A 954,701-nucleotide genomic window follows, 5' to 3' on the forward strand; every position below is an offset into this window, starting at 1 on the left:
AATGTAATGTATGGAAAGAACCAAAGGCGGTTATTACACTTGCCGAAGTGCAACTATAATGCACCTTGCTTAAACATTCTTTATATTGACATTGCTAAGTAATATTCATAATTATCTAAGCAATGATTTCCTAGCTTAAAGATAAGTGACATTATACAGCATATTCGTTTAGAAGTTTTCCTTAGCTCGTCAAGATGGCTTCAGCGTTTGGGGACATAATGCGACGTAATATTCAAATCCAACGTGCAGGGTCCTTTGAAATGAACAGGCAGAGACTTAAATAGCTTTGAGATAACATTTCCAGATTATTAAACTTTTCATCTGACATTCAACAGTTTTTGCAAACGATCGCAGATCAACTAAAAACATAACATTTCCGAACTCATTGAGATTTCCAAAGTCATTTTCTCGACTGAAATGATCTGAAAACGATGTGTCACAAAATTTAACTGAACTGCAGTGCCTCTCAGAATAATTTGGCCCCACATCGTCTGTAATGTAGAATGTATAGATGTTCAAGAATCTTCGTGAACGTACCATAACCCAAAACATGATCCACATGACTTCCGTTTCTTAGACTAACAAATTCACATTACATAGTTTGTCCGAACGTTTATATTTGTGTAAAGATTTTTAGTAGTAATATCAAATTACGAAAGTCAGAAGATTTGTAAATATGAAATAATGAAATACAACTTCCTGTCATTAGAAAATATTGATTTATTTTTGACCTCTACAGCTCCCTCTAGTACCATGGAAGTCATTCCCTCATGTCTTAACAGGTGTCCTACCAACCCGTCACTTCTCCTTATCAGCGTTTCCCGCATGTTTATTTCCTCTTCGATTCTGTGCAGAACCTCCACATTCCTTAATTTATCAGTCCACCTAATTTTCAACATTCATCTGTAGCACCAGATCTCAAATGCTTCGATTCTCTTCTGTTCCGGCTTTCCCACAGTCCATGTTTCACTACCATACAATCCTGTACTCCAGACGTACATTCTCAGACGTGTCTCTTCTCATTAACTTCGTCTTTCTCCGATTTACTCTCAATCCATACCCTGTACTCATTAGACTGTTCACTCCGTTCAGCAGACCATGTAATTCGTCTTCACTTTCACTCAAGACAGCAATGTCATCAGCGAATCGTATCTTTGATATCCTTTCACCTTTAATTTTAATTCAACTCCTGAACCTTTCTTTTATTTCCATCATTGCTTCCTCGATGTACAGATTAAACAGTAGAGGCGAAAGGCTACATCCTTGTCTTACACCTTTTTTAATGCGAGCACTTAGTTCTTGATCGCCCACTCTTATTATTCCCTCTTGGCTCTTTTACATACTGAATATGACCCGTCTCTCCCTATAGCTTACCCCTACTTTTCTCAGAATTTCGAACATCTTGCACCATTTGACATTGTCGAACGCGTTTTCCAGGTCGACAAATCCTGTGAACGTGTCTTGATTTTTGTTTAGTCTTGCTTCCATTATTAACCGCAACTTCAGAATTGCTTCTCTCGTGCCTTTATCTTTCCTAAAACCAAACTGATCGTTATCTAGCGCATCCTCAATTTTGTTTTCCACTCTCCAGTATATTATTCTTGTAAGCAACTTGGATGCATTAGCTGTTCAGCTGATTGTGCAATAATTCTCGCACTTGTAAGCTCTTGCCGTCTTCCGAAAGTCAGATGGTATGTCGCCAGACTCATACATTCTACACACCAACGTGAATAGTCGTTTTGTTGCCATTTCCCCCCAATGATTTTAGAAATTCTGATGGAATGTTACCTATGCCTTCTTCCTTATTTAATCTTAAGTCCTCCATAGCTCATTTAGATTCTCATTCTATTACTGGATCCCCTATCTCTTCTAAATCGACTCCTGTTTCTTCTTCTATCACATCGGACAAATCTTCCCCCTCACAGAGGCTTTCAGTATATTCTTTCCACATATCCGCTCTCTCCTCTGCATTTAACAGTAGAATTCCCGTTGGAATCTTTAATATTATCACTCTTACTTTTAATGTCACCGAAGGTTGTTTTGATTTTCCTGTATGCTGAATCTGTCCTTCCGACAATCATTTCTTTTTCGATGTCTTCACATTTTTCCTGCAGCCATTTCGTCTTAGCTTCCTTGCACTTCCTATTTATTTCATTCCTTGGCGACTTGTACTTCTGTATTCCTGAGATTCCCGGAAGATTTTTGTACTTCTTCCTTTCATCGATCAACGGAAGTATTTCTTCTGTTACCCATGGTTTCTTCGCAGTTACCTTCTCTGTACCAATGATTTCCTTCCCAACTTCCGTGATGGCTCTTTTCAGAGATGTCGATTCCTCTTCAACTGTACTGCCTACTGAGCTATTCCTTATTGCTGTATCGATAGCCTTAGAGGACTTCAACCGCATCTCGTCATTTCTTACTACTTCCGTGTCCCACTTCTTCGCGTATTGATTCTTCCTGACTAATGTCTTAAACTTCAGCCTACTCTTCATCACTACTATATTGTGATCTGAGTCTATATTTGCACCTGGGTACACCTTAAAATCCAGCACCTGATTTCGGAATGTCTGTCTGACCATGATGTAATCTGACTGAAATCTTCCCGTATCACCCGGCCTTTTCTAAGTGTACCTCCTCCTCTTGTGATTCTTGTACAGTGTATTCGCTACTACTATCTGAAACTTATTACAGAACTCAATTAGTCTTTCCCTTCTCTCATTCCTTGTCCCAAGCCCATATTCTCCTGTAACCTTTTCTTCTACTCCTTCCCCTGCAACTGCATTCCAGTCCCCCATGACTATTAGATTTTCATCCACCTTTACATACTATATTACCCTTTCAATATCCTCGTACACTTTCTCTATCTCTTCGTCTGCAGCTTGCGACGTCGGCATATATACCTGAATTATCGTTGTCAGTGTTGGTTTGCTGTCAGTTCTGATGAGAACAGCCCTGTCACTGAACTGTTCACAGTAACGGACTCTCTGCCCTACCTTCCTATTCATAACGAATCCTACTCCCGTTATACCATTTTCTGATGCTGTTGATATTACCCTGTAATCATCTGACCGTAAATCCTGTCTTATTTCCATTTCACTTCACTGACCCCTAGTATATCTGGATTAAGCCTTTGCATTTCTCTTTTCCTTCATTCCATATCGATAATAAAATAAATAAAACTGTAAATAGAAACAGTGTATGTAAAACTTAATAGCAAAACTATTGTAAATAACGTAGATTTATTTTCGGAGCACAAGGTGATAATAATGTGTCCACTAATTTGTAAAGTGTGTAATCGATACACGACAACATATCAATACATAAATAACAAAAATGTATTGACTGAAAAGTTGTGCCTGACAATCAGAAAACTCTACGAAAAGCCGCAGATAAGAAATACATGATTTACGTTAAGAGAATCAAGTCTGGCTAAAATTTAGATAGGATCGTACAATCAAGCATAAGTTGCTGTGGAGCTATATACATTGCACAACGTACTCTTTGTAACACAGAAAATATGGATACGCTAATCGCTCGATAGTTCATAATTTCTGTTCCTGCCGAATAGTGACAAATTTTAAGCAACACCAAGGGAATAATGCATATAGCCCACGGTCAAGCCAGCCGCCAATAATCCGTAGATCAGCAATCCAAAATGTGGTCTAATTGAAACCCAGTTAGTTAGGTCACGAAAGTACGGTGTAAGCAAGTAATAGACTGTATCGCTAGACGATTTGAAGTGTATTGCAGCGGGCCGGCGGTCGGGTTTTACCTTGAACCTGACATTAGCGGACAGGCCTATGTAATGGCCCACTGGCACCCCTCACCAGCCGCCGGTAGAGTCGTTGATAGTGCACTTCGCAGTGTATCAACCTCCCTGTTGGGTGCCAGAGATATAGCACCCCTCTTCCCTTAACAAACGTTCAGAGCAGGAACTGTCTTTGTAGGTATTGTTATTGTATTTCTAGGGCGGAGCTATAGGTGAAGCCGACTGGAGTTCCACTGTCCAATTTCACCCTAGATAGGGTTGCTATCCTAGATAGGGAGTCGGCGTTAGCATACTGCGCTGTTAGCTGATAGTGAATTGAATAATTACTATAGTTCTTAGGATCAAACAATGGAATTAATTAAACTTTTTGGAAGATTAAAACAGTGTGCGGGAATGGGACTCGAACCCGGGATCTTCGTCTTATGTGAGCAAATGCTTTGCCATCTGACCTACCCCAGCACGACTAACCATCCATCGTCACCACTTTACTTCCGCCACTACCTCATCCCCAACCTTCCTAACTTCACAGTAGTTCTCCTGGCAGATTTGGATGACTAGTACTCCTGGAAGAGAGGATATTGCGGAGGCATGGCTTAACCAGAATCTAGGGATTATTTCCAGAGTGAAATTTTCATTCTGCAGCGAAGTGTGCATTGATATGAAGCTTCCTGTAAGATTAAAACTGTGGGCCAGATCGGGACTCGAGACCGGGACCTTTGCCTTCCGTGGGAAAGTGCTCTCCGATCTGAGCTAGTTAAGCCCGATGCTTGGCCCATCTTCACAGCTTTACTTCCGCCAGTACTTCATCTCCTGCCTTCCTGACTTCAAGACAAGATGGCGCTGATGACCTAGCTGTTTAGCGCCCTCCACCATAAATCATAAGACAAGATGCTAACTCAGGTGCGAGTCGTGGTGTGGCACACAGTTTTAATATATCAGAAAGTTTCATATCGGTGTAACTCTGCTGCAGGGTGAAAATTTCGTTTTGGAAGAAAATTACTGGTCTACGATCCGTTAAGAAATGTATGAAATTTTTCGATGCCAAAGATGATAGTGCTTCCTTGTCGATTTGTAAGCATTTACCTGGGCCGAGACGAGCATTTTAGATGTGTATGCTATGGGCTGTAGATCACTTGTGAGGAAGAATGGGCCCGATACCATGTTGTGACACATCAGTGGCCAACATAAAGTGTTTTGATGGGTCATAGGTCACCAGACGAGGAGCAGACTGTAGTTAATGTTTTAACTTGTGAAAAACCAACTGACACTGTTGTGACCATTAATATTTTGCGTCGTTCTTGGAGAGATTAGTAGAAGGATATGGCGATCTGGGTGGCATGTGGTGTAAGATTTGTGTAATAATGTATTTTTCTGATAAATTACTGAAGGTGATTTACATTCATAAGCACTTGGATTTTTTTCTATGGCTTCCGCGTGTTGGTAAGTCGTGTATAGTGGCATAATACTTGGCATTAGTACTCCTCTTGCTCTAGAAAGATTTCTCAATTCTGTGATTTTCGTTTTAGTTCATTTCCTTGTAATGTCTTTTGTAGCACCACTTACTAATACATCATCCAGTTTATTCATTGTATTCGGAACATATCGTATCAGTTGCTCCAAGAAATGATAAAAAATTGTTGGTGGAATGGCATTTTCGAAGAGCAACCTTTTGTAAATCGAGTGTTGATGACAGCGGATTGGCGGAACTGTTCATCTAACGGCAATTGTAAACAACATTCCGATAGATGAATTTTAGGAACGTACTCTCCAACTAATAGTTCTGACATGAGTTGTTCTGACCTTGAAATGAGGTTGAAGTCCATCTCCGACTGCGCATTTGTAGTTGATTTCAAGTCACCAGAAACACGTAGATAACCATTTGGTTTTTGTAACACTACCAGTAACGTTGTGCACTAACTGCATGTGGCAGGTGTGAGAATGTCTTATTGCAACAGACCATCTAAATCAGACTTGAGGTCGTCTCACTATGCTGGCATTGGTCTAACACTAAAATAGCGAGGTGCTGTTGACGACTTAAGCTGAATGTAAGCTACATAATATTTGCACATTTAAGCTTGGTCAGACGGGGTCTTAAAATTCTGTGCATAGTGAGTCAAATTCATAGCGTGCTACAACTGTTGACACATTGTTGATATTTTCTACGATTTTGAAACCAGAAGAAGAAAAAGCGTCCATGTCAAAAATATTTTGTGTCTGACGTGATGGCACAACTAAGGAAGTAATCGGACGGCTGACATTTTTGTACAACGCCATTACTGCGCAAAAGTTTGCGGTGTATGCCGTAGGACTGTGATATCTATGGTGGGATTGAGAACCACTCTCAGCGTAAATTTTGACATTTATAGTGGACACTGGTGAACAGACATCAACAGGATATTTCACGGATTGGTTGTCGATCAGTGATGGGAGGGAAAACTTTTGCACTTGCTCTGTGCAGGGGATCAGCTGTGGCTGTAAAGGGTTTACATGGCTGCAGCCTTGTCTGTACGACGCAGTGTGAGACTACCAGTAGATTACTGCGTATCAAGCCTCATTAACTAGAGGTGCCAGTTACAAACCCATTAACACGTTTCTCTTCACAGAAACGACCGGTTCTATCTTTAATAGCTAAGTTGTCTACAGCAGTATTCCAAAGCTCGGCATGCTTTACTACCAGCGTTTGGTGTAAAGATACTTATTGGCTTCCTACCGTACAGCCAATCAGGGTAACTCTTTACCAGTCAGGGTATCTTTGTACCACTTACTATTTTTGTTGCAAATATCTGGTGTACCACGTACTGACATAATCTAACACATGTAAAATACCAATAACTCTTAGAGCAAAATAATGCCAGTAAGTGCAACAACAGCCTTTTGAAAGAAAAATAGGAAGTCATACAAAGATACCTTAACTGGTAAGAAGTTGTCCTGATTGACTGTACTACATAAGCAGTCTCTGACTTTTGGTTGTATGTTATATATAACTAAATCATCGCGTGTGTTCTTGCCCTTTCAGATGATACACTATCGCAAGTTAAATGCTTTGTCTTGAAGTGAAATATTTAATTTCACACAATAAATCTTTCGGAATTTCAGGTAAAGCTCTTTATTTCGTTTCTACACAGAGCACTAGGAAAAAAGACCTAATAACGCTTCGGTCAGACATGCTACAGCTCAACACACGGCCCCTTACTAGAAACTGAAAATATCGCATAAGACAAACGTAAACATTTTTCTGTAATCTTTTCTTCTCAGTGTTTCTTTTTAAGTTGTTATGGTTTTACTTGTGTTTTCTTTTGGCTAGGTCCTACTTCGAAAAAATTACAACCAGTGTTAGTTTCTTTTATAGTAATATTACTACTTATTCCAATCATTTAACACAGCAGATTGTGGTAACATTAATCCAGCTTCATCATCAAACGGCTAAAAACGCTATTCTTCTATGTCCGATGGTTCTTTACATTCGTAGACAGGATCACAATTTCGCCTTCACGATCTCATATATCAGAATCTTCAGAATTCAACTCATCCCTTAGGGTTAGTTGCGTCTGTCAGTTATGTTTAATGCCTCTTCTCAATTATTTTAGGACCATAGGATCAGCTACACTGCCGCCAGTCTCTTAGAATAACCACAGACTATGACAAATAGAATAGGGGTGAAAGGTATAGATGGAAAACAGGAAAAATGCAGGTTGGTTAGTCTCAATATCACTTGGCGTGCTAGGAGGGTCAATGAAGCCATCTAATTGGCCGATACGACTGTCCAATGGCGGCTGCTTGTATAATGTCATTCTGTACTGCAGCCTGGGGTTTCGGTCGCATCAAAATCTCTCTCATCTCATATCTACGTGCTGCGAATTACATTTGTTTACATTCTCGTTATAGTAAAATTTTATGTCATACATTTCCTAATCTTTACCGTGGAACTGGAGAGAATTCCTTCTGAAGAAAATCTCCACAATTAAAAACAAGGAAAGGTATTTCACGTGAAGTATTTTAATTATGTATAAATGGAATGTAGCATCTTCTATCACGGATTAAGCTGTGTGGTTTCCGTTTGTTTATTTAAATAAGTTTGATGTGGCATTAACAGTTGCTCTACAGAATGTGGTCAGTAACTGTATGTATTACGGAATGTTCAACAGAATAAATTCATATTGAAATACTACTCTAAATTCCGAGTCCGTCATGTGGCTACTACATATGTTAAACAGAGAAGTTAACAATAAGCATTTCTACATCTTTCCAAGGCAACCCCAAGAGTTGTATCTGAAGTGGAAAAGTTGTCTGTGAGCTGTCACCTGATGTTAAATGCGGTAGTGCTTTTGTTTGTGAGGACCATCTTTGTGAAAAAGACTTTATGAGTGATACCAAGCAAAGGCTAAACAGGGATGTGTTTCCAAAACATCAGACAAGTGTTTCTTCTGTAGTTACAAATATTGAAAGCAGATCAGGTGAAACTGTTGTTAGGGAATAGCTGAGACTTACCTGTGTTGTTGCAAACGTTCATTATACACCTGCGAATACCAGAAGTTACACTGGTATCAGTGAATTACTAAGCACTAGTTCTGCTGAACGAGCGATGCTTTCAGTGATACATTTCGTAAATTTTTTGTAACCCGTAAAAAAGAATCTACAGATGGCGAATACACATTCTTATCTGAAACATCTTTTAATAAGGAAAACTTGGTACAGGATACTGGAATTTCAAAAGTAGACATGCTCCATAAAATCAAGAATGTATAAGATTCGTAGGAATATGTTAACAAGACAATAAAAACTTGGAGCGAAGCTGCAACATGGAAAAAATGAACTAAAACACTTCAAGATTTGTGACGGGAATAGCCTCTCTTTCGTGGCAAAAAATTTAAATTCTGTTGTGCCAGAATTTCAAGAATAGCCAGTTAAGAAATACTCTGTTCTTAAACAAGCGAAGTCTTCGGTTATTCGAACATTTATCAGTTCATTTTTCTCTTCCTACTGTGAGGCGTCTGAAATCCCTACAATAATAAATATTGTGCTTTATAGTTTCATGATATGTCTGTAGAGAGTTGTATTATACTGAAGCAAGCAAGAAATTCCGGGTTTCAGGAGTTAGGACTTTCAGGAAGATCAAATTTAAATGCAAAACATGGATTTGTATTCATGGTCAGAGGTATACATATGTTCGTCAGGATAGAAGTCAGAAGCGGAGGGCGTTGTAAAATGACAATTAATTGAGTGGAATGGACCCAGTTTATTCTTGTAATGATGGTACAGTGGTGCCTACGTAGGGCTGAGCAGCCCCAAGAGGGGTTGCCGTCTGCTCATCAGAGAGGCAGAGGCTGGAGGAGCGACTACTCGGGGCCGAGGTCAGAAGCTAAGAGAGCGCGGAGCTGTTTCCAAGCCGCCCTCGCCGCTCCCGGCCGCGTCCCCACGTGATCACTCGATTAGTCTCTGATTGGAGGATTGATTCCGCCAACGCGCCTTGCTAGTAGCGTACCCCCGTCAGCGCAACCAACCCGTGGGACTTGAGTCTGACCGAGGAGCACGTGGCAGGAATGTGCCGACCATGGTCTTCCGGCCAGCACCTCCCACCACAGTATGCCCAAGCCGGCTACGGCCGAACATTATGCATTGAAAATTTATTTAAATAAAATTTTGTCGGCAATGATCCCTCTTGGGGGTCTCCTCCCTGCACACATAACAATTGGAAACAGATTATTGCTTCCCACAAAAATCTGTTTCAAGTACTGCATCAAAGGTTCTCAGTATCTATGTTACAAGGGTTTGCAAGAAATAGGGACGGATGTGGTTTCTAGAGTTTGTGACCAGGGTGCAACCTACAAGACAGCACTGGAGGAATTCGGCAAAAAGAAATCGACAGAATCTAGTCCATTTCATGCTGTAGCCAGTAATGATGCTAACAACTACCACCCAATCTCACTTCTGACAGCTTTATCGAAAATTCTTGAAAAATTAATGTATTCAAGAGTAGCATCACGTATTTGTAAAAATGAAGTACTAACAAAATATCAATTTGGTTTTTGGTAAGTCTTTTCAACAGAAAATGCTGTATATGCATTCACTGATCAAATATTAATGCACTGAATAACATCGCCTATTGAGATATTTTGTGATCTCTGAAAGGCTTTTGACTGTGTGAATCATGAAATTCGTCTAGATAAGCTTAAGTTTTGTGGTATGAGTGGGACAGTGCACAAATGGTTTAATTCATACTTAACTGGAAGAATGAGGAAGGTTGAAATTAATAGTACAAATATTCTGCAAAAGCAGCAGAGTCCTCTAACTGGGGAGCTATCAGGAAAGATGTCCCACAGGGTTCAGTCTTGGGTCACTTATTGTTCATAATATATCTTAACGACTTGCCACTCTATTTTCATGAAAATCCAAAGTTAGTTCTTTTTGCTGATGATACAAGTATAGTAATCACACCCAAGAAGCAAGAATCAGCTGAGGAAATTTCAAATAATGTCTTTCAGAAAATTACTAAGTAGTTCTCTGCAAATGGACTCTCACTAAATTTTGAGAAAACACAGTATATACAATTCTCTACAGTAAATAGCATAACAGCATTGATAAGTATAGACTATGAACAGAAGTCTGCTGCTAAGGCAGAGTACTCAAAATTTATGGGAGTGTGCACTGACGAGAAATTGAATTGGAAGAAACACGTCAATGATCTGTTGGAATGGTTAGGTTCAGCTACTTATGCTATTAGGATTATTGCAAATTTTGATGATAAACATATCAGTAAACTAGCCTACTATGCCTATTTTCATTCACTGCTTTCATATGGCCTCATATTTTGGGGCAATTCGTCATTAAGAGAAAAGGTACACATTGCACAAAAGCGAGTAATCAGAATAATAGCTCGACCCCACTCAAGATCACCTTGCAGACATTTATTTAAGGAACTCGGGGAATTCACAGTACCTTCGCAATACATATATTCACTTATGAAATTTGTCATTAATAACCCACCCCAATTCAAAAATAACAGCGAAGTGCATAGCTACAACACTACAAGAAAGGATGATATTCACTATTCTGGATTAAATCTCACTTTGGCACAGAAAGGGGTGAATTATGCTGCCACAAAAATCTTTGATCATTTGCCAGATAGTATTAAAAGGCTGACAGCTAGCCAACCAACATTTAAAAGCAAATAAAAAGAATTTCTGAATTACAACTCCTCCTACTCAACAGATATTAACAAAATAAAATGAATGAATTAATTATTTTGTGTAGAGAAAACCTATGTTTTAGTGACACATTCCACATCATTACGAAATGTCACATTCATGATCTATGGAACAAGCATTAATGTATGTATGTGTATGTAATGAACCTATTGCAATGATTTATGAGGCCTCCACGTATTAGAGAATACTATAAATGCTCTACGAGGAAATAAAATACAATTTCGGTTTATAAGAGAGTCCAGTTTTGAGTTTGAGATGGCTTTGCTTCTGGATCATCAGAAGATGTTTAAGACTTTAACAAAACTGCAGAGGAGTCATTTTAAGGTTTTTTTTAATAAAATGTAAGTTAAGGGAGCTGCAGCCAAACTTAGCCATACAACTGCTACAGTAATAGAGACCTAAATAGCATTTAATGTTTTACATGCAGAGGAAATACAGGGGAAGATGGAGCAATGGCGGTAGGTTATGCAGTAATGATTATATTACTGTTTAAAGCACCTTATAATCAAATTTTACACTCAAAGTCGAGTTGTGTAAATACATTGCAATGTGTTAAATTGTAATTTAATTCTGAAATAAACTTAAAAATTGGACCAGTCACATATACCAGCATGCCCTGAACCATGCAGGTAGGCTTGGCTCCATGTATTTTAAATGGGGAAATCAAATTTTCATGTTTTATGGGAACAAGTAATTACTGAAAACCGTGAAGCAAGTTAAAGACTACTACTACTACTCCTCATGGATAAACGTTGCAAATCAAGTTTTATTTTTAAAATTAGCCAGAAGAATAACAGAATCTAAAATTTTTTCAAACTTGTATTGAACAATTTTTTTTCAAGTTTTATCAATCAGTCTTACTGGTTGAATGATAATTTAAGTTACTAATTTAAATAACATTTACTAAAGCATCGAAAGCTGAACCAAATGGATCACAAAACAATGAAAGTCATTTAGTACCTAATGTAGCTAACACCGAAAACCTTCAGGAGAATCAACAGCACTACGCAGAGAATGAATCCATGTTCCACAGCTGTCACATTGAAACCCTTCCTCCCCATCCTGACAAGATTCTCCACAGATGAAATGGAAGTCATTTCCTAAACTTGGCAAACTGTCCATCTCATCATTATCATCATCATCATCATGTCATCATCATCGTCATATAACTGATTTTAATCAGTTACATCTTCATTAGTATCTGAAGAAATTCTGTTTGTGCTTAGGTGCAAACACTATTTTTTTTATTTAACAATCACTTCCTTCACTTTCTTTAATCATGTCAGAACAGCTGCTTTAAGTTTGTTTTCAGTAATGCATTTTCTTTTTTAGGTCCCTCACAGATTTCTTTTCAACAGGCAGTTGAAGTTCAGCCTTTATAGGTGTGAAGGTCAAAATCTCTGTCTTTGGCTTCTGTTTTCTAGGCTCTGCCTTTGTGGCACTGGCAAAAGGTGGTATCAGGTCTTCAAAAGTCGCATTTATTGGGATCTTTGAGTTATTTTGATCCGCCAGCTTCTTGGTTTGTTTCTACATTGGACTTTGTGAATCTGAGAATGTAACCCATGATTCATTCTCAATTACTGGAATATACAGATTTAGCCTGTCTACAAATACGTCTGTAGCACGAAAGTAAAGACATTCGGATTGACTGGATACATTTCTGTAGTTCTGAACCCAGATACAGCAACTGTGATTGTTGCTATTCCTGAATACGCCTGGTTAAAAAGACCAGCTAACTAATAAGGAGTGATCCTTATAAGCTTGTACATTTTGATGTACCGGTCACATTCCTTTTAAAAAGCTCCTTTCAAAGTTGAGTAGAAAGTCACCTCCAGATGTTGCAGTCTGTGTGAACAGTGAAGTGGTAAGGAGACTATAGTAACTCCATTACTTGTATGTAACATATAGGACTACAGAGTTGTGCCTGTTGTGATTGTCCATTGTCAACAATACAGGACTTTAAGGCTTGCTTTGGAGTGACGGATAAAGTGCTTCAACCGAGTAAAGAACGACTCTTCGTTAGTCCAATCTACTGGTGACCATGTGTACAGAGCACAAGGTTGGCATTCTTCTTTTAGCAATGGGCTCATCATTTCTTGGAGAAAACAAATATCTTAGGAATAAAACTTCTTGTCGCACTCACAGCACATCTCACTTTTACTAACCTTCCCCTCTCGCACTTGGTCTCTTTGTCGACCCTTTTCCTACCTTTAGTGGCAACTATTGTTCTAGGGTCGTGTATTGTTATGATAACAGTTTTATCTGCAATGTATCTGCGTTCTGGCATCCAACCGGTAGCAGAAAACACTTTTTCGTAGTTTTCAAAATATTTCTTCACAATTCGGTTGGTTCCAATGATTTTGTTAGCGCTAATGGATTCAGGCTTTCTAATGTTTTTGGTTGGATTTCGTTTTGGAAACCAGTCCTATGTGCTATTTTTTTCTTGAGAGGACCAAGGCTACTCTTCATACTTCCTGTGCAGAGCGACCGTAAAAAGTGTCTGATGACAACTTGATTCTGTTGGTAATTGCTTCTTGTTCTTGAAAGTGGCATTATGTTCCAGAAGAGGTTTAGCCGCTTTATTCCTACGTTCTCTTACAGTGCTAAATGGGATACTGAACAATCTGCTTGCCACATTAGTGGAATTCCCATTGACAATAAAATTCAACACATTTTTAAGGGGTGCTTCAGACCAACTTCATTGATTCGAGCTTCTTTTCCATGTTCTTGGGACCTGTAATAGAATCAACACACACAATTAAAACAAGGCATTTTTTTATTTCTATTGAAAATAAACGTTTAACCACATTTGGGGGAGCGCCCGTAGCCTCCTGCCATTACCCCATTGCTACCTACCGTGGCTACCCATATTGCTAAGTTCAAAAACATCAAAGTCAGAAATTATTATCTAAAATAACAGAATTTGATGTACTGAAGAAATGCGGAAACTAGTGAAACTTGCAGTGGCTAAAAAACTGCCGAAAATTAGAGCTGAAGCACGATAAAACTATGTCACATTCCAGAGTGTGGCTTAACCAAAATCAAACACGTGAATGGACTGGGTCAGGATTTTAAGTGCTCATCCTTCCCCATTTGACAAACTTTATTGTCACTAAAAACACTGTATATACTAAGAGAAACAGTTTCTGAGATCAGCAACAATTACATTAAACAGCAATTAAAAAGGGAACAATAGTTTGGATGCAACAACAGTTATAGAATAAAATACGGCTTTTTATCAAATTATAACCCTTTATAGACAAGCCCATACGCACGAAATTTTTCATATCAAATTATAACAAAATGTTATCATTTAAACGCACACTATATATTTTAACAAAGGGAACAGCTTGGGAGAACAGTGATGGGTGCAAATAAGTTAAATACAGTTTTCCATTACCCTTGAGAAGAACGCTACAAACTTGCACCACTGGACTGTCTCACCATATAAACAACCACGAAACTAAGGCGCAACGGTCCTAATTTTAGAATTAAAAAAAAATTACAAATATGAAATGTCAGGACTAGGTGCTGCCTCTGCTATATCCAGCGAGGAAAATTGCGGCACTGTATATAACCTTATAATTCAGTGAGTGAACAAACACATTTAATATTTGGTTCTGCCGACTGCTTTTTTTTTAAAAAAAAGAAAAAAAGCTTTAAGTATGAAAGAACTCACCCCGCGCAACACCAGTCAGTTAGCAACATGGGGCCAGAAGGTTTGGCGGAGATAAATCCCTCAAGCACGACGTTTAAGCCATGCAATGCATTTTATTAACTTTTCCCCTTACAATATTTGACTGGTAATACCAAACAAAAAACTGAACCCAACGGAGCGATGACCTGATAAAATAAGGAGTAACTAAAAACAATCTGTTTCCATTTAGGCATCACGCCTATGAAATACAGTCATCTGTGCCCAAACCAAGCACGACTTCCCAAAGGCAGTGCCGTTATATTCCCCCACACTAAAAGAAAGCGGGGAGGTGGCAGCCACATTAAATAAATTACTAAAGCAAAAGAATTAGCAGTTTACAACAAGAGTAGCTTCCCTTAATAATTAAAAAAACTTGGTCAAATTCAAACATGGGTACCAGACTGATGTAGAATAGCTGTTTGCTTAGATCCTTAGAAAGAGGAAAACAGCAGTTATATAAAAGTGTTACTAGATTACATTATGTAAGTTAGCGAGTGGTGACCTCCATTGACAGCTTAGGCCTTTAGAATGAAGAAAAAACAGCTGTATGAAACAATTACCGGACTACAATTACATAACTTGCCGAGTGGCGACACCATCGGCGAAGGTGGCGTGGCGTGTAGAGGCACAGCTGCGAAGACAATATGGTCCAAGAGTCGCATAAGGCGACAAGCCACACTGCCCGTGAGGCTGGAACGGACTAAAGGTGTGTCCAAGTCTGGGTCACCACCGCACATTCAACACTGCCACAGCACTCAGCCGGAAGGCTAAAGTTGAGTCAACGTTACAGTACACAGGCACTGTTGGTATCACAAAAGATGGTAGAATGAAAAAATAATTCCATAAATACTGCCGAACGTAGACTATGAAACCTTAAACAGCCAAAAATCTTGACTCCTCTCCGATTTACAAAGGCACCAGGAAGTAGACAGGTGAGACTCTTACACGGCGGGAACAATCAAGCTCACTTGTAAAAGTTCGAACTACCCTTTCAGAGGAGAAGTGGTTTTCTCGGAGCCCGAATTAAGACAAGGCAAACAAGCAACAACTCCACGGCCATGAATCAGCTGCCACGCGCATCTAGATAACATGGAACGTTTATCAGGTCTGAAAGACCTGAGTGATCTCAGCGATAGGGAAGCCATTGTACACATGCAAGCTTCCCAATGCCCAAATTCAATATGCTTCGCCACGAATTCGAGCTACGTGACCCTATTGGCATAGAGTGGAGGACGTCCTGCCAAAGCGCCAGCTCCCCAGCTCACTACTCCCAACAGCAGTGCTATTAGTGAAGTGACTGACGTTGTGCGGTATATAAGGAATCAAAGACTCTACAATCTTGCAGAGATATGAACAATACTATTATCTCTGATTTATGTATAATTTTCGTTGTTATCTGGAACGTTAATTCTTCTTACTACTGCTATTGAGACTGTTGTTCTCGTTAAGATACTCCAGAAACTGCTACAGCTCCATAGATATATTTTATTGTATCAGAAAAATTGAGCTCATCTCAACTGATTAATAGGTGAGACATGAAATTAATTATTTTTCTATAATTAAATTCTCACAAATATCTAGAGTGTTCCAGGTATCTACGTTGAAGTTTGGAGAAAAGCTGGAGACGTGGTGAACAAACCTCCAACCACACGGCGTGTCTTTACAGATTCAAGATCTCACAATTGAATTGCGTTAACAGTGCATCACTTGAAAGCCTACTGTACAAACGAAAATCTCGTCCAGATAGTATTCCAACAACATAAAAAATAAAACACCACATACAATAAAATAATTATTTTCGCCCACAGGCAGGACACGACTTGAGTCTTCACAGAAACGTGAAAATTATGACATATTATATTTTACAATTAATGTATGTATAACTGTTAGAAGAAACTAATACTGTATTTCTTTTTCCTGTATCATTGCTCGAGTGCTATTGACGGAGAGGTGCACATAACAGAAAGCTGGAGAGCGAAGAATTTTAAAAGCTGTCAACTATGCAGCAGTCTACGAAAAGTAGATGTACATTTTCATCTCTATCTCCGCTGACTTTTCTATGGCTGTTGTATGGAAGAATTAGTGGTAGAAAGGCACTTTCCTTTTTGTAGATTAGACATAGTACCAAAGTTTATTTATGTCAACTATCTGTCCGACGTCAAAGCTACGAAAGCGATATTGGATTGTCTCTGCCGTGCTGTTGTGTAGCAGGCTACACGATTTTGCAGCATAGTTTTGGTGAAGAGCCAATTGCAGTTAATTTAAGCAATATAAACTGTGTCACACAATGTGCATGAGATAATTTTATGGTCAGAACAAGACAGCAAGCTAAAATGGCGAAACAGAATTAACAAAATGCTCCGTAGGCGAATGTGGGAGAGGCTGCTGATCCGATTACGTTCCTGTTAGCGCGTATTGAGCAACTGTCAACAGAGTTAAAAAAGGAACGAAAACCGAATTTCGAAATCGTCAAACAGCGCTAAGAACTGAATTGTAGAATAGTCATACAGCGTTAAAAACTGAATTTCAAACAATTTCAAAACTGCCAGACTGAATTAAATACCGAACTGCAGAGAATTAAAAATGCAATGCAGAATCAAGTAGTGAAGTCACAAAATTTACTCAACAGTACAAGTCAATACATTTCTAATGCGCAAACGAGTTTAGGCACTGAATTTGGTCGGTTCCGAGATCAGCATAAGCATTTGCCAGACGCCTTTAATACTTTGAAGTCGGAATACGAAAACGTGAAATTAGGCCAAAATGAGTTGTCTAATACTGTTGCTGAACTTTCAAAAGCAGTAGATAATGTGATTCGGATCAGCGTGATATCTTAAAAGTGCAACTCACGCAACAAACGGAACAATGTAGACTTTTTTCAGAAGTGGTTATGTGAGCAAGACACACAGCTGACTAATACTATTGAACAAAATGCTCAGCTTGTGGTGCTGGATATCTTTTCAGACTGATTTAGCCAATCAGGAATTTGATAGAAGTTTGCTAAAAGTTTACCAGCTGGTCGAAGATGTGAGCAAGCAAGTAAATGATTTACGTCACGCTTGTCAGGATAATTATTCAGTTGTTGCGGAGAATGAATTTGTGAACGAAAGATCTAGTCCACATGTAACGCAGCAAGCTTTTAGAACTAATGAACAGGTCTGTACAAAAACTTTACCAGATGTGAATCTAATGAAAAGTCATGTTAGTGATTACGCAGCGTTACACATGCAGGAGAAATTAAGTATAGACAGTCCATCTTATAATCTGGAAAAGACTATACATCCAATTGTGTTTATAAGATCATTTAAAGGAGTTTTACCGAGTATATGGAGGGAAAACCAGCAGATTAGTTACATGAGTAGGCATATTTTAGGAGATGAAGCCCTATGGGCAATTGAAGCAGCAGAAACTTGCAATACGCATGCTGAGTTTGAACATGAATTTATTGCAAAATACTGGTCTTCTGCGATACAAGAGAGGATTCGTAACCAGGTACAGAACACCTAACTTTACAGTTTACGTTTAGGCACACTACATATATACTTAGAGACAAAGAGTCTTTAAGACTAAGAATTTGACAGAACCAGTATGTGCCAAAGACCATTAGAATATTGAAATCAAAATTCTCACGAGACATACAAAATAAATTATTGCATGTTAGTGAAGCCAATTTTGATGAGTTTATGATTGCAGTAGATGTTGTAGATATGCTAATGAAAGACACCAGAGCCAGAGGAAATAATGGCAGTGGACATAAAGGGTCAAATAGAAATTATTATAGAAACGGCCATGTGAACAACTATCAGCAACATGCGAATGCTGATGCAAACCAACAAACCGGTTCATTCAACACAGGATTTAACGATGCCAATAATCAAAGAAATGGAAACTGCTTAACCATGGATACAAATACAAGAACAAGAAATGTGACAGGCCATTTAATTCTGGTTATAAAGTGAATCCAGCAATGTCACAATGGGATCAGAACAGTGATATCCCACCAAACCAAAATGAAACCAGTAATGATTGGTGAAATCAGTCACTAATTGTTACTGACATTACAGATGAAAAAGCATCACCAAACTGTAGACAGTGGTAAAACTAGATGCAACCAACTTTAGCTCCAAAAGGCTGGTCGGAGTTAGTGAATGGGGATGTGACAGTAATATTAAGATAAGGTGCAACCATGGTGCTGACATTAGGGACGAATTATTGCATGGTGACAAACCCTGTTACTTGAAACCAAAAAGCATGTAACAAGCAGCTGTTTATGTGGACATTTTTGGATTAAGTATTACAGCAGTCTTAGACACAGGACCAAATGTAAATGCTATTTCCATTTTTATTATGAAGAGAGTACAGGAATTGGCAACTTTGCTGACATTACCTGTGGCGAACTGCAAAATACTTGGTGCTGTAAGAGTATGTTCTCGTTCAATTAAACTACAAACAAGAATCGAAATGGACCTCAGTAATGGAGCTATATATTGTACATGCCTAATGGAACCTAATCCTGTTGTGGACTTAATTTTGGGGCATTAATTACTGAGAGAGATGAATGTAAAAATAGACTTTGCCTCCAGTAAGCTTATGTTAACTGTAGATGGAGTACCTCTGACAATTAATCTGTTACAGAAGCAGGAACTGCATGAGCGTTATTGTCAAAGGATTGTGATAAAATTCATTACTTGGGGTAGTAGGCAGGATGATCACCAATCCAATGACTAGTCATTCTAATCTAAGCATATTAGAGCAGATTACCACAAAAGTAATGAATCTAATGCTCTAATACCTCAGCTAAAGCATGAATTAAAACAATTACAGGATTATGCTATGGTTTTTGAAGAGAAACCAGGAATTATAAGAGGATATATCAGTCATTTCAATGTGAGACTTCATAAAACATACTGTCACAGGTATTACTTCACACATTGGGCACTAAGATCTGTCACTGACAGAGAGATAAAGCAAATGCTTAGCTGGGGCATTATTGAGCCATCCAGTAGTCACTGATGTAGTCCATTGCACGTGGTAACCAAGTCAGATAGGAGTGTTTGCTTTGTTCTGGATGCCAGAGAAATTATTCTTTCAGTAAGAACACAACCTCCTAATACAGAGGAATTACTCCAAACATCTACTTGTATCAAAATTTTTTTGACATTTGATTGAAGATCCTCATTTTGGCAAGTCTCATTAGACATGAAATCAAGTAAGTATGCCACCTTCCTTTACTTGGGGCACAATTATCGATTTGCTGTAGTACAATCCGGTCTTAATGTGAGCTCAGGTGCATAGGTGCATTTCTGCACAAGATACTGTCTTAGGGCCTGAACTATGTGATTTGGTCATACAATTTGTAGATGGTGTGTTAATTGCAACACTTATTTGGGAGCAACATGTTGAGATTTTAAGTCAAGTGCTGGAAAATTTCGACTATCAAAAGGGGGGGGGGGTGGAGGGCTGCCTACCTCAAGAATCAAAATTTACACTAACTGACATTAACTTCCTGAAAATTCTGATTTCATCATATGGTATTTTACCTACAAAAAATATTAGTGCAATACAGAATGCATCATGATCACATAATAGAACCCAATTAAAGGCATTCTTAGCATTAGCATCATTTTATCATCGTTTCATACCAAATTGAGTCAAATGCAAAAGAAATGTTGTCTTTATTAAAGAAGAACATGTCATAGCAATGGACTCTGGAGTGTGAGTTAATATGTAACAATGTTAAAACCACTCTTGTCAATGGACCTACTTTACATCATCCAGAGATGACATTAGATTTTTGGTTGGTGACAGATGCATCGTCATATGTATTAGGAGCTTACCTATTTCTGAACCAGTTATTTTATGGTGTACATATCCATGGTGCCACATCTTTTGTAAGCTGAATGCTCACTAACTGAACGAGCATATACAGCCACAGTAATGGAAGATTGGCAGCCACACGGGCATTTTAAAAATTTCGTTATTATCGAGTAGGAGCATATACTAGAGTTTATTGTGATCGCCAGGCACTAAGATTGGATAATTGCAAGCTTTTACATCCTCGATTAGCTAGATGGACACTTATTCTACAAGTATACCGTTTTGAAATTAGATATGTCCATGGTAGAGAGAACATTATTTCAGATGTGCTATCGACTACCAGAAGGACTAACCAAAGCAATGGAAATGGTAACCAAACAATGGAATTTAAAGTTTTGCTAGTGAAAGAAGTGGAAAATCGAAAAGCAAATCTTAGAATATTCAAGAACATGGTTTAATTACAATAAAAAGATTATCATTGAAATCCTGTCATTCTGAAGGTTCACAGCAAATTCACCATGGCTAAATGAGCTGTATCAGTTGCATGGTAATGTCTTATTTCAAGGAGATATCCTCAGTCAAACAATTGGTGTGTTTTCATTCTAAATTACTATGTTCAGAAATTAATATGGAAAATACACTTAGTTTGGGGACATTGTGGAGTATATAGATGCTCAGAAAAGATTGGAAAATACTGCCATATTCCCAATCTAAGAAGAGTTCTGCAAAACACGATCAAGAAATGTCAAATATGGCAGAAGGTAAAATATTCAAACCACGGTGTCGGAGGAATATTACATCTAATTATAATCACAGAATCGCTACATGTTGTGAGCCTGGATGTAATGGAGCCCTTGACTCAAGCCAGAGGAAATGTCAAATATATTGTTGTATTCAATGATCTATTCACTAAATATATAAAAACATACCCAATCAAGGCATGTACTGCGCAGTCGATCATCCACAGACACATGACGGATTATATTCCATATATTGGAAAGCCAAGCATTTTGTTGTCTGACGATGCAGCCAATTTTACGAGACACATGGAGAAGATGTTTACTGGGCAACAGTGTTAGACAAATTTCAATTTACAGATTCTACATTTAAGATAACCCTATTGAGAGAGTGTTTTGTGAAGTAAATAGATTTCTTAAAACGTATTGCCGCCATAGACATTGTGGGTGGATTATCTGCAGCAAAAATTTATAACAATTTAACGCATTCATCAACTGATTCTTTGCTATCAGGACTAATGACGAAGAAAAGAGAGAACAATGAGTGGGTTAATTGTTTACCAAAGGTACATGGCTTAGAAGAATCTCAGGAGGCCAACATTTGGCAAGCATTAGCCAAGTTCAAGAGAAAAGCTCCGAGGAAATATTGTTATGAGCTACATTTGAAGAAAACACACACATACCAAAGGACACAGAAGTACTACTAAAGACCCATCCAAAAGCAATACTGCTGAAAAGGAAGAACAAGAAATTTGTGTACTCAGAACCTTATAGGATCATTTCTATACATAATCTTGTAGCCTAGGTATTAGGTCATCCAAGTAATAAAGTGAAGGGGATGTACCCCCAACGTGATCTTAAACTTGATCATACAAAGGACTGATGTAATCAGTGAATAATAATTTTAGTAAAGGTTTAAACATAAGTTTTGTAATAGTGTTTAGCCACAATTACACTCACTTGCTGAAATGAATTTTTACATATGGAAATTATGTTGCTTGAACTCTGTGTTCATTCATTTTAACCTTTTTACCAGCATTGCAACAGTGATATCTTGTTATTTTGTTATTTCTTTTAGTATAAGTGATTAGCGATAACTTCTCACTGTCTATGAAAAGGACGCTAGTGATTTATTCCTACATAGCGTGCATACAGACACACACACACTTATTTAAGGATGATGGACTTTAATATTAGTGATGTGTCTCTATTGTTAATCTATACTCGCAAGGTGTGTATTCGACTTCTTCGGCATTACTTTTTTGCTCCTTTGTCTCTTTCGAGTTAGGAAACCCATCCCCATGAGGCGTGCATGAACAGAAATGACAGTGGGACTGTTTTCCAAGGACATTTGGACACGGCGTTTCAGAGAACTACTCTGAACCCTTTTTCTGTGCAATGACTTTCATAGACGTGTACGAATCTTTTGCAGTGATTAACGGAAAATTTCATTGAAACTCGTGTTTCTCCATGAATTTTCAACCTGCAATTTTGTGAAGAGCGTGCTGCCACGTAATGTAATGTGATCTGTCATGAACGCTCAATCACTGTCATGGATAGTGATCGAATCTATTTGCACGAACACCTATGAAAAATCGTGTTACAATAGAACATTATATTTCTGTGAGTGGTGTGCTATAACCATTAATTATAACTGTGATAAAAACATTCAGTGTTGTCAAAAGTACTCGAAACAACTGTGTGATTTGAAGTTTTAGCTGATTTATGCAGACCAGATAATACACAGTGATTGTATTGACAGTTATTGAATTTCGGATGTAAACTTTGAATCTGAATATATAAAGACCACAGACTCGTCGCGTGAGGATGGACTATCTACAAGAACTCATCCATTTCCTACAGGCGTAGAAATTGACTTCTCAAAAATTTTAATGCTCCATTACGATTGTTCCATGTCCCACCCTCGAGCTGATTCCCGTACCAACCCGAAGGATGTTAATACCCATATCCAACGCCCATTCTCAACCGATCATTGTGCGGTCCTGATTCCAGTCGACGTACCAATCAACTTCGTCTCCTGCAACCTACGCACCAGGACGATACAAGAAGACAATGATTGTTTATATTTAGAAGATTGTAAATTCTGTGCTATACGAGGCGTGTTTAACAAATGAGAGACATGGAAAAGTTTGGTGAAAACTAGTAATCAAAACGATTTGTGTATAGACACATCTAGACTCATTCATGTATTGTTGATATATAGTGACACATTAATTGCAGTTTTCAATACTGAAGGCCTCGATGCGACGTTTCCGGTCATCTATGCTCGAATGAGGAGGCAAGTTAGAATCAGGGTAGTCTTTTCCAGTGTAGAGAACTGTAATGAAACATAGTGAACATCACACAGCACTAAAGGTATATCATCACAAGTAAATATAGGTGTAGATAAAACTAATTATTGTCATATCAGACTTGAACAATGCTCAATTGGACAAAAACTTGATACTAGTGATGAGTGATCAAAAAAGTTGAAAGAACTTAACAGTATGTTATTAAAATTGTGGACTATAAAAGGTTTGTGCAGGAGTTTATCGTTTTGTGTCTGACTCTCCTGTACACCTGTGGAGGCCATTGTAATGTCACAATTTAATATGAGCAATTTTATTAGCAAAATGACTGACACTTGCGATGTATGCAGGAATCAAAGACGCTATAGTCTCGCAAAGAGGTGTGAACAAAAGTGTTATCTCTGATTTATATATAATTTTTGTTGTTATCAGGAATGTTAATTCTTCTGACTATTGTTCTTCAGACTATTGTTCTCGTTAAGGTTATCTTGAAACTACTATAGATACATTCATTGTATAATAATAAATTTGACTTCCATCTCAGCCGCTTAATAGGTGAGGATCGAAATTAATTATTCTTCTACAATTACTTTCTGATAAATATCTAGAGAGTTCCAGATACCTACGCTGAAGTGCATTTAGAGAGCTACTAGACACGTGGCGTACGAACCTGCAAACGCACGGCGATTCTTTAGATTTAAGAACTCGCAATTAAATAGCGTTAACAGCGCTTTACCAAGCTTTCGTCACTTAACGCTTAAAGAAAACGGCGAGTTTAGTTAGCAGTGCATCACTTGAAAGCCAACAGTACAAAGCAAATCTCGTCCAAGTAAGATTCCAACAAAACATAAAACAAACGTCACAACAAATAAAATAATGTAGCAGCTTCCCCTATCACGACACCACCACTACGCTTCCTAGATAAACAGGGCACTGTATAACACGGCTGTGAACTCATGCAAATGTGGAGGGCAGTTTGTAAAAGGAAATAATGTCGACACGGCTGAAACACTCCCACAAAAACCGGAAAAGGAGGGGAACTTGCTGCTCACTTTTTTCTTTAGCAGAACTAACTAATTCTTCTTGACTTGGCTCAACTGAACCTGCTACACTCTACCTGGGCGGAGATTCCACAAAATAAGATTAACAGGACTTTTTTCCCCATTATCTCACAGGGACCGAGGAATAGTGGAGACTCTTACTAGCTTAACCCACCTCCCATTTCAAGGCGATGCTGGGGTTCTGCACAAAAACTCGATCCCTTACTCTACTTTTAAACTCCTTACGATCATCACGACTGTAACGCCTCGCTATCTTCTGATGAATGTGCTGGATGTTGTACCTGGCCTTCTTCCAATTCCACTGAATAGTTTCTGGACTATCCTGCTCCAGAAGGAGCTAATTAATAGACCATAAGCTAGCTAAAGCGGAATTCACCCGAGAAGCAAATATAACTGTGGCTGCGCGGCGGGGAGGGGGGGGGGCTTAGATTCATGTTGAGACGTACTGAAAGCGAAAATAAGCCAAGATATCGAAAGGTCCCACTTCCTTTGGCAACTCGCATGAAAAATGATCAGAGCTGCCTTCAAATTACGACTGACTTGCCCTACAAAGGAGGATTGCAGATAGTATGGAGTGGTACTGATATGGATAATGACATTCTGAAAACAAAATCTTTTTTAACACTTCGGAAGTTAAAGTAGGAGTATTATCACTTCAAGATACCTAAGTGGTCTTAAGATGGAAAAAAATACTTAGAAGAGAGCGACTGGTCAAAGGAGCCTTAACATCACTGCATTAAATCAACAGAAATGAGACCAGACATCAACTACCAGCTGGACATATCTGTTACCAGCACGAGTACGAGGGAAGGGTCCTATGTAACCAACAGAAAGCTTATCCATAGGACAATCCTCCCTAGTTGAGCGCAAGCTCCTTACGCGAGTTAGAATTGGGCTTAGCACTCTTGCAGTTGTCACACTCCCCCACAAATCTCCAAATATCCTTATAAAGTGGAGACCAAGTTAGCAACAGTTTTATGAATATCCAACTAGCCACCACCATGGTATCGTGAAAGTAACGAAATACAGGATGGATAAGTTCCATGGACACACAAATCTTAGGTTCGCGCTTGCCACAGCGACTATAACAAAGTAGGCCTTTGTTTAGGGTATACCCAGAGACCTGTCCCCCTTGCAATAACCTCCGTTTAATATCGGCAATTCTAGGGCCAAGATGTACCTTCACCTTCAAAAGTTCAGGGACATCCGCCAACACTCCTGTTATCCGATTCTCGGAAGACCCCCCCTAACCCTCCTGCTCTTGGTGATCCCGGACCTCACCTTCAAACATGCAGCTTAAAGCATCCGCCACCTTATTGTTGGGGTTTCTAGTATGGCTGTCATTAAAACGAGAGGTGGAAATCCGAATCGCCCAACGCACTATTAGCCCAGTCTTCCGGGAACGTGACAGAATCGAACTCAGGGCTTGGTTATCCTTTTGTAGAAGAAACTCCCTGTGCTCAAGATAAAGCTTAAATTCCTTCAGGGCAAAGAGGACTGCCAAGCTTCCCATTCATAAACGGAATATTTAGTATGAGGCGTAACAACTTCATAGAAGAGTAATATATGGGACACTGCTCCCCGTTTTGTTCTTGCAGAAGGGAGGCCGTTATTCCACAAGCAGAAGCATCCATTTGGACAATAAACGGCTGTTGAGATTTAGGAATCTCCGCTCCCGGTAGCTGAGTGGTCAACGCGACAGACTGTTAAACCTAAGGGCCCGGGTTCGATTCACGGCTGGGTCGGAGATTTTTTCCGCTCAGGGACTGGGTGTTCCGTTGGCCTAATTATCATCATTTCATCCCCATCGATGTGCAAGTCGCCGAAGTGGCGTCAAATCGGAAGACTTGCACCTAGCGAACGGTATACCCGACAGGAGGCCCTAGTCACACGACTTTTACATTTTAGAATCTGGGAGGGCCTCTTTAATTAGGAATGCCTGATGACTCGCCCCAATGAAAAGCAACCGCTTTCTTACTAAGATCATTAAGGGGCCCAGGCAACTGAGCAAAATAACGAAAAAATTGGCCCTACCAAGCCGGCCGGAGTGGCCAAGCGGTTCTAGGCGCTACAGTCTGGAACCGCGTGGCCGCTACGGTCGCAGGTTCGAATCCTGCCTCGGGCATGGATGTGTGTGATGTCCTTAGGTTAGTTAGGTTTAAGTTCTTCTAAGTTCTAGGGGACTGATGACCTCGGAAGCTAAGTCCCATAGTGCCCAGAGCCATTTGAACCATTTGCCGTACCAATAAACCTAGCTATAGCCTTCTTATTACTGGGTGCAGGGAATCTACGCAAATCTTGATCGATCCTAATACGTTCAGCAGCAACTAAACGCCCCAAAAATGATACCTGCCGACGCACCAACGTAATTTTGGGCGGTTTGTTGGTCAACCCTGCCTCACTAAAACCCTCCAGAACCGCCTCTGGGTGTTTCAAAAGATCAGAGGATGTGACGCTATAAACCACCACTTCGTTAATACAGTTATATACACATTTAAACTTCAGACATCAAAGGAAATCTAAAAGGAGGGACAAAACAGCCGCAACAGTGGACAAGCCAAAAGAAACCCTGTTGAGCTCATTTAAGTTCCAATCCGGGCAGAAGGCAGTAAGATGATTAGAATCATCGGATAAAGGATCTGATAACATGCCTGATTAAGATCAAGAACCGTAAAGAACTTCCCCACAGAGAATCATGTAAAACGATTATGTAAATCAGGAAGAGATACAGATTATGAACGAACCTCTTTGTTAACTAACCTTTAGTCGACCATCGGACGGAACTCCCCACTCTTCGCTTTAGGTACTAGGAATATGGGCGATGCATACAGCGATGTAGACGGTCTGATCACCCCATCATGCCACCAATCAAGGAGGAGAAAGCCTACATGGAGCTTACCAAACTGGCACCTCATAAGTCTTATACTGAATCTCTTCGTCATGCCCAGCTTCTCAGCTAGGACCTGTTGTAAACGACTAAGAAGCTGCAACAATTGATTAGCTTCATCCGGACTCAAGTGGCTGGCCTCAAATTTTCCAGAAGGCACATCACAACATACTACAAACTTCCGAAGAACTATGAGAAGACTGCAAGGCAAACCTCTCAACAGGATGAAACTTGAAGTAAACAACCCTTCCCGATAATCCAGCATTAACTCAATATCCTGGATAAAATGACACCCCAAAACTGACAGAGAAGTTACTGAGCACGAGTAAATTGATGTCTCATGGAAAGTTACCAACGTTTAACTTGGCTCGCATTTCCCCGACCAGAGAGAACACCTGTCCATAAACAGCCTGACTCCGAGAGGAAGGGCGCAAGAAATGTAATCTAGAGACAGCCCTGCTTTCCAAATACCTCTGGTAGTAAAGCAGGGAAACCGAACTCCCAGAATCAATAAGTGGGCATAAAGGCTCTTGATTAAGCTAAGCCGCGCGGAGTGGCCATGCAGTTTGGGGCGCCATGTCATGGATTGCTCGGCCCCTCCCGCCGGAGGTTCGAGTCCTCCATAGGACATGTGTGTCTGTTGTTCTTAGCATAAGTTAGTTTAAGTAGTGTTTAAGTCTAGAGACCGATGACCTCATCAGTGGTCACTCAGAAATTCACACACATTTTTGATTAAGCTAAGCACAAATGTAACGTAAAGGCTCTCCTACCGCAGTTGTAAAGTGGCGATAGCATTTCGGGAGATAACAGCTTCCATTAACAGCCTGAAATCTCTGAGAGGAAGGGCGCAAGAACGTTAATTTACAGAGAGTCTCCCTCTGTTGAACAGGACACTCACCTACCAAATATCCCATTCCCTTGCACCAAATATATGCCCTACCCCTGACCCTTTTTAAGGAATGACACTGATATTTCTCAGAATCCACACCGACTTCCTATCAATAACACTCCATGCCAACACACTGATGGTCTGCGGAACGTAACCTCTCAAGCGCGGAAACCAAGGTGTCCAATTAAAAGTGGAAGGTCTTTTACCGAAGGTAACACGTGAACGGTCGACCGCCCTCATTCTCAAATACATTATCAACTATTGGGTTTTAGTAACCGGCAGTTCCGAAGTTGAGACTGTGGTCCAAATTTGCTCAATATACCTAGCCAAAGTTTTATTGGTGGCCTGAACCCGACAAAGTGCTTTCGTTAGAGTTTATTTTTAATAAGGAGCGAAAGCTTAAAATCAGTAATATGTTTATGCAGACCATTCAGACCCCCTCTCTTTTTGCAACATTTGGTAAAATATACGGCTTAACATCCCACATGTCAAAGAATACAATAATTGAAGTGCAATATCATGTGTCATACCTAAAACTTTAGCATGGAATTCAAACATAACAGTAAGCCACAAAAGAATTTTACCTTGCCCAGATTCTCCACCAAGAGTTTGTAACGGGACATCTCCTCTAGCATTACTTTTCCTCAACAGTAGTTGTCGATACCAGTATTATTTTTCGAATTTTGGACAGTTCAATATTATCTCTGCTGCTTTTCTGAAAACTTTCATGTAAATTTATGCACAATATGTTATATTTAAAGCTAAAATTTATGAAAAGGAATCACTTTATTTTCAGTGTTACAGACGATAAGTACTAGCGCTGAATATGTAGTTGAAATTATTTTTATAGAAACATTTGAAATTACGATTTATTTGGCACACTTAAAATTTCTATTATTAATTACGAAATCTAGTACTGTTTACTACGATTATTCTGGATTTATTTATGAAATAACAATCGAAATTAATAGAAATTCATTTGTCAAAAAAAGTTGTAAGCCCTTTGGTATATGGTTATTACCGCAGAGTGAAGTAGTAGTGAGCATGCCTCTGATTAGATCGGACATATTTTTGTATTTTGGGCGAACAATGAAATTTCGGCTTTGTTAATATGAAAATTCAAAAGACTGTACGATATACTAAAATGTGGCGAAACATATTAACGTAACAATAAAAATTCTGCAACGACAATATTCAAATTTATTTGGATCAATTCAACCATCAGGACCCAAATTGTGAGAATTTCAGCTTCAAGAATCAGACCCCTAAACAAGAAGAATTGGAGCCCACTCTAAATGAAGAGATCAGTAAACTAGAAAGTTTACTGTAATCTTCACCCCTCTCAAATTTTTCATAAAAGACTTTCCTTATTGTGGACAATAACTGGAATTAGGAAGGAGGGGGAAGATTACAAGTAGCTTAATACCCTGGAGCGAAAAGCCTACCGGGTGAGGTAATTTACCGAAGGTACCCTCAGCTGACTGCTAAATCCCACCTACCACCTGATCGCTGCTTTAGAGCAAAACGGATTACACTAGCTTGTAAATCCCACATCTGGTCATGCAAACCATGTGTGAATCTACTCTGTTCGGAACTAAGTTTAAGCTGGTGAACATTGCTCAAACGGTTGTCCCAGTGAATCAGTTGGGCTTGGATTCTATAAACTGGTTTATGGGTGGTTTGACTAGTTTCTAAGAAGGCTTCATTTTGTCCTAAGGCCGATATGGCAATCAGCTAGTGCGTCACCTACCTCGCGTATGGTGTCAACGGTCAGGATCAACGGGCCGACCAAGGCTGTACGCAAACGAACCACTAACTCAGTGACACTTCCATCAAAACGGAAATGTCGTATCGTCCCCTCAGAGGCCAAATGATCTCTCTTAAGAAGGGAAATACCAGGTTAACGGCGCGACGCCATGCTTGGCAGTACTCCTGCAAGTAGGACAGGATTACAACAATGAATTACAATAATCGCATACAATAAAAGAAACAGCAGGTACTTAAATTAATAACCCAGGGAATGGTGAATGGTGATAGAGGGAAAATTCTCTACCTTAACCCAGAACCACGTCCTGAACGACCATTGTAATGTCACCTTTCAGATTACGGCTTAACCAAAATGAGACACGTGAAAGGACATTCCAGGTTTTTAAGTACACATCAGTCACAATTTGGGCAAACTTTATTACCGTTTCCCCTAGCAAGATTTGACTGGTAACAGCAAACACAATAAATAGAACCCAACAGAGCGATGCTGTGACAAAATAAGGAATATCTAAGAACAATCTGTCTGCATCTAGGTACCGCGTCTACGAAATTCAGTCGACTGTGCCCAAAACAAGGACGAGATTCCCAAAACCAGTGACGTTACATTAAAGGAGAGGGGGGATGCCACGTTAAATAAACTACTGAACCAAAAGAATAAGCAGTTTCCAAGAAGAGTAGCTTCCTATAGTAATTAAAAAACTTTGGCAAATTTAAACAGAGGGCACCAAACTGGCATAGAAGAACTGACCGCTTAGGCCCTTAGAATGAGAAAAACAGTGGTTACGTAAAAGAGTTACTACATTACATTACTATACGCTAGGGAGTGGCGACCTCCACTGACCACTTAAACCTTGAGAACGAGGAAAACAGCAGTTACATGAACCCATTACCAGATTAGAATTACACGACTTGGCGAGCAGATGGTGCCGGCCGGCTGTGACGGTACGTCACATAAATAGACATTTGGAGGAAGGGAAACAAAGGTTTTTGCTTGTGTCACGTGTGAATTATAAATTATTCCAAGACTGTGTACGTGTACGCGATGTATAAGAAAGATTAAAAAAGTTAAATAACACCACCAAAAGTCACAAACAGCGATGTGATATAAAAAAGAACATTCTTTTTATCTGTGTAATGAAAATGAAAATGACCAGACACTATTGTTTTATTGAAAGTGCTCCTGTATTTTGTTTCGTCTGGAGGTAGGCCGTCATTATAACTCTGGATAGTGATTAATGTAAATTTTTTTGCAAAATATAATAGAAATTCTTATTAGAAAGTGTGTATTATTGACTTAGTTGACATCTCTCATGATCGCAACCATTAATTCTCATTAACCAAATTTTTACAGAACTTCGTAGTGCACGGAGCTCATCTCCCCTAGCAGGATTTAGTCGTCCATTACGCTGACTGTATTATTTAATTAAAATTTCATGTCATAATATTAAACGTAAATGCGAGAGATTTCTCAGTTTTGAACTTTCTTTAATTTCAAAGTTAAAAAGAGTAGTGATAGATTTCATTTACCAAAATTCACAGCACTGAATGAGTTCAGTATGTTTCATTTTGGCCGCCTAACGGCAGATGAGATTCTCTCCAGTTTTGCCTTGCAAATAATGAACAATAAATACTGAAAATATTTTCATTCAATAAGCTCCGCAATATCTCAGTTAATCTTTATGTAGTTTGGTACATAAACAACCAGTAGCCCCTGAGACCCCCATTAATAATTAGAGTTTGCGTAAGAATACGCATATTTTCTTTTCTAAATAGCAGCGCTCCCGCAAACTATTTATTAGAAGGCGGTGAGTCGCGCGTTCTGTTTAAAAAATATTATATCGTACGTTCTTAGGGGTAGCCGATGTCCGTACGAGTGTTGTCGCGGTATAAGTTAATTAAAAGTCTCATGCTAGCCCACAATATTTCAAGCCACCCCAACCAAAATCATAAAATATAATTATAAAAATAAAAATATATAACTATCCCGTGATAAAGTGCAACATACATGTATACTTATACCATGATAAGTGGCGCCCAACGTGGGGCTTGTAGGGTGGGAGAGTATTGGACGTAGAATAGGGGCTGGTCCCGCCAATGCATTTTTGAGGGTGTACTTAATGTCGTTTACTATTTTATGTACAGTCTCACAGCGTGGCGTGTAGAAGCACAGTTTCAAAGGCACTACGGTCCAAGAGCGCCATACAGCACTGTACGTGAAGCTGGAACAGACTAAAGGCGCGTCAAAATCCGGGCCACCGCTGCACACTCAACAATGCCGCAGTTACAGCGCTCAGCTCTGTGGGTATCACAAATGATGGTATACAGAAAATAATTCCATAAGTACTGCCGAGCACGGACTAAGAAACCTAAGTAGCCACAAATTTGTAACTCAACTCAGCTGCTGTCTGATTTAAAAAGGCACCGGGAACGAGGAAAGCGGGCTAGTGAGACTCTTACACGGCCAGAACAATCAAGCTCACTTGTATAAGTTTGATCTACTCTGTCAGATGAGAAGTGGGATTCTTGGAGCCAAAATTCACACTAGGCGATCAAGCAACAAGGGGGAGCTAAATTCTGCGACCATACGTCAGCTGCCATGCGCAACTAGACTACCATACGGTAAATTAATCAATTCCGGAAGACTTTAGGCTGAGCTCTGCACTAAGAAAGCAGTTGTACACACACACACACACACACAAACTCCCCAAAGCCAGTACGCCACGCCACGAATTGGAGCCACGTGACCCCCTTGACACGGAGAGAGGAGGATGTGGCCGCCCAGGTACCTCCGGTTGCAGCTCACCACTCCTCACGGCAGCGCCTCGCTTCCGCGATTGCGACATCGCCACCACTCTCCCCCAGATAAACAGCGCACTCTGTATCATGGCTGTGAACCCATGAGGACGAGGCGAGCAATTTGTGATAGGAAAGGAAGCTGACACGGCTCAAAAACATTTCGCAAGCACAACTGTCCTACAGATGACTTAGTAATGGTGCAGCTGGAAAATTTTCGTTCACCATACTGGAGCAAAGAGAGCAGAAGCAACCAGAGCTCTTTCAGATGGAAATAACAGCTGAAAATCAACCGACCGCGGCTATCTTCCCACTGGGTATATCTCGTTATCCGCTACATAAAAATACATATAAAAGGTAGAGTGCTTCTCCCTCGACCTCGAAAAGGCCTACGATCGTGTCTGGCATCCCGGTCTCCTGTTTAAACTCCAAGCCAATGCCCTTCCTATCAACTACATCCGTCTGATGGCCTCCTTCCTCTCCCGCCGCCCCTCCTATGTTACGATCCACCCTCTGCAGGTGTGCCCCAGGGCTCTGTCCTCTCCCCTCTCCTCTACCTCCTGTACACCGCAGATATGCCCCAACCCCCCCCCCTCCAGTACACCTCTTGCAATATGCCGATGACACCGCATTCCTTGCCCTCGCTGCTACCCTCCAACGGTCCAACGCCTTCTTCATATCACCTTGACCTTTTTTCCGCATGGTGTAACCAGTGGCTCCTGAAAATCAATCCTTCCAACACACAGGCAATCATCGTAGGTCGTACCACTCACTCCTTCCGGCTCCTGGATTTCTCCCTTACTGTCTGCGCCCATCCTGTCTGCCTCACTCCCACCCTCACCTACCTTGGCCTCACCATTGACCATCACCTCACCTGGATCCCTCATCTCCGCTCCATCCAATCCAAAGCCCACAACTGCCTCCGACTCCTCAAACTCCTCTCTGGCCGGACATGGGGTTTGCACCCCTCTACCATCCTCCACACCTACAAATCCTTAATCTGTCCCATCCTCTGTTATGCCAGTCCTGCCTGGATCTCCCCCCCCCCCAGATTCTATAAGTCCCTCCAGATCCTTGAGCGTCATGCACTCCGCCTCACCTTCCGTATACACCTATACACCTCCCGTCCCCCACGTGGATCCTCTATGACCTCATTCCTTTCCCCCATCTGCTCCTATTTCTCGAACATATCCGCATCCTCTACACCTCCCACCGCCTTGATCCCCTCACCCCCTGGTTGCTCCTCTCCTCTCCCATCCCCGCCCCCTGCCACGTCTTCACTGTTGTGTCCCCCCTACCCTCCATCTCCACACCCTTCATCTCCTTTCCCAAGGTGGCTTCCATCGACTCCCCCTCCCGGATGATGCCCTCTCTCCCTCCATTTATCCCTCCTATCAACTTTGATCCTCACTCCTCCTCCTTTCCTCTGTCCTTTCCCTGGGCTCCCTCTCCCCCCTTCCATCCTCTTTTTTCCCCACCTCCCCTCTCTCTGCCCCCTTCTCTCCCTCAAGTCCTTTTGCATTTCCCTCCTCTGTATTTTCTCATTCCCTCTGGCGTATGCCCTGCACCTCTCCCCCCATATGAGTCCTCTCCCTCCTTGGTCCCCCCCCCTTTTTCGTGTTTTTTTCCTCTCCTCCCTCCTTGTTTCTCCCCCTCCTCCAGGTTCCCCCCCCCCATCTGCCCTTGGCTCGGGAGTGTCATCTTTGTGCCGCCATTTTCGTGCAGTGTTTTACAGTGAGTGTTTTACAGTGACTGTTCTGTGTTGTGTGTCTTTTGGGAAGTGTTGCTGGGTGTGCTTTTTATCTCTTGTGAACAGAAACCAGACTGTCGCCATGTTTTTTTAATTGTGTGTCTACTATGTTACTTGTCTGATTCCTGTGTATTTTATTAACATTGCCAACCCCTTTGCTTTCTGTCTTAACTTTCCGCATTTTTCCGCCATTTTACACTTTAAGTCACTGTTTTATTGCCTGTTTTTCTTGTTTCTTTTCTTCTTCCGTTTTTAAACAAGTCTGTAGGCTGTAGAGCAGTGTACTAAGCTGCTGCCAGCCCGCCCCCTTCGGGGGGAATTGAAAACCAATAAAAGAAAAAAAAATAGAGTGCTTAACTCCCCCTCCTGGATGATGCCCTTTCTCCCTCCATTAATCCCTTCTACACTCCTGGAAATGGAAAAAAGAACACATTGACACCGGTGTGTCAGACCCACCATACTTGCTCCGGACACTGCGAGAGGGCTGTACAAGCAATGATCACACGCACGGCACAGCGGACACACCAGGAACCACGGTGTTGGCCGTCGAATGGCGCTAGCTGCGCAGCATTTGTGCACCGCGGCCGTCAGTGTCAGCCAGTTTGCCGTGGCATACGGAGCTCCATCGCAGTCTTTAACACTGGTAGCATGCCGCGACAGCGTGGACGTGAACCGTATGTGCAGTTGACGGACTTTGAGCGAGGGCGTATAGTGGGCATGCGGGAGGCCGGGTGGACGTACCGCCGAATTGCTCAACACGTGGGGCGTGAGGTCTCCACAGTACATCGATGTTGTCGCCAGTGGTCGGCGGAAGGTGCACATGCCCGTCGACCTGGGACCGGACCGCAGCGACGCACGGATGCACGCCAAGACCGTAGGATCCTACGCAGTGCCGTAGGGGACCGCACCGCCACTTCCCAGCAAATTAGGGACACTGTTGCTCCTGGGGTATCGGCGAGGACCATTCGCAACCGTCTCCATGAAGCTGGGCTACGGTCCCGCACACCGTTAGGCCGTCTTCCGCTCACGCCCCAACATCGTGCAGCCCGCCTCCAGTGGTGTCGCGACAGGCGTGAATGGAGGGACGAATGGAGACGTGTCGTCTTCAGCGATGAGAGTCGCTTCTACCTTGGTGCCAATGATGGTCGTATGCGTGTTTGGCGCCGTGCAGGTGAGCGCCACAATCAGGACTGCATACGACCGAGGCACACAGGGCCAACAACCGGCATCATGGTGTGGGGAGCGATCTCCTACACTGGCCGTACACCACTGGTGATCGTCGAGGGGACACTGAATAGTGCACGGTACATCCAAACCGTCATCGAACCCATCGTTCTACCATTCCTAGACCGGCAAGGGAACTTGCTGTTCCAACAGGACAATGCACGTCCGCATGTATCTCGTGCCACCCAACGTGCTCTAGAAGGTGTAAGTCAACTACCCTGGCCAGCAAGATCTCCGGATCTGTCCCCCATTGAGCATGTTTGGGACTGGATGAAGCGTCGTCTCATGCGGTCTGCACGTCCAGCACGAACGCTGGTCCAACTGAGGCGCCAGGTGGAAATGGCATGGCAAGCCGTTCCACAGGACTACATCCAGCATCTCTACGATCGTCTCCATGGGAGAATAGCAGCCTGCATTGCTGCGAAAGGTGGATATACGAGGGCGGTTCAGAAAGTAACCTCCGATTGGTCACAGTGCGGGTTGTGGGGTGAGTAGCGACGCCATCTGTGCGTTCACGCACTCAACAGGTCAGTCGGCATCAAGCCGTGGTCGAGTGAACGTCGTACCTGCGCTAGTTTAGTTTTTGTGGCAGTTTGAAATGTGTGCTGCAATAGAAAACCCCGCCAAATGTGAAGTGCGTGCTGTCATAAGGTTTTTTACAGCCAAAGGATATTCTGCAGCAGCTATTCATCGTGAGCTTTGTGCCGTGTACGGACCAAGAGTTATGAGTGAAGGAGTTGTCCGTGAATGGGTACGTTTATTTAAAAGTGGACGAGAAAACGTTCATGATGAAGAGAGGAGTGGTAGACCACCATTGGTGACTGACGAACTCGTTCAGACAGTTGATGCATTAGTGAAAATCGACGTTTCTCAATGTCGGAGTTGTCTACTGGTTTTCCACAGATTTCTAAGACTCTCTTGTACGAGATAGTGACAGCAAGATTGGGTTACCGTAAGTTCTGTGCACGATGGGTGCCCAAAATTCTTACCGACCACCACAAAACTCAAAAATGGCCTCTGCATTAGACTTTCTGTCATGTTATGAGGGCGAAGGAGAACCATTGTTAAACGGAATCGTGACCGGTGACGAAACCTGGATTAAGTACGTGAACCCTGAGACAAAAGAACAATCAAAGATGTGGGCACATTCAAATTCGCCTACCAAACCAAGAAAAGCCTCGCAAGATTTTTCTGCCAGAAAACTGATGGCAACGGTGTTTTGGGATGCCAAAGGGGTGTTGTTGGTTGAATTCATGGAACGTGGTACGACCATTAATCAAGACGTGTACTGTGAAACAATAAAAAAGTTACGACGGGCTATACAGAACAAACGCCGTGGTATGCTGACTTCCGGTATCGTTTTTTTGCACGATAACGCCTGTCCTCACTCTGCTCGCAGAACAACGGCCCTTCTTGAGTCCTTCAAGTGGGACGTTATCAACCATCCACCTTACAGCCCAGACCTGGCGCCAAGTGATTATCACCTCTTCATGCATTTGAAGAAATGGCTCGGGTCACAGCGGTTTGATGACGACGAAGAGCTCAAAGATGCGGTCACAGGCTGGCTCCAGGCACAAGCGGGTGATTTTTATGCAGAAGGAATTTCAAAGCTTGTGAAGAGATACGATAAGTGCCTCAATCGCTATGGAGACTATGTAGAAAAATATTGCAAAGATGTAGTTGTAAGATGTATATATTAAAATATTTTTATTTAACTTGGTGTATTTTTTTTAAATCAACCGGAGGTTACTTTCTGAATGGCCCTCGTACACTGTACTAGTGCCGACATTGTGCATGCTCTGTTGCCTGTGTCTATGTGCCTGTGGTTCTGTCAGTGTGATCATGTGATGTATCTGACCCCAGGAATGTGTCAATAAAGTTTCCCCTTCCTGGGACAATGAATTCACAGTGTTCTTATTTCAATTTCCAGGAGTGTATCAACTCTGATCCTCACCCCCCCCCCTCCTTTCCTCTGTCCTTTCCCTGGGCTCCCTCTTCCCCTCTTCCATCCTGTGTTTCTCCCCGCCTAACCTCTCCCTACCTCGCTTCTCCCCCCCCCCCCCCCCGAGTCCTTTGTCTTCCCATCCTCTGCCTTCCCCACTCCCTGTTGCGTCTGCCCAGCTCCCCCGACCCCTCTTGTGGGTCCTCATCCAACATTGGCTCCTCCCCCACCCCCCTTCGCTTTTCCTCACCTTCCCCCCTTTTTTATTTTCCCATCATCTGTCCAGTTTCCCCCCACCTGCTATCGGCTGTGGTATGTCATATTTTAGTGCTGTGTTCCAGTGACTGTTCAATGTTGTTTCGTCTTATCCTGTGTTGCGAACGGAAACCGTGCTGTCGCTGGGTGTGAATTTTATGTTTTTTGCGAACAGAAACCAGACTGTCGCCGTGTTTTTTATTGTCTGTCTATTATTTTACATGTCTGCTTCATATGTATTTTATTAGCACCATCATCCCCTTGTTCTCTGTTTTAAGTTTCACGATTTTTTTTCGCCATGTTACCCTTTGTCTCCGATTTTGTCGCCTGTTTTTATTATACATTATCTTCTCCTTTTTTAAAACAAACTCTGTAGGCTGAAGAGCGACATACTAAGCTGCTGCCAGCCCGCCCCCTTCGGGGGGGGGGGGGGGGGGGGAGATCGAAATTCAATAAAGAAAAAAAAAAAGTAGAGTGCTTGTTCAGTTCACTAAACGGCACCTCTTACTGTCCAAAAGATGGCAAATGTTATAAGCATGCAGAGTCACCACATACTGAAATGTTGTGCAGTGTATTAAAGCAAATGGAAAATAGGAAAGTGTGAAGCTAGGAATAGGAAGAGATAGGACATAAATGTTTAGTACGACGTTGCAGTAGCTGTCTTGTTCAGAAGCACGACTCAACGTTATTCAAGTTTTGCAATCCTGTCTTCCTCAGTTGCGTGTAATATTACGGTATATTGTTAATTTTTACTTGTTGACCGTCTGACTACAACTGAATGAAACACCATTTTCGTGTCATACACGTTTCGCCAGCTGGCGACACAAATCAAAACGTAGCATCAAAACAAGTGTTCAGTTCCTGGTGCTGTGAAATGTAGAAAACAAAAACCCAAATGGCAATTATAAGAAGAAGAACAGCGCTGAAAACGGAACTAAAACACATTTAGAAGAATCCCCGGAACCTGCCACTCAATATGCCTAGCAGAAAATAAAGGCGAGACGTGTAAGACACGAAAATTGTGTTTCATTCAGTTGTAGTTAGACGGTCAACAGGTAAACATTAACATTATATCGAGGCAAAGTTCCTTCCGATGTGCATGCCTAACGAGCAAGCGACTTTCAATTAAAATGTCTCCCTGTACGGAAATATACATATGGACGTACGAGTGTATCTACAGATACGTAGTTGACGACCTGTGGAAGTCGGGGTCTGGCCATCGAGCACACACTGGTAGCCTAATGGTAAGGTGACAACACGCAGAAAGCGGTTACTCCGGGTTTGAGACCAGGTCCAGCACAAATTTTCACTGTTGTCATTCCGTCATACAGCTGATTGTTGTCCACAGTCGCAACTGCGAATACATTTCATATATAAAAATGTTTATTTTCATAAGTGAGATGCAAACTACAATAATATCACTGTTATTTTTTAGAATAGAATAAAAAGTATTTAATTTTTATGCATGAAAGCTTTCAATCAAGACCCACTGGAGAATGTTTCTCAGTGCATAAGTCATCACGGTGTTACAAACAGCAACCCAGTCTGTTTTCATGCCAAAGCAGCACTGAAACTATTATAATCAGTAACACGCCCATATTTATAAACCGACTAGGTAATTGTCAGTATGATAGATCCATGCCATTCAGCAGTTTAAGGAAAATTCTGGGAGCTCATAATAACAGCTTTCTCAACTCCACAAAAGATCATTGTATAGTTGCTTAAAATGCTTTATAAATGTCCTTGCTAATAATGAGACTTCTGGTGGTGAAGAGATTGATGTAAGGAAGGACAGAGAAGCGTTGGCATATGTAGCTGGTTCCATTCTGCAAAACAAGGGGTCAATCGGTCTGTTTTCACCCACACAGCACCATATATTTACAAGTTGCAGGGAATTTGACGCCTTAAACACACAATTATTGTATATAGGAGACAGTCTAAAGTCATTTTTGACAAACATTCATGGACAGATTTTAGATAAATATGGACGCCAGGAAAAATTAGAAGATAAGTTCTGTTCATTGTTAAAGTTGCATTTCAGGCTGGTTGGTCGGTGTGGGATATAAAGGGACGAAACTACACGGCCATCAGTCCCTTTTTCCTGATGCTAACAAGTCGTAAGGTTAAACAGTTCTCAAAAGGAGCTGTAGAAAATCAAAGAACGTAAAACTAACAGGGAACCACACCGAAAGAGAAAACGAAGGAAGCGAACAAAAAGGGGAAAACGTACAGTAAAAGAAAAAACAGAGGGAGGTATTAAAATCATAGCAGATGGCCTGCGCTGGCTGATCACAAGAATAAAAAAGGATGACCTAGCCTCTCTGCAACACAATAAAATCTCCAGCTTAAAAGACATGGCGAGCTCAACACACGTAGGGAATAGACTAAGGCAAACAAAATCCAAAGAAAGAATGACAAAGAGGTAAAAGGGAGTGAGTGTGCAGGCCTGGGAGAGAAGACCAGACACGCACCCTCAGACTGTATGATGAAAACTCCCCTCACGAATAAAACATAAAACTAAATCATCCGTTGAGGCATTGTCGCCCAACACCGTAGGTAAAGTGCTGGAAAGGTTAAAAGTCCGCCGCAGAGCGGCTAAAATTGGGCAGTCCAACAAGAGGTGGACGACAGTCATACAGGAGCCACAGTGACACCGAGGTGGGTCCTTGCGATGGAGGAGGTGACCATGTCTCAGCCAAGTATGGCTGATGTGGAGCCAGCAAAGGACAATAGAGTACCTGCGGTTGGCTCGCACGGAAGACCGCCAAACATTCATTGTCTCCCTGATAACACGGAGTTTAGTTGGTGTACTGAGGGTGTGCCACTCAGTACCCAGATCGTGAAAACCTTGCAGCGCAAGACCGATTGGAGATCAGTCTCTGGAAGAGTCAGTTTACCGACAGACTGTTTCGTCAGGCTGTCAGCAAGTTCATTGCCTGGTATTCCAACATATCCGGGGTTCCAAATGACGGTCACTGAATGTCTACTGTTGCCAAGGTCATAAACAGACTCCTCGATAGTCATTACCAAAGGATGTCGCGGAGAGCACTGGTTCAGAGCTTGTAGGCTGCTTATGAAGTCACTACAGATGACGAAGGACTCATGATGCAGGAGTGGATACGCTCATGAGAGCAATAGATGGCTACCAACTCTGCAGCAAAAACACTGGAGCCATCCGGCAAGGAGCACTGTTCAGTATGTCCAACTTCAGCATAAGCAAACCCGACAAGACTGTCGACCTTAGATCCATCAGTGTAGACTACTTCTGAGCCCTCGAACTCGCCATGAAGAGAATTGCTGGTGGAGGGTCTCAGGTGTAACTGAGCCTTTTGGGCATTGCGATAGGTTCAGCAGAAGCTGTAGAAAAGGTATGGACCATGGAGGTGAACATAAGTTGACCTGCAAGAAAGGTGGTAGAGGGGAAGCATCGAGTCCAGTAAGAAATGTCTGGAATGCACAGTTCTGGGCTGCCGTTCCAGGAGATGTATCGCCATGTTAGGGAAGAGAAGATGGTAATTTGGATGGCGAAGTGAACTATGAATGTTGCCAGTAAGCTCCCATCGAGCCGAACTCCACAGTGGTGGATAGTATCCAGCAGATGCAGTGTGGAAGGCGATGCTGAACCACATACCCGGCTCCCATAGTCAATACGGGGCTGTAATAGTCGTCTATACAGTTGCAGCAGTGTAGAACGATCAGAACCCCAGTCAGTGTGGCTCAGGCGTCGAATAATATTAAGATGCTGCCGACACTTGTCCTTAAGCTGACGAAGATGGGGAAGACAAGTTAAGTGGGTGCTGAAGACCAGTCCCAAAAAGCGGTTAAGTCTCCACTACATCAGATAGTTGGTCACTGAGGTAAAGTTCTGGATGGGGTAGATAGTATGACGACGACAGAAGGGCATGATGGAAATCTTGGTGGCCGTAAACTGTAAGGCATGAGAGAGGGTTGATGACTGCACCTTACATATAGCTCGCTGCAGCTGGTTTTAAGCCACAACAATAGCAGAAGGTAATACATAATTTGTCAGCATATAGAAGGGAAGATACTGAGGATCCTACTGCTAATACGAGACCACTGACCGCAATTAAAAAGAGTGGGACACTCAGGACAGAGCCCTGTGGGACCCCATTCTCTTGTATATGGATTCTGTATAAAAATCGGGCCTCTGTCAGGTCGAAAAAGATGGCAATAAGGTGTTGCCGACGAGAAAAGCCCGATCGAATGGCAGACTCCAGGAGGGCCAAGTTGTCAATGGTAGAGCGCCCTTGGTGAAAACCGCCCTAGGACAGAGCCAGAATGCCCCAAGACTTAAGGAGCCAACACAACCATCGGCTGCCCCGGCTATGAACTCTAATGGCCAGAGCGATTTCTGGCGACCACCAACGCACTGACTTCCACTGGGGGCAACCTGAGGAACAAGGGATTGCCGATTCAGCTGTGGCAACAATGGCAGTAGTGATGAAGTGGATCACCTCATCGATGTTGTCATGCAATGGAGGCTAAACAGTGGTAGCAGAGGTGAAAGCATCCCAGTCAGCCTTTCAAAGAGTCCATCTGCACAAGTGTGGAGATGAGGGATGCTGGGGTAGGGACAGGAAGAGTGGAAAGTGGTCACTACCACACAAGTAGTCATGGGCTCTCCAGTGGATAGATGGGAGAAGGCCAGGACTGCAAACCGAGAGATCAATGGCCGAGTATGTGACATGTACTACACTGAACTGTGTGGAGGCGCCTGTATTATTTAGGAGGCAAAATTCATGTTGGGTTAGTAGGTCCTTGACATCTTTACCACAGCCAGTAACCCTGGTTCCACCCCACAAAGGGTTACAGGCGTTAAAATCACCCAGAAGTGGAAAAGCTGGGGAGAGTTGGGAAATTAGTGCAGCTAATACATGGGACAGTGCATCAGCATCTGGAGGGAGGTATATGTTACAGATGCTAATTTCCTGCGTTGGGCTCATGCTGACAGCCACAATTTCTAAAGATGTTTGAAGGGGCACAGGTTCGCTACAGACAGACTTAAGGACAAAGATACAAACTCCACCTGACGGTCTGTCACATACAGTACAGTTTTTGTAGTTCCCCCCTAACAGCCATGAAGGGTGGGCATGTGCATCAGAGGAAATCAGGTTTGCTGAAGCGCAATGAAGAAGGCAGATGTACCACCTAAGAGTTGTTATAACTCAGCCAGGTGGGAGAACAGTTCCACAGGAGAATGACCCTTTTCTGTCATCTGGGAAGGCATGAATGGATCAAGGAGACAAATTATGCCTCAGGGTCACTTGCTGCCTCCAGTTGAGTATTCGCATCCAGTACCATTCCATCCAAGGCGTAAATGAGATCTAGGTCCTCAAGGGATGCCAGAATCTCCACCTCGTCCTCAGATGCAGAACTGTGGCAGATTGGTGGTGTGGGGTCCACTGGAGGCTCCCATTTCTTAGTAGACTTCTTGGATTGGTTACCCTCTGCCATTCCTTAGGGGCTTGCTGGGAGGGCTTCTCGGAAGTAGCTTCAGGGACAGAGGAAGGCCGTGAAGCCCTTCGACCACCTCTTTAAGCCACTTACTTTTCCAGCTTTGCTTTTACGGCTGGGGGAGGGAACCGATGTCTCTAGCGTTTGGGGTGCTCCCAAAGTAGAAGCTTTGAGAGCAACAGAAGAATATGTGCCCCCAGCCAGCAGAAGGGGGTGATGGAGATGAATGGCCCTAAGGGCCCACTGGAGAAAGCTTAGGATCATAATGGTGTCATGGTGGGCGACGCCATCGTAGCGGCAGCATAAGACGAGAGCATTCGACAGGATTCAACATTTCATACTTTAGTTTAACCTCGCGGTAAGACAGCCTGTCCAGCGTCTTGTACACCATAATTTTCCGCTCCTTTTGTTGGAGTACCATGCAGTCCAGCGAACAGGGGGACTGTTGCTCGCCACAGTTAGCACAGGTGAGGGGGGGGGGGGGGGGGGGTGCACATGGAGTATTCAGATGCAGTGAACATCCGCAGTACCTACATGTGGCGCTGGAATTGCACTGGGATGACCTGTGCCCGAATTTCCAGCACTTAAAGCACCACATAGGAGAAGGGACGTAAGTTTCATGTCACATCGATATACTATCACCTTGACCTTTTCAGGTAATGAATCACTATCAAAGGCCAAGATGAAGGCACTGGTGACAACCCTATTGTCTTTAAGCCCCCTACAGACACGCCAGACGAAGTGGAAGCCCCGTCTTTCCAAATTAAAGCGTAGCTCGTCGTCGGACTGCAACAGGAAGTCGCAATGAAAAATAATGCCTTGGAACATGTCGAAGCTTTTCTGGGGAGTGACCGAATCAATATCACCCAGTTTGTCACAGGCGATGAACGCTTGGGATTGGGTTTGGCATCCTGTCTGAATCAGAACTGACCCATTGGGCATTTTGGAAAGTACTGTACTTCCCCAAACTTATCCTTTAGATGCTCAACAAAACACAGAGGCGTCGTATCGAGAAAGGAGTTCCCATCAGTTCTGCTGCATACTAACTAACAAGGCGAATATGGTTCTCTTTGGTCTGTAGTCCTACGTTCACCCATGGTGTTGATCGGGAAGGGAACGATTTATAATCATAGCTGTCAGCATTGTAGTCAACCTTCCCATCTTTAGAGACTGTTGGGGCCATTCGGTCCCCAACAAAAGATGATGTGGTCCGCTTCACTGCAGGTCATCTACCCTGATGCCACCCACCCTAATCAGGAGCTCTCCCCACAGGTGCCACCCAGCCACAGCAAAGGACACCTGGCACGATGGGCATTGCCAGGGGTCCTGATGCCCCAAGAAAATTGGCATCTATTCCTAGGCGTACATGGGGAGTTTGCATCTGAGGCATCAGCAGTGCGACCTGTATTGTCAGGCGGTTACCACCAAAAGGGTACATGACAGCTCCACCACAACGGACTGGCTACCATGCTGGATATTGGGTGCAGAGAAATCCATTAGTGTCATGGGGGGTGAGAGAGGAGAGTAGACAACGGAAGAAGTTGACGTACCCCAGAATTTTTCAACGCCTATATTGTTGAATTGCAGGTGGAGAAGCAAAGCCATGACAATATGAGGTGCAAGAGACCTAATCTAATGACACTATGGATAACTGGTGCACCACCTGCACCACGTAAGGCGTTCTTGCCCAAGTGGCTCGCACTTCTGTAGAATTTGGAAAGTGGAAGCTCAGACCATAAATGGGACCTGAACTTACTGGGCCGAAAAGTGGGAGACTCCTTTCAGTCGCCTCTTACGACAGGCAGGAATACCTTGGGCCTTTTCTAACCCCTGGGCCCACAGGTGGAGAGTCTAACAACCCTACCATAACAAAGGTAAAAAATTAATTATGATTTTAGTGTTGCTCACGCTGCTAAATATTGCATTTTTGGGCAACAACAAAGTTATATTATGTGGCAGGTGTCATTAGAGCACAGTTAATGAAGTCATTTCTTGAAAGAATGGATAAACTAGGCACTCATCTTTTCGTGTTTCCCACGCTGGTCTCGTTGTGAGCTCATGGCTCAATCGTCGAAAATCTAGGTAGTGATGATTCCAAGCTCGGATGCAAAGAGGCCTAGGTGTTATTCTGCGATATTCAAAAGTTTTATAGATGTGTTTCATAAACCAGTCTTGAAGATTAAACTTTTGCAAGTTAGGACAATGGTGGTGTAAAAAAGTAATCAGCACTCCGAATTTAAGTTACACTTCTTTTTTATTACTTTTGTTGCAATATCATGTAACTCGTTCCAAAACGTCATTTCACAATATAAAACATACTTGAAAATATCTTCCTCACTGTTTAAGTTCACATTTCATAAACTGACTACAATTTGCGTCTTTTTAACATGAGGACCAAAGCTTGACTCTCTAATAACCGCTTACGCGCCCAAAAATCAGAGTCACAAGTACGTCAAAGATCACAGTGACAAAAGAAAGTATACACATAAGAATAATATCATTGCAATATATACATATCGACGTATCGAAGTACCTCTACATTAATGAAATCAAATCTGAATGTTGTCACAGAAATATGTTAACTATTTTACAGAAACACAGTAGAATATTGCTGGTATCGAGAGGTTGAGGTGAGGTGCCGTAATGGTTACGTAATTCAAGTACCATTACAAGGGGGAGGGGGGGGGGGGGTTGCAATTCAGTTTGCAGCTTTTGCATTCCTTTATCTTCTTGTTGTACCTACTGTTGCTTTTGAAGAGTTTCATGAATTCCAGATTCATGATTACTGAATTTAGCCTGTTTGTGGTGTACCAATGTATATATAGATCTGAAGAGTGTCGACGATCATGCATGCTCGCGAGCAGGAGCTAGAGCAGGACTGTAGCACCACTCAGTAGCTGTCGAGGGGCTGCCTGCCTGCAGGTGCCTCGGAATCCGTAATAGGTTGGCTCTGTACAGGTTCATTTTTAAAGTGCTCAACAAAGATGTGCAGGTAGCATCGAGGGTCTTCCCGAACTGGGGGTCTTAAAGGGACATTTTGCCGCTTAATTCACGTAATCGTCAATGTCTCTTCCCAACCCCCGCCATCGTTCTGTGATCACAGGAGAGCAGAAAACAAAAGAACAGATCGGATCACGTTCATATTTCGTCGAAAGGGTTTGAACGGTCCGTAGTAGTTCCACCCTGTACAAATGGGGAAAAATTGTGGTCGCGCTACCTCCAAAGGGGTGCGAGCACATTCAATGGGGTTGCAGTCCCATGATGTTCTTCGAGGTTTGAATCGTTTGGGGGTACCATCAGGGTCCAAGGTTATCAATAACGTCGTTTTGTTGCTCACGCACTGTACACCGTCTGTTTTTGACGGTGAAATGTGTGGGAATCGATGCCCCACGGAAAGGCACGGTTTCATTGACACCCTTTATGTCAACCCTTCAGGCCTTTTCGAGCGGATTGAAAATGGTTGGGCCGACTGCCTATCTCACCTAAGGGAGCGTTAGTATTTGAATTCCAGGCCGACCCTCGAATATCTGAGCGCCCTTGGGTGTACTGCCCTATTTTTTTAAAATTTGTTCTTGTTGTTTGTACTTGTATGGCTTCTAGCAGATTTTTTAAAAGGTTCGAGTTGTTTTGCTCTTAAGGCCTTCAGCCTAGTTTAAAGTACGGTTTCACGTAAGCCCTTTTGCATTTTAAGAATTTTAATGTTGTTGAAATTTTAAGTCTTCGGCTTTCAGCCGATTTTGAGTTTGAGTTGTTTGCTCTTAAGGCCTTCAGCCTCAATTAAAGAACTGTTTCACGTAAAATTAATTTTATGGAGTTTAAGTGTTAGGCCTTCAGCCGATTTGAATTTAACTTGTTTACTTCAGCCTAACTAAAGAACTGTTTTAAGATAAGGAATGCCTTTAAATTTCTGATTACGCTTGCTTTTTAAGTTATTGGTCTTCAGCCGTTTTTAAATTAAGTGGCTTTCAGCCAGTAATTAAGTCCTAAAGATTAAAGTTGTGTGTCTGAAAAAAAATTTTTGGGCTCTTGTAATGTTTGATCAAATAATAAATTTGTATGTTCGAGTGTAACTGTCAGCCCCTTATTTTGGTCCCTTTACACAATTTAAGTTGCCTGTCTTGTCCTGCGGATAAGCAGGGTGTCTGAGGTTTCCTAAAGAAATTGCTTTCAGTAAGCTTGACTGACCTCTTTTGGAGCACTGCTGAGCGGTATGGGATCCGCATCAGTTACGATTGCTGAAGGACCTCCAAAGAAGGGCAGCACGTTTTGTGCTGTCGCGAAGGAGGGGGACAGAGTCCCATGGAAATGATACGTGAATTGGGGTGTTTTTCGTTGCGACAGGACCTTCTTATGAAGTTTCGATCGCCAGCTTTTTCCTCGGCGTGTGGGGGCTTTTTTTTTTGGCACCTACTTGCATAGTGAGAGGTGATCATCACGATGAGGGAACAGAAAACAGGGATCGTAGGGGAAAATTTTGTTCTTCGTTTTTCTCGCGGGCTGCTCTAAACGGTGGAGAAGTAGCTTGATGTGGTTCGATGTGGCCTCTGCCAGGCACTTGAGTGTGAATTGCAGAGTAATCATGCAGATGTAGATGTAGAATTATTGCACCCTGTCGACATGTCTAGTGTGGTTAATTCCTCTTACAGCCTTTTTACCTGGGAAAATTATTCGCCGTGCTCAGGAGAGGCGTGCGCTGCAGAATAAAGTTAAAAGGTGAGTGAACATTCTTGTATAGGCGACAAACTGCGCTGCCACCATAGTGCTCATTGTGTCGGGAATTATGATTTACTGCAGTGGGTGAGAACTGTAGAATAACTTCGAAAAGTGATGTGAAGCACAGTGTGCGAAAGACAGTATAACACAGTAGATACGACAGAAGAAAATAAGATCAGTGTGCTGAAAATTGATTTGTTTCAATGTGGTGAGGCTGCAGGCATTCATCACAGAGCCAACGTAACATCGGAACGACGCGAGTGGCAGATTGTACAACAGGGAGTGATGCCATCATATGCAGCGAGCGGAGGCCCGTATTCCCGTATCCTGGTGGATGGGTGGGCGGACCTGCAGTGGCAGCACGACGCGTCTGCAGCAGGCAACTAAAGGCAAGTTCATTTTCCTAGCTCTTTGCTGGTGTGGAAGGAGTTGCCGAAATGGAAGAGAGTAATAGTTCTGTAGTAGCGAAGGTAGGTGAAGTCGTTTACTTCAATGTGGGTGCCAATGAAACAAGCAATCCAGAACAAGAACGAGGAGGGCATTAAGAAAGTGATAGTAATTAAGCTGTTAATGTACAATAATTCTCTCTAATTGTTGGCATACAAATGGAACAGAATTTCTCTTATTTAACTGTGATGTTAGTAGTTTAATATTTTCAGTGACCGGCCGCTGTGGACGAGCGGTTCTAGGCGCTTCAGTCCGGAACCGCGCTGCTGCTACGGTCGCAGGTTCGAGTCCTGCCTCGGGCATGGATGTGTGTGATGTCCTTAGATTAGTTAGGTTTAAGTAGTTCTAAATCTAAGGGACTGATGACCTCAGATGTTAAGTCCCATAGTGCTTAGAGCCTTTTGAACCATTTTCAGTGATTTTAATCTGATTTTCATTAATCGAAACGAATGAAGAGGAAACAGCGGAAGCAGATACCAAATTTGATTTTCTTCGTCACACAGTAATAAACCTTTATTCCTTATCATCCCCCATATGTGAGGCAGGTAGCTCATTGGAAAACATGGATTTTCGACGACGGTACTGGTAGGCTATACGCACAATCGAATAGTATATCTAGGGCCAAGTGTTCTGGCCTCTTTGATCCAATTTTCTCAGGTGTAGAAGCCGTTGTTTTACAAAAAACTGTGTGTGCAACTTATTTTCCCATATTTGACTGAAGTTTTGATCATCTGTTTACAACATTGTCATTTATTGGTGTTTGTGTCACGGTCTTCTTATGATTTCTTCATTTTTTGTTTCTGTGTATACCTGGCACTCTAGGAGAATGTGTGACACAAAAGGCCTACATGATGTTGAGGATTTTGAATACTGTTCGATAAAAACTTTTCCAGCTATAAGACAAATGGTTCTCGAGGCTAGTGCTGTAATCATTGACATTAGTTGAGAGGAGACCTGAAATAACATCACAGCGGAATGACGTACACGGTATAACGAGTGTACGTCCAGATACTCCTGTTGGTGACTTGAGGACAATGTACTGAATGACATTACATCAGTATTTACGTCATTTGCAGAAAAATAATTGTAGCCATTACAAGTCGTACGTTTTTTAGGTTGGTCAAGAGCAAGCCATTAATGATTATTCTCCCCTGGGCAACCGAACAGGCTTTGAAGTGTGGACAGGTAGTCTATACTGCCAGACGTCGTTCACTTCACGGCCCATGTACGGCCATGCAAAAAATATAAGGTGGTAAAGTTTGTGACATGTTCCTGGGAAGACTGTTCGACGCAGACAACACACTGATGTCTGTACATATTGAGGTACCTCATATAAAAATTATTGCCGTTATACCCGATACACCCTGCATAATTAAGCACAGTGCACTTGACCCCAACAGCTACCAAGTTGATCGCTAGTAACAGCTACACTCTTTCTCACAAAATCAGTTTTCGCTCTCCAACGTCCAGTAATTTCGTACTGAAATCCAGTGATGCTTATGAATTTCCTTTTTAAACTCTCACTACATTTTCAACACCAACTGAAGAATAAACTATGCACGCTGCAGGCAATTAATTGCAAACACTATGAAGACGGCAAGTAACAAAAGTAAAACTGGCATGAAGTGAACTACATGCCCATATGCACAACGTGATCAAAAGTATCCTGAAACCCGGCTAAAGATGACTTACAAGATCGTGGCGCCATCCATCGGTAATGCTGGAATTCAGTATGGTGTTGGCACACTCTTAATCTTGATGACAGCGTCCACTCTCGCAGGCATACGTTCAATCAGGTGCTGGAAGGTTTCCTGCGGAATGACAGCCCATTCTTCACGGAGTGCTGCACTGAGGAGAGGTATCGTTGTTGGTCGGTGAGTCCTGGCACGAAGTCGGCGTTCCGAAGCATCTCTAAGTTGTTCTATAGGATTCAGGTCAGGACTCTGTGCAGGCCACTCCATTACAGGGACGTTACTGTCGTGTAACCACTCCGCCGCAGGCCTTGCATCATCAACAGTTGCTCGATCGTGTTGAAAGATGAAACCGTCATCCCCGAATTGCTCTTCAACAGAGGGGAAGCAAGAAGGTGCTTAAAAAGTCAATGTAGTGCCATGAGAAACAACAAGCCCCCTCCATGAAAATACACGACCACACCATAACACCACCGCCTCCGAATTTTACTGTTGGCACTACACACGCTGGCAGATGACGTTCACCGGGCATTGGCCATACCCACACCCTGCCAACGAATCACCACATTGTGTACCGTGGTTCGTCACTCCATATAACGTTTCTCCACTGTTCAATCGTCCAATGTTTACGCTCCTTACACCAAGCGAGGCGTCATTTGCCATTTACCGGCGTGATGTGTGGCTTATGGGCAGGCGCTCGACCGTGAAATCCAAGTTTTCTCATCTTGCGCCTAACTGTCACAGTACTTGCAATGGATCCTGATGCAGTTTGGGATTCCTGTGCGATGGTCTAGACAGATGTCTGCCTATTACACATTATGACCCTCTTCAACTGTCTGCGGTCTCTGTCAGTCAACAGACGAGGTCGGCCTGTACGCTTTTGTGCTGTACGTGTCCCTTCACGTCTCACATCGGAAACAGTGGACCTAGGAATGTGTGGAAATCTCGCGTACAGATGTACGACAAGTGACACTCAGTCACCTGACCACCTTCGAAGTCTGAATTTCGCGGAGCACCCCATTCTGCTCTTTCAAGGTGTCTAATGACTACTGAGGTCGCTGATATGGAGTACCTGGCAGTAGGTGGCAGCACAATGCACCTAATATGAAAGACGTATGTTTTTTGTGGGTGTCCGGATGCTTTTGATCACGTAGTGTATATGAGCAAACAACATTTCAGTGTAATTACAGAAAATAGGCTGGGATTACACTATCTACATTCTGTATGTAAGGAAACATTACGCAGCGGTTACCTCATTCAGAAATTGGTTTTGAATTTTATTGGTTGTGAGAAGCTCGTGACCGCGCGGAGTGGCTGCGCGGTTTGAGGCTCATGTCACGGATTGCCACCCATTCCCGCCGGAGGTTCAAGTCCACCCTCGGTCATGGGTGTGTGTGTTGTTCTTAGCATAAGTAGTGTGTAAGTCTAGGGACCGATGACCTAAGCAGTTTAGTCCCTTAGGAATTCACACACATTTGAACATTTGAGAAGATGTGACATGCTTCGTGGAAGAAGGAGAAATGTCTGTCAGTACGTGTCGAAGTTGGACACTGGAAAGATTATCAAGATTGTTGTTTATCGTTCCGCGATATTGCTGCTCTTAATAGTCGAGATCCTATATTTGTTATCCGAATGTCGAAACTGTGGGTTCAAAGGGGCTAAGCTCAACGCTATGCAGGATCTCAACACCACGCGGGATCTCAACGGTCGCACGCAATTAGAGCTCGAGAGGAAAGATATATAATTTGTTCGGCAGTGCGGAATCGTACCGTCACGCACCTTGCTTCCGGAAATGGACTTGTTTGTAATAAGACAAGTATCCACACGGACCTCTGGAGCACCAGGGCAGATCAGCATGGTACTATATTGTGGCTTCCCTGAATGCGACAGCAGAAAGACGCCCATCCACAGCTATGCGCCCCAGTGCCAGCGCTAGACACAAGAGTGCTAACATGTCATCTTTTCGGACGTGTCCCGGTTCTGCATGCAGTTTCACAATGGATAGACCTTTGTGTGAAGACTGCAAGGAGAACGAACGTTGCCAGATTGCATTCTTTATCGTCACTCAGCTCATTGCCTGGTGTGATGGCATGCGATGAGACTTGTGTACACCACACGATCATTTCTGGTTCGCATAGTACGTATTTTGAAATGCACCTGTTACACTTCTGACGTGCCAAGATAAGTGTATTTACCTCCCCTTCGAGGTCTCTGAGACATTACGTTTAACAATATAACGCAAGACCGCATCTACTTGTACTGAAACGCAGGAGGATCTGCAGCGAATTGACGCATGGTGCAGGGAATGGCAATTGAATCCCAATGTAGACAAGTGTAATGTGCTGCGAATACATAGAAAGATAGATCCCTTATCATTTAGCTACAAAATAGCAGGTCAGCAACTGGAAGCAGTTAATTCCATAAATTATCTGGGACTACGCATTAGGAGTGATTTAAAATGGAATGATCATATAAAGTTCATCGTCGGTAAAGCAGATGCCAGACTGAGATTCATTGGAAGAATCCTAAGGAAATGCAATCCGAAAACAAAGGAAGTAGGTTACAGTACGCTTGTTCGCCCACTGCTTGAATACTGCTCAGCAGTGCGGGATCCGTACCAGATAGGGTTGATAGAAGAGATAGAGAAGATCCAACGGAGAGCAGCGCGCTTCGTTACAGGATCATTTAGTAATCGCGAAAGCGTTACGGAGATGATAGATAAACTCCAGTGGAAGACTCTGCAGGAGAGATGCTCAGTAGCTCGGTACGGGCTTTTGTTGAAGTTTCGAGAGCATACCTTCACCGAAGAGTCAAGCAGTATATTGCTCCCTCCTACGTATAACTCGCGATGAGCCCATGAGGATAAAATCAGAGAGATTAGAGCCCACACAGAAGCATACCGACAGTCCTTCTTTCCACGAACAATACGAGACTGGTTCAAATGGTTCAAATGGCTCTGAGCACTATGGGACTCAACTTCTGAGGTCATTAGTCCCCTAGAACTTAGAACTAGTTAAACCTAACTAACCTAACAACATCACAAACATCCATGCCCGAGGCAGGATTCGAACCTGCGACCGTAGCGGTCTTGCGGTTCCAGACTGCAGCGCCTTTAACCGCACGGCCACTTCGGCCGGCAATACGAGACTGGAATAGAAGGGAGAACCGATAGAGGTACTCAAGGTACCCTCCCCCACACACCGTCAGGTGGCTTGCGGAGTATGGATGTAGATGTAGATGTAGATCGTGCCCGTGCTGTCCTGCCCTTCCACGATGTAGAAGGTGCTCGAATGTTGCTCTTAGCTGCTGCTCTCGAGCTGTCTGACTCATTGAAGACATTTAGTCAGGAGTTGGCGAGAGACTGGCCACGCCGCCAGTCACCAACCACTCTGATTGATGAAGTCTGGTACAGTTATTTATTTATTGCTTATTTAGCCTGACCAGATTAGCGTCTCAACCCTTTCAGCTCCATTCGCTACGATTTCGTACATTAACTTTTACTGTGCCTTAGCTGCAACTGAAATACTTTTCCCCAATGGAAACATGTGGTACACATTTGTGACAGCTCAACCCTTTCATCAAGCACAAGTGCTGCCAACTGTTGATAATCACTATGATAAGTCAGTGCAACTGAATATTTCTCTTTTCATTTTAATGGTAATACCTCATAATTGGTTATTTTAGTCTATGAAATGAAGTGTACGAAATATATTTTGATAACGGATACATACTTTTGTATAAATCTTGCATCTAAATTCGTAAAAAATCAAGTAAGATCATTACCACGTAAAGGAAAACTTCAGGTCTGAACGGTTAAGACCCTTCTTTACATCTGACTAGGAATAACAACACCAAAGACATAACTAAAACGATCACAGGAATAACAGTTATAATAGAAATAATAATTATAATAATAAACTAAAAATGATAGCAATAATTCATAGTAACAATAATAATGAAAGTAGTGGATGACGCAAAGTATAATAATCATAATAATAGTGAAGGGCATAAAAATGATGTAAATTAGTTTAGTATACTTGAATACGTGTTTAATATTATAGAATCAGCAGCGATTAAGAAAGAGGAGAAGACTGAAATGACAGTGGCAGTGGCTGTTAGTAAAGAACAGAATTTAAATGAAGAACTCTGCCAGCATGTTAGAGGGACAGCGCGGTCTAACGCGCTGCTTCCCGAACGGGAAGGCGTGCCGGTCCCCGGCACGAATCCGCCCGGCGGATTAGTGTCGAGGTCCGGTGTGACGGCCAGCCTGTTGATGGTTTTCAAAAATGGTTCTAAGCACTATGGAAATTAACATCTGAGGTCATCAGACCCCTAGACTTAGACCTAATGAAACCTAACTAACCTAAGGACATCACACACATCCATGTCCGAGGCAGGATTCGAACCTGCGACCGTAGCAGCAGTGCGGTTCCGGACTGAAGCTCCTAGAACCGCTCGGCCACAGCGGCCGGCGTGGATGGGTTTGAAAGCAGTTTTCCATCTACCTCGACGAATGCGGACTGGTTCCCCTTATACCGCCTCAGTTACACTGTGTCAGCGATTGCTGCGCAAACACTGTCTCCACGTACGCGTACACCATGATTACTCTACCACGCAAACCTTTGGGGTTACACATGTTCCCGGGGAGGTTTGGGAGGGGGGGGGGGGGGAGGTCCCACTGGTTGCCGAACCGCACAATAACCCTTGATTAGGTATGGGGGCGGCGGTGGAGTGGGTGGACTGCTGTGGCGTAGTGTGGGGTTGTGTACCACTGAGGGCTACGGCGGGACGAAGCCTCTCCGTCGTTTCTAGGTCCCCGGTTTAATACACACAATACACAATACCCAGTGGGAGAGGGAAAAGTTGTGGGTAAGGGAAGACTGACGAGAGTGGGCTACAAAAGACATAGCTATTGTGATTGAAAGTGGACCATTAGCTATCTTTTGAAGTTTGGAAGGAATGTAATTTCCTTGATTTCTTGAGATAGATTGTTCCAAAGTCAGGTTTCAGACACATAAAATGATTTAGACAACACGGCAGTGTTATGTGATGATGCAGAGAGGATTTTTCTTTGTTGACAACGAGTATTTACGCTGTTCCATTCAGATACTAATGTAAGAGGAATGTAAACAAAAGGAAGTGCAATGACTGATAAGACCATACACCAGACATAGGGTATGATAGTCTCTACGCTTATCGACAAACAGCCATGATAACTGTTCGTTGGCAGGAGGTGTCGAGTTGAAGCAGCCTGGAATACATACACTGGTGTCCAAAATTAAAGCAGAAACCGCTATTTCTCCATCCTGTGTGTAATACACGATATAATTATACAAACTGTCAACATATATCCGTAAGATCGTGTTCTGCACGGAAGATGGCATTCTGGTCAGCCACGCCAATTATGACGTCAGGGCACATATCAAACGGGACAGTGTTTGCCGGGCAGTCCCACATCCCGCAATTGCTGTGTACACAGTCGTAGACGGCACAGAGAAGACGCTTATAGACAGTCTGCAGTGGAGGGCCATGGGAAGAATGGAATCAGTCGCAAACTGTTATTTCTCGGATGTGGCGACAGTTTACAGAGACCGAAACTTTATCTCGAAGACCAGGGCAGGGTCGACCATGTGTGACGTCACAAAGAGAGTACCTTCATTTGGTTGTAAGGGCACGACGGTACCGCCTTAGTACTGCATGGCAACTGGCATCTGACCACGCAGCATCCACTGAACGTATTGTATCGAGGCAAACAGTATACAGGATTCACCGTCAGTGTGCTCTTTGATGCCATATACCTGCTGCATGTATACCTCTGACGCATCTCCACAGAAGAGAACGCCTACAGTGGAGTCGACAATATGCCTCCTGGAGGGTCTAACAGTAGGCCAATGTTATTTTCACACATGAGTCCTGGTTTGATCCGGTGAGTGATTCTCGTCGGATTCGTATCTGGAGGGGACGTGGAACGATTTCTGGACACGGGCAGTGTGAAAGAGTCCGATATCGAGGAGGATACCTAATGGTGTGGAGTGGGACTATGTTGACTGCTCGAACATCATGTTGACCGCTCGATCATCTCTTCATGAAATTGTGCAAGTGAATCGGCAATGTTTATCTGCTGTCGGGTATCGGGACGAGATCTTGGGAGCTCATGTGCGGTTGTTGCGAGGTGCTGTGGGCCAAGACTTCGCACTGACGGGGGATAATGTTCGAAGTAGCTTGGAAACGGAAGGTATTGCATGCATGGCGCGGCCTGCTAGCTCTCCCGATTGGAATCCCATACAGTATGTTTTGGATACACTAGGGAGACGGGTTGCATCACATCAGCAACCACCAACCACTCTTGCGAGCAGCTCTGCAAGAAGAGTGGGCGTTACTGCCTCAACATGAGACTGAAAACATCATTCACAGCATTTACCGTTGTTGTCAGGCCTTTATTGTTGCCAGAGGTGGTCACATCCCATACTGATCACATTAACCAGTTGTTGGAACGTGTGTACAAATCCGTTGAGTTGGATAAAACGAAGAACATTTTTGTTAACCGTTATGAACGTTGTATTTGTTTATGTTTTGTATTCTTTACATTGTTTCTACTTTATTATCGGCCTTGCTGTGCAAGCTGAAAGCAAGGGGAAACTTCAGCCATAATTTTTCCCGAGGGCATGCAGCTTTAAGGAATGGCAAACCTACGTTTCTAGTATTTATAGACTTAGAGAAAGCTTTTGACAATGTTGACTGTAATACTCTCTTTCAAATTCTGAAGGTGGCAGGGGTAAAATACAGGGAGCGAAAGTTTATTTACAATTTGTACAGAAACCAGATGGCAGTTACAAGAGTCGAGGGACATGAAAGGGAAGTAGTGGTTGGGAAGGGAATGAGACAGGGTTGTAGCCTATCCCCGATGTTATTCAATCTGTATATTGAGCAAGCAGTAAAGGAAACAAAAGAAAAGGTCGGAGTAGGAATTAAAATCCATGGAGAAGAAATAAAAACTTGGAGGTTCGCCGATGACATTTTAATTCTGTCAGAGACAGCAAAGGACCTGGAAGAGCAGCTGAGCGGAATGGACAGTGCCTTGAAGGGAGGATATAAGATGAACATCAACAAGAGCAAACCGAGGATAATGGAATGTAGTCGAATTAAATCGGGTGATGCTGCGGGAATTAGATTAGGAAGTGAGACACTTAAAGTAGTGAAGGAGTTTTGCTATTTGGGAAGGAAAATAACTGATGATTGTCGAAATAGAGAGGATATAAAATGTAGACTGGCAATGGCAAGGAAAGCGTTTCTCAAGAAGAGAAATTTTTGAACGTAGAGTATAGATTTAAGTGTCAGGAAGTCGTTTCTAAAAGTATTTGTATGGAGTGTAGCCATGTATGAAAGTGAAACGTGGACGATAAATAGTTTAGACAAGAAGAGAATAGAAGCTTTTGAAATGTGGTGCTACAGAAGAATGCTGAAGATTAGATGGGTAGATCACATAACTAATGAGGGGGTATTGAAACAATTGGAGAGAAGAGAAATTTGTGGCACAACTTGACTAGCAGAAGGGATCGGTTGGTAGGGCATATTCTGAGGCATCAAGGGATCACCAATTTAGTATTGGAGGGCACCGTGGAGGGTAAAAATCGTAGAGGGAGACCAAGAGATGAATACATTAAACAGATTCACAAGGATGGAGGATGCAGTAGGTACTGAGAGATGAAGAAGTTTGCACAGGATAGAGTAGCATGGAGAGCTGCAACAAACCAGTCTCTGGACTGAAGACCACAACATCACCTGTATATACTATTTTTGGGTAAAATAAACGCAGCCTTGTAAACTTGCAGAATTCCCGTTTGTTGCTCTAATTTTGGACACCAGTGTAGTAAAACAAGCCCCGTGTACGGTATTTGTAGGCCATTTCGCATAGAGCGTGCTATCATAAACGGAAATTGTGAAAGAAAACAAACTTTGGTAATCACCAGAAATAAAGTTTTTGTATCCTAGAGTAGGGGTGGCAGCCCTCGGAGAGCACGTGGCGACGAATCGCCTGCGTGCGTTGTGTGTGCCGTTAGGCTGGTCTTGCAACTGCTGGAGCTCTTCCTAGGGACAAGAAGCTTTTTGTCCAACTGGGGAGCGCAATGAGCAGCGAGGCGTGAGATGGAAACCAAGACAAACGTTCCGTTTTCACACTTGTTAGCCGTTAATTACGTGGCGCGAGTAATTGCGCCCTAAGTGGAGATAAACGCACGCCCCTATGTCACCGCGTCCCTGCTGACTTTTACGACCAGCTCTGACAGCTGACATCTCTACTCGTTCCCACCAATTCTCCGTACTACGCGCGTCTGGGGATTCTCCGTGCTTTTGCGCCAGTTGTCGTCGTTAGTCACTCGCGGGATGACGACACAGGAAACTTTTCAGCTCTTCATTTGTGCTGACATGGTAGTCACGGTTACGTGTAAGCACTTTGTTTACCGAAATTTTGCCAGGGTGTTGGAACGCTGTCATGTTCTGTGAGCCAAACTCTACCATATTTCCTCCCTTAGTTTCATGCTGCTTATTGCCTGCAAACGACTTACTGCGACACCAGAAGAGTTGCTTGTCATTAACAATCAACAAGTGAGGAATGATGCCATGAAATACAAAAAATATTTCCGACCTGTTGGTGAATTTATATTTTACGTAGCATCAGAAATATAAAGCGTGTCTGGAAAACACTTATCTGAAGTGTGTCCTACATGAATGAAGATACATTACTGGCCAATAAAATCGCTACACCACGAAGATAGCGTGCTGCAGACGCGAAATTTAACCGACATGAAGAAGGTGCTGTGATATGCAAATGATTAGCGTTTCAAAGCATTCACACAAAGTGGGCGCCGGTGGCGACACCTACAACGTGCTGACATGAGCAAAGTTTCCAACCGATTACTCATACACAAACAGCAGCTGGCTGGCGTTGCCTGGTGAAACCTTGTCGTGATGCCTCGTGTAAGGAGGGGAAATGCGTACCATCACGTTTCCTACTTTGATAAAGGTCGGATTGTAGCCTATAGCGATTGCGGTTTATCGTATTGCGACATTGCTGCTCGCGTTGGTCGAGATCCAGTGACTGTTAGCAGAATATGGAATCGCTGGGTTCAGGAGGGTAATACGGAACACCGTGCTGGATCCCAACGGCCTCGTATCACTAGCAGTCTAGATGACAGGCCTCTTATCCGCATGGCTGTAACGGATCGTGCAGGCACGTCTCGATCCCTGAGTCAACAGATGGGGACGTTTTCAAGACAACAACCATCTGCACGAACAGTTAGACGACGTTTGCAGCAGCATGGACTATCAGCTCGGAGACCATGGGTGCGGTTACCCTTGACGCTGCATCACAGACAGGAGCGCCTGCGATGATGTACTCAACGACGAACATGGGTGCACGAATGGAAAAACGTAATTTTTTCGGATGAATCCAGGTTCTGTTTACAGCATGATGATGGTCGCATCCGTGTTTGGCGACATAGCGGCGAACGCACATTGGAAGCGTGTATTCGTCATCGCCATACTAGCGTATCACCCAGCGTGAATGTATGGGGTGCCATTGGTTACACGTCTCGGTCACCTCTTGTTCGCATTGACGGCACTTTGAACAGTGGACGTTACATTTCAGGTGTGTTACGACCCGTGGCTGTACCCTTCATTCGTTCCCTGCGAAACCCTACATTTCAGCAGAATAATGCACGACCGCATGTTGCAGGTCCTGTACGGGCCTTTCTGGATACAGAAAATGTTTGACATCCGCCCTGGCCAGATCTCTCACCAATTGAAAACGTCTGGTCAATGGTGGCCGAGCAACTGGCTCGTCACAATACGCCAGTCACTACTCTTGATGAACTGTGGTATCGTGCTGAAGCTGCATGGGCAGCTGTACCTGTACACGACATCCAAGCTCTGTTTGACTCAAGGCCCAGGCGTATCAAGGCCGTTATTATGGCCAGAGGTGGTTGTTCTGGGTACTGATTTCTCAGGATCTATGCACACAAACTGCGTGAAAATGTAATCACATGTCAGTTCCAGTATAATATATTTGTCCAATGAATACCCGTTTCTCATCTGCATTTCTTCTTAGTTTAGCAATTTTAATGGCCTGTAGTGCAGAAAGTTGCGGTGAATTTTAACTTACACATCGAAACTTATAGTTTACAGTGGCGCCAATTATAATTGGCCAGTTCATGTGCTTGGCAGTAGTGACCTCCTCCTCCGCTCGGTTACAGGAATGGTCTACCACCATATGCTGGGGATCTGGCTTTTTTCACAGCTGCGAGAAATTCGTTTTCCAACAGGACGGAGCGCCACCGCACCGGCAAGTGAATGTAAGAGCATTCTTAACACTCTGAGTGCCAGTCACTTCTGTAAATCTACTTACCCTTGTGTGAGCCTATTATCTCCGTCTCCTTCATCCTTCATCGTAATATGACTCTCTGGTTGAAACTCAAAGAGCAACGATAAACTATTTTTCTATCTTCGGAATAAAGCTTCTAACTTCTTTTTAAAGAGATTTCCCCTGTTAAACGTCTCATCTCAAAATCAAGCATTTCGTTTACAATTAATGAGTAAAAAGTATGAGTTTAAATCTCTATATAAAATGAAAAGGAAGAATGTACTAGAAGAATGATTTAATATTTCAAATAGATCTTCCTTGTGTGGCAGAGGTGGAGACATGGTTGTACATAAAAATCTATGTAATGTACGAGGGTGAGTCAAATGAAAACCTTAAAATAGTAATAACAAATCTAAATTTCGTGCCCTTATCCTGTAAGTTGGTAAGCGTGCTACAAACAGCTTGCAGAATCGCCTGTAGGTGGCAGCATAGTGCAGATGCACACATGCCGTCGCATCATCAGTATAAAGATGGCTGCCCCACTTGCGACATGCACCAGGGAAGAACAGCGTTCTGTTATTCGGTTTTTGCGTAGTGAAGGTGTGAAACCTATTGAAATTCATCGACGAATGAAGCTTCAGTACGGTGATGCATGTTTCTCACAGCAGCAAGTCTACGAACGGAGTAGGAAGTTCGCAAATGGTGTGACTTCACTGGAAGATGCTGCTCGTCCAGGTCAGGCACAACGAGTTGTTTGTCCACAGAACATTGCAGCAGTTGAAGCCATAGTGACGGATAACCGCCGAGTGACACTGAATGACATTGCAGCATGTTTACAGATTGGTCATGGGTCAGCACACCACATTGTGCATGATGTGCTCCAGTTTCACAAAGTGTCTGCAAGATGGGTGCCACGGCAGCTGACTCCTGAAATGAGAGAACGACGTGTTGATGCTTGTGAAGAACTTCTTCGGCGCCTTGAAAGAGAAGGAGAGGCCTCCTTGCAAGAATCGTTACTGGGGACGAAACCTGCGTTCCCTTCCACCAACCGGAAACGAAGAGAGCGAGCAAGGAATGGCGCCATTCCTCATCACCAAAACCAAAGAAGTTTCGAACAGAACCATCAGCAGGGAAGGTTATACTGACTCTCTTTTGGGACGGAAAAGGCATTATTTTGGAGCATTGCATGCCTAGAGGGACCACTGTCACCAGTGCATCATACATAGATCTCCTAAAAAATCATCTACGGCCTACAATCGAATCAACGCGACGTGGATTGCTGTCAGAAGGTGTCCTTTTGCAACATGACAATGCAAGGCCCTAGACTGCCCGTAGAACAATTGCAACAATCACAGACCTGCATTTTGAGTGTCTTCCTCATCCACCATACTCACCAGACCTTGCCTCAAGTGATTTCCATATGTTTGGACCACTCAAAGACGCAATAGGAGGAAAGAAGTTCCGTTCTGATGAAGAGGTACGCCGCGCGGTGCATGACTTGTTGCGCGGCCTACCAAAAGAATTTTTTTCTAAAGGAATTTATGCACTTTGTAAGCGCTGGAGGACTTGCATTAAGCGTGGGGGAGATTATGTTGAAAAGTGATACAGCTTTGTACCACTTCTGTACAGTAAATAATATTTTAAAAAATATTTAAGGTTTTCATTTGACTCACCCTCGTAACAGCACATAAATATCGAAAAAACATCGTATTTTTTATATCATCAGATACATTAAGCTAACATAATATTTACACGACATAAGAAGATACAGAAACTTTATTACCTGGATCAGATAAGTCGTAAGTAGGATCTTCATCCTTAGCATCAGAAGTAAACTGATCGCCAACATCATCTTCAGATTTTCGAGAATGAAAGGGATATTTGCGTCACAAAGTGGACTGTTGCCAGATGTATTCGTTAGAGTACACAATAGCCGCGTCTCACTCTCACCTAACTAGTTTGATTGTTTCGATGATCAGACTGCATTGTCATGAACCAAACTGGCATAAATGTGTACTAGGCGTAGTTACATGCCTTCTTTTGTCTGCTGGACGTCTGATATTAATCACGAGAGTTGAATGGGAAGCGGTGCCCGTAATATTACGGGCGTGGCAGTCCTCATAAGACGTACTGCCCGTAATACTACCGGAACGGCATTCTTTCCAACATCGAAAGTGGCGTACTATTACGGGCGTGGTACTCTTTAAGAGTTAAACATCAGCTGCCTCGGGGGGCGCAGCATTCTGCAGTGTGAATCTGGCCTCCAACGTCGTCTGATTTCACGGTAGGGCAGTTGTCCTTTACTGGGGGTTATAATGTTACATTTCTCTCACAAACGAAGTGTTCGTAGATGTACAGAAAGTAAATATTCTATGCTGAACTAACTATTCTAGTGTTTTCAACGTTTATATAATTTCGTAGAGGCAGAAACATAATACTAGCAGGTAAATGTTACCTATCTTGCTAAGGCCGTCTCGTTGTCCTAATTATGCTTTCCAGTTAAATATTCCTGAATTCCAATCAAGAACAACTGTCAAGATGAGAAACGTAAAAATAGATATCCTCGGTGTCGCAAAGCAGCTTAAATCATTAAATAAAAGCAAGGCTTCCGGTCCAGATTGTATATCAGTCAGGTTCCTCTTAGAGTATGCTGGTACAATATACAACCGCTCGCTCACAGAAAGATCCCTACCTAAAGACTGGAAAACTACTCAAGTCACACCAATACCCAAAAAGGAAAGCAGGAGTAATCCGTTGAATAACAGGCCTGTATCACTAACGCCGATTTGCAGTAGGGTTTTGGAACATATACTATATTCGAACATTATGAAGTATCTCGAAGAAAACGATTTGCTGACACGTAGTCAGCAGAGATTCAGAAAATATCGTTCTTGCAAAACACAACTAGCTCTTTATACTCATGAAGTAATGAGTGCTATCGACAGGGATGTCAAATTGATTCCATATTTTTAGATTTCCAGAAGGTTTTCGACGCCGTTCCTCACAAGTGTCTTCTAATCAAAATGCGTGCCTATGGAATATCGCCTCAGTTTTGCGACTGGATTCGTGATTTCCTGTCAGAAAGGTCACAGTTCGTAGTAATAGACGGAAAGTCATAGAGTAAAACAGAAGTAATATCCGGCGTTCCACAAGGAAGTGTTATACGCCTTCTATTGTTCCTGATCTATATTAACGACATAGGAGACATTGTCAGAAGCCGTCTTAGATTGTTTGCTTATGATGCTGCCATTTACTGTCTTGTAAAGTCATCAGATGGCCAAAACGAATTGCAAAATGATTTAGATAAGATACCTGTATGGTGATAAAAGTGGCAATTGACCCTAAATACAGAAAAGTGTGAAGTTATTCACATGAGTACTAAAAGAAATCCCTTAAATTTCGATTACGCGATAAATAACACAAATCTGAAGGATGTAAATTCAACTAAATACTTTGGGATTACAATAACGAATACCCTATATTGGAACGATCACATAGATAATGTTGTGGGCAGAGCAAACCAAAGACTGCGATTCATTGACAGAACACTTAGAAGGCGCAACAGATCTGCTAAAGAGACTGTCCGCCCTATTGTGGAGTATTGCTGTGCGGTGTGGAATCCGCTTCAGATGGGACTGACGGATGACATCGAAAAAGTATAAAGAAGGGCAGCTCGATTTGTATTATCGCAAATAGGGGAGATAGTGTCACAGACATGATACGTGAATTGGAGTGGCAATCATTAAACCAAAAGCGTTTTTCTCATGAAATTTCGATCACCAGTTTTCTCCTCCGATTGCGAAAACATTCTGTTGGCACCCAACTACATAGGGAGAAATGATCATCACAATAGAATAAGAGAAATCAGGGCTCGGCCAGAAAAATTTAAGTGCTCTTTTCTCCCGCCCGACGTTCGAGAGTGGAACGGTAGAGGGACAGCTTGAAGGTGGTTCATTGAACCCTCTGCCAGGCACTTTATTGTGAATAGCAGAGTAATCACGTAGATGTAGATGTAGGTCCGAGGTTTTATGTTTCAGTAGAAATAGCTGGAATACTGTTGCTTTTAAAATCATCGGCACTTTAACAAAAATTCTTGACACTTTCTACAAGACCCCAACATAAGTAAATGCCGGGTTCGATTCCCGGCGGGGTCCGGGATTTTCACCTGCCTCGAGATGACTGGGTGTTTGTGTTGTCCTCATCATTTCATCATCATCCAAGAAAGTGGCGAAATTGGACTGAGCAAAGGTTGGGAAATTGTACGGGCGCTGATAACCACGCAGTTGAGCGCCCCACAAACCTGATCATCATCATCATAAGTAAATGCACTGTGCAACTCTTCAACACAACACAAATAAGTTAATAGTTACACTGATCAGTCTCGACAACAACTGAAATTATTATCCAAGCTTGGCGCCTAAAATTTCTATAAGTATTATGTATATTGTTTCCAGATCCTTCTAGAACAGGATGCAGCTCAAATGAATTTTATTATAACTCTTGCAATTAAAATTATTTTTCTTGTACAATTTACATAATGTTTTCTTGAAATAATTGTTTATGTAAACATTTATGCGCCTAACAATTAATGATGAATGTTGCAAATTTTGACATTATAAAAACTGTCAGCTTCCTGTCTTTGTATAATCATCGATTCAATTATCGATAATAATATTTAAAAAATTAAAACAGAAATTTTATCTACGTGAAAACTAAAGCATAGTAATATTAGTTTCACTGTAAAGTGGTTTTTGACTCATTAAGTTAACAATACTGATTACTAATTTTCAGGTTCAAGATCGATGTTGCTAAATGGATTGATATGAAAAATAAAATTATATTATCAGAAAAGTAGTGTTTTAGTGATCAAATTTGTCCAAAATTATATTTGGATGTGGAATGTATAATTTAAGTACTATAAAAATGAACTCAAGTCAGGCCGAAATTTATCGAACATTTCAGTTGAAGTACAATAGTTCTGAGGAGACAAGATTCACTACAGGGTCTATGAACTTTTCCGTGACTGTGTCTCCCCTTATTGCAATTCTGTGTGAAGTGCGACGTCATATGGCGACAGCAGTAAACGCATTGATTGCAGAAATGTTCGCAACGCAATGGGACGAATTTACCATCGTCTGGATCGTCGTCTTGCGTCAGGTATAGAGCATATTAAACATTCATAAAAGGTAAATGAAAACTTTGATCGTAAGCTTTATTCTAAAAAGTATCTCATAGTAGTATGGACACGTGTGTAAAAGATATATCCCATAAAATCAGATGCTCCTTTCAATAAAGGTTATTTTAAATTCTACTAACAACGATACTATTAATTCAGATCTTTAAACCCAAAGAAGTTGATGGTATCTCATTCCATTCAGAGGAATCTACCACTTTGTAGCCCTTTGCACAAGCTAAAATTTACCGCAAGTTTCTATCTTCATTTATGCAGGATATAACAGATAATCAGATGAATCTTTTTCAAACTGCCTGTATTATTTAATTTTTAACTATTTCTGAGGCTACGCGCAATATAGGGCTTTCAAGATGGGCGCAAGGTTTTTACCTTAGGGGGAACCAGAAGTTGAGGGTTACAGATTGCTTTTTTCTTTATTAAAAAAAAAATGTTCCCACAAAAACTTTCCACTTTCACTTTGGGTTTAACAAAAATCACCATTGCGACTGTCGCTTCTATACATACATTTCGCTGGTTCCCATAATAAAGATACAGTGGCGATAAAAGTTCGCTGTTGATAAAGAAAACCAGACAAAATGTAATGTAACCGCAAGGTATCACCGATAATTTTACCTCATTTTGTCAAGTATCTTTTCTCCTTTGACAAATTCAATTTTTTTCTGATAGTAATTTTTGTACAGTGAAGGCTTGGACGCTGGTGAATTTTCTGGGTTGTATCGTCTTGATTTATGAAGCTCTCTCGTTCCTGACATTTAGTCCACAACTGCGTTGAACATCTGCGAAGGTGAAACTTCCTGGCAGAGAAATTGTGTGCTGGATCGAGACTCGAACTCGGGGCTTTGACTTTTTCGGGCATGTGTTGAAACGTTCCCTTAGAAAAATTATACATGTTTAAACTGATACACAATATTTTGTAGCGCAACGCAATCTGACTTTCAATAATCCCTAGAAAAGAATGGCCCTGACTAACATTAACCTATACCTTTCACAAATCACTTACCTCACAAAAATCTTCGTTACTCGAACTACTGCAATACGGCGAGCGCCACTACTGCCAGCTAAATAAAAGATTCAAACTACTGAAGGCACTAACTACTGATAGGCATAGTTAGCAAATGAAAGATTTGGATATAGAACAAACAATGTATTTACCTTAATAGTGTTCAAAAGTCATAATATAAATAGCAGTTCATGACATCCATTCTTACAAATGTACTGTTTCTGATGGACACACGTCCAGATCATCCACTCTCAAAAATCCGCCGTCTCGCTTCCCCACATCCACCACTGCTGGCGGCTCACCTCCAACTGCGCAACGCTACGCGCTGTTAACATCCAGCTGCCCAACACTACAATGGCAGACAACAATGCAAACTAGCCACAGGCTGCACACAGCACAGCCAGTGATTTTCATACAGAGCGCTACGTGGCGTTACCAATAAGAAAACCTAAACAGCCTACTTACAGTGTGTTACTCACGGAGCTCCCCAATGACGACTCTCGACTTGTTCTCATAGCTTTACTTCCACAATACCTCATATCCTACCTTCCAAACTTCACAGAAGTTCTCCTGCGAAACTTGCAGAACCAGCACACCTGGTAGAAGGAATATTGCGGTGATATGACTTAACCACAGACTGGCAGGATATTCCAAAACGAATGTTTCTCTCTGCAACAGAGTGTGCACTGATAAGAAATTTCGTGACAGACTATAACAATAGTCTTTCTTCCAGGAGTGCAGTCCTGCAAGTTTCGTAGGAGAATTTCTGTGAAATTTGGAAGGTATGAGATGGGGTACGGTGGGGGGGGGGAGGGGGGGGGAAGTAGAGCTGTGAGGAGGGATCGTGAGTCGTGCTTGGGTAGCTCGATCGGTTGTGCATTTCCTCGTGAAAGGTGAAGGTACCTTGGTCGAGTTTAGGTTCTGCACACAGTTGTAATCTGTCAGGAAGTTTCATATCAGTGCACACTCTACTGCATAGTGAAAATTTCCATCTTCAGTGGTGGTCCTGCTTCCGGTGAGTCTTCCCGACTGACAAAGCGGACGTATGAAATTGACATACATACCGTGTAAAGGGGGCGTCATAGAAGGATCCATCTGATTGGCAGATAAAATCTTGTCCATACAACACAAAGTTTCAATGCTCCTTCTTTTCTATTCAAATTATCGCGTTTTTTATACATGTAGTGGGCATTTCTTTATAACTATGGATCATAGTTCGTCATTGTAGCTAAAATTCTGGTTTCAGGAAACGTCACGAGTTGGTTTCCTAATTGAAGAGCATGCTCTGCTACAGCAGATCTTTCTGCTTTCCCAAGTCGGCAAAGACTCCCGTGTCGGGCTGGCGAGCTAAGCATTTATTTATTGTTTGTTAACCTTGCCAGACTATTGCCTTAAGACCCTATACATACAGGAATGAGACATACGAAAAATGTTATGTATCAATAACAATAATAATAATTTGCATTATTAATACAAATAATAATTAGCAATAATAATAATGTTAATATACCTGGACCACCAAAAAATACGAAGGTATGGAAATTAAGAAGCAATGAAGAAGTTTGTCGCAATATAGAAAACATAAATGAAACACTACGAAAGAGGCGACTATTTTTTGGACAGTTATACAGAATGAACAGCAACAGGTTAACCGAACAGATTTTTGAATATCTTTGGGACAAGAAGTCAACAATAGCCTGGATTCAAGAAGTTAGGAAAGATTTGGAAAGAAACGACGTAAGTGAAAAAGATGCAACAGAAAGAGAAATTTTCGAGAGGAAAGTGTTAAAAAGGGAACGATTCCAAGGCAAGAGGGAGAAGAAGACAGGGTCAAAATGGTCTGAGGAGAGAAAAAAGATACATAGTGAAAAGATGAAAGAATACTGGAGGAAAAAGAAAGAACAACAAATAACGAAACACTGAAATAGGTGTGTGGTCCTTAGATGACCTAAACGAAGAAAGAAAAAGAAGAATGTTAATAGTAACACTAATAATGACGATAAAATAATGGAGGAATTAAGAATGATGTTGACTATTTATTACATAACAAACTCAATAATAGTAATTTGCACTATTATTAAAAGTAATAATTGGCAGAAGTATTAATAATAATAATGATACTACTACTTCTACAACTACTACTACTACTAATAATAATAATAATAATAACAATAATAATACCAACACCAATAACACTAACAAAATTACGGAAGCAATAAGAATGGTATGGAATAGTCTAGCACTTTTGTAGCCTTGTTTGGTATTAGAAGTGGTTCAAATGGTTCAAATGGCTCTGAGCACTATGGGACTCAACTGCTGAGGTCATTAGTCCCCTAGAACTTAGAACTAGTTAAACCTAACTAACCTAAGGACATCACACACATCCATGCCCGAGGCAGGATTCGAACCTGCGACCGTAGCAGTCTCGCGGTTCCAGACTGCAGCGCCAGAACCGCGCGGCCACTTCGGGCGGCTAGAAGATGTGGAAGGGATGGTGAAAGAAGAGAAGATTGAACTGAAAGTGACCGTGGTTACTAGGAAAGAAGAGAATTTTATAGAGAACTCTGAGGATAAGGAGAGGGAAAAGTGGGTTGGGAGGATGAGCCAGGGTTGACGAGAGTGAGTTGCGGAAGACACAGGTGTAGCAATAGTAAGTGGGACATTAGCTTTATTTTGAAGTTGGAAAAGATTTCAGTTTGTTTAATATTTTGAAGAAGATTGTTCCAGAATCGGATTCCTGATACAGAGAATGACGTAGAGAAAAAGGCAGTGTTGTTTAGTGGTACAGATAGGGTTTTACTTTGTTGAGAACGAGTATTCCTGCTGTGTTGTTCAGACAGTAGCGTGAGGGTTGAAGATAAATAGGAAGGAGTGCAACAATTGAGAAGACGATACAGCAAACACAGAATATAATAATTCTACGCATACCGGTACGTAATCATTGTTCATAGACAGGAGTGATATGGTCTAAATAGCGTACGTCACACAAGCATTCATCGACTGTTGCCGGCCGGTGTGGCCGTGCGGTTCTAAGCGCTTCAGTTTGGAAGCGCGTGACCGCTACGGTCGCCGGTTCGAATCCTGCCTCGGGCATGGATGTGTGTGATGTCCTTAGGTTAGTTAGGTTTAAGTAGTTCTGAGTTCTAGGGGACTGATGACCTCAGAAGTTAAGTCCCATAGTGCTCAGAGCCATTTGAACCATCGACAGTTCCCGAAGACGTGACCTCTCATTCGAGAATCCTTGGAGAATAGGATCACCGTAATCAGGGCGAGGACTATTGGTGATCTACGTGTTTCCTTCTAAGCTCGAGAGGAAACATGTTTTTACATTTCTGTATTGCGTTAAGTGATGCTCACACCTTACCGACAGCAGTTGTGTGTTCAGTCCACTCTAACTGATGGTCCAGAATTATCCCCAAATTCTTTACAGGAAAAGAACAGTTTAATTATGTGCTTTTAGGACTAAGGCTAGAAGAGATTCTCTCAGCTGAGGAACAGTAAATATTTAGTGTGCGGCTAAGACTGCTTGCGTTTTAAATGGATTAAGATTCAAACCTGTGTTCTCCATGCATGTGAGTTGGCGTTTACGTCCTGGATGGCTGTGCGCAGATTTTTTGCGCTCGCACTCAGGTATAACTGAAGGTCCACAGCGCATAAATGATGTTTGCAATGGGAGATAATAGTCGACACACCATTAACATAGAAGAGTAAGGGGCCCAATGCTGATCCTTGTGAGATCCCCGATACTACGTTCTTCCATTGCGACCTCCTTGGTTCCGATCATTACACACTGGTGGCGGTACGTGAGATATGAGTAGAACCGTTGTACAGATCTTGTAGGGAAGTTCTGACTTTTGAGTTTAGGAAGTAGAACATCGGAGTCGACAGTGTGGAAAATTTTGCTGAAATCCAAAAATCACAGTACAGGCCATACACAGCGGGCTGTTGTAGTGCAGCTGGCCACCCCCCCCCCCCCCCCACCCCCATCACGGCAGTCGGGTCGGCAGCGCGCTGCGCTGCCCGCTCCCGCTCTGCTTACAGACCACCGCTCCAGCCCCTCTCTCTACTGTATGACGGCGCGCATTGCGTCTCCCTGCAGAGTCCGGAAACCTTCACCTCGTGCACAGCTTCATTTCTACTATGAGTCAATGGGTACTTTCAGTGTCACTACGAGCCTTTTAACTCTACAAGATTGCAATGCTATGCTTGACTTTCATTATTTGGAAATTAAGAGTCCGTGCACAGTAAAGATTTTCTGGAATTTTTTTTTTTTTTTTGTACGTATAGGATGGGGCCCCTCCACGCCCACACCAACGTGGTGACCAAGTTCTACTGTCACCTCCGTATAACATGTTAGTTTTCGAATCAGGAGTCACAGGATGCGGGCTGTGATGTTGTCCATGCGTCTGGGTAGGACAACTCCTTGACATCGTCCATCAGGAGACAGAAAGTGGACGAAAACGATCGAAGGGTAGCGGTTTGTAAGGGCAGAGGGATAAAGTGCCAAGGCAAACGCCAAGGGAAAAAATCTCTGCGACAGTAAGACGGGTAGCAAGGGCTTGTTAGCTGTGACAGTGCATTCAAGGTGAGGATATGTTAGTGCCAGGATCGTGCATCGTTACCTTTGTCGCTGCGGGTGCTCGTTGTAGGGCCTGCTGCAGCGGCTGCGTTCCTGTAACAGTCCGAGGTCGCCAGACATTAGCGTGCGATCGGTCATAGATCAGCTCACAGTGTAGGGGGTGTTTGTGGCTGGTTTGCGTGTTGTGTACAGTACGGCTTCCCTGCGATTGCCTGTTTTTCGGCGGGTCGAGCATCTGTGGTTGCCAGTAGTAGCTGTGTTGCAGGGGCTCCCCAGTGCTGTCGTGTTAGCATGCTACGGACCACAGATGTTAAGTTCCTTGCTAATAGTGTCTTTCGTCTATTATGTTTCCATCTATGCTTGTGGTCGTAGTTCCTCAGAGAAAGAATAAACGGGTTAAGCGAGTCTCTCGTGTTTCTGTACAGTCGTGTGGAGAGTTTTTGGAATACCTCCGAGAGGGTATCTAGCTGGTATTCCCGATGAATATCCGCGGTATGTGTGTAACGCGGAGCATTGCTTATGATTCTGAGGACTTTGTTCTGTATGAGCTGCAGACGGCGCAGGCGAGTGGGCGCAGCGTATCCCCAGACGGGAGCAGCATACGTCATCAGAGGTCTAATAAGTGTGGTGTACATGGACCTGGGCACCCTCCTATTCAGTGTGCTACGCCTGTTAAGCATAGGGTAGAGTTGTTTGAGCCTCGCGTTTGCTTTGTTGGTCGTCTGTTGAATGTGGTCCCCCCAGAGTAGTTCCCGGTCCAGCCAGACACGAAGGTATTGGGCGTGCATGTAGTGTTATTGGGTTGCAGTGTTGATGTATGCGCAGTAGTTTCGGTCTTCTAGTGAACAGAACGGCTTCGCACTTGTCGACGTTTACTCTAACACGCCATTTCACCAGCCAAGGCTCTGCCGCTGTGAGTGCAGTCTGTAGTCGTGAGTTAACGTTAGACAGTTTCCAATCTTGCGCGAGGATGGCAGTGTCATCTGCGTAGATTGCCACCGTCGTGTTGCGTGTAGCTGGAAGGTCATTAATGTAGAGGTTAAACAGTATGGGTCCTAGGATGTTTCCTTGGGGTACTCCTGCCTGGATACCATGTGGTGTTGATTGTTTGCCCTGAACGTCGGTGTTCAAACTTCGTGAGATAAGAGTTTATGAGACGTACGAGCCCGCCGGCAGGTGTGGCCGAGCGGTTCTAGGCGCTTCGGTCTGGAACCGCGCGACCGCTACGGTTCGAACCCTGCCTCGGGCATGGATGTGTGTGATGTCCTTAGGTTAGTTAGGTTTAAGTAGTTCTAAATTCTAGGGGACCGATGACCTCAGATGTTAAGTCCCATAGTGCGCAGAGCCATTTTTGAACGTACGAGCCCGTCGGGGAACCCTGCGTCGCTGAGTTTGCGTATGGGGACGTTGTGCCACAGACGGTCGTCGAAGGCTTTTTCGATGTCCAGGAACACGGCCCCAGTTACTTTGTTTGTGTTCTATCCGTGTGGTATATTTTCTGTGACATTTGCCGTGTGTTAGGAAAATAACGAGAATTTTGTAATTTCGCTTGTCGTAATAGTCCGCTTCGCTCAATTTTACGTGTTCTGTTCATCTACATCTACATCTGTTCTCTATAAACCAATGTGAAGTGTATGGCAGAGAGTACTTCCCCTTGTACCAGTTATTTGAGCTATTGCTCGTTCCGTTCAGATACGGAGCGTGAATAGAACCACTGTTTGAATGGCTCTGTGCGCGCTGTAATGAATCTGATCTTGTTCTCACGATCTCCAAAAGATCGGTTAGTTGTAGTATATTCCTAGAGTCCTCATTTACAGTCGGTTCTTGAAATTTTGGAAGTAGGCTTCATAGGGATAGTTTACGTCTATCTTCAAGAGTCGGCCATTTCAGTTCTTTCAGAATCTCCATGACACTCTCCCATGAGTCAAACAAATCTGTGACCATTCGTGCTGCCCTTCCCTGTGTACGTCCAATGTCCTCTATTAGTCCTGTTTGTTATATGTCCCACAGACATGAACAGTATTCTAGTATGGATCACACGAGTAATTTGTAAGCAATCTTCTTTGTAGATTGACTGCATTTCCCTAATATTCTGCCAGTAACACTTGCCCACGACTTAGCCTAAGTGATCGTTCCGTCATATCCCTACAAAGTGTTACAAGCAGGAATTTGTCCAAAAAATGGTTCAAATGGCTCTAAGCGCTATGGGACTTAACTTCTGAGGTCATCAGTCCCCTAGACTTAGAACTACTTAAACCTAACTAACCTAAGGACACCACACACATCCATGCCCGATGCAGGATTCGAACCTGCGACCGTAGCAGCAGCGCGGTTGCGGACTGAAGCGCCTAGAGCCGCTCGGCCACAACGGCCGGCCAGGAATTTGTATCATTTGACAGATTCCAGCTATAGCTCATTGATGTTATAGTCATAATATAGAATTTCACATTTCTGAACGTTTAGCCGGCGCGGTGGCCGAGCGGCTCTAGGCGCTCCAGTCCGGAACCGCGCGACTGCTACGGTCGCAGGTTCGAATCCTGCCTCGGGCATGGGTGTGTGTGATGTCCTTAGGTTAGTTAGGTTTAAGTAGTTCTAAGTTCTAGTGGACTGATAACCTCCGATGTTAAGTCCCATAGCGCTCAGAGCCATCTGAACCATTTTAGAGCGTTTAAAGTAAGTTGCCAATCTCTTTACGACTTTGAAATCTTGTTAATATCTGACTGAGAATTTGTACGCCTTCTTTCAGACAGTATTTCAGTACAGATGACTGCATCATTTGCAAAAAGTATGACTTTACTATTAATATTGTCTGCAACCCCTTTAATAAGTATATGAACGGCAGGGGCCATAACATAATTCCCTGAGGCACTCCCGAAGTTACAGGATTGGAATAATAGAGATTTATTGTGAAGGTGGTTCGATGAACGCTCTGATTTTCAGAGTATACACGTAGATGCAGATGTAGATGTAGATCGCTTGATGACTCTCCATCCAAGATATCATTCGGTGTCCTCCCCTCCAACAAATCATCAAGCTAATCACAAATTTTGCTTGGTCGCCAATACGATTATATTTTTATAGTAACCGTAGATGTTATACCGAGTCAAATGCTTCCTGGGAATTGTGAAATACTGTATCTAACTGCCTGCCTTGCTCCATAGTTTTTAATATGTCATAGGAGAAAAGTGAGAATTGTGTTTCACATGATCGATGTTCTCGCAGTCCATGTTGGCTGGCATGGAGGACGTCATTCTGTTCGAGGTACTGTTACGCTTGAACTTGGAATATGTTCTCAGATTCTACAGCAAATGAATGTCAAGGATCATGGAGTGTAGTTTTGTGGATCACTTCTGCTCCCTTCTTCTAGAAGATGTGAACTTTGCTTTCTTCCAACTACTGATCATGTTTTTATTTTATTTTTTTTTCTCTATATCTCTCTCGCGGGGTCTAAGATAGCTTCCATTTAGAAGAGGGGCTAACTCGGCCGCAAATTTGATATATAAGGTGATACGGATTCCATTGAGCCCTGAGACTTTGTTCAGTTTTAAGAATTTCAGCACCTTTGACTGTAAGATCTACTTCAGTCATCTTTTCAGTGGTATGAGAATTAAAACTGTGCAGTACTCCTGGGTTTTCCTCTGGAAAGGAACATTTGAAAACAGAGTTAAGCATTTCTGCTTTGCTTTGGTGCCCCAGTTCCACTTCCAGTCACGTCCGTGAGCGATCGTACACTAACTTTTGTGCCACTAATAGCTTTTACATACCAACAGGATTCCTTTCGGGTTTTGCGAGAAGTCTTTCGTCAGTATTCTGCTATTTTAGTCACTGAAGGATTCACGTATTGCTCTTTTGACATCCCAACTCATTTCATTCAGCATCTCTCTATCTGAATCTCTGTGTTTTGTTTTACACCTCACCTATTATGCGATAACATCTGTTCCAGTCGTAGCGTACCGACCGTATTTGGTCAGAAACGCGAAAATTAGGAATAGGTTTGCAGCAGTGCCAGCCGCTGGCAAGCACAGGTGTTACGAATTACAAAATATAACACTGCCGTCGCGACGTTGTGACTAGAGCTGGGGTGGAAAATTGTGGAAACAGTCGCCACAACAGTACCTAAGTGGATGTGGGTTGAGCCGGCCGGTGTGGCCGAGCGGTTCTAGGCGCTTCAGTCTGGAAGCACGCGACCGCAACGGTCGCAGGTTCGATCCTGCCTCGGGTATGGATGTGTGTGATGCCTTAGTATAGTTAGGTGTAAGCAGTTCTACGTTCTAGAAGACTGATGACCTCAGATGTTAAGTCCCATAGTGCTCAGAGCCTTTTGAGCCATTTGGAAGTGGGTTGAAGCCTTTTCAAACCGGCGGCAGCTGCAATAAGAGAATTTAGAATTTCAGGCTGTTCGACTGGCACACAAAGCGTCCCCCCATCCCCCACCTCAGACCCACCAGCTAAGACAACTGCACAGTTTCTAAACCTAGGATACGGTGAGTCAAGAAATTTTAGTGGTCATTTCCAAAGTGTCTTGGTCATGGAAAAGACTGCCTTGCTTTTTGTAAGGTTAATTTTGCTAAAAGTAAGGAACCAGTGGATTTGTCGCACTTTAGTGGTTACGCGGGACATCATTAGCTAAAGCTTGTCAGATGCAGGCAGTTTTATTTGGAAGGTCATAAAGCACCACCAATAGAATCAGTATCGGTAGTATACTTCATTTGTAAATGTTACGGGCATATGGCTGCACAGTGCCCAAACTCAAAATGGCTAATGATTAGACGTACGTTAATGTACTTTATTTTGTGTGTCCTGTAACTGTTGGTGTTTCAGGGTGAGTGTCGACGAGGGCAAGGCTTTGGTAAAGTCAGAGATGCAAGAATGACCAGAACCGAGATAGTTCGTATTTTGTCTGAAAGGGTAGCACAATTAACAGCAGTTAATAGAGAGTCTTGTGGTCTAGTAGAAGCACAGTTGCTGCTGGGAAATGTAGATCTTTCAACAACTACTTAGTTGCTTCTTTCTGTGATGCAGTAGTTGAGGATGTGCCAGCGGTTGTGGAGGACCTTACTAGGAATTTGGCAAAGGTTGAAGGGTGGTCTGACACGGAACTTTTGAAGGTAGCAAAATTGAGATTAACTGTCGAACTAAAAGCATGTGTGGGTTATACAGAGGCTCTCAAGGGAATTGGAACATTTGAAGAATATAAAAAGGGTTTAGTTCAAAGGTACACGAAGCAGAACAGGGTACAGTCGGACATTGTAACAAAGACCCATACAGAATCTGTAGAAGAACTTTCGCATAGAACCAGGTATATAGATTGTTGTACATACGAGTTCAGGTAGAATGCTATAGTGAATGAAGTAGTTTTATTTGAATCTGAGACTTTTTTTTAAGAGGGTTGCCTTCGTAAATGTTGAGAATGGTATGCGCAGGGGTACCGATCACTCGATTTGCATACAGCTGTTAGACTGGTAGTAGAATGCCAGGAAACTGATGTGCCTGCCGAGTTTCAAGTTAGACCGACAGTGTTTTCAGCCAGTATAAGCCATAATACACTCCTGGAAATGGAAAAAAGAACACATTGACACCGGTGTGTCAGACCCACCATACTTGCTCCAGTCACTGCGAGAGGGCTGTACAAGCCGTGATCACACGCACGGCACAGCGGACACACCAGGAACCGCGGTGTTGGCCGTCGAATGGCGCTAGCTGCGCAGCATTTGTGCACCGCCGGCGTCAGTGTCAGCCAGTTTGCCGTGGCATACGGAGCTCCATCGCAGTCTTTAACACTGGTAGCATGCCGCGACAGCGTGGACGTGAACCGTATGTGCAGTTGACGGACTTTGAGCGAGGGCGTATAGTGGGCATGCGGGAGGCCGGGTGGACGTACCGCCGAATTGCTCAACACGTGGGGCGTGAGGTCTCCACAGTACATCGATGTTGTCGCCAGTGGTCGGCGGAAGGTGCACGTGCCCGTCGACCTGGGACCGGACCGCAGCGACGCACGGATGCACGCCAAGACCGTAGGATCCTACGCAGTGCCGTAGGGGACCGCACCGCCACTTCCCAGCAAATTAGGGACACTGTTGCTCCTGGGGTATCGGCGAGGACCATTCGCAACCGTCTCCATGAAGCTGGGCTACGGTCCCGCACACCGTTAGGCCGTCTTCCGCTCGCGCCCCAACATCGTGCAGCCCGCCTCCAGTGGTGTCGCGACAGGCGTGAATGGAGGGACGAATGGAGACGTGTCGTCTTCAGCGATGAGAGTCGCTTCTGCCTTGGTGCCAATGATGGTCGTATGAGTGTTTGGCGCCGTGCAGGTGAGCGCCACAATCAGGACTGCATACGACCGAGGCACACAGGGCCAACACCCGGCATCATGGTGTGGGGAGCGATCTCCTACACTGGCCGTACACCACTGGTGATCGTCGAGGGGACACTGAATAGTGCACGGTACATCCAAACCGTCATCGAACCCATCGTTCTACCATTCCTAGACCGGCAAGGGAACTTGCTGTTCCAACAGGACAATGCACGTCCGCATGTATCCCGTGCCACCCAACGTGCCCTAGAAGGTGTAAGTCAACTACCCTGGCCAGCAAGATCTCCGGATCTGTCCCCCATTGAGCATGTTTGGGACTGGATGAAGCGTCGTCTCACGTGGTCTGCACGTCCAGCACGAACGCTGGTCCAACTGAGGCGCCAGGTGGAAATGGCATGGCAAGCCGTTCCACAGAACTACATCCAGCATCTCTACGATCGTCTCCATGGGAGAATAGCAGCCTGCATTGCTGCGAAAGGTGGATATACACTGTACTAGTGCCGACATTGTGCATGCTCTGTTGCCTGTGTCTATGTGCCTGTGGTTCTGTCCGTGTGATCATGTGATGTATCTGACCCCAGGAATGTGTCAATAAAGTTTCCCCTTCCTGGGACAATGAATTCACGGTGTTCTTATTTCAATTTCCAGGAGTGTAGATGGGGACAGACGGTTAATGTGCAGAAAAAAATTTTCCCAGCCACGAGAAAGTCGGAGTAGAGTCTGTGGTCAGCATAATGGGAGCGGTATTTCCAGGATTAGAGGACCAAGGATGTGACAGGCGTCAAATGCCGAAGGGAACCACAGGTCAACATTTGGGCATTCCTAGCTAAATTAGGTGCTATGAAGGCGTATGCAGAGGTGGACTAAGCGGTCAAAGGAACAGTGGGGAAGAAGAACTGCAGGATATTGTTGGACACAGGGCCACATGTGTCAGTTGCCAGTGGAGATATTGTGGAACATGAACAAAGGAACCCACCATGATACAGACTGTGTGGAGTGGGTGTTAGCCACACCACTGGGATCAATGGACATAAATGTATGCCTGGGAACGGTTCAGTATAGACAATGTGTAGAGATAATGCCATATGTGACTGACGGCTATGACATGATTCTGGGCTTGCATTCCTTGCATCAGCCTTGTGTCAAAATTGACCTTTATCAACACATGGTAGACCTTTCCAGGAAAATGTTTCAGGTGGGCGAAACCACCGTCAGCATAGCGATGTCATGAGGTGAGTCTATCGAGTACGACAAACCGTTTAGATTGCTAACAATCACACTAAGACCCGATTCACACAATTGTGTACCTACGGGCACTGGAAAATCGCTTTGGGGTGATGTTAAGTCAAATTCATCGATTGGGGTGTGTCTGATGAAACTATTGGAAGCAACTAAAATATTGTATCAGCCAGGTTGCTTAATGAAATGAAGTGTTATATGCATACAAGAGGCAAATGGTACCCTGCGTTTGCGAATGATTTCAGCGCCGAAGATGAAGGTTAACAAAGGGGTTGTTTGCAGCTAACATAGATTTCCTGGAGGAGAAGAATGGGACACAAGAGGTGTTGGCCATGGCCAATCGCCACATGCCGTTGAAACTGCATTAGGAGTGATATTGAAGCTCCTAAAGGGAAGTGATAAGCCAGAGATAGAAGAGTAGAAGAGTTACTGTTGAAATTTAGGATTTTTTTTTTTTTGAAACGGCCATTGCCAGAAATGCATGTTATGCAGCATTGAATACTGGCGAAAAATGAATCACCGGTTTCACTACAAAGTGTGTAGACTACCAAGCTACTTGCATCTGATTCTGGAGGAGTTCATCGATCTGCAGCTGAAGTACGGGATTATTGACTAAAGTAACAGACCATGGGAGGGCGGGATTGTTGTCATACCTAAAAAAAAAAAAAAAAATCTGCCGGCCGCTGGTGGCCGAGCGATTCTGGCGCTACAGTCTGGAACCGCGCGACCGCTACGGTCGCAGGTTCGAATCCTGCCTCGGGCATGGATGTGTGTGTTGTCCTTAGGTTAGTTAGGTTTAAGTAGTTCTAAGTTCTAGGGGACTTATGACCTCAGCAGTTGAGTCCCATAGTGCTCAGAGCCATTTGAACCATTTGAATCTAAAAAATCTGGATGGATCACGATGACATAGGTTTTCTTGCAGTTGTCGACACTTGAATGTGGGTACCAACATCAAGGAAACCATAGCCTACTTAGACCAGTGCAAGTATTTTTCGACAATGGACTTAAGCAAGAAGTCACTCTGGAGAGTCGAGCAAAACCAGTAGTTTCTTCGCCGTGGGGACATTATCAATTCAGAAGGATGCGTTTCGCATTGGAAAACGCACCTGTGAAGTTTTAGAAGATGTTGGACATAGGGTTGAAATCATGTCAATTCACGGTGTAACTTGATGATACAATCGTATTTGCGAGTAATGTGGAGCAGTACAAGTAACGCCTAAGATTGAGAGCCATGAATTTAACATTGAGTAGAAAGAAGTGTAATTTTGTGTTAGAAGAGGAGGCATATCATGGACACAATTAATAAGGATGGAGCGAAGGTTAGTTGAAGTCATACGCACACTTTCTGTGATTGAGTCAGCAAAGGAAATGCAATCATTTCTTGGAGCTATGAGTTATTACAGAAATTTCATAAAAGGATATGCGGATAATGCCAAAAAATTGACACAGTTATTGAAGAAAGTTTCAAAATTTGTTTGGTCAGAGTACTGTCAGCGTGCTATTGAGATACTGAAATAAACTTTGACGTCGAGTCTGATTTTAGTGCTTCCAAATTTCAATAAGGAATTCATTGTCATGCAATGCATCCAACCACGAAGTTTGTTGTGTGTTGTCTCAAGAAGTCAAGGCTATGTAACATCCAGTGCCCTATGCATCATGGTGGAAAAGGAAATGTTGAGCCTTATCTACAGAATCAGCTACTTCAAGTGTTATCTCTACGGTGAAAGGTTTTCAGTGATAACGGGTCATAAACTAAACTAAACTCCATCCGAACAGGCCTTGGAAGGCCCAACGGTACCGACCGGCCGCCGTGTCATCCTCACCGTCAGGCGTCATTGGATGTGGATATGGAGGGTCATGTGGCCACCACACCACTCTCCTGGCCGTATGTCAGTTTACGAGACCAAAGCTGCTATTTCTCAATCAAGTAGCTCCTCAGTTTGCCTCACAAGGGCTGACTGCACCCCACATGCCAACAGCACTCGGCAGACCGGATGGTCACCCATCCGAGTGCTAGCCCAGCCTGACAGCGCTTAGCTGCGGTGATCTGACGGGAACCGATGATAACAGATCATGCAGCACTAAAATGATTGATGTGCTTGAAGGTTACATCTATTAGGTTGACGTTATGAGCAGTACGATTGAGTGAATTTGTTTTTGATGTCATACATAAATCTGGAAAGAAACATAGAAATTCAGATGGATTGAGTAGGGAAGTAGTGGTACTATAAACAGGAGGTAATCAGCTTAAGGAATGGGAGAAAGCACAGATGAGTGACGAATATAAGCAGTTTCATGAGCAATCGCAGTTTTACGATGAGAATGAAAAACTAGCTGAGATCATGAGCTGTGGTGCCAGAAAGCTGTGACCTAGAGCATGAGAAGAGACACACGATCACGTGTTTGTATGCCACGAGGGATGTAGGTCTACCTACAAGAGAGTAGCAGAGAGGTACTGACCGACGAATAGGAAGGACGAATAGGAAGGCGGATGTGGACTGGGTATGTACAAATTGCATACAGTGTGCACAGAGAGTGAATCTGTGGTGGACAAGTGTTCAATTGTAGAGGTTACCTGAAGTATTAGCACCGTTTCAGTTGCTTGTGTATAAGTACATGGTGAAAGACCCCCAGGATATAGTAAAATTAAGATTTATTAAAAAAAAAGAACAAAAAAATGAAACACCAATCGATCATAAGAGTTGGAAAAGACGTTAATTATGAAAGAGCGGTAAGGCGCAGACAAATGAAAGAAAAAAAGCATTCATTCAATTTCTTGTACGTGGTTTTGTTTTTACACTCTCTCTTGTCTGCAGAAGTTCTGTTACGTAGTGCCGTGCGGAGGATGACGGGCTACGAGTATTTTGTATCAGACATGTTTGAAATAACAAAGAAATTTGATGCCATTATTATTTCTTATTCAGGTGAAATGAAACCAAGTAAGGAGGATTTTCTCAATTGTGATAAGTGACGGTGTCCTTGGAGTCCGCTGCCTACACCTACAATTTTTTTTCTTCATTTTGTTCGTTGTTGATCGTTGTGTTTGTTCGTTGCGGACGTCACACGACATCCGTTAAGTTCGTCTGTTGATCCTGCCACTCAGTTTTTTATTACAGAGGCCAACCGGCTCTCTGACCGAACACGCTGAGCTACCGTGCCGGCTACAATTGAAGAAGCAAGAAACTGAGTCCGATAGCCGAAAAATTCATATAAGCACAGAACTTTTCTAATAACGCAGTCGTATTACACCAATTTAAAAAGTGATTTCATATGCATATTTAATAATATTCAGTAATATTTATTTATTTATTTTTATTTCTTTTATTACAACACACTTGGGATTGATGTCTTAGGTCTTTTCAACAAAACACATGCAGGGAATAAATGTGTACTCATGATTAAGACCATTTTTCGAGATACATGGAAACGGTCGCAATGCCCAACGAACAGGCAGGAGCAGTGGCGAAAGCACTAGTAAGCAATTGGATACTGAAGTTTGAGCCACCTGAGACGATAACGATTGATCAAGAAAAAACAATCCATTCGAGTGATAAGGGGAATACGGAACAGGGTGTGCAGGGCTAATACCAGGGCACTAGAAAAGTATGAAGAAGCAGTGAACCATACAGCAAGAACGCTGCGCTACAAAGTTGGCCAATGGGTACTGTTACCGACTTCTTATATTGTGAAGGGGAAGAAGAAGAAATTTTTTGCAAACTGTCAAGGGCGATATCAAGTTGTGGAAACTGTGTTACTAGTAAACGTCAAGATACAGTTGCTTGTGAGGACGACAGTTGTACATATGGATCGTTTGAAATCGTTTCGTGACAGTCTGGCAGTTATTCGAAGAATTCTGGGGTTGAAACAGAAGGAGAATATGAAAAAGAAGGGGCAGAGGGGCGAGATAGAAGTTTTTGCCGAACCAGTGAGAAGAAGTCCTTATGCACTTAGACCTAGGAGATAAGAGTAGATTTATGTTTTATATTTGTTAGATATCAGTATATCATAATGTATAGTGTAGGCCGGATGAACTGTTGCAGGGAAGCAGGGAACTTTTACGCGAACAAAAGGGGTAATAGGTATCCCTGTCCTCAGGCTGGGTACCCTGGGAGACAAGATGGGGAAGATGCGGACCATAGCTTTGCTATTGCTCATCGCAGGATTAAAAGCATTGTAGAACAGAACATGGAGCACCTGGAGGGGCTACATAAAGTGGAAAAAGAACTACCACCTGAATTAAAATTGGTCTTGGAACCCAACCATAAAACCTTGCATTTATATTTTAACCTAGCCACATTGCAGGCAAGGACCAACGGAGCAAAGGTATACATTTCAGTTTACTTTCCAGTAGCATTAAGGCAGTCACAGCACGAGTGTTACGTAGTCCGCGCATACCCTGTCAAGTGGGGGATGCTGAAGAGCTCGTGGCCGTGCGGTAGCGTTCTCTCTTCCCACGCCAGGGTTCCCGGGTTCGATTCCCGGCGGGGTCAGGGATTTTCTCTGCCTCGTGATGATTGGGTGTTGTGTGATGTCCTTAGGTTAGTTAGGTTTAAGTAGTTCTAAGTTCTAGGGGACTGATGACCATATTGCTCAGAGCCATTTGAACCATTTGATGCTGAAGACGTTTATTAGGGTAAGGGTGCAGCGGTTGTTGCAAATTGCAGGGGACAAGGGCAGTAGTGTAGTGAGAGACGATCGGATCTCCTGCACAGTTGGACTCTGCTTCAGGGCAGACCGCCCAGAAACTGCAGGAGCTGGAGCCGCCACCACATCGAGCCAGCACCGGACATGGGACGCAACTTAACCCGCCATCAACACGGGGCAGAGCGTCACTGCCGTTACGTCACCTGTCTGACAGAGCAGGGTGCGTGAGCCATGGCAACACGCGCAGCAGTACCCGACCGAGACTGTTTGGACCCAGAGTCGCCGCTGACATCGGCAGCCACTGACTGGCCAACGCTAGGCTCTGTCAGCATTCCCTGTCAAAATTTCTCTGTAATCCTTTTTTTTAATATACACTCCTGGAAATGGAAGAAAGAACACATTGACACCGGTGTGTCAGACCCACCATACTTGCTCCGGACACTGCCAGAGGGCTGTACAAGCAATGATCACACGCACGGCACAGCGGACACACCAGGAACCGCGGTGTTGGCCGTCGAATGGCGCTAGCTGCGCAGCATTTGTGCACCGCCGCCGTCAGTGTCAGCTAGTTTGCCGTGGCATACGGAGCTCCATCGCAGTCTTTAACACTGGTAGCATGCCGCGACAGCGTGGACGTGAACCGTATGTGCAGTTGACGGACTTTGAGCGAGGGCGTATAGTGGGCATGCGGGAGGCCGGGTGGACGTACCGCCGAATAGCTCAACACGTGGGGCGTGAGGTCTCCACAGTACATCGATGTTGTCGCCAGTGGTCGGCGGAAGGTGCACGTGCCCGTCGACCTGGGACCGGACCGCAGCGACGCATGGATGCACGCCAAGACCGTAGGATCCTACGCAGTGCCGTAGGGGACCGCACCGCCACTTCCCAGCAAATTAGGGACACTGTTGCTCCTGGGGTATCGGCGAGGACCATTCGCAACCGTCTCCATGAAGCTGGGCTACGGTCCCGCACACCGTTAGGCCGTCTTCCGCTCACGCCCCAACATCGTGCAGCCCGCCTCCAGTGGTGTCGCGACAGGCGTGAATGGAGGGACGAATGGAGACGTGTCGTCTTCAGCGATGAGAGTCGCTTCTGCCTTGGTGCCAATGATGGTCGTATGCATGTTTGGCGCCGTGCAGGTGAGCGCCACAATCAGGACTGCATACGACTGGTGATCGTCGAGGGGACACTGAATAGTGCACGGTACATCCAAACCGTCATCGAACCCATCGTTCTACCATTCCTAGACCGGCAAGGGAACTTGCTGTTCCAACAGGACAATGCACGTCCGCATGTATCCCGTGCCACCCAACGTGCCCTAGAAGGTGTAAGTCAACTACCCTGGCCAGCAAGATCTCCGGATCTGTCCCCCATTGAGCATGTTTGGGACTGGATGAAACGTCGTCTCACGTGGTCTGCACGTCCAGCACGAACGCTGGTCCAACTGAGGCGCCAGGTGGAAATGGCATGGCAAGCCGTTCCACAGGACTACATCCAGCATCTCTACGATCGTCTCCATGGGAGAATAGCAGCCTGCATTGCTGCGAAAGGTGGATATACACTGTACTAGTGCCGACATTGTGCATGCTCTGTTGCCTGTGTCTATGTGCCCGTGGTTCTGTCAGTGTGATCATGTGATGTATCTGACCCCAGGAATGTGTCAATAAAGTTTCCCCTTCCTGGGACAATGAATTCACGGTGTTCTTATTTCAATTTCCAGGAGTGTATTTACTCAAAGAGTGACATTTCAAGATAAAAGCTCATGGAGCGAGAGGCAGTTGTGACTGTTTGATGGCTTACAGTGGCTAGCCGGCTGGGTAAAAAATGCGAGAAATGCAGGAGGTTGAGTGCTGTATGCGGGTTCGTACCAAGACCAGAGTGTGCCTGCCTCGCCGGACGATGAAGACGATTCAATGGTGACTAAGATGGTTGAAATGAAAGTTGAATATTACATCAATAAAAGTATGTTGCAGACTACAAATATGATATATAAAAGCTAAATCCAAAATATAGGGTAATTCAGGAAAATATCCAAATATATTAATATGTTATTCTACAAGTAGCATCACACTGGACTCGCATTCCGGAGGACGACGGTTCAATCCCGCGTCCGGCCATCCTGATTTAGGTTTTCCGTGATTTCCCTAGATCACTTCTGGCAAATTCCGGGGTGGTTCCTTTGAAAGGGCACGGCCGACTTCCTTCCCCATCCTTTCCTAATCCGAGCTTGTGCTCCGTCTCTAATGACCTCGTTGTCGACGGGACGTTAAACACTAATTTCTTCCTCCTACAAGTAGCGCTAAATAAAAAATTCGTATAAACATAGGTCCGCAAATGTTTAGTTACGAAGTTACGGCTAATGAAAGATTTTGCCTGAAATTTAGCAACTTGGCTAATATAAAGCCATCGCAAAACTGTACGAGGTTAAAGTAAAACACGATTTCCTTTTATTTTGTTGTTATTGGTCTGGTGAATCTAATAAAACATGTCCCAGATGTGTATCTGCAGTAGTTTTCAGGAACATCCAGAGAAGTCAAGAAGTAATTCCACAAAATTTTTAATTTATTAACTACTTGGCCAATTTGTTTTTTAAATTCCAAACAACTGCACAAAGTTTTCAACAGAAGCTGTAGAGAATTTAATTTTGCAAAAATGATGTACCATAGCACACGTGAATTCAAGTTCAACAGTTACTATGTGGTTTCACTTAAGTACACTGTAGTTATTATGTTCTTTTACTCAACAATATAGAAAACTAATTCGTTTCAAGGTTAGAAAACGACTGAAACAACTCAGTAACGGTTGCCAACAATGACATAAACGTTTCTACATTCTTAATGGAAAGTAAACAAATTTGCTTGTATAATAATCTTTGTTTCTCTGGATGTTCTGGAAAACTACTGCAGATACACGTCTGGGAGATGTTTTATTTGATTCACTAGACCAACAACAACAAAATAAGTGGAAATCGTGCTTTACTTCAACCTCGTACGGTTTTGCGATGGCTTCATATTAGCGAAGTTGCTAAATTCCAGGCAAAATCTTTTATTACCCGTAACTCCGTAACTTAACATTTGCGGACCTATGTTAATTGATTTTTTCTTTAGTTTTACTTGTAGGGTAACATATTAAAATATTTGTATATCTCCGTGAACCACCCTATATTGTGGCCATGAGGTGAGCTCATTGCAACTTCAAGCATGAATCTGGGATTAATTTTAAGAAAGTTGAAATAGCTTTAATTGCGATAGATTATAAAATTAATAGCAACTAAACCAACAGAGCAGTCTGATCACGTGACATGCCACCTGTAAGCTGACGACATCAGTAAACACCATAGCAGACTGCCTGTGCAGATCATGCCTGTATATAAAACCTTACAAAAATTTATATGCAAATCTGCCAAAACTGTTAATCCTCTGCAAACTTGTTACATTTTTTTGTAATGATTATTCAGTATTGCAAGCTTTACTTTCAGTCGCGACTGATATGGAGGACTCCACTTTCGGACTTTGAAAGTTTGCTGTTAAAAACGTGAACTAATGCGTGTTTCAATCAACTTTTCTCACGCGTTGAACGTTTTCTGTTATAATCGTCATCTTCTAAATTGTCGTGTTAATCATAAGCAGCCTTTTTGCCGTGATATGAGGGTTGTCCAGAAAGAAAGTTACAATCGGTCGTGAAATGGAAACCACTGGGAAAACCCGGTAAAGCTTTGCACAGACGTGTCGGGCAGTGTCTCTAGTATACCGTCGATCGTGCCGCGTCGCTCTTTTCAGTGTTGAGTGAACAGTGAGCACGTAAAGATGCGTAGGGAAAAGCGTCTCCCGCCAAGTACGAGGCCTGGTTAGAGATTTCGCCTGTTTCATGCAGCCCACGTAACACAACTGTCGAGCAGTTCCTTCTTCTTGCCAATTCTCAGCCGCACACTGCAGGGCAATGAAGACGCTCCTGCAGCGTTTCCTATGAGAAGTGTTTGATCACCCACAGTACAGTCCGTAATTTACTCCCCTTGAGTCTTATCTCAGCTCACAAGAACCGCTGGCTATGAAGACAAAATTTTTCCACAGACAACGAGCTGCAGACCAGTGCAGATAACTGGCCGAAAGCATAGGCAGCTGCTTTCTATGACGAGGGTATTGGAAAGTTGACGCAACACTACAACAACACTCGAAGTTGGAGCGGCGACTATGTAGAGAAGTAGGTGGAAGGTGTACCTAACTGTTGCAAATAAAACGTTTCTGGTTTTCACTGTGGCTTCCATTTCGCGACCGATCGCAACTTACTTTCTGGACAACCTTCGTATCTGTGCCGACTACCTGACGTCTGCGCAAGCTTGGCTCAGCTACACTGGTTTCTCTTAAGTATGGTGTTTGGAGCGAGCCATGACTCAGCCAATGAGAACTAGAGGTGGCTGAGTAGACAGTGTGGTATGAAATTTTGATTATGAACAAGGATTCCTATTCTCTTATGGTTTCCACTCTGTTTAGTTCTTATGTGTGCTACAATGACAACTCTGAATTGTATTGAGAAGGAAGGAGACTGATACATAGCTCCAGCCTGGGTTTGTACGTGTGAGGTTACAATGAGAATTGCCAAGCGCGTTCCTCTGTCGATTAGAGCTGGAAAACAGGGTGAAATTTTCTGCGGATATGTACTTGGCGATTCATGTTGAGGCAATGGCTTCTTGTCTGTGCTGAGTGACTAACGACGAATGGCGTGCACTTCCGATTAATGTGAGACAGTTCACATTCTCTCCATAGGGTGTTTTTAATTTGTAACCAAGTTGAGTAAATACGTTTCTCAGCCAAGTAATTTTCTTTACGTTTTCATTGACTCCACGATACTTTGCGAACGACACATTTGCCTTGCCGTGGCATAGCTACCACATTGCTCTTGTAACGTTGATTATGGTTTTTAATATAAATCAATAGTCTCTTTTGGGTTTCAGTGACTATCAACTAATACGAAATCTGCGGCACTGATCTCTCATTAAACTGAAAATATATACGCCGATGGAAAAAAATCGCTACACGTAGAAGGCGTTGTACGACAGTAAATGAAAGCTGACAGGCGTGTTTCTACATCTTAAAGATGATGTCTGTTCAAACGTTTATATTAAATACGCGGTGTGATGGTTGTTAGTTCCCTTTGAGTCTGGAGAAGGTGAGTTGATGTTAGTCAAGAATGCGTTTAAGGCATGAAAGACGCCATTTTCAACACCTCACAGAGTCTCAAACAGACGCAGGACGTGCCTCCTGCGACAGTGCAGAAAGACATGACGGGAATGTAGCCATTGTACATGATTACTGTCAGAGGTAGTCACAAGAATGTACGGTCACAAGAGGACAGGTAACGGTAACGTGGCTCTATCCGGAGGGAAGACCAACGTGTTCGATGCATGGCTGTGCCGCATCGTACTGCATCAATTTGAGCAGCAGTTGTCACCACGGAGGCTCAGCGAACTGTTACAATTTCTTCAAGGACAGGTCTGAGGCAGACGCCCTGTAGCGCACATTCCACTAATTCCAAATCACCACCTGACTTCAGGGATGTCAAGTGAGAGCTTATTGGAGTGCGTGGTGGAGGTCCACTACTTTTTTTGATGGAAACTGGATCTGTCTCGGTGCCAGTGATGGTCGTGTGTTGGTTAGTAGAAGAATAGTTGAGGGCCTGCAGCCAACCTGTGCGCGTGCTAGACACACAGGACCTCCACCTGGAGTTATTGTCTGGGGAGCGATTTCGTATGACGGTAGGAACACTCTCGATGATATCCCACGCACCCTGTCTGCAAATTTGTACGTCAATCTGGTGATCCGACCTGTTCAAGGAGGCGTTTACAACAGGGTAACGCTCGCTCACGTACCGCTAATGTAAACCAACGTGCTCTACAGTGTGTCTACATGTTGCCTTGGACTACTCAATCACCAGCTCTGTCTCCATTCAAGCACATATCGGATGACAACTCCAGCGTCATCCACAACAAGCAAAAACTGTCCCTGTATTGATCGACCTAGTGCAACAGGCATGGAACTCCAACCCGCAAAGGTGACATCCGGCACCTGTACAACACAATGCATTCACGTTTTCATGCTTGATTCAATATTCTGGCTGCCACATCGGTTATTAATGTACCAGTATTTCACATTTGCAATTGCTTACTCCGCACTTGCATTAAGCCGTGATCTTTGCAATGTTAATCACTTAGATATGTTACATGTTGTTGTTGTTGTGGTCTTCAGTCCAGAGACTGGTTTGAAGCAGCTCTTCATGCTACTCTATCCTGTGCAAGCTTCTTCATCTCCCAGTACCTACTGCAGCCTACATCCTTCTGATTCTGCTTAGTGTATTCATCTCTTGGTCTCCCTCTACGATTTTTACTCTCCACGATCCCCTCCAGTACTAAATTGGTGATGCCTTGATGCCTCAGAACATGTCCGACCAACCAATCCCTTCTTCTAGTCAAGTTGTGCAACAAACTTCTCTTCTCCCCAATTCTGTTCAATACCTCCTCATTAGTTATGTGATATACCCATCTAATCTTCAGCATTCTTCTGTAGCACCACATCTCGAAAGCTTATATTCTCTTCTTGTCTAAACTATTTATCGTCCACGTTTCACTTCCATACATGGCTACACACACAAATAGTTTCAGAAACGCCTTCCTGACACTTAAATCAATACTCGATGTTAAGAAATTTCTCTTCTTCAGAAACGATTTCCTTGCCATTGCCAGTCTACATTTTATATCCTCTCTACTTCGACCATCATCAGTTATTTTGCTCCCCAAATAGCAAAACTCCTTTACTACTTTAAGTGTCTCATTTCCTAATCTAATTCCCTCTGCATCACCCAGCTCGTTTTGCTTTTGTTGATGTTCATCTTATACCCTCCTTTCAAGACACTGTCCATTCCGTTCAACAGCTCTTCCAAGTCCTTTGCTGTCTCTGACAGAATTATAATGTCATCAGCGAACCTCAAAGTTTATATTTCTTCTCCCTGGATTTTAATATCTACTCCGAACTTTTCTTTGTTTCCTTTACTGCCTGCTCAATATACAGATTGAATAGCATCGGAGAGACGCTACAACCCTGTCTGACTCCCATCCCAACCACTGCTTCCCTTTCATGCCCCTCGACTCTTATAACTGCCATCTGGTTTCTGTACAAATTGTAAATAGCCTTTCGCTCCCTGTATTTTACCCCTGCCACCTTTAGAATTTGAAAGAGAGTATTCCAGTCAACATTGTCAAAAGCTTTCTCTAAGTCTACAAATGCTAGAAACGTAGGTTTGCCTTTCCTTAATCTTTCTTCTAAGATAAGTCGTAGGGTCAGTATTGCCTCACGTGTTCCAACATTTCTACGGAATTCAAACTGATCTTCTCCGAGGTCGGCTTCTACCAGTTTTTCCATCTGTAAAGAATTTGCATTAGTATTTTGCAGCTGTGACTTATTAAACTGATAGTTCGGTAATTTTCACATCTGTCAACACCTGCTTTCTTTGGTATTGGAATTATTATATTCTTCTTGAAGTCTGAGAGAATTTCGCCTGTCGCATACATCTTGTTCACCAGATGGTAGAGTTTTGTCAGGACTGGCTCTCCCAAGGCTGTCAGTAGTTCTAATGGAATGTTGTCTACTCCCGGGGCCTTGTTTCGACTTAGGTCTTTCAGTGCTCTGTCAAACTCTTCACGCAGTATCATATCTCCCATTTGATCTTCATCTACATCCTCTTCCATTTCCATAATATTGTCCTCAAGTGCATCGCCCTTGTATAGACCCTCTAAATACTCCTTCCACCTTTCTGCTTTCCCTTCTTTGTTTTGAACTGGGTTTCCATCTGAGCTCTCGATATTCATACAAGTGGTTCTCTTTTCTCCAAAGGTCTCTTTAATTTTCCTGTAGGCAGTATCTATCTTACCCCTAGTGAGATAAGCCTCTACATCCTTACATTTGTCCTCTAGCCATCCCTGCTTAGCCATTTTGCACTTCCTGTCGATCTCATTTTTGAGACGTTTGTATTCCTTTTTGCCTGCTTCATTTACTGCATTTTTATATTTTCTCCTTTCATCAATTAAATTCAATATTTCTTCTGTTACCCAAGGATTTCTACTAGCCCTCGTCTTTTTACCTACTTGATCCTCTGCTGCCTTCACTACTTCATCCCTCAAAGCTACCCATTCTTCTTCCACTGTATTTCTTTCCCCCATTCCTGTCAATTGTTCCCTTATGCTCTCCCTGAAACTCTGTACAACCTCTGGTTCTTTCAGTTTATCCAGGTCCCATCTCCTTAAATTCCCACCTTTTTGCAGTTTCTTCAGTTTTAATCTACAGGTCATAACCAATAGATTGTGGTCAGAGTCCACATCTGCCCCTGGAAATGTCTTACAATTTAAAATCTGGTTCCTAAATCTCTGTCTTACCATTATATAATCTATCTGATACCTTTTAGTATCTCCAATGTTCTTCCATGTATACAACCATCTATCATGATTCTTAAACCAAGTGTTAGTTATGATTAAGTTGTGCTCTGTGCAAAATTCTATCAGGCGGCTTCCTCTTTCATTTCTTAGCCCCAATCCATATTCACCTACTATGTTTCCTTCTCTCCCTTTTCCTACACTCGAATTCCAGTCACCCATGACTATTAAATTTTCGTCTCCCTTCGCTATCTGAATAATTTCTTTCATTTCATCATAGATTTCTTCAATTTCTTCCTCATCTGCAGAGCTAGTTGGCATATAAACTTGTACTACTGTAGTAGGTGTGGGCTTCGTATCTATCTTGGCCACAATAATGCGTTCACTATGCTGTTTGTAGTAGCTTACCCGCATTCCTATTTTCCTATTCATTATTAAACCTACTCCTGCATTACCCCTATTTGATTTTGTGTTTATAACTCTGTAGTCACCTGACCAGAAGTCTTGTTCCTCCTGCCACCGAACTTTACTAATTCCCACTATATCTAACTTTAACCTATCCATTTCCCTTTTTAAATTTTCTAACCTACCTGCCCGATTAAGGGATCTGACATTCCACGCTCCGATCCGTAGAACGCCAGACCAAAAACCCGTGCAACACCAAGGACAAGTGAACAAAGTGTGAAACGACATCTCTGGAAATCGAATCCACGATCTGAGTCGCCTCTGGGCCGAAAAAGTCGAAATCTTCCTCCGAGTCTTCAATCTAGGACCGCTGTGCTAATTCCCAAATAAAAATAAAATAAAATAAAATAAAATAAAATAAACGGCTTTGTACGCCATTTTAACCTATGGCTAGTGAGGTAGCCTAGAGTTGAATTTCCCTGAACGTGGGGCGGGAAGCTGGGAGGCAGGGATGACCTTGAATCTCATCAAGGCATTTTGGATAATAACTCCCATAAACAAAACGTGCCACCGGCTACATTTTTATCTACTTTCACTTGTGCCACCTTGAGGTGATTTGGATTATAATCGGTGAACAACAACCACAGTTCCACCGCTGACAGGCACGAGCCTCGCAATAGAGTGCTACTAGAGAGCATCTGTAGGACATAAAGCACGAGAAAGAATGTTTGGTACGCTGATGGGGCTACCAGCGCGGCAAAGTCAGCCGTCGCATGTAAACAAACAGGTGACACGGGGACACAGAGAACGACTGTCGTGTAATTCTTGCTGTACCGTGTGTATTGGTATCTAGAGGAGTGCGCAGTGCTGCGAGTGGGCATTGAGCAATAGGAGGCGCGGACACCCGCATTTCAATGTGTTGAGTCCGCAGGCAGACTGGATGCCCGGCTGTAAGAGAACAATGGAATGCAAAGGCGGGATGCACTGTGTTCTGTGCGTGCTGCTAGCTAAGGAAATCAGTCATCTCTGTCGTAAATAAGCTCATTAAACAAAAACTGTTTGAATAGGCCGGCCGTTGTGGTCGAGCAGTTCTAGGCGCTTCAGTCTGGAACCGCTACGGTCGCAGGTTCCAATCCTTCTTCGGGCATGGATGTGTGTGATGTCCTTAGGTTAGTTAGGTTTAAGTAGTTCTATGTTCTAGGGGACTGATTACCTCAGATGTTAAGTCCTATAGTGCTCAGAGCCATTTTTTGAACTGTTTGAATTCATACACAATTAGAAAAAAGAACAATTTCCTCAAGGAAAAAGTCATTTTATTAACAATGGATATGGCATGTAATTCATCGTTGGAGGCAAAAATCATGAGACACCTATTAAAATCTTGCCGGACGCCCTTTTTCCGGGCGTAGAGCAGCTATTCAACATAGCATGGACTCATCGAGTCGCTGGTAGTCCCCTACAGAAATATTGTGCCTCGCTGCCTCTATAGCTGTCCATAAGAGAGAAAGGCTTGCCGGTGCAGGATTTTGTGCAAGAACTGACCTTTCTGTTATGTCCAACAAATGTTTGATGGGATTCGTGTCGAGCGATCTGGGCGGCCAAATCATTCGCTCGAATTGTCGAAAATGTTCTCCAAACCAATCGTGAACAATTGTGGCCCATTGACATGGAGCATTGTCGTCCATTAAAATGACTACAAAGGTTCAGTCAGTGAGCGGTACAGCTGGACCAGACGATCCAGTCCATTCCATGTGAACACAGCCCAGACCATTATGGATCCACCACCAGCTTGCACAGCGTGTTGTTGAAAAGCTGTGTCCATGGCTTCGCGTCGTCTACGCCACACTTGAACTCTACCACCAGTTTTTACCAACCGAAATCGGGACTCTTCTGAGGAAGCCATTGTTTCCCAGTCTAGGATGCAACCGATATGGTCACGAGCTCAGTAGAGGTGCTGCAGGCCATGTCTGCTCCCACAGCCCATTAACGCCACACTTTCCCGCGCTGTCCTAATGGATACGTTCGTCGTACGTCCCACATTGATTTCCGCAGTTATTTCAAGCACTATTGCTTGTCTATTAGCACCGACAACTCTTTCATTGACTGTTGAGTTATGGAATCATCTTTTGGGGAAACTCCTCTCACACAAACATTTTCAAAATACAGAAACGAGTTATTAGAATTACATCTGGTGTCAGTACTAGATCACCATGCAGAGGCCTCTTTAAGAAACTTGGTGTTCTAACTACTACTTCTCAGTACATATACTCAGTGATGTCCTTTGTCATTTCCAACATGTCTCTTTTTACACAAAATAGTGCGAAACATGATTACAGGGTGAAAAGCATTTTAACCGACAAACTCTGGGAGGTTGTAGGGGACATCAAAACAAATATTTTTCCCTAATGTCACTTTTTTCTATGAGGATTATTTAAACCGCTGGAGGCCGTATTTCGCTCGTCAGTTGTTAGAGGCCGTATTACGATCTTCAGTTGTTAGAGGGCGTATTACGCTCTTCAGTTGTAGGTAACTGCTGTCCACCGGTGTAGTAGTGCATTGTCTCTGATTACTAATGGAGCGATACACCTGGAGTGAGTACACTGATATGGTTGGTGCGTACTACGTAGCGCACCACAACGGACGAGCGGTACAGCGGGTTTGACCTGACGGCGGCGTTCGACACTGTCTGGAGACAGGGCCTGATTTATAAGCTCCTCCGCATCGTGCCATGTCTAAAAACGGCTAACCTTATCAACGAAATGCTCTGTAATAGACCATTCCAGGTTGTCATCGGTAACAACAGAAGTAAATTCATGAAACTTAATAATGGCCTGCCCCAAGGTTCAGTACTGGCTCCACTGCTTTTCAGCATGTATATAGCCGATATGCCTAGGACGAGATCCAAAATGTTCGGATATGCGGACGACTGGGCCTTGGCCACACAACACCGAGTGATGGAGGAAACTGAGACCACACTATCCAGCGATTTGACCACTCTAGGAAAATACTTCCGTGACTGGAGGCTCCAACCCAGCCCATCCAAAACAGAGGCCACTTGTTTCCACCTGAATAACAAATTAGCAAACAAAGAGCTCAAGATCCGCTTTGATGGCGGCATTCTTCCATATAATAGAACACCAAAGTATCTGGGCGTGACACTCGATAGAACATTGAGCTATAAACAACACCTTGTAAACACTGCTGAAAAAGTCAAAACTAGAAACAACATTGTCCAAAAGCTTTGTGGCACTAGTTGGGGGTCCACTGCCTCCGTTCTGCGTAGCTCTGCACTAGGACTTGTCTATTCTGCAGCAGAGTACTGTTCCCCAATATGGTTAAATAGTGCTCACATCAAGAAGGTGGATGCAGTCTTGAACCAAACGATGAGGATTATCTCTGTAACGATCAGGTCAACTCCTGTCCAATGGCTGCCTGTATTGAGCCATATCCCGCCGCCACATTTGCGCAGAGAACACGCACTTGTCAGGGAGTATCGAAAAATCCAAAATAGCCCAGATCTTCCTATCCACACCCTGAGTAATGGAATTGAGCAAAATAGATTGAAATCCAGACACCCCCCTCTCGCAAGTGCCAAAGATCTGGTAAAGAACGCTTTTATTCTTGAGGACCGCTGGAGAGAAGAATGGGAGGAAAAGACACCGCCTCAGGTTAACACCTTATTGGGAACATCTAACAGACCTCGGGGCTTTGATTTGCCCCGCAAAATCTGGTCTACCCTTAACAGGATCAGGACGAGCCACGGCCGTTGTGCGGACTCCTTGTACAAATGGAGCATAGTGCCATCACCACAGTGCGACTGCGGCGCTGACAGACAGACAATTCACCATATCGTGGTAGAATGCCCTCTGAGGGCCTACCCTGGGCCAACAAGGGACTTCATGGATGCGACTAACAGTGCAATCGATTATATTTCTAACCTAGATGTTTGTTTGTGATATTGTAACTGTTTTGTGTGTTATGTACTTTTAGATGTTTCATACGTGATTTGTACATTGCCATACGCTAAATAAATAAATCAACAACAATATCCTAATCGCCGCATCCCGCATCATACGACCTTTGCTGCTGTGTACCAACGTCTGCGTGAGACCGGGTCATTTAGCAGATTACCTGGACAGAGACGACGTTGCACGGTAAGAACGCTGCAATTTGAGGAAGCTGTCTTGCAGCATATGGATCCTTCAATCAGTGCGGTTCTTCGTTAATGTGTGGGTCAGTGTTGTTGGGGACTGTTTAATTGGGCCGTATCTGCTACCTAGGCCATTAAATGGCAGGCACTATTACAATTTTCTCGCCAGAGCATTGCCAGAATTGCTGGAAGACGTCCCGCTCCCTACAAGACAACGCATGTGGTTCCAACATGACGGGGCGCCGGCACATTTCGGTCGTCGTGTGCGTCGATTCCTGGACCGACGGTTCCCAGAAACGTGGGTTGGCAGAGGTGGTCCTGTACTATGGCCTGCTCTATCCCCAGGTATTTCCCCTCTAGACTTTTTCATGTGGGTTTAGATGCGCAACCCTGTTTACGCAACTCCTTTTGCATCAGAAGAGGATCTGGTTGCCCGGATAGTAGCAGCGGCAGGAACAATTCAGGATTCTCCTGGGGTTTTTGACCGTATCAGAACATGACCCAACGGTGTAACCTTTGTTTTCGTGTCAATGGAGGCATTTTTGAAAATCTAATGTAACTGAAATTGGCCTGTGTTAGTGTGTTGTCACTTGGTCATAAAAAATGGAAAAGTGTTTGTTGGTTTAAGTAATTTGCGACCAGAGAAATCTTCCTCTACCGGTTTAAATACTCCTCATAGGAAAAAATAACATTAGGGAAAAATATTTATTTTGATGTCCCCTACAACCTCCCAGAGTTTGTCGGTTTAAATACTATTCACCCTGTACAATACCAGAACTAAAAACAATCTGTATAAGGACTATAACATTAGAACAAAAAGGAGTCAAATACGTGGGGACTCATAGATTCAATAACTTACCAGGGCATATCATAGGTCTTGTAAGTAGCTCATTAGAATTGTACAATACCCATGTATCTGAGGAAAAAAACTTACCAGAGCATATCAAAGGTCTTGTGAGTGATAAAGATCACTTACCAGGGCATATCATAGGTCTTGTAAGTAGCTCATTAGAATTGTACAATACCCATGTATCTGAGGAAAAAAACTTACCAGAGCATATCAAAGGTCTTGTAAGTGATAAAGATCGGTTTCAGAGCGAATTAAAGAACTTCCTGTTGGCCAACACCTTCTACTCCATCGATGAATATCTTCACAAGGGTTATAGCTCATAGCTCTGTCTGTATTAGAATTGTACATTATCCATGTATCCGAATTTTGAAAAGAAAAAAAAAAACAAAAAAACCTTTGACTCTTTCCACATCTCAGAGACTGCTCTCCAAGGGATTCATGGAAAACGATAAATGTAATGTACGCAAACTCCGCTGCTCTCGATCGTTAAGTGAAGGCCGTAGGCCACTGGGACTTCTGTGGAGAGAGGCAATGCCTGAAATTTGGTTTTCTCGGCATGCTGACGACACTGTAGGTCTCGGAATATTGAATTACCTAATAATTTCCGAAATGGAATGTCCATGCGTCTAGCTCTAACTACCATTCCGCGTTCAAAGTCTATCGGTCCGTGTCGTGCTGCGGCAGTCGCTTGGGAAACCGTTTCACATGAATCAGCTGAGTACAAGTGACAGCACCGTCAATGCATTGTTATTTTATACCTTGTGAACACGATACTACCGCGATCTGTATATGTGCATATCGCTATCCCATGATGTTTAGCACCTCAGTCTGTATGGTAAATTCAGACCAAATGAAACACATATGTCACAGTGAATGGTGACCACATAGTCGCATTAATACAATGTAGCCCCCTCTGGTGGCATCACAGGCGCATATCCTCTGATGCAAGAAATCATGAATGTGCCGAATGACATCCTGCAGTAGACTGTCTCAGGTATCTTGCACCTTTTGCTGTCATTCGGCAGTATTTCTTGCACGCTCTAGAGAACGAGCGTGTTCTAGCTTCACCAATTGTTAATTTTGCTGGCCAGGACAGTTGTACACCACGGAAAGCACGTTGTGTTGCAGCAGCTGTATGTGGACGTGTTTTGTCCTGATGAAGTGCAACACCTGCTTGTCGAAGAAAAGGCCGTAGCATGGGGATAACAACCTGTGCAATGTAGCGGGCACCGGTTACTTTACCTCACAGATACACCAAACGAGGTGAAACTGATGCTCCCCCCATCCCCGCACACACACACACACACACACACACACACACACACACCATGGAACCTGGGCTGAGACCTATTTGTCGTGGGGGAAGGCACCCCGAAATAGGTCGCTGACCACATCAACGCCTTCAACTTTCACTTCCATCGCTTGCATACAGACAGAACCAAATCTCATCACCGAAGACAACAGAGCGCCATTCCAGTCTCCGGCTGACTCTTTCACAACACCAGAGTAACCGTTCTTGACTGTGCCGTGGTGTCACTGGTAGCCTGGCCAGAGGCATACGTGATCTTAGCACTGCTGCAAGCACTCAGCCCCCAACGATCCTTGGTGACACAACATGAGCCAGATTTCTTCCCCGGGTGATGTTCGGTCGGCAACCGCTGCTCACATAACGCGTCGACCTTGACGTGCATCTATGGGTCACTCCAAAAGAAATGCACACTATTTTTTTTAAATCCATCTTTTATTCTACATGTTTGAAAGTTTTACAATGTGTAGATACATCCATTAGGAACAATATTTTCATTGCTCCACATAATTTCCATCCCTCTTAACTGCCTTACGCCATCTTGGAACCAGCGCCTGTACAACCGCACGGTAAAATTCTGGATCAACCTGTTGGAGCCACTGTTTGGCAATGGGCACAAGGGAGTCATCATCTTCAAACCTTGTTCCATTAAGAGAGTCTTTCAGTTTCCCAAAGGAGATTATAGTCACATGGAGCCAGGTCAGGACAGTAAGGCGGGTGTTTCAGTGTTTTCCATCCGAGTTTTGTTATCGCTTCCATGGTTTTTTGAATGACATGTGGCCGTGCATTGTCGTGCAACAGCAAAACATCCTGCTTGTGCCGATGTGGTCGAACACGACTCAGTCGAGCTTGAAGTTTCTTCAGTGTCGTCACATATGCATCAGAATTTATGGTGGTTCCACTTGGCATGATGTCCACAAGCAAGAGTCCTTCGGAATCGAAAAACACCGTAGCCATAACTTTTCCAGCAGAAGGTGTGGTTTTGAATTTTTTTTCTTGGGTGAATTTGCATGATGCCATTCCATTGATTGCCTCTTCGTCTCTGGTGAGCCATGTTTCATCAACTGCCACAATTCGTCCAAGAAATTCATCTCCACCATTCTCGTACTGTTCCAAAAGTTCGCTGCATACAGTTTTTCTTGTTTCTTTGTGAGTCATTGTCAACATCCTGGAAACGCACTTGGCACAAACCTTTTTTAACGCCAACACTTTCAGTATTCTGCAAACACTTCCTTCCCCTATCCCAAAGTAGCGTGACAATTCGTTCACCGCGATGCGTCTGTCAGCAGTCACCAATTCGTTGCACATTGTCTGGAGTGTGTGCAGTACGAGGCCTGCCGCTGCGATGACAATCCTCAATAGTGCCGTGCCCGCTTTCATCACGTAACCTGCTTGCCCACCGACTAACTACACTGCGATCGACACCAGCATCTCCATACACCTTCTTCAACCTCTTCTGGCTGTTTCCCACTGTCTCGTTGTCACAGCACAGGAATGACAGCACGTTGCTTCTGACGAACGTCAAGTGTAGCAGCCACCTTGAAGACATGCTGTGACGGCGCCACTCACGGGAACAGGTCGAACTAAGTTTTAAAACAAGCGGGAAGGATGTATCTATACACTGTAAAACTTTCACACATGCAGAATGAAAACTGTATTTTTACAAAAATAGTGTGCATTTCTTTTGGAGTGACCCTCGTATATTAAGCAAACCTCCATTAGATGTTGGAATGTTCCACAGAGCATCGCTGAAAGCAACGGCACACCCGATACACTGTGTCAAACACTTGCAGTTATCCGTCGGTACGTCCATCTAGATTCCTGCAGGCCCATAATGTGACCCCACTCGAGAGGTTAAAGTACATGCTCGTCTGCGGGGCAATGTTTCAAACACGGTTCACCTCTAAAATCAGCACAGTTATAGCCTGCAGAGTGAAATCACAGGGTGCAAGAAGAGCCTCCTGAGCGCCATCTTGTCGCTAATGACCGTGACGGATAAATCTCTAACACTACAACCCCTCAGTACTGACATGCTATACTCGAGTACCACTGAACTCATTCCTTGTCGGTGTAGCATTATTTCCGGCAGTGTATTACTATCGTTTCTATGCCAAGGATACCGTCATAGCTCATTAAGCTTACATCTATGGCCTACATCATATGGCGTGTGTCACAGCGTGCACATTATACCAGTATTACTTACTTCCTTCATGTTCCATGCGTGACTGTTGCAGTTATCAGTTCCCTCTATATAGCTATGAATATGGCCGTTTTATGAAGAAAGGAAATAAGAAGATTAGAATGTAAGGTCATTCTGATGACTATATCTTTAGTGATTAAGCAGGAGGTTAAATAAGCATGGTGAACCCAATTGGCCATAGTCTTTTCCAACGACTCGAGTGGAATATTCACCACATGTGATTTACTGAAGCTGTGAAAAAACCCAAACGGGATGTCACAGAGAGCGCTAGAGCTCCACTCATGCTGAATTTCGCGTTAGCTTTAGACGGACGGTGTTAAGAGCAATAAAAATGGGTCATCGATAGTCGGAAAAGGTTAACAATATTGAATTTCGCGTTAGCTTTAGACGGACGGTGTTAAGAGCAATAAAAATGGGTCATCGATAGTCGGAAAAGGTTAACAATATTATGAAAAGATAGTTGCTACTCACCATATAGCGGAGATTCTGAGTTGCAAATACGCAGCCGGAGACTGTGGTCATGTGTGTGTGAGTTCTGTGTGTGTGTGTGTGTGTGTGTGTCTCGTCTACTTTTGACAAAGACTTTGTTGGCCGAAAGCTTATTTTGTGACAGTCTTTTTGTTGTGCCATCTGCAACACATCATCTCCGCTGTATGGTGAATAGCAACTATCCTTCCCATAATACTGTTACATTCCATCCTGGATTTTCCATTGCCGGGAAAGATTAGCGTTACCCGCTGGCACAACTGGTACTTTTTTCTAATAACGTCTGGCGCTGGGATTATATAAGGCGCAAGCCCGAGTTAATGCTTCCAACTATATACTTGCTGATGTCAAACACAGAGGGTGGCTTCTGTGTAGTTGTATACGGTGTAACTTCATCATATTCCTTCAGTGCTGTCATCTGTCTCGAAGTATGAATTACTATCAGGAATTACATTACCACATTAGAAGTACTGTTGCTGCACACAGTGTTTAAGAAATGTGCCCCACGTTCTTGCAAAAGATGGTATTGGTAAAAAGTATAGAAAAGGCACAAAGAAACATATACGCAATTCTGTCCTATGGCAGCCATTTGTATGCTGGTTCCATAGGAACTGCACAATGTGGTTATCACGCATTTTTACGCATAATTCAGGCATCCTCCTCCTGTGCGGTCGGTCCCGGCGGAGGTTCGAGTCCTCCCTCGGGCATGGGTGTGTGTGTTTGTCCTTAGGATAATTTAGGTTAAGTCGTGTGTAAGCTTAGGGACTGATGACCTTAGCAGTTAAGTCCCGTAAGATTTCACACACATTTGAACATTTTCAGGCATCCTCCTCAAAGAATCATGAACTTATTCGAACACACTTGGCTGCCCTCGGATTTGGTCAGTACACGAGACACAAGCTTCTGTAACATGTCCAAGTTGATGTGGAATACAAACAACAAAATCACAGTCAGAGGGCCAACTACAGAGACAACACAGCCAACAGGAAGTGATTAATAACTCAAGTGAAATGGCCAATACCTCAACAGATTTTTGTTTCTGGTCGTATATTTATGTGACTGTTCGACCAGTACTTCCCCCTTAAGATATGGGTCATTTTCTGTAACACCTTGACAAATGATTTTCTTGATAAGAACTATGCTTTCCACGTATATGTAACTTTATTCCTACCGCTCAACCTGTTCAGGAGTGACAGCAAGAGGCTATCCGAGCCACACAAAACGAGTTATAAGTATGGGGCCTCCAGCACACATTGTTTACACACCGACTATCTCGCGCAGTATGTTTACATCACGTCACCGAGGCTACTGACCTAGTGACATCATCAGTGACGTCATCATCTTAATCAGTAGAAAACCATGCTTCCTTTTCTCCTCTCCCATTCCCCCTCCTCTCCTCTCCCCTATCTCCACCCAGTTACAGTCCGCCCCTGGCAGCTGAGTCGTCAGCGCGACGGAATGTCATACCTAACGGCCCCGCTTCGATTCCCGGCTGGGTCGGAGATTTTCTCCGCTCAGAGACTGGGTGCTGTGTTGTCCTTATCATCATCATTTCACCCCCATTGTCACGCAAGTCACCAAAGTGGCGTTGACTCGAAAGACTTGCACCAGGCGAACGGTCTACCAGACGGGAGGCCCTAGCCACACAGCATTTCCATTTTACCCAGTTATAGTGCATTATTAAAAATGAAACCGCCAATCAGAAAAATCAATATTGAGGAAATAGCCCAGGTGTGCTGGTGGAAAATTAAAACCCTCCCCACCCTTCCCCTGTCTCCAGACAAACACAGCGAAGTATTAAAAATGAAATAGCCAACTGGAAATCCAAAATTGGAGGAACTAACTCAACTGTGCTTTATACACTTACGACACCTCCGCTCCCACTCCCCTTTTCAGCCAGTTAGAGTGCAGCATTAAAATGATGCGTAAAAATACGCCAAGCTGCATTATTTCCGTGGTATCTACGTAAAATTCCGCAAACCACACTGCAGAATGTGCCACCTCTCTCCCCTCACCCTGAAAAAATCGAAATAAGATCAACTGTTGATTTATGCCCAAGTTCCTTATTGTTACCAACAATTGTAGGCACTGGCAGACACATTCAAGAGTTCGATTTAATTATTTTCCATGTCTCTGATGCTTGTCAGATGTCTGCAAAATGCACCATGCAATGCAAAAACAGGTGCAATCTTTATGTCAAGTATCACGATATTATTTTCCACATCATCATCTTCGTTTCCCTTCTATCCAACATCTGGTCGGGTTAGGGTATCAATGGTACTTCGCCACTTTACTCTGTCTTTCCACCATTCTTCTTCCACAATTTGGTTCCATAGCAGGTTTCTCCTCCCTAAACTCACCTTTATTGTATCAGTCCATCTTGTTCTCGGTCTTCCTCTTAGCCTTTTGCCCTCAATCTTGAACTCCGTCATTCTTCTTGGTATTCTTCCCTCTCCCATCCTCTTCACACGCCCAAACCATTTTCATCTATTCTTTTCAATTTTCTCAGTCAACTTCACAACTCCACTATTTTCCACGTATGTCTATCAAATTGGTGTCTATAAAACATAATTGTGAATTCTAAAGTATGTGACAGGAGAGGGAGAGCGATGAAAACGTACCACGAGAAAAACATAATTGGTGATAATGATTGCAAATGACTGAGACCTAGTTGAAGTTAACTACAAAATGTTTTCCAATAATGTAAGGCTTAGATTAGTAACTTTAGCACATCCTATAATGTTAAACGTCACAATATTCTAAAATGACTGAAAAATGCTTCAGCAATACAACAAAGTGTTCACATTACAACAGCATCTAAATATGTAAATTAAAAGTGCTACAAATATTTGAACAAACTACTGCAGTCGGAACCATGACTCTCTAAAAACTGTAAACGCCTACGCCAATATCTAATAAAACATCACCAAGCACAAGACCTCTTTAGAAAGGACAGAGGTGTTTTTTATCACTTTGGTTTTAGGAAGAAAGTCGGCTTTTTATTACGATGCACCACTTAAACTGCAGAACGACATGTTTTGTTTATACATACTCAAGAGACGACCAAAGATGGTGACAAGTATTACATGTTCAGAGACAGACAGTGTCGATTTCGAAAAAACAAAAATCTGTGATAAAATTATGTTTCATTTATTGTGTTATATGTAAGATTTTCCACACTTCTTAAGCAGAAAGAAGCTTCAAAGTCAATATTTCAGCATCTAAAGTGTCTGTATTAGTTATTAAAATGCATGCATCTTTCGGATTAAGCAGTACTCGTTGACGAAGGTCGTTCGAGAGGCATACTACATTTGCAGGCTCTAGCGACCTTCAAATCAAATAATTCCGCATCAAAATTGTCTGTATAAATTATTAAGATACACACAGCTTGCATGTTTGTCGTAATAAGCAAGACCTATATTAAAACACACGCAGCTTGCTTATTGTCGCTAATTACATAAATAATTGTAGATTAGTAGATAGACGACAATAGTTCGATCTAAGTGCAACACATTAATTCCATTTCCATTACACGTACATCTACACGAATACTCTGCAATTCACTACTAAGTGCATGGCAAAGGGTTCATTGGTCTCCTTCAAGCTATTTCTCTACCACTCCACTCTCGTTCAGTCCGTGGGAAAAACGAGCACTTAAATCTTTCCGTTCGAGCTCTAATTTCTCTTATCTTATTACAATATCATTTCTCCCTAGATAGGTGGGCACCAACAAAATATTTTCGTATTTGGAAGAGGAAGCTTGTGATTAAAATCTCATCATCAATAGATTCTACCTGTTGTTGTTGTTGCGGTCTTCAGTCCTGAGTCTGGTTTGATGCAGCTCTCCATGCTACTCTATCCTGTGCAAGCTTCTTCATCTCTCAGTACCTACTGCAACCTACATCCTTCTGAATCTGCATAGTGTATTCATCTCTTGGTCTCCCTCTACGATTTTTACCCTCCACGCTGCCCTCCAATGCTAAATTTGTGATCCCTTGATGCCTCAAAACATGTCCTACAAACTGATCCCTTCTTCTAGTCAAGTTGTGCCACAAACTTCTCTTCTCCCCAATCCTATTCAATACCTCCTCATTAGTTACGTGATCTACCCACCTTATCTTCAGCATTCTTCTGTAGCACCACATTTCGAAAGCTTCTATTCTCTTCTTGTCCAAACTGGTTATCGTCCATGTTTCACTTCCATACATAGCTACACTCCATACAAATACTTTCAGAAACGACTTCCTGACACTTAAATCTATACTCGATGTTAACAAATTTCTCTTCTTCAGAAACGATTTCCTTGCCATTGCCAGTCTACATTTTATATCCTCTCTACTTCGACGATCATCAGTTATTTTACTCCCTAAATAGCAAAACTCCTTTACTACTTTACGTGTCTCATTTCCTAATCTAATCCCCTCAGCATCACCCGATTTAATTTGACTACATTCCATTATCCTCGTTTTGCTTTTGTTGATGTTCATCTTATAACCTCCTTTCAAGACACTGTCCATTCCGTTCAACTGCTCTTCCAAGTCCTTTGCTGTCTCTGACAGAATTACAATGTCATCGGCGAACCTCAAAGTTTTTACTTCTTCTCCATGAATTTTAATACCTACTCCGAATTTTTCTTTTGTTTCCTTTACTGCTTGCTCAATATACAGATTGAATAGCATCGGGGAGACGCTACAACCCTGTCTGACTCCCATCCCAACCACTGCTTCCCTTTCATGCCCCTCGACTCTTATAACTGCCATCTGGTTTCTGTACAAATTGTAAATAGCCTTTCGCTCCCTGTATTTTACCCCTGCCACCTTCAGAATTTGAAAGAGAGTATTCCAGTTAACGTTGTCAAAAGCTTTCTCTAAGTCTACAAATGCTAGAAACGTAGGTTTGCCTTTCCTTAATCTTTCTTCTAAGATAAGTCGTAAGGTTAGTATTGCCTCACGTGTTCCAACATTTCTACGGAATCCAAACTGATCTTCCCCGAGGTCGGCTTCTACCAGTTTTTCCATTCGTCTGTAAAGAATTCGCGTTAGTATTTTGCAGCTGTGACTTATTAAACTGATAGTTAGGTTATTTTCACATCTGTCAACATCTGCTTTCTTTGGGATTGGAATTATTATATTCTTCTTGAAGTCTGTGGGTATTTCGCCTGTCTCATACATCTTGCTCACCAGATGGTAGAGTTTTGTCATGACTGTCTCTCCCAAGGCCATCAGTAGTTCTAATGGAATGTTGTCTACTCCCGGGGCCTTGTTTCGACTCAGGTAGTTCAGTGCTCTGTCAAACTCTTCACGCAGTGTCTTATCTCCCATTTCATCTTCATCTACATCCTCTTCCATTTCCATAATATTGTCCTCAAGTACATCGCCCTTGTATAAACCCTCTATATACTCCTTCCACCTTTCTGCCTTCCCTTCTTTGCTCAGAACTGGGTTGCCATCTGAGCTCTTGATATTCATACAAGTGGTTCTCTTCTCGCCAAAGGTCTCTTTAATTTTCCTGTAGGCAGTTTCTATCTTACCCCTAGTGAGACAAGCCTCTACATCCTTACATTTGTCCTCTAGCCATCCCTGCTTAGCCATTTTGCACTTCCTGTCGATCTCATTTTTGAGACGTTTGTATTCCTTTTTGCCTGCTTCATTTACTGCATTTTTATATTTTCTCCTTTCATCAATTAAGTTCAATATTTCTTCTGTTACCCAAGGATTTCTATTAGCCCTCGTCTTTTTACCTACTTGATCCTCTGCTGCCTTCACTACTTCATCACTCAGAGCTACCCATTCTTCTTCTACTGCATTTCTTTCCCCCATTCCTGTCAATTGTCCCCTTACGCTCTCCCTGAAACTCTCTACAACCTCTGGTTCTTTCAGTTTATCCACCTTTTTGCAGTTTCTTCATTTTCAATCTGCAGGTCGTAACCAATAGATTGTGCTCAGAATCCACATCTGCCCCTGGAATTTTCTTACAATTTAAAACCTGGTTCCTAAATCTCTGTCTTACAATTATATAATCTATCTGATACCTTTTAGTATCTCCAGGATTCTTCCAGGTATACAACCTTCTTTTATGATTCTTGAACCAAGTGTTAGCTATGATTAAGTTATGCTCTGTGCAAAATTCTACAAGGCGGCTTCCTCTTTCATTTCTTCCCCCCAATCCATATTCACCTACTATGTTTCCTTCTCTCCCTTTTCCTACTGACGAATTCCAGTCGCCCATGACTATTAAATTTTCGTCTCCCATCACTACCTGAATAATTTCTTTTATCTCGTCATACATTTCATCAATTTCTTCATCATCTGCAGAGCTAGTTGGCATATAAACTTGTACTACTGTAGTAGGCATGGGCTTTGTGTCTATCTTGGCCACAATAATGCGTTCACTATGCTGTTTGTAGTAGCTAACCACCATTCCTATTTTTTATTCATTATTAAACCTACTCCTGCATTACCCCTATTTGATTTTGTATTTATAACCCTGTAATCACCTGACCAAAAGTCTTGTTCCTCCTGCCACCGAACTTCACTAATTCCCACTATATCTAACTTTAACCTATACATTTCCCTTTTTAAATTTTCTAACCTACCTGCCCGATTAAGGGATCTGACATTCCACGCTCCGATCCGTAGAACGACAGTTTTCTTTCTCCTGATTCTACCTCATCAAATAAAATGCCATTGTTTTAATGTTGCCACCCGAATTCTCGTATCATATCCGCGGCACTCTCGCCATTATGTCGCGATAATACAAAACGAGGTGCCCTTCTTCCAACTTATGCGATGTCCTCGGTCAATTCTATCTGATACGGACCTCAAACTACGCAGCGATACTCAGAAGAGGACGGACAAACGTAGTGCAGAAATAGACCTGTTGCATTTTCTAAGCGTTCTGCCATAGATCGCAGTGTTTGGTTTACTTTCCACACAACATTATCTACGTGAAAGTTCAAATTCATGTTATTCGTAGTTGTAATCCCTAAGCATGTAAATGAATTTACAGCCTTTAGATTTGTGTGATTTATCGTGTAACTGAAATTTGGCGGCTTCCTTGTAGTACTCATTTGGATGACTTCACACTTTTCATTGTTTAAGGTCAACTGCCACTTTTTTCGTCATACAGACATCTTATCTCAATCATTTTGCAGTTTGTTTTGATCATCTGATGACTTTACTAGACGTTGAACGACAGCATCATCTGCAAACAACGTAAGACGCTTGCTCAGATTGTTTCCTAAATTCTTTATGTAGATAAGGAACAACAGAGGGCATATAACACTACCTTAGGGAACGCCAGAAATCACTTCTGTTTTGCTTGATAACTTTCTGCCAGTTATTACGAACTGTGTCTTTCTGACAGGAAATTACGATTGGAGTCGCACAACTGAGACGATACTCTGTAGGCACGAAGTTTGATTAGAACTCGTTTCTGAGGAACAGTGTCAAAAGCCTTCCAAAAATCTAAAAATATGAAATCAGTTTAAGATCAACCGTCGATAGCACTCATTACTTTGTGTGAATTAAGAGGTCCTTGTGTTTAACAAGAACGATATTTTCTGAATCCGTGGTGCTTATTTGTCAGTATATCTTTTTCTTCGAGGTAATTCATGCTCGAACACAGTAAATGTTCCCAAATCCTACTGCATGTCGACGTCAGTGATATGGTTCTGTAATTCAGTGGACTATTTCTATTCAATTTCTCGAGTATTGTTGTGATCGATGCAACTTTCCAGCCGGTATGTTGCGTCATCTTGGCGTCAGCATAATTAGCTTATTTTGTGACAGTCTTTTGGTTGTACCAATCTGCAACACAGCATCTCCGCTATATGGTGAGTAGCAACTATCCTTCCCATAATACTGTTACATTCCATCCTGGATTTTCCATTGTCAGGAAAGATTAGCGTTACCTACTGGCACAACTGTCGCTTTTTCTAATAACGTCTGGTGGTGGGGTTATATAAGGCGCAAACCCGAGTTAATGCTTCCAACTATATACTTGCTGATGTCAAACATAGAGGGTGGCGTCTGTATAGTTGTGTACGGCGTAACTTCATCATATTCCTTCGGTGCTGCCGTCTGTCTCGAAGTATGCATTACTATCAGGAATTACATTAACACATTAGAAGTACTGTTGCTGTACACAGTGTTTAAGAAATGTGTCCTGCGTTCTTGCAAAAGATGGTATTGGTAAAAAGTAGAGAAAAGGCACTAAGAAACATTTTGGGACATATACGCAGTTCTGTCCTATGACAGCCATTTGTATGTTGGTACCATAGGAACTGCACAACGTGATTATCACGCATTCTTAAGCATAGTTCAGCTATCTTCCTCAAAGAATCACGAACTTATTCGAACACATTTGATTGCCCTCGGATTTGGTCAGTACACGAGACACAAGCTTTTGTAACATGTCCACATTGGTGTGCAATACACACAACAAAATCACAGTCAGAGGACTAACTACAGAGACAAACACATAAATCAAAGGGAGTATTCTTTCAAATACTTCACAAATAAGTAACAAATTTCAGGAAAAATCTACTTTAAAAAGTCTTTTTATACATTACTTGTAATCAAATTATTTACACTTCGATCGTAAACCTTTTAAAAAGGACTATAATATCAAACACGGAACACACACCATCATAGGTGGTCTCTGTCCAGTGTGTGGGGCGGCGGGTGGAATAATAAAATAAATATTTTGTATTTATGCTGTTTGCTGTTCTCAACACTGGCTCTCTAACTGCAATATTGGCAACCAGAAAGTGCTTAGCAAAACGTGAAGCCTGTAATTAGAATTCCTAGTGCCCACTTCATCTGCGAAATACATTTATAGCTACAGCTTATAGCTCTGAGGAATTAGGAGATTGTCTGGTATTCATAATCAAAAACCATTCTCTCTAAAATGTTCACTATATTCTATATTCCCTGAGGAATTAGGAGATTGTCTGGGATTCATAATCAAAAACCATTCTCTCTAAAATGTTCACTATATTCTGAAAGTCACAGACCAAAAAGAATCCACACAATCCAACTACCAGAGCAGTTCAGTGTCTAATGCGCTGATACAACTATAACTGTTCAAATTAAATGTTTAAGTGAATGTTCGCCATAATTTGATGATAATGTTCATCAAACGCCACACTAAATAATGGTAGAATTTCTGTCCTGCGGCGGCATGTGAAAATACGACATACGCAAACATGAAGATAGATCATTAAAGTCATCCCAGGATTAACACATCACACAAAAACGATTTCATGGTTACGCGTATCCGGAGTAACTTATTACCGCATCCGAGGCTGTTTATATCAACGATAAGGACGCGACGCGACTCCCGGCACAGGTGGTGCACTAATTAGCGTCTGGAGAGAACTGGGGCCTGCTTTTTTTCTCGCGCAGCGTTCTTGCATATAAAGCCGCGGTGCGGACGGCTAAGGGAACGCCTGATCAAATCTGCTCTCCCGACTAGCAGCTGGGCTAGTAATGCACCACTTTAAATTATCGAATAAATCGTTGCTTACTTTGCTGATGGCCGATGAAGCTTTCAATTTAATTGTGCAATCAGCACACAAGTAAGTAATCATAATAAAAGTCTGACGTGGCTAAGTCAAATATTTTGGACGCGAGAATTACTTTAATTACACTACACGCAGTAGACGAGCTCTGAACTTGCCCTTTGGAAATACGCTATCGCTATAGTTATTCAGTTGAAACTTCTCACATCTTTATGATTATAGTGGATCTCCCTTCTACTTAAATTTAAACATCCTAGCTTTATTTATTCGCCTACTTAATCTATCTTGCTTCCTTAATTTCTAAGACAAAAACCAGAAAATCATGAATTTCAACTAAAATTTTAATTTGTGAGATCCAGAATACTGTTTCTACTAAATTATTATACAAAAGGAATCTAAATATAAATTTTTAAGTTTCTAGCTCTTTTCTGTTGCGCCAATGATTTTTACAAAAAAAAACACCCAAATTTCGAAAATTGTTAAAGTTATTGAACTGATATCCAACACATATTGATTTTGTATTACTCTTGACATGCTAGAAACGTTTCAGGTTATTTACTTCATTTTAAAGTATTGCGCAATATTTATGACGTCAGAGCTACTTACAGTGGATTACGCTGACACACAATGAAAAGACTGATGTGAATTTTATAAGGCGTGAGTATGCTGCTTCCCTACAAGTGGACTGAGTCTCCATAAGGGGATCACTCAACAGCACCCGCAAGCACAGTTAGAGATGCCGTTACAATCAAATAACTACAACAGACTAAAAAGTAAGATTACATTTCAAATGTAAACAAATCAAAAATATTCTCTCCGTGGCACAGTAGAATAGTCACTTAATATGAATTTACTGAGCTTGGCCTGATACAGACGGCCATAAATAATACAAACCAAGAAATTTTTAAAACAAAATCTCTTTAAGAAAATTCCAATATAACTGCAGCAGGAATCTAATTTGTATGGTACTGGTAATATGTATGACAAACAATTAAAAAAGAGCTAACTTAAACATGAATACCTCTTTGAGCTTTTGTAACAGTAAAGAATTCAGAATGACAACAGCCATCTGCGCAGTAAAGTTATGCTGAATTGGTTGACCACAATTCAATAACAAAACCTGTGTAACAGACTTTCAGCAGCAAGCTGCCGCTTGTGGATTAACTACCGTACCTAACGCACAGGTATTAGAACACCGGTACAATAAAATTGTCGTACTTCCGACCTTTGTATCTGCGCAGCAAGTGTACTAATGTGTGCAACTTAGCTTACCACTTAGTGTGCAAATGGACAAAACATCTGAACTGTCTTCTCAAGCCCAGGGTGTCAAACAGACATTCTAAATAAATATGACCCTGGCCTTCTAGGGCAGCTAATATCAGGTACAGATCATAACAAATATCATTAGAAATGCTGCAGACATGTAACTAGAATGCATGAATTAATAAAAGCGACAGTTTAGGGTCTGTTCTAGAAAGGCAAAACAGCTATTCCCCTTTTTTTTTTGTTCTACATATAATTTATCAACTGTTGCTTTCAGGGGTCAAATGATAAACAACAAACATGTTCAATTACTTTTGACACTCAGTAACAAAATATTTAATTCTTGGACATATTGAAATGACGATTATCAAAGTCATTACCTCTATACATGAACAAATTTTTATCACAGGAATGATTATTAAAAATGCTCGTCAGCTCATTTAAATCTACGTTGTTGTAGCTGGTCATTGCACTGAGTTGGTGGAGAATAAATTTACTTTCGAACCAATGAAAAAACTCTCGTGTACTCAATGTGAGGGTAGGTTCGTACCCTAGCTTTTGATATTCAATGGTCAAAGCGTACGCAAGTTGGAGTGAGCAAAATCTAGACTCAACGTTTACTGTGGCCTAATGCGTGATGGTACCTTAACAAACGGCATCTGCAACGCTATTGTCTCCATGCTGGATCTGAAACGCTAATTCCCTACTCTGGCCTTGACTGAATTCACTCAGTCTCAACTTTCCTGCGTCCCGTAGAACATTAAACTGTCCCTAGTCGAAATAATGGCTACTGCACATTCGCTATGGGTTGAAGCAAGAAACACAATTTTTGCCCGCAAAGCGTATCGTCCTCACTTCGCAGAAGCAAAGCTCTCAATGTCCTTGCTTATTTCCAAACACTTGTGCACTCCGCCGAGAGACGAGATAGGCATAGATAAAGCCTTAAGGTCTCAAAATGCTTTTATGTAATGGAGATCTCCCCACCGTGTCGCGGCTGCGTCGCCAAGGGTGGCTTCAGCCAATCACTGTCTTGCTAGATATTAATAAACATTTTTATTTTTCTTGCTGGGTCGCAGCCTAGCCCTGGTAGTGACGAGCTGCCACTTACCCTCGGTGCTGGCCTTGTTAAAAGGAATACTGTATTGTTCTGGCCTTATCCCTTCCTGCATTGAAGCTCGCCATTCTCTTGCTAAATGGGATTTTTACGATATCATTAACCACTTGCTCGGCTCGACCCCAAAACGCGTTTCACGCTAACTTGTTTGTTCATGCCAGTCCATGTATTGGTTGATATTGTTTTGTTAGTTTTCGGTACATGAGATAAACTGCAATTGACCTTTGTTGATATAATATAATTATTATTTTCTGAGGATCTCATACTGTATCATCCTGTCATTACGGATCTAGCTCGTGTAAGGCCTGTAAAATCTGGACGCCTTACAACATAACTACTCAAAATATGATTCAGGCTCCACAGGACTGTACAGCTTAATAAGCACATAAAAGTTTGTAGACTAACAAGGTCGTCTAGTCAATTTGCCCAATATGGGGAAGTCATATAATTCTTAAAATTAACTATAACCGAAGGTTGAAATAGCTTTCCTTTCCAAAATATATTTTAACTGATTTTATTAAATAAAATGATACCTGAAAACATTCAGAAAGATCAGTCAACAGCTTGACCTCTATTCATATTCAAGCTTTGGCTACGAATTCCGAAACACGCAAAGGCTATCATGGATATGCTTTGCGTTGCATTCGCCCAAACTGATGATTTTCGCCTGAGTGCAAATACGAGCAGAATCAATCACCATTTAAATTTATAGCACTTCCTATAACACATTTAAACAACATACTTTTGCAGAACTTACTGTAAATTTAAGAACTGAGACACAAGTCTGCACAGCATGGATTGGCATGGTACGCAAGCAACATAAATGCTCACTGTATTAATTGTAGTCTTGACAAAATGACGAGGTGGGTTAATTCGTGCACATTGCCGGGACATGTAATTGACGGCAAATTGCATGAAAGTCAGAGCAAGGCGTTCCACCAGCCAGAACCACAAGGAACATCCCAGTTACCTTGTAGGGTACTCGCTATACGATCCACTCGCACAGCCACAGGTCAAAAACTGGGCCTGGCTCGCCACACTTGCACCCAGTACGGCGGCTCACTTCCTGGTGCCTGGCAGAGCCGTCACTCCACGACCATCCCTGCTGGCAGGTCCGAGACTGTCCAACCCGACCCCCAGAGTTCTCCATGCATGTCCACTAGTCCACCCAGTATGGCACGCAGTAAAAGGTGACGACTATTGTCAGCAAACAAAATCGATAGGAGCCTGCCAGATCGTGCTCCCCCCACTTCAAGCTAAAAAGACGCCCCCTTGGGGAAGGACATGCAAACAACCACAGTTGCATGCCTCCTTTCCACTGGGTGACGTGCAGTATTGATGTCTTGACTGTAACGAGATTGCGGACCAAGGAGCTGGCTGCGTTCAGTACTTCAATCACATCGCAACGATCCACAAAACGAGGTGGAAACATGCGCAGAATGGCAACATCATCCTGCCTCATACACCGAAGTTACAGATTAAGACTTGGTCACCTTAAATACACGCCGATCTTTGTTATAACGCTGCGCCTGTCTCCAGTGTGTTACATCAGTATGGAAATGGGAATGCTACCGAATTATTATTACCAACAATTTCTCGCTTTCAGCATCGCCCAAAAATTAATTTTATAGCTCTGTTATCTAACTACTAACATTTATATTGCTGGCATTATAATTTAACATTTTGTGCCTTCATCCCACCCGACGTGAGGTGCCTGTACTCAAATACGATCCACCAAGAAATAACGCGACTTGAAGAGCCCACGTTGCATCAGAGACATGTACCCAACTTTATTATATTCATTTATTTAGTCCAAACGTTAACTATGATCTCTCTCTCTCTCTCTCTCTCTCTCTCTCTCTCTCTCTCTCTCTCTCTCGGGTTTTTTTTTTTTTCTGAAATCAGTGTGCACGTGGGATAGGGTACGACTGTGCCCTAGCAACCTAAGATTTTAACTGCTTTCAACAACCCCACAAAACTAATCATTTGCACTCACTTACCAATCATACACATTTCTGGGCAGTAATATTACGGTCATGAAATTGACAACTGCTCAGCTGACGATGAAATGGACTGCTCCGGGCCCATGGGAAATGATGATGGCAAAACTACATGAAACAATTTACCCACGTCACTCTCTGGCATTTAAATTAAATTCTCGGGATCGGTAAACCACATCATTCAACGGACTATGAGGCCTTTAGCGGCCGCGTGGGTTAGCCGTGCTGTCTGGGGCGGGGGTTAATAATTCGAGAGTTCTTGAAACAATCGCCCCATGATATCTGATATAATTGAGAAATCGCGGTTACTCGGAGTACTGAACCGATTCTGGGTTCGTTGTGTTTCGACTTTTTATTAGAGGTGCTACTGGGGCGTTGTGCGGCACAGAAAGACAGTCTTATGATGAAACAGAATCGTCGAAAGTAGCCACAGTGTCTACAGCATCCACAGCAAGTACAGCCATAATGACGACAGCCAACGATAATCGAAGAGTGTTGGATGAAGTAGAGGAAGATTCTGCAAATAGCCTTGTAATAGTTCAGTCGTGCTTGTATTACTAACGAGTTGTAACTTGAGTTGTGAATTCAAGTCTGCTTGTAATCTGTCTTCCAGAAAAACTGAATCTTTGTCCAAAGTAATTTTCGGGAAGAAATTCTGGAAGAAGTGGGAAGTTGTGCCAGCTGAAAGTGTGCATCAAGACGGCGGAACCGCCGCACGTTGCTACCGTGATTCTTTGATAAAGAGAGCCGGCCGAAGTGGCCGTGCGGTTAAAGGCGCTGCAGTCTGGAACCGCAAGACCGCTACGGTCGCAGGTTCGAATCCTGCCTCGGGCATGGATGTTTGTGATGTCCTTAGGTTAGTTAGGTTTAACTAGTTCTAAGTTCTAGGGGACTAATGACCTCAGCAGTTGAGTCCCATAGTGCTCAGAGCCATTTTTTTGATAAAGAGGGAACGGCAATGCGGAAAGTAAGTCTCGAACCCGAAGTGGCTCGAGAATACTATACAGGAAGATTTATGTGGCAGACGACCTAGAGGTGACCACATTAGTAATTGAATTGATAACGACTACGAAGCTTAGCAAAAACAGACTAAATGATAAAAATTAAAAGAAAAAGATGTGACCTTTCAAACCAACATGACGCGGTTGCAGTGATACCAGTCACGGTGTCGTAATGTTAGCAGCTGTGTAACGCTACGAGTTAAGGTTACAACGATTGCATATTATGTAGTAAAGCGAATTATTTGCATGAACATTGCAACAAAAAGAATACAATTTGGCACCGAAGAGGTAAAGTTTCACATGTTGTTGTTGCCGTTGTTACTCTTGTGGTCTTCAGTCCGAAGACTGGTTTGATATAGCTCTCCATGGTACTTTATCCTTTGTGAGCATTTTCATCTCCGAATAACTATTAAAACCTTCTTTCTGAATCTGCTTACTTTATTCATCTCTTGGCCTCCCTCTACGATTTCTAACTCCGACCTCTCCCTCCAGTACTAAGTTGGTCCCAGAATGTGTCCTGTCAACCAATCCCTTCTTTTTGTCACGTTGTGAGACAAATTTCTTGTCTCCCCAATTCTGTTCAATACCTCATCATTAATTAAGTGACATACCGAACTAAGCCATACCCTTATTCTGTAGCACCACATTTTTTATCTAACTAATTTCACTTCCATACATGGCTACACACCAGATAAATATCTTCAGAAAAGACTTCCAAACACTTGAATCTACATTTGATATTTCTCTTCTTCAGAAACGCTTTTCTTGTCTTTGTGAGTCTACATTTTATATTCTATCTACTGCGGGCATCATCAGTTACTTTGCTGCCCAAATAGCAACACTCAACCACTACTTTAAGGTCTCGTTTTTTAATCTGAGTCCCTTAGAATCACATGATTTCATTCGGCTATATTCCCTTATCCTTGTTTCTCTTTTGTTACATCCTCCTTTCAATGTTAATTTGCGATGATCAAATGTTTAAGTTAATGGACGAGAGGTCCTCCATTGAACGTCATTGACAGTGACTCGAGCATGGTCAAAGTAAATACATAGCGATTCAACGAACATTCCGGTTTCAAGTTGCAAAGTATAAAATAACACCGTTTATTTGTTGCGCGACAGACAATAAGGAACAAAATCAAATTCGTTTACAGAAAACTAACTTCTGAATTACCACCTTAGAGTGGGCCATATAAAGACATGTGATAGTTTACAAATTTGACGTCGCACCTGACTAGGATGGCTCAAATGGCTCTATGCATATGGGACTTGACGTCTGAGGTCATCCGTCCCCTACACGTATAACTACTTAAACCTAAGGACGTCAGACACATCCATGCCCGGGGCAGGATTCGAACCTGCGACCGTAACAGTCGCGTGGTTCCGGACTGAAGTGCCTAGAGCCGCTCGGCGACCGCGACCGGCTCTGACTAGGAGATGCTGCGTGAACGCATCTCTAAGACTTTAATACTATGAAGTAGAACTCGTAAGTTACAATAGCCAGGTCACACATCTGAGGAGTTCCCCTCAGATATTCATGAGATACACATGAGTAGGAGTACCGAAATTTAGCCTCAATCCACTAATCGGAGTCCATAACATAGATAAATAGCGGGAGCTTCTCCGAACTTTCTTTTTCAAAAAAATTCACAAGCCTCCGCTGAAAGCATACATCCATATTTATAGCAAATATGGATTACACAACGAAGGAAAGACGCTAGGGTTCACATCTTTTGTACGATAATATCATTAGAGAGAGGCGGAGCTAAGTATTACAGGATTCTGCTCTGGGGAAACTTACTGCTCTGGGGCAACCGTGGACCAATGACAGCTTATAACTTGATATCTTTCCTGACTTTTTGTCTCTCACAGACGCCTAGTTCAGTATAACACATCAGGATTTTCAGAGAGTGCTTTCACTGGGATGTGAGTGGTTAAGACAAACCTCCTCATAAAAAACTGAGAGGCCATCAATGTGTTATACGCGATAACAATGCTTCTACAACATTTGACACTCTCCGTTCTACTTCTATGGGAGGGAGAGGGGGTAATTAGTTTCCGAATGGTGTAGTGCAGCAGGCCTCGCTTTCCTTTCCTGTGCCAAACTCTTCATCTCACCTCAGTACCTACACGTCGAATTGCTCAATTATTGATGTGCTATCAACTCGGTCTTTCTTCCAGTTATTACCCGGCGGCTATAATTAAAGTGGAGCTACTCACGGAGGTCCAGTATGGGCTGTGATTATCATAAGGCAGCGAAACTTGGTACACGTGCTAATGCCTTCTACATCTACAACTACATCTACATCCATACTCCGCAAGCCACCTGACGGTGTGTGGCGGAGAGTACCTTGAGTACCTCTATCTGTTCTCCCTTCTATTCCAGTCTCGTATTGTTCGTGGAAAGAAGGATTGTCGGTATGCCTCTGTGTGGGCTCTAATCTTGCATGGGGGCTTAATTAAAATAGAATGCAAATAATTTTAATTTTTTGTTTCAGTAACTGTCTGTTCGGTTACGAAGTCTCGTAACGGTTGGCCCTGACTAGTATTATTACGCTATCTGACTGCATAGAACAATAACAAAGAATGAAATGGAAATTTTCATTAACACAATTAATTAATTAAGTCCCCAGCAACTATAAAACCTACGAAACCAAAGCACAAGTGTAACTGTTCTGCGTGTGGAAGTATAACTCAACGTACGCATCTGGCACGGTTCTTCTTCAATAACACAAGAAATTTTAAATATCATTTATACTGAATTAATTAAAGAAAATAAAAATACCATAATTACTCAAGAAAACCAGAATTACACTCTAATACAAGAACACAAGCCAGATGCTTTGTTGACTGAACCTGTAATGACGCATTATTTAAAACATGGAAATAATGAAAAATAAATCAAGTTTCGTTACCTTCATATATTGACCAAAATCACTCTAATCATTACAATATATCTCCACACCGACTCGCTATTACCACATCTCAACAAGAACTTTTCAGTATCACATCTCAGCAAGCACTCCCTACTAGCACATCTGAACACGAACTGACTACTACGAGTCCTGGACAAGCACTGCCCACTACGACATCTCAATAATCACTGCCAGTGGAGGCGGCGGAACAATGCTCTCTAGCGATCTCTGGCGCTGTGGCTCAGTGTAGCCACCTTTCATATGCCCTTCCTCCACGGCTAGAATTTGATGGTATTTTTGCCAGCATTGGTGGTGAAAATACCGCCAAATTCGTCAAAAAAAATACAGACAAAAATAAAAGATAATATTAATACGTAAATATCATATAACTAGATAAAATTTTGGCTTTGCACTGACCTTTCAATAACCTAATATATAAAATACAGTAAGCAATACAAATTCTTTCATACATGTGACTTTACATAACAGTTTACACAAGTATTATGTGGTTAAACAGTTCAATCAATAGCGTCAGCAATGACGAATATGTGCAGGTAAGAGTCTCATAACTTTTCACAAACAGTAATACACAAAGAATCAGTTTATACAAATATTCACATAAACGCTTTCCATAGCCCAAGAAACAAGTAGTTGACAGTTCCAGCAGTAGCACCCAGCAATGGTCAACAGGTGCAAAAACCAACAAATGACATTTTTTCAGTAGAAACAGTCCATCAGTGGCACCCAGTAATGTTGAATAGGTGCAGACACCAACAAGTAACACCATTTCAGTATAAGCAGTTCCATTAGTGGCACCAGCAATGTTGAGCAGGTGCACACAGTAACTGGTGACATCTTTTCAGTAGAAGCAATCCATCAGTGGCACCCAGCAATGTTAAACAGGTGCAGACACCAACAAGTAACACCATTTCAGTATAAGCAGTTCCATTAGTGGCACCAGCAATGTTGAGCAGGTGCACACAGCAACAGGTGACATCTTTTCAGTAGAAGCAGTCCATCAGTGGCACCCAGTAATGTTGAATAGGTGCAGACACCAACAAGTAACACCATTTCAGTATAAGCAGTTCCATTAGTGGCACCCAGCAATGTTGAGCAGGTGCACACAGCAACAAGTGACATCATTTCGGTAGAAGCAGTCCATCAGTGGCACCCAGCAATGTTGAGCAGGTGCAGACAGCGACAGGTGACATCTTTTCAGTAGAAACAGTCCATCAGTGGTACCCAGCAATGTTGAGCAGGTACACACAGCAACAAGTCACATTTCTCAGCAGAAGCAGTTCCATAAAATTCACTATCACTGATCACACTGTTCATCAGAGTTTATAAGCAGAAATTAAACATGTCCTAGTGGCACCAATCATGTAGAAAAGGTACAAGTAACAGTCCATAATTTTTACAATCACTGATCACACAGTTCATCAGCAGAAATTAAACATGACTAAATGTCACGCATCATGTTGAAAAGTGCAGCACCATCACTAATCAGACAGTTCAGGCATGAACAATAGTTTGAATACACATACAATGCTTTTACACTAAACATACAAATCATAACAAACACACAAATGATATCAGATAATTGTCCTATTAACTATTACAATACACAAATACCAGTAAACCTATAACATTTATGGGTGTCAGTGCAAGCCACTACCAACAAATAAAATAATATTTAGGAGATAGGTGGGTAGGATTAGGAAAGGAAAACACACAAAACACACTCACTCATCTTTCATCCACATTAGTGCTACTGTGTAATTGAATAGTGTTAACTGTGTAAGTGCAATTCTGTCAAAGATTTGATGTTCATCATGTGTACCAAGTAGTAGTGGCAGCAATGTATAACAGTCAATAATAGTTAAGTCAACGTCATAGTCATCATGTCTAGACCAATGTTTGCCAAGCCAGATCAAAATGTACGGTTGCTGAACAACTGTCAGTGAGCCAAGATATGCACATGCTTCCTCTCTCAAAAAAAAAGTATATACTGCTTAGTGATTTGACAAAGTGTGTGTGTAGACAATCTTCCTTCTACTTGAGTGTTCTAGTCTGCCATCTTCATCCTCCTTGTTCCATATGGACCAACAAAAAAAAAATATGCTCCTCACTTACTTTACCTCTTATCCACCAAAACTCCAATAATCATCAGCATAATCTCAATACTTCACTAATACCTCTTCAATACGTCAATACATATAAACCTTATCATCAATATCATTTACCTTACCTCTTGTCCACGAAAACTCCAATAATCATCACTTAATCTTAATACTTCAATAATACCTCTTCACTATGTCGATATATATATAAACCTCAGCACCAATATCATTTCACTTCCATAACAACCCTTTCCTCTAGTCAGTCTCCTCGAACAAGTACAGACAAAATCCTAGTGCAACTTCAATTCATCATCCCATACAATCCGAAGACACAGTGTCCACACACAACCTCTGTGTAATCCATCTGACCCAAATCTTCTACTCATTATAAATTATAAGATACATTTTGGTTCCTTGTCCATCATTAAATAAAAGAAATGCATACATGACCTCTAACAGACTTTAGTTCGAATAACTCTCAGTAATTAAGTACGATTACGGAGTATGAATAATCATAATATTTCACAGTGTGTACACCACTTCAAGAATCATGGCAGAAGCAAACATGTGGAGTATTTCTTGTGTCAAGTGTCACTTCCTATTTCAATTGCTCACGAAAAATGCAGTGTAATAACTGTCAATGGTCTAAACCTAGTTTTGGTATGTCATGTCGTTAGCTTCCTTCCTATTAGCATAAATTTATACAGCTTCCATAAAACCTCAGCTCATGTGACTTCTATGACTTTCTTGTACTAATGTCGTTCGTCGAATTATAGCAGTTCATTTTCTTATCTTAAAAATATAAGGCACTGAGCATAAGCAAAACATGCAATAGCGAGTAAATATACCAGTAGAGAACAGAATGTCAACAAGTGGATGCAGCACAATTCTTACAACGAGGCTCTGCCAAGCGAACAATCTATAATTAATACCACAGTGTAACCTAAACTCTATGTTCGTACACTGTACATCATCATTGCTATATTCTAAATTGAAGAGTAGTTATGACAACAAAACAGAAATGTGTAAATATGCAATCCATACAAAAAGCAGCAAACATATATCTTACGTGATAAACAAGTCATTAGCATCATATCAGCATAAGCAAATAAATGTTTATATGTAATCTTAGCCGCGCGGGATTAGCCGAGCGGTCTAAGCGCTGCAGTCATGGACTGTGCGGCTGGTCCCGGCGGAGGTTCGAGTCCTCCCGCGGGCATGGGTGTGTGTCTTTGTCCTTAGGATAATTTAGGTTAAGTAGTGTGTAAGCTTAGGGACTAATGACCTTAGCAGTTAAGTCCCATAAGATTTCACACACATTTGAACATTTTTTTTTGTAATCTTAATAAGTAAACATGAAGGCGCAAGCAGATAAATCACAAAGTGTAACCTACATACATAACAGCACAACTGATCAGGTGGCAATTATAATTTAAATAAATAAGCACAGCAGGCACATAATTAAAAAATATGACATCAGTGAAAAAGCAGTGCAGCCAAGCAATGCATAATATATACAAATAACAACCCTGTTCATTAGTCAATCATTGTCAAAATCAGTTAATGTGCGCAAGCACGTCGCTTCACTAGTAAATTCATAGAACCGAAATTTAGCACAAAGTATGAATCACGTCATCGCGAGCAGCAAATTACGTCTAAAGTACGTACCTAAGTGGAAATATGTTACCTGAAAAATAAACTCAATTAATCGTTACCTTTTTGGTTTTTTACTTCCTTTTTTTTTTTTTTTTTTTTTAAAATTACATTCTTCCTGAAATTTTCTCCATAGCAAGTCCTCTTAACGTCGGACACACATAGAATTTACCTGAAGGTCTTAAATATTTTATACAACCGTATCCTGAAAAATACTGAACGTTAATAACATAATTTATCAAGTCACTATAGCTTTATACTGAATTTAGTCGGAGAAATTAGACTGTGTATTCGTTTACGTCTGTCAGTGCATTCGCACTGAGCGCTCGATCAGCTGTAGGCGCGTGACGTAGGAAGTGATTGTTTGCGGTCAACGACTGCCTCGTGCGCCGCGCAGACTTCACTGTTGCTTTGAGTATCTGCCGCCGCCGGAACACGGCGCGGTATCCTTGTACTCTCCGCATGTTTACATGTCGCTGTTAGTTTCTCTAAAGTATGTCATTCCACCAAAATTTTTACGTTCGATATATGATGTATTCCCTTAGAGCGCCGAGATTTAAGAGTTTCTACTTCAACAGTGTTATCATGAATAATTTTGCGAATTCTATATGGACCGTTATAAAGCAGAAAAAATTTGCGACACAAGCCTTTTCCTTTGTGAGACAAACGATGAGACTTAATTAACACCTTTTGGCCAACTGACAAGATTTTTAAACGACCAGGATGTTTAGCTGACTTCTCTCTTCTAGCAGCCGCAGATGCAATATTTTGTAGAGCCAGGTTGACAACTTCAGAATGCCGCAGTTTCCGTGAAGGCGGAAAAGGAACAATTTCAGAAATGCGATTAGTCGGTGTTTTGTTTTTTAATATCAATAGAGGCGGTAAAAAAGTTGAGTCATTAGGAAGTTCATTCAGAATGTTTTGAAAAATATGAAGATACTGATCCCAAGTTCTGTGATTCTGATGACAATAAAGACGGCACAATTTATTGATTTCCTTCATCCATCTTTCTGAAGCATTAGATTGAGGGTGAAAAAGTGAAATGAAGATTGGTTTAATTTTACGACGCCGTAGAGTACGAAGCCAAATTTTAGAGCGAAACTGTGATCCATTATCTGATATAACCTTATCAACATGACCCACTTCCTTAAGAAAATGTTTGATGAAAGCATTAGATACTGAACGAGCTGTTGCTTTGCGTAAAGGTGTAAAACACACATATTTTGATGTCAATTCCACTGCTACAAAAATGTGCGCAAAACCATTAGTAGATCGAACCACTGGACCGAACAAATCAACTGCAGCCATCTCCTTTAATTTCGCTGGAATGATAGGAAACAACGGTGCTCTGTGAGAAATTGTTGGCGGCTTAGCCTTTTGACATAATTTGCATTTGGCAAGAACAGATCGAATACGTTTTTCCATATTACTGAAGTAGCAATTTTCTCGTAATTTATGAAAGCATTTTCTGGGACCAAAGTGCGCATAACTGAAACGTGTAAACGAGGTGTGGCCAAATTGTCCAATTTAACGAAGCGTCTAAGAAAATTACAGACACCAAGGAAACTACGAACATCACGTTTTGTGGTAGGAACAGCATAATTACGAATAGCATCTAGTTTCTCTGGATCGGGAAGAATACCTTCTGTAGAAATAATGTGACCGAGAAATTTCACCTGAGAACGACCAAATTCAGATTTTTCTAAGTTCACTATTATGCCAACTCTTGCAAAAATACGTAATAAGTAATCCAAAATTTTGTTGTGCTCACTCCAGGAACGTTTAGCAATAAGAATGTCGTCAACATATGAAGTAATATTGTCACGAAGATAAACAGGTAAAATTTCGTTTAAACTACGAATGAACGCTGCTGAAAATATAGTAAGTCCAAACGGTAATTTCCGAAGTCACTTTTGGGTAAAATCGTCATATCCGGTTATTTTTTACCTACTGTCTAGATAGATGGATAGTAGAAGAGTTGTTTTTATAGATGCAAAGAATAGTGAAAGAGTAGGCAGCGGTGCTGAAAACTAAAAGGGAAATAGCACCACTACAGCTCGGGGCCCTGTGAGCGCTACGGCACATATTCACTTAGTGTAGTGAATCCCCTGAGGACTTTAATAGCTGCACATAATTTCCAGTTTGTGACTCAGTGGCAAATCTGGCGGAAGTGCGCACGTAAATCGATCCAACCATGAACATGGACGTATGTCATTTCTAGAATTGCAAAAGATCTTAAATTTCCGAACAGTCAAGAAGTGTTTACAGTCAAAGCTTCCGCCTCGCGGCGACAAAGACCTACCGCGTCTGTCCCAGTCCCAAAGTCGATTATTGTCAAGTTCGCGCGCCTGGCGCTCTCCTGTTGCGTCCCGTAAATGAAACAAATTATCTTCTTCAAACCCCTCTGGTATCTGTGATTCTAAATTTCTTTTGCCGTCTTTTCCTACGATTTCGCCTTCAATTTGTTTGACTTACTTTTTTAATGCCTCATATTCCCTTTTAACGCGTTCATTAAATTTTCCCTGATTGTCAACATGTTTATTTATGTTCTGGTACTCTTCGGTTTCTGCAAATGGTAATGGAGCTGTATCATCCGAATCTCTGTCCCCATGTAAACTTAGATTTGTCAATTTATCTGAAATCTCCTCAACTCTTTCCGATAAGTCACCTATTTTTTCTTTCTGTTTACTTACGTCTTCCGTAAGTGTCGCGACTCGGGTTTCAGTATTGACACATTTGGTAGTTAACTGTCCATATTGTTGTGTTAGGTTATTTAATCTGTCATTTGGTACGGATTCCTCGATTCTCTCAAATATTTCTTCCTTATCGTGTGCACGTTGTAAATTTAACTCTGAAAATTTTTGAACTATCACGCAATCTTTTTCTTCCCGTTCTCTGTCCTGTTCCTCTTGTCTGATTTCTGTTGAAATTAAGCTATTATTGTGAGCATTCAAAACCGGTTGTACTTCTTCTCTAATTTCTTTGTTTGATTCATCATTCGTATTTTTGAAACATGTCCCTATTCGTGAGTCTAACCGTGTTGTCATTGCTTTCATCGTGGTTCTAATTGTTCCTATATCTGTTTTAAATTCAGATCGAAACTGCTCCATTGTTCCCATACCAGTTGTAATTATTCCTATTTGTGATCCCTGTGAGTCTAACCGTGTTGCTAAAGTTCCTATCTCTGTTTTAATTGTTTCCATTCGTGCTCCCAAATTTAATATAGCACTCATCAACTGCTCCGTAATAGCCGGTTCGAAATTCTTTTCGCCCCCAACATTTCCCGCGAAACCAACTTCTTTCGTCATGGCTGTAAAGCTATCTGTGTTCGATACTATTTCAGAATCTTCTGTCGTTAATCTCGGATTCTGTGAATTTTCTGATTGAGAAAAATTTTGAAATGGTTCCGGACTATTTTCCCGACTTATTACATTGTTTTCCACTTCATTATCCATCATACTGTTTTCCTCTGTTGGCGAGTTCGCCATGTTAACAATTTCGTCATTCTCACTATCCATCATTTTCGCCTTTTTCATTGATCGCGTAATCATTTACAAAACATACAAAACTCTTCACTGAACGGAAATTATACACAATGACTCTTTATCTCCAACAATACCATTCAATCGAAATGTTTCCCTCAAACACGATTAACGAACAATTGAAATAATTGCACTAAATCGTCAAACGCGTATACAAGACAACAAATCAAATTCAGAGAAAAAATACCATTATAAGAATGACAATTACCAAATCTACACATGCAAAATAGACTATAATTACTAAACTACAAATTACTACAACAATGCTACTGTCTACTATTTTTACAATCAGAAGAATTCCAAGGGACGATCCGAAGCAGCGGTCGCCACGTGCATGGGGGCTTAATTATATTTAAATGCAAATAATTTTAATTTTTTGATTTAGTAGTTTGTCCGATTACGAAGTCTCGTAAACGGTTGGCCCTGACTAGTATTATTACGCTATCTGACTGCATAGAACAATAACAAAGAATGAAATGGAAATTTTCATTAACACAATTAATTAATTAAGTCCCCAGCAACTATAAAACCTACGAAACCAAAGCACAAGTGTAACTGTTCTGCGTGTGGAAGTATAACTCAACGTACGCATCTGGCACGGTTCTTCTTCAATAACACAAGAAATTTTAAATATCATTTATACTGAATTAATTAAAGAAAATAAAAATACCATAATTACTCAAGAAAACCAGAATTACACTCTAATACAAGAACACAAGCCAGATGCTTTGTTGACTGAACCTGTAATGACGCATTATTTAAAACATGGAAATAATGAAAAATAAATCAAGTTTCGTTACCTTCATATATTGACCAAAATCACTCTAATCATTACAATATATCTCCACACCGACTCGCTATTACCACATCTCAACAAGAACTTTTCAGTATCACATCTCAGCAAGCACTCCCTACTAGCACATCTGAACACGAACTGACTACTACGAGTCCTGGACAAGCACTGCCCACTACGACATCTCAATAATCACTGCCAGTGGAGGCGGCGGAACAATGCTCTCTAGCGATCTCTGGCGCTGTGGCTCAGTGTAGCCACCTTTCAATCTCTCAGATTTTATCCTCATGGTCTCTTCGCGAGATATACGTAGGAGGGAGCTATATACTGCTTGTCTCCTCGGTGAAGGTATCTTCTCGAAACTTCAACAAAAGCCCGTACCGAGCTACTGAGCATCTCTCCTGCAAAGTCTTCCACTGGAGTTTATCTATCATCTCCGTAACGCTTTCGCGATTATTAAATGATCCTGTAACGAAGCGCGCTGCTCTCCGCTGGATCTTCTCTATCTCTTCTATCAACCCTATCTGCTACGGATCCCACACTACTGAGCAGTATTCAAGCAGTGGGCGAACAAGCGTACCGTAACCTACTTCCTTAGGATTCTTCCAATGAATCTCAGTCTGGCATCTGCTTTACCAACGATCAACTTTATATGATCATTCCATTTTAAATCACAGCTAATGCGTACTCCCAGATAATTTATGGAATTAACTGCTTCCAGTTGCTGACCTGCTATATTGTAGCTAAATGATATGGGATCTTTCTTTCTATGTATTCGCAGCACATTTCACTTGTCTACATTGAGATTCAATTGCCATTCCCTGCACCATGCGTCAATTCGCTGCAGATCCTCCTGCATTTCAGTACAATTTTCCATTGTTAAAACCACTCGATATACCACAGCATCATCCGCAAAAAGCCTCAGTGAACTTCCGATGTCATCCACAAGGTCATTTATGTATATTGTGAATAGCAACGGTCCTACGACACTCCCCTTCGGCACACCTGAAATCACTTTTACTTCGGAAGACTTCTCTCCATTGAGAATGACATGCTGCGTTCTGTTGTCTAGGAACTCTTCAATCCAATCGCACAATTAGTCTGATAGTCCATATGCTCTTAAATTTGTTCATTAAATGACTGTGGGGAACTGTATCGAACGCCTTGCGGAAGTCAAGAAACACGGCATCTACCTGGGAACCCGCGTCTATGGCCCTCTGAGTCTCGTGGACGAATAGCGCGAGCTGGGTTTCACACGATCGTCTTTTCGAAACCCATGCTGATTCCTACAGAGTAGATTTCTAGTTTCCAGAAAACTCATTATACTCGAACATAATACGTGTTACAAAATTCTACTGCCGAACCGATTTACGCTGGAGAATGTTAGCTCCAATTGTCGTCTCCAAGTGCAAATCTGGCGCTATGGATCACCTCGTTTTACGGATGCAGCATGTCGTCGACGTCTCTGGTGCTCATACTGAACAAATTGTGTAGGCAGCGGTTAATAATAAACACAACATTATGCCTCTGTCACTTGTTTCCCCCCACGTCCCGTTCGTACTGCATTACGTATGGAAACGTTCCTATATGTCTTTCTTGCACTCACAGTGCCAGATTTGCATCTGGTGACCAACATTAAAATACTAGCCATTAAAATTGCTACACCACGTAGATGACGTGCTACAGACGCGACATTTAACCGACAGGAAGAAGATGCTGTGATAAGCAAATGATTAGCTTTTCAGAGCATTCACACAAGCTTGGCGCCGGTGGCGACACCTACAACGTGCTGACATGAGGAAAGTTGCCAACCGATTTCTCATACACAAACAGCAGTTGACCGGCGTTGCCTGGTGAAACGTTGTTGTGATGCCTCGTGTAAGGAGGAGAAATGCCTACCATCACGTTTCCAACTTTGATAAAGGTCGGATTGTAGCCTATCGCGATTGCGATTTATCGTATCGCGACATTGCTGCTCGCGTTGGTCGAGATCCAATGACTGTTAGTAGAATATGGAATCGGTGGGTTCAGGAGGGTAATACGGAACGCCGTGCTGGATCCCAACGGCCTCGTATCACTAGCAGTCCAGATGACAGGCATCTTATCGGCATGGCTGTAATGGATTGTGCAGCCACGTCTCGATCCCTGAGTCAACAGATGGGGACGTTTGCAAGACAACAACCATCTGCACGAACAGTCCGACGTTTGCAGCAGCATGAACTATCAACTCGGAGACCATAGCTGCGGTTACCCGTGACACTGCATCACAGACAAGAGCGCCTGCGATGGTGTACTCAACGACGAACCTGGGTGCACGAATGGCAAAACGTCATTTTTTCGGATGAATCCACGTTCTGTTTAAAGCATCATGATGTTTGCATCCGTGTTTGGCGACATCGCGGTGAACGCACATTGGAAGCGTGTATTCGTCATCGACATACTGGCGTATCACCCAGCGAGATAGTATGGGGTGCCATTGGTTACACTTCTCAATCACCTCTTGTTCGCGCTGACGGCACTTTGAACAGTGGACGTTACATTTCAGATGTCTTACGACCCGTGGCTCTACCCTTCATTCGATCTCTGTGAAACCCTACATTTCAGCAGGATAATGCACGACCGCATGTTGCAGGTCCTGTACGGGGCTTTCTGGATACAGAAAATGTTCGACTGCTGCCCTGGCCAGCACATTCTCCAGATCTCTCACCAACTGAAAAGTCTGGTCAATGGTGGCCGAGCAACTGGCTCGTCACAATACGCCAGTCACTACTCTTGATGAACTGTGGTATCGTGTTGAAGCTGCATGTGCAGCTGTACCTGTACACGCCATCCAAGCTCCGTTTGACCCAATGCCCAGGCGTATCAAGGCCGTTATTACGGCCAGAGGTGATTGTTCTGGGTACTGATTTCTCAGAATCTATGCACTCAAATTGCGTGAAAATGTAATCACATGTCAGTTCTAGTATTACATATTTGTCCAGTGAATACCCGTTTATCATCTGCATTTCTTCTTTGTGTAGCAATTTTAATGGCCAGTAATGTACTATTTTTTCCAGCGTAAACCCGATCCACATTAACGCATTACCATATCTACCAAGTTTCGCTGCCATACGATGATTACGTCCCTCTCTATAACTCTGTGAGTAGCTGCACTTTAATCATAAACCCCCGGTATCATCTGCGGAGCATCACCTCATTTTTTATCTTATCAGTCCACGCCATTTACAGCATCTTTCTGTAACAACACATCTCAGTTTCTTCTATTTTCCGCTTCTCTCACAGATTGTGATTCACTTCCATACAATGCCGTGCTCCATATGCAACTTTTCAGTTTCTTGTACCAAATACATTCCTATGTGTCAGCCTAGTAGATCCCTTTTGGCGAGCAATCCTTTCTGTGCCGCTGTCAGTCACGTTCTCTTGTCCTCCTTGCTCTCGTCCACCATTCATTATTTTCCTTCTAAAATTCACTGACGGAAAAAATCGCACCAAGAAGAAGTTGTGCGACTGAAATGAAAGTTGGTAGGCGCGTTTCTATTTGTTAAAGATAACGTCTATGCATATTTCGCGCCAGTCGCATAATAGTGGCGCTAGTAATGCCAGTACAAGGATGCGAATCGAATTTGCTTTAAATACACGCTGTAACGGTTCTGAGCGCTAGTCACCTCTGAGATGGGACGAGGTGAGTTCATATTAGTCAAGAATGCCTTAAGGTGACAAAGACTCTATTATCAAGACCTTACTGAGTTTGAACAAGGTTGTGTAATAGGACTGCGAGAAGCTGGAGGTTTATTCGGCGATACTGCAGGAAATCTTGGCAGAAATGTAGCCACTGTACATGACTGATGGCACGGATAGCCCTGACCTTGTGGCCGAGCGGTTCTAGGCGCTTCAGTCAAGAACCGCGCTGCTGCTACGGTCGCAGGTTCGATCCTCCTGGGGCATGGATGTGTGTGCTGTCCTTAGGTTAGTTAGGTTTAAGTAGTTTAGAGTCTAGGGGACTGATGACTTCAGATGTTAAGTCCCATAGTGCTCAGAGCCATTTGAATCATTTTTTGAGCACGGCTAGTCATGGGAATATGCGGTCGCAAAAGACCGGCCTCCGGACGACCACGTGGCACTACCGAGAGTGAACACCATCGTCTTTGGTTGTGACATTCTCGTGCATCGTACTGCTTTTGCATCAGCAATTTCACCAGCAGCAAAATGACACAACGAACATTAAAGTTGTTTACTTCAAAAGCTCCGAGTCAGAAGCCCTGTAGCGTGCATTCCACTGACTCAAACCACAGCCACTTGCGACTTTAGTGGTGTCGAGCGAGAGCACACTGGAGTTTAGGGTGGACCTCTGTTCAAATTGTTCAAATGGCTCTGACAAGGGAACCTCCCCATCGCACCCCCCTCAGATTTAGTTATAAGTTGGCACAGGGATAGGCCTTGAAAAACTGAACACAGATCAATCGAGAAAACAGGAAGAAGTTGTGTGGAACTATGAAAAAAATAAGCAACATATACAAACTGAGTAGTCCATGCGCAAGATAGGCAACATCAAGGAGAGTGTGAGCTGACGAGCGCCGTGGTCCCGTAGTTAGCGTGAGCAGCTGCGGAACGAGAGGTCAAAATGGTTCAAATGGCTCTGAGCACTATGGGACTCAACTGCTGTGGTCATCAGTCCCCTAGAACTTAGAACTACTTAAACCTAACTAACCTAAGGACATCACACACAGCCATGCCCGAGGCAGGATTCGAACCTGCGACCGTAGCAGTCGCACGGTTCCGGACTGCGCGCCTAGAACCGCGAGACCACCGCGGGCGGCGAGAGAGGTCCTTGGTTCAAATCTTCTCTCGGGTGAAAGTTTTAATTTTTTATTTTCAGATAATTATCAAAGTTCAGGCACTCACACATAATCAACTTCGCTCTCCAAAATTCCAGGAAATGATCAGATTTGCTTGGACATATACAGAATTTGACGGTCTACGCACGGAAACATTTGAAAACGTAAAAAACATTTGTTTTGACAGAGCACAGGGAAAACTGCGCGACTCTGAAACTGTTGCATTCATTTCATGCAGTTTATGTGATAAACTCTTATGTTTTCATCACTTTTTTTGGAGTGATTATCACATCCACAAGAAAACCTAAATCGGGCAAGGTAGAAGAATCTTTTTACCCATTCGCCAAGTGTGCAAGTTAGGTGGGTCGACAACATATTCCTGTCATGTGACGCACATGCCGTCACCAGTGTCGTAAAGAATATATCAGACGTGTTTTCCTGTGGAGGAATCGGTTGACCTATGACCTTGCGATCAAATGTTCTCGGTTCCTATTGGAGAGGTACGTCCTTTCGTCTACTAATCGCACGGTTTTGCGGTGCGGTCGCAAAACACAGACACTAAACTTATTACAGTGAACAGAGACGTCAATGAATGAACGGACAGATCGTAACTTTGCGAAAATAAAGAAAATAAAATTTTCACTCGAGGGAGGATTCGAACCAAGGACCTTTTTTTTTACCCGCGTGGCAGGCGATCATTCTACCACTTTTTTTTTAAGGTGAGGGAGGGCGGGGAAGGCAGAGCGATCAGGGGTCGTAACCCGAGGCCTGGTCACAGTGTCCCCCTCGTCCGTCAAGGGATCAAGGAATCAGGGATGGGAAGGGGAAATCTGTTGTGGGAATTATTATTTATTTATTTTTATTTACTATTTTTAATACATTCTTAATGTGGTTTTACTTTATACCACAACAAAAATAAATGTATCTAGCACCGCATCGTGCTCTGAGAAAAAGAAAACAATATCTCGGCACGTTCATATACCGAGGTAAGGTATATGGGGAAAACGAAAAAAAAAAGTGCTTCATACAGGATGCAGAAGGGTGTGTCGCTACTCTCCTTACGCTTCATCATCCAGGTACGTCTTCACGTATATCATGTTATTCCACCGAGAATCGAACTTAGTCTTGTCAGCTCACTCAATGGGTGTCTTCTCCTACCTGTTGATGATCCAGTTGCGTGGAGGGTCGCGTAGGGCACTCCCTAAGTAATTAGAAAAATACTGTCTGTATTTTGGGTTCCGTACGATCTTGCAATGACGTTCTTGTAGGTAGTTCCAAAAGTCGAATACATCTTTAGGTCCATCGTGAAATAAGTAGTGTACCGCATACGCACGGATCCACGTGACAGCGTTGGTCTTGGCGCGCGGGAAATACTGTTGATCAGGAAATAGTAGAAACCGAGGTGTAATGTGTTCCGGAGTCACTCGTAGAAAATACGACAAAATTTGTCGCACCAAGCGCCATACGTCTGCTGCTGCGCCACATGTGAGACGGTGTTCGTCCGTGTCTGGTATCCCGCAGTCTACGCAGAGAGGCGATTCCGCAATGTTTATCTTGTGGAGGCGTGATCGGGTGATCTGTTTACCATTGACTGTGATGTACCATGTGGAGCGGACGGCAGTGTCCAGTGGAACCGTGTGAATCGTCTTCCACACCACCTTTCAATTAACCTGAGGGCTTTTGGTCTCCACGATGTTTGGTGGGCGCCTCCGCTGTAGGACATGATATACATCCCGCGCCGACGCCTGTTTCGTCGGTGGTACTGCGATACGGACATAGCTGTGTTCAATGTAAAAGTTCCCAAAGTAGTAGAAGGGTGGGGGTATGTCTTGCGTCGTCAGTGGGGGCATAAGGGAGGGCGGAGATAAGGACTCCAACAGCAAACCTGTCAAACTTTCCGGGTGGTGGCGCCACAGCTTGATGTGTGAGCTGACATACAGGGCCACAGCTCTGTCGTGGACATGGACTAGACCAAGACCTCCCCTTTCTGGGGGAAGGGTCAGTGACTCATAACTGACTTTGAATAGCATGCCTGTACTGACGTAGGCTCCGAATGCCGCTAATAGACGTCGAGCCATCAGTAACGGTATTGGAAGAACACGCGCTATGTGTGGAAGGCGCGAGGCGAGGTAAACATTGACGAAGTGTGTCCTTTGTAGAATGTCGAGGGTCCGCAGACGAAGGTTGAAGATCTGGACCCGAATTTGTCGTAATAAGCGGCGGTAGTTAAGAGCCGCAGTGCGCCGTATGTCGTCGTGAAACTCTATTCCGAGACATTTGATAGTGCCACGAAGCTGTAGGGGTTCGACACACGCTGGGGTCAACCCGTCTCCTATGGCCATGGCGACCGATTTGGCGACGTTGAGACAGCTGCCGGAAGCCACACCGTACGTGGTAATCCATTCTAGTGCTCTGTTGACATCGTCGCGATTGCGGAACACGAGAACCAGGTCGTCTGCATATGCTGTACAGCGAAATGTGACGTCGCGTAGGGTAAGACCGGTGAGGCGTTGACGGAGGCCACAGAGGAGCGGTTCCAGTGCCAGAGCATATAGTAATGTCGACAAGGGGCAGCGTTGACGCACGGAGCGGAAGATCGGGAGGGACTGTGAGAGACGCCCGTTAACGAGCACTGTGGAAGTCGCCCCTCGGAGGAGGCGCATCACGACGTCTGTGAATTGCTGTGGGTACTGCAAGTGCTGGAGAACGGACGTGAGGTACGCGTGATCCACTCGATCAAAAGCTTGGCTAAAATCTAGGGATGCCAGCGCTCCCGGGATGCGGCGTGCCCTGGCTAGGGCTATTAAGTCACGGTATCGACACAGTGCTGTGTGGATGTTGTTGATACCCCCTAGGGAAGTCTGATCTGGCGAAATGACGTAAGGTAGGGTCGGTCGTAGACGGTTTGCTAATAATCTGGTGAATATCTTCATGTCGCAGTTGACGAGTGTTAGCGGGCGGTAATCTTGTATTCGAGCCCCACCTTTAGGTTTGTGAACCGGTATAATTATTCCTTCTACGAAGGTCGCTGGGAGCGGCACCGCGGGGGACATAAGCTCCCGACAGATGTCTGTTAACTTTGGAGCCAGTAAATACTGGAAAGTTCTATAAAACTCCACAGGGAGCCCGTCGGGGCCAGGAGACTTATTCGCCGCTCCTTTACCGATGGCGTCGATAACTTCGTCTTCCGTAATGTCGTTCAATAATTCAGTTTGTAAATCCTGTGGGACAATGCCGTAAACCAGTTGTGAGACTGCTATCACCGTCGTCGGGTCGGAACATTGAGCAGAATAAAGACGTGCGTAATGGTCGAAGAAGGCTGCAGCAATATCGCGTTGTGTGGTGTGATGACGGCCGTCCTCAGTGGTGATGGCATGTATCAGCGCCCGTCTTCGCAGTGTACGTTCTCGGATGACGTGGTACATGGTGGGTCGTTCCGTTGCGAGTCTGTCTTGTGTTCGCGCTCGGACGATCGTCCCTTCGAGGTGTCGGCGCATATGGGCTACGATCTGTGCTTTCGCACGCTGAACTGTCAACTGTCGTTCCGGTGTGGGTGGCAAGGAGGCGCATTCGCGAAGGACGGTGAAATAAAAATCAAGGGTCTGCCGCTTCCAAGCAGCAGTCTCACGACCATACGTAATAAAGGTTCGCCGTAGGGCCGGCTTGGCGCAGGTTAACCACCAACTAATCGACGTAGGATACGTTGGGAGGCGGCGGACGCACAAACTCCACGTGTGGCGCGTCGACAATCCGGAGAAGCGAGATGAGCAAGGTTTAATTTCCAGGGATGTCGGCTGCGCCACACCCGTTGGCGACGAAGGGTGACGGCGCATATATAGGCCTCGTGATCAGAAAAGGCTACTGGCCACACCTCCGCGTCACTCACCGTTGCCGCGAGAGAACGGGAGACGTAAATCCTATCGATGCGACTAGACGAGTGACTCGTGAAATGGGTGTATCCCGGTCTATTGCCTCGGACATGTTCCCATGTATCTACCAACTGGAGATCGCCGATGAGTGTCCCAAGTTCGGGGCACGGCGAATGGCGTGGCAGCCGATCTTTAGGTGCTTGGGTGCAATTGAAATCGCCCCCTAATATCAGGTCATCGTGCCTGCCCTGAAAAAGCGGTGCTATTCCTTCTGCGAAGAAGAGCGATCGGTCACGACGGCGATTCGTTCCGGAAGGGGCGTACACATTGATAAACCGGACGCCTTGCACCGTTACGGCCATTCCTCTAGCGTCGGGGAGATATCGAGGCCCTCTCTGAGGAGAATTGCGACTCCACTGTTAGTTGGCGAGGCGTGGGACACATGAGCCGTATAACCATACATACCCGGGAAATCGCCGACGAAGACTTCTTGGAGAAAGACAATGTCAACGTCTGCTGCATTGAGCATGTCTTGGAGCAGCGACAACTTCGTACGTGTCCGAATGGTGTTAATGTTGATGGTCGTTAAGCGATAGGTCTGTAGATCGTCTCCTGCGGTGGGGACCGCCGTCAGTGTCGCCGTAAAAGGTGGGGCCTGTGATCTGCTGGCCGCGTCCGCGCCATCATCTGTTGCTACTCGGGAGGGGCCGAGGTGTGGGAGGAGAGAACTCTCTCCTCGTCCACCACAGGGGGCGTAGAATCGTCTTCAATGTCATCCGCCCAAGGTCCGTAAGTTAACGGTGGCTGCGGTAGAACACTTGTGGGCTGAGTGACTAAGGGTGAATCCGCAGTTGTTTCCGGTTGTGTACCAACGGCGGGCGCTGTGCTGGCCATCCGTTTGTCCGAGAGAGTGGAATCGGGTTTGTCAAAATCAGACAAAGTGACAGGTGAGGGCGATCTCGTTTCATCCATTTTCCTCGTCGTTTCGTCGGCCGTCCGGTCGTCAACTGGAGAAGACGTTCGCTGGAGGCAATCGTCTGAGGGTGTGCGACGTCGCTTTTTATGTTTTCTCGGTGACCGTTGTTTGCGGACGTGGGTTTCTGTGTCCGAAAGAGTTTGTGGTTCCCGTATAGCATCCCCCTCAGGTATAAAGGCAGAGGTCGGTACAACCCTAGCGTCGAGTTCCATTCTCTCGTCCGAATCTTCATGTGGAGTCGATGGGCGGCGTTCTTCAACCCCTGCAGACACCATAATGGGGTTGGTCAATCCAGGACCGGCGACAGGAGCGTATTCTAACGCTTTCTGTCTTCCAGGGTCGTTGTCGTCTGTCATGACGGTCGATCGTGTCACCTCTGCGTAATTGAGGGGGAGGGCCGTGAGCGTAGGAGGTGGTGTCGTGTCATGCAAAGGAAGTTGTGTAACCCGACGTTGAATACATGCCGAGCGCACATGACCCTCCTGGCCGCAACCAGAACAAGTACGAGGTTGTCCGTCGTACATTACTATTGCTCGACAGCCACCTATGACTAAGTAGGACGGCACATGTTTTTTTTAATTCAATTTTCACTTGTCGGACGCCGTTGAGGACCTGGTACGTCTCGAAGGTGTTCCATTTTTCGGCCACGTGGCTAATTACCGTCCCATAAGGGCGGAAAGCTGAAGTAACGACGTCCGGTGGTACTTCGAAAGGGAGTTCGAAGACTCTTAGTGTGCGTAATCCTAGTCCAGCATGGTCAACAGTAACCTCTCCGATGTGACCATCGGAGTGTTTGAACTTGAGAGTGTTCGCGCATCTGTTCACAACTGCGTGACATAACTCGTCATCGACCATCTTGACGTAAACGACGCTACCTGTGATGGATAGGTGGATACCGATGATGTGCTGTGTTGGTATTTGAACTTCGTCACGGATGAATCGTTCGACTTCAAAGGCTCGTGGTCGTGCGTAGTCGGGCTGGAAGCTGATCTTGATGGTAGCTTTTCTGTACGAATGAGCCATGGCGACTCAGTGTTAACGGACGCGAGTATTAGCTGCGGCGAGGAAGTAAACAAACTACGCGCGCTCGCGACTCTGCGGACGGGACGTAAACAAGACGTCCTCGCCGCTCACCGGCCGAAAGCAGACTGTGGACCTTTCGCCCCGCTGTTGCTGACTCTAACCACGAGACCACGGCGCTCATCAGCTATTATTGTCCTTCATGTTGCCTATCTTGCACATGGACTACTCAGTTTGTATATTTTGCTTATTTTTTCATAGTTCCACACAACTTCTTCCTGTTTTCTCGACTGATCTGTGTTCAGTTTTTCAACTATCCACTGTGTCAATTTATAACCAAATCTGAGGGGGGTGCGATGGGGAGGTTCCCTTGTGAGCACTATGGGAGTTAACATCTGAGGTCATCAGTCCCCTAGAACTTAGAACTAACGAAACCTAACTAATCTAAGGACATCACGCACATCCATGCTCGAGGCGGGATTCGAACCTGCGACCGTAGCGGTGGCGCGGTTCCGGACTGAATCGCCTAGAGCCGCTAGGCCACCGCGGCCGGTAGACTGTTGTAGTTTCTGATGAAAGCTGGTTCTGCCTCGGTGCCAACGAAGCCCATGTGCCGATTAGGAAGAGGTCAGTTGAGAGTCTGCCTCCTAGTTGCATGCTTCACACACTGGACCTACACCTGGCATTGTGGTGTGGAGTGAGATTTCGTAGGACAGCTGGAGGACTGTCGTGTTTATCCTACGCACTGTGATTACAAATTTGGCTGTCAGTCTGCTGATTCGGCCAGTTGTGCTTCCATTCATGAACAGCATTCCAAGGGGTGTTTTCTAACAGGATAACGCTCGCTCACATACCGCCGTTGTAATATGCTTCACATAGTGTCGACAAGTTGCCTTGGCCTGATCGATCCCCGTATCTATCTCCAATAGAGCACATATGGGACATCATCGGCCGACGAGTCCAGCGTCATCCACAAACAGCATTTACCATCCCTGTGTTGACCAACCAAGTGGAAAAGGCATAGAACTCCATTCCACAAACTAACATACGGCACCTGTGTGACACAATGCATGCACGTCCGCATATTTGCATTCAACATTCTAGCGGTTACACCACTTATTAACGTACCAGCGTTTCACATTTGCAGTCGCTTATCACACACTTGCATTAAATTGTGATCGCGCGATGATAATCACTTTTATATTTTGCGTAGATAAATGATTCCAGAAATTTCATTACTCTACATTAGTTATTTTCTGGTGTTGCGATTTTTTTCCCGGTAGTGTAGCGTAATTCCTTAATTTGAGCTACTACGTGGTCCCCAATTTTTGGTGTTCAGTTTATACTATTTCAAAAACTTTCTACAAAATTTACTGTGTTAATAATTTAAGCCACTTAACACAGACTATAATTCTGCCCCGTGGAGGCGGCACCGTTGAGATCTTAGTGCTGACTGACTTAAACCTGTGTGCGAATTACAATATCCTCACTTACAGTAAATCTTCTTTGAAATATTCGTAGTTATTTATCTGTGCAACATATTTAGTGGTAAAATTCGTGACAAAATCATCCGGATGTAGATAAAGCACAGAGAGGCGTTCCGATAAGTTTCCTTTAGGGGACTTTTCCTTTTAGATATCAAAATTTATAACATCCAAAAGTACTCAAACTCAGTTTCATGTATGGTACTGTACTCTGATGAGGAAACAATTTTTCTCACCCCGGAGCTGAAAACAGATTTAAAACGGCCACCCTGGCTGCCGAAAACATCCATCGTCTAATGCACAATTGCTTAATAAACGTACTGAAAAATTTACGGAAAACAAATGTAGAAGAAAATAATCAGTGTAATGGGAAACTAACTGTATGTATCCTTTCGTGCATTATAGCAGATTCTTACCATTAGTGTCTTACACCAATTGTTAGCGTGAAGAGGTTTGGTAAAACAATGTACGTAACTTGCCGTGTGCTATAGCAAATTTAACTGCGCACGTTAGCGCTGTTTTGCGCCAACTGTTCCCCTGAAGAGGTTCGGTAAAACAGTCAGCTGCAATCATGACAGCTAGTGCCTGCGCAAGCGATAAAGTGAGGTATATAGTGTGCCATAAAGTGGACGAAACAAGCGACAGGTCGGAGGTCGGCTGAGTGGGGCTGTCAGCAAGTGCTCGCCTGCCGTGTCACCCAGCTGTCGGTCTCATTTTGCTGTGCGCCTTACGCGACTTTACTTCCGTCAGGCGGTCAGGCGTAGTGGCACCACAGCCTGACATTTCACTTACGGCTGTCTCGCGCTAAAAAAGCCACGCGCGACTTACGCGGGTGACTCACGTAAGCTGTTCATCTCTAACATCACTCAAACCAGTAGAACAGTGGTTGGCTACATGGGGGTAATAACCCCACGAGGGGTAAAAAGAAATATTGTGATGGGTAAAAGCAAAAGGGTTCGATTGTGTTCTGGCCACGAAACTACATTATTATTAAAATATCACTACTATTATCACTATTTCGTATGATAGTGATCCTGATAACGTAGGTTACGAAAAATTACTTTCGTTTTAAAAATTATAGCAATAAGGCGTGACTAATTATGGTGGAATTTACAGTTCATGACAGGAAGGTATCGGTAACACCCTCCTCGCACAGTTCACCTACTGCAAATGTATTTTGTTGCATGGTAAATATTTGATGACAATGCCTTCTCCGAGTTGTAGGTGTTTTCTGGAATGGGTCAGAAATACCTTCATTATTCATTTCGCGACAATAACAGAATTAACTGACACCACAATATAACAGTAACTATATGGAGCAGTTAAACGAAAACGAGGCAGATAAGAAAAGCAAGTAGACTGCTTGCTATTTAAAAAGCAATCACCATAACATGCTTTCATGGGAAAATCGCACGTAGAAGGATCGGGACTGCATCGAGGATGCGTAAGGGCTTCACAGCGAAATTTCTACAGCATGGTAGAGACAACATTGGCAGCATGCAGGCGGGTGGGCACTATCCTACAACAGAATGCTGCCATTTCGTCGTCATTCCTGGGCGTTTGGGCTTCATTGCAAGCTTCAATTGTCGCGAAGTGTGCACGTACCGCTGTGCGTTAATTGTGGCGCTGTGTTCCAGAAAGTCGATGAGCAGAGAGCCCTTGCAGGCAAAAAAAAAAAAAAAAAAAAAAAAAGTCATCATGACTTTTCGTGCCTCAGGAATTTCCTACATATCCTCTATGGAGTCTTGATCTCTCCTCAGGCCATGTTCATATTTTTGGAGCCCTGAATAAAGACATTCCTGGCCGTCGATTTACTTTTTATCTAGTGGTGCACGTTCGGTTACAATCGTGGTTCCGCAGGGAACCGCAAACATTTTCCCATGATGGCATTGACCGTCTTGTCTCACAGTGGGATAAATGTGTTAACAGTTATGGCGATTACATTTGAAATAATAAACAGTTTAATTACTTGTTTTCCAGCTGTCTCGTTTTGATTTGACTGCCCCTTACATGTAACGGCTACTACACTGTCGGAGAGGCTACACAGTATTATTGTTGTTATTATTGTTACTGGCGGCAGCGGTGAGGCAGAAGGCTCTAAAGTGTTCCAGTTCCTGCAGTTCAAAAGTAAGGAGTCCAACTATCAATTGATTTGCAAACAGTAAGTACAGCACACAATTTAGCTTGGTTAATTTTAACTGGGGCAGCAGCGTGTGGGTAAAGCAAGTGTTGTTAGGAGGAGGAATGGTGAAGGGAAAGTAATTTTTGTAGTAAGTGCCGACCCTCGATGGGATAGATAGGTTTTTTTTTCTGAGAAGAACTTGTAGGTAGCACTCGCGATGCACTGAGAATTGCTTCATCATTCCGTTAAAAAATTGATGGAAATTAGCAGTACTGATTGTGTCACTGACTCGTTAGGTCGTGATTTAACAAAAACAAAAAAAACGTACAAAAACTAAATATCGTTACCTTTTCTCATTTTAAAATTAACAGCGTTCAAAGAAAACTCTTTCTCATTTGTAAGTTTAGTTCGGCGCTAATTTTGATGATGGACGGAGATCTGATTTCACTCAGTGGCAATAGCTTTATAGAGCTTGGAAACCATTGCATTAGAAATTTTGAAACAATGTTTCAACATCTGATCATACATACAGGAGAAGTTATGTTTTATAGTCAATGCTCATAACCTTACCACTGTAATGAAACAATTGTATTTTCAAACGGAAGTATTTTTAGATGCTTTGATTGCCTTTGAGGAGAGGAATATGCATTGCTGACCACTTAAAGTGAAACGCCTTGCATGTGACGAAATTTTACTTACTGTGCGTTTACAGCATAGTAGAGTGAATAAATGATTAAGTATGTAGTTGACTTAAGGGGAGGAGGGAGTTCGATATTCAATACACAGAACTGCCACCCTCGCGGGAACGAAGGGGCTAACCCGACGGGCATGGAGTCGAACTGTACTTTTGCTATTTCAACTCTGTGGAAGAGTTCATTCATCATAGCGGCGTGCGAGCGGTGGTGTGCCACTCTGTCCCGTTTAGTAACAGATTTCTACACAGTGATAAACAGGCTTTACACCATATATACACGCTACGGTGGTCACGTCACAATATCTTTATATGGAACATACGGAACAGTAGTTTAGGCAATCTTGTGACCGAGAATATTTCACGTAACTCAGTTTGCAATACAAAAGTCCGCTACGTTCTTTCCAGGGGTCCCGCCAAACCGTATGTATATATCGGAAGATTAGTAATATTATTATTTACATAGGTTTATTCTGCCCTAGCGGTCGAATTGTGGACACTGAATAGTAAATGTACTTCAAAAATTTATCTGTCAAATGCAGCCACGCGGGTTGAATCAAACAGTCTCTCTGTCAGTTTATTTCGGTTACTATGCCAACCAAGAATCACTGTTAACACCAAGGTAAGAGAGCGCAACTAATTATCTCTGGCTGGCGTATTATAACCCTCAATCACTGGGAAATATTAGTTGCGTAAATTTGTTTAAGAATGCCCCTTTTCACCGATATGTCTATCAGGTCCCAAAGGTTTGAGAATATCTAAGAATGGCAGTTTATACCACTTTTCCGCAATATCACCAGGTCACAGATTAACTACCGGTTTGATATCGTAACAAAATTTAAATCACCATTCACAATAAAGCCAGTCTTACTCATGATCTTCAAACACATCTAACTGAAAATAAATTCGACTCAGTATTTTCCAAAATAACAAATACCATAAATACTTTTGCCTTCTTCTCCGAAGTACACAATCTGTTTTATTTAGTAACACTATATGCAGACTGTAGGCTTCGTATCTACCTTGGCCACAATAATGCGTTCACTATGCTGTTTGTAGTAGCTTACCCGCATTCCTATTTTCCTATTCATTATTAAACCTACTCCTGCATTACTCCTATTTGACTTTGTGTTGATAACCCTGTAGTCACCTGACCAGAACATCCTCCTTGACAAAACTCTACCATCTGGTGAGCAAGATGTATGAAACAGTTGAAATACCCTCAGACTTCAAGAAGAATATAATAATTCCAATCCCAAAGAAAGCAGGTGTTGACAGATGTGAAAATTACCGGACAATCAGTTTAATAAGCCACAGCTGCAAAATACTAACACGAATTCTTTACAGACGAATGGAAAAACTAGTAGAAGCCGGCCTCGGGGAAGATCAGTTTGGATTCCGTAGAAATACTGGAACACGTGAGGCAATACTGACCTTACGACTTACCTTAGAAGAAAGATTAAGGAAAGGCAAACCTACGTTTCTAGCATTTGTAGACTTAGAGAAAGCTTTTGACAATGTTGACTGGAATACTCTCTTTCAAATTCTAAAGGTGGCAGGGGTAAAATACAGGGAGCGAAAGGCTATTTACAATTTGTACAGAAACCAGATGGCAGTTATAAGAGTCGAGGGACATGAAAGGGAAGCAGCGGTTGGGAAGGGAGTAAGACAGGGTTGTAGCCTCTCCCCGATGTTTTTCAATCTGTATATTGAGCAAGCAGTAAAGGAAACAAAAGAAAAATTCGGAGTAGGTATTAAAATCCATGGAGAAGAAATAAAAACTTTGAGGTTCGCCGATGACATTGTAATTTTGTCAGACAGCAAAGGACTTGGAAGAGCAGTTGAACGGAATGGATGGTGTCTTGAAACGAGGATATAAGATGAACATCAACAAAAGCAAAACGAGGATAACGGAATGTAGTCGAATTAAGTCGGGTGATGTTGAGGGTATTAGATTAGGAAATGAGACACTTAAAGTAGTAAAGGAGTTTTGCTATTTGGGGAGCAAAATAACCGATGATGGTCGAAGTAGAGAGGATATAAAATGTAGACTGGCAATGGCAAGGAAAGCGTTTCTGAAGAAGAGAAATTTGTTAACATCGAGTATAGATTTGTCAGGAAGTCATTTCTGAAAGTATTTGTATGGAGTGTAGCCATGTATGGAAGTGAAACATGGACGGTAAATAGTTTGGACAAGAAGAGAATAGAAGCTTTCGAAATGTCGTGCTACAGAAGAATGCTGAAGATTAGATGGGTAGATCACATAACTAATGAGGAGGTACTGAATAGGATTGGGGAGAAGTGGAGTTTGTGGCACAACTTGACCAGAAGAAGGGATCGTTTGGTAGGACATGTTCTGAGGCATCAAGGGATCACCAATTTAGTATTGGAGGGCATCGTGGAGGGTAAAAATCGTAGGGGGAGACCAAGAGATGAATACACTAAGCAGATTCAGAAGGATGTAGGTTGCAGTAGGTACTGGGAGATGAAGAAGCTTGCACAGGATAGAGTAGCATGGAGAGCTGCATCAAACCAGTCTCAGGACTGAAGACCACAACAACAACAACATATGCAGACTGCCAGGTAAGCAGTTTTACGTACATGTGTCAGCAAGTGTGATTGTCGTAGGACTGCACTTACAGCATTTCGTCTTTCGTTTCGAAACACGTTTACATTGTTTAAATAATATAGGCCATAACATCTAAGGGAAGCTTCCGGCATCTTCTTACGAGCGGCCGTTGGCTCTCTGAAGTTTACGTCGGGCTATGTAACATTACGGGCAAGGTTGCCATTTAGCTGCTGCGCCCTTCGTGAGATATAAGAAACAAATAAATACACACACTTGTAGTTATCAAAAAAAGCATTTATGTAAATATTTTCTTTCTTACATAATACTTAAAATTAATAAAATCAGGTGGACTTTTCTGTATGTCGTTGCTGCGATATCTGATTCAGTGAAAAGCCCCGTATCATCACAACAGACAACTTACGGTCTTTTGCTGCCTTGCTGGAAGATAGTCACAGAGACTTCCGAAGATAGGGCACAGCCAGTGGTACCTGCTATCCGAATCACCGGCTGTCGAACCAGACATGACTGTGTTGGTAATCCAATGCCATCCCATACCATAACGCAGGTGTTCGGCAATGATGAATCAAACATTGTAATATTCATTCTCCTCGGGGTCTTCACGCACTGATCCATCCAAGCTGACCCTGTACGCAGAAACAGGACTCGTATGAAAAGACGACGTGGTATCATTCATGTGTGTAGTATTATCGTCGGACCCTCCATTGTCGGTTCACCTGTCTCTGTCGCCGCCTCGAGAGTTTCCGCAACAATGGTCGCTGTGTTGGCAGTCCTTGGAGCTCCAGACGTATCGCACTGTCCGTGTGGATCGTGATCAATGTACTCAGTGTAGACAGAGAATCGACGTAAGATCTGACAATTTATATGACAGAAGGGATAGATGACATTCCATCAGAATATCTAAAACCATTGGGGGAAGTGACAACAAAACTACCATTCACGTTGGTGTATAGAATGTGTGAGACTGGCGATATACCATCAGACTTTCGGAAAAACATCATCCACACAATTCCGAAGATTGCAAGAGCCGACAAGTGCGAGGATTATCACACAATCAGCTTGAGAGGCACCCACTTGCCTTACTCATACTGTGGCATCAAGCAGTCAGGCCTGCAAGATGAGTGGTCCGCCAAGCGAGTGGATTCTTTCTTAATTTATCGAGTAACATGAACTCTCGGATCTCACTATTTAGTTACAAATTATCCTCCTGTATGAATAATACGCAACGGAAACACGCATCTGACTATCAGTGATTTATAGAACTCTGACTGTACACTACGCACTGGCAATACCACATTTACTTTTTGTCTTTTATTTAACGGCTTTTATATAAATTCGGAACATTATGACAACATACAATTTAATGAAAAAGGCCACCAATCTCTTTCTTTTCACTATCTGATTTATTCCTAAACACACAAATTCTACAACCTACAACAATATCACATGAGAAATTCCGCCCAGTGGGCATGGCTTTACATTAGTGAATCTCTATATTATGGTCTCGTAATTTATTTTAAGGCTACAGTGCACTTTCTGGATAGGATGGTGGATCTTTTATTATACCTCACACTTCGACTCTCACAATCATCCTCACGAAACTTTCCTCCAGATCGAGCGATACAGAAGGAACAAGCATAACCCACAAATCTTTTGAAACTACCTAGCTACTGTCCCATGCTAAACACACATACCCAAATTACATGACATACACCACCCAACAATATGAAATACTACACAAAGAATGGTTACAACATTATCACTTTCAGCTTTCCCACTTCAGTTAATATTGATCCCAGTTTCACACGACACTGCCCCACTTTGTAATTCTACTTTCCTACTGTGAACTCTGGAGATAAACGCACGTCTTCCTGTGCAATGCAAGCCAAGTGGCGTTGCTGGATAGACGGCCGACTCACCTTGATTCTCTCTCAGAGTTTAAATCTAGCGTCACACGGAATGATATTTCTTAAATATTTCAACTTATGATACACACGCTATTTCTTAAATATTTCAGCTTATTGTACACACGCTAGTAATTCAGCTTAACTTAAGCACACGGAAGTATCTCAACTTATAACTACACGTGGTGCCATTGTGACCGTTGGTTTACTACAATCCCCTTAAAATTACCTGCCTGACATTTAATTCTCCCCACAAAAGTTCCTGAGAAAGAGAAATTATTAATTCTAACTACTCTTAAATATTCCACATGCATACCATGCCTCCACTCTTTCATTACGGAGCACAACAAAAAACAGGTCTTTACAGCAGAAGGTCCAGCGGCAGAGTGCTGAAACATGGCCGTATTCCGGTTCTCTCGCACCTCTGTCGAAGTGGGAGAAGCACCTTGCTACCTTATTGGTCAGCCACATTTCAGGCGCTCAAAGCTCTGGTAAAATTTTCATCTCTTTGGTCTCACCAAAGGTAGCCAAAGGATCGACTCAAAGATGATCATATATTCCCATTCACTATCTGTGGTTAGCAGACGACCATACATTCATTCATTTCACAGATCTCACCAAACTGGATGTAGGGATTTATTTTGAGGGAGTGCACATGTGATCAATTAAATTTAAGTTGTCATTCTTTCCCACACTGGTATCCGGCTTCGCTGTATTAATTGAAATTGAGTTACTTTACAAAAAAAAAATGTGTTGTTCTGACAAAAATATCGAAGTATTTCGTACCTATTTTCAATGTCGGGCGGTACTGTACCCTTTCAAGCTTAACAACTCATGCATCCAAGTTGCTGACAAGAATAATGTGCAGAAGAACAGAATAGAAAATTGAGGATCTGTTAGACGACGATCAATTTGGCTTTAGGAAAGGCAAAGCCACTAGAAAAGCTGTTCGGACGTAGCGGTTGATAGTGGAACCAAGACTGAAGAAGAATCAAGACACTTTCATAGCATTTGTCGCTCTGGAGAAAGCGTTCGACAACATGAAATGGGCCAAGATATTTGAAATTCTGAGAAAATCAGGAATAAACTGCAGGGAAAGTTGGGTAGTATACAACATGGGAATAATAAGAGAGGAAGACCGAGAACAAACTGTTCGGATTAGAAAGGTTGTAGCCGGCCGGGGTGGCCGAGCGGTCCTAGGCGCTACAGTCTGGAACCGCGTGACCACTACGGTCGCAGGTTCGAATCCTGCCTCGGGCATGGATGTGTGTGATATCCTTAGGTTAGTTAGGTTTAAATAGTTCTAAGTTCTAGGGGACTGATGAACTCAGTAGTTAAGTTCCATAGTGCTCAGAGCCATTTGAACCCAAAAAGGTTGTAGGATCAACCCATCCATCGAAGAAGCCATGACGGAAACAAAAGAAAACTTGAAGAATGGAATTGAATGGATATGAATGATAAAGATTCGCTGATGACATTGCTATCCTCAATGAAAGTGGAGAAGAATTAAAGGTTATGCTGAATGGAGTGAACGGTGTAATAAGTGCAGAATATGGATCTGAGTGGAAATCGAAGAAAGACGAAAGTAATGCAGACATCAGAACAGTGAGAAACTTAATATCATAATTGGTTATCTCGAACTAGAAGAAGTTAAGAAATTCTGCTACTTGGGCAGCAAAATAACCCATGACGGACGGAGCAAGGAGAACGTAAAAAAATCACACTAGCGCTACCAAAAAAGGCATTCATGGCTAAGAGAAGTCTACTAGTTTGAAGCATAGGCATTACTGTGTGGAAGAAATTTGTAAAAATGTACGTATGGAGCACCACACTGTATGGCAGAGGGACATGGACTGTGGTGTTGCAGAAGAATATTGAAATTTGGGTGAGCTAATAAGGTCAGAAATGACGAGGTTTTCCGCAGAATCGGAGAGGAAAGGAATATATAAAACACTGACAACAAAAAAGGAATAGGATGATTGGACATCTGTTAAGATATCACGGAATAACTTCCATGGTACCAGAGGGAGCTGTGGAAGATAAAACCTGTAGAGGAAGACAAAGATTAGAATACATCCAGCAAATAATTGAGATTTAGGTCGCAACTGCTACTCTGAGACAAAACTGCATGGTACTTCGACTATTTATGTATCCAAAGCTAAATGAGATGAATATCTAAATACAAGAGGTTTGAACAAGAGAGTAAAGCCAACAGCAGTCAGAGAAGTGCATTAGGAGATCAGGCCAGCAAGTTTGAACGACCGCTGCAGATGGAGGAACATCAGAAGGAGTTGTGACAAGATCAAAATGAAGACGTGCCTCTCCCAACAATGCGCCTAATCAAGAGTGTACGGAAGGTGGCTACAACTGAGGAGACGGGGCGGACGTCGGGTATCATGTTCTCCCAGGGCGTTCCAGGAGAGCATCTGCTCATGAGTTTGGTGGGGATGCGACGTTGGATGCTAGCACAGCACGACTCTGTGGGTGTAGAGCAATGATTCCCAACCTGAGCGTAATGACCCACTGAGGGATAAAATGAAATTTTCTGAACGGTAAAAACAAAAATGTTTGATTTTATTGCGGTAATGAAACTAAATTACTTTAAACATATCACTATTATTATAAATATTTCTGAAGACTGTAGTACTAATTGGCAGCCGCGGTGGTCTAGCGATTCTAGGCGCTCAGTCAGGAACCGCGCGACTGCTACGGTCGCAGGTTCGAATCCTGCCTCGGGCATGGATGTGTGTGATGTCCTTAGGTTAGTTAGGTTTAAGTAGTTCTAAGTTCTAGGGGACTTATGACCACAGATGTTGAGTCCCATAGTGCTCAGAGCCATTTGAACCATTCGTAGTACTAATTACGTAAGTTACTAACAATTACATTTTTTCCAAATACTAGCATTAATGCATGACCCAATGTGGTGAAGGTTACAGCTTGTCTAAAGAATGTAGGACCAACATGTCTCTTATATAGTCTACCCGATACTTTGTACTTCGTACCATGCGTCTGTGATAGTAAATTTGTGACATCGGATATGCTTAAATATGGCGTGAAAATACCTTCTTCAAGTCGAAAGTAGTTCTTGCACTAGACCATAAATTGCTTTATTACTCATTAAATGAATTAATTATCAGCACAATACAACAATAACCATGTAATGACTACTACAACGCTATAGAGCCTAAACATTATTTGGTGTGACGTCATAAGCGAGTGACTGCGTGTGAGATCGCTCTCTAAGTTTTCATATATTTTTAGGTTCCAGATACATATTTTAACGGTTTTTGTGATAATATTTACTATATAAGTGACGTATTAGTGGTTTCTTCATTCAGCTCTGCCTTTCTTCTGTTGTGACGTGATATTTGTGAGTGTTTCGTATCGAGCAACTTAACCTCTTGCCTGTGTTTACATTCCGCGCTGACCAGTTGCAGCTGTAGCGGCGCATCGAAAGCTAAGTACTAATTAATTGTTTGTGCATAGTGATTTATTTAGGAACTTTAGTAGTCTTCAACCGGTGTTCGTGGTGTTTTCTGGTGAAATAATTTCAGAAGAACCTTTTGGGAACTGTTTACAGCTCGTTACTGTGTGATTAGACGTTTGATTCTCTTTCTGTATTAGTCTTTTGTTATATTCACATTTGTTGTTTATTAATACTGTTAATAATAGTAGTTACTTCCCTTGTAGAGTAAGTTTGTGATTATTGTAGTCAGGTTTTTAGCATCTTCTTATTGTAGTAGCGGAACTTAGAAAAAGTAAAATTTTACCATGAGTGAGAAGTGTGGGCTTTGCCGTAGGTTCGTGAGTAGTGGATTGCGGTGTGACACTTGTTCGAAGTATTTTCACTGGGGGGAATGCAGTGGGGAAGCCAGTGGGCATTCTGGTGAGATCCTCTCCTGGAACTGCAGGTTATGTAGCAAGAGTAAACTGATAGAGGAGCAGGAGCGTAAGATCTGTGCCCTTCAGGTGCAGTTAAAAAACGCACAGGAGGAGCTAGATAGGATGAGGAGGGAGAAGGGGGTTGGGGAATGGGAGCTGGCTGTTGGCAAGAGATCTGCTAGGAGAAGAAGATTTTCAGATAGTTTTACTATTGGTGTTTACAATAGATATGACCAACTGTCAGAGTCTAGTGGAGAGGAATCTCTAGTAGCTGTAGATGTAGGAAGTATGCAGCAGACCTCAGTAGTTACTGTGCCTAGAACAGTTGCAAAGTCGAAGAGGAAGAAGAAGGTTCTGCTGTTAGGTAGTTCACATGGCAGAGGTGTAGGCCAGCAGTTGCAGGAAGTGCTGGGAAGTGAGTACCAGGTCACCAGCATTGTGAAGCCTAATGCAGGGTTGGCTCAGGTGACTGTTAACATAGGGGGGTTATGTAGGGATTTTACTAAAGAGGATCAGGTAGTGATTGTGGGTGGGGCTGGTAATAGTATTGGTAGGGATGGGGAGTATAACATAGATGGTGACCTGGAAAAGATAGCCACTCAGACTGGCAACACGAATGTGCATTTCGTGGAACTGTTTCAGCGTCACGATCGGCCTCATCTTAATACAGCCGTCAGGCGTAATAACATGAGACTTGGGGGTGCGCTGATGACAGAAAGCATGGGTCACATTTCAGTGGTGTCGGTGGAGTCTATCAGCAGGACGGGTTTCACTAGACACGGCCTGCACCTCAACAGGTATGGGAAGGGGAGGTTGGCAAAGCTTATAGGTGACAGCATAGGTGGGGTTGGTGGGATCACTCATGGGAAAATTCCTGCAGTAGTGTGTGTTAGAGCTGCACCTTTTTTAGATTGAAGTCAGCTGATAGGTATTCCTGCTTAAGGGAAGTCTCTCTAACAAGGGAATCACTTTTGACAAAGCTTAGGTATCCGAGTAATGAGGGAATTAGTATATTTCATCAAAATATACAAGGTATTAGGGATAAAGTTAGTGAACTGCTTATAGATGTTGACTCTGAAATTATTGGTATATCTGAACACTTCTTAAATAAGGAGATAATTCAGAGGCTTCCTTTACCAGGATACAGGTTGGCTGGCTGCTTTTCGAGGAGCTCTTTGCGGTGTGGGGGAGTAGCCATGTATGTGAAAAACGGCATCGCATTTGAGTCAATTGATGTTTCAAAGTACTGCACTGAAAAGGTGTTTGAATGTTGTGCAGGTGTGGTTAAATTTGACGAAGTTAAACTTGTAACTGTTGTTATTTATAGATCCCCAGACTCCGATTTCACAGCATTTTTGCTAAAGCTAGAGGAGGTTCTTGGTTCACTTTATAGGAAATACAAAAAGTTAGTTATATGTGGAGACTTCAATATTAATTGTATAAGTGATTGTGCAAGGAAGAGGATGCTGGTAGACCTCTTTAATTCATATAATCTTATGCAAACCGTATTCTTTCCAACGAGAGTGCAAGGGAAGAGTAGAACAACCATAGACAACATTTTTGTTCATTCCTCATTACTAGAAGGGCATTCTGTTAGAAAAAAGGTGAATGGCCTTTCAGATCATGATGCGCAAATTTTAACTTTAAAAGATTTTTATGCTGCAACTCGTGTTAAATATAGTCATCAGCTGTTCAGGAAAGCTGATCCGGTTGCTGTAGAGACCTTTGTAAACCTTATAAAGGAACAAGAGTGGCAAGATGTTTATAGCGCTGAGACAGTAAACGATAAATATAATGCTTTTCTAAAGACCTTTCTCATGCTCTTTGAAAGTTGCTTTCCGTTACAACGTTTAAAACAGGGTACTAGCACAAACAGGCAGCCTGGGTGGCTGACTAGAGGGATAAGAATATCTTGTAGAACAAAGTGGCAATTATATCAAAACGTTAGAAACAGTCAAAATCTAAATGCAGCAGCCCATTACAAACAGTATTGTAAGGTGCTTAAAAATGTTATTAGGAAGGCAAAAAGTATGTGGTATGCAGATAGAATAGCTAAGTCTCAGGATAAAATTAAAACCATATGGTCAGTCGTAAAGGAAGTTGCTGGTCTGCAGAGACAGGTCGAGGATATAGAATCAGTGCGTAGTGGGAATGTCCGTGTTACTGATAAGTCGCATATATGTACAGTATTTAATAATCACTTTCTGAATATAGCAGGTGAACTAAATAGAAACCTAATTCCAACAGGGAATCATATAGCGCTCTTAGAAAAAAGTGTTCCGAGACTGTTACCTGAAATGCTCCTCCATGATACTGACAAGAGGGAGATTGAGTTAATAATTAAATCACTAAAGACCAAGAACTCTCATGGATATGACGGGGTATCTAGCAGAATACTGAAGTATTGTTCTATGTATGTTAGCCCAGTACTTAGCCATATCTGTAACTTTTCCTTTAGGAGTGGTCGGTTTCCTGATCGATTAAAATACTCGGTAGTGAAGCCACTTTATAAAAAGGGAGACATTGATAATGTTGACAATTTTAGACCTATTTCTATGCCATCGGTGTTTGCTAAAGTTATCGAGAAGGTTGTATATACAAGGTTACTGGAGCATTTAAATTCACATAATTTGCTGTCAAATGTTCAGTTTGGTTTTAGAAATGGTTTAACAACTGAAAATGCTATATTCTCTTTTCTCTGTGAGGTTTTCGACGGATTAAATAAAAGGTTGCGAACGCTAGGTGTTTTCTTTGATTTAACGAAGGCTTTTGACTGTGTTGACCACAAAATATTACTGCAGAAGTTGGACCATTATGGAGTAAGGGGAGTAGCTTACAATTGGTTCGCCTCTTACTTTAAGAACAGAAAGCAGAGGGTAATTATCCGCAATATTGAGAGTGGTAGTGATGTTCAGTCCCAATGGGGCACTGTTAAGTGGGGCGTTCCCCAAGGGTCGGTGCTGGGGCCACTGCTGTTTCTTATTTATATAAATGATATGCCTTCTAGTATTACAGGTGATTCAAAAATATTTCTGTTTGCTGATGACACCAGCTTGATAGTGAAGGATCTTGTGTGTAATATTGAAACAGTAACAAATAATTTAGTTCATGAAATAAGTTCGTGGCTTGTGGAAAATAATTTGATGCTAAATCACAGTAAGACTCAGTTTTTACAGTTTTTAACTCACAATTCAACAGGAACTGCCATTTTAATCAGACAGAATGGGCATGTTATAAGCGAGACGGAACAGTTCAAGTTCCTAGGCGTACGGATAGATAGTAAGCTGTTGTGGAAAGCCCATGTTCAGGATCTTGTTCAGAAACTAAATGCTGCTTTATTTACCATTAGAACAGTATCTGAAATAAGTGACACTTCAACACGAAAAGTAGTCTACTTCGCATATTTTCATACGCTTATGTCGTATGGTATTATTTTTTGGGGTAATTCTTCTGATTCAAAAAGGGTATTTTTGGCTCAAAAACGGGCTGTTCGAGCTATATGTGGTGTAAGTTCGAGAACCTCTTGTCGACCCCTATTCAAAAATCTGGGAATTCTGACATTGCCCTCACAGTATATATTTTCTTTAATGTCGTTTGTTGTTAGCAATATTAGCCTATTCCCAAGAGTTAGCAGCTTTCACTCAGTTAATACTAGGCAGAAATCAAATCTGCATGTAGAATGCAGTTCCTTGACTCTTGTGCAGAAAGGAGTGCAGTATTCTGCTGCTTCCATTTTCAATAAGCTACCACAAGAACTCAAAAATCTTAGCAGTAGCCCAAACTCTTTTAAGTCTAAACTGAAGAGTTTCCTCATGGCTCACTCCTTCTATTCTGTCGAGGAGCTCCTGGAAGAGCTAAAAAATTAAGCAAATTCCAGTGTTACATTGTTGATTGTCTTCATTTAAACTTATGACTTGTCACCTGAATATGTTTTTTTTCTATATTTCATTTTATCTGTTTCTAATATCGTGTTATAATTTCATGTATTGACTCGTTCCATGACCATGGAGATTTCTCCTTAATTTGGTCCCACGGAACAATATAAAAAAAAAAATTAATATTGTTGTTGTCGCTGGCACTGGTCAGCAAGAAATGACAGCTTGCAGCCTTCCAGTTTCTTCTAGTTCACAAGCAGGAGTCCAGCAACTAAGTGGTTTACAAACGATCAATGTAGGGCATGCATTTTAATTTCTTGCATTTTTATTTGAATGGGCGTATAGGGTCATCGTGAAGCAAGTGTTCCTAGGAGAGGAGTGATTCAGAGAAAGTATGTTTTACGTGTAACAATGTCCTCAATGAGGATACTTGGCTCATTTTCCTGGGAGGAGTTGTAGGTAGCACTCACAGTGCATTGAAAATTGTTTCATGATTCTATAAAAAAACAGGTTATTAGGAATAATCAGAACGAACTCAGCCACCGGCTCTTTATTTAGTGGTTTAACAAAACATCTACAAACACTAAATGCCATTTATCTTTTGTGGTTTCAAAAATAAAACTGTTCCAAGAAAATTATTTTTCTTTCTGAAGTTTAGTTAGGCACCAGTGTTGTTAACGGTTGAGGTAGGGGGGGGGGGGACGAAAGGGAGGACTGAGAGGGCGAGAGGTAGCTACTGGCTAATATTTGGTTGCGCTCAGGGTTTTTTTAATTTAATCGTATGGCTAGGGCCCGCCGTTGGGCAGGCCGGAAGCCAGGTGCCGATCTTTCAATTTGACGCCTCTTCGACGACCTGCAGTCGATGAGGATGATAGGACGATGATGATGACAGCACAACATTCAGTCCCTGGGCGCAGAAAATTCCCCGATCCAGCCGGGAATCTAACCCGGGCCCAGAGGATTGACAATCCGTCACTCTGACCACTCAGCTACCGGGGGCGGACACACGCTCAGTGGTGACGGTCTCAGAAACGTTGGTGTAGGTCCACCGATGTGATACTCTGAAAAGTTTCCCGAAGTCGTGGTGGCTGTCTCACACTCAGAGAAAAACCTTTTTCCATTCAGAAGGACTTGCATACTCCGCAAGCCAATTAACGGTGTGTGACGGAGGATGCTTCTGGTACCACTAACCGATCTCCCTTTCTCCGTTGCGTTCCCGAATGGCACGTGGGAGTTGACTGTCGGTAAGCCTTTGTATTAGCTCTAATTTCTGGTCACTTCGTGAGAGGTATTTGGGAGGAAGTAATATGTCGGCCGACTCTTCTCGGAAACGGCTCTCTCAAATAGTGAACCTCTCCGTGATCCACAACGCCTCCCTCGCAGCGCCTGTCCCTGGACTGTGTAGAGCATCTCTGTAACGCTCTAGTGCGCACTAAACTATTCCGCGATAAAAAGCGCCACTCTTCGTTGGATCTTCTTTACCTCTCCTATCAGTCCTACGTGGCAAGCGCCCCCAGACTTATGAACAAAAGAATCAGTCGAAAAAGCGCCTTGTAAGCCATTTTTTGCTGGATGAGTTACGTTTCTTTAAGATTCTTCCTATGAATCTCAGTCTGACATCTGATTTTCCTACTATTTGTTTTATGCGGTCGTTCCATGGGGTCGCTCCGGATAGATACTCCTAGACATTTTAGGGCAGTTACTGTTTCCGGCAATTTTTCATCAATAGTACTGTTACACAGTAGTGAATTTCTTTTCCTATGTGTGCGCAGTATGTTACGTTTATCTACATTCAGAGTCAACTGCCATTCCCTGCACTATTCATCAATCCTCTGTAAATCGTTACAGTCTTCTGGGGTTCCTACCTTGTTATAGGCAACTGACTCATCTGGTAACAGTATTAAAGCTCTTCCGGCGCATTCTACTAGATCACATACATACGTCGTAAACAGTAAATGTCGCATCAGACTTCCCTGGGATACTCCCCAAATTACTTTTGCATCTGTCGGTTTTGTTCCGTTAAGAGCGAAGTGTTGAGTTCTAGTGCTGAATAAATTTGTTTAAGCTACAATAATTTATCCTACGAACCCACCGTCTAATCCTTACTTACAATGGACTCAATAACGTAACTCTGGCCAGAGTCAGTCATTACTACTTTGACTGTAGTCATACTGAGTAGTTGTACTTATTTTTCTTGCACCATTGAGTATAAATTCTGATGCCCAAGCAAAAGTTGCTCCATTAATGCCAGGACATAATTCCTATACAATAATCCTGATATTTAGTTTTAAACGATATTCTACAGTGAATAATGATTCTATGAATGCATGCTTTAACATGTGTACAGAATTCGTATTGTACAACTTTCACTAGGTAAAGAGACTGCAGATTTACTCTAATAAATAGATCCATAAATGTTACAAAAATGTATGTATGTATATGTGTTTGTGCTGTGGTGTGTATGTTCCACATCCCCTCTTTAGCTACAAGACCAATTTCAACAAAACTTGGTACACATAACACTCAGTGTTAGGCAACAATCACTTTCTTGGTACGAACCACCTAGCTATTACAGTTCAGGAGAAATATCATAAACAATGAGACGTGTGCTAAACTGCTGCATCATTCATGAAGTTTAAATTTATTATTGCTGCGCTACTGACTGTATTCGCTATAAATTTCGCAGACAGTATCCGTATACGCCGCTAAATGCACTTAGAAAATTATATCATGGTGCCACACGCAGGTCAGGAGATATGAACTCAGAACAATGAGATGCGTGAAAAACTGTTGCGCATGACGTTTAAATTTATTACTTCTTTGGTACTAACTCCACGCGTAACACGTTTTTCATACAGTATCGACATATGCCGGTGAATATATCATTGTATTACACATAGATCATGATATATCATGTCACAAACACTGAAATCCGTGAAAAACCACCGAATCATGCACGACCTTTAAGTATATTACTTCTTTGCTACTAATTCTATTTGCAACATGTTGCACAGTCAGTGTATAACCATTCCGCTGAATGTACCTGCACAACTGTATCATTGCACGACACATAATTCAAGAGATATGATGCCATAAACACTCAGATACATGAAAAAATGCAGTATCGTATATGAACTTTTAATACATTTATTATTTACTAGTAAGATACTCCCACAGTCATGTCAATTTAAGGGGATCTCTGACATCTGGCAACGCTTTCGGCAGCTTTGAACTGCGAAGCGCAAACGGATGTAGGGGAAAAGATTAGTCCTCCATAGGGCTACGAAGAGGTGTTGCCGAATAGACGTTTAGAACATCGCGTTGGACACGAGAAGCAGCTGCATCCCGCGTAAAGAAACACAGCCCGTCATCATCTGTCATCAACTCTACTGCAGATTTGCAAAGTATTTTCACACTGAAAATGAAGCTTCATGAAAATGAAAAAAAAAGACACTTCAAAGTGAAAATTTTTCGATATTATACAACAAACACAGTTCATTTTTTATTTTCGTTTCTCGCAGGAAAATGGACAGAATGAATGCCAGGGCAGCACCGGGATTGTCATCTACTAAGTAAATATATAAATATCCGCTGTGATAATTGTATCGATGAAAACAAGCTGACAGAAAGCACTTGACGTGTCTGTACAACCTTGAACAGCTGAGCAACCAACATACATGTCCTATCGAGAAGAAGCCTTCAAGATCCTGCAAGGCGTCGAGTTTGGACCTCCTGAACATAATTTTTATGTATTCGTCTGCCAATCGTGGGGCGGCGGCCAACGCAAGAAGCAATATGGCAGAACGATAAACCGTAGTCTCGGTAGATTGCGATCCTCCCGCTGCCACGCTGTGAAGCGTGCTGTAGGCGTTTCTACATCTCACATGAGGTGTAACACGATCTTCTCACAAACAAACTGTGTTCAGAAGCTATTTCTGAGCGAGATACTCGCTGGTGCTTTTTTAATACAGGATGTAGGTGGTGTTAGTCCCACCTACATTGTGCGGTTGCGCTGAAATGCTAATCATTTTATGAGAAATCCAGTAGCATAGGTAATTCCATCGTAAATAACTGCGCAGTTAAAAAGGAACAACATTTATTCACACTTGCATTAGGTAATCTTGCCGAGAGAAGAAAGCAAAATAGGTAACACATACATAACGAAGCCAGGGCAGTTCTTTATTGCTAACGATAACTTACTTGCTCACTCCTTGTGGCCGATACCATCAAAGCCGATCCGTGCTGCCGCCACAAATTTGCATATTCAAGCCTGTAGCATTCGTGCCAATTTGATATTTGTAGCCTGCCGTTTTCATCGGCGTGCATTTTAAAGGCCAAGAACGCACTTCTCAGGTATTGATCAGGATTTTAAAATAACGTAGTAGGTGGAGACATTCTTCCTGCAATCATACCGCGAACCGCGAATGGAATATCGAAAAAGGGTAGACCATGTCATAGGTACAATACGTCCCCTATGTCCCTCATCTCGTGCGGTGCAGTGCGCTGTGAAACAGCGGTGTAGTGGCAACGCCTGGAATGTGCAAACGAACCTTACAACATCGATCGTCTATCAGGTTAGATGACATAAAAAAATAACGGAAGTCATCTTAAAACACATTATTACCCCTTCCCTCTAATGTACTCGCAGTCATATTTGTCTGAAACTTCAACATTTAATTTTGCCGTGAGAGATACAAAAGTAACTGTCTGACAATAATTCCTTCATTTTATTTGGGGTGTAGTTACACATAGATGTAAATTTGTGTTCGTTCAAGTAGTTTTGTATGCCATTCGCTGAGCAATCTCTCTGCCTGAATTTCCTATCGCCAAGCGACCGAACGTTAGGCGATGTGTAACTCTCAACTTCCATTAATGCCTCCCAAATATTATAAATTTGAGGCAGTACTTACTTTCGAATATTCTTAACATACCACAAACATAGTCCGTCGTTTGTTTACAGCGTATTTCAAGGTAATACTATTAACATGGAACTCGATTAACATTACATGTTTTTTTTAGTTTCAACATTCTTGTGCTGTCGGTAACGAAAGCAAACCATGAACTGGCCGCTGGAAGGTAACACAATTATTCAAGACACGGGTCGCTACGTCAACAAGCACTGTTTGACAATTGTTTGTAGTCACAGGCTTCTCTTGCCCAGTTCTCCCTTTTCGCTCGACAAATAAACTAATTAAGAATGTTCTGCAAGACTTTCATTCCCTTTGTATCGCTGCTTCTTTTGATCAGTTTGAGTAAATACACACTTCTGTCCAGCCATTTAGAAGCGCTCGTCATGGCTAACTCTTTCGGAACAGTGTGCGTAGAATCATTTGTGTACCACCGCTAAAAATATAAGGAAAGTTCTAGTCCTTCGTGGACAAATATCGTACTGTTTCTCTTTAAGCGAATGTGTCAACTACTTTAGTGATCCACAGACTGGAGAGATCTTATCACTTAGTACCTGTAAATTGAAAGCGAAACATATGGCTGACAAAACTGAACCATTCGTGAGCATTTTCTGTGTGCAGTTTCGTCTACAGTTCCCATGTTGCATAAATATTCGTGCCGTAACAACTTATTTCAGGCAAACAGGTACGCTTTAGTCACGTCCAACCCCGAGATCACCTCTCAACATTACACCTTCTTGAGTCTCTGACTTCTTCTTCATAATTTAATTAGTAACTTCGGTTTTCATAATATCTCCTCTTTAAGCGGTCAGTCGGTAAATTATCGTACTAGCTTGATAGTTGTAGAACGATTCTCATTTCGGAGTTGTTTCACTCGTATGGTAAAAACGCTATGATTATCAATTAAAACTTGATCGCGGGAAGCGTGATGCTACAAGAAGAAGAAGGTACTGATGCTAGCAACACTTCCCGTATCAGCAGAGTTTACGACTCCAAATGTCATCTCAGACTCTCCATTATCTAGCCACTTCATCGTTCAAATATATAATCAAGAGCGATCTAGAGATCTGTTTCGTTTATAATAATCGCATTGCCTATAATATTCATTGATTTTTTTCACAAATAATTAAAGTTTTCGAGGCTATTCAAATTCAGAGAAGTTTGGGGTTGCTGAGGCATAAGTTTAATGAAACAGCTTTTCAGACAGAATCAAGAGTTTTTTTTCGGTGAACAGAATGTAGATGAGTGTACAGCATAATTACAGAACAGCCTCTCGGACCATCTCGCAGCCGTAATATCCCGGAAGACCAAGGACGACTTCACGAGGTATTCAGTCATACGTCAACTCGCTACTAGCCAAGCATACAACATTCCATAGAGATGGAGAAGGTCGGCGACCACTTAATGAAATTGTTTTCAAGACTTTCCATCGCGTTAGCGCAGGCTATGACGGAAATGTAGATACGAAGAAATTACGGTGAACCGCGGAATCGATTGTTACAGTGAAATCGCTGCTGACGTGCTGCCCTACGCCTCAGGAATACAGCAGACAAATGCTGTTGACTGGGGTATTTTGAAGGTGAGTCCAGTAGCAGAAACAACCTTCTACAGTATCTTTCTTTCCTTTTTTTGGTAGCGTGATGAATGAACGAAACCAGCAGCGTACCGATTTTATTCGTAGAATCTGTAGTAATAACAGTAGTATTTGTGGTTGGCTTAACAGAAGTTTTGTAGTGGTAGAAAGTATTTTTTTAAATTTTAGCCGGCTGTTGTGACCGAGCGGTTCTAGGCGCTTAAGTCCGTAACCGTGCTGCTACTAGGGTCGCAGGTTCGAATCCTGCCTCGGGCATGGATATGTGTGTGATGTGCTTAGGTTAGTTCGGCTTAAGTAGTTCTAAGTCTAGGGGACTGATGACCTCAGATGTTAAGTCCCATGGTGCTTAGAGCCATTTGAACTATTTTTTATTGTAATATTACGTTATTTTGCTTCCGTAATGTTTGTAAGTACGAGATACAAGCAATTTTTGTCTTTTTTTCTTCTGGGGTGGGCCAACTAAAGATCACGTGACGATTTAAATTCCTTATTCGTCGTTCTCTTCTTTTCTTCCAGTCTCCTTTCATTCGTTCGCAATATTTATCGTCCTGTTTTCTAGTCACTTACGCCTTTTGTTCAGTCTCCTGCCTTGGAAATCTTCCATATTCAATACTTTTTTTCCCTTAACACTTCTCTGTCAATTCCATATTCAATACTTTTTTTCGTAACAATTTTCTGCCAGCCAGTGTGGCCGAGCGGTTCTAGGTGCTTCAGTTTGGAACCGCGCGACCGCTACGATCGCAGGTTCGAATCCTGCCTCGGGCATGGATGTGTGTGATGTCCTTAGGTTAGTTAGGTTTAGGTAGTTCTAAGTTCTAGGGGACTGATTACCTCAGATGTTAAGTCCCATAGTGCTCAGAGCCATTTGAACCATTTTTGAATAGTTTTCTGTCTGTTGTTTCTTCAGCTATTCTATTATTCTTTTCTAGTTCTTTTTTTTTTTTTTGCTTCACAGATTAAACTTGTTGTTGATTACTTATCCCACAAATACTTGAAGATTTTTTTCATTAATCTATCTTCTGTCTAAAAAATACCATGCCTTTCATTCGTTAGTTCTGATATGCTTCCTATATTTCGATAAATTTCATCATCGGCACGAAATTTCCAACCTTCCATAGTTTTTTTTCGTGGGCCTAATATTTTCCTAGTATTTTCTAGTACGTCTAATTTATATAAATTTTAGTTTGATGCTAGACATTCGCTTGCATATAGACGTGCTGGCTACACTGCTGTACAGTAATGCTTTATTTTTGCATTTTTAGAGACGTAATCTTTATTATAAAAGTCTTATTTATACCTTATGCCTTTCCCATTTTACGTATCGTTTCCTGTGTAACATATACTTCCAAACCATTTTCTTGGATCATCTCCCCAAACATATTTAAATTTTTTAACCTTTTCTATTCGTCCAATATCTACACTCCTGGAAATGGAAAAAAGAACACATTGACACCGGTGTGTCAGACCCACCATACTTGCTCCGGACACTGCGAGAGGGCTGTACAAGCAATGATCACACGCACGGCACAGCGGACACACCAGGAACCGCGGTGTTGGCCGTCGAATGGCGCTAGCTGCGCAGCATTTGTGCACCGCCGCCGTCAGTGTCAGCCAGTTTGCCGTGGCATACGGAGCTCCATCGCAGTCTTTAACACTGGTAGCATGCCGCGACAGCGTGGACGTGAACCGTATGTGCAGTTGACGGACTTTGAGCGACGGCCTATAGTGGGCATGCGGGAGGCCGGGTGGACGTACCGCCGAATTGCTCAACACGTGGGGCTTGAGGTCTCCACAGTACATCGATGTTGTCGCCAGTGGTCGGCGGAAGGTGCACGTGCCCGTCGACCTGGGACCGGACCGCAGTGACGCACGGATGCACGCCAAGACCGTAGGATCCTACGCAGTGCCGTAGGGGACCGCACCGCCACTTCCCAGCAAATTAGGGACACTGTTGCTCCTGGGGTATCGGCGAGGACCATTCGCAACCGTCTCCACGAAGCTGGGCTACGGTCCCGCACACCGTTAGGCCGTCTTCCGCTCACGCCCCAACATCGTGCAGCCCGCCTCCAGTGGTGTCGCGACAGGCGTGAATGGAGGGACGAATGGAGACGTGTCGTCTTCAGCGATGAGAGTCGCTTCTGCCTTGGTGCCAATGATGGTCGTATGCGTGTTTGGCGCCGTGCAGGTGAGCGCCACAATCAGGACTGCATACGACCGAGGCACACAGGGCCAACACCCGGCATCACGGTGTGGGGAGCGATCTCCTACACTGGCCGTACACCACTGGTGGTCGTCGAGGGGACACTGAATAGTGCACGGTACATCCAAACCGTCATCGAACCCATCGTTCTACCATTCCTAGACCGGCAAGGGAACTTGCTGTTCCAACAGGACAATGCACGTCCGCATGTATCCCGTGCCACCCAACGTGCTCTAGAAGGTGTAAGTCAACTACCCTGGCCAGCAAGAGCTCCGGATCTGTCCCCCATTGAGCATGTTTGGGACTGGATGAAGCGTCGTCTCACGCGGTCTGCACGTCCAGCACGAACGCTGGTCCAACTGAGGCGCCAGGTGGAAATGGCATGGCAAGCCGTTCCACAGGACTAGATCCAGCATCTCTACGATCGTCTCCATGGGAGAATAGCAGCCTGCATTGCTGCGAAAGGTGGATATACACTGTACTAGTGCCGACATTGTGCATGCTCTGTTGCCTGTGTCTATGTGCCTGTGGTTCTGTCAGTGTGATCATGTGATGTATCTGACCCCAGGAATGTGTCAATAAAGTTTCCCCTTCCTGGGACAATGAATTCACGGTGTTCTTATTTCAATTTCCAGGAGTGTATATTCAGGCATGCAAATCAAGTTAATTCAGTAGATGGTTTCAGTGCTTCACCTTGTGATCAAAGGGAAGCAGTGACAACAGAGCACAGAGTCATGTTGCACGAGAATTCATGGTGGTACATCGCTTTCGCCTGCAGAGATCATTCGAAAACTGACGTACATCATCACTTTCTGGAAACACTGACCGCACAGCTAAGATTTTGCACGTGTAATTCTTGCAACGTTGACTACCAGCGGAAAAAATTCACTCTCGGTTTATACATGCCAAGTTATTCCATCCTCCAGTGTGATATTTTATCTTGCAAAGTTGGACTGTGAGGAGATGTCTGCTTGCATTGCACGTGAGTAGTATCCGTCTCGGGCAACAGCAGACCACAGCGGTGAAAAAACTGAATAAATCTAGAACACTGTAGACCCAGTACGTATCTCTGGCGTGATTAACTGTCATTACGAGTATTTGATGTTAAGTAGTCTGACAGCTGTCAAACAGTGTGCGCGACTGCGAGATATTGCTGCTGCCACTGCACTCGAATTGATCAGGCCATGTTATGCAATACGTCTGGCAAACAGGCACTTAAATATAAAATTTCAGTTAAAATGTCTGGAGGCCGAACAGCAATTTCTGACTCTTTGTGTCCTCGTATCAGTTATGTTCAGTCGTGACAACATGCCCTGAGACTGAATGACTGGTCAATTTGAGAAGGTTGTAATAGGTGGTCGTTTCGAGGCAGACGTGTTTAGTAGAGGATAGTAAGTTGCGAAAGGAAGTCGGCAATAAGTCGTGCTGTGGCTTAAAGGAAACATTCATTTTAATTCCCACAGCAACTTCTAGCAAAACTTCCCCTGCTAGAAGATACTCGTCACGTAAGGGTCACAACGATAAAATTAGGGTAATTAGGCTCGTGAGGCAGCGTACGGTAGTCTAAGCTCAGTACGTGCTAGGAATGAAAGAAAGCGAAAGGGAAGTAGTTCTCACACACATAGCATCGCCGCACACTCGACAGTGCTTTGCTGGATAAGGATACGGATGAAGATGTAGAATCATAATGTGTGGGTGGTCAGACTACCGGCACATAGGGATTTTGGCTGCGGGTATCTATATGGTGTGATCGCTCTTATCTTCTGGGTCGCTCATAGATTGTCAACACAACAGTTTCTTTGCCACGCTGCTCGTCATAATTTCCTTAGGTCACTTTCCTTTCCCTTGTCAACCTGTATCTTAATCCCCACTCTTATTAGTCTTGGGCTGGCCGCTGTGGCCGAGCGGTTCTAGGCACGCTGCTGCTGCGGTCGCAGGTTCGAATCCTGCCTCGGGCACGGATGTGTGTGGTGTCCCTAGGTTAGATAGGTTTAGCTAGTTTTAAGTCTAGGGGACTGATGACCTCAGATGTTAAGTCCCATAGTGCTTAGAGCCATTAGTCTTGTATTATGATCAGATCCCATAGATAACCGTATCTTGTAACGCCGGAAATGCATATCCTCCTATTTCCATCTATTGCACTGCAAATTTTTTTCCTTATTTTGTTACCTGAAGATATAACATTTCTGTGTCTTTGTATATTGTAATTGTTTTACTATTTGTGTATATATGCATTTATGTCGATGTATAATTGGTTTGTTTTGTGAATATTATTTGTATTTATACGCTGGGTCTGGCCTAGGGAAAACTATGCTATCGAACGAATACATCGATAGGTCGTGTGGAGAACCAAAGTGTTTAGGATCTTTGGGGGTGTTAACTCTGTCGCGTAGAGCGCGGGCAGAGGAGAGTCTGGCGGGAGTAGTGCAGTGGAGCAGGTGTGTTGTGTGACGCTCCCGCGAGTTGCCGCGCTTTCGGGGTTTGGCAGCATGTAATTGCGCTCGACTTGCTATGATAGTTTCTGACACGGTGTCGCGGACGGGAAGCGTTAGCTGGCGCACATCAAGAGCCCGTTTCGCCTGGTGACCATGTCGAAAAGAAGGCGCGCCAACATCCAGCTTCTGCAACAGCGACGGCCGACAATGAGTGACTGTCGCCACCTCCTCGATCGGCGGCTTCAAACCTTCAATCAGCCAACAAGGAAGACTGGAGCAAGTAAAGTTTTAGAACTGTATGGCAGACCGAGCCTTTAAAAATTGTTGCATCACAAAATTACAGCAACGTAGCATGAACCTTTGTTGCTGATTGTCCCAATTGCATTACCAAGCAGGGTCCCTTCCTTTTCCGGAATGAACCCGAGTGTCGTTGAAATTCAAACGCCAGCATTTAAGTAATATCATTCAATTTCACTGCTTTAATTTCAAAGTTCAGTTAAGGTATTCATAGCTGGCTACAATATTTAGATTACACAAGCACAACTTAAGAGTGCGAGTTTTGTTACAGTACTTTAGCTTATCTGTGACTGCAGTCAGCTTGGTATGTACTAAATTTTACTATTGTTAATTGCTCAGAATCATTTAATTCAAGTTCAAAGTTAAATCTCTTATTTCTAAATTGCGTAGATTCGAGTAGCTTTTGAAATGATTGTTGAGGTAGTCCAAGACTAACCGTATTTTACTGAATTTCGATGTGCTTCAGAAACAAAGCTCACTATTAATTTCAGTCACTAAATTAACTTTCAATTTTCCGGTTTTAATAATTCTTTTGCTAAATTAAGTCAGAGTGTAGCGAAATTTATTACTTCTGACAAACTTTCAGTTTTCACACTACACGCGTCAACCTTCAGTTGCCACGCTTCTAGTGCTAATTATATGTGTAATAACCTTTCTTTTTCAGTTACTATAGTAATTGTCCATAGGACTGGCGACCATAATTTCCCCCAAATCTCAAATATCTAATTACCGCTAGTTAATTGTTAACGTAACGGCCGCACATTTACTTTCTTTATTAACTTTACCACTTTTCAAAATTAATTTCCACCAGTTTCATTTGCATTTTTCCTTTCATTCAGATGTAACCCTTTCCTCCCTCTTTACCGACAGATTAACTTCGGTGACGATTGCTTTTCCCAAATTTCCATTAGGTACACGCGGTTTAATTTTTCACTGTCATTAAGGTCGATAAGTGAGGGGGAGGTTACAATCTCACTTTGAGGAAGATACTTGATATATCACATATTTTTATGGAAACAGTTGGTATGTGATGTTAACTACCTAAACACTTCTAGCTATCTCCACCTTCATCTACCTTGACTTTTAACTTTTCCTTCATCTGCGTACAAACTTCGGCCAGAGTTCATTTCGGGAGTTCCAGCTCCGTACTTTTTACATAAAACATTTATGCAACGTAACCATAATCCACCACAGTTTTTCCTGCTTAATAATTATTCTTATTATTATTATTAATAATAATATTATTAGTATCATCATTTATTGGCTAAGTCATTTACACGCTATTCCTATAATGATTATACATTAACGCTATTCTCAACTGTATGCTTGGTTTGAACATTAGCATGGTCCTATTAGCGGTGGTGATGTGCACTTGCCTGCCACCGACTGTTGAAATGACGTACGCAGTCCGTCATAGGGTGCAACTTGGCACTTTCATGCTAACGAGAACACTATGTGCACCCGTCGTTTTGGGCTGCGACGTAGGATCGGCAGACGTGCTGCACGACATGCAAGCAACCGAGGCTGTGCAGGACGACGAAACGCTCCTGGCAGACATTACCCGCGACGAACTGGATATGGACTTGAGGAGTGATGCGTTGAACAAATCACTTGGGTCCGATGGGCTCCCTATTGAGTTTTACCGCACCTTCTCCTATCTTATGGGTGGAACATGGATACGAATGTACAAAGAACGTATGACGCCAAGTTTCCGAGTTCCCACGAACTGACGGAAGGAATCACGCTTCCAGCACCAAAACCAGGTGATGGGCGGGGCCCGCAGGAATATTGACCCCTGACTATGTTAAACAGCGACTATAAGCTTTTTACATGCATCCTCCGTTCCCGTCGGCACTCCACCGTCAAGGATGCAATACATGCCGAAAAAACGTGCATTGATGGAAAGAGTAATTTTGACACGGCGTTGAGATCGTGTAGGGACGTCCGCCTGCAACTTCCGGGGCACGGGGCACCCTTACTGCGGTGGTTTCCGACCACGCATTCGAGCGTGTCGATCATAGTTTTCTGCGTGCGATTATGGAACGCATGGGTTTCCCTTGCGTGTCTGTTGATGTAGTGCTGCGATTGATCTACAGAGCACATTCGAGGGTAATGGTGAATGGTTATCGATCAGAATCCATTTCTCTAGAGCGTTCTGTGGGACAAGAATGCCCCTTGTTCGCCATTCTATTTGCAGTAGCTCTCGAGCCAGCCTTGCATCGTCCTCGCCGACACATGGAAGGGATTTGTTTACTAACCGTGTGGTTCAAAAGTTGTACATATGCCGACGATGTCATATTCCTGGCAAGGTCAGGGGATGACATACAGGCGGCGTTACGATGGCTCTAACAGAACGGTCCTGTGGCGGGAAGTATCATCAATATGCGGAGGACAAAGTATATGGATGTGGCAGTGAACAACAGTGCCCATCACTAAAGTAACCGCGCTCAAATGTTTAGGGGAACTCTTTCAAGGCCATGCTCAACGTACTGCAGCGGTCGCACGTCGTCGGCTGTTAGATCAAGTGTGAGCACTTGTGCGACTCCACACGCTGCACACGATGGACATGTTCCAGCGGGCACAGTACATTAACGTCCACTTAGCTCCAAAATTAAACCATTTCGCCCATGTGCTACCTACTGCTGAGCGGCTACAACCTGCATTTCGACATTTAATGTGTGCTGAACTTGTTTTTAATGTCGACATTGGCCTCACATGAAGTTGGCGTAGGTCTGACCAATATCAGAAACAGAGTACAGGCAGTGTTCCTTCGAACGATGCGCCGACTATGGCATTCTGAGCACGTCAACATGACAGCACCGTGATCGACGAATTGGCGCCACAATAACTGCACCCTCCAGTCGCTGTTGGTCATACACTGAAGCGCCAAAGAAACTGGTATGGGCATGCATATTCAAATACAGACATATGTAAACAGGCCGAATTCGGCACTCAGGTCGGCAGCGCCTGTGTAAGACAACAAGTGTCTGACGCAGTTGGTAGATCGGTTACTGCTGCTACAATGGCAGGTTATCAAGAGTTAAGTGACTTTCAACGTGGTGTTACCGCCGGCCCACGAGCGATTGGACACAGCATCTCCGAAATAGCGATGAAGTGGAGAATTTCCTTGCGGCCACTTTACGAGTGTACAGTGAATACCAGGAATCCAATAAAACATTAAATCTCCGACATAGCTGCAGCTGGAAAAACATCCTGCAAGAACTGGACCAACGACGACTGAAGAAAATCGTTCAGTGTGACTGAAATGCAACCCTTCCGGAAATTGCTGCATATTTCAATGCTGGGCCCTGAACAAGTGTCAGCGCTTGAACCTCTCAACGAAACATCATCGATATGGGCTTTCGCAGCCCAAGGCCCATACGTGTACCATTGACAGCTGCATGACACAAGGCTTTACTCCTCGCCTGGGCCCGTCAACACCGACAATGAACTGTTGCCTGGTCGGACGACTCTCGTTTCAAATTGTATCGGCGAATGGACGTGTAGGGGTATGGAGACAACTTCTTGAATCCACGGACCCTGCATGTCAGCAGAGAACTGTTCAAGCTCGTGGAGGCCCTGTAATGGTGTGGGGCTTTATTTACGGTTTCTCACAGTCCATGATCAACTTTCATACAAAGCTGTGTGTTGCAAAGGCACATTCCCGTGTGCAGTTGATATGTCTAGATACGACTCTGACAGGTGACTCATGCGTAAGCATCCTGTCTGATCACCTGCATCCTTTCATGTCCATTGTGCATTCCGACGGACTTGGGCAATTCAAGCAGGACAATGAGACAACCCACACGGCCAGAATTGCTACACCGTAGCTCCAGGAACACTCTTCTGAGTTTAAGCACTTCCGCTGGCCACCAAACTCCCCGGACATTATTGAGCATGTCTTGCAATTTGCTGTTCAGAAGAGTTCCCCACCCCATCGTAGTCTGGACAGCCCTTGAGGATTCATGGTGTCAGTTCCCTCCAGCACTACTTCAGACGTTAGTCGAGTCCATGCCACGTCGTATTGCGGCACTTCTGCGTGCTCGCTGCTCGCGGGAGACCTAGTCGATATTAGGCAGGTGTATCAGGAGAAAGACGAAGCTAATTAGAAGTAGTAGAAATGAGAACAGCGAGAAACTTAACATCAGGATTGATGGTAACGAAGTCAATGAAGTTAAGGAATTCTGCTACCTAGGCAGTAAAATAACCAATGACGGACGGAGCAAGGAGGACATCAAAAGCAGACTCGCTATGGCAAAAAAGGCATTTCTGGCCAAGAGAAGTCTACTAATATCAAATACCGGCCTTAATTTGAGGAAGACATTTCTGAGGATGTACGTCTGGAGTACAGCATTGTATGGTAGTGAAACATGGACTGTGGGAAAACCGGAACAGAAGAGAATCGAAGCATTTGAGATGTGGTGCTATAGACGAATGTTGAAAATTAGGTGGACTGATAAGGTAACGAATGAGGAGGTTCTATGCAGAATCGGAGAGGAAAGGAATATGTGGAAAACACTTATAAGGAGAAGGGACAGGATGATAGGACATCTGCTAAGACATGAGGGAATGACTTCCATGGTACTAGAGAGAGCTGTAGAGGGCAAAAACTGTAGAGGAAGACAGAGATTGGAATACGTCGTGGCGGGCCGCATCAAACCAGTCAGTAGACTGATGACCAGAAAGAAAATAAAATAAAAAAATAAAAAAAAAAAACAGTTTCTTTGGCTCCTCAGTGTATTTCGTCGCCTTTCGGTCAAGTTAGGACGCTTCACGTGGACTATAGTTATTTGCTGGACAACCTGATTTCTACATGATCGCCCACGACGAAGAACTGCTGTCACCAATCACCAAGTCACCTACGCGCCGTACGATGGAAGACAGCATGGCGTGCGTTACATCCGTTCTTTGTCCCCAGTGCGGGCTTCGTGCTATCTTATAGTGAATGACAAATTCGCTAATCGCCAGTGATTGCACTCCATTCAACTGGTCGAATGGACGTTGATTTGTTAGAGATATGACAAAGACGAACGTCGTTGCAGTGACAGCTATTAAAGCAACAGAATCAACATTTGGAGCAACAGAGGAAGTTATGAGATTGCCTCTTAGAAACACACCGGAAACCTATCGCAGTATCGATGCCGCCGACTGTGCTACCACCGGTTTCCCATCACTCGATGAAGGCAACGAGTTATGGTAGTCATATTACGTCAAGTGATTATGGCAATATTTTGCAGTTTTGAAGATAAATTGTACTCTCAGCCGAAAAGTCTAGTTTCCTTCCTCTGGACCAGATTTGCTTCATTTGCTTCGTAAGCTGGCCCTAGTACCAGACCAGACACCGTGTCGTTTTGGAAACGTTGGCTTGCTAGCAGCGTGCTGTCGTCAGCAGAACCAATTTTATACGGCCAGGGCTAAATATTTGCAGGCATCTAGAACGTACATTTGCATTTACGTACCAACAGCGTCAGATGCCATCATTGTGCACCGTACACCAGATATGGAAGTACATGCGAGCTTTAAAATTACAGAAGCCGAGGTTCAAATACAGCATCAACTTTAATTATCGTTGCTGCACAAAGCTCGTAGCGAGTAACAGTCATGCGGCTTTCATCGAGTGATTCCCTGGCGTGTGTCACGGCCACCATGGAATCGAGCAAGGACTCCACACCCGAGCAGCGAGCGCGGTAAACAGTCAACAAACAGCTCTAGCTATAGCGTTTTATTAAGCACGAACGTAAACACTGGTGTTTTCGTAACGCAGTCTTTTAGTATTGCAACATATCGGGGCATCTAGCGAGTGTCTGAAACAAAAAGGCGGTACGGCCATGCTTCAGTGAAGAAGCTACACCAACGGAAATAAACAAGTTAGAAAGCAGTCTTAACCCAAGCAAAGAATACCAGTCGCTTGTTTGTTCAGAACAGAAGGCAGTTACAAGCAAGTGGTGTGAAACTTTCCTATTTTTATGGTAGCAGAAAGGATAATGGCAAATACTTTTTAGCTAGACACATTCAGCATTTTTGGGTAAACTGGCAACAATAAATTACGAGGGACATGGCATCCCTTTCTTCAAATTTGAGAAACTCTAAAATAAATTATTTATAGAATTATGTGATCCTGACCTCATCTGTGCGAACAATTTCGAAACGTATATTATCCCGAAGCTAACAGCGACACTTAAATTTTTCAGAGTACAGCCACACCAACTTCAATTAAAATAGTAGCCAAAAAGGAATTAGGGTAACTGCAAAATCTCGGCGTTTTCAAACATGTAGAAGTGAGCAACTAGGCTCCACGTGTAGTGTTCATCAAAAAATCGAGCACAGCACTGTAACTTTGTCTAGAATTAAAGGCTACAACCAACTCGCAGCCTGTGATAGAGATTTATTCCGCTTCTTGGCCAGAGAAATTGCGATCAAGTACAGGGTGTGGTAGATAAGTAATGAGACTCAGTCTAGAAAAACAAATTTATTGATCCAATTTGTACAAAACGTTAATATTCTCCAAAGTACTCGCCTTGGGCATCGACACAACGTTGCCAGCGCGTTTTCCAAGCTTCATAGGCCCCACTGTAGTCCGTTTGAGTTATCCCAGTTAGTGCCTTCGTGACCGCACGTTGGATGTTCGGAATATCGTCGAAACGATGACCCTTCAGGCATCTTTTGACCTTCGGAAATAGGAAGAAATCAGGAGGACTCAAGTCAGGGCTGTATGGTGGCTGTGGCAAAACTTCAACTCCAATTCGGGTCAAGTAGGAGTTCACGAGGAACGCTGTGTGCGCCGGAGCGTTGTCGTGGTGGAGACGCCAGCGTTGAGCAAGGTCCTGTCGCTTCCGTTTGACGGCTCTGTGCAATCGCTGAAGGACTTCTTTGTAGAATTCGGCATTGACAGTCTTCCCCTGAGGGACAAACTCTTTGTGAATTAACCCCCGCTTGTCGAAAAACACAATCAGCATTGTCTTGATGCGGGACTTTGACATTCTTGCTTTCTTCGGCCGCAGGGATGCCGGTGTGTGCCACTCCGAGCTCTGGGCTTTCGTCTCCGGGTCGTACTGAAATGTCCACGATTCGTCGCCTGTTACTACGTTGTCTAAAAAGTGTGGATTATTTTCCAAATCATTCAACATCTCACGGCAAACGTTCACTCGTTGTTGGTTTTGTTCGGCGGTGAGCACTCGGGGAACCAATTTTGCGCAAACTTTCCTCATCATCAAATCTTGCGTAACAATTTGGTGAACCGTAAATTTATTCACGGAGACCTCATCGGTGATCATTTTGAGACTTAAACGACGGTCGGAGTCCAGGAGTTCTTTCACTTTGGCCACCGTTTCATCCACACGACTCGTTGAAGGGCGTCCAGATCGTTCCATGTCTTCAACGGATTCCCTCCCGTTTTTAAATTCATTAAACCACTGGAACACTTGAGCTCTTGATAGGGAGTCTTCTTTGTAGGCCTCCGTAATCATAGCAAAAGTTTCCGAAGCAGTTTTGCCCAAGCGAAAGCAAAATTTGATTGCATACCGCTGTTCTATCGAGCGATCCATCTTCAGCGTTTTCACAAGTGTCACGGGCACACAAACAACGTAATACGCGAAGCTCGACCCTCACTGCACCAGAGCTCGACTGCGAACCGGTTCTATTGTTAGCTCAGATCCCCCACCACGTGACGTACAGGTGGAGACCGCCCTGCGAGCGACTGGGGCGCCGCGCGGCGGCCAGTCTCATTACTTATCTACCACACCCTGTAGATGGCTATTTTCTGTTACCATCAGACAGCTAATCACAAAATCTCCCGATAATCAGCACATCTTTTGGTCTCTGTCACTATCTGCAGCTTCCATTTGGAGCACCTAATGCGCTGCATATGTTCCCAAAAATTTGACGTAGCTGCCAGCAGACATACCGTGCTTTGCGGTATATTTAAACGTCATAATCGTAGGAGCATCTAAAGCAGAGCACGTAAAGCACTTCCATGTGGTATTCATCCGAGTGAAAGAACTACAGACCTTCTTGGGCAAAATAGACTATCATGCGAAATTAATTTTGAAAGTATGTTGTCACGACAGACGCCGCAACTGTATAAAACCTTCAAAATATTAACGGGATTTTCATCGGCGCTTGGCAGAACGTGATAATAATATTCCACTGAAGAGCCAAAGAAACTGGCATACCTGCCTAATATCGCGTAGGGTCCCCGCGAACACTCAGAGGTGCCGCAACACAACGTGGCACGGACTCGACTAATGTCGGAATGCACAACGGACGTGAATGGTTGCAGGTGATCAGACAGGATGCTTACGTACGTGTCACTTGTCAGAGTTGTGTCTACACGCATCTGGGTTCCCATATCACACCAACTGCACATGCCCCACACCATTACAGAACATCCACAAGCTTGATTCTCTGCTGACACGCAGGGTCCATGGATTCAAGACGTTGTCTCCATACCCGAACACGTCCATTCGCCGATACAATTTGAAACGAGAGTCGTCCGGCCGGGCAACATGTTTCCAGCCATCGACAGTTCAGTGTCGGTGTTGACGGGCCCAGGCGAGGAGTAAAGCCGTGTGTCGTGCAGTCATCAGGGGTACACGGCTCCGAAGGCCCTAATCGATTATGTTTCACTGAATAGTTTGCACGCTGGCACTTGGTGATAGCCCGGCATTGAAATATGCAGCAATATGCGGAAGGGCTGCACTTCTGTCACGTGGAACGATTCTCTTCAGTCGTCGTTCGTCCCGTTCTTGCAGGATCTTTTTCCGGCTGCATCGATGTGGGAGATTTGATGTTTTACCGGATTCCTGATATTCACGGTACACACGTGAAATAGTCGTATGGGAAAATCCCCATTTCATCGTTACCTTGGAGATGCTGTGTCTCACTGCTCGTGCGCCGATTATACCACCACGTTCATTTACATCTTGATAACCTGCCACTGTGCCGACACTTGTTGCCTTATATAGGCGTTGGCGATCACAGCGTCATATTCTGCCTGTTTACAAATCTCTGTATTTGAATACACATGCCTATAGCAGTTTCTTTGGTGTTTCACTGTATAAGTGATAGACATTGCAGTAACCCAATACCATGCAATGAAAATTGGGTAGAGAATGTATAAGAAGCAGTAAATGGTGCAGTCGGAGGTGTTACAATACCCATACTGATTGATACTGGTGCTAGCATGAGTGTGATGGTCACACATTCCCTGAAAAGAATTTCAGAGAAAACAAGAGATACTGGTAGAAAATTGTATTTCGTGGCGATCTATTTGCGCCTGCACACAAAGAGTAGTGAAGCAGGTACAGGTTGTAACTGAATTTGAGAATGGAACCGACTGGTGCACGTTTTTCGTATTTAAGGGTCTAACCGTACCTTGCGTGGTTGAGATGGAGTTCCTAAGAAGGAGGAATGCATATGTCAGCCACCATCAGGGAATGTGCCTCCTGCTTATTGATGAGGTGGAGGTACGAGTAGAATTAAAGTTGAATCGTTCCAAGGACCGTCAGGGTAAATTCAGCCAGGACCTGTCAGTTAAAGCAGTTAGTATAAATGTGCTGGAGGCAGACAGTGATTTTCCCAAATGCGATTCAGAACCAGTGTCAGTCAATGTGAATGACGATCTACTCAGTGTAAGCAAAATTCACGACAAGGCTCAGAAGTTGAAATGCTTTTCAAACAGCAAAATGGTGCACTAATGCATTTACTGATGACGTATGCACTAGTTTTCTCTAATAATCCTGGAAATGTGCAAGGATATGTTTATCACATGAATGTTGCTCCCAATGGTACTTACTGTAATCAGACTTACTCCATCCCAATGTCCAGAAGAGAAGTGGTGAAACAGGAATTACGGAGGATGCTCATGTGGGGCATTACTGAGATGTAGTTTTCTCCTTATTGTAGCCCATGATTAACTATAGTAAAGCTACGAGGAGGCGTGCATTCAGTCCTGATCGCACAGAATATAAAAAAATAAAATTATCAGGCCTGTCCGAACTCATCCTGGAGCTCTCGAAGAGTCATTACAAAAGTTTTGTAGGATGAAAGTCTTGAATGACACAAGACCTATGCTCGCCGTACTGGCAAACCCTGTTGTCAAAGGATTCTAGAAAGTAAGTGCTTTTGTCTGACTGGACTGTCGTATCAATTTAAATCACTTCCATTCAGCCTGAATCTTAGTCCTGATGTGCTCAATACAGCCCTTGACACTGTTATCAGGCTGTGTTTGTTGGACAAAGTTACGGTCTATGTTGACGATTTGTTAATAGTCACACCTTTGTAGGAAGAGCACATACAGCTATTGGAGCAAGTTTTGCAATGATTTTCAGATTCAAGAGTGACCGCTAAATTGGTGAAATCGAAATTTGGTAAAGAACTGATCAAGTTTTTAAGACATTTCATATCTCCAGCAGGTATTTATCCTGATCCGGTACAAGCAGTAGCCAAATATCCCCACCAACAAAAAGGAAACAGTTGAAAACCTTTCTGGGAATGACATCAATCTTTAGATGGTTCATTTCAAATCAACTTTTAAACAACCCATGTCTGTTGTCTTTGTTAAAGAAAAATGCTCCCTGGTCCTGGTCTCCCCAGTGCCAGGAAGCTTTCCACAGAACTGAAAATGCGCTGGTCTACACTGAGGTCTTACACCATCCTGATATGGAGAAGGATTTTTGTATCGCCTCAGATGCGTCGTACACAGCACTCGGACCCTATTTGTTTCATACTGTGGAGATTGATGAGAGAACGGAAGTTCTCGCCATCAGTTTCACTAGAAGGGTTTTGACTGAGTGTGAGAGGCCATACTCGGCAACGTAGCTAGAAAGGAAGAAAAGAAGATTGGGTTTAACATCCCGTTGACATGAAGGTCATTGTGTTAAGGACAGGGAAGGAAATCGGTCGCACTATTTCAAAGGAACCATCCAGACATTTGCCTGGAGCGATTGAGGGAAATCACGGGAAACCTAAATCTGGATGATGAGACGTGTGTTCGAACCTTCGTCCTCCCGAATGCAAGTCCGGTTTGCTAACCACTGCGCCACCTCGCTCGGTGACCGAGCTGGAGCCCCTCGCTGTAGTATAGTCATTTAAGAAGTTTAATTATTTTGCCTGCGGTCGGCATGTCAAAATTTTCTGCGACCACAATGATGGTTTCTTTTAACTTTCCGACTACTCCACCAGAGATTAACACAGTGGGTGTCGTCTCAAAAAAAAAAAAAGGTTCAAATGGCTCTGAGCACTATGGGACTTAATGTTGTGTCGCTTTCATAAAGCCGAGACACAATGAGGTAGCTAGGTGCACGCTAAACTAACGCAGACGGGCGTGAATTCTGAAACATGAGACTTATTAATGAATAAGAAGAAAAGTACGTAGCTGGAATAATATACTTATCTTTATTCTCTTGTTGGAATACATCTCTTGAATAGTAGTAAGCTATAATCACTGATACAAATGGCGCCTTGCTAGGTAGTAGCTATGGACTAGCTGAAGGCTATTCAATCTGTCTCTCGGCAAATGAGAGGAAGACTTGGTAGGTCTAGTCGCAAGCTATGTCGTCCGTACAACTGGGCGAGGTCTAGTCCGTGTCTTGTGACCTGCCATGTGGTGGCGCTAGGATTGCGATTACACAGTGGCGACACGCGGGTCCGACATGTACTACAGGACCGCGGCCGATTTAAGTTACCACCTAGCAAGTGTGGTGTCTAGCGGTGACACCACACTTAACACCTGTGGTCATCAGTCCCCTAGGACTTAGAACTACTTAAACCTAACTAACCTAAGGACATCACACACATCCATGCCCGAGGCAGGATTCGAACCTGCGACCGTAGCAGTCTCGCGGTTCCGGACGGAGCGCCTAGAACCGCTAGACCACCGCGGCCGGCGGTGTCGTTTCGGCAAGGATATGATTTTCAAAGAGAAATGGTTCAAATGGCTCTGAGTACTATGGGACTTAACAGCTGTGGTTATCAGTCCCCTAGAACTTAGAACTACTTAAACCTAACTAACCTAAGGACATCACAAACATCCATGCCCGAGGCAGGATTCGAACCTGTGACCGTAGCGGTCTCGCGGTTCCAGACTGAAGCGCCTAGAACCGCACGGCCACACCGGCCGGCTATGATTTCAATTGGCTATATCAGGGTAAGTGAAAACGTTGTCGCTGATGCGCTGTCCAGGTTACCGTATGGTCTGCTTGAGTTTAGTGAACTTTTGGAATCGGTGACGGATTACAAAGGGTTGTTAATGAAGGATCCTATACGCCGACGTTATTATTCGGAAATGTTTAAGAACGTGCAAGCAGTACACTATATGGATCCTAAGTGGTCTAAGTTTAAGAGTATTTTGGTGTTTCAACAAAATCACAAGCTGAGCCAGTATTAAGCTTTAGGTGACGATGTACTATTCCATCGGAGCAATACTGACAATGAGTTATAGTGCGTGTGTATACCTCGTGCTTACCGGGATTATCTGATCTAATACACGCAGTTTCCCGGAGGACGTTGTTAAATTGAAAAATGTAAACGGAAAATTTCCACCTACTGCTACTGCTACAGGCGCGTGCATTGTTTGTTGCTAGCAGGTGTTGTCTCTCAGAAAACTAAACCCATGAAACTGCCTAGTAAAGTTCCTTTGGATCCGATTCTGAAGACTAAACCTGGAGAAGTCGCCTCACGTGCGGTAGCATTCTCGCTTCCCGCGCCCGGGTTCCCGGGTTCGATTCCCGGAGGGGTCAGGGATTTTCTCTGCCTCGTGATGACTGGGTGTTGTGTAATGTCCTTAGACTAGTTAGGTTTAAGTAGTTCTAAGTTCTAGGGGACTGATGACCATAGATGTTAAGTCCCATAGTGCTCAGAGCCAAGTCGCCTCTATTGACATAGCTGGAGCATTCCCTCAAGCAAAGGGAGGCGTCAAATGTCTGGTTGCGTACATAATTTATTCTTAAATCATGTCCGATTATGTCACAAAGTACACACACGGCGCACCAATGATAAAGAAGTTGAAGAATGACTACTTCCATCGCTTCTGAAAACCGCATGCAGTATTGTCCGATAATGCTTTGAATTTTACTGGGCGAATTTGGTGCTCATTTCTTCGTGATCATAACATCAAGCAGATTTTAATTTCGCATTTCCATACGCAAAGAAATTGTACAGAGAGAATTTACAAGGAATTCAACCGTTTTATTCGAACCCACACTTCGCATAAACAAACAAAGTGGATTCAATTTGTCACCCTCTTTGAGGAAATCGTATATGATCTTCCACATATTTCCACAGGGCACGCACCAAATGATATTATGTTAAACAAAGTAGAGCGAAATGAGTGGGTGGATCCACTTCCACTCGCTCCGAGACGTGAAATCTCGTGGGAAGCAAAAACACACCAAGCGTTTGTGTCTTTGAATGACAGCGCTGTGACACGAAAGAGAGCATCTGATAGAAAGCTAAACCATACGCGGTTGTTTGACCCAGACGAGGTGGTGCTACTTACGCCTCTTCTCGAGAATCGGAACAAGAAGAGGCACTTATTGTATACCAGGCCCGTACCGTATTGTGAAAATTCCCCACAATGGATGTTTTTTTCTTGGTATATATGAATTCACGTCCAGTTAAAGGACCTTAACATCTTATCACAGAGATGTAAGGAAATTTATAAAATAGAGATTTGATTCATTGTAGCATGTACACTACTGGCCATTAAAATTGCTACACCACGAAGATGACGTGCTACACACGCTAAATTCAACCGACAGGAGGAAGATGCTGTGATTAGCAAATGATTAGCTTTTCAGAGCATTCACACAAGGTTGGCGCCGGTGGCGACGCCTACAACGTGCTGACATGAGGAAAGTTTCCAACCGATATCTCATACACAAACAGCAGTTGACCGTCGTTGCCTGGTGAAACGTTGTTGTGATGCCTCGTGTAAGGAGGACAAATGCGTACCATCACATTTCAGACTTTGATAAAGGTCGGATTGTAGCCTATCGCGATTGCGCTTTATCGTATCGCAACATTGCTGCTCGCGTTCGTCGAGATCCAATGACTGTTAGCAGAATATGGAATCGGTGGGTTCAGGAGGGTAATACGGAACTCCGTGCGCTGGATCCCAACGGCCTCGTATCAGTAGCAGTCGAGATGACAGGCATCTTATCCGCGTGGCTGTAACGGATCGTGCAGCCACGTCTCGATCCCTGAGTCTACAGATGGGGACGTTTTCAAGACAACTACCATCTGCACGAACAGTTCGACGACGTTTGCAGCACCATGGACTATCACATCGGAGACCGTGGCTGCGTTTACCCTTGACGCTGCATCACAGACAGGAGCGCCTGCGATGGTGTACTCAAAGGCGAACCTGGGTGCACGAATGGCAAAACGTCATTTTTTCGGATGAATCCAGATTCTGTTTACAGCGCCATGATGGTCGCATGCGTGTTTGGCGACATCGCGGTGAACGCACATTGGAAGAGTGTATTTGTCATCGCCATACTGGCGTATCACCCGGCGTGATGGTACGGGGTGCCATTGGTTACACGTCTCGGTCACCTCCTGTTCGCATTGATGGCACTTTGAACAGTGGACGTTACATTTCAGATGTCTTACGACCCGTGGCCCTACCCTTCTTTCGATCCCTGCGAAACCCTACATTTCAGCAGGATAATGCACGACCGCATGTTGCAGGTTCTGTACGGGCCTTTCTGGATACAGAAAATGTTCGACTGCTGCCCTGGCCAGCACATTCTCCAGATCTCTCACCAATTGAAAACGTCTGGTCAATGGTGGCCGAGCAACTGGCTCGTCACAATACGCCAGTCTCTACTCTTGATGAACTGTGGTATCGTGTTGAAGCTACAGAGGCAGCTGTACCTGTATACGCCATCCAAGCTCTGTTTGACTCAATGACCAGGTGTATCAAGGCCGTTATTACGGCCAGAGGTGGTTGTTCTGGGTACTGATTTCTCAGGGTCTATGCACCCAAATTGCGTGAAAATGTAATCACATGTCAGTTCTAGTATAATATATTTGTCCAATGAATACCCGTTTATAATCTGCATTTCTTCTTGGTGTAGCAATTTTAATGGCCAGTAGTGTAGATGATATGTTGTTGGATACGAAATATAGCTAACATATTGAATTTTTTTTAGACTTCGGTAAGAGTTATATCTGTCACCATTCTGGAGAAGACTGATCTCATGTAGCATACTCTTTTGCGAACACGTCGCGCCACCGATAAAGCCGGAGTGAATATTCACAAAATTCCTCATATTTCATAAAAGAAGTGAGGTATTGAAATGAGATTATGGCATATAGTAATACACAAAGAGGAGAGTATTTTGCCATCTGATTATTATGCAAAACTTCATTATCTACCGAGTTATTCCACCAACTACAGACTTCTTCGAAGAAAGAATGTAATTTTTAAGGGCCATTGGTATCTGATGAAACGAGAAATGCAATGGTTTTTGGAACAACATAAGTGAAGATATTAAACGTTTAGTTCGTACCGAGGATATGCTTTTTCATAAGCTACTGACCTTACATTTCCTCAGTTCCACACTTAATAAACTTAAAAACTGCTGTTTTAGAATTCTCTCACAATTGCATCTGCTCAACACGTTAGTGAGATGACGCTTTGTAAATCCACTGTGTTTTAGCAAAAGAAGCAGATTTTAAAATGCGAATAACAGAAATGTGTAGTTTTTACTCAAAATTCACCTCTCATGATGCATCTATGAAAGTTACAAATAGTTAACGAGTTAGGCGAAAATAAATAGCTGCGTTTTCAGCTGAATTCTTTTTAGATATTAACCAAAGCAGAGATGACAGATCATTTTGAATGGGCACCATGCAAATGTGGGTATGGAGGGGCTCCACTTAATGTTTACAAAAGATGTGAGAGTAGACTTCAGTTTAGAAGGGCACTTTCCCTCCGGCGCTCGGCATTTCACCTAAGGCGCCATCCAGTAACCGCCATCGCTACTGCTCTCCCCACGTATGCCCTGCCACTGCGCATCCGCCAGCCATGTTATTCTACACGGACTCTAAAGTTAGCCCATGTATTACTGTTTTGGCATTCGTGTTAGCAAGCCTTGTTGTTTTCCTGGCTGTGGTTGTTTTGCTTTGTTTCTGTAATGTACAGATTTAGAAGACTTGAAGTCACGACCTTTTATTCATATTCTCTTATTTGTTACAGCATGAACCATTCCATTCGCAAGTATCTGACTGGTCTATTCCAAACTTGGAAAGTATAGCTGATTTTTACCTAACCTTTGTAATTGAAGATATTTAGTTGTTGTCATATTTCTAATTGTAATTGACTAGCATATGATCCCGTGTATGATAATCCTGGAAAGACTATTGTACTCGTAATTATCCTAGGAGTAGACTGCAAACATTACGCACGGTTCTGGTGCCCACTTAATTTGTAGACAGTCATGTGACTATCAATGGTGCAAAGGCACTTTGTAAAGTGAATAAATGGACTAACATTTCGGCGAAGCAAAACTTTCTCACCTCTGTGTGAGATTAATACACAGGAAACAGAAGAATGTTTACAGTAGCGGTAGTTACTCACCCATGCCCAGTCTCTATTGGGTGCTGATGCATTGTGAATCCTTAGACGTTGTAATCCTGTGTTTCTGCAGGTAGTGCACTTTTCACAGGCACTATCACAAATGAGAGACGCATGTGACGAGCTTAGAAGCTTTTAGAACTTACGTGTCGCCTGCTGGCCCACGGTAGCAGACGGTCTGAGACTCAGCTACCAACCTGATGGTTGACACGGCGTGTGCATTCTTGAACTTTAAAACTTTCTGCGAGGGCAATTTAAATGAACATTTATGTCATAGATGGACACTCCAGGAGTGCGTTTGGCGTCACTTTAACATGAATGTGAGTTTAAGAGACCTTTCTGCTTTATCAAACGGTGTTGGTAATTCCGGTTAAATGTCTTGAAAGCTAATAACTGTTGAGCCAGCAGGCAGACTGCGTAGTACCAACTTAAACACAGTGCGTATAAAAACAAAATCCCTAGTGCAGCGAATAGTGAACCAAGTTTTGTATAGAGCAAGAATGTGTTTACTGTGAGCGGCTCAAATCAAATGGCTCCAAGCACTATGGGACTTAACATCTAAGGTCATCAGCCCCCTAGACTTAGAACTACTTAAACTTAACTAACCTAAGGATATCACACACATCCATGCCCGAGGCAGGATTCGAACCTGCGACCGTAGCAGCAGCGCGGTTCCGGACTGAAGCGCCTAGAACTACTCGGTCACAGCGGCCGGCCTGTGAGCGGCACCAGTTCAGAATATAGCATTGGTATCAATGTGTGAATGAGTCTTTATTAAGCACTGATACTGTCTGTGACTTGACTTTGTTTCGTGAATTCTGTGGAGTACTGAGCAAACAAATGGCAACACACTAGAGTCTTCCAACGTGTGCGACGCACGTTGCCGCCGCATACTGTGTCGGTGGAGGGGCTGCTGCAGTCATCAACCACTCTCACTGTGAGCGTTTTCTTTTGTTTTTTTTTTTTTTGTGCCTGGAACATATAAACGAGTCTACATTGAGTTTATACCATCTAAGCAGATATTTATAACCCGCCGGCCGCGGTGCTCTCGCGGTTCTAGGCGCGCAGTCCGGAGCCGCGCGACTGCTACGGTCGCAGGTTCGAATCCTGCCTCGGGCATGGATGTGTGTGATGTCCTTAGGTTAGTTAGGTTTAACTAGTTCTAAGTTCTAGGGGACAGATGACCTAAGATGTTAAGTCCCATAGTGCTCAGAGCCATTTGAACCATTTATAAACCACTACACGAGTTGACCACGGATCTTCTTGGATATTATACATATTCATTTTCTATCAAGGTTTCAGCACTACTCAACATTATAAGACCTCGAGTCTACTTTTTTATATAAATATACCACATTTGGATATTTTTTTCTGTCAACCACCATCAGAAGGCTACGGGTCGACTTTGAGTTTATTTAAATCCATTTTCCTGTGAACGAAATTCCTTTTCTATGTACGAAGGACATAAGTCTATATTGTCTTTGTATAACTTCAACGTTTTCTTTTGACCTTCGCTGGCGTCGATCCATGAAGACGTCGAATCTATTTAGCACTGTACCGAGCCACATTTCTAAAAATTGTCATGGTCTGAATCACAGTAAATTCGATACAGACTTTCGATGTGAAATTATTGAAATCTGCTACACTGTGTGTAATTCACAATCGAGTAAGTTGTTTCCATCATTTGTTTGAAGCACTCTGTATTTGGGTGAAAATTTTCATCACTTGAAACTATGATCGATTCATTGTTCCTTATGTTATCTGTAAGGATGGAAATACTTTAAAAACTGAAAATGAATCGTAATTTTCTGTAGCAATCGCAATATATGTAAATAACTGATCATCTTTGTTGACTGATTGTACTATCGGTAACACCTTCTGACTTTCTCACAGTAAATGTATATTTAACCATTACCGGTTGCCGTTACATTCTAAAGTACCTTGTAAGATGAAAACGATGTAACGTATGGTACCATGTCTTTTACGCTAACTTTGGTCCAAAACTTGAAGGTATTTTATTTATTTATTTAATTACACGTCAAGTTCCGTAGGACCAAATTGAGGAGCAAATCTCCAAGGTCAGGTTTTACAACATAAAAGTAATAACAGATAAAAATAAATGTTTATGAATCCGAGAAAAGTGAGTCCATAAGTTTAAGTAAACGCAAGCAGCAATACAACAAGAATCAGCTTAATTTTTCAAGGAACCCCTCGACAGAATAGAAGGAGTGACCCATGAGGAAACTCTTCAGTTTCGATTTGAAAGCGCATGGATTACTGCCAAGATTTTTGAATTCGAATGGTAGCTTATTGAAAATGGACGCAGCAGTATACTGCACACCTTTCTGCACAAGAGTTAAGGAAGTCCGATCCAAATGCAGTGTTTCAAAATTCAGTATTTTGTATACTTTCAAGCCTTCGAGGGGCCATGTACTATCACATTGCGTCTACTTGAATTTGCACGTGTGAATCAAAAACACTGCACCTGTGCAATTACTCTGAATTTACTCACTTATTTTGCTGCATCGATAATTAAAACATCATGTCGACACGATAAAGGTAAACACTGGGATAATTTCGTTCCTCCACTATTTTTGTTGTTCTGACGTTTCGAATACACTTGTAAGAGTCGTCTTTCGTGTTATCTTGGTAAGATACCAAAACCATTCTGCTGCGCTCTTGTAAAGATTCCTAGTAGATTCTTATATAAGTTTTCTTAATATAGTATAATGTCAAAATTGTTCTATCTTTCAATTATGTTTTAAACCTCTTCATTTCTTTTTGTAAATCCACATAATGCGTTTTCAGAGAAACGCGGCTGAAACAGGAGTCGACGACACATTGTTTGTGGACATTATTGACCAAAAATTAATTGTGTTCCCTCATTGCATATCGCACAGTACGTCCCGGAAATATCTGCACCCGTCATTTATGGTATCGTATGGATTATTTCTTGCAAGCCATACATTGGATAATTTGGTCATCCGTCCTCTAACAATGATACAGTCGTACGGCCTACACCAGGCCGCGCGGGATTAGCCGAACGTTCTAGGGCGCTGCAATCATGGACTATGCGGCTGGTCCCGGCGGAGGTTCGAGTCCTCCCTCGGGTATGGGTGTGTGTGTTTGTCCTTAGGATAATTTAGGTTAAGTAGTGTGTAAGCTTAGGGACTGATGACCTTAGCAGTTAAGTCCCATAAGATTTCACACATTTGGCCTACACCAGTCGAGCACAGGTTCTCATGATGAAATGAATTTTTTTCTCGAGTCGTACGTTCTGCGGACGACAATACGCACGCACCAGTCATCTGCTGTCGCCTACCTCGATTACAAATTATTTTTCAATTTGTATCAAATCTCAGAAATTTCTACGTTAAAATCTATTTACCGGGTAGTAGGGCGTCAAACTTACGGTACAGTAATTCTTCGGTTCGTGAATTCCTCCTTCTTTATATAGAACGTTATCTTCGTTTTGTTTCAAGAGGCGAAGATGCCGCTATTCTGCCTCAACACAATAAAACGCATCTGTTATCACATGCTTAGCAAGTCAAACAACTGAACTGAGCACGCACACCCTCTCTCTCTCTCTCTCTCTCTCTCTCTCACACACACACACACACACACACACACACACACACAGAATGCTTAATACTGTTTTACTAAAGTTTTCACTGTTGGCAGCGTCATTACTTTTTGTATCTTCTTTGTTTCCAATACATATTTGCTCACTTCACTACACAGTATATGATGTAAATCAGACGAAAAGTAGTCTGTGATCACTGAAAGGTGTTTGCTTATATTACTGTTCACCTCTGTAACCAAAACACCCATGTAACTTTGAGCTTTATATTAAAACAGATTTTCGTTTATCTTCAGCTTCTAGGCAGTACCATACGTTACCTAAAAGTCGTACTTTAAATAGATCCAAGGCTTTTTATCTGACGTAAATCTATCTGATGATTAGGGTATAGTACTCAGGAACAAGTGGTGGAAGGTACAATGCCTGATAAAAAAAAAATGTATTCCGGATACTGGCACTGACGTTCGAGATGGTCCAACACAGATTGTATCGGGCAGAGATATGGGGATTTTGGTGGCCACGAGAGTACATCCAGATCACGAATACAGTGCACAGATACAAGCGCCATGGGTGCACGAGCATTGGCCTGTTGGAAAAATGGCGTGACAGTAACTTCGCATGGAAGATAACACATGAATACGCAGGATTTCTGAGAGTTACCGCTGTGTCATCAGATGTCCTTCAGTCGCTACCATACATAACCTGAAGTCATACCCGATGGCTCTCCACATCACGACACCACTCCAAACGCATCCATTAGTATTGTGGTGTTAACAACTGCCTACATATGGGACGATTATTCCCTAGTCTGTCTGCTGCTACTGTCCGACTAACGGTGCAAAATGACACAGGATGATGCATGGAGTCGACTACTTGTTCTTGGCTGGCAGGAGCTGATGTGAAGAGATTACCATGTGCCTGGCGCAGAATGCGGTGACCCTCCCTTGTTGTGATCAGACACGATCGACCGGATCTTGCCCTCATATTTCCATGCAGTCCAACAGCGGGTCACTGTTACATTCAGATGTCCCACAGATCTAGATATTGCACTATTGAGGCTTTCAATGAGGCCCTTTTCGAAGTCTATTACGTGCTGGTAAGGCGGTCTCATACAAGTGTGTGGCATACCCATGTCCTTGACAGTGATCACTCAGTATTTGTTCACGCTTCTTACATACCCTACGATGTGCTGTAACAACATTATATGGGGACACCCCTAATGCATTCTGGTGACAACTGTGCCTGTCACAGAGAATTTGCAACTCTTAATAATTTACTTTCCTACCGATTACGAAGTTACATCGACATCCGACCACATATTCTGGGTCCTTCACTTGTCCGCCAGTGCACTGTATGATAAATGTGACTGATTATAGTAATTTGTGTTTTCGCTGGACATTCATAACGATCACGGTCAAGTACAACTTAAAATATTTTTTTGAGTGACTCTTTTATTATTTTCACGAGCTGCGAAATAGTTGCGAATACAAACAGTCATCCAGGAAATGTCAAATGTTTTTTTTTTTTCTTCCTGTCTTTGATCACAATATAAAGTCCTTCGATGATGACCGGTTTCAGTCAGTGGGAGACATACACTATGTGATCAAAAGTATCCAGACACTCCCATAAACATACGTTTTTCATATTAGGTACATTGTGCTGCCATCTACTGCCAGGTACTCCATATCAGCGATCTCAGTAGTCATTAGACTTCGTGAGAGAGAAGAATGGGGCGCTACGCAGAACTCACGGACTTCGAACGTGATTGTGTGTCATAGGTTTGTATGCGAGATTTCCACTCTCCTAAACATCCCTAGGTCCACTGTTTCCGATGTGATATTAATCTGGAAACGTGAAGGGACACGTACAGCACAAAAGCGTACAGCCAGACCTCGTCTGTTGACTGACAGAGACCGCCGACCGTTGAAGAGGGTCGTAATGTGTAATAGGCAGACATCCGTTCAGACCATCACACAGGAATCCCAAACTGCATTAGGATCGACTGCAAGTACTATGACAGTTAGGCGGGAGGTGAGAAAACGTAGATTTCATAGTCGAACGGCTGCTCGTAAGCCACACAAAATGCCGGTAAATGCCAAATGACGCCTCGCTTGGTGTGAGGAGCGTAAACATTGGACGATTGAACAGTGAAAAAACGTTGTGTGGAGTGACGAATCACGTTACACAATGTGGCAATCCAATGAAAGGGTGTGGGATGGCGAATGCCCGGTGAATGTCATCTGTCAGCGTGTATAGTGCCAACAGTAAAATTTGGAGGCGGTTGTGTTATAGTGTGGTCGTGTTTTTCGTGCAGGGGGCTTGCACCTCTTGTTGTTTTGCGTGGCAGTATCACAACACAGGTCTGTATTGATGTTTTAAGCACCTTCTTGCTTGCCACTGTTGAGTAGCAATTCGAGGATGACGACTCCATCTTTCAACACGATCGTGCATAATGCACGGCCTGTGGAGGGGTGGTTACATGACAATAACATCCCTGTAGTGAACTGAGCTGCACAGAGTTCTGACCTGAAACCTGTAGAACACCTTTGGGATGTTTTGGAACGCCGACTTCGTGCCAGGCCTCACCGACCGACATCGATACATGTCCTCAGTGCAGCACTCCATGAAGAATGGGCAGCCATTCCCCAAGAAACCTTCCAGCACCTAACTGAACGTATGCCTGCGAGATTGGAAACTGTCATCAAGGCTAAGGGTGGACCAACACGATATTGAATTCCAGCATTACCGGTGGAGGGCGCCACGAACTTGTAAGTCATTTTCAGCCATATGTCCGGATACATTTGATCACATAGCGTATCACGATGTACAAAATCCCTCTAGTGGTTGAATTCTTACGATCGCGGCCCGCCTGCGTAACATCCTGCAAGCTGAGCCAAGAGAGGGCGCTGATCATTGATCTGTCTTTTCTTGCGTACAGTTATTTTGTCATATAGACATTTTATCCTTCATGGGTAATTTATAGGTTGCTATAGGCAGTGTATTACGAATATTTTATTTTTGACCACAAATTCACTATAAAAGTGCCACAATTATTATCTTTATGTATTTTCTTTAAATAATTTTATATGGTTAACTTTAATCGTCTTTTATTTAATACAATTGGTTTCTATAATAGTTATAAAAATTTAAAAGTCTGCTACATGTATTTTACCTAATGTATTTTCATCCTATTAGGGTTCTTACGTAAATGAAGAGCACATCTAAGTGCACAATAGCGGCATCTATGGAGCATATAGACAAGTATGTTTCTGGTCGCTGCTGCACTTCAGTATGTTTTGTACAGTAACGCCAGCTTCAAAATGACTATGTGGAAGATGTGGCCTATTTTACACAATGTTTTAGTTCTACGTGACGATGCTTTTCTGAGTGTATTTATATGTTCTGACGATGCCATTACCGCTGTATCACATTAGGACATGGTGTGGAACACATACCCTTTACCGTATTTTATCTGTACATTCCCCAGTTTGTAGGAGAGTATATGGTGATATGAAATACTGTATTATTTTGAAAAATAAGCTGCCCACTAGTTGTGTATTTTTTATATTCTAGGTCTGAAGGTGGTCATTACTGACTGAAACCTGTCATCGTCAAAGGACTTTATATTGTGGTCAAAGACTGGAATAAAAAAAACATTTATTATTATTAATTAAATATTTTAGGACACTCATATTAGTAATTCGTAGATTGTGCAGCGATTGATCCTTTGGGCACGTAGATTTGTTTTGGACCAGAAACTCCCCATTATCTGTCGAGCGCCTTCCGTATGGCAGTGCCTTCCTCAGTGGGGCCATCAGACGAGAACAAACACTGTGGTAAACGTACGTCCACGATATGCTTCCCATCAAATGCACGGGATTGGCCAACGACTTCAGAAAACAAGAATCTCAGGTACGAACAAATTCTTTTTCGAAGTCGGTGAATACGACGACTGCGGATTTATGGTTGCCGAGTGTTTATGAGGAGCAACTGAGGCCAGACGTAAAATACCTTAGCGCCTGGTGTTACGGCGGACTGCTCTCCCAACAGTTTATAGTGCTTCTCAGGGCGCAACTAACTGTCGGCGTGAGTTATTACGCCTCGCCGTGCAGTAACGCACTGCAAGAGCTGCGGCCTCTGGAAGAAGGCCAGGCGCATCGGAGTGCAGGTGGCCGTGCGAGGCGTGGACACCGGGGATTACTCAGAGCAGCGGGCGGGGCCGATCGCAGCGACTCGCTCCACGCTGGCGTCTGCACGCCGCGGCAGCGCCTCGCCACTACTCTCTACCCCACAGGCGTTCAGCAATAAAACTGCATTCCTGCTGCTTCCTCAAATAACTTATACCAACCATTTACGACCGAACTCTTCAAATGACGAAGAGAGTAAACTATCTTAGACTAACACTCGACCGTAATCTACACTACTGGCCATTAAAATTGCTATACCAAGAAGAAATGCAGATTATAAACGGGTATTCAGTGGACGAATATGTTATGCTAGAACTGATATGTGATTACATTTTCACGCAATTTGGGTGCATAGATCCTGAGAAATCAGTACCCAGAACAACCACCTCTGGCCGTAATAACGGCCTTGATTAGCGTGGGCATTAAGTCAAACAGAGCTTGGATGGCGTGTACAGGTACAGCTGCCCATGCAGCTTCAACACGATACCATAGTTCATCAAGACTATTGTGACGAGCCAGTTGCTCCGCCACCATTGACCAGACGTTTTCATTTGGTGAGAGATCTGGAGAATGTGCTGGCCAGGGCAGCAGTCGAACATTTGCGGTATCCAGAAAGGCCCGTACAGGACCTACAACATGCGGTCGTGCGTTATCCTGCTGAAATGTAGGGTTTCGCAGGGATCGAATGAAGGGTAGAGCCACGGGTCGTAAGACATCTGAAATGTAACGTCAATGCGAACAAGAGGTGACCGAGACGTGTAACCAATGGCACCCCATACAATCGCGCCGGGTGGTATCCCAGTATGGCGATTACGAATACACGCTTCCAATGTGCGTTCACCACGATGTCGCCAAACACGGATGCGACCATCATGATGCTATAAACAGAACCTGGATTCATCCGAAAAACTGACGTCTTGCCATTTGGGCACCCAAATAGTCCATGCTGCTGCAAACGTCGCCGAACTGTTCATGCAGAAGGTTGTTGTCTTGCAAACGTCCCCATCTGTTGACTCAGGGATCGAGACGTGGCTGCACGATCCGTTACAGCCATGCGGATAAGATGCCAGTCATCTCGACTGCTAGTGACACGAGGCCGTTGCGATCCAGCACGGCGTTCCGTATTACCCTCCTGAACCCACCGATTCCATATTCTGCTAATAGTCATTGGATCTCGACCAATGCGAACAGCAGTGTCGAAATACGATAAACTGCAATCGTGATAGGCTACAATCCGACCTTTATCAAAGTCGGAAATGTGATGGTACGCATTTCTCCTCCTTACACGAGACATCACAATAACGTTTCACGAGACAACGCCGGTCAACTGCTGTTTGTGTATGACAAATCGGTTGGAAACTTTCTTCATGTCAGCACGTTGTAGGCGTCGCCACCGGCTCCAACCTTGCGTGAATGCTCTGAAAAGCTAATCATTCGCATATCACAGCATCTTCTTCCTGTCGGCTAAATTTAGCGTCTGTCGCACGTCATCTTCGTGGTGTAGCAATTTTAATAGCCAGTAGTATAACATATAAACCCCAAATACTAACTTTCAGAACACAAGGACAACATTTCTCCACCATTCTCCACAGCTACAAAAGTCTTCACCATTCCCTTCCATTCCTATAGTCCGTACAGCGAAAGAGGAGCCTTGCCAGTTGAAGTGGGATGCTTGGCTGCTTCATGCGTCCACCACAACCAGTCAGCTAACACCACTCTCTATATGTCTACATGGCAACGCCTCAGTGCTGCGCAGCTCTCTTGGCGACTATTGTTTTCGGTTACGTTGCTTCGGTACAGCCAGCAGCCGTTTGGGCTTCACAGTTGGACGGCAACAGGTCTGCTAACTTTTAAGGGCTCTTCTTTCGTCGTACGAAGTAAAGACCAATCTCTTCTGGATGCTCGCTCCACCCAGTTCCCATCAGCCCGTCAAATCTCTGACAGCGACGCATTCTGTCTTGTACATAAGAGGCAGTCAAATGAAAACCGAATACTTTCCACAGCGGGACTACAGAACCGTTCCACTCAAAAGTAATCACCACAAGACATTTAACCCACTGGGAGACGAGACGATCAGTTCCTGTTTCATCGAACTAAGTCGGCCGCTGACGGATCCACAACGACTTGGACGTCCTCGTCCGACTAAAACCGACGTCCATACATGTCCGTCTTCATTTCGCCAAAGATGTGAAAACGACGCAGGGGAAGATATGTACGATACAGAGGATGTTGCAGTGTTTCCCAACACAATCACTGAAGCGTAGCGTAGCCTACGTCCGATTGGCAGCGTGAGATGGGCGTTCTCATGTGTGAGCATGATTCCTACTTTTTTATTTTGCCTCGTCAGTGTTCTTCATCTGAATCAACCATTTCATCTCAGAGTAGCAGTTGCAACCCACGTCCACAATTATTTGCCCTATGTATCCCAATCTCTGCCTTCCTCTACAACTTTTAACCATGGAAGTTATCCCTGATGTCTTAACAGATGTGCTATCATCCTATCCCTTCTTCTTGTCGGTGTTTTCCACATACTCCTTTCCTCGCCGACTCTACGGAGAACCTCCTCGTTCTTTGCCTTATCAGACCACCTGATTTTCAAAATTCCTCTGTTCTGTTCTCGTCTATTCCAGCTTTCCCTATCTCCATGTCTCATTGCCACACAATGCTGCCCTCCAAACGTACATTCTCGGAAACTTTTTTCTCAAATTATGGCCTATTTCGATACTATCAAACTTCTCTCTGCTAGTAATGCCATTTCCCAGTGCTAGTCTGCTTTTTATGTCTTCTTTGCTGCGTCTATGATGGGTTATTTTGCTGCCTAAGTAGCAGAATGTATTAACTTCATCTACTTCGTGATCCCCAATTCTCTTTTCGCTCATGTCATCTCTGGTACTTTTCATTACTTTAGTCTTTCTTTGATTTACTATCAATCCATATTCCGAGCTCATTAGAGTGTTCATTCCGTTACAAGTCCTGTAATTCTTCTTCACTTTCACTGACGATAGCAATGTGATCAGCAAATCTTAACATTGATATTTTTTAACCTTGATTTTTAATTCCAATCTTGAATTCTGTCATTGCTTCTCCGACTTCTGGACTGAACATCAGGGGTGAATGACTACATCCCCGTCCCACACCCTTTTTAATCTGTGCACTTAGTTATTGGTTCTCCACTCTTATTTCTCTTTCTTGTTTCTTGTATGCAAAGTGTTCGCAAACTTTCGTTACAAACTTCTAGTGCTTCTAGAGGAGAGTGAGTAGACAATATATTGAATTAGAACCTATGTTCGGAAACGTACCGTTTCCGTGCTGCAACCATCTGAAATCTTGTAGTAAGGCGACCACTTTTACAAGTAATTGAGTAGGCGTGAACCGGTACAGCACCTGTTTTACAGTGTACTCATTAATAACCAAAGGAATTGCTCGTGTATTCGTTGCCGGGTTCTCTCCAACATGATCCAGTACGGCCTCTTCCAATTAGGATGTGCGGCATCTCCTTGAAGCATCACAGTGATGCCTGCTAACGGTGAAGCTACCCGTTTCTCGAAGCCTCTGAGTAATTGTGGCAAAAAGGGTATGCGGTGGAGTGACACGTTGCGGATATTAAACTTGATAAAGGCGTCGAGCAGCTTTTACATTGCCGTGAGCTTCGTCATACAGAAGAATCATGTCGGTGTATTCTGCAAATTTGTAATCATCCATGTTACCCTAATACTCAAAGAAACGTGAATGAGTCTCGAACCAGGTCAGAGAGGTAGGATAGACGTCAAATGACATTAGCAAATCCGACGTAAGCAGCCCCCGCAATGATTACCCTGTTGCATACCTACCTGGCAAACATATTTTCAAACGGCTGTAGCACGAAAACGGTACGTTTGCGGACATGGGTTCCAATTGAAAATATTGTCTACGCTGTCCTATCTACAAGTCCTAGAAGTTTGTAACGGGAATCTCCTAATACCCTGCATATTCTGCATATTGTATACTACCCGTCTGTCGCTGCAACTTACCCCTAATTTTCTCAGGATTTCGAACATCTTGCACCATCTTACATAGTCGAATGCTTTCTCCAAGTAGACAAATTCTATTAACAAATTCTATTGCCACTTGATTTTTCTTCATTCTTGCTTCCGTTATCAAACGCAATGTCAGAACTGCCTTTTTGATGACTTTACCCAGATAGAACGACAGTTCAAACACGCGTCCGGCTATCCTGATTCAGGTTTTCCATGATTTCCTTTAATCGCTTCAGGCAAATGCCGGGATGGTTCCTTTGAAAGGGCACGTCCGACTTCCTTCCTCATCCTTCACTAATGCCAAACTGATTTTTGTCTAGCAGATCTCACTTTTCTTTTCCATTCTTCTGTATATTATTCTTGTCAGTAATTTGTATATATCAGCTGTTAAGCTGATTGTGGCACAATCTCGCATTTATTGCCTTTTGCAATCTTCGGAATTGTGTGGATGATGTTTTCCGAAAGTCTGACGGCATATCACCAGTGTCATACATTCTACACACCAACATGAATAATCGTTTTATTGCCACTCCCCCAAAGATTTTATAAATTCCAGTGGAATGTTATCTATACAGTCTTCCTTATTTGATGTAAGTCTTCCAAAGCTTTTCTAAATTCTGATTCTAATATTCACCAAATCATTAAATCCCCTCCCTCCTCATCCACAATGAACAGCTCCATATTTTCTAAAAATGTCACAAACATGTCAACCCTACTATTTCCCTCCTAGTTACCACTATTATATATTACCGAACCAATGCCAAAAAAAGCCCACCGACCCTATACATGTTCACCTCTACGCCTCTCCCAATGCAACTTGAAAAACACAGCCCCCTCTGCAAGACGCAAAATCCACCCAGACATTTCCTCTCCCTGCTAGATCTAAATCATTCCAACTCATCCTTTCTCTCTGTCAGTCTCAGTGCAACGGCTGACAGTCCATTAACAGGACTGAACTCTTCGTTAAGAATCATTTGGCCATATTACTTGCGCACTTAGTTCGTGATATGATGCATTACTGTTCCATCAATTCTCTCCTCAATGTACTCTATGAAGGGAAAATCTCCTTAAATGCTTCTGTGCAGACACTTATTCGTTGGTAACATTGTTCTTTCGAAGGACTCAATTTGTTTCTAATCACGGTGACAGTTTTCTTCCAGTTTCAATAACCTCAAAATGTTCAAATGTGTGTGAATTCCTAAGGGCCAAACTGCTGCGGTCATCGGTCCCTAGACTTACACAGTACTTAAACTAACTTGTGCGAAGAACAACACACACACCCATGCCCGAGGGAGGACTCGAACCTCCATCGGGAGGGGCTGCGCAACCGTGACATGGCGCGGCCACACCTCAAATTTGAAACCTGTTTCAGCACGTTCCTTCGATTTTACGCGCACTACTTTCTGCTGCACCATGCATTAATGGTTTCAAGGAACTCAGTTTAGAAGCCTCTTCTTTTTATTTAGTGTGTTTTACGACAGATTTTGGTTGGAGCTCTCCATCGTGTCCTGCTCTGGGTAACTTCCTCCATCTACTTGTTCGTTCGTCCTCTTGTAATTCCCAATTCTCTTCCTACTGCTTCCCCTCATTCCGTCCCCCTTTCTCTCTATAATTTTTTGTTGCAGACAATTCCTACTCAGTATGTGCCCCAGCCGAGACTGTTTCCTCTTTGTGATCACTTCCAACAATCGTCTACACTTGTCTTTTTTCCTCTGTTTTCTCAATTACTTGTTCATTCTTAAGTATGTCACTCCACTTACGTATTCTTCTTTATACCCTCAACCGTCCGTATAAATCTGTGCTAAACGTCGGTGTCAGCCTTGAAACGTGAGTTGGGCCCTTAGTATTAAAGGGCAGAATTGATTGACTGAGTTTGGGTTACCAGTACAATATTTATAGATTTATTGGTAACATGAATAAACAGCATCACATAGAAACATATCTGACTTGATCAGACTAACCGGCTACAGCCACTGGATTCACACATATAATGTTTCCAAAGCCAAATATTAATACAGCAATGAATTACGCTGTTCGACAAGGATTCTATTTCTCATATTAAAGTGCGTACTTCTAAACCACTTTACCTTGGAAAATTCAAAAATGTAAACAAAATATCGTTGTCAGGGATACTTTTTATGTAATACGTATACATACGACGGTCAGTCAAACAAAAACCTTAAATATTTTTAAATATTATTTATTGTGCAGAAGTGGTACAAAGCTGTATCACTTTTCAACACAATCTCCCCCACGCTCGATGCAAGTCCTCCAGCGCTTACAAAGTGCATAAATTCCTTTAGAACAAAATTCTTTTGGTAGTCCGTGCAACCACTCATGCACCGTGTGGCATACCTCTTCATCAGAACGGAACTTCTTTCCTCCCATTGCTTCTTTGAGTGGTCCAAATATATGGAAATCACTTGGTGATGAGTAATGGCGATATTCCTTGCTCGCTCTCTTCGTTTCCAGTTGGTGGAAGTGAACCCAGGTTTCGCCCCCAGTAACGATTCGTGCAAGGAAGCCATTACCTTCTCGTTCACAGTGCCGAAGAAGTTCTTCGCAAGCATCAACACGTCATTCTCTCATTTCAGGAGTCAGCTGCCGTGGCACCCATCTTGCAGACACTTTCTGAAACTGGAGCACATCATGCACAATGTGGTGTGCTGATCCATGACTAATCTGTAAATATGCTGCAATGTGATTCAGTGTCGCTCGGGGGTTTTCCTTCACTATGGCTTCAACTGCTGCAATGTTCTGTGGAGTCACAACTGCCCTGGACGAGGAGCATCTTCCACTGAAGTCACACCATTTGCGAACTTCCTACTCCATTCGTAGACTTGCTGCTGTGACAAACATGCATCGCCGTACTGAACCTTCATTCGTCGATGAATTTCAATAGGTTTCACACCTACACTACGCATAAACCGAATAACAGAACGCTGTTCTTCCATGGTGCAAGTCGCAAGTGGAGCGGCCATCTTTATACTGATACTGCGATGGTATGTGTGCATCTGCACTACGCTACCACCTACAGCCCATTCTGCACGCTGTTTGTAGCACGCTTACCAACTTACAGGATAACGGCGCGAAATTTCGAGTTGTTATTACAAATTAAAGGTTTTTATTTGACTAGCCCTCGAATATACAGGGTGAAGCGAAATTCGCGCACTTGGACTTTGCATTGTGACTTCTCACATGCCAGCGCCAAATAAAGTCTGTCACAAAACTTCGTCTGGTGAGTACATTCGGCAGAAAAAGGACGTTAAAGAGTGGCAGTCTGGCAACGCTGTAACCAAATGTATGGTAAGTATCTCGGTTTACAATACAGTTTTGGGTTAGCATGCAGGAGGTCGAGAGTTCGATTCGGGGTGGACAGTGCATTTTTTTTTTTTTCCTAATTTCATTCTGACATTTCATACTGTAATATACACCGTTTCTAGGTCACATGCATCCTAAATTTACAACATTCTGTAATGCTGAGTGTGGTGTCACCGCCAGACACCACACTTGCTAGGTGGTAGCCTTTAAATCGGCCGCGGTCCGCTAGTATACGTCGGACCCGCGTGTCGCCACTATCGGTGATTGCAGACCGAGCGCCGCCACACGGCAGGTCCAGAGAGACGTCCTAGCACTCGCCCCATTTGTACAGCCGACTTTGCTAGCGATGGTTCACTGACAAATTACGCTCTCATTTGCCGAGACGATAGCTAGCATAGCCTTCAGCTACGTCATTTGCTAGGACCTAGCAAGGCGCCATTACCATTTGCTATTTATCTTGTGATGCTTGTACCGTCAGACAGATGTTCGCCAATTATGGATTAAAGTTAAGTATTCAAGAAGCTACGTACTTTACGTGCTATATTCATTACCTTGTCCTGTTCCAGACCTCACGCCAGCCTGCGTGAGCTTAAACGCGTGCCTTTCGGCTTCACCTCCTAGTGGCTTGGCTGTCTTGCCAAGTCACAACAGTGAGCATAACCAATACGTGGTTAGACAAATAAGAAATAGACAGTTGTAACAAATGACCTGTCATAGGACAGAATAGCGAAAAAACAATATCAATTTCGAGATGCTTAAGATGATAGCACAGTACAGTAACGCAACATCTACTTGTCATTTATACTACATGTAATATGAGCGCTCCTCAGATGTCGCACATTAGCAACCAGTGACAATAATAATGTCCATGTTAACGACCGCATGGCCTTCACAACTCAATACGTTGTCCTCAGAACAATAGATGCTGAAAGCGACCTCCAAGGATGTCCAAACATTGCGCAACCCGCCTGATCATACAGTTCTGGAGCCTTCGCAGCAAAGCTGCGTCCACAGTGACAGGAAGAAATCCAGGCGACTAACGTCAGGTGAACGCGGTGGCCATACAACTGGACCTCCACGTCCGAGCCATTCCTCTGGAAATTTTCAATCCAAATACTGTCTCACATTAATTTCAGAATGTGGAGGTGCACCATCATGTTGGAACCACATCCTCTGACGAACATGTAGTGGAATATCTTTCTGCGCATCAGGCAGACAGTTTGAGAGGAATGCATGATACCTTCGTGAAGTCAACTGGTCAGGCAACATGTAGGGACCATACACCTGTCACGCAGTATTCGGGCCCAGACGTTGATACCAAAGCGAACTTGATATCCACGGTCGCGGGTGACATGCCGATTAACCTCTCACCATTGGTGGGCATTGTGCATATTGAAAAAACCCTCACGAAGGAATGCTGATTCATCCGACCATATTACGGTGTTCACGAATTCATCTTTGGCTTCCTCTTGTTGATGAAAGCATTCACAGAATTGCATCTGCTGATGACGATCTGCAGGATGCAGGTGTTGTGTGAAAGCGTAATGACAGGGGTGCAGCCCATGCTCGTTGAGTTGTGCTAACCACTGCGCCACCTCGCTCGGTCCCCATGTTCGGGCAGCACGTTATCGACCGTGCGTTGCGAGATACGCAGTTGCCTTGCTACTCTGTGTATACTTCGCTGAGGTTCTTAGTATATGACCTCCAAAACAGCTTCCTCAGTAGCTGGAGTACGGCGAATCCGTGCACGACCTCTGTCATGCGATGGTGGAAGGAGAGAACCTGACTCCCGAAGGTGCAGCTTCAGATGACGAAACACATTTTTATCTGGATGGTGTCGAGGATACCTAGCAGCATATTCACGAGCGGCAACACCAGCCCCGTTATCAGATGCACCAAGGACCGGAAGCATACCCACATATTCATCGTCTGTCACACTGGTTTAGAGGTTTACAATGATAAAATTCGATACGTGTATGCATGTACATTGGAGTCTGTATTGTATTGTATGTTAACCGGAGGCCTAGAAACGACGGAGAGGCTCCGTCCCCGCCGCAGCCGCAGTGGTCCACAACCCCACGACGACTACCGCAGCCCAGTTCACCCTTCCGCCGCTCCACACCGAACCCAGGATTACTGTGCGGTTCGGCCCCCGGTGGATCCCCCGCCCCCCCTCTCCCCCCCAGGGAACGACTCACACCAGACGAGTGTAACCACTACGTTAGAGTAATGGTGGTGTACGCATACGTGGAGAACTTGTTTGCGCAGCAATCGCCGACATAGTGCAGCTCAGGCGGAATAAGGGGAACCAGCCCACATTCGCCATGGCAGATGGAAAACCGCCTAAAAACCATCCACAGACTGGCCGGCTGACCGGACCTCGACACAAGTCCGCCGGGCGGATTCGTGCCGGGGACCAAGCGCTCCTTCCCGCCCGGAAAGCCGTGCGTTAGACCGCGCGGCCAACCGGGCGGGCTTTGGAGTCTGCCATGGACACTTTCTCTGCTCGCAACTGGTCACTGTCTGGTGGACAGCGCATGCAGTATAAACACGCTGTCACTCCTTCGCGCTGTTCCACCTAACGCGCATTACCCTCTGACAGATATTGTCCTGCATGATTCAACCCGACACCGCTAATTGTGAAATGTTCGGTTTCGAATTACACTGTTTTCCTAACGGTAATAGACGTGATGTTTCCACAGTCCCATCGATAGAATAATAATAATAATAATAATAATAATAATGCTTTAAGATACGTAATAAACAGCATGCGGTTACCAGACTCAATGTTGAAAGGCATAATTAATGGGACTATGGTGATAACACATATAAATAGTAATCGAGTTTGGACATTATTGACAAAGTACGTTGCTAGACCTACTGGTAACGTAAGGCTCTAACGAAATGTAATGAACCTGAACGAGGCAAGAATAATAGTTGTTACTAATCTATGGGACCTTTGGAGGAGTGTACAAAAAAATAGGTTTCGCATCTAGTAGATGAAGTGGTGCGAATAACTTCATGCCCACAAAGTGGAAAGGGGCTTCTTTCAAAGCAGACCAATCTTCCATTTCTATGATTGTAGTACTTAAGTGCAAATATTTTGCAGAGGACCTGCTGCAATCGCTGTTGACGATTAAGATGCTAGGTACCGTACCACCTGGACTACATTTACCAATTAAAAAAAATACCTCACCGAGGATCGAACCATCGACCTCTTGCGTGCTAACCCAAAACACTGTACCAATTGTACAGCAATATCAACATGTTCTTGCAGAGGTAGTAAGCATACCTGTGGTAACAGTGTTGCCAAATTGTCACCTCTAATGTCCTTTTTCTGTCGGATGTACTCGCTGGACGAAATTTCTTGAGAGACATTTTTTTTATCGCTGACATGTGAGGAGTCGCGCTGCTTAGCCCGAATGCGCGAATTTCCCTTCACCCTGTGTATGTATATCCACGATTCATGACAAACACAGGGACGTTATTCAGAAATACGAGTATGTGGCAGCATCCAGTAGTGATGGAACGTGACAATTTCTTGCTCAACGGCAGATGGGAAGAATCAGAAGTCATTGGGTTATCCCCCACCACACATATGTCATTAAGACCACCTGCAACAGCTCATTAACTCGAACGGCGAGTACTTGGATGGGTGACCGCCTGGGAAACCCGGGTGCTGTTGGCTCCGTTCCCTTTTTTGGCCGGCCGAAGTGGCCGTGCGATTAAAGGCGCTGCAGTCTGGAACCGCAAGACCGCTACGGTCGCAGGTTCGAATCCTGCCTCGGCCATGGATGTTTGTGATGTCCTTAGGTTAGTTAGGTTTAACTAGTTATAAGTTCTAGGGGACTAATGACCTCAGCAGTTGAGTCCCATAGTGCTCAGAGCCATTTGAACCATTTTTTTCGAACGGCGACAGCCGTCGCTGCCTCGACAGTAAACCATCACGCTTCCCAGGGACAGGTTCATCGAGTTTACAACAGTGGTGTTAGCCGTAATTTGTGTCAATCTTAACGAGTGGTTGTTTTGACTGACAAATAACTCTCTCTGTCATATTTTCGAGCACAGTTGAACTTATACGTTCCTGTGTTTAAACTGATTTAGCCTGGTTCTGAAGGTAAATTGATTACTTGTTTTTATACATCAGCATTTCTCTAGTTCTCTAGTATTAATGTAGTACAGGTGTATTATTGAAGAGGTATTTTTAAATTTTCAGAAATGCCACGTCGTCGTGGATGTCGGTATAAGCCAGACAACGTTTGCTATATCTGTGGGAAGTTCACGTTTGTCAGAAATAGGAAGAAAATTTCAACAGTCATAAAGAAAGCATATAAACGTTTCTTTGGAGTAGAGGTAGGAGACCAAGATGAAGAATGGGAACCACATATGTGTTGTGCTACATGCTACTGCAAACTAATTCAGTGGTGGAAACGTAAAGAGAATGTGGCGTTGTTCGCTGTGGCCATGGTGTGGAGAAAGCCCAAGGGCCACGTTACTGATTTTTATTTCTGTCTAACAAAGATTCAGGGTTTTACAAACAAAAAATTGAAGAGTCACAGTGTTTACCCAGATTTGCCTTCAGCGAGAATGCCAGTGCAGCATTCTGACAGCCTTCCAGTACCTTCAAGAGCTCCAGGTCAAATTCGGAGTGACAGTGAAGTAAGTAGCACTGAAGAAATCACAGATGATGATCCTGTAAATCACTGCACAAGTGAGTCATCGCCATATTTGTTAACACAAGAAAATTTAAATGATTTAGTACGTGATGTAGGACTCAGTAAACAAAAGGCGCAGCTGTTTAGTTCAAGATTACAAAAGTATAATCTACTCCACCAAACTACAAAATTAGTGTGTGCAGGCACAGAGAACACGCCTTTATTTCCTATTTTTCAATTGACGGACCACTGACATTTTGCAATGACGCTTCTGGTCTAATCAAAGTGCTGAACGTCACCTATATTTCACATTTTCATAGATGCGTCGAAACCAAGTCTCAAGGGTGTTCTGCTCCATAATGGAAATAAAATACCCTCTGTTCCAGTATCTTACGCCAGCTTGGCCAAAGAGAATTCGTACAAAGGATGCTAAATTCAATACAACACAATGAATACAAATGGAAAATATGTGCAGATTTCAAAGTAATTGCTATGGTACTGGGAATGCAACAAGGCTACACGAAGTATGCCTGTTTTCTTTGCGAATGGGATAGCCGAGTCAGAAATTCTCATACGTGAAAAAGAAATGGCCTATGCAGAGATGGAAAGTGGGCGCAAATAATGTAAAACGTGAAAGTCTGATAGCTCCTGAAGATATAGTACTTCCACCGCTTCACATCAAACTTCGCCTAATGAAACAATTCGTAAAGATCATAGCTCCAACAGGCAGTGGGTTTGCATGTCTAGCTACCAGATTCAGTCTTTCAGCTGCAAAAATAAAGAAAGGTGTATTTGTGGCCCTACAAATGAAGGAGCTTCAGAAAGATGCAAATTTTGAAGCACGTTTAACTGACAACAAAAAGACAGCATGGGACTGTTTCAAGATGGTGTCAGAAAACCTCCTCGGAAGAAGAAGAGCTACTAACTACAAAGCGATGGTGAGTGACATGATCAAAGCATATAAAGGTCTGGGTTGCAATATGTCTTTGAAGGTACATATGATGGACTCTCATCTGGACTATTTCACAGAGAGTATCGGATGAACATGGCGAAAGATTATATACAGACATTTCTACCATAGAAAGGCGTTATGAAGCGTAGTTGGTACCTTCTATGTTAGTACATTATTGCTGGAACATCATTCCAGAGAAGAAAGATTCACAATACTAGAGAAAAAAGTGATGTGCATTACAATACAGTGGCTCATTTTTTGTTAATTTTCTGTAATTTCTCATGTCAAATAAATGCTACAAAGCGTATACACAAAGATTACTGTGATATTTGTTAGATCTCACCTCCATTAATGTGATGAAATTATAATATCATAAAAACGTGAATTTGTTTATCGAATTTCCCCTCATGTTTGCTGCACTTTATCAGAAACAGAAAAGAGAAATAAAATGCGATTACTCATAAACTGTCGCTGACAGAAAAAAAAGTATGAACAGTTTTGAATTCAGCATTCGAAGTACAACTGGGAGCACAACGTATTTTTTAAGAAATAGAAAAAAAGGTTTTTTCGTAGAACAGTGTTATGAATAAAGACTCAGATTAAATAAAATTTAAATGAACGTAGCGTCGTAATTAAAACCACTGAAAAGAACCGCCTACAGCACCCACATTGATAAACGGAATGCTTCCAAAATAAAATATTAACACAACAGTAGTCGGCCCCGATAGCTGAGTGGTCAGCGTGACCGGATTGCCGTCCTACAGGCCCGGGTTCGATTCCCGGCTGGGTCGAGGATCTTTTCTATTCAGGGACTGGGTGTTGTGTTGTCTTCATCATCATTTCATCCCCATCCGGTGCGCAGGTGGCCCAATAAGGCGTCGAATGTAATAAGATCTGCATCAAGGCGGCCGGACCTGCCCCGTAAAGGGCCTCCCGGCCAATGACGCCAAACGTTCATTTCCATTTCAACACAACAGTAAAATATTAATAAAACAATCAAATTAAATAAAACTTAAACGAATTAAATAATAATTAAAACAAAAACAGCATACGGAAAAGAGCCGATTCAAGGCTACTTCAGAAACAAAAAAAATGGTTCAAATGGCTCTGAGCACTATGGGACTTAACTTCTGAGGTCATCAGTCCCCTAGAACTTAGAACTACTTAAACGTAACTAACCTAAGGACAGCACACACATCCATGCCCGAGGCAGGATTCGAACCTGCGACCGTTTGAAAATTGCCTCTTGGTGTACGAACCTCAATTCACATCCACAGATACAAGCCACAAGAAAATATTACAGAAACTAACCTGAAACAGTTCACTTTTTTAACTGAAAATAATCATATCTTACTCTGTCAATAACACAAGCTAGTCGCCTGCACACGACCAGTATAGCAGCACCATTAATCGAAACATATAGAAACAACTAACAAATCAGTTATCCAACTGATAAGATAAGATTGCTAGAAAACCTGTATCCTACACAGCAAACATTAGACACTGTGGGCAGCCACCTTTCATAGTTAGTTATTAACACAGTGTAGTGACCCACTCTCTGTGGGTAGTTTCCGATAATGCCGGTTTTATCAAACGAGAGATTACAGTACCTGGTAAATGTATAATACAGCGTGGCACGACTAGCTATATACACATCACGGACATAGTGAAGCTCCGCGCGGAACGCTGACACACTACAATCAATATCCAGAAGCCACAGTTTCCAGCGCCCCAACTCTGCTCAGCCCAACAGGCGCACAACAACTGCCGTGCATGCAGGCGACCTCGCACAAACACACCCACTCTCGACTTGTGACCAAACTTCTACCGGCGGCCAGCCAGCATTATTAACGCTCCCTCAGCAGTCCTCGACGCTGGCAGATAAACACTTCCTTCACCAGAGACTCAACACATGTAACTCGCACTAGGAAGCCAGATGAGGCGTATCAGCAGACCAGGAAAGCCCGCCATGAGATATCTGGTGACAGACGCCAATGTCAGGCGCTACTGTTGAGTCATCCCCCCTGACACCCCCGACATCTTTCAGCGTATTACCACAAACAGGAAAAGATCGACAGGAAAATTTAGAACTTCAAAAGACTTTACTTACGAGGATCTATGACTCTGTTAAAGAAGATGTGATGAATCAACAGGAAATTATGTTATTTGAATTGTCGTCACGATTGTCTGTTTCCTCTTAACATATTGTCGCAGTAGCCGGGTTATAAATAAGATGTTTTGAATGGGTGTTTGGTGTTATCGTTATACAGGGTGATTCAAAAAGAATACCACAACTTTAGGAATTTAAAACTCTGCAACGACAAAAGGCAGAGCTAAGCACTATCTGTCGGCGAATTAAGGGAGCTATAAAGTTTCATTTAGTTGTACATTTGTTCGCTTGAGGCGCTGTTGACTAGGCGTCAGTTGATGCTAAGATGGCGACCGCTCAACAGAAAGCTTTTTGTGTTATTGAGTACGGCAGAAGTGAATCGACGACAGTTGTTCAGCGTGCATTTCGAACGAAGTATGGTGTTAAACCTCCTGATAGGTGGTGTATTAAACGTTGGTATAAACAGTTTACAGAGAATGGGTGTTTGTGCAAAGGGAAAAGTTCTGGACGGCCGAGAACGAGTGATGAAAATGTAGCACGCATCCAGCAAGCATTTGTTCGCAGCCCAGGAAAATCGACTCGCAGAGCTAGCAGAGAGCTGCAAATTCCACAATCAACTGTATGGAGAGTCCTACGAAAAAGGTTAGTTATGAAACCTTATCGTCTGAAATTGGTTCAAGCACTGTCTGCAGCTGATAAGATTAAAAGAATCGATTTCTGTGATTTTATCCTTGCTCAAATGGAAACAGATGAATCTTTCGTTTCAAAGATTGTGTTTAGTGATGAAGCAACTTTCCACACTAACGGGAAAGTCAACCGTCACAATGTCTGTATATGGGACACTGAGAATCCGCGGGAAACAACTCAGTATGAACGTGACTCGCCTAAGGTGAACGTTTTCTGTGCCATTTCAACCAATAAGGTTTTTGGTCCCTTTTTCTTCGAAGGTGCTCCTGTAACTGGACTACAGTATCTGGAGATGTTAGAGAATTGGCTGTTCCCTCAGCTCGAACAAGAAGCACAACAATTCATATTTCAGCAGGATGGAGCGCCACCACATTGGCACTTATCTGTCCGTAACTACCTGAACGTCAACTACCCGAGGCGATGGATCGGCCGCCAGGCAGCCCGTGACAGAGCACTTCATCACTGGCCTCCAAGAAGCCCTGATCTTACCCCCTGCGATTTTTTCTTATGGGGGTATGTTAAGGATATAGTGTTTCGGCCACCTCTCCCAGCCACCATTGATGATTTGAAACGAGAAATAACAGCAGCTATCCAAACTGTTACGCCTGATATGCTACAGAGAGTGTGGAACGAGTTGGAGTATCGGGTTGATATTGCTCGAGTGTCTGGAGGGGGCCATATTGAACATATCTGAACTTGTTTTTGAGTGAAAAAAAACCTTTTTAAATACTCTTTGTAATGATGTATAACAGAAGGTTATATTATGTTTCTTTCATTAAATACACATTTTTAAAGTTGTGGTATTCTTTTTGAATCACCCTGTATTTTGTTTATATGTTTCCTGGTTATAGTCTACCAACGCTGATGCGTGGCTGAAATTCAAATGTGAACTGCAAAGATGCTGTTTACCAGCGCAGACAGCGTGAGTGCCTCGAGTGGCAAAGACTACTTTGACAGAAGCCGACCTCGAATAGAAGAGTCGAAGGCAGTCTAAAAATGGAATTAACTGTTAAAATTAGTGATGTAAGTAGGCTGTTTAGGTTTTTATGTTGGTAACGCCACTCAGCACTCTGCATGAAAATCGCTGACTGCGCTGTGTGCAGTCTGTGGCTGGTTGGGCTCATTGTTGGAATATTCACTTGTGTAGTGTTGGGCAGTTGGATGTGAACAGCGCTTAGCGTTGGGTAGTTGGATGTGAGCCGCTAGCAGTGGTGGATGTGGGGGGAGAGATGCCAGAGTTTTCAGAGGCTACTATGAGCGGACGATCTGGACGTGTGTCCGTCAGAAAAAGGAAATTTGTTTAATTGGATGTCACAAAATTATATACATATTATGACTTTTGAATTCTATTAAGGTAAATATATTGTTTGTTCTCTATCAAAATCTTTCATTTGCTAACTATGCCTATCAGTAGTTAGTGCCTTCAGTAGTTAGAAACTTTTAGTTAGCTGGCAGTATTGGCGCTCGCTGTATTGCAGTAGTTCGAGTCACGAATATTTTTGTGGGGTAAGTGATTCATGAAAGGTATAAGTTATTGTTAGTCTGGGCCATTCTTTTGTAGGGATTATTGAAAGTCAGACTGCGTTGCGCTAAAATATTGTATGTCAGTTTAGTGATGATCAGAATAAGTAAAGACAAAACTGTCTGAGTACGTTGTGTATTGCTCAGGTGTTTGAAAATCAAATAACGTAAGAGTTTTTCTAGCACTGTCATTCTTTACATACAAAGGGGAAGTTTCAGTGGTATCGCTCTATAATTGTTCAGTAAATTGTTCAAAAATGGTTTTACAGGTTATTAAATCAGTCATGGCTGAATTATTCTTGGGGAATAGTCAGAGTAGAAGAGCAAGACTACCTGGGTATTCTCAGGACACGTGATGTGTGAATTGCTATTGCCAGCTATATTGGTGCCGAACGCGGCGGAATAGTAACACGCAGTGTGGAGTGAATTAGCCTTTTTTTGGTACGACTGCTGATTTACTCGAAATAGTTGAAGGATAGAAACTCTAAATTCCCGTTAGTGAATTCTTAGTGAATTTTTAACTTGGTGGATATTAAAGGTGACGAGAGAGATCGGGTTATTTGATAATGGGGAATGGGTTAAATATTTATTGAAACCTAGAGTTATGTGATGCAAAATGTACGGAGACAAGTCTGTGGGTCATGAGTCGTGATTGTAAATGGTGATCGCATGCTGATCTGAATGGTTCTCTAAATTCGTATTAGTGTCCAAACTCATTTGTGATTGAGTGTTGCGATAATTGTTCGGTGTAGGAATTTGGTACACTCTGATAGAATGTTCGACGTGGAGAGTTGTAGAATTGCGCACTCACTGAAAGAATTGTGTGGTGCGTTATTGTTGTAAGAAAGGTGAATTGTGTTCCCCTTGAGTAATAGGAACTCAGATAGCGCCGATTAGTATTTCACTGACACTAACGAAATTTGGAAAGTCATTATTTATTGGTCTTACAGCGTTAACTGCAGCCTCTCATTGCCAAGTTCTTACCTTAAAAGTCGATTGATAATTAGTTGAAATCTTTTACTTATGCATGTCAAGGCTTTACCACTACTTACCGTTTTTTGTGTAAGTGACGAGTGTCCTTTATTTAGGAAAAGGTAGCAGATCGCGATCAGCCAACCCCTGAAGAGGTTTAATTTTGCTCCTATTGTTTAAATGGTATGGCATAAAGTGGTTGTGGTACTTAGCGTCTTTTTTTTCTTTTTAATGTCGATTCGCTGTAATGTCGCTCATTCCCTATCATCGACTTCTTATTAATGCAAAACTCAAATAAGGCTAGGCAATGTCAATCTGGAATAAAACAGTTCTACCTCTTAAATTCAAAGAAAACTGAAAATCAGAATGAGATTTTCACTCTGCAGCGGAGTCTGAGCTGATATGAAACTCCCTGGCTGCTTAAAACTATGTGCAGGACCGAGACTCGAAGTCGGGACCTTTGCCTTTCGCGGGCAAGTGCTCTACCATCTTTTTTATTTCTTTTATTTTTTTAAGGTATAGTAGATCAGGGGTAGAGTGGGCAGGGGTCGTGCTTGGAGGTCTGGCAACGGTGTCCCCGTCTCCTGGCGGGATAAGGGAGAGGCAGCAGGAAGGAAACATTGTACGTGTATGTAATGCTGTTTTTTATTATTTTTTATTTATTTATTTAATTTTAATGTCCTAGAAGAATAATCATCTTTGAAAAAGAAAGGAACGAAACATAGGGCCGAAGTGACATTCACTGGGAGTAATATCCTATCTCGCGAAACTACGTAAACTTGCGACTCCCCATCGCTTCGAGGAGTCATGAAACATGCTGCCTAGAAAGTTCACAAAGTGAGTTTTGTACTTAGAGTGGCGTCGGATGATTGCGTGTTGTTCTGGTAGATAATGCCAATAATCCATGCCCGATATCAATGTCCACGAGGGGACGTAGTGCGATGCGTGTCCTCCAATCCAGCGGATTGCCGACGTTTACTGTGAGGGGAAAAAGAGAGCGTCAGGAAAAAATAAATCGTCCGTTGTGATCGTGGATTCGTCGGTGCGTCGGAGGAGAGCCATGATGCGTTGCGTCAGCCGCCAAACATCTTCTGCCTCACCGCACTGCAGAGAATGTTCGTCGGTGTCCTGCATGCCACATATAAGGCAGAGTGGGGAATCTACCATGCGAATGTCGTACAGTCGTTGATTAATATATACCAAGACGATTTCGCTGCCGTGGTGAGGAGAGGCGTATGGACAGCTCGCCAAATCTGTCGCCAATCCCGCTTTGGGTATTTAAGTTTGACAACATTCCTGCCATGATGACGCCTCAAGTATCGATATATCTCACTCGTAGTGGGGATCCTTGTAGAAGATATCTTTAACTGAACACAACTAAAATCAACAAAGAATCACACGACGTGAGAAAAAGAAGGCGATATTGTTCCTACCGTCACTGGCGGTTCAAAGGACGGGGGGAAGAAGCACGTCCAGGATCGCCAACGTGATGGGGTGTTGCCGTTGGTTCCATGTTCGTAGCGTCGCTCGCAGGTATCGAGCTAGAGCCTTGTTCCACACATTCGTGAGATTAAGTCCTCCAGAATGGTGTGGGAGAATTAAAGTCTTGTATTTGACGTTAAACAACATACCTTGGCTGACATAGTATCCAAAGGCCGCCATTAACCTCTCAGCAATACCATGTGGCAATTGCAGTACCTGTGCCAGGTGCGGCAGTCGCGAGGCCAGATGAACATTAGTGTATTCCACCCTTTGGAGCAGGTCGTGGGTTCAGAGTGAATTGTTGCGTATGTGAAGTGGGACGTGCTGGAGCAGCCGCTGATTGCCGTAGCGATCGGGTGAACAATACTGTAATGTTGTTGCTTTAATTTGTTCTGAAAGCGGTCTGATATTCAAGACCATAAAAGTGGGTTAAAAGCTGTGAGCTATGTGAGGAAGTTAACCTTGCATTACTGCGCAACTGTTTCACCAGGTATCCAGTCTACCTTACCAAATTCCCAACCAGACTAACATTAATTATAATCTTTTAGTACTAATCTTACAATAACCGGTGATATCTATATAAAAAGACAATTTAAATAAAAGAAATAAATCAGTTTATATTTAAACATTTATTTTAACATTGATCATTGTTCCGTTAAAATTTCAGCATATCAAACTTGATTCATAACTAAACTGGTGCCTTATTTAGGATTGTGAAAATGTGAGTTTGTAATCTTACGGAACACATCAAATAGGGAGCCAAGATTGGGAGACTACATACAACACTGCATTCATAAAATAACACACAAAGAACATTGAAACATATCCAAGAGGAAAGCAACCACAACCAACCGATTCAATTTTCACCCAAAGAAGTTACGTTCGTAGCGCAATCCTGTCCGTCATGAAATTACCACACACTGGTATACTAAATTCATACTAACTCTCTGTGAAATCTTCCCGAAAAGAAGAGCTGAGGGCTACTTTAATGCTTACACCACATGCTTCACGTGGTCAACTTGATTGACACAAAGAGTGTAACTCCCCAATACTTTTTGATAATTAAAATAAATTACATCGAAACGCAATTTACAAAAGAAAAACCTCAAACTGGTTACTATCGTCTTACTATTAACCTGATGGGTCAAACAATTGTATAAGCACGTGGTACTGGTCTCACAAAGTACACCCCACGTGGGTTGAACATAAAGAAAAGTTGCTATATTGAAAAATATTGTCAAGACGAGACTTTTTAATCTCACACACATTCGCATTTAAGATTGATGATCTTAGTTAGAGTTACTGATCAACACGTGGTTCCACTTTACTCACAAAGTAGTGACAAAGCAACTACCGGAAGATATTCTGAACTTCACACTCAAATTACACTGCGTTGCAATTTAAGATAACATTAGATATTTTAGAGCTAAACCTGAAATAAAGGTGATTAAATTTTCAGTTAGGCTGAACTTAAGAAATCCATTGTCCTACGGACTTAGCAGACACGCGCTTAGCCGGAGATCTTACCACTTCAGACGCTCGCCGCGGACAGACTGCCCTGGGCCCATACCGAGCGTGTTTAACAGATACAGACGGAAGTGACCAGAGAGGCAGCTTCCTATACCAACATGACAAGGGACGGACAGGACCATACTAAGAATAGAAACCTCTTTGCTTTTAGAAAGCGTAGCTACCTGTTCCGACGTTGGTCCTACTGTTCTCTAGCAGACAGGCTTGTCTGCTACCATCAAGCATGCAACTAGAAATACATTTGCTCATTCATCCTCTCACACAGAAGGGAAGGGGGATGACAGTATCTTATCATATACAGTATATAAAAGAAAGCGGATGTAGGTTCCGTATGAGACTGCGTGACATGAGTTACATATAAACTGTGTTTTAAAGTGTATTAGTGTGACAGATCGTTCTTGTTTATGTGTAAAAGTAGCACGTTTCACTGCTCAGTCTCCTCCCAGATAGTCAGAAACACCACAGTAAATTTAGAAGAGGAATTTATGCCGTAAATGACAATAGATTTAAGAAATTAACATGAAAGGAATCCAACAGAGACCTTTCAATACTCCTAAGCATCACAAGATGTCCACCGTCGTAAACGGACTGTGCAGAGCGTCCAGCCCTCGTCCGATGTTTTATCCATGTTGACCCTGCTTCCCACAGATACTCCGTACGTAGTAAGAAAGGGAAGCACCTTACGTACTTCGTTCTCCGACCGGACGAGTATCATAAAGTCGTCGGCATATGAACGATACGTGAAGGAAGTCGCACGGAGTCGGACGCTTATAATAGTCTAAGAGTCTACATCAATAGTTCGAGCGCTATTGCAAACAGCATCATCGGCAGTGGACATCCTTGCCTAACTGCGCTGCAAACAGGAATCGGTCCTTCCTCCCTGACATTGACCCTCACTGCCGAAGGACCCCGCGAAGGAGGCGCATGAGGACGGCAGTCAAATCCTGAGGTATCGCCATGCGTCGCACGGTCAAGGAAATCATGGCTGATCCTGTCAAAGGCACGATCAAAATCCAATGATACGAACGCTGCTCGCATGCGACAAACTTCCGTCAGGGAAATTATGTCACGGTATTCACCTAGGATAGAATGGACGTTGTTCCGAACCCCTAGACAAGCCTGGTCTGGTGGTAATGTCTTTGATATTACAGTCTTGAGCCATGCCGCAATCATTCGCGCAAAGTTCTTATAGTCAGCATTGTGAGTGGTCTAAATTGGTGGGCTCTGACACTCGCTGCCGATTTCGGTATTGGTATAAGCAGTCCCACCTTGAACTGCGACGGAACGTCCCTGTCAGTGCTCAGTAACTCATTATACATCAATTCCAATTGGGACATCATTAAATCCGCAAATTCGTGATAAAATTCGAGTGTCAACCCATCTGGTCCGGGGGATTTATGCACCGCACCCTTCGTGAGTGCCCTCCGTATGTCATCTTCCGTTAAGGGTTCCAATAACGACTTTGCATCCGGACCATCAACCTCCGTTTGCATCTGTCGCAAAATTTCTTCTCCTATCCGATTGTCCGTCGGCGTCCCAGTGAAAAGGAGGCGGTAATGCTCCAGAAACCGAGCAGCAATACCGTGTTGTGACGTCAAGGGCCGACCATCATCATCATGGAGCACAGTGATCAAGGATAGGCGATTACGCGCATGTCCCTTAGACACATTTAGATGCAGGCTAATACGTTCTCCATCGACGTTGTCCAAGCACCGAGCATGGATCGAAAGTCCCTCCAGTCGAGTTCTCGTGATCGATAAAATGCACGCCTGAATGCGATGGACTTCCGTCTGACGCGCGGGCGATGGGGCCCTGGAGGACAGGTCACGCAGCACCATGTAGTAGTCATCAAGTGTATCTCGGAGCCATTTTGCTTTTTTCTTGCCATACGTTATGAGGGCTCTTCGTATCGCCGGTTTTGCACACTGCAGCCACCATGAAAGAACCGTACGGTGCATCGGCAGACGGCGAGTGTATGTCTGCCATGTTTCTTCGATCCGCTGGCGACATTCGAGATCCACCAATAAAGATGAATTAAGTTTCCATGAACTACGGTTCCGCCAGACCCGTTGCCGTGAGAGGGTTAACGTGCATAAATATGCAAGGTGATCCGTAAAAGCTGTGGGCCAACGTTCAGCAGCCAACACGTGATCTCTTAATACGCGACAAACATAAATTCGATCCAGCCTGCTCGCCGAGTGGCTACTAAAGTAAAAAACGTGTAGCCCTCTCGCTGCCCATGGATCTTTTCCCACGTGTCCATTAGTGCCATGTCTCGGCAGATCGTGTGCGATGCGTAGTACGAACTGAAATTATGAGTTTGATACTTCGGTATGAGAACACAGTTAAAATCCCCTCCTACCAAGATGTGGTCATATCTCCCATAGACTAGGGGGAGCAATCTCCTCCGAGTAGAATCGTGCTTCCGCCCGTCGATTGTCAGATCCGGAGAGTGAATATATGTTGACAATACGAATGCCGTTCACGGTCATATCCAAACCCCGAGCAGAAGGGAGGTAATCGACGTCACACATCGAAATCCCTTCCCGGACTAATATCGCTGTGGCACGTCCTCCGTCTGTGGTCGGCGCTACGTAATTGTTGTAACCACGCAAGTCGGGAAAGGCAGCATTACAGGTTCCCTGCACCAGCATAATATCCACGTCTATGGTGTAAATCATGTCCCGGAAAAGTTGCAGCTTTGCAAGCGAACATGCGGTGTTAATGTTCACTGTTCCCACCTTATATGCTTGGTCCATTGTCGTTGCCATGCTCGCGTCATGTCACTGTAAACTCCAAGGTCTTTAGTCCACTATTCGTGCTCAGAGGGGTGCCCGCCAACGGGCTGCCCTCCGTTGTTTTGGTTCTGTGGTGTGCATCCTGTAAATGAGTCGTCATCAATTGGGCGGGAGGTTACAATTCCTGTATCTCTTCGACTGGTGGTCATCAAACCCAGAAATTTTCTCTGATGTATTTCGATGTGGCCGCCGGGACATCGTCCGTGACTCCTCCGTCAGCAGTGCTGAGTCAGTCGGTATCGATGAAGAGGGACCGTCTGAAAGGCAGGACATCCGGACACCATCGGAAGGAATCCTGTCAGCGTCCTCTAAAGGCACGTGTTCCGTGTCAGACAGTTCTGCAGCTAGGATAACTTCCGTGTGCCCTAGGCAAGGGGAGGACGTATCACCCAAACTATGGCGAAGCTTTTTGCGACGCTTCGGCGATCGTTGTTTGCGCGCCCTGCCCTGTGCTGCCGCAGGCGACGCCTCACTGTGTTCGTCGACCGTTCGTTGGTACGTTGCTGCTGCCACTGTCTCGACCGCCACTTCCACGCCGCGAGCTACATGTGAGGGTGCGGAAGGTTCCTCCCTCATCTGATGCGCGAGGGTCTAGGGGCATTCTCCGTGTTATCTCCATGCTCCCCTGTCTGCTCTTGCATCAACACGTCCTGATCACGCTCCGAGCTCGGCAACACCTCCCGGCAGGCCACCGACACCTACGTCATCGGTAGTTGCGTGGGAACTTCTCGCCGTGACGCTTCTCCATGTGGCAGTTGCATGACGCGGCGTTGTATGCACTCCGAGCGGGTATGTACTTCTCCACCACAGCCAGAGCATGTGCGTGGCTGGCCATCGTAAATCACAGTAGCTCGACATCATAAAATGTTCAAATGCGTGTGAAATCTTATGGGACTTAACTGCTGAGGTCATCACTCCCTAAGCTTAGACACTACATAACCTAAATTATCCTAAGGACAAACACACACACCCATGCCCGAGGGAGGACTCGAACCTCCACCGGGACCAGCCGCACAACCCATGACGCAACGCCTTAGACCGCTCGGCTAATGCCGCGCGGCATTTCGACATCCTCCGATGTGTAAATAAGATGGGATGTGTTTGTTAAGGACGATCCGCACCTTTCGGACGCCGTTTAGCACGGAATAGGTGCTAAAACTTGCTCAGCGATCAGGCGTATGACTGAGTACCGTTAGATATGGTCGCAACGATTCAGTAACCATTGATTCTGGTACCTCTAACGGCAATTCAAAGATCCGAATGACCCTCACACCCAAGCCTGAACGAGTTACTGTTACGTCGCTGATGTGGCCATAAAAGTTCGAAATTTAAATTCTCTTTCAGCAGCGGCGAGATTTCTGTCACACGCGGCGTCAGCGGTCATCTTGACGTACATTGTACTGCTTACAATGGATAGGTGGATTCCAATTAGGTCTGTAGCAGGTGAACGAACTTCTTCCCTCAAAAAACGCCCTATTTCGAAAGCGTTGGGTCTGGTATATTGGTTGTCAAACGTAAATTGGAACGTAGTCTTTCTAAAATAGTGTGCCATGGTGGTTTAGTCAGACAACAACACGCGCGAGTACCGGCGGTGTAAACACTTCCTCGACCACGCGCGCCTGCGGCCGCGTCCGTGCAGTGCCACTGCCTAAAGCAGACTACCAATGAGCTACCCAAGCACGACTCACAACCCAGTTCTGCCAGTACCTACCTCCTACCTTCCAAACTACACAGAAGCTCTTCTGCGAACCTTGTATAACTGGAACTTCTGGAAGAAAGGATTCTGCGGAGACATGGCTTAGCCACAGCCTGCGGGATGTTTCCAGAATGAGATTTTCACTCTGCAGCGGAGTGTGCGCTGATGTGGATTTATTCCAAACAAACGATTTTACGCGTACAAACAAAGTGTGCAAGTACTGGTATATCTGATCACTCTCGATTCAGATACGTGCCCGTAAATGACCGTTGGTACGACCTTCATAACGTTATAAACAAAATCATTTTGAGTTGGAACGGAATAACCTCAGACGAGTAATCAGGGTTATCAGGGCTTTTGAACACAGAAATAGTTTCGTCTTGTGTAATAATTACTATCACATTGGGCCACACAGCAGGAGGTGACTTAAAATCTGTTACTTAAAGTGTATTTGTTGTAAGAAGCTTATACTGGCTTGTGTAATTAACTTCTTTTTAAAGTTGGCTTCTGTCCGAATTCCACTCCTTGAAAGTCAGTGCAAGAAGTGGCTATCGACAAAGATCTGCTTTTAGCCAATGTACTGTACGATTTGGGCCGCTGATAGTATGTCTTTACTTGCAGTAGACCTCAACGAGTGAAGTTGCCCGTCAAAATTGTGACTTCTGCATATTAACACATGAAGTAGCGACAGTTTACTTCACAAACTCATGAGTGTTGTTCCGTTACAGTGCAGAGAATATACGAGGTGTGGCTAGAAAAAAACCGGACTAGTACTGGTGAAACAATAAAACGAATGCAATAAGGCTGAAAGTCGCGTGGCCTGTCACGTGACTCTCGCTCCACCTACTGCTCGAGTTTCATCTGCCTCCTGCACTCAGTCTGCCCGTGGCGTCTGATTGTTAAACGGCGATCTTGTCGAACAAGTTTACCGATTTTTTTCAATGTTTGCATCAGTTTTTGCTGACAATGGTCTGCCAGTGCGAGTGTCATCACTGGTGTCTTCGCGGCCATCTTTAAATCGTTTAAACCACTCAAACACTTGTGTTCGCGATAAACAATCATCGCCGTACACTTGTTGTAACATTACAAACGTTTCACTTGCAGATTTTCCTAGTTTGAAACAAAATTTGATGTTAACACGCTGTTCTTTCTGTACACTCAACATTTTCCGACGCACAGACAAAACGTCAACTACTTAAAACAGACGCCACGGGCAGACTGAGTGCAGGAGGCAGATGAAACTCGAGCAGTAGGTGGAGCGAGAGTCACGTGACAGGCCACGTGACTTTCAGCCTTATTGCATTCGTTTTATTGTTTCACCAGTACTAGTTCGGTTTTTTTCTAGCCACACCTCGTAGGAGGCGATCTGACCAATAAATTGTGGCATTTATAAAAAATTAGTAAGCCAAATCGGAATGAGGCGACTGACCTGTTGCAGGAACATCTTGAGGACTGATACTACGAGACCAACGAAATGATTTCTCCTTACTGAAAAACTACCCCTTACACCTTAGCAACAGGTACGAGGTGTTGCACAGTGTCGATATCTGAAAAACTGGCAGTGCCTCCTCTGTTGAGGCAGAGGCCGATTTTCCTGGAAAGCCAGTAGAAGCACAGAGGAGGGCTTGTGGGCCGTTGGAAGCTCTCAGTGTGTTCAGGAATAGTGACTTAAGACCCACTCGAGTTACAACAGTAACCGAAATCAAACGCTAGGCATCACTTAGGAGTTTTGGTCAAGAAGGGGTCACCTACTGAGAACGTGAAAGGAGAAACCACATAATCAGAAAACACACAACTATTGGTCTCTGAAAAAAATATAATAGTCGGACAAAAATCCTCAGCGCCCTTGTGGTTGAGATGGGAGTATGAATCAGTGGCATGTGACAATAGTAAGAAAATAACGATATTAATGCCGAATCCATAGTTTTTGGTTTTGCTGAGCTGAGTGGGGATAGTCCAGACGCCATTTAGCCAGTTGGGTGAGGGGGCCACTGGGAAGGAGTGAAATGTAAAGCATAAGGTTGCCACAGCGGACAGCTTTCAGGTTGCTGGCCTAACCTGTGGTGCTGTTTGAGCACCAGTAACGAAACCTGTGACATCTGTGGTGCCACTACAGCTTCCTGGCAAACCCAATGTTACGGCGTCTTCTGATGTGCATCATCTGAAAAGCTTATCCTCACTCGAGGATGTGTGGCGCACTGTGGTGGATTCACTTATCTCTGGGCGGGAGGTGAAAGCAGGAACTGGCCACACGGCTGCCCCTAAAGGCATAGCAACAGGTAATAGGTGTTGGTAAGAGGGGTTGCCCAGTGATGAGGTCTGAGCTAGGTGGAGCTGCCTCATCCGTTGGGCCAGAGGCCGAATTTCCTGCTAAGTCCGTACAGTCACTGCGGGGATTTGTTGGCCCCTGGAAGCGGGTAATGGAACCTGTCACCGAAATAGTAGGTGGGCCAGGAAAGGCGCCATTGTGCACTCGGTTTATCTGTCGCGAGGCGTCGTAAGAGATGTGGAGGAGGCTCTGCCAGAGGCTACTGAACGCACTGGACGGAAACCTGCTTCGGATAGTGGCTTATGTCAGCACAAATGACCATTATCGTTTTAGTTCCGTGGCCATCATCCGTTTCTTTCGGTGGTTAGTTGATTTGGTGAAGCTAGCGAGGTGTAGACCCGTCTCTATAGTTGTAGTATCGTACCCAGAGTCGACCGCAGTCCTCTGTTTGGAAGCGAGGTGGACGAGCGGTTCTAGGCGCTGCAGTCTGGAACCGCGCGACCGCTAATGTCGCAGGTTCGAATCCTGCCTCGGGCATGGATGTGTGTGATGTCCTTAGGTTAGTTAGGTTTAAGTAGTGCTCAGAGCCATTTTGTTTGGAGGAGAGTGGAAAGTGTAAACCAGAGACTCAGATGGTTCTTCAATAATATCAGACGCAAATTTCACGACTTCGCTGTAGGGTGGGCATTGTTGCCACCCCTCCCCCCACCTCCCCTCAATAGGTCAGTTGTGCGCTACACGCATAAAGCGCAGTATATCTGGCATGCAAATGGGATCTTTTCGGTTAGAAGAACTTCTTTGGAATCAGCGATGAAATGTCAGCCAAAATGGCACATCAGCGACATAACCCTCAGAAAACGTTCGTCCTCGCAGATCCGAAACAGAAAAGATTAATATGACCTTAATAAACTGCGGGCCAGTCCTTCGTAAGGTGCCAAATTTAGGAACGGAAAGTTGGTTGAAACCAGAAGTCAACAGCAACGAAATCTCAAATTCAGATTGGAAGATATATTGCAATGATAGGTTAGGCGTCAGTGGTGGCAGCGTATTTATTGCAATGAAGAGTTCGATCATATCTATTGATATCATAACGTAAGGCCGAAAGTCAGTCTGGATAAAAGTAAGCATAAAAGGTCGGTTAAACATAGTAATCGGATGCTTTTAAATACCACCTGCGATAGTACTGTAGCGGAAGAGCGCTTCAGAAACAACGTGGAAAATATCACAAGTAAGCTCCCTGGTCGTGTTACTGTAATAGAGAGGGAGCTCACATTCCACGCTACGGAATGGAAGAGTCGTGCAACTAAACAGTAATTAAATAGGAGAGTCATGAGACCAAAACTGGTGGCAGAGAAAAGGATTAGTGTGAGATTGTTCTGAATGTCTTATTTGAAAATTACTTAGAGCAGATAGTTAAAGAACGTACACCCGAGGGCAACCTCCTAATTACACACAGAGCCGAACTTTTACAGTCAATTAATGTCGAGGGGAGAACCGGTGATCCTATCGCTGTGGTAGCAGTAATTAGTTGGTTAGGAAGAGCGACGGAAGTCAAACTGCAGAGTATCTAAGTAGTCATCATATAAACCGCTCCGAGAAGGAAGATCTGGAGAACAAATGGGTATATCTTAAGGAAGAAGTGGTGCGGAGGGTCTGAGTGATTGAGAAGACTTACAATGGCTCATAGCTATTATGAACCCCTCCGATAAGCTAACGATACAATGCCAGAACCATTCAGTGATTTTTAAAGAAGAATTTCGTCAAACAATCTGGTTAGGAATCCTAAGAAGTTTTGGTCTTACGTGAAGTCAGTAAATGCATCAAATCATCTATTCAGTCGCTTGCTGACAATAGTCCGAAATGGCAGGAATTGAGATAAGCTATCGCTCGATAGAATACTAACTAAAATTGCTCAGCACTGGAAAGGCTATTGGATTGGATGAGAAACCTGTGAGGTTCTACAGACATTATACGAAAGAACTTGCTCCCCTTCTACAATGGAATTCTGTATCAGCTAAAGCAAGCTGCAACGTAGGCACTGTGATGAAGCAGACCGATAAATTTACTCTCGAATGTACACATAATCACAAATATGTTGACATGCGACGATGTAGGATTCTCACAACGAGTTTTGTGTTTTAGATGGATTTCGTGGGACAAGGCAGCTTAAGTTTCGTCGTATTGGAGGACGTAGTGTTATAAGAGGGACGGAGTACGAGGGTCAATAACCGGAGATGAAACGATGGGTTGGTGTCAAATTTGCGAGAAATGTAGGAAAAAGATGTTGAATGGGGTAGAGGAGTAAGGGGAAATTAATAAGCTCATACAGGAACCTGTCGACTGACTTGACACAGTGGTAATCCATTTTCCATAAGATCGTCTAAGTTAAGTCCTGTCAGGCTTGGTTACCACTTGTATGGATGACCGCCCGGTCTGCAGAGCGCTATTAGCAGGCGGAGTGCACTCAACCCTTGTGAAGCCAGTTGAGGAGCTACTTGCTTGAGAAGCAGGTGCTCCAGTCACGAAAGCTTGCAACGGCTGGGAGACCGGTGTCAGCCCCCCCATAACCCCATCCAGTGTCACCCATAGGGTAAGGGGGATACGGCGGTCAGTCGGTCCGTTTGGGCCTTCCGAGGCCTGTTCTAGTTGGGAGACAGGAACCTGGTAAGGCAGGATATTCCAGACCGTGCTCTCGCCAGTGAGCTGAGGAGCGCTCACCTGCCCGTAGCGCAGCCCCTCACGGCCGTGGGCTGTGGTTTTTCGGGAACGCGGCTGCAGCATGTGTGAAGGGGCCGACCGGCGAGGCCCACGAGAACCACAGGCCGCGGCGCGTGCGTCAAGCACGTGACACCGCACGTATTACGAGCGCCAGCAGCCGTCTCCGGCGGAGAGGGATTAACTACACTCCTGGAAATTGAAATAAGAACACCGTGAATTCATTGTCCCAGGAAGGGGAAACTTTATTGACACATTCCTGGGGTCAGATACATCACATGATCACACTGACAGAACCACAGGCACATAGACACAGGCAACAGAGCATGCACAATGTCGGCACTAGTACAGTGTATATCCACCTTTCGCAGCAATGCAGGCTGCTATTCTCCCATGGAGACGATCGTAGAGATGCTGGATGTAGTCCTGTGGAACGGCTTGCCATGCCATTTCCACCTGGCGCCTCAGTTGGACCAGCGTTCGTGCTGGACGTGCAGACCGCGTGAGACGACGCTTCATCCAGTCCCAAACATGCTCAATGGGGGACAGATCCGGAGATCTTGCTGGCCAGGGTAGTTGACTTACACCTTCTAGAGCACGTTGGGTGGCACGGGATACATGCGGACGTGCATTGTCCTGTTGGAACAGCAAGTTCCCTTGCCGGTCTAGGAATGGTAGAACGATGGATTCGATGACGGTTTGGATGTACCGTGCACTATTCAGTGTCCCCTCGACGATCACCAGTGGTGTACGGCCAGTGTAGGAGATCGCTCCCCACACCATGATGCCGGGTGTTGGCCCTGTGTGCCTCGGTCGTATGCAGTCCTCATTGTGGCGCTCACCTGCACGGCGCCAAACACGCATACGACCATCATTGGCACCAAGGCAGAAGCGACTCTCATCGCTGAAGACGACACGTCTCCATTCGTCCCTCCATTCACGCCTGTCGCGACACCACTGGAGGCGGGCTGCACGATGTTGGGGCGTGAGCGGAAGACGGCCTAACGGTGTGCGGGACCGTAGCCCAGCTTCATGGAGACGGTTGCGAATGGTCCTCGCCGATACCCCAGGAGCAACAGTGTCCCTAATTTGCTGGCAAGTGGCGGTGCGGTCCCCTACGGCACTGCGTAGGATCCTACGGTCTTGGCGTGCATCCGTGCGTCGCTGCGGTCCGGTCCCAGGTCGACGGGCACGTGCACCTTCCGCCGACCACTGGCGACAACATCGATGTACTGTGGAGACCTCACGCCCCACGTGTTGAGCAATTCGGCGGTACGTCCACCCGGCCTCCCGCATGCCCACTATACGCCCTCGCTCAAAGTCCGTCAACTGCACATACGGTTCACGTCCACGCTGTCGCGGCATGCTACCAGTGTTAAAGTCTGCGATGGAGCTCCGTATGCCACGGCAAACTGGCTGACACTGACGGCGGCGGTGCACAAATGCTGCGCAGCTAGCGCCATTCGACGGCCAACACCGCGGTTCCTGGTGTGTCCGCTGTGCCGTGAGTGTGATCATTGCTTGTACAGCCCTCTCGCAGTGTCCGGAGCAAGTATGGTGGGTCTGACACAGCGGTGTCAATGTGTTCTTTTTTCCATTTCCAGGAGTGTATTTCAGACGGGTTCAATACTTCGCGTTTAAATACAAGCAAGCTCTCGACAGCACGTGAGAAAGTTAAGAACTTTCGTTGGTACCGTTCCACTGTACACTGTATTTATTTCCTGTCGGCCCTGCACGGAGCCCGCCGCTCACTAAGTATGGCGGACAAGGCGACTTGTGTGACGTCACAAATTCGTTGCGGTGCCCGTATTTCTCGTGGACGCTGCCGACTGGCGCGTGACGTCACGACGAACTGCAGCTTCACTCCCAACCCCGCCAAGGGAATCCGTCTTTGGCATCGCTCCAATTCTAATTTAATCCACATGAAAGTAGTTAAATTACGAACTGAAGGCCATAACAATATAACAGCTGGTAAGGGACGATCTGGCTGACTGGAAGTAGCGAGCAGAACAAATTAACTAGTAGCCTTTTGCACAACCGACAAAAGATTTATTGACTTTTTGTTTTCTACAGGTATTTGAAGGAGAAAAGTGCAATTATATCAGGTGACATCTTGTTTGCCGCAGTGATTCGCAGTACACTCTTCGTTATGAGTTGCTGAAGCAATGGCCTTTCTTTGTTATTTATCTTCTTCAGTGCAGAGAATAGCTGTATGTAAGAATATGTTGACTGGTTCAAATGTTCAAACGTGTGTGAAATCTTATGGGACTTGACTGCTAAGGTCATCAGTCCCTAAGCTTATACACTACTTAACCTAAATTACCCTAAGGACGAACACACACATTCATGCCCAAGGGAGGACTCGAACCTCTGTCGGGATCAGCCGCACAGTCCATGACTGCAGCGCCCTAGACCGCTCTGCTAATCCCGCGCGGCTGTTGACTGGTACCTGTACGTAATTCCAGCTGCATTCCTGTGTAGCCTGGGGAATGTTTCAGTCATTACATTTTGAATCCATTGAGGCAAATTGAAACAATTATTATACCCGTCCTTTAACAATGTTGAACTTTGTAAGTCAGTTAGTTCTAACTGCATTGTGGGCGGTAGATCATTAGGTACAACTAAAAAAGGATTACTAAACAACTGCGATTGCTTCTCTAAACGGTTCCGTTCTTGGAGCTGTGACTCCAACATGTTTATTAGCTGATCAATTATGCGTTAATAGTTTACGAAGCAGATAAAATGGTTCAAATGGCTCTGAGCACTATGGGACTCAACTGCTGAGGTCATTAGTCCCCTAGAACTTAGAACTAGTTAAACCTAACTAACCTAAGGACATCACACACATCCATGCCCGAGGCAGGATTCGAACCTGCGACCGTAGCGAAGCAGATACAAGTAGGTAAATTCAGAGCATAAAGGCGAGTGAAGAACGTCTTATTTCAGTTTCCCATTTGCCTCTAGAAAATAAATGAGGCTGAATGCCCCGAGTTTTTCAAGCACAAGTGCTATTAACAAATCTTTCTGTGTAGTGACACATTCAGTGTATTTAGGCACATCGTTATGTAAGTCAGAAAATAATGGTCTGATATCGATTTTGGTTCTCTGAGGCAAGGAATTTCTTCCCATTTCATGTCTAGTAACAAAGTAATTTCTTCATGAATTAAAAAAAAAAGAAAAGAAAAGAACAAAGAGGGTGATTCTGCGGAATAATATGTTCCACTTTCAACTACCTAGGCCGACGAAATATGTTCATGGAACTGAAAACATAGTTTTAGGTAGTTGTTAAGTGTGGAACATCCCACTGTGCCTGCCCTCGTTTGATATGTGTGCAAATGGACGTAAAAGAAGCCGGTATATCAACAAGACACGATGCTGAATGCGCGTCTCCACCTGCTGTGGACGCTTGCTTATGCTGTGACGTCTCGGCTTGTTGGTGCATTAGAAGCCACGGAACAAACAGCACTCGCGATAATGTAAACGTCAGGAAACAACTGAGGAACCGTTATGAGAACTGTCATTCGGTTATGTGTCGTCCTGTAATGTAAAAGGAGTACATGAATCTACACTTATGCTCATAAATTAAGGATAATGCTGATACATGGAGAAACAACGCTCTGGTAGGCAGTTTGCGGGCTTAAATCACCTCGGGGTATGACCATGCGGTGCATTTGACCTGCGGTCGTCGCTCGGTGGCGCTGGCAGCAGTCCACATACGCAGAGGTGTGTTGGTGCACGTCAGAGTACGGTGCAGCGAGTAAGTGTGCAGACGTTTTCAGACATGCTAATGGTGACTGTGTGTTGAAAATGGCTCAAAGAACACATATTGATGGCGTTATGAGGGGTAGAATACTAGGGCGACTTTAGACTGGTCAAACACGAAAGGTCGTAGCACGGGCCCTTCGTGTGCCACAAAGTGTGATCTCAAGATTATGGCAACGATTCCAGCAGACAGGAAACGTGTCCAGGCGCTACAGTACGGGACGTCCACAGTGTACTACACCACAAGAAGACCGATATTTCACCATCAGTGACAGCAGACGGCCACGGAGTACTGCAGGTAGGCTTGCTCGGGATCTTACCGCAGCCACTGGAACAGTTGTCTCCAGACACACAGTCTACAGACGACCGAACACACATGGTTTATTCGCCCGGAGACCTGCAAGGTGCTTTCCACTGACCACTGGCCACAGGAGAGCCCGTTAAGCCTGGTGTCAAGAACACAGTACATGGTCATTGGAACAGTGGTCCCAGGTTATGTTCATGGACGAGTCCAGGTATAAACTGAACAATGATTCTCGCCGGGTTTTCATCTGGCGTGAACCAGGAAAGGGACCATTGTGGAGGTCGTGGTTTGATGGTGTGGTATGGGATTATGATTGGTGCACGTACACCCCTGCATGTCTTTGACAGTGGAACTGTAACAGGTCAGGTGTATCGGAATGTCATTTTGCACCAGTATGTCCGCCTTTTCACGGGTGCAGTGGGTCCCACCTTCCTCCTGATGGATGATAACGCACGGCCCCACCGAGCTGTCATCGTGGAGGAGTACCTTGAAACAGAAGATATCAGGCGAATGGAATGGCCTGCCTATTTTCCAGACCTAAACCCCACCGAGCACGTCTGGGATGCTCTCGGTCGACGTATCGCTGCAAGTCTTCAAACCCCTACGACACCTCAGGAGCTCTGACAGGCACTGGTACAAGAATGGGAGGCTATATCCCAGCAGCTGCTCGACCACCTGATCCAGAGTATGCCAACCCGTTGTGCGGCCTGTGTACGTGTTCATGGTGATCATATCCCATATTGATGTCGGGGTACATGCGTAGGAAACAGTGATGTTTTGTAGCACATGTGTTTCGGGACGGTTTTCTCAAGTTGTCACCAATACCGTGGACTTACAGATCAGTGTCATCTGTGTTCCCTTTGTGCCTATGCTATTAGCGCCACTTTTGTGTAGTGCCACGTTGTGTGGCACCACATTCTGCAATTATCCTTAATTTATGAGCATGATAGTATGTTGCTATCTGTTACGAGGTACGAAGTAAGCGAGATCAGTTCATCCATCGTTGTAACTGGTGGTGCACACGAAAACCATCATGTGCAAAATGTATAAGAGTTACCGTAAACCTTGACTCGAACAGGTCGGAACTCTCTTGTAGCACCCGTCCCCACTGCAGAAGGTGAGGATGTCACACGTCACAATCTAGTGGCATTGTGTAGCAGGTCCATTGAAGTAATGAACTTCAGGAACGGTGACCGCAGATTATTTATAAGGTGAAGTTCGTATACATTTGCAACCGGGTGACAGATCGTGCGTGGAATGGAACGCATCATAACCATTACTGTACGTAATACTCCATGTTAGCGCCCTATTGCAGTATCCGAATCAGTAGTGCGAAAAGAAGAGTGCATTTGTAATTTTTCAAGAATTTTGACGGTAATAACAGAAGAAGATACGACGTTGTCCTGAGCAAGCCAAGTCAATAACCAGGAAGAAATAAATGGGCACACCCACTGGCGCTGCCTGAATTAATTCGAATATTTAAGAAGAAAGAAGTTTAATTTGGTTAAGGCCAAACAAGAGCTCATTGCTGTCAATAGTTGAGAAGAGAATACTAGTTGACCACAGCAGGTAGGTGAAAGTGGAAGATTTTCACGAAATCGAGTAACCTTTGGCACGAAAGTGAAGAAGAATCTCATCGACAACGCTGGAGAATATGGATGGTGATTTCTAGCCAGCTTGCACCAGTGATCACCGACGGCATCCCTGCAGCAACTGACCCGCGAGAAAACAGCGCTGCATCGCCGCAGCGCGGCGGCCGATTACCCGAAGACGCAGTGGCTACGCAGCGGCCCCTCTCTACGTCGCTTAACCCACGCGTAACTCACAAGCAGCGCTGCGTAGCTGTTAGTAAGCACGAGTAGCCTGCCCGGTTAGCCGTGCGGTCTAACGACCGGCTTTCCGGGCGGGAAGGAGCGCCTGGTCCCCGGCACGAAACCGCCCAGCGGATTTGTGTCGAGGTCCGGTGAACCGGCTAGTCTGTGGATGGTTTTTAGGCGATTTTCCATCTGCCTCGGCGAATGCGGGTTGGTTCCCCATATTCCGCCTCAGTTACGCTATGTCGGCGATTGCTGCGCAAACGAGTTTTCCACGTACGCGTACACCACCATTACTCTACCACGCAAACATAGGGGTTACACTCGTCTGGTGTGAGACGTTCCCTGGATGGGGGTCCACCGGGGACCGAACCGCACAATAACCCTGGGTTCGGTGTGGGGCGGCGGAGGGGTGAAGTGGACTGCGGTAGTCGTCGTGGGATTGAGGACCACTGCGGCTGCGGCGGGGACGGAGCCTCTCCGTCGTTTCTAGGTCCCCGGTTAACATACAATACAATACATGCAAGCCCGAGTAGGTGAGCTGTAAAAAGTACTAATCTTACATTTTTTGTAGTAGCCTTGTAACCTCTCAACAGGTAAACTCCGTAACCACGCAACATAAAAAGGTGACTAACCTCCCAATAAAAATGTGACTCATATATAACCTTTTAAGCCGGCCGTGGTGACCGAGCGGTTCTAGGCGCTCAGTCCGGAATCGCGCGACTGCTACGGCCGCAGGTTCAAATCCTGCCTCGGGCATGGATGTGTGTGATGTCCTTAGGTTAGTTAGGTTTAAGTAGTCCTAAGTTCTAGGGCAGTGATGACCTCAGTTGTTAAGTCCCACAGTGCTCAGAGTCATTTGAACCATTTTTTAACCTTTCAAAAGAAATCTCGTAATGTAACCTTTCTATAATTAACTGATTGTGAATCTAAACTGGTAAATCTGGACGTCAGCAGAGCTGCGTCATGGCCCCGAAAAATCATTCTGAATAAACTGAAAATTCTTACCTCAATGATAATGCGTATATATCTGCCCCTATAAGAAATTTTTTTGGCAAATCCCAATTCAATGCTGGCCACTAGATTTTGTTATGCAGGAAAAACAACTGATTTTCTTTACGATAGTCAGCATGACTATGGGTGAGAGAAATTAGTAAAAAGTTTAAATTCAGATGAATGACTGTCAAAAGTTATCTTTATACGAAATATTATTATTGAAAGATTTTTGAAAACATTTACATGAGAGTTTGATATAACAATAGTACAAAAATCAGTTGTAGCAATTAAAATATGCGCGCGGCAATAAAGAACAATAATATTTTGCTTTTACCTTATACTACATCGCTCAGGCACCGCCAGCGTTCTCCACAACCGGCCTTGGTAATTCCATAACTCGACTGTTCTTCTCGAGCTACAAAAAACCACTACTGGACTGCATTGTCCGAACTCCAGGATACAACTGCATACAACTTGACAACTGCTCTCTAAGAGCGAGCTGACCAAACCGCCCGACTGCGAGCAACTACTACTACTGCTGCCGACATTGCTCTCTGGTCTGCGATCCTATTGTAGCTTACATATCGCAGGCAGCGCGTGAGCAGTCCATCGAAGTTACATCTGCTCGAGTGCGCTAGCAATAAATTCCTTAGTCATGGACCTCTTACAGTCTATTTTGTGAAGAGTTGTTGTGTAGATCTATTTCACTGGCTTTGAGTAATATATTCTGAATCCTTTGGATTGACGATGAATGACGCCTATGACTTCGTAATAAATTCACAGACTTATGTTTATTTTTTTAAGCGAGAGATAAAAGCTTGCTGATGTCAAACCATTTGTGGCGCACCGTCTGTGGACACAGAATGAAGATTTTTTACCATGGCATGTTCGTGCCGTCCACAGACTCACATACGGCTTCAAAAATATCGAGCCTTTTTATTGTGTAATCCACTGGTACCGTATCAACAGACTCCTTTGCAACTTGCAGTTGCATGTCCACACCACGCCAAAAAATTGCAAACTGAGCACATCACATATATTTGTGCTCTCGTCGAGAGCGAAAGAAAAAGCTGTGAAATTCTGGGCTTTATTCTAGTTATCCCTCCAAATCAGTTCCCATGTCGAGGACTCGACGGGACACATTTGCTCTGACAGTCAAACGCCTTCCAAACTTGCTAATTCACTTGGATCTACGCGTATTGCTGTTACTACCAGACATGACTGAACGAAAGGTCCCAAAGACAACGGTTCGTTTGTCACCGCTATGATGTGAGCTACTTTGTAACTTGCACGAGTTACTGCTTCATTTTGGTTTCCTTGAGCAGTATTCAGCTGAAATGCATAAACATATTACAGTAGTACAAGAAGTGTGAACCGTTGCGCGGCCAATAGTAATTTTATTCATATTAACAGTTTTGTCTTAATAAGTCAATGTCCTGTTGATCTAATTCATAAAATTATTTTGCTTGCAAGTGTTAATAAAAATTTGCATACGAATGATGTTTAACCATTATTTGGCCCGATCTGTCACTCCCAGGCAACGTTACCCAGTAGGGCGTACCGAAATGTTCAAAGTTCTAAAAGTCCTTCACTGATAATATATTTTTTTACTTAGATTTTTCTGTATGTTGCCCTTCAAACTGTGGACCAGTTCTTGGTGAGCATCCCCTACTCTTCGATCGTAATCTGCTACGTGCAGGTGATTGTAATGACGCTTTAAATTGCATCTCTTTGCAGAAAAGAGCGTTCTGTGAGACACCAGACAGTGTGAACTTCCGTCTCTGTTACTGAACATACCTGTTGCTTCTTCTAATGAAGCAGGTAGTGGGCTTCTGCGACTAGACGTTTGGATGCTGTCCACGAGAACTAAAGAGCCGGAGGCGCATCTATTTACTTTTGCCCGCAGAGTACTAGCGCGACTAAAGTCAGCTCCATTCACCACCGCGGTCCCGAGCTAAGTTCGGGAGCGCTCATGTTTTCTTCTGTCCGCAGGGCACTTGTTGGAACATCCCTAAGTATTTGATAATAGAAGGAGCTGGGAGCATGGCGTTCGACGATTGGGACTAGTATTGTAGTGCATATTATGTACATGAGCTCTTCAGTCACATAATGTGACTGCCTGTCAAGAGCCCGAATAACCACATTTTGCAGCGTGCACCGCGGCCAGATGTGTAATAAGAGAGTCAGTGAGGTTCTAGAAGGTACAGATATGGATGTAGAGCCATGCCGAATCCAGTTCTGCGGCCAGTTGCGTTGGGTTTCTCAATTGAGAATCCACGGCGCCAATAGCCAGATCGAGGTGATCCCACGGATTCTCGATTGGGTTTTAATCCGAGGAGTTTGGTGGCCAGCAAAGTACGGTAAACTCAGCCTGGTGCTCTTCGACCCACGCACGTACATTTCGAGCTGTGTGATACGTTGCATTGACCTACTGCTAGATGGCATCGTACCGAGGGAAAAAAAAAAAAAAAACAGCAATAAGAATGGTTCAAATGGCTCTGAGCACTACGGGACTTAACATCTGAGGTCATCAGTCCCCTATAACTTAGAACTACTTAAACCTAACTAACCTAAGGACATCATACACATCCATGCCAGAGGCAGGATTCGAACCTGCGACCGTAGCGGTCGCGCGGTTCCAGACTGAAGTGCCTAGAATCGCTCGGCCAGAACGACCGGCAGCAATAAGAGCTGAACATGGTCCTCAAGGATAGATGCATACTTCCGTTGGTCCACCGTGAATTCCAGAATGACGAGATCACGCCTCGGCCTCCGGTCTGAAACGTTCCGACGATTGTTGCAAGGTGTTTGGTTATATACGTTTTACGCAGTACACGCCAACAGCAGCCTGTCCGATAATGGACGAAACTCGATTCATCTGACAAGGCCACCAATCATCACTCAGTCGAAGTCCAGTAGCGACATTGGCTTGCAAATTCTGTTCTTCGTCGCCGATGATCAGCAGTTAGCGTGAAAACATGGACGAGGCACCTGTTTCGGAGGCCCATACGCAGCAACTTCGCGGAACGGCCGGCAAGCAGACACTCTTGGTTGCCCCTTGGTTCATTTGGGCAATCAGTTGCTCAACAGCTACATGTCTATTTGCCCATATACATCTCTGCAGCCATTTTTCAGCCCCGTCATGAATGGCCCATGATACACAAGTTACCTTCGCGCCGGTTTTGCACAGCGCCATTTTACCATTCACTGTATACTTTAACCACGGCAGCATGCGAACAGTTTACAAACTTCGCCGTTTCGGAAGTGCTTCCATTCTTTGCCCGAAACCCAATGATCCGTACCAGCATAACGATAACGACTACATAGTTTTCCGCGTTCCCCAGACACGCTTTACGTACCCTTCACTGCTAGTATTGCCACCTGCCTTCTGTGAACTGTTACTACACGTCTGCATCGAATACAGGTGGTGGTCACATTAACGTGACTGGATCATGTTTACTTTACATCAGAAAGAAAAATTCGGGATAGTTATCCCTACACGTAACATTTCATCTCCGCAATATTTGTGTACCTCTGCCGACCGCTGTGGCCGAGCGGTTCTAGGCGCTTGAGCCTGGAACCGCGCTGCTGCTACGGTCGCAGTTTCGAATCCTGCCTCGAGCATGGATGTGTGTGATGTCCTTAGGTTAGTTAGGTTTAAGTAGTTTCTAAGTGTAAGGGGATGATGACACCCGATTTTAAGTCCCATAGTGCTTAGAGTCATTTGAACCATTTTGTGTACCTCTGGTAAACAACAAAATCCAAGCCATCTTCCACGCGAACTGAAGAAGGTATTATAAACAAAACATAGGATGACGGTTGCAACGGAAACGTCCAATTAAAAATATTGGAGGCGCCATGTGCGAAACACAATATGATGTCATTGTTGTTGTTGTTGTTGTTGTTGTTGTTGTCTTCAGTCTAGGGACTAGTTAGATGCAGCTCTCCGTGCTACTCTATCCTGTGTAACCTTCTTCATCTCCAAGTACCTACTGCAACCTACATCCTTCTAAATCTGCTTAGCGTATTCATCTCTCGGTCTCCCTCTACGATTTTTACCCACCGCGCTGCCCTCCAATACTACACTACTGGCCATTAAAATTGCTACACCACGAAGATAACGTGCTACAGACGCGAAATTTAACCGACAGGAAGAAGATGATTGGTTTTTCAGAGCATTTACACAAGGTTGGCGCCGGTGGCGACACCTACAACCGGCTGACATGAGGATGGTTTCCAACCGATATCTCATACACAAACAGCAGTTGACCGGTGTTGCCTGGTGAAACGTTGTTGTGATGCCTCGTGTAAGGAGGAGAAATGCGTACCATCACGTTTCCGACTTTGATAAATATCGGATAGTACCCTATCGCGATTGCGGTTTATCGTATCGCGACATTGCTGTTCGCGTTGGTCGAGATCCAATGGCTGTTAGCAGAATATGGAATCGGTGGGTTCAGGAGGGTAATACGGAACGCCGTGCTGGATCCCAACAGCCTCATATCACTAGCAGTCGAGATGACAGGCATCGTATCCACATGGCAGTAACGGATCGTGCAGCCACGTCTCGATCCCTGAGTGGCTTTTGGCGGTTTTCCACATCCCGCTAGGTGAATACCAGGCTGGTCCCCATGCTCCGCCTCAGTTCCACGGCACGCAGACATCTGAACACTTTCGCACCATTCCATGGATTACACTCGACGCAGAGAGTTGGGGTACACTGATTCCGTCCCAGGGGGTAGGGGTGGCGGCAGGAAGGGCATCCGGCCACCCCTTAAACACTAACATGGCAAATGCGATTATCGATGGCTGTCCCTGCGTAACTGCGGGACAAGGCTCAAGTGATAGAATGGACAATGTGTTTAATAGTGTGGTGTCACCGCCAGACACCACACTTGCTAGGTGGTAGCCTTTAAATCGGCCGCGGTCCGTTAGTATACGTCGGACCCGCGTGTTGCCACTGTCAGTGATTGCAGACCGAGCGCCGCCACACGGCAGGTCTAGAGAGACTTCCTAGCACTCGCCCCAGTTGTACAGCCGACTTTGTTAGCGATGGTTCACTGACAAATTACGCTCTCATTTGCCGAGACGATAGTTACCATAACCTTCAGCTACGTCATTTGCTACGACCTAGCAAGGCGCCATTATCATTTGCTATTTATCTTGTGATGCATGTACCGTCACACCGATGTTCACCAATTATAGATTAAAGTTAAGTATTCCAGAAGCTACGTACTTTTTTTACTAGACCCAACTCCTTTAACTATTCCAGACCTCACGCCAGCCTGCGTGAGCTTAAACGCGTGCCTTTCGGGCTATCTCATAGTAGCTTGGCTGTCTTACCAAGTCACAACAAATAGTGTATTTTAAATACGACGGTATGCCATCTTAGGCACTGCATAGCATTAAAACACTTTATAATGGCATTTTAAGCCGAAATCATGATCGTGTAAATGTAACACTGCAAATAAATGAGCCTAATGGCGGTACTGACTTTAAAGACTCGTCTACTACTTTAAGAGTCTCATTTCCTAGCCTAATTCCCTGCCCGCATCTCGTGGTCGTGCGGTAGCGTTCTCGCTTCCCACGCCCGGGTTCCCGGGTTCGATTCCCGGCGGGGTCAGGGATTTTCTCTGCCTCGTGATGGCTGGGTGTTGTGTGCTGTCCTTAGGTTAGTTAGGTTTAAGTAGTTCTAAGTTCTAGGGGACTTATGACCACAGCAGTTGAGTCCCATAGTGCTCAGAGCCATTTGAACCATTTGAACCTAATTCCCTCAGCATCACCCGACTTAATCGACTACTTTCCATTATCCTCGTTTTGCTTCTGTTAATGTTTATCTTATATTATCCTTTCAAGACACTGCCCATTTCGTTCAACTACTCTTCCAGGTCCTTTGCTGTCTCTGACAGAATTACAGTGTCATCGGCAAACCTCAAAGTTTTTATTTCTTCTCCGTCAGTTTTAATTCCTACTCAAATTTTTGTTTTGTACTCGAAGGGAACGATCTATTGATACGTAATCAGCATGGTTTCAGAAAACATCGTTCTTGTGCAACGCAGCTAGCTCTTTATTCGCACGAAGTAATGGCCGCTATCGACAGGGGATCTCAAGTTGATTCCTCACAAGCCACCATTCCTCACAAGCGACTTCTAATCAAGCTGCGGGCCTATGGAGTATCGTCTCAGTTGTGCGACTGGATTCGTGATTTCCTGTCAGGAAGGTCGCAGTTCGTAGTAATAGACGGCAAATCATCGACTAAAATTGAAGTGATATCGGGTGTTCCCCAGGGAAGCGTCCTGGAACCTCTGCTGTTCCTGATCTATATAAATGACCTGGGTGACAATCTGAGCAGTTCTCTTAGGTTGTTCACAGATGATGCTGTAATGTACCGTCTAGTAAGGTCATCCGAAGACCAGTATCAATTGCAAAGCGATTTAGAAAAGATTGCTGTATGGTGTGGCAGGTGGCAGTTGACGCTAAATAACGAAAAGTGTGAGGTGATCCACATGTTTCAAAAGAAATCCGTTGGAATTCGATTACTCGATAAATAGTACAATTCTCAAGGCTGTCAATTCAACTAAGTACCTAGGTGTTAAAATTACGAACAACTTCAGTTGGAAAGACTACATAGATAATATTGTGGGGAAGGCGAGCCAAAGGTTGCGTTTCATTGGCAGGACACTTAGAAGATGCAACAAGTCCACTAAAGAGACAGCTTACACTACACTCGTTCGTCCTCTGTTAGAATATTGCTGCGCGGTGTGGGATTCTTACCAGGTGGGATTTACGGAGGACATCGAAAGGGTGCAAAAAAGGGCAGCTCGTTTTGTATTATCACGTAACAGGGGAGAGAGTGTGGCAGATATGATACGCGAGTTGGGATGGAAGTCATTAAAGCAAAGACGTTTTCGTCGCGGCGAGGTCTATTTACGAAATTTCAGTCACCAACTTTCTCTTCCGAATGCGAAAATATTATGTTGAGCCCAACCTACATAGGTAGGAATGATCATCAAAATAAAATAAGAGAAATCAGAGCTGGAACAGAAAGGTTTAGGTATTCGTTTTTCCCGCGCGCTGTTCGGGAGTGGAATGGTAGAGAGATAGTACGATTGTGGTTCGATGAACCCTCTGCCAAGCACTTAAATGTGAATTGCAGAGTAATCATGTAGTTGTAGACGTACTCCAAAGAATAACCGATGGCTCGTATTGTTCGCTAGTCTGCAACAATAGTTGGCGGAATATTTCGATACGAACAGAGATGTAAGCTCCGGGCGTCGAACAGAGGACGACCGCGACGCGGCGCCGAAAGCGGAGGCGCTGACGCGGGTTCCCCTCCCCCACCACGCAGCGTGGCGCCAGTCCGCGGTGGAGGTGGTGGGGGAAGACAGGCGACGATCGCGGCGGCGTGGGCTCCGCCGTCAGTGCGCAGCGCGACGCGACACGGGACGCATCGGTCCGAGCAGACACAGCCAGAGGCGGACACACGCAGGCGCGACACACACACACACGACCCGGCGGGCTGCCGCCGCAACATGCACGCCGCTACGCTCGCGCTGACCCTGCTGCTACTGAGCGGCGTCGCCTCGGCCGCCGTGCGCAGGGCCGGCGCCGCCCAGCTGCCCATCTCCAGCGATGACCGACGCATCACCAGGGCCTCAGGTACGCACGTAAACAAACACTGCTGTTTGGCGCTGAGTGCTGTACTCTTGCGGTGCGCGCAATGACACGCTCCGATTCGTCGCTAGCATATGCTGCAGTTCGTCTGAAAAAAACGCACAGTAATGCAAAATGTATTTCATTCATAACTGGCTTGATCAGTAGGAGATACCAAAGATTTCTTTGACTGACAGGAGTTCTTACTACAAATACCACTAAATCTGGGCAGTCAGACATTTTGCTGTTACCATTCACAAGAACAACTTACAAATTTTTCGTGGCTGTCATCTTCCTAAACACCAAATTGCTGCACCAGTATTCGTTTCGGGAAAAGCGCATTATCGACAGTCAGAAATGAAAATGTAGAAATGACTGTCGGTAATGGGTCTGACTAGAAACGATCTTGAGGTGTTGGTAAACAAAATACCGCCTCAACTGTGTAGTGTTTGAGGATTATTTCATTCAACAAAAGTTTGTTGTAAGGTAACGTGCCGACAAAACATAGTAGTTGGAAAATTTTAACCACCGCATTTCGAAGTGGAATACACAGTTTGTTATTGTCTAACATACTGGAATCGAGAAGTGGAAATAAGACAGACAATGATTTTTGCAGAGATTAGATTACTTTTTCGTTCCATAGATCCGTGCTGAGGAGATCCTCGTGGATGTGGAACATGTCCTTTAAAAAAAAAAAAAAAAAAAAAAAGCCGAAATAGCAATACTAATAGTATAAATAAACACATCAATTTTTTCTGTTAAAAAATTCGTCAATGGAGTAAAAGCAGTTGGCCACTAGTAAGTCTTTCAGGCTCCTTTTAAACTGATCTTTATTTGTTACTAAATTTTTTATGTTTGCTGGCAAATTATTGAAGATGAGTGTTCCTTAGTAGTGGACCCCTTTTTGAGCTAAAGTAAGTGCTTTTAAGTCCTTGTGCAGATCATTTTTGTTCCTGGTATTGTATGTATGAACTGAGCTGTTTGTTGGAAAAAGAGATATTATTTAGGACAAATTTCATTAAGGAGTAAATATACTGAGAGGCAGTGGTTAGTATACCCAGTTCTTTGAAGGGGTTTCTACAGGACGTCCGTGAATTTGCTCCACCAATAATACGTATTACACGCTTTTGGACTCCGAAAACTTTTTTTTGACTTGAGTTGCTATGCAAGCAATTGTTCCTTACCGTGTAACTTGTAAAATGTAGGCAATAATTAGTTTCGCCGGTTGTAAATCGTGTTTCCGAACATTGCAGCGATGGTTTAGCTGTCCTGAAAGACATGCAAACATAACTTATAACGACGTCATGTTTGTTTACATCGTGAACCGCGTCAACAGCTCGCCGCTTAACCGATGCTATCGTTTCCGCGACTCCCAGTTTCTGGCAAAGTTAAGGCTTCTGCAAGGAAAAGAGATGTCGAATCTTTCACTGTGGCATCACTGGTGCTCTCTGAGACTTCTTGTTCTATTGTCGTTGGCTTGTAAACAGAATTAAGGTTCGATGATTTACATCGTATGTAGAGGCATTCTCTTACAAACGTGTCTAGAGAGCTGGCAAGAAATGAGAACTTTGATTAGTTCACAAGAGATCACCTTATAGTGTTTTGAGTTATACGATAGTGCAACTTCGAATATACTATTAGGTACAAACATTCCAAGATATATGCGAAATACGTATATACGCACAAGAAGGTGAAAAATTAACTTTGTTCCACAGTTATGCCGTGTGCCTTGTTAATAAACATTTGTACTCTCGCGGTTGCTGAATTTTTTCCTTGTACTCTAATCTTTTAACAACGCAGAAGACGCAATGATATTACGGCACTGGAGCGGTTGTCTATAGGAACACGCATGTACTTCACAGTTGACTGATGATTGCAATCAGTTGGGTTGTTTTCGTCTGCAGCGATTGTAAGATTAGATTAGATATCCTCTTCGTTCCGTAGACCCATAGTGAGAGATTTCTGAGAATGTGGAACATGTTACACAAACATGATACATACTATCAATAAAAGATTCTAAGTCAGACAGTCCTGCAGAAAGTAGTGAAGTCAATATCTTTATACAATCATATTTCATTCACACATTAACTGCATTTAATTTTGTGTAATCCCAGATTAAAATAGTTTGGAAGGCTTATTTACTCAGATTGCATTATTGCACTGAAGCTGCGCCATTTTCATATATTATGTAGCATTCACATCATAGCTGACGATAAGTACATCGATGGTCGTGCTAAGAAATTCCTCAGTGAAGTAGATGTTAGCTATCAATAAACCCTTTATGCTCCTCCTAAACTGTAGTTTATTATCAGCTACACATTTTGTGATTGTTGGTAAGCTACTTAAAATAAGCGTTTCTGAATATTGAACATCTTTCTGTATCAAAGTCAGTAAGTTTCTTTATGAAGAGTGTTCTTATTCCTAATATTGATTCCTCTCGAAATGGAATGAATGAGAAGAGATCGACCTTTTATGATGTGCAAGCCAGGGATGCAGAGTTGCCTTTTATGACCCGCATCTTTGATGTTGTATACTAACGACATCTGTCGAGAATGACTTTGATTTTTGTTTGTACGGACTCCCGGTTCGCCTGCCATGTGCGTGGCATATACTACATCATTTCTGCCATTTCATCCTTGCGGAAATACAAATGTCAGTGATTTGGGGAAAAATGTGTACTGTGTGTTTGTACACCGATGTAACAAGTTAGTTCTTTGTACCGCTGCGTTGACAGGGCGTAGTAAGATAGGCGACGTGTAGGTAGAACGAGAATTCTCTTGTAATCTCCCACGCAGAGCAGGTCATCCTGAAACGCCAGGGTGGGTCATTTATTCAGCTAACGGAATAACTTCTCATTTATGTTACGCTTCCTACGTGAGGCTGCTCATGGACATCTCTTTAACTTTGTCACATTGCGGTTAGCTATGAAGGGATCCTTGCGTCGGTGGTCTCGTAGTAATAACAGCTCGTCTCGTTGGATAGTGTTCTCGTCCCGTGCTTCGCTTTAATTCTCAATAAAAATCCGAGCTTTCGATAATACTCATCATTGTTTTTGTCGGAAAAGCAACTCGCTGTCGAAGAATTGACGAAATCTCACAGGTGTAAGTGATGTTGTGTTGCCTACTGCGACCAAAGATTACAATGACGCCAACGATGAAACACTATCCACAGCGTACTTGTTTCCATCACGATGTAAAATAAGAGGCAAACTACTTATGCACTCTGTCGGCATTGTCCACTTCCAAGCAATTCTGAGTGCGTAGATCATATTTCTATTAGTGTTCTTGCTGCATATTCTAATTTCCACAGCGTCTTTCATGATTGAACTGTAGTAGTTTGAAGCCTGCGTTAAAATCCGGTTCTGCTCAAACAACACCTTGTACTTATTCGCAAGCTTGTATCCAGAAACGGCAGATTCTTCTAGAATTGTGTACCTAATGGCCGGTTGACGCTCGGTGCAGCGCTGGGAAGTTGTTCTAATAGGGTAGGCTGCCCCACGTAGCTCAAAAAATGGCTCTGAGCACTATGGGACTTAACTGCTGAGGTTATCAGTCCCCTAGAACTTAGAACCACTTAAGCCTAAGTAACCTAAGGACATCACACATATCCATGCCCGAGGTAGGATTCGAACCTGTGACCGTAGCGGTCGCGCGGTTCCAGACTGTAGCGCCTAGAACCGCTCGGCCACACCGGCTGGCCCCACGTAGCTGCTGCCACGTTCACATGGAATATTGTGAACACCTGGGACTATACTTAACAGTGAGCAACATCTTTTAATTTCCTTAAGCGGCCGAAAGATGGTCTTAACCCCAGTCTGTTTAACATGAGCCGTAATTTACGCGATATTGAAAGACTGCGTGGGAGTATGTCCCGTATTTTATGTTGTGGTGATAACAAAGACGTTGCGCATGACTTTTCACCGTCGGCGCCAATGCGCTATTGCGTCATTTACGTATGTGTGATTCCGTGCTTCTTTGACCGTCAGACTCCTTCCAGAAGAAGACAATGCTGGATATTGTTGAAATCTCGGTTTCTTACAGAGAATTAACGCGAGTAGCGAGCGTTTAATACAACGAATCCTTCGAGAAAGACTTCGTTGTTATAATTCGTGTCGTTGCTAATTTCGACCCCTGCATGTACTCTCTGACACGCTCGCCAATTTTCTGCGTTTTGTGTATTTATTTTCCTCTAAAGTAGTCCATACGTAAGCAGCAGGTACTTCTATATGGGTTAACGACTCGTTGTGCGTAGTCTGTCTTTCGTTGTGGGCTGTCGGTCACACGCAGCTGGAGACTGAGGCAGTCTGTACAAGCAGCACCGGCGGCCTTCAAGAGTAATCGTCGCTATTTCACTGTGTTACCCGTGTATCTGTAGGGTCTGAAAGTGCATACATACAACGCAAGCTGCTGTACAGTACATTGCGAACGATCGTGTGTGCGCCAGCATCAACGGTTTTAGACTCTATTGTTCCATTCGCGTAGCATAAGTGATGAAACCAAAGGAGTAGCCGGTAACATGAACTAGTGACTTCACAGAACAAATTAACACTTAATTGCAACAAAACGTAATGTATACGGTTTCTGACGAGAAAATCTTTTGAAAGCACAGTGTTATTTCAGAATGAATTTTCACTCTGCATCTGTGTGCTCGCGGATTTGAAACTTCCTGGCAGATCAAAACGGTTCCCCTACCTTCCGAACTACAGAGGATCTCCTGCATATTTCGTGACTATCACTCCTGCAGTAAACGATTCTGCTGCAAGGTGGTTCGGCCACAGCTTATGGTGTGGCTTTCACATTTTTAAAATTTTCATTCTTGTTTTTATAAACTTTCTATGTACTAACTCGTTCCATGACCATGTGGCTGTGGCTCGCAAGGACCCATGAAACCTTCTAAATAAATAAATAAATATCTCTTTCCTGATACACACGAGACGAATATCTCGAAGGAGACAAAATTTTCGTACAGACTTTCTCAGTAACCGGTATTCTACATTTACAGGCAGTGTGCGAACTGTACCTACCTGTACCTACACTAGCATCGCGTCCCTGAATTTGTTCGATGGCGGCTTTTATCCTGGCATGGTAAGGATTCCCAACATTTGACCAGCAATCTGGAATTTGTGGCACTGGCGTCTTCTGCACGGTTTTATTTAGGCCGCGCGCTATGGGCGTGCTAATGTCTTGCGCCTTGTGCGCAAAGGCGAGTGGGGCTGAGGGGGAAATAGAGGATGCTGCCAGACGCCGCTATGACAGAGGAGTAGCCTTGTCAGAGGCCAAACAGTATGCGGACAATACTACTTGCGGTAACTTTGATTTTCGTCCTGCGTCAGGAATACCGAGAGAAGCGGAGATATAGTGGAAAAGCCACATCGTTCAGTGCCGAATAGAAATTGCTTTACTTTTCGTATCGTTTGAAGACCATGCGAAGGGCTTTATGCGCCCCCACACTATTATGATCTAGAAATATACTTTTTGGAATTTCGTTACAACACCTGCTACAAAGACCATATGCACTTGTCTTCTGATCAACTGCAGTGAAAGCTAATTGAACTGAAGGCGGCCATTAAGGAAAGAAACTTAGTTTCAAAAATGTTCAAATGTGTGTGAAATCTTATGGGACTTAAGTGCTAAGGTCATCAGTCCATAAGCTTACACATTACTTAACCTAAATTACCCTAAGGGCAGAAGCACACACACACACACACACACACACACACACACACACACACACACACACACACACACACACACACACACACGTTCGAGGGAGGACTCGAACCTCCGCCGGGACCAGCCGCACAGTCCATGACTGCAGCGCCTTAGACTGTTCGGCTAAAACTTAGTTTAGTGTGAGTAGAATGATGAAACTAATGGTATGGTCGACATGACTAATTATTTGAATTCATTAAATTTATTAATGCAGGGGGAGAATTTCCTGGTAAAAGATACGGAGGATGAAGTTGCACCTATAAATCAAAAATTAATCCTAAGGAATCATCATAGTGATGTTATAAACACCTGCGACTTTCAGAGCTCCCGTATCGTCTTCTCCATTACCTGTGATGATTGCCGGTGTAAATATATAGGCCAAACTGGAAGGTCCTTTGAAGTTAGGTTTAAGGAACATATTTCTGTTTCGGTTCCAGTTGTGCCTTGAATTTACATTTATACGAAACGGCTCACTCAGTCTCTGGTATTACTCCAAGTCTTACAATTTTGCATACGGAACGCAAGGGGTAACGTTCCTAACATCTTGGAAGAGCTGCAGATCTTTCATGCATTAAGGAAATCTTGAAACGAAACACTTAATTCTCAAACTGAAAAGGGACGGGGGGCTCTAAGCACTATGGGACTTAATATCTGAGGTCATCAGTCCCATAGACTTACAACTACTTAAACCTACGTAACCTAAGGACATCACACACATCCATGCCCGAGGCAGGATTCGAACCTGCGACCGTAACAGCAGTGCGGTTCCGGACTGAAGCGCCTACAACTGCTCGCCCGCAGCGGCCGGCTCTCAAACTGAGTTAAGGCATAAAGCCATTTGGGCCATGAATTGCCTCGGTGCATCCACCCTTTCCCCATTACATCCTCTTCCTTGATGCCTCCTCTAGGACTATTCTCCCTTTTTAATGATTTTTAATAATTTTTGTAAAAAAGTTACAAACTGTAACAATTTGTAAGGATTTTTTAATTTTAAAAGTTATGTTTATAAATGACTCACAATAGGTTCTAGTCTTTTATACCTATATCTATGAGTTATTCGCTTGATAATTGCTATTTTTATTAATGTTTAATTTTGTACACTCGACTCCCACCCTTTTCCTTTAAGTTTGTGGGAAGTTATTCACGCTTTCGCGCATGTGCCGCTTTTGATATCCAGTCAGTGCGTGCACGGCATTCGCAGCATTCCGTCCTAGCGCGGCTTCAACTGAGCTACTGTTTACTCTGTACTTCGTCCGCCCCTCCCCCCCCCCCCCCCCTTCAATGTGTTTTATAATATGTTTTCTTCCGTGCCATTTGTTCACGGTTTCTAGTTTTATGCCACGTTTGTAATCCACAACTATCGCTTTTTTTTTTTCAAAATTTTCCAAATTTGAAAGAAAGGGTTGGAATTTGACTGTAAAAGTGGATTGACCACTTAATGTAAATATTCAGTCTTCCGGACACTCTTTGTCACCGTCATGTGGTCTTTATTAATACTAATTGAAGTCTCTCTCTTCTTTTCTTAATCAGACTTGCACCTTTTGATCTAATTTAAAATTTCGAAACCGGTAGTGCCTTTAATAAAGAATTTACAACAGCTGCAGTGGTTTTATTCAACATATTAGTGAATATCGTGAGTTATTCACAACATTTAAGTATTTAAGGTAATACTAAAATGTGATATTAAATGGAAATGTCACGTAAAATCAATAATGGAAATAAGAATGGGAGACTTAGATTTGTTGGGAGAGTTCTGCGACATTGCCTCGCATGTGTGATGCAAGTAGCACACATGTTGCTTGTGTAACAAATGGTGGAATATTGCTCTAGTGTTTGGAAATGTCATCAAGCAGTCATGACAACAGACAGCAGATGACTTTAGGCAAAGGTCCCGAGTTCGAGTCTCGGTCCGGCACACAGTTTTAATCTGCCAGGAAGTTTCAAAGGTGACATAGTTGTTGCGAACCTCTACTGGCTAAATGCAGAGAATCCGTATTCGAAGATGACAGTGCAGCCGTTATGCTGTCACAAACTAATACCCTGCGTAGGAATGAGACAATAAAATAAGAGAGATTTACGCCCAGTGGAACATAATTTTCTCCTCGCTCACTGCGCGAAGGGAAAAGTAAAGACGATTGATAATGTTGGTACGATGTACCCTCCGCCATGCACTGTACACTGGACGAGGAGCATTTAGGTAGCTGCTTTCTGGAAACACACCCTAGTCCCCTCTTCGCCTTACCTGCTACACATTTGATGTGTTCGCTTGATTTTACACCGCCTCGATGATTTACCAATAGATGTTACTACAAAGTGATGGATTGCATAAATTTGCCACTCATCTTTTAATCGCAAGCTATTGAGTTCTTTCACTTTATCATCAGCGTTATCCTACATCTGCTGATTGTAACGAGAGGTGCCATTCACCATGCCGACGGAAAGCAGTCCCTCGGTCGTCCTGCGTTTCTTTACGGCAATCCAGTGCCGCCACTTGCGGTTAGATAAGTGTCGTCGGCGACCAAACAATGCTACTGGCCCTCTCTTTTGTGTAATGAGAATGTTAGCGGTCTGGCTGACTCTTTTCTCTCGAGCACGCAACTTCCTTTCCTACTGATCATTCACTGTCCAGTATAACGTACTAGATTCCTTTAGTAAAATATTTTTTGGACCGATTACATGTCTATAAAGATAGATGTGATCGTAGCTTCTTTATTAGGCGACATAGCGGTACAGTGCAAAAACCTTCAGAAAATCACAGAAGAAAATATGTACCTCTTCACTTGCATGTGCTATTTACGAGACGTATGTGAAAAAACGTTGCGTGTATTTCACACGAGTGGCTTTTCTTGAACCAGCGCTCATTGTTTTGAGATATTTATGATGATATGACCTGCAGTATACTCTAGGAACCTATAACAGAAGGCCCCGAAAATACCGTGCTCTCAATCTGCGTAGCTCATATTTTATTCATTTTGTAAACAGGGATCTGCGCTCTTTCTCATTCTCGACGAGAGACATTCTACAAATACACTGAAGCGCCACAGAAACTGGTATAGGCATTGGTATTCAAATACAGAGAGATGTAAACAGGCAGAATACGGCGCTGCGGTCGGCAACACCTATATGAGACAAGTGTCTGGCGCATTTGTTAGATCGGTTACTGCTGCTACAGTGGCAGGTTATCAAGATTTAAGTGAGTTTGAAGGCGCACTAGCGTCGTGACACAAAATCTCCGAGGTAGCGATGAAGTGGACATTTTCCCGTACGACCATTTCAAAAGTGTACCGTGAATATCAGGAATCCGGAAAAACATCGAATCTCAGACATCGCTGCGGTCGGGAAAAGATCCTGCAAGAACAGGACCAACGGCAAGTGAAGAGAATCGTTCAAAATGACAGAAGTACAACCCTTCCGCAAATTGCTGGAGAGTTCAGTGCTGGGCCATCAACAAGTGTCAGCGTGCGATCCATCCAACGAAACATCATCGATATGGGCTTTCGGAGCCGAAGGCCCGATCGTGTACCCTTGATGACTGCACGGCACAAAGCTTTACGCCTCTCCTTGTCCAGTCAACACCGACATTGGACTGTTCATGACTGGAAACATGTTGCCTGGTCGGAAGAGTCTCGTTTCAAATTGTATAGACCGGATGAACGTATACAGGTATGGAGACAATCTCGTAAATCCATGGACTCTACATGTCAGCAGGGGACTGTTCAACCTGGTGAAGGCTCTGTAATGGTATGGGGTGTATGCAGTTGGGGTGATATGGGAAGCTTGATACATCTAGATAAGACTGGAACAGGTGACACGTATGTAAGCATCCTGTCTCATCACTTGCATCCATTCATGTCTATTGTGCATTCCGACGGACTTGGGCGATTACAGCAGGACAATGCTATACCCCACGCGCCCAGAATTGCTACAGAGTGGCTCCAGGAACACTCTTTTGAGTTGAAACACTTCCCCTGACCACCAGACATGAACATTACTGAACGTATGTCGGATGCCTTGCTACGTACTGTTCAGAAGAGATCTCTACCTCTCGTGCTCTTAGGATTTATGGACAGCCCTGCAGGATTCATGGAGTCAGTTCCCTCCATCACTACTTCAGACATCAGTCGAGTCCATGCCACGTCGTGTTCCGGAACTTCTGCGTACTCGAGGGGGCCCTACACAATATTAGGCGGGTGTACCTTTCTTTGACTCTGCAGTGTATGAGCTAGAAAAATGGTAAGGGGCTACTTCCGCTGTGTATTCAATGGCTGCAGAGCTGGGTGCCTTTTTTCACTTTGAGCACTCTTACTTGTTTCTACAATTGAAAGAATGCTGATTTATGCCGGGTGGTCAAAAACTGTCTGAGAGGCTTGTAAGGGTGTTGCATGGTAGGTTGTGTCGAGAAATAATTGTTATTAAGAAATTAGATACGTTGCGCCGCTTCCGAGTTAATTAGATCTGAAGTTAGTTAATCAGGCCGTTGCGACCGGAAGTTCAAGCGGTCCACCAGTTACAATCAGGGACAGTTGTACTCACAGCCTAAGTGATGGGCACGAGAGTGCTCTGCCTTTGGCTTGGATTCCATCCTTACTACTGTGCAATGTCCAATTTTTTATATCACTGTCTTGTTCGGTTTTAGAAAAGCAAACAGAGAAAACGTTTGGTGACACCCCCTCTGGCGGGCCGCTAGAATCTGTGCTCGCAGCGGTTGGATTACCTAACTTCAACGCTAATTAACTCGGAAAGGGCGCGACGTATCGATTTTTTCTTAACAATTGTTTAGTAGCACAACATACCCTGCAATATCCTTACAGGCTCATCAGATTGTGACTACCCTGTATATGACTCATTTGTCACTGTGTGTGGCGGTAAACAATTGATGTGATCATAGAGTGTAAATATGTGACACGCCAATTGCATCTTCATCCCCGGAACTTAAGCTACAAGATGTGCGGGACGTAACGGCTAAGAATTCAACCTCGTTTGATGAACTCAGTCTTATGGTCACACTATGTCTGAAATGCACCAAAGCCGGCCAGGGTGGCCGAGCGGTTCTAGACGCTAGTCTGGAACCGCGCGACCGATACGGTCGCAGGTTCGAATCCTGCCTCGGGCATGGATGTTTGTGATGTCATTAGGTTACTTAAGTTTAAGTAGTTCTACGTCTAGGGGACTGATGACCTCAGAAGTTAAGTCCCATAGTGTTCAGAGCCATTTGAACCATTTGAAATGCACCAATTCCAGTAATAGACTGTCACAAGTGACTCAGCTGGAAGACTGAAAGAAAGAGGCAGACACAGACAGACAGTCGGAATTCCCGAGACCCTGGAAGCTGCGACTAACGAGCACAGTCCGCATCTCCTGTGAGAGACAGCGCAGCATTATGCCTGAGTACGTGGAGAGCATTAAGCGTCCTCCCCCGTTGTTCGGGACTCGTGCCCCCCCCCCCCCCCCCCGCCTTCCCCCTCCGACGCACGGATTTCTGTCCGCTTAACCTGCCCTTCGCTAAACCACTTCCTGCCATCCGTACGCCAGACGCCAACGGAAGGACCCACAGTGGAGCAGGTGAATAAAACAGTCAACCAGTTTTAAGTTAACCTTAACCATGGTTTCAACGAACATAAATCAGTCTTCTGGAGGAGGACAAGAGACAAACTTCACATTAACAAACAGTCCGTCAGTACAGCGATCCAACATCTCCGCATGAAGTGTGACGGAAACGATCTGTGCATCCATTAGGAAAAGTTAAGGCCTCTAAAATCAGGGGCTTGTCACATCAGTTGATTTTAGGGGCCTTAACTTCTGCAAATGCGTGTACAGATCATTGCCGACACACTTCATGCGGAGATGTTAGATCGCTTTACTAACTGACTGTTTGCTAATGTTAAGAAGACGAGTTTACGTCTGTAGAAACTATGGTTAAGATTAATTGAAAACCAGCATTTATTATAAGTCGTTGGCTGTCTCGTTCACTTGATATTCTGTAACCATTGCTGAAGTGCAGCCATGTTCAAAACATTTTTAAAAAATACCACAGGGGACTTCGATTTGGGACGAAACTGTAACCAGCCTCGATTAATGGTTCTGCAGAATTTATTCACCCGTGAGCTAACATTCAAGTTACTGCAGCCTCATTGTTTACAGAAGTACAGGATGATTCAAAATTCCTATTATACACTTCTGGGGGCTGTGGAGAGGGTGAAGTTTTGATAAGAAACCTGTGTCCGGAAATGTACCATTCGGATGTAAAATCAGTTTGAAGATCGGAACAGTTTTAAATCTACCACATCACGGTTCACTCATAGCAGAGACAATGATCTCTGACCTGTTTGCTGTAGGAGCCCATGCCATTGGTCGTGTTTCCTGTTCTTGTCTCTTCTGTGTGACGAAAGACGTCAGAGTTGAGGGTACAGCGCATCCGTGAAGCATCACAGCCAACACTCCTAGTTTCAAAGTTACCAATTTCTAGCGGGCTTTTCTGCAGTTAGATGAAGGTGTTATTACGAGAGGAACTGACGACGACGTCCTCTTCTCAGCTTGCGTGCGCGCCGTGAAGCGGAAGATTTGAAAATGATCCTCTTCAAATTGATTTTACATCCAAACGCTACATTTTCAGACAGGAGTTCCTTATCAGAACTTCATCTAGTAAGACCCATCTACAATCGCTAGAATCCTATGATAGGAATTTTGAATCACCCTGTATAATTTCGTCCATTACAGTTAGGACTGTGGCAGGGAGTCCTGGTTTTTGTAAGAAACTGGGTCAACGTGAAAGCACACACACAATACAGCGACCATTTTACACAAGTTTGGACGTCATGGATTGAAAACTCCGCTATTTACATAGCCACTAAAACGAGCATGTGAAACTTTACTACACTGTTATCGCTCATATCGTTCTGGCTATCTGTTAAAGTTAAAATAAAATTTCATTCGTAAATATATCATGTAGCTGTCTCTTCGGAGACTGTAGCACTAGTTTTCTTCAAGTTCTTCTTTTTATGATATTTTCTGTCGTTTTGCCTTTCCTTCTTAATGAATCAGTTCTCTTCACTTTTTCTTCTTTAAGCATAACTTTAGTTAAAACAGATTAAGATAGTGGAGCATAAATGTAGCAAAGTTCACTTGATTGACTGATGCAGTTGTTCGATGACTTAAATGCTATTAACCAATATAAATATACAATTGGAAATGGAGACGAATCACACCTGTATAGGTCCCTAGTGGTAGGTCATATTATGTAATAAGACACGAACAATAAATGATAACTATCTTCAAAAACCAAATAGCACATGAGATGAACTGAGACTGTTCAGTGCGCTGTATTTTAAATTGCAAAAAGTATTATTTGGAAGGGAGGAACGAAAACTTCGATCTAACGTTTTGAGGTCATTAGAGACGGATCGCAAGTTCGGACTGTTGAGGATAAGTCATGGCAAACTTAAAGCCTGGATGGTCGTAAAGGGATGTGAACCACCATCCTCTCGAATACAGGAGGCGACAACGCTAAGTTTCATCATTATCGTACGTTTGTCGACTGGTACTAATTGGAGAGCGAGAAAATACCTTCTGAAAGTTTGACGCCTCTCATGAGTCGTGGGTTTATGAAACTTCTCGTTTCCGGAGTTCGCTTTAAGCGATTTAAGGAAATCGGGGAAAAATTAAATCTGGAGGGTCGTGAGGAGTTTTTAACCGGTGTCTTCCTGTATGCGAGTGTGCTGAATGACTTCGGTCGGTATTCTTATATCGCGATTTGTCTAGTAGGAGAAATAATTGCTACCGATCTACGTAGAAGGTACGTGTTTTCTTTGGTCATAAGAAATTATTTCTTTATAACAATAGTAATGGAATATTAGAACTGGTTAACTTTTTAATCGTGGTGTATGTTATGAATATAATAGCCACAAACAAAAATAAATATAGTAGTCTTTTTAATTACCAATGTAATAGCCATATAGAAAAATAAATGTAGTGAGTGGAACACTCAACAAAAACTAAAAATCGAAAAAAATAACTTTTTTATAAAATGGTCTCCCGAGATTTCTGTAAGGAAGTGAGTCGTGTGTTTTTGATAAGAAACAAGGAAAATTTGTTGAGAGTTAATGAATGAAATTTTTAGGAACTGGTTACGTATATTAAAGGACAAAACGAATCAGAAATGACAACTTCAGATAAACAATGTAAAAGAAAAGTTAGAGGAAAACAAAAGAAGGTGGAATGAACCTTTGCATAGCTTGGATTCAGGGGAGCACGAATACAGTTAATTAAAAATTCAAGCCACAAAGGAAAATTAGATGTTGGCAAAACAAGGAGAATATAGAGACAAAAAGTTAGTAAAAGGCATAATACGGTAAGTAAAGAAAAAAGTAGATGAAGGCAAGTACAGGACAGTGCGCTGATTCTGCGTTCAGTAGAATAGCCTCTTCCTGTCGTGTGCAGCTCCCGTAGAAAAGAATGCCACTTTCGGAGGATTAGAAGAAATAATGTCATTAGTGAACAGACAAGGAAATGACACACTTAAGTCTGTCTCGTTGGTTCCGCAAAGAACTCATCCGACTTTTTATTGTTATTATTTTTGTCCTACGAGGAACATAACGGCGTTAGTGAACTAAAACTAGGCGAACACAGAAGGCATTCCGTTTGTACAGCACACTGTAGGGATCATTGCGCTAAGGAAAAGGTCTTTAATTTGGCGCTTTTCGATGGATCTCCTCTCTCTCTCTCTTCTGTTACTTCAATCTGATAAAAAGAATATCGTGTGACTAGGGCCTCCCGTCGGGTAGACCGTTCGCCTGGTGCAGGTCTTTCGATCTGACGCGACTCAGGAGACTTGCGCGTGATGAGGATGAAATGATGATGATTAGGACAACACAACACCCAGTCCCTGAGCGGAGAAAAATCCTCCGACCCAGCCGGAAATCGATCCCGGGCCACTAGGATTGACATTGTCGCGCTGACCACTTTTTTTTGCATTTTGTTCGTTTTTGATCGTTGTCTGGTCGTTGCGGACGTCGCAAGATATCCTGTTCAAGTTCGGTGGTTGATCCTTCCACTCAGTTTTTTATTACAGAGGCCAACCGGCTCTCTGACCGAACACGGTGAGCTACCGTGGCGGCATCACTCAGCTACCGGGGGCGGACACTTCAATCTGATAAGGATCCCTGAATGATGAGCAGTACACAAAAATCTTCAAAATCTTCTGTTCTTACTGTTTTACGTGCTCAGTCCACTTTACATCACTCCGCATCGTACGAGAGGCCTTTTGCAACACTTTTTTTTTCCTGAAATCAGTTGGTTTTATTCAGGATTCCCTTACCCCACAGTATTCCACACTCTTTTGGCTACAATACCCTATTTTTCAACAGAATCTCCGTCCATTACGATACCTGACTGGGAGCTGTATGCCCGCATGGCACCAATCTGTTGGTCGATGTCGAACCCAAAGTCTTGCTACAACAATAATTTCCCATCATCCATGTCCTGCTTCGCGCGGAGTACATCCTCATTCGGCAGAACAGATGGAAGATGAAAGGTGCGAGATCCGGGCTGTAGAATGGATGAGGAAGAACAGCCTAGTGAGGTTTTGTAAGCTCCTCTATGGAGCAAAAACTTGTGTTAGGCCTTGCTTTGTCATGGAGAAGAAGTTCGTCCGATCACCTCGAATGAGTGTGTCCACACGTTCCAAATCGACAGGAGACACAGCTGTGTGGGACCAGCTGGTACGCGGGAGATCGCACAGGTTTGCACGATCTTGTTTTGATGGTGACAGACGCCTCGCCCAAGAACTCGCCGTCGTTTTGTTCGCTGCCAGGTCTCTTTAGACATTCTCCAAGCACCTACGAATATCTATGATGCTCTATTTTTCCATCAAAAGAAACTGAATGACAGTTCTCTTCTTGGTGCGCACCTCCGCTAAAGACGCCATTTTGAACACTACGTATACAGCCGCCATCTTTCGGAACTTAAAGAAATTATAGAAGCTGAAGCGAGAATATTCCATGATGGCCCACAACAAGTTCAGCATTTTTTTCAGCCGAAATTGACAGAGGAGAAAAAGTGTTGCATTACTTATAGAACGCTCCTCGTATTTTACGGTAATTGTTTCCAGTGATTTATCAGCAATACTGTAATCGAATAGTAATGGATCTCTTACCCTGTTTACGACCAGTACATTACATTTATTTACGAAAAATGGTTCAAATGGTTCTGAACACTATGGGACTTAACTTCTGAGGTCATGAGTGCCCTAGAACTTAGAACTACTTAAACCTAACTAACCTAAGGACATCACACACATCCATGCCCGTGGCAGGATTCGAACCTGCGACCGTAGCGGTCGCGTGGTTGTAGACCGTAGCGCCTAGAACCGCTCGGCCACGCCGACCGGCATTTATTTACGTCCGCTGTCATTGACCAGTCCCGGCAGCAGTCATCGATCATCTTCAGGTCTTCCTCCATTGCGGTACAATCTTCTGACATCTTAATCTTCCTATAGAGAACATCGTCCCTGAATAGTCTCACGGAGCCTTCAACGTCATCTCTTACATAAATATTATAAATTGTAAACAGTAACAACCACCTAATATTCGATTTGGATATCATTTAAATTACTTTTACATCTGTCGATTTCACCTCTTTAGTAACGACATGTGGCACTGTATCTGGAAAGAGAGGATATGAATAACAGCAATGTCATTAATGAGACCCTCTGCCTCCAAGTGCCGGAGTGTCGCGTTCTTATTTATGGCGTCAGGTGAAGAAATTCTATTGTTACGCAAGAAACAGAAACGCGTTTTTGGTTCGCTTATTGTCGTAAAGTAATCAGTATGGTTCTTTCTAGGTGATTGTGGTCAGTGGATCACGTTCCAACATTGCAGGTGTCTCGACTGTTTGCGGCCGGCCGGCACGGGGGTGATCGGACAGGCTTGCACGATATTGTTTCGATGATGCCAGGTACCTCGCCCAACGACTCACTGTGCTTTTGTTCACTACCAGGTCTCATTTCGGTTTAGAAATACCCTGTATTACTATCGGCTCGTCCGGCGGGCCAATGGATGGATTTGCACGCAGACCTTTAGGAGAGCGGCTGTCTAAATTTTACCACATTTAAATCTTTTACTAACGGAACTATATTTACTCCCACCGTTAGGTCCAAGAGAACAGCGAATTCTTCAAGCTCTTTATGAGAGACACGATGGAGGAAGTCAGCTGGTAGACTCTGCACCTGTTCTTCGCCGTAGCAGAGGAAAGTCTAAAAAGCAGCAAATTTCTTAGACCACTAGACTCGAAAAATACATCGATTTTTGGAGTCTGTATTTTTCATAGCTAACATACATAGACTTCCTGTAGTTACTTGGCAAGCTAAAACAGTGCTGCCTTAAATTCTACCACACACCCTCTGACATAGTGTCGTTAGGAATCGATACACTTATCTTTTTCTCCTGAAAAACTGAGGTGGGCTCCTACAATCCGTCTACGGCAGCAAAGTTCGTTTTTTCGCTTATAGTTTTAGAGTGTAAATGTAGATATACAACAGAAGCCCATAGAGCGGTTCAGTTCACCAAAGTATCCTGCAAAACACTGAAAGGTTTTTCCAGAAGAAGAATACGGCCACTGCCATTTGAGTCGAGGAACCAGTACTGCTAGTTCATTCGATGGATCTAGGTACAACAAACAGTTTAACGAAGTGTAGCGAAGTTGAAAAGCCGGCCGGGGTGACCGTGCGTTTCTAGGCGCTACTGTCTGGAACCACGCGACCGCTACGGTCGCAGGTTCGAATCGTGCCTTGGGCATGGATGTGTGTGATGTCCTTAGGTTAGTTAGGTTTATGTAGTTCTAAGTTCTAGGGGACTGATGACCTCAGAAGTTAAGTCCCATAGTGCTCAGGGTCAATTGAACAATTTCTGAGTTGACATTCAAATCAAACGACGTGATATTGTTTAGTTCCGGCGTTGTTTCGCTTTACGAATGCGCACGCCAACATTCTGTCAATAAATTTCGAGAAATCTAGACAAGTTTCAAATGGGAGGTGTTTGATCATTCTCCTTATTTCCCTAAGTAGACCCTTAGTGATACAGATCTAGGGGAGGGTAATTTATTGCGAAATAAAATTCAAAGCAATTGAGGAACTATGTTTATTAGTCCCCAAACATAATAATGCTATCTGTTTATATTAAGTAGGCACAACCTAAAGTGTATTTAACTGACAGATAGCCGTTTTTATTTTTTCCGGAACGTGCCCAATCAGCCATCTCCGTAGTGAAATGTCAAGTATGATGATACGAACGTAACTAGAACTCAACAAGCTGTCCCCGAGCGGAGAAAATCTCCGATCCGGCCGGAAAATCTCCGATCCGGCCGGGAATCGAACCCTGGTCCCTTCGATCATCAATCCGCCGCCCTGACAGTGCAGTTACCAAGGCGGAGAAGCATATAATTCTGTTGTCAGGAAAGTATTGTTCACATCGTAAATCGTGGACAACGCATGATATGCTACGTGGAAAAAAATGAAGTAATGACATGTAATAAATATGAAAAGTAAAAGAACAGAAGAAAACCCACTGATGACGGCGAGCTATCGGCGAAACGAGTTGGGTAGAAGGAACAGTGTGTTTGCATAACGGCTGACCCATAAACCCACATTGTTTTTCAGCAGACACGGGTCGATGTGAGAAGAGCTAGGTGTTCAATGACTGTACGACAATATTTATCGAGCTGTAGTTCGTCCGGTACAAGACGCCTGGTCGTGTTGGTGTTCCACACGCGTGTCCAGAGAGCCTAGCTTCGCCGACCTTTGTGCAGCGAAAACGAGGAGCTGCCTCCCTGGGCTGCAGGCTGCAGCTGCCGCCTGCGACGCAGCCGGCGTCGGCTGGTGCGGCGACGCCGGCCGCCGGTTATTTCGGAGCGGCGGGCGTCGGGCGTCGGGCGTCGCGCCTCCAGCAGCAGACGCCACAACACTCGCCGCTGACGTCAGCGCCGCAGTCTGCCGGGGAGCCCTGTCATTACGTCATGCCGCCGCCTCCGAATAAACCAACCACTGTGCTCTGTGTGCGGGTGAAAAACTCGAGCGCTCTCCTCTCTCCGTCATAACGCCGTTCGGGGAGTTTGTTTTCACTCTGAGCGGCACTAATTCAGTGTTGTTAGCGGTCTTCTGCTTGCATTCTTGGTCCAAATTTCCATGCGGCAATTCCGTTTTGTGTAGTATTCTACATCTACAACATCTAATCAAAACTGCCCGGACGTCCCTGTGTACCACTAGGTGTTAAGAGAGGCGCAGCCGCCGGTATAAAAGGAGCGGGGAGAAGTGTGTTGTCAGTAAAGAAGCCGTACCAGCAGTATGGGTCGGCCAGGGCAGTTCAACGACTTTGAACGTGGGCTAGGCGTTGGATCTCACCTGAGTGCTCCAGCGGCGCCTGCACGATAGCTCAGCGTGTTCGGTCACAGGGCTGACTGCCCTCTGTAATAATAATAATAATAATAATAATAACAACACATGGCTAAGAAAAGGCAATACATACAGTGAGACGGAAGGATTCATGATTGCAATACAGGATCAAACAATAAACACCAGATATTACAGCAAGCATATTATTAAAGATCCCAATACCACAACAGATAAATGCAGACTTTGCAAACAACAAATAGAAACAGTAGATCACATCACAAGTGGATGTACAGTACTAGCAAATACAGAATACCCCAGAAGACATGACAATGTAGCAAAAATAATACATAAACAGCTTGCCTTACAACATAAACTTATAAAACAACACGTTCCCACATGCAAGTATGCACCACAAAGTGTACTGGAGAATGATGAATTCAAATTATACTGGAACAGAATCATTATAACAGATAAAACAACACCACATAACAAACCTGACATCATACTCACCAATAAAAAGAAGAAATTAACACAACTAATCGAAATATCCATACCCAATACAACAAATATAGAGAAGAAAACAGGAGAAAAAATTGAAAAATACATCCAACTGGCTGAGGAAGTCAAGGATATGTGTCATCAGGATAAAGTTGACATTATACCAATTATACTATCAACTACAGGAGTCATACCACACAATATCCACCAGTACATCAATGCAATACAGCTACATCCAAACTTATACATACAACTACAGAAATCAGTAATTATTGATACATGTTCAATCACCCGAAAGTTCCTAAATGCAATATAACATGTACCGTACAGCAAAAAGGAAGTGACGCTTGATAAAGGTCCGCGTCACTCCATTCTTAACTAGACTTCTAAAAAGTCTGAGAAAGTAATCAAATAATAATAATAATAAGCAATCAGAAGAAGAAGAAAATACAGTAATGGACTCAAACATCCCAGAGCAAACAAACAAAGAACAACACACACCAATTAAACAATCAGAGGAAAACGAAATCTTAAGACAGCCACCAGAACAAGCACAAATAGAACACGAAGTGACACAGATGCTAGATATAGAAGAAAAATTTCAGCTAACATATATAGAATACAAAGACACAAATACAGACATTAGACCATTCTTGCATAGACCACCAAATAACCCACAAGTCGAAACAACAATAAAAACTATCAACACAATCATACACAACAAAATAAATGAAAACACAACTATGGAAGAGTTACAACTACTGGTTTATATAGGAGCACTCACTACACTAAATATACACACTAGACAGAGATCAGAACCAACCAACACACAGAAGAAACCCACAAAACCAGCATGGCAACACAGGCTACAGATCAGAATAGAAAAACTGAGAAAAGACATCGGACAGCTAACACAATTTATAAGAAATGAAATCTCGGAAAAAAAACGAAAAAGATTAGGTAAAATCTCACAACAAGAAGCGACAGAGCAATTAGACGAAAAGAAGCAGAAATTACAAGCATTAGCCAAACGACTCAGAAGATACAAAAAAAAGTGAAAATAGAAGGAAACAAAACCAAACATTCAACACAAACCAAAAGAAATTTTACCAGACAATAGACAACACACACATTAAAATAAACAATCCACCAAATATAACAGACATGGAACACTTCTGGAGCAACATATGGTCAAACCCGGTACAACATAACAGGCATGCACGGTGGATACAAACAGAAACAGACACAGACAAGATGATACCACAAATGCCTGAAGTGATAATTTTGCAACATGAAGTCACCCAAGCAATTAATTCTACTCACAATTGGAAAGCCCCTGGAAATGATAAAATAGCAAATTTCTGGTTAAAGAAGTTCACCTCAACACATTCACATCTAACTAAATTATTTAACAGTTACATTGCAAAATGGTTCAAATGGCTCTGAGCACTATGGGACTCAACTGCTGAGGTCATTAGTCCCCTAGAACTTAGAACTAGTTAAACCTAACTAACCTAAGGACATCACAAACATCCATGCCCGAGGCAGGATTCGAACCTGCGACCGTAGCGGTCTTGCGGTTCCAGACTGCAGCGCCTTTAACCGCACGGCCACTTCGGCCGGCAGTTACATTGCAGACCCATACACATTCCCTGATACACTTACACATGGAATAACTTGTCTGAAACCTAAAGATCAAGCAGACACAGCAAACCCAGCTAAATATCGCCCCATAACGTGCCTACCAACAATATACAAAATATTAACTTCAATCATTAAACAGAAATTAATGACACATACAACACAGAACAAAATTATAAATGAAGAACAAAAAGGCTGTCGCAAAGGAGCACGAGGATGTAAAGAGCAACTGATAATAGATGCAGAGGTGACATATCAAGCTAAAACTAAACAAAGGACGCTACACTACGCATACATTGATTACCAAAAAGCTTCTGATAGTGTACCCCACTCATGGTTACTACAGATATTGGAAATATACAAAATAGATCCTAAATTGATACAGTTCCTAAACATAGTAATGAAAAATTGGAAAACCACACTTAATATCCAAACAAATTCAAACAATATCACATCACAGCCAATACAGATTAAGCGTGGAATATACCAAGGAGACTCATTAAGTCCTTTCTGGTTCTGCCTTGCTCTGAACCCACTATCCAACATGCTAAATAATACAAATTATGGATACAATATTACTGGAACATACCCACACAAAATCACACATTTGCTATACATGGATGATCTAAAACTACTCGCAGCAACAAATCAACAACTCAACCAATTACTAAAGATAACAGAAGTATTCAGCAATGATATAAGTATGGCTTTTGGAACAGACAAATGTAAGAAAAATAGCATAGTCAAGGGAAAACACACTAAACAAGAAGATTACATATTGGATAACCACAGCGACTGCATAGAAGCGATGGAAAAAACAGATGCCTATAAATATCTAGGATACAGACAAAAAATAGGAATAGATAATACAAATATTAAAGGAGAACTAAAAGAAAAATATAGACAAAGACTAACAAAAATACTGAAAACACCTATTGACAGCAAGAAACAAGACAAAAGCTATAAATACTTATGCCATACCAATATTGACCTACTCATTTGGAGTAGTGAAATGGAGTAACAGACCTAGAAGCACTCAATACACTTACACGATCACAATGCCACAAATATAGAATACATCACATACATTCAGCAACAGAAAGATTCACATTAAGCAGAAAGGAAGGAGGAAGGGGATTTATCGATATAAAAAACCTACATTATGGACAGGTAGACAATTTAAGAAAATTCTTTATAGAACGAGCAGAAACTAGCAAAATACACAAAGCAGTCACTCATGTAAATACATCGGCTACACCACTACAATTTCATAACCACCTCTACAACCCTTTAGACCACATAACATCAACAGATACGAAGAAAGTAAATTGGAAAAAGAAAACACTTCATGGCAAGCACCCGTATCATCTAACACAGCCACACATCGATCAAGACGCATCCAACACATGGCTAAGAAAAGGCAATATATACAGTGAGACAGAAGGATTCATGATTGCAATACAGGATCAAACAATAAACACCAGGTATTACAGCAAGCATATTATTAAAGATCCCAATACCACAACAGATAAATGCAGACTTTGTAAACAACAAATAGAAACAGTAGATCACATCACAAGCGGATGTACAATACTAGCAAATACAGAATACCCCAGAAGACATGACAATGTCGCAAAAATAATACATCAACAGCTTGCCTTACAACATAAACTTTTAAAACAACAAGTTCCTACATACAAGTATGCACCACAAAATGTACTGGAGAATGATGAATACAAATTATACTGGAACAGAACCATTATAACAGATAAAACAACGCCACATAACAAACCTGACATCATACTCACCAATAAAAAGAAGAAATTAACACAACTAATCGAAATATCTATACCCAATACAACAAATATACAAAAGAAAACAGGAGAAAAAATTGAAAAATACATCCAACTGGCTGAGGAAGTCAAAGACATGTGGCATCAGGATAAAGTTGACATCATACCAATTATAGTATCAACTACAGGAGTCATACCACACAATATCCACCAGTACATCAATGCAATACAGCTACATCCAAACATATATATACAACTACAGAAATCCGTAATTATTGATACATGTTCAATTACCCGAAAGTTCCTAAATGCAATATAACACATACCGTACAGTTAATAGGAAGTGACGCTTGATAAAGGTCCGCGTCACTTTCCATTCTCAACCAGACTTAACGTCTGAGAAAGTAAAGAAATAATAATAATAATAATAATAATAATAATAATATGTTCTGCCAGTCGTAAAAGGCGACGAGAAGAACAAACCACTAATAGGGCTATCCCCCCTTTTAGTGTGATTACTTGGTTCAGGACAGAACTAAAGAAGCCTCGGACAAGCGCCGTCATGGTCGGGGACGACGCTTGAACCCTATGCCCGCCCACAATGGTAACGACACTGCTAGCCAACTGGAAAATGATTTAGATCCAAATAGAGGTGTTTTGCAGGATATGCTACCTGCAACCACCCTAGAAGGAAAACAAAGACAGAGGATGAGATGGTCAGATCAAGTTAATCGACACCTCATGTTCTGTTATTACCAAGCAACAAACCTACGAACTAACACAACTGGATACAGATCACAAGTATACACAACATTTATTACCAGATACCCAGAATTAACATTTTTAACAGAACAACGACTAGCTGATCAGATCCGTGTAATAATAAAAAAATAACAGGATACCCCAGTCAGAATTAGGAAACATCAAACAACAAGTACAACAAATACTGGAACAAAATAATGTGCAATCAGAAGAAGAAGAAGAAGAAGAAGAAGAAGAAGAAGAAGAAGAAGAAGAAGAAGAAGAAAATAGAGTAATGGACTCAAACATCCCAGAGCAAACAAACAAAGACCAACACGCATCAGTTAAACAATCAGAGGAAAACGAAATCTTAAGACAGCCACCAGAACAAGCACAAATAGAACACGAAGAGACACACATGTTAGACATAGAAGAGAAATTTCAGCTGACATATATAGAATACAAAGACACAAATACAGACATTAGACCATTCTTGCATAGACCGCCAAATAACCAACAAGACGAAACAACAATAAAAACTATCAACACAATCATACACAACAAAATAAATGAAAAAACAACTATGGAAGAGTTACAACTACTGGTTTATATAGGAGCACTCACTACACTAAATATACACACTAGACAGAGATCAGAACCAACCAACACACAGAAGAAACCCACAAAACCAGCATGGCAACACAGGCTACAGATCAGAATAGAAAAACTGAGAAAAGACATCGGACAGCTAACACAATTTATAAGAAATGAAATGTCAGAAAAAAGCGAAAAAGGTTAGGTAAAATCTCACAACAAGAAGCGATAGAGCAATTAGATGAAAAGAAGCAGAAATTACAAGCATTGGCCAAACGACTTAGAAGATACAAAAAAAAGTGAAAATAGAAGGAAACAAAACCAAACATTCAACACAAACCAAAAGAAATTTTACCAGACAATAGACAACACACACATTAAAATAAACAATCCACCAAATATAACAGACATGGAACAGTTCTGGAGCAACATATGGTCAAACCCCGTACAACATAACAGGCATGCACGGTGGATACAAGCAGAAACAGACACAGACAAGATGATACCACAAATGCCTGAAGTGATAATTTTGCAACATGAAGTCACCCAAGCAATTAATTCTACTCACAATTGGAAAGCCCCTGGAAATTATAAAATAGCAAATTTCTGGTTAAAGAAGTTCACCTCAACACATTCACATCTAACTAAATTATTTAACAGTTACATTGCAGACCCATACACATTCCCTGGTACACTTACACATGGAATAACTTATCTGAAACCTAAAGATCAAGCAGACACAGCGAACCCAGCTAAATATCGCCCCATAACATGCCTACCAACAATATACAAAATATTAACTTCAGTCATTACACAGAAATTGACACATACAACACGGAAATAAATTAACAAAACGCCTGATGCAAAGGAGCACGAGGGTGTAAAGAGCAACTGGTAATAGATACAGAGGTGACATATCAAGCTAAAACTAAACAAAGGTCGCTACATTACGCATAGATTGATTACCAAAAGGCTTTTGATAGTGTACACCACTCATGGTTACTACAAATATTGGAAATACACAAAGTAGATCCTAAATTGATACAGTTCCTAAACATAGTAATGAAAAATTGGAAAACCACACTTAATATCCAAACAAATTCAAATAATATCACATCACAGCCAATACAGATTAAGCGTGGAATATACCATGGAGATTCAATAAGTCCTTTCTGGTTCTGCCTTGCTCTGAACCCACTATCCAACATGCTAAATAATACAAATTATGGATACAATATCACTGGAACATACCCACACAAAACCACACAATTGCTATACATGGATGATCTAAAACTACTCGCAGCAACAAATCAACAACTCAACCAATTACTAAAGATAACAGAAGTATTCAGCAATGATATAAATATGGCTTTTGGAACAGACAAATGTAAGAAAAATAGCATAGTCAAGGGAAAACACACTAAACAAGAAGATTACATATTGGATAACCACAGCGACTGCATAGAAGCGATGGAAAAAACAGATGCCTATAAATATCTAGGATACAGACAAAAAATAGGAATAGATAATACAAATATTAAAGGAGAACTAAAAGAAAAATATAGACAAAGACTAACAAAAATACTGAAAACGCCTATTGACAGCAAGAAACAAGACAAAAGCTATAAATACTTACGCTATACCAATACTGACCTACTCATTTGGAGTAATGAAACGGAGTAACACAGACCTAGAAGCACTCAATACACTTACACGATCACAATGCCACAAATATAGAATACATCACATACATTCAGCAACAGAAAGATTCACATTAAGCAGAAAGGAAGGAGGAAGGGGATTCATCGACATAAAAACCTACATTATGGACGGGTAGACAATTTAAGAAAATTCTTTATAGAACGAGCAGAAACTAGCAAAATACACAAAGCAGTCACTCATATAAATACATCGGCTACACCACTGCAATTTCATAACCACTTCTACAACCCTTTATATCACATAACATCAACAGATACGAAGAAAGTAAATTGGAAAAAGAAAACACTACATGGCAAGCACCCATAGCTTCTAACACAGCCACACATCGATCAAGACGCGTCCAACACATGGCTAAGAAAAGGCAATACATACAGTGAGACGGAAGGATTCATGATTGCAATACAGGATCAAACAATAAACACCAGATATTACAGCAAGCATATTATTAAGGATCCCAATACCACAACAGATAAATGCAGACTTTGCAAACAACAAATAGAAACAGTAGATCAAATCACAAGCGGATGTACAATACTAGCAAATACAGAATACCCCAGAAGACATGACAATGTAGCAAAAATAATACATAAACAGCTTGCCTTACAACATAAACTTATAAAACAACACGTTCCCACATATAAGTATGCACCACAAAATGTACTGGAGAATGATGAATACAAATTATACTGGAACAGAACCATTATAACAGATAAAACAACTCCACATAACAAACCTGACATCATACTCACCAATGAAAAGAAGAAATTAACACAACTAATCGAAATATCCATACCCAATACAACAAATATAGAGAAGAAAACAGGAGAAAAAATTGAAAAATACATCCAACTGGCTGAGGAAGTTAAGGAAATGTCATCAGGATAAAGTTGACATTATACCAATTATACTATCAACTACAGGAGTCATACCACACAATATCCACCAGTACATCAATGCAATACAGCTACATCCAAACTTACATATACAACTACAGAAATCCGTAATTATTGATAAATGTTCAATCACCCGAAAGTTCCTAAACGCAATATAACATATACCGTACAGTTAAAAGGAAGTCACGCTTGATCAAGGTCCGCGTGGCTTTCCATTTTTGACCAGACATAATGTCTGAGAAAAGAAAGAAATAATAATAAAAACTGAATGAAGTATCACACGATAAACTTGAAGATGTGTCCTGTGACGTCCGCCCAGACTAAACGTCGAGAACAATAACGAACAAAATGAAAGAAACTTGACCGAAAACTAACAGGGCGCGGTATCTAATCCCAGTCGGTTCTTGAATTAATTTTTCAGTCTCAGTTTGAAGGGGGGGGGGGGATGTCAAACGGGCCGACTTGGAACAGGAGAGGCAACACAGGACATTTTAATTTCCACTGTCTATACTTTTACAAATAAATTCATAAAACTTTGTCAGCATGACCAAGAAGGATTCAGGCTTCACACTCAAAGCAGTGGAAGTTCAAAAACATAGCAAAATAATTTTTTTTACATGTGAAATTTCATGAATTTTTCACTTACTATTGGCTTCAATTGCTGCTGTAGGTACACTTTTCTTCATAAGTATGAGAGATTCTTTGATGAATTTTGCACAGCTTACAAACCATATTTACAGGTGTGTGAAACTCTAGAGTTTATTTAATTTATGAAAAAAGAACGAGCTGTTAAATTTTGAACTTCATGTTTAGAGAAAAACTCAAATTTTGTAGTTAATTATCTAAATTTTACCACAATTTTTAGTAGAGTTCGAAAATCCTAGAGTTTCATATACCTGTAAGTGTGGTTTCTATACTGTGCAAAATTCATCGAAGAATCTCTGTTACTTATGAAGAAAAGTGTACCTATAGCACCAAATGCAGACAATAGTAAGTGAAATAATGATGAAATTTCGCATGTAAAAAAAAATTTGTTTTTGTGGTGTCACCGCCAGACACCACACTTGCTAGGTGGTAGCCTTTAAATCGGCCGCGGTCCGCTAGTATACGTCGGACCCGCGTATCGCCATTATCAGTGATTGCAGACCGAGCGCCGCCACACGGCAGGTCTAGAGATATTTCCTAGCACTCGTCCCAGTTGTACAGCCGACTTGGCTAGCGATGGTTCACTGACAAATTACGCTCTCAATTGCCGAGACGATAGTTAGCATATCCTTCAGCTACGTCATTTGCTACGACCTCGCAAGGCGCCATTATCATTTGCTATTTATCTTGTGATGCATGTACCGTCAGACCGATGTTCACCAATTATGGATTAAAGTTAAGTATTCCAGAAGCCACGTACCTTTTTTTACTAGTCTCACCTCTTTTAACTGTTCCAGACCTCACGCTAGCCTGCGTGAGCTTAGACGTGTGCCTTTCGGCTACCCGTCACAGTTGATTGGTTGTCTTGCCAGTCCACAACAGTTTTGTTATGTTTTTGAACTTCACACTGCTATGAGTGTGAATCCTCAATCCTTCCTGGTCATGCTGACAAAGTTTTATGAATGTATTTGTAAAAGTATAGACAGTGGAAATTAAAATGTCCTGTGTTTCCTCTCCTGCTCCATGTCGTCCCGTTTGATATCCTATCCCCTTAACTTCTCGCTTCGTTGAGAGATGAACGATGAGACGCCAAAACCGACACGTGCTTAGAGTTTCACGTTAAACATCAGGTCCCCTTTCCCCAGTTAGATAAATGAGGTAGCTTAGGGATACACAAGTCACCGACGTGACGTCCATTCGAAATATTTTTATCAGGTCAGTAAACCACGCGAAATTATCACTACTAGAATTATATTTGTTATTATTATTACCGGAGTAATAGGTCCATCAGTGACATTTCAATCTTTCTAAAGCTGCCGAAATCGACTGTTGGTGATGTGACTAAACGAGAAAGAACAACCAAAAGTGGTTCAAATGGGTCTGAGCGCCATTGGACTTAACATCTGAGGTCATCAGTCCCCTAGAACTTAGAACTACTTAAACCTAATTCACCTAAGGACATCACACACATCCAGACCCGAGGCAGGATTCGAACCTGCGACCGTAGCAGTCGTGCGTTTCCGGACTGAAGCGCCTAGAACCGCTCGGCCACCGCGGCCGGCAAAAGAAAAACCACAGCTAAACCGAGACTGGGGAGAACTCATGTGCTGACTAAGACTGTCGAACTTTGTGGAGCGATGGTGACTGTAGAAAAAGATCACATGCAACAATCAGCGGAGGCAACCACTCGTGCTACTAGTAGTCCAGCCAGCAGAAAGACTGTCCGTGGGGAGTTAAAAAGAATGGGTACAATGGTGAAGCAACTCCTCAAAAGCCACACTTACTGCAGCAAATGGTTAGAGACGCTTGAGGTTGGGTGAAGAGAGGCGCCACTGGACACTGAATGATTGGAAACAAGGGATTTGGAGTGATGAATCGCGCTATAGCCTGCGGCAGTCCGATGGAACGGTTCGGGTTGGCGTGTGCCTCTAAGACTTTACCTGCCATGATATGTAATGCCAACACTGAATTACGGAGGAGATGGTGTTATGGTGTGGGGGTTTTGTCAGTGGTTGCATTCTGGTCCCCCTATTTTGCTTTAGAAATTTCTAAATGCAGAAGGATGTTGATAAGTATTACAACATTGAGTAATGCATACAGCGGAGGAATAGTTCAGACACGGTGTTTGCTTGTATCAGCAAGAAAATGCACCTTGTCATACAACGTCATCTGTGAGGAAACTGTGGAAAGTAGCATTCCTGAAATGGACTGGCCGGTCCAGAGTCCCGACCTGAACCCAATGAAATATCTTTGACATGAGTTAGAACGCAGGCTTCGCTCAAGACCCCAGTGTCCAATATCACTACGTTCCCTGGTTTCGGCTGTTCAGGAAGAATGGGCTGCCATTTCTCCTCAGACATTAAGACACCTCATTGAAAATGTCTCCAGCAGAATTTAAGCAGTCATAAAAGCGGACACGTTCCATATTAATGTGTACTAATAGTGACCGGATACTTTTGAAAAGGACGTGTACTTCTGTAAAAGTCACCGTAAAGTGTGAGTGGGTGGTACTTCTGGTACAACTATCATTCTCGTCCCGCTTTCTCCTGTACCATGCGCAAAAGATACGTGGCAATAAATACAGTCACTAAGCCCCTGTATGAGCTCTAATTAATCTGATGTTATCACTGTGGTCCTTTCGCGTGGTATTTGTGGCAGGAAGTAACGTGCTGCCTATCTCTCCTTGCATCGTCCGCTCTGGGAATTTTAAGAGTAATTCTCCCCACGATGTACAAAACATATCTTGCATGTCTGCCACTGGAGTTTCCAGAACATCTCCGTGACCCACCACGGCGATGTTATTTGGACCTCCATTAATAATGTATAGTAAGAGCGACAGATATCGAGAAATACTTAAGAATCAATTGAACGAGTGAGGAAGGATAGGAACGCAGCGATCAGTCGCAATCCCACTGCTTTTTTTATTATTCTTGCATGCCCAGATTTCAGCTATAAATAGCCATCTTCAGTGCAGTTGAGTGAGTTACAATCCAACAAACTCGCAGCAGTACATAAGAGTTTCCTGTCCGCCCCTGGTAGCTGAGTGGTCAGCGCGACGGAATGTCATACCTAACGGCCCGGGTTCGATTCCCTTCATCGTTTCACCCCCATCGACACGCAAGCCGCCGAAGTGGCGTCAACTCGAAGGACTTGCACCAGGCGAACGGTCTACCCGACGGGAGGCCATAGCCACACGGCATTTCCATTAAGAGTTTCCTTATGTCTATAAGCCAGTAAAGACATGTACTCCTTAGCAGTTTCTGAAATTTTATCTTCCCTAAATACATAATCATTCATGGACGGCTCTATGGGCCTTCCGAGGTTATCCACCAACTCATTGTTAGCAGCGAACAGTAATTGCTGTAGAGTACTAAGTTGCCGTACTATCGAAATTAACTTTACAACATACGATTTAGTCCCATTAAGGTCGACAGGCGAGTTGTATCTGCTGGAAGTTTGGAGTTCAGTTACAATTCCGGTGCGATACTCGGCGAGGTCGTTATTTGTTCCCTGAGCGGCAGTGCGGGACCGTACTGAATGCCTCAGGAAGTCGTGGAACACCTGGGCGCCGTTTTCTGCTGCGCTCGGATCTCATGGGCGAACGGAGCTAGTCAAGTTGTCCAAGATCTTTCTTTACGGAGCTCATTGCTACAGAACAAATTTTTTTCTCCAAGGAAGTAACAATACCCAATCGTAAAACGCGTACCGTGATTCTTTAGCTGAAGACCTCATCGGCATTGTCCTTTAAATATGTGTATCCTTCGTCAACCTTTTTCCTTAAGGAAAATTGTGATTTATTCTGATCACTTGGAAAACCTTTGTCGTTCTACCTATCTACATGAACTGTTACCTAAAAGAGGAGCACGTTCTTTGGTATCTGTTTGGAATCGTACAGATATGTCATTAGATAACGCTTCTTTCCTACTTTAACTGACTTCACCTGATTTTCACTTCCACTATCATCTATCTCAATATCTGCCGTCACGGAGTTCGTACATTGATTGAAGAGAGAAACCGTAATACGATCTTCTTCAGTGAAACAAGGATTACCGAATTCAATATATCAACCTTCTGTTTGTCGTTTTCCGTTTCGGTGCCACTCAAGCGCTGGATCCATTAGTTTGACATTCTTATGGAATTTATGTACGACCAAAACTTGTCAATATCTGTCGTCCAATCAGTCTCAGAAATTTTACTTATGAATTCATTAAATGCTTCTCACATTGTTCTCCTTATGGTCTCATTTTTGTTCGTCCACCTTTGCCTACACGCCTTTCTTCACTGAAATAAAAAGAATACCTTGCGAACTTTAAATCGCTTAAATTGGGCCATACTTTACGTATAAAGCTATCATACCTATTTCGATTTTAGTTAATCATTTTGAAACTGTGAGGTGGTTCGTTCAACAGAATGACGATAGCTGCTTTGTCCCGCATTTTCTTCCTAGGATTTTCTGCATCCAGTGCTGAGGAATGCGAATATTGTCTTTTTCTTGTAATATGGCAGAGTTGCATTGCTGTTGTGGAGGTAGCCACATCCTTCCTTCTCAGAGAAAAATCTTCTGTTTGTGTGATCGCGTCAGACAGAAAAGTGCCGTCATTTCGGGTACTTCTGGAGACGGAGTTCACCAGGGTGACTACTTGTCGATTTGTGACTACTGCTTTATCTATAGACTGCTCTGCAAAACTTAATAACGAAGTAGATAAAGTAACAAAACATATTAGTTACGTGATGGAAATTAATGAAAGTAGGGAGCATGTTGTCATACGGGATTGAGATCAGCGTGAGTGTAGCGACAAATGGGAGTGCCCCTGCAACGAGGAAGTTGCAGGAACGAAAAAATAAAACATTGTGTGTCAATCAGCGAGTAGTTACGAGGCACTGTGGTGGTGTTCTTCGTTACAACAAGGCCGGGAAACAACATTTGTATGATTTCGCACGGGGAAGAATCATCAGGAAACTGGAAGGAGGACGAAGTGTCGTGAGTGTAGCCCACTATTCACAGCACTGTTTCACGTGCTTGCGAGCGTTCAGGACCACAGGCGCTGCGGCCCAGAGGACAGGAGCTGGCCGACACAATCAGCTACAGCAGCTACGTTGTGCAGCAGGAAGAATGGACCCACGCCAAATAGCGGGCACAGTTCCAACAACATTTAAGATTTAAGAGGACTGCAAGTCACACATTCTTACGCTACACAGTGGCATAGCGACTTCATGGCCGAAGCTGTCATTAACGTCCGTCCATCCAGACTTGCAAGTAAATATTACATGCCGAAAAGAGCACCAGACGATAATATCATGAGCCTCGATCTCTCATAGTCTAGTTGTCATTGGTGTGGGAATACAAAGTAAAGCTGCGAAGATTAAGTGATGAAAGTGGAGGCTATGCTATAGCGATATACACACTGTGACATGTGGAACTTTGTGTAGGTCCAGGAGATGTGCACGGAGAGCCGAATTGGTTAAGGTGCCCCCTTGTGATAAGTGGGAGAATCGGGTTCGAGTCCCCGTCCAAGACAAATTCTCAGATGTCACTGATAGGTAATACATCTATCCCTGAAACAGCTGATGCCATTCAGTGCATTTATTTCAAATTAGTTATACCGTGTTTCACCTAATCATATGTATCCATACTCTTATTAATGGACATTAATATGAGACGTGTCACCCTCCGCCTTTATGGTGGCTTGAACTCCGATGGGGACACTTTAAGCCTGTTGAGGAATTGAAGTCTGTTCTTCCTCAAGAGCTAAAACCAGAGCAGGTAGTGATGTTGGACGCTTGGGTCAGCAGCGCAGTCGATGTGTTAAATCTTCCCAAAGATGTTCCATGACTTTCAGGTCGGGACTCTGGGCAGGCCAGTCCATTTCAGGATTGTTGTTGGCCACAAACCATTGTCACACAAATGTTTCTTTGTGGCAGGGTGCATCATCATGCTGTTTCGACATCGTCTCCAGACTGCTCCCCTAATATAAGCAGTATACAATGCTGTAAAGTTTATTCATATCCTTCCTCATTTACCGTTTTCTTAAGCGCAATAAGAGGACCACATTTTATCCACGACAATCACCCCCACACCGTAACACCGCCTCCTCCGTACTTCAATGTTGGTGCTCCAGATATTCACCAAACCCGAATCGTATTGCCACAGCATATAGCGTGATTCATCACTCCATATCGGTCGTCTGCAGTAATCCATTGTCCAATGGCGTCGCTCTTTACATCCCTTCGGACATCTCTTAACCCTGACTATAGAACTGTGAGGCTCACAAGGAGCTCCTCGACCTTCTACGCATAGACATTGTACTACTTGGACTGGTGGTAGCAGTTTCGAAATCACTAGTGAATCTCTCCACTGACTTCGTGCGATTTTTACAACCACCCTGCGCAGTGCTCGAAGGTCCCTGTCCAGTCATTGCGCGAGGTCTTCGTGGTGTTCTTGTTCCTTCGTGTTTAGATTTCCCAGTCACATCACCAACAGTCGACTTGGTCAGCTTTAAAAGGATTGAAATATCCTCGACGGTTTCGTTACTGAGGTGACATCCAATGATTAGTCCACGTTCGAATACACTGAGCTCTCCCGCTGATCTGTTAGTGCACCTGTACTGACAGCACAGTACTCTCCACCTCCTTTTATACGGGAGGGTCCGTCTCGCTTGACATCTAGTTGTCCATTCGGCGTTAGGTAGGAACCTTCGGATACCGTTGAGCAGGTAATATACACCATCCACAATCACAACTATGAGCGTACGTTCCTTGAGTGTGAGGGTTACCTGCAGCGTCTTTAATAGACATTGATTCCCCATGAGAGCCTATCATATACAGGATGAGTCAGGAGGAAAGGTATATGGTTTGAGAGGTGATAATACTGCCGAATCTGAACAAAAATCTTCAAATGAGCATATCTCCATTTTTAACCGTATCCAACATGCAGCTGTTTGAAAATCACGGACACCAGTCGCATATCCTTCTACACCAACGCTCAAATGTGAATACAACCAAAGCAACATTACGCTATGCAGAACTGGCTTTACTTACCAGAGATCATTTTTCTGAAAACACACGTTTTGTCCCACGTGCACATTGACTTAGTGGGCCCGCTGCTTTCAGCTGTTTCCGACATGTCTCCATGGCAACTGACTTGTACACCAGTTGAGCTGATGCTGCTCCACTTAAGAGCATGTCGACGGAAACAACAGCCAAGAAATTCCTTACTACATGGAACTTCTCTCTCGTGTTTTACGCGTGCGTGTGCTCCAGTAAAGAACTGTACGAATGAGCTCAGATTGGGAGCACAGCAGCTGTCTATATCATTTGTGAGGAAATGTACTCAGTTAAGCAAAAGACTGAAACACAAGCATTTACTTTCACCTGCATTTGTCACGTTCTCCATTGTTCTCATTAGTTTCCTCGGAAACTGTTACGAACAGGACCTATGTTCATAAGATGTTTTTTGTTCAGAATAACTAATACTAGTTGAAATGATAATTAAATGGACACCCTAGCTGCATACAGGCGTTGATGTACTTCATTGGGGACATGTTGAAAATGTGTGCCCCGACCGGGAATCGAACCCGGGATCTCCTGCTTACATGGCAGACGGTGGCTCAGATGGATAGAGCGTCTGCCATGTAAGCAGGAGATCCCGGGTTCGATTCCCGGTCGGGGCACACATTTTCAACATGTCCCCAATGAAGTACATCAACGCCTGTATGCAGCTAGGGTGTCCATTTAATTATCATTTCATTTCTAGCAAAGCTGCATGGTCATCCACGGTAACTGTTCTTTCGGGAACGGATACTACCGTTATATATAATACTAGTTGTCCTGGAAGGATACACCTTCCCTCCTGACTCACGCTACGTATCGATCCTTCTCGAGTGGTCCACGTAAGAAGCACGCCTCGCCGGCGCTTGTACGCTTCTTCCTCCACGCAGAGGTAAGCCCGGCCGCACTAATCCGGACATTAGTATGGGAGTAGAGCAACTAGTCCGGATCTAATTAGGGCGGACACAGGGGCCGAGCCACGCTGTTTGGAGACCCGCGGGATGCTACTTCTGGCAGAGCCTAAGGAGATATGCCACGGAGCAAGTACACGGCACGTTTCTCGTCTTTAATACGCAAATCATTCCGATTGTACAAAACGCAGAAATCAGAAGAATCCTGAAAGGAGCAATAAAAAGATACAAAGGGTAATGAAGCATCTGTCAATGCATTAAAAACTGATTCGTCTTTAACGGTAAAGCTATCCTCAGTCGGAAGGCTGACTTCAACGCCGAACCGTGCTACTAAGCATGGCCCCTGTTGGAGGTGTGTGTCCTCCTCCAATCTTTGATCCAACTTAGCCAGTTGTAAATATTCCTACACCTCCAAACCCTATCGCTACGTGGAATATTTTCCCAGAACACAAATCACTGCCAGCGTTAAACGCAATAAGTGAAAGAAACTTCGTGGAACCTCCTGTAAATTGCAGCCTCATTCTTTCGCCTTGTAGTCCGATAATTGTCCATTAACATGTTCTTGTCACCTGTTTGGAGAAATCTCGCTCCCAGGCAGAACAGTAGATGCGGAATTCTATCAGTAAGTGATCATCTTCTGTGAAAAGTGCTCATAGCAACAGTAGCAGACTCACGTGTATGCCGCATGTATATCTTCGAACTTTTATAATATTAGTGCATTTTATCCTTTGTGTACAGTTGTTAGAGACGACCTTTGCTGACTATTGCATCAAAAGTCTGTACAAGGCACAGGATATAAATTTATTGACAAAATGGTTCAAATGGCTCTTAGCACTATGGTACTTAACTTCTGAGGTCATCAGTCCCCTAGAACTTAGAGCTACTTAAAAACCTAACTAACCTAAGGACATCACACAACACCCAGTCATCATTCACCCATCCGCCGCCCCACATCGAACCCACGGTTATTGTGCGGTTCGGCCCCCGGTGGACACCCCCAGGAGACGTCTCACACCAGACGAGTGTAACCCCTACGTTTGCGTGGTGGAGTAGTGGTGGTGTACGCGTACGTGGAGAACTTGTTTGAGCAGCAATCGCCGACATAGTGTAGCTGAGGCGGAATAAGGGGAACCAGCCCGCATTTGCCGAGGCAGATGGAAAACCGCCTAAAAACCATTCACAGACTGGCCAGCTCACCGGACCACGACACAAGTCCGCCAGGCGGATTCGTGCCGGGGACCAGCCGTTCCTTCCCACTCCGGAAAGCTGTGCGTTAGACCGATCGGCTAACCGGGCGGGCTAATACTCTTAGTACCACTCTACTGCTATATGTCGGAGCCGACGTTTTGCTGCATCAGTAACCTCTGCATCGTCCGCTTACTACTTCCCGCCGAGTGCATCCTTCATTGGGACAAAGAGATGGAAGTTGGAAGGTGCGAGATCCGGGCTGTAGCGTCGGTAAGGATGAACAGTCCAATGAAGTTTTCTGAGCTCCTGTCGGGTGCTCATACTTTTATGAGGCCTTGCGTTGTCGTGAAAAGGGACAAGTGCGTTTGTCATTTTCTGGCGTCGAATACGAAGATGTTCTTTCTTCAACTTCCTCAGGGTAGCACAGTACATTAGAGAGTTGATTCGTTGCACCATGAGGGAGGAAATCAAGCAGAATAGCCCCTTCAGAGTACCAGAAGATCGTCGCCATTACTTTTTCGGCTGAGAGTGCTGCTTTGAACTTTTTCTTCAGAGAAGACGTGGTGTGGCGCTTATCCATGGATTGACAGTTTGTTTCTAGTTGGAAGTGATGAACCAATGTTTCATCGCCTGTGACGGTGCTCGACAAAAAATTGTCACGCTCAGCTTCGTAACGCGCAAGCAATTCGGCACAGATGGTTCTTCGTTGCTCTTTATGGTCTTCTGTTAGGCGTCGGTGAATGAACTGGTGGACGAAGGTGCCAGTAGTAGCAACAGAGACGTCCAGTTGTGCAACGAGATGTTTGATTGAGATTTGCTGATCACCTCGAATGAGTGTGTCCGCACGCATCGATGTTACAGGAGTCACAGCTGTGTGCGGCCGGCCATTCAGGACATCCGAGAGGTTTGCGTGACACTGTTGCGATGACGACAGACGCCTAGCCCAAAGACTCACCGTGCTTTTGTTCGCTGCCAGGGCTCCGTAGACATAACGCAAGCGCCTATGTATATCTGCGACGCTCTGGTATTCCGCCAAAATAACTCAGACAGCACTCTGATTGGAACGTACCTCTGCTACAGACGCCATTTTGAAGGAAACATATAGCGCCGCCACCAATAGGAACTTCATGTAATATTCTACGATGAACGACAACAAATTCCGCGTTTTTTTCAATTGAAATTGACGGAAAAAAGTAGCTTGCTTTGTTCTTAACAACATTTGCCATTGTGACTGAAGTTTCATGAAATACCGACAGACAGTACTTGCTTCTGTCTCAGAAACAGAGAGTAAAAAGATCGCAAATACGCCTTCTAACTGTGACAGTAATTATGGTCTGATGAGAAATTGCTGGAAAGAGTTCTTTCTTTCTTTCGCTTACGCGGTACTCCCGCAGCGAAATTGCTGGTAAGAGTATCCAACGCAAAACATCTGAGAGTAACTATCCAGGGCGACTTAAAGTAAAACGCTCACATAAAACAAATAGGAGGAAAATCATATGCCAGAATAATGCACAGAAAGGATCTTAAGGAAATGCAACGAATTCACTAAGGCGGTTGTTCATCAATCTGGGATCCTTACCAGAATAGGCTCTTAAAAATGATAGAGAATATACAACGAAGAGCGGTGCATTTCGTCATGGGATCGTTTATTCGCCGCGAGAGCGTTAGAGAGATATTCAACAAATTCCAGTGGCAAATGTTACAAGAGAGACGTTGTGCATTACGGAGAGGTTTACAATTGAAATTTCAAGAGCGCGCTTTCCGGGAACCGCCAGACAACATATTACTTCCTCCCCTCGCGATATGACCACGACGAGAAAATTCGAGAAATTAGAACCAACGCAGATACTTACACCAACAATCATTTTTCCCACAATTAAGTGTACCAGAAATATTCTCCTCTACACGCCGTTAGGTGACTTGCAGATTATGATGGAGATGTAGCGAATATTCTGTTTTGATATGTATGAGACGATGAAATTATACTGTGTGAACGAAAACAAAATTGTGTCGATTCATAGAACCACACGCAATTTTCCATGGCTTGCTTGTTGTGTTAATATATTTTGCCCGTTAAAATCACTTGCAAACTGAGCTGCAGGAGTTGGTATTGGTAAATTATGCACTGTAAGAAAAAAAGGCTCTGAGCACTATGGGACTTACCATCGGAGGTAATCAGTCCCCTAGACTTAGAACTACCTAAACCTAACTAACCTAAGGACATCACACACATCCATGCCCGAGGCAGGATTCGAAACTGCGACCGTAGCAGTCGCGCGGTTCCGGACTGAAGCGCCTAGAACCACTCGGTCACCGCGGCCGGCTGCACTTTAACAGAATGGGGATGAATACCTCAGAAACATATCAGGTGAGTCTCTAACCAGATACCTTGACTTTTAAAAAAAATATTACACCACGACTTAGGAACACATTTATGTCATGTAGTTGCGTGGGTGTGATATTCTGGTAAGTTTTTAATGTCTAGGTATGGTATTAGAGATTCACTTGATCTGTTTCTGAGGTATTTTTCACCAGTCTCTTACAATGTGTAATTTACCAGTACAACTCCTGAATATCAGTTCGTAAGTGATTTTAATGGGCACAATACGTTTAGTGAACAACCAAGACATGGAAAATGACGTGTGTTTTATGACGAGGAATCCTTCATCATTTTGATTCACAAGTTACGAACTGTTTGTGTGGAGAGAAGTTTGTAACAGTGTTCTCTACACTACCCAGGTGAGTGAAATGCTGTTAATATCACCAGCGTCAGTAAGTATCCGAGATAGCGACAGTATCGAAGGCGCTGCAATCCACACACTCGTGATTCATCGTGGATGATTCTCCTTAAGTGTAGACGGAGACACATCAGTATCGAAATACGTACGTGGACAACAAGAAGATGCGACCGCTGTAGTGGAACTCGATCCGTTGCCTCTGCCGACACTGTTGACTCTGCATTAGCCTTAGGTGTCAACAGCTCTGGATCACATTGCAGCATGAGTGTTTACGTAATGATCTACAGGACACTGCTGTGGAGTGACAGGAATCATCACCATCCACTGTCTCCAGGATGCTGTGAAAAACCAAAGTCGTCGCCTTGCTCCCAGTGCTTTAATGGAAGAAATAGTCCTGATATGGGCTCGTGCTCTTAATGATCTTGAACAATTTCGTCTATTTCATGAAGGTTTCTTCGTAATATGCCTCGTTACATGTTTGGGCTATTTCTCCAACATATAGCTTTCTTCACATCTCAACAAGAGGACAACATACCATATGGTGTCGGATTTTCTATGTCGCAACAAATGAACCGCTTGAGTGTAGTATTTCCTGCTCACAAGAATACAAACCGACAGACACTGCTGATCGTTGTTCAGTCAGCACTTGTCCTACTTGTAACTCCCAGGTGATTGAGAATTCGGGCTCCAAAAGCTAATCAGCACACATCAGTGTAATTCGTTATTATAGTGTTCAGAATCTCTTGGTGTAACTCAAAGCAGCGTCAAAATACAGGTGCTACACAATGATTTAGTAGAGATTGTTTCAAACTTAATTTATGAATTAGAGGCTTTAGTGACCAGAAACATCACTTCGCAAAACCGTCCCCCAGTAGCAGCCCCTGCTAAATAGGGGCATGCCATACTGCTTCCTATTGATCCGTGACTTAGGCATGAGTTTCGTCTCCAACTTGAATGCTTTGATAACCCTCGCCTCTTAGCCATTTAGCCGAGCAGTCTAAGCCGCTGCAGTCATGTACTGTGCAGCTGATCCCGGCGGAGGTTAGTCCTCCCTCGGGCACGTGTGTGTGTGTGTGTGTGTGTGTGTGTGTGTGTGTGTGTGTGTGTGTGTCCTTAGGATAATTTAGGTTAAGTAGTGTGAAAGCTTAGGGACTGATGATCTTAGCAGTTAAGTCCCATACGATTTCACACACATTTGAACTTTTGCCGGCCGGAGTGGCCGAGCGGTTCTAGGCGCTACAGTCTGAAACCACGCGACCGCTACTGTCGCAGGTTCGAATCCTGCCTCGAGCATGGATGTGTGTGATGTCCTTAGGTTAGTTAGGTTTACGTAGTTCTAAGTTCTAGGGGACTGATGACCTCAGAAGTTAAGTCCCATACTGCTCAGAGCCATTTGAACCATTTCTTAACCATTGCATGATGAAGCTGTTACAGTGATTAAGGGTAGAGGGAAGAATACAAAGCTACATAAATAAATCTTAGTCAGACTGAAAGAAGAAGATTTATTGAATAGAGCTCCGAAAGACAGATACAAGAAGCTCATTTAATCAATCAGAGTGATGGCACTGAAATGAGTGGCAAAGCATGTTTGCACAGCATCGGCACTCATTACTCTGGCAACAGCAAAACATCAAACATAATAAATGCTGAAATATGTGAGAAAATGAAGGTGAATGTGAGAAACGGTGCCAAATGATGATGCTACAGTGGCCTCTAGAGCGTTTAGCATTATCTAAGCGGCAGCATGGATAACTCCGAAGTTCAGTTGTGATAGACTTTAGAGCTACCATCGTACTGTTTATTAATCAAGTTGTCAACGACAAACGTTGATCAAGATATATAAAATTATTGAAAAAAACAGTCTAGATCATGACGGATATTTTATTTAAAATGACGGGTTTCAGTCTAGTCTTAGGCCATTTTCAAGATTCTAGATGTCTAGAACAGTCAATAGACCTCAGTCGCTGAAACTCTTCCCCAAAAATGTTGATAAAGCTGCTTAAATAGTTTGGTCGTTGAAAACTGGTTGCTTTCTCCGAACTTCTGATACTTTAGATCTCAATAATACTCCTACAACATTGCGCCTAAGCTATTGATCCATGTGGCCCAGGGACAGACCGCATCCGACCGTATCTATAGTAGAAGTATCTGTTAACTTCTCCATGATGATCCAAAAAGTGAGACCCACAACTCGTTTTCGGTGCTAATTTAAACCTCGACTCCCAAAGAAAACAGATAACGTATAAAAATAGCTCAACTTTTTTGGCCAACGTCAGTGTGTCTTTTGTAGCATTTCTGATAGGATAACTCTGGGACGTCAAGTTAGCAGCCACTGACGTCATCTACCAGGCCAACACCACCTTGCAGGTGTATCCCTTCGGGTAAAAGTTTTAAAGCTCCTACAAAGATTTCGTTTTAACAGAAATATCTCGCGACCATGAAGGTAAAATTAGAGAGATTCGAACTCAAACGAACTATTCGCCCCTGGAACAGGAGAGGGGGAAGTGCCTGTGACACACGAAGTACCATCTGTCACACACCGTAATGTGACTTTCAGACTATAGATGTGGTATAGATCTTTATTTACACTATAAGACAAAAATAAAAAACGTAAAAATCCCGACTCACCACGAGGGAATTATCCGAATGACACGGAAATCCGGAAATTGGTAAAAAAAGGCTATAAGTACTATGGGACTTAACATCTAAGTTCATCAGTCCCCTAGACGTAGAACTACTTAAATCTGACTAACCTAAGGACATGACACAAATCCATGCCCGAGGCAGGATTCGAACCTGCGACCGTAGCAGCCGTGTGGTTCCGGACTGAAGTGCCTAGAACCGCTCGGCCACCGCGGCCGGCGGAAATTGGTAGATGTGATGTACACGTGCAGACAAACAAATGATGACAATTTCATTAAAATTGGATAATCTATTCAAGAGAAAGAACTTTACAAATTGAGCAAGTCAATAAGGCGTTGGTACACCTCTGGCCTTTACGCAAGCAGTTATTCAATTGTATCTCCCCCTTTGTGATGCCGTGGCCAATTCTGTCCAATTGAAGCGGTAGGTCGTCGAAATGCCGAGCTGGTTGGAGGGTCGTGCCAATAACTCTCGAAATGTTTGTTGTGTCCAGCTCATACATTATAGACACAATGAGGTAGCTAGGTGCACGCTAAACTAACGCAGACGGGCTTGAAGTTCTGGAACATGAGACTTATTAATGAATAAGAAGAAAAGTACGTAGATGTTACTTAACTTTTATTCTCTTGTTGGAATACATCTCTTGAATAGTAGTAAGCTATAAGCACTGATACAAATGGCGCCTTGCTAGGTAGTAGCTAGGGACTAAGCTGAAGGCTATTCAATCTGTCTCTCGGCAAATGAGAGGAAAGCTTCGTACGTCTGGTCGCAAGCTATGTCGTCCGTACAACTGGGGCGAGGTCTAGTCCGTGTCTTGTGACCTGCCATGTGGTGGCGCTAGGTTAGCGATTACACAGTGGCGACACGCGGGTCCGACATGTACTACAGGACCGCGGCCGATTTAAGTTACCACCTAGCAAGTGTGGTGTCTGGCTGTGACACCACAATGTTCTCGATTTGGGAGAGATTCGGTGACCTTACTGATCCAAGCAGTGTTTGGCAATCATGAAAACAAGCAGTAGAAGCTCTCACCGTGCGCGAAATGGCATTATCTTGCTGAAATGTAGGTCCAGGACGGTTTAGCATGAAAGGAAACAATACGGGGAGTAGAATGCAGTCGACGTACTGCTGAGCTGTAAGGGTGCTGCGAATGACAACCGAAGAAGTCCTGCTATGAAATGAAATGGCACCCCAGAGTACCAGTCCAGGTTGTAGGCCCATATGATGGCACACAGTCATGTTGATATCTCTCCGCCGTCCAGGGTATCTCCAAACGTGTCTTTGGGCTCGTCTTTGGGGACTCATCTCAGTGACAGGAGTGGAACTGTCTTCGGTGATGAGTTCCGCTTCAAATTTAGTCCCGACGGCTAGCGAAGACGTGTCTGAAGGGAGACCTGGACGTCGGTAGGATACCAACCTGACTGACATCTATGAGTGCCCCCCAGGGGGTCCACAACTCTTTTGTGGATACGTGCGTGGCGAGCACGGGGCCCCGAGCCATTGCAGCCTTCTTTCTCTCCCGGGCTGCATTTCCTTTCCCTTCCCCTCCATTCCCCTCCATGCTCCTTTCCCCTCGCCCTCTCCTCTCCCTCTATTGGTGTCCTTGCTTATGTTGGCCCCCGCTATCCTCCTGGTTCTGTTGGTTTTACACTCCGGCTTTGTTGCGTAATCATCTCCTCCTTTTGGCATTCCTTGGTCCCCCTCTGGGGTTTGACCTCCATTACAAAATTTCTCCTCCGTAGTGTGAGCCATTTGGGGAAGAGCACCTTACCTAGTGTCTCCGACGTGCGCCCTCCTAGTACATTCCACCTTTTCTTTCACGTCGTTGTCTGATGCTAGGGTGCATAGCCAGCACGGTAGCCAGCCCGTGTGGTGGGGTCGCTATGTACCCTTTTGGTTGAGCCCCCTGAACACACAGGGATCACACTTCTGATACCTGAGCTGTGACCTCCTCATGCATGCCTTGGAGTGGTTGCTCGTCTTCCTGGAGCATCGGAACTCCCGGCAATGGCCGCCGTGCCAGACGGCCTTTGCTGTGGCTGGGTGGCGCCCGTAAGGAGAGCCCCTGATCGGAGTGGGTGGTATCAGGGCGGACGCTATGCAGATGAAACGCATACGGGTCCAAAACTCTGGCCGTTCTTCTGCGGCCGTCTCTCTGCGTGGTACTGATTCCTCAAGTGCTGCTTCTCTTGCCCCTTCGGCCTTCCCTTCCATGGCTACCCCCTGGGAAGAGGGTCAGGCCCGTCGTCTAGGGGCAAAACCTTTCCCCCGTTATCTAGTTTGCACCAGGACTGATGGGGATACTTTCACCAGTGTCAAACCTTTATTCTTTGTGGAACACATTGAAGACAAGTTCGGCGAAGTGGACTCCCTGAGCAAGATGCGGTCGGGTTCGTTGCTGATAAAAACCGCTTCAGCTGCCCAATCTGCGGCCCTTCGTGCCTGTACCCATCTTGGCACAATTCCTGTGTCCATTACCCCTCACCAGTCTCTCAATATGGTACAAGGTGTGATTTTTCACAGGGACCTCATCCTTCAAACTGATGAGGAACTTCGGGACAATCTCGGACGGCGGGGTGTTCACTTCGTTCGGCGTGTTCAGAAGGGTCCTAAAGATAATCGTATTGATACTGGTGCCTTTATCCTGGCCTTTGAAGGGGATACCCTTCCTGAGAAAGTTAAGATTATGGTCTATCGCTGTGATGTGAAGCCGTACATCCCACCTCCTATGCGGTGTTTTAAGTGCTTGCGTTTTGGCCACATGTCTTCTCGCTGTTCCCAGGACCCTGTCTGTGGTGACTGTGGACGTCCACTCCATGAGGGGAGTCCCTGTGTTCCCCCTCCTGTATGTGTAAATTGTCATGGTAGTCATTCTCCACGTTCACCAGATTGCCCAGTCTATAAGAAAGAAAAAAAGATACAGGAGTATAAGTCCCTCGATCGTTTAAGCTACACAGAGGCCTGTAAGAAATATGCACGACTGCACCCTGTGTCCATGACATCTAGTTATGCCTTGGTTACATCTTCACCCCTTCCTCCCCCTTCCTTACCCGCATCCCGGACCCCACTCCTCCCCCCCCCCCTCCCCTGCAGCTCCCACACCTTCTTCTCTGGGCGCTGCTCCCCCTCCCCAGCCGGAGAAGTGTCCCACTCCTTCGGCGTCTGCCGGTCATGGGCGCCTCTCCCGGGATGCCCCTTCCCGGCACCTTCCAGGTCAAAGGTCTGCTGCCGCGCGGCGACCGCGAGAGCCGCGGTCTGTCGGCCCCCAGGTCGCCCGGTCTCTTTCTGTTCCTGATCTTGCTGCAGCTGGCTCCTTTATGCCACACAGCCCTCCTCGATCTCAGCCTGAAAAGAAGAAGAAACATAAGTCCCGGGACAAAGAGCCTCTGGTGTCACCAGAGGTCCCTTCCCCGACTTCACAACCGGATTCTGACCTGTCATTCATGGATGTCGCCCCCTCCTTGTCGGTGACGGGTGGGGACCCGGCGGTATGACTGGATTTAGCGTGTTCAGCCCTCATTTAAACCATAGTTCTGTGGTTCTCCAATGGAATTGTAATGGCTACTATCGTCACCTTCCGAAATTGAAATCCCTTCTTTCGTCCTACTCTGCAGCTTGTGTGGTTCTCCAGGAATCTCATTTTACTGATGCTCACTCACCGACCCTCCGTGGGTTCCGTGTTTTCTGTCGAAATCGGGTCGGACCCTTGCGGGCTTCTGGTGGCGTTTGTACGTTGGTCCGTACAGACATAGCTAGCACGTGGATTCCTCTCCAAACTACATTGGAAGCGGTTGCTGTTAGGGTCCACTTAGACTCTGCAGTCACGGTTTGCAATCTTTATCTCCCTCCTGACAGAACTCTTACACCTGCTGCTTTAACCACCCTTCTTCAGCAACTTCCTCCTCCATTCCTCCTCCTTGGGGATTTTAATGCTCATCATCCTTTGTGGGGCAGTGCCTTTCCATCTAGCCGAGGTCTTCTTATAGACCAATTTATTGCAGACCACGACCTCTGCCTTCTTAATGATGGCTCCCCTACTCATTTCAGTGCCGGTCATGGTACCTTTTCTGCCATTGATCTTTCTCTTTCTTCTCCCTCTCTCCTCCCTTCATTACACTGGTCGCCACACGACGACCTTCGTGATAGTGACCATTTCCCGTTGATTATCACGCTCCCTTCCCGCTCCCCGATGGACAGGTTACCTCGTTGGTCTTTCCACCGCGCCGATTGGCCTCTATACACTGCACAGGTCGAGTTTTCTCCCTCTTTGTCGGGTTGTATTGATGACGTCCTACGTGACGTGTCTGACGCGATTGTTCGCGCTGCTAACCTTGCTGTCCCGCGCTCATCTGGACCATTTCGTCGCCGGCAAGTCCCATGGTGGAGTACGGCCATTGCCATCCGTGATCGCCGTCGAGCTTTGCAACACTTTAAGAGGCACCCATCCGTAGCCAGCCTTACTACCTTTAAACGCCTTCGCGCTAAAGCCCGTTATTTAATCAAACAGAGCAAGCGGATATGTTGGGAACGATTCGTTACTTCCCTTGGTTCCACTGTCCCTCTGTCACGGGTATGGGCTACACTTCGCTCTCTCCAAGGTTGCCTTCGGCAGTCCACCCTACCAGGCCTTCACCTCCCAGATGGCATTTGTACGGACCCATTAGTTATCGCAGAACATCTTGCGACCCATTTTGCAGTGGCATCAGCGTCAGCCTCCTATCCAGCTGCTTTCCTTCATCAAAAACAGCAGGCTGAAGCTCTCACCTTATGTTTCACCACTTGTGTGTCAGAATCTTATAACGAACCTTTTACTGAATGGGAATTTCTTTCTGCTCTATCTTCTTCTCATGATACGGCCCCTGGCCCAGATTCCATTCATAACCAACTGCTTCAACATCTCAGTGCTCCACAACGGCAACATCTTCTTCGAGTGTTTAACCGTATCTGGCTCCAGGGTGACTTCCCTTCTCAGTGGAGGGATAGCATTGTGGTTCCAGTCCTTAAGCCTGGTAAGAACCCCCTATCTGTTGACAGCTATCGGCCAATTAGTTTGACCAATGTTGTTTGTAAGTTACTTGAACGGATGGTAGCCCGTCGGCTCACTTGGGTCCTCGAATCTCGGGATCTATTGTCCCCTTACCAGTGTGGCTTTCGAGAGGGATGATCTCCAATCGATCATTTACTTCGCTTGGAATCCGCAGTTCGGCAGGCTTTTTCCCAGCGCCGCCATTTGGTTGCAGTGTTTTTTGACCTTCGCAAGGCCTATGACACGGCCTGGCGCCATCACATCTTACTAACCCTTCATCAGTGGGGTCTTCGGGGCACACTCCCGATTTTTATCCGCCAGTTCCTGATCCATCGATCATTCAGAGTTCGAGTTGGTACTGCTTTTAGTTCTCCACGGACCCAGGAGACGGGCATCCCACAGGGTTCTGTCTTGAGTGTCCTTCTTTTCCTCATTGCTATCGATGGACTTGTGGCCTCTGTCGGTCCCTTGGTCGCCCCTGCCCTGTATGTGGATGATTTCTGCATTTGGATTAGTTCCTCCTCGATGGCATCTGCAGAACGGCAGCTCCAGGTGGCTATACGGCGTGCCTCTGCATGGACCCTCTCACACGGGTTTCAATTCTCTCCTTTAAAATCGCGGGTGGTCCACTTCTGTCGCCGTACTACGGTCCACCCTGATCCAGAGCTCTATCTCGCTGCACAACAATTGCCTGTGGTTTCACAGTTTCGTTTCCTGGGTCTTCTTTTCGACAACATGCTCACTTGGCTGCCCCATATCAGACTCCTGAAGGTAGGATGTTTCCGTAAACTCAATGTCCTTCGCTTCCTTGCCCACTCCTCTTGGGGTGCGGACCGTTCCCTCCTCCTCCGTCTTTACCGTGCTCTAGTTCTGTCTCGTTTGGACTATGGTTGTCAAGTTTATGGTTCAGCTGCTCCTTCCACACTGCACGTGCTGGATTCAGTCCACCATCGTGGTATCCGTTTGGCCACCGGTGCCTTCCCTACTAGCCCTGTTGATAGTCTCCTGGTTGAAGCTGGGATCCCACCCCTTTCTGTTCGGCGGTCCCAGCTTCTGGTGTCTTATGCCCTCACTATCCGTTCTTCTCCCACTCATCCTTCCTATTCTATCCTGTTACCAGACCATGGACGTCGCCCACCCGACTCCCGCCCTCGGGCGGGTTTACCGGTTGGGCTGCGCCTTGCGTCTCTTTACCGTGATTTTCAGCTTCCTTCTTTGTCCTGTCTTCCTCGCTCCCTCCCCTCCACCCCTCCTTGATTAGTTCCTCGGCCTCGAATTCGGATGGATCTCCGCCGCGGTCCGAAAGATTCCATCCCCCCGGTGGTGTTCCGTTCCTTTTTTCGCCAAATTTTATGGGAGTTTCGGGATGCTGTTGTTTTTTACACTGATGGCTCTAAATCTGCTGATCATGTTGGGTATGCCTTCACGTCCTCTGTTGGAACGGAAAATCATCTGCTGCCACCTACATGTGGGGAGTTTACTGCGGAATTGATGTCAATTTCCCGGGCCCTTACCTTTATTAAACAATCCCCACACAACCGCGTTTTGTTATGTACGGACTCGATGAGTGGCCTTCTTGCTATTGACCGGTGTTTTTCGCGCCATCCCTTGGTCTCCGCCATCCATGACCATCTCGCTGATATTCACTGTGCTGCTTGTTCCATTGACTTCCTATGGGTCCCTGGCCACGTGGGTATCCCGGGAAATGAGCTCGCTGATCGTTTGGCTGGGGGAGCAGTTACTTACCCCCCGTTTTCTGTAACCCCTCCTGCAGCGGATTTACGGCTTCACATCAAATCCCACTTCGCACAGTCATGGACCAATTCTTGGGAGGCTACTCCACTGTCTAATAAACTTCGTGCAATTAAGGTGACACCAGGCCCATGGCGTTCTTCCTTTCGCCTCTCCCGAAAGGACTCGACCACACTGTGTCGTCACCGCATTGGCCATACCAGGCTGACCCATGGTTTTCTTTTGCGTGATGAGCCACCCCCCTTATGTGGTTGTGGAGCCTTCCAGTCAGTGGCCCACATTTTGGTTGAATGCCCCCTTCTTTTGGCTCTGCGTGCTAAGTACCGACTCCCCCACACTTTACCTTTGATGTTGGCTGACGATTCCCGGATGGTCTCTCTGGTTCTCGGTTTCCTCGGGGAGAGTGGTTTTTATTCTCAGTTTTAAGGTTTTTAATCTCTCTGGTGTTGGGGCAGGGCGGTGAGTGTTTGGGTGTCTCCCACTGTAGGCAGTGTTCAGAGATTCCCGATTCACCTCCCTGACCGGAATCCTCTTTTCTTCCCCTTTTACTCTTTTTTAACCCTTTTTTAAGGCTTGGTTAGTCTTTCTATTCCCAAACGTATTTTCTGCATTATAGCAGTTGTACCTTTTAAGTCACAGGTGGTCTTGCCTATGCTGCTTCAGCATAGTGTTGGGTTCGTTCTCTTGCCGACTTCCCTCATTTGTTTTTTTACCAATGACAACGTGACTGCCCTTTTACGTTTTTCCCTTTTTCCGTTTTATTGTTCTGACTTTTCTGAGATGTCCCGTTAGCAAAATGGAGTATATTTGAAACAAGGGACTGATGACCTTGCTGTTTGGTCCCTTAAACCTCAAACAAACAACCAACCAACATCTATGAGTGATGATCTTTGGTGCTACTTCATTTCATAGTAGCACCGCTTTGGTTGTCACCTGCGGCACCCTTATAACATATCACTAGGTCGGCGATATTCTACGGCCGCTTTTGTTGCGCTTCATGATAAGCCATGCTGAGCTTGCATTCCAGCAAGATTACTCCCGCCCGTATGCAGTGTTTGTCTTCGTGCTTGCCAAAACCTACCTTGTCCAGCAGAGTCACCGGATCTCTATCCGATTCTGAGCGTTTAAAGCATTAGAGGCACGGATTTTTGACGATCTAAGCCGCCAATTGGACAGAATTTGTCACGATATCCCTCAGGAGGACACCCAATAACTCTATCAGTGCCAAGCCTAGTGAAAGGTCCCTGTTGGATTCCTCTCATGTTAATTTCTTAAATCTGTTGTCATTTATGGCATAAATTCCTCTTCTAAATTTGCTGTGGCGTTTCTGACTATCTGGGAGGAGACTGCGTAGTGAAACGTGTTACTTTTACACATAAACAAGAACGATCTGTCACACTACTACACTTTAAAGCACAGTTTATAAGTAATTCATATGTGTAATTCATGTCACACAGTCTCATACGGAACCTACATCCGCTTTCTTTTATATACTGTATATGATAAGATACTGTCATCGCCCTTCCCTTCTGTGTGAGAGGATGAATGAGCAAATGTATTTCTAGTTGCATGCTTGATGGTAGCAGACAAGCCTGTCTGCTAGAGAACAGTAGGACCAACGTCGGAACAGGTAGCTACGCTTTCTAGAAGCAAAGAGGTTTCTATTCTTAGTATGGTCCTGTCCGTCCCTTGTCATGTTGGTATAGGAAGCTGCATCTCTGGTCACTTCCGTTTGTGTTTGTTTGCCACCCTCAGGAAGAGACCACGGCGAGCGTCTGAAGTGGTAAGATCTCCGGCTAAGCGCGTGTATGCTAAGTCCGTAGGGCAATGGATTTCTTAAGTGCAGCCTAACTGAAAATTTAATCACCTTTGTCAGGTTTAGCTCTAAAATATCTAATGTTATCTTAAATTGCAACGCAGTGTAATTAGAGTGTGAAGTTCAGAATGTCTTCTTGTAGTTGCTTTGTCACTACTTTGTGAGTAAAGTGGAACCACGTGTTGATCAGTAACTCTAACTAAGATCATCAATCTTAAATGCGAATGTGTGTGAGATTATAACGTCTCGTCTTGACAATATTTTTCAATATAGCATCTTTTCTTTATGTTCAACCCACGTGGGGTGTACTTTGTGAGACCAGTACCACGTGATTATACAATTGTTTGACCCATCAGGTTAATAGTAAGACGATAGTAACCAGTTCCAGGTTTTGTCTTTTTTAAATTGCGTTTCGATGTAATTTATTTTAATTATCAAAAAGTATTGTGGAGTTACACTCTTTGTGTAAATCAAGTTGACCACGTGAAGCATGTGGTGTAAGCATTAAAGTAGCCCTCAGCTCTTCTTTTCGGGAAGATTTCACAGAGAGTTAGTATGAATTTAGTATACCAGTGTGTGGTAATTTCATGACGGACAGGATTGCGCTACGAACGTAACTTCTTTGGGTGAAAATTGAATCGGTTGGTTGTGGTTGCTTTCCTCTTGGATATGTTTCAATGTTCATTGTGTGTTATTTTATGAATGCAGTGTTGTATGTAGTTTCCCAATCTTGGCTCCCTATTTGATTTGTTCCGTAAGATTACAAACTCACATTTCACAATCCTAAATAAGGCACCAGTTTAGTTATGAATAAAGTTTGATATGCTGAAATTTTAACTGAACAATGATCAATGTTAAAATAAATGTTTAAATATAAACTGATTTATTTCTTTTATTTAAATTGTCTTTTTATATACATATCACCGGTTATTGTAAGATGAGTACTAAAAGATTATAATTAATGTTAGTCTGGTTGGGAATTTGGTAAGCGAGACTGGATACCTGGTGAAACAATTGCTCAGTAATGCAAGGTTAACTTCCCCAGACAGCTCACAGCTTTTAACCCGCTTTTATTGTCTATCAGCACCGCTTTCATATCAAATTAATGCAACAACATTACACTAGTAACTGCTTTAATAAATCATCCAGTTTTTCCGAAATTACATTCATTTGTTTGTCCGTACAAGTAGATGATACCTATTGACTTCTGTCCCATACAGGCAATTCATTCGTGGTACGTATTTCTTTTCTTTCTTTTCTTTTTTTTTCTACTTTTTTAGGTTGTATGTATCATCTCTCGACCGCAGGCGCGTCACACACGAAAGTGACATGCAAATTCACTCACTCGTCAGTAGCTGTCAGTTTCTGGGTTAGTTGTTGGTCGGTTGCTTAATTTCGTTTTGTCTCCAGTTGTTCGAAAGTATCATCCTTATCACTTGCTGGTGCGTCGTCGCAGCTTCTTTTCTCCGGAATATTTTTCCATAATGTTGTAGCTGTTGCGTTTAGAAGTGTACTTGCCGACTAGAGCCAGGTGTAATAGTTTTATTCGTTAAAAAGAGTGTCACAAGTCGATGGAGCTCCATTTATCGAGGAAACGGGCAGAATCGGATCAGACGCTACGCCCGAGGCGGAGGCGGCGCGCACACGGACGGAAGTGACGCAGCGCCGGGACAGAGGAGCGTTTTTGCCCTGCTCGGCCTCGCGCTAGGCTGCCGCGGCGACACGGCGCGCCGGCGTCGCGGATCGCGGCGTCTTCGGCACGACAGCGCCCCCTGCCTCACTCTGCTGCTGCTCTCTCGTCCCAGTAGCTGGCCAGACCCTTCACCTGGACATCGCGAGGGATGTGCGACCTCCACTGTTACCCTCACGACTCATTTTCTCCTCTAGAACACTGCACAAAATACACTGGCAAAACTTGAGGATGAAAGTGAGTTTGGTTGGTTGATTTTGGGGAGGGGACCAAACAGCGACGTCATCGGTCCCACCGGATTACATCTACATCTACATTCATACTCCGCAAGCCACCCAACGGTGTGTGGCGGAGGGCACTTTACGTGCCACTGTCATTACCTCCCTTTCCTGTTCCAGTCGCGTATGGTTCGCGGGAAGAACGACTGTCTGAAAGCCTCCGTGCGCGCTCTAATCTCTCTAATTTTACATTCGTGATCTCCTCGGGAGGTATAAGTAGGGGGAAGCAATATATTCGATACCTCATCCAGAAACGCACCCTCTCGAAACCTGGCGAGCAAGCTACACCGCGATGCAGAGCGCCCCTCTTGCAGAGTCTGCCACTTGAGTTTATTAAACATCTCCGTAACGCTATCACGGTTACCAAATAACCCTGTGACGAAACGCGCCGCTCTTCTTTGGATCTTCTCTATCTCCTCCGTCAACCCGATCTGGTACGGATCCCACACTGATGAGCAATACTCAAGTATAGGTCGAAAGAGTGTTTTGTAAGCCACCTCCTTTGTTGCTGGACTACATTTTCTAAGCACTCTCCCAATGAATCTCAACCTGGTACCCGCCTTACCAACAATTAATTTTATATGATCATTCCATTTCAAATCGTTCCGCACGCATACTCCCAGATATTTTACAGAAGTAACTGCTACCAGTGTTTGTTCCGCTATCATATAATCATACAATAAAGGATCCTTCTTTCTATGTATTCGCAATACATTACATTTGTCTATGTTAAGCGACAGTTGCCACTCCCTGCACCAAGTGCCTATCCGCTGCAGATCTTCCTGCATTTCGCTACAATTTTCTAATGCTGCAACTTCTCTGTATACTACAGCATCATCCGCGAAAAGCCGCATGGAACTTCCGACACTATCTACTAGGTGATTTATATATATTGTGAAAAGCAATGGTCCCATAACACTTCCATGTGGCACGCCAGAGGTTACCTTAACGTCTGTAGACGTCTCTCCATTGATAACAACATGCTGTGTTCTGTTTGCTAAAAACTCTTCAATCCAGCCACACAGCTGGTCTGATATTCCGTAGGCTCTTACTTTGTTTATCAGGCGACAGTGCGGAACTGTATCGAACGCCTTCCGGAAGTCAAGAGAAATAGCATCTACCTGGGAGCCTGTATCTAATATTTTCTGGGTCTCATGAACAAATAACGCGAGTTGATTAGGGTGAGATGGGTAAGGAAGTCGGCCGAGCCCTTTCAAAGGAACCATCCCGGCATTTACCTGAAGCGATTTAGGGAAATCACGAAAACCTAAACGAGGATGGCCGGAGGCGGGTTTGAACCGTCGTCCTGCCGAATGCGAGTCCACTGTGCTAACCACTGCGCCACCTCGCTGGGTAAAGTGAGTTTCATATGATCTGTTCCTCGCAAGTCACATAGCTCCATGAAACGTCTTCCATACATTGGAAGAACTGCTACAGAGTAATATAGAAGGTGACTGAAAGAGGGACGCAACGAGTCTAACGGAAATGACACTTCCGTTCAAAGACAGTACTTACACGGAAATCACAACGATTCAGGGTGTTCACCTAGAAGTTAAAATCTTCTGGGTTATTAGGCCACGCCATGTTTCTTTTAGAATGTTCGACGTTTCGACCCCTCTGCTGGGATCTTCCTCAGGATCTTTTGGTGTCCACTACTGCAGTAGTTAAAATCATCTGAGTTATTAGGCCGCGTCACGTTTCTTCTAAAAAGTTCGACGTATCGACCCCTCTGCTGATATCCTCCTCAGGTTTTAGTGTCCACTACTGCAGTAGTGGACACCAAAAGATCCTGAGAAGGATACCAACAGAGGGGTCGAAACGTCGAACTTTTTAGAAGAAACATGACGCGGCCTAATAACCCAGAAGATTTGAACTTCATTGACAACGGCCACGAAAAAAAAATGGCTCTGAGCACTATGGGACTTAACTGCTGAGGTCATCAGTCCCCTAGAACTTAGAACTACTTAAACCTAACTAACCTAAGGACAACACACACATCCATGTCCGAGGCAGGATTCGAACCTGCGATCGTAGCGGTCGCGCGGTTCCAGACTGTAGCGCCTAAAACCGCTCGGCCACTCCGGCTGGCAACTGCCACGAAAGCCTGCAGACTTACATGTTCACCTAGACATTACGAAAGGCGATACATGGTTCTTAATATGGTGTGTACTTAGACAATGTAACAGATATTTTAAAGAGACTGCTTACACTACACTTGTCCCTCCTCTTTTGGAATACTGCTGCGCGGTCTGGGATCCTTACTAGATAGAACTAACGGAGTACATCGAAAAGGTTCAAACATGAGCAGCACGTTTTGTATTATCGCAAAATAGGGGGGACAGTGTCACTGACATGATACAGAATTTCGAATGGACACCACTAAAACAAAGGCGTTTTTCGTTGCAGCGGAATCTTCTCACGATACTTCAATCGCCAACTTTCTCCTCCGAATGCGGAATGTTTTGTTGACGCTGATCTACATAAGGAGAAAAGAGCATCAAAATAAAATAAGAGAAATAAGAGCTCGTACGGAAAGATACAGGCGTTCGTTTTTTCCGCGCGCCGTTCCAAACTGAAATAACAGAGAATTACGCTGACAGTGGTTCGATGAACCCTCTGCCAGGCACTTAAATGTGATTTGTAGAATATCCATGTAGAAGTAGAAGTAGAAGGGCGATAACAGCGGACATCAGTCCATGGCTCTGCAACGTGCTCTTGTGCTGGCCACAAGCGTTTTAAGGAGTTTTTGTTCTCCGGCTTTCCATTCCTCCTCCAACGCGGTTGACAATTGCTAACCGGTCGTTGGTGCATGTTACAATGCCCTCTCTTACTTACTGCGCAGATATAATGAAGCAAAAATTACTACGTTCTTCATACTATTTTATGGTATGAACAACGATTAAATTACGTAATAAGGGCAGAAACATTTCACTTGAGGATAAATACTACTTGTAATGCGAAGTCAGTTTTCAGTGTCTGGGCTGGCACCCTCGTTCCTATATAACCTACTAGAAGATTTTGTCCATGGTTGTGGAAACGACAAATCGCTGTAACATTATGTTCCTATTAACCCTTTTTTCTGTATTTATATGTTCTTGACACACAGTTTGCAACGGCGATTTTCTTATATAGTGCAGCTTTCTTAAGCTATGCAAGGGAGCCAGTCGAACAGAGAACGTAGTAGTTTTTGGCAACTAATGGAAAGGGAAGATAAGTAGAATAAGGAAGGAAGCTATGCACCTCATGTGTGGAAGAGCGGCACAAGACGCTATACTGAGCTGTTCCTGTAGCCACATCACACAACTTTTGCAATTGTAAAAATTAAATTAAGCGTTGTGTGTCATCGTTGGCTTGGGATATCCCACTGGGTGGGTTCAACCACCTAGTCGGAAGGGGTCTTCTACCTCCTTGTACAGTGGCACCTTTACTCGCGGATACGCGAGAGTTGTGCCGCATGTGCGTTCGTAGAGAGTAAGCAAACATAATGGATGTGTACATAGTGCAGTGTTAGGTTTCAGTTGTATCGGTCCGTGCACGACAAAAGGCCGCGCTCGAGAATCCGGTATTTTAGCGGGTCATCTATCGGGTGCTGTTGATCACAGAGATAAGGGGCCAGTGTTTCGGATAGCCCTTGGCCTAGCGACCATTTGCATACCTCTCTCGAAATATCGAACATACTCGTACTGTTGCCATCCTACAGTACAGGCTCAAAATTTAATTATTAGAAGCTTCCTCAAGCCCAGGCAAATTCAGAAAATTGCTTGGTTCTTTTGCGTTAGGTGGGCCTTAGTTGGTTTATAAAAGCATCTTTTGTTCGTTGGTGGTTCCTGAAAAAAACCTCGAAACACGTTAATCTTTGAGTAAAAGAAATAGCAGTTGCGGGGGAATGGCCACATGTGTAATATGTATTCATGATAAAACATTGAAATTTTACCATATGTTGTTAAGATGATGATCTCAGGAAACCTTGAACTCTTTTCGATATCATTACGTTACCGAGATTCAGAGGCTCAAAGTTACCGTACTTACGCGAGTAAAATATGTACGTACACTACTGGCCATTAAGATTGCTACACCACGAAGATGACGTGCTACAGACGCGAAATTTAACAGACAGGAACAAGATGCTGTGATATGCAAACGATTATCTTTCCACAACATTCACACAAGCCTGTCGCGGGTGGCGACACGTACAACGTGCTGACATGAGGAAAGCTTCCAATCGATTTCTCACACACAAACAGCAATTGACCGGCGTTGCCTGGTGAAAAGTTGTTGTTATGCCTCTTGTAAGGAGAAGAAATGCGTACCATCACGTTTCCGACTTTGATAAAGGTCGGATTGTAGGCTATCGCGATTGCGGTTTATCGTATCGCGACATTGCTGCTCGCGTTGGTCGAGATCCAATGACTGTTAGCAGAATATGGAATCGGTGGGTTCAGAAGGGTAATACGGAACGCCGTGCTGGATCCCAACGGCCTCGTATCACTAGCAGTCGAGATGACAGGCATCTTATCCGCATGGCTGTAACGGATCGTGCAGCCACGTCTCGATCCCTGAGTCAACAGATGGTGACGTTTGCAAGACAACAACCATCTGCACGAACAGTTCGACGACGTTTGCTGCAGCATGGACTACCAGCTCGGAGACCATGGCTGCCGTTACCCTTGACTTTGCATCACAGAGAGGAGCGGCTGCGATGGTGTACTCAATGACGAACATGGGTGCACGAATGGCAAAACGTCATTTTTTCGGATGAATTCAGGTTCTGTTTACAGCATCATGATGGTCGCATCCGTGTTTGGCGACATCGCGGTGAACGCACATTGGAAGCGTGTATTCGTCATCGCCATACTGGCGCATCACCCAGCGTGATGGTATGGGGTGCCATTGGTTACACGTCTCGGTCACCTCTTGTTCGCATTGACAGCACTTTGAACAGTGGACGTTACATTTCAGATGTGTTACGACCCGTGGCTCTACCCTTCATTCGATCCCTGCGAAACCCTACATTTCAGCAGGATAATGCACGACCGCATGTTGCAGGTACTGTACGGGCCTTTCTGAATACAGAAAATGTTCGACTGCTGCCCTGGCCAGCACATTCTCCAGATCTCTCACCAACTCAAAACGTCTGGTCAATGGTGGCCGAGCAACTGCCTCCTCACAATACGCCAATCACTACTCTCGATCAGCTGTGGTATCGTGTTGAAGCTGCATGGGCAGCTGTACCTGTACACGCCATCCAAGCTCTATTTGACTCAATGCCCAGGCGTGTCAAGGCAGTTATTACGGCCAGAGGTGGTTGTTCTGGGTACTGATTTCTCAGGATGTATGCACCCAAATTGCGTGAAAATGTAATCACATGTCAGTTATAGTATAATATATTTGTCCAATGAATACCCGTTTATCATCTGCATTTCTTCTTGGTGTAGCAATTTTAATGGCCAGTAGTGTAATATCCGATCTGAGGCGTAATTGTAGTTTTAACTGTCGTAGTGACCACATGACAAGGGTTGAAGAGTCATCGGAAGGGTTCTGAGGTCACTAAGCTATGTTTTTAGTCAGTACTTTTTCCACCAATAAAAAATTAAGACGGGTTGTCTCTGTATAATGGACACTTTAGTCGTATAAAGGCTGTCTTGACTTGGAAATTATTCGATGGTGTCACCAGCCGGAGTAAGTACCATACAAAAAAATTTTTTGTAGTGCCTTATTTTTTCACTTGGAAACCGAAACTGCATTTTTTGTATACTTTAGATGTAGACTAAAATTCTGTGCACATTTATGTGAAGTAGTGTAAAGTGGACTTGCGTTGGATGGGAGGCGCCTCACGTTAACTCTTTATCATGCCCACCTTTTTGTTATTTGCATGTGTCAAGTATGTAAATATGTCGAAACTATTTGGCGAGGAAGGGGGAATGTGGACTGAGGCAGATGGTTTCCACGTTTCTGTCAGACTCTGTCAAAGGGGAGGATATTCGTCCTTTTAGTGCTCCGACAGGTGCAATTTCAGCTGGTTTATTACTACGAGAAATGGGAGTGGCGCTCAACGTCCCCATCCGACAGACAGATAACCATCAACAGTGTCACATATCCAAATTTTATGAGACTCTGCGCAGATGTCTGTAACTGAATCCAGGCGCAAGGAGTGGGGTCGGGAACTTTACGCTACTTGCTAGCAATGAGAGTTGCATCCACCATTAGGATTCAAACCGGCTTACCTCCTTGTCCAGCGCCACCGCATATTCGATCTCGTCTAAGGAACCGGGTTGTCTGGGGAAATGTTCTTAAACTACTGTGTGTTATGTTGTAGGTTTTGATCATTGAATATTACGCGCTTTTTTTCTGCTGTAAAAACATTTTCACAGATACAAAGGTAGCTGTGGTAACCAAATGAATAAATCATAATTTTAGGTTTTCTCGCCGCGCGGGATTAGCCAAGCGGTCAGAGGCGCTGCAGTCGTGGACTGTGCGGCTGGTCCCGGCGGAGGTTCGAGTCCTCCCTCAGCCATGGGTGTGTGTGTGTGTGTGTGTGTGTGTGTGTGTGTGTGTGTGCGCGTGCTTGTCCTTAGGAGAATTTAGGTTAAGTACTGTGTAAGCTTAGGAACTGATGACCTTAGCAGTTAAGTCCCATAAGATTTCACACACATTTGAACATTTTTTTTATGTTTTCTCGGTAACGAGTCAGCAGATACTACGGGTCTCTTATACCAAAATACTCTGAAGATATCTCCGAAGAATATCGGAAATTCAAATGGCTCTAAGCACTATGGGACTTAACCTTTGAGGTCATCAGTCCCCTAGACTTAGAACCACTTAAACCTAACTAACCTAAGGACATCAGACACATCCATGCCCGAGGCAAGATTCGGACCTGCGACCGTAGCAGCCGCGTAGCTCCGGACTGAAGCGCCTGGAACCGCTCGGCCACCGCGGCCGGCTCATCCGAAATTTTGTCGGTGTAGTTGGGATCGCCCTGTGTATCCCCACATCATCTACGTCTCGCGGCAGTGGGCCAGCAGACCTCACTACTGTGGCTGGTGTGTGAACCGTCCAGTGGGCACGCAGGGCACTCGGGCGCTCGGCGCGCCGCTTCGCAGAAGTGCGGCTTCGGTGTGCCGCGCCGCGCCGTGGCGACGGTGGGCCACAGGTGGCGACGCAGCGCTCGGGTTTCAGCAAAGCCAAAAGAGAGGCGCTGCAGAGGCGAGGCTCCGTGCTCCGTGGGATTACCGCGCGGCCTGCCCTGGCCTTGGCCGTAGTATCGGTGTCGGCTTACCGCCCCCGCCCCCGCACCAGCCAGCGGCGCGCCAGAGCTGGGCGAGGCGGCGAGCGCCACGACCAACGCTCGGCGGTCTGCAGTACTGCTCGGGGAAATCCGCCAGCACCGAACACGTAGAGTGAGGAAGCCGAGGTATCTTGTAAGGTGTCACCCTGCGTCTTCAACAAGAAACTCCGAGGTTCGTAAAATACGTAATGCAACACTGGTTTTCTCCACACTGGACTCGCATTCGGGAGGACGACGGTTCAATCCCGCGTACGGTCATCCTGATTTATATTTTCCGTGATTTCCCTAAATCTCTCCAGGCAAATTCCGGGATGGTTCCTTTGAAAGGGCACGGCCGACTTCTTTCCCCGTCCTTCCCTAATCCGATGAGACCGATGACCTCGCTGTCTGGTCTCCTTCCCCAAACAACCCAACCCAACTGGTTTTCTCGGCCAATTTCGGTTGACAAAATGCAGAATTGGTTCTGGGACATTGTTGAATATTCCCGCTTCAGCCCCTACTGTTTCGTGATGCTCTTCGCTTGTCACCGCGACTCAGTACGAAACAGGGCTGGTCATTGAAGACAGTTCTATTCCTGTCAGATTCTCGGCCCCGAGGAGCAGTAAAGACGTCTCTGGAGGCGCCAAGCACATCCTCCTGTCACCCGCCATACGGCCCGACAATCAGCAGTGATGCTCTGCAGTGCCATTTATTTTCAAGAAAATGGTTCAAATGGCTCTGAGCACTATGGGACTTAACATCTGACGTCATCAGTCCCCTGGAACTTAGAACTACTTAAACCTGACTAACCTAAGGAGATCACACACATCCATGCCCGAGGCAGGATTCTAACCTGCGACCATAGCAGCAGCGCGGTTCCGGACTGAAGCACCTAGAACCGCTCGGCCACACCGGATTTATTTTCATAGCAGGACCGATCGTGTTCTCATCCGTGGCACCATTACAGCACAGCGGTTCGTCGACGATATTATACTCCCTTCACGGCAAGCCAACCTGGGCTGACATTTCACTGACGAATGCCGACCCGCACACGGAGAGAGTTGCTGCTGCTGGTTTTCGTGCTTGCCGAACCATACCTTGGCCAACAAGGACACCGGATACCTCACAAATTGGGAACGTTTTGAGCATTGTGGACAGGGCCCTCCAACCTTATATACCGCTCCAGTTGCATAAAATATGGCACGATATCCCTCACGAGGATATCGAACAACTCTATCAATCATTCTCAGGCCGAATACGTGCTTGCATAAGGGCCATTGGTTGACCAGCACTTTATTGACTTGCTCAATTTTTGAGGCTCCTTCCCCGAATTATTTTTCTGAAAATGTAATTATTCGTTGGTCTGTACATGTACGTCACATCTACCGATTTCCGTCTCATTCGGATACTTTCGTCCAGGTGTGTCGTTTTTTCTCTTAGAGCGTATTTGGATGTGTACTTACAATAGTAAAATTTACAACGAAAGTATTTTGAGAGCTTTCCCAACGGTAGACTGATGGCTGTTTAAGGACAGCAGAGATATTGTCCAAGAACAGTCCTTTATATGAGCTCGTAGAGGCGTGATCTAGGCGGAAGTGCTGCGTATCAGTCGGTTGGTAAAGTGTTCAAAATTTTTCGCGGGACAGGTCCTGGGACTTGTAAAATCCCAACACGGGTTCCACGGTAGATTTTGCGATCTTTACCTTAACTGCAGCGTAGTGTTGAAGAGGTAAATTAGGAAATTCTTGAATGAGATCGTTGATAAATATATCGTTGCATTCACAGTATTTAAGCACATGTAAAACAAACATTTTATTTAGTAAAATGTAGACACGCATTGTTGAGGACGTTCTTCTTTCTCGCAACTATAAGGGGCATTCAAATGAAACCCGGTCACTAGTGTAAAGTAACGGTAACGATTTTATTAACTCAAAAATGTTCGAAAATGGTTCAAATGGCTCTAAGCACTATGGGACTTAACATCTGAGGTCATCAGTCCGCTAGACGTAGGACTATTTAAACCTAACCAACCTAAAGACATCACACACATCCATGCCCGAGGCAGGATTCGAACCTGCGACCGTAGCAGCCACGTAGTTCCGGACTGAAGCGCCTACAATCGCTCGGCCACAGCGGCCGGCGTTCGCTGAGAATTTAAATAGTGATGCTTAAAAGATGATTACCGTTTTGTGAATTTTGAAAACCAATACAAAAACGACTGTCTATATGGCCCCCAAATTTTTCGGATCTTATCTTCGTGGTCCTCACGTGCAGTGTGTGTTGGAGGCAGTAGAATCTTTCTGCAGTCAGCTTTAAACGCCGTTTCTCTACAATTTCTCTAAAGTGCCCATCTTCAGGGATTTCCCTTTGAGTTGCCGAAGCATTTCCGTAATACTTGTGTGTTTTTCAAAGCTACCAGTAACGAATCCCAAACACCCGAGTATCACTGAAGAATAGGCTACACTTACGTCGTATATGCGATGTCCTTCACAGAAGAACCACATTTTCCTAAAATTCTCCCAATGAACCGAAGTCGACTATTCGCTTTCCCTTCCACAATCCTCAATTTCATATCACTTTGCAACGTTACGCCCAGATATTTAAATTACGTGACTGTGTCAAGCAAGACACTATTAATGCTATATCGGAACACGTCTAGGCTTTTCTTAAAGCATGTACTGGAAGTAATGACGACAGCGGAATGTAAATGTAGGTGTACGGTAGACGAATGTCTATACGGGAGACCAGAAGCGACCGCCGAGGACACGCTGGCGGTGGCGGCGGCGGCAGCGGCAGCGGCAGCAGCAATGGCACGCGGCGACCTCGCGTGGGCGGCGCAGCGCGGCGCGGCGCGGTCACTGGCAGCAAGGCAGCAGGTGCTGCGTGGGCGGCGGAGGCAGCGGTGGGCTGCACGCTGCCGGCTGCACCCAGGCGTGGGCGGCGCCGACACACACACACACACACACACACACACACACACACACACACACACACACACACACACACATTGGTCCCGTGTCTACCTGTCACTCTGTGTGGGCGACAGTCCAAGATGAGGGAGTACGAAATGATGTAACACAGAGCAAACTGAAGTAACTGTGAACGGCTCTGAAAGACGCACCGTCCATCAGGAATACCGGAGGAGCAGCAACACCGCCGTGCCGAAAGTACGTCTTCCTAGCGATTGTTTCATGTTCAGGAGACTCATTTGCTCTATGCAAGTAAGCTCTATCGTGATTTGGCGGCTTCACTGTTGGCCATTAAAACTGCGACACAATGAGGGCATTGTGTAAGAAAAGTTTCAAACAGGCGTCATTTGTACTGCATACTCTGGTATACAAATGACAAGCATTTCAGCGCAATCGCAGAAAATTCTGTAGGAGTAACACTGTCAACATTCTTTCTGTTCAGGATTAAGCAGTGAAAAGATTGTGTTATTCCTCATGTAAGTAGGAGAATCGTCTGGCAGCGTGTCATGGAATTCGTCGGCGACAGGGTTATCAACGAGACTGCGGTTTATTATTCCGTGACGTACTCGAGTTTAATGTGATTTCACGAATGTCAAGTGGATATGGAATCAATGGATTTAGGAGCCCATACTCAATGCTGTGCGTGATGTCAGTGTCCCCACGCGAATAGCGCCCGAGAGTACAGATATATTGTTTGTTCTGCTGGCATTATCATGGGGCCCCGTCACGTGTCTTGAGTCAGGAAATGGGTTTGTCTCCAGCAAGCTAAGTATCCATCGCACAGTGAGATGACGTCTGGAGCATGTTGGACAGTGAAAATGGGAACGCTTCCTGAGGCTTCCCGTGACAGATGCACCCAAAGTCACGTGCCCAGCGACAACAATGGATCCAGGAGTGGTACCATGGTGATTCTTCGTTATGGCCTGGTTCCGTGTACAGCGTCATGAAAAGTATGAGGAAATTGCATCCATTTTCGTCATACGGGCCCAGCACCTAGCTTGATCGTATGGAGCGCATTTGGATATACAATGCGATCACCTCTCTCTCTCTGCCGTGTTACAGACTGTGCTTGTGCCCTATCGTCGAAGTTTCCGTGACATAAATTCTCGACAAGATAACGCAAACCACATGTCACTCGTGCTGTCCTGATACACGTTGATACAGAGGGTGCTAGACTATAGCCAGGACCAGCAGATCTTTGAGATCTCTCAGCCAATGAAAGCATCTGAGCAAGGGCCGCTGAGAGACTGACGAGTCACCACTCAACAGACTCTGACTGATAAACTCTGGGCCGGCCGCGGTGGACTCGCGGTTCTAGGCGCGCAGTCCGGAACCGTGCGACTGCTACGGTCGCAGGTTCGAATCCTGCCTCGGGCATGGATGTGTGTGATGTCCTTAGGTTAGTTAGGTTGAAGTAGTTCTAAGTTCTAGGGGACTAATGACCACAGCAGTTGAGTCCCATAGTGCTCAGAGCCATTTGAACCATTTCTTGAGCACTTCCTGTTACCACAATTTGCGGGAGAAAAGTCATGTGAATTGAGTCAACTCTGTGCTGTAGCTGTCTTATTTTAAATGTGTGTCATGTCTCCTGAGGCGGAGATTCTGACCTGCCCAGGAAATCACTGAAACGATCATGAGAAACTGTCTGAAATATGCACCTAGATTGGTTGGTGTGGTATCGTCCTGTGATAGCAGTGCCACACCAAAGTTGGCAGTCTGAATCGATACTACAGACGTTGGCGAGGGCTCGTTGCAACCTACAGCGATGTATGGGAGGCACTCCCGAAGACCGCGTCTCGCATCTCAGCACTGCAGCGCCCTCATACTCAGGTCATTGTAGAGTAGAGCTATGAAGAGCTCTGCCCCAATTTGTAACGTCTGCTTCAGCAGTCAACACCACCTAACAGAATAATGTTAGTCAAAGTCTCAGTGGAACATGTAGTTGCGGTGTGTTGAACGTTGCACTTAAAGAGAACAGTTTATGATTGTATGTATCAAGCGATGCTTTCATAGTCAATGACAACTCTAATTACTCTACACTCTCCTGTGGTAAAGAACTGTCTCAAGTACATCCTTTGTCATTCATGTAATAAAAGAAACTAATATTTCAGCTGTTGCAGACGAAAATCAGCTATCTTCCAGAGCACTCAAATACCCACAGTTGTGGCCGGACGATTGTAGTTTCTTTTGATCACAACAGTTAGCATACCAGACTAATGGTCGTTAGGTCAGTGCGCGGATTCTGTCCGATTGTGATTCACTTCATATCTCGCAAGTTGGTGCCCTGTGCGTTAATTTATACAGCGATATCCGCAACATGGTTCATGACTACATCTGCATCCAAATTCCATAAATTACAGTCAAGTGCATGGTAGAGAATGCAACCCATTCTACCACATATTGGGGTTTCCTCTAGTTCCATTCGCTTATGGATCGCGGGAAAAATAATTACTTCAGAGTCCTCTATGCGCTCCCATGGCATTCATACGTGGGGGACTGTAGTATACTTGTACGTTCGTCACTTAATAATGCGTATCGAAACAGTGCAAGTAGGCTTTCGCGGAACAGTTGTCGTTTCCCTTCACGTGCAGGCCTTTCCAGGTTTTTCAACGTAATCGTGGCGCTCTCCCATGGATGAAGCAAATCTTTCAGCTTTCGTGCTTTCCTTCTTTGAATATATCTGTTAGCCCTTTTTGTTGTGAGTCACACAGATGAGCAGTATCTTAGGAGTCGCACGAGTATTTTGTAACCACCTGTTTTTGTTACGCTCTTCAGTCCGAAGACTGATTTTATGCAGTTCTCTCTCTACTGAAACCTACTCCTTCTAAATTGCTTACTGTATTCATCTCTTGGTCTCCCTCTACAGTTTTTACCCCTTACACTTCCCTCTAGTACTACCGAGCGAGGTGGCGCAGTGGTTAGCACACTGGACTCGCATTCGGGAGGACGACGGTTCAATCCCGTCTCCGGCCATCCTGATTTAGGTTTTCCGTGATTTCCCTAAATCATTTCAGGCAAATGCCGGGATGGTTCCTTTGAAACGGCACGGCCGATTTCCTTCCCAATCCTTCCCTAACCCGAGCTTGCGCTCCGTCTATAATGACCTCGTTGTCGACGGGACGTTAAACACTAACCACCACCACCACCACCACCACCACCACCACCACCACCACCACCACCTTCTCTAGTACTAAATTGCTGATCCTTGTTGTCTCATGAGTTGTCCTATCAACCTGTCCTTTCTTTTCTTTTAGTCAAGTTGTGGCACAAGTTTCTTGTCCTAAATTGCATTCAGTACCTTCTCATTAGTTACGTGATCTACCCATCTACACTCCAGCATTCTACTGTTGCACAATATATCAAAAACTTCTATTCTAACTGTTTATCGTCCATGTTTCATACAGGGCTACACTCAAGACTAATAACTTCAAAACAGACTTCCTAACACTTAAGGCTATATTCGGTGTTAACAAACTTCTCTACTTCTGAAATGCTTTTCTTGCTTTTGCTAGTCTACGTTTTACATCCTCCCTACTTCGTAAATGGCCAGTTATGTTCATGCCCACATAGCAAAACTCGTCTACTAATTTTAGTGTCTCGTATGCTATCTAATTCCCTCAGCATCACCCACACTGGACTCGCATTCTGGAGGACGACGGTTCAATCCCGCGTTCAGCCATCCTGATTTAGGTTTTCCGTGATTTCCCCGAATCGCTCCAGGCAAATGCCGGGAGGGTTCCTTTGAAAGGGCACGGCCCACTTCCTTCCCTGATCCGACGAGACCGATGACCTCGCAATTTGGTCTCTTCCCTCAGCATGACCTGATTCAATTCGACTACTGTCCATTATCATGATCATTGTCTTGCTTTTGTTGATGTTCATCTTATATCCTCCTTTCAAGACCCTGTCCATTCCGTATTTGCCCTGTATTCTACTAACGATTTTAGGCTTGCGACCTACTTTCTCTACGACAGAACCTATGTGAGCATTTCATTTCGCATGTTGGTGAACCGATTTGGAGACGGTTTTGGATAATGCCGATTGAATTTTTTTTTATTTTATTCTATTTTTTTTTTATTCATATGGTTGCTGCTATCACGTACGAGAACACAACTGCACTCTTGCCTTCTTTATGCCTAGCAGGGTGTATTACTCACTGCTGACAGAATGGTGCGAGGATTCATACTACACTGGATGTCCATTTCACCATAAGACGGACGGTCTTGAGCAGCTGAATCCAACAGAAGAACCACGGAGGAGTGCCTGGCTGCACTGGGAGCTAGCCCTGCAGCGTCCCGAGGTGCCACAGCAGACAGCGCGGCACCGGGCGGCGTGTTTGAAGTCCTGCAGCCCCTCCCACGCCGCCCCCTCACCCCTCTTTGAACGCCACCCACAGCAGAGTCAGCAGCGCGCGCAGGAATCCGTCCGTCCCCGGAATACACACGCCACGCCACGCGACGTGCCTCCCGTAAACACTGGCCGGGCCTCCACACGCAGCAGACACCGGCTGCCGCCGACACTCCAGACGCCATCGCTCAACGTCAGTGACCCCGCCGGGCATGGAAATCAGATCCCCATGTCCCATGTCAACGGCGATTTACTCAATCTGTCGCCTCTTACCTGTTTCTCTCCCAGGCGCTGACAGCAATGAAATTCTGTTCGAGGACCTGTTTGTGATCGTTTTTCCAAGTTACTATGTTAGTGACAATTTGTGAACAGTGACCAAGAGAGCCACGGAAATGGAAACACCTCAACGCATCACAACGAGACTGCCACGCCACAACACAGATGACCACAGCATTTACGAAAAGACTATGTAACATCAGTATGGCCTTATTGTAAAGTTGTTTTTGTAATGCCATTTAGCCTGAAGATGAGGTATAACCCTCGAAACATGTCGCTAAATAAATAAGTAATACAATAGGTGACAAAGTTTGTGACTGGTAGCGGTAATTTAAAAAAAAAAAAAAAAAAAACTTTACATATTCGTAGGATCCTGATGGTGTGAATGGAACAGGACGAAACCTTACTGTGAGGTACAATAAATCGTACTTTCCGACAAACAGTTCAGTGATTCGCAGGGTAGATATAGAGATGTGGAAATGTTGTTTTGCCACTCTACGTATTGCTAATAAGATAAGGCTAATTACATCTCGCGCAGAGTGCTGTTAATAAACATTCTCTGACAACGCACCTTCTCATTTACAGGCTGAGAAAGGTCAAAAATAAACTGCGTCACAGTAGTTCGATGAAAGTGAGATGTTATCGCGCCAGCGTTGATTAGTATATTTAGTTTCGTTCTACAGATTAATTACACTGATACGGGCACTTCTGTTGGCAACCAAGCGAGAGTTTACCAGTGGAATAATCCGTAACACCATCGTTTTAACACCCATCTAGGTGAAGTACATTAAATTCAAAGAAACCTCAGTTCAGTCATGTTGTAATCAAACTTCTCAGACCCCGCAGTAACTTCTTATGGGCGGAGAGTCATTGTCCTCTAAAAGGCGTGTTGCCCTGACGTTTTCACTTCGACGCCATGCCGCCATACTTCTTGTCATTGCACCTGAGCCATCTACAAGATCTTTCTAATACAGAAGAATCCGAAGTGGTCCGTGCTAAATGAAAACCGAATCTCCTTATTTGTCACGACAACATCGTAGCACCACGTTGGAAATCTAAGGACACACAGAATCAAACAGGTTACGTGCTAAGAAGAAGTTGACTGTTCAGACAGTGCAGTATCGCATTTTTGTAAACATCTCGTCCTACCTGTACGCATTTCAACATGAATAAGATTAATTTTGCATGAGATCTAGTGTTTCCTCTCCCATTTGCAAGTAATCATAATGTCTGCAGCGTATCAGTAAGTGAGTATATATAAATATAAATATAAATATATATATATATATATATATATATATATAATATATATAATATATACTGCATGGGTGGTAAAGGATCCTAAACTACACTACTGGCCATTAAAATTGCTACACCACTAAGATGACATGCTACAGACGCGAAATTTAACCGACAGGAAGAAGATACTGTGATATGCAAATAATTAGCTTTTCAGAGCATTCACACAAGGTTGGCGCGGGTGGCGACACCTACAACGTGCTGACATGAGGAAAGTTTACAACGAAACGTTGTTGTCATGCCTCCTGTAAGGAGGAGAAATGCGTACCATGACGTTTCCTATTTTGATAAAGGTCGGATTGTAGCCTATCGCGACTGCGGTTTATCGTATCGCGACATTGCTGCTCGCGTTGGTCGAGATCCAATGACTGTTAGCAGAATATGGAATCGGTGGGTTCAGGAAGGCAATACGGAACTCCGTGCTGGATCCCAACGGCCTCTTATCTCTAGCAGTCGAGATGACAGGCATCTTATCCGCATGGCTGTAACGGATCGTGCAACCACGTCTCGATCCCTGAGTCAACAGAAGGGGACGTTTGCAAGACAACAACCATCTGCACGAACAGTTGGACGACGTTTGCAGCATGGACTATTAACTCGGAGACCGTGGCTGCCGTTACCCTTGACTCTGCATCACAGACAGGAGCGCCTGCGATGGTGTACTCAACGACGAACCTGGGTGCACGAATGGCAAAACGTTATTTTTTCTCATGAATCCAGGTTCTGTTTACAGCATCATGATGGTCGCATCTGTGTTTGGTGACATCGCGGTGAACGCACATTGGAAGCGTGTATTCATCTTCGCCATACTGGCGTATCACCCGGCGTGATGGTATGGGTGCCATTGGTTACATGTCTCGGTCACCTCTTGTTCGCATTGACGGCACTTTGAACAGTGGACGTTACATTTCAGATGTGTTACGACCCATGGCTCTACCCTTCATTCGATCCCTGCGAAACCCTACATTTCAGCAGGATAATGCAGGACCGCATGTTGCAGGTCCTGTACGAATCTTTCTGGATACAGAAAACGTTCGACTGCTCCCCTGGCCAGCACATTCTCCAGATCTCTCACCAATTGGAAACGTCTGCTCAATGATGGCCGAGCTACTGGCTCGTCACAATACGCCAGTCACTACTCTTGATGAACTGTGGTATCGTGTTGAAGCTGCATGGGCAGCTGTACCTGTACACGCCATCCAAGCACTGTTTGACCCAATGCCCAGGCGTATCAAGGCCGTTATTACGGTCAGAGGTTGTTGTTCTGGGTACTGATTTCTCAGGATGTATGCACCCAAATTGCGTGAAAATGTAATCACATGTCAGTTCTAGCATAATATATTTGTCCAGTTCAAAATGGTTCAAATGGCTCTGAGCACTATGGGACTTAACATCTATGGTCATCACTCTCCTAGAACTTAGAACTACTTAAACCTAACTAACCTAAGGCCATCGCGCAACACCCAGTCATCACGAGGCAGAGAAAATCCCTAACCCCGCCGGGAATCGAACCCGGGAACCCGGGCGCGGGAAGCGAGAACGCTACCGCACGACCACGAGCTGCGGACATTTGTCCAGTGAATACCCGTTTATCACATGCATTTCTTCTTGGTGTAGCAATTTTAATGGCCAGTAGTGTTTTTATTTTGGGATGAGGAACTAATAATGGAATATCACTATTTTCGGTGGCGTGAGTTCCTGAATGAGCAGTGCGTGTGAAGCAAGAGTGTATTAACTGACAGACAACTGCTTGTCTCATCGATACTGGTGATGCTACGTTGATAACCCAAACATAATCGTCTGTATTGTGTCAGTGGTGGGTTTTGCCACTGTTAACGTATCGTGAGTGGTTTTCGAGGGTGAAAACTGCAGACAGGCATTTAATGTACGGTGCAGCAGGATGTGGTGCCCGAAAAAAAAATGCACATTGGAAAATTTGTAGCAGTCCTCATTGGAAGAAATTTATCGCTCTGCCCAACGGCCTTGTCGCAAGGGTAACTCGTTCCCGTCATGTCCCCGAAGTGAAGCGCTGTCGGGCTTGGCTAGCACTTGGATGGGTAACCGTCTAGGTTTGCCACACGCTGTTGGCACGCGGCTTGCACTCAGCCCTTGTGAGACCAATCGAGGATCTACGTGTCTGAAAAGTAGCTGCTGCGGTACGAAAGCTTGCATCGGCCGGGTGAGCGGTGTGCTGACCACACGACCCTCCATATCCGCATCCAGCGTTGGGTCAGTACTGTTGTGCCCTGCAAGGCCTGTTCGGACGGAAAGTTGTTATACACACTGTAGCACTTAGAGAGCTGGCCAAGTTTCTTCACAAATAATTGTTCGCACAGTATAATAATTTGAGGAGATGGTGTAACAGAAGACTGATTAAAAAGCACCTTCAACTTGCCCGTGATATGCAGACTTCGAAGAATACGGTGAGACGGAAACTGGTATAGCAGTAATTACATACGTATAAAAGACGTATGCAAGCACTGGCGCCAAATGATTTCGAACGTAGGTCTATCACTGGAATAGGTCTGTCACTGGAATACGTTGTTACATATGCTACTCACGAGCCAGAACATAATGTTGTAAACTATAGCTGCTCTTGAGCCAAAACATTATGACCGCTGCACACCGCGAGATGGAATGGTACCTTGCGGCATTGCGGGCACTGACGGGCTATGGAAAGTGTATAAGCAGAACATAGATGAATCGGGAATCATTCCAGCGACGACAAGAGCCGCAAATAGGGAAGCAAACTGACGTAAAGGAAAATGGAAATTTGTGGTAATGACTATGCGACCAAACTGCTGAGGTCATCGGTCCCTAGGCTTACGCACTACATAATCTAACTTAAACTAATTTACGCTAAAGACTACACACGCGCGCACGCACACACACGCACGCACACACACGCACACACACGCACACACACACACGCGCACACACACACACAGACACACACACACACACACACACACACACACACACACACACACACACACACACACACACACGCTCGCGCGCGCGCCCAAGGGAGGACTCGAACCTCCGACGGGGGGAGCCGCGCGAACCGTGACAAGACGCCCTTAGACCGCACGGCTGCCCCGCGCGACTGACGTAAAGCAACTTTGTCTTTGGCCAGTTGTTATGCGAAACTACAATACCTGTGTTATTAAGAAGTACGGTGCAATGTTCCTTCGGATACGCGTCCACGCACACAGGCACTGCTATTTCGTATTATTCGCCAATACCAGGCTCTCGACTCAATAAATATCTTTCGTGGACGGGAATCTACGTAACGTACGAGTGCAGGTTTTGACACATGGGCGACGACATAATGAAGTTTGGATCTGGCCATGATCCGTGCTCGGATGGCCGAAGCGGTTCAGGCGACGACTCGCGTAGGGCGGGAAATCCGTATTCGAGTCCTGGTCCGGCAAAAAATTTTCATTGTCATTATTTCAATACACAGTCGAAGATAGTTCGTATTCGCAACTGCGAATACATTTTCTGCAGACTGTTACGGTCGGTCGTATGGGATAGAAAGTGATCCTTTTCCTTTCCACACTGCTTAGAGGCAAAGTGTCTGTCTTCTCTTTTTTTCAGAAGCGAATGATCATGATCACAACACTGAATTCCTTTTTTGTGTCTCCGATTGCTATAATTGTATTGTGAAATAACAAGTTTGCTGATTGTTGTTGTATGAAGTTCTGGCAACACCAGGAGCCTACAGTTGATTTAATAATACATGAAGTATATATATATATATATATAAAATCAGGAGAGAAGAGACGCGTGAACCATTACGAGGATGAAGTTTGGACACCGGACTACGTGAATAGCGATGTAACTGGGGCAGTGAAACTCACCAGACATATCGCGTTATATCGACTCTCATTTCTTGGAACTCTTTGACTGAGGCTAGTATTCTGATATCAGTCAAATGATAAGAAATGTTTTGCCCTCGGGCGAGTAGTAAACGGTGTCTCCTCTCATTACTTTTAAAGCTTGGATTGAAAGGGAAAATGATAAGAATCAGGAAACTGTTTGTAAACATCCCGTTGTAGCAGTGGAGATCATCATTCCGTGCGTTCTCCCAATCTCCGCCAGAATGAACACGAAGTAGTAGTTTCCAGTAGATATCATGCGAATTGGGCAATAATAATAGTACGAACGTATACTGACTAGAAATAGTTGTTGTTATGAAAAAATATCTTGAAAGTTACGCGTCGCAGTAGCCGAAATCGCTAACTATCGCTGGCGTTTACGCGCTCAATCTGAAGGTAGCCGCTTCGATTCTTGATAGATAAAGAAATATTACCATCTAAAATTTGATGCTGATGAGAAGAGAAATGCTGCCGTACTGTCCGCGATTAAATTCCAACCCTCTCCTGAATAGCCCTTGAGGCATGGGTGGGGGGGGGGGGGGGGGGAGGTCACTATCTGAGACTGTTGTTGGTGATGGGTTCGTGAATGAGGACGCTAAGTCCTGCTGCGCCCTTGGTGTTATTGCGGGGCAGTAGATTATGCGCTAGCACTGTGTTTTACTTTCTCAACACCCATGGTTAACAAAGCTTTCATATAAATACAACCCGTCCCTTCTTTTCAAGAGGCTGAACCTGGAGCTGTCCTCCCGCCCCCTAGAGCCGAATGACATATTGACGTACTGATGCACTTGAGCTTTGGTACAAGCGCAGGAAGTTGCATATAAAATGGACCGAAAGAAGAACTAACGTGAATGAAGTTTTCACTCTACAGAGGAGTGTGCGCTGATACGAAACTTCCTGGCAGATTAACTGTGTGCCGGACCGAGACTCGAACTCGGGACCTTTGCCTCTACCATATGAGCTACCCAAGCACGACTCACGACCCGTCCTCACAGCTTTACTTCCGCCAGTACCTCATATCCGACCTTCCAAAGTCTTGCAAGGTTCTCAGGATAGCTTGTGTGAAATTTGGAAAGTAAGAGACGAGGCACCGCCGTAGGTAAAGCTGTGAGAAGGGGATGTGCGTCGTGTTTGGATAGCTCAGATGATGCCGGCACTGTAGCTCAGCGTGTTCGGTCAGAGGGCTGCTCGCCCTCTGTAATAAAAGAATTTTTAAAAAAAACTGACTAAAGGAACCAACCATCAACTTGAACGGATGTCTTGTGACGTCCGCCCAGGACAAAACACAACGAACAATATTCAACAACAACAACAACAACAACAACAAAATGGTACAGCACTTGCCCGCGAAAGGCAAAGGTTCCGAGTTCGAGTCTCGGTCCGGCAAACATTTTTAATCTGTCAGGACGTTTCAAGAACTAACGTATCCGTTATTGAGCAACCCAGTATCTGCTGGCGCCATTCTTCTCGTCTCAGCCAAAATATTCTCCAGTTCTTTCGCCATATTGTCAGAAGAGATGGAGAAAATAATCAGGGACGAAACCGAGAGGGGAGCTGTGGATGGATCAAGCCAAGATGATTTCCAGGCTACTCCTTCAGCAATCCACAAGAGACGCCAGTAACGGGCAATGAAAGAGATCTTGGTTTACATCTACATTTATACTCCGCAAGCCACCCAACGGTGTGTGGCGGAGGGCACTTTACGTGCCACTGTCATTACCTCCCTTTCCTGTTCCAGTCGCGTATGGTTCGCGGGAAGAACGACTGTCTGAAAGCCTCCGTGCGCGCTCTAATCTCTCTAATTTTACATTCGTGATCTCCTCGGGAGGTATAAGTAGGGGGAAGCAATATATTCGATACCTCATCCAGAAACGCACCCTCTCGAAACCTGGCGAGCAAGCTACACCGCGATGCAGAGCGCCCCTCTTGTAGAGTCTGCCACTTGAGTTTATTAAACATCTCCGTAACGCTATCACGGTTACCAAATAACCCTGTGACGAAACGCGCCGCTCTTCTTTGGATCTTCTCTACCTCCTCCGTCAACCCGATCTGGTACGGATCCCACACTGATGAACAATACTCAAGTATAGGTCGAACAAGTGTTTTGTAAGCCATCTCCCTTCTTGATAGACTACATTTTCCAAGCACTCTCCCAATGAATCTCAACCTGGTACCAGCCTTACCAACAATTAATTTTATATGATCATTCCACTTCAAATCGTTCCGCACGCATACTCCCAGATATTTTACAGAAGTAACTGCTACCAGTGTTTGTTCCGCTATCATATAATCATACAATAAAGGATCCTTCTTTCTTTGTATTCGCAATACATTGCATTTGTCTATGTTAAGGGTCAGTTGCCACTCCCTGCACCAAGTGCCTATCCGCTGCAGATCTTCCTGCATTTCTCTGCAATTTCCTCATGCTGAAACTTCTCTGTATATTACAGCATCATCCGCGAAAAGTCGCATGGAACTTCCGACACTATCTACTAGGTCATTTATATACACTCCTGGAAATGGAAAAAAGAACACATTGACACCGGTGTGTCAGACCCACCATACTTGCTCCGGACACTGCGAGAGGGCTGTACAAGCAATGATCACACGCACGGCACAGCGGACACACCAGGAACCGCGGTGTTGGCCGTCGAATGGCGCTAGCTGCGCAGCATTTGTGCACCGCCGCCGTCAGTGTCAGCCAGTTTGCCGTGGCATACGGAGCTCCATCGCAGTCTTTAACACTGGTAGCATGCCGCGACAGCGTGGACGTGAACCGTATGTGCAGTTGACGGACTTTGAGCGAGGGCGTATAGTGGGCATGCGGGAGGCCAGGTGGACGTACCGCCGAATTGCTCAACACGTGGGGCGTGAGGTCTCCACAGTACATCGATGTTGTCGCCAGTGGTCGGCGGAAGGTGCACGTGCCCGTCGACCTGGGACCGGACCGCAGCGACGCACGGATGCACGCCAAGACCGTAGGATCCTACGCAGTGCCGTAGGGGACCGCACCGCCACTACCCAGCAAATTAGGGACACTGTTGCTCCTGGGGTATCGGCGAGGACCATTCGCAACCGTCTCCATGAAGCTGGGCTACGGTCCTGCACACCGTTAGGCCGTCTTCCGCTCACGCCCCAACATCGTGCAGCCCGCCTCCAGTGGTGTCGCGACAGGCGTGAATGGAGGGACGAATGGAGACGTGTCGTCTTCAGCGATGAGAGTCGCTTCTGCCTTGGTGCCAATGATGGTCGTATGCGTGTTTGGCGCCGTGCAGGTGAGCGCCACAATCAGGACTGCATACGACCGAGGCACACAGGGCCAACACCCGGCATCATGGTGTGGGGAGCGATCTCCTACACTGGCCGTACACCACTGGTGATCGTCGAGGGGACACTGAATAGTGCACGGTACATCCAAACCGTCATCGAACCCATCGTTCTACCATTCCTAGACCGGCAAGGGAACTTGCTGTTCCAACAGGACAATGCACGTCCGCATGTATCCCGTGCCACCCAACGTGCTCTAGAAGGTGTAAGTCAACTACCCTGGCCAGCAAGATCTCCGGATCTGTCCCCCATTGAGCATGTTTGGGACTGGATGAAGCGTCGTCTCACGCGGTCTGCACGTCCAGCACGAACGCTGGTCCAACTGAGGCGCCAGGTGGAAATGGCATGGCAAGCCGTTCCACAGGACTACATCCAGCATCTCTACAATCGTCTCCATGGGAGAATAGCAGCCTGCATTGCTGCGAAAGGTGGATATACACTGTACTAGTGCCGACATTGTGCATGCTCTGTTGCCTGTGTCTATGTGCCTGTGGTTCTGCCAGTGTGATCATGTGATGTATCTGACCCCAGGAATGTGTCAATAAAGTTTCCCCTTCCTGGGACAATGAATTCACGGTGTTCTTATTTCAATTTCCAGGAGTGTATATTGTGAAAAGCAATGGTCCCATAACACTCACCTGTGGCATGCCAGAGGTTACTTTAACGTCTGTAGACGTATCTCCATTGATAACAACATGCTGTGTTCTGTTTGCTAAAAACTCTTCAATCCAGCCACACAGCTGGTCTGATATTCCGTAGGCTCTTACTTTATCAGGCGACAGTGCGGAACTGTATCGAACGCCTTCCGGAAGTCAAGAAAAATAGCATCTACCTGGGAGCCTGTATCTAATATTTTCTGGGTCTCATGAACAAATAAAGCGAGTTGGGTCTCACACGATCGCTGTTTCCGGAATCCGTGTTGATTCATACAGAGTAGATTCTGGGTTTCCAGAAATGACATGACACGCGAGCAAAAAACATGTTCTAAAATTCTACAACAGATTGACATCAGAGATATAGGTCTATAGTTTTGCGCATCTGCTCGACGACCCTTCTTGAAGACTGGGACTACCTGTGCTCTTTTCCAATCATTTGGAACCTTCCGTTCCTCTAGAGACTTGTGGTACACGGCTGTTAGAAGGGGGGCAAGTTCTTTCGCGTACTCTGTGTAGAATCGAATTGGTATCCCGTCAGGTCCAGTGGACTTTCCTCTGTTGAGTGATTCCAGTTGCTTTTCTATTCCTTGGACACTTATTTCGATGTCAGCCATTTTTTCGTTTGCGCGAGGATTTAGAGAAGGAACTGCAGTGCTGTCTTCCTCTGTGAAACAGCTTTGGAAAAAGGTGTTTAGTATTTCAGCTTTACGCGTGTCATCCTCTGTTTCAATACCATCATCATCCCGGAGTGTCTGGATATGCTGTTTCGAGCCACTTACTGATTTAACGTAAGACCAGAACTTCCTAGGATTTTCTGTCAAGTCGGTACATAGAATTTTACTTTCGAATTCACTGAACGCTTCACGCATAGCCCTCCTTACGCTAACTTTGACATCGTTTAGATTCTGTTTGTATGAGAGGTTTTGGCTGCGTTTAAACTTGCAGTGAAGCTCTCTTTGCTTTCGCAGTAGTTTCCTAACTTTGTTGTTGTACCACGGTGGGTTTTTCCCGTCCCTCACAGTTTTACTCGGCACGTACCTGTCTAAAACGCATTTTACGATTGCCTTGAACTTTTTCCATAAACACTCAACATTGTCAGTGTCGTGTTTTCGTTTTGATCTGTTAGGTAGTCTGAAATCTGCCTTCTATTACTCTTGCTAAACAGATAAACCTTCCTCCCTTTTTTTATATTCCTATTAACTTCCATATTCAGGGATGCTGCAACGGCCTTATGATCACTAATTCCCTGTTCTGCACATACAGAGTCGAAAAGTTCGGGTCTGTTTGTTATCAGTAGGTCCAAGATGTTATCTCCATGAGTCGATTCTCTGTTTAATTGCTCGAGGTAATTTTTTGATAGTGCACTGAGTATAATGTCACTCGATGCTCTGTCCCTACCACCCGTCCTAAACATCTGAGTGTCCCAGTCTATATCTGGTAAATTGAAATCTCCACCTAAGACTATAACATGCTGAGAAAATTTATGTGAAATGTATTCCAAATGTTCTCTCAGTTGTTCTGCCACTAACGCTGCTGAGTCGGGAGGTCGGTAAAAGGAGCCAATTATGAACCTAGCTCGGTTGTTGAGTGTAACCTCCACCCATAATAATTCACAGGAACTATCCACTTCTACTTCACTACAGGATAAACTACTACTAACAGCGACGAACACTCCACCACCAGTTGCATGCAATCTATCCTTTCTAAACACCGTCTGTACCTTTGTAAAAATTTCGGCAGAATTTATCTCTGGCTTCAGCCAGCTTTCTGTACCTATAACGATTTCCGCTTCGGTGCTTTCTATCAGCGCTTGAAGTTCCGGTACTTTACCAACGCAGCTTCGACAGTTGACAATTACAATACCGATTGCTGCTTGGTCCCTGCATGTCCTGACTTTGCTTTGCACCCGTTGAGGCTGTTGCCCTTTCTGTACTTGCCCAAGGCCATCTAACCTAAAAAACCGCCCAGCCCACGCCACACAACCCCTGCTACCCGTGTAGCCGCTTGTTGCGTATAGTGGACTACTGACCTATCCAGCGGAACCCGAAACCCCACCACCCTATGGCGCAAGTCGAGGAATCTGCAGCCCACACGGTCGCAGAACCGTCTCAGCCTCTGATTCAGACCCTCCACTCGGCTCTGTACCAAAGGTCCGCAGTCAGTCCTGTCGACGATGCTGCAGATGGTGAGCTCTGCTTTCATCCCGCTAGCGAGACTGGCAGTCTTCACCAAATCAGATAGCCGCCGGAAGCCAGAGAGAATTTCCTCCGATCCATAGCGACACACATCATTGGTGCCGACATGAGCGACCACCTGCAGATGGGTGCACCCTGTACCCTTCATGGCACCCAGAAGGATCCTTTCCACATCTGGAATGACTCCCCCCGGTATGCACACGGAGTGCACATTGGTTTTCTTCCCCTCTCTTGCTGCCATTTCCCTAAGGGGCCCCATTACGCGCCTGACGTTGGAGCGCCAAACTACTAGTAAAGCCCACCCTCTGCGACCGCCCGGATCTTGCAGACTGAGGGGCAACCTCTGGAACAGGACAAGCAGCCATGTCAGGCCGAAGATCAGTATCAGCCTGAGACAGAGCCTGAAACCGGTTCGTCAGACAAACTGGAGAGGCCTTCCGTTCAGCCCTCCGGAATGTCTTTCGCCCCCTGCCACACCTTGAGACGACCTCCCACTCTACCACAGGTGAGGGATCAGCTTCAATGCGGGCAGTATCCCGGGCAACCACAGTCGTAGTCCAATCGGGGGATGCGTGGGACGAGCTGGCCGTCCCCGACAAACCCCCATCCGGACCCCCACAGTGATGCCCATTGGCAACAGCCTCAAGCTGTGTGATCGAAGCCAACACTGCCTGAAGCTGGGAGCGAAGGGATGCCAACTCAGCCTGCATCCGAACACAGCAGTTGCAGTCCCTATCCATGCTAAAAACTGTTGTGCAAAGAACGTCTGAACTAATCTAAAGAGAGCGCAAACAAATCGACACAAAATTTAAACGGTTATTAAAATACAAGATTGCCTAGTAAATGCAGTAATGCTGCTACTTGCGCACTGCTGACACACTGCTCGGCGGCGGAAGGAGACTACGCGATTTTACACTATTCAGGTACTAAAACGCGATGCTACAACTATCAAAAACTATAATACGCCCGAAATTTATGAATTAAACAATGCAAGTACCACGGGGTCACGACGCTCAATATTGAGTACAACGATTTGTGATGATTACCTTGGAGATGATGGTACAACGTTACATCAAATCTGAAGCAGACATGAAATAATGAGATTATATTTCTTTTCTCTGCAGCTAGTAGCAGATACCTGACAAAAAAGTAAATGTTTTTACTCTGAGTATAGTCCTAATTATTAGAAATGTGGATGTAACTTCATATATTTTTCGAAAGTCTCTTTTTCTGTTAGGAACATTTCACAAACGATAGACTTCTTTACTCAATTGTTCTTTTTAGTAGCTATCCGTTTCGTACTTCATATGCCCAGTTAATTTCAAGTCTTCGGTAGTTGTTGTTGTTGTTGTTGTTGTTGTTGTTGTTGTGGTCTTCAGTCCTGAGACTGGTTTGATGCAGCTCTCCATGCTACTCTATCCTGTGCAAGCTTCTTCATCTCCCAGTACTTACTGCAACCTACTTCCTTCTGAATCTGCGTAGTGTATTCATCTCTTTTTCTTCCTCTACGATTTTTACCCTCCACGCTGCCTCCAATGCTAAATTTGTGATCCCTTGATGCCTCAGAACATGTCCTACCAACCAATCCCTTCTTCTTGTCAAGTTGTGCCACAAACTCCTCTTCTCCCCTATTCTCTTCAATATCTCATCATTAGTTAGGTGATCTACCCATCTAATCTTCAGCTTTCTTCTGTAGCACCACATTTCGAAAGCTTCTATTCTATTCTTCCAGAATGAGATTTTCACTCTGCAGCGGAGTGTGCGCTGATATGAAACTTCCTGGCAGATTTAAACTGTGTGCCCGACCGAGACTCGAACTCGGGACCTTTGCCTTTCGCGGGCAAGTGATCTACCATCTGAGCTACCGAAGCACGACTCACGCCCGGTCCTCACAGCTTTACTTCTGCCAGTATCTCGTCTCCTACCTTCCAAACATCCCCCAGGCTGTGGCTAGCCATGTCTCCGCTATGTCCTTTCTTTCAGGAGTGCTAGTTCTGCAAGGTTCGCAGGAGGGCTTCTGTAAAGTTTGGAAGGTAGGAGACGAGATACTGGTAGAAGTAAAGCTGTGAGTACCGGGCGTGAGTCGTGCTTCGGTAGCTCAGATGGTAGAGCACTTGCCCGCGAAAGGCAAAGGTCCCGAGTTCGAGTCTCGGTCGGGCACATAGTTTTAATCTGCCAGGAAGTTTCTTATTCTATTCTTGTCTGAACTATTTATCGTCCATGTTTCACTTCCATACATGGCTACCCTCGATACAAATACTTTCAGAAACGACTTCCTGACACTTAAATCTATACTCAATGTTAACAAATTTCTCTTCTTGACAAACGCTTTCCTTGCCATTGCCAGTCTACATTTTATATCCTCTCTACTTCGACCATCATCAGTTATTTTACTCCCTAAATAGCAAAACTCCTTTACTACTTTAAGTGTCTCATTTCCTAATCTAATCCCCTCAGCATCACCCGATTTAATTTGACTACATTCCATGATCCTCGTTTTGCTTTTGTTGATGTTCATCTTATATCCTCCTTTCAAGCCACTGTCCATTCCGTTCAACTGCTCTTCCAAGTCCTTTGCTGTCTCTGACAGAATTACAATGTCATCGGCGAACCTCAAAGTTTTTATTTCTTCTCCCTGGATTTTATTACCTACTCCGAATTTTTCTTTAGTTTTCTTTACTGCTTGCTCAATATACAGATTGAATAACATCGGGGACAGGCTACAACCCTGTCTCACTCCCTTCCCAACCATTGCTTCCCTTTCGTGCCCCTCGACTCTTATAAATGACATCTGGTTTTTAAACAAATTGTAAATAGCCTTTCGCTCCCTGTATTTTACCCCTGCCACCTTCAGAATTTGAAAGAGAGTCTTCCAGTCAACATTGTCAAAAGCTTTCTTTAAGTCTATAAATGCTAGAAACGTAGGTTTGCCTTTCCTTAATCTTTCTTCTAAGATAAGTCGTAAGGTCAGTATTGCCTCACGAGTTCCAATATTTCTACTGAATCCAAACTGATCTTCCTCGAGGTCCGCTTCTACCAGTTTTTCCATTCGTCTGTAAAGAATTCGCGTTATTATTTTGCAACTGTGACTTATTAAACTGATAGTTCGGCAATTTTCACATCTGTCATCACCCTTCTTTGGGATTGGAATTATTATATTCTTCTTGGTACCATGCTACAAATGCATTCGGGTTCTTCTCCGCAGAGTTTCTCATGGTTCATGTTTGACATTCGTGACAGTGCTCCAAACGTACAGTATCAGGACATCGTCCACACTTCCATATCAATATCTGGTGCCAGTGGAGAGGCCTTTTACTGGAGAAAGCTGTCGTGTGTTGCAGTTATGATAATTGTTTGTTGAACATGCCACAGATGCCAACTATATACACACGGTTAAACGAAGTGCATACAGGGTTGGCTTGACATTAAGAGAATATAGCCGGTCGGAACAAAATCTATCAAAGTACACAAACGTAACCAATGTTCGTCGGAGTACGTCAGGCCTGTGTACCAGTGTTTCGATAGGCGCGATCCCAGAACAAGCAACCGCTCCGGGCTAAGGAGCTAGTTTCAATACGGGTCGCGTTAGTATCACTCCCAGGTTTCGATAGTGGCGTCAAAATGACTTTCACTCGATGCCACCACGAAACTCTATAGCAGTCTAGGTAGTAGGCCGGCAGTGACACCGCTTCTCTTGTGTGTGAGTGGACTCACGGAAATCGTGATATATGCGGAAAAACCAGCTTCATGTTTGTAACAAACAAGAATGTAAATATCATTCACTCCCAGAAATTTAAGCGATGTTCTTAGGTTCCTGCCGAACAACACCCTGCCGGCCGGAGTGGCCGTGCGGTTCTAGGCGCTACAGTCTGGAGCCGAGCGACCGCTACGGTCGCAGGTTCGGATCCTGCCTCTGGCATGGATGTGTGTGATGTCCTTAGGTTAGTTAGGTTTAATTAGTTCTAAGTTCTAGGCAACTGATGACCAAAGTAGTTATGTCGCACAGTGCTCAGAGCCATTTGAACCATTTTTGAACAACACCCTAGGAAATCGTGATATATTCGAACATATATGAGCAAATATTTGCGACAAGCAAGAATACAAATGTCATTGCCGACAGTTTCACTTGTAGCAATGTAATCTTTCTTTTCTTTTCTTTTTTTTTCTTTCAATCGGACTGAAGTCATAAAATGGAACAAAGTGTAAGAGATATGTAAATAACATCAAATTCTTTCTTTTGCTTGTGCCTTTGTCCCGCATTGACGCAGGGTCGGCAAGGTTAAACGGATTTAGCAAGGTTAATTGCCACCACCCCATACCCCCCCGGGATGGAATTAGTGTACCCCAACCGTATGTGTCTAGTGTAAAACATGGAAGAGTGCGAATGTGTTCAGATGTCTGCGAGCCGTTTAACTGAGGCGGGAGGTGGGCACCAGCCCAGTATTTACCTAGCGGGATATGGAAAACCGCCTAAAAACTACATCCAGACTCGCCGCCACACCGGCCTCCGTCGTTAAGCCGCCAGGCGGATTCGATCCGGGGCCGGCGCGCCTCCCCGAGTCCAGGAAGCAGTGCATTAGCGCTCTCTGCTAACCTGGCGGGTATATGTAAATAACATCAAATATTGCAGTACATATTTGTATTATATTAATAAGAAAGTCTCAGAATACGTTACATACACAAAGAGGAAAAAAGTATTAGAACGGACCCAAACGCAAACCTACTTCTTTCTAGTCTGCAATTCCATATCCTAACCACTGGGCCCAGATGAACACACAAAACTTTCACGGGAAGCTGCATAGGCAGCTGTACCTGTACACACCATCCAAGCTCTGTTGACTCAACGCCCAGGCGTATCAAGGCCGTTATTACAGTCAGAGGTGGTTGTTCTGGGTACTGATTTCTCAGTATCTATGCACCCAAATTGCGTGAAAATGTAATCACATGTCTGTTCTGGTATAATATATTTGTCCAATGCATACCCGTTTATCATCTGCATCTCTTCTTGCTGTAGCAGTTTCAATGGCCAGTAGTGTATGCTGAAGTCTGATTCATAACTAATCCTCACTTATTTCACTATCGTCTCTATCGTGACACGCCGGCCTTCAACCATCAGAGCCTCCACTTATCTTGCGACTCTCTATTATTCATAGAGAGACCGTCTGTCCCTTAACTCTTCGTCATTCAGAGTTGTCTGACCACTCTAGAAGGGTCTGTGGCACATACCGCTGCTTCATACCATGGTGCATTTTCGCCACACACATACTTCCAACGAAGTATGGATTGTCGCGGCGCTGTTTTACTTCAAATGTAGAAATGTATCAATGGGGTAAGTCATTTTGTTTTTTGCTCCTATAGCGGGATCTTCGTACGGTATTGTAATGAGGGAATTGTTGTGTGTACCAGGACTGCAAGCATGTACCTGTATACAGATAAGAAATTCATCTCCTGACTTCATATTTTTTTTTTATGAATGTGATAGTCAAAATTTTGACTATCGCTTTTACATTTGGCACTACTCAGGACATACTAAGGAGTTCATAACATTAAATGTAACAAGCCATAAAACTTAGTTTTTTAAAACATAGCTGTTCCTCAGGAACGGCATATTAGTTTCAACATAGGAATTACGCAACCAGCCTGTTGGCTATGTAATTCCATGTTGAAGATAAAACTTCATAATATAAGGGGCAATGAAAAAACTTTCCTTTTTTTGGGCATCACTGTAATGTATAAGCAACCTAGCGCGACTCCAATGCGGATGTATAAGCACTGACGTGTAGGCAAGGGCTTAGTGTGAACTTTTTGGTAGCCCCTCATTGCATGATCACTTGTAGCTTCCTAGTGTGAGAAACTGCTGGGTCTTCATCTCTGTAGAGACCCGCAGCTTGCATGAGGTCGCAATTGAACATTCTCTTTATACTTCAGACAAAAATTGCTGCAAATTGTTTATTTCTTGTTGATAACGTAAGTTCATGACAACATTGTTGCGGTAAATGTGTCATTACAAAGTGTTCCTGTTGACATTACATTTGTGTCATTTTATTCTACGTCTACGTAATATTACTAAGAGACTTTTCTTATATTATACTCACATCTAGATGGAGCGACGTTCATAATTCATCTGGAATACGTTATTGACAAGAACGAAAAATAAAAGTGATGAACACAACACGATACACAAACTATAGACAACATTAAGATAGCACGTCTACATAACGCACAATATCTCTGGAAAAAATATCTGTGATCACCTAAGATATAATTTGCTTTTAACCCTACAGCATCATCGGAACGATCTGTCGCTACAAAACTATCAAACAATAACAGGAAATTTCTATATACAGTATTAAGTCGCCAATGTTAACTACACACTAGATAAAAGAACGCACGTGTAAGGTGAATTATGGACGTCACTTCACCTAGACGTAAGTATCATATATGACAAAATGTCATTAGATCGACGTAGGAAAGATCTATCATTTTACAACTGTCAGAAGACAATACGAAATTTCACTATTATTCTTCTATAGAAAGTAAATACGTTGATATCATAGTACATAAAAAAACATACGTTCCAAGACGATTTAAGGACGTCATCTCCTCTTGATATGAGTATGATACACAAAAAAAATATCTTAGTATTACTACATAGATGTACAGTAAAATGATACATAAATGTAATGTCAACAGGAACAATTGATAATGGCGCAATGCCAAGACAAGCTTATCGTGAACTTACGTAATCAAGAAGAAACAAACAATTTGCAGCTAATTTTGTCAAAAGTATACAGAAAATGCTGGGTCACTACACAGTGGACTTTCTGCAATATGCGAACTGCAGAAATGAAACTTCCTCTCAGAGCAGCTAGAGATATGAGCAGACGACACAAGAAACGAAATACTGCGACGGGTACTGGAAGCAGATCTAAGAAAACAAGGAAGCGACGTTACAACTGGTAAGACAGCCAACACATGACTTTACAAATTAGAACTCACTTGTGCTTCACTAGAAGTGATGTAGGAAGATTTAAGGATAGATTGTCAGAACATTACAACAAAAAAAGGCTTAAATTCTCAAACATGAAGTTCAGAAGAAGGAAAAGAAGGCTTTATAATGAAAGCATCAAAGAATATAAAACATGTAGTCCCTTATAATGATTCGCGAATCGCATCGGCGACACAGAACGCGAGAACTGACACAGGAAAGTGTTCTACTATTCGTATGTAGCGTTGAAGTCAGACTAGGCAATTATGCCGGCAGTACACCGTAAAGCACGTTAAACGTCACGAGGAGGAACGCCGCCAGAATTGTGACAGTGAGGGAATTAGCGCTTCGGCAGATTTGCATTCTGTGGAAAAACACCGTGGCTTATCTCTCTCTCGCTGATTAGGGAAGATACTCGCGGGATTTATTCTCAGCGCCGTTGAGCGTGTGATCTCTCCACGTGGCTGTGGGTGTACCAGGTGTGTAGGGTCGCCGGTAACACTGCTAGCCTATTTGCTAATTACGAACCGAGCCAGGTGGTGCAGTGGTAAGGTACTGGACTCTGATTACCGAGATCGTCGGTTCAAATTGTCATTCGGCCATCCTGTTGAATATTTTCCTTGGTTTCCGTAAAGAATTCCTTCGGGAAGGTCACGGCCGATTTCATTCTACACCCAGTCTCTAATAATCTCATCGATAATGGCTCGCTAAACCTTAATCTTCCTTCTTATTGTTTCAGAGTACATGGTCGTCCACAAACGATGAAGAGGAAGCTTTAATTAAAATGCACTTAATTTTTAAATGACTTTCTGTTTACAATACGGCAGCCAGGCTAAATGAGTGATAAAATTCCACTTCTGGAATTGCTGCAGAGGTGATTGATATGTTTCACTGTAGTAAAAAATGGTTCAAATGGCTCTGAGCACTATGGGACTCAACTGCTGTGGTCATAAGTCCCCTAGAACTTAGAACTACTTAAACCTAACTAACCTAAGGACAGCACACAACACCCAGCCATCACGAGGCAGAGAAAATCCCTGACCCCGCCGGGAATCGAACCCGGGAACCCGGGCGTGGGAAGCGAGAACGCTACCGCACGACCACGAGATGCGGGCTTTCACTGTAGTACCAATCACGCGTCTACCAATCACGCGTAGACTTTAGCGGGAGCTTAACACCTTCAACTGAGTGGAGAAGAAACGTCGTACTTGTTTAAATGATTCAAAAGCGCCGTCCTCTGAATGACGTATGAATCATACAGTGACCGGTGAAGCGCTAAGCTCTTGACAAGTGTGCCTTACTTGAGGAAAGAGTAGTCTCGTATTTCGATCAACGTACTAGTTTAGTAAACAGTGCAGACATGCCAGGACGTGATGCCGTACGGAATTCGTGCAGATAAGTGTTTTAGCAAGTTCGTAGGGTGTAAAGCCATCGATATTTAATTTATATATTGAAGATGTAAAGGGGAAAGTAAATGGCTGTCTCGAGTGGTTTGTCGTGGACAGAAGATCGGCATGATATGGTTCATTTATAACTACACCGACATTAGCTCTTAAGTGCTTGGTAGATGCTTCATGAAATCACATGCACACTATTTCCCTACCGATCCACTCTAGAATAACACGAGGAAAAAGTGAACACCTAAATCTTTGCGAGCTCTATTTCTGTTATTTTATTACGATGGTGACTTCATCCTACATAGGGGGCGTTCGGAGATCAAAGTTGGAGATTGAAATGTTTGTGAAAAAATCTCGTTCAACGAAAAACACCTTTGTTTTAAATATGACCTTCCCAATTTGCTAATCGTATTAGTGACACCATGTCCCTTATTTCGTGATAAACAAAACGATCTGCCCTTCCCCAAACTTTCTTGGCCTCTTCAGTCAGTTCCAACTGGTGAAGATCCCATACTGCGCAGGAATACTCCAGAAAGAGGTGCAAAAGCGCAGTATAGGTTGTCTCATCAGTAGATTTGTTGCATCTTCTAAGTGTTCTGCCAATTATAGGCGGTCTTTAGTTCTCTTTCCCCACGATATTTTCTATGTGTTGGCTCCTATTCGCTGACGACATAGCAGTGGTCTGTGAAAGTGAACAGGAATTGAGTCGGCTTCTTAATGAAACGGAACATGTGCTAGCTGATGGCCGTGATGTGCCCTGAAACAAAAAGAAAACTAAGGCTATGGTGTGTGTGTGTTTGTGCAGAAGATGGACGTACTGGATAGCTAAATGTTAAAATTTGACAAGAGACTCGATGAGGTAGATGAATTTTGATATCTCGAAATTATAAAAGATAAAGGTGCATGAAAGACATAGTAAACAGAAATTCGTAAAGAAAAGGGATTTCTATAAAAAGAAGCAGCTGCTAAAGTACAAAAATGAAACCCTTAGAACAAAAATTTTTGTTGTGGTCTTCAGTCCGGAGATGGTTTGATGCAGCTCTCCATGCTACTCCATCCTGTGCAAGCTTCTTCATCTCCCCGTACCTACTGCAACCTACATCCTTATGAATCTGCTTAGTGTATTCATCTCTTGGTCACCCTCTACGATTTTTACCCTCCACGCTGCCCCCCAATACCATATTGGTGATCCCTTAATGCCTCAGAACATGTCCTACAAACCGATCCCTTCTTCTTGTCAAGTTGTGCCACAAACTCCTCTTCTCCCCAGTTCTTTCAATACCTCCTCAATAGTTATGTATCTACCCATCTAATCTTCAGCATTCTTCTGTAGAACCACATGTCGAAAGCTTCTATTCTCCTCTTGTGCAAGCTATTTCTCGTCCATGTTTCACTTCCATACATGGCTACACTCCGTACAAATACCGTGCGGTTCTAGGCGCTACAGTCTGGAAGCGCGAGGCCGCTACGGTCGCAGGTTCGAATCCTGCCTCGGGCATGGATGTGTGTGATGTCCGTAGGTTAGTTAGGTTTAAGTAGTTCTAAGTTCTAGGGGACTGATGACCTCAGAAGTTAAGTCCCGTAGTGCTCAGAGCCATTTGAACCATACAAAGAGATGAGTGTTGTCCTCTGTTACTGGGTATGGCAACTATTAAAATTGACATTGGTCTCACCCCTAAATATCCTAATGTGATATTAATGGGTAAGATCAATATTAGTTTTGATAGTTCCCATACCCAGCAACAGATGACATCACTTATCTCTAAGGTTTTACATTTGAGGGTTAGTCCGCCCTTCCGTGCACGTCTTCAATTCAAATACGTCTTCAATTGCAACCAGGGGTGCATTCGGGTTTCGCGTAAGACCTTCAGAAATCATGTGCTGCAAGGAGAACTAGGACGAAGGCTTCCTGCCGCAGATCGCCGTTATCGGCCTATAGTACTTCTAACATATAGATAAAGATGCAACCGCTGAATGGCGTTAAGGTGATTTCGTAGTAATAGCTGATTCTGCGGTGACGCCACTTCAACAGCATCGCTAGATACATTATCATACCTACTAGACTTGATTGCGTGTCCCACGTGAGTATCAGACCGTAACCTGTATTTTAAGTTCGTAAACAGTACCGTGAGGAAGCTTATATACGAGGGTCGTTCAGTAAGTAATGCCCCACATTCTTTTCTCGGAACATATTTATTGTTAAAGTCAGCATTTTGTGACAATATACATCAACATGTCTTGCCCATGTCCTATTTTTCTACGTAGTCTCCATCATGTTCTATGGCCGTACGCCATCGTTGTGGAAGGGCATGTATTCCCTGCTGGTACTGGCAAAAGCACCTGTCCGTCAGGCGTGGCCATGTTTTCACTGCATGACTGACACTCATGTCACCTTCAAAGTGTGTTCCTGTGGAGAACCTTTAAGCGGCTCAGAGATGGAAGTCCGAGGGTGGGTGAGGCAGTGATGTCCAACCCAATTTGGCGATGTGTTCCCGGGTTCTCAGACTTGCGTGTGGGCGTGCAGTATCGTGTTGGAGCAAGATTTCTGCTGGATTCTTGTCCGGTCGAACAAGTCGGGAACGGTTCTCGATTTTATTCAGTCTTCATGTAGGCCCCTGAATCAGATGGTTGACTCTCTTGACATCACATCCACGAGAATGCTGCAATCACAGTCCCAGAAGACTGTCATCATGACCTTCCTGGCAGAGGGGATTGTCTTGAATTTTTTCTTTTCTGCTGAATGGGGATGATGCCCCTCCTTGGACTGCGTTTTTGTTTCCACCTCAAAGTGGAGCACCCAGCTTTCGCTGTAACGATCCGTGTCAGAAAGGCCTCTCCGTCGGTCTCTAAACGTTCCAACAATTCAGATGAAATGGCCTTTCTTAGAATCTTGTGGTCCAGTGTGAGCATTCGTGGAACTCACCGTCAGCACCTCTTTGAATATCCGAGAGTCTCGATCATTGCCGACGCACTTCCAATGCTCACCGACAACTGTAGAGCCAATTGTCGAGTTGTGATGCGCCGCTCGCCACGATAATGGCATCCAGACGCTTCAGCATGTCTGGAGCAGTGGCTGTGACAGGATGTCCCGAGCGTGGCTGATCGTGGAGTTCTATTTCTGCATTTCCTGAGGCTGTAACTTTCCTTACCCATCGCCCAACTGTACTCCAATCAACTGCAGCATCGCCATACAACGCACACAAACGTTTATGGATGTTCACCACGTTTTCTTTTTCTGCACACAATTCAATAACAGCACGCTGCTTGTAACGTGAGTCGTGTGTAGACGACATTTTGGCGTTATACTACAGCTCTGCCATTTGCCAGAACGGTTCGAAACTTCACCGGCGCATAGAACAATCATCAAATGGTAAGCACCAAAGACCGTTTGTCTATGTATATTAATGCCTTTTTAAAAAACTGTGGGGCATTGCTTATTGAACGACCCTCGTAGAGCTTGAACAAAGCCGAAGAACTTAGAGACCTGAAGTAACTCGCGGGTCGCGAGTATTACATGATCATTAGTCATAGGTACCAGGGACATGAACGTAATTACAGGTCTATATCGCCAAGGTCAGCCTGTAGCAGAAGAATCATCGAACTAATAGGTTTTGGTGGACAAAATCCTCTATTAAAATCAAGGCGCATTCCATAAGCAGAGAAGTTCGATCTGTTTGTCCGTGGAATCCAGTACGCCACAGACAAAGTCGCTCAGCTTAAAGCAGTTTTCCTTGACTCCTGGAACGTATTCGCCTAGCACTGTTTTCCAGCGAAAAAAAAAATTCTAGCTCAGCGACTATAGGACCAGATTTGTTACTGGACTGAGGCCCTGTTTGCAGCCTGAACGCAACACGTCGGTCTTAGCGGAGCGAAGTCCACAGATGTAAAAGTAACTAACCCAATATGTCAAAGGGTTGTTTCAGGTCCTCTAATGTTTACACTAGATATAAATAATCTAAGCCCACATTAGACACTGACATCCGCTTACTTTGGATAAAATAGCATCAAGGCATTCTCCATAACGAAACTGTTGACCGCCTCACTAAGAGGAGCGTTATGGAAGAACAGTTCCGTCCACCACCAGCCCGTTATACGGATTCCAGCTCGACGGTCAAGGAAGTTACCTATAACGACTGGAAATTTGAATGGCACGTGTCCCAGCACTACAAGGGCGGTCACCTTGCAGCCGTACAACTGAACGTCTCTTCTCGGCCGTGGTTCAACTCGGTGCAACTTAGCAGACGTAATGTGACCCCTCTCATCCGCATGAGGCTGGGACACGGTTATTACCCCACCCACCTATACTGTTTGAAAATCATCGCTTCTAGACACTGTGATAGGGACATAATTGGCGGTGGCGAGTCTGAACCACATCATATTGGCGTTTACCAAGAACTCGGCCGGACAGGCGGCCTTGCCCAATCGCTCCGCAGGTTCGATATGTATATTATTTGCTCGTGAACTATTTAAATGACGCCGATATCCAGCTTTGACCTATAAGTTGTGTGCATCTTATCCTCCCATCGAACCCGCCTGGCTCGAAAACTGAGACGTCTGGTTGTGTTTTTTTACTTTCCATTAAGAACTTCTCTTTGTAAACGACGCCGCCGCGCGTGATTAGCCGAGCGGTCTAAGGCGCTGCAGTCATGGACTGTACGGCTGGTCCTGGCGGAGGTTAGAGTCCTCCCTCTGGCGTGTGTGTGTGTGTGTGTGTGTGTGTGTGTGTGTGTGTGTGTGTGTGTGTGTGTTTGTTTGTTTGTTCTTAGGACAATGTAGGTTAAGTAGAGTGTAAGCTTAGGGACTGATGACCTCAGCAGTTAAGTCCTATAAGATTTCACACGCATTTTACATTTTTTTGTAAACGACGCCGTTGTTCAACTTTCAACTGTAAGTTGCTGTAGATGTCATTCTCCTCTGGAACGGGACCGGTTCGAATCCTGGGTCGTAATTTTGTGTGTTTCAATTTATATGACGTACTTCACACTCTTATAACTGTCATATTGTGAAAATTGCCCTTATGTTAACTTTGTACTGTTGTAACTACTGCTGGCTGCCTGGTGTTCGTCTTTTTGTGTTTTTATTTTACAGTAGGAATTTATGTTTGTACATCGAACTCTTTCTATTGTTCTATTGTGCAAATGTTAATATGACACTTTTGTAACAGATGTTACCTGTGTGGTCTTTGATTCGCAAAGCTATATAACGTAGGCAGCTCTGTGACATTGTTTATGGACGGACGAGACTGTTTAAAGCAAGATTGCAAAACGAGAAACATTTTAAAAATGCAAGAATAGCTGCAGAGAATTGACGATTGGTAGGGGGTATGGGAGCTGGCTCTCATTGTAAGTGAATGTCACGAAACGAACAGCACGTAAAAAGATCGAGTCCGATCCATTGCTGTTCGAGAATGCTATTGGCTGTAACTCATTAAGACGTAATCGTCCGTAGCGATCTAGAGTTGAACGGCCGAAGAAACTCGCTATCGGAGAAGTTGCTGCCAGATTAAGATTCGTTGGAACAGTCCTATGCAAATGTAATTAATTCATTCTGTGTGTTACTGGCAGCTTTATTAGTGTGGATTAGTAGAAAGAGAAGACGCGAAGAAGAGCTGCGCTTTTCTTCACGGTGTTAGCAAATGTGCAATTGTAGCGGAGATGTTAATCAGCTTCCGCATGAAGACACTACAAGAAAGGTATTGTGGGGCGGCGGGAGGAAATTTAATTGTTAATATATGTAGAATGTTATGTAGAAAAGATGCATTTCCCAGCCGATTAACCATATGTGGGGCGGCAGGTGGAATTAATTGTTGTTAAATGTTCCTATTATTTATGCAGTCTTTTGCCGTTCTCAACACTGGCTCTAACTACAATATTGGCAACCAGAAAGTGATTAGCAAAACGTGAAGCCTGTAATTAGAATTCCTAGTGCCCACTTCATCTGAGAAATACACTTATAGCTACAGCTTATAGCTCTGAGGAATTAGGAGATTGTCTGGGATTCATAATCAAAAACGATTCTCTAAAAATGTTCACTATATTCTGAAAGTCACAAACCAAAAGAATCCACACAATCCAACTAACACAGCAGTTTAGAGTCTAATGCGCTGATACAACTATAACTGTTCAAATTAAATGTTTAAGTGAATGCTCGCCATAATTTGATGATAATGTTCATCAAGCGCCACGCTATATAATGGTAGAATGTCTGTCCCGCGACGGCACGTGAAAATACGACATACGCAAACTGAAGATAGATAATAAAAGTCATCCCAGAATTAACACTTCATTCGAAAACTATTTCATGATTACGCGTATTCCGAGTAACTTATTACGGCATCCGAGGCTGTTTATAGCAACGATACCGACGCGACGCGACTCCCGGCACAGGTGGTGCGCTAATCAGCATCTGGAGAGAACTGGGGCCTTTCTCTCTCGCGCAGCGTTCTTATATGTAAAACTGCGGTGCGGACGGCTAAGGGAGCGCCTGATCAAATCTGCTCTCCCGACTAGGCGCTGGGCTAGTAATGCACCACTTTAAGTTATCGAATAAATCATCGCTTCCTTTGCTGATGGCCGATGAAGTTCTCAATTTAAATGTGCATTCAGCACACAGGTAAGTAATCATAATAAAAGTCTGACGTGGCTAAGTCAAATATTTTGGGCGAGAGAATTAATTTAATTACACTACACGCAGTAGACGAGCTCTGAACTTGCCCTTTGGAGATACACTATTGCTATAGTTTTATAGTTATTCAATTGAAACTTCTCACATCTTTATGGTTATAGCGGATCCCCCTTCTACTTAAATTTAAACATCCTAGCCTTATTTATTCTCATACTTAATCTATCTTGCTTCCTTAATTTCTAAGACAAAAACCAGAAAATCATGAATTTAAACTAAAATTTTAATTTGTGAGGTCCAGAATATTGTTTCTACTAAATCATTAAGCAAATGGAATCTAAATACAAATTTTTAAGTTTCTAGCTCTTTTCTGTTGCGCCAATGATTTTTACAGAAAAACGTCCAAATTTCGAAAATGTTTAAAGTTCTTGAACTGACATTCAATACATATTGATTTAGTATTACTCCTGACATGCTAGAAACGTTTCAGATTATTTACATGATTTTTAAAGTATTGCGCAATATTTATGACGTCAGAGCTAGTTACAGCGGACTGGCTGGCACACAATGAAAAGACTGATGTGAATTTTATACGGCGTGAGTAGGCTGCTTCCCTACAGTATCGCAAATAACAGCGAATTTTGTTGTTAAAATTTCCGTCAGGCAATGTACTACTTCCTCCCAAGAACATCAGGTGAAAGGGCCACAACAGGAAAATCTGATAAATTAGAATTTACCGACTGTTGTTGTTCCCGCGCACCATTCGCGAATGGGGCAGGAAAGGAAGAAATGGTAGTAGTACCACTCAACAACGCAACCATAAGGTGGTTTGCAGCTTACAGATGTATACCGAACTGATATTATTAAAGTACAGCTCCTCAAACAGGTCCAGTGTGGACTGCAATTATCGTATGGCAGAGAAACTTGGTAGACATTCTAATGCGTTAATGCGGAACGGACTCACTCTGGGGAAAAAAATTAGTTCAAATTTTGGCCACCTGTTGCAAATCTGGCTCTGTGAATGCAAGGAACACGTATAAAAATGTTTCCGTATGTACTGGGTTAGGAACAGGATGTTGACAGAAACTATCAAATGAGTGAGATAGGCGTAGTGTTAATTTCATTGTTAATTACCACTTAAACATTTTGTTTAATATGAGCACCGGAGACGTCAGCGAGATGCTGTACAGCGCCAGATTTGCACCTGGTGGTCAAAATTGGAACTAATTTTTTTCCAGCGTAAAACTGTTCCACATTAACGCACTAGCACAACTATCTAGTTTCACTGACGTACGATAATTACAACAGCCCACACTGGACCACCGTGAATAGCTGCGCTTGATCACTCAGTACGTAAATGTAAGCCCCGTGGCAGCTTGGCGATTGGAAGGGCGGAGCAGAGCTGTCAGACAGGCTGAGACGTGTGTGCGGTATTGCTGCAGCCGTGTGCGCAGTCTGGCGCCAGAGAGACACGCGCGCCGCATGCGGCAGGAGGCTGGAAAAGTCCGCAAACTCGGTGGCGCAGCACGGCGCGAGCTTTCGTAATCTGCAGATCGCAGATAGCGCGCCCCATCTGAGATATCTGCGCTAGATAGGCGTTACATCACACCACACCAGGCGAGCGCGCCACTCGACAAGGTCGCCCCCACTTCGGCTCTCGGAACTACTTCGGGAAAACTCCGCTGTCTGCCACACTTCCAGTGAAACATCTTCCCGGTCCGTACGACATTTTTCCACATCAGTTCTTTCACGCTAAAAGTGCGCCTAATAGTTGGCCTCTATCAAGGCGTTGTCCGTTATAATTTACTGTTTGGCAAAGAGTTTGCGCTTACGTCAGTAACAGTGAGAATCCGTAGACAATATTCTGCTCTCCAGACTTAATTACTACTAAGTACGTTCCTACCATTAGGCACGTGATCTCCACATATCACACGGCGGAATCTATTAATAAAATTTTCTTAGTGGTGTACGCACCAAACAAGTTCGGCACCCAACATAAAAGATGGCAGGTAGCGAATCCCCTACAATAGAGAAAGAGTAGCTGTAATGTGGCAGGGTGTTTGCACGTAGCAACTGTCTTGCTGCAGGGCATATTAGAAGAGGAAAATAATGTTGGAGACACAATTTGTAACAATTAACGTTCATTTATCGAAAACTTGATACAAATACTCAGCCTTAGTGTGGTGGTGATAAGGTGTGGCACTGAGGTTCTGGAAGCACGTCTAAACCTAACTAGGTGAACGAAGACTAAATAATCTTCCGTCGGTAACGGTTTTGTTATCTTTAGCCGGCCGGTGTGGCCGAGCGGTTCTAGGCGCTTCAGTCTGGAACCACACGACCGCTACGGTCGCAGGTTCGTATCCTGCCTCGGGCATGGGTGTGTGTGCTGTCCTTAGGTTAGTTAGGTTTAAGTAGTTCTAAGTTCTAGGGGACTGATGACCTCAGATGTTAAGTCCCATAGTGCTCAGAGCCGTTTGAACCATTTGTTACCTTTGTTATTTTCATACCTTACAAAAGTTAGGCCGGAAGCGGCCTGTCTAGGCCGTTCTTCGGCCATAGAAAAACAGACGGTAAACATGAAGACATAAAGAGACATACATGAATGATTCAAAAAACAGGAGACATACGTAAAAAACGAAAAGAAGGCGTTCGCGGAAGTCACTGGTGGGACAAGTAAGTTCAGCACTGCACACAAACGTAGACAAAACAGGTGCACACGCGAACGAAGGAGCACTGAAGAAGAAACACCGACACACTTAGACGAAGAGAACACAGGAGCACATGGTGACGATCTGCAGCGCACTAGACACACACTATTGCACAAAAGGGGGGGGGGGGTGCTGCCCCAGGGAATAGGGGAGGGTAGGAGGGAGGTGTGGAGGATGCCAGTGGGAGAGAAGGGGAGGGGAGAGGCTATGGTGGGGTGTGGAAGCCCGGGGGGGGGGGAGGAGGAGGAGGATGAGGGGGTAGAGAGGAGGGATTGAAGGGAAGGAGGGAGCCCTAGGAGGAAAAGCTCAGGAGGTGACAGTTTCTTAGCTATGGCTCTGTTAATACCGCGCGCTGCGATCCGGTGCGGTAGCTACATGACGATAAGTGCTGGCGACTGAGGGTTACTGGTAACTGGGCGATAACTGGCCGAGACGAGCTGTGCGTTCGCTTTTATCAGCGATTGGTGGATTAATGTTCGCTTGCGAACTATTTACCAAACGTCAGGCGGAAGCAGGATGCAGACCCTGTTTTGAGCGCGCTCTGTGGTGTCGGAGCGTAACTGAGCGAAGAATCGTACTGTCTGTATGACTTATGCCGGAAGCATAATACGGTCCCTTCATGTGCGCACTTGCGCGTGCCTTACCATACCTACGTGGCGCCATGCTGGAGAATGGTCCTGCCATGTAGCGCCCTTCGTGTGTACGCAGTGGTCAGAGACAGTCTGAAAAGCGTGCAGGGCTGTTGTTGCACCGTACGCTGTACTGAGAAGTGATTGTTAAGAAAAAAATTTGATACTCTGCGCCGTTCATTGAATTAAGCCAATCAAGCTGTTGCCGCTCAGATTTAAGCGGCCCGCTAGACACAATTAGTGTCAGTTTTTCTTATAGCGTAGATTAAAGCGCACAAGACTGATCAGCCTTTGGTTTGGGTTCGATCTATACTACCGTCCCATGTCCAATTTTTGTACCGCTCTTATGTTGTCCAAAGATCGCGATGCCACACTAAAGTCGACAACGCCCATCGATACCATATATGTTAGATATGTCTCGCTGCAGTTCGTAACTACTAACTGGAGGCTCTCCTGAAGACACGCCCTCTCTCTCAGTACTGCAGCGCCAGCGAACAGAGGTCGATATAGGGCCGAACGTGGACTCGCTCTGCCCCAGTTCGTGACCTTGGATGAAGCAGTCATCACCATCTACTTAGGACACCAGTGCTATTCAAGCCTCAGATGGAAATGTACTTTTGCAATTGTTGAACTTGTACTTTCAAGAGCAGAGTTTGTAATAGTGTGCATCAGGTGATGCTTTACTGTTCAAAGACAGTTACAAGTATTCCGCTCATTCTTATGGAAACGGGTTGTATAAAGTTAAGCACTCCTTTTCATCATTCTTGTAAACAAGTGAACCAATATTTCATATGTTGTAGTTCCAATTAGCTATCTCGAAGTACAACCAAAGAGCACACAGTTATTACCGGGCGATTTTAGTTTCGTCAGGTCATAATAGCTCTCCTTTTTAGTTTTAGGAAACCAAAAGAAGAACGCCTTTAGCGACAGCGTCTCTGGCGGACCGCTTGAATTTGCACACGTTACGGCCTGATTGGCTCCCTTCAATGGTAATTAAGTTGGAAACGACGCAACGTATCGAATTTTTTTCTTACGAATTATTTCTCAGCTCCGCGTGGGATTAGCCGAGCGGTCTAAGGAGCTGCAGTCATGGACCGTGCGGCTGGTCCCGGCGGAGGTTAGAGTCCTCCCTCAGGCGTGGGGATGTGTGTTTGTCCTTAGTATAATTTAGGTTAAGTAGTGTGTAAGCTTAGGGACTGATGACCTTAGCAGTTAAATCCCAAAAGATTTCACACACATTTTTTGTACTATTTCTCAGCACAACCTGCTCTGCCACAACCTTTCAAATTTTTCAGACTGTTTCTTACCACCCTGTATAGCTGCGTACCGTGTCAGACGGCGAACACGGCACTCAGTACAGTGAGACGTCCTGTTTGAATCAAAAAAGGTAGAGCATTGGAAGGTACAACATTTTCATCGGGAGTCGACTGCTTGTAAGGATCTAAATGCATCTCCTACATAGAAGTGGTCTAGTTTGTTGCTGTTGTAGCGACATGTCTAGGGCGGAATCCGCTTGTACGCGCAACCACTCAGAGTTGGTGGGAGTAACGCGATCTACATTATGTAGATAAGGAAAGACTGCTCAGCGAATTCTCATTAAGAATTCGCTCTTGAATGTTGATTGTTTTTGAGACGATCGTGTTACGTCTCGTATAAATCGCAAAGTTGGAAGATAAGACACAATACAGAAATCCATATGCTATCACACGAAACAACAATAATGAGCGTAATAAATTCCACAGGACTTGAATGGGCAGATCATCTGATGAGAATGAAAGAGGATCAAATGGTTTCAAGAATATTCATGGAGAAATCATTTTGATAAGAGACCAAGGGTGAGGCCCAAGAGTACATCGGCAAACGAAATTTAAACAAGGATAGGTATAAATAACTGGCAGGAAATAGCACAAGATAGAAGCATTTGGAGGCAACATTTGAGATCAGCACGGGAGCTTAAAGTCCCTTAGAATCTATGAAACAGAAGGGAATAAATTAGTTGAGGTCAACGAGTCTCCTGCGAGTGTGTGCAGGATCGCACGGCCACGTCACCTATCTTCAGTCCGGAAATGGGCTAGTTTGCAGCCCATGGGGAGTGCAGCGACTTCCTGAACACCGCGGACTGTCAGCGTGGAGACCATTAGCTGGCCGCACAGGGACGGATTACAATGAAGGACCAGGACCGCGACACAGTTCAGAGGACATTTCTGGCGGATCTGGAGTACCGATCTGGGGCCATCGTTTCCCACTAACGCGGAGTTCTCGTCCCTCAAATCTAGCTCCCTGATCTGCGCACAGGACGGGTCCGTTCGTGTGTGGGGGCAAGTCGGCTGATTTTCGTGATTCATCCGTGGGTCCAGGACTGTGGTGTGTGCTCGAAAGACCAAGATGCCACAGGCGAAAGATTTCAGGAGTTGAGACGTTGCATAGTGCTGCGTTTTACAGGCATTTTATTTACTGTAACACATTTTCGCAGTTCGGAAGTACTTTATATCTTCGAGAGAAAGTATGCACGATGACGGGAAAAAATTGTGGCAATCGTCGGTTTTTTCAGTCTTTGTAAATTATAGTAAGTTCTAATACTTCTTGAATAATGTATGTAACAAAGTTCCGGTAGCAGGCCACAATAATGAAAGTAGTACAAGCATTTTATTGGTGCTCACTATAGTGTTGGTTTATATAACTCGTCCCCTACCTCCCGATCACGGGGTCCTGGGTTCGATTCCCGGCGGTGTCAGGGATTTTCACCTGCCTTGTGATGACTGGATGTTTGTGTTGTCCTCATCGTTTCATCATCATTCCTGAAAAGTGCCGAGATTGGACTGAGCAAAGGTTGGGAATTTGTACGGGCGCTGATAACGTGCAGTTGAGCACCCCACAAACCATATATCATCATCATCATCATATCGTCATCATCATCCATATCATCATCCATATCATCATCATCATCATCATCCATATCATCATCATCATCATCATACATATCATCATCATCATCATCCATATCATCATCATCATCATCCATATCATCATCATCATCATCCATATCATCATCATCATCATCCATATCATCATCATCATCCATATCATCATCATCATCCATATCATCATCATCATCCATATCATCATCATCATCCATATCATCATCCATATCATCATCATCATCCATATCATCATCATCATCATCCATATCATCATCATCATCATCCATATCATCATCATCATCATCATCCATATCATCATCATCATCATCATCCATATCATCATCATCATCATCCATATCATCATCATCATCATCCATATCATCATCATCATCATCATCATCCATATCATCATCATCATCATCATCATCCATATCATCATCATCATCATCATCATCCATATCATAATCGTCATCATCATCCATATCGTCATCATCATCATCCATATCGTCATCATCATCATATTGTCATCATCATCATCATCATCATCCCCTACCCCCCCCCCCATTTACGCTTCTTTCAACAGACCTACGCCTTTCTGAGATTATTGAAGGTATTGCAAATATTCTTTCCAACTGCAATAAACTGTATCTTTTATTCATATAGCGCATCGTCAGTGGTCTGTAATGAAATATATTTTCAATCTGGCTTTCTTTCTGCATAAAAAACTGTTCATTACAAAAGATGTTGTTGTTACTTATGGTATATTATCTCAAATTTTCGTTCACATCAGGAAACGCTGTCTGCTTGTGTTTTCTTGAGGTTTCCCTTGTTTGCCGCTGTTAGTTTTATAACACTTTTGTCCACTGCTGGAATACTGCCTAGAATCGTTCAACCATCCCTTTGTACCGCCTACTTTATACATTCTTGATTATGTACTGTTCGTTTTCACAAACAAGATATTTCATGGTACGCTTGTATATGTTTTTCGTTGTGATCACAGGTCCACCTCCCCACCCACCCTTCCAGAAAATGAAAACTACTCATTCGTGAGTGACTAATTTAGAGTATTACCAATATTTCACTGATTCCTTTGGCAAAACAAAGCAGAGTTTACATAATGTCACCTTCAAAAACCCAATGCAGCTAAAACTGAAATAGAATACCGAAACAGTGGTTTATTATATTAGGAAGTTAGAACAAATCATGTCAAAAGTTTGTGAAAAAATTCATTCTCGGTATAAATATAAAAGTGTAATTTATTCACTTATCTTGTAAAAAACCTACATTAATTCTCATTTCACCAGCTATCGATGACTCTTAAAATATTACATCAGTCCATTCTAAAAGTGGGCAGTTACTCGTACATCGTGTTAGATAAGAAAGTTCCACTTGTTTACCATATGACAAAAAAACTCTACTCTTCGTGTGCTATCATCTGCCATCTCAAACCGTTCGTGAGATATGAGGGGTCGTATGAGTATTTCATTCTAGCCTTATCGTTGGCACACGTGATCGCAAATGAGCGCACTACATAACATCAATTTTCTCGGGATTGATGATAGACAGATACCACCTCCCGAGTCTAAAGAAAAAATTCAATATGTTAGCTAAATTCCACACACAGTAACATATGGTCTAATATGTACCAAACGCAAATTCATAGCGTCCCATACCTTTCATTGCAAGCTTAACGAATTTGAGGCAGCGTGTTACTTATATGCGAAATATTACAATAACCATGACCATTAGCGGAATGATAGGCACTTCATCATGCAGCCGACGTATAAAGCCATAACTGACATAAATCATATTTTTTTTACTGAATAGTTTCTTTAAAATCGTGTGAGAAAAAATCCAGGGTAGCAGACGTGGGCGCGCCGTTCTAATGGAGTAGCGCGTCAGCCACCGGTCCGCCGAAAACTCATGGACTTGGCAGAAAGAAGCTCATCGCTAGAATCCACTCACGTGTCACCAGCGTGTTGCATCCCTGGACGACTCAACAGAGGCAGGCACGCCATTTGTAGTGCGCACGGCGACAACGCCGAACACAGGAGAGCCGTAGCCACGTCTTTTCAGACAAGTCCTTGTTCACAGCCTCACAAAGGATGTATCAGTGTGTCTAGGCTTCGAGGAGATAGAGACGTTGCCAAATCGCTTTCGCCATCCCCACTTGTCCCCAAAACCTGACTAAGGGTATGAGGTGCCATTGGGTACACAGCACTGTAGCCTCTGCTTCGCATAGCCGGTAATTCGGACATCAGCTACTACATTTGCAACGTGTTAAGGCCGGTGGCTGTGCCAAATCTTCGAGTTCTGCTTGACGTTATCTTTCAACAAGATAGCGCAAGACCGCAAGTTATGCGTGCTATCTTGACCTAACTTGATAAAGTGGGTGTTCGACTGTTGCTCTTGGCAGCACCGTTTTCGTATCTCACACCCACTATCAGGTGACCAGTGCCCAAAAGAGCCACAGAGCTGAAGCAGCGTGAAATGACGTCAATGTATGTCATCCAACTTCAGTTTCCCTCGGTGCCTAGCCGGCCTAGAGCCGGTGTTGCTGCCGGAAGGGGCAACAGCTCTGTCTACTAAATTTTACACTCTGTGTACTCCCCCAATCACCTACAAATTTAATCACGTATCGTTACTCTTATACTGTACATGCGCAACAAGGACAATTCCATTATTTGCAAAAGCAGGCCTTGCAGTGGCAGCGACTGTTAAAGCTAAGTTTTTGAAAACACGACATGTAGCTGTTTTCAAAAACTTTTTTATTGGCTGTCCTTCCATGTGGAGCCTTCTCAGTTCGTCAGTAAAAGAAAGGAAACAATATAATAAAGAGTGAAAAGGTACGAAACTAGAAAACCCGCTACTATAACACAGGTGAGAACGGCCAGAAAAGATTACCTTCCGATGTTAGCAAAAGTCGCCACACTCCTCTCCATGGTCAAAGTGAGAAGGTTCCTCCAGAGAATCCTTGGCTTTGATATACCTTACGTTTCCTTGATGGTCTGTGTGAATGCAACTATATGAAATACATAGTGCAATGGTTTGACGTTCCGTTCCATGCCGTTCTGTGTGAATCGACCTTTCCTCTTAATCCCTTCGTGCTTAAAATTATTTTTACACATATTTAAAAAACAAAACGTTAGAGACATCATACCTAGAAAAATTTTTTAATTAGACCGATTTTGGAAATCAGTATGCTGAGACACATGTGTTCCATAAACCTAACCAGGTCCATGTTTTCATTTGAACCTAGCAATTTCAAAGTTAAATTTTTGTTTCTAGAGAGACCTTACCAGTCCCTCTGCAAACAAAAATTCACCTTGTAAATTCCACTGTAGATGCCGAAAAAGTAAGAAAACTGCACCACAAAACGTTTATTCTTATCACAACACTGTCGCTTACTGTGAGACTGAGGAGAAATACAAAACTTATAACATCTTCGAACATGCCGAAATTGACCTGTACGTTGCTCCCTAGACCACTCTTGCTAAGAAAGCCTGAAGTTTTTGACTTGTCCCAGTACTGGGCCGAAAACTTGACAGCCCCGGATACGGAAAAGTAAAAAGTAAGTATTCTCATCATCATGAAAAGAAAAATCATGGAAACTTCATAGAATCTGTCGACCTGGAAAAAGAGTTCGACAATATAAAATGGTGCAATGTGTTCGAAATCTTGAGAAAAGTAGGGGTAATCTATAGGGTAAGAACGGGGGTAATATACAATATCGGCAAGAGCCAAGAGAGAACAATAAGAATCGAAGACCAAGAACGAAGTGCACGGATTAAAAAGGGTGTAAGACAGGTATGTATTCTTTCGCTCCTACTGTTCAATCTATACGTCGAAGAAACACTGACGGAAACAAAAGAAAGGTTCAAGAATGAGATTAAGACTCAAGCCAAAAGATATCAATGTTAAGATTGGCTGATGACATTGCTATCCTCCGTGGAAGCGAAGAAGAATTACCGAATATGTTGACTGGAATAAACATTATAATGAGTACAGACTATAGATTGAGAGTAACTCGAAGAAATACGAAAATAATGGGAAGTAGTAGAAAGGAAAACAACGTGAAACTTAACATCAGAATTGATGGTCACGAAGTAGGTGAAGTTAAGGAATTCTGCTACTTAGGAAGCAAAGTAACCATGACGGACGGAGCAGACCAGTTCTGGTGAAAAGGGCACTCTTGGCCAAGAGAAGTCTACTTACCATCAAACATAGGCCTTAATTTGTCGAAGAAATTTCTGAGAATGTATGTTTCGTGCATAGCATTGTATGGCAGTGAGTCATGGATTGTGGGAAAACCGGAACAGAAGAGAATAGAAGCATTTTAAATGTGACGCTATAGAAGAATGTTGAAAACTAGGTGTACTGATAAGAAACGACAAAAGGAATATACGGAAAACTCTGACAAAATGAAGGGACAAGATGATATGACACCTGTTAAGACATCAGGGAATAACTTCATGGTACTAGAGGAAACTGTAGAGGGTAAAAAACTGTAGATTAAGACAGAGATTGCAATGCATCCAGTAGATAATTGAGGATGTTGGTTGCAAGTGCTACTCTGAGATGAAAAGGTAGACACAGGAATGGAGTTCGTGGGGGTCCGCATCAAACCAGTCAGAAGACTGATGACTCAATGAAAAACGTGAAATGCCACACACAAATTTTCAACCTGAAATTTGAAGATGTTTTTGACATATTACAAGACAATGATTTTTATATTCAACGAAATTTGGTGGAGTTAACGTGCCCACTGACACTTGACTACAACAAAATGTCTAAGAATTGTTAGCTGATGTGTGCGTGGAATGATATTTTGCGCTAGAACAGGGACTTGTCGTTGCCATGAGTTTCCTATTGAATACAGTAAATACAGTGCCCAACACTCTCTATCTTGCCCTGAGTGCCAATTCATCTGAAATTTAAGAAATTTTAATTCACTTCAGCCCTATGTTGCATCACAAAGGAAACGGCGACGAAACGCCAACTACCCGACTTCAGATGTATTGATCAGGACTTGAACTCCATAAATCTTTCCTAATACACTCCTGGAAATTGAAATAAGAACACCGTGAATTCATTGTCCCAGGAAGGGGAAACTTTATTGACACATTCCTGGGGTCAGATACATCACATGATCACACTGACAGAACCACAGGCACATAGACACAGGCAACAGAGCATGCACAATGTCGGCACTAGTACAGTGTATATCCACCTTTCGCAGCAATGCAGGCTGCTATTCTCCCATGGAGACGATCGTAGAGATGCTGGATGTAGTCCTGTGGAACGGCTTGCCATGCCATTTCCACCTGGCGCCTCAGTTGGACCAGCGTTCGTGCTGGACGTGCAGACCGCGTGAGACGACGCTTCATCCAGTCCCAAACATGCTCAATGGGGGACAGATCCGGAGATGTTGATGGCCAGAGTAGTTGACTTACACCTTCTAGAGCACGTTGGGTGGCACGGGATACATGCGGACGTGCATTGTCCTGTTGGAACAGCAAGTTCCCTTGCCGGTCTAGGAATGGTAGAACGATGGGTTCGATGACGGTTTGGATGTACCGTGCACTATTCAGTGTCCCCTCGACGATCACCAGTGGTGTACGGCCAGTGTAAGAGATCGCTCCCCACACCATGATGCCGGGTGTTGGCCCTGTGTGCCTCGGTCGTATGCAGTCCTGATTGTGGCGCTCACCTGCACGGCGCCAAACACGCATACGACCATCATTGGCACCAAGGCAGAAGCGACTCTCATCGCTGAAGACGACACGTCTCCATTCGTCCCTCCATTCACGCCTGTCGCGACAGCACTGGAGGCGGGCTGCACGATGTTGGGGCGTGAGCGGAAGACGGCCTAACGGTGTGCGGGACCGTAGCCCAGCTTCATGGAGACGGTTGCGAATGGTCCTCGCCGATACCCCAGGAGCAACAGTGTCCCTAATTTGCTGGGAAGTGGCGGTGCGGTCCCCTACGGCACTGCGTAGGATCCTACGGTCTTGGCGTGCATCCGTGCGTCGCTGCGGTCCGGTCCCAGGTCGACGGGCACGTGCACCTTCCGCCGACCACTGGCGACAACATCGATGTACTGTGGAGACCTCACGCCCCACGTGTTGAGCAATTCGGCGGTACGTCCACCCGGCCTCCCGCATGCCCACTATACGCCCTCGCTCAAAGTCTGTCAACTGCACATACGGTTCACGTCCACACTGTCGCGGCATGCTACCAGTGTTAAAGACTGCGATGGAGCTCCGTATGCCACGGCAAACTGGCTCACACTGACGGCGGCGGTGCACAAATGCTGCGCAGCTAGCGCCATTCGACGGCCAACACCGCGGTTCCTGGTGTGTCCGCTGTGCCGTGCGTGTGATCATTGCTTGTACAGCCCTCTCGCAGTGTCCGGAGCAAGTATGGTGGGTGTGACACACCGGTGTCAATGTGTTCTTTTTTCCATTTCCAGGAGTGTATCTTTGTCTCACGGGGTGCATGAGGTCAGTTATCAAAGAAGGGACGATGACACGCGGGTACGCACATTAACGGAAAGTTTAACGAAATAAATTGAGAAAGCACATCTATTCGCAAAGCGATAGTACTCCTGATCTTCATCAACCATGTGACACGTATGAAATCTTAACCCTAAGGTTGCGTATATGCAAACTGTATTAATCATCATAGTTCAGCGAAGATAAGGCTGGGTCAAGGGCGCAACATGGATGCACATCTGCTCACAAGCAAAGAGCCACACATCCACACAATAACCGAAGGTTAAGTTCACCATTTTACAGCAGAAGTTGACTCAACAAAACTGGATTCTGCTCCGCAGTGCCATGATACACAAAACTCAATAGAAAACGAGAATCGTGATCAAATAACGAACAAGTACAATTTAGCTAAATGAGAGCAGAATTATCACTCTCGAAAACCCCATAACGCTTCTGACGGGTGACTTCAAAATTACAGAAAGTTCCTACGTGGAACAGTCGGAACTCACCACCGATTGGCTCAAGAACTCTTCTGGGACTGAATAACCCTGTACCAAATGCAATCTTCCTCACCTCGGTACAAATAGACCGAAAAAAGCTTGGAGGGGGGCGAACAGCCCAGTCAACAGGACGACCTTTTCAGTGATGCCACACGCCGCCTCCAATCGGAAGACAAGAGAAAGCTGTTTCCTCGTCCTCATAATTTTCCTTCGGCTCAATCGTGAGGGCGTTCGTTAAAAGAAACCTCGCGGATAATGTCCCGCCTGTATGGCTTCTCAAGCCAGCTTTGAAAATTAACTCAACTGTCGTTCTAAGGCCTCTGCTGCAAAGATGAAGCAATAAATTCTATCTAAATCCACTAACAAATAGGCCTTGAAAAACTGAACACAGATCGATCGAGAAAACAGGAAGAAGTTGTGTGGAACTATGAAAAAATAAGCAAAATATACAAACTGGGTCGTCCATGTGTAATATAGGCAATATTAAGGGTAGTATGAGACGAGGAGCGCCGTGGTCCTGTGGTTAGTGTGAACAGCTGCGGAACGAGAGGTCTTCAGTTCAAATCTTCCCTCGACCGAAAATTTTAACTTTTTATTTTCAGTTTATGTGAAAAACTCTTATGCTCTCATCACTTTTTTTGGAGTGATTATTACATCCACAAGAAAACCTAAATCGGGCGAGGTAGAAGTATCTTTTCACCCATTCGCCAAGTGTACTAGTTAGGTGGGTCGACAACATATTCCTGTCATGTGACGCACATGCTGTCACCAGTGTCGTATACAAAATATCAGACTTGTTTTCCTGTGGAGGAATCGGTTGACCTATGACCTTGCGATCAAATGTTTTCGGTTCCCATTGGAGAGGCACGTCCTTTCGTAACTAATGACACGGTTTTGCGGTGCGGTCGCAAAACACAGACACTAAACTTATTACAGTGAACAGAGACGTCAATGAACGAACGTACTGATCATAACTTTGCGAAAATAAAGAAAGCAAAATATTCAGTCGAGGGCAGATTTGAACCAAGGACCTCTCGTTCCGCAGCTGTTCACGCTAACCACGGGACCACGGCGCTCCTCGCCTAACATTGCCCTTAATATTGCCTATCTTACGCATGGACGACCCACTTTGTATATTTTGCTTATTTTTTCATAGTTCCACACAACTTCTTCCTGTTTTCTCGATTGATCTGTGTTCAGTTTTTCAAGGCCTATCCACTGTGCCAACTTATAACTAAATCTGAGGGGAGGTGCGATGGGGATGTTCCCTTGTAAGTAGCATGCGTTTCCAGTTGTACCCACATTCGTTCACTTCAGTGACCATCAGTGATTAGGACAGGCGGTTACGTGTACATAGTACACTGAATATCAAAAGTAATGAAAACGAAAATAAAACACTCTCAGTTTCGGTTCCCATCGTTATATTCCTCCCTGGCATAGAAACAATATGAAAACACACAGGTAGAGAAAAGACAATGCAGAAGTTGATAAAACCACAAAAGTACACGAAAGTGGATTGACTTAGGGCTTTCTGTGTGAACGTCCCTCTAAATACAACAGATCAAAAACTCAGCACGTTACTGTGGAGCATATTATTGTTTGAGAAGAATGTCTCCAGTGCATAAGGAAACACCATTAGTCACTTCAGACGTTCTTGGAATGGACTGGATGGCTATTTGATTTTTTGATTCTTGTAAAACAAGTGCAATGTGCCACTGTTAAATATACGCTGCCTTACTTTACCACTCACAAACCACTTACTTTACCACTCGGCCCTTGGCCCGTAGTATTTACTTCCAAGTTCAGAAATCTCGTCGCTCCATGGTCTCACTAGACAAATACGGGACATCAAAGTCCCGACGTTCAGAACTGCGTATTAGTTAAGTGGGACGTAAACCGGTTGTGACCACTGCCCATCCCGACGTTGGATGTCACCTGGTGGCGTTTGGGCTCGTGACGTGGTAACTAAAGTATGTAAGCGGAGCAGACGCAGGGGATCAAACTAGCGGAGATATGGGCTGCAAATGGGAAAATCCATTAAGATAAGCGACTTTTACAAAGGGCAGATTATTATCATGCAGAGCCTGTGAACGAGTATCCCGAAAACGGCGATGCTGGTCGATTGTTCACGTGCTACTATCGTTAGCATCAGCGGAAAGAGGTAGGACAGCGAAACTATCACTAGGCGCTAAATGGTTGAACGTCCATTACTCTTTACAGAACTTGCTTTTCGGAAGCTTGTCTGCTCGGTAAAGTAGGATAGATGATACGTGACATCTCTGCCGAAAGAGCACAGTGCTGGTGCACCGCACAATGTTTCGGAGCACACCGTACATCGCACATTGTTGAACCTGTAGCTCCGCAGCAGACCACCACTACATGTTCTCATGTTGACCCAACATCGTCAGCTACGATTACATTGGGCACGGGAACATCGGGATTCGATCGCCGATCAATGGAAACATGTCGGCTCTTCAGGTAAGTCACATTCTTGGTACAGCAGGTCTCTGGTCGTCTTCACAAACCCCACATCGAGATGAACGGCACCTCGAAACGTGCAGCGTGCCACCAATGCACGTTGGAGGGAGCAGTATCATACTACGGGAGACATTCTCGTGCGCTTCCATGGTACCTGTAGAAGTAATGGAAAACACGCTAACAGGTGCGAATCACCTGTATCCCTTCACCTACATCTACATCCATACTCCGCAAGCCACCTGACGGTGTGTGGCCGAGGGTACTTTGAGTACCTCTATCGGTTCTCCCTTCTATTCCAGTCTCGTATTGTTCGTGGAAAGAAAGACTGTCGGTATGCCTCTGTGTGGGCTGTAATCTCTCATCTCTTCGTGAGATATACGTAGGAGGGAGGAATATACTGCTTGACTCCTCGGTGAAGTTATGTTCTCGAAACTTCAACAAAAGCCCGTACCGAGCTACTGAGGGTCTCTCTTGCAGAGTCTTCCACTGGAGTTTATCTATCACCTCCGTAACGCTTTCGCGATTACTAAATGATCCTGTAACGAAGCGCGCTGCTCTCCGTTGGATCTTCTCTATCAACCCTATCTGGTACGGATCCCACACTGGTGAGCAGTATTCAAGCAGTGGGCGAATAAGTGTACTGTAACCTACTTCCTTCGTTTTCGGACTGCATTTCCTTAGGATTCTTCCAATGAATCTGTCTGGCATCTGCTTTACCGACGATTAATTTTATATGATCATTCCATTTTAAATCACTCCTAATGCGTACTCCCAGATAATTTATGGAATTAACTGCTTCCAGTTGCTGACCTGCTGTATTGTAGGTAAATGATAAGGGATCTTTCTTTCTGTGTATTCGCAGCACATTACACTTGTCTATATTGAGATTAAAGTGCCATTCCCTGCACCATGCGTCAATTCGTTGCAGATCCTCCTGCATTTCACTAAAATTTTCCATTGTTACAACCTCTCGATATACTACAGCATCATCCGCAAAAAGCCTCAGTGAACTTCCCATGTCATCCACAAGGTCATTTATGTATATTGTGAATAGCAACGGTCCTACGACACTCCCCTGCGGCACACCTGAAATGACCCTTACTTCGGAAGACTTCTCTCCACTGAGAATGACATGCTGCGTTCTGTTATCTAGGAACTCTTGAATCCAGACACACAGTTGGTCTGATAGTCCATATGCTCTTACTCTGTTCATTAAACGACTGTGGGGAACTCTATCGAACGCCTTGCGGAAGTCAAGAAACACGCCATCTACCTGGGAATCCGTGTCTGTGGTCCTCTGAATCTCGTGGACGAATAGCGCGAGCTGGGTTTCACACGATCGTCATTTTTGAAGCCCATGCTGATTCCTACGGAGTAGATTTCTAGTCTCCTGAAAAGTCATTATACTCGAACATAATACGTGTTCCAAAATTCTACAACTGATCGACGTTAGAGATATAGTTCTGCACATCTGTTCGACGTACCTACTTGAAAACGGGGATGACCTGTGCCCTTTTCCAATCTTTCGGAACGCTACGCTCTTCTAGAGACCTACGGTACACCGCTGCGGGAAGGGGGGGGGGGGGCAAGTTCCTTCGCGTAGTCTGTCTAAAATCGAACTGGTATCCCATTAGGTCCAGCGGCCTTTCCTCTTTAGAGCGATTTTGTTTTTCTATCCGTCTGTCATCTATTTCGATATCTACCATTCTGTCATTTGTGCGACAATCTAGAGAAGGAACAGCTTTGGAAAAAGACATTTAGTATTTCGGCCTTTAGTCTGTCATCCTCTGTTTCAGTACCATTTGGTCACACAGTGTCTGAACCTTTTGTTTTGGTCGACCTACCGCTTTGACATGAGACCAAAATGCTTCATGCTTGATGCCTTCCCCGACGACGATGTCACCTTTGAGAAGTATAACTGTCCGTGTCTCGGAGCCACAACAGTGCTACAGTGGTTTGAGGAGCGTCATAGTGAACTCACGTTGATGTCTCGGCTACCAAATTGGCCTGATATAAATCCAATGGGATCTATTTGGGTCGCTAACGGGCGCCATCACCGCGTACGCAAATCAGCGGCCCGTTATTTATTCGAATTACATGACCCGTGCTTAGACATCTAATGGCACGTTCCTCCACAACCTGTAGGATCCCCGATACGCAGAATCAATTATGTATTTCGTTCCAGACACGAACAAACAAGCTGTTAAGCAGGTGGTCACAATGTTTTGTCTCTCAATGTGTGTGTCCCGTTAAGGGGCTCCGGAAAGGCTCAAAATCATGAAAAGTTCAATTTTTACTTTTTTGCGTTTTCTGAATCTGCAGACTATTACCTTTTAATAGATATATAATTTATTCAATTCCGAAGACTACAACTATTTTTAATTTTTTTTTTTTGAAATGTGTTCTACATGGGCGTGACCCACTGTGGCGCTGTTAAACTGCTGTCAAATGGTGTTATTATTAACGTCCGTGTTCATCAGGTACATTTTAGTGATGTGAGATAAAGTATGTGTTGTGGCTAACCTGTGATGGTTCAATATATATCGCTGGTGTGATTGTCGATTGTTTCATGTTTATTTACTCTGTCGTTATCTCGAAAATATTCGTAATTAATTCTGTTTCTTGAGTCTCTGTTTTGTTGAAGTATAATAATGAGTAAAAGTAAAGTTATTAGAAATCCTCTGAAGGCTTTTAAGAAAAGGAGAAATGTTGGAAAGCCAAAGGTATTTAGAAATATGGGAATGAAGATAGGTTCTAACATGGTACGAGCGATGCTTGCTTTAGACAAGGAACGCCTTCGGGCTGCAGACAGGGCTGTAAAGAGTCTAGAAATACAAGCAAGAATAAACAGGAGGAGGAACAAGAGGAAGCTGGAGGAGGAGTTTGCAGAGGATGAAGATAATCAATCCTATGGACCTGGAATGCACTAAAAAGTTAATCCAATCTTTGTCGCTCGATCCCCAAAACTTTTATTTTCTCATACTAATTATATGTTTTCTAAGGATCTTCCAAACATATTTGTTTCAAACTTTCAGTAAATGTTACACAGTACCTTCTGCATAATTTAACACAGCCTTTTTTCCAAAAAACTGTATATGTTTGAATATATAAATAAAAAATTGCAAAAAAATGTTGTGAATTTTCATTACAATTGAAAAAAAATCATCTTTAATAACTGAACTAAAATTTTGTAAAATCCCAGTGTTAAGTTGTAGCCCATATTCCAATAAATAATCTGTAAAAAGTTCAACTTCCTATCTCAAATACTTTGTGAGGAAAGATGTAATTTATAAGCGTTATTTTAACATTGCAAGTATAGGGCGTTCCGGAGCCCCTTAAGGACGGAAAGGTTAAGTCTGTGGTTGGCGGGCTGAAGTGCGAGCAGACAGCCTTGCAGTGCGGCGGCCGTACTGCAGACAGGACGTGCCAGCCCTGGCCGGGCGGCACCTGCCGGTATTTCCGGTACACAGGGCGGCGCGCCTCGGCTCGGCCATCTCGCGTGGCACGCCGCCCGGCGCTCACCTCTGCCAGGATAGGCCGGCTTCCGGCGCCAGGGAGCGCCTCCTGCTCTCACCTGCTCCCCCAGGAAGCAGGAGGTGCACCTCACAGCCACCTCCACTCGCGCCGCACGGCCTGGCGAGGTGACTGGGGATTCATTCAGCTACAGCTTTCCCATTCTCATCTACTGGACAGCGAGATCAAAGAGTTTTGCATCACCCTTTATTTATACGGCAAGGAAAACGAAAATTGGCTCTGAGGCAAGAGAGAGGGAGAGGTCTAACACGGTCTGTTTCCCAAGGAGGGTCTTTCACAGCACTCCTGAGCAACATCAATACGCTGTGGAACGTCCACTTGCTTCAATGCAGGCTCGAATCCGTCGGGGCATACCACAGATGAGATCATCAAGCCTACCCTGATCCAAATTGTTCCAATCTACAATGGAGATGTCGCGGACGTTGCACAGAATACATGGTGATTGTCGACTTCCAAAAAGCAGCTCGTTTCAATGGATCCACACATGTTCCTAAGGGACCAAACTGCTGAGGTCATCGGTCCCTAGACTTAAACACTATTTAAGCTAACTGAAACTAACTTCCCCCTCTACGCCCATCTCCTCTTCTGCCCGCTAAGGTCATCTCGTACCGCCTGTAAATCACTCTCATCACCCCCCTCTCTCTGTTCATCTCCTCCTCCCCACTCCCTCCTTCTTTCCTTTTTGTGTCCATTGCTTCCTGCACCTCTCTCTATACAATTTCTCCTTCACCTATCTATGTCCACCTTCTCCTCCCCGTCTTCTCTCTTCAAGTTACCACTTCCACTCGTATAGCAGGCTGGTGGTTCTTACACCCACTGTATTTCGTTTCAGACAGTTTGGTTGAAATTAATAAAGTGGTTCAAGAGGAGCTTTTCACCGACGATTTCGCCAGAGTATGCACACGTGGCATACATTTCACAAATATTTAATACTTTTCACACATTTTTGTACACCTACAGGTATTTCACCTGTATCTGTGGCGAGCTTAGCGCTGCAGTTTCGTTTTCACGCAGTTCAATTTTTATTCCGTCATTTCTTCTGAACAACGTGTCATACAAAGATATATTTTTGGAGGTACATTCAGTGATATATTTGGATACTGTCGACGAAATGTGTTGCGAATAGAGATAGTAGTAAAGACGCAACAAATTTAAACGTCATGCCTGCTGCAACAGTTTTAATGCATCGATAGCAAAAATGCAGTAAGCAATAAACTTTTTGATTTGTAAATAATAGATTTCAGCTATCAGTCGTCCTTTGGAATTTTTATTGGCAGATCCAGATTTCAGCTAGCAACTAGCCATTCTCAATGCTAAGAATACAACAGGTACATAGTTAGATTCCAAAGGACGACTGATAGCTGACATTTATTATTTACAAATCAAAACAACGATCGCTGCGTGCAACAGCCTCTGAATGGAGGGTCATCTAATAAACTTTTTTCCTTTCATTATTTTGTGGTGATTCCCAACGACAGAAAGTTTCGTAAAGGTTTGAAATTGTGTGTTAAGTTTGTTGTAAGTCACCAAGTCATGTCGCTGTCAAATAATGGATGACTAAAGTTTGGGTATTCACGCGTCGTGTGCTACAGTTCTTTTTCACCCCCACCCACCACACCTATGACAGGTGAGTGATTTTTAGCCCCACAGCGATTCTTTCCAGACAATAAGTGACGTGTGTACCAAGTTTTACTGATATTGGTCCAGTGGTTGGGGAGGAGATGTGGAACGAACGAACGTATGTATGTACGTACATACATACATACATACATACATACATACATACATGGGTGCATCACACGTACATTCATTTTTATAATACACTACTGGCCATTAAAATTCCTACAGCAAGAAGAAGTGCAGATGATAAACTGGTATTCATTGGACAAATATATTTTACTAGAACTGGCATGTGATTACATTTTCACGCAATTTGGGTGCATAGATCCTGAGAATCAGTACCCAGAACAACCACCTCTGGCCGTAATAACGGCCTTGATACGCCTGGGCGTTGAGTCAAACACAGCTTGAAAGGCGTGTACAGGTACAGCTGCCCATGCAGCTTCAACACGATACCACAGTTCACCAAGAGTAGTGACTGGCGTATTGTGACGAGCCAGTTGCTCGGCCACCATTGACCAGACGTTTTCAGTTGGTAAGAGATCTGGACAATGTGCTGGTCAGGGCAGCAGTCGAACATTTTCTGTATCCAGAAAGGCCCGTACAGGACCTGCAACATGCGCTCGTGCATTATCCTGCTGAAATGTAGGGTTTCGCAGGGATCGAATGAAGGGTAGAGCCACGGGTCGTAACACATCTGAAATGTAACGTCCACTGTTCAAAGTGCCGTCAATGGGAACAAGAGGTGACAGAGACGTGTAACCAATGGCACCCCGTACCATCACGCCGGGTGATACGCCAGTATGGCGATGACGGATACACGCTTCCAATGTGCGTTCACCGCGATGTCGCCAAACACGGATGCGACCATCATGATGCTGTAAAGAGAACCTGGATTCATCCGAAAAAAATGACGTTTTGCCATTCGTGCACCCAGGTAAGTCGTTGAGTACACCATCGGAGGCTCTCCTGCCTGTGACGCAGCGTCAAGGGTAACCGCAGCCATGGTCTACGAGCTGATAGTCCATGCTGCTGCAAACGTCGTCGAACTGTTCGTGCAGATGGTTGTTGTCTTGCAAACGTCTCTATCCGTTGACTCAGGGATCGAGACGTGGCTGCACGATCCGTTACAGCCATGCGGATAAGATGCGTGTCATCTCGACTGCTAGTGATACGCGGCCGTTGGGGTCCAGCACGGCTTTCCGTATTATCCCCCTGAACCCACCGATTCCATATTCTTCCAACAGTCATTGGATCTCGACCAACGCGAGCAGTAATGTCGCGATACGATGAACCGCAGTCGCGATAGGCTACAATCCGACCTTTATCAAAGTCGGAAACGTGATGGTATGCATTTCTCCTCCTTACACGAGGCATCACAACAAAGTTTAACCAGGCAACACCGGTCGACTGCTGTTTGTGTATGAGAAATCGGTAGGAAACTTTCCTCATGTTAGCACGTTGTAGGTTTCGCCACCGGCGTCAACCTTGTGTGAATGCTCTGAAAAGCTAATCATTTGCATATCACAGCATCTTCTTCCTGTCGGTTAAATTTCGCCTCTGTAGCGTGTCATCTTCGTGGTGTAGCAATTTTAATGGCCAGTAGTGTAATATGTATGGATTTCGTTATTTGCTATCTTTCATGGTGACACAGTTTTCAAGGCCAGCTGTGTATATGCTAGGCTGGGAACTGTGAGAACGTTCCTGTATCTGTGAGGCAGCGGGCACGTCGCGAGACTGGACTGTGGACGGCTCCAGCGTGCGATGGTAATCTGAGGTCGGTCCGTCAGTAGGGCCACCTCGCCTCACGGCTTGGCCGGCGGCGGCGGGGGCGGGGAAAAAGCGCCGTGCTCGCCACGCCCCGCCCTGGAGATGGTGCGCGCTTCCTGTGTCTCCAGCCAGCCGCGGCGCGCGGCTTATCGCGGCCTCTCTCTGATGTCTTGCGCTGCGCCGAGCTGCGTGCGCGCGCGCGCGCCACACGCACACTGGCCGCTGCGTGTGGCCCGCCACGCACTGCCCCACTCTCGCATCGCTGTGGCCCTGTCTCGCGGTGCTCAAAGCACCTTCCTTAAGCTGCTGGGAACCCCATTCGCCGCCGTTTGTGTATACGGGCCCCATACAGTATAAGAAGTCCTACAAAAACAAAGAGAAATCAGAGTAGGTATTCTAGTTAACTGAAAACTTCTTACCAAATCTACATTCTTTTTTTCATTTTAAACATAGCTGCATTAGAGCAATGGTGCACGTAGAACTTGATACGACTGAAAAATAATAGCCGATCAGTTTCAGAATTGAAGGTCTATCAACCCTTTACCATGGTTTTGACTAACAAAAAGTTCTCTTCTTCGGAAGGAAAATGGATTCGTAAAATCACATATTGACATAAACTGATATGATGCCACAAAGCTCTAGTTTAGTTTAATGTGTGCGTCACCCTCAAAGGCAAGTGACATGAGCCGACTCTCAATGGTGACTTGCCAAGTCGTGTCATGTCACTTGTCTTGTTAGTGCCATACTAAATGGCCGGCGGCTGTGACCGAGCGGTTCTAGGCGCTTCAGTCCGGAACCGCGCTGCTGCTACGGTCGCAGGTTCGAATCCTGCCTCGGACATGGATGTGTATGATGTCCTTAGGTTAGTCGCCTAGACTTAGAACTACTTAGTTCTAAGTTCTAGGCGACTGATGACATCAGATGTTAAGTCCCACAGTGCTCAGAGCCAGTTAAACCATTTTTGAGCCATACTAAACGTCTGATGGAGCCAATGTCACGCGAGTTTTATTTTAAAATTTTTCAACAAAGCCCTACAGTATTTGAGTACTGCCTTCAATTATGCATTTTGATAGTTGATATTTGTGAGTGGCACATATTGTACTAAACAGGTGCTTTGCGGCTTCAACATCCGTTTATGTCGATATGTGATTTCGCAAGTCCATTTCCCTTTCGAAGAAGAAAAATTTATATTTTTCAAATGGTTCAAATGGCTCTGAGCACTATGGGACTTGACATCTGAGGTCAGCAGTCCCCTAGAACTTAGAACTACTTAAACCTGACTAACCTGAGGACATCACACACATCCATGCCCGACGCAGGATTCGAACTTGCGACCGTAGCGGTCGCGCGGTTCCAGACTGTAGCGCCTAGAACTGCTCGGCCACCTCGGCCGGCCACTACTTAACCTAAATTATCCTAAGGACAAAAACACACACACACACACAGATATATATATATATCCACACAGGGCGCGCGCATGAGCGTGCAGAAACTGGTGACATAAGTATATTTTTGACGCAGTTCACACGCTTCCCAAACGTACCAATCCAAGTTGCGTCGTTACAAGATGGTTGCGAAATGCAGGAAGACCCGCAAATGATAGCCACTCGGTGCAATGTTTGATAGCGGTATCTACAGCTACATCTATACTCTTTTAATCGTGACAGCGTGTGTGAAAGAAGGTACTTTCCATTGCACCAAGTGTTATTCGTTCTTATCATTCCATTCAAGGATGGAGCGTTTCAAGAATTATTGCTTTTACGCCACTGCGCGTTTTGTTACTGTAGACGACCAGCAGCATACCCAGATTTAATGTCATGTATGTATGTATTGAACTGGGTACCCAGAAACGACGGAGAGGCTTCGTGCCCGTCGTAGCCCTCAGTGGTACACAACCCCACAACAGGATACAGCAGTCCACTCACCCCACCGCCGCCCCACACCGAACCCAGGGTTAATGCGCGGTTGGGCCCCCAGTGGACCCCCCTGGAACCTCTCGAGACGCGTGTAACCCAAATGTATGCGTGGTAGAGGAATTACGGTGTACGCGTACGTGGAGACAGTGTTTGGGCAGCAATCGCCGACGTAGTGTAGCTATGGCTGAGGCGGAATAATGGGAACCAGCCCGCATTCGCCCGAGGCAGATGGAAAACCGCCTTAAAAACCATCCACGGGCTGGCCGGTACATTGGTCCTCGACACTAATACGCCGGGCGGATTAGTACTGGGGACCGGCGCGCCTTCCCACTAGGGAAGCGGTGCGTTAGACCGCGAGATGGCAATGTAATGCATGCAAAGAGGCAAAAAGACACCGTATTGTTAGATCACTGACGTTTACAACTATAAATCATCTAGGAGTTGGCAGTGGAATAACGATGTGGATCGAGATCTGGGTAGGATAATGTCGTTCAGGTTATCGAGAAGAAAGTGCTGTTCACCGACGAAAATGCTCACTTAAATATAAATTACGAACTTTATTTTTATTCTTGTTCGTCTCTTTGGATTAATAAAGGAGATTGCGGAAATTCAGTTTAACTATTCTTCATGAGTTTGTATGAAAAAGTCTCGACCGACTACAGTGGGAGGTAATTCATGATATTCATTTAGCCTGTTTTGCAAAAGAAGTCGAGAAACCTGTTACTTACTCCCACACACATCTGACTTATTCATAAGGTAAAGCTAGTATCATCTGCGATGTACTACAAGGTACTATCTTGGGACCATCGATATTTGCAATGTTCAAAATACTTTCCGTGAACATTTGAACACATTAACGATGCTACCCTCTACAGCCCAAAACCAAATTTTATAATGTAAATTGAAACAAACTACCGTTAATGAGTTATTTTCTGTCTCTAATGATCAAATGTTCACAATTTTTTACACCTACACGTTTTTCAGGTCATGTATCATATCTGATATGCCAAATTACTGACAGCAAATGATACAAGACTTAAAAAATATTCTTTTATTTTAATTTACTAATCTCATACAAATTTCGTCTCATGCCGTAAAAATGAGATTCTTGAAAATCGTTTCATTCTCCTTATTTGTTAACATAAAAACGTTAACAGTTTACTAAAACGTAAAATTTACATTAAAATTTAAAACAAATTATGAGACAGTAACATTTTGTGAAACATAAAGCAATAAAATACATTCCATATTGAACACCTCACACCTGTCAGATCTCAAGAACGCATTCCCTTTGCATATTGATTTACACTTTTTTCGGTACCTTTTCCTGACATGTGGATAGCATATGTGTACTTTTTGGCCAGTGTTTATTGTGGTTGCATTGATTTTGACTTGATTAGTTCTCCTCTTCTTCTTCATCATCACTTTCCGTTTCCTCAGTTTCTGTATTTCCTAAAACGGCGTTCAGATGATGTAGCTCTTCAGATTTTCAGGAATATCTCTCTTGTAGAAATAACACCGTTCCCATTGCAGTTTATCTTACATAGTCTCTTTCTTCATGAAAATGTAATATCTCTGTTACCTACACATCTCTTACGAAAACCGATACATAATGAGAAAATTATTAGACTTTCGTGTCTTAAGAACAAGAAAATATTGTTGAACGACGAATGAGCTGAGAAAAATAAAATCGTATTGAATCTTAGTTGTTCACAAGTGTATGAAATGTGCTTGCAGATGCCACATGTACGAAACATAATACGAATTCTTCTAAGAAACCACGATTTTGATTAACTGAAATCACCTTTCAGTTCCTTTTACTTCGTTGAACTGGAATCAGGAAACTGTTAATAACTTTTAAGCAATGTTTAGGAAGCAGTAAAGCTAAATCAACTGTACAGGTTATTCTGAGGTCGACAGACAACTGACGTCTTCATTCTTCTGAGCGCAGAGAATAAGATCCGGCAAAAAATGGAGGGAGTGAGATTAGGGTTTAGCGTCTCGTCAATGAGAGACCGAATAGAGACCGAGCACGACCTCGCATAGCACAAGGGAAGTATGCCTACGAAGTCGGTGGCTGCCCCCGTCATCGACGTATGTGACTAAACCGAATTCGTGTGAAACTGGCGAGATTCAGCAGTATCGCAACAGTCTGATTTAGTCAATGACGACGTTAACGGAGGCAGTCATGGAAAATTCGGAATTTTATCCGAATTTGACGCGGCAAGTTAAACCGAGAACTTTTTATCCGAGGACGAGGATAGGTATTCAGCTACCTCTTCAGCACGGCATTAGCCTTGATCGAATTACCGAAACCATGAAATACCTAAATCATAATGGCCATCTGGGGATTGAACCCCCTCCCCCCATCCAGACTGAGAATCCAGTTTTGCTAAACACCTCTCTCTGATATATTTCAGGGCGAATAATGAGCAGTAACTCGTTATTTGCGGACAGACGGTTACACTGGGAGTACCATACTGTTGAAGTATGTGTGATGAGAACCAAATTTCAGTTAACACAATAAAAGCAGAACGCGATTCGACGCGGTTCTTAGTGACATCAGAAATGATGCCTCGGTAGAGATACGCGTCGTCTGACGGCGTATAAAGAGAAGTGATTTTCCACTGGCGGAGCCTATCGTCACTATAAGAAAGTATCGTTTGTTTGAAGAATTTCCGCTTGTGTACACTTGGACGAGGCATGTTGCAAGCTTTAGCAGAAATTGTGTGCTGTTCTCTCTTCAGTACCGAAGGAAAAATGTAACTGATAACCCGTATTTATTCCGATATTATGTGTTTTTCTCCCTACTAACATCGAACGAGTTAGTTACGCGTTTACTTCTTTCTTTTCTCCGCTCACAGTTTAATCACTACATTTATCGTTAGGCAGACGCTAGTTAATATCCCAGCTCATAATTCATTACGTGACTATTCCCAACAACTTCCACACGACGCTTCTTTACTCACAACAATGTTGTAATAGTCTTCAGTCCGAAGACTGGTCTGATGCACCTCTCCATACTAGCATGTCGTGTGTAAGTCTCTTGATATCTACATAAATATGCGACCTACCTCCATTTTTACCTGCTTGCTATATATAAGTCTTGAGCTCACTCTACAATTTCTGTCGTCTTTTCACCCCGCCCCCCTTACCCCACCGCCATCCTTGCACATACATATTACCATCACCAAATTTGAGTATTCTTTGATGTGTCTGAAAGGTCGCATCAAGCTGTGCCTTCCTTTTGTGGTACTGTGACACCAAGTCATTTCTTCCCAGTCACATGCAACACTTCTTCACTAGGTTCTCGATCCGTCAGTGGGGTGTCTGACCTTCAGTGTGTGAAGGGTGCAGTCCAAGCCAGAGGTGGCTCTGCGACGTTGTAGTATGCCCCACATCTAATACCGTGACATGAACCAGGATGTTCTTTCAAAATTATTGGTGACCAGGAGTTGATCATTTTTCTACATCTACATCATGATCTTGCTGTGGACACTCGTCTTCCAAGACGAAAACAGTCGTTTCCAGAGGGCTGCATGCATATGTTCCTGGTTTGACGAACGCTCGGGCATCGTATCCCGCCTCGACTACCCCACTATTCGGCACAGCGGGTGAAACACAACAATCAACGCATTCGGGAGGACGACGGTTCAATCCCGCGTCCGGCCATCCTGATTTAGGTTTTCCGTGATTTCCCTAAATCGCTCCAGGCAAATTCCGGGATGGTTCCTTCGAAAGGGCACGGCCGACTTCCTTGCCCGTCCTTCCCTAATCCGACGAGACCGATGACCTCGCTGTTTGGTCTCTTCCCCCGAACAATCCAACCCACAACAAGCAACATCGCCTCTATTTGGCAATTATACGGTATCTAATCGTGAATGAGTGGGGTTAGTTGTATAGTGTACCTATGGAAACTTGTCGACACATTTCCGCGCCGAATTGAGACAATTATGAAGGCTATAGATGACGTTATGGCGGGAGGCGCACATCAGAAAATACACGGGTACGTATAAACTATGTAACTCTCACTGTTTGACAGACATTGAACCACATTTTGCACACATTATTATTATTATTATTATTATTATTATTATTATTATGTTACATGTTTTTCTATCACATAATTTGATCGGAACGTTGCTGGATACTTTTATAACACATATTATCATATGAGTAACATTTTCCCAAGTGTTACTTAAGTTGCTTTCAAAAAGTGGTAGATTATTCTTAGTAATTAGATAAACAAATCTGTGTACCAGCTTTTATAATCAGTCTTAGAACTTTCACAACAATTTTTAAAATTTATATATATATAATTCACAGCAATTGTTATTTCACATAGCCGCCTGGTCTTGGGCGACTTGCCACGGTTCGCTCGGCTGCCCCCGTCGGAGGTTCGAGTCCTCCCCCGGGCACGGCTGTATATGTTGTCCATAGCGCAAGTTAGTTTAAGTTCGATTAAGTAGTGTGTAGGTCTAGGGACCGATGATCTCAGCAGTTTGCTCCCATAGGAACTCAACACAAATTTCCTATTTTCAATATTTTACATAACTTTAAATCAAATTGATAGTTATGTACTTTGACAAATTTTGTGCCACAGGAAGCTGTTTTATAGTATTCACAAAGTCTGTACCAAATTCCACCTTTTTATCTGGAATTCTTCACCAGAAAATGTTCCTTGCATGCTAAAACATGAAAGGTGTGGGAACTGCAGAAAAAATATTTGATTGGCATGTATGCCAGGAACCAAGTATCTTAATGTTGACCATGACTATATATTTGGTCTTTTTTTGTCTTCAAGTAGTTCTTTTCTTTTAGTCTGATCCTTCTAGTGTTCCATTTTGGCCATATCCTTCACTTACACTTCAGGACTTTCTCTGCCTCGTGATGACTGGGTGTTGTGTGATGTCCTTAGGTTAGCTAGGTTTAAGTAGTTCTCAGTTCTAGGTGACCGATGACCTCAGCTGTTAAGTCCCATAGTGCTCAGAGCCATTTGAACACTTCAGGACTAGCAATACCTACATATTCAGTCTCCTTTAATAGGATTTCAGAAAAGCAAAGTGCATCAAATCCCAGTCTCATAAGGGTCCTAATTCTTAGTGTTACCATGTCTGAACAACAGACAAGCATCATGTGAAGAAATTTTAACAACTGTAGGGGAACAAAACGTTATCTTTGAAGTCTCCTGTAGATGAGGTTATTAAAGCATTCGTTTGGGTTTTGTGTTCCACCATTTGTGCGTTTCCTTAATAAACCGTTGTTAATTGCATCGTAAATGGGCTCACACGCTCAAATACTCTACAGATGTAATATTTGATGGCAGGAAATATCGCAGATAAGGACAGAGTCGTGTAGATAAGGGGGCGAGGCACGACGCGTTGTTTGTAACAATATGGCTTCTACATCATTGCTAGCACGAGTTAAACACTCAAAATTGGAGACAATATTTCTAACCTTCCACAGAACAGGGGCATGAGGCATGAAAGGGAGGCAGTGGTTTGAGAGGGTGTGAGACAAGGTTGTAGCCTATCCCCGATGTTATTCAATCTGTATATTGAGCAAGCAGTAAAGGAAACAAAAGAAAAATTAGGAGTAGGAATTAAAATCCTTTTTCTCTCTATCAGTCTACTGACTGGTTTGATGCGTCCCGCCACGAATTCCTTTCCTGTGCTAACCTCTTCATCTCAGAGTAGCACTTGCAACCTACGTCCTCAATTATTTGCTTGACGTATTCCAATCTCTGTCTTCCTCTACAGTTTTTGCCCTCTACAGCTCCCTCTAGTACCATGGAAGTCATTCCCTCATGTCTTACCAGATGTCCTATCATCCTGTCCCTTCTCCTTATCAGTGTTTTCCACATGTTCCTTTCCTCTCCGATTCTGCGTAGAACCTCCTCATTCCTTACCTTATCAGTCCACCTAATTTTAAACATTCGTATATAGCACCACATCTCAAATGCTTCGATTCTCTTCTGTTCCGGTTTTCCCACAGTCCATTTTTCACTACCATACAATGCTGTACTCCAGACGTACATCCTCAGAAATTTCTTCCTCAAATTAAGGCCGGTATTTGATATTAGTAGACTTCTCTTGGCCAGAAATGCCTTTTTTGCCATAGCGAGTCTGCTTTTGATATCCTCCTTGCTCCGTCCGTCATTGGTTATTTTACTGCCTAGGTAGCAGAATTCCTTAGCTTCATTGACTTCGTGACCATCAATCCTGATAAGTTTCTCGCTGTTCTCATTTCTACTACTTCTCATTACCTTCGTCTTTCTCCATCTAGAAGAAATAAAAACTTTGAGGTTCGCCGATGACATTGTAATTCTGTCAGAGACAGCAAAGGACCTGGAAGAACAGCTGAACGGAATGGACAGTGTCTTGAAAGGACTACATAAGATGAAAATCAGCAAAAGCAAAACGAGGATAATGCAATGTAGTCGAATTAAATCGGGTGATGCTGAGGGAATTAGATTAGGAAGTGAGACACTTAAAGTAGTAAATGAATTTTGCTATTTGGGTTGGTTCAAATGGCTCTGAGCACTATGGGACAACATTTGAGGTCATCAGTCCCCTAGAACTTACAACTACATGAACCCAACTAACCTAAGAAGGTCACACACATCCATGCCCGAGGCAGGATTCGAACCTGCGACCGTAGCGGTCGCGCGATTCCAGACTGAAGTGACTAGAACCACTCGGCCACAGCGGCCGGCTGCTATTTGGGGAGCAAAATAACTGATGGTCGAAGTAGAGAGGATATAAAATGTAGACTGGCAATGCAAAGGAAAGCGTTTCTGAAGAAGAGAAATTTGTTAACATCGAGTATAGATTTAAGTGTCAGGAAGTCGTTTCTGAAAGTATTTGTATGGAGTGCAACCATGTACTGAAGTGAAACACAGACGATAAATAGTTTAGACAAGAAGAGAATAGAAGCTTTCGAAATGTGCTACAGAAGAATGCTGAAGATTAGATGGGTAGATCACATAACTAATGAGGTATTGAATAGAATTGGGGAGAAATTTGTGGCACAACTTGACTACAAGAAGGGATCGTTTGGTAGGGTATACAATTTAGTATTGGAGGGCAGCGTGGAGGGTAAAAATCGTAGAGGGAGACCAAGAGATGAATACACTAACCAGATTCAGAAGGATGTAGGTTGCAGTAGGTACTGGGAGATGAGTAGCATGTAGAGCTGCATCAAACCAGTTTCCGGACTGAAGACCACAACAACAACAAACAGATATATCTAGTGGCAAAAAAAATTCAACATTTTTAACTGATTTCAGATACATCCCCATTAAATGGCATGACGTCTACTGGGATGACGCATTTTGTTGTTGGTGTCCTCATTTTCTTTTGAAGCCATCGAATCAAAAGTTTTTCTTAAACCTAGAAGCACTAGATCGACCTGGTTTTCTGCTACCTTTTGGTTAGTATCTGTCCGTAAGTGAGCAGGACACGGCTAGGCGGCCTCGCTGTTTCTGGGAAGGGTTGCGCCAGACAGCAGTGCCGCGCACTTTGCGTCCGTCAGACTGACTTAGCGAGGTTCTGGGAACACGCGGTGTGCCCTGAGCCACGTCTGGACGCCTGTGGCGCTTCTGGGAAGCTGGCGCCGGCGCCACAGCGACGCGTGCCAGGTAGACACGGCCTACGTGCAGTGGAATGCCGGTGTTGGGAAAGCCGCGGCGGTGCGGTTGCGACTCGATCCTTCCATTCAAACTAACTGACAAACGTGAAGACGTCGGCAACACTGACGTCTCGAGCATTCTGACTCGCTAGTGTGAGAGTGCTGTAGCCAGAAAGCGATGTCTTGCAGACGTGAGACGCGAAATTTCCTTTCCTTGATGTGCAGTGCGGGAGCCTCAGTGCCGATAGATCCAGCATTCGCCTCGGAGGTGAAAAGGTAGAATGTTTAAGATTTAACATCCAGCTGATAACGAGGTCCTTGACTTCTGGAAGGCATCTAGTACATATGAAATACACTACTGGCCATTAAAATTGCTACACCAAGGAGAAATGCAGATGATAAACCGGTATAAATTGGACAAGTATGTTATACTAGAACTGACTTGTTATTACATTTTCACGCAATTTGGGTGCATAGATCCTGAGAAGTCAGTACCCAGAACAACCACCTCTGGCCGTAATAACGGCCTTGATACGCCTGGGCATTGAGTCAAACAGAGATCGGATGGTGTGTACAGGTACAGCTGCCTATGCAGCTTCAACACGATACCACAGTTCACCAAGAGTAGTGACTGGCGTATTGTGACGAGCCAGTTGCTCGGCCACCATTGACCAGACGTTTTCAGTTGGTGGGAGATCTGGAGAACGAGCTGGCCAGGGCAGCAGTCGAACATTTTCTGTATCCAGAAAGGCCCGTACAGGACCTGCAACATGCGCTCGTGCATTGTCCTGCTGAAATGTAGGGTTTCGCAGGGATCGAATGAAGGGTAGAGTCACGGGTCTTAACACATCTGAAACATAACGTCCACTGTTCAAAGTGCCGTGAATGCGAACAGGAGGTGACCGAGCCGTGTAACCAATGGCACCCCATGCCATCACGCCGGGTGATACGCCAGTATGGCGACGACGAATACACGCTTCGAATGTGCGTTCACCGCGATGTCACCAAACAAGGATGCGACCATCATGATGCTGTACACAGAACCTGGATTCATCAGAAAAAATGACGTTTTGCCATTCGTGCAGCCAGGTTCGTCGTTGAGTACACCATCGCAGGCGCTCCTGTCTGTGATGCAGCGTCAAGGGTAACTGCAGCCATGGTTTCCGAGCTGATAGTCCATGCTGCTGCAAACGTCGCGAACTGTTCGTGCAGATGGTTGTCTTGCAAACGTCCCCATCTGTTGACTCAGGGATCGAGACGTGGCTGCACAATCCGTTACAGCCATGCGGATAAGATGCCTGTCATCTCGACTGCTAGTGATACGAGGCCGTTGTGATCCAGCACGGCGTTCCGTATTACCTTCCTGAACCCACCGATTCCATATTCTGCTAACAGTCATTGGATCTCGACCAATTCGAGCAGCAATGTCGCGATACGATAAACCGCAATCGCGATAGGCTACAATCCGACCTTTATCAAAGTCGGAAACGTGATGGTACGCATTTCTCCTCCTTACACGAGGCATCACAACAACGTTTCACCAGGCAACGCCGGTCAACTGCTGTTCGTGTATGAGAAATCGGTTGGAAACTTTCCTCATGTCAGCACGTTGTAGGTGTCGCCACAGGTGCCAACCTTGTGTGAATGGCCTGAAAAGCTAATCATTTGCGTATCACAGCATCTTCTTCCTGTCGGTTAAATTTCGCGTCTGGTGCAGCACGTCATCTTCGTCGTGTAGCTATTTTAATGGCCAGTAGTGTAGTAGCTCCTGTCTTACTAACACGTACGACGAAAGGTTCCTACAGACATGCATGCTTGTACGCAGCAACATTGCGTCGTAGTTCTTGATAACACAGGCACACCACTGTTTCTTATTTATTCGCAAATACGAGGTCCTCGACTCTTCAATAAATATGTCCTTCCTGGACGGTAATACGCACAACGTACGGTGACATATGGAACTTTGGGTCTCGCCGTGATTCGTGCACGGATAGCCGAAGCGGATAAGGCAACCACTCGCGTATAGCATGAGATCCGGATTCGAGTCCCGGCAAGTCAAAAATTTTCATTGTCGTCATTCCATTATACAGCCGATTGTCATTCAGATTCACAGCTGCGAATACTTTTCCTGTATTCAATACAGTTCGACACTTTCAAATGGTTCAAATGGCTCTGGGCGCTATGGGACTTAACTTCTGATGTCATCAGTCCCTAGAACTTAGAACTACTTAAACCTAACTAACCTAAGGACACCACACAAATCCATGTCCGAGGCAGGATTCGAATCTGCGACCGTAGTGGTTGTGCTGTTCCAGACTGTAGCGCCTAGAACCGTTCGGCCAAACAAAATACGTACATATCACATATCGGACCAGATTTATTGCTGGATTCAGGATTTCGTTGCAGATAGAACTATAGAACTCCACACGTCAATATAAATGGCGCTACATCTTCTGCTGTAAATGCAACTTCGGTATTGCATCGTTCCTAACAGGACAAAATCGACAGATGTAAATTTCGAGAGCACTCTAAGGCAGTGTTGTACGGTTACTCTTTGCGGTTTAAATCAACGATCAGATGAATAACGTTGCAGCCTTCAAATGGCTATTCTTAGACGATCCTGTTATCTGTAGAAAGGTCTGTAACATCCAACTCGCTACATTTTGCTGATTCTTAATTCAAACCGTTGTCTTTGCGGCGATCGGATATGGACAAGGGTAGCTAGAAAAAGTTTCGCATGACATCTCATCGTCTTGCCTAAGATGACTACACACCTTTGCTTTACGAGTGTCAGAGCTCTTCAATTTAAAGTGAACAGGTTGCTTTGAAAGGATAACAGTTTATAGCATTCACTTAGTTTGTTGAGTTTGTAACACATTCACTCAGAAGAGAGTAGAAGCATTTGAAACCCATCCACCCAATCTACAGCAAAAGAATTCTGAAATCTGGGTGGATAGATGACGTAACTAATGAGGAGGGGATGAATGGAACTGGAGAGAAAAGAAATTTGTGGCACAATCTGACTATAAAAGGCAGTCGGTTGACGAACACACTCTGACATCAGGGGATCACCAGTTCAGTATGGGGGGTGACCAAGAGATGAATACAGTAAGCAGATTCAGGAGGACGAAAGTTGCAGTAAGAGGCTTGCGCAGAATAGGAAAGCACGGATAGCTGCATCAACTCAGTCTTCAGATTGACAACAACAACAACAAATAACATACAAAATGGTTAGACCGAACTATGTTCATATTAGCAGTAAAATTCATTCCACTGTCACGCTGAATTATTCTATTACTCCACTGCTTTTCCAAATTAAACTATGACGCTATAACAGTTCAATGTAGCCTTAATATTTGTGCAGATAATAATAAAGCCGCCAGCAGTTCGCGAATAAAGCAGTTAATGACTCACTGTAGTCCTACCGTTCGACGGAAAACTTTCAGACTCAATATTTATCTACATTCTCAGTATGTTCATACATTTTTTTGGTGTGACTCGACTGGGTATGGCTGCTTCACGCGAAACCTCCCCTCGCGTGAAGGTGGGTGAGTGGTAACGTTTGGTCGCTGTTGAACGGAATAGCATGACAGCGCCTCCTGCTGGAAAAAGCGCGCTCAACTCGCTATGTCGCAGGGAATCAGCAGTGGATAGGAGGTACGAGTGACTACGTCATACGACTATCAATAATAGTAAGTTTATATGCCAGAGAACTATAACGAATTGCAGGAAGACCTGTACAGGATCGATGTTTGGTGTAGGAACTAGCATTTGACTGTAAACGCAAATAAATGCAGCGTACTGCGTATAAATAGGTGGAGGGATCCACTGTCCTTCGTTTACCGTATTGGTGACAAATTACTAGAAACTCTAATTGCCGTAAAGTAACTATGAGTAACGATCCGGCGTGACCTGAAGTGGAAAGACCACAAAACGGTAGAAGAAGCAGATGTCGAACTGAGAGTCATTGGTACAACCTTAAGGGAATGTAACTCATCCACGAAAGAAGTGGCTTATAAAACACTTGTTCGGTCGAGTCTTCTGTTCATCAGTCTGGGACCATTATCAAGTTGGATTAATGTGAGTGTGTGGGGGAGTGTGAGTGAGTGAGTGAGTGAGTGTGTGGGGGAGTGTGAGTGAGTGAGTGAGTGAGTGAGTGAGAGTGTGAGTGTGGGTGTGGGTGTGGGGACGTATTTCGTCATGGGATCGTTTAGTAAGAGCGAGAGCATCACGGAGATGTTCAAGAAACTCAAGTAGCAGACGCTACAAAGGACGCGATGTGCATCAGGAAGGTACGCTATTGAAATTGCGAGAGCATACGTTCCGAGAAGAGCTGGCAAACGTTATGCTTCTTCCCTCACACATTTCACGAAATGACAATGACAAGAATATCAGAGAAATTATAGGTCATGCAGAGGTTGTTAACAGTCGCTCTTTCCACGTATCGGAACGGGGTGGTTTATGGAGTAACAGATGTAGATGTAGAGGTTGCTGGAAACGCAGATACATTGACGCATTAGTGAGGGACGAAGTGGGAAATCGACCTCGCTCGGTGACACGGTGACAGGGACGTGATATTACGTGAAATATACTCACCATAACAGTAAGAAAACATTTTTTATGCACAATGTAAAGTAACATGTAATGAGATTCCCTAAGGACGATTTCTGTGATGTAAGAATGGGCCACAAGGCCTTATTCTTGCTATGTAAAGTAAAGAAACAAACATTTATGAGAGACTTGCAATGAATCAGAGCTACCTGATATTTTTCAACCAACAGCGCTGTCTAAACTGAAAGTCATGTTAAGTGCCAATACTGCAACTTCTCTTAGTATCAACGGGGAAAGGGATCTCATCTCCTCTGTTGTAACCTAACACTTCCCACTAAAACTGTTCTTATTTATGGCCCGAAAATTTTCTTTTCACGAAGGTAAGGAAAATCCTTGCTATCGTCCTTGAACTTTCGCTAGATAAGCATCACTATGCCCCATTTTATGGCATACATATTCTTTTATCTTGATGCCTTTCCCACGCCCGGGTTCGATTCCCGGCGGGGTCAGGGATTTTCTCTGCCTCGTGATGGCTGGGTGTTGTGTGCTGTCCTTAGGTTAGTTAGGTTTAAGTAGTTCTACGTTCTAGGGGACTTATGACCACAGCAGTTGAGTCCCATAGTGCTCAGAGCCATTTGAACCATTTGCACCACTAAGTCGACTGCCACTATCAGTACAGGCTAACCGCTTGTCTGCCTTCAACATATGACCTGCTGCCTACGGGAAAATAAGCATTAATGGCTTGCTCTTACCTAGGGTTGCGCTCTGCCAAAACTATGGCTCTGAGCACTATGGGACTTAACAGCTATGGTCATCAGTCCCCTAGAACTTAGAACTACTTAAACCTAACTAACCTAAGGACAACACACAACACCCAGTCATCACGAGGCAGAGAAGCCAAAACTATGGTTTGGTTGTTTAGGTACACTACATAAATGATGTAGTAAATTATAGGATTACTGATGGTATCTGCAGCATTGGTAGGGAAAGGAATAGAAATAAACACATAAGAGATAAACTGGGAGCTGCCGATTTTTCTTTGTATTTTTGTTTGTTTGTTTGGTTGTTTGTTTTGCACGTAGTTAGAACTGCACATCATTCAGTCTTAGGCCACTTAGTATTTTATATCATTACAAAATATAAATTGCATTTTATAAGTAATTGATCAATTATCTGTGTTCTTTTATGTAACCAAAGCAGCTACTTTTGATCCAAATGCTGTTTACGTGTACAAACGTAAAAAAATTTACGTATAATTATTGTTGTTATTTTGTACTCAGTAGAATGTTATTCATCATGATGAAAGGCAAGAGGTTCCTGCTATTATTGGCAATCCGTCAGTTGTTAACGAATAACAAATGGTTCTGAGCACTATGCGACTTAACTTCTGAGGTCATCAGTCGCCTAGAACTTAGAACTAGTTAAACCCAACTAACCTAAGGACATCACACACACCCATGCCCGAGGCAGGATTCGAACCTGCGAATGTAGCAGTCGCGCGGTTTCAGGCTGTAGCACCTAGAACCGCTCGGCCACCCCGGCCGGCTGTATTTTTTAACGCTATACAATAACTTTGTATTGTTGTTTTTATTTTTAGTACATTTTTCTATTTCACGTCACAAATCAACAGTCTTCTAATGAAACTTTAATTAAACATTGACAGGTTCAATTTTGCTATAAATTCTATTAATTTTCAAGTAACAGACAGGAAAATAACTATGTAGAACAAAAATTTTCTGTAGGTGACATGGTCCTTTATATACATTTACTTAGTTTCTAGATGGTTCACTGCTACTGGTTCTTAAGGGAATTTGTAAGACACTGACTGAATACATAAAGAAAGCAATCGTTATGAGGTAGCACCTGGCAGGTATGCAACACACCTAATGTATAGGTAGCACAGGTACGACCCTAATTGACCAAAGTTACTAGGAACAATGCCATAGTGTATGCATACTTATGGTAGTGTACGGTAGTCTAAAATAGTTTTACAACTCTGCTCTTTCCACATCTACCTGGAGGTACTTACCAACATAAAAGCATACTATTCCTAATAACTATAATTATTAGTCTGCAAATGAAGTAAATGCTGATGTAATGTTATTCAGTACACTGTGCTCAAAAAAATATCTGTATTTACATCTGCTATACCCTCTGTATCTCACATACACATTCCATTTAGAAGTAATCCTACTGCACTAGTTAATCATTTCAAGTCTTTACTTAGCCAATGAAGTTTGGAAATAACTTATAAAAATTGGAAATTCGAAAACTAGAATGGTGATTTATTGATTTTCTATCTTATTACAATTACCTGATTGTTAATTTCAATCTTTCTTTTGTTTGCAGGTGCGTATCGACCACTGGATTTAGCGTAATAGACTGCGTAGCGGTGCTAGATCGGCGCAGAATTGGAGCTGTGCTATTGTTTCCTACCATACTAGAGTAAGTAAATTTTAAGTAACATTCCATTATAATTATTGAGCTTACTAGATCCATATTCGACTCAACAAATGATATCACGAAAGAATAGTTGAAGGAGGCAGAGAGATGCAAAGAGAAGTCCACACAGCTGCCTCGTTATTAGACGTGGGTGTCTACAACCTGTTTTTACTTCAGAGAGGGCGTACTGAGGTCCCATCCGTACCTGCCGCAAGTTTTTCACTCCTAGCAATGGAATGTTGTCAGTACGCTTGAGGCGCAGTAATACGAACGCTGGTGTTTGCAATCGCGGCTTCCCCTGCAAACGACGACTTTGTTATTTAGAAGCGAATGTTTCACCTCTGTCAGTGGAGGACTGGAGATGGGTTCTTAACGCACAGCGCACTGAAGTACCGCAACTGCGGCGGAGTGGATTACGCCGCTGGCGAGCGCTTCTTTACAAACCGTTACTGAGACCAGAGTCGGCAAGCAGGTAATAACCTGCTGTTCATGTACGCCCCGGGAATTAAACAGCCTTTCTTTGACAGTAATTTGATGAAGAGCCTCCTGTACGCGGTTAGCAAGGACACGCAGTGAAATATCTGCGAGGAGGTCAGTGCATAAATTAGGCACACTTGCGTATGGTTATGTCATGTGAAAGATGCCAAGGCAGCTGATTGGTACACACACACACACACACACACACACACACACACACACACACACACACTGTGTGACATTTCGCAGCAAATGCACTATGCTGAAAAGCATGAAACTGGCCAGTCGCGCGAGTAAAAAAAAAAGAGCAACCAAGCCTTGATTGCATGAGCGATCGATTCAAATTGTAACCTCAAACTTCTTTGGTTTCTTATTGTTGATGTGCAGTGTCTGCCGTTGCCTATAACTTGATGTCTAAACACAATATTACATTCCGATCCCCCACAAATTACGCCCCGAATCCATAACGTGAATTTCGTTCAGCCGGCTAGTGTGGCCGAGCGGTTCTAGGCGCTACAGTCTGGAATCGCGCGACCGCTACGGTCGCTGGTTCGAATCCTGCCTCGGGCATGAATGTGTGTGATGTCCTTAGGTTAGTTAGGTTTAAGTAGTTCTACGTTCTAGGGGACTAATGACCTTAGAAGTTAAGTCCCATAGTGCTCAGAGCCATTTTGAACCAATTTCGTTCATAACAAAGACGAATTTGAGTACCGGTAGCTGAAATTTATTCCAGCTGTTTGGTCCCTGAGTCCACTTCTGCTAAATTTGCTGTGTTCCACATATGAATGACTGTGCTAGTAAACTTCTACGTTATTTGATACAAAAACAGCTGAGTTATACTGAACGTACTCTCTTTACTTATTCTGATCATCACTGAACTGACACACAATATATTTAGCGCAACGCAATCTGACTTTCAATAATCCCTACCGAAGAATGGCCCTGACTAACAATAACCTACACCTTTCATGAATCACTTACCTAACAAAAAAAAATCTTCGTTACTCGAACTACTGCAATACAAAGAGCGCCAATACTGCCAGCTAAATAAAAGATTCTAACTACTGAAGGCACTAACTACTGATAGGCATAGTTAGTAAATGAAAGATTTTGATAGAGAACAAACAATGTATTTACCTTAATAAGGTTCAAATGTCATTATATATATAATTCTGTGACATCCAATTAAACAAATTTCCTTTTCTGACGGACACACGTCGAGATTGTCCGCTCAAAACTCTGGCATCTCTCTCTCCACATCCACCTCTGCTGGCGGCTCAGCTCCAACTGCACAACGCTACGCGCTGTTCACATCCAACTGCCCATACTCCACAAGCGAATATTCCAACAATGAGTCCAACCAGTCACAGACTGCACTCAGCACAGTCAGTGATTTTCATACAAAGCGCTGCGTGGTGTTGCCAACATAGAAACCTAAACAGCCTACTTACAATTTATTCGAATTACGTGCTTTAAAAATAAACACAGTCAACACAGTCCACACAGTCCACAGAGTTCACGATTCACAGTAACAACAACCGTCGATCAAATTTTTTGCACTGTTTGCCAACGTAATTTTGGCTTCACAAGAAAGAAAAAATAACGTACTGGAGATCTTAACTACCTGCATCAGCATCCTGTGTGGTCTCTTAAAATTTTGTATCAAAGCATGCCTCTCCCCACCACTTCAAGTTATGTGAGGTCACAAAAAAAGTGTAAATATGAACGTCATATTAGTGAAGCAGTATAAATTATTCCTTCCGCGTTTCGTTCTTCCATCTTAACAATTAGCAAAATAAAATAAACGCTTTTATACGGAATTCAAAATAACTACGGAATTATGTGTAAAATGGCTCTCCCTGAACGTACCTCACTAATGTGTCCCTCACCTGAGAGTCTTGTCTCACTCAAGGCAGCTATGTCTATATCTAGCCGGGCTAGTTCTTGGGTGATAAGAGCGGTTCTTCTCTCTGGTCTGTAATTGTTCACGTCCAGGAGGGTCCTGACATTCCGTGTCCCTATTGTCATAATCAGTTTCAAGTGAAATAAAAAAAGGATTGCTTTAGAGTACATATAGTTCACTCACTACCTGTTGTTAAAAGGGAAAAAGTAGTTTTTAACATGTTTCGAGAGAGGAGCATTCTGGTCTATTGTTCTATTTCTGTATTGTGCACATAAAGTTGTCAGTATGGTAAATTGCAGGATTGTAGCTCTATAAGGTCAGGAATAATAGCTTGCCAAATTTGAGATTTTTTTTCATTTTTTTCCATAAGTTAATTTCAGACATCATTCTCATTCTTAGGAATCATCAAACCATCAGCACTGTTGTTCTCTTTTTAAAAACATGTCCTACCACAAGGTAGAAGGTACATGTCAGTTTAGGTTAGAGCCAGACCGTCAGTTGTAAGATATCACCTTCGACTTTGACTGTGATTCAATAATCGAATACTTAAACTATATCTCAAGTATAAAAGAACTCCACCTCTCTCTCTCTCTCTCTCTCTCTCTCTCTCTCTCTCTCTCTCTCTCTCACACACACACACACACACACACACACACACGCGAAACATTCACATTCTTTTCATCCTCGTTATAGACGATGTATGTAGGTTGGAACTATGATGTGAGCTGCAGTGGATATCACTTATGAGTACACGCCAACTTTCCGCGCAGCTCTTGGACGGTCAGCAGTACCTGGTGTGTTCAGCAGGATGAAACTGAGCACCACCGACAAAATTTCGGAAGTTGTTCACAGATAAATTGTGAGTGTTTTTGTGCAATCAACCCGTGGTCTCCGGTGGCTCGTTACAGAGTAATTATATAGTTATGATTAATTCGTTTTCTTACCCCAATAACGATTCTCGTCAAAAATTGTCATTTTGATTCAGTTCGTTAACATAATATAGTTTCCAGAATGAGATTTTCACTCTGCAGCGGAGTTTCATAATATAGTTTGCATTGGAATTTTGGGCATCCAAAAGATAAACGAACCTCAAATTACTTTGGAGAGATGATAATATCAAGTATATGTGCCGTCAGTGTCAACATAATACGGATAATAATCAATACAGGATTATTCAAAATTATCTACACGTTCCCATGTGAATGTAAAAAATTTTATATCGAGGTTAGGTGCTATATAATTATACGTATGAAACCAGAAACTCAAAATGACTTTGCCCGCATCTCGTGGTCGTGCGGTAGCGTTCTCGCTTCCCACGCCCGGGTTCCCGGGTTCGATTCCCGGCGGGGTCAGGGATTTTCTCTGCCTCGTGATGGCTGGGTGTTGTGTGCTGTCCTTAAGTTAGTTAAGTTTAAGTAGTTCTAAGTTCTAGGGGACTGATGACCACAGATGTTACGTCCCATAGTGCTCAGAGCCATTTGAACTCAAAATGGTTTTTTGTGCCTTGCTCACCAGTGTTCAGTGTGTGAACTGTTACTCACACGGCACATGCATTCGCCCTAGTGTCAGCATCGACATCATTGACAGCTGCCCTAATACCCCCCTCAAGTGAACGACGTTGTGGGGAAACGGACGAGTGAAAACAGTGTCTTTGATCTAAACCCACAGGTAAAAGTCACACGGTGTCGGATCCCGAAAACGTGGGAGAGCGCCAACTGATTCACAATGATCCATCACCTTAGCTGTTCAGTATCCAAGAACTCGCGAAAATCTATGCGGAATTGCAGTAGAACACCATCCTATTGACAAATGAAATTATTTCTGTCCTCTTGCAGTTGCGGCGTAAACTACGCAAAACATCTTCTCCACTGGTCTGGCAACCACGTTGCTGGAGGTGACTGTAACAAAACTAACTTCTTGAGTTGCTGTTTCGATACGTACAATCATATAATACCTTACCTCGTCACTAACCTTTTTTACAATCACTTGAAAGTGTGCGGATCATTTTGAGTAACCCTGTACTTCCAGCAGCGATCTAAGCTGTAAGTGTACCACGAAGCTCGGTTTCGTAGTCACATCGTATATAGTCCCATCACATGCTGACGTCACGAAAGTACCAACACTTAAAAATGAAATACCCACAGAAACATAAGAATCGTGACTGAAACTCTTTCAAGGCAACATCGCATATTAAATGCGATACACGTGGATATACAGGGTGTTTCAAAAATGACCGGTATATTTGAAACGGCAATAAAAACTAAACGAGCAGCGATAGAAATACACCGTTTGTTGCAATATGCTTGGGACAACAGTAAATTTTCGGGCGGACAAACTTTCGAAATTACAGTAGTTACAATTTTCAACAACAGATGGCGCTGCAAGTGATGTGAAAGATATAGAAGACAACGCAGTCTGTGGGTGCGCCATTCTGTACGTCGTCTTTCTGCTGTAAGCGTGTGCTGTTCACAACGTGCAAGTGTGCTGTAGACAACATGGTTTATTCCTTAGAACAGAGGATTTTTCTGGTGTTGGAATTCCACCGCCTAGAACACAGTGTTGTTGCAACAAGACGAAGTTTTCAACGGAGGTTTAATGTAACCAAAGGACCGAAAAGCGATACAATAAAGGATCTGTTTGAAAAATTTCGACGGACTGGGAACGTGACGGATGAACGTGCTGGAAAGGTAGGGCGACCGCGTACGGCAACCACAGAGGGCAACGCGCAGCTAGTGCAGCAGGTGATCCAACAGCGGCCTCGGGTTTCCGTTCGCCGTGTTGAAGCTGCGGTCCAAATGACGCCAACGTCCACGTATCGTCTCATGCGCCAGAGTTTACACCTCTATCCATACAAAATTCAAACGCGGCAACCCCTCAGCGCCGCTACCATTGCTGCACGAGAGACATTCGCTAACGATATAGTGCACAGGATTGATGACGGCGATATGCATGTGGGCAGCATTTGGTTTACTGACGAAGCTTATTTTTACCTGGACGGCTTCGTCAATAAACAGAACTGGCGCATATGGGGAACCGAAAAGCCCCATGTTGCAGTCCCATCGTCCCTGCATCCTCAAAAAGTACTGGTCTGGGCCGCCATTTCTTCCAAAGGAATCATTGGCCCATTTTTCAGATCCGAAACGATTACTGCATCACGCTATCTGGACATTCTTCGTGAATTTGTGGCGGTACAAACCGCCTTAGACGACACTGCGAACACCTCGTGGTTTATGCAAGATGGTGCCCGGCCACATCGCACGGCCGACGTCTTTAATTTCCTGAATGAATATTTCGATGATCGTGTGATTGCTTTGGGCTATCCGAAACATACAGGAGGCGGCGTGGATTGGCCTCCCTATTCGCCAGACATGAACCCCTGTGACTTCTTTCTGTGGGGACACTTGAAAGACCAGGTGTACCGCCAGAATCCAGAAACAATTGCACAGCTGAAGCAGTACATCTCATCTGCATGTGAAGCCATTCCGCCAGACACGTTGTCAAAGGTTTCGGGTAATTTCATTCAGAGACTACGCCATATTATTGCTACCCATGGTGGATATGTGGAAAATATCGTACTATAGAGTTTCCCAGACCGCAGCGCCATCTGTTGTTGAAAATTGTAACTACTGTAATTTCGAAAGTTTGTCTGCCTGAAAATGTACTGTTGTCCCAAGCATATTGCAACAAACGGTGTATTTCTATCGCTGCTCGTTTAGTTTTTATTGCCGCTTCAAATATACCGGTCATTTTTGAAACACCCTGTAGATACACAGACGTGTAGACAGTGTGTACGAATCACAAAAATCTATCAAATGAAATATGTTATCTTACCGAAAGGGAGGCTACAAGGGCTCACGAAGTTCACATATACCAATATAGTGAGTCCAACAATAATGAACAGATGTTGAGAGCACGATTGGTTAAAACGGATAGCATAGTTGATTTTCAATACAACAGTACTCTGATAGTGATTCTGAGCCGCGCGGGATTACCCGAGCGGTCTAAGGCGCTGTAGTCGTGGACTGTACGGCTGGTCCCGGCGGAGGTTAGAGTCCTCCCTCGGGCGTGTGTGTGTGTGTGTGTGTGTGTGTGTGTGTGTGTGTGTGTGTGTGTGTGTGTGTGTGTGTTTGTCCTTAGGATACTTTAAGTAGTGTGTAAGCTTAGGGACTTATGACCTTAGCAGTTAAGTCCCATAAGATTTCCCACACATTTGAACATTTTTTGTGATTCTGAGAAGACAAGCAACTCGCTGGCGCAACGGAGACGAATAACAACTCAGGATTATTTTAAACAACAGAATTGTTTCCACTAGCACGGTACCTTTACCTGCTGGTAAATGTTCGTCAGTTTCATTGTACAATAAGTTACGTGTTATTACGTAACTAGCAAGTAAATACAACTGCCGAATTGGAACTGGAAGCTCGGCCTTGCCCTTGATGGGTTGACAATTGCGAGTCGAGCTTTCCCCGCGAAAGGAAAGGGGCCGTGTCGATTCCAGGATGGGCGAACAATTGCAACCCGTCTACACCTGTAAGTAGCTAATTTAAGTACAGGTGTCTATAGAGTGTAGACGTGTGGTGCGAAGTGGCGGGCGAACCCCTTCCAGGGGTCAGTGAACGCCAGCCAGGGTGACCCCTGTCGCTCCTCGCGCAGTGGGTGCGACAGCCCGCCGGCCGTGGGTAACGCCTGCCCTTCCGCAAGCTGGCGTCTGCCGCGATGCCATCTCGCGCGAGGCCGCAGGTATGCGTGACGTCACGCGGCAAGGCCGCCCCGACTACGTCAGGGGGCTCGACCAGCAGGCTCGACTCGGCTGCGGCCGCGCGACTCACCTCACCTCACCTCACCTCACCTCACCTCACCTCCGCTCCGCCAAATAGCCAGTGGCAGGCGGCGCTCGTTACCGCTTCAGCAGAAGGGAGTTTCCCAGCTGTGAATTTGGGTCGACAGTCACAACTCATCATTTCTGGAACAAGCCTGCTCACTCGCTTCGATGGTGTTCTATAGGCTACGGAAACAGGTTTTTTCCATCCTGCAGGTAACTGACACCTGCCTCTCGCGGCAGCCGTAGGATTGGTTGCTGATTGTCTGGCACTCGTGACGTCATGAGGAAGGCAGAGAGCCTTTAACAAAGACGCTTGGCGACTTGGCCTATAAAGAGCTCTATTGACGTTTAAACCATTGTCTTAGATGCCTGCCAAACGACAGCCACGGACATCGCGACATATACGGAAAAACAGAAAAAAATTGATCAGTTGCAAATGGGACTGGCGCACTGAAGGTTCCGTACAACCTTAATTACGAACACAGGCACCTCATCCATTCCAGGAATCGAGGATCTCGACCATTTTTGTCTGTCATTGACAGTGATGCTGGCAAGATATCGGTCCCAGGGAGTACAATATTTTCGAGAATGTTTCAATTTCAGTAACATAAATACGGCAGTAGGTACTGGGAGATGAAGAAGCTTGCACAGAATAGAGTAGCATGGAGAGGTGCATCAAACCAGTCTCAGGACTAAAGACCACAACAACAACAACAACAAATGCGACATAAAGTGACGCAGGAGGCAGGCTACCAGTATTGTCGTAATCAGTAGTTCTCCGGACTGGCTGACTGGTCCGCAACGGCAGAAGTAAAAAATCAGGCAAAAAATGATTTTATTACTCATATGACACGTTTCGGAATTTACCCATCATCAGATATCCAGGAGCGATTACTCCACACAGATATGACATTTCAAGTTGTATGTGAAACGCCATATCTACGTGCAGTAGTCGCCCCTGGATATCTGATGATGGACAATTAACGAAACGCGTCATTTGAGCAATAAAGTCATTGAAACTGCCTGGCAGATTAAAACTATGTACCGGACCGAGACTCGAAATCGGGACCTTTGCCTTTCGCGGGCAAGTGCTCTACCGACTGAGCTACCCAGGCACGACTCACGCCCCGTCCTCATACCTTTAATTCCGGCAGTAGCTCGTCTCCTACCTTCCAAACTTCACAGAAGCTCTCCTGCGAGTGATTAACAGGTCTGGTGGTTCCCTTGTCAGACTTACATGTAAATAACAAAAATGGTTCGAATGGCTCTGAGCACTACGGGACTCAACTTCTCAGGTCATTAGTCCCCTAGAACTTAGAACTAGTTAAACCTAACTAACCTAAGGACGTCACAAACATCCATGCCCGAGGCAGGATTCGAACCTGCGACCGTAGCGGTCTCGCGGTTCCAGACTGCAGCGCGTAGAACCGCACGGCTGTAAATAACATACTTTTATTGTATGGATTTATTGTATTATATTAATAATAAAGTCTCAGAATCAGTTGCAAACGTGAAGATGAAAGGAGTATTTGCATATAGCATATGCGAACCCACTTCCATCAATTCGGTAACTTCATGCCTCTGTTCATTGCGCTACACCGAACTGTTGCAAATTCAGACCTTGCCTTTTATCTTGCGATGCGCTGAAGGGTTTTATCGCCGATATGTCACTGACTGACATTTAATTATAACAAATCATACCAGGAGTGACGTGTTTGTGATAAATATTCAACACGCCATATCCTTGAAACTGCATAACACGCAACTTGTAATAATAACACAATGGAATACTACGAAACCCAGTATGGCATCCGATTGCTATCGAGTTTCGTGGTAGCACTGAGTTCCATTGCGACGTCACGAACATTAGGCAGCCAGCAAACGCAATTCCTTTGCATCCTTGAGAGGCACAGTAAGCCTCCTACATGGGTAAAGGAGTCGTCGCATACGAGGTAGCCTCCAGGTCGAGTGATTTCCGCCGAGACGTTCCGTGCTTTCCAACGTTATAGAGAACCACTACCAGTCCTGCCAGGAGGCAGCAGCTCACAGAAGTGGTGTAAGCAGAATCACTGGCCTCTGGGAATGCCTACATTCTGATGCTGATTCTGATTCACTCAGGTGCTCGCGAAATCGAAGAGTCTGACGGCTGCCCTCTTGGCCGGAGTTTGCGTTTTAAAGTGGTTGTAGTTTTGGAACTCAGGAGTTAGTCATCCTTCGTGATCGACTAAGTTACGTTTCCGTTACGGAAGCCCACAAATCATTCTAAAGTGCGTTCCTGCGTGGGTATCGAGTTCTGTTTAGATACTTTCCTGTTTGTCTCTGCTTGTCTTGTGGAATAGTGAGCGTAGACCAGTTCTGTCAAACGAGGACTCACGGCAGAACGTGCAGCCATCAGCTGGCTGGAAATGTTCTACATCTACACCCATACTCCGCAAGCCACATCACGGTGTGTGGCGGAGGGTACCTTGTGAGTACCTCTATCGGTTCTCCCTTCTATTCCAGTCTCGCATTGTCCGTGGAAAGAAAGATTGTCGGTATGCCTCTGTGTGGGCTCTAATCTCTCTGATTTTATCCTCATGCTCTCCTCGCGAGATGTACGTAGGAGGAAGCAATATACTGCTAGACTCCTCGGTGAAGGTATGTTCTCAAAACTTCAACAAAAGCCCGTACCGAGCTACTGAGCGTCTCTCTTGCAGAGTCTTCCACTGGAGTTTATCTATTATCTCCGTAACGCTTTCGCGATTACTAAATGATCCTGTAACGAAGCGCGCTGTTCTCCGTTGGATCTTCTCTATCTTTTCTATCAACCCTATCTGGTACGGATCCCACACCGGTGAGCAGTATTCAAGCAGTGGCGAACAAGTGTACTGTAACCTACTTGCTTTGTTTTCGGACTGCATTTCCTTAGGATTCTTCCAATGAATCTGTCTGGCATCTGCTTTACCGACGATTAATTTTATATGGTCATTCCATTTTAAATCACTCCTAATGCGTACTCCCAGATAATTTATGGAATTAACTGCTTGCCGGCCGGGGTGGCCGAGCGGTTCTAGACGCTACAGTCTGGAACCGCGCGACCGCTACGGTCGCAGGTTCGAATCCTGCCTCGGGCATGGATGTGTGTGATGTCCTTAGGTTAGTTAGGTTTAAGTAGTTCTAAGTTCTAGGGGACTGATGACCTCAGATGTTAAGTCCCATAGTGCTCAGAGCCATTTGAACCATTTGAATTAACTGCTTCCAGTTGCTGACCTGCTATATTGTAGCTAAATGATAAAAGATCTTACTTTCTATGTATTCGTAGCACATTACTCTTGTCTACATTAAGATTAAATTGCCATTCCCTATACCATGCGTCAATTCGTTGCAGATGCTCCTGCATTTCAGTACAATTTTCCATTGATACAACCCCTCGATATACTACAGCATCATCCGCAAAAAGACTCGGTGAACTTCCGATGTCATCCACAAGGTCATTTAGGTATATTGTGAATAGCAACGGTCCTATGACACTCCCCTGCGGCACACCTGAAATGACTCTTACTTCGGAAGACTTCTCTCCATTGAGAATGACATGCTGCGTTCCGTTATCTAGGAACTCTTCAATCCAGGCACACAGTTGGTCTGATAGTCCATATGCTCTTACTCTGTTCATTAAACGACTGTGGGGAACTCTATCGAACGCCTTGCGGAAGTCAAGAAACACGGCATCTACCTGGGAATCCGTGTCTGTGGCCCTCTCAATCTCGTGGACGAATAGCGTGAGCTGGGTTTCACACGATCGTCATTTTTGAAACCCTTGCTGATTGCTACAGAGTAGATTTCTAGTCTCCTGAAAAGTCATTATACTCGAACATAATACGTGTCACAAAATTCTACAACTGATCGACGTTAGAGATATAGTTCTGCACATCTGTTCGACGTCCCTTCTTGAAAACGGGGATGCCCTGTGCCCTTTTCCAATCTTTTGGAACGCTACGCTCTTCTAGAGACCTACGGTACAGCGCTGCAAGAAGGGGTTGTTGCATAGAAGTGACGGACGTTGCTAACGTTGTTACTAATGGAGTTCATTGGTTTCGGTTCAGATTTGAGAGAGGTGCTTTTTTAGTGACCATTTGCACGTTGACTTTGAACAGTGATCACGTTTTGTTGTTAGGGTAATTATCAACGGTACTTGCCAATAGTCGGTTGGAGGTGGCCTGCAGACCTGTTGGCGGCGAACGTATTCCGGCCAAGTGGTCGGACCTCTGACTCTTTCCTGGAAGTACCGGGTGGTTATAATTAAAGTGCAGCTACTCACAGTTCCAGTATGGGCTGTATTTATCGTATGGCAGCGAAACTTGGTAGATAAGCCAATGGACTGATGCGGAACCGATTTATGCTGGAATAAATTAGTTCTAATTTCGACCAGCAGGTGTAAATCTGGCGCCGTGAATGCAAGAAATATGTACAGAAATACATATAATGGATGAGGAACAGGAGGCTGGCGACCCGTATTTATACCGATTTGGTATTATTTCGGGCCCGCCGATAAACGTTTTCAATCAAATCTGCGGTCCAGTACGTCGCGTAATTTGTGTGGCGCGTCTTACATCGCCAAGGGTCCGTGGGTTCTGGACGCGACCGTGAGTGTGATTTCGCGCGTCGCCACGGAAGCTTCAAATGGCTCCAAGCACTATGGGACTTAACATCTGTAGTCATCCGTCCCCTACACTTAGAACTACTTAAACCGCACTAGCCTAAGGACACCACACACATCGATGCTCGAGGCAGGATTCGAACCTGCGACCGCAGGAGCAGCGCGGTTCCGCCCTGAAGCGCCTAGAACCGCTCGGTCGCAGCGGCCGGCACAAGCCACGGAAGCCCCAAGGAAGGACGACAGGAACGTTCCAGAGCTACTCCTGGTCACATCCTACTGGACTCTCCAGTTTACGATTCCTTGATGCTAGAAGAGAAACAGCCGCTTTTAGGCACCGCTGCACCGCTGTGTACGATGCGTTGCGTGGTTTGGCGATAGTTAGCTTCCTGAGGGCAGTGCGTGCAACATTCTCACGACCAGCCAAAACAAAAGGTACTGGCCAACTAACGCAGAAGTATATGGCGCCTCGTTGACGAAGGGAAGAGGGACGACATCGGGATAAGAACAAATAGAATGAAGGGAAATAGGTCTAGTAAACTGTTGTTTTGTCTTCAGAGCCGAAGCGGATTCTGAAAGGACGGCTGGAAGTCCAGTACCGAATCTGCCGTACAGCTGTGGAACCGGACATACTCCAGGACACTGACGACTCGCTTTCTGACTCAGAAGACTCGTGAACCCAGTGCAGCAAAGAAACTGGGAGCCACTGAAATGTTAAAAAAAGGAAGAACATGGTTTGATATCCCGAAGCAGGCGGAGTTACACGGGAACGGAGCACATGCTGTGATTGGGGAAACAAGTCCAACATGTGCTGTTCAAATGAACGAACCGGACTATTTCCTGAAGTGATTTACGAAAGTCACGGGAAACATATATCTGGAAGCTCAGATAGATGCGAGTCCGCTGTGCAAACCACTCGATCTGAGATTACAGAAGTTTAATTAAAAACTTAATTGTTGACTCCTCGAAATATTTTAGTATCAATGACTAGTCTCTTCCTTATTCATCTCTCTTTTGTTATTTTCACCAACATTCCGTCTTAACAATGCTTTAAGGCAAGTAATAGTTTACATCTACACGTGTACTGTGCTATTCACACTTAACTGCCTGCCGGCCGCGGTGGTCTAGCGGTTCTCGCGCTGCAGTCCGGAACCGCGGGACTGCTTCGGTCGCAGGTTCGAATCCTGCCTCGGGCATGGGTGTGTGTGATGTCCTTAGGTTAGTTAGGTTTAAGTAGTTCTAAGTTCTAGGGGACTTACGACCAAAGATGTTGCGTCCCATAGTGCGCAGAGCCATTTGAACCATTTGAACTTAACTGCCTGGCAGAGGGTTCAACGAATCATTTTCATACTACTTCTCTACCATTCCGCTCTCGAATGGCGCGTGGGAAAAAGGAACACCTAAAACTTTCCGTTCGAGCTCTGATTTCTCTCATTTTATTATGATGATCATTTGTGTGGTGTCACCGACAGACACCACACTTGCTAGGTGGCAGCCTTTACATCGGCCGCGGTCCGCTAGTATACGTCGGACCCGCGTGTCGCCACTATCAGTGATTGCAGACCGAGCGCCGCCACACGGCAGGTCTAGTCTAGAGAGACTCCCTAGCACTCGCCCCAGTTGTACAGCCGACTTTGCTAGCGATGGTTCACTGTCTACATACGCTCTCATTTGCCGAGACGACAGTTTAGCATAGCCTTCAGCTACGTCATTTGCTACGACCTAGCAAGGCGCTATATTCAGTTACTACGAATGTATTCTGAACGGATAATATTATGAATCATGTACCGTCAAGAGCGACGTTCATCATTAATAGATTAAAGTTAAGTATCAAACTAATTACGTCCGCTTTCTGAATTCTAATTCCTTGTCATGTTCCAGACCTCACGTCAGTATAGTTCTTCCCTCCTCACGCCAGCCTGCGTGAGCTAAAACGTGTGCATTTCGGCCTCCTCTAGTAACACGGTGTTGGCTCTTCTGCCAACACAACAATTTCTCCCTATGTAGGTGGGTGTCAGCAAAATATTTTTGCATTCGGAAGAGAAAGTTGGTGATTGAAATTTCGTAAATAGATCTCGCCGCAAAGAAAACCGCTTTTGTTTCAGTGACTGCCACCCCAACTCGCGTATCATATCAGTGACTCTCTCACCCCTGTTTCGCGGTACCACGAAACGAGCTGCCATTCTTTGCACTTTTTCGATGTCCTCCGTCAATCCTACCTAATAAGAATCCCACACCGCGCAGCAATATTCCAGTAGAGGACGGACAAGTGTAATGTAGGCTGTCTCTTTAGTGGGTTTGTCGCGTCTTCTAAGTGTTCTGCCAACAAGGCACAGTCTTTGTTTCACCTTCCGAACATTATCTACGTGGTCTTTCCAATTTAAGTTGATCGTAATTGTAATTCCTAGTTATTTATTCGAATTGACAGCCCTTAGATTAGTTCAATTTATCGTATACCCAAAATTTATCGGATTTCTTTTAGTACCCATGTGGATGACCTCGCACTTTTCTTTTTTTAGTGCCAGTTGCCACTCTTCGCATCATACAGAAATTCTCTCTAGATAGTTATTCTTATGGACAAGATAAACAGCATTGGAGTGGCAATTGAGGAAAAAATGGCTAAAAATCGTAAGAAAATACTCAGTTTTTTATTAGTTTTCGTCATTATTATTATTATTATTATTATTATTATTATTATTATTATTATTATTACTAGATTTTTCTCTTGCAATATTCGGTGGTGTGTAATTTAGACCAGTAAATTAGTTAGTTAAGTACTATATATTTCTTAGAAGAAACGTTTGCGGATCAACTCACGCTCCAAGAACAGTCGTCTGCCGGCAGGTAACAAGATAACAAAAAGTCGATGGATACTGCAACAAATAACCAAAAGTCTACAACCTGGTTTAAGATAGTGGAAGATTACTAAAGATGAATAAATACATCAAATAAGGTGAACGCAGGACAGGAAATGTGTACTGTTGACCCAAACTCTTGTATGATTCGCTGACGCAGGGCATAAAATGTTTTCCTGCTCCTACCCGAATATACATAATTACGAAAAGATTAAAATGGTAGCGCCGGGCGAAAAAACACTTGAGGCATTGGCGTCTGCTCTGTAGTGGGTCCTGGCAAGTCTAGAATTACTTCCGGAAGAGGTCGAGCACGTACAACACCACACACAAAGTATTACATTACATTATTAAAACTTTAACAATGTTGAATACTTAACGTGGAAACAATAAATGACCACAGGAATGTCACTGTATTGTTTACTAATACAGAACGCTACAACTTTTCATTTGATATAATACGAAATAATATCTTAATATACAATTGACTCTAAACTTTGATACACATTTCTGGCTTCCAATATAACTCACTGCCGTGTTTGAAGTCAGACGATGCTGTCGTCATAAGCGATGATTAACGAGTGGGGTGAGCGCCACTGTGCTCTGACGTAAGCAATCTTCCGGCAGCGATGGAGTATGGAACGTTTTGAGGGCGTATCTTCGCTGACGACTCTCACGCGTTGCTGCGTCAGGAAGCGACTGCCCTTACCCGTGTTTCTGTCGCGCGGTACCAACTTTGCTATGAGACCTCGTTCTTATGACGACACGAAAAAAAAGTATAAGTAAAAATCTTGACAATTATTACAGTTGACCGTCAACATTTCTTTGGAAACCAAAACAGCGTTATCTGTGCGAGGAAGGTACGCTACATTTTTCATAGACAACGACTAACGCTTCATTAGACCTATAATTTCTTAATCGATTTGCAGATCTTGCAGGGCAGAATATTCTGTCTGAGTGAAGTTGTCAACGCAATCCTACAAAAACGCCGTTTGGACGCTGTTTTGTAGAACAGAATCCTTGGACGCATTGAAGCGGCACAGATGTACGGTACGGTTTCGACAGAAATTAACGTGACACGGTGTCCTTTCACGGTCTTGGTGGCAGAAGTGTTCGCCGTAGGCCAATGAAATGTCGACCAAGCCTAACATTCGCACGACAGGCCCAGCACTTGAGCGTAACTGTAGGGCGAAAGCTAACGATTTCTACAGATCTTATTGCTGCAGAAGCTGCAGTGGGCAGGTTGAACTTACCGAGACAGGAATGGGATTTCACATGCGATGTTGTGGCGAATAATCTCATCTGTGAGCAGGGATGGGACGGAAATCTGTGACAGTATTTACGTCACGTCTATACATTTCTTTCTGATGTGGGTCGAAGCAGTACAACATTTGCATCGCCGTTTCCGAGTACAATGTCTGTCAGTTGGCCTTAAGCATTGTGTGTCCCCTCTCAGTGGTTCCAAGACGAGCGTCGAGGACGGACCATGTGTGGGGAAAAGCGCTCCGTAAAGGTGCTGAACACAAGGTATAGCACAATCGTGATAATCTATAGAGCTGAGCAGGTCACTTGTAACACTGTGAAAAAAGTCCAAAAGAAGTAACTAACCTGATTCCATGTCCTCTCTGGCCGGTATGAGGATCCAAGTAGGGTGACGAACTGTAACCAGTGCATTCGAGATGAGGCTCATATGGTTCAAATGACTCTAAGCACTATGGGACTTAACATCTGAGGTCATCACTCCCCCTAGACTTAGAACTACCTAAACCTAACTAAGCTAAGGACATCACACACACCCATAAATGTGTATTTACGTGAGGGAATGTCATGATACTTTCATAAATCGTTCCCTAAATATATGAGTAGTAACTTGTTTTGTGTTCACTGTGTGTTAGTCGTAGCTCACCGTCAAGAGCTGACAATAAATACTTCTTTGTCACGAGCAGTTTCCTAGTTTCAGTCTTCAGACCAACATCAAATGTCCTATATGCTATTGGCGGTGACCTAAGACCATTTCATAAATTTTTACGAAATAAAGGGTCCTATCTACACATAACTAAACGTGAACCTTTGTGCATTTCCTTAACGACAGTATTCAGATTTCAGCTTCTCGCTGTCCCGACCACAGAAGCAAAGTTGTTAAAGAAAGATACGTCATGTTGTTGTGATAAGCCAATTAGGAAATGACATTTATTACATGAGAATAACAATCTTGATACTTGATGTTATTAAACGGCAGGCGAAAAAAACTTACAACTTGCCGATGTAAATTATAGCGACAATGATGAGATGGTAGTTACGGAATCTGTATTTTAAATAGTTGAAAGTGTGGATTCGTCAAAGATTCAGCGATTCTTTTTTTTTTTTTTTTTCATTCCATCATAGTTCCACAAAGTTGTACAGTTCTCCAGTCAAGGATCATAAATTAACGTTTCAGTACTTTTCAGCTTTCTTTTACGGGCGTGTGGTACGGTAAGACGTCAGTCACCTGTTGTCATTGCGGTCTTCAGTACGAAGGCTGGTTTGATGCAGCTCTCTCTATTTATACTGTGCAAGCGTCTTCCAACTCCGAATAACTACTGCAACTTATATCCTTCTGAATCTGCTTATTGTATTCATCTCTTGATCTCCCTCTACGATCTTAGCCCTTCCCCCTTCTCACTTCCGTCTAGTACTAAATTTGTGATCCCATGATGTCTCAGAATGTATCCTGTCAATCGATCCCTTCTTTTGGTCAAATTGTGTCACAAATTTCATGTTTCCCCAATTCTATTCAGTACCTCCTCAATAGTTACGTAATCTACCCATCTAATCTTCAGTATTGTCCTGGAGAACCAAATTTCAAAATCTTACGTTCCTTTCTTGTCCAAACAGTTTATCGCCCATGTTTCACTTCCAGACATGGCTACACTCCAGATAAATACCTTCAGAAAAGATTTCCTCACACTTAAATCTATGTTCGATGTTAACAAATTTCTCTTCTTCAGAAATACTTTTCTTGCCTTTGTCAGTCTACATTTAATATCCTCCCTACTTCGGCCATCATCAGTTATTTTTCTGCCCAAATAACAAAACTCATCTACTACTTTAAATGTATCGTTTCCTAACCTAATTCCATTAGCATCGCCTTGTTTAATTCGACTACATTCCATTAGCCTCGCCGTGTGGGATTAGCCGAGCGGTCTGGGGCGCTGCAGTCATGGACTGTGCAGCTGATCCCGGCGGAGGTTCGAGTCCTCCCTCGGGCATGGGTGTGTGTGTTTGTCCTTAGGATACTTTAGGTTAATTAGTGTGTAAGCTTAGAGACTGATGACCTTAGCAGTTAAGTCCCTTAAGATTTCACACACATTTCACATCCATTAGCCTTGTTTTGCTTCTGTTGATGGTCGTCTTACATTCACCTTTCAAGGCGCTGTTCATTCTGTTCAACTTTTCTGTCAAGTCCTTTGCTGTCTCTGACAGAATTACAGTGTCGTCGGCAAACCTCAAAGTATTTCTTTTCCTTGAACTTTAATTCCCGTTCCAAATTTTGCTTTAGTTTCCTTTACTGCTTGTTAAATGTACAGATTGAATAACATCGGGGATATGCTACAAATCTGGCTCACTCCCTTCTCAACCACTGCTTTCCTTTCACGCCCCTCGACTCGTAGAACTGCCGTCTGGTTTCTGTACAAGTTATAAATAACCTGTTTTTACCCCTGCTACCTTCAGAAGTTCAAGGACAGTATTCCCGTCTACATTGTCAAAAGCTTTCGCTAGGTGTACAAATTCTATAAACTTATGTTTTCCTCACCTTAAGTTATAACATAAGATGTAGGGTCAGTATTGCCTCTTGTGTTCCTACATTTCTCCGGAATCCAAAACTGATCATCCCCGTGGTCGGCTTATACCAGTTTTTCCATTCGACTGTAAAGAATTCGTGTTAGTGTTTTGCAATCATGATTTATGAATGTGATTCTTCGGTAATACACTTGTCAGTACATGCTATCTTTTGGAGTTTTTACATTCTTCTTGAAGTCTGAAGGTATTTCTTGCACACCAGATGGAAGAGTTCTGTCATGCCGGCCGCGGTGGTCTCGCGGTTCTAGGCGCGCAGTCCGGAACCGTGCGACTGCTACGGTCGCAGGTTCGAATCCTGCCTCGGGCATGGATGTGTGTGATGTACTTAGGTTAGTTAGGTTTAAGTAGTTCTAAGTTCTAGGGGACTGATGACCTCAGCAGTTTAGTCCCATAGTGCTCAGAGCCATTTGAACCATTTGAAGTTCTCTCATGGATGGCTCCCTCAAGGCTGCAAGTAGTTCTGACGGAATGTCGTCCAGTCCCGAGGCGTTGTTCCACTCTGTTTGTATATATTACTGGCCATTAAAATTGCTACACCACGAAGATGACGTGCTACAGACGCGAAATTTAACAGACAGGAAGAAGATGCTGTGATGTGCAAATGAGCATTCACGCAAGGTTGGCGCCGATGGCGACACCTACAACGTGCTGACATGAGGAAAGTTTCCAACCGATTTCTCATACACAAACAGCAGTTGACCGGCGTTGCCTGGTGAAACGTTGTTGTGATGCCTCGTTTAAGGAGTAGAAATGCGTACCATCACGTTTCCGACTTTGATAAAGGTCGGATTGTAGCCTATCGCGATTGCGGTTTATCGTATCGCGACATTGCTGCTCGCGTTAGTCGAGATCCAATGACTGTTAGCAGAATATGGAATCGTTGGGTTCGGGAGGGTAATACGGAACGCCGTGCTGGATCCCAACGGCCTCGTATCACTAGAAGTCGAGATGACAGGCACCTTATCCGCATGCCTGTAACGGATCGTGCAGCCACGTCTAGATCCGTGAGCCAACAGATGGGGACGTTTGCAAGACGACAACCATCTGCACGAACAGTACGACGATGTGTGCAGCAGCATGGACTATCAGCTCGGAGACCATGGCTGCGGTTACCCTTGACGCTGCATCGAAGACAGGAGCGCCTACGATGGTTTACTCAACGACGAACTTGGGTGCACGAATGGCAAAACGTCATTTTTCGGATGAATCCAGATTCTGTTTACAGCATCATGATGGTCGCATCCGTGTTTGGTGACATCACGGTGAACGCACATTGGAAGCGCGTATTCGTCATCGCCATACTGGCGTATGACCCGGCGTGATGGTATGGGGTGCCATTGGTTACACGTCTCGGTCACCTCTTTTTCGCATTGACGGCACTTTGAACAGTGGACGTTTCATTTCAGCTGTGTTAAGACCCGTGGCTCTACCCTTCATTAGATTCCGGCGAAACCCTAAATTTCAGCAGGACAATGCACGACCGCATGTTGCAGGTCCTGTACGGGCCTTTCTGGATACAGAAAATGTTCGACTGATGCCCTGGCCAGCACATTCTCCAGATCTGTCACCAATTGAAAACGTCTGATCAATGGTGGCCGAGGAACTGGCTCGTCACAATACGCCAGTCACTACTCTTGATGAACTGTGGCATCGTGTTGAAGCTGCATGGGCAGCTGTACCTGTACACGCCATCCAAGCTCTGTTTGACTCAATGCCCAGACGAATCAGCGCCGTTAATATGGCCAGAGGTGGTTGTTGTCGGTACTGAATTCTCAAGATCTATGCACCCAAATTGCGTGAAAATGTAATCACATGTCAGTTCTAGTATAATATATTTGTGCAATGAATACCCGTTTATCATCTGCATTTCTTGTTGGTGTAGAAATTTTAATGGCCAGTATTTTATTAATATTAGCACATTGGAACTTGTCATACATTTCCAATGACTAACATTAGATATAATAAGAAGTTGCAGTACATTCTATCTGTTACGACTGCTTCAGTGGATGGCAGCCAGTTCACATAGAAGAGAAGGGTGAGAGGGGGTGGGGGGGGGGAGAGGGGGCGAGAGAGAGGTGGTAGGAGGAAGGGGATAGAGAGAGGAAGAGGCGAAGGAGGGGAAGCAGGGTGTGATTCTTCTTTGTCTTACGCACCTACCTGTGACTGAGTGACGTCAGCCACGAAGGCGGATCAAGAAGCTTGTGATGTGACGTGAGGTGAGTTGAGGCAGCTCGTAGCGTTACACGGTCGGCTCGTGCCGCCTCAGTCACCCTTCTGGGGTAGGGACGTTCTCGTTCCGCGAACCGCGGCCGCTGGGGAAGTACCGGTGTGTGGCGTGGCGAGGCGCGGCGCGGCGCGGTCTGTCTGCCCCGCCACCTGCCTGCAGACGTGGTCCTTTTTCAGGACAACGATCAAGGACTCAGTAGGCGCCGCCGACGGCTGCCGAGAGGTTGGCGCCGGGCCGGCCGGCGTACGCACGCCGCGGCTACGCTCAGAAGGCCAGCGGCTGCCGCTCGCCCGACAAGGTCGCGGGTTCGCTACCCACTGCGGCGCTGCGCAGCTCTGCTCTGCCTGCGGTTGGTCTTCTCGCAGCTCGTTACGTTCCTTTCCCACCTCCGTCTACACCTGTCGTGTTTTGAACCAGTAATCAGGCACGAGACGTTAAGCGTTCCAGAAGATTTTGAAAAGAACTTTATTACGCCCCCGAAGAATGCATGAGCGGAGACATTACCGCATCGTCAATTTAGTGTGCCTGCGACTGTAGCGGAACCGCGGCTCCAGACTGTAGCGCTTAGAACCGCAAGGCCACTTCTGCTGGCATGTCAGCAAGGCGACCGCTCGCGATAAGCGTTTTCCGGCCAATGGATTTGTTTTTAATTTATTGTTCCTTTTCCGTATACAAGAGGTGGAAGAAATGCAGTAATCATTTTTGCCATGAAGCAAACAAAACCTCTCTTTTTTTTTCAATTAAAGAAAAGCTAGCAGTAACAAAAAATTATTAAATTAGAAAGAAAGTGGTGAGAGCATCAGTCTAGAAAGCATTTAAAAACTGGTAAGGCGCCCGCTCGCGAAAAAATAAGGGAAAAGAGTGGCTAACTCACATGCCTAGTAAGCAGGAGACCCGGGTTCGATTCCCGGCCCTGGTTAAATTTTCACTCGCCGTTTCAGTCTGTATACATCAAGATCAAAATCACTTTCTTATGTTGTCACACCTTGAAATTGTTGCTCAAATTTTTCCATAAGGGATAATAAAATATGTGAACAACATTGAAACTTTGTACACAACGGCATCTCGCACAGACGATAATCTAGCAAAATGAGCTTGATTTCCTTTCTCTAGCCGCCATTTAGAGTATCTTCCGTTTTGCGCAAGCAGGTAATATTCCTCGCACAGGGGATTGAGAAGCGAAGATATTGTCGGTGCTACACACGACCGACTCGCCGTTGCTGCTATTAATGGCACCGATGTTAAAGCTGACCCTCCCGTATTTCACAGTTGGCGCCTCTCCCGTCTTGTCGCGACCGAACTGTTTGTTGGTGGTGGACCAGACAGCGGGGTTATCGGTGCCACCAGGTTAGGTAAGGACGGGGAAGGAAGACGGTCGTCCCCTTTCAAAGGAACCAACCCGGCATTCACCTGAACCGATTTAAGGAAATTACGGAAAACCTAAGGTTTGAACCGTCGACCTCTCGAAAGTGAATCCAGTGTGCTAACAACTGCGCCACCTCGCACCGTCGCGACCGAACGATGGGTGCGCATTTTCCTCACCCCTCACCACGCCGCAGATGCTCTGCTCACTAGTAAGGCGGGCCGCAAGATGAGACGCAGGCACGAGAGGTGACGCAGGGGGGCTCACGCCAAATTCCTCACGGCAGCGGGAGTCACGGCGACAATCATCTCTAGTTGGATCGCAGTTTCAATACGCAGTCTGCTGAGGAACTTTCGCTCTGGCAGAGATCGCGACTACTTCTACTATATTAATAGATAAAAGTTCAGAATCGGATTCCGATTCTGAGTTTGAGTTCGAAACGGTGTGTTACATCGCTTTGATGAAACAAAAAGCAGAAAAAAGTGCGTACATGAAACGAAGAATAAGTCAGGGGGAATTCGCTTTAACTAAGGTATTTGGTGATGGAAAAATTCACGAACTATTTTAGATTTAACCGTGATCAATTCCAAGAAGTGCATGGTCTCATCAAGAATGACATTGACAGACAGGGATGCAATGATACAAGGCCGATTGGAACCAAGGAGAAACTAGCTGTGTTTTTAAGGTAAGCTATTATGATTAACATATATCTCTATATATAAAAAATTTCTGTTGGTTTTTGTATAGCCACTAACCTCCGAAAGCTCTTGACTGGTTGCTTTGAAATTTTGACACAACGTTTTTCACATGTTTAACAAAGTTTAAGTGTGGCTGGCCACGGGTTCTCACACCGAAGAAGGCATGAGGAGGAGCATATGGCGTGAGTCATAAGGGGCAGAGTAGCTGGTGACAAAAGCCCTTGCTGTCACCAGGGCTACTGTGTATATAACGAGAAGTGGGCAGATTTCATTATTATCAATTAACAGAAACCGTATTTTCGTAGCAGAAACAGAATCCTATTAATCATCAGGACTATCCAACAACAAATCAATTTAAACAGTGCTCATAGAACTTTGTGTCATTCTCTTAACACACACAAAATATATATATATATATATATATATATATATATATATATACTCGGACGACAGTTTCGATTCTATATTGATATCAAAGACGTTGTTAAATCCATCTATTCCGTTTTCACTGGTAGGTATGGAGGGCTACACGCTAGTAAGGAAGGATATTGTAAGGAACCTAGGCATCTTTTTTGATAAACATTTAACCAGGACAGAGCACATCACGAAAATTTGCTACAGAATTTTAACAATGTCAATGTAGAATGTTAACATCGAATTACAATGCAACTTATCATTTCGTATGTCCGTTTCCTTGACCACTTCCTCCCACTTCTCAGCTTTCAGCTTCGTTTTCAAGTAATGTTCATGGCTTGTATCATACAGAACTTTGCGAACACGTACGGCTTCAATTAGCTTTTCCTCCATTTCGAACTACCAACAGGCAGAACCACCGTGAGCCTCGCAGTAAACTGCGTACAGGAGACTGCGGTCCGCAGGGTCACCGAGCGCAGGAACTGCGTCACGTCACGCTGTGCTCTAACGTGCGCAGGACCATTCAGTTGTGTGGTTCGCAAAAACCCACCGTGAGTCGCCCTGCGTCTCCTCACGGACCTGCTTCTCATCTTGCGGCCAGCCTAAGAGTGTGGGCAGGCGAGAGTGCTCACGCTCAAAATCAGCGAGTTGTTAAGCTCTGCGCTACAGAGTGGGAATGCGATTCGTGCGGCACATGCCATTCAAGGGCACTATAGCAGTTCCTCCTTAGACCGGACGGCATTACGCCCTGTCTCGCTGTAGTGGTCTCGAGATCGTGGACTGCGTCACGACACCCCACTGCTAACGCGAAGCGGATTATTACAGCGTAAGTGAATGTGGATGGCGGGACTGGCTTTGGAACGCTCTTCCTCTCCTGAGTGAGTTCAGCACAGCAGCGCTCGGTCCTGGCTCCCGGCTGGCAGAAGCGAGCGGTGTCGGTATTTGGACCGGAAGCAGAGCAGCAGGTGGGGCGCGGTGCAGACGCGGGTTGGCAGTATGCAAACAGCGGCCGAGCGCGCGATGCGCCGGCACGCGGCGTAAACAGAGTGGCGGGGCACTACGTGTGGCACGGCCGCGAGGCACTTTGTCCTGCTGGGCTGGACGCCCGCCAGCGGCCGAGCTGGTAAACACGGCGAGAGGCGCCCGCCTGCATCGCGCCACGCCACGCCGCGCTCTGAATTCGCAGGCCGCGTCACTGCGCAGTCTTTCGAAGCCAGCACGTCCTGCAGTGTGTTTCCCTTCTTTCTACTGGTAGTCATTTTCATCTTGGTTTACACTGAGGTGACAAAGTAATGAGATAGCGAGATGCACAGATATACAGTCATGGAAATAAGTATTCATCCATAGGTGGTGACAAACTACGATGGTGTGTTGGGATGGTAAATCACCCACAGCGCCGATACGAATAAGTACCTTGATAACCGTGTTCTTGGTAATGAAGCTTCCCGTATGCCATGAATCTATTTTAGGAAAATAAAATATGTTACACTCCGCACGGTCGACGACAGGGTTGGGTCAAATGGCTCTGAGCACTTACAAGGGAACCTCCCCATCGCACCCCCCTCAGATTTAGTTATAAATTGACACAGTGGATAGGCCTTGAAAAACTGAACACAGGTCAATCGAGAAAACAGGAAGAAGTTGTGTGGAACTATGAAAAAATAAGCAAAATATACAAACTGAGTAGTCCAAGTGTAAGATATGCAACATCAAGGACTATGTAAGCTGAAGAGCGCCGTGGTCCCGTGGTTAGAGTGATCAACTGCGGAACGAGAGGTCCTTGGTTCGAGTCTTCCTTCAAACAAAAATTTTACTTACTTTATTTTCGCAAAATTACGATCTGACCGTTCGTTCATTGACGTCTCTGTTCACTATAATAAGTTTAGTGTCTGTGTTTTGCGACCGCACCGCAAAACCGTGCGGTTAGTAGACGAAAGGACGTGCCTCTCCAATAGGAACCGAAAACATTTGATCGCAAATTCATAGGTCAACCGATTCCTCCACAGGAAAACACGTCTGAAATATTCTATACGACACAGGTGACGGAATGTGCGTCACATTACAGGAATATGTTGTTGACCCACCTAACTTGCACGGCGAATGGGTAAAAAGATTCTTCTACCTTGCCCGATTTAGGTTTTCTTGTGGATGTGATAATCACTCCCAAAAAAGTGATGAAAACATAAGAGTGTCACATAAACTGAAAATAAAAAATTAAACTTTTCACTCGATGGAAGACTTGAACCTGCTACCTCTCGTTCCGTAGCTACTCTCGCTAACCACGGGACCACTGCGCTCCCTGATTCCCAGTGTCCTTGATGTTGCCTATCTTCGCATGGACTACTCAGTTTGTATATTTTGCTTATTTTTTTCATAGTTCCATACAACTTCTTCCTGTTTTCTCGATTGATCTGTGTTCACTTTTTCATGGCCTATCCCTGTGCCAACTTATAACTAAATCTGAGGGGGGTGCGATGGGGAGGTTCCCTTGTTAGAACTTAGAACTACTTAAACCTAACCAACCTAAGGACATCGCACACACCCATGCCCGAGACAGGATTCGAACCTGCGACCGCAGCGGTCGCGCGGTTCCAGACTGTAGCGCCTAGAAACGCTCGGCCACCTCGGCCGGCTACGACACGGCAAGATGTACTCATACAACGGACTACCTTCAACCAAACAAACGGCTGACGCAGCCCCGGAGTGCATGCCACACTTGTGTAGTCGTGAGGCGGCAGTGACGCAACAGCACGTCGGACGTGGGTACCGTGGAACACCAGAATGGGCGGCAAGGGGAAGGAAACGACCATTGAGGAACGAAACATCGTTGTCGCCCAATATCTTCAATACAAGTCGTATGCCGAAATTGCGAACATCATAGGACGAAACCGAGCGACTGTGCTATCTATCATTAAGCGATATAAGGACAGACATGTAGTAATAAACAGTGAACGACACGGTCGTCCACATAAGCTTACAACAAGAGAGACCAGAATGGTACTCAGAATCGTCAAGAAACACCCGAAAACGACAGCGTCGGCACTATCCGCATATGTACCTGACCACTTCCGAAAGGACATCACTCCAAGGGCAGTTCGTACCGTTCTCAATCGTTCGGGCTACAGATCAGGGTCCCGAGACGAAAGCCCTACATCAGCAAAAAGAACAGGAAGTGGCGGATGGAATTCGCGAAACAGCATGTGTCCAAGACAGCAGACTTCTGGAATACTGTATTGTTTAGGGATGAAAGCAAATTTAATATCGTGCACAATGATGGTAGGATCTTGGTCTGGAGAAGACCGAATACAGACCTCGACCGAAACAACATTCAACGCACGGTGAAGCACGGAGGTGATGGAGTGATGGTATGGGGCTGTATGTCAGCCTCCGGTGTCGGAAAATTAGTGTTTGTGGAAGGTACCACGGACAGATTTGTGTATATGAACATTCTCAAACAGAACTTACAACAGAGGCTCTCCTTCGAGAATGGAAAGGTATCACATCAGAAACTACAAGAAAATTCGTCCATTCCATGCCACGGAGGTTGCGAGAAGTAATACGTTGGAAGGGTATGCATACGAAGTATTAAACATGATGTGGCTTTGTTAGAAGTGTCATTTTTTGTTAGTGTATGAATACTTAATTCCCAGCGCAGTAGAGAACTTGCCAGACGTTTTTGTATTTTGTTTTGTAAAGGCTTGTTCATTCTCGTTCTATATACCAGCATAGCTGCATTGGCGACTGGCCAATGTGTATAGTGCATATCCGATTAGTGTTTTTGGTTTCGTATTGCCAATAAAGGCAGTTTACTTTTCCACGCTCTAGTGTATGAATACTTATTTCCATTACTGTAGATGGCGGTAGTATTTCATACACGAAGTATAAAAGGGCAGTACTTTTGTGGAGTTGTTACCAAGGACAACGCTACGGCCGACGGTGTTCACTTAACGACCGAGAGCAGCAGCGTCTATGTACAGTTGCCAGCAGACTAACAACACCGAATGAAATAACCGCGTAAATGAATGGGGAGTGTACGATCAACGTATCCGTTAGGACAGTTCGGTGAAATTTGGCGTCAATGGGCTATGACAGCAGACGGCCGACGCAAGTGCCTTAGCTAACAGCACGACATAGCCTGCAGCGTGTTTCCTGGCCTCAGGACCCTAGACGGTAAAACCGTGCCAGGTCAGGTAAGTCCTGATTTCATTTGGTAAGAGTTGATGGTAGGGTTCGAGTGTGGCGCAGACGCAACGAAACCATGCACCCAAGTTGTCAACAAGGCACTGTGCAAGCTCGTGCTGGCTCCCTAACGGTGTGGCCTGCGTTAACACGGAATGGATTGGGTCCTCTGGTGCAATGGAACCGATTGCTGACTTGAAGCGGTTATATTCAGATACCTGAAGGCCATCCGCAGCGTTTCATGGACTTCATATTCCAAAACAACGACAGAATTTTTATGGATGACAATGCGACGTGTCACATGACCACAATTGTTCGCGATTGGTTTGAAGAACATTCTGGACAGTTCGTACGAATGATTTCGCCATCCATCGAACGTTTATCGGGCATAACAGAGAGGACAGTTCATGGACGGATATAGAGGCAGCATGGCTCAATATTTCTGCAGGGGAATTCCAACGAATTATTTCGTCCATGCCGGGTCGAGTTCTAGGGCGCTTCAGTCTGGACCCGCGCGACTGCTACGGTCGCAGGTTCGAATCCTGCCTCGGGCATGGATGTGTGTCATGTCCTTAGGTTAGTTAGGTTTAAATCGTTCTAAGTTCTAGGGGACTGATGACCTCAGATGTTAAGTCCCGTAGTGCTCAGAGCCATTTGAACCGGATCGAGTTGCTGCACTACGCCGGACAAAAGGAGGTCCGACACCACATTATGAGGTATTCCGTGAGCTTCGTTATCTCAGTGTATGCCAACTCGTTATACAGGACGATTTTACTAAATGAGCTGAAACTGCACGAAATGTTCCGTGATACGATAAGGAGCTGAAAAAGGTCATGTGGACAGATGGCCGTCAATGTGTTCCAAGAGAGGCACACCCACTTGAAGGTGGAGATTAAAGTTCTTTGACAATAACCTTGGGATCAGCACCAGACAGGTGGCCCACCAGCATGGGATGAGCCAAATGACCATATGGAATATTCTCTGCGACAACTGTCATTATCCACATCACTTACAATACGTGCAAGTCTCTTTTCTTTATCAGTCTTCTGACTGGTTTGATGCAGCCCGCCACGAATTCCTCTCCTGTGCTAACCTCTTCATCTCAGAGTAGCCCTTGCCACCTATGCCCTCAATTATTTGCTGGATGTATTCAAATCTCTGCCTTCCTCTACAGTTTTTACCCCCTACAGGCTCCTTCTAGTACCACGGAAGACATTCCCTCATGTCTTAACAGATGTCCTATCATCCTGTCCCTTCTCCTTGTCAGTGTTTTCCATACATTCCTTTCCTCTCCAATTCTGCACAGAACCTCCTCATTCCTTACCTTATCAGTCCACCTAATTTTCAAAATTCGTCTGTAGCACCACATCTCAAATGTTTCGATTCTCTTCTGTTTCGGTTTTCCCACAGTCCATGTCTCACTACCATACAATGCTGTACTCCAGACGTACATTCTCAAGAACGTCTTTCTCAAATTAAGGCCGATATTTGACATTAGTAGACTTCTCTTGGCCAGGAATGCTCTTTTCGCCATTGCTAGTCTTCTTTTGATGTCCTCCTTGCTTTGTCCGTCATTGGTTATTTTACTGCGTAGGTAGACGAATTCCTTCACTTCATCTACTTCACCATCAATCCTGATGTTGTTCTCATTTTACTAGAATTGCAAAACTACAGTAAGCTATCGTACGTTAGAGAAGACCGTGGTAGCTTCCCTAGCAGCTCTGTTCATTTAAGTACGTAACCGGGTTACCTGTATGTTAGGTGTGTTGCATACCTATCGGGCGTTACCTCATAACGATTGCTTTCTTTACGTGTGCAATCAGTGTCTTACTAGATTTCCATAAAAACCGGAAGCGGTGAAGCATTTAGAAACTGAATGAGGATATATAAAGAGCCAAGAAACTCACGAAACATATTTGGTTCTACATATTTATTCTGCAGTCTATTACTTAAAAGTAAATAGTAATTATGGCACATTTGAAACTGTCACTTTTAATTCAGGCTTTATTCGAAAATTGTTGATTTGTAACATGAAACCGAGGGATGTTAGTAAAGATAAAGAAAGCAATGTAGATTCTATCTTCCTCAACAAAAAGTTAAAAAAAAACGCAAAGCAGGTTTATATCAAGCATCGCTTCAATACTTCGTCAAATTTATATAACACATGTTCCTGTTATTCAGAAACAAGTTTTACATTCATAAACAACTTTTAAATTTATCAATAATAACAGGCTACTCTTAACTTTTGTCTTGATAAAGAGCATTCTGTTGTTGTTGTTGTTGTTGTTGTTGTTGTTGTGGTTCCAGTCTTTGGTCCAAAGACTGGTTTGATGGAGCTCCAGATGCTACTCTATCCTGTACAAGCCTCTTAATCTTTTACTGAGTATAAAGTAACAACATATTTGTGCATGTAAATTGTACTTGCATCAAAAGTAATAGTTTTGCTTACATAAAAGTGCAGAAGTTAAGAGATCAGTCAATTTTTATTACTTATAAAACGCAATGCATGTTCTGTGAGGATATAAAATACACAATGGGCTAACACTGAATGATTTGTGGATCTAATTGTGTGAAACAAAAAACCAAACAAACAAACAAAATAAAGTAAGTCTTCGGCACCAAGTTTCTCTCTTACACTTCCATTCGAATTTCTTTCAACAGTGATGCTACCAAAACTACCGGTACCACTACCATTCACTGCCTCTTTTATGTAGTGCACCAAAACTATCTACCCGGGTTTTGGTAGAGCGCAACATCTATGGACTTGCGTCATCAGCGACGGTTTTGTCGCCGGTTCGTCGCACGGGCCATCGCGTTGCTGGGTTTTCTCTCGCCAGTCCTTTTCACAGATGAGGCTATCCTTACAAGGAGCGGCATTGTTAACATTCACAACACCCATCTGTGGGCTACAGAGAATCCCCATGATATCTAGCATCGAAGCTTCAGTACCGGCTGCGCCTCAGTGTGTGGGTGGGAATTAAGTGGCTACCGCCTAGTGGGACCAATCACCCTCCAACAACGCCGTACTGGCGAGGCAATCTGCACTTCTTGCGGGAGAAAATGGCTCTGAGCACTATGGGACTTAACAGCGGAGGTCATCAGTCCCCTAGAACTTAGAACTACGTAAACCTAACTAACCTAAGGACATCACACACATCCATGCCCGAGGCAGGATTCGAACCTGCGACCGTAGCAGCCGCGTGATTCCGGACTGAAGCGCCTAGAACCGCTCGGCCACAGCGGCCGGCTTGCCCCTTTCTTCCCAGGAATTGTTTCCTGCAATTTCTTCGTATGTAGCAAGATTACCCTGTGCAATGAATGTTTGGACTCATTCATCGATAAGCAGTCATGTATGACACCTGCCTATACAGCAGTGCGTGCTGAAGCATGGCATACAGGACAGGTACGTGCGCCTGCCCCGGATCCATACCATCCGGCGGATAAACGACAAGGGTCGGTGTGCCAGCCAGCCTGGATGTGGCATTTAGGTGGTTCCCCACATCGCACTAAGTGAATAGCGGACTGGCTGCCAAGTTTCGCCTCAGGTGCAAGATTCGCGAACATTAAAAAAAAAGCTTTCGCAAGAGTAACAGTGCACTCAAATATCTGGGGTAGATATGTTCCATCCTGGGAGTAACGGGACGGGCCAACCCTTAAATTAGCCATCCCAAATCCGCTAACAATGATGTTGACCCTGCCCCGATGCGGAACAAAGGCACAAGGAAAGAAGAAGAGACAGTCACAGATAAACGTCCACGAATACGCCTATTGGAAAGTGTGTAGGTAACACTAGAAAACATGAGGGAACAACATGGATGCCTATAGCTCAAGACACAAAATGCATGGAGGGGCTAGAGAAGCCGTCTACTCAGCAGTGGATGTTAGTTGGCTGATGATATCACCTACAATCCTGTCTTTCGATGGACAGACGCAGAGTAACGGAAGATTCAAAATCTTCATTCTAGACAATTTGACGTGCGAGTTGAACAACGTCACAAAGAAGGATTTTTCTGGCAGTTGCGAACGGTTATATGAATGTTCTGTGCGTTAACTCGAGTTGACTGGGAGGGAGAATATGTAGAACACCTAAAGCACTAAAATCACAGTCATTTCTATATTTCTTATTAATCGAGTCTCGAAATGGTTTGGATTCTCGGGATATACATAAAAGATCTGACGGATTGTGTGAGCAGCAATTTGTGACTGTTCGCTGATTACGCTGTGGTGCACAGTAGAGTTACGCCGCTCAATGACTGTAGCAGGAAACAGTAGGAAAAAATCGTGTAATGTTCGAATACAGTTTTAGCTGTGTGCTGCTTAGCACAGTCACGTCAGGTAAGTATAGAGGCATAAAATTGCAAAACGATATTAAGTGGAAGGAGTGCGGAATGCCGATAGCAGGGAAGGCAGATGCTCGACTTCGGCTTCTTGAGGAAATTCAAGGAAAATGCAGTTCATCTATAAAGGAGACCACGCGTAGATTAGTGATGCGGCCGATTCTTGAATAAGCTAGAGTGTCTGGGATTCCCCACAGCTCGGATTGGTGGAAGACAGTGAAGGAATGTGCTGCTAGATGTGTTACCAGTACACTCGATCAACACGCGAGTATTAGGGAAATGCTCCGTCATTTCAAGTATAAATCCCTGGAGGGAAGACGACGTCCTTTTCGCGAAATATTGTTGAGAAATTTTAGAGAACCGGCATTTGCAGCTGACTACAAAACGATTCTGCTACCACCAACGCACATTTCTCGCCAGGATCGTGAATTCAAGAGGATATGAGCCATATAGATTGTATGGTATTGTATGTAGACCGGGGACCTAGAAACGACGGAGAGGCTCCTTCCCCGCCGCAGCCGCAGTGGTCCACAACCCCACGACGACTACCGCAGTCCACTTCACCCCTCCACCGCCCCACACCGAACCCAGGGTTATTGTGCGGTTCGGCCCCCGATGGACCCCCCAGGGAACGTCTCACACCAGACGAGTGTAACCCCTATGTTTGCGTGGTAGAGTAATGGTGGTGTACACGTACGTGGAGAACTTGTTTGCGCAGCAATCACCGACATGGTGTAACTGCGATGGAATAAGGGGAACCAGCCCGCATTCGCCGAGGCAGATGGAAAACCGCCTAAAAACCATCCACAGGCTGGCCGATTCACCGGACCTCGACACAAATCCGCCGAGCGGATTCGTGCCGGCGACCAGGCGCTGCTTATCGCCCGGAAAGCCGTGCGTTAGACCGCACGGCCAACCGGGCGGGCGGGCTGCCATATAGGTCGTCGTATTTCCCTTCATCCGTTAGCGAGTGGAACAGGAATGAGACTGACTAGTGCTGGTACATAATACCGTCCACCAAGCGTCTCTGGTGGCTTAGGGAGTATGTCTGCAGATGTAGATATAGACTTCATTGTGAGTCATATAGTGTTCCGTTGTTCGCCGTTTATGATCTCCCATATTCTTTTATTTTTTTTATCTACAACCAAAGGCGAAATACATTATATACCCTGTTAAACTTTAAATTAAAATTAAAAGGAAGGTCAGCGTTGGCCGTAATATTGATGGTTTATTCATAGCAAAGTAGACTTCCAATCACATAGGATCAGCTTCAGTGCTGGAAGTTAAAAATTTCACATAGCGATCAGTGAATAAAAAAAACACAAAAACCACAAATACACCTGAGTATAAACCAACTGTTGGAAAGAACATACCTGTGATGTATAAATTAAACTTATAGGCACTGATATCAAGTTATCAGTAACCAAAACTGAGAAGCGATCCCGATAACTGAAGCCGCTGTTTACATTCACCTATAAATCAGATCTCGGTTTGACAGGGTCTTGGAACGCCCTCTATGTGGCGTGTGTCACATGGAGACTTAACAATACTTTATTTGGCAACAGATTACCACAAAATACCAAAGTGCAGTTGCAAATCATTAACTGAATATATCAATTTTAAAATTGTACATTAAAAAACGCATAGCAAAAAGAAAGGGGGAAATGCACATCTTGGCAATATATGCTGGCGTGCTATTTTCAAACAACTTAAATAACGTGTAAGAATAAAAATCAACAGGTATATTTATATGGTGTCAGATTACAGGACTAGTAAAGAAGAAAAATATACAAATAACGTAACATCAAATATAACATAATTTGTTATAACACAGTAACAGCCATCTGACGTAGGGACTCAGAGATAAAAAGTTCTTAATTTGTGAAATATTACATTGAAACCAAGAAGTCAAGTACATAAATAGTGGTAATTATACAGTGTATGTCACAAAGGGTGCAGACTAACAATTTTTTATTGAAAACTTTTCTTCCAGGCCCTTCATCTCTTGCTAGAAATTGTAGCGATGTAGAACGGGCATACCACACCCGTACATACTCTAAGAGGTTGAATTGCCTGATACTTGAAGCGAAGAAGAAGATGAAGAAGCAGAGTCAGTAGCAGATTTTGAAAATGAGACATCTGGGAGGAGAGGGAGTTTGAGCATATATTATACAGGGTGTTACAAACGGTACGGCCAAACTTTCAGGAAAAATTCCTCACACACAAAGAAAGAAAATGTTATGTGGACATGTGTCCGGAAACGCTTACTTTCCATGTTAGAGCTCATTTTATTACTTCTCTTCAAATCACATTAATCATGGAATGGAAACACACAGCAACAGAACGTACCAGCGTGACTTCAAACACTTTGTTACAGGAAATCTTCAAAATGTCCTCCGTTAGCGAGGATACATGCATCCACCCTCCGTCGCATGGAATCCCTGATGCGCTGATGCAGCCCTGGAGAATGGCGTATTGTATCACAGCCGTCCACAATACGAGCACGAAGAGTCTCTACTTTGGTACCGGGGTTGCGTAGACAAGAGCTTTCAAATGCCCCCATAAATGAAAGTCAAGAGGGTTGAGGTCAGGAGAGCGTGGAGGCCACGGAATTGGTCCGCCTCTACCAATCCGTCGGTCACCGAATCTGTTGTTGAGAAGCGTACGAACACTTCGACTGAAATGTGCAGGAGCTCCATCGTACATGAACCACATGTGTCGTACTTGTAAAGGCACATGTTCTAGCAGCACAGGTAGAGTATCCCGTATGAAATCACGATAACGTGCTCCATTGAGCGTAGGTGGAAGAACATGGGGCCCAATCAAAACATCACCAACAATGCCTGCCCAAACGTTCACAGAAAATCTGTGTTGATGACGTGATTGCACAATTGCGTGTGGATTCTCGTCAGCCCACACATGTTGATTGTGAAAATTTACAATTTGATCACATTGGAATGAAGCCTCATCCGTAAAGAGAACATTTGCACTGAAATGAGGATTGACACATTGTTGTATGAACCATTCGCAGAAGTGTACCCGTGGAGGCCAATCAGCTCCTGATAGTGCCTGCACACGCTGTACATGGTACGGAAACAACTGGTTCTCCCGTAGCACTCTCCATACAGTGACGTGGTCAACGTTACTCTGACGCTGACGAAGAATTGCCTCGTCCATTGCAGGTGTCCTCGTCGTTCTAGGTCTTCCCCAGTCGCGAGTCATAGGCTGGAATGTTCCGTGCTCCCTAAGACGCCGATCAATTGCTTCGAACGTCTTCCTGTTGCGACACCTTCGTTCTGGAAATCTGTCTCGATACAAACGTACCGCGCCACGGCTATTGCCCTGTGCTAATCCGTATATCAAATGGGCATCTGCCAACTCAGCATTTGTAAACATTAGACTGACTGCAAAACCACGTTCGTGATGATCACTAACCTGCTGATGCTACGTACTGATGTGCTTGATGCTAGTACTGTAGAGCAATGAGTCGCATGTCAACACAAGCACCGAAGTCAGCATTACCTTCCTTCAATTGGGCCAACTGGCGGTGAATCGAGGAAGTACAGTACATTCTGACGAAACTAAAATGAGATCTAACATGGAAGTTAAGCGTTTCCGGACGCATGTCCACATAACATCTTTTCGTTATTTGTGTGTGAGGAATGTTTCCTGAAAGTATGGCCGTACGTGTCGGTATGTGACGGGTCTCGACATAACACCGACAAGGCTACTTTTCACGTGCTTGCACGGTTTTCCCGAAGACGTGTGTAAACTAACTGCGCAGTGAAAGAGTAACGAGCAGTGAAACGTGAAAGGTGACCGCTGAGATTCCAGCAATCCTCCTCGAAAGCCGTCGACGCTCCGTCACGGCCAGAGTGTGTGCTGCAAACACGTGGAGGGTTTCTCACGTCGGTGTGTGACTGAGTGGTGGGTGTGAGTAGACTGCGCCGCTGGCGGTAAACACGGCGCGGAGCCGAGCTGAGTCAGCCGCACTGTACACCTGCAGTGGTGTGCGCCGTGCGGTGCTCTGGTCAGCCGGGCGCCACCGCGGCACGCCACGCTCACAGCGACCTTGGCTCTGGAGCGGCGAGGCCGCACCGTCTGCTGATGACCGCCGCGGCAGCGGCTGCGAGAGGCGCCAGCTCGCCGTATTCATTTAAAGCGGGCTCGCTGCCGCGCCAGGTACACCTCGTGCGTCCGGCGGAAATCTTCGGTACACGTAGGAACGCGATGGATGTCTCTATAGAGCACCAATAAACTATTGCCCTCGCAGCAACTCACCCCTTTTCGAAATGAAGAACACAAAGACGGCTTCAAGACTGACTTGGGAAACATCAGTTTCGCTATAGGCACACGCCAGGAGAGCGTTATGGAACCGCTGACGTTGGTGATGATGTGCACAGCGTGTCGTATAAGACGTAATATCCCCTCATGAGGGTGTATCAGAAAGAATCATCCTATTTAATAGGGGTAGGACGTCAAACGGGCCGACTTGGAGCAGGAGAGGCATCACAGTACATTTTAATTTCCACTGTCCATACTCTTACAAATAAATTCATAAAACTTTGTCAACATCACCAGGAAGGATTCAGGATTCACACTCATTGCAGTGGAACTTCGAAAACATGACAATTTTTTTTTTACATGTGAAATTTCATCATTTTTCTCACTTACTAATGGCTGCATTTGTTGCTATAGGTACACTTTTCTTCATAAGTTAGAGAGATTCTTCGATGAATTTTGCACAGCATACATACCACACTTACAGGTGTATGAAACTCTAGAATTTACTTAATTTATGAAAAAACGAATGAGCTGCTATATTCTAAAGTTCATGTTTAGAAAATACACAAATTCTGTAGTTAATTATCTCAATTTTAACCACAGTTTTTAGTAGATTTGTAAAATTCTAGAGTTTCATACACCTTTAAGTGTGGTTTGTGTGTTGTGCAAAATTCATCGAAGAATCTCTCTTACTTATGAAGAAAAGTGTACCTATAGCAACAAATACTGCCATTAGTAAGTGAACAAAATGATGAAATTTCAGATGTAAAAAAAATTACTTCGTTGTGTTTTCGAACTTCCACTGCTATGAGTGTGAAATCTGAATCTTTCCTGGTCATGCTGACAAAGTTTTGTGAATTTATAAGTAAAAGTATAGACAGTGGAAATTAATATGTCCTGCCGGAGTGGCCGTGCGGTTCTAGGCGCTGCAGTCTGGAGCCGAGCGACCGCTACGGTCGCAGGTTCGAATCCTGCCTCGGGCATGGATGTGTGTGATGTCCTTAGGTTAGTTAGGTTTAATTAGTTCTAAGTTCTGATGACCTCAGAAGTTAAGTCGCATAGTGCTCGGAGCCATTTGAACAAATTTTAAAATGTCCTGTGGTGCCTCTCCTGCTCCAAGTCGGCCCGTTTGGCGTTCTACCCCCCTTAAAAAAAATCATAACTATTGTGTTACTTGAGATATGTGCGTGCACAGTGTACTGTAGGAAAGAGTAAACTCTAGAGTTTTACACGGTTCCAGCTAGGTAGCAGCAGTGTGCGCCCACTTCACTTGTAGTGAAAATGGTGTCGGGACAACAGAAAGCATTTTGGGTTCTACGTTTTGCACAACAGTTCGGCGTGACTTTCGTACAAGGAATGGTGTGGACCCTCCTACAGCAAAGAGCGTTAGACGATGGCATGAACAATTCTGGAAACCAGGTTATTTGTGTAAAGGCAAATCGCCGGGCCGTCCTCGAGTGTCTGACACAGACGTCGAACGCATCCGCCATATCTCGATACACTTGAGAACTTTCTTTTCCCACAGTTAGAGACTCATTCGAATGACTTCATTTACCAAAAGGATGGGGCACCGCCACACTGTCATATGGGAGTGCAGGAATTTTTAAATCAAACGGCTACTGAACAATGGATCGGACGCACTGGACCAAATGATTCAACCTCACATTAGAGGCCTCCAACGTCACCGGACCTGATTGTATGCGATTATTTCTTGTGGGGGTTTATAAAAGACTCTGTTTATGTGCCTGCGTTACCAATAACAGTGAATGAACTGAGACCTCGCTTAACAAAAGCTGTGGAAGTTGTAATTCAAGACGAGCTCGCTGCAGTGTGAGAACAATCTGAATGCCGCATTGACAAATGCCGTGCATCTCAAGGGGGGCATATTGAACACCTATGAAAAGGTATGAAAAAAACTTTTTGAGTTTATCAAACATCAAAATTCATTGTATATGTTTATTAGTTTCAGAAACATAGAAGTGCGAAATCGAATAATTCTATTTGATACACACCATTTCCTGCACCGTTCAAGTTATCGGAACGACGTTTCCGGTAAATCATGGTACACTTAGGGACATTATGATACATAATTAATGCTTTTGTATAGTCAAGTTATTGATTCAAGCACTTTTCTTAATGAAAAGTTACACTTTTTAAGGCATCTGTAAGCTCTCGAAGAGTACAGAGATAAGTGTTGTTGTGCTCTTCTGTCCGAATACCCGTTTGAAGCAGTTCTTCACCCTAGTCTACCCTTTGCAAACTATAACTACTGTAACATACGACCAATTTTTACCTCTGACGCTTTCCTCTACTATCAAATTGACGATTCTTAATGCCTCAAAATGTCAACTATCAACTGATCGCACCGTTCACTAAAATTAGTCACAAGTTTATTTTCTCTCACATTTTATTGAGTTATTAGTTATACGATCTACTCACCTAATTTTCACCATCCTGCCACAGAATCACATTTCAAACTCTTATTCACTGTTGTTGCCTGAACTGTTTTCATTCGATGATTCGCTACCGTACAAGGCTACACTCCAGACTAACATGTTCGGAAAAAGCTTCCTAATCCTTAACTATTTTCTTTTCCTTTCTTTCTCAAAATAACTTTTCTTATTATTGCTGCTCTCCATTACGTCTGCTATCTATCTTGGCCATCGTCAGTTATTTTTCTGCCTAAGACCTGTCACTCCCGTCTGAATTCCTAGTTCTCTTTCATGTCCTTCGGCTCGTAAAACTGCAATCTGATTTCTGTAGAAATTGTAGGTAACTCTTCGTTACGTGTATTTTATCCCTGCTACCTACAGAATTTCAAAGAGTGTTCCAACCAACATTGTCTAAAGCCTTTTCAAAGTAGATAAATGCTACTCTTGTTCGTTTGTCTGTCTTCACTCTATCAGTGGGTTCATATCGGCGAGATGACGAGGTTTCAGTGGTGAGTGTGTCCAACATTGCCAGCATAGGAGAAGTCTGTTTGCCACCAATTCCCGCGGGAGGCAGCTCGTGGGTTCGAATCCCAGTCTAGCGTCCAGTTTTAATACATCGTAAGTTCTCACTCGTATGTAAATTTGCGAATGGATTTCAAGTTTCTTGAGAGGCGGACGCTCGGTGTGTAATATACTGAAGTAATATTTGGTATCAACCAGAAGTAGGAAGCACGAGAGTTGCTGTTCGTGTTATACGTTAATGAGCTTGTGGAAGGAAGTAATGGAAATGCCAGGTTTGTCGCGGATGACGCCATTATCTATGACGAAATTCTCAAACCGTAAAAATTGTAATAATCTATATTGTCAAACAGCTGGAATTGTCACCCTGTTCCGGTTGCAGTTTGTCTGACTGTCAGCATCCTAGGGCAACAAAAAGTTTCAGTTTTTCACATAATCATTGACCGTTCCAGAAAATATTTAATTGTTGATCGAATTTAAAAATGCTTTGGTGTCGTAATATACTCATTAAGGGTTATAATATTGCGTTACAGTTTTCACACAAGAAGGCAACTATTAAAGGTAGATATGGAGTATATGCCTTCAGCCAGCGTAACCCATGGTGCACAAATTACTACTGTATTATCCAGTATTTGGGATTTAGAGCATTTAGCAACTTAGCGACTTCCAACAACATTAAATAGAATTTCAAACCTTTTTGGAAATTTTTTCTCGCCAATGCCCGCCCGCCCCCCCCCCCCCTCACTAAATAATGAAAAAATTAAAATTTATTGCTTACTGCCTTACTACATATTCGCTGCTCGTGTAGTAATACTTAGTATCGGTCAAGACCTTTTAAATGATTACTCTTTGCAGTCACCTCCATCCGCAACACATTTCACAAATAGTATCCTAATAGACCACGGAATGTACCTCCAAGGGCGTGTTATTGTGCGACACATAGTTCAAAAGAGATGACGTCACAAACATTAAGATGTGGAGAAAACTAGCTTTTCTTAAAATAAAGCTATGCTATACGTGAGAGTTCGATTCTTTAAAGAATCGGCAGCAAAGTGCTACTGATATCGTTAGACCTCCACAAAATATCACCCTGGGGGTTGGGTTGTTTGGGGGAGGAGATCAGACAGCGAGGTCATCGGCGTCATCGGATTAGGGAAGGAAGACGTCCGCACCCTTTCCAATGGAACCAGACCGGCATTTGCCTGGAGCGATTTAGGAAAATCACGGAAAACCTAAATCAGGATGGCCGGACGCGGGATATCAGCCTAGACTGCAGTAGTAAGTAGCCCTTAACGCAGATGTAAAGTTGTGCAGTTCACGAAGCGTAAAACAATGGCGTATCCTTGGACTATAGGAATCACAATTAATCATCTTATAGAAATATTAAGGGGGTGACAATGTGTGGATATACAGAGTGTCCCAGGACGAATGGTCAGTATTCAGGGATATTCGAGGAACAGTCATTCGAAGCGGAACAGTAGTAAACAGGGGCTCTAGAAATATACCTTAAGAGCTATGTGCCCCTGTTCAATAGAAGAGATGCGTTTCACAGTACCGAAAATGAACAAGTCCTCATAAATCTTTTAAGTTATGCGCTTCAGAGCCCATGTTCGTGTGGATGTAGATGTAGAAATGCTACTCTTGTTTTCGTCTATGCTACCACCTCTCAAAATATGGAAAGCAAACAGCATGCATTAGAAGAGATTTCTTTCACAGTATCTAAGATGAAGATCTTAGCTCTTGATGTATGCGTTTTGGAGCCAACGTTTACTTGACTTTTTTGCTTCGAATGATCGTTTTTGTCATATGCGTGAATGTTGACCTTTCCTCCTGGGACGCCCTGTATGAAGTGGAACCGTCACGTAGGCACATTTGTAGGTAACACTAATCGGCTGATAACGCTAGGAAATTTTCAGTATGTGTACACGTACGCGGGAAATATTTGTGCGGCCCATATTTTACTACCACTCGAGTGGTATGAGGCCCATATCAAGCAAGATTAATGGGAGATATCGTGTGTGTACAAACCAGCCAGGTTAGTCGAGAGCGCTAATGCGCTGCTTCCTGGACTCGGGCAGGCGCACCGGCCCCGGATCGAATCCGCCCGGCGGATTACCGGCCAGCCTGGATGTGGTTTTTAGGCGGTTTTCCACATCCCGCTAGGTGAATATCTGGCTGGTCCCCACGTTCCGCCTCAGTTACACGACTCGCAGACATCTGAACACGTTCGCACTATTCCATGAATTACACTAGACGCAGACAGTTGGGGTACACTAATTCCATCCCGGGGGGGGGGGGGGTACAGGGTGGCGGCAGGAAGGGCATCCGGCCACCCCTTTACACTTACCTTGCCAAATCCGTTCCTAAGAATTCCGACCCCGTCAGCGCAGGACATGGCACCAGTGAAAGAATCGTGTGTGTACAAATGAATGGTAACAAACGATTTTTTATGACGAAATAATATAACGGAAACGTTGAAAACTCTTAGGAGGTAGACGTTCGCAGAAAAAGCCGCAAATCTCGCACAAACCTATGTAGAAAATTTAAGAACCTGCTTTCATTGTACAAACCTCGAATATTCTTAAGTCCACAAAGGGTCTATCCTACAGCGGACATGCAGATAATATTGGAGAAATAACAGCTCGCACATATATGTTCGAGAAGTCATACTTCCGATACTATATCAGTAAATGGAGTGGAAAATTAGTTCAGCACAAAGCATTACCAAAAGAACTCTGCCAAGCACTTGGATGATTCGCTTAAAGCAGAGAAAGATGTTGATTCCTCTGTCACTGCTACACATAACAATGCCTTATTTATCACTGAAAACACATACTGTGCATGTTCTACAGCAGTACTGGAATTTGTCAGTTTTTTTCTGTTTTTGTAGGTCGGTAGCATTTGGAGCACAGCATCGAAAAACACGGCCAATCCATGTTCTCGCTCCTCCACTGGCGTCAGCTGTGTTGGGGACTATTTTAAGCAGCTGTGTACACGGGCACGTCTATGCTTTATCTGCCTGAGGATACGGAAGATTTGTTGCACTGTATACCGTCGTGGCGTCCGAGGAATGGTTCCAGAGGGAAAGCAAAGCAGCGTCATTAAGCGCAAAGGGGCCGAGGCGCTAAATATTTAGGAAAAAGCGTCGCTGGTGTACTCTGTGCTAACAGCGTCTGCGGAGAACGGATGGCGCAATATGTCGTCTCTCTGTACACTACTCGTTTGCACTGGTGCTTCCGTCAAAGAGCCTATATTTTGTACACGTAGGAACGTATTTGCAACACTCTGTCGACCTGGAACAACATCCAGTGACGCATCATAAAAAGTAGGTCCACTTGTTCTCTTTCTTAGTCCGAAAACTTTTTCTTTGTCCTACGACTTCTTCTCTCTCCATCACAACTTTCTTCTAATTCTCATTTTAGTATACCTCCCGTTGTACACGAGTCAGACACAACTTCTCTTTCGCTTATCTGCAACTTGGAAATTGCATCGTGGCGCGTTACTCACAAGGTTCAGGCGCTCCTTGCGATAACCTACCTATCTCCTTAGGTGACAGGGCGCGAATGACTTTTCAGTGCAAGGGGCAGGGTACTTTGCACCCGACTCGTTACCGAGCGAGGTGGCGCAGTGGTTAGACACTGGACTCGCATTCGGGAGGACGACGGTTCAATCCCGCGTCCGGCCATCCTGATTTAGGTTTTCCGTGATTTCCCTAAATCGCTCCAGGCAAATGCCGGGATGGTTCCTTTCAAAGGGCACGGCCGACTTCCTTCCCCATCCTTTCCTAATCCGATGAGACCGATGACCTCGCTGTCTGGTCTCCTTCTCCAAACCAACCAACCAACCAACCAACCAACCAGACTCGTTAGTTCCTTTATCACTTCTAATCCAAGATAGTGACTGTGCCCGTATACACCACAACCGCTGCTACCTTAGCATTACATGTCCCGTTGTTCGTAGTAGTTGTCTTAGAATCTGAAAGATTACCTTGAAAATATTGGCAATCATCTCGATAAAGTGAAATTACATGTATCAATCGTACTGGCTAAGTGTGTAATCTAAAAAAATTACTATTTGTTCATTATATATTACTTATTTGTAAATATTATAAATTTTGTGGACTGATATGAAAAAAATGAGTAATCTTGGTGGTTGTATGTATGTAGACTCTGTAGCGTTGTGAATACAGACGCTCTATGATGCTGAGATATTCCGCGGAATTAGAGACGAAATATTAAGGTACAAACGATCAAAAAAAAGTTACATTGCGAATAACGTCGCTTTAGAGTAAAGGTTCGAATCGGCGACTAAGTAAAATACTCTTCCGCAGTAGTTGTCATCCATGATTCATTGGTATTCAAATTCGTATTTTCCAAAGTATTACACGTACAAACAAGATTGACACATGAATAGAACCACAAACCCACCGAGTTTGCATTGTGCCCACCAGCTGGCGTTACGGTTGCAGCAAAGAAAGAAAAGACTTTTTTGTTTTGGAATATGAGAGATCCTCCATTTACCCAAAAATTCGGTTATTCGCCACAATATGAGAGTGTGGAGCACTGAAACTCCTCGTGAAATTGTGGAACATGAACGAATATCACGGAACGTTAATGTTTTTTGTGAAATCTTACAGACGAAGCTGTATTGGCCGTTTTTCATCTGTGAGAAGACTGTAAGGGGTACCTCTTACCTTGGTATGTTGCAGTTGTGGTTGCTTCCACAACGGCGTACTGATTTCGAGAATTTCGTCTTCCAACAAGGCGGGGCACCACCTCATTGGAGCATTTGCGTTTCTCACCACCTAAGCGACGAACTTCCATACATCGCTGGATCGACCGTAGTGGTGAAGATGACGTGACTCTGTCTCCTTGGCGTCCGAGGTCTGCTGACCTGACGTCTTGTGACTTTTTCCTTTGGGGATACACTACGGACCGTGTTTACGCATCCCCACTGCCAAGAACAGGAACTGTTTGGGAATACAATGGCCTACACACGTGTGAAATAGAAATACTCTAACAATGAACTTGGACACAATTAAGTCTATATCAGACACGATAGTACATGAAGTCTTATCATTTTACTATTGACGTAAAGTTCCGTTAAAGTAAAAACGAAGAAAAACAAGGTAACTAGAACAGTACGTCAAGAACCCGTTTAATTGGTTTTATTACACAACATAAATACTTGTGAGATGCTTCTTCTCACAACTAGATAATGGCGAAACCATTTCAGTGTGTAGAGTCTCAGAGACGAAAGAGACAAGGCACAAAGGAATTACAGACATTGGCTGCGAATAGATATTGATTTAAATCAACCTGGACCGTTGAAAATTTGTGCCAGATCGGCATTCGAACCCGGGTCTACTCTTACTAGGCAGATGGGCTCTCCTGGCCACTGCGCCACCCGGATACAGCGGTCATAGCAGCTGTGTGGGCTGCCCTAGTACGCATCCCATCAAACCCAGATTCGCAACCTATCCACAATGTAGTGCCCTTGCCCGTTATTCTTATCGCTCACGGCTCTTCGCCGATTCCCATAAGAGTTCGAGCCTGCTGCTCACCAGCACCGAAGAGATCATTGGCCGTCTCGCCTCAACTATATACGTGTAGTGTCTGTTCTTTCAGAGATGTCCGAAAGAGCAAATACTATGTTTCCTTTAATTTACGTCTATGGTCGCGATCTGTTTGTTAACAGATTACCGGTTTTGTTTTTAAGAAACAGATCTGATGATGGTCATTAAAGACCGAAACCGGTAATCTGCTAACAAAAAGGTTGTGACCATAGACGTTAATTAAAGGAAACTTATTACATATACGGGTCACTGTTTTTTCGCGACGATGTCGCAGCTTGTGGAACAGATACCATTTTGATCCAGCAGCCGATATGAATGAAGAGGCGTGCAAGGGTATTCTGTGCAGTTGCGATGACCACTTTGTCGGATGGCACAGTGATCAGCGCATCTGCCTAGCAAGTAGAAGACTAGGGTTCAAACCCCAGGCCGGTACAAATTTTCAGCTTTCCCCTTTGGTTTAAATCAAAGCCCACTCCCGGCCTATGTCTGTAAGCCCTTTGTGTATTAATTCATAGTGGCTGCTGGATTAACAATGTGTCTGTTGTTTCGGACGTATCCGAAGGTCCGAAGGAACAGACATCATATAAAAACAAAAAAGACATTCCAGGTACCGTAACGACTGACTTTCCAACATGTTAACTCATCTGTTCGCATACCGAGCGAGGTGGCGCACTGATAAGACACTGAGGTCGGCGGCTCAAGTCCATATGGGCAGTCTTTGGTTTTCCGTGATTTCCCTAAATCGCTTTAAAGAGAGTGCAAGGATTTCGGCTTCCTTTCAGCAAAATCCATCTGTGGTCCGTCTCTGATGCCCTTCATTTTACGTCTTTTTACGAAAAAGATTCCAATAAAGCGGTAGTGATCAGTACGCAAATGACGAAGATACTTTGCGAAGCACTAAAAACCGTGCGGAGCGAGGTGCTGGTAGTTAAGTCATTCGAATCGCGGGCATTAGGGCACTAGGTGAAACTCCAGTTTATCCGTGGTTTCTCTAAATCGATCGAAACGAACTGCGGGATGATTCCTCTGAAAAAGATACTACCGACTTCCTTCGCTAGCTTTGTTAAGCAACTCAGCGTGTGCTCCGCCTATTAAGACGCCGTCAGCGGGACGTTATATCCTAATCTTCCTTTCTCCGGAGAAAATCTAGCTGTGACGCTCCCGGCTCCATTTGATGCGATTCCTGACAGGCGGAGACAGATGTCTAGCGAGGACTTTCTCCTTGCTGCGCGATTCGAGACGCACCGACACAGGCCGCTGTGTACCTCGGTCTTTAGAATAGAGATTAGCGCGCACTCGCCAATACCAGGCTGACGCAGTTTTCGGGCATCCGTGTCTTGCCGAGCTCAGCTGACTCGATCCCGAGAATCTACAGGCACACTCAGCACGTACCAGTCTTGCCTGGGATTCTAGGCCACACCGCCAATTCTTGTTATCTGTATCGTCGCCAGTTGCGGGAGATGATCTCTGAGCATCTATGAATTAGCTAGTTAACAGATTATAAAAGCTATTCGACTTTTAAATAAAGAGAGCTAATATACATAGATAACCTAAGCTGCAATTGTTTTCTCTTTCCTTTCGCTACTACTTTCGAGCTGTTGTTCCCTCCTAGCGTTAGCGGTACAAAATTAATATTAGCTATTCAAATAAATTACGGTAAAATTACGCGTTTGAGAATATTTGAGTTACTTCATCATATCTATATCAGTATAAATTTTAAAGCCTGACCAGGTTGTTGGTAAGCGACGTGTTTGTCTTTCAGAGAGAGACTTTCTTTAAAAAAAACTGATTTAAAAATGACTTTTTTGAAAAACACACATATCCATCTCTTACAGTTTTGAATATGATTTCATGTACAAATAAACGTATTTGATTCGTTCACCGTCATTTCATTCTATTATGTGTTCTGATCATCTCTTAAGACTTAAGTCTCGATAACACATTCTTAATATTGCCTACAGATAACTGCAACCAGCCACTTATCCTAATATTAATTTTCATGACGTCTTGAGAGAACTTAAAAAAATTTCCACAACGGATAATCATCGTTTGTAATATTATTTCTTAGTTCTGTCTTAAACAAAAATCTTTATACGAACATCTTCAATCAAAAGGATTAGTATTCAGTGGGTAATTCCTGATATGCGCTCTAAACGTAGTGGTCTGAAATGTGCAGAGCATTGAAAGCAGAGTCTTATAACAAGATAGGACTTTGACTCACGATATGATGTGAACGCTTCTGCACTTACATCTACGCTACATAAATCAGTGTATCGTATATTTAAGTTTCTTTCCGCTTGCTTTTGTGCTACTGTGCGAAATGCTTAAGCCTGATCTCCATGGTCTCTATTGTAATAATAGAAAGAACGCTGGAAAACTGTCGTAGATATCGCTCAGGAGATCCTGGAGTTTTCTGGATGTGCTCTCACGGAGTGTAAGGTGTTTTCACTTAACCTATCTCAGCATTTCCGGTACACTCTTCTGCGAGTCAGACTAGCCTTTTACCATTCACCCCATCTTTCACTGTGCGCACTAATTGTCTCCCGTTAATCTAACCAGATATGAACCCCATATTGACCATTATTTCTGCATAGTCCTTAGAATTGTTTTGTAAACAAACATTTAAATCGACGACTATAGTTATTTGAATTATGAGTATGTGGAATACTTCTTCACCGAGCCACGTTCAAAAGGAAAAGTACGAGCATTTGAGCAGCATTATAACTTTTTGTTTACACTGAGTTACAAAACACCTAGCTGAACGCCCTTAGTACCCATTGTGACTGCCTTGCTCTGCCCCGCGGGTCATCGCACGAGACTGGCGGGAAAAATCGGTAACTCGACACGTGGGATTAGGTTATGGCAGTAGGCGCGTACAGGCTACAGTAACACAGAGGACTGACACGTGGTCCCAGGCTAAGGTGACGTGCCGAGCACGTGGGCGCGAGCAACGGGAACACGTGGGCGTAGGCTATGGTGACACGTGGGCGTAGAGCCGCTCTCACGCTGGTTTCTCCAGGGCTCGCTTTCTCTGGTCGCTGGCGGCCCGCCGGAGACGCTAGAGACTGCTTGCCCAGGGCTTTGCCGTCGACGCCCATAGCTGTACACTCAGTCACAAGTCACACACGCCTTATCTGGCTGCTGCCAGATGGTTCATTTGTTTCAGTACTAGGCCTAGAATGTCTCCCCAGAGAGTCTCAGAGAAACGGAACAAGAGGCGATGTCTCAACATCAGGTGCAGTGAAGCCACTGCCCTATTCGCATGTATGTTGGAAGGTCTTCAGGAGACGGTAAACGCAATAACCGTGGTTAGCATACGATAGGTGTAACAACAAAATCCGGCAGCATTTTGTGGAAAAGGTCTTCCACAGCTTTGAAATACTTCAAGAAATTGATAACATATGACTGGAAAACTGGTAGAAGCCGACCTCGGTTGGATTCCGTAGAAATGTTGGAACACGTGAGGCAATACTGACCCTATGACTTATCTTAGAAAACAGATTAAGGAAAGGCAAACCTACGTTTCTAGCATTTGTAGACTTAGAGAAAGCTTTTCACAATGTTGACTGGAATACTCTTTCCAATTCTGAAGGTGGCAGGGTAAAATACAGGGAGCGAAAGGCTATTTACAATTTGTACAGAAAGCAGATCGCAGTTATAAGAGTCGAGGGACATGAAAGGGAAGCAGTGGTTGGGAAGGGAGTGAGACAGGGTTGTGCCTATCCCCGACGTTATTTAATCTATATATTGAGCAAGCAGTAAAGGAAACAAGAAAAATTCGGGGTAGGAATTAAAATCCATGGAAAAAAAAACAAAAACTTTGAGGTTTGCCGATGACATTGTAATTCTATCAAAGGACCTGGAAGATCAGCTGCACGGAATGGACAGTGTCTTGAAAGGAGGATATAAGATGAACATCATAAACAACAACAAAACGAGGATAATGGAATGTAGTCGAATTAAGTCGGGTGATGCTGAGGGAATTAGATTAGGAAATGAGACACTTAAAGTAGTAAAGGAGTTTTGCTATTTGGGGAGCAATATAACTGATGATGGTCGAAGTAAAGAGGATATAAAATGTAGACTCGCAATGGCAAGGAAAGAGTTTCTGAAGAAGAGAAATTTCAAAACATTGAGTATAGATTTAAGTGTCAGGAAGTCGTTTCTGAAAGCATTTGTATGGAGTGTAGCTGTGTATGGAAGTGAAACGTGGACATTAAATAGTTGAGACAAGAAGAGAATAGAAGCTTTCGAAATGTGGTGCTACAGAAGAATGCAGAAGATTAGGTGGATAGATCACGTAACTAATGAGGAGGCACTGAATAGAATTGGGAACAAGAGAAATTTGTGGCACAACTTGACTAGAAGAAGGGATCGCTTGGTAGGACATATTCTGAGGCATCAAGGGATCACCAGTTTAGTATTGGAGGGCAGCGTGGAGGGTAAAAATCGTAGAGGGAGACCAAGAGATGAATACACTAAACAGATTCAGAAGGATGTAGGTTGCACTAGGTACTGGGAGATGAAGAAGCTTGCACAGGATAGAGTAGCATGGAGAGCTGCATCAAACCAGTCTCTGGACTGAAGACGACGACAACAACAACAACAACAACAACAACAGGACTACACTGCTGAAGTCGAATCTTTTCTAAGACAATTGTGTTAATTCAATACGTAAAACCGTACTGGTCATATGGGATATGTCCTGAGTAAGTTGATATGAGGTGTTTTAATAAGCATTCGACCAACCCTGTATAATAGTATGCCATGAAGTTCTTGGAAAAGATGGATTGTAAGCAAAAAGGACAACAATTAGTGTTCACTACGCCCCGAATGTTATTAAATGACAGACCAATAGGGAACGACCGAGCTACGTGTCATCCTGAGCCCGTGGCGTCAATTGGATCCGGTGTGGAGGGGCGTGGGATCAGCATAGCGCTCTCCCGGCCGTTGTCGGCTTTTCAGATCTCGGAGTTTCTACTTCTCATTGAAGTAGCTCCTCAGCTGACATCACGACGCTGAGTGATCCGCGTTCCAGTCCTCCCACCAGGGAAAAACCACAGCCAGTTTCGGGAACTGAACTCGGGTTCTCCGCATGGCAGTCAGCCAATCTGGTCACTCATAGAGCGCTATTACGTACTAAACAATCTGACAAAATTAGAGGTACATACATTCTGTGATTTCACAGTCCTTCTACTCGTAAACTAGAGTGTTTACGATTAGCTGTTGCCCTTCACATTTGGTGATTTTCTTCATTACCCACTTGAAAGTGGCTAAACAGCGGAAATTGCAGTTGTGGGTGTTAAAGGTATTTACAGTCACCGTTTGTATATTTTTGACTACTTGATACACAAGTTAGACAATGTTGAAACTCTCTTCATTTATATAGCACTATATGAGCTTCATAAAATCCTCGTATTCGATGATATATTTAGATTTATATCCGTAATCCGTAAGTCATCGGAAGGCGCACGTTGTAAGACATATGGTGTAGCAGTGTCATTTCCCTCCCCCCCCCTCCTTTTTCTATTCCAGATGCGGACTGTGTGCAGGGAGAAAGTCTGCTTCGTTAATTCAACTTCATAAGGGTACCAGACCAACCAATAGTACTTAAGAAGTGGCCATATGTGAGTGTTGTAAACCAACTCTTTCATATGTGATTTGGATTTCCTTAGTATTCTTCCAGTAAAGGTGGATCAGCCGAGTTCCTTCCTTCCATACATTGTCTCAAATCAACTCCTTGATGTTTGAAGGTTATAACGGTTTCCAGTTATTGATTGCTAATTTAGGAGTCAAACGACATCATATCCTCCCGTTTATTTTCGCGTAACGATGATATGGATTAACGCTTGTTCCGCGTAAAAGTCTAATCTGTGAATCTTATTCCTCTTTGAGCACATTTTATGAAAAGGCCAAAGGAGATTGAAACTGTGTGTCGGACCGACAATCGAACCCGGGACCTTTGCCTTTCGCGGCAAGTGCTCTACCAAATGTACTACCCGAGCACGACTCAGACACGTCCTCACAGATGTATTTCCACCAGCACTTCACCTCCTAGCCTCAATGCTTCACAGAGGTTTTCCTGAGAAACTTGCCGCACTAGCACACCTGGAAGAGAGAATATTGCTGAGATACGGCGTAATCGCAGCTGGAAGGGTTTGTTTTGAGAATGAAATTTTCGCTCTACTGCGGAGTGTGCGATGATATGAAACTTTCTGCCAGAGCACTTGCCCGCGAAAGGACAGGGTCCCTGTTTGGAGACCCGGTCCGGCACACACTTGTAAGGTGCCAGGAAGTTTTATATCAGCGCACACTCCACTGAAAAGGGAAAAGAAACAAGAGATAGAACCCCCCCCCCAGTGTGTCGTGCCCTGTGAGTGGTATTACTAACATACAGGAACTTCGCCACTTATGCTCTTCGTTTATCCGGTCCACATATAAGGAGATGCGTTCATTTCTTTTTTGGGTTTCATTTCCCATAAATAGGCGTGTTTTTACGCCGATAGGCAGATAGTCCACGCGTGTGAAACTTCTAGTTCATAGTTTTAAAACCAGGACGCAGCACCTAGCAAGGTATAATTTGTGTTTTAGTTTACAGGCTGTCGTATGCAGACAATGGTTACAACCACCAATCCAAAAGGTATGTAAATAATTACTGTGTCTAAATGTTAGACGTTCGAGAATTACTCTATATCTCGAGAATTAGTTCACATTTGCATAAATTTTGTTTGTTACTATGAAATAATCCATTTCTGGATGTTCTCGTACATGGACCTCAGGTCATAGTCACACCTGTTAAGTTCAATTTGGTTTTCGCGAATGGAATACTGAAATACCTGTTATTTCCACACTCTACAGCAATGTATGGAATATTAACAGATGAGCATTTGGAAGCTCTGTTAATGACAGCAGTGCTTTAATTATCTGGTTGGGAAGATGACAGTTATCATTTGTGACTGAAGACTGTCCTTCTGAGCTCGATGAAGCTGAGTGGTAAACAATGAGAAGGTGAAGAAGGTTAAGATATCGTAGCAGTAGTGAGAAGATGACGTCGTTGTACAGGGAATTCGTCTGACACGAAAGACGTAGATGACTAGAAAATATGAACAAAAAACCGAGAAGAGCTGACTTCCGTTGCGACCAATTATACAAGTTAGATTTTAAAATGTTGGCCAACTACCAAAATTTGTTGTAGCAACGAATGCCTCAATACGTAGTGAATCTGACTGAAATTCCAAGATAAGAGATATGTGCGTCAAATGTGAAACATAATTCTGTGAAACTTCCTGGCAGATTAAAACTGTGCGCCGGACCGAGAGTCGATCTCGGGACATTTGCCTTTCGCGGGCAAGTGCTATAGCATCTGAGCTACTGTAGCGGGACTTTGAATTTCGCCGCGCTACATTCGTTCCCTCAGATAAAAATATCCCGTCGCAGCGGTATGAGCGCTCGACGGCAGAGAGAAAATACTAAAATTGTTAACTCTTTTTTGTTTTTTATTCCGTTTCAATTGTCTCTTGTTAGCCGAAGCTTAAGGCAGACGTGATCGGATGCTGACGTAAAAACTTAATGGCTAATCTTGATCTATTTGTAATGTGTAGACATTGTGGAAGTTATTAAGAAATTCGGTGGATGGAAGTAGCAAAGTGAATTAAATTGCATACAGTATCAAAATGATTTTAATTGGTATAAATTAGTGATTCCTGGACTATTGCAAGATTTCGGAGCAGATTTTTCACGCTGAAATGAAGGAGATTTTTGAAGACCGGGACGCCGCCCGAAAGAAGATAACCTGGTAAAGAATGAACTCAAAGCTACGCCATTTCCCCCTGTCAGTTACATTCTGTTATTCTCTGTTTCTTTTCAATAACTTTTGTAGTGAAAATTGGTTTAACTTTTGCTCAAAAACGCCACAAGGACCACCCCAACAATAGCTTTTCCGAATAACGAAGTCCGATAGCTTTTCTGTAATACAAAGTCCGATTTGCTTTTCATTCTTTCCCTTTTTCACGGTCTCTCTTCTCACATTTATCCTTTTTTATTTAACACTACACTACCCAACCGCGACTCACGCCCCGTCCTCACAGCCTTACCTTCTGCCAGTACCTCGTCTCCTACCCTCCAAACTTTACAGAAGCTCTCCTGCGAACCTTGCCTGGGGGATGTTTCCAGAATGAGATTTTCACTCTGCAGCGGAGTGTGCAATGGTATGAAACTTCCTGGCAGATTAAAACTGTGCGCCGTACCGAGACTCGAACTCCAGGCTGTGGCTAAGCCATGTCTTCGCAATATCCTTTCTTTCAGGAGTGCTAGTTCTGCAAGGTTCGCAGCAGAGCTTCTGTAAAGTTTGGAAGGTAGGAGACGTGGTACTAGCAGAAGTACGGCTGTGCGGACGGGGCGTGAGTCGTGCTTGGGTAGCTCAGATGGTAGAGCACTTGCCCACGAAAGGCAAAGGTCCCGAGTTCGAGTCTCGGTCCGGCACACAGTTTTAATCTGCCAGGAAGTTTCATACCAGTGCACACTCCGCTGCAGAGTGAAAATCTCATTCTGAAAACATAGTCCGCAGCTTGTGGTCTTCCGGTAGCGTTCTCGCTTCCCGCGCCCGGGTTCCCGGGTTCGATTCCCGGCGGGGTCAGGGATTTTCTCTGCCTCGTGACGACTGGGTGTTGTGTGATGTCCTTAGTTTAGTTAGGTTTAAGTAATTCTAAGTTCTACGGGACTGATGACCATAGATGTTAAGTCCCATAGTGCTCAGAGCCATTTGAACCATTTTTGAAAACATAATTCTGTATTATGAAAAATAATAGTTTTGAAGCTTGTCAGGAAACGTACCTTTAACATTTATTTAGTGGTGGCAGCAAATTATTACTTGCTGCAAATTTATTGCGTGATTATCATTTTCTTGCATTATGAAGTTGTTTTACAGTATGAACAAAAACACATATCGGAAATAATGTTTCTTCAAAACATTGTTGTTGTTGTTGTTGTTGTGGTCTTCAGTCCTGAGACTGGTTTGATGCAGCTCTCCATGCTACTCTATCCTGTGCAAGCTTCATCATCTCCCAGTACCTACTGCAACCTACATCCTTTTGAATCTGCTTAGTGTATTGATCTCTTGGTCTCCCTCTACGATTTTTACCCTCCACGCTGCCCTCCAATGCTAAATTTGTGATCCGTTGATGCCTCAAAACATGTCCTACAAACCGATCCCTTCTTCTAGTCAAGTTGTGCCACAAACTTCTCTTCTCCCCAATCCTATTCAATACCTCCTCATTAGTTACGTGATCTACCCACCTTATCTTCAGCATTCTTCTGTAGCACCACATTTCGAAAGCTTCTATTCTCTTCTTGTCCATACTAGTTATCGTCCATGTTTCACTTCCATACATGGCTACACTCCATACAAATACTTTCAGAAATGACTTCCTGACACTTAAATCTATACTCGATGTTAACAAATTTCTCTTCTTCAGAAATGATTTCCTTGCCATTGCCAGTCTACATTTTATATCCTCTCTACTTCGACCATCATCAGTTATTTTACTCCCTAAATAGCAAAACTCCTTTACTACTTTAAGTGTCTCATTTCCTAATCTAATCCCCTCAGCATCACCCGATTTAATTCGACTTCCAAAACATTAAGAACCTTATTTTCTGTGTGGATTAGCATACACAGCTTACTGTTTCGAATTATATATTGCCGATTGAAATGTTTTTATTGAAGAAAGAGGAAAGAAAAATCAAAGCAAAGACTAGTAAGTTTTCACTATAAGTGTACTTGTTAGTCACATATGTGGACGTCAGTTTATGCCTTAATGTATCATGCTTGTTTGCTAATTTGCTGGAACATATAAAAAGAAAAATTTCCTGGGAATTTTTTTATCTAAGGAGTGAAGAGGTTATGTATGGACATCTGGTTCCACTGACAATAGGACTAACAGAATCTACGACACGACTAAATGCTGATGTTGGGCCATTACCAGTTTTATTTGTAGGTAACGGAGACGACGTTTCGCGTCTACGACGAGGTCACAGAGGAAGGGAATTGGGCGCGTCTTCGCGAAAAGAGCAGTCGCAGATTTTGTCTCACGCGATTTAGAAAAGCTAGCGAAACCCTAAATCTGGATGGCCGAACCTATTTCCTCCCCATCATGCGCCTCGCTCGCTCGCTGTGTTGGGTGGGCGGAACACGGCCATGTTGGGCGGAGCGCCCAGCGTGAGAGTGCGGTGCTGACGCACGGTGGCGCCACCTGCCGACTGCTGACTCTGGCTGTAGTGACGCCGCGGGCGCCGGCACCGGCGCTGGCGGACCTGCGGCGTCGGCGTCGCGGCTGACTGGCTCTCCAGCGTCCCGCCGCAGACACTGATTCACGCACTCGAGTTAGCCGAGACAGTGGTCTCATTCAAACTGCAGCGCACACAAGACACAGGAAGTGATTAATCAGTTCTCCGTCAGCGAACTTTGTAACACGTCTATGGAATTCTCATCGTCAGAAAAAGCTATTTCCAGCTCGTATCGTTACGACATCTCTTACTCATGCAACCGTAGCGACTGGGATACCATCGGCTACATCAACAGACGAGACTCATTAATGATAACCTTGTCCTCTGATATTGAAACAATTCTCCTCTTGCCGGCCGGAGTGGCCGAGCGGTTCCACGCGCTTCAGTCTGGAACCGCGCGACTGCTACGGTCGCAGGTTCCAATCCTCCCTCGGGGCATGGACGTGTGTGATGTCCTTAGGTTAGTTAGGTTTAAGTAGTTCTAAGTTCCAGGGGACTGATGACCTCAGATGTTAAGTCCCATAGTGCTCACAGCCATTTGAACCATCCCTTGAAGCTTCCGTGGCGTCACGTGACATCACACTCGCAGCCGCGGTGGTGTGCAGTAAGCGAGACAAACAGCGTTACGTAATCCTACGCAGTAATCTACACTATAAGACACAAAAAAAAAAGAAGAACGCGACCTGTCTCGAAGGAATTCTGCGAATGGGATGGAAATCGGTAAATCTAATGTACATACGAGAGAAAAAATTTCAGAAAAATTAGGTGATTTACTCAAGAGAGGTAGCTCCTCAGATTAAGCATTGACTCATATAGTTCTTGGACGTCCTGCTGAGGGATATCGTCCCAAATTCTGTGCAAATGGCGTGCCAGATCGTCAAAATCCCGAGCTGGTTGGTTTATCGGTGGGAGGAGGGGATGGCAGGGCGCCTTGCTCCCCCCCCCCCCCCCTTCGCCCAGATTGGACTGGCTTCGACTGGGCCTGTTGGTTCATCCCCGCCCTCTGCCTTCCCACTCCTTTCTTTATGGGGTCTGTTTTATCTTGAGTGTCTACCTGTGCTTCTTCCTTCATGTCCCTGTCATTAATCACTTTCTTTCCCTCCTCTCTCCTTCCGCCTCCTTTCTTCCTTCTCCGGTTCGAATCCTGCCTCCGGCATGGATGTGTGTGTTGTCCTTAGGTTAGTTAGGTTTAAGTAGTTCTAAGTTCTGTGGAACTAATGACCTGAGATGTTAACTCCCATAGTCCTCAGAACCATTTGAACCTTCCATCTCTTACAATAATTTGTAATTTTATGTCGATTGTAGTTCCCTCTTAACAGTGTGAGGTTTTATCGGTTTTAGTTATTCCAAGGTCGGAGGGACTGATGACCGCGTAGTTCAGTCCCTTTCTCCAATCCAACCAACCAACAGAGCTGTTTGGAGGCCCCTCGCCATAATGCTCCAAATGTTCTCAATTGGGGAGAGATCTTGCGACTTTGCTGTCCAAAGTAGGATTTGCAAGCACTAAGACAAGCAGTAGAAGCACTCGCAGTATGCGGGTGGACATTGTCGTGCTGAAATACACTCCTGGAAATGGAAAAAAGAACACATTGACACCGGTGTGTCAGACCCACCATACTTGCTCCGGACACTGCGAGAGGGCTGTACAAGCGATGATCACACGCACGGCACAGCGGACACACCAGGAACCGCGGTGTTGGCCGTCGAATGGCGCTAGCTGCGCAGCATTTGTGCACCGCCGCCGTCAGTGTCAGCCAGTTTGCCGTGGCATACGGAGCTCCATCGCAGTCTTTAACACTGATAGCATGCCGCGACAGCGTGGACGTGAACCGTATGTGCAGTTGACGGACTTTGAGCGAGGGCGTATAGTGGGCATGCGGGAGGCCGGGTGGACGTACCGCCGAATTGCTCAACACGTGGGGCGTGAGGTCTCCACAGTACATCGATGTTGTCGCCAGTGGTCGGCGGAAGGTGCACGTGCCCGTCGACCTGGGACCGGACCGCAGCGACGCACGGATGCACGCCAAGACCGTAGGATCCTACGCAGTGCCGTAGGGGACCGCACCGCCACTTCCCAGCAAATTAGGGACACTGTTGCTCCTGGGGTATCGGCGAGGACCATTCGCAACCGTCTCCATGAAGCTGGGCTACGGTCCCGCACACCGTTAGGCCGTCTTCCGCTCACGCCCCAACATCGTGCAGCCCGCCTCCAGTGGTGTCGCGACAGGCGTGAATGGAGGGACGAATGGAGACGTGTCGTCTTGAGCGATGAGAGTCGCTTCTGCCTTGGTGCCAATGATGGTCGTATGCGTGTTTGGCGCCGTGCAGGTGAGCGCCACAATCAGGACTGCATACGACCGAGGCACACAGGGCCAACACCCGCCATCATGGTGTGGGGAGCGATCTCCTACACTGGCCGTACACCACTGGTGATCGTCGAGGGGACACTGAATAGTGCACGGTACATCCAAACCGTCATCGAACCCATCGTTCTACCATTCCTAGACCGGCAAGGGAACTTGCTGTTCCAACAGGACAATGCACGTCCGCATGTATCCCGTGCCACCCAACGTGCTCTAGAAGGTGTAAGTCAACTACCCTGGCCAGCAAGATCTCCGGATCTGTCCCCCATTGAGCATGTTTGGGACTGGATGAAGCGTCGTCTCACGCGGTCTGCACGTCCAGCACGAACGCTGGTCCAACTGAGGCGCCAGGTGGAAATGGCATGGCAAGCCGTTCCACAGGACTACATCCAGCATCTCTACGATCGTCTCCATGGGAGAATAGCAGCCTGCATTGCTGCGAAAGGTGGATATACACTGTACTAGTGCCGACATTGTGCATGCTCTGTTGCCTGTGTCTATGTGCCTGTGGTTCTGTCAGTGTGATCATGTGATGTATCTGACCGCAGGAATGTGTCAATAAAGTTTCCCCTTCCTGGGACAATGAATTCACGGTGTTCTTATTTCAATTTCCAGGAGTGTATAAGCCCAGGACGGATTGCCAAGAAGGGCAATAAAAAGGAGCGTAGAGTATCGTCGACGTACCGTTGTGCTGCCGGACTATCAGGGATGACAACCAAACGGATTCTGCTGTGAAATGAAATTAGTCGGGCCGTATGGCGGGCCACATTCAAACTGGTGTCCCACCACTATTCGGGGCGTCTCCGAACACCTCTTCTCAGATCATCGGGGCGCAGTTCGAAGCCGTACTCATCACTGAAGGCAATTTCACTCCAGTCTATAAGTTTCCGGGTCGAAGAAGTATCTGGACACTGATTTATGAAAAAAAAAATAAAGATAGATAACATGTCACGTGAATCAGTAAGTGAAAGTAAATAAACCGTATTTCGCGTAAGGCTGAAGTTCTCTCCACTCTTCCTTTATAAGCAATGAAAATAAGAACTACACTATACAAAACAGGTTTTTAATTCTGCGTTATTGTCACACATTCGTCGCAAGAAAAACTTATTAGAAATTCACAATAAATACTTGCTCACCATATAACCAGACTTCGGCTGCGAAATATAAATTTATTCATCCATAAAGTTATTACCACACTCTTAACAGCGTGATGTTCAGTACGTGACCCTCAAAACAGCATTTCGTAATGTGATAGCAGAGTGGATTCAAAACTCTTGTTGTGTGCGGTCAAAAGTAGATGAGAAATAAGACAGTAACAAAATACTGAAACGGAACTTAAGTTTCCAGCTAAGTTTCCAGTTCTGTCCAAATGCAGAAACTTGAGATGGAGCTAAGGTCTGGAACGAAACAGCTAAACTCCAGTGTAGAATGGGGCAGTTCAAATCGCAGAAAGGGAAATGCGTTGAGTGGTATGTTTAATAGACGTAAGAGTATCATACGACAAGATTTGGAGAATTGATGTGAATCTCTGCCGACATATACCGGTAAAACGCTACAGTGTACCGCAGTGAATGTCCTGCACCACGCTTTGAGCAATGAAGTAGTGCAGTAGACCGTTTCGTTTCTTGTGTCTTCTTCATTCTCTTGGTTCAAATGGCTCTGAGCACTATGGGACTTAAATGCTGAGGTCATCAGTCCCCTAGAACTTAGAACTACTTAAACATAACTAACCTAAGGACATCACACACATCCATGCCCGAGGCAGGATTCGAAGCTGCGACCGTTGCGGTCGTGCGGTTCCAGAATGTAGCGCCTAGAACCGCTCGGCCACTCCGGCCGGCTCATTCTCTTCTCGTTTATCATTATTTCTCTTCTTTATCTGTTCTGTCACTTTCTCTTCTATTTTTTCTTCCTTTTTTTACTTTCTTCCCTACAGTTTAAATCTGCCCTTTGTAATCTGACTGTCCCTCTCGACTACCTCACCTCCCCGCCCCTTCTGCACCTCTTAATCTCTCTATGTTCCACTTTGCACTTTGATTCATGAGGCATATTTCCCATTTTCTTCTTACTCTTTCTCTGTTCATCCTCCTCTGCCTCTTTCTCTTATTTGGTTTGCTCTTAGTGACGCAGAGGATCGGCAACGAGATGTACAATTGCTTCTCATAAAGAGAGCTTCAGATCCTTTTCTGGCTGTCCAGGTTTATGTAGTTCGTGGATTTCCTGTCTCAGTCCAAGATAATGTTAGGCTGCTTCTTTCGAGAACGCCATAGCCATTTCCTGTCGTCTCGTCCCATCTTTTCAAACTGGGCTAGTACCAAGTCTCTAATCTCAATGGCCACGAGACATTAATCTCTAACGATTTTGCCTTTTCTTCTATCATTTTATTTGAGGTAGCCACTGAAAAATGAACGTATCTTCCTATGCCATACAGTAATCATGCTGGTTGGACAAAATTTTGTTTTTCCACTTTTTCCACTATTTCCACCAATCTCCTCCACACAATGATTTTGTCTCCGGTCACTGTATTCTAAGTGGAGGGATATGGGGCCAACGTTTGAAATTAGGGTGCTTAAATGAACAACGACAGAATGCAGCACACAAGTGGAAGGGGAAAACATTGTTTCTTTTCTATGACTGACTATCCCAAAGCTGAAAAACACCTCAGCAATTTCCCAGGAAAGCTGGGAGTGTGAATTTCGACATGTCTGGTTATGCAGAATACATACTGGCTGAACTTCCAAGGCATGATAGAATCTCTCTCATTGGATAAAATCTGTTGCAAACGTCCTTGTAGGCACAACCGGTTGGCAGCAGAAACAGCGCGTCACAGTACTTCCCATCAAGATGGCTGAGTGTGATCATCCGAGCCGAGCTTGGTAACGATGCGCTGAAATAGTTCCACCTCCGGCACCCTGTTTACGAACCAGGGAGCAAACAGGCAGTGAAATTGGCGATGGTTACATCACTAGGTTCTGCGTTTGTACCGACGCTAAGCACCGCCGTGCCGAAAGGAGCGCGAAAGGCGAGTGAGGTGCCGCCCTCCGCCCTTCACAGCTGAGATCAGACGCCAGAAAGGGGCATGACGGGAGTCGCTGGAATGCTGGACAAGACCTCAGGAACCGCTACGGGGAAAGGCGCCACCTGTGCTCGAACGAAGTGACGTATGCGCACACAGAGAAAGGCTGTCTACTCTCAAGGTTACCTGTAACGTTAAAGATTATTTATGGCGCATATTGACGAGATTCGAGGGCTGATAGCTTAGGTTATATCTAATCTAAGTAGAATAACGCAACGTTTGGAATAAGGCAAAGGAGTAACGACTATTAGGGCTCCAAAGCACAGCACATGTTATCTGCTCCATGCCTGTGCAAATACTAAGAAGCGCTAAGAGATGGCAAAAAATAAACGTCGCCATGCAAGTAAAATAGATAAGTTTCATGAAACGGTCAACATAGGAAACCGGCAGATTTCCTCTCTTCACTTTCAGTGTTTCTTCTGTTTGTTGTAATAATTACTAAGTATTCTTTGCATAAAGAGCAAGACCATTTCCATGCAATTCAGAACCTGTAAGAGATTTCCACCCACCACATGCATTAAGTATGAAGAAGAGCAGATAGAAGCGGTTGACAGTCTTAAATTCCTGGGATTACAACTTGATAATAAATTCAGTTGGGAGGACCACACCACAGAACTGCAGAAACGCCTTACCAAATCTGTATTTGCAATTCGATTGTTAGGAGACATAGGCGACATAAAAATGAAAAAGCTTGCATACTTTGCCTACTTTCATTCCATAATGTCATATGGTATAATATTTTGGGGTAACTCTTCAAGTCAAACAAGTCTTCAGAGTCCAAAAGCGTGTAATACGTATTATTTGTGGAGTAAATTCACGGACGTCCTGTAGAAACCTCTTCAAAGAACCGGGTATACTAACTACTGCCTCTCAGTATATTTACTCCTTAATGAAATTTGTCGTAAATAATATATCTCTTTTTCCAACAAACAGCTCAGTTCATACATACAATACCAGGAACAAAAATGATCTGCACAAAGACTTAAAAGCACTTACTTTAGTTCAAAAAGGGCTCCACTACTCAGGAACACTCATCTTCAATAATTTGCCAGCAAACATAAAAAATTTAGTGACAAATAAAGATCAGTTTAAAAGGAGCCTGAAAGACTTACTAGTGGCCAACTCCTTTTACTCCATTGATGAATTTTTTAATAGAAACAAATGATGTATATATTCATACTATTAGTATTGTTATTTCAGCTTAAAAAAATTGACATGTTCCACATCCACGAGGATCTCCTCAGCATGGATCTACGGAACGAAAAATAATCTAATCTACCTTCCTCCTCCTCTTCTATTAATTCTTTTCTCCTCTTCTGCTCTATTTATCCTCTTTTCTCCTGTTGCGCTTCCCAAACAGCAAGGTCCCATTGGAGTAAGAGATGTTGAGGAAGGAAGCCGTGGCCTTTCAAATGAACTATCTCGGAATTTGCCTGAAGAGATTTAGGGAAATCACGGAAAAACTAAATATGATGGCCGGACACGGGTTCGAACCGTGGTCCTCCCAAATGCGAGTCCAGTGTGCTAACCACGGCGCCACCTAGCTCAATCGTTCCAAAAAAGTCTGAAATAATTAATTGTATTTTCTTATACGTCATAGACATTGTTTCGTAACATTACTACAAACACCACTGATTCTGCTGATTTGAACATAATTTAAATGTAGTGGGACGTATATGCCTCAAAAAAGTATATAGAATGTAGAAAACAAATTTTATGTAGAAAACTAGTATGCGAAATTTCATGTTTTTCATTGTCAGGAGAATAAATGCCCGTTGGTATTGATTTCTTACACTTTTTTGTACAATTGGCATCCTGAAAAAGAAATTATAAAATTAAAAGTTTAACATTGAAAATCCTAGGTTCACATGAAAACATGGATCTACACTACTGGTCATTAAAATTGCTACACCACGAAGATGACGTGCTACAGAAGCAAAATTTAACCGACAGGAAGAAGATGTTGTGATATGGAAATGAGTAGCTTTTCAGAGCATTCACACAAGGCTGGCGGCGGTGGCGACACCTACAACGTGCTGACATGAGGAAAGTTTCCAACCGATTTCTCATTCACAAACAGCAGTTGACCGGCGTTGCCTGATGAAACATTGTTGTGATGTCTCGTGTAAGGAGGAGAAATCCGTACCATCACGTTTCCGACTTTGATAAAGGTCGGATAGTACCCTATCGCGATTGCGGTTTATCGTATCGTGACATTGCTACTCGCTTTGGTCGAGATCCAATGACTGTTACCAGAATACGGAATCGGTGGGTTCAGGAGGGTAATATGGAACGCCGTGCTGAATCTCAACGGCCTCTTATCACTAGCAGTCGAGATGACTGGCATCTTATCGACACGGCTGTAACGGATCGTGCAGCCACGTCTCGATCCCTGAGTCAACAGATGGGGACGTTTGCAACACAACAACCATCTGCGCGAACAGTTCGACGACGTTTGCAGCAGCATGGACTATCAGCTCGGAGACCATGGCTGTGGTTACCCTTGACGCTGCATCACAGACAGGAGCGCCTGCGATGGTGTACTCAACGACGAAACTGGGTGCACGAATAGCAAAAAGTAATTTCTTCGGATGAATCCAGGTTCTGTTTACAGCATCATTATAGTCGCATCCGTGTTTGGCGACATCGCGGTGAACGCACATTGGAAGCGTGTATTCGTCATTGCCATTCTGGCGTATTACCCGGCGTGATGGTATGGGGTGCCATTGGTTACACGTCACGGTCACCCCTTGTTCGCATTGACGGCACGTTGAACAGTGGACGTTACATTTCAGATGTGTTACGACCCATAGCTCTACCCTTCATTCGGTCCCTGCGAAACCCTACATTTCTGCACGATAATGCACGACCTCATGTTGTAGGTCCTGTACGGGCCTTCCTGGATACAGAGAATGTTCGACTGCTGCCCTGGCCAGCACATTCACCAGATCTTTCACCAATTGAAAACGTCCGGTCAATTGTGGCCGAGCAACTGTCTCGTCACAATACGCCAGTCACTACTGTTGGTGAACTGTGGTATCGTGTTGAAGCTGCATGGGCGGCTGTACCTGTACACGCTATCCACGCTCTGTTTGACTGAATGCCCAGGCGTATCAAGGCCGTTATTACGACCAGAGGTGGTTGTTCCGGGTACTGATTTCTCAGGATCCATGCACCCAAATTGCGTGAAAATGTAATCACATGTCTGTCCTAGTATAATACATTTGTCCAATGAATACCCGTTTATCATCTGCATTTCTTCTTGGTGTAGCAATTTTAATGGCCAGTAGTGTAGTTAGGTTCGCAGGACACGTGTCCCACTTCACCAGTTTTCAAAATCGGTCAGCTTAAAACCTTTTTTGTGGTGAAAGTGTATTATTTATCACAAAGAAAACAGTTTTTGGTCTTTTATTTTTCAAATACATGCAGAATAAATTTTAACCATGTAAGGGTTAAGCGTCTACAATTTTTGTGAAGTGGAAAGTTGATTTTACTTGTATTGTCTGTGGTATTACCAGGAAATGAAAAACGTGTGTCTCCTTGTGACCGCACAGGTACTGCATACACGACTGGCCATAGTGCTTGCGTTACGAGCACGGTTCTCCTATAAACTGGACCTGAGAGCGCCACACATCAGTGCTCCTCTCCTTGGAGCAAAGCGTGGGGCTTGTACGCGGTGCAGGCCTCGGTCAGTCAGCTGACACGGACAGACAGCGGACAGCTGCAAGTTCGCTCGCTGGTCCTAGCGGAGCTCCAAATGTCACGGCCGCCCACCGAGCAGCCGCCAGGCACCATGCGGAAACTCCAGAGGGCGCAGGTGCGTGGCAGGGGGTGCTCATGTCCCACACAGAAGGACGGGGACACTCACGTACTTCATACCTTGTGGGTAATCACCTAAATAATGTTACCATGTGAACTAAAGTTGCTGATACGATAGGTCGCGGAAAATAACGCACGCGTAGCGTGTAGGCTCTCACGGCCGGCGTCTTTATCAACTAAAACTTCCGACCTAAGAGGCCGTGGTCGAACTGTGGAAACTATTCCTCCGGACGCTTCGTTGCCAACTGCGGGCAGCATCTTCAGAGGTACAAACAGGTAGGATCGTACAAACATACCGCCGCTTGAGTCTCGTACTGATTCCCGTATGAAGGACATAGTGATAGACATCCCTGGGTTTATGAAGCAGCTGAATGGGTTGAAAATAAATAAATCGCCAGGTCCTGATGGGAGTCCAATTCGGTTTTACAGAGAGTACTCTACTGCATTGGCTGCTTACTTAGCTTGCATTTATCGCGAATCTCTTGCCCAAAGTAAAGTCCCGAGCGACTGGAAAAAAGCGCAGGTGACGCCTGTATATAAGAAGAGTACAAGGACGGATCCTCAAAATTACAGACCAATATCCTTCACATCGGTTTGTTGCAGGATTCTCCAACATATTCTCAGTACGAATATAATGAATTTCCTTGAAACAGAGAAGTTGCTGTCCATGCATCAGCACGGCTTTAGAAAGCATCGCTCCTGCGAAACGCAACTCGCCCTTTTTTCACATGATATCTTGCGAACCATGGATGAAGGGTATCAGACGGATGCCATATTCCTTGACTTCCGGAAAGCGTTTGACTCGGTGCCCCACTGCAGACTCCTGACTAAGGCACGAGCATATGGGATTGGTTCCCAAATATGTGAGTGGCTCGAAGACTTCTTAAGTAATAGAACCCAGTACGTTGTCCTCGATGGTGAGTGTTCATCGGAGGTGAGGGTATCATCTGGAGTGCCCCAGGGAAGTGTGGTAGGTCCGCTGTTGTTTTCTATCTACATAAATGATCTTTTGGATAGGGTGGATAGCAATGTGCGGCTGTTTGCTGATGATGCTGTGGTGTACGGGAAGGTGGCGTCGTTGAGTGACTGTAGGAGGATACAAGATGACTTGAACAGGATTTGTGGTTGGTGTAAAGAATGTCAGCTAACTCTAAATATAGATAAATGTAAATTAATGCAGATGAATAGGAAAAAGAATCCCGTAATGTTTGAATACTCCATTAGTAGTGTAGACAAAGTCACTTCGATTAAATATTTGGGCGTAACATTGCAGAGCAATATGAAGTGGGACAAGAATGTAATGGCAGTTGTGGGGAAGGCGGATAGTCGTCTCCAGTTCATTGGTAGAATTTTGGGAAGATGTGGTTCATCTGTAAAGGAGACCGCTTATGAAACACTAATACGACCTATTCTTGAGTACTGCTCGAGCGTTTGGGATACCTATCAGGTCGGATTGAGGGAGGACATAGAAGCAATTCAGAGGTGGGCTGCTAGATTTGTTACTGGTAGGTTTGATCATCACGCGAGTGTTACGGAAATGCTTCAGGAATTCGGGTGGGAATCTCTGGAGCAAAGGAGGCGTTCTTTTCGTGAATCGCTACTGAGGAAATTTAGAGAACCAGCATTTGAGGCTGACTGCAGTACAATTTTACTGCCGCCAACTTACATTTCACGGAAAGACCACAAAGATAAGATAAGAGAGATTAGGGCTCGTACAGAGGCATAAAGGCAGTCATTTTTCCCTCGTTCTGTTTAGGTGTGGAACAGGGAGGGAAGATGGTAGTTGTGGTACGAGGTACCCTCCGCCACGCACCATATGGTGGATTGCGGAGTATGTATGTAGATGTAGATGAGGTGAGCCAACGAAACTTCAGCATGAATAATGTCTACTGTTCGACCAAGGCCTCTTAGCCTGGAAGTTTTAATTAATGATAACGCACGCAAGTCGTGGATCGTCTCCGTAGGAATCCGTGCAGTTCGGGCAGCGATGCAGCACTTAGGCTGCGGTGATGGGGACTGGAAACTTTCGGCGAATTCTTAGCTCACGATAAGCTGTGGTTATCGCCACGGGTGAGTGGGCCTACCAGAGGAGGAGTCTGTGGAAACAGGCCCCGCGCCCACCAGCGAGACTTAAAAAACGAGCAGCCCATTTCCTGACCACGCCGTTGGCTAAAGCATTAAACTATTCTCGTCTCGGCGGCCTGCTTAATTACAGTGATGGTAGCGAAGATCAAATTTATGGACAATATTTCATTTGTCCATGTAAATTTTACATTTCGTATGCGACCAGGTTGGCTACAGTCGCAGGTTCGAATCCTGCCTCGGGCATGGATGTGTGTGATGTCCTTAGGTTTGTTAGGTTTAAGTAGTTCTAAGTTCTAGGGGACTGATGACCTCAGAAGTTAAGTCCCATAGTGCTCAGAGCCATTTGAACCTTTTTTTTCTACCAGGTTCTTCGTCTTCGGATTTCCGAAGGTCCACGCTTCACTTGCACAAATGCTGTGTTCCATACGTACAATTTAAGGAACTTCTTCCACATTCCGATTTCAGTATCTGATGCCAGTAGAGCTCTTTTTACGGATGAAACATTCCTTCGTTTCTGCCAGTCTACCTTAGACATCTCCCCTGCTTCTGCTGTCCTGTGTAATCTATAGACTTATTACCTGTAATGTGGGGATTTGCCTACTGCCCACTTTCCCATGACTGCAGTACTAAAATTTACAAACTGCCCATCGATGCCACAGTAATGGAGATTTATAAAGTAGGGAAATAACTTCAGAAAATTTATATACCAGAGTTACAGCAAGTTAAAGCATATAATAACAATAATTACACACCAAATACTTTATGGCAAAAATTTTATGAAAACCTAATGAAAATTATTTTAAAATCTCTACCGCACACCACGAAAGCTGGAACGCCCACAACTGCGCGACTACCACTGATTCTAATGTGTCGTCGCTGATTCTGATTGTTAAGCAAGTCGTTATCTTTCCACAGCTCTTTACAACCTCCTTTTTGTAACCCTGAAGCCTATTCTGTGCTGTCCGTTAAGTTATCACACCTGGCCAGGAGGATTACCACGTCATCGCATCTGAGCGAGGTAGCCAAGCACGTGTGTAAATACAGATTATGGTATTGCAGCGGTCGACGGGTCTCATTACAAGTGGCACTGAAAGTTTCAGCTGGCAAGCTACGGTGATCCGGCTAATAGCGACCCGACGGCCGCTCTTTGGGACGCTGAAGCATCACAATGTTGTGATGAAAGCGCCCTCGGACATAGTTGGCCCTGCCCGCGGGTTGCGGCTATTCAGTGGACGGGCGGTCGCTGCCACCACAATTATTCACCCTCCGCCAGGATGCATTCCACGTCCCAAACTTACGACACTGCTCACCTGTCCTACTCAGCGAGTCTGTGGCTGAAATCTTCCCCTAATGTGTCTACACGAACTTTACTCAATTAATGCTCTGCAATAAAGAATGAATACAGCTGGACTGCATCCTTCTTAGGTGCATAAATTTGTGCGATGGGTACCACAAAAGACAGTTCAGGAAACAATCTGGACCTATCAACTAGCGACGTATTCGCCCGCTTCCTGATCTCAGGTAAGCCTTGGACTGGTGCTGCCTCACTAAAATCTTAAGGAGCTGCATTGTTAACTCTGCTGTGTGACAACGCCTGTCTGACTTTACTGTTCTTACTCACCAGACACCGGAAGAAGATTGCGTCTCCTGGCATTTATAGCCAGCCGAAGGGGAATGTACCGGGTGATCAAAAATTCACTATAAATTTGAAAACCTAATAAATCTCTGAATAATATAGATAGAGAGGTACAAATTGCCACACTTGCTTGGAATGACATGGGGTCTTATTAGAACCAAAAAAATACAAAAGTTCAAACAATGTCCGACAGATGGCGCTTCATCTGATCAGAATAGCAATAATTAGCATAACAAAGTAAGACAAAGCAAAGATGATGTTCTTTACAGGAAATGCTCAATATGTCCACCATCATTCCTCAACAATAGCTGTAGTCGAGCAATAATGTTGTGAACAGCACTATAAAGCATGTTCAGAGTTATGGTGAGGCATAGGCGTCGGATGTTCTCTTTCAGCATCCCTAGAGATGTCGGTCGAGCGCGATACACTTGCGACTTCAGGTAACCCCAAAGCTAATAATCGCACGGACTGAGGTCTGGGGACCTGAGAGGCCAAGCATTACGAAAGTGGCGGCTGAGCACACGATCATCACCAAACGACGCGCGCAAGAGATCTTCCACGCGTCTAGCAACATGGGGTGGAGCGCCATCCTGCATAAACGTCTTACATTCCAGCAGGTGTTTATCAGCTAGGCTGGGAATGATTCGAGTCTGTAACATATCGGCGTACCTCTCACCCGTCACGGTAGCAGTTACAAAACCAGAATCACGCATTTCCTCGAAGAAAAAAAGGCCCGATAACGGTAGATGTGGTAAATCCAACCCATGCCGTGACTTTCTCGTCGTGCAATGGAGCTTCCACGACAATTCTAGGATTTTCGGTAGCCCAAATTCTGCAGTTGTGGGCGTTGACAGACCCTCGGAGCGTGAAATGAGCTTCGTCGGTCCACAACACGTTACTCAACCAATCGTCATCTTCCGCCATCTTTTGAAACGCCCACACCACAAATGCCCTCCGCTTCACTAAATCGCCAGGTAACAACTCATGATGCCGATGGATTTTGTACGGATAGCATCGGAGGGTACGCCTCAGTGCCAACCAAACAGTAGTGTATAGAATGCCGGTGCGACGTGCGACTGCATGAGCGCTGACTTCCCCGTGCATAGACGAACCAGCTCCAGTCTCCATTTCTTCCTGAACTGTCTCAGCAGCATTACGCCTTGTGCTCGGTTGGCCACTACGGGGTCAATCGTCTAAACAACCCTTGGCTTCGAACTTCGCAATCATTCTCGCCACAGCTGCATTTGTCAACGGACCTTTACCCGTTCGAACCTCCTTCCTATGGCGATAGGATCGTAACGCTGAACTAGCACATTCCCTATTCTGATAATACAGCTTCACTAAAAGCGTCTTTTCAGTTAACGTCAACATGCTGCGACTGCTGGCGCATCTGATTCTCTCTCTCATTACAGCTCCTTTAATAAACGATTGTCATGCGCAGTCACTGACGTTTTGCTGTCCAGCGCCATCTGTAGGACATTTTGTGAACTTTTTTTGTTCTAATAAACCCCCCATGTCATTCCAAGCATGCGTGTTAATTTTTACCTCTCTATCTACATTATTCTGTGGTTTATTAAGTTTTCAAATTTATACTGACTTTTTGATCACCCGGTACAAGGGACAGAAATGTATAAGTTGCTACTGTACGTAAACATTCATTTGGTTCACAGAACTAAATACACGTTTTCTAAGTGTAAAGTATAAGGGGTAGTTAGATGAAGATCGACGGGACCACATTCAAAAATCACCACAAGCATTAAGACATTTATCCCCGCTGGGAGGCGAGACAATCAATTCCTGTTACGTAGAACGCCATTCGCCGTTCACGATCCACAACTGCACTGTCTTGCACTTCCTTGTCCGACCGAAACGGACACCCATTGATGTGTTTCTTAAGGTCACCATTGATGCTAAAATCACACCGTGAAAGGTCCGGACTGTGATGAGGATACTGCAGTGTTTCCCAACCAAATCGCTTTTGTCAGATTGACAGTGAGGGGACGGGCGTTATCGTGCAAGAGGATGATTCCGTCCGACAGTATTCCTGGGTGTTTTGACTTTACGGCGCGTCGCAGTTTCTGCAAAGGGTATTCATAGCGCATGGAGAACTCGACGAGGGCCCCTGCGGTCGGAGAAGGAGGTCATTACGACATAACCGGAAGTTGTGTGAACAGTTTTGAATTTCATTGGCGATGTTCCACGGGTGATTTTTTTTCCACTCGCCCTCGGACTGTTGGAATGCAGTCGGACGGAATCATCCTGTTGCACGACAATCCCAGCTCCCATACTGCCAATCGGACGAATGCGACGCGATTTGATTGTGAACCATTGCAGTATCTTCTGCACAACCAGGATCTTACGTAAAGTGATTTTCACACCTTTGGCAACCAGAAGAAAGACATGCGTCGACGCCGCTTTAGTCGGACGAGGAAGTGGAAGACGGTACAGTTGCACATTCGTCAGCGGCCGACGGCGTTCTACAAAGTAAGGAATCGATCGTCTCGCCCCCCAGTAGGATAAATGTCTTAAAGCGTGTTGTGATTACTTTTGAATGTAACCATTCCATTGCCTCGTTGTGGCGGATATTCCGTTTTCATTTGACTGCTTCTCATATTAGAATCATTGCAATCACCATATTTAGCCTTTTGAATACGACGCCCAATCTGAGCTCATCCTATTGGGATGTCGACCGTCAATGATCAAAGCGAAGAATTACTGAAGGAAAAAATCTCCCATACTAGGATTTTAAAAAGAGTGGTTTCTCGCCTTCGCCTGCGTATTTTCTGAGTTGCTGCCACCTTGATTTGCAAGTAATTAAAAGTTCCGCCAGGAGAAGCGTGACAAACAGTTTTGGCCAGAAGGGCGACCCTTCCTCCTAGCCACTTAGCTGTCAAGTTCCTGGCTCAGCAGCAGTTTCTCACCCACTGGCAGTGAAATCCAGCTCTCACCCCATCTGGGCGCTGACAGTCCACAATCAGCTTCATTTTCTCCTACTGGTGCGTGAAAAGTTGCTTATTTTATAATCTCCTTATGCAGTGTTTACATTTACACGACGTTTAATATCTTGCTGAAAACGTGCTTCTAGTGAATGCGATTTTTTACATCCGAAGCAATATTTCGTTTCCCAATACGATCAAACGAAAACCAGAAGAAACAGATGGTACTACTTCTGACGCAAAGTGATCTCGCCGTACTCAAGGGATGCCCTGCAAAAGAATTTGCATAATGTCTTTTGCCTCTAGCTTGTCCGAGAATTCCAGAAACGCCTCTAAGACGTTAAATTCTATAGCAAATCACCACCTTTATTCACTCGTTCTGCACTGCCATAATGGACAATGAAAACTAGTTACTCAATATATTCGTGTACAGACTCTACTTTTCCCACTTCCTTCACAAGAATATCAACTAGAATTTGAAATGGGCCTCATATTTTAATAATATGTTTGGAAGTTAAACGTATTCAAAACCTGATTACAACGTAGAAGTTACTTTAGGAAGTAATGCCATGACGTTTGTCATGTGTTGCATAACAAACACAGGTCCGTGATAATGTGTTATGACTTCATTCTCCCCTCAGTTGTCCAGTTGTCACAAGCCCACCGTAAACTTAGCATTCTCACATTAACAGCACCCACGAGAGACGAAAACCTTCCGTTCTAAATTCCTCCAAGTGCCCGTTCACAACCGCAGGCTCTTAGAAAAAGGTATTTCTATGTTGTAAGATCCCAAGTACGTAACAACTTGGGTCGTAACAGTTCCACATTTCTCCGCTTCCAGCAATAAAGCAGCGTCTTATTTCTTGAAATAATAGTAGGTCTGCCTTTTGTGTCCCCACTTGGTCTTCATCACGTCCAGCAGCAACGTCTCGTAATTTCATACATGAAGTCTTTACTACGTTTTCTCCTTCTCCTCTCATTTTTGTTACTGTCCTTTATTAAACTGCAGATGCTGTGAAGCGACAGTCGGCTTATTTGCTATAACAGGTAACGAGTAAAAATTTTTCTCGTAAAATATGAGGTGTCTGGTCTCCGTATGGGAGGACCAGTGTAAATAACTGAATAACGAGTTACATAAAATTAATAAATAAGTAGATACGAGGATACAAACGTTTCATACACTACTTGCGCTGTAGGCATTCCGACACAGCAATTAGTGCCTTCACTATTTCTTGTATGAGATTCCGCAATCCGAAAGTATTTCTCTTTTGCTCACTAACCAGTAATTTGCGTAATCTACTGCGGCTGTCATTTACTTACCACTATTTTTCACTATAGAAATTACATTGTTGGGTGCAGTAGAGTCTACTTCTTGCTATTTTCAGCTTTCTCAGCAGTAGACCTGGCGACTTACGTGATTCTACATCACTTCATGCAAAATATGGGCAATTCTCGCCCGTGTTATATCTCATATTTCGCTGTATTTACTACGCCCTGGGATTCTAAGAGGTTCTAGAAGATAGAAGCCTCTTAACAACGTGGATCAGCCCTGGAAACAAGATTGGGGAAAAACAGATTCACCATGTAGCAATCCGTGACGAGAATCAGAGATTATGAACACGAAAGTGAGGAATAATAGTAGGATGGAATCAGATCACTACCTTGTCGAAATAAAATGCAGATGGATATCCAAGAGAGCAAGAAAACGTAGGATCATGAACACGCATAGAATCAACCTAGATCTTCTGAAAAAACACAGAGCAGAGTATGCAAAGTGAATGGTAGTTCAGAGTGATTGGAAGAGAGTGAGAGATGTGATGGAAGAAGGGGCAATGCGACTCGCTACTAACAACAAGAAAAGGAAGCATGAGTGGTGGACAGATGAATGTGAGAATACAGTCGAGACCAAGAGGAAAGCGTGGAGGAAATGGCAATCCTGTAAAAAGCAAGAAGACTGGTCGAACTTCCAAAATGCGAGAAAAATTTCTAGTAAAACGATCAAAAATGCCAAGAGAAGTAGATGGAATGAGAAACTTGAAAATGCAAACACAGCCTTCAAAAAACACACATCACGAGTCTTTTTCAGAGAAATGAAGAGCAGAATTAAAGGCTTAGAGGCAAAAGAACCCTTCGTAATAGGACAACCATTTGGCCACCTATATTCCAGTCAGACTCAGTGTTCAATGTCTTGGTTTTCTTATACGCAATCTTCAGTCCGACATTTTCTGCTTTTTCGGCTAGATTTTTAGTGCTGTCTTTACCTCTTCTTCTGTCTCATTTAAGAGTTCCATGTCATCTGCGAATGCCATGCCGTCCACTGTTGCATTGTGTTTGACCTTGTACCCTATTTGCACACCTTTGATCTTCGTGTTACTATTTAGTTGTCTCCACTGTCTCACTACTTCGTCCAAAACTAGGTCACATAAAATTGGTGACAGTCCATCCCCTTGCCGGACTCCTGTTTTTATTTCGAAGCGTGATCCTGGCAATAGTGTCGCTTAACGTTTCCTTTATTATTGCTCGTGTTGTAGCATCCAGTCCTCTATCTTCCAACACATCAGGCAGAGTACTTCTGTCAACTGAATCGTAGGCCATTTGGAAGTCCACAAATGTCACTATTGTCTTTTTTCCTTTCCTGAGTCTATATTCTGTTATCCTTTTTATTCCAAATATCTGTTCTGTACATTTCCACCCTTTTTAAAGGCACACTGATACTCTATTGTCGGCCCCAGTTGTTCTTCAACTCTGTTCAGCAAGATTCTCGACAAAACCTTGTAATCTATCTTAAAGAGAAAATGGAAATGAGCGGATGGCGTCAGTGGCCTGGAGTTTCCAGGCGGGAAGTTCGGCCACCAAGTGCAAGTCTTATTGAGTGCGACGCCACATTGGGCGACTTGTACGTCGACAATGAGGATGAAATGATGATGAGGAGATCACAACACCCTGTCTCTGAGGGGAATCGAACCCGGGCCCCCGTGCGTGGCATTCAAACGCGCTGACCGTTCAGCTATTTGGGCGGACCTATGTTTAAGAGAAAGATGCCCCTGTAGTTATCCAGTACATTCTTGTCCCCTTTCTTGTATAGTGGTAGTATCATGGCTTCTTTCCAGTCTATGGATATTTTCTTATTTCTCCAGGTATCCATTATTATATTGTACATACTTCTTTCTATTTCAGGCCCACCCCACTTCATCTCTTCAGCACAGATACCATCATTGACTGATGCCTTGTTGTTTTTGAGGTTTTTAATTGCCTCTGCTACTTCTGCCCTGGTGGGTGCATCGTCTAGATTATCCTGACTTTTGTTCCTAGAGCGCAGGTGTGTCCATTTTACTGTTGGTGCTTGTGCATTCAGCAAATCCCTAACATACCTAGCCATTTCCTCGCACACCTCTTTCTCGCCAATGTTTATTGTGCTAGGATTCGAACCTGCGACCGTAGCAGCAACGCGGTTCCGGACTGAAGCACCTAGAACCACTCGGCCACAGCGGCTGGCATCGATTAAGAAGCTCGATTTTTTTTTTCTTGTTGACGTACAATGATGCCACGTTTGTTTGCTAATACTGCTCGATCGTTATGTATTTGTTGGTGTTACATGACAGTATTACCCCAGATATCCTGACGGGCCGTCCGGTGTGGCCGAGCGGTTCTAGACGCTTCAGTCTCGAACCGCGCGACCGCTACGGTTGCAGGTTCGAATCCTGCCTCGGGCATGGATGTATGTATGTGATGTCCTTAGGTTAATTAGGTTTAAGTAGTTCTAAGTTGTAGGGGACTGATGACCTCAGATGTTAAGTCTCATAGCGCTCAGGCCCATTTGAAACATTTTTTATCCTGACGGCTTTACGAATATCTGTGTAGTCGTACCGTTTGTTGGAGAGGCCTGCTACTGCCAGAGCTATGTGTATTTGCCAATGAAGATATAACCACACATTATGATGCCTTTTGAGGTTTTCAGTCTTCGTCGAGATATAACAGTATGATATTACTGGTCTCGGTATGTGTTGTACATTATTCTTTCATAGTATTTCGTCCTTAAGGCCTGATCTTGTATAGCCACTATTACATTTTCTGATTTGCCTCTTATTCTTCCTGTTTAAGGCAGAGATGCATCTGGTCTGTCTCAATGTTCACGTCCTGCAGGCAGCTTGGGTACCGACCAAGAGGAGATTGCTGTCCCAAGATTGTTTCGGCTTATTATTACTAGTAGGAGTGTTATTATTATCTGTTAAGTAAACCCGACCGGATAGCTACGCAAGTTTCAGGGCCAATGAAGGGACGGCCTCCGATCGAATAGGCCCGGCGGATAGACGACGAGGGCTGCTGTGCCGACTAGCCTGGATGTGGTTTATAGGCGGTGTCCCTCATCCCACTAGGTGAATACCGGGCTGCTGCTCAGGTCTCGGCTCACGAGGAGAACACGGCAAGTGCCAGTCACACGATTTCCCAAGAACTTCGCTCAATGGAACATCGATCGATGACTGGGTGTTGTGTGACGTCCTTCGGTTAGTTAGGTTTAAGTAGTTCTAAGTTTTAGGGGACTGATGACCATAGATGTTAAGTCCCATAGTGCTCAGAGCCATTTGAACCATTTTTTGGAACATCGATCAGTGGAAGGGAAATTAAAATAACCGAACACGTGTTTTGGTTTGTGTGTAGATACTCGGCCATTTCTAAAAAGACAGTCTAAGTTTTCTAGGTAGTTTGTGTACCTTTTACCGCGCAGTGCCCTTCTACAAAATGGTGGCTCAGCGACTTCTTAGTTTTGTACCTCGTGTTCGAAATCCGATTATTGTTTTATTTTTATTGTTTTCATTTATCTACCCGTGTCCGTAAAAGATTAATACACGAATGTTTCTTGTCAAATTATGGTATACAAGGGAGTTACATTGATTGTAAAATTCAACTGAATTTCACTGCAAGTGCGGTACATTTATTATATATGTATTATGTACTATGTGTGCCGACCGGGGTGGCAGAGCGGTTCTAGGTGCTACTGTCTGGAACCGTTCGACCGCTACGGTCGCAGGTTCGAATCCTGCTTCGGGCATGGATGTGTGTGATGTCCTTAGGTTAGTTAGGTTTATGTAGTTCTAAGTTCTAGGGGACTGATGACCTCAGAAATTAAGTCCCATAGTGCTCAGAGCCATTTGAACCATATGTACTCTGTGAGTGTATGGTACGTTGAGGGGTTACAATCATTTTAAATTCTCATATTCTGACATTCCATACTCATATAATTTCTCATATTTCATTCATATGTTTATTCTTCAGGAAGATTTGGTGCATCCACTTGTTTGATACCACTCGCAGAAACATTCGAAACACAGATATTCCGAATACCACGAGCATCGCACGAATGCGGTTTTGCCATACTATCATTTCTTCGTATGAATCTCACTAAGGAAAGAAACATCGTTAACACAGCTGAAGATTTCGAAAGTTGGCAATAATTTTGCGGCAAACTGTCGCGTTGCAGTTGGTTATGATCTGAGCTGCTCTACAGGAATTTCGGCGAAAACAATTTTAAATATTTTTCTCATTCTTTTTTTTTTAAATTCATTCACATGATATACAGTTAGTAGACGAATAACGACAACGACATATCATTATACCCCCGAAAACATTCGTGTAGTATTCTATAGACATGGGTATTATATATACCTAAATGAAAAAGAAAAATAAAAGTAATAATTCGGTTTCCAACACGACGCGCAGAACTAATAAGCCCCGATGTTAACCACTGTGGCACCACTTCCTCTGAGAATATCGCGCTGTAAAAATGGCTCTGAGCACTATGGGACTCAACTGCTGTGGTTATCAGTCCCCTAGAACTTAGAACTACTTAAACCTAACTAACCTAAGGACATCACACACATCCATGCCCGAGGCAGGATTCGAGCCTGCGACCGTAGCAGCCGCACGGTTCCGGACTGCGCGCCTAGAACCGCGAGACCACCGCGGCCGGCGCGCTGTAAAAGGCACGTAAAGTAAGTCTAAAATATCTCGAATATCGTAACCGTAGTTTTTTTTTTTTTTTTCGGAAATTGTCGAGTGTCTACGAATAAGTCGAGTCGTATGTATGCTTATCTTGACCCCTCTTCCACTGAGCGAAATTTCTGGGAAATCGGGTTATGGCACTTGCCGTGTTCTCCTCGTCAGTTACACGATTCGCAAACATTTAGAAAACTTTCGCTCGCTTTCACACGAATAACGCTACATGTAGACAGCTGGAGTACACATATTCCGCTCCGCAACACGCCACCCCTTAAACTAACCATCCACAATCTGTTAATAGTCATGTCCACCCTTAGCCAGTGTGGAACAAAGGCACAAGAAAAAGATAATCTTTTAAGTAAACTTGTTGTAAGAAGTCTTGTACGTACAACCCTGGTTTGATATGAGATGCACTAATATGATCAAGTTAAATAAACAAAATGTAAGTAAATAAATTTGGAGAGAATAAGATGCGTGTTAGGCATGGAACGGGAGATATTATTTCACCAGCACTACAGATCAGCTGTGACAATTCGGGCTGCAGTCCCACGAGGCCTCCAAAAATGTTCACGCGGTCTAAATACTCAGCATTTGCAAACGTGTAATTTAGGCCAGTGTGCGCTGTAATCCAGTATGCACGGTACTGTCAGAACTAAAGATACTCCATCTGGTTTAGATGGCCTGTAACAATTTGAGACAGCCAGAAGACTGTTTATTTATTCTTATATTTGAGAAGTTGCTTGTCAAAACAAAAGTTCGCTAACGTATTTTTTTTCCTATTTCAGGTATGTGCTGCCACTACAAAGACTCAAATGTTCTTCCGTACAAGTTCGGTAAAGTTAAACATTTATTACTTTCTTTATTTTGCAATATATCTTGAACGTGTCCTTTTTAATTACTATATTCTTATTTAAGAAATTAATGTAAAACACATTAATCTCAGCTTCTAGTTGATTAAAAGTGTGTGATTGTAGAGTGCTGGAATTTTTCATACGTTATTACGCTCCGTTATAAACCCCTGCACCGGCCGTTGTGGCCGAGCGGTTCTAGGCGCTTAAGTTCGGAACCGCGCTGCTGCTACGGTCGCAGGTTCGAGTCCTGCCTCGGGCATGGATGTATGTGCTGTCCTTGGGTTAGTTGGGTTTAAGTAGTTTTAAGTCTAGGGGACTGATCACCTAAGATGTTAAGTCCCATAGTGCTCAGAGCCATTTGAACCATTTGAAACCCCCTGGTTGGTTTCCTAAGGTTCGTAATATTACGCAGATGCGTTCTTTTTAATCATTCTCATTTACTGCGTGTCAGTACAGACTGCGGTACTCAGCAACTCAGATACTGTAAAGCTAAGTGAAATCATAAATCAAGTAAGGAATCTACTTAACTAAAAACTACTGTGGAATAAGGAAGAAGGAAGTAAGTAAAAAGCAGAAATTTAGAGAAAAGGAAGTAACAAATACCGAAATTTATTTTCCTTTATTTTGTCCATGTTGGCTTAAGAACACAGATACTGTTATCGGAAGTATCTCTGAAGTATAATACTCTAACCAGCCACTGTATTTTTTAATGAAAAATTTATTTTTCTGTAATTGTTTTCGGGCGTAGGCCATTCATCAGATGAAAGCAAGGATTTCTCGTACAAATTTCATGTTTTCTCCCCTAATAACAAAGAGTATGGTTTCCAAAAGCTTTTAAACTACATGCAAGAGGTATACATTCTACTTACTCGAGGCAAAATAAATACAGTAATACAGAAATAGATAGAAGTCTGGTTCACTGGTGTGTGTGACATGTTCAACGTTGAGGCAGACTGAGGCCAACTCAGTGGACTCATGTGTTTGCGTCTGTTAGGCTTTCATCTGACATCACGTCAGCTAAGTGAAAAAAAAAAGGTTCAAATGGCTCTGAGCACTATGGGACTTAACAGCTGAGGTCATCAGTCCCCTAGAACTAAGACCTACTTAAACCTAACTAACCTAAGGACATCACACACATCCATGTCCGAGGCAGGATTCGAACCTGCGACCGTAGCGGTCGCGCGATTCCTGACTGAAGCACCTAGAACCGCTCTGCCTGCTAAGTGAGGTGGTTCGATTCCATTGCCGGCATAAAATAATGCGAGATCCGGAAACAAAGCAAATAACGAAATTTTACTTTTTCTTCGTATACTGTGATATAGAATTAATACGTAGTTCAAAAATGGTTCAAATGGCTCTGAGCACTATGGGACTCAACTGCTGTGGTCATAAGTCCCCTAGAACTTAGAACTACTTAAACCTAACTAACCTAAGGACAGCACACAACACCCAGCCATCACGAGGCAGAGAAAATCCCTGACCCCGCCGGGAATCGAACCCGGGAACCCGGGCGTGGGAAGCGAGAACGCTACCGCACGACCACGAGATGCGGGCAATATACGTAGTTCAGTTTGTAGATAAATTGGAGGTATACAGAATTCGAAATTTACGACGGCCGTTCGGTAAGTAACTCAATACATTTTCTTTTCTCAAAGCAGGTTGGTTTTATTGAGGATTGCAATACTTCATATTATTCCCCACTCTTTTGGCTACAAAAACCTATTGTTCAACATAATCTCCATTCAGCGTCCGCCCCCGGTAGCTGAGTGGTCAGTGCGACAGGATGTCAATGCTAAGGGCCCGGGTTCGATTCGCGGCTGGGTGGGAGATTTTCTCCGCTCAGGAACTAGGTGTTGTGTTGTCCTAATCATCATCATCATTTCATTCCCACCGACGCTGAAGTGGCATCAAATCGAAAGACTTGCACCCAGTGAGCGGTCTACCCGACGGGAGGCCCTAGTCACACGACATTTACATCTCCATTCACCACGACGGCCTTACGCCACCTTACTGGGATCGTCTGCATCCCCGCATGGTACCACTCGACTGGCCGATGTCGGAGCCAATGTCCAGCTGCATCAATAGCCTCCCAATCACCGACGCACTGTTCCTTGTGGAGTTCGTCCTCCATTTGACCAAACAGATGGATGTCTGAAGGTGCGAGATCCGGTCTGTAGGGTGGATCTGCAAGAGCAGTCCAGTGATATTTTGTGCGATTCCTTCAGGTGTGCAGATTTTTGTGATGCCTTGCGTTCTCTTGGAGAAGGAAAAATTTGTTTGCATTTTTGTGGCGATGAACACGATGAAGTTGTTTCTTCAATTCCCTGAGGGACGAACAGTACTCTCCAGAGTTGATCGCTGCGCCACAAGGTAGGACATCAAACAGAACAACTCCTTCAGTGTCACAGAAGACGATCACCATGACTTTACCGGCTCAGGGTGCGGCTTTGAACTTTTTCTTCGGAGAGCTGGTGTGATGCCACTCCGTGAATTGCCGTTTTGTTTTCAAAATGGTTCAAATAGCTCTGAGCACTATGGGACTCAACTGCTGAGGTCATTAGTCCCCTAGAACTTAGAACTAGTTAAACCTAACTAACCTAAGGACATCACAAACATCCATGCCCGAGGCAGGATTCGAACCTGCGACAGTAGCGGTCTTGCGGTTCCAGACTGCAGCGCCTTTAACCGCACGGCCACTTCGGCCGGCTTTTTTGTTTTCAGTTCGAAGTGATGAACCCATGTTTCATCGCCTGTGACGATGTTCTACAGAAAATTGTACACACACTACCGGCCATTAAAATTGCTACACCACGAAGATGACGTGCTACAGACGCGAAATTTAACCGACAGGAAGATCTTGTGATATGGAAATGAGTAGCTTTTCAGAGCATTCACACAAGGCTGGCGCCGGTGGCGACACCTACAACGTGCTGACACGAGGAAAGTTTACAACCGATTTCTCATACACAAACAGCAGTTGACCGGCGTTGCCTGGTGAAACGTTGTTGTGATGCCTCGTGTAAGGAGGAGAAATGCGTACCATCACGTTTCCGACTTTGATAAAGGTCGGATAGTACCCTATCGCGATTGCGGTTTATCGTATCGCGACATTGCTGCTGGCGTTGGTCGAGATCCGATGACTGTTAGCAGAATATGGAATCGGTGAGTTCAGGAGGGTAATACGGAACACCGTGCTGGATCCCAACGGCTTTGTATCACTAGCAGTCGAGATGACAGGCATCTTATCCACACGGCTGTAACGGATCGTGTAGCCACGTCTCGATCCCCGAGTCAACAGGTGGGGACGTTTGCAACACAACAACCATCTGCACGAACATTTCGACGACGTTTGCGGCAGCATGGACTATTAGCTCGGAGACCATGGCTTCAGTTATCCTTGACGCTGCATCACAGACAGAAGCGCCTGCGATGGTGTACTCACCGACGAACCTGGGCCCACGAATAGCAAAACGTCATTTTTTCGGATGAATCCAGGTTCTGTTTACAACATCGTGATGGTCGCATCCGTGTTTGGCGACATCGAGGTGAACGCACATTGGAAGCGTGTATTCGTCATCGCCATAGTGGCGTATCACCCTGCATGATGGTATGGGGTGCCATTGGTTACATTGACGGCTTTTTGAACAGTGGACGTTACATTTCAGATGTGTTACGACCTACCCTTCATTCGATGCCTGTGAAACCCTACATTTCAGCAGGATAATGCACGACCTCATGTTGCAGGTCCTGTACGGGCCTTTCTGGATACAGAAAATATTCGACTGCTGCCCTGGCCAGCACATTCACCAGATCTCTGACCAATTGAAAACGTCTGGTCAATTGTGGCCGAGCAATTGTAAAGTCACAATACGCCAGTCACTACTCTGGATGAACTGTTGTATCGTGTTGAAGCTGCATGGGCAGCTGACCTATACACGCTATCGAAGCTCTGTTTGACTCAATGCCCAGGCGTATCAAGGCCGTTATTACGGCCAGAGGTGGTTGTTCTGTGTACTGACTTCTCAGGATCTATGCACCCAAATTGCGTGAAAATCTAAGCACATGTCAGTTCTAGTATAATATATTTGTCCAACGAATACCCGTTTATCATCTGCATTTCTTCTTGGTGTAGCAATTTTAATGGCCAGTAGTGTATCTTGAGTACCCTAACTGGCGAACGGATGTGTCAGCACTATCAACAGAGACTTCCAGTGGAGCACAAACTTGTTTAACTGTGATCCGTCGTTCACCTCGAATGAGGGTGTCCGCACGTTCCTACATTGCGGGAGTCACAGCCGTGTCCGCCTGGCCAGCACGCGGGATATCGGACAGGTTTACGCGACGTTGTTGCAATGATGACAGACGCCTCGCCTAATGACTCGCCGTGCTTTTGTTCACTGCCAGGTCTCCGTAGGCATATTGCAAGCGCCTATGAATATCTACGATGCTCTGGTACTTCGCCAAAAGAAATTCAATGGCAGTTCTGTGCTTGGAACGCACATCCGTTACGGACGCCATTTTGAAGGCTACATATAGCGCAGCCACCTTTAACACACAGGGCACCAGTATCTGGCTGCAACGATGGCCTAACCTGGCTGGGCATCGAGTCGACGTGGGTTTTGATGAAGATTGCAGCTACATCGTACTACGGTTTTCAACTGCGTGACAGTTCATCATCGACAGTGGCGGTGAGGGGTGGCGTGCGGTGATTTGCCAGCCTCTCAGCAAATCGTGATCGGATATTTTCAATGGGTGAGAGATCTGGAGAGCTTGTTGACCAGTCACACACCTTATGTATCCAGCTAAGTGATTATGACAAGGGTAACATCCGTCTTTGTTTTATTTTGCTAAAAGATAACATCTTTGTTGCCTCAGAGATATCGCACAGCCACCCTTTTTAACGATTCACCAACGAAACTGGTGCTCTCCAAATTCCTGGCTATGCGAACCAGAGGTAATCGTGTTGTGAATCCAATGGCAACTCACAAAATCACGGCATGCAGTTGGCCTCTATGACGACGACAAATGCAGTCTGGCGGAGCTAGTTCTCCTCGGAGCCTTCACAGACGTATGGGTCCATCGTGATGCTGCACACACAAGAGGGAGTTGGGTGAAAAGACTCCTCTGTCCACTGTTGGATGCAAACCTGTCGCCAACTCTTTCCCTACAGCCAACTCTTTCCCTACAGCCACGTCGAGGACAGCCGCCATATTGGTTGCAGTGCAGGGCGTCCGTGGTGTTGCAGACGTCGGCAGTCTGTCTGTCTGAATACTTACTTTGCTGCAAACAAATCCATTTTCTGGCTCAAGGTGCGTAACGTAGTTGAACGATACTGCACAACTCAGTGAACGATGTGTGTCTTCTCTCGACCGCTAGTCGCGTGGGGCCGTTGGCACGCTGCATGGTACTGAGTATGGCCCAGATGAATCCATACAATCCATCGTTCTCCTTCTTACCTGAGGCACAACAAGATATCCTCACAAACAACCTTAAAAATATATTTATAAATGAGAAACCCAATGCATAACGTTCCCTTATAGAGATGATTTTGATAAATGGAGACGAACTGTACGAAACGATCACTGAGGGGGATAAGGAGCGTAAAATAACATATGGACATATTTTATGTATGGATTCTTCCGCCTGTTCATGGTAGAACAATTCCGTAAACTGTTTTTGTTCCACAGATTTTTCTTAATTTCTAAATAGTTTTCAGCTTATCGGCCCATTTTCAAGAAACAACTGCCTGTCGTCTGCATGGGGATATTAGTTCCTAAGTAATCAAACATAATAAGCAAAGATACAATCCACTTGCACAGAATTTTGAGCACAAAATTTCTTTTTTTGCGTTATAAATTACACTTTACGAAATGGACAATATACAACAAAATAAATAATTAAAATACACGGTCTTACAGTATTACAGATTATATGGTTATGACATTATAGTTTGTGAGGTCTTTAATGAAATTAAATTTAAATAAAATGAATGAATTGATTTGATTATGTTGCTTTAAATTGTTTTTATTATTTTTTCTTAGAGTACGAACTTTGCTGTAGGACCCCTTATTTACGTGTGGTAATAAAAATTCATTTAGACAGAATTAAGCACATTTAAAATTACGTGAACTTAGTCAACCCTCTCATGCTGATAAATTCATATTAACTGATTAAGAACATTTAGTTGAAAATTGTATACATTAAATTTTTTAGGTATTTCGGCCTTGGCACACATTTTCTAAATGCAGTGGTTTTTTTTAAAATATTCACTGAATTCTTTCCCGGCGTTAGCTATGGAACACAAGACTGTCTCTGTTAGCAGAAAATGGTTAAATATTGCCAAGCCGACCTGAACGTTTAATTATCATTGATAAAACACACTTCACTATACGTTTGTTATTTGCTTTAGAAATTGAAAGAACCAACAGATTGTTAAACTTCAACGTTAAACTTTCCGCCTATGAATGCACAAATGTGAAACCAGTAATAAATTCCGTCAGTCTCAGGATTGCTGTAAAAGAAAAATATTTTCTTAATTCACTGCTAATTTTATCTTCTCCCGATTTACGGGTTTGGTTAATTTTTCTTAGCGGAACAATTTTTCAAATGTGCCGCCGCTGCAAATCGTTCGGTCGCGGCACAGCCCAGCAACACCAGCGATAATTGCTAAAAATGCTGAAAATTCTTTAAAGAAATATTATAGATGACATGGGCAAGCTAATTTACATTAGTAATACACAATTTCGATAAATTATAATGTATTTAGATCACAACGATAATTCAACTTACATTAGTTTGTAATTTCTCCTCTAATGGCGGCTAAATCTAGATTCAGACAAATGAAGTCTACTCATTCATAAAATGCTACGTCACAGGTTCCTCTCTCTCTCAGCTCTCGAGGAAGACGACAAAGAATGCACACTATGTATTCCTATTTATACCACTGAACCGTTAACGTCTCTTCGCAATCTTACAACATTACTCCCCTCTGTGGCTGTATTTTACATTTTTCTTATCGCAGATATTGACATATTTCGTAATTACATTATGAGTATAGAAATATTACAATCATAAATACATCGAGAATATTATTACAGAAAATATTACAATAATAGCGAATGTCCTTTGTACAAAATTAAATATTTTTTTTGTTAAACAATTACAGTACATACGAATTGCTTCATAGTGTGTGTGCTGCCAGGGAACGTTACAGGTCGTGACATTGGTTTAGATAAACTGACACACTTTTTTTTTTTTTTTTTTTTAGCGCAACGCAATCTCACTTTTAATAATCCCTACAAAAGAATGGCCCTAACTAACAATAATCTATACCTTTCATGAATCACCGTTACTCGAACTACTGCAATACAACGAGCGCCCATACTGCCAGCTAAATAAAAGATTCTAACTACTGAAGGCACTAACTACTGATAGGCATAGTTAGGAAATGAAAGATTTTGATAGAGAACAAACAATGTATTTACATTAATAGCGTTCAAAAGTCATAATATATTTATACTTCTGTGACATCCAATTAAACAAATTTCCATTTTCTGAAGGACACACACGTCCAGATCGTCCGCTCAGAACTCTGGCATCTCTCTTCCCACATCCACCATTTCTGGCGGCTCACCTCCAACTGCAGAACGCTATGTGCTGTTCACATCCAACTGCCCAACACTACACAAGCGAATATTCCAACAATGAGTCAAACCAGCCACATTGGTTTAGAATTGTCTAACTGAGCACTATTCACTTAAGTTGTGCAACAAACATTTTACTTTCTGAATTACAGTTTAGGCAATGGGAATATAACCGAAAATGTGTTCCAACGAAGATACACGCACTTGAAGGTGGAGATAAAGATCTTTGCCAACGTAGGTTTCAGTGACTGAAAGTACACAAGGAACACACCAGGCAAGTGCTATTGTTCTGCTTGTAATAGTGTTTTAGTGGTGTAGTGGCAGCGAATCATCAGCATCGATTTGCTTGCAGTGTGTAGACAGGAATTATTGGTGACGGGATCATGGGACCAGCCATCCTTCCATACGCGAGATACATCCGCACATCCTTCTGGGACCCTAACTTCTCTGCCTTTAGTGGTAAGAAAGATAACATGGCTACTGCATGATTGTGCTGCAGCTGACCTCTGAGTTTCCGTGCAGAGACTCCTCGACATCAGCCCTGATCACACATTGAAGCTGAACAGATGCTGATGCTTCACTGCGATGATACCACTAAAACTCCAGTACAAACAGAGCATTCCCACTTGCATGATGATGTATTCTCATGTGCTCTTCCATTCATTGGACCCTACATCACCAACTATCTTTTACCTGCAACTTCCAACGGGTGTAGCTTCCCCGGAACGTATTTCTGGCGATGTAATTTCCTGTAGTTTGTCCCCATGTAACAAAACCCCCTTTGTATAGGATTTAGATGCCCTGTGCATAGCCGGCCACGGTGGCAGAGCGGTTCTGGGTGCTTCAGTCCGGAACCGCGCGACTGCTACGGTCGCAGGTTCGAATCCTGCCTCAGGCATGGATGTGTGTGATGTGCTTAGTTTAGTTAGGTTTAAGTAGTTCTAAAAGTTCTAGGGGACTGATGACAGGATGTTAAGTCCCATAGTGCTCAGAGCCAGTTGAACCATTTTGAACCCTGTGCATATTTTGAGAGATTTCGCTAACGTGCTAATTATTTGCATATTCAAGCATTTAGTACAATTCATGCCAATTTAAGCTTTATTGCATGTCATATTCATGGAACTGCAATTTTAATGGCCGGAAGTTTACGTATGTGGACAAAATTTTAGAACGTTTAGAGGAGATAGACTTTTTCTCTGACAAAAAAATTAAAGGTGCACCGTTTCCTCACTAGCAGATCATGAAAGCTTTGTAGCTAATGATGTTCACACGTGACGTTTAAACTACCTGTGTGGTGAATACTGTGTTAGAGATAGTGCTGAAAATATCCGTTTCCATTAATGCACAACTGGGATTTGTGTTCCAATACTTGTCTGACACACTTAAAACAACCAGGCATTATGGGTGCAGTTTCACCCAAACAGGCAACCCATTCTTCTGTAGAGTCTGTCAGTGTCTCCTAAAATAAACGCATCATCTTTCCACACAAAAGTAAATCCGTGGGCCAACAACATCTCTGAAACAATGTGCATCACATGACAATTTGAACATGTCTCTGAACACACTAACAAAGTCTTCATGAATCCCTAGCGGAGCAATCGTGCACATGTGACTTGCTGTTCTCATGAAAAACGCTTCCTTTTTTTTTTTACTCTAAACACTGTCTATATATATATATATATATATATATATATATATATATATATATATATATATATATATTAGAGAATTTCAGCATATAACTTTTGTTGGTGAGTTGCGGGACGCAATCCATTGGGTGTACCGCAAATCTTTATTGCGTGATGGACAACGGGATAATTAATAAAGTAAAGTTTGTGATCCTAAACTTTGTTCTTTATTTCGCACAACCTTTATTAGCCAAGCTGTTAACCGCTCTTAAACGGGTAGCGTTTCGTTGTAGAACAACCATTAGTTCAGCGTAGGTCAACAGCAGCAGTACGAGCAGGGGAGAGTACGGACTGCCGTAAGCACAGTATCGTAATGTGCGTGCAGCGTTGAGGGTTGCCTGTGAGTCAGGGGCAGCGCCCGCGGCGCGGCGGAGCTGCATCGCCGCCCACTGCTGCACACGCAGGGCTCCGGCCTAAGGCGTCGCGGCCGCGTTTACCCCGGCTGGGACGCGGCCAGCCGCTATTTCTGGCCGGCCGTAAATTGTTATAAGAAATTAAAAGCGCGCGCGGACCGCGGGGCGCATCGCACCGCCTGGTATGACCCACTATACAGAACAGTCGCAGCCGCCACTGCCGCCGCCGTCTGACGGAGACGCTGCCAAGGACAGACTGTGGCGTACCGTTTCCTGGCCGTGTGTGCGTGTGCGCTCGCCCTGGGGCTACCGTGTGCGCCAGAGTCTGCTTCCGGCACTCCTGGGAAGATGTTTCCTCCAGTGTGAAGATGATAGGCCTGTCTGTCAGGCCTTCTAAGTAGGTTGTGGTCTGGGCCGACAAGGCGGGTTTCAGGGACGAGTAGTTTTCCCACAACAACTGATGTTTTTCATTGTGTGCTGTAAACTGCGCCCAGCAAAATTTTCACGCAGAAAAGTCGAGTAATTGTCCACTACTCTCAGATCTCGGTAACTTGCTTGGCAGGTGAGAGAGATGAGATTTCTTACGACTTGTTTTACTTTATAATAACTACTGATGCAGAGAAATGGAAAGGCTCGAACAAGAACTGTAATGCCGACACTTTTACCATCTAAGTGATCGTAATTTACTTTGTCGTCTGTATGAAGCCATCACAAAAGTTTTACTTATGACAGGATCCTCATAAAATGCAATGGAAATCATAAATACCGAGCTACCTACACAGAATATACAGGGTGTCAATTATTGAACTATATGAAATTAAACCGTTGGGTTAGGCAATCTTGGCCATGGGGCATGATGGGAGTTAGTATGCGCATACCCATACTAATAGCGACGAAACCCACTTTCATTTGGATGGGTTCATCAATAAGCAAAACTGGCGAATTTGGAGAACTGAGAATCCGCATTTCACGATAGAGAAGTCTCTTCACGCTCAGTGGGTGACTGTGTGATGTGCAATTTCCAATCGCGGCATAACCAGGGCGATATTCCTTGAAGGTACCGTGACTACCGAACGTTACGTGAAGATTTTGGAAGACGATTTCATTCCCATTATCCAAAGTGACCCTGATTTCGACAAGACGTGATTAATTCAAGACGGAGCCCATCGAAACAGAGAGTGTTTTATGTCGTGGAGAAGCACTCTAAAGACCGCTGGTTCAAATGGTGCAAATGTCTTTGAGCACTATGGGACTTAACTTCTGAGGTCATCTGTCCCCTAGAACTTAGAACTACTTAAACCTAACTAACCTAAGTATATCACACACATCCAGGATTCGAACCTGCGACCATAGCGGTCGCGCGGTTCCAGACTGAAGCGGCTACAACCGTTCGGCCACACCTGCCGGCAAAGACCGCTGGCTCTCGGGTACCGAGACCACTACCATCGGCCTCGATTGGCCGCCGTTTCTCCGGATCCGTACACATGCGACTCCTTTTTGTGGGGCTATATTAAAGATAAGGCGTACAGCAATAACGCCAAAACCATTGCCGAGCTGAAAACAGCCGTTCAGGGAGTCATCGTCAGCGTCGATGTTCCGACACTTTAGTGGGTCATGCAGAATTTCGCTATTAATATGCGACACATCATCGCCAATAATGGCAGGCATATCAAACACGTCATCAGCTAAATCTGAATATCTGAAGTGACGTTTACACGTTGAATAAAGTGTGTGCACGCCGTAGTTTGTAACTAATTTACGTTTTTTTTCATATAGTTCAATAATTGTCACCGTGTATACATCGTATTTGTTCTACTTGGCAAATGAGTCTTGAAAATTAACACGAAGTAAAATTTGGTCCACAGTCGTGATCACCAGCAGTACGATGCGTTGTCACACTGTTTAAAAGGCCAGGAGGATGCACGTGTGTAAGTGCAATAAGCTGCGCATATTCTCTCCTCCCACTCCTAATCCCACTGCTATATGCAGACTTTCCATATACTTCTCTTAAACACGTAAATAATTTTCTTTATAGATATAAATCTGCATAACAATATGAATACTGCCAAGTGAAAGATATATGAACATTATAAAACTGTATATTAAGTATGATAAAATTGAAAAGGTAGAGTATACATAATAAAATAAATTATGTAATAACTAACAAGAATAATTCAAGGTTTTGAAGCCATGTTGACTATTTTTCGACCGTGACTGTCTCAAAGAATATGTAAAGGTTTTTTTTTTTTTTTTTTTTTTTAAGTACCGTTACCAGTCACAAACTTTGTCAACTATGGTATTACTTATTTATTTAGCGACATGTTTCGAGGGAAAACCTCATCTTCAGGCTAAATGGCATTACAAAAACAACTTAACAATCTTTACAATAAGATCATACTGATGTTACATAGTCTTTTTATAAATGCTGTGGTCATCCTGCGGAAGAAAAGAAAACTTAGTGAGAGGCGATGTCACTTTGGAATCTAAGCTGTTGTTTGCACTATAACGTTTTGTAACGGTCACTCACTTTGTTCTTCTGGCATGGCAGTCTCGCTGTGATGCGATGATGTGTTTCCATTTCCGTGGAAGCGAAGTAAAACGGGGTCGTTGTCTTTCACAAACTTTTTTTATAACATATTTCTCAGATTTGATAAAGATAACGCTAGAAGTAGAGTAGGAAGGAGTAGGCACAGGAGGGCATATGACCAACTACATCTGATTTGCTGATGATATAGTACTGCTTGGAAATAAAAAATGTCTTCAAAGAAAACTAACCAGATTTTAAGAAGTGTTGCAAGAGTATCCCGAATGAAAATAAACGCAATGAAAATCAAAATTATGATGGAACATTTCAAAAAAATTTATGAAAGTGAAAATAACAGACGGTCAAATTGAACAGGTAGCCCCGTACAGATGTTTCTGGAGCATACTAACTGGACGAGTGGAAAATAAATACACCAGGAAGATGACGTGCTACAGACACGAAATTTAAGCAACAGGAAGAAGATGCTGTGATATAGAAATGATTAGCTTTTCAGAGCATTCACACAAGGCTGGCGCCGGTGGCGACACCTACAACGTGCTGACACGAGGAAAGTTTACAACCGATTTCTCATACACAAACAGCAGTTGACCGGCGTTGTCTGGTGAAACGTTGTTGTGATGCCTCGTGTAAGGAGGAGAAATGTGTACTATCACGTTTCCGACTTTGATAAAGGTCGGATAGTACCCTATCGCGATTGCGGTTTATCGTATCGCGACATTGCTGTTCGCGTTGGTCGAGATCCAATGGCTGTTACAGAATATGGAATCGGTGGGTTCAGGAGGGTAATACGGAACGCCGTGCTGGATCCCAACCGCCTCTTATCACTAGCAGTCGAGATGACAGGAATCTTTTGTAAAGATCGTGCAGCCACGTCTCGATCCCTGAGTGAACAGATGGGGACGTTTGCAAGACGACAACCATCTGCACGAACAGTTCGACGACGTTTGCAGCAGCATGGACTATCAGCTCGGGCACCTCGGCTACGGTTACCCTTTACGTTGCATCACAGACAGGAACGCCTGCGATGATGTACTCAACGACGAAACTGGGTGCACGAATGGCAAAACGTCATTTTTTTCGAATGAAACCAGGTTCTGTTTACAGCATCATGATGGTCGCATCCGTGTTCGTCGATATCGCGGTGAACGCACATTGGAAGCGTGTATTCGTCATCGCCATACTGGCGTATCACCCGGTGTGATGGTAAGGGGTGCCATTGGTTACACGTCTCTGTCACCTCTTGTTCGCATTGACGGCACTTCGAACAGTGGACGTTACATTTCAGATGTGTTACGACCCCTGGCTCTACCCTTCATTCGATTCCTGCGAAACCCTACATTTCAGCAGGATAATGCACGACCGCATGTTGCAGGTCCTGTACGGGCCTATCTGGATACAGAAAATGTTCGACTGCTGCCCTGGCCAGCATTTTCTCCAGATCTCTCACCAATTGAAAACATCTAGTCAATGGTGGCCGAGCAACTGACTCGTCACAATACGCCAGTCACTACTCTCGATCAGCTGTGGTATCGCGTTGAAGCTGCATGGGCAGCTGTACCTGTACACGCCATCCAAGCTCTGTTTGACTCATTGCCCAGGCGTGTCAAGGCAGTTATTACGGCCAGAGGTGGTTGTTCTGGGTAGTGATTTCTCAGGATGTATGCACCCAAATTGCGTGAAAATGTAATCACATGTCAGTTAAGCATAATATATTTGTCCAATGAATACCCGTTTATCATCTGCACATCTTCTTGGTGTAGCAATTTTAATGGCCAGTAGTGTAGTTATTGAACGCCCTTCGTATCTCAGGTGTCAGGAACCTACCAATAGGCAGAACATCTGATTACGATGATGTTGTTGTTGATGGTTCAAATGGCTCTGAGCCCTATGGAACTTAACATCTGAGGTCTTCAGTCCCCTAGACTTGGAACTACTTAAACCTAACTAACCTAAGGACATCACACACATCCATGCCCGAGGCAGGATTCGAACCTGCGACCGTAGGAGTGGCGCGGTTACAAACTGAAGCGCCTAGAGCCGCTCGGCCACCGCGGCCGGCTGTTAATGGTGATGATGAAGAGCGACGGTCAGGCAGGACATAAGGGAACAGAGCTAATCTCGCTGAGGACCGGCCTGAGCCGCCGTGTGTGGCGGCCTTGGTGGCGGTAACAAGAGCTGCGGCACCTCTCAAGGTGGCTCCCACCGGCCCTGAGCCGAGCCGTGCAAGGCGGGACAGGGCACGGGGTCTGGCTGGCAGCTGGCAGCTGCGCACCGCGCTGGTGTCTGGCGAGGTGGCCACGCCAGTCAGTGGTAGGACGCTGCCCTCGCAGACGGGGGGACTAGGCATTACATTCCCAATTGTCCATCTAGATTAGCGTTTCTCACTGTGTACCTAAACTGATTAAGGTAAATGCTCGGGCGGCTCCTTTGAAGAAGACTCAGTCGATTTCCTCCCCACTCCGAATTTGTGCTCTCTCCTCAACGACCTCATCGTCGACGATGTGTTTCGCCCTACTCTCCCTTCCATTATGTAGCTTAGCATGCTACTGCTTCAAGTTGAATATCACCACAATGAATTTTCCAAACTATCTTTGGAATATTTGGAAGAGCCGTGGTCTAGAAGTCCAGTGAGGAGATCTTTGTTCTGAATTAAACAGTTAGTTGCATGTAAGATTAATTCACCCGCGAGTCACCATCATTGTCATAGTCTTCGTTGTTCTCAGCCATTTTATTTATTTATTTAAACTGGTCTGTTTAGGGCCATCAGACCCTCTCTTACATCGGAACAGGGGTTCACACATCCAGAATCTGTTTTATATCATAGTTACCTAGAAACAACTATTTTCATATGACCTATATCAGTACAGTGATTTGCGTATCTACAGTGACAATCTGAGTAACTAATGCTGACCATGACTAATAGTCATTCGCTCCGCTCCCCCCGTCGGAGGTTCGAGTCCTCCATCGGGCATGGATCTGTCTGTTGTCCTTAGCGTAAGTTAGTTTAAGTTACACTTAGTGGTGTGTAAGCTTAGGGACCGCTGACCTCAGCAGTTTGGTCTCATAAGATAAAAAAAAAAGTTAACACTAGCAGCACTTTACTAAGGCAGCTGTTGCCACTAATGATGATGATGATGATGATGATGATGATGATGATGATGACAATAATAACAATAAAGATAGTTCTGAGGAAATTTAAGGAGACTATACTAGCTAAGAACACATGGAAATGAGTAAGAAACGGTTGGAAAGACGCATCTTATTCCCACTGCTGAATAGCGGTCTCCTTTAGAATTTGACATGCAGTACGTCCTTGAGTTGTAAGTATCCTTGTTACTCCTGCAAGTTTTCTAACGTCTTCTACTAACCTTCCATTACGTAGTAAATCGTTTTCATCGTATCTACTGAAATCCAGGTAAGAACTTAGACACATTCCTAACCCTTCGCTTTTATTTGCTTCATTGTGAACAGTAAAGGATTCATTTCCCCCGTTCCAGGTTACTGGCCTGTACCAATGGTAGCTAGGTGGCGGTGTTGCCACCTTTAGGCTTCCTAGTAAACCTAACAAGAGTAGGAAATGGAAAGGAAACACATTCTCGGGACTCGAAATCTAATACCATCGGGGTCGAAATAACCAAGATTTAGTCAAGGGAGGCTGTTAGGGAAGAATATAGGGGAGGCGTGGCACACGTCAGCGGAAGTAACGTCAGACTTAGCTAAAGGATCCATGCGGTTGCCGTCCACATACTCCCGAGGTGGGAACCCACTAGGGAGACTTTTGTATGGAATCTCATGAACTAATCAGTCTGGCATTGGTTACCTTACCAGGAACGTTGCTCCCACCAGCATAGCTAGGAACTGACACACACAAACCTGCCCACCACCGCAACGTTGTAGCACCAAGGAAAATCTATGATTACAGGACCAAGGGTAGAAGAAGAACAGGATGAGCACCAACAAGTTTATGTGAACAACATTAAAAGTACTTAGTTTCGGAACGGGCAAAGGTGACTAAAACAAAATTGTTAGCGCTTTCATATTCTCATCGTCATGCACATTTTCTGGTTAGTCATCTTTGACAACCTGCATGTTGGCTTCTGTCTTGTATTCCTCGAGCGACGTTTGAAGATTTTTCTGACATTTCGCCAGGACGAGTGGATCGCAGACAATATCAGACACTCGTGCTGCGAAGCATCAGAAATATCTTCAAGCATCGACCGAACAGACAGAACCCAACATAAAAGTTGTCAAAGATGACTAACCCGAAAATGTACGTGACTATGGGATAATGAGGATGATGACGTCGTCTAATCATATGCGGCTCTTTTCATCTTTCTACTGGCTGATCTGATGCAGGGCGCCACGATTTCCCCTCCTGTACCAATATTTGCATCTTACAGTAGAGCTTACAAACAACGTCCTCCATTATTTGAGGTATAAATATATCGTAATCCGTCTCCCTCCACAATTTTTCCTGTCTAACGTTCATTTAATACACTGGAAGTTACCCCACGTTGGCTAAACACAAGTCCTGCCAACACTTCTCTTCTAGTCAGTGATTTCCACACATTTCTATCCGCGATAACTCTTTGGACAACCTCCTCTTTTATTATTCACCATTCCACACAGCATCCTTCTGTAATACGTCAGCCGGCCGGAGTGGCAGAGCGGTTCTAGGCGCTACAGTCTGGAACGGCGCGACCGCTATCCTGCCTCGGGCATGGATGTGTCTGATGTCCTTAGGATAGTTAACTTTAAGTACTTCTAAGTTCTAGGGGACTGATGACCTCAGAAGTTAAGTCCCACAGTGCTCAGAGCCATTTGAAACATTTTTTTTTAATACGTCACAGACGCTTAGAGTTCCGTCTTTGCCGTTTTTCCCACAGTCTGTAAATCACTTCCATGCGATGCTGTGCTCCAGATCCACATTCTCAGACATTTCTTCCCCAAATTAATACCTACATTTGGCTCTAGCAGACTTCTTTTGGCGAAAAATATTCTCTTTGGCTACGCTAGTAATTTAACTCGTATTTGCCTCGCCCGTCATGCGTTATTTTGCTTCCAAGGTAGCAGATTTTGTTATTTTCGGCTACTTTGCCCTCCAGTTGTAATGTCAGGTCTGTCGTTAATCGCATTTGCGCGACCCCTTCAGTTCTTGTCCACATGCTGTGCTCAGTATACCTCTCCACTTATCAAGTCCTGTAACTCCTCCACTTTCACAGAGGATAGAAATGTCATCAGTGAATCTGGTCACTGGCGTCCTTTTACCCTGAGTTTTAAGCTCCCTTTTGAACCTTTCGTTCTTTTCTTTCTGCATGATGGTAACAAGTTTCGCGTTTCATGTATCAAGCCCAAGGGAAGCATTGCTCGAAAATTAAAGAATGTAGCAGTAACAAAAGTCAGCCCTGTACTAAATTGGCCTCGTGGATGGAGTATCTGAAATGAACAGCAGTGTGTGTGTGTGTGTGTGTGTGTGTGTGTGTGTGTGTGTGTGTGTGTGTACTTTTGGTCACGTGCTTTACGTTCTTGCGACGTTTTGGGTGTGATCCGCTGCGACGTCGGCGCCGCTCTTAGCATGTCTGTATGCAGCACCTAACCTAACATAACGTAACGCGACTCGACGTGACGTTGACGTGACGTGATGTGGCCATTGCCGGCAGCCGACGTGACGAGCAGCGGCTGCCATCACGGGCAGACGGTTAGGCTGACGTGACAGCCTTCGGCCCAGTACGGCACGTAGAAGTTGCCATGGTAACGAGATACGAGTAGCCGCCTGCTACCCCAGCTAGCTGTGACATCATGGCCCTGACAGAGCCCGGATATGGGTGTCTGGCTTCGGAGGCGGCAACATTCATCCTTTTTTTTTTAATTTGGTAGGGCTTAGACGACTCTTGGGCTTCCGCACTGCACAAAACAGTCTTTGCAACCTGCAAGAAACTAACCATATTCTGACTAATACGGGGCTACACGAGATTTGATAATAGCTGTTGCCAGCGGTGGTGTGTACTTTAGGTTTTTTAGGTGTCTACAATCACATCGGCACACATTATCTGTTCAAAACCGTCTGTAATGCGGAACTGACCAATTGATGTCACGAGAGAAGGACCCGACAATATAAAAGGAAGCGGGGAGTGTTGTGCTGTCAGTACAGGAGCAGTAGTAACACACTAAGTCGCTCAGGGTAGCTCAGTGACTTCGAGCGTGGACTGGTCATAGGATGTCAGCTGGCAAACTGATCAATCAGGAGCATTTCAACCCTCCTAAAGTTGCCCGAATCGATTGTTTGTGATGTGATTACGAAGGGGAAACGCGAAGGAACAGCCACAACTAAACCAAGACCACCTAGGCCTCACGTACTGACCGAAAGTAACGCTCGAGCATTGCAGAGGGTGGATCTAAAAAATGGCTCGTGAATTTAAAGCTGTTCCCACAAGTCCAGCTAGCACAATTGTGAATTGCGAGTTAAAACGAATAGGGTACAATGGTCGTCATTAGGCACGTGTTTCTAAAGGGTATTTTCGTAAGAGCGTGCAAAAGTGTAACAGGGCATAGAGAATGCTCCACTGAACAATTTGAGGTAGGAAACCTGTCTGATACATCAGCTTCAGTATATACGGAAGTAGACTTGTCTACCGTTTTGTCTAGCATTACTGTTTTCCAGATTATTTACAACTAACATTCGTACAAGTTTACACGTACATTCTTTGTTTCCTGCAAGGAAATAAGGAGGACTAGCCTGATTACTAGGAAGTCATATGAAGGTTTTGTTTACTTTAGTTGTCCATAAGGTTGCTCTGTTGTATCGTATTTACATTGTCCCATGACAGAACGTGCTATGAATCAATGACAGACCCATTCATTACTCGGTGCTATTCAGAGACGTAAACTAAAATACGCTGGAGCGGGACCGGTACAGTTTCGTAAAACTCACTGAGATGCATCTTGCTTATGGGGAAGTACGATGCAATGGTATCGCTGCTGAAAGGCTGTACAGGGGACGATTTCCCAACAGTCATCATCCGTCACGAGGAGTTTTTATTTCTCTAGACCGACAAATGTGGGAGACCCGTTCATTGGAAAGAAGAACCGAGGTACCTGTCAACATGAGGACCAACCGCACACCAGATTTTGAAAAGGAGGCCTGCGAGGTCACCTGACTGAATTCCCTTCATAATTTCCTATGGAGATACCTGCAGTCTCTTCAGAATGGGATACCAATGGATACGGAGATGGAATCAGGTGCCAGAATTATAGCTGCCTGTGGTGTGATTCGAAACACACCAGGGATATTGGCCAGGATGCGTCAGAATCTTGTTAGTCAGTGTCATGCTTGCATTGAGGTTGATGCCCGTCAGTCTCACAAGGGGAGGCCGCCAATTGTGAAATTCAGATTCGATTCATACTGCGCATAATAAAAGCCTATGGCCAGAGGTGTAATGTGGCAAAGCACCAAGATGCACTTCTCAGGCGTTGTCGAGAAAATCGACAGTTAAAAGTAACCGTTGCGGTGAAATACTCTCAACGATTGATAGTTTTCTACAGCGTCGTGGCGCAGCGGTAAGCGTTCGGGTTCGTAATCTGAAGGTCGCCGGATCGAATCTCGCGCCATGCAACTTCTTTCATTATTAGTTTTTTGTAATAAATAAATAAATAAATAAATAAAATATATATATAAACTATTAATGAATTGCTTATGCATCTTGGTGAAGGCGGATCGCTCTCCAATTGTACCGCTTCCATTTTTCCGTTTGTTTAACAGGGTGCACCAAAGCTCTCACGTCCGCACTGGTTATATATATATATATATATATATATATATATATATATATATATATACTCCTGGAAATTGAAATAAGAACACCGTGAATTCATTGTCCCAGGAAGGGGAAACTTTATTGACACATTCCTGGGGTCAGATACATCACATGATCACACTGACAGAACCACAGGCACATAGACACAGGCAACAGAGCATGCACAATGTCGGCACTAGTACAGTGTATATCCACCTTTCGCAGCAATGCAGGCTGCTATTCTCCCATGGAGACGATCGTAGAGATGCTGGATGTAGTCCTGTGGAACGGCTTGCCATGCCATTTCCATCTGGCGCCTCAGTTGGACCAGCGTTCGTGCTGGACGTGCAGACCGCGTGAGACGGCGCTTCATCCAGTCCCAAACATGCTCAATGGGGGACAGATCCGGAGATCTTGCTGGCCAGGGTAGTTGACTTACACCTTCTAGAGCACGTTGGGTGGCACGGGATACATGCGGACGTGCAATGTCCTGTTGGAACAGCAAGTTCCCTTGCCGGTCTAGGAATGGTAGAACGATGGGTTCGATAACGGTTTGGATGTACCGTGCACTATTCAGTGTCCCCTCGACGATCACCAGTGGTGTACGGCCAGTGTAGGAGATCGCTCCCTGTGGTGTCACCGCTAGACACCACACTTGCTAGGTGGTAACTTAAATCGGCCGCGGTCCTGTAGTACATGTCGGACCCGCGTGTCCCCACTGTGGGATCGCAAACCTAGCGCCACCACAAGGCAGGTCTCGAGAGACTGAGGAGACCTCGTCCCCAGTTGTACGGACAACATAGCTAGCGATTGGACGTGCTAAGCCTTGCTCTCATTTGCCGAGAGATAGACAGTAGAATAGCCCTCTGCTAAGTTAAATGGCGACCACCTAGCAAGGCGCCATTTGTATCAGTGCCAATAGCTTACGAGTATGCAGGAGAGATGTATTCCAACAAGAGAATAAAGTTAAGTATTAAAAAAGCTACGTATTTTTCTTTAGTGCATTTATAAGTCTCATGTTCCAGACTTCACGCCCGTCTGCGTTAGCCTTGCGTGCCCTATCGGCTACAGCATTGTGTCTGGGCTGTATGGTCTAGACACAACACTCCCCACACCATGATGCCGGGTGTTGGCCCTGTGTGCCTCGGTCGTATGCAGTCCTGATTGTGGCGCTCACCTGCACGGCGCCAAACACGCATACGACCATCATTGGCACCAAGGCAGAAGCGACTCTCATCGCTGAAGACGACACGTCTCCATTCGTCCCTCCATTCACGCCTGTCGCGACACCACTGGAGGCGGGCTGCACGATGTTGGGGCGTGAGCGGAAGACGGCCTAACGGTGTGCGGGACCGTAGCCCAGCTTCATGGAGATGGTTGCGAATGGTCCTCGCCGATACCCCAGGAGCAACAGTGTCCCTAATTTGCTGGGAAGTGGCGGTGCGGTCCCCTACGGCACTGCGTAGGATCCTACGGTCTTGGCGTGCATCCGTGCGTCGCTGCGGTCCGGTCCCAGGTCGACGGGCACGTGCACCTTCCGCCGACCACTGGCGACAACATCGATGTACTGTGGAGACCTCACGCCCCACGTGTTGAGCAATTCGGCGGTACGTCCACCCGGCCTCCCGCATGCCCACTATACGCCCTCGCTCAAAGTCCGTCAACTGCACATACGGTTCACGTCCACGCTGTCGCGGCATGCTACCAGTGTTAAAGACTGCGATGGAGCTCCGTATGCCACGGCAAACTGGCTGACACTGACGGCGGCGGTGCACAAATGCTGCGCAGCTAGCGCCATTCGACGGCCAACACCGCGGTTCCTGGTGTGTCCGCTGTGCCGTGCGTGTGATCATTGCTTGTACAGCCCTCTCGCAGTGTCCGGAGCAAGTATGGTGGGTCTGACACACCGGTGTCAATGTGTTCTTTTTTCCATTTCCAGGAGTATATATATATACACACACACACACACACATATATATATATATATATATATATATATAATTCCCGGTAATCAGTTGTAACAATTATGCATATAATAAGTTGTTGAAAGTCGTTTGTCGTGGAAAAACTGGCGACTTCGAACATCACTATGTTTTCCGCAAACAAAGTTGTATTTCACAAATGTTATTAATTGTCTTCATAATGTTAACCACGTATAGTTAACGGAAGACGTAGAAACGATATTCCGAAACGAATACGTATAGCGTAAGTCAAACATTCGAATTAGAATAGAGACCCCACGAACACAAATTTGCTGTGTCAGGTATGAAATGTAAACTACGTTTCTCGCTCGTTACACTTGAAGGACAGATGTTGAATGGGCCGAAACGAGCCGCCGCATTACAGCGTAGTTGCCTGCTAACTTCGAAAGAAGGTAGATGCGGTCCCTAACGCAATTTATAACATCGTCGAAAATCAGTGCGGACGGGAGAGCTTTGGTACACGCTGTTAAACAAACGGAAAAATGGAGGCGGTACAATTGGAGAGCAATCCGCCTTCACCAACGTGCATAAGCAATTCATTAATGTTTGAATTACAAAAAACTAATAAAAAAAAATTGCATGGCGCGAGATTCGATCCGGCGACCTTCGGATTACGAACCCGAGCGCTTACCGCTGCGCCACGACGCTGTACAAAATTATTATTCGTAGAGAGTATTTCATCACAACGGTTTCTTTTAACTGTCGATTTTCTCGACAACGGCTGAGAAGTGCATTTGGTGTTTTGCCACATTACACCTCTGGCCATGATCTTTTATTATGCACAGTATGAATCGAATCTGAATTTCACAATTGGCGGCCTCCCCTTGTCAGCGTATTTTGTAATATACAGAAAAAGTGGTACGCTCATTGTGTCAGTGATGGTATTTTCAGTTAGCTGTAACTAATGTAAATAAAAAAGTAAACAGTAATGTGATTTTATTCCTATTGCCTCTTTTAGGACTGCCCGGGCGTGGCAACCATAATTTGGATATGGAGTAGGACGTGACCAGGTTGTGACTAAAATCTGGTGGCAGGAAAACGATTAGTGACCAATAAGCGCCAGCTACTATAAAACAGTTACTTAGCTTTATTGACACCGAAGAGTGTACCGTAGATACAGTCCAATTAGTGCCCAAAGGATACTCCTTGAGGCATAGCGCCTTATAACGATCGTGCCTCGGAGGCGGTTAAGTAGGAGATGTGTCTCAGAGCTGGATACTGACAGATCGTGACGCGAGACTGGACGCGCACGTCGTTTATATATCAGCCGATAGAGGACAATATTGGATAGGGGGACTGATTTTAGTTTCGATTGTGCCAACTAGAGTGCACTAAAGTAATAGAATGTTTTTCATAAACTGTTCTACACTGCTGGCCACCGTAAATGCGACACCAAGAAAGACAAGAGGTAGCACAACAAGATTTATTTTGTAGATAACATGTTGACCAAGTACCAAATGATTACGTTTACAGACGTCTGTGACATGTGGTTCCTGCCAGAATCAGTAGCCAGAGTAGCCGCCATTGTTGGAGATCACCGCTGCCACACGTCTCGGCATTGAGTCAAAGAGACGTTGGATGTGTTCCTGGGGTACAGCAGCCCAAGCAGCTTCCACACGTTGCCAAAGATCATCTGGTGTGGCAGCTGGGGATGTAATCTGGGTCACTCGTTGAGCAACCATGGACCACATGTTTTCTATCGGCGAAAGATCCGGAGAGCGAGCCGGCCAGGGAGGCAATTCAATCTGGTTATTGACGAAGAACCTTTGGACAATGCGTGCCACGTGTGGTCGCGCATTATCCTGTTGAAATATGGCTGTGGCCGAGCCCTGAAAGTAAGGAAGGACAACTGGCTCCAGCACCTCGGATATGTACCGCCGGCTATTTAAAGTACCGGCAATGCGTACTAGAGCCGTGCGAGAGTAATATCCAATACCGCCCCATACCATAATACCCGGTGCAAGACCAGTGTGGCGGTGCATAATGCAGCTGTCCAGCATCCTCTCTCCACGGTGTCTCCACACTCGAATCCGACCATCGTGGTGCTGCAGACAGAAGCGTGCCTCGTCAGTAAAGACAACGTCATTCCATTCTGCCGTCCACATCCGTCTGTCATCACACCATTGGCGACGGAGACGTCTGTGGTTCTGCGTCAATGGTAGACGAAGCAATGGACGTCTTGCGGACAGACCACTCTGCTGTAAACGGCGTCGAATGGTACGCGCAGACACTGGATGATGCGTTACAGACGCAATGTGCTGTGCTATGGTTCGGGATGTCACTGAGCGATCCGTCACTGCCATGCGCACAATTTGCCTATCAGCACGTGCAGTGGTGCACCGAGGTGAATGCGATCGACCACGTCGGTCCGTCGTACCCTCCTGCATCCAACGGTCACATATCCGCATTACAGTTGTTTGGTTTCGTCTAACACGACTAGCGATTTCTCTGTATGATAATCCACAATCTCGGTAAGCCACTATCCTTCCTCTGTCGAACTCGGATACTTGATCAAAATATGTTCGCTGTTGTCTACGAGACATAACTGATCATCTTGTGAAACAACCACAAGGTAAACACACGTGCCGAACGTACACTCGTCGAAATCGCCAAGCCTTAAATGGCGCTATGAGGTGGCGCCACAGGCGTGCGTGATGTGCGTCTGCGCTGAAATTCTAATCAGTTGCATATCTCATCGCTGCAAACCCATGGTGTCAATTTCATTTGATTCGGATGCTTCCTTCAGGGTGTTGCATTTACGGTGGCCAGCAGTGTAGTATTTTCATAAAGTGTTATTATGTCTCCTTGTGTATGTAAAATGTTATAAATGTGTTTTAGCAGTATGAATGATGCGTGAGTGTGGTTTAAGGTTAATATGAAGATAATTGTTTAACGAGTTGTGTTGTAGGATTTAGTGTGGGAACATTTCGAAGAAGTATGGATATGAACAAAGGGGATTTTTGTAGAATAGATTTTTAAAGTAAGTTTATGGTAAAGGGAAAATTAACTCAGGTATAAGTAACAATAGTAAATAACTTTATGCATAAACGAAACTTCAGCATATTAGATGACTACGTCGCTAAAAAGTGCAGTCGTTAGGTTTACTATTTTTCGATTGGTTATGAATTAAAAGCGCGGACTGACGCGGGAGAATGTTGTTTTGCTATTGGCTGTTAAGTAAACTGACCAATGGTAAAGCAATATTCTTCGCGCGCCTTTCTCTGCCGGTAGAGAAGACAGAGTATTCTAGAGAGGAGTCGAAGCCTAGCCATGAAACAGATTGGACATGTGTAGTAGTAGTTCTGATGGAAAAGATAAGTTGCCGGATCTAGCAGTGTTTCATACATCAAAAGTGTTGGAAAGTGACGACATAATTATTCCGATGTGTGTGTGTGTGTAGAAATTTCGGAATTTTTAAGTGAATTTTGTGACGAGAAAAGACGCATATTCCGCGTGGCGTATTGAGCAGGTCGGTGACTAGAAACAGTGACTGCATTTGGTACCGACAGACTTAATATTTGGCGAGCATTCTCAATCAAAAACAATCAGTATTTTTGTAGCTATTACGTTTTCGGGAAAGGCAACACCATAAACTTGCTAACGTGAGTGAAAGGGATTGTGAGTGACTGGGTTGAGACTAGCACGGGATTGGTAGTGATACTTGTTCACCTAAGTTTCAGAATATATTAATTGAGGACAAAATTTCCAAACTTTCATTTCGTTTTTCTCCCGAAACGAAGATTAGTGACTTAAATTGCAGCCTGGTTCAAGTCGAAGTACAGTAGGTTTCACTCGGCTTTCCTACTGATGATCTGCTGAGACAATGTTCACAGGTAGGTGCAGGTTCGTCGTAAAGGGACGGAAAGAACCGCGCCGCCGCATCCTGATTCGTTGCCTAAGTCGTTATACAATACTGAATCACACAGCGAGCTAGCTAACCAGACAACGAACGACGGCACTGACATTGCAACGAGCTGTCTGCCAGAGTCCCTGACTCGGGGCCAGCGCTCCTGTTATATCGTGTTGCCAGAGGACGCTGTAGGCCGCAGCTCAGCAATGGCGCGACGTCTTCGGTCGGCGGCAAGGCCATGCGCCGCCGGCGTCGCGGTGGGAAACTGTGGCAAAGGATACGACGGCAGGGCGCGAGCGCTATTCGGTTGCGTCCGTGGATACAACAACCTCCTTAAGCTGGCTTCTCCGACTCCAGGTATCCTGCCTCAAACTGTTCAGTGGAGAATCCTCTACGTCGTGTTAAATTTTTGCATGCTCTTACGGGAACACCCTGTATAGTAAATGCTAAGCGACGTTTGAGGTGGTGAAAAAGAGCGACACCGCTGAACAGTGGTTGACTCGAAGTGAGTGATCTGGAGTGACGAAACCAGGTACAAGCTGAGGCAATCCGATGGAAGGGTCTGTGTCTGGCGAATCCCTTGAGAAAGTTACTTGTCATCATGTATTGTACCAACAGTGAAGTATGGGAGAGGTGATGTTACGATATGTGGGTGTTTCTCGTGGTTAGAGTGTGACCGCCTCATTATTAGGTGGGTAGGTAGATTACCATCTGGTGAGCAAGATGTATGAGACAGGCGAAATATCCTCAGACTTCAAGAAGAATATAATACTTCCAATCCCAAAGGAAGCAGGTGTTGACAGATGTGAAAATTACCGAACTATCAGTTTAATAAGTCACAGCTGCAAAATGCTAACGCGAATTCTTTACAGACGAATGGAAAAACTGGTAGAAGCCGACCTCGGGGAAGATCAGTTTGGATTCCGTAGAAATGTTGGAACGCGTGAGGCAATACTGACCTTACGACTTATCTTAGAAGAAAGAATAAGGAAAGGCAAACCTACGTTTCTAGCATTTGTAGACTTAGACAAAGCTTTTGACAATGTTGACTGGAATACTCCTTCATATTCTAAAGGTGGCAGGGTAAAAATACAGAGAGCGAAAGGCTATTTACAATTTGTACAGAAACCAGATGGCAGTCATAAGAGTCGAGGGGCATGAAAGGGAAGCAGTGGTTGGGAAGGGAGTGAAACAGTGTTGTAGCCTCTCCCCGATTTTATTCAATCTGTATATTGAGCAAGCAGTAAAGGAAACAAAAGAAAAATTCGGAGTAGGTATTACAATTCAGGGAGAAGAAATAAAAACTTTGAAAGAATTAAAATGTCATCGGCGAACCTCAGAGACAGCAAACGACTTGGAAGAGCAGTTTAACGGAATGGATAGTGTTTTGAAAGGGGGATATAAGATAAACATCAACAAAAGCAAAACGAGGATAATGGAATGTAGTCAAATTAAATCGGGTGATGCTGAGGGGATTAGATTAGGAAATGAGACACTTAAAGTAGTAAAGGAGTTTTGCTATTTAGGGAGTAAAATAACTGATGATGGTCGAAGTAGAGAGGATATAAAATGTAGACTGGCAATGGCAAGGAAATCGTTTCTGAAGAAGAGAAACTTATTAACATCGAGTATAGATTTAAGTGTCAGGAAGTCGTTTCTGAAAGTATTTGTGTGGAGTGTAGCCATGTATGGAAGTGAAACATGGACGATAACTAGTTTGGACAAGAAGAGAATAGAAGCTTTCGAAATGTGGTGCTACAGAACCATGCTAAAGATTAGATCGGTAGATCACATAACTAATGAGGAGGTATTGAATAGAACTAGGGAGAAGTGGCGTTTGTGGCACAATTGAGAAGAAGGGACCGGTTGGTAGGAGGCATCAAGGGATCACAAATTTAGCATTGGAGGGCAGCGTGGAGGGTAAAAATTGTAGAGGGAGACCAAGAGATGAATACACTAAGCAGATTCAGAAGGATACAGGTTGCAGTAAGTAGTCTACTGGGAGATGAAGAAGCTTGCACAGGATAGAGTAGCATGGAGAGCTGCATCAAACCAGTCTCAGGACTGAAGACAACAACAACAACAACAACAACAAACAGGTAGATTAGTATTTAACGTTGCGTCGAGAACATGTGGTAATCACAGACGGAGTACAACCTCGGATGACGGAGGCATGGGGAAGAAAATCGGCCGGCCCCTATCAAAGGAATCATTGCAAAGTTTACCTTCAGCGATTAGGAAAACCACAGAATACCCCACAGAATATCTAAATCTGGATGGCCAGTGGGAGCTGTGAATTGTCGTCCTCCAGAAAGCGAGCCGAGTGTGCTAAACACAGTGCCACATCGCTCTGCGGATCGCCTTATAGCGCTTAGGAAGACGCTAAGTGCGGAAGGATATCAGCACTTTTTACAGCATTGTGTACTGCGTAGAGTAAAGAAACAGACACAGTCGTTTGTATCAAAATTACAATGCACACCTCATGAAGCAGTATCTGTGAGGCAGTGGTCTGCGGACAATAACATTCCTGAAATGGATTGGCCTGCCCAGATTTCCAACATGAAGCCAGTGGAACATCTTTGCAATGAGTTAAAACGTCAGCTTCGCTCCAGACACTAGTGAATAACATCACTAACTCCTCTGGTGTCTGCTCTTTAGGAAGAACGGGCTGCCATTCCTTCATACGTTCAGACACCACATTGAAAGTGTCCCACCAGAGTTCAGACTACTATAAAGATGAAGAGTGGTCACATCTCTTATTAATGTCGAGCAATAGGTGTTCGCATACTTCTGATTAGATATGTACAATGATTGTAGCAGAGATGACACACAATCTTCCTCGATTACCCATTCTCCAAATTTACCGAACAGGATATCTCTGTACCACTTTGGTATGGACTTACACCCGTTATGATCGTAATATCGTGTCTCTGAATTCGTTCTCATGCGTATACTCAATAAGGACTCGTCGCTCTGCGGCCGAGTCTTTTAAAAAGAAAGGTACTGTCTCTGGTTCTGGTTCTCCTGCCCTTTCCCCCTTGGCCACTCCTTGGGAGGAAGGACAGGCCCGCCGGCTTGGGGGCGAAGCACTTCTCCCGCTATTTGGTCTGTTCTCGGACCGATGGGGGGACGTTCGCCACCTCCAAACCCATGTTCTTTGTTCAGCACATCGAGGACATCTTCGGGGAAATCGAGACTCTCAGTAAAATGCTTCGGGGTCCGTTCTTATAAAGACCACCTCCGCCACACAGTCGGCGGCGCTCCAGGCGTGCGACCGACTAGGGGACATCCCAGTGTCCATTGTCCCGCATCTGGCACTGAATAGGACGCAGGGGGTTATTTTTCATCGGGAGCTCCTGCTGCAATCTGATGAGGAGCTCAGGGCCAACCTGGAGCGCCGAGGCGTGCATTTCGTCCGGCGAGTCCAGCGCGGCCCCGAAGACCGTCGCATCGACACCGGGGCCTTTATCCTCGCCTTCGAGGGGGACGTTCTCCCGGAGAAGGTAAAGGTGATGTGCTACCGGTGCGACGTGCGACCTTACGTCCCGCCTCCTATGAGCTGCTTTCGGTGTTTGCGCTTTGGGCACATGTCGTCACGGTGTGAGGCTGAGCCCCTTTGTGGCGATTGTGGACGTCCTCTTCGTGAGGAACATACATGCACCCCACCACCTCGGTGCGTTAATTGTCCTGGCATCCACTCGCCTAGATCTTTAGACTGCCCCGCGTATCAGAAGAAGATTCAAGAACTCAAAACTTTGGATCGTCTCTCTTATTCTGAGGCCAGGAAGAAGTATGACCGCCTCCATCCCGTGACGTTGACAACTTCGTTTGCCTCAGTCGTGTCCACTCCTTCCACAGTATCCTCACCCCTATCCTGTCCCCCCTCCACCTCCTCCCCCCATCCGGGGTCTATGCCTCCGCCTCCCAAATCCCTCCCTTCCAAATCCTCCTCCCCGCGGCTCCCGCCTCCTCTGCCCCAGGGGCCACCCTTCCTCCTCCTCCCCCCACGCCGCCTGAGAAGCGATCCTCTTCTCAGGCGTCCATCGGGGAAACGTTCCGGACCCCGGCTTCCGAGGTCCGGCGTTCCAAAACGGACCCCGCGTGTTGAGGACCTTCTTCGGGTCCAGCCCACCATCCCTGTGCCTCCTCGGACTTCCAAGAAGAAGTCTCTATCCCCCTCTCCACCCCGGCGCGTTTCGTCTGACGCTCCATCCGTGAGTCGCTGCTCCCGGCCGTCCTCAGTTTCGCCGGGACGCTCTGCTGCCAGGCGCTCAGCTGGCCTCTCGTCGGCAAATGATGCTGCCCCTCCTACGCAACCCGGGACAGCGGCCGCAGCTGGCGACGACTCGATGGAACAGGATCCGCCTCCCGCCAGTTGTAGCGTTGTTCCCTCGAAACCTGGCCCTCCGCGGCCGTCGAGGTGACCAGCTCTTCCCCCGTCTCGTTCCCCCCTTTTTTCTGACTAGCGATGGCCTTGTTACATTGGAACATAAGAGGTATTAGATCTAATCGGGAGGAATTATAACTGCTCCTCCGCCTGCACTGTCCGCTCGTCCTTAGTCTCCAGGAAACCAAGTTGCGCCGAACTGACTGTATTGCCTTTACCTACTATACCTCGGAGCGGTATGACCTCACCCCTGTGAACGGTATTCCAGCTCATGGTGGGGTCATGTTGCTCGTTCGGGACGATGTCTATTACCATCCCATCCCATTGACCACCCCACTCCAAGCTATAGCTGTCCGTATTACTCTTTCTGCTTTTACTTTTTCCGTTTGTACCGTCTACACTCCATCCTCATCCGCAGTTAGTCGGGCAGACATGATGCACCTGATTGTTCAGCTTCCTCCGCCGTTTTTATTGTTTGGCGACTTCAATGCCCATCATCCCCTTTGGGGCTCTCCTGCATCCTGTCAAAGAGGCTCCCTCTTGGCGTATGTCTTCAACCATCTCAATCATGTCTGCCTCAATACTGGCGCCCCGACTTTCCTCTCGGACTCTACTCATACCTACTCCCACTTGGACCTTTCGATCTGTTCTACCACTCTTGCCCGTCGGTTTGAGTGGTATGTCCTTTCTGACACCTATTCGAGCGACCACTTCCCCTGTGTCGTTCGTCTCCTGCACCACACTCCATCCCCACGTCCTTCGAGCTTGAACATACCGAAAGCTGACTGGGGACTTTACTCCTCCCTGGCGACTTTTCCGGACCACGATTTTCTCAGTTGTGACAGTCAGGTCGAATACCTCACGGCTGTTATCATCAATGCTGCCGAACGTTCCATTACTCATACTACCTCTTCTTCACGTCGCGTTTCCGTCCCCTGGTGGAATGAGGCTTGTAGAGACGCTATCCGTGCTCGACGACGTGCTTTACGCACCTTTCGCCGCCATCCTACGTTGGCGAATTGTATTGGATACAAACGACTCCGAGCGCAATGCCGTAGAGTCATCAAAGACAGCAAAAAAGCTTGTTGGGCCTCTTTCACCAGCTCCTTTAACAGTTTTACTCCCTCTTCTGTCGTATGGGGTGGCCTGCGCCGGCTGTCGGGCATTAAGGCCCACTCCTCGGTACCTGGCCTGACCTCAGGTAATGCGGTCCTCGTTGATCCTGTGGGTGTCTCCAACACCTTCGGCCGGTTTTTCGCGGAGGTTTCAAGCTCCGCCCATTACCACCCTGCCTTCCTTCCCAGGAAAGAGGCAGAAGAGGCTCGGCGACCTTCCTTCCACTCGCTGAATCTGGAAACTTATAATGCCCCCTTTACTATGCGGGAACTCGAACGTGCGCTTGCACTGTCCCGGTCCTCTGCTCGGGGGCCAGATGCCATTCACGTTCAGACGCTGGCACACCTTTCTCCGGCGGGCAAAAGCTTCCTTCTTCGTACCTACAATCGCGTCTGGACCGAAGGTCAGGTCCCCATGCGTTGGCGTGACGCCGTCGTTGTTCCTATACCCAAACCTGGGAAGGATAGACACCTTCCTTCTAGTTACCGCCCCATTTCTCTTAGAAGCTGTGTCTGTAAGGTGATGGAGCGCATGGTTAACGCTAGGTTAGTCTGGATTCTTGAATCTCGACGGCTACTTACCAATGTTCAATGCGGCTTTCGTCGCCGCCGCTCCGCTGTTGACCACCTTGTGACCTTGTCGACATTCATCATGAACAATTTTTTGCGAAAGCGCCAAACGGTAGCCTTGTTCTTCGATTTGGAGAAGGCTTATGATACCTGTTGGACAGGAGGTATCCTCCGCATTCTGCACAGGTGGGGTCTACGCGGTCGCCTGCCCCTTTTTATTGATTCCTTTTTAACAGATCGAAAGTTTAGGGCACTAGTGGGTTCCGTATTGTCCGACGTCTTCCTCCAGGAGAACGGAGTGCCTCAGGGCTCCGTCTTGAGCGTAGCCCTTTTTGCCATCGCGATCAATCCAATTATGGATTGCATTCCACCTAATGTCTCAGGCTCTCTCTTTGTCGATGACTTCGCGATCTACTGCAGTGCCCAGAGAACATGCCTCCTGGAGCGCTGCCTTCAGCGTTGTCTAGACAGCCTATACTCATGGAGTGTGGCAAATGGCTTCCGGTTCTCTGAAGAGAAGACGGTTTGCATCAACTTTTGTCGATATAAAGCGTTCCTTCCGCCATCCTTACATCTCGGTCCCGTTGTTCTCCCATTCGTGGAAACAACTAAGTTTCTAGGGCTCACATTGGACAGGAAACTTTGTTGGTCTCCGCATGTCTCTTATTTGGCGGCCCGTTGCACACGTTCCCGTAATGTCCTCAGAGTTCTCAGTGGTTCATCTTGGGGAGCGGATCGCACTGTCCTGCTTCGCTTGTATCGGTCCATAGTCCGATCGAAGCTGGATTATGGGAGCTTCGTCTACTCGTCTGCTCGGCCATCCCTCTTACGCCGTCTCAACTCCATCCACCATCGGGGGTTACGTCTTGCGACCGGAGCCTTTTACACTAGTCCCGTCGAGAGTCTTTATGCTGAAGCTGCCGAATTACCATTGACCTACCGGCGCGACGTACTGCTGTGTCGGTATGCCTGCCGGCTGTTGTCAATGCCCGACCACCCCTCTTATCAGTCCTTCTTCGCCGATTCTCTCGACCGTCAGTACGGGTTGTATGTGTCTGCCCTGCTGCCCCCTGGAGTCCGCTTCCGTCGCCTGCTTCGACAATTGGATTTTGCCCTCCCTACCACCTTCAGAGAGGGTGAGAGCCCGACACCACCTTGGCTCCAGGCTCCGGTTCATATTTATCTCGACCTCAGATCGCTCCCGAAGGAGGGTACTCCGGCTGCAGTGTATTGCTCACGGTTTGTCGAACTTCGTGCGCGACTTGCCAGTCACACCTTTATTTACACCGATGGCTCCAAAACTGACGATGGTGTCGGCTGTGCCTTTGTCGTCGGGGCCGTCACCTTTAAATACCGGCTCCTCGACCAATGTTCCAGCTTTACGGCCGAGCTTTTTGCTCTCCATCAGGCCGTTCAGTATGCCCGCTGCCACCGCCATTCATCGTATGTACTCTGCTCTGATTCACTCAGTGCTCTTCAGAGCCTTGGAGCTCCCTATCCGGTCCATCCCTTGGTGCAACGGATCCAGCAGTCCCTCCATTCTTTCGCTGATGATGGCTCTCCTGTCAGCTTTCTGTGGGTTCCCGGACATGTAGGAGTGCCTGGGAATGAGGCTGCTGATGCTGCAGCCAAGGCTGCAGTCCTCCTGCCTCGGCCAGCCTCCCATTGTGTCCCGTCATCTGACGTTAGTGGGGTTGTTTGTAAGAGGCTTGTGTCTTTGTGGTGGGATACTTGGTCATCCCTTCAAGGAAACAAGCTCCGGGCAGTAAAACCGTTCCCAACTGCTTGGACAACCTCCTCCCGACCATCTCGGCGAGAAGAGGTCCTTCTGACCAGGTTGCGGATTGGGCATTGCCGGTTTAGCCACCGCTACCTGCTCTCCGGTGACCCAGCCCCACAGTGCCCTTGTGGTCAAGCATTAACAGTACGCCATGTTTTATTGTCGTGTCCCCGCTTTAGTCAATCTCATGTTGTCCTGTCCCTGCCATCTACTTTACCGGATATTTTAGCTGATGACGCTCGAGCAGCTGCTCGTGTTCTTCGTTTTATAACTTTGACTGGCTTGTCCAAAGACACCTAACTCTTTTACTTATTTTATCTGCATATTTGTAAGGACTTTCTGGTGTCCCCCCCCCCCTCCCCTTGAGTTTTACTAGATTCTATGTGCTCTAACAATTGTGACTGGGCGCTAATGACGTCAGTAGTTGAGCGCCCTTAAACCCCACCAAAAAAAAAAAATCATTAAGGACTCAAGACCCAGGAGCATTAGACTGCTAGTGCTCTTTAAGGACGCATTGCATTGTAAAACCCTTCCAGCAAATCTATATTCCATCACCCTTTCATATTACTAATTTCATATCGCTCTTCAGCATTACCTTTACATATCTGAATACTGCGAAGGGCTCAAAACATTGCACGTAGTCTTGTATTCCTTTACTTTCCCATTATTACGACCATTACCTTGCTTTTATTGATATTTATACTCTCAAACACAGAGCCAGGTATAAAGTTTCTTACGATCGTTCAGTAATGATGTGTCCCTACAGACAACGATCAGTCAGCACACAATTTGATAGTCCTCACGATCCATTCTGATAAATCATTTATGTTTTTAAGTACGTTAGTCACACAGGACACAATCAGCTGTTTCTGTTGTATAAAGCGCGCAGGGTAGTCAGATTGCACCAGTAATTCCCAAGACGTTTGGCGTACTATACCAGGTGGCCCCAGAGGTCATATGTGCAATTCAAGTCCGAGGGCTTGATGTTTGCTAACTATGGATGTTGTGATATTTCTGGTCTTGGCGGACAGATCTGTCTACGTAATGGAACTCTTTTTAAATTAAATTTCCGCCATTTGACTGTATAGATTGTTTATTCTGCTGTACGATCATCATTTCAGCCTTAGTCAAATGGCGGAAATTTCATCTAAAAAGTATTACATGTCTGTGACACCAAATCACGGGAAAATTAATGATCGTCGTTAGTGATGTGCAAAGATCATGGTTACGTAATGAGGTCATTTAGCTCTCTCTCTCTCTCTCTCTCCCTCTCTCCCCCTCTCTCCCCCTCTCTCCCCCTCTCTCCCCCTCTCTCCCCCTCTCTCCCCCTCTCTCCCCCTCTCTCCCCCTCTCTCCCCCTCTCTCCCCCTCTCTCCCCCTCTCTCCCCCTCTCTCCCCCTCTCTCTCCCTTCCTCCCACTCTCCCTATGCCGTCACCCCCTTCCCCACTATAAGAAGCTATCTGCAATTTTCTTAATAAATGTATGGCATCTCCTGAAAATGGACTCACAGTACGTTTAAAGCAGATAAGGCCGAACTATTTGTTCATTCAACGAAACTGTCTTTGGAGACAACATTCTTTCCATTTCACAAGCTGCGACATCGTCGCGAAAAAAACAGTGACCCGTATATGTAATAAGTTTCCTTTAATTTACGTCTATGGTCACAAACCTTTTGTTAACAAATTACCGGTTTCGGTCTTTAATGACCAGCATCAGATCTGTTTCATAAAAACAAAGTCCTAATGTACTGCAGCCATAGTGGCATCGTCAAATGTTAAATGCGGAATCAGCACCAGCATCATCAAATACATGGAAATAACATCACATGCACGAGTCATGTTGTCTGTAGTACAACATGTAGTACATCATCACTCGCCCATGTTTTGTTATTTACATGTATTTGACGATGGTGGTGCTGATTCCGCATTTAACATTTGACGATGCCGCTATGGCTGCAGTACATGAGACTTTGTTTTTATGAAACAGATCTGATAATGGTCATTAAAGACCGAAACCGGTAATTTGTAACAAAAAGTTTGTGACCACAGACGTAAATTAAAGGAAACTTAGTCTTCCTATTCTTCAATTATAAACAGTTGTAGAGATTTCCAATCATCGTGGGTAAAATAATGTGTGATTTTTTGATCGCAAGTCAACTCAAATGAAGCGCATCTTGCCAGTATCTAACATCATTCCCATTATTAACCATTTCGTAAGAAATTATGTTTTGTAACTGTAACGGCAGCAATCCAGTTTGGTAAATATGATGAATCCGTAATTTGTTTCAAAATAGTATCCTGTCCACTGTTAGCAACGATACTTGGAAATTACAGTTCCCTTATGATATGTGATATGTGTACTACTACAAATACGAAGATACAAATGGCAGTTAGTGATACAGAAGCGTAATGGGTGGCAAAAGTTTGACTTTTGTCCTTGTACGGGTTGCTGCCACTGCTGTGCTAAGTGAAAGTGCGCGCACACACACACACACACACACAAACACACACATATATACACTCCTGGAAATTGAAATAAGAACACCGTGAATTCATTGTCCCAGGAAGGGGAAACTTTAATGACACATTCCTGGGGTCAGATACATCACATGATCACACTGACAGAACCACAGGCACATAGACACAGGCAACAGAGCATGCACAATGTCGGCACTAGTACAGTGTATATCCACCTTTCGCAGCAATGAAGGCTGCTAATCTCCCATGGAGACGATCGTAGAGATGCTGGATGTAGTCCTGTGGAACGGCTTGCCATGCCATTTCCACCTGGCGCCTCAGTTGGACCGGCGTTCGTGCCGGACGTGCAGACCGCGTGAGACGACGCTTCATCCAGTCCCAAACATGCTCAATGGGGGACAGATCCGGAGATCTTGCTGGCCAGGGTAGTTGACTTACACCTTCTAGAGCACGTTGGGTGGCACGGGATACATGCGGACGTGCATTGTCCTGTTGGAACAGCAAGTTCCCTTGCCGGTCTAGGAATGGTAGAACGATGGGTTCGATGACGGTTTGGATGTACCGTGCACTATTCAGTGTCCCCTCGACGATCACCAGTGGTGTACGGCCAGTGTAGGAGATCGCTCCCCACACCATGATGCCGGGTGTTGGCCCTGTGTGCCTCGGTCGTATGCAGTCCTGATTGTGGCGCTCACCTGCACGGCGCCAAACACGCATACGACCATCATTGGCACCAAGGCAGAAGCGACTCTCATCGCTGAAGACGACACGTCTCCATTCGTCCCTCCATTCACGCCTGTCGCGACACCACTGGAGGCGGGCTGCACGATGTTGGGGCGTGAGCGGAAGACGGCCTAACGGTGTGCGGGACCGTAGCCCAGCTTCATGGAGACGGTTGCGAATGGTCCTCGCCGATACCCCAGGAGCAACAGTGTCCCTAATTTGCTGGGAATTGGCGGTGCGGTCCCCTACGGCACTGCGTAGGATCCTACGGTCTTGACGTGCATCCGTGCGTCGCTGCGGTCCGGTCCTAGGTCGACGGGCACGTGCACCTTCCGCCGATCACTGGGGACAACATCGATGTACTGTGGAGACCTCACGCCCCACGTGTTGAGCAATTCGGCGGTACGTCCACCCGGCCTCCCGCATGCCCACTATACGCCCTCGCTCAAAGTCCGTCAACTGCACATACGGTTCACGTCCACGCTGTCGCGGCATGCTACCAGTGTTAAAGACTGCGATGGAGCTCCATATGCCACGGCAAACTGGCTGACACTGACGGCGGCGGTGCACAAATGCTGCGCAGCTAGCGCCATTCGACGGCCAACACCGCGGTTCCTGGTGTGTCCGCTGTGCCGTGCGTGTGATCATTGCTTGTACAGCCCTCTCGCAGTGTCCGGAGCAAGTATGGTGGGTCTGACACACCGGTGTCAATGTGTTCTTTTTTCCATTTCCAGGAGTGTATATATATACATACGATGACTTTCTCTGTAGCTCTGCATTCTCCAGAAATTCTGTAATTAATTTTTTTTTCAAGAGCCATATCATATGGTTTTATTATATTCTCCTTAAATGCAAAAACATCACTTGCTTTGTAATGGGCAGATACCTACTTTTACCACAGCATGGAGATTAAGTATGCTTACAATGCAATTGGCGACTTTATTTCATGATGTAGACTCCACGAATAGTAGTAGGCCTATAACAAATGTACTGTTTGTGTGTGCCGTATTTAGAGATAATAGGGAAAGAAGGAGGGATGAATGAATAGCTGGAGTGTGAAGTCCCATCGATGCCCAGGTCGTCAGAGATGGACCACTACGGAAGAGAAAACGAGAAGTTACTGTCTGTTTTACTGAACAGTACCGGTGAATTAAGAAACCCATTTATCGGACTATCTGGATGGGAATTCCAACCCCATTCGTCCAGATTATGACTCCAACGCCTTCATCTCTGTAACTCCACAGCTAAAAGCGATGCTTGGCAGCTATTTTTGGACAGCGCAACATTTCCCGGGTATTGCTCCCGCCGTGGGGGTGTTTTCGCACCTACCGTCTTGTTCATTAACCGCAGAAATTACTTTCCTGGCTGTCGGTCATATTTTGTGGCCCGTGCCAAGCCGCCGCTCCGTTAATAAAAATGCCAAACAAATTTCAGCGATGGCAATCTTCCGTATTTAAATTGACAGTAGCCTTCAACAAAGGGGAATAATTCAGCTCGCCCGGAGAGCGCTCGCATATAGATGTTATCGCGGGCGTTAGAACGCAGCCCGACCGCGGAGAACCGGCCGAACGTTGCGCGGGGCGACTCGGCCGGCTCCTGGCGGCGCTATAATCTTCTAATTATACATCACAGGAGAGCTCGCTCTCTCTCTCTCTCTCTCTCTCTCTCTCTCTCTCTCTCTCTCTCTCTGTATCGGACGCGGTACAGAAACCGGAGCAGGCGGGCCGTGTGAAGCGGGGAGAAGCCCCCTCCGAGATAACGGGCGCACAGTGCCTTACTAATGTTCCGTGCTAGGGTCTCAAGATAACGGCGAGTATAGTGTGCCGCGAGTCTGCGAGCGCCAATTAGAGGCGCGGCGCATACTTGTGCCCTCGGCCCCTGGCGGGCAGACGCCTCATCAGATAAGCGCCTGCCACATGGCAGCGATCGCAGAAATGCGTTCACAATTCTTCTTGGCGCGCGACACGGGCGCGGGGGCTCCGTAAGCCAACTGCGAGGGTGGAGTCAACACCCACTCCTTCGTTTACTGTCCGCAAGCCACATCATTTAGAGTGGCGGAGGATGTTTTAGGTAGCACTACATTACAGCCCACCCATTCCTTGTTACATTCACGAATGGAATATGAAAATAGCGGCTGTAGATAAAATTCCGTGTGAGCTGTAATTTGCCTAAGTTTTTCCTCGTGATCGTCTCGCGAAAAGAAGTAATATGTTGCCCGCCTCTGCTTGAAACGTGATGGAGGACGCACCTCCTGTAGCGTCTGCCACTGTAGTTTGTCGAACATCTCAATAACGCTCTCGCACCAACTACACGAAAAGTTACTTTTAATTTTAATAATTAACAGCCTCAGTTGCACTGTTTGCCTAGAATTTACCTAGGTTTCAGTCGGGATAACCCAACCTTCTTCACAATAACAGTAACTACGGTCTTTCCATAGTGGACATGGTCAAGCTAAAACTAAAAACCCATAAATTATAGTCAAGCTATAATACTTATCTGGAACTGCCTCTGCCCCACTTCGCGACCGCCACGAGTGCTGTACTGGAGCTGACCGTAGCGTCAGGAGGCCCACCTAGGCGGACACACCACCTTGCCCCTGCTCATAAACTGTATGATAGTTACTTGTTGGGACAAGACGTGAACTTAACTCCTGACCTTGAATTTACTAGTAAAGTGAAATAAAAGATATAGCTGAGGAAAAGGACGTATATCTTAACCTGTGGAGAACGTAATTAGATTGACTGTCTTAACATTTTCATAGATAGGCCATACATTGTAAGCACATGTCATCCTCATATCATGACCAATGAATACTTCATAAATGTTAAGACAGTCGATCTAATTACTCTTTTCATGACGTACAGAATTAACGCTGAATACTAAATACCGCCGGCCGCGGTGGTCTTGCAGCTCTAGGCGCTGCAGTCCGGAACCATGAGACTGCTACGGTCGCAGGTTCGAATCCTGCCTCGGGCATGGATGTGTGTGATGTCCTTAGGTTAGTTAGGTTTAAGTAGTTCTAAGTTCTACGGGACTTATGACCTCAGCAGTTGAGTCCCATAGTGCTCAGAGCCATTTGAGCCATTTTTTACTAAATACCATTAGATAACTTCCCCCGTTGATGCACAAGCAGCGCCTCACGCAACTTGATGTCAGGAAAACCAAAATTCTACGTTTGTAGTTCAGTAATAATGAATTACATTTACCTGTGCAAATTTCACAAGCAGCTACATTTACAACAGTTTTAAATGGCTCCACCCCCCCCTCCCCCACACCAAGCATTAATGAAGAACTGGCGTCGTGTCACAAAGTTGTGTCGGACCACATCTTATATCCCCTGTGTCCTAAGACTCTCCCAGGCAGTGAGAATTCTTGCCAGGAGATCCTCTTTAGTCTTGACAGGCGTCTTGGACGTAGCACTTTTCACGTGGCCCCACAAGAAGAAATCAAGTAGGGTAAGATCAGCCACGAAACGAGACTACCTCCGCCTATCCATTTTTCAGTGAATGTCTGAACCAGGTGTTCACGGACCCTCAGTCCAATGTGAGGTGGGGGCTGCACCATGCTGCAAACACATCCGTTGACGAATACAAGTGGGATATGTTCCAGGAAACTGGGCAGTATGACTCTGATAAACTGCATACTGGTGCTTTTAATCGGGGAGGCCGGCCGCGGTGGTCTAGCGGTTCAGGCGCTCAGTCCGGAACCGCACGGCTACTACGGTCGCAGGTTCGAATCCTGCCTCGGGCATGGATGTGTGTGATGTCTTTAGGTTGGTTAGGTTTAAGTAGTTCTAAGTTCTAGGGGACTGATGACCACAGATGTTAAGTCCCATAGTGCTCAGAGCCATTTGGACCATTTTTAATCGGGGAGGAAGAAGAAATGGGGCTACTCGGTAATCACTGACTATGCTTGCCGAGGCGTCGACTGAAAATCTGTGTTCATAGCTCTTCACAAGTGTAGCTTGTGGTTTCTCATCGGCCCAAACATGACTATTGTGACTACTTAGCATCCCATCTCATTTGAAATAATCTTCGCCCTTGAAAAGTGCATATATAGGAAATTGAGGATCGAGTGTAAGGCGCCGTAGGAACCACTGACTGAACACGACACGAAGTCAGTAGGCGTCAAAACATCCACTTTCCTTGGATAATAGGGGCGTAGCTGCGTTTCCCCGCAATACTCGGCACACAGTACTCAGAGAAACATTCATTCACGTGCATCTGATAGTGCTGATACCAAGCGCCTCATACACTGGAGCAAGTACCTGATCCTCCAAGTCGGCGGTCTGTGTAGTTCGTCGTCCTCTCCCCTCGGTCGTTTTACTGTGGTACCAACCGCCATGTTTCATCTAATCGTTGGAACAGTCTTGGATATTCTTGGATATGGTGTGAGCCGTATGTCATCTATGCGGATATTTGGTCCTGTACAACCTTCCCACTTCTCTGCTGCTTCCATTTGCTTGTCCGTACACGAAAATCATGTCTGCAAGTATCGTCACCGGGTAATACAACTCCATTTGGTTAAGACTCATCGACGTCAGTACTTTAGCTTGCAAACGCAGACTGCAGACTACAACAATACAAACAAAGTGCCTAAGGATTGCTCGTGCCAGTATACAGTACGCCATCTGCACTGTATTAGCTGTGTTATTATCCCAACTGCTACACCTGAGTGTTCGTCGAGATTGCCAACTCTACAATCTTAACAACAACAGTTCCGTATTCCTTTGCCACAGGTATCAGAACTATTTTCGTTTATACCTTTCGACTCCATAGTTTCCAGACCGGGGTTCCTTACCTCCGGTTGATACATTTGCCCTTCTCCATCATCCGTTTAAATTTATATCATCATCTTGGAATGAGGCCGTAGATAACAGCACTGCCCGTGAATAACCTTCCGGAATCTCAGCGTTATCCACTACATCATCAACACAAATTGCAAACAGAAACGACCTTCTAATACTCCCCCGATGTTCGGTAAGCTCCTATTTTGTTCAGTAAACGGCAGGATCTAGTAATCTGTATATTCAGACGTGTACGTCTATTATTATTATTATTATTATTAGTAGTAGTAGTAGTAGTAGTAGTAGTAGTAGTAGTATATTCTGGAAAGAACAGATACCACTGATGACTGTGCAGCTTCTCTAGAATAAACGATAATTAATTGAAACCCTCAGCTGCCGACAGGTGTTGTTGATATACCTCGATGGGGACAGCTGAAAATGTGTGCCCCGACCGTGACTCGAACCCGGGATCTCCTGCTTACAGGGCAGACGCTCTATCCATCTGAGCCACCAATGACACAGATGAATAGCGCCACTGCAGGGACTTATCCTTTGCACGCTTCCCGTGAGACCCACATTCTCAACTGTCCACAATCCACATATGTAATGTATTTTCACACTCCGAGGAGAAAGCTTTTGTTTTAATGATTGCACCCCCAATTCACGTATCATACACACTATGTGATCAAAAGTATCCGGACATCTGGCTGAAAATGACTTACAAGTCAGTGGCGCCCGCCATCGGTAATTCTGGAATTCAATATGGTGTTGGTCCACCCTTAGCCTTGATGACAGCTTCCACTCTCGCAGGCATAAGTTCAATCAGGAGCAGAAAGGTTTCTTGGGGAATGGCAGCCCATTCTTCGCTGTACTGAGGAGCGGTATCGATGATGGTCGGTGAGTCTTGCACGAAGTCGACATTCCAAAACATCCCAAACGTGTTCTATAGGGTTCAGATCAGGGATGTTACTGTCGTGTAACCACTCCACCGCAGCCCGTGCATTGTCAACAAGTACTCGATCGTGTTGAAAGATGCAACTGCCATCCCCGAATTTCTCTTCAACAGTGGGAAGCAAGAAGGTGCTTAAAACATCGATGTAAGCCTGTGCTGTGATAGTGACACACAAAACAACAAGGGGTGCAAGCCCCCTCCATGAGAAACAGGACCACATCATAACACCACCGCCTCCGAATTTTACTGTTGGCACCACACACACTGGCAGATGACGTTCACCGGGCATTTGCCATACCTACACCCTGCCATCGTATTGCCACATTGTGTACTGTGATTCGTCACTCCACATGACGTTTTTCCACTGGTCAATTGTCCAATGTTTACGCTCCTTACACCGAGTGAGGCATCGTTCGGCATGTACGAGCTTGTGTGTGGCTTATGAGCAGCCTCTCGACCATGAAATCCAAGTATTCTTACCTTCCGCCTATCTGTCAAAGTCCTTGCAGTTGATCCTGATGCAGTTTGGAATTCCTGTGTGATGGTCTGGATAGATGTGTGTTTATTACACATTATGACCCTCTTCAACTGTCGGTGGTCTCTGCCAGTCAACAGACGAGGTCGGCCTGTAAGCTTTTGTGGTGTACGCGTCCCTTCACGTTTCCACTTCACAATCAATGGACCTATGGATGTTTAGGAGTGTGGAAATCTCACGTACAGACGTATGACACAAGCGACACCCAATCACCTGACCACGTTCGAAGTCCGTGAGTTCCACGGAGCCCCCCCATTCTGCCCTCTCACAATGTCTAACGACTACTGAGGTCGCTGATATGGAGTACCTGGCAGTAGGTGGCAGCACAATGCACCTAATATGAAAAACGAATGTTTTTGCGGGTGTCGGATGCTTTTGATTACTTAGCGTAGGTGGTGCCCTCTTCTTCCATACTTCGTGATAGTACAAAACTAGCTGCTCTTCTTTGAACTTTTACGATGTTCTCCGTCGATCCTTTCTGTTGCGGATCCCTCACAGTACAGGAATACTCCATAAGAGGAAGTGTAAGCGTAGTGTAGGTAGTCCTTAGTGACCTGGTGCATTTTCGCAGTGTCCTGCCAAAAAATCATAGTCTTTGATTTGCTTTACCCACGACATAACCTGTGTGATGGTTCCAACTTAAGTCGTTCGTAACTGTGATCCCTAACTATGTAGTTGAATTTACAGCATTTAGATTTGTGTGTTTCATCAGTTAGCCGAAATGTAGCGGATTACGTTTGGTACTCAATTGGATGACTTCACACTTTTCAAAATTTAAAGTCAATTTCCACTTTTCGCACCATACAGATATATTGTCTAAAGTGTTTTTCAATTTATTTTGATCATCTGAATACTTTATAAGACGGTAAATGACAGTGCCATCCAAGAGTGCTACTCAGATAATCTCCTAAGTCATTTATGTAGAACACGAACTGCAGAGGGCCAATAACACTTCCTCGGGCGACATCATATATTACTTCCGTTTTACACAATGACTCTCCGTCAGTTACTACGAACTGGGACCTTTCTGACAGTAAATCACCGATCCATCACATGACTGAGACGATTGCCCATAGGCATGCAAATTGATTAGAAGTCGCTTGTGAGGTACGGTGTCAAAATGGCTCAAATGGCTCAAATGGCTCTAAGCACTATGCGACTTAACATCTGAGGTCATCAGTCCCCTAGAGCTTCGAACTACTTAAGCCTAACTAACCTAAGTACATCACACACATCCATGCCCGAGGCAGGATTCGAACCTGCGACCGTAGCAGTCGCGCGTTTCTGGCCTGAAGCGCCTAGAAACGCTCGGCCACCTCGGCCGGCAGGTAAGGTGTCAAAAGTCTTCTTGATATTTAAAAGTATGGAACCAGTTTCACTTCCCCTGTCAATAGCACTCATTAGTTTGTGAGAATAAAGAACTAGTTGTATTTCACAATAACTACATTTTCGGAGTCAGCGTTGATTGTTCGTCAATAAATCGTTTTCTTCGAGATAACTGGTATTGTTCGAACACATTATATGTTCCAAAATTCTAGTGCAAACTAACGTTAGAGATATGAGTCTGTAATTTAGCGGATTACTCTCATTTCCTTTTTTGGGTGTTGGTGTGACTTGTGCAACGTTCCAGTCCTTCGGTACGGATGTCTCAACGAACGATCGGTTGTATGTGATTGCTAAATATGGACCTAGTGAATCAGCATACTCTGAAAGCAACCTGACTGGTGTACAGTCAGGACCGGAAGCCTTGCCATTATTGTGGTGGAACACATTCTGTGATGGTGGCTGCTTGCGCGGTGCGAAGAAAATAGGTGGACCGGGAGCGTCAGCAGAGAATATAGAGTGTGTGAGGGAACCAGCCGTCAGGAGCCAAAGAGATGGACGACACGTGGGAGCAGAGAGCTGTAGATACCGCAGTCAACTGTGTGGATCATTCTACGCAAACGTCTCCGTGCAAAACCACACCGGCTACTTGCTCTGACTACTCGGGACGAGTAGCTTCGGTCTAACTTTTACAGTGCCTTGTAGCGCTCACTGGAGGAAGACGATTTTCACAAAAGTTGGTTTTCAGTGGTGAAATCACGTTTCATCTGTCTGGAAGATAATCGTCATAAAACTTGTGGTACAGAATATCCACACGAAATTGGGATTTACCTAAAGTTAACGAATTTTGTGTCTTGTCCTCTGGAAACGTTTGTCGACCATTTTTCTTTCCGGAGAAAACTGTGACTGGTTTCATGTACGTGGACATGCTGCAGCAATGGTTTATGCCAAAATTACAGCAAGACAGTGGAGCTTTCCTTTTGCAACGAGACGGGTGGTTCACCACACTTTCTTACAGACGTTCTCGTGTATCCCAACGCCAAACTGCCTCAGCACTGTTTGACTTTTTCTTCAGTGGTTATATCAAAGTTCGTATGTTCTTGCCTCCGTAACCTCTTAATTTGGAAGAGAAGAAAGGATAATTAATGCTGTCGCTGATATCAACCATGACGTGTTGAGAAGCATACAGCAAGAGTTTGACTGTCGTACTGACTTCTGCTGCGTCACTAGCCGTTAACATATTGACCACCTGTAATGTAAGTTCAAAATGTAGAAAGCTGCTGTATATTCTGATCTGCGTCATTTTCCTGTACATCTTGTAGTTTTCGTGATATTGCCTTCTGAAACCCTGGAGGCCATTAGAATAAACATGTATGCGTTCAAATGTTAATTTCCTTAGAAAACTTCGCGTTATGCAACTTGATTTATTTGTGTTAGTTAACGGATCGTCGGCAATAATCCACTTCATTCCTCTGCGTTACGCTCTTTCAGACTCTTGAAAGAGAGCCTGCAGCTGGTTGTCGCCTTACTGTTCCCCCTCCTCACTAGGACCACGCTAAGAGCGTTGACACCCTGCTTTCGCACGTTGTCTGTTTCCCGTAATGAGGTGCACGTTGCTGACAGCAGGCTATCCCAGAAAAGTTGAGTAAACACGCGTTGTTGGAGCTCAACCAACGACTTTGAGAGCGGCCGACGAACTACAGTTCTCAGAATCCAGATGCGTTACTCTCAGCTAATTCTACGTTGCTATCTAAAGCCCTCCAAATACTAGCTTAATATATGGTGCCATATTATCTAAAACGTATTGCCTCAATAATAGAGAATCAGGCAGAGGATATTCGCAGTGGAATGATCATCAAAACGGACCGCATGGTGCACTGTATTATTTTCGTCTGTCTTCTGTTTTCCGTGGCTAATCTCAGACGTCCAGCACGAAATATACGTGGCTAAAACGGGAATACTCCTGAAAATATCAACAAACACACCTTCTCGGAACTCCCCCTTTGAATGCTGTCGAGATTCCAGTTCTCCGAATCCACATATGCCACTGTTTATATCACACCAGCCTTCTGTATTGCTCTCGAAAGCGCTGAAAATTCCAGACAGAAATATAGTTGGATCTTCCTCTCGCACAGTCTGCCTCCTGCGTAAATGTTTTATGACTGAAGTTCGAACCACTTGAACGATAATCAGAATGCCCAACAAGTTTGTTTATGAGCCTTACTACGCGCAGTATTCCCAGAACAGGGGTGGGGGGGTGGGGGAACAGTTGCATGGGGATCTCGATTTCATTTTTGTTTCTGTAAACTATGGTCGGTTCAGACCATTTGCAGCTCATCTCCAAGTGGCTCACCTCGAACGTGGATGCTTCATCCGTATGGTGGAGTAGCCGCTGCATTTACCTGTTTGTGTGAAAAGTTGAGATGCAAGATTTTTACACAACTGGAGTCGTTCGTAGCTATTGCGAATAATGACTTACACTTACTTTAAAACTATACGGTAAGTGCTTACCACATATTTAAGCACAGGCTGCTTCACGATGGACTTAAAAGTTGTATTACCAATTATATACAATTACAATCATACAGTATATTTCTACTACACTGCACGAACATAATAAGTAGAACATCGTTATTTGCTATCTTTCCGGGTGTTATAGTTTTAATGACCTCTAGCGTGCAAAGGCAGAGACCAAAACGTTGGCACATTCGATTGTTAAAAAAATCCCATTTGGAGGCAAATAAAAAATGTTTATCAGATAACAGTTATTCAGTAGTAATATTTATCAAACTCAGGTTACCAGAGAACCACAGTTGGAAACTTGGGCCATATGACTGTCAGGTCCCGATATCGATCCATTAGCTCCACCTTTTCATTGAGAATAAGACCCGGCGCCATTTATGCACCAATTAAATTACGAACGAGAGGGACGAAAAAGTAATGTACTACCTTTGAAAATCAACTTTTGAGCAGAGAAGACGGTCAGACTACTGTTGCAACACGCTTTAGTACGTCCTTACTTTCATCATGCCTCCCTGTGCTTTGGTTCCATCTGCGACACAGTGACAAGTGTGAAATACACCTTGCGCCTTGGTACCATTGTCAGCGAATGCCCTTCGTACTTATACAAAGGGCACGCAAAAATACGGAAACAACACAAACACACCGCATTACCTTGCCTAATACGGTGTAGGAAAGCCGTTGACATTCAAAACAGCTCCCAGTCGTCTGGAATTGGATAAATGCAGGTCTCGTATGGTTTTCAACGGAATCTCAAACCAATCTTCCTGCAACCCCTATAACGACAATTTCAGGTAACCAAATGGCTCTGAGCACTATGGGACTTAACTTCTGTGGTCATCAGTCCCCTAGAACTTAGAACTACTTAAACATAACCAACCTAAGGACATCCCACACATCCATGCCCGAGGCAGGATTCGAACCTCCGACCGTAGCGGTCACGCAGTTCCAGACTGACGCGCCTAGAACCGGACGGCCACAATTTCAGATAACCACTGTAGAGGTGGATAGCGACCACGCATCTCTCTCTCAAAAGTGGACTACAAAGATTCAATAATATTGAGATTTGGCGACTGTAGTGGCGAGGGGAGGCGCGACAAATCATCCTCGTGCTAACAAAACCAATCCTGCACGTTGCGAGCTGTGTGAACAGCCGCCCTGTCATCTTGGAACACAGAATCGCCATTGGGGAAAAAGAACATTGTCCATCGGATGCATATAATCAGCCAAAATGGTCACATAATCCTTCGTAGTAATGCGACCTTGCAGAGTAACAATGGACAACGTGAAACACGACAATATGGCTGCCTAAACCATCATGGAACCCCCACCACGTTTCACTCTCGGAGACTGGCCCTGAGGAGAAGTTGGAAACAGTGATGAGTGGTTTTGTAATTCCAGCTCGCCCTGCAATTATCTGCTTCGGGAGTTTTCCCCGCATTGTTTTCGTCCTGACAAGGTTCGCGACTACGACATTCCGTTCTGCACTGACTTTTGCAGCTGCCGTCCTCTTATTTTTCTTCGCAGTCCTCGTCAATGACCATCCATCACCATCACTCAGCATGCAGCTTCGTCCGCGTTGTGACATAGCATTTTCGTATTCCCTGTATGAGGTGTAAATCTTCGATATCCTGCCTCTTCAACACTTCAGTTACCTTGGTTACGGAAGTAACTACAATACGGACACCAAAAATCTGCCCATGTTCGAATTCATTTAGCTCCAACAATGTGCAGCGCCGACTACACAGAACATTGTTCTGCCTACGACTGACACTCTCAATACAGGGGGTTACAAAAAGGTACGGCCAAACTTTCAGGAAACATTCCTCACACACAAATAACGAAAAGATGTTATGTGGACATGCGTCCGGAAACGCTTAATTTCCATGTTAGAGCTCATTTTAGTTTCGACAGTATGTACTGTACTTCCTCGATTCACCACCAGTTGGCCCAATTGAAGGAAGGTAATGTTGACTTCGGTACTTGTGTTGACATGCGACTCATTGCTCTACAGTACTAGCATCAGCAGGTTAGTGATCATCAGGAACGTGGTTTTGCAGTCAGTCTAATGTTTACAAATGCTGAGTTGGCAGATGCCCATTTGATGTACGGATTAGCACGGGGCAATAGCCGTGGCGCGGTACGTTTGTATCGACACAGATTTCCAGAACGAAGGTGTCCCGACAGGAAGACGTTCAAAGCAATTGATCGGCGTCTTAGGGAGCACGGAACATTCCAGCCTATGAACGCGACTGGGGAAGACCTAGAACGACGAGGACACCTGCAATGGACGAGGCAATTCTTCGTGCAGTTGACGATAACCCTAATGTCAGCGTCAGAGAAGTTGCTGCTGTACAAGGTAACGTTGACCACGTCACTGTATGGAGAGTGCTACGGGAGAACCAGTTGTTTCCGTACCATGTATAGCGTGTGCAGGCACTATCAGCAGCTGATTGGCCTCCACGGGTACACTTCTGCGAATGGTTCATCCAACAATGTGTCAATCCTCATTTCAGTGCAAATGTTCTCTTTACGGATGAGGCTTCATGCCAACGTGATCAAATTGTAAATTTTCACAATCAGCATGTGTGGGCTGACGAGAATCCGCACGCAGTTGTGCAATCACGTCATCAACACAGATTTTCTGTGAACGTTTGGGCAGGCATTGTTGGTGATGTCTTGATTGGGCCCCATGTTCTTCCACCTACGCTCAATGGAGCACGTTATCCTGATTTCATACGGGATACTCTACATGTACAACTAGAACATGTGCCTTTACAAGTACGACACAACATGTGGTTCATGCACGATGGAGCTTCTGCACATTTCAGTCGAAGTGTTCGTACGCTTCTCAACAACAGATTCGGTGACCGATGGATTGGTAGAGGCGGACCAATTCCATGGCCTCCACGCTCTCCTGACCTCAACCCTATTGACTTAAGCTTTGAAAGCTCTTGTCTACGCAACCCCGGAACCAAATGTAGAGACTCTTCGTGCTCGTATTGTGGACGGCTGTGATACAATACGCCATTCTCTAGGGCTGCATCAGCGCATCAGGGATTCCATGCGACGGAGGGTGGATGCATGTATCCTCGCTAACGGAGGATATTTTGAACTTTTCCTCTAACAAAGTGTTTGAAGTCACGCTGGTACGTTCCGTTGCTGTGTGTTTCCATTCCATGATTGTGATTTGAAGAGAAGTAATAAAATGAGCTCTAACATGGAAAGTAAGCGTTTCCGGACACATGTCTACATAACATATTTTCTTTGTTTGTGTGTGAGGAATGTTTCCTGAAAGTTTGGCCGTACCTTTTTGTAACACCCTGTATATTGAGGACATTGCGCAGATACCGTTCGTGGTCACACACAGCAGCGCAACCTCCAGGCTTGGATGGCATCAGCAGTTACCTTGAAGCATGCATTTCACACAGTGTTTCCATATTTTCCCCAACCCCTGCATATCTCCTCGCACGTGTTTACGCAGCAAGGCACTGTCCGCTGTAGGAGGGCGTTGTTGCACAATTGACATTATCGCTTGACTGCGAGGATCTCCATGGACTCCATACCATTGCGCCCATACAATCTCTAGATCCACATACTTCATTACCCCACAAGCCACAGTACAGTGTACAACGGTGGACGCCTCGGACAGATTCATATCATTGCCTTTTCGACTTGCAAACAGAACGACAGGAAACTGCCTCTGTACGTGTGCTAATCACGATCGCTTTACCCTTACAGTCATTACGCGAGATGGACGTTGGAGGCAGTAAAATTGTTCTGAAGGTTTCTTAATTGTTTGACTCTAAACTTTCTCAATACTGTTTTGCAAAGAGATCTTCTTCCCTCGAGAGATTCCAACCTTAGCTCATGAAGCATTTTCGTGACACTATACTACTGATCGAACCGACCGGGAAAAATCTTGTAAGCACGCATATGAATTGCTCCCCTGTCTTCCTTTAATCCAGCCTGGAGAGATCCCTGACACTCGAGCAATACTTCAGAATGCGTAGAAAATGGTTCAAATGGCTGTGAGCACTATGGGACTTAACATCTGAGGTCATCAGTCCCCTAGAACTTAGAACTACTTAAACCTAACTGACCTAAAGACATCACACACATTCATGCCCATGGCAGGATTCGAACCTGCGACCGTAGCAGCAGCGCGGTTCCGGACTGAAACGCCTAGAATCGCTCGATCACAGCGGCCGGCAATGCGTAGAACAGATGTGCTGTGTTCTATCTGTATGGATGTGCTATGCTCTCTTCAGACTGCAGACCACATCTGCACAGGCATATTAAACACAGAGGTAAGGACCAAACAGCTGAGAACAAACATTAATGTTAATTTTAATGAGATCTTGTAGGGTATCGTAAAACCTTAATGATCAGAAATATTATATGCCGTAAAAGATCGTAAGCTGTTTATTTTGAGGTAAGGAACCAAACAATGATGCTCGGTGAGGCACTTCCATCTCTCCATGTTTCACGGCCAACAACAGCCTACCTGTCATAATAACAACATACAAACGTATGGGGTATGACCGGCTGTCGAATATGAAGCACTGTCCTTTATAGGAGCCTTGATATCGACATTTAATGTATGTAGAGAAAGGCAGGAAGATCATGGCTTAACATTCCGTTGACAGCGAGGTCATTGTAGAGGGAGCTTGGGCTCGAATTGGTGAGGCACTGGGAAGAAAGTTGACGGTGCACATTCAAAGGAACCATCCCGACATTTGCCTCAAGTGATCGCAGGAAATCACGAAACTCCTAAATATGGATCGGCTTCCTCCCGAATAGGAAAGCAGTGTCTTACCGCTGCGGCACCTCGCTCAGTCTAAATATATTGAGCAGTCGAACGAATGTCCAGAAAAAAAAGTTTCGGCACGGACATCATCCTTGTTGGAAGAAATCGAAATATGTACTGGCGTGTAAAATTTAAGGACGGAAGTAACATTACCGTGATGAGTTACTGCCAAGTAACAAAGCTCGATGAAACATGGACCATAAACAGAAAGTGTTCTGACCAAACGAAATTACTTTCACCTAGCCATATATATGTGTTCCTTGATTGCTCTGGGAGAAGGCTCATCAAACTAGAACTCATGAAATACTAGTTCACTTTATTAAATAAATGAATGAATGATTTACTTAGCTTCGACATTGTTCCTTACCACAGGTGTACTGGATAATTCACAACTGTCATTGACTACGAAGGCATCGCTTAATGCAACAAGTAATGAATTGTTTTCTTGAGGTACAACAGCACAAGTTCATCTGAAACTTTTACTGTCATTGTCGTAAACGATGATGTTGACCGCTGCAGTTGACGTCTCGAACTGACCTGAGCGCTTTCGTGCTCCACAGTATACTGAACTCTGGGTGAGGGCGCTGCCGTACTGAGAGGGAGGGCGTGTCCTCTGGAATGTCTCCCATTGGCTGCTGCGGATTGCGGTGAGCCCTCACCAAAGTCTCTGGTATCGATTCCCGTTGCTGATTATGGTGTGGCACCGCGATCTGCGAACGATACCACAGGAGGAACTGCTACAGTGTAGAGCAGAAATAGCTGGAAAAAGCACACAGTGAGCGAACGTAAGTGACACTTTTATTCAAAGGCAGTAATTAGTAGTTACCGCGATTATGTTAGTCCCCTGGACATCGCAAAAGGTGGAACGTGGTTCTTAGTAGGATATATGGTCAGCACGGTCGACAGTACACGCTCTGCAATGTGCTCTCATGCTGGTCACATGTCTGCTAGGGAATGCTTGTGGCGTGGCCTTGCATTCTTCCATCAGCGCAGTTGACAACTGTTCTAGAGACGTTGCTGCATGTGGTACTGCAGTAGGTCTCCCCAATGCGTCAAACACATGTGCGATGGAATTTAAGTCGGGGGAATATTAGATACAGGCTCCCAGGTAGATGCCATTTTCCTTGACTTCCGGAAGGCGTTCGATACAGTTCCGTACTGTCGCCTGATAAACAAAGTTAGAGCCTACGCAATATCAGACCAGCTGTGTGGCTAGATTAAATTTTTAGCAAACACAACACAGCATGTTGTTCTCAATGGAGAGACGTCCTGGCGTGCCACAAATGGTTCAAATGGCTCTGAGCACTATGGGACTCAACTGCTGAGGTCATTAGTCCCCTAGAACTTAGAACTAGTTAAACCTAACTAACCTAAGGACATCACAAACATCCATGCCCGAGGCAGGATTCGAACCTGCGACCGTAGCGGTCTTGCGGTTCCAGACTGCAGCGCCTTTAACCGCACGGCCACTTCGGCCGGCTGGCGTGCCACAGGGGAGTGTTATGGGACCATTGCTTTTCACAATATATATATATATATATATATATATATATATATATATATATATATATATATAAATGACCTAGTAGATAGTGTCGGAAGATCCATGCTGCTTTTCGGGGATGATGCTGTAGCATTCTGAGAAGTTGCAGCATTAGGAAATTGCAGCGAAATGCAGGAAGATCTGCAACGGATAGGCACTTGATGCAGGGAGTGGCAACTGACCCTTAACATAGACAAATGTAATGTATTGCGAATACATAGAAAGAAGGATCCTCTATTGTATGATTATATGATAGCGAAACAAACACTGTTAGCAGTCACATCTGTAAAATATCTGGGAGTATGAGTGCGGAACGATTTGAAGTGGAATGATCATATAAAATTAATTGTTGGTAAGGCGGGTACCAGGTTGAGATTCATTGGGAGAGTCCTTAGAAAATGTAGTCCATCAACAAAGGAGGGCCCGCATCTCGTGGTCGTGCGGTAGCGTTCTCGCTTCCCACGCCCGGGTTCCCGGGTTCGATTCCCGGCGGGGTTAGGGATTTTCTCTGCCTCGTGATGGCTGGGTGTTGTGTGCTGTCCTTAGGTTAGTTAGGTTTAAGTAGTTCTAAGTTCTAGGGGACTTATGACCACAGCAGTTGAGTCCCATAGTGCTCAGAGCCATTTGAACCATTTGAACAAAGGAGGTGGCTTACAAAACACTTGCTCGAGGTATACTTGAGTGTTGCTCATCAGTGTGGGATCCATACCAGATTGGGTTGACGGAGGAGATAGAGAAGATCCAAAGAAGAGCGGCGCGTTTCGTCACAGGGTTATTTGGTAAGCGTGATAGCGTTACGGAGATGTTTAGCAAACTCAAGAGGCAGACTCTGCAAGAGAGGTGCTCTGCATCGCGGTGTAGCTTGCTGTCCAGGTTTCGAGAGGGTGCGTTTCTGGATGAGATATCGAATATATTGCTTCCCCCTACTTATACCTCCCGAGGAGTACACGAATGTAAAAGTAGAGAGATTCGAGCGCGGACTGAGGCTTTCCGGCAGTCGTTCTTCCCGCGAACCATACGCGAACTGGAAAAGGAAAGGGAGGTAATGACAGTGGCACGTAAGGTGCCCTCCGCCACACGCCGTTGGGTGGCTTGCGGAGTATGAATGTAGATGTAGAATGGGCAGGCTCCCCCACCTGCGATTTCCGACGTAGCCACGCACGTGGATAGGAGTACATTGTCACGATAACGTTGATCGGTAAATTGTTTTCGATTATACTCGTCCCCTACAGCTGACACGCTCTAGATTCCTCGGCCGATGCCAGCCGTGGGAGGGCCAATGCCGATGTGCGGGAGGCGAGTGTCGAGGCGTTGGGTGACCGCTGGCGTGCGCCGGTAGCGGGACCCGGGCCTCGCGGACCTCGGTCCCCCGGGTCGCCGACCTGCGGCCGTGCCGAGGCTCGGCTGGCCTGGCCCCTGCCGGGCCTGAGTCACGCCGGAGCCGCAGACGCAGACGGACACAGTCACAGCTTTCTCCGGGGGCGCCGCTGGGAGGCGAGCCGACGCGAACCAGTGCTGCCCTTCCCTGGCGGATTCTCGCGAGCGGTGTGTTCCAACCCGAAGACTAGCCTTGCTCCGTATCATCGTCACCACAGACTGACGCGACGAGACTCGGGAGAAAGCATAAAGCGAGTCCCACACGGTTCAATTTTGGATCCACTTCTCTTCCTCATGTATGTGAATCTACATCTACATAAACATCGCAATCCACCATACGGTGCGTGGCGGAGCGTACCTCGTACCACAACTAGCATCTTCCCTCCCTGTTCCACTCCCAAACAGAACGAGGGAAAAATGACTGCCTATATGCCTCTGTACGAGCCCTAATCTCTTACCTTATCTCTGTGGTCTTTCGGCGAAATATAAGTTGGCGGCAGTAAAATTGTACTGCAGTCAACCTCAAATGCTGGTTCTCCAAATTTCCTCAGTAGCGATTCACGAAAAGAACGCCTCCTTTCCTCTAGAGGCTCCCACCCGAGTTCCTCAAGCATTTCCGTGACATTCTCGTGATTATCAAACCTACCAGTAACAAATCTAGCAGCCTGTCTCTGAATTGCTTCTTTGTCCTCCCTCAATCCGACCTGATAGGTATCCCAAACGCTCGAACAGTACTCAAGAATAGGTCGTATTAGTGTTTTATAAGCGGTCTCATTTACAGATGAACCACATCTTCCCAAAATTCTACCAATGAACTGGAGACGACTATCCGCCTTCCCCACAACTGCCATTACATTCTTGTCCCACTTCATATTGCTGTGCAATGTTACGCCCAAATATTTAATCGACGTGACTGTGTCAAGCGCTACACTACTAATGGAGTATTCAAGTCATCTTGTAACCTCCTACAGTCACTCAACGACGACACCTTCCTGTACACCACAGCATCATCAGCAAACAGCCGCACATTGCTATCCACCCTATCCAAAAGATCATTAATGTAGATAGAAAACAACAGCGGACCTACCACACTTCCCTGGGGCACTCCAGATGATACTCTCACCTCCGATGAACACTCGCCATCTAGGACAACGTACTGGGTTCTATTACTTCGAGCCACTCAAATATTTGGGAACCAATCCCATATGCTCGTACCTTAGTTAGGATTCTGCAGTTGGGCACTGAGTGAAACGCTTTCCGGAAGTCAAGGAAGATGGCATCCGTCTGATACCCTTCATCCATGGTTCACAAGATAACCTCCCACTTAACACTGAACAAGCAGAATTGATATTTCATGCAGACAATACAAATGTTATAATAAATCCCATTAGGGGGAAAATAACAGAAGAGATCACCACCCCACCAGACTCATCTGGCAAGGCTGGGGAGAAATCACAAAGTGAATCCCACAGGATGCAGTTATGTGTCCACTCCTACTTCTCATTTACATAAATGACCTTCCACTTACCACTGACTAGTTTTAATTGGTACTTTATGCAGATGATACTAATGTTATAATAAATCCCATTAGGGAGAAAGCAACAGATCACCACAATCCTGGCCTCATATGGCGAGACTGAGGAGAAATTACAAAGAGAATCCCACAGGGTTCAAATTTGGGCCCATCCTATTCCTCTTGTATGTGAAAGACCTACAAGTTAGCATTTAACAAGCTGAATTGGTACTGTTTGTAGAAGATACTTTCTGCAGATGATACTTTTTGCAGACAATACTGGTGTCATAATAAATCCCATTAGAGAGAAAGAAACAGAAGATACTGTTGATGTTTTTTTTTTTTTTTTTTTTTTTTTTTTTTTTTTTTTTTTCAAAGGTTGTCAACATGGTTCTGCTTCATCAACTATGCATTCAAGGGCTTCATTGGATTAGAAATAATAGACGATCAGTTGCGAAACCATGTTCAAGGTGTAATAAACTGGTATTTTGCAGCTGTTTGGCTGTTATTTCTAATCTATTGAGGTTTTTTTGAAAGAATTATTCTGTTGTTCTCTGGAAACTTTCCCTTAATTTTGAGAAAGTACACTATATTCGCTTCAGTTCAAAAGACATTAGTATGGACAACTGATGTTGCACATGAATAGGAGAGAGTAAATAGAGTAGAATGTTCCAAATTTTTGGATGTATATATTGATGAAAACTTGACTGGAAGAAACATATTACTGAGCTGCTCAAACAATTCAGCTACTTTTGCTCTTTGTAGTATTGCTACTCGTGGAAACAAACTAATCAGTCTCCTGACACATTTTGCATATTTTCACTCAGTAATGTCCTACAGAATAATTTTCTGGGGTAACTCATCACTTAGAAAGAAAATATAGGGAGCAGGCAGAATAACATGTGGTGTTCACCTACGGTCGTCATGTGGACACGTTCATAGGATTCGGCGACCTGGAAAAAGTGGTCGACAGTGCAAAATGGTGCAAGATATTCGAAATTCTGAGAAAAATAAGGGTAATCCGTAGGGTTCAAATGGTTCAAATGGCTCTGAGCACTACGGGACTTAACATCTATGGTCATCAGTCCCCTAGAACTTAGAACTACTTAAACCTAACTAACCTAAGGACATCACACAACACCCAGCCATCACGAGGCAGAGAAAATCCTGACCCCGCCGGGAATCGAACCCGGGAACCCGGGCGTGGGAAGCGAGAACGCTACCGCACGACCACGAGATGCGGGCAATCCGTAGGGAAGGACGGATAATATATATATAATATGTACAAGAACGAAACGGAACAGTAAGAATGGAATGAGCAGTCTGCTTCTGCTATTGATCTCTAAATGTAATTATTTCATCTACTCCATATGTACTGTTACCTACAATAAATCTAGAGTGAATTCGAAACCTCTAAGAAGGTCTACCAACTTCTTTTCCGGCAGTGTGTATGTGGCCCGAGGTGCCGTCCCACAAAGGCGTTGTTGGCTCTTGAGCAAAAGCGTCTGACGACCGCTGTACTAGCGGGAGCTGTAGAGCGTAAAAGCTCCAGATGAAAACAGAGATTGGAATATATCCGATTAATAATTGAGGATGTAACTTGCAAGAATTACTCTGATATGAAGAGATTTACACAGATGAATAATTCGTGGCCGTATTTGAGACAAATACTTTCAGAAAAGGCTTTACAAAGAAATTTATATTCCACTCGTAACATATGTTTCTTTTTTGGAATAACTCTTCTTGCAACAGTAAGTACGTATTTTATATCCTCTGGCGGTCTCAGTTTTTGCTGCCCGAATACCAAAACTGGCCTACTGCTTCTAGCGTCTCATTTCTTAACGTAATTCCTTAGTATCACATGACGTAATTAAATTGTATTGTATTACCAATTTTTAATAATTAGCGACTTTTATTCAAAGGAAAACTACAATGTTTTACATAAATTATACACTGCAAATCTTATTTGCACAAAAGATGAAACTATAAACCCCCAATTTCATGTAATTCCACTATTTCCAGAGCTCCTTTCGCTTTTCAAAACTCCATTGTTTTGTTGTTAGGTTTAGAAGTAAACATAAACAGAACAAAGTATATGGTGATGTGGGAGCCCAGTATAAACGGACAAAAGAATTCAGTAGTAATGAATGGGAAAGAATATGAAAGAGTGAAAACATTTAAATATTTAGGTTCTGTAATAACGGAGGACAATAAAGTAGCAATAGAAATTCAAGAAACGATAGCGAGTGAAAATCGTTGCTATTTTGCCTTGCAGAATGTATTTAATTCCAGGAATGTTATTAGGAATACAAAAATCAAAATATACAGGACCATGTTAAGACCAATAGTAATATATGGATCAGAAGGCTGGGTATTGACATTAAAGGAGGAGAACTAGTTATTGAGATGGGAAAGAAAGATACTGAGAAGGATTTTTGCAGCAGTGAGAGAGGAAGATGGCTGGAGAGTAAGGCAAATGCAGAACTACAAACACTTTTTAAACAGATGGCTATTGTTGTTAAAATTAAGCAGGGAACAATAAGATGGGCAGGACATGTACAGAGAATGCCAGAAACTCGAAGTGCCAAGGAAGTTTTCATAGGAAAACCTGACGGGAGAGGGAGCAGAGCTAGACCCAGAAAAAGGTGGCTGGACGATATGGAAGCTCTAAAGGCGATTGGAGTAAGAAATTGGAGAACGAAGGCGATGGACAGAGAAGAATGGAGGCAGGTGATAGAGGAGGCCAAGGTTCTTCAAGGACTGTAGAGCCACCCAAGAAGGAAAAAGATTTTTTTTCTTAGCAGAGGACTGATTTCATATACTCTCCACCTCGTTGTTTCCTTTAACGCTATTTGCCTCCGTTGCTGGGCCAAGAATTTATTTGTGGCAAGTTATATGAATTTCTTCTTTCGAGAATGTTCGTATATGTCAAAAAAGCCACGTTTCCCCTTAGCTCGTAGAGCAGACTAAAATAAAGTATCTTTCCTATCTCTTTTTGAATGACTCTCATAGCTTTACTATTTTTTAAAAAAACTAGTCTGGCGCCACAAAACACAGACCGCCGTCACAGACAAAACACTCTATTTTCAGTTTGCAAACCGGTTCCGACTGTAGAGCGGCTGTCGACAGTGGCCGACCTTTTCACGCAGACCGTGACGTAAAGAAGGCAGCCGCGGAGGACGAATGTTCCGCACTCTCGACCGGTTTCGCCAATCTGCGGTAAAACACGTTTCTAGCTCAGATATTCCTGTATATCCTGTTTTAGAACTCTGCCACTCGGTACGAAACGTGCGTACTTGGGAACTTCAGTTTGTTTTTCTTTCTCAGTCAGGTGCATTCAATGTCAGTACGGAAACAGCGAACGTCCCACTATTTAGGCAAAAGTACCAGCTAGCGCAGAGACTAATATTTTGGCAGTGTGGTGGGGAAATGAATTGCTATGTGGCGGTACCGAAAAGTTCAGTTGCAGGTCGACTGCTGTTCTTGATAAATATCGACAAAAGTCTAATATTTGTAGACTATCCAAGTGGCAATCTGAAAGGCGTGCGATGTAATCTAAATTATTACAGAAACTCAGTATTGGGTGACACCGTCGCGGCACAAGGAGATTGACTTGAAACTACAACAAAACAGAATGACTATAATATGACACGGAAGTCCCGTAATTGATTTTGTTATCAGAAGGCTCAAAGATTAGAATCGTCAAAACCTCTAAATTCTTAGGTGTAAAGATGGACGCGAAAATTCTGTTAAAAGTGGCACATTCGATACTTTTCTTCAAAATCTGAGTGTCATCAGCACCAGATAACTGACCACTGTCACTGACGATGAAACGCAAAAGCTTGTTTGCTTATTTTCGTTTCATTAACACTAGGGTAACTCTGTGGGCTTAGTTCCAGAATGTGTCTAGGCGCCGGCCGGTGTGGCCGTGCGGTTCTAGGCGCTTCAGTCTGGAACCACGTGACCGCTACGGTCGCAGGTTCGAATCCTGCCTCGGGCATGGATGTGTGTGATGTCCTTAGGTTAGTTAGGTTTAAGTAGTTCTAAGTTCTAGGGGACTGATGACCACAGCAGTTGAGTCCCATAGTGCTCAGAGCCATTTTTTGAACATAGGGTGATTCAGCTGCACCTATATTAACCGCGCACGAGATTTTTATATTCTCTATCTTGCTACATCCTACAGGGGTGCTATATCGTACAGAAAAGCTGAATTGGACATTTTTGTAGGAAATTTAATGTCGGTAAGTTTTGTAATTTGATACGTTTTCGCCAGAGAACACGGTTTTCAAGTTACTCAAGAAAAATGTTCAAAAGTGATCTTCAAACGCACTTCCACCCTACACTCAGCAGTCGGGATTTTTAGTATGTTGTTCGTGGCACTCCGTCCAACCACTGTATAAAAATTTCCGTCTACTCGTACTATTATAGATACTCGACTTTTTCGGTATCTGTTGATTGGGCTGTTATACCAATACCATAGCCGACTACTTCGTTAACATTAATTTAACGTGCCTGGGACGGTAATGAACGAAAAACGGCTTTTATAAGCGTTACTCTAAAACTAATTACGTTGACAACTCGATCCAAACTCAACCCTTACATGCGCAGTAGTTTCGTAGCCAGAAGGCCTGACGAATATGACGATGTAATTAATTATTTTATGCTGATAAAATTCACAAAATTGTTGGGTAAAATGTACATAAACAGTTTGTAAGTGCCCGACGAAGCCGGTGCCCAGTCAATGAAGACAAAAAAGGTTGAAGGTGGGTAATAATTAGTGCAGTTGCAAATATTTGCATAATGATAGGAAGGAGTGACATGAAGGTAGTAGAAATCCTGACTGGTGCGACCTGAGCGTGGGAGTTGGCATGCGTTTGAGGGTCGCTTTTATACCCGAAAACTGCGGCCTCTACGTAAAACGTATCCCAGTACAAAATTTTACTACATCGAATGTCGTCGCAAAAGGTCCTTATCATTTAAATGTAGGAATAATATTTTGCGCCTAGCGGACGAGAGAATATGAAAACCTCGCACGCGATTTATGAAGGGCATTATTAGTTTTGAGGTTTTTACCGAAATCTTTAACTGGCGATAAAAAAAGAAAAAGAACATTTCTCCAGAGGGACTCGATCCCATTACCCTCGAGTTACCGTTCTGTAATCTAATGTATAAGAAACTATCAGCCTCGATTGTGGTAATGAAACCAACCTTTACCTTTATTCAGACTGTTTTAGTTTTATTTCTAGACCATGCCCTCGTAGACATAGTATAGAATCAGGTTTATCTTCTGAAGAATTACTTGGGCTGGAACCTAGGTAAAGGTTGGCTTCATTACCGTAATCGAGGCTGATAGTTTCTTATATATTAGATTATCACGATTGCTGACTGGGCTGCAATGTTGAAAGTACTAAAAAGTTCTGTAATCTTTCCGTTCCATCAACCAGTGCCTGAAAATTACGCTAAGATAAATGACTCATGCCTCGCTCGACACTCACCAAAAATTCTATATTTCTGAACGCTTCACCATGTGGAGCACCGTTTCTGTCACTTTCGTTTCTGGTCAAGTCCTACACATGATATAAATCTGAACAAAATTGGTGATAGCGAGTAGGTGCGGTCTCCTTGACAGGTTTTCTTTTTTGCATAACAGAGGGAGGACAACCCCTTGACCGAAAGCGCTGAGCTATCGCATTGTCAACCACTCGGCTGTGAAGGTGGTGTAATAGTAAGAAAATAAGGAAAACGAAAATACGAGGTGCATTCAGTAAGTAATGAAACACATTTTTTTTCGCCCATTTTCGGTTGAAAAAATGTAGAACTTGTTGTGGGACATGGTGGAATATTCACGTTTCAGCTGCTATATTTTCATCCCTTTCCGACAGGTGGCGCCGCTATAGGTAACCTGTGAAATGGCGTTTATAACGGAGGATCGATGAAAGCAGAGAGCTGCCATTGAATTTCTTTTGGCGTAGTACCAGAGCATCGCAGACATTCAGGGGCGCTTGCGCAATGTCTACGGAAACCTGACAGTGAACGAAAGCACGGTAAGTCGTTGAACAAGCCACCTGTCACCATCGCAACAAGGCAGTCCAAACGTGTCTGATCTCCCGCGTGCCGTTCGACAGCACCCAGCTGTGACCCCTCCAGTATTGGAACATGCGGACTCTCTCATTCGAGGTGGTCGACGGGTGCCTATCAAACTCCACGCAGCTCAGCCGGATGTCTTTGTTGATGGTACTGACATACCTGTCAACCAGTTGGGGTACTCAAAGGTGGGTGCGTGCTGGTTTCCTCGTCGCATAAAGAGATCGAAGGACCATTTCTGCGGAATAGTTTCCGCGTTACGAGGCTAATCGTGACAATAAAACGGCAATGCACGAAGTGGCGCCACACCACTTCCCTTCCGAGAAATAGTTCAAAACCGCCCCCTCGACCATTAAAGTATTGGCGGCAGTCCTCTGGGACTCTGAAGGGGTTACTCTGTTTGATGTCCTCCCTCTCGGTGCAAAGACGAGCTCTCAAATGTACTGCTAGTGTCAGGAAACTGAAGAAATGACTTCAGCAGATTTGTTGCCATAAAAATGTAGACGAACTTCTTCTCCACGATAGCAACATGCCTCACACACGCCTGTGCACCGAGCGAGTTGGTGCAGTGGTTGGCACACTGGACTCGCATTCGGGGGGACGAGGGTTCAATCCCGCGTCCGGCCATCCTTATTTAGGTTCTCCGTGATTTCCCTAAATCGCTCCAGGCAAATGCCGGTATGGTTCATTTGAAAGGGAACGGCCGACGTCCTTCCCCGTCCTTCCTTAATCCGATGAGACCGATGACCTCGCTGTCTGGTCTCCTCCCCCAAACATCCCCAACCCAAGCCTGTGCACCCGAGAGGAGCTCACAAAACTTCATTCGACTGTTCTTTCTCGTCCACTCTACATCCCGGATTCAGTATCGTCAGACTTCCACCTGTTTGGCCCAATGTAGGATGCACTCAGCGGGAAGCAGTCTGCGGATGATTTGGAGGCTATTGACGCGACAAGATTTTGGCTCCGAAAATTTGGAAACTTGTGGTCAGGTCTTATGAGACCCAACTGCCGAGGTCATCGGTCCCTCTAAGTTTACGCACTACTTAATATAACTTAAACTAACTTACGCTAAGCACAACAGACACACCCATGCCCGAGGGAGGATTCGAACCTCCGACGAGTGAGCCGCGCGGACAGTGAAAAGGCGCCCTAGACCACGCGGCTACCTTTTTGGCTCCAACATCCACCAGTAGCGTGATGCCGTGTGTGAATATACACTACTGGCCATTAAAATTGCTACACCACGAAGATGACATGCTTCAGACGCGAAATTAAACCGACATGAAGAAGATGCTGTGATACGCAAATGATTAGCTTTTCAGAGCATTCGCACAAGGTTGGCGCCGGTGGCGACACCTACAACGTGCTGACATGAGGAAAGTTTCCAACCGATTTCTCATACACAAACAGCAGTTGACCGGCGTCGCCTGGTGAAACGTTGTTGTGATGCCTCGTGTGAGGAGGAGAAATGCGTGCCATCACGTTTCCGACTTTGATAAAGGTCGGATTGTAGCCTATCACGATTGCGGTTTGTCGTATCGCGACATTGCTACTCGCTTTGGTCGGGATGCAATGACTGTTAGCAGAATATGGAATCGGTGGGCTCAGGAGGGTATTACGGAACGCCGTGCTGGATCCCAACGGCCTCATATCACTAGCAGTTGAGATGAGAGGCATCTCATCCACATGGCTGTAACGGATCGTGCAGCCACGTCTCGATACCTGAGTGAACAGATGGGGACGTTTGCAAGACAACAACCATCTGCACGAACAGTTCGACGACGTTTGCAGCAGCATGAACTATCAGCTCGGAGACCATGGCTGCGGTTACCCTTGACGCTGCATCACAGACAAGAGCGCCTGCGATCGTGTACTCAACGACGAACCTGGGTGCACGAATGGCAGTCATTTTTTCGGATGATTCCAGGTTCTGTTTACAGCATCATGATGGTCGCATCCGTGTTTGGAGACATCGCGGTGAACGCACATTGGAAGCGTGTATTCGACATCGGCATACCGGCGTATCACCCGGCGTGATGGTATGGGGTGCCATAGGTTACACGTCTCGGTCACCTCTTGTTCGCATTGACGGCACTTTGAACAGTGGACGTTACAGTTCAGATGTGTTACGACCCATAGCTCTACCCTTCATTCGATCCCTGCGAAACCCTACATTTGAGCAGGATAATGTACGACCGCATGTTGCAGGTGCTGTACGGGCCTTTCTGGATACAGAAAATGTTAGACTGCTGCCCTGGCCAGCACATTCTCCAGATCCCTCACCAATTAAAAACGTCTGGTCAATTATGGCCGAGCAACTGGCTCTTCACAATACGCCAGTATCTACTCTTGATGAACTGTGGTATCGTATTGAAGCTGCATGGGCAGCTGTACCTGTACACGCCATCCAAGCTCTGTTTGACTGAATGCCCAGGCGTATCAAGGCCGTTATTACGGCCAGAGGTGGTTGTTCTGGGTGCTGATTTCTCAGGATCTATGCACCCAAATTGCGCGAAAATGTAATCACATGTCAGTTCTTGTATAGTATATTTGTCCAATGAGTACCCGTTTATCATCTGCATTTCTTCTAGGTGTAGCAATTTTAATGGCCAGTAGTGTAGGGCCTTCCGGTAAGGTGGCATAATGTCGTCACATTAAATGGAGATTACACTGAAAAAATAGGATCTTGTAGCCAAAAGGGTGGGGTAAGATATAGTTTATTGGGATCCTAAATAAAAACTACCTGCTTCGGGAAAACAAATATGTCGCATTACTTGTTGAAGACCCATGCGTTAGCAAATAGAGCAGAGGCACGTGAGTACGGCGCGGTACAGCAGGTGGGACTGCGCTGTTATGTCTCCGATTGGTGAAGCCTACTTCGAACCGGCGGAAGGCCGTGAGGCGAGTGCCCGTATTTATAGCCGGCGGCGCTGCAGCAGATTACGAACTTTGCCTCGCCCCGCCCCGCCCCGCCACGGCTCCGCAGCGTGTGTAGCCCAGGTCGGTGGCCGGCAGGCGACGCCGGCTGACCCGAATGAATGGGGGCGGCGTGTCTGGCTGGCGCCACGCCTTATTAGGCCCGGGTTCGACAGCCGGCGCAGGCACTGGCGCCAGTGGGGCGGACTGGGGGGCCTCGCGGGGGGCGCGGGCGCCTCCGGCCGCCGTCGAACCCCGCGCAGGGCTCTTCACGCGAGTGTACACTGACCAGCCAGAACTTTATAACAACCGACTTACTACCTTCCCAGGCCATAGTCATGTCACCTGGCGAGAAATGACTGCTAATGAGACTCAGTCACGGAGCGTGTAGTATCAATGAGCCTGTTGTCCGTGTGTAGAATGGGGAAAGGTGCCCGATCTATCTGGTTTTGACGGAGGGCAGATTGTGACGGCACGGAGGCTCGGCACGAGCATTGCGGAAACTGCACGATGTGTCGGGTGTTCGAGGTTTGCTGTGGTGAATGTCTTCCATACGAGACGAAACCTCGTACAGACGTCGTAGGCTTGGGTACACTGGTAAAATAGGACAGGCGGCGTACTGTGGAGGAACTAACATCAAACTTTATCGTTGGGAAGATCATAACTGTGTCTGAACGTACAGTACACCAACCACTCCTCACGATGGGTCTCCACAGGTGACGAACCGTGCATGTGCCAGTGTTACTACATGACACTGGCCACTACGACTGAAATGGGCATGTGACCATCGGCACTGGTCGTTGACACAGTGCCATAGCGTTGCCTGGTCTGGTCAATCCCGACACCTTCTCCAACATGCCGATGGGATGGCGCGAACCCGTTATCTTCCAGGCAACAGCTCCTTGACACCACTGCTGCGGGACGAAGACAAGCTGACGGCTGCTCCTTTATGGTCTGGAGAAGATTCGCATTGGCATCCATGGGTCTTGGGGAGCTCACACAAGTACCATGACGTCCGAGGAGTATCTTACACTGGTTTCAGACCTCGTACACCCCTTCATAACGATCACGTTTCTGGCGACAGTGGCATTTTCCAGCACGATAATGCGTCATGTCCCAGGCCAGGAGTGTAATGGAGTGATTCGATGACCACAGTGGAGTATCCAGTTTATGTGTTGGCCCCCCAATTCGCCAGATCTGAACCCAGTCGAACACATCTGGGATGTGACTGAACGTGGCGTCAGAGCTCATTTCCCCCCTCCCAGGAATTTAAAGGAATTAGGTGATTCTTGTGTGAAGATGTGGTGCTCACTCCGTGCAGCGACCCACCAAGGCCTCATTGCTTGCGTTTCACAATGCATCACTGCTGTTGTCCGTCCCATAGGTGGACATACATACCGGCTACTAGGTAGGCGATCATAGTGTTCTGCTGGTCAGTCTAGCTGGCGGCTGACCGCCAGCGTACTGCTCCCGAAAGCAGCACAGCAACGGCAGCCGCGCTGGCATTGCCGCTGTGCAAGCACTGTGCCCGCCATTTCTCGAGCAGAAAACATTTCCGGAAAAATCTCGCTTATTTCCAGAAACAACATGACTTGCCTTGCACCACCTTACTGAGAGGGAGGGTGGATCTGTATGCCCGCTGGTGCCACTCCACTGGTCGATGTCGGAGCCATTTTTCTTGCTGCATCGATAACCTCCCCATCATCCTCGTGCTGCTTCCCGCGGAATGCATCCTTCATTGAGCCAAATAGATGGAAGCCGGTACGTGCGAGATCCGGGTTGTAGGGTGGATGGGGAAGAACAATCCAGTGTAGTTTTGTGAACTCCTCTTGGGAGTACGGACTTGTAAGAGGCTTTCCGTTGTCACGGAGAAGCAGTAGTTCGCGCGATCACCTCGAATGAGAGTGTCCGCACGTTCCAGCATTGCAGGAATAAGAGCTGTGTGGGGCCAGGCTGCACGAGGGAGATTGGACAGATTTGCGCGACCTTGCGATGAAGACAGACGCCTCGCCCAGTGCTTTTGTTCACTGCCAGGTGTCCATAGGCTTTCTGCAAGTGCCTATGAATATCTGTGATGCTCTGCCTCTCCGTCGTAAGAAAGGCAATGACAACTCTATGCTCGAAACGCCCGTCTGTTACAGACACCATTTTGAAGTCTACATATAGCGCCGCCACCTATCGGAACTTCGTGGAACTATAGGAGCTGACGCGGAAATATGCCACGATGTCCCACCACAAGTTCCTCAGTTTTTCAGCCTAAGCTGACCGAGAAAAAATGTGTTGCATTACTTATTGAAGACTCGTATATAGATCATCTATAGATTTTGATAAGTGAGTTTGCGAGTATCAAAATACGTGCCGTAAATGCACGTATCTTTTGAATGCATCGGCTTAGAAGCTTACCTTTTTTTGCACCACCAAAGGACCATATAATTTAGTATTTGACATACATTCCAACTTGATACTTCTATCGTACCCAGAGAGAAAGGGGTCTTAAGAGACGGACAACAAAGTGAGCTGTAAGGACTCCGTGTTTATCGACTGAAGTAAGGAACCCTAAAAATAACAAGGAAAATTTTGTTTTCCGGAGCGATCGTTACGCGTTAACGCCCGATAGGTATGCAACACACTTAATATACAGGTAACGCGGGTAGAACCTTAAAAAATGGTTCTAATGGCTCTAAGCACTATGTGACTTAACATCTGATGTCATCAGTCCCCTAGACTTAGAACTACTCAAACCTAACTAACCGAAGGACATCAAAACATCCATGCCCGAGGTAGGATTCGAACCTACGACCGTAGTAGCAGCACGGTTCCTGACTGAAGTGCCTAGAACCGCTCGACCACAGCGGCCGGCTGGTACAACCCTAACTGACCAAACCTACTACGACAGTTACTCTAGTCCACACTTACGGTAGTCTACAGCAACTTACGGTAGCTTTAGAACTCTACGTGTATGTTTATGAAATATACTCGTACACTGACGTCTGATCATGTCTGCTGGGTGCTTCACTTATTTTGTCGGGCAGTGTAATTTACATCAGACTCTGTTCCTTCACTAACGTCCCTCTCCCTTCCTATTCAGTTGCTGTGTGGGAAGGTAGGTTGCTGGGAAGTCTCCATTTTGTGCCAGACCTCTCCCATTCAGATGTTATAACCGTCGGGCGAGCTACACATACGAGGAAGTAGCGTGTCTCTAAACTCGGTTTGGAGCATGCGAAAAAAAATGGTTCAAATGCCTCTGAGCACTATGGGACTTAACATCTGAGGTCATCAGTCCCATAGAACTTAGAACTACTTAAACCTAACTAACCTAAGGACATCACACACATCCATGCCCGAGGCAGGATTCGAACCTGCGACCGTAGCGGTCGCGCGGTTCCAGACGGTAGCGCCTAGAACCGCTCGTCCACCCTGCCGGTTGGAGCATGCGCTCCCCGAATTTTGACACTAAGGCTTTGGGTGGCGTGACACTTTCCTGTAGCGTCTCCTACTGCAGTTTGCCAATCATTTCTACAACGCTCGTTCGCCGTGCGGTTTAATGAACGATGAAGCATGTAGCTCTTCTCAGAATCTTCACTATCTGTTTCGGTAATCCAACTTGGTAAGTTAATCAAAATTACTAGTGATGCATAATAATTTGCTAATAGTTACTCTTTACTTACGATTAAAATGTTGTGGTATTGGTTACTAAGAAACTGCTGTAAGATTCATGAAAATGTTCACGGTCACTGTGTTACGCACAAGGCAGTACCGAATACGTTTCTTTAGCAATGAAGTTTTTGCAGACAAGTTAACCGAGAAACAGTCAAATGCTGGAATACACTCGTAGCATCACGCATCGATACCACCCCAATGACGTAACAGTTGGTAACAGATTTGCAAATTCCTGTTAGACGCTGACAGTGAGCGCACGAGATCTGGTGGACCCAATGATGCATGCCTGCTGATCCGCGCCTCCTGAAACAGTGCTGTATCACGAGCGCCCTCTGCCACTGCAGTACAGGATGGCCGGCGGCAACCACTCAACCCCCTCGCACTTGGAGCCACTTCGTTACAAGACTCAATGCAGCCACCACCTATTCAAGGCTCCGACTCCATCGTTTGTGCTTTACTATAGAGTGTCTCTTCCTAGTTGACATTGTTAATGCTGGACTCCATTTATTGATGTATTATCTGTAATGAGACTTTGTACACTTCGATTCCCGGCGGGGTCAGGGATTTTCTCTGCCTCGTGATGGCTGGGTGTTGTGTGCTGTCCTTAGGTTAGTTAGGTTTAAGTAGTTCTAAGTTCTAGGGGACTTATGACCACAGCAGTTGAGTCCCATAGTGCTCAGAGCCATTTGAACCATTTGTACACTTCGAGAAATGTATATTAAGTAAATCTCCTGTTTACTGTGTTAACCTGTCCGCTAATCATTTCTGCTTCTGTCCTACGACGACGGAAGATGCTGCACCATTCTGCAGCCCATCCTTCCTTGCATCTGTGTACCAAGTGGTACACAGCAACATTACGTGTGAATAACGCACACATTATGAGATCCGAGAAACATAATGTAATCTACACTAGTAAAAAAATGTTTCATCGCAGGACAAGTAACTTGAGCTTTTGAGGTATGACAGCAGGACACGTAAGGGGAAATACGCTCACAGCTAAACAGTACGTCGTCCGCGCTCAGTGCTTTCATCTGCTGCATTGAACGTCTGGTCTTTTTAAGTCAGTCAAGGGGATTCCTTCCACAAGCGGGCGCAGATTTTCCGCTGTCAGTCACTCGCACATCAGTGAGACAGTAGATAGTGGAGAAGCGTTCACAGACAAGTAGATAACTATCGAGGTTATCAGCCGGAAGGCTCTGGCCGTCCGCATTAGACATTATTTTGGAACGCTTTGCCCTGGCAGCCACAAAGCGACTCACGAGAAAGCACGCTAGGCGGCATCATAATGCTATGTAGAGTCACGAGTTTACCTTCTGTCAGAATCAATAGCTCAAAATAAGTTTTGCAGAGCTGATGTTCTATCGGTGTTCCTTATATTTTGTGTTTTAGACTTTCGTGACATGGTAAACAATATTTTATTTATTTATTTGTGCATTTACTTGTACCTTTACTTTACGTGAAAAGATTGAAACCTCCACACTTTCTTGGCCGAGCAATTCTAGGCGCTTCAGTCCGGAACCGCGCTGCTGCTACGGTCGCAGGTTCGAATCCTGCCTCGGGCATGGATGTGTGTGATGTCCTTAGGTTAGTTAGGTTTAAGTAGTTCTAAGTCTAGGAGACTGATGACCTCAGATGTTAAGCCCCATAGTGCTTAGAGCCGAACCATCCACACTTTCCCTTACGCCTATCAAGAGAAACCACACATTCTCTTTACAGTTGAAATAGCAGTGAGATAGAAAATTCGTTACACATAGTAAGGATAGTTGGTGGAATGATGATGACGACATGTTGATGACGATATAGTAATAAACACAATTATAATAATATCAGTCCTGTCAAGATTGTTAAAAGTACATTTCTCATAATATAACGTAACAGTCAAAGAGGAGTAATGATATTCTAAGAACACTGCATGGCAGCAATGCCGAAAAAATCAGATTTGAAAACAAAGTTGATTGCTTGAGGCAAGAGTGAGAAATAATAGGAAAACAATCAGGACATGAGATAAAGAAAGTGATAGCAATGGAAATGAAAAGAAAGAAAAGAATTAGTTACGGGAACAGTTTATTGTTTATACCACAACACATAAGCTGATTCGCTACAGCACAGACAGTAAACAGCTGAGATATTCCTCTAAGGCATCACACCAGCGATAACAGGAAAAGCGTTTTCCACCCTTGACTGCAAACTAGTTTTCTCTCATATGCAGGTTACAGGGTAATTCATGACTGAAATGGAGATGAATTTAGAGTAATGTATAGTAACAGCCAGTTTTGTGTGTAATTCATGGCTGAAATGGAGACTGACTCAGAGTAATGTTTATAATGTTACTTGAAATACAGCTCTTCGGTTGCACAGGTAAAAAATTTTCAACTTTCCCCGGGTTGTCAACTTTCCCCGGGTTGTCAACTTTCCCCGGGTTGTCAACTTTCCCCGGGTTGTCAACTTTCCCCGGGTTGTCAACTTTCCCCGGGTTGTCAACTTTCCCCGGGTTGTCAACTTTCCCCGGGTTGTCAACTTTCCCCGGGTTGTCAACTTTCCCCGGGTTGTCAACTTTCCCCGGGTTGTCAACTTTCCCCGGGTTGTCAACTTTCCCCGGGTTGTCAACTTTCCCCGGGTGTCAACCGCTCTAAGGCAGCCTTCATCAGAAGTAAAAAAATTTATACATTACCTATAACAGAGTTTTGGAATAATATAAAAATTATTAAATTAAACATATGTAATAAAATTACATCATAGCTAACTGCTACGGTACAGCAGACAAAGAAAGCATACTTACATAGAATAAATAGTTATCAAATGGTTTAGACCAACAGTGCTCACGTTAAAGATAAAAATATATTTGTACATTATAAAATTTTCCTAGGAATGCACAACTTGATTAAGACGCGCCGCTAAGGGTTGCGTGTGCGGCCGGCACTGTAAGCAGCACCTTGTATCGCGCCATCTAGTATTGAATGCTTGTTATTTACAGTGACAACAGCTGTCAGAAGCATTGGAACAGGAGTGCACGTAATGTGCTGATTACATTATGTCAGATAGTATGTAACAGATCGAAAGTTGAACAAAATATTATACTGTAAAACAGAGAGAGAGAGAGAGAGAGAGAGAGAGAACAATATTTAATGCTACAGTACGGGAAACATAATAGCAATACTCCGCGTTAAGTGATTTTAAGCAAGGCTTTACACCATCAAAGAAATTTTTATCACGTAATTGTAATTGCTCATTGAGGATTAAATGGTCGTTACGGGAAAAATTTTGGAAAATTTTCAACTGTTCAAGAATATCAAGTCTGAAGCCTTTCTTTTCCGTATGTAAGATACTAATATCATGAACATCTTCAGGTTTGTGTCCTGTGGTAAGAAGGTGGTCAGCGAGTGACGAATTATATACGTTCGTACCTTTTTTCCCTAATAGATGCTCTTTATATCTAATCGAAAAAGCTCGTCCAGTCTGTCCTATATAATAAGCTGAGCAAGTGTCACAGGTGATTTTATAAACGCCTGAGTTTTGCAGAGGCGACCGTCTTGGTTTTAAATTATGTATAAGATTATTTTTGCGAGAGTTATTGGTAGAGAAAACTATGTTGCAGCCATACTTACTTTTAAGGAGACCTTGCAATCTGTAGGTTATTGGCCCTACATACGGTAAAGAGAAGTATTTCTTCAAATTGCTAGGCTTGTCAATAGTGGTCCCAAGCGTGGTAATTCTGTTATTGGTTTTCTGTCTGAAGACATCATCTACTATATTTGGTTCGTAAACATTATTAACTGCAATGGTTTTAATTAGATTCAATTCGGTTTTTAAATTTTCAGAGGACAAAGGGGTAGAGATTGCTCTATGAACAGCAGAGTGAAAAAATGCTTTTTTGTGAGATCGTGGGTGTGTGGAACAGGCTGGCACAATTTGGTCAGAAAAAGAATCCTTACGAAAAATATTGAAAGAGATTTTGTCATTCACTATTGTCAAAGTTAAGTCTAAATAATTTAACTGACGGGAGCTGGTTTCAAGTTCACATATGAAGGTGATTTTTTCATGTAGTTTGTTAAAGATCTCGAACAGGTTGAAACCTAGATAAAGTTGAAACCTAGGTAAAGTTGAAAATTTTTTACCTGTGCAACCGAAGAGCTGTATTTTCAAGTAATATTATAAATTTCGTCTACGGTTTGCTGCATTACCGGCCATGTTCAAAATCGTTAGAGTAATGTGTAGTAACAGTCAGATCCTTGGTCGTGGCAGATCAAGCTATGCACTTCCGGAAAATGGAAGATGTTCGATACGCAATGAAATGTATTGAAGGATGCAGTGATTAAATAAAGCGATGAAGAAGAAAATAGGACAAGTGAAAATTATTCCTTATTCAGTATCATCTATTCAGAGTTGCCGCAAGACACACCATTATGTTTAAGCAACCCAATATTTACACGCACGTCTTCTAAAGGTACGTATATCTTACTTACCTATCTTAGGTGGCTCGAGTTCAAATGGTTCAAATGGCTCTGAGCACTATGGGACTTAACATTTATGGTCATCAGTCCCCTAGAACTTAGAACTACTTAAACCTAACTAGCCTAAGGACAGCACATAACACCCAGTCATCACGAGGCAGTGAAAATCCCTGACCCCGCCGGGAATCGAACCGGGCGCGGCTCGAGTCGCCTCGAGTTTTCACTAACTGTGCCTTGTTGAACTACATTATGGCAGTAGATAATCCGTTGGATTAACGACTGAACTAATCTCTGTTTTATTTTAAATTGAATATTTCTAAGTTTTTGATGCACGTGCAAAATTAGTTCCAGATCATTTCGTGGTGTCTAAGTGGGTAGCAAAGTTCCATCAGGGAATATATGATGAATAACTTCACTAATTTTTTCCGATCAATTTTCAGTACCTATAAGGCTTATGTATCACTACTTACCGTTTGAGACCCAAATTTTTTTGTGCCCACCTTGTTAGTGAGCAAACATTAATTGAGAATAATAACGATCTGGTTAGTGATGGTGATTTAGATGACAATGACAATGTTTATGATAACTGCGTTGATGATGGTTGTAGTAGTTCGTGTTGTTATTATTATTATTGTTATTATTTCCAACAGCATTGTATTCCCTAATGCGAGGTCCAGTGTGCTAAGCAGTACGCCACCTCACTCGGGACCTACGGACGTGCTTCGTTCTGCTGTGCAGAATGCAATCCTGTTCTTTCGGACTCTTTCGGGCACTGATGAGCGCCATATTGAGCCCCTTTTGTAGCAGTGATGATAAAAAAATGCACTCCGTCTTCAGGCCACGAGTGGCTTACCGGGACCATTCGACCGCCGTGTCATCCTCATGGAGGATGCGGATAGGAGGGGCGTGGTGTCAGCACACCGATCGTTATGATGATATTCTTGAACGAAGCCGCTACTATTCGGTCGAGTAGCTCCTCAATTGGCATCGCGAGGCTGAGTGCACCCAGAAAAATGGCAACAGCGCATAGCGGCCTGGAGGGTCACCCATCCAAGTGCAGACCACGCCCGACAGCGCTTAACTTCGGTGATCTCAAGGGAACCGGTGTAGTAGTAATGATACTAGTATGTAATGCCATGATGTACTGCAGCAGCACATTAAAATTGTTTCAATTGAATTGATTCTGCATTATTTCTCTTACCCGTGTCCTTGACATTAATGCTACCAAGTTTGGTCCACGTACGGTAATTTCCTTGTTATAACGTGTTAAATAGGAAAAAATTAATTATAAACACCCGTTGTGTCATGCCTGACGAGGCACGTTTATCAAAGTCCTCCTCTTGCTTAGTTGGAACTCTTTCGCTGAGGACCGACCATCTGGCGCGTAACTGCTGAGAATGGGTTTGCGGACGGTCGTAAGCACCGGAATGGAGCGGGGGGGGGGGGGGGGGGGGGCGCTCAATGAGAGCAGCGGTCCTGTTGCCGCTCATTAGCGTCCATTAGGGGGGCCGACCTACGTGCCCCACACCAGCTGGCTGCAGCCAACTGTCAGTCCGGACTTTTCCTCTCCCCTTGTGCTCTGACGTCACGGCCCCGTCTCGTGCCTCCGTCACACCAGTTTTGCAACTTCAGATGCCAAGGCTCATACTCATCCAACGGCCAGCAATAACGAGTTTCTTTACTTAACGAGACAATGTTGGAATCTTGAGTTTCACACTTTCTATACTCCTTAGTTTAACCGGCCTATGCATCCCACAGAAGGAATAAAGTGCCAGCCGTTTGTGCCAGCTTTGACAACTTGGTCACCTGTCATACATTCTATACGGCGTTCAGCGCATCTACCTGTTTTTGAATATGATCTTCAAACGCTCTGCTCTCAGATCCCAATCCATTATTTAAGTACGACCTGGCTGGACAGTACTAATGTCAACGTTGGCTTCAATCGTCTCGTTCAAGCACAATGGCCGGGTTTTCTCTGTGTGTATATACCGATCGCTCCAAAATTCCGCAAGAAGAGTGTAAAGGATGCGCTTTTTTCTGCCCTCAGATCCAGATCCGCAAAACCTTCAAACTGCCTACGAGCACTTCTATTTTTACGGCGGAGACACTGGCAGTTTTGGAAGCACTTAAGTTTGTCTCTAGCACTTCCTTCCCCAAGATATTGATAGTATCTGACTCGCAAAGCGTTCTTAAAAACATTCGGTACAGTCGATGGAACAAAACGACCAACAGTTACATCTTGGATGTGATATCTGAATATATTCGCAGCACACTCACGGGCCGGACGGTCCATTTGTTGTGGGTACCTTCCCACTCTGGTATCGTCTATAATGATGAAGTCGATGCATTAGCCAAACAAGCGGCAACGTTAGGCACCGTCCTGGATCTGCAGCTTCCTTATACAGACTACTTACGTGCAGTCAAGGATCACGCAAGACAACAATGGCAGGAAATGTGGAACGTTTCTCAACAGACAAAAGGCGGTTATTACGCAGTGCTACAACCTCGGATTCCTTCACTGCCGTGGTTCATGAGGACACATCTGGACCTATCCACGATTTCTACCATCATAAGACTCCGCTTCAATCATGCCTCTTTCCCACAACATCTACATCGGATCAACGTTTACAGTTCACCAGCATGTGAGTGTGATCCTGAGTCGGAAGCTGATGTCAACCACATCTTATTTATGTGCCCCAAATTTGACCGTGAACGGTTGGTCTTTTTGAAGATATTGCTGAGTATGGGCTACCACCTTCCTCAATCAGCTTCTTCTCTTTTGTACACTAAAGACGTTCGTCTATATAAAGTGATCGTTAACTTCATCAAGAGTACTGATCACAATCTGTAGGTTTTAATGGTGTAAGTCAATTATAAACATGTCTTGCTGATGAAGATATTTCAGAATTGGTGTGAATTGTAAGCCAAGACACTTTTAATTATTTTCCAATTCAATTCAATTTTTAAAACATTATGTACAAACTGTAACAGTTAAGCTTTTTATTCTTGTAAATATGCAATTCTGTATTTGTTTATTCAATTATGTGTACATTGTCACTATGTGTTGCCGATGGCTAAATTGAGTACACGCTCAAAGGCCAAATACAAAAAAAAAAAAAAAAAAAAAAAGGCCTATGTGGTGCAATGGTTAAGGCACCAGATATTAACCCACGGAAGTTAAATAGTAAAAATTCATATTAATTGTGAGGACTACTGACTGCTTGTATATTTCTTCCCCCGAGTCAAATGGCTCTGAGCACTATGGGACTTAACATCTGCGGTCATCAGTCCTCTAGAACTTACAACTCCTTAAACCTAACTAACCTAAGGACATCACACCCATTCCCGAGGCAGGATTCGAACCTGCTACCGTAGCGGTCACGCCGTTCCAGACTGGCACCTAGAACAACTCGGCCACAACGGCCGGCCCCCAGAGTCGTCAGCGAATGGGTCAGATTAGGAGACGAATGTTACTCATCGTTCTGGAAACTTTATTCAATTTACGTAGACGCGTGGTATATTTCGGCTTTAACGGCTATTTTAATATGCGGCTCCTACGTTAATTTAGTAAATCTCGTGTGACTTGGGTCTCCCGTCGGGTGCAAGTCTTTCGATTTGACGCCACTTCGGCGACTTGCGCGTCGATGGGGATGAAACGATGATGATTAGGACAACACAACATCTAGTCCCAGAGCGGAGAAAATCTCCGACCCAGCCGGGAATCGAACCCGGGCCCTTAGGATTGACATTCTGTCGCGCTGACCACTACTTTTTTTTCCATACATAGTCTAAATTGAAAATTGATAAAATGCTGTTTAATCGGAGGTGATTTGTACTGCACCTTAGCGTAAGTCTATGCCTTGCTTTCCTACAACGGTATGCTCATCATCATCATCAGTAAACCATCTAGGACTGAATTCACACACATACAAATAGGATGAAAATTCAGGAAATGAAAGACTTCTTAGATCTTTAAAGAAACAAAGTTCTGCTAGATTCACACTGAAAGTATATCTCTTGACATGTTTACTACAGTATACTTCAATAGTTCATTCAACAACTGCATATTTGTATCTATATTTTGCCTAACGTCTCCTACATCATTTCCTGTATGTATGTTTCGTTTGAATGTAACGAGGCGTGCAAATGGCAACGGCAACTGCACAATATTAAGCTTTGACAGATAAGGAAAATATTCACTCTCACTCTACACATTACATAAAAAAACTCTTTACTAAGTTTCTTCAGTGTAAACCACTGAAACACTTATACCAGAATACTGTCTTGTTACAATGAACATTAATATCTACCTGTCATGCACGTGAAGACTTACGTGCAATTATGTGCGCGTACACACACACACACACACACACACACACACACACACACACACACACACACACACACACACACACACACATGTGATGGGTAACTAACATTGCACGCAAATGTGTCCTGTTACAAATGAAACTTCAGCAAACTTAGAGCCAGTATATACCTTAGACCACGTAAAGTATTTCTGTGACAAAATTACACTGTTAGTGCTATGTTAACATGGCACAAATTACAATGCTTCAATAAGATTGCACACTTTTTTTTTTCATACACAGTGCAACGACTTACATATGCTAATAATATGTGAATGAGTTTTCAGTGTTCCTTTCTACACAAGGAAACTGCAGTCCAGCTTATAGAGAATTACCACTCAGCTACCGGAGGCAGATAGTAAATTGAGAGTATGTAAACACAGTCAAGATATTGATTGTTAATTTCCGCCATGGCAAGCATAAACAGTCACGAATGTACTGGAATACAGTAATAGTCTTCATTCGTGTTACTCGCACGTTGCTGTGCACTCGGTGTATTCGCTTTAGCCGGTGAACATTGCGGTATATCGTGACACTTGGTGCGCGCATGGTGCGTGTCGAGAGCTGGAATTGTGAATGTACTCACACGCTTTCGGGCTTAGTTTACATACCTGTTGCATCATCATGGAGATCTGCTCCTTAGTTTTGTTCTGCGGAACTAGACGTGAAAAATAAAATAAAAATATTGATTGTCAAATTTTAAGATCTTACTAACACTGACGTCTTCCATTGTCTTGCTGTATAATGTACCTTATTTGGTATTCATAGGCCGCTACCTGGAATCCGGAATACAGAGTTTTTATACCATATATTAGGTGGATAACCATCAATTCTCTGGGAGATAAGTTATTGGTGTCCTTATGGCATGACATGTCTCGAAATTGACCAAGTCATATGTATAAGAAAATGAGTTTTAAAAGCTTTGCACCCCCCCCCCCCCTTTCCCCCCGTCCCGCCCAGAAAAAATTGTGCAGACATCCGCGTGAGTACTATCACGAATCTACTATATTGCACTCCAATGTATCCATTAATGTAAATTTTACGCAAAAATTGTGATTGTAAATTTGTAAAAACTTTTAATGGTTCGATATCCTAGCAACTCTAATGCTATTAGGATCATGTGAAATCGCAATAAAATTAGGTAAATGAAAATGACCGATGACGCCGAAATTTGTTTGTCCTCTCCGCATACACTGAACAAAACTTTGTACGGCCAGTAACGAACAGTGGAGGTAGAAACAATGACTCTTTTGAGTCATCCGTCTTCTGACTGGTTCGATGCAGTCTGCCACGAATTCCTCTCTTGTGACAATCTCTTCATCTCGGATTAGCTTTTGCAAGCTACGCCCTCAATTATTTAATGGATATTTCTCAATCTCTTTCTTCCTCCACAGTTTTTACCCTCTACAGCACCGTCTAGTATCATGGAAGCTATACCCTGATGTCTTAACAGATGTCCTACCATACTGTCCCTTCTTCTAGTCAATGTTTTCCACGTATTCCATTTCTCGCCGACTCTCCGGATTGCTTATCTTATCAGTCCATCTAATTTTCAACATTCTTCTGTAGCGCCAAGTCTCAGAAGCTATTTTTAGTTATTTTGCTGCCTAGGTAGCAGAATTCCTTAACTTCATCTACTTCGTGATCACCAGTCCTGGTGTTGAGTTTGTCACTTTTCTGATTTCTGCTAATTCTCATTGCTTTCGTCTTTCTTCGATTTGCCCCCATTTGACTGCTCATTCCTTTCAACAGATACTGTAATTCTTCTTCTCTTTCACTGAGAGTAGCCGGCAGCTGTGGCCGAGCGGTTCTAGACGCTTCAGTCTGGAACCGCGCTGCTGCTACCGTCGCAGGTTCGAATCCTGCCATGGGCATGGATGTGTGTGATGTCCTTAGGTTAGTTAGGTTTAAGAAGTTCAAAGTCTAGGTGACTGATGTTAAGTCCCATATTGCTTATCAGCGAATCTTATCATGATATCTATAAAATCGTACATTCACGGATATGGGTGCTCATGCGAAGAGAAACAGGGAGAAAAATTATTTAAGTGCATTATGTAGTCACAGCCTCACACCGTAAAGTGACTGGTAGAGTACGGATGTGGGCAATGAAATGATTCGTGTTCAACGATCGTAAATTGTTAATGAGACGTAACTGCGATAAGTAAAGGTTTTTATGTATTTTTTCACGTCGTCACTACTGTAAACGTCCGGGGTTTTTTCGAGCTACACGAGTGAAACATATTCCAGATTGGACCCTGGTACCAAACTGTCAGGTTGCCAATCGAGCTTTATAGAGGTATTCGTGTCGCATTCAGCCCGCTGTCGGTACAGGCGGTGCCAGTCTTTCCCGGACCTTCACACTGTGCAACAGCTGGTACAGGTAAGCGACTCCCGGCTTGCTGGTAACTCAATGCTCTCCGCGGCCGCCGGCCAGCCACGCTCCACGCTCTGGTTTCACTCTTCACGGGATCTGGACTACACACACACACACACACACACACACACACACACACACAGCAGTGACGTAACCACCGTCAGCTGCCACATACATAGCCCTCCAGCCGCAGCCTCCTGTGATCCTGTGATCTTCACTCACCGTGGGACGCTGTAAGGTCTCTCATTCTGGAGGACGGCGGTTCAAATCCCTTCCAGCCTTTTCAATTTTCCGTGGTTTCCTCAAGTCAGTCAAAGTAAATGCTAGGACGGTTCCTTTATAATCGCACGACCAATTCCTTTTCCCAGTCCTTCCCCAGTCCGAGGTTGACCTGTCTCTCTAATGAGCCAGTCATCAACTACGCGCCAATCCCTATTGATCACTACTCCGTTTTCAAAGCACCACTAGCACAGCCACCCCATAAGTGACATCTGCTCCCAGTACAATTTATACCACAAGATGGAACCTCGAAAAATTAAATCTCTTAAGAATTCCGTATCTGATCAAACTCCTATAACTGACGCAAAATACCGGCGTAGCTGGTAACCAAGCTTGGAACCTAGCTACAATACTTGGTATCGTCAAGATTTTTTTCCACTGTCTCAGAACCGGAAAGGAGGCTACTCAACAGTCTGAGAAAAAATTGAGGAGTTAGTGGAAGAAGTTATGGCGGCTCCGATTTCCAAGGCCTATATTAACGACGAAGAGATGCCGTTTCCCTACTCACTGCCGCCCAGTGAAACCTTTCTTTTATTAATTATCCTTCCAAATGTTCGGCGAATAAGAAGTTCTCGTATACTTTCGTCCACACAAAAATTCTATGTTAATTCTTGGTTATTACTATAATATATATGCAGGTTGGTCTTGATAGTGACTGGGCCAAATATCTCACGAAATAAGCGTCAAACGAAAAAATTACAAAGAACGAAACTTGTCTAGCTTGAAGGGGGAAACCAGATGGCGCTATGGTTGGCCCGCTAGATGGCGCTGCCATGGGTCAAACGGATATCAACTGGGTTTTTTTTTAAAATAGGAACCCCCATTTTTATTACATATTCGTGTAGTACGCAAAGAAATATGAATGTTTTAGTTCGACCACTTTTTTCGCTTTGTGATAGATGGCGCTGTAATAGTCACAAGCATATGGCTCACAATTTTAGACGAACAGTTGGTAACAGGTAGGATTTTTAAATTAAAATACAGATCGTAGGTACGTTTGAACGTTTTATTTCGGTTGTTCCAATGTGATAATTGTACCTTTGTGAGCTTATGATTTCTGATAACGCATGCTGTTACAGCGTGATTACCTGTAAATACCACATTAATGCAATAAATGCTCAAAATGATGTCCGTCAACCTCAATGCATTTGGCAATACGTGCAACGACATTCCTCTCAACAGCGAGTAGTTCGCCTTCCGTAATGTTCGCACATGCATTTACAATGCGCTAACGCATGTTGTCAGGCGTTGTCGGTGGATCACGATAGTAAATATCCTTCAACTTTCCCCACAGAAAGAACATCCGGGGACGTGAGATCCGGTGAACGTGCGGACCATGGTATGGTGCTTCGACGACCAATCCACCTGTCATGAAATATGCTATTCAATACCGCTTCAACAGCCCGCGAGCTATGTGTCGGACATCCATCATGTTGGAAGTACATCGTCATTCTGTTATGCAGTGAAACATCTTGTAGTAACATCGGTAAAACATTACGTAGGAAATCGGCATACATTGCACCATTTATGTTGCCATCGATAAAGTGAGAGCCAATTATCCTTTCTCCCATAATGCCGCAACCATACATTGACCCGCCAAGGTCGCTGATGTTCCACTTGTCGCAGCAAAGTAAAATTCGGACTTACAGATCATTACACTACCCTCCAATAGGTGAAGTAACACGAATAAAAGTCATAGTCTTAACCAGACTGCAGTGTTGGGGTTTAAGTACATGATGATTACCTTAGCTGTGATTATGGTATATAGTGTACAGTCCCTTTTGCACGTTACTATTTATTGGCGACTTGTTTCGGATGGCAAGCATTCATTATCAAATTTTCTACCAAAAGAGAAAACCTAAAGTGACTGAAAAGACTCAAATTCTACAAGAAATCTACTTACAAAACGGATTTGATAAAATACTTGCAAATTTTGGTAAAGCTATCACTTCCTCACAGATTACCAAGATCTTATAGACGGAACGTTGGGACGGAAAGGGGTCCTGGACCATGACCATTTAACCTCGAAGATTTACGAGGCGCTTTGTTCATGAAGTGATTTGTTACAGCATGCACATTCTGTTGAAATGTAAACTGAACATAAATCTCCGTATATAAAAGGCAATGTTCCCACTAACTGACTCATCGGCACCAAGCCCAAACCGCTAAGGATAAAAACTTGAAATTTGGAGAGGGTGTGGGATCTTAGACTGTAGGCAGCGTTTAACAAGGGATTTTTCCATATTTTTCCCCTAAGGGGGTGAAGTAGGGGTGAAAAGTAACTTTGAAAAAATGTCGCAATTAAGGCAATTTTTGAAGCTAGACCTACAAAAATTGATATTTGGTCTCTCGGTCAGAAATAAAGAAATACGTGTTTCAGCATTTTTCGAAATTTCATCGCTATGGGGGATGAAGTAGTGGGTGGCAGATTTTTTGAAAATAAATAATTATTTAAGAACTACTGAAGCATTTTTAAAGATGCATTTATGAAAACTGGTATTTCACTTCTCGGGTAGAAATAAGGAAATGTGTGTTCCAGTATTTGTGGACATTCAATCCAATAAGGAAGTAAATTAGGGGATGAAAATTTTTGTGAAATTATTTCATTTTGAAAGTATTTTCAGATCTAATGATATCAAAATTTTTATTGTTAGAAACAACATTTTTATCGTGGTGATTAATTGCCCTGACTTCCGTTCAGACACGTGTAAAAAGAATCTTCCCTTGAAGAACAGAATAATCACACCAAATAATCCATAGAATAATCACACAAAATAATCTTCATTTCCAAAAATCTGTTGGATATTACAACTCTGAAAAGCCTGAATTAAATGTGTCGAGCTCCTTCAGCCACAGAATATCAACTTCATTTATGACAGATAACTAACTGAGATACAAGTAGGCTATTCAGGCGCGATCGAAAGTTCAAAGATAGAGTTACACCGAAGTTGCGTCGAATATTTAGATCGAAATAAATGATCTATCTTTATTACGAAGTTGTCCATCAAATTTGTATTTCTACAATAATTTTTCATTCAATTATTATTTTTCTTCACAAAATTTAATTAATTTATTTAATTAATTTACAACGTAAATTGTGTCAGGTCGACTAACACTCTAGAGCGCACATATTCTTGCATAAAATTATGTGTAAGATTCTCATAGTTATCATAATGGATGAATGTACATATTCTTGCGTAAAAAGTATACATAATATTCTCATAATTATCATAAAGAATAAATAAATATCAACAATGCATAAATGCAGTGATAAACGAAGCTCCCCTGCAAAAATCACGAACAGCACAAATACGACCATAAACAGTGTCGGACGATTCACAAATAGACTGCATCGATTGCTTCAATCTGGAAAAAGAAAATCAGTCTATGATTGTTGCGCTATAACTATTTGTTCCCCTCTACTCTTTCTCGTCCTTCTTCTTCTTCTTCTTCTCTTCCTCCAACTTGTCCTTCCTCTGCTTTTCTTCCTCTCTCTCTTCTTCTCCTTGTGTTCCTCTATCTTGTTCCCTCTTTTCTTCTCCTACTTTTCCTTCTGCCATAACCTTCTCCTTCTGCATCTCTTCCTCCTTATACTTCTCTTTCTCCATTACGTTCTCCCTCTTCCTCTCTTCCTTTCCTTCCCTCTACTTGTTCTCCTTCAACTTCTCCTCTTCTTCGACCATATCACCTTTCTTCTCCTCTTCGTCCATCTTCCTCTCTCCTCTTCCTTCACTTCCTCCTTTTCCCTCTGTGCCTCCTTTTTCCCTCCTTGGTATCCTTCCGTTTATCTTCCTTTTGTCCTCCCCCTTTCTTCTCCATTTCCGCCTGCCTCCTCCAGCCGTCCCCCCCCCCCCCCCCCCCCCCCCGCTCTGCGGCGACTCTGACTGTGACTTAAGTTGCCTCCTCCAGTCCCCCTCCCACCCCACCCCACCACTACAGCAAGACGACCGTCACCCGCGTCGACTCTGTCTCGTCCGGCTCTTGCGCCAGCGCACGCTCCTTCCCGGAACGCTTGCAGAACTCGGCTCCGCTACGGTCGCGCCACCGCCGCGAAGGACACGCTTGCAGGCGCTGCCCGCGTAGTCTGGTGTCCGTCACTGGAGCGGTACAGTGGCTGCGCCCTGTCCAGCCTCCCACACCACAAGAAAGCCCCTCACTTGGCCACTGATTCAGGGGATTACCAAGCGCATGCCGTCAACAGCGGGTCTTTCATCAGCCGCGCGTTAAGCACTTGTCAAGCAGAAGGTCGTCTCCAGCGGCACAGAGCTTTGCTATGGCCAGTGTGCGCTCGCCTCATCGTCTGATGTCACAACCCACTCACCCAGCCAATTACAGCTGGACCTACAGACCAACCACATACAAGAAGATTTATCAAGGGCGGAACCTTCTTTACATGTCGCTGTACGAGCGGTACTAATGAATTTTTAACTAATAACTCGAAAAAATGAAGTTACGTTATTAATGTTTGTTGGTTCGACGGTACGTTTCTGCAGCCTCGGTATGTATTGAAATCTCCGCACCGCAATACTGCAGCACGCTTCTAGTGGCCTCTAAACAAAATAGTACAGCCCACAGATGAAGTGAAAATTACTTAGGCAACGTCTTAGACCGTCCGCTAGTTCAGTCATTACGATACCTCATACTTAAGGGAGGAGGCTGAACCCTCTTCCATGCCATGGGCACACGCTCTTCGAGAGATCACTCAACTGCTCACTCACTCACTCATTCGTTGCTTCATTCATCGACTTTGATCAGTGCTCAGCTCACTCTGGGCATCTGACTTTACAGCTTTACAGCGGGCGAGCTGATGCAGAGGTCGAACCGGCAGACCTGGATTCAGAAGGACCGATGGTCAAACTTCGTCCCGCCATCCAGATTTAGGTTTTACGCGGTTTCCCTTGTTTCCAGAACCTCACGGCCGATAATTTGTACCATCCTTACCCTCTCCAGGCTGGTGCTACAACTATAATGACCACGCCGTCAATGAAACAGAATCACCCACTACTTTTTGAGGGTTTAACTAATATGCATTTCAACTTAAGTCTCGCACACAGTCATTTGGAGAAAGAAAGTTAATCTTTGTAGCTCGGTGGCAGACTAAGGTTCGGAATTCAGTACTCAGTTGATTCTAAATTTTTTTTCTGCTAGTTGTTATTCTTACTGTTGTTGAAAGTTCCTGGCAGATTAAAACTGTGCGCCGGACCGAGACTCGAACTCGGGACATTTGCTGGCAGAAGTGTGGCTGTGAGGACGGGGAGTGAGTCGTGCTTGGGTAGCTCAGATGGTAGAGAACTTGCCCGCGAAAGGCAAAGTTCTCGAGTTCGAGTCTCGGTCCGGCACCCAGTTTTAATCTGCCAGGAAGTTTCATATCAGCGCACACTCCGCTGCAGAATGAAAATCTCATTCTTACTGTTGTTCTTTTTTTTGTGTGTGTGTTGCTATGACCTGCAGTCTGAAGATTTGTGTGACGCAGCTCACCACCCCAGTCTGTCTGTGCAAATCTCTCGTCACTTGATAACGACTTCAGTTTACATAAACTTGATCCTACTTACTGCAGTCAATTCTAGTGCTAATTTACGCACCCCCCCTCCTCCTCCTGCCACTGCGTCCCCTCATTAACGAAGTAATTGTTCCTTGAGGCTTCAGGATTTATCCTATCAGCTGATACCGTCTTCTAGTCCAGTTCGGCCATAAACTTGTCCCCGATATAGTACTTCCTCATTAGTTGTCCGTCCGCAGCTAGTGGTCGTGCGGTAGCGTTCTCGCTTCCCGCGCCCGGGTTCCCGGGTTCGATTCCCGGTGGGGTCAGGGATTTTCTCTGCCTCGTGATGACTGGGTGTTCTGTGCTGTCCTTAGGTTAGTTAGGTGTAAGTAGTTCTAAGTTCTAGGGGACTGCCGACCATAGATGTTAAGTCCCATAGTGCTCAGAGCCATTTGAACCATTAGTTGTCTGAGCTACCCATCTAACAGTCAGCATTCAGCATTCTGCTGCAACATCATATTTCAAAAGTATCTATTCTTCTCTCTTTTACACTGTTCCTCTTCCAAACCAGGCAACACTACAGACGAATAAGCTATTTCGTAGAAAGTATTCGGGGATGCCTATGTAATGCGGGAATGACCACCAGATGTCACAAGAGGCGGACCGGCCAGTTTTAAAGGGGGTGGAGTGTATTGTCAGTGAAGAGGCAATAACAGTAGAGGGGGTCAGTCAAGAGATCTCAGTGGTTTCGAATGTAGACTTCTCATCGGGTGTCACCTGAGTGACAAATTCATGATGGATATTTCAACACTTCTTACTGGATCGCTCCAGGAGTGGATGTCGAGGAATAAGTGGTTACTGAGACAGAGAGAAAAGTCTCTCAACTTTGGTTTACTTGACTTCAATTCAGCAAGTCTGGTTGCATTCCGACAGTTCCTTGACATAATAAAGTTCGTCGTATATAATAACGATAGAGAGAAGAGACTAGCTAGTAGGCTTCGAATGCGAGGAGTCAACTCCACCCTCCAACTGGACTGACCCTGGTGCTGCCTCTTCTTATGTCGGTTGGGTGGTGGCACTACTGGGGACATGCTGCAGAGGGCGTGTCTTCGAACCGTCCGCAGATAGGCGGGGCAGTCACATTAATTACTGCCAACCTGTTGACATTGACTGCACAGTGTAGGACACCACTTCCAAAGCAGTCCAAGTCGACAATTGGTGATGTGATCGTTAAGTGGAAACGCGAAAGAACAACACAGCTAATACAAGACGGGGGCAGACCTCATGCTCTGAGGAGCAGGCAACTTCGAGCACTGCAGAGGGCTGTTGTAAAAATTCGAGTAAAATCATCTGAAAGAATCACTCGGGAGTTCCAAAATGCAGCCAGCAGTCCAACTTGTATAATGACTGTGCGTATCATTTTAAGAAAACAGGGGTACTGTGGTCCAGTATCTCGACATAACCCATACATTTCTGTAGCAGGTGCTACGCGACGTTTCAGGTGGGGTAAAGAGCGTCACCACAGGACAGTGGCGACTGAAAGTGGGTGTTCTGGAGTGATAAGCCACCTGTACCCTATGGTATCCCGGTGGAAGGGTTTAGATTAGGCGAATGCCTGTAGAACATTACCGGTCGCCATGTTACTGCCAACAATGAAGTACGGAGGAGGTGGTGTTCCTGTATGTGGCGGTCTTTTTCGTGTTTAGAATGTGTTCCTCTACTTGCGCTTAAGGAAAAGCTAGACGCGGGAGGATATGAACACTTTTATGACATTGTGTAGCTTGTGCTGTGGATGAACACTTGGTAGAGGATAACTGATTGTATCAGCATGACACTGTGCGCTTTCATAAAGTAGGATCTGCGATCAATGGTTTGTGGACATTAACATTCCTGAAATGGACTGGTCTCCCCACTGACTTAACTTACGCCCAACAGAACACATTTGGGGCGGGGTATAACGCCTACCTCGGTCCACACCCTAGCGTACAATATCACTACCTCCTCTGGTCTCAGCTTTTCAAGAAATGTGGACTGCTATACATTCAGACACCTCACTGAAAGTATCCCCAGAAGCGTTCAAGCTGCCATAAAGGCGATGGATGGACACACTCCATGTTAACATGCACTAATACGAGTCCGGATACTTTTGAACATATAGTGTACTTCATAAAAACGTCGAATATAAATTTAGCAAGTTATTTTCTTGCTATTGCCAACCAACTGTGTCATACTTACTTATTCTGGTACTTACTGGTTCTTTCATATCTTACAGTGAAAAATCCAATGCATCGCTATGGTTCGAAGTCCGCTTTAAGGGGCTCCGGAACGCCCTATACTTGCAATGTTAAAATAACGCTTATAAATTACATCTTTCCTCACAAAGTATTTGAGGTAGGAAGTTGAACTTTTTACAGATTATTTATTGGAATATGGGCTACAACTTAACACAGGGATTTTACAAAATTTTAGTTCAGTTATTAAAGATGATTTTTTTTCAATTGTAATGAAAATTCACAACATTTTTTTGCAATTTTTTATTTACATATTCAAAAATATACAGTTTTTTGGAAAAAGGCTGTGTTAAATTATGCCGAAGGTACTGTGTAACATTTGGTTCAAATGGCTCTGAGCACTATGGGACTCAACTGCTGAGGTCATTAGTCCCCTAGAACTTAGAACTAGTTAAACCTAACTAACCTAAGGACATCACAAACATCCATGACCGAGGCAGGATTCGAACCTGCGACCGTAGCGGTCTTGCGGTTCCAGACTGCAGCGCCTTTAACCGCACGGCCACTTCGGCCGGCTGTGTAACATTTACTGAAAGTTTGAAACAAATATGTTTGGAAGATCCTAAGAAAACATGTAATTAGTACGAGAAAATAAAAGTTTTGGGAATCGAGCGACAAAGATTGGATTAACTTTTTAGTGCATTCCAAGTCCATAGGATGGATTGTCTTCATCCACTGCAAACTCCCCCTCCAGCTTCCTCCTCCTGTTTACTCTTGCTTGTATTTCTAGACTCTTTACAGCCCTGTCTGCAGCCCGAAAGCGTTCCTTGTCTAAAGCAAGCATCGCTCGTACCATGTTAGAACCTATCTTCATTCCCATATTTCTAAATACCTTTGGCTTTCCAACATTTCTCCTTTTCTTAAAAGCCTTCAGAGGATTTCTAATAACTTTACTTTTACTCATTATTATACTTCAACAAAACAGAGACTCAAGAAACAGAATTAATTACGAATATTTTCGAGATAACGACAGAGTAAATAAACATGAAACAATCGACAATCACACCAGCGATATATATTGAACCATCACAGGTTAGCCACAACACATACTTTATCTCACATCACTAAAATGTACCTGATGAACACGGACGTTAATAATAACACCATTTGACAGCAGTTTAACAGCGCCACAGTGGGTCACGCCCATGTAGAACACATTTCAAAAAATTTTTTAAAATAGTTGTAGTCTTCGGAATTGAATAAATTATATATCTATTAAAAGGTAATAGTCTGCAGATTCAGAAAACGCAAAAAAGTAAAAATTGAAATTTTCATGATTTTGAGCCTTTCCGGAACCCCTTAAAAGTTTACGCCTTTATATGGGGACACAAGGGCATGCCGTTGGTAGGTTTAAAAACCCAGGTGCTGTTCAAACCAAACTTCCAGTTGAGGACAATTTTACGAGTGGCGTTCAATAAATAATGCAACACTTTTTTTTAAAAGCAAGTTGGTTTTATTCAGGTTTCCGATACAGCATATTATTCCCCTCTCTTCTGACTTGAGAACCCTACTTTTCAACGTAATCTCCTGTCAGCTGCTACGGGGTTACGCCACTTTACTGTGAGAGCCTGCATGCCTGCATGGTAACTCTCTACTGGTCGACGTCGGACCCAGCGTCTTGCTGCATCAATAACCTCCCCTTCATCTACGTACTGCTTCCCGCAGAGTGCATCCTTCTTTGGGCCAAACAGACGGGAGTCGCGAGATCCGGGCTGTGCGTTGGATGAGAGAGAGCGGTCCAATTAAGTTTTGTGATCTCCTCTCGGATGCTCATTGTCATGGAGAAGGAGAAGTTCGTTTGTATCTTTGTGGCGGCCAACACGCTAAAGTCGTTTCTTCATTTCACAGCTGTGCGTAGCCGGCCAGGACATCGGACAGGTTTGCGCAACCTTGTTGCGATGATGGAATACGCCTCGCCCAACGACTCACCGAGCTTTTGTTCAACGCTAGATTTCCGTAGACGTTCTCCAAGTGCATTCTAATATCTACAGTGCTCTGGGTTTCCCGCCAAAAGAAACAATGGTTGTTCTCTGCTTGGAACACACCTCCGTTACAGATGTCATTTTAAGGGCTACGTATAGTGGCGCAACGTATCGGAACTTCATAAAACTGTAAGAGCTAAAACCGGAATATTGCACGGTGCCTCACACCAAATTCCGCATTTTTTCAACAAACATTAGGCAAGGAAAAAAATGCGTTGATTGCTTATTGAAGACGGACGCTGTGGACGAGTGGTTCTAGGCGCTTCAGTCCGGAACCGCGCTGCTGCTACGGTCGCAGGTTTGAATCCTGCTTCGGGCATGGATGTGTGTGATGTCCTTAGGTTAGTTAGGTTTAAGTAGTTCTAAGTCTAGGGGACTGATGACCTCAGATGTTAAGTCCCATAGTGCTTACAGCGATGTGAACCATTTTGCTTATTGACGATGATCGTATGGCATTGTTGGCCGGGAGGCCCCATGCGGGGAAGTTCGGCCGCCGTATTGCAAGTCCTTTTTAGTTGACGCCACTTCGGCGACTTGCGAGTCAATGATGATGAAATGATGATGAAGAACACACAAAACCCAGTCATCACGAGGCAGAGAAAATCCCTGACCCCGCCGGGAATCGAACCCGGGACCCCGTGCGCCGGAAGCGAGAAAGCTACCGCAAGACCACGAGCTGCGGACTTTACTTATTGAATACCCCTCATCGTTTTAGTTGGGGATAGATCCGGAGCTAGCCAGCATATAATATAATGATGATAATGATAGGACCGCCGGCCGAAGTGGCCGTGCGGTTAAAGGCGCTGCAGTCTGGAACCGCAAGACCGCTACGGTCGCAGGTTCGAATCCTGCCTCGGGCATGGATGTTTGTGATGTCCTTAGGTTAGTTAGGTTTAACTAGTTCTAAGTTCTAGGGGACTAATGACCTCAGCAGTTGAGTCCCATAGTGCTCAGAGCCCTTTGAACCATGATAGGACCATAAATGTTTCCACACCCGAACTGATCTTTGTTACGCTCTTTTAATCAGTTCCTTTACCTATAAAACGCATTTTCAAGATGAACAAAACATTCCAATAAGAATTGGCGCCACCACGCTTCCCACCTTAATGTGTGACGAGACAGTACATTGTTGAAGCCCCACTGCTACGAACAGCGCACTGTGTGTGTGTGTGTGTGTGTGTGTGTGTGTGTGTGTGTGTGTGTGTGTGTGTGCGTGCGTGTGTGTGGCGCCCCCAGCTGGCGCCCCTGCTTGTTCTCGCCTCCTGTCGCGGCCCCTGGCGCCAGTGTCGCCTCTCCTGGCGCCAGTCTAGCGCCGGCGCCGGAAACCAGTCGCTGCACCGCACGCAGAATCGAGGTCGCACATTCGAGTCCCGGCGCGGCCGCTCCGGGCTTTCCCCACTCTGCTCTGGAGCGGAGCGGCCACCCGCGCAGACGCAGGAACCCTCTGCGGCGGTGGCTTGAGATGGGTCCGTGTGTTTCAGTGTCAGAACAGAGCGTAATCTGGTGGGAGGACAGCACCCATCACTCGGCACTGCAAGTTTGTTTGCCTTCGGTTGTAAAGGAAGGTTGATTAGGAATCAACGCAGTCATTACAGGCGGAGCACAGGCTCGAGGTGGCTGCTTTGAAAAGGATGTCGATTGCCTTCCAAAATACATTAGCCGTAAGTATTTTGAACCATTGCCTTCCAGAATTCGAGTTGAATGTCTTGCCACAGCGGTATGTTGCTCGCTTAAGTTCTTTGGACCCGCACGTGGCGTTGCCTGGTGTAAATATGGACAACGTAGATATCGTAAATACCGACAACGTAAATGTTGTCACAATAAGTCTGCTCTTCTAGAGCTAGTAGACAAGGGATGTACTTCTAACTGGAGATAAATCATTAATATACGAGGGTAATCACAAAAGTAAGGTCTCCTATTTTTTTATAAGTACATAGACCTGTTTATTTCTATAATGGTTTACATCAGTTAACATCTTGAACATTTAGCTATTTTTCGACATAATCACCATTTCTGTCGATGCATTTTTATAGATGCTGTGGGAGTTTTTGTATGCCCATGTCATACCAGCTCGTCGCCATGCTGTTCAGAAAGTTATGAAACTCTTCTTTCACATCGTCGTCGGAGCTGAATCGCTTTCCGGCCAAATGCCCTTTAACCTAGGGAACAGTTGATAGTCACTGAGCGCCAACACAGGACTATAGGGTGGGTGGGTGATTATGTTCCACTGAAACTGTTGCAGGAGAGCAACGGTTTGCCGAGAGATGTGTGGGCGAGCGTTGTCGTGGAGAATGTGTACGCCCTTGCTCAACATTCCTCTTCTCCGGTTCTGAATTGCCCGTTTGAGGTTTTTCAAAGTCTCACAGTACCTGTCAGCATTAATTGTGGTCCCAGTGGGCATAAAGTCGACCAACAATACTCTTTTTCCGATCCCAAAAAACGGTTTTCATGACTTTACCGGCAGACTGTGTTTGAATTTCCGCGGATTTGGTAAAGAAGGATGTCGCCACTGGCGTGATTGTTGCTTGGTCTCAGGTGTAGAGTGGTATGCCCAGGTGACAACTGAGACCAGAAAGTTGTTCTGATCGGCTGCAAGGTGGTGAAGAAATGCGCGGGAAGCATCAACTCGTTGACGCATGTGGTCTTCAGTCAGTATGCGAGGCACCCATCTTGCGCACACCTTCCGTTAAAATTCTGTGAGCGATGCTTCGGGAAACCTCAGGAACCAACGTGCAGAGAGCATCCAGGGTGATCCGCCGACCTTCACGCACGCTTTGCTCAACCTTCAACACTGTCTCCTCAGAAATTGACGGTCTCCCGCTCTTTGTTCGTCGTGAATTTGGGTGCGACCACCTGCAAACTCTCTACACCACTTACGAACATTTTTGACATCCATGCACGACTCACCAATACACTTCCGTCAATTGGCGATGGATTTCAATCAGCGCAGTGCCCTTTCCGTTCAGAAACCGAATAACTGCGCGCAATTCGCACTTGGCGGTAACATCCAACGGGAGCTGCATTCTCAACGGCTGCCAAGCAAAGACTGAGCGCCTCAGCGCGAAATGCGCATGCTTACACATAGCGCGTGAAGCACACTTCATAACAGTTTGACGAATTGCCACGCAAACAGAGTTCCGTACTTATAAAAAAAATAGGAGACCTTACTTTTGCGATTCCTGTCGTAGTTCCACAAGGTGCTATGTTCAATCCACTGTTTCTTTAAGTGTGTAAATTACTTCCACGTTGATACAGATAAACCAGAATTAGTTCTTTTTATATATGACACCCAACACAGTCACAGTAACATGAACCTCCGCCTATGTTCGACGTCAAGAAGTAATAACAAAACTCGCAGATGGCAGATGGCAGCGGTGGCTGTGGAATGTATCTAAAGCGTGTAGGGGGGGAGGGGGGGGAGACGCGGAAGACAGGACAGTCCTTGTCGTAATGCGGAAATGGAGAGATTTATCTGGTGTCCAAAAGGACATGCCCATTGGTTTTCGGCCAAGGGTGGAAGCATTTCAGGAACGGCTTAGTTTCTGAACTGTACACATGCCGCCGTGTATGCCAATATGGCTCTATCCAAAAGCATCGCCGCGGTATCTGCGCTGCACCACGGGACATAGAGGACAGGGAGACGTGTACGGTCGTATAGAAGTGCAGCTGTTGAGCAACTGACCGCCCAAATGGGTCTCGCCAACAGGCGCCTGTTTCATGCCCCTATGCTGACTATAGTTCATCGGCGGCGACGGCTGGAATTTTCACGCCAATACTGCGACTGGACTTCCGCTGAGTGGTGACACGTGGTCTTTTCAGGTGAATCACGTTGTATGCTCCCTCGGACAGGTGGCGGTTGGCGTGCACGGTATGAAACGCCCGAAAGCTAACACGTTGCAACAATCGCCGAAATGATTCAGGCCAGAGGAGGGAGCGTTACGGTCTGAGGAACGTTTTCGTGGCATTGCCTGGGTGATCTCGTCATCCTGAAAGGCACAGTGGATCAACAAAAGTATGCGTCAATCCTTGGGGACCATGTCTACCCCTCCGTCCAGTTTGTTCTCCCTCGCTACTACGGCGTCCACCACCGCCTCGGTGCAACGTGTCGAGTAGCTCTCAGTGTACACACAAGGTGCGAAGAACATCATGATGCGTTTGTTCGAAATCCCCTGGCCACCAAACTCACCAATCGAGAATCTGTGTGGTCTCCTTGATCGGGCCTTACGCGCCATAGGTCCTCAACCGAGGAAGTTAGCGCAGCTTGCCACCACACTGGAGTCGGCATGGTTCCAGGTGCATGTGCGTACCATCTAGAACCTCACTGATTCTCTTCCTGCACGTCTCGACCTGCAAAAGGTGTTCATTCAGGCTTTTGACAGGTGGTCGCATTAATGTGGCTGGACAGTGTATAATCAATCGCAATAGATATACAGCAATACAGCAGACTGTAAATAGTGGAATAATGAAGCCTGGAGAGAAACTTGCGGCTATAGATGCACTGTGGAGGAAACCTCGATTTTCTTACAGTGGACAAATTGGCAGACGAAATCATTTCCTCTTCTCATTTCACATTTGATCGTCTGCACACATTAGTAACTCTAGAGAGCTCGCATGAAATTCTTGCCTTTGTGCATAGCCTTCCGAGGAAAGCAATTGATTAAAACCTGAAACCTACCTTTCAAATTTTTGAGTCATTAGATTCTCCTTTTTCCCCGACTACATTGTTAGTGTTAGCTGTATGTGCTTACATCTCGCAGAATATCTCCTCTGAAAGTTGATGTATTGCAACTTTTCTCGATAGTGTTTACAATTTCTAACCTTCCCGCCAATCTCCTCAGAAGTTCGCAGGAACTAGACAGTCCACACTGAAAAACACCGAGGAGAATTGGCAAACTTCGAAATCACCGTGAAGAAACAGAAATCTGGATATATCGATCATATGACGCGTTAATTCGTCTAATGAATGCGCGGTAACAACGCTTAAAGTAACAACCTCCTTAATGAGAGAAGGGTAAGGCTATCACAAAGTTAACAACTGTTCTCAACAGAAACATGCAAACACAGTAGTAGAAATGTCGCTTTGTCAGATCTGTGGTTTACACAGCTAGCCGTGACAGCTCCCTCCACCACAGCAAGAGGAAACTCCGTGGTCACTCTACAAACAACGACGTCCTCTTGTATAATGCGATTAGCAGCTGCGTAAACAAGAAGCGTAACTACAGGCACGCCAGATAGTACAGCAAGGCATATCAGATGTAGCTACGATATAATCGCAACAAGTGAGCAAATCCCACCACATATTATGTACGAGAAACGCAGACGAATTCATCATAGTTCTAGGCGCTACAGTCTGGAACCACGCACCGCTCCGGTCGCAGGTTCGAATCCTGCCTCGGGCATGGATGTGTGTGACGTCGTTAGGTTAGTTAGGTTTAAGTAGTTCTAAGTTCTACGGGACTGATGACCTCAGAAGTTAAGTCCCATAGTGCTCAGAGGCATTTGCACAATTTTGAACCATTTGAATTCATCATATCAAAAACCCAAACTCTAAACATGCTGTAGAACTGTGACATAACATTCCGCTATTATGGAAACAAACAGGAGTGAAAGTACTCAGCAGTATTTCAGATACAAAAACAAACTTCATTTTTTTTTTTTTTTTTTTTTTTTTTTTTTTTTGCAAAGGCAGGCATTAATTATTGAACAGTGCATGACGTCTTCCTCTAATAGCCCTAATACGTTTATTTACAGAGCTAAGGTGGAAACTCTGGTTGTATACATCCGTATGCACCTTTATCGCCCTTGTCCCTATCGTGTCTTCGCGAGATATGCGATGGAAGTAGAACAAGTGTTGTGAAGTCTTCTACGAATTCCGGTTTAAGTATGCCAGATGTTCGGCCCGTTACGATCGAAGCACATCGCCTCTGAAATTGTTCGATTTCTGCTGTCTTCACCTCTTGATACGGACTCCACACATTGGAACGGTACTTTAGAACTGCTCATACTTTGACCTTTCACCTGGACTCCTCAACAGATGCCCCACAGTTTCTCAGAATACTTCAAGCGTACACGAATCTTTCATTTGCAACTCTTGCAGTCAATTTTTCGTATACGTTCCTTTTCATATGATTTCCTCGTATTAGCCTAGGTATTTAGAAGATGCTCCAGAAATTGATAACTAATCTTGTAATGGAATACTTTTGTTTATGGTCCTAATGTGGCATTTATCGCCATTTTAGGGGGTGCTTCCATTCATTATACCAAGAGGAAACACTGTCTTTGTCATTCTAGAGTTCTTACAACTATTCAAGGGCGATAGTCCCCTCGTAGATAACAGTGACATCAGTGAACAATATTGATAGTACTGCTGACCCTACCTCATCAATCGCTTCCTTGAGGCTTCCTTGTGTCCAACATTCGTTCTTCGGTTTAATGTTCTTGGTTTTATCAGTCAAACCACGTTCGAACCGATAGCTTGTTTCTTACCATGCTGCGTATGGCCGCACCTTCATCAGCCCGCAGTACGGTGAAGCGTAGAAAGTGTTTTCGAAAATTTTTGTATAAAGAATCTACAGCTGTGTCTACACAGAATATCATGTCTGGAAAAGGTGAGCTATGATGAACCGAAATGGTTCTCTCTGAAAACATATTTTGAGAGGTATCTTTTTTCCTCCAGGGACGTAATAATTCTGAAGCTTAGAATATGATCTAGTATTCCGTAACATACAAAGTTGAGGATATGCTCGGTTTTTTTCACACTTCTTGTAGCAGATAAGATCTGGGCTATTTTCCCATCACTCGGAACTTCTGTTTGCACAAGAAAGTTCTCTCTAAATAAGGGCTAAGAAACGGCCTGATTCCACAGCTTCGTGCTCTAAAATGGAACACTAATTCTGTTAGGGTCTGGCGCCTTGCTCACTTTGAGAATTTCAATTCCTTTTTAGTGGTGGGGTGCCTAGTTTAACATCATCCATCTCTAAGACTGAGTGGCAGTAAAATAATGTAGCGACGTGGTACAACAGTAAGCACACTGGACTCGCATTCGGGAAGACGACGGTTCAAACCCCATCCGACCATCCAGAATTATGTTTACGTCATTTCCCAAACCACTCTAGGCAAATGGCAGAATGGTTCCTTTCAAAGGGCATGGCCGATTTTCTTTCCCTTCCTTCCCTAATCCGACGTTGCGTTCCGTCTCTAATGACCTCGTTGTCTGCGGGACGTTAAACACTAATCTTATCCTACTCTTCCTCCGACAATTTTCGCTGTGTGAAAGTCAAAGATAGTTGAAAGACCTGTCGAATGGAATGAATCATGTATACAGTGCGTACTTAGAGTTAATCAACGGAAGATGAGCGTATTGAAGAGCATTACAAATGAGATTAGGAACAAGCGTGACATAAAAACTGGGTACCACGGTGTACACAAAATGAAGGAATCCTGCTACGTCGTGAGCAAAATGATGCATGACTTACGAGACATGGAGGACATAAGGAACAGGTTGCAAATGGCAAAGCGACCTTTCTTCGTCAAAGCAAATCTACTGGTATCAAACATAGGTCTTTCTTTATTTGAAGATTAAATGTGAGAATGCGCATCAATGTATGGATATAAATTGCGGGCTATGGGACAACCGAAAAAGAAAATTGATGCATCTGAAATGTGGTGTTAGAGAAGGATCAGTAAATCCCCGATTCTGTAAAGAATGAAACTCTCATGTATAAAACAGCTTCAAACTTCTTATTGCTTTTCAAATGAGTGAATGTGTTAATATCTGAGGTTAGGCATGTAGGTGAGAAAAGAAGTTTAGAAAAGAATGAAATTATGCCCAAAGTTTGTTGGAAGTCGCTAAGTGCAAATACTGGATGAATATAGTCCGGGTACTTGCGCGCCTTGAGTTAAGCTCTCTCAAGTCATACACAGAGTTTCTAACTGTAATACTTTTCTCACTATGTTGAAACTGTAACATAAGATTATACCACTTGGTGCTTGGATTAAGACGATATTTTAAATTATTAAATTCGGTAAATAATTACTCGAAATGCTGAAAAACAAATTTTATTTGCCCCTGAAACCCGTTAGACAGTCAACATGCACGTACAGCTGGAACTGGTTGCCTTACACCGGGTTAGTCGCCGTCGCTGTTGAGTGATAAAAGAGAGTGTTCTCAACAAAACTGACGACGGAAAACATTACCCAGAAAAAGAGGCAGGGTGGTAGGAGATACAGCCGGCCGGAGTGGCCGTGCGGTTCTAGGCGCTACAGTCTGGAGCCGCGAGACCGCTACGGTCGCAGGTTCGAATCCTGCCTCGGGCATGGATGTGTGTGATGTCCCTAGGTTAGTTAGGTCTAAGTAGGACTAAGTTCTAGGGGACTGATGACCTCAGAAGTTAAGTCCCATAGTGTTCAGATTCATTTAGGAGATACGCGAAGGCATCAGGGATGCGCTTCGGTAGTAGGAGGAGCGATAATTGCAGATGAAAGACGGATTTTGGAACTTTAGTTTCTCCCGGTGTATACAGTGTTCAAACACAGGAATACAGCCGCGACTTCGACAACCGCCGATATTTTGGTAGGCGAAAACCCCGTCATTTTCAAGGAATAAATTCAACCAGGGAGCTCTGAAATAGCGTTCCTAAGTCTACGGCCTTATTGCCTTATGCAGGTAGCATTTCCCATAGGATTGGTCGTATTCTGCGGAAACAGGTTAAGAAGCGTGTTTTTCTGCCATCTAAGTTTAGGATCCTGTAAAGGAGGATCTTGGCGTGAATAAGGTGGGTTTTGTCTGTATCACATGCAATTGTGGCATGCCATACGTAGGTCAGACCATCGGAACCGTGGAGGTCCGGGGTGTTCAACATGAGCGTCACACAGGTTTACAACAACCGAGCAAATCTGATATTGCAGACCACTGCGTTGGTACCTATCATCCCATGAAACATAACAACAAATATATTCTTAGGTACACTTCCATCTATTAGGATAGTGTTAATAAGGAAGTAATTGAGGTTAAATTAGCTAGTTACATACATAGAGACCGGAGTCTTTGCTTAAATTCTGCTAGGAAATGTGCTCTCTCCCTGGTCAAACAACAGAGGAACAGAGTTAATGCTACTTGCTCCCCCGCTGGTTAACTAATGTTGATGATTTCTCACAATGCCTATTTTCGCTTGTGTGATGACAGAAATGGTTCAAATGGCTCTAAGCGCTATGGGACTTAACTTTTGAAGTCATGAGTCCCCTAGAACTTAGAACTACCTAAACCTAACTAACCTAAGGACATCACACGCATCCATGCCCGAGGCAGAAGATTCGAACCTGCGACGTAGCGGTCGCGCGGCTCCAGACTGTAGCGCCTAGAACCGCTAGGCAACTGTGATGACACTTCTGTACGTTGTGTGTGTGGTATATCTGCCTATGTCGTACTTCATGGTTCTTGGTCGACGCGGCCTCGCCTACCGTGGGCTTAAATTTCCCATGTCATAAATGAACTAAATTTCCTTCATGAGGGCACTTTCATTGTGAATATTACGGGAATAAAACGCCTAGCATAATAAACTTCTTTATTTAGCAGTGAGTATTAAAAACGGCTAATCGTGACGCCCCGATTAGGCTTAGCTTTTTACTATTGACACTGAACGCCGCGCGGGATTAGCCGAGCGGTTTAGGGCGCTGCAGTCATGGACTGTGCGGCTGGTCCCAGCAGAGGTTCGAGTCCTCCCTCGGGCATGGGTGTGTGTGTTTGTCCTTAGAATAATTTTGGTTAAGTAGTGTGTAAGCTTAGGGACTGATGACCTTAGCAGTTAAGTCCCGTAAGATTTCACACACATTTTTTGACACTGTACCTTTTCTTTACGAGTTCTAAGCTCCTTTGTGTCTGATAAACACACTAATAAACAAAGAAATTTGTAGAGTGGTGTAGACTCAATTGTTCACAAAAAAATTAAGTTACACAGTTCTCTGTTAGTGTATTTGTGCTTTCATATCAGTGATTGTCGAAGACGTCACCCGCCAGCATTCCAAATGGCTCTGAGCACTATGGGACTCAACATCTGAGGTCAAAAGTCCCGTAGAACTTAGGACTACTTAAACCTAACTAATCTAAGGACATCACACACACCCATGCCCGAGGCAGGATTCGAACCCGGGAGACCGTGGTTCGTCCCACGTCGCCTCTAGCGCGGCGGCGCGAGGTGCGAGAGGTGGCGCGCCTGCGAGGCAGGCATCCCGCTGCTCAGCGTTGCGCAACAGGCGGCCGGCGTCTGGCGTCCGTCTGTCGAGTTGCGCAAGCGCAGAGGCGCCGGCGCTGCAGCCGCGGTCCCAGCCGACGCGCTACCAGAGGGGGGAGCAGCGCTGCGCTCTGCCGGCCCTCCTCGACTCCACTCCACTCCACTCCAGTCCACTGCGCTGCTCTGCGCGGAACCGAACGGTGGCGGAAACCCGGCCAGGGACGAGACGAGACGCGACGCCACGTACTTTGCGAAAACCGTGTTTACCTCGAGCCAGCATGTAGGTCAGCGACCCTGAAATTTTAGATCAACATCGGCACAACTCAAACTCTGCTAAAGAGTAGGATGTCCACAAGGTCCGTTTATAATTAAATTCCCTCCGTAGTCGATTCGTGACCGCACGCCTGTGCAGTGGCGCCCGAAATGGAAACGGTGGAAGGCTGTTCGTATCCCAATGATGGAGAAATTTTTGTCGCTAATATTTGACCTACAAGGTGTAGAGAGGTGCTGACGTACAATTAGTTATCAACTTTTCGCTAACGTCATGGGTTAAATTTCAAATCTCTTACAGAGTGAGGACATATGATATGATGATCTGCCTATTCGATGAGAATAATAAGCATCGGGGATCCCGCTGGTGCTGTTCGATAAGAATAAACTCTTTACCGACGATGGGTTTTATCTTCTCCCTTCCCATGGCCCATAATAACACAACAGAACAGTACACTATAACGTATAATCGTCATCAGAGCAACCTCCACTAAGATGGATGGAGATTCCTGCGTCTACCCCCAACTCTTATTTCCTAATTTTGAGACTGACTTACCTTCCTTTGTTATAAAGACATTCTCCCATGAACACTGAATTCAATAAACTCTTGAGATTATTACTGAATTGTGTGGGAAAACAGCTAGAGTCAAACAATGGAAAACATAAAGCGGTTTTACGGACAAAAAATACTTATTTCCATCTTTTTATTTCTTGCACTTTATCCAGAAAGCTGCGGGTATTTTTTCTCAGTTTACATGCTACCGATCCAAATGACTCGCTCTTCAGTCGCAACGATGCTGAACTCGATGGACATCCGCAGAATTAATCATCAGATTGAGATAAGAAAACTGTTTTTCATTTCTTGTACAAGCACCAATACACTTCTATTGAGGGAGCAAACAGAGTTTGCGGCTCCTTAGCAAATATGTGGATTGCTTCTCGGACGATTTAAAACTGGCACCATTGTAGGCTTACTTGAAGTTCGAAAATGTGAACTTAAATGGCACGCGATGACGAAAGAGGAAATGTATAAGTGGATAAAAAGTGTTTATCGATTAAACAAAAAAAAAATGGTTCAAATGGCTCTGAGCACTATGGGACTTAACATCTGTGGTCATCAGTCCCCTAGAACTTAGAACTACTTAAACCTAACTAACCTATCACACACATCCATGCCCGAGGCAGGATTCGAACCTGCGACCGTAGCAGTCGCGCGGATCCGGACTGAGCGCCTAGAACCGCTAGACCACCGCGGCCGGCTACAAAAGAAAAAACCAATTCAATCCATAACGGAAATTTTGTTGCACATACAGGGTGGTCCATTGATCTTGACCGGGCCAAATATCTCACGAAATAAGCGGCAACGAAAAAACGCAGTTGGTAAACAGTCAATTTTAACACGGGTAATGTATCACGAAGCAAATACCGTCCGCACTGGCGGAATATTACGTGATACCACGTGCTTATACATTTCTGACTATTACAGCGCCATCTATCACAAAGTGAAAATAGTGGTCCAACTAAAACAATGATATTTCTTTACGTACTACACGAATATGTAATAAAAATGGGGGTTCCTATTTTAAAAAACGCAGTTGATATCCGTTTGACTATGGCAGCGCTATCTAGCGGGCCAACCATAGCGCCATCTGGTTTTTACCTTCAAGCTAGACAAGTTTCATTCTTTGTAGTTTATTCGTTTGATGCTTCTTTCGTGAGATATTTGGCCCGGTCACTTTCAATGGACCACCCTGTATAGCAATGAGGAACGAAATCGGAGGACGCTACCTAGCAGCGTGTGGCACCCCGAATTCCTTTCCACTGTGATGACGACGGCGATTCTCAACTGAAAGGATTCATATCCGCGCAGTCGCTGCCCACAGCTCACAGAGATTGGGCCAAAGGATCCTCAACTCGATCATTGACGCCCCTGATGAGCTCAGCAGCATTGCAGTCTGGTGGAGTGAGGGACGATTTGGAGCCGACTGATGGTGTATCTAGTTGTTGAAGTAGCAGAGCTCATCTGGGCCAAAACAAAAACTGCTGCAATGTTCAACCAGTAGCTTCATGTATCATTCAGTGATGACAGACGACGGCATACGCATCAATATTTGTGGTCTAAATAACCTTGTCTCCACTCAGTCTGAAGCTGACTTTCCGTCATGCCGATATAAGCATTTTGTGTGTATCATAAAATAAGGAGGCAACGTCTAAATTAAAGCGGTAAAGCCCGTGCTTGGAAACCGGGCGGATAGAATCTTGGTCAGACCACGCAATTAACCTTACCTTCCACGAAAAAAAAAAGAAAACTTTGACTAATAATCGATATGTGTCGGTCCCGGGTTCGAATAAGAATCATCAGCAATGGTAGCTGAATATTTCCAGCATAGGATGTTACCCTCGTTCTGCCAGCTCACTCGCCAAAGAGGGCGGAGGAGCGGACAGACATTCAAGGCACTCTCTTGCCATTGAGGTGGGAACCTACCCCTAAGGTTGGCGAATCAGTAATGATCAACGCCATGCGGATGCCGAAGGCAGTGGAAATCACTGCATTAAGGACACACAGGATATGTGGTCTGTAATTGAAAAAACGTAATGACCTCCCATTCACAGAAGTCCCCCATTCGCGTCGCCGGGAGGTGACTGCTAAGGGGGAGGTGATCATGAAGAAAAGATTGAATAAACAACGGAAGAATGACGTTCTACAAGTAGGGGTGTGGAATGTCAGAAGTTTGAATGTGGTAGGAAAGCTAGAAAGGCGTGTTTTAATATCCAATAGCTCCCCATTCCAAGACTCCAAGAACAAGAGAGATTGGAACTCGAGAGTCGCTCCTTTCACTATGCATTATGCAGGTGTACCAGTTTCTTTGGCTCTTCAGTGTATATATATATATATATATATATATATATATATATATATATAATGGGTTGGAACTTTAACAGTGGAAACTATTTATTTACAGCTCGTACAAAATAGATACGTGTTTCAAAGTTTTACTGACATTCAGAGTAGTCACCAGCGTTGTGTATAACCAGTTGCCAGCGATGTGGAAGTCGTAGGATACTCTCAGCAGTGCCAGTTGTGTTGACAGTTCGAGCGGCGCCGTCTATTGCCCAACAAATTTGTAGCAGTTCTGAAGCGAATCCCGTGAAGGGTTTTCTTCCGTTTAGAAATAGAGTTGAACTCACGAGGGCTTAAGTCAGGGGAGTGTAGTAGGTGGTATAGCACTTAGCAGCCCCATCGGTAAAACAAATCAGTAACAGCTTGCACTGTACGTGCTTGAGCATTGTCCTGCAAAATGATGGTCAGACCCTGCAGAAAGTGTCATCACTTCTGTCTCTATGCAGTTCATTTTTTGGAACACAACAGACGACCAGCTTAGAGACAGAAGTGGTGATACTTTCTGCGGGTCCTCCCCAGAAGGATGGCAGCAGACCGTATTATTCGTTTCGGACCTCTTGATAAGTATGGAAGTGTGATTACGCATGTCAATCACATCGCGATTACGGGCAGCATGGGGTTCACGCCTGAAACTCAGGACGTGCGCTAGCAGCGCATGTCGGGTGTTTCAAGCGTCAACTTCGCGTCTCAATATCTCGGGATGTAATGGGAATATTGCGATGCAATCAACGCCATTGTGTATGTGCTTTGTCATGCTATGGATTGCTGAAGAAAAAGTATAGGAGGTCCATTTAAAAAAACATAAGTTTGTGTTAAAAAACACATATGCTTTCGTTTTAGAATGTTTCCAAATATGTACATTCATGGGCCCCAGCCCTACATTGATACCGGTGAAAGTCGTTTTCCAATAGCTGTTATTGTTCCAGAGATATTTTGGATGGACAAGATAGCTGGGACACACTGTATATACAGGGTTATTACAAATGATTGAAGCGATTTCACAGCTCTACAATAACTTTATTATTTGAGATATTTTCACAATGCTTTGCACACACATACAAAAACTCAAAAAGTTTTTTAGGCATTCACAAATGTTCGATATGTGCCCCTTTAGTGATTCGCCAGACATCAAGCCGATAATCAATTTCCTCCCACACTCGGCGCAGCATTTCCCCATCAATCAGTTCGAAAGCATCGTTGATGCGAGCTCGCAGTTCTGGGACGTTTCTTGGTAGAGGAGGTTTAAACACTGAATCTTTCACATAAACCCACAGAAAGAAATCGCATGGGGTTTAGTCGGGAGAGCGTGGAGGCCATGACATGAATTGCTGATCATGATCTCCACCACGACCGATCCATCGGTTTTCCAATCTCCTGTTTAAGAAATGCTTCTGCTTTAGCCTTTTCCGTAAGATTTTCCAAACCGTCGGCTGTGGTACGTTTAGCTCCCTGCTTGCTTTATTCGTCGACTTCCGCGGGCTACGCATGAAACTTGCCCGCACGTGTTCAACCGTTTCTTCGCTCACTGCAGGCCGACCCGTTGATTTCCCCTTACAGAGGCATCCAGAAGCTCTAAACTGCGCATACCATCGCCGAATGGAGTTTGCAGTTGGTGGATCTTTCTTGAACTTCGTCCTGAAGTGTCGTTGCACTGTTATGATTGACTGATGGGAGTGCATTTCAAGCACGACATTCGCTTTCTCGGCTCCTGTCGCCATTTTGTCTCACTGCACTCTCGAGCGCTCTGGCGGCAGAAACCTGAAGTGCGGCTTCAGCCGAAGAAAACTTTGAGTTTTTCTACGTATCTGTAGTGTGTCGTGACCATATGTCAATGAATGGAGCTACAGTGAATTTATGAAATCGCTTCAATCATTTGTAATAGCCCTGTATATATATGTGTGTGTGTATTCGACAATTCTGGACGTACCTTCATATCGAGAGAGATGGAAACACGCTATGCACCCAGGAATATTATCGTACATGATTCTTTTGGTGGTCCAGGTGTCATAGTGGTCGGGACACACAATGTTGTATGGGCGTAGTGACCTCCAGATCTTTGCACACGGTACGCTCACAGCTTAACATTTTGGGAGAATCTACTCCCTCCTGAAATGCGTCTTTACAGGTGTACATTCGGCCCTGGACGTCATTTTTATGGATGACAATGCGCGACCGCATCGAACGAAGCAGGTGAAGGAACTCAGAAACTGGAGGATATTGGATGAATAGGTTGGCCTGCCCATACTCCAGAGCACATGACGGAGGGTTTGGGCAGACCCATTAGAGCACGTCCACGTGTACCAACAACCGTACGCTAGTTGTCAACCGTGTTGGTGGAAGAAGCGTACGTCCAACCACAAAAAAGCCTTACCAACTTTATGCTCAGCATGGTAGCACATTACAGAGCATGCATTACCGCCCGTGTTGATCACACACCCAGTTAAGAATCATGTCCACCACTTTTAATGTGCAGGGGGCCATCAGAAATCGCGGTAAATTGAGTGTAACATAAAAAACTAAGTGTTCGTGTGGCCATGGCCTCCAGTTTGGTAGACCAGACGTCCGGTGCAAGTCTTTATAGTTGACGCCGCTTCAGTGACTCGAGTGTCGATGAGCATGAAGTGATGATGAAGACAACACAAAAACAGGTCCCTGATGAGAGAAAATCTCCGACCCGGCCGGGAATCGCAGCCTGGCTCCGCGCATACCATTCTGCCGCGCCGACAACTCACCTATGGAGGCAGACTTACTGTAATTACTGTCTTTGAATAAAATTGTCATTTTTGTTCGTCTTGTTGCGTATTTCTTTCAGTCACCTTTTGTTCTATACTGTTGCAGTTCTTCCTATGTATGGTCCAAGTTTAATCGAGCTACGTTACTTGGCAGAGACAAATCACACGAAAGTTGACATCGTCCTTAAGTTTTGCACACCTTAAATTTCTCAGTGGATTGGAAGGTTACTAAACATCTACAGACGGCCTGCCGGTACAACGTAAATGCCTTGCGTCGTGTTGTCCTGTTCTGACCTCCTTACGCTGTGCTGTCTCACCTATCCTTGGTTCCTGCCATGCTTCATCGCGACCTCGCAGCGACCTACAGAGCGGAAAATTGAATGGCCGTTGATTGTAGCGCCATTGTGGCGGAGAGCCACCCATGCGACGCGAGACGAAAGTGGAGCTAAGCGAGAAGGACGAGGCACACAGCTGCTCTCAGGAAGAATTATTGTTTACAAATGACAAAGGGACCACTGGGTGAGAGTCGAGGATTTAATGAAAGCAGTGGTATTGTCCTTGTGCCCGAAAACGACAACTTTGTGTGTGTGTGTGTGTGTGTGTGTGTGTGTGTGTGTGTGTTTGACACAATCCGACACTCAGTATGAACACTTCTTGTCGTTAGAGAATAACAGTTAGTTGACTATACGTGAAGGCTTCCAAACGAGTGGAGTTCGATTTTGTTCATTAGCACTCCCACATCTATTTTTGTTACAAAGTCGAGTGTAAATATCGCTAATATTGCTGTTTTCTTTTTCAGGTAATACGGGGCAATTCGCGTAGTCTTGACTCTTCGATCAGCCGCAGTTACCTGCGTTTGGTAAGATGAAACGGCGTGGACCGACATTCCTTACGATAGTTCAGAAAACAATCATAATTTGAAGTGTAACTTACTTCCTGAAAAGAATCATTGCAAGGCTGGGATATCGACTCACACCTCAATACTTAAATAACAAGAAGCAGCGTGATGGAGGCATTTCAGTATTCCCTCATACTTGGTGACACATTCTATTCGAACGCACCCTGCAGGTACTCTTCTGTGGAATATGAAGGAAGGACTATCACTAAGAACAATGTTACATGCCAAGTTTAAAATATTCATTTTGTCATTTTAGTATCGGTTAAGCGTCTGGGGCTTTAAACTCGCCTGGCAACCATTTTTAGAGGACAATATCACAATATTGGCTTGTAACTGTGAGATAAAAAACCTGTGCGGCAAGTAAAGTAAAACCATGGTGTATTTATACCTATCTGTGAGCCTGGGACTTCGTTTTCAGATAAATTAGGCATATCTATTTACGGAAATATCCGTGCATTTATCAAAAAATGCTACACAACCCTTGTTGATATTCAAAACAATCTTTCTACGAGGGGCGTTCAGTAAGTGACGCAACTCATTTTTTCCCGAAACCAGGTTGATTTTATTCAGAATTCCAGTACATCATAATATTCCCCACTTTTTTGGTGACAAAACCCTTCTTTCCAACATAATCTCCCTTCAGTGCGACGGGGGTATGCCACCTGAGTCTGAAGTCCTGCGTGGCTGTAAGGCGTCACTCCATTCGTTGACGTCGGAGCCAACTTCTTGTTGCATCAGTAATATTCCCATCATGCGAAAATATTTTGTTCACGCCAACCTACATGGGAAGAAACGATCATCATAATAGAGTAATGGAAATCAGAGTCGCAGGAAAAGATACAGGTGTTCGTTTTTCCAGGCTCTACGAGATGGAAATGCCGTGTGGCTAGGGCCTCCCGTCGGGTAGACCGTTGGCATGGTGGAAGTCTTTCGATTTGACGCCACTTCGGCGACTTGCGTCTCGATGGGGATGAAATGATGATGATGATGATAACGACAACACAACACCCAGTCTCCGAGCGGAGAAAATCTCCGACCCAGCCAGGAATCGCACCCGGGCCGGTAGGTATGACATTCCGCCGCGCTGGTCACTCAGCTACCAGGGGCGGACCCGGTACGAGATTGGAATAATAGAGAATTATTGAGAAGGTAGTTGGATGAAGCCTCTGCCAGGCTCTTAAATGTGACCTGTAGATTATCCATTTAGATGTAGACGTAGATGATCCAACTACTGCTACCCGCAGAGTACATCCTCCATTGGTCCAAACAGGTGGAGGTCGGTAATTACGAGATACTGGTTCTAGAGGGGGTGAGGAAAAACAGCCCAATGAAGTTTTCTGAGCTCCTCTCGGGTGCACAGACTTCTGAGATGCCTCGCGTTGTCATGGAGAAGGAGAAGTTGGTTTGGTCACCTCTAATGAGAGTGTCCGCACGTTCCAAAATTGCAGGACTCACAGCTGTGTGCGGTCGGCGTACACACGGGAGATCAGGCAGGTTTCCGCGAGCTTGTTGCGAAGCTGACGGACGCCTCGCCCAACGGCTCACCGTGCTTTTGTTTAATGCTAGGTCTCTGTAGAAATTCTGCAAGTGCCTGTGAATATCTACGATGCTCTGATTTTCCACCAAAAAAAAAAAAAAAAAAAAAAAAAACTCAGTGATAGCTCTCTGCGTGGAACGCGCCTCCGTTTCAAAAGCCATTTTGAAGGCGCCACCTGTCGGAACTTCAAAAAACAATAGGGGTGAAGCGGGAATATTCCACGATACCCCACAAATTTCCACAATTTTCAGCTGAAACTAGACGAGAAGAAAAATGTGTTGCATTACTTATTGAATGTCTGTCGCAACATACCAAACCGCGTTTTGCCTTCTAGCACGAGAAATTCGTGCACTAGTTACAGGATTTAACTCATATTCGAGATATCCGGAGTTCAAATCTCAGTTTAGTCACCCTCACTTAGCTTTCCCGTGGCAACTTAAGCCATTTAAAGGGAATGACAGAATGGTTCCTCAAGAATGCGACTGCCAGTTTCCTTCCACCAGCCGTGTGCTGGACCCCTAAGGACCTCGTCAATGGGATGTTACACTTTCGGTTATCTTTTATTTGTCCCGTACTGTTTCAGAAAAATCACTGTGTCTACGACTTAGAAATAGTTATCAATAGTCACGGTAAATGTATACTATCATTTAAGCGGGCTTGTATCCTATAAGATTTGTGTTTTAGTCGATTGTTCCACGAAACTGAATTGCTGCACAACTTTTCACTTACTGTAGTTTTAAATTCTCCTGCTGCCGTAATTAATTTTGCAACCCGCTCAGAACAGGCAGCGCGTTGTTGGTTTCGTACATCTGTAATGTTGCAGCTGGTAGTACTGCAAGATTGCTTGTTGCTCCCCGATGCCTTTAAAAGGTAATCACTGGGCGTTATCACACTCTGTCAGCACTTATTAAACAAAAAGTTCTACCAGTAAGTTTCAGAATGTTTGCAGTATCGAATCCAACCACCCCTACCGGACCTCTTCGCGTCTCCTGAACTCAGCGTTTCTTCACTACGCTTCCGCTTCGTGTCTCTTTACTCTTCTCTAAACTGAAAATTTACCTGGAGGGCTAATGATTCGACTCGATTAAGGAAATTCGTAAACCCGTGACCGACAAATTCGAGACAGTTCCTAAATAAGACTTCTCTGAGACCATACAGAGGTTGGAGAATCTGTAATTCATCACCTCAAACTGATCCTGCCAAAGAGTCAAAATTCAGGCGCATTTTATTTTTAAATTCTTACTGACATAGTCCACCAACTTACGTGTACACTGTGACTGTGTGTAGTTTGTTATCAACTCAATAAGTAATAGGACTTTCTTGTCACCATGTATATTCGCCTTTTCTATTTTTTAAATAGGAGTATATTATCAGCCACATTTCATTTTTTTAAATTTTCTATATAAGCTCAGGGTAGCGACACTGTTGGAATAAAATTTTGTGTGTCCTATTTCCGCCACCTATTTAAAAACTGAGCCTGAACCACGGCTTCGCTTCTAGTAATACTGTCGTTGACGGGACGTTGAGCAGTACTCTAATCAGATCTTGATAACTACCCGCTCTGTAATGTCATCGTTCTAAAGACTCTTACATCGATAATAACAACTGACGCTATCTGATATCTGCCGTTTTATCACTGACACCGAAAGATTGGAATAAGATTACCCGAGGCGTTAGAGTGTAAGCAGATATTTACAGTACTTCTCGATCCGAAAACGCATCGTTTTCGTAATTTTGTTACAGTTATCCCTGTCTCACTTACTGCTATTAACAAAAAATAGTATAGTGTGAGTGGAGCGGGAAACACGTGTATACTAGGCGGACATTGCAAGGCGAGCGGACATCCTTTGTTGCTTCTAACGCCAAAGTGATTTAAAGCTCCGCAGTAATTTTTAAGTGTGGTTTTTTTTTTTTAGTGAGCACTCTGTTTTAAGGTAATATCGACGACGAGGTCATTAGAAGAAGAAAACAGTTATAAGACAAGTCATTTTCGCGTTAAATACAGATGTTCGCAACAGACTGTTCCTATCGCTTGAGTTCTAATGGCCGGGGTATCGCAGTGAACTAGCGTTCGCACGTAACTGCTTGTATACTTTTAAAGTCCTAATTCTTGTTCATGTCGTTACTGTGGCCTTCGGGCTGGAAGCTACTTTGATGCAGCTCTCTACGCTAGTCTATCCTGTGGAAGCTTCATCATCTCTGTGTGAATACCACGACCTACATCCATTTGACTTCTTCATGATGGCAAGGATTTCGTCTCTTTCCACAATTTTTACCCACCTTACTTCCTTCCATTACCTGCTGACCATTCCTTGATGCCTCAGGATATGTCCTACAAATCGCTTCTTCTTCTTATCAGGTTCTGCTGTACATTTCATTACAGTACGTCAATTGTGGACTATAGACGTAGATGTTGATGTGGCACCATGTTTCACAAGCTTCTGTTCCCTTCATTTTCGTACAAGGGTATACTCCAGATATATACCTTTAAAAAATACTTCCTATAAGTTAAATTTAAATTCGAGTTCAGCAAATTTATCTCTTTCAGAAATTCTTTTCTTGCTATTACTAGACAGTAATCAATATCCACTATGAAGCTTCCTGACAGATTAAAACTGTGTGCCGGACCGAGACGCGAACTCGGGACCTTTGCCTCATTCTGGAAACATCCCCCAGGCTGTGGCTAAGCCATGTCTCCGCAGTATCCTTTCTTTCAGGAGTGCTAGTTCTGCAAGGTTCGCAGGAGAGCTTCTGTAAAGTTTGGAAGGTAGGAAACGAGGTACTGGCAGTAGTAAAGCTGTGAGTCGTGCTTGGGTAGCTCAGATGGTAGAGCACTTGCCCGCGAAAGGCAAAGGTCCCGAGTTCGAGTCTCGGTCGGGCACACAGTTTTAATCTGCTAGGAAGTTTCAGTGGGGGCATGACTTTCGCCAAAAATTCACGCACAAGCAATGAAGTGTGAGCAGATGCATTATCGTGGTGCAAAAGCCATGAATTTTTCGCCGCAAATCTGTTTTTTTTTTCGGATTACTTACCACAAACGGCGATGAACTTGTAGGTAGTACTCCTTATTTATCTTTTACTTTTGGCGAGAACTCATGATATACTATGCCGTTAAAATCGAAGAAAACAGTCAGCATTACCTTGGCATTCGATCCCACTTTCCGAACGTTTTTCGGTCTTGGCGATCTAGAAAGCATCCACTGGGACGACTGAACCTTGGTTTCGGTGTTATACACGTACACCCTTGTTTTTTCACCCTTTTATGACACGTTTCAGTTGTTCTGCAATCGTTTTCTCCATTAAGCGACTTCTGAGCAACCTCCGTTAGCCGCTGTTTTTGCTCGAAATTCAACACCTTTGGTTCAAATTTTGCTGTCAAGCGTTTGATACCCAAAACATTCGAAAAGATTCCATAGAAAGGCCAGTTTATTCCCAGCCTCATCAGGAACTTCTCTGATTGCGATTCGGTGACTGTTCGTAATCATTTCTTTCGATTTCCCACGTTTTTATCGGCTGTCGACGTGCTGGGGCGTTCGGAATGTTCGTCATCTTCAGCTTCTTCACGACCATCTTGGAAACTCTTATGCCACTCGCAAACGCTTGTTTTACTTATAGCAGACTCACCAAAAGCAATAGTCAATCCTTCTAAAATTTTGTTACATTTATTCCACCTTTGTAGCAAAATTTAATATAAATTCTCTGATCCATTTTTAAAACAGATGAAAAATCACCAGTCGTAAGCACACACATGTAGTCTTCTCGACAACTGACTGCAGACTACATATTCAATATGGCTACTAGTGTACAAATATGTCTCGCGTTTGTTTACCAACACAACAACGAAAAATCACGTTAACCTGTCTAATACGACCAGCGAAACTATAAAATTTCTGATATCTTTTGAACGCACCTGGTCTATGAAAGTTGCAACGGCAAAAACGGGAGCGAAATCCAGGAAGACTCGCAGAGGACCAATGCTTGGTACAGGTCCAAGCCGTTGAGCCCCGACGTCAATAGAAGTAATGTATTACTCATAAAGTGATTAAAAGATCCATTACTGTCGGATACTGTTATTGGTGATAAATCACGGGAAACACTATAACCGTAAAACATCTAGGAGCGTGAGTGCATACTGACCTAAAGTAGAATCATCACATAAAACTAACGGTAGGAGAAGCAGACGCCATGGTGAGAATCGCTGCAAGAATCCAAACCAAATAGCTGAGCGGGCTGCACGATCAACATACATGACGCGCATTCCGGAGGATGTTGGTTCAAATCCAGATTTATATTTTCAGTGATTTCATTATATCACTTAAGGAAAATGCAGATATGTGTTCTCCAAAAAGGAGATGACCGGTTTCCTTCTGTAACTTCTCCCGACCCGAGCGTCAGCTACTCCGCTGATGACTTCGTCGCTGACAGGACGTTAAAAACTAGAACTTCCTTCTTTCCCTGGGTACGTAATTGAACCATCGAAAGAGATAGTTTACAAAAAAGTTGTTTGGCTAATTCTTGAGTATTGCTCATCACTTGAGGCTTCTTACCGGGTTGAATTAATAGATAAGATAAACAGGAGGAGAAGGAGAAGAGCGCATTTCGCCACGGTATCGTTTAGTCGGCACGAGACAGTCACGGGTATCCTTCTCAAAGGGCAGTGGCAGACGCTGCAAACGAGGCGTTGTGTACCACAAAGAGGTTTACACTTGAAAGGACGTTTCATCAGGAGTCAGTGGCAAGTTAAAGAAATTGAGTTCATACGAATGCTTTCCGACAGTCGTTCTTCCCAAACTTCATCAACGAATGGAATGGGAAAAAGGGAGAGTATTATTGGTACCGCCACCAAACACCGTAAACCGGTCTGCAGAGTATAGATGGCGTCGATCTCACAAACCCTTCGCTCTGCTTTTAATAAGGGTTCTCTAATAAATAGAACATTTTTGCCCCTATTCCCACGTAATAGTTTAGGAGAAAAGGGAAATGGCGGTTGTAGCTGAAATACCCTCCGCCACACACCGCACCGTAGTTTAGCATAGTTTAGCTTCTAGGTTCCAGGCGTGCAAAGTAACTCTTGCTTGTATGGCTCAGTCGGTAGAGAACTTGACCGCAGAAGGCAAACTTCTCAGGTTCGAGTCCCAGTAGGGCATACAGATTTAATCTGCCAGGAAGTATCAAATCAGCGCCCACACCGCTGCAAAGTGAAAGTTGTTGTTGTTGTTGTTCTCGTCTTCAGCCCGAAGAATGGTTTGATGCCCTCTCCATCCTATTCAATCCTGTGCAAGCCCCTTCATCTCCGAGTAACTACTGCAACCTATAGTCTTCTGAATCCGCTTACTGTATTCATATCTTAGTCTCCTTCTATTTTAACCCCCACCCCCCCCCCCCCATGCTTCCCTACAGTACTAAATTGGTAATCCCGTGATGTCTCAGATTTTGTACTATCAACGGATTCCTTCTTCTACTCTGGTTGTGCCACAAATTCCTTTTCTCCCCGATTCTGTTCAGTACCTCCTCATTAGTTACGTGATCTACCATCTAATGTTCAGCATCCTTCTGTAGCACCAAATTTGAAAAGCTTCTACTCTCTTCTTGTCTAAACTGTGTATCGTCCATGTTTCACTTCCATAAATTGCTACGCTACAGACAAATACTTTCAGAAAAGACTTCCTAATACTTAAATCCATACACGATGTTAACAGATATCTCTTCTTCAGAAATGCTTTCCTTGTCATTGCCGCTCCGTATTTAATATCCTCTCTACTTCAGCCATCATCAGTTACTTTGCTGCCCAAGTAACAAAACTCATTTACTACTTTAAGTGTCTCATCTTCATCTACATTGATACTCTGCAAATCACTTTTAAGTGCCTGGCAGAGGATTCATCGAAACAGCTTCAAAATTCTCTAGTATTCCAATCTCGTATAGCGCGTGGAAAGAATGAACACCTATATCGTTCCGTATGAGCTCTGATTCCCTTATTTTATCGTGGTGATCGTTCCTCCCTATGTAGGACGGTGTCAACAAAATATTTTCGCAATTGGAGGAAAAAGTTGATGATTGGAATTTCGTGAGAAGATTCCGTCACAATGAAAAACTTCTTTCTTTTCATGATTTCCAGCCCAAGTCCTGTATCATTTCTGTGATACTCTCTCCCATACTTCGCGATAATACAAAACGTGCTGCCTTTCTTTGAACTTTATCGATGTACTCCGTCAGTCCTATCTGGTAAGGATCCCACATCGCGCAGCAATATTCTAAAAGAGGACGGACAAGCGTACTGTAGGAAGTCTCCTTAGTAGGTCTGTTACACTTTCTAAGTGTCCTGCCAATAAAACGCCGCCTTTGGTTAGCCGTCCCACAACCTTTTTATGTCTTCCTTCCAAATTAAGTTGTTCGTAATTGTAATACCTAGGTATTCAGTTGAATTTACGGTTTTTAGATTTGACTGATTTATCGTGTAACCTAAGTTTAACGAGTTCCTTTTAGCACTCATGTGGATGACCTCACACTTTTCGTTAAGTAGGGCAACTGCCACTTTTCGCACCATTCAGATATATTTTCTAAATCGTTTTACAGCTTGTTTTGATCTTCTGATGACTTTGTTAGTCGATAAACGACAGCGTCATCTGCAAACAGAAGACGGCTGCTCAGATTGTCTCCCAAATCTTTAATATAGATAAGGAACAGCAAAGGGCCTATAACACTACCTTGGGGAATGCCAGAAATCACTTCAGTTTCACTCGATGACTTTCCGTCAATTACTACGAAATTTCCTTATCTAATTCCTCAGCATCACCCGATTTAATTCGACTACATTCCATTATCCTCCCAGCATTAAAGTCTGATGTTAGTTCCATCACAGTTCGCCGCCTGTCCTGTTTTACCAGTCTGCCTGGCGCGTGACATCCGATATCTGTAATGAGGAGTAACCGCACAACCCCATGACGTCTGGTTCGCTACGTGTTGAAGACACTCACCATAGCAGTTTCCGAAATGCTCGTGCCGAGCCTCCGAGACATCACAATCTGCCCTCGGTCAAACTCGGACAGATCGCGCGCCTTCGCCATTCCAAAGACAGACATCACGCTCATCATTATTTCCTACACAGAGCGTGTGTCGGATTACCAGTCATTCCTAGCCAGGTGACGCTGCTATCACCAGGACGGATTTATACCGACAGTAGATCGGTGTCATAATGTTCTGGCTGATAAGTGTAGCAGACTGCGATTACTAGCGGTAAATATGGAATTACTTTTTACCAGCCTTTGGTGCACTCGAAAACGCTGCACGTGATTCGATCAGAGTAATCCTTGCTAAATAGCGGGTTATGGCTCTGAGCACTATGGGACTCAACTGCTCAGGTCATTAGTCCCCTAGAACTTAGAACTAGTTAAACCTAACTAACCTAAGGACATCACAAACATCCATGCCCGAGGCAGGATTCGAACCTGCGACCGTAGCGGTCTTGCGGTTCCAGACTGCAGCGCCTTTAACCGCACGGCCACTTCGGCCGGCTTAAATAGCGGGTTACCACTTTCTTCTGTCAGCTCTTTCCCTTAGTTGAAGCACATCCAGGACCCAAATAAATAGTCCCTTCCGGCTCTAACAATAGTTGCCATCAACCTTGTGCTACAACCTTCCTATTTGTATACACACACAGATGAGCCAAAACATTATGACCCCGAGCTTAATAGCCTGTTGGCTCACCTTTGAAACGGAATGCAGCAGCGATTCTATGTGACATAAATTCGACAAGTCCTTGGTAGGTATCTGTAGGTTTGTGGCTCCAGATGTCCACGCACAGGCCACGCATTGCTAGTAATTTAGTGCCAGTGGTTCGTGCTCGCGCAACCAGAGCCCGACAGCGCCCCAGATGCACTTCATCGGGCTACGACCAGGCGAAATTGGCGGCCAAGACATCAACGTCATGCTCGCTAAACCACCGTAGCACAATTCTGGTATTGTGACTACCACAGTTACTTTACTGGAAGAGGCCGTCGTAGTCAGGGAAGACCAAACATGAAAAGAGGTGGATGGTCCACAGTAACGTTAACTAATCCACAGCTGTCACCGTGCTTTCGATCATTACCACATGCTGCGGGAATATCCGAGATGACAATATATTTAAAGGATGTAATAAAAGCACCCTGGAATCCTTACCAGGAGCCAAAAAACAGCGTTGCTCATAGAAAAATATGTATTTCTTGTCGTCACTAATAAGAAAACTATGGTGTAGGAATATCTCCCATATATCGTAGAAGAGCATTATGTCGCAAAGAAAAAACCGAGCTAAAAAAACTGTTGCAAAACTATATTCATCTCACTACACCAACATTCAAGAAAGGTAGTAGGAGTAATCCACTTAATTACACACCCATATCATTAACATTAGGAAATGAGACACTTGAAGTAGTAAAGGAGTTTTTCTATTTGGGGAGCAAAATAACTGATGATGGTCGAAGTAGAGAGGATATAAAATGTAGACTGGCAATGGCAAGGAAAGCGTTTCTGAAGAAGAGAATTTGTTAACATCGAGTATAGATTTAAGTGTCAGGAAGTCGTTTCTGAAAGTATTTGTATGGAGTGTAGCCATGTATGGAAGTCAAACATGGGCGATAAATAGTTTAGACAAGAATAGAAGCTTTCGAAATGTGGTGTTACAGAAGAATGCTGAAGATTATTTTGTGGGTAGATCACATAACTAATGAGGAGGTGTTGAAGAGGATTGGGGAGAAGAGAAGTTTGTGGCACACCTTGACTAGAAGAAGGGATCGGTTGGTAGGACATGTTCTGAGGCATCAAGGGATCACCAATTTAGTATTGGAGGGCAGCGTGGAGGGTAAAAATCGTAGGGGGAGACCAAGAGATGAATACACTAAGCAGATTCAGAAGGATGTAGGTTGCAGTAGGTACTGGGAGATGAAGAAGCTTGCACAGGATAGAGTAGCATGGAGAGCTGCATCAAACCAGTCTCAGGACTGAAGACCACAACAACAACATCATTAACGTCGGTATGCAGCAGGATTCTAGAACATATATTGTGTTCGAACATTATGAATTACCTCAAAGGAAACGGTCTATTGACACACAGTCAACATGAGTTTAGAAAACATCGTTCTTGTGGAACACAACTAGCTCTTTATTCGCATGAAGTGTTGAGTGCTATTGACAACGGATTTCAGATCGATTCCATATTTCTGGATTTCCGGAAGGTTTTTGACACGGTACCACACAAGCGGCTCGTAGTTAAATTGCGTGCTTATAGAATATCGTCTCAGTTATGTGACTGGATTTGTGATTTCCTGTCAGAGAGGTCACAGTTCGTAGTAATTGACGGAAAGTCATCCAGTAAAACAGAAGTGATTTCTGGCGTTCGCCAAGGTAGTGTTATAGGCCCTTTGCTGTTCCTTATCTGTATAAACGATTTGGGAGACAATCTGAGCAGCCGTCTTAGGTTGTCTGCAGATGAAGCTGTCGTTTATCGATTAATAAAATCATCAGAAGATCAAAACAATGTGCAAAACGATTTAGAAAAGATGTCTGAATGGTGCGAAAATTGACAGTTGACCCTAGATAACGAAAAATCTGAGGTCATCAACATGAATGCTAAAAGGAACTCGTTAAACTTCGGTTACACGATAAATCAGTCAACTATAAAGGCCGTAAATTCAACTAAATACCTAGGAATTACAATTACAAACAACTTAAATTGTAAGGAACACACAGAAAATGTTGTGGGCAACGCTAACCGAAGACTGCGTTTTATTGGCGTGACACTTAGAAAATGTAACAGATCTACTAAGGAGACTGCCTACACTGCGCTTGTTCGTCCTCTTGTAGGATACTGCTGCGACGTGTAGGATCCTTACCATAGAGGACTGATGGAGTACATCGAAAAAGTTCAAAGAAGGACAGCACGTTTTGTATTATAGCGAAATATGGGAGATAGTCACTGAAATGATACAGGATTTGGGCTGGAAATCATTAAAAGAAAGGCGTTTTTCGTAGCGACGGAATCTTCTCACGATATTCCAATCACCAACTTTCTCCTCCCAAAACAAAAATATTTTATTGACACCGAGCTACAAATGGAAAAACGATCCCCACGATAAAATAAGGGAAATACGAGCTCGTACGCGCGCTATACGAGATTCGAATAATAGAGAATTGTGAAGGTGGTTCGATGAAACCTCTGCCAGGCACTTAAAAGTGATTTACATCGTATCTATTTAGATGCAGATGCTCTAACTGAGCGGTTTGACGACGTTGGTGTTGTGTTCTATCCACTTTGCGTGTCTGCTTCATACGATAATCTGACAACTATTGTGTACCTTTCAGCAGAGGCATAACGTATCATGATGCAAAGAAATGTTTACCGTCATTATAATTTTTTTAACGATGTAGTGCTTAAGCGTTTGTATTATGATATAATGAAATTGCATACTGCTCAATAAAAGCTTATAACTGAATATAGTAACATAATACTGCCCCAGCGGCCTGCGTTAATAGGGCTCCTGGATGACGACGTGTCCAGACACGACGATCGACATGGTATGATAATAAACGCGATTCATCCGACCGGGCGACTGATGCAAGGTCCCCTCTTGATGATCCCGCGCCCACTGCAGTCGTAAGTGACAGTGTCTTTGGGTTAACGTGGGAACACGTAGGAATCCCACGTTCAACAACGTGCTCCGAAAAACTCGTGTCTCCGCGAGCACTGTGTCAGATTTGCTTTACGTAGCGAGCAAGCCTTCAGCCTCGACGTTCTGTGAGGAGGCATAGACGTCCAATGCCTGGTCGCCGGGTCTTGGTTTCACCGTTCTTGAAAGGCTTTCCATAAATGCTCAGCACAGTAACATGCGAACAGTCGACTAGCTTCGCATTTTTCGTGATGTTCGTTCCCAAGCTTTGGTCCAGAACAGTGTGCCATTTGTGAAAGTCGCTTTTGTGAGTGGATTTCCTCAATAGTGTCTCGAATCGTCTGAGTGATTCCCGATTCGTCTGTACTTCGCTCATACATTTTCCTTGGCGCCACAAGACAGTATTCATTGTCGGGGTGGGCGATGATCATATTGTTCTGGTTGATCAGTGTATGTCTGAGTACGAGAAGGTACTAAAAAAAACCGGAATTATTTTTTAAAATTATATGTTTTCAAATTGTTTACAAAACAACCTTAGCCCCCTCTCCTTTCAACTAACAGACGCGTCCCACCAGCGCATCCACTGTTCGAAACGGTGTTTGTATTCAGCATTAGAACTGGCAGACAGCTCCACCCAGGTTTTTTTCTTGACTTCTTCAGTGTTGTCATATCGGTGTCCTTTCATGCTCATTTTCGTGATTGAAAATAAGAAAACCCCATAGTGCTCAGAGCCATTTGAACCATTTTTGAAAATAAGAAAATGTAGTACGGAGCCAGGTCAGGCGAGTAACATGCGTGGGGCAGCGGAACTATACCATTTTTAACCTAAAATTAACAGACATGGCTGTGTGTGCAGGTACATCGTTGTGATGGAATAACCAACCTCCTATCTGCCACAGATCTTATCCTTTTTGACGGACACTGTTGGGGAATCTTCTTAAAATTCCAAATAAAAGGTTTGTCACGGTCCAACTTGGGGGAACAGATTCTGAATCTAATACGCCCATGGTATCAAAAAACAAATCAGCATTGTTTTGAGGAGGAGGAGATTGGTGTTTAACGTCCCGTCGACAACGAGGTCATTAGAGACGGTGCACATGCCCGGGTTATGGAAGGATGGGGAAGGAAATCGGCCGTGCACTTTCAAGGAACCATCCCGGCATTTGCCTGAAGCGATTTAGGGAAATCACTGAAAACCTAAATGAGGATGGCCGGACGCGGATTGTAACCGTCGTCCTCCCGAATGCGAGTCCAGTGTACTAACCACTGCGCCACCTCGCTCGGTAGCATTGCTCTGATATTTCATTTGACATGACGATATTTTTTGGGACGGCGTGACGGTGTCGTCTTCCATTGGCTTGACTGTTGCTTTGTTTCTGGGTCGTAACCGTGTCACGCTGTTGTTTCAAAGCACGACATATTTCAACTCGACGCGCCTTTTGACTGTCAGTCAGAACCCGAGGAACAAACTTGGCAGTAACCCTTTTCATTCAAAATCTTCCGTTACAATTCGCTGAACTGAGCTCTAAGACACCCCACTAATCTCTGACAGTAAATCAATTGTCTGTCGACGGCCTATGAGCTCTAGCTCTCCAATTTTTCCAATATTTTCGTCGATTCGGGCAGCTGATAGACGTCCAGAACGAGGTTTGTCATCAGTCGACATTTTGCCATTTTGAAATCTAGTAAACCACTCGTACACTCAAGTTTTTTCCATAGCGTCATCCTGGTAAGCTGTTTTAAACATTGAAACAGTTTCAGGAGTATTTTTACTGAGTAGAAAACGAAATTTCGGAGCTGCACGTTGTTCACTTAAATTTAATTTCATAAAAAACGAATGGTAAGACAATTTTAGGAACCAGGTTTTAAATTGTAAGACATTTCCAGGGGCAGATATGGACTCTGACCACAATCTATTGTTTATGAACTGTAGATTAAAACTGACGAAACAGCAAAAAGGTGGGAATTTAAGGAGATGGCACCTGGATAAACTGACTAAACCAGAGGTTGTACAGAGTTTCAGGGAGAGCATAAGGGAAAAATTGACAAGAATGGGGGAAAGAAATACAGTAGAAGAAGAATGGGTAGCTTTGAGGGATGAAGTAGTGATGGCAGCAGAGGATCAAGTAGGTAAAAAGATGAGGGATAGTAGAAATCCTTGGGTAACAGAAGAAATATTGAATTTAATTGATGAAAGGAGAAAATATAAAAATGCAGTAAATCGAGCAGGCAAAAAGGAATACAAACGTCGCAAAAATGAGATCGACAGGAAGTGCAAAATGGCTAAGCAGGGATGGCTAGAGGACAAATGTAAGGATGTAGAGGCTTGTCTCACTAGGGGTAAGATAGATACTGCCTACAGGAAAATTAAAGAGACCTTTGGAGAAAAGAGAATCACTTGCATGAATATCAAGAACTCAGATGGAAACCCAGTTCTAAGCAAAGAAGGGAAAGAAAAAAGGTGGAAGGAGTATATAGAGTGATGTACTTGATGGGAATATTATGGAAATGGAAGAGGATGTAGATGAAGATGAAATGAGAAATATGATACTGCGTGAAGAGTTTGACAGAGCAGTGAAAGACCTAAGCTGAAACAAGGCCCCGGGAGTAGACAACATCCTATTAGAACAACTGACAGCCTTGGGAGAGCCAGTCCTGACAAAACTCTACCTTCTGTTGAGCAAAATGTATGAGACAGGCGAAATACCCTCAGACTTCAAGAAGACTACAATAATTCCAATCCCAAAGAAAGCAGTTGTTGACAGATGTGAAAATTACCGAACTATCAGTTTAATAAGTGACGGCTGCAAAATATTAACGCGAATTCTTTACAGACGAATGGAAAAACTGGTAGAAGCCGACTTCTACATCTACATCTATACTCCGCGAGCCACCTTACGGTGTGTGGCGGAGGGTACTTATTGTACCACTATCTGATCCCCCCTTCCCTGTTCCATTCACGAATTGTGCGTGGGAAGAACGACTGCTTGTAAGTCTCCGTATTTGCTCTAATTTCTCGGATCTTTTCGTTGTGATCATTACGCGAGATATATGTGGGCGGTAGTAATATGTTGCCCATCTCTTCCCGGAATGTGCTCTCTCGTAATTTCGATAATAAACCTCTCCGTATTGCGTAACGCCTTTCTTGAAGTGTCCGCCATTGGAGCTTGTTCAGCATCTCCGTAACGCTCTCGCGCTGACTAAATGTCCCCATGACGAATCGCGCTGCTTTTCGCTGGATCATGTCTATCTCTTCTATTAATCCAACCTGGTAAGGGTCCCATACTGATGAGCAATACTCAAGAATCGGACGAACAAGCGTTTTGTAAGCTACTTCTTTCGTCGATGAGTCACATTTTCTTAGAATTCTTCCTATGAATCTCAACCTGGCGCCTGCTTTTCCCACTATTTGTTTTATGTGATCATTCCACTTCAGATCGCTCCGGATAGTAACTCCTAAGTATTTTACGGTCGTTACCGCTTCCAATGATTTACCACCTATGGCATAATCGTACTGGAATGGATTTCTGCCCCTATGTATGCGCATTATATTACATTTATCTACGTTTAGGGAAAGCTGCCAGCTGTCGCACCATTCATTAATCCTCTGCAGGTCTTCCTGGAGTACGTACGAGTCTTCTGATGTTGCTACTTTCTTGTAGACAACCGTGTCATCTGCAAATAGCCTCACGGAGCTACCGATGTTGTCAACTAAGTCATTTATGTATATTGTAAACAATAAAGGTCCTATCACGCTTCCTTGCGGTACTCCCGAAATTACCTCTACATCTGCAGATTTTGAACCGTTAAGAATGACATGTTGTGTTCTTTCTTCTAGGAAATCCTGAATCCAATCACAAACCTGGTCCGATATTCCGTAAGCTCGTATTTTTTTCACTAAACGTAAGTGCGGAACCGTATCAAATGCCTTCCTGAAGTCCAGGAATACGGCATCAATCTGCTCGCCAGTGTCTACGGCACTGTGAATTTCTTGGACAAATAGGGCGAGCTGAGTTTCACATGATCTCTGTTTGCGGAATCCATGTTGGTTATGATGAAGGAGATTTGTATTATCTAAGAACGTCATAATACGAGAACATAAAACATGTTCCATTATTCTACAACAGATTGACGTAAGCGAAATAGGCCTATAATTATTCGCATCTGATTTATGCCCCTTCTTGAAAATGGGAACGACCTGCGCTTTCTTCCAGTCGCTAGGTACTTTACGTTCTTTCAGAGATCTACGATAAATTGCTGATAGAAAGGGGGCAAGTTCTTTAGCATAATCACTGTAGAATCTTACGGGTATCTCGTCTGGTCCGGATGCTTTTCCGCTACTAAGTGATAGCAGTTGTTTTTCAATTCCGATATCGTTTATTTCAATATTTTCCATTTTGGCGTCCGTGCGACGGCTGAAGTCAGGGACCGTGTTACGATTTTCCGCAGTGAAACAGTTTCGGAACACTGAATTCAGTATTTCTGCCTTTCTTCGGTCGTCCTCTGTTTCGGTGCCATCGTGGTCAACGAGTGACTGAATAGGGGATTTAGATCCGCTTACCGATTTTACATATGACCAAAACTTTTTAGGGTTCTTGTTTAGATTGTTTGCCAATGTTTTATGTTCGAATTCGTTGAATGCTTCTCTCATTGCTCTCTTTACGCTCTTTTTCGCTTCGTTCAGCTTTTCCTTATCAGCTATGATTCGACTACTCTTAAACCTATGATGAAGCTTTCTTTGTTTCCGTAGTACCTTTCGTACATGATTGTTATACCACGGTGGATCTTTCCCCTCGCTTTGGACCTTAGTCGGTACGAACTTATCTAAGGCGTACTGGACGATGTTTCTGAATTTTTTCCATTTTTGTTCCACATCCTCTTCCTCAGAAATGAACGTTTGATGGTGGTCACTCAGATATTCTGCGATTTGTGCCCTATCACTCTTGTTAAGCAAATATATTTTCCTTCCTTTCTTGGCATTTCTTATTACACTTGTAGTCATTGATGCAACCACTGACTTATGATCACTGATACCCTCTTCTACATTCACGGAGTCGAAAAGTTCCGGTCTATTTGTTGCTATGAGGTCTAAAACGTTAGCTTCACGAGTTGGTTCTCTAACTATCTGCTCGAAGTAATTCTCGGACAAGGCAGTCAGGATAATGTCACAAGAGTCTCTGTCCCTGGCTCCAGTTCTGATTGTGTGACTATCCCATTCTATACCTGGTAGATTGAAGTCTCCCCCTATTACAATAGTATGATCACGAAACTTCTTCACGACGTTCTGCAGGTTCTCTCTGAGGCGCTCAACTACTACGGTTGCTGATGCAGGTGGTCTATAGAAGCATCCGACTATCATATCTGACCCACCTTTGATACTTAACTTAACCCAGATTATTTCACATTCGCATTCGCTAATAACTTCACTGGATATTATTGAATTCTTTACTGCTATAAATACTCCTCCACCATTGGCGTTTATCCTATCCTTGCGGTATATATTCCATTCTGTGTCTAGGATTTCGTTACTGTTCACTTCCGGTTTTAACCAACTTTCCGTTCCTAATACTATATGCGCACTATTTCCTTCAATAAGAGATACTAATTAGGAACCTTGCCCTGGATACTCCTGCAGTTTACCAATATTACGTTGACTTTTCCTGTTTTTGGTCTCTGAGGACGGACGTTCTTTATCAACGATGATGATGTCCTCTCTGGTAAGCCGTCAGGTATTTTATCGTTTCGCCCAAGGGGGGGTCCCTCTAACCTAAAAAACCCCCGTGTGCACGCCACACGTACTCTGCTACCCTAGTAGCTGCTTCCGGTGTGTAGTGCACGCCTGACCTGTCTAGGGGGGCCCTACAGTTCTCCACCCAATAACGGAGGTCGATGAATTTGCAACCATTATAGTCGCAGAGTCGTCTGAGCCTCTGGTTTAGACCCTCCACACGGCTCCAAACCAGAGGACCGCGATCGACTCTGGGCACTATGCTGCAGATATTAAGCTCAGCTTGCACTCCGCGTGCGATGCTGGTTGTCTTCACCAAATCAGCCAGTCGCCGGAAGGAACCGAGGATGGCCTCAGAACCCAAGCGGCAGGCGTCATTCGTTCCGACATGTGCTACTATCTGCAGCCGGTCACACCCAGTGCGTTCAATAGCTGCCGGAAGGGCCTCCTCCACATTACGGACGAGACCCCCCGGCAAGCACACCGAGTGCACACTGGCATTCTTCCCCGACCTACCCGCTATTTTCCTAAGGGGCTCCATAACCCGCCTAACGTTGGAGCTCCCTATAACTAATAGGCCCGCCCTCTGTGACTGTCGGGACCTTGCCGGAGAATCGGCCACTGGCCCAACAGGCGAGGCATCCTGTGGTGGCTCGGAAACGATGTCATCACCACTAGGAAGTACCCCGTACCTGTTGGAAAGGGGTAAGGCAGCTGCCACGCGGCCAGATCCCACCTTCGCCTTTCGGCCAGGCACGCGCGAGCCCACCACTGTCCGCCATTCACCCTGGAGTGATGGCTGACCGGTAAGATGCTCACTGCCGGAAGACGCAGCGACATCAGGGGTTCCATGCGATTCCAAGGCCACCGAAGTAGGCATAGGTCTCACCACAGTTGCCCCAACGCCACTACGAGCCGACGCCTGCGCCTCGAGCTCGATGAGCCTAACAGACAAAGCCTCCACCTGCCCCCGAAGAGTGGCCAATTCTCCTTGCGTCCGCTCACAACAACCACAGTCCCTACACATGACTATGTTTACCCTACAAGCGAACGGTGTACTCGCCTTATTAGCAGCAGGAAATCGAAGTGCTCTCTCACTGACGGTCTAACCGACACTGAGCTGATCTAACCAAACAAACAAAAGCCTGTACGATACGAGGGTCGATAGCAACGGCGATACTGTACACTACACTGTTATTAAAATAAAAGGTTGTGTCTAGTAGGCACTCAAACACGCAAGAAATTACAAAAATAAAATAGTAACTACCCAGATAACTGAAATAAGTTGTACCTGTTTGAAGCTCGTAAAAATGTGTAACAAGCGAACGGTGTACTCGCCTTATTAGCAGCAGGAAATCGAAGTGCTCTCTCACTGACGGTCTAACCGACACTGAGCTGTTCTAACCAAACAAACAAAAGCCTGTACGATACGAGGGTCGATAGCAACGGAGATACTGTACACTACACTGTTATTAAAATAAAAGGTTGTGTCTAGTAGGCACTCAAACACGCAAGAAATTACAAAAATAAAATAGTAACTACCCAGATAACTGAAATAAGTTGTACCTGTTTGAAGCTCGTAAAAATGTGTAACAAGCGAACGGTGTACTCGCCTTATTAGCAGCAGGAAATCGAAGTGCTCTCTCACTGACAGTCTAACCGACAGTTTGGATTCCGTAGAAATACTGGAACACGTGAGGCAATACTGACCCTACGACTTACCTTAGAAGCTAGATTAAGAAAAGGCAAACCTACGTTTCTAGCATTTGTGGACTTAGAGAAAGCTTTTGACAATGTTGACTGGAATACTCTCTTTCAAATTCTAAAGGTGACAGGGATAAAATACAGGGAGCGATAGGGTATTTACAATTTGTACAGAAACCAGATGGCAGTTATAAGAGTTGAGGGACATGAAAGGGAAGCAGTGGTTAGGAAGAGAGTGAGACAGGGTTGTAGCGTCTCCTCGATGTTATTCAATCTGTATATTGATCAAGCAGTAAAGGAAAAAAAAGAAAACTTTGGAGTAGGTAGTAAAATCCATGGAGAAGAAATAAAAACTTTAAGGTTCGCCGATGACATAATTATGTCAGAGACAGCAAAGGACTTGGTAGAGCAGTTGAACGGAATGGACAGTATCTTGAAAGTAGAATATAAGATGAACATCAACAAAAGCAAAACGAAGATAGTGGTATGTAGTCGAATTAAGTCGGGTGATGCTGCAGGAATTAGATTAGGAATTGAGACGCTTAAAGTAGTAAATGAGTTTTGCCTTTTGGGGAGCAAAATAACTGATGATGGTCGAAGTAGAGAGGATATAAAATGTAGACTGGCAATGGTTAGGAAAGCGTTTCTGATGAAGAGAAATTTGCTAACATCGAGTGTAGATTTAAGTGTAAGGAAGCTGTTTGTGAAAGTATTTGTATGGAGTGTAGCCGTGTATGGAAGTGAAATATGGACGATAAGTAGTTTGGACAAGAAGAGAATAGAAGTTTTCGAAATGTGGCGCTACAGAAGAATACTGAAGATTAGGTGGGTATATCACATAACTAATGAGGAGGTATTGAATGGAACTGGGGAGAAGAGGAGTTTGTGGCACAACTTGATTTAAAGAAAGGACCGGTTGGTAGAACATGTTCTGAGGCAGCAAGGGATCACCAATTGAGTATTGGAGGGCAGCGTGGAGGGTAAAAATCGTAGAGGGAGACCAAGAGATGAATACACTAAGCAGATTCAGAAGGATGTAGGCTGCAGTACGTACTAGGAGATGAAGCAACTTGCACAGGATAAAGTAGCATGGAGAGCTGCATCAAACCCGTCTCAGGATTGAAGACCACAACAACAACAAACGGAAAAAGAACAAAATAGCACTAGCAGAAACAATCACTGCAGATGAACAGAACAAGCCAGATCGACAACACAGGCGGCTCTGATATGGCAGTGAGTTGCGATATACACGCCTAGCGGCAGACATGTGTACTACACAGGTTCCGCCCACGACAGTCTTATTGCGGTCATTTTTCTTTTACCCCCTCGCATTGGCGTGGTGTTGTGCGCGTGCAGTAAGGACAGTCGGGTATGGGACGGGATGGGCAGCGCGCTTGCGCAACGCGAAGCCTCTCCCCTGGCCGGCCGGCGTTGCGTCACGGCGCGCCGATGTCGCCAGCGAGCCGCGGAGACTCGCCTCTCGCTGTCGCCGCGCTTCTATCAGGTTTTACGAAACGGAATCCCGCGAAAAAAACACACGACCGGCCTGGCCTCGGCTCGCGTAAACACGTTTGTTTATGTCTCCGGCTCATTTTTCCCGATTCCCGGCAACGCAGCAGCTTCCCCTCGGGACGCCGTTCCGGAATGCGCGGGCGTGCACCGGCGGTAATGACGAGCAGGTAGCCGGCCTCCGGCATCGGGCGTAAAGGCGCCATAAACTGGCCGGAAGATATTCCTCCCGTCTGCTGCGTGAATGTATGTGATTGCCGGCAGCGCGCCGTGAATGCGGCGAACCTCAGCGGATGTGGCGTCCTGTAGCTTTGCCACCTTAAAGTAGAAGGCAGCAATTCAGCTTTACCTAAACGAATGCAGAAAACGCCACACGACAACAAATGCTGCCTGGAAGCGCACACGCTTGCGTCGACATTCCATCGCTGTGAGAACTTTTAGGCATAGTGTATTCCTCGACAAACATCGAGGCAATTTGCACGCATGTTCTGGAGTACCGTTGTTTTGAAACCCACGTGTGGTCATCCATATTTAGGTTATCCGCATTTTTCCTAAATCGCTCGAGACCAATTTGGGATGGGTGCTTTGAAAATGACGTACGAGGCGTGTTTTTTTAAGTAAGTACCGTTTTGCCACACCAAGGCCGCAGCGCTGCGGTCGGCGTTCTGCGCATGCGCACTGGATACCTACATCTGTTGTCTACGCACTGACGCTTTCACAGCCTGATTCTTCCTTGTTTACGTTGTGTACTGACAAGGGAACCTTCCCATCGCACCCACCTCAGATTTAGTTATAAGTTGGCACAGTGGATAGGCCTTGAGAAACTGAACACAGATCATTTGAGAAAACAGGAAGAAGTTGTGTGGAACTGTGAAAAAATAAGCAAAATATACAAACTGAGTAGTTCATGGGAAGATATGCAATATCAAGGACACTGGGAACGCAGGAGCGCCGTGGTCTCGTGGTAACGTGAGCAGCTGCGGAACGAAAGGTCCTTGGTTCATATCTTCCATCGAGTGAAAAGTTTAATTTTTTATTTTCAGTTTATGTGACAAACTCTTATGTTTTCATCACTTTTTTGGGAGTGATTATCACATCCACAAGAAAACCTAAATCGGGCAAGGTAGAAGAATCTTTTTACCCATTTGCCAAGTGTACAAGTTAGGTGGGTCGACAACACATTCCTGTCATGTGACGCACATGCCGTCACCAGTGTCGTATATAACATATCAGACTCGATTTCCTATGGAGGAATCGGTTGACCTATGACCTTGCTATCAAATGTTTTCGGTTCCCATTGGAGAGGCACGTCCTTTCGTCTACTAATCGCACGGCTTTGCGATGCGGTCGCAAAACACAGACACTAAACTTATTACGGTGAACAGAGACGTCAATGAACGAACGGACAGATAATAACTATGCAAAAATAAAGAAAGTAAAATTTTCACTCGAGGGAAGACTTGAACCAAGGACCTCTCGTTCTACAGCTGCTCACGCTACCACGGGACCACGACGCTCCTGAGCTCACGTTGTCCATGATGTTGCTTACGTGTTCCATGGACTACTCAGTTTGTATATTTTGCTTATTTTTTCACAGTTCCACACAACTTCTTTCTGTTTTCTCAGTTGATCTGTGTTCAGTTTATCAAGGCCTATCCACTGTGCCAACATATAACTAAATCTGAGGGGGGTGCGATGGGGAGGTTCCCTTGTGAGTGGTTAAGATGCCTCCGATAACTGTGACTCCCACCGGCTGTGAACTGCAGACTGTTGTAAGTTTTCTTAGTGCTAAAGGCCTAAAAGCGATCGATATTCATCGTGAGATCTGTGCAGTTTACGGAGAAAACATTGAGTGATGGAATGGTAAGAAATTGGGTGAGACCATTTAAAGATGGCCGCACAAATGTGCATGATGAACAACGGAGTGGGCGTTGTAACACCTCCGTTTTCATCCTGACCTGACCTGACCTGACCTGACCTGATCGAATAGCAGCCCAATATTTATTATTAACATAACCGTGAACCTAATGGGGCTGGTAATTGGAATTGACTGCTACGGAAGTTGTTACTTTCCAATTCGTCCTGTTGAATACTATAATACTGAATGTATGGTAATAAGGAACACCAACACAGTTTTACTACTTACGAACTTATATTTTTCTCAAAACACAAAAATGAGACAGCCACTGCCTTCGTCATACATATCTAATTACGGCTAATCTCAGCACAGGCTTTCTTCATTTTGCCATTATCATCACACGCTAATCCATCACTGCTCCAACACTGCAATCCAAAGTTAGGCCGGTGCGGTAGACGCGAAACTAAATATCGGTACTAGTAACGTCACTGATCACTTTTATAAACATACTTCATCACTTTCCCGGTATTTATTTAGGGCTCTAACCACGGCGATGGTGACACCCTTCTCGGTTAAAAACCCTGTATTCCAATAATGGCCAACACACACACACACACACACACACACACACACACACACACACACACACACACCATTCCCGCCAACCACTCTGGTGCATCTCGGCACTCGTTCTCGTAACACGTCACAATCGATTGTTCGCCCTATCGACCTGTGCCGAAGTGCTAAGTTATAGTAAGGACCTATGGACCCCTTACAGCGTCCTTCGGTCGTTACTGAAAGTTTGGTGCAGGAAGTGGACAATATGGTGAGAGAAAACAGACGCATTACCATTTCCTCCTTGCGAGATGACTTTCCTAATGTTTCTCGTAGTGTTTTGTATGGCATTGTGACCGAACACTTGAATTACCGAAAATTGTGCGCACGTTGGGTACCGAAAATGCTGACGGATGTGCACAAAACCAAATGTTTAGACAGTGCATTGACTTTCCTTGAGCGGTACCACAACGACAGTAATGATTTATTAAGCCAAATTGTTACGAGCGATGAAACATGGGTGGCCTACGTCACACCAGAATCAAAGCAACAGTCCGTGGAATGGCGGCATTCAGATTTACCCAGAAAAGTGAAGTTTAAGCAAACAATTTCTGCCCGGAAAATCATGTGCACAGTTTTTTGGGGCAGAAAAGGAGTATTGCTTGTGGAATTTCTGCCTCGTAATGGGACAATCAATGCAGCAGCTTACTATAAGACATTGCACAATCTGCGCCGTTCAATTCAGAACAAAAGACATGGCAAGTTGAGCAAGGTCATCGCTTTGCTGCAAGACAATGCCCGTCCGCATGTGGCGAATCAGACCAAAGATCTCATCACATCTTTTCGATGGGAAACTCTAGATCATCCTCCGTACAGCCCGGATCTTGCGCCCAGTGACTATCATCTGTTACTGCACCTGAAGAAACACCTGGGCGGTCAGCGTCTTCAAGACGAAGACGAAGTCAAAACAGTGGTGATGCAGTGGTTAACAAGTCAGGTGGCAGACTTCTATGAGGAGGGTATTCAAAAACTGGTACAAAGTTATGACAAGTGCCTCAATATTGACGGAAATTATGTAGAAAAGTAGATTAAGATAAAGGCTTTCATGTAAAAACAAAATTATTGAGATATCTTAGCACATCTTTTTTTAATTTCAAAACGGTACTGACTTAAAAAACACGCCTCGTAGTATACTTCCCCTCCATCCTTTCCCAATCCTTGTTTCTGCTCTCTCTCTGTAATGATCTCGTCGTTGCCAGTACTGTAAACATTAATCTTTCTCTTTCCTTGACAGTAATTGCACAATCGCCTACTGTGCTCCTACAGAATCCATGGAGGGCTTGAATTGACGTCTCAGTGTTTTCAGACACTCCACAGTGCGATCTAGAACGGTTTGTATAGCTAATCATCTTAATTTGTAGTACGCAAGCCGTGATATGAGAAGAAGAGTACATAGTGGACCAGAATCGTTCACCTCCTTCACTAGGTCACTCGCGAATGGTACTCGGGTTGTTGGCACCCGTCCGATTATTGCACCATTTGATGAAGATTCGATAACCTATGGTAGTAGTCTCCTGTATTTATTCCTTCGAGATGGCTTGCCAACAAGAGATCATCATCTCCATAGGCAGCTGCCCCTAGAAAAGTTGCATCTTGCTGTAATTTGATCAGCAGCAGCTCTGTATTTATGTCCCAAGCAATTGTACTACATTCGAAACCTAGGGGAAAATATTTAGTTACCCTCCCAGACAGAATCCCATTACAGGTTGTCAGCCTATCTACTAGGGTGCTTACAGTAGTCATCTGTGCAACATAAATCGACCGAGAAAATTCGATCGTCTCAAGATGGAAGAACGGTAATGACCACCACACGTCTTCGAAATAACCAGCTATATTGACCACGACCCCAGCCACGTAGCTGTCAATGGATGACAGTACACACTCCATGGATTGGGTAATGGTGTTTTCAAAGAAACTTTTTTAGCCAAGATCGCTTCAGAGTTGTTTTTTATTGACCAGTTTCGACAAGCAAATCTGTCATCTATAGATATTTAAAAACTATTTTGGTGTATGTCATGTTCCATTGTGCGTTCATTACTAATGCCAAGTTAATATGTTTTTCCAAGATGCGCTTCACTCTTCATGTAAATGTAAACATTGGGATCAACGTGCGTTCTGACGATACATTATGGAATTTGACAGCTACATACTCATATGTAAACATATCAATTACCAAAAGGTGCATTTTGGCTTGTGTATTTTTACTCGTGCCAAACCTATTTGTAATTTTATTTTTGACAAACATGTGTGGAATATGCAATATACTCTTCCCTAAAATGTTAACAAGGCATGAGTAATGACCACACAATGGAACACGACGTACAACCAAAATAGTTCCTTAAGATCTGAAGATGACGGTCTTACTGTCGAAACCAGTCAATAAAAACAGGTTTGAACGCAACGTTGGCCACAAAATATTCTTTAAATAATATACAGATCGCTCCTTCTCACGCTGCAATATGAAAAACTTCAATCAAATTGTGTCTTCAATTGACCGGCCTTCCTGAGGCCACATTACCAGTCACCCATACCACGCAGCACAGTGTGGCATGACTTCACACAGTAGCTTCTCGGGGAGCTCAGCTGAGTACGTCCAACAAGCATTCTCTCTCTCTCTCTCTCTCTCTCTCTCTCTCTCTCTCTCTCCCGACAGTAGACAGGAGGTGACGAAACCTAGGAGCAATAAATGATATCAGCATCCGTTCCAAATAACTGGAGGTGCTCTGCCTCCCAACTGTCAAATTACAAATAATTTATCTAAAATATGGACAGTGCCACCATTGGATGGATTTTCAGTTTCGTTGTGTTCTGTAAAATATTCCGCGCTGCAGTAGAAACCCCACGAGTCATCTTCGCTGTAGACTGTTAGCAAAGATCCAAGCCTACAGTGTGGATATTTAAATCTATGACTGGCTTTAACACTTTGAGTACTAGTAAGCTGTCTTAGTCAACGAGTGTTCATCCGAGACAAAGTTAACGTTGTATGTGCGCCACAGAAGTGCGTTAAGATCGCTCTTGTTGTCCGTGTACCTAAACCACCGCCGAGTGCGGTGAACAGCAGTCTCTGAGGCTTTAGGATGATTCATGATGACTTTGTCAGAATGTGTGTTTGGTGCGGTATATTGTAGTTTGCTTTATATGTAAAGAAATGTAAGTTAGTGCGGATGTGTAGGAAAACAGTTCCTGTGATGATATGCTGCTTGACTCTGACGTTCGATATAGAGGCGTAACATTATGAAATGACGTAAAATGGAGAGAACACAAAATGTCAGTTGCAGGGAAAGCAAGTGGCCAACTACAGTTTATTGGGGGAGTTCTGAGAAAGTGTATCACAGCTCGTTTTGTATTATCACGTAATAGGGGAGAGAGTGTGGCAGATATGATACGCGAGTTGGGATGGAAGTCATTAAAGCAAAGACGTTTTCGTCGCGGCGAGGTCTATTTACGAAATTTCAGTCACCAACTTTCTCTTCCGAATGCGAAAATATTTTGTTGAGCCAAACCTACATAGGTAGCAATGATCATCAAAATAAAATAAGAGAAATCAGAGCTCGAACAGAAAAGTTTAGGTGTTCGTTTTTCCCGCGCGCTGCTCGGGAGTGGACTGGTAGAGAGATACAGTAGTATGATTGTGGTTCGATGAACCCTCTGCCAAGCACTTAAATGTGAATTGCGGAGTAATCATGTAGATGTAGATGTATATGTATAAAAGAGACCACTCACAGAACGCTTTTTCGATTCTTTATTGCATGTTGGTACAGTGTTTGGAGTCACTAACGCTGCCAGAGGTCACCTCGACAACCTTGTTCTGCACAACCGAGGAATCTCCAGTAGGGGAGGCATATGATCGAATGCAAGTTGCTGGGAGAATTCTAGGTCCGCGAGGCACCCCTGTAAAGAAGAGTGAGTACATAACAGCAGTTCGACCGATTTTGGAGTACTGTTAGAGTGTTTGGGATCCGTGTGACCAATTAAAGGAAGTCGGCGAACCAATTCAGCGGCGTGCTGCCAGATTTGTTAAGCTATTAGGAAGTTTAGAGATCTAGCATTTGCGGTAAGCTACAGGAGGATTCTGTTGTCTCGAGCACTCTGAGAAGTTAGGTCTCGTACAGATATATGCAAACCATCTCTTCTTCTCTCTCTCCATTTGCGATTTGAAATGGAAAGGTAATGACTAGCAGTGGTATAAAAATATCCTCCGCCAAGCATGTGCAACGTTCTGAAGAGTAGGCTTTGTATGCAGATGTAGGTGGAACTTGTTGTTAAGTAATCAGCTAAATGCACCTAGGCAGCCTTCTGTGCTAAAGCGTAACATGCATTTTGCGCTACATTCACGTCTAAGAGGTGGCCATACCTATAGCGCATAGCAAGCAAAATGTGGTAAATACGATCCTCGCGGAGATAGCGCGAGAGCAGAAACGTGCCACTGGATGGAAGGTCTCGCGGTCCCTGCTCCAAATGCAGAGGCGTCCTCCTTGGCCGGTGGAAGCGACCCTCCAGTCTCCAGCCTCCAGCCGTGTGTGTGCCCAGTGTCGCACACTTCAACACGCCTGCCTCTTCTGGAGGTGAGGTTGCGCCATGCAGCAGCGTCCTCGCCATATTTGAAATCGTGTCGGCAATGTTGGCGGTTAGGAGAAGGCCGGCGTCTTCTTTGCAAGCGTTCATTTCTGCCGCACGAAAGCTACGACATTCTGGGAAGCTGACCACGTGATCTACATCTACATCCATACTCCGCAAGCCACCTGACGGTGCGTGGCGGAGGTTACCTTGAGTACCTCTATCGGTTCTCCCTTCTATTCCAGTCTCGTATTGTTCGTGCAAAGAAGGATTGTCGGTATGCCTCTGTGTGGGCTCTAATCTCTCTGATTTTATTCTCATGGTCTCTTCGCGAGATATACGTAGGAGGGAGCAATATACTGCTTGACTCCTCGGTGAAGGTATGTTCTCGAAGATTCAACAAAAGCCCGTACCGAGCTACTGAGTCTCTCCTGCAGAGTCTTCCACTGGAGTTTATCTATCATTTCCGTATCGCTTTCGCGATTACTAAATGATCGTGTAACGAAGCGTGCTGCTCTCCGTCGGATCTTCTCTATCTCTTCTATCAACCCTATCTGGTACGGATCCCACACTGCTGAGGAGTATTCAAGCAGTGGGCGAACAAGTGTACTGTAACCTACTTCCTTTATTTTCGGATTGCATTTCCTTAGGATTCATCCAATGAATCTGCCTCGCATCTGCTTTACCGACGATCAGCTTTATATGATCATTCCATTTTAAATCACTCCTAATGGGTACTCATGTATGGAATTAACTGCTTCCAGTTGCTGACCTGGTATATTGTAGCTAAATGATCTGGGTTCAAATTACAGTGGCTCTCCTACCAACATGTGTGTCCACCTGGGATCCTTGCTGAATTATGTTTCACTGAAATGTTCAATAAATCCCAGTGGCAGAGACTACAAAAAAGAAAGGCTTTTCATCCCCTATGGCTTCATCTAAAAGTGAACCTCGTACTCAAATCACGATTGGAGTCGAGAAAGAGTTTCATTAACTCAACGGAATCGCTGATAGCATCGACACAGGAAACGAGCTTAAAAACAGGGTGTGCTAGAGCCGCTGAAGAGCCGATCATTTTGAAATATGGATGGCACCTTAAGGGAAGACTCCATGGCCATGCAGAAGAATGTGCTTCCTGGAAATCACAAAGAGCAGTCGCCAGAGGTGGGATGTCAGTATAGATTTATGTCTTGCGAACGCAGAGCTACGCAGATCGCAATGCACTTGCACCTAGTCGTGTGTACCGTGGAAGACTTGCAAGAGCTTGCATCAGTATTCTAATGTACACATGCTGTGCTGTGGGACCATCGGCATGGTTGAAAATGACCACACTTCGTACGCCACGATCGCAGAGTAGACACTTTCATCGTTTCAAAGTGACCGGTTTCAATAATCTTATGCTGTCACTGTCTGATCTTTATGGAAGTTGTTATAAAATTGCCATGTTACATTACGTGAAGCCAAAGCGTAAAAGGCACTCCACACGTATACATGTCTTGATAAAAATCCAGTTAATAAAATGCTCACAGTTGATGAAATGCAGACAGCTGATAGAATCCTCGTATCATCCATGCGTGCTGATGGCGAAAATGAATTTCTCAAGTTTGTCGCAAAGCACTACGCTGCCGGCGGATTGTTTCTCATCTGTGACCATTTTATTAACTGGATTTTTATCTATAAATGTATACGTGTGGGGCGCCTGTTATGTTTTGACTTCATGTAATGTAACGTGTCAATTTTATAACAGGTTTCAGAAGATCAGATGATGGATGCATAAGATTGTTGAAACTGGTCATCTTGGAGTAATAAAAGTATCAACATTGCGATCGCGGCGTACGAAGTGTATTCATTTTCAATACTCTAGTGTTGTTACGTTCTGATCTGGTGCTGTCTAAGAATTCTAGCGCTTATAATCAACTTTTTAGATAAGGTGTGTATCTGTTTTGTGTTGTTCGCTTATGACACGATAAATAAATTCTCTTGAAATTCAAAAAGCCCATCTTCCTCCAACCAACATCTCCCCTAACGGCCACCAAGCAAAATTTCTGGTTGTGCAGAATAGTACCTACGAACTTTTTTGCAAGCTCTGCATCTACGTATATTCTATAAAGCTCCTTACGCTGTGCGGTGGAGTGTACTTCGTTATCGCTGTCCATTTCCCGTTTGCTGTACCACTCGTGAACGGTTCGTGGAAAGAACGATTGCTGGTAAGACTCCGTGCGACATCGAATCTAATTTTACCCTCATGCTCTTGTAGCTGTATATAGGGGGAAGGCATATATTGGATGACTCTTCTACGAACGTATGCTCTCGTAATCTTAACAGTAAACCACGTCGACATACACACCTTCCTTCTACTTACCGCCCCATTTCTCTTACAAGCTGTGTCTGTAAGGTGATGGAGCGCATGGTTAATGCTCGGTTAGTCTGGATTCTTGAATCTCGACGACTACTTACTAATGTCCAATGCGGCTTTCGTCGCCGCCGCTCCGCTGTTGACCACCTTGTGACCTTGTCGACATTCATCATGAACAACTTTTTGCGAAGGCGCCAAACGGTAGCCGTGTTCTTCGATTTGGAAAAGGCTTATGATACCTGTTGGAGGGGAGGTATCCTCCGCACTATGCACAGGTGGGGCCTACGCGGTCGCCTGCCCCTTTTTATTGATTCCTTTTTAACGGATCGAACGTTTAGGGTACGTGTGGGTTCCGTATTGTCCGACGTCTTCCTCCAGGAGAACGGAGTGCCTCAGGGCTCCGTCTTGAGCGTAGCCCTTTTTGCCATCGCGATCAATCCCATTATGGATTGCATTCCACCTCATGTCTCAGGCTCTCTCTTTGTCGATGACTTCGCGATCTACTGCAGTGCCCAGAGAACATGCCCCCTGGAGCGCTGCCTTCAGCGTTGTCTCGACAGCCTATACTCATGGAGCGTGGCAAATGGCTTCCGGTTCTCTGAAGAGAAGACGGTTTGTATTAACTTTTGGCGATATAAAGCGTTCCTTCCGCCATCCTTACATCTCGGTCCCGTAGATCTCCCATTCGTGGACACAACTAAGTTTCTAGGGCTCACGTTGGACAGGAAACTGTGTTGGTCTCCACATGTCACTTATTTGGCGGCCCGTTGTACACGTTCCCTTAATGTCCTCAGAGTTCTTAGTGGTTCATCTTGGGGAGCGGATCGCACTGTCCTGCTTCGCTTGTATCGGTCCATAGTCCGATCGAAGCTGGATTATGGGAGCTTCGTCTACTCGTCCGCTCGGCCATCCCTTTTACGCCGGCTCAACTCCATCCACCATCGGGGGTTACGTCTTGCGACCGGAGCCTTCTACACTAGTCCTGTCGAGAGTCTTTATGCTGAAGCTGCCGAGTTACCATTGACCTACCGGCGCGACGTACTGCTGTGTCGGTATGCCTGCCGGCTGTTGTCTATGCCCGACCACCCCTCTTACCAGTCCTTCTTCGCCGATTCTCTCGATCGTCAGTACGGGTTGTATGTGTCTGCCCTGCTGCCCCCCGGAGTCCGCTTCCGTCGCTTGCTTCGACAATTGGATTTTGCCCTCCCTACCACCTTCAGAGAGGGTGAGAGCCCGACACCACCTTGGCTCCAGGCTCCGGTTCATCTTTATCTCGACCTCAGCTCACTCCCGAAGGAGGGTACTCCGGCTGTAGTGTATTGCTCACGGTTTGTCGAACTTCGTGCTCGACTTGCCGGACACACCTTTATTTACACCGATGGCTCCAAAACTGACGATGGTGTCGGCTGTGCCTTTGTCGTCGGGGCCGCCACCTTCAAATACCGGCTCCTCGACCAATGCTCCAGCTTTACGGCCGAGCTTTTTGCTCTCCATCAGGCCGTTCAGTATGCCCGCCGCCACCGCCATTCATCGTATGTACTCTGCTCTGACTCTCTCAGTGCTCTTCAGAGCCTTGGAGCTCCCTATCCGGTCCATCCCTTGATTCAACGGATACAGCAGTCCCTCCATTCTTTCGCTGATAATGGTGGTTCTGTCAGCTTTCTGTGGGTTCCCGGACATGTAGGAGTGCCTGGGAATGAGGCTGCGGATGATGCAGCCAAGGCTGCAGTCCTCCTGCCTCGGCCAGCCTCCCATTGTGTCCCGTCATCGGACGTTCGGGGGGATGTATGTAAGAGGCTTGTCTCGTTGTGGTGGGATGCTTGGTCATCACTCCTAGGAAACAAGCTCCGGACAGTAAAACCGCTCCCAACTCCTTGGACAACATCCTCCCGACCATCTCGGCGCGAGGAGGTCCTTCTGACCAGGTTGAGAATTGGGCATTGCCGGTTTAGCCACCGCTACCTGCTCTCCGGTGACCCAGCCCCGCAGTGCCCTTGTGGACAGGCCTTAACAGTGCGCCATGTTTTATTGTCGTGTCCCCGTTTGTCAATTTCGTGTTGTCCTGTCCCTGCCGTCTACCTTACCGGATATTTTAGCTGATGACGCTCGAGCAGCTGCTCGTGTTCTGCGTTTTATAACTTTGACTGGCTTGTCCAAAGACATCTAACCTTTTTACTTATTTTATCTGCATCTTTGTCAGGTCTTTCTGGTGTCCCCTTGAGTTTTACTAGATCCCTTGTGCTCTAACAGTGACTGGGCGCTAATGACCTCAGTAGTTGAGCGCCCTTAAACCCAATCCAAAAAAAAAAAAATCTCCCTTACAGCATCTGCCACGGAGGTGAATGAGCTTCTCCTTAGCGCTTGCTAAACGAACCTGTGCCGAAACGGACTACTCTTCTTTGGATCTTCTCTGTTTCATCGGGGTTTAACGTCCCGTCGATATCGAGGTCTGTGTCAAGGATGTGGAAGGAGCTCTGAGCACAATGGGACTTAACTTCTGAGGTTATCAGTCCCGCAGAACTTAGAACTACTTAAACCTAAATAACCTACGGACATCACACACATGCATGCCCGAGGCAGGATTCGAACCTGCGACCGTAGCGGTCGCGCCGTTCCAGACTGCAGCGCCTAGAACCGCTCGGCCACCCCGGCCGGCAAAAATTGCCCCTGCCCTTTCGAGGGAATCATCCCGGCATTTCCTTGGAGCGATTTAGGGAAATCACGCAAAACCTAAATCTGGATGGCCGGACGCGGGTTAGAACCGTCGTCTTCCAGAATTTGAGTCCATTGTGCTAATCACTGCACCACCTCTCTCGGTTTCTCTCAGTTCCACGTATCGATCCCGTCTGCTAAGGATCCCAGAATGAGGAGCGATAGTCAAGTACCGGTCCAGCGAGTGTGGACTATGCATCCTGAGAATTGTTCCTAGGAGACTTAGTTTGGATTCTATCTTTCCTACAGTCAATTTTATTCATCGGTGAGTACAGTAGTAGAGGGAGATGGAAAAGTGTGGCGCGGGGAGGGGCCCGGGGAGGGGGGAGGGTTGCTGCAGGGGGAGAACGATTCATTTATATCACACACCCTCCGTCAAACATGGTACGAGAACTTTCGGAGTACAGACGTACAAGGAAACTTCAGGAAGCAAGTTACAGATGACGTCCCACACTAAGACCATTGCGGATTGTCTGAAGAGAGTACAGGCTTTGGGCCTCCTGCCGACACTGTTCTGCTACGGCACGGATATCGATTGCATCACAGTGTGGGAGTTAAAAAGGGCTTCATCTGGAAACGTACTACGAAGTCGAAGTACGCGCTGACAATACGGTTCTAGTGGAGTAAAGGTCTGTACTGTACAATGATTTACAATGAAATTCTGGCGATGTATGGACAACACGCAGTGTCTCGTCCAGCAGTAGTGAATTGGTGTCAACAAAAGAGACATGGGTGGTGCTGACCGGGAAGGAAGGACATCGACATCGACCAATGCGACAATGTCCAGGCAGTATACAAACCGATTCACAGCAGTCGCAGATTTGTCGACGATGAGGACGTTCATACAGCGTTTATCGAGTGGCTCCGTGACGGTGGATCGGAATTCTGTGCGTCAAGGGTTTGAACCGATGCCTACGAGAAAGACAGGCCGCGGCGCGTACGTCACACAGGTAGTCCTGCGTTCGCTCGCTCGCTCAAATCAGCAGACAAACTACGCTTCCACACCAGTTATCTCGTAACTGGGCGTGTCAGTACAAACGAAAACTGAATCTTCTACCGGAATCCGCTATTATGGAATCTTACTGTTATTAGTCCTAAAAGGATGGGAAGTCTATGGGCCTACTTATAATTTGTTACGGCTGTACTGGCGTACAATAAAATAACATCATGCTATAATGTTTATCAGTTGCATAAGGCACCACTTCCAGCATGTAATGAGTACTGTTACGCAAAAAGACTAAATGCTATAAACAAGCCGTTATGCCATTTATATCAAGCATTGATCTTAAATTAAATTTTGCTACAGTACTGTTAATCAGTAAGACTTCATAATAGCAGATTGCATTGGAATTCTCATTAGTACTTACACGCCCAGCTGCGAGTTAACAGGTTTAGAAACACATTTTGTCTGCTGGGCTGAGCGAGCGAGTTCAGGACTACCTTCGTGACGTGCGCGCCACGGCCTGTCTTTCTCGTGGGCACGGTTTGAACGATTTCTTAGAACGTTCCGGCTGTGATTTACAGAGACTTGGTGACTATGTTGAGAAATAGTGTCTGGTATGTGTGTCGCTTTGACGTGTAATACGGCATTCATTATGCTTCGCCCAATCTGCCATAAAATGTGTTACTTATGTTCAAAAGTCCTCTCGTACGTGTAGGGTCCTCTAAAAATTGTAATGTGCCTCATGCAATACAAATACATGGGGGACGATCGAAAACTTTTCGTCTGAGGGCTTTGATGAAGTGTAAGAGATTTGTTCAAAAACTTCCGAAATATTCGTAATTTTGCGCCAAGGGTGTGTTGAGCGAAATGCGGTAGGCATTTCTGCACACGCCTGTGTTTAATGTGTAACTGCCGGAATTTTCATTGTTGCATGTCTGTCAGTTATTGTTCAGTGCCGTATTGAGTAGAACACTGTGTCGCAGAGTTTGCGAATTTCTAGATGGCAGAGTTAGAGGAGCAACGCATCTGCTTTAAATTTTGCGTGAAACTCAAGAAAACCTTTACAGACACACACCAAATGATACAGAAAGCCTAATTTGGTGAGTGCTTATGCCGTAATATGCGTTACGAATAGATCAAACGATTAAAAAATGGCCGGACGGAAGATGGCCCTCGTTTAGGACGGCCTTCGACGACTACCGGCGGCTCTCATGCCAGGAACTTCAACGAAATTGTGCACGCCAATCGGAGACTGACTGTCCGAGAGATTCCACTGTCCAGATAGTGCATAAATTAGATTCCTTTCAGAATATGTTGATATAACAGCTCCGTACTTAGCAGTCATATACAACCACTCGCTCGAACGCAGATCCGTGCGTGGACACTGGTAAGGTGCACAGGTCAGATCAATACCAAAGAAAGGAAATAAGAGTAATCCACTGAATTACAGACATGTATCACTGACGTCGATTTGCATTAAGATTTTGGAGCATTGTGAATTACTTCAGAGAAAACGGTTTATTGACACATAGTCATAAATGGTACAAATACATAATAACTTTCATGTGCAACATCACTACCTCTTTATTCTCACGAAATAGTAAGTGCTATCGGCAGGGAATCTCAAATTGATTCCATATTTTTAGATTTGCAGAAGGCTATTGACTCCATCCATCTCAAGCGACCTCTAATCAAATTCTACTCCTGCGGAGTATCATCTCAGTTGTGCGACTGGATTCGTGAGCTCACGTTAGAGAGTTGTAGCAATGGACGGAAAGTCATCTAGTAAAACACGAGTGATATGTGGCGCTCCGCAGGGATGTTTATAGGCCTAATGCTGTTCTTGATCTATATAAGCGATTTAGGAGATTATGCTATCATTTAGGGTTTCGTACAGGCATCAAATGACTAAAACTAATTGCAAAATGATTAAGACAATATTTCTGTGCGGTGTGAAAGGTGGTAAATGACTTTCAGCAATGAGTAGTGTGAAGTCATCCACATGAATACTAAAGAAATCTGTTAAATTTCGGTTACAAGATAAATCATGTGTGTCTAAAGGCTGTCGATTCAACTAAATATCTAAGGATTACAATTAATATCAATTTAAATTGGAAAGATCTAGTGCGAAACGAACCAAAGACTAAATTTTATTGACACAACACTTAGAAGATGCAAAAAAATCCGCTAAAGAGACTGCCTACAAAATGGTTCAAATGGCTCTGACCACTATGGGACTTAACATCTGAGGACATCAGTCCCCTAGAACTTAGAACTACTTAAACCTAACTAACCTAAGGACGTCACACACATCCATGCCCGAGACAGGACTGGAACCTGCGACGTAGCAGTCGCGCGGTTCCAGACTGAAGCGCCTAGAACCGCTCGGCCACAGACTGCCGACACTATGTATGTTTGTCCTCAGATAGGATTCGGAGATCATCGAAAACGTTCATCACGAAATACGAGAGAGAATATCAGGGGTCCTAATTTAAATTCCGAAGTTTCTCCTCCGAACGCGAAAGCAATTTTTTTGTGCCCACTTACATAGGGAGAAACGATCATCTTGACAAAATAAGAGAAGTCAGAGCTCTGACTGAAAGATATAAGGGGCAATCAAATAGTTTGCGTTCGAAGGCCGTACAGTCCAAAATTGGTATTCCAGTCAGGCAAAAAGGCTGTGGGCCTTGAGGCAATCATCCCGCCGAAGCATCAGATTGAAGACAACCATTTGGTAACACACCGCGTCCTGCTGCGAGAAGAAGTCCATATCCTTGTCCGCAGGCGTGGTAATCACATGCGGAGAGATGAGGACAGTAGGGTGGGTTCTCGAGTTGGCGTAACGTCTGCCTTGCGATATGGGGACGTGCTTTATCATGAAGCAGGAGCACCCGTTGGCGCACCATTCCACAGACAGACGTGCTGAGCCATACAAGTTCTTCATTCTCCGATGGCTGTCAACCGATGCCTGTACTTTGGCATCCAATAAAAAAACAGGGTCCCGTTGGTCCCGTTTGCATTTGGTACAATGACGTCATTGCGTATACGCTGCAGCAACGCCTTCAAACGGAAACCTTTTGATCGCTCCTTATGTAAGTGCTCGTTTGTCCCGCATGCTATTCGAGAGTCGAACGGTGGAGAAACATTCGGAAGCGTCTGGACATAACCCTCTGCCGGGTACTTAAGTGTGAATCGCAGAGTAGTCACGTAGACGAACTCTGCAAAGTGCGGTACGTGACTTGCATGTCCGTGATAAGGAAACGCACTGCAGCAGTCAGCAGCGGGCGCTAAGGGTGCAGTAGTGGTGTACTTTGAATAACCGGCAAGTAGTTGCTCAGACGCCGAATCTGAAACTGAGTGTATTTGGGGAGCGCAGTCGCACGCAGTGTGTGCGGCTGGCGACGCGGCCACAGCTGTGCCGCGCGGCGCATCTTCCGGGTCCTCCCCATATTTGGCACCGTCGGCCATCTGTTTGGCTGCTGCTTACGGAGGAACACAGCTGTAGACTACACAGGGCGGGTGAAAAACATCGCGTCACAACAACAGAAACTATGCGGTACTCTCTACAGTAACGAAGTAGAAGCTACCACTCTGTCTACATGAGGCTGCGTGACATGTTAAGCAGACGAAACTGGGAATGGCATTAAGCGTATCCATAGACAGTATTTTTACGATCAGTTTGCAATCATTTATTTACATTCTATACTGTTCCATAATCTCTATCACAGAATGTTTGTAAACATGAGGCAGAAACGTTAGAGATTTGTGGATGTCCATTAATTACCTGAGGGCCTTTTTTTTATAATTTAGACCCATTGGTCAGTTTCGTTGAGATGTAGCGGGACCCTCCTCTCACGTGAGTTTTAATGTACATATATTACAATTTATTAAATTTATTTGATATGTTCATGTTTTTCTTTCGTATCACTAAAAATACGTAAAGTATGTCTTTTACGAACAAATTTTTTTTTTCTGTGAAATTAAAGGGGAGAACGATAACGACGTTTAAGGTACACTATAACGAGTTTAAATATAATAACTGTCTGCCAAATGGTCTGTGGTTCTTGGAAATAATTTTCGAATTTTGCAGCCATTCCAGCCTATTTTTGTATGTCCATCATTCTGATTGGTAGTTGATGCTTAGAGGTACAACATCGTGTTACAGGTAGTCTGCGAAATGCTGGCCATTGATGGAATCGTGTATACGATTGGAGTTAACTCCCTCAGCGTCAGTAAAGGCCTGAAGACGGTGTACTGAAGCACCGAAACTGCTATCCATATAATAAATAACATCGTAAAGACGGCTGTAGATGTTCAATTATATCACATTCCAGCCTGTTGTCCACAGGGTACAGCAGGTCCTCAGCCCGACGGGTGACCACACGCGTTTGTCGTACGATGACCAAATGCGCTCGCGAGGTTGCATTCAGCTTGAACCTGTGTTTCTGTAGTGTAATACACTCCTGTTTTAGCTGAAAGTAGATGCCGAAAGCCTTGCAGCATCTGTTGTGGATAGTTTGATCATTCGTCAAAAGAGATGGGCGGTAGTAATTTTACGGCGTTTGAGAATAGCCCGTATGTTTGAGATACACCGTGAAAGGCGGCCGAAACAGGAACGGTGCGAGCAACGTCCCATCGTGTTCCCATGGATTCGGCACAGTCGGTTGTTCCTCAGTTGGAGGATCGGGTAGGGTGGAGCCCGAGAACGACAGTGTGCCGCGCATGCGTCAATGGAGCGCAGCTGTCGCGATTTTCACACTTGACCATCTGCAAACAGAAATTAAAATTTGAGTATGAATTCTACTCGTAGATTTCTAGACACACATTCAGTAGACATTTTAGCATAAAGTAGATATACAATGCAGCAAATAATGGCTTTCTCTTACACGGTCTGCATACTAATGTTCATCGGACAAGTCGGGAACTTTAGATAGGCTGTTCTTCGCCTTTATGTATTCGGCAAAGACTTTGTGCTCGTAGATTAATACCAAGCTTCGTATTCAACCGAGGATCTCACCTGTTTTCTGGAAATTCTTCAGTTCTAAGTTGGCATTCACAGTTTTGCCACTGTCATATAATTGAGACCCATAAGGATCGTGCTGGGGAATCAGTTCTCGGCTGAAAGGTGCCGTTCGCCTTTCTACTTTGTTAAAAGCACTTGTCCTTGGGAAAGTGGTCATACGACGTCTAAGTCGTTCTCTTTGAAGTGATTTACAGCGTAAGCGATCACTTTAAGGTAGCGCGGTTTCTCATCCGGGCTACCATCGCACGAAATCATAATAGGTTTCACTGTGCCTTTACTGTCCTCAACGATGCTATCAAAGCCTCACAAGACGAAAGGGTCTTGAAATCATTAGCGTGAGATGTCACCGTAGACGAGGAATGCTTGGCAGTGCGGCTACCGATGTACATCGGCTCACTGTAAGTATCAGCTACAGAGCACCCCGTATATTTCACAAATATCATACACACTTTGAATTCATTTATGTCGAGAAGCGGTCACGAAGTCGCGATGTGGCAAAGAACTTTGTATTCTACGTACATGGGCAATGGTGCCTGTGTGTTTGCTGCTGTTAGTCTGATGGGAACACGCCCATTATCACCCTGAGACAAATAAGCAACTTTGTATGGACAGACAAATGAAGCGACTGTCTCCAGACACCTAAAGAACCCACACAAAAATGCCGGTCTCGGTGTGCAATATGACGATCAGCTTGTAGGCGGCTGAGCTTTACGGAACGGTCGCAACGTGTTGCTTTACGGGGACGCTCACAGAATGCCTCTTCGCTTCGGAGGAGTTACTTTTCCTGGGGTGAAAGCGAATGTATTGGCCACTTCTACATATACCAAATCCAGGGTCTAGGAGCTTCACGTGTAGATCAGGTAGAATATGGCAGGAGCGAACAGCTTCACACTGTCGCCGTTCTTCGGTAGAAGCATCAAACATACATTACAGGTCATTAAAATTGCTACACCAAGAATAAATGCAGATGCTGAACGGGTATTCATTACACAAATATATTACACTAGAACTGACAAGTGATTACATCTTCACGCAATTTGGGTGCATAGATCCTGAGAAATTAGTATCCAGAACAACCACCTCTGGCCGTAATAACGGCCTTGATACGCCTGGGCATTGAGTCAAACAGAGCCTGGATGGCGTGTACAGGTACAGCTGCCCATGCAGCTTCAACGCGATACCACAGTTCATCAAGAGTAGTGAATGGTGTATTGTGACGAGCCAGTTGCTCGGCCACTGTGGTGTCACCGCCAGACACCACACTTGCTAGGTGGTAGCCTTTAAAACGGCCGCGGTCCGTTAGTATACGTCGGACCCGCGTGTCGCCACTGTCAGTGATTGCAGACCGAGCGCCGATACACGGCAGGTCTAGAGAGACTTCCTAGCACTCGCCCCAGTTGTACAGCCGACTTTGCTAGCGATGGTTCACTGACAAATTACGCTCTCATTTGCCGAGACGATAGTTAGCATACCCTTCAGCTACGTCATTTGCTACGACCTAGCAAAGCGCCATTACCAGTTACTATTGATGCTGTAAAACATGTAGCGTCAAGAGCGATGTTCACCATTTACGGATTAAAGTTAAGTATTCCAACAGCTACGTCCTTTTTTTGCTAAAGTCTAACTTCCTTGTCCTGTTCCAGGCCTCACGCCAGCCTGCGTGAGCTAAAACGCGTGCCTTTCGGCTTCCTCTCATAGTGGGTTGGCTCTCTTGCTAAACGACAACAGCCACCATTGACCAGACGTTTTCAGTTGGTGAGAGATCTGGAAAATGTGCTGGCCAGGACAGCAGTAGAACATTTTCTGTATCCAGAAAGGCCCGTAGAGGACCTGCAACATGCGGTCGTGCATTATCCTGCTGAAATGTAGGGTTTCGCAGAAATCGAATGAAGGGTAGAGCCACGGGTCGTAACAAATCTGAAATGTAACGTCCACTGTTCAAAGTGCCGTCAATACGAACAAGAGGTGACCGAGACGTGTAACCAATGGCACTCTATCCCGTCACGCCGGGTGATACGTCAGTATGGCGATGACAAGTACACGCTTCCGAACTGCATTCACCGCGATGTCGCCAAACACGGATGCGACCGTCATGACACTGTAAACAGAACCTGGATTCATCCGAAAAAATGACGTTTTGCCATTCGTGCACCCGGGTTCGCCGTTCAGTACACCATCGCAGGCACTCCTATCTGTGATGCAGCGTCAAGGGTAACCACAGCCATGGTCTCCGAGCTGACAGTCCATGCTGCTGCAAACGTCGTCGAACTGTTCGTGCAGATGGTTGTTGTCTTGCAAACGTCTCCATCTGTTGACTCAGGAATCGAGACGTGGTTGCACGAGCCGTTACAGCCATGCGGATAAGATGCCTGTCATCTCGACTGCTAGTGATACGAGGCCGTTGGGATCCAGCACGGCGTTCCGTATTACCCTTCTGAACCCACCGATTCCATATTCTGCTAACAGTCATTGGATCTCGACCAACGCGGGCAGCAATGTCGCGATACGATAAACCGCAATCCCAATAGGCACAATCCGACCTTTATCAAAGTCGGAAACGTGACGGTACGCATTTCTCCTCCTTACACGAGGCATCACAACAATGTTTCACCAGGCAACGCTGGTCAACTGCTGTTTGTGTAAGAGAATGCGGTTGGAAACTTTCCTCATGTCAGCACGTTGTTGGTGTCGCCACCGGCGCCAACCTTGTGTGAATGCTCTGAAAAGCTAATCATTTGCATATCACTGCATCTTCTTCCCGTCGGTTAAATTTCGCGTCTGTAGCACGTCATCTTCGTGGTGTAGTAATTTTAATGGCCAGTAGTGTAGCTGTGCCTACGCTGGTCTTAAGATCTCATTGTTGTTCCTCCAAGCGGGGCAGAGTATATGGGAGTAGCGTTAGGTCCCTCGCATGTGGTAAGATACGGCGCTGGACGACTTTCTCTTCTGCACCAGTCTCTTCATTTTAGAGCAGCACTTGCAGCCAACGGGATCAAGAAAATAATTGTTGCATCCGTTCCAGTCTGTCTCTTTCCCTGTTCGCCCCCCCCTCCCCCCCCCCCCTCACATTTAGTACCATGAATGCTATTCGCAGACATCCTATCTTCTTGTCCCTTTTTTCTAGTTGATCTGTATCCTCGCTGATTATGCGGAGAATCTCCTCGTTCCTTATCTTATCACCTCACTTATTTTTAGCACCCTTCTGTAACACTAAATCTCAAAAGCTTAGATCCTCTTCTATTTCAGTCTTTACACAGTTAATAAGTCGCTTTCATACAATGCTCCGTTCCGGACGCATAATGTTACAAACTTCTTTCTCAAATTAAAGCCAAAATTTGACACTAGTACGCTTCTTTCGACGAGGAATTTTCTCTTTGTGTGCGCTAGGTTCTTTCTGATCCTCCATTTTTATTTTCCTTACAAGGTAACTGATCTTCACATCGTGTACTACAATTTTGATTTTGAGCTCGTCGTTAATCTTCTCAACACTTTCGTCTTATTTTGCTTTATTCTCAGTACGTTCTTTGTGTCTTTGTGCTCACTTGTCTGCATTCCGTTCTCCAGATGCTGTAATTATTTTCCACTTTCGCAGAAGTCATCGTTAAGGAACTTGATAATGAACTGGAAAACATTGTGATGGTTCAGATGTGAACGTTAAAGGAATAGTTGTCAGATTGTGCTGATATCCGCGAGAATTCGTTATTGTACGCAGATCCTACAGGTGTTGTTACAGCACATCGGGGTATACTAGACGCGCACAGCAAGAAAACTTTCGGCGAGATGGCTTCTGTGAATAAATAAACCGATAGAAATTGATTGACGTTGATTTCTTTCTGGTCATCACCAGTTTTAACTCACGGCCAACACTGAGCCTCGTGGTCTGTCAGTACACGGGAACGATTCCGTACTCAGTTATACACCACGTTTTAGCGATCTTTAACACCACGTGTCTCTACTGGTTTTGAGAATGTAGATCTACATCACTACTACTGCACAGTTCACGTTCAAGTGCTTGACAGAGGGTTCAGAGATCCGCTTCCAGATTATTCCTCGACGTTTCACTCTTAAATAGCACATGAGGAAAATGAGCACCTAAATCTTGCCGTGACATCTTTGATTGCCGGCCGGTGTGCCGAGCGGTTCTAGGCGCTTCAGTCTGGAACCGCACAACCGCTACGGTCGCAATTCGAATCCTGCCTCGGGCATGGATGTGTGTGATGTCCTTAGGTTAGTTAGGTTTAAGTAGTTCTAAGTCTAGGGGACTGATGACCTCAGATGTTAAGTCCCATAGTGCTCAGAGCCATTTTCATCTTTGATTTCTCTTATTTCATCGCGGTTTTCGCTTTCCGAGGAGAAAGGCGATGGTTGAAATTTTGTGAACACATCTCGCCGTAACGAAAAAGCCTTTGTTTTAATTATTACCACCCCAGCCCGCATCATACAGGTATCTTGTCTACGTTATTTCGTAATTAGTACTGATCTTCTGATGACTGTACTAGACGGTTAAACGGCAGCATCATCTGCAAACTTAGATTCTCTCCCAAATCGTTTACATCAATTGGAAACAGCAGAGGGCGTATAGCGTTTCATGTGGTAGCGCCATGTCTTACTTCTGTTTCAGTCAAAATGACTCAAATGACTCTGAGTACTATGGGACTTCATATCTGAGGTCATCAGTCCCGTAGACTTCGAACTAGTTAAACCTAACTAACCTAAGGACAGGATTCGAACCTGCGATCGTAGCAGTCACGCGGTTCCGGACTGAAGCGCCTAGAACCGCTCGCCCACCACGCCCGGCTCTTTTTCAGTCGATGACTTCCCTTTAGTCACTGTGTTCTTTCCGAATGAAAATCAGAAATTCAGTCGCCCAACTGATATGATACTCCAAAGCTACGCAATTCAATTAGAAGCCGCTGGGGAGAAACGGGATCAACAGTTGACGACTCTAGTGTAGCAAGAGAAGATAGCAAAAGGAAAGCTGAAGTTTTAAATTTCGCGTTTAAGAAATCATTCAAGCAGGAGGACAGGACGAATATAACGTCGTTTCACTGTCGCACGGACTCCCGCATGGAGGAGATAGAGACAGGTATCCCCAGAGAGAAGCAACTGAAAGAGTTGAAAGTAAATAAGTCACAGTTCCAGGTGGAATCACAGTTCGGTTTTACAGAGAGTACGCTGCAGAATTGGCCCCCTGTACAGCTCGCATTTATCGCGGATCTCTCGCACAGGGCAAAATCCCAAGCGACTTGAAAATGGGCACGTCACTCCTATGCATAAGAAGGGCAAAAGAACGGACACGCAAAAATACAGGCTAACATCCCTAATATCGGTTTGCCGCAGAATGCCTAAATATATTCTGAGTTTCAAACCAATAAATTTCCTTGAGAAAGAAAATTTTCTTTCCACGAATCAGCACGAATTTAGAAAGCATCGCTCGTGCGAAACTCAGATTACCTATTCTCACCTGACATCCTACAAATAATGGAATGAGTGAAACAGGAAGGTTCCGTGTCCCTAGATTCGACACGGTGCCCCAAGGAAGGGTTATAGGACCGCTCTTATTTTCTGTATATATAGATGCCCTCTCAGGCAGTGCCAACAGTAATTTACGTCTGTTTGCTGAAGACATTGTGGTGTACGGGGGATCCTCCCTTGAATGACTGTGGGGGGAGGACGCAAGATAGACAATTTGTAGTTGGTGTGGTGAATGGCGTCTTGCTCTGACTGTAGAAAAGTGTAAGTTAATGAGGATGCATAGGAAAAACAATCCTGCAGCTTTACTGCTTGACACAGTCACATCGATTGAAATATCTGTGCGTAACATTGCAAAGCGACATGAAACGGAATGGACACATCAGGCTGATAGTAGGGAAGTCGAATGCTCGACTTTTTTGTTGGGAGAATTTCGGGAAAGTGTAACTGACGTGTAAAGGAGACTACGTATAGAACACTAGACCCATTCTTCAGTACTGCTAGAGCGTCTGGGATCCCCACCGCGTCGGATTAAAGGAAGACATAGAAGCTGTTCAGAGGCGAACCGGTATATTTGTTACTGGTAGGTTCGATTAGCACAGCCGGCCGGAGTGGCCGAGCGGTTCTAGGCGCTACAGTCTGGAACCGCACAACCGCTACGGTCGCAGATTCGAATCCTGCCTCGGGCATGGATGTGTGTGATGTCCTTAGGTTAGTTAGGTTTAAGTAGTTCTAAGTCTAGGGGACTGATGACCTCAGATGTTAAGTCCCATAGTGCTCAGAGCCATTTGAACCATTTTTTTCTATCAGCACGCAAGCCTGCATCTTGAACTGAAATGGGAATCCCTGGAACGAAGCGGATGCTCTTTTCGCAAGGCACTATTGCAGAAATTTAGTAAACAGGCATTTGAGGACGACAGCAGATCAATTCCACCGGCACCAACTTACATTTCGCATAAGGATCATGAAGATAAGATCAGAGATATTAAGGCTCGTACAGAGGTTTAGACAGCCATTTTTACCTGGCTCTGTTTGCGAGTGGAACAGGAAAGGAAATGACTAGTACTGGTACGTGGTACCCTCCGCCATGCACCGTACCGTAGCTTGTGGAGTATGTATGTAGATGTAGATGTAGGTGTAGAAATCCTTCTGCAGTAAACGCAGTGTCGTCCTCCAGCTGAAGTTTCCGCAGGGCTGAAAGTCTGGATATGCATCGGCCTCTGTCGATTTCTGGAACTCCCTTGAGGCCCCTCACGGTGACTCTATAGAGCGCGCGGTACAGTACTGGAGCTGAGCGCCGGCCGCCCCCACGGGGCCCCCAGCGCCTCGGCGGCGCCGGCGCCTCGCCGGAGACACGACCAGTGTTTACCTCGCTGCGCCCCGTTCTCGGGTCACTGCACTGCACTGCGCCGAGCTGAACTGGCGCCAGTAACGCCGGCACCGCACCGTCACTGCCGGCTGCTTCGCCAGCAGCTTCTGACGAGCACCTCAAACAGGTGACACGTAACACACGACTCGCAGTACCCGTTATGTCACAGAGAAACGCCGCTAATAGAGTTGCCCGACACTGTCACAACGCTTAAATATCTAGGCTTAACGTTGCAAAGCGATGTGAAATGGAAACGAGAGCGTGAAGTCGGTAGTCTTCTTCTTCCTGAAACGATTCTGCTTATGTAGGTCGTTCAAAGAGCTCCTTCCAAGCTTGTTTTCTCCCACAGTCTACCGTTTAGAACCTCCTAGCATTGCAGTCCTCTCCGTCTCAAATCGTCCTTTACCGTGATCTTCTTTGAAGTCTTCCAATTAATCTTCGTCTACATCCTTTCCATTCTAGGGCTGTTCAAGGAAGTCTTTCTGGTCCCACTCTTTAAAAGTGGCCAAACCATTTACGCCTATTGCTCTAAAATGGTTCAAATGGCTCTGAGCACTAAGGGACGTAACTTTTGAGGTCATCAGTCCCCCAGAACTTAGAACTACTTAAACCTAATTAATCTAAGGACATCACTCACATCCATCCCCAAAGCATGATTCGAACTTGCGACCATAGCGGTCGCGCGGGTCCAGATTGAAGCACCCAGAACCGCTCGGCCACACCGGCCGGCGCCTATTGCTCTCTATAGTTTCTCTTAGCAGTTGATCTGCAGGGTGTTTCGTTTTGTTTCATTCCTTATCCTATCCCTTCTCGTCTTATCCAGGATCCCTCGTAGAAAGTGCATCTCTGTTCATTCTACACTGTACAGATCTTTCTTTCTTTGTCGATCTAATATTTTGATCCATAGGTCAAAATTGGCAGATAATATGACTTGTACATCATGATCATTGCTTTGGCAGGTATTTTCCAGTTTCTAATTATGTCCGATACATTATCTCCGATACATTATACACATTAATAAAATTTCGAACAATTTTCTATTCTCTCCGAAATTTCGTCCTTGATATTTCCTTTCCTGGTTAATTTCTTTCCTATATATTTAAAAACACCTACTTCTTTAAGAATTTTTCCATTGCAAGCTACATCCTGGATTTTGCTGTTTTATTATTTCTTCTCATTTCCTTCCCAAATCATCACATTATCTTTATATCCTATGATTTTCATATCACCTGCTCCGCATTCTTGGTGATCTTTCCTTATGATGTTATCCTTACTGTATTATAAAACACTAGTAAGAGCACGCTTTCTTGCCGAATCCCGCTGTCCTTTATAAATCGTTCTCGTTTTCTACCGTCTGTTGTAACAGAATTCATGCATTTTTTTCTACATGTTTCTGACTGTCAGTTGCATTCCTTTTTACAATTACAGTATATCCAGAACCTGTCATATCTCTTTGTTTACAACAGCGTCATAAGCTTTTTCTATCTATGAATGCAACGACGTTGTGTTTCCCAAATTGCCATTTCTTTTCTACAACCCGTCTGGCTGTAAATACGGCATCTACAGCTCATCTTCCGGGTCGAAATCCTCATTGTTCTTCTCTCACATGTGGTTCTATTTATTCCTGATATTCTGTAAAATTAACTTTTCACAAACCTTCATACGGTGGCACAGAAGTGCTGTTCCCTTGTAATTCTCACAGACGACCTTGTTACTCTTCTTAACGATTATACAATAATTCCCTTTGTCCTGGCATCAAGAATCTTTCCATATGTCCATACTGCCCTCATTATTCTATACAGCCACTAAATTCCGATAGGTCCTGCGGCTTTGATATTTTGCCCTGTTATGTCATCTACTCCAGAAGCTTTGCCATTTTTCAATTCCAATATGGCTTTCTCTACCTCTAACATCTGCTGATCTCCTGTTTCCGATACGTCTGTGGTGGTGATATTCCTTTCGTCTCCCTCTGACTCATCACGTGTATTTGTTTCATCCCGCCCTTCATATAGTTTTTGGAAGTATTCTTCCCACACTTTCAAAATTTCTTCTTCCTCCTACACGGGTATTCCGTCACTGTTGATGACTTTAGAAGTATTTTCTTTTCGTTTACTTCTGTTACCTAATATGCAGTATAAGATTTTCTTATCATCGGCATTAGGGAAGACAAATACTATACTTCGGTGTACTGGGAGAATTTTGGGAAGTGTAGCTCATCTATTAGGGAGATTGTGTACAACACTAGTGCGACCCATCCTTGAGTACCATTCGAGTGTTTTGGATCCCCACACCACGGATTAAAGGAAGACACTGAAGCAATTGAAAGGCATGCTGCTAGATTTGTTGCTACCAGGTTCGATCAGCACGCTAGTATTACGGAGTTGCTTGTTCAGCTGAGCATCTCTGGAGGGAAGACGATGTTCCTTCCACGAAAGACTATTGAGAAATTTGGAGAACTGGTATTTACAACTGACTGCAGAACGATTCTTCTGCCGCTAACGTACATCTCTAGTACGGACTTCGAAAACAAGATAAAAGAAATTATAACTATTACGGAAGCATATAGACAGTCGTCTTTCCCTCGTTACATTTGCGAGTGGAACAGGAAGGAGAATGACTAGTAGTAATACATGATACCCTCCTCCCCAGCGTATGGAGGTTTGCGGTGTATGTATGTAGATGCAGTACGAATGTAAAAAAGTGAACTCTTTAGAATAAAAATCGATTAACACTCGACTCAGGTAACGCAACTTCATAACATTAAATAATGGGTTCCAAACGGTGACATTCACATCAACCGTCGACGGAACGTCAGCGTCAGTGATTACCTGGAATCAAATTTTGACGTTCGTAGGAATGGTGGCGTCGTCTTCTAGCATCGGAAGCTAACTTACTCTCGTCTTGTCCAGTTCTCTCGGGTTACAGTAGTGGATTACATGCTTTCGCACTTTAATCTCTTCTTGTTATTTGTCTATTTCTTACTTTGTTTTAGAGACGCACTGTGAAAGTTTCATCAAGACTCATTTCCTGCGAGTGCCCTCCGACGCAGAACCCTACAACTTGAAAGCGAAAAATTATTTGCCTTTCACCAAATTTCTCCAGAGAAAACGCATGCGCCGCGCATACGAAAAAACTTTGTCAGACGTAATAAAGTTTTCTAATGAAAAATACTTCAACATTTGAAGAGTCAATTTCATTGAGGCAGAAAACTGTAGTCTTTTATTTTATATAACAACTAAATGAGAATTGAATCAAAAAGTAAAACAGCGATATTTACTGTCATCTAAATATTGTTGTTCTCTTTGTATGCTCTTTGTATGCTAGTATTAACACAGATTTTGTAAAAAGCTGACAGAATCCTCTTTTTTTTCTGTTTCCAGCAGTGCTTCGAATTTACCACAGAGCATTTATTAATCCTAATGTTTGTTTTTTGCTGATGACATCCTCCTGAGTAGTCCCCACCCGGAGATCCGAATTGGGGATATTCTACCTCCAGAATATTTTACCTAGGAACGCCATCATCATTAAGCCGTACACTACAGCTGCGTGCTTTCGCGACATAAACAGAGAGATGTACCGCAGTGGTCACACACTGGACTCGCATTTGGGAGGACGACACTTCAGATCGGCGTCCGGTTTAAGTTTTCCGTGATTTCGCTAAATCGCTCCCGGCAAATCCCATGAGGGTCCTTTTGAAAGATCACGGCCTACTTTCTTCCCCATCCTTGAAACATTCGGAGCCCGTGCTCCGTCTCTAATGACCTCGATGTCGACGGGACGGCTTCACCTCCTTCTTTCGGAAAAAGCTGTAATTTCGCCTTGCTTGAGCCTTGGCAGCATCGGCACGGGAAGGCCATGTTACAAAGCCGGTCTAGTCTAGCATTGAGATTATTGCACCTGCAAAAATGGAAAGTCCGCTGCCCTCTTCAGAAATTATGGAATAAGCTGACCCTTTTAGACACCTCTCCGTTGTCGTTTGTCGTTGCACTTACGGCACGGCTATTTGTGTCGCTGAGGCACGCAAGCAAATAACCGCTAAGGACTAGAGTAAATCAAAACTGAGATGCAGCAATAAATACTGATGGCTCCTCCCAGCCCGGTGACGCTAGATCAGCAGGCAGCCCATTGGGACCCGTGTCCTGGACAAAAATTTCATTACTGGAATTCGTATGCCTCAGGAAGGAGACGTGTGGCGCATATTTCGTTATCAGTGGACTGTACCGCAGTGCCTTAGCTTAAAGCACCAGGCTATAAACGCTGTTGCTGTTGGTCCGTCTGTCTGGTAGGAACATCAGTCATGCCAGCCTCCATCGTGTTGCTCAAGGAGAGCAACATGTATTATTCTCTCTCCTCCTACAATTGCGCAGATTTTTTTCTTTTTCTTTTTTACTATAGTCAAAGCGCCCTGAATGTACATGTATAAAAATTATGTACAGGAGATATACGTATAAAATGGACAAAAATTATACACAAAATACAAAAGAAACTATTTAGAACATAAGCCGTCCACTGGACATTCATAAGGACATCCGGAAGAAGAAGTCCTACTTTTTGCAGGTAGCATAATGGTTCTCTGACATGGGATCTTTCCTTAATTTCGGAAAAACAGTGTGTATTCAGTACTGCACTGTAAACAATAGAATGTTAGCCACAAGCGTAGCACATGAACAAGGGCCAGTGAAAAGAGCGAAATGTTTCGAAATTTTGATTGTACTTACTGATAAAATTCTGAAAAAAAAACACTCTATTGAGCATGTTGAACAGGTACGTGCAGCGAGTTTTGCTCATCTTATAATTGCTAGTTTTGGAAACAAATAAGGCCGGCCGCTGTGACCGAGCGGTTCTAGGCGCTTCAGTCCAGAACCTCGCTACTGCTACGGTCGTTGGTTCGAATCCTGCCTCGAGCATGGATGTGTGTGATATCCTTAAGTTAGTTAGGTTTAAGTAGGTCTAAGTCTAGGGGACTGATGACCTCAGATGCTAAGTCCCACGGTGCTTAGAGCCATTTGAACCATTTTTGAAACAAATAAATAAGCAGATTAACAAATTTTTACATATTTCCTCTCATCTATGTCTTATGGAATAATTTCCGGGGCAATTCATTACTTAAGAAGAAAATATTGGTTGCCCGGAAACGACTAGTGACAATAATTCGTGGTGTTCACCAAGAGTGAGTCGGCAATGCAAAGCAATAGTCAGTCTTCCATAACGTGAAGAATAACGAAAGGACAAATGAAGACAAAGAAAGAAACGCCTTATATTGCAGCGGAAAAAATATCAGGGTACTAACTGTCTTCATAGGAGCAGTTCAGCAAGGAAGCAAGACTGTCACGGAGGCGAGCGATTCTCCAAGCTCAACCACTGCTTATTTCACCGCTCTCAGAAGTTCTCCAAATAGTTAAACGCAGCGTGTAAGCAGAACTGTGTTGTTAATGAATCACTGATAGACACACTGTAGCTGGATAAGTATGGCTCTGCACTGAGCAAAGTATAAAAATAGTGGCAGAATTCCAAATTTCCCTGCGAAAAAGTATAAGCTATGTCGCGTGGGTTATGTAAACAATTTTGTGATGGAATGTCAGCATTCATCGTTCTATACCTTGTGCCCGAAAAACAGAAAAAAGTCTCAAAACGTAAGCTGGGCTTTATTAAGTCGTGTAAACATTTCAGCAGCAATTACATCGACGAATGCACAGTTCCCCCGGCTCTGTGCAAACTCGGGCTCTATAGCTGCTCGCAAGATCTGTTGCAACACTGTTTGGCACCGGCGGGGTGTTGTTTATGAGCTCGGGCAGGTAGGCTCACAGAGTATTTTCGGCATAATTTTAGAAGTTTGGTAAGGCAGGGCGCCCCGACGGAACGAGCCACTGCGTCACGTCCCAAAGAGTCGGTGAATCCTGTCCCCCGCGGTTGTGGCCAGCGAGTATTTTCCGCGCCAAGACACACACGGGTCGAAATACATCAACACCCGCAGAAATCCAAAATTTCCTCTAGCAGGAACAGTATTCCTTTCCTCCTCTGTTGATCTGACAAAGTGGGTCCGTGGTTACTGCGCATACAGGGGATCCCACACCTTTATGATCACAGCTACGCAGACAGAGAGGGACCCGAAAGTGAGTGCCTTGACATACGGAGCTAATGGTTGGAAATTAATGTTTTTTTGTGGACATAAACAACTCAAATTCATAAAAACTGCTGGAAGTGACGACTAACACTCTCAAGGTATAGGTATGGTCGCTAAGGTGAAACCAACCTGCACACTTACGTGAAGTACGGTGTTGGTTAACGTACACCTTCTATAACCTTTTTAAACAACCACTCGAAATACTTAATTCTCTGGTCGGCCTTCTGGAAGTAATGCCTGAACACAGAAAAAAAATTTGAAAGAAAAGGTTCAACTGTTTCGTGAATTGATATGTCTAAAAGTAGGAAATAAAACAGGTTAGAGAAGCATAATAATTGTGGACGTAGGGTTGGGTGGCGAGTGGCAGTCAACACCACCTAAATTTGCTTTGGACGGAAACCGCCCGCCCCCCTCCGTCCCCCCCTCGTCACGACGTCATAACCGGCTCCGTAGAGAACCGATGCCCTAAACCATTACGCCGCCGTCATGATTGCTTTGGAATGACCGACTCCTGACTCATATTTGCCCAGCCCGAGCTTGTTTCAGTTTGTGAGAAGGTGTATCCTTCTCTTCGTGTCTTTCCACTGCACTCCTTCGACAGCAACTTACACTAACTGCTTGTAGTCCGACTTTGATGACTGCCCAGCCGTCCAACTGTCTCTTTCATTCGAAAAATAAATGATCCGTCTAGTTTTCATCTCACACAATAAACTGTAATCAATGCAGAATCATCAAGGGGCACTCAGAGGCAGTAAGTCCATCGAACGTCCATACTCCTCTGTCATTTGCTCCGAAGAGTAAGCCTGAGTGTATCTGTTGTCTGGACCTCAAACAGTCTACATCTACATGGATACTCTGCAAATCACTTATAAGTGTCTGGCAGAGGGTTCATCGAACCACCTTCACAATTCTCTATTATTCCAATCTCGTATAGCGCGCGGAAAGAATGAACAGTCGGCCGGAGTGGCCGAGCGCTTCTAGGCGCTACAGTCTGGAACCGCGCGACCGCTACGGTCGCAGATTCCAATCCGGCCTCGGGCATGGATGTGTGTGATGTTGTTAGATTAGTTAGGTTAGTTAGGTTTAAGTAGTTCTGAAGTTCCAGGGGACTGATGAGCTCAGATGTTAAGTCCCAGAGTGCTTAGAGCCATTTCAACCATTTTGAACTGGTAGAGTGGTACCATGCGGACATACAGGCCCTATCACTAAGGTGGCGTAAGGCCGTAACAGTGAAAGGAGATTATGTTGAAAAATTGTGTTTTATAGTCAAAAGAGCGGTGTATTGGAATCCTCAATAAAATCAACCTGTTTTCGAGAGAAAATAGTGTTGCATCACTTACAGAATGACCGTAGTAAATCCATTGGAACACGGTTCTTTTGCGAAGCCATGTTTACGGCAACTTTTTTGCTACTGTTATTGTGTACTTTCACCAGAGTAGGTTTTCGCTATTAATTGTGAATCAATCGTGCTGGGAGAACCTAAGAAATACACTACTGGCCATTAAAATTGCTACGCCGGCCGCTGGTGGCCGAGCGGTTCTGGCGCTACAGTCTGGAACCGCGCGACCGCTACGGTCGCAGGTTCGAATCCTGCCTCGGGCATGGATTGTGTGTTGTCCTTGGGTTAGTTAGTTTAAGTAGTTCTAAGTTCTAGGGGACTTATGACCTCAGCAGTTGAGTCCCATAATGCTCAGAGCCATTTGAACCACTTTTGAAAATTGCTACACCACGAAACGACGTGCTACAGACGCGAAATTTAACCGACAGGAAGAACATGCTACGATATGCAAATGATTAGCTTTTTAGAGCATTCACACAAGGTTGGCGCCGGTGGCAACACCTACAACGTGCTGACATGAGGAAAGTTTCCAACCGATTTCTCATACGCAAACAGCAGTTGACCGGCGTTGCCTGGTGAAACGTTGTTGTGATGCCTCGTGTAAGGAGGAGAAATGCGTACCATCACGTTTCCGACTTTGATAAAGGTCGGATTGTAGCCTATCGCGATTGCGGTTTATCGTATCGTGACATTGCTCCTCGCGTTGGTCGGGATCCAATGACTGTTAGCACAATTTGGAATCGGTGGGTACAGGAAGATAATACGGAACGCCGTGCTGGATCCCAACGGCCTCGTATCACTAGCAGCCGAGATGACAGGCATCTTATCCGTATGGGTGTAACGGATCGTGCAGCCACGTCTCGATCCCTGAGTCAACAGATAGGGACGTTTCCAAGACAACAACCATCTGCACGAACAGTTCGACGACGTTTGCAGCAGCATGGACTATCAGCTCGGAGACCGTGGCCGCGGTTACCCTTGACGCTCCATCACAAGACAGGAACGCCTGTGATGGTGTACTCAACGACGAACCTAGTGCACCAATGGCAAAACGTCATTTTTTCGAATGAATCCAGGTTCTGTTTACAGCAAGCATCATGATGGTCGCATCCGAGTCTGGCGACATCGCGGTGAACGCACATTGGAAGGTGTATTCGTCATCGCCATACTGGCGTATCACCCGGCGTGATGGTATGGGGTGTCATTGGTTACACGTCTCGGTCACCTCTTGTTCGCATTGATAGCACTTTGAACAGTTCACGTTAAATTTCAGATTTGTTACGACCAGAGGCTCTACCCTTCATTCGATCCCTGCGAAACCCTACATTTCAGCAGCATAATGAACGACCGCATATTTCAGGTCCTGTACGGGCCTTTCTGGATACAGAAAATGTTCGACAGCTGCCCTGGCCAGCACATTCTCCAGATCTCTCACCAATTGAAAACGTCTGGTCAAATGGTGGCCGAGCAACTGGCTCGTCACAATACGCCAGTCACTACTCTAGATTAATTGTGGTATCGCGTTGAAGCTGCATGGGCAGCTGTACCTGTACACGCCATCCAGGCTCTGTTTGACTCAATGCCCAGGCGTATCAAGGCCGTTATTACTGCCAGAGGTGGTTGTTCTGGGTACTGATTTCTCAGGATCTATGCACCCAAATTGCGTCAAAATGTAATCACATGTCAGTTCTAGTGTAATATATTTATCCAATGAATACCCGTTTATCATTTCTTCTTGGTGTAGCAATTTTAATGGCCAGTAATGTAGCAGTTTGTGAATTCTGTCGCGCTGCACTATTCCTGAACGCCGTCCAGTTTGCGGGCGTCATCTCAGGCGCCAAGGAAAGCGGTAACGCAAGAGGAAGGCCACGTGTTGGCGGCCTCTCGCCGGACGTTACTCAGAGGCCTGGGTTTGGCACCGCGCGCCGCCCGCAGAGGTCGCCAGCAGAGCCGGGCTGAGACGGGGCCGCAGCGTCAGCTGGGGATTACGGACGGCCGCCGCAGCCGGCCGCGCCGCGTGGCGCAACCGCCGACCACAACCAGAAGCAGAAGCAGAAGCTCAGCTCGCGACGCGTCACGTCACGACCCATAACCAGCACCATGCCTGTGACACGCGACGACGCCTTATGTTCTGCGAGGGATTACATCTGCAGCCTTCCTGCTCAGCTGGTCATTACACGTACAAAAGTACACTCATGCTCATAAATTAAGGATAATGCTGATAAATTGTGAAAAAACGCTCTGGTGGGCGGTTTGTGGGTTTAAATCACCTCGGTGTATGACCATGCAGTGTATGACCATGCAGTGCATTTGACCTGGCGCTGGCAGCAGTCCACATACGCAGAGGTGTGTTGGTGCACGTCAGGGTACGGTGCAGCGAGTAAGTGTGCAGACGTTTTCAGACGTCCTAATGGTGACTGTGTGTTGAAAATGGCTCAAATAACACATATTGATTACGTTATGAGGGGTAGAATACCAGGGCGACTGGAGGCTGGTCAAACACAGCAAGTCGTAGCACGGGCCCTACGTGTGCCACAAAGTGTTATCTCAAGATTATGGTAACGATTCCAGCAGACAGGAAACGTGTTCAGGCGCTACAGTACGGGACGTACACAGTGTTCACCACAACAAGAAGACCGTTATCTTACCATCAGTGTCCGCAGACGGCCACGGAGTACTGCAGGTAGCCTTGCTCGGGACCTTACCGCAGCCACTGGAACAGTTGTCCCCAGACACACAGTCTACAGACGACCGAACAGACATGGTTTATTCGCCCGGTGACCTGCAAGGTCCATCCCACTGACCCCTGGTCGCAGGAGAGCCCGTAAAGCTGGTGTCAAGAGCACAGTACATGGTCATTGGAACAGTGGTCCCAGGTTATGTTCACGGACGAGTCCAGGCATAGTCTGAACAGTGATTCTCGCCGGGTTTTCATCTGGGGTGAACCAGGAACCAGATAACAAATCCTTAATGTCCTTGAAAGGGACCTGTTTGGAGGTCGTGGTTTGATGGTGTGGGTTGGGATTATGATTGGTGCACGTACACCCCTGCATGTCTTTGACAGAGGAACTGTAACAGGTCAGGTGTATCGGAACGTCATTTTGCACCAGTATGTCCGCCTTTTCAGGGGTGCAGTGGGTCCCACCTTCATCCTGATGGATGATAGCGCACGGCCCCATGGAGCTGCCATCGTGGAGGAGTACCTTGAAACAGGAGATATCAGGCGAATGGAGTGGCCTGCCTGTTCTCCAGATTTAAACCCCATCGAGCACGAATGGGATGCCCTCGGTCGACATATCGCTGCACGTCTTCAAAACCCTAGGTCACTTCAGGAGCTCCGACAGGCACTGGTGTAAGAATGGGAAGCTATACCCCAGCATCTGCTCGACCACCTGATCCAGAGTGTTCTAACCCATTGTGCGGCCTGTGTACGTGTGCATGGTAATCATATCCCATACTGATATCGGGGTACATGCGCAGGAAACAGTGGCGTTTTGTAGTAAATGTGTTTCGGGACGATTTTCCCAGCTTATCACCAATACCGTGGACTTACAGATCTGTGGTGTGTGTGTTCGCTATGTGCCTATGCTATTAGCGCCAGTTTTGTGTAGTGCCACGTTGTGTGGCACCACATTCTGCAATTATCCTTAATTTATGAGCGTGAGTGTGGATACTCAGCTCTGAGCAAGGTGCAATACAGTGCATCGTCGAGGAGGCTTCTAACTTATAGTAGCTGCTCCTGTTCTGTTCGTGTACAATAGCAGAGAAAAGCTCCGGAGTAACTTTCAGTGTACCACAGTACGTTTTTAGTATCCTTCCATTATTTACATAGTTAGTCCAGTTACTTAGTACGACTAGTTAGTCCGGTTACTTACATCTAAATCTACATGTACTAAAAGCAAGCCACTTTGCGGTATGTTGCGGAGAATACTTTGTGTACCAATGTCAGCTGCTCCTTTTCCTGTTCCAGTTGCGTGTAGCTCGTGGGAAGAACTGTTGCTCGTAAGCCTCCATGTGGTTTGAATCTCTCTGATTTTATGAGTGTGCAGGCTCTCTCGACGAATTTCATACATAAAGTCTTCACGGGTTGTCAGCCGAGTAGCGTCGTCGTCTCGTAGCAACGTTTCTATGGAATGCGTCTCCATCATCTTCGCCTGAAGATGATGGATACGCATTCCATCGAAACGTTGCTACGAGACGACGAAGTCACTCGGCTGACAACCCGTGAAGACTTCATATACTCTCTGATTTTATCTCCATGGTCTCTTCGTGAGATATACGTAGGAGGAAACAATACAGAATGTTACAAAATCAGCATACGGATTTTATGGCTTTGTGGCATTTATTACAGTCAACTCACACTTACAAATAATATACCAAATTGACAGAGCAGCTCATACAGCTTTGTTTGTGTGACTGGGAGCAAAGGGAAGCGTATAGAACGACCGAGAGTGACTGAAGAACGTGTTGAACGAGCGAGAGTCTTTAACGCGTTGCCCCAAGATATCACTTCGGAAGGCTACTCGTGAAGTATAAATTCCAGTCACGTTTACAACTACGTCTTTTCAAAAATGGTTCAAATGGCTCTGAGCACTATGGGACTTAATTTCTGAGGTCATCAGTCCCCTAGAACTTAGAACTACTTAAACCTAACTAACCTAAGCACATCACACACATCCATGCCCGAGGTAGGATTCGAACTTGCGACTGTAGCGGTCGCGCGGTTCCAGTCTGCAGTGCCTAGAACCGCTCGGCCACTTCGGCCGGGCAACTACGTCTTTATCGTTTGCATTTGTTAAAAGCTCATGCAGATCAGGGTTTAAACGCCAACTTTGCAAATGAAATGTTGCTCCATGACGACGGAGATTTTCCAGATCGCGTCGTCTTCAGGGATGAATCAACATTTCATCTAAGTGGAAATGTGAACACACATATCGTGCGCGTCTGGGGGCCAGTAAGTCCTAACGAGATGGTATAGTTGCAACGAGACTGCCCTAAATTGAACGCTAGTTTGTGCCAGATCCCTGGCCTTTCTCTTACGATGGAGCAACTGTAACCGGTGGTTCTCACCTTGATGCGCGAGGACTATAGCTCTTCCCTCAATTGGACGAAGCTGAACCACAGAACTTTATTTGGCAGCAAGATTGTGCGTCGCCTCGCTTGCATAGATCAGTATGCGACTGGTTCAACAACGCTTCTACCTGACCGCTAGAGCCCGGATGACAGAGCTTACTTTGCATGACCTCTACGTTCACACACGACCTGACGCCACGCGGTTTTTCCCTTTGGGGAATCATAAAGGATTATGTATATGTCTCCGCTAGCAGTCGATCTACCCCACTCTAGAAACAGCATTGTTGCAGCAATTACTCTACACACGCCGATCAACGTTTGAGAACCAATCTCCTATCGACTCGTTGTGTGACGAATGGTGTTCACACTCAACATTTGTAAGATAAACTGTTTGAATTGCTGTATTATTTGGGAGTGTATTGGACTGTGATACTTTTGGGATTCTTAAACAGCGACTTGGCTTTTCTGTTTGGATTTCGATGAGTTATGATATTTTTGTGCATTTCGTTTGCTTTCGGGCCTCAGTAGTTCAGAAGAATTAATGTTGAGAGCTTGGATTATAGAAGTGAAGTTGAGAGCTTGGATTATAGAAGTGAAGTTGAGAGCTTGGATTATAGAAGTGAAGTTGAGAGCTTGGATTATAGAAGTGAAGTTGAGAGCTTGGATTATAGAAGTGAAGTTGTGAGCGACATTTATTCTTTCGCTTCTCCATTCGTCTCAAAACTTCGTCTATTTTTCTAATGTCTCGTCATTTGCTGGGCCGCAAGTGGCTGGCACCTCAATACCTCTAAGAGACAACTTTTGTGATCGATAATGAGTTTTGCCATTAAAATTTCTTTTCAAATAACTGTCTAACTATGGGTAACATCCAGAAGGGCAGCTAGTATTAAAATACTCCATCTGTGTGTGTGAGTGTGAGTGTGAGAGTGAGTGAGTGTGTGTGTGTGTGTGTGTGTGTGAGAGAGAGAGAGAGAGAGAGAGAGAGAGAGAGAGAGAGAGAGAGAGAGAAGCTGCCAGCAGAGTTGTTTCCAAAAGAGGAATGTATGTCCAGAGGGCCTTCGGTAGGACTTTATTTGCGTTTCCTCGTTCCAGCTGTTCTCCGATAAAAACTTTGGGCCCGGCCCCTGGCAAACAGAGCGAGTCAGATAAGCGGACGCCTCCATACCTCAGCACCACACTTCCTCTCGCCTCGCCTGTATGTACGCCTCAGCGGCGCCGACGGCGTCCTTCCCAAAGGCCGTTCACCTCTCTCTGGTTTCTAGTAAACGTCTAATACGTTTCTTCATAATAACGTCTCGGAAAAATTAAGCAGCATAAAGCTGAAAGGCAGTAAAAGCACACCTCCACATATTCTTCAGTTTCGCACACATTATCTATTCATTTATTGCAGCAATTTGCGATTAAGAAATGGTAGTAAGATCAATGTGTTAAATCCCTTCAACGACAGTGTCGCTACAGGCGCAGCACAAGCTCATATTAGCAAAGATGAGGAAGTGGCTCGACCGTGTCCTTTCCTAGATCCACACTTGTTCTCTGCGAGACACTGTGAAGTGTGTGGTAGAGGACACCTTTTATTGTACATTAAATTTCTTCCCAATCCATTCGTGGACGAAACATGGGCAGACTTGAGTGCTCATACGTATCTGGGCGAATTTTAATTAGCTTAATATCTCTCTCTGCTAATAGATAGCCGGCCGCGGTGGCCGAGCGGTTCTAGGTGCTTCAGTCCGGAACCTCGCGACTGCTACGGTCGCAGGTTCGAATCTGCCTCGGGCATGGATGTGTGTGATGTCCTTAGGTTAGTTAGGTTTAAGTAGTTCTAATTTATAGGGGGCTGATGACCTCAGATGTTAAGTCCCATAGTCCTCAGAGCCATTTGAATCATTTGCTAATAGATACTTAGATGGTTAAAGAATAATCGTAGTTTCTCCTCTTAAAGACGGTTCTTAAAGTTCTCTAACGAGATTTTTGCGAGATTCACGACGTCGTTCTTAGACTGCTTGTTAAGATTATTCAACATTTTTGTCACACTCTCTTGGCAGTCTGACAAACATGTTACAATTCACGCCGCCCTTTTTTGTACTCCATTTACACCTCCTGTAAGTTCAGCCTGATATGGGTTAGTGTATTAATCTCTCTTTAGCGGCTCTCCTGGTAACAACGTAGGCGTTGCCTCTCAGCACTGGAGTGCTTGATTTCGGTGTACAGTGGCTATCGTTTGTATGTATTTCGCCGGTAGTTGCGTTGTTCTCAGCGCGTGAGGTACGGCAGTGGGGTGTAAACATTCATCAAAATCAATCAGTATGATGCCCGGATTCGAGAGCTCCACTGAAACCAAACATTCCGATGGCTTAGGAACTCGCCACTATCGACCCGAAGGGAACACAAAACTACCTTACCCTACAAGCAGCGTATTTGCCAGAAATGTCAATGTCTGGCCATATTATTTGTACTGTACAATCACATTTGCAACACTAAGGTAACGATCAAACATCAGTAACAACCGTTAGAACACCCTCTTCTTGGTCAAACAACAGTTGCATTTGTGTCTTGAAAATGACAGGGTGTACACTTGTCAATATATCTGCGATTGTCGAAGTCGTCTCCTGGCTACGTTCTCGTAAGTTGATTGTTTGGGATCCATTCTCCTCAGTCAGCCAAAAAAATGAGCGAATTTTACGAGTTTTTTCAGAAAAAGTAGTGAATCAATCAACGTAAATATTTTTGCACGTTATTTATTGGTCCTTCAACAACATTTTCTAATTTTTTAAAGACAGCCAGTCATCATTAAGCTCCCTATCCGAGGACTAGAAGTTTCTCTGTTCAAAATGAGGTGTGATCATAAAGGGAATCCTGTAGTCCGCAAATCTTATCTGAAATTTAAAAAAATAAACTATTTTCTTCATCTACAGAATATTGCGCACGAAGTAACAGCACAGATTCTTGAAATTAGAAAAAAATAATAAAATGGCGGACTTTCTTGAAACATAGATAAACGTAGTTTTTTCGTGTTTCCGGTCACGTTTCTTACGATACCTGATGAATAAATTAAAATTAATAAATCACCCTGTTATTCCTTGCAGAAATGCCTGAGAAGGAATTCAGCCAAATTTCAAATGGTTCAAATGACTCTGAGCACTATGGGACTTAACATCTATGGTCATCAGTCCCCTAGAACTTAGAACTACTTAAACCTAACTAACCTAAGGACAGCACACAACATCCAGTCATCACGAGGCAGACAAAATCCCTGACCCCGCCGGGAATCGAATCCGGGAACCCGAGCGTGGGAAGCGAGAACGCTACCGCACGACCACGAGCTGCGGACGCCAAATTTCAGAAAGATATTTTTATTAGCGTGCTCGCTATTCATTCCCTCAAATTGAGATGCATCATATTTCAAGCTGACGGTATGGATTACGGGGACACTAATAAATATTCCTTGCTGAAATGTGGATGGACTACTCCTCGGCATGTCCACAAGGAGTAATCAGCAGATTTTTTTATTTTAATATACTGATTACTTATTACAAACAATATGACCAAATAAACACGACAGAACTACATTTTTATTTCGAACAAGAGGAGGAAAGGGAACAAATAGGAACAGGACAGAATGAAACTAGTATTTCGTTTGTAAATCGAATTTAGTGTTACCGGTAAGGAGTCAACGGACAAGACAGACCCCACAAGTTTCCTCTTAGTACTGTAATGCTTTGTAATCATTCTTTTGTTTACGTGCATTATCTTGCACTTATCCACATTTGAAGAATGTTGCAAATCAAGAAATCAAGTGGAACTGCTGTCAAGGTCTTCCTGAATTTCCTTCGTTTATTCTTAGTGCTTAGAAGAAATGGATAAAAACAGCTTCATTGTTGGGGATCGTATGGTTCCCAGATGCGTCACCCGGTAGCTCCATTGGGAAAGCAGTGTTCTCGAAAAACAAGAAACAGGAATCGAGTAACCGTCTTGCACACTTTCTAAACTTCTCTCAGCTGATTTACGCACCGGATGTTTCGTCAAGGATAAAAAAATTTCGTCGCAAGAATGCAGGATTCACAGGTAGCTACCCAAAAGGGTGTTGTACTTTCCGAATTTACACAAATTATATTTGTGGTTTGGCTTCGTGACCAATTGTGCCGACAGAAGGATTTTTTTCCTAAATTTGCCCCCAGTGTGGAAGAAGAAGTATTGTGAAACAGAAAAGCGAAAAAGTAATTTTTAAACAATACTTTGAAAAGAGAAGAGTGACGTTTCAGACGAGCAGCCGCCATCGTCAGGCGACAGACGAGTAGCGCGTCTGCCGCCAGACGCGGCAGCGCGGCCGCTCGCGCTATCAGGAGGTTAGTCCACTTGATCTCAATTGCTCTGCCGCCTGATGTAACCTCTGCGAGACTCTCAATTAATTCCGCCGCAGCGTTTCGATAAAAATCGTAAATTAGATTCATTTGCTCCGTCCGAGGGGGCAGGCGACACATCGGGGACGAAAACAATCGCCGCCGTTGCGACAGGCTGTGTCACGTGACAGATACAAATTTTCCCGTCACTCGACGCCTGCTCCACATCTCTATCTGTCTCGTAAAGGCGGAATCACAACACGCGGCGCCCGGTCTAATGCAGAGGTTGTCGCCTCGGCGGGTCAGCGAGACTTTACGACTGGCGTTAATATACAGCCCGTTATCGGGACACGGCACTTAAGTCGGCCGATGGCACTTATCGTTCTGTAGCTGCGCCTGTCATTTGTTATGGGTGACAAGTTAACCTGAAGTACGCCATTGCCCTAACGCCATCATCTTCGTCATCACCCAACGATCTTAGGTCCTAACGAGCATACACTGCCTTAAGCAGTTACTTGACAATGTTGTTAAATCCAGGTCGTGCGGTAGCGTTCTCGCTTCCCACGCCCGGGTTCCCGGGTTCGATTCCCGGCGGGGTCAGGGATTTTCTCTGCCTCGTGATGACTGGGTGTTGTGTGATGTCCTTAGGTTAATTAGGTTTAAGTAGTTCTAAGTTCTGGGGGACTGATGACCATAGCTGTTAAGTCCCATAGTGCTCAGAGCCATTTGAACCATTTGTTACATCCATGTAATGAAAAGCGTGTGGAAGGTACTGATGGACCACCAATTACGTCCCTATCATAAACTGCGAGTAATGAGTACTATAGACAGGGGATGTCAAATTGACTCCATATTTTTAGATTTCCCGAAGGCTTTCGACACCGTTCCTCACAAGCGTCTTCTAACCAAACTGCGTGCCTATGGAATATCGCCTCAGTTGTACTACTGGATTCGTGATTCCCTGTCAGAAAGCTCATAGTTCGTAGTAACAGACGGAAATTCATCGAGTAAAACAGAAATAATATCCGGCGTTCCCCAAGGAAGTGATATACGCCTTCTATTGTTCCTGATCTATATTAAACGACCTATGAGACAATTCCAGTAGCCGTCTTAGATTGTTTGCAGATGATGCTGTCATTTACCGTCTTGTAAAGTCATCAGATGACGAGAACGAATTGCAAAATGATTTACATCAGATATCTGTATGGTGCGAAAAGTTGCAATTGACCCTGAATAAAGAAAAGTGTGAAGTTATTCACATGAGTACTAAAAGAAATCCGCTAAATTTCGATTACGCGATAAGTCACACAAATCTGAGGGCTGTAAATTGAACTAAATACTTATGGATTACAGTTACAAATACCCTAAATTGGAACGATGACATAGATAATAGTGTAAGTAGAGCCAACCAAAGACTGCGATTTACTGGCAGAACACAGAAGATGCAACAGATCTACTAAAGAGATTGCTTACACCACGCTTTTCCGCCCTATTTCTGTGCGGTGTGGGATCCGCATCAGATGGGACTGACGGATGACATCGAAAAAGTACAAAGGAGAGCAGCTCGTTTTGTATTATCGCGAAGTAGGGGAGATAGTGCCACAGACATGATACGTGAATAGGGGTGGCAATCATTAAGACAAACGCGTTTTTCGTTGTAACGGGATCTTCTCATGAAATTTCAATCACCAGTTTTCTTCTCCGATAGCGAAAACATTCTGTTGGCACCCACCTACATAGGGACAAATGATCATCACGATAAAATAAATCAGGGCTCGCACAGAAAAATTTAAGTGCTCGTTTTTCCCGTGCGCCGTTCGAGAGTGTAACGATGGAGACAGCTTGAAGGTGGTTCATTGAATCCTCTGGCAGGCACTTTATTGTGAATAGCAGAGTAATCACGAAGTTGTAAATGTAGAAGATATGAGGCAAACTGATTTTGAACCCAGAATTCTGTAACTGACCAATGGATGGTTTGAAGGTCAAGGACGTCATTTGCTGGTTTCCAAGAAACAAGAAACGAGAAACGATCGCTCCGTGAGCTAATAGAAGGCAAATAGATTTTATTAGAAAACTTTTGGAGTAGCACGATTGTGTGCAGCTAAGGGCTGCGTCTCAAACAACACTGATTTCCTTCCAACAGCTACAGTATAAGCATTAACATTCTACTGAATTTTGGTGGCGGAGTTGCTCTGTCAGCAAATGTCTACACACTGTTGGTGGCGTCTGTGTTTGTAGCGCAATATATGACCACCAAGTGCCAGTCTTGTGGCTGGTTGCGTGAGAGCTGTGGGCTGTTGGGCGACAAGCTGTTTTTTCCCCACTTTGTGTTAATTTGATCTCGAATGAAGGAAAACCTTTGTTGGTATTACAGATTCATATTTATGCGGGATTTATCTACGTAACAATGTAGAAGTCGACCTCGGAGAAGATCAGTTTGGATTCCGGAGAAATGTAGGGACATGCGAGGCACTACCGACCCTACGGCATCTCTTGGAAGTTAAGGAAAGACAAACCTACGTGTAAGTTTATAGCATTTGTAGACTTTGATGAAGCTTTTCTCAGCGTTGACTGGAATACTCTTTGAAATTCTGAACATAGCAAGGGTAAAATACAGGGAGCGAAGGCTATTTACAACTTGTTCAGAAACCAGATGACACTTACGGGAGCCGACGGGCATGGAAGGGACGCAGTGGTTGTGAAGGGAGTGAGTATTGTAGCCTATCCCAAAGAGAGACACGGTTGTATCCTATCCTGAATGTTATTTAATCTATACATTGAGTAAGCATTAAAGGAAACCATAGGAAAATTTGCAGTAGGAATTACAGATCAGGGAGAAGATACAGAAAACTTTGAGGTTTGCCAGTGTTGTTCTATCAGACAGAGGAAAAGCCTTGGAAGAGCAATTGAACGGGCTGGTCTGTGTGTCAAAAGGAGGATATAAGATGAAAGTCGGAAGAAGAAAAACAAGGATAATGGAATGTAGTCGAATTAAATCAGGTGATGCTGAGGGATTTAAATTAGGAAACGTGGCACTTAAAGTAGTAGATGAGCTTCGTTATTTGGGCAGCAAAATAAGTGATGATGGTCGAAGTAGAGAGGATATAAAATGTAGGCTGGTAATGGCAAGAAAAGCGTTTCTGAAGAAGAGAAGTTTGTTGACATCGAATATAGATTTAAGTGTTAGGAAGTCTTTTCTGAAGGTACTTGCCGGCCGTTGTGGCCGAGCGGTTCTAGACGCTACAGTCTGGAACCGCGCGACCGCCACGTTCGCAGGTTCGAACCCTGCCTTGGGCATGGGTGTGTGTGATGTCCTTAGGTTAGCTAGGTTTAAGTAGGTCTAAGTTCTAGGGGACTGATTACCTCAGAAGTTAAGTCCCATAGTGATCAGAGCCATTTGAACCCTTTTGAAGGTAGTGTAGCTATGTAGGGAAGTGGAACATGGACAATAAGCAGTTTAGATAAGAAGAGAATAGAGGCTTTGAAATGTGGTGCTATAGAAGAATGCTGAAGATGAGTTGGGTAGCTCGTGCAATTAATGAGGAGATACGGAATAGAATTGGGGAGACAAGAAATTTGTGGCATAACTTGGCCAAACGAAGGGATCTGTTGACAGAACACATTCTGAGACATGAAGGGTTATCACCAGCTTAATACTGGGGAGGGGAGTGGTAATTATTGTAGAGGAAGCCCCAGAGATGAATACAGTAAGCAGATTCAGAAGGATGTAGGTTGCAGTAGTTCTTCTGAGAGGAAGAGGCTTGCACAGAATAGAGTAGCATAGAGAGCTGTATCAAAAGAGTCTTCGGACTGAAGACTACAACAACAACACATAAAAATTAAGTAAAATATTAAACACTGGAAGGAGTAAAATTTTCAAGATCAATACTATATTGGTAAATAAATTTTTGACGAATCCTTAATTACGATCTGGATCTCCATGAACTCTGAAAAGAAAGTAAAGCAGCTCTCATTTTCCAAGTTTGAAAGCATTATCAAATACAGCGGTTCACAAGCGCTTACTCCATTTACGTCTTCCAATCTGAGTCTTTTTGCATTTAATCACGGCTCTGGCGATCTTACGATATGGCGCAGTGGTTCAAACACTGGGCCCCCCCTATTAACGAAGACCCCAGTTCAAATCCCAGTTCAGCCCTCCAAAATTAGCGACGACTCCTTTACAAGCGAAACGGGCGATTTCATTACTTATCTTTCCCTAATCGGACTTTGTACTTCTCGTCGTCACCGGGAAGTTAAACACAAAAAAAAAAGGTTCAAATGGCTCTGAGCACTATGGGACTCAACTGCTGTGGTCATCAGTCCCCTAGAACTGAGAACTACTTAAACCTAACTAACCTAAGGACATCACACACATCCATGCCCGAGGCAGGATTCGAACCTGCGACCGTAGCAGCAGCGCGGCTCCGGACAGGAGCGCCTAGAACCGCACGGCCACCGCGGCCGGCCTTAAACACCAAATTTCTAAACTTTTCTTTACAGTTCACTTAAACATGAAGTTGCATTACGTCTATTTCCAGCTCATCCTGGCCAGACACCTTTGTTTCTCCACCTGGAAACGTTTTCGTTGGGTTCTCTATACGTACAAGGTGAACTCGGACCTCACCGAGAAAATCTGGGAGGTCGTTCAGACAGCTTACGGGAATGCAGTCGTGTGACGTCTTTGACCGATTTTTCGACAGATGCACATTCTTCCCAAACATGGGCGGTTGTCGTAAACGTCTGCAGGCTGCATTCCGGTACGTTGTTTAACCATTTTACACTTTGCGTCGGGAGAAACTCAAGTCTCACGTTTGGAAAGTTATTCAGCGATTTTTTCTAAGTATTTTGGTGTGAAGGACTCGTCGACTACGGAAGCTATTCGCAGAGTAACAGTGCAATGATGATTTATTCCGCTTGTTACTCCAAGCCAGTAGGCTAATATGTAATCACAGGGTTGACAACACAGAGAACATATTTGCGCTCTTTTAACACAGAACTATCTGAATCCTTTTTCCCACTCCCTCTTTGTAGCTAAGGGTTCAAACTCGCATCTGCTTCTCATTGCTACGTCTATATATGTCTCTCTCCAACGGTCTCCTTTTTCTCCCAATGATTTACAGTATATCCCACTGCCAGTCTCTCCTCTCACTTACACTGTCTTCTTTCGTCGTTCTATGCCACTGCCACTGTCCTCATCATACCTCGGCAGCTAAAAATATTATGAGACTCCAAATTATTTTTCCCTCGTACCCACCTGTTTAAAATTGCGGTCTAAAATGCACCTTCCCCAGTACCTGCGTGTTCACTGGTCTGGGAGGGTCCAGATCCCCCCCCCCCCTCTAAGTCTATGTATGATGTCCACTTATCTGTATTTTTAGTTTCTGTATCCTCTATCTTTCTCTCTCACTGGCACTGTCTCCTCACTCTTCGACCGTCACTGCTATTTTCTTTCAGCACAAAAAAGAGCGAATGTACATATTCGCCTTGATTGTGCTCCGAGAGGAGTATTTTTCCGCTGGTTCCCTTCCTTTGCCTGCTACAACAGGGTGTTCTGCTTATAGAAAATGTTTCAAATGGCTCTAAGCACTATGGGACTTAACATCTGAGTTCATCAGTCCCCTAGACTTAGAACTACTTAAACCTAACTAAACTAAGGACATCACACACATCCATGCCCGAGCCAGGATTCGAACCAGCGACCGTAGTGGCAGCGCGGTTCCGGACTGACGCGCCTAGAACCGCTCGGTCACAACGGCCGGCTGTTCTGCTTATAGAAAACAAATTCTGTTGGTCAGTAAAATTTTGACAATTTTATGTATATCTACATCTACGTGATTACTCTGCTATTCCCAATAAAGTGCCTGGCAGAGCGTTCAATGAACCACCTTCAAGCTGAACTCTCGAACGGCGCGTGGGGAAAAATGAGCACTTAAATTTTTCTGTGCGAGCCCTGATTTCCATTATTTTATCGTGGTGGTCATTTCTCCCTATGTAGGTGGGTGCCAACAGAATGATTTCGCACTCGGAGGAGAAAACTAGTGATTGAAATTTCATGAGAAGATCCCGTCGCAATGAAAAACGCCTTTGTTTTAATGATTGCAACTCCAATTCACGTATCATGTCTGTGGCAATATCTCCCCTATTTCTCGATAATATACTTCGACGCATTTATATGCTTTGACACATATAAACAACAAATAAGTACGCATAATAAAAGGGTAACAGAAAACCGTTCCTTTTAAGTCAGTACCGCCATTAGACTGTTGTTTATTTACAGTGTTACATTTCCACTTACACAATCATGATTTCGGCTTCAAAGTGCCATTATCAAGTGTTTTGAGTGTTATAAATTGCCTGGGATGGCATACTGTCGTATTTTAATACGTCGTATGTTTATACGACAGTTTGCCATCCCAGGCAATTTATAACACTCAAAACACTTGATAATGGCACTTTGAAGCCGAAATCATGATTGTGTAAGTGTAAATGTAACACTGTAAATGAACAACGGTCTAAAGACGGTACTGACTTTAAATCAATATGTTATGACTGTGGCCCCGCATTATGAAAAAATTATTAAAGAAAACCATTTGATTTACATTATGCTTGGATATGCAAGTGATTAGGTCCGTATTACTCCGTCAGACTTCTTTGACAAGAATTTTTGATCAAAGCTTTTTGGTCAAATCTTTGACAGTGTACTACGGACGCTTTTATCAAACAATAAGTTTTCTCATACTGAGAAATTACAAGGCGTGATCTGTCTCACTTGTTAAAAACTTTCTAAAGCCAACATCGCATCAAATATTTCTTTATTCACAAACAATCGGTTTCGGCAGACTTTGCTGTCATCTTCAGGTCCTCAAAAATTTGTTATAAAATATGTTCGTTTTGAGTTGGCCTTCACGCCAAGTTGTTGTGTGCTACGTTTTATCTACATGACAACTTGGCGTGAAGTCCAACTCAAAATGAATACATTTTACGACATAAATTTTTGAAGACCTGAAAATGACAGCATCGTGATGGCTGGGTGTTGTGTGCTGTCCTTAGGTTAGTTAGGTTTAAGTAGTTCTAAGTTCTAGGGGACTTATGACCACAGCAGTTGAGTCCCATAGTGCTCAGAGCCATTTGAACCATTTGAACCAAAATGACAGCAAAGTCTGTCGAAACCGGTGGTTTGTGAGTAAAGAAATATCTGATGCGCTCTTGGCTTTAAAAAGTTTTTATCAAAAAATTGTTTCACCAAAGATCTTTGAACAAAGTTAGAGCGTGGGTCTAGCTTTGATCAAATTTCTCCATATTGTAGATTTAGTTGACTGGCTTCAGCTGATTCTGACACGTAAAATGACTGCAAACTTCGAAGTTCAAAATTTACTTAGGTTGTGGCTAGCACCACAGTATGAATAATGCGACGTAGCCATTCTAGTACGCATGACGTAGGAAAGCTCGTGTTGAGTTTCCTGAGGACGCAGACCCGCCCCCGCGTGCAGCTCCCAGCGGCCCTGACCGCCAGCAGCTCTCTTTATAGGCTCGTGTTTACTCTGCCTGCCGCCGCTCGCTGTTCGTGACGTCAACACGCGCGCCGCCTCGCAGTGGCGGCATTACGTCAGCTGTTCCCACCTGGGACGGGGAAACCTGTTACCACCTGTGGAGTAGAGGCTCGGGTCTCGTGCACTCTGCAACTCGCGTGTGACGCAGCTGTAAACAGGACAAAAATTACCTAGGTATCTGTCTACAAGGCGACTTAATTTTGCAGCAGCAAAGACCACTTTTACTGTATGAGCAACAACTTCTTCTTCTGCCACTCTTTGTCATCATTAGTATCCATTTATGATCTATTGTTGTACATATACCTCTTACTGACTTCTTCGCCGGCCGCGGTGGTCTCGCGGTTCTAGGCGCGCCGTCCGGAGCCGTGCGACTGCTACGGTCGCAGGTTCGAATCCTGCCTCGGGCATGGATGTGTGTGATGTCCTAAGGTTAGTTAGGTTTAAATAGTTCTAAGTCCTAGGGGACTAATGACCACAGCAGTTGAGTCCCATAGTGCTCAGAGCCATTTGAACCATTTTTTACTGACTTCTTCATACATTATGACTTCAACTCTTCGCATCCAAGTTTATCCTGCTAGTTTCTTTATATCCTGTCCATCTCCCATTAGATCACCCTCTAAGTTGTTTTTCTTATCACGAGGAATCACAGAAATTCCTTCACCCGTCTCCCAGCATTTCGCTTCGCTATACGCACAGTCCACCTCCATTGTCACTGTCGCGTCCTCAGTTTCTGTCTTTTTCTCTTTCCATTCCTGCCATTCTAAGTTGTATTTCGGCCAACAATCTTTTGCTTGGTTTATCTCGCTCCTTCCTCTTCTCAGGGCTCCAATTGCAAGTCGTTGCCGGCCAGAGTGGCCGAGCGGTTCTAGGCGCTACAGTCTGGAACTGCGCGACCGCTACGATCGCAGGTTCGAATCCTGCCTCGGGCATGGATGTGTGTGATGTCCTTAGGTTAGTTAGGTTTAAGTAGTTCTAAGTTCTAGGGGAAGGATGACCTCAGAAGTTAAGTCCCATAGTGATCAGAGCCATTTGAACCAATTTTTTTATGACTATTACCTGTGTCTGACTTTTCGGCAGACATGTAAGACAGTTGTCCGCCCAGAGCTCCGCAAGGTTCGTTGTTTGTACACATCAGTGGCCAGAGCATACACTTGCATAGTTTATCAACCGTTTGTTGTACTCCTTCCATTGTGCCGATAGTTTATTTTCTCTCAAACTGTTGACACTAGTAGCCACAAATTTCAGTAAAGATATGTCTGTGGCACAGCAACAGGTTAGGTGAGAAGGTAAAACTCCATCCATTGTGGTGAATTAAGCAAACTGTGCCCCCCCCCCCCCCCCCCCCCGACATCTGCTTTTTCCAAATTGGAGTATCGTAATCGGCAACTGAATCAGGTTTGATTCTACTTTATTTTATGCACTTTTGTTGACTATAGTTTCGTGCTGGATTACCATATTCCACAGAAATTTTGTAAAAATAAACCTGAAATCTTCAAACACTTCCAGCGGGCATAAAGTTCCAAGGAGTTCTCACTGCTTGTATGGAAAGCCTCAAACCTTACTGTGTTAAGTGATTTGCACATAAAATGAAGCTGAGCGTCTCTCCTTTGTTGTGTTTTCAGGTAATTAATAAGACGAATTCTTTCAGTATATGCTAGCGTACACGGCGTTGGTTGCTTGCGACAACATAAAATAGTGAGCCAGCTCACGACTCACTGTTTTCCCCCTAGTAGGCATAGCGTTGTAATTTGCCTGTTACAGCTGTCACAGTGAGCTGATAAAAGTCACGAGACACCACCTAACATTGTGTCGGACCTCGATGTCGCATGGACTCAACAAGTCGCTGTAACACCCCTGCAGAAATATTGAGCCATGCTGCGTCTACAATCGTCCATAATTGCGAAAGTGTTGCCGGTGCAGGATTTTGTGTACGAATTGACCTCTCGATTCTGTCCTTTAAATGTTCGCTCGAACCATCCAGAATGTTCTTAAAACCACTCGCAAACAATTGCAGCGAGGTGACATGGCACATTGTCATCCATAAAAATCCCATCATTGTTTGCGAACATGAAATCCATGAATGGCTGCAAAAGTAGCCGAACATAACCACTTTCAATGATAAGTCCATTCAATGTAAACACAGCTCACAACATTATGGAGCCACCACAAGCTTACACAGTGCCTAGTTGGCGCCCTGGGTCCATGGCTTCGTGGGTTCTGAGCCACACTCCATCCCTACCATCAGCTCTTACCAACTGGAACGGGACTCATCTGACCGAGCCACAGTTTCACAGTCGTTTAGAGTCCAACCGATATGGACAAGAACCCATGAGAGGCCCGTAGACAATGTTGTGCTGTTAGCAAAGGTACTCTCGTAAGTCGTTTGCTCTCATAATTAACACCAAATTTCTCCGCATTGCCCTAACAGATTCGTTCGTCGTGCGTCTCACATTGATTTCTGCGGTTATTTCACGCAGAGCTGCTTGTCTGTTAGCACTGACAACTCTACGCAAACGCGTCTGCTCTCTGTCCTTAAGTGAAGGCCATCGGCCACTGAGTTGTCCCTGGTGAGAGGTAATGCCTCATACGTGGTATTCTCGGTACTCTTGTAACGCCGGAAATGCATATCCTCCTATTTCCATCTATTGTACTATAATTTTTTTTCCTTGGTTTGTTACCTCAAGATATGACGTTTCTGTGTCTTTGTATATTGTAATTGTTTTACTATTTGTATATATATATATATATATATATATATATATATATATATATATATATGCATTTATGTCGATGTATAATTGGTTTGTTGTGTAAAGATTATTTGTATTTTTTACGCTGGGTCTGGCCTAGGGAAAACTATACTATCGAACGAATACATCGATAGGTCGTGTGAAGAATCAAAGTGTGTAGGATCTTTGGTAGTGTTAACTCTGCCGCGTGGAGCGCGGGCAGAGCATGAGAGAGTCTGGCTGGGTAGCGAGTGGAGCAGGTGTGTGGTGTGAAGCTCCCGCGAGTTGCCGCGCTTTCGGGGTTTGGCAGCATGTAATTGCGCTCGACTTGCGATGATAGTTTCTGACATGGTGTCGCGGACGGGAAGCATTAGCTGGCGCACATCAAGAGCCCGTTTCGTCTGGTGACCGTGTCGAGAAGGCGCGCCAACATCCAGCTTCTGCAACAGCGACGGCCGACAATGAGTGACTGTCGCCACGTCCTCGATCGACGGCTTCAAACCTTCAATCAACCAACAAGGAAAACTGGAAGCTCGTAAAGTTTTAGAACTGTATGGCAGACCTCAGCTTTTCAAACTTTTAAAATTGTTGCATCACAAAATTACAGCTACTTAGCATGAACCTTTGTTGCTCATTGTCCCAATTGCATTACCAAGCAGGGTCCCTTCCTTTTCCGAAATGAAGCCGAGTGTCGTTGAAATTCAAACGCCAGCATAATTCCATTTCACTGCTTTAATTTCAAAGTTCAGTTAAAGTATTCATAGCTGGCTACAATACTTAGATTACACGAGCACAAATTAAGAGTGCTAGTTTTGTTACCATATTTTAGCTTACCTGTGACTGCAGCTCAGCTTGGTACGTACTAAATTTTACTATTGTTAATTGTTCAGAATCATTTAATTCAAGTTCAAAGTTAAATCTCTTATTTCTAAATTGCGTAGATTCAAGTAGCTTTTGAAATGATTGTTGAGGTAGTCCAAGACTGACCGTATTTTACTGAATTTCGATGTTCTTCAGAAAGAAAGCTCACTATTAACTTCAGTCACTAAATTAACTTTCGATTTTCCGGTTTTATTAATTCTTTTGCTAAATGAAGTAAGAGTGTAGCGAAATTTATTACTTCTGACAAACTTTCAATTTTCACACTACACGTGTCAACCTTCAGTTGCCACGCTTCTAGTGCTAATTATATGTGTAACAACCTTTCCTTTTCAGCTACTATAGTAATTGTCCAGAGGACTGGCGACCGTAATTCCCCCCAAATCTCAAATATCTAATTACCGCTAGTTAATTGTTAACGTAACGGCCGCACATTTACTTTCTTTATTAACTTTACCCCTTTTCAAAATTAATTTCCACCAGTTTCATTTGCATTTTTCCTTTCATTTAGATGTAACCCTTTCCTCCCTCTTTACCGACAGATTAACTTCGGTGACGATTGCTTTTCCCAAATTTCCATTAGGTACACGCGGTTTGATTTTTCACTGTCATTAAGGTCGATAAGTGAGGGGGAGGTTACACTCTCTCTCTCTCTCTCTCTCTCTCTCTCTCTCTCTCTCTCTCTCTCTCTCTCTCTCTCGACACTGTGGATCTCTGCATATTGAATTCCCCAACGATTTATGAAGTGGAAATGTCCCATTCCGCATTCAAAGCTTGTTAATTCCGTCGTGTATCCGTAATGACGTCGGAACCTTTTCACATGAATCACCTGAATACAAATGACAGCTCCACCATTGCACTGTCCATTTATACCTTGTGTACGCGACATTACCCCCATCTGTATATGTGCATATCGCTGTCGTAAGAGTTTAGTCACCTCAGTATACAGACAATGCAGTCATATGCTGCAATTACTAAGAGAACAGTCTAAGGCGCTATAGTCATGGACTGTGCGGCTGGTCCCGGCGGAGGTTCGAGCCCTCCCTCGGGCATGGGTGTGTGTGTTTGTCCTTAGCATAATTTAGGTTAAGTAGTGTGTACGCATTAGGGACTGATGACGTTAGCAGTTAAGTCCCATAAGATTTTACACACACATTTGAACATACTAAGAGAATGAATTATCAGTACGAACATGGAGACTGTAGACAATTCAGACTCCACATTATATCCACGCCGAGGCCCTAGTCTCATTGCATCGTACGAGAGCTACTGCAGCCTAAGGAAAGAAAGGGAGGTGCCCGTGATAAATTGAAGTTAATCCGTGGGGCCAGCTCAGTACCCGTAATAGTCAGGGATGCAGATTTAAGTCTCAGTCTGGAAAATAGTTTCAGCTTTTCGTATACAGCCAATGTGATATTACTTCGAACTCTGGATGGCGAGTATTCGAACACTGTGGAAATACCGAGTGATTGAACGAACATTATTTTCCCTTTCTTCCTCATGCGTTTTCTGAATGTTGTATTACCAGCTATGCTGCAGTGTAATAACGTCTCCTTACAGCTGTGTTGTTGAGCAAATTTATTGAAACTCTGTCATTACAGGGTATTACTTGTCAGTAAAGCGAGCAGTCCCAGTAGTCACTTCGACCCGCCCTCCCTGCAGCCTTTAGTTCCCGCCTACCAACGCCGCCTTTCTCTCGTGCTGTTCCAGAGTGCCACTTCGGACGACGAGTGTACGACCTGGGCGCCCACTGGTTCGCGGACCTGGGGCCGCCCTTTGGAGTCATGTACTGCATCCGCTGCGAGTGCGTCGCCGTAAGTACCTGTGCTGACTCCGCTGCTTCTAACGCCAAACACCTACACGGCGTCTAGCTGCCCTCAGCAAAGGCTTTAAAGCAGTCATTGTCGAGACGCCCGCTAAACCCGCAGGGCAGAACAGGTGATTAGGATTGTGGAAAGGGCCAAATAAGGTGTCGGTCAGGTTCACTCGAAATTGTAATTTACTATAATTTAATAACACCTTTAAGCCGAAACGACACATAGCCGAAGCTTTAGAACTACGAGTTTCAAAAACGCAATTATTTCACGGCTGAGGTCCTCCAAACAAGAAATCTTAAAAGTCAACAAAATGAAAAAGCAGTTAAAATAGCAAATAAAATAATTAAAATATATATGGTATCACAGTTACGGTGGAAAACCTCAAGGCAAAAGTAGATAGAACAAACATATGCAAGGTGCAGTACAAGCGGCTGAGGGGGCACAAATTAGAAATTTTTAAAATATATTACCATAATCTTTTAAGGGGCTCCGGAAAGGCTCAAAATCATGAAAAGTTCAATTTTTACTTTTTTGCGTTTTCTGAATCTGCAGACTATTACCTTTTAATAGATATATAATTTATTCAATTCTGAAGACTACAACTATTTTTAATTTTTTTTTTGAAATGTGTTCTACGTGGGCGTGACCCACTGTGGCGCTGTTAAACTGCTGTCAAATGGTGTTATTATTAACGTCCGTGTTCATCAGGTACATTTTAGTGATGTGAGATAAAGTATGTGTTGTGGCTAACCTGTGATGGTTCAATATATATCGCTGGTGTGATTGTCGATTGTTTCATGTTTATTTATTCTGTCGTTATCTCGAAAATATTCGTAATTAATTCTGTTTCTTGAGTCTCTGTTTTGTTGAAGTATAATAATGAGTAAAAGTAAAGTTATTAGAAATCCTCTGAAGGCTTTTAAGAAAAGGAGAAATGTTGGAAAGCCAAAGGTATGTGTTATTACTGTAAACAATAAAGACGATGAAAATCCCCAACATAGCTTGTGTCTCAAAGAAGAAGACAGTTGGTGTAAATATAACAAAGGATTGCTAACTGGTGAAGTGTACACTCATAAGCATAGTCTGCCTCATGCAATAATGGAGGTGATAAAACCTATTTTCAGAGACTTAGCAGCACCTGAACTGTTGAAAAAGTGTATTCACGGAAAAACTCAAAACCCCAATGAAAGTGTAAATAGTGTCGAGAATCCCCAAGACTGTATTTGTTGGAATAGAAACACTTCACTTCGGTGTGTATGATGCTGTGTGCTACTTACAATGATGGCAACATTGTAAGGTGCAAGGTATTTAGAAATATGGGAATGAAGATAGGTTCTAACATGGTACGAGCGATGCTTGCTTTAGACAAGGAACGCCTTCGGGCTGCAGACAGGGCTGTAAAGAGTCTAGAAATACAAGCAAGAGTAAACAGGAGGAGGAACAAGAGGAAGCTGGAGGAGGAGTTTGCAGAGGATGAAGATAATCCATCCTATGGACCTGGAATGCACTAAAAAGTTAATCCAATCTTTGTCGCTCGATTCCCAAAACTTTTATTTTCTCATACTAATTACATGTTTTCTAAGGATCTTCCAAACATATTTCTTTCAAACTTTCAGTAAATGTTACACAGTACCTTCTGCATAATTTAACACTGCCTTTTTCCAAAAAACTGTATATTTTTGAATATATAAATAAAAAATTGCAAAAAAATGTTGTGAATTTTCATTACAATTGAAAAAAAATCATCTTTAATAACTGAACCAAAATTTTGTAAAATCCCTGTGTTAAGTTGTAAATAAATAATCTGTAAAAAGTTCAACTTCGTACCTCAAATACTTTGTGAGGAAAGATGTAATTTATAAGCGTTATTTTAACATTGCAAGTATAGGGCGTTCCGGAGCCCCTTAAGGCAGAAGCCCACAATGTTTTTGCTTAAAGGATAATTTCAAGAATAACGTTTTAAGCGACTTAAGGCGCACAATTGATTTTCCAAAATTCAAAAATGCATTAAGTCCAGTAAAAACAAGAATTTTTAAATCACTGCCTGTGATAGATTATAAACAGACAATTAAACACCGATGAGAAGGACGACAAAGAAAATGGCACTCGGAAGCCTCCAGGGAGGTCGGTCTGGCCTCGTTCACTTAGGTGAGACAGGTGGTGAGCCCAACTACACTTGATCGGATGGAACCCAATCAGACGAGAGCCACGGACCGACTGAAACAACGACTTGCTTGCCACCAATCAGTACATTAGAACTCAAACACAAAAGGTTACGAACGTGATTATCCAAAATGAAATGTCTATTAGCTGTGTAAACTACACACCATGTTGGAAAGCGACAACAGGTGAGGAAAGTACGCTGCCTGAAATTACGTTAGTGGCCAGGGCAGGTAACCGGAACACTAACGGCCACAAGGCAGAAAATTCCGCTGGTGCACTCGAATTGTAGTCATCCAGTACAGTTAATTGCACAACATGGCGGCTAAATTTCACCAATAGAAACAGTCAGTGTTGCTCAAAGGAAAACCTCCCCAACAGCGAAGCACCCAAACGAACCACACAACATGAATGGACGTGGCTTGGGTAGCTGAAGCCACTACTCAACTTTGAGGCCCTGGGTCGGTGAACCACGAACCTCGTAGCGATCGCACAGCTCCACACACTGCGACACTGCGCAGGGACTGCCAGCGGACCCAGCCGACTGCACCGCGCGGAGATAACTTCCCTGGACCGCCGCAACCGACCAACTCGCCTCAGAATGCCGACAACATCTAAAATAGTCGTCAGTGGAAATAACGCCAACTACACACACAAGCTGACAAACACTTTCACTAAGACCTGAACGATACACAACAGTAACTAAGCACGCACGAAGACAAATCAGGAGTCGATGCGCACGCGCACACGCACACGCACACGCCTCATGAACGATCGGCGAGCCAAAACGCGTCGTCGAGTAGGACGACCGACCGACCGACGATCCACCAAGACCGTGGCCCGGCTCAAGTAATGCGTGGCAGCAATGGTCCGGTCGGGCGAGCCATGTCGACGCAGACCTCACAGCTGCTCCAACCCGACTGCACTAGTGCCGCATTGCAACTCCCTGACTGGCAGGTCCGGACTGCGCTCCAGACGCGTTCCAACTGACTGGCAGACCCGTACTCGCGACCCGAACTGTTCGACAGACAATGACCGGGAAGTAATAGCAGTCGAGCAGAGATACTACGAGAGGGGATATATTTATATGCGCTGCTAGCGCCGCTCACAGTCAGGCAAAGCAGCAAATTAGAGGCACCAGTAATTTAAATTAACATAGTGAGGTGGAAGTACGTTAAAAACATGGTGTAAAATACATGATGGCGGGAACACGATCCACGCGCCTCAATTGAGTTATCTAGTGTGTCCATACTGCGCGTGGCGTATCTGGAACTGTTAATATTAACCAAACATAATGACTCAAGTTGCAAGAAATATGTTTTCTGCCACGAGCAGTTCTGGCCCTCTAGACCATTTATAATAGCAGGTTTATAATGCAAGGTGAAAGTACAGGGTGTTTCAAAAATGACTGGTATATTTGAAACGGCAATAAAAACTAAACGAGCAGCGATAGAAATACACCGTTTGTTGCAATATGCTTGGGACAACAGTACATTTTCAGGCAGACAAACTTTCGGAATTACAGTAGTTACAATTTTCAACAACAGATGGCGCTGCGGTCTGGGAAACACTATAGTACGATATTTTCCACATATCCACCATGCGTAGCAATAATATGGCGTAGTCTCTGAATGAAATTACCCGAAACCTTTGACAACGTGTCTGGCGGAATGGCTTCACATGCCGATGAGATGTACTGCTTCAGCTGTTCAATTGTTTCTGGATTCTGGCGGTACACCTGGTCTTTCAAGTGTCCCCACAGAAAGAAGTCACAGGGGTTCATCTCTGGCGAATAGGGAGGCCAATCCACGCCGCCTCCTGTATGTTTCGGATAGCCCAAAGCAATCACACGATCATCGAAATATTCATTCAGGAAATTAAAGAAGTCGGCCGTGCGATGTGGCCGGGCACCATCTTGCATAAACTACGAGGTGTTCGCAGTGTCGTCTAAGGCGGTTTGTACCGCCACAAATTCACGAAGAATGTCCAGATAGCGTGATGCAGTAATCGTTTCTGATCTGAAAAATGGGCCAATGATTCCTTTGGAAGAAATGGCGGCCCAGACCAGTACTTTTTGAGGATGCAGGGACGATGGGACTGCAACATGGGGCTTTTCGGTTCCCCATATGCGCCAGTTCTGTTTATTGACGAAGCCGTCCAGGTAAAAATAAGCTTCGTCAGTAAACCAAATGCTGCCCACATGCATATCGCCGTCATCAATCCTGTGCGCTATATCGTTAGCGAATGTCTCTCGTGCAGCAATGGTAGCGGCGCTGAGGGGTTGCCGCGTTTGAATTTTGTATGGATAGAGGTGTAAACTCTGGCGCATGAGACGATACGTGGACGTTGGCGTCATTTGGACGGCAGCTTCAACACGGCGAACGGAAACCCGAGGCCGCTGTTGGATCACCTGCTGCACTAGCTGCGCGTTGCCCTCTGTGGTTGCCGTACGCGGTCGCCCTACCTTTCCAGCACGTTCATCCGTCACGTTCCCAGTCCGTCGAAATTTTTCAAACAGATCCTTTATTGTATCGCTTTTCGGTCCTTTGGTTACATTAAACCTCCGTTGAAAACTTCGTCTTGTTGCAACAACACTGTGTTCTAGGCGGTGGAATTCCAACACCAGAAAAATCCTCTGTTCTAAGGAATAAACCATGTTGTCTACAGCACACTTGCACGTTGTGAACAGCACACGCTTACAGCAGAAAGACGACGTACAGAATGGCGCACCCACAGACTGCGTTGTCTTCTATATCTTTCACATCACTTGCAGCGCCATCTGTTGTTGAAAATTGTAACTACTGTAATTTCGAAAGTTTGTCCGCCTGAAAATGTACTGTTGTCCCAAGCATATTGCAACAAACGGTGTATTTCTATCGCTGCTCGTTTAGTTTTTATTGCCGTTTCAAATATACCGGTCATTTTTGAAACACCCTGTATATGAACGATAAGATCAGCTGAAGACGCTGCCACCCCAGTGAAAGTCAAGAACAATTACAGGATCTGCTGAATGGAATAAACAGTCTAATGACTACAGAATATGGATTGAGAGTTAATCGAAGAAAGAAGTAAGTAATTAGAAGTAGCAGAAATGAGAGAACAGCGAGAAACTTAACATCAAATCTGGGGATCATCAAGTAGTTGAAGATACTGAATTCTGCTACCCAGACAGCAAAATAACGCACGACGGACACAGGGAGGAGGACACAAAAAGGAGACTATCACTGGCAAAAAGGGCATTCCGGGACAAGAGAAGTCTACCAGTATCAAACATAGGCCTTAATTTGAGGAAGACATTTTTTAGAATGTACGTTTAGAGCATAGCATTGTATGGTAGTGAAACATGGACTGTGGGAAAACCGGAACAGAGCAGAATCGAAGTATTTGAGATGTGGTGCTATAGAATGTTGAAAATTAGGTGGCGTGGTAAGATAAGGAGTGAACAAGTTACCCGCAGTATCGGCGAGGAAAGGAATCTATGGGAAACACTGGCAGAAGGGGGAGGATGTTTTATCAAGACATCAGGGAATAACTTCATTGGTATTAGAGGGAGCTATAGAGGGTAAAAATTTTAGAAGAAGAGAGATATTGCAATACATCCAGCAAATAGACATACACTACTGGCCATTAAAATTGCTACACCACGAAGACGACGTGCTACAGACGTGAAATTTAACAGACAGGAAGAAGATACTGTGATATGCAAATGATCAGCTTTGCAGAGCATTCACACAAGGCTGGCGCCGGTGGCGACACCTACAAGGTGCTGACATGAAGAAAGTTTCCAACCGATTTCTCATACACAAACAGCTGTTGACCAGCGTTGCCTGGTGAAACCTTGTTGTGATGCCTCGTGTAAGGAGGAGAAATGCGTACCATCACGTTTCCGACTTTGATAAAGGTCGGATTATAGCCTATCGCGATTGCGGTTTATTGTATCGCGACATTGCTGTTCGCGTTGGTCGAGATCCAATGACTGTTAGCAGAATATGGAATCGGTGGGCTCAGGAGGGTAATACGGAAAGCCGTGCTGGATGCCAACGGCCACGTATCACTAGCAGTAGAGATGACAGGCATCTTATCCGCACGGCTGTAACGGATCGTGCAGCCACGTCTCGATCCCTGAGTCAACAACCATCTGCACCAACAGTTCGTAGCCGTTTGCAGTAGCATGGACTATCAGCTCGGAGGCCATGGGTGCGGTTGCCATAGACACTGCATCACAGACAGCATTTTTTCGGATGAATCGAGATTCTGTTTACAGCATCGTGATGGTCGCATCCGTGTTTAGCGACATCGCGGTGAACACACATTGGAGGCGTGTATTCGCCATCGCCATACTGGCGTATCACCCGGCGTGTTGGTAGGGGTGCCATTTGTTATACGTCTCGGTCACCTCTTGTTCGCATTGACGGCACTTTGAACAGTGGACGTTACATTTCAGGTGTGTTACGACCCGTGGCTCTGCCCTCCATTCGATTCCTGAGAAACCCTACATTTCAGCAGGATAATGCATGAACGCATGTTGCAGGTGCTGTACGGGTCTTTCTGGATACAGCAAATGTTCGACTGCTGCCCTGGCCAGCACATTCTCCAGATTTCTCATCAATTGAAAACGTCTGGCCAATGGTGGCCGAGCAACTGGCTCGTCACAATACGCCAATCACTACTCTTGATGAACTGTGGTACCGTGTTGAAACTGCATGGGCAGCTGTACCTATACACGCCATCCAAGCTCTATTTGACTCAATGGCCAGGCGTATCAAGGCCGTTATTACGGCCAGAGGTGGTTGTTCTGGGTACTGACTTCTCAGGATCTATGCACCCAAATTGCGTGAAAATGTAATCACATGTCAGTTCTAGTATAATATATTTGTCCAATGAATACCCATTTATCATCTGCATTTCTTCTTGATGTAGCAATTTTAATGGCCAGTAGTGTAGTAATATTACTCTTGAAAGATACCGCTACTTATATGTAAAAGGATTTTCATATTCATTTGTATTTTGCTTTAATAAATTTGCTTTTAAGAAAAGTTTCATTTGCCCGGATTTAAGCGTCGCATCCTGTAGTTCCGTTATACAAACTAGAATGATTGTATATCATTGCACATTGAACTGTGAGAAAAAGAAGAATCAGAGATGGGAACGATCAACGATACAAACCAAGACTAAAGTTTGCTCAGTGCCACGGCTAAACACTTTGAAAAGTTGTTATACGTTGCCACCACCATATACTTTTCAACAACAGTCCCTCAGATATCAATTATCAATAAGTTATCTTAACGCTTCAGTTGTATACCGTTTGATTCTTCTAATGAACGTCTACGTATAAAAGTACAAGGCGATGCTGCTGATAGCACCGCCTGTAATTTTTGTTTACAGATTCTCTCGCTCGATATATCTCCGCTTTACGGGTGGCAGATAAGATTCTAAATGATACTTCACAGATCTATGTGATTTCCAAAGATTGTTTCTTGGTAGTGATCACGATTGGATCGAAATAATTTGTGTGTGTATTCTGAAAGCTTTCGAAGCATCGTCTTCGTATGTGCGTGTTGTGCGAAGTTCCATGAATTCGCTTTCCCTTTTTTATGTACGCCATCCCAGGCAGTTGGTGGTCCAGATGATGTATCGCATAATATCTCAGACATTCATATTTCCATTTTAGCAATGTTTACACATTTTATCACCACCTATGATTACAATCTCTAGTTCTTTCTCTTCAATTTTCTCCATTTTCCCACAACTGTTGAGAAATATTTTACTCTCCCATTAACGTCTGAGTCTCAGTATTTGTTGTTGTTCCCTTTCTCCTTCTTTCATTTAGTATCCGCTCCGTGGTACACTTTCTAATTTCGTTCTTACACCCTTTTGTTATCCTTATACGACTTTCATTGTTTCTGTTGAATAAAATCAGTAATTCAGTTTTAAAAATTCATTGTACCTCTGACTACTTAATTCCTTATTTTTTTCTTTTCTTGGTGTCATAAGTGAAGGTTTCCAGAGACCCTCCTCTGCATTGAGTAATTTTGGATTTAGTTCTCATTTCATTATTCGAATCTCTGGACCCTTCTAATAATGCCCTCAACTATCGTTTTGAATATTGTTGTTTACTATTAATTTTTGGTCACCACACAAAATTCTATTTCACAAAGAGATAGTAATCTCTCCCGAATGTGCTGTTGATTTAATTTCATGTTGTTTCCCATCATTTTCACCAAAAGGTATTCAAATACATAAGCAGCAGCTGTTTTTATGCTTTAAAATTCTCTGTTGTACCAAACATGAAAGGATAAATATTCAGATACAGTAAAATATTGCAGTGTGGGTATTGTGTAAACCATTTCAATTTGATTCAAGACAAGAAGACAATCTTTGGGGCACTGGAATAACTCGGACAAGGACGAAGTAATCGCAGTTACTCTTACTGAATACACATCGATCTATGAACACTATTTCGCACTTTCATGGCTTGAATTAACTGAGATAATTGACAAATTGATAAACCTCTTAAGAGTATCTGGCCATTTGCAATGGAGAACAGTTTCTACCTGGGAAACGTCGAAATGGTTGGTCTAGCGGCGAAAAGACATGCAAACATTTTTCAGGCTTTTTCGTCAGGATTTAAGTTCTTGAGTAGTAACCATGTTAATTTACAATTGCCGATAATGGGGAAGCATTTGAGAAGGTTAGGGCTGTAGACTTTTGTTAGGACTCGTTCAATAATACACTTTGAATTGTATGAAAAGCTCACGGAGTTTAACGCAGCTCACTTCGTTGGTATTGGTTGTCGTGCATAACAGATACCGTATAGATTCCCGTTGAAGAGACGCTGCTGAAGCCCAATGACCTGACTCACTGCTGGCAGGAATCGTCGCAGTAGCTTAGGCTGCACCGGTAAAGCCTTCGAGCTGGCATCGTCAGCTGTATACACGGCTGATTTATTGCCAACCGTGTGACGCGGCTACTCAGGCTGGAGGCGACTTATCTGTGTCCGATCCTGGCGCGTTATTCACGTCTCTGATCGCAGGTCAAAATGATTCCGTGTCATTTCTTTCCCGTTCCAGGTATATTGAATAACTGTGCATTCGTTACTAACGGATTGTTGTAATGAAAGCGCAGCTACTCACGGTGATCCCATGTGAGCTGTAATTGTCGTTTGACAGTGAAACTTGGTGTATAAGCTAATGCATAAATGTGAAACCCACTTACGCTGAAAAAAAAATTAGTTCAGAGTTTGGCCACCAGGTGCAAATCTGGCGCTGAGCATCTCGTTGACATTTCATATTGAACAAATTGTGTAAGCAGCAGTTACAGCAAAATCAACATTATGTCTTTCTCACTTGCTTGACATTTTCTTTCCATGTCCCGTTCCTAATCCATCACATACGCCAATAATTGAACACACCTTTCTTGCATTCTCACAGCGCCAGATTTGCAACTGGTGGCCAAAACTAGAGCCTTTTTTTTTCTTTGTTGCGTAAATTGTTTCCGCATCTACCAAGTTTCGCTGCCATACGATAGTTACAGCCCACAATAGACCTCTGCGAGTTGCAGCGCTTTAATCGTAGCCGCCTGGTATAAATAAGGGGGAAAATCAGGGAAAAAATAATAGGGCTAGGGCCTTACAAATTCCTTGTCATAGAATGTACAGAACTTGCGACTGGAATTTAATTCCGCTTTTGAGCAGTGTTTTGCCCGTTTTTGCAAAAGAATAAGATTTACACATATCTCTAAGAAAGATTGCCGTCTTATTTCACACAGTCTGTTTGTAGTAGAATCATAGAAAAATACTAAGTTCAAGTATTATGACATACCGTGAACAACATAATTTCGTTCGTGGATTACGAAATGTCGATCATACGAAGCTCGATTCGCTCTCTTCATATTGATATCCACATTGATATGGACAGAGGAAACGAGACTAATTTGGTGTTCATAGACTACAGAAAAGCTCTTGATTCGGTACTACACTGACGCCTTAAAAAACAGTTCCTACGGAATATCCAGTAAGTATCGAAATTTCCTGAACACTTTATTCCTCTGCAAATATTGTGGCGATTCAGTTTGCCCAGAGAAATGTAATACGTCAGTTTCTGTTCCAGTTACACTTACCAGTATTAGATGCACTCTCGTACTTTTCCCATGTGATGTAGTTATCCATGAGAAAATTGTAAAAATTGCAGTAATATCTAGTTAGATTCGTGCGAAGACTGGCAACTAGCTTTTAATGTAGATAAACGCAAAAAGTTCTGCACTTCGCGAGATCTACAAACGTGGCATCATATGATTTAGGATCAGCGAGTCTCAGCTAGATTCAAACATGTAATACATCTACTTGGGAGCAACAGTGTTACGATCCTTACTTGATTACGACTGAGGAGAGTGGGACTAATAAAAGGTCGAACTAACTGAGGATATCGAGCGAACACACTGTCTAATCAAAATTATCCGGATACCCCTGTGAACTGACTACTAGATGTCATAAGCGCACCTGCTAGCATAAAAGGAGGCGGAGCTATTTGAATGCCATAGAGAAACAGTAAAAGCAAAATTGATCAGGCAAGAGAGCTCAACCGATTCGAGCGTTGACTAGTCACTGGATGTCATACGAATAAGAAATCCATCAGGACATTTCAGTCCTTCTAAAGGTGTCCAAGTCCTGTTGGTGACGTAACTGTGAAGTGGAATCGTGAAGAAACTACCGCTGATGAACCAAGACCACGTGTACGGACGGACGGAGAGAGTCGAGCACTGTGGAGGGAGGTTGTAACAAATTGCATGAAGTCAGCGGAAAGAAACACGTGTGAGTTCCATGGTGCTACCAGCAGTTCACTAATGGCTGTTCGTAGCGAATTAAAACGAATGACAAATAATGGTAGATCAGCTCCTCATAATCACTCATTTCTACAGTCGAACCTAAGTGTCGCTTGAGATGGTGTAAATAGCGACGCCGTTAGACAGTGTATGACTGGAAACGAGTGATTTACAGTGACGAATCACATTATACCCTGTGGCAATTCGACGGAAGTGTTTGGGTTTGGTGAATGGCTGTGAGAACGTTGCCTACTGTCATGAGTAGTGCCAGCTGTAAAATATGGAGGAGGTAATGTTATGGCCTGGGGTTGCTTCTGATGACTGGCATGTGGTTCCCTTGTTCCGCTTAAGGAAACGAAAAATATCGAAATATACACTGTGTCAATTATTAAAAAATATAAAAAAATTAATTAGTTACCAACTACGGCGTGAACACACTTTATTCAAAATGTAAACGTTACTACTGATATTCGGATGTAGGTCATAACATGTCCGATATGCCTGCCGCCATTGGCGATGTTGAGCGCAGACGAATAGTAAAATTCTGCTTGACCTGCTGAAGTGGCGGAACATCGATACAGTCGATGATATCTTGAATGGCTGTTTTCAGCTCAGCAGTGGTTTTTGGGTTATTGCTGCGCGCCTTGTCTTTAAAACAGCCCCACAAAAAGGAGTCGCTTGTGTTTAGATCCGGATAATATGGCTGCCAATCTAGGCCCATGTCAGTGGCCCCAGAGCCAGAATGCGGTCCGCAAAGTGTTCCTCCAGGACATCACTCACCTGCTTCGACGGGGTCGAGCTCCGTCTTGCACGAATCTCATCTTGTCGAAATCAGGGCCACGTTGCTTAATAGCGATAAATCATCTTCCAAACCCTTCACGTGCCGTTCGGTAGTCACCGTGCCATCAAAGAATATCGCATCGATTATTCCGTGACTGGACATTTCACACCACACAGTTGAGGGTGAAGAGACTTGTCTATCGCAAAACGCGAATTCTCAGTTCCCCAAATGCGCCAGTTTTGCTTGTTGACGAACCTATCCAAATTAAAGTGGGCTTCGTCGCTAAACCAAACCATGCAGGTGCATACTAATTCCCATCGTGCCCCGCGGCCAACAGTGCAGTTTGAACGTCCTAATGCAAACCGTTCAAAAGTTATGACGCTTGTATTTCATATAGTCCAATAACTGTTCACCCTGTACGAACACATTTTACAGCATCGTGTCCTGAGTATAGTAGAGGAACAGTTCGGCGACGATGGTTGCTCATACCAGCATGGTAATGCAACCAATCATAAAGCAGCATGTGTGAGGCAATGGTCTATGGATAATAACATTCCTGAAACGGAATCCCCTGCTCAGAGTCCCGACGTGAACCCAACGAAACATCTTTGGTCTGAGCTAGAACGTCGACTTCGGACCACACAGCAGCGTCCAACATTACTACCATTTGTGGTTGCGGCTCTTGAGGAAGAATGGGCTGCCACTCCTCCTCGGACATTTAGGCACCTCATTGAAAGTGCCTCCAGCAGAATTCAAGCCGTCATAAAGGCGAAGACTGCACACATCCCATTTTAAGTCTTCTAACAGGTGTCCCGATACTTTTGACCAAATAGTACACGAAGAAGGTCGTTGCGAATGGTCACATGCTTTAGGGCGTAGAACAGATACGTTGTTAATTGGTAACTGGCAGACACAAGACGAAAGACGTGCTGAATCTGTTTAGTTAGACACATCACATATTAATGTCTACTAACAGGTGCCTGAATAATTTATATAATACACAAAGCAGATCTACATCTACAACCATACTCCGCAAGCCACCTGACAGTGTGGGGGGGGTGGGTACCTTGAGTACCTATCGGTTCTCCCTTCTATTTCACTCTCGTATTGTTCGTGGAAAGAAAGATTGTCGGTATGCCTCTGATTTTTTGCTCATGGTCTCTTCACGAGAAATACGTAGGAGGGAGCAATATACTGCTTGACTCTTCGGTGAAGGTATGTTCTCGAAACTTCAACAAAAGCCCGTACCGAGCTACTGAGCGTCTCTCCTGCAGAGTCTTCCACTGGAGTTTATCTATCACCTCCGTAACGATTTCGCGATTACTAAATCATCCTGTAACGAAGCGCGCTGCTCTCCGTTGGATCTTGTCTATCTCTTCTATCAACCCTATCTGGTACGGATCCCACACCGGTGAGCAGTATTCAAGCAGTGGGCGAACAAGTGTACTGTAACCTACTTCCTTGGTTTTCGGATTGCATTTCCTTAGGATTCTTCCAATGAATCTCAGTCTGGCATCTGCTTTACCGACGATCAACTTTATATGATCATTCCATTTTAAATCACTCCTAATGCGTACTTCCAGATAATTTATGGAATTAACTGCTTCCAGTTGCTGACCTGCTGTATTGCAGCTAAATGGTAAAGGATCTTTCTTTCTATGTATTCGCAGCACATTACACTTGTCTACATTGAGATTCAATTGCCATTCCCTGCACCATGCGTCAATTTCGTTGCATATCCTCCTGCATTTCAGTACAATTTTCCATTGTTACAACCTCTCGATATACTACAGCATCATCCGCAAAAAGCCTCAGTGAACTTCCGATGTTATCCACAAGGTCATTTATATATATTGTGAATAGCAACGGTCCTACGACACTCCCCTGCGGCACACCTGAAATCACTCTTACTTCGGAAGACTTTTCTCCATTGAGAAAGACGTGCTGCGTTCTGTTATCTACGAACTCTTCAATCCAATCACACAATTGGTCTGATAGTCCATATGCTCTTACTTTGTTCATGTGGGGAACTGTATCAAACGCCTTGCGGAAGTCAAGAAAGACGGCATCTACCTGTGAACGCGTGTCTATGGCCCTCAGTCTCGTGGACGAATAGCGCGAGCTGGGTTTCACATGATCGTCTTTTTCGAAACCCATGCTGATTTCTACAGAGTAGATTTCTAGTCTCCAAAAAAGTCATTATACTCGAACATAATACGTGTTCCAAAATTTCTACAACTGATCGACGTTAGAGATATAGATCTATAGTGCTGTACATCTGTTCGACGTCTCTTCTTGAAAATGGGGATGACCTGCGCCCTTTTCCAATCTTTTGGAACGCTATGCTCTTCTGTGTAAAATCGAACTGGTATCCCATTAGGTCCAGTGGCCTTTCCTCTTTTGAGCGATTTTAACTGTTTTTCTATCGTTGCGAACGGTCACATGCTTTGAGTGTGTAGAAGAGAAACCTTGCAAAATAGTAGCTGGCAGACACAAAACGCAAGACGTGCAGAATCTATTTAGTAAACTTCAAGAACCATCTTTTAGGGTGCAAGGTATGACTTTTCTTCTGCCCGCTATGTGTCTGTCTTGAAGAGGTAGCAATGGATATTGCGTACGATAGTGTACTATGCTTAATAAACATGCAGTACCCGTAGACGCTTCATGATTTTTAAATGTTGTCCTTGCGTCGCTCTAAGGAATGGCTTGTCCCTTGTCCATTTTCCAACCCTGTGAAGAGTAGAAAAAAGTCATTTCTTGGCGACTGTCATTGCTTAAGTTTCTCGTCGAGGAATCTGGATCAAACCTGCTCTGGGAGATATCCATAGAACGGCTTCCTCCAGAGTTACGAGATTTACACACGTGTACTCGACTAGCGGCACGTAAGGATTCCGTGAGAAACAAAACGAATGACCAGTTATCAACTCTCACCTGCATCACTCAGTGTGGGAGAAAGATAAGCATAAAAGCCATCTCCTGCAGGGAGGCTAAATGGTTGCTCACTTACTTGGAAACGGCTACGGCAGATGGCAGTTACTGCTAAGCAGGCTCGTACCAAGTTCCAAACATTTTGTAAGGAACCCAGAATTTGTTCATAACCGAACTACGAGGTTTCTTGCAGGCAATGGAACTTGAACTCCCTTCCTGTCATTGCGTCATCAATGACGTCTCTTTGCAACAATCTAAATTTGTCAACTGCCTCCTTCAAAAGGGTCGACTAATCCGAAGCAGGCGAGTAACCAATTCTTAATCTGGCTCCTTTTGTTAGCGTCACTGACTGGAACTACTGCTTTTCGACCCATTTAATCACCATCGTTTGGTAGATTTCCCAAACGATCCGGGAGTGGTTCCTCCCAAAACTTAACTGGAATGATGCGTATCCCCCATCTCATGCAACGGAGTGATTGATCTCAATATCGAAACGGTGCTACATTTCCATACCGTCACCTCATCTGTTGCACGTGCGACCGTTTTGTTTTTCAACATTCGGACTTCTAGCAGCGTAACTACTGTTCAATTTCCAACACGTTTGTCCTACACCAGATTTTGAACCATTTATTTTTGTCTCTTTACTAACATACTCGGCTTTGCCCGGTTACTTCTCTGTTCCCGCCTTATATTGGACAGAGAAAGGAATTCACTCTGTCTATAAAAGTAAAACAGACTTAGTTTTCTTTAAACATTTTTAAAAGTACTAATATACTATGACAGTTATGACCTAATATACAAAATGGACTGCTCCTTTGGTTTATTGATCGCTATCGATTATTTCCACGTGTCATTGTCTTCCCTCTGCACCCCACTACTATGTTTACAAGAGGTGTCTTACCTCCACAGAGTTTTCCCCTGCACAGGAAGTCACATATTCATTGTGGTTGGCTGAAACTTCTCGAAGTATACCAGATTTACGTTTTACACGTGACCCCTTCCTACCACTGCACGCACATCTAGGGGGTACATGTCGAAAATTCTGACGACAATCAGACCAGTACCTTGCAGACTATGACTCCGACAGTAAAACAATTTATTTTCGATTATTTTTACACATCGTTCTGTTCAGACTCCTACCCTATCCCCAAAGGGTGCTGGAGATGTCATACTCGCATGGTAATTGCCTCCTAATACTAGACCAAATGCGTGCCAAGTTTGGGTGAAATTGCTGCAGACATTCCACAAGTGTACTCGAATAAGTGCGGGCGCATGTACACACACACACACACACACACACACACACACACACACACACACACACACTTACAATGGCGTATTTTTACATTATATAGATTATTACATTCAATTTACGCTGAAAGATGAAGGCCTTCGGGCTATCTCTTACATACATTCAGACATCGTAGCTGAAGGAACACTGCAGTCTGTATAGTACATTAGATACAATACAATAATGATAACAATATAAATGATAACAATAACGATGACAAAAATATGTAAACAGAAATTTGCGTACAGCTATCCAGTGGTGAATTTAAACCAAAGTACGAAAAGCTACAGAGCTTGAGATTACATCCTTCACTCTGCTGGCAGCTGCCGAAGGTAGGCAGGATGGTTTGAAAAATTTTCACAGCGTTCAGTAACTCACTGATAACTTGTTTAAACTGTTTCATTATGGAAAACTCTCAAACCGAATAAATCTATAAATAATTATGAAAAAATTATAATCATCGTCATCATCATAATCATAATCGATATGCTTGAAAGACAAATTATAAGAAAACAGCAGGTGCAACACAAACTACAGACGGTTGGAAAATGAGAAGTATAGAGAAGATCTATATAGATGTACAGAAATGATGGTAAAATGAAGGTTAATCTCCTTTGGACACCGCTGTCGAATGAATGAGGACAAGCTAATCGAACAAATATTCCTGAATTTCTGCAAAAAGAAACCAATAATACCATGGATTACAGAAGTAAGAAAATAACTAGAACTAAGTAACATCAAAATACCTTAAATGAAAGAAACATTTTTAAGCATAAAATGATAAGTTGAGCTATCTTTCAAGACAGAAGAAATAAGAAATCAGCAATAACACGGACAAGGAAGGAAAAAAATAACGTGAGCAGAAGATGGAGGAGGAAACAACAAACAAGGTATTGAAGTTGTTAACGTCATCTCAGTTGGTTAACACGAAGATAAGAAAATACTAATAACAATGAAATTATCATTCATATATCTTATTGCAGTAATGTGAATCCTATCAACACTGCGCAAATCCGTTCCTCATAACATAAAGTTATGTGGAGATATATTTACAGATAGACATGACAGTAAAATCGACATAAACAAATCTGGAAAACAAGTTAATTATCCAGAGAGGGCATGAAAAAATTAGGCGAAAACCAAGTACAATAAATACTAAAAAGAAATGGAAGTACATAGGAATGAGGAAAGTTGTGAGAATTTTGATAACATGACAGAAATACTGGTTCACTGTTTGTCAGGAGGAAAACAGGCGGAGTATGCCGATAGGGAAGATACACTGATGATAACAGATAAATCTTTAATTTCCTCCTGAATTCAGCGTGGTTTAGAATCGGAATCCGATGACTGGGTAGCTTGTTTCTGAGTCGTATGCCTGAAATGGACCAAGATTTACAAGTATTGTTATAGACTTCAACCAGTAAAAGTATGCGAAAGGAAAATGTCATGTGTAGCGTTCCTTGTTGCGTTCAGGATAGTTTAATTTACTCGTTTTGCAACGATGAAGATGCAGCTTTTCGTTTCCTTGTTTTAAGAGACCTAATAAAAGGAATATTATAGTAATAATTATTTTATTGTCATTTAATTCCTCTTTCACAATACTACAGTTATTGTACAGGGCTATTACAAATGATTGAAGCGATTTCATAAATTCACTGTAGCTCCATTCATTGACATATGGTCACGACACTACAGATACGTAGAAAAGCTCATAAAGTTTTGTTCGGCTGAAGCCTCACTTCAGGTTTCTGCCGCCAGAGCGCTCGAGAGCGCAGTGAGACAAAATGGCGACAGGAGCCGAGAAAGCGTATGTCGTGCTTGAAATGCACTCACATCAATCAGTCATAACAGTGCAACGACACTTCACGACGAAGTTCAACAAAGATCCACCAACTGCTAACTCCATTCGGCGATGGTATGCGCAGTTTAAAGCTTCTGGATGCCTCTGTAAGGGGAAATCAACGGGTCGGCCTGCAGTGAGCGAAGAAACGGTTGAACGCGTGCGTGCAAGTTTCACGCGTAGCCCGCGGAAGTCGACGAATAAAGCAAGCAGGGAGCTAAACGTACCACAGCCGACGCTTTGGAAAATCTTACGGAAAAGGCTAAAGCAGAAGCCATACCGTTTACAATTGCTACAAGCCCTGACACCCGATGACAAAGTCAAACGCTTTGAATTTTCGGCGCGGTTGCAACAGCTCATGGAAGAGGATGCGTTCAGTGCGAAACTTGTTTTCAGTGATGAAGCAACATTTTTTGTTAATGGTGAAGTGAACAGACACAATGTGCGAATCTGGGCGGTAGAGAATCCTCACACATTCGTGCAGCAAATTCGCAATTCACCAAAAGTTAACGTGTTTTGTGCAATCTCAGGGTTTAAAGTTTACGGCCGCTTTTTCTTCTGCGAAAAAAACGTTACAGGACACGTGTATCTGGACATGCTGGAAAATTGGCTCGTGCCACAACTGGAGAGCGACAGCGCAGACTTCATCTTTCAACAGGATGGTGCTCCACCGCACTTCAATCATGATGTTCGGCATTTCTTAAACGGGAGATTGGAAAACCGATGGATCGGTCGTGGTGGAGATCATGATCAGCAATTCATGTCATGGCCTCCACGCTCTCCCGACTAAACTCCATGCGATTTCTTTCTGTGGGGTTATGTGAAAGATTCAGTGTTTAAACCTCCTCTACCAAGAAACGTGCCAGAACTGCGAGCTCGCATCAACGATGCTTTCGAACTCATTGATGGGGACATGCTGCGCCGAGTGTGGGAGGAACTTGATTATCGGTTTAATGTCTGCCGAATCACTAAAGGGGCACATATCGAACATTTGTGAATGCCTAAAAAACTTTTTGAGTTTTTGTATGTGTGTGCAAAGCATTGTGAAAATATCTCAAATAATAAAGTTATTGTAAAGCTGTGAAATCGCTTCAATCATTTCTAATAACCCTGTATTTCATATTTACGGTGTAAAACAACCAATAATTTAAATAACTACAAAGAACAAATAAAACCAAAACTGAAATCACAGACAGTCATAAAAAAAAGTATCGAAATTAATATTAAGTGAGGGACTACATAACAAAAAATACATTTGTGAGAGTTCTCACTGTTGCAACTTGAGGAATTACGGGTAGTTGGACAGGTATTGACAATCACGAGCTTACGTGATATTTAGGGTGGAGCGATTTTTCTGAAAGCCATTAGTGAACATGTCATGTATAATTTTTTTATATGCTATGCACACTCCCCCTCCCTCGACCTCCGTATTTGGTTAATTGTACAAAAAAAGATTTGTGAGAAATGCCCTGTAGGGAAAGGGGAAGAAATTACCCTCGGCCCCTATATCTTCGAAAGAAAAACGCGAAGTTGCATAAGAATCTTATTTACGTTTCTTACCTAAAAAGTTTGTCAGATTTATCTGATAATTTTATTATTTTCTAATGAATTATTAAGAGACGCTAAACCGAAAAATTAAATACTGGCGATACGCTGTGTTTGTCGACTGGTACTAATAGACAGTGACATACATTACTATAACATTTAGACTAGCAAAGTAAGAAAATTCAATTTACAACGGAGCTGGAAGGCTGTTCTATAAATTTCTTGGACCTTAATGTAGACATCAGTGTAAGGAGACACGTGTTTAGCATTTACGCAAAAACCGTTGTTAATCCCTGCAAGCGTGCACTATGCAGACGGCCACAAACGGCAACTTTCCATTAGGTGTTACATCGCCTCGTGTCTGAACCAGCCTTTCAAATAGAACTACAGATCACCAAACAGGGATGGCTATACACCTGCCCTCATTAATAACATACTTCGAAAAAAGAAAATGCGTAAAATTAAATCTCTTTTGCACGCTGGCCATCAGCAGTCAGTCAATAGGTACAAACACTGGTGCAAAATCCCATATACTGACAACATTTCCGAGAACCTTGCAAGAACGTCTCATAACTACAGACCTGCACTTTATAATACCAACAAGATATAAAAATTTTTATTCAGTAGTAAAGACAAATTGCAACCCTTGGCACAGAATGGTGTATATGAAATCACGTGCAAGAAGTGTGAATAAGTATACTTGCTCAGTTGGACAGAACTGTCACAGTTAGGTTGTCTGAACGTGACAGAAGCCGGAGGTTAAGGAAGAACGATTAAACCTTTTCCATCATCTTTTAACAGGAAATCATGCATATGATGTAGACTGTGACGTTTTACTTTCTGGTAAAGAAAGCAGCAAGACGTCCCACACTGGAAATAATGAAAAAGAACAAATAGAAGACACAGACTACCAGCTTAGTGTTAAACGGTCATACGCAGTTTTCTTTTTGCCCCTAGTTAAGTTATCGTTGCAAATACTAGATTCAGGTGGCAAATATATCTTATTTCACACTGTTTGTTAAATGAACCTCTACATGAAAAACTCCCCCCCCCCCCTCCGCCCAAATTTTAGTTAATGTAATTATTTCCGTGGGACAAAAAATTTAACGTTTTACGTGTCTGTACCTTCTGGACAAATAGTACCTGTGTACCTCGCACGTCATTTTATCTGCTACATTGTTGTTACCTTAGGTGACCTAAGAATCTAAAGCTGGTTCGCAACCGAATAAATATGATTTTGCAGAACATTACGAAGTGTTTCCTACGTAATATTAATAATTAACATTTCTGTATTTCTTCAATAAGACGGTGTATAAAAGCTGTGAAAACGGTTATGAGACATGTTGTATAATGCCTATTCTTCAAATAGGGGGTGCCTAGGACACCTGCTTTCTAGGATCGCTAAACAACAACTCAGGCAAATCGTATTAGTAAATTTTATTACAAAAGAAAATGATTACAGTAGTTAACTCTGTGAGATCCAGACGTATCGCTAGCAAAGGGTGACAGACAAACAACAAATCACTTCAGCAGCCGGCCGATGTGGCCGAGCGGTTCTAGGCGCTTCAGTCCGGAACCGAGCTGCTGCTACGGTCGCAGGTTCGAATGCTGCCTCGGGTATGGATGTGTGTGATATCCTTAGGTTAGATAGGTTTAATTAGTTCTAAGTACTAGGGGACTGATGACCTCAGATGTTAAGTCCCGTAATGCTTACAGACATTTGAGCCATTTTGTATACCTTCAGTATATGTTGTTGTTGTTGTTGTTGTTGTTGTGGTCTTCAGTCCTGAGACTGGTTTGATGCAACTCTCCATGCTACTCTATCCTGTGCAAGCTTCTTCATCTCCCAGTACTTACTGCAACCTACATCCTTCTGAACCTGCTTAGTGTATTCATCTCTTGGTCTCCCTCTACGATTTTTACCCTCCACACTGCCCTCCAATGCTAAATTTGTGATCCCTTGATGCCTCAAAACATGTCCTACCAACCGGTCCCTTCTTTTTGTCAAGTTGTGCCACAAACTCCTCTTCTCCCCAATTCTATTCAATACCTCCTCATTAGCTATGTGATCTACCCATCTAATCTTCAGCATTCTTATGTAGCACCACATTTCGAAAGCTTCTATTCTCTTCTTGTCCAAACTATTTATGGTCCATGTTTCACTTCCATACATGGCTACACTCCATACAAATACTTTCAGAAACGACTTCCTGACAGTTAAATCTATACTCGATGTTAACAAATTTCTCTTCTTCAGAAACGCTTTCCTTGCCATTGTCAGTCTACATTTTATATCCTCTCTACTTCGACCATCATCAGTTATTTTACTCCCTAAATAGCAAAACTTCTTTACTACTTTTAGTATATCATTTCCTAATCTAATTCCCTCAGTATCACCCGATTTAATTTGACTACATTCCATTATCCTCGTTTTGCTTTTGTTGATGTTCATCCTATATCCTCCTTTCAAGACACTGTCCATTCCGTTCAACTGCTCTTCCAAGTCTTTTGCTGTCTCTCACAGAATTACAATGTCATCTGCGAACCTCAAAGTTTTTATTTCTTCTCCATGAATTTTAATACCTACTCCGAATTTTTCTTTTGTTTCCTTTACTGCTTGCTCAATATACAGATTGAATAACATCTAGGAGAGGCTACAACCCTGTCTCACTCCCTTCCCAACCACTACTTCCCTTTCATGTCCCTCGACTCTTATAACTGCCATCTGGTTTCTGTACAAATTGTAAATAGCCTTTCGCTCCCTGTATTTTACCCCTGCCAACATCAGAATTTGAAAGAGATTATTCCAGTTAACATTGTCAAAAGCTTTCTCTAAGTCTACAAATGCTAGAAACGTAGGTTTGCCTTTTCTTAATCTTTCTTCTAAGATAAGTCGTAAGGTTAGTATTGCCTCATGTGTTCCAACGTTTCTACGGAATCCAAACTGATCTTCCCCGAGGTCCGCTTCTACCAGTTTTTCCATTCGTCTGTAAAGAATTCGCGTTACTATTTTGCAGCTGTGACTTATTAAACTGATAGTTCGGTAATTTTCACATCTGTCAACAACTGCTTTCTTTGGGATTGGAATTATTATATTCTTCATGAAGTCTGAGGGTGTTTCGCCTGTCTGAAACATCTTGCTCACCAGATGGTAGAGTTTTTTCAGGACTGGCTCTCCCAAGGCTGTCAGTAGTTCTAATGGAATGTTGTCTACACCCGGGGCCTTGTTTCGACTCAGGTCTTTCAGTGCTGTGTCAAACTCTTCACGCAGTATCGTATCTCCCATTTCATCTTCATCTACATCCTCTTCCATTTCCATAATATTGTCCTCAAGTACATCGCCCTTGTATAGACCCTCTATATACTCCTTCCACCTTACAGCTTTCCCTTCTTTGCTTAGAACTGGGTTTCCATCGAGCTCTTGATACTCATACAAGTCGTTCTCTTATCTCCAAAGGTCTCTTTAATTTTCCTGTAGGCAGTATCTATCTTACCCCTAGTGAGATAAGCCTCTACATCCTTACATTTGTCCTGTAGCCATCCCTGCTTAGCCATTTTGCACTTCCTGTCGATCTCATTTTTGAGACGTTTGTATTCCTTTTTGCCTGCTTCATTTACTGCATTTTTATATTTTCTCCTTTCATCAATTAAATTCAAAATTTCTTCTGTTACCCAAGGATTTCTACTAGCCCTCGTCTTTTTACCTACTTGATCCTCTGCTGCCTTCACTACTTCATCCCTCAGAGCTACCCATTCTTCTTCTACTGTACTTCTTTCCCCCATTCCTGTCAATTGTTCCAGTATGCTCTCCCTGAAACTCTCTACAACCTCTGGTTTAGTCAGTTTATCCAGGTCCCATCTCCTTAAATTAGCACCTTTTTGTAGTTTCTTCAGTTTTAATCTACAGTTCATAACCAATAGATTGTGGTCAGAGTCCACATCTGCCCCTGGAAATGTCTTAAAATTCGTAATACAAGTAAAACAATTCCTAAGTCTCTGCTATACAAATGCCTATTCTTGCCGCCGCTGCGGAAGCCGTAAAACGGCTAGTCTTCAACTGGGCCGCGGTCAGGCGGCGCGACGCTTATATCCTACTCGTGTCGAGGGCGCAATCGCCAGTGGCCACTAATAAGATGTAGTATTCACAGAATAAGTGGCAACGGCCTTGCCGCAGTGACTACACCGGTTCCCGTGAGATCCAACTGTGGATGACACAGGGATCGGATGGTCCCGGTAGGCCACTCGTGGCCTGAGGACGGAGTGCTCTATTCACAGAATAAACCGTGAACTTTTTCGGTTCGCCCCACTGACGCCGAACAAATACTAGTCACCACCGTAATAGAGCTTTGGAGTGCTTTAGATGTAGTTGTTTCCAGCATAAGCCATGGCTGTGAAGTGTTTAGAGTGAGCCTTCCGATGCATACTTGTTGTCGACATACATTCCAACCGTGGTCACGTGACTTCTGGCTGGCGTAGATTTCTGCGTAATGTGTCCTACAAATTTTGAATGTCATTATGTCGCTATTAATGGCAGATTCTCTGAGTAGGTGCTGTTGGTTTGGTACAGGCGTTTTGAGACACCGCAACAATTTGCATTTGATACCTAGAATAAAGTGGACTCTTACCTTTGAAGAAAAAAATGATCGCGCATCACGTCACGGAACCGTTATTCCAAGGTCTGTTTGCATGGCCGTCACGTCACGTCACGTCACGTCACATCACTTCAGTTTGCGTAGCCCTGTACTGAACGGCGAAAGTGTAGTCAGTCACCATCCTTGATCCGAAAAAATTCAAAAATGGTTCAAATTGCTCTGAGCACTATGGGACTTAACATCTGAGGTCATCACTCCCCTAGAACTTAGAACTACTTAAACCTAACTAACCTAAGGACACATCCATGCCCGAGGCAGGATTCGAACCGGCGACCGTAGCGGTCGCGCGGTTCCAGACTGAAGCGCCTAGAACCGCTCGGCCACAACGGCCGGCGATACGAAAAGTCAAAGTATGGTATCGCGTTTAATGAACTAGCAACGACAAAGTTTATTACTAGCGAAAGCAAACTTAATAACGTATATTCTTCATCAGCTTTGCTTTTTTACGTGCTGAGAAGTGAAAGAACAATTCAGAACATCGTCATTTACTTGCTAGCGAAAATATATGCATACAAACACATCAAACAATAGCTATAAAGAATAAATGGAGCCTGTTTACCTTATCTATTACGTTTCGTTTTTTTTCCTTATGCCGCTAATTAACATCACAAACAGCTGTACTTTTCATCTTCCATTAAAGCTGACCTTTTCATTTAAAATATTATGTAAGGGAAATTGCTTTGTCAACTTATGTTCTTATTTATGTACTTCGCGGGCGTTAGCCCTGTTCTGTTATTGCAAAACGTAAAATTTTTTGCTTTGAGATATCTGGCGTCGCTTGTGTAAGAACGCTCAATGGAAAAGATGTCCAAGTCGTCATGGAACATTTGCAATTTGCCACTAAAACAAAGCGTAATAATCAAATTAATATAAAACAAAGACACAAAAGCACAAAGCCGGCCGGAGTGGCCGTGCGGTTCTGGGCGCTACAGTCTGGAACCGAGCGACCGCTACGGTCGCAGGTTCGAATCTTGCCTCGGGCATGGATGTGTGTGATGTCCTTAGGTTAGTTAGGTTTAATTATTTCTAAGTTCTAGGCGACTGATGACCTCAGAAGTTAAGTCGCATAGTGCTCAGAGCCATTTGAACCATTTGAACAAAAGCACAAAATCCACTACTTTAAGATGAGTGAGCGTGGAGAACATAGGTTAACTTACGATGTTAGTACACGAAGATACCGTCAAAACAATGTTCCCGAGAAACCATGACGTGCCGTGCCATGCCACGCTGTTACGTGACGGTTCGTTGACTACATGTGTGAATGCCGCCTTTTGAAATGCAATGTGACGTAACGGCCAGTGTGAATCGGCCTTAAACAAACATTGTCTTGCCGATATCACGTGACAGTTCCAGCTTGATGTTGACAACATGCGCAGAACGCACTGCTCACTTCAAAGATATTTCTAGCCTACGGTGTGGAACCAGCACAGTAAGGTGGCTCCATGTGGAAACGTTACACAACGTCAGAAAGCAGATATTGTGTCTGTACATGCCAACAACAACAATAACAACGAGGATGAAGTTCTCCGATGTAAAAACGCGGTCTGTCCAAACTGTCTACAAGGAATGGTGTACCACTCGCAGCTATATAACACGGCTTAGGGACATTGGTCGTAATAAAATCATAAGCGACAGGACAGGCAAAAGAATCCTGGGTCCGGAGAGTCCAGGACCTAGAGAAGGCCTCCTTCTTTTTCCTGGCCTTTGTCCCGCATCTTCAAGGGGCCGGATGTTGACTGAGGACATTGTAACGGCAATGGTAGATGCTGGGTGGATGCTTTTCCTGTTGCCACCTTTTTCCTCGCGGGACACAATTGGTTTACCCCAACAGTGTGCGTATAGTGTGATATCCCATGTGAAAGTGTCCGAATGTTTTCTCGTTGCGGATTATGTAACTGACGTGGGACGTGGGTATCAGTTCAGTTATCACCGAGGCCAGTGGATCCCAAACTGTCTTAGACCATTACCCCAGAGTGCAATCAGAATTCATGATGCACCACAAGTGCTGCCCAAATTTCTTCTCAGAAAAGAGAGCTAAGTATCCACAGTGAGGGAACACACTTGTTACAAAACATGCTTCCCCCGCATTACTCCTCTTCATTGCGGCATTTGCTCGACGTCCGCACTGATGCCCTATTTAAAATGAAACAAGTTCAAATGTGTGCACTATACTTACTGTTCGTAAATAACTTCACTGCTCCATTCCTTACTTCTGAAATGGCAGAATTGGACGACTTCAGGCTGTTAATGTTTTGTGTCTAACCACTGTAATAGTAACAATAATAATAATAATAATAACAATAATAATAATAAAATGTGTGAAGCATTATAGTAGCCCTACTACAGTGTTCCTGCTGTCAGTTAATTTATTTATTTTGAAGCAATTTCTGGACTACTGCAGGTGCCATTTACAACTTGGAGAAGACATTTTCGTGAGATATTTAGCATTTGTTACGCATATATCTCACGTTTATAACCATCGATGTATGGGACAAAGCACAACATACGCGTGTAGTGGGTGTACTATGTGAGGAACCTATCACCTCCACCACATTAATGCTAATAATTGAGAAAAAGTAATTATCCATATTTATGGATTCTTCCGTCGCTTCTTGATAGAACATTTCCGTATTGAGGGTTGAATAACACTTAGACGGTTTCTTGTCCTACTGATTTTTATTTCTATGAACTAGTTTTAGGCTTATTAGGCCATCTTCAGATAACTACTGGTTATTGTTCACAAGGAGCTTGTTTTCTTACGAACCAAACATTCTGGACTAAGATACAACGCACTTACATACGATCTTTAGTTGTGGTATTGTCTTTGGAATTGTTAAACGGGTGTTTTGACTTTTTGTTCTGTAAAACTGTTCTTTAACATAATAAATCACATTTTATGGTTTGTCAGTACCATGTACAACAATTAAAATTATTTAGAATACACATTATTACAACCTGCCACTAACTACAAAGTGTCCCAATAGTAAACAAATTCACACCCCAATATAATGTAATATCCCTTACGTGTTTACATTCCTAACTATAACTCAACTGTAACAATGTAATATTTGGTATTTATTAATGCACAATTTTCTGATAGCAAAATGTAACCCCCCAAAGAAAACATCGCTGTTGTAAACCAACAATTAGTGTCCAGTGCAACTTTTCACAACAAGTACAAAAAAATTGTAATTTTGTAATAATGTGTATTCTAAATAGTTCTAATTGATGTCATACTTGGTACTGACAAACCATAAAATGTGATTTAGTATGTTAAAGAACAGTTTTACAGAACAAAAAGTCAAAAGACCCGTGTAACAATTCCAAAGACACTACCACAACTAAAGATCGTATGTAAGTGCGTTGCATCTTAGTCCAGAATGTTTGGTTCGTAAGAACACAAGCTCCTTCTGAACAATACCCAGTAGTTATCTGAAGATGGCCTAATAAGCCGAAAACTAGTTCATACAAATAAAAATCAGTAGAACAAGGAACCGCCTAAGTGTTATTCAACCCTCAATAATTATTCATAGCTTATACAATCAATATTATAGTCTTACAAAACTGTGTAATAGTAATGATCCTTTGAAAATAATTTTGTTTCGTGACTGAAACATAATTAAATCAAAATGGCTCAAACGGCTCTGAGCACTATGGGACTTAACATCTGAGGTCATCAGTCCCCTAGAACTTAGAACTACTTAAACCTAACTAACCTAAGGACATCACACACATCCACGCCCGAGGCAGGATTCGAACCTGCGACCGTAGCGGTCGCGCGGTTCCAGACTGAAGCGCCTAGAACCGCTCTGCCACACCCCCCGGCGCGAAACATAATCGAATCGTGTTTAGTTTTTACTTTGAAAGTTTCATTTTACCCCTCAGGGAGTAAATAGCCCCCGGCTGGGAACCACTTACCTGTGCGGATGTGGTTAACCTCGATTAAAGTGCCATGCTTTGCCAATGACAATCGGTTTCAGACAAGCTAGGAATTGCAACTATCGGTGAATGCAGGTCCATCCAAACCAGTTTCCGAGCGAACACTACGAAAGTAACTGCATGCAGTCGACATTGTGGATTGGGCACTTCGGTAGTAGCCACTGTTCATAGAGGCGTCTAAGACCGCACGTCTTCAGTGGGCCAAACAACAAACAAAGTGGACACTGGATGACTAGCGGCTTGTATAGAGGTCGGACCAATCATGATTTTGTCTCTTTCCGAATCCTACAAGTGCGCCAACTGTCCAGTGGCGCATTTAATCTGCAGTGTGGAGAGTGTAGTTCAGGCCAGAGGTGGTACTGCGATGTTTCTGGGGCGTTATCGTGCCTTGTCTTCTCTTCATTCATTTAAGTTATCATGAACGTGGACGAGGGCGTTTACTTCAACATTCTCTGTGAACAGGTGTTGCCCTTTCTTCTGCATTTTAATGAAGAATACGTTGTGACATTCCCGCCTTCCGAGCTACACGCATACGTTCCCGATTTGACTATCACGCAGACACCCTATGGCCTCTCAACTGGCCCCCTAAATCACGCAATCTTAATACTACAGAGACTAAGACTTTCTGGGACAGCGGGTGGAACGTAGCGGTCAACATCTCCGTAATCTGGAAGCTTTGCGAAGTCTAATGATTGAGTGATTTCATCTAGATGAGACACACCTCAATAAACTTGTGGTCTCTCTCGCCGAACGGAGGTCATATCAAGGCTGCAGGCGGCATTAGTAGAGTCCCAGACAATGAGTCACGAAACTTTCACAGTTTCTCTGCAACTTCGTCACTGCAGCGCTGCCAAGCGGCTAGTCTGTAAAAACGCACTGAGCAACCATATGAAGTGGAGAAGCACGTTCAAATGAAGCCGTATTTCGTAATTATTGTGGCGATATAAATTCTCGCAGCATTCGGAAATGTAAACAGAAATACGACTTCTTCGCTTTACAAAAGATGCTGAGAGGTTAAGTGAATGATGCCAGGAATAAATTCTCATTTTAGAATTATTAGTTACACTTTTCAGGCATGCCAGATAATGTGTAACATTTTCACTCACCCGTAGTGTCTACAGAACAACTGCACTTGATGAGACTGACAAATTGTAACCAATTTTGCATAACGTTAGCTAGTGGGTAAATGGCTGAACGCTTCCCGAATCAAGATAAGCGTATCAGTAGACAAATTTTTCAATAGCTGGTTTCATACTTCAGTTTCACAAAAAATTATATATATATATATATATTGTGCGGTTCCTTACCAGATTGAATAAGGAAATGCGTTGCTCCTGTTGGAAGTAATTAAAACGCTCGTGTATAATCTGTCAAGAAATGGTTGAAATAAGCAGGTCATAAGAACCTTGGTGAAAGCAAGGAAACTTTTTGAACTGCGTTACATTATCCGTATCTAAGCAACGACATTGTTAAAATTTTAAACATGGCTCCGTCTCAGCAACGGTGCACGTAGAAACTTGATGGGATTGGAATATAATAATCAGTCAGATGCAGAATTAAAGGTTTATCGATTCCTTACCGTGGTTTCGACAAAAATAAATTTGTCATCTTCAGAAGGAAAATGGATTCATAGACTCACATATTGACGACAACGGATGTTGGAGCCAAAAGGCTCTTGTCTATTACAGTATGTATCGCATTCATAAATATCAACAGTTAAAATGCATAATTGAGAGTAGTAGTCCAGTATTGCTGGGGTTTGTCACAAAACATTGAAAATTTTAAAAAAAGAAACTTGATATTAGATACAGCAGACATTCAATGGACCATACAAGGCTAATTACATGCGCCGATTGACTAAGATGTACACGCACTTGCAATAAGTAAAATGTGGTAGATGGTGCTTGCTGTGTGAACGAGTATGCGCTTAGCCGCACTGAGCAGCAAATACCTGATTCACCAAGTTAAATTGTGTGGATATTGAGAAAACATTTTGTGGAAACAACTCCAAACTGCGCAAAGTGTTGGAAAGTAGGTGCCACGCATGAGGATATAAAATGGTTCAAATGGCTCTGAGCACTATGGGATTTAACATCTGAGGTCATCAGTCCCCTAGAACTTAGAACTACTTAAACCTAACCAACCTAAGGACATCACACACATCCATGCCCGAGGCAGGATTCGAACCTGCGCCGTAGCGGACGCGCGGTTCCGGACTGAAGCGCCTAGAACCGCTCAACCACACCGGCCGGTTACGAGGATATACGCGTAATCATTTGCATTTGAACTTCAACCTATCGGATTACAATTAATTTCCCGTTTGAAGTGATTGTCGACGGAACGAATACGGCCCGGCTATTGTGAACTATTCATAAACATTGAACTCGTATTTTATTATTATGCGGTGACGTTAGCTGGAAATGAGATTATTTTAATAACATTTGAATAATCGCGTTTGAAAAATCACCGCCATGTTTAGTGACTGGAAAGTATGGAAGTAAGACCATTAAACATAGTAATTTTCCACTTCATACAAATCAGTTCATCTGTTACTGCAGGGTAGCCGCTTAGAGAGGTAGCATCGCTACAGCTGTAGAAAGGATGCAGTTCTTGCCCAGTGGAGTTTCGCTGCTGTTTGCAGTAGACTGTGGTAACAGCATGACATGTCTGGGGGTGTGGAAGGGGCGGGAGGGTGATTTATGTTTAGTGTTGTGTGATTACTAGCAGGTGCTCGCAACACCGAGGCGCTCCAGCTGCCAATTGTAACACCTCGGTTCAGTTTACAGTGATAAAAGCTTTAGAAAGAATAATTTAAAATTAAGAATAGAATTTTAGAGGGGAAAATAGTGTAGAATCAGAGTTCTGTAATTGCAGATCAAAATTATAGTATATCAGCAAATAGTTTAACGTCGAAGTACAGCAAAGTCACGGAAGCTCCGTCATGGAGAAGGCAGTGACGTTAAACTCTTGTGATGAAAAACCTAGAAAAAGGCCTGATCGTCATTATTGCCGCCTTTTTTCCTTGGTTGTTTCCTTAAAGGGCGGGGAACCCGTGTCAGTCAGAGAGACAATAATTAGATTGGACTTTATCGTGTGTTAAGATTCACGATAAACTGTTAGAATATTGCGGAGATTAAAAGTGATGTAGTGTACGATCTTTGTCTGTTGGTAGAACGGAGTATTAAGGGGATTTTAGGACTTTAGTGCTAGATTGGAACTTGACGGACATATCGACGACGGAAACTCAAATTATCTGCTGATACGAGTGAATTCAGAGGTACCGGTATTCAGATATTAACGTGTGGACTTTTTGAATGTGTTGTGTGCCGTTAGTTGCGAATCTGCAGGTAGAGCGCGTGCATATCGGCATTTGCGGACTATTTAGATTCCTCCAGGCTAGGAACCTTTTAAATAGACCATCATTCATCACCATCTTAATCCTTGAATATAGAGTGAAAGTGAAATACAAGAGTGTTGTACTTATTTCATTTACCTAGTACAATCAGTGAAGGTTTTACGGAACCAAAGCTATTCAGCAGTAAGTCAGCACCATCTATGGGAAAGCGTAGGCATTAACTAACACGCTAACTGAAGTGAACGTTTACGTGTTTTATGGACTGCTTAATATGAACTTTTGTGATTCTTTGACGTCCCCATTCCCTCCGAAAGGTGGCGCAGGCTATCTTAATCATAAAAGGGGAGAGTTTTAGCCGGGCAAAATACTAAATAAAAGCGATATTTACACGACTCGCAGTAATAGCAAAACATAAGGCCCGCATCTCATCGGAGAGTCGTCGCTGTCACGACGGGAAGCAAAGCCGACGATACGTATCTACGAGCAGACCTCGACGTGGAGTACCTAAAAAGGGAACCACAAGAGAGTTGAGGATGCTTCACAATACCCCCTTTCCGGACAACCGGAGCGGAGCTGATCCGTACTGTAGGGAAACAGCCTACTCACGCCTTATAAAATTCACATCAGTCTTTTCATTGTGTACCAGCCAGTCCGCTGTAACTAGCTCTCACGTCATAAATATTGCGCAATACTTTAAAATGAAGTAAATAACCTGAAACGTTTCTAGCATGTCAGGAGTAATACAAAATCAATATGTGTTGGATATCAGTTCAATAACTTTCAACATTTTCGAAATTTGGATGTTTTTCTGTAAAAATCGTTGGCGCAAAGAAAAGAGCTAGAAACTTAAAAATTTATATTTAGATTCCTTTTGCATAATAATTTAGTAGAAACAGTATTATGGATCTCACAAATTAAAATTTTAGTTGAAATTCATGATTTTCTGGTTTTTGTCTTAGAAATTAAGGAACCAAGATAGATTAAGTAGGCGAATAAATAAAGCTAGCATGTTTAAATTTAAGTAGAAGGGAGATCCGCTGTAATCATAAAAATGTGAGAAGTTTCATCAGAATAACTATAAAACTATAGCTATAGCGTATCTCCAAAGAGCAAGTAAAGAGCTCGTCTACTGTGTGTAGTGTAATTAAATTAATTCTCTCGCCCAAAATATTTGACTTAGCCACGTCAGACTTTTATTTTGATTACTTACTTGTGTGCTGATTGCACAATAAATTAAAAGCTTCATCGGCCATCAGCAAAGGAAGCAATGATTTATTCGACAACTTAAAGTGGTGCATTACTAGCCCAGCGGCTAGTCGGGAGAGCAGATTTGATCAGGCGTTCCCTTAGCTGTCCGCACCGCGGCTTTATATGTAAGAACGCTGCGCGAGAAAAGGAAGGCCCCAGTTCTCTCCAGACGCTGATTAGCGCACCACCTGTGCCAGGAGTCGCGTCGCGTCGGTATCGTTGATATAAACAGCCTCCGATGCCGTAATAAGTTACTCGGTATACGCGTAACCATGAAATCGTTTTCGAGTGAAGTGTTAATTTTGGGATGACGTTAATGATCTATCTTTAGTTTGCGTATGTCGTATTTTCACGTGCCGCCGCAGGACAGACATTCTACCATTATTAGCGTGGCGTTTGATGAACATTATCATCAAATTATGGCGAGCATTCACTTAAACATTTAATTTGGACAGTTATAGTAGCATCAGCGCATTAGACTCTGAACTGCTCTGGTAGTTGGATTGTGTGGATTCTTTTTGGTCTGTGACTTTCAGGATATAGTGAACATTTTAGAGAGAATGGTTTTTGATTACGAACCCCAGACAATCTCCTGATTCCTCAGAGCTATAAGCTGTAGCTATAAATGTATTTCTCAGATGAAGTGGGCACTAGGAATTCTAATTACAGGCTTCACGTTTTGCTAATCACTTTGTGGTTGCCAATATTGTAGTTAGAGAGCCAGTGTTGAGAACGGCAAACAGCATAAATACAAAACACATATTCTATTATTCCACCCGCCGCCCCACAGTACCGCAGCGACGTGGGCCGGTAGGAGCGGCGGTCGCACTGGAGGTTCGGCCTTGCCCCCAATTTCCGGGTGGCGTGGGCGGCCGGCTACGTGCTGTGGCGAACGCAGCGCGCCGCGGCTTATCTGCGCAGCCCAATCCGCTGCGCTCGCAGATAGGCCGGCAGACGGCGACCACGTGCGACCGCCGGCGGCGGACGCAACAGCTGTGCGGCGCATCTCTCCGGTCTGAGGCCCCACCCGTGCTAAGGTCGGCCACCACAGCGCGCCGGAGGAGAGGAGAATGCAGAGCACTGTACTGGGCACCGAACGTTCAACACAAACGAAAGTAGCATTAGGTGTGGCAGATAGAAAAATAACCCCTCTGTATTCTAACAAGGGAACCTCCCCATCGCACCCCCTCAGATTTAGTTACAAGTTGGCACAGTGGATAGGTCTTGAAAAACTGAACACAGATCAATCGAGAAAACAGGAAGAAGTTGTGTGGAACTATGAAAAAAATTAGTAAAATATACAAACTGAGTAGTCCATGCGAAGATAGGCAACATCAAGGACACTGGGAGTCAGGGAGCGCCGTGGTCCCGTGGTTAGCGAGAGCAGCTACGGAACGAGAGGTGCCAGGTTCAAGTCTTCTATCGAGTGAAAAGTTTAATTTTTTATTTTCAGTTTATGTGACACTCTTATGTTTTCATCACTTTTTTGGGAGTGATTATCACATCCACAAGAAAACTTAAATCGGGCAAGGTAGAAGAATCTTTTTACCCATTCGCCAAGTGTACAAGTTAGGTGGGTCGACAACATATTCCTGTCATGTGACGCACATGCCGTCACCAGTGTCGTATAGAATATATAAGACGTGTTTTCCCGTGGAGGAATCGGTTGACCTATGACCTTGCGATCAAATGTTTTCGGTTCCCATTGGAGCGGCACGTACTTTAGTCTACTAATCGCACGGTTTTGCGGTGCGGTCTCAAAATACATACACTAAACTTAGTGCAGTGAACAGAGACATCAATGAACGAACGGACATATCATAACTTTACGAAAATAAAGAAAGGAAAATTTTCAGTCGAGGGAAGACTTGAACGAAGGACCTCTCGTTCCGCAGCTACTCACGCTAACCACGGGACCACGGCGCTCCTGAGCTCACATTCTCCTTGATGTTGCCTATCTTGTGCATGGACTACTCAGTTTGTATATTTTACTAATTTTTTTCATTGTTCCACACAACTTCTTCCTATTTTCTCGATTGATATGTGTTCAGTTTTTCAAGGCCTATCCACTGTGCCAACTTATAACTAAATCTGAGGGGGGTGCGATGGGGAGGTTCCCTTGTAAGTACGAAATCCGATTTATCAGAGAGCACCTTTCACTGACAGTTCCCTTGTGCAAAGAAAAGTATCTTCGCTGGCAGTTTGCAAAGGAATGCGGAAACATTCGAACGCTTTCTTGTTAGGGTTCCGTACCTAAATCGGTAAAAACGGAACCCTTAGGCTACGTTGACATTGGCACCTACAATGATCGTTGCACACCATCGCCAGAGGTCGCCCGATAACATCGGCCGACAGCGTGGTCGTAGTGCATCCGATCTCCTTCGTCAGTTTTTGGCAGGGTGAAGGAGGTCTCATTAGGTTAGGTTAGTTTAGAATCTATTCTATGTACAAAGTGTGTTAGATTTTAACCTCTTAGGGTGGGCTTGATACCACGACGCCTCTGTGCTTGGATACGAGTGCTGCATAGGGGCTTCTCCTATTGATGAGACGCCAAAGCTTGTGAATGAGCTTTTCTGCCTTGTAAAGAACGTAGCGAGCACTATATACAATCTGTCCTCAGTTATCGGAATGACCAGACAAGTTTTACGAATGTGTGAGACGACCGGAGAAACGGCTGTTACTTACTCGAGATAATTCCGACCAACACATACTACTCAAATGGCTAATGGCTATGAGCAGTATGGGACTTAACATCAATGGTCATCAGTCCAGTCAGATGGCTCTGAGCACTATGCGACTTAACTTCTGAGGTCATCAGTCGCCTAGAACTTAGAACTAATTAAACCTAACTAACCTAAGGACATCACACACATCCATGCCCGAGGCAGGATTCGAACCTGCGACCGTAGCGGTCGCTCGGCTCCAGACTGTAGCGCCTAGAACCGCACGGCCACTCAGGCCGGCAATTTCTAGTCTCCTGATACAATCTGCAAATATACTTGTACGCTTTCTTACAGGGAGGACACGTGCAATGAGGATGTAAGAACTCACTTAGTATGGTCTGACAACTATTAACAATGTACATGAAATAGATTAATCACTCCGAACATTTTCAGGATCAGCAACAATTCTCGAAATACTCAGCAACACAAACCTACCTTACGCTTGCTATAAAATGCATGTAAAGAATTTAAAAAAACTTCTGCTGACGTCAGCTTGGCTGAATAAAGGTTCTGCTGAATTGCACTCACATCAGTTACCATCGACACGGGGGAACATCAAAGAAAATGTGTTGCCGGCCGCTGTGGCCGAGCGGTTGTAGGCGCTTCAGCCCGGAATCGCGCGACTGCTACGGTCGCAGGTTCGAATCCTGCCTCGGGCATGGATGTGTGTGATGTCCTTAGGTTAGTTAGGTTTAATTAGTTCTAAGTCTAGGGGACTGATGACCTCAAAAGTTAAGTCCCATAGTGCTTAGAACCATTTGAACCATTTTTGAAAATTTTTTAGAAATGACTATGGAATCAAAATAAGCAGTATTTCTAACGCGTTAAGGTCGGCGGCTGTGCCCTATCTTCGAGATCTGCGTTACTTCATCTTTCAACAAGAGAACGCAAAACCGTATGCTGCCCGTGCTATCCTGAGCTTCCTCGCTACGTACCGGTTCCTTCTAGCACTCATGTGGATGAGTTATTTTTTTCGTTAGTTAGGGTCAATTGCCAATTTCTACACTGTACAGATATCTTTTCTAAATAGTTTGGGATTTGTTTTGGTCTTGTGATGATTTTACTAGTTGATATATGACAGCATCATCTGCAAACAACCTAAGAAGGCTGCTCAGATTGTCTCCTAAATCTTTTATATAGATAAAGAACAACAAAGAGCCTATAACACTACCTCGAGGAGCTCCAGAGATCACTTTTGTTTTATTCGATGATTTTCCGTCAGTTTCTACTAACTGTGACCTCTCTTATAAGGAATCACGAATCCAGTCACATAACTCACACGATATTCCATAAGCACGCAATTTCACTACAGAGCAGCTTGTGTGGTACAGTGTGAAAAGCCTTCTGGAAATGTTGAAATACGGAATCAATTTGAAATCCCTTATCAGTAGCACTTAACCCTTCGTGTGAGTAAAGAGCTAGTTGTGTTTCACAAGAAGGATGTTTCCTAAATCCGTGTGGACCGTGTGTCAATAGACCGTTCTCTTCGAGCTAATGCATAATGTTAGAATACAATATATGTTCCAAAATCCTGCTGCATATCGATGTTTATCTGTCAGTCTCTCTCCAAAATATTATATTGGACGGCGAGTGTTAAACAAAAACTCAGGTAAATTGGGTGTGCTCTATAGACTCTCAGTATAAAAACTGATTTATGAGAATCGGTAAGGTGCACTATCAAATCGTTCCGTTACAAGGTTGTTGGTTACAGAAATGTATCGTCGTTAAAAGTTCGTAAGGAAATCCACAGATACTAAGAGAAATTTCCGCTTGATGTAATGAATAGTAGCTCTGTTTAAATGTTAATACGTGTAACATAAGGCCCGTAACAAAGGGAATACACTAGATAGTATCCGATTAGTTGTGAACATTTCAAACACCTTAAATCGTTTGAATATTTAAAGATAACAATAATACTAAGAAAATCTAGGAAGGAAAGTGTAAGAGAAGAGAAGAAGGGGGGGGGGGGGGGAGATAGATATAGAAGAGGGCGCACATAATGGTTTTAATTAAAAGGAACTTACGAATTTTCTTTAGTTATTGTAATTAAATCAGCTGTTGTTGGCTTATAAAGAAAAATCTAGACGCTTTTAAGCAACCTTATTCTCTTATACGTTGTTTCCGGAAACTATATGCTACTACTTGCATATAGTTTGGTGTATTTTAGCAAGACTAGATTACTTCAGGAGAGGGTCGAGCAGATACAACAACAACACACACACATACACACACACACACACACGTAAATTATCAGTAATTTATTAAAACTTGACCACGGTAAAAACGTAACTATGAAACAAGTACTATACGCACAGATGACCTGATACTTATAACATATGCAGAACCATAGTTTCGCATCAGAATACAATTGTCTTTAACAGGATATAACTCTAGAAAAACTGTTCTATTCAAACGCAGCCGGGTCTGTGGTAAGACGATACCCTCGTCGCTAGCGATGATGACAAATGGTCACTGATTACATAGAGACTGTGGTGAGCGGTAATGCTCTCGTATATAACTAACTTTCCTGCAGTGGCGACATAAGGAAACACATGAGCGCTTGTCTACGCCGACGTCTCCGATTCGTTGATGCATCTCGCAGCGACAGTCTTTACGTGTAGTGCCGCAGTGAGGTGCCAACTTTTGCCTGAGAACTCGTTCTGCGGACGACACCACATTTACAAGTAACAATATCATCCCATCCCATTGGGTGCATGGGCAGTATTACTGTTACCACGGGTACGATGACAAGGAACAGGAAAAACGGCAACCAGTCATACATATTCCAAATTATTTCGTCTCCTGGAAGAGGCATGTATCTCATATTATACTGTGCTGATACAATTTCCACATTCCATATTCTCTGAGACAATGTTGTGGATATACTGTTGTTGTAGCCAGGCCTTTTCCCTCGATTCCAAAGACATTTCCGCGACGGTGACTCGGTTGTCGTTTGCTTGACACGGAATTCCTATCACCTCAGCAGAGCTTGCGCTAGGTGGGCGGTACTCGTCAGAGATTAGAGGGGACGTTGATGGGTGTGCTGGGACGTGCGTGTCGGTGCGAACACCTGTGACGTCTGCCCGTGCCGTGTGCTCATTGCGACACGGCATCGGCCTTCTCGGTGAGGCATCGCAGACTGGAAACTGAGAGGAACGTCCTCCACGGAGCTGATCCTCCCACGTTACCACCCCATTAAACACGGTCCGCCTGCTGACAGTTCAGTCGTAGTGAAACGACACGCTTTCCTTGCAATGGTTCAAATGGTTCAAATGGCTCTGACAAGGGAACCTCCCCATCGCACCCCCCTCAGATTTAGTTATAAGTTGGCACAGTGGATAGGCCTTGAAAAACTGAACACAGATCAATCGAGAAAACAGGAAGAAGTTGTGTGGAAGTATGAAAAGAATAAGCAAAATATACAAACTGAGTAGTCCATGCGTAACATAGGCAACATCAAGGAAAACGTGAGATGAGGAGCGCTGTGGTCCCGTGGTTAGGGTGAGCAGCTGCGGAACGAGAGGTCCTTGGTTCAAGTCTTCCCTCCGGAGAAAATTTTAATTTTTTATTTTCAGACAATTATTATCTGTCCGTTCGTCCGTCCGATGCGATCACTTTTTTGGGAGTGATTATCACATCCAAAAGAAAACCTAAATCGGGCAAGGTACAAGAATCTTTTTACCCATTCGCCAAGTGTACAAGTTAGGTGGGTCGACAACATATTCCTGTGACGCACATGCCTTCACCAGTGTCGTATCGAATATAGCAGACGTGTTTTCCTATGGAGGAATCGGTTGACCTATGACCTTGCGATCAAATGTTTTCGGTTGCCATTGGAGAGGCACGTCCTTTCGTCCACTAATCGCACGGTTTTGCGGTGCGGTCGCAAAATACAGACACTAAACTTATTACAGTGAACAGAGATGTCAATGAACGAACGGACGGATAATAGTTTTGCGAAAATAAAGAAAGTAAACTTTTCACTCGAGAGGAGACTTGAACCAAGGACCTCTCGTTCCGCAGCTGCTCACGCTAATCACGGGACCACGGCGCTCCTCAGCTCAGTGTCTCCTTAATGTTGCTTATGTTGCGCATGTACTACTCAGTTTGTATATTTTGCTTATTTTTTCATAGTTCCACAAAACTTCTTCCTATTTTCTCGATTGATCTGTGTTCAGTTTTTCAAGGCCTATCCACTGTGCCAACTTATAACTAAATCTGAGGGGGGTGCGATGGGGAGGTTCCCTTGTGAGCACTATGGGACTTAACATCTGTGGTCATCAGTCCCCTAGAACTTAGAACTACTTAAACCTAACTAACCTAAGGACAGCTCACAACACCCAGTCATCACGAGGCAGAGAAAATCCCTGACCCCGCCGGGAATCGAACGCGGGAACCCGGGCGTGGGAAGCGAGAACGCTACCGCACCACCACGAGCTGCGGACTTTCCTTGCAGATGATTCTCCTGCTGAGCCTCGGATTTGTTCTGACACTACTAGCCGCAGACAATCTGTTTTCTTCACGTAAAACACATTCTGTTGTGTGCAACATTATCTGTGAACAATGTCTCGATGTACTTCCAGAAAGAATAATTATGTTTTTCAACTTCTCCTCTAATCTCTGACGAATACTGGCCACCTAATGTACACTCTACAGAGGTGATAGGAATTCCGTATCAGCTCAACGATAGCCGAGACACCACCGCCGAAATATCTTTGGCAACGGGGGGAAAGGTGTAGCTACGACAACATTATATCCACATCATTGTGTCAAAGAACATTTATGTGGAAATTGTATCAGCACAGTATAATATGAGATATATGCCACTTCTTCTGATACTTGTCATTGTATCCGTGCTAATAGTAATACTGTCCGTCAACCCAAAGGAAGGGGTGATACTTTTACTTGCTTGTGTGGTATGGTCCGTAGGACGATGTCTTGGGAAAAAGTTGGTATCTCACGACGGCACTACAAGTAAAGACAGTTACTGCCAGACGCACCAACTAATCGGAAACGTCGGCGTAGAAACGCGCTCGTGTGTCGCCAGAGCAGAAAGTTATTTATGTTCAAAATGGCTCTGAGCACTATGGGACTTAACATCTGAGGTCATCAGTCCCCTAGAACTTAAAACTACTTAAACGTGGCAGAGGGTTCATCGAACCACCTTCATAATTCTGTTATTCCAGTCTCGTATAGAGCGCGGAAAGAACAAAAATGTATATATTTCCGTGCGAGCTCTGATTTCCCTTATTTTATCACGGTGATCGTTTCTCCCTATGTAGGTCAGCGTCAACAAAATATGTTCGCATTCGGAGGAGAAGTTAGTGATTCGAATTTCGAGAGAAGATTCTGAAGCAACGAGAAATGCCTTTCTTTTAATGATGGCCATCCCAAATCCTGTATCATTTCAGTGACTCTCTCTCCCCTATTTCGCGATAATACGAAACGTGCTGCCATTCTTTGAACATTCTCGATGTACTCCGTCAGTCCTATCTGCCAAGGAATCCACACTGCGCGGCAGTATTCTAAAAGAGGACGGACAAGCGTAGTGTAGACAGTCTCTTTAGTAGATCTGTCACATTTTCTAAGTGTCCTACCAGTAAAATGCAGTCTTTGATTAGCCTTCCCACAACATTTTCTATGCGTTCCTTACAACTCAGGAAGATAATGCCCTCCCACACACGGCGAGAGTTTCTACTGCTCGTCTTCGTACTTCCAAACCAGACCTCGGCCAGTAAGATCGACGGATTTTTCCCCAATTGAGAACGTTTGGATCATTGCGGTCAGCGCCCTCCAACCAGCTCGGGACTTTGACGATGTGACGTCACAATTGGGTAGAATTTAACACGGTATCCCTCGGGTGGAAATCCAGCAACCCTTATCAATCAGTGCCAAGCCGAGTAACTGCTTTCACAAGCGCCAAAGGTGCACCAATTGTTGTTGGGGTTGGGTTGTTTGGGGGAGGAGACCAAACAGCGAGGTCATCGGTCTCATCGGATTAGGGAAGGAAGTCGGCCGTGTCCTTTCGAAGGAACCACTCGGCATTTGCCAGGAGCGATTTAGGGAAATCACGGAAAACCTAAATCAGGATGGCCGGACGCGGGATTGAACCGTCGTCTTCCCAAATGTGAGTCCAGTGTGCTAACCACTGCGCCACCTCGCTCGGTAATTGTTGTTGACTTTCTCAGTTTGTGAAGTTCATTCTCTTGAATGAATCATCAAATTTTTCTGGAATTGTACTGATTTGTTTTTCTGTGCACGTAAATCACATCTACCGATTTCCGTCCCTTGTGTATAATTCCTTCGCGGTGCGTCTTCTTTTCTGTCTTTGTAATAGCCTTATGTTTTCACGGTCGTTTCGCAGGTAGAACATGAAAATTTTTGATGGTATCGCATGCGGCGTTCAGAGGCAGACAGAGTTCTGATGTCGGTGTGATACGACTTAATCTTATGTAGAGGCAAGCGAGTAAGAAACATTTATAAATGAGCGTAATGAACGGCATACTCGGATTAAACCACAGCGTAAGGGTCGATAAAGCAAGTACTAAGGTGACGGAGAGTAGCAGAAATGAGAATAGTGAGTTGCTTAACAGTAATCTACAAACGGCACAGTAGTCAATGAAGCAAAGGAATTGTATTATCTAGAAAGCAAGATTGCACGATGGGCAAAACCAGCAAGAAAGACTTTCGAAGAGGATTGGCGCAGATGAAGGAATCTTCCTTCAGGTGCAAAGGAGCTGCGATGTGCTTGGTGCACAATACCTTAATTCTGCCTTGCAGTGGTATGTACGGTGACCGAAACATTGACGACAAGTATGTCTGCTTCACGTTCTTTTGTGGTCCAACATCGGTCCCCAGTCACATTCGAATGCCCCAGAAATTCCGGTATTACAGGATTCGATTAGCCCGCCAAATGGAGATCCACAATGCGGCCTCTTTAAAATTCCTTCAGTTGCCGATAACACTGACTCACACAATACGCGGCATTTCCGCGTGCTTCACAGTGATCACGCAACAGCTGTTGCTGTTCGCGGCCCTTTTATACCGTACAATGCATTTAACAACAACAGACATGAACAGCTGTAGAGCATTCTGCTGGTGGTTGTTCTAGCTGTGACAGAGACTTGCAACTCCGTTTACGTACCCGCTGTTGGTGTGTACCTGTACTAAATTACATTCACATCCGTCCATGTATTTTTGGTTCTTCACTTTTTTTTTGTCAAGCGGTATGTGACAGTCTCTCTCTCTCTCTCTCTCTCTCTCTCTCTCTCTCTCTCTCTCTCTCCCCCACCTACACTATCTCCAACATTTTACACCAGTCAAAATCAACGTGAACGTTAAGAAACGTTTGTACACAGGAGAAAGCACGCATTGACCATGAAAACATGGATTGCACAATGTGTTTATTTGAAGTACGAAGTTGGTGGTCTGTTATTTCGAGCACTGTAGTGCGTCAGTGGTGAACATTGAAGACATGCCAGAAAGGAGTTGCCGCCTACAAAATATAGAATTCACTGAATTTCGTCGTATTCTGGAGTGTGCAGGGAGACGCGATCGCACACCAGAATTCCCCAACACGACAGGCGAAAAGTATCAGCTGCGTATGGGACTTGGTGTCGGCGGTCTGAGAAGCCAGTATGTGTTCGTCTTTTTCGTGGCGGGCAGCTGCAGTTTGCGGATTTGCGCCGGTACTGGCGTACGAGAGAAACGGAATTACTCATCGTAAGGCAACCGATGCGCAGATTTTGAGCAATGTTACACCTCGAGTGTCTGGAAGTATCGGGAGCACTTTACTGCATTCTGCAAGCTGCAAGTTGAGCTAGCTTGCGCGGCCCCTCCCGTCAGAGGTTAGAGTCCACCCTCGTGTGGTGTGTGTGTGTGTGTGTGTGTGTGTGTGTGTTGTTAGCGTAAGTTAGTTTAAATAGTTTGTAAGTCTAGGGACCGATGACCTCTAAGCAGTTTGGTCCCTTAGGAATTCACACACATTTGAAAATTTTGATTTGAGCTAGCTTCCCTTCGTACCTAATCTTCATCCTGCGTGTCCGCCCCCGGTAGCTGAGTGGTCAGCGCGACAGACTGTCATTCTAAAGGGCCCGGGTTCGATTCCCGGCTGGGTCGGAGATTTTCTCCGCTCAGGGACTGGGTGTTGTGTTGTCCTAATCATCATCATTTCATCCCCATCGACGCGCAAGTCGCCGAAATGGCGTCAAATCGAAAGACTTGCACCAGGCGAGCGGTCTACCCGACGGGAGGCCCTCGTCACACGACATTTCATTTTTTTTTTTTTTTCTCATCCTGCGTTTCCTGACAGTACAGAGAAACACGCAGACGAGAGGATTGGAGGATTTAAGTTTGGTAACGAGAACTGATTCTACTCTGGCGTCAATACATGTCGTTTGCAACCGTGGCGTCGGCCTTCAAAAGACTCTGTCATGAAGCGAAATAAACGTGCCAATTCCAGGCGTCATGCTGTATTGAGCCAGAGCCTTAACAGCGCTTATACATCGAGAATATCGCCCAGCCCGTTCCGTTACCGTTCCTGCAACCTGAGGGAGGTATCCTCTTCAAGCAGAACAATGGCGGTGTTCGCATCAACGCGTTACCCGACACGCTAGCCAAATTGGCGGTCGTCTGGCCAGCACAATCGTGAAACCTGTTCTCCAATGAGTTTGTTCGGAATATGGTCGGATGGAGTCCGCTCCCGTCATAATATCCATGACAGTTCTTCTTCAGTAACGAGTACCTGTGACGATAGCGTGGATAACCATCTCCAGAGGTGACAATCGACACGTCAGTGATTGGCTCTGTGAATTTTGAAATATTCTCGTTGCCTTCAGGCAATCCTGATGACTGTCTTCCGTTGCCATCACCTCCCATCCCCTCTCTATCTCCGTTTCTCTTTCTTCAAGTGTATATAGGAAAATATGCTGATCGCCCAGGCAACATAATTATTAATTTTGGTTATAGTCAGTAGGGAATGTGGGCAAGGAATCGCTTATCGACTTCTGGCCAGCTTGAACCAGGTAGCAAGAAGTATAACACTTACTGCTGATCTGTTTAAAATATTAGAAACAAGCGTCAGCAGGAATACGTACATAGTTGACAAGTTAAACGGAGACAAAACATTTGTGAAATGTATTGTTTTCGGGTCCATTAATACATTCTTTTTCCTCATTAATACAGCAGGTGGATGAAACTGGGCTGGCGCTCTTGACAACTGGGTTCGGAGTTGTTGGAAGTTTACTGCAACATTTTTGGAGAGGACACGTCTTGGTGGTTACAGAGCCGTCGTCGACGTTTCGGATCGCCTGTTGCATCCAAAAAGTCACATCCTCGCCAGAAAACGTGTGCTTAACACAAGCGCCGGCGCTCGTGTTACACCGGCATAGGACCGCTTGACTGTTAATGACAGGGCAATTGGGAGGCAGCAAAGCGACACGAAGCTGCCCAGCACCAAACACACACACACAGAGAGAGAGAGAGAGAGAGAGAGAGAGAGAGAGAGAGAGAGAAGTACACACACTGCTAGCGGGGCTAAGTGGAGCGATCTGCACTGTGTGTCTTGAGAGACCGAGACGTAAGATTTATTGCACCCGGCGGGCAGCAACAATGCGCGCAAGAATAATGAACAACGCTTACTGCCTTCTAGTGTCCAGTACCACATGCCATCCTATAAAGAGCGAAGGAGAGTCCATTCTAGAGGTAGTTCCTCAGTACAGCGTGTCCTAGGAGGAAAGATCGGTATTCAGAGATATGACAGGAACGATCGTTAGAGCAAAAAGTCAAGTAAACATGGCTTTAAAATGTTTAAGAGCGATGAGCACTTCTTAATCTTCGATACTCTGAAACAAATCTTTTCTACTGCAAGTTCTTTGCTTTCCATGTTTTGTGAAGTGATAGAATGGACCAAACCAAGAAAAAAGTCCAGTAAACATGGGCTTTAAAGTGCTCTTAAGAGGTATAAGCACGTGTTCATCTTCACTAACGCGAAACGTATGTCTTCTACTGAACAAGAGCTTGTTACTCTTAACGTATGCATTTTAGATTCCATGTTTACTAGATAATTTTTTTCTTGCTTTGATACACTATCACCTTTCAAAATATAGACAGCAAAGAGCTTGCGGTAGAAGTGATTTGTTTCACGGTATCGAAGATGAACAGCAGTTCATAGCTCTTTAAAGGTAAGCATTTTGTAACCCATATGTACAGACTTTTTTTACTTCGAATTATCGTTCCTATCATGTCTCTAAATATTGAACAGTCCTCCTGAGATACCCTATATAGTACAAAATGTATTCCGCAATGCCGGAAATAAAAGGAAAATGTCACATTACTCCTACCAGCAACTACGCTTTCCAAACTAGTCCGAGATAATCTTAAATTAAGGAAAAATAGAAGCCGTTATTCCTGTAATACGCTCTAAAAATATTTCACAAAGATATTTTACAAACGGTGTATCGAAAAATCTTTGTCAGTGTATAGAGATTTGCTTGAGGAAATCTTTCATAAGTTACTCTGCGTGATCCTAGGTTTTATAGAGGTTTTGACATGGACGACGAGTTCAGTGAAATAACGTACTGATGCTGGCAGCAGTGCCACGGCGTTCCAACCGCAAAGGAGACCAGAGGAGCTAACCCGCTTCGAACGAGCACTTTGTTTTTTTACTTTGTACAAATTTTATGTTATATTTTGCTCCAAACTTTCACTGTAAATACGTAAGAGGACATTATTAAATTTGTGGACAGAATAAAGAAAATTTTTGTAATTCTGAGATTCGTTACTCTTATTTTCACTTAAGACACAGAAATGAGAACTCTAAAATGTCTAAATAAGACTTGAAAAATACCGTTACAAATATCCGCAGTGTAAAAACAGATGTGGGTATTCTATTTTTTGGTTTCTTAAACAGCGAATTAAGTTTTTTCCGAAAAAACAACCATTCAAAATTATGAATACAATTGAGATTATTTCACGCCAAAAGTTATAAACAACGCTGTAAAACTTTAATCAGAGGAACTGGCCTTAGAATGCATAAAAAATGAAGAAAAAAACAACAAAATATGTGCTTGGTTAAACAGAGACACGAAACGCTCGCAGGCATTTTGAATGTTTAGCTTACATTCCTGTCAATCCCGTAACAAAGAAGCTGTTTGAAATACAGGGCACGTAAAAGGAATTCATCGACACTAGTGCATGTGCCTTTCCCATAGGAGAACGGTAGTCATGGCTTCTCCACCCATAAAGACATTTCTCTGGAGAGCGGCGGCTGTGTTACAGACGAGTTTTCTTTGTTTCCCTTATCCAAAAGACCTGAGCTAAAGGCAAACGTCTGGATGACGCGTTTTCAACGCTGGATACATTACGACTGCTAATGGAGCCAACCAGTTTTTTTTCTGTTTTCTTTAATAAGGTGCAGGCGTCACCTGTTTAACAGTAAAGCGTACGATGATGCATTTCTGTATAGAATGTTCGCATGGTAAGGAAGCTGCAGCCATTTTGTAGTTGTATGCCTTATGGCTTCATCTATAGTCAGGAAAGTGCTCACACAAATTGTACCTGGGGTTACATTCTTCTTCTTCTTCCTTCTTACTTTTCCCGTTTTTTTCTACGGGGTCGACATTGTTAAATCGATTGAGGCAATGTTAGTGGTATTTGGTGGCCAGATACTGTCCCTAACGTTCCTACCTCCCCCCAGGACGAAATCTGTGAACCCCATTTGTCCACGTCTAGAGTATATCTCATGTTCAAGTGTGAGTACGTTTTCTAGATGTTTGCGTTGAAGGACATGAGTACCAGCTTAGTATTTACTTAGTTCAGACTGGTAAACCTCCTTTAAACCACACCAGTCGCGTCGTTAATACTTGATGCGAATTCGATCCGGGGCACGCTTACCTCCTAGTATCCTGGAAGTAGCGCTTTTAACGTGCTCGCCTATCTGGACGGGCACCTAGAGATATACGTTCTTGTTAAATATATCTACCAAATTTTTTGAGATAAGAAGTAATTTTCCAATATCAATGTTGTTCTGCTTTGAGAATCGTAATTCCGAGGAATTGTGGAATAAATAGTTTGTTTTCAGTCTATACCCATCGTTCATGCGAATAAAAATGAAGACCGTAGTGTCTGTACCGGTAATACTGCGCCAGGTGATGGCGTCTGGAGTCTGTGGCTAACAGGTGCATTGCTTCGCCTTCAGTCGCGGCGGCTGCTACCCGCCATACAGAAAAGTTCGTGTGTCTGCGTCCGTGAGGGGCTTCGTTACTGCAACAAATCTGACAAACCAGCTATGATTTCCGATAACTTCCTAGACGTGACCATCTTTACGCCACCTTGATTCACATGTAGTCTGTCAAAATCCTTTCATTTTGTACTTACATCGCGTTAAATTTAAGTGGAGCCGTAAATGTGGAAAAGGTTAAGTAGAACTAACGGGAAAGATCGTCCCTGTAAAACAGCGTAACTTTGAAAACAAGTAACTGATAGTATTATATGGTAACATATTTTAAGTTTTCGTTTCGAGGCAATGTCCTGAGATTAGTGAAAATGAAGATTAACACTGACGTTTGTTAGCAGGATTAAAACGCAGCTTTCTTTTTTATGAGTTAAGTCATAGTTAAAAAGAATGGTTTATGTTTGCAAATGAAAAGCTGATATTTATAATAGCCTCGTTTTAGGCAACAAGGTGATGGATGTAATTGTCTTCTAGGATGTATGTACGCCTGAATTATAAGCATTGACATGAAGTAAATAACGAGGATGATTAGCCGGCCGGTGTGGCCGTACGGTTCTAGGCGCTTCAGTCTGGAACCGCGTGCCCGCTACGGTCGCAGGTTCGAATCCTGCCTCGAGGATGATTAACAAAGAAAGAAAATGCAGTGGTTCCAAAAAAATTGGTTCAAATGGCTCTGAGCACTATGGGACTTAACTTCTGAGGTCATCAGTCCCCTAGAACTTAGAACTAGTTAAACCTAACTAACCTAAGGACATCACACACATCCATACCCGAGGCAAGATTCGAACGTGCGGCCATAGCGGTCGCGCGGTTCCAGACTGTAGCGGCTAGAAACGCTCGGCCACCCCGGCCGGCGCAGTGATTGTAGTCTTTTAGTTTTAGTGAAATTAATTCAGCTCTTAATCATTTCCTTAGAGGGGCAAGCCATTGTCTTCTAACAAACCGGGGTGCTATTCTGAAAAAGCCCGTGGGTATAAATCTGGTTGTAATTTTCGGATGCAGTACACGCGAACATCAGTGGCAAAGGTAGCCTGTTGGTTGAAACGACTGCAGGAGGACAGCCGGCAATGTGGCTGCGAGTCCCTCTATGGTACAGATGTTCAATTGTCACTACGTATTCAAACATACATCGCACTTACGGTTTCACTTGCACTGTGCAAACTTCGTTTCCCACATACTGAAAACACTAACATTTTACCTCAAGGAGTACTTGTATGAAATGTAGTGCAATTGGTCATATCAGATTCCTTTTGCTTTCATATTGCTGTAAAGTTTATTAGATGGAGAAACTGTGTCTGGTCTGGTCATTGTAGCGATTCGAGCGACGTTCTGAGGTGTAGCCAGCAATATCAAGGTCAGATGACTGAGGGCGGCCTAGAGTCGACCATCTACCTCTCGTTCCAGAGGTTCCGCACAACACACGCTCCGTTCAGCAAGGTGTGACCAGTGAAAGGATCGTAAAAGCCCTCGGTGATACAGTCGACAATAGCCATAAGCATGTTCGCACTGATTACCCAAAACAATGCGATCAGTGCCCACCGGGCGATTGTAAGTCGCCTGGTGGTGATGCGGGCATGATACTCAGTAAGGAAAGTATATAACCGGAGTAGAGACTGCAAAGTACAGTGATGGTGTAGGCAAAACGTACCGGAGCACACCATTCAGCGCACACTGTTGAACATGGGATTCTGCAAAAGCGGCCCCTATATGTCTCCATCATCAATACTGGACCGTAAATCAATGGAAACGTGTTGCCTGATCGGATGAATTACGTTTCTTGTTATACCAAGTCGGTGGTCGCGTCTGCACGAAACAGCACCGCATCACTGACGCAAGCCAGTGCGGAAAGCGCTATGCTATGGCAGACATTTAACAGGGCTTCCATACAACCTGTGGTAATAATCGAAGGCACCAACTGTGGACAGTGTGACCTTCATTGCAAATCACCTGCAACCCTTCATCCTAGGTACCTTTCCCGACAGCGATAGCATCTTCCAGCAGGACAACTGTGCGTGTCTCAAGACCAGAATTCTGCTACAACAATTAGAGGAGTATGATGGTAAAATCACGCTGATGTCTTGGCCGGCAAAGTCCCCTGGTCTGAACCTGCTGGAACACACCTGAGACTCTATCGGTTGCAGTTCCGCGTCAACAAACCACGGGTTAGTAATTTACGAGAACTGCGTAACATCTAGAATGAGATTTTCACTCTGCAGCGGAGTGTGCGCTGATATGAAACTTCCTGGCAGATTAAAACTGTGTGCCCGACCGAGACTCGAACTCGGGACCTTTGCCCTTCGCGGGCAAGTGCTCTACCAACTGAGCTACCGAAGCACGACTCACGCCCGGTACTCACAGCTTTACTTCTGCCAGTACCTCGTCTCCTACCTTCCAGACTTTACAGAAGCTCTCCTGCGAACCATGCAGAACTAGCACTCCTGAAAGAAAGGATATTGCGGAGACATGGCTTAGCCACAGCCTGGGGGATGTTTCCAGAATGAGATTTTCACTCTGCAGCGGAGTGTGCGCTGATAAGAAACTTCCTGGCAGATTAAAACTGTGTGCCCGACCGAGGCTGTGGCTAAGCCATGTCTCCGCAATATCCTTTCTTTCAGGAGCGCTAGTTCTGCATGGTTCGCAGGAGAGCTTCTGTAAAGTTTGGAAGGTAGGAGACGAGGTACTGGCAGAAGTAAAGCTGTGAGTACCGGGCGTGAGTCGTGCCTCGGTAGCTCAGTTGGTAGAGCACTTGCCCGCGAAAGGCAAAGGTCCCGAGTTCGAGTTTCGGTCGGGCACACAGTTTTAATCTGCCAGGAAGTTTCGTTGCGTAACATCTGTCTATCCATCTGGTGCTACATACCTCCTGAATCCTACCAAGGACTTGTGGAATCCATGGCAAGCAGAAGCGCTGCTATATTCCATTCCAAAGGTGCACCGAAACGCTATTAATCTGGTTTTCATAATGTGTATGCCCGACCGCTGTAGGGCGCCCTCGTTGTCGTCATGGTCATTGTCGCATCTAGCAGTGCGTTTACTTCTTTCAGTTAGTATGCCGGTGGTGTTTCCTACTTATTTCCACGGGTGGATGCTGAAACTTGGTTCATTTCTCGGCGGGGGTTAAAAGTACGTGGGGTAGTCAAATACTCATGCTCATAAATTAAGGATAACGCTGATACATGGTGAAACAACGCTCTGGTGGACGGTTTGCGGGTTTAAATCACCTAGGGGTATGACCATGAGGTGCATTTGACCTACGGTCGTTGCACGGGGGCGCTGGCAGCAGTTCATACGCAGAGGTGTGTTGGTGCATGTCAGAGTACGGTGCAGCGAGTAAGTGTGCAGACGTTTTCAGACTTGCTAATGATGACTGTGTGTTGAAAATGGCTCAAATAACACTTATTGATTACGTTATGAGGGGTAGAATACTAGGGCGACTGGAGGCTGGTCAAACACAGCAGGTCTTAGCACGGGCCCTCCGTGTGCCACAAAGTGTGATCTCAAGACTACGACAACGATTCCAGCAGACAGGAAACGTGTCCAGACGGTACAATACGGGACGTCCACTGTGTACAACACCACAAGAAGACCGATATCTCACCATCAGAGCCCGCAGACGGCCACGGAGTACTGCAGGTAGCCTTCCTCGGGACCTTACCGCAGCCACTGGAACAGCTGTCTCCAGATATACAGTCTACAGACACTCAACAGACATGGTTTATTCGCCTGGAGAACTGCAAGGTGCATTCCACTGACCTCTGGTCACAGGAGAGCCTGTAAAGCCTGGTGTCAAGAATACAGTACATGGTTATTGGAACAGATGTCCCAGGTTATGTTCACAGACGAGTCCAGATATAGTCTGAACAGTGATTCTCGCTGAGTTTTCATCTGCTGTGAACCAGGAACCAGATACCAACCCCTTAATGTCCTTGAAAGGGACCTGTATGGAGATCGTGGTTTGACGGTTTGAGGTGGGATTATGTTTGGTGCACGTACACCCCTGCATGTCTTTGACAGCGGAACTTAACAGGTCATGTGCATCGGGACGTCATTTTGCACCAGTATGTCCACCTTTTCAGGGGTACAGTTTGTCCCACTTTCCTCCTGATGGATGGTAACGCACGGCCCCACCGAGCTGACATTGTGGAGGAGTACTTTGAAACAGAAGATATCAGGCGAATGGAGTGGCCTGTCTGTTCTCCAGACCTAAACCCCATCGAGCACGTATGGGATGCTCTCGGTCGACATATAGCTGCACGTCTTCAAACCCCTAGGACACGTCAGGAGCTCCGACAGGCACTGGTGTAAGAATGGGAAGCTATACCCCAGCAGCTGCTCGACTACCTAATCCAGAGTATTCTAACCCGTTGTGCGGCCTGTGTACGTGTGCATGGTAATCATATCCCATACTGATGTCGGGGTACATGCGCAGGAAACAGTGGCGTTTTGTAGTAAATGTGTTTCGGAACGGTTTTCCCAGCTTATCACCAACACCGTGGACTTACAGATCTGTGTCGTATGTTTCTCCTATGTGCTTGTGCTATTAGCGCCAGTTTTGTGTAGTGCCACGTTGTGTGGCACCATATTCTTCAATTATCCTTAATTTATGAGCTTGAGTGTATTTTAATTACCTTGAAAAAATGAAGTTACGTAATTAAGATTTTTACTTGTAAGCAGGTAGACGTTTACAAATAAAAAATTAATTGCGTAACTATCTTTTCTATGTGATTGTTGAAGCTTCATATTAACGCTCTTATAACACGTGAACAGTGCTGGTCATTAGGGTATGTATACGATCATTTACACGGTGTGCTAATTTGTACTCCTTCCTGATTACACTTAACTAGTGTACGGCACTGGTGATACACAGAGTGCAATGCGATGCCCTCGCGCATCAACTAGTAGGTGCAGCTGCTGACTGCGCGCTGTGTTCTGTCCCTGCAGGTGAAGAAGAAACGGCGCGTGGTGGCGCGTGCGCAGTGCCGCAACGTGAAGACGGAGTGCCCCGCGCCCAGCTGCGACCACCCCGTGCTGCAGCCCGGCCGCTGCTGCAAGGTCTGCCCCGGCGACGACGCCTTCAGTGAGTACCGACCACTGTCTTGGCTCTCCACCCATCCTGTCAGTAGCTTCTAATGTCCTGCTCTCAGTACTGTTTACTGCGTCTCCTACCATCCTGTCCTACTGAGAGTAAAATGTGACTCCAGGAAATTTGATCTACCACAAGGCTCGACACTGGGTCCAGATTTGTATTATGTTACTAGCATCTATTTGTTTTTACCTGTACGGGGTTCATAGACATTTACCTTGATCTTTGTGTAAAATGTGCCATTTTTTCATGACAACACGCTTGGTTGGCGATGAAGGCAGCACTCTAGCACTGACAGGAAGTACCACCTACTACTTCCCATTGCATGACTTTCCGTTGAGGAAGTTCGCTGTATCACCAGGCTGAATACTCGTTGTGTTATCTGTTTCTAATTACTTGTATAGGTGGGGATACAGACACACGTATGTATTATGGTTAGAAGCTTAAATTTTAAATAGCGATAAGGTCTTGGACATAAAAAATTAAAAGCTTTAGCGTATTTAGCGATCAAACTAATTCTCTCAACACAAGTACTTTTTAGATTTAATTACACCTTTAGTATCCCAAAATGTGCGTGTCTCTCCTAGGAACCGTCAAGTTGCTTTTCTTTCGCATTTCTGAAGGTGTCTGGTGCTGTGTTATCAGCTCTAACGTAATGTTCTTATGGGGCGTTTCTTGTGACGCCAAATATCACTGGAAAACGTTTCGTTTATCACAACAAAGTACTGTTAAGTGTAATTCTGCGTAACCAGTCGATACAATAGGGTGGAGATATCTCATTCAGAGACGTTCGTCGTGGATGACAGAAAAAACGGAATAGGCGACTGAATGAAGCGTGCGCAATACTCCCTTCACCGTGCCGTCACAAAACAGCGTTACGCAGTCACTGCTGGAAACAATGAATATTTTATCCTCTCATCTTCAGTATATTCCCATGGCTCAAACGTTGTCCCAAACATACTTGAGGTTTTCACAAAAATTTTCACTCTACAGCTAAGTTTGCACTGATCTCGAATTTTCTGGCAGATTGAAACTGTATGCCATACCAGGACTTGAACGTGGTACTTGCGGAAGTTATGAAGAAGGTATCGCAGGAAGCGAAGCTGCGAGGTCGGGTGGAAGTTAAGCTTGGATAATTCAGGTTCGACTCCCGGTCTAGCTCACAGGTTCAATCCGCCAGAAATTTTCGTACTTGACGCTGATCTCTCGACTGGGTACATAAAAGTGTATTTGAAAGAGCATTATATCGAAAATGACGTTTTCTGTTCGCGGTGCGCGCCGCAAGAAACACTCCTTGAAGATCTTTCCTTTCTTCCTTTGGACTGAACATGGCTTGAAATCACAGAAAAAGAAGACGAACATCAGAAATATCAGAGAAACAAAACCTGATTGGATTTTTGTGTATATCCAGCAAAGTAACAGTTTCTTCCTGCTTCACCTTAACAACTCGGCACATGGATGCAATCAACCTGTCAATATTTGAAGCATACAGCAGTCTCTATTTTATGACACACGACTCAGTTTCCTCCTCACATAGTCTCTGTCAACAACAGGGTGGTCTATAGATGAGGATCTACCTCTCTATAACAAAAACAGGTCGGCAAACAGAAAGTCAAATAGTGTGAGATGGGAGAGACTAAAGATCTGTGAAGCTATGAATGGCGGTCACTTTGAAAGCCGCAATCTTGGACGCAACTCATTATTTTCAAGAAAAAAGAACATCGTTTGACATATTAAACAGCCAGAGAATTTAATGAGGAAAAAAAAGCAATGCTGTCTTTGGCTTGAGCATAGCGTTATTCAGTGTCGAGTTATTTGTCGTTATGTGAGGGCAACATTCTCATTATTGACATGCGGTTAACTGTAGTTTCCTGCGAGATGCAGCGATTACTGTGCTCTGGATTCTTACTGAACGTTACCACAACAGCGTTTGACGTTGCTTTATCCGAAGCAGTTTTAGATCGTCCAGCTTAAGATTTGTCTGCGACAGAGCCAGGTTCACGGAATTTACCGAGATGTTTCACCACCGCACTGTACGTAATGGCTGGTTTGTTTCGGTGGCGTTATTTGAAATTGTCTGCGATAACAAGGGTGTTCCTCTCTTCTCAAACCAGGACAATGCCAATGCATTCGGCCTGTGTTAACGCCATCAGCTTTCGCGTCACCTGTAGGGAAGAAACGTCAGTCATAAATCGAGAGTGTTTACAGCTATACTCAAACGAGAGGCACCATTATTTTTCTCGTGTTATTCTCTACCTGTCTGGAACTTAACATGACGCCCTTTCCATTTGAAAATTACCGGTTGAATCGTAGATGGCGGCTTCCAAAATGGCTGCCATTTTGGCAACATGCACTCTCAGGTTTCCCCTCTTTCCCATCTCACATTACTTGACTTCCAGTTTCTCTTTATCTACATTACTACAGAAAAACACAGGTGTACTTACGGACATTTCAAAAGTGATACAATTAGAACCTGGGCTACGACAAATAAGGATAATAGGGAAATGATACGTTCGTTACAATTACGGTGCAGTATCTAACGTTCATTATGGATGAAGTAATATGTTTATATGCTATTTGTGCTGAGTTTTGTCAGGTCTTCGATCTTTTGTCTGGAGCTATCCTGCACCTTCCACCAATGTGCACTCGCATTCGGGAGGACGACGGTTCAATCCCGTGTCCGGCCATCCTGATTTAGATTTTCCGTGATTTCCCTAAATCGCTCCAGGCAAATGCCGGGATGGTTCCTTTGAAAGGGCACGACCGACTTCCTTCCCTAATCCGATGAGACCGATGACCTCGCTGTCTGGTCTCCTTCCCCCAAAACAACCCAACCCACCAATGTGCGAAGCCTTGCTGCTTCTGTCACATTTTGAGGATGCGTTCACACACTGTATGTATCCGCTGATGCTCCACGTTCCACGCGGTGCCTGTGCGACTTACCCCTGTCGTCTCCTCGCCGTGTTTCAGGCCCTGACGTGCTGCCGACGGAGCCCACTGTGAAGGAGGTGCAGACCCACACTGGAGCTGGAGCAGACGACGAGCGCAGGAAACGTGAGTAGACCTGCCCACGACACATGCTGGGTTTATTGTTACTGGAAGACTAACTGTATGTTTCAATGGGGAGACACACTGACGGAAATGGAAAGTACTACACCATGAACATCCTGAGGGAACGCTACCGACTGATACTCCAGTATTTCCATGTCTGAGGGACATGTTTACTGAAACTTCATCTGCTTGTAAGCTTATTTTCAGTACAAAAAATCCGTTTTACAGATGGAGAATGCTGTGAGTACATAATGCCTACTGGATGTGTCAAACATTACTGGAACTTTATAGATGGGAGCTGCATCACAGCATTCCCAGAGGGCGTGCACGTACAGCTTATCGCCATCTTTCAGACTTTGAGAAAGGATGAAGTATTGGCACGAGGGACACGGGAGCATCATACCGGTTGGTCGCTGTAGTTCAATGACTGCAGGACGCAGGGTGATGAGATGGGCTCAGGATAACATTGCAGCAAGTGGAGTGGGCATAAAAACTATACCATGAGGAAGTCTTAGGACTGTGCGACTGGCTGTTATGAATAAACGTAAGTCCAGAAAGATTGTCATGGCGAGACGTCAGGAACAGGTTAGTGGAAGCTGGGTTGTGATTTCTAGTGACCATGTGACTTTTGCCGCTGAGATCATGCCACAGACAAGAGAGACTTCTACATCTACATTTATACTCCGCAAGCCACCCAACGGTGTGTGGCGGAGGGCACTTTACGTGCCACTGTCATTACCTCCCTTTCCTGTTCCAGTCGCGTATGGTTCGCGGGAAGAACGACTGCCGGAAAGCCTCCGTGCGCGCTCGAATCTCTCTAATTTTACATTCGTGATCTCCTCGGGAGGTATAAGTTGGGGGAAGCAATATATTCGATACCTCATCAAGAAACCCACCCTCTCCAAACCTGGACAGCAAGCTACACCGCGATGCAGAGTCTGCCACTTGAGTTTGCTAAACATCTCCGTAACGCTATCACGCTTACCAAATAACCCTGTGACGAAACGCGCCGCTCTTCTTTGGATCTTCTCTATCTCCTCTGTCAACCCGACCTGGCACGGTTCCCACACTGATGAGCAATACTCAAGTATAGGTTGGCTCTGAGCACTATGGGACTCAACTGCTGAGGTCATTAGTCCCATAGAACTTAGAACTAGTTAAACCTAACTAACCTAAGGACATCACAAACATCCATGCCCGAGGCAGGATTCGAACCTGCGACCGTAGCGGTCCTGCGGTTCCAGACTGCAGCGCCTTTAACCGCACGGCCACTTCGGCCGGCTCAAGTATAGGTCGAACGACTTGTGTAGTGTAAGCCACAGTTAACTGGAACTTTCAATGGCATTCTGTGGTGTCCAGTAGTAAGTCTCGCTTCTGTCTGTGACGATCAGATTGACACCAGCGTGTTTACAGATGCACTGCTGAAAGGTCACTGAAAGGACCTACTTTAGAGTTCCAATCTCTCTCGCTCCTGGAATCTTGGAATGGGGAGCTATTGGATGTGAAAACAGGGCTGATTCGGTAACTGTCGAAGGGAGGCTGAGTGCTCTGCAGTATGTGTCAAGGATGGTAAACCCGCTCGCCCGGCTAGCCGGTCGGTCTAACGCGCTGCTTCCCGAGTGGGAAGGCGTGCCGGTCCATGGCACGAAACCTCCCGGCGGATTAGTGGCGAGGTCCGGTGTGCCGGCCACCCTGTGGATGGTTTGATGGTTCTTAAGGCGGTTTTCCATCTGGCTCGGCGAATGCAGGCTGGTTCCCCTTATTCCGCCTCAGTTACATTATGTCGGCGATTGTTATGCAAACACTGTCTCCACGTACGCGTACACCATAATTGCTGTACCACGCAATCATTTGGGGTTACACTCGTCTGGTATGAGACTTTCCCAGTGGGGTCCACTGCGGACCGAACCTCACAATAACCCTGGGTTCGGTGTGGGGCGGCGGTGGTGGTGGGTGGTCTGCTGTGGCCTGTTGTGAGGTTGTGAACCACTGAGAGCTACGGCGGGACGAAGCCTCTCCGTTGGTTCTATGTCGCCAGTTCAATACACACAATACACAATACAATGGTAAACCCTGTTATCGTGCCCTTCATGACTTCATTACGAAACTGCATCTTTCGGCAGAATAATGCAAGACCCCACACTGCACAAACGCCTTGAGGGAATTATGGATTCTTGACTGGCATGCCCGGTCTCCTCATTTGACACCTATATAGCATGTCTGGGATGCGATGGAAGAGATGTACTGTCATATCAGCCAGCAGACATGAATCTTCATGAAGTGACTCAGAATGTGTTAAGGTGTGGCAAGAAACTCCTCAGTGTGACATTCGGGAGCTGACTGCTTCCAAGCCACAACAAATACACTGAAGAGCCGAAGAAACTGGTACACCTGCCTAATGTCAGGCAGGACCCCCGCTAGCATGCAAAAGTGCCGCAACACGACATGGCATGGACTCGACTAATGTCTGAAGTAGTACTGGAGGGAATTGGCACCATGAATCCTGCAGAGCTGTCCATAATCCGTAAGAATGCGAGGGGATGGAGATCTCTTCTCAACAACACATTGCAAGGCATCTCAAATATGCCCAACAATGTTCATGACTTGGAAGTTTGGTGGCCAGCGGAAGTGTTTAAACTCGGAAGAGTGTTCCTGGAGCCATTCTGTAGCCGTTCAGGACGTGTGGAGCGCCGCATTCTCCTGCTGGAATTGCGTAAGTCCGTTGGAATGAACAATGGACACGAATGTATGCTGGTGATGAGACAGGATGGTTCTGTACATGACCCTGTCGTAGTCGTATCTAGACGTATTAGGGGTCCTGTATCACTCCAACTGCACACGCCCCACATCATGAGAGAACCTCCACCAGCTTGAACGGTCCCCTGCTGACATGCAGGGTCCATGGATTCATGAGGTTGTCTCCATACCCGTACACATCCACCTGTTCGATACAATTTGAAACGAGACTCGTCCGACCAGGCAACATGTTTCCAGCCACCAACAGTCCAGTTTCAGTGTTGACGGGCCAAGGCGAGGCGTAAAGCTTCGTGTCGTGCAGTCGTCAAGGCTACACGAATGGGCCTTCGGCTCTGAAAGCCCATATCTATGATGCGTTGAATGGTTCGCATGCTGACACTTGTTGAAGGCTCAGCATTGAAATCTGCAGTAATTGCGGAAGGGTTTCACTTCTGTCACGTTGAAAGATTTTTTCAGTCGCCGTTGGTCCCGTTCTTGCAGGATCTTTTTCCGACCGCAACGATATTTTACCGGATTCCTGATAATCACGGAACACTCGTGGAATGACCGTACGGGAAAATCCCCACTTCATCGCTATCTCGGAGGTGCTGTGTACCATTACTCGTGCGCCGACTATACGAGTAAGACCACGTTCCAACTCACATAAATCTTGAAACTACCTGGCAGATTACAACTGTGTGCCCGACCGAGAGTCGAACTCGGCACCTTTGCCTTTCGCGGGGAAGTGCTCTACAATCTGAGCTACCGAAGCACGACTCACGCACGGTCCTCACAGCTTTACTTCTGCCAGTATCACATCTCCTACCTTCCAAACTTTACAGAAGCTGTTCTGCGAACCTAGCAGAACTAGCACTCCTGAAAGAAAGGATACTGCGGAGACATGGCTTAGCCATAGCCTGGGGGATGTTTGCAGAATGACATTTTCACTCTTCAGCGGAGTGTGCGCTGATATGAAACTTCCTGGCAGATTAAAGCTGTGAGGACCGGGCGTGAGTCGTGCTTCGGTAGCTCAGATGGTAGAGCACTTGCCCGCGAAAGGTAAAGGTCCCGAGTTCGAGTCTCGGTCGGGCACACAGTTTTAATCTGCCAGGAAGTTTCATATCAGCGCACACTCCGCTGCAGAGTGAAAATCTCATTCTCACTTAAATCTTGATGGCCTACCATTGTAGCAGCAGCAACCGACCTAACAACTGCGCCAGACATTGGTCTTATACAGTAGTTTGGAGTTTCAGTGTACAATAGCGTGTTCTTGCCTGTGGGAGCCACACCCCATACGATGTCGATAGTGGACATCAGTTCTGAACGGAATGAAAGTTTAATCCTTCAATATACGTTACGTCCTAAGCGTTTCCGCAGAGTTTGGTAAGTATCTGTTGCTCCACGGTGTAGAACTTCCCCCACCGTCAGTGTGCCGCACCAGCTGGTGACGTAGCTTTGCTGTTGGAGGCTCCAGCGGCCGCTCTCCCGTGCCGGCAGACATGGCGGCGGTGCTGACGTCGCGCGTGGCGGAGTCGCTGTTCCGGGAGGACCCGGAGCGCGCGCCGCCCTCCAGCCTGGACGCGCTGCCGCCCGCCGCCGCCACGGGCCGGTTCCAGCTGGCGCGCCGCAGCCTCTACTTCTCCTTCTACGTGGCGGACGCCGCCCCCCGGCCCAGGGCCGTGCAGTTCCGCAGCGAGGTAAGCACGTCCAGCGGCTCTCCTGCACTACGAAGAGCCCTGAACTGCGTCAGGGTCGAGGTTTCCGGTTCAAAAATTAATCTGCTCGAGTGGAACCTCTGCCGGCTAGGGCAGCTGTTTGGAGCTAATATGTAGTAATCGGGACAAGTACCACCCGTCACTGTACGCCCTACAGGAAAAGCCTTGCACAATTGCGGATGTCCTACGGATTCGTGCCAATGTTGCTTCTTCTACATTTAACTACACTACTGGCCATTAAAATTGCTGCACCACGAAGATGACGTGCTACATACGCGAAATTTAACCGACGAGAAGAAGATGCTGTGATATGTAAATGATTAGCATTTCAGAGCATTCACACGAGGTTGGCGACACCTACAACGTGCTGACATGAGGAAAGTTTCCAACCGATTTCTCATACACAAACAGCAGTTGACCGGCGTTGCCTGGCGAAACGTTGTTGTGATGCCTCGTGTGAGGAGGAGAAATGCGTACCATCACGTTTCCGACTTCGATAAAGGTCGGATTGTAGCCTATCACGATTGCGGTTTATTGTATCGCGACATTACTGCTCGCGTTGGTCGAGATCCAATAATTGTTAGCAGAACATGGAATCGGTGGGTTCAGGAGGGTAATACGGAACGCCGTGCTGGATCCCAACGCCCTCGTATCACTAGCAGTCGAGATGACAGGCATCTTACCCGCATGGCTGTAACGGATCGTGCAGCCACGTCTAGATCCCAGAGTCAACAGATTGGGACGTTTGCAAGACAACAAGCATCTGCACGAACAGTTTGACGACGTATGCAGCAGCATGGTCTATCAGCTCGGAGACCATGGCTGCAGTTACCCTTGACGCTGCATCACAGATAGGAGCGCCTGCGATGGTGTACTCAACGACGAACCTGGGTGCACGAATGGCAAAACCTCATTTTTTCGGATGAATCCAGGTTCCGTTTACAGCATCATGATTGTCGCATCCGTGTTTGGCGACATCGCGGTGAACGCACATTTCAAGCGTGTATTCGTCATCGCCATACTGGCGTATCACCCGGCGTGACGCTATGACGTGCCATTGGTTACACGTCTCGGTCACCTGTTGTTCGCATTCACGGCACTTTGAACAGTGGACGTTACATTTCAGATGTGTTAAGACCCGTCGCTCTACCCTTCATTCGATCCCTGCGAAACCCTACATTTCAGCAAGATAATGCACGACCGCATGTTGCAGGTCCTGTACGGGCCTTTCTGGAAACAGCAAATGTTCGACTGCTGCCCTGGCCAGCACATTCTCCAGATCTCTCACCAATTGAAAACGTCTGGTCAAATGGTGGCCGAGCAACTGGCTCGTCACAATACGCCATCACTACTCTTGATGAACTGTGGTCTAGGCAGCTGTACCTGTACACGCCATCCAAGCTCTGTTTGACTGAATGCCCCGGCGTATCAAGGCCGTTATTACGGCCAGACGTGGTTGTTCTGGGTACTGATTTCTCAGGATCTATGCACCCAAATTGCGTGATAATGTAATCACGTGTCAGTTCTAGTATAATATATTTGTCCAATGAATACCCGTTTATCATCTGCATTTCTTCTTGTTGTAGCAATTTTAACGGCCATTAGTGTTTTACATAGACCTTTACTCAATAGGTTCGAAAAGAGTAATGTTACAAGTTGAGTTGAGATGTGAGGAATCTGAAGGACGGAATTCTACTGTCATGTTTTGATTGTGCTCTTCTAGCTACATGTGACCACTTCTACCTCAGTGGAACAGTACATTATCTTACTAAAAGCCCCTGTCTTGTCTAGGGAATTACTTGGCATATGTTGAGTTATCTACGTTAGTTGACTGATACACCTTAGTTGAGTTGGCTACATTAGAGTGAGTTACATTCGTTGAGTTAGCTACACTGAGTGAGCTTCTCTGGTTGACTCAGTTATACTGCTTTCGTGAGAGTTGGTTATGTAGGTTGGCTTGTTATGAAGGACGTGTTTCGGTATACATTCAGTTCCTGTTTAAACCTTGTTGAAATGTGCTGATATGTCGATGTGGACCATCATCTGCCACCTGACACAAAACAGATCATGATGTCAATACTAAATTGCTAAATTTTTAAAAACTCACAATGAACTGCACATTATCAGTATGGACTTATTCAACAACAAAAAATGGTTTAAATGCCTCTGAGCACTATGGGACTTAACATCTGAGGTCATCAGTCCCCTAGTCTTAGAACTACTTAAACCTAACTAACCTAAGGACATCACACACATCCATGCCCGAGGCAGGATTCGAACCTGCGATCGTAGCGGTCGGGCGGTTCCGGAATGAAGCGCCCAGAAGTACTTGGCCACTCTTACTCAACAAAAAGTCTCTTTATCGTCTAGTTTTCTGGTGTATTACACATACCTGCCTGACGTAAACAGACAAACATACAAAGAGCATATGCCACTAACACACTTTCGATAACAGGGAACATCTGTACTTCCACACATACACTTCTTATAAGTTATGAAATTAATGCCGTATGGTAATTTTTTTGAGACGTTAATGTTGGTTTTATGTTCCAAACACAGCATTCTGCATTCATCACTAAGCTGTCCAAGTTCTCTTCCGCCCACATAGCAACTGATGCGAAAATTTCGTAACTGGACTGGTGAAAAGCGTATTTATGATGAACATTTACCGTCTAACTTCACTTACAGCGACCTCAATAACCACTACCGGAGTCAGAGCAACAGTAACCATGACAGAACTGACTAAGGAAGATAACGACAGCGGCATATTGATCTCCAGAAGATGGTCCATATGAAAACTAGTACCAGAAACCAATACAGTTTATACAGCAGCTAAGGAAGTATATAAATATGTCAGTCATTAAACATATTACAGTTGTGAAGCACCACCTTCCAAAAATATTTGTACCGTTACTTTAGCTGAGAGCTGGTTGGTTATTTTCGTTGAGGTGTAGTTGGTTATTGTAGGAGAGAATTGGTTGGTTATTTTAGTGGGGACTTTGTTGATTGTTTTGGTTGAGAGTAGGTTGATTGTTTTAGTTGAGATTTGGATGATTTTTTTTAGTTAATAATTGGTTGGTGAACTATGTTAGTTGATAGTTTGTTAGTTGATAGTTTGTTAGTTATCTCCATCGCATTCTTTGTCTCTATTGCATTATTTATGTCCTTTGCATTAGTTACGTTAGTCGCATTAGTTATGTTTACTGAATTAGTTATGTTTGCTACATTAGTTATATAAGCAGCATTACTTACGTTGGTTTCTTAGCTGTATTAGTTACTATATGCACGATATAGCTCGACGCTTTTGCAGGGGATACTGCGAGCTTAATCAAGCGACTGCTGCCTAGTTTTTTGGTGGCTGAGGAGGTGAAAAGGTGTGGGGAAAACAAGTACTGTAGGGAAACAAATCGCCTCTTTCTCATAGCAAAGGCAGCACACTCGAATGAGCATTGCATTTACAGTAGCCAACGTTGGCAAAGGGAAGCAACAATCCGTACCTGCCAGAAGTCATCCAATTTCCACTGACTTCCCAGAAAAGGGGCAAGTTACGTAGGGGCAAGTTACGTAGGGGCAAGTTACGTAGGGGCAAGTTACGTAGGGGCAAGTTACGTAGGGGCAAGTTACGTAGGGGCAAGTTACGTAGGGGCAAGTTACGTAGGGGCAAGTTACGTAGGGGCAAGTTACGTAGGGGCAAGTTACGTAGGGGCAAGTTACGTAGGGGCAAGTTACGTAGGGGCAAGTTACGTAGGGGCAAGTTACGTAGGGGCAAGTTACGTAGGGGCAAGTTACGTAGGGGCAAGTTACGTAGGGGCAAGTTACGTAGGGGCAAGTTACGTAGGGGCAAGTTACGTAGGGGCAAGTTACGTAGGGGCAAGTTACGTAGGGGCAAGTTACGTAGGGGCAAGTTACGTAGGGGCAAGTTACGTAGGGGCAAGTTACGTAGGGGCAAGTTACGTAGGGGCAAGTTACGTAGGGGCAAGTTACGTAGGGGCAAGTTACGTAGGGGCAAGTTACGTAGGGGCAAGTTACGTAGGGGCAAGTTACGTAGGGGCAAGTTACGTAGGGGCAAGTTACGTAGGGGCAAGTTACGTAGGGGCAAGTTACGTAGGGGCAAGTTACGTAGGGGCAAGTTACGTAGGGGCAAGTTACGTAGGGGCAAGTTACGTAGGGGCAAGTTACGTAGGGGCAAGTTACGTAGGGGCAAGTTACGTAGGGGCAAGTTACGTAGGGGCAAGTTACGTAGGGGCAAGTTACGTAGGGGCAAGTTACGTAGGGGCAAGTTACGTAGGGGCAAGTTACGTATGTTAGTAACTTAGCTATGTTGATTAAGGTTAGTAACTTAGCTATGTTGATTAAGGTTAGTAACTTAGCTATGTTGATTAAGGTTAGTAACTTAGCTATGTTGATTAAGGTTAGTAACTTTGCTATGTTGATTAAGGTTAGTAACTTTGCTATGTTAGCTAAGTTCTGTTATTTAGTTACGTGGTCTGTAGTCCATGTGCATGATTTTTTAAAATGGTTGGGATACATAAGTTTATACGCATGGCAAACTACATTATATATTCACTACAGTCCACATAATCCTCTTGAGAGACTCAGAAACTGTATACTTCAGATAATTCTCATTTATTGCTTCGTCTCAGTTGGACATTCGTAATTAGATTACATGTTTCGACACTTTGTATCATATTCAGATCTAAGTACCTGCGTTGGCAACCTGTCTTGTGTACTCAGAACCGCATTCAGAGTACTGTAAGACGTCTGAATTACATATATTAAGAATCAGCATACTGGTATTTAACAATCTTTTAAATTTAGGCGACTGTGTACACTTTTGACACAGAAGCCACAACCTTTGACTGCCAGACTGCGACACTTTCCGCTTGCCGAGTGCTGGAGTAGTGTTAGAGGTGTTGTGGTGTTGCAGGAGGGTGACATCTTGGTGGAGATGCAGCTGGGCGAGGGCGGCCGGTACCAGCGAGAGGCGGGCAAGGTGTGCGGCGCGTGGCGGCGCCTGCCACGCGACTACCGCCGCCTACTCAGAGAGGGCCGGTTGTACGCCGTGCTGCTGTGGCCGCCGTCTCTTCTGGGCCAGCTGCCGCCCGTCGCGGGCCAGATAATTGGGTGAGTGCTGAGTGGGTGCTCTCGTGTCTGCTTCGTGCAATGTCCACCTGTTCCCTAATACAAACGTGTTTGATGTATATATGCAGACTAAAGCGACGAAAGAAAATTTTGCACCAAGGCCCAGATTCGAGCCCAGGTCTCATGGTCACCACGCAGATGTTCACTAGGCAGATAAGCTCACCACTACGCCGTCCTGGCAAAGTGGATTGAGAATGGAGCCATGCTAGGGTAGTCCATGCGATTGTGCAAATCCACTATGCCAGGGCATGTAGTGATTAGCGCATCTGCCTAGTGAGCAGGAGACTGGGGCTCGAATCCCAACCTTGGTACAAAATTTTCATTCATCACTTCAGTCTACATATATACATCACACATGTCTGAGACTTCAAAAAGTCTCTGGAACTATATATGGTAGTTTAATTTGACAAACATGTTCGCCGGCCGCGGTGGTCTAGCGGTTCTGGCGCTGCAGTCCGGAACCGCGGGACTGCTACGGTTGCAGGTTCGAATCCTGCCTCGGGCATGGGTGTGTGTGATGTCCTTAGGTTAGTTAGGTTTAAGTAGTTATAAGTTCTAGGGGACTTATGACCTAAGATGTTGAGTCCCATAGTGCTCAGAGCCATTTGAACCATTTGAACAAACATGTTCACTCCAATTGGGCAACTCAAGTGGCCGGGTGCTATTCAAACACTTGCTGATTCATAGAAAGTGATCAACCACAAGAATAGTCCCTTTTTTTTGTCCTAATCTCCAAGCAGAACCATTGTGCACTGTCCCTCAGAAGATCTCAGTCTGCAGACGCAATGGCCACCAGAAAAGATCTCGAGCCTGTCAGGCCGCTTTGACTGAACATGATATTTATCATACTTGACTCGTCATTTGCACTGTCACCTCTCAACATCCCAGCATTATTGACAGGCAATAACGTTTACGTTATGAAGGCATCTGAGTTAACATTTTATGGAGCTTTGGTAAATTTCCCCTGCATACCAGAAAATGTCGCCGCTTCTTTCGCAAAGTTGGTAGCAGGTGGTGCTCAAAACACGAACAGTAATACGCGGCGACACTTTCTGCGCAACCGACCCATTATTCTGCACGACAATGCACGGGCGCATACAACGCAAGCTGTGGCTGTTCTGTTTGGGCGATGGGACTGGGAAGTACTGTACCATCCACCATACTCCCCAGACTTAAGTCTTTGTGACTTTGATTTGATTCCGATGATAAAGGAACCACTTGGTGGCATTCGCTTCAGAACTATTCCAGAGATTCGCAGGCAGTAGACCGCTCCATTCGCACCATCAAAAGAACAGGCTCTGCTAACGGTATACTACGCCTTCCACATCGCTGGCAACTGGTTCTACACAACGCTGGTGACTACTTTGAAGGACAGTAACAGGTGCAAACGTGTAGCTCTTTTGTATCGGTTGTGAATAAATAGTTGCTACTATTTAACTTCCAACCCTCGGATATGGACAGGAATTATTCGCGATCGACAAACTGGATCACAAATACTACCAAACCCGAAGATTCACACTACCAAACAGGTTCATTGGTGCAATGTGTCTTCAGATCGTGTCAAACGAATTCCTTTCCTGCTAGAGGAGATGCCATTCCAACAACGGCTGGAGATGTGGCTCATGCATGATGGAGCACCAGTCCATTTTCCCCAAAATGTCCGATAACACCTCATACGGACATTTAATAGACAATGGATTCGTCGGGGAGGTCCATTACGTTGGCTAGCTCGTTCCCTCGATCTTAATGCCTTGGATTTTTGGTTCCAGGAACTTTTGAAATCTTTGGCGTATGCAAGCCCCATTTAATGATGTGCAAATATTACACGAACGCATCATCAATGCCCGACAGCGCACCCGTGACCAGCTCGAAGTTTTTTAGAGAATGCTTGCTTCCCTAAGACGTCGGACAAAAAATGGTTCAAATGGCTCTGAGCACTATGGGACTTAACATCTGAGGTCATCAGTCTCCTTGAACTTAGAACTACTTAAACCTAACTAACCTAAGGACATCACACACATCCATGCCCGAGGCAGGATTCGAACCTGTGACCGTAGCAGTCACGCGGTTCCGGACTGAAGTGCCTAGAACCGCTCGGCCACCGCGGCCGGCGTCGGACATAAACTTGCCTTATTCTGTCTTACTGGACACCATATCGCGCACCTCCTTTAGAGATGGCTCACAAGCGCGGGTCGTAGGTAACAGCAAACACAATAATGTATTCCCGTTTGTGTACTGAATTCTGTAGGTCATTCGTAATAACAAAAAAAAACTTGTAGTAGAAGAGGTATGTTTCAAAGTAGCGAAGTTGAACGTTTTCTCATAGCCCTTGACGATGGATTTTACAGCCTTTGATTTCTGGAATTTTTTTCTTGTTTTGTTCCATATTGTTACCTCTCAAAATATGGAACACTTTTTTAGCATCTTGTTTTCTCAAATACCTGAGCGTACATTTTCGCAGCCATCCATCCAATGACACATCTTTTGCCGTGCCGATATAAGCACAGACAGAAAGGCACATGCTTCATTCTTTGAAGGATTTGGTCTTCGCATATGACAAGCGATCCTCATTTGCCTGTAAAAGTTCCCAGAGCAGCTGCAGCGCTTGTCCCGTAGCGCTAAATGCGTACAAGGAGCCAATGCCTTGCGGTAATGGCTGTCGGCGCGCAATAATGGATGCCGTGCCGTGACTTTGACACCAGCACCGTTAGCCGGAAGAATGTGCCACGCCGGCGCAGCGGACCTTGGCAGTCTGGCTGAGCGTACGCGCGCTGTCTCGTTCCTTGCCTGCCGGAGGGCTTTTAGAAAAGAGACGGAGAGCGAGATACCTGGCCCGAAGACGAAGTCGCTAGTCACCAACAAAACGACAGCGCATCGTCCGATCGCCGTGGGTTTTCTTAAAGTAAAGCTGTCCTCTGTAACATCTACATATACGAGTATACTCCATAAACCGCCGTGAAATACATCGTGAATGTTATTGCTCCTCTTTTCACTCGCAGGAATTTAAGCTCTCCCCTTAGGTACATGCCTAACCAGTCACTGGGAATCACCACAATTCTGAAATAAAGTCATTTCATACTGAAAGGTAGCCGGCCGGGGTGGCCGAGTGGTTCTAGGCGCTACAGTCTGGAACCGCGTGACCGCTACGGTCGCAGGGTGGAATCCTGCCTCGGGCATGGATGTGTGTGATGTCCGTAGGTTAGTTAGGTTTAAGCAGTTCTAAGTTCTAGGGGACAGATGACCCCAGAAGTTTACCGAGCGAGGTGGCGCAGTGGTTAGCACACTGGACTCGCATTCGGGAGGACGACGGTTCAATCCCGTCTCCAGCCCTCCTGATTTAGGTTTTCCGTGATTTCCCTAAATCGTTTCAGGCAAATGCCGGGATGGTTCCTTTGAAAGGGCACGGCCGATTTCCTTCCCAATCCTTCCCTAACCCGAGCTTGCGCTCCGTCTCTAATGACCTCGTTGTCGACGGGACGTTAAACACTAACAACCACCACCCCAGAAGTTAAGTCCCATAGTGCTCAGAGCCATCTGAACCATTTTTGAACTGAAATGTAAATAACATCGAATATTGCAGAACATACTTGTATTGCAATCATAAGGGAGTTCTAGAAAACGTTAACAAAGATAAAAAAATGTTCAAATGTCTATGAAATCTTATGGGACTTAACTGCTAAAGTCATCAGTCCCTAAGCTTACACACTACTTAAGCTGAATTATCCTAAGGACACACACACACACACACACACACACACACACACACACACACACACACACACCCACACCCATGCCCGAGGGAGGCTTCTAACCTCCGCCGGGACCAGCCGCAAACAACGATAAGATGAAAAAGAAATAGCGTGTAGAGGTATATTAATCTACATTCTTTGACTATGTAAACCTAGAGCTTATCCGTTACGCTAGAGCTGGACGTATGATTTTTGTCTCCTGTCTTGGATATCGTAGTATCTCTTGAAGGCTTGTGTATGTGATTCGTTACTAACAGACATTTAATGATAACCGTGACGTGCTTCTGATAAATTTTTAATGCGCCGTTGCTTTGGAATGGCATACTGCAAGGTACAAAACAAAAGAAGTAAATTTTCCAAAATGAATATGGCGCATGCCGCATCGATTGTCAGTACTGCGTTTGACGTCGAAATGACGTCATTCTATAGAGGTGGTAATTAAAAATTTATGTCTAGCCCTTATAGATTCTTATGCAACGGGTAAGACTGCAGATATATCTGGGGTTTTCTTTAACTGAAGCTTATATGTTGTAGAAAATGGTTCAAATGGATCTGAGCACTATGGGGCTCAACTGCAGTGGTCATCAGTCCCCTAGAACTTAGAACCTGCGACCGTAGCGCCTAGAACCGCTCGGCCACCTCGGCCGGCTATATATTGTAGAACTCGCTGTCGTGATCACATTCTAATTTTAATTGAACTGACAACCGACTAAGCGTCGTTAACGATTGAGAATCTTGTGTCTCGCTGCCTGGACAAGATGTGACGATGTCTATAAAGTCGAATCCGATTTACTGTTCACATAGATCAATCTGTGGCCAATACTGTAAATTGTGCAGTCAATTTAAATATACACTATGATAACAAAAGTCATGGGATAGAGATATCCACATATACAGATGGCTGTAGTATGGCGGAACGGTATATATAAAAGGGCAGTGCATTGATGGATCTGTTGTTTGTACTCAGGTAATTCATATGACATGGTTTCCGACGTGATTATGGCAGTATTACGGGAATTAAGGCACTTTGATAGCGGATGGTAGTAGGTGCTAGATGCATGAGATATTCCATTTCAGAAACCGCTAGGAAACTCAAAATTCCGAGATCCACAGTGTGAAGAGTGTAAGTAGGCTGTTTAGGTTTTTTTTATTGGTAACACCACCTCTGTATGAAAATCACTGGCTGTGCTGTGTGCAGTCTGTGGCTGCTTTGCATTGTTGTAATACTCGCCATTGTAGTGTTAGGCAGATGGCTGTGAACAGCGCGTAGCGTTGCGCAGTTGGAGGTGAGCCGCCAGCAGTGGTGGATGTGGGGAGAGAGATGGCGGAGTTGTGAAATTTTTAAAACTGTATGTCATGAACTGCTATGCATATTATGAGTTTTCAACATTATTAAGGTAAATACATTGTTTGTTCTCTATTAAAATCTTTCATTTGCTAACTATGCCTATCAGTAGTTAGTGCCTTCCGTAGTTTGAATCTTTTATTTAGCTGGCAGTAGTGGCGCTCGCTGTATTGCAGTAGTTCCAGTAACGAAGATTTTTGTGAGGTAAGTGATTTGTGAAAGGTATAGGTTAATGTTAGTCAGGGCCATTCTTTTGTAGAGATTTTTTGAAAGTCAGATTGCGTTGCGCTAAAAATATTGTGTGTCAGTTAAAGCAGTCTCGTGTATAATTGTTAAAAAGGGGACGTTTCAAGAGTACGCCGAGAATCCCAAATTTCAGGCATTACCTCTCACCACGAACAGTGGAGTGGTCGACGACTTTTACTTAACGACCGAGAGCAGCGGCATTTCCATGAAGTTGTCAGTGCTAACAGACAAGTAACAGTGCGCGAAATAACCGCAGAAATCGCGAACGTATCCATTGGAACAGTGCGGCGCAGTGTGTTAATGGGCTATGGCAGCAGACGACCGACACGAGTGCCTTTGCTAACAGCACGACATTGCCTGCAGCGCCTCTCCTCGGCTCGTGACCATATCGGTTGGACCCTAGACGATTGGAAAACTGTGACGTGGTCAGATGAGTCCCAATTTTGTTTGGTACGGGCTGATGGTATCATTCGAGTGTGGCGCAGACCCCACGAAGTCATGGACCCAAATTGTCAACAGGGCACTGTGCAAGCTGGTGGTTGTTCCATGCCGCGCAGGATTAGCCGAGCGGTCTGAGGCGCTGCAGTCATGGACTGTGTGGCTGGACCCAGCAGAGGTTAGAGTCCTCCCTCGGGCATGTGTGTGTGTGTGTGTGTGTGTGTGTGTGTGTGTGTGTGTGTGTGTGTGTGTTTGTGTTTGTCCTTAGGATAATTTAGGTTAAGGGGCTCCGGAACGCCCTATACTTGCAATGTTAAAATAACGCTTATAAATTACATCTTTCCTCACAAAGTATTTGAGGTAGGAAGTTGAGCTTTTTACGGATTATTTATTGGAATATGGGCTACAACTCAACACAGGGATTTTACAAAATTTTAGTTCAGCTATTAAAGATGATTTTTTTCAATTGTAATGAAAATTCACAACATTTTTTGCAATTTTTTATTTATATATTCAAAAATATACGGTTTTTTGGAAAAAGGCTGTGTTAAATTATGCAGAAGGTACTGTGTAACATTTACTGAAAGTTTGAAACAAATATGTTTGGAAGATCCTTAGAAAACATGTAATTAGTATGAGAAAATAAAAGTTTTGGGAATCGAGCGACAAAGATTGGATTAACTTTTTAGTGCATTCCAGGTCCATAGGATGGATTATCTTCATCCTCTGCAAACTCCTCCTCCAGCTTCCTCTTGTTCCTCCTCCTGTTTACTCTTGCTTGTATTTCTAGACTCTTTACAGCCCTGTCTGCAGCCCGAAGGCGTTCCTTGTCTAAAGCAAGCATCGCTCGTACCATGTTAGAACCTATCTTCATTCCCATATTTCTAAATACCTTTGGCTTTCCAACATTTCTCCTTTTCTTAAAAGCCTTCAGAGGATTTCTAATAACTTTACTTTTACTCATTATTATACTTCAACAAAACAGAGACTCAAGAAACAGAATTAATTACGAATATTTTCGAGATAACGACAGAGTAAATAAACATGAAACAATCGACAATCACACCAGCGATATATATTGAACCATCAAAGGTTAGCCACAACACATACTTTATCTCACATCACTAAAATGTACCTGATGAACACGGACGTTAATAATAACACCATTTGACAGCAGTTTAACAGCGCCACAGTGGGTCACGCCCATGTAGAACACATTTCAAAAAAAATTTAAAAATAGCTGTAGTCTTCGGAATTGAATAAATTATATATCTATTAAAAGGTAATAGTCTGCAGATTCAGAAAACGCAAAAAAGTAAAAATTGAACTTTTCATGATTTTGAGCCTTTCCGGAGCCCCTTAAGTCGTGTGTAAGCATAGGGACTGATGACCTTATCAGTTAACTCCCATAAGATTTCACACACATTTGAACATTTTTTTGGTTGTTCCATAATTATGCAGGCTTTGTTTACACGGAATTTTTATGGATGCCAATGCGACGCGTCACCGGGCCATCGTTGTTTGCCACTGGTTTGAAGAACATTCTGGACAGTTCGAGAGAATGATTTAACCACACATTGCCCGATATGGATCACCATCGAACATTTATGGGACATAATCACGATGTCATTTCGTGCACCGGAAACACTTTTGCGATCATGGACGGCTGTAGAGGCAGCATGGGTCAGTATTTTTGCAGGGGACTTCCAAAGGCGTTTTGAGCGAACCGGGAGCTCAAGGGTGCAACAGTGTTTCCTATATAAATAATGATTGTGTTAAGAAGGCGTCAGTCATCGTGCAGCCCCTCGAGCAACAGCATTGGACGGCTCACACAGAAGATGTCACGCTGTTATAGGAGGAGAAGGCGGAACCTTCCTACAGTGTATAAAGCGATAGACAATTCCTACAGTGTATAAAGCAATAGGCAATATTGTTATTGACACGAAGAACTTTGTAGGTGCACAAGTCATCCTGCATGGGCCATCAGTCTTTTGTGGTGGAATTTTGAACTTTACCCTTAGCATCAATGAAGCCAGTCAGAAAGGTAATGGTTGGGTCACCGTTGCCCTCGTACGTAGAGTTGGTGCACTACAGAGGGCAAAGCGAGGTCCGATACGATGTTAGAAGGTATCCAATGAGTTTTGTCACCGCATTGTTAAGATCATCGATTTCCACCAAAGGTCGAACCGACCTCATTTCATGTTCAGGAGATTACAGCTCTCAGTTGTCTGTGAACGCTGAGGAGAACGACAGAGCGAACGGTAAGTAGAGTATGTGTAGCCCGCTGTATTTTCTTGTCGATGGACTGGCAGCCAGCTGTTATCGCGAGCGGCGAATAGCAGCCCGTCCAAACAAACCGGCCAGCTCAGTTTGTTGGTATGGCGTGCGCACTGTGTACTCGGGGCCATCGCCGTCTGCTGAGGAACGCCAGCACCCCCTCCACAGACACGCACGTGCAGATATCTTTCTGCAAGCCTTACGCGTTGCCTGATAAACTGACGCATTTCGGTGGGCTAGTTCTGCGCTATGCTTGAGATAAAAGTTTGTAATATTTGGAGAGACGACAATTTGTTCCAGAATTAGAAAAGACTATCCACCTACGTAAAATCTTCTAAACACTTCCGTCTTCTTGTGAAATATATCCAGAGTACATGCTCAGTGTGACCTCCTCAGTATTCTTCTTTTTCTTCTTCTTCTTCTTTCCAATAACCCATTTGGAGGGTACGATGAATCAACTTTGGCTACTCTTCATTATATTAGATTTCCTTTGTTTCCAAATTTCCTTCATCCTTTTAGAGTGTTGTTCCCTTTCTTCTTGAGTCCACTTTCGTCTAGTTGTTTTCTTTCTCTCCTGAAAATCTGCCTTTTGAACTGCCTTTCTGAAATGTGTTCTGTTTTCTATTGTGTCTATTGTAATTGCAGCGTTTTCCATGTGCTTTTCAGTCTCTATGAACCATGTGGGCTTGTTCAAATGGTTGAAATGGCTCTGAGCACTATGGGACTTAACATCTGAGGTCATCAGTCCCCTAGAACTTAGAACTACTTAAACCTAACTAACCTAAGGACATCACACACATCCATGCCCGAGGCAGGATTCGAACCTGCGGCCGTAGCGGTCGCGCGGTTCCAGACTGAAGCGCCTAGAACCGCTCGGCTGTGGGCTTGTATTTGTAGCTATTGAGTAATGTGAATATCCGCTTGGTTAGTCTGTTATTATCCATTCTGAATATATGTCCGAAAAACTACAGTCTTCTCTTCCTCATTACATCAGTTAGTTTTTCAGTTTTCAAGTATAGCTCTATGTTTGGTCTTAACCTGTATTCAGCATTATCGTTTCTTTTAGCTCCCAGTATTTTCCTTAAAATTCTTCTTTGGAACTTCTCTAGTTTCTCAAGATCTCCATTACTTGTTAGTTTAATTGTTTCTGCCGCATACTGAGCTTCAGGTTTGGCCACTGTTTGGTAGTGTCTTAATTTCGTGTTCCAGGACAAATATTTTTCGTTATAAACGTTTTTGGTCATATGAAACACTCTTTCCATTTTGTGCACTCTAGTTTCTATAGCTGTCTTTTCTTTTGCATTGTATGTAATCCACTCTTCTAGGTATTTAAAGGAGTCTGTTTTGTGTATTGTATTGTTGTCAAATGCAATATTTTGAGGAGCATCACAGATGTTTCTCATGAACTTTGTTTTTTCAAAGGATATTTGTAGTCATACTTTGGCTGCTTGTTTTTGCATTTCTCTTATTTGTTCTTGGGCATTATCTAGCGAATCTGTAATCAGTTCCATGTCATCTGCTAAGACTAAACAGTCGACAGTGATCTTGTTTGGATTTCTTCCTAGTTGAATCCCTTTAGTACTGATGTCCTTCTTCCATTCTAGAACTACCTTCTCTAACACAAAGTTGGAAAGCAGAGATGACAAACCATCTCGTTGTCGGACACCTGACTTCATTTAAAACGATTTTGAGAGCTCTCCCCAAAATTTTACTTTCGATTTTATATTTGTCAAAGTTGCTTTAATTGTTTCAGTTGTTTTAGTATCGAGTCCTAATTCTTTTAAGATATCAAGCAGTGTATTTCTGTCAATTAAATCATAGTTTTTTTTTAAATCCACAAAAGTAATTACATATTTTAAGTTCCTGATTTTCCTCATTTCTGTTATGTTTGAAACGTCCCGTTTTAAAATTTATACAAGACTGTGCTTAACCTGATACACAATATTTTTTAGCGCAACGCAATCTGACTTTCAAAATTCCCTACAAAAGAATGGCCCTGACTAACATTAAACTATACCTTTCACAAATCACTTACCTCACAAAAATCTTCGCTACTCAAGCTACTGCAATACAGCGAGCGCCACTACTGCCAGCTAAATAAAAGATTCAAACTACTGAAGGCACTAACTACTGATAGGGATAGTTAGCAAATGAAAGATATTAATAGAGAACAAACATTGTATTTACCTTAATAGTCATCATATATATATATCAGTTCATGACAAATTTCAAAACTCCGCCATCTCTCTCTCCACATCCACCACTGCTGGCGGCTCACCTCCAACTGCGCAACGCTACGCGCTGTTCACAGCCAGCTGCCTAACACTACAATGGCGAGTATTACAACAATGCAAAGCAGCCACAGACTGCACACAGCACAGCCAGTGATTTCCTACTGAGATGGCGTTACCAATAAAAAAACCTAAACAGCCTACTTACATGTTCTTTAAGTTTAATATTTGTTCTGCACGTGACGGCCGGCCGCGGTTGCAGAGCGGTTCTAGGCGCTTCAGTCCGGAACCGTGTGACTGCTACGGTCGCAGATTCGAATCCTTCCTCGGGCATGGATGTGTGTGATGTCCTTAGGTTGGTTAGGTTTAGGAAGTTCTAGGGGACTGATGACCTCAGATGTTAAGTCCCATAGTGCTCAGAGCCATTTGAACCATTTGAGCGCATTTCACAAATTCAAATAACATAGTATCATGTGGCTATAATATCAGTGAGTCACGCCTGGAATCAGTTAACTCATACAAATACCTGGTTCTACCAATTTATAGAGATATTAGATGGAATCATCAGGTACACTCAATCGTACGTACATCAGGTTGCAGACTTTGATTCTCTGGTAGGATACTGGGGAAATGCAATCAAACAGGATATCAGGAACTAGTGAATGCCTAGGAAGAAGGGCAGCGTGTGTGGTCAAAGATTTGTTTGACCCATAGGAGAGAGTCAGGGGGATACTACTCCTAGAAAACCCGGACTGGCAGACACTGGAAGGTAGACGCCAGTTCCCTGCGAAATCTTACTTACAAAGTTTGCGAGTGGGCTAATTACTGCACGCACAGACGACTTTTTAATTATATTTTATTGGTCAGAATTTATTACATCTTCACATTTCACATGAAATAATACAGACGGAAAAAGAGGGGTACACAATACGTAGCTCTATATGAGAACAAGCTTTACACATTTTCAGCTGAAAAGAACTTGGACGCCACAGAAACTTAACACTGCCGGCGAATAAACACTTCCTCGAAACACTCACTGCGCAGCGTCCACAAGGCCACTCCAACGAACATCTGCAACAACATCCAGCTCACTGCATTTCAGTCGAGCTCATTTTTGCTTTTTACAAGGTTCGTCTGAGTCCCTCACAGCTTTCGTAACGCCTTCGGGGCTCTCTGTTCCCTCCGTACTTTACCCTCAGTAGCAGTCCCCGACTTTAGAACTGATCTTCCTTATATCCTCAGACTGCTTTCGTTATTAATCTATCCTCTGCTTCCGAAGCAGGACGTTTAACGTGTTTATTTCGTGCTCTGTTTCTATATATTTTGAAACATTCTTCTTCGTTAACGATAAAGTCGGCAGCTTCTCATTCCCCATTTTATTTACGACGCAGTGAACTTAATTTCCAGACAGCCAGAAAACAAAGCCTCCTCGGGGAAGATTATGTTGTTGTTGCTGATTTTCCTACCATCAATTATTTTGATAAAAGCTGCCCTTTTTTTTATTTCCTTCCATATCTCGAAACATCTTGTCGAAGTGAAATGATGATGTAGCGTGTCGACAAAGTTACATTTTATAGACTTATTTGTATCACTTAGACTATCTCAATGTAGATTATCGTTCATGCTTATAACATTATTATGCAGTACCACATCACTTATACCTTTTTTATAAGCACTCGATTGCACACATTGCTCCAGTTGGCTTTCCAGTTGTTGGGATACTTTAACTCAGTCTTATGTCTGTTGTCTCTTGTTCTAGACTACAGTTTTTACGACTTCTATCATTTACAGTGTTTTTCACGTAGCTCAAATCCACGCAGTAGAACCGTAACAGTTCCGCATCGCTCTACTGGGGAAAAAATGACATGGGTATGTTCCCTTGGCCCCCTTAATTCGTTTGGCCTAACGTCTTCTGACATTTTCCTTTGGGGGGTACATTAAGAACCATGTTTACGTACCCCCCACTGCCAAGAACACTGGACCAGCTCAGAGAACCCATCAATACTGCTGTGGTGACCGTCGAGGGGATATCGCTACAGAACGAACTATGCTACAACTCGGACATGTGCCATGTGACCAGAGGGACACTCGTAGAACAGTTTTAGAATGCACAATGCAAACTTGGTGAGTTTACGGATTTATTCACATCAGTCATATTTGTACATGTAATACTTCGGAAAATATAGAGCTGCGAAAACAAATTAATCATTTGCAGTAGCCCTGCATTTCAACTTGTAATTCATTTTCCTTTTCATTTGTGGGTGGATCTAGACGTTTTGGTTATAGTATTTTGAATAGTTTGGCGGTTATGCTGTTCGGAACCTTTTCACAAATTTAAAGAGCTATTTGATGGTTTTCTGAAGTATGTCTGTAAGACTTTGACCAAACTGTTTAGGATTTTACATTATCGTCTGAACTGCTGCTTTCAAATATATATTAATTTAGCTAGTACCCTAGGGGGCCTGCAGAATTTGCCCTCCATACGTAGCTGTGGACAGAATTGCACAGTTTATTATTTTAACTTTTTGTATGATGTTCGTATCTCTCCTATAGCACTGAAACACTTTCTCCAACACATTTTTCCAATTGCTCCCGCGTTTCACACGCGAATGGAATAGAGAGACATCCTAACGTGTAGTAACGTGGGAAGAACGCTCTGCGATGCACTTCACAGAGATTTGCATATAATATATGTAGATGAAGATGATCTCTCGAAAGAAAGGTCGACTTCTCAATGCGTTGACTGCCACACCAACGATACTTCACACAGTGATCCTAGTCCACACGGCGAGTACACATAATATGTAATACATTCAAAAAAGAAAAAAAGAAGGGATTATCCGAATGGAACGGAAATCGATAAATGGGATGTACACGGACAAACAAACAAGTGATTACAATTTCAGAAAAATTAGATGATTTATTCAAGAGAAAGGAGTTCACAAACTGAGTAAGCCTGTAACATGTTGCTGCACCTCTGAAGCAGTTATTCGATTTGGTACTGATTGATAGAGTTTTTGGATGCCCTACTGAGGGATTTTCGTGCTAAATTCTGCCGAAATGGTGCGTTAAATCGTCAAAATTCCGAGCTGTGTGGAGGGTCCTCCTTATAACGCCGCAAACGTTCTGAATTGGGGAGAGATCCGGTGACCTTTCTGCCCAAGGAAGGGTTTGGAAACGCAAAGGCAAGCAGTAGAAACTCTCGCCGTGTGCAGGCGGACATTATCTTCTTGAAATGTAAGTCCTGGATGCCTTGCCATGAAGGGAAACAAAACAGGACGTAGAATACCGTCGACGTACCGCTGAGCCGTAACGGTGCTGCGGCTGACGAAGGAAGGAGTCCTCTTATGAAAATAAATGCCACCTTAGACCATCATTCCTAGTTATCTGGTAGTACAGCGGGCAACAGGCAGGCTGGTATCCCACCGCTGTCCCGGCCGTCTCTAGACACGCCTTAGGCCGGGAATCTCATTGACTGGAGTAGAATTGTCTTTAGTGATGAATCCTGCTTCGATCTGCGCTTCCGTGACCAGTGAAGATGTGTCTCGAGACGTCCCAGGCACTGGTGGTTTACCTTTTCTGCCTGACAACCAGAAGTGGCGGTCTTGCGCGCATTTCATTTTATAGCTGGACCCCTTTGGCTGTCATCTGCAGCATTCTTTCAGCGGTGCATCGACGATATTCCACACCCTGTTTTGTTGCCCTTCATGGCAATCGTCGTGTCTCCCTCTAGAGTGTAGCACAGTTCGGAGTGTCTGAAGATGACTACTGGACCCTTCGTCGAAATATTGAGCAGAAAAATAGAGTACCCGAAGTACACGATTAGTGGTGGTGCTGATGGCCATGGTGGCGGTGGCACTTGAACCTGACATAGACTGACAAAAATATGGTTCAAATGGCTCTGAGCACTATGGGACTTAACTTCTGAGGTCATCAGTCCCCTAGAACTTAGAACTACTTAAACCTTTCTAACCTAAGGATGTCACACACATCCACGCCCGAGGCAGGATCCAAACTGACTGTAGCGCCTAGAACCGCTCGACCACCCCGGCCGGCCATAGAATGTCATTTTCCCCTCGTTGCATGTACGAAAATAACAGGACACAAAATGACCGTTACTGGAAGGAAGTACCCTCGGACGTGCACAGACTTGGGTGGAGTCTGCTGACGGTGGCGAAGCCGCGGCTATAAGCAGTGCGGGTGACGCACGCTCAGCCGGTGGGGTGTGACCACTGGCTGGCAGGCGGCACCTGTTGCGGAACCGCGGCTGCACCCCGCGTGGGCGGCGGGGCGGCGGTCCTCCGTAGCGGCACGCAGCCTCCCATTATCTCTGCCGCAACAGCTGATGCAGCTTGCCAGGCGGCCGTCTGCAGCTATGTATACCCCGCTGAGTTGCGACCACAGTGACAGCCCGTCAGCCCTGCTGAGTGGGCACGTGACTAACCAGCGTGCAGACCTGTAGCGCGTACGTACTGTACTACTCAACCCGCAGTACTTGCGTTATGGAGCATCAATGTTCAAATTCCCCTCTGCCCATCGTGATTATGATATTCACTCGAGATTCATATTGGGATCCTTCCTTTCATCAGATAGCCAACTGATGTAGTGCAGAATGAATCTTTCCCCCAGCACACCTTGGCACACACGGTCTGAACAACACCATCCAGATACCACTGTGTAATGCGGGTTTGACCACTAGATGTCACGAGAAGCTGACACGTCACAGCAAAAGGAGGCTGGGTTACGGTGTTGTCAGCAGGACTTAACAGCACATGGGTCGGTCAGGAAAGTTCAGTGAGTTCGGACGCGGACGTCATTTGGGTGTCACCTGAGTAACAGATCCATCAGTCATATTTCAGTCCGTCTAAAGCTGCTCAAGTCAACTATATGTAATGTGATTGTGAAGTGTAAACGTGATGGAACAAAGGCACCTGAACCAAGACCAGTGACACATGTACCGATGGACAAAGACCGTCGAGGATTACGAAAACTCGTTGCAAAAAATCACATGAAATCAGCAGAAAGGATCACTCGTGAGTTCCAAAGTGCTACTAGTAGTCCAGCTAGCACAATAAGTTGGAAAGTGTGGGGTACAATGGTCCAGTGGCTCCTCATAAGCGCCGGCTGCTGTGGCTGAGCGGTTTTAGGCGCTTCAATCCGGAACCGTGCTGCTGCTACGGTCGCAGGTTCGAATCCTGCCTCGGGCATGGATGTGTGTGATGTCCTTAGGTTAGTTAGGTTTAAGTAGTTCTAAGTCTAGGGGACTGATGACCTCAGATGTTAAGTCTCATAGTGCTTAGAGCCATTTGATCCATTTGAATCCTCATAAGCAACACATGTGTGTGGTCAGTGATAAGGGACGCTTGTGTTGGTGTAAAGAGCTAAGCCACTGCACAGTCGAGGACTGTACACAACAGCATTCCGACAGCCCGATGGTAAATGGCAAAGCCGACAGTTGAATCATTCCATCTCTCCCCCATAAAAAATATCCAACTTCGGCTGCTCGTCGAGTAGCTCGGGCGTGGAACAAATCATTGTGCAGCACTGTGAAGACAGTTTGCAGAAACTGCGACGCCCTATAAAATCAAAACGCCCAAGAATGCTGTCGGACGGAATCATCGTGTTGCATGATAACGCTCGCCCTCACACCGTCAATCACACGGTTTGGTTGGGAAACACTGCAACACCCTCCGTACAGCCTGGACCCTTCACTGTGTAATTTCCACTTGGAGAAAGACATGCATGGACGTTGGTTTCATTCGGAAGTGAAAGTGCGAGAACAAGCGCCGTTGTGGATCCGTAACGTGCGACCGCGTTCTATGACACAGCAATTGATGGTCTCGTCTCCCAGTGGGATAAATGTCTAGACGCGTGTAGTGATCATTTTTGAATGGAACCATTCTATGTCCCATTGAGGCGGTATTCGGTTTTCATTTGACTACCTTTTGTACACGGAAAAAACCCAATAAACCGGAATGGAGGTTTCAGTTATGCAAGGATTGGGGTTCAGCACTCACTTTGTTACGACCATCTCATCCACCAGAGATGGAAATCGCGGAGATAATATGTGGTTAACGGAACAGTGCTGGCTGTAAAAAAAAAAAAAAAAAAAAAAAAAAAAAAAAAAAAAAAAAAAAACGAACATCAAAGAGCCCTGTGGGCGTCGAAGTCCAGCTCGGCGAGAGCGAAACCAACAATACTCCAGACGCTGGGTGGATTCCAGACAGCGAGTTCGCAAAATAACGCAGCTCGCATAGCCGGAACATAAGGTGGGCTGTTGTCGAAACAGTGTTCAGAAAAATCGAATCAGCTACTCGGTTGAACATCCAAAAGCGTACCACTGATGGATCACGCTGAGAAAACCTAGGATACGACAGAATAACTTGTATTTTCATTTCTTTTCCTGTTAAATATTTTTTTTTTTTAGCACTATGGGACTCAACTGCTGAGGTCATTAGTCCCCTAGAACTTAGAACTAGTTAAACCTAACTAACCTAAGGACATCACAAACATCCATGCCCGAGGCAGGATTCGAACCTGCGACCGTAGCGGTCCTGCGGTTCCAGACTGCAGCGCCTTTAACCGCACGGCCACTTCGGCCGGCCCCTGTTAAATATAAGACTGGAATAAATAACCAGGCAAAACAAGGGAATCGGGTAGTCATGCCTTTAAAACTGAGTTTGGAAGGTGTGACCAGAATCGAGTGCTACTGGGTGCTTCTCAGATGGTGCAGGAGGCAGTGTCGATGGCGCGAACTGTCCAGTACTTGCCGTTAAATGGCGATGTCTGGATCCGAGTCCCAGTGTTGTGCACAATGTGCAATTCTTCGAACGACAGCGTGGTGTCGAAATCGGCGTGGAGTGGCCTTCGGCTGCCCTGAGTATTGACGCGGTCTGACAGCGCTGTCAGCTGACACCCGTCCATGACGGATGACCTGCGGTCGGGGCCTCACGTCCCGCTTGCATTAGAGAGAAAAAATAAAAATAACAGGGGGAGAAATCCTACACTGTTTACTGTCTGTCGTAGAAGACTTGGACAGCTTGCTCAACGTCTCTGTACTACCCAAGTCCTGTGGACTCTATTTTCACAGAGCATTCTCTGTGTTTTACTGTTCCACGTTCTCTACTTCCATATTGCAGCAGTAAATTTTGTCTCTTTTCATGTTTCACCGTTTTCAGATTTCACTGATATTATTGATGCAAAAAATTCGCGGGACTATACTTCTCAATATCAAAAAATTTAAATAACAATAGTTTCTGTTAAAATTTCGTGTACGTGTATCAGTGTATCATGTTGCCAAGAAAAAACTTTATACTGTATTTCGGATGCTCACGTGTATGTGTATTTCTACCGTATGATGTTGTTTAATTTCCATGAATCATGGTCCGAAGAAGGTCCCAAAAAGTTCCAAGTCTGATTTTATTCCTCGCGTATAAGCGACGCCATCGCAGTAACTACGATGGCTGCTTGAACTAACGACTATAAACAACAGATGTTAATTCAACGTCCGCAGCTCGTGGTCGTGCGGTAGCGTTCTCGCTTCCCGCGCCCGGGTTCCCGGGTTCGATTCCCGGCGGAGTCAGGGATTTTATCTGCCTCGTGATGACTGGGTGTTGTGTGATGTCCTTAGGTTAGTTAGGTTTAAGTAGTTCTAAGTTCTAGGTGACAGCGGAGTGTGCGCTGATATGGTGGAGCACTTGCTAGCGAAAGGCAAAGGTCCCGAGTTCGAGTCTCGGTCGGGCACACAGTTTTAATCTGCCAGGAAGTTTCATTCTCGGTCGGGCACACAGTTTTAATCTGCCAGGAAGTTTCATATCAGCGCACACTCCGCTGCAGAGTGAAAATCTCATTCTGGAAACATCCCCCAGGCTGTGGCTAAGCCATGTCTCCGCAATATCCTTGCTTTCAGGAGTGCTAGTTCTGCATGGTCCGCAGGAGAGCTTCTGTAAAGTTTGGAAGGTAGGAGACGAGATACTGGCAGAAGTAAAGCTGTGAGGACCGGGCGTGAGTCGTGCTTCGGTAGCTCAGTTGGTGGAGCACTTGCCTGCGAAAGGCAAAGGTCCCGATTTCGAGTCTCGGTCGGGCACACAGTTTTAATCTGCCAGGAACTTTCAAACTTGACGTTGTTTTCGGGTTAAGTGGTCACATTGCTCCTGAGCGAAAATATGATATCCGAGGAGAGGAAGCGATGCAGCAAACAGAGCTACGCCTCGGGCGCTGAGTAGATCTCGTTCCGCCGGCAGGCACCACTCGCTGACCACGGAGGTGTTCTCCGGCCTGCTGGAGGAGCGCGCCGGCGGAGACGCGGCGGCCACAGCTGTGCTGTCCGTGCACGCCGCCCCCGACACCAGCAGCGTCCACCTCAGCCTCCTGCTGTCCGCAGACGTGCCCCAGGGGGCGCAGCTGGTCGCCCGCCTCGAGGACGAAGCCGGCCGCGCCATCGTCGAGGAGGTAAGCTCTTCCCGTCATCTGCGCTCTTTCTCTCCCACTGTGGCCCCATCCACCCAGCAGGTGTTCCTCTGCAGTTCCGAGAAGCTTGAGGAAGAGTTAATCCCCATACCCACATTCCTCCACATTTTTTTTTGTTTTGAGTCATCAGTCTTCTGACTGGTTTGATGTGGTTCACCACGAATTCCTCTCATCTCTTCATCTCAGAGTAGCACTTTCAGCTTGCGTCCTCAATTATTTGCTGTATGTATTCCAATGTCTGTCTTCCTCTACAGTTCCTCCCTCTATGGCTCCCTCTGGGAGTCATTCCCAGATGTCTTAATAGATGTCCTTACATCTACATCTACATCCATACTCCGCAAGCCACCTGACGGTGTGTGGCGGAGGGTACCTTGAGTACCTCTATCGTTTCTCTCTTCTATTCGAGTCTCGTATTGTTCGTGGAAAGAAAGATTGTCGGTATGCCTCTGTGTGGGCTCTAATCTCTCTGATATTATCCTCATGATCTCTTCGCGAGATATACGTAGGAGGGAGCAATATACTGCTTCCTCGGTGAAGGTATGTTTTCGAAACTTCAACAAAAGCCCGTACCGAGCTACTGAGCGTCTCTCCTGCAGAGTCTTTCAATGGAGTTTATCTGTCAGCTCCGTAACGCTTTTGCGATTACTAAATGATCCTGTAACGAAGCGGGCTGCTCTCTGTTGGATCTTCTCTATCTCTTCTATCAACCCTATCTGGTACGGATCCCACACTGCTGAGCAGTATTCAAGCAGTGGGCGAACAAGTGTACTGTAACCTACTTCCTTGGTTTTCGGATTACATTTCCTTAGGATACTTCCAATGAATCTGTCTGCATCTGCTTTACCGACGATCAACTTTATATGATCATTCCATTTTAAATCAGTCCTAATGCGTACTCCCAGATAATTTATGGAATTAACTGCTTCCAGTTGCTGACCTGCTATATTGTAGCTAAATGATAAAGGGTCTTTCTTTCTATGTATTCGCAGCACATTACACTTGTCTACATTGAGATTCAATTGCCATTCCCTGCACCATGCGTCAATTCGCTGCAGATCCTCCTGCATTTCAGTACAATTTTCCATTGTTACAACCTCTCGATATACCACAACATCATCCGCAAAAAGCCTCAGTGAACTTCCGATGTCATCCACAAGGTCATTTATGTATACTGTGAATAGCAACGGTCCTACGACACTCCCCTGCGGCACTCCTGAAATCACTCTTACTTCGGAAGACTTCTCTCCATTGAGAATGACATGCTGCGTTCTGTTATCTAGGAACTCTTCAATCCAATCACACGATTGGTCTGATAGTCCCTTCTCCTTGTCAGTGTTTTCCACATATTCCTTTCCTCTCCGATTCGGTGCAGAACCTCCCCACTTGATCAATCCACCTAATTTTCAACATTTTTCTGTAGCACCACATCTCAGACGCTTCGGTTTTCTTATGTTCCGGTCCCCCCCCCCCCCCCCCCCCTCATGATGCACGTTTCACTACCATACATAGTTGTGCTCAACACGTATATTCTCAGAAGTTTATTCCTCAAATTAAGACCTATGTTTGATACTGGCAGACTTGACTCTTTTTGACAGTGCCAGTCTGCTTTTTATTTTCTCCTTCCATCGTGGGTTCCGTCCATCATGGGTTATTTTCCTGCATAGATAGCAGAAATTCTTAACTTCATCTATTTCGTGACCATCAATCCTGATGTTAAGATTCTCGCTGTTCTCATTTCCGCTACTTTTCATTAATTTCGTCTTTTTTCAATTTACTCCCAATCCGTATTCTGTACTAACTAGATGTTCACTCTATTCAGCATATCCTGTAATTCATCTTTACTTTCACTGAGGATAGCAATGTTATCAGCAAATCTTATCATTGATATCTTTTCACGTTGTTCCCACTGCTGCCTAGTCCACAAAGAGTGGTTTCATGCCCGTGTGACACACGTCCCCTGAACTCTATATAGAACATGAGCTTTGAGAGTCCTTCTGGCACGTAATCCCTGTTCATGCAGCTTATTTTGTATCGTTTGTGTTGACTCAATCGTAACTGTTCGCTACTGCCGCTGTAGACGTGTAGCATTGTGTTGAAGGTTTCTGTTTGCTATTATACGCAGATATCAGTCGCGCACACTTGTTGTTTTTTGTCCCACGGCCAATTCTGTGACGATCCACAACTGATCCTGTCACCAGAAAATTGTGGTATCACATATCAGTACCGCCCCACAGGCATCAGGGTTGGCAACGGAATTGCAAGTTTCCGCCAGACGCCAATAATGGTTGCACAGGATTTGGCATACCCAATGGCGCACAGCCGCTGAGCCACGCCTCCAGTGGCTCCGTACCACAAGCGCCCCCTGCCTCCTGGATACACGACGGCTGGCGGCAGCCACTCAGCCCACTTGCACCTGGAGCCCCTTTGCTGTGTGAAGCGACACAGACACCATCATTCCTGCTAAGATCAGAGAGCCTCTTTTTTGTTGACAATGTGATATCTAGACTCCGATTCTTGCTGCATTATTTGTAATGAATCTTCGGACACTTGGAGAGATGCAAGTTAAGTAAATCTTCTGTTTACTGTGTTAACTTGTTCACTAATCATTTCTGCTCCTGTCCCACGACGACAGCAGTTGCTGCACCACGCTGTAGCCCATCTCTCCTTACTTTGGTGTACAAAGTCGTGCACAACACGAACCATCCTGAAGCAACACAACTCTCATAATGATATGTACCACAAGTACTACAATGTTCACAGGTGACACGGATGTCACAGCCTGCACATACCGCCCCCCAGAATTACAGTACAAACAAACCAACGTATTGGTATCATAACATATTTCTGGATCACAACGTTCGATATGAAAGGTTCAGGAACATGCAACATTTATTTTGACGAATGTAGATACCCTTAAGAGACTCCCAGTTGATCGCAGCTTTTCCTACAGCCGGTCATCCCACTTCAGGGCCCACTGAATGGACACTCTTACATGTTATTGTTTCCAGTTGATCTCAGCCAAGCAGCTGTTTTTCCTACAGCTGGTCATTCCATTTCAGGTCGCTCTGGACGGCCACCTTAGATGTTACTGTTTCCAGTGGATCCCAACCAAGCATCGGCTTTTCCTACAATCGGTCACCCCACTTCCTGTCGCTCTGAACAGGCACTCTTACATGTTATTGTTTCCAGTTGATCGCAGCCAAGCATCTGCTTTTCCTACAGCCGGTCATCCCACTTCAGGTCGCTCTGGAGGGCCACTCCTAGGTGTTACTGTTTCCAGTGGATCCCAGCCAAGCATCTACTTTTCCTTCAGCCGGTCATCCCACTTCAGGGCCCACTAAATGGACACTCTTACATATTATTGTTTCCAGTTGATCTCAGCCGAGCATGTGCTTTTCCTACAGCTGGTCATTCCATTTCAGGTCGCTCTGGACGGCCACTCCTAGATGTTGCTGTTTCCAGTGGTTTTACGCCATAAGCAGGATAGTGAGAGATGGCCTGTTGCAGACGGTGCGCGCGCCGCAGCCGCAGACGCAGGCGCCGCTCAGCGGCCAGGGCCACAACCACAACCAGGCGTCGCTGTCGGAGGTGGAGCTGCGCAGCCCGGTGGGCGCCGGGGCGCTGCGGCAGCTGGCGGCGGGCCGCCTCAGGGCGTCGCTGTCCGCCGCCGACGCCGGGGGCCGCCGCCTCATGGAGCTGCGCGGCCGCGTCACAGCCAGGGTCTCCTGCGAGATACTCCAGGTAGCTTGCCTACTTCTAGTAGACGCCGCCCACAGCTCTCACGTGTCACCTCTCCTGAACGCCAATAAGTCGCCAGGGCCGGATGGGACCTCAATTCGATTTTACAAAGAGTATTCTTTAGAATTAGTCCCTAACGCAGCTTGCCTTTACCGCTAATCTCTCGCCTAGTGGAAAGTACCAAGTGACTGGAAAAATCGGAAGTAACGCCTGAACATATAAAGGGTAAAAGAAGAGACTCGCAAAACTACAGTCCAATATCACTGTCGTCGGTTTGCCGCTGCAGAATTCTTGAGGATATGAAGGTGGTTTGAACAGTCAGGTAAAATAACCACAATAATAGTTGTTTCATATACAACTCATTTTACTTCTCGACATACAATAAATAAATACCCGTCGGGTAGACCGTTCGCCGGGTGCAAGTCTTTAGATTTGACGCCACTTTGACGACTTGCTCGTCGATGGGGATGAAATAATGATGATTAGGACAACACAACACCCAGTCCCTGAGCGGAGAAAATCTCTGACCCAGCCGGGAATGGAACCTGGGCCCTGAGGATTGACATTCTGTCGCGCTGACCACTCAGTTACTGGGGGCGGAGGGTCCTGGTAATGAGGTGTTTCACGTAGTCAACCCGAGTGTATCGTCTGGTTGACACGGAAACAGTGTTCCCTTGTCGTCTTTGCCTAAGGACCATGAAGCAGAAAGAACCGTATAAAGCCTTTTTGTCTTGCGTCACTGTGTTGCAAACAAATGTCATGCGCGTCGATGGGGATGAAATGATGATGATTAGGACAATACAACACCCAGTCCCTGAGCGGAGAAAATCTCCGACCCAGCCAGGACTCGAATCCGGGCCCTTCGGATTGACATTCTGTCGCGCTGACCACTCCGCTACCGGGGGCGGACTCGACATACAATGAGGCGGCAAATGTCAGGGGAAACTTCATAATATCGTATCGGACCTCCAAGTAAAAACTTGGCATAGTGCAGCAGCTCGACGTGATATGGACTCAACAAGTCGTTGGGAGTCCCCTGCATGAGTACTGAGCCATGCTACCTCTAAAGCCGTCCATAATTGGGAAAGTATTTCCGGTGCAAGATTTTGTCCATTAGGTGACCTCTCGATTACATCCCATATGTGGTGTCACCGCCAGACACCACACTTGCTAGGTGGTAGCTTTTAAATCGGCCGCGGTCCGTTAGTATACGTAGGACCCGCGTGTCTCCACTGTCAGTAATTGCAGACCGAGCGCCGCCACACGGCAGGTCTAGAGAGACTCACTAGCACTCGCCTCAGTTGTACAGCCGACGTTGTTAGGAAAGGTTCACTGAGAATTACGCTCTCATTTGCCGAGACGATAGCATAGCCTTCAGCTAAGTCAATTGCTACGACCTAGCAAGGCGCCATTTATCCTTTGCTATGTATCTAATGAAGCATGTACAGTAACAAGACCAATGTTCACCAATTGTGGATTAAAGTTAAGTATTCCAGCAGCTACGTACTTTTCTTTATAGCATTCATTAAGTATCCTGTTCCAGACCTCACGCCATCCTGCGTGAGCTTATAGCGTGCATTTCGGCTTCCTCAAACAACACGGTGTTGGCACTTCTGCCGACACATCACCATAAATGTTCGATGAGATTCACGTCGGACGATCTGGGTGGCCAAATCATTCGCTCGAATTGTCCAGAATGCCTTTCAAGCCAATCGCGAACAACTGTGGCCTGATGACATGCCGCATTGTCATCCATAAAAATTCCATCCTAGTTTGGGAACGTGAAGTCCGTGAAGCCAATGATCGGTTCAGATGAACCGAGTTTGAATTGTATTTGGCGTCAGTGGTGTATGGTTTATGTGGGTTTGCGTGTCTGTGCGCTGAGTACTGGGGCAGAGAGAGAGATAGATATCTCTCTCTCTCACTCTCTCTCTCTCTCTCTCTCTCTATATATATATATATATATATATATATATATATATATATATATATATATATATATACCCCAGCACTCAACACACGCACGTAAATCCACACAAACCATACACCACTGACGGCCAAATACAATTCAGACTCTCGCGCCTCACCCAGCCAAAAACCCTACGAAACAAATGAACATCACACAGCCATAACAACGCGTAATGGCCGCGAAAACTCCGCCTATGTTTTGAGAAATCGTAAAAGCGCAGTGCCAAGCTACCATAGGTCACGAAGCAAACCTGTTTCCTTCGCCAACAACACAGGAGAACGCACCACAACTTCAAAACTGTAAGTTACACACAAAAAACGTGATGCAGACTCCATTTCTGTAAATACGTAACAAACAGAAAGATAAATTACGTTTTGCTGTTTGCATATGACAAGTTGCATATTGTGTAGCAGATTGGCTACCAAAATAAATGGGCAATAACATCATGTAAGGTATGTTAACTAATGCATACATCCACTTTTCGCCAATTAAGCTATCAATGGAACTTTGACATAATGTTGTAAACAACACAAATGTTAATATGTAACAACAATTTTTCAGTAAAAAATATAAATTAAACCCACTGATGATAGCACTAAAGTTCTGAAGCATGTATGGATGAAACAAAACAGAAAAGAGGTGTCTTGCATAAGGCGGAACTTCTCATCCCATTTTCGTAGCAAGCAAGAAGAACTGCACCACAAAATGATTATTAGTTATAGGGTCCACAGTAGAAGTTAAAAATAAAAACATTTATTTTTAGATCGTCCACAGAGTGAAGAGGTTATTTTTGTTATGTAACCAAATAACCTTATGTCGTCCATGTTGGACTGTTGTAAGTGCGACTGTTTATGACAATAAAAGTTCAAATATAACAGTTATCTTCGACAGTTACTTTTTTAAATTTCATCCCAGGACGCGTTTCTAGAGTTTACACTCCCATCTTTACTACATGGATGCAGCTTGTTGTTTGCTGTGGTTTGGTTCAAATGGTTTGGTTCAAATAGCACTGAGCACTATGGGACTTAACATCTGAGGTCATCAGTCCCCTAGAACTTAGAACTACTTAAACCTAACTAACCTAAGGACATCACACACATCCATGCCCGAGGCAGGATTCGAACCTGCGACCGTAGCGGTTGCGCGGTTCCAGACTGAAGCGCCTAGAGCCGCTCGGCCACGCCGGCCGGCTGCTGTGGTTTCATTTCGCTACAAAACACTTATAAAAGGCATTTGTTATCGTAATATGGCATTAATTTTATAAATTTTAAATGATGAAAGTGTTACTTACAATCTGTTCCAGTGCATAGAACCCTGCTGTACTTTATAAATATACACTTTTAACTTTATTTCGTCTGAAAGAACACGAACCAATAACATAAGCATACCAGAGATTATAACGGTGGAGAGATATGGTGCCATGACTGAGATATCATTTATTACTAAGTTACATGTGGACTAATATATATAGCAATTATAATATTGTTTCACTTAACTTGTTAAAGATAAGAAACACAAAAAATATAAAACTTTCAGACTTGGTACCAACATAATCTAATTCTTACTGTTTCTGTACACTGCTGTGGGAATTATCTTTTATGAAGGTCACTCACGAAGTAGAAATTGGAAAGAGTTATAGTGCATCATCTAAGATATGTGCAAAGCTCTTAAAGAACCTCTTTGCCACTGCCGTATCTTTTTCATTTAGTGTGTTCTGTCCATGTTTTCTATTGTGAATGAAAATTTCCGGTTCTTCATAAAAACTGAGTTTGTGGACTTTGTTTGTTTTGTGAAGTATTTTAAGGTTGTCCTTTGTGTTATCAAAGGAATGCCCTGTGTCAGTGACAAAGAGCTTCTTTAAGAGCTTTATAGATGTCCTAGATGATGCACTACAACTCTTTCCACACTCTATTTCGTGACTAGAGCTACTAGTACTTGTTCAGTAGAAGAGACGTGTTTCGCAGTAGCGAAGCTGAATAGATGCTCATAATTCTTAAGGTATGCAGTTTAGAGCCCAAGTTTACTGGATTTTTTTTTCTTTTTTTGCTTCGAATGAGCGTTCTTGTCATATCACTGAATACTGACCATTCCTCCTGGGACACCCTGCACATCCATTACCAGGTACTTATTCCTGTCTCTCTTATATTTTGCTTATTGAAGAGTACTGTCGAAGCATCTGATAAATTCTCTGTTTTTCACTTTTATCACGGACTATGAACTGCGTAAATGATGTGTAATAAGTGTTTTTCTACACAAGAAGACCAGAATAAAATTTAAAGGGACTATTATATTGCAGCAGTAGACACACATCGTAAGTATCACGCCTTAAAGTTTCATAATACATGGAAAACGCACTTGATAATTGGTACTCTTTCCTACAAAGTGTCATGTGAAAAATTAATAAAGGAGAAGCGTTTCAAGTAGTGCCAGTATGGTCCTGCCTTGGGCAAACGCAAATTCTGCTTTGTATGTGTGTGTGTGTGTGTGTGTGTGTGTGTGTGTGTGTGTGTGTGTGTGTGTTTTAGATGCGCACTAGTTTTGGCTCGCTGTTTGACAGGCCGTACTGACTCCTACCGACGCCGCCTCAGCAGAGGGCAGTCGCTCTGACGACTCACCCGCTGCCCCCTCCGCGGGGGTGGGGGGCGTGGCGTGGATGTTCGCGCGCCGCGACGGCTCGCTGTCGTACGGCGCGTCCCTGTCGGGGCTCGAAGCGCTGTCCGTGCGCATGCTCACGCTCACGTCGGCTCGCGGCACAGAGATCTACGACCTCACGCCGGCGCTCTCTGGTGAGAACCAAACCGTACAGTATAAGCAGCGCAGGGCGACGCTGCGATGGTCAATAAAAATATTCCAAAATGATATTTTCACTCTGCAATGGAGTGTGCGCTGATATGCAACTTCCTGGCAGATTAAAACTGTGTGCCGGACCGAGACTCGAACTCGGGACCTTTGCCTTTCATGTCTCAGATGGTAGAGCACTTGGCCGCAAAAGGCAAAGGTCCCGTGTTCGAGTCTCGGACCGGCACACAGTTTTAATCTGCCAGGGAGTTTCACATCAGCGCACACTCCCCTGCAGAGTGAAAATCTCATTCTGGAAACATCCCCTAGGCTGTGGCTAAGCCATGTCTCCGCAATATCCTTTCTTTCAGGAGTGCTAGTTCTGCAACGTTCGCAGGAGAGCTTGTCCAAAGATTGGAAGGTAGGAGGCGAGGTACTGGCAGAAGTAAAGCTGTGAGGACGGGGCGTGAGTCGTGCTTGGGTAGCTCAGATGGTAGAGAACTTGCCCGCGAAAAGCAAAGGTCCCGAATTCGAGTCTCGGTCCGGCACGCAGTTTTAATCTGCCAGGAAGTTTCATTAAAAATATTGACCTACAAAAGTAGCAGCCGCACTACCTAAAACAATTAGTCTTAAAAAAATTTCTACATTCTAAAGAGGCCCTCACACGTTCAATAATATTGCCAAACTGTCAATATTTTGACTGTCTAAGGGCGCATATTGACGTATTGTCAATCCTAGAAATACTGATAAGCGGTATTGATGGACCTCAAAATATTCTCAATATTTCGAATACATAAACATATTGATTGTTTGATAATATGTTGACAGAGCTGCAGGAACCAGCCACGCGGCTTTAGTGTGCACTGATTATTTTTTTTAAATTCGCCATTGTGTGTATCATACTTCACACTCAGTTTTTAAGGAGCACCTTAACACTAAACAATTTTAATGGCCTATGCGAGGGTAATCAACGTATAGGAAACTTTAGGGTGGATTCTCTGTGACATTGCTTACTTCATTAATTTGAAAATATAGTATATATTGTTGTGTTATCTAGTAGTTTTGAAAAACGCTTTGATTTCGAAAATATACGTCATATATCTGCTGTGACTAGTAAGAGGTCTGGGAAATGCGTGCCAGTTTCACAAAATTATCACAAAGCACAAAAAGTAAGTTTAATGTTAATTTCCTGAACAGGTCCTTGCTTCATAGGCCTCCAAAGAATTTTACTAATTGTGCTTGATGATATTACAGAACTAAACTTCGAGCATTAGAATGACCTGTCTGTCGCAAGACATCTCTAACTAATCTCTCGACGAATGCGATTGCCTACCTCGTAAACGTCTTTTGCTTCTTTATCTTATCTCGTGTCGACACTAATAACGTGTCGAAACATGCAGAATTCATTACAAAAAACCGTATAAAATCTTTCGGGCCCGTAATTCTGATTTCAGTCAGGAAATTAACATGTGACCAGTGACTCCATTTTTCAACCAATCTCGGACTCATTTCCTGTTGCTTGCGAGCTATAGCTAATATAATTGCAGCACACGCCTTTCTTTGAGTATTAGACACCTTAACCATGCAAAATCGCGTTGTCAACTGACAGTTTTAATCACTGTTATTGATAGTGTGAGGTCGTTTCAATATATTGAAGGTCTGTCGAATTAGTATTGCCAATAAATAGTGAACGTGTGCAGCCCCCTTCAAAGACGCGTCCTAAGTGTTATGTTCAAGTGACACAACGTTAGTATAGTAAAAAACAATAACTGGTTAAAACATATGTCGATAAGAACACCTGAAGATTAAATTAAATGCACCACAGCTGAACTATGATACCAGGAGATTAAAAGTAAATTTATTCTTTTTTTAATTTATCAGTACAAGCACACGGCTGAAAGTGATAATGATTAATACAGCTTCAACGGAGTGCACAGTTACTATTCCCAAAAGTTTAACACCATCTGAATAAGTGAGTGAACAGCCTCATGTTGTTGTTGTTGTGGTCTTCAGTCCTGAGACTGGTTTGATGCAGCTCTCCATGCTACTCTATCCTGTGCAAGCTTCTTCATCTCCCAGTACCTACTGCAACCTACATCCTTCTGAATCTGCTTAGTGTATTCATCTCTTGGTCTCCCTCTACGATTTTTACCCTCCACGCTGCCCTCCAATGCTAAATTTGTGATCCCTTGATGCCTCAAAACATGTCCTACCAACCGATCCCTTCTTCTAGTCAAGTTGTGCCACAAACTTCTCTTCTCCCCAATCCTATTCAATACCTCCTCATTAGTTACGTGATCTACCCACCTTATCTTCAGCATTCTTCTGTAGCACCACATTTCGAAAGCTTCTATTCTCTTCTTGTCCAAACTGGTTATCGTCCATGTTTCACTTCCATACATGGCTACACTCCATACAAATACTTTCAGAAACGACTTCCTGACACTTAAATCTATACTCGATGTTAACAAATTTCTCTTCTTCAGAAACGATTTCCTTGCCATTGCCAGTCTACATTTTATATCCTCTCTACTTCGACCATCATCAGTTATTTTGCTCCCCAAATAGCAAAACTCCTTTACTACTTTCAGTGTCTCATTTCCTAATCTAATCCCCTCAGCATCACCCGATTTAATTCGACTACATTCCATTATCCTCGTTTTGCTTTTGTTGATGTTCATCTTATATCCTCCTTTCAAGACACTGTCCATTCCGTTCAACTGCTCTTCCAAGTCCTTTGCTGTCTCTGACAGAATTACAATGTCATCGGCGAACCTCAAATTTTTTACTTCTTCTCCATGAATTTTAATACCTACTCCGAATTTTTCTTTTGTTTCCTTTACTGCTTGCTCAATATACAGACATCTTACAAAATTTCTGAAGTTTAAGCCGCTATTAAGTCACAATCACCTGGAATGAATTCTCAAAGCCTCCTCACAGATGATGGGGTAGTGACTGACCTGTTTCAGTATACACAAGGAGCCCTTAGCGACAATCTTTAATTTTTAACTAGAAATGACAGTAAAACCTTTACGTAGGATGTTTTATTATGTGCCGTGGCCTTCTTGGCGTTAAAATTGTATGACGAGAGCTGTTATGCTCAACTTCTTACGTATGTAATATAAATTCTGATGAAGACTCCCTTAGTTTAGGAGGCGAAACTACGGTCAATTCGACTATAAAATCCATCAGGGAGTACGTAGTTGTCGTAACATCCACTGAACGAGGGTCATTGTCTCCCAGCCCATGCCTAGAGTGAACTGTCTCATGCACAGTGCTTGCAGTCCGGTGGCGCGGTTGTATCCCCAGCTGTGCGTTGCAGACTCCGGAGAGGCGAGCGGGGAGCTGGGCCCGCCCGGGGTGCCGGAGCTGCGGCAGCTGACCGCCGGCGAGCTGTGGCTGGCCGTGTCGACGCAGCGCGCCGCCGTCGCCCGCGGGCGCCTCGCCCCGCGCCTCGTAGCCGGCGCCAGGGACGCCGAGAGGCCGGCGCACCTGCTGCCGCCCCCGCCACCGCCCACACCCGCACCCACACCTGCAACTGGCACCGCGCACGGGCTCGCCTGGGTCGCCGTCGACTCAGAGTGCACACTACACCTCGACGTGAGTACAAGTCTCGTACCGAACTTCGATATTTCTTAAAACTTTAAACGTGGCTGTGAGACAGCAACCGTGCAACAGTAAGACAGGTATAAAACAACCAATTGCTGGCAACAAAATATTTCTTTTCGCATGTATAGACAATAACTATGGATGTGTTCATCACAAAATTCACAGTTACCTAAGAAGATTGTAAATACACTACTGGCCATTAAAATTGCTACACCAAGAAGAAATGCAGATGATAAACGGGTATTCATTGGACAAATATATTACACTAGAACTGACATGTGGTTACATTTTCACGCAGTTTGGGTGCATAGATCCTGAGAAATCAGTACCCTGAACAATCACCTCTGGCCGTAATAACGGCCTTGATACGCCTGGGCATTGAGTCGAACAGAGCTTGGATGGCGTGTACAAGTACAGCTGCACATGCAGCTTCAACACGATACCACAGTTTATCAAGAGTAGTGACTGTTGTATTGTGACGAGCCAGTTGCTCGGCCACCATTGACCAGACTTTTCAATTGGTGAGAGATCTGGAGAATGTGCAGGCCACGGCAGCAATCGAACATTTTCTGTATCCAGAAAGTCCCGAACACGACCTGCAACATGCGGTCGTGCATTATCCTGCTGAAATGTAGGGTTTCGCAGGGATCGAATGCAGGGTAGAACCACGGGACGTAACACATCTGAAATGTAACGTCCACTGCTCTAAGTGCTGTCAATGCGAACAAGAGGTGACAGAGACGTAACCAATGACACCCCATACCATCACGCCGGGTGGTATGCCACTATCGCGAAGACGAATACACGCTTCCAATATGCGTTCACCACGATGTCGCCAAACACGGATGCGACCATCATGATGCTGTAAACAGAACCTGGATTCATCCGACAAAATGACGTTTTGCCATTCGTGCACTCAGCTTCGTAGTTGAGTACACCATCGCAGGCGCTCCTGTCTGTGGACAACCGCAGCCATGGTCTCCGAGCTGATGGTCCATGCTGCTGCAAACGTCGTCGAACTGTTCGTGCCGGCCGCGGTGGTCATGCGGTTCTATGCGCTTCAGTCCGGGACCGCGGGACTGCTACGGTCGCAGATTCGAATCCTGCCTCGGGCATGGATGTGTGTGTTGTCCTTAGGTTAGTTAGGTTTAAGTAGTTCTAAGTTCTAGGGGACTGATGACCTAAGATGTTAAGTCCCATAGTGCTCAGAGCCATTTGAACCATTTTGAACTGTTCGTGCAGATGGTTGTTGTCTTGCAAACGTCCCCATTTGTTGACTCAGGGATCGAGACGTGGCTGCACGATCCGTTACAGCCGTGCGGATAAGATGCCTGTCATCTCGACAGCTAGTGATACGGGACCGTTGGGATCCAGCACGGCGGTCCGTATTACCCTCCCGAACCCACCGATTCCATATTCTGCTAACAGACATTGAATCTCGACCAACGCGAGTAGCAATGTCGCGATACGATAAACCGCAATCGCGATAGGCTACAATCCGACCTTTATCAAAGTCGGAAACGTGATGGTACGCATTTCTCCTCCTTACACGAGGCATCACAACAACGTTTCACCAGGCAACGCCGGTCAACTGCTGTTTGTGTATGAGAAATCGGTTGGAAACTTTCCTCATGGCAGCACGTTGTAGGTGTCTGCACCGGCGGCAACCTTGTGTGAATGCTCTGAAAAGCTTATAATTTGCGTATCACAGCATCTTCTTCCTGTCGATTAAAGTTCGCTTCTATAGCACGTCATCTTCGTGGTGTAGCAATTTTAATGGCCAGTAGTGTATACAACTGTTCGCTCGACGAAAGATCCGTACCCAAAGACTGGAAAGTTGCACAGGTCACACCAATATTCAAGAACGGTAGTAGGAGTAATCCACTAAATTGCAGGCCTATATCCTTAACTTCGATATGCAGCAGGATTTTAGAACATATATTGTGTCCTAACATTGTGAATTACCTCGAAGGAAACGGTCTATCGACACACAGTTAACATTGGTTTAGAAAACATGGTTCCTGTGAAACACAACTAGCTCTTTATTCACATCGATCCCGTATTTCTGGATTTCCGGAAGGCTTTTTACACGATACCACACAAGCGGCTCGTAGTGAAATTGCGTGCTTATGGAATATCGCCTCATTTGTGTGACCGTATTTGTGATTTCCTGTCAGAGAGGTCACAGTTCGTAGTAATATGACGGAAAGTCATCGAGTAAAAAAAGTGATTTCAGGCGTTCCCCAAGGTAGTGTTATAGGCTCTTTGCTGTTTCTTATCTATATTAACGGTTTGGGAGACAATCTGAGCAGCCGTCTTCGGTTGTTTGCAGATGACGCTGTCGTTTATCGACTAATAAAGTCATCAGAAGACCAAAACAAACTCCAAAACGATTTAGAAAAGATATCTGAATGGTGCGAAATGTGGCAGTTGACACTAAATAACGAAAAGTGAGGTCATCCACATGATTGCTAAAAGGAACTCGTAAAACGTCGGTTACACGATAAATCAGTCTAATCTAAAAGCCGTAAATTCAACTAAATACCTAGGTATTACAATTACGAATTACTTAAACTGGAAGGAACACATAGAAAATGTTGTGGAGAAGGCTAACCAAAGACTGCGTTTTATTGGCAGGACACTTAGAAAATGTAACAGGTCTACTAAGGAGACTGCCTACACTACGCTTGTCCGTCCTATTTTAGCATACTGCTACGCGATGTGGCATCCTTTCTAGATAGGACTGACGGAGTTCAAAGAAAGGCAGCACATTTTGTATTATCGCGAAATATGGGAGAGACTGTCAGGATTTGGGCTGGACATCATTAAAAGAAAGGAGTCTTTCGTCGCGATGGAATCTTCTCACGAAATTCCAATCACCAACTTTCTCCTCCAAATGCGAAAATATTTTGTTGACACCGACCTACAGAGGGAGGAACAATCACCGCGATAAAATAAGGGAAATCAGAGCTCGTGCAGAAAGATATAGGTGTTCATTCTTTTCGCGCGCTACACGAGATTGGAATAATAGAGTGTCGTAATGGTGGTTCGACGAACCCTCTGCTAGGCTCTTAAATGTGATTTGCAGAGTATCCATGTAGATGTAGATGTAGATTGTAAATAAATCTTAAAATAGACATCAGTGAAGATAACCAATTTTTTATTTATTACGAACAGATTTATAAGAAGACTGTACTCACATGTGGTAACTGCCAACGAATTTAATAGTAATAATGGCTTCTTTACATAAAATACTTCATTAAGGAGTTAGTATTAAAACGATATCGTAGTTTAAGGGGCGTAGGACGTCAAACGGACCGACTTGGAGCAGGAGAGGCACCACAGGACATTTTAATTTCCACTGTCTATACTTTTACAAATAAATTCATAAAACTTTGTCAGCATGACCAGTAATGATTCAGAATTCACACTCATAGCAGTGGAAGTTCGAAAATATAACGAAGTAATTGTTTTTACATGTGAAATTTCATCATTTTTTTCACTTACTAATGGCAGCATTTGTTGCTATAGGTACACTTTTCCTCATAAGTAAGAGAGATGGTTCAAATGGCTCTGATCACTATGGGACTTAACATCTGAGGTCATCAGTCTCCTAGAACTTAGAACTACTTAAACCTAACTAACCTAAGGACATCACACACATCCATGCCCGAGGCAGGATTCGAACCTGCGACCGTAGCGGTCGCGCGGTTCCAGACTGTAGCGCCTAGAACCGCTCGGCCATCCCGGCCGGCTAAGAGAGATTGTTCGATGAATTTTGCACAGCATACATACCATACTTAAAGGTGTATGAAACTCTAGAATTTTTCAAATCTATTAAAACCTGTGGTAAAAATTGAGGTAATTAACTACAAAATGTGTGTTTTTTCTAAACATGAAGTTTAAAATACAACAGATTATTCGTTTTTTCATAAATTAAATAATTTCTAGAGTTTCATACACCTGTAAGTATGGTATGTATGCTGTGCAAAATTCATCGAAAAATCTCTGTAACTTATGAAGAAAAGTGTACCTATAGCAACAAATGCACCCATTAGTAAGTGAAAAAATGATGAAACTTCACACTTAAAAAAAATTATTCTGTTATATTTTCGAATACAAGAGAGCTGTGGTTGTTCCTTCGCATTTCCACTTCATAATCACATTACCTACAGTTGACTTGGGAGGCTTTAGAAAAGTTGAAACGTCGCTGATGTTTTGTCACTCCAGTGTTACCAATGACTAATCCACGTTCGAAGTCACTGACCTCTCCTGGCTCACGCTTTCGGCTGTTCCTGCTCCCCGAATGACAGAAAAATACTCCTCGCTTTTTTTTATACTAGCCAGTCCACCTCTTCTGACATCTAGTGGTGAATTCCAAATTCCACACCGAGCGAGGTGGCGCAGTGGTTAGCACACTGGACTCGCATTCGGGAGGACGACGGTTCAATCCTGCGCCCGGCCATCCTGATTTAGGTTTTCCATGCTTTCCCTAAATCACTTCAGGCAAATGCCAGGATGGTATATTTGAAAGGGCACGGCCGACTTCCTTCCCTAATCCAATGAGACCGATGACCTCGCTGTTTGGTCTCTTCCCCAAACAACCCAACCCAACCTAGCCAACCCAAATTCCGGATACTTTTGATCAGAGTGTGCAATGTCGCTCGAATTGCTCAGCACAGGCTGCTGCGTGGCTGTGCAGGTGACGCTGATCCGCGGCGGCGGCGGAGGCGGAGGCGAGTCGCGGGACGAGGAGGCGGAGGAAGCGGAGGAGGCGCGCGAGTGGCTGTCGGTGCAGCTGATGCTGGAGGCGCGGCCGCTGGAGGCGCCGGGCGCACCCGTCTGGAGCCGCGAGCTGGCGGCGCTGAACGCCAGCCGGCGCGGCCGCGCCTTCCACCTGGAGGAGTCGCTGGCCGACGTGCCGGCCGCGGAGCTGGCCCGCCTCGAGTACGGCGTCTGCGACCTGGTGGTGCGCGACGCCACCACGGGGCAGCTGCTGCTCAGCGGCCGCCTGCCGCAGGTGAGTGGCACAGCGCGGCAAGGGCCGTGACCCCGTGTCCCGGGAACCTCGCTCAATGGCAGAGGCGGCAAGATAAGCAAACGCGTGTTTCGGGGTATCCGTAGGTACTCGACCGTTTCCGAGAAAACGACAGTGAGAGCTTTCGAGGTACTTTATGTGCCATTCACTGAAGTGATGGTACAGTGGCTGGCGCCGAGGCTTCATTCTTTTGCACCTCGTGTTCAGAACCTGATTATTACTATTATTTTACTGTTTTTCCATCTATATAGCCATGTCGACAGAAGATCACAACATATATGTGTGTAAGACAACTGAATGAAAATATCTGAAATTGTTTTCAGTCAAATTCCTGTTATCTTGAATGAGATTTTCACTCTGCAGCGGAGTCTGCGCTGATATGAAACTTACTGGCAGATTAAAACTGTGTCCCGGATCGAGACTCGAACTCGGGAACTTTGCCTTTTGCGGGCAAGTGCTCTACCATCTGAGCTACCCAAGCACGACTCACGTCCCGTGGTAGAGCACTTGCGCGCGAAAGGCAAAGTTCCCGAGTTCGAGTCTCGATCCGGGACTCAGTTTTAATCTGCCAGGAAGTTTCCTGTTATCTTGTCAATAAGATTGGTGGTGTTGCGTACTTATTCCTGAGAAGTGAGTTTCGTTCAGCCACAAGTATATACCTTTATTCCTGCAGCACGCAAAGATGACCTTGTATTCAGTGGGTGATAGCCTGCCCAGCTGGTTTTTCCTCCTGAAGAAATCACTTCACTACCAAATTAGTTTCCAAAACGAACAGACACCAATGAACCATACACATATATACTAAATAATAAATGTAGGACACTTACTGTTAAACCCACTTGTAATTTAACAATTAATGTAACTCCCTTCTACCCTTGGCGACTCCACCGCCGTGGCCAGCTGCTTTGGTTTCCTCTGTTGAGAATCCACGGCGCCAACACCTAATCGAGGTGATTCCACAGATTCTCGATTGGATTTTAATCCGCATTTAACTGCGAGATGTTTGACACTTTGAGTTGTCCTGCTGGTAGATGGCATCGTGCTGAAGAATAACAAATTGTGCGTACGGATGTACATGGTTCCCAAGGACAGACCCATAGATGTGTTGATCCATTGTGACTTTCAGAATGATAGGAAACATTCGTGTAGTAACTTCCTACTGATGGTTAGATAAATGAGAATGAAGAAAATAAAATGGAAACAATATTCGGGTTTCGAACACAGGACGAAAAAGAACGCAGCTGGGACGCTACCCATTGTGCCAACGATACTGTTGAAGCTCTCGCGCTGTAAAAAAACATCTAAACGCGTCAAAAAATTTTGACCGCCGTTATTTTAGAAACGGTCGAGTATCTACGGACAAGCGAAGACACGTGTTCATTTATTTTGTCTCCTCTTACAGTGAGCGAAGTTTCTGGGAAGTCGGCATATGGCATTTGCCGTGTTTTCCTTGCAAGTAGAAAGGTGAGGCTGAGGAAGGAAGTTACAGAAAGTGCAAGGTGGGCAGGTTAGTGATTCAGTCAGATCATCAGTTTGGGACTGAGTGTGGGATGGGGATAGAAGGAATTCAGTGACAGAGTGACACTAGAATATTAGAAATCATCACACTTTCAACACATCACCATCATCATCATCATCATCATCATCCATATAATAGCAGTCTTGGTCCATGTAACCACTATCTGCACTACAATTAATCCTGTCATCATTAACCACATCATCACTAACCCTGCTACCATTAACCCTAATACCACGTTGATCACCTATATCCCTACGATCACCCATATCATAGTCATTCACATTCTGATCATCCACGTCATCATTACCCATATCACTGAGCTACTGGCCCAGTAGCTAGCAGAATGGAATTACGTTTGGGAGGAGGAGGGTTCAAATCCCGATCAGGTCATCCCGATTTGGGTTTCCCGGGCTTTGCCTCAATAGCTTAAATCGCTTAAGATATCTCTGAAAGGGCACAGGCCTATTCCTTCGACATCCATCCCTAATTCGAGCTTGTGCTCCGCTTCTAATGACGTTGTCGAAAGTATGTTAAAATCTAATCTTCCTTTTTCTTCATTATCTGTATATGTTCTTGAGCCATATGCATCCATGTTGTTCCTGCCTGTTTTCTAATGTTTCTACCCCTCCTCCATTACGTCATCGTCTTCAATTTTGTCTCTTGGAAGTCAGTACAGAACTTCTGTCCACCATCTACCATTCATTTGGCAGGCTACATCTCCCCACCCACCTATCCCCAACGCCCCTCCATTTTTAATGCAGTCAAAGTATCTCATTTTAGAACCCAGGGCATAAGCGAGGATAGATAAGATTAGAGTCTAATAATTGAGGCTGGTGACAGTAAATGGCTTTGTCGTAGTTGCAGAAGAGAAACAAAATTTAGAAATAACTCTGCTTGAGTCTGTGACGAAAAATTGTTCAGTCATAATAGTACGTAGTTCTGGAACCAGAGGTAGCTAGCTTGAATCATGTTTGTTCAAGAGACTTTCACTCGTGTATTTCATTGGTAATAAGAGGAGTCTAACACTATATACAGGGTGTTTCAGAGTCTTTGCGTCAAACGCCTAGGAGTGATTTATCATATAACTGGAGACAACTTTCGTTACAGATAAAATGTTGTCTGATGTGGTTCCCGGCGATGCTGGCATCCTATTGTGGTGGTTAAGCCCCTGGCGGCAGGGTATAAGCACTCGGCAGTCTTCGTATGCCTTGTGCGTTGCCTATAGTCAGTCATCTGCTCTGTATGAAATGCGGTGGGTCCAGCAAAATAGTAGTTCTTGATTCACTGCTAAAATATGGGAGACTGGGGCAGAATAGACTGCCGAGGCAGAACGGTCTCAGCCGTCTAACTTTGTCTAAAGACGTCAGGGTGCACTCATGCTGACAAGTGTTTACCAAACCAATGTCTTTTATGGTTTAGTAAAGTTGCGACTGTTGTCGCGAGCGAGTTGAATAGTCTGTTTATAAAAGTAAGCGGATTCGCTGTTCTGCTCCAACTTTCCAGGCCATTTACAACAAAAGTAAGTCTGTCATATTTTTTTCTTCGCAATCAACTTTTAGTCCACCTAAATCATTTGTATAGGATGAAGCTGAAAGGAATTGTTTGCGGTGGCTACTGAATACTTTCTCAGTAAATATTCGTTTCGGGTGGAATGGTCTACTGGTACAGTCCGTTCTTCCTCGGTCACCTTTTATTCTTCATTTGACGAATCCTGCCACATGGTTTGCCTATCTCGTTTGCAGATGGTAAGCCATTGTATACGGGAAACAGAGAGACAAAATTGGTCCACGAAAAACATAGAACAAGATTTGCATCAGTTATTAATAAAACTATGACCCACGATAAAGCATCGAAACAATGTCATGTCTTTGACTAGTTTAAAACAATATGTAAAAATGACAATCCCCTTTCAACAACTGACAAAACTTGCGGAAAATATCAGTGTTTTCAATACGGAGCAAGAGCTAGAACTTGTCAAATATATTAAGGACCTGCAAAAGCGATGTTTTGGTATAACTATAAAAGAACTACTGAGATCAGTGTATAAGCTGTGAGAACGAAACGGATGCACACACCCATTTCACAACAAAATGAAAATGGCTGGAGAAATTGGGTCCCTGGATTTCTGGCTGGCCACGCTGACTTAAGTTTCAGGAAGAAAAGGCCTCATAACTCATGTCCTGAAATGGATATTGAGGACGATAAAGCCCAGGTTACTTTTAAGAAAATGACAATAAAAAAACGGAGTCCATTCTTCCGCCCCATGCATGGGGCAGAATCGTTATAAAGACACTTATTCAGTTTATTGATATAAAAACGAAACACATTGAAAATTATAGAAACATTATTTTATGTTATCATCATTTGCAAATTTTATTTCAAAAATGTTTTAGTAAAAGGTTCCTAATTTTTCAATTTTTTTTCATCACATAGACCTCCAAACTTTGCTCCAAATGTTAGACTGGCCGTTCTCCCCCGGTCTTCCCTACTTTCCCCCACTTAGGGACACTCATTCTTAAGGTTTTCATCTTGAAAATCACTACTAGTTTACTAGGGTAGATAGTATACAGAACACCAGACCATGCTGGTCGGTGAAATCTAGACATCCCAGGGCCGGCGAATACTAAAAGAATGCCTACCGTCGCCGTGAAACGTCAGCGAACATTTTATCTCTAACAAAAGCTGTTTCCCATGGCGTGATCTACCACCCCTACACGTTTGATGCAAAAATTTTAAAAGATTGTGTACAGTAATAGTTTCAGTTCATTGCTTTCTCAGCTATGAAGATGAGCAAGGGTCCAAATAATATATATATATATATATATATATATATATATATATATATGTATGTATGTATGTATGTATATACACTCCTGGAAATTGAAATAAGAACACCGTGAATTCATTGTCCCAGGAAGGGGAAACTTTATTGACACATTCCTGGGGTCAGGAACATCACATGATCACACTGACAGAACCACAGGCACATAGACACAGGCAACAGAGCATGCACAATGTCGGCACTAGTACAGTGTATATCCACCTTTCGCAGCAATGCAGGCTGCTATTCTCCCATGGAGACGATCGTAGAGATGCTGGATGTAGTCCTGTGGAACGGCTTGCCATGCCATTTCCACCTGGCGCCTCAGTTGGACCAGCGTTCGTGCTGGACGTGCAGACCGCGTGAGACGACACTTCATCCAGTCCCAAACATGCTCAATGGGGGACAGATCCGGAGATCTTGCTGGCCAGGGTAGTTGACTTACACCTTCTAGAGCACGTTGGGTGGCACGGGATACATGCGGACGTGCATTGTCCTGTTGTAACAGCAAGTTCCCTTGCCGGTCTAGGAATGGTAGAACGATGGGTTCGATGACGGTTTGGATGTACCGTGCACTATTCAGTGTCCCCTCGACGATCACCAGTGGTGTACGGCCTGTGTAGGAGATCGCTCCCCACACCATGATGCCGGGTGTTGGCCCTGTGTGCCTCGGTCGTATGCAGTCCTGATTGTGGCGCTCACCTGCACGGCGCCAAACACAAATACGACCATCATTGGCACCAAGGCAGAAGCGACTCTCATCGCTGAAGACGACACGTCTCCATTCGTCCCTCCATTCACGCCTGTCGCGACACCACTGGAGGCGGGCTGCACGATGTTGGGGCGTGAGCGGAAGACGGCCTAACGGTGTGCGGGACCGTAGCCCAGCTTCATGGAGACGGTTGCGAATGGTCCTCGCCGATACCCCAGGAGCAACAGTGTCCCTAATTTGCTGGGAAGTGGCGGTGCGGTCCCCTACGGCACTGCGTAGGATCCTACGGTCTTGGCGTGCATCCGTGCGTCGCTGCGGTCCGGTCCCAGGTCGACGGGCACGTGCACCTTCCGCCGACCACTGGCGACAACATCGATGTACTGTGGAGACCTCACGCCCCACGTGTTGAGCAATTCGGCGGTACGTCCACCCGGCCTCCCGCATGCCCACTATACGCCCTCGCTCAAAGTCCGTCAACTGCACATACGGTTCACGTCCACGCTGTCGCGGCATGCTACCAGTGTTAAAGACTGCGATGGAGCTCCGTATGCCACGGCAAACTGGCTGACACTGACGGCGGCGGTGCACAAATGCTGCGCAGCTAGCGCCATTCGACGGCCAACACCGCGGTTCCTGGTGTGTCCGCTGTGCCGTGCGTGTGATCATTGCTTGTACAGCCCTCTCGCAGTGTCCGGAGCAAGTATGGTGGGTCTGACACACCGGTGTCAATGTGTTCTTTTTTCCATTTCCAGGAGTGTATGTGTGTGTGTGTGTGTGTGTGTGTGTGTGTGTGTGTGTGTGTGTGTGTGTGGCGCCGCCAATGTCTTTAATTCCTTTGTGTCTTAAAATACAAAATCTTAAGAATATAAGTTCTCCCACACGCACTGTCCATTCACATTACCGTGACCACCTATTAAAAGCTTCAATAACTATCGTTTGTAGTGCAAATCGCTGCGGTACGTGCAGTTAGTCAGTGAGGTATCAACAGGGTTATGCAGCCATCCCATTTTTACAGTGACATGGCCAGCTACGCTAGGTTTTTCGGTTGACGATCCATGGCGTGATTGTCCCACACATTCTAGATTTGGTTTAAATCTGCGAAGTTTGGTGGGCAGAGGAGTATGGTAAACTCATCCTGGCACCCTCCAAACCATGCTCGTACAGTGTGAGCCGTATGATACGTCGCATTGTTCTGCTGGTAGATGCCATCGTGCGGAGTAAAAACAAACTGCTTGTATAACCGGAAATGGTTCCCAAGAATAGATTCGTACTTGTGTCGATCCATTGTGCCTTTCAGAGTGACGATATCGCCCAGGGAATCCCACGAAAACATTCCCCAGACCATAAAGCTCCCTCCTGTGGCCTGAACTAAATAAAAAAAGTCCAAATGGCTCTAAGCGCATCTGAGGTCCAGTCCCCTAGACTTAGAACTACTTAAACCTAACTAACCTAACGACATCACACACATCCATGCCCGAGGCAGGATTCGAATCTGCGACCGTAGCAGCAGCGCTGTTCCGGACTGGAGCGCCTACAACCCCTCAGTCATAGCGGCCGGCTAAGTGGACTGAACTCTCCCGCTGATTGTTGCAGAGTGTTTTCCAACAGCCATCTGTCTCCTGAAAAGGCCACCTGTCGGCACTCCCTGGAAGTCCAGTTGCGCTATTTGCTAGAAAAATTCCAGCCTCGATCGCCGATGAACAGTGCACGAACGAGGCGCCTGCTGCAGAGGCCCACAAGCAGCAGCGTTCGCTGAACGGTCGTTGAGTTGGCACTGTTGGTAGCCCATTGCTTAATCTTCGCGGCCAGTTGATCAACAGGTTCACGTCTATTCACCTGTACACACCTCGACAGCCGAGGTTGACCCCTGTCACCTATGGCCCGTAGTGCACCACGGTTGCTTCGTTTCCGATAGCGCCATTTTGCTATGCACGGTATACTCTTATCACGGCAACATGTGAATAGTTTACAAATGAAGCCACTTCGAAATTTCTTCTATCCTTGGCCTGAAAGACAATGATCATGCCGTTTTGGACATTACATAAATCGCTCTGTTTCGCGCATGACTGCGCCTTTTTTCCGCGTCCTCCCTTCCTATACGCTTCATATACCCTCCATTGCTAGAATTGTCACCTGCAGTGTGTGCGTGGTCATTGCACGTTGGCATCAAACAAAGGTGGTGGTTACATTAATGTATCTGGACTGTGCAGATACCGGATGATCAAAAAGTCTGTATAAATTTGAAAACTAAATAAATTACTGAATAATGTAGATAGAGAGGTACAAATTGACACACATCCTTGGAATGACATGGGGTTTTATTGAAACCCAAAAAAATACAAACGTTCTAAAATGTCCGACATATGGCGCTTCATCTGATCAGAATAGCATTAATTAGCATAACAAAGTAAGACAAAACAAATATGATGCTCTTTACAGGAAATGCTCGATATGTCCACCATCATTCCTCAACAATAGCTGTAGTCGACGAATAGTGTTGTGAAAAGCACGGTAAAGCATGTCCGGAGTTATGGTGAGGCACTGGCGTCGGATGTTGTCTTTCAGCATCCCCAGAGATGTCGGTCGACCACGATACACTTGCGACTTCAGGTAACCCCAAAGCCAATAATCGCACGGACTGAGGCCTGGGGACCTGGGAGGCCAATCATGACGAAAGTGGCGGCTGAGCACACGATCATCACCAAACGACGCGCGCAAGAGATCTTTCGCGCGTCTAGCAATATTGGATGGAGCTCCATCCTGCATAAACATCGTACGTTCCAGCAGGTGTTTATCAGCCAGGCTGGGGATCATGCGATTCTGTAACATATCGGCGTACCTCTCACCCATCACGGTAGCAGTTTTGCTGTCCTGCGCCATCTGTCGGACATGTTGTGAACTTTTTTTTTTTTTGTTCTACACTACTGGCCATTAAAATTGCTACACCAAGAAGAAATGCAGATGATAAACGGGTATTCATTGGACAAATATGTTATACTAGAACTGACATGTGATTGATTACATTTTCACGCAATTTGGCTGCATAGATCCTGAGAAATCAGTACCCAGAACAACCACCTCTTGCCGTGATAACGGCCTTGATACGCCTGGGCATTGAGTCAAACAGAGATCGGATGGTGTGTACAGGTACAGCTGCCCATGCAGCTTCAACACGCTAACACAGTTCATCAAGAGTAATTCAAATGGTTCAAATGGCTCTGAGCACTATGGGACTCAACTGCTGAGGTCATTAGTCCCCTAGAACTTAGAACTAGTTAAACCTAACTAACCTAAGGACATCACAAACATCCATGCCCGAGGCAGGATTCGAGCCTGCGACCGTAGCGGTCTTGCGATTCCAGACTGCAGCGCCTTTAACCGCACGGCCACTTCGACCGGCTCATCAAGAGTAGTGACTGGCGTATTGTGACGAGCCAGTTGCTCGGCCACCATTGACCAGACTTTTCAATTGGTGAGAGATCTGGAGAATGTGCTGGCCAGGGCAGCAGTCGAACATTTTCTGTATCCAGAAAGGCCCGTACAGGACCAGCAACATGTGGTCGTGCATTATCCTACTGAAATATAGGGTTTCGTAGGGATCGATTGAAGGGTAGAGCCACGGGTCGCAACACATCTGAAATGTAACGTCCGCTGTTCAAAGTGCCGTCAATACGAACAAGAGGTGACCGAGACGTGTAACCAATGGCACCCCATACCATCACGCTGGGTGATACGCCAATATGGCGATGACGAATACACGCTTCCAATGTGCGTTCACCGCGATGTCGCCAAACACGGATGCGATCATCATGATGCTGTAAACAGAACCTGGATTCATCCGAAAAAATTACGTTTTGCACCCAGGTTCGTCGTTGAGTACACCATCGCAGGCGCTCCTGTCTGTGATGCAGCGTCAAGGGTAACCGCAGCCATGGTTCCGAGCTGATAGTCCGTGCCGCTGCAAACGTCGTCGAACTGTTCGTGCAGACGGTTGTTGTCTCGCAAACGCCCCCATCAGTTGACTCACGGATCGAGACGTGGCTGCACGATCCGTTACAGCCATGCGGATAAGATGCCTGTCATCTCGACTGCGAGTGATACGAGGCCGTTGGGATCCAGCACGGCGTTCCGAATTACGCTCCTGAACCCACCGATTCCATATTCTGCCAACAGTCATTGGATCTCGACCAACGCGGGCAGCAGTGTCGCGATACGATAAACCGCAATGGCGATAGGCTACAATCCGACCTTTCTCGAAGTCGGAAACGTGACGGTACGCATTTCTCCTCCTTACAAGAGGCATCACAACAACGTTTCACCAGGCAACGCCGGTCAACTGCTGTTTGTGTAAGAGAATGCGGTTGGAAACTTTCCTCATGTCAGCACGTTGTAGGTGTCGCCACCGGCGCCAACCTTGTGCGAATGCTCTGACAAGCTAATAATTTGCATATCACAGCATCTTCTTCCTGTCGGTTAAATTTCGCGTCTGTAGCACATTATATTCGTGGTGTAGCAATTTTAATAATAAAACCCCATGTCATTGCAAGCATGTGTGTCAATTTGTACCTCTCTATCTACATTATTCCGTGGTTTATTGGGTTTTCAAATTTGTACTGACTTTTTGATCACCCTATATTTTCAACAGACTCGCAAATTTTTCAGGTTGTGACTTAACGAATTAACAGCAATAGCGGTCCTAGCATAATTCCTTTGTGTGTCGGCAGACGAAGGTGCCGGCGTCGTGCCAGCCGCGGTCCACGGACAACGACGTGGTGCCGGTGCTGCACCAGGAGGCGGCGGGGGCGGGGGCGGGCCCCGGGGGCGAGTCTGGCCCGTGCCTGTGGGAGCAGCGCTTCTACGAGGAGGGCGCGCAGTGGCGGGCGCCCGGCTGCCGCGCCTGCCACTGCCTGCGGGGGCGGGCCCGCTGCGAGCCGCAGCTCTGCCCGCCCGCGCCCGCCTCCTGCCCGCCCGACGGCCGCAAGCCCACGCCGCCGCCCGGAGACTGCTGCCCCGCCTGCCACAGTGAGTAGCGCCGCCTGCGTCTTCGCTCCCAGGACTCCCAACGCTCCTCCTTATGCGTACCTCGCATTTATGCCTGCAAGGTCACGTTCCATTCATTCTTTTGTTTCCGAGTCATCAGTCTTGTCACTGGTTTGAAGCGGCCCGCCACAAATTCCTCTCCTGTGCCAGCATCTTCATCTCAGAGTAGCACATGCGACTTGTGTCCTCAATTATTTGCTGGAGGTATTCCAATCTCTGTTTTCCTCTAGTCTACAGTTTTTACCCTCTACAGCACCCACTACTATCACGGACATTATTCTCTGAATTCTTAACAGATGACCTGTAATCCTGTCCCTTCTTATTGTCAATATTGTCCACATATTTCTTTCCAATTCTGCGCAAGACCTTCTCATTCCTTACCTTATCAGTCCACCTAATTTTCAGAATTCGTCTGTAGCACCGCTTCTCAAATCCTTCAATTCTCTTATGTTCCGGCTTTCCCACCATCCACCTCACAGTACCAGACAATGCTATGCCTCACTGTACATTCTCAGAAATGTCTTCCTCAAATTAAGACCTATGTTTGATACTAGTAGATTTCTCATGATCAAGAAGGCCCTTCTTACCGGTGCCAGTCTGCTTTTTATGTCCTCCTCCCGTCCTGGGTTCCGTCCATCACGGGTTATTTTGCTGCCCAGATAGCAGAATACCTTAACTTCATCTACATCGTGACCATCAGTCCTGATGTTGATATTCTTGCTCTTCTCATTTCTGCTACTTTTCATTAATTTCGTCTTTCTTCGTTTTACTCTCAATCCACACTCTGTACTCACTAGGCAGCTCATTCGATTCAGGAAATTCTGTAATCCATCTTCACTTTCACTGAGGATAGCGATGTCATCAGCGAATCTTCTCATTGATATCCTTTCTCGTTAAATTTTAATTCCACATTTTAACTTTTATTTCCATCACTGTTTCTTCGATGTACAGATTGAACAGTAGGAGCGAAATATTACACCCCCGTCTTATATCCTTTTTAATTCGAGCACTTCGTTCTTGTTCTTCCACTCTTACTATTTCCTCTTGGCTCTTGTCGGTGTTGTATATTACACGTCTCCCCTACATCTTACCCCTATTTCCCTTACAACTTCGAACATCTTGTACCACTTGACATTATCGAACGCTTTTCCCAAATCGAAAAAGGCTATGAACGTGTCTTGATTTTTCTTTAATCTTGCTTCCATTATCAACCACAACGTCAGAATTGGCCCTCTGATTCCTTTATCTTTCCTAAAGCCACACTGACTGTCAACCGTAGATACCTTTTTTTACGAAGAAATTTGAAGACATTGCTTTGGACCCACCTCCAGCCAAGCCAAGCTGCTTTCACCGTTACTCCAAGTTGCTTTTAGCGTTACGTTGACTACAAGTTCATTATCTAACCTTGCGGAAGTGAAAAACTGGGAGAATTCTTAGAACATCTAAACAGTATTCACCACCCCATTAGGTTTAAGATTGACGTAGAGATATATGCTGGATTGCCATTCCTTGACATCCTCGTCCGCCGGAAAACCAATGTGCACCTCAGCTGCAGTGTTTGTAGGAATCCTTCACACACTAATCGATATCAGCACGTTCTGACCCACCACCATCCGGCAAAAAAACATGGCGTTCTGAACACCCTCATCCATCACGCTGAAGTCGTATCGGATGCTGAAAATTTGCCACTAGAACTAAGCCATCTCCGGAAACTCTTCCGGAAAAATGGCTGCAATCCCCACCATGTATCACAGGCTATTTCTAGCGAGACGCAAGGAGAAAAACCACCAAAGAAGGCAGCAAGAAGCCTGCGTTTTTACCTTCCTGTGGAGCATTGTCGGGAAGGATTAACCGGCTCCTGAAGAGACAGAACACTTCATCAGTGTTCAGACCCTCAGCAAAACTACGACAGCTCATGAGACCTGCGAAGGAGGTTGGAGGGCATAGAACGCCTGGAGGATGAACAAGATACCATGTCAGTATGGCTCCTTCTACGTAGGCCAAACAGAAAGCACTGTGGAGCAGCGCCGGACGGAACACGAGACGTGCTTACGCGTACGCTGTCCAGAAAAATCAGCCTTGGCAAAACATGCTTTAGATAATAGACAGCGAATTGTATTCGACGAAACATCTGTAATTATGAGGACGAAGGCATTTGGGATAGCGTTATAACAGAAGTTGTAGAAATAAAAATATCTGAAAATATCATCAGTAAGGACAGCGGTTTGCAGCTCAGCACAGATTGGGACGTGGCCATCGGGAGGTTGAAGTGGGCGTGACGGGCGCGAGACGAAAACATTACCATATTTGGCGAGGGAGAGAGCTCCAGTGACGTCACAGCCAGCATCACGGCTACAGAACGGTGAGGCAGCGGTGACGCAGCAGTTATATACCTGACAATGGTCGACGTGAGCTAGGTTGAAAGCTCGTGGGATTTTAGCCACCTGATGCGGCTGAAAGCCCCAGAAGATTTTAGCCACCTGATGCGGCTGAAAGCCCCAGAAGATTTTATTAATTCCTTCCATCATAAGACCATGCATTGTAACCGAAGAAAACGTTCTTGGTACAAGTGATCGGGCAACCAATCGTCCACCCACGATGGGCAGCATCCAGCCCACCACAGGTACCTCACCAGTGGTTGCTTCTTGTCTGACAGATTCCATGTCACAGTTCTCATTAGCACTCGTTCGGAATAAATTCTGGGATACATTTCATAATCAGTACATTCTACGATCAGAAGCATCCGAACACAACTATGAAATAAGAAATTAATCACTAGACATCAGAAGGATTGGACTAGTCATTCTAAAAGGAGGCAGTGGAGAAGCAGTGACAGCAGAATGGGTCATTCAGGAGATCTCAGAGGCTCCGAACGTGGATTAGTCATTGGATGTCACCTCAGTAACAGATCCGTCAGGGACATTCCAACCCTTCTAAACCTGCCCAAGCTGACTATTAATGATGGTGCTGCGAAGTGGAGACGCGAAGGAACAGCCACAGACAAACCAAGACCAGGCCGACCTCATATACTGAAAGACTGGGACCGTCAACCTTTGGAAAGGGTGGTTGTAAGAACCGCAAAAAATTTGTGAAAGTAATCATTCACGAGTTCCAAAGTTCTGCCAACGGTCCAGACAGCACCATCACTGTGCTTAAGGAGCCTAAAAATGGACCACAATGGTCGAACAGCTCCTCATAAGCCACCCATTTTGTTGTCAGTGCAAAGTGTCGCTTGAGGTCGTGTAAAGAGCGATGCCACTGGAGAGTGTATGACCGGAAACGAGTGATTTCGGGTGTAGCAATCCCATGGGAGTGTTTGGGACATTTGGACACATGACTGAAAGTGTCCTTAGCGGAGGTCAAGCTGTCATTATGGGAAAGACTGGATGCAACCCATATTGAAGTCAATTAACAGGTGCCTCGATACTTTTGACCATATGATGTACCGTCTCATTACATTATAAATCTAGAAACAAAGAGAATCGAACTATTTGAGATGTGATATTAGATTTTGATACTGAAAATTAAATGAAGTGATAAGATAATAACTGAGGAAGTTCTCTGCAGAATCGTCGAGAAGAGGAACTTTTGGAAAATACTAAATAGAAGAAGGGAAAGGAGGAAGAAAAAGGTGTTGCAACATCAGGGAATAATGACGTAGGTGTTACAGGGAGCAGCAGAGGCTAAAAATTATAGGGAAATATAGAGACTGGAATGCATAGAGCAAATAACTGAGGACGCTAGGTGTAAGCACTACTATGAGGTTGACACTGGAGAGGAACCATCGCAAGCTGCATCAAACCAACAAACTCAAAAAAATGTTTCACTGCACCAAAACAATCACCCACCATATTTAAATGGCTGACGACGATACTAAACAATAGGTGCTTGTCATGACGATTGGATGATGATAGCCTAATATCGTTCTGCAAAGGATTCCCTTATACAGATTGCCCCAAACCTTTAAAGTCACAATTACTTAGGCAGCAGAGAATCTGCAATAAGTACTTTGAGAGAAGAAACTTATAGTAGGAAATGAATACTTAGTTTTTTATGTCAATAAAAAACTGACGCCTTATAGCAGCAAGTAAAGCTTGTAGCATTTGTTCCAAGTGACGACCATCAGTCTTATTTCATGCATTATAATGACACACAGAGTTTTGCCTCATGGTCTGTTAAATTTCCCATTTCACTCTTTACAATGATACAGCGAGCCAGAAGCCTCCCATCAGTTCCTCTTCAGTTTCTGCTGGCGATTCATACACCAACGAAATCATCTAAACCCAAAGGGTAGACAATCTACCCTGTAAACATCACAGTGAAATATTTTTCAAGATTGAAACAAATTCAAATGGTTCAAATGGCTCTGAGCACTATGCGACTCAACTGCTGAGGTCATTAGTCCCCTAGAACTTAGAACTAGTTAAACCTAACTAACCTAAGGACATCACACACATCCATGCCCGAGGCAGGATTCGAACCTGCGACCGTAGCGGTCTCGCGGTTCCAGACTGCAGCGCCAGAACCGCGCGGCCACTTCGGCCGGCGAAGATTGAAACTCAACACAAGTGGACGACTATCTCATGCATTATACACAATGGTCATTAAAGGCCTCATACGCCATAAATATTTGTTTCCTATCCTTCCTTCATCTCAAAATAGTGATGTTTTGAAGCTAGTGAGCTCGTAGGCATGTATATGCCATTGTTCCAAGGTGCAGAACACGAAAGACGCGCTTACACGTGTTAATCCACAGTTATAATTGCTGCAATTTGGGTTCCATCGTAATTTCCTATTTAACTTCGTTTAAGTATTTTACCTGGCATGTCTTCAACATTGACAATTATAACAATCGTGTCTATGCATTGTCCAGTCTGGTGTCGCCTACCTCCCATGTAACTGAGGGTCGCTAAATTTTTAGCGTGGAACAAACACTACGGTTCGTCTAGAGGCGAAAGATAAAAAGGAACCATCTATGAATATACAAACACGCTCTGTGAGAGCTACACTACTGGCCATTAAAATTACTACACCAAGAAGAAATGTAGATGATAAACGGGTATTCATTGGACAAATATATTATACTAGAACGGACACGTGATTACATTTATACGCAATTCGGGTGCATAGATCCTGAGAAATCAGTATCCAGAACAACCATCTCTGGCCGTAATAACGGCCTTGATACGCCAGGGCGTTGAGTCAAACAGAGCTTGGATGGCGTGTACAGGTACAGCTGCCCATGCAGCTTCAACACGATACCACAGTTCATCATCGAGAGTAGTGACTGGCGTATTGGGACGAGCCAGTTGCTCGGCCACCATTGACCAGATGTTTTCAATTGGTGAGAGATCTGGAGAATGTGCTGGCCAGGGCAGCAGTCGAACATTTTCTGTATCCAGAAAGGCGCGTACAGGACCTGCAACATGCGGTCGTGCACTATCCTGCTGAAATGTAGGGTTTCGCAGGGATCGAATGAAGGGTAGAACCACGGGTCGTAACACATCTGAAACGTAACGTCCACTGTTCAAAGGGCCGTCAATGCGAACAAGAGGCGACCGAGACGTATAACAAATGGCACCCCTACCAACACGCCGGGTGATACGCCAGTATGGCGATGACGAATATACGCCTCCAATGTGTGTTCACCGCGATGTCGCTAAACACGGATGCGACCATCATGATGCTGTAAACAGAATCTCGATTCATCCGAAAAAATGCTGTCTGTGATGCAGTGTCTATGGCAACCGCACCCATGGCCTCCGAGCTGATAGTCCATGCTACTGCAAACGGCTACGAACTGTTGGCGCAGATGGTTGTTGACTCAGGGATCGAGACGTGGCTGCACGATCCGTTACAGCCGTGCGGATAAGATGCCTGTCATCTCTACTGCTAGAGATACGAGGCCGTTGGGATACAGCACGGCGTTCCGTATTACCCTCCTGAACCCACCGATTCCATATTCTGCTAACAGTCATTGGATCTCGACCAACGCGAACAGCAATGTCGCGATACAATAAACCGCAATCGCGATAGGCTATAATCCGACCTTTATCAAAGTCGGAAACGTGATGGTACGCATTTCTCCTCCTTACACGAGGCATCACAACAACGTTTCACCAGGCAACGCTGGTCAACAGCTGTTTGTGTATGAGAAATCGGTTGGAAACTTTCTTCATGTCAGCACCTTGTAGGTGTCGCCACCGGCGCCAGCCTTGTGTGAATGCTCTGCAAAGCTGGTCATTTGCATATCACAGTATCTTCTTCCTGTCGGTTAAATTTTGCGTCTGTAGCGCGTCATCTTCGTGCTGTAGCAATTTTAAAGGCCAATAGTGTATTTTTGTGGATCGACATCAGTTCACACATTGAATTGTTTACTATTGTGGAAATTCAACCAGGAAACAAGTTCTATTTAATGATGAAATCTTCTCGGGTTATCAGCCGAGTCAAGGCTCAGTTCTGCACCAGCGTTTCGACAAGTTTCCTAATCGTCATCTTCAGGCGAAGGACTTCGCTTGAAGATGACGAGTAGGAAACTTGCCGAAACGTTACCTCAGAACGACGCCTTGACTAGGCTGATAACCCAAGAAGATTTCATCATCGAAATTCGCCGAGAAAACATGCATGCCCATAAGTTATGTTTAGTTGGGCACACCCAGCTTATGAGACAAAGTCGTTCTAGCTGTATAAAAACATTACACTTGATGAACAGCGTCATGGTCTATTGACAATAATGCTACAGGTAGTCGTTCTATTTGCCAAAATGTTCATTATTTATTGAAGTCAACTAAGATTTTTATCGTGGCTTTCCTCATTTGCACCGTCCCTCTGCTATCTCTTCTGTTATTACAGTGTACCAAGACTGATGCAGTAAATGTCCAATCCAAGTATTGTACCGCGTTTAAATCCTTATTATTAATGTATTGGAGAATTAGATTTAGCTTTCCCATGCTTTCTTTAAGCGGTGGTGGTGGTGGTTAGTGTTTAACGTCCCGTCGACAACGAGGTCATTAGAGACGGAGCGCAAGCTCGGGTGAGGGAAGGATGGGGAAGGAAATCGGCCGTGCCCTTTCAAAGGAACCATCCCGGCATTTGCCTGAAGCGATTTAGGGAAATCACGGAAAACCTAAATCAGGATGGCCGGAGACGGTTTCTTTAAGCCACTTATCGTAAATTGTGGGATAGACCCTCTGAAATGCACATGAACCGTATCCTTACATTTATCTGCCCTATTCGAGCTTGTACTAATTCTAATGCTCGGGTCATCCGCTGAATGTTAAACCTCATGCTCTCTTCCTTTTTGTACAAGTGATGACAATTTATGTGTAGATGATTGCTGTAGGCATGTACCGCCTTCACGGAGCTTCCTAAGTTCATTATCGACGCAATCCATGCTTCTGTGAGCTACAGCAAGGCTACATCATAGCTGACTTCGGTCACGCTATTAGCACTTCGACAGCATAACAACAAATACTCTTTTGTGTAGGGGGCTGTCCTCAGGAGACCCCTGACGTGCTCTCTCGATACTGGGCCTGTGGTTGATGAAAGTGTGAGTTATTCGGTCACTTCTGTCCGAATCTATCCTGCCTTCAGTCTGCTGATGGCTCTGGCTCTCAGTTTGTCCTCCTCAGAAGGTCTCGACGTCAGTCAGCATGCTGGCAACATCATACAGTCCCTCTGCCATTCTACCCTCATATTTGCAGTTGCCTGTGGTTCAAATGGCTCTGAGCACTATGGGACTTAACATCTGAGGTCATTAGTCCCCTAGAACTTAGAACTAGTTAAACCTAACTAACCCAAGGACATCACAAACATCCATGCCCGAGGCAGGATTCGAACCTGCGACCGTAGCGGTCTGGCGGTTCCAGACTGCAGCGCCTTTAACCGCACGGCCACTTCGGCCGGCTGCAGTTGCCTGTAATTCAAAAGTATCTTAGAGGAGCCACATGGTGCACACGGAGGTCACACACTGAAATTGGCTGCCCACTGGCGAAAAAATAACCCTATTTTTTCGCCAGTGGGCAGCCAATTTCAGTGTGTGACCTCCGTGTGCACCATGTGGCTCCACAATAGTAAACAATTCAATGTGTGAACTGATGTCGATCCACAAAAATACACTATTGGCCTTTAAAATTGCTACAGCACGAAGATGACGCGCTACAGACGCAAAATTTAACCGACAGGAAGAAGATACTGTGATATGCAAATGACCAGCTTTGCAGAGCATTCACACAAGGCTGGCGCCGGTGGCGACACCTACAAGGTGCTGACATGAAGAAAGTTTCCAACCGATTTCTCATACACAAACAGCTGTTGACCAGCGTTGCCTGGTGAAACGTTGTTGTGATGCCTCGTGTAAGGAGGAGAAATGCGTACCATCACGTTTCCGACTTTGATAAAGGTCGGATTATAGCCTATCGCGATTGCGGTTTATTGTATCGCGACATTGCTGTTCGCGTTGGTCGAGATCCAATGACTGTTAGCAGAATATGGAATCGGTGGGTTCAGGAGGGTAATACGGAACGCCGTGCTGTATCCCAACGGCCTCGTATCTCTAGCAGTAGAGATGACAGGCATCTTATCCGCACGGCTGTAACGGATCGTGCAGCCACGTCTCGATCCCTGAGTCAACAACCATCTGCGCCAACAGTTCGTAGCCGTTTGCAGTAGCATGGACTATCAGCTCGGAGGCCATGGGTGCGGTTGCCATAGACACTGCATCACAGACAGCATTTTTTCGGATGAATCGAGATTCTGTTTACAGCATCATGATGGTCGCATCCGTGTTTAGCGACATCGCGGTGAACACACATTGGAGGCGTATATTCGTCATCGCCATACTGGCGTATCACCCGGCGTGTTGGTAGGGGTGCCATTTGTTATACGTCTCGGTCGCCTCTTGTTCGCATTGACGGCCCTTTGAACAGTGGACGTTACGTTTCAGATGTGTTACGACCCGTGGTTCTACCCTTCATTCGATCCCTGCGAAACCCTACATTTCAGCAGGATAGTGCACGACCGCATGTTGCAGGTCCTGTACGCGCCTTTCTGGATACAGAAAATGTTCGACTGCTGCCCTGGCCAGCACATTCTCCAGATCTCTCACCAATTGAAAACATCTGGTCAATGGTGGCCGAGCAACTGGCTCGTCCCAATACGCCAGTCACTACTCTCGATGATGAACTGTGGTATCGTGTTGAAGCTGCATGGGCAGCTGTACCTGTACACGCCATCCAAGCTCTGTTTGACTCAACGCCCTGGCGTATCAAGGCCGTTATTACGGCCAGAGATGGTTGTTCTGGATACTGATTTCTCAGGATCTATGCACCCGAATTGCGTATAAATGTAATCACGTGTCCGTTCTAGTATAATATATTTGTCCAATGAATACCCGTTTATCATCTACATTTCTTCTTGGTGTAGTAATTTTAATGGCCAGTAGTGTAGCTCTCACAGAGCGTGTTTGTATATTCATAGATGGTGCCTTTTTATCTTTCGCCTCTAGACGAACCGTAGTGTTTGTTCCACGCTAAAAATTTAGCGACCCTCAGTTACATGGGAGGTAGGCGACACCAGACTGGACAATGCATAGACACGATTGTTATAATTGTCAATGTTGAAGACATGCCAGGTAAAATACTTAAACGAAGTTAAATAGGAAATTACGATATTTGTCCAATGAATACCCGTTTATCATCTACATTTCTTCTTGGTGTAGTAATTTTAATGGCCAGTAGTGTAGCTCTCACAGAGCGTGTTTGTATATTCATAGATGGTATCAATATCACGATGATATTGTACCATAATGATCATGATAATGGCACTGATGAGCACTGTGGTGGTGGTGGTGGTGGTGGTGGTGGTGGTGGTGGTGGTGGTGGTGGTGCAACCAACCGCATCATTAATGAGCAGCCAACATACGCTCTATTCATCATCAAGAATATTTTCGCATCACGATCAGGGTATCGATATGATACCAGTTGTGTTGGTTAGTGCCAGCCGGAGTGACCGAGCGGTTCTAGGAGCTACAGTCTGGAACCGCGCGACCGCTACGGTAGCCGGTTCGAATCCTGCCTCGGGCATGGATGTGTGTGATGTCCTTAGGTTGTTAGGTTTAAGTAGTGCTAAGTTCTAGGGGACTGATGACCTCAGAAGTTAAGTCACATAGTGCTCAGAGCCATTTGAACCATTTTGTTGGTTAGTGATAGTTGTTGTTGGTGGTGGTGGTGGTGGTGGTGGTAGCAGCGATTAACCATTTACACAGCTGAATTGAATCCTCTCCTCATAAACAAGGGTGGTTAAGTTTACCTTTTTCACATGACTCTTCGATTACTCTTGTTGATTTCCCTTGATGTTGGAAAGTAGCCTCCCATTGTATAATTAAAACTGTAAGCTGACATAACGTTTAGCCACAAACTTGGACTGGTTGATTACCTTAAAAACCAGACTTCGGAGTATACCGAAGCATGGCGAGTGCTCCGATGGTTTGTGCCACAGACACAGTGTTTGCGTTTGCCCTGTGCAGACGAGACGAGCGCCCAGGAGAGCCGTTGGGGCGTGCGGCGCGGCTGCTCCGTGTCCGGGGAGTTCCACGCGGCCGGCTCCTCCTGGTACCCCTACGTGCCGCCGCACGGCTTCGACACCTGCGTCACCGTCTCCTGTGACGTGAGTATCTGCTCCACTCTACAAAAGCCTCGTGTGAAGTCACTATCTAATCCACTCTGCACTCTACGACACCGTCCTCACTTACGAATACTCTCCCAGCACCCACCACATCCCCAGCACATCTGTTTCTGCTGCTTCTCATATAACCCTCGTATTACTCTGCAGCATCAGTGTTTCAGACGTGTAAATCCATAAAGTAGGTCAGCTGTAATAACTTCTGTTTCACACACGGTCTACATTGAGAGGCACATGAAAGACCGGTCACAAATGTCGTAACAAAGTTTTCATTATAGCTGAACATGCCAAGAACTAAAATTTAATAGTTTGTCTCGTAAATCCATACGTTCCAGAACCAAATGTTTGTTTTGTTTCCTATTCACGATTGCACATCTGATTATCTTATTCCATGTTATGTGCCATATTTTATACATTACCTACACAGGGTGTTTCAAAGTTTTTGCGACATGCGTGTATGTGTAGTGGATCGCATCTTGGAGAACAACTTTCGCCGGGGACAAAATATTCGGTAATACTTCCCAGAGACTTTAGACGTCGTTTAAGGCTGGTTATGCCTCTGACAAGGAGACCACTATACCTGTTAATCACTGATTTTGACGAGTCTGAGGTATCTTGTAGAGGGACCTGTCCTGAAGACCTGGTTAGTGGTTTTCATGCGATGGTCTCAAGTTTCCGAAAAACTCGATTTTGAAGTTTTATGCGTATCTCCTATACCTGTAATGTTGGCCATATTTTGACCACGCGGAAGTAGCTCAGCGGGTAATGTTCACGGCTACCGCGCTAGCGATCTAGGTTCAAATCCTGTTGTTGTTGGTTTTTTTTTTTTCAAATTAATTGTACAGAATATCATTAAATTGTAAATGTCAGCAAAATTATTCAAAAATAGTCGTTTTCGCCGTAGTAATTTAATTAATAAATGAATCATTGCATCAAACATTCTTCAAATGTGTATTACATTTGTTATAGAACAGACTACAGAACCGTCTTACTCGTTATCGCTTGCATCGCCTGCTGCGCTAGAACAGAATTCTGGATGGTATTTGTTGTAGAAGCACTCGAAGTACGTATTTGTAGAACATCTCTTTCACTTAATGAAAGCTAATGCCTTTTTCAGAGGTGATACTGGAGAACGGAGTTCGTTTACTCTTCAATTAACTTCGAAACAAACCACGCATATTTGATTATTCCTGTGAAAGCAGGTCTACTAAATTGATGCAGGCTTAAAGAATTACTTTTCATGGAATTTCCCCTGGAAGCGATTTCTCTATTAGTCTTCAGCAAGCTGGGAGCATTTTGAATTTATTTCGTGAAAATTTTAACCTCCTTGTAAAAATAAGCGCCACGTTGGTAGCAAAGTAGAGTACATTTGGACGAGATAGTTCTTATGGTGCAGATGATGCTTTTCTTTCATCTACAAAGATTTGACTGGATAGCTTCTGCTCTGTCTATCCTCCCCGCGTATCAAGCGAACGTTGTCCAAACGCTCAGAATTTCAATTGTGAATCGCAAAAGGAATGCGCATTTGAAGTGAGTTTGCTGTAATGACTGCTTTGTTAATGAAATTACTACGGCGAAAACGATAATTTTGCATGACATGTACTATTTAATGATACTCTCTACGATGAAACTGGAAAAAAGAGAGAACACTGGTAGTATTTGAACCTGTAGCGACAGCACGATGGCTGTGAATCTCACCCACCGTATTACTTCCGCGTGGTCGAAACATTACTAATGTTGCAGGTATACAACGCACGCATAAAACATCGATTTTCTCCGAAACTAGGAACCATCGCATTAAAGGCCACTAGACAGTAACTCAGGACAACTTCGTCTACAACATACCGGACTCATCAAAATCCACGATGAATAGATCTGATTGTCCCCTTGTGAGAGGCAGCAGGACCTTGGACCCTGCGGCCTTCATATGCAATGCGTGTTGCCTATCATCCAGGCATCTGTTCCACGTGAAAGGCGGTACGCCGATGAAAACTGATGTCTCTGATCCTCTTCCAATTTTTTTTCTGCACTTAGACACTCATTGTTAAGATTTTCTTGCTGAAAATCAGTCAGTTAACTGTTGTAGGTTGTATGCTGCGCACCTGTTAACATACCCTGCTAGTTCCGGGATATCTCGTCGTCGCAGGGTTACAAAATATGAAAGGACAGCTAAAGCCGTTGGGAACCGTCAACGAACATTTTGTCGCAAACAAACGTTGTTCCGCATGACGTGATCTACTACCCACAGACATTCGTCGCAAATACTTTGAAACACCCTGTATTTACAATGCATTTGTATCCGGTGTAACATTATTGACAAAAAGTACTTGTGAGATATGAGAGAAGGTCTACAGCCAATAAACATTTGATGTGAAAGAAATGCATAAATAAATTCAATATTCTTATATTGTGTATCTACCCCGTCAGTCCAAAAAGTTTCGAGACCGTATTAACAAAAAACAGAAAAAAGTTAAGACGGTTGTTTTAATTATTCAGGTGCCCTCCCACATGAGTACAACAGCAGTGGATTTGGTGTCAATTGTGCTCCCTCTAAGCCCACGAACTGTGTACATGAGTTGAGCAAAACACATTGACTTTTAGGCTTATTTGTTAAAAGAGCAAATAATTTAATTAGAATCATATTCCTAATAAAATATATTTAGTTTTTTGTTAAAACAGCTTTTCATCCCTTATTTTTGAGTTTAAAAGTAAATGGTTACTTCGTCCGCTCATGTCTGAAATTATAATGTCTTATTTCTGTGCATTTATGTGTGTTGCTAATCCAGTTTACTAGGAATATCTTAGCCTGACCACTTTTCCCAGCTGTCCCCTACTTATTCTGTAATGCGGACGGTGCTCCGCTTTTAATACAAACTAGATAGCAGAGAGAACAAAATGTTCAGATAACAGCTTGAGCGTGACAAGAGGATACCCCCGCACGTGGATCGGTAAGTTGCTTAATGCTTGCGGCGATTCTGCTCATTCTATGTGGAAGAAGTGGTGAGAAGGACAACAGCAATCATTCGCTCCGAAACACACACAAATCGAATGAAAATTATTTTAAAATACGGACATGTGTTGTATTACACCATTTACTTGCAAAACTCTGCATTTGTGTACAATCAATGTTTGAAGGTTACAGAAGACCGCAGAAGCAAAACTTGCTGAAGAAGCAATAACGTGTAATAGACGGTTATTAGCAGCAGATTCACAAGAGTCGTAAATGAGGAATTATTCGGAAAAAAAGTTACGTATTTGTATGAAACAAACAAACGCATAGGCAGCATCCGTAGAGTCATACTTCTCAAAACAGAAGTTGCTGTTAAATTTAAGGGGCTCCGGAACGCCCTATACTTCCAATGTTAAAATAACGCTTATAAAGTACATCTTTCCTCACAAAGTATTTGAGGTAGGAAGTTGAACTTTTTACAGATTATTTATTGGAATATGGGCTACAACTTAACACAGGGATTTTACAAAATTTTAGTTCAGTTATTAAAGATGATTTTTTTTTCAATTGTAATGAAAATTCACATTTTTTTGCAATTTTTTATTTATATATTCAAAAATATACAGTTTTTTGGAAAAAGGCTGTGTTAAATTATGCAGGAGGTACTGTGTAACATTTACTGAAAGTTTGAAACAAATATGTTTGGAAGATCCTTAGAAAACATGTAATTAATATGAGAAAATAAAAGTTTTGGGAATCGAGCGACAAAGATTGGATTAACTTTTTAGTGTATTCCAGGTCCATAGGATTGATTATCTCCATCCTCTGCAAACTCCTCCTCCAGCTTCCTCTTGTTCCTCCTCCTGTTTACTCTTGCTTGTATTTCTAGACTCTTTACAGCCCTGTCTGCAGCCCGAAGGCGTTCCTTGTCTAAAGCAAGCATCGCTCGTACCATGTTAGAACCTATCTTCTTTCCCATATTTCTAAATACCTTGCACCTTACAATGTTGCCATCATTGAAAGTCGCAACAGCATCATACACACCAAAGTGAAGTGTTTCTATTCCAACAAATACAGTCTTGGGGATTCTCGACCATGTAACACTATTTACACTTTCATTGGGGTTTTGAGTTTTTCCGTGAATACACTTTTTCAACAGTTCAGGTGCTGCTAAGTCTCTGAAAATAGGTTTTATCACCTCCATTATTGCATGAGGCAGACTATGCTTATGAGTGTACACTTCACCAGTTAGCAATCCTTTGTTATATTTACACCAACTGTCTTCTTCTTTGGGACACAAGCTATGTTGGGGATTTTCATCGTCTTTATTGTTTACAGTAATAACACATACCTTTGGCTTTCCAACATTTCTCCTTTTCTTAAAAGCCTTCAGAGTATTTCTAATAACTTTACTTTTACTCATTATTATACTTCAACAAAACAGAGACTCAAGAAACAGAATTAATTATGAATATTTTCGAGATAACGACAGAGTAAATAAACATGAAACAATCGACAATCACACCAGCGATACATATTGAACCATCACAGGTTAGCCACAACACATACTTTATCTCACATCACTAAAATGTACCTGATGAACACGGACGTTAATAATAACACCATTTGACAGCAGTTTAACAGCGCCACAGTGGGTCACGCCCATGTAGAACACATTTCAAAAAAAATTTAAAAATAGTTGTAGTCTTCGGAATTGAATAAATTATATATCTATTAAAAGGTAATAGTCTGCAGATTCAGAAAACGCAAAAAAGTAAAAATTGAACTTTTCATGATTTCTGAGCCTTTCCGGAGCCCCTTAAAGGAAGGTCAGCACTGGCCGTAATATTTATGTTTTACTGATAACAGAATCTATTTTCGATCACATGGTGATCATCTTCAGTGCTGCACAAAATAAACTCAGACACTGGTATCAAGTTATCAATAACCAAAACTGAGAAGCGATCACAATAACTGAAGCTTCAGTTGTACATAACTGAAGCTTCAGTTATTGTGATCGCTTCTCAGTTTTGGTTATTGATAACTTGATACCAGTGTCTGAGTTTATTTTGTGCAGCACTGAAGATGATCACCATGTGATCGAAAATAGATTCTGATATCAGTAAAACATAAATATTACGGCCAGTGCTGACCTTCCTTTTAATTTAACATATATGGTCGTTGTGCACAAAGTACTCCATGGAGTCGCCAATCAATAGAAGTTGCTGTATTTTACGTTCGTCCCTTATTCATCATCGAAGTTTAAAAAATGGTTCAAATAGCTCTGAGCACTATGGGACTTAACATCTGTGGTCATCAGTCCCCTAGAACTTAGAACTACTTAAACCTAACTAACCTAAGGACATCACACACATCCATGCCCAGGCAGGATTCGAACCTGCAACCGGAGCGGTCACGCGGTTCCAGACTGAAGCGCCTAGACCGCACGGTCACACCGGCCGGCTCGAAGTTTAAATGTGGAGTTTGAGTGACAGGATTAAAACAAAGTGGAGAGGAAGAGCTCCTGACAAAAGTCCGCATTAAGTGATCATTGTGTCTTTTGGTAATGGGCTACTGCCGTGTGAATACACAGAAAATGCCAGAATGAGATTTTCACTCTGCAGCGGAGTGTGCGCTGATATGAAACTTCCTGGCAGATTAAAACTGTGTGCCCGACCGAGACTCGAACTCGGGACCTTTGCCTTTCGCGGGCAAGTGCTCTAACAACTGAGCTACCGAAGCACGAAGCACTTGCCCGCGAAAGGCAAAGGTCCCGAGTTCGAGTCTCGGTCGGGCACACAGTTTTAATCTGCCAGGAAGTTACACAGAAAATGATTTAACATGACCACATTGTTTCCTTGTGAAATGTGCATACTGTTTCGTCCTATTGTGTTTTAATCATTTTGTTGAAACTCCATACTAGCACTTGGATGAGGAATAACGGAAGACCGTTAGACAACACAGCATCTTCTATTTTAGGATACCTAGCTCTGTCCATACCAAATGTACTTACATGTATTGTTTCATTTAAATGTTTAGCTTTTAGCTAAATAATACCTTATTTATGGCTCTTGCGAATTTGCCGGTAATGATTGTCTGTTGTAAGTCTTTTTTTCTTTTGAGGCTTTTGCTTCTGAAGACTTTACGTCCGTTAGTCATGAGACATCAGTTGTACATAAATGATGCTTTTGCAAATAAGTGAAGTTTGTGGGTGGCAGAGTATACAAATCCGTATTTTATATCATTTTTATACGATTTCTACTGTTCCAGTTGGAGTGCTTGGGAGTGGCATGAAGCGAAAGTCCTCTTGCACAGGCATTCATGAAGGAACTAATTCCAGAATAAATCGAAACTTCGAATAAAAAGAGCCTATAGAGAAGTGATCCAACTTTGTGAACCACTGGTACACTGGTAGAATATGAACGTTATCGACAAGCATCAGAAACTCATGTTCTCACGATTATTCTTTAAAGAATCGAATTCTCATGTACAAAACTCATCCCAGTGTTTATGGCGTCATATCTCCTGAACTATGTATCGTATAACGATATAATTTTGCAGGTATATTCAGCAGGTTATATGTATACTGTCTGCGAATAGAATCAGTAGCAAATAAGTAATAAATTAGAACGTTGTGTCTGATGCTGAAGATTAACTGCATAAGCAGTGGAAATGTAGTAAGTGATACGGTTTTTTGCTTTAATTTGTGTGTGTGTGTGTGTGTGTGTGTGTGTGTGTGTGTGTGTGTGTGTGATGGGAGGGAGGGGGCGAATCAACGAGGAAAAGGTTAGAAAAGGTTTGAAATTATGTGTAAAGTTCGCTGCAGGTGCCTAAGTACTCTCATTCTCAACCATTGGATGAGTATAGCCTGAGTAATTTGCACATCGTGATTTACTCTGCTTACATACATATAAAAATTTTCTAACTTTAATACGTGACTTACTATTCTAAATCTTTAATGTAACATTATATCCCTTGCTGAATAGATTACAACAGCTTTATAATTTTTTTAAAATTCTGTCAATAATTATATAAAGCTAGCTTTTTACCCGCAATTCAGCCCGAATATGCTTATATCACACATAGGTACTTGACTGCTGTCTTACACCATATGACTCTGGAGCAGATGTTAAATTTATTTATTATATTCAGCCTTGTGGCGTGATATTAGGTCCAAAAACACATTGACAAAATTAATGGCTCGATGCAGTGCTCAGCCTCGTGACGTGGTTGACAAACTGAACAGCATAAATAACAATTTCACTTCATACTTCTAAAGTTTTCAAATCAACAAAGTACAGGGAGGAAATACCACTAGGTCGTTTTACAACATTTTCACGTATCATCCACTTCTCATCCCCATCCCTAGGTGTGGTACGGATGTCATGCTACTTTTATACAAAAAAATGAGTCATTTATATCTCAAATATGGTTGAAATTGCTCCAGACATTCCTCAGTTACACTTTTACGTCATAGATTTTTACCTCACCCTCAGGGCTGCAAAGAGAGCTTACTGTAATGTTTTTTTTCCAGGTTCCAAGTAAAACATGTGCTTATTTTGATAAAAGTTGCTTCAAACGTTAGAGAGATCAACTTTCGTATCACTGTCTTTGTACAACTCTTTCCCCCCCCCTCCAAATACACACACACACACACACACACACACACACACACACACACACACACACACACACACACACACACACACACACACACCTAGGGGGCGGAAGTTCATCAGAACTGTCACCAATGAGTCTAGCGACTTCAAAAACTATTGATTCGACTCTAATATCAGTGACTGTCGACTGTCGAATATTATTGCATGTGACAGCTCCTTGTCATCACATCTAGGGGTTTTCAGTAGGGGTATATTACCCACATATTATTCTTATGCAAACAATAATATATCACCCTGCTTTCACCTCATGCATCTCCCCTACCCCCCTATGTAAAGTATGGGTCGATGGTTCTTACACATGCAGTGCTTCTTTCCAGATAGTAAATGATATGTGGACCAAGTTTGGGTGAATTGGTCCACTAGTTTAGGAGCTGATGTGAAACGTACATGCATTTTATAACATACTAGCACATTACCCATGGTTTCACCTAACATGTATTTCACATATACGGTGCACATATCTAGGTGTATCTCTTCATCTGCCCTCACTGCCCGTCACCTCCACACCTCATTATTTGTCTGTCTCCTCCTTCCACCTCTCAACCCATTTCCTCTTGCTACTACTTTTTCCATCCATCTCCTCCAGCTATTCTCTCTGTTCATCTTCTCCTCCTGTTCTCTCTCTGTTTTATCGACCTACTTTGCTGGGCAGCCTAAACGTCATGGGCATGAAACAGTTTTCTAGCCCCTTCCATGTAGGCTGCAAAGCACAACAGACATGCTGTGTTGGAGTAGTATCAGCATGCCTTATCAGCTTGCTTTGCATGGCAACCTACGTGTCATAGGGCAAAAAAGGTTTCCCACGCCCATGGCATATAACCTGTGCTACATGAGATGCATGTTGTGGGAGTAATACCAGCCTGTTTTATGTCAACATCTTTTACAGGCGCTACAGCTACACATGTGGATGGGCATGTCAGGGATTGTGTTAGATAGAGAAGAAGGTGGAGAGAAAAGGGAGGCAGGAGGTAATGGATAGGGAGAGAGAAGGCATGAGGGGATGGGTAGGGACAGAGGGGGCTGCCTGGCAAAATAGGTCGATAAGGATGGTCGTTATTACTCCCACACAATACACACGTTGTGCAGGATAGCCTATACAGCAAGGAACCTAAAAAACACGCATGTCTATATCCCTGTAAATATTGGAGCTAGGGCGTTATAAAACCTGCTGTGTTTGTACTCATGGGCCAAAGAGTTTGTGTGTCAAATTTGGCTCACTTCGGTCCAGGGCCTGCTAATTTTACAGGTACATACATATACTGAGCTATACAGGGTGAGAAGTATTTAAACCGACAAACTCTGGGAGGTTGTAGGGGACATCAAAACAAATATTTTTCCCTAATGTCATTTTTTCCTATGAGGAGTATTTAAACCGGTAGAGGAAGATTTCTCTGGCGACAAATTAATTAAACCAACAAAAAAGTCCAGAGGGGACATATTGGGGGATCGAGCAGGCCATGGTACAGGACCACCTCTGCCAATCCACGTTTCTGGGAACCGTCGGTTCAGGAATCGACGCACACGACGACTGAAATGTGCCGGCGCCCCGTCATGTTGGAACCACATGCGTTGTCTTGTAGGGAGCGGGACGTTTTCCGGCAATGCTCTGGCGAGAAAATTGTAACAGTGCCTGCCATTTAATGGGCTAGGTAGCAGATACGGCCCATTTAAACAGTCTCCAAATACACCGACCCGCACATTAACGAAGAACCGCACTTGATGAGCGCTAGTAACTGTGGGATGTGGGTTATCCTCACTCCAAACAAGCGAATTGTGCATGTTGAAGACTCCATCACGCCCGAACGTTGCTCCATCGGTAAACAACACAGAGGATGGAAATGTAGGATGCATTTCACAGTGTCCCAGGTACCACTGCGAAAACTGTACTCTGGGTGGATAATCAACTGGTTCCAGGTTGTGGACACGCTGTAAGTGAAATGGACGTAACAATTGCTCTCGAAGGACTGTTCTTACATTCGTCTGATTCGTCCCCATGTTATGTGCAATTGCACGAGTGCTGATTGAAGGATACCGCTCCACATGCTGCTAGACAGCTTCCTCAAATTGCAGCGTTCTTACCGTGCGACGGAGTCCCTATCGAGGTAATCTGCTAAATGACCCGGTCTCACGCAGACGTTGGTACACAGCAGCAAAGGTCGTATGATGCGGGATACGGCGATTAGGATATTGTTGTTGATAAATCCGCTGTGCAGGTCGTCCGTTATGGTGCGCTACGTAATACGCATCAACCATATCAGTGTACACACTCCAGGTGTATCGCTCCACTAGTAAACAGAGACAATGCACTACTACACTGGTGGACAGCAGTTGCCTAGAACTGAAGATCGTGATACGGCCTCTAACAACTGAAGAGCGTAATACGGCCTCCACCGGTTTAAATACTCTTCATAGGAAAAAATGACATTAGGGAAAAATATTTGTTTTGATGTCCCCTACAACCTCCCAGAGTTTGTCAGTTTAAATACTTTTCACCCTGTATATGTAATCAAATTTTTGTTGCCTCTAGAAGGCGCTAGATGGACAGCTGTGCCCGTGTTAGCCGCTCAGGCCCTCAGGGCTGCGCTGTGTTGCAGGCGGTGACGCTGCAGGTGCGCTTCTGGAGGCGGCGCTGCCCCGCGCTGGACTGCAGCGGCCGGCGGCCCGTCAGGCCGGACCCCCGCGCCTGCTGCCGCGTCTGCCCGCCGGCGGACACTGCTGACGACGAGCCGGGCGGCGCGGGGGCGGTGGCGGTGGCGGGGGCGGAGCGCGAGCCGGAGCCCGACCCGCAGGCCGTGCTGGCCGCCGGCGGCTGCCGCGCCCCGCACCAGGTGTTCGAGGACGGCCGCAGCTGGCACCCGCGCATCCAGCCGTTCGGCGTCGAGAAGTGCGTCACGTGCCGTTGCAAGGTGAGCCGCGTGTGTCTCCTGGCGCGCTCATTCCAGCAACATACTCTGCACACGACCACACAAATTCCACTTATACTTTTAACGTCATCAGTTTGTATATCTGAAGCAGCGTAATTTTGTGCTCAACCAGGACTGGAACCTAGATCTGGTGGCTACAGTGAGTAATCGCCTTAAACATTAGGCTATCTCAGCAAGCCCTCAGATCTGAGTCAAGGTTTCATTGGCACTTCATAACATTACAAACAGAAATTCTGCCACAGGATATATGGGACCTACATCATAGACGGTACCTATTTTACAGCGGACTTAGGCCGAGCTCACCGTACGAATACCCAAGAGACTGTCTGTTTATCTATCTATCTATCTATCTATCTATCGCTTGCGCCTTTGTCCCGCATTTGCGCAGGGTTCACGTGGCTAAATCGGATGTGGCATGTTAATTTGAAGAGGTGGTCGGATGCCCTTCCTGCCGCCATCCCGTACCCCCAGGACGGAATCAGAGTACCCCATCTGTCTGCGTCTAGTGTACATCATGGAAAAGTGCGGATGTGTTTCAAATGTCTGTAAGTCGTGTAACTGAGGCAGGACGTAGCGACCAGCCCGGTATTCACCTAGAGGGATGTGGAAAACCGCCTAAAAACCACAAAAAATGCTTCAAATGGCACTGAGCACTATGGGACTTTACCTCAGCAGTTATCAGTCCCCTAGGACTTAGAACTACTTAAACCTAACTGACCTAAGGACATCACACACATCCATGCATAAGGCAGGATTCGAACCTGCGACCATAGCGGTCGCGCGGTTCCAGACTGTAGTGCCTAGAACCGCTCGGCCACACGGGCTGGCTAAAAACCACATCCAGGCTGGCCGGCACACCGGCCCTCGTCGTTAATCCGGCGGGCGGATTCGATCCGGAGCCGGCGCGCCTAACCGAGTCCAGGAAGCGGCTGCCGGGTAAGAGAGTCTGTTATCTTCGACAAAATTAAGTTACGTAATTACATTGCACAACACAATTAAGTGATCAGTTGTTTGAATCTCCGTAATTGTCTCCCACTTCGACGCAGAATTTTGAAATTTCCCTCAAAGGTGCCCACAGCCTTCCTCCGCAACGGTGCAAAAGCGTGGAGCCTTGCGACGCAACCTCGGGCTTCATACAGCGAGGTTCCGCCACATCAGAAATAAAGGCCAGAGCTCAAAGGCTCGTGTGATGTATAAGGTGGGTTAATGACGTCACATTGGCGTCAAATTTCAGCACATTTCTGCCCATCACTACCATGGATATATCACACTATGGAAAGGTCATCACACACGCATCTTTACCTACATTTCACCCCTTCTTGTGAGGCACCTGTGATGGACGTCAGAACCGTGTGTTGAAATCACGCTGTTTTCTTATGAGTGGCTGATAAAAACGTTTGTCACACAGCCACTCTGAATCGATGCGGAAGGGCCTCAGGAGGTGGTATGGAGGTTGTCAATAAAACTACGTCTTTCCTTTGCCGTCGATTCCGACACATTTAGCCGGCCGGAGTGGCCGAGCGGTTCTAGGCGCTACAGTCTGGAACCGCGCGACCGCTACGGTCGCAGGTTCGAATCCTGCCTCGGGCATGGATGTGTGTGATGTCCTCAGAGCCATTTGAACCTACAGATTTCTTGGTCAAAAACGACAGTTCGCAGTGCAGTGAGTAACAGTAGGACGTTTCTGACAACCTTTGACACTGTAGACAACCCCACTCCCAAGACGATTCAACCGTTCTCTAAGGACTTCGTGTGCCATTATCGCACCCCTTTGGATAGCATTTTAACCGCGATTTTTGATCTGGTGTACTGATTGGAACCACTAGCTATCGGTCAAAACCATTCGACGAAATCTGAATGTGATCTGAAGCATCAACATGTGCTTACGCTTTTTCAGCCCTCCTGTTTAGCACCCTCCTGTGGGGTGATGGTGTGATCATGAAGACGTGCGACACTGACCGTGCATGAATAAAATGGTCAACGATCAAGGTCACCCAGTACGACAACATCCTCGGTGCCACTTGTTAAGAGTTGTTGCACGCTTTAACAGTGTGCCTCTACAGACACAATCGGTGATGGAGTACTAGGTGCCGCAAGTAGGCAACCTTCCGACACCTCTTCGATGGCACATACCTGCTAGCAGGGGCTAGGGCAGCAGCATAGCCTAGCTGCAGGTCCTGGGACTCTCGTCACATTTCGTCTCTGTACAGGTACATCTTTAATGTGCTCTACAAAGGCGGGTGAGTAGCAACGAGGATGTTTCTGAAAAGGGGGGGGGGGGTGTGTTCTTACAGATTCAAGTTCAGGACCTCTGAGCATTACCAGATTGATATCAGTTCAAGTCATTGCATCTTGAATGATATCAACTATAATATTTCCTTTCATATCATGTCACTGAATATGTCTTATATATCTTGATATGTCGCAGTTCTTCCTATCTATTTTTCCCACTGCCAAGCTGATCATTCGTGAATGCTCTATCAAATTTCTTTACTTCTTTTTCTGGCAATAGTCTACGATTTCAGGAACCTCTTCATTTAATACCTTCTGTTCCACTATATTTCAAATGTTTCATGTTTCTTTCTCTCTGGCATCCCCACGGTCTACGTTTCATTCTCACACAATTTTACGCTTCAGGCATACGGTTTCGGAAATACCTTCCTCAGTTATGAGTCAAAATTGACACCTCTAAATTTGTATATCAAAACAGTTTTCTTCGTCTGTTCCAGTATCTGACTAAAGCCTCTCTCTCTCTCTCTCTCTCTCATCTAAAAGTCTGACTTCCTTTCTATTGTGACCTCTCACGTTTTGACGTTAGGTACATTATTATTTTCCGTCTGCTATTTTCTAACACAAATTTCTGTTGTTGCCGTAGTGACCGGGTAGAGCATTACTTATGAGAGGCAGATACACAACAGATATAGGGAGCTGATTACAGAAATTAAGGATCAGTAACATTAAGATCGTGGCGATAACTTTATCTACCGCTGTACTTACAACGGTGGCAGTTAACATGAGTGTTTCTTCTCTAAATGTAGAGCGCTTATCGCGGAGGGGAAAACAGAAGCCAGCAGTTTGGAGTGCTGGCGCCACAATTGCGCAAATTCTGATTTGCTGCGTAGGCCTAGAAGGACGCCCCGCGGAATCTTAGCGTTCGTAGAGAACATGTCACATCACCTGGCCTCACATTTGCCATGTATGCCACTGGCAACGTTTTCTGTGCCATTTGTAACATGAAACTCACAAATAAATCATTTAATATACGTAATGGTCTCCAATTTGAAAATGACATTGACATTGCTAGTTATGAGCGTGGCTAATTTTCGTTTATAATATAAATCCCGTCACGGACCAAAATGTTTATCAATCGGGTTATTAACTGTAGTCAACGATGACCACCTTCATACATAAAACTAAGCATTTCGAGGTGCATTCGCGTACGAATACAGAAATACAGAATCAGATGATGATGTTCGGTTTGTGGGGCGCTCAAGTGCGCGGTTATCAGCGCCTGTACAAAGCCCAACTGTTGCTCAGTCCAACCTCGCCACTTTCATGAATGATGATGAAATTATGAGGACAACACAAACACCCAGTCATGTCGAGGTAGGTGAAAATCCCTGACTCCGCCGGGGATCGAGCCCGGAACCCCGTGCTCGGGAAGCGAGAAGGCGACCGCGAGACCACTAGCTGCGGACCAGAATAAGAAATCACTATGTACAAATATAACATTTACGCACCTGAGCAGGTGAAGAATACTACTCATGCCGTGTCGTTACGTACACTGAGGTGATAAAAGTCACGAAATAGTGATATGCACTCAGGTGATTCATGTGGAAAGGTTTCCGACGTGATTATGACCGCACGTCGGAAATTAACAGACTTTGAACACGGAATTCTACTTGCATCCAGACGCATAAGACATTCACTTTCGGAAATCGTTAGGGAATTCAACATTGTGGGATCTATAGTCTCAAGACTGTGCCAAGAATATCAGATTTCAGGCATTAAGCAGTGGCCGATGGCCTTCACTTAACGACAGAGAGCAGCGGCGTCGGCGTAGAATTGTCAGTGCTGAAAGACAAGCGGCTCTGCGTAAAATAGCCGCAGAAATCGATGTGGGACGATCGTCGGACGTATCTGTTAGGACAGTGCGGCGAAATTTGGCGTTAATTGGCTTTGGCAGCAGACGATCATCGCGATTGCGTTTGCTAACAGCACGACATCGCCTGCAGCGCCTCTCCTTGGCTCGTACCGATACGTAATCAGCATGGTTTCAGAAAACATCGTTCTCGTGCAACGCAGCTAGCTCTTTATTCGCACGAAGTAATGGCCGCTATCGACAGGGGATCTCAGGTTAATTCCGTATTTCTAGATTTCCGGAAAGCTTTTGACACCGTTCCTCACAAGCGACTTCTAATCAAGCTGCGGGCCTACGGGGTATCGTCTCAGTTGTGCGACTGGATTCGTGATTTCCTGTCAGGAAGGTCGCAGTTCGTAGTAATAGACGGCAAATCATCGAGTAAAACTGAAGTGATATCAGGTGTTCCCCAGGGAAGCGTCCTGGGACCCCTGCTGTTCCTGATTTATATAAATCACCTGGGTGACAATCTGACCAGTTCTCTTAGGTTATTCGCAGATGATGCTGTAATTTACCGTCTAGTAAGGTCATCCGAAGACCAGTATCAGTTGCAAAGCGATTTAGAAAAGATTGCTGTATGGTGTGGCAGGTGGCCGTTGACGCTAAGTAACGAAAAGTGTGAGGTGATCCACGTGAGTTCCAAAAGAAATCCGTTGGAATTCGATTACACGATAAATAGTACAATTCTCAAGGCTGTCAATTCAACTAAGTACCTGGGTGTTAAAATTACGAACAACTTCAGTTGGAAAGCCCACATAGATAATATTGTGGGGAAGGCGAGCCAAAGGTTGCGTTTCATTGGCAGGACACTTAGAAGATGCAACACGTCCACTAAAGAGACAGCTTACACTACACTCGTTCGTCCTCTGTTAGGATATTGCTGTGCGGTGTGGGATCCTTACCAGGTGGGATTGACGGAGGACATCGAAAGGGTGCAAAAGAAGGCAGCCCGTTTTTTATTATCACGTAATAGGGGAGAGAATGTGGCAGATATGATACTTGAGTTGGGATGGAAGTCATTAAAGCAAAGACGTTTTTCGTCGCGGCGAGATCTATTTACGAAATTTCAGTCACCAACTTTCTCTTCCGAATGCGAAAATATTTTGTTGAGCCCAACCTACATAGGTAGGAATGATCATCAAAATAAAATAAGAGAAATCAGAGCTCGAACAGAAAGGTTTAGGTGTTCGTTTTTCCCGCGCGCTGTTCGGGAGTGGAATGGTAGAAAGATAGTACGATTGTGGTTCGATGAACCCTCTGCCAAGCACTTATATGTGAATTGCAGAGTAATCATGTAGATGTAGATGAGGTGGCGCAGTGGTTAGCACACTGGACTCGCATTCGGGAGGACGACGATTCATCCCGTCTCCGGCCATCCTGATTTAGGTTTTCCGTGATTTCCCTAAATCGCTTCAGGCAAATGCCGGGATGGTTCCTTTGACAGGGCACGGCCGATTTTCTTCCCCATCCTTCCCTCACCCGAGCTTGCGCTCCGTCTCTAATAACCTCGTTATCGACGGGACGTTAAACACTAATCCCCTCCTCCTCCTCCTCCTCCTCCTCCTCCTCCTCCTCGGCTCGTGACCATATCGATTGGACCCTAGACGACTGGAAAACCGTGACGCGGTCAGATGAGTCCCGATTTCAGTCGGTGATAGCTGATGGCAGGGTTCGACTGTGGTGGAGACCCCACAAAACCACGGACCACTGTGCAAGCTGTTGGTGGCTCCATAACCCTGTGAGCTGTGGAATGGATTCAGTCCTCTGGTCCAACTGAGCCGATCATTGACTGGAAATGGTTATGTTAGGCTACTTGGAGACCGTTTTCGACGATTCATGGACTTTTGTCACCTCAGTGAAAAGCATTAACAGCCTGACATCCCAAGTGACCACTACAAAAATTACAACGGCCCAGGCCTCAGGGCTTGCCACACATGGATCCGCATAAAGGTAGATACGCAGTCCTCGAGCACTGAAATTTCCAAAAAAATGACGTTATAAGACTGTACGCCTGCAGGCATGTGTGAAAACGGAATGTAGAGTTTGCAGACTCACCAGTGCTGCATAAAAACAAACTCCTCTCATCTGTTTCAGGCGGGCCACATCCAGTGCCAGCGCAAGTTGTGCAAGGCAGCGACTTGCGCGCGCCTCCAGGACGCGTCCGCCGCCCCCGGCGCCGCCCCCGCCACCCCTGAGGAGGAGGCGGAGGAGCGAGAGTGCTGCCGGACGCAGTGTGCGCGCAGGCACCGCCGCCCACACGGCTGAGGCGGCGCCGCCCACACCGCAACTCAGAGGCTTCCCACAGTATTGCTCATCTCTACCTGAAAACACACACCTACATACATTATACGCATAACTACGACTAACCAAAGTTCATATAAGGCTGTTTTTTTTTAAAAAAAAAAAGGGAAATGTTATTTTTTAAAAAGCGAAGGCAAAGTATTTTTTATCTTCAATTAACACTTCGAAGACTTTTTAATATTTTCCTAGACAGCGAGAGAGTTTGTTTTATGTAGTCGTTACTCGCGAGTACAGCCGTCCGTAGCTGTGAGCTCGCAAGGACATTCTGCGAAGGGCGTGGTCCGAGTCCTGCGGCGTGGAAGGGCCGTCCGAGGGCTGGCGAAGGGCCGGCCGCCGTTACCACAACCAAAGAAGACTGAGCGACCAAGGGCCGAGCGTTATTTATTTGTTGGCCCCACGGGGCGTCGTTGTGTGTGTCATGCCAGACCAGTGGGCGCCGTCCCCACACCACCCCGCACCTCTTTGGCCCTCGCGGCGCTTCTAGAGTCAGCTAGAGTAGTCCACTATTATTATTATTATTATTATACTATAGTATAGTTTAGTTGTAAGCTGGTTGTGAGAGTACGAGTAAGTGCCATAAGACTGTTTACTTGGTAGTGTTACATACTGTGTGACAAATGGACTCTATTTGTTTTCATCTCGACTGCACTCTTGCCCCACACTCCCTCCGGAACAATTGGCAAGTTTTCCCAAAAGATAATACAAAATTTGTGGATACAGAACATTTATTGTTTGTAGTATATTCTCTCTTCCAATGTTTATATAAACTGCCGAACCCTGGGGAAATGACGAGTTGTCTCAGAATGAGGGCTCCTATGGTCTCAGCGCATTGACCATGCTTGGAGTAAATACATTTCACCTTGTACCTTCCAATATTTTTTAGCTTGCCCGACAACAAGGAACTGATGAGGTGTATCAAAATGAAGATACAAATCATATCCCAGATTCGTCCATATTTTATGGAAAATGTAAATAAAGTATTTCCATTTTATCGTACCTTTTCCCTCATTTTTTAAAGATTTATCGTATGAAGAGTAATCTTAAAATGAAGATACAAAGTGTCAACTATTATTTGTGTTTTTTTTTTCAAAATTATTAATGTAACATTTATGTGCATTATTACCTCGCACCTTTCGATTCTATTCATTCTGCATGACCACAGAAAAACAATGAACTCTGTTAAAATGATAATTTACAGTGTCATAGATATTTGTTCGTCTTTTGTGGAAACTGTGAATGGAAGATGCCGTTTTGATGTACATTTCCCATCTCGAAACTCTTTAGCTTGTTGAACTATACAGTAATTCGAGTTGTCTCAGAACGATGTTACTGAAGTGTTGACGAGCATAAGGAGGATTAAGCGGAATGCCGTCATTGTATGTTAACTTCTGCTTTTTATTTTAAATTGTCTGTTCCCTCAAAGAATGGGGTATTGGCGCAAGTGTGAAGATGTAAAGTTGACTCATGTTCTCAAAATAAAATAATGACACAGATATTACGTATTACAGCTGTTTTAAATTTGTCTGCCTGTAAATGAAATGTGTAAATATATTTTATGTGAGAGCTTAATGAAAATATATTGCTTACTTTTGAAAGAAGAGACAGTTTTCATTACTTTATCATCTTGGTCCACACCCTGCACCCTTTTTCCCTTTATTCCTCGTCTCTTACTTCCCTAAGATGCGCTCGAACCGGAGGACAACTGGTATCTCACTGGTGGAACAAACTTAGTAATTTCAGATGACATACTACGTTATTTACCCAAAGACACTGTTCTCTTTAGCCAACAGCACCTTGTGTGTAGTTTTCTACATAAGGTGAAGTAGTTATGCAGAAATGATGGAGTTTGCATAGGATATACTTCTGTGGATAGCTACGCTAAAACGAAGTACAAAATGAAGATTACAAGAACATAAATTCCACACGTGCACGGAATTCTGTTATCGGTTCAGTTTCAGGTATATAACTGAAAGCAACTTTGGTCTGGTATCTTTTGAATGAAAATGTTTTTACTGTTTCAAGCATTACTTCATTGATACTTTTTGGCTTGGAAATAAGTGTTTAAGTTACACACACCCAGCACCGTTACATCACATTTTCACATGGCAACTATTTCCTTAGCCTCGCTTCACTTTCAGCGAGATATATATAGTGTCATTCTGAAGACGAAGTCATAACGTATCTGCTATGGCGGTATCTGTATGTATAACCTACCTGCTATGACAGGATCGTTACGTATAAACTATCCGCTTATTGAGGAAGTAGTAGGATCGCTATATATAAAAGAAAGGTTGCCAGGAGAACACACAGCCGTGTATAAGTAAAAGGGGAACGCACTGTGGTTGCTCGTGAATTTAAACTTCATCTAAATTACTTCAAAAAATGGTTCAAATGGCTCTGAGCACTATGGGACTTAACTTCTGTGGTCATCAGTCCCCTAGAACTTAAAACTACTTAAACCTAACTAACCCAAGGACATCACACACATCCATTCCCGAGGCAGGATTCGAACCTGCGACCGTAGCAGTCCCGCGGTTCCGGACTGCGCGCCTAGAACCGCTAGACCACCGCGGCCGGCCTAAATTACTTCCACGAATATGAAAGTTAAGGTTACGAGAACCAGCTATCGAGGATAGGTATTTGACTGATGACCTACAAGGGAAACAATTTTGATTATAACTCTTCGTAGCCTCTGAGGATAGCTCTGTGACTTGGATGATCATCGGTATCCATACATAAACTTTACTGTACCAGAATCAAACACATACTCAAATAATTCGGGATTCAATATTCAAATTATTAAATCTGGATAGTGATAGGATTAGGGAACCGTGAAATAGCATACAGGGTTTATCGTGAACCCACACCCGGGGTTTATTCATTATTACGTAGACACGATACGTTAGACCATTAACATACATTTTACACTGCTGGCCACCGTAAATGCAACACCCTGAAGGAAGCATCCGAATCAAGTGAAATTTACACCATGGGTTTGCAGCGATGAGATATGCAACTGATTAGAATTTCAGCGCAGACGCACATCACGCGCGCCTGTGGCGCCACCTCATAGCGCCATTTAAGGCTTGGCGATTTCGACGAGTGTACGTTCGGCACGTGTGTTTACCTTGTGGTTGTTTCACACGACGATCAGTTATGCCTCGTAGACAACAGCGAACATCTTTTGATCAAGTATCAGAGTTCGACAGAGGAAGGATAGTGGCTTACCGAGATTGTGGATTATCATACAGAGAAATCGCTAGTCGTGTTGGACGAAACCAAACAACTGTAATGCGGATATGTGACCGTTGGATGCAGGAGGGTACGACGGACCGACGTGGTCGATCGCATTCACCTCGGTGCACCACTGCACGTGCTGATAGGCAAATTGTGCGCATGGCAGTGACGGATCGCTCAGTGACATCCCGAACCATAGCACAGCACATTGCGTCTGTAACGCATCATCCAGTGTCTGCGCGTACCATTCGACGCCGTTTACAGCAGAGTGGTCTGTCCGCAAGACGTCCATTGCTTCGTCTACCATTGACGCAGAACCACAGACGTCTCCGTCGCCAATGGTGTGATGGCAGACGGATGTGGACGGCAGAATGGAATGACGTTGTCTTTACTGACGAGGCACGCTTCTGTCTGCAGCACCACGATGGTCGGATTCGAGTGTGGAGACACCGTGGAGAGAGGATGCTGGACAGCTGCATTATGCACCGCCACACTGGTCTTGCACCGGGTATTATAGTATGGGGCGGTATTGGATATTACTCTCGCACGCCTCTAGTACGCATTGCCGGTACTTTAAATAGCCGGCGCTACATACCCGAGGTGCTGGAGCCAGTTGTCCTTCCTTACCTTCAGGGCTCGGCCACAGCCATATTTCAACAGGATAATGCGCGACCACACGTGGCACGCATTGTCCAAAGGTTATTCGTCAATAACCAGATTGAATTGCTTCCCTGGCCGGCTCGCTCTCCGGATCTTTCGCCGATAGAAAACATGTGGTCCATGGTTGCTCAACGAGTGACCCAGATTACATCCCCAGCTGCCACACCAGATGATCTTTGGCAACGTGTGGAAGCTGCTTGGGCTGCTGTACCCCAGGAACACATCCAACGTCTCTTTGACTCAATGCCGAGACGTGTGGCAGCGGTGATCTCCAACAATGGCGGCTAATCTGGCTACTGATTCTGGCAGGAACCACATGTCACAGACGTCTGTAAACGTAATCATTTGATACTTGGTCAACATGTTATCTACAAAATAAATCATGTTGTGCTACCTCTTGTCTTTCTTGGTGTTGCATTTACGGTGGCCAACAGTGTGGCGGCCAACAGTGTAAAAGAAACAAAACTGATTCCCGCTATTAATTTACAGTAACACAACGTTGGATATGGGAGCGGCACATGTTATTTCTGGACACGAGTACGACGACCACCTAGAGCGTTATCAGGGTACTGGGCAAGGAACACGTATTCAGTGAATGATTCGGGATAACTACTCCATTATAGTTCTACGGCATGCAGTGTCATGAAACGAGGACAGAGAGTACCTGCCACATCACCAAATGGAAAGTTCTGAGTTCCCGATAACTGTTATGTCACAGCAAACCGCGGGTTTAAGCATCTCTCAGTATTACACACAACTGATGGATAACCACGAGAAAGTATCCTATGCCACAGTTGGTATTGTGGACGCCGGTGAATTGTCTGATGGACACGTGGCCGTTCATCACTGCACTATCACAAAGAAACCGACTAAAATTCCGATACAAAATGCACAATAGTTCGTACCGTATGCATAATCTGAATAATCGAAAGCTCTTCTAACAATTGATCCTCATTCACTGTAATGTGTACTGTGGCACACGTTGCAAACTGTCGTACAAAAGCATGAAGACTTCCAATTTCGATGTCCGGTAACACAAAAAAAAAAAAACTCTCTCTTACGATATCGCGAGAAGCGCATTAGTTCTCGTTAATTATTCCTAAGAATTAACTGTAAGAGTGGTTTTATTGCAATAAACCTTACACACATATCCACTTCCTTTGTGCGATCACCACAAAAAGCAATCACGTGAAAAAACCAAAATTTCTCCTAAATGTCTGATTTGTGTACATCTAAACACACAATCCTCGAATAAAATTTAAGCACTGAAATAAAAATGATTGTCCAACTTAATCACGCACTGAAGTAAGAATTCGAATACCCACACGATACCAACCAAATGAAGAGTGGTGTACATCCACCTCTGTCTTACCGAGTCCCCATGCCGCAAGAGCCGTGTCCAAGCGATTTTGGCTTCCACGGCTGTGGAGGGTAAAAATTGCCTGAAATTCGGTTAGTGCGCCCTGACCAACTTCTCGGAACACCCACTGCCTACATCCCCCAACAAGTTGTACAGGTAACTTCTCTGTCCACGCGCTAATGTTCTAGGATTGGCATACCGTCTTAGCAGAATATGATTTCCTTCACCCAAAGAAAACAAGCTCAAACATACTTTAAAATGCATTCATCTCTGCAGAGACACGGAAGCTCGAAAGTAGAAATGAAAGTACATTCATTCACCCTATGAAGCCTTTATATTTACGTACACACATGATACAAAGAGTAGCAATAATGCTGATACTTCTTATATGAATCCAATGAACAGATCAACACACACCACCTTATCTGAGGGCTGCTACTGGAACAACTGAGTAGCGAGAGGTAGAAACGATGACAAAGACAGGTTAAATGCCATGAAAGATATCTGATGGATATCTTTCAAAGTGCTTCAGAGAATGGTACTATGTGGGGACCACATAACTTATAAATGTTTTTTTAATGAAACTAACTTTGAACAGGCTTACACGTGCAATACTCGAGGAAAATAAAAAAAAATCTCGTATGCTGCATAGTTACAAGAAACATTCACACAAGCCACACACGACAAAGTAAACGTGTGCCATGTAAGTAACAACACACAATTGCATGTATAGGGAAAATGAATTGAAGATAAATTACAGGCTATTAATCAAAAACTACGTATAAGATAACTCTGAGCAATAGAAAAAGTTTTAGGGATATTGTCATCATAACCACACTCACATCGAAATACGAGAGCAGGAGCCGGCCGCTGTGGCCGAGCGGTTCTAGGCGCTTCAGTCCGAAACCGCGCTGCTGCTACGGTCGCAGGTTCGAATCCTGCCTCGGGCATGGATGTGTGTGATGTCCTTAGGTTGGTTAGGTTTAAGTAGTTCTAAGTTCTAGGGGACTTATGACCTCAGATGTTAAGTCCCGTAGTGCTTAGAGCCATTTTTTGAACCGAGAGCAGGCTCGTCAATAAAGCACAACACTTAGCGCTGAAAGCACATTTATTACGAACGTCAACGTACAGCCAGAACAGAACAGATCAGTCCTTCTGGACGAAGAATTCAGCTATAATATTCCAGAATATACAAAGATTACAAACATAAAAAGGTGCGAGGATCCCCAAGAAGGTACAAATACAAAATTGTAAACACCTGGGGGTGGTTGGGTTTGAATTGGCAACCCGAAGCACATTAGCCAACAAAATTTGCCACTGCACCACACCTGACACAGCAAAGGCCATGGCATTGCTCACTCTCCTGGAGAAACAGCGAATCACTGTTCTAGATGTCCTCATTGGAGCGGATGACGACACCCTGGATCTAGATCTTATCAGTGATCCTCTGTATGGGAGTGTTGGCAGACCCTCAGGTTCTGGTCGTGTTGTCACATCCTCTTCATTACGACCAGCATCAAAGGTACCCTTCCAATCGAAACGTCATGATCGTCAAGAAAGCCTTCAGTTTCCTGGAATAAGAAGCTCACATTGTCGATCTGCACTTCAGGAGTGTAGCAGGGCTTCAATGTATCTGCTCTGTAGTCTTCTTCAGAAAGGGTAATAACCTTTGACTTCATATGTGACCTCCGACAAGTGACGAAGGATGCCATACAGCCCAAAGTAGCGCTTTAGTAACTCTTCCGACAGTCCCAGTTTCCGCACTGGCGTAAAATTCCATACCAAATATCTTGGGCCTTATCTCACTAGCCGGTGTTTGGAGTTATAGTGCTCTTGGTCTATTTCTTGGGCGTCCAGGGTCCATAAGTGAGTCAGTTGCCTTGTTTCTTTGGTCCTGGTCAATAAATGTAAAAGTCGTGTGACTAGGGCCTCCCGTCGGGTAGACCGTTCGTCAGGTGCAAGTCTTTCGATTTGACGCCACTTTGGCGACTTGCTCGCGAATGGGGATGAAATAATGATTAGGACAACACGACACCCAGTCCCTGAGCGGAGAAAATCTCTGACCCAGCCGGGAATGGAACCTGGGCCCTGAGGATTGACATTCTGTCGCGCTGACCACTCAGCTACTGGGGGCGGACGGTCCTGGTAATGAGGTGTTTCACGTAGTCAACCCGAGTGTATCGTCTGGTTGACACGGAAACAGTGTTCCCTTGTCGTCTTTGCCTAAGGACCATGAAGCAGAAAGAACCGTATAAAGCCTTTTTGTCTTGCGTCACTGTGTTGCAAACAAATGTCATGCCAGGATGAATTACAACATCAACATTAACGTGCATAGAGAGTATATCTGTCTGTCTTACTAAAACTTCTGTGAGACCATTGGTCTGTGGATGTTAGGGTGTTGTCATCCTGAGAGTGATTTAGAAACATGAAATTACCTCTGATACTAGTCCTGATCGGAAAACTTTTCCACAATCAGAGATCATCAAACAGGGTGCCATGTACTTCAAAATGACGTCTTCTACAAAGTATATGACGAACTTTTCATGAAGGTCGATTCCAACTGGAATGGTGGTGTTGCAGGTGGAATAGGTACCAGATGCCCTGGAGTTAGTTGCGGCTGCTGCTTCCATCACTGGCATTCTTTACAGAGGTTCTCATAGTGTCTAATGAATCGTCCAAGACCTGGCCATTGATGGCTCCACCTGATTATGTCTAGAATTTTCCTAGGTAACCATATTTTGATGTGTCGCGGAAAAGCTTCGGCTTAGCTGGCGAAAGATTAGCTGGGATGACCAGCAAACATTTTCGCCCCATCGTATCAGAGTTCCTCTTATACAACATTTCGATTATTAATTGGAATCCTCGTTTGGTCGAATTCTCATTCTTCAAGGCTTCTATGGTTTTCTTTCCTGTTTCCAGCAGTAACGCTGCAACGCTGACTGAGATTCTGCTCACGCTGCTGTGTTCCGATAAAGGATTCCTTGAAAGGCAGTCAGTGCATTTCTGTAAACCGCTGTGACTGCGTATGCCTGTGGTCTCCGTGCCCATATCGCCAGTCCACCTCATGGGCCCTTCAAGCTAGTCAGCCAGTTTAGAGAATCGTCATCCCTCACAATGGTGATCGGTTTTGCAAATAAATATAGTTCGAACTCGTTACTGGTCCAGAGAAGTACAAGGCTCTCTTTCTAGATTATGGAGTACTTTCTCTCAGACTTAGAGAGTACTCTGTATGAGGCCTAGTGGTTCTAGGCGCTTCAGTCCGGAACCGCGCTGCTGCTACGGTCACAGGTTCGAATCCTGCCTCGAGCGTGGATGTGTGTGATGTCCGCAGGTTAGAAAGGTTTAAGTAGTTCTAACTCTAGGGGACTGATGACCTCAGATGTTAAGTCCCATAGTGCTTAGAGCCATTTTTAGTACTCTGTAAACATAAGCTATCACCTTTTCACCAACTTTCTGGATCTGTACAAGAACTGCACCCATCCCATGATGGCTAGCGTTAGTGTGAAATTCTTTTCTGGCATTCTCGTCATGCAATGCTAGGACTGGGAAAGATGTTAGCGCCTCCTTTAGGACAAAGAATAATCTTTTCTGCACCTCATTCCGAAAAGCTTTGGCGTCTCACTGTAGTAGTTCCTGCAAGGGACGCGCCTTAGTACAGAAGTCCTTTAAGAGTCGTCAGTAGGCTAACATCAGCATATCCTCGAAAAACTTATCCATCATGGACATAGCGAGCAATCGTAACATTTGTAACTGCTCTCATTCTCTCTGGATCAGGACGGACTCCAAGCACTAAGCTCCCCGCTATTTGTGTTTCTTGGGCGGCACATTTTCGGATTCAGGTGGAGGCCAGCAGTCTGAACACATTTCATCACGACTGACAGACAGCTTAGATGTTCTTCAGATGTCTTCGAAAAACCGACAATGTCGACCAGATAGCAAAGACACATCATCCATTTAAGGTGTCGAAGCAGGTTGTCCGTCATACTCTTGAATGGTGGCTGCAGCGTTACGTAACCCAACTGCACAACTTTCAGCCGGCCGATGTGGCCCAGAGGTTCTAGACGCTTCAGTCCGGAACCGCGCTGCTGCTACGGTTGCAGGTTCGAATCATGCCTTGGACATGGATGTGTGTGATATCCTTAGGTTAGTTAGGTTTAAGTAGTTCTAAGTCTAGGGGGCTGATGACCTCAGATGTTAAGTCCCATAGTCCTCAGAGCCATTTTGCATAACTTTCAACTCATGGAGGTTGTCAGGGAATTATGAAGGCAGTCTTTTCTCGGATATCAACGTCGACCTCAATTTACCAGTAGCTGTCTCCGTGTCCACAGCTGGCAAATACTTCACTCCTCTAGAGCTGCCTAGGGTATCATCAATGTACCAGAATGGGTAGACGTCTTTATTAATTAATTTGTTCTGTCGTCAGCAGTCGTCATAGAAACTCGTTGTGCCATTCTTTTTCTTCAAAAGGACCATAGGAAAGACCAAGGACTCTCAGAAGTTTCAATGATGTCAGTGATGTCATCTTACAACATCCTCTCCACATAGCCCAAACTGCACAACTTTCAACAGATGGAGGCTGTCAGCAGTTATGAAGGCAGTCTTTCCCCAGTTATCATCATGGACCTTGATTTGCCAATAATCTGTGTCCACAGTTGAGAAATTCTTCGCTCCTCTCAAGCTGTCTAGGGTACCATCGGTGTACCAGAATGGGTAGACGTCTTCATTCATTAATTTGTTCTGTCGTCATAGTCGGCACAGAAACTTGTTGTGCCATCCCTCTTCTTCACAAAGACCATAGGAGAGGAGTAAAGACTCTCTGAAGTTTCAGTGATGTCATCTTGCAATATCTTCTCCACTTCTTTCCGGATTATTCACAATTCAGCTGGCGGCACCATATACCAGCGTTGGATAACTGGTGGACGATCCCAGTGTTATAATATTCTACCGAGGATCGCTTGATCTGTCTTTTCTACACTCCGAATATGAAAGCATCCAAAAAGTGGAGCATAATGGCTAATACTCGCCGGCCGACGTTGTTCCTCGGTCAGTCTGGGTCCTGCTGGTAATTAGATAGTAGCTTCCTCTGCCCCTCCCCCCTCCCCCCCTCCCCCGCGTTGTCTCTAAAGGTAGCAGAAAACGGTTCTTCGTCGCTGGCCTTAACTTATTCCCCTTGGACCAGTTCAGCTGTACCTACGCGCCTACACTCAGGTATGAGTTGTGGCTGCTCTTGACAATTAGTGATCTATGATCATCGCTGGCATGTAGATTTCTTTTGTTAGCCTGAGTAGTTTTTACATGCATTGGACGAGCGCTGGATTGCCGTTTGGTTTGGAGCACTGGTATCCTGGTACATTCAAATTCCACACGTGTCATGTCGCCGAAGTCCTCAACGAACGCTCTTTCAAGAGTCACAGAAAATGTATATTGTTCCGTTAGAGAGTTTGTTGCCATAAATCGGCAGGTATAAACGTTAAAAATTACTTGTTTTGTCATAAAATTCGCCACACTGTCCGCTGTAGCTTAGAGAAAATTACATATCCGTGTATTTACTCGTTCTGGATATATTTGCTTGGCCTGCCTTAATTTTCTTACCCGGTATATCGTATGGAAAAATTTTGAGAAATACTGTGCGTTAATAGGAAACAAAACTGACCGATTGGAAGACCACGACAGTGTAGTTACTTCACGACATTTGAGCCATTTCTCATCTTATTAAATCCGCCAATAACGCAAGCATTTCTCATCTTATTAAATCCGCCAATAACGCAAGCAGTAAAGGAGGTAAGAGAAAATTCCGAATAGGAATTAGAGTTCAGAGGCAAGAATGAAAACTTTGACATTAGCCGTTGACATTGCAATTCTATCAGAGACGGCAAAGAGCTTGGAAGATCAGTTGAATAGAGTGGATCATCTCTTGATAAGATGATATCAGATGAACGTCAATAAAAGTGAAAAGAGGATAATGGAGTGTAATCGGACTAAATCAGGCAATCCGGAAGGATATGAGACACTAATATAGTATCTGTAGATGCTTATTGCTGTTTGGGGTGCAAAGTAAGTGGAAATTTGTGGTAAGTTCCTGTGGGACCAAACTGCTGAGGTCATCGGTCCCTAAGCTTACACGCTACTTATTCTAACTTGAACTAACTTAGGCTAAGGATAGCACACACACCAATGCCCTAGAGAAGACTCGAACCTCCGACGGGGGCAGCCGCGCGAACCGTGGAAAGGCGACTCGGAGAGCGTGGTGCAAAGCAACTGTCGATGGCCGCAGTAAAGAGGATATAATATGCAGCTGGTGAATAATAAGAAATGAGTTACTGAAAAAATATTTTAACGTCGGTTATTGATTTAAGTGTTAGAGAGACTTTTCTGGAAGGATTTGTCTGGTGTGTAGCCTTATACGGAAGCGCAACGTAATCAATAAACATCGGTGACAGAAGCAGAACATAATTTTTTTTAATGTGTTAAAAAACAATTCTGAAGATTATATGAGTAGATAGAGCAGCTAATTAATGAAAGCTACGTCATAAAACTGCGGAGAAAAGTGATTTGTGCTGTAGCTTCACTCAAAGAAGGAAACGGTCGACGTGACATATCTTGATGCATCAAGGAGTAATTAATTTAGTTATGGAGGGAAGTACTGCGGTAACAGTTGTGAGGAGAGACTTAGGTTTGAATACAGAGAACAGGCTGAAGTAGATACTGGTTGTAGTAGTTGTGCTGACAAGGGAACCTCCCCATCGCACCCTCCTCAGATTTAGTTATAAGTTGGCACAGTGGATAGGCCTTGAAAAACTGAACACAGATCAATCGAGAAAACAGGAAGAAGTTGAGTGGAACTATGAAAAAATAAGCAAAATATACAAACTGAGTAGTCCATGTGCAACATAGGCAACATCAAGCAGAATGTGAGCTCACGAGCGCAGGGGTCCCGTGGTTAGCGTGAGCAGCTGCGGAACGAGAGGTCTTCGGTTCAAGTCTTCCCTCGAGTGAAAAATTTACTTTTTTTATTTTCGAAAAGTTATGATCTGTCCGTTCGTTCATTGACGTCTCTGTTCACTGTAATAAGTTTGGTGTCTGTGTTTCGCGACCGCACCGCAAAACCGTCCGATTAGTAGACGAAAGGACGTGCCCTCTGCAATGGGAACCGAAAACATTTGATCGCAAGGTCATAGGTCAACCGATTCCTACACAGGTAAACAACACGTCTGATATATTCTATACGACACTGGTGACGGCATGTGCGTCACAGGAATATGTTGTCGACCCACCTAACTTGTACACTTGGCGAATGGGTAAAAATATTCTTCTACCTTGCCCGATTTAGGTTTTATTGTGGATGTGATAATCACTCCCAAAAAAGTGATGAAAACATAAGAGTTTGTCAGATAATAAATGTCTGAAAATAAGAAATTAAACTTTTCACTCGAGGGAAGACTTGAACCAAGGACCTCTCGTTCCACAGCTGCTCACGCTAACCACTGGACCATGGCACTCCTGAGCTCAGGCTATCCTTGTTGTTGCCTATCTTACCACGAACTACTCAGTTTGTATATTTTTGCTTATTTTTTTCATAGTTCCACACAACTTCTTCCTGTTTTCTCGATTGATCTGTGTTCAGTTTTTCAAGGCCTATCCACTGTGCCAACTTATAACTAAATCTGAGGGGGGTGCGATGGGAAGGTTCCCTTGTGAGATAAAGGAAGTGACACAGGATGTTCTAACGTGGAGAGCTCCACCAGATCAGTCTCCGAACTGAAGACCACAACCACAGCATTACAAGTAATACCAAATTTTATCAACGCAGTTAAACTTTATCATTTACTACTGCAATTTTAAGAAAAAGTACACTACACACATGTATCAGCACTTGCGCACGGTATTCAAGCACAAACCATTCATCTAACTACATTGAGTTACCATACAAAATTGTGACTTTTCAAGGGCGCACTACATCAATATTTGTTTAAATAAATGCACAGCAAAGCACCACAAATAGCGTATTATTTGAATCATCTGCCTAGTGTTGTTTATCAGACACGAGCAATCGCCGATATTCGTAGCCCTTGTGGCAACACGTTAGACGTTTTAAGCCCCGCTCGATACCATCGCCGACGGAAAAGTTTCCACCAAATGGCGCAAAACCTCAGCGACAAAAAACGTTACACAACAGGCAAATAACAGGTAGTACACAAATGATCAGTCTAATCATCGCAATTCAGCGTGCAAGTTACTCATAAAGTTTTTGGTTAAGCAGATATTGGTAAGTGCACCAAAGTCTATTCACTGCAAGGCACTTTACGGTGAGTGGCGGAGGATACTTGTACCACTGAGGCTTCACCCCTTCTCTATTCCTGTCGCTCAGGCTGCGGGGGAAGAACGACTTCTGCTAGGCCTCTGTGTGGGCTCGAATGTCTCTGATGACACTTTCATGGTCGTTCTTCGAGATGATGTAACTGGTTTATTTTTGCTCAGACTATACAAAGAGTGCATAAAAGGTTTTCGGAGATGTTCTAACAGTCATTGTTCCCTGACAGATCATCACCTGCTGATTTCTGTCCCTGGACCGAACTGGCGTCGGACTGCTTCTCCTACTACATTGTTCTGTTGTCTAGTAATGAGTCAGTTAAACAAGAGGGAGAGCAGGGAAACTAAGACCAATGAAAGTCAGTAGAATCTGATAATGAAATCGTATACTGAGTAACTGAAATGCAAATATGAGGTAGGCCTTTCACAATGACTTCCTTAAGGTGCACCGAGCGAGGTGGCGCAGTGGTTAGACACTGGACTCGCATTCGGGAGGACGACGGTTCAATCCCGCGTCCGGCCATCCTGATTTAGGTTTTCCGTGATTTCCCTAAATCGCTCCAGGCAAATGCCGGGATGGTTCCTTTCAAAGGGCACGGCCGACTTCCTTCCCCGTCCTTCCCTAATCCGATGAGACCGATGACCTCGCTGTCTGGTCTCCTTCCCCAAAACCAACCAACCAACCAACCAACCTTAAGGTGCCAGAATGGTTTAAATGGCTCTGAGCACTATGGGACTTAACATCTGAGTTCATCAGTCCACTAGACTTAGAACTAATTAAACCTGACTAACCTAAGGACACCAAACATATCCATGCCCGAGGCAGGATTCAAACTTGCGACCGTAGCAGCGGCGCGTTTCCGGACTGAAGCGCGTAGAACCACTCGGGCACAGTGGCCGGCTCCTTAAGGTGTCGCTCACAAATAATAGCCTATCGCTGAATAATTCACCTGCTGTAGCACACTGCACAACACTATAAATAAAGGTCATTTTTTCGAAACCCCACCCCCACAATTGTCTCCCACTGCGAAGCAGAACTTTTAAATTTTTCTCAAATGTGCCTACAACCTTTCTCTGTCATGATGCAAAAGTGTTGCGTCCTGCGGGGTAACCCTCGCGCTCAGAGGCGATTCAACAGGAAGGTGCGACACGTACGAAAAAAAAAAAAAAGGTTGGAGCTCAGAAGTTTATTTGAGGTGCAAGGTTGGTTAGTGAGTGGTGTCACACTGGCTCTAAATTTCACCACAATTCTGACCTACGCCACCGTAGATGTGTCGCTCGGTTAGAGGGACGTCAAACCACGTCTTACCCACATTTCACCCCCTTCTTTTGACGCCTTTGCGATGGAGACCGGAACCGGGATTCCCAGCGTTGAAATCAAGCTGTTTTCTCATAGACAGCCTAGGGAAAAAAAAATGGCTCTGAGCACTATGGGACTCAACTGCTGCGGTTATCAGTCCCCTAGAATTTAGAACCACTTAAACCTAACTAACCTAAGAACATCACACACATCCATGCCCGAGGCAGGATTCGAACCTGCGACCGTAGCAGTCGCACGGTTCCGGACTGCGCGCCTAGAACCGCGAGACCACCGCGGCCGGCCAGCCTAGGGAAACATTACAAACACACCGCCGCATAGTATCCACACTAACAAGCAGCAAGAAGTGGTACAAAGGACGTCAATGGAACCACCCCTTTCCTTGCGGTGATTATTCCCACACATTTTGCCGTAGAAAACCATAGCTTGCAGTGCGATGAGCAAGAGGATGACGTTCTTGACAATCTTTCACACTGCTGACACCCCCAGGACGGTTAAACCCTTCTCTAGAGTCATCGTGTGCCAGCAACCCCACTGATCATGATCGCATCCCTTTGGGTGCGCTGACATCATCTTTGCTCTGCTGTGCTTTTAAGTTACCCTGGTGAAGGGGCAGCCTGGCTTTAGCAGTCGTGGAGGGGACTGATGACCTCCGATGTTAAGTCCCATAGTGCTCAGAGCCATTTAGCAGTCGTGAAACGCGAATGTGCTGTGTGTTTCCGCCCGTGGAGCGCGCGTGCTCACTCTTGTTTACTTTCAGCAGCCTTCACTTATGTCTCGCTTCCGTGTACTAGAGCCATGGCCAACCGTTTCCGAAAAACAGCACTATGATTCACCTTTTGTAACGATTACACCCAACCAAAGGCTTTGGAAGTGAAACGCTTCCTGTGCGATGAAGCTAAATTCCCAGCGTCTGACATTTTGTGCATCCATTTGTCCATCTTAAGCAGCATGGTGTACGTAAAAGCCGGCCGAAGTGGCCGTGCGGTTAAAGGCGCTTCAGTCTGGAACCGCAAGACCGCTACGGTCGCAGGTTCGAATCCTGCCTCGGGCATGGATGTTTGTGATGTCCTTAGGTTAGTTAGGTTTAACTAGTTCTAAGTTCTAGGGGACTAATGACCTCAGCAGTTGAGTCCCACAGTGCTCAGAGCCATTTTTTTGTACGTAAAAGTCGTCAATGACGTGGCGTGTGAACGAATATTTCGTGATACCGAATTGCCACGCCGACGGCAATCTCGGCGTGGTTACTGTCAACCGTGCTGGCTTGGGCATGCGCACCTTGAACTAGCATTTGAGCTCCTGGCAGAAGTTATCACGGCTTTTCACCCCTATCGCACTGTACATGGTCATACTGCTGAACACTTGGCGCGGTTCCAGACGTACCCCACTTTTAATGGTGTGCAACAGACCACCATTGACCTCTGTTGCAATGTGTCATCTTACACTGAAGAGCCGAAGAAACTGGTACACCTGCCTAATATCGTGTAGGCCCCCGCGAGTACGCAGAAGTGCCGCAACGCGACGTGGAGGGACTCAACTGATATCAGGGCCCATGGATTTATGAGGTTGTCTCCATACCCGTACACGTCCATCCGCTCGATACAATTTGAATCGAGACTCGTTCGACCAGGCAACATGTTTCCTGTTATCAACAGTTCAGGGTCGATGTTGACAGGACCAGCGTAAAGTTTTTGTGTCGTGCAGTCATCAAGGGCAGACGAGTGAGCCTTCGGCTCCGAAAGCCCATATCGATGATGTATCGTTGAATGGTTCGCACGCAGACACTTTTTCAAAAAATGTGTGTGAAATTTTATGGGACTTAACTGCTAAGGTCATCAGTCCCTAAGCTTACACATTACTTTACCCAAATCATCCTAAGGACAAACACACACACCCATGCCCGAGGGAGGACTCGAACCTCCGCCGGGACCAGCCGCACAGTCCATGACTGCAGCTCCCCAGACCAGTCGGCTAATCCCGCGCGGCGCAGACACTTTTTGATGGCCCAGCATTGAAACATGCTGCAATTTGCGGAAGGGTTGCACTTCTGTCACTTTGAACGATTCTCTTCAGTCGTAATTGGCCCGTTCTTGCAGGAACTTTATCCGGCCGCAGCGATATCGGAGATTTGATGTTTTACCGTATCCTGATATTCAAGGTATACTCATGGAATGGTCGTACGGGAAAATCTCCATTTCATCGCTACCTCGGAGATGCTGTGTCCCATCGCTCGTCCGCTGACGTTCAAACTCACTTAAAACTTGATAACGTGCCATGGTAGCAGCAGTAACCTATTCAAGAACTGCGCCAGACACTTGTTGCCGACCGCAGCTCCCTATGGTGCCTGCTTACATATCCTTGTATTTGAAAACGCATGCCTGTAATAGTTTCTTTGGCGCTTGAGTGTATCTCACGAAATAAGCGTCAAACGAAAAAACTACAAAGAAAGAAACTTGTGTAGCTTGAAGGGGGAAACCAGATGGCGCTATGCTTGGCCCGCTAGATGGCGCTGCCATAGTTCAAACGGATATCAACTGCGTTTTTTTTTTTTTTAATGGGAACCCCCATTTTTTATTACTTATTCGTGTAGTACGTAAAGAAATATGAATGTTTTAGTTGGACCACTTTTCTCGCTTTGTGATAGATGGCACTATAATAGTCACAAACATATGGCTCACAATTTTACACGAACAGTTGGTAATAGGTAGGTTTTTTAAATTACAATACAGAACATGGGTACGTTTGAACATTTTATTTCGGTTGTTCCAATGTGATACATGTACCGTTGTAAACTTATCATTTCTGAGAACGCATGCTGTTACAGCGTGATTACCTATAAATACCACATTAATGCAATAAATGCTTAAAATAATGTCCGTCAACCTCAATGCATTTGGCAATACGTGTAACGACATTCCTCTCAACAGCGAGTAGTTCGCCTTTCGTAATGTTCAAAATGGTTCAAATGGCTCTGAGCACTATGCGACTTAACTTCTGAGGTCATCAGTCGCCTAGAACTTAGAACTAATTAAACCTAACTAACCTAAGCACATCACACACATCCATGCCCGAGGCAGGATTCGAACCTGCGACCGTAGCGGTCACGCGGTTCCAGACTGAAGCGCCTTTAACCGCACGGCCACACCGGCCGGCCTCGTAATGTTCGCACATTCATTGACAATGCGGTGACGCATGTTGTCAGGCGTTGTCGGTGGATCACGATAGCAAATATCCTTCAACTTTCCCCACAGAAAGAAATCCGGGGACGTCAGATCCGGTGAACGTGGGGGCCATGGTATGGTGCTTCGACGGCCAATCCACCTGTCATGAAATATGCAATACAATACCGCTTCAACCGCAAGCGAGCTATGTGCCGGACATCTATCATGTTAGAAGAACATCGCCATTCTGTCATGCAGTGAAACATCTTGTAGTAACATTGGTAGAACATTACGTAGGAAATCAAAAATCAAAAATGTTCAAATGTGTGAGAGATCTTATGGGACTTAACTGCTAAGGTCATCAGTCCCTAAGCTTACACACTACTTAACCTAAATTATCCTAAGGACAAAGACACACACACATACGCCCGAGGGAGGACTCGAACCTCCGCCGGGACCAGCCGCACAGTCCATGACTGCAGCGCCCTAGACCGCTCGGCTAATCCCGCGCGGCTAGGAAATCAGCATACATTGCACCACTTAGATTGCCATCGATCAAATGGGGGCCAATCATCCTTCCTCCCATAATGCCGCTCCATACATTAACCCGCCAAGGTCGCTGATGTTCCACTTGTCGCAGCCATCGTGGATTATCCGTTGCCCAACAGTGCATATTATGCCGGTTTACATCACCGCTGTTGGTGAATGATGCTTCGTCGCTAAATAGAACGCGTGCGAACAATCTGTCATCGTCCCGTAATTTCTCTTGTGCCCAGTGGCAGAACTGTACACGACGTTCATAGTCGTCACCATGCAATTCCTGGTGCACAGGAATATGGTACGGGTGCAATCGATGTTGATGTAGTATTCTCAACACCGATGTTTTTGAGATTCTCTCGCAATTTGTCTGCTACTGGTGTGCGGATTAGCCGGGACAGCAGCTAAAAAACCTACTTGGGCATCATCATTTGTTGCAGGTCGTGGTTGACGTTTCACATGTGGCTGAACACTTCCTGTTTTCTTAAATAACGTAACTATCCGGGGAACGGTCCGGACACTTGGATGATATTGTCCAGGATACCGAGCAGCATACATAGCACACGCCCGTTGGGCATTTTGATCACAATAGCCATACATCAACACGATATAGACCTTTTCCGCAATTGGTAAACGGTCCATTTTAACACGGGTAAGGTATCACGAAGCAAATACCGTCCGCACTGGTGGAATGTTACGTGATACCACGTTCTTATACGTTTGTGACTATTACAGCGCCATCTATCACAAAGCGAAAAAAGTGGTCCAACTAAAACATGCATATTTCTTTACGTACAACACGAATATGTAATAAAAAATGAGGGGTTCCTATTTAAAAAAAGGCAGTTGATATCCGTTTGACCTATGGCAGCGCCATCTAGCGGGCCAACCATAGCGCCATCTGGTTTCCCCCTTCAAGCTGGACGAGTATCGTTGTTTGTATTTTTTTCAACTGATGCTTATTTCGTGAGATATTTGGCCCAGTCACTATCAATGGACCACCCTGTATATGCTACAAATTGAGAACGTTAGTTTAGTAGCACATTACTGCAGATCTATTATGAGAAAAGGTGGAGTTGCAATATTTGTAAAAACCAAAGTAGTGTATAAATCTCAAGGTTTAAGCAAATACTGTGATGAACAGCATTTTGAGGTGTGTGGCATCGAGTTAACAGCAGACAGTGCAACAGTTATCGTTCTGGGTATTTACAGGACACCTGCTAGAAATGTGAATGTATTTCTGAAACAAATAGAATCATTTCTGTCCCATTTATGTAGGAAAACTACATGAACGATTGTTGTGGGTGGTTTCAATGTGGATTTTTTGATAGAAAATAGAAGCGATACCTAATGTACTGTTACAGCTTAGTACCAGTGGTGGACACTCCAATAAGAGTAACAGTCGGTTCTAGCACTTTAATAGATAATGTATTTGTAGATAAGGATATTTACAATACTTTAACTGTGAAAAATATTATAAATGGCCTCTCTGATCATGAAGGGCAATTCCTCACTCTAAACCAAAAAATGTACAAAGGAAAGAAAATTTCATATGGAAAAACTTTAGGATTATAAACGAACACGCCACTGAAAGCTTCAATCAGCAATTATAGCCAATGGACTGGTCTCCCGTGTATGCTGCAATTGGTGTTAACTCAAAATTTAATATATTTATCAATGAAGTTACAAGACTTTTTGAAGAAACCATTCCAAAAAGTCAGTGAGAGAAAACCTGTTAAAATACGGAAACAAGCCTTAGATTACGAAAGTCATCAAAATTTCTTGTAAAACAAGAAGAGAACTGAAACTTCCTGGCAGATTAAAACTGTGTGCCGGACCGAGACTCGAACTCGGGACCTTTGTCTTTCGCGGGCAAGTGCTCTACCAACTTTTTTGTTTTTTTGTTTTTTCTTCCCCACGTCAACGGGGACGGATGAAAATGTGTGCCCCGACAGGGGACTCGAACCCGGGATCTCCTGCATACATGGAAGACGCTCTTTCCATCTTTTTTTTTACCCCACAGTCCATAACTGCAGCGCCTTTTTTTACTCAGTTTTTTTTATTACAGAGGGCAACTAACCCTCTGACCGAACACGCTTCTTTTTTTTTTTAATTTTATTTTGCAAAGTCAGGCTTACCACCTTTGCTGACATACATGTTGTTGTACTACCGCATAAATTGTGTCTACAATGTCCATATGTTGACAAATAGTGGCTAATTAGAAAATTAATTAATTAATGAAATGAAGAAAACTGAAAATGCCCAAATGAAAGGCAGGAAGACATTGCGGATAGTACAGATACAAAAGAAACATGCTCCTGTAGCAATGATATGAAATTCGTATCGGGGGCGACACCTGCTCACGACCCGACGTTCGATAGAGCAAGAGAGCCATCTATCGACCCGTTCCCCAGACGTTGGTGTAAGACTGGGTCGTCTTCTCGAAATTAACTAAGGGTCCGTAAGTGTGATCGATGTCTATCTCGGCTTCTTCGTCTATCTCATCTCTCACCCGTCACACACCATCTGGCCGGCGGGTCGGTAAATGTAAGTCGCAAGTAATTAGCGAAGTCTTGCCCATATCTCTTATGCTGTTGAAACTTCGTGTGTCCATCCAGGAGAAAATGCCAAAAATCAATTTTATCCTTTTCCGATTCGTTATACACGTAGCCCACCACCATTCCCCGTACCCACGTCACTACATTGGTTTTTTGGACCGGAAAATAAGTTTCTTGGGGGAAAAAAATTGTGTCTGACGAAATTGTGTGAGGGACGGAGCGTAACATGAACGCCAATATCTGTTGTGCTAAGTGGCACACTGGAGCCGGCCCACTACATGCTAAACGATGTTCATCAGTGTCCACTGTTGCGCAGCCTAAACATAGTGGAGTGTCTGCCAAATGAATCGCGTGCCGCCGTTGATTCGTTGCGAACTTCCTATTTACCACCACATACCATGTTGAGCGTACCGACGTTGGGAGGTAAACGTTCTGTGTAGTGCGCCATATCTGTCGCCAGTTCTTGTCTGGGTACTTCTTTTCCAGGGTATTCCTGGGGCACCGGCGCAGTAAGAGTTGGTATATATCTCGCGTCGTCGGTAGTCGTGTTGTTGGGAAGGAATCTCTGACATAGCTAAGCTCCAAAAAAAAAGACTTGAAATGTGACAGCTTCGGTGAAATATGTCCCACATTGACTGGGGGCAGCATTGAAGTGGGCGCTAGTACATCGGCCAACGCACCCGAGATATTGCAAAATTGACCGCGCCACGTAGGAAAATCGTACTGACGAATAACGCCCGTGCCTTTTCATATACGTTCACTAGACCAAGTCCACCCTCTCCAGGTGGTAGCGTAAGCGTTGTGTATTGGATCTTAAACAGGTGTCCCACACTCACGTAGGTTCCGAAAGTTGCTTGTATACGTGATGCCATTGTGCGTGTTAAAGGCAGGACATGCGCTACGTGAGTGAGTCTCAGTGATAGGTATACGTTAACATAGGTCACCCTCTGAATCATATCCAACGCTCTTAATTTCTGTAACATCACCATTGTCCGCATCAGCTTCAATATGCGTCGGTAGTTATCCGCTGCTGTCCGCTGCACATCCGTGTGGAATGTAACACCTAGACATTTTATGGTCTTAACTAACATGAGCGGGCCTTCCTCCCCCCGTTGTAATCCACGACCGACATTCATGCAGCGCGATTTCTGTAGATTAAGCACGCTTCCTGCCGCCATCCCGTATCGCTGTATCCATGCCAACGCCGTAATACTTCGTCGCCTGTCCTTGCCACCAGCATCACATCGTCAGCATAAGCGCGGCAATGAAAGGTCAGTAGTGGCAACGGCACTCCCTCCAACCGTCTTCGGAGACCAGTTAGACAGGGTTCCAAAGCCATTGCGTACAAAAAATATCAAAAGGGGGCAACCTTGACGAACTGACCTTGAAATAACAATGTAGTCAGTGTCCCGTCCATTCACCGAGTCCTTTGATCGCACGCCGTGTAACAGTCGCATGATCACTAGAATGAAGGCCTGTGGGATTCCCAATCTGCCCATCACCGCATGCAAAAAGGTATGATCCACTCTGTCGAACGCATGATCGAAGTCAATAGCAACGAGTGGTCCACGCACTCAGCATGCCGCTGCTAATGCGATGATATCTCGGTAGTCACCGAGCGCTGTATGTACGTTACTCTTACCGCCGAGGCAAGTTTGATCTATGAGGAGTCTATCAGAAATTGAAGACCGTAGGCGGGCCCCAAGGATGCGCGCGAAAATCTTATAGTCGCAGTTCAAGAGTGTGAGTGGTCTATAATCTGCTGGCCTTCTGCCACCGCGTGGTTTGGGTATTGGGATGATGATACCCTCCGTGAACTCGGCAGGTATCTCAGTCTGTGGTAACAGGAGTTCGTTGTACATCTGAATCCAGTTCCGTCCCATGAGGTATGCAAAGGCGCGGTAAAATTCAATTGGGAAGCCATCCTGTCCTGGGGACTTGTTTGGAGCCCCCCTGGCAATTGCGTCTGTCAGCTCGTCCTCTGTTATCGTTGTGGTGAAAGTCTCTGCATCCAGTGGTGGTCCTCTATCTGGCATTTCCGAGATGACATCATGTAGTGTCTCGTGGTTCACTTGTACAGGTCCATATAACTGGCGGAAATAGTCAGTAAACACATGAGCAATATCACGCTTGTTCACAACTTGCTGGCCAGTTTCAGAGATTAGTTCCCTCATCAATGTCCTGCGTCGTCGTTGGCGTTCACGTACCTCGTGGTGCATGGAGGGGGTTTCGGCAGCAACTGTGTCCGCCAATCTCGCCCGGACCATTATACCTTCAATTCTTAGTCGCGTCAGCTGTAATAACTTGGCTTTTATCCTGCGCATGGCCGTGTGCCTTTCCGGCGATGGTTGTTGGGTCATCAGCTCCCTCAGGGCTGTAAAATAAAAGTCAGCCGTCGTGCGGTTCCACTGCGATTTGTCCTGCCCGTATCGTATCAACGTTCTCCGTAACGTTGGTTTTGCGCATTTGATCCACCACTGGAGAACTGAGGTGTATGCTCGTTGGCGGCGAACGCAGGTCTCCCATGCCGCCTCTATCGACCGGCGACATGCAGCGTCACGTAAAAGTGCACAATTCATTTTCCAGGGACCCTTACTCCGCCATATCTTCTGACGCGTTAGTGAGATCGTACAGACGTACGCCATATGATCCGTAAAAGCCGCTGGCCAGATTTCGGCATCCAGTATCGCCGTCCGTAGAGCTCGTGTCACATACACTCTATCAAGTCTACTCGCCGAGTGTCCCGTTACAAACGTATAACCCGGTCTGTCGCCATGCTGCAGTTCCCAGGTATCCAGAAGCGCCATTTCGGTAATCAACGCACGCAGTTCCAGGCATGGCACGTAATGAGGTACTTGGTCCTTTTTGCCGACGACACAATTAAAGTCGCCGCCCACTATATAGTTATCATAGTGTCCAGCGAACAACGGTGCTATCTCTTCGGTGTAAAATGTCACCCTTTCTCTTCGTTTTGTGGAGCCAGATGGCGCGTGCAAATTGATGAAACGAACGCCGTCGACAGTGATCGCTATGCCACGTGCCGAAGGGAGAGACATGGCGTCCTCCAGTCCTATTCCTTCCCTGGTGAGAATCGCCACACCGCATCCACTTTCATCGTGCACTGAATAATGTGCCTCGTAGCCGTAGAACTCTGGCGGCGATGTGAAACGCACTTCTTGTAGGAGTACAATATCCACGGCCGCAGCGCGCAACATATCTTTCAGCATTTGAATTTTAAGCGGTGTCCGAATGCCATTAATGTTTATCGTTGCAATGCGGTACGCCTGCTGTGTGTTCATCAGTTGGAGGGCGGTGTCATTAAGCGTCTATCTGCACCCCCGGCGCTCCTCACCACACTAAGTTGTTCAACATTTCCCGACCCCTCCCGGCCTCTGGCCGGGACTATCCTCAATCGTCGCGTTCGTATTTTCATTCTGTTCCCGTTGGTCCATTTCTTGCGCCCAGTCCCCCAGCATATTTCCGGAACTGGTCGAAGGATGGGAGGCAACGTTGTCACCGCTCTGATGTTGGACAGTTGTCATCTCCACTTCTGCCTTCCGGTCACCAGCAGGAGAATTCAAGTTATCGTCGCTGTGTAATTCCTGCACCGTCATCTCGGTATCTGTTGAATCCACTGGTCTCAGGTCGATACTGTCGTTGTCATTCACTGTCCCCTCGGGACTATGGCTATCGTCAGCAGAAGTCAGTCGACGCTTCTTTCTTCTCTTCGGCGAACGCTGTTTCCGTTGCCTTGCTTCCGCATTGGCCGTTTGGGTTGCGTATCCTCCGTCTTGGGCCTGGCCTATCACGCTCTCGGTGGAAGCACTGGCAGCCACCACGGATGAGCCTGGAGCGGCCGTCAGCTGCATCTCTTGTGTGGTGTCGTGTGTCTTCTATGGTGGAACCGGTGGTCTGAGTTCCAGTCCGTTGGTGTCCATGTTCTCTATAGGGGGCAGCTGCTGGTGCTCATCGTAAATCTCCCTCACGTCGCCTCTCAGGGCTTCCACAAAGGTCAACGGTAAGACAGTCATCTGTTGTGGTGTCTGAACGTCATCCCGTGGGGTTTGCACTAAACGTCGCTGGAGGCATTCCGAGCGGACGTGACCTTCTTTCCCGCACCCCGAGCAAGTGCGAGGTTGCCCATCATAGATTATAATCGCTCGACAACCTCCTATGTACAAATAAGAGGAGACGTGCTTTCGCAGTTCTATCCGTGTTTGTCTCACCCCATTTAAAACGGGGTACGTGGTAAAACTCGTCCATTTTTCGGCCACATGGGATAGAACTGTACCGTATGGTCGAAAGGCGTCGGTAACAAGTTCAGACGAGACCTCGAACGGAAGTTCGAAGACTCGTATAGTGCGGATCCCCATTCCCGCGTGATCGACCGTAACCACACCAACATTCCCGTCGGCATGACAGAAACGATACCCGTTCGGCGATCGTTGTAGAAGTCTTTCGCGAGCAGCCTCGTCAATAAGCTTGACATTGACGACGCTTGAAACGATCGATAAATTGATTCCCACGATTTCCTGTGGATCGATTTTTACCTCTTCTCTTAAGAAACGTTCGATCTCGTGTGCCTTTGGTCGTGTATAGTCGTTCGCAAAACTGAACTTCAAGGTCGTTTTTCTGTACGAGTGTCCCATCTCGTTCTAGACTCATAACACTGCACACACGAAGCTGCTCCGGCGTAAACAAACAGGCACGCGCACCACAGCGCGGCCGGCAGGCAACACGGTCCGCACTGTGTCACTGCCGAAGGCAGACTGCCAACTGAGCTACCCAAGCACGACTCACGCCCCGTCCTCACAGCTTTAATTCTGCCAGTACCTCGTCTCCTACCTTCCTAACTTTACAGAAGCCCTCCTGGTTAGGAAGGTAGGAGACGAGGTACTGGCAGAATTAAAGCTGTGAGGACGGGGCGTGAGTCGTGCTTGGGTAGCTCAGTTGGTAGAGCACTTGCCCGCGAAAGGCAAAGGTCCCGAGTTCGAGTCTCGGTCCGGCACACAGTTTTAATCTGCCAGGAAGTTTCATATCAGCGCACACTCCGCTGTAGAGTGAAAATTTCATTCTAGAAACATCCCCAAGGCTGTGGCTAAGCCATGTCTCCCCATATCCTTTCTTTCAGGAGTGCTAGTTCTGCAAGTTTCGCAGGAGGGCTTCTGTAAAGTTTGGAAGGTAGGAGACGAGGTACTGGCAGAATTAAAGCTGTGAGGACGGGGCGTGAGTTGTGCTTGGGTAGCTCAGTTGGTAGAGCACTTGCCCGCGAAAGGCAAAGGTCCCGAGTTCGAGTCTCGGTCCGGCACACAGTTTTAATCTGCCAGGAAGTTTCATATCAGCGCACACTCCGCTGTAGTGTGAAAATTTCATTCTAGAAACATCCCCAAGGCTGTGGCTAAGCCATGACTCCACATATCCTTTCTTTCAGGAGTGCTAGTTCTGCTAGTTTCGCAGGAGGGCTTCTGTAAAGTTTGGAAGGTAGGAGAAGAGGTACTGGCAGAATTAAAGCTGTGAGGACGGGGCGTGAGTCGTGCTTGGGTAGCTCAGTTGGTAGAGCACTTGCCCACTAAAGGCAAAGGTCCCGAGTTCGAGTCTCGTTCCGGCACACAGTTTTAATCTGCCAGGAAGTTTCATATCAGCGCACACTCCGCTGTAGCGTGAAAATTTCATTGAAGAAGAGAACTATATGCAGCAGCAGGAGATTAAATAATCCCAGTAGGAGCATGTAGTTGTATTCATGGAAGAAGCCTGGAGATACTAGAAGGTATTACATAGATTATATAATGGTAAGACAGAGATTTAGGAACCAGGTTTTAAATTGTAAGACATTTACAGGGGCAGATGTGGACTCTGACCACAATCTATTGGTTATGAACTGTAGATTAAAACTGAAGAAACTTCAGAAAGGTGGGAATTTAAGGAGATGGGACCTGGATAAACTGACAAAACCAGAGGTTGTATAGAGTTTCTGGAAGAGCATTAGGGAACGACTGACAAGAATGGGGCAAAGCAATACAAAAGAAGAAGAATGGGCGCCTTTGAGAGATGAAACAGTGAAGGCAGCTGAGGGTCAAGAAGGTAAAAAGACGAGGGCTAGTAAAAATCGCCGCGCGGATTAGCCGATCGGTCTAGGGCGCTGCAGTCATGGACTGTGCGGCTGGTTCCGGCGGAGGTTCGAGTCCTCCCTCGGGCGTGGGTGTGTGTGTTTGTCCTTAGTTGGTTGGTTCAAATGGCTCTGAGCTCTATGGGACTCAACTGCTGAGGTCATTAGTCCGCTAGAACTTAGAACTAGTTAAACCTAACTAACCCAAGGACATCACAAACATCCATGCCCGAGGCAGGATTCGAACCTGCGACCGTAGCGGTCTTGCGGTTCCAGACTGCAGCGCCTTTAACCGCACGGCCACTTCGGCCGGCTGTCCTTAGTATAATTTAGGTTAAGTAGTGCGTACGTTTTGGGACTGATGACCTTAGCAGGTAAGTCCCGTAAGATTTCACACACATTTGAACATTTTTAATAAAAATCCTTGGGTAACAAAAGGGATATTGAACTTAATTGATGAAAGGAAAAAATACAAAAATGCAGTAAATGAAGCAGGCAAAAAGGAATACAAACCTCTCAAAAATGAGATCGACAGGAGGTGCAAAATTGCAAAGCAGGGATGGCTATAGGACAAATGTAAGAATGTAGAGGCGTATATCACTAGAGATAAGATAGATACTGCCTACAGGAAAACTAAAGAGACTTTTGAAGAAAAGAGAACAACTTGCATGAACATCAAGAGCTCAGATGGAAACCCAGTTCCAAGCAAAGAAGGAAAATCAGAAAGGTGGAAGGAGTATATAGAGGGTCTATACAAGGGCGATGTTCTTGACAATGTTATGGAAATGGAAGAGGATGTAGATGAAGATGAAATGGGAGATATGATACTGCGTGAAGAGTTTGACAGAGCACTGAAAGACCTAAGTTGAAACAAGGCCCTGGGAGTAGACAACATTCCATTAGAAGTACTGATAGCCTTGGGAGAGCCAGCCCTGACAAAACTCTACCATCTGGTGAGGAAGATGTATGAGACAGGCGAAATACCCTCAGACTTCAAGAAGAATGTAATAATTCCAATCCCAAAGAAAGCAGGTGTTGACAGATGTGAAAATTACCGAACTATCAGTTTAATAAGCCACGGCTGCAAAATACTGACGCGAATTCTTTACAGACGAATGGAAAAACGTAGAAGCCGACCTCGGGGAAGATCAGTTTGGATTCCGTAGAAATGTTGGAACACGTGAGTACTGACTTATCTTAGAAAATAGATTAAGGAAAGACATTTCTAGCATTTGTAGGCTTAGAGAAAGCTTTTGACAATGTTAACTGGAATACTCTCTTTCGAATTCTGAAGGTGACAGGGGTCAAATACAGGGAGCGAAAGGCTATTTACAATTTGTACAGGAATCAGATGGCAGTTATAAGAGTCGAGGGGCATGAAAGGGAAGCAGTGGTTCAAATGGCTCTGAGCACTATGGGACTCAACTGCTGAGGTCATTAGTCCCCTAGAACTTAGAACTACTTAAACCTAACTAACCTAAGGACATCACACACATCCATGCGCGAGGCAGGATTCGAACCCGCGACCGTAGCGGTCTCGCGGTTCCAGACTGTAGCGCCAGAACCGCTCGGCCACCAGCGGCCGGCTGGAAGCAGTGGTTGGGAAGGGAGTGAGACAGGGTTGTAGCCTCTCCCCGATGTTATTCAGTCTGTATATTGAGCAAGCAATAAAGGAAACAAAAGAAAAATTCCGAGTAGGTATTAAAATCCATGGAGAAGAAATATAAACTTTAAAGTTCGCCGATGACATTGTAATTCTGTCAGAGATAGCAAAGGACCTGAAGGGCAGCTGAACGGAATGGACAGTGTCTTGAAACGAGGGTATAAGAGAAACATCAACAAAGGCAAAACAAGGATAATGGAATGTAGTCGAATTAAATCGGGTGATGCTGAGGGAATTAGATTAGGAAATGAAACGCTTAAAGTAGTAATTGAGTTTTGCTATTTGGGGAGCAAAATAACGGATGATGGTCGAAGTAGAGAGGATATAAAATGCAGACTAGCAATGACAAGGAAAGCGTTTCTGAAGAAGAGAAATTTGTTAACATTGAGTATAGATTTAAGTGTCAAGAAGTCTTTTCTGAAAGTATTTGTACGGAGTGTACCCATGTATGGAAGTGAAACGTGGACGATAAATAGGTTAGACAAGAAGAGAATAGAAGCTTTCGAAATGTGGTACTATAGAAGAATGCTGAAGACTAGATGGGTAGATCACATAACTAACGGGAAGGTATTGAACAGAATTGGGGAGAAGAGAAATTTGTGGCACAACTTGACTAGAAGAAGGGATCGGTTGGTAGGACATATTCTGAGGCATCAAGAGATCACAAATTTAGTATTGGAGGGCAGCGTGGAGGGTAAAAATCGTAGAGAGAGACCAAGAGATGAATACACTAAACAGATTCAGAAGGATGTAGGGTGCAGTAGGTACTGGGAGATGAAGAACCTTGCACAGAACAGAGTAGCTTGGAGCGTTGCATCAAACCAGTCTCTGGACCGAAGACCACAACAACAACAGGAGCAGGCACTATAAACTCTACAATGATGCTCTAAATAAGACCACACAAGCAGCAAAGAACATGTGCTTGAAGCCAGAAATTGATTACTTGAACAATAAAGTAAAAACCGTTTGGAATTTTGTAAAGAAGGAAACAAGGAGAAATACAGTTTGTAGTGAAAATATCCAAATAAAAAGTGAGGGTCATCTTGTTAGCAATCCAAAAATAGTTGCATAAACTTTAAACAAACATTTTAACAGTAATGGAAAAAATAGGTTTATAAGGCTCCATGAACCAAGCCATCAACCTTTTGTAAGCCACAGTATCTAGCTCAGTACAACACATGAAGGTAACAAAGAGTTATTAAATTCCTGGAAAGTAAAAACTCTACTCGAATTGGCAATATTTCTAACAAATTATTAAAATACTGCTGCAGCCATGTAAGTTCCTTTGCCACATTTTTGATTCATCACCTAAGCAAGGAATAGTTCCTAAGAAGCTTAAGTATGCAGTTGTAAAACCGCTGTATAAGAAGGGAGATAAGACGGATGCTGCCAACTATTGGCCAATATTACTACCGACAAGTTTTTCAAAGGTTCTAGAGAAACTAATTTCCGCCAGGATAATTACGCATCTCAGGGATCAAAATATCCTCGGTGAAAGTCAGTTTGGATTTCAGAAAGGTTTGTCAACAGAAGATGCAATTTTGCATTTGCTGGCAAAGCTTTGGAATCTATCAACAAAAAACTATCAGAATGGGGTACCATCACGTGTGAACTGCCCCCCAAGGCTTAGTTCTGTGCTTCCTACTTTTTATTATCATAATAAATGATCTGCCTCTCTGTACAGAATATTGTAGAGTCATCATTTTTGCAGATGACACTAAACTACTTAAGTCAGTAGATAAACTTGAGGAAAGAGGAAATATGGCTTTAAGTGAAACAATGAACTGGTTTAACATTAATAGCCTTTCTTTAAATTACACTAAACAAACTAGGTTCAGTTCCACACAACATTTAAAGATGAAGAAATAGTAGTAAAAATAGGTGAGCAGGTGATAACCAGGGTGGATACCACGAAATACCTAGGCTTGCATATTGACAGCAAACTGAACTGGTCAAACCACATCTTGGATCTATGCAAAACATTGAGTTCAGCAACTTACACATTATGCATTATTTTTTCTTACAGAAGTATGGAAACCATGAAGTCAGCCCATAATGGTTATTTTGACGCTATTATGACATATGGAATTATATTTTGGGGTACTCAGTCACTGGCTAAAAAAGTATTGTGTGCACAAAAAAGAGCCGTAAGGATCTTGTGTGGAGTCCATCCTAGAGCCATATGCACTAATTTTTAAGAAACTTGGAATCCTTACATCTACTGTGCAATATATATTCTCTTTGATGTGCTTCATAAGGAAAGAAGAATCCATTTTTAAACTGAATAGTGAGAATCATAGTCATGAGACAAGAAGAAAACATGATATCCACTATGAATAGGCAAATCTAAGTATGGTACAGAAAGGAGTCCATTTCACTGACTGTAAGATTTTTAACGCCCACCCTTCAAGAATTAAGTATTTGGTAGATGAGCTCTTGTTTAAAAAAAAAACTTTAAAGCAGTTCCCTTTTATAAGTACAAGGATCGTTTTATACGATAGAAGAGTTCCTGAACTACAGTGTTTAGCATTTCTTGTACTGTTAACTGCAAATATATGCCCAAATCTGCATTTATAATCCTGACTATTCTTTACTGTAAACACATATTTTGCAATATTTCCTTTCCGTAACACTTATTATTTTGTAATATTTATTTATCTCTCAAAATTGGCTTTCTGTGGTAGAACATAAGTTATTGTAATATGAAATCATTTATTTTTGTTTTTATGTGCTATCATACATTTCTGACACGTTACATATCCTGTGATATTGTCACAACATGGATCACCAGAACACAAAATAAATAAATAATAAAATGATGTTAATAAAGTCCCATACTCCTTGACAGAGCGTAAGGGACGATGCGGGAGGCCCGCACCGCTGTACTAGGCAAGGTCATAGCGGAGGTGGTTTGCCATTGCCTTCCTCCGACTGTAATGGAGATGAATGATGATGATGAAGATGACACAACATCCAGTCATCTCGAGGCAGGTGAAAATCCCTGATTCGTTCACGACTTGGGTACCTGACTTCCCGTGAAGGTGATTCCTTTGTTGTAGGGGCTTTCTTTAAGCGGGGATACCTATCAGCTGACTTCAATCTAAAAATGATGCAGCTCTCACACCAACTACTACAGGAATTTTTCCATGAGCGATCCTGTCACCGCCCACTACACTGTCACCTGTAAGCTGTGATGGCCTCCCCTTCCCATACCTATTGAGGTGCAGGCCACACCTAGCAAAACCGGATCTACTGATAGACTCAACTGGCACCACTGCAATGTGAGCCATGCCCTCCGCCATCAGCGTGGTCTTCAGTCCCATGTTAACATGCCTAATAGTAGCATTAAGATGAGGCCGATCATGACACTGAAACAGTTGCATGAAGTGCACATTAGTGCCAGCAGTTTGAGTAGCTATATTTACCAGGTCACCACCTGCATCATACTCCCTGTCCCCATCAAGACTATTCCCAGATCCACTCACAATCACTACCTGATCCTCTTTCGTGAAATTCCTACATAACTCCCCTATGTTAAGTCACCTAAGCCAACCCTGCACTAGGCTTGACAATGCTGGTAACCTGGTACTCACTCCCCAATAGTTCATGCAGCTGCTAGCCCACACCTCTGCCATGCAAACTGTCTAGCAGCAGAACCTTCTTCTTTCTGTTAGATTTTACAACTCAACAACGCTCCCCAATTGCTGAGGACTGCTGCATGTTTCCTACATCTACAGCCAACTAAAGGGCTTAATGGTTGCCCGTTTGAGTGTCTTAGAGTAAGACAGTATTGAGACGTCATGACAACTGCAGCCACAAACATACCATTAGCAGTTCTGCAATATGTGAGAAAGTTAAACATCTGCAAGGGAAAGATAGGGAAGACTTGGAATTCACCGATTTCCTCAATCCAATGGGTTTGTTACCAGCGACGCCTATAATACGACACTGGATACCAACAGGAAGTAACACTCTGGTATATAGAAAGCCACATGGTTTCTACAGTCTCCTAAAGCATTTACAACCATTGATGGAGGAAATCATCGACCAACAGCTAGCTGATGGGACTGTTGAACATAGTGGTAGCCCCTGGGGCGCAAGTGTTATCATGTACCAAGAAAGTCATTGGACAGTACCGGGAAATATAGGTTCTGTTGCGATTATCACTACTTCAACACTATCACTGATGCATATACCATGCCTAACATTACAGAAACACTCAACAAACTGGATGAGTGTAGATACAAGGGGCATTCAATAAGTAATGTACATATTTTTTATGAAAGAACGTTAGCTTCTTTCAGGATTCCAATACATGATATTACTCCCCACTCTTCCAGGTACAAATAACATAATCCCCTTTCAATGCGACACCCTTACGCCACCTAACTGGGAGGGTCTGTTTGCCCACATGGTACTACTGTATTGTTCGACATCAGAGCCAACATCCTGCTGTGTCAATAACCTACCCATCATCTCCATACTGCTTCCCATGGTGTTCATCCTTCATTGGGCCAATCAGATGGAAGTCAGAAGCTGCAAGATCCAGGCTGTTTGAGGAAAAACAGTCCAATAAAGTTTTATAAGCTCCTCTTGGGTGTGCAGACTTGTGTGAGGCCTTCCATTTTCATGGAGAAGGAGAAGTTTGTTTGCATTTTCTTGGTGACAAACATGTTGAAGTGATTTCTTCAGCTTCCTGTGAGTCTCATAATTCACTTCAAAGTTTATCGTTGCCCTATGAGGGAGGACATCAAACAGAATAACTCCTTCAGAGTCCCAGAAAATCATCACCATTACTTTACTGGATGAGGGCTCGTCTTTGAACTTTTTCTTCAGAGGATAGGTTGTGTGGCGCCACTCCATGGATTGTCGTTTTGTGTCCAATTTATAGTGATGAACTCTTATTTCACCATCTGTGACAATGTTTGACAAAAAATTGTCATGATCAGTCTCGTAGCACACAGATGGCCTTTTGTTGCTCTTTATGGTCTGCCATTAGGTGGTGAGGAACCAAGCAGGCACATACCAGTGAGTACCCCAATTGGTGGATAAGTGTGTCAGTACTACTAACAGAGACGTCCAGTTGAGCAGCGAGGTGTTTGATTGTGATCCATCGATCATCTTATATAAGAGTGTCCACATGTTCCAACATCGCAGGAGTCACAGCTGTCACGCAGGAGATCAGACAGATTTACACTACCTTTTTGCGATGATGACAGATGCCTCGCCTAACAATTCATTGTGTTTTTTGTTTTCACTTCCAGGCCTCTGTAATCATGCTACAAGCATCTGTGAGCATCTGCTATGCTCTGGTTTTCTGCTAAACGAAACTCAGTGACAGCTCTCTGCTTAGAACACACCTACATTACAGGTGCCATTTTGAAGGCTATGTATAGCCGCTCCACCAATCAGAACTTCATGAAACTATAGGGGCTGAAGTGGGGATATTCCACAATATTTCACAACAAATACAGCATTTTTTCAACTGAAATTGGCTGGGAAAACATGTGTTGCATTATTGACTGAATGCCCCTTGTACTTCATGTCCACAGATTTCAAGAGTGGCTACCAGCACCTTGAAGTAGTTGTGTTTCTGGGGGTTGTTGCTTGTTTTTTTCTGTGTTGGTTAGGACCTGGTGTTATTACATCGTTCACTTGTGTTTTCTTATGCACTCACGCTTTTCAAATTTGGGAGGGAAAGTGACAAGACATTCCTTTCTCTCAGGTGGTATGTCAGCATGGGCAGCTAGGAAGAATTTGGAAGTCTGATTCCATCTGCACTGGATTTACTCAGTACTCGCTCCAGACGTTACAATTATGAATTGTTACAAGATGGAGAGCCAGAGGATTTGATTAGAATGGAACTAAGGGAAAACGGCATCCTAATAAACGGTACAATTTGTGACATAGCCAGAACAACCTTCCAGCAATGAATAATGGTACAACATGACGTGACACACCTTTTCCTGCTTTGGGCAGAAAACTGTAATAATTACTGACAGTTCAGAGCCTGACCTTTTTGAACAACGCCTTAAACCAATATATCCTTCACTCATTAGATAAATTTATAGCATCACAGAAGGGGCAGATTTCCGCAGAACAGATGTCACAACAGATCTAGCAGTACAGAGAGAAGCAGCATAACAATATTATGAATAGAAGCAATTCAGCTTTCGGTACAATAGTGATTCTGATAACCATTTGGGTAATTTGAGTTTTGTCAAAGCAAAAGATTAGACAACATCCAGAATTGCCTGTGCATCAGTTAGCTCTTGCCTGGATTAGTAATGTGACAGGAAGTAAAACGGAATAATTAAGTCGAGTCATAGAACTACACATTAATAAATAAAAGGTTAAGAATCATCTGGGCATTAGTACAATTGATTAAGGAATTACATGTAAGAGATCATGCTTTGTGAAATTAGCTTTAGTTAGAGGGGAAAGATAACCTATGATGGGCGAAATAATTATGAAGATGTGAACATGCATAGTATTTAATAAGAGGGAGGATCTGAGTGCAAAAATTCTGGATGAATTTTATAAAGGATGGGGGGATGTCGGACAGTAGAATAGTATTAGAGTGAAAAATAAAATTTTTTGAGCTGTTTTGAATGACGTCCAGACACAGAGCGTCTACATGGCACACAATGATTTTGTAACAACATAAACACTCAGGGAGGGGGGAGGGAGGGCTGGAACACAAACAAGGGCAGCTCGTTTTGTAATATCACGTAATAGGGGAGAGAGTGTGGCAGATATCATACGCGAGTTGGGATGGAAGTCATTAAAGCAAAGACGTTTCTCGTCGCGGCAAGATCTATTTACGAAGTTTCAGTCACCAACTTTCCCTTCTGAATGCGAAAATATTTTGTTGAGCCCAACCTACATAGGTAGGAATGATCATCAAAATAAAATAAGAGCAATCAGAGCTCGGACAGAAAGGTTTAGATGTTCGTTTTTCCCGCGCGCTGTTCGGGAGTGGAATGGTAGAGATATAGTATGATTGTGGTTCGATGAACCCTCGGCCAAGCACTTAAATGTGAATTGCAGAGTAGAGATGTAGATGTAGATGTAGATGTAGATGAAGATGTAGTACATTGCCACAGACTGTATGAGAGAGGGCGTTAGGAGAGCCTGATTCAGTACGATGACATCATTGCAGAGGAGGTTTAATGACATTCTGTTAATGAGGCAGTATGGAGTAACCACACCTAACAACCACGCAAGAATGTGTAAAAGAACTCTTTGAAGCTCTGAAACTGAACATCAGTCCAGCAGAGAACGCTGACAGTCTCAAAAAGTTGGGGCACTTTCAGTCATCCATGTGGGAAGGAATGACTGTATACACCTCCACTCAGGGTTAAGAGTCTGCTCATTCCACCTGAATCACTGATACCAAAGGAAGGCCAGCTCCATCAGTTGCAGAATGACCTGGTGACATATGATAAAGTGTTGCCAGCTGCTGCCAGTTTGGAGTCTGCTTGAACAAGTTCGCAGCCGTCCGACTGTGGAGGGAACTTCAACTTTGTGTGATGCCACTCACACCAGTCACAATGGTGACTGACTGAACATGGGGCCAAGCAGATCTTCCATGGTTGACGAATTAACCCGTCTGACTACAAGCTGTTCGACTTGGGAACAGGGTGCCGATACCAACACTTCTTATCAGTGTGTGTACCACTTTACTGGTGTACGCTGGGACTGCCCCTCAGGTTGTCCTGTGTGTTGCTGTCGGGACTTCCACATTCTCACCATCACGACAGGCATCAGGAGTATGTGTGTGTACCACCTTACTGGTGTACGATGGGACTGCCCCTCAGGTTGTCCTGTGTGTTGCTGTCGGGACTTCCACATTCTCACTATCACGACAGGCATCAGGAGTATGCAAATTACTGGGGTCAGACCTAAGTGGAACCACACTATACAAGAGCACTGAGGCTTCAACGTATGTCCACTGTCACACTACGCTGTGGGGATCTGCAGACTGCCGTTCCGCTACATCCAAGGCCGCAGAGCTGAGCGTGGGCAACAGAAGGTACTTCGACCTCAGACGCCACTCATTGTGTTCCTGCAGTGTGAATGTACCACAGCTGTTACCAGGCCACGTTGAGGAGGAGACTGAAAGACTGTAAAACATGTTGATTTAATGTTATCTCATTGATGCCTTGGGTGTGATACAGGTCCTCATCATTAATTCGCTGCTCGATCATATTGAATCCTTTCAGGGGGTCACATTCAGTGAATCGCTATAGTGTGTGAGATTATTATTATTATTGTTTCCGTTGACTACAGTAAGAAATAAGCGATATATTTTTTGTGTATTCGTTAATACTGGAAAATGCTTTCACACTGACGAATTTGTGAAGGAATGTTCCGACTCTTGCTTTAAAAAGGTAATATATTAAGGCAAATGAGTTGTGTATTTTACCCCAGAATGGGATAAAGGTAACATGTACAACATGCATAGCCATCTTTAACCAGTTGGAGGCCCTGCGCACATTAGGATAATGCGGCCCCTATGATATTGACAGAACACCATTTTGTTAGCATAGACAAAGTAGAAGATAAGTGAGGTTCTAGATATATTTTTATTTCTTTAGCCACATTAAATAAATAGATAATATAATCCACAGCATTCACAGGTTACTGGTCAAAAATCTATGTTGACTGAAGAGCTACTCTTCTAGATTTGAGATGAGCAAACTCATTAATCACTTTCTCAAAATCTATATTTTTGAGCATATCACATTCTATGGACATCAGTAATAAACTGATTAATCTCTGTTGAAACACTGTGCTTCTTCATTCATTTATTATTCGTTTCAATTTGGAGAAGCAGCATTCCGCACTGCCGGTGGTTCCCATCATGCTTAAAAAAATTCTCAATGTGATTTCTACATTTGTAAATGTGTTTTCAATTTTGTTTTCTTTCCAGAAGTGCTATATTTCTAATATTCAAATTCTTCGTAACTTTGTCTCATCTCTTTGGAGTTCAGAGTTTTCAAGCGAAAAACCATTTCAAAAAACTTTGTCGCCTCTGATACACACTCAGCAGCCTGGACACCTACCAAATTTAGTGAATGTCCTCCATTTGATACAAAGGTGGCAAATTCACATTTCTCCTTGATTCTTGCTTGTAGACCAGTATACTTCCCCGACCTATTTGAAGCAATGTCGTAGCTTTGTCCTCTGCAATCTTCTATGGAAATATCATGATTCGCTAAAAATTCAACATGGTTTCAGTTAAATTCCCATATTCATGGTCTTTAAGAGGTATAAATTTCAGGAAAGCGGTCTTTTACGTATCTGATTATAAAAGTTGGCTGGTCAACACGAGACAGATCGGGCGTACTGTCAACACTAATGGAAAAATGATTTGCTAATTTAACTTCATTTACAATTTTCCCATTACAGATATTCGCTAATAAATAAGAAGTGTTACCTTTTGTAGGATTTCCAAATCTTTGTAAGTGATCTGCAAGAAATGTATTGAACTCACTCAATAATTCCATACATCCCAAATAATTTCCATTGTTGGGAAATCCTAGGATTTCATTATCGCCACTAAATGGAAGCCCTCTTGATGCCAAAAATTTTACAACAGCTACAATCCGTTTAAGTACATTTCTCCAGTAATCCACTACTTTTTTATGTTGATATAATAAGTCTGTATCTGTTCTACCAACTGCTTTACTTCGTGCCAGGTAAGTCATGTACTGAGCTATTTTCATGTGTTAAAATTATGTGATTAGTGTGCTTCCAATCATTATATTCACTCGGAGAGCATAGATTTACATCGGAAGGGTTAAATAAGCAGCATGAAAAACAAAATACAGAGTGAAACTTCCTGGTAGATTAAAACTGTGTGCCCGACCGTGACTCGAACTCGGGACCTTTACCTTTCGCGGGCAAGTGCTCTACCACTGAGCTACCGAAGCACAACTCACGACCGGTCCTCACAGGTTTACTTCTGCCAGTACCATCATATCAGCGCACACTCCGCTGCAGAGTGAAAATCTCATTCTGGAAACATCCCCCAGGCTGTGGCTAAGCCATGTCTCCGCAATATCCTTTCTTTCAGGAGTGCTAGTTCTGCAAGGTTCGCAGGAGAGCTTCTGTAAAGTTTGGAAGGTAGGAGACGAGGTACTGGCAGAAGTAAACCTGTGAGGACCGGTCGTGAGTCGTGCTTCGGTAGCTCAGTGGTAGAGCACTTGCCCGCGAAAGGCAAAGGTCCCGAGTTCGAGTCTCGGTCGGGCACACAGTTTTAATCTGCCAGGAAGTTTCATATCAGCGCACACTCCGCTGCAGAGTGAAAATCTCATTCTGGAAACATCCCCCAGGCTGTGGCTAAGCCATGTCTCCGCAATATCCTTTCTTTCAGGAGTGCTAGTTCTGCAAGGTTCGCAGGAGAGCTTCTGTAAAGTTTGGAAGGTAGGAGACGAGGTACTGGCAGAAGTAAACCTGTGAGGACCGGTCGTGAGTCGTGCTTCGGTAGCTCAGTGGTAGAGCACTTGCCCGCGAAAGGCAAAGGTCCCGAGTTCGAGTCTCGGTCGGGCACACAGTTTTAATCTACCAGGAAGTTTCATATCAGCGCACACTCCGCTGCAGAGTGAAAATCTCATTCTGGAAACATCCCCCAGGCTGTGGCTAAGCCATGTCTCCGCAATATCCTTTCTTTCAGGAGTGCTAGTTCTGCAAGGTTCGCAGGAGAGCTTCTGTAAAGTTTGGAAGGTAGGAGACGAGGTACTGGCAGAAGTAAACCTGTGAGGACCGGTCGTGAGTCGTGCTTCGGTAGCTCAGTGGTAGAGCACTTGCCCGCGAAAGGCAAAGGTCCCGAGTTCGAGTCTCGGTCGGGCACACAGTTTTAATCTACCAGGAAGTTTCATATCAGCGCACACTCCGCTGCAGAGTGAAAATCTCATTCTGAAAATACAGAGTATTTGGAAGGCGTGTATAACAATCATTTTCTTTCGACACTTTCATCGTTCTTTAGTATGCGAATAAATAATGGTTTGTTGAAATACCTAGTTACTGATTTAGTACCATCTTTGTAGATGTCTCAGGAAATTAAGATTCTTTAGATTGAAAATACACGAGTCCCTTAAGAATTAAAATTTCGCGATTTCTTTCTGTTAAAATTTCATGAAAGTAATCAGCAGGATCGTGTAATGTTTCTTCTGGTTGGAAAACTGTTGGTTAGCTGGCACAGTTGTCGGTGTTTGTGTAATCACCAAAGTTGTTGCACTTTCATCATAGGAACAGTCGCTTTCTTATTCAATCTCTTTTCCTAAATTGGTAGAAATCTGAAACTGGCGTAGAACATGAACATTCGGAAATCCCCGTAGTTTGTGATCGACACGACTCATTTATTATTTGATTGCTACTTACATAAGTTGCTCCAGTATTAGTAGTAGTAAAATATGCTGTTAATTTTGGTAACTTTTCAATTACTTCCTTCTGATGTACAACTTTTTTCCTTTTTGCAGATCGACACATCATATTATAATTCAGTATTTATTTTTACACCGAAAATAGTCACGAACACAAAAAAAACAGGCAAACGGCGATTTAATCAAAGAATACCTCAGAGCATAACTACAGGAAAAAACAGGCCCCCACAACTGCACGAATGGTCGACTGTGAAGAGCGGACAAATTGAATAGCTGGCCTCTTTAAAACTTTTATAGTTAAAATAAAATATGGTTCACAAAGAAAAATTTACCTTCTACTGTATATGGTTTGGAAAACGAAAGATGGATGGAATAGCATTATTTTTCAGCTTTCAGCGATTTACGTAATTTGCAAGGAAACAACTTTCTTCCAAACGATCGAAACATATAAAATGGTATTCTGGCGGTCGGAAATCTTGCCTCCTGACAACGTGTAACCATTTTTGTAACAGCTGTGGTTTTGAGAAAGGAAACCTGCAAATAGATGCAAAAAAAAAAAACATTATGGTAATACCGTGTTACAAAAATATTTATTAAGCAAGTGCACTGACATACAAAACAACTTAAAATATCCGCATACCTGTGAAATGTAATATTTCTCGAATTTATTTGTACAATTGATCGCTGCACAACTCTTCACCATTGTACTTCTTTTGATTGGAACGTACAGACAGTAGAATTACGAGTAACAAATACTGTATGTACGCCCCAACAAATAGACAACGTTGAATCAGGGTCTTCATAAACAACAATACAACACAACACATCAGACTACAACCACTATAATGGCGTCCAGCCGAAGGTTCAAATTATCCCGCGACTGCAGCGCCATCAGTGAGTCTAGTTATTTTTTACAAAGTCTTTGGGCAAATCAAACGTCACACTGCAGACAACTTCAGGGGATTTCCTTATCGTCGAGTCGGTTTATTTAAGTCGGTCGATCGCATTTAATTTTACGTCGCTATTCGCTCCGTGCAGAACTGTGCATTGCGCGAAGCTTGTAAGCAAGTAGGTATTGTAGTCAGTCACTATGGTTCGATTTTTTCGAAATAAATTTGTTCTTCGTTAATTAATATCGGTTATCGTCTGGTGATGTGGCAGTGGGGTACACTGTCGATCGCAGGGCCCTGAGCACGTGCCCGGAGTGCCCAGTGGGATAGAGGGGCCAGACAACTTGCTCTTTATTGTGTAATCGACACTGGACAAATACACGTTCAAGTCAAAAGCAGGCACAAAGCATGCTGAGTCCTAATTCCTCAGCTAATCCACACCAGGCTGCTTGCTGTCATCAGTCAGTTCCCTCTCTGTGGCAGCTGTTGCCACCGGCGGAGTCCACTCAGAGCTGCCTCCCCCCCTCACGAGTACAGAACACTGAAAGAGGAGACAGCTGTGGGTTATCACATTTGTGATAATCTTCACGCTTGTGCACATGTCCAACCGTGTGGTGGTCTCATTGAAAACAGGGGCACAATGACCTCGATCCTGCTTCATGGCTTATAGATGGTGCTTGTTGAGGTGAGGTGGAGCTCTACAATGTCAGCCAAAAGAAGAACGATTCTCAATGATTATCAATGGTTCGAACTAGAGTGTAGGCATGGCAGAGGGTCAGGGACAACGACATCAGGATCTGCAGGATCGGTTGCAGGCCGTTGTGATATCCTGTGGTGAGAAAGCACTCAGGCAAGAATCATGATACTGAATCCATTTTGCTCGAGATTTTTATATTACGATAGAAATGTTGGATGACAAATCCGTTCTTGACTTGATGTTCCACAACCACATGGAAATCATTATTTTAGCCTGAATTTCATCTAGCAGGAAGTGCTACACATCCATCTGGAACACGAAAGTGTTGTCAGTGTTCAAGCTGTGTGGCTTGTCATCCGGGTGTGGAGGGACTGGGGGAGCATTGTCAGTTGGAGTGGTTTGTACATCATTGGTATGGATGATGTCACATCTAGTATAATCTCGTTTTAAAACGTTGTCCATAAAGCAATATATCGGAAGGGTTTGTTCCTCACCTGAGGAGTCTGTGAGGGCAGGTGTGAGGTGGCTGTAGTACAGGGCAGATATGTCATCTCTGAGCATGATGTAGGCCTAATCACAGCCTAATAGTGCCTGACGGACGAAGATTTTCGGAGAACTATGTGTCTGTGGAGGTGATTTCCTGAACCACGTGATGTACTGTTTGATTCATGTGACGAAGATTGTGAGTTCCGAGATCTCTGTCAGTGCTACCTGCAGGTTGAACGAGCGACTCACAATAGACGACTTCTGTAAGGGAGACAGGAGGAAGGAGGTCCATAATTTGTCGCTTTTGGAACTGCGAGTCTTCTAATTTGTCGTAGTCGATGTGTGTCTGAAGAGGGCATTTATTCTAGACAGATAGTGTGTGGAAACATTATATGCTCCATCGAGACGTCGATATCACTTGTGAATTGTGCAAAATAGTGTAGGTGACAGAACTATCAAGGACTGGAAGCTTTCAAACGGTTGCATATCGAGTCCACCAAAAGTCGGTGGCCTATGTAAATAATGAGGGTTTTGCCCTCCACTTTAAACCTGGTGTACCATCCCATATGCTGCTAATATTTCACTATCGTTTGTCTACCAAGTTTATGAGAAAAGAAAACAAATTGGTGGTTGTATACCCGATATTTCGCGCTGCAGAAACACCTAGATGGCTAAGTCACTCATGTTAACGTAATCATCAGTTGGCATTAGGGAGAGGGTGTGCTGTAAGTCATGGCACGTGTGAAGCAGTCTTCAATTTTGGCAAAGTCGTCTTGTATACTGGTACGTGGAGTCCACTCTATCCTGCACTTACTGCTCATGCTCTTGCCAGACAAAACTTCCGTGAGCAGTACCTGGATAGCAGCAGCATTAGGGATGTATTTGTGACAGAAGTTATTCACGCGGAGAAAATGGTGTAGTTCATGGAAATCTTGCCATCAAAATAGTTGCTTAACAAACTCGGTTCATTGTGGCATAGGTTGAAGCAGCGGCATCGACCAGGTGGCCAAGGAAGACCACTCTGGAGCGACAGAGTTGATACTTGCCGTCATTAATGATGATGGCTTTGTCAGTAAGTGCATCGAGGACTTGTTTCAGAAGCAGCTCATGCGCCGCCTGTGGACGGAAAGAAATTAGTATGCCATCTAAATAAGCACGGCAGAAAGTGAGCTTGAACAAAGTACTATCAATAAATCGTTAACAGGTCTAAGCTGCATTTTTGAGGCTGTAAGGCATTTACAGAAATTCTTATAAACTGAAGGTCATGATGGTGGCCATCTTTAGAATGTCGTCTTCTCTCATTGGTATCTGCAGGTGTGCCGTCTTGCAACTGAAAGCGCTGGAAACCGAAGCAACAATGACACAGTGGGTGAAGTCTTGAAATTTGGTAATATGTAGGTATCAATGTTTGGTTGGGTGTTCAAGGCCCTATAGCCTCCACAAAACCTAACAATATCATATACCTTGGGCACTTATTTGACAGGAGAAACCCATGAACTGTCAGAAGGTCATGTCGTTCTGGCTTGTAGTAGATTGTAAAGTCATTTTTGCTACACATAGCTTGTCTGGTGATAACTGCCATGGCTTGTGGCAGGCAGGAGAGCCCTAAGTGGCGGTAGCCTTGTGAACCATCCCTTTGCATATAGCAGATAGTGTGAAATGTACTCATGACTGTGTGATGGAAGTCAACACAAAAGGAACTTCTATGGATGCACATCACTAACCTGGGTTGTATGTGGTGGCAATGTGATACAGTGGAATGTGTCTCTATTGTACAGTGTTCCAGCTGAGATGATGCACTGGAGTCAGTGGAAGCCAACAGATAAGATTGCTGCTTCAGAGTATAGACCAGGTGGCATCGTGTTGTAGGGAGTTCACCCAACACTGTGTAAATGATTCATAACATCATTTCATTTTCACTGAAAAGACGCAACGACTCTAAACCTGTCCAACATAACATTCTGGGAGTTCTTGAGGTTGGGCCAGCAATGTGGCACAGTCGTGCACATATCGTTGGTGTTTATAACACATGTACTGATATTGCATGCCTTCCAAGAGAAAAGTAGGCTAGTAGAAACCTGCAGTGGTTGAAGTGACCATAACCAATGCCATCAGGAATGTAATGACCACTGTCTTGATGTTGTAGTGTGCTGCACACTAAATCCAGTGACAGATGGAAGTGACAGAGGAGTTCAGCTTTGAGGACTCGTTCAGTGATGTCTACAATGAGGAAGTTCTATGAAAACAATTCCTCAAAGCCAAGATATAAGGTATGAGACCCAGATCCGTAGATGGTAATACAAGAATCATTTACCACACAGTATTGGATGGCATCTAGGTAACTCGTCACTGGAGAATGTCCAGGGGGTGAATCCATGTCAACGAGAAAATGTTGTCTATGTACGCAGTCAAAGATGTAGAGTCTGCAACTCTGCCGAAGAGTGATGGTGCAAGATGTTTCATCAAAATGTTGCAAGGTGAGCTGACTTAAATTTTCGCCACAATCTGGAATGCCGATTGCAGACTGCATGTCTCCTTTGGGTAATCACAGAGTTGTGTGCCAGGCAGTTGCATGCCAGGTCACCAACCTGCATGTGAAACCAGCAGAACTGTCCCCATACAGGAATGTCAGCAGACACTATGGTTGCCAATTACATGATGGTTTGTTGTGGTCGGTTGAAGGTCATGGCCTCCCAGTGGCGGAACTGATGTCAAGCTCAGCATTGATTGAATGCAGTCTGTCTGGTTCCAGCTGCACATAGGCAGTTGGCGCAGCGTAGTTGCTGCGAGTCTTTGTCGGAATCATTGTTTATCTGAGACCTGATTGATGCACTTTCACCATTGTTATCGCTGATGTATGGGGTGGTGCATTGTCCTTTTGAAAGAGCACTTTTCTGCATGCCAGCCTTGATCTTTTCTCAGCCAATGTAAGTTTCAGACAATCCAAAACTGAAGCGTAATAGGGTCCAATTATGGTTATGCCTTTTTACAGATAATCTATGAGTGTTATTTATACGTGACTCTCTAAAAACAGTGTCCATCACCTTACCAATTAACAAAATGGTCTTTGCCTTCTTTGATACACTTTCACAAGCCTTTGTCCATTGGTTTGACTATCATTTTGACTCTGTTGTGTAATGATGGCTCCAGGTTTCATCAACAACCATAAATTGGCACGAAAAGTCTTGCAGATTGTGATTAAACATCACCAGATGTTGTGTTGAAATGTTGTGTCACATGCGCTTTTGGTCAATTGTGAGAGATTGTGCCACACGTCTTGTACACAGCTTCTTCATAGCCAATTCTCCATGCAGGATATTATGCACTCACACAGTTTAGATGTCTACATCATGTATCCCTCAATGGTTTTCTTTGGGGTGACCTCTATTAGACGGCTGGAGTGTGCTTCATCTTCAGTGCTTGTCTAACCACCTTTAAATTTATTAATCCAAAAGTAAATGGTCTTCAATGATGGTGCAAAGTCCATGTGAACGTCATCCAGTGTTGCTTTTATTTGTGCAGCAGTCCAGCTATTCAAATGAAAATGTTTAATAACACAACAAAATTCGGGTTTCTTCATCTTCAATCACAGTTACCACACTGATCAATTCAGATGACTGTCAACAATGAACTGTATGCTGTACATTGTTGAAATTCTTCCTAAAATCATACCCTGAAATGAGATCCATTCTGTCTGAAATTTTGGCCACCACACCTAGAATAGCTTTTTGTCACCCTCTCAATCTCTGTAATATTCTTGTCAGAAACTACCCAAGTGACCATCCCCGACACAAGACTCCTACCACCACCTATAGCAGCCCTGTAGCTGGCAAAACATACACTATCAAAGGGAGAGCCACCTGTTAAATGACATATGTCAAATACCAGCTGTTACGTAAACACTGTTTGGCCTTTTACATTGGTATGACGACCACCAAATTATCAATTAGGATGAATGGACATAGGCAGAGGGTGTATACTGGCATCAAGCAATAGCCTGTTGCAGAGCATTCTCTAAAACATAACAATCATGATCTTGGCACCTGTTTCACCATACGCTCCATCTGGATTCTTCCCCTAGACACCCTTTTCTCAGACACCCACATGGGAGCTAGCACTACAACATGTCCTTGGTTCTAACCACCCACCTGGCCTTAACTTGTCAGCTTCTGTCTCAGCATTTCTTCACAGCAACTATTCTTTTCTTCACTCCATTTTAGTTTTCTAAACCTTTCATTGTCTTACCTATTCTTCACTGCCCGACTCCCACCTCTGTTACTTAGAAATTCCTTAGATTTTCAGTCTTATTAACTCATGCATGATGTTTAGGCAGTAATCTCTGTCCTACATATTACCATGTCTTCCACCTTTAAGCTCTCGGATTTTTGAACCTCATCAAATGCAGACCCCAACAATCAGTCTTTTCTTCTCGTCCTGTGTCGTAAGTCTCCCCTGACCTGCAGTTCTGGGTGACTTTCCCGAAATCTACCCCTTTTCCTAGACCTCTCCAGTCCTTTTCCTTCACCTCTCTTCCTTCCCCTTCAATCCTTCTGCTTGGAGGAGGAGCCACTGGCTCCAAAAGCTTGCGTGATCACAACGTTATTTTATGTGGGTGTTCTGCTGCTGCTGCTAGGTGAGTCTTTTTTTTCTCTGTCCAATTAAATTATTCTATCAAAAATTGATTGTCTTCATTTTTATATGATTCTCAGAATAATCAGCATGAAGGTGCAATAAAAATATTCCATTCTTTAATGGAAATTTACCAGACTTTTCAAGCCATCCTCGAACTTATAACTCTGTAACTGACGCAAGATAAATACATGTCTAAGTTCATGGCAAGCATAAAGCACATTAAATCCTAGTTCCTGCAGTATTTCATTCCAGGCTGCAGTCACAAGTCAGAAAGTTTTCTATCTGCGGCACCCACTGTCAATGACAGAGTCCCAACAGACTCTTCAAAGCTATGTAGTAAATGTTTCTTGTTCTGAATGTTTTGATACTAAGGTCATTGGTCACAGAGGAAAAACAAAGACAAATGATGAGTCACTAACTTTTAATTCTCCTCTGCATTTAGCACTTAAGCAAAAAATAGAGAGCCACCTTTTCAGAGAAATAGATAAGAAGTGTCATCTGTATTGGCAAGTGCAATGTAAGATGTTTTATATCTGTATTCATTGATATAACTGTACAAAAAAATGGCAATAATTTTTAGATGACAAAGTGTTATTACCTGACTCACTATAAATTTTTCCTTAGCAAACAATGTTTTCACATTTATTCTACTTGTTGTGTTAATAAATGTTGTTACAATAAAAGTACAGAGTTTAGTTTTTAAGCCAAGTTTGGTTTCCCATAACAAAGAACTGTAATATTTGTTGATTCACATTGTAACCATTTGAGAAATGTATATTGAACAACATATCCAATAAATGGTTACTAAAGCCTTGGTGGAACACATGTACTACTCTGGCATAATTTTCAATCATGATTTTGCATAAATGTCATTGTATTTTGTTCACACAACATTCAGTCTCAACCTTTTAACGCTTGACTGTTCCTGAAGATCTGAGGTAGGTGCTGTTGAAGTTAGATGTAAAGATGCTGTTGGAGACAATAGTAAACAAGTGATAACCTTTGTAATTAAGTTAAATGAAAAAAAAATAGACAGTGTTGCCTTAAATGTAGATGAAAAAGTTCAGAAGATAGCCAATATAAGACTCGAATGTGTAAGGCTTGGATAGTGATGTCACTTTTATCAAAAAACAAGTACAACAGTTACAAGATGAGGGTTATCTAAAAACATTCTGTAATGTTGGACACCCAAGCTATCCTACAATGCCACTAAAATGTTTCTCTGGTGACCAACATTTTCATCCAGTAGATTTTATACAACATTGACATAATAGTTTTCTCCTTGGTATGAGTGAAGGATTAAAAATTAATTTTATTAAAAGATCATTAGAAGGGAAAGCCTTGTCATGGGTCAACCAACATGACTGTAGCAATCTATCCATAGATGAGTTTGAAAAATGTTTCTTGAAAAAGTTTTGGTCTGACACTGAACAGGCAAGGATAAAGAGTGAGTTTTTAAATGGTCCAATGTACAGAGAGCAGAGAGGGGGTATGAAAGAGTTTTGCAAAGACCAGATCATGAAACTTGCACACTTAGAACTACCTTTTGATGAATTAACTCAAATAGATGCACTTAATAGAATGCTACCTGGAAGAATTCAAATGGGGTTAGTTTATGGGCCAGATGATTTTGTAGACCAGTTCTGAAGAAAAGAACCTTAGTTTTCAAAATTTGCATAAGACAAGTAGGGAGTCCCAAGATACGTCTGGGAAAATTTAGTGGCGATGTCACCTATCCTTCTTCCTATCCTGTCATTAGTTTGTAAAAAGTTAGGTAGTGAAAAAAAAAGAAAAGTTTTTTGATTATACCAAAAAGGTAAGTTAATGGAATTTTACAATACGTACAAGTATATCAAATTATGTTCAACACCCTGAGTAATCAGTAAACATGTAAATGTAAAAGGTTATATAACTGCAGGAGTAATGACATTAGTATGCAGTGTATAAACAGTGTTTGGTAAGTTTTGAGGAAGTATATGGTATATATAGCGATTAGTAGAAGAGTACACCTGAGGTATTTAGTGTCATGCACTAGTTTTCAAAGTGTTTGCATAATGTAACAAGTGAAAGTACAATTGCTTAGTGAAGTGTATTTGAATGTAATGAAATGATTCTAGGGAATGTTACCTTTCTGACCCTTAAGTTGAAGTAAAATGATTGTATAGAGTAACAAGTTGTGCAAGCAACGCAATGAATACATACAGTAAAATAATAAAACAAGTAAATAGTGTAATGTCTGTTTCTATTGTTAGAAGAAAGACTATACCAGTTGTGAGGTCTGCTCTGATGTGATGTTATTTTGTGAGGTTGATCTATTATGTAATGTGAAGCAGGTGATTTTTCTTAGGAGATTATTATTATTATGGAGTATTTAGTGGAGTAATGAGATGATTTGATTGATTTGATTTGATTTTGATATTATTTTGATATTATGAGGTTCTGAGTTGGAGTTATTATGTTGATGCACTGAGGAGATATTTGATGTATTTAATGAAATATTGATGTATTACTGATGTAATGAGGAAAATGATGTTAGGTTGGGACTGGTTAGGGAACTTGTCTTTTTTTTGCTGTGGAGAAAGTTTATGAATACACACGTAGTCAGCAAGGTTTGTAACGCAAGTTGTTTTTAATTTGAAATAACAGATGCAAGTAAATACTGAGTTATATTTATGCAGAAAGGTTGATTCTATGTGAAGTGACATCTTTTGTAATTAGGCAACATGTCAGTAATCTGTACACTCAATAGTGATTAAGCATCTTATTGGTAATTAATGTTAAGAACATGACACTTGAAAATAGGAAGTAAACTGGAGAATGGTTTTAACAAATTAACAACTGTACCTATACACCACTACATACTTGTACACTGTTGGAAGGTAATGAGTAGTGAAAACTGTTTATTCCTGAACTTATGAAATTTTTTATACTTACATTGAACCATACAAGGTAAGTCAGGATGCCACACCGTAACACTTTATGGTTGATGTATTTAGTATTCAAAAGGCTTTGTGGATTGAAGTACTTACTGTATCAGACTATATACTTGAAACATATAACTGTTTCATTACTTTTTTGAAAAATGTGTAAAAATCTGCCAACTGGTTGCATAGGTTTTCTATATACCATGACCAGGTTTTGTCACCTCTAAGGGCGACTTCATCAGAAGGTAAGGTAATTACCTAAAATGAATATGTCAGATTAAATTTTTTTCATGTGTGAGTTACAAAATGAATGCCGCGAATTAAATTTCCTAGATATGAAGTTGGTGATAATAGAGAATAAAATAATTTTTGACATTTTTCGAAAACCCACGAGTACTGATCATACCATACCCGCAGACTCGACGCACCCTCAATCTCATAAGAAAACTTTCTTTCATTCAGCAATTCACTGTGCCGTGGTTACTACCTTATCACCAGAAAAACTGCAGAAAGAAATTGATGTAATTAAGACAATAGAATTTAATAATGGCTGTGAACCCCCTCTAGTGGAAAACATCCTTAAAGAAAAAAACTAAAGAAAGAGTCACCAGTTTAGGTACTGGTCAAACTAATAATAATGATAAAGAGTACATCTCAATACCCTTTTTAGGTAACATATCGTATAGGATTCAGTGTCTGTTAACTAAAAAATATGGCTGCAAGGTTGCTTTCTCCACACATAATAATTTACAAAAAAATTTAATTCATAATCTAAAAGCTTCAAACGAACCTTTACATGGCTCAGGGGTATATAAAATTTCCTGTAATACATGCCCAGCATTTTGTTTTGGACAGATAGGCAGAGCTTTCAACGTAAGATACAAAGAACATCTTTTAGGGAAAAAAGGCACTAATGTGCACAATTCAACATTTACAGAACATCTTTTCATAACAGGGCATAACCCTAAAGAATTATATGAAATGACAATTCTGCATAGAGAAAAGAAAGGGAGAAAACTTGATGTCTTGGAAAAACTTGAAATTTTCAGGCACACACCAAATAAGGATGACATATTGAATGAACAAGTACAGTTGAAAAATAGAAATTTCTTTAATTATTTCAAACCAGTGCTCTCAGTTTTATGATACTTATAATTCAGGTTCTCTCTTCCTTTTCAGAAACATTATTTTACCCCTGTTAAGTTACGCTCATTACTAACACACCAGATGACCTCTGTGCCCTAGTTATGCAAGCTTTCTTTTCAAATTTTGTGTCATGTAATGAACTGATGTTCTTCATTACGTATGTAGTTCCAGTCATATTTAACTCTGGTTCTACCTGTGCTACGTAAAACGTAGCGAACTTTGTACTATTTTATCCTGTTTGAAGCTCATTTATAAATGTTACTCAATAATTTGTAAAATTAATTTTTGTTAAAAGCCAAATTGGCTATATGTATGATTTACTTCAGAAAATGTGTAATATACAAAATTGTTTTGCTCACGTTACTAGTGGCCCACTTGTGGCGCGCCCTACATTACTTTTATTTGGCAGTCTCCTCACACCACACTGGTGTTACTTATGTTTTAATGTTTGACTTTTTGAAGAACATTATGTTTTATATTTTAACGTATGACTTGAGCAACTCGGCTCTTAAATCACTCTACATCTTTGACGATATGTTCTTCATGTAAGTACTATTTGTTTTACACTTGTTTACATTAATGTAACTTTTATTAGATAAGATATTTAATCTGACATATTCATTTTAGGTAATTACCTTACCTTCTGATGAAGTCACCCTTAGAGGTGATGAAACCTGGTCAAGGAATATAGAAAACCTACGAAACGGGTGGCAGATTTTTACATATTTTTCAAATTTGTGTATACGGTTGCTGCAAATGTAAGCCATGTTCAAAGTTGTATGTTTCGTTACTGTTTCTGAAAATCTAATGAGAGGTGGAGTTATTGTGTTGCTTTCCTGAAAACATGATGAGGTATATACTAAGTTTTTGAAACATTTTACCCTAGATGGGGAACTTTATACTGAATTTGTTTTGTGCTTGATGTGCACCAAGTATTACAGCCATACAGTAACTTATTGAAACATGTAATGATCAACATTTATTTATACATAAATTCTTTTTTTAAGTGTTTCAACACAGGAATAGCCCACTCAATGATTGTAAATATCTTAGTGCTATTGCATATTTTCTTTGATGTTTTGTTATTTATGTAAGCAACTATGAGTATGGGGGTGATTCTTGAATGAAACTAACAGGTACAAAGACTACTTTGCCATTGAATACTATGCCTACATCCCATAAAAAACTGCATAACATTTTATCATTTTTCTAAATACCTTGAAGATACTGACAACTAGTAAGATACATATACTATTCTTTGTCTTTGAACTACTTGTAAACAGTGCAGAAGGCACCATGCATTTTTACATAGGTGTCTACGACACAGAACTCTGAAACAGACAAATCTTATCTTCACCTAAGTGTGTAAAAGATATCAGGAGAGTTATTGAAATCTGTGGGCACTTGTTTCCCAAAAAACTGATACATAATATCATCTTTGAACAGTATATAATTTTGTGTATTACCTAAGTGGGCATTTTCCAATCCTATCTAGTTTTAAGTGAATTTTCAACCAGAAATGGTATGTAAATTTCAGACAACCCCAAGATCTGGGGAGAACATTTTCATTTTTGTGCTTTAAGTGTTAGTTACATGACATGTTACATGAACAATCACCACAGTGCTTATAAATGTAAGTTATTTCATTGATGTTGTAAAGTACCCTCAGCCATGAGTTGAACCAAATTGATAGAGAACTTGGCTGTGAGTTTGTTTAAACACACAACATGACATTCCCAATTGAAGTTGTGCCATATTAGCACACAGGACTTATATTTGAACTACTATACATATAATCTAGTATCCTGGAACTGAGTATGCTTATGTAGCACACAGAGTTTTATCAAATGCTTTGATATTTTAGTAGTGTCTATGCTGCACACAGTATTTCATGAACTATTGACAATGTAAAGTGGTATTGTAAGCCATGATAGTGCCAAAAAGGCACAGAGGACTTGCTCATGAGATATGGTATTGCATTTTTCAATAATGAATTCAGTATCGTAATCTCAATATTGCAGTGGTATCATATTTTACAGTTATGATGAAAGTAACGCAAAAGACTGTTTTCAAAATAATATTAACTTTTCAAATAGTTGAGTAACTTTAGCAAGTCAAGTGTATAAGAGAAAAAATCATTTATCTTATTATTTTCTGCATCCAAGTAAAAATTTCCTGATTGTTGAGTGTTAATTTTAGACTTGTTACCCCTAATGCATTAATATTTGCTTTACAGTTTTGTCTTAGTATTAGTATGTTGCTAATTAGTATTTGTACAAAATTCAACAGCATAATTAAATTTTTAGATTCAAATTCTGAGATCCTTGTCTATCTTGCAATTTTCACATAAAATATTTCATATATGTGATTAGGGAACATTGGATTCTGGAGCTGATACACTGCAAAATGTTGTAGGAAATACCCTGGAAGCTGTACTCAGACCACAGAAACCTATGATAATATTTCAAAAACACCCATTTTACTGCATGTTCTAATTTTCAAATTTGTAAACATCATGCACGCCTGCAAGACTTTGCATCGCAGTGGAATGCGAGGGAAACTCTCAGGGGATGTGTAACGTGCAATAAGCAGTTTGGACCATGTATATTCACAAATTTATGATCTTATCCTTTTTTCAATCTTATTTGTAATGTTTTAAACTCCTACTATATAGTAGTATATGTCGTGATAACACAATTAACCCCTGTGATTAGAAAAACAAATTTCATAAAATTATTGTACTACAAAACAACATATATATATATAACAGAGGGAAACATTCCACGTGGAAAAAATATATCTAAAAAGAAAGATGATGAGACTTACCAAACAAAAGCGCTGGCAGGTCGATAGACACACAAACAAACACAAATATTAATGTCTGCTTGTGTCTGTATGTGTGGATTGATATGTGTGTGTGTGCGAGTGTATACCTGTCCTTTTTTCCCCCTAAGGTAAGTCTTTCCACTCCCGGGATTGGAATGACTCGTTACCCTCTCCCTTAAAACCCACATCCTTTCGTCTTTCCCTCTCCTTCCCTCTTTCCTGATGAGGCAACAGTTTGTTGCGAAAGCTTGAATTTTGTGTGTATATTTGTGTTTGTTTGTGTGTCTATCGACCTGCCAGCGCTTTTGTTTGGTAAGTCTCATCATCTTTCTTTATATATATATATATATATATATATATATATATATATATATATATATATATATATATATACTCCTGGAAATGGAAAAAAGAACACATTGACACCGGTGTGTCAGACCCACCATACTTGCTCCGGACACTGCGAGAGGGCTGTACAAGCAATGATCACACGCACGGCACAGCGGACACACCAGGAACTGCGGTGTTGGCCGTCGAATGGCGCTAGCTGCGCAGCATTTGTGCACCGCCGCCGTCAGTGTCAGCCAGTTTGCCGTGGCATACGGAGCTCCATCGCAGTCTTTAACACTGGTAGCATGCCGCGACAGCGTGGACGTGAACCGTATGTGCAGTTGACGGACTTTGAGCGAGGGCGTATAGTGGGCATGCGGGAGGCCGGGTGGACATACCGCCGAATTGCTCAACACGTGGGGCGTGAGGTCTCCACAGTACATCGATGTTGTCGCCAGTGGTCGGCGGAAGGTGCACGTGCCCGTCGACCTGGGACCGGACCGCAGCGACGCACGGATGCACGCCAAGACCGTAGGATCCTACGCAGTGCCGTAGGGGACCGCACCGCCACTTCCCAGCAAATTAGGGACACTGTTGCTCCTGGGAGCATGTTTGGGACTGGATGAAGCGTCGTCTCATGCGGTCTGCACGTCCAGCACGAACGCTGGTCCAACTGAGGCGCCAGGTGGAAATGGCATGGCAAGCCATTCCACAGGACTACATCCAGCATCTCTACGATCGTCTCCATGGGAGAATAGCAGCCTGCATTGCTGCGAAAGGTGGATATACACTGTACTAGTGCCGACATTGTGCATGCTCTGTTGCCTGTGTCTATGTGCCTGTGGTTCTGTCAGTGTGATCATGTGATGCATCTGACCCCAGGAATGTGTCAATAAAGTTTCCCCTTCCTGGGACAATGAATTCACGGTGTTCTTATTTCAATTTCCAGGAGTGTGTATATAATCTCAATTGTTGCATTGTACTGCTGAGTGAATTTCATTTTCTTTTTAAATTATTTTCGATTCAATGTTCTATGTTTCGATCTTAGTATGAATATATCTTTAATGATGTACTTTGGAATGATGTTAAATGGACGCCATTGGCTTGCATGTGTGTGTGGTGGGAAGGAAGAAGAAATGTAAAGTTTTCTAGAGTTGCGCACAAATAGAATGTATTTCACTGAGTGAACATTGTAAATTTATGGCAGCAAGACATGTCGGATTATTGAAAATGAAAATAACGTACAAATCAGTTTTGTCATCTACATTATTCTACAAACACATCAACCTACAAGAGAACCTGGTTTCCAGCAACATATTGAAGGAGTTCCTTAAAAAAAACAAAGTGAGTATTTTTTCTTTAAAACTACCAATAGACCAGGCTAACTGTATTTAGTTACCCCATGAACATTTATTACAATTAACTGTCATCCAATGTACATAACAAAGGAGGCTGTTAAAATGGGAATCTGATAGTATGCTTTCTTTCAATCAAAGATGGAAAACACAGTAGCCCCTGCTAGTTTGTGGATAAAGTCTTGAATGTTTGGTAGTGGGTAGGAGTCATGTAAGGTTCAGCCATTCAGTGTACAATAACCATTACAAACACAGGCCGATCCATCTTTCTTCAGAACCCCTTTTATTTGCAAGGCCCATGCCTGTCCGATTGTCGAAGCACACCACACAGCATCATTTGATCAACTGCTTCTTTTGCACTATTGCTTTTTCACGATCTAGTCTATGCACCTTGTTATGCCACCGGTCCCAGTGTAGTGCTAATCCTATGGACCATTCCATTCTACGTGGCACATGAATACATTATTGAGGGGACATTGGTGTGGGCTGGGTAGGCAGGCAAGACAGAGCGCAAACTACGTACCTGTGTAAACTTGTCCAGCCAGGTTGGCTGTGGTGGGCGTGGTTCTCGCACAGCCAAGGAGGAGGTTGTGGTTCCCATAGACTGGCGTGTACATTGCTGCTTTAATGCTTTGATTGTAGTGCAGGCCATATTGAGCATTTGTGGAAGTGACAGAAGTCATAGGCGCAATGAGTGGCTTTCTACACATGCATCCAGGAGCTGTAATAGGTTTGCAGTTAGCTTGTTCAGTGCAGTTAAGGTTTGTTTCATTAGGTAGCACTGATTTGGGGGGTTGGACCAGTGGACCATCAGTGGTATATCCTGATATTGCAGTACAAGTAGGTGCGACCCTGATGACAGTGTGTGTATGTTGTGGTGGTACAATGCAGACTGTTGCAAGTCAGGGTAAAGTTTGAAGTGTTGCGAGAAATCCACCCTGAGAACTGGTTGCGTGACATTGGCTATGAAGAAAGTCTATGTACTTTATACTCTGTTGGCGAGTCACTGTTGTGGTTGTGGTGCCACATACCCATATAGGAACATTGTTGGCAGCCAGGAGATGCAGAGGTTCCAAGGTGGATTCCACCGAGGCGAGATGTTGCAGGAGTATATTGACATTGGACCCTGTATCAATCAGGAATTGGGTGTTATCTATGACATCAGTGATGAAAATGCATCCACCTCCTGTCGGTGTGATTGTGACCAGAAGTCGACTTGTTGTAGCATAGCAGGCGTGTGTGCCTATTCCTGCCCACCGATGGGATATGGATGCTGGCATGGACATTGGCATTTTTGTGCCTTATCACCAAATTTGCAGTGGTACCAGCACACAGTGTCAGCATTGTCCAATTCGGCCATGGTTGTTCATCGTGATGGCTGAACATTAATAGTGCTGAGACAGTTCAGTTGTTGTGGTGTAGTGGGTTGTGGTGAATTGATGTTCCGATGTGGCTTCTTATCATGCGGCAGTGCGTCTGGACAGCAGTTGACCTGTCATGCGAGGGCATATTTCTGTCAGCCGGTTTGAGTCTATCTCCAATCAGTTGCTGCTCGTGACTATCAGTGCTGTCTGGACCACAGTCAGCTAACTTGTGAATCAGATAGTCTAAAATGTGTGATCACTGATGACCTCTGTGTCAGTCGAGTGTCGGAGGTGGCACCACAGCTGTGACAGAGTGCCTTTGTCAACACACTCTTCGTACATCACTTGATATAGTTCCTCTGGTGGGTGTGCGAGTCTTCTCAGAATCACTTGTTTCACCATCTCATATTTATTGGAGTGTGGCGGTGACAGCATGACATCACTCACTAGTTCAGCGTACTCACCTAAGTGACAGTAGAGCAATGAATTTTTCTGAATCATCCATAATGTTTCAGTGTTCAAAAAAGCATTTGGCTGTAGCAAACCATAACATCACGTCATCCACATGGAACAGCGGGAGCTTAATGTTTGGTCTGGTGAGGGGGCATAGTGTGCTGTCAGCTTGTGTGCATGTTGCATGTTGTGGTAAGTAGTTTCTGTACTGTCCGCCGGACTGTGGTGATGATGGAAAATGGTGCTGAGATCATTTGCCAGTTGCTGCTGTTCCGCCTCGATACAGAACGGTGCCTGAGGCAAGTCCATGGAAATTTGAAATGAAGGATAATCACCACAGTTGACAGGTGAAATTATGCCATTGAGGTTGGTGTTAGTGGTAGTGTGATCAGAAGGAGGCCAGTTGACAGTAGCAAGGGGGAGGGGGGTGGAAGGCCATTGTTGGTGTTGTGTGTTGTAACACCTCCGATTTATATTTTTATCTCGACCCGATCGGATCTGATAGCAGCCCAAATAAATATTAATTAATATGACCGTGTACCTAATGGGGCTGGCAATCAGAATTGACTGCTACGGAGTTGTTACATTCCATTTTGTCCTTCTCAGATGCTGTAATAATGAAATGTCTGATAACAAGAAGAACAACAACACAGCTTCACTAATCAAGAACCTATATTCGTCTCAAAAACACAAAAAGAAGGAGACAGCCACTGCCTTCGTCATACATATTTAATTACGGCTAATCTCAGCACAGGCTTCTTCATTATTCATTATCGTCACACGCTAACACAATCCAACACTGCAATCCAAATGATGCCGGTGCGGTAGACGCGAAACCAAAATATCGGCACAGAAAAAAATCACTGATCACTCTCGTAATTATGCTTCTTCACTTTCCCGTATTATTCTAACACAAAGGGGTTAAACCGCGGCGATGGCCACTCCCTTTGTCAGTAAAACCTTGCATTACAGCAACAGGCCTCCACACGGCTCGGCCCGCAACCTGGGAACTGACTTCAACTCTACACTCGCTCTCGCAACACGACACTATCGATTGTTTGCCCTATCGACCTGTGCCGAGTGCAAACTTATAGTAAGGGCCTACGGACCCCTTACATCCCCGCCCTCGAAAACTTCTTTGGAGCCTCTGGCGTAAAAGAATCGGCAAGGGAATTAGACATTGCTACATCTGAACAAAACACACAGTGTAAATAATTAATGAAATTACAATTCACCAAATAATCCCTCGACTCCGGTAGTGGGCTGCCTCCACAATAATTTCTACAAAAGGTTATTACATCTCATAAACATGGCATTGTCCAAATTACAATTTTTTTTTAATCAAGCAGCAATAGTCCTCTATAGTCCATAGTGAATGAAACACACAACATATAATCAAAAATTATTACGTGAACACATGACATATGAGTTATTATATTACAAATTATTTGTTACAGGTTTTTTTTACACCCATTCTCAGGTAATCGTCGATATGAAATATGAAGTTCTAGTTACAATACATCAGAAAATACAATGCAAATAAACATTCCCCTTTTTCAAATGTCCGTTCAACAACTAAATGTCCTAAATATATCTTAGTAGGTTTATTCGGGTCCTGGTAGCTCTCACTCTTGACCGGACCTCACCTGCAGTGTCATTCAGTTTTCCAGTCCCTCCACCTCTTCCTCTATAATCAGACGAATGATTAAAATGATTCCTTGGGTCATTACTTCCCTCTCGGTTTGGATCATTAGCTTGATTGTGTTCCTGTGATCGAACAGATTCCAACTGTTCCAGTATCTCCATCAAGGCCTCCCTATCTTTAATTGGGCTCCCGGATACAGTTTCTTGCATTCTCCGGCTCATTCTTCTTTTTATCGCTGATATCATTATGTCATCACTCAGGGGTTGTTCCAAGGTCACAAATGTTCGGCAAACTCTCTCAACGTTCCTCTCCATGTACTAAGTGACTTGCGGTGTAGTAGGTCCTCAAGTGCTGCACACTAATGACTTTTGGACCAGTATTTCTTCAAGAATTCTCCTTCAAACTGATCATAACTAGTAGTCCCTTCCTTCTTCTTGACTCCCCAAGTGAAAGCCTCACCTTCCATTGCAACCATCTGGTTATCCTCTTCTCGTTGCACGGCTATAGCATTTCTCAGATTGACAGCCAGTTGTTTTTGCCTATCTCCTATCTCCTTAACCGCATTATTGCATTGTTTCTGCATCTGCGTCACCTCGGTAATTTGATGATTGCAATTTGTTTCCACTTCGTCGATCCTTTCTCCCAATTCGGCTTTAGTTTCTTCAACATCGTCTTCTATCTTTTTTGTTAACTTTCCTTCCATCTTCTCCACGTCTCCCTGGACTTGGTCTCCGCTCTTCTGTAGCTTCCTCTCTCCCTCGTCGATGTTCATCTTCAGTCGTTCTGGTAACTCCTGCATTTCCTTCTTCATAATACATTCCATCTTCATCTGCGATGTTTTGATCTCTTGTGCTATAGTTTCCTTAAATGACTTTCCTAAGCTTTCTCTAAATTCTTGTAAACCTTTCTTTAATGATTTTTGTAAACCTTCCTTTATTGATTTGTGGAAGATTTCTTGCCTTTCTCTAGCTTCTTTTAGCAAGGCTGCCAACATCGACCGTATATCTGCATCCTCTGAAACTGGCTTATCTCTCGTCGTTTGTCCCGGTGTCTCGGGATAACTAGTTGAATGTGCTAATGGGCTATCTAATGACAATCCATAATCACTGATTCCTGAATCATCTCTGTCTTCCTGTCCTATCCCTTTCCTTTCAACTACTGCCTCACAAACCTGCTTATCTTCAGTAGACATGTTTGGTTTATTTTTAATGCACAGGCAAATAATATAAAATAAATTCTAGTAACCCAAAACACTCCTAATTACCATGAAACTAATCAAACAGTACCTGAAGTATTTTTCAGTTAATCCCAAAATTGATACAATATGCATGAGTACTGAACATAACAACTCTCAAAACCTAATCACTCAAATATCAATTCTCACATACACAGTTTATGTAAAATGTTTTAAATAAGATAAATCACACCATTCATAAAATCTATAAATGTAAAATCCCCAAAAACAATGAGCATATCTGTATAATCACCATTTAGACAGCGCAGCATGCATCAATAAGTATGCTATATTTCAGAGTATGTTTCGCAAACTTTTCGGAAATTACTGTAATTGGGCACTTTTCCTAATGTGAAACTCAGTTTACAATTGTTTATTTACCGCGAAGACTGCACACTATAATTTAATGTTATGCCAACCAGTCGTCTTCACTCACCAACTGACGTTACCACGAGTCGCGATGTTTTGATGTTTGAAGTGGGCGTGGCGCTGTACTGCCGCCAGAGCCGCGTGAAGTCGCGCTGAAGATCTGTGGCGAGTCGTCGTAGTTCTCCGTCGGCCGCTCCGTGGCGCTGCAGGCGGGCGTAGTTTGTAGTTCGGCTGCTAGATGCCGGGTCGGCGCTCGGTGTCTCGAAGTCACGCTGAAGACCGTCGGTGTAGTGCGTCTGTGCTTGAACTATTCCTTGCACAGGTAGTTGGGATGACGTGTGAAATCACCTCGCAGATCGAAGCTCTTTGGCGCAGCTGCTACACGGGTCTGCGTGACGTCACTCAACAATTGCGTCGCCACATAAATTGTCGCCTGCATAACAGTTTATAGGTCCACATAAATTTGCCCGATTTTTACTATTCAAAAGGCAATTCCAGTCACAATATTACCACTAAACACTTCTTTAAAACTTTCGTGACGAATTCTTGGCTCGTTTTGCTATTTTAAAGTTCACACATGTCTTTCTTTGGTGTTCACTTTTCACAGTTTTTCGTGCGGATTTACACGTTTGCACATTACAACACAGTTTAACGACACTATTATTCTTATCTAATATGGCAAGAAAAAAAAAAGTTCAGTCATAATCGTAAGATGCTATTACTTCGTATTGTTCAAAATGCACTGTTTCTCGTCACGATTTTAAAGTTTATGCTCTGTCTCGATCCAACATTGGAAAAATATTTTCTTGCGTTAAGCAAGGTAAAATTACCTATTGTTCTTACTATTCGTCCGAAAATTGCTCTTGTCCTTTCACGGTAAGCCAAGGGTGTAACACCTTCGATTTATATTTTTATCTCGACCCGATCGGATCTGATAGCAGCCCAAATAAATATTAATTAATATGACCGTGTACCTAATGGGGCTGGCAATCGGAATTGACTGCTATGGAGTTGTTACATTCCATTTTGTCCTTCTCAGATGCTGTAATAATGAAATGTCTGGTAACAAGAAGAACAACAACACAGCTTCACTAATCAAGAACCTATATTCGTCTCAAAAACACAAAAAGAAGGAGACAGCCACTGCCTTCGTCATACATATTTAATTACGGCTAATCTCAGCACAGGCTTCTTCGTTATTCATTATCGTCACACGCTAACACAATCCAACACTGCAATCCAAATGATGCCGGTGCGGTAGACGCGAAACCAAAATATCGGCACAGAAAAAAATCACTGATCACTCTCGTAATTATACTTCTTCACTTTCCCGTATTATTCTAACACAAAGGGGTTAAACCACGGCAATGGCCACTCCCTTTGTCAGTAAAACCTTGCATTACAGCAACAGGCCTCCACATGGCTCGGCCCGCAACCTGGGAACTGACTTCAACTCTACACTCGCTCTCGCAACACGACACTATCGATTGTTTGCCCTATCGACCTGTGCCGAGTGCAAACTTACAGTAAGGGCCTACGGACCCCTTACAGTGTGGTCAGTCGAGGTGCAGATTGTCACACGTAATTTTCTATATAGTGAAGGCACTGTGTTGATGCATACAAGGGGCACTTATATAGTGTTCCTGTTGTCCGACCTGTAGAGTAACTATTGTTGCAAGTCATCATTGTCAACACACAAGACACACGACTAGTGTTGAGGCTGATCAAAATGTTCACTCTGTTCACTGCGACAGTAGTCACTGTTACTTCATGCATCCACAGCACTCGCATCAGTGAATGTCAAATGTTCAGTGAGACAATGTAGTAGTAAGTGCGGCATGGATGTGGTTGATCACTGTTGCGAATATGAATTGTGTATTTATGATGCAGGGTCACCATTGTAGTCAGTTTTCACAGTGTAGCTGAAATAATAGCAAATTATTAGTAAACATGCTGTGTTGTTTACACACCGTTTTAATCCACTTAGTACAATAAATAATGTCTGTTCAATACAAAGGCACAGAGTATACTAACTATAGCTCTAGAAGAGAACATGTACATCATTCACCAGCAATATTATTGTTCAGAGTTCCCACACTTCCATCATTTTTATTGTGCAAAGTTACCCTTTTATTATAATAATCATTTAGCATTTGTTCATGTTTTTCTTTCAATTATCAGGACCACAGTAATCACATATTGAGTTATTATATATATATATATATATATATATATATATATATATATATATATATATATATATATATATATATATATATATATGATCAACATCATCGACATTTCTTCAATATCATTATGATATCTTCAACATTCACAAAGACTACTTCAGAAATTATCATCTCAACATAATCTTAAACCCATCAGCTTCATACAGCATATCATTCTTTATACAGTGTACTCATAGTTAAACCACAATCAATTTCAGTACATATATACTCCAACATCAGAAAATTTTACTATCTTTACAAGCCTTATGGCCACGTGGGATTAGCCGAGCGGTCTAAGGCGCTGCAGTCATGGACTGTACAGCTGGTCCCAGCTGAGGTTCGAGTCCTCCCTCAGGCATGGGTGTGTGTGTTTGTCCTTAGGATAATTTAGGTTAAGTAGTGTATAAGTTTAGGGACTGATGACCTTAGAAGTTAAGTCCCATAAGATTTCACACACATTTTTTTACAAGCCTTTTTCTCATCTATGTGATCTAAAAATCAGATTTCTTGCTTCAGTAGAACTTATTATGTTACATCATTAGCACATACCCTTAAACTTGATTTTCTAAACACAACATACTCCTTAAAAACATGACTGGTGTAAGATATGGTGGGGTGAGAGGGACACACCCACTATGATCTACATCACTGATGGGCTGTGAGTGCAGTATCTATGACTTGACCAGAGACTTCAGTTCGATATTAGCATCCGTTTGTACAGTTGTGTGTCTTTGCCTGTGTATGCATTTGTTCAATATAGTGTAAGCTTACCATACAATGTCATGCCTCATTTATATTGTACTTGCACCATACCCAACATGCACAAATGAAAACATGACAAAGCTTAAAGCACATGTAATTAAAACTTCTTCAGTAATGCTTGTCATCAAATAGTAAATGTGAAGCAAAAGTTCTAGACAGCAATCTCTGACAATCATGGGTTAATAATTCACATCCACATAAATAGGAGCTCAAAAACAGAATAAATGAAAGATAAGAAAGAAGTCAGGATTATCAATGTACAAAACATGAACATTTTCAAAACTACACCGAGGAAAGAAGAATGGACTGAAACAATGAGAGCACAAGGTACAAATGTGAAGTATGACGCATTTCTTAACACATTAATGAGTCACTTTCATGTGATCTTCCCCAAAGTAGCCCGTCAGAAAAAGCAGGGTGACAGTAACAAATGGATTATGAAAGAAATAATTGAACTCAGGACTAGAGTGAAGGAACTCAGACAAGCAGGGAATATGGAGACACATAAACAATATCAGAAGTACAGGCAATTAATTAGAGAAGCAAAAGCCATTTCAAAAAACAGAGCCACAGCAAATTCAGATCAATAAAGTAAAACAACATGGGATATAGTCAACAGTGAAAGATATAGCCAAAAAGTGTAAAAAACAGCAATTTTATTAAATCAATTAGTATTTATAACAACATAGCTACAGGTGGTAACAAAAATTGCTAATATACTAAACAACAACTGTATAGATGCCGTACAGAATTTAAAAGGGGAAAGAAATTCTCAGTCATTGAAGCAGGCTAAAACACTTGGCCAACCATCCCATGCAATGTTCCTGGAACCAGTGACAAAAACAGAATTCATAAAAATAATCCAGAAATTAAAACCAAAAAAGTCTGCAAGAGATGAAGTATCAAATTATTTAATAAAATATATGAATGAAGAAATAATCAGATCTCTTTTTGATATTCAAACTGCTCATTTAGAGGAGGAATGTTCTCAGAAAAATTAAAAGTAAGCAAAGTGGACCAATATTTAAGAAAGGAGACAAACATGATCCACGTAACTACAGACCAATATCTTTAATCTCTGGTTTCTCATAAATACCAGAGATGCTCATACACAGTAGGGTGGCCACATTCCTGGGGAAGCACAGTATTCTGATTCCAGCACAGGATGGTTTCCAAAAAGGGAAATATACAGAAACCACCCTCTCAAGCCTCACAGAATCCGTTGTAGATACATTAGACAAAAGAAATTCTGTGTCTGCTCTGTTTCTGGATTTGTCTTAAGAATTTGACACAATCACCCATACTACACTTATTGAAAAGCTTGAAAGCTATGGTATTTGTGGGCATGCAACCCAGTGGATAAGATCATACATCAGCAACAGGAAGCAGTATGTGGAAACAGAAACTGGATGCAGATCTAATATCAGAAACATTAAGTATGGAGGGCCTCAAGGATCTGTACTTGGTCCACTTCTGTTCAACCTACTTGTAAACAATATTGATGTCAGTGAGAAAGATAAAAAAATACTATATGCAGATGACATGACACTAAGGAATGAAGGAAAAAATCTGGAAACACTGGAAAGGAGTGCATTTATGTCAATAAATTATACAGCTCAGTGGCTCATACAAAATGAAGTAATTTTAAATCTAAAAAAGACAATGTTCATGGTGTTCACAAACAGAGAAAAGGAAGAACACACAGATATATTCATAGATGAAACAAGACTGGAAGAAGTTACCACTATTAAATTTTTGGGGTTTACAGTTGACAATAAGCTCCATTGGAATCAACATATGGATAATGTTTGCTGTAAATTAAGCACTGCAGTATTTGTTATGAAGCAGCTTGCACATTATGCCAACAAGGAGCTTCTATGAACAGTGTCCCATGCTCTATTTGACCCAAGCCTGCAATATGGAATTACTGTTTGGGGAAATTCCAGCAGCAAAAATAAAAAAAGAATATTTACATTGCAAAAAAACCTGTTAGGAGCATCTTAAACAAGAAACAAAGAAACTCAGGACTCGCATTCGGGAGGAAGACAGTGTAATCCCGCGTCCAGCCATCCTGATTTAGGTTTTCTGTGATTTCCCTAAATCGCTCCAGGCAAATGCCGGGATGATTCCTTTGAAAGGGCACGGCCGACATTGTTCCCCAATGCAATGAGACCGATGACCTTGCAGTTTGGTGTCTTCCCCCAAAACAACCCAACCCAACAACCCAAAGAAACTCATGCACAAGTTAGACAGTCTCAGGTAATATCAAAAAGGGCTCCAGTCTCAAATGGTACCGGGCTAAGAAACGACGAGAATTGACCAAGCAACAGTCAGTATTGCAGTTGTAAATTGTCATAGCTGTATTGGAAAGGTACCAGAGCTTCAAGCGCTGATAGAAAGTACTGAAGCTGAAATCGTTATAGGAACAGAAAGCTGGCTAAAGCCAGAGATAAATTCTGCCGAAATTTTTACAGAGGCGCAAACCATGTTCAGAAAGGATAGATTAAATAAAGTAGGTGGTGGTGTGTTTGTGTGTGATAGTTCCTGTGAATTACTATGGGTAGAGGTTATACTCAACAGCCGTATCAAAATAATAATTGGCTCCTTCAACCGACACCCCCCCCCCGGACTCAGATGATATAATAGCTCAACGGTTCAAAGAAAACTTGAATCTCATTACAAATAGGTACCCATCATACAGTTATAATTCGTGGAGACTTCAATCTACCCTAGATTTGTTGGCGAAAATACATGTTCAAAGCCTATGGTAGACAGAAAACATATTCTGAAATTGTACTAAATGCTTTCTCTGAGAATTACTTTGAACAATTTTTTCATAAGCCCAAACTTATTGTCAATGGTTGCGAAAACATTTGACCTCTTAGCCACAAATAATCCTGATCAGTCAGGCAGTAGTAGCTGACCGAGACAGATGCAGCAACAGGAAAGTAGCCACTTTTGTGATATTTACGAGTTCCTAACCAGGAGCGAATTTTATTATATCATCGGTGTGCTTTAATAGTGTAGTTTCTTGAGTTTCTGCATGTAAATTTAATATCTAATAGCCACTGTTCTCGCGTTTTCGTTTGCATCGGAAAATAAACCGATTTTGTGACGTATTATAAGTTCCTAATCACGGGCGAATTATTTAGTTCCACCTGAGTACTTCGGTAGTTAGATTTTTGAAAATCTGCGTATTATTAGACACAGTTCGTACGTTTTCGTCAGGGTCTACAGTAGAGTTGCGCTGCACGTGCCGATAGTCCATTTATCTACATAGTTTAGTTTTCCACGGTCTTTAGTATGGGCAAGGACTGCGATTGTTGTGTGCAGATGCGAGCCGAGTTGGTGACACTTCGCTCTCAGCTTCAAGCTGTGGTGGCTTCGGTTACACAGCTTGAGGCAGCAGTGGGTGGGCACCACTGTTGTGTGCCAGCTGTGGGAATCCAAAAAATGTTCAAATGTGTGTGAAATCTTATGGGACTTAACTGCTTAGGTCATCAGTCCCTAAGCTTACACACTACATAACCTGAATTATCCTAAGGACAAACACACAAACCCATGCCCGAGGGAGGACTCGAACATCCGCCGGGACCAGCCGCACAGTCCATGACTGTAGCGCCTTAGACCGCTCGCCTAATCCTGCGCGCCATGGGCATCCCATGGACGTGCAGCACATCAGAGTCCTCCAATCGGTCCTCACCGGTGGCCAACCCAGTTACTGCTCACACTGAGGCTGATCCCTCACCTGTGGTCGAGTGGGAGGTCACCTCAGGGCGAAGCAGGTGGCGAAAGACTTTCCAGGTGGCCGCACGTAAGGCTCCCCAGTGTGTCTGACGAACAGGTTCCAAGTGCTGTCTGTGGCTGACACTGTCACTGAGCCAGATGCTGTCGCCTGTCCTGTTTCAGAGGAAACCACTCAGCCTGCAAGATCCACGCCATCACAGAGGGTGGGATTATTGGTAGTTGGGAGCTCCAATGTTAGACGCGTTATGGGGCCCCTTTGGGACTTGGTTGACAAGAAGGGTAAGAAAACCAATGTGCACTCCATGTGCATACCAGGTGAAGTCATTCCAGATGCGGACAGGGTCCTCCCGGATGCCATGAAGAGCACAGGGTGCAGCCAACTGCAGGTGGTTGTTCACGTCGGTACCAATGATGTGTGTCACTTTGGATCAGAAGAGATTCTCTCTGGTTTCGAGTGGCTAACAGAAGTGGTAAAGGCTGCCAGTCTTGCTTGCAAGATGAAAGCAGAGCTGACCATTTGCAGCATAGTCGACAAGGACTGATTGCGGACCTCTGGTACAGAGCCTAGGGGAGGGTCTGAATCAGAGGCTCAGACGGTTCTGTGACCATGTAGCATGCAGATTCCTCGACTTGCGCCAAAGGGTGGTTGGGTTTCGGGTTTCACTGAATAGGTCAGGTGTCCACTATATGCAGGTGGTGGCTACAAGGGTAGCAGGGGCTGTGTGGCGTGGACTGGGCGTTTTTTAGGTTAGAGGGTCTCATGAAACACAAGAAGGGCTTCAGTCACAAAGGGTGCAGGTTGAACACAGGGAAAACGTAGATACAGGAACCACTGGTATAACAGTTGTGAATTGTTGTAGCTTGTGTTGGGAAAGTACCAGAGCTCCAAGCGCTAATAGAAAGCACTGATGCTCAAATCGTTATAGGCACTGAAAGCTGGCTAAAGTCAGATATAAGCTCAGCCGAAATTTTTGCGAAGAATCTAACGGCGTTTGTCGTGAAATTGAAGTAGATACTTCCTGTGAGTTAGTATGGGCAGAGGTCATTGTTGGCAACTGGAATAAAATAATAATTGGATCCTTTTACTGACTTCCCAATTCAGATGATACAGTTACTGAAAGGTTCAACGAAAACTTGAGTTTGATTTCAAACATGTACCCGACTCATACGATAATAGTTGGTGGTGACTTGAATTTACCCTCGATATGTTGGCGAAAATACATGTTCAGTTCCGGAGACATGCATAAAATATCAACCAAAATTGTGCTAAACGCATTCTCTGAAACTATTTCGAGCAGTTAGTTCATGAGCCCACGCGAATAGTAAATGGTTGTGAAAACACACTTTGACCTCTTAGCAACAAATAATCCTGAGTTAATAACGAGCATCAAAACCGATTCAGGGATTAGTGAACACAGGGTTGTCGTAGCGAGACTGAATACTGTAATCCTCAAACCCTCGAAAAATAAGCGAAAAATATACCTTTTCACAAAAGCAGATAAAAATTCACTTGACACCTTCCTGAGAGACAATCTCCACACATTCCAAATTAATAATATAGGGGTAGACCAGATGTGGCTTAAATTCAAAGAAATAGTATCGGCAGCAATTGAGAGATTTATCCCAAATAAATTAACAAACGACAGAGCTGATCCTCCTTGGTACACAAAACGAGTTAGAAAATTGTTAACAACGAAACAAACATTTTGCAGAAGCTCAAAATTTAGCGCGGACTTCAATGCGAGATGCTTATAACAGTTTCCACAACGAAACTTTGTCTCGAAACCTGGCAGAAAATCCAAAGCGATTCTGTCTGTATGTGTCGTATGTGTGCAAGAAATGCCTTCTCTGCGCGATAGCAATGGAGATACTATCGAAGATATTGCTGCCAAAGTATAGCCTTCCGAAATGCCTTCACAAAAGAAGGCGAAGGAACTATTCCAGAATTCGAATCGAGAACAGCTGCCTACATGAGTATCGTAGAAGTAAATATCCTCAGAGTAGTGAAGCAACTTAATCACAATAAAAGCAAGTCTTCTGGTCCAGACTGTATACCAATTAGGTTCCTTTCGGAGTATGCTGATGCATTAGCTCCATATGTATACAAACGTTCACTCGATGAAAGATCCGTACCCAAAGACTGAAAAGGTGCACAAGTCACACCAACATTCAAGAAAGGTAGTAGGAGTAATCCACTAAATTACAGGGACATATTGTTAATGTCGATATGCAGCAGGATTTTGGAACATACATTGTGTTTGAACATTGAGAAATACCTCGAAGAAAATGGTCTATTGACACACAGTCAACATGGGTTTAGAAAACATCCTTCCTACTTTCTCCAACTTTCTCCTCCGAATGCGAAAATACTTTGCTGACACCGCTCTCTGCCAGGCACTTAAATGTGATTTGCAGAATATCCATGTAGATAGAGAGCGTCATGACGGATACAGTGATTAGTGAACACAATGTCATTGTAGCGAGGCTCAAAAGCATATCAACCAAAACCACCAAAAATAAAAGTAAAATATATCTATTTAAAACAGCAGATAAAAATTCACTTGATGCCTTTCTAAGAGAGAGTCTCCATTCCTTCCAAGCTAAATGTGTAAGTGTAGACCAGATATGGCTCAAATTCAAAGATACAGTATCGACAGCAATAGATAGATTCATACCATATAAGATAATAAGACACGGGACTGATCCGCCGTGGTACACAAAACACGTCAGAACACTGTTGCAGAAGCAACGAAAAAAGCATGCCAAATTCAGAAGAACGCAAAATCCCCAAGACTGGCTAGGTTTCACGGAAGCTCGAAATTTAGAACGGACGTCAATGCGAGATGCTTTTAACAGTTTCCACAATGATACATTGTCTCATAATACGGTAGAAAACCAGAAGAGATTCTGGTCGTATGTAAAGTACACAAGTGGCAAAAAACAGTCAATACCGTCACTGCGCAATAGCAATGGAAATGTTACCGATGATGGTGCCACTAAAGCGGAGTTACTAAATATAGTTTTCCATAATTCCTTCACGAAAGAAGACGAAGTAAATATTCCAGAATTCGAAACCAGAACACCTGTTAGCAAGAGTGACATAAAAGTAGATATCTTAGGTGTTGCGAAACAACTTACATCATTTAAGAAAGGCAAGTCTTCCGGTCTAGATGGTATACCAATCAGATTCCTTTCAGAGTATGCAGACACAATAGAGCCTTTCTTAACAATCATATACAACTGCTCACTTGGCGAAAGGTCTGTTCCTAAAGATTGGAAAGTAGCACAGGTCACACCAATATTCAAGAAAGATCAGATTCCTTTCAGAGTATGCAGACACAATAGAGCCTTTCTTAACAATCATATACAACCGCTCACTTGGCGAAAGGTCTGTTCCTAAAGATTGGAAAGTAGCACAGGTCACATCAATATTCAAGAAAGGAAATAGGAGTAACCCATGTCCCATTGAATTACAGATCCATATCACTGACCTCAATTTGCAGTAGGATTTTGGAGCATACCTATACTGTACTCGAACATTATGAATCACCTAGAAGAAAATGACTTATTGATAAATAACCAACAGGGATTCAGGAAATATCATTCTTGTGCAACACAGCTAACTCTTTATTCCCAAGAAGTAATAGTTTACAAGGGCTCTCAGATCGATTTCATATTCCTACATTTCCAGAAGGCTTTTGATACCGTTCCTCACAAGCGACTATTAATCAAATTGCGTGCACATGGAGTATCGTCTCAGTTGTGTGACTGGATTCGTGATTTCCTCTCAGAGAGGTCATAGTTCATAGTGATAGACGGTAAATCATCGAGTAGAACAGAAGTGACATCTGGCGTTCCGCACGGTAGTGTCATAGGACCTCTGCTGTTCCTGATTTATATAAATGATCTAGGTGATAATCTGAGCAGCCCCCTTAAATTGTTTGCAGATGATGCTGTAATTTATTGTCTAGTAAAAATCATCAGATGATCAATTCCAATTACAAAATGATCTAGAGAGAATGTCTGTATGGTGCGAAAAGTGGCAATTGGCACTAAACAAAGAAAAGTGCGAGGTCATCCACATGGGTACTAAAAGAAATCCGATAACTCGCACAAATTTAAGGGCTCTCAATTCGACTAAATACCCGGGAATTACAATTACAAGCAACTTAAATTGGAAAGACCACATAGATAATGTTGTGGTGAAGGCAAAACAAAGATAGTACTTTGTTGGGAGAACACTTAGAAGATGCGACAAACCCACTAAAGAGACTTACACTTGTCCATCCTCTGTTGATTAAGAAAAGGCAAACATACGTTTCTACGTTTCTAGCATTTGTAGACTTAGAGAAAGCTTTTGACAATGTTGATTGGAATACTCTCTTTCAAATTCTGAAGGTGGCAGGGGTAAAATACAGGGAGCGAAAGGCTATTTACAATTTGTACAGAAACCAGATGGCAGTTATAAGAGTCGAGGGGTATGAAAGGGAAGCAGCGGTTGGGAAGGGAGTGAGACAGAGTTGTAGCCTATCCCCGATGTTATTCAATCTGTATATTGAGCAAGCAATAAAGGAAACAAAAGAAAAGTTTGGAGTAGGTACTAAAATCCATGGAGAAGAAATAAAAACTTTGAGGTTCGCCGATGACATTGTAATTCTGTCAGAGGCAGCAAGGGACTTAGAAGAGCAGTTGAACAGAATGGACAGTGTCTTGAAAGGAGGGTATAAGATGAACATTAACAAAAGCAAAACGAGGATAATGGAATGTAGTCGAATTAAGTCGGGTGATGCTGAGGGAATTAGATTAGGAAATGAGACACTTAAAATAGTAAAGGAGTTTTGCTATTTGGGGAGCAAAATAACTGATGATGGTCGAAGTAGAGATGATATAAAATGTAGACTGGCAATGGCAAGGAAAGCATTTCTGAAGAAGAAAAATTTGTTAACATCGAGTATAGATTTAACTGTCAGGAAGTCGTTTCTTAAAGTATTTGTATGGAGTGTAGCCATGTACGGAAGTGAAACGTGGATGATAAATAGTTTGGACAAGAAGAGAATAGAAGTTTTCGAAATGTGGTGCTACAGAAGAATGCCGAAAATTAGATGGGTAGATCACATAACTAATGAGGAGGTATTGAATAGAATTGGGGAGAAGAGGAGCTTGTGGCACAACTTGACTAGAAGAAGGGATCGGTTGGTAGGACATGTTCTGAGACACCGAGGTATCACCAATTTAGTATTGGAGGGCAGCATGGAGGGTAAAAATCATAGAGGGAGACCAAGAGATGAATACACTAAGCAGATTCAGAAGGATGTAGGCTGCAGTAGGTACTGGGAGATGAAGAAGCTTGCACAGGACAGAGTAGCATGGAGAGCTGCATCAAACCAGTCTCAGGACAGAAGACCACAAAAACAACATCCTCTGTTGAAATACTGCTGCGCGGTATGGAATCCTTACCAGGTAGGATTGACAGAGGACATCGAAAAATGCAAAGAAGGGCAGCTCGTTTCGTGTTATAGCGCAATCGGGGTGAGAGTGTCACTGATGTGATATGCGACTTGGGGTGGCAGTCACTGAAACAAAGTCAGTTTTCTTTGTGGCGAGATCTATTTACGAAATTTCAATCACCAAATTTCTCTTCCGGATGCAAAAATATTTTGTTGACACCCACCTACGTAGGGAGAAATAATCATCATAATAAAATAAGAGAAATCAGAGCTTGAACGGAAAGATTTAGGTGTTCCTTTTTCCCACACGCCCTTCGAGAGTGGAATGGTAGAGAAGTAGTATGAAAATGGTTCGATTCACCCTCTGCGAGGCACGTAAGTGTTGATTGCGGAGTATTTTTTATTTATTTATTTCATTTGGGTTCTGTAGACCTATTAGCGATAAATTGCTTGGGCGTAGAATGTGCCATTTACATAGATTTGAGACATTTGTTTATAATAATAGGTTGTACAATGAATAATATATTACATGGAAAAAATGTTTACAAAACTTGTTTTTTGTAAAAAGTTACAAACTGCATTGAACAGACTTACAATAGATCAAAATCAATTCACATATTCTCATACATAAATTCGTCCAGTGAGTAAATGGTTTTACTTAGAAGATACTTTTTAAGTTCATCTTTAAAAGTAGGTGGATCAGTAACTGACATTTTTATTGCCAGAGGGAGAGCATTGAATAGTTTTATGCAAGAGTAGTGTACTCGTTTTTGCACCTTACTCAGATTATTTTGTTCAAGATGTAGATCATTTTTTACCCTAGTGTCATAGTTACGATACATGCTATTCATTTCAAAAAGGGAATGGTTTTTACACAAGAAACACATGAGAGAGAAAATGTACTGAGATACTGTTGTGAGTATTCTCAGCTCTTGGAAGAGTTTCCTGCAGGAATGTCTGTAATTTACACCACACAGAATCCTAATGACTCTTTTCTGGGCTATGAGGATTTTGTTTGCCTTTGGCTGGTTTCCCCAGAATATAATTCCATAGGCCATCAGGGTGTGAAAGTAGCCAAAATAGGCAGCTTTCAAAGTATTTAAGTCACTGAAGGAAGCAATCGCACGAATAGCATAAATTGCTGAGCTTAGTTTTTTTGTACAGGTAAGGAATGTGTAAGGACCAGTTTAGATTGCTATTAACCAGGAACTTTGTTGACTACACTCTTGCTAAATTCCCATCATTATATTTTACATTAATCTCACCTTCAATATTTTGGCTTGTATGGAATTGAATCAATTGAGTTTTTTCAAAATTTAGTGATAATCCATTAGAGATAAACCAGTTAAAGGTCTCCTGAAAAATTGCATTTACAGTGATCTCAAGATTAGTATTTGTTGAATTGTCTACCAGAATCGTCGTGTCATTGGCAAAGTAAATTTTATCTTAGCCCTTGTACACATTGGAACGTCATTTATGAAAATAAGGAAAAGTAGAGGACCCAGAATAGAGCCCTGTGGGACTCCACAGTTTATTGTGCCCCAAGAAGAGGACACTGGTTCCCCATTAGTGCCGTTTACCATGACTTTCTGTTTCCGGTCCTTTAAATAGGAGGCAAGCCACATCCCTTCTTCTACAGTTAACCCATAAAATTCTGCCTTTCTCAGAAAAATCTCATGGTTCATGCAATCGAACGCCTTAGAAAGGTCATAAAAAATTCCAGTTGGAGACATTTTATTATTGATTGATTGATTGATTGATTCAAGAATTGCATTGGTGAAAGAATACATTGCATCATCTGTTGAGATGTTTTTCTGGAAACCGAATTGACTTTTATTGAGAATATTGTATTTACTAAGATGTTCAAGAATCCTTCTGTGTACAAGTTTCTCGAGAATCTTGGAGAAACAAGTTAAGAGTGAAATAGGACGATAATTGGTTACTTTGTTTCTGTCACCCTTCTTGTAGAATGGTTTCACCACTGCATATTTAAGTCTATCAGGGACAATTCCTAGTCAGTGATTCATTAAAGATGTGGCACAGGACTTCACAAATGAAAATGTGTGTGTGTTTCAACACTTTGATGGAAATACCATCAGTACCAGATGAGTTTTTGTTTTTCATGGTCCTTATTATCTTCTTAATTTCCTCAACAGTGGCAGGAGGCATGCTAATCTGGGGTGTTGCACTAAGTCCACTTCTTTGTAAAAGATTCAGGGCCTCATTTATAGAACCATTACAAACTATTTTATCCACTGCAGTCAAAAAATGCTTGTTGAAAATTTTTGCAACATTTTCACCTTTGTCAATGATATTCCCATTATGTCTAACTTCAATATTTTCTGTATTGTTTGAGTAACTACCAGTTTCTCTTTTAATAATACCCCAGATGGTTTTTATTTTGTTGCCAGAACTATCTATTTCTGATTTGATGAACATACTTTTTGCCTTTATCAGAACTTCATTAAAGATCTTGCAGTATCTTTTATAATGAGCTCTTATTTAGGATCATTTGTATTTCTGAGAGAAACGTAAAGCAGTCTTTTAGTCATACAAGATGTTTTTATTCCTTTTGTGAGCCACTGTTTGCTGGTATGGCTCTGGTACTACTTCTTTGCAGTTCTTAGAGGGAAGACAGCTTCAAAGTGGCACATAAATGTGTAGAGCGAATGATAGCCATTGAGTGGCTATTCGAGCTGGTTCACAGATGTGATGGAATTGAACCATCACAGAGGTAATCTGGTAGATGCAGTGTATCTTGACTTTGAAAATGAATTTGACTCAATGCCACACATATGTTTATTATCAGATGGACAGTCAGTTGAGGTCTCAAGCGAGATACATGACTGCCTTGAGAATTTCTTAAAGGAAAGGACACAGCACATTATCTTGGAAGGAGAGTCATCAACAGATGTAGAAGTAACTTCATGTATGCCTCAGGCAAGTGTGTCGGGCCCTTGTTGTTCATATTTTGTATTAATAACTTCAAAGAGAAATTAAATAGGAACTTATGACTTTTTGCAGATGATGCTGTTATCTATAATGAAATACTGCCTGAAAAAAGCTGCATGCATATTCAGTCAGATGTTGATAAGATATCAGAGTGGTGCAGAGATTGCAACTCGCTTTAAAGCAGTGATCATCAAACCTTTTTGTTCAGGAGCCAATACTGACATTCTGGGGCATCACCTTGGGCTGCATATGTACATATATATGTACTGAGCTTATTATTAATTGGTAATTTTGATACATTAGTATGTTTTAAGTCCCCAACGGGCGAGCTATAGAAGTTGGTCACCAGCCCCAAGTGCTGATTGTTAAGAGTCGGCACCATTCAGAATACTTTGTGTCACCTGTTTTGTGTTTCAGATTGCTGCTGTCCCCTGTAACCAGATGGAGTGTTGCTGTGTTGCAGATGATTAATTGATTCATTAACAGTAATTGTGCTTATATTTAAATGCATTGTGCAATATGATACACAAAAATGTTGATGAATGTAATTTTCTTCTATTCATTGCATTGTATCATAAAATTTATAACTTAATATCATATTCTTTGCTACAAATGTGTACCACGTTTCTTGATGACAATCTGTAATGTGCATTCACAAATATACTGAGATACGAACTGAAGCTACATGTAAGATTGTTTGAGCAAGACTCAGTATTGGGGGTGGGCATAAAATGACGCCTATATGACTGAATGATAACTCGTGAATGATGGATGAATGAATGAATGAATGAATGATAATAGGATCCTTCTATCACCCACAAGACTCATCTCCTGGTGCAACCAAACACTTCAGAGAAAACCTCAGTTCATTTGAGCATAAGTTCCCCAGTCATTCTGTAATCATTGGTGCAGACTTTAATCCTCCAACAATTAACTGGGAAAATTACAATCTTGTTAGTGGTGGACATGATAAGACATCATGTGAAACTTTATAAATGCCTTTAGAATGAAATTTTCACTCTACAGCGGAGTGTGCGCTGATATGAAACTTCCTGGCAGACTAAAGCGGTGTGCCGGACCGAGACTCGAACTCAGGACCTTTGCCTTTCGCGGGCAAGTGCTCTACCAACTAAGCTACCCAAGCACGACTCACGCCCCATCCTCACAGCTCTAATTCCACCAGTACCTCGTCTCCTACCTTCCAAACTTCACAGAAGCTCTCCTGCGAACCTTGCAGAACTAGCACTCCTGGAAGAAAGGATATTGCGGAGACATGGCTCAGCCACAGCCTGGGGGATGTTTCTAGAATGAACTTTTCACTCTACAGCGGAGTGTGCACTGATATGAAACTTCCTGGCAGACTAAAACGGTGTGTCGGACCGAGACTCGAACTCGGGTCCTCTGCCTTTCGCGGGCAAGTGCTCTACCAACTGAGCTACCCAAGCACGACTCACGCCCCGTCCTCACAGCTCTAATTCCACCAGCCAGTACCTCGTCTCCTACCTTCCAAACTTCACAGAAGCTCTCCTTGCATAACTAGCACTCCTGGAAGAAAGGAGATTGCAATATCCTTTCTTCTAGGAGTGCTAGTTCTTCAAGGTTCACTGGAGAGCTTCTGTGAAGTTTGGAAGGTAGGAGATGAGGTATTGGCGGAATTAGAGCTGTGGGGATGGGGTGTGAGTCGTGCTTGGGTAGCTCAGTTGGTAGAGCACTTGCCCACGAAAGGCAAAGGTCCCGAGTTCGAGTCTCGGTCCGGCACACCCTTTTAGTCTTCCAGGAAGTTTCATATCAGCGCACACTCCGCTGTAGAGTGAAAAGTTCATTCTAGAAACATCCCCCAGGCTGTGGCTGAGCCATGTCCCCGCAATATCCTTTCTTCCAGGAGTGCTAGTTCTGCAAGGTTTGCAGGAGAGCTTCTGTGAAGTTTGGAAGGTAGGAGACGAGGTACTGGCGGAATTAGAGCTGAGAGGATGGGGTGTGAGTAGTGCTTGCGTAGCTCAGTTGGTAGAGTAGTTGGTAGGCAAAGGTCCCGAGTTCGAGTCTCGGTCCGGCACACCGTTTTAGTCTGCCAGGAAGTTTTATAAATGCCTTGTCTGAAAACTACCTACAACAGATAGTTAGGAACCCCACTCATGATGAAAATATATTGTATCTAATGGCAACAAATAGGCCTGACCTTTTCGAGGTTGCCCACATCAAAACTGCTATCAGTGACCATGATGAAATTGTGGCAACGATGATTATCAGAGTACAAAGGACAACTAAAACAAGCAAAAAGATGTATATTTTCAGTAAACTAGATAGAATATCAGTAACGTCTATCTCAATGACGGATTTGAAACTTTCAGCACAGGTTAAGTGCATGTAGATGAACTCTGGCTCAAGTTTAAAAGAAGAGTTGACCATGCACTGGACAGATATGTACCCAAAAGAATAGTTTGTAATGGGTTGGAACGTCCATGATATACATTCACTGTAAAGAAACTTCTAAAATAAAATAAAATAAAATAAAAAGAAAAAAGGAAAAAAACAGAGATTACTGCATAATAGGTGTAAAAGAAAGAATAGAGAAGTTCAAAATTGTTAAGGCTTTCGTGGCCACTTGTTGACAAACTGCCTATTGGCTTCTGTCTCGGGTTCTTCGGCCGACGTTCATCTAATGATTTTTCTGACGTTTCGCCAGCACGAGTGGCTGGCATTGTCAAAGCTTCACCCTCCATTGCCGGTGGTGAACTGGAGGCGAGCTCGCGGCCGCAGACTATATGTACCTGGCGCGTCAACGTCCGAGGACGTTGGCGCGCCAGGTACATATAGTCTGCGGCCGCGAGCTCGCCTCCAGTTCACCACCGGCAATGGAGGGTGAAGCTTTGACAATGCCAGCCACTCGTGCTGGCGAAACGTCAGAAAAATCATTAGATGAACGTCGGCCGAAGAACCCGAGACAGAAGCCAATAGGCAGTTTGTCAATAGAGAAGTTGATAGAGAGCTACTGAATGAAACACGTTTGGCTGTCAACAGAGAAATGCCTTCAATGACTACCATAGCAGAATATTATCAAATGACATTTTACAAAATCCAAAGAAATTCTCGTCATATGTAAAGGCTGTTAGATGCACCGAAGTTAGCATCCAGCCCCTAGTGAATGAGATAGGAACTGAAATTGAGGCTAGCAAAGCAAAAGCTGAAATGCTGACCCCCCATTTTCAAATATTCCCTTACAATGGAAAACCCAGGAGAATTGTCCCGAATTAATCCTCGTACCACTAAAAAGATGAATGAAATAAGTATTAGTGTCAGTGGTGTTGAGAAAGAGCTGAAATCATCAAAACTGAACAAAGCTCAAGGCCCTGATTCTATATTGAATTTGTGGCTGAGTTAGCCCCTCTTCTCACTATAATCTATCATATATCCCTCAAACAGAAAGCAGTGCCCAGTTCTTCAAAAAAGGCACAGGTCACACTCATCTACAAGAAGGGTAGTAGAAGTGGTCCACAAAACTACTGTCCAATATCCTTGACATTGATTTGATGTAGAATCTTAGAACATATTCTGATCTCAAACATAAAGAGATATTTTGAACAGAATGGCCAACCAGAATGGTTTCCGAAAACATTGATCATGTAAAACCCAACTCACACTTTTCTCACAAGACATACTGAAAGATCTGGATCAAGGTAACTAAGTAGATGCAGTGCTTCTTGATTTCCGAAAAGCACTTCACTCAGTATCACACCTACTTTTATTATAAGAAGTATAATCATATGGGGTAACAAGTGAAATTTATGACTGGATTGAGAATTTTCTGATAGGGAGAGTCACTGTCAGATGTAGAAGTAACTACAGATGTGCCCCAGGGAAGTGTGTTGGGATGCTTGCCATTCATGTTGTATATTAGTGACCTTGCAGACAATATTAATAGTAAAATCAGGCTTTTTGCAGATGATGCAGTTATCTATAATGAAATACTATCTGAAAGAAGCTGTATAAATAGTCAGTCAGATCTTGATAAGATTTCAACATGGTGCAGTTCACAAGTAAGTATTTTCATTAATTACATATAGAAGACTAAACTTCCGAGACTTTATAATTGTGGTTACTTTAAATCTTCTATGAATATTCCTTTAAGAAAATGTTTTTCACAGGAACCAATTATCTTATATTAATATATTAATCAGGTATTTTTAATAATAACAATTTTCTATCTGGAATGGTTGGTAATCAAATTTTTACAACTTCAGAATTCGTACAATCCACATTTAATAGATTGTACAAGACAACATTAGAGTGTAGAATAGATTAATCAGGCTTTCTCTTTGCTTCTAAGAACCATTTTTGTTTTCAATAAATGATGAGATAAATAAATTTTTATTGCAAAATGTTACACTTACATATTGTGCAAAACAATATCCCCAAAACAAATGATCCTGTAAATTGTGAACCACAAAAACTCAAATAATCACTGTGTGATCAATGGTATTGTATAACACAAATACAAACATACACTGAAAATTGAACATAAACCTTGTATTGAATATTTCAATTACAAAATTTTGCCATCCTCCCCCCCCCCCCCTCCACCCACCCAAAACCCCCTTCCCCCTACCCCTCTCCAGCACATTACAACTGGAAACAGGCCTTTAGAAGGAGGTGAAGGGAGTGGATTTGTGAACCAAAACTTAGAAACAACTGAAAGGGAAGTCCAGTACACAAACAACATGGGAAGCTGATGACTGCTTCAAATAAAGGCCACAACGCAGTGGCAATAGAGGCAAATGATTCATAAGCCAAGAGTATTACAAATTAAGTCGTCGTGTTCTGTCTACCAGTTTGTCGTGTGATGCAGAACAGGCTGTAGATGGTCAATTAAATTTTGGGAGTGCAGTCAAACAAACTCTGTTTCTACTTCTCCTAACATTTTTTGGCCATATACCTTTCAGCCTTCTGCATAAACAGTCAACAGACAAGCTACAGCACTTGTTCCTTCATTTTAAATACCACATACACAATCATTGTGAATACTGTTGTTTCAATCTGTCAGGTCACTCTGAAGACAGCTAAAGGTATCTGACTGAAATATTAGAAGAATAAAATACAAAGTTTATGTGGCTGCATTTTTAAAATTGAATGGGTCAGTTATTGAATTGACAAAGTGTGAAGGCTGTAGATGTTTGCTGTGTGACTACTCTATTAAATGATATAATGTACTGGAAAGGAAAGTTTAAATACGCAACATGAGGTGGATGACATAAATCTAGCAGAAGGGGTTATTTCTATATTCTTTAATTGGGCAAAGATAGAATACTATGGAATTGCAAGACTCTGAGGAATAATAAAGTGTCAAAGCACAACACAAATTAAACCAGTAATGAGGAGGGATTAGGGTTGGAATATACAGGAGAAGTTGATGGAAGTGAGTTTCCAGAAATAGGAAGCGAGTTGAAACATGTAACTGAGGAACTGGAAGTAATGGATTTTTATATGAGGAAGGCAGAAGGAAGTCAGTCCAGGAAGACAAAAAGGTTGACAAATCTGCTGAATTATGCAGTAATATGCTGGATAGGGAAGTTGGGCAAGCTTTGAAAACTACTGAAGGGAATATACAAAAATATTTTCCTGAAACTGATGTCAAAGACAGTGTAGTTACTCTTGAACATTAAATGACTCATTTGCAGAAAACTAGCAGTATTGCACCTCAGGCAGTTGTTAATTTCATGGAGACCACTATATTAAATGAAGGTTCACAAGTATTTAAAGCAACTCATATATGAATAGAAAATAAGAAAGAGAGAACCATCTTGAGCAACACATTGAAAGAGTGTGGCCAGCATTTCTGCAGAAATCCTTCTCCAAGTGCATGACAACTGGATTTAGCACCTTAAAAAGTGCGTTGACCGAGAGTGATATCATGCTGAACACATTAAATGATAGTCCTTTATGGAGAACATTCCAGCCTGCAATTCCAACGAAAATGTATTGTAACTTTTGAACCATAACTGTTACTCCAAATCTGTTTACAGGAATGAACATGCCAGGAAATGCTGATATTATTTGATATATCACATGACCCCCTCTCCATTTAAAAAAATAGACTTACATTCAAGATTTCCAGTTTCAGGATGGTGCCCACGTTTGGTACACACCATAAAACACAGATCACCTCACCCATACCTTACTGGAATATTCAGGTTTCCCCATTCCTGCAGGGCTTTTGATATTACAGGGTGTATTGCAACAGCTGAGTTACAAACACCAGTGTAAAGCTACAACAGAATCGTCCACCTGGATGGAGAGAGTGACTGTTAACACAAACACAAAATATTCCAGAATACTGGTATTTATACAAACATTGAATATTCCAGAATATGCTAACATTATCCCAAGAGTCTATCAGAAATGATAAATACTAAATAGTGATCTTGGAGCAGAAAGAAGAATGTGAAGCCTGTAGTGTCTTGCTTTGCTGTGCTATATGTGAATGTCATGATAGGTAGTATTTGCAACAGTGTGTAATTGCATTAGCCATTAACCCCTTTGAATCTCAATAATTAAGGTCTTGGAGAACAGCTCCAGGAATAATGCCAATGTATGTTACATAAGTTTTCGATTAATGTGGCTTTGTCACATTTATTATCACCATAAATATTACAATGACCAGATCAAGTTTCACATTAATAGTTATTTAAAGGCAGACATGCACACAGTCCTACGACACATTATAATAGTGGCAAATGCAGTGCACTTTATCATATAAAATCTCACAGGTGAACATCAATATCCGCTTCAAATTACATAGTTAGTGGACTCAGTAAGCTGCATGATGACTGATAATAACATACATAGGTGTATACAGTTGTAACTTAACCATTAACAGAATACAAGTTGCCGTTAGTTTTTGAAGTACTGCATGATCAATATTTAGCCACAAACCAAATTTTGAACAAAGAGATTCAGCAAGAATTGGCATTATGTTTACAAAGAGATGTTAATCATAGTAATGAAAAACAGACTTTATGACAAGGTGATATACTACTGCTTATAGATCACAGACTGACTACATGGTGTTATCACTATGAATGACTAGCACAGATTTTTAGACATAGGTGTTGCTTGTTTACTAGCCCATTCAGGACTGACTGTTTTGGAATGAGGGCATAAGAGCATAATATGGTTTTGGAAACTGCATATTGTCTCAAAAAAGAGCTAGTTTAGCTATTGTTAATTCAGATAGGCTGTATGTTATGATAATCTTGTTTACAAAATATGTGATGGTTTGGGAAAATACAAATTTTGTTGAACCATGTTATGCACGTATGTTGGGAATAATGCATTTCAAAGCACAAGTGCTTTATAATCATTTATGCAAATTTTAGCTAATTCTTAATTAATGGCTTAATTTCTAAGTGAAGGTTCAAGAAACTTAGAGCAATAAAAGTAAGGTGGTAAAAGTTGGGATCTAACAAGCCCAATGGCTCAATTCGCAGTGGATAATCTGGCATATTTGTACTTTAACATTAATAATCTGTTAATTTGTTTCAGTGAAATCAAAATACTTTATAGTAAAGTCTGAATATCAGTCTTTCTAGTGAGTGGTGTAAAATTATCCTATCTATCTGTCAGCTCAAAATGTTTTCCCCCTTATGTACAGTAACAGAATTTTCAATTAGGCATAACTTTTAAAAATAATTTTAAAAGCAGACTAACTAAATCTTTGCAGTCAGTTGATCTAAGACTATAACTGGGATAATAAAACTCTGTGGAATCTGGTCTAAATAATAATTGTGTATACTTGTGCCTACATTACATATATATTTAAAAAAACACTGACATATAGCTTTCAACCACAGCATTCATCAGGAAAGACACACACACACACACACACACACACACACACACACACACACACACACACACACACACACACAAAGCAAGCACACCTCATGCCCACAGGACTGCCAACTCCAGCATTTTGGGGTGGAATGCAACATCACGTGGGATGCAAGCAGCAATCTGGAGGAATGGGCAAGACATCATGCCAGAACAGGAGCTAATCAGCTGATTATCTCCAGTTCTAGCATGATGTCTGCACTTGTTGTTTCACTTCTTCATACTAATTTTGTACAGACATTATGAACCACGTGACTGTGGCATTCTGCTGTATGCATCCTACTGTTGACACTCGGAAATAATGCAATAGGTATAACCTTCTGAGGAAGGGCACTAAATGCCTGAAACCGATAAAGAAATTAAATTTCTTTTATGGAACTGATTGCTTATTATTTCGTTATATATGACTACAGTTGCTGAGGATGGAGGACATAATATAGCTGAAAGTCATTTTCTATGAATAAATACAATACATGATATAGGTACTGTAAACTTCTGTTGACTTAAAATGATTGTATTGATACTTTCAAAATGTGTAGTCCCACTCTGCCAATTACAAATTCCAGTCATCAATCCATATGCTCAGTTAAACTGTGAAGCTTTTGTTGATTGCAAAAAGCCATTCGGCTCACAAAAGAAACCTACATACCACAAAGATCTTATTGCAGGTTGTAGAGGTTCGCCTACACTTGTTGTCCTCGGTGTAAACGTACTGGCTGAAAAAACAGGGGGTGTACGTGCTGTACCGTGCATTGTAAATTATGTAGCCAACTGATGCACATTTGCATTTCACCAATACTTACTTTCACTTTTCACAACCCCCCACATACACATTTAATATGGGCAGTGCACTATTGTTAAACTTTCGATAAGCCTGCTTAATACTTTGCAGGTGAACATCCACATACTAACCACATAATTCGCAGTTATTTTGGAATAGAAAGGTACATATGGAAACAGTCACACAGTCACTGTCATTGTTTTTACACATGGCCTAATTGTGTAACACTTATTTCACAGTTAAGTTGAAGCATTGTTGTTGTTCTAAACAACACAGGCTCCTCGTCTGAAACTCGGCTGTGGCCTGATTGTCTCAGGACCAAAAATCGGGCCCTTATATATCATCATAATAACAGGTACTGAAACTGCACATTCTTTAAAGTTAAATTTACAGAAATTACCATTAAAACTTAACTCATTAAATTAACTAAATACATCAAAAAATTTGTTATTTTAACAGTTTCTTCTCCTACAAGAGTTACGCCGAATTATTTGTTTAAATCATGAAATTAACATATATAGTTACAGAAACAACACTTTTGACAAAACTGTTAATTACTTTGGAATTAATGAAGGGCTGGTTTTGCTAAAAAGTTTTCGAATAGAGCCAAATAGATCCTTTAAGAATGCTATTGTTTAGTCTCCCAAATGTTTATAATTAATACAGAATTTATATTTGTTTATACGTCAACAACAGAGTTTAAGTTATGACACAATTACTGATTTCACCCTATAACAAAAGATACTAAGTAAGAATAGTCAAAATAAATTAGAAAATCAATTACATACATAAAACTAAGAACAAAATTAGATCTGGTGGTGTATTCTTTAAAACTGAGGGCCAACCTTTCTCTTTTATGAAAATACAGATTATACTCATGTATATTAATGGTAATTAGTTCAAAAATGAAAAAAATGAATTTAAGTAGGCAAATGACAAAACAAGACGGGAAGAAAGAATATCCCATCTTGCTTTGCCACATGGTGATCATGCAGAACTTTTAATTACCAATTACTATGAGCAGCCACAAATCGCCCCTAAAGGTAGTGTGCAGGAACAGCCAAACCAGTCCAGGATGTGCACCTCAGTGGCATCAACAAAGAATTTTGCTTCACTACCACCACAGACAATAAAGCAAAGAAAGTTGCTGTTGAGCTGCCAACAGGATCCTGCCTGATCAAGAAACAATGTTGCAAGTGTTAGCCATTCTGCACCAGTTTTTGGACATCTTCAAATCTGGAATGGAGAAAAGACAGACCAAGTGGCCCACGGTAAAACACCATATTAACACTGGGTATCATCCACCAATTAGCCAATACTTGTACAGGATGTTGAAGGGTGAACTACACATCATTTTGGGGAAATGGAGAAGATGATGCAAGATGACATCGTAGAACCCTCAAAGAGTCATTGGTCCTCTCTCGTGGTCCTTGTGAAGAAGGAGGATGGCACATGGTATTTCTACACCAGCTACTGACAGTTTGTCAAAATCTCAAAAAAATATGTCTGCCCAGTGCCAGATGTTGATGACAACCTAGGCTGTTTCTCAACTACGGATATACAGCACAGCTTGCAGCAATATTTTTCAGATGAGATTTTAATTTAGAAATCAACCTAAGATGAGAACATGGCAAAAATAACTGATGAAAGGATTAATGAAAGCCATGGAATTAGCAGATGAAAAAATTCAGGGATATCATATGACATTACAACAATGTATTTTCTGATAGACAAGGTCAAGGAAATAACTATGAATATTGTATAAAAGTGAAATCTCATACCCCATTTTTATCAAACCATATTTGGGGTCACTAGTAAAAAGGCCTCCTGCGGAAAATGAACTGGAAAAGATGGAGAGATGTAGAATAATAGAGAAATGCATGAGTAAATACAACAATCCTCTGGTGGTTGTTGGAAAGAAGGATGGCTCAGATTAGTTTTAGGTGCTAGCCAACTGAAAAAGCAATATTTATAAGAGACACACACTATCCTGAAAACATGGGAAAACTGCTTTCGTAACTCTGAGAATACAAGATTCACATTGTCAGTTTTTCCATCAAGTGCCATTGGCTGTGGTTCTTGGAAGTACACTGTAATCCTCTATGTTGGTAGATATTACCACTACATTGATGTTCCTTTTGGGTTAAATATTTTTGTAGCTGAATTTATTCAAGTCTTAGACTTTGTGTTAGGGCCTGAATTAATACCAAACTCAGTCATTTATTTGGCATAATCCTGATAAAAACATACAATTGCCATGACACTTCATTGGCCTTATAGTGGCATTTGAAGCCCTTAAAATTGGGGACATGACTTGGAAGCTTGCACAATGCAAATTTCTATGAAGCAAGAAATAAAACTATTGGCACATGTAATAACTAGTTCGGGAATTATGCCAGATTGGAGGATAAAATAAAAGCAATTTCACAACTTCCAGCAGCCATAAATGGGAAGCAGCTAAATTATTTTCAGAAATGTATAGATCTTCCAGAAAATCTGTGAAAGGGCAAAGTCTCAGTTCCTCCAATTTAAGCAACTTGCTTAAAAAAATTGTGCAAGAATGTGGAACTCAAATTATGAAGCTGCTTTTAGCTGAACATAGATTGGTGTTAAAGAAAATTACTTCATAGGCTAGAACTTCCATTGTCATTTTGTTTAGAGACAGACTAAGTCTTTGTGGTCTTGGTGCAGAACTGTTCCAAAATAAAGAATTAAATGCAGAGATTCAGCACCAGACAATATTTTTTTCTAGTGGTTATTGGCAAAGCAAGAGAGGTTGTAGACAGCAAGAGAGAAGTCATTGTTATTGTCAAAATATTAGGCATTCTTTAAATTTAGAACATTTCACTTGTGGACTCAGAGCATTAAGCATTAAGCTATCTGCGAGAATAGATATTGTTTCAAGGACAGGACACCTGATCAGCCTCATTCCTACAACAATTCAATTACAGAATTGAATATATACAAGGGTGTGAGAACAAGATAGCTGCTGCTTTATCAAGGCTTCCAGTAAGGGAGAAGCAGTTCTGTCAAAGGTGTGATACAGATAATGGACTTAGGACAATGTACATAAAAGATGTGAAAGAGTAAAAGATAATAAGAGAAGTGTGCCAATACTTGCAAAGAAGGCAAACTACAGACCCTAACTGGAAATCAGTTAAAAGCAGTACTGGCATAAAAGGTCATGGAGATGAAGAAATTTTATGATTTATAAGTGAATCTTACTTAAAAGAAAAAATGAGGAAGGTGTTGACTGGAAGTTACGTTTCCTTGAGAAATGTGTTGACTGTGTACGTCATCAGTCCAGGAAGTTTCAAGTCTGGATTAATAAAAATTAGAGAAAAGTTAAGATGCTGGTTTTATTGTCAGGTGTTCTACATACTCCCTCTCACTTGAGTTCAACACACAGCACTGTCAGCAAAGTTCTTTTTTGGATGTTGTTCTAACTTGTGTGTCACACTGGCTTGAATATCAACATTGTTATGAAAGAAAGCACACTTCACACACACATGCTACAGTTGCATTCCAGTCAAAGCTGCCAGACATAGTCGCCATGTTTGCATGATGTGCGCTTCCTTGTGTTTAGTTTTTTCTGGAAAAACTTATGGACAAAAGCTAAATGTGGAACAGGCCTTTTGTTTTGCCTGCTTGCAACAGAACAAATATTCCAACACATACTATCCATTCTTTGACTTTACACTGGCTTGAATGCTGTCAAAGCATTGACCCTTCACGTGAAATACTGCACTCTGTCATTTTGTTGTAGACTCATATTGATAACACAAAGACTTGTCACCCCATGATGATTTTTCCAGAAAAGAATTGCCCACACTTTTTATTTCAAGTTGTGGCATGCAGCCACACATTTTTTTCTGTTCAGGTGTCAAGGTGTGCATGACAAACATTGCACTCTTCTTTCTCTTCTTCAAAGCATTCTGGAGAATATCTTGAACAATGATTTACAGTTGCTCCATCATGATTTGTGGAAAAAGAATGTCGACACACGGTGGCCACACGTCTGCTACTTAACACTGCCTGCTGACAGCTAATAATCGAATGTGCATGTGTTGTTTCCAGTTGATAGCTCAAGCTGCCACCATAGTTACTGCACTGAAGGCACTTAAGCATCAGAAACAAAATCCGTTTCAGAACTTTCTGGGTAGACAATGTACATTTATGAAAACTATGGTCACTGTGGGCCACAGGAGTGCATACAGAAGCTACAAGAAAAGCCTAGTTTCATAATATGGCTAAGAGTTTGGTTCAAATGGCTCTGAGCACTATGGGACTTGGAACATCTGAGGTCATCAGTCCCCTAGAACTTAGAACCACTTAAACCTAACTAACCTAAGGGCACCACACACATCCATGCCTGAGGCAGGATTCGAACCCTTCGACCGTAGCGGTCACGTGGTTCCAGACTGAAGCGCCTAGAACCACTCAGCCACCAGCGGCTGGCTAAGAGTTTGGAACCTGTTACCTCCACATGTGACAGATGTCAGAAAGTAAAGAGGGCAAATGAAGCAGGCCAAGAAAATATGCACTGTATTATCCTTGAGAAGCTGTTAAGTGTGGTAGCAGTGGAATTGTGCACACCTCAGCCTAAACCCTAAATCAAATGAAAGATTCCAATATATTCTTGTAACTGTTGATATATCTTGAAAATTTATCAAGTTCTATGCACTCAGGTAAGCAAGAAGCATGGTTATGAGTGAAAAATTGGAGAGAGACTATTTTTCCACACACTGGAAAAACCAACTGCATTATTGACAGATAATAGATCATAATTTATATCAAATACATAGATGGAAGTATTTTGTTGGATGAATGGGATAAGAGATGTTTTAAAATCATTGTACCATGCGATAGCTTATAAAAAGGAAGAAAGAAATTTTTTAGGGAAACAGACTGTATCACAAAAAAAAGAGATGCAGAATTAAACTGCAAAAACGCACTGAAGATTGTACACCAGAATGTACAGTCATTAACAAAGTCATTGAAATAAATATACTCCTCAAGAGTGAATGGAAAAATGTTTCAGTTTTATGTTTTTGTGAGCATTGATTACAAACTGAGTATTTTCAATACTTAAAAATATTGCATTTTAACCCTGCAAACTGCTTTTGTAGAACGGAATCAAAACATGGGGGAACTTGTATATATGTAAAAGAAAATGTGGACTATAAGAGCAATCAATGATGGCAGAACTGTTGTGTGTTCTTTGACGAGTGTTCCAGCGAAAAACGAAAATAATGATGGTAAAAGTAAAGTGTGTGCTAGTTGTAGGAATGAAATAGTTAAGCTAAATGGGCGTGTCTCTAGTCTGCAGTTAATCATCATCTCACTGAGTAGTGAGATGTCGCAACTTAGAAAGGAAATGTGTGTGCCGTTAGCCAAACTAAAGTGTAGCTCTTTTCTGCATAAAAACTCAAACGAGTGGTTGAAAATATTGTATAAAAACAGAAATCCGATCATTAAAAAATCACCAGCGAGTGAAAACACCGATCAGTTGGCAGCTGAAAACAAATTTCATGTTCTTTCTGTTAGTGAAGGAACTGAATCAATGCCGGAAAGTAAAAATGGACTTTTTAACCAAGAATGTCGACAGAAAGTTGAAACAAAGTCAAAATCCAGCATTAGGGAAAAAGAGTGACAGTGAAAAAGTGTGTAGGCCATCCATTGCATGTAAAAATCAAACGAATGAAAAGAACACTATCAACAAAAATGTAAAACAGCGGTTATGAAAGCAGTGTATCATTTTTAACCGACATCCATGGCAAAACTTTTCGAAGTACACAGGAAATGCTACGCAACAAGTATTGCTAAGCCCAGAGCAACAACAAAAAAATATTATTGGCTTCAGTCTGCATGACAAATTGCTAAGAAAAAATGACTGTGGTGTGTATTGCGGGTTCAAACGTTGTCGCAAAAAATGAAGCAGATAACTGCCTTATGGTGATAAAGAAATTCCTGGAACGAAATGAACAACGTAATACTGTTTCAACATTACCACACAGATATGACTCGATGTATCACTCTTGTGTCAACAAAGAAATACGAAAAACTAACATGAAAATAAAACAAATGTGTTCTTTGTTCGCAAAATGCAGTGTCCTTGATATAGGCAAATTGGACAGATACCAGCATACCGGGCACGGGATGCATCTGAATTATGAAGGAAAGAACTTTATATGTAAAATGGTAAACGAAATTGTTTTAAGCAAAGAGAAAATGAACCAAACAGTTCCTTGTATGGGACCAACCTCACTAGCAGCAGAAGCAGTAACCATCCCCCTGTGTTCGTCAGCAGCAGATTCAAATATTCCATCTGCTGTTGATATTTCATCAGTGGCTCAGGACCTTTCATCAGTATTGGCCCCTCCTCAGTCTTCAACAGTGAAAGACTTTTCAGCAGCTTCACCATCATCAGCAGCAACAGAAGCAAACAGAAGAAGCACAAGAACCAGGAAACATACAACTCTGCAGGATTTTTGGTACCCGGCCTCAGTTCCAAAAGGACCAGGAAACATACAACTCTGCAGGATTTTTGGTACCCGACCTCAGTTCCAAAACTAACATAAGGCAGATACCTTCAGGTAGACCTGCTATAATCTCTAATTGCAGTTCACAACAAAGAAGTGCCATTGGATCAAAGAGCTTAGGAAATGACAAACTTTGCCTATTTAATCAAAATATAATGAGTCTAAGGAATAAACTGGACCAGTTGTCTGTTTGCATTTATGACAGTGATGCAATAAACAATACCCATGTTTTACATTTTACTGAACATCATATGAAGGAAAGGATTGAAATGCTGCAACTAGACAAGTACACCGTAGCAACTTTTTATATTAGAAGTAAAATGGACAAAGGAGGAGTGATACTGTATGTTAGAAATAATGTAGTGTACAAATCTATAGATGTAAAAAAAATATTGTGTTGACCAACATTTTGAGGCTTGTTGCATTGAAGTCCTTGTCAATACAATGCCTATTTATGTTATTGCTGTCTACAGAGCTCCCTCAGGAAAGGTCAGTGTATTCCTCAAGCAAGTAGAATCACTTTTAACTTACTTGTATTCAAAAACCAAAGAAATAATAATGCTTGGTGATTTTAATGTACATTTTTGTACCTGTAACGATAATAGAACAGAGTTTGAGAATGTAATGAATTCTTTCAATCTGAGGGCAGTTATTGGATCCCCACTAGAGTAACAAAGAACTGTACAAGTCTGATTGACAATATTTTTGTAGACAATAATAGAATCGAAAATACCAGGTGATCAAAAAGTCAGTATAAATTTGAAAACTTAATAAATCATGAAATAATGTAGATAGAGGTATAAATTGACACACATGCTTGGAATGACATGGGGTTTTATTAGAACCAAAAAAATACAAAAGTTCAAAAAATGTCCGACAGATGGCACTTCATTTGATCAGAATAGCAATAATTAGCGTAACAAAGTAAGACAAAGCAAAGATGATGTTATGATGTTCTTTACAGGAAATGCTCAATGTGCCCACCTTCATTCCTCAACAATAGCTGTAGTCGAGGAATAATGTTTTTTTTTTTTTTTTTTTTTTTTTTTTTGTGGGGTTTAAGGGCGCTCAACTACTGAGGTCATTAGTGCCCAGTCACTGTTGTTAGAGCACATGGAATCTAGTAAAACTCAAGGGGAGGGGGGACACCAGAAAGACCTGACAAAGATGCAGATAAAATAAGTAAAAAGGTTAGATGTCTTTGGACAAGCCAGTCAAAGTTATAAAACGCAGAACACGAGCAGCTGCTCGAGCGTCATCAGCTAAAATATCCGGTAAAGTAGATGGCAGGGACAGGACAACTCGAGATTGACTATAGCGGGGACACGACAATAAAACATGGTGCACTGTCAATGCCTGACCACAAGGGCACTGCGGGGCTGGGTCACCGGAGAGCAGGTAGCGGTGGCTAAACCGGCAATGCCCAATCCGCAACCTGGTCAGAAGGACCTCCTCTCGCCGAGATGCCCTGGAGGAGGTTGTCCAAGCAGTTGGGAGCGGTTTTACTGCCCGGAGCTTGTTTTCTTGGAGGGATGACCAAGCATGCCACCACAACGACACAAGCCTCTTACAAACATCCCCATGAACGTCAGATGATGGGACACAATGGGAGGCTGGACGAGGCAGGAGGACTGCAGCCTTGGCTGCAGCATCCGCATCCTCATTCCCAGGCACTCCTACATGTCCGGGAACCCACAGAAAGCTGACAGGAGAATCATTATCAGTGAAAGAATGGAGGGACTGCTGTATCCGTTGAATCAAGGGATGGACCGGATAGGGAGCTCCAAGGCTCTGAAGAGCACTGAGTGAGTCAGAGCAGAGTACATACGAAGGTGGTAGGGAGGGGAAAATCCAATTGTCGAAGCAGGCGACGGGCATACTGAACGGCCTGATGGAGAGCAAAAAGCTCGGCCGTAAAGCTCGAACATTGGTCGAGGAGCCGGTATTTAAAGGTGGCGGCCCCGACGACAAAGGCACAGCCGACACCATCGTCAGTTTTGGAGCCATCGGTGTAAATAAAGGTGTGACCGGCAAGTCGAGCACGAAGTTCGACAAACCGTGAGCAATACACTGCAGCCAGAGTACCCTCCTTCGGGAGTGAGCAGAGGTCGAGATAAATATGAACCGGAGCCTGGAGCCAAGGTGGTGTCGGGCTCTCACCCTCTCTGAAGGTGGTAGGGAGGGCAAAATCCAATTGTCGAAGCAGGCGACGGAAGCGGACTCCGGGGGGGCAGCAGGGCAGACACATACAACCCGTACTGACGGTCAAGAGAATCGGCGAAGAAGGACTGGAAAGAGGGGTGGTCGGGCATAGACAACAGCCGGCAGGCATACCGACACAGCAGTACGTCGCGCCGGTAGGTCAATGGTAATTCGGCAGCTTCAGCATAAAGACTCTCGACAGGACTAGTGTAGAAGGCTCCGGTCGCAAGACGTAGCCCCCGATGGTGGATGGAGTTGAGACGGCGTAAGACGGATGGCCGAGCAGACGAGTAGACGAAGCTCCCATAATCCAGCTTCGATCGGACTATGGACCGATACAAGCGAAGCAGGACAGTGCGATCCGCTCCCCAAGATGAACCACTAAGAACTCTGAGGACATTAAGGGAACGTGTACAACGGGCCGCCAAATAAGAGACATGCGGAGACCAACACAGTTTCCTGTCCAACGTGAGCCCTAGAAACTTAGTTGTTTCCACGAATGGGAGAACAACGGGACCGAGATGTAAGGATGGCGGAAGGAACGCTTTACGCTTTATATCGCCAAAAGTTGATACAAACCGTCTTCTCTTCAGAGAACCGGAAGCCATTTGCCACGCTCCATGAGTATAGGCTGTCTAGACAACGCTGAGGGCAGCGCTCCAGGAGGCATGTTCTCTGGGCACTGCAGTAGATCGCGAAGTCATCGACAAAGAGAGAGCCTGAGACATTAGGTGGAATGCAATCCATAATTGGATTGATCGTGATGACAAAAAGGGCTATGCTCAAGACGGAGCCCTGAGGCACTCCGTTCTCCTGGAGGAAGACGTCGGACAATACGGAACCCACACGTACCCTAAACTTTCGATCCGTTAAAAAGTAATCAATAAAAAGGGGCAGGCGACCGCGTAGGCCCCACCTGTGCATAGTGTGGAGGATACCTCCTCTCCAACAGGTATCATAAGCCTTCTCCAAATCGAAGAACACGGCTACCGTTTGGCGCCTTCGCAAAAAGTTGTTCATGATGAATGTCGACAAGGTCACAAGGTGGTCAACAGCGGAGCGGCGGCGACGAAAGCCGCATTGGACATTGGTAAGTAGCCGTCGAGATTCAAGAATCCAAACTAACCGAGCATGAACCATGCGCTCCATCACCTTACAGACACAGCTTGTAAGAGAAATGGGGCGGTAACTAGAAGGAAGGTGTCTATCCTTCCCGGGTTTGGGTATAGGAACAACGACGGCGTCACACCAACGCATGGGGACCTGACCTTCGGTCCAGACGCGATTGTAGGTACGAAGAAGGAAGCTTTTGCCCGCCGGAGAAAGGTGTGCCAGCATCTGAACGTGAATGGCATCTGGCCCCGGAGCAGAGGACCGGGACAGTGCAAGCGCACGTTCGAGTTCCCGCATAGTAAAGGGGGCATTATAAGTTTCCAGATTCAGCGAGTGGAAGGAAGGTCGCTGAGCCTCTTCTGCCTCTTTCCTGGGAAGGAAGGCAGGGTGGTAATGGGCGGAGCTTGAAACCTCCGCGAAAAACCGGCCGAAGGTGTTGGAGACAGCCACAGGATCAACGAGGACCGCATTACCTGAGGTCAGGCCAGGTACCGAGGAGTGGGCCTTAATGCCCGACAGCCGGCGCAGGCCACCCCATACGACAGAAGAGGGAGTAAAACTGTTAAAGGAGCTGGTGAAAGAGGCCCAACAAGCTTTTTTGCTGTCTTTGATGACTCTACGGCATTGCGCTCGGAGTCGTTTGTATCCAATACAATTCGCCAACGTAGGATGGCGGCGAAAGGTGCGTAAAGCATGTCATCGAGCACGGATAGCGTCCCTACAAGCCTCATTCCACCAGGGGACGCAAACGCGACGTGAAGAAGAGGTAGTACGAGGAATGGAACGTTCGGCAGCATTGATGATAACAGCCGTGAGGTATTCGACCTGACTGTCACAACTGAGAAAATCGTGGTCCGGAAAGGACACCAGGGAGGAGTAAAGTCCCCAGTCAGCTTTCGGTATGTTCCAGCTCGAAGGACGTGGGGATGGGGTGTGGTGTAGGAGACGAACGACACAGGGGAAGTGGTCGCTCGAATAGGTGTCAGAAAGGACATACCACTCGAACCGACGGGCAAGAGTGGTAGAACATATCGAGAGGTCCAAGTGGGAGTAGGTATGAGTAGAGTCCGAGAGGAAAGTCGGGGCGCCAGTATTGAGGCAGACAAGATTGAGATGGTTGAAGACATCCGCCAAGAGTGAGCCTCTTTGACAGGATGCAGGAGAGCCCCAAAGGGGATGATGGGCATTGAAGTCGCCAAACAATAAAAACGGCGGGGGAAGCTGAACGATCAGGTGCATCATGTCATCCCGACTAACAGCAGATGACAATGGAGTGTAGATGGTACAAACTGAAAAAGTAAAAGCAGAAAGAGTAATACGGACAGCTATTGCTTGGAGTAGGGTGGTCAATGGGATGGGACGGTAATAGACATCGTCCCGAACAAGCAACATGACCCCACCATGAGCTGGGATACCGTACACAGGGGTGACGTCACACCGCTCCGAGGTATAGTGGGTAAAGGCAATACTGTCAGTCGGGCGCAACTTGGTTTCCTGGAGACCAAGGACGAGCGGACAGTGCAGGCGGAGGAGCAGTTGTAATTCCTCCCGATTAGATTGAATACCTCTTATGTTCCAATGTAACAAGGCCATCGCTAGTCAAAAAAGAGGGGGAACGAGACGGGGGAAGAGCTGGTCACCTCGACGGCCGCGGAGGGCCAGGTTTCGAGGGAACAACGCTACAACCGGCGGGAGGCGGATCCTGTTCCATCGAGTCGTCGCCAGGTGCGGCCGCTGTCCCCGGTTGTGTAGGAGGGGCAGCATCATTTGCCGACGAGAGGCCAGCTGAGCGCCTGGCAGCAGAGCGTCCCGGCGAAACTGAGGACGGCCGGGAGCAGCGACTCACGGATGGAGCGTCAGACGAAACGCGCCGGGGTGGAGAGGGGGATAGAGATTTCTTCTTGGAGGCCTTCTTGGAAGTCCGAGGAGGTACAGGGATGGTGGGCTGGACCCGAAGAAGGTCCTCACGTGCGGGGTCCGTTTTGGAACGCCGGACCTCGGAAGCTGGGGTCCGGAACGTTTCCCCGATGGACGCCTGAGAAGAGGATCGCTTCTCAGGCGGCGGGGGGGGGGGGGGGGAGGAGGAGGAGGAGGAGGAAGGGTGGTCCCCGGGGCAGAGGGGGCGGGGGCCACGGGGGAGGAGGATTTGGAAGAGAGGGATTTGGGAGGCGGAGGCAGAGACCCCGGATGGGGGGAGGAGGGGGAGGAGGCGGAGGGGGGACAGGATACCGCGGAAGGAGTGGACACAACTGAGGCAAACGAAGTGGTCAACGGCATGGGATGGAGGCGGTCATACTTCTTCCTGGACTCAGAATAAGAGAGCCGATCCAAAGTTTTGAGTTCTTGTATCTCCTTCTCCTTCTGATATGCGGGGCAGTCTGAGGATCTAGGCGAGTGGATGCCAGGACAATTAACGCACCGAGGTGGTGGGGTGCATGTATGTTCCTCACGAAGAGGACGTCCACAATCGCCACAAAGGGGCTCAGCCTCACACCGCGACGACATGTGCCCAAAGCGCAAACACCGAAAACAGCGCATAGGAGGCGGGACGTAAGGTCGCACGTCGCACCAGTAGCACATCACCTTTACCTTCTCCGGGAGAACGTCCCCCTCGAAGGCGAGGATAAAGGCCCCGGTGTCGATGCGACGGTCTTTGGGGCCGCGCTGGACTTGCCGGACGAAATGCACGCCTCGGCGCTCCAGGTTGGCCCTGAGCTCCTCATCAGATTGCAGCAGGAGGTCCCGATGAAAAATAACCCCCTGCGTCCTATTTAGTGCCAGATGCGGGACAATGGACACTGGGATGTCCCCTAGGCGGTCGCACGCCTGGAGCGCCGCCGACTGTGTGGCGGAGGTGGTCTTTATAAGAAAGGACCCCGAATGCATTTTACTAAGAGCCTCGATTTCCCCGAAGATGTCCTCAATGTGATGAACAAAGAACATGGGCTTGGAGGTGGTGAATGTCCCCCCATCGGTTCGAGAACAGACCGAATAGCGGGGGAAGTACTTCGCCCCAAGCCGGCGGGCCTGTCCCTCCTCCCAGGGAGTGGCCAAGGGGGAAAGGGCAGGAGAACCAGAACTAGAAACAGTACCTTTCCTTTTGAAAGACTCGGCCACAGAGCGACCTGATACGTGTTGACGTTTCATCTGCGAAACGTCCGCCCCGATACCACCCACTCCGACCAGGGGCTCTCCCCATGGGCGCCACCCAGCCTCAGCAAGGGCCACCTGGCAGGATGACCGTTGCTGGGAGTCCTGATGCCCCAAGGAGACGGGCATCTACTCCTTGGCCGACGTGGGGAGGGTGCAGCTCAGGTATCGGCAGTACGATCCCTGTGTTGTCAGGGGGCTACAACCTAGAGGGTACATGACGACCCCACCACAATGGGCTGGCTACTGTGCTGGATTTCTGGTGCCATGGAAAGTCCATCATGATCGTAGGTGCAGATGGGGACGCACTATGGGCGTAACTTGTACAACCCATCAGGCGTTTAGGCCCAATTTGAGGAATAATGTGTATGGTTACAATGCCGGTACAACGCTGAGTGCCAAGGTCTTAGTGCACTGAGGACCAGTGGTACACCACGTAAGGCGTCCTTCCCCAAAAGGCTCGTACTTCTGTAGAATTTTGAAAAATGGAGGTCAAACCCCAAGGGGGACCATCACATGGAAGGCCGAAACGGTTGAAACTCCTTTTAGTCGCCTCTTACGACAGGCAGGAATACCTCGGGCCTATTCTTACCCCGGACCCGCAGGGGGGAGAGGAATAATGTTGTGAACAGCACTGTAAAGCATGTCTGGAGTTATGGTGAGGCATTGGCATCGGATGTTGTCTTTCAGTATCCCTAGAGAGTCGGTCGATCACGATACACTTGCGACTTCAGGTAACCCCAAAGCTAATAATCGCACGGACTGAGGTCTGGGGACCTGGGAGGCCAAGCATGACAAAAGTGGGGGCTGAGTACACGATCATCACCAAACGATGTGCACAAAAGATCTTTCATGCGTCTAGCAATATGGGGTGGAGCGCCATCCTGCATAAACATCGTACGTTCCAGCAGGTGTTTATCAGCCAGGATGGGGATGATGCGATTCTGTAACATATCGGCATACCTCTCACCCATCACGGTAGCAGTTACAAAACCAGAATCATGCATTTCCTCGAAGAAAAAAGGCCCAATAACAGTAGGTGTGGTAAATCCAACCCATACCGTGACTTTCTTGTCATGCAATGGAGTTTCCACGACAGTTCTAGGATTTTCAGCAGTCCAAATTTTGCAGTTGTGGGCGTTGACAGACCCTCGGAGCATGAAATGAGCTTTGTTGGTCCACAACATATTACTCAACCAATCATCATCTTCCGCCATCTTTTGAAACTCCCACACCGCAAATGTCCTCCGCTTCACTAAATCGCCAGGTAACAGTTCATGATGCCGATGGATTTTGTACGGATAGCATCGGAGGGTATGCCTAAGTGCCAACTAAACAGTAGTGTATGGTATGCCGGTGCGGCGTGCAACTGCGCGAGCGCTGACTTCCCCGTGCATAGACGAACCCGCTACAGTCTCCATTTCTTCCTGAACTGTCTCAGCAGCATTATGTCTTGTGCTCGGTCGGCCACTACGGGGTCTATCGTCTAAACAACCCGTGGCTTCGAACTCAGAAATCATTCTCGCCACAGCTGCATTTGTCAACAGACCTTTACCCATTTGAATCCCCTTCCTATGATGATAGGATCATAACTCTGAACTAGCATATTCCCCGTTCTGATAATACAGCTTCACTAAAAGCACCTTTTCAGGTAGTGTCAACATGGTGTGACTGCTGGCGCATCTGATTCTCTCTCTCATTACAGCTCCTTTTACACTCCTGGAAATTGAAATAAGAACACCGTGAATTCATTATCCCAGGAAGGGGAAACTTTATTGACACATTCCTGGGGTCAGATACATCACATGATCACACTGACAGAACCACAGGCACATAGACACAGGCAACAGAGCATGCACAATGTCGGCACTAGTACAGTGTATATCCACCTTTCGCAGCAATGCAGGCTGCTATTCTCCCATGGAGACGATCGTAGAGATGCTGGATGTAGTCCTGTGGAACGGCTTGCCATGCCATTTCCACCTGGCGCCTCAGTTGGACCAGCGTTCGTGCTGGACGTGCAGACCGTGTGAGACGACGCTTCATCCAGTCCCAAACATGCTCAATGGGGGACAGATCCGGAGATCTTGCTGGCCAGGGTAGTTGACTTACACCTTCTAGAGCACGTTGGGTGGCACGGGATACATGCGGACGTGCATTGTCCTGTTGGAACAGCAAGTTCCCTTGCCGGTCTAGGAATGGTAGAACGATGGGTTCGATGACGGTGTGGATGTACCGTGCACTATTCAGTGTCCCCTCGACGATCACCATTGGTGTACGGCCAGTGTAGGAGATCGCTCCCCACACCATGATGCCGGGTGTTGGCCCTGTGTGCCTCGGTCGTATGCAGTCCTGATTGTGGCGCTCACCTGCACGGCGCCAAACAAGCATACGACCATCATTGGCACCAAGGCAGAAGCGACTCTCATCGCTGAAGACGACACGTCTCCATTCGTCCCTCCATTCACGCCTGTCGCGACACCACTGGAGGCGGGCTGCACGATGTTGGGGCGTGAGCGGAAGACGGCCTAACGGTGTGCGGGACCGTAGCCCAGCTTCATGGAGACGGTTGCGAATGGTCCTCGCCGATACCCCAGGAGCAACAGTGTCCCTAATTTGCTGGGAAGTGGCGGTGCAGTCCCCTACGGCACTGCGTAGGATCCTACGGTCTTGGCGTGCATCCGTGCGTCGCTGCGGTCCGGTCCCAGGTCGACGGGCACGTGCATCTTCCGCCGACCACTGGCGACAACATCGATGTACTGTGGAGACCTCACGCCCCACGTGTTGAGCAATTCGGCGGTACGTCCACCCGGCCTCCCGCATGCCCACTATACGCCCTCGCTCAAAGTCCGTCAACTGCACATACGGTTCACGTCCACGCTGTCGCGGCATGCTACCAGTGTTAAAGACTGCGATGGAGCTCCGTATGCCACGGCAAACTGGCTGACACTGACGGCGGCGGTGCACAAATGCTGCGCAGCTAGTGCCATTCGACGGCCAACACCGCGGTTCCTGGTGTGTCCGCTGTGCCGTGCGTGTGATCATTGCTTGTACAGCCCTCTCGCAGTGTCCGGAGCAAGTATGGTGGGTCTGACACACCGGTATCAATGTGTTCTTTTTTCCATTTCCAGGAGTGTATATATGATCGTCATGCGCGGTCACTTACGTTTAGCTGTCCAGCGCCATCTGTCGGACATTTTGTGAACATTTTATTTTTTGTTATAATAAAACCTCATGTCATTCCAAGCATGTGTGTCAATTTTTACCTCTCTATCTACATTACCCGTGGTTTATTAAGTTTTCAAATTTATACTGAGTTTTTGATCACCCGGTATATTTGTACCAAAAATCTTAAATGGTCTCTCTGACCATGATGGGCAGCTATTAGAAATACACTATGTAAGCCCTGCTAACAAGAGCAGTTCTATCAGTAGACGATACAGGTTAATCAACAGTGATAATCTGGAAACCTCAGTAGGCATTTGGAGCAGTTACATTGGGAGGCAGTATATCAGGCTAAAAATGTAAATGATAAATTCAACCTTTTCCTAAATGAATTTGTTACCCTTTTTGAAGCTGTATCTCCTAATCCTAAGAAAATTTCAAAAAGTCCAAACTGGAATGACTGTAGGAGACAATGGCTCACTAAGAGAATAAAAACTTCATGGAGAAAAAAGAGAATGCTTTGTGTTTCACTCAGAAATTCTGATAAACCTTACGATATGGAACACTAGAGATTGTACTGTGACTTCCTAAAGAATGTTATTAAAAAAATCCAAGAGTGTGTTTATCAAATGTGGAATTGACAGATCAAATAATGAAATAAAAACAGTCTGGAAGGTGGTAAAAGAGAAGACAGGAAAAGTTTCAGAGGACAGACAGTATCCAAGTGTGTCACAATGGAAGCATGATAGATGAACGGGAAATAGTTGCCAATATCTTCAACAATCATTTTCTGACAGCAGTGGATCAAATTGGATGTAAAGGGTCTATGGATGAAGCCATTAACCTTCTACAAAAAGCAGTGTATCGAAAAATTAGCCTGATGTATGTACCCTACATCACAGCTAATGAGATTGAGAAGGTGATATGCCAAATGAAAAACAAAAAATCCACTGGTGTGGACAATGTATCTATCAAAGTACTGAAACATTGCCACAAATATATTCTTAAAGTTCTGTGTCACATATTTAATGAATCTCTAAATCAAGGTACTGTCCCTAATAGACTAAAATTTGCAGTTGTTAAACCACTCTTCAAAAAGGGTGATAAAGCAGAAGTTTCTAACTACCACCCAATTTAACTGTTAACATGTCTTTCAAAACTCCTTGAGAAACTTATGTACAATAGAATCATGGCTCGTATTAATAAATATATCATCCTTAATAAAAATCAGTCTGGATTCCAAAAGGGTGTTTCAACTGAACGAGCCATTTTCTCATTTGTCAACCAACTCCTTGAATCAATAAATAAGAAAATGTCACCAGTTGGAATCTTTTGTGATCTGTCAAAAGCATTTGACTGTGTAGATCACAAGATTCTACTAAGAAAGGCTGAGCATTATGGCTTAAAAGATAAAATAGGGAAGTGTCTTGAGTCGTATCTACATGACAGAAATCAGAAGGTAGTATTAAACAATTGTGCAAAGGCACCTACGAGCTGTGATTGGGGTACATTAAGATGTGAAGTGCTGCAGGGCTCAGTGTTTGGTCCCTTACTTTTCTTAATCTTTGTAAATGACCTCCCATGGTGTGTGACCCAAGAAGCACACTTCACCCTATTTGCAGATGACACAACCATTATGATTGACAAGGTACCCAACTGCAGCCTAGAGAACACTGCGACCACTATATTCCAAGAAGTTCTAGATTGGTTCACTGCAAATGGTATGTCCCTCAACATCAAGAAGACTCATTTCATTCAGTTGCAAACAGTAAACAAAACAAATTGGAAAATGTTAAAATAAAATGTGGAGACAAAGAAATAGCGAAAGTTGTGTCTTCCAAATTTCTGGGTTTACATATTGATAACAAACTAAACTGGTCTGTCCACATCACTGACCTATGTAAAAGACTGAATTCAGCAACATTTGCCATTCATTCAATTGCATCTGTTTGTGACATGGAAACAATCAAAACAGCATATGTTTGTGTTATAACGTCAAGTTTAACAAATATATTTTAGAACGACACAACACATATAAGTCACAGAGTAAGTTGACAAGCAAGACATGTGTACACGTTAGCATTCGAATGAGCACTGAGTCCCAGTCTAGCGGCCGCTGCTCGGCTGGCCGCTTAGGTGGCGCAGCTGCTGCATGGCTGGCAGACAGCGCCGCACATAGAGGATGCGCGTAATTGCGCGGCGGTGCTTTGAATGATCGGCGAGTCACAACAGTTTTCCCCCCTTTGAAATTGTTGCACTGGTCTTGATAGAGGTGTCCAGGAAATGGCTAATGTCCATAGGTGTTGTTTGACTCGCCGTAAAGTCTCGAGGAGGAGGCTTCCCGTATAGACGGAAGTGTCCCCAATGATAACGGGTCGAGATGACAGGAGATGTAGGGGTCGAATCTGCTGGGGCCCCCTGCACCAATCTGCCCATTGCGGCAAGTCCAGTTGATATGACAGGAGACATGGGCAATGTGTCGGTGTCCGTTGGAGGAGGACACGAGTAGATTTGCTCTGACAGAGGATGGTCATCCAGTTCCCATGGGCACATCTCCTGGTGGCGTCCGTTCTTGAGCTGGCATCGCGATGACGGTGAGAGGGCTGTGTTGTGAGTATTGAGAGATGCCAAGATCACGAGCATCAGGTAGGGCAAAAAGTGGTGTAGCGGCATTCGGAACAGGCGTTGCTGGCACCCAAGGCCGAAGCTGGTCCAAATGACGCACAGCAACACCCGTGTCTGTCTGGATTTCATACAGGCGTCTGCCACGGTGTCTTAAGATTTGGCCCAGGCTCCATTTTGGCCGCCTGCCATATCCCCGTACCCAGACGAGGTCGTCGGCGGTGAACCGGCCAAGTGAAGGCAACCGCGGCTGTGAGGTGGAAGGCCACAGAAGATGAAGTAGCGTGTGGGGCTGTCGGCCATGTAAGAGCTCAGCCGGGCTGTGGTCGCCCATGGGGTGAAACGGTAAGACGCCAGAAACTGGAGAAGCACATCATCATCAGCAGCAGCAGAAGAAGTCAGAAGTTTCCGCATCTGAGCCTTAAATGTGCGGACCAGTCGTTCAGCCTCACCGTTGGATTGTGGATGGAACGGCGGGGCCGTGAAATGCGTAACGCCGTGACGAGCACAAAAATCCACAAATTCGGAAGAGGCAAATTGCGGACCATTATCAGTAACAAGAGTAGAGGGGAGGCCTTCCAAAGAAAAAATGCGGGCGAGAGCACTGGTGGTTGCCGCGGTGGTAGGCGACGTGCAACAGACAATGAAAGGAAAGTTAGATTATGTGACAATTACGAGGAGCCAATAAGTACCTAAAAAGGGTCCCGCAACGTCAGCATGACTGCACTCCCAGGGCTTCTCAGGCGAAGGCCACGTTGACAAAGATGACTTCGGGGCAGCGGCCTGTGACGCACAAGGGCCGCAGGCAGCGACCATGTGTGCTATTTCAGAGTCGATGCCAGGCCAGTACACATGACGGCGCGCCAGAGATTTTGTGTGAGACACACCGCAGTGCCCTTGGTGAAGGAGGCTCAAGACTGAAGCACGCAAAGACGCAGGTACCACGACACACGGCGAAGCATTGTCAGTGGAGAGGAGGATAACACCATCCCTAGGCGTGAGGCGGTAGCGCAAAGCGTAGTAGTTCCACAATGGATCAGAAGTCTTAGCGGACGGGCGATCTGGCCAACCCTCCTGAATACAGCGTAAAATCCGGGAGATGGTAGGGTCAGAACTCGTAGCAGCTGCCAGCCTGTCCCCAGTGATGGGGAACCCGTCCACAACCCGCTGCTCGGCAACATCCAGGTGGAAACACAAAAGTTCATCCCTATCGAATGCCTGATCAGGACCCATGGGAAGGCGAGACAGCATCAGCATTTGCATGTTGAGCCGTTGGCCGGAAATGAATCTCATAATTGAAACGAGACAAGTAAAGAGCCCAACGCTGGAGGCGGTGTGCAGCCTTGTCGGGAAGTGACATTGATGGATGAAACAAGGAAACAATTGGTTTGTGATCCATAACAAGATGAAATTTTGAGCCGTAGAGAAAAACACCAAACTTATGAAGAGCATAAATAATGGCCAAAGCTTCTTTTTCAATTTGAGAATACTTTTGTTGGGCATCCGTGAGCGTTTTGGAGGCATAAGCAATGGGTTGTTCCGAACCGTCAGAAAAACTGTGAGCAAGGACTGCACCGACCCCGTATTGAGAGGCGTCTGTGGCAAGAACAAGATGTTGGCCAGGTCGATAAGTAGCCAGGCACGGGGCCTGTTTCAGCATAGTCTTCAATTTCTGGAAAGCCGCATCGCATGACGCGGACCAGTGAAAAGGCACGTTTTTATGCAACAGGCGATGTAACGGCTGAGTCACCGAAGCCGCAGATGGTAAAAACTTGTGATAGCATACTATTTTCCCCAAGAAGGCCTGCAGTTCCTTAACAGATGTAGGGCGAGGAAGGGCATCGATCGCAGTGACAGTTTGCTGAAGCGGACGAATACCATCCCGAGAGAGTTGAAACCCCAAGTACGTGATAGATGCCTGAAAAAATTGTGATTTCTGAAGATTACACTTAAGACTGGCAGTCTGTAAGACATGAAAAAGTGTGCGGAGATTTTGAAGATGTTCTTCAGTGGTGGAGCCAGTTACAACAATGTCGTCCATGTAATTGATACACCCAGGGACAGGGAGCAACAATTGTTCCAAGAATCGCTGAAAGAGAGCAGGGGCGCTAGCAACCCCGAATGGCAAGTGTTGGTATTGATAGAGGCCGAAAGGCGTGTTAAGGACCAGAAACTGCCGGGAAGCAGCGTCGAGAGGAAGTTGATGATAAGCTTCTGACAGGTCAATTTTAGAAAAATACTGGCCTCCAGCAAGTTTAGTGAACAGTTGTTCAGGACGGGGCATAGGGTAAGTGTCAATGAGGCACTGAGCATTTACAGTGGCTTTGAAATCGCCACAGAGACGAATATCACCATTTGGCTTTGCAACGACGACGACAGGAGGGGACCACTCACTGGAAGTGACAGGAAGCAAGACCCCTGAAGTAGTGAGATGATCCAACTCCCGTTTTACCCGATCACGAAGGGCCACAGGAATGGGCCAAGCCTGAAAAAAGTTAGGCCGAGCAGTGAGTTTGAGCGTGATATGAGCTTCAAAGTCGTTTGCACGGCCTAACCCAGGAGAAAAAAGGGACGAAAATGTCGTCGACAAGGAATCCAGTTGAGCATAAGGAATAGCATCAGAGACAATATTGACAGAGTCATCTATGGAGAACCCAAAAACGCGAAAGGCATCGAAACCAAAAAGATTTTCTGTGTTGCTCTGGTCGACCACAAATATGGGAACAGTGCGAACGACGGATTTGTAAGATACCTCAGCATTAAACTGTCCCAAGACAGAAATCTTCTGTTTATTGTACGTCCGTAATTGGCGAGTGACAGGTGACAGGAGTGGAGAACCCAACTGAAGATACGTCTGAGAATTAATTATAGTGGCAGCTGAACCGGTATCCACTTGCATGCGAACATCTCGACCAAGGATTTGGACAGTGAGGAATAACTTCCCTGAAAGGGAAGAAGTGCAATTGACAGACAACACAGAATCAGAATCAGCGTCGTGTTCATGAACATCATGTATGTGGTCGGATTTGCAAACGGAAGACACATGACCTTTCTTTTTGCAATTGTGACACACAGCCCAACGTTGGGGACAATCCTCGCGTGAATGTTTCGTAAAACACCGCGGACATGAAGGAAGTTGCCGGGGGTTTTGCTGCAGTTTCTCAGCGGGTGTTTACGGCTAGGCCGAGGCTGCGCGCGGGAGCGCACTGCGGCCACGTCGGTCGGCGGGGACGCGCGGCACGCGTCGTCAACAGAGCACAGAGGTTGTATTTCCCCGACATCACCCCACGCCTCTATTTGCGCCCCAGCGGCGCGAGAAATTTCAAAAGACTGCGCAATGGAGAGAACTTCATCTACAGTCGGATTCGCCAACCGAAGAGCACGTTGCCGAACTTCTTTGTCGGGCGCCGACCGGATAATAGCATCCCGTACCATGGAATCGGCATAGGATTCTTTGTGAACGTCAGTAACAAATTGACACTTTCGACTGAGGCCGTGAAGTTCAGCAGCCCAAGCGCGACAGGATTGATGTGGCTGTTTTTGACAACGATAAAAGGCAACACGAGAGGCTACCACATGCGTTTGCTTTTGAAAATAGACAGAAGTGAGCACATTTCAGCAAAGGACAAAGATGCAGGATCATTCAAAGGAGCTATTGCGACAACAACCGATACATTTGAGGTGAAATCCAGGAAAGGAACAGAGACTTACATGGTTGTTCGTCCGTGACATGAAATGCCAAGAAGTGCTGTCTAAGACGTTTTTCATAATCAGACCAGTCTTCCGCCGTCTCGTCGTAAGGAGGAAAAGGAGGTACAGCCAACGACGAGAAACGCCCCGCATTTGACGCCACGACGAAATCGCGAATCGCCGCTGTTAGAAGCGTTTGCTGTTCAAGGAGATTTTGCAATAGTTGCTCGACAGTAGCCATGGAACCCTGTGGGTCAAGGGTGAGAAGGAAAAATCCACTACCTCGTCGTCAATTGTTATAACGTCAAGTTTAACAAATATATTTCAGAATGACACAACACATATAAGTCACAGAGTAAGTTGACAAGTAAGACGTGTGTACACGTTAGCATTCGAATGAGCACTGAGTCCCAGTCTAGCGGCCGCTGCTCTGCTGGCCGCTTAGGTGGCGCAGCTGCTGCATGGCTGGCAGACAGCGCCGCACGTAGAGGACGCGCGTAATTGCGCGGCGGCGCTTTGAATGATCGGCGAGTCACAACAGTTTGTTATTTCCATTCACTTACGACAAATGGCATCATATTCTGGGGAAATCAACCACAAGCAAATAAAGTCTTTGTTGCACAGAAGAGAGTTATCAGGATTATGAGTAGGGTGCATCCTAGATCTTCTTGCAGAAATTTCAGCTGAGGATCCTCACCATGCCTTGTCAATACATCTTGTCACTATATGTGCTTCGTGTATAAAAATTATGCAATTTACAAAATGAATAGTGCATACCGTGATCACAAAACAAGAAGAAAACATGATCTTCACAAAGATTTAAAAAATCTCAACATCGTACAGAAAGGAGTTCATTATTCAAGTATAAAAGTGTTCAATAAACTTCCTGTCCATATCAAATCAGTCATTGGGGATCTTACTAAATTCAAAACAGAGATAAAACTTAATCTTTTGGATAATTCATCCTATTCTTTACAGGAATTCTTTGATAATGTGTAATACTTCTTGAATTTGTGTTTAATTTCATGCATTTCTAATAGAACTGATTATGTAGATTAGCATATCACTTGTTGGCCGAATATTTTTTAGATGAATTACTTTAAATTTGTTTATGTAATCATGTATGTCATTACTGCACTATTATTTATGCAATCATCTATTATCTGTGTTATGTGAATTTTTGTGTGTAATTATTTGACATGTGGATGTCCTTTTTCATGTATCTGTTTATATATGTTAAACTGGTTGCCTCATTATCATCTACATGTGGCTATTACTGTAATAACCTGACACGTTCTACATCCTAGTGATACATTAGCGTCAAGGATCCATGGACCTTGAAAATAAATAAAATAAAAATAAATAGCCTCTAAACTATTATTTTATGTGTGTATAGATCTCTTGTTAGCAACATAAGCCTTTGCTTGCTGTTTTCTCAGCAACAGTTAAAAAGTACTCACTAAAGATTTTAGCTACAATATCTTGATTTTGAACTAGCTTACCTTCATTGTTAAGAGCAATATTTTGGGTCTTGTTGGGGGTAATTTGCACCAGTCTCATTTCGTATCACTTCCCATATAGTTTTGATTTTATTAGTGGAGTTATTAATTTTTTAGCACAGATACAGACTTTTTGATTTCTGAATGACTTTGTTCAATATTTTACAGTATTTTTTATAGTTATTTAAAAGGTTAGGGTCATCTGATTTTTTTGCAAGAAATCCTAATTCCAGTGGTAACCCAAGGGTTGTTGGTGGATTTTTTAGTATGGGTTTTATATATTCTTTTTGGGAAAGTACTTTCAAATATTAGAGCCACTTCATTACTGAAAAGGTTGGATTTGGAATTGGGATTTTCTACATTATATACTGGACCCCGGTCTACATTTTGGAGACGTGATTTAAAGATCTCAATCGTTTCATGAGTAGATTTCCTAGTAATTTTTCAGTTGGGACCACTATTAATCTCACAAATACTTGAACTGTTAATGGTGAGTCTTTGTCCATCAAAGTCTGAGAGACCATTCAGGACTTGCCTGACAGCTATACCATCAATCTTGGTTATGTCAATAAATACAGGGTTATTACAAATGATTGAAGCGATTTCACAGCTCTACTATAACTTTATTATTTGAGATATTTTCACAATGCTTTGCACACACATACATAAACTCAAAAAGTTTTTTTAGGCATTCACAAATGTTCGATATGTGCCCCTTTAGTGATTCGGCAGACATCAAGCCAATAATCAAGTTCCTCCCACACTCGGCGCAGCATGTCCCCATCAATGAGTTCGAAAGCATCATTGATGCGAGCTCGCAGTTCTGGCACGTTTCTTGGTAGAGGAGGTTTAAACACTGAATCTTTCACATAACCCCACAGAAAGAAACTGCATGGGGTTAAGTCGGGAGAACGTGGAGGCCACGACATGAATTGCTGATCATGATCTCCACCACGACCGACCCATCGGTTTTCCTATCTCCTGTTTAATAAATGCCGAACATCATGATGGAAGTGCGGTGGAGCACCATTCTGTTGAAAGATGAAGTCGGCGCTGTCGGTCTCCAGTTGTGGCACGAGCCAATTTTCCAGCATGTCCAGATACACGTGTCCTGTAACGTTTTTTTCGCAGAAGAAAAAGCGGCCGTAAACTTTAAACCGTGAGATTGCAGAAAACACGTTAACTTTTGGTGAATTGTGAATTTGCTGCACGAATGCGTGAGGATTCTCTACCGCCCAGATTCGCACATTGTGTCTGTTCACTTCACCATTAAGAAAAAATGTTGCTTCATCACTGAAAACAAGTTTCGCACTGAACGCATCCTCTTCCATGAGCTGTTGCAACCGCGCCGAAAATTCAAAGCGTTTGACTTTGTCATCGGGTGTCAGGGCTTGTAGCAATTGTAAACGGCAAGGCTTCTGCTTTAGCCTTTTCCATAAGATTTTCCAAAGCGTCGGCTGTGGTACGTTTAGCTCCCTGCTTGCTTTATTCGTCGACTTCCGCGGGCTACGCGTGAAACTTGCCCGCACGCGTTCAACCGTTTCTTCGCTCACGGCGGGCCGACCCGTTGATTTCCCCTTACAGAGGCATCCAGAAGCTTTAAACTGCGCATACCATCGCCGAATGGAGTTAGCAGTTGGTGGATCTTTGTTGAACTTCGTCCTGAAGTGTCGTTGCACTGTTATGACTGACTGATGTGAGTGCATTTCAAGCACGACATACGCTTTCTCGGCTCCTGTCGCCATTTTGTCTCACTGCGCTCTCGAGCGCTCTGGCAGCAGAAACCTGAAGTGCGGCTTCAGCCGAACAAAACTTTATGAGTTTGTCTACGTATCTGTAGTGTGTCGTGACCAAATGTCAATGAATGGAGCTACAGTGAATTTATGAAATCGCTTCAATCATTTGTAACAGCCCTGTACATTAGCAATTAATGATTTTGTTCATAAAGTTATTCTGGTGGGAAAATTTACAACAAAAGCTAGATTATATGAGGAAATATGAGGATATCAAGTTCTCAAGATCTATTCTGCCTCTGGAGTTCATTAGGAAATTTGCATTCCAGTCTCCAACAACTATGATATCTCTACTAATCTTTGTCTGCCTGTTAGCTTTCCAACACATGCAACAAAAACTAGTGTCACTGTCCTTGGTCAGCTGTGTGTAAACATGGACAAGTGTACATCAGAAAACTCTGATACCGGCTATAGTGCCACTTTTCACAATTACTAACCATACCTGTAAATCACATTTTGAGCAGTGTACAAAATATTATCCATAAAAGAATTTATAGTCAGAAAAATATTAAATACTTCCGGTATCTAATCAGTGAACAGTCTTGGAGAGAATATATGATACCCCTATTACCAATGAAAAGGTGGAAAATTTTTTGCACATTTTCAAGCATAACTTTGACATAACTTTTTCTGCAATCAAAAACTGACAGCAGTCCAGAATTTCTTAGTTATTTTAGAAAATACAAGCTAGTTTTGAAATGTGTCCTAAAAGAGGTAAAAATTAAGGAAAATGGCAAATATATCATGAAGTCATCCAGTAAAACTAAGTCCCTATGGAAATCTGTCATGGAAGAAAACAACTCAGAAAAATTTATGATATTTCATGATGGGAAGAATGTCACTGACCCAAGGGCAGTTACAAACAGCTTCAATTCTTATGCAACTGTTGCTGGAAAATTTGGAAATCCAAGTAACACGACATGGAAAGAACTTTCAGCTATTGAAGTAAATAATATATCCATGTTCCTCAGTCCAATAGGCCCAACAGAGCTCCTAAAGACCATTAACTCACTGAAGAGTAATTATTCACCTAGTATTGATGATATTCCAGATGACATTATAGAAATAACAGCAAGACAGATGCTCTCCCTGTATTAGACATTTGCAATTCTTCTCTATCAGATAGTGTCATCCCACAGCAACAGAAAATGGCAAAAGTAATATCCCTATATAAATGTAAGGGTAACTATAGGCCTGTGTCCCTACCGTCAGGGTTTTCGAAAATTATTGAAAAAGTATTCCTTTCACAACTAACTACATTCTTTGACGATGATAATAATATTTCTGGATGTAAACATGGCTTCAGACCACAGCGATCAACTGAAACAACCAGTTTCAACCTGATAAACCATGTCTTAAATGCAGTGGACAACCACAGATATACCACAGGTTTATTCTTGGACCTAACAAAAGCTTTTCATGTGACTGCTCATTCTGTACTCCTGAGGAAGCTTGAATGGTATGGTGTAAGATGTGTGCCAAATCAGTGGATTAAATCATATCTGGAATATTGTGCTCACTTAACTGAAATTAAGCACATGGAAGGAAATGAACTCCATGTACGCCTTTCAGAACCATGTGCACTAAGTCATGGTGTTCCACAGGGCTCTATTTTAGGTCACCTTTTTTTAGTATACATGAATAATTTTCCATCACTTGTTAGGGTTTCTGAACCTGTACTGTTTGCAGATGACAAGTCTATTGATTGAAGAAAGTAAAGAAGATAATCTGACTGCATCTGCAACAGATATTACAAAAGAAGTGTCTGAATGATTTACCAGAAACAGGCTAATACTTAATCCCAAAAAAAGGTACTCATGAATTTCCACACAGATCAAAATAAAAATGTGGCACAATCTATATGTATAGATAACCAAATCATTAGTGCCATCAATGAAACAAAATTTCTTGGGATTCATACCAAGGAAAATCTTAAATGGAGCACTCACAGCACATCCCTAAATTCAAAACTAGCAAAAATGAGCTGTGTAGTAAGAATTATTTGCAACAATAATAGTGCAGAAATGGTTAGGGCTGTAAACTTTGCTTGTGTTCATTCAATACTGAAGTACAGTATTATTTTCTGTGGGAATGTACACCAGGCCATAACAGTTTTCAGGAAACAAAAGGCAGTTATACGAATAATGAAACAAGTTAGCACCAAGAAAACCATGCAAGCCTTTCTTTAAAGAGCTAAAGATCTTATCCCATCCCTGCATTTACATACTGGAAGTACTTATGCATGTCAAAAAAAAAAAAAAAAAAAAAGTATACTGAGAAAAGAAAACCTTTTTCCTCAAAACAAAAGTATCCACGATTACAGTACCAGATCAGTCAGTGACATACATGTTAATCATTGTACCACCACGCTATGCCAAAAAGGTGTATATCATTCAGGGACAAAACTATACAACAGATTACCAAGACATATAAAATCTCTTCCTGAACTACAGAGCTTTAAAAAGTCTTTCTGAAAAGCTGCTACTATTTAATCTCACAGTATCTCATCCACAAAAAAATGGAAATTCTATCTTTAATTGTAAAAATAAGTTAAAAATACACAGTATTTAAAGAAACTGTAATTATTAACTGTATAGATCCAATTTGTGATAAAAATTTAAATAATGTATGTTTGATGTTTGAAAAACAAATAGATAAAAATGTTTTCTGTCCAATGTCATGTGTACGATGTGTGTACTGAAAAAGAGATTTATATGTATAAATAAATAAATAAATATAAATAAATAAATAAAAATATTACCCAGCCAGTAACCCTGCGGACAGATATATGATGGAAATTGGTCACTTGTGCACAACAAACTGTAGCAAAAAGCCCACCACCTGTATACAGTTCTAATCCAGTTTTGAGGATGTAATGAAGCCTGCATCACACACCCACAGGATTTTCCCATTTTAAGTAACACAAAAAAAGAAAAAAATGGCAAACTTAATAACAGAACATGTTGCTCACCTACCTCCCATCTAAGCCCAATAATGACATGTTGAGAAGAGGAAATATTGGTTGGAAAGTGCATGGAGAACATGCAAGTGATAGAAAAGCCTTGCATGATGGGAGAATATGACAACATGTTTTAAAATTGGTGATTTAGTCTTAGTTAAGACTCAAAGAGAGGTTTGCCAGGTGACAAATTAAATCCAAAAGATCTTTGGTATACAGTTTTGTTCATTTTTTGCAGTAAAAAATCCTTATCCAAATGCATCCAGATTAATGTACTCTTAGTCAAAGAAAATGTAGGAACATAAGAATGTAACAACACAAACTGTACACAGTATGAAAAAGGAAGAGAGCATGTATGTCAGAGTTCAAGACTGAAAAAAGGTCACAATGAAAACTAACGACAGCACAATGGGACCTTGGAAAGGTTCCAGTCCAAATTAATCACCACATACATTAAGACATTTATCCCACTGAGAGACAAGATGGTCAATTCCTACTTCGTACAAACCAGTTGGCCTTTGATGGTTCCACAACAGCACTCATTCTTGCACTTCTTCATCTGACTACAACCGACAGCCAAGCATTTCTTTCTTCAGGCTGCTAATGATGTGAAAACCACACAGTGAATGTTACAGGCTGTATGCAGGGTGTTGAAATGTTTCCCAACCAAATCGCTTAACTGCCTTTGTCCAATTGGCGCTTTGGGAACAGGTGTTATTGTGCAACAGGGTGATTCTGTCCAACAGAATTTCTAAGCGTTTTGACTTTATGGCAAGTCACAGTTTATGCGAAGTGTCTTCATAGTGCCGTGCACTGATTTCGATTCCACGCATGAGGAATTAGATGAGCAGAGGGCCCCACAGGCAAAGAAAGTCACCATGATCTTACCAGAACTTGTGTGACAGCTTTGGACTGGATTGTCATGGGAGATGTGGGACATTTCTATTGCTGGCTTTATCAGTTGCCCTCAGGCTGTCAAAATGCTGTTGTATGGAATCATCCTCTTGCAAGAGAACACCTGCTCCCACACTGCCAATCAGATGAAGGCTACACTTCAGTGATTTGGTTGGGAAGTACTGCAACATCCTCTGTACAGCTCAGATCTTTCACCATGTGGTTTTCACACATTTGGTGACCTGAAGAAAGAGATCCATGGACAATGCTTTCAGTCAGATGTGGAGGTGTAAGAATGGGTGCAGTTATGGATCTGTCAGCAAAGGACCGCATTCTATGAAACAGGAATTGATCATCTCGTATTTCAATTGGATAAATGTAAATGCATGTGATGATAACTTTTGAATGCAAACAAAACTGTCCTGTTGTGAAGGATGTACGGTTTTCGTTTGACTGCCTCTCATATGGTGATTTAGGATTTTTTTTCTTCTTAACATTAGAAATCATTCACTTGTGTTTGCTTAGCTACTGTATCCTGTGGCTGACATATATAATAATAAGTAAAACTTGCATTCAATTTTTCTATCAAAAAACGTAACAGATTGACCTTGGTAATTGTTTGGTTACAGTTATATGTGTATTTTTGTAATTGTATGTTGTTTGTGTATGAATTTATTCCTGACAGTGTAACATAATGATGTAGGTTGCAGTACTTACTCGGAAATAAAGAGGCTTCCAAAGGGTAGAGGAGCATGGAGAGTTGCAAAAAACCAGTCTTTGGACTGAAGACCACAAACAACAACAAAAATGTAATTGAATTACTTGCAGTGTTAAAGAATGCCACTCTTTGTGATAATTTAATTAACAGGTCAACAGCCACACGCACAGTGACGGATGTTTTACCATCACACCATTTTATCAGGCTTAAGGCTGTGCTGTTTCCACAAGTGGACATGTTAAAAACCCCTGTCCGAACATGCCGTCACTGTACATCCTGCCACTTGTCCACACCTGCTCGTCGCAGTGGTGATGGCTCCGGCTCTGATGCCACCCTTCCAGGGGAAGCCACACCTGCTTCGGTCAAAGATGTGGGTCCCACTGCTGATCTCTCTTCTCAGGCTGCGCCATCAGCCCCACCAACACTCCACCAATTTGCCTCCCCACCGAGTGCTGCTGCATCTACTCTGTCTACCCGGCTTTTGTTTTTTTGTTTTTGTTTTTGTTTTTGTTTTTTTGTTTTGGTGTTAAGGCGCAAAACTGCTATGGTCATTAGCGCCCAGCCCGTGACTTAGGAAACAGTAAAAAACCGAAATTTAAAACCAGCAGCAATGGGAACAAAGTCATAAAATTGGAGAAACTAAAAGCAGAAGGAAGGCTTAAAAATCCACTACAGAAAGGGGTTGGTTGTCCCCAAAAAAAGCTTCAAATGACTGATGTCATTTCACTGGCACTAATAAACTGGAGAACGCGGTCGGCTGAGCGCGTGTCATCTGCTAAAATCGATGATAGCTCAGGCGATACTGTAGACGGGAGCGTAACGGATTAAAATAGGGGCATTCAATTAAAAGGTGTCTTACCGTCCACAGCTGAGAGCAGTGGGGACAGAGTGGGGGAGGATCGCCGCTTAAAAGATGTCGATGGCTAAAAAGACAGTGCCCTATCCGGAGTCTAGTTAAAATTACCTCCTCCCGACGACGCGTTCGGGAGGAAGAGGTCCAAGCGCAAGGAAGAGCTTTCACTTCCCGCAATTTATTATGGGGAAGTGGTGACCAATGCACGTGCAATAAATGAACAACACGACGACATAAAACGCTCCGTAGATCGCCGAAAGGAATCGATGGAACAGCTGGCCGAAGAAGAGAGACTGCAGCCTTGGCTGCAATATCGGCCGCCTCATTTCCACAGATACCAACGTGTCCCGGGAGCCAGAGGAATGCCACCGAGACGCCCCCCAGGTGGAGCAAGCGCAGACAGTCCTGAATCCGGTGGACCAGAGGGTGCACAGGATAAAGAGCTTGGAGACTGAGGAGAGAGCTGAGAGAATCTGAGCAGATAACGTACTGTATCCGCTGATGGCGGCGGATGTAGTGGACAGCCTGGAGAACAGCGTAAAGCTCCACAGTATAAACCGAACACTGGTCGGGAAGCCGAAAGTGATTTGGGGTGTCGCCAACAATATAGGCACTCCCTACACCTAACGATGTTTTCGAGCCGTCGGTGTAAATAAATGTGGCGTCCGTCATTTGCACACATAGAGCAGCAAATGCCCAACGATAAACAAGTGTAGGGGTACCATCCTTGGGAAATCGACAAAGGTCACGGAGCAGGTAGATCCGGGGACGGAGCCAAGGCGGTGCTGTACCCCAAGTTGTCAAGAAGGTTTTAGGAAAGCGGAAGGAAAGAGAATGGAGCAGTTGACGGAAGCGGACTCCCGGGGGTAGTAGGGAGGAGGAGCGGCCTGCATACCCTACATCAAAGGAGGCGTCTAAAAAAAGGTCATGGGCTGGATTAGCAGGCATGGAAGACAGATGGCTAGCATAACGACTCAGAAGGACTGCTCGCCGATTGGACAGCGGAGGTTCAGCAGTCTCAGCATAAAGGCTTTCCACAGGGCTAGTGTAAAAAGCTCCAGACACTAAACGTAATCCACGGTGGTGGATAGAGTCAAGACGCCGAAGAATAGACGGCCGAGCAGAGGAGTAGACTATGCTTCCATAATCAAATTTCGAGCGCACTAAGGTGCGATAGAGGCGGAGAAGGACCACTCGGTCCGCTCCCCAGGCGGTACCATTCAGGACACGGAGGATGTTAAGGGATCGCAGACAGCAAGCCGAAAGATAGGAAACGTGGGAGGACCAGCACAGTTTTCTGTCAAACATAAGACCCAAGAATTTAGCGACGTCTGAAAACGGAAGGTTGACAGGACCTAGATGTAAGGAGGGCGGAAGAAACTCCTTACGTCGCCAAAAATTAACACAAACAGTCTTACTGGGAGAGAAACGGAAGCCGGTTTCGATGCTCCAAGAGTGGAGGCAATCGAGACATCCTTGAAGACGTCGTTCAAGAAGGCTGGTCCGTTGAGAGCTGTAGTAGATCGCAAAATCGTCCACAAAGAGGGAGCCCGAGACATCAGGAAGGAGACAATCCATAATTGGATTTATGGCAATGGCAAACAGTACAACACTCAGCACGGAGCCCTGGGGTACCCCGTTTTCTTGGGAGAAAGTACGGGAGAGAGTGGTGTTCACCCGCACCCTAAATGTGCGCTCTGCCATAAATTCGCGAAGAAAAAGGGGTAGCCGACCTCGAAAGCCCCAAGAGAACAGTGTGCGGAGGATGCCTGTCCTCCAACAGGTATCGTATGCTCTCTCCAGATCAAAAAATATTGCTACTGTTTGGCGTTTCCGGAGAAAATTGTTCATGATATAAGTGGAGAGAGCAACAAGATGGTCAACTGCAGAACGATGCTTTCGGAATCCGCATTGGGCAGGTGTTAAAAGGCTGCGGGATTCCAGCCACCACGCTAGACGGTAATTCACCATACGCTCCAAAACCTTACAGACACTACTCGTGAGAGAAATGGGGCGATAGCTAGAGGGGAGATGTGTGTCCTTTCCAGGTTTCGGAACAGGAACGATGATAGCTTCCCGCCATTGGCTGGGAAAAGTACTGTCGGTCCAAATTCGATTATAAAGGCGAAGGAGGTAACGCAGACTATGGGTTGATAAATGCAGCAACATTTGGACGTGGATACCATCCGGTCCTGGGGCGGAGGAGCGAGAAGAAGAGAGTGCATGTTGGAGTTCCCGCATGGAGAAAACAGTATTATAGCTTTCGCGATTTTGAGAGGAGAAAGCAAGAGGTCGCACTTCCGCTGCATGTTTCTTCGGGAGAAATGCTGGCGGGTAATTGGAAGAGCTCGAAATCTCAGCAAAGTGCTGACCCAACGAGGTAGAAATTGCGACGGGGTCCACGAATGTATCATGCGCGACAGTGAGCCCAGAGACCGGGGAGAAAGTAGGCGCGCCTGAGAACCGTCGAAGCCGACTCCAAACTTCCGAGGAGGGAGTGAAGGTGTTAAATGAGCTAATAAAGAATTTCCAGCTTGCCTTCTTGCTATCGCGGATGACACGACGGCATCGCGCACGGAACTGCTTATAGCGGATACAGTTGGCCAAAGTAGGATGGTGGCGGAAAACGCGGAGAGCACGTCGCCGCTCACGTATTGCATCACGGCATGCCTCGTTCCACCAAGGAACTGGGGGGCGCCGGGGCAATTCGGAGGTGCGTGGTATTGAATGTTCCACAGCTGTAAGAATAACGTCGGTAATATGGGTGACCTCATCGTCGACGCTGGGAAAGTGAAGGTCGTCGAATGTCGCTAGAGACGAAAAAAGTGTCCAATCAGCTTGGGCAAACTTCCAGCGTCGCGGGCGCATGTATGGCAGTTGAGGCTGCAGTCTAAGGACACATGGAAAGTGGTCACTCGAGTGTGTATCATCAAGGGCGAACCATTCGAAGCGCCGAGATAGCGGAACAGTACCGACCGCAAGGTCCAAATGAGATAAATTTGTCGTTGAGGCAAACTAGATCCGCTTGGTGGAGGACGTCTAGCAATAGTGAGCCACGTGGACAAGGATGTGGAGATCCCCAAAGCGGGTGGTGGGCATTGAAGTCCCCAACCAGCAAATAGGGGGGTGGAAGCTGACCAAGAAGATGAAGGAGATCAGCTCGTGCCATTGGTGTGGACGATGGAATGTATACAGTACAAAGAGAGAACGTGTATCCGGAAAGGGAAAGACGGACGGCGACAGCTTGGAAGGAAGTGTTTAAATGGATTGGGTGATAATGGAGAGTTTCATGGAGAAGAATCATGAGTCCTACATGTGCTGGAGTGCCTTCAACAGAGGGGAGATCATATCGGACGGACTGAAAATGAGGGAGAACAAAGCGGTCATGGGGACGCAGCTTTGTTTACTGAAGACAGAAGATGACCGGCGAGTAGGATCGTAAGAGGATCGACAATTCATCCCTGTTGGCTCGAATGCCGCGGATATTCCAGTGGATAATGGACATAGGGTGAACAGAAAATGGAGGAATGTGACCAAAGTTGCTGTCAACTCAAAGACTGCTCAGAGCTTGCGACCGACAGCATGGAATGGCATTCAGCCGAAGGCAGAAGATCCTGATCCATAGGTTGGTCAGGAGCAGCTCTTGCCACCAGCAATCGGCCGGTTGACCGGCCACCAGCAGTGCGCCTCGGCGACACAGAAGACGGCCGAGGGCGATTTCCGCCAGGTAGTGCTGTAGATGGGACACGCCTTGGCGGAGAAGGAGAGGAACTGGGTTTCTTTGTAGCCTTCTTGGAAGTATGATGTTTAGATGAAGGAGGAACCAATGGTTGCGAAGTTGCGGTACGTAAAAACTCTTCACGAGTATGCTCTTTTTTGTAAGTCTTGGTGTCGGACTTTTGGGCTCGAGATTTAGCAGAACCCAACGAAGGGTGAGCCATAGAGTGGGCAGGCGAAAGTGGTGAGGTTGAACGGGCGATCTTTGCACTGGCCGATCTGACGACCGTGGCACTAAAGGTGAGGTCGCAAGCCTGCGTGGCCGCCTCCTTTGTTGGCCGAGGAGAAGCAAGGACAGTGCTGTATTTTCCTGTCTGAGGCACGGTGGGCTGTCGACTGGCGAATAATTTTCGAGCAGCAAAGGTCGACACCTTTTCCTTTACTCTAATTTCCTGGATGAGCTTTTCGTCCTTAAAAACGGGGCAATCTCGAGAGGAAGCAGCGTGGTCACCCATACAGTTGATGCAGCGAGGGGATGGAGGTGGACAAGCACCCTCATGGGCATCCTTGCCACACGTAACACATTTGGCCGGATTGGAACAGGACTGGCTGGTGTGATTGAACCGCTGACATCAATAGCAACGCGTAGGGTTTGGGACGTAAGGGCGAACGGAAATTATCTCATAGCCTGCTTTGATTGTCGATGGGAGTTGAACTTTGTCAAATGTCAAGAAGACAGTGCGGGTTGGAATGATGTTCGTGTCAACCCTTTTCATAACTCTATGAACAGCCGTTACGCCCTGGTCAGACAGGTAGTGCTGAATTTCTTCGTCAGACAATCCATCGAGGGAGCGTGTATAAACGACTCCACGCGAGGAATTTAAGGTACAGTGCGGTTCCACCCGGACAGGGAAGGTGTGGAGCAGAGAAGTACGCAGCAATTTTTGTGCCTGGAGGGCACTGTTTGTTTCTAACAACAGGGTGCCATTCCTTAATCTGGAACAAGACTTTACAGGACCTGCAATTGCGTTGACACCTTTCTGAATAATGAAAGGGTTGACCGTGGAGAAGTCGTGACCTTCGTCAGACCGAGAAACAACAAGGAACTGTGGCAAACGATGGAAGAACTGTCTGTGGCTGAGACTCAGTGAACTTACGTTTGTGAGCAGGCATAGTGGAAGGTGAGGAAACCATTGCGGAAGAATCCCCCATGACTACCGTCGTCTCCGATGGCGCGCTCCTCCCTTGTGGGGGCCCTCACTGAGGGCACTCCCGCCTTAGGTGATTGTTCACACCTCAGGTCACACCTCCCGACAAACGGACGGAGGGACCAATCGGCACTTTCGGAAGGTATCAGCTCGGGTAATCACCCCTTCCTGGGCCTGGCCGTTACCAGGGGTAAGTACGTGTCCTACCTGTCTACCCGGGGTGGGGAATTACGCGTTACCCCGTCACCGGCTACGCATGGAAGTGCGTGGGTCGGCCTTCAGACACGCACAGGGAGGAAAAAAGAGAAAGGGAAAGGAAAGAAGAGGGGTCTCAAACGCCGCAGCAGAGAAAAGGGCAAAGAGAAGAGGGAAGGAAAAGAGAAGGACAGAGTAAGGACGAAGACTTGCAAGTGTAGAAAGCAAGGAATTTGTAACAGTTTCGAGCGTCCGTCTCCGGACGTAGGCACAAACCATATACCCAGAGGGGGAGAAAGGGAAGGAAAGAGCCAGAGGTGAGGGGGGGGGGGGGGGGGCAAGATGGGGGACGGGGAAGGATGAGGAAAGGGAAGGTATGCAGCCTGGAAAGGAAGGAGGGCCACATTAGCTCGGGGTCCCGTGCTCGCTACGCACGTGTCCACAAAAGAGTTGTGGACCCCCTGGGGGGGTCTACCCGGCCTGATGGGCCTTCTGAGGACTTCATTACTGTCACCCCGTGCCATCACAGAACCTCCAAACGTGCTCGTCATGGTGGTGGTGGTTCCACATCTGCCACGCCCTCTCAAGGGAAAGCAGCGCTCGATGTTGCCATGGACGTGGTCTATCTCCTGGTAACTCATCTCTCGCTCCACCATCTGCACAACCGAAGAAGGAGAAAATTCCTCCAATTGTGGTATACCACCCAAAGAATTACCTAAAGCTGAACGATGAACTACAACACCCCATTGGTGGCCAGTTGCAGGCTGTCTTTCAGAAGGACCATGTCCAGTACCACCTTGATAGCAAAGAGGATTACCTTGCTGTCCTTGACTTCGTCAAATGGCAGGAAATTCCTTTCTACACTCACCAAGTTTCTGGTGACAGGAAGACAAAAATTGTCATTAAAAACTTGCCACCTGAAGTTATGGAAGTGGATGTCAGGAGCGAACAGCTCTGTCTCAACTTCACGGACCCTTTGGTCCACCAATACAGCAAGAGGGACCCTGAAACCCATAGTTTAATCCCATTGCCCACACTGTGGTCTCCCTTTCTAGTAGGGATGATATTGAAAGGATCTACCAAATCCAGTATCTTCTGAGCACTAAAGAGCACATTGAATCCTATGAAGGCTGTGCCGGGCCCTCCATTTGCCGCAGGTGCCAGCACTTGCGCCACACTGCTAGTTACTGTTCCTTGCCATTGTGGTGTGTCAAGTGTGCAGGTCTGCATGCGTCAGAGGTATGCACCCCCCCAGCCTCGGAGAAGCCCACCTATGCCAGATGTCAGGGCACTTCTCATGACCCCAACCACCTGGTCACCTGGAAGGGCTGCCCTGTGTACCAAAAGGTGCTTAAGTCTTCCTGCCCTCCCAGGAAGAAACCTCGGTCGAATCGGCCACCTCCACCTCCGCGAGACGTCACCCATTTCCCCCCTTGTCCAGGGGCAAACTGAGGTTCCTCCAATGGGGGATGTTCAGCCTCTTTCTGCGATTGCACCACAGGAGCCCCCTTCGGTTCCATCCCATATGCCCACCTTTGCTGACGAGGCTTGGTTTCCTGTTCTTCGGCCGTCTCCTGTGATGGCCGCTAATGATCACCAAACAAAAAGACCAGTTGCAGCATCCTCACACCCAACTGCTGAAGTGGCTCAGCCTGTCTGAGTGGTATCTCCTCTGCCAGCGCCAACTCCGATGACTGCTCATCACAGGGTCCGGCAACCCGGCTGGGAAATACCCCCAGCTGAGGAGGCAGATACATCCTTTCGGGACAAGATGCGAGAAATCCTGCAGGTCATCTCCTTTTTCACGAAGCCCCACATCAGGGCCATTCATTATTCAAGATACGGCTCAAAAACTCCATCGGTCGGAGGACGGGCTCATGAAGGTCATCGGCCTGGTTGAAGGGCGCAGTCAGATCTTATTATAATGGCGGTTCGCCCACCACACAATCACCATACCCCTAGGGATCTCGTCGTCTTGACTTGCGCCATAGGGTGGTGGGGTTTCGGGTTCCGCTGAATAGGTCAGGAGTTCACTACACTCAGCTGGCGGCTACACGGGTAGCGGAGGCTGTGTGGCGTGGACTGGGCGGTTTTTTAGGTTAGAGGGCCTCGGGAAAGAACGGCATGGGCTGCAATCTCAAAGGGTGCATGGCAAATACAGGACGTGGTTGGATCAAGGAACAGTCGGAATTTTAGTTTTAAATTGTTGTAGTTGTGCTGGGAAAGTCCCTGAGCTTCAAGCGCTAATAGAAAGCACAGAAGCTGAAATCGTTATAGGTACAGAAAGCTGGATAAAGCCTGAAATAAGTTCTGCAGAAATTTTTACGAATTCTCAGACGGTGTTCAGGAAAGACAGATTAGGCAGAATTGGTGGTGGAGTGTTTGTGTCTGTCAGTAGTGGTTTATCTTGTAGTGAAGTCGAAGTAGATACTCCGTGCGAATTGGTATGCGTGGAGGTTATACTTAACAGCCGAACTAAGTTAATAATAGGCTCCTTCTACCGACCCCCAGACTCCGATGATATAGTTGCTGAACAGTTCAGAGAAAATTTGAGTCTCTTAACAAATAAATACCCCACTCATACAGTTATAGTTGGTGGGGACTTCAACCTTCCCTCGATATGTTGGCAAAAATACTTGTTCAAAACCGGTGGTAGGCAGAAAACATCTTCCGAGATTGTCCTAAATGCTTTCTCCGAAAATTATTTCGAGCAGTTAGTCCTCCAACCCACGCGGATTGTAAATGGTTGCGAAAACACACTTGACCTCTTAGCCGCAAACAATCCAGAGCTAATAGAGATTAGTGATCACAAGGTCATTGTAGCTAGGCTCAATACCGTTTCTTCCAAATCCACCAGAAACAAACGCAAAATAATTTTATTTAAAAAAGCAGATAAAGTGTCACTAGAAGCCTTCCTAAGAGACAATCTCCGTTCCTTCCGAACTGATTATGCAAATGTAGACGAGATGTGGCTCAAATTCAAATATATAGTAGCAACAGCAATTGATTCATACCTCATAAATTGGGAAGAGATGGAACTGATCCCCCGTGGTACACAAAACAGGTCCGAACGCTGTTGCAGAGGCAACGGAAAAAGCATGCGAAGTTCAGAAGAACGTGAAATCCCGAAGATTGGCTAAAATTTACAGACGCGCGAAATTTGGCACGGACTTCAATGCGAGATGCCTTTAATAGGTTCCACAACGAAACATTGTCTCCAAATTTGGTAGAAAATCAGAAGAAATTCTGGTCGTATGTAAAGTACACAAGCAGCAAGACGCAGTCAATACCTTCGCTGCGCAGTGCCGATGGTACTGTTACCGACGACTGTGCCGCTAAAGCGGAGTTATTGAACGCAGTTTTCCGAAATTCCTTCATCAGGGAAGACGAATGGAATATTCCAGAATTTGAAACACGAACAGCTGCTAGCATAAGTTTCTTAGAAGTAGATACCTTAGGCGTTGCGAAGCAACTCAAATCGCTTGATACGGGCAAGTCTTCAGGTCCAGATTGTATACCGATTAGGTTCCTTTCAGATTACGCTGATACAATAGCACCCTACTTAGCAATCATATACAACCGCTCGCTCACCGATAGATTGGAAAATTGTGCAGGTCGCCCCAGTGTTTAAGAAGGGTAGTAGGAGTAATCCATCGAACTACAGACCTATTTCATTGACGTCGATTTGCAGTAGGGTTTTGGAGCATATACTGTACTCAAACATTATGAATCACCTCGAAGGGAATGATCTATTGACACATAATCAGCATGGTTTCAGAAAACATCATTCTTGTGCAACGCAGCTAGCTCGAAGTAATGGCCACTATCGACAGGGGATCTCAAGTTGATTCCGTATTTCTAGATTTCCGGAAAGCTTATGACACCGTTCCTCACAAGAGACTTCTAATCAAGCTGCGGGCCTATGGGGTATCGTCTCAGTTGTGCGACTGGATTCGTGATTTCCTGTCAGGAAGGTCGCACTTCGTAGTAATAGACGGCAAATCATCGAGTAAAACTGAAGTGGTATCAGGTGTTCCCCAGGGAAGCGTCCTGGGACCTCTGCTGTTCCTGATCTATATAAATGACCTGGGTGACAATCTGAGCAGTTCTCTCATGTTGTTCGCAGATGATGCTGTAATTCACCATCTAGTAAGGTCATCCGAAGACCAGTATCAGTTGCAAAGCAATTTAGAAAAGATTGCTGTATGGTGTGGCAGGTGGCAGCTGACGCTAAGTAACGAAAAGTGTGAGGTGACCCACATGAGTTCCAAAAGAAATCCATTGGAATTCGATTACTCGATAAATAATACAATTCTCAAGGCTGTCAATTCAACTAAGTACCTGGGTGTTAAAATTACGAACAACTTCAGTTGGAAAGACCACATAGATAATATTGTGGGGAAGGCGAGCCAAAGGTTGCGTTTCATTGGCAGGACACTTAGAAGATGCAACACGTCCACTAAAGAGACAGCTTACACTACACTCGTTCGTCCTCTGTTAGAATATTGCTGCGCGGTGTGGGATCCTTACCAGGTGGGATTGACGGAGGACATCGAAAGGGTACAAAAAAGGGCAGCTCATTTTGCATTATCACGTAATAGGGGAGAGAGTGTGGCAGACATGATACGTGAATTGGAATGGAAGTCATTAAAGCAAAGACGTTTTTCGTCGCGGCGAGATCTATTTACGAAATTTCAGTCACCAACTTTCTCTTCCGAATGCGAAAATATTTTGTTGAGCCAAACCTACATAGGTAGGAATGATCATCAAAATAAAATAAGATAAATCAGAGCTCGAACAGAAAGGTTTAGGTGTTCGTTTTTCCCGCACGCTGTTCGGGAGTGGAATGGTAGAGAGAGAGTACAGATGAAGACTGAACTCAACACCTATATACATGACTACCACCTGGATATTCTCCTTGTTACTGAAACACACCTTAAGCCAACTGACTAGTTTCACCTACACAACATGGTCTGCTATCGAACTGACTGGCTCAATATCCGTGGTGGAGGCACAGCCGTGTTCCTCCGCAGAGCGTTGGTCCACAACCAAGAGGCTCTTCAGCCACTGAATTGCATAGAGGCCACAGCTGTAACTGTCCCCACCCTTCTTGGGGCCATCACATTTGCTGCAGCTTATCTGAGCCCTAACCAACAACTCCTTAAGGCTGACCTCTGCAAGCTGACGTCATTTGACAAGCTTATCCTTGGGGCTGATCTCAATGTCAAACATCCAGCGTGGCATTCTCGTGTCGCCAATCCCAAAGGTCTCCTCCTCCTTGATCTGGAAGATACCTTGGCGCAGTCTGTCTATGGCCCACACACTCCTACACACATACCAGTTTGCTCCAACTGCCAGCTGGATGTTTTGGATGTGGCCATTTTTAAACACGTTGCTGCACAGTTTTCTTTGGAAACAGTACATGACCTAACTTCTGACCATGACCCAGTCCTTCTACACCTCACCGATGTTGCATTGTTTTTTGACATCCGATCTACTGTCACGGTTACTGATTGGGCCAAATTTGCAAGGCTCCTCAACAACAGCACCCAGCTGGACCTAGATCTGATGACCACAGCCCAATCTTATACCTGCGATTGACTACCTCACGGCAAAAATCCAGCGAGTGGTAAAAGTCTCTACTTCCCACGTTCCTAGGGCTCAAACTCCACTGGATGATTTACCTCCACTTTTGCAGAAACTGAAAATCGAAAAGAACCGCTGCTGGTGGAAGCAACACTGTCACCCTCGGGACAAGCGTCGCATGAAGCATCTCCAACAGGAGTTCAGTCGCCACTTAGCGGATTGGAAACCGAAACAGTGGAAGGATAGGAAGTCCACCTTTCTCCTCCAGCATAAATCAGACTGGCTGTCGTCCGAGCCCTGCATCGTACCACCTTGCAGACCCACCACCACATCCAGACGGCCGCTGGTCTCACGTATGATACCCTCCGTGTGGTGGAAACCCTGTCTGATGCCTTTGAGGCCCTAACCCAGCTGCTCGTCCTTGACCCCATGCCTGATGAACTCCAGGATGATCAAGATATCCTGAGGGCTGTAGCTGCCTTCCGAAACAGACCACCACTTATAGCCCCTCGCCTTACATCCGCAGCGGAAGTGCTCTGAATCCTCTGGAGGAAACGAGGTAATTCAGCCCCCGGCCTGTATGGGACCGTCAACGAACATCAAAGTCGGCTACCGCAAAAGCCCCTAGTCCTTTTCACCAGGCTATCGAACCGTTGTCTTCAGAGTGGCCTTTTCCCTCCACAGTGGAAACAGGAAAAGCTTATTGCCATCCGAAAGCCTTCTGAAGACCTTACGGTACCTACCAACAACAGGCCCATTAGTCTTTTGAACACCATGGCGAAGGTCCTGGAGTGTCTCATACTCCACCGCATTTCCCAGCCTGTGGCGGCAGCCGGGACGATCCGTCCTGAACAGTCTAGATTTACCTCCCACCTGTCCGCTGAACTGCAAGTTCTCCGGATCACGGAGCACATCAGCAAGGGTTTTAATTCCAGCATGTCGACAGCAGCGGTCTTCTTGGACGTACAGAACGCTTATGATAAGATTTGGCAGGACAAACTGGTGTATAAGATGCTGAAGCAAACGCCCATCCGTGACATCTATGTTAAGTTCGTGGATGATTTCCTTCACCAGGAAGGAAAGCGCTCCAGTGTACACCACATGTCAATGGGTACCCCTCATGGCTCTGTGCTGTCCCCTCGTCTTTTTAATATCTATGTCAATGACATGCCCGTCATCTGTCACTGCCATTTGGCGCAATACGCCAATGACATGGTGCTTTATATGACCGACCGGAATCCTGATGAACTCATTGCTCACCTCCAAAGGCAAGTGGATGAAACAGTCACCTGGTGTCGCTTCAATAAAATGCCCCTCAATGCCGCCAAAACCATGGCTGTGTATTTCACTAAACGGCGCCCTATACTCTGAAACAACATCTCAATCAGGGGTGTCCAGGTCCCATGGGCCCCAGCTACCAAGTAGTCTGGTTGGATAAGAAACTTTTCTTCCACCGCCACGCAGAATACATCACCCATAAAAGGTTAAAGCTGACAAAGAACTTGTACCCGCTCTTCTCCAGCGGAGAACGGAATTTAGATACCAAGCTCCGGCTGTATCACTACGTTGTCCTACCCTCACTAACGTATGGTTTCTCTGTGTGGGCCACGATTAGTAAGTCCCAGATGCTGATGCTCCAGCACCTACAGAACAAAGTTCTCAGGTTGAGTCTTCATGCCCATCCGCTCACCAGGATTGTCAGGCTGCAAGAGGAGACAAATACGTCTCTTCTCAAGATGACCAGTCGCTGTAAGGCTTGCCAACTATACAGTAAAGTGGACGCCCTCTGTGACACGGTCGCAGAACTACAAACTATTGGCATCACAGTTCCATGGTGCTGGCACCGACACCCCGTTCCTCTCACCATCCTGGAGGACTCAGATTCGGGCTACGACTGACGACAGGCCCAATATGACCACGTTTTTCTGTCCGTTTTTGTTCAGTTACAAGCAGTGGCCTGTTCTCGTCCAGCCACTTTATTCTTTGACAATAGAGTTGGCGCATTACTGCACCCCTCCTCTGTATTTCCACCATCTGAGAGTGGCATGGAACTTAAAAGTTCCACCACCACACCTTCAACGTGCTAGGCTCGGCTGTTATTCAGCTGTTGCTTTGAGTCTTCGCTCACTTGTCCACCGAGACAGCTGGACCGGATATGAACTGGTGACTTTGTGTATTAGTCAACTGCCACAATAAATAAATAAATCAAGGTCAGTATTTCTCATTGGCCCCACTGAGAACACAACCATTTTTTCTGGATAAATAGCGGATTTCGATTCTATACTGACGTGAGAGTGTTGCAACGTCTCTTGCTTCCAAAAATATCGGCTGCCCGCCGCTCACTGGCTTTGTAGAACAAGCAGCTGACCCAACACCTACCTTTCCCATCATACCTCACGGTGAGCATCGTCATCATTGCTGCACGAAACACTATGTATGCCACTAGCTCCAATAGCACATGTGTGCTATTGTTAAGTATCTGTCTAATTTTAAAGTCAGTTCGATTCCAACTGCAAATGTAGTCAGGCAAACTGCAGGTGAAAAGTGGCAGAGGTTCATAAAAAGCCAAAGTACGCAGCTTAGATTCCCATGGTTGGCAGCACGGAGAAATATACTGCCTTGGCAACACCCTCCCTCCAGTACTTGTCGTAGTTCAACTTGTCAGCCAAGCTGGTGTCATTGTTCCCCATCAACCATTCTGTAATTCTGTGCTTGAGCAACAGTAGAATACAGACCGCAGCATCTCCTAGCGTTCAAGTCATATGTAACAATAGCAACTAAATAAAACATCACAATCAGGATTCAGAACAAGTCTCATACTTTCACTCGTGCCGCGATCTAGTGACGTCTGAGAGTATTATCCCCAAGACAGGTCTCGACGCTATAATTCAGGGGACGACAAAGTATGACCCGAAGTCCGAATCCGCCCCGCGACGTCATTTTATCTGACCCGCCAATGGTACTGAATTACGCTGAACATGCTTTGTGATACAGCTTAAATTTAAATGTTACGTTTAGGGTAAATGTAGTTTTTTAGAGAACTAGGAGATCTTCACACGTGCAGGAACCACCTGGCTGCCATGCAGCTTAAATTTATTAAATCATCATGTATAGATATTGTACAGAATGATGATGCAGCCCACTTTCATCATTTTGTCAGTTAACCGGTCCTGCGTGAAAAAAATTTAGTGACCTCTGCTGTAATTCATTCTTGCGATAAAAAAGTAGCCACTTTATTGCCATACATTTCGTTCGTTTCGCATTTAACTCTCGATTGTTTCCTGGAATGTTGCCATATTTTTTTTCAAACTGATTAAAATTTGGTAAAGTTTTTATCTGTTATTCTGGTAAGTGAACAGCGACTGCTTGATAAATCATTTCCGCCTCCCACAATCAATAAAATAATATACTGCGTTCAGTCAAGTAATATTTTTTGGAGGAAAGCATTTTCATCTTTGTCAGTTACCTTTACTTTAAAAAAAAAAATCAGCACACATGTTTATATATTCACGCATATAGGTACTGTATAAAAAATCATAATGCAGATTTATCCAAACAATAAGAGTAGAATTTGATAATATTTCCTTGAGTGGTTCACGGAATTGTCAAATTTTAAGCAGAGCCATGTCTTATTGTGGCTAGTTTTTAGTTTCTCGCAGCAAGCTGTGGCTGTCAGAATAAGGATGATGCAGGAAATAACTGTCTGCAATGTATAACTTCCTCCAGATGGTGCAGTATCCCTGAATGTATTACCTGCACTTATTTATCAACTCCCTAAACCTTTCCTACTTTTGGGAGACTAACGCCCATAACCCCTTGTGGGGTGGCACCCTGATTACTGCCTGAGGCAGAGATGTCGAAACATTACTATCTCAGGTCGACCTCTGCCTCTTAAATACTCAGGCCACTACACATTTCAGTGTGGCTCATGCTAGCTACTCGGCCATTGATTTATCAATTTGCAGCCCAGGACTTCTCCCACTACCCACTGGAGAGCACATGACGACCTGTGTGGTAGTGACCATTTCCCTATATTCCTGTCACTGCCCCGGTGTCAGGCCCATCGACACCTGCCCAGTTGGACTTTAAACAAGGCGGACTGGGAAACTTTCACCTCTGCTGTCACTGTTGGATCTCCCCACATGGTAACATTGATGTGATGGTTGAGCAGGTGACTACAACAATCGTTTCTATGACAGAAAACACGATCCCTCGTTCTTTAGGGTGCCCCCAGTGAAAGGCAATCCCTGGTGGTCGCTGAAGCAATTAAAGAGCATCGGCAAACTCTACAGTGCCACCCTTCCCGGGGGCACCTCATAGCTTTTAAACAGCTCTGTGCCCTCGTTCGTCAACTTATCTACTGACGCAAACATGATTGCCGAGCGCTTTGCTGATCACTATGCTCGAGCCTCTGCATCGAAGAATTACCCCCCCCCCCCCCCCCCAGCCTTTCGCACTTTCAAAAGGCGACTGGAAGGAAAGTCCTCTCGTTCACTACACTCCACAGTGAATCCTATAACGCCCCATTTACAGAGTGGGAGCTCCTCAGTGCTCTTGTACATTGCCCGGACAACTCCTGGGCCAGATCAGATCCACAGTCAGATGATTAAACATCTCATCTGACTACAAGCAACATCTCCATGTCATCTTCAACTGGATCTGGTGTGATGGCATCTTTCCATCACAATGGCGGGAGAGCACCATCATTCTTTTGCTCAAACCCAGTAAAAACCTGCTTTATGTGGATAGCTATTGGCCCATTAGCCTCACCGACATTGTTTGTAAGCTGCTGGAACGTATGGTGAGTGAGCAGTTGGTTTGTCCTGGAGTCACATGGCCTACTGGCTCCATGTCAGGTTGGCTCCTGCCAGGGTCGCTCAACCACTGGTAATCTTGTGTCCCTCAAGTCTGCTATCTGAACAGCCTCTTCCAGATGCTAACACCTGGTTGCCATTTTTTTGATTTACTAAAAGTGTATGACACCACCTGGAGACACCATATCCTTGCCATATTATATGAGTGGGGTCTCCGAGGCCCGCTCCCGATTTTTATCCAAAATTTCCTGTCACTTCGTACTTTTTATGTCCAAGTTGGTGTCTCCCATTCAGGAGAATGGGGTCCCGCAGGGCTCTGTATGGAGTCTATTTTTAGTGGCCATTAATGGTCTAGCAGCAGCAGCAGCAGCAGCAGCTGTAGGGCCATCTGTCTGACCTCTGTATGCAGACGACTTCTGCATTTCGTACTGCTCGACCAGTACTTATGTTGCTGAGCAGCGCCTACAGGGAGCCATCCACAAGGCGCAGTCATGGGCTCTAGCCCACGGTTTTCTGTTTTCGGCCGCCAAGTCTTGTGTTATGTGCTTCTGTCAGCATTGTACCATTCATCCAGAACCAGAACTTTACCTTAAAGACGATCCACTCACTGTAGTGGAGACATTCTTAGGACTGGTTTATACACCCGATTGACTTTGCTACCTAACCTTCGTCATCTTAAGTGGAAGTGCTGGCATCACCTTAATGCCCTCCGCTGCCTGAGTAACACTAATTGGGGTGCAGATCGCTCTAAGCTGCTGCAGCTCTACAGAGCCCTTCTTCAATCTTGCCTTGACTATGAGAGTCTGGTTTATGGTTCGGCGGTGCCCTCAGTGTTGCATTCACTAGACCCAGTGCACCATTGTCGCATTCACCTTGCGACAGGAGCTTTTAGGACGAGTCTGGTGACCAGCGTCCTTGTGGAGGCCGGAGTCCCTCCACTGAAGGTTAGGCATGCACAACTGCTGGCCAGTTACATTGCACACATTCGTAGTTCCCCTGTGCATCCGAATCACTGTCTCCTTTTCCCACCCACGGCGGTTCATCTCCTGCATTGGCGGCCCAGGTCAGGGCTTCCAACTGCAGTACATGTCCGATCCCTTCTTTCCAAACTGGAGTCCTTGCCTTTACCACCTATACTTGAGGTCCATTCGCGTACACCTCAATGGTGTACACCTAGGCTGCGGCTTCGTCTGGACCTTTCACATGACCCTAAGGATTCAGTTAACCTTGCGGCTCTCTGCTGCCAGTTCCTCTCGATTTTCGTCATGTGAAGAGTCCACGAAGTGGTTTACACCGACGGCTCGATGGCTAATACTCACGTCAACTTTGCGTATGCTCATGGAGGACATATTGAACAGCATTCCTTGCCCGAAGGCTGCAGTGTGTTCACAGCTGAGCTGGTGGCTGTATCTTGTGCTCTTGAGCACATCTGTTCATGTCCTGGGGAGTCTTTTCTTCTGTGTACAGATTCCTTGAGCAGCCTGCAAGCTATCGACTAGTGCTACCCTCGTCATCCTTTGGTAGCGACCAGCTAGGAGTCCATCTATGCCTTGGAATGGTCTAGTCATTCATTGGTGTTTGTCTGGACCCCAGGTCATGTCGGAGTCCCAGGCAACGAACTTGCCGACAGGCTACGCGGAAACCACTTATGGAGATCGGCTTCTCTGCAACTGACCTGTGTTCAGTACTATACCACACTGTTTTGCGGCTTTGGGAGACGAAATGGCATAACCTCAACATGCACAACAAACTGCGTGCCATTAAGGAGACTACTAATGTGTGGCAGTCCTCCATGCCAGCCTCTTGCGGGGACTCTGGTTCTCTGCCGGCTCCACATTGTCCACGCTTGGGTGACACAGGGCTACCTCCTGCGCCATGACGACCTGCCTCTTCTTTGGCTGCCTTGCGACCAGCTCTTCAGTTACTGGACTTGTTGCCATTAATTTTAGCTGACAACACCTCATCAGCTAATTTAGTTTTATGTTTTATAAGTGATGGTGGGTTTTATCATTCTATTAAGTTTTAGCACATGTCCTTTGTCCCTTTATGTTCTGCACTCTAATGCTTTTAGGGTGGATCAAAATTTTCTTTGGAATTTGTGGTAGGGACTATGGAACCGGACTGCTGAGGTCATTGGTTCTGGTGGATGCTTTAATGTGTTGTAGAATGGCTGGCTTTTCCTTTTAATTCTCGTGGTTGGCCAGCCATGGTCATCTGCCCTCTTGTTTTTACCCTTCTACCTGTTTCTCTAGCTGAGGTTTTCTTTTCCTGTTGTGTCCATAGTAGTATTGGTTGTCCTGTCATTCATCTGGTTCTTCCTTTCTCTGGTTATTGTGCTGTATGTCTCATTTCTTTTCTTTCCATTGTGTATTTATTTTACCGGGAACAAGGGGCTGATGACCTTGCAGTTTCGTCCCTTCACCCCTCTTGTAACCAACCAACCAATGCAGGTATGCTATCAACTGGCATATAAATGGTTTAAGTCAGAATGTGCAAATATTAGTTGTTTGTTTAAATGAGCACTGGTTTACTGAGGACACTTCAGATTAGCAAGTAGCTTTTGCAAAAGAAACGAGTCGCGTGGAGGCTCATGTATACTTATACATAGTGATATACATTATGAGACCAGAAACTGTTTTAATTACTTGAGTAAAGAATGTGTGTTTGAAGACTTAGTGTAGAAATAATAGACTCAGTAGCAAATGTTATAATAATCTTAATACACAGAATTCCAGGGATGTCAGGAACAGAACTATTCTTATCTAAGTTTCAAATTATGCTAGAAGACCTTAGTAGAGAAAGAAAGAAAAAATTGTAATAGCTGCTGATTTTAATATTGATATCACATGTGATAGTAGCCATGCTTCAGGACTCACTGACTTAGTAAAGAAATAAGGTTTCAAATTGAATTTCTTTGAATCTACCAGAGCAACATGCATTGACAATGTGCTAACTGATTGCGTACACGAAGATGTGAATAAATTTTGTCTAGATCTAGGTATTTCAGATCATTGTGCATTGTTCATTGAGCTGCCACAGACTGACAGACAGGAACATTTCACGTACGAGAACTCATATGAGTGGGAACTTTATGCAAAGAAAACTTGCTAACATTTAGTGAGAAGCTAAAAGAGAAAACATGGCCTTTTGATCGTTGTAACTCAAGTGACGAAAACTTTGAGAAATTCCTAAATAGCTTTCTTGGTGTTTTTAATGAAACATTTCCAACTAGACTCTTCAGCAATAAAATAAAGTGGATTAGCCAGGGCATAAAAATTTCTAGTGTAAGGAAAAGGCAACTGCACGGAAAACTAAAATATAATAAATATATTGATTTCATTAAATGTGTTAGACACTATTAAATATGGTTTTATAGAGTTGTCATGGCAGCAAAGCAAGTGGCAAATTACAGGCTAATTTTAAATAATAAAAATAAGACACAGGCTGTGTAGCCAGTCATTAAATCTGTGTCAGGTGTTAAAGGCTGTAACCAAAAAATTTCAAAAATTGACATTGAAGGAAATACTACTGTAAATCCAACTCAAATACCAGAGTACTTTAATGAATTCTTTATAAGTGTAGGAAAGTCTGATGTAGATGTAACAGATTATCACAACAAAGTAAATCCCTTTGGTCTAGGTGAAAACTTCACAAAATTCTTAAAAGTTTCTGTGGAGGATGTAGAAAATGCTTACCCAACACTAAGAAAAAAAAAAATTTGCAGGTTGGGATGGAATCCCACTAAAGTTACTGTAGTACACAATAGAATTACATGCCCACTAGCTCAAATAATAAATCAATGTTTTGAAGAGGGCTGTTTCCCCAGAGGTACTGAAATATACTGAAGTCAAACCACTATTCAAGAAGGGATCAAGAGAGATGATGAGAAGTTATCGTCGTATTTCTATTCTCCCAGTCCTATCTAAAATATTTGAAAAACTTGCTGTTGCTCAAATCCAAAACTTCATGGCAAAATATTCTGTTGTTCTAAACAATTTGGTTTTCAGCAGGGGAAAAACACCATAGATGCAGTAAACTGTTTCATTGAGAAAATAAATACATCAGGGGGCTACAACCAACAGGGCACATGGTGGCCCCACCACAATGGACTGGCAACTGTGCTGGATATGAGGTGCAAAGAATTCCATTGTCCTCGTCAGCGCAGAAAACGACACCACATAGTTGGTGGAGGAAAATGCACTCGGGAAGGTGTCCTCGCTCAAGAAATGGAGAAGCAGGACTGCAATGCCACAATGAAAAAGTGGGCTAAAGATCTCCATGCACAATGGACACAATGCACCATGTGAGGCGCCCTTCCTCAAATAGTTCGCTCTTTGGGAAATTTTTGAAGAATGGAGGTCAAATCCTGCAGGGGACCATCACATAAAGGCCACAAGGTGTGAGATGCCTTTCAGTCGCCTCTTACAACAGGCAGGAATATCTCGAGGCCATTCTAACCCCTGGGCCCGCAGGAGGACATACCTACTTTGACTGTTAGTTATGGGCTTTAGCACATCTCTTGCCAGATAATGGTTTGGTTTTGTCTTTCTTAATGCTACACAAGTTTTCCCAACCCCATCACTACTTATCAGTTTCCCACATTTTTTATGACCTGGCAAGTATCTATGAACAACTTACTGATTATTTTTGAGCCCAACCTATTCAGATGTAGACCACCTTTGGCAAGACACTTTGCACTTAGAAATTTGTTGGGATCAATGAAAACGGCTCCTACTTTATTGCACTGTTCTTTACTATTTCAGTTTATTCTCTGCACATAGCTGTCACTCACTGATGTCCTTTAAACAATGCCACTTATTCTGGAATTCGAGTAGTCTTCTGACTAGCTTGGCTCAATTCTGTTCAACTCTTCACACTTTTTATGAATACAAGATCAACTGCAACCAGTCGACCTAATACAAAGAGTGCTTCAGATGAAAATTTCTTTGAAATAATCCAAATTCACCTTAAAAAGTTGTTTCCAATGTAAAATAACAGACTTTTTGCCACTAAATGAAAGTGCTAGAAATTATCCATCCCTTTCCATATCGATCTTCATACTTAAATTCAGTTATCCGGTTTTCATATTTGGTTTTCTTTTAGAAATTATCCTCAGATTTACGAACATGTATTGGAGGTCAGATCCATGTTTTACTTGCCATGATATACTTTTGTGGGGGATGGCTTCCGTCAACAAATCTTGCGAAGCCTGGTATGAGAATATTGCTCATCTTAATTTTGACATTTTAGCTAAGTCTCTTTAAACTATTTATGTATACTTCAGTCTAAGTAGGAGATCAAAGTACCTCACTGCTGGTGACTTCTTTCACTTGCAAGTTACTACCTATTAATTAAAATTTCAATAAAGACTTAACTTACTTTAACTTTGTCCAGACGAAATCCAATTACAGGATTGTAATCCTCTGATCAATGGAATCATTTCATGTGTATCATAACATTGTTTAATTTTTATTTTGACATTTTTCTACTCTTTTTGTATGCTTATAGCCTTTTCCACACTTATCTCTGTTTAATCAAAACAATACCAGCACTGTTAAAAAAAACACATACAATTTGTACGCGTCCAGAATCTGAAATTTGTGAGGGATTCCAAATGTCATTTTCAAGCACTGAACTTTCTGTATTGTTAGCTGTCAACCAGTTAAAATTACCCAATACTTATTTTGAACCAAAAGACATTACTATTCTGACACAGGGCCTGTCTCACACCTTGGGAATGACCTCACTAGACCTTACAATAAAAGCAACAGCCTCAGCTGAAGGCAAGTTTTTTGGCAATTCCACTTACGTGAGTAGGTGATTGTGTGAGACTTGGTACACTTTTTAGCAAACAACTGATATGGCGCTGCACCATTTTTGCACAGGTTGAAGGTGGCAACCCTGACACTGAAGGGCAGCAGTATGCCGAAGTTGCTCGACCCAGCACTGTCATGTTTATGAACAAAACATTAATAAACCAATATTATTTGATGTGTGTTTTTAGTATTTATGAAACTAAAAGATCACCTCAAATACACATATGAAGCCATATAACTCCACTACCACACCAGTTGGGTGGGGAGGTGGGCATTAGTTACACCTTCACATTGAAATGTTTGGAACAATTTTGATGAAATCTGGAAAGGAGACAATTCAGTATATAAGCTAAGACATGGGCTACCATATTTACTACTGTCTATCAGAGGGAAGGGTGTGAAAAAGTAGTGTTGCCACAACGTGCCAATACCATACTTTATCTGTCCAGCATTTGAGAATGAGGGCACTTTGTGACTTGCAACAAACTTTACCCATAATATCAAAAACTCAAGAAACTTTCTTCTGGCAACCATGACAAAATCATGGAAGGAGAAAGTTCATCGCTAACTGCATTTTCACTCTTCATCTGCTAAAACTGCTGCATGAAGTATGATGTTTTAATTTATTACTTCGTTACCACTAAGTGTATTCACGAAATGTTTCACAAACAGTCACATATACTGCTGGATATACCTACACATTATATCATTGTATGGCACATAGTTCAGGAGATACTATGTCAAACATTGAGTTGTAAGAAAATGGAACTGCAGGCAACACAGGTGAAATACATATGCGTACAAATTCATGTAAAATATGTTAAATTTGTGTGCATTACAGGGTCTTCCACTTATGTGATGACCGCCTGTGCGACACAGTAGATACCTGGCAGCAAGCACTCCATGGTCCGGTGATCAGATGCCATGTCGTCTTGTCTATTGCTGCGGTACACCATGACTTTCCACTTTTAACTGTGTCATTAAAAAAATTGGGCCTATTATCCCACCACCACTAACTGCACACCACACCCCTCCTTTCTGATCATGAGGGACTCCTTATGAAGCCCAACAGGTCTATCTGCACTCCAATGTCAACAGTTTTGGGAATTAACGTACTCGTGCAAATGAAATCAAGCCTTGTCTGAAAACAGAATGAGGTAAGGATCCTTTTCCCTGTCATGCACTTGCTTTAAAACCCATTCACAAAACTTAACCCTGGTTGCAGGATCACCAGGTTGAAGTTCTTGTACTGCTGATACTTTATAGGGTCTTAGCCCAACCAGTTTAGCATCCCTGTACAGAGGTGCACAATATTTGTGTCTGCTGCAAAAAATGTCAGTCTTTTTTAGGAGAATTTCCCAGGCGGTATGCAATGTCATGGAGACAAGCTACTGTGAGCACTGTACATCATTGTTCATGCTTCTTGTTTTTAACACTTCCTGTTTCACAAAATTTGTTCACCAATTTGTGAACTGCAGCACCACTCTGAACTCTAACAACTGGAAACTTCTGTTCGAGCGATCTCTGAACAAGCAGACTCCATATGCACATACGAATCATAAATAAACACTCCTAATGGTATTTAATTATTTGCTCTTGCCATTGTTTCATTTGCAAACTTCACTGTTACACTCTTGATGCCTGTTTCACTACTCAAATGACACTGGCCAACAATGTGCATTTGTCTGTGTGGCCTTTAGACTAAAACCCAAAAAATGGGGGGCATAGTGCAGTCCCACATGGCCCATTTGAGCGGCAGGTACAGCTTTCGAGGCCAGCCTGCTATACCCCAGGCAGGCGCTCATCAGGTAAATGGAACCCCGTGTATATTTAACATGTACGTACACAGGCAAAAGCAAAGGCAAATAGATCCTAAATCCCTGGAACATTTCAACCAAATTTAGTACACATTTTAGTTATGATCTGGAAATAAATACTATGGGGCTAAGAACCAACAGCCTCCTGGATTGGGGGTGATAATGTGGAGAGAGAAGGGGGAGGAGTAGATTGGCAGAGTGGGGTGGAGGGGGAGAGGTGGTTTACAGAGAGGGGGCATGGAGGAGATGTGGGAGGGGGAAGGGGAGAGCAAGAGATGGACTAATAAAACATTGGAAAACATATATACCTGGGCATTTTCTTTTCTAAATAACTGTTTAGCCACATGGTGGAGCTAGTGACAATTCATACATTGATACAGTGTGGACAAGATCAATTTAATTCTTTCTTCATGGAACTCAGTAGATCTCTCAATTGCCTGCCCATCATTTGCTACATTAGAAAAGACAAATATCAATGTGTACCAACTCCCTCCACAGGCAGGTCCAGAGACTTTCCAGTAGAGTGACATCAATTCCCATGTTACAACCAAAATGGGATGGTATTTAAGGAAGACTGGCCCTAGAAACCAGCAGTTTTACTCACCTTGAGGAGATCCACAGCAAAGAAAATTTAAGGGTTTGTTTTAACAGTTTTTTAGTTTCAAAATGATATGAGTTAAGGATTTGATTCTAATCTTCGCTGGTATAGGAGAGCCAACTATGGTACAGACAAGATGGTAGGGCTGAATTAATACTGCACTTCAGCATGGCCAATGGATTAAACCTGCTGCTCATTCAATCAGCTTCTCATTTAACTTTATGCAGTATCTACAAGAGCCAGCACAAAGCATTAATAGTTTGCCTATGTGTCATGGTATTATGCCAACAAACGACCTGTTGGTGGAAAATTAGCAAACCATTTCATACAGGACATCAATATCTTTATGTGAAATTAAAAGTGAGTACAGTTTATGGAAGATAAACTCTTAGAAAATATTTTAGATCTGTATTTTACTTTGAAATCTTCGCTGAACTGCAGTCAATCTAATTTTTATCAGAGTTCACATATCAACGTATCTTACCCATTTTTAGAAGTGGAAACATTCTTAGTATCCTAAGCCGCAGAAAATTTAATAGACTGAAAACTAATTAGCATTTCGGTTTGCCATGCTTTAAGGCATGTCATCTCATCTGAATGTGTTCTGCAGAGAAGTACAAGAACATCACAATGCTGGTTAACTGTGGAAGTTGGAAACATTTTCCAGATTAGTTTTATTTTGGTTATCCAATGTACTGATAGCTCACCACTGACCGTATCAAGGAAAATCTTACACTTTCACTTTCAGTGGATACACACAGTGCCTACCTAGAGGGTCTTTTATAAGTTCTTCACCAAGTTGGAAAACCAATATTCACATCAGATTAGTGCATAAGGAACTGAAGAATTTACAAAGTGGAAGACATAGCCACTCCATTGTCTAGGACACATACAAACTGAAGGCTTTATTCCACAGCGTTCTGCAAGCCAACATCTACTACATAAAGCCACATTGTGACATTCAGGACAAGAACATTATAGACATTTTGAACAAGGGGTAACTCACTGTGGAGAAATTAATCGTAATGGAATCCCAACTCCACTTTCCTTCAGATAGAGAAGTAGGACCAAAGAATAGTAGCAGGAGTCCTGGAAGTAAAAAAAATAATGTGCACATTTGCCCTTCGTTACAGGTGCATACCAAGTACGACAATTGCCAACATTAGGGGCTTTGGAACCACCACTATACATCCAGATTTTAACCACAGTTTTTCCAGAAACAGCTGCACTGCTTCCGTCTAACATTAATGTGATGCACAGGACGCAAATCATACCTTATTCAGTTGCATGGATGCTCAAACAGCTCATTGTAACCTCTGGCAAAAAGGAAGTGCCTCTTGCAAACTTCAGTAATGTCATCACTACTGAAGAAATATAGACTTTTATCCTTGTTTTCGTCACTTCAGAAACCGACCTTTAATAGTTAAAATGTATACAATGCTGTGTATGGTCATTAACAAGTTATGAAATGTGTAGCTGGTGACACTACATTAACAGAATAATAGCACTACATATAAAAGACCTCTGAGGAAAAAATGTAAGATGTGAACAAGAAACTTACGGCATAATAAAACACATACCTCCTTCCTGAATTTCAATACTTTTTAACTACCTCTAAATACGAAATAGTGCATCCAGCACTCCCCATTCCCATAAAGACATTAGCACTACAAGTCATCAGTCACAAATTTATGTTGTTGACTTCTGCAAAACAAACATTTTTTATTGTGCATGCTCAATGCACTTCATCACTTTCTCCTCAAAAGACTATACTTATACCAAATACCATGATGGTAAAATATTGTACAATAAAATATGCTAGGCAGTCAGGTTCATATTGCAACCGTAACAAAATCAATTGTTTGGCCACAACACTTACAAGTTTTCTGTAAGAACAACACTGAAGATATTTATAAAACAGTGTTGCTGAGAAATTTAGCTCTGTTACACAATCATGACATAAGTGTGTTTGGATTCAAGAATGTCTCATGAGGAATGTTTTGTGACAAATGTACCGACGTCTCAAGTTTCTCTAGAGATGTATACTCAGCAAGAAATTTTAGTGAGCATAGGGTAGAGAAAATCCTCTGGACATGCAGCTGACAGGAGTATAGCAGGCAAGGTAAAAGTGAGCTGAAGGTTGGACAAAAGTGGATTTGTGGAGCTGGACAGAGCTCAGAATAAAATGGAGAGGAATTTTTCGAACAGGCTATGACTGATGCTGGAAACAGTTAAATACTATCAACATCTTATGTCTGCTACTTCTCCACATCTTGAATGCTTTCTGTTTCTTCTATCACTTTTCGTTTCTTCAGTTTGTTGCATGGCTGATAAGCTGTGCACAGCATTCTAGATGCCGATGGCCTCAATCCAGTATGTCAGTAATCTTTTCTGACAGCCCATAGTTAACTTTATCACCAATAAAGTCAACTTTTAGTCAGATTCTCTTCACAACCTTACTCCACTATGTTCAAAATTCAACTGTATATTTCTGGTCTTAGTCTGAACTGAAGCATAAAAAACAACAAATATCAAACAACCATCCAACAAGATTTATTTGCCTGAAGCACCATCCACAAATGTCAATTTCAATTCAATGTCATTCCAATAAAGAGTGGAGGCAATATTGCACTAAAAAGTTTTAAGAATGTTCAATTCAAACAATGTCTAGCATAAAAAATGGAATGTCATAAATTAAAAAACAATGAAACACTCCAATACATTAAAATATCACAAAATGACAACTTCCTCTTCCTTACATTCACAAAACAGTCTATATATAAATATGAGTTTTCTTCTTCTAGTTCAGTTATACCAGCCTGAAAAATGTATGCGACTTAACTAGCATGACATGCCCTTCACCAAAAACTACTACTCAGTTAAAAAATAAAGAACTAGTGGTTACACAGATTTACCTGCTATGTATGCCATACAAAGTGCAAGAACATATCAATGCTTAAAATATCAATTAAGTATCAAGGTAGAAAATATTGTTACTTGTCTCCAAAAGCACGCAGGACATACGTATTTGTCTTGACTCCAGGTTTAGTAATTAGATACAGGAATATATCAAAAGAGATTACATTAAAAAATTTCAAACCAAATTTCATGCCAAGAATACACTAAGAGGTAATTTTGTATCCATTCACGAGTTCGTTCTAGTGCAACCACAAATAAGATTGTTAATCCTTTTCCCTATAAAGTTGTTTACTGATACTTTTCAAACAATTCCAACTTCTTTTCATACCAAAAGTACAAACATGTAATGGAATATGACTTGTGAGATGCTAACAGCATGAGAGATGAATGAGATTTATAATCTAGAACGCACATGAAAACAGGAACAGTGTCTTAAAAAAAATCATTAAGATAACCAATACATTGTATTGACAAATTATTTCCTGATGGTGGTCAAGCACCTGAGCAGCATATCCACAACATCCTCTCTCCCATTCCCCTCAAAAACATTTCAGTCATCAAATCCAGCAGATCTCTTAGCTTTCCTCATTCTTGGACTCTGTTTTGGAACCCGAGGTGACTTTCCTGTAAGAAAATTGGAAGTTTAATTTCAATAGTCCAATGTTTAATCTCCTTCAAATTAGTACCTTGCAATGTAGTACTTACTGATGCTGTTAAGTGTTTCTCTTGGTAACCAGTCATAGTCCACATCATTAGGATTTGAAGTACCTTTCTCAATAACTGGCTTCTTCCCAACACGTTTGCGACCAACAGAATACAGAAACTGCTGTCCAATAACAAGCAGAAGCACAACACAGGCAGCGAGAAAGACATACAAGAAAAAGGTTTCCCCATCAAGTCCTTCCTCCAACTCCACTACCTGTATGGTCTCATTATAAACAGCCTCTTGGAAGACATTTCCAGTCTGTAAGTAAAAGTGTTGCAATTACTGTCACAGACATAGGCTAAAGCCCATATACACTGCCAAATCAAAACATTATAATCACCTGCTTAACAGATTGTTTGTCCATCTTTGGTATGAAATACATTACTGACTGTGTGTATCTGTTTTTGAATATTTAATTTATTTTATACTGTTCAAGTGTGTGGGAGCTACAACAGAGAGGACTAAAGGGATATTGAACATATACAGAGAAGGACAGCACTAATGGTCGCAGGTTTGTTTAATCCATGGGAGAGAGTGATACTAAAGGAACTGAACTGGAAGACTAAGACAGATGTAATGCATCCCAAGAATGTCCATTAACAAAGTTTCAAGAACTGGCTTTACATGATGACTGTAGGAAAATACTACAATCTCCTATGTATCGCTCACATAGGGATTATGAAGATAAGATTAGAATAATTGCTGCACACACACACACAGAGGCATTTAAACAATCCTTATGCCCACGCTCGATACATGAATGGAACAGGAAGAAACTAATACCTGGTACAATGGGATTTACCCTCTGCCATGCACTTCAAGATAGTTTGCAGAGTGTAGATGTAGATCAGGGATCTGACAGTTTGATGGTAGGTTTGCAGAGGGGTGTGGCATTGGATGTCTATACATAGGTCATATAATTCGCATAAATAATGGGCCACTGATCTGCACACACTTTGACGGTGCCTGGTACTGACCCAGACAGGTTCCACAGGATTTTCATCAGGAGAATATGGTTGCCGAGACATCAATTTGAGCTCACTATAGAGCTCCTAAAACCCCTGTAGCTCGGTTCTGGCTCTGAGACATAAACAATTATATTGCTAAAAGTGAACATCACTGTCGGGAAAGACATCAAGCATGTAGGAATGCAGGCGGTTCACAGCTGTTAGTGTGTCCTCTATTGGTACTACAGGTCCCATGCAACCACAGGAGAATGTCTCCCACAGTATACCACTACTTCCAACAGGCTGCATCCGTGGCACGCTGCACATTGTGAGCCGCTGTTCACCTCAATGACAGTGTTTGTAGCAACAATCAGCAACCTAGTGTAGTGAAAACTTTATTTGCCCAAAGAATAAACATATTTTCACTGATCGATGGTCGAATCCCAATGGTCCCTGCAATCTTTATTGATATTGTCATGAGGCAACATGTAAACACGTAAAGGTGGTCTGCTGTAGGGCTCTGTGTTCTACAATGTACAATGCTCTCTGAAATACTTGTGCGTGCACCAGTGTTGTGCTTTTCCAGCAGAGATGCTACAGATCATCATCTATCTTACTTTACAGAGCAGACAAGCCTCTGAACTCCATGTCCTGTTAAAAGATGTGGATGCCCAAGCATTCAGCACCAAATAACAGTTTCACTGTCATAACATTTTTCTGTAGATGCTCACGGCAGTAGCATGTGAACATTTGTTCAGCTTCACCATTTTCGAAATGCTCTTTCACAGGCTTTGCATAATAATGACCCACCCTTTGTCCAAGTTATAAAAATAGAGGGAAACATTCCACGTGTAAAATATATCTAAAAACAAAGATGATGTGACTTACCAAACTAAAGTGCTGGCAGGTCGATAGACACACAAACAAACTCAAACATACACACAAAATTCTAGCTTTCGCAACCAACTGTTGCGTCATCAGGAAAGAGGGAAGGAGAGGGAAAGACAAAAGGATGTGGGTTTTAAGGGAGAGGGTAAGGAGTCATTCCAATCCCAGGAGCGGAAAGACTTACCTTAGGGGGAAAAAAGGACGGGTATACACAGTGAGTGTGTGTGTGTGTGTGTGTGTGTGTGTGTGTGTGTGTGTGTGCACGCACACACGCACGCACACACTTGTAAAGGCAAAGAGTCTGGGCACAGATGTCAGTCGAGGCGGAAGTACAAAGGCAAAGATGTTGTTGAATGACAGGTGAGGTATGAGCGGCGGCAACTTGAAATTAGCGGAGGTTCAGGCCTGTCGGGTAACGAGAAGAGAGGATATAATGAAGGGCAAGTTCCCATCTCCGGAGTTCTGACAGGTTGGTGTTAATGGGAAGTATCCAGATAACCCGGACGGTGTAACACTGTGCCAAGATGTGCTGGCCGTGCACCAAGGTATGTTTAGCCACAGGGTGATCCTCATTACCAGCAAACACTGTCTGCCTGTGTCCATTCATGCGAATGGACAGTTTGTTGCTGGTCATTCCCACATAGAAAGCTTCACAGTGTAGGCAGGTCAGTTGGTAAATCATGTGGGTGCTTTCACATGTGGCTCTGCCTTTGATCGTGTACACCTTCCGGGTTACAGGACTGGAGTAGGTGGTGGTGGGAGGGTGCATGGGACAGGTTTTACACCGGGGGCGGTTACAAAGGTAGGAGCCAGAGGGTAGGGAAGGTGGTTTGGGGATTTCATAGGGATGAACTAAGAGGTTACGAAGGTTAGGTGGACGGCGGAAAGACACTCTTGGTGGAGTGGGGAGGATTTCATGAAGGATGGATCTCATTTCAGGGCAGGATTTGAGGAAGTCTTATCCCTGCTGGAGAGCCACATTCAGAGTCTGATCCAGTCCCAGAAAGTATCCTGTCACAAGTGGGGCAGTTTTGGGGTTCTTCTGTGGGAGGTTCTGGGTTTGAGGAGATGAGGAAGTGGCTCTGGTTATTTGCTTCTGTACCAGGTCGGGAGGGTAGTTGCGGGATGCGGAAGCTGTTTTCAGGTTGTTGGTGTAATGGTTCAGGGATTCCGGAGTGGAGCAGATTCGTTTGCCACAAAGACCTAGGCTGTAGGGAAGGGACCGTTTGATGTGGAATGGGTGGCAGCTGTCATAATGGAGGTACTGTTGCTTGTTGGTGGGCTTGATGTGGACGGACGTGTTAAGCTGGCCATTAGACAGGTGGAGGTCAACGTCAAGGAAAGTGGCATGGGATTTGGCGTAGGACCAGGTGAATGTGATGGAACCAAAGGAGTTGAGGTTGGAGAGGAAATTCTGGAGTTCTTCTTCACTGTGAGTCCAGATGATGAAGATGTCCTCAATAAATCTGTACCAAACTTTGGGTTTGCAGGCCTGGGTAACCAAGAAGGCCTCCTCTAAGCGACCCATGAATAGGTTGGCATACGAGGGGGCCATCCTGGTGCCCATGGCTGTTCCCTTTAATTGTTGGTATGTCTGGCCTTCAAAAGTGAAGAAGTTGTGGGTCAGGATGAAGCTGGCTACGGTAATGAGGAAAGAGGTTTTAGGTAGGGTGGCAGGTGATCGGCGTGAAAGGAAGTGCTCCATCGCAGCGAGGCCCTCGACGTGCGGAATATTTGTGTATAAGGAAGTGGCATCAATGGTTACAAGGATGGTTTCTGGGGGTAACAGACTGGGTAGGGATTCCAGGCGTTCGAGAAAGTGGTTGGTGTCTTTGATGAAGGATGGGAGACTGCATGTAATGGGTTGAAGGTGTTGATCTACGTAGGCAGAGATACGTTCTGTGGGGGCTTGGTAGCCAGCTACAATGGGACGGCCGGGATGACTGGGTTTGTGAATTTTAGGAAGAAGGTAGAATGTAGGGGTGTGGGGTGTCGGTGGGGTCAGGAGGTTGATGGAGTCAGGTGAAAGGTTTTGTAGGGGGCCTAAGGTTCTGAGGATTCCTTGAAGCTCCGCCTGGACATCACGAATTGGATTACCTTGGCAAACTTCGTATGTAGTGTTGTCTGAAAGCGGACGCAGTCCCTCAGCCACATACTCCGGACGATCAAGTACCACGGTCGTAGAACCCTTGTCCGCCGGAAGAATGAAGATGGATCGGTCAGCCTTCAGATCACGGATAGCCTGGGCTTCAGCAGTGGTGATGTTGGGAGTAGGATTGAGGATTTTTAAGAAGGATTGAGAGGCAACGCTGGAAGTCAGATATTCCTGGAAGGTTTGGAGAGGGTGATTTTGAGGAAGAGGAGGTGGGTCCCGCTGTGACAGAGGACGGAACTGTTCCAGGCAGGGTTCAATTTGGATAGTGTCTTGGGGAGTTGGATCATTAGGAGGAGGATTAGGATCATTTTTCTTCGTGGCAAAGTGATATTTCCAGCAGAGAGTACGAGTGTAGGACAGTAAATCTTTGACAAGGGCTGTTTGGGTGAATCTGCGAGTGGGGCTGAAGGTGAGGCCTTTGGATAGGACAGAGGTTTCGGATTGGGAGGAGGTTTGGAGGAAAGGTTAACTACTGAATTAGGGTGTTGTGGTTCCAGATTGTGTTGATTGGAATTTTGAGGTTTTGGGGGGAGTGGAGCTGGAAGTGGGAGATTGAGTAAATGGGAGAGACTGGGTCTGTGTGCAATGAGAGGAGGTTGAGGTTTGCTGGAAGGGTTGTGAAGGGTGAGTTGCCTTTCTGGAGGTGGGAAACCAGGAGATTGGATAGTTTTTTGAGGTGGAGGGTGGCATGCTGTTCTGATTTGCGGTTCGCCTGTAGGAAGATGCTCTGAACAGCCGGTGTGGATGTGGGAGAGGAAAGATTGAGGACTTTTATTAAGGATAGGAGTTGACGGGTGTGTTCATTGGCTGAGTTGATGTGTAGGTGAAGGATTAGGTGGGTGAGGGCAATGGATTGTTCAGTTTGGAACTGGTATAGGGACTGATGGAAAGAAGGATTACAGCCAGAGATGGGAACTTTAAGTGTGAGGCCTTTGGGGGTATATACCAACAATTAAAGGGAACAGCCATGGGCACCAGGATGGCCCCCTCGTACGCCAACCTATTCATGGGTCGCTTAGAGGAAGCCTTCTTGGATACCCAGGCCTGCCAACCCAAAGTTTGGTACAGATTTATTGATGACATCTTCATCATCTGGACTCACAGTGAAGAAGAACTCCAGAATTTCCTCTCCAACCTCAACTCCTTTGGTTCCATCACATTCACCTGGTCCTACTCCAAATCCCATGCCACTTTCCTTGATGTTGACCTCCACCTGTCCAATGGCCAGCTTCACACGTCCGTCCACATCAAACCCACCAACAAGCACCCCTACCTCCATTATGACAGCTGCCACCCATTCCACATCAAACGGTCCCTTCCCTACAGCCTAGGTCTTTGTGGCAAACGAATCTGGTCCAGTCCAGAATCCCTGAACCATTACACCAACAACCTGAAAACAGCTTTCGCATCCCGCAACTACCCTCCCGACCTGGTACAGAAGCAAATAACCAGAGCCATTTCCTCATCTCCTCAAACCCAGAACCTCCCACAGAACCCCAAAAGTGCCCCACTTGTGACAGGATACTTTCTGGGACTGGATCAGACTCTGAATGTGGCTCTCCAGCAGGGATACGACTTCCTCAAATCCTGCCCTGAAATGAGACCCATCCTTCATGAAAGCCTCCCCACTCCACCAAGAGTGTCTCTCCGCCGTCCACCTAACCTTCGTAACCTCTTAGTTCATCCTTATGAAATCCCCAAACCACCTTCCCTACCCTCTGGCTCCTACCCTTGTAACTGCCCCCAGTGTAAAACCTGTCCCATGCACCCTCCCACCACCTACTCCAGTCCTGTAACCCGGAAGGTGTACACGATCAAAGGCAGAGCCACGTGTGAAAGCACCCACGTGATTTACCAACTGACCTGCCTACACTGTGAAGCTTTCTATGTGGGAACAACCAGCAACAAACTGTCCATTCGCATGAATGGACACAGGCAGACAGTGTTTGTTGGTAATGAGGATCACCCTGTGGTTAAACATGCCTTGGTGCACGGCCAGCACATCTTGGCACAGTGTTACACCATCCGGGTTATCTGGATACTTCCCACTAACACCAACCTGTCAGACCCTCGGAGATGGGAACTTGCCCTTCAGTATATTCTCTCCTCTCGTTATCCGCCAGGCCTCAACCTCCGCTAATTTCAAGTTGCCGCCGCTCATACCTCACCTGTCTTTCAACAACATCTTTGCCTCTGTACTTCCACCTCGACTGACATCTCTGCCCAAACTCTTTGCCTTTACAAATGTCCGCTTGTGTCTGTGTATGTGTATGTGTGGATGGATATGCGCACACGCGTTAGTGTATACCTGTCCTTTATTCGCCCTACGGTAAGTCTTTCCGCTCCCAGGATTGGAATGACTCCTTACCCTCTCCCTTAAAGCCCACATCGTTTCGTCTTTCCCTCTCCTTCCCTGTTTCCTGAAGACGCAACCGTTGGTTGCGAAAGCTTGAATTTTGTGTGTATGTTTGTGTGTATCGACCTGCCAGCACTTTCGTTTGGTAAGTCACATCATCATATATATTTTGTCAGTGTCGTCATTTGACTGGAGAGAAGTTCCATATTTGTCATGTTAATTTATATGAGATAATCAAAGACAAGCAAGAGGTTACTTAAAGCCAGCTCAATTATCCAGTCTAATCTGATATGGTATCTGGATCGAGAGTTTGCTTCCACACCAAGTTCATATGAGCAAAGTAGTAGCTACTTAGCAATTGACACTTAAAAGCAATAAAAATCCTGAAAGTTGAAAATACCACTTAATCTGCTTCCAGTTTTGGCATTTCCTTTGGGTCACATATTCTATATCCCCCCCCCCCTTCCTTCCTTCCTAAAAAGGAAGAGGTGCGATTTCATCAGTACATTCATTCCAACCCAAGACAAAATAACAGTGTCAGAAGCTTGGGATACAAACGACGATCTGTCAATTCAAGAAGACAGAAACTGTAAATCTGTTTTAAAGACAAGGGTGAAGTGACTTAAATATGATGCATAACACAAAAATTATATTTTTTTACAGAAAAGGAATATCTTAAGAAATGTATACTGATGAGCCCAAATATTATGACCACCTATTTAATAGCATGTTAATCCACTTTTCAAGCACAGTACAACTGAGGTTCCATTCCTATGGATTCTGTAAGTCCGTGACGAGATTCCAGAAGTATGCAACACCAAATGCCTATGCACAGGTCAAGCAATTCCGGCAAATTACAGGATGGTAGTTTGCGGGCATGCAGTTGGCATCAATGTGTGTTCCAATGGGTGCTGATCAGTCATGTTTGCTGGCTGAGACATCAGTGTCAGTTCACTATAAATTCCCCTCAAAACCACTGCAGCACAATTCTGACCTTACAACATGGACAGTTATCCTGCTGGATGATGTCATTGCCATAGGGGGAGACTTCAAGCATGAAGTGATGCAGGTGGTCCCAATACTGTTCACATAGTTCACTGCTGTCATGATGCCTTTGATTACCACCACAGATCCCATGGAAGCCCAACTCCAAGAACCCCATAGAATAATTATGCCCTCACCAGCCTGTACCTGTGGTGAGGTGCACGTTTCATGCAGTCACTTTCCTGGATGACAGTGTACGGACTCAATCAACCACCTGGTGTAATAAGAAACACAATTCATTCGACAGACAACACGTTTCTATTGATCCATGGTGAAAACTGAGACGATGTGCCCACTGCAATCATAACTGACAATGATGATGGGTCAACAAAGAATCATCTAGACATAGTGTAATGCCGAGCTCCATGTTCAACAACAGTGGATCCCGAAACACTTGTGCCTGCACCAGCATTGTACTCTGTCGTCAGATCTGCCCTAGGTCACTGCCTGTCATGGATTACACTGTGAGGGATCCTCCAACTACTATGTTTTGCGATGAGATGTGGTTGTACAGTACCGGGCAGCCTGATCGTTATTTCCCTTTGCCATATCCAAGATTCTCGTTTCCAGACACCATGCTAAAACAATGTGCCATTTGTCAAAAAACACTTATATCAATGGATTTCGCATTTGCAGCCCGTATCTTCACTATAATGACTGCCCATTCCTGTCTGTTCCACTTACACACTCTCCTTTCTGCATCACATGTCTGCAACACCACCAGGATGCATTTTACATCATGTTGGGCAGTGGTCATCATGTTTGGCTTATCAGTGTATGTGTTAGGATGTAAAACTTGAGGACATTGTATTTAATTCTTTAAAACCACAGAAGTAATCTAGGAAAAGTAATTGCACTTTCTATTGGACAGAAACTTTTTAATATTATATATGTGTGATATTTGAATGAACACACAATTTTTTTTACCCATTTTTCAAATTTTTAATTAAATGTAAACAGTTACTGTTTAATATATGACACTGACACACAAGTTATCTGCAAAAGGGAATAACTTACTTTTCCCCCCCTCCATGACGATCAACAAGATCATTAAATATGAAGCAGATTCCTCACCTATTGTGTGCCACCCCAGTAGCTACATCAGGAACTGGCAATTTCCACATCATATCACTCTTATTAATAAGATAACTGTCTTTTTCCATTCAAAAGCTATTTATACTTGTCCACAGGCTATAGAGCCACAACTTCTAGGTCATCCTTCACTGGGCTACTTTTTGTATGGTGCAGAGGTATCTACAGCCATATGAATTCCTCTATTTTCCTTAAATTTTAACAAAGATAAAATTTCCATCTATATATGCTGAAACCAGATCCGTTGTGGGCTCTTCACAGGGCTCAACATAATTCAAACTGTTATTCCTCAAAGAGATGCCAGAGTTGTTATCAGTCTCCCTCTTTAATGTACTTGCTACAGCTTCTGTCAGAAGTATAGCTTATCGAGTATTTAGCCTTTGGCCTATTCTATGGAGGCATTTCTTCTGAAGCAATCAATTTTTTGTGTTGTTTTGATGCTATTACCGGAGACATTGGGTAATAAATGCACTTTATGAAAAAGTTGTCATCCTCTGAATGAGGAAATTTCAAAACTTGTTGACGATTCACTGCTGAGGACAAATTATTCAGAAATGTGACCCAGCTCAAGACTACACCAGTGGCAGTATCTGAAATTTTTCAGGATGCATTTGAACAGGATGCTGTGACCTGAAATTATGTTTTTAGTCTCCAAAGCTAGTGGTCATACTTTGCAGGCAAGGTCCACAAATTATGATTTAGACAGTGTGTCCGAGTGCTTCTTTGCACTGAATTAACTCCGTATTCCATAAGACTTTGAACAGCATAATTTAGTGAACACTTTTAGGAATTGTGATTTATAACAAAGTATCTTATTTAAAAATTGTACTGGCCACTTCATAATTATCTCTATATGATGAATGTGTCAATGAATAATCCAGCAAACTGAGTGGTATTATCTGTATATATTTCAAATTTTGTAGATAAAAAGTCAACATTTTCATGAATGTAGCTAATGTTCTGTAATTGTACGCACATTTGTCACCAATGTGAAAGTGCTATGTGCCAAAATTATTTTTACCTCCAAGAGAAGTTTATAATTGGTGGTTCTTAAACAATGGCATCATAAACAACAGTAGGAACTTTTCGGAAATTTATTTTTTCTTCTACACATATTGGGTTTACCATTTTTTTGACAATTTTTGTTGTTCCTGTTTTAGGACACCGTACCCTGTGCATTTCCAAAATTAAGATCACTTTGAGTAACAAATAATGCAGCCAAAGCTATGTATTGGACCCACCCCTTCCTCTCATGAAATCTCTGTTGTGGGGACAGCCCGATCTGTAGCGCAGCCCAATGTCTCCAGGTTAGATTGGAGTTGATGAAGCCAACAAATGTGAATTATTAAAATCTGCTTGTTTTAAAACTGACCAGTAGTGAATCCCAATGTTTACATCCACACCTTATTGAAAACAAAAGGGGGGAGGGAGGGGCTCCAATACGTAACTTTTACTGTATAATGCATCTGAAATCACAACTCGTTTAATATACATACATAGACAGAATACATCTATATATCATGCTAATAATTTTCTGAGTAGTGGACTTACCAGATCCCTGTAATTCAAATTTATATTCAGACCAAATGGCCTTCCAGCAAATGCTTCAGCAGGGATGAATGAATAAAACAATGTTGCTTGATGACTTGGCTTGACAATACGATTATAAGCCACAGTTGAGAAATTCTGTATGTAGAAACTAAAATCCATTGGGTAGCGAAAAGATGCCTCTAACGTTTCCAAAATGAAGTCCTGGTTGCCCTTGTTTGTGAAACCAACTAAAAATTCTACAATATTTCCAGCTGGGAGCTCTGTAAAGAAACTTGTACTTAGACTAAATACAAGAAATATCCATTATTATTATTATTATATTATTATTACTATTACTATTATTTCTAGCGTTTTGTACCCAGATTTGCTCCAGAGCCTGCAGATGCTGGCTTTGTGAATAGTATCACCGTGTCTGCATCAGGAGATGTACTAGGTGACGCTTCATCATCTTCGCTGCCTTCATCAGTCACAGAAGTTTCATCGCCATCACCTTCTACATCAACTATTTCATCATCTGCATCGTCATCTTCAGCAGCAACCATTATGTGACTTCCTGTATACCAAGAATTTTTGGAAAACAATATTATGCATGTACCTTCACTGAAAACATAGGAACTACTTTACCACCACTATCTTATTCATTTTTTAGTCCGTGTATTTATAATACCGCCAATCCTTAAAATATGCAGAGTTGTGCTGTATTTGTACTGATACAACAAAAGTATGTCACCAACTTTACACACAATGCATAATTTAATCTGTGATAAGTGCAGAAGTGAGCGACAGCAAGACCTTACGAATTCTTTAGAATGTTTTCTTTCCAACATAGCCTACACTTTAACATTACAACAAAATTAAAATCACAGTTCGAAAAGTATTAACAACGTGCATTTCTAGTTCTAATATGATAATATATATTCTCACTGGAAATATTACAGTAACTAAACTTGAATTCTACACCAGTTTACTGTCTAATCTTTATGTGCTGCGATTCATATGTATGAGATAAACGATTATATATCTTTTACTGGTGTGATACTATTGTGCACTAAATTTATTGGTACACTTTGCAATAGAAAGAGTGTCTACACAGTAACCCTGAGCTCCAGTTTATGGGAACAACAGTCAAAATATGGTTGGTTCGTTACTTTGACTCTCTCGTTGTTTGTCTTCACATATGTTAGTTCTCTAGAATTTTTTCTACGTAAAAATAGGCATCGCTGCCGCTTCACAGTATAATAAAATGAAAACGCTAACGCAGTATGTCGCTGAATAGAATTCATGTGACTTAAGTTTACCAGATAATACAAAGTTAGCAATTAACTTCCAAATCTGACAATCCTCTATACTTGGTCATACACTTGTAAAACTTAATGCTGCAGTAATTCTGTATTTACGTACCATTGTCCACGAAGAAAATAACAGCTGGCAGCACCAGCAATAGAAACAATATGCTCTTCATCTTATATGCAGAACGTCCGCTTACACACTCGCACTACTGAAACTAATATTAGCACATGTGTTCCCCTGCCGCACGGTTTTCTTATGTTTGACGAAAAGGATTATGGGTAGACCACGGCAACAAACGTGGAAGTCTCTGAAAGTAGAACAGCTGGCAGCCACAGATAACACTGTAGCAATGTCTCTGTAACAGCCGAGCTTCAGTAGAGCATAGTGCAAATGCTAAATTATTAACAGTAATATTTTGTTTGTTATTTAATGCTTTAATGTAATACAGTGTTCCTTGAATAAGAATTTGAGACAAGCACTTGTTATCTGATCCAAATCTAAATAAGCTGTAGGTTCGAAATTATTGTTCATCGATTGTAACGTCTATTATTTCTTGAGTCATTCTAAATACAGAACCTCCACAGTCTATGACAAACAATCACGAATCTCCTACAGTTCTCTTAAGGTGCGTTTACACTGCGATTTGTATCGGCACATGTATGAGATACATGTATATGCGACTTTGCGACATGTATCGCGACTTGTATGAGTTGACAAGTATCAACCTCATACATGTATGAGCGTGCGTTTACACTGGTTGATATGTATCACTGTGCGATAGCTTCCGACGACGATTTGGAAGTTTTCACATTTTTATGTGCTGATACACTTGCTCTTTTGGAAGATGATAGGAAGAAAAGGCGGAGGAAGCGTAGATGGTGGCACAGAGAGTTTCTCGCGAATTAACGCTAGAGGATGGCGCATATTTTAGAAATTATGTTAGGATGAGTATGGAGGATTTCCGCGGTTTGTTATCACTTGTGGCTCCTCTTGTGTCCAAAACCAACACAAACTTTCGGGAAGCGATTCCACCAGAGGATCAGTTGGCAGTAACACTCCGTTTTTTAGCCACTGGGGATTCCTCGTAAAACGAAGATTTCATGACAAAACATTTGCATTGTCGCGCGATTGCTAATGCCAACGCCTCACACACGATTGTCGGCATCCGTTGTCAACATTATCACGCGAGGCCGCCGGAATAATAGCAAAACATTGATATACGTGCCAGATGCATGAAAAAATTATATAATGTATTACATACTCTGATATATATAAAACTTTTACCTTCACTTCTTGGGATAAAACTTGCACAATGGCCTCGCAAACACGAAGAATAATGTTGCATATGGCACTTTTTGATATTCTACGCAGATACATTAACGTCTAAACGACAGTCGGCGCCTTCAAAACTCAAACAGCCGCCAAAGAGCCTGGTACTACGCATGCGCTAATCGTCGAAATAAGCGGCAGTCGACAAGACGACAGGAAATGATAGTACTGCGCATGCGCGAGTTCTTCAAATGTCGCTCATACATGTCGCGTATATGGCCAAAAAGCGATATACAAAATGTATACGCGACATGTATGAGCTCGAGGGTCCGCATACAAGTTCCGTGAATTTTTGTATGAGGTGATGTATCGCGACATGTCAAATTGACATGTCGCTCATACATGTCGCGATACATGTATCCCAGTGTAAACGTACCTTTACAACGGCTACTGCGGCGCTGGCAAGCAGCTGCGTTGAAAGATGGCGTTGTGTGGGGGACGTGAGTGTGTTGAGTCCCGAAAAAAAGTGTGAAAAGAACGATGAAAAATGTTCGACTTCCAATGTAATGGATGTATATTGTCATAATTTGTGTTCGTACTACATTACCAAAACAGTAACATGATGAAGCATATAACCAACAAGGTGTGAAGAGAATTATATATATGGTGTGTCTGCATCGTCCTGTGATGAATCAGGTGTACTACAGTTGTTGAGTTTTTGATCTAGATAATCTCTGCTATATACAGGGTGAGGCATTTCGAACTGTTTGTCGGAGAAACGTTGTTCACCTCGAATAGGGACATCCATTAACATAACGGTCGACCCCCCTGCACCACCCTGGGGGGGGGGGGGGGCGGGAAAGGGGGGGGGGGTTACTTTGAAATCTTAAACAGGAACACCTATTTTCTATTGCACATTTGGATTCTCCATGAAAAAATATGTAACTTTTGTGTGAAACATTTCTTTCATTTCATGATAGATGGCGCTTAATCAGAAACATGGAAATGAGGTAACAGTTGTTGCAAAACGGTACTATCTCAAACGTATATATATATATATATATATATATATATATATATATATATATATATATATATATATATATAATTAAGACATTCGATGTACTTTTTGATATTTTTGATAATACTATCATGTGACACCTCCCACAATCAAATGAAAAGCAGACCGTGATCATGACTTAGTTCGCAGTCAGACTGGAAGGGTTTCTTCAATAATTCGGACTGCACACAACTCGTCGCAACAGTTCCACGATGTTAACGATTGCAGACAGGGTCGACATCATTGCCACGTATTTTGAGGCTCATAGAAATGTTGTCGAATATCGTCAAAAGTATGCTATTCTGTTCCCCATCAGGAATGTTCCATCTGCAACGGTGTTTCGCAGTGTTGTCCACCTCTTTACTAAAACGGGTAGTGTTAAACCTAAAGAAAGAGTCCGACAGCGGCCTGTGACTAACGAAAATAACGCAGTGAATGCTTTCGCTGCGACTGCTGCAAATCCTGGCATTAATTCTCACAATAATTAAGCACCTCAAGAAAGTAAGAGGCAAGGGAACTCATAGTCATGAAGCACCCCAAGATAGTGAGAGGCAAGGAGACTTTCTAAACTCAAGCACCCCAAAGGGAACACATTACTACTACATCGATGTCATTGCTCCTGGGTAGCACTAAATGTGGTCTAAGAATGCATTGCAGGAGGGTAGACAGTTTTACAGGATAGCATTTTCCCAAATATCCAATAATGTACTTTGATTTTCCTAATTGGATGAGTATTTTTGCGAGATATTACAGTTAGGCAACAATTGTCACCCCATATTCATGTGTGGCAATTACAGTGCCATCTATCATGAAGCAAAAGAAATGATTCATACACAAGTTACGTATTTTTTTCATGGAGAATCCAAATCTGTAATAAAAAATAGGAATTCCTATTTGAGTTTTCAAGGCCCCCTCCCCCCCCCCCCCCCCCCACACACACACTCCCGCCCCCAGGGTTGGTGCAGAGGGGTCGAGCATTATGTTAATGGATGTCCCTCTTCGAGGTGAACAATGCTCATTACCATTTTTTTGTCCTGTGTGTACTTCGCCAAATACTCCGACAAATAGTTTTAAATGCCTCACCCTGTGCATATATATACACATTGTGAGATCTTTAACTGCAGTTGCAAGGATCCAAGCAAGAAACATAGAGTCAATAGTCTCTCTCTCTCTCTCTCTCTCTCTCTCTCTCTCTCTCTCCCCCTCTCTCTCTCTCACACACACACACGCACACAGATATATACTGAAACGTCAAAGAAACTGGTGTAGGCATGCAAATTCAAATACAGAGATATGTAAACGGACAGACTACAGCACTGTAGTCGGCAACGCCTATATAAGACAACAAGTGACTGGCACAGTGGTTAGATCGGTTACTGCTGATACAATGGCAGGTTATCAAGGTTTAAGTGAGTTTGAACATGGTGTTCTAGTCGGTGCACTAGCGGTGGGACACACCATCTCTCAGGTAGTGACTAAGTGGGGTTTTTCATGTTCGACCATTTCACGAGTGTACCGTCAATTTCAGGAATCTAGTAAAAAATCTAGCCTCTAACATTGCTGTAGCCAGAAAAAGATCTTGCAAAAACGAGACCAACGATGACTGAAGAGAATTGTTCAACATGACAGAAGTGCACCTATGCGGCAAATTGCCGCAGATTTCAGTGCTGGACCATCAACAAGTGCCAGCATACGAAACATCATCGATATGGGCTTTTGGAGCTGAAAGCCCACTCGTGTACCCTTGATGACTGCACGACACAAAGCTTTACACTTCACCTGGGCCAGTCAACACCGGATTTGGACTGTCAATGACTGTAAACATGTTGCCTGGTCGGAAGAGTCTCGTTTCAAATCGTATCAAGAGGATGGGCGTGTATGGGTATGGAGACAACCTCATGAATCCATGGGCCGTGTACATCAGTAGGGGTCTGTTCAAGTTGGTGGAGACTCTGCAGTGGTGTGAGGCACATGAAAGTGGAGTGATATTGAACTCCTGATACATCTAGATACGACTCTGAAAGTGACACAGACGTTAATATCCGTCTGATCATCTGCATCCATTCATGCCCATTGTGCATTTCGACGGACTTGAGCACTTCCAGCAGAACAATGCGACACCTCATACGTCCAGAATTGCTACAGAGTGGCTTCAGGATCATTCTTCTGAATTTACACACTTCCGCTGGCCACCAAACACCCCAGACATGAACACAATTGAGCATATCTGGGATGACTTGCAACATACTTTTCAGAAGAGATCTCCACCCCCTCGCACACTTACAGATTTATGGACAGCCCTGCAGGATTCATGGCGTCACTTCCCTCCAGCACTACTTCAGACATTAGTCAGGTCCATACACTTCCGCATGCTCGCAGGGTCCTTACATGATATTACGCAGGTGTACCAGTTTCTTTGGCTCTTTAGTGTATATATGTTACAGTCAAAACCCGTTTTTAGTTAGAATGCGTTCTTACTAATTAAAACTAGTTTTTACTGAGCCACTTCATCAAAACGCGTTATGCCTAGTTAAAACTAGTTTTAACTGACTTTCGCTTTTGACCAGCTGTAAATTCTAAGGCTATCAGTATCAACTAGTTTCAACTAGTAAGAACGCATTCTAACTAAACTAGACAGAACTACTTTTCACTCAATTTATTTAGCGGCAAACTATGTGTTGACTGAAATAAAAAACAGAATTTTTGTATTGTGCAATGTAATATTTACTGGAATAATGATCATACATCCAAACACTTACAGGTAGTGAGAACAAGAAGGCGCTGACACGAAAATGACGAGTGTTGCTGCAAACTGGATGACAGCAGGAAAAACATAAAAGAGAAACGTGTGTGTATTGTGAAGAGTGCGATGTTGGATTGTGTGCAATACCATGCTTTGAGCTATACCATAGAAAGAATCATTTCAGATAAATAAATATCCTTCAAGAAACTGTGTTTCCTTTAGATCTACCACTAATAAATAATTTTTTATTCTGCAACAGCGTTACTACTGTGAAAACCTTCGAATTGTTAGGTATTCAGTTGTTAGTTGATCACTTGCTCCCCACAACCATCGCACATAAGCGTGTCGAATACGCGGCGCTACAATAAGCGCTAGAGGCGCAGAAAGAATTACACACGCGGGAACAGTTCTAAACTCCCCCCCTCCTCCCACCGCCCCCCTCATCACTCCCGAGAAGCGCTGCAGCGGCCGACAATACCGACCACTGGGCGCTTTTCGGGGCAACAAACAAGACGGTCGGGGGATTAAGCACGTTCAGATCAGCATGTACGTATTTATCATGGCAGATCCAAATCGAGAAAGGCGATGGAAAGAAGAATTTGTGAGAAGGATGTTACAGATTAAAGAACACGACATAAGAGAAAACCACTACAATGTTATGACAAAAGAATCTTACAATAAATTAGTGGACAAAATTGAAGAAGCACAATCAGCTAAGAAAAAGACACAGAAGCAGTTCAGAAGATAATAGGATATCTTGAATTATTAAGTCCATATCGCTCAAGCTGATGCCACATCATAGTTTTGCGAGGATGCTGATTTATTAATTAATATAGCGATTTAAATTGTAAGACATTTCCAGCGGCAGATGTGGACTCTGACCACAATCTGTTGGTTATGAACTGTAGATTACAACTGAAGAAACTGCAAAAAGGTGGGAATTTAAGAGGATGGGACCTGGATAAACTGAAAGAACCAGAGGTTGTACAATGTTTCAGGGAGAGCATAAGGGAACAATTGACAGGAATGGGGGCAAGAAACACAGTAGAAGAAGAATGGGTAGCTTTGAGGGATGAAATAGTGAGGGCAGCAGAGGATCAAGTAGGTAAAAAGATGAGGGTTATTAGAAATCCTTGGGTAACAGAAGAGATAATGAATTTAATTGATGCAAAATACTAACACGAATTCTTTACAGAGGAATGGAAAAACTGGTAGAAGCCGACCTCGGGGAAGATCAGTTTGGATTCCGTAGAAATGTTGGAACACGTGAGGCAATACTGACCCTATGACTTATCTTAGAAGAAAGATTAAGGAAAGACAAACCTACATTTCTAGCATTTGTAGACTTAGAGAAAGCTTTTGACAATGTTGACTGGAATACTCTCTCAAATTCTGAAGGTGACAGGGGTAAAATACAGGGAGCGAAAGGCTATTTACAATTTGTACAGAAAGCATATGGTAGTTATAAGAGTCGAGGGACCTGAAAGGGAAGCAGTGGTTGGGAAGGGAATGAGACAGGATTGTAGCCTCTCTCCGATGCTATTCAATCTGAATGGTACTGTCTCTCACACATCACACCCTAGCATCCTCTGCTGCCATTGGTAATGTTGTATCTAGTTCACTTCTCTTGCTGATTCACCTTGTAGTGGATGTGACACAGCATTGTACAAAGTGGTCCTGTATTCGATTAGTGAGCTTGTCGACATTCGACATGTTGTTTACTCACAGAAAGGCAAATGGAAACATCTGGCGAACACCAAGGTTGTATCAGGAGACCTATCCCGGCCAACAACAGCCACAGCAATCAATGTTTGCAACGGCGTTTCGTCATTTGGCTGAGACAGGATCATTTCAGGAAGCAGGAAATCATGAAGGACATACCAGAAATGTTCAGACACCAGACTTGCAGGAAAATGTGACTAACACTGTGGAAGGCGACCAAAGTGTCAGTATCAGGCAGTTGGCCTGCCAGTACAGGGTAAGCCAGACAACAGTGTGGAGCATTCTTGATGACAATTGTTACTACCCCTTGAACCTCCCGATAATTACTTCCATAGTTAAGTCTGGCACGATGACAAACTCTTGTTCAAATCGTGCCCAACATATCTCGAAGTTGACAAAAATCTGTTTTGTGACCGGTTTACGGGCCTTCCCAGTACTACCGATAATTTTCACTCCTGTTACTGGCATAACTACGATACCAGGTCTGTCTTTCAGTAACTGAAATATTTTTCCAGATACAGCACTCAATTCTGCACCGGTGTCAATCAACACGTTTAGTTGTAGGCCGTGCATATTAACAGACACTACTATCTGTCTACACTTATCCTCGACTGTTTATTTATTTTCCCACAATAAATCCTCGCCTATATCCAGGTCATTCCAGGCTTTGATCCTAAATCCGGCTTATCTGGCGGCCTTTTCAGCCTCTGTTCACATACAGTTTTAATTTCAACATGTTTGTCCTGAGGCTTAGTCTGTAGCTTCGCCTCCAATACCGAAACCTTTTCCTGTAACTCGTCAACTAGTGAGTGTTGCTTTGCTATCAATTCACTAATTGTCACCTTCGTTGATTCCTCTAGGGTCAGATTGATCTCATCTGCCAATCTACCTGGAGGAATGTGCCCAGTAGTATCTGCAATTACTTCCTCTGGATCTGCGCAACCCACACTGCTACCGTCTGACCGTATAACGTCAGCTCTAACCTCATACACGCTGTAATCTACGTGCTTTTCTACCAATCGTGTCCGGCTATCACTAAAATTTTCGTAATCTTTCTCCTTAATACTCTCGCAATGTTTACACTGGAGGTTTGCGTCGGATGGGTCGGCTACTTCTACCACTACAACTTTCGGTAAGGTCTGCCGGTTAGGGCCAGAACTTTCCGTTACTACTTCAACATCTAACTCCTGCGGGACGAAACACGACGAATCTTGCTCGTGCTCCCCATTAACATCAACTATTTCTGGTAAAGTCTGCCGGTTAGGGCCAGAACTTTCTATCACTTCACAAACACTATCTTCCTGCGGGACGAGACGCGGCAAATCCCGCCCACGCTCCCTATAAACACTTCTCCCGCACAGGCCCCCATAATCTCTTAGTTCGTCGTATAAGCGACCGAACTGCCTTAACCAGACCTCATCCCTCTCTGCATCCCCTCGCTCGATGACGGACGTGTTATCTGACATCTGATCTTCTCTCAACAATTGCGAATCATTCTTAAACTTAATCTCCAGTTCCGCTGTGGGTGTTACAGCTGTCACTTTATAATCGTTTTCTGGAACACTACTTAAATTGTTCTCACTGACAGTGAATGTATTTTCTACTGTCGTGTCTATAGCTGATCTACTACTTGTGGGCGCACTCCTTTCTCTTAACACTGGCACACACTCCCACCGTTGAATATTCCATACGGAATTTTCATAACGACGACACCAGGTTTTTCTCTTGTTATTGGGCCTCCAAAATTTCTCCACGCCCGGTCGGGTCCTCACCGGCGCGTCTAATGGTTTCCCTGTCTCGTCCCAGCAGATACGCTCCCCGGATGCTGCTGAGGCGGCTGATCACACCCTCTGGTGTTATTACTATTCTGCGAAGCCCGTATCACGCTAGTATGATACTGGTTTCCGTCATTCCTGTTATTATTTGCATTGTACCGATTGTCATTACGGCCCGAACGACTGCTGTTATTGCTACCAAGATTGCGGTATGCATTATTCCCATAGCTATCATTGTTGTGGTTGCTGTGGTACCCGTTGTTGTTACCACGGCCTCTACCACTGTCGCGATTATTGCGCCAGTTGTCCTCGTCCTCAACTCTTTCCAGGAAATCATTGATTGTCCTATAATTGCTTCCTACGTAGCGTTTTGTATCATCTGGAAGCTTCTTGTAGAGTTCCCAGACTATTTCGGATTCCGTGCGGCGATCACGCAAATATTCCAACTTGCGGATCCAGCCATCACAAAACTCCTTCATCCAGCCGCGCGAATTCGCATCGAAAGGCCTCGATACGACACTTTGTTGTTTTTGCTCTGACCAGTATTCAGCCAGAAACAAAATTTTAAACTCGTCAAAAGTCAGGTTCGTAATGTTGAGGTTTAAGCCCCAACGCTTGGCATCACCAGCCAACACGTCAATAACCGCATTAATTTTTCTCTCATTAGTCCATGATCTGGGTAAAACTCTTTCACAATTTTTTATTAAATCCGTCGGGTGTATACCGCCTTTTTTCAAGGGGTCGAACCGCTCCTCTTTCGTCAACAATTCCGAACTATGTGCACAGATTGGCACATAGCTCTGTTTTTCGTCAAGTTTCTTTTCTAATTCCGACACTCTCGTAATAACTTGGCAAGTGGTTGTCGCAAGCGTTTCCACTTCCCTCTTTTTCTCTTCGCAGGTATTAACCTGCTTCCTCACTTTAATATCTACTTCGGACACTAATGCCTTTAAAGTTTCCACCTTCTGTTGATCCTCTTTTTTCACTAATTGAATTTGTCCCGTCACCTTATTCTCGATGATCGGAGAAACTGCTTCTCCTATACTTTTCTCGATTCTGCTAATTTCGGAATTAAAACGAGTATTTATGCTTGCAATTTCCGCCTGAACGCCTATCATTTCCTGTTTATGAGTACCGATGTCGGTATTAATTACAACAATATGTTCTTTGATTTTATCAACTTTTGTGTTAATAACTCCAACATTGTTGTTAACAACATTAATAGCTTTGTTCTGATTGTCTAGCTTCTGTTCTATTTTTTCAGACTGAGCTTCTTGCTTGGCAGACTGAGCTTCTGGCTTGGCAGCCTGAGCTTTAATTTCTGCCGATTGATTTTTGATTTCGTTAATCAAAACATTCAATAAATCAGTTAAATTCCCGAAAACTACCGGTTTCACTTCCATAGCGGCTTCCTCTTTAATTGTCCCCCCGTATTCGTCATCAAGGGGTTCAGATTTGATTTTAACTTCCGATTCTGAAACATTTTCTAAAGTTTGGAATTCCATTTCTGCTCTTTGTTGCGTTTCGGCGGTCGCGTATTTCATGCTAGCCGCCTGCCCCTGAACAATGGGTACCGCGGTGCGCGTTTCCCACTGTTCGACCGATTGTTCCGTATCCAAGTCTACCAAATTTTGGTAATTGTTGCCTTCACTCATTTTACAAATTTTCAATATAAATGACAAATCTCAAATCTAATTAGGATTCCTCCCACTACTTATTCTCGCTGACGTAACGACATGTTCGTAACCAGTACTTTGTTACGAGATTTGCACAATGCAAAATTCGTGTCCAGAACAACCTCAAATCTGAAGATTGTCCTGTCACCAGGTCGCCACGTGTAACCTCCCCCTCTCTTATCGACCTTAATGACAGTGAAAAATTAAACCGCGTGTACCTAATGGAAATTTGGGAAAAGCAATCGTCACCGAAGTTAATCTATCGGTAAAGAGGGAGGAAAGGGTTACATCTAAATGAAAGGAAAAATGCAAACAAAACTGGTGGAAATTAATTTTGAAAAAGGGTAAAGTTAATAAAGAAAGTAAATGTGCGGTCGTTACGTTAACAATTAACTAGCGATAATTAGATATTTGAGATTTTGGGAAAATTACGGTCGCCAGTCCTATGGACAATTACTATAGTAACTGAAAAAGAAAGGTTATTACACATATAATTAGCACTAGAAGTGTGGCAACTGAAGGTTGACACGTGTAGTGTGAAAACTGAAAGTTTGTCAGAAGTAATAAATTTCGCTACACTCAGACTTAATTTAGCAAAGGAATTAATAAAATCGGAAAATTGAAAGTTAATTTAGAGACTGAAATTAATAGTGAGCTTTGTTTCTGAAACAAATCGGAATTCAGTAAAATACGGTTAGTCTTGGCTTACCTCAACAATCATTTCAAAAGCTACTTGAATCTACGCAATTTAGAAATAAGAATAACTTTGAACTTGAATTAAATGATTCTGAACAATTAACAACAGTAAAATTTTGTATGTACCAAGCTGAGCTGCAGTCACAGGTAAGCTAAAATACGGTAACAAAACTCGCACTCTTAATTTGTGCTTGTGTAATCTAAATATTGTAGCCTCTATGAATACCTTAACTGAACTTTGAAATTAAAGCAGTGAAATGGAATGATATTACTTTAATGCTGGCGTCTGAATTGCAACGACACTTGGGTTCATTTCGGAAAAGGACGGGACCCCGCTTGGTAATGCGATTGGGACAATGAGCAACAAAGGTTCATGCTAAGTTGCTGTAATTTTGTGATGCAACAATTTTAAAAGCTGAGGTCTGCCATACAGTTCTAAAACTTTACGTGCTACCAGTCTTCCTTGTTGGTTGATTGAAGGTTTGAAGTTGTTGATCGAGGAGGTGGCGACAGTCACTCATTGTCGGCCGTCGCTGTTGCAGAAGCTGGATGTTGGTGCGCCTTCTTCTCGACACGGTCTCCAGCTGAAACGGGCTCTTGATGTGTGCCAGCTAACGCTTCCCGTCCGCGACACCATGTCAGAAACTAACATAGCAAGCCGAGCGCAATTACATGCTGCCAAACCCCGAAAGCGCGGCAACTCGCGGGAGCGTCACACAACACACCTGCTCCACTGCACCACTTAAGCCAGACCCCCTCTGCCCGCGATCCACGCGGCAGCGTTAACACTATCAATGATCCTAAACACTTTGGTTCGCCACACGACCTATCGATGAAATCGTTCGATAGCATAGTTTTCCCTAGGCCAGATCCAGCATAAAAATACAAATAATATTCACAAAACAAACCAATTATACATCGACACAATATATATATATATATATATATATATATATATATATATATATATATATATATATATATAAAGTGGCCTCTTCTGTGAATAGGATGGATGACAAAAATTGCAGAATCGTGGTTGCCTGGCGACGAAACTCGTGACAAAACTGCTCCTGGTGTGGAAGTCTCTCACTAGTAAGCCCTGCACAATCTGTAAGAGACAGGGTGTAACGCCTGAAATGCATATCCTCCTATTTCCATCTATTGTACCATAGATTTTTCCTTATTTTGTTACCCGAAGATATGACACATATCTTCGGGTAATTGTAATTGCCTTACTATATATATATATATATATATATATATATATATATATACAATTACAATATATAAAGACACAGAAATGTCACATCTTCGGGTAATTGTAATTGCCTTACTATATATATATATATATATATATATATATATATATATATATATATATATATATATATAGTAAGGCAATTACAATATATAAAGACACAGAAATGTCACATCTTCGGGAAATGTCATATCTTCGGGTAACAAAATAAGGAAAAATCTATGGTACAATAGATGGAAATAGGAGGATATGCATTTCAGGCGTTACACCCTGTCTCTTACAGATTGTGCAGGGCTTACTAGTGAGAGACTTCCACACCAGGAGCAGTTTTGTCACGAGTTTCGTCGCCAGGCAACCACGATTCTGCAATTTTTGTCATCCATCCTATTCACAGAAGAGGCCACTTTTATGTGGAGTGGTAACTTCAACTTGCATAACAGTGTAACACTCCAAATATGGAACTCCTAATGAAAGCCCTTTGATAGCAAACGAAATAGCAAAATTAGTTATCCTGACATTGACGGGAGCTACTGACAACAAAATTAACTTTATTGCAAGTTTGACTAACAGGGATACTATGTAACTAATAACGTTTATTATAAAGAAAGGACTGAATGAAAGACTATCAGATGATACTAAACCTGAAACTTTAAATAAATAATTCAAAATATATCTTTACGAAGGTTAAAGCCCAGACCATAAATAGATGAGAGATAACATTTATCCAAGAAGCCGCATCGAGCTGTAAGTTCGCTGTGACTACAATGTAACACTGCAATGGAGATGTTAAGTCAGTCTCTGTTGTAGACGTCGCAATAATAGTAAACCTATTGAATGCTACTACATTTTTTAAAAACCTATTTCAAGTTTTAAAAGTTTTCCAGTATCGGCTTGACATACTAGTCAGATTTCGAACTGAAGTGAAATAACATTTACGGTTTGCCAGACAACAGAGTAGTTATTATATGTGAAACAAATCTTATTAACGCTGGGACATAGCCTTAGTGATTGTGATTGGCACGAACATCAAAGGACATAGCAATATACCAACTGCCGACATAAACTCTTTTATTAGCCTTGAGTAGGAAACAGCTACAAGCGATCATGAAGATTTCCTTAACAACACTGTGGTTGTTGTGGTCATCAGTCCTGAGACTGGTTTGATGCAGCTCTCCATGCTACTCTATCCTGTGGAAGCTTCTTCATCTCCCAGTACCTACTGCAGTCTACATCCTTCTGAATCTGCTTAGTGTATTCATCTCTTGGTCTCCCTCTACGATTTTTACCCTCCACGCTGCCCTCCAGTACTAAATTGGTGATCCCTTGATGCCTCAGAATTACCCTACCAATCGATCCCTTCTCCTAGTCAAGTTGTGCCACAAACGTCTCTTCTCCCCAATCCTATTCAATACCTCCTCATTAGTTACATGATCTACCCACCATATCTACAGCATTCTTCTGTAGCACCACATTTCGAAAGCTTCTATTCTCTTCTTGTCCAAACTGGTTATTGTCCATGTTTCATTTCCATACATGGCTACACTCCATACAAATACTTTCAGAAATAACTTCCTGACACTTAAATCTATACTCGATGTTAACAAATTTCTCTTCTTCAGAAACGCTTTCCTTGCCATTGCCAGTCTACATTTTATATCCTCTCTACTTCGACCATCATCAGTTATTTTGCTCCCCAAATAGCAAAACTCCTTTACTACTTTAAGTGTCTCATTTCCGAATCTAATTCCCTCAGCATCACCCGACTTAATTCGACTACCTTCCATTATGCTCGTTTTGCTTTTGTTGAGGTTCATCTTATACCCTCATTTCAAGACACTGTCCATTCCGTTCAACTGCTCTTCAAAGTCGTTTGCTGTCTCTGACAGAATTACAATGTCATTGGCAAACCTCAAAGTTTTTATTTCTTTTCCATGGATTTTAATACCTACTCCGAACTTTGCTTTTGTTTCCTTTGCTGCTTACAAGGAATATTGTCTTACAAGTAAAATTATTGTAGTGCTACTAGAAGAGGTAGGGGAAGTTGGGGTGAACTGGACCTCGAGGTTAAGTGGATCATCACGCTGATAAACAATTCAAGGGAGAAAATTATTTTTACAAGCTGTAAGTCCATTTCATTAGGTTGACTGTTCAGTGTGAGTTAATATGATTGCTGTTTGTTACCTACATTTGAAGATATAGTTTAAAATGTGAAATCCACTGATAAGAATAATTTTTTTGTATCTAATAAATTCTCCTAAAGTTGTGTTTATTAATAGCACACAGTTTTGTTTGACTGCATTAAATTCATTGTTTATTGCCTATGGTACTCCATGAAATATTAGCTGTGCATGGAGACATTTTCCAACAAAGGATGAAAAAATTCTGGACAACTATGAATCACACTTCAGATTTGATTCCTTAAACTATGCTAAAGACAATGGAATTGTTTTATAATCTCTCCTCCTCATTGCAGTCGCAAAATTCAGCCATTATATTTGACTGTGTTTAGACCTCTAAAGGCTAAATATATCATTTCGTGCTCTGACTTCATGAGTAATTTTATAGGAACCCTTGTCACTGCCTGAAGAATTACCATTTATAACGTTGTTGGTCTTATAGGTGCAGCATATCCTTTGGCATTTATTGCCTCCAGCATTTTGAAAGGCTTTAGTGTTGGTGGTATCGAACATTTCAAATGAAACATATTTACTGTCATCTTATGTAACAGACAGACTTGGGCCAACTGAGGACTAACAGCAGATGGCGCACTGGGATAAGATGCAAGAAAACTGGCGGATGACAATGTGGAGAATCTTGAGCAGCAATTAGAAGACCAGCAGACGTAAATTACACATCCTGTGCAAGTCTGGCCATTGTAAGAACAACAAAAAGAGGTAGACAGAAAGGGAAGTCAATTGTCCCCACCAGCAGAACAGTTAAACACAAAGAAGCAACAAAAAAACAGAAAATAAAATTAATTGCCAAAGAAGCATAAAATAAACGTAATAAAGCCTCCAGTCAAAGGCCAAATATTGGAAAAGAGCAGCAGCAACTCTGAAGGTTCTGATTATGTCAAGGACATTGATGCCTCTGATGCTGACTTGTCAATTGGTGATGAAAATGTTGGAACAGTGAAGACAGGGGACCTTATTGTAGGCATTAAAACACGACTGTAACGAATTCACCCAGCAGAGCGCAAAGATCGCAAGAGAATCACTCAGTGAATTGCATTCAAACACTAGAACTTTTAGATGCAGAAGTTCAAGTTACTGCGTCTGAAAAATGTACTGGAGAGTAGGCAGAAATGGTGTCACATGCACTGAATATGGAACTGAGTTCCATTTTCGATGTAGTAAAGGTAATCCATAGTTGAAAACAGGAGAAAACATAACAAAGTAGACATGTGATAACTGCAGATAGACCTGTTCCATTAAAAAAACGAACTGCTAAGCGAAATAACTGATGATAGCGCTTCAGAAAGTATTACTGAAAGTACACAGATATGTGATTCAGTTGTTGCTGTTCCCCACTATATTCGAAAACTATGTCGACATATGCTCATGTCACAGCAAAAAATTCATAACTGCTTAGTGAAACTTTCAAGTCATAGCTAATAGCAATGGAAGCAGAATCACGTAGCGTGTTAACGAAGAATCAATTGTGAAAGCCATTGATTTGTCAAGTCTGGGGAATCCCTCTCTGAGACAATCAAGAATGTCCACTTGAAGACATTATCAAGTTGTCTTCAAACGATTTTGTAGCCCTGTTTGGATACTCAGATGATGTGTACAAGAATGAAACATCCATAGCTTCTCTGCTTAAAAGAAGCACCTGGCTCACTTGTCACACACACACACACACACTATTTCTTTATTAATATTACACACCGCTGAAATTTGTTGCAGTTTTGGTAATAAAATTGTAAAAATAATTACATAAAAATTGTTAATAATAAATTATTAGTTTATTTGTTATACCATTGTTAATATATCAAAACCCTTTCGCTACTAAATTATTTTTTATAATGTACTTGAACCTCTCCCTTATGTTGTAAAGACCTTGAATGAAGAGCCTATGCAATTGAGGTATTATAAAAGATGATAAGAGGGAGGAGGGAGAGTTCAAATCTTATTGGCTCATGAATTTCCTGTCGTTTTAAAGAGCACATATAGGTCGAGGGGATTCCCACCAATTTTATATCACATGACTGGTACCAAGTTGTGACAGGGCTTCACACAATTGCCAAAAGTCTTTGGGTCAAGTGGAAGTTACCATGGATGACCCTGAATGTAACTCACACAGTTGCCTATCTATCTACGTGATTACTCTGCTATTCACAATAAAGTGCCTGGCCGAGGGTTCAATGAACCACCTTCAAGCTGTCTCCATTCCTATCTCGAATGCCCGTGGGAAAAACGACCACTTAAATTTTTCTGTGCGAGCCCTGATTTCTCTTATTTTATCGTGATCATTTCTCCCTATGTAGGTGGGTGCCAACAGAATGTTTTGGCAATTGGAGGAGAAAACTGGTGATTGAAATTTAATGAGAATATCCCGTCGCAACGAAAAACGCGTTTGTCTTAATGATTGCCATCCCTATTACGTATCATGTCTGTGGCACTATCTCTCCTATTTCATGATAATACAAAACGAGCTGTCCTTCTTTGTACTTTTTCGATGTCATCCGTCAGTCCCACCTGATGCAGATCCCATACTGCACAGCAATATTCCAGAATAGGGCAGACAAGCGTGGTGTAAGCAGTCTCTTTAGTAGACCTGTTGCACCTTCTATGTTGTTTTTCCAATGAATCGCAATGTTTGATTTGCTCTACCCACAATATTATCTAAGTGATCGTTGCAATTTAGGTTATTTGTGATTGTAATCCCTAAGTATTTAGCTGAATTTGCAGCCTTCAGATTTGTGTGACTAATCGTGTAATCGAAATTTAGCTGGTTTATTTTAGTACTCACGTGAATAACTTCACACTTTTCTTGATTCAGGGTCAATTGCCTCTTTTCGCACCATACAGATATCTTATCTAAGTCATTTTGCAAGTCGTTTTGATCATCTGATGACTCTACAAGACGGTAAATGACAGCATCATCTGCAAACAATCTAAGATGGCTACTCAGATTGTCTCCTATTTCGTTAATATAGATCAGGAACAATAGAGGGCTTATAACACTTCCTTGGGGAACACCGGATATTACTTCTGTTTTACTCGATGACTTTTCGTCAATTTCTACGAACTGTGACCTTTCTGACAGGAAATCATGAATCCAGTCACACAGCTGAGGCGATACTCCATAGGCACACAGTTTGGTTAGAAGACGCTTGTGAGGAACAGTGTCGAAAACCTTCTGGAAATCTAAAAATATGGAATCAATTTGACATCCCCTGTCGATAGCACTTATTACTTCATGAGTATAAAGAGCTAGTTGTGTTTCACAAGAACGATATTTTCTGAATCTGTGCTATGTGTCAATAAATCGTTTTCTTTGAGGTACTTCATAATGTTCAAATACAGTATATGTTCCAAACCCCTACTGCAAATCGACGTTAATGATATAGGCCTGTCATTCAGCGGATTACTCCTAACTCCCTTTTTGGGTATTGGTGTGACTTGAGCAATTTTCCAGTCTGTAGGTACGGATCTCTCTGTGAGCGAGTGGTTGTATATAATTGCTAAATATGGAGCTATTTTATCGGCATACTCTGAGAGGAACCTGACTGGAATACAATCTGGACCGGAGGCCTTGCCTTTATTAAGTGATTTAAGCTGCTTTGTTACACCGAGGACATCTACTTCTATGTTTCTCATCCTGGCAGTTGTTCTTGATTGAAATTCAGGAATATTTACTTTGTCTTCTTTGGGGAAGGAGTTTCAGAAAACTGGGTTTAATAACTCTGCTTTAGAGGCACTGTCATCAGTCACCTCACTGTTGTTATCGCGCAATGAAGGTATTGATTGCGTCTTGCCACTGGTGTGCTTTATATATGACCAGAATCTCTTAGGGTTTTCTGTAAGATTTCGAGGCCTAAGGTCCGCATCAGTGGTCTTGAGGTAAGACAGTCCTCTTGGCTTGAACCCACCCTGCTATGCTGCTGTCCTTCTAAATTGCATCCCTTTAAATTCTGTTATCTTGAAATTCTTGTCCCTTTAAGTCTGGAAAGACCATACACTGCTATTGACTGATGTTAATATGTTGCCTTTTTTCGAACACAGTATTTGTGGGTGACTTAACCAGTGCTTGTAGAGGAATGCCAAGGCGAAAAACCCATGAATGAGGGAAGATGAGTACAAGCCTCTGACGATTTGAATTACAACATTTACTTGGATATAAGCAATCCCTACTAGAATGTCATTTAACAATCGCTGCCATTTGGAGAGTTCCAACTCCTATCGAAAGAGAAAACCATCAGAGTGGAAAAAGAAAACCAATGTGAGGCTGCAGATTCTGGGGAGCGATATATCTGGGAGGAAGATATGGCATATCTGGCCCATTTGCGTGAGTTACACAATGACGTTACTTTGTGTTCAGAGCGCCTAGTCCGACGAAATGGTACTGTCTCCAAACTGGTGATACCATGTTGGTAAGAAGATGTATATTCTACATTACAGAAGCGTCCAGCGATGTCTCTGTTTGGAGATAAACCACAGGGTGTTACAAAAAGGTACGACCAAACTTTCAGGAAACATTCCTCAAACACAAATAAAGAAAAGATGTTATGTGGACATGCATCCGGAGACGCTGAGTTTCCATGTTAGAGCTCATTTTAGTTTCGTCAGTATGTACTGTACTTCCTCGATTCACCGCCAGTTGGCCCAGTTGAAGGAAGGTAATGTTGACTTCGGTGCTTGTGTTGACATGCGACTCATTGCTCTACAGTACTAGCATCAAGCACATCAGTACGTAGCATCAACAGGTTAGTGTTCATCACGAACGTGGTTTTGCAGTCAGTGCAATGTTTACAAATGCGGAGTTGGCAGATGCCCATTTGATGTATGGATTAGCACGGGGCAATAGCCATGGCGCGGTATGTTTGCATCGAGACAGATTTCCAGAACGAAGGTGTCCCGACAGGAAGACGTTCGAAGCAATTGATCGGCGTCTTAGGGAGCACGGAACATTCCAGCCTATGACTCGCGACTGGGGAAGATCTAGAACGAAGAGGACACCTGCAATGGACGAGGCAATTCTTCGTGCAGTTGACGATAACCCTAATGTCAGCGTCAGAGAAGTTGCTGCTGTACAAGGTAACGTTGACCACGTCACTGTATGGAGAGTGCTACGGGAGAACCAGTTGTTTCCGTACCATGTACAGTGTGTGCAGGCACTATCAGCAGCTGATTGGCCTCCACGGGTACACTTCTGCGAATGGTTCATCCAACAATATGTGAATCCTCATTTCGGTGCAAATGTTCTCTTTACGGATGGGGCTTCATTCCAACGTGATCAAATTATAAATTTTCACAATCAACATGTGTGGGCTGACGAGAATCCGCACGCAATTGTGCAATCACGTCATCAACACAGATTTTCTGTGAACGTTTGGGCAGGCATTGTTGGTGATGTCTTGATTTGGCCCCATGTTCTTCCACATGGAGCACGTTATCATGATTTCACATGGGATACTCTACCTGTGCTGCTAGAACATGTGCCTTTACTACTACGACATGACATGTGGTTCATGCGCGATGGAGCTCCTGCACATTTCAGTCAAAGTGTTTGTACATATTCGGTGGCCAATGGATTGGTAGAGGCGGACCAATTCCATGGCCTCCATGCTCTCCTAATCTCAACCCTCTTGACTTTCATTTATGGGGGCATTTGAAAGCTCTTGTCTACGCAACCCCAGTACCAAATGTGGAGACTCTTCGTGATCGTATTGTGGATGGCTGTGATACAAACGCCATTCTTCAGGGCTGCATCAGCCCATCAGGGATTCCATGCGACAACAAACAAAGTGTTTGAAGTCACGCTGGTACGTTCTGTTGCTGTGTGTTTCCATTCCATGATTAATGTGATTTGAAGAGAAGTGATAAAATGAGCTCTAACGTGGAAAGTAAGCGTTTCCGGACACATGTCCACATAACATATTTTCTTTCTTTGTGTGTGAGGAATGTTTCCTGAAAGTTTGGCCGTACCTTTTTGTAACACCCTGTATATTAGACTCATCCATGACATCTCATTCAACCAGAATCCTGGTTGAAAGAGTACATTGTTGCTAATATTGAGAAGAGGGCCCTCATGACATGTGGTTTTGAAAAGGATTTTGTTACATTAATGCAAAAACATCACCAATATGAGGCATTGCTTGCTAAAATGAATTTTAGAATTTAATTTCATAATTTTTGTTCTGATTCCTCTAAAAATCTTGAATGCTCCCGAAATCTGACTCGATATAATATTCATAGTTTTAGATCATATAGTTTGGAGATTGTCAGCAATCTATCGCAAATTATCAATTAATAAAGCAGCCAAGATCGCAATAGCCATTTATTTAAAAATGATGACTGGTTTCAGACTTTATGCTCGTCATTTTCAGGTCTAAAGAACTGTAAAGATGCAGAGAGTGCTAGATTGAATGTGAAATAACATAACAGTACTTGGTGGTAGGCCATCTTGTAGTCTGTCACAATTAATATGGCTCTGAGCACTATGGGACTTAACTGCTGAGGTCATCAGTCCCCTAGAACTTAGAAGTACTTAAACCTAACTAACCTAAGGACATCACACACATCCATGCCCGAAGCAGGATTCGAACCTGCGACCATAGCCGTCGCGCGGTTCCAGACTGCAGCGCCGATCACATTAAATATATTCACACCTGCCAGAACACGTGAAAAATCCTGTAATTTGGGAATAGGACATTTATTCGATACACTGCAGGAGTAAAGCGATAATTAATCTTCACATAATATAAAAGAATTGCCCTTTTTAGGCGCTAGAGGAATCGGCGACGTCCACTGGCTGGCTGAAGGCCATTCTACTCCTGTCTCCATAAATTCCTCAACAATTCGTTTAGCTGCTCAACGTCTATCCAGTGCGGGTGTCTGTGCTTTTGTATAGGAGTATGGGACCTTGTGATGTGTGAATGTAATGCCATGTCCCTTGTTTGACTGCCCTGAATGCAGTGTACACGTGGCTTTTGTTAACCATGAGTTGCTTTCTGAAGGTATGACTGGGTATACTACGATTGACTTAACTAATCTGTGTATTCAGCCTGGGTGTTTTGGTACTTGGCATGGCATGTGGTTCAGGCTGCTGCTCCTGCTGCTGCAAGTTGGCTATCCTTTTATGTATGTTGTACAATTTTCCTGGGTGATACTTTACTTTATTCCATTGTTCAGTATGTTCTTGACTTAGTACTAATCTGTGTTTTACCACCTCTTGTTAGACGTCAGTAGTGGCGACGTCATGCTTCATATTATTTATTAGGCTCTTGCTACGTTGGTCCATAAGTTCGAGCATTTTTGTTTTGCATGTCGGTATTCCGATTGCTACATGTTTATTTATCGATTGCAACGTTTTAGTTGTAGATTATATTGCTATTCCAGTTTATATTTTGTCATTGGAGACAGTGAATGGAGGCTAGAAAATGGACAATCTGGAACATTTTCGACATACTTTTCTGTTTAAGTTCAGTAGAGGGGTTTCAACACGGAAGAAGTCATAAACATATTCGCTATGTATAGCGATAATGCCTTTGGACAGAGCACAAAAAGGAAATGATTTTCTCGGTTTAAGTAGGATAGTTTTGACATTAGTGACCTTCCACGTTCAGGAAGACTTTCAGGGTTTGATGAAGGTCGTTTAAAAGCACTAAAGCACAATGATCCATATCAGTGCACTTGAGAATTGCCAAATGTGATAGACTATGACCGTTCCACAATCGTGCGACGTTTGCACACAGGGGAAGGTTCAAAAATCGGCTGTATGGGTTCCGTATGTGCATCTCTACTTGCTCATCATCAATTGGCTTGTGAACAACACCAACGATACCTATCCTGTACTGTGACTGGTGATGAGAAATGCTGTCTTTATGCTAACATGGGGAAAAGAAAGAGACGGCTGAGCCCAAACAAAGCAGCAATGCCCTGCGCAATGACCTCTGCACATCCAGAAAAGATAATGTTACGCATCTGGTGGAACAGCGACGGTGTGTTATACTATGAATTGCTTCACTGAGGTGAAACCATCACTTCTGATATTTATTATCAACAACTGAGACAGCTTGCAGACGCAATCCAAGAACAATGACCAGGAAGACTGTGTGAAGGGAAGCTATTCCACTACGATGCATACCTGCATTCTGCTGGACTGGCAAAAAAAAACTATACAGGAGTTGGTTTGGGATGTCTACATCTAGATCAACATCTACATCTTCACTCGGTAAACCACAGTGAGGGACATGGCAGAGGGTATGTCCCATTGTACCAGTTATTTGGATTCTTCCTGTTCCATTCACTTACGGAGTGTGAGAAGAACGATTGTTGAATACCTCTGAGCGGGCAGTAATTATTCTAATCTTATCCTCACGATCCCTATATGAATGAAATGTAGGGGTTTGTAGTATATCCCTAGAGTAATCATTTAAAGTTTATTCTTGGAACTTGGTTGACAGATTTTGGTATAGTTTACGTCTGTCTTGAGGAGTCTTCCAGTTTATTTCCTTCAGTGTCTGTGTGACACTCTCTTCAGATTAAACAAACCTGTGAGCACTTGTGGTGGCTCTTCTCTGTATTTGTTCAATATCCCCAGTTAGTCCCCTTTGATACAGGTCCCACAAACTTGAGCAATATCCTAGAACCAGCCACACAAGTGATTTGTAAGAAATCTCTGTTGTATACTAATTGCACTTCCCCAGTATTCTATCAATAAACCAAAGTCTACCAGCTGCTTTATCCATGACTGAACCCATGTGATCTTTCCATTTCGTATCCCTACAAAGTGTTACACCCAGTTATTTGTAAGAATTGGCGGATTCCAACACTCAAAGAATACTACACTTTTTCTTTTTGAGAAGTGCAAAATTTTACATTTCTAACATTTGTAGCAAGCCTCCAATCTCTGCACCACACCGAAATCTTATCAGGATTTGACTGAATATTTATACAGCTTCTCTCAGAATGTACTTCTTTATAGATAACTGCATCATCTTTAAAAATTCATTCTGCACCCACCTTATTCACCTGATCTTATGCCCCCAGATTTTCACCTTTTCCACTCTGTAGCGAACAACCCTCAAGGAATTTCCTTTCCAGATGAATTTCACTCCGAACTTGGTACAATGAGTTCTTCATCTCAAAACCCCGTGATTTCTACAATCGCAGAACCGAACAGTTTCTTCAACATAGGCAGACTGTTGCAAATAGTAAGGAGAATATATTATCGATGACTAATGTTATGTGTATCTGTTGCCTTTATTAAACTTAAGGAAACAGCGTATGAATTTATGCACCAACCCAATAATTCTGTCTTTACTTTCCTCCTGTGAAGGTATATCTATAGCGTTCATATCCTTGAATGCATGTATTGATTGTCAAGTAATGGTACATTTAATCGCTCCCTCAGCTAAATCTATTGAAAATTCATGGTGGCAAAGAAAATCTTCCCCCAGTATTGTCACTGACATATCCACTACCACTAAGTCCAAGGTGAAGTTTCACTGAAGTCCGAAATCCATTTCCAAATGTTTTATTCCACAACTATAAAAAGGTGTGCCATTACCAGTACATAGAAAAGTCCTCATTGATTTTCTGCCAATCCTGAGTTGTAGGAACAAGCAGCCTGACACCCAATCCCACATGAAAAGTCTGCGGCCTGTAGGTTGATAGAGGATAAGCTTGTTTTGCATCTTATAACCTGTTGGCATCTCACCTTATGTTGTCCGTTGCTCCTATAGTAGGCTGTTGTTGCTCATATTTCAAACTGTAAGGTGGAATACATTTTGTGTGCTTTTTGCTGCACTTTTCGCTATGCCTACATATTTGTCGAAGAGGCAAGTCACATGCAGTGCTGTGATCCCTCCAGGAGGACGGTAGCCTTGGGGCAACATCGTTTAGTCGTGGTGAGCTGCTTTCAAGTTAGCTCAGTTCACTGTCGTTCTGTGTCGTCGCTGTTGGTCCCATGATTCTTCGCAACACAGAAATCGACCTCAGATGAGTTTGTAAGTTCTCGTATTTCACGGGGCCGCACCCTTCTTGCTGCAAAAACGTGGCTGACTATTTAGCATGAGGAATATATCTGCTGCTCGAGTCTGACTTGTTTTTCACTGCAGTACTGCATGAATTCTACGTCCAAGTGCAGTTTGATCTCTATAGATTCCTGTTCCTTTGAAATAAATATGGACTGTAGTGAAAGTGAAAGTTTGAGTATTTATCCTGTCCACATGGTGTCATTCAAAAACATGTCGGATTCTATGTTTTGACTAAGGTGCCTCCATAGCTGAGATGGCGTTCTGTTTCCGATTTCTTTTTCATAGAACACCTGGTATATTTGTCGTTCAGGTACCTTCGACATACTTAACAATAAAGCCTTTTCTGTCGTATCAAAACATGTTTCACGTGGGTGGAGAGGCAATGACATCACTAGATGAGAATGCTCATCTAAAATGTTCAGCACAGATACGAACTTGTTTGTATCGTCTGTTATTCCGTAACTTTGTAGAATTAATTTGACTATTTGGAACCAAGTGTGTGGTTGGCTACACTGGAATGCTGGAAAATTGGGAATGGTTCCTGATCTCAATGGCTTGTCACTAACCACTTGTTGGAAGGGTACCAATTTGGCAGATTTGAACGGCGAAAGTTTTTGGGACATTCGCGATACCATAGTACATTTAGTGCACATCTGGTGCAGCTGTGCAGTTGTTGCGAGCACAGTAGTGAACTTAGGGCACACGTCACACCATTCCAACGGTCGGATGGTATGGTGCAAGATGAGAGGAAATGTTAGATTATGATCTGACGTGACAGAATCCGGTTTGGTTGTATACTTCAACAAAACTGTTGATCGAAGAAGTGCCCCACATGTGAGATTTTGTAGAAGGGCTGATGGCCTGCAGCACCATCGGATATGTTTGTGCCCGCGCTATACGAGAGTTTCTGTTGGTTGGTTTTCTCATAGTTTGGTCAGTCATGTAATTTGTAGTAATGTCTGTGTAATTTTTGGTAATGGCCTCCTGCCTCCTCCAGTGCGCTTTGTCCTATGCTGACGAAATGATGACGATGTGCACTTCACTCCTTTTAGCTGATGATGTAAGTTACTATTGTGGTCTAATGTCCAGTATTGTACAGTACATTGTTAATTCAGAGTTGTTGTTCTTGTGCTCTTCAGTACAGAGACTGGTTTGATGCAGCTCTCCATGCTACTCTATTCTGTGCAAGCTTCTTCACATCCCAGTACCTACTGCAGTCTACATCCTTCTGAATCTGTTTAGTGTATTCATCGCATGGTCTCCCTCTACGATTTTTACCCTCCACACTGCCCTCCAGTACTAAATTGGTGATCCCATGATGCCTCAGAATGTGCCCTACCAACCTACCCTTCTTCTAGTCAAGTTGTGCTACAAATTTCTCTTCTCTCCAATTCTATTCAATACCTCCTCGTTAGTTATGTGATCTACCCATATAATCTTCAGCATTCTTCTGTAGCACCACATTTCGAAAGCTTCTATTCTCTTCTTGTCTAAACTATTTATCGTCCACGTTTCACTTCCATACATGGCTACACTCCATACACACACTTTCAGAAACGACTTCCTGACACTTAAATCTATACTCGATGTTAACAAATGCTTTCCTTGCCATTGCCAGTCTGCATTTTATATCCTCTCTACTTCGACCATCATCAGTTATTTTGCTCCCCAAATAGCAAAACTCCTTTACTACTTTAAGCGTCTCGTTTCCTAACCTAATTCCCGCAGCATCACCCGATTTAATTCGACTACATACCATTATCCTGGTTTTGCTTTTGTTGATGTTCATCTTATATCCTCTTTTCAAGACACTATCCATTCCGCTCAGCTGATCTTCCAGGTCCTTTGCTGTCTCTGACAGAATTACAATGTCATCAGCGAACCTCAAAGTTTTTATTTCTTCTCCATGGATTTTAATACCTACTCCGAATTTTTCTTTTGGTTCCTTTACTGCTTGTCAATATACAGATTGAATAACATCGGGGATAGGCGACTAGCGCGAGTTTTGGTGTTCTCGTAAAGATAAGTCATTTTAGATTATAAAACATATAGATTAGTACTGATTACGTGGTAAATAAGTGTAGTAGTGTGCCGTTTAAGTCTACCATTAAAAATTTCATTTTTCTTTACGTAATATAGCAGAAAACGCGAAAAGACCGTACAGTCGTATTTTCTGTTTACGTTCTGCTGAAGCAAATCTATAGAATTTCGTTTAGTTGTTCCTTGCTCTCTCCAGCGATTTAACTTAGCGTACCTCTTCATTATTTAACTAGCATTTCCGGAAAGTAGCGTAAAGTTTAAGTTGTTGTTTCAGAAACTTTGCACTTTTGTTTTTGTTTACACACAGTTGCGTATAGGCCAAATTTGTGTAACCATATTTTCGTGTTTATCTGTAATTTAACTGACTTATTCTTAATAAACTATTACGTTTATGCTGAGTGAAAAGTGCTTGACTTGCCGTAGAATTGTTAGGTCGGGGCTTTGGTGTGATGGGTGCTGTAGTTTTTTCCATGTGGGTGACTGTAGTGGCGTGGGAATAGGGGAAGTAAATGAGACTCATCAGTGGTTTTGTAGGATTTGTAGTAGAGATAGGAAGATACTAGAACAGGAGGGGAAAATTGCTGCCCTTCAGGCTGAGTTAGACAAGGCCAGGGGAGATCTTGACAGGTTAAGGAGGGAGAAGGGTAAAGAGAGGTGGGAAGTGGCAACAGGCAACAGGAGGAACAGGCCTAGAACTTTGTCTGACAGCTTTATGGTGAATGTGGAAAATAGATTTGACCTGTTGCTTCAGTTAGAAGCTGGTGAGCCTCAAGCAGTTGCAGGTGTAGACAGGGCACAACAAACTTTCAGCAGCAAATTGAAAAGTAAGAATGTAGGGAAATCAGTAAAGAAAAAGAAAGTGTTGTTGTTAGGTAGTTTCCATGGAAGAGGTGTTGGCCAACTTTTGCAGGATGAACTAGGATCAGAATACCAGGTCACCAATTTTTTTAAACCTAGTGCTGGTCTGGAGCAGGTGACAGAGGATTTAGGATCACTTTGCAAAGATTTCACTAAGGAAGACACCGTGGTTATAGTGGGTGGGTCAGGTAAAAGTATTGACAGAGATCCTGGGTACAGTATAGAGTGTGACCTGGCGAAGATTGCATCAGCATCGAAGCATACTAGTGTTGAGTTTGTATCTGTTCTTGGGCGCCATGACCGACCTCATTTGAACTCTTCTGTCAAGAGAGTTAATTTGGAGCTGGAACGGCTGCTCATGTCGGGTGCGGGGTCACACATTGGTGTGGTTCATGTTCATTCTCTCAGTAGGTGGGATTATACTAGGCATGGCCTTCACCTCAACAGGAAGGGGAAGGGTAAATTGGCTGGGGAAATAGCAGGAAAGTTAAAGGTTGGAGGCACTGTCATGAGTGGTAAAATACCAGTGGTTATAGGATTCAGAAAAGACCCTTTTTTAGGGTAGGGAGGACAGAAAGAAAGCAAATTTTAAGAGAGGTTAGAACTGAGACAAACCTTCAGTTTGAGAAAGAAATAAAAAACATAATTCCAGCTTATTACATCAGCATAAACAGCCATTGGTTAAGAATTTTCAACTGTCAGCAGATATTTTAACTCCACCCAATTTTAACTCAGTCAATGAGAAATGTCAGCTATCTTTATTGCATCAAAATATTCGAGGACTGAGAAATAAAATTAATGAATTAACTATCTGCATAGATGAATTAGAGTCTTCAAACCCAGCTGACATAATCTGCCTCTCTGAACATCATGTGACCACTGGTATAGAACTTTTAAGTGTTACAGGGTTTAGGTAAGCATCTCACTTTTGTAGCCAGAAATGGAGAAAAGAGGAGTTGCCACATTCATCAGGAACTGTCATAAATTTAAGAACATAGACATTCATAAACTTTGCCTAGAACAGCATATGGAAGCATGTGCAACAGAATTAGAATTTCACAAAAAATCCTTCATAATATTAAGTGTATATCGAGCACCTGCAGGTAACTTTAATCTGTTTGTCAACCACCTTGAAGCTGTACTGGCCCATTTAACAATCAAAAACAAGGAAATAGTGGCTGCTGGTGATTTCAATGTAGATTTCCTTAAAGACTCTCCCAATAAGAACTTATTTGAGTTAGTAACACTATCATTCAATTTAATTCCCACTGTAAAATTCCCCACTAGGATAGCCACTTGCTCACAAACAGCCATTGATAATATCTTTATAGAAAAGTCCAATGAACAATATTATATTACAAAACCAATAGTCAATGGCCTCTCAGACCATGACATGCAGTTCCTTCTGTTAAATGTTAATACTGAACAGGATATAAAATCTGTTAAATCTGAGCTCAAGAGGGTAATCAGTAAGCCAAAAATTGATTATTTTAGGACACTCCTCAGAGACATTCACTGGACTGATGTTTACAGTGCTCATGGCATGAATGAAAAATATAACATTTTTGCTAATAAAGTGCTTACTTTATTCGAACACTGCTTTCCCCCATTACTTGAGGAATAGGGGTATCTTGTAAAACAAAAAGAAAACTGTATCTGTCAATCCGAAACATTTCCTATGTTGATGCTATAGCACATTATAAGAAATACTGCAAAATATTAAAGACTGTAATACAGATGTCAAAGCAAATATATTACAAGGAAAAGATAGTCATATCAGATAACAAAATAAAGACAATATGGGATATAGTGAAGGAGGAGACCGATAGAACCAGACATGAAGAGGAACAAATAGCATTAAGAGTAAATGATACATTGGTGACAGATGTGTATAGTGTTGCAGAACTTTTTAACAAACATTTTATAACTGTTACTGAAAAGATGGGGTTTGTCAGGTTCGGTAGATGCTGCTATGGATTACCTTAGACCAGACATTTCAAGTAACTTTCATAATATGAATTTGACCCTCACTACCCCAACAGAAATAATGTCCATCATAAAATCTTTAAAATCAAAAACATCTAGTGGTTATGATGAAATATCAACAAAGTTAATTAAAGAATGTGATTCTGAGCTAAGTAACATATTAAGCTATCTGTGTAACCAGTCGTTTATTAGTGGAATATTTCCTGAATGGCTGAAATATGCTGAAGTTAAGCCACTGTTTAAGAAGGGAGATAAAGAAATAGCATCAAATTTCCGTCCAATTTCACTGTTGCCAGCATTCCCAAAAATTTTCGAAAAAGTAATGTATAGTCGTCTTTATAACCATCTTATCTCAAATAACATACTGTTAAAGTCACAGTTTGGATTTCTAAAATGTTCTGATATTGAGAAGGCTTTCTACACTTACAGTGAAAATGTGCTTAATTCATTAGACAAAAAATTGCAGGCAAATGGTATATTTTGTGATCTGTCAAAGGCATTTGACTGTGTAAATCACAATATCCTATTAAGTAAACTAGAATATTATAGTATAACAGTAAATGCTGCAAATTGGTTCAAATCTTATATCTCTGGCAGGAAACAAAGGGTGTTATTAGGAAAGAGACATGTATCAAGCTATCAGGCATCATCCAACTGGGAACTAATTACATGTGGGGTCCCACAAGGTTCCATTTTGGGGCCCTTACATTTTCTTGTGTATATCAATGACCTTTCATCAGTAACATTACCAGATGCCAAGTTTGTTTTGTTTGCCGATGATACAAACATTGCAATAAATAGCAAATCAAGTGTAGTCTTAGAATGATCAGCCAATAAAATATTTGTGGACATTAATCACTGGTTCCTAGCCAATTCTTTGTCACTAAACTATGAGAAAACACACTACATGCAGTTCAGAACTTGTAAGGGGTGTCCCAATAGTATATGTCTAACATACGATGACAAGAAGATAGACGAAGTGGACAGTGTTAAATTCTTGGGATTACAGCTTGATAATAAATTCAACTAGGAGGAGCACACCACAGAACTGCTGAAGCGTCTTAACAAATCTCTGTTTGCAATGCGAATTATGTCAGACATAGGGGATATAAAAATGAAAAAGCTGGCATACTATGCTTACTTTCATTCCATAATGTCATATGGGATTATTTTTTGGGGTAATTCATCAAACCAAGCTAAAGTTTTCCGGGCACAAAAACGTGCAGTGAGAGTTATATGTGGTGTGAACTCAAGAACATCCTGCAGAAGCCTGTTTAGGGAACTAGGGATGCTAATATCCTGTGATACTGTCACAACATGGAACAAGAGATAAATAAATAAAAATAAATAACTACTGCTTCCCAATATATTTATTCCTTAATGAAATTTGTCATTAAAAATATATCACTTTTTCAAACCAACAGCTCAATTCATGGAATCAATACTAGAAATAAGAATAATCTTCACAAGGATTTAAAGTCACTTAGTCTTGTACAAAAAGGTGTGCATTATTCAGGAACACACATTTTCAGTAACTTGCCAGCAGCCATAAAAAGCTTAACAACCAATGAAATTCAGTTTAAGAGAAGCCTAAAGGATTTATTGGTGACCAACTCCTTCTACTCCATTGATGAATTTCTTAGTAAAACCAACTGATTTGTATATAAGTACAACATAACTTCTGCACAATTTCAGTGCAGTAATGTGTTCACTGAAAATTTGTGTGCCTGTGTGTGTGTGTTTGTTAGTATAATCTAACTTCTGCACCATTTCAGTGCAGTAATGTGTTCATTGTACATAAGTATTACAGTAGTTGTATTACCTTATAAATAAATAAAAAACTTTTTTATTTTAAATTCAGTGCATTAGTATTTGTAAAATGACTCCTACTGTTCATTAAAAATGACGATCATTCCACTTGGGACCTGTGGAATGGTACATTAGCTTATTTGTTTTAGTTGTAAATATTTGTCATGTATTGTTGTTTTTCTGACATGTTCCACATCCTGGAGGACCTCCTCACTACGGCTCAATTGGAATGAAAGTAAATCTAATCTAATCTACAACCCTGTCTCACTCCCTTCCCAACCACTGCTTCCCTTTCATGCCCCTCGACTCTTATAACTGCCATCTGGTTTCTGTACACATTGTAAATAGCCTTTCGCTCCCTGTATTTTACCCCTGCCACCTTCAGAATCTGAGAGTATTCCAGTCAACATTGTCAAAAGATTTCTCTAAGTCTACCAATGCTAGATACGTAGGTTTGCTTTTTCGTAATCTATTTTCTAAGATAAGTGGTAGGGTCAGTACTGCCTCACGTGTTCCAACAAAGTTGTGAACTATCTACTACCTCGGGGTGACAATTGTAGTTACCTGGTATTAGCAGATCAGTAGTACTTTGGTATACGGTAACGATTTCGTTCATATTTCTTATCACACGCACAAAATACGTTCATATGTTGTCATGTTACATACCAAACTGAAACTCAAACCACTCCTTAAGGCAGACCAGTCTTAACCGCGTGAATGTTTGTTTTTCCGTATATCGATCCTAATCGATTTGATTATCTTTCAATTTTAATATAGTTGTTATTATTGTTGGGTTAATCTTTACATG

General features: G+C 44.0%; 2 protein-coding genes across 2 annotated transcripts; one reads left to right on the top strand and one right to left on the bottom strand.

Moving 5' to 3' along the window:
- Positions 1-235,553: 235,553 nt before the first annotated feature.
- LOC126253459 (dorsal-ventral patterning protein Sog-like) lies at positions 235,554-770,045 on the top strand. The gene is made up of 15 exons (XM_049954812.1): positions 235,554-235,777; positions 629,447-629,550; positions 682,006-682,141; positions 685,118-685,201; positions 689,432-689,631; positions 694,577-694,773; positions 713,321-713,528; positions 717,054-717,287; positions 721,811-722,039; positions 725,354-725,631; positions 730,343-730,660; positions 740,455-740,752; positions 751,296-751,435; positions 761,674-761,985; positions 768,239-770,045. Exons 1-15 carry the CDS (start codon positions 235,651-235,653, stop codon positions 768,407-768,409), a joined length of 3,036 nt encoding a protein of 1,011 aa, XP_049810769.1. The 5' UTR covers positions 235,554-235,650; the 3' UTR covers positions 768,410-770,045.
- A 140,334-nt stretch (positions 770,046-910,379) lies between these two features.
- On the bottom strand, positions 910,380-923,068 carry LOC126253460 (translocon-associated protein subunit alpha). Its single transcript, XM_049954813.1, has 5 exons — positions 922,908-923,068; positions 921,865-922,059; positions 921,507-921,766; positions 911,473-911,731; positions 910,380-911,391 (listed from the first exon to the last, which is right to left on the bottom strand). The coding sequence occupies exons 1-5, from the start codon at positions 922,966-922,968 to the stop codon at positions 911,318-911,320; spliced, it is 849 nt and encodes a 282-aa protein (XP_049810770.1). The 5' UTR covers positions 922,969-923,068; the 3' UTR covers positions 910,380-911,317.
- Between the last annotated feature and the right edge of the window lie 31,633 nt (positions 923,069-954,701).

This window comes from Schistocerca nitens, chromosome 4 (assembly GCF_023898315.1).
Source record: "Schistocerca nitens isolate TAMUIC-IGC-003100 chromosome 4, iqSchNite1.1, whole genome shotgun sequence".
NCBI lineage: Eukaryota > Metazoa > Arthropoda > Insecta > Orthoptera > Acrididae > Schistocerca > Schistocerca nitens.

Bases quoted from the DNA above. Each gene is read 5' to 3' on its own strand.
- LOC126253459 (XM_049954812.1), top strand. From the start codon at position 235,651: ATGCACGCCGCTACGCTCGCGCTGACCCTGCTGCTACTGAGCGGCGTC. The intron at 629,551-682,005 runs GTAAGTACCTGT...CTGTCCCTGCAG, and splicing joins TCCGCTGCGAGTGCGTCGCC to GTGAAGAAGAAACGGCGCGT. The intron at 751,436-761,673 runs GTGAGTATCTGC...GCTGTGTTGCAG, and splicing joins GCGTCACCGTCTCCTGTGAC to GCGGTGACGCTGCAGGTGCG.
- LOC126253460 (XM_049954813.1), bottom strand. From the start codon at position 922,968: ATGAAGAGCATATTGTTTCTATTGCTGGTGCTGCCAGCTGTTATTTTC. The intron at 921,767-921,864 runs GTACAAAACGCT...GTTTCTTTACAG, and splicing joins AGGCTCTGGAGCAAATCTGG to AGCTCCCAGCTGGAAATATT. The intron at 911,392-911,472 runs GTAAGTACTACA...ATTTTCTTACAG, and splicing joins AGAAACACTTAACAGCATCA to GAAAGTCACCTCGGGTTCCA.